The 1,144,764-nt window shown below is 47.4% G+C and overlaps 3 protein-coding genes and 1 long non-coding RNA gene across 10 annotated transcripts; all 4 read right to left on the bottom strand.

Moving 5' to 3' along the window:
• Positions 1 to 297: 297 nt before the first annotated feature.
• Positions 298 to 210,471, bottom strand: CARHSP1 (calcium regulated heat stable protein 1). 2 transcript variants are annotated; one of them, XM_069646082.1, is made up of 5 exons: positions 210,317 to 210,467; positions 173,781 to 173,843; positions 173,121 to 173,325; positions 115,418 to 115,540; positions 298 to 539 (listed from the first exon to the last, which is right to left on the bottom strand). In XM_069646082.1, exons 3-5 carry the CDS (start codon positions 173,309 to 173,311, stop codon positions 377 to 379), a joined length of 477 nt encoding a protein of 158 aa, XP_069502183.1. In that variant the 5' UTR covers positions 173,312 to 173,325; positions 173,781 to 173,843; positions 210,317 to 210,467; the 3' UTR covers positions 298 to 376. The 2 variants fall into 2 exon arrangements, with proteins under 2 accessions (XP_069502183.1, XP_069502184.1); XM_069646083.1 differs by lacking the exon at positions 173,781 to 173,843 and having other exon boundaries at positions 210,317 to 210,471.
• An 86,597-nt stretch (positions 210,472 to 297,068) lies between these two features.
• Positions 297,069 to 377,934, bottom strand: LOC138567639 (uncharacterized). The gene is made up of 4 exons (XR_011302265.1): positions 364,199 to 377,934; positions 298,425 to 298,573; positions 298,147 to 298,310; positions 297,069 to 297,599 (listed from the first exon to the last, which is right to left on the bottom strand). It is a non-coding gene; the product is annotated as an uncharacterized lncRNA (long non-coding RNA).
• A 745-nt stretch (positions 377,935 to 378,679) lies between these two features.
• On the bottom strand, positions 378,680 to 844,558 carry STUB1 (STIP1 homology and U-box containing protein 1). Of its 6 annotated transcripts, XM_069646079.1 has the most exons (10): positions 843,877 to 844,015; positions 830,842 to 830,961; positions 830,385 to 830,501; positions 809,832 to 810,030; positions 549,415 to 549,580; positions 505,406 to 505,496; positions 425,693 to 425,749; positions 425,412 to 425,528; positions 387,855 to 388,029; positions 378,680 to 379,619 (listed from the first exon to the last, which is right to left on the bottom strand). In XM_069646079.1, exons 4-10 carry the CDS (start codon positions 809,971 to 809,973, stop codon positions 379,603 to 379,605), a joined length of 765 nt encoding a protein of 254 aa, XP_069502180.1. In that variant the 5' UTR covers positions 809,974 to 810,030; positions 830,385 to 830,501; positions 830,842 to 830,961; positions 843,877 to 844,015; the 3' UTR covers positions 378,680 to 379,602. The 6 variants fall into 6 exon arrangements, with proteins under 6 accessions (XP_069502180.1, XP_069502178.1, XP_069502181.1 ...); XM_069646077.1 differs by lacking the exon at positions 830,385 to 830,501; XM_069646080.1 differs by lacking the exons at positions 830,385 to 830,501; positions 830,842 to 830,961; positions 843,877 to 844,015 and adding an exon at positions 844,413 to 844,558.
• Positions 844,559 to 949,955: 105,397 nt separating this feature from the next.
• Positions 949,956 to 950,363, bottom strand: LOC138567903 (uncharacterized). Its single transcript, XM_069646403.1, has one exon. The coding sequence runs from the start codon at positions 950,361 to 950,363 to the stop codon at positions 949,956 to 949,958; it is 408 nt and encodes a 135-aa protein (XP_069502504.1).
• Between the last annotated feature and the right edge of the window lie 194,401 nt (positions 950,364 to 1,144,764).

Raw genomic sequence — 1,144,764 nt, forward strand, 5'->3', positions numbered from 1 at the left:
AAACATCTTAAGTGTTCAGTGCACTCACTTTGCGCTACATCTTTTAATGGCAAAAAATCTGCAAAGCATCAACGTGTTTTACCTGTCCCACATCTCAAAGCACTAAACAATCATATTATTTTAAGGTTACACAGCTCTTACCAAACCCACTTTATCTCGTGTTTCCTAAAGCTAGGCAACAATACATTGCTACATTTCATGTCATAGCTAGGGTACGACTAGCACTTTCGAGCAATGTACTTGCTACTCATTGAGCACTTTGGGCATTTCAAGAATACAATCATTGAGGAAAAGACATGGATTTAAACTCTTTAATGTAGCTAACATGGATCAGTTTAAAAATAGAAAATTAAAGGCATTGGTGTAGATTGTGGCTTTATGAGCTAATTACATGCCCGGACCACGTTTCATGCTTTGTTCCAGGGGCAAGATGAGTGATTGCAACTTCAACAGCTTGTATTTTCTCATTCTTGGGAGGGACAGTGCACAGCTTGTAGGTGACCTCATCTCCTTCTGTTGGAACATATTCTCCTTCAATGCTAGAGATGGCACAAGAGGGTGCAAGGGAAGAGACAGCGAGAGCGAAAGGTGGGGGGAAGAGAAGGGAGAGAGAGCGCAAAAGGGAGCCAGAGAAAAAACCAATGGAAGAATTATTACCTTTATCCATTTTCAATGGAAGAATACATATTTAATTTCAAAGTATTTAATCTCCTTCCACTAAATTGAAAACAAGTGACAGCATGTGTGGTAACAAGAGAAGTTCCTGTAGGAAACGTTTTCAGAGGCCTTCAGCATTATCAATATCCCAATATATCATTTTAAGGGTGTGTATTATAAGAGAAATTAAACCAATTCATTTTCATATGCGACATCTTTTGCAGCAAATCCAAAACATTTACAAAGTGCCACAAATTAGAAGGTAGAAGTGTTTTTAGAAGAGTATTTTATAAAGAAATTATCAAAGTAATGTCAAGACGAAAGTGACAGAAAAACATCAATTTAGTTACAGAAATAAAAATACAAACCAAATAGTTGAATAAATAATTGAAATACATAGTACATCTTAGTAAAAACACTAAAAAAAATACCATCTAATTACTGAGTTTCACAATACAGAATTTTATTATACGATTCCCAATGAGTTTATGATATGGCAGGGTCGACCTGACAATACGCTTTAGCGAAGAAAAACTATATTGCCTTCCACAGGATCATACTTTCATTGGACTCTGTATCGGTGAAATAGAGATGTATATTCGGAAAGATTAAAGAGGGAACAACAATTGATTGCCTAGAAAAAAGGCTAATGCTCACTAGTGGTTCCAAAAGGGTACCCAAGCAAAGTGATTTTGGTGGCAGGGTGCAAGTCACTGTTACTGCTCAAAGATTTAAGGGCAGATCTTTCAATGTTGATGAGGTTGTGATGTATACATTTTTTGTATTCTGTAATGCTATTAGTTCTGTAATCACATTTTCCAAAAGTAATGATATATGTGGGTAAATGATGTTTTTGGGGTTTAAAGTTACATTTAGGGCATAGGCAAGTGTTGTCCATCACCTCATTGTCTCTTGGTTCCTTGAAAAATGCTTTCAATTTAACTTTTCAAAGGAAATGTCCGACTTCAACTCAGCTCCAAACCAATCAGTAAGGTTAGAGGGTACACATGCAAGTCCATTATTTAGAAGAGAGATCTGTTCATGGGAGAGTTCTACACCTGAAATGTTGAAAATGGCATCAAAGCTCTCACTTATTGTCGATATGTTCTCATGTGTACTCTGCACATGCCGGCTGCTCCTTGGATTGGGAATTCTTAAGGGAAGATATCTCTATCTGCCTCATGGTTCTCTTCCTAAAAAGGACCTGGTGCCACAGGAAGGTTGGTAATCTCTCCTATCAATTGGGTCTTCCTAAGGTTAGTCGCTACTTGAGATATCTGAGAAAGTTACTGATCTGCATTTTGGAAATGGTTCATTCCAAAACTAGGGTTGTATGCCTTCTCTGTCCCGATTGCGGGTTTCTAGGTAGTTCTTTGCTAATTATGGTTAAATTACCTTAGCTTTGAAAACATGCGTTTATTTTGCTAGCTTGTTTTTTCTTTTGTATTTAAAGTAGATGTCAAACTCATCAATTTGTTTATTTAGGTCAATCAGTTTATCTTTGGCATTTGTAATGGTATAGAAAAGTCTGTTCTTCCTCATCTAGTTTACACTGGAGTTGGATGCGGATATGCTGTGGTGTTATAATAAGCACAATGTGGTCCCTGCTACACTTAGTAGCTATATAGCCGAAATGTATTTTTGTGCTGTGAATCAAGAAATAAAGCAGGGATCCTTTCTAATCACCAGTCCAGAGGGAATAATATTGGTCTTTAGATCTTCCCTTAAGAAATGCCCATGCAATTCAAGACAGTAAATATTTTGATTACTACCTATAGAGAGAAAGCCAATGGAAAAGTTATAACCTTTAACAATTTTTAATGGAAAAATACATATTTAATTCAAAGGTATTTAATCTCTTCCCCCGGGATAAGTGAAAACATGTGTGGCAAAGTCACATGCAGTGGCTAAGGGATGGCACTGGTGTGCCCCAGAGGCCACTCTGTAATGCAGGCCCCGAAGGCTTCACCGGGAAATTCAAAGGTTCAGGAGAATGCAGCAAGCTTGGTTCACGGTCGGGTGTTTCTCCCAGTGGTCGACGTCCCATAACCTTCGCGTTTTAAGAAGGTTTCTTCCATTCATGCACAGCCTAGGCTGTCAATCACACAGTAGGGTGGCTGTCCTAAAAGGACAGCCAGCCAATTCGGACGGATTGCATTCCTAGAGACAAAGGACAGGGGAGTTTCAGGAACCTCCCTCACATCCTGCCTTTCCAGACACACTGGAGCCAGAGGCGGGCTTGAGGGCTGAAGCCCGCCACAGGTAAAACTAACAGAGTACAAACCGGGCTCCATGCACAGAGTAAAACGTAAGAAAGACATCACAAACAGAATTGGCAAAAAAAGACCAGGGCCATTTTGATGAAAGGGTCACCACCCATGGGTGCTGTACTGCAGCGGAGGATTCAGCCTGCGGTAGAAAAGCACAATGGTAGGAAAATTAAACCACTGCCACCAGCCATTTAAAGTAGTGAGAGTAACATAACAAATGTTACATGAGAATGTAGGATAAGGGGCTACTAGGTAACCCCCCCAGCAGTCCACATGATATTGTGTGTGCTCGACCTACAAAGAGAAAAGGTAAGTAAAGTCAATTTCACTTAAATATTCTTGGGAACAGTACTCAAAGAAAAAGGTACTTAAACTTCTGAGAAATCTGAATTATTTCTCAGCGACAATGCATTGAAGGTGCTGTGTGTCACCAAACAGAAATGAGATGCCTATGGAGTTTGTCAGACTCCAAAAAAAGAGGAAACACATAATCCATATCAGGTCAAAACACATAAGAGTGTGAGAAAAAGGCCTCACTCACTCCAAAGTTAAAATTAAAAAAAAAGTAATAAAGTCCAGCAAAAGAGCTGGGGTCTCTAAGGTGGGAGGACTGAAGCGCTAAAATGAAAATTCTCCCCAACAGCGAGTGCCTTGGATGCGGATTTACATTGAGAAAGCCGTCCCTAACCGGAAGTGAAAAACTACGCATACCCGGTCGGCATCTTAGCAGGGGCTCAAGTGCCTTTGCATTACACCAAAACAGCCCCCCATTCGCTCATTCAAATGAATTAGGACACAGTTTTCCTTGAAAGATGTAATGTAATATGGTAACTCGCGTATGCCCTTCAATTTGAAGACGGATTATCAGTTTGGACTCACATTTGCCTATATTAATTAAATGTGCTGTTGCCTAAATCATACTACCCTTGCTCTGCAACCAGAAACCAGAACTCGTGATGAACGAGAGTTACTGCTGCAAAACGACTACTCAAAATGCGAGAGAAAAGCATGAATGAATAGGATTATTCACTAGGAACCCAGTCCACAGCGAGACCCAAGTAACTAAGAACCCCGGGAGCCATTTCGGAAGGGAGCCGGTACATTATGCCCAACGAGTTCCCACATTAACACATGCTAATGTATGTTTGACCATTGAGATATGCATGAGTGTGCCATATATTTTAAATGGAACGATAGTAATTTAACTGTGGATTTGTAACATCAGTTACCTCTACCAGTCTCAAGTGTATTGTATTTATATTCAAATTGACAAGGTGCCAAGACTAGGATAGCAAATTGTTAGTAAATGTTTAATGAGGAGGACTGCTTAGTGTGACTTTTGTAAAAAGTAATTCCCAAGGATTGTAATCGCCAGACATGGCTCAGATGTTTTCTAAGTGTAATGAATATTCACTATTTTCAATATAGCATTAAATACAACTTGTGAGAGGGAAAGGTCGGAAACAGCCCTCAAGCTTGCGCCAGGTAGATGCAGCATTCCAGCCTACATGCCATTGAATGTGGTATTCATCACTAATAGCACTCCGAGCCACCATCTCTGGTGCTGATGAGGGCACCAGGCTTTTACACTATTCATGCTTCCCTTTAAAACAACTTGGACATATGTCTGCGATTTGAAAGAACGATTTCCAGGACGGGGAAGTGCGCAGGTGAATGAGCAGGGGGATGGCCAGGTGACCCTGGTGTGGCAGTGTATAGGGGGTTCGACCCCAGGCACTTCGGTGTTGACTTAGCCTAGGGCACTACCTCCAAGAACAAGGTTAAGGCCGGGCATAGCCACAGCGGGCTGCAGGCGTCTAAATGCAGATCCCACTTGCTTTCCCGGTGTTAGGGAGAATTCTCAGAAATGTGCCAATTCCCTTCTACCTTAGAGACCCCCAGTTCTTTTTCCTGGACTTTAGGACTTTTCATTTCTAACCTGGAGAGAGTGAAACCTTTCTCCCACTCTCTCATGTATTTTTCTATGATTAGGACTCTGTTTCTTTTTGAGTCTGACAAACTCCTTAGGCATCTTTACATTGTGACACACAGCACCTTCAGTGCAGTGGCACATTAAGTCTCTCAGATTTCCAAAAGGTTTAAATACCTTCTCTTGGTGAAACTACTTGTTTCCAAGAGCAGTTAAGTGAAATTGACTTTACTGACATTTTGTAACTTTCTAGACCCATCACACACTATCTTATAATAGGGTGCTGGAGGGGTTAGTATCCCCTATGTCTAGTTCTCATGTAACAATTTTTATGTTACCCTTTCTACAATTGATGGCAGTGGTTTACTTTTTTCTACAATTGTGTGTTTCTACCACGCGCTGCAATTGCAGCTGCAGTAGAGCACCCATGGGTGCCCATTTTGTCAAAATGGCCCGGTGGTCTTTTTTCACCATTTCTTGTTGTAAAGGTCCGTCTTAAGATTTACTCTGCGCACCAAACCAGGTTTGGTCGCTTTGACTTTAGAGGGATTCACTGGTGAAGCCCACCCTCTGGGTCCAGCGTGTCTGGCAGGGCAGGAAGCGAGGGAGGTGCCTGAAACTCTGTGTGCTTAGTCTCCTTGGTTACAGGAATGCACCCAAGGGTGATTGGCTGGAGGGCTGTCCTCGGAGGACAGCCACCCTGCTGTGTGATTGACAGCTAGCCAAAAGGCAACGCCATTTGCTTGGAAGGCAGAGTCAAACACAGGACGAAGGAATCCGAAGAAGAACTTGGAAGGGACGCCTGCTGCAACTCCTGGACGGTTGGTTTGCCTGGTGAAGCCGTGCTGCAGTGCTGAAGCTCCGAATTCGCCTCGAATAGAGAAGACCTGCAAAGGACGACTTCTCCCCTTAGGTTGGTGGGACCAATCGACCCAAAGACTAGCTCATCTGGAAATCCACTCGGAGCTGGCTGTACTTCCACTGCTGCTGCAGGGACCGAGATTGCCAGGGAGAGGAACACCAGAATCGAGTGAGTGTCTTTAAGTCGGACCCGAGCTCCAGGAAGATCCTCCAGACTCCCATGAAGCAGGACTGACCAAGCCTGAGCCACAACAGAGTGCTGGACCCCAGATGCAAGGAAAGTCCATCGTGGTATCCGAGAACCGCAGTGTTACTATTTACGGGAGTTGTGGGAAGCTGAAACCGCTGATCTGAAGTTTGCCCATTGCTGCCGCCAACATTCAATTGGTAGTGCAGGAGTCCCCAGATGTCATCCCTCTTATCCCTACTACTGAGGCCCAGGAACAACAGGATCTGCAGACCTACACGGGAACAGAAGCCATCTGGAACCAATTTCTTCTAACCAAAGGTACTGTAAAACTAAGGGGACTTACCTCTTGTCGTGTAGCCTTGCTAGTTCTCAGTTGAGACTTGTCTTGATTGCTCTTGCAGAGTTGCTTGCAGCTTTGCCACTCAAGCCTCACAGCATGTGGCACTACAGTGAATTCATTTTTATACAAAAACATTGTGCAAGACATTTTTCCTACCTGCAAGAAGCGCTTCAGCTCCTAGACTTTTGCTCAACTAACATCGACTGTCCTGGCTCCTTTGTGCTTTGCCTTTACCCGCAGGAAAGGGTTAAATTACTTTGCATTGGAGGGTTCAAAAAGTACTTACCTGCTTAAGAATATTTGTTAACCATTGTTTTATTGGAAGCAAATATGAGTGGGCACCACGGGAGCATTCATTTGTTTGATATCCTTAAATGTCTCTGATGTAATGAGTCTTCAAAGAAATTAGGTTCTGTGTACAGTAGCCGGCTGAAAAAGGTTTGGAGACACCCAAGCCCAAAAAACAGTGGAAGCAAAAAGATTAGGTGGAATACCCAATCATACAGCCGCTCTCTGGAGTCCCAGTACGGGTTTTACGTAAGTTGCAATTTGCTGTATGCAATTAGTGTGAACATTAGGGATAACTCAAACAATTCAAATAGTAGTAGTTTTTAAATGTTGGTTTTATCTGTCAAACCAAAGTTTTTAGAAAAAAGTAACAAGTAGTCACTAATATTATTCTTAGTGGGGAAGAGTATGCCACAAGTCACTCCATCCTTAGACTTATATTATGCCAATGCATTTCGGAATACAACAATTCCTTCATCAGGGCAAGTCTGATCAATTTAAACATCACATGTGCATGTAATTCAAACCATATCATGATAAGTATCCATATGTATCCAAAAAGACACATGTTTGTAAACATAAGCATCAAAAGTATTAGGAAATATAATGTTGCACATACCCAGTCGTGATGTAGGCAGAATCAATAGGCAGGTCAGAAATGAAAAAGAAATAAGGAAAAACAGATCAGTACTGCGGTGAGCAATAGTACTATGTGGTCAAAATGGAAGGAAAATGGTCCGTTACCTGGAACAGGTAAATCAATAAAGGCGTATTCTAAACTTCAAAAACAGATCGCTGTACCGGAGTCAGCGTCTGTGGATATGAAGGTACGTGTTAGGGGGCCTTACAGAGCCTGACTAAAGGCATCTAGTTTCAACCCGCGTTGAACGTAGCTTACAGTTTCCTAAAAACGAAGCGGAGCTGTTCCCTCAGCGTCTGCTGCAAGCAGACTGTCTTCGTTGCATCGGCGCGTTGCCGGGCAACCCTGTTTTATGGGACACGTGATCGCGGCTCCTCGGTGGAGGGCGCGAGCCGCGATCCGTGTCTGCAGTCGAGCCGTAGGGCTTGAATCTGGTACAGAAATGTCATTTACAAGCATCCTGGGATGATACTAGGAAAAGTAATCATATAAAAGGGAAAAATCTGAAAAACCGAGAATAGTTGACATAGACAAAATACTGGAATCCATATCTAAATAGGAGAAGGTAGGTCATACGGAAAAAACAACAATAGTGGCCGTTTCATAAATCCCAACCAAGTGGCTATGTTATACAACGTACATGTGTACCTAAATGAGATAATACAGAAATATCTATGGGTGCCTTAATGCCGCTAGTGGTGACGTCCAAACAGACGGCACCTTGGGTCCTGGATGAGACTCCAGGATGCGCAGCATGCAGGGCACTACCATATGGATCATAATTTCATATGTGAGTAGTATTCAACAAATTATAGGTAACCATCAACATTCAAGTCATTTGAGTTCTGGTGCCACATGCACCTCGGTACTATTCCAAACAGAAAATGCAACATACAATTAGAGAAAACAGTGAAAGTTGATCTCCTCATTAAGTCCATTAGGTACCAAACTGCCAAGCTTGTCTATCCAATATGTCTCTTTGTGATTCAAACGTTGGCATAAATCCTCATGAGGACTATTCTTGGTTAACACCTCCAAAATCACAAATCTTATCTGTGACACGTTATGTCCATTAGCCACCCAATGACGTGCCACGGCTGAATTAGTGTTTGCATTGCGGATACAGGATCGGTGTTCACCCCACCTCAGTTTGGCGGTTCGTGTCGACTGTCCAACGTAGAACTTCCCACATGGGCATTTTATGCCATAGATGATGTTACTGCTGTCACATGTGCCATAGCCATAAGTCTTAAGCATAATCTTCTGTCCCGTTCTCGGATGGTTAATGATGTTCCCTTTCATGACTAAGTTGCAGTTAACACAGTGAAGACAAGGAAATGTTCCTGTCCGCTGTGTCACAGGTTCCTTTGCTGTGGGTTTTGTTTGTACAAGTTCGTCTCTCAAGTTCCTACTGCGTTGATATGCAAAGACTGGTTTTTCGCTGAACAAATCCTGTACTCGAGGGTCATTCTTAAAGATATCCCAGTGTTTCATGATGGTCTTCTTAATTTTGTTACTTTGTGTAGAAAACTTGGACACATATACCGGTGACTTCAGTTCTCTCTTATTCTTGGGATTCTGTCCTGACAATAGAGTCTCTCGTGACAAGGCATCAACTTTGTTGGATGCTAAGTCAAGTTCATTCTGCTTATATCCACGGGCCAGGAATTTTCCTTTCATCTCCATCTGTTGCACTCTGTAGTCATCAGGATCACTCACTATTTTTTTGACTCTCAACAGTTGTCTGTATGGCAGGTTCTTAAGCAGGCTCGGCTGGTGGAAGCTGAGACGGTACAAAAGATTTTTGCGATCCGTCATTTTCCGAAATAGTGTGGTGCTGTAGCTGGTTAGTTGTTTTTTAACTTGGACATCAAGGAATGTTATAGTGTTACACGAGAGCTCCCTTGTGAAATGTATCCTTTGATCAATGCTGTTTAGATATTCAAAAAATGTCTCAAAGGACTCTCAGGTTCCCTTCCAAACTCCAAAGATATCATTTATGTATCTCGTCCATATGCGGATATCTTTACTCCATTCTTGTCTATTCAGTACGTAGTCTGTTTCGAATTTATGCATGAAGCTGTTGGCATATGAGGGGGCCATGGCGGCCCCCATTGATGTTCCTGCAGTTTGAAGAAAAAAACTGGTTGCCATATTGAAAATAGGAGTTCTCTGCAATAAACTGTAACAGTGCCAGTATGCATTCCTTCTGGGCCCGTATCTCTAGAGCTTTTAGCAAAAGCCACTCTACAGCTTCAGTTCCTAGATCATGAGGTATACAAACTCTTTACGTCTATAGTGAACATTAAATCTTCTGGCAGAGGTTCCAAGGAGTTGAGTTTTTGTAGAAAATGTGTAGTATCCCTAGTGTAGGTACTGGTTTCCTGTATCAGAGGCTGCAGGAAGAAGTCAATATAGATGCCTAGAGGTTGGTTGAAAAAACTCTCTATTCCTGCGACAATTGGCCTACCTGGTGGTTTAGTGGCATCCTTATAGATCTTCGGCAACATATAGAAATTAGGTATTCTTGGATGATCTTTTAAGAGAAATTTTTGTGTGTGCTCATTGATCCACTCCAACTCGAGTGCTTTCGCCAAAAGGCTCTCCAAATTCTGTTTGATTGAAAGAGTCGATCGTGATCCAAAGTGGCATACGTGGTATGATTTTGGAGCTGTCTCTTACATTCCGCATCATAGTCAGCAGTGTTCTGAATGACTAAGGCTCCCCCATTGTCTGCTGGACGGATGGTGATGCTCTTGTAGAGACGAACTTGTACAAACAAAACCCACAGCAAAGGAACCTGTGACACAGCGGACTGGAACATTTCCTTGTCTTCACTGTGTTAACTGCAACTTAGTCATGAAAGGGAACATCATTAACCATCCGAGAACGGGACAGAAGATTATGCTTAAGACTTATGGCTATGGCACATGTGACAGCAGTAACATCATCTATGGCATAAAATGCCCATGTGGGAAGTTCTACGTTGGACAGTCGACACGAACCGCCAAACTGAGGTGGGGTGAACACCGATCCTGTATCCGCAATGCAAACACTAATTCAGCCGTGGCACGTCATTGGGTGGCTAATGGACATAACGTGTCACAGATAAGATTTGTGATTTTGGAGGTGTTAACCAAGAATAGTCCTCATGAGGATTTATGCCAACGTTTGAATCGCAGAGAGACATATTGGATAGACAAGCTTGGCAGTTTGGTACCTAATGGACTTAATGAGGAGATCAATTTTCACTGTTTTCTCTAATTGTATGTTGCATTTTCTGTTTGGAATAGTACCAAGGTGCATGTGGCACCAGAACTCAAAGGACTTGAATGTTGATGGTTACCTATAATTTGTTGAATACTACTCACATATGAAATTATGATCCATATGGTAGTGCCCTGCATGCTGCGCATCCTGGAGCCTCATCCAGGACCCAAGGTGCCGTCTGTTTGGACGTCACCACTAGCGGCATTAAGGCACTCAGGTATTTCTGTATTATCTCATTTAGGTACACATGTACGTTGTATAACATAGCCACTTGGTTGGGATTTATGAAACAGCCACTATTGTTTTTTTTCCGTATGACCTACCTTCTCCTATTTAGATATGGATTCCAGTATTTTGTCTATGTCAACTATTCTCGGTTTTTCAGATTTTTCCCTTTTATATGATTACTTTTCCTAGTATCAGCCCAGGATGCTTGTAAATTACATTTCTGTACCAGATTCAAGCCCTACGGCTCGACTGCAGACACTTATCGCGGCTCGCGCCCTCCACTGAGGAGCTGCGATCACGTGTCCCATAAAACAGGGTTGCCCGGCAACGCGCCGATGCAACGAAGACAGTCTGCTTGCGGCAGACGCTGAGGGAACAGCTCTGCTTCATTTTTAGGAAACGGTAAGCTACTTTCAACGCGGGTTGAAACTAGATGCCTTTAGTCAGGCTCTGTAAGGCCCCCTAACTCTTACCTTCATATCCACAGACGCTGACTCCAGTACAGCGATCCGTTTTTGAAGTTTAGAATACGCCATTATTGATTTACCTGTTCCAGGTAACGGACCATTTTCCTTCCATTTTGACCACATAATACTATTGCTCACCGCAGTACTGATCTGTTTTTCCTCATTTCTTTTTCATTTCTCACCTGCCTATTGATTCTGCCTACATCACGACTGGGTATGTGCAACATTATGTTTCCTAATACTTTTGATGCTTATGTTTACAAACACGTGTCTTTTTGGATACATATGGATACTTATCATGATATGGTTTGAATTACATGTACATGTGATGTTTAAATTGATCAGACTTGCCCTGATGAAGGAATTGTTGTATTCCGAAATGCATTGGCATAATATAAGTCTAAGGATGGAGTGACTAGTGGCATACTCTTCCTCACTAAAAATAATATTAGTGACTACTTGTTACTTTTTTCTAAAAACTTTGATTTGACAGATAAAACCAACATTTAAAAACTACTACTATTTGAATTTTTTATGCGTTATCCCTAATGTTCACACTAATTGCATACAGCAAATTGCAACTTACGTAAAACCTCTACTGGGACTCCAGAGAGCGGCTGTATGATTGGGTATTCCACCTAATCTTTTTGCTTCAACCATTGTTTTATTCCCTAAAAATCTTTTGACACTAACCTCAGTATTGCTCTAGATGTACCAGTGCTATATTAATGTCCACAGTGTCCTCGTTATTTAAGTCACCTCATGGTGTAGGAAGAATCTGTGTGTCATCCCACATGGGTATTTACTGATTTAAAGAAAACAGTGTGTATTTTGAAGTATATTTTTGTGTTACATATATATTGCTCCCCTTCTGAAGAAGGCTTATTCAACTGACTTAAATAAATTATTAATTGTTTAACCTTGTGTGCAAGTGTTTCTTTGGATAACCATACAGCTCACATTGACCCCCTCTTGAGATAAGCCTGGCTGCTCAGTCACTCTACCAACTTGTGTAGTACATGCTTATACCAAAGGTTGGGTTAACTATTGCCAAGAGGTCAAGGCTGGTGCAGTCTCCCACAGGATACTGCATAAAATCTTGCCTAACACCCAGCATGCCGATTGGCCAGCTCTCGCTCCCCAAGGTGCCAATATATAACGTAACCATGTCATATAGCAAAGTGAGCTCAGGAAACTAACTACAGAGTATGGTATTCAAGGTCTGCAGATGTACATACTGGATAGAACTATTGATGGCTAACATCTTTTTAGTTGTGTATTCATTATGCAAGAGAAAAGAAAGTAAGCGACTAAGCAGAGTGGATGGCACAGCAGGTAGAGAATTGGGAAAACTAGCTGGAAAGTTTGTTTGCCGACAGTCACATTGCGTGTAGCTGGTATAAATGCAACAAGTTGAGGCAGAATGCTAAGGAGTTTGGCATCAGCTCATGGGTTGATCACTAGTTGCACAGATATATGCAACCAGCCGGTCACAGCATTGCATCACAAGCCTTTAGCTATGTGCCAATGTACATTTTCAAAGTGTTCACTTATGTAGTCCATTTGAAGCACCTTGCTATACAAAAGAAATCTAGTTCACACGGTCAGATTTGGATACATGAACGTAAACCTTACTGAAAAAAATGTAAGACAATGCTATGTTTTACAACAGAAATACTGCAATTATACATTATGTAATAACTTAATCTTGTAGGAATGGAATAAATACAAGTACTTGTCTTATATAGTTATCTTAATAAGAGTATAATCCAGATTCATTCTGGTCTGCATTTATTTTAAAATACCTTTCCTTGGTGAAGAATCCCAGACGGGCCTAAGTGTGGATGAAGGATTAGTACTGCAGTCTCTCTCCCCATTATCCACTTTGTACATGCAGTGAACAGAGAAGATGGTGGGGGAGGCCTGAGGGCTAGAGAGGAATGCAGGGTGAGCTGTGTTTTCTTTAAACAGGGTAATTTAAATGGCCCGCTGTGCTACACAAGTGTGAAATTAATTCACAAACCTACAGAATTATATAGTAAATTGCGATGAGACACTGCTTATTTTATTATAACCACAAAAGTAATGGTTGGAAGGTTTTGAAGGAATCTGAACCACTGGCATTGCTCTGGGCAACCTTTCACACCAGTTTTTTAGCCTGTCTGCGCCATTGCAAAAGGGGTCCAGCCACATGCAAATCAGTCAGTCACTGCCACCAATGGAAGCAGCCCAGCCCAAACTGCTAGGCTAGGTCCCCTCTGCACGGAAACACAAGCAACCGCAGACATGTTTCGGCCTTGTTGGGCCTCCTCAGTGAGGTGCAGCTTGGTTCCCTATGATATTTCATTTATAGCAAGCCCATACACAAGTGTTTCAAGGCGTGACAAGGAAAGGGAGGGGTACAAGGGAGGACTAGGCACAGTGACAAAAACAGCAACAGGTAGTGCAGCCAGCAAGTGGCAAGGGCAGAATTAAGCACAGACAACAGTTGTCTAATAAGTGCAGTAAGGGGACTGTAGGGTTGCAGATACAGACCCAAGTGCAAGGGTTGCCAGAAGGCAGTGTGGTTATGCAGCTGGGTGGGCAGGGAACTGGGCCGAATTCAGATTGCAGCCAGGTGCCCAGTACACTAACAGACAGATCAGCAGGGCAGAGTAAGACAGAAGGCAGAGGCAAAGACAAGGTCTTGATGTGCTTCCGCAACCGAAGATGGTTCTTCTAAAGTTTCGGAGAGGCAGGGAGGCTGTTCCAGAGGGAGGCCCCAAACAAAGAAAGATCTACCACCAACTCATTGCTTGGAGAAGGGACGGACCCTGAGGGAGTTGGAGGAGCGAAAGAGCTCGAGTAGGAAGGTATTTCAGAAGGGAGAGTTGAAGGTATTGCGGAACCAGGCCCCAGAAGGCCTTGTGGGCAATGCAAAGAGTCTTGAATTTAATCCTTGCAGCCACTAGCCTTTCCCCTTTTGTAATGGCTTGGCAGGTGAAGACCGATGGTCTGGAGGGTTGCCCAGAGCAATACCAGAGGTTAGGATTCATTCCAAACCTTCCAGACATGTCTTAGTTTTGCAACTGCCATAAAATGCAAGGTCGCTGGGTCCACACAATCAGCACACAGCACTTTGCGCTGTTCACAGAAAATAAATCATCATGTGTTTACCAGAACAAAGAGGAGTGCCAGCCAGCCGGGTAAGCCAGTTGTCAGTAGCATTCCTCTCCCCAGAAAACATGAAAAATCATACTGTTAATGTCTCCTTCTCGCTGATAGCCTAATTTGAATTTCAAAAGCACAGAGGTGCGAATGACACCGATGATCTGCCCAGGTATCCTGGTTTGGGGGTCACACTGGGGACAAACAATTACATAATACACACTCCCAAGCTCAGGACCAATTTCAGCTTGGGAAGGGTGGGGGCGGGGTGGTGCCGAGTCAGGGGAGTAGATATATTGGTGGTCTTCTCCAGTGATTCTACAGAGCCTGTCGTAACAATACAGAGCGTGCACCCCAAGTAATCCGCAGTTGAGGTCCAGTTACACGAGTCCTGGCAGCACATGGAGTAACAGGGTGTGTTTGTGGTCAATTTATTTGCATTTTGATTGGCAGACCTTCAAATTGTCCCATAGTACAGGCATAGCTTACCCAGTCCTACTTCCCTTGTGTTCGTTCTGGCACTTCATAAGAGAGCTTTGTGTTGCATAAATATCATAAGGGGCCTAATATCAGCACACGTCATTCTCATCAAAAACTAAACAGGTGTGCATTGTGTGACGGGGATGTGAATTTGTCAAGCATCCGCTTACCCAAAGTTGATTGATGTAGGAAATATGAAAACTCTTGTGACATAGGCCCAAGCGAGGCATCCCAATTCCCTTTCTCCACAAATTGGCAGTGCATCAAAGAAACTACAGCACTAATCAAAGTATTTTAAATAAACATGTTAAAAGCAATGTACAAATCGACTTGTCCTTTGTGCAAGCTGAGTTCCAAGGTGAGCAATTTTGCACTTTGAAAAATTAAATAAGTCTCTACACCCGGCGAATTTGGCATCATTAATAATTGGATGTTTACAAATTCAATGATCTGTAAATACCCCTCCTATACTAATATATCCATGGTTCTAAATTGCTGGGTGGTTTTTAGCTCGTGCTTGTATCGTAGTAGAGTATGGTTAGCCTGAAACAAACAGCTACCAGTAGTGACTTTTTGCTCCCCAGGCCAACTGGTGGCTTACAAACATGCATATGTGACATTAATTTTGAATATTTGAGAATATTAATTAGGACATATCTAGGACACAGTTAAACATTGTGATCATACATAATTGGCAAAAAGTTAAAGTTTGCCTCTCCTGTGGAAGTTATATTTGGTGTGCTGTGTACTTGCTCCTGATTCTCCAGTGGTAACTCCTGCCCATTGGGTGATGCTAGATACCCAGGAGCTGGTTTGAGCTCCTGATTATGAAATCTTAATTTCAAACGCTGTATACAAGATGTAACCAATTTTTCATCCTCAAAAAATAGACTGCTTTATTTTTAACCTTATTTGCATTGGTATTCCTCATAGGCCCCATATCACATGGTCTATATGAGGAGCAATGGTCTGGCAAAAAATAAAATCCCAATAAAAAACAAGGATAAATGATTCTGTTTTTAGGTGGCAGTGCAACTGTCAAGTTGTGCCTATTTAACATGCAACATTTCCACTTCTAAGCCCTTATTTAAAATCATAGAAGTGAATCTGAAAATTAAAAAAGACAAAACACCACTTTCCCAGTCATGTGCGACTAACCTATTCATCCATGGTATTGCTGTTAATTTGCATGGTGTGAAGTACTACAGAACTAAATGCCTGGGCCAGTTAGAAGCCAGAGCGAAGCAGAAGCTTTAACGATAGCCAGGTGCATTACCTGCCCCAGCAATGCCCCCCCCCCCTCGCAAGGGCAATATTGCTATTAGGGGATACGGGGCGAGGAGGAGCATGCACTTACCTGGTATCCAGCTGTGGAGGTGGCAGCCTGCGGCTCGGAGGAGGCTCGAAGCGGGGGCTCTACCGTGTGGCAAAACCCTCGTTCTGAGCCTCCTCATTGGCTGGGAGGTCAAAGCCACAGTCCCGCCGGGTACTAATACTAGAAAGAGGCTAGGCAAGTGACTAATATGATAATCAACAACTTGAGAGGAGCTGTGCTAATTGTTGCAAAATGGTGTACATTAACCCTTCATTGAATTAATTAACTTTACTACTATGTATGTAAGTTAAGCTTTAAGCCATGGAGTCAAAGTAGAACTGTTTATCATTGTTGGCAAATCAATAATAATGCTATATTTCCTATACAAAGTTAGGCACTTACACTGAGCTGGCAATAAGCTACATAGTGAAATGATAAGTGATGTAATGTTTGTGTGATAAAAAGAGTGATGAGCAAAGAATCTTTATTTTAATTTTATTTTTTTCATTAATAACACGCCCAGACCCTGGGGTATCACGGCGTGGTTACAGACAGCTTAGGCATTGGTAATACATTTGTACAGCGTGCAGAGGTCATTTACAAACAGAAATTCGTACAATACACTCATGAACATTATTTACAAATTCAGCCAGTGAGCTTTCACTAACATTGGTGAGCAGACTGATATTCTAATATTGGTTAAATAGCCAGGTTTTTAGTCGTTTTTAAAGCCGGGAGAGAAGTTTTATTTTATATTGAGGGGGAATATCTAATATGAAAAATCTGAAACCGCTCTTTCAAAACAATTGAACGGTCACCAAATATGGCACATATATTTGATTTGTTCGGTTGAAAACATTTTTAAATTGTCCATTTGTACGGTCTCTGCATGTTGGACATGCAAAAAAGGAGTTCTCTTTTCTGTAGTTCTTTATCAACTGTAGGTTTGTTACACAATTACTAGAACTAGGTGACCTTACCACACAGTACAACTTGCTGAGTGTCTGCAAGTGAAACCCTACTATAGAACTATAGAACTGATCATTTATGCACTTTACATCGCGGGAAGCAGCAATGCAACAAACCGATATGGGTTTATATTTGGGTCTGAGGACAGCAAGGGCTGAGGGGCCAGGCACTGGAGGGAGCAGCAATCTGACAACTCTCATAGAACAGCAAAATTCCTAACACTGGCCAGAGTACAACCCCATCAGGCATTTTGCTCGCGTTTCCTCCCTATATGAAGAAGGGGGATGCTGCCAAAATCAAGGGATAGGTCAGGAACTAGATTCAGAAGCATAGAAGGCTCATAAGTGTGGTGGTGTTCAATGTTGCGCCTTGGCGCACTAACTCAACCAAGTCAGGGGGTTCCCAAATTCAGGAGGTTCCTGAATTCAGGTAGTCTCAATTTATGTCTTTATTGGTAACCCAGCACTCTCTTGCTGACTGCCTACAATCAATTTCCCAACTGTGCAAGCAAGTATAATACTGATATGATAGGTAATTTATAACGCGCTTGATACCCAGAGGTTTCTAAGAGCAAACCAGGGGGAATCGAACCTGTGGTGCTCTGTGTCGTCTTGCTTCGAAGGTGAGCACGTTGCACCTGAGCTATCCTCCTGAGACCTCTCCCGGGAGTAAAACATACTCCCTCTGCAGGCCATACACTAGTCTAAACCTGCAGTAGTTCTTGCCAGAGTTCCTGTTCTCCACTATCAAGAAACAGTTGTGTAGCATGCACCTATAAGTTATAGTATTGCAGAATATTTTTCAGGAATGGAATAAATTGGTTAAAGCGACATAAAAACAACTCATTCCTGTTTCTATACAGTGCTAATTTTATGCAAGAACTAAATGGACATCAGATGTTTTTACTCTCTTGCAAAGGAGCAAACTCATTTTTACTCTTGAAATTGCACTCACTCTCCAATTATAAAAATGGGGAGTAACATACTCCCAACAACAAAACCTCATCTAGAACACGGATCATTCTTAAAAAGGTTTCAGTCTGCAGGAATTCCACTTCATGCACAAACCGATTGAAAAAGTTCTCTAAACATTGCAGAAACTTTACAGTGTAAACCAATGTTTGAGATTCCAATTCCTTCTTACACATTCATCACGCAGGCCTATCCTCAGATCTGTTTTGTCTTGGGTCTGATACCTCCAAAGTCCCCAGAAAGTTAACCTTTAACCTAAGATCTACCCCTCTGTTTCCTGCGAGGAAAGCTTGTGATATATGGTTGCACTCTGCCCTGACTAGAGTAAGTATTCAGTAATACATGCATTACTCACCGTAATACCATTTCTGATGATTGTATCTGCTTAAATTCACATGCTGTGCATATGGTCCGACATCCAGTGGTAACCGCGGAGTATTGCATCTTGTCTTTCGGGGACCGAAAGGGGACGTCGGTATAGGCGTGTCTGTAACAGTATCCCTATCGTGACGTTTGTTTGTTTTGTTTTGTTTATTATTTATAGCGCGCGCCAGACCCGAGGATAACCGGGCGCGTTGTTCAAGGATACTTTAAACTTTACAGGTTACGCATGTTTACAAGTAGTGGTTATACGTCGTAGAAGTTACATAATGCAGGACAGTAAGGAGAATATACATTGTGCATAATATATACATATAACATAATATATACAGGAAATATGCAGTAGGAAGATAGAGAGTATATAACTATGTACATAGTACGTTTGTAGAACAGTGGATATATTGGTGTAGGGCAGGACTATCGGTCATTTTCTTTGATCCAATTGATACAGTTAGATCTGAAGAGAGCGTAGGATTGGGTAGATCTCAGGCCAGGCGGGAGGGAGTTCCAAAGCTGGGCAGCTTTGACCGGGAAGCTGTTTCCTCCGGCCGTACTTAGTTTAAATGGGGGTATCACTAACTGGTTAGAGTATGCTTCTCTGGTGGGTCTAGTGGAGATTTTTCTGTTGAATCTAGCAACTAGGTATTTGGGTGCTAGATGGTTGATACTTTTGAAAGTTAGAGAAGCTGTCTTGAGTTTGATTTTGTCCGCTGTGGAGAGCCAGTTGGATTGTCTTCTAGCCTCTGAAATATGCTCCCTTCTTGGAATTCCTAAGGCAGCTCTAAGAGCATTGTTCTGTAGTGTTTGAATCTTATGCAGCGTATGTTTATTGGCCCCTATATATAGTGCGTTGCAATAGTCCAATTTCGACAGCACTAATGCTCGAGCAAGGGTTAGGCAGTTGGCAGTGGATAGGTATGGTTTTGCGGCTCTAATCAACTTGCAGGTATATGCGGTGCTGGATGCCATTGCGCTCACCTGTTTGGTTAGGGAGAGGTGGGAATCAAGGTAAAACCCTAATGTTTTTACCTCTTTTGCCACCTTGATAGTGTTACCGTCTATGACGAAGGAGGAGTATTCTTCTTTTAATCTATTGAAGTTTTGTGTGTTCCCCAGTATGATGAGTTCCGTTTTGTCATCATTCAGGCATAGTCCGTGTGTGGCCATCCATGCCTGAATGATGAGATAAATCTTGTTCACCAAGGCCAAATCTTGTTCATAATCCCCTGAAAGTGGTAAGAGAATCTGAGTGTCATCCGCATAGTTAGTGTGGGTGACACCCAGATTATCCAGATCATCGAACAAGGGCTTCGTGAAGATGTTGTACATAGTGGGGGAGACACAAGAACCTTGTGGGACTCCACATGTGATGGATACAGGGTCAGCAGCAGCAGAAGTAGAGAAGACTCTCATAGTTCTACCGGTTAGGAATGATTTGATCCATGCGATGGCATGTGTGGAGAAATGGGCAGCTGTTTCTAGGTGGGTGCAGAGCACATCATGATCCACCAGGTCGAAGGCTGCAGAGAGGTCCAGTAAGAGGAGTAGGGCCATCTTTCCGGAGTCTCTCAGCTCATCGACCTGAATTTTAAGATCGATGAGCGCGGTTTCAGTTCCGTGCTGAGGTCTGAAACCTGATTGTCTTGTGCCTAAAAGGTGGTGCAGCTCCAGGTGTTTTTGGATCTGCAGGTAGGCTACCCTGTCTAGGATTTTTAACAAGAAGGGTACCGTTGTGATGGGCCTGTAGTTAGTCGGGATGGATGGGTCCAATGTTTGTTTTTTTAGGAGGGGGGAGGACCCAAGATTGCTTGAGGTTATCTGGTACAGTGCCTGATGCAAAGGAGGCATTAATAAGTTTAGAAATGAATGGGGAGAGGTCTCTGGCCGCGTCTTTTATTAGTTGGGCTGGGCATAGGTCGCCTCGGCAATCGGATGGCTTGAGTGAAAGTATTATCTTTTCGGTTTCGAGTGTAGTTACTTTCGAGAAGTTAAATTTATGGTCTAGTTTAGTGCTGATTGGTGGTTTGCCTCTTAGGTTAGTTGAGGGTGGAATATTCTGTTTCTTTATCACAATTTTTGTTTGGAGTGTGGCAATTTTGTCGTTTAGTGCTTTTTGGATGTTCGAGCACCATATTTTGTTTTTGTCACAGTTATCATGGACAGGAATAGGGTTTTCTAGTTCCTTTAGTATAAGGAATAGTTCTTTCGTTCCAGATTTGGCCTGCAGTATTCTGTTGTTGAAATTCTCTCTTTTTGCTTTCTTTATTTCATTTTTGTAAATCTTGGAGGCATTGATGAGTGTAATTTTATTTGTCTCTGTTGGGGTTAGTCGCCAAGCAGATTCGCATTTACGTTTTTCAAGTCTTAGAGATTTGAGGTGAGGAGTGAGCCAGGTATTTAGGTGGGCTCTGGGCTTACTCTTTCTCAGTTTCAGGGGGCAATAGTATCTAAAGCTGTAGCCATGGAAGAGTTGAATTTGTTTACTAGTGAAGAGGTGTCCAATAAGTCAGGTAGAGAGTTTAGTCTGGGGAGGATGAGTGGTAGCAGTTTTTCTGTAGTTATAAGTTTTTTGTTTCTGGTTGGCAAGGGGGGAGCCAGAGCAGTTTCAATGGGTAGGGCCAAGTTAACATTTAGGAGGAAAGTTATCAGTGCATGATCAGTCCAGATTTGTGGAGTGATATCGACAATCGTTGTATTGCAGTTATAGTCAGCAACCCAGTCAAGTATACGGCCTTTTTCGTGTGTTGGTTGTAAGATTTTTTGGGAGAAGCCTAGTTCTGAGATGACATTAGTGACATTAGCTGCTTGCAGGTCTTTAGGGTCATTGTAGCCTAGGTTTAGGTCTCCCAGAAGGATGGCTTGGGATGAAGTTTTTAGGTTGTTTGAGAGGATCGTGGAAATGTCCTCCTCGAACGTGCCAATAGGGCCTGGTGGTCTATAGATAAGGTGAATAGTAATAGTTTGAGAGGGAGATGCGAGGAGTTTAGCCGTTAATGATTCGCAGGAATTAGTCGTTGAACTTGATTCAGTTTTTAGGGTGAGATTATTTTTAGCAATGATAGCTAGGCCACCTCCTCGAGAGTTGACTCTGTCTTCTCTAAGTATGGTGTAATTATGGGGTAAGGCAAGCATTAAGGCAGGTCCTGCAGCTTGGTGCAGCCAAGTTTCTGTTATGGCGAGGATGTCATAGTTTCCTATTTGAATGAGACGTGTAGTGTACCCATAATCCCTCATGCGCCAAGGTCCCTACGATGGTATTTTTTCTGCCATGAGGGAGCCCAAGGCTATAGTGAGCGAGTACATGAAGAAGAGAGAAGTAGTAAGAAGTCCATGTTCCTTCCACCCTGAGCGGGGAGGTAGAGAGGGCGCATGTGAATCCAAGCAGATACAATCATCAAAAATGCTTTTACGGTGAGTAATGCATGTCTGATGCTTGTTAATCTGCTTACAATCACATGCTGTGTATAGACTAGCGAGCAGTACCCAGAGTTGGAGGTGGGTTGTAAGAAGGAACAGTAGAGAAAAGATGTCTTAATACTGCTTGTCCCACCTGAGAATCAGACCTCGAATGAGTGTCTAGGCAATAGTGTTTTGTAAAGGTGTGTACAGAACTCCAGGTTGCCGCTTTGCAAATGGACTCTAGGGGAACATTTGCAATTAATGCTATGGATGCCCCAGTGCTCAAAGTAGAATGTGCTCTAGGCTTAAAGGGCAGTTCTCTCTTAGCAAGAGTGTACATAGTGTGATGCATTGGGCAATCCACCTTGAGATAGCCGATTTAGAGACAGGATCCCCTTCTCTACCAGCTGCCACTGAAAGGAAAATTGGTTTGTTTTCCTCAGTGGTTTAGTTCTTTCCCGGTAGAACATGACTGCCCTGCGCACATCTTGTGTGTGTAGGCTTCTTTTGGCCATGCTAGTAGGATTCTGGAAAGGTAGGTAGTTCAATCGATTGGTTCACATGGAACTTGTAGATGAATTTAGGCGCAAATCTGGGGTGAGTGCGCAGAACTACCTTATCCCTGTGGACTGTAACTAACAAAGGGGTCTAGAACAGAAAGTGCCTGTAGTTCGCTAACTCTTCTAATAGAAGTGATGGCCAGTAGGAAGGCCGTTTTATAAGTCAGGTCTTTTAGACTTGCTTTATGCACTGGCTCAAAGGGAGCTCTGATGAGCCTGGTCAAAACCACATTTAGGTCCCACCCAGGAGCTGGGTGAGAAATGGGAGGATACATCCTCTTAACCCCTGCCATAAAGGCCTTAATCACCGATATCTTCCACCACAACACCTTTTGTTGTGATGTGGTGTAGGCTGAGAGAGCGTTCCAGATGAACCTTTAGGGAATTTGTTAGGGAGAATTCTCATTCTATGGCTAATTTTCCCTTACCTATGGAGTCCCCCAGCAGCTTTGCTGGATTTGAAGGGGTTGTTTCTTTTTACCTGCTAGGAGTGAGACTCTTTTTCCCACTCTTAGGCATTTTTGCTATGTGTGTTCTAGGCTATTTTTGTGTTTAATGTCTATGGGATTTTCTCCACCCCATAGGAACCATCTTTATTCACATGTGTTACACAGCACCCTCATTGCAGTGACACAGGGGTGTCGTAGCGACCCTCAAACATAGACCCCATACCCTGGGAATGACTACTGTCTCCCAGGGCATGTAAAGTCCCCATTGACTTTACTAGTCAATTTTTATGAACTTAACCAGTACAACCCATCCTACTATGGAGGTACTGGGAAGGGTTAATAGTTTCTCCCTTATGTTCGTTTTCGAGAGGGTACCGTACAGTCCCTCTCAAAGGTTTCTGGCTGGTGGCAGTGGTTACCGTAAATATTCGACCGCAAATATTTCCCTATGGGATTTTCCCATTGTTCGAGGCTACCACTTTTTCTGACAGCCTCTAACATACCTCCAGTGTATTTTAATATTAACTTTACTCCTGTAGGTTTTATTTGCCAGAACTTTAGAGAAAGACACGAGAAAGAATTTATATTAAACTCCTAACCCAGGTCGGGGATCCTTTGTTCGTCCTTTTGGTGGGCTTCTACCAAGAAGCCCTCCTTTTGGCGCCACTGAGTCTGGGGTGGGTCCGTTGTGTGGGAGGGGGAGTAGGACCCCTGGACAGGGTTGCCTCCGCAACCCATGTCGCACTCCATCCTGATAGGCTGGAGGGTCTCCCGCCAAAGACGACCACTCCACTGTGAGAGTGACAGCTAGGCTGTATGAATGGGGTTCTTTTTGCATAAAAGCAGGGTCCTGAGGACTGGAAGAACAAGACATCGCCACTGGAACTAAGAAGCCGAAGAGGAGAGAAGCCAAAGACATCTGCAACGACTGAACCACCGGTGAAGCCCTGCTGCAGCGTCTCACCACTTTTCTCCACACGACGAGAGGAGATCTTCATCTGCAAGAGCCTTCTTCCCTTGAGCTGGTGGGGCCAACCAGTTTGCCAATCGCCTTCTCGGACCTGCCTTGGTCGAATCGCCAGTACCCAGTACTCTGAGGCCGGATAGCCAGCACCAGTCCACCAGGACCGCGATTTAAAGGAGCGTACCTTTTTTCAGTGGGCAGCACCGCGGCTGGTTTCATTCCTGGGTAGTGCAGCAACTCGAACCTTCCTCCACAACGAGAGCCTCTCTTCCTCTGCTGGATCCCCTGAACTGCAGGAACTACCAGGAACAACCGCCACGGCACGAGCCACTTCTTCATTTTAAAAGGTACATTGTTCCGCCAGGCCGCCCTTTCTGCGCGGTAGCACTAAAGGTGTTTCAAATCCTTTACCTACCTGATGGGTTGGCCGCCCCCCTCTTTTAACATGGTCTTTCACTTTCTACATCCACCTTTTAAAAATCGTTAACCAAAGAACTGACTGCAGCTGCAAGAACATTGCGCTCCTGGGCCCTTGCCCTGTACCACTGACTCTGGCACAGGCCTATTGACTCTGGTTACATTTGTTAGATCTGCCCTCTTTAGATTGATTTACAACTCAAACTGTGTTGGTGTTTCTGCTTCTGATAACTACCCTTTTCTTCCCATTGCTAAACCTTGTGAAATGCCATTTTGCTCAGTTTTCATCAAAGTATATGCTATACTAATGCACCGTCTGATTTAAACTGGTACACAAAACTTATGGGAAGTGTTGATAGGGTGTGTAAGAAGCTATTTCTATATAACTTGTGCTTTACCTCCCTTGTGAGAAATTGATAGAGGATCCCTTGTGTGTAGTTTTCACTGTGCCGATTTGCTCAGTTTTCACTCTGGTTCACTTGGTCTACAATTTAAATAGGGAGTGTGTATATTTTTCATTGACCTAATTTTAACTTGCTTGATGACTGTGATAAATGTGTTTTATTAGAAGTGTATAAAATAAATATATATCTACTTTTTAATACAAAACTTTGGTCAGCGTTTCCTTGTCCCATAGTACTGTAGGCCTAATGTGTAAACCCTGAATACTGCTCATCTCCCTCTTCAGATAAGTCTGACTGTTCAGCCACAGCTACCAACTAAATCTTTGTGGTACAGACTGATACCAAAGGGGATTTATTGCTCTCAACTGTAGTCTTAACCTTCTGTAGTGCTCCCCAAGGGAACTGCACAGGATTCTGCCTAACAGAATTGAAGACCAACCCAGTGTCTAACAGATGGGTAAGGTACAGCGCAATATGTGTGGGTGAGCAATCTATGGGATTGACGCCCTTGGAATTACACCAGATGACAAAACTTTTCCATTTGCTTGCATAGCAATAACGCGTGTTTGATTTTCTCGCTTCCCCGAGTATGTCCATGCGCCTCGGAGGGAGCTATAGGTGTCCCAACTATGACCTCAGGAGCCAGGCTGCTAAGTTCAGAGTTTGTGGGCATGGGTGTAGGGTCTCCCCCGTGTCCTGAGACATGTTGTATGGGTAGGGTAGTTTTACTGTTGGTGAGAGGGACATTTCCATCAGATGAGCGAACGTGGGTTGGCAGGTGCATGGTGCATCTTGTGCACTATCTTGTTGAGAAGGGGAGTCGGGGGGGGGGGGGGGGGGGGGTTTAGGAGGTGGGGGAAGCATAGAAAAATTTCCCTGAGCAAGTTATCCAGAGACCGTTCCCCTTGGAGCGGTTCTGGGGGTACCTGGAGGCGTAGTCTTGGCATTGGGTGTTCTCCTGAGGAAGCCCCATTCTGCGAAGACGTTGGACACGATGTCTTCGTGCAGACGCCATTCGTATTGTTCGGGTAGAGGAAAATCTCTGCTGAGCACGTTTGCCAGAAGATGGAGTTCCCCTGGAACATGTTGGGACAACAAACATCTTGTGTTTGAGAGCCCATATCCAAATGTTTTGGGACAGCTTGGATAGCCCTGGAGAGTGAGTACCCCCCTGTTTGTTCAGGTAATACATGGCTGTAGTGCTGTCTGTTAGAATAAACACTGCCTTCCCTTGTAGTTGCATCTGAAAGGCCTTTAATGCCTTGAACACCGCTAATAGCTCCAGTAAATTTATATGGTTGGACGCTACCTGAGGGGACCACACTCCATGTGCTGTCTGCTGAAGCAGGTGAGCACCCCCCACCCCATGGGAGATGCGTCTGTTGTCAGAGTGGCTTCCACTGCAGGGGTGGTGAAGGTTTTCCCCTTCAAGAGGTTTTCTCTTGACCACCACTGCAGAGAGAGAACGAGGGCTGGCAAGACAACTACCAGATCGTCCCATTGTCCGCTGGCCTGACACCCCTGGCTGTTGAGACACTTTTGCATGGGACGCATTCGCAGCCGCGCGCAGGGAACCAAGTATATGTACGACGCCATCATTCCTAGCAAACGCATGGCTTTGCGCACCGTCACCTCCCGACTGGCTACATATTGAGGGATCTGGAAAAGCATGTTCTGAAACCTCTCCTAGGAGGGGAAGACGAGGCAGTCTTCCGTCCGAATTAGAGCTCCCAGAAATTGTTTTGTTTGCCTGGGGACTAGACTGGATTTCTTCTCGTTGATCGAGAAACCCAGACTGAAGAGAAGATCTACTGTTTTTTGGGTGTTCGAAAAACATGTGTTGTACGAATAATCCCCTGTGATGAGCCAGTCATCGAGGTAAGGGTAAACTGGGACTAATAGTCTGCGCAGGTGTGCTGCTGCCACAGCCAGGACCTTGGTAAAAACCATTGGCGCCGAAGCGATGCCGAAGGGGAGTACCTTGAATTGGTAATGCCTATCCTCTATCATGAACCTTAGATATTTCCTGTGTGCTGGAAACATTGAATTATGAAAGTATGCATCTTTCATGTCCAATGTTGCCGTGTAGTCCCCTTGTTTCAACAGTGGGATCACCTCCTGTAGCGTTGCCATGCAAACTTCTGAGGTTTTGTGAACTTGTTTGCTGGGCGCAGGTCTGGAACAAGGCGCATGGTGAGGTCCTTTTTGGGTACAAGGAAGTACACTGAATAAATACCCTTGTTTACCTGAAGAATAGGGACAGCTTCTATGGCGCCCTTTCCCAGCAACACTTCCACTTCTCGATTCCAGATGGTTCGGTGAAAGGCGCCGTGAGCGTGGTGGTCTGAATTGTAGAGTTCGGGCGAATTCCACGCAGTAGCCATGGGCGACCGTCTTTATGAATCACTGATCTGAAGTTAGCCCCTCCCATGCCATGAGGAAAGATGTTAATCGCCCCCCAAACGGGGAAACATGGGAGGCGACCTGAATCAGATGGTCATTTCTGACCAGAGGCTGCGGCTCATCTCAGACTGGGGCCTCTACGTCTGCCTTTGTCGCGTCGCTGCCCTCTTGAAGGGTAGTATGCGGTGCTTCCTCAAGTTTGTCCTCTATTGAAACTCCATAGTTACTTTGATTTGCACGGGACTGCCCTCGAAAGGACCGCCGGAAGTTATTACCTCTCTGGTCGTGGGGGGGGAGGTCTTTGAGTGATCTATTGCAGAGACTTAAGAATCTCATTCTCTTTTTTGGCTGTTTCCAATGCCTCATCAACCGCTTTCCCGAAGAGGTTACTTTCTTCAATAGGCTTATTGATGAGTGAGGCCCGAGTTTTGGGTTTAAACCCTGAGTTACGCAGCCAAGCTGTCTTTTGAGTAGGGTCCCTTGGGCCAGAGACCTGCCTGTTGTCTCAGCCGTGTCCAGAGTGTTCTTTATCACCTTCTGGTTCACCTGTCTTCCCTCGGTTACAATAGAGAGACGTTTGGACCTGGCGTGTTCTGGGACCTCCTGGAGGCCCTCTTGGAGTAGGTTCCATTGAGCGTCAGCATAACTTGCCAACAGCGTGGTATTATTTGCTATACACGTAGTGTATGCGGCAGCCGAGGTGACTCGTTTGCCTAAGGCATACAGCCTCATGGATTCCTTGTCCGGGGGTGCTTACGCAGTGGCAAGGGGTACCCCTGCTCTTTTCCAGGTGGTAGAACAATTTTTCCACTCTTGGGTTCACTGCCAGGGTTTGAGCCAGTGATACCAAGGAGGGAGCCAACCTTCTCTTATGGAGTTAAGGAGGGGAATGGCTTGGCTAGATGGAGGCTTCTCCTTAAGAATATCCTCTACAAAGTCCTGCTCAGGCACAGCCTCTTGAGTAGAGATTTGAAAATGTTCAGCTGCCTTCTTCAACATAGAGTTGAAGGCCATCTGGTAATCTGCAGGCGAGGCCTGATGAGCTGGAGTGGACAGAGGGGAATCCAAACACAATACATCAGTGTCCTGATCTTGATGGGGAAGTGTCCATGGGTCCGTTCCCTCGTGCTGGGTTTCTTCCCAATTGTCTGTAGCATCCGTCTGTTCCTCCTCAATCCTGTAAAAAGGAAGTTTCTTCCTCTTCATTGTAAGTGTCCCTATAGTTGTCCATGTGAACAATGTCTTCCTGCTGGATGGAGACAGAAGGCTTATCTTCCTGATAATGAGTAGATTGATGGTTAGGCTCTACACGAGACCTTTTCAGTGGAGGATGGTCAGAAAAACTGATAATTCGCTCCAGACGGTCCATACACACCTCGAATTTCTCCCTTGTCCATTTGGAGGAACCAGGAGGGCCTACGGGTGGGAAAACATTGTCTTTCTCCCTACGGCACCGAAAAGTGTCTCTTAGGGTGTTGGAAAGGGGCTCCTGACCGTCCTCATAAGTATCGTGAGAATCGGGGCCCCATGGTGTATCAAAGGATTTGTCTGCGGCTTGCCCCATGATTTTCGGCGGAACCGGGATAAGTCCCACTGCTGCAGTAATTCTCTTGATGCGGTCCTCGATAGCCGCTGATCGGTGTGAGATCAAGGTTCCGATGGTCTATCGGTAGGTGCATTGCCTTCCGCAGCGTTGGGGGGCGTAGCGGTCGGTTTTTCGAATAGAGGCCTAGTCGTGATTTTTGGGCCTACCGCGGCCTTTGGGACCGTCGTAGTGTCGGATTTCCGCGCTTCGACGTGTGAAGCTTTTGGATTAGTGCCCTTACTTGTTTTTGAATGCCCAGTCGCAAGACGCTGCTGCGGATGCGGGGAAGGTTTTGGATCTGCGTGATCCGAGGAAACCGCCGAAATTTTTGACGCCCCTGCTGGCACTTTCGCCTTTTTCGACGAGGACATCGAAATAGGCGTGGGGGTTGTGTGCTTAGTGAGATGCGTTGTTTCTGAAGTGTGACCAGAGTTAGGCCTTAAAGGGTCGTGGACGGGTGTGGCAGACATAGTAGTGTCCGCTTCAAGGTCTATTACATCAGCAACGGATGTTTGGTCATCTGAAGTGCCCCTGTTACTTTCAGCGGGTGTGACGGTGGGGGAAGGGGGTTCCATCCACGACATACCGTATGCGGCCCACCACTTTACACAACGCTCCTTAAGGGTCTTAGGCCGAAGGAGTTTGCAGGCCGCACACCGCTTTTCGTCGTGATCTAAGGGGAGACGGGCGTTACATGTTCTGTATTCGTCCTTCCAAGGATATCTGACCCTACACTTAGGGCAGAACCTAAAAGGAGTCCTTTCCATAGCAAAAGGGGAAGATGACTAGACGAAAAGAGTAAAGAGGCGGAAAGAGGAAAGACATACCGAAAATATGGCCATACCGAAAATATGGCCATCCCGACCCCACTCTCCCTTTTGTAAAGGTCGGCCAGAAGGCCCGACCACGTGGAAAATCCGGCCGCCGGATCTTAGGCGCTGAAATCCACCACCATAGACGAATCCCCTGCAGTCTTCGTCGTAGATGTTCTTGTGACCGAAGTGACTTAACGGGGAATAACCGACAAGTCGGTATAAGTTAAACAATGTCTCTAAGAGCTATGCTATAGGGCGACCAGTTATCTGGGTGGAAAAAAACAATCTGAGGGACCTCGGCACGTGAGGGATTTTGGGTACACTACACGTCACAATAGGGATAGTGTTACAGACACGCCTATGCCAACGTCCCCTTTCGGGCCCCGAAGGACAAGATGCAAAACTCTGCGGTTACCACTGGATGTCGGACTATATGCACAGCATGTGATTCTAAGCAGATTAAAAAGCATCAGAACTGCCGTTCCCTTAACAGTTTCTTCACGCCTATAAATGACTGTCTTTCCTGTTGAACCGGCAGAGTGTAGTCTGGAATATTCTTATCACGTCCGATCCCAGACGGATTTCCTTCTTGTCCCTGGCTGCTTTGAGTACTAGATCTCCGTCTCTGTAGTTCATCAAGCGAGCGAGGCCAGAGAAAGGCGCCAGGTTTAGGTGCAAGAGATCTGTGTGCTCGCTCGACTGCAAACATCAAGGACCACCCTGGATCACCCAGCGTGGTTTTTAGGAAGTCTTCCACTGCTTGTTCCATGGGTCCTTTCAGAGCATCCTCGGGTATCCCCACCATGCGCATGTTGTTCCTCCTTAACCTCGTCTTCATATCCTAACACTTCAACTTGACGGTGCCCAAGTCTTTCGCCATGGGCGTTACAGTGGTCTGCAGGTTTTCTACTGTGTCTTCAACCGCGTCTCAGCCTCTGATGCGTTGTGGCGCTTTACCATCTGCGTCCGCATTTATATTGATGTTGATACCATCTAATTTGTCATTCATCGCTGCAAAGCCTTGTTGCATGGCAGTAACGACTCCCCGCAGGTCCGTAGGTGAGGTTAGGCTTGCCATTTCCAGGCTGCTAGTGGTTGCCGCTGGAGAGGTCGGTAGCTTAGGGGCGGGTGTCGTGAACCTTTCAATCGTGCCGCTCCTTTTCTTTATCGCCCTCTTAGGCATTATCCTGTGCGATGGGATGAGCGGGTCGGTTCTCGCTGATGAGGGGAGGTTATGTCTGTGTGTTCTGGCAGGTGAGTTGGTGGGCGCTACTAAAGTAAACCACTGCCACCAGCCATTCATCGAGGAAAGGGTAACATAAAAATGTTACATGAGAAGCTAGACAAAGGGGATACTAAGTAACCCCTCCATTACCCTATTGTAAGATAGTGTGTGCTGGGTCTAGAAAGTTAAAGTAAAGTCAATTTCACTTCTGTTCTTGGAACCAGTAGTTTATCCAAGAGAGGGTATTTAAACCTTTGGGAAATCTGTAAGACTTCCCTTTGCCACTGCAATGAAGGTGCAGTGTGACATTGTAAAAGATGATGCCTATGGAGTTTGTCAGACTCCACAACCAAAATAAACAGTGTCCAAAATCATATTAAAAATACATGAGGGAGTGTGAAAAAAAGGGTCTCACTCTTCAGGTTAAAAATGCAAGTCCTCAAAATCCAGCAAAGTTGCTGGGGTGGGGGGGGTCTCTAAATGTAGAGCAGAATTAGCACATGTGTGAGAATTCTCCCTAATACAAGTTTTCAAACAACACTTCTATTCAAGGTTTCTTATTAAAATAATGTATTAATTTAAGTCAGTTTTAAAATGAGCCTTCTTTAGAAAGGGCAATATGCAACAATAAAATACACACTCCTTCAGTTTCAGTCAAGTAAATACATACCCTTTCGGGATGTGTCTGACTGAGACAGACAGACAGACAGACAGACAGACAGACAGACAGACAGACACACACACACACACTACTTCAATGGCTAGGACGCTGTGGACATTGATAAATCACTAACACTTAATGCAATACTGAGGTTGTGGAAAAAGGATAAGGTTAGGGAAGGAAACTAAGGTTAACAAGTTTCTCTGAACAGGCAAGTACTTTTCAATCTCCCAATGAAGTATAGGTTAACCCTTTCCCAGCAATACAAGTAATTTAATGTATGACTTATAAGGGGATTCTGTAGAGAGCCAGGAAAGCCAATGTCAATTGAACTAAGTCTAGGGGAGCGGAGGCATTTCTTGTAGATAGCACAAAGTCCTGCACAATGTTATATTGAGAGTTCTGTAGCAAAGAATCACTGTTGGGCCACAAGCTGGGAGGCTTGTGAAAATCAAAGATGTAAGCAACTCTGCAAAGGGCAGATAATGCAAGTCTCCAGTCATAGCAAGCAAGCTACACACAAGAGGTAAGTACTCCTAGTTAGACATTACCTTAGGTCTGAAGAAAAGAGTCCAGCTGGCTTCTGTTCCTGTTGCAGTCTTAGTCGTGCGGACAAAAGGGAGGACATCTGGGGACTCCTGCACTGCGGTTTGAAGGTCGGCGGCAGCAATGGGCTTACTCCAGATCAGCAGCAGTTCGCAGTTTCAGCTACCAGCAAAAAGCACCACCGTGGTTCTTGGACACCTTGTGGGCTCCCCTTGCTTCAGGGGTCCAGCACTCTGTTGAGGTGGCTCAGGCTTGGGTCAGCCTGCTTCGGGAGGGTCCTCAGGATCGTCCTGGAGCTCGGGTCCGGCTTAAAGACGATGCACTCGTTCCTGGTGTTCCTGGCCCCTGGCACTCGGTAAGAAGTACAGCCAGCAGGGAGGGGGGTTCCAGTCAAGTTAGTCTTGGGGTCAGTTGGCCCCACCAACCCAAGGGAAGAAGTCATCCGTTCCGGGTTTCTCTAGTCGATACGGAAATTGGAACTTCAGCACTTCAGAAGGGCTTCACCGGGCAAACCAACGGTCCAGCAAGTATCTCTTCCAGTTTCCTCTTTGGTTCCTTCGTCCCGTGGTCGACTTTGCCTTTTCTCCAAAAGACCTCGCTTTATATGCAAGTTTCTCCCACTCATTCACAGCCTAGCTGTCACCCACACAGCAGGGTGGCTGTCCTCCAAGGACAGCCAGCCAATCACCTTTGGTTGCATTCCTGTAACCATGGAGACTTACCACAGGGAGTTTCGGGACCCTCCCTCGCTTCCTGCCCTGCCAGACATGCTGGAGCCAGAGGCGGGCTGAACCAGTGAATCCCGGCAAAGACAAAACAAACAAAGGGACCAGACCGGGTTTGGCGCGAAGAGTAAAGCCCAAGAAAGACCTCACAAGTAAAAAATGGTGAAAAAAGAAGACTGGGCCATTTTGACAAAATGGGTACCCATGGGTGAAATACTGCAGCAGAGGATTCAGCCTGCGGTAATAACGCACAATGGTCGGAAAATTAAACTACTGCCACAAGCCATTAACTGTAGTGAGGGTAACATAAAAATGTTACATGAGAAAGTAGAGAAAGGGGATACTAATTACCCCCCCCAGCACTCCACATAAGAGAGCGTGTGTGCTGGGTCTACAAAGAGAAAAAGGTAAGTAAAGTCAATTTCACTTTACTACTCTTGGAAACAGTAGTTTATTCAAGAGAAGGTATTTAAACCTTAAGAGAAATCCAAAGGACTTCTCTGTGACACTGCACTGAAGGTGCGGTTTGTCACAATACACAAGGTGATGCCTATGGAGTTTGTCACGACTCCATAACCAAAAGAGAAACAGAGTCCCAATCAGATAAAAATAAGAGTGAGAAAAAGGTCTCACTCATTCCAGGATACAAATTTAAGGTCCTAAAGTCCAGCAAAAGTACTGGGGTCTCTAAGGTAGAAGGGAAATATTACAGAAATGAGAATTCTCTCCATCGTACTTAACCATCGCCACCAAACCAAACTTCCTGTTTCCAAACTATATAGTAGAGCTTGGTTTTGTATGTCTCAATAAGTGACCGAAGAGGATAACCCATGTACTTCATGTCAAAACCCTCTCTTGGACCTCATTAAGCATGTGCTTTTGTAGTCATCTTTGTCTTAAACTTCCCTTCTGAGATACTTTCATCAACCAACATGGTTATTGACATGCCAGGCCCTGGAGGTGCTGCTTCTCCGTTCATCTCTGCACCATACCAAGATCTTACTTTTGCTATGATTTATAGTCGAGCCATTTTCCCTGGCCCATCGATCTAGGGTTTCTAAGGATATCTGGAGATCCATTCTTGGGCAATCGGAAATTACAAGTGTCTGCATAAACCACTGAAATTGTGTGGCACTGTGTGGTCCACTAAATAGATATTAAACAATAAGAGAGCTGGTACACAGTCCTGGTTTGGCCCACATTTAATTGGCAAGGCCTTAGTAAAGCAGCCCTCTACTCTCAATCTCTCTGGTATTTGTGTGTAGCAAGATGGTAAGTAGCAACAGACCCAGGTCTATGGCCCCATGACTTGGGTAAAAGCCATCATATGCACACAAGAAATCCAGCAAAGCTGCTCATAGCAGTCCTTTGCCCTTTTTCCGCTTCCATGTTTAGCATTCTTGGCTGGTACCACAGCCCTGCCTAAAATCGGTTTGCAAATGGAACATAATTTTCTGGTCTTCCGTCCAGCTCAATAGCTTGCCTAAAAGGGAGGGGGCGCTGTTGCATGGATAATAATATGGCCGCAGCCTGAGAAGCTCCGGCGAAGGCCGCTATATCCTTTCAAATAGCCTACGCTTCGAGGCCCTGCTCCCCCTCTGGAACCTGACAATGGAAGCGTGAACTTGCTTGGCCCCCCCTTGAATAGAACATTTGCTGGCGGCGGCGACCTGCAGAGTGATAAACTGCAGTGCCTCTTCCCGGTTCCCACGGTCCAGTTGGGGGAGGGGCAGCCCTGTGGCGTATGGTGCAAAGAGAGGCATCCTGACGGTCAGTGGCCTCATCGGTACCCAAGGGACGACTCACACATCTTGCCCGTGGTCTGCAGAGCACAGCCGGCCTAAATACTCGCAGTGCTGGCACCTGCTCTGCTTCTAAAATGTTGGGGAGACGCCGGGAACGACGCCGGAGAGACTGAGCCCCGGATTGCACCCCTGAGCAGCAGAGAACACAACGATTGCGGGCAGGCACCCTGTGATGACTGTTAGGTAGAATTCTCAAAATTGTGCTAATTCCCTTCACCTTAGAGACCCCCAGCAACTTTGCTGGATTTTGAGGACTTGATTTTTTTACATGGAGAGAGTGTGACCCTTTTTTCCCCACTTTCTCATGTATTTTGATGTGTGTTTTACTCTTGTGTTCTTTGATTATGGCGTTTTAGACACCTCCATAGGCATCTTTTCATGTGTGTCATACAGCACCTTCAGTGCAGTGACACAGGGACGCCTTTCAGGCTTTCCAAAGTTTTAAATACCTTCTCTGGGATAAACTACTGTTTCCCGGAGAAAGTAAAGTGAAATTGACTTTACTAGTCTTTTCAAATTCCTAGACCCAGCACACCCTATGTTATAATAGAGTGCTGGAAGGGTCACCTAGTATCCCCTGTGCCTAGAAACTCATGTAGTAGTCAAATGCTACCCTTTCCTCTTGAAATGGCTGGTGGTAGTGGTTTTACAACGAACTACCATGATTTTTCCCAACCGCGAAAACCGGTACAGTGAAATCGCAGGAGCCATGTTTTTCAAGATGCGTCTGTGCCCCCTTTGTTTAAATGGGTCCCGGACCTTTTTTCGCCATTTCTTTGTGGAAAGGTCCTTCTAGAGTTTTGCTCTGCGTGCCAATCTAGGTTTGCTTCCTTTGTTTCATTGCCTTTGGTGGGCTTCAGGACTGAAGACCGCCTATGGAGCCAGAGTGTCTGAGGTGGGCAGGAAGTGAGGGAGGTGCCCGAAACTCCCTGTGCTTAGTCTCCTAGGAGACCCAAATGCACTCTGGCGTGATTAGCTGTCTGACTGTCCGGCAAGGACAGCCACCCTGCTGTGCTGGGCGAGTGGCAGCTAGGCTGGAATGAATGGGAGGAAACCAGATAAAAGGCGAGTCTCTTGGCTTGGAAGGCAGAGTCGACCACTGGAACGAAAGGACCGAAGACGAGCTTGAAGAGGACGGCTGCTGCAACTGCTGGACCGTTGGCTTGCCTGGTGAAGCCCTGCTGCAGGTCCGAATCGCTAAGTTCATCTCGACAGAGAAGCCCTGCAAGGACGACTTCTCCCTTTGAGTTCGTGTGACCAATCAACTCGTAAGCCACCTGGATACCATTCTCAGAGCTGGTTGTATTTTCCTCACAGTGCTGCACGAAACCGAATAACCAGGGAGAGGGACACCAGTTTGTGGGCTTGTCTACAGCTACCGGAATTGAAGATGTGCCAAGTGCCAGCTTTGACAAGTCCCAGTGCAGGAGTCCCCCAACGTCCTCCCTCTTGTCCCCACGACTGAGGCTCCGGAACAGTGAGATCTGCAGGAACTGCCAGGAACAGAAGTCTTCAGCTGCATCTTTTTCTACATTGTAAGGTACTGTGAAAACCAGACAGAGAACTTACCTCTCACTACGAAAGTGCTTGGAACTTTGGCAACCTGCAGGCCTAGTCAGCTTGTGACCCAACAAATGAACTTTTCTTTTACAAACTACTTCTTAGAACTTTGGCAAAGACTTTTCCGTTTAACTACCAGAACTGCTTTATCCTATACAAGTCTTTAGCCCATTGACTTTGGCCTAACCTATTGCATTGAATTAATTCCTCTGGTGAACTCAAACTATTTGCACTGTCTAAGAGTAACTGCATCTTCTTTTTATTAACTTATGCCTTTTTGCTCCTACTTCAAAGTACTTGGAATGCCATTTTGCTCCTCCTTCAAAGTAGTTTAAATGCCTCAAACGTACAGTGCAAAGTACTGAAGTATATTTTTGTGTGATATAGATCGCCTCCATTTAGTGAATGTTTTATAACTGACTGTTGAATGAATAAGTGTTTAACCAAGAAACCTTGAGTGTAAGAGTTTATTTGAATATTTGCGATTGAAGACCTCTGTGTTACATCCTTACAGCTCACATTCCCTCTGGTGATCAGCCTGGCTGCTCAGCTCTGCTACCAAAAACTGTGTAGTACAGACTTATACCAAAGGTTGGTTTTGCTTACACGTGTAATCATAGTTGTGTGTAGTGGTCCCAAAGGGTACTGCATACAAACTCTGCCTAACACTGGTGGCAAGCGGTGAGGATACATTGTATAGTTGTTACATTGAGAGTTCTGCTTTACTGTTGTTCAAATAGTAACCTTCACAAAGCACCACTAGAAAACTAATTTGATCATGCCTGATATGGAGAACTTCAGCCAGGAAGCGCTGATCATTCTAACAGTAGATAAACTGAAAGATATGTGTAAGGTCAGGAATCTCCCTGTTAAAGGAAAGAAAAATGAATTGATTGAAAGATTGTTGAATTATCAAAGTCTGAGAAGTGGGTCTGTAACACGCACTCCTTCAGCAAATGTGGAAAATGATGAGGATGATAATGATTCAGAGCCTAGCTCTAATGTTATTGATGAGCAAGAAGAGTTGGAGGAGTCTAGCTTTGATAGCTAGATTTGGGAAAACTTGTTCCCATTATTTTAAGAGGTTTAGGACCCTCAAAACGAATGATGGTACCCCTTGGGCTACTGTTTATGTTGGAATCCATTTTTGATGCCTGCTCTCCTAAGCGGAGACAGCACTTGGCTGACTCTAAAGAGCTTGATCCCAAGAAGCTAGCAAAGGTTGCTGACTTGTGGGTTGCCAACAGGGCTACTCACAAGGATTCTGGGGCAACTCAGAAACAGGGTGAAGGGAAGCAGCAAAAGAAAGATGGCAAAGAGAATTCTAATACCTCAAATCCAAAAGAGGGCCCCAAACAGAAAAAGGGGAACCGAATCAGGCTACTGAAACCTCTGGTGCCAAACCAGAGGGAGGTCAGCAGAAGCCCCCATTTGTCAAAACATTTGGAAATTGTTAACTTGTGGGTCAACTGACCATGTGAAAGGAGATCCCAGATCCCTTTTCGTATTTTTAGTGCCTCTTTTGAACTGGACATGGTTCACCTAACTAGGCACCACCTACCATGCAGAGGGGGGGGGGCACCCCACTGTTTTCTTTTGAACGGTGGTGCCCCCCTCCTGCCCCTCTCACTAGTGCTCCTACACAGACCCCATTAATCTCTCCTACACTCTTTTTCTAATTTTAGTGCCTCGTTTGAACGAGACTAGGTTCTGGTTCATCCAACTAGGCACCACCCACCATGCAGGAGGGGGGGGGGGAAGAGTCTCATTTGGAGCTGTGGTGCCCCCCCTCCTGCCCTTCCAACTATGATATTCTGATTGATATACCCATTCTATCTCAATTGAACACGATTGTATATATTCTTGATATATTTCAGTACCTCCCGCTGTTGTGCACATTGCCATCTTATGTGCTAATAGCGATCACTGAGGTGATGACACAAATACATCTGACTCTCCTCATGACCCTTACTGCTGCCCTACTGCAGCGGCCTAGATCAGCACTAGCTGCATTTCCGTGGTGTCTTTTCTAACACCGCGGATCGCACTACTTTATGTCCACTTCAATATGGCGCACGCGGCGCGATTGCGCATGCGCGGCGTCCCAGACGACCAGTGTTATCATTGTTCAGTCGAGTGCGACCCGTCTTGGTGACGGCAGACTCGACACGTCCTTCGCTTTGCGGATGACAGGTAAAGAATTTGTGAACTACGAGATCCCGCTATACACACCAGGCTCGGAATGGTACTTCACACTGCCATCCGATTTATATACGGTGTCGTAGTTTCAAACAGCGCGTGATTTTATGCACCACACACTAGCATACTGTCATCCAATGGCATTGTGCACTATCAGTTCAAGAGAAAGTGTACACCGTATTATAACAGTAATCCAGGCTTACTCACTACTGTGGGGGGCTTTTAACGAATGTCCCAAATGGATTCCTCACCTGCTCTAACTGCGCGTTTCCCTCCTTTCTTGCAGATGCATGTAAGGGAGACTTAATCCCGCCACCATTCCCCTGCGGTCTGGCCGCTTGACCAGTCCATATTCACGAGTCATACGCTTTGGACAATTTAGGTTAGTGATTTTACTAGCTTTTCCTTCTTCGAACTACCCTCCTAAAACAATCACTGATTAGTGTAATTTGAATACTCTTAGGACTCACCAAGAAAGTCTGTACTTGAATACAGTATAAAAGATGAGCACATCCAGCCCTGAAGATGGATTAGTTTAATCCGAAACGCGTTGGCACCAGACAAGACCTAGGAGTGCTTATTGATGTTCAAACTTTAAAAGTTATTTACAATGGTGTAATTGTGATATAACTCTGCAAATTATGCTTTTTGTGTTTTTCTGAGCAGCTTTTCAGCTCAGAAAATTGTACCACTGTTGTATTGAATCATTGTTTTATTCTATTTTCTACGTGTTATACAACACACTGTGCTGCTAACAGTGTGATCTCAAATAACTGTTATATAAATACTTGTGTTTTTACATGTTCAACCTGTCCAGAGTTAGTCTGGTTGTTTGTTCCTCTCTATACTCCAGCAGGCGGACAGAAATATTAATATATGGTTACATTGTAATGGTTACAGAGTTATAAATTACTCATGAGCCTTTGTTGAGTGCTCGTTACTAAACCACAATATTATTGCCTCAACCTCTAGGGATGGCTGACTGGTCATGGTTCTAGGGTCTACCCCTCTGAGGTGTAAAACTTTACATGGGATTTCTGTTAGGAGTGCAACACTGGGTTTCTGGTCGGCAACGTCCAGAGTGTGTTTTCCTGTTCCTTGTATCTTGGATCCCGAGTGGCTTCGAGATCTGCCCAGCTGCACCTGAAGTTTTCTTTTTACTTCTCTAGACTAACTAGCTACGTATTTGCGTTACTAGCACAAATTTCCATTGAATACATATCGCGAATCTCTAGTAGTGCCCCCCCCCCCCCCCCCCCCCCAACTTCCTCAGGTCAGCAGAAGCCCCCCATTTGTCAAAACATTTGGAAAATGTTGGGTCAACTGACCATGTGAAAGGGGATCCCAGATGCAAGGGTAAAACTTCAGGGGTCCACACTGCATCATTAGCCTTCTCCTCAGAGGAAGAAGTACATATGGCTAGTGGAAACTTTCAATTATTGGCTGAAGACCCCATTGGAGTCTCTGCCAGTTTTTCTTTAGTGTCTGTGGGAACAGCAGTATTTAGAGGTCTACAATTCAATTCAAGATAACACAAAAGAATATTACAAGGACAGTGTACTTGTAAATGGTCAGGAGACCCCTGCCATTAGAGACACTGGGGCCAGCATTACAGTGGTGGATGAAACCTTATTAAAACCGGAGGATGTTGCTAAGGCACCCAAAGGCCTCACTAAACTTGCCGGACGCCCTGTCCAAATGCTTCCTAGACTACCAGCTCTCATCCAGTGCAACAACATGACTGTAAGAATACCTGTTAGTGTACAAAGGGAGGTGCCTGGGAGAGTCCTGTTGGGGAATGAGTTGTATCAAGCACCCCCAGGCCTCCCAGTAATTGGAAACGGGAGCAGACAAGGAAGGCCAGAGAGATCACCCTAAATGATTCAAGAGGTTGTTACAGGAGAACCTATAACACCCAGTCCACAGGAACTACTAACTGCTATTTCCAAGAAGAAAGACAAAGGGGAAACGCAGGTCTCAGGGAAGAAACAGGATAGCACTCCTGTGCATCCCACAAGGAAATCCCCGAGAGGACTGTCCAAAGTCACACCTGTGACTGCTCCATCAGCTGAGGCTGAGTGTGAGTGTTAAGGAGAATTCACAAAATGTGCTAATTTCTCTCTACCTTAGAGACCCCCCCGCTCTTTTCCAGAACTTTGGGATTCTGTATTTTTTATTCTGTTTTTTTTATGTTTTTATTTCTTTTGATTGTGGAGTTTTAAATAACTCCATAGGCATCGTCTTTTCGTGTGTGTTACACAGCACCCTCAGTGCAGTGACACAGGGATGTCTTTTTAGACTTCCCAAAGGTTTAAATGCCTTCTCTGGGATAAACTACTGTTTCCCAGAGAATGTAAAGTGACATTGACTTTACTAGTCTTTCCAGATGTATAGAGCCAGCACACACCATCTTACAATGGAGTGCTGAAGGGGCTACCTAGTATCCCCTGTGTCTAAGTACTCATGCAGCAGTCAAATGCTACCCTTTCCTATTGAAAAGGCTGGTTTGTTTTATTTATTTATATAGCGCTCCAGACCCAGAGGTAAAAAGGTGGCAGTGGTTTTACAATGAACTACCATGATATTTTCAGACCGTGAACACCGGTAGCTAAAAATCACGGGAGCCATGTTTTTCAAGATGGCGCCTTAAGCCCCTTTGTTTAAACAGGTCCCGGTCTTCTTTTTTCACGGTTTCTTCTTGGAAAGGTCTCTGCGCGCCAAACCAGGTTTGGTCCCTTAGTTCGTATGCCTTTGGTGGGCTTCAGGACTGAAGACCGCCTCTGGCGTCTGAGTGTCTGGGGTGGGCAGGAAGTGAGGGAGGTGCCGAAACTCCCTGTGCTTAATCTCCTAGGAGACCCAAATGCACTCTGGCATGATTGGCTGGATGACTGTCCGGCAAGGACAGCCACCATGCTGGGTGATTGACAGCTAAGCTGGAATGAAAGGGAGAGAACTGTTTAAAAGGCGAGTCTCTTGGACTGGAAAGCAGAGTGGACCATTGGAACGAAAGAACCGAAGACGAGCTGGAAAAGGAGGACGGCTGCTGCAACTCCTGGACCATTGGTTTGCCCGGTGAAGCCCTGCTGCAGGTCCGAATTGCCAAGTTCATCTCGACAGAGAAGCCCCTTCAAGGACAATTTCTTTCTTTGAGTTGGTGGGACCAATCAACTCGTAAGCCACCTGGATACCATTCTTGAAGCTGGTTAGGATTAACCAGGGGGGGAAGGACACCAGCTTGTGTGCTTGAAGAACAGCTACTCAAACTGAAGCGACTCCATTTTGTTTGGGTTTTCCGACGATCCCATGCCGTGCAGGAGTCCCCCGACGTCCAACCTCTTGTCCCCATGAGGCTCAGGAACAGTGAGATCTGCAGGACCTGCCAGGAACCAACGACTTCAGCTGCATTTGTTTCTTCATACTGAGGTATTGTGCCAACCAAATTGAGAGAACGCCACTCTTGCGGTGAAAGTTTGTGAAACTTTCCCAACTTGCAGGCCTGCTCTTTCCTATCCTGAACACTAGCCTATTGACTTTGGCCTGGCATATTGACTTCAACTGAACTCTTCTGGTGAACTGAAACTATTTGCACTGTCTAACAAGTATATGTGATCTATTCTACTTACCTTGTGCTGCTCACTTTCAAGTACTGAACTGCCAGTTGGCTCCTATTTCATGGGAGCTCAAATTGTCTTAAAACCTTAGAGTTTTGTATTGAAATGTATTGGTTTATAATATTAAGTTACCTTCTTCTAGTGAAATGTTTTCTAAATGATAGTGTAATAAATTAAATTAATAAGTGTTTTACCAAGAAACCTTGAGTATAAGTGTCTATTTGAACCACTGTTTGATTATTTTGTTTGTTTAGTTGCGTAATTTCACTGTGATTGAAAGTCCTCTGTTTAACTACTTGTACTGTTCACATTCACTCTTGAGAGAAGCCTGGCTGCTCAGCTCACTACCAAAAACTGTGTGGTACAGACTTATACCAAAGGTTGGTTTGGCTAACACCTGTAGTCCTAATTGTGCGTAGTGGTCCCAGAGGGTACTGCATGCAATTCCGCCGGTTGAATCAGCTGCTGAAGAGTCAGAGCTGGAAGAAGACCTTCCCCCTGTTGGAGTACTGGATCCTAAAGACCATCCTGAGCTGCAGTCTTTATGGCAGAAGGTGGACCCTGTAGGGCAGACTTCAGCAGAGGTCAAAGAGCATCCTACTCTTAAAGGTCTTCGCCAACAGGCAGCTTACCAGCTGGACGGGAAAGAGCCAGGGAAGCACAGGTTGTACTGGGAAGATGGCCTTGTCTACAGTGACCCTACTGAGTCTATCCCAGGGGACTACAGGAGACTTGTAGTGCCCCGGGAGATGAGACATCCGTTCCTACAGTTAGCCCATGAGATTCCTTTGGCTGGTTGTTAGGCAGAAACCTGTGCAGTTCCCTTGGGGAACACTGCAAAAGATTTAAGACTACAGGTAGAGCAGTAAACCCCTTTGGTAGCAGTCTGTACCACCCAGATTTACCTGGTAGCTGTGGCTGAGCAGTCAGACTTCTCTCAAGAAGAGTTAGGCAGTATGCAAAGTATACACAATATGTACCAAAACACAATAGCACAAGCAAACACTGACCAGAGCTTGGTTTCAAAAGTATATAGTTATTTATTTAAAATACACATAAGTTAAAAACACTCTAGCAAAATATAGTAAACACTTCAAACACAGTTATAATGAAAGTAGATTCAATCCTTTCTCCTATCTAGACAACTCTAGGTTAACACCACTTAATTAAAACAGAGGTGAGTGCTTAACGTTAGATGACACTCTAGTAGTTTCCAAGAAAGGGAGAGAAAAAGCAGAAATGGGTTAAACACACCACTCTAAGGTCCAGAACACTTGCAATAGGCTTAAAGAAGCACAAAAGTCACAGGTGAGCAAAAGTCACTAGGCAGGGCCCACTCTTAGAGTAGCCGGAGCGAAAATGTGCCCAAGATCACACTGTTAGTTAGAGATTCAAAGTCTTGCAAAGAGTCAAAAAAAGTTTAGAGTTGCTCGGAAAGTTTAGCCAAAGTGTCCCAGGCACTCCCAGGTTCGAAAGCCGGGGACTAAATCTACCCCGTACAGTCGGTAGCAAGGGAAGCCAGGCGGAACACAGTACCTTAAGCGGAAAGGATCCTCCAGCGGGGGCAGTTGTTCCAGGCAGTGGCAGCAGGGCTCGACGTCGGTCAGGGGAGAAGAAGTTCTCGCTGAAGCGCAGAAGAAGAGGGTCGTTGCACTGCCCGGGAAGAAACCAGCCGCGGAGTCCTCCGGTTAAAGGGTTGGTACCGACTTTCGCGGTATGGGGGTAAAGTGTGGTATTCCGGTTGCCGGGGTGCTTGGCACAGGCAAGGCGGCCACGAGATACCTCAAAGAACGGAAAGAAGGCGAAAACTGGTTGTCCCCACCAGTTAAGGGAAGGAGCCACTCCGTTAAGAGTTCTCCTCGGTCGTCGGGAAAAAGTGGTGAGACGGTTCAGCAGGGCTCCACCGGGTGGTGTCGTCGAAGCAGGTCGGCTCAGCTCTTCCCTCGTCGGATTCTTGGTCCTGTGGCGACTTCTGAAGTCCCAGTCCCCAAAGCCCTGCTTTTATGCAGCAAGCCCCCATTCACCCAGCCTAGCTGTCACTCAAACATGCTAAGTGGTGAGCCGGGCGGCTCACCACTTGGGCCAATCAGGACGGAGTGCGACTTGAGTTACCAAGGTAACTCAGTCCAGGGTGCCTAAATCCCCCTCCACCCCTCCTAAGTACCCCAGACAGAGTGGCACCACTTTGGAGGGCTTCTGTGGAGAAGCCCGCCAAAAGTGGAACAAAGGGCTCCACTTTGGGTCAGAGTTACAGAGGCGAACACCAACGCCATTTTAGGATCAAGTTTTGGCAAAAAGTCCCAACCGGAGTTATAAAAATAAATATATAAACCGGCGGTATGTTTAAGGCTACCGTAAATAAATAATTAAATGTGTTAGCCTAAAACAATGGGAAATCCCATAGGGAAATATTCGCGGTCGAATATAAAAAGTAGTTTCCACTGCCACCAGCCAAAACTCGATCAGGGGGGACGGAGACGTGCCCCCTCGACTAACAGACCCTGGGGCAATCGAATTGCCCCAGCCAGTACGTCCACAATATGATGGTTTGTACTGGTTCTGTTCAGGATTCAAGACTAGCAAAGTCTTTGGTGACTTTACATGCCCTGGGAGACAGTAGTCAGTCCCAGGGTATGGAGTCTATGTTGGGGAGTCCCTAGGACACCCCTGGGTCACGGCACAGAGGGTGCTGTGTGACCCACATCACAAAAATACATGAGGCCCTATGGAGTAAAAGACCCCATAGCCCATTCAACACAAGGTTTGTCCAAGATAACACACTTCAACATGTCCAAGAGTGAGGGTAAAAGAGTCTCACTCTTGGCAGGAGAAAAAAATTAAACCCCAGAAATCCAGCAAAGCTGCTGGGGGACTCACTAGGTAGGGAAATTCAGCCTAAACAGAGAATTCTCCCTAACACTCGCCCCCCCCAGACTAAGGGACAGGAGGATTTAATCCACTCCTGGATGAACCTCATACCTCTAGTCGATGATATACATCCTAGAGAGTCCATCAGCATTTTGATGGTGACACCTTGACCTATGCTTAAGGGAGAACTCAAAGGTTTTCTTTTGCAAGCTAAAGGACCTACAAACCCTTTGAGGAACATCAGTCTTTTTGTTATAGGGGATCTGGTTGACCAGTCCCTCAGAAGTTGGTACAACTTCTGAACCTATGTTAGGCTTTTTGAAGGGGTCCTTATAAAGGATTCCCTTAGATCTAGAGGGGCCTCCAAGGTTCCTCACCACCTCTCTTGTGGGAGCAGGTTGGGTCTTAGGCCTCTTGGTTGGAGGGGTTGGGGTTAGGCAATGTACCTGCTTCCCCTTCCTCTTAGATCTACCCTTACCTATTTTAGGAGTTTCCCCCCTAATATTAGGATTTAAGTTGGGGTCTTCAGTAGAAGGTCCAACACTCTGAAGGTTTTTGGCCTTAGACTTTTCTTTTCTGGTTTTCCACCAGCACTGAGAATTACCAGTTCTCTCAGGTCCAGATAGGGGCCTAGTTGGTCTATCCACCTCTTCCTCAGAAGTAGGGGGAGTCAGAGACTCTGAGACTAGGGGAACAAGGATGGAGCTTGGTTGGGGCTCCCATGTTCCTAGCATACTATCCTGAAAGGTGCCTGGGTCAGAGGTCAACTTACTAACACCAGGGCTTGTAGTGGGGTTCTCAGTAGAGGGTCCCACAGGCTTAGAAGGGTCCTTCAAGGTAGCCTTTCTAGCCAATTTGGTTAAGTTCTGCTTCTCCATGCTGGGAGGCCTGGGGGTATGTGACACTACTCCTAGAGTTCTTAGGTCATTCCCCAACAGGACCTTCCCAGGTACCTCAGTCTGAACACTGACAGGGATCCTCACTGTCATGTTGTTACACTGAATGAGGGCTGGTAGAATAGGAACCATTTGGACAGGGCCTCCAGACATCTTAGTGGGACCTTTGGGTGCTTTGGCCACATCCTCAGGTTGAAAGAAGCTTTCATCCACTACTGTTCTGCTGGCCCCAGTGTCTCTCCTGGCAGGAGTATCCTGGCCATTGACAAGAACACTGTCCACATAATACACCTTAGAGTTAACAGGTAGGGAGTTATACACAACCCTATTCTGGGGACTAACCAGACCCATAGGCTCTAAGTTTACAGTTGCTTGAAGACCCAAGGGTTCTTCAGCAAAGAGTTCAAAGTGGGCACTAGCCATCTGTACTTCATCCTCAGGAGTGAAGGCTAAGGAGACTGTGCTGATCCCTGCAGGTTTACCCTTGCACTTGGGATCTCCTTTGATATGGTCAGTACCCTGACAGACATAGCATTGTCCAAATGCTCTCTGGAAGGGTGGCTTGTTCTGACCTCCTTCTGGCTTGTGGCCAGAAGGTACAGTAGCCTGACTAGGTTTCCCATGTGGCTTACCCTGGTTATTTTGTGGTTTGGGGCCCTCTTTGGGATAGGAATTATTAGAATTCTCTCTGGAGTCCTTTTTAGGCTGTTTCTCCCCATCCTTCTTCTGAGTTACCCCAGAATCCTTGTGAGTGGCCCTGTTGGCAACCCACAAGTCAGCAGCCTTAGCTAGCTTCCTAGGATCCAATTCCTTGGAATCAGCCAAGTGCTGTCTGAGCTCAGGAGAGCAGGCATCATAAATAGTCTCCAACATAAACAAATTCTTCATACCTTCATAAGTGTTCACCTTGTAACCCTTAATCCATCCCTCTAAGTTTTTCAAACATTCACTCACCCAGGTGGCCCAAGGGGTACCATCATGCTTTTTGAGGCTCCTAAACCTCTTAAGATACTGGGAAGGGGTCTTCCCAAACCTAGCTATCAAAGCTAGTTTCACACAGTCATAGTCCTTCCTATCCTCCTCCCCCATCTCCATTACCACATCAGTTGCAACAGGGGGAAGCCTAGAGAACAACCAGGTGAGTAAGTCATTTCCTGTGATGTTCTGGAGCCCATGATTATATTCAAACAGAGACAACCAATCCAACACATCCAACTTAGGCTCATACATACCAACCAATTCTTTAGGCATCCGGGGTCTTTTAGGACTGGAACTTCTAGAGGAGCCAGAGAGAGAAACATTCTCAACAGATAATTTCTTCATTTCTAAGTCATACTTGAGCTCCATTTCCCTTAGCCTTAGTTCTTTGTCAGTTTGAGCATTAAGTTTCTTATACTCCAATTCTAGCTTCATTTTCTCCAGTTCAAAGTACTGAGGACTAAATGTGGGACCTGGTAAAGGTCCAGTAGGCACAGCAGGTAGAGCAGGCAGAGGCCTAGGGGGGACAGTTACAACAGCCTCACCCTCCTCTTCTGACTCTTCCTCAGAAACATCAACATTTTGCTCCATGTTAACTTCAACACTGTCATCTACAGTTGCTGGAGTGGTAGGTTCCTCTGAACCATCACCCAGACTTTGGTTAGCTAACAATCTTTCAATCAGCTCCATTTTCTTGCCCTTAGTCAAGAGATCCTTATGTTTACAGAGCACTCTTAAACAATCAGCAGTTTTGGCTGCAAGGGACTCTTGACTATAGCTTTCTATAACTGACATGTTAGAGGTTTTTCTTTTTCAGTGCTAAGCTTTGTGGTTAGTTGCACTAAGGTATCTAAAGCACAATAAAATGTATACTCAATACAAATCCCACCGCTGTACACCAGTGTTAGGCAGAAACCTGTGCAGTTCCCTTGGGGAACACTGCAAAAGATTTAAGACTACAGGTAGAGCAGTAAACCCCTTTGGTAGCAGTCTGTACCACCCAGATTTACCTGGTAGCTGTGGCTGAGCAGTCAGACTTCTCTCAAGAAGAGTTAGGCAGTATGCAAAGTATACACAATATGTACCAAAACACAATAGCACAAGCAAACACTGACCAGAGCTTGGTTTCAAAAGTATATAGTTATTTATTTAAAATACACATAAGTTAAAAACACTCTAGCAAAATATAGTAAACACTTCAAACACAGTTATAATGAAAGTAGATTCAATCCTTTCTCCTATCTAGACAACTCTAGGTTAACACCACTTAATTAAAACAGAGGTGAGTGCTTAACGTTAGATGACACTCTAGTAGTTTCCAAGAAAGGGAGAGAAAAAGCAGAAATGGGTTAAACACACCACTCTAAGGTCCAGAACACTTGCAATAGGCTTAAAGAAGCACAAAAGTCACAGGTGAGCAAAAGTCACTAGGCAGGGCCCACTCTTAGAGTAGCCGGAGCGAAAATGTGCCCAAGATCACACTGTTAGTTAGAGATTCAAAGTCTTGCAAAGAGTCAAAAAAAGTTTAGAGTGGCTCGGAAAGTTTAGCCAAAGTGTCCCAGGCACTCCCAGGTTCGAAAGCCGGGGACTAAATCTACCCCGTACAGTCGGTAGCAAGGGAAGCCAGGCGGAACACAGTACCTTAAGCGGAAAGGATCCTCCAGCGGGGGCAGTTGTTCCAGGCAGTGGCAGCAGGGCTCGACGTCGGTCAGGGGAGAAGAAGTTCTCGCTGAAGCGCAGAAGAAGAGGGTCGTTGCACTGCCCGGGAAGAAACCAGCCGCGGAGTCCTCCGGTTAAAGGGTTGGTACCGACTTTCGCGGTATGGGGGTAAAGTGTGGTATTCCGGTTGCCGGGGTGCTTGGCACAGGCAAGGCGGCCACGAGATACCTCAAAGAACGGAAAGAAGGCGAAAACTGGTTGTCCCCACCAGTTAAGGGAAGGAGCCACTCCGTTAAGAGTTCTCCTCGGTCGTCGGGAAAAAGTGGTGAGACGGTTCAGCAGGGCTCCACCGGGTGGTGTCGTCGAAGCAGGTCGGCTCAGCTCTTCCCTCGTCGGATTCTTGGTCCTGTGGCGACTTCTGAAGTCCCAGTCCCCAAAGCCCTGCTTTTATGCAGCAAGCCCCCATTCACCCAGCCTAGCTGTCACTCAAACATGCTAAGTGGTGAGCCGGGCGGCTCACCACTTGGGCCAATCAGGACGGAGTGCGACTTGAGTTACCAAGGTAACTCAGTCCAGGGTGCCTAAATCCCCCTCCACCCCTCCTAAGTACCCCAGACAGAGTGGCACCACTTTGGAGGGCTTCTGTGGAGAAGCCCGCCAAAAGTGGAACAAAGGGCTCCACTTTGGGTCAGAGTTACAGAGGCGAACACCAACGCCATTTTAGGATCAAGTTTTGGCAAAAAGTCCCAACCGGAGTTATAAAAATAAATATATAAACCGGCGGTATGTTTAAGGCTACCGTAAATAAATAATTAAATGTGTTAGCCTAAAACAATGGGAAATCCCATAGGGAAATATTCGCGGTCGAATATAAAAAGTAGTTTCCACTGCCACCAGCCAAAACTCGATCAGGGGGGACGGAGACGTGCCCCCTCGACTAACAGACCCTGGGGCAATCGAATTGCCCCAGCCAGTACGTCCACAATATGATGGTTTGTACTGGTTCTGTTCAGGATTCAAGACTAGCAAAGTCTTTGGTGACTTTACATGCCCTGGGAGACAGTAGTCAGTCCCAGGGTATGGAGTCTATGTTGGGGAGTCCCTAGGACACCCCTGGGTCACGGCACAGAGGGTGCTGTGTGACCCACATCACAAAAATACATGAGGCCCTATGGAGTAAAAGACCCCATAGCCCATTCAACACAAGGTTTGTCCAAGATAACACACTTCAACATGTCCAAGAGTGAGGGTAAAAGAGTCTCACTCTTGGCAGGAGAAAAAAATTAAACCCCAGAAATCCAGCAAAGCTGCTGGGGGACTCACTAGGTAGGGAAATTCAGCCTAAACAGAGAATTCTCCCTAACACTGGTCACTTAAGCTTTAAGAAGACCAAGGAAAGGCTTGTGCTCTATTTCTACTGGCCTACGTTGGGGTCTGATGTAGATAAATTCTGTAGGAGCTGTGACACATGTCAGACATCTGGCAAGAGTGGTGCCAAGATTGTGGCACCTTTGGTGCCTCTCCCAGTGGTGGGAGTCCCTTTTGAGAGGGTAGGAATCTGACATTGTTGGTCCCTTAGACCCTCCAACCTCCAGGCAATCGATTTATATTGGTTGTAGTAGACCATGCTACTAGGAATGCTGAAGCTACACATACGAGGACTGTTACAGCTCAGGCTGTTGCCAAGGCCCTACTTGGTATTTTTACCAGGGTAGGTTTTCCTAAGGAGGTTATCTCTGACAGGGGATCTAATTTTATGTCCCACTACATGCAGGCCATTTAGAAAAACTTTGGAGTAATTTACAAGTTCTCAACTGCCTACCACCCCCAGACGAGTGGATTGTTAGAGAGGTTTAACCGTACTATGAAGAGCACGATAGGTGCTTTAGAAAACCCCTTAGAAGAAAGTGGGACCTTCTACTGCCATGCCTTCTCTTTGCTTATAGAGAAGTCCCTCAGGAGGGAGTTGGATTTAGTCCCTTTGAGCTTCTCTATGGTCATCCAGTTAGAGGTCCATTGGCCCCAATTAAGGGAGGTGTTGGAGAGTGTTCCTTCCTCCCAAGCCAGTGAGAGTCGCTGACTATATGTTAGATCTTCGAAGGAGAATGACACACATGATGACAGAAGCATCTGATAACTTGAAAGTAGGTCAGGCTCTGGTGAAGCAGTGGCATGACCAGAAGGCCAACATGGTTGAGTTGACTGAAGACGAGCAAGTTCTAGTTATGGTAACCTCAAGGCAGATTGCCTTACAGGACAAATGGATTGGAGCCTTCAAGGTTGTGGGAAAACTTGGAGAGGTCAATTATTTGGTGGACTTAGGCAATCCTAAGGAGGCCCCAGGGTCTTTCACACCAACTGTCTAAAAGCCTTTGCTTCTAGCCTCTGCTCAAGAGGAGAAGGAGAGAACCTCTACCCGACCTCCTGAGGGGACAACCTTTAGATGGGAAGATAGGAGTTAATCTCTCTTCCAATCTGACACTGGAACAATAGGAGGAGTGCAAATCTCTGTTAAATCATTTGCCTCTCTGTTTTCACTATCACCAGGCTTGGCCCCTTGGGGCCAGCATGATATACTCATTGGTGACCATTTACCTGTTAAAAGCAGGTTACAGGATGTCAGGCTGTCATGATGCCTACCCCCGGAGGACCAGGCCAGGCCCAGCACCCCCGGAAGCAGGCATCATGCCCTCGGGTAAAAGCCCAGCGGCCCCTTATAGGGGCTCTTTGGACTCAGTCCTGGCGCCTTTGGCGCCAGGCTCATGTTGGACATCAGTCCTGGCGCCATAGGCGCCAGGCTCATAAAGGGAGGTGTTTTGTGCACTTACCTGATGCAGACCATGCTGCACGCTTCAGGCCTCCCTGAGACCTGAAAGGGACTATTTTTTCATAGGGACTATTTTTTCACTCGAGCGTGGCCAGGGAAGGATACATACCTAGTTGGGGAAGGATACATACCTGGGACTTCTTTGGAGGCTATTTAAGCCACGCCCAGACAGCAGCTCATGCTTCGCGTTGTTCTGCTTCCTGCAGCTTAACGCTCACCGTGTCTGCTCCTGCTCCTGGACTCCAGCCACGCCCGCCTCGAACCTGGAAGACCTGCAAGGAAGGAAGAGAAGGGAAAGGTGAAAACCAAGGACTATTTCAAACTTCTTACCTGCATCCGGAATCTTCTCGCCAGCATCCCTGAAGAAAGACTTCCATTTAAAAGCATTGCGTTGCTCGCTGCAGCGTCACGCTTCACTCACCTGTCCTCGAGACATCTCCCGGCTCCATCGCGGCTGTCAGCATCGGACGCCACATCTCTGCACCTAGGGGAGAGAGGAAGAAACAAAAGGTGAGCAGAAGGAACACAGAAGGAAAGCCTGATTAACAGCCATAATACTTACCGGCTTTTCTTCCACATTTTGGGTCGGCGCCGCCCCGTTGGCAGGTACCGTACCCCGGCCCCTATGGGGAAAGGACAAGAGACATTTCTGGGGAATGATAAGGACATTTAGAGGGATCGCCCTCATCACTACTCACCTCAGCAGTTTAATCCCTCGACGCGTCGCCTTCATTCTGCACCTGAAATAAAGGACAGATCACAGGTTAGAAAGACAACATAAAGGGGGCCTCACTTGAACTTTGAACTTTCATACTTACGGCGCATCGCTCAGGAAAGTCAAGTGGATTTTGCCAGCGCCATTCTGAAAACCAGTGAAGTAACTGGACGAACACGCGCCCCTGCACCAGAAACAGGATGGAGAGTTCATCCTTCCAAACCATAAGGTGAGCTTAAACCGGGGTTTGGAGGAAGTTAGAGAGGAACGAAGGGGGAAGGGGGAAAGGGGGGAGCTAGCACACTATTCTGCAGACTGTTAATCCCCTTTCTCATCTGCAGAAGGATATTCCTACGGGCCAGGCAAGCACGATTTGGAGGTCCTGTCCAATCGGTGTTCCGGGTCCTGCGCATCACGCTAGAAGAGGCCACAGCAATCCAGACTAGACCAGCGCCCCCGTGGGAACCAGGTGAGCGTTACAGAACGCGAAGCCTTCCTACAAATTCCCACCCAGGCGCTATGGAAACTTCCGAAACTGACCAGTTGGCCCAATTACTGGGGGAATTACGGGCCGAAGTACACGCCGCTCATCAAGAGACTAGTGCCCTCAGGAGGGAAGTGATTGTAATAAAGGATAGAGCTGATGACCTGGCTAGACAGCTTTTGCAAGGTCAAGCTGGACAAACTCCTTTACCCGGTTCCAGGGGGAACCCCGCTCCTGTGGTTTCCAGTAACCCGGTGCAGAGTAATCTACCTGGAAACATGCCGCTGGCCCCACCTGAACGCTTTGCTGGGGACCCCAAACGATTCGCCGTATTCATGAATCAGTGTCGTTTGCACTTCCTATGCAGACCTGGGGCCTTCCCTAATGATCAGACCAAGGTAGCCTTTGTGTTGTCATATCTCAGCGGCTGTTCTGCCGATTGGTCAGTCCCACTGGTAACTCAAGATGACCCGATTCTTCGTGATTTTCAAGGATTTCAAACAAGCATGGAAAGGTTATTTGCTCAACACTCCCAGGGACAGGCTCTGGATGACGAACTTCTATCTCTGCGAAAGGGCAATCAAGATCTTCTATCCTACATTGCAACCTTCAATAGACTAATTGTGGAAACTGGTTGGCCAGAGGATAAAAGAATCACGTTATTCTATCGAGGTCTACGCAGAGAACTTAAAGATGTCCTGGCACAAGTTGTAAATCCGCCCCAAGAATGCACTGAATATATAGACTTAGTGGTCCAATTGGATCACAGGCTGCAAAACAGAAAAGCAGATCGGTCCAAGTTTGAAACCCGGGTGTTGGCCAAGACCCACGCTAACCCCAAGGGGGCTGATGCCTCGGAGCCTATGCAAATCGGAGATGTTAAAGGACCCCTAACTCAAAAAGAACGGGAAAGAAGACGACAGATGCAATTATGCCTTTATTGTGGGTCCTCTGGACACTTTCTACGAGATTGCCCGGTTAAGCCGCCCAAGAAGGTGGTAGGAGCCACTGATAAAATCCATGGAAACTATCGGGAAACGACCACGCCCGGCAAGCGTAGGGGTCCGCTTGCCGAGCTTGAAAACTAACTCTCAGACCTCGCATTTCATTGTGCCAATGGTCCTCGTAGATCCGGAGCAGCCTAAACGGTTGCATGCTATAAAGGCATACATCGATAGCGGGGCTATAGGAAACTATGTGGACCGAGAATTGGTCTCTAGGATAAACCTCCCTCTGCGTCCTAAAACCAACAAAGATGTCATCACCACAGTAGATGGAACCGAAATTGCCTCTGGACCGGTAACACATTCCACAGCTGAGGTGACACTTGTAGGTCCGGATGGCCATCGGGAGGCAGTTGTGTTTGATGTAATCAAGGCTCCACAGTTTCATCTTATTCTCGGAATCCCTTGATTAGAGACACATAATCCTCAAATTGATTGGCGAGCGAAGAGAATAAAATTCCCGGATTGTGCACAAACCTGCTACCCAGAAAATCCAAAGATTAATCTAACATCAGTAACCTCTGTCCCCGTGCAACTACCTCCAGAGTACCAAGACTTTCAGGACGTCTTCCAAAAGGAACTGGCCAACACGTTACCTCCCCACAGATCGTACGATTGCCAAATCTATCTGGTGCCCGGTGCACAACCCCCTTGTAGCAGGATTTACGCCCTTACTGAACCAGAGAATCTGCATTTGAGACAACATTTAGATCAATACCTCGCCAATGGTTTCATTCGCCCGTCAAAGTCCCCAGCATCCTCAGCTTTGTTCTTCGTGCCTAAAAAAGAAGGCGACCTTAGAACTTGTATCGATTACCGCGCATTGAACCAGATAACTGTTAAAAATCGTTACCCTCTGCCTCTGATCCCTGAACTCCTTGACCAGGTGAAGGACGCTTGCGTATACACCAAGTTAGATCTCCGGGGGGCTTATCATCTGGTACGAGTAAAAGAAGGCGACGAATGGAAAACGGCCTTCCGTACAAAATATGGACTATTCGAATACCAGGTGATGCCTTTCGGGTTGTGAAACGCGCCTGCAGCCTTCCAATTCTTCATGAACGATGACCTTCGGGAAACTCATCCATGTCTGTGTTGTCGTGTATATCGATGACATTCTTGTGTACTCCTCTTCGGAATCTGATCACAGAAAGCATGTCAGGGCCGTCCTAGAGAAACTGCGCCAGCACAAACTGTTTGCCAAGCTGGAAAAATGTGTTTTCCATACCACCGAGGTTGAGTTTCTCGGATTCATCCTGACACCTAAAGGGGTCCGAATGGATTCACGGAAAGTGGATGCCATCCTCAAATGGCCATCACCTAGTTCGGTGAAAGGTGTCCAAAGCATGCTTGGTTTTGCCAACTTTTATCGCAGGTTTATCCCGGAGTTTTCACGTGTGGTGCAACCCATCACTGCACTCTTGCGAAAAAATAAACGTTTTGAATGGACCGAGGAAGCCGAACAGGCCTTTCAGGAGTTGAAAGCTAAGTTCACGTCCGCACCTATTTTGAAGCACCCGCGTCCCGATCTCCCATATATAGTCGAAACCGACGCGTCCAGCTTAGCCATGGGAGCTGTCCTGTCTCAGAGAGACCCTGAAACCAACCAACTGCACCCGTAGCATTTTGGTCCAGAAAGTTCTCGCCGCCGGAGATAAATTATGCGATCACCGATAAGGAACTATTAGCCATTAAGTCCGCCTTCAAGGCTTGGCGGCATTATCTCCTCGACGCCCGGCATACCATTACCGTGATCACTGAAATTTACAATATTTAAAAACTGCCAAGGCTCAATCGTCTCAACAGCTCCGATGGGCTTTGTTCTTTGCTGAGTTTGATTTTGTAATCACCTACCGCCCCGGCTATAAGAATGGTAAGGCGGACGCTCTATCCCGAATTGGAATGGAATAGACACAAACTCAGAACCTGTGCCGATAATTCCCGAACAAAGAATTTTGGGGATAACCACTTTACAAACGCTTGAAGACATTCAAGCACGAGTGAAACAATTCCTGGACTCTTCAGCCTTGCAGGATTGGATCAAAAGGGGGTCTAACTTTTCAGTCAAGGATGGCTTACCTTACTTCCAAGGACGCTTATTTTTGCCAGAAAAGGAATTGCAAGAACTGGTTATTTCCCGTCATCATGATACCCTGATGGAAGGACATCCTGGCATTGCCAAAACAGAGGAAAAGGTTAAACGACAATTCTGGTGGCCTTCCTGGCGAAAGGATATTAAATCTTTCGTGATGTCTTGTGGAGTTTGTGCCCAAAACAAAGGTCAAAAGACAAGACCCGCCGGTCTTCTTCAGCCCTTAGACATTCCACCAGCACCTTGGCACACCCTGTCACTAGATTTTATCACAGACCTGCCCTCTTGTAATGGTTACAATACTATTCTGGTCGTGGTGGATTTATTTTCCAAAATGGCCCACTTTATTCCGTTGAAAGGATTACCTTCAGCCTTGCCAAAGAATTCCTCGAAAATATCATCCGTTTGCATGGATTCCCGTCCATACTAGTCTCCGATCGGGGAAGCCAGTTTATTTCTCATTTTTGGAAAAAGTGTTGTCAACTGGCACAAATCGACGTAAGACTCTCGACCAGCCACCACCCACAGACCGATGGTCAGACGGAGAGAACGAACCAGACCCTTGAACAATATCTACGATGTATGTTGCACCAATCGTAGGGTAATTGGAAGGACATTTTATGGGTGGCAGAATATGCATACAATAACTCGATACACTCTGGAACTGGTCAGAGCCCCTTTTATACCCTATGTGGACATCACCCTCGTACTTCAGACTTGGACTCACCTCTGAGCCTTGAAATGCCCGCAGTGGACCATTTGCATTCTACGATTACTCAAGCCTTCAAGGATGCAACTGCACATTTGCAACATGCGAAAGGGAAATACAAAAAGAATGCGGATCTGCATCGAAGAGAGGCGCCTCCATACCAAATAGGGGATCAAGTATGGTTGGCTACCAAACACCTATCACTCAAGGGGCCTCGAACTTTTAATCCAAGGTATTTAGGCCCTTACTCGATCAAAGCTATAATCAACCCAGTGGCAGTCAAGCTTGATCTACCAGCTAACATGCGGATTCACCCCGTTTTTCATGTGTCACTTTTGAAACCAGTGCACCCAGGAACCAGATTAACAAAGCCACCAGAACTGATTCAGATAGATGGGGAGCCTGAATTCGAGGTGAAGAACATTTTGGATTCGAAGATCTCAAAATCAAAACTTTTCTATCTAATTGATTGGAAAGGGTACGGGCCTCAGGAAAGGTCTTGGGAACCCAGTGATCACGTACATGCACCTCGGCTGGTAAAAAGGTTCCATCGGAATTTCCCAAACAAACCAAAACCTCCAGAAGGAACGACCTTGGGGGGGGGGGGGGGGGGGGGGGGGGAGTGCTGTCATGATGCCTACCCCTGGAGCACCAGGCCAGGCCCAGCACCCCCGGAAGCAGGCATCATGCCCTCGGGTAAAATCCCAGCGGCCCCTTATAGGGGCTCTTTGGACTCAGTCCTGGCGCCTTTGGCGCCAGGCTCATGTTGGACATCAGTCCTGGCGCCATAGGCGCCAGGCTCATAAAGGGAGGTGTTTTGTGCACTTACCTGATGCAGACCATGCTGCACGCTTCAGGCCTCCCTGAGACCTGAAAGGGACTATTTTTTCATAGGGACTATTTTTTCACTTGGGCGTGGCCAGGGAAGGATACATACCTAGGACTTCTTTGGAGGCTATTTAAGCCACGCCCAGACAGCAGCTCATGCTTCGCGTTGTTCTGCTTCCTGCAGCTTAACGCTCACCGTGTCTGCTCCTGGACTCCAGCCACGCCCGCCTCTAACCTGGAAGACCTGCAAGGAAGGAAGAGAAGAGAAAGGTGAAAACCAAGGACTATTTCAAGCTTCTTACCTGCATCTGGAATCTTCTCACCAGCATCCCTGAAGAAAGACTTCCATTTAAAAGCATTGCGTTGCTCGCTGCAGCGCCACGCTTCACTCGCCTGTCCTCGAGACATCTCCCGGCTCCATCGCGGCTGTCAGCATCGGACGCCACATCTCTGCACCTAGGGGAGAGAGGAAGAAACAAAAGGTGAGCAGAAGGAACACAGAAGGAAAGCCTGATTAACAGCCATAATACTTACCGGCTTTTCTTCCACATTTCGGGTCGGCGCCGCCCCGTTGGCAGGTACCGTACCCCGGCCCCTATGAGGAAAGGACAAGAGACATTTCTGGGGAAGGATAAGGACATTTAGAGGGATCGCCCTCATCACTACTCACCTCAGCAGTTTAACCCCTCGACGCGTCGCCTTCATTCTGCACCTGAAATAAAGGACAGATCACAGGTTAGAAAGACAACATAAAGGGGGCCTCACTTGAACTTTGAACTTTCATACTTACGGCGCATCGCTCAGGAAAGTCAAGTGGATTTTGCCAGCGCCATTCTGAAAACCAGTGAAGTAACTGGACGAACACGCGCCCCTGCACCAGAAGCAGGATGGAGAGTTCATCCTTCCAAACCATAAGGTGATCTTAAACCGGGGTTTGGAGGAAGTTAGAGAGGAACGAAGGGGGAAGGGGGAAAGGGGGGAGCTAGCACACTATTCTGCAGACTGTTAATCCCCTTTCTCATCTGCAGAAGGATATTCCTACGGGCCAGGCAAGCACGATTTGGAGGTCCTGTCCAATCGGTGTTCCGGGTCCTGCGCATCACGCTAGAAGAGGCCACAGCAATCCAGACTAGACCAGCGCCCCCGTGGGAACCAGGTGAGCGTTACACAGACCATGTAAGAGCACACAAAGGAGGTCAACAAGATGCTTGATCTCTGGGTAATAGAGCCATCTACCAGTCTATGGTCTAGTCCAGTTGTACTAGTGCCAAAGGCAGGATCCAAGGAATTGAGATTATGTGTGGACTATAGAGCTCGTAATGCAGTCACAAAAACTGATGCCCATCCTTTACTCAGGACAGATGAACTGGTGGACAAACTTGGTTCAGTCAAGTACCTCAGTATATTTGATCTCACATCAGGCTATTGGCAAATGGCTCTGACAGACCATGCCAAGGAAAAAACGGCATTTACAACCCAAGCAGGCCGCTATCAGTTTAAGGTAATGCCTTTTGGATTAAAGAATGCATCTGTTACATTCCAAAGGATGGTTAATCAAGTTCTGAATGGGATGGAGGACTTCTGCATGGCATACTTGGATGACATTGCAGTGTTCAGTCCTACTTGGAAAGAAAATGTTGACCACATACGTTTTGCAGGCTCTTGAGCAGGCCCATCTGACCATAAAGGCAAGTAAATGTCTAATTGGTCAGAGCAAAGTGGTCTACCTTGGACATGAGGTAGGAGGAGGTGAAACAAGGCCATTGCCTAGCATAGTACAAGCTGTACAGTAATGAGCCACCCCTAATACTCAAACCCAAGTGAGAGCCTTCTTAGGTCTCATTGGTTATTATAGGAACTTCATAGAGAACTATGGGTCCATAGCTTCTCCCTTGAATGTGGTCTCCTCACCCAAATTCCCCAAGAAGGTCAGGTGGAATGAGGAGTGCACTTAAGAAAGCCCTTTGTCAAGCTCCAGTCTTAAGAGCTCCTGACTACAGCCAAACCTTCATTGTGCAAACAGATGCTTCCAATACAGGTGCAGTTCCGAGTCAGCTGGATGAGAAAGGTAGGAGACACCCAATCTGCTTCATCAGCAGGAAGCTGAAGGAACCTGAGACAAGGCATAGGCATCATCTTTTCATGTGTGTCACACAGCACCTTCAGTGCAGTGACACAGGGAAGCCTTTCAGGCTTTCCAAAGGTTTAAATACCTTCTTTGGGATAAACTACTGTTTTCCAGAGAAGGTAAAGTGAAATTGACTTTACTAGTCTTTTCAAATGCCTAGACCCAGCACACCCTATCTTACAATAGAGTGCTGGAGTGTTTACCTAGTATCCCATGTCTAGAAACGCATGTAGCAGCCAAATGCTACCCTTTCCTCTCCAAATGGCTGGTGGCAGTGGTTTTACAACGAACTACCATGATTTTTCCTGACCGCAAACAACGGTAGCGTTAAATCGCGGGAGCCATGTTTTCCAAGATGGCGCATGAGCCCCCTATGTTTAAACCAGTCCTGGTCTTTTTTCGCCATTTCTTTGTGGAAAGGTCATTCTAGAGTTTTGCTCTGCGCGCCAAACCAGGTTTGGTCCCTTTGTTTTATCGCCTTTGGCGGGCTTCAGGACCTAAGACCGCCTCTGGCGCCGAGTGTCTGGGGTGTGCAGGAACAGAGGGGGGGCCCGAAACTCCCTGTGCTTAGTCTCCTAGGAGACCCAAATGCACTCTGGCATGATTGGCTTGGAAGGCAGAGTCGACCACTGGAACAAAAGAACCGAAGACAAGCTCCGAATCGCTAACTTCATCTCGACAGAGAAGCCCTGCAAGGACGACTTCTCCCGTTGCGTTGGTTGGACCCATCAACTCATAAGTCACCTGGATACCATTCTCGGAGCTGGTTGTATTTTCCTCAGAAAGCTGCAGGAAACTGAATAACCAGGGAGCGGAACACCAGTTAGTGTACTTGTCTACAGCTACCGGAATTGAAGATTTGCCAAGTGCAGGAGTCTCCCGACATCCTCCCTTCTGTCCCCACGACTGAGGCTTAGGAACAGCAAGATCTGCAGGAACTGCCAGGAACAGAAGTCTTCAGCTACATCTGTGAAAACCCGACCAAGAGAACTTACCTCTCAGTGCGAAAGTGCTTGGAACTTTGGCAACTTGCAGACCTAGTCAGCTTGTGACCCAACATATTTTTTATTTTTTACATTTGTAGAGCGCACTACAGACCAAAGGCATTGAGGTGCTTTTACATGAAAGTGTACATAGGCAAGATTAAAGTTACATGTGGTTACTTGGTTACAATGGGGAGGTTCTAGGTCACAAAATACAGTTGGGTGTTTTTCAGGGTGTACAGGTTGAGTACTAGGAGTTAACAGATCAGATAAATAGCCTAGTTTTGATGGCTTTGCGGAAGGCATGGTGAGAGTTGATTCCCCTGAGGTGAGTAGGTCAGGTGTTCCCGGTAAGGCGTTCCAGTAGTTTGTAAAAGAAAGATTTCATATGAATCTTTCTTTTAGAAACTACTTCTGAGAACTTTGGCAAAGACTTTTCCGTTTAACTACCAGACCTGCTTTATCCTGTAAAAGACTTTAGCCCATTGACTTTGGCCTAACCTATTGCATTGAATTAATTCCTCTGGTGAACTCAAACTATTTGCACTGTCTAAGAGTAACTGTATCTTTAACTTATGCCTTTTTGCTCCTACTTCAAAGTACTCAGAATGCCATTTTGCTCCTCCTTCAAAAGTAATTTAAATGCCTCAAACGTACAGTGTAAAGTACTGAAGTATATTTTTGTGTGATATAGATTGCCTCCTTCTAGTGAATGTTTTATAACTGACTGTTGAATGAATAAATAAGTGTTTGACCAAGAAAACTTGAGTGTAAGAGTTTATTTGAATACTTGTGATTGTAGACCTCTGTGTAACATCCTTACAGCTCACATTCCCTCTTGAGATAAGCCTGGCAGCTCAGCTCCGCTACCAAAAACTGTAGTACAGACTTATACCTGTAGTCATAGGTGTATGTATGGTCCCAAAGGGTACTACATACAAACTGCCTAACAATGACCAGCAGGGGCTCCGAGGGACAACCGATGTGCCACCCGCCTTGACGGTAAGCGCGGCTGCTGTCCTCCGCTTCCGTCCCCCCACACCTGCCCGCCCCAACACTGACTGAGGCAAAGTCTCCAGGCTGATCCACCCCGGGTACATCAGCTGTGCAAGCACTGAACACACTTGGCCAGCGCAAGCCATCACAGTGAGGGACCGTGCAAGGGATCCCAACACAAGCAGCATTACAGGAGGAGGAGCTTGACCCCTGGTGGCCCATTGCCACCGGGGTAGATGACCGCCAATAAGCCCTGCTAAACCACAGTGACAGCACGTAGGAGCGGGTCGGAGGGGGAAAGCAATGCCAAGCTCCTAAACATACAAACCCCTCTATCTAAGCAACCTGAAAGTAGTAGGTGGGACATAGCGGACCGTGGAGGAACCCTGAATACAATACCCAGTATGTGGGGCTGAGTTGAGGAGATAAGACCCGTCACGTGAGCGCCCCGGCAGGACTGGACCACCCCAGCAGCAAAGTGGTCAGTAATTCAGAAGAGGCAACGCCAAATGGGAGGAGAGAAACCCGCAAATAATGTGCCTGACCCATAAACAACTGGCACAGGAGCGCTGGGCACCCTCAGCCTCAACGTGGGAAGGAGAGACTCCCCCCTGTACCCCCCGATCAGCGGAGTGGGAGCTAGCCAGCGCCACAAACGAACTGAGAGCTGTTGCCCCGGGGGTCTCGTTGGGGCTAGTGGCATAGTCCCCACTGGGAACTCCTCCTAAGCAGCCACCCTTGCCCGGCTAGAGCTACGGGGAGAACTGGAGAAGTAGAAAGTGTGCTTGGAGGGCAGACACCCCTGGCTCTCGAGTGCACACCAGATAGAGTCGGACCCGAACCTCTCCCTCCACACCAGACCACTGAGTAGCTAACCTGCTACGCTAAGAGCGGTGTGGAAGCTGCGAGCCGGATCACAACAACAGCTGGATCATGATGGGTCAGGCCCAACCACGAGAACCCAACAGCAAAGACAGTAGCGCGGAGTGTAAACGCACGGGAATACCCTGCATATCCACCGAACAGTGCAACTGGTATCGGCAAAACTGATCCCCCAGAGAGAGCCACCTAGTGGACAGCTCTACCATGGTAAACCCCAGAAAAAGGCCACGATCGATCAATTTGCTCGCATGGAACAGCCACACCCTCTCAGGAGCAAACCCAAATGTCATCCCAAATAGAGATTGCTACACTTAATCAGACGCTACTGGCCCTGAAGAGCAGCACCGATGACTTGGAGGCCAAGATTGATGCCCTGACGTGTAAGGTGGACATATCAGTTCGACAAATTGACAAGCTGTGCGGACGCATGACTGAGGCAGAACGGCGGATAGGAGATTGAGAGGACAAAGTGTCCACATTACAATGCAAAGTGGCAGAACTACAAGAGTTGCTAAAAAAAAAAAAGTTACTGGCAAGAATAAAGACCTAGAAGGACGCACGAGACGGAACAACATTAGGATACTAGGTGTTCCGGAATCAACATAGATCGCCAACATGGAGACATTTGTGAAAACACCATCGTTAGATATCCTGGACAAACCGCCCCCCCCTAATACCCATGTTTATGGTGGAAAGGGCACACCTATCATTAGCTGCCAAGCCCCCTCCACGGGCCCCCGAATGCCCGATCATAGCTAAAATATTTAGCTACAGCGACAGATATCCAGCTATGAGCGGCTTGAGAGATGGCGGAACTGCGATTGGGATCCTCAGCACTTCAGCTATTCCCAGATTTCAGCGCAAGAAAGGAATACAATAAGTAATGCTTTACCCGGCCAAACTTGGAGTGCAACATAACGGCTCAACCACATTTTTTTACCATACCGGAATTGGCAGAACTATTTGCATCAAATCTTCCTGATCCAGGGGGATCTCCGAGACATTCCCCTGTCGGTCCCAAGACAGAACTACAAGCAAAGACAAGGGTTGCCCGACCCTAACTCAGGCATCGCATAGGTTCCAGAGGCGATGAGCAGAGGATCAAAAAAACGGCCGTAGCCACGGGGAGCGATTTGGCCATCCTCAGCGCTCCACTATCCGCAGCCACTACGGTATTGTTAAATAAAGTTAATGTTTGCAGTTGGCGATAAGGGGAGGGGAGGGGATGAATGCCGGTAGGTCATGGTTTCTGGCGTAGGTGGGTAAGGACAGGACTGGGGGGTACAACACTGGTGGTCCGCACCATTGGCAACAGTTCCAGGAACTGACAAAAGGGACATGGGAGCTCACACACGACACATAGCTCATCTTCACGCAACAGACCATAACGACGCATCAAAAAGACCCAACTACATGCCACAAGTAGACATACTGACTAATGACAAAGTCGACAAACGACATAAAATGGGTGTACCAACTGTAGGAGAGAAAACAGACTGGGCATTATCAATACTGTCCTAGAATATACAAGGTTTCACCAATCCGAAAAAGCCATCTTAATCGCAAATTATAGTCGAAATCACAGGGTAAATGTACTATGAATGCAGGAGACCCACATAGCAAAGGGGACTCCCCTCCTTAAACTGGCAGGATGGGCACCCACAGATATGACTCTTGTGGTGTAGCTATTTACATACACAGCTCTGTACAGTACAAGCTGCATGAACAGATTAAGGATGCATAGGGGTGATACATAATGCTGGCAGGGGAGATACACGGCACAACATTTATACTTCTAAATATTTACGCACCCAACACGGACTACCCAGAATTTTACTATCAGTGCGCCAAACATATCCATACATTTCCAGGCTATGAAATCATATGGGCCGGGGATTACAATATGGCTCTCACACTAGAAATTCATATATCCACAACTACACAACAATCTCTCCCCCACACAGTCAAAGCATGGGGGTCTATCGCAGACTACCATCAACTGCACAACATATGGCACGAAGCGCACCCGCTAAGAAGAGAATACACATTCTTCTCGGGGGACCACGGCAGCTCATCCAGGATAGATTATATAATGGCCACACCCATTATTAATAGGATGGTGTCGGAAGCCACAATTCTCCCCAGGACTCTACCAGACCACTTGCCGGTACAGGTCTGCATTACCAACCTCACGAGAAACCCTGGGTCAATTACAATGGTGGTTCATGGCCACTGCTCTGGAAGACGTGGCCTTCTGCGCAGAGATCAGCCAAGACATACAGGTATACTTCTAGGCCTAATATAGGATCGGTACCCGATCCCAGCACGGAATGGGAAGCGTTTAAAGTCTAATATACGGCGATATTGCATATCAAAAGAAGGGGGAGTGCTGAAGGCACTAAGAGGGTCCATGTGGGCACTAGAAAACACTATTCGGGAACTAGAGAGCGACCAGGGGGCCCTGGACACCCCAGATCTGCGCCACGCTCTGAAAGCACACAGAAAATAACTTCTACAGCTTGTAACCATGGAGGAGAGATTCCTGGGGGATCCAATAGTGGCAGCACGATACGGGGAGGGGGAAATCGCCCAAGCAAAACACTGGCATGGGCCATTAGACGAGAATACCAAACCACATCCACAACAGAGGTTGAAGAACAGTGCGGGAATAGCATTAAGGCCCTAGAAGGGATTGATAACACCTTTCAGGACTACTACAAGCAACTATATGCATCACGGCCCAGTGCAGGTCACGATGCGCTTGTGCAGTACCTGGATGAGATTGCATTAGGCTGGTTAGATCAGAAACAGGGGGGTGAACCAAATGCACTAATAACCGAAGAGGAGATCTGTAAGGCGATAATGTCCCTTCCTAATGGTAAAGCCCCTGGACAGGTCGTGATAACCACAGAATTCTATAAAACATATCTAGATCTACTAATCCCCAATCTACTGAGAATGTATGAAAGCACATCATCATCATCATCATCATCATCATCAGGTGTCCTCCTGGAATCCACTAGATCAGCCTTCGTGACAGTACTCCTGAAGCCGGATAAAGACCCTCCCACCCTCCTCCCCAGACAGCGAACGTCCTGCTCGCTAATTAACACTAATAATAAAATCCTGGCCAAGATACTAGCAGACCGTATACTCCCACACATGCCTGCACTGGTCCTCGCTGACCAAACGGGGTTTATCCTAGGCCGGTCAACCCAGAACAACCTGCAACACTTATTCACTCTAATGCATAAAATGAACCCAGGAGGTACCTATGGCAACTGCAGCCCTCGATGCAGAGCAGGCCTTCGACTCCGTTGAGTGCCCTTCCTCTTCAAGGTCCTTCGGCACTCTGGATTTGAGTGTACATACATTAGATGGGTCAAGCTGCTGTACACGGCCCCCAGAGCAGCAGTATGCACGAACCAGGTGGTCTCTGAGTATAACTATCCCACACGAGGCACACGCCAGGGATGTCCCTTTTCACCAATCCTATTTGCCCTGGTGATGGAACCCCAGGCCTGCCATATCCGCGAACTGCACGCACAGCAGGGTATCCAAATAAACTCACACCTCTTCATAGTGTCGCTATATGCGGACGATATCCTGCTTTACTTTAAGCATCCCAGGACAAACCTCCCCCCTCTAACCCGAGAAATAGCCAGATTTGGGGAACTCTCGGGACTGAAGATTAACTGGTCCAAGTCTGAGATACTCAGATACTCCCTCTAAAACCTGGGGCACAACAGGCAGACGTGGACGATGAATTCCATTGGTGCCCCCCAAGGGATACGCTATTTGGGTTATTATGGTTTACACAAGTGTGAACAGGGACAATTACGTGAAGGTACTTCACACGCTAGTACACAAAATAGAATCCTGGATCCTACTGCCGCCCTTATTGCCCTGGCAAAGATGGTTATGCTACACAAACTATTATACATCTTTAATAACGTGCCTGTATGGCCCATTTCGAACTTTTGGACCCGCATTAAGAGTCTCATCGAAATGGCCAGGGAGACTACCTAGAATAGCTCACGATACCCTTAACAGACCATACGAACGGGGTGGACTGGAATACCCAGACATGTATTTATACTACCTAGCGGCGCAAGTCCAATACATTGCCGGTTGGAAAATGACCATGGATGCCCCTCCGCAGTCCCGCCTGGCCAGGGCAATCACTAATCCGAACGATCCAACGGGGTTGACCTGGGGAAATAGAGCAACAACCAGATGACGTAAAATACAACCCATAACCATGACATGTAAAGCCTGGGAACAAATGGGCTGACTCCTGGGTGCGGAAATCTGTTACCTCCCCGATCTCCTGATATATAAAATAGTGGGGTTTCCACTTACACACAAGAGAACCTTCCAAAGGCACTTTCAGGTCCTGGGAGTCCAGACCCTGGGGGACAAAAAGCCAATTTATTCATTGGAACGACCTAAAAAGAAGAGGGAACACAACGCTGCAACACTGCTTCTTTACTATATGTTAATGTTAAAGGGTATTTGTACCGCGCACTATCACCACCGGAGTGGTCCCCTGGCGCTCTGGTGGCTCTGAAAAGGGAGATGGGGGGTGAGTTAGTGGGAATAAGCTGGAAAAGAGCAAGAGAGCAGTGATGTGCTGATGGCAGCCTCAGCCTGGTGGGTCCCTTGGCTGGGCTTGGGGTGTTTACGGCTGGTAGTCGTCGTGTGCTGTTGTGCAAGTCTATGTGTGGTTTGCTTTGTTGTTGCACTGTAGTGAAGTTTGTGCGGATTGCTGCGTTTGAGGTTTGTGGTTGTGTTTGGTTAGAGTTTGAGAGGTGTATGCAGAGGGATGAAATTGTTAGTGGATTGGTTGGTTGGCATTGCTGTCCTGGCACGTGCTAACATTCACATTTCTGTCTAGATCCGACGCACGCTACGCTAAGAATTCCATCTAAGTGAGGCATATGCTAACATTCACATTTCTATCCAGATCCGACTCAGGGGACTGCTGAAAACCATGTGGCCCGCTTTCCCCATAACCCCTATACCACACCCCGCACAACAATGCGCGATTAAAACCGCTCTCTAATATTAAGTTGGTCTCGACTATCTAGAAGTTGATTAGGGGAGGGAAATTGGTGAGAGAAAGACTCTATAAAGAAACCTGGGAGGATGTACTAGGAACAACGATAAGTGAGTAACAGTGGAAGATTGTGTGTGTGTGTAAACTCGTACCTTAACACTGAATACACGGTTTAAACTAATTCCTACATCAAGCATACCACCCCCTCCCCTCAAACTGAGTACATTCTTTCCCGATAGACTACCCACATGTAAAAGATGTGGCTCAGAGCCTGCAGACTTCTACCACGCAGCATGGTCTTGTCCACGCATCAGACCCTACTGGGAGAGGATACAGGTAACAATGACTGAAATGGTATCCCCAACACGGCCCTTACCTCTGGAACTATGGCTCCTGATTACAGTGGGATCTTGCACTGAAAAAGAGACTACTAGGCATGGATACAGCCTTTGCCAGATACATTATGGCAAGGTTCTGGGGGAAACAAACGCCCCCCACATTTACAAGGTGGGTGGAAACCATGCGAACATGCGAGAAGAGGGAAACCAGATAGGCCTCTACACTCCCAATAAGCAGACGTCCCATTTGACTAGTGGTCTCCATTCCGCCAATACTATACTGAATTTCATCAGAGTACTCTCATCCCTGAAACCTCCCCACAAAGGACAGTTAATCACACAAAATTTTTGCAGAACAATCCGCCAATGTAGATTGAACGGAAAGAGATGTGCATGAACCACACAGACTGTGGGCGGGAACTCTGAACCCTGACGAGGGCCCCGTAGGGGAAGGTAGGTAAATGGCCCCTGAAAGACAAAGTCAAAGCCTGCTATCAAGGCGGACCACAACAAGACTGGTACAAGGAAAGCAAACAAAAAAAAAAGCAAAAATAAAATACTCGGTACTGTAGAACGGGCACAAACCTGCAGATCAGAATATTATGTCTTCAATGAAAGTGAGCTGGGGGGCGAGGGCAAGGGGGGGATAACACGTGGTAATGCACCCAGTTGTGTTTTGATTGTTGCAAAATAAATAAAAGTTAAAAAAAATAGCTTGTCTTAAAGGATTTCAGCAAAACCTTTACTGAGACACAGTATAATAAGCAGTGATGTCTAGGCAATTAGCCTTCCTTACTTTTTTCAAAAAGATGGTCTAAAATGTTTTTCCATTCCAAGTTGTTGGGCCGGGTGCTCGATTTCAGACCATTTATTTATCAAATATGCTTTTAAAAGTGCATCTTGTCTGCCAGATTTTGTCCTGCTCAAACACCACTCCCTTCATCCCCTCAGAACCATTCCCATATTGATGCTGAATTGCCTTATTTATGGGGTCTGTTTGTGCAGTAGCTTTTCCTGCCTCCTTTTCATGTAGTTACCACAGGGCTTTGATGTCTCTACTGTGTATAACATCTTTGCCCAACCTGCACCAATGTTTAGCTTGTATAGTTTTCGTTTTTTTCTGTTTAAAATTACCATATGTGTATCTCAATCACTCGCTCTTGGGGCCTGTCATTTAAGGCTTGCACTTCACAACCAATTTGTTTTTATTTTCACTATATTTAGATAAGGGGGCAGTTGTTGGAGGAGTTTTGCTAAACTGTACTTGGAGGTAAGACTTTAAACTATCCCTTAGTAAACAGGTCCCCAACTCTTAGTACAAGTCTGTACTACACAAAGGATTGGTAGAATGGTGGAGCAGCCAGGCTCATCTTACGGGGAGGGTGTGAACTGTAGGTAAGTACAATGAACCCAGTCAATACATTATCCCAAAGAAACACTTATACACTGGAAGTTATAATAAAATATACATTTTATATACACTATGCAAGGGGGGTAAGTACTATTTTAGACTAACCAATACATACAGAAAACTAGCAACACTTTCAGGTGACTGCTTCAATAGTAGTGGCTCGCGCCCACAATTGTTACAGGGAAATGACAGTAATGACAATTCCACTATTTAACTAGTGGCTTGCACTAGTAACTGTTACAGTTCCATTCATTTGTAAAGTCACCCAGACAAAGGTCTGTTGGAAGGAAAAAGGGGTTGTTCAGCACTGGAAACAGCACTTTTCAATGATCCTAATGCTTTAGCAGTCCAATCCCTAACTAGTCAAAAGCTCATCAAAGTCAGTTGAGGAGGGGTGCAAAGTCGTATGCAACAGCAACTAAAGGCAAAGTTCCACTTCAGCTACTTCAAATAAAATGCTTTAGTGGAATGCAAAAGTTAATAGGGACCTTGGAAAGGACTCCCTATAGGAGCACAAGCTGTTAAGCCTGGGCAGGATGTATGGGTGGACACTCAAACACCTGGTATCGCACTCCAGTCACACTGGAGCGACTATTCAGCTTGGGGTTGTTCACGCAAAGACGTTTCACTGCAATTGGGTTGGAGGTTCCCTGGTATTCACGGTTTGCAACTCTGTAAGGTCACAGCACATTGGGGGATGGCAGTTCGTCTTGTGGCACCAGCCAAAGGGCGGAGGAGTCCTCTTCAGAGCTCCTCGGTTGATAAGAAAATAGGGTCATGACAGCAGTGGTCTCTTTGCAGTGACTGGAAGGGTCTGCCATTTTCAGCTGTGGATCTTCTGTTCCAGTGGTCGACTTGCCTTCTGCCTCCGGAACCTCAACTTTTATTCAGATTTCCCATTCACTCCTCTGCAAACGCTCATTGCAATTTAAAGAAAGGGAAGGGTGGCTGTCCAATCAGGAGAGACAGCCCCCCAGTGGGAACTGGTTCAATTCAGGCACATCAGATGACAAAGGACAGGGGAGTGTCAAACTCCTCAGTTGCTTCCGGTCCTCACAGACATGCTAGCACCGAGGCGGGCTATTCAAAGGGTCCTCGCCAAAAGCAAAACTCACATTCGGACCAGTCATAACAATAGGGTTAGTTCTTAGGGAAAATTGAAAGAATATAAAAGAACCCAAAGGGTTCCATGCAACACTGCACATAGGGTGCTGTGTGCTGCAACGTGTAACACAGATGCCTTTAAGAGATATGGAGCAAAGTAAGAGTCCATAAAATAAGGTACAAAAATAAGTACAGCGTTCCCATGATTGGAGCATATACAAATGAATGAGGGGGGAAAAAGGCTCCCCTCATTAAGAAAGAACAGTAAAAGGTTGCAGAAGTCCAGCAAAAGGTGCTGGGGGGTGGTCTCACTAGGAGAGGGGATGAAGCATAAAACTGATTAATCTCCCTAACAGTCTGCCTTCACTCCCCCGCCCCCATCAATAGCTTACCAAGAATTGCAGCAGACTTAAGTGACCAGTTTGCTAATGCACTTGAAAAGAATGGCAATTTCAATCCAGTCTCAACCCCAAAATACGTTCACCAATAGTGCTTCTACATTGTGCATAAGACATGGCATAAGTAGGTCCCAACAGGACCATTTTGTCACCTCTCCAATCAGCCAAGGATCTTGTCATCTTACTGGGACCGACAAGTAACCAAAAGTGTTGCATGATTTAATTCCTAGCAATCCCCAGCACACAAGCAAATCGGGTAAGCGAAAGTAGACCATTGTAAAGCCGCACAATTGCCTTAAAAAAAACAAAATGTATTTCATCCAGGTACATCTACTGCTATTCATCCATTTGGCATGTGTAGTCCCCATGCATGCATAAGAGCTGCCAACCCTTCCCAAACAGATCATTTGCTCAAGAAAAGGAGCGCCTAGTACACATTTAATTTTCACTTCCAGTTAAGAGTACACAAAACAGTAGAAGTTACTCACCATGGTATTGTACTGTGAGACATTCATAGTAAAAGACTGAGACAAATGTGCCAAAACGTTTCAATATCAGTTGGTAGGTGAACCAATGTAATGGGTGACTCATTACAATACCAAACCCATACTGCCAGATTTCCTACACACATTTCGGCTATTTGCCCACCTAGGGACAGGACTGCAGCAGAGTAGTTTCATTTAGAAAGACGCAGTCAAATGGTGTGTTCACAGCACCATCTGTCCCCTGTCCAGTCGGCTTTTAGCTAGTGTAGTAAATTAACAGGCTCAAGGTAAAGCTAAATAGCAGGGAAGCTCCCTCATTGAGGAAGGAAAAAGTTACTTATCTGTAACTATTATTCTCCAGCACGGGTCTGTCATTGAATCACATGCACAAATATTTCCCGTCAGGCCGGGAATCCTTGGTAAAAGAAAAAACAGTTTCTCCTTTCACTTACAAACTGTATTTCTCCTCTAAACCAATCACTGATCTCTGGACCATACTGCCCCCAGCCATTGACAGTCCACTACTTAAGCCCCATCTCTGGCAGCCAGCTTCAGATTTGGTAAGCATGTAAAGTGGCAGTATGACCAAGAAGAGCAGAAGAAGGGCAGGAGGGAGGGTTTGCATGTGAATCCATGCCAGGCCCTGCCAGGCCCATGCTGGAGAACAATAGTTCCATTTAAGTAACTTGTTCCTTCTCCAGCATGGGTCTGGCATGGATTCACATGCTCGTGAATAAAGAATACATAGCAGTACAACATTACACAACCACTGGAGGTGGCAAGGCTAAAAAGAAGCAAATACTCTGGAACAGGCTCACCGCAAGCAAACCGGTCGCGCAGCACTGCTTTGCCGACTCTGGACTCCTCCCTGGAATCCCAGTCGACGCAGAAGAATCTCGTGAAGGTGTGCATGGACCTCCACATAGCAGCCCTGCAGATGCCCACCAGGGACACAGCAGACAAACGCTGTTGCAGGGCTCGCTCTGGTGGAATGGGCTCTCGGACGGCCGGGCAGCGCTCAGCTTGCCAACCGATGACAGTGTGTGATACAGCCGGAGAGTGACCTTGAGATGAAGCCTTGGATAAAGCCTTCCCATGCTGCACAGGACCAAAGTTCACAAACAATTGAGACGTCTTGCGAAAGCTCTTTGTGCGTGCCACGTAGAACTTCAGAGCAAGAGCCACATTCAGCAAGTGCAAGGCACTTTCAGCCGGAGACAAAGGTTTCGGAATGAACACAGGCAACACCAAAGGCTCATTGAGGTGGAATTCCGACTGAACCTTCGGCATAAAGGAAGGGTGCATTTGCAGCACCACCCTCGATTCATGGAAAGTCAGATATGGCCGATTGCAGGATAGGGCCTGGACCTCCCCACTCTCATGGCAGAGGCGATTGCCACAAGGAAAGCCACTTTCCATGACGGGAACTTGCAAGGCCTGATGCATAGGTTCAGCAATCCTGGGTCGTGGTTTAGGATTGCGCCTCCTCCACTGGCAAGCAGATCAGCTACCACTGGCAGTGTGACTGGCGGTGACGACAGGCTGAGAAGGTCTGGGTACCAAATCTGCCTCAGCCACACTGGGGCGACGAGGTCATCCTGCATCAGCATTGTTTGAGTTGATTGATGACCCGCAGCAGTAGCAGCAACGGGCGAAATACGCACAGGAACAGGCCTTCCAGTGGAAAGAGAACGCGTCCCCCCCATGCTCATCGGTTGGTGGAACCTGCTGTAGGATCTCTGGCATTTGGAGTTCGTCGCCATTGCAAACAGATCGATCTGGGGTCTGCCCCACTTGAGTAAGAGGCTGTCCACTTGATACTGTCGAAGCTCCGACCCGTGGCAAGCGCGCAGCTCCCTGCTGAGTGAGTTGGAGATAGTGTTCTTGATTCCCGCCAGGTGAAATGGAATGAGTAACATCCCCTGGGCAACGGCCCAGTGCCACAAATCCTGTGCCTCTCTGGAGAGCGCTGGGAACCTGGTGCCCCCCTGCTTCCTGATGTAGAATATTGTGGTTGTATTGTCTGAAGACCCTCACCACCTTGCCCTAGAGGGACGATAGGAACGACCGGAGGGCCCAAAACACTGCTCGCAGTTTCAGGACATTGATGTGGAGATCCCTCTCCTCCGGTACCCACCAGCCTCTGGCGTGGAGATGTCTGGTGTGGGCCCTCCAGGGAAGTGTGCGCGGTGACAGTCTCCTAGTATGGGGGGCTCTGGAAATCTGTGCCACCGGACATGTTGTAGCGCATGCCCCACCACCTTATCGCTCGACGGAACTCCTCATCCAGAACAACCCTGTATACGAAGCTTGCGGACATCTTGATCCAAGGAGAGTGCAGGAATTCTTGAAGGGGGGTTGCATCCGCAACCTGCAGCGTCTCATCAGGTAAATACACGACAACATGCCAAGTAGCGACGTGATGGTCCGTACCGTGGCAGTCCTAACAGCCATTGCACTTTGCCCAGAATGGCCACTATTCTCTCCTCCGAAGGGGCTACAAGGCAGGAAACCACGTTGAGCCTGGACCCCGGGAACATTGCGTTCTGTGATGGAATCAAGTGGGACTTTGGATATTTCACTGAGAACCCCAGATCGATCAACAGCCGGACGGTCCTTTCTGTGTGTTCGACCGCGACTTCCCATGACTTGGCACGGATGAGCCAGTCGTCGGGGTACGGGTACACATGTATCCCTTGCAGACGGGCCGCCACTGGTGCGAGGCAATTTGTAAACACCCGGGCGCCGACTTCAGTCCAGAGGGAAGGGCCTTGAATTGGTAGTGCTTTCCCTGTACAACGAAGCGCAGGAACTTCCGATGCATCTCTTGAATGGGGATGTGGTATGCGTCCTCCCGATCCAGTGAAGTTGGGACGTCTCCTTCCTCCAGTTGGCCGAGCACGTGCTGCAATGGGACCATCCTGAATTTTTGGGGCTTGAGGTACTTGTAGAAACGCTGCAGGTCGAGAATGGTCGTCCAGCCACCAGTCTTTTTTACTAAGAAGTATATGGAGTAGAGTCCAGAGCCCAGGAGTCGCTTCATCGCCCCTTTTTAACTTCCTGCAGGAGCCAAGGGATGTGCTGCTCCTGCCGGGCCACCGGTGGTATCTGTGGACACTTCTGCTGGAATTCTAGAGTGTGTCCATGGTTGAGAGCGTCCAGCACCCATCGGTTGGTGGAGATCTTTTCTTACTCAGTGACGAAGCCCGGCAGCCGGCCTCCCACCAGGGTGCATGTGTTGGGGCCCGACATGCTGGTCGGTTCAATCCTGCGTCGGGCCCGAGTGCCACCTTGGGAGCGACGATGGCAGCCACCTTCAAAAGCCTTGGAGCGACCCCTGTAGGCCTCCTGGGTCGTGGAACGGGAGGGCTGGCGGTATGAGGATGATCCCCCCCCCTCTCCCCCCCACCACCAAAACCCTTGGACAACCTGCCCGATTTCTCTCCTGAGGCACGAAAGGAAGGACAATGCTGCTGAAGCGTGCCAAGGGCACGGGCAGTCTCTGAGTCAGTCTTGATGGCTTGCAACGATTTGTCGACAGCCTTCCCAAAGAGATTGTCCCTGTCGAAGGGCATGTCCAGGACACTCGTCTGAACTTCCTGCCCAAAGTTGGTGGCTTTCAACCAGCCGTGACGACGGAGGCAGACACCGTTCCCAATCTGTCGGAACCCTGTGTCCACAATGTCCAATGTCACGGTGATGTCATGGTCCGAAGCCACCTCGCCCTCCTGGAGGATCTCCAGCGCCTCAACCAGTTTGTCGTCGGGGAGTAATTCCAGCAGTGGGACCATCTTATACCACAGCTCCCCGTCGTATCTGACCAAGATTGCAAGCGCATTCGCTGCCGTGACTGTCGTTGCTGCCGAGTAGATCACCTTTCTACCCATGGCGTCCAACTTCTTCCCTTTGCTGTCCGTAGGAACAGAGGATGGGAATGAGGGATTCGAAGATTTCGTCCTTGCAGCCGCCGAGTCCGGCGAGGCCTGTGACCTCAGGCACCTCGGTGCAGACTACGGCATCCGGTACTTCTTCTCCAGTCCGTCTCTCTAGGCTGGGGCCGAGGCCGGGTTCCTCATCAGTGCCAGGCCCTCATCCCAAACGTCATCCAGTAGGAGCACTGCCAAAATAGTCTTCCTTTTGGCCTCCCGGAGTTGATAAAGGAAACCTTCCTTCTTGGTCTCTTCTGGCATCAGCGGGAAGAGCTCAAGACACGCAGGCGACCATGGCGTGGAACGATCCCACTTAGTCTGGGGGAGAAGCCCTCTGCAGCAGGGAAACGCAGCCGTCATCCTTGTCAGTCGGCACTGTGTCCATCCCTGTATCCCTAGGGGGATGGGGGGGGCCCATGTGCAGCTTCCTCTTTTCACCGGCGGAGGCCGCTGGGCCACCGGGGGTGCCATAGGCATCCTTTTCTTGATCTCACACACCAGCGTGTGGAGAGTTGAAAGGATGTCCAGTAATCCGTCCCTGGGAGGTGCCGGGGTAGGCTTGCTGAGCCCAGAGCTCACGTCTTTGTCGGCATTCCCGTCGTCAGTCGTCCCCCCTCAGCGGTTCCACTGTCGTTCCCCACGTCCTCCGGGACTTTGTGAACGGACAACAGGTCCTCTTCGATCAGTGAGGAGGACTTTGCCTGGACCACCTGGGCCTTCAAGGGCTGGTCGGGCACCTTACACTGCGCCTTGGTCTTCAGGCTTTTCCTGCAGCTTCCCCGGGCAGCCGATTTCCTCTTTGAGGAGGAGCTGGAGCGTTGACTTGAGATGGAGGCAAACTGTAGAGATGAATGTGCCCTGCTCGTTGCGGGACCCGCTTGTGCGGCGACCAAGACAGAAACAGACTCGAGGTGCTTGGCCTGGTCTTGGGCCCCCATGGATGGAGCACCCTCAAAGGACTTCAAAGCCTGCTCCTCGGACCAGCTGGTCCTGGGTGAGGCATGCCCCTGCTTGACACAGAGGGGCGAGGCCTTGGCGTTGAGCCATGCCACCAATCTACTGTGCCGTTTCTCAACGGTGCACTTGGTGAAACCAAGGCAGATCTCACAATCCACTTCCTTGTAATCCGGGTGGAGACAGAAGCGCTGGGAGTGTTTGTCCTCCTCAAACACATTTCTCAATCCACAGCTGGAGCAGAGCATGAAGAGGGAACCTATGTCATTTTCCACCGACATGGTCCGACGTGCGGTGTAGGCCCAATGACCTTCTAGAATCTTCGATGAAACTCGCCATGATTCTTGCCCTTGAGGGGCGTTGAAAGGCACGGACAATGGATCCGTTTGCCGGTCAAAGAAACGAATAGCACATGGGCTCTATTTGACAAAAATAGGAACTTTTTCACAAAAAAAAGCATGTTAAAGTAGAAAAGCTCTGAGCAAAACACTAGGACTCCCAACACTTGAACATGCAGTAAAAATCTGAAGATGGCTGCCAGAGGAGGGGCTTAGGCAGAGGGCAGTCATTGGCTGGGGCAGTAGGACCCAGAGCTTAGTGATTGGTTTATGGAAGAAAGACAGTTTGTAAGTGAAAGTGTTACTGTTTTTTCTTTTACTGAGGATTCCTGGGCAGACGAGGAATATTCACGAGCATGTAAATCCATGCTGGAGAAAAGCTAGAACCAAAAACAGGCAGGGGAAGGAGGAGGGTGAGGGGAAGGTAAGTGACGGACAGAGCAGGATACAGAAACAGGAACGAGAGATTAACAGTGGTAGAGCAGAATGGATGAGCAGTGAATTAATCAAACCACGATTTGAGTGCCCAGGGAGCAAACAATATGCAAAAGAAGGAGGGTGCAGTGATGTAATCACACCAGGATTCGAGTGTCCAGGGAGTACACAGTGTGCAAAAAGATGGAGGGTGCAGCGATGTAGAGAAAACAGCATACAAGACAAGGGAAGGCAAGGAGATCAGGGTAGGACAGCCACCATAAGAGCATCGTCACAGCAATGTACCGATGTGAAGTGTGGTGAGATATGGTATTAGGGTCCAGGGGGCTGTAGCCAGGGAGGGGGGGTGGGGGGGGCACAATCACACGTGGCACACGGGGGGGCGCAGAGTGGTAAACTGGTGCACCACGGAACTGCAGATGAGGCCCTCAGGTCCTCCCGAGCCCAGACAGGGAGGTATATGGCCCTTCGATGAGGCCCTTCGAGGGAGCCGGCGATCGCCTGCCAGCTACTTTCTCCATGGGAGGATGATGAAATGGCCAGCCAATCACAGCAAGCCTCCTCCGTCAAGCACAGAAGGTAGATCCGTTTTTCCCCCCAGCACCGAAGGGGGTGGGGGGGCGGCGGGGGGGCTGGACATGATGAAAAGGGGGATCCGCGCTGCAACAAGATGGAAACTACACCGCGTGGTGCAAGATGCTGGGTGGAGGGCTGCCACAGATGAAGAGGAAATGAGCCAGTTGTCCAGGTACGGGTACACGTGTATCCCCTGTAGACGCAGATGGACCGCCACAGGTGCCAGGCACTTCGTGAACACCCTGGGGGCTGACTTCAGGCCGAAGGGGAGGGCCTTGAACTGGTAGTGCCGTCCTTGCACCACAAAGCATAGGAACCTTTGATGCTTTTTGTGGATGTGTAAGAAGGTGTCCTCCAGGTCCAGCAACGTCAAGAAGTCCCCTTCCTCCAGTTGGCCCAGCACGTGCTGCAGATTTTTAAAGGTTCAGGCGTGTTGCTGGAAGCATTGGACAAATGTGTCTGAATGTGGGCTCTTTTTTGTGGCACAGAGTGTCTGGAGTGTCTCAGAGCAGGCCAGTTTGTCAGAGGGTGAGCTTTAAGTGTGCCACTTCCGTTCAGCAGCCCTGCACTTACGCTTTTGGTCTGCAAGATTGGAGTCGTAGCAGGTGTTATGCTTGGAGGCAGGTTTCAGGCAGATCTTAATGACTGTGGCAAGGAGGTCAAGGGTGTTGGACAGATCAGAGGTTGCGGAGGGCGGAATCAGCAGAAATGTCTGTGCTGGGTGGGCAAGGGGGAATGAAGGTGAAGAGAAGGCGGCAGCTGACACTCGTTTCATCCGACGGATGTTCATGAATGAGGTTGGAAGAGCTTTATGAAGAGTTGTCGCAGGGACCCAAGTGGGAGGTGAGGAGAGAGTGGTTAGACCAGGAGAGAAGAGTGAGATTTGAGTGGATGAGGGCATCTAGCGCATGTCCAGCAGAATGGGTGAGGCCAGAGGGAAGAACGGAGAGGGCTAGGGAGGAGCAGAGGTCAGTGAAGAGTGGTTGCTGTGCAAGGGGAGTCTAGGTGGATGTTGAAGTCACCTAGTATTAGCAGGTTGGAGGTGGTAGAGAGCAGGGAGGAACAGAAGTCTGCCCACTCAGATAGGAAGAGAAGAAGTGCCAGGGGGCCCGTAGATGGTAGCAATGGTCAAAGTGGAGGAAGGAGAGATGATCAATTTGCACACTAGGCTCTCAAAGGACGAGTAGTGCTGAGTGGCTAGGATGGTAGAGGGAATCCACTCTGGGAAGATTAAGGCAACTCCACCGCCAGCACAGTGGGGTCAAGATTTAGAGGCGATCTTAAAGACGCCCGGGAGAAGTGAGTCAAAGGAAGTAACTGAGCTGGCGTTGAACCAAGTTTCCCCGAGTGCAAATATGTCCGGGTCAGTGTCTTCAAGGAGAAGGCAGATGTCAGCAGAATTTTTGATGGCGGAGCGTGCGTTAAGGGTTGCCAGATGGAGATGATTGCCACCTTTGAAAGATTTTTGATGCAGAGTGTCAGGACATGGGGCATCCGTCTGTAGAGGTGGAGTAGAGTGGGTGGAAGTGGGAGAGGCAGGAGAATGAAGGAAGTTGATGAGAGAAGGCAGCAGCCGGTCAAAAGGGAGGAGGTTGGCCTGAGGGCCTTGAATCAAGACTGTGCCGTGATGTAAACATTGATACAAAAGCGAGATAAGAGAATCCTGCAGGGAGGACTTCCCACTTGAAGAGTAAGGTCGGAGAGTGGCAGTGAGGCGAGTGGTCTAGAGGTCGGGAGATGGGACGGAAAAGAGGATGTCCGTGAAGATTTCTCTTGAGGATGCACTGACATAAGGGTCTGCAATTGGGAGGTATGGGTTAGCAGCAAGGATGTCTTTTTTTATGGTTTCGCCATCCAAATTTCGTGAGAGCGGGAGGATAGGTAATTGTGTAGCAGTTGGAGTAGATGTGGGAGATGGAGAGCACAATCTCGGAACGAGGGAAGAAGAGAGGCAGCTATTAAGTAAGAGGTGAGGTGGGGTTGAGTATGCTGCAGAGCTCAGTTCTGAACCTGATCAACTTGGCACAGTGGCCAAATGGGTATAGGGTGTAAAAACAACAGCTAAAAACAATGTTCACACAAACGGGCAGTATCAAGGCAGAAAGGAGGCACAGATAAAAACAATTTCACACAAACAAAACAGTTTAGGAGCAATGGCACAGGAAGTGCAGCACAACAATACAGTAGTTGTGTCAGTGAGAATGAGTCACAATGAATGAAGGCAGAGTGCAGAGTCACAGTAGAGCATGGGGCATGACTTGGGAAGCACCAAGTAGCAGTGCTCACGTAATGACCACCAGAGTATGGAAGTCACAGACAAGAGGACCGTTGAATGTATATATTTCATTAAGGAGCAATTTGACTGAAGATTTCGGAAAGTGGGGCCCGCAGCACAGCCAGGCACTGACAGGAGCAGACAGGGCCTAGTGTGGGCCTTGGCTGGGGTCTGGCATTCGCCTGCCAGCTTCCTGTGATTGGCCCTCACGTAGAAAGGCAGGCCAATCACAAGCCAGCTGAAGGCAGGCAGCGGATGCAGCCTTCCCGAGTGAAGATGGAGGCGGCTATGCTGAGAGGGGCAGCCAGGCACCAGAAGGAACAAGTTACTTACCTGTAACTGTTCTCCAGCATGAGTCTGGCATTGATTTACATGCTCATGAATAAAGAATACATAGCACAACCACGGGAGTTGTCAAGGCTCAACATTAAGCATCTCTTACCTCCTCACCAGGCTCACCTTCCAGCGAACAGGTTGCGTAGCACTGCTTTGCCAACTCTGGACTCCTCCCTGGAATCCCTGTCGACGCAGTAGAAGTTCGTCGTGACGGTGTGCGCCGACCTCCACGTAGCAGCCCTGCAGATGTCAAGCAGGGGCACACCAGACAGGAACGCCGTCGTTGCAGCGATCGCTCTGGTCGAATGGGCTCTCGGATGGTCAGGCAACGGTCGGTTTGCCAAACAGTGACAATGGGTGATGCAGCCGGAGAGCTACCTGGAAATGGAAGCCTTGGAGGAGGACTTCCCATGGTTGACAGGGCCAAAGTTCACAAAAAGTTGCGATGTCTTCCGGAAGCTTTTCGTGCGGTCCACATAGAACTTCAGCGCTCTAGCCACATCCAGCAAGTGCAAAGTCCTCTCAGCCGGCGACGAAGGCGTGGGGAAGAATACAGGTAACACCAAGGGCTTGCTTAGATGAAAGTCCAATGGCACCTTGGGCATGAAGGAGGGGTGCGTCCGTAGCACTACACTTGTCTTGTAGAATGTCAAATAAGGTGGTTTACAAGAGAGGGCCTGGATCTCTCCCACTCGTCATGCAGAGGTGATGGCCGCAATAAAACTTTCAGGGGCGCCAAATCCATAGGCTCAAACGGAGCACCACATTGAGCTCCCACGCCGAAGCCTTCACCGGGGGAATGAGTGAAATAGTCCTTTGACGAACTCCTAGACCAATCGATGCGACCAGAAAGATGATCGTCCAGGAGATCTGGTGTAGCGGGAGATAGCCGCCAGATGAACGTTGGTGGAACCATGGGCCAGTCCTGGCTTGGCCAACGACAAGAAATACAGATGCACCTGCGGAGCAGTGACTCGTAGAGGGTCGATCTTCTGAGTACGGCACCAAACGGCAAACCTCTTCCACTTGTGCGCGTAGCATTTGAGAGTAGATGAAGCTCTAGCCTAGGCGAGCACCTCCTTACAATCCGCTGGGAGATCGTAGCCCCCAAAATCTAGTGCTGCAGGAACCTGGCCTTCAGGTTCAGAGATCCTGGGTCGTGGTGCAGAATCGCACCTCCTTCCCTGGCGAGAAGATCTGCGACTGCCGGAAGCTTGACTGGAGGGGACACGGACATGCCCAGAAGGTCCGGGTACCATATCTGTCTCGGCCACGCCGGTGCGACGAGTATCATCCCTCACCGGGACCATCAGAGTTGGTTGACTAATCGAAGAAGCAACGGAGGGAACGCATACAGAAACAGGCCGTCCCAGGAGAAAGAGAATGCGTCCCCCATGCTCCCCGGCTGGGGAAACCTGCTGGCGAACCTCTGGCACTTGCTGTTTGTCGCCGTCGCAAACAGATCGATCTGGGGATTGGCTCATCTGCAGAACAGGTGATCCACTTGGTCCTGCCCAAGTTCCCACTCGTGTCAAGAGCGCAGCTCCCTGCTGAAAGAATCAGCGACTGTTCTTCACTCCTGCCAGATGAAACGGGATGAGGGACATCCCCTGGGCTACGGCCCAGTGCCAAAGGTCCTGCGCCTCTTCGGAGAGCGCTGGGGATCTGGTTTCCCCCCTGCTACCTGATGTAGAACATCGTGGTGGTGTTGTCCGTGGAGACTGGTACCACCTTGCCCTTGAGGGACGGAAGGAAGGACTTGAGGGCCCAAAACACTGCCCGCAGCTCCAAAACAATGTGCAACGTCTTGCATGAAGATTTCCAGTGTGCGCTCCCCATCCTTCCAGGGAGGCGTCCGTCATGACCATCTCCTGATGAGGTGGGGTCTGGAAATCCACGCCTGCCGACAGATGTGCGCGCCCTCCCCACCACTGTATCGCTCGATGGAGTTTGATCTTTTCCTCGAAGCTTCCCGACACTTGTACCCAACGGGCGTTGAACTCCTGCAGTGGACGCACCCGTAGCCTACATAGCGAATGAGGTATATGCACGACGGCATCATGCCAAGCAGGGACTTTATGGGCCTCACCCTTGTGATCTTCAGGGCCAGCAGCCATTGTACAATGCCCAACATGGCTGCTATCCTCTCCTCCAAAGGAGACACCAGGCACGACATTGTGTTGAGTTGGGATCCCAGAAACCGCGCGTCCTGCAATGGAATCAAGCAGAACTTGGCATAGTTCACCGAGAACAACAGATCCGTCAGGAGTTGGACGGTCCTCACCGTGTGTCCGACGGTGATGTCCTTTGAGCTTGCCCAGATGAGCCAGTTGTCCAGGTAAGGGTACACCTGGATCCCTCGTAGGCGCAGCTGCGCCGCCACGGGAGCCAGGCACTTGTTGAAAACTCTTGGCGCCGACTTCAATCCGAAGGGAAGGGCCTTGAACTGGTAATGTTCCCCTTGAACCATGTGTAGAAACTTGCCGTGGCCCTTGTGTATGGGGATGTGAAAATAGGCATCGTCCAAGTCCAGCGACAATATAAAGTCCCCCTCTTCCAGCTGTCCCAGCACGTGCTGAAGAGTCACCATCCAAAACTTTTCAGACTTGATGTACTTGTTCAGACGACGGAGGTCGAGGATGGGCCTCCACCCACCGGTCTTCTTTTTGATGAGGAAGTAATGAGAGTACACTCTGGAGCCTCTTTTGGACAAGCTCTATCGCACCCTTTTTCAGCATGGCCCGCACCTCCAGCAGAAGCTGAGGGATGTGGTTTTGCTGCCAGGCCACTGGTAGGAAAACTGGGGACACTTCTGTTGGAACTCTAGGGTGTTTCCTTGGGCGAGAGCGTTTAGCACCCAACGGTCAGTGGAGATGGTCTTCCACGCGCTGATGAAGTTCACCAGCCGGCCTCCCACCGGGGTGCACAGGCGGGGGCCTGACTCCACGGCCGGCTCAATCCTGTTTTGATGTAGAAGCGCCGCCTTGGGGGCCTTGGCGACGACGTCCACCTCCTGATTTGGCACATCCCCTGTAGGTCTCCTGGGCCGAAGAGCGGGAGGGTTGACGGTAGGACGAAGAACCTCCTCTGAATCCTTTGGAAGAACCTTGGGATTTTCCTCCGAAGTCCAAAAGGACAGCTGTCATTGCGGAAGCGTGCCCAATGAATGAGCCGTCTCAGTGTCCACCTTGATGGCCTGAAGAGACTCGTCCACAGTCTTCCCGAACAAATGGTCCCCGAAGGGCATGTCCAACACCTTCGACTGAACACCCTGGTAGAAATGTGTGGTCCTCAGCCAGGACTCCCGAAGGCAAATGCTGTTGCCCATTTGGCGGAACCTCGTGTCAGCGATGTCCGTGGCCACTGTAATGGCGTGGTCCGATGCCACCTCGCCTTCCTGTAGGCTCTCCAATGCCTCCGCCCTCTTGTCGTCAGGAAGGATGTCCAGGATGGGGGCGATCTTGAACCAAAGCTCCCTGCCGTAATGCGTCACGATCGCGAGGGCATTTGCAGCCTTGATGGTCGTCGCTGCCGCTGTGATAACTTCGCCCCATGGCATAAAACTTCACCTCACTGTCTGGGGGGCCGCAGAGGAGGAGCAAGATTTCTTCTTGGCTGCCGCTGAAACCACAGTGTCCAGAGACGGCTGGTACCGTAAGCACTTGGGCGCAGAGTCCGGCACCCTGCATTTCTTCTCATAACTGTTCCTCTTCGCCGGGGCCGAGGAAAGGTTCATCACGGAGGGACAACCCCTTGTCCCAAATGTCATCCAAGAGCAGGATCGAAAGTACAGTCTTCCTCTTCGTCTCGCGGCGCAGGTAAAGGAAACCCTCTTCTCCTCAGGGACAACCTGGAACAGCTCTGAGGCCCTTGAGATCATGGCGTGGAACGAACATACCTCATCGGGCAGTGAAGATCTGGGCGGCAGAGACGGGAGATCCACCCAATCTGCTGTCGTCGTCCGTGCCATTGCCAGTCATTGCCGTGTCTGGCTCTGTCTCATCCCCTCGGGGGGGAGAGGGAGGCGAATGGTGGAAAGGAGGAAGAGGGTGAACTCTCCTCTTCTTGGATGGAGGTTCCTCAGGGGCCACCGGCACAAGAGACATCCTCATCCGGATCTCTGAGCATAGGGTACGCAGAGCAGTGAGAATGTCCACCGAGATATCCCCAGGAGGTTGCTGAGGTGCCTGTGGCGACAGAGGTAAGGGCGTTTGCGGCTTAGGCTGGTCTGGGTCTTCTCCAAGAGCTTGCCCGGATGGTCCGACTTCCTCTTCTTTGAAGATCCCGAGTGTTGGCTCATGGTCGAAGGCCCTGGAGATGCTGTACACACCCTAGCCGCTGCGGAGCCCGTTGCAACGGCGCTCGTGGTGGTAGTGGACTCGTGGTGCTTGGCCTTGTGTTGGGACCCCGTGTGAGGGACGCCCTCAAAGGTCTTCGAAAATTGCTCAACTTTCTTCTTCTGGGCAGGGGAGGCATGCTGCCGGGACTCAAAAAGAGCAGGGGCCTTGGCCTGCAGCCACTCGTTGAGACGCCGGTGCTGATCGTTCAGCGTGCGGGTGCCATCTCCTGACAAGACGCAAAGTCATCCTCCTCGTGCGTTGGGTCCAAATGCATGCAGTAAAGGCACAGGGAATGTCCGTTGTCCGAAAAGCCATTCCGTAGGTTGCAGCCGGGGCAAAACTTGGAGAGGCGCAGAGTCCTCCTTCTCATCCGCCATATCCACACGGCATAGGCCTTCAAGAAACTTCTGGAATCCTCCAAGAAGAAACTCAACGAAATTCACCCTTGAGGGGCGCAGAAGAATCCGAAAACGGGTCCCCGTTAATCGGAAGGTGGATCGATGGAGCTTGAGGCTCGATTGACCGAATAAATGGAGCTAAATTCTTAGAAAAAAAACGCTCAAAAAGTTCAAGAGCTATAGCACGAGGACTCCCAACACTTGAACTTGCAGTGAAAATCTGAAGATGGTTGCCAGAGGAGGGGCTTAGGTAGAGGGCAGTCATTGGCTGGGGGCAGTATGACCCAGAGACCAGTGATTGGTTTGGTTGTCAGGAGAAAGACAGTTCAGAAGTGAAACTGAAACAGATTTTTTTCTTTACAGAGGATTCCCAGCCTGACGGGGAATATTCAGGAGCATGTGAATCCATGCCAGACCCCATGCTGGAGAACCAGAGAGCTGAGGGCCAGAATATGCACTGAGGGGCCTTCTGTGAGTGGAAGTGGGCTGCAGGCCCACACGCATTCACACGTGCAAAATGAGTTTCTTTTCATGTAGTCTGCTATTCTTTTTCGTTAATTGTTTCTTTCACATGTCTTCTAATGTGGCCTGGGAATATTGGACAACACAGAGCCCTTCAGGGCTTGCCTGGTTGGCATGTGGTGATAGTCTTGAGCGTGCTGCGGGTGATGCAGGGTCGGAGGGAGAGAGCTCATTGAGGGCTGTAACGGCAGATGGAGGTGCTCAAGGGCTCACACAAAAGAAGAAAGCTTGGCTGGGGCGTGGGAATGAAAGACAATGACATGCGCTTAGCCGGTTCGGAAAGTTGAAAGGAGAAGTAACAGGTTTCCGAGGGCCTGGAGGAACACAAGCGTGGCAAGCATAACAGAAACAAGAGGAACCTGGCGGCCGAGGCCGGACAGGGCATAGAGAGGGCCTAGATGCAGGTGCCAGCTACTGCCTACCGGCTCATGATTAGCAGAGATGAATTATGCAATCACGATGCACTTAAGGCGGGCTTAGGCAGGCACACAGTTCAATGCAATAGCCGCCACCATTACACAAGGTGCAAACAACATCTAGTGCCTCAAGCCCAGGGGCTTACCTTGAACATGAGGGTGTAGAGATCCTTCGTTGCTCGTCGTCGTGGTCGGCAGGCAACAGGATGCAGGTAGAGGACCATCCAGCCAGCCCAGGTGCGAAGCGAAGAGTTTTGCATTCTTTATTGGGAGGTGCTTCAGCACTATATAGTGGAACCAGGCGTTGCAGGTCCTCCAATATAAACAGGGTCAAATGGAGATGTTTAAAAACTGTTTCCACTCTAGGGTTAACTGACTAAGTGAGGGCATGGTCAGTGATGTGGGCAATTATTTTCTTTATTGACTGGGAAAGAGGAATGTTAGGGAGATTTATAATGTTTATGCTCCATCCCCTCTCTTAGTGAGAGCCCCAGCACTTTTTGCTGGACTTCTGGAACTTTTTCTTTCAATCCTGAATGGGTGGAGACTTTTTCCAGTCATTAATTCTTGTGTGATCTGTCTTTTGGAACTCTTATTCTTGGTATTCTACCTGCACTATTGCGTCTGTCTACTCCATAGCCTGTGTTTGTACAACTGCAGCACACAGCTCCTTATGGGTAGTGTTGCTGGGGACCCTTGGGGCCCTCCAAGATTTTTTCTAGATCCTCAAGTTAACTACAGTTCTTAAGGATAGAGTATCTCTCCCAAAACCCAAAAATCTATAGTCCGAGAGTTAGGCACACACCACCTTCAGTGGAGTGCCAAAGGGAGACTAAGTTTGACCCCCCCCCCCACCCCTCTGCTCCTGTGACTTTATAGTTGCATAGCCAATCATCTAGTTATGGCTTGTGGCAGTGAACATGTTCTACCAACGATTGTTTATTTTTCATACCGAAGGCTATGTCCATAGTCACAGTAGTGCACCATAGGGGCACCCACGTACCAACTGGGGGCCTCCCTTCTTTTTAACCCCATTACTAGCGTGGCTGTTCTTTGTTAGCCCTTCTACCATTCTAGGAGGCAGAGGTCAGTGTGTGTGTTTAGCCTTTGGCGGGAACCCGTAGGTGACCCCACCTAGGCTCTAGAGTGTCTAGGTAGGCAGAAAGTGGGTGGAGGAGTTCCCCCCCCCCCCGTCCTTTCTTTACCAGAGTGCCTGAATCGGTCCAGCTCCCACAGGGGGTCTGGCTATCCTGATTAAACAGCCAAAAGCCCCAGTCTTTAAAATGCTGAGAGATTGCAGAGGAGTGTGTGTGGGAACTGTATAAAAGGTAAGGCTTCTGGAGTGAAAAGGAAGTCTTCCATTGGAAGCTAAAGTAATCAAAGAAGACTACCAGAGACGCCTGCAGACCGTTTGCAACACTGAAACTACCACTGCTGTCCTGACCCTGTTTTCTATGCGCAGAGGAGCTTCGAAGAGGATGACTCTTTAGCTGGTGGGAACAGCCAGTCCCAAGGCGAACTTTGAATTGAGCCATCTCCCGAGGTACTATGAGTTTCCAGAGCTGCAGAACCCCAATACCAGGAGACTTGCTGCCCATTTTGAGTGCATCATCGTGGAAAGGCTGAATCCGTCCAAATCTTTGCTGAACGCATAAGGACACTCCAGAGACCCGATCCAACTTTCCCAGACCCCCTCACCAGAGTGCGGGACTGCAAGCAGCAAATAAGATTGAACGGACAATCGGTGTCCTTTGTTGGTGCTGCAAAAAAGGCGCCAAAACCACAGAGTGAACCAAGAAGTTGCTGAAAGGTGTGCCACAGATCCTCCCTCGAGACTTCCGGTGAGAGATCCTGTACATTGTCCTGCCTTCAGTCATCAGACCAAGGAATCTAGAGGTCGGGTCCAGAGCTGCAACAAAGCAGAACATCCAGCAGGAACACTTTCTTCTAACCTAAGGCACTGTGGGGAAAAGAAGAAGTCGCTCCAAAGCGTTGGAGTGAACTTAGGTGTCCAAAGTCCCCCCTCTTACTTCCGACCCAAGCCGCTGCTTGTGTCCCTTCAACAAGTCCTTTTAAAAGGTCTCCTTTGTTAGTGGTTAACTTGCTGCTTCAATAACTCTAGAAACTGGATGAAATCCACAGGAACTCTTCATAATTTGCTGCTTGTCAAGACTTCAAGTCCTCTCTGAACTGCCTTTAGCTAGGGTTGAGTTTTTGGACTTAAAAGACTTACTAGGCGAAGAAACCATCTCTAGAACCTTGAACTATGCTCATTCTACACTAACTAACTAACCCTTTTCCTCCCTTTAAGTGACTTTACTATATAGGTGTTTGCAGAGTAAATATATTACTGTATGAACGGTTAGAAACCGCTGGTGCGCGTAACAACCAATAATACGATAACATTGTCTTTTCCTTTTCTAACGTGCACTTATCAATGCCTCATTCTCATCGGGCACCATCCCAAGTAACCTTAAAGAATCGGAAAAACAAAATGCTAGACCCCAACCATACCAACCAGCTAACAGCCTATTACTACAGTACCACATGTTCTTAAAATATTAGATAAGATTGCATATCTCCAAATTCAGAAGTACTTGGAACTGCTAGAAGTTCACCAATTAGGCTTCCGTCCACAACATGGAACGGAACTGCACTAATCGACCTCAAGGATCAAATTGATGAGCTCAGGGACAAGGAGAAATCAGTGTAAAAAATGGAGATGAGGCGCGCACTCTGGTTCTGAGTCAGATTTACCTGCTAAAGCAGCAGTTAGTATTCTCCTCCAAACGTTTTCTTGACTCCATCAATCATCAGGAAGGCTGTTTTCCTTTTCAGGTGTGTCTGGTTAATTCTCATTAAAGTCTCTAAGGATTCTGGTACATGTAGTCACACACTTTTCAATGCAGGTGACTAGGAACCAACTCTCCTCCAAAGAACAAATCTTACCCTTGATGCGCGACTCACTCTCCCTCTTTTTTTCTACCGACTGACTCCCTGAAGATTGTAAGAGACATTGGAGGAGAACAGCAACTGAATTGCAGCAGTTATACTAAGCCGGGAACTATAGTGCGCGCCTCACCCTCCCTCTTTTTTCTACACAAGGGGAAATCAGCCCTCCTTCTCCTCCTCGAGCTCTCGGCTGCATTTGATCTTGTGGACCATAAGGTCCTATGTAGCCATCTAGACTCAGCCGTGCATTTTTCTAAGGAGGCAATAGTCTGGATCGAATCATTCCCAAGTAATAGGACTATGAGAGTTCTCACCCTCAGCAGCTGCAGACCCTATACCCATTACCTGCCCCAGGGATCTTGTGTCTCACCTACCTTGTATAACATATTCACCAAGCCCCTTTTCGATAATCTGGACCTTCTTGGTATCACCTACACCAACTATGCAGATGATGTCCAGATTTTCCTTCCACTTTCTGGAGATTATGAGGATTTGGCCTTGGTGAAGAGAGTGTACCTCATCATCCAGGCATGGATGGCAGTACACGGTCTATACCTGAATGATGACAAAACTACTAGGCTATGAATATACCTCCTTCGTAATCGATGGTAACTCCATCAAGTTGCCAACAAGGTAAAAACCTTCAGCTTTTACCTCGATTCCACTCTCGCCAAACAAGTTAACTCCATGGCATCTGCCACCGCATATACATGCAAACTCAGAGTTGGCAAACCATTTCTATCCAAGAATAGTTGTATTATCTTGGCTAGAGCCCTCTTCCTGTCCAAACTGGACTACTGTAACGCCCTCTACATCGGATTCAATAAGTACATTATTAGAAGAATCCAAACACTCCAAAACAATGCCCTCAGAGCGGCCCTCATCGTAGCAAGGAGAGAACACATTTCCGAGATCTGGCGACAAAACAACTGGCTAGCTAGACACCAACGATAAAATCCGGCTGAAAACTGCCTCGCTCATTCACATATCTCTGAGCAATGCTGCGCCCAGTTACCTTACTGAGAGATTCCACAGAAGAACCTCAACTAGGCCCACTAGAATAGCTAACACTAACTGCCTTACGATTCCAAGATTTAAGCTACCGAAGTTGGGGGTAGTAGCTTTCCCGTCAAGGCTGCTCAGTTGTCGAACTCCCTGCCTCCATCCCTTCAAACTGATCAATCATACATGAATTTCAGACATAATTGCATCAACTGGCTTAAAATCAATGATCATTAAGGCCTGTTATCCTTACTACATTGTAAGTAGTTTGTGTCTTGATATTAAGATACTTGCATAGTGTTTCTGCTTGTACCTTTTTATTCTCTGTATGTGATAATTTGTAACTTACTTTATTGCCTTACTTCATGATCTGTCTACTTGTCATGTGTAACCTAAGCTGCAACCCAAGCTGGGAGCCTTCTTGTAACCACTGCGCCCCGATACCTTCGGGTCTGGCGCGCAATATAAACAAAGTGTCATTTGAAGTGTATTCACAAGTATTCCGAAGTGTTCTCGCGTAAACGTCTAAAGTATTTAAAGCGCTCATCATAACAAACTTTTTTTTTATTTTTTTTTTTAGGTGGAAGGCTTTTTTCCGATTATGAAAAAAACATGCAGGCAGGGCCTACAAAGCGAGGGTCCCCAATTGGGGAAGCGTCTTCGGTTTCCTGTTAAATCTAGAGGCAAGCTAACATCAGCTCTCCGATCTAAGAGCAAAAAAAGATGGCCCTACTGGGGTCCAAAGGAGGATTACTGGGTATTTTGAAGATTCCTCAGGCCTTGTCCCCATTATTTTCTTTATCAAATCCACTCAGTGCGTTCTCCTCCACGGATATGCCAGGAGCTACTGTTGAGGCTACTGCTGCTAATATGGTTTCTGTGAATAACTTAACCCAGAGCCTGCCAACAATTGACAACAATGGATCTCTCCTTCATATGTGCGAGTCTTGGGGAGAATTCTCATCTCTGTGCTAATTCCCTTCAACCTTCGAGACCCCAAGCTCTTTTGCTGGACTTAATGGCTTACTGGAGTGAGTGGAGTGAGTGAGCCCTTTTGCTCACTCACTCATGTGTTTTGACCTGATCTGGATTATGCGTTTCCTTTGTTTTTGGAGTCTGACAAACTCAATAGGCATCTACTTTGTGGAGGGTGACACACAGCACCTTCAGTGCAGTGTCAGAGAAATCCTTTAGATTTCTCTTAAGGTTTAAATACTTTTCCTTGAGAGTACTACTGTTCCCTAGAATAGTAAAGTGAAATTAACTTTACTTACCTTTTCTCTTTGCAGGTCCATCACACCCCATTTATGAGTGCTGGGGGGGGGGGTTTACTTAGTAGCCCCTTTTCCTACTTACTCGTGTAACATTTGTTATGTTACCCTCACTACTTTAAATGGCTGGTGGCAGTGGTTTAATTTTCCTACCATTGTGCTTTTCTACCACAAAAATGCCCTGGTCTTCTTTTTTCGCCATTTTTTGTTTGGGAGGTCTTTCTTGGGTTTTACTCTGCGCGGGAAGACAGGTTTATTTTTTCAAATGTTGGTTTTATTAAATTTTCAACAAAGCAAAGTAGTTGGGTTACACTTACAATCAGGGCATTCGCAATCGTGTTTACATTTTCGATTCTCACCATGGCTCCCTGCAACAATTAACTTTAAACATTTAACTTAATTTTCCAACTGGTTCGTTTCCCCCTTTCCCGTTCCCTCCCTCCACCCTTCCCCTGAGCAGGGTTCCAATACAGAGTTATACATTTCGAATTTCATAGGTGCACTTGGTTGTTGGTCAGAACAGATAATCCGCATTCTCATTAATTTTCATTCAGTTTAGGTAACAATGAGGTCAGTAGATCCAGGGGCTTGGCCCGCCCAAGGGCATATCTCACATCAAGAATAATTAGGAGCATACTTTGAGGAATCTACTAGTGTTCCTGTGATTCAGTGACCGGAGAGGATTCAGTCAAGTCTTCCCTTACAAAATCGCACCACATCATCTCATTCTGGGCTGCTTTTCAATGGAGAGCAGCAGTGATTCGCTCCATTGTGTATTTGGTTGCCACTGTAACCCACTCTCTCAAGCTGGGGAGAATGTCCGCTTTCCACTTGGTGACCAAGCATGCCCTTGCAGCTAGCAGGAGCACCGCTGCTTATACATTTTTAGTTTAGTCATCTCCCCCTCAGATTGCTCTAGGCCGAACAGAACCAGGAGTGGGGTGGTTTCTCTGGAAATCCAGTCCACCTTTTTGATCCAACTAAGGACTTCATCCCAGAATGTCCGGGCACTGGGACACCCCCACCACATATGCCAGTAATCCGCTCGCTCCCCGCACTGGCGCCAACAGAGTGGGCTCCCTGTCTGGTACATTTTCGATAGTCTCTGAGGGTCATTTTGCCAGCTGTGGAGGAGCTGAATGGCTTGGAGCTTGTATTGTGCTGCTATTGATACCCGGGACACTCCCCCAAAGATGGTATTCCAATCGCTTGGATCTAGTTCTATGCCCTGGTCCCTTTCCCATCTGTGTTTGAGATTGTCGGTCGAGCCCCTTCCCACCTCCAATAGTGCTTTGTACATGCCAGATATCGTGCCCTTGGTTCCAGACATTGCATCTAGAAGCTTTTCAAAGGGGGTGAGATCTCTGGAGTTGTTCAGCCCATTCTTTCCTCGTGAGGGTGCCCTTAGTTGTAGGAAGAGGAAGACTGATAGTGGGTAGATCTCTAGCGCTAAGTTCAGTGATCGTGATGTATGTCCGGTTTCTCCACAAGTGCCCGACCCTCTCCAAACCCGCATCATACCACGATTGGAATCTAGGATGATCATGGATTTCTTCTCGTATACCCAGTGACCATATGTAGCTCAATGGGGAGGGCCATGTAGTGACTCCTTTCATGCCTGCGTCCTCTCTCCAAATATCCCATATTGTGCCCAGCATGGGGTGGGTCCGTAATCTGCGTGCAAGTTTGTGTCTAGGAACCCACAGCCATTCCGCCAATGTAACCGGGGCCAGGTTGTGGTTGTCTAAGTATACCATTGTAGTTCTTTTCTTCCCCTCAGGTGGGGGATTAGTATCCTCAGTTGCACTGCGTTATAATACCGCTGGAGGTCGGGGAGACCTACGCCACCTTTTTCTTTCGGCAGGGTGAGAATGCTGTATGATATCCTTGTTTTTTTTCCTAGCCACAAGAATTTAATGATAGCTCTTTTCACTTCCTTGAAAAATGTGTCTGGGAGTTTTATGGGGAGCATTTGGAATGGGTATAAGAACCTTGGAAGGCAGATCATCTTGATCTCATTAAGTATACCCATCCAGGAGATTGTGAGTTGTTGCCATTTCGCTAGGTCGCTATGGAAGCCTAAGAGTTGGGGAAAATTTGCCTCATATATGTTCTTACATTTTTTGCTTAGGTTTATACCCAAGTACCGGAAGACGTTACTCTCCATTACCAGTCCGAGTGCGGAGGGTTGGGACTATCCCGATCTTGGCTAGGACTGCTTCCAGAAAGCTCCACTCTACTCTGTCAAATGCTTTTTCAGCATCAACAGACAAGAGTGCCGGACTGTCCGCCATTTTCTGCGACTCATCAATGAGGTGAAGTGTTTTCCGCATCGTGTCCGCTCCCTGTCGTCCTAATATGAATACTACTTGATCTGAGTGAATCACAGAGGGCATATGGGTTTCCAACCTGGCAGCCAGCACTCTGGTGTATATCTTCGCGTCTATATTAAGAAGGGAGATAGGACGATAGGAACCGCAATGCAAGGGATCCTTTCCTTCTTTTGCAATTACAGAGATCAAAGCCTCGGAAAAGGATTCAGGGGCCAGTCCTGTTTGTAAGATGACGTTAAATAGTTCTACCATGAAGGGGAGGATGGGGGTTATGAAGGTTTTATAGAATCCCGCTGTATAGCCGTCATTTCCCAGTGCCTTCCCCAGTGGATGCCTTTTGATTGCGCTTTCAACCTCCTCTGCCGTAATCGGGGAGTCTATCCCTTCCGCTGTGTCTCGGGGGGAGTCTGGGCATATCTATTCCCTGCAAGTATTGGTCAATCTCCTCCTGGGCTTGTCCTATTTTTGATGTATAGAGGCGTTCGTAGAATTTAGCAAATGCCTGAGATTCCCCCTGGGTCTGATATGTGTCCCATCCTCCTCCTCAATGGCCTTGACCCACCTTTCTGCCCGTTGTCCCCATAGTCTGGCCGCCAATAGGGCGTCGCCCTCATCTCCCTTTTCATAATGTTTCTGTTTGAGGAATTGGAGTTTCCGCACCACTAGGCCCTCCTCTAAACGTTTTAATTCTTCCCTTTTCTGCATTCTCTCTGCGACTTTTGCAGCCCCATCTGTCTCATTATTCCATGCTATTGTATCAAGCTGTGTGATTTCATTCCTCAGCTTTTTCTCTATTATGGCCCTTTCCCTCTTTTTCGCCGCCCGTTCTCTAATTAAGACACCCCTCCACGTTGCCTTGCCTGCCTCCCATATCATTCTCTTTGAGATGTCGCCCGTGTTGTTTATTTTAAAGTATTCTTCAATTCTGTGGGCCATTTCAGTGTGGAAAATTGAGTCTTTCCAAAGCGATTCATTACATCGCCATTTCCCGTTTTTGGATGGTAGGGTGTCCAGTCTAATACAGACCATTACTAAGTCATGGACTGACCATTAGATTGGGATTATATCGGCCGTGTTGGTGGCTTTGAAGGTGTCCTTTGTTAAGTACATGTAATCTATCCTAGTGTATGTTAGGTGTGGGGCCGAGTAAAAAGTGAAACCTTTGTCATTGGGGTGTAAATGCCACCAGGCATCATGCAAACCATAGACTTGCATCATCTCCACCACTTACGCTCGGCCTCCGTCTGGCAGAGGGCTGGCGTCTGGGTTGCCTGCCTGTCCGTCCATGATGGGATCGGCCCATAGATTAAAGTCTCCCCCTAAGATAGTATATCCAGCTGCCTCTAGCATTATCTTTGAAACAGTGCTTTTCAGAAAGCGGGTCTGACACGTATCGTAGGGGCGTATAGTGTTGTTAAGGTAAGAGTAATGTTGTGAATTCTGCCCACTAGTAAGATGGCTCTCCCCTCCTGATTGGTCCATATCTTGGAGACCTCAGGGTTTTGCCCCTTCCTGACCAGTATGCCTACGCCCGCCTTTCTCAAGGGACTGGAGCTCCAATATGCAGGGCCATTCTAGCTTGCAAAACTTTTCGTTCTTCTCCCCGCATGTATTTGGTTTCCTGACGAAAGAGCACATCTAAGTGTGCTCTCCTTAATTCCATGCAGACCACAGTTCTTATTTGGTGAGTTTAAGCCCTTCACATTCAGCGTGCCAATCCTGAGCAGCCTATGTGCGCTAACTGGAGGTGGCGCCGTCATTGTACTCCCATTTGTTTTTATCGCTATGCGGACATCTCGTGCACCTATTGTCCTTTAATTGCTCTGCGCCCTTGATCCCATCTGTCGAGCTCCCTGACTGCTCGCTCCCTTTCCCCGTCCCCACCCCTCCCCCGCTCCCTCCCTCGCCTTTGGCATCCAATCTAGCTGGAATATCTCACCCAGCCAGCCTTAGACCACCAGTGCGGAACGTGCAACCCACGGTCCAAATTTTAAACATCACAAATAACCGTGATCCCCATAACCCCTGCTTCTCCCCCTTATATGTATCCATTTCTTGAGTCTCTCATTACTTTGCTATTTATTCACGCAACGTCCACCCTCTTGGTGAACACCTGGCTGTTAGTGTCGTGACCGGGTTCAAATGGCTTAACTCACCATGACGGTCCCTAACCCAGTGTTTACTTGTGGGTCAATACTGCCATCAAATACCTTATTCATCTGAAGAGTCCTGCAGTTGGAGTCACATTCAGGCCCCCAGCATGAACTTAAATGTTCTCTGGAGTAGTGCTTCTATGGACCCCTCCTGTTCAATGATCTGTATTTGGGGAGGCATTCATCCTCCTGCATTTTCTGGATCCCAGAATTTGATGTCGTCTTGGACCTTGGATACACCACTGTCGATCCTCCTCTGGGTTTTGGTCATCGGTCTGATCTCCCAGTAAGTCTGCTATGCTAGCCTTTATGTCTTTTGCTGTTCGCAGTCGTACAGTATTTCCCTCCCACTAAAACGTGAGAGAGAACGGGTCACTGGTACCGGACACCCTTTTCTTTAAGCCACCTGGTTAGGGGCATGTACATTCTCTGCATGACAAGGGTGAGTGAGGACAAATCCTGATAGATCATAATTTTTGCCGTCCCAAGGAGGAGTTGGGGGGGTGTTTTTAGCTCTGTCGAGGATCCTGGCTCTGTCAGCATAGGTATGGAGCCGAACCAAAACGGTCTTTGGGCCGCCAGGTGCTCCTCTCACTCTGTGTATCCGATCTACTTTGGGTTCATCCACTGTGTCGTCCTCAAATAGTATTTTGAGAAGTGCGTGGAAGGGTTCTTCTCAGGTCCTGCTCCGTCTCCCCTTCTTGGTTCGGTATGCCGAAGATCTGCATATTATTGCGCCTTTCACGATTTTCCAAATTTTCGATCTTCAAGCAAAATTGTATGTATGCCAGCTTCAGGTCCATCTGAGACTCCAGCGTGCCGAGGAAAGTCTGATTGTGTTCTACCCCATCAAGTCATTCAAGTTTGTCGATTCTATTTGTAATCATCGATTTTTCTCCCCCCAATGTCCGCCCTCATACTTTTCATCTCACTCAGGAGAGCTGCTACGCCGGCTTTTGTCATGGCTGCTTCTGTCCCAGACGCCGCCATCTTTATCGCCGAGTGTGCAACTATTTCAGGGGTTACGTGGAGTGTAGGAGTATTGGGCTAGTTTTGGATGCGTACCCATGTGCCGCCTGTATTAAAGGGAGTGGGTCGTAGAGTACCAGTTCTTTTATCTGTGTTTTCTCTGTAGCATGCGATACCCAGTGCACCTCAGCCTTCTCCTATGCCCTGCCGTTTCGATACTCCCGTTGTGTATCCATCTTGGAGGAGGGGAGGGTGGATCTTGAGGGATTCTCTGAGTTCATGGGGGGGTTCTGGGGAGGGCACACACCTCACACTGCAAGGGAAGAGCACTACCAGCCTTGTTCCTTAAGCAGAGTTGTCTGCGATAAGCCAAGCAAAGGGGGGAGGGGAGGTCAGTAATGATGGCTGGAGGCGGCAGGACGCTGTCGTCGGGCTCCAGGTGTATCTGCTTCGTTATATGGGCGGGTACCGCTCGAATTTGGTCTCATCGGGGGATGGTCCAGTGCACAAGGGTCCTCTTGCGCGGTGGGAAAACTGATTCAGATTCCGGAGGAGGGCACACGCCCCAGGTTCTGGGGCCCAACCCTCCGGATAGTTCTCCTAATGAACTCCTTCAAACACCCACTGAGGTTTATGCTGGATTTGTGCCGCCTTGAGTAGTCTGTGGGGTGGTGGTGGCGTTATGTAGTCTTCCATTTGTCAATGGGTTGAATCATCAATGACATACAAAGGTTTTCTTCATTCCATTCCGGGTCCCAGGTCTTCGTACCCTGGGTCGGTTAGCACTTATCTGTTTGCATGCAGTATGTGCTTGGGTGCCTTTGAGATTCTCTGTTATGCTAGGATGATCCGCTGCATACTTCGCACCGTCCTCATTGGCCTGTATGCTGGGGAAACTTCCACCACCTCTCAGTCACCTTCTTAATCTACCAATGTCGCAGAGAAGCAGTGTTCTCGTGATCCTATATTTAATGAGATAAAGGTCAGAAGATTCCTGAATGATTCCCGGACAGGTGTTTTCCCTGTGGCCCCTGCCTTCCGATATTGCAGTTGTCTTGCAGTGTCCAACTCAGCTTGGGTCGTGGGCAATCTTTTCAGTAGTATGTTTCAGTTGCATGCTGTTTTAGGCACTTGATATGTTATGAAGATCCGCCCTCTCAGGAGAGCTTGGAGTCCATCTGGGGTCAGTGATGGCCTTATTTTTCCACTGCCCCCTGTGTAGAGAGCCCGGTGGATCGCGCCCCGGATCCAATTCGTGGTGCAAGGGGTGAGAGGCGCAGTGTTGTACCCATCAACAGCCATGTTTATACTCGGCTCTGTGTTTTTCACTCCGTTACTCTTGGGCCTGTGAGCAACGGAGTTCAATTATTTCAGTCCTGGTGCGCTCCTCGCAACACCGTTATTCAAACGTACCAGAGGGTCGCTGGGATTAAGGGATGTAGGGCATGATGGTGAAAATGGAATCCCCCGAAAGTATGGGGATGCGTATTGTGAGAGCACCCCCGGGGCCGCTTCTCGCTTAGGTCCCGCACCAGAGGGCAGTTCAGGCTCCTTTGGTTCACAGTAGTGACGCCGGCTGTCCTTCTCTCAGAGCCAGTGCCCCTACACACAGGGGGGCCCACGGAGTACAATCACATCGGTACCTGGAGGAGTAGGAGGCTGCCCGCAGCAGCGGGCAGTCAGAGCCGGCAGGAATCACCAGTCCGCCCACGGTGTGTCTCCACGGCAGTGTGTTGGAGCCGGGCTACCTCTCCTCCGATGGATTCTCTGAGGTATCGTGTGCCGTTCAGGGGTCCATGAGTGTTCAGGGATGTGCAGCCCCGTCAGAGATCGCCGCAATCGGCAGTTACACGGCCTCCTCTCTCTCACGTTGCGGGGCTTGGGTTTCTCAAGTCTCTTCCGTGGACAGTCAGCTTCTCGTTTTCGGTTGCGTCATGCGCGGCAGTTCCTGTCTAAGTTCTCCCGTTTCCCTGGTCCGATTTGCTTCAAATTATCGACCAGTTGAGGGGGTGGCCAGTTCCCACGTCGGATTTTGAGTTTATTCCAGGATAGGGGTCCACTAGTGGAGGCTCATGCCACTTTTGGGACCGGGGTGCATGGAGCTCACACGGAAGGTAAACTCATCTGTGCGCCCCCAGGTGGCCAGTAGCGGAAGACAGGTTTGAGCCCTTTGTTCGTTCTGCCTCTGGCAGGCTTCAGTACTGAAACCCCCCCCCACCCTCCCCTCTGGCTCCAGTGTGTCTGCAAGGTCAGTAAGGGAGGGAGGGAGGGAGGGAGGGAGGGAGGGAGGGAGGTGCCGATTGGGAAACCTGAATGCACCCAGCCCCGATTGGCTGGCTGTCCTTGCAGGACAACCACCCTGCTGTGTGAGTGACAGCTAGGCTGTGCATGAATGGGAGAAACCTGCTTAAAAGGCGAGAGTGTTGGGACTGGAGACAGAGTGGACCACTGGGAAGAATAACCTGAAGAAACCGTGAACAAAGCTTGCTGCATCCTCCTGGACCGTTGAACTGCCTGGTGAAGCTCTGCTGCTGTGTTGAAACAAATTTTTCTGAACAACAAGAGAAGCTCCGGAAGAGACGACTTCTTCCCTTGGGTTAGTGGGACCAACTAACCCCGAGACGAAATTTGCTGGAAGACCTTCCCCAACTGGCTGCACTTCTTTGCTGCTGCAGGAACCGAGTGCCAGGGTGGAGAAATCCATAGTCGAGTGCAATGTCTGTGATCCAGCCAGAAGCTCCATGAGTCTCCCCAGGACACTGCAGAAGCAGGACGACCAGAGCTCAAGTCCCCTCACCAGAGTGCAGGACTCAAGGAAGCCCAACCGGTATCCAAGATCGGCGGTGGTGCGGTTTACCGAGCGCTGAAAACACAAAGTGGTGCTGATCCAAAAATAGCCCGTAGCTACCGCCGACCTTCGAATTGCTGTGCAGGAGTCCCCCAGACGTCTTCCCTCTTGTTCCCACTACTGAAGCCCCGGAACACAGGATCTGCATCACTGCAACCAGACAGAAGCCAGCTGGACCAATCTTCTTACCCAAGCTACTGTTCTGACTTGGGGTACTTACCTCATTGTCTGTAGCTATGCTCTTCTCAGTTGAGACTTGCAGTAGCTTCTTTTCTAGAGTTGATTTCAGTTCTAACTTACACAGGTGTAACAGCTTGTGACCCTACAGTGATTTTTCGTCAAACTCACACTTTGTGCAAGACTTTTGCCAAGAAGTGCCTCAGCTCCATAGAATGGGCTCCAATTGACTTTGGCTGTCCTGGCTCCCTGCTGACTCTTCTAGTCCATTTAACTTTGATGCTTACTGTCCCCTCATAGGTGATGCATTGGTTTAAAACTAATATTGCTGGGAAATGTTTTTTAGCTAGACTTCATTGGGAGATTTAAGGTGCTCACATGCTCCGAGAACCTGTTTAACCTTTTTTCTTCCTTTAAATATTTCCTTTCCACAACCTCAGAATTTACAAAGTGTACCAGTGATATATATGGAACAAGTTACTTAACTGTAACTGTTGTTCTCCAGCAAGGGTCTGGCATGGATTCACATGCTCATTAAATATTCCCCATTTCAGTTTCGCCTCTGAACTGTCTTTCTCCTAACAACCACCTAACAACCAATCACTAGTCTCTGGGTCATACTGCCCCAAGCCAATGACTGCCCTGTACCTAAGCCCCTCTGGCAGCCATCTTCAGATTTGGTAGCACGTAAAGTGGCAGTAGGACCAAGAGAAGAGCCGCAGAGAGGTAGGCGGGAGGGTTCGCATGTGAATCCATGCCAGACCCATGCTGGAGAACAGTTACAGGTAAGTAACTTGTTCCTTCTCTAGCATGGGTCTGGCATGGATTCACATGCTCATGAATAAAGAATACATAGCAGTACACACATGCACAACCACAGGAGGTGGCAAGACTCAACATTAAGCATCTCTTACCTCCTCACCAGGCTCACCTTCAGGCGAACAGGTTGCGCAGCACTGCTTGGCCGATTCTGGACTCCTCCCTGGAATCCCAGTTGACGCAGTAGAATCTCATCAAGGTGTGCGTCGACCTCCACGTAGCAGCCCTGCAGATGTCCAGCAGGGCACACCAGACAGGAACGCTGTAGTTGCAGCAATCGCTCTGGTCGCATGGGCTCTCGGACGGCCAGGCAACGGTCGGTTTGCCAACCAGTGACAATGGATGATGGAGCCGGAGAGCCACCTGGAAATGGAAGCCTTGGAGAGGGCCTCCCCTTAGTTCACAGGGCCAAAGTTCACAAACAGCTGTGATGTCTTCCGAAAACTCTTTGTGCGGTCCACGTTAACTTCAGCGCTTTAGCCACATCTAGCGAGTGCAAAGTCCTCTCAGCCGGCGACGAATGTTAGGAAGAATTCTATGTAAAGGCTAATTTCCCAAACCTAGTGAGTCCCCCAGCAGCTTTGCTGGATTTTTGGGGTTTAATTTTTTCTCCTGCTAAGAGTGAGACTCTTTTTCTCCCACTCTTGGGCATGATTTGAGAATGTCCTTTGACTTTGTAATGTGTTTTATGGGCTATGGGGTCTTTTACTCCATAGGGCTTCATGTGTTTTTGGTAAGTGTGCTACACAGCACCCTCAGTGCAGTAACACAGGGGTGGCATAGTGACCCCCAAACAAAGACTCCATACCCTGGGACTGACTATCAGTACAAACCATCATATTGTGGAAGTACTGGTAGGGGTAATTCGATTGCCCCTGGGTCTGTTTTTCAAGGGGCACTGTCCAGTACCCCCTTGTCGAGTTTCTGGCTGGTGGCAGTGGTTACCATGCGAAATATTCCACCAGAATATTTCCTATGGGATTTTCCCATTCATTTTAAACGCACCACTTTTTTGGTGCAATGTTACTGATACCGCCGGGTTATTTATTTAATATTTATTCCCCGGTTGGGTCTTTTTGCCAGGACTCAGTTTTAAAATGGCGTTTGTGTTCGCCTCTGTAACTCCAACCCAAGTCGAGCCCTTTGTTCCACTTTTGGCGGGCTTCTGCACAGAAGCCTCCAAAAGTGGTGCCACTCTGTCTGGGTCTACAGGATGTGTGGGAGGGGGGGGGGGGGGGGGGGGGGGAGAAATAGGCACCCTGGACTGAGTTGCCTTGGCAACTCAAGTCGCACTCTTGTATGAATGGCCCATTGGTGAGCTGCCCGGCTCACCACTTAGCATGTTTGATTGACAGCTAGGCTGATGAATGGGGGTTTTCTGCATAAAAGCAGGGCTTTGTGGACTGGAACTTCAGAAGTCGCCATAGGACCTAAAGAATCTGAAGAGGGGAGAAGCTGAGCCATCTACAACGACACCACCGGTGGAGCCCTGCTGTACGAAACTCACCACTTTCCTGACGACAGAGAAGATATCTTCCAGGAGAGTCTTCTTCCCTTTGAGCTGGTGGGACCAATCAGTTCGCCTTTTTCGCCTTTCTGGATCGTCTCGTGGTCGAATCGCCCGTGCCAAGCACCCCGGCGGCCGGATAGCCACGCTTCACCACTAGAGCGAATAAAAGGGTAGTACCTTTTAACCGGGAAACTCAGCGGCTGGTTTCTTCCCTGGCAGTGCAACGACCTCCAGCTTTCCGCCACATAGAGATCTTCTCTTCCCCTGGACGAAGCACCGACTTGCACCCGCTGCCAGGAACAACTGCCCCCGCTGGAGCTTTCTCACCATTTCAGGTACTGTGTCCCGCCTGGTCTCCCTTGCAACAGACTGTTCAAGGTGTCCCGTAAATCCTTGACTCTCTATCCTGGGGTGACCTCGGACCCGTTAACATTACTTTTCTAACTTGATCCAACCTCTTTTTGACTTTCCTGCAAAGACTTTGAGTGCATTTCCACTGTGTGATCGTGGGCACATACCGCCTTGCTCTCTCCAAGAGTGGGCCTGGCCTATGAACTTTTTGCTCTAAAGTAGACTCTTCCTTTCTTGACTTGCTGTGGCTCTTTAAAAGTGGGGGTATTGTGGGTTTTTTCCTATTTCTGCCTTTTCTCTCCCTTTTTAAATAATTATTGGAGTGCCATCTATGGTTACGCGCTCACCTCTGTTTTGCTAAATAAGTGGTGTATTAACCTAGACTTGTCAAATAATTAGGGAGGTGTATATATTTCTAGTGACTGTGTTTGAACTTGCTTGACATATTAGTGCCAGTGTATTTTTACAAGTGTGATTTTAAATAAATAATTATATACTTTTATACCCAAGCTCTGGTCAGTGTTTGCTTGTGCTACTGTATTTTTAGCCCTATTGTGTATACTCTATATACTGCCTAACTCTTCTTGAGAGAAGTCTGACTGCTCAGCCACAGCTACCAGGTAAATCTGGGTGGTACAGACTGCTACCAATTGGGTTTACTGCTAACACCTGTAGTCTTAGACTTTTTGCAGTGGTCCCTAAGGGAACTGCACAGGTTTCTGCCTAACAACAAAGTTGTCAGGAAGAAAACTGGTAACACCAAGGGCTTGTTTAGATGAAAGTACGATGGCACCTTGGGCATGAAGGAGGGGTACCCTCGTTTTGGGAAATGTTAAGTACGGAGGTTTACAGGAGAGGGCCTGGATCTCTCCCACTCGTCGTGCGGAAGTGATGGCCATAAGAAAGGCGGTCTTCCGCGATAAGAATTTCAGCGGCGCTGAATGCATAGGCACGAACAGAGGACTCGTGAGCCTAGTCAGCACCACATTGAACTCCCACACCGGGGCCGGAGCCTTCACCGGTGGGAACGAGCGCAAAAGTCCTTTCATGAACTCCTTGACCAGGTGGTGCGACCACATCCTAAAATAAGTTATTGCTTCCCTTCGTCTATGAACTGAAAAGCAACTGTAATTGAAAATTACACCCCAAAGTCCAACTCCTCTAGAATAATTTATCCTGAATCAAAGTGAAATGTTTTTACTGTTCCTAGAATAAGTGTGTCACTATTCTGCAAAGTATATTGTCCAGTTGATATTACTATGTGATTTCTTGCTGAGCATCACGGTACAACTGTTAGGGTCTACTATCATGTATTACAGAAAATAATCCAAAAATAACTATTGGTTTTGATTTCCCCAAGAACTACTGTTGGGTGTTCCAAATTAGGTTATATGGTATGGTTTGGTCTGTGTACCTTCAAGCATAGTGTTGTGTTTTTCTATAATGTGTTTATATGATCTATGATCGCACTTATTTTCCCAAAGATTTATCTGGGCCTACTTGTATTTAAATAAAACATTTATTTTTACAATACATAGTGTGTCAGTGTTTCTTTGGACCAGATGTATAATACAATTTCTTTGTACCGATTCTACAGCCCCCTCTCCCTCCTAAAATAAGCCTGGCTGCTCCGTCTACGCTACCTTGAGCTCAGATGGTACTGCCTCTGTTGAATGGTTTTACTAAGCCCTTAGTTGGACTTCAGAAAAACTGTCCCAACACATATACCTTCCCTTTAGTACACTCTGGTGTGCTGCAGTTACTACCCCCACAAGTTCCTCCGTCGGGTGTGCAGGTGTTCCCTGTGCCTTGTAGCCTGTCCGTGCGAGAGCAGAACGCCTCTCTTGCGTTTCCATTTTAGGCCCTACATCAGTGGTCCAATGAAGTTGGACTCCATCTCCCTCCCCAGTTTCATCTGCAGCCCTCTATCGGGATGGGCACATTTTAGGTCTCAAAACCACCCTTTCCATTCAGGTGCCCATCTTCTCCCCTGCCCACGACTCAGGTTCGGCCTAGTCCCCACTCCTCAATTTTATTGTATTGGGTTATTTTTTATAGCGCTCTTTCCCCACTTGTATGGCCTCAATACGCTTTTTCGTGGTTGGAACGCCTGTGGTGACCGTAGAATCCTGCACAGTGGTAGAGAGGCCTAGGTTTCAGATGCATTAGGCTTCATCATATAATAAAGAAAGGAGGCTAGACCTAGATTCGATAATCCTGTATGTTGGGAGAGAGGTCTAGGCATCACAAGGCCATAGGTTTCAGCATATAGTATAGCAGGCTTCTGTAATATAACAGGCTTTGGGAGTACATTCGTAGTGGGAGATTGCTAGTATTGAGAGAATTTCCTGAATGAGCGATGCAGATTAACAATCGCAGTGATTCCTTAGTGATGGGCGTGTGCTACCCTGGGCTACACATCTCATTGTTTGTGGGCTATCAGGAGGGACGTTGTGCGCGGTGAAATGGTTCGGGTGTGCCACAGAGAATGCTGCTGGCCCACCTGGAGTACTTGTCGGGTGGGAGTGCTGCTGAGCAATTGGTGGAGGCGTGTCAGGTGAAACCGCTGCGAAAGCTGCCAGCCCCTGTGTTGTGACTGATGCAGGGGGTTTATTAGTGGTGTATTCTCGGGGTGCAATGGATTAGGAGAGTATTGGGAAAAGCCAGGTTTTAACGGCTTTCTGGAATTTCAGGTGGTTTTCGGTGTTGTGAATGTTTAGCGGTAGGGAATTCTAGATGATTGGCGCTTGCTGTGCGAGATATGAGGTTCCTGGACAGTTGGTGGGGACAATTTTGTCTTAGGAATTCCAGCCAGTAGGTGGAAGAAGCAGGTTTTGGATACGCTGGTGGTGTGGTGGTGTGTTGGGTGACTGATAAATCTGTGTCCAACTCGCATCCATGGTTTTTTAGCACGTTAGAGCGTGCCAATGTTTGTCCTAGTGGTTTGGGCCACAGGATTGGTTTGGGGAGGAGCACTGTTTTCACGCCACCTAGGATTTTGGTTTTCCCAGGGTTGAGGATGAGGTGTTTGGTCGTCATCCAGTGGTCAATGTCAGAGAGGCACGATGACCGGTCCGGACCGTCAGAGCTTTCAGAATTAGGGATTTTGAGGATGATCTGGGTATCATCTGCGTAGTTGGAGCAGGTAAGGTTGTACAAGCGGATGACTGCGGGAATGGGTTGTATGTAGAAGATGAAAATTAAGGGTGATGTGCATGCTCCTTTGGGGGCGGGGGCACCTTTACATACTGGTCGTGGTCGAGGTGCACGATTTGCGACAGATTAGATATAAAAGAGGAGATCCACGAAAAGGGCTGTGCTTTCGATTCCTAGCGTTTGTAGTCTGACTAACAATAGAGTGATCAATGGTAGGCTGCAGAGAGGTCTAGCAAGATGAGAACCGCGCAGCCGTCTGCGCCGGCTGTTCTTTTAACGACGTCCCAGATAGAGACTAGCAAAGATTCAGTTCCCCTGAGTGGTCTGAAGCCTGATTGCGCTGGGTCTAGGAGGTTGTTGGCTTCAGCAAATTGGTCAAGATGTTTGAATGCCGCGCGGTCCATCAGTTTGTCGATGAAAGGCGTATTGAAGATAGGGCGGTAGTTTTGGGGGAGGAGTGGGTAGAGAGAATTTTTTTGAGAATGGGTTTGATGTTTTTAGGGCTTTCAGGAAAGACTGATTAAGGATTTCGCGTGCACAGGTGACGGTTAGTATTTTATTTTTACAGGCGGCTGACTGATACGAGAGGAATTCTTGGTGTGTGATGGGAGAGAACGAGTCATGAGGATGTGACTGGGGAGGTTTGGGCGGAGGTCTGTGGGCGAGTGGGAGGTGGCGGTAAGAGTTTTAGTTTAGCGATGATGGCAGAGTGTCTTTTGTTGGTGGCATTGGGGAAGTGGAGCGAGAGGGTGTCGCATAAGGTTTGGGAGCTTGGAGTGGGCAAGTGCGAGCATGAGGGGGATTTGAATTCTGCTATGATTCTATGTAGTTCATTACTTGAGTTCAAGCACTTTGGATTTGGTTCCGGTAGAACGATTTCTTGCTTTTTTTCGATTTCCGATCTGTAAATTCTGGTTGTCCTTGCTAGGGTGGATCTGTTCTGGGCTGACAGGTCGGCTCTCCAAGCCCGTTCCAGATGGTGCTTGAGAGTTTAGTGGTTGGACATGGGTGGTGAGACGACTAGGCGTTGGTCCAGATCCCAGCGAGGTACGTTTTGACAGGGTGAGGGGCATTTATAAGCCAGCGGTCGAAGGATTCTATTGCTGAGCGTCCTTCTTGGAGGAAATGTTAGTTGAGGGAGTTGCGGAGTAAGAGTTCAAGATCTGGGCTGATTACCACTTTGTTCCATAGTGGGTTCGTGGTGGTGTGGGGCCTTGACCACTGACCTCAGTGCTCAGAGGTATGGAGAAACAGTGCTGAGTGATCGGTCCATGGCAGGGGGCACGTTAGATAGGTTTGTGGTGTTGAATATTGCGCCGAAGGTATGACCACTCGTGTGGGTCGGAGTGGAGGTGTGGTGTTCAGGTTGAGTGGTTCTAGATTCTCTGAGTGACCTGGTCATAGAGTTTGACGGGGAGTCGAACCATATGTTGAAATCTCCTAGGATGGTGAGGGTTGGATGTAGGATGAAGTTGGCAGCCAGTGCTTCACCAAATGTGTCTGCAAAGTTTTTGTTATAGCTGGTAGGGGTCTGTAGATGAGTAGCAAGCTGTGTGAGGTTTGACAGTGCAAGTTGGGAGTTTTACCAGGAGGGATTCCCAGTCTGTGGTGCTGGTGGAGGTGTCCTTAGTTATTAGCTTGAATTAGTCTGTATAATATAGTGAGCCCCTTCCCCTTCACGATCTGTTCTGGATGGTGAGAATGTAGCCAGGTGGGAAGCGATTGTGCGCGACTGCTTCGTAGTAAGAGAACCAGGTCTCAGTAATGAATAGGATGTCTGGGTTTTCATCTGTGATGAGGTTGTAGATGTGGAGTATATTTTTGGAGACTGACCTGGCGTTTATGAGGGTGCAGGATATTTGGTGGGGTGCCCTTGTGGGTAGAGGGTGGGTGGGGTTGGGTTCTGGTGTGTGGACTGCCAGTGCAGAGGGAGCGACACAGTGGAGTGTGGAGATGAAGGAGCAATTGGAGTGGGGGAACATGGGGCAGAGGGGAAACGAGCTAGGACTGGGTTAGGTGTGGGCAGTGAGGTTTCGCTCCTATACTGGGGTGGGAGTGGTTGTGAACTGTCGGAGGATGGGTGATGCAACTGTGTCGGAGGATGGGTGATGCTAGGGGTGGCATTAGGTGCCTGTGGTCTCGCCCTTTCCTTGCATTAGGAGTGGTAATGGGTGTGTGGGTAAGAGTGGGCGGTTCTCTGGTGATTGGGGTGTTGGCTAGAGCTTCCATAACAGCGCGAAGGCCATGAGATTTGGGTGTGTTGTGTAGTTGAATGGAGACAGTGGGAGTGGTCGGAGGGTGGATGGTGCCGCTCTTAGCTGCGCAGAGCGGGATCTATGGGTGGGGGAAGAGAGGGACAAGTTGGGGGGGGGGGGTAAGGTCTGGTGGGTGTTGAGGAGAATTGTCCAAAATGTGCTAATTACTCTACCTTAGAGACCCCCAGCAACTTTGCTGGATTTTGAGGACTGAGAGCGAGACCCTTTTTACCCACCCTCTCATGTATTTAAATGTTGATTTTTGAACTCTGTTTTGGTTATGGAGTCTGACAAACTCTGTAGGCATCACCTTTTACATTGGGTCACCCTCAGTGCAGTGACACTGGAAAGTCTTTCAGATTTCCCAAAGGTTTAGAATATCTTTTCTTGGATAAACTACTGCTTCCAAGAGCGGTAAAGTGAAATTGACTTATACAATTGTAATTTTCTAGACCCAGCATACACTATCTTACCATAGGGCGCTAGAGGGGTTACCTAGTAACCCCTTTGGCTAGCTACTCGTGTAACAATTTTATGTTACCCTTTCCTCGATGAATGGCTGGTGGCAGTGGTTTACTTTTAACTACCATTGTGTGCTTTTACCGCGGGCTGCCGTTGCTGCTGCAGTAAAGCACCAAAGGGTGCAATTTTTGTCAAAATGGCCCCAGTCTTTTTTCGCCATTTCTTCTTGGAAAGATCCTTCTGGAGATTTACTCTGCGCGCAAAACCACGTTTGGTCCCTTGGTTCGCTTTGCCTTTGGCGGGATTCACGAGTGAAGGCTGCCTCTGGCTCCAGGGTGTCTGGTGGGGGCAGGAATTGAGGGAGGTGCCCAAAACCCCCCTGTGCTTAGTCTCCTAGGAGACCCAAATGCACTCTGTGGTGATTGGCCGGCTGACTGTCCGGCAACGACAGCCACCCTACTGGGTGGCTGACAGCTAAACTGGAATGAATGGGAGAAGCCTGCATAAAATGGAAAGGCTTTTTGGCTTGGAAGGCAGAGTCGACCTCTGGACGAAGGAACCAAAGAACTTTAAAAGGACGCCTGCTGCAACTCCTGGACCGTTGGTTTGCCCGGTGAAGCCCTGCTGCTGTGCTGAAACTCCAAATTCGAATCGACAGAGAATCCCCTGCAAGGACGACTTCTCCCTTTGAGTTGGTGGGACCAATGAACTCCAAAGTAAGCCACCTGGACATCCTTTCGGAGCTGGTTGCATTTCCAGTTGCTGCTGGAAACCGAAATGCCACCAGATTGTATGCGTTGCTTTTAAGTTGGCCAAGAGCTCCAGGAAGATCCTCCGGACTCCCAAGAAGCAGGACTGACCAAGCCTGAGCCACCTCAGAGTGCAGGACCCCAGATGCAAGGAAAATCCATCTCGACGGCCAGAAACCGCGTTTGTTGCTGTTTGCGGTAGTCAAGAGGAGCTGAAACACCGAAGTGCCACGTTTGAAGTTTACCGGTTGCGACCGGTAACCGTCCCATTGCAGTGCAGGAGTCCCCAGAAGTCCTCCCTCTTGACCCCACGACTGAGGCCCAGGAACAGTGAGTTCTGCAGAGCTGCCCAGGAACAGAAGTCATCAGCTGCACTTTTTCTTCAACCTAAAGGTACTGTAAAGTCTGAGAGAACTTCCCTCGTGTTGTGTAGCCACTTGTCCTCATTGGAGACTTGCTTGGTTGCATGTGTAGAGTTGCTGGTAGCTTCTTTACTTCACAAGCCTAAGCAGCTTGTGGCCCTGATGGTGAGAATTCTCAAAAATGGAGGCGTCTCGACGGCCTTGTGAGTTTTGGCGCTGGCACCCTTACTTGCAGAATGACCGGACTCATGTTGCTGATGTGGTTGCGGGGAGGGCTGCCAATCACGTGAATCGGCAGGTGTTGTCAAACTCGACGTACCCGTTGATGCCTTGGACCGCTTCGACTGATCCGCTGAGGCTGTACCATGGGTTGTGTGCTTGCCTCTATGGGTATCGTGTGCATCCCCGTTGCCGGGGTGTACATTCCCCATAGCAGGACTATCGTTGTGCCTGGTGGGGCCGGGGACGGACGCCGTGGAGCGCCAACGCTCCGATGTGAGGTCAATCAACCATGTTCGTCGCTTAGATCCTCATCCCTTTCGGCGGTTATGGTAGCGACGGGGCACTACTCTGGGCCTGCAACATGGCGTAGGCCGCCCACCGCTTGCCTCGACGCTCCTTGATCGTTTTAGGACGCAGGAGGTAGCAGTTCCGACAGGACGGCTAGTCATGATTGAGGGGTAAGACACTTATTGCACCGCCAGTGCTGGTCTTTCCAGGGGTATTTTCCCTTACAGGAAGGGCAAAATTTAAATGGTGTCCTGTCCATAGCTCAGGTGTGTGAAAGTGACGGGAAAACCAAAAGGGCAAAGAGAGGGGAGAAGGAAAGACATTCTTGAAAAGAATAGAAACCCCTAGACCCCACTCTCCCTACTGTATAGGCCCGCCAGAAGGCCCAGCCATGCAGTTGGCAGTGGTGGTCAGGAAGTAATCGAAGAGGGGACGAATAATATATAAACGACCGGAGGTCGGGAAGTATAACGATTTTTCAATAAGTAAGAGCTCTGCACAAGGCGACCAGCTAGCTGGGGGGAAAAAAACAAACTGAGGGACCTTGACGCGTGAGGGATTTTGGGTACACTAAACGTCCCGTTAGGGATAGTGTTACAGGCACGCCCATGTCGACGTCCCCTTTCGATCCTCGAAAGACGAGATGCAATGCTCTGCGGTTACCACTAGATTTCGGACTATATGCACAGCATTCGATTCTAAGCAGATTCACAAGCATCAGAATTACAGTGTTACATATCTCGCCCTTTTTAAAGAAAGCTCATTTAAAAACTGATGTTTAATAAATATTTATAACTGAAACGAATTTTGTTGCTACAGCTCTACAGCTCAAATGTACCCCTCTTGAGATAGGCCTGGCTGCTCAGTCACACTACCAACGTTTGTACTACAGACCTATAGCAAAAGGTGGGTTACCTAATACCAAGTAGACAAGTTTTTGTGTAGTCTCACAGTGTGTTACGACACCAATTCTTACCCAACAGCCTATTAGTGTTGTGTTGAGACAGCCTATTAGCATTTTGTTCTCTTGTTTAATGCCGATTTTGTAGATGATTTGGATTATCATCTGTGTAGTTGTAGCAGGTCAAGTTGTGTCTTTTCATGAGATCGATTAGTGGCGTCATATAGATGTTGGAAGAGAAGCAGCGTCATATCAATTTTGAAGAGAAGCCAGGATAACAAGGATCCTTGTGGTACGCCACAGGTGGTGTCCCTCAGTACGGATTTGAATGGTTTTATCCTTACTGTTTGTTCTTTCAGACAAGAAAGATTTAATCCAGCCAACTTGTGCCTGGTCCAATAGTTGGTTATTTTCTATGTGTTCCAATTTAAGTTCATCGGTCTCTAATAGTTTTGCTAGATAAGGAATGTATGAGATTGGTCTGTAGTTTGTCTCGGAAAGGGGGCAGGGGAATAGCTCAGGGGCAACGCGCTCGCCTTGGAAGCAAGACGACACAGGTTTGATCCCTGGTCCGCGCTTAGAAACCTCTGGGTATTAAGCGTATTATAAATAACCAATTATATATTTGAGAGGTCTTTCACATCGCTCTTTGTGTCTTGGTGCATTTGTTTAGACGATGAAGGTCCAGGATGGGTCGCCAACCGCCGGTCTTCTTTCGGACGAGGAAGTACCGCAAGTACACGCTGGAGCCCCAGAACCTCTTCGGGACGAGTTCTGTCGCGCCCTTTTTCAGCATTGCTCGTACCTCCAGAAGTAGCCGTGGGACGTGGTTTTCCTTCGTGGCCACAGGTGGTAAACGGGGACACTTTCTTTGGAATTCCAGAGTGTGTCCGCAGGCCAGCGCGCCCAGCACCCAACAGTCGGTGGAGATTGACTCCCACACGCTGACAAATTTCGCCAGCCGGCCTCCCACCGTGGTGCTTTGGTGGGGGCCTGATGCCACGGCCAGTTCAATCCTGCTTCGCTGAGGCCTTGGAGACGACGTCCTCTAGCCTTGCTGCGATCTCTGCAGGCCTCCTGTGACAATGAACGGGCCGATTGGCGGTACGATGAGGTACTGCCACCAAATCCTTTGGAGGCACCTTGAGACTTGCCTCCGGAGGTCCGAATGATGGCTGCCGTTGTTGGACAGAATCCAAGGCCCGGGCCGTCTCAGTGTCTGCCTTGATGGCCTGCAGTGACTCGTCCACTGCTTTGCCGAACAGGTTGTTCTCGTCAAAGGGCATGTCCAGTACCCTGGTCTGCACGTCCTGATGGAAATTGGTGGTCGTAAGCCAACCGCGCAGGCGAAGGCAAGCGCTGATGCGCATCTGCCAAAAGTGTCAGCGATGTCCGTGGCCACTGCAATGGCGTGGTCCGAAGCCACCTCGCCTTCCTGCTGGATTTCAAGGGCTTCCGCCCTCTTGTCGTCTGGGAGGAAGTCGAGGAGGAGAGCGATCTTGAACCACAGCTCCTTGTCGTAGCGCGCCACAATCGCGAGGGCGTTGGCCGCTTTGATGGTCGTCGCCGCCGACGTGATGACTCGTCTCCCCATGGTGTCCAGCTTCTTCCCCTCGCCGTCCGGTGGGGAAGTGGAGGTTGATCCCCGTCACCCCTGCCGAATTCTTCTTGGCCGCTGCGGAGACCACTGAATCCGGGGACGGCTGAGCTCTGAGGCACATCAGGGCGGAATCTGGGACCCCGGTACTTCTTCTCATACCGATCCCTCTTCGCCAGAGCTGTGGACGGGTTCTTGAGTAGCGACAGTCCTTCGTCCCCGTCGTCTAGTAAAGGTACTGAGAGGACGGTCTTCCTCTTGGCCTCCCGTCGCTGGTAGAGGAAGCCCTTCTTCTGTTCTTCGGGACAAAGTTGGAAGAGCTCCGAAGCTCTGGCGATCATGGCGTGGAAAAAACCAATTTTGTCGGTAGGGGAGGCCTGGGCAAGAGGTGATGGGAGAGCCGTCCCGTCATCATCCATCCCCGTCTCCGTTCCCGAATCATCACTCGGTGGAGGGGAACGAGGTGAAGGCTGGAAAGGAGGGGGGAGGATGTATTCGCCTCCTTGTTCGGTGGGCTTCCCGATGGTCCAGGCGCCGCTGGATCATCCGCTGGGGTTAAGGGCAACCTTGTCCTTATCTCCGTACACAGAGCCTGGATAGCCATCAAGATTGCTCCTGAGATGTCCTGTGCAATAGGCACCGGTTGCGACGGGAGCCACGGCTGGGAGTAGGGTCCTCCGTGTCCTCCACGGTCTGTGGCTCCTCGTCCGCTCCACCGTTGCCTTCTACATCTGCCTCGTCTGCATCCCTCCCGTAGGACCGGACTTCCAACTTCTTGTCCAGGATCTTTGCGACACCAGCCAACTCCTCTTCAGGAGGTGGTATCCTCTATCCGTTATGGCTACCGTGCCCCTCTCCCCCACCCCTTTTTCCACCCGGGGTTTCACAGGGGTCTTCTCGATAGGCTGAAAAGAGGATTCCCTCTGGGGTGGCAGGGAAACTCTAGGCCCGGAAGTTGTCTCCACTGGGGTCGCCTCCGCAGGCTTTGCCAGGGCCGCCATGACTCCTTCGATCGAGGCCTTAGCTGGGTGAATCATGGCCTTTACGACTTTGGGCGCGCCTGAGGCCTTAACCTTGGGGGGAGGGTCGCTGCCTCGCTCCCCCTCGGCTGCCGCTGTCGGGATCGACCAGGGCTTCTCCCGAAGCTTACCCGGGTTCTCCGACTTCCTCTTCACCGAGCCAGAGCGTTGGCTCGTGGTTGATGGCGTTGGTGACATCGCGCCCTGTCTGGCAGCCAAGGAGCCCGAACCATCGGCGCACCCGGTGCCCGCAGACTTGCGGTGCTTTGCCTTGCCTTTTTGTTGGGCCCCCGTTACCGGAGCACCCTCAAAGGTCTTAGAAGACCGCTCAGACTTCTCACCTGCTGCTGGGCTTTTCCCCTCCAGCCAGTTGGTGAATCTGGTACGACAATCCCTCATTGTCCGCTCGGACATGTTCTTACATAATGCAGTCCTTCTCCACGTGCGATTTGTCGTTGTGAAGGCAGAAGAGGCACAGAGAGTGCTCATCTTCCATGAAGATATTCTGTAATCCGCATCCAGGGCAGCTCCTGGACAGCTTGGATCCAGGCGTCCAGTTGCCTTTGTCCTGGGCCATGTCCACGCGGGGTGGGCCTCTAAGATCTTCCGGAATCCTCCGAGAAGCGTAAACTTGACAAAATTTGCCCTTGAGGGGTGTAGAACATTCCGAAACGGGTCCCAGTTGATCGGAAGTAGAATCGGTGGAGCTTGAGGCTCGATTGACCGAAAAAATAAGAGTCAACTCTTCGAAAAATCGCAAAACGCAGTAAAAGCTCGAGAGCTATAGCACGAGGACTCCCAACACTTGAACGTGCGGTATAAATCTGAAGATGGCTGCCAGAGAAGGGGCTTGGTTAGAGGGCAGTCATTGGCTGGGGGCTGTATGACCCAGAGACCAGTGATTGATACTAGTAGAAAGACAGTTCATAAACGAAACTGAAACTGATTTTTTCTTTACCGAGGATTCCCAGCCTGACGACGTGGAATATTCATGAGCATGTGAATCCATGCCAGAGTCTGGTATTGTTCTCCCTGGCATTTCGGTTTCCAGCAGCAACTCTTTCGAAACACAACCAGCTCCGAGAGGATGTCCAGATGGCTTACTTTGGAGTTGATTGGTCCCACCAACTCAAAAGAGAGAAGTCGTCCTTGAAGGGGCTTCTCTGTCGATACGAAATTGGAGTTTCAACACAGCAGCAGGGCTTCACCAGGCAAACCAACGGTCCAGGAGTTGCAGTAGGTGTCCTCTTCAAGTTTGGATCCTTCGTCCAGTGTTGCAGGTTTCTCCCATTCATTCCAGCCTAGCTGTCAGTCACCAAGCAGAGTGGCTGTCGTTGCCGGAGAGTCAGCCGGCCAATCACCAAAAAGTGCATTTAGGTGTCCTAGGAGACGAAGCACAGGGAGTTTTCAGGCACCTCCCTCACTCCCTGCCCCCACCAAACACCCTGGAGCCAGAGGCGGGCTTCACTCGTGAATCCCGCCAAAGGCAAAGCGAACAAAGGGACCAAACTGGTTTCCCGTGCAGAGTAAATCTCAAGAAGGACCTTTCCAAGAAGAAATGGCAAAAAAGAAGAACAGGGCCATTTTGACAAAAATGGCACCCTCGAGTGCTTTGCTGCAGCGGCAGCAGCCCGCGGTAAAAACACACCATGGTTGTTCAAAGTAAACCACTGCCACCAGCCATTCATCGAGGAAAGGGTAACATAAAAATGTTAAATGAGAAGCTAGACAAAGGGGATACTAGGTAACCCCTCCAGCACCCTATGGTAAGATAGTGTGTGCTGGGTCTAGAAAGTTACAATGTTAAGTAAAGTCAATTTCACTTTACTGCTCTTGGAAACAGTAGTTTATCCAAGAGAAGGTATTTAAACCTTTGGGAAATCTGAAAGACTGCACAGAGGTGCTGTGTGACAATGTAAAAGATGTTGCCTATGGAGTTTGTCAGACTCCATAACCAAAAGAAACATTTCAAAATCACATTAAAATAAGTGAGAGAGTGGGGAAAAAGGGACTCACTCTCTCCAGGTAAAAAAAAAAATCAAGTCCTCAAAATCCAGCAAAGTTGCTGGGTATCTCTAAGGTAGAGAGGAATTAGCACATTTCTGAGAATTCTCCCTAACACCACAATATGTACTTAATCTCCAAATATGACTTTCCTTTAATATTGCAAACGTTTGGATTTACGAAACTTCTAAACTTAGGCCAGCAAATGATGGGTCAAGCTTACATTATGCCAGACACTGCCCTGTGCAACACAGACTGCACCCAGCAGCACAGAGCACCTTGCAGTGAAAACCGTTTTAGGAGCCTTTGTCATTTCGATTTGTGTCCATTCATGCAGCTAACCTTTTACATATTACAGGCACTCATCTCACTAATGTCTTACTAACGTCTTACTTCAGCTGTACAGATAAATGCTGGATTGTTGCTCCTTTTAGGTAGGCAGTAAAAATAACTTCTGATGACAAAAAGATCAGTAAAACATAGCTAATCAAAGACGTTAGTTTGCTAGTCGAGATACTTTTCATGAGCAAACTCTGCTAATCAATGTTTGAAAACTAATTTAGGCCTTTTACCACTGGGAGAAAAAAAAAGAATATCAAAATTTTAGAAAAGACAAAACAGGTATAGCACTAGTTGTATTCCAGCTCCTTCGCACCATAGCCGGACAAAAAACAGATGTGACCAGTCGGTGACATCACCTAAAACCCCAACAACTATAGAAAAAGGGCCTGTGAGATATATATCACAACTGAAAGTCACGTTGACTGCAACTGGAATTGTATTTGCTCATTCAAAACGTCTGTCAGCTGTGAACACAAATCAAGTTATGTCCCAAACAGTCCCACTACAGTGCCTTAAATGGAGCTACATGATGTGTAGAAAGAATACAATATTAAAAACCAAATGGGCCCCACCCACTTACTCAGAAATGTGAAGAAAGATATCTGGTCCACCATCGGCTGGGGTGATGAAGCCATGGCCTTTGGAACGGCAAAAACATTTGCAGACTCCTTTGTACACAGGGCCTTCAGAAGCCCGCACCGACCTGAAGGGGGAATACAAAAAAGCAAACATTATCCCGAGCCAAAAGGAAATAATTGCATGAGTATGTTTATTTATTATTTCGTATTTATAGAGCGCATAACAGCCCAGGGGCATTGTGTCGCTGTTACAGACATTTGAGCTTAGTTGCCATATACATACATATTTACATGTTATGGTACAGTTTTACATGGTACTGATAGTGGTCTACTTGGGCAACAAATGTTGACAAAAGTTAATGAATTTGAAATTAATGCATGGACCATTTACTGACTTGTAAAGGAAATGCAGGCACAACATATTGTCGAAATGATTTAACTGTAATCCTCAATACTCTTAATTGAGTAAGGTCTGGAACAAAGAAGCAGGCATCTGCAGCTAACAGAACAAAAATATATCATGCCTTTCCCATCCTATGCAGGGAAAAACTTTTGTCCTTGAGTTCATTGATGCAACTTTTAGTACGCTGTATTTTACATAGCCTTCAAATATTGCATCCAAATTCAAAGAAATCATAGCTCCATTTTATTATAATAATGCTATTAAACAAAAATTTCCTCGATTTCTCAACAGCTTTATTAACAGGAAGGGGAGTTTATTTTTCCCCCTTTTCATAACATTATGAATGCTTTCTGCAAACTCCGTTTGTGCCAACTGGTGCTTCACTAAGTCAAAGCTTATACAAACAGTTCCTTGTATTATAGATAAAAGGTAAGGTTAAAAAAATAAAAAAAAGAAGAATAGGCCTAAAGAAAACCAAGGATGCATATCCTAAGTAATGATACAATACAGTAAATCATGCCCCATTCAAATTGCTCTTTAGAGGTTTTTGGAGATCTGCCCTCCCACTTGATGTGCAGATAGGTCATGATCCCAAAATAAATGCGTCCCAGATGTATGCTTATAGAGCAAGTTATTTCATCAGTCTCCATCAAACTCAAAGTAAAACAATTTACATACAACTTCTACTAATCCAGAGATGCTAGATATTTTTGCAATCCGAAAGTTTAAAAAATTCGAAATATGCAATGATCAGTTTTTCCCCTACCTTACGTCACGTATGTGGATGATAACAATTGTTTATAGTTTGCTCTGCATAGTACAAACCGGGGAAATGCGTGGGTCCATTTTTAGTTTGGGATATTAGGTGTCACAAGCGACACCTTTAAGCCGAAACTATTGCATTCCAGTACAGATCGGGATGAACGGCATGGGGGGGGGGGAGGGGGGTGAGAGACAATCTTCTAGGTGTTTGGTTATGTGCCTTCCCATGGCCATGCAAATCCCTAAGATATTCCCGCCGATTCCTGCCTCTGCCCGCCCAAAACACCTGCTCATGGGAACTCTTTGAGCTCGCTTTAATCAAGTGTTACCATCAGGCATTGCATTCAAAGTACCTGCCAAGGTTTGTTCAAAGCAGTCTTGAGAGTTACTCACTTAATTTGAGTTGTAAACACGCTACTGGTGTAATCAAAAGGCCTTACGGGGTCTACCTTCAGCCAATCGATTTATTTAGCACGCTGTGTGTCCTACACTGAGGTCCTGTTAAAAACCGGCACAGCAGTACTGGTATTAACTACCCATTCATTGTAGCAGGTGCAAAATGGTGCGAGTACCCGAGAATCTAATAGCAGTGCCTGGCAAAAGCTGAATACTTATGCGCAAGCCAAAAAGGTTGGCTTTGCTAATGAGTGAAATTTGGCAAGTGCCTTTCCCAGGCCTACACAAAATTGGGTTCTACGTCCTTTCATCAACACCCGTTTTTACGACGGGTTGCTGCAGGATTTTTTATTCCGGTTCCCCCCACCCCCAAATTTGCCCTTGCCCTTTCCCACACCGCCCAAAAAAATTAAATTAAGTTTTTCGGGTAAAACCTTGCCACAAAACATCAAACGTACAAACGGGCTTAGATGAAAGGACACAATACCACAACATTGTAGCAACCTGTTAGCATTGCCAATGCTGGTTATAATAGGCTTTTTTTGGTTTCTATCCTGGCATGCTAGAAGGGATGCCATAAATTATTATCTCTTCTATTTCCAGCAGAGATAAATTATCTGTCATTTTGACTAATTTAGAAGGCTGTGTTAATACATTTTTAAGATGTAATTTGTGCTGAATGTTTCCAATATCATTTATGACTTGAGTCCTACGTCGATAAATAAAAGACAGAAATTTCAAACTTTCCTCTAATTATTTCTTGCAGAACATCCATGTACACCGAAAGTGGCAATGTAGAATAAGAAAACTCGGATAAAGACCAAGAGGTCATTTTGACCTAGTCATTTGAGAAACTATTTTATCCTTTTCAAATGCGCAATAATTCTAAACAATAGTCACTTAATGCATCCTATGTTTAAGTTGAACAACATATTGAGTGAACATTCCGCTTGAAATGCATGTGCCATTAACTAGTTTTTCATTGGTGTCATGTACAAATGCAAGGCATCAACAATTCTGGTGCACACAAGTATTCTGGAGAAGAGGTTTCGCACGTAACCCAATGTGAAATGTCCTCTTTTGTACACAGTGGGCCTCATTACACGGATGGCGGTAAGGAACTAACGATACCGGTAAGGGATTACCGGTATCGTTAAATTCCCTTGCCGATTATAACCCGGCCAATCGTTATTAGCGGCACCGCTAAGAACGGTGCCACTAATAGCGGCTAGTCCGCGGGCGCGCGACCCCTCATCCCGTAAATAGCGGCATGGCGCTATTAGCACCCAATCACAAGCCATGCGGACATGCTAATAGCGGCATGGATCAGCCCTCAAAATCCCATACCGGCATGGCGTAAATACTGCTATCACGAACCACCCGTTAAGAGAACTGAGCATTGTTCACACCTGCCACAGGTGGACACAATCAGAACAGGTGGAGGCAATGGAGACTGTGGCAGCACAAAAGGAGAACACCACACCCCTTCACCCACCCCTTCCCACACCAAGATGGTTCCAATACTAGCAGCATTACATGGGCTGGAGGACATGATTGCATTGCAGCACCAACAACAGGCAGCACAGAGGAGACGCAGGAGGAGGGTGAGACAGGCGCAGCAAGCACCACCAGGGCACCTAGTAATACCACAGAGGCAGCCACCAATCCCCAGGATCCGAGCCAGTCCATTCAACCTAACCCCTGAGCAGATACACACCCTGTACCGCCTGGACCTGGATACCATCACCAGCATCGTGGACATGATACACAACGACATTGTGAGCCTCAGACATCCGAACTGCCATCCCCCCTCTAATGAAGGTGGTGACTGTGCTCCACTTCCTGGCCACAGGCATACAGTAGGGCAGATGCATGGCATCTCACAAGCAGTATTCTCACGCACGCTGACCCAGGTGCTCGATGCCCTCCTGAAGCACCCAAGTGAACACATATCCCTGCCACGGACTGCCCAGGAGATCACAAACACCAAAGTTGGCTTCTATTCACTGGCAGGTATCCCAAGTTGCATTGGGGCCATCGACTGTACCCATGTGGAATTGGTGGTCCCACATCACAATGAAGTAGTCTACCAAAATAGAAAGCAATTCCACTCCATCAATTTCCACTCCATCAATGTCCAAATGGTATGTGACTCAAACAAGATAATCACACATTGTTGTGCCCGATATCTCGGATCAATCGATGGTCCTGTGGAACTCAACCATGCTCCATGGAGCGACAAGCCGGACAATGTTTGTGGCTACTTGGTGAGTAGCAGGGCAAGCACATGGCAGTGTGATGTGGGGTGTGATTAAGAGATGCATACTCCAACTGGGTGTGATTTGGGGGGGGGGTGTGCATACTCCAACTGGGTGTGATTGGGGGGGGGGGGAGATGCATACTCCAACTGGGTGTGATTGGGGGGGGTGAGATGCATACTCCAACTGGTTGTGGACTGTCGTCCGTAGAACAAATGGACATACAGATGTATGCCAATGTCCATCAAGGAAGGCCACAATTTACTGGAAAAGAACCCACATGCAATTTGAAGCTGCACAACATTGAAAACAATCCAAGATGCCAAACATGACATCCATCCACATGCACATTGCACATCATGCCACACCACATATGACACAAATCAGCAACATGGCGTCAATATAGTAATAGAAAATTAGCGCTGCACAACATCAATACAGCAATGGCCCTTGAGTGCATGCAAAGGGATCACCTCTAGCTATTGCACTGAACCACACCCCTACACCACCACTGAAGTGACGCTTCACAGCATGGCAACATCAATGTCAGAATGGCAGTACACTAGCAGTGACCCAGGACATGTCATTGACTGTCGGAGGCATGCATGGGGCATGTCCACTTGCAGGGACGAGCTCACCTTCGCACATTGCAGTTACACAGATCATCTGCATGCATGCTGGGATTCGTGGATGCCAATCACAATGCAAAGTCGATTAGGGTGATATGTACATGTTGCACATGAGGTGAACAGTAACAAGTCCCCATTCTTGCACCCATGCAGGTGATGCTGGCTATCCCCTGAAGAGGTGGCTCCTTACCCCTGTACGGAACCCACAGAACAGGCACGAAGAGGACTACAATCATGCACATACCCGTACCCGCGTCGTGATTGAGCAGACATTTGGCCTTTGTAAAGACTGGTAGGGGGTGTCTGCACTTCCGCTCTCTATATGGTAGAGGAGAGGCACAGAGGACCCCAGCCAAGATTCTCTATAAGGTAGCAATGGACGAGCAATCAAGGCCTAGCTTCTCAGGAGGTGATGCAGGCTGGTTCTTAAGTACAGTGTAGTCCCCGAACCCCCACAAAGGAATGTCCACACACTGTATTACTGAAAACACAGTCTTTATATAATTAATATTCAAAAGGTATGTACACGATCACAATAACGCACTTTGTACTCGGAAGTCAATAATGATAAATATATACAATTGTAAAGTGGTACCACCAATGTTATCGAATCTCATTAAAGTGCATCAACTATACGGTTAAAATGTCACACAGATCAATAACGAGGAAACCAGCAATAGAGATAGGCAGGAACTTAAGATGGTTGAAACAATAGGCAGGATGCTGGCCTCGTTACCTAGACACAGCTCTGTGTGGAGATCCCCCCCCCCCACCTGGGCAACCTATAAATAAAGATATATAGCACAAGCCCAGGCCATATATTGTTCAATAGTCTTAGTTCCTCCTATTAAGGTTTTACCCGCCCCAATGTACCTGGTGGAGTAGAGTTCTCCGAAGATGCGTCGACCGATCCTTCTTGAGTGACTCCCTTTAAGGCAGGAGCCACGGATCGTCGAGAGGTGTCTGGGAACTCGGCGTTCGGTGTCGGAGAATCGACGGCCCTTCTTGAGGCGGGACTCACGGGTTGTCGAACGTCCGACGGTGAACAGGGTGAACTACGGCAGGGAAGTGGCAGCTTCGTTCCTAGCGGTGCTCGTCGACGACAGAGCGTTGGCGTCCTGCAAGGAAGAGGCGTGCGGGGCACCTCGGTGACGACAGTTCTGGACCGCAGAGAAATGATGAAGAACTGTGGACCAGCAAGGGCGTCGGGTCTTTAGGTGGCGGGAAACCCACTGGTGGATGCTCCTCGGCGCGTCGACGGTCGGGCCTTCTCCAGCGGAAGACAAGCGGATGACGATGCAGGCGAGAGCGTCCGATGATCAATTGAAGTTCTTAGGCAAACGGGAGCACGGCGGCTCCGGTCGGCAACGGCGGTCGTCGACAGTGGCGGACAACAGTCAGAGTGTTTCTCCTTGGAGTTCCGCAGCAGTCCCCGTATCGGGTCGGCAGCCTGTCAAAGGTCTGTCTACCAGGGAGCGTTGGCAAAGATCAGCTGTGCACGATGGTCCCTCGTAGCTCGGGAAGAGGGCGCCTTACCAGGTCCAGGTCCTTGGCAACACAGCAGCTTTCAGATTGCGAGGGAGAGCAACAGCACTCCTTCTCGTCCAGCAGGGCTTCAAGGTCAAGCGTCAGTTACTCCAGTTACTCGTAGTAGTGGACTTCAGCTTTTGAACACCACTCCTAGCAGTGAGAGGTCCCCAGATATACTGTTGATCTGCCATTCATTCCGCTGGGTCACACTCAAGCATCCAATCATGACTACGGGCATTCAGGCAGGCAGGCAGCCAATCAGGCACACGAGGTATTCAGGCCATTCCCTTCTCTCTAGACACTCACACCAAGTTATGTGTATTGGGACAAGTACTGAGCCATTCAACACTCCGTGCTGCATTGATACCGGTTTCGGGCAGGGTTGTCTCAGTCATTGTGTCAACCACCAGATACTAGACACCCACAACACAGAATGCATATTCGTCACACACTCTATTCACCCAGGTCCCACCCAATGGAGGTACCCACAACATACATCACCGGGAAGGCTCCAGCTAGTCTGGCCGGGCCTTCACAACAACACCATATATGGCATTTCCACCCAACAGCCAGTCAGGGGGAAGGGACAGAGTCAGGGCTTCCCAGGACTTTGGGAAAACAAGGTAATGGGTAATAGAAAGCAAGAGGCCACGGGGGCCATCTTGTTTTCCATCAGGAATCAACTGATCCCAATGGCAGGGCCGGGGTATCCCAAAATGGAGGATACTCTGCGCACCTGTCAAATTCAGCATGGAGCTGCCACCAGCCCATACCCTGCTCTGCGGGCCACCCACAGGTGCCCAAAAACATACACTAGGGGCACAGGGTTGTACCCCCACCCATGGGTGCCAGAAGGGTATCCCACCCCGTTCACCAAACCAAAAGAGAGCTGCACCACCAGGAGTCCCACATGAACTCCTGCGCGGAAAACACAACAGAACACATGATAACAAGCAGTAAAGGACAAGGATACGGAGGCCCTATCCCTCCGATGCATTTCCAGCATCACAAAGACAAGGTTCCGGTGCCTAAGCAGGTCGGGTGGGGCTCTCCTGTGCATCCATGAGAAGGTGGCCAAGATCACCATGGCATGTGTCATGCTGCACAATATGTGTAACAGACGGGATGTGCCACTGCCCCCGACGTTGAAATGCAACCACCTGATGACGATGATGATGGGGATGAGGACGGAGGGGACAGGGCTGCAGGTCATGCAAGAGGCGATGCCCAGGAGGGACGCGATGTGCGTAAGCATCTGATCAACCAAATATTCTGAGACACATGGTTCAACTCTGTTGGCTGGATATGGGTATTAGTGCACTGGTGTTTGTGGTGAAGCGCACAATGGGCCCTGTTCCCAATAAAGTACACATACACAATGATGAAGTCCAAGCCTGTGTTTTAACTAGTCACCAGTGTATTGAACATATCATGAGATGAAAAAGTGCATGCACCCAACTATGCCACCACCCTTTCCCCCCTCCCCCCCACAACAACCCCATGTGTGGCTTACACAACGTTGGTGTCCTGCTGCACATGTGCCAGCTAGACCCTGCTATCCCTAATTCCCATTCCCACCACCACCATTAGGAGGTTGGGAGGGTGTGCGCCTCATGGTGCGCAAGGAGCGGCGGTGGGGGCTTGTCTGGCTTGAACTTGCAGATGAGGAGGTGCCCGATTGTCCCTGTGGTGGTGGTGGTGGGTACTGTCGGTCCATCGCGTCCGCTATGCGCGCGAGGACCTGCCTCAGTTGTGCCATCTCCTCGCACAGCCTGTTAGTACAGGCTTCCATGGCCTCCCTCGACTGCCTAGCATTTTCCGTGACCTCCCCCCTCAGACGGGCAGCCTCATCTACATGCTGGCCAACCAGCACTGTAATATCCTCCTGGCGCTGCCTGATGGTGGCCAGGTCATGGCCACTGTGGCCGTCTCGTGGTGTGGCTGCTGCACCTTCCTCTATGTCTCGGCCACCAGGTGAGGCCACCTGTGGGCTCCAGCACCCTGCCGTGGTCTCCTCGCCAGACTGGCCATGGATACTGGATGGTGGTGTTGCCCGTGGGCTTGCTTCTCGGGATCCTGGAGGGCTGGGGTTGTGCATTTACATGGGGAACTCACTGGGGTCCTCCACGTCAGACAGCGGCGCAGTGGCTGCTGCCTCACCAGTCGAACTGGTGGCAGCGGAGAGTGGGCCCTCCGTGGGTGTGTCCTGTGTTGGTGGGGGATCACAGCAGTGGGAGCGGCAATTGTTGCAGCCGTGGATTCAGGTCTTGGTGCAGTGGCACTCTTGCTATGTTTGCCCCTCTGCAGGTGCTCACGCCTCCCTGTGCCCCTTGATGTGGTGGCAGTGTTCCCTGTCTCCCGTGCCCTGACTTGTTTTTTGGCAGGGGGAGCCTGAGTCGCTGTGTCCTGTTCTTCACTGTCGGTCTGTGAGCCTGTGGGGGACAAAGAGGGGGATGGCATTGGTGATGGTTCAACGTGCTTCATGCAGATTCTGTTCATCATGCTGTTCTGTCATTGGGACTTCATTAGTGGCCATTCAGTTCATGGGGAAGTTGAGTGGGTCATCCATGCATGGGTCTGTGTGGCACATGTCTGTGGTGATGCGTGCGTGCATGTGTGTGTGTTGGAGTGTGACACTCACATGGGCAGGGTTGTGTGCATGTATGTTTGTGGCCACATCCACAAGGTGATTCTGGGCTCACATTTGGGGGGTGCATCACCATTCACAGTGCATTGTTTCATGTGTACACTCACCTCCATCTGATGTTGTGGCCGCACCACACTCTGTGTCCCCGACTCCCTCGATGGATTCTACGCCAATCGTGCTGGCGCAGGTCTCCTCCCACTCCCTGAGTTTGATGGGCGAATCAGCGCCACCTCTTGTGGCCATGGCCAGCTTACGGTTAGCAGACAGTATGCTGCGGACCCGGAGGCGGAGATCGTCCCACCGCTTCCTGCACTCTTGACGATGCGGGTGGTGGTGCCCACCGCACTGACTTTCAGGGCCCCCTCTGCCCAGATGGCCTTTTTATTTAAATCAGGGTCTCCCACCGCATGTCAGTAGCAAAGACAACATCAGCGTTTGCTGCAAGGGTCTCCGTCAGCATCATCAGCTCCTCATTCGTGAATTTCTCTTTGCGCTGGTGGTCTGCACCTTTCTTGATTGCCTTTGGCATTGTGAGGGGATCCTTGAGGCTTTGGGATTGCACTGGTGTGGAAACAGGTCCTGGGGGCAGAGGATGGCAATGGATTGTGTTTTTAAAGATGGCCGCCGTACTCTTTCCCGGTCCTGTGCGATGACGCTATTCTGGTTCCGCAATTTTACGGTGACCGCTATTAGCGGTCGCTGCTATTAGCATATTGCAGGAGGTCCGAAGTGCTATCAGAGCTTTCATCGTGCCTCTAAGGGTCTTTTTGGGGTCTTTAGCGGCATGGCGGTAGGATCATTACCGGCATGGCGCTGTGCTCGTGTCCGCGTACTCGTAATGGCACGCAATTAGCGGCCTCTTCCCAAGGTGGACACGTTATTAGCACCATGCTGGTAAAGGCCGGAATTTAGCGCATAACGTGTAATGAGGCCCAGTGAGTGAAAGGGGAGCAGATGGGCAGGCGAGTGGCGAGTTGGGAGGTGAGTGGTGCGTGGAGAGGGCAAAACAAACAGGGTTCTGGGAGTCTCTCTACGAGCACGAACACAGCCCATTAACCTGTTCTTGGGTGGATGGCCCCTGGGAGAGTCAACCACGTCTTTTGCTCACTGTCCCAATCACAGGAGATTGGAGATGGAGATTAAATTAACCAATTATGCAACTCATTGCACCAGACAGAATAGGGGTTATGAAATATATTTATTTCTTCTGTGTGCAACATTACACTACAGACGTTGTGGATCTGTTTACTGTGGAACTGCAGCAAATTGGATTCTGCTCTGCCGGAGTACAAGTGTGAATAGGGGTAAATATGCCCACTCATCCCTCACACTTCTACAAACCAAAAGCCAATGCAAACAAAAAGGTACAACAGGCATATGTCCTTCGTCTTTTGTATTAACATAGGTCGACAAAAGGCTATTAAGAGAGGGTGTGAATGGGATCCACTAGTGACCCAAACAGTAATACAGTCCAAAATCCAGTCAGTGTGGAGGCCCTTGTATTCTTGCCACTCTTCTCTTCATTGGAGTATCATTTCACTTTTTGCACACTTTCTCCCGCTGCACACCTTGCTTCCCTCAGTTTCCTCTTGCCCATCTGTTAAAACAGTTTTTCAGAAGTCCAAAGGGCTTAGTAAAACCATTCAACTGAGGCAGTACAAGACTCTACTTTTAGTACAAGGATGTACCCCCCCCCCCCCACCAAGTTCATGGTAGCGTAGACAGAGCAGCAAGACTGATCTTAGGAGCGAGAGAGGGCTTTAGAATCAGTACAAATGAAATTGTAATACAAATGGTCCAAAGAAACACTATGTATTGTAAAAATAAAGGATTTATTTAAATACAGGTAGGCCCAGATAAATCTAGGGGCAAGTACTATCACACATTATATGTAATCACAATTATCAAAACACAACACTATGCTTGAAATTCCACAGACCAAAGCATAAACCTTATTTGGAATACCCAACAGTAGTTCTAGGGAAGTCAAAACCTTTTCATACACATTCAGTATAGGTCACACATTCTTGGGGAGTAAAACCCAATGGTTACTTTCACAATTACATTCAGTAAGGCAAGGGCAGTAGACCCTACCGGTTGTGCAATGAGACTCGTAACAAATCACATAATCAGTCAACTGGATAGTATACGTTTCATGAATAGTAGAACACTTATTCCAGGTACAGTGATAACACACAGTTATACTAGGTGAGTAAAACCTAAGGATGTAATATTCAATTACAGGTGCTTTTGAGATAAGCAGTAACTCATTTTTGGGATGGCACACAGCTAACTCAAGGCAAGTAAAACCCATATACTTTAACCTCACAATGAAGTCCAGGGTAGATCTTTCCCAGATATACAAGTACCTTATGTGTGACTTATGAGGGACAGTTGGAACCAAAGACTCTCTGGGAGTCTGTCTACAACAGTAAAGGGAAAGCAAAACCCAATGTTACACTTTACTTAATGACTCAAAGCTAGTCTAGGTAGGTAATAACCTAATACAGATGTATTCTGGACAGGCTAGCAGCAAGTCAAGGAAAGCAAGACCCAGATGGGGGGAATGCTCATACATTATCCTAACAGGAATAATCTGGTGAAACCAACATTACGTTTGGCAAGAGGCACAACCTAATCACAGGTGAGTAATATACCTTCACATCTACTTTCTATTAGAATGGCAAAATGTTAACCATACTTTTAAGAATAGTGCATCACACATCCTAGGTAAGTAAGAACCTTTTCTAACTGTGCATTCTTAGAGTTATAGTTACCAACCACCTCTTTTACAATTAAGTAATTTTAAACACTTATTTTCTTTTCTAGTCTATAGGCCCAATCCCTTAAAAGTCTTTCCCTTATTCTTGGAGCATGAGTGTCCTCAGTTGTAGAAGAGCGGTGGGGGAGCTAGGATCTAGTGCCAACAAACCGTGTCGAAACAGGTTCTTAAGTAGCAAAAGTCAGAGGTCCTTAGGAAGACTGGGAAAAAGGGTGAGTACTTTACGTCTAGAGTTAGAAGAGGGTCCAGGGGCTTCGCAGAAGACACGATAGCAGGATTCTAGCAGTGGGACAGGATGCACTGGAGAGGCCTCCCCGTCACAGAACACACCCCACTTAAGGTAAGTACATAACCAAGCCAACACAGTAGCTCAGCATTGAAGATGATTTTGCAGCCGGACTACTTCAGGATCTGCAGCCAAATAACCGGTCAGTGGATTCCTTGTCATGGCGACTGAAAGCAAGACCTCAGAAGGAACTTTGCAGCTGGGATCAATGGAGAAGGCTCTAGGCAAGGTTTTCCTCGTGGCTGAATGCGGTTCTGAGGATTTGGCGCCTTTTCAAGGAGCACAGAAGACAGAAAACTGCAGTTGAATTATCGTTGTTACAAAGGTACAGCTCTCGGTTGAGGGGACTTTTCGGACGATTCGTGTCTCTGGAGATACACCAGGATGCCCACAAAGTTTACGCAAGATTCGGAAGACTGTGCACCGCACAATGGCTCGAGGTCCCAGGGTATTGGGATATTGCAGCCCCGCATGGTCGCAGCACCGCATGGGGTGGTACAAAATGCAGAGTCTAGTGGATCTCACCAGGCTCTGGGTCAGGGTCGTCATTTTCAGAGTCCGCAGGATGATTGGAAGGAAGGGCTACAGCAGGCTCCAGTTACAGAGCAGGCTCTCCGATTGCTGGAAATCGTTTCATTCGCCGTTCCTTCATCATCCTCTTCGGTTTCAGTAGTCGACCGGTCTTCCGCTTCCAGGTTTGCAGCATTTAACAGGAATTTCAGCACAACCTCTGCATTCCCTCCCTGCATTTTACAACAAGGGGCGCTCTGGTTGTCCAATCAGGAGAGCAAGACCCCCACTGGGTTTTGTCCCCATTCAGGCAAGGAGGAAAACAAAGGGTTGCAGAGTTTTGGACTCCTCCCTCGTTTCCTGCCTTCACAGACAGACTCGAGCCTGGGCGGGGAGTCCAGGGGACTCCTACCGAAGATAAAAATCACACAAAGGATTTTCCCACCCTGGATATCAGGGGAAGGAACAAGAAAGGACAAGAAACACTAAATGGCGAAAAAAAGAAGTCAGGGGCCATTTTGGTAAAATGAGCACGCTTCAGTGCCTTTACTGCAGCTGTGAATACAGCCCGTGGGAAAGGTGAACCAAATTAATACAAGGTATCACTGCCATCAGCCACTGAAGGTAAGCTTGTCCCTGTAACAGAATTGTTACAGTTTTAGTGTGAAAGGGGATACATTGCATCTCCCCAGTACTCTACCCAAGGTGGGGTGGGCTGGTTTCACTAAATTAAATGTGAAAGGGATCCAAAGATCCTTTCTATCCTTGGGAACTGTAGTTGTCTCAATGTTAGCCAGAGAAAGTTTAAAAGGGGAGCCCCTAGGGCAACCCAGCAACAACAGGCACTTATTGCCAAAAAGTTGTTAAAGAGGATAACTTTAAAAAGACACTATGGAGAGTCAAAAAAATGACAACCATAAAAAAAAAAGAAAGAAATAAAAATAAAAGAGTAAAAGATTCTGAGTGTGTGGAAAAAGGTTCCTTCTCACAGAGGTATAAAAGCAAAAAGTTCTGGGGTTGACCCAGGTCAGTAAGATTAACCATTTCTATAAAAATCTTACCCAACAACATCATTTTCCCCCACTCACTGAGTCAGACACTGCTGGCTTCCTTACTCGTGCCAACCCTATTGCCCCCCTAGGACAGCCTCCCCATTATCCTGCCAGTACATCCACATCTCATTTCCCATCACAGTCTTCTGAATAATTCTTGCCACCGTTTTCTTTCCCAATTCAAACCAACAATCTGTAGTTTTACTAATTTTAAAATTTATTTAAAACATTTTTTTTTTAAATCACTTGACCCTGCATTACCTGGTAACTTCCCCTTTTTACTCCTTACGTTTACTTCAAAACATCTTGAGCAGGCCATCAACTCACAGGTCTTTATTGACTTTATTTGTAATTACAATTGAAAGAGTTACACACGTTACAATTTGATTCATACATAAACACAGAAAGGTATGTACAAGAATTGTTAATAGGTTACATTTGCTGTTAAATTGCATGTAGGTAGAAATACAAAGGAGGAGTGATGTTCAATTAGATTTCAGCCTGTCGCACTCTACTGCCCTCCTTAAAGCAGTAGTTCGTTCAGAAATGTTAAATCGATAGTGCATGTATTTTAGAGCATACATCGTTCTAAAAAAAAAAAAAAATTTCATTGCAACTTACCAGGTATTTCCTCACGTGGAAACGACGGGTCAGGTACCGACATCTTGTGCTAATCTTATCTGTTGATCCATCGCCCCAAGTTCAAGTGCCCTTGCAGCACTAATTCAGATCACCCACCCCCAACGCTGACATCACTAGATGCTCACGCCCCATTTCCCAACCCCAATACACGTCTCATGTCAACGTCCTCTGTGCACAATCTATTGACGTGTCTGCATGGAAATGCCAAGACGCCTCACAAATGTAAAGAAACCCTTTCTGATCACACACCGGTGGGAGTTTTTTTCCTTTGCGTCAGTGCATTTCATTTCGAGCTTCCCTGATTTATTTCTGCTCTGCTCAGCTATCTGCCAAGCAGGACACACTGCGAAGCGGTACTTATACTGCCTAAAATGAATTAAATCAGTAGTATTTCTTATATTATGGACAAAAGTCTTTACCAAACCATATTTAAACCGGTGTCCTTGCAAACTTTTAAAGTTTGAGCCTATTAATCTTGTCTTTTCACAATGTGTTTTTGTACCATGGCTGTTTCTTTGCTCGTCTTTCTTTAATATTCAATATTAATGGGAAACCTTTTCTTTACTGTATGTAAACAAAAACGTTATTTATCTCACTGTTGATTCTGTGCGTCTTCACTATTCAGGAACTATGGCAACAATTCAGCACTACCTGTAGGAGCCGAACATTCAAAAGAGGAATTCCTTGAAAGAGAAAAAACTAAGATGATGCGAAATCAGATGAGTCATGAGAATCAATCACTGGAGCCTGAACCCCTCCGGGGTGGCAGGGAAACTCAAGGCTCGGAAGTCGTCTCCACTGGGTTAGCCTCCACACGCCAGGGCCACCACGACTCCTTCGATCGAGGCCTTAGCCGGGTGAATCAGGGCCTTCATGACTTTGGGCGCGCCTGAGGCCTTCACCTTGGTAAGGGGGCTCGGGGGGGGGGGGTGGGGGGGGGCGGAGTGGCAGCGGAGGGTCGCTGCCTCGCTCTCCCTCGACTGCCACGGTCGGGATCAACCGGGGCTTCTCCCGAACCTTACCCGACTTCCTCTTCACCGAGCCAGATCGTTGATTCGTGGTTGATGGCGTCAGTGACATCACGTCCTGCCTGGCAGCCAAGGAGCCCGAACCATTAGCGCTCCCGGCGCCCGTGGACTCGCAGTGCTTTGCCTTTTGTTGGGTCCCCGTCGCCGGAGCGCCCTCAAAGGTCTTAGAAGGCCGCTCGGACGTCTTCTTCTCACCTGCTGCTGGGCGTTTCCCCTCCAGCCAGTTGGTGAGTCAGGTACGACAATCCCTCATTGTCCGCTCGGACATGTTCTTACAAAACGCACAGTCCTTCTCCACGTGCGATTTGTCGTCGTGAAGGCAGTAGAGGCACAGAGAGTGCTCATCTTCCTTTAAGACATTCTGTAATCTCTGTCCAGGGCAGCTCCTGAACAGCTTGGATCCAGGCGTCCAGTTTCCTTTGTCCTGGGCCCTTGTGGGGCGTAGAAAATTCCGAAACGGGTCCCCTTTGATCGGAAGTAGATTCAGTGAGCTTGAGGTTCGATTGACCGAAAAAATAAGAGTAAACTCTTCGAAAAATCGCAAAACGCAGTAAAAGCTTGAGAGCTATAGCACGAGGACTCCTAACACTTGAACGTGCAGTAAAAATCTGTAGATGGTTGCCAGAGGAGGGCCGGCTTGGGTAGAGGGCAGTCATTGGCTGGGGGCAGTATGACCCATAGACCAGTGATTGTTTCGTTTCTGAACTGTCTTTCTACTAGTAACCAAACTCCATTTCCTCTCAGCCACCCTACACTTGCGTTTAAGTGTAGCTAGGTCCGAGTCATACCAGGAATTACATCTGGCTTTGGACTTCAAACGGATCCTCATGACAGGGGCAAACAGCATCGAGAGTAGCAGATATAGAGGAGTCTAGCAGGGACAGGGCTGTCAGCCTGAGGTGGGGAGGGGAGAAGGTGGCAGCGAAAGCCTCAATTGACACACACTTCATGGGTGCAGAAGTGTGGTGGCCTTTAACCACATTGGTGAGGCGGTGGCGAAGCGGACCTGGGGCAAGCAGTGTGCTAAGGAGAAGGAGAGCGAACGCTGCAGCCCAGCGTCACAATTTCAGCTACGGCTGGAGGAGGCGGCTGGCGGCAGTTGGTGTGGCAAATCGTGGGAGAGGGGAGGCGCTGCAGAGGTCACGCTGCGCTAGCGGGAGTGACATTTTGGTTCGGCAGGAGTGGCAGAGGGTACCCTGGGACCGCTGAATGTGAAGGCCTGGCTGCGGGGGGAGGTCATCCCTGAGCTGCATTAACAGTGGCAGCAGAGATTGCTCGGTGAGGGCTGGTGCTAGTAGTACCAAGAGTGGCACTAGCAGTATTGCCTTGGATGCCGGGCCCCACATAACTGGATCTCCATCCTGCAGTGTCCGGTCGAGGGAGTGGGGGTCCTATGGGGTGGCCTGGTGGTATGTGAAGCCTGCATTGGAAGGCTTCCATTAAAGTAACTGGTTGGGAGACATTGCAAGAAGATGTCAGAGGAGGGGACTGGATGTAGCCCACACGACTGGAGGCTGACTGAAGAAACAGTGAGGTTGAGCAGATAGAGGTCCTTGCAGCACCAGGGCTGTGAGCCGAGGAGAGAGAGATATGGGTGCATAGCTTCTGGGGACTGGTGCCAGTGTCCAGCAGGCACAACAGTGCTTGTGGAAGATGGAGAGGGAAGGAGGTGCAGGCATTCAGATGCTGCAACGCTTCAGAGGGGTGGGGGGGTCCATTTAGAGTCTGGCAAGAAGGCTGGCCAATGGCGAGATGCTGAAGGGGGAAGGAGACCACCACATTTGACAAGGGATGACCTGAAGGACATTTTCCAAGAAATGAACGCCATCAGGAGGGATATGCAGGCATCTATACTGGAGTTGAAAAGGAGGGTGGACATGGAGAACAAAATGCAGGGGGTGGAAAATAACCAGTTGCAAGTGGACCTCAAATATATTGAACACAATTCTAGACTGACCGATTGGAGATGAGGGAAGAGGAAACACTTCTGAACCTGGATGACTGAGAACAGAGTGCGCCCACACAACCTACTTATCCTAGGTCTGAAAGAAAGGACAGTGGGGGATGTGGTCAGAAAAGTCAAAGAGTTGATGAACAACATCTTCATGTCAGAGGGAGGAAAGTTGGTGGTGCTGGAGAGGGCGTATAGAGGGGAGGGGGTGGGGCGGGCAGGGGAGGAGCCCAGGTCCATTGTGGTCCGATTCCTGAGGTATGGAGACAAAATAGAAGGGCTGGAGAGGGCGAAGTGGCTGGGGGGTGTCCAGTATGATGGAGATTCTGTCCGGGTGTATCAAGATCTGTGGCAACTCACTTTCTCAAGTCAGAGGAACTGCCGTCTGAGAAAGGGACCGCATATCAATGTGCCTTCCCTTTAGACTATAGGATCACCAGTGGCCAGGGAGCGGCTATTAAAAGGCAGGGACCAGGCATGGCAGGAGGAGAGTGAGGGGGCACGTGCTGAACAGAATCACAGAATCAATAGAAGGGGTTCCAGTTATATTATTTGGCATTTATATATCATTGGTATGACCGCAAAGCGCTGGTAGGTTGAACGCCCTCGGGGACCGTAGTCCAGCTTAGTTGAGAGCGTAAGGTGTTATTGGGTGCACCAGTTGTGTGCAGCTGATGCAAATGCTGGATGGTAGCTACAGCCTAGCATTATGTGTGTTGGTAATGATATCACTTGAATATGTGCAGTCTGGAGGATGGCCTCCAAGAGTGGGTTCTGGCTGCTTTAGGCCGGAGTAGGACGCCCGTGTGAGCAGCTAGGCCGGTTGTCCTGGGATGTAGCTGCGTTTTATTAGAGTGATGAGGCATTCATGGAGTAATGTTCATTTGTGAGCAGCTAGGCTGAAATTGATTGAGGGGTGTAGCAGCACTCAAATTGTGTGTTGGTGTAGAGTAGAGAGTAGAGAGTAGAGAGTAAGTATAGTGATATGGGAGGGGAGATTTTGGGTGGAGTTATGATCCAAGGATTTCGCTATTCCAGATTTCCAGCGCGTGTTTGCTTAATAGTGACAAGCGTATTCAGTGGCGTCATTGCTCGGGATCTCCTTGAGCATTTGTCATCGGGTTGCAAGGACTCAGTCACCTCAGATGGTCATAGTCGTCATTATGGAAAGAGCCCCATTTTTAGAGCTTTATGGAAGGTCATATAGTCTTGGGTCTGTCGAATATGTGGGGTAGTGAGTTCCACAAGGTTGAAAAGCAGAATCCTCCGATCCTGCCAGAGTTAGAGGTTGGAATTACTAGAAATGGGGCAGTGCTTGATCTTAGGGTGCAAGATGGGAGGTAGGGTTTTATCTTTTCTTGAAGGAACGTTGGGCCGGTCTTGTGCACTGCTCGGTTGGTGATGCATAGGGTCTTGAAGGTGGCCCTTTGTCCGACTGGGAGCCAGGGGAGGGTTCGGAGAGCGGGAGAGATGTGGTCTCGATGATCCAGGGCGAGGAGCAGTTTTGCAGCAGCCTTTTTTTGGGGGGAGTTGGTATGCTGGTGCTCCGAGGTATAGGGAGTTGGCATAGTCCAGTCTCAACATCACAATAGACATAACTGCAGCAGGTCTGTTAGGGTAGGAGAGGTAGGGAAAAATGTGGCTGAGAAGTTTGAGGTGGTAGTGACAGCATTTTGACACGTTGTTGATCTGACGGGAGAGGGTTAGGCCCGAGTCCAAAGTGCAGCCTAGGTTTCCGACTATATCAGAGGAGGGTAAGGGGGGCTGAGGGACGGGGGTCATGGGAGCGGATGAGGGAGAAGGACGGTATTGCTGCACACCACGATTTCAGTTTTATCCGGGTTCAAAAGGAGGTGGTTATCGGTCAATATCGCGGTGACACGCTTCAAGCACGGGACCAGGGATGGTGCAGGTCTTGGGGATTCTTAGGATAATTTGGATATCGTCAGTGTAGTTGTGACAGGAGAAGTTGTGCTTGCGGATGATTCCTGGTAGAGTGGTCATATAGAGAGAACAGATAAGCATGTTCCTTGGGGTACTCCAGTGTTCACTGAGCGAGCAGTTGAGACGAAAGGGGAGAGGAGTGTTATTTGTTTCCCGTTGCTGAGGAAGGAGGCAAACCATTTGAGAGCAGTGCCATGGATTCCTAGAGAATGAAGGTGGTCAAGGAGGATTGAGTGATTAACCGGGTCAAAGGCTGCAGAGAGATCGAGGAGAATCAGTGCTGCGAGTCTGCAGTGACCTTGAGATCATCCCAGATCGAGATCAGAGTGGTTTCTGTTCCATGTTGTGGTCTGGAGCCTGATTGTGCAGTGTCAGGAGTTGAGCTGGGAGTATGCTGCCCGGTCAATGAGTTTCGCGAGAAATCTGGTGTTGGAAATCGGCCTGTAATTCTGGGGGGTCAAGGGAGGACTTTTTTTTATTTGTCTTTTTTTTATTATTTAAGAAGTGGCTTGACGTGCTATTTTGAAGGCTTCAGGGAAGATGCCAGAGGTGAAGGAGCAGTAGCATGGCTCTCGCATGTTCTCCTGCGCAGGAAGACGAGAATATTTATTTCAGGACAGAGGCGGGGCAGAGGTCCAGGGGCAACCCAGAGGGTTTGCCGGCCAACAGTAGGTCAAGGAACTAGTCTCTGGAGATGGGTTTGAAGGAGTTGAAAGTAGGGAAGGTGGTCGCCGTGGCAATGGGATCGGTGATGGGAAGGGGGAAGAGCAGGGACAGTTTGGTGTTAAGGGTTGCCGTCCTGTCAAGTGCGGCGTTGTAGAAATGTAGCGAGAGGAACTCGCAGAGTGTGTGGGGGTGGATTGGGTAGAGGTGCACGTAGGTTTCAGGAATTCTGAAATGATCATGTGGAGTTCTTTGCTGCGGTTGAGAATTTGTTTATTTTAATAGGCTTTTTTGGCCTTTCGGATTTGTAGTTACGGTGGTGTAGGGCGAACACGGATCTGCTGAGATCGGTTTAGATGCTCACCATTTGCATTCAAGAGAGTTATTTTGTGGGGCGTGAACCATTATGGGATGGTCCTTTGCGTGAGGATGCAGGGCGAGAGGGGGGTGAGAGGAATTAGTGAGTCTTTAAGCCAGGAGTCGAAGGAAGATGGTTGCTTAAGTGTCTATCATGGGGCAGCTTTGCAGGGGGGACGGAGAAGCAGGGCTTCGGCTAGGTCAGGAAGGATCTGGACTCTGTTCCAGCATTTGAAATCAGGGGAGGGAGCCGGGGGACTGTAGGAGGAGGGGCAGATGTGTGGATAGAGAAAGGGATGGCAAAGTGGTCAGTCCAGATGAGTGGTTTGGGACAAGATATATAAAACAGGTCATGGGAGCTGAAAATTGCATCAAGAGTGTGCCCACCCGAGTGGGTTGGACCAGTAGTATGATGGGAGAGGTTGAGCGCATCAAGATTGTCAACCAGCGGATGAGTCATGGGGTTGTTGGGCATATCGAACCAGATATTGAAGTCTCCCAGGGGTGTAAAAGAAGGGTAATTTACCTAAATGGTGGCTATTGAGTCACAGAAGTTGCCAAAATGTCTGTCGTATCCAGGAGGTCTTTAGATGAGTAGGAAGATGTGGGTGAAAGTCGATGGTAGCGAGAGTTTTACTAGAAGGGATTCACAGGAGGCATTGCATGTCTGGGATTCGACGAGTGAGACTGAGAAATGGGGTTTGAAGAGGACTGCCACTCAAGGGTTTATTGTGGGCGATAAGCGAGTAGCCAGGGGGCAGGAGGGGAGATGGTGGTCGGGGGGGCTTTGTGTGCTACTGGGGCAAAGTCATTGGAGAACCAGGTTTTGGTCATAAAAATGAGGTCAGGATTGTCAGAGGATATGAGGTCAAAGATGCTCTGTTTCTTGCTACGGAGCAGGCATAAAAATGTATGCATGTGACACGTGAGGGGAGGTGGTTTTCGTGATGCTCATCACAGTGGGAGCTTGGCGGACATGGGTGCCCGGTGGGGTGGTAGGATTGTTCAGGGTGGTTGAGACCGGTTGAGGTGGGGTACGTAGGGGCTGGGTGCCTGTGGAGTTTGAGTGTTGGGTGAGAGGGTTAAGTCGATGGGGGCGGGAAGAGTAGGCAGGGGGAGGTAGGTATGTGAGGGACGGGGGTGGGTCAAGGAGGGTTGGAAGGGTGGCGAGTATCATTTGAGGTGTGGGGTTTTAGGCGGGTTGATTTTGGATGGAGTCTGGAGGGCGCTGGGGGTTTAGGTGTACAGGGCGAGAAGTCAAGAGAGGGGGTGGAAACTGGGAGAGGGGAGCGTTTGGGCAGAGGGAGAGGCTGGAAGGTTGGACTGAAGCAGAAGTGGTGAGGTGTGGAGGGTCGAGGGAGAGGACCAGTCTCTTTTCTGCAATTAGTAAGTTTTGGTGCCATATGGGTGTGAGGGAGTGGGTGTGGGGGGGAGGGGAGATGCAAGGGCGAGACAAGCTACTTTCAGAGAAGCGAAGGGATATGAAAGGGGGGAAACCTGTTGGCAGGGGTAGAGTAGGGGTTAAGGGGGAGGGCGAGGACGGCATGGAAGGTAGGTTGAGGAATTCCTCAGTGGGCTGAAGGATGGTGTGGTAGTGGAGGTGGATTTGCACTCTTTGGAGCGCCAGAGGGATCCTCTGGCTTGGGAGTTCGATAATGGGCATGGTGTATGGGGGGGGAGGGGTATCAGGATGTTCTCAATAGATGTCGGATGGAGAGTAGTAGTCGATCCGTTTTGGGTGGGATGAGTAGTGGGGGATGAGTGTTTGAGGAGGCAGGTGTTTGGCGCGCCAGAGTGCTCCTCTGCTCTTAGCGTTGGACGAGGGATGATGGTAGGAGAGAGGGCAGCCAGCGTCTGGTGTATTGTTGTACGGGGGAAGAAAGGGGTCATGGTTTGCAATCAGGTAGGGGATAAAGAGGGGGGGTTGTGAAGTTGGGTGCTAGAGTGCAGGTTATTCGTGTGGGTGAGTTGGTGGGGTATGGTGTAGGGATGCCAGGGATCAGGACAGGTTGGAGAGGGGGTATATGTTGAACTGGGATCTCCATCCCAGGGGAAGGTTAAGGGCAGCACCTAGAGATTGATGTACTAGTAACAGTAGATGCAGCGGCCTTAGATTTAGAACCTGCGTCTAGATTCTGGACACTAGGGAAGTGGGAGAGGGCCAAAAGGGCAACAGTAGGATGGAAGTCTAGATGCAGTCGCCTAAAACTCAGGCAAGTAAATCACAGTACTATCACAGCAGGTATTTTTTTAGATGTGAATCAATGTAACAGGAACACATTCTAAGTGAGCGGCACAGGCAAGTAAGTCACAGTACTATCTCAGTGGGCACTTTCTAGATGTGAATCAATGCAACGTTCTAGGTGTGAGCCAATCTAACAAGAACAAATTCTAAGTGAGTGCCACAGGCAATTAAATCACAGTAATTTCAGAGTGTGCACTTTTTGTGATGAGAATCAATGCAGCAAGAACAGTTTCTAAATTTGCGGCGCAGGCAAATAAATTACAGTACTACCACAGTGGGCACCTTCTAGATGTGAATCAAGCGAACATTGATTAAAAAACAAACAGAGATTCATACAGGATCCCCGCCCTCATAACCACGTCATTAAAGCAGAATTTCTGCTCGTTCCAAATCCTGCGACAAGTTTCTGCAGCATCCCAGCAGAAGCACACAACTTCACAGTAGTAGATTTGAAGAATGCCTTCTTCTCCCTTGCCCTACACCCAGATTTCAGATATCTCACCGCGTTTACGTATTGCAGGACCAGAATTCAACACACAAGAAAGAAGAAAGCCTCAGGGGTACTGTGAGGGGATCCAGCATATTTAACAGAGTGATACAAATGGATTTGAGCAATTTGCAAGTAGTGCTACAATAAGTGGATGATCTTTTAGTGTGTAGCACAACAGGAGATGAGTGCAGGGAGGACACGCTGACACTACCAACGTTGCTGACTGACAAGGGGTATTAAGTGGACAAAGAAAAACTGCAGTATTGTCAAACAGAAGTGGTTTACTTGGGGCAGATTGTATCAGCATGGGAGAAAAATGACATAAAACACCCAGACCCAAGAGAGAAAGAAATGTACCATTTCCTGGGTCTATGCAATTACTGCACAGCATGGGTCTTTATTACTCGCCATACACCAGGCCACTCCTCCAGGCACTTAAAGAAGCTCAGAAAAACAAAAGCCACATAAAATGGACAGCACATGCACAAGTATTGGCCACACCCAATTACAAAGAGAAGTTCAATTTGTTTCCTCACTCAATTCAGTAAAGTAATGAAAGCCGTTCTGAGACAAAAGAAAGGACAGGGACATAAGTCACTGGCATATTACAGTGGATTATTAGAACCAGTGATGCAGGTACACTTTCCTTGTGAGCAGGCACTTGCTGATGCTGCATTCACAATTGAAAAGGCATCAATAATAATAATGGTATACCCAGTCATTTTGTATGTGGAACATGAATTGTTTGCAGTACTAGAAAGGTAGGTCCAAATCAACATTGACAACTCAGAGCATCAGGTTATGAAATTATACTGACAAACCCTGCAATAGAAATTGTAAGATGCAGGACGGTAAACCCAGCAGAGATCAATGCAGAACCAATAGGAAGAAGATTATACACATGTGACATGCATGGACAGGAACGAAGGGAACCTCCTAGTAAAAGAAGAAGTAATTGAGGAAGGGGGGAGATTGTTCTTTATAGGTGGGTCTTCGAGTATTGACCCATATTCGGGGCAGCACACTACTCTGCACAAGCAGCAGAATTGATGGCATTAATTGAGGCACTAACATGTCAGAAGGACATGCAGTAAATATCTTTTCAGATTCAGCATACGTCACATCTACAGTACATTCAGGACTAGCAAGATGGGAAAGGAGAGGGTTCAGGAGAAGTGATGGCACACAATTACAACATGCAGCACCTTTGAGTTAATTATTGGAAATGCCATCACTCCCAGTAGAATTGGTAATAATAAAGTGCAAAGCCCATACTGGGGGGGGGGCAGGTTTTTATTTCATTGGGTGACGAGAGAGCAGACCAAGCAGCAAAAGAAGCAGTATATTTGCCAGAAGGGACATATGTGCTGTTCCCTGGCAAGAAGGAGAAAATACCACTTATAGCATTGATGAAAACAACTAAAGAACAAAATGACTGCCAGGGGGCTTTAACGCAACACAGATAGGGAGAAGCACTGAGAAATAAAAAAAGAGCTTTGGAAGAAAAGGGGGGGGGTTCTCTCTGTCGCAAACAGATCTGATGGCAAGACAGCACCGGCAAGGTGGCAATGCCAAAAATGTTGTTGAATGTGGCCTTTGAACAGCTTCACTACCCTGCCCATGTATCGAAAGAGCATGTGGCTGCAGGGATCATTAGGGATTGGTTTGTGCCAAATTTAAAAGGAATGCGTGTCTGAATTTGTGAACAATTGCATAGTTTGTCAAACGTTTTTATCTGGCCACACAGTGATACAAGGAACATTACTGTCTCCGGGAAGGGCCCATCTGGTACTTTCACATAGACTATCTTGATTTGCAAGACAGATATACATCATGCTTACTGTTGTATGTCCATTTTCACGTTGGCTTGACGCTGGTCTCTGTGCCCGTAATGATGCCTGCTCACAAGCAACATTTTTGGTAAGAGAGGCATTACCGAGGTGGGAATGATTTGAATGGGGATACAACTGCCCTTCTGGGAATGCGGCACAAGCTATATACCTTTTACTGCCGACAAGTCAACTGTTTAGCTGAGAGAATGAATGGCTTATTAAAAGAGCACTTGGCTAAGCAAACGCTGACGCTTGGCAAGAAACGGTTGTCCTGCTTGCCTCTTGCCATCTTTGCTTTGCACAATTTGCCAGGAGGAGACATCTCACTTCTCATGAAATAGTTACTGGTCGGAGAATGCATGCACCCATCTCTCCGGCACGTACAATTTCTGATGCCAACTCTTCTTCCACCATCTTGGGGGAGGAGTTTTATATGTACGTCACAGAACTTTCAAAATCACGAGCCTAAAAATGCCTACAGACAAACAAGGCTACGGACAGAGCAAGCAGGTGAAATAAACAGTGGCGAGCAGGCAAGGGAATTTCAGCAAGCAGCACTTCTCTACCCTGGAGATAAAGTTAATCAAAAAAGCGAGGTCAGAAAGTGGAAAGAATGTTTAATTGGTCCACTTACAGGGACATACTCAACACCAACAGTGATCAAGGTTGAGGGTCACCTAGGACTGGTTCACATCACCAACGTGCGCAAGGACAAGAGCACCAGCACCCCCGGATAAGAGGGGCAGAGCGCGGATGGGAAGTATACATCAGCTCTCATTAACTTTGTCTCAGCAATAAGGGTGTATAGAAGACCAACAAGGGAAAAAGGAGAGGGTGTTCTTCGGGACAATGTTATCATAAATAGACGGCAAAAGAGTTCTATTCTATGGAGTGTAATACTATTAACATGCATTAGTATAGGATTGATATAGTTTTCTTTTCTGGAAATGTCTGGTACGATGACGTGTGATAAGAGAAAGGGTGAATGACACGTTACATCTCCTCACTCATCCACACGTAATAGGGGCACCCAAGATTGATGTTGCATCATAGGAGGAAGCAGGATGCCTAATGCCCCATCCCTCTGCAAAACTAGGTGTCCATTTCAGTCCAACGGGTGGATGGAGGGGAAGAGGTATACACAAATAATTAAATGCAACTTGACGGGATGTATAACAGGAGGCGCTAAAAGGGGGAGCAAGTGATTGGCGAACACAAACTACTGTAGTGTGCAGCTGAAGAGGGGCATTGCATTCCCTGGTGTCACACAAGACCATTAATGAGAATAAAAGGAGCAGTGTGGTATGGTGGCCAAAGGGAGCGGGGAATAATGCAATGTTGTACTGAAGGTTTGGTGGGATTTGAACAAATCGTGGAGTCCAAAGTAAACAATAGCTGCAAGCCAGTTGGGGAAAATATGTAGAAGCATTAACTTGGATAGGTGAAACTCAACCAGTTTACATAAAGAGCTTATCCATTTCGGAACTAACATCGGCTGTGCCAAGCTGAGAAGTGCGGCGCAGACCCAGGCGACAGTTGCCATTATGGACCTGTGGTGGGCAAATGGATCGAAGGCATACGCCCAGCTTCTTCCCGATTGGAGTGGGGTTTGTGTGATTGTTAAACTGCTCAGCCCTGCCCTGGTGGTGACCGGAAGCAACACCACGGGGCTTTCGTTAGAGGAGCAGTCAATCATGCTGAAGGTAAAAGTGATGCAGCAAAGCAAGGAGCAAAGAATGTGAGGAGTACAAAACAGAAAAAGGAGAGCCAACAACTATTGGTCGGAGAAGAGTGCAGAAATTCTAGCAGCAATTCCTGTTGCGTTTTGACTGTTTTTCCAAAGCAACCACTTTTTTCATGTCTCTGCTGCTACCAGGAGTACAAACTGCAGCTAATGCCAAGTGGCTGTAGCTAACCAGATACGAGTTACTGCAACTGGCCAATTCAACAGCAAAGGGCCTAAACGCGGTTAAGGAAGAGCTGGGGCACTCCATTTGTTGGCACTCCAGAAAAGGTAGGTGTTGGACCTTCACTGCCATAGAGGGAGGAGTTTGTGCCAATATAGGGAGCAACTGTTGCACAGTTGTGCCCGATGGAGAAGCATCAAAGGGAACATTGAGAGCAGCTATTAAATACACTGAGAAAATGGCAAATTAAGAGAATGAAGTGCAAGCAAACAATTGGTTGGACACTCTTTTTGCCTGGGTACCCGTTTGGCTCTCAGCAGTATTTAAAGTAACTTCGCACATGTTGGGACCGCATGCTTGTGACCTTATACATTGGCAAAACTATTTTTAGACTATACTAACAAAAGGGAGAGTAAAATGTATGTTGCCCCTGACTGTTGATGGAGTAAATGGCAAAAAAGCCCATTAATAAACTAACCAAGGGTGAAAAAGTTGATGAAGTTGACTGGGTTACAGTACCACCAGAAGATGGAGAACTACGATTCCTATTGGTGTTCATGAGAGAAGTATGGGCAGGGGTGTGTGCTGATAGAGGGACCATTGGAAAACTGGGAGGAAGATGGAGGTGACATGAGCAGTCTGAAAGTGTGGATCCCTAAAAAGAGAGCAGCAGAGTAGGAATTGGTAGAAGGAAAAGAGTTATTGATGGACCAATAAAAGGGGTGGAATGTGTAAGCGCAGTAAAATGGCACAAACACTTATCAGCTGCGGAATTAGCCCACTAAAAGGGGAGGAGACTTGGTTGATGGCTACACAGTTCTCTGCATTAGGCTGGAGAATGCCCTAAATAATTGGGTCAAGCAAATAAATAATAGGCGATGAAGTTGGGTAACAGGTAAGTATACATGGCTTAACATTAGACCAAGGCACTATAAACAGGCCTCAGAGCATACTTTTCACTAGAAACAAATTCACATTTTATTAACCTGCTTAATAGCTGCAGAGGCTGGCCGCACATTGCAAATTACACATTCCAAAGATCATACGCTAAGAACTTAACAGAGTTCAGGAAGTGAATGGACAATCATTTTATAATTGGCATATTAGTTTATGAAACTGGTGTACTGACGGTTTCAAAATGTCCCATGGCAGTTTCAAACTGCCTCTCAGCAAATCTCAGCCTGGGAAGAGGTTTGAAGAGTTCCTAAAATGCAACATTAAAACGTTAACTGGTCAATGGCTTAAGGCTCTCGTAGTGTCAGGATCGGTTGTATTCCCATGAGAAACGGATGGAGATGACCAGTAGCAGATGAAAAGGTCCGCTAGTCATCTCAAAGGTCTCAAGGTTTTGTTACGATGATGTGGAATTGTGGGTTGGACTGACGTCACAGAGGTGGTCTAGGGTGGTGTGGCAAGGTTTGCAGGACCCAATCATTTCAGGAGAATATATATCCCACTATAGGGGAATGATGTAGCTCTACCAATTGAATCATTTGGAGGACTAACCTAATGTTGTAATATGGTTTTATGCCAATTAGCTTGTAGGATTATAAAAGCTTTAGGTTTAGGGGCGTGTCTTTGACAGCACCTTTCATGCAGTTCTGTTCCGTAGTCTGTATGTATGAATATTGCTTTCCCCAACTGTGACTGGACCCAGAATAAATTGTGTTACTTCTTGATTGGTGTACACTCCTTTTTGGATTGGTGAGTTCTAAGGCAACCCCCTGTAAATCTTTGGTGAACTATACAGGAATATATGATATATGGCATTTATAATGCGCCTGTACACATGTGCTTTCCTGACCAGATGTGGGAATTCCAGACGCGCGGGACAGCGTTTGCAGACCAGTCCTAACAGCTCAACACGGGGATACTGTGCAGATGAAGAGTTCGCGAAAGTCTGCCTCGTGACGCTCCCTGCGCTCAGAAGGGGGAACTCGAGAATCTCCAAAGGATACGCGAGTGTACCTGTGCATGAACACTAAGGGGTGGTGGGAGGGGTATTTTTATAGGACGCACCCTCAAGATGTGGAAGGTGATTTACCGTAGTAGTCCGATTTTAGGTCCACTTACCAGATAGCGAGTAAGTGGGCGTTAGACCAGAGGGTTGCGTAGTTAAGTGGCAAACCTTGCCAGACGAGAGTTGCATGTAGTGCAGGCAATTGGTATAGTTACGTCATTTTTTATTTACGGGTTAAGGAGTATTGAAGTTGTGAAGAAGTGTAGAAAAGGCATATGCATCAGGTGTTTTGTTTAAACTGTAGTAGTGTGTTGTGATAAAGTGAAGTTATTGTGTTTTAGGTTTATTGTGGCTATGGAAATTGCAGAAGGGCCAGAGCCAAATGGGGAGCGCAACAGGTGCTGCGGCTATTAAAAGGATATGGACCTGGACCAGGCATGGCAGGAGGAGAGTGAGGGAGCGCCCGCGGAACAGAATCACCAAATCAATAGAACCGGTTCCTCCCAATGAAGAGGGTGCCGGGCGGCAAGAAATTCAAGAGACCGAATACCCCACCCATGAAGGGGTCCAGAGATGTAGGCTTGACAATGTGGTTCCCACACCTGGTGTGGAGGTAGTTGTTCAGAGGGGCAGAGAAATGTTGGTGTTACTGGGGTACTGCATGCAGAGTAAGTTACCTTTCGTGGCCCATTGTCAAATGGGCATCTTGAATAGGAACAATGGTGGATAGGTGGGGGCTAGGGGGCATTGGGAGTTGGGCCAGGGAGCTTTTCAAGTTGGGTACGTTGTTTCCACCGGATGTAGAGGAGTTGAGGTTATTTGGTTTATGGCACCGATAGACAGTAATAGAGGGCAGCTGGCTGACTTGCTCCGTCCAAGTGGGGAGCCTCAACTTAAAAGATATATTCCCTACCAAGTGCTCGTTGGTGACTGGGGAATTCCGGAACCTCTGTCTAGATAGCCTTGTGGTGCAAGAAACAAGGTGGATTGCTGGGAAAGAAAGAAGTATCTTAGGGGGACAGGTGTTCTGGGTCTCTGGAGAGAAGGGGGTGTTGGTATCCTCTTGCATAAAAGGCTGCAAATGGGGGACCCGAGGGGGTGGATAAGATCAGACGGTAGGGCGCTGTTGGTTATGGGTGCCAATGGTGGGGTGCAGGTAACTGTGGCTACAATCTACTGCCCTAACCATGGCCAGCTGAGGTTCTTAAGGAAGGCACTGTCGGATATTTCGGGAGAGTAGAGGTCTACTGCTGTTGGGCGGAGACTTCAATATGTGGGAGGATACTGGTATAGACTGGTGTGATGCAGGGGCGTCCGAGGGAGAAGGGCAGGGGCAGCACCGGTATGTGGGTGTCTTTGTGGCTATTTGGACCAACAAGGGCTGGTGGATGTCTGGAGGAACAGCCACCCGGGAGTGAGCGGGTACACCTTTCCCCACCGCATGGTACATGTACTCACAGACTATTGGTGCTTGCAGAGGGAATACCTGGGGAGGGTGTCATGATTTGGTCCCATTCAGTTGGAAGGACCACGATATGGTGCCAATTAAGATCCCTATGTTGGGTTTGCACAGGAGGGAATCCCTTTGGCAATGTAATGACATGATAAAAGACACTTTCTTCGAAGAAATTAAGAAAGCGGCTTACAGTTTAATGACAGAGGGAGTGGATCATTGCACTGTGTGGGAGGTGAAGGTGACAGGAGAGAATTACTGTTAGGAGAGAGAGTGTCAAGAAGGGAAAGGACCCTGATGGTGGAGAAGCTCAGGAGAGAGATCCATGCTTTAGAGGTGGAGGTTGGGGGCGACCAAGGCCCATTCTGAAAGGGAGTGGCTGAAAAAGGCTAGGGAAAAGAGAAGGGCGCTGGAGGTAGGCAAGGTGGTGCGTACGATGCGGTTTCTAAGACCGATACTATGAGAAGGGGGACAAGGCCAATGCCCTTCTGGCGGTGCGACTCCAGAGACAGAGTGCTGGATTGACGGGATTAAGGATGCACAAGGAGCGGTACACTCCTACTGGAGAAATTGTGCAAGAGTTTGCTGCATTCTATAAGGATTTATACACATGGAGAAGGTGGTGGATGAGCGGGAACGCAAGAGGTATCTGCAGGGGGTGTCCCTCGCCCATTAGGTATGGAAGAGGTGACAGAGCTGCAGGACCAGATAACCCAAAGGGAAGTGTTGGTGGCCATTCAGAGAATGAATGGGAGAGCACCGGGGGACGATGGGCTTTTATTAATCTCGGGCTAGTTAACTGGTTGGTTCCTCACATGGTGAAACTTTACAATCACATATTGGCAACAGGAAGGGCTTCCAGCTCTTTTTGGGATTACTGATACCAATGCCCACCCAGAGGAGGGTAGGGATCCATGTAATTGTAGTCCATCAGCCTATATTCCACCTCAATGTGGATGCCAAATATATTTTCTGGAGTATTAGCCTCCAGAGAGGTTATGTCACGCCTAGTTCACTCCGATCAGGTGGGATTTGTCTTGGGGAGACAGGGGGTTGACACATTGCGAAAGACACTACACTTTATGGATGTTGCAAGAGGGCAAGGGAATAACTCCCATACTGCTGGCCCTGGATGCCAAAAAGACTTTTGATAGAGTAGATTGGGCCTTTCTGTTGCAAGTACAGCTTTGTGCTAAAGACTCTGATTGGGCTCAAGGCACTGTACACTAACACTATGGCCCGGGTGGCGGTTAATGGAAAACTTTCCAGGGCATTTTGAGTTGTCTCGCGGTTAACACGTACAAGCACAATATAAATAAAATATCAATTGTGGAGGGGGACGAGGCAGGGATACCCACTCTCGCCCTGGCTGTTTGCACTAGGTTTGGGGCCACTGGCAGAGAGGTTAAGGACTTTCCCCCTTCCCCCAGTGGAAGGAATCCGGGTGGCAGACAGAATTTGAACTGGTGTTATACGCGGATGTTGTCCATTCTCCGGACATTAGCGTTGGAGATGCACTTAGACAGCATCCATTATTTGGGGGTCAACATCTCTAGGTCCTTGGAAGAATTAAGCAGCACAAACTATCCTCCCCTTTTTGAGAAGCTGTACGGGGACATGACTGTGTGGAGTAAGTATACCATTTCATGGATTGGTCGATTGAACGCCCTCAAAAAATGAACTTCCTTATGAGGAGATTATAGATGTTCTAGATGATGCCTGCAAGGGTGCCGAAAGTACTTATGAGACACTAAAGGGCAGATGTTCAGGTTTTTCTGGCAAGAGGCAAAGCCGCAGGTGGTTTACGACACCCTGGTGTTATCCAAGGAGCATGCAGGGATGGGTCTGCCAGAGCTCAACCTGTATTATAAAGCTGCCCAAGCGCGGAGTCAAGGCTGCAGAGTCAAGGCAGTCTCTCTACAGTTGCTGTTCCTAGTGAAGGTGTGTCCATAAAACACCCATCTATCCGTGGAGCGGGCCGCAGAGTCAAGGCAGTCCGTGGCAGTCCGAGCCAGGACCGCCGGGGCTGCCCTCACAACACTGGCTACATGAACCATGCTGCCCGTGCACCCGAAGAAGAAGTGCACTGGCTAAGGAGCCAGAGAACCCGTAGTGAAGACAGTGGGCTGGAGCACCGGAGCCCCCACAAAAACCCTTCAAGAAGCAAGAAACTACAGGCCGCAAGACCACTCATCCCATCTCAACAAACGCACAAACTTCTGCTAAACCCCCAAAGTCAAGGCAGTTTGGAACCATTGGCTTGACCAACAGAGGGTCCCAAGCTGGATGAAACCAACCTCCCTGCGACCCAGTTAGCTGTGCCGCTCCCTACGGGAGGGCCGGGAAGGTCTGTCCAACAATTATTGGTGGCACCGCAGAAGGATGTTACGCTTGAGAGAGCTAAGCCTTCCCTGGCCCCTCCACAATCTCTGGCCGGTCTGGGAGCGTCGGCTCGACCCCCAGGAAAGGTGGAACAGGAGGGAGCCCAAGACGGCGCCATAAATCCCCCCCCCCGGCTCCCCTCCACTCTACGGCGGGTCTGGGAGCGTCGGCTCGATCCCCTAGAACGGAGGAACAAGACAGAGCCCAGGACGGCGCCATCTTTACACCTCCAGCCCCCACTTACCCCCCCGGCGGGTCTGGGAGCGTCGGCTCGACCGCCGGGGGACATCGAGCGGGGTGCGGAGACAGCCCCGTATCAGCAGGCTGATTCAACCATAACGGCTGGTCTGGGAGCGTCGGCTCGACCAGCAGCGGCAGCGACCTGCGAAAGTGAATGCAACATGGACCACCCGTCCCCCAAGTCAAACCCACACTTACCGCTGGGTCTGGGAGCTCTGCCTCGACCTTCTTCGGACGTTGTTGGGGCGGGCGCTCTGGACTCTTCCACGGGACGCTCCGCTGCCTGAGGCGAACGTGGGTGGGTTCCTCGGGGGGATCTGGTGGCGGGATGGGGGTGGGGGGTTGCAGCCGGGGGAGAGGAGCCTCCTCGCGAGGGCATTCTGAGAGTCGCAAGCGGAGTGGGAGTGGGCGGGTGCTCACCGGCACGGCTCTGCTTGGCAGGAGCAGGCCCCGGAGCACTTCTCCCTGGATCGGAAGGAGAGGGCACCGCGCCAGATCCAGCGACCTCTAGAGACTTGTTTGGGAATCTCATATGCTCCACCATACATACCTCCAACGGGGCCAATGACTCCATAAAAGTGAGCAACATTGACGCCCCCAGCCATGGGGGAAACAAAATAAAAATTGACATTGAGATTCATCCGGTGTTGGCCAGGGAGGACTTAGCTAGTCCCCCATCCAGTATGGGAAACTTGAAAACTGTTTGGTCAGGCGGTTGCTCATACTCAACAATTGAGGTTTCAGAAAGTGATAGCTCCATAAACCACGACACAACGCCCCCTTTAACCACCTCAAAGGCAACACTACCGGGGACCTCTGAAAAGGAGCCTTCACTCAACACTAGCAAAACGTCACCTAAAGACTCAACCCCAACCAAGGCCAAACACTTGCCTATGAAGGAAAACAGAACAAAGCCAGGCAAAACAAATAAAACCAAACCTCTTACGTGCAGACCACCAAAAAAACAACTTGCATCCTGCCCCAACAAATCGGAACAAAGAGGCCCAGATTCTATCAGTGGGCACCCTTGATGAATTCTTCAGTAAACAAGGGAAAAAAGTCTTCATAGGGAAATGTGAGATCTCTGATGCAGAACTCCTGGAGGGGACTTTAGAAGAAAATGATCACACCGACTCCCCCGTCATTCCGATGAGACTAAACTTCAACACAAACTCTCCCAACCCTAACGCTTCAAGCCCTCAACTACCTACCAACAAAAGATGGCACTTTGGGAAACCGCCAGCAAGGAATACGGAATTTAACACACCAGGAAATCCTTCACAGCGCTCTGCTCCATCACACAGCCACAATAAGCCAAACATGCCTAAAGAAAATCTGTTACATGGTGGAGCGCCAGAGCCAACAGCCATATCGACTAAATCACAAAACCCCGGCCCAACAACCAAGAAACTGAACGCAACAAACTCAAAATCTGAGAGACTCATAACGCAACCCTTGCCCGCAAAATTAACGCAGGCTATCCCACATCAGGATCATTTGATAATGACTAAAACGCCAATGATCAACCGACCGCAAGAAGCTCAAACTCTGAATCAGCTCACGCCAAGCACACCGCCAAAGAACAGGAGACAAAGTGATATCATGGGAAACTCTGGTAAAGAAACACAAAACAAAAAAACGGATCTACTAACGATAATGTCAGCTATCACTATAGCCCTAGCTCCGTTCACCAAACTGTACGAATCACTCAATAACTCTGTAAAGGATCAAGTAACGCTGGCAGCCTCTGCACAGGCAAAACTAATTTTCTTAGAAAGATTCATCACCTCAAAAATAGAAAACAGGAAGACCACTAAAGAAGTCAGCACACAAACAAGGGACCAACAACACCTGGAAACAAAATCTGTTCAGTCCCAGGTCGACTTCCCACCAGTGAAAACCTTCCATTTCAAAGCAGGAACCGCCGACAAGAACAGCAACCATTGTTCAGCTGTATCAGGCAAGAACCTCCGAATGACCACGGCGCCGGATAATAAGAACGCAAGATTCTCTCTTCTAAGTCTCACATCGGATTTGACAAAGAAAATCCACGAAGGCCAAACTCACGGAAATCAAACCACTCTCAATTTCTCAATACTACCAACGAGCAAGACAAAGGCACTAAACGGCTGCATAATCAACAAGAAAGAACAAGAGCTCAGAGTCTCTGCTGATGGTCCATCCACACACTCAGCACCAGTAACGAAACCAAAGACCGGGACAACTGCCCAACCCAAATTGGCAACGGAACACCCTAAGGCCACGAAAAAATCTTCACTTTTAATCAAGCGAAAGTACATCAAAACTTCAACGAAACTATCGACTCCAAACGCTACTCAAAATAACCACGCTAGACTGAATAGCAATAGATCTCCCTCACCCACTGAAAGCGATTTAATGGGAAACGCACTGGAACTCTCTTCTCAATGGCTGGCCAAAGACCCAAAATCTGATATCAACCGTGAACCAAAAAGAAAAACTGTCTCCTTTGATCGGAACCATGACAATGGTACACCTCCCAAAAAAAAAAAAAAAAGAAACTAGACTTTTAGAGCCAAAAACCACACCGCTACATACGGCTGAAGATGCGAAACCAAAGCCCTCGACTTGGTCAAAACAAAGACATCCTTCTAGCACCAAAAAACGGGATGAATCCAACTATCAGAAAAAAACTCACACTCCCAACAGATGGAAATCCAGAGTGCACATGCAACAAAAAAAGAGAACCCAGAGACTACCACCAAAAAAGAGAACGGAACTGTTAGACGCCACCGAAGCACTTGGATAGAGATTGGAAACGTACTCGTCTAACGAGACTCAATAGAACAACTGATACCCGGCTCTTTCTTCTTGCAACCCAGTTACAAATCAAAGTCCAATCAGGTTCTAAACAGAGCCGTAATAATGGACCTATTCCATCAAGTTCGGTCTTTAAGATCAGTAACATCAGACCACCTTGACGTCATTGAATTTTCGGGTCCCCACTGCAGACACAGTGTATATATCCATATATCTTCATCAAGCACGAGACGTAAACTCAAGGGCGAATCCAGAGCCCTTAGAGACCTAGGCTACCACCTGGACGAAAAAAGCAGTGACAAGGAGAACTCGCGCCAAGCGCCAGCCGGATCAAAAGTAAGAAATCACATACCAAGCAAAGAACATGCTCCCTCTGACAAGAGACACCTCTTCAAGATCTGGAGCTTCATACTACGCACCCCTTAAAACACACTCAGGAGTCAGAGCTCAAGATCTGAACGAAAGGAGACCACTCGAGGACAATCCGGACAGCCCTCTGCGTCACCGAGTTCCACACTATAGACCTTGTAAAACTCATTCCGAAACCAGAACACAGGACTCTGAGGAAAGGAGGCCAGTGGGTAACCATTATGGAAAGGAGCCTAATAGGGATGAGAGAAGAACCTCCAGCCACAAAGACCGACGGGACTCACCATATAAACCAACTTAAACTCAACAAAGGCACAAAAGCCCCACAAGTAACACCACGATTCGACATAAGGAAAAACTGAGTAACATGGAGCCAGAACTTTTCCCGAAGAGCCCCTTGCCGAATCGGAAGTTACCAATTGATCAGGACCCCCCCTAAAAGGAGGACAAGCAAACTACATAACTACTCGCGACACTCCCGTAAAGACAATGAAAAAACTAGATGGACCTGGACCCCGGAAAGACCCTCAACAGAAACAAGAAGATAGCCACGAACAACCGTGACTGGAGAAGACGAAGATCCCAGAAGTCCACTCCAGACCCCTAGTAAATTAATAATGGGTTTGTGGAATACAAGAGGCTTTACCCATCTGACATCCAAATCAGAAGTGAAATTGGGAACATTCAACCTTCTCTGCTTACAGGAGACGTGGCTCCTCAAGAAGCTAACAATTGACGGCTTTGAAATTGATTTCTCACCAGCAATACAACGAACAACAGGCAGGCCTAGCTCAGGGCTCTTGACAGCTGTCAGAATCTGTAGCGGCCTGCAACTAAAACAAACACTGTTAAGTAGCGCTTTCATTTTGGCTTCCTTGGTTTCCGGGCAGAAGACCGCAGCAGGCGAAAACTTGGACAAGCCAATATCATACCTAGTGATAAACATATATTGGAATCCAAAAGCTTTGAAAGAAGCAGTTCTTCTGGCAAACATTGGTCAAACGATAGAGTCTAGTCTAAACACGATGGCCATCGATTACATCATAATATGAGGGGACTTAAATCTGACCCTAGCTAACATTGGCCAGAACACAAAAAAGGGCGACCCAAACCCTGGATCGGTAACCCAAGATCCTTTGACAATCCGAGAATCGGATCAGAGAGGCAAGAGTTGGGAAACACTCATGGACGAACTTGATCTTCATAACCTTCATTACTTGACTTCGCCCACACCTAACCCCATCCCCACCTGGGAACAAGGAACCCTCAAAGCCTTTCTGGACCATATGTACGTATCCAGAAATTTGCTCTCAAAGACAACTGCATTCCAAGTGATAAGAACCAAAAAAAGTGACCACAACCTTCTGATGGCCACATGGTCTGCTCCAGATCCAAAATCGGAGGAAAAAAGAAAGAAAATGACTCCATCAATCGTCATCAATGGTGCAGGGACAAGACTAAGACTCACCAGCGAGGCAATAAGAGCAATCACAAAGAACTACGAAAGAACAATTGGCGAACCAGTGGGGTCACTAACATCCGATTATTACCCCCTACTGATCCCTTACCAACAACAAAGGAAACTACAAGCATTTGCAAAGAATCCAAAACACATGAGCAATAAGCAACTGGTGGAAAAAAGAAGAGAAATGAGAAGAACTTTACGTAAAGCAAAATCTCGCCCCTCAAAACTAACAGCTGAGGCAGCAACGTTCGCAAAAAAGTCTTACAAAAATTGGCTGAAATCCCATCGCACCATACTATACCAAGAGGACTCAGAGAACATGCAAAGGACTCTAAGTGGGAAGCAACCCAAAGCTTTCTGGGCCCTGATCGACCCGAAAGGAAACAATTCCAAGGACGCCTTAGCTAATTCAATTGGAGAGACGCACTGGATCTCTTTCTTCTCGAATAGGTTTGCCCCACCTAAGAGCATTACTCACGAAATTCCACGGGCCCAAAAAGACCGATGGGACATAGAATGTGACGAAACGGAAATCTGTGGGAAAATCCGGAAACTGAACAACTCCCGGGCACCCGGACCGGATGGAATCTCCAATGCTGACCTCAAACACAACACAGATTCATGGGGAGCCCTAATAGCCTGAATATTCCGACAATGCGCCGACACCCGCTCTATCTCGAAATCTTGGAAAACAGCAAACGTGGTCCCAATTTTCAAGAAAGGCAACAAAGGGAACCCATCAAACTATCGACCAATCGCCTTATTGGACACCATTGGGAAACTGTTCAGTGCCTTCCTTTTGGATAAATTCAAGATTTGGGCAGTCACCTCTGAAGCTCACGACGATTTCCAAACAGGCTTTGTAAAAAACATTGGAACAATGGCCAACATAATGCTATTAAGTATACTCAAAGCCAAGGTTCTAGAGGGACGTCCAAAGATCCATCTGGCATTCATAGATCTCTCTCACGCTTTTGACACAGTCAACAGAGACAGACTCTGGAGGAAACTGAGGACCTGGAACTGTCCTCCATCAATCCTGAACCCAATTATCGAGCTGTAGTCAGGAACCTCCATGAGGGTCAGACTCAATGGAATAGGCCAACTCTCAGAGGAGATGAACACCCATAGAGGCGTAAAGCAAGGGTGCCCACTGGCCCCCGCACTGTACAATGCATTTACTGGTGATTACCAGAACTGGGATCCCACAGCCAGAACATTTCCACCGAACATTGGAGACGAGAACGTTGGCAGACTACTCTATGCTGATGACATTCTATTACTGGACCAAACTGTCACAGGTCTACAACGCAAACTCAACTCACTCTCAGAATACCTCCAAGCCAATGACCCGATTCTAAACTCAACAAAAACAAAAATAATGACATTGGAAAAAACGACAACACGAAAAGAAAAATCGAAATGGTCTCTGGCAGGAGAGAGACTGGAAAAAATAAAATCATTCAGATACCTGGGAGTTACGATCAACTCAAACCGTTTTGAAATCCCCATGCAGGAATCCATGATCGCAAAAACAAAAATCATGATGACACAAGCACGACTCATGGACAAAAAATTTGGAAAATTCTCCTTGAAACCAGCTCTCAATTTTTACACAGCAAAAGCAGTGCCTGCTATTTCCTATGGGGCAGAGGCGATGCCTATGATACCCGAGAGAATCTGGATAAAACTGGAAGGCCTATTTTGGAGGAAACTTTTGATGCTCCCACAATCAACACCAATGGCGTCGATTCGTAGAGAAATCAATGTTCTTTCATTAAAGGGAAGAGTCAATTTAAACACTCTGATGCTGCATCGGAAAATCAGATTATCCTCCGAGAAGATCTTTAAGGTATTAAACAAAGAGCTAAACAAAGGCTCAAACACCATCCTTTCCACTTGGGAGCAAAGAAACACGGAAACACTTGCCGAAATAGGTAGCGCATGGGAAGAATAGGAATGTAATCCAAACAAAACTGCCAAAAAATTTAAGGAAATGGACTGGATCAAAACACTAGAAGACGCCACGAAATACAAATCGGCCTTGGACCTACCGGTTAACCATCAAAAACAAAACGAGCATATGAGCTACTTGCTAAAAGGTCCTAGCAAGCAAATTAGAAACACATACCTATGGGCCAGGCTGAACCTTTTACACACCAAAGAAATTCTATTCATCAGAGGTTCTGCCTCCAACAACCTTTGCAGATTCTGTAACAAAACAGATACAGTGGAAACCCTGAGGCATCTTTTGCTGTCATGTCCTGAACTGGCCTCAAAAAGAATGACCCATATGGGACACCTATTCAAAAACAGATGGTGTCTGGAAGAAGATTACTGGTGGAACATTCTGATGTCGGGTGAAAACACCAAAACAGTAATTGCGGTCGGACAGTTCTTTCAGAACATAAACTTGACTAGAGAAGAAGGAACAAGTTATTTACCTGTAACTGTTGTTCTCCAGCATGGGTCTGGCATGGATTCACAAGCTCATGAATATTCCCCGCCGTCAGGCCGGGAATCCTCGGTATAGAAAAAAAATCAGTATCAGTTTCGTTTCTGATCTGTCTTTCTTAGTAGTAACCAATCACTGGTCTCTGGGTCATACTGCCCCCAGCCAATGACTGCCCTCTCCCTAAGCCCCGCCTCCGGCAGCCATCCTCAGATTTGGTAGCACGTCAAGTGGCAGTATGACCAAGTGAAGAGCTGCAGAGGGGTAGGCGGGAGGGTTCGCATGTGACTCCATGCCAGACCCATGCTGGTGAACAACAGTTACAGGTAAGTAACTTGTTCCTTCTCCAGCATGGGGTCTGGCATGGATTCACATGCTCATGAATAAGAGAATACATAGCAGTACACACATGCACAACCACGGAAGGTGGCAACAGGCTCAACATTAAGCAACACAACAACTCAACATTAAGCAACTCTTACCTCCTCACCAGGCTCACCTTAGGCAAACAGGTTGCGCAGCACTGCTTGGCCGACCCTGGACTCCTCCCTGGAGTCCCGATCGACGCAGTAGAATCTTGTGAAGGTGTGCGTCGACCTCCACGTCGCAGCCCTGCAGATGTCCAGCAGGGGCACACCAGACAGGAACGCCGTGGTAGCAGCGATCCCTCTGGTCGAATGGGCTCTCGGACGGCCGGGCAGCTGTCGGTTTGCCAACCGGTGACAGTGCATGATGAGCCGGAGAGCCATCTGGAAATGGAAGTCTTCGAGAGAGCATTCCTTGGATTCACAGTCCCAAAGTTCACAAACAGCTGTGACGTCTTCCGAAAACTCTTTGTGCGGTCCACGTAGAACTTCAGCGCTCTAGCTACATCCAGCGAGTGCAAAGTCCTCTCAGCCGGCGACGAAGGCGACGGGAAGAAAACTGGCAACACCAAGGGCTCGTTGAGGTGGAAGTCCGACGGCACCTTGGGCATAAAGGATGGGTGTGTCCTCAGCACAACCCTCGTGTCATGAAAAGTCAAGTATGGAGGCTTGCAAGATAGGGCCTGGATCTCTCCCACTCGTCGTGTGGAGGTGATGGCCACGAGAAAAGCTGTCTTCCATGACAGGAACTTCAAAGGTGCCGATTGCATAGGCTCGAATGGGGCCCCCATGAGCTTGGTCAGCACCACATTAAGCTCCCACGCCGGGGCAGGAGCCTTCACCTACGGGAATGATCGGAATAGTCCCTTCATGAATTCTTTCACCAGGCGATGAGACCACAAGGACGCCTGTCTCGTCATCCTGGTATATCGGGAGATCGCAGCCAGATGTATTTTGATGGAGGCGTGAGCCAGTCCAGCTTTGGCCAGCGACAGTAGGTACGGCAGTACTTGAGGGGCCGTAATCCACAGAGGGTTAATCTTCTGTGCACAGCACCAGACAGAGAACCTCTTCCATTTATGTCCGTAGCACTTGAGAGTTGAGGACGCCCTGGCCTTTGCAAGAACCTCTCTGCAGTCGGCCGGGATGTCGTACCCTCCAAACTCTAGTGCTGCAGGAGCCAGGCCTGCAAGTTCAGCGACTCCGGGTTGTGGTGAAGAATGGCGCCTCCTTCTCTGGAGAGAAGGTCTGCGTCGGTCGGCAGCCTGACTGGTGGGGACGTTGACAAGTCCAGAAGGTCCGGGAACCAGATCTGTCTCGGCCACGCCGGTGCGACGAGGATCATCCTGCGCCGGGACATCTTGAGGTGGTTGATGAGCCGGAGCAGCAACGGCAGCGGAGGGAACGCATAAAGAAATAGGCCGTCCCAGGGGAACGAGAAAGCATCGCCCATGCTCCTCGGGTGGGGGAACCTGCTGGCGAACCTCTGGCACTTGGAATTCGTCGCCGTCGCGAAGAGATCGATTTGGGGTTTGCCCCATCATCGGAAGAGTCGATCCACTTGATCCTGGCGTAGTTCCCACTCGTGGCACGAGCGCAGCTCCCTGCTGAGTGAGTCGGCGATCGTGTTTTTTATTCCTGCCAGATGAAGAGGCACCAGAAACATCCCTTGGGCGACGGCCCAATGCCACAGATCCTGGGCTTCCTTGGATAGGTCTGGGGACCTGGTTCCGCCCTGCTTCCGGATGTAGAACATCGTGGTGGTGTTGTCGGTGAAGATCCTCACCACCTTGCCCTTGAGGGACGGAAGAAAAGACCCGAGGACCCAGAACACCGCACGGAGCTCCAAGATGTTGATGTGGAGAGACTTCTCCTCCGGGAGCCAAAGGCCTCTCGCGTGAAGATCTCCGGAGTGTGCTCCCCAACCTTCCAGGGAGGCGTCCGTCGTCACCGTCACCTGGTGAGCTGGGGTCTGAAAATCGGTGCCCGCCGACAGATGGGAGCGGGTACCCCACCACCGGATCACCTGATGGAACGTCTCGTTGAGGGATCCTGTCCTCGAAGCTGCCCGTCGACTGGATCCAGCGGGCGTCGAGGAACTCCTGTAAGGGTCTCATCCGAAGCCTGCAAAGGGGTACCAGATAAATGCAGGAGGACATCATCCCGAGGAGGGACTTGATAGATCTTACCCTGGCCATGTCCGTGGCCAGCAGACGCTGCACTTTGCCCAGAATGGTCCTGGTCCTTTCCTCCAACGGCGGGGCCAGCCGCGCCACTGTGTCGAGCTTGGCTCCCAGAAACAGGGCGACTTGCGACGGAACCAGGTGGGATTTTGGAAAGTTGATGGAGAATCCCAGGTCCGTGAGCAGCTGGACGGTCTTCGCAGTGTGCTCCACGGCGAGCTCCCTTGTCCTTGCCCGGGTGAGCCAGTCGTCCAGGTAGGGGTAGACGTGGATCCCCTGTAGGCGCATCCGCGCCACCACCGGTGCGAGGCACTTGGTGAACACCCTGGGTGCCGACCTCAATCCGAACGGGAGGGCCTTGAACTGGTAGTGCCGCCCTTGGACCACGAACCTGAGGAACTTTCGGTGTCTTTTTAGAATGGGGATGTGAAAGTACGCATCCTCCAAGTCCAACGAAATCGCCCTCCTCCAGCTGTCCCAGCACATGCTGGAGGGTGACCATACGGAACTTCTGTGCCTTGATGTACTTGTTCAGTCGTTGTAGGTCCAGGATGGGGCGCTATCCTCCTGTCTTCTTTTTTACGAGGAAGTACCTTGAGTAAACTCCAGAGCCCCGAAGCCTCTTTGGGACGAGCTCGATGGCACCCTTCTTGAGCATCGCCCTTACTTCCAACAGTAGTTGAGGGACGCGATTTTCCTTCCAGGCCACGCGAGGGCACTTCTTCTGAAACTTGAGGGCGTGCCCTTGGGCCAGGGCGTCCAGCACCCAACGGTCAGTGGAGATGGACTCCCACACGCTGACGAACCTCGACAGCCGGCCTCCCACTGGGGTGCTTCGCCAGGGGCCTGACCCCATGGTCGGTTCAATCTTGTTTGGAGGCCGCCTTGCCTCCTTGTCGACGACGACGGGCACCACCCGACTTGCCGCGTCCCCTGTAGGCTTCCTGGGACGAAAATCTTGCCGCTTGCCGGTAAGTGGAGGAGCCACTGACGGATCCCTTGGAGGCACCTTGTCTGACTCCGGCGCTCCGAAAGGACGGCCGTCGTTGTTGGAGCACTCCCAGTGCCCGGGCAGTCTCTGTGTCTGTCTTGATGGCCTGATGGCTCATCAACCACCTTCCCAAACGGGTTGTTCCCATCGAAGGGCATGTCCAAAACCTTGGTTTGTACGTCCTGGTGGAAATCCGTGGCCTTGAACCATCCTCGTCATCTCAAGCAAACGCCGTTGCCCAACTGACGGAAACCGGTGTCGGCTATGTCCGTTGCCACCGTGATGGCGTGGTCTGAAGCAATCTCCCCCTCCTGTAGGATTTCAAGGGCCTCAGCCCATTTGACGTCCGGAAGGAAGTCTAACAGAGGGGCCATTTTGAACCACAACTCCCTGTCGTAGCGGGCTACGATAGCCAGGGCGTTGGCCGCCTTGATAGTCGTTGCTGCGGATGAGATGATCAGTCGTCCCATCGTGTCCAACTTCCTGCCCTCGCCGTCCAGCGGGGAAGTTGGTGTCGAGGCCGATGCCCCCCCCCCCCAGCTTTCTTCTTTGCCGCCGCCGAGACGACCGAATCCGGGGTAGGTTGTGCCCGAAGGCACAAGGGGGCAGCGTCGGGGACCCGGTACTTCTTCTCGTACCGGCCCCCCTTTGCCGGCGCCGTGGCAGGGTTCTTGAGGAGGGCAAGCCCCTCATCCCAGATGTCATCAAGAAGCGGTACGGCGAGGACAGTCTTCCTTTTAGCCTCGCGCCGTTGGTAAAGGAACCCTTCTTTCTTCTTTTCTTCTGGGCAGAGCTGAAAAAGCTCGGATGCCCTGGAAATCAATTCGGACCTGCAGCAGGGCTTCACCAGGCAAAAAACACAATGTGCTTGAAGGTGCACAGACCAAAGCATATAACCTTATTTGGAACACCTAGCAGTAGTTCTAGGGAAGTCAAAACCAATAGTTGGATTACTTACAGTAATATACGGTAGTAGACCCTAACAGTTGTACCGTGACGCTCAGCAAGAAATCGCATAGTAAGTCAACTGGACAACATATTTTTCTGATCTAGTTAAACACAGATCCTAGGACAGTATTAAGTTTTGGATAACACAGTTATACCAGGTGAGGAAGACACTTTTTGTGCGATAGTCTTTGAAGTGAAAAGCAACTGTAATTGAATAAGTGAAGCAATAACTTGTTAACTTCTTTTTGGATGGCACAGCAATGCAAGTAAAACTTATATACTTTTGTAAGGAGCTACCAGCAACATTAAAGCCGAGTAGGACCTAGGCAGAATTATTTTGGACAGGCTAACAGCAAGTCAGGAGAAGCAAGACCCAATTGGAGACACTCGTAGAACTATCCTAAAAGGAATAAAAGTGAAACCAAGAGCATTACTATTAGATGCCGAGACAGTTTCTAAGCAAAGAAAGACTGAGAATTCTTATTTAAGAAGGCACGCAGCTTATTCAAGGTAAGTAAATCCTCTCTATACTTTTCAGAATGGCAGGGTAGGGGGCGTGGCCAGCAGCCATGCAGTGAGGTCACCGGCGCCGGGAGCTCCCGCTAGATCCATTCATTTAACTAGCCCAGCAGCACAATAAAACTCCTGAAAAGCAAGTCCCAGTGTGAGGAACACGGTGGCAGAGGAAAGAGGAACATCAGAGCTGAGGAGCACCGGAGAGGCTGTGTTGTAGCGACGGAGGCGCCGGACGATAATGGCCACGCTGACAATCTGAATGGCGGAAAGGTGGTGGAAGCGGAGGCGGCGAGTGCCCGTAGACGCTGCACACTGGCATAGGAGATCTGAGAAGGCTGGGCGGTGAGCCAGCTGTAACGAGGGCGGTCTACATACGGCAAGAAGACAGAGCCCTGGATAAACCTGCTGAGTGCCGGCAGCGAGACAGAGCAGAGGCGTGAGGAGACAGTGTAGAGATGCAGACTGTCGGGGGAGGGGAGGGCGGCTGCGTGGAGTGCCAGAGAAGGTGGCACGGGCAGAGAGGCCAGGGGAGGATACGCTAGTGAGGCTGGCTTAAGAGGAGAGACACTGTAGGGATTGCCGCTGTGCTCCTGGATTCTTCCCCCTTGAGCCCGGTTGAAGCAGAGGCTGGGTGAAACACGAGCGACAGCAATGGAATAGAGGCGCTCCGGAGTAATCTGGCACCCACAATTAATCTGAGAAATTTGGCAATTTAGCGATTTGGACCACTTCTCTGGGATAACGAAAAGACATTTGCGTTGCAGTGATGTGGAGACAAAAGGGAGGCTGCACTAGACACGGAATTGCCACGAGGCAAACCGCAGTGATTAGGCAAGCAAGGTGGCTTGGAAAGCTGCACCCGTGGAGGTAGAGGACTGACAGTGGAGCTGAGAGACCACCCCCAGACACTGGACTTGGCATAGAGGAGGTGCACCCGGGTCCCCCCCCCCACTGCCCTGGACAAGGCAAATTACCTCAATTTGACTGGCACAGTACAACATGCAGCTGCTGGCAGTGGTGCCAAGTACTGAGGCGGGCCAGCCTGCAGTGTCTGGGATGGAGGAGTTGGGCATAGCTGTGAGTGCCCAGGGGCAGAGAGGCAGCAGCAGGCATAGAACGTATTGGGAGGCTGGAAGCCCCGACTCTCGAGCAGAGCCGAGCGTAACACAGGCCAGTGCACCGCAGCAGGACAAGACGTATCTCACTCATGCTGGACAGGCAGGGCAAGGGAAAGTCCAATCATACCAAGATGGAGGCATTTGCATGCAAGGAGAGGGGCAGTGGCGGAGCCTTAGCGGGAGCCTGTACCTCACAGCAGGAGACCAAAGTGGAGGACAACCTCATCCAGAAAGCCATAGCCACTCTGCAAAACACTCTGGATAGGGGCAGTGACGAGGTCAGGAGTGATGTGCAGCTACTGATGCAGGATGTCCGGGCACTGGCAGAGAGGGTGCAACCTGGAGGCGCAAGCCGGAGAGAAAAGGAGGAATGTACCTGGGGCACTGTCTGAGGTGCAGGAGCTAAGCCAAAAGGTGGTCGGACTGATAACCTGAACTACTGGGAGACTATACTAGCATTATCCAGACAAAGGGGGGGGGGGGTGTCATTGAAGGGGATCTGCCAGGATTACAGTGAAGGTGCAAAGAAAGGGCCTCATTATGAGTTCGACAATAAACCTGCCAGTGCTACCAGTGGGTTGCCGTCAAACTCGTAAAATGTTACCGGCTCCTGACTTCCCGGTGCCAGCGGGAGGTTACAACTCCAGCGGCCCGGGAAGTCAGGCACCGGTAAAATGTAAGTCCCCATTCCCATAGGACTCTATGGGAGTGGGGACTGGGAAGCACTGGCACTGTTGCCAACGGTGCCGGCGCTTCCGTGACTGGTCTGCCTACCAAGGCGCCTGGCAGGGTTAAGACCCATCAGACTCCTAGTTTGCCGGTCTGCAAACAGGGTGCCAGTGAGCTTGTTGTAAACTGTTTGTTCTGTTCTGTTCTAGGCGTGCCTGCAGTGGCACCCTGCTGACGCATGCCAGATCAGTGGAAAGGAGGGGAAGACACTGGTCAAGCGTAAGAAGCAGTGGAGCCTGAACGGGCTAAGCACCGTTCAGCACTTGTTGGGGATGTTGGGGCTTTTGGGGAGTTGTGTTATGTTGAATTGCATGCCCGTTCCTACACCCTGCGCACTGGTGTCGGCGCAAGGCAGGTCTCTGGGTATGGGAGGAATAATGCCTTGGAGAAGAGCGGGAGGGAAGAATGAAGAATCTAGGTGGATCTAGCGGGTCCATGGGAAGAACAGGCACACGGGACAGCAGTGGCTCTGGTGGGGGTGAGTGGGATGGGAACTGGACGAACGACATGAGTAATATTAACTTCATCTCCTGGAACGTGCCGGGACTCAATAGTTACATTAAGCGTAACAGAGTGCATACATACTTGGTCAGTAGAGGAGTCCATGTGGCCATCCTGCAGGAGACGCATCTTATGGTGGCTAAACAGACCACGCTTGCTAAAAAAGAAACAATAAATAAATAAAAAGAAGAGGGGATTGGTTCATGGATCCCCATATTCGGCATACGCTGTGGTACCATGGGCCTGCTGTGGGTGGCCCCCTCGGTGCCTTTCAAGTTACTAGAATGCTAAAAGTGATAAAGAAGGTAGGACAACTATAGTGCATGGGCTCCTGGAACGGAGGATGGTCTGCATCATTAACCTGTACCCCACCAACCCTAATGCTGCTGGCTACTTCAAGTCTCTAGGCCCCCAGCTGGCGCCATATAGAGGAGTCCTGTGGTTGTGGGGAGGGGACTTCAACTGCACTCTTGATCCTGCGCTGGATAGGTCAGATGGTAAAGATGTGAGACAAACACTGCTCGCTAGGGCGCTGGGAGCATTACTGCAATAGCTAAAGATGGGTGACATTTGGAGGCAGTTTCAGGGGGACAGGAAAGGCTATTCATTTTACTCAAGCGGGCATGGAGTGCGCACACATTGATTACATGTTCACAAGGTTGGAGCTCCTCAGGGAATGCATCTTGCCGATTACCGAGCAAGAGTTCTCTCAGATCACGCCATGATGACGGGCACACCCCAGATCCCCACATGGCGGCTAAGCACAGAGGGGTTGCACAACGAGCCGTCCACATGGGAAGCAGAATAGCTGAATTCTTCGAGCATAATGAAGGTAGTGGGGGGGAGGGGAGCGGGCAGGATCCCTGTACGAAGCTTTAAGGTGGGAAGATGGGCGGCATGCGCAAAGACCTGCTGCGGTGTATAGCTAGTACGGAAGAGCAAATGGAAGCGCTGGTGGGAGGGCGGGGGAGGGGGGCGAGCAGTAGAGTGTGAGATGTTGATTGGGCTCATGCAGGACTGAACAGCAGCCTGGGAGTGGCTGGGCAAGCACAATTACGGCAAATATATAGAAAGCCTGCATGAGACCGGGGACAAACTGGGAAGGTTGTTGGCCCGATTATGCCGGGCAGAGGAGGAAAGGATCATGATAACCTCCATTAAAGACAAGTGCGGGGAAGAGTGTAGGGTCCAAAGTGAGTTTAATGCAATCTTAGTCGATACGACCAGCGTCTATATGAAGCTGGAGGGGGATGTGATGCTTGTAAACTGAACGATGTATGGATGGAAATTCAGTGTTGGCTGTGTGCGTTTGGAAGCTGCCATTAGAGTGATTTAATCCCTCTGAGTATACAGATTGATACTTTACGGCTTGACTGTGTGGATTTCTCCTTTGCAAACACGTTGATTGCTGCTTTGCTTGTTACAGTCTTGATCCCTACATCTGTGAAGGTGTGGCGATACTTTAGCGGACTATGACGCTTTTGTGAAGTAGTGGTCTCTCATTTGGCGAGAAACCAGCGAATTTGTCATCCTGTGACGCGCTTTGAAGTTTCACCATTTAAAGGCTCGGAGGTTCTTTCCTTCCTTTGCCTGTATAGAAGTTTGAATCTACCCTTTCAGCACGGTGTTGAAGAGATTAGTGGATGCTTTTTTTAAAAAAATTTCCCCTGAAGAATGTTCGCCCGAACTGGGCAGTGAAGAACAGAAACATGTTGGGATGGTTGTTGTTTTAGAGACACATTGAGATTTTTTTGTGTTATGTTATGTGATATCTTTTGTGTCATGCAAATAAGTGAACTTTGTATTTCATGTTTTAGTAACTGTTTTTTAGTGTTTAGTACACTGTGTTAGGTGAGGGTAGTGTTTTATGTTTAAATTCAGTTCGAATTATTTGAATAAAAATTTGTTATACACATTTTTTAATCAATCATAGCAGACGGTCCATTTTTGTCAGGACTAGTGATGCCGGAAAACCTTATAGAGTTCCTGTGTAAAGGGGGTTGGATGTAAGTAAAACAAGACGTGTTATCTTACTCTTTATTGTATTATACATCAACCTGACCCACCAGGAGCACAGGCCAAGATGCTTCATGCTCACTTTACGGAGGAGGAGCTGCAGGCAACAATACGCTCGCTACCCACAGGCAAAACGCTGGGTGCCAACGGGTTCCCGGCAGATTTCTACAAGGAATTTGCAGGAGACATAACACTCCCCCTCCTGCAGATGCTAGAGGAGGCATACGAGGCAGGCCTAAGGCCTTCGAGCCGCCGCAAATCCATCATAGTGTTGATACTGAAACCGGGCAAGCCACCGTTCAGTGCGGGTGTTCTAGACGCCCTCAAAGATCAATCAAGATTGTAAAATTCTCGCTGCAATGTCGGCAAACAGACTGAGGGGAGTCACAAGCACCTTGATACACCCAGACCAAACAGGTTATGTTCCCGGGAGAAATGCATCCTGGTACCTGCACAGGCTGCACCACATCCTATATAAAACCAGAGAGGAGGCATAATATGCTGCGGCTTCGCTAGATGCTATAATGATGCTATAAAAAGGCATTCGACTCCGTGAGATGGGACTGGCTACACCATACTGCAGCGCTTCAGAGAGTGGGCCACGTTTTGCGCGATGGGTACAATTGTTCCAGTTTTCACTCGTGCTAGCGGAACACACATCTCGGCAAAGTGGGAACTAGGTAAAGGAACCAGACAAGGGTGCCCGCTCTCCCCCAAGCTGTTCATAATAGCTCTGGAGCCGCTGGCTGTCTTCCTCAGAGCAGAAAATAGGAATACCAATCAGGAGGGGAAACGCATGTCTCGCTGTATACAGACATGCTGCTTTACGTGCAAGACTGGGAATCCAATTTACTGTGTATGCTTGAAGTACTGGATGGCTTCTCCAGTCTGTCGGGCATAACCATAAGTATATCAAAATTGAAATGGTTTCCGCTAGCTGGCCTGGCAGCGCTGGAGCGTAAACGCTAGCTGAGTTGGGGATACAGTAGGCGATGGACTCCTTCCGATATCTGGGGGTGAACATTTATCATGACCCCCGAGCAGAATGCAAGGCAAACACCTTGAGGGCGCTCCGGGGTGTTGGGAAGTCTATGTAATTTTTGGGGAAGGCTCCCGTTGTCAATGATGGGCCGCATGGCACTACTCAAAATGATTGTGTTGCCACACCTGGTGTATCACTTTGTGAATGTACCGTACAAGATCCTGAGGTCGTTCTTTCATGGATTAGACTCTTGCGTGGGGGTGAGGTGTTTGGTATCGCTCAGGGCACTTAGAAGGGATCACAAGGAGGGGGGGCAATAGATCACTGCATTTTGAGGCATACCATCTAGCCGGACTAGAGTTTGTGGTGTCCTGGCTGGCTGATGGGGCCTCCCTGGACACTGGATTGCTGCGGGCAATGCGTTACCGTTCTATCTGAGGGAGGCACTCTGGGTACCAAACTGCCAGCCAGGCGGGGAGGTCAGCACTGATCGCATTGGGAAGGAAGCTATGGACAAGCAGGACCCATATTCGGCTACTGTGACCCTGGCGGCAGTCACGGGGGCTGGGGGAAAAAAAAAAATACATTCGGGAGAATGTTCATACCATTAGATTGCATTGGCGACCTGTGTAATTAGGGGACGATGTTGGGCTTTCCTGAGCTGTTAATAGATTTACAGTATCCTGAAGGGACAATTCTTGACATACAACGGGATGCTTAAAATAGTTACGACTAGGGCTTGGAAGGAGATGAGGTGCTGGGCTCCCTCTATGATCTGACGGAAAGGGGTCATGTCAGCTCCAGGCTCTATGATTTGACACTAGGCTCGCTCAGTAAACCAGACCTCACAGCCTGGATCAAGTGGGAGGAGGAGGTGGGTCGGGCCCTCACGGAGGGGGGAAAATGGGCCAGGGTGCTGTTGTACACATGCAGGGTATCTAGGAACGCCAGATTCAAACAGCTACAGCAATACCTCATGCACAGAGCTGATACACGAGTACATCAGCCGGTATGCTGCACATGTTCTGCCCGGATATCGCAAACAGGGCCTCCAGAGGTGGGATAGAAAAGCAGGTGTGGCCCAAGGGGGCATGCTTGCTGGGGCTGTTCCCGAGGCGACGCAGGGAGGGCACATGTGGCGAAGATGAAAAATCTCATCTGCATTTTAGCAAAGCGCAGGATAGCACTAGTATTGGGATGGAAGTTATCCTATCCCACCCCCTGGGCGCGTCCAAATACGTCGACACCATATGAAGTGATACAGCATGCAAGGGGGGAGCAATCTGCATCATTAGGCAACTTATTTTTTTAACTGCAGCGCTTAGAAGTAGATGCATGGCACTAGAAAAACCCAAAGCCCTTGAGAGGCTTGCGTTGTTCATGTTCCTGGCTCACAAGGCCCGATTTCTGTGTAATACATCGACCCCACAAGAGCTCCATTTCCCCACGGAAGTCCACTTCCCCCTCGTCCCTGGAGTGTTGCAAATATTTAGTATCTTTCACCGGAATGCGCCCTGCATGGGCGCGAGACAACACCAGGCTCTCCGACGCGTCCATTCATCGCCACTAAGCTGCCAGTAGGCCTCTCACCGCCACCAAGCCAGGCCGGAGCCAGCCTCACACCACTGATCGACCCCAACACCTTTGCATTCCTTGACATGCAAGCGACCCCCAGGTCCCAACCTTCATCAAGTGTCTGCAGGAGAGCTAAGCATGCGTGGCTGTATTTCATACAAGCAACAACACATACCCCTTGTAACATGAGGTACCAGGGGGGATAAATTAAAGATCAAACCCCAGGGTGGAGACCTTGAGTGCAGGAACTGCAGTATCAATGAAACCCTGAATGTGTGGGTCAGCATGACTATTTTATCCTCCCTTTTCCTTGGCACCACTTCCCGTGCGGCCCAGGTGCCTGCCACAATGAGTTAATATTCAGTTTTAGCATGTTTAGCTTAGATAGAAACAATGTCTTAATATGTGACCCGACCTTCACTGCAAAGATGAGCCCAGCTCACCCACATGGATCCTGACCGACGGCGGAAGAACCAACCACTTGTAGCCTGTCATCCCATATGGAGCAGAATTTTGTATACTGTCCACCCAATGAAATATGCTAGTCTAGACCCCATATCTGAGGTCATCTGTGATGATATGGTTCCTTATAACGCACTGTCATGTCTTTTGGATCCAGAGCGATCTCGAGCAGCAGAGTCCTTTGCTGATATTTGTATTCTGTACAATTAAACCTTGTTATCCTTGCAAAGCCATCGTCTGGCCTATTTCCCTAGTGCCTGGTCTTTATTCTGGACTGTGCATAAAGGGGTACATGCCTTCACTGGCTTGGAAGTCAGTAGAGGGGACCGCCTGTTAGGCAGAAACCTGTGCAGTTCCCTTAGGGACCACTGCAAAAGATTTGAGACTACAGGTGTTGGCAGTAAACCCACTTGGTAGCAGTCTGCACCACCCAGATTTACCTGGTAGCTGTGGCTGAGCAGTCAGACTTCCCTCAAGAAGAGTTAGGCAGTATGCAAAGTATACACAATAGGCACTCAGATACAATAATACAAGCAAACACTGACCAGAGCTTTGGTATCAAAGTATATAATTATTTATTTAAAAACACACAGTTTGAAACACTCCAGCACTCTTATTGTAAAATATTCTAAACAGTTACTATTGTAATATATACACCCCTTTTTCCTTATCAGATAAGTCACAGTAAAACACCACTTATTTTCATACAGAGGTGAGCGCTTAACTAGATTGCACTCCAATAAGTTTGTGAGAAAGGGAGGGAAAAAGACAGAATATGGAAAGGTACACCACTCTAAGATTCAGGAACACCATTAGCAAGGCAGAAGAGCAAAAGTCACTGGTGAGCCAAAGTCCAAAGGCTGGGCCCACTCTTAGAGAGAGCAGAGCACAAATGCACCCAAGATCACACAGTTACACTAGGCTTAGAAAGTCTTGCAGAGGGTTCGAAAAGAGTTTAGAGCGGCTTAGGAAAGTTTAGCCAGGGTGTCCCAGGCTAACCCAGGTTCGAACGCCGGGGGCTAAATCTACCCCGTACAGTCGGTAGCAAGGGAAGCCAGGCGGAACATGGTACCTTAAGTGGGAAGGATCCTCCAGCGGTGGCAGTTCTTCCTGGTAGTGGGTGCAAGTTGCGTCGTCGTCCAGGGGGAAGAGAAGATCACGACTTGGAGGAGAGATGAAGGTCGTTGCACTACCAGGGAAGAAACCAGCCGCAGAGTTTTACGGTTAAAGGTGGTACTTTTGTTTCGCGGTCGTGGTAAAACGTGGTATCCCGGTTGCCGGGGTGCTTGGCACGGGCAAGGCGGCCACGAGGTACGTCGGGAAAGCGAAAAGACGGTGAAACTGGTTATCCCCACCAGTCAAAGGAAGAAGACTCTCCGGCGGGAGATCTCCTCTGTCGTTGGGAAAAGTGGTGAGGCAGTCCAGCAGGGCTCCACCGGTGGTGGTGTCGTGGCAGGTCGGCTCAGCTTCTCCCTCGTGGGATTCTTAGGTCCTGTGGCGACTTCTGAAGTTCCAGTCCCCAAAGCCCTGCTTTTATGCAGCAAACCCCCATTCACTCAGCCTAGCGGTCACTCAAACATGCTAAGTGGTGAGCCGGCCGGCTCACCACTTGGGCCAATCAGGATGGAGTGCGACTTGAGTTGCCTAGGCAACTCAGTCCAGGGTGCCTAAATTTCCCTCCACCCCTCCTAAGTACCCCAGACAGAGTGGCACCACTTTGGAGGTCTTCTGTGGAGAAGCCCGCCAAAAAGTGGAACAAAGGGCTCGACTTGGGTTGGAGTCACAGAAGAGAACACAAACGCCATTTTAGAATCAAGTTTTGGCAAAAAATACCAACCGGAGAATTAATATTAATTAAATAAACCGGCAGTATGTTCGAGGCTACCGTAAATAATTAAATAAAGGTAGTAGCCTAAAACAATGGTAAATCCCATAGGAAAATATTTGTGGTTGAATATAAAAAGTAGTATCCACTGCCACCAGCCAAAACTCGATCAGGGGGGACGGAGACGTGCCCCCTCGACTAACAGACCCTGGGGCAATCGAATTGCCCCAGCCAGTACGTCCACAATATGACGGTTTGTACTGGTTCTGTTCAGAATTTAAGACTAGTAAAGTCAATGGTGACTTTACATGCCCTGGGAGACAGTAGTCAGTCCCAGGGTATGGAGTCTATACTGGGGGGTCACTATGACACCCCTGTGTCACTGCACTGAGGGTGCTGTGTAACACACATCACAAAAACACAAGAAGCCCTATGGAGTAAAAGACCCCATAGCCCATTAAACACTTCTAGATTCAAAGAAACACACTCAAATCATGCCCAAGAGTGAGGGTAAAAGAGTCTCACTCTTGGCAGGACAAAAGAAATAAACCCCAAAAATCCAGCAAAGCTGCTGGGGGACTCACTAGGTTAGGAAATTCAGCCTAAACAGAGAATTCTCCCTAACACCGCCCGAATAGAGGCATGGTGTGAGGACCTTCGGAAGTGGGGCGAGACTGAAACGGTGGTGTTGCACAGCAGTGTACAGGGGTCAGAGGACGTTAGTGTGGATGTCACAGCATGGAATGCATTGGTTCAGTGGATGTTTGCACCTTCAGATGGCATGCCACCGTGAGACGAAAGCAACAAAGGGAGGATGGAAGGCTTGAGAATCTGCAAGATCATAGGGAGGGGCTGGGGGTAACTAGCAGGGAACAGGATAAGGAGGCGAGATAGGGATCAGGCATGCATAGGTTTTGCTGTTTGTATGTTTAGTAGCATGAACTGCTAAGTTCGGTCTGGCTAGCGCCCACAGGGGTGACTCAGGCAGATGGCCTGGTGGAAAAGTTGAACACTGGGAACAGACAGCTGAAGGACGCACTGCGAGCAGAGACATTGATGACCAGTAAGGCACTGTTAGGCCCACAGAGATACAGTGCATGTGACTTGAACATTCATACCCACAGAGATAGCCCGTGGAAGTGCATAACCATCTGCCAGCAGTAGTTGGGGTGTGGAGAGTGTCTTTCTTTCTTCTTTGATCTTGTCTATTTGTTGGAAATGCCAATAAAAAGTAAAATAAATTATACTTAATGGCAGAACATATCCAAGGTCTTTGTAACTATTCACTGAGAATTTAAAGTTACAAAATAACTCAATTCACAAATAAGTAAACTTATCCAGCCATTCCCAATTCTAGTACAGGAGTTCTCTCTCAGAGGCAGAAGAGGGACCCTAGTGGTCTAGGAGCCAGCAGTAGGTAGGGTGAGATAGGGCTCAGTTGCAGGAAAAGTTCAGGATTCCAAAGGAAGAACAAGTAAGTATTCTACTTTAAAGTTAGGTGTGGGTCTAGGGTCTTCAGAGAAGACACCTTAGGAGGATTCCAGCAGAGGACTGGGTGCACTGGAAGAGGTGACACCAATCACAAATAATACCCCAAAACTACACAGCAATCACAAGAGACTTAGGTAAGTAAATACCCAAGCCAGCACAGTACCTCAGCACGGAAGAAGATTTTGCAGCAGGAGGACTTCAGGATCTGCATCCAAATACCCAGTTGTTGAATCAAGAAAACAAAAGACAGGACACTGGAAGGACTTTTGCAGCAAGGATAACAAGGAGGACTCTAGGCAATGTTTTCCTTGCGGCTGGATGGGGCTCTGTGGATGCGCCTTTTTCCAAGAGCACAGAAGACAGAATATCGCTGGTTGGATTCTTGTCTTTGGCAAGGTCCAGATCTGGTGAGGGGACTTTTCGGACTCGATTCACGTCTCTGGAGGTCCAGCAGGATGTCCACAAAGTTTCAGCAAGGTTCGGAATTCGTAAGACTGCACTGCGTAATGGCTCGAGGTTCCCGCATATTAGGGTATTGCAGCCCTGCAAGGTCGCAGCACAATGTGGGATGGCTCAAAATGCACGTTTTCTTGAGTCCAGGTGCTGGGTCGGGGTTGTCATTTTCAGAGTCCCCAGGTCAATTGGAAGGAAGGATAACAGCAGGCTTCGTGTGCATAGCAGTCTCTCCGGTCGCTGGAAATAGTCTCAGCTGCGTCTCTTCATCTTCCTCTTCCTCTTCGGATTTGGTTCCAGTGGTCGACTAAGTCTTCAGCTTCCAGGATCGGACTTATATGCAGGAACACAGCCAATCAAATAGCCTTGCAACATTCAAACTTGGGGGGGGGGGGGGTTGGCAGTCCTTTCAGGACAGTCAGCCGCCCAATTTGTCTTCCAGCCTGCCTGTGAGAATCCAGTTCAAAGGGTTGCAGCGTTTTGGACTCCTCCCTCGCTTCCTGCCTTCACAGACACTCTGGAGCCAGGGCGGTGAGTCCACAGGGCTCCCGCCGAACATAAAAATCACACAAAGGAATTTCCCACCTTGAGGTTAGGGGAAGGAACAAGAAATGCTCAAATGGCAAAGAATTAATACAAGGGGCCATTTTGGTGAAATGGGCACCCATGGGTGCCTTTACCGGGGCTGTGGAAACAGCCTGCGGTAAAATTGCACTGAAGCGGTAAAAAGGTTCAATGCCACCAGCCATTTAAGGTAAGTTTGTCCTGGTAACATAAATGTTACCTTTAGAATGAGAATGAGTTAATGGTATCTCCCCAGCACTTCTCCCAGGGTGGGGGTGCTGGTCTTGCCTAAAGAAATGTAAAAGGGATCCAAAGATCTCTTCTACCCTTGGGAACTGTAGTTCCCACAAGGTTAGCCCGAGAAAGTTAAAATGGGAGCCCCTAGGGCAACCCAGCAACAATAGGCACTGTTGCCAGAGAGGATAATTTTTAAAAGACACTATGGAGAGTCTTAAAAATGACACCCATAAATAGAGTAACAGATTCTGCGAGTGTGGAAAAAGGTTCCCACTCAGAGGTACAAGGAAAAATAATCCACCACTAAAGCAAAAAAGTTCTGGGGTTGACAGATCAGGAAGATTTATTATTGTTTGTTTGTTTATTAATTTCTAATGCGCACCAAACCCATGGGTAACAGGACGCAGCAATAAGATAATGCAAAGCTTACAACGTTACAAATTATACAGGTTACAGTAAAGGTACATGGAATTGCTATGGAAACCTTACCCAACATCGGGCTAGGCGCTGGAAGAGGGAGAAAATGCCAGAGATTGGATAACGGGTCACTAAGGTCTTCTACCCAATAGGAGGGAGGGGAGGCGAGGGATGGAGGAGAATAAAGTGGAGGGAAAAATAAAAAATAAATCATATCTCAGCTTCACTTCATGGATGGGGAATGATCGAGATTTCCTGATAAATTCATGGAAGCCGGAGATGTGAAACACATGGGTGTCTGCAATGGGAAGTCTGCGTGGGAGTAGATTGCACAGCCCTACCGCCCAATGATAATAGTTTTGGTAGTCTAGGGAGCCACAAAAACTGAGCTTGATCTCTACGGTTTGGAGGCAGGGGTGGTGTAGTTGTGCAGCGGATGTTGAATATCCTTGGTTGCGTTATTGGTTTTTGAGGGAGGGGTAGGAGGAGTGGTGAGGATAAAGGGGATCAGATAAAATGCAAATGGTTGTATAGGTGTTTTGGACGATCGTATTGCGATTTGTGTGGAAACCAATAAATATTTAAAAAATGCCCAAGAAAAAGCTGCAATGAAAAAATGTGTGGCAAAAAAAACTGGCTACCACTAGCAATGACGTGTTAAGTGTGCATACTTCAAACCGTCCATGATATGCCAACTGAGATTTAAAAAATTCATTCTCCAACAAATAAACATGTAATAGATGTTCCTTAATCTTGGCTTTAATTGTGCACAGATGAGACTTGAACTAATCGTATACAATAAATCAGGAAGCCACCATCAGGTTAAGATCAGATCCAACTAGACATTGCTCCTGCAATCAGGTTATCATTGAATGTGTTAAATGGCATCTTTACTCACGCAGAAAAAGTCCTGGTCCGCCTAGTGGGCACTGGGCTCGGAATGGCAAGACCCCTCAGGGGAGACTGCGAGCAATCTCTGGTTTTGCGGTTGCCAGGCAGATGAAGACTCCCAGGGGGGGCTGGTGGTGGGAGGGACATCTGGGCGACTTCGGTTTTGGCCGGTACAACTACCGTTGATTCAGCAGACATGCTTGCCGTTACACCTGAGAAGAACAAAAGACCAGCATACCTTTTAATGTGTTTTTTCATTAAAGAATACATTTTCCAAACAATGCCATACCAGCATCTGCATCTGCTCAGTATCAACTTCACAGTGTTACTTCTTGTTTAAAGTATCACGAGAGTCGATTAAACAAATAAGTTGCTTTTTATTGTCCATCAAGAAAAGTCCAGACTACACTTTGCCTTTCTTAAGCCTGAATTCCTGCAATGAGGAAAGGCGAGGATGGGTCTGCAGAATACTTTAGATAAGAACTAAAACGATTCCTTAACATTTGTTTTATTGCAGCACTATTATTGGTGCAGTAGGTTTAGTGACAAACTGAGCCCACACAATATAATTTTGATGAATTAGCAAAGGAAGGGGTTTATTTCACTGCAATGTAACAGACCGGACCATCTGAATGCCGATCCACTTTTGGATATACGAATGAATTACCTTTGCTGACAGGACTCAACACTGAGAAATCATGGAATTGGCTAGCAGAGACACTAGCGTCAACTAAAAGAAAAAGAAAAAAAAAAGAAAATAATTAGATCGAAGGCCAGTAAGCAATATGTGGCTTCCAAATTTCCTCATGGAACACTAGAGGCTTGAATAATTTATTCCAAAATATTAACCAAGAGCTTATTTCGTCGGACGTTATAGGTCTACAGGCATGCTGGCTGGAGATGCAAGTTCTAGATGGTTTTAGTGCTTCTTAACAAAGACTCTTAAAGGACAAAAGGGGAGACCATCAGCCGGTCTCCTGGCAATAATTTTAAAAAAGTACGAAGGCTGAAGTAATTTGAGTTTTAACACCCTCCAATTACACAAATATGTATAATTCAGTAACTCCTCAAGAATCGACAGCTAATATAAAACTAATATTTTTCAACTTGTATTGGAACACCAAAGCGAAGGATGGAGAAAGATTTATGGAGCAAGTAACAAAATGCATTGATGACTTAAGAGCTGAATACATTGCTCCATATATAATCTTATGTGGAGACTTGAATATTGACTGCAGAACACAAAAGCAGAAGATTTACCATCTTACAAAAAAACTTCAAAGTGCTAGAGCAAAGAAGTGGATGAAAGATGAAATCTAGAGATCTCCACATAGTAAACGGTACCGTCTATGGTGACCTTGAAGGAGCCAAAACATGGTTTTCGCACAATTCAAGCGCAACTTTCGACTACTTCTTTGTTGATTCAGCAACCCATAAAGTAATAACGTCACTAAGAATATTACCGTCGACAAAGAGTGATCATAACCTTTTAGCCCTCAATTGCAGAGAACAAATCAGACACCATCAAGTAACCAAAACTAAAAAGAAAAAAAATGGCCTTGTAAAATTACAACAAACAAAATAGACTTAAACTAACTACAAAAATGGTTCTGCTATTAACAAAAGCTATAGCAAATTGGAAAGAGTCATCGACCAATAGTGTCAAATATGAGAACTGTTTGACTGCCTTGAGAGAAACCAGGTTGAATTCTGGGAAGATTACATTGACAAGACTACATCAATACAACGAGGACCTAGCTAAAAAAAAAAGGGAAATCTCAAAAGCCTTGAGAGAATTGAAGATCAAGAAGAATCCTGAGACAATAGCAATGAAGAAGGAATTAAAGAGATATAATCGGAATTGGGCAAAGTCCTATCGAGAGCAACTATACCAACAAGACTCCGAACAAATGCTTACGGTACTCAGTAATAAAAATTGCAACTTCTTCTGGTCAATGATAAACAAAGACCTAAGATTACAAGGCTCGGAACTAATAAACCATGAAGCACAATGGATAGAACATTTTAGTAACATCTATTAACAGACAAACAAGACGGAGACTCAGCCAATATCAAAAATTGTGGAAAAATCATGGAACATATCTTTTGAGAAACAAGAAATATTGGCCTTAATTAATAGAGCCAACACATTCCGTGCTCTAGGCCCAATGGCCTGACAAACCTGATCTTAAAACAAGCTCCGGAAGTGTGGGCCGAGATGTGCTTTTACTTATTTACAAAAATAAATAACAGGCAGATCGCAGAGTCATGGAAGAAAGCAATAACAGTCTACAAAAGGGGCGATAGGAAAGGACCGGAAAATTACCACCCGATATCGTTATTGGAAGTGCTAGGGAAACTATATGCGGGCATTTTACTCAAAAGATTAAAGAGTGGCTGATTGCAAGCGGGAATTTCGACATCAGGCAAACAGGCTGTGTGGACAGGGTGGATTAAATCTGCTACTCCTAAATCTACTTAAATGAAAATTCTGCATGAGAACCAAAAACTTTTCCTAGCTTGTAATAATATGGCGGCTGCTTTGACAGGGTGGACCGCCAAATCTTATGGAAAAAAATTGAAAGATAATGCCGGTCCTATTAGCCTTGTAGCAGCCATCCAGGCACTTCACACCGGAACGAGCATGCAGGTTCGTCTTGACCAAAAGGGCACCCTTAGTGAGCCTATAACCACGACCAGCGGCATAAAGAAAGGGTGCCCCTTAGCAGCGATATTGTATAATTTTTACATTCTTGATATAAAAGACAACCTTGAGCCGCCAAGATCTTGCTCACCGAGATTAGCCGGAAATGCTATTGGTCATCTGCTGCATGCAGATGACCTTATACTGCTAGACAATGGCTGTTGGACTACTGAGAAAACTCTATGCACTTGCAAAATATGTTGAAGTCGACAAACAAAAATAAATATGGAGAAATCGGAAATTCTGATAATCAAAAAAACAAAAATGAAAGTGATAAAACCATTCAAGTGGTGTCTGGGAAACAACCCCTTACCAATAATGGAAAGGGCTAAATACTTGGGAGCTTTAATTAGTGCTGATTGTGGTGACAAGCCTTAGATAGAGCACTTGCAATCGAAAATGGACCAGCTAACGGCACAAGCATTGATATTAAAAGAAGAAATTCTGCAAATTCACGACAAAACCACTAGAGGAGTTTTACAATGCAAAAGTAACGCCAACAATAACATGCGGGAGATACCGGTCTGAGAATCCCTTGGGAAACCTGGGATAAACTCGAGGCAAGGTTCTGGAGGCTCGTGTTAAGATTACCAAATGATGTGCCAATAAACGTGATCGGACACAAACTGGGCCTTCACTCTCCACGTACATGTTGTATGGACAGCTCTTGCTACATATAGGAAAATAGAGCTACCAGATTGTCCATCACAATATAAAATATTGAAGGCAGAAACTGAACAGGTCCCATTCTGGCCTTTAAATGAATGGAGAAAAAAAATGTACTGAGATTTTGTCTATTGGGACAACCACAGACTTGTCCCTGTGATAATCTAAAGAGAGTAAAGAGTCTACTTTTCGCAGCAGGCTGGATGCAATCAGAGGCTGCGCGAGCATCGTCTAAGAGACAGAATCTAACAACACAACTAATTAACTGTTCTGGAACTTTGCCAACATATCTCAAAAAGAGTGCCAAGTGACAGGGACTTGATAATACGCTTCAGACAACATTTTACGAACAAAGGAAATTCTGCTGAAATATGGTTTGGCCAAAGATAACATGTCGCCTATGCAAGCGAGAGGAAGAAACTTTGCGGCTCTTAACATTGTTTTGTCAGGAATTAATGTTAGAAAGAGCAAAGCTGTTACATTATGTGTTAAGCCCGACTTGTGGGCTTGACTCCACTTTATGGTGGTTAGCCTTGTACAATAACCCAAACCAAAGGGTAACTAGACTTTTGGGTAGCTTCCTGGACATTTTGCTAAAAAGACTAGAAGGTACCGAGGAAGATTACATAGGAAAAACTGAATTTTAATAATCGTTAAGGTTTATAGCCACAGCCAAGCCCAAGATAATTTAGCCAAGAACATGCCTGGAAATACCTAGAATGACCATGAGAGCCCTGATGTGTTAATCTAGGAAGTTGGGACTAATAGGAGTGGCGTGGCTTGGCTGTGATCTGTAAAATGGAAATTTGTAAAGCAAAAGTTTGTATGTATTTACACTGTATGCTAAAATAAAATAAAAAAAAAAATAAAAAAAATATCCACTTTTAACCTACCAACAACCTGGACCAACCCACGAGACCCCGCCGTTTATAGAACACAATAAGATGACAAGAAGAACCCAAATCTGATATTGAAAATGAAGAAGTGCCTTGACCGAGAAAGCACCTTGCTCCACTTTGGAATCACTGTCTGGCCGTGGCCCTTTTCTCGCTCTGCATTATTTGGCCGTCAACTCAAATGCATCCGTTATACCAACCACACGACTAAGAAACTTTTGGTAACGTCTAGTTCTAACAGTAACCTATCTACTTTCTCACACAAAGTCACATTACAATCCTCCATCGTAAACACCCCTAACAGATGTAGTCTCAATTTTACTTGTTAGTGCAAATACATTTCTATCATAAAGTGTCCATGCTGAGAGAGAAATGTAGCAATATCAAGATAGGAGAAAGAAATAAATAGGACCATGGAAACAAAAGCAAAAAGGAAATTAGACTATAGAATGAAAAACAGTCCCACGGTTCCTCTATTATGTGCAACAAAACACCACATCCCTTACCCTGTTAATGCCTTGGATTTCATGGGAATAGAGTCCAAACGGGCGGCTGAACATGCTAAATAAGTATTGACATTTATATTCATTAGGGTATTTGATGGTCGTAGCTTGCTCCCATCTTTAGACTCAGAATTAGATAGGCGTTTTTCAAACCCAAGTTATGCTCAATAAACACTCTTGGACTGTAGTCACTTGTGTTCGTCTTAATGCAGGGAAGGCAGGGTATCAAACAGTATCTAACATTAACCAGTGACCAGGAGCTACCACTGGGGAACAAGGAGATAATACTGCACTCACTTTCTGAATGCTCACAAGGCCTAGTAGGACTACCCCTTTTCCCTGATCATCTGTTTATTCGTTTTGCCTTTGTTCCCATGCTCCCTCCCCTTTGCCCTTTGGGTGCTTTGAAAGACAATTTCTTGATGTATAAGCACCTTACAATGCACAATAAATAGAATAGCAAACATAATGTTGTCCATTATTTTATGACCCCCTATGCTTTAAATGTCATATAGATGTGTCCTAATCTTTATTTATAGATTGTCCCAAATGTGCAGAGTTAAATTCACATAGGTGTGTTTGTTCGGCATCGGTTGGCCTGGACAGCCAAAAGTAGCTATAGGCAACTGTTGGTGTGAAGCTACAAGCAGCAGCTAAAAAGCTCCCAGCTTCGATCAATTTCAAACTCTGGATTACTATAAACCATTTCATAAAAAAGTTGCAATATTTTGGGACTCACTTTCTGTGGGCATTCTTAACTCAATGTGGTTTTAGGACATTAACTTCTTTCCATTCAAGACTACTCAGCTGAAGCTTTTTTTGTTAAAAGTTGCCATAACTTTCCCCTTTACTTCTGCACCCAGACTCTTCATTGGTGCGAGGATCAATGGTCTCCTGCGACCCCTCCACCCCCACCAAGCCCTTCAAGTGCTAACATCATGATGACAGAACTGAAAATGCTTCTAGTTATAATTATCTATATTGCTCTTCACTAAGTTTGTGTGCCCTTTGTTTAAAAATAAATTACCTCATCTTGGAAGTAAGCACAGATTTTGTAGGTAATTTTACCCATTTGGGGGGCTTTCAGCTGGAAACGTTCAAATCAATTGCGTAAACATGTACGCATAAGAAAAGTGCTGCTGCTTTCAATTGATTGTGTTACAATAATTTTCAGGCCGTTGTTAACAGCATGGCCCCAGACATGGTGGTTTACAGCACTGATACCAAACATGTAGCTCTGGAACAACAACTCTGACACACAGACATAATATACCATTAGTTGTGGAAGCATCAGCAAAGTGGGCCAAGACCTAGAGAGGGTTAGATAGGTTAAAAGCATGCAAAAGGAGTCTGGCAGAGGCTGCTGAGATTATTCCTAAGGCTGCTGATTAGATGAGCGCCATGATGATGACAACAGTGCTGTTGAAAGCAGAAGTAAGTCTATTAGTCGCCCCATTCTGCTTAGTCCATGTGGGCAAATAATGCAAACACAGATAGAGAGGCAATGATTGAGTAGTACATTAGGCCTAGAAATTAGGCCGGCCTGACCATCCAAGTGAAGACCATGAAACTGCTGCTGTAATCCATAGGAAAAAATACCCATCAATAAATCCACACTTACTGGGTCAGACCCACTCTACAGTTGCTGCACCAAAAACAGCTACAGAACACCAGGAGTTGAGCTACTGGCTAGAAAAAGGTACACCATCTGTAGCAATCAACCACGCGTTTTCCTGTTGCACTAAAGTAGGTCATATGCAGATGATTAGCAAGTGCATCAGAGAAAATAATTAACAGTAATGCCCAATTTTCCACAATTATATGGTATCCATGACCAATGTTTCTTTATTAAATAATTTGCATATACCCATTTTTGAAAATGCAAGGTTTATTCATGGCAGTATCCTGATGGAAAATGTGTAATTGTCTGATAGTTGCCATCTAGCAGGCAGAGAATGGGCACATGTAGATAATGGGTAAAGAAAAAATGAATGCCAAATTGTTAATCATAAATTAATTTGAATAATTTCCGATTTCAATCCAATGAAGTTTTAGGTAATTTGGGATTAACAGGACCACAAGTTCTGCCAAATATAAGCTTAACGCCCACATTTCAGTAAAGTGGTTTTCAAATACTCAAAGTTGTGACCAATGTTATTGAGCCAATGTGTTTAAAGACTGGACCACGATACACTACTTTTCCTGGACGATAGCTCACAGGAAGAGCCCACCTATACTTCAGTAACATTTTCTTTTAATCCCAATCATGTTTTGACCAATGTAACAGGCCCTGTGCGTTTTAAAAAAAACACTATAGGAATTCATATGGTGAATAACTCCCAAAACCACAGTGAAGTGACAAATGCGTTGACCAGTGCTGCTAGTATTAATACACCATTTGCCACAATAGATTCGAAGAGTTCTTAAAGAGAACCATAAAATCCACTTGTTTTCAATGCTTCAACTTTTGAGTAGTTTTACTATAAAAATGCGCTTAATTAAAATACATTTGCCACTAAATGTTATGAAAAAGTCTTAGGGGAGACCTCCAAGCACTTATAATATTTAAGTGCTGCCATGTTTCTGAACAATTTTACAGGCCTCGTGTGCATAGGATATTGCACCTTCATTTCCTGGACATCTTTTAAACCCCAAATTAGAGTCAAATTAAAGTTAAACCTAGATTAAAATTGCACTGCATCTAGATTACTGTTAATTACTGCACATTAACACACCATTTTAAAAACATTAAGTGTCTGTAAATTCTACTTTGTGTTGGAATCTTTTTACCACCAACTGAATGCAGCTATAAGTATGAATGTTGCTCCCTGCTCCATTTAACATACAGATTTTGTAGGGCGCTGCTGCGCGCAAGAGCGGAGATGGTGGCGTGAAGTGGAAGCTCCGCTCCCCTGTCTGCAACACACGGCGCATTTTACCTGCTAGTGCACACGGATATGCTTTAAACCTGGTAGAGAGGGAAACTGGGTGCCCGACAGCTTTCAGCTCCATTTTTACACCCGAGTACTCCCTGCCGCAGCCCGACTCGCCTCCTGTTGGAGGCCTGCCCGCCTTCTCCAGATGGAGACCCGGGAGACCAAGGATGGCTCCACTTGACCCTGCCTCCGTTCAGCACGAAGGCGCTGCTGCTTTCTCAACTGGCTCCATCATCTGTGCCTTTGCCTCTGGTGCCCGTGCTCGAGTCTGGCATTGGGCTAGCGACCACTTGACAGCTCCGCCGAGCCTACGCCATCCGGAACTGGCAGAGTGACTGGACACGCGGCTCCTTGGGCCCAACATTGTTACAGCGCCTGATCCACCGCCGTAGCCTCGACCGCTTCCTGGCTGACCCGCTGGACAGCCAGGACTGCTGCTGCTGGATGCCTGAACCCCCGTCTGCCTGCAGGGACCCACACGGCGACCTGCGCTCCATTGCCCCTACTGGGCATGACGACTCCGGGCTCACTGGATGACAGGTGATCGCCTACTGCAGACAACCTGTATCTGCACTACCAGCTGGGGGGGTGTGTGTGGGGGGGTGTGTGTGGGGGGGTGGGGCGGGGGGGGGGGGGTGCAGGGCTATAAGGCGCGCCCCAGCGGCCTCTGACTACCCACTGCACCTTCCCTGGCTCACCTGCAAAACCCTACCTACAGCCGGATTTATTTTCCCTGCGTCCCGGGTCCTACCGACGTTCTCTGGACCAAACTCTCACGGCCAACTGCAACCACGGTCTTCACCTTAAGGGCGACTTGTATACCTCCGCCTGCAGCGTCCCCGGAGTATTCGAGACGGGGGGGGGGGGCTTTTTCAGTATTTACTTTCTTGCCATATGGACATATCGGCCTCCGTCCAGACCTGATGAGTGTTCTTGTGGCCAGCCGCTGCATCTAAATCTCCGGTCCCCTTGACCAGCTACTCTGTGGGTCTGCACCGCTAGGCGGTCTTTATACCGCCATACGTTGCCTAAACATCTCAGCTGCTCTCCAGGCGTGCCTAAATCCTCGGTCCATTGCACTGTTCTGTGCTATTAGCTGACGCCCTTGCTCCGAACGCTGAAGGTCAATTCGGGTCACAGCTTCTCCCCCCCCTTACCTGCGCTATGCCCTCGCTGAGACGCCCGGTCACAGTCTCATATATAGCCTGGTGTGGCCATGACTAAGGGGGCGGGCAGGAAGCAGAGCTCTATCAATAGGTTTACTGAGACCACACCGAGGCCCAACCACCAGCCGAAGCCCACCCACCCCGCAGCGTCAACCAAACCAACAGAGCTCCAAAAGATGGAGTATATGTGGGAGGGGTTCACAGCACTGCACACAAAGCTGGACGATAGGAGTGGGACAATCGGCTCCATCAAGGCACGGATGGAGAAGAGAGATACCCGGGTCTCGGAGATGGAGGCCAGAGGCGGCTTAACTGAAGACAACATCACAACACTCAGATCTGAGGTGGCCTTGCTGTCCAGACAAGTCCAGGTAGTTAGTAAAAAGAACAAGGACTTAGAATCCAGGTCAATGTGCAATAATCTGCACATAATTGGCATTCCTGAAGAAAAATTGATGGCCCCATGGAGAATTATGTGGAGAGCATCCTTCTCTCTCTGTTGGATGTTCCTAAGCTTTCACCACAGTTCGCGATTGAACAGGCCCACCGCTCCCTGGCTGCGAAACCCAAGCCCGCAGTTCCTCCCCGGCCTATCATAGCCAGAGTTCTAAACTATCGTGACAGAGATGTGTTGTTGCGCACTGCCAGAGCCAAGGGTGAGCTACTTCTTGGCTCCGCCAGCATCCATTTACATCCGGACTTCTCCGTGGCCATCCAGCAGGAGCGGAAGACCTTCCTAGCCGCCAAGAAACATCTCAGAGTTGGGAGTTATATACTCCCATTTATACCCAGCAAAGCTGAGGATCGAGCATGCAGACAGTCTTCTTTTTCACCATCCCGGAGGAGGCCTCCAGGTTCCTTGATGAACATTTACCCAGTTAGCGGCTCTTTCTGCTCCACGCGGACCCTTCCTGATGTTCCTCGCAATATGGCCTTCCTCATCAGCCTGTGCAGGTTCCGCTCTTTGCGAACCCCTCCAGTTCCCAATGAATACATTGTGCGCATACAATGGATGGGAGTCTGCAAAGGTTTCACTTAAGCCCCCTGCAGTTTCTCCTTATCAATTCCATGACTTGTACCATATTATGCTTCTCCATGTTCAGCGTCAGAGTGGACTCCGCTCTTGGCCATTGCACAGCCCCGATGCAGTGCTGCTGTTGTTGGGGTTTGACTCGTCTAATTGGGAGGCAGGAGGGGTTGGGGTGGGGGATGGACTGGTGGGACAAAAGTTTGAAAAGCTGCTTGGCTTGCGATTGTGGAGACTAGTTGAAACTCACCTTAGATTTTATTACATCATGAATCAAATCTTTCTTGTCTGGTCAGGATGTTGGCTGTCAGTTACCGGGTTGTGATCTCATTGTCATGTGGCCTCCAACTAGATGGCGGGTGAAGGCATAACATTCATGAGTTGGAATATCAGAGGACTGGGCAATCCTGTTAAGATGCGCAAATTGATGCAGTTGTATGTTCTTACAGGAGACGCACGCATTGGCAGGAGGATGGGACAAGTTTGCCAGGTCATTGGGCCCCCACACTATTACACCACTTACTCCACGCAAAGCCATGTAGTAATGATCCTGACCACAGGTCCCTTAAATTTGCTCACAAGGTGACACATATAGACACCCCAAGGACGATACGTCTTATTGAACGGCTTTTACTCCCTACTCTCTTCCCTATTGGCTGGGTTCCCTCTTGTACCTATATTGTGGGGTGGTGATTTCAACACCATAGTATATACTGACCTAGATAGGTCTGGCACTGGGGCGCACCAGCTCTCCAGAGCTGCTAAGACCATCATAGAGGCACAACCCTCGCTGGGGGTGGCTGGCACATGGAGACTGATACACCCAGATTCCTGCGTTTTCTCCTTTTACTCGTCGGTACACAATTCGCATTCTTGTAATGACAGATGGTTAGTTTCTGACATACTTGTACCCGCTGTAGCACAGATGTACATCCTACCTAGGACCTTTTCTGATCACTCCCCGGTCACTGTCTCGCTGAAATGGGGTTTCAACGGGGGCGAGGGACAGGGTGGATGCTCATGGAGACTGAAAACAAACGCTTTGTTAGATTCGGTATTTGAATCGGAACTGGGGTCGAGTATAGACAACTTTTTTGAGTTCAATACTGGGTCAGTGGATACTCAGGCCACTCAAGGAAAGTCTACATCCGCAGAGTCGCTGTGGCAAAGGAGGCTGGGATACTTAGAGTGATCCGTAGAGCCATTGGGGAGAGCAAGCTCCTGCTAGCCCAGCTGGAAACGCAATACGCCTCATCCCCAACCACTGTTAGGCTTGCCGAGATAGGGGCTGCGCTTGATTCCTTTTGAACCCTTGCAGATCGGGAACGCAAGTTCCTGGACGACCCCCAGACCGCCAGGCAATATGGTGAGGGAGATCAACTTGGACGATTATTGGCCAGATTGATCGGGTCTGAGGGGGGGTGCTCCTCATATTCCGGCCATTGAAAGAACGGATGGTAAACTCGCACGTTCAAGTCAAGAAATTAATGATGTTTTTCGCTCTTTTTATGAAGTGATCTATGCTCATGTGGACACCTCTCCGGTAGATATTGAATCCTTCCTTGACAGTCTTCCGCTGTGTGTCATCTGCTGAGACTAGGGAGCTATTAGCTCGCACAAGGACGACGGAGGAAATATTGAGTGCAGTGGACTCCCTATTGACCGGAAGGGCTCCCGGGACCGACAGACTTACTACCGAAGATTATAAGCATTACAAGTTGCGCCTGGTATCGCAGCAGTTGGGTGTGGGAGGAGGTGTGCAAGGTCGGTAACTCCCCCCCCCCCTCCACCCTCGCTCTGCGAGGCGATTATTTCTGTATTGCTGAAACCCGACAGCCGGCCACACAGTGCGGCTCCTACTGCATTGCTTTATATCCGCTACACTGAGGAGAACCTAGCACTGATAATTACTTTATCTTGTTCGGTGAATTATCCGGGCTGAATGTCAACTGCACAAAATGCACTGTTCCCGTTGACGGATACCATCTTAGCCCCTCGAGATCTTCGAGGGTTTACTTGGACTCAGTCAGAAATAAAGTCCCTTGGGGTAGTAGTCACGCATCACTGGACCTCATTATATGATCTCAACTATGGAAATTACCTGACTTCCCTTACCCGGAAGTTTGATAGTTGGACTTAACTCCCGATCACACTGGCCGTGAGGGTGGGACTCCTTAAATTGGTGATACTCCCACAACTTCTATATAGATTTCAGAACGTCCCGCTCCGGTCGGGAATTTAATACTTGAAATCACTCACTCGACCGATCAATAGCTTCCTGTGGCACTCTGGTGTGGTCCAACTGAAGTTGGACAAGCTAGCTACCCCTTTTGTGCAGGGAGGGTTTGCTGCCCCAAACTTTGAACATTACTGGATTGCCACCCAAGCCCATTTTGCTGCGTTCTGGTTTGAACTCAGTGGATCCCCTCATGTTAAACTGGAGTACCTGGCAGCCGAGAAAGGCCTCTGCTGTGAGAGAAGCTACCAGGACTTCCTAAGAGCAACCTGCCCTCCATCAAAGAAACAAGCCGATTCCCTGCCGCCATTACGAACCACGCGGCCTCCGCCACAATCAACATTCGCTGAGAGCGGTGTCTGAGCTCCATGGAAACTGACCACAACAATCTGGAAGCGGAGTCAGCTGACTCGCGTGCCGCAGCCTGCAGCCCCTCCTCTCCCGCTTTAAAGGTTCTCAAAGGCCCCATTATACGAACGGGCAAAAAAAAAAAAAAGGCAAGCACTCTCTGCTTAGCAAGCCAACCCCTCGGAGACCACCAGGAATGCCTTTAAAGCCATCTCTAAAAACTACAAAACCAACATTATCCAAGCTAAAGCTGCATCGTTTAACTCTAGGATCAACAATGCCAAATCAGGATCCAAAGAAATATTCACCATCTTCCGTGAGCTTGAGAAACCCTCCAGCTCCCCTCCCACGTGCCTCAAGGACGAGAATTGGTGCAACAACATACAGTCAGCCATGCTAGACTAGTTGAACACCCTCCAAACCAAAATCAAAGGCCATCAAAAAGCCCTCCGCCTTCTCATATCAGACCTGCATGACAACACACCGGCAGCCTCAAACTCTAACCCCCTCCCCCCCATTTGATTTCAAAGAAATGACCGAACTGGAAGTCATTGCCTTGCTCAAAACCCTCAAACCCTCGAATTTTAAGGGCGATGCCTGCCCGGCACAACTCATTAAAGACTCTGCACACCTCCTCGCCCCCGTCATAACTGCATTTATCAACTCCTCTTTTAAAACTGGCCTTGTCCCCAAGGACCTCAAGGAAGCCTGGGTTCGCCCGCTCCTCAAAATAAAACGTCCCTAGACCCATCGGTTCCAGGGAATTATAGGCCCATTACCACCGTCCCGTTCCTCCTAAAAATCCTTGACAAAGTAGCCTACCTGCAAGTCCAGAAATTTCTCGAAGACAACCGTCTCCTAGGCCTGCGGCAATCTGGCTTCCGCCCACGACATGGCACTGAAACGGCCCTTCTAGACCTAATGAATTAAATGGACGATCACAGAGACTCGGGGAAACCTGCGCTCTTACTGCTCCTTGATTTATGAGCAGCTTTTGACCTGGTAGAGCACAACACCCTTTGCCGCCATCTTGCCACTGCAGCCAACTTCTCCCCCAAAACCTGTGCCTGGATTACCTCCTTTCTCCAAGAAAGGGCCATGAAGTCTTCTCAGACTCAGCCTCTGCTACTCCCAGCATCATCAAATGTGGAGTACCACAAGGTTCCTGCATTGCGCCCACCCGCTACAACCTCTTCACTAGGCCCCTATTCAGCATCCTGGACTCTCTGTGCATCTCGTACACCAACTACGCGGATGACACGCAGGTGCTTATTCCACTCACTGGCAACTACAAAGAGGACTTGATCACCCTCACCACCATATATTCCACAATCCAGTCATGGATGGTGGATAATTGGCTTTGCCTTAATAGTGAGAAAACAGAAATCCTCCTAATTGGCTCACCAACTACACTGGGCAATCTGGATCAGCAATACATGTCCTTTACTATTGACGACATCCCCATCAAGGTTTCCAATAATGTTAACACACTTGGTGTCTACCTTGACTCAGACTTGACCATGGAAAGACATGTCAACGCTGTTGCCTCCTCATCCGCCTACTATTCCAAAGTTCTCAATGCAGACAGGCACTTCTTATCCCGTCAGAACTGCCTTACCATAGCTAGGGCAATAATTGCATCAAGGTTGGACTACTGCAATGCCCTCCTCGTAGGGACCTCATGTAAGAACCTTGCTAAACTCCAACTGGTGCAAAACAACGCCCTTAGAGTGGCTACGGGCACATCAAGGAGAGACCACATCTCTACAGTACGGAGACAGGCTCACTGGCTCCCAGTCAAAGAGCAAATCATCTTTAAAACTCTCTCGCTTACACGCAAATGCCTTCATGATCTGGCACCACCCTACCTCTCCCAAAGAATCATTAAGCACACCTCCACAAGGCTCTGAGAAAAAGCTGTGTCAACACGATCATCACTCCCAAGTCACTCAGAATCCGCGCTGGAGGGGGGGGGGGGGGGTCCTTTAGCTTTCCCACTTTGGCCACCACTCACTGGAATGCTCTCCCTCTCCCTCTCCCTCTCACCTAAGGATGATCGAGTCCCACCAAGCTTTCTGTAAAGCCATAAAAACCGAGCTTTTTGTATAACCGACATGTCCCACTGCCTTCTGATCTCTGATGTACTACTGATTGCAGGTGAAACAGTCAGGTGGGCACACCTTTCATGTACCAGTCACTGGCTTTCTATGCACCTGCACCTAAGAGACCTCTTTTGGTAACCTGTACTCATTCAATTACATTTTCATGTAAGATTTCTTGTAACAGCGCCTCGATACCCCTGGGCTGTAAGTGCGCTATACAAATGCAAATAAATAAAATAAATAAAAAATAGATATTCGCTTATTGGTTCTCCCCTCCTAGTGTTTGAAACTTGATCCCACCGGGGTCACGATGTCGGCGTGGCACCCCCCATCCATTTCATGGTGACTTTCCCCTGTGCAATTGCCTACCCGGGACTCACCTAGTGGATGGTTCAACGGTTAGCCGTCAGCGGCAGGCTTAGGTACTATGGCACGACTTACCAGAATCCTTGAGAGGACGCCCTTTGCGTTGGCTTCAATATGCAGGCCTATACCGGGCACTCAAGGGCAAATGGCAGGAATTCCCCTCGACCCGGCCCCCAACCCCACCCCCACACCCCACACCGACGATTCACTATTAACCATGATTATGGACGGTTACTCAGGGAGTGGTGGGATGGCCAGGCTGTACATACAGGACAGGGCAGGCCAGCCACTGGACAGGCTACAAGGTGCATGGAGCAGGGATTTGGGTATAGACTTGACTGATGAGATATGCAAATCCATCGGCGCACAGACTCAGGAAGTCTCCTTTAATTCCAGATTTAGGCCGATTCAATTGAAAGTGTTGCACAGATACCACTACAACCCAGCCAGGTTCCACAAGAGATCGGCCCTCTCTTTGCCCTAGATGCAGCGCTGACAATGCTTGTTATATTCACATGGTCTGGGCCTGTCCAAAAAGCACTGCCTTCTTGGAGGGGGTCTGCGAGGCCGTGTCTCTGATGCTGGACCGCACTATTGCACCAACCCCAATGTCCCGTTTATTTCGCGAGTTCCCCCGTACTGTCCGCAACCTCAGGAAGCTGGCTGGTCTGTATGCTGCTCGCAACTTGCTGTATATTGTTACTTTGGTTGCGCCCTGTGGCCGTCACCTTTGACCAACGGCTTCAGGCTGTCACTTGGTCCTCTGATGTAGAGGAGCGTTGGTCCACTATGCAACCAGCCACAAGTAGGCCCAGGAACATTTGGGTCCCTTTTCGATCCCATCTGCATTCTCGGACTGCAGAGGAAGGGGATGAAAGTGACAATCCGCCATCCCCAGACCACTGTCCTTGCCATCATGCCTGTACGCTTCGATTTAAACATTTCAGCAGGAAGGTAAATATGAGAGTTCTTATGTTTGGGCCCTGCGGGGCCACACTGCCCGATCTTATGCTGTTGATACCATTGGGGTATTCATGTAATGCTCGTTGCTCCAGTTTGTTAAGTCTAGCATGTTAAATAAAGTTTTTTTTTTTCTAAACAGATTTTGCTCATGTCTACAAAAAGGTTGGGGGACCCCTGGTTTATGAGATACTTACGGTATTCCCTTTTAATGTATGCATTAACCTACGCGGCAGTTGTTTTCCTTTTAGGGACAGGAACTCTCCATGTGCCAAGGCCATATTTTAACATCATTCCCACTTATTAGTTTTGTTTGCTTCATTATTTCACCAAAGTTAAGCCTGCAGTCTGAGCAGCAGATGGGCTATGGACAGGTCTTCCTTCTGGTCTTCCAGTCTTGTAGGACGCTGCCTCTTGATCAAATATTTGGATTGGCACATCTGTATTCGGTCAGTGCTGCCCTCATCCATCCTAGGTCTTTGACCGCGAGTTCAACGCAAGGTTAGCGTTTTATTTAATGCACGGTCACTGGTTGCACATTCTGTGGCGTGATATGCTCCAATTAATTATCATACGCTCAACGCTGTCTCCGTCACCAAAATCTGGCTATGGCCCGGTAATCATTCAAGTTCTACCCAACAACTTTAGTATAGTTCATTTAGATCCGACCTCTGCTAATACCGGTTGTGGTATAGCTTCAAGCTATAACTTCTTTGATTCCCTGTGGTCTCATTGACCCATTCTCAAAGTATCAAGATGGAGACCTTCCTGGTTCCTGTGAGCATCTCAGCCTTGTTAATTGTGCACTTAAACGTTTATCGCCCTCCTGGTGCAGACCCCGTTTTTGTGAGTCCTTAGTTGAATTTGCAGTTAATCTCCAAATTCAATTCTCCATAATAGGTCATATTAATCTTCTAGATCCTCTAGGCTTTTACTCCCATGACTTTCTTAGGACTCCCACAACTAGTATTGGAGCCAACTCATCAGTTTGGTAACACTCAATCTAATTTCTTCTGTTATACTTTGAACTACTACAATCCTGGTTATTCCAGTAACCTGGTCTGACCATCTTGTCATTTAGTTTGTGGTAATTACTCAAGGTAGCAGATGTATCTTGATCTCACAGTGAACTGTGAAACGCAATTGGTGTACAGCTACTAAAGCAGATATTTCCACCAGTAAAACTAATTGCAGCAAGCATCTCGCTACTGATTTTTCCTGATTGGCCCAGATATTTACATCTACGGTCATTAGTCTTGCTCCATTTCGACTTGTCAAGTTCCGTGGCCGTCCTGAGCCATGGTTAAATGACGACATAAGACTTCTTCACCTCAAACATAGGCAGGCCAAGCGCAAATGGCGCTCAACCTATAGTCCTCCTGACAAAATTAGGCTGTGTGAAATCACTACGACCTACCACAGAGACACTTCGCTTGAAGGCACACTAAATCAGCCTAAGGAATTATTTACTTTTGTGCGCTCCTCATCCTACTTCTGGGGTAGCTCCCTCTCAGAAACTGTGTGACTCCTTTTTCTTTGTCCAAAAATTCGATGAGATTCGAAATAAGATATCATCTTTTGGCGGGAGCACCAGGAAACAGTTCGGAGGCCAGGCCTAGGAACCCTGCCTATTCCCTCTCTCCCTCCCCTCACCCCTCCAAATTACATCCAGGGATGTTCTGGCTGCTACTGTAAAAATGTCCCCCCTGGATTCCATGCTCTTGTATATCCTTAAAGATATTATGCCAGATATTGCCCCCTGGTCACCCAAACTGTGAACCTATCCTGCACCTCAGGTTCTTCTCCTGACTAATTGAAACATGCACTGGTGATGCCTCTTAGAGCCCTCTGTGCCAGCTAATTTTCATCCTATTTCTCCTTCCATTTTTCATGAAGCTCTTGGAGACTGATCTCCCTTGTTGAGTTCCTGCTTGGAAAACTCAAATTTGACACCTTCTAAATGTCTTCCTCTCCTTCAATGGAAGCCCAGGTTCGCTCAATTTTGTCAAACTGCCCACTTCCAACTTAGGGAACTTCTGAATGTTCTACCATTTCTTCGGTCACAGCTACAGGCCCCGATATTGGCCTCTCTGGTTCTAAGCAGTGTTGATTACAGCAATTTAGCTCAACCCCTATCTTATTCATCGCCTTCAGTTTCTTCAAAATCTAGCAGCCAGAGTGGCCACGGGGTCCCCTTTTGGCTCTCATTTCTCCTGCGATTCGTTCCCTACACTGGCTTACCTGTTGCTAAATTATCAATTTTAAGACTATGTATAGTGCATCAGGCCTTTTATGGCCACAGTGCCGAATACTTACAGCGCAAGTTCCAGCTTTATGTTCCGAAGTGGGTTCTCTGTTCCAAAGAAGCACTTTTGATCTCAGTTCCTCGCTTGAGACTTTTGAGGACTAGCAGTGGTGCATTGTCAGTGGCCGCTGCTAAACTGTGGAACACCTTGCCTTTTCAACTCTGAGCCTCTGAGAACCCCCTGCTGTTCTGGCATCTCTTAAAGACTTTACTCTTTTACTCTGGATGTAGCCTGGATGGTCTTCCCTCTAGATCGCTAGCACAAAGATGCCTCTGGTGAACGTGCGTTAACATAATGTAACTGTTGATCATTTGTGCCCTGGCCTGCTCATAACAGCTCTAAAAGGTGAGCACGATCCAGTCAACAACAGCCCAGAAATCCAGATGCAGCGAGAAGGCGCTACAGCCCCATTAGCCCATTGCTGTTGTGCACCGGGGTGCGGCGGGGCAGGGAGGGGGTGGTACTGATGTACTATAGAGTAGTGAAAATTCTGCAGAGGCAATCCCAAGGACAGGGAGGTGCTGGGCTTCAACACGAACCACCACCTTGTTTTAAAGTGGCAAAAAGCAAGTGGTCCCATACCAGGGGCAAAACTAGCCAGCCATAAAAATTCCATCACCACCTCAATTCTATACAAGTACATCATTTCTTTTTCGCTACTAGTCAAATGCCACCAGCCAATGGCTAGCGGTGAGTGAACGTTTTGCACCCTGGTCCAATACAGCACCCTTCTGCCAATAATGTTGGCATCTGTGCTCTAAATAAACCGAATGGGAGGATTAGCAGGGAAAGCAAATACGGAAAAACACAAGTTGAGAGAAGGTCGGATCCAACCGTTATATGTGTGCCAGTATGCATTTTAATATGTTCAAGGAGGGAGAGGGCGGGGGGGGGGGGGGGGGGGGTTGTGGACGAACACGCTGGGGCAGCTCAACCACAATGCGGTCACAACCGGGAACGTAATTGATGGTGTTAGTAACTGGATAGCGTGGGAGTCTATTTAGTATGTTAGACCTTGTGTCATCGGATGGGAAATGAAAGTGGAGTAAGGTTAAAAAAAGAAAACGCTGTAGAAGGACGGAGGGGGTGTTAGACATCTTCAGAAGTGGTGGTGGAGCAGCCTTTTGTTTCGTAGATGGTGGAATGATAGGAGGCGAAAAGATGGGCAACAGGGTACCCACACTCCAGGAATCTAAGTACCCCATCGTCTGCCAATCAGACAAACCTGCATTGTATTATTTGTGCTGAAACTAAACTAAATACTGGCTTGGAAAAGGATGTGGGAAATGTACTTGCCAGTCTGATGACTGGACAATGCAGGCCTCAGACCAATTTATTAAGAAAGGACAGTGCTCATGCGGCAGTCAAAAAGTTGCCCCATATATTGTAAAGAGCAAGACTAAACAACGCAGATGCCTTGCTATATCCAAAAATGCATAAAATGAGGTGAAACTTCAAGGGCAGGAGCATGCAGGATGCCCATTCATTGACCCTGATGTAGTATTCTCAGAAAAACTCCCAGTTCTGTGACATTTGTAAAGCGAAGCTTCATGTTAAATTACAGATCCTCCCTCAAAAATGTCACCAAGCGCACTCAACAGGCAAGTAACATTTTTGCAGAATGCTCAACTTTCCCCATTGACGAGAAGGTCACCCAGTCCAGTTTTTGCTTTGCATTTTGGAAATTGTAGTTCTTACTAAACTTCACAAGGAAATGGAAGGGTGGGGCGGGAGTGTCTGACCTTCTCAAACATGAGGGGAGATAAGCTATTGGTTTTGGAGCAGCACTTTGCTGCTTGATATGAATGGAAGTTGCTGGTTTGAATGCTTTAGTGTGAGACGCGCACTGTGACCTGTAAATTGACACAGACATAAGTAGGGAGCAGAGAGAAAAAGCACTCATTTCGGTTGTTGTAACTTTTGTTTTCGTAGTCCTCTACATTACCCAGATTTCTCTGGGAAGTATTTCTCCATCTCCTGGCGCTTCTGCGCCAGCGCTTCTTGGGCAAGCCGGTCTTCGCCAGACCGTGTCATTCCGGCAACCGTCTTCTCCCGCATTCATCCAAATCTACAGAACTCTGAGGCAACGGAGTAATACAGTAGTGAGTTCTTTAAATATATTTTCACTATTCTGTTTACGTGTAAACACGCTTTCACTTTTCAGTGTCCCTCTGCATCCCTCCACTTAAAACTGAGATGCTTCCGGTGCTGGTCTCATCGTGGGTTTTCTCTGTGACCTAAACCTCCTATTAGCTGCACAAAATGACAGACGTTTGGAGAAATACAAAAATATGTAAGCATGAAGCTCGACTCCCCTCGGTCCTTTGGGTCAGAAATGGTTAGTCCTTGTCTATCCGTTTCGAATTTGTTGTGCTCCATGACCACACAATGCTGCACCAATGTCCTCCCAGGGGTGAGCTTACATCCACCAGAAACCAGCTTTGAGACTGACCGGCAGTTCTCCACCCAACACTGGTGTTAATTCTTTCCCTCAGGAACCTTTCCCCAAGAAGATATATCCCTCCCTCCTTGCCTTCATCTAGCGGACCACTTCTAGGAAACAAGGAAGAGTACCAGCTAACTGGTGATAACCAATACCCGCAAAATGAGGACGATGTTGAACCTTCTAGTTTTGTGCAATCCCCGACTCTACAATGAACCCAATTAAACACCAGATCCCTTAATAACTATGCTACTAACATTCCTGCCTACATCCGGGAACTAGATTTGGATATGCTCTACTTAACCTAAACCTGGATACAACTGGCCCTTTGATCTCCCTTGCAAACCCCGATGGATACACGATCAAATGTAAAAATCATGCTTTGGGGCATTGAGGGGGTGCGGCTACAATTGCCAAAAATACCATGACATTTTTTTAAACCACCAATCTCTTGGCACAAATGTGAAATACTCCATCTAGAGATTACTACAAGTCCCTATAATTGTGCATCTTAATTTATCGTGGCCCTGGCTAATACGCAAAGCTTCAATGAAGATCTCTTGGCAATTTTAGGAGACTAGAATGGCCCTAATCGTTCCACCTTACTACTCCGCAATTTCAAATGCTGGCTAAACCATAAAAGCTGATAAATGAGCCTCCACACTTGTTGGGACCCTAAACAATATTGACTTTACTGTGGCTGACAGTGAGCCCACCACGGCCAAACTAATACTCTTGACTGGGTTGTAGCCAAAAGATGTGCGTATTGATAGCACCATCCCCTGCACATGGTCGGATCATTATGCCATTGTCTTTCAGATCCAGTTGCATGATCCCCTCCCAAAGGCAAAGAACCCATAAACGAAAATCGTTAGTGGAAATTATTAAAATTTGCCCAATGGATCTGCAGATCTCTATTAATCAAGTTATGCTTTCCTCCAAAGATCTTCATTGCCCCCAGCCAACTTAGTGTCAAACTTTTTTTTATTATGATCCAAATGTTGGACAAAGTGGCCCCTCTTGTACCTAAATTAAGTAGAGAACCCATGTCATCAAAAATAGTTCCCCAAGAGCTGCATACAATGAAAAGATAGAAAAGCAGAGGGTAAATGGTTGAAAGATCCCACAGAGGTGAATAAGATCAATTGGAAGACCCTGGAAAACAATTGTTACTATTCTAGAAATAAAAAAGAATCCCTTTAATAAAACAGAATTATTGGGGGTTGGTGGGGCCGTGGCTAGCAGATACAACTATGCAGACGCAGCTCAGATGACCTCCATGTGAAGCCCAGCAAAACCCAAGCCCGTACCGGCTCAAACATCCCAATAGACCCAGCGGAGTGCAGATGGTGTTGGAGCATGCCCGACACTGGCAGAGAGCCAGGTTATGAGCCGAGGAAGCTCTGTCGTGTCTGCAGCAGTGTTGACAAGATGGTGGCCCGCGGCAACTAAGCTGCGGTGAACGTCCCAGCGGCTACTTTTCCCCCCTCTGCATGCCTGCAGTCCCAGTTGCGGGGAGGCACGAGACCCCATGAAGGGCTTCCTGAGCGAGAACACAAGGGAGGCCAGGATAGACTGATCAGCGCGTGAGGAGAGCTCCACTCTGCCCGCGGGGGAATCAGCGGCAATATGGCAGCAGAGCTCCTCAATGAAAGCTAAACCAGTCAGGTCCAGGGATGGCGAGTGAAGCGAGAGCCGTCTTATTTGAAATTGCTGTGGTCATCTCCGAACATGGAGCCAATTTGTTCGTTCTGTCGGCGCCGCTACTACTGATATGCGGCATAACATTACACTGGCGGTGAGTCAGTGAGCGCATGCAAAGGGGGTGGGGGGAAATGCGTCTGTGAATACTGAAATTAAGCAAGACTTCCGCAATTGTGTGAGGTAGCCAAGTAGCGACAATGGCAGAAATTCAACGGAAAATCCAAGCGCTGGATGACAGAAGCGACACCATGGAGCACAAACAGGAAGACATGGAAACTAGGGCCCGCAGGAACAACCTATGGATCAGAGGTGTGCCCTCGTCAGAATATAATGGGTACCTCTTCCAGATGCTCCTCCCACATCTTGATAAGCACATTTTGTTCCTAGACCGTACCCACAGGCTGCGCTCGAGTAAGGGACCAGCTTCAGACCGTCCACCGCAAGTGATCACAAGGGTCCACTTCTTCACGGTCAAACAAGAAATTTCTTGCAGCAACCCAAACACGTGGAGAGTTGACATTCCAGCGGGTGTCAATCCAAATCTTCCAGGACCTGGCAACGGCCATGGTACAGAGGAGAAGATTGCTCAGACCACTGACCACCCACCTGCAGGGCCAGAAAGTCTGATACCGCTGGCTGTTTCCTGCCACTCTGCAGTTTGTGCTGGAGCGCACGACCCGCACCATTAGCTCATCAGAAGAGGCGGAGGGTATGGTACCGGACGCCCTGCGCACCGCTGCCGTATACAGGCCAGGGTTCCCCTTATAATGCCCTTACTCCATCGAAGAGAGACGCTCCGTTGCCGAGACGTGGCACCCGGGTGAAAGTCACCAAGGGGCGAAAAATCCAAAAGGGTCCTTGCAGCACGCCTGATTGACTCCCGGCTGATTATGCACAGAAAGGCCTTAGCACAGGACGCCCGGCAATCGAGCCAGCACAAGCCATCAATGAAGATCATCTGGGCACACTGCGGCATGCGGCCTACGCCGGGTCATGGGTACGATCGCACACGAAAAGCAACAGGGCGGACAGCCCAATTATGTTTGTTGGTACAGTTCACTGGTAGGTGTTGTTACACGTTAAAAATCCAGTTGCTGTATGGGGTTGAGCTAATGGCAACGATAGATGGCGGATGAGGCCGGCCTGAACTCCCACCCCAGGCCCCTCCCACGATGGAACCAGACTCTTCTTTGATCCACCCCACCAGAAGCTGAACTTCATATCACTCAACGTTAAAGGCTTAAACTCTCCGGCTAAGCATAGATCCACGTTGCAACGCCTACAGGATCTTAATGGTTCTGCGGTCTTCTTGCAAGAGACTCATCTTCATTCAGACTCTGTTCGCCTCCAAAACAGACACTTTCCAACTCAAGATCTAGCCTCCAGTAGGGTGAAAAGGGCAGCACTGCGATTCTGCTGGCGAGAGGGGTCCCATTCAGGGAACTTGAGATGCTATACAGCTTGGCCGTTACACACAAGTAAAGGGTATGTTTGGCCAAGTATACACATGGATCTCTGTCTATGCGCCTCCCCCTCACCCCCCCCCCAACAAGGGGCAAGAAGCCTTTCTCCTGGAACTGGAATCTAAGCTTCTCCCCCGTCCTCGAGGGCCAGGTGGTTATCAGAAGGGGGGGTGGGGAGGGCTTAAATGGGGTTCCAAACTCCCTGATGAACGGAACTCCCGCCCACACTGAAAGACTTCAAAACAGCTATTGGGCTCCTTCACTCACGTCAAGGTATTAGGGGTGGTTGAGAGTGCTGCATCCAGGAGAGAAGTACACCCAACTTACTCCAGGCATCCTCCCCTCAACTTATGTCCTATGTCGATGACGTGACTACGAAACCAAGGATATGGTCGGACCATGCTCCAGTTCTCTTGTCATCCCGATTTCAGGACTCAAACCCCTCCCCACCCCCAACCCATACGCAGGCTGGAGACCCGAACCCGGCTAGAGAGGGGAAGTAGCAGACACGGAGGGGGAAGCACAAAATAGGGCGGTCTCCCAAAGCACATCACTCTTGCAGGTAGTCCGAAACAGGTTGGAGGCTCATTATGACGAAGACAGCATACTCCCTGGTTAAAACCAAACCGGGAGATTATGCTAAAAATAGAGCTAATAAATAAAAAATGTGCTAAACTAAAAATGTTCAAACTATATAAAATAGGCCCGCGAGCCTCGCAGGGTTGAGTCCAATACAGGGAAGAGGCCAAGCTGCAGCTAGCCGCAGCCCATCTGACCAAAACCATGAAAAAATGACACCCCCCCCCCCCCAACCCTTTGCAACCCCACTGAGATAACAATATATTGCTGGTGCTACCCTCCCACACCTCACGGAAGTAGATGCCCTAGACTCCCCAATCAATGGTGAGGAGATGGAGTGATCAAGTCCTTAAAAACAAGAGCCCCTGGCCCAGATGGGTTATCCAAAAAATTCAACAAGCTGTTCGCTCCGAACTCCTCACCCCTCTTCAACTCGTTTCACCAATCTGGCACCACTACCCTATCGATGCAGGTCTCCTCAACTATTCTTTTCCTGAAACCCAGCAAAGATCCCAGGGATTGTGCTTCATACAGGCCCATTTCGATTGGAATACATCTTGGCGTTGATGTTAAGTAAAGTGCTGGCCAATCGCTTGGCTTCAGTCCCACCTAAAATAATTGGCTCAGACCAAACAGGTTTCATACTAGGCAGAACAACAACATTCAGAGGGCACTGAACCTGGTGGAGATAGCGGCCTCTGATCACCGCAAAATGTCGCCATTGGCTTTGGAAGCAACCAAAGCTTTTGATAAAGTTGATGGTCCTTCCTGCAATTAACCCTTGAGGCCTTTCAGTTTGGCCCACTCTTTCGCAAGATCGTCCTAGCCAATAAAAGTGCCCCAAAAACTACTCTACAGGTTAACCAAGGTCAAACAACCCCTATTCCACTGACCTTTGGGACTAGGCAAAGGTGTCCTCTATCCCCCTTCCTCTTCACCCTCGGGATGGAGCCCTTAGCCCAGCGATTCCGGAATAACCCGGCCATTGAGGGGGTTCGGGTAGGCCATAAACACCACAAGCTCTCCAGCTCTCCCTCTATGTGCATTCACCCCAGGTATGCATCCCTTAAACTTCAGGAGTTGGGACGGCGGGAGGGTTACAGACCTTGGCACAACTGTTTGAAAATGGCCAGCCGCGTACTTTTGAGAATTGTAAAGAGACATTCCGGGTGACTGAAACTGATAAGATTCTCCTACTCCTAACTCCGCCGCTGGTACACGCACCCACTGGTGGGCCCGATTGAGGACCACACTTGGGTTGATTTTGACAAGACGCTACACCTCCTCGACCTGTGTGACGAATAAAGCATGTGCACTTAAACTACTGCTCCGCTGATGCAATCCCCCACAGAGGCTTCACCACACTCACAACTCGTTGGACCCGCAGTGTTGGTGGAAATGTGGGTCACTAGGCACTAACTTGCACATGTGGTGGGATTAGCAAACCATAGCAAATTGCTATGCAACACTGCTTATTTTATGCCTTGGCCGCTGCTGCTTTTTTCGGGGGTTTCTCAGAGGGTTTCAGGATACCTAGTATCAACGTGCATAGCGGAGTGGTCCCAAAAAACATGAAGTCGGTTACTAGCAAGCCAGAGATAGTGGAGCTGAAACTTAGCAAGGAGATAAAGTTAGGGAGGATAGAGGGGCCATCCACAGAGGCCTGGTTCAAAGAGTTTGTGGTGTCGCCACCATCGGTGGTCCCAAAGAAAGAAGAGGGGCAGTTCAGGCTGATACGCCATCTCGCCTACCCAAAGGGGGCTTCTGTGAACAGTGGGCTTGATCCAGACCAGTGTTCTTGTATTATACCTCTTTCAAAGAGGCACTAGACCTGGTGAAGTAGGCAGGCAGAGGGGGGCTGCAGGCAAAGGCGGACATTGAGTCAGCATTCCGGCCGGTCAGCTTTAGGTTGCTGGGGCTCCCTTTGCAGGACAAGCTCTACTTAGACAAGTGCATGCCAATGGGCTGCATATCTCGTGCCATTATTTCTAGCTGTTCAGCACATTCCTTGAGTGGGAAGTTAGAAGTAGGTGTGCAGGGGCAAGAGTGGCGCACTAACTGGATGACTTCCTATTTGTGGGTAGGAGCGGCTAGAATGCTGTGGGTTGGCGCTAGGGGCTTTCGAGCATCTGGCTGAGTAATTGGGTGTCCCCCTATCCGGGGAGAAAACCAACCACGTACCCGACTTTCCTGGGTATTGAGAGCGACACCATTGAGGGACTCTGCAGGTTACCAGCAACGAAAGTAGAGTTCAGGAAGGCTGTCCGAGAATTGGGTAGGAAAAAGAAGAGCAGCACAATTGGAATTGCAGAAGCTGATGGGGCAACTCAACTTTGCAGAGTTTTTGCAAGAAGAATGGCCCTTAAGACAATCGGGCTAGGCACAGGATCACCACCGCGTGCAGCTGGGTGTGGGGGTGAAGAGAGACCACAGAGTGTGGGAGAGTTTCCTGGAAGCTTACAACAGGGTGTCACAGTATGCAGGGAGCCATGACGCTCCAGCAAAGAAATTGAGTTGTTCACAGACACCTCAGGTGGCATGGGGTTTGGAGCATACTTCACAGGGAGCTGGTGCGCGAGAGCATGGCCAGAAGCATGGATTGAGGAAGGGCTGACAGGTAACATAACATTCCTAGAGCTGTTCACCCTTGGGAACAGTTTCCACAAATGGCAGGAGAGGTTGGTCAATAAGATCACTTTGTGGTGCAGGTAGTGAATAGCGGCGTAGTTCGCTACCAGTTAGTGCTTGCCATGCTAAGGTGTTTAACACCGACATGGTTGAGACTGACCACAAAAGGTAATTGCGAGGCGTATCCCTGACGTGCATAACAGCATTGCCGACGCTTTCTCTCATTTACAGTGGCTGAGATTCAGGCAGCTCACTGCAGGTGCAGAAAAGGAGATGTCTGTGGCACCGGAGTGGCTCTGGGGGATAGCAATGAGGTTCCAAGGACACTTGTGGACAATTTGGCGGCCCCAGGTACGTTGCAACGGTACTAGGGACATTGGGGGAGCTTTCTGGAAGTAAAGCCCAGTGTGTCTATTGGGGTGCAGGAGGTACTGAAGTTCATAACAGGGGCCCGTATGGCAGCAGAATCAGGGCTTGGGCAGCCACCACACCAGCGGCAGTGGCTTTACCAGGACCAGAGGGGAGGCCGACCCCACTAAGAGCGAGGTCATAATGCAGCCATGAAGGGCTGGAAGTTAGGAAGCTGGACCACAGGCGAGCCCATTACCTTCCTAGATCTGGCAGACATTATAAACGAGGCCCAGTCCATATGCTCCGCAGCCTACGAGACCAGCCTCTCCAGGGCGGCATTCAGCTTGGCCTTCTTTGGGGATTTTTGGGTTAGTGAGCTGGAGGCGGCAAACAAAGCAGGGGACGGCCAAGTGGGCCTCAGGGAGGCTGATGTGGTACTACACGAACAAGAAGTGGCCATGCTGCTGAGGTGATCAAAAACAGACCAGGCTGGGAGAGGGCAATGGGACCGGCTGCGCTGCATAACTGAGGACAGGTGCTGCCCGGTATGTCTGCTGCAATTGTTGGTGGCGGCAAGGCCCAGGGGTACAACAAATCTATTTGTTCACACAGACGGTCTGCCGCTTACAGTTTCAGGTCAGGGCAGTGTTGGGCATGGTATTGAAGAGAGTGGGCAGAGACGAGTGGCGGTATGGCACCCACTAGTTCAGAATAGGAGCGGCCAGCATTCAGGGGATTAAAGAGATTGGGCATTGAAATCAGGGCCCTAAAAAAAAAAAATTAAAAAAAATAAGTACATATGAACTGACAGAATGTAGAGCTAGCCACTGACGGGCTGTATAGATTATTCTTACCCCATGCTAAGGGATGCCACGCAAGACGGAAAGGTAGTATGGGTGATTGGCCACTCGTTCATAGCCAGAGCAGCAGAGTGGTCGGACATCGGGAGGCATGGAAGAACAGGGCCTTGAGCAATACGGACATGCTATTGTTTGGTAAGAAAGGAATGAGATAGGAGCTGGAGGAAACAGTGCCAGCATGACTGGAGGAGAGGGACCCTCCCGATATATTGATTATCGATCTAGGAGGTAATGACCTTGCATAGTTGGGAGAGGGTCCTGGTGCGAGAAAAATGCTGCACTATGTGGGTATTGAGTAAGACCATGGGAGCATGCGAACTGATGTGGTCAGAAATGATTCCTAGGTTTATATGGAGTGAGGCCAAGTCAATTGCAGTCGTTGAAAAGTGCAGGAAAAAGCTGAACATGGCAATGTCAACATTTTGCAGGGGGGCTGGCTTCTTAATCAGGCACAGGCTCATTAATATAGGAGTGCCCGCATATTATCAAGAGGATGGGGTGCAAGTGTCAGATATGGGGTGGTACCTTTTTTTGCTGAACTTGGGAGGCCGCCCTGAGAGGGCAAGGGTGAAAAAGGGAGGCCAGTTTCGGCTGGGATGGGAGCGTCAAAGGGGCGGAAACCCCTTTGTGCTATGGCGGCAACTCGGGTGATCGAGCAGCGGCTAAACTAACCTCCTCCTTGGTAGCCTAACACAGTGGGGGGCCTGTATGGTATAAAGAGGCGGGCACAACCCCCCCCCCCGTGGTCATCCGCTTCCAGCTTAGGCTGGTGGAAAGAGAAAAGCAGAACGGCACTCCCTGCAGCCCATCCGCGGCGGCTACCAATGTGTTTCGCCCAGACAGACAGGCTCGGGAGTGGTGGCCTAAGTATGCTGGAAAGGAATGGACAAGTAAAAGAGAGGTGGCTCGAAATAAGTAGAAGGGATGAAGGTGTAAGGGGGTGAGAGGGAATGTGTAAACAAGAAGGCGCTGCTGATCGTCTGGGATTGTAATCATGTATTGAATACATTGTCAGGTTTGCAGCGACAGTGTGAACGTGTGTTAATAAAACTGCAGCCTTCTTAAGCCACAAATTGAGAAGGTGACCTGGACTCAGTTATTTAGACAAAGTGGGCTGCAACAGGATGGTAGGTAGCTCACTGGTTAGAGGGGTGTGTGGGGGGGGGGGGGCGAGCGGTACCCGACTGCCCATGTTATTGCTTTTTGTTAGGCAGAGACACAAGGGAAAGCCTTTTCTGAAACTAGTAGTGCATATTAGCTCATTGTTTATGTATGCATGTGTGCAAGGAGTGTGTATGTGAGAATGAGTGAGCAAGTATATATGGGGGACTGGGTGTGCAAGTAAATGAGGGAGTGTATGGCAAATAGCGCACTACCCTTTCTTCTGATGGGCTCCTCTGCCATCCCCTGACCTGGAGGCCTTCATATCCCCCTCCTCTGCCACCAACTTTGATGGTAAGCTCTGTGGGTTTTTATGGGGTGATACACAACGTGTGCGGTGCGTCTCCGCAGAAATCATATTTTTTGCTCATCATCCATAGCAAATTAAGATGTATTTTGTTCTGCATTTGCCTGCAACAGCGACCCGCTGCATTGTGTCTGGTGTGCATGACACCATGCTATTGACCTATACACCAGGCCTTTTGCAACATGGGCGACGCCCTTGTCCAGCAGAGCTGGTTCACCTTGCCCTTCAACTGCTGGTCCCTTCCTCATTCATTTTGACCGATCAGGCGAGCCGGTAGGCGAATGGCTGCCCGCCTGCAAGGCCCTCAATCTAAGGCCCCTGTCCATTGCCTGGCCGCAGCTGTGGATCCTCCCCATGTGCACATAGAGGCTGAAGAGAACACCTCACGTTCCGGAAAAACAGAATTTTTGGAGCACCTAACATTTCTCTTTAGGTTGGTTCCCTCAACTAACTTCATCGCACATTGGACAGTCCCTACCTCTCACTCCATCTCATCTGGACTCCCACTAATTTAGCTGTGTCCAGTTGCTCCATGTGTTTCACATTGTCCTACCAAAAATTGAATGTAGCCATGTCAGTTGCATCCTCTACTTCCCTCCACCGTTTTCTCCTCCTCCCATCCCCACCCTACCTGCTAGCACCATCCTCCTCTTCTATCCTCCTTGTGCAGTTTGTGTATTGCTCCCCCCATTTTTCAACCCCCCACTCCATCCTCTTCTCCCCTCCACCCTACCTGCTCATTCCCTTCGTTGTAATGCCCACTAGCCTACTTTTTCTACACTCCTCTTCCCTCCCCATCCCACCTACCCTCCCCCTCCACTGTATTTATGTCACGCCGCTATAAAATTGTCTGCAACTTAGCATTGTGTAGTAGCCTGTCTGTTCTCCCCTCCACCCACTTTTACCCTATTTTGTGTAAGGCATTTTGAAAAACTGTGCTCTTCGCATAATGTGTGCCACAATCATCGGCCTAGCCTGACAAACCTCAAATGTATGTTGTACTCTTGTCAACTATGCATCCTAATGTATCATTGTACAAACGTGTAAATGCATTTCCCAGCTGTACCCACCCTGTAACTAAACTCCCTGCACGCAACAGCGCATCGATGCCCACGGGCTGTTTGTGCGCTATACAAATGTAATAAATAAAACTGTCGTCAGACATGAAATAGTTGTCTTCACATATGTGTTATATGCACATATTCTTGCACTTCCCTGCTCTGTGCAGGTCTGTATCATTCAGAAAGTCAAGAGCTATGAATGACGATTGTTTTCCCCACTGCCCCCCCTCCTTGAGCGCTTTGAGACACTCCTTTGTAAATAGGCGCTATACAAATAAATAAAATGTTTAAGTGAGTGAATGCGTAATTGTCTGTGCGCCTATGTGTAATGCTGAGCTGCTACCATTTGATACGTGGGCCCCATGCCAGACAAACCTTGATTTACAACAGAGGGGTCAGAGTCTCAAAGTCTGCCACGCCCATTTTCTAAAGTGGCCCCTCCCATCACCAGTTAGCCTCCTTCCCCCCGCCCATAGGTTTTGTTGCGGACAGGTCGCCAGTCCCTCTGCCACAAACACCTAGAATATTATTTCTGGGAGGACAAATGGGGTGGCAGACTCCTGGCCGCAAGCAGGAGGAAGGAACTGGGGTGCCAGCTTTGACAAGTGCACACCAAAGCACAAAAGGTAGACCAACAACTGGACAGGTTGTGCAATCACCCGCCCCCTCTAACATAGGTCCCGGGAGATTTTCTGCCCTCAGGCATCTTTTTCTGCTATAGGAATACGGCCACAAACAGCCCAGTCATGCATTTTTTTCTCCCTGTGCACGGAGAGAGAATACACAGGATAGCAAGAAGTCCCCTGGGAAACGAAGTGTGGGGACTTCCCATCCTGAGAAGGCGATCTCAAGAGGTCGGAACGGGAAGCGTGGATCCAGCGCGTGGGAACGTTAGAATCCGGTGGGCAGCGTAGTAAGCGCGCCGCCCCAGCGCGGCTCCCAAATCAGGAGCTCAGATGCTTCCAGACACCGACATCCAAGGGCTGTACACCCAGAGCGTAATGCCATGGCTGAGGGCAGCCACCTGGGTGCTCTGGAGTGTAGTGTGTGCATCCCTGACACACACAAGGTGCAGTGAAGTAGCTGCATGAATGAGACTGCTTAACCCAGTGAGCATGGTTATGCCCCTGCCCCTGGAATCTGCCATCCCCAGTTAAGTAAGTTATTGCAGGTGTCTAAATAAACACTGTTGTTCAGCAAGCCTGTGTCCCGTCTTCTTTCAAGCCACCACATAATTGGCAACGAGGATCCAGAACCCTGCGGGCCCACCATGCAAGGCACCACGCCCGCCCTACTCCCCCAGGACCGCAGCGATTCCATGGCAGCAGTGGGAGCCTCTTGTCTCCACATAACCAGAGGCAACGGGCGGAATGGGGTACGCACCGGCCAGGAAGAAGGCAATGCTGTTGAACGCAATGGGGGTTGAAGTGCAGCGCATCTTCGCAGGTCTAAAGGCCATGCCTGGGGCCGGCCAAGAGGACGATGCATACAAGGAGGCAATTTGCCGCATCGTGAAGAGGTTCACTAATAAGGAGAACGTGGTGCTGCACACACTGAGGTTTTACAATGGCAAGCAGGAAGGCAACGAGTCAGTTGACGACTACATCAACAGGATGAGAGAACTCACATCTCTATGCTGTTTCGGTGACAACGCAGAAGAAGTCCTGTGCGACATGCTGTTAGTCCACACTAACTCCAGGAAGGTGCAGGATAAATTCATTCAGGAAAAGGACGTGGACCTCGACAAGGCGTCCAAATTACCAGAGCCGAAGAGGAAACCACCAGCAGGCGCAAAGAAGTCGGGAATCCATCGCCGGTACCCGAACTATCCGCGCTGCAATGGAGGGGGCGCAAAGAAAGACAGCCCCGCAACAGCCCCACAAACAAAGGTCCCAGGCAAAGAGATGCACAAAAGTGCTACAGATGTGCCAGCACCAAGCACATGGCAAACGATCCCAACTGTCCCGCCAGGAACAAGGAGTGTTCAAAATGTCGACGCTTGGTCACATGGCCCCAGCCTGCACGTGACGGGGAAAAACCATCACCCGCATCGCTGGCGACAGAGCCGAGTGAAGACGAGTTACACGACAAACCCATGGTCATCATGGTCAACGCCCCCCATGCCAGGAGAGAAAAACCTCACTGCACAGTGAAAGTGGACGGCATGGAGACACGAGTCATGGCCGACTCAGGTTCAAATCTCACCATCCTCCCCATAAACACCTATAAAAAGAGATGATGGGGCGAGACCAAGTGGAAATTAGAACTACAGAAGCCGACGGTCTTCGGAGGAGCCACTGTGGATCTGCTCCGCTACATCAAAGCAAGAATAGAATTCAAAGGCAGGTCCACCACTACCAAAGTCTACTTCGCTTCCCAAGGCCTTGCCGTACTTGGATGGGACGATCAACACAGGATCAGTGTAAGGCTAGACCCCAGCACCCCAGAGCAGGTGCTTTTGGTCTCTTCAGGAGGAGCGCAGAGTTGGAAAGGAGCCTTCCCTGGCCTGTTCTCCGAAACTCCAGGGAAGATCAGGAACTATATTTCCACAAGATCCGCCTCAAACCGAATGCAGTGCCCATGAAGCACAAGGTCAGGTCCGTACCTGCCACAGCGAGACCAGCACTGGAAGCCCACCTCCAGAAGATGGTCGAAGAAGGCACCCTCAGATGGTTGAGCCCAGTAGTACTCATTAAAAAGAAATCTTCAAACGACCTCAGAGTCTGCGTTGACCTCAGAAGCCTCAACTTAGAAGTCGTCACCGACAGTTTCCCGCTTCCCAGCATCAGCGAAATAGTGCTCATGATGAAAGAAGCAACCGTATTTTCGAAGCGAGATATGCGTGACACATACCACCAGATAAGCTTGCACAAAGCCTTGTGCCCGCTCGCGGCGTTCATCAACCCGTTCGGCAAGTTCCAGTATACCTGCATGCCGTTTGGTTTGTCCTCAGCGGCATCCGCTTTCCAGAGGAGGATGAGCTCCCTGTTGAAATGAATCACGAACGTCTGCTACTTTCAGGATGACATCCTTGTGTACGCCAAGGACTCAGCGACAAGGAACTTGCTGCAGTACTGAGCAGACTGCAAGAAGCAGGCGTCCACCTGAGCCACAGAAAATGTGTGTTCAACGTAGGTGAAGTTGAGTACCTCGGGTATGGCATCTCAAAGGAGGGGGTGTGCCCCAAGAAGAATCTCCTCGAAGCCATAACCGACGCTTCGGGCCAGATGTCCAAAGATGAACTCGGTCTTTCCTTGGCCTCGCAGAGTACTACACAAAATGTGTCCCGAGATTCTCAGAAACTATGTCCCCCATGATAGAACTCCTGAAGAAGGGTGCGATCTACGAATGGGGGCCGCAGCAGGACGAAGCATTCGCCGAGATCAAAAGGAGGATCCTGCACGCACCCTGTTTAAAGCCTTTCAACCCTGAATGGGAAACATGTTTCGCGATAGATGCCAGGACCTACGGGCTAGGCGCCACTCTAACCCAAAAAAGGGGTGACACGGAGAACATAGTAGCTTTCACCTCAAAGGCTGTCAGCATCAGAGAAGAACTACTCCACATTGGAAAAGGAAATGTTTCTGTGTGCCTGGGCCGTCGAATACTTCAGATCGTATGTCTGGGGTACAAAATTCTGATCCCCTCATACACATGTTAAGCCCAGGCGGCACAAAGACTGCCACACCAAAACTGGCCAGAATCGCCGCCAAACTTCAAGAGTACACCTACAAGATAGCCCACATTGCCAGCTGGAAGAAAGCCCAAGCAGACTGCATGTCCAGGCTCAAACCAAAATACTCCAGGAACCACATTCCTTGAAGACGAATGCGTTGTAGCCTCCATTGGTGATCACAGGAACGGCGAATTTATGGAACTAAGTGAGCGCCACTGGCAAGAAGAAGACTAGCAGGACAAAGCCATATGCCGCGTGGCAGTGTGGGTCTGCAAGGGATGGCCCAACGAAAGAGCAATCCCAGAAGGCATACGCCCCTACTGGAAGGTGCGCAATGAAATTATTGCCATGAACGGTCTCATTCTTAGAGGGGACCGTGTGATTCTCCCCAGAGGCATCCAGAAAGTAATCCTGTGCAGAGCACATACAGGACACCTAGGAAGCAACATGACAAGGCACAGGGTACGCAATGCCTACTGGAGGCCACGTATGGACCAGGACATACGGGCGATGATCGAGAGGTGCCATGAATGCATCAACAGCAACAAACGCCTGTCCGTGAAACAAGCCCCCATGATGCCCACCGAGGTCCCCAAAGGAGTGTGGCGCAAAAGAGGCCTGGACTTCATTGGCCCACTGGACGGCATGTCCTCAGAGCACAAATACGGAATTGTCATGGTGGATTACTTTTCCAAGTGGGTGGAGGTTGAATTCGCCTCAGACATCACCACGAGCATGGTCATCGAGGCGCTCACCGCTGTCTTTCAGCATGAAGGCCTCCCCGAGGAAATCATGACGGACAACGGGGTGCAACTGGTGTCCTGAGAAATGGAAAGATTCATCAAAATGCATAACGTCCAACAACTGAGAGCGAGTCTGTACCACCCGCAAGCAAATGGGCTAGTGGAGAGAGCGAACCGCTTCATCAAGGGAGCGCTGCAGCTGGCGCATGCATCGGGCCTAAACACCAGCAAGACGGTAAAAGTGGCCGTTGTGGCCCACCCGCATCACACCCAACGCCATCACCAGCGTTTCCCCTTTCCAACTGTTGAGAGGGATAAGTACGGCGTCCACACTGGTACTGCCCTGGCTAAGGGTAGACGAAGATGTGGACATGCGAGACATAGTATTCCGCATGCAGCGAAACAAGGAAGCAATGAAGGCTCAAGGGGACAAACGCAGGGCCGATCATCGCAAAGGGATCCAACCACATCTGCACCAGCAACAGTAAGCGATGGAACTTGGAAAGAGTAGCCATGTACCGCAGAAGAGAATCCATCAACCACCCATCCTCAGAAGCAGGAGATGGGCTAGCCCAGCAAGGTCCGTCCAGCAACTCCCATAATCCAGGGGGAAGCTCATCGGAAACACAGCATCATGAACTCGCAGGCATGAGCCCCCGTCCCTGTGCGGGGTATCACGGAGAGAAATGACACAAGGAGAACTCAATCCACCTGAATCTCCCCACAATCCAGCTCCACCTTCTGACCAAGACAGACCAAAGCGGGAGAGAAAAAAAAACCAGCAGATTCTGTCATGCACTGACCACCCATCCTTTTTCCCACCAAAGGAGGTGTGTGGGGACTTCCCGAAGGCGATCTCGCGAGGTCGGAACGGGAAGCGCGGATCCAACACGCGAGAACGTTAGAATCCAGCGGGCAGCGTTGTAAACGCACCGCCCCAGCACTCCTCCTGAATCAAGAGCTCAGATGCTTCCAGACCCTAACATCCAAGGGCTGTACACCCAGAGCGTAATGCCATGGCTGAGGGCAGCCACCTGGGTGCTCTGGAGTGTAGTGTGCATCGCTGATACACAAGGTGCAGTGAAGTAGCTGCATGAAAGAGACTGCTTAACCCAGTGAGTACTGTTATGCCCCTGCCCCTGGACTCTGCCATCCCCAGTTAAGTGAGTTATTGCAGGTGTCGAAATAAACACTTTTGTTCAGCACAGCCTGTATCCTGTCTTCATTCTGGCCGCCACACAAAGCCAAAAGACCCGCCAGATAAAAGGACAAACAGACAGAGCTTAAATAAAATGACATATGCAATTACTAAGACATGAAATTAGACTATGCCCCTACTCACCTGACCCCATGATGCGCAAAATCACATTTTGAAAACGTTTATGCTGTGCGTTTATATATAATAAAGCTTATGGCCTCATATTTTTCCCACTTGCATCACTCACAGCGTGGTTATTACAAGCAGAGGCAGTTGGGTTAATTTCTTTTGTCGCTACTCTGAATGTTATGTTGGTGTGCCTTTTATATGGCCCCCTTATGACACTATCAGGCTTAATGGTTTTCGATCTACCATCGAACTACACGATACCAGCCTACCCCTCCCCCACACAAAAATAAAGTAACTCGCCATTGACTCGAGCGCCCGAAAATACAATGTAACCCACTTCAAAGTTTTACACGTTGAGCTTTTTCTTTACTCTCCCGTCCCAATCATCTCGACTGCACCATTTAGTCCCAGTCCTATCAAGAAGCTTTTGCCACTCTTTCCCCATAGTAAAAGGAAGGACACAAACGTGTGCTCGGTTAACTCCAAATCGGTCCCAACTCAACTATTCACTCTAGCACTGTTCCGTAGGATGCGGTAACGTCCGGAATTACACTCGGGTGTATAATCCGACATGTTTACTACCACGGCCATCCAAAAGCCTCCCAAAGCAATGGCTTTCCAGTGAAAGTACAAAACCAACTCTTAACAATATTACAGTGTTGAGTTGGGTTAAAAAACACTCACCTGAAGCTCCACTGTGCGACTGATATAAACATACAAACTTCACCGACCTCCTTTAACAGAGTCCCCCTTTACCACATGTATCCTACACGCCTGGTATTGGCTGACTCGGAGAAAGAGGGGCGGAGTGACGGACGCTGTGGTTGCATGCCAGAACAAAGGCTAGTCTGACTCCGCCCATTGCTTTCTGCGTTCAACTGCGACCCGGGCAGAGTCAGCTCCCATTGGTCGAGCGAGCCTTTCTATTTCGATTGGCTCTTGCTCGGGAAGCTCCGGTGAAAAAGTGCAAAGGCAAGGAAGGCAGGCTAACAGGAAGCAGAAGCAGCAGCAGCAGCAGCAGCAGCAGCAGCAGCAGAAGTAGAAGTGATAGACGATTCACTGGAGGGAAACGTAAACCCCTGAAAGAAATCAAATTAATGGCCATGGCTTCATTTGATCTGTGGCAGCCAGTGTTAGACCTTGTCCCGGATTATTCTTTATAAAAACATCGCACAAAACGGTCTCCTCTTAACCGCAAAAAGCATTTGCACCATCAATTTTAATAAAGCAGGGCTGCCACGTTTTACTTATGTGTGACGACCTTCACGCCCACAGCCAAACAGATATGGCACAGTGCATCTGGTTGTACAGCAGGGGACACAGCCATAGCTGCTTCGCTCACCAGCAGGCACCCAGGGCAGGAGTACCCCACCCCCATTGAATGATAAGAGAACAGCCAGGGCAAGGGTCGCCCCTCACCATACTAGCAGACGCCAGCTTCAGGGAGGGAATGAGGAGATGGGACGAATAGGTACGAAAGGGGGGAGTACAGGAGGGGGATAGAGGCAGCCCATCCCCTATTCTGTGTGCTTATAAGCACGGTAAGGTAGGTGGCGAATACTCATTCCTCGGATATTGAGAAGGCAGATGATCAAGTGATGGTAGTGTTTCCAATCCAGTGTATCCAAGTCCAGTGAGTGCAGTGCTGTTTTCCCAGCTCGGCGAGTCGTTGGCGGGCTAGGAAGCACGAGGTAAGACAGGGGGCGACCCATTAATGTACATAGATGTGTAATATGGCAAGTGGGTTAGAACAGCGGGCGTGGAACCGAAGAGAGAGCTAAAGGGTGCGATGGGTATGAGAGGAGGGTTGTGAGTGGGCGATCATGGCGGGAGGGAGGCAGAGGAAGGGAGCAGTTCAGGGGGAGAAGATCGCGTAGCACTTGGAGCGCGTGAGCGGCTGTTTTCTCCAGGGGCTTAGAAAGTGATTAAAAAAAAAGACGAAACGTCAGGGATATTTTGTGGCTCACTGAAGAGATCTGAGGCACGGTAGGGTTTTATTCTGGAAACCGTCAGGCAAGCAGCCAGCAGGGCAACAAGCAGGCATCAACTGACTCGCCTGGAATGTTGATCTCCAAGGAAGAACAACATTCCACGCGTGCCAGGCTACGACACATCTTCCCCTCTTAACACATAAAGAAAACAATAGAAATAACAATGCATTAAACATTTGCATGAATGATCACTCAAATGCTGAAAATGGAAAACAAGATATTTTAGCGCACATAGTCTCTGAGCTTGATGGGAGGCCCACAATTCCTGATTGGGCGAACTGACACACCACAAACTGTATCACTAAACATACCATCACCATTATCAGCAAGCATTCCATCACTGAACGACTCCAGGCCCTTGCCCCCTCCTACAATGCCGTGGTAGTAAACCCCCTCTCTCGGGACGCACCACATTCTCTACCAACACATTCCCTCCACCTTCTTAAGACTCTGGATGATAATCTAGAATTGTACCATCCTCGGCAGAACTTGGATCGTTTTCCTTAGATACACCATCCTTACTCCCAACCAACACCACAGTGTGTTTCTTACTCCATCTTGACACATCCTCCAGTTGTACATACCCCACTCCACATTTCACAGCTCTCATAGAAGGTAAAAATACACTCCTTCCTTTCGGCACAAAACTAGGATTTTTAACACAAACCACATCGCCCACATTCACCAGTAACTCCTTTTTTTTAATTTTGACTCAATCTTACAGTGTCATGATGCCCGCTCCCGGGGAGCCGGTTCAAGCCCTGCGTCCCCGAAAGCGGACATCCAGTCCCCAAGGAAGGACCCAGCAACCCCATTTAGGGGCCCTTTGGACAGTGTCCTGGCGCCTATGGCGCCAGGCTCATAAAAGACATCAGTCCTGGCGCCATAGGCGCCAGGCTCATTATGGAAGTGCTTGGGTGCACTTACCTGATGCAGACCATGCTAAAGGATCCCGGCCTCCTTGAGGACTGAAAGGAACTACTTTACCTGTGGGACTAATTTACCATCCAGGCGTGGTCGGGGAAGGATACATACCTGATTGGAGGAAGGATACATACCTGGAACTTCTTCCAAGGCTATTTAAACCCCATCCGAACAGCCACACGTGCTTCGCGTTGTTCTGCATCTAGCAGCTGGACGCTCACCGTGTCTGCTCCTGCATCCTGACTTCTACCACGCCTGCCAGCATCCTGGATCACCTGCAACGGAAGAGAAGAAGAGAACAGAAGAAGGAAAAGTCCTTACCTGCTAAATCCGCATCCCGGAGACATCTCGCCGACAATCCTGAAAAGGAAGACTTTTATTTAAAAGCTCATTGCGTCGATCGCTGCAGCGCCGCATTCCACTCACCTTAACAGGGCGCCTCCATGTTCAGCAGCGGTCATCCGGATTCGCAGTCACGCCCCAGCGCCTAGGGAGAAAAAGACCAGAACAAAAGGTGAGAGAGAGAAGGAAATAAGGAAAGCTAAATCTCCATGTTAAGACTTACCTGTTGATTCATTCCCTCTTCATTTCGGGTCTGCGCCGCATTCTGGCATTTCCGGACCCCGGCCCCTAAGGGGAAAAAAAGACATCAGCATTAATGAGCGAATGAAAAGACATTACCAAAAAAACGCTCATTAAAAACTTACCTGATTTCTACAAGGATTTCACCTCTCATCTCGGATCGGTGCCTGTTCCCCGGCATTCCGTAGCCCAGCCCCTATGGGGAAAAAGACACTAGCATTAGTACATTCATGCATGGACACAAGGGGAACCTCTTATCAAAAAAACTTACCTGGAAGCCAAGCAAGTTTGGTTCTCACCAATCCGAAAATCCAGTGAAGTAACTGGATACCAACGCGCCCCTGCATCAGAAGCAGGATGGAGAGCTCGTCCTTCCAGACCCTAAAAAGGATACTTCTGCGAGCCAGACAAGCCAGATTTGGGGGCCCGGTCCAGTCCGTCTTCCGAACCCTGCGCATCACCTTAGAAGAGGTCACAGCAGCGCGAACCAGGCCAGCGCCTCCGTGGGAGTCAGGTGAGCGTTACAGAACGCAAAGCCTTCCTACAAATTCCCACCCAGGCGCTATAGAAAGTTCTGAGACTGATCAGTTGGCCCAATTACTGGGGGAATTACGGGCCGAAGTACATGCCGCTCGTCAAGAGACTAATGCCCTCAGGAGGGAATTAATAATATCAAAGGAAAGAACTGATGACCTGGCCAGACAGCTTTTGCAAGGTCAAGCTGGGCAAACTCCTCTAGCCGGTTCCGGAGGGAACCCCGCTTCTGTGGTTTCCAGTAACCCTGTGCAGATTAATCTACCTGGAAACATGCCGCTGGCCCCACCCGAACGCTTTGCTGGGGACCCCAAACGATTCGCCGTATTCATGAATCAGTGTCGTTTGCACTTCCTATGCAGACCTGGGGCCTTCCCTAATGATCAGACCAAGGTAGCCTTTGTATTGTCATATCTCAGCGGCTGCGCTGCCGATTGGTCAGTTCCACTGGTTACTCAAGATGACCCGATTCTCTGTGATTTTCAAAGGTTTCAAGCAAGCATGGAAAGGTTATTTGCTCGACACTCTCAGGGGCAGGCTCTGGATGACGAACTTCTATACCTGCGACAGGGCAATCAGGACCTCCTATCCTATATTGCAACCTTTAATAGACTAATTGTGGAAACGGGATGGCCAGAGGATAAAAGAGTCACGTTGTTTTATCGAGGCCTACGCGGAGAACTTAAAGATGTGTTGGCCCAAGTTGTAAATCTGCCCCAAGAATGCACAGAGTATATAGACTTAGTGGTCCAATTGGATCACAGACTTCAAAACAGAAAAGCAGATCGGTCCAGGTTTGAGACCCGGGTGTTGGTCAAGACCCATGCTAATCCAAAGGAATTGGAGGGGTTAAAGGACCCTTAACTCAAAAGGAACGTGAAAGGAGGCGGCAGTTAAAATTATGTCTTTATTGTGGGAATTCCGGACACTTTCTACGAGATTGCCTGGCAAAACCGCCCCAAAAGGCGGTAGGAGCCGCTGATACAAACCATGAAGACTCTGTTTCGGGAAACGACTCCGCCCGACAAGTGTAGGGGTCCGCTTGCCGAGCTTGAAAACTAACTCTCAGACCTCGCATTTCATTGTGCCAATGGTTCTCGTAGATCCAGAACAGCCTAAGCGGTTGCATGCAATAAAGGCATACATCGATAGTGGGGCTATTGGAAACTATGTGGATCGTGAATTGGTCTCTAGGATTAACCTCCCTCTCCGTCCTAAAACCAGCAAAGATGTCATCACCACAGTCGATGGAACTGAAATTGCCTCTGGACCGGTAACACTTTCCACTACTGAGGTGACTCTTATTGGTCCCGACGGCCATCGGGAGGGTGTTGTGTTTGATGTAATCAAGGCTCCACAGTTTCAGGTTATTCTTGGAATACCTTGGTTAGAGACACATAATCCTCAAATTGATTGGCGAGCTAAGAGAATAACCTTCCCGGATTGTACACAAACCTGCTACCCAGAAAACCTGAAGATTAATCTAGCATCTGTAACCTCTGCCTCCATGCAACTACCTCCGGAATACCAAGACTTTCAGGACGTCTTCCAAAAGGAACAGGCCAACACGTTACCTCCTCACAGATCGTACGATTGCCAAATCGATCTGGTGCCCGGTGCACAACCCCCTTGTAGCAGGATTTATGCCCTTACCGAACCTGAGAATCTGCATTTGAGACAATATTTGGATCAATACCTAGCTAATGGTTTTATTCGCCCGTCAAAGTCTCCGGCATCCTCGGCTTTGTTCTTCGTGCCCAAAAAAGAAGGCGACCTTAGAACTTGTATCGATTACCGCGCATTGAACCAGATAATGGTTAAAAACCGTTATCCTCTGCCTCTGATCCCTGAACTCCTTGACCAGGTGAAGGACGCTTGCATATACACCAAGTTAGATCTCCGGGGGGCTTATCATCTGGTACGAGTTAAAGAAGGCGACAAATGGAAAACTGCCTTCCGTACTAAATACGGATTATTCGAGTACCAGGTGATGCCTTTCGGATTGTGTAACGCGCCGGCTGCCTTCCAATACTTCTTGAATGATGTCCTTCGGGAACTCATCGATGTTTGTGTTGTCGTATCTATCGATGACATTTTGGTGTACTCCTCTTCGGAATCTGATCACAGAAAACACGTCAGGGCAGTACTTGAAAAACTGCACCAACACAAACTATTTGCTAAATTGGAGAAATGTGTTTTCCATACCACAGAAGTCGAGTTTCTAGGTTTCATCCTGACACCCAAAGGAGTCCGAATGGACTCAAGAAAAGTGGATGCCATCCTCAAATGGCCATCACCTAGCTCTGTAAAAGGTGTTCAAAGCATGCTCGGCTTTGCCAATTTCTATCGCAGGTTTATCCCGGAATTTTCACGCGTGGTACAACCCATTACTGCACTCTTGAGGAAAAATAAACGTTTTGAATGGTCTGAAGAAGCCGAGCAGGCCTTTCAGGATTTAAAAGCTAAGTTTACCTCTGCACCTATATTGAAACACCCGCGTCCAGATCTCCCTTATGTCATCGAGACTGACGCATCCAGCCTAGCCATGGGGGCTGTCCTGTCCCAAAGAGATCCCGAAACCAACCAACTGCATCCCGTAGCATTTTGGTCCAGGAAATTCTCGGCACCCGAGGTTAATTATGCAATCACGGACAAAGAACTGTTAGCCATTAAGTCCGCTTTTAAAGCCTGGCGGCATTATCTGCTTGGCGCTCGACATACCATCACAGTGATCACTGATCACCGGAATTTACAGTATTTGAAAACCGCCAAGGCTCAGTCATCACGGCAGCTCCGATGGGCTTCGTTTTTCGCTGAATTTGATTTCGTGATTACCTATCGACCTGGCTGCAAGAATGGCAAAGCAGACGCCTTATCCCGAATTGGAATGGGAGAATCTGATACAAACTCAGAACCAGTACCAATAATTCCCGAACAGAGGATTCTAGGCATGACTTCGTTACAGACGCTTGAAGACATTCAAGCCAGAGTGAAACAACTCCTGGACCCTACAACCTTACAGGATTGGATACAAAAGGGATCAGACTTTACCATAGATAATGGTTTACCTTATTTCCAAGGACGCTTATTCCTGCCACATAAGGAATTACACAAACTAGTTATTTCCGATTATCATGATGCATTAATAGAGGGACACCCCGGTATTGCCAAGACAGAGGAAAAGGTGAAACGACAATTTTGGTGGCCCTCTTGGCGAAAAGATGTTAAATCTTTTGTGATGTCCTGTGGTGTTTGCGCCCAAAATAAAAGTCAAAAGAAAAGACCAGCCGGTCTCCTTCAACCTCTAGACATACCGCCAGCACCCTGGCACACCCTATCGATGGATTTTATTACGGACCTGCCTCCTTGTTCGGGGTACAATACTATTCTGGTAATTGTGGATTTGTTTTCCAAAATGGCCCACTTTATTCCTTTGAAAGGTTTACCTTCAGCTTCTGTCCTAGCCAAAGAATTCTTCGAAAATATTGTTCGGCTACATGGATTCCCATCTATACTAATCTCTGACCGGGGAAGCCAATTCATTTCCCACTTCTGGCGCAAATGTTGTTAAATGGCGCAGATCGACGTAAGATTATCGACCAGTCACCACCCTCAGACCGATGGTCAGACCGAGAGGACAAATCAGACCCTTGAGCAATACTTACGGTGTATGTTACAGCAATCTGAAAGCAACTGGAAAGACATTCTTTGGATAGCCAAATACGCATATAATAATTCGGTACACTCTGGAACTGGCCACAGTCCTTTTTATACTTTGTTTGGGCATCACCCTCGAACCTCAAACCTTGACTCACCTCAGAACCTCGGAATGCCTGCAGTAGAACATCTGCATTCTACAATTACCCAAGCCTTCAAAGAGGCAACTACGCATTTACAACAAGCCAAGAGAAAATACAAGGAGAATGCTGATCTACATCGGAGTGAAGCACCTCCGTATCAGATTGGGGATCAAGTGTGGTTAGCTACCAGACATTTACCACTCAAAGGGCCTCGAACTTTTAACCCAAAATATCTGGGACCTTATTCTATTACGGCAATAATTAACCCAGTGGCTGTTAAACTTGATTTACCAGCTAGTATGCGAATTCACCCTGTTTTTCATGTGTCACTTCTGAAACCAGTGGTACTGGGAACCCGACTACTCAAACCTCCAGAACCTATTCTAATAGATGGGGAGCCCGAATTCGAAGTGAAGAACATTTTAGACCCAAAAATGTTTAGGTCAAAACTGTTCTACCTAATTGATTGGAAGGGGTACGGACCTCAGGAGAGGTCGTGGGAACCCAGCGACCATGTGCATGCACCTCGATTAGTCAGGAAATTCCACCGACTCTTCCCAGACAAACCAAAACCCCCGGAGGGAACAACCTTGGGAGGGGCCTTGGGGGGGGAGTGCTGTCATGATGCCCGCTTCCGGGGAGCCGGTTCAAGCCTGCGTCCCCGAAAGCGGACATCCAGTCCCCAAGGAAGGACCCAGCAACCCCATTTAGGGGCCCTTTGGACAGTGTCCTGGCGCCTATGGCGCCAGGCTCATAAAAGACATCTGTCCTGGCGCCATAGGCGCCAGGCTCATTATGGAAGTGCTTGGGTGCACTTACCTGATGCAGACCATGCTGCAGGATCCCGGCCTCCTTGAGGCCTAAAAGGAACTACTTTACCTGTGGGACTAATTTACCATCCGGGCGTGGTCGGGGAAGGATACATACCTGATTGGAGGAAGGATACATACCTGGAACTTCTTCCAAGGCTATTTAAACCCCACCCGAACAGCCACACGTGCTTCGCGTTGTTCTGCATCTAGCAGCTGGACGCTCACTGTGTCTGCTCCTGCATCCTGACTTCTACCACGCCTGCCAGCATCCTGGATCACCTGCAAAGGAAGAGAAGAAGAGAACAGAAGAAGGAAAAGTCCTTACCTGCTAAATCCGCACCCCGGAGACATCTCGCCGACAATCCTGAAAAGGAAGACTTTTATTTAAAAGCTCATCGCATCGATCGCTGCAGCGCCGCATTCCACTCACCTTAACAGGGCGCCTCCATGTTCAGCAGCGATCATCCGGATTCGCAGTCACGCCCCAGCGCCTAGGGAGAAAAAGACCAGAACAAAAGGTGAGAGAGAGAAGGAAATAAGGAAAGCTAAATCTCCATGTTAAGACTTACCTGTTGATTCATTCCCTCTTCATTTCGGGTCCGTGCCGCATCCTGGCATTTCCGGACCCCGGCCCCTAAGGGGAAAAAAAGACATCAGCATTAATGAGCGAATGAAAAGACATTACCAAAAAAACGCTCATTAAAAACTTACCTGATTTCTACAAGGATTTCACCTCTCATCTCGGGTCGGGCCTGTTCCCCGGCATTCCGTACCCCGGCCCCTATGGGAGAAAAAGACACTAGCATTAGTACATTAATGCATGGACACAAGGGGAACCTCTTAAAACTTACCTGGAAAACAAGCAAGTTTGGTTCTCACCAATCCGAAAATCCAGTGAAGTAACTGGATACCAACGCGCCCCTGCATCAGAAGCAGGATGGAGAGCTCGTCCTTCCAGACCCTAAGAAGGATACTTCTGCGAGCCAGACAAGCCAGATTTGGGGGCCCGGTCCAGTCCGTCTTCCGAACCCTGCGCATCACCTTAGAAGAGGTCACAGCAGCGCGAACCAGGCCAGCGCCTCCGTGGGAGTCAGGTGAGCGTTACAGAGCGTTACATACAGCCTCCTGACGCGCCAACACTCTCTGTTGCACACCTCCTTGATCCATATAACATGGGCCACCCAATGCCATGGACCTTAACCTTGACCCCGGCTTCCTTCCCCTCATCAATTCAAAAGGTGTCTTCCCAGTTACTATCGCCAGAGTCCTACGGTACGCAGATAAATACTCTGCGACCACATTCTCCCAGTCAAGACCATTGGCAAGGGCAAGCTGAATGGCACTCTTAATTATGCTGTTTACCCTTTCTACCAGGCCATTGGCACTTGGGTTGTACAGAGCGGTGCAATGATGCTCCACCCAAAACGTCCTCAAGAAGTCCTTCATTAATTCAGACACAAATTGAACGCCATTATCAGTCACTAAACTGGCTGGCACACCTTCTCCGTCAAATATCTTTTTAAGAAAAGCAATGACACACTCTGCCAAACGCTGCCACTTCCACCCATCGGGAAGTATAATCAACCAACACCAACAAAAATCTGCACTCTGGTTGTAAACATTCAAATGGTCCCATAATGTCCAAAGCCAACTTCGATCAAACTTCTTCAGGAATCTCCACAGGATGAATAGGTTGTGGATGAGTTATCTTGCTCTTATCACTGAGCGCACACGCACCACAGTCCTTGACCATAACTTCCACTTCTAGATCCATAGCTGGCCACCAATATTCTTCACGTAACCTTCTCTTGGTTAAGGAACGACCTAAGTTCTCCTTACATTAACAGGCAGAACTAACCTCTCACCCCTTGACCCACCCCAGGGCCCTACAGCCAGCTCATCCAACACCTGGGCATAAACCCTTCCCTCTGGTCTACCTTTAACCGTGTTAAGATGGATTTCTGAACTCTGTCCTGGAGGGGCAGAGGTTCAGAAGGCCAGCCTAGTTTCTTGGAACAGGGTAACCTCTGGACAAGCCAGACCAATCAGGGTAGCGATCGCGGCGGTCAAGACTAGGTCTCAGGAGGGGTGAGGGTCACAAAAGCCCGCAATGAGCACACAAAGCAAGGACACTTACAAATTACTCCAAGCAGGTGTTATATTAAAAATATATACACATTTATTACAAGGTCTTTGTAACATTGACCGTAGCGAGAAATCACAATAAAACTCAAGTAAACCAACACATACCAAACCAATACAATATATATACAAATACAAACGAGTCTAACGAGTTAGACGCACGAAATGTGTAGACCACCTAGATGGGGAGGAAAACAGGCAGTGCGAATAATAATTAGACCCAGTCCGCCTTCAGAGGCACCTAACTAAAAGGAAGTCCAAGCCCTACGAAGGGTGGAGCCTTGTGCTCAAAAGTACCTGCACACGCTGGTGCCAACGGGCAAAAAAGGGGAGTCTCTTTGAGGGAATCAGGCAGTTTAGTTCGGTGAACAAATGAAGATGAACAGAGCTCCGCGACTCAAGCACAGCCTCCACTGTGGGCAGAAGCAGAGCGCGAGTACGGAAAGGCGTGCTGTTAGACACAGCGGGGAAAAGCTATGGGCTCCTGCAGGAGGGTGACCAGTTCCTAGCGATGCTACTCACCGGTCCCTGATGCAAGCAGACCCAGACTTCTCTGCGTCAGTTTCAGTGCTGGCAGGTTAAGATACGAGCAGGGGACGTCTCGGCGTCGTGTAGATTCCGCAGCAGCAGAAGTTGAGTTGAGGATGTCCCAAACGCAGTGAACCCGCACAGTTTGTTACCACAGCAGGGCAACGGAGTGGCCGTGTGTATTTCAGCCAAATGTACACTACTCACTTCAGACCTGGGAATGCCAAGTGTACGTATCGTGTGAGAGTGACAAGGACTCGTAATACAACACAACCTGACGGCGGTTACAGAGCAAGACTCCTGGGTAGGCTGGTCAGTCTGCTGGATGGCCCAGAGACACTTCCGAAGGCTTACGTGCAGGAGATGGTGAAGATGCCGAGAATAGTTGTTCCCACTATTCCAAGGGTCGAAGTACCAGTACAGGCCTTCTCGTTCGATCAGAGGTAGAAAGGGTTTCACCAAGCGACAGCAGTGCAGAGGAGCAGTCCTTCAGCGGGTCACCAGCGATTCCTCGGTTCAGCCTCGTGGTTGCAGGATACTTGGCTCCTGTATTCCTTTGTTCGTGAGAACTCAGGAGATCGACATGGTAGTGGTGTTTCCAACCCCCTCTTATCCACAGTTCCCTTCGCGCCAAAACGGAGGGGACCCAATGGGAGATCTGCTCACAAAACACTCACACCAAACGTGGACCTATCACGGACCACGGAGGTCCCAGGCATTCACACCACCTAAGACTCTCTGGCACCCAGGATGTGTATTGGGACCAGACATCCCAGCCCACATCCTGGAGGCACACACAAGGCCTGTAGAAGCCTGCAAAAGCATCTGCGTTTCGCGGGAAAGTACATGCCCAAATAAGGAAGGCCCTGGGTCGGCTCGACCTGGGGAGGGTGAAGGGGGCAAGACGGTCAGCGGACAGGACAACAAGCCTCGTGGTCTAGCCATTTTGGAAGCCAGGCCACCATTTTGAACGCCAAAAGGAGCTCAAAAACACAAAGAAACGATCGCTGCCACCAGTCCCGTCCGTGATTCACTTGCACCGTTCGTTAACAATCCCAAGAGAGTATCTAGGGCCTGTAGCAGACTAGAGACCCAAGAGAGCAGTAACTTAGATTACAGTGCCCTCTTGTGTCACATTGCGCGAAAGCTGCAACATGATAAAGAAACTATGGAAAACAACGTTTCCCGGTACTGACTGTCTTAAGGGCATGTCAGTTTCCCCGTAAGAATGGAGCGAAAGCCCAGAGGAGTGCGGCAGAAGGCTGTACTTCTCTGGCAAAGTCTAGATACTTGTGAAAACAACAGAAAAAAGTTTAGGGGTTGCCACATGGAAGGAAAATTACCCACAATTAAGAAATCTTTCCTAACACTCGCCCATCCCAGACTATGGACAGGGGGAACTAATCCACCCCTGGATAAGTCTCTTGTTCAGGTCGGTTAAACATTCTGGACAACCCATCAGCATTGCTATGTTGGACACCTGGCCTATGCTCAATAGTGAAGTCGAAGCCTTGTAGACTTATGGACCACCTAAGCAACTTTGGATTCTCTCCCTTCATGTTCATTAGCCACTTTAAGGGCTTATGGTCAGTTTGCACAGTGAAGTGGGTCCCATAGAGGTAGGGCCTCAGCTTCCGCAGGGCCCACACAACAGAGAAAAATTCTTTCTCAACTGTGGACCATCTGAGCTCTCTGTCCTTAAGCTGGTGACTAATAAAACCAATAGGGTGTTCCTTACCCTTCTCATCTACTTGCGATAGTACAGCTCCTATCCCAGTGTCAGAGGCGTCCGACTGCACAATAAAAGGTCTTTGATAACCAGGGGGCCTGAGGACAGGGGCCTGGCACAAGGATTCTTTTAAGCCGTTGAAGGCCTTCTCACACTCGTCGGTCCAAGTTACCTTCTTGGGTTTCTTCGGAGTAGTGAGGGCAGTCAGAGGGGCAGCTATGATACCATAGTCTGCCATGAAGTTACGGTAATACCCCGTTATTCCTAAGAAGGCTCTCACTTGGGTCTGTGTAGTGGGGGTAGGCCAGTCTTGTACTGCTTGTACTTTACTGGGAAGAGGCTGTATCCTCCCTCCACCTACTTAATGTCCAAGGTAAACCACTGAGCCTTGTCCAATCTGGCATTTACTAGCCTTTATGGTCAAGTGTGCTTTCTGAAGAGCCTGGAGCAGAATCCCGAGGTGTTTCACATGGTCTTCCCAGGTGGCACTGAAAACTGCTATATCGTCCAGATATCCAAGACAGAATTCGTCCAACCCATTCAACACATGATTCACAAGCCTCTGGAAAGTGGCAGGTGCATTTTTCAACCCGAACCGCATTACCCTGAATTGGTAAAGGCCGTCTGGGGTAGAAAACGCTGTCTTCTCCTTGGCATGTTCTGCTAAAGCTATTTGCCAATATCCAGCAGTGAGGTCAAACGTGCTGAGGTACTTGGAGGCACCCAAAGTATCCACCAGCTCATCTGTTCGAGGCAAGGGGTGTGCATCTGTCTTGGTGACAGCATTCAGAGCCCTGTAATCCACGCAGAACCTCAATTCAGAAGTGCCTGCCTTTGGAACCAAAACCACAGGGCTGGACCAAGGACTACTAGAGGGTTCAATCACCCCAAGGTCTAACATCTTGTTGACCTCAGTCTTAATGTAAGACCGTACTTTGTCTGACATCCTGTATCCCCTACTTTTGGTAGGTACACTGTCTCCTGTGTCTATGTTATGTTTGCACCAAGGTGTCAAACCAGGCGACTGTGAAAACAGGGGGGAAAATTGCCTAAGAAAACTTTTCACCTCAGCCTGCTGATCAGAAGTCAGGTGAGGGGCCACTCAGACACCCTCAAAGGAGCTATCTGAAGGACTGCTTTGGAACAGGTCGGGGAGAGGTTCAGACTCCTCTTCCTCAACATCTGAAGCCAGTAGCAGTGCTGCGATTTCGACTCTTGGGACAAAATCCTTCAGCCTATTTACGTGGAACACTTTTGGAGCCTGTCCAGGCCTTCCAAGGTCCACTAAATAGTTAACCTCACCCAGGGGCTCCACCACTGTGTAAGGGCCTGACCATTTGTCCTGTAAAGCTCGAGGCCTTATGGGATTCATGATCAGGACTTGCTGACCAGGTGTAAAGTTGATGAGGGAAGCTTTCTGGTCGTACCAATGTTTCACCAGCACTTGTCCTGCCTTCAATTTATCACTAGCCAAGCCCATCAGAAGTACCATCCGTTTTCTGAGCCCCAGCACATAATCTACTACATTGGTAGTAACAGGGGGAGTGGGCATCTCCCATCCCTCTTTGAATATGGCTAAGGGTCCCCGTACAGGATGACCGAACAGAAGTTCGAAGGGGCTGAAGCCAACACCCTCCTGTGGTACCTCTCGGTAGGCAAACAGTAAGCATGGTAAAAGAAGATCCCATTTTCCTCTCTGAGGTTCTTCCAGAGCCCCAATCATGCTCTTTAACGTTCTGTTGAAATGTTCCACCAGACCATTGGTCTGGGGGTGGTATGCAGAAGAGAACTTGTAGGTGACCCCACATTCTTTCGACATAGCCTGCATATACTTTGACATAAAGTTGCTGCCTCTGTCGGACACAACTTCTTTAGGGAAGCCAACCCTAGTAAAGATGCCAAGTAACGCTTTTGCAACTGACTTGGCAGTTACAGTTTTCAATGGGATGGCCTCAGGATATCTGGTGGCATAGTCGACTAGCACCAAGATAAACCTATTGCCTGAGGATGTCTGCGGGTCAAGGGGACCAACGATGTCGATCCCTACCCTTTCGAATGATATTTCCACAACTGGGAGTGGTACCAATGGAGCTTGGATTGTTGAGCCACTCTTACTAGATAACTGGCAGGAGGCACAACTCCTGCAGTGACTTTCTACTTGCACCCCCATCTTGGGCCAGTAGAAGTGCATGGATAACCTTTGCTTGGTCCTCTTAATACCAAGGTGACCAGCAAGGGGTACTTCATGCGCCAACTGCAGGAGGAAGGGTCTTACAGCAAGGGGAACCACCAACCTCCTATGGTCTCCTTCTGTAGACTCTGTGGGCTCACTGTACAGGAGTCTACCTTCCCAATAAATCCGATGCGTCCCAGGAGGTTCACCCTCAAGCTGGGAGCAGGCCTGTCTCCTTAGGCCTTCCAGAGATGGGCACTCACGTTGGCCTTTACTGAATTCTTCCCTGTCAGGACCACCTTCTACTAACAAGTCTTTTAGTTCAGGATGGTCGTTGAGGTCAAATACTTCAGGCATCGCCACCTCCTCGTCAGGCCCGGGCGATTGACCAACTTCCTCCACCAAAGTGGTAGGCAAGCTCGGGGGAATGTTCTCTTTCCCTCGTCTTGACTTGCTTACTCCTTTCGCCTTGGGTTTCCCCTTCGGCTGGGGCAGCGTATTGGTCTTGGCCAATGCTGCCCGTGTTTGAGACCGTGTGCAGGGTCTGTCGGCAGTGTCTCCTACAAGCCCTAAAGCTCTGAGATCATTGCCTAACAAGACCTTTCCTGGGACGTTTCTCTGAATGCTCACTGGAATCCTGACTGCTGTACCATTTAAAGTAAGTTTTACAGGTATTACTGGAAACATGCGAGGCGGGCCGTCAGCCAACTTAGTGGGCATCAGAGTAGCTCTGGCAACTTCCTCTGAGTCTACCAAGGTAGAATCCACTACAGTTCGACTGCACCCACTATCCCTAAGAGCTGGAGTATCCACTCCATTGATCAGCACACTGTCTTTAAAGTAGTGCTTGGTATTATCTGGAATTCTAGCATAAGCCTCTGCGACTTTAGGCTCCCAGGAACCCAGGGAAACTAAAACTACCTCAGCTTCTATCCCGCTGGGGAAGGAGTCTGAGGAGAAGGATGCTCCTGTAATCTCTTCTTCCTCATAGCAGGAGAAGGCCAGATTAGCGGAGTGGACCCCCAAAGGTTTGACCTTACACCGGGGATTGCCCTTCACGTGGTCAGTTTCTCCACAAGCAAAACAAGATCCATTGGGTCTGTTTACATAGGGAGGCTTAGTGTAACCAGAGTTCTGTTTCGGAGGCTGACCTCCACTACCCTGTGAGTTCTCTTGTGTCTTACCCTTATTTTTCTTTTTGTGGCCCTTTTGAGAAGAAGATTTATCGGATTCTCCACCCTCCTTATCTTTGGACTTTTTCCCTTCCTCCTGCTTACCAGGATGAGTTTTGTCCTTATGGGACACTCAATGTGACACCCATAAATCTGCAGCAATGGCCAGATTCTTGTGATCTATCTCCTTTGAATCGGCCAAATGCTGCTTAAGCTCCGGGGAAGAAGATGCAAAAATATGTTCCAGCATGACAAGACTTATCATGCCTTCAAAGGTAGAACCCTTATAACCTTCGACCCAGCCAGTCAAGTTTTTTAAGGATTCGGTTACATAAGATACCCAAGTACCACCTTCTTTCTTCTTATACTCTCGGAATCGTTTTAAATATTGGGCAGGAGTCTTTCCAAACTTTAAAATGAGAGTTTGCTTTAACATTGCGAAATCCGCTCGCTCAGCCTTCGACATTTCCATAATGGCACTACAGCCAGAATGGGGCAGTCTGCTGATTAAACAGGCAATCTTATCAGCATTGTCAACTTGTTGAGCTTCGCATGCATACTGAAATGTATTCAGCCAGTCCATAATGTCATTCTTTTCCTCATACACACTGAGCAGATCTTTTGGAAACCGTGGATGAGAGGAGGCCCCAGACCCATGTCCAGGACCCTTGGATCCATTTGCAACCTGAAGCTTGGCCAGTTCCAACTGGTGATCCCTGTCTTTCTGTTTTTCGGCCTGTTCGATTTTTAGTTTGGTCATGTTGAAATCAAGCTCCTTCTGCCTAAACAGCAGTTCTTACTTCTTGAATTCAAGCATGGCCTCCCCATCAACACTGGCAGAGGAAACATTAGACATCTCATCCACCCTTTCCTCGTGGTCGCGGTGGACCAGTGCAGCGGCAGAACCGTCGGTTCTACCAGTGAGAGCAGCCCCACCTCCTTCCGCACTGTCTTCAGAAGTTATAGCGTCAAGCTGCGCTTCTTGCCACGCCACGATTCTTTGGATCATATCCAATTTGGTGCCTTGAGAGGAGACACCTCTCTCCGCACACATCTTTTTCAATGTTTCGGATTTAGAAGCATTTAAAGTTAACAAGGTATTTGTTTCCATACTGTTAGATAGGACTATGGCCTTTTAAAAGTTATACTACGACAATTCACTATGTGTCCTGGTAAGAATAACTTGAAATGCCTTCGCTCGTGCGCAACACTGGATACCTTCAGTCGTATCCTACCGCTGTACACCAATTTGTTAAGATGGATTTCTGAACTCTGTCCTGGAGGGGCAGAGGTTCAGAAGGCCAGCCTAGTTTCTTGGAAAAGGGTAACCTCTGGACAAGCCAGACCAATCAGGGTAGCAATCACGGCGGTCAAGACTAGGTCTCAGGAGGGGTGAGGGTGACTGAAAGCCCGCAATGAGCACACAAAGCAAGGACACTTACAAATTACTCCAAGCAGGTGTTATATTAAAAATATATACACATTTATCACAAGGCCTTTGTAACATTGACCGCAGCGAGAAATCACAATAAAACTCAAGTAAACCAACACATACCAAACCAATACAATATATATACAAATACAAACGAGTCTAACGAGTTAGACGCACAAAATGTGTAGAGCACCTAGATGGGGAGGAAAACAGGCAGTGCGAATAATAATTAGACCCAGTCCGCCTTCAGAGGCACCTAATTAAAAGGAAGTCCAAGCCCTACGAAGAGTGGAGCCTTGTGCCCAAAAGTACCTGCACACGCTGGTGCCAACAGGCAAAAAAGGGGAGTCTCTTTGAGGGAATCAGGCAGTTTAGTTCGGTGAACAAATGAAGCTGAACAGAGCTCTGCGACTCAAGCGCAGCCACCATTGTGGGCAGAAGCAGAGCGTGAGTACGGAAAGGCGTGCTGTTGGACACAGCAGGGAAAAGCTATGGGCTCCTGCAGGAGGGTGACCAGTTCCTAGCGATGCTACTCACCGGTCCCCGATGCAAGCAGACCCAGTCTTCTCCGCGTCAGTTTCAGTGCTGGCAGGTTTAGATACGAGCAGGGGACGTCTCGGCGTCATGTAGATTCCGCAGCAGCAGAAGTTGAGTTGAGGATGTCCCAAACGCAGTGAACCCGCACAGTTTGTTACCACAGCAGGGCAACGGAGCGGCCGTGTGTATTTCAGCCAAATGTACACTACTCACTTCAGACCTGGGAATGCCAAGTGTACAAATCGTTTGAGAGTGACAAGGACTCGTAATACAACACAACCTGACGGCGGTTACAGAGCAAGACTCCTGGGTAGGCTGGTCAGTCTGCTGGATGGTCCAGAGACACTTCCGAAGGCTTACGTGCAGGAGATGGTGAAGATGCCGAGAATAGTTGTTCCCACTATTCCAAGGGTCGAAGTACCAGTACAGGCCTTCTCGTTAGACCAGAGGTAGAAAGGGTTTCACCAAGCGACAGCAGTGCAGAGGAGCAGTCCTTCAGTGGGTCACCAGTGATTCCTCGGTTCAGCCTTGTGGTTGCAGGATACTTGGCTCCTGTATTCCTTTGTTGGTGAGAACTCAGGAGATCGACATGGTAGTGGTGTTTCCAGCCCCCTCTTATCCACGGTTCCCTTTGCGCCACAATGGAGGGGAACCAATGGGAGATCTGCTCACAAACACTCACACCATACGTGGACCTATCACGGACCATGGAGGTCCCAGGCATTCACACCACCCTAGACTCTCTGGCACCCAGGATGTGTATTGGGACCAGACATCCCAGCCCACATCCTGGAGGCACACACAAGGCCTGTAGAAGCCCGCGAAAGCATCTGTGTTTTGCGGGAAAGTACATGCCCAAATAAGGAAGGCCCCGGGTCGGCTCGACCTGGGGAGGGTGAAGGGGGCAAGACGGTCAGCAGACAGGACCACACGCCTCGTGGTCTGGCCATTTTGGGATCCAGGACACTATTTTGGGCTAAGCGCAAGAAACGCACTTAAACGCCAAAAGGAGCTCAAAAACACAAAGAAACGATCGCTGCCACCAGTCCGGTCTGTGATTCACTTGCACCGTTCGTTAACAGTCCCAAGAGAGTATCTAGGGCCTGTAGCAGACTAGAGACCCAAGAGAGCAGTAACTTAGCTTACAGTGCCCTCTTGTGTCACGTTGCGCGAAAGCTGCAACATGATAAAGAAACTACGGAAAACAACGTTTCCAGGTACTGACTGTCTTAAGGGCATGTCAGTTTCCCCATAAGAATGGAGCGAAAGCCCAAAGGAGTGCGGCAGAAGGCTGTACTTCTCCGGCAAAGTCTAGATCCTGGTGACAACAACAGCAAAAAGTTTAGGGGTTGCCACATGCAAGGAAAATTACCCACAATTAAGAAATCTTTCCTAACAAACAGCATTCCAACCTTTGAGCAGACTCTCCTTAATCCAACATAACTCAACATCCTTCTGACTTTCCACCTCCCATTCACCTTTGTCTACTGTAGGAAGGATACTGGCAACCTGCATGTCCATCTCGCCAGCTACCTCTTCCTGTGCTCCATTTTTCTCAACCACAGGTAAGCAAGATAAGCAATCCGCCACCACATTTTTATTTCCAGGCAAATATTCCATGGTAAAATTGTACTCTTGTAATTCCACCACCCACCTGGATATTCTAGGAGAAACCGATGCAGTGCCCGGGTGGAAAATACGCGCACAAGCGGTTTATGGTCAATTCTTACCACGTAAGGAATGCTCCACAAAAATGTTCTAAAGTGTTTGGATACCCACATCACTGCTAGAGCTTCCCGCTCAATCACCGAATGCCTCGCCTCAGCATCCCTTAGCGCCCTCAAAGCAAATGCCACAGGCCCGTATCCTCCATTGCACAACTGCTCCAACACCGCTCCAAGCCCCACATCGCTGGCATCCACCGTAAGAATAGTCTTACACTTGGGATCAAACAATCTCAAACACAAAGCATGATCCACTTCATCTTTTACCAACTCAAACTCCTCCTGACATTTGTCAGACCATTTGAATTTGGCACACCTCTTAAGTAAAGCTCTCATGGATGCTGTTTTTCTGCGTAATTGGGAATGAACGTCACATGGTTCTCTGTTAAACCTAAGAATTACCTCAACTGATCTTTGTTTATGGGTGCAGGCGTTTCCTTCATAACTTGGACCAATTCAGCTTTAGGACTAACACCACCCGCACTGATGGTATACCCTAAATATGACACCTTGGGTACACCCACTTGGCACTTTGACAGTTTCACCGTAAGTCCCTTCTCACTTAGCACCTTCATAACCTCATGTACCCTGCCATCATGTTCAGCACGACTTCTGCCCCAGACCAATATGTCATCCTGGAAATAACTCACACCATCAATGCCATTAAACAATTCTTGCATAAGTCGTTGGAACACTGCGGATGCCAACCCAAATGGCATGCCGCAAAATCAGTGAGCACCAAAAGGAGTTACAAACGAGGTAAGTGGTCTGGAATCTACATGTAAATTGATCTGATAAGCAGATGATAAGTCGAAGGTTGAAAAAAAAGTTGCTCTGCCCAGAGTCAACAATAACTCACTGATATTGGGTAATGGGTGGCGATCCACCCAAATACTGGCATTTAATTCTCGGAGGTCCACACACATTCTCAACCCCCCATCACTCTTCTTCACCAGTACCACTGGAAACAACCACTTGGAACACTCAATTCCTTCAATGACTCCTTCAGCCTTCAACTTCTCCAACTCACACCTCAGTCCCTCTCTCGCCAGAACCGGAACAATCCTCACCTTATGTACTTTGGGTGTTGTTCCCCTCTTAGGAACAATGCGTTGAGAAAAACCTTTCAGCTTCCCCAACCTATCAGAAAAAAACACTTCTGGATACTTATCTCTTAACATCTCAGACGTTAATCCACTCCTCTCTTCATCAGAACCATCCATGATACTTAACATTGGCACCTCCTTTCCTGGGCGAATCCCAATATTCAAAGCAGCTTGCTCATCCCAACCTAACACACTGGTCCCCTTAAGTGCCACATAAAGTTTACCCATGGTATTCCGCCCACTAAATTCAATGCGGGCTTGCTCATAGCCTATCACTCTGATGGGGTTCTGACCATAGGCCCTTGGAGTTATGTCGGGAGAACATAAATTTGATACTTCCCTCCCCAACTTCTCCTTGTACATTTCAGGTGACCCTATAGTGTACGGTGATCCTGAATCTACTAGCATCAACAAAGGATGGCCATTGACCAAGACAGTTACCCACGGGCCATTCCCTACAACACCCTCCACGTATAGTATCACCCCTTGATTGGCCCTCTCATGTGCACCCACATCCTGGCCTCCAACACCACCATCATACACAACCATACTAACAACACCTTTAGCCTGCATTTCACCACTGAACTTGCACATGCGTGCATAGAGTCCCTTGCATTTGCACCGCCTACATTCAATGCTGATGGCTGGACACTCCTTTGAGCCGGTCTGATGACTAGACCAGCCATATTTTCTGCACAGTTCCCTGCCCTTGGACACTCTCCAACCCCTTTGATTGTCCCCTTTCTCCAATCTCTTCTTATTATCCAAACTGCTCCTCCTGTACTGAGGAAATATGGCCTGCACCATGTCTTTGGAACCATCCTTCTCAATGACAATCTGTACATTGGCCTTGGATGCCTCGATAGCCCTTGCAATTTCCACAACTTTGTCCAAGGGTGGGTCACACTCGATCCAAAGTCTCTCTCTAATTTTCGGACTACTTGTTTTCATCATTATTTGGTCTCTTATGTATTCATCCAAAATCGCAGAAAAGTTACACGTAGCCATTAATGTTTGCAAAGCTGTGACATAAGAATCAATGGACTCTCCTACTGCTTGTGCTCTTGAAAATAACTGATAACGCTCCAAGACCACATTGATCCTTCTTCCAAATTGTCCCTCCAACTTTTTTAAGGCAGTCTCATAAGCACTTACTACTCTTTCTCCTTCCCCACGACCAGGTATGTATACTTCCTCCCCTAGCAAGTGGCGAAATATCCTCAATCCCTTCGTACCAATACAGTTTAAGAGAGCAGCCTCTCTCTCATCGTCACTGAAATTTGTACCTCCAGCTTCCCTTAGGTATACCTTGAAAGCATCTATCCACTGCTCCCATGGGGATGCTGGTTCGCCTGGCGATGGCAATAACGCAGGAGGGGGTCTGGCAGCAGTGTGAAGCATGGTGGCACGTAACACTCTGTGCAATATGCTGCAGGGGTACTATTCCTTGTCAGTGGCACAAATACACATACGCTGTTGGAATCCCTTCACCAGCATTGTGGAAGTATGCCCTTATAAACTGCGCTAAACTTGCCCCACGATCTGCCTATGATTGGGAGTTGAAGTGCTGGCAGTGACAAAAGGCAGTCTCAAGCTGTATCTGTCTAACGATCCTAGCAGTCACTTCGTCGTTGTCACAAAAGTGTATTAATCTTAATCCTCACCTATACATGTCTCCTTACCGCAATTTGTCAGCGATAATCACCTCCTTCCAGATCAAATGTGGTGCGCCTGAATTGACGCCGCTTATATTGACACAAACATATATGCAGATAACGACAGCTGACGTCCTGGGCAGCCGGGCAGCCAATGGAGCGCAGGATGCACTCCTTTCCTCTCCGACGTGGGCATGTCTAACGTGACCTAAACAGCTGATTCTTTTGGGCAGCCAATCTGGAGCATCGGGCACGCCCACTCTGTTTTCAGTGTGAGCGGGCCCCACTGCTTGCAACGGCGCCTTTGCCGGGGGCCGTACGCACCTCCTGGGTAGCCACAATACTTGGAGCAATGCCCCCGCACCAACGGCGGCAATAGCGAGGCGCAGCAAAAAAAAATAGCGATGCGCAGCACCACCTCACCTGCGAGGCGCGACACCTCTTCTTCACCCTCCTGCACCTGGAAGGAAACCGTAGTGCCGATCGCTCCAGTGCAACCCTTCATCCTCTGCCAGCACCAAAGCCACGCACACAGCCGCAACTCCAACCGCTGCCACTTCCGATGCAGCGAGAGCGCTTCCCGCAGCAGGCGCAGGGCGGCTACGGTCCGACAGCAGAGGCTGCGACTTGGACTTGCCAGAGGCGCCTAACCCCTCATGCGTGGGGCGGAGTCCAGAATACCTCATCACCAGTGAAGAGATCTGAGGCACAGTAGGGTATAATGGTTTTATTCTGGACCCCGTCAGGCAAGCAGCCAGAAGGGCAACAACCAGGCATCAACTGACTCGCCTGGAATGTTGATCTCCAAGCAAGAACAACATTCCACGCGTGCCAGGCTACGACACTCACCAGCCCTATTTGTTCTGATTTGGAACTCAGAACTCATTAAGGAATAAGTCGCACCCAGAGGAACAGAGCACATGGTTAGCTTATGCCCGTTCTGGCCATCCTTACAATTCATTGTCTCTGCACCTCTCCGGAGAAGTCAACCTGCGCATACCCTTTACATCAGACATACTGATTCCTTCCAAAAAGTTCCAACTTCTCTCCAGTCTTTGCCACGTTGACGGAGAGAGGAAGGGCCACAGTGAAGGGATGGCCTCGTGGGTAACAACAGCAATACCCCATTTGGCTCACTGAGGATTACAAGGTGTGTGTCAGATTGTTCATATCCCGTTAGATGCAATGATGATGGCCTAAGAGGCACTTGTATTGGGCTGTACCACCGCATTGGGTGCTGTAGGAACGCTGCATTGTCTTAAGAATCACAGCATGCTGAAGCGCCATGACAATCATCTTAACACGACCAAGAATATAGAGAAGGGGTAGGAGCCGAATGTGACATGTGGCACGTGCCACAGCGTGCCATAGCATGCCACCAATCTCTGGATTGGCTGGTGTAAAATGTACAGTTTAAATGATTTCAAACACATTCAACAAGTGAAAAATACCCCCTCAATCATTGTGGGATTGTTTTATATTAAAACACTTTCAGCAATTGCATGGTTTAAAGCACTTATCATGCGGCAGCATGTCACCAATCTCGGGACTAGCTGATGTCAAATGTACTGTTTAAATGACTATGCCCAGACGTGGGTCTCGTGCCTGCTGGGCCTAGAGACCCAAACTACTCCTCACTGATGAATCCCAATAAGGCTGAAACATGTTTGGGGATGCTTATGGTCTCGTGCAGAAGGGATGTGACCTAGCAGTTCGGGCTGGACTGCCCCTTTTGGGGTGGGACCAAGCCTTATTTGCATATGGTATTTCCCATTCTGTAATGGCTTGGCAGGCGAAGAACGATGGTATGGAGGGTTGCCCAAAGCAATGCCAGTGGTTAAGATTCATTCTAAACCTTCCAGCCATCACCTTTTTGTTTTTGCTTTGTCACCCCGAGTGGAACAGGCATGCCCAGACGTGGGTCCCATGCCTGCTGGGCCTATAGACCCAAGCTACTCCTCACTGATGAGGCCCAACAAGCCCGAAACATGTTTGGGGATGCTTATGGTCTTGTGCAGAAGGGATGTGAGCTAGCAGTTCGGGCTGGACTGCCCCTTTTGGGGGTGGGACCAAGCCTGATTTGCATATGGTCTTTCCCCTTCTGTAATGGCTTGGCAGGCAAAGAACGATGGTCTGGAGGGTTGCCCAGAGCAATGCTAGTGGTTAAGATTCATTCTAAACCTTCCAGCCATCACCTCTTTGTTTTTGCTTTGTCACCCCGAGTGGGACGGGTATGCCCAGACATGGGTCCCGTGCCTGCTGGGCCTAGAGACCCAAGCGACTCCTCACTGATGAGGCCCAACAAGGCCGAAACATGTTTGGGGATGCTTATGGTCTTGTGCAGAAGGGATGTGACCTAGCAGTTCAGGCTGGACTGCTCCTTTTGGGGTGGGACCAAGCCTGATTTGCATATGGTCTTTCCCCTTCTGTAATGGCTTGGCAGGCGAAGACCGATGGTCTGGAGGGTTGCCCAGAGCAATGCCAGTAGTTAAGATTCATTCTAAACCTTCCAGCCATCACCTCTTTGTCTTTGCTTTGTCACCCCGAGTGGGACGGGTATGCCCAGACGTGGGTCCCTTGCCTGCTGGGCCTAGAGACCCAAGCTACTCCTCACTGACGAGACCCAACCCCAACAAGGCCGAAACATGTTTGGGGATGCTTATGGTCTCGTGCAGACGGGATGTGACCTAGCAGTTCGGGCTGGACTGCCACTTTTGGGGTGGGACCAAGCCTGATTTGCATATGGTCTTTCCCCTTCTGTAACGGCTTAGCAGGCGAAGAACGATGGTCTGGAGGGTTGCCCAGAGCAATGCCAGTGGTTAAGATTCATTCTAAACCATCCAGCTATCACCTCTTTGTTTTTTCTTTGTCACCCCGAGTGGGACAGGTATGCCCAGACGTAGGTCCCATGCCTACTGGGCCTAGAGACCCAAGCTACCCCTCACTGATGAGGCCCAACAAGGCCGAAACATGTTTGGGGATGCTTATGGTCTTGTGCAGAAGGGATGTGACCTAGCAGTTCGGGCTGGACTGCCCCTTTTGGGGTGGGACCAAGTCTGATTTGCATATGGTCTTTCCCCTTCTGTAATGGCTTGGCAGGCGAAGAACGATGGTCTGGAGGGTTGCCCAGAGCAATGCCAGTGGTTAAGATTCATTCTAAACCTTCCAGCCATCACCTCTTTGTTTTTGCTTTGTCACCCCGAGTGGGACGGTTATGCCCAGACGTGGGTCCCGTGCCTGCTGGGCCTAGAGACCCAAGCTAATCCTAACTGATGAGGCTCAACAAGGCCGAAACATGTTTGGGGATGCTTATGGTCTCGTGCAGAAGGGATGTGACCTAGCAGTTCAGGCTGGACTGCCCCTTTTGGGGTGGGACCAAGCCTGATTTGCATATGGTCTTTCCCCTTCTGTAATGGCTTGGCAGGTGAAGAACGATGGTCTGGAGGGTTGCCCAGAGCAATGCGAGTGGTTAAGATTCATTCTAAACCTTCCAGCTATCACCTCTTTGTTTTTGCTTTGTCACCCGAGTGGGACAGGTATGCCCAGACGTGGGTCCCATGCCTGCTGGGCCTAGAGACCCAAGCTAATCCTCACTGATGAGGCCCAACAAGGCCGAAACATGTTTGGGGATGCTTATGGTCTTGTGCAGAAGGGATGTGACCTAGCAGTTCGGGCTGGACTGCCCCTTTTGGGGTGCGACCAAGCCTGATTTGCATATGGTCTTTCCCCTTCTGTAATGGCTTGGCAGGTGAAGAACGATGGTCTGGAGGGTTGCCCAGAGCAATGCCAGTGGTTAAGATTCATTCTAAACCTTCCAGCCATCACCTCTTTGTTTTTGCTTTGTCACCCCGAGTGGGCGGGTATGCCCAGACGTGGGTCCCGTTCCTGCTGGGCCTAGAGACCCAAGCTACTCCTCACTGATGAGGCCCAACAAGGCCGAAACATGTTTGGGCATGCTTATGGTCTCGTGCAGAAGGGAGGTGACCTAGCAGTTCGGGCTGGACTGCCCCGTTTGGACCAAGCCTGATTTGCATATGGTCTTTCCCCTTCTGTAATGGCTTGGCAGGCGAAGAACGATGGTCTGGAGGGTTGCCCAGAGCAATGCCAGTGGTTAAGATTCATTCTAAACCTTCCAGCTATCATCTCTTTGTTTTTGCTTTGTCACCCCGAGTGGGACGGTATTACCCAAATTGTTCGTTTACAATTGTTCGAATGAACAATTGACCGAATTTAAAGGGTCACAATTGACCTTTTCACAATTGACTGTATATATATATATAAATATATATATATATATCTCTGTTTGGTAATATATATTTATTTATATATATAGGGGTTTTGGGGGGTTTGGCGTTAGGTGTGGGGTTGTGGGGGGTTTCCCCCCACATATATGTTACAATTGACCTTCACAATTCGGTCAATTGTGAAAAGGTCAATTGTAATTCGAACAGTTGTAAAACGAACGATTCGTATACAACCAGTGGGACGGGTATGCCCAGACGTGGATCCCGTGCCTGCTGGGCCTAGAGACCCAAGCTACTCCTCACTGATGAGGCCTAACAAGGCCGAAACATGTTTGGGGATGCTTATGGTCTCGTGCAGAAGGGATGTGACCTAGCAGTTCGGGCTGGACTGCCCCTCTTGGGGTGGGACCAAGCCTGATTTGCATATGGTCTTTCCCCTTCTGTAATGGCTTGGCAGGCGAAGAACGATGGTCTGGAGGGTTGCCCACAGCAATGCCAGTGGTTAAGATTCATTCTAAACCTTCCAGCCATCACCTCTTTGTTTTTGCTTTGTCACCCCGAGTGGGACGGGTATGCCCAGACATGGGTCCCGTGCCTGCTGGGCCTAGAGACCCAAGCGACTCCTCACTGATGAGGCCCAACAAGGCCGAAACATGTTTGGGGATGCTTATGGTCTTGTGCAGAAGGGATGTGACCTAGCAGTTCAGGCTGGACTGCTCCTTTTGGGGTGGGACCAAGCCTGATTTGCATATGGTCTTTCCCCTTCTGTAATGGCTTGGCAGGCGAAGAACGATGGTCTGGAGGGTTGCCCAGAGCAATGCCAGTAGTTAAGATTCATTCTAAACCTTCCAGCCATCACCTCTTTGTCTTTGCTTTGTCACCCCGAGTGGGACGGGTATGCCCAGACGTGGGTCCCTTGCCTGCTGGGCCTAGAGACCCAAGCTACTCCTCACTGATGAGGCCCAACCCCAACAAGGCCGAAACATGTTTGGGGATGCTTATGGTCTCGTGCAGACAGGATGTGACCTAGCAGTTCGGGCTGGACTGCCCCTTTTGGGGTGGGACCAAGCCTGATTTGCATATGGTCTTTCCCCTTCTGTAACGGCTTAGCAGGCGAAGAACGATGGTCTGGAGGGTTGCCCAGAGCAATGCCAGTGGTTAAGATTCATTCTAAACCATCCAGCTATCACCTCTTTGTTTTTTCTTTGTCACCCCGAGTGGGACAGGTATGCCCAGACGTGGGTCCCATGCCTACTGGGCCTAGAGACCCAAGCTACCCCTCACTGATGAGGCCCAACAAGGCCGAAACATGTTTGGGGATGCTTATGGTCTTGTGCAGAAGGGATGTGACCTAGCAGTTCGGGCTGGACTGCCCCTTTTGGGGTGGGACCAAGCCTGATTTGCATATGGTCTTTCCCCTTCTGTAATGGCTTGGCAGGCGAAGAACGATGGTCTGGAGGGTTGCCCAGAGCAATGCCAGTGGTTAAGATTCATTCTAAACCTTCCAGCCATCACCTCTTTGTTTTTGCTTTGTCACCCCGAGTGGGACGGTTATGCCCAGACGTGGGTCCCGTGCCTGCTGGGCCTAGAGACCCAAGCTAATCCTAACTGATGAGGCTCAACAAGGCCGAAACATGTTTGGGGATGCTTATGGTCTCGTGCAGAAGGGATGTGACCTAGCAGTTCAGGCTGGGCTGCCCCTTTTGGGGTGGGACCAAGCCTGATTTGCATATGGTCTTTCCCCTTCTGTAATGGCTTGGCAGGTGAAGAACGATGGTCTGGAGGGTTGCCCAGAGCAATGCGAGTGGTTAAGATTCATTCTAAACCTTCCAGCTATCACCTCTTTGTTTTTGCTTTGTCACCCGAGTGGGACAGGTATGCCCAGACGTGGGTCCCATGCCTGCTGGGCCTAGAGACCCAAGCTAATCCTCACTGATGAGGCCCAACAAGGCCGAAACATGTTTGGGGATGCTTATGGTCTTGTGCAGAAGGGATGTGACCTAGCAGTTCGGCCTGGACTGCCCCTTTTGGGGTGCGACCAAGCCTGATTTGCATATGGTCTTTCCCCTTCTGTAATGGCTTGGCAGGTGAAGAACGATGGTCTGGAGGGTTGCCCAGAGCAATGCCAGTGGTTAAGATTCATTCTAAACCTTCCAGCCATCACTTCTTTGTTTTTGCTTTGTCACCCCGAGTGGGCGGGTATGCCCAGACGTGGGTCCCGTTCCTGCTGGGCCTAGAGACCCAAGCTACTCCTCACTGATGAGGCCCAACAAGGCCGAAACATGTTTGGGGATGCTTATGGTCTCGTGCAGAAGGGAGGTGACCTAGCAGTTCGGGCTGGACTGCCCCGTTTGGACCAAGCCTGATTTGCATATGGTCTTTCCCCTTCTGTAATGGCTTGGCAGGCGAAGAACGATGGTCTGGAGGGTTGTCCAGAGCAATGCCAGTGGTTAAGATTCATTCTAAACCTTCCAGCTATCATCTCTTTGTTTTTGCTTTGTCACCCCGAGTGGGACGGTATTACCCAAATTGTTCGTTTACAATTGTTCGAATGAACAATTGACCGAATTTAAAGGGTCACAATTGACCTTTTCACAATTGACTGTATATATTTATATATATATATATATATATATATATATATATATATATATATATATATATCTCTCTGGTAATATATATTTATTTATATATATATAGGGGTTTTGGGGGGTTTGGCGTTAGGTGGGGGGTTGTGGGGGGTTTCCCCCCACATATATGTTACAATTGACCTTCACAATTCGGTCAATTGTGAAAAGGTCAATTGTAATTCGAACAGTTGTAAAACGAACAATTCGTATACAACCAGTGGGACGGGTATGCCCAGACGTGGATCCCGTGCCTGCTGGGCCTAGAGACCCAAGCTACTCCTCACTGATGAGGCCTAACAAGGCCGAAACATGTTTGGGGATGCTTATGGTCTCGTGCAGAAGGGATGTGACCTAGCAGTTCGGGCTGGACTGCCCCTTTTGGGGTGCGACCAAGCCTGATTTGCATATGGTCTTTCCCCTTCTGTAATGGCTTGGCAGGCGAAGAACGATGGTCTGGAGGGTTGCCCACAGCAATGCCAGTGGTTAAGATTCATTCTAAACCTTCCAGCCATCACCTCTTTGTTTTTGCTTTGTCACCCTGAGTGGGACGGGTATGCCCAGACATGGGTCCCGTGCCTGCTGGGTCTAGAGACCCAAGCTACTCCTCACTGATGAGGCCCAACAAGGCCGAAACATGTTTGGGGATGCTTATGGTCTCGTGCAGACGGGATGTGACCTAGCAGTTCAGGCTGGACTGCCCGTTTTGGGGTGGGACCAAGCCTGATTTGCATATGGACTTTCCCCTTCTGTAATGGCTTGGCAGGCGAAGAACGATGGTCTGGAGGGTTGCCCAGAGCAATGCCAGTAGTTAAGATTCATTCTAAACCTTCCAGCCATCACCTCTTTGTTTTTGCTTTGTCACCCCGAGTGGGACGGGTATGCCTAGACGTGGGTCCCTTGCCTGCTGCGCCTAGAGACCCAAGCTACTCCTCACTGATGAGGCCCAACCCCAACAAGGCCGAAACATGTTTGGGGATGCTTATGGTCTCGTGCAGACGGGATGTGACCTAGCAGTTCGGGCTGGACTGCCCCTTTTGGGGTGGGACCAAGCCTGATTTGCATATGGTCTTTCCCCTTCTGTAACGGTTTAGCAGGCGAAGAACGATGGTCTGGAGGGTTGCCCAGAGCAATGCCAGTGGTTAAGATTCATTCTAAACCTTCCAGCTATCACCTCTTTGTTTTTTCTTTGTCACCCCGAGTCGGACATGGGTCCCATGCCTGCTGGGCCTAGAGACCCAAGCTACTCCTCACTGATGAGGCCCAACAAGGCCGAAACATGTTTGGGGATGCTTATGGTCTCGTGCAGAAGGGATGTGACCTAGCAGTTCGGGCTGGACTGCCCCTTTTGGGGTGGGACCAAGCCTGATTTGCATATGGTCTTTCCCCTTCTGTAACGGTTTAGCAGGCGAAGAACGATGGTCTGGAGGGTTGCCCAGAGCAATGCCAGTGGTTAAGATTCATTCTAAACCTTCCAGCTATCACCTCTTTGTTTTTTCTTTGTCACCCCGAGTCGGACAGGTATGCCCAGACATGGGTCCCATGCCTGCTGGGCCTAGAGACCCAAGCTACTCCTCACTGATGAGGCCCAACAAGGCCGAAACATGTTTGGGGATGCTTATGGTCTCGTGCAGAAGGGATGTGACCTAGCAGTTCGGGCTGGACTGCCCCTTTTGGGGTGGGACCAAGCCTGATTTGCATATGGTCTTTCCCCTTCTGTAATGGCTTTGCAGGCGAAGAACGATGGTCTGGAGGGTTGCCCAGAGCAATGCCAGTGGTTAAGATTCATTCTAAACCTTCCAGCCATCACCTCTTTGTTTTTGCTTTGTCACCCCGAGTGGGACGGGTATGCCCAGACGTGTGTCCCGTGCCTGCTGCGCCTAGAGACCCAAGCTAATCCTCACTGATGAGGCCCAACAAGGCCGAAACATGTTTGGGGATGCTTATGGTCTTGTGCAGAAGGGATGTGACCTAGCAGTTCAGGCTGGACTGCCCCTTTTGGGGTGGGACCAAGCCTGATTTGCATACGGTCTTTCCCCTTCTGTAATGGCTTGGCAGGTGAAGAACGATGGTCTGGAGGGTTACCCAGAGCAATGCCAGTGGTTAAGATTCATTCTAAACCTTCCAGCTATCACCTCTTTGTTTTTGCTTTGTCACCCCGAGTGGGACAGGTATGCCCAGACGTGGGTCCCATGCCTGCTGGGCCTAGAGACCCAAGCTAATCCTCACTGATGAGGCCCAACAAGGCCGAAACATGTTTGGGGATGCTTATGGTCTTGTGCAGAAGGGATGTGACCTAGCAGTTCGGGCTAGACTGCCCCTTTTGGGGTGGGACCAAGCCTGATTTGCATATGGTCTTTCCCCTTCTGTAATGGCTTGGCAGGCGAAGAACGATGGTCTGGAGGGTTGCCCAGAGCAATGCCAGTGGTTAAGATTCATTCTAAACCTTCCAGCTATCACCTCTTTGTTTTTGCTTTGTCACCCCGAGTCGGACGGGTATGCCCAGACGTGGGTCCCGTGTCTGCTGGGCCTAGAGACCCAAGCTACTCCTCACTAATGAGGCCCAACAAGGCCGAAACATGTTTGGGGATGCTTATGGTCTCGTGCAGAAGGGATGTGACCTAGCAGTTCGGGCTGGACTGCCCCTTTTGGGGTGGGACCAAGCCTGATTTGCATATGGTCTTTCCCCTTCTGTAATGGCTTGGCAGGCGAAGAAGGATGGTCTGGAGGGTTGCCCAGAGCAATGCCAGTGGTTAAGATTCATTCTAAACCTTCCAGCTATCATCTCTTTGTTTTTGCTTTGTCACCCCGAGTGGGACGGGTATGCCCAGACGTGGATCCCGTGCCTGCTGGGCCTAGAGACCCAAGCTACTCCTCACTGATGAGGCCCAACAAGGGCGAAACATGTTTGGGGATGCTTATGGTCTCGTGCAGAAGGGATGTGACCTAGCAGTTCGGGCTGGACTGCCCCTTTTGGGGTGGGACCAGGCCTGATTTGCATATGGTCTTTCCCCTTCTGTAATGGCTTGGCAGGTGAAGAACGATGGTCTGGAGGGTTGCCCACAGCAATGCCAGTGGTTAAGATTCATTCTAAACCTTCCAGCTATCACCTCTTTGTTTTTGCTTTGTCACCCCGAGTGGGACGGGTATGCCCAGACGTGGGTCCTGTCCCTGCTGGGCCTAGAGACCCAAGGTACTCCTCACTGATGAGGCCCAACAAGGCCGAAACATGTTTGAGGATGCTTATGGTCTCGTGCAGAAGGGATGTGACCTAGCAGTTCAGGCTGGACTGCCCCTTTTGGGGTGGGACCAAGCCTTATTTGCATATGCTCTTTCCCCTTCTGTAATGGCTTGGCAGGCGAAGAACGATGGTCTGGAGGGTTGCCCAGAGCAATGCCAGTGGTTAAGATTCATTCTAAACCTTCCAGCCATCACCTCTTTGTTTTTGTAAATGACTTCAAAGACATTAAACAAGTGAATAAAAGGCCTCACAACTATTGTGAGATGTTTTAAATCAAATTTAAAAAAAGAAAATAAAGTGCAGACTGCTATCTTGAGCTCACAACCTCATGCACTGTAGTCAGACGTTCTACCATTGGGCCAATGCTTTATACAGGAAATAGCACTTTTCACCATTAAAGAGTACACCCACCGCGTTGTCACTGCAGAAGTGTTTCTACGTGATGTGGTTCTTTTACATGGACTCCCACATACCCCATTGTATCTGACAAGGGATCTCAGTTCACCTCCAAATTCTGGACCATTCTCTGCAAACACCTAGATATCAAACAGGCACTCTCCTCAGGCTTTCATCCTGAAACAAATGGTCAAACCGAGCATTTGAACGCAGCATTGGAGCAATACATCAGCTGTTTCTGTAATCTCAAACAAAGCGATTGGTATGGTCTTTTAGCCATGGCAGAATTCGCGTACAATAACGCCAAGCACTCTGCCATAGGAATGTGTCCTTTTTGTTGTACCTCTGGTTTCCACCCACGACATATCCCACTGTCAGGTACACTTTCCACCAAGATGCCCAGGTTGGACTAACTGTTAGCCACGCTGAGACAGCTACACAAGGAAGCCCAACACAATCTACAAGCCAGTCGACAGACCTATAAGAATTGGGCACACAAGAAGAGAAGACCAAACCCCTCTTGGGACAATGGAATTAAAGTATGGTTATCCACCAAATTCTTACCCAAGTGTGTTCACCCTGGGAAATTCACACCACGATACATTGGTCCTTTCAAGATACAGGAAAAGATCAATCCGGTTGCCTTTCATCTACTATTACCTTATCACCTGAGAAGAATCCATCCTGTCTTTCACACTTCCCTTCTCAAAGCCTATCAACCAGATCCACATTCCAGGCAGATCAAGCGCACCCGGAGTACACCTGACAACACCTCAGAAGAATATGAGGTATCCCGCCTGCGGGATTCCAGATACAAGAAAGGCAGACTGGAGTATTTGGTGTTTTGGAAGGGTTATCCGATCTCAGAAAGGTCCTGGGAACCTCTTAGGAATATTCAGGCTCCCCGATTGGTCCGTCAATTCCGCTGAATGCACCCAGGAAAGCCGGGTCGGCCGCCTCTGAAAAGGGGTCATACTGTCACAAACCGTCCATCGAGGGTCTGGGATCGATGGAAGGTACTCAGAACATGCCACCACATAATCCCATAAGCGCTGGCGAGCGTCTAGTTGTTTCCAACATGGCCACCGCCAAACGCTATTTCGTCCTGCTGGGATTACGGGACTTTGCGTTGCAACTCTTCGTTTGGTGTAGGTTAACGCTAGTGTGTGTGTGTGTGCAGCCCCTGTGCACTCCTGTCCTTCGGTGCTTTCTTCTAGCACTTTTCTCTTCACTCTCTGCCCTGTGGCCCCTTGCGGCTCTGCTACCCTTCTCCCTTGCTCTCTGTGTGGAGACGGGTCTCGTCCCGGTCTCCGTCCCCTGTTCCAGTCCTCCTGCCTTACGTTCTATACATCATTTCTTGTGGCGCTTGTCTCCCCTTTCGGCACCTCTGGCCTCTGCTCATTCCCATTTCGGATCGCTCGCTGGTGCATGCTGGGAGAAGTGGTTCACAAGGAATATACAAAGACACCTTTGTGATTGGAACACATCAGAGTCATCTGGACCTCTACCCGACTGCTGCAGACTCCCCAGGATTTTTTGCCTCTGCTTTTCCCTGGACTGGGGGCGGGCTTCCCGGAGTCCCCGCTGCCAGGCAAGCAGCACACTGAGGATACATTTTGTTTCCGCACTGCTTTCCATTTTGCCAAATGTGAGCCATCTATTGCAGTTGTCTGTACCTCCTGTGTATGTGTTTGGAGTGGTTGTTATTTTTTCTAATTACAAAATTGCACGCATGGATTAGTTTTGTTGTAGACAACAATGGAGTTGAGTGTGAAGATGATGAAATCAAACTTGATTTAGAGAGAGCTCGGAATCAAGTTGAAAAGAGGGAGGATCAGCAATCTCTTTGGTGTCTTTTTACAGACTAATCTGACCTTAAAGTTGCAGCAAGCACCCCTAACATCAGCTAACTGCAGTGACTGCCTTACACCTATAATTTGCTTTCTTCTACTGCTTTTCTTTTTGCCAAATGTGTGCTCTTTCTGATCTGATGTAGCTGGAACTAGAGCATGTGTGTTTGGTGTGCTTTATCCTTTTTGTTTCAATAGAAAAGGAACTGTAAACTGCATTCATGTATTGGTTTTGTGCTGGCCATAAGTAGGAAGCAGAATCCCTTTGTGAAATGGAAACCATTGTAAATAAGTAACAACAAATGGTTGGAATGGCCTGGTCAAGCGCCATCGTATGAAGACAAATTGGAGAATGCATTTCAAGTACAGATAGCACAAAATCAAATAAACGCCTAGTGCTACAGGTTTGCTGAAAGCAGGCAAGTGAATTGTATATGTTGATTGAGAACTTCCACTCTACAGAAATGGGTATGTCAGCTGAGTTAAGAATGATCAAAGGAACAAGCTATACCTGCTTTGAAAAAAACAAACAAAAACCAGAACGCTAGATCAAGAGATGTGTTGGCGGCCTTTACGAGGTATGCACAAAAAGAGGCAGTTCTCAGAGCAGCAAGACAAAGGGGGCTGATAACATACAAAGGTCAGAGAAACAAGCTCTAACAAGACCTCGCCAGCAGCACCTTACTCAAAAGGCGACAGATGGGCCCAATACTGGTGAAACTTCTGGAGCAAGGGATCAAGTATAAATGGACATTCCCTTTCGGCTTCTATTCGAATGGGCAGGTTTATAGAGACGGATTACCACGCTGCAGGAAGGGGCAGACATCCTACACATCGATCTGGATCGGGAACAAGGGATGGCCAGTCCAAAGAAATCACTATATCCAGGGAACGGATTAAGGCCCAGACCATGGGAATGGTCAGTCGCGGGGGAAGGGAAAGGGGAAAGGCCAGCCCCACAGGGCCCCGCCAGTAGAGGAAGAGAGAGGGACCCAGCCGTGGCAGAAGGGATCGAGACTGACAGGGATTAACCCGGAGTGAGTACATACAATAACGGGTGGTGGACAGAAAGGTTGACAATGAGGGGAGGAGGAGTGAGGAGCAAACATCATGGGATCGATAAAGGCGTGGAAGCCTGAGAGGGGTGGGTGGGCGTTTAGACCTGGGGAAGAGGACTTCAGAGGGAGGTGGGGAGGGGATAGGGGATGAGGGGGGAGGCGGGTTGGGGAATTGCCACTCAGTGAATGTTTCGAGAAAGGAAAGGAAAAACCAGGGCGAGAACTCGAGAGAATGGAAGGAGGGAAGGAATCAGGGGGAACCACGAAGTGGGAAACCACCAGTACTCGTCATTCAAATGGGTTACGCATAATGTTAGGGGACTCAATTCCCTGTTAAAGAGGAAGAAGCTTGAGCTCTTCACGAATAGATTTAGACCAGACTTTTTGGGCCTACAAGAGATGCACCTACTCCACAGAGATCAGCAACGACTCAAGTTGAGGGGATTTGACCAAATACTCCATGCATCAGGGGCAACGAAATCATGAGGGGTGGCCCTGGCTATTGCGAATACGGCTAACGTCAGGGTCGAAGAGACGATAATGGACAAAGGGGGCAGATATCTAATAGTGAGAGGCACAGTTGGAGATGGAACATATACAACAGTAGTTATATATGCACCCAACTCAGGGCAGGATGCATTCCTATGGTATCTCCTGGGGAAAATTGAAAAACATTCAAAGGGCCAAATAATTTTAATGGGCGACCTTAATATTGCATGGGATAGAGCAAGGCACAGGTCAGGGAACAAAAACAGGGTGAGGGGAGCAGTGGCCTCAATAGACCTGCGGGAAAAAATGTCTGCTATGGACCTAAGGGGCGTATGGAGGGAAGCAAAAGGGAGCGATGAGGGATATACCTTCTTCTCGGAATTTCATGGGACGCAGTCAAGAATAGATTATTTCTGGGTCTCAGGGAACCTGGTGGGGAGGATTAAAGAAATAGAGGTGGGCCCCATGGGAATAGCAGACCACAAGATAATCACAATGCAGCTTCAACTGGGAAATAAGAAGAGGGGGGTCTGGGGCTGGAAATACCCAGAGTACTTGATGAGGGATCCCGTCATTATGGAAGAGATAGAGAGTAGGATAAGAGAATACTTTAAAAGTAATAAAAGGGGGGAACGGGGGAAGACATAAGATGGGACGCATTCAAAGCTACAATAAGGGGTGAAATTATAGCAGCCAAAGCACAAAGACATAAACAGATGCTGGCTCTGGAGACCCAGCTGGTGGCAGAGGTTGAGGGGGCAAGGAAAAGGGTAGTAGAAGCACCCAACAGACGCAACCAGAGGGACTATAGAAGAGTGGTGGGCCAACTGGGGTTACTACGGACCAAAAAAGCATAAGGGGCCTTACTATCCATAAGACAAAAATATTACGCCAGGGCCAAAAAGACTGACACCCTGCTGGCACGCCTCCTTCGGGTAGCAGAGTCGAGGAACACAATTACGGCCCTGAAAACGGAGGCGGGAGACAGGGTCACCCGACTAGAAGATATTCAAGAAACCATGACGAAATACTACAAATCACTGTATAGGTCAGAAAACCCCCCAAGCTCGAATCCAGGAGAAGCTCCTGGAAAGGATAAAACTACCCGTTATAAGTAGGGACGCTCATGATATCATAAAGCAAGAGATAACGGAGGATGAGGTGAGGGGTGTCATTGGAAAGCTGCCCTCGGGCAAAGCCCAAGGCCCCGACGGCTATTCAGACGCATTTTACAAAGGGTTGGCTGGGTTACTGGTGCTGCAAATAACCCACCTCTTTAACACCTTTAAAGATAGTGGCCAAATAGCCCCTTGCATGAAAGAAGCTAAAATATCCCTGATTTTGAAACCAGGTAAAACCCCCCTGGAAAGATCGGCCTATAGACCGATAGCGCTTATCAACATTGGCGCTAAAATGTACACAAAAATCTTAGCTAACAGACTGGAGGGGCTTCTCCCGGACCTGATACATCAGGATCAGTTGGGTTTTATCAAAGGCAGGCAAACGGCAGATAACATTAGGAGGGTAGGGCATCTGCTGGAAAAGGTGAAGAAAACTAACACTCCCGCGGCCCTTCTCTCGCTAGATGCTGAAAAAGGGTTTGACCGGGTGGAGTGGTCATTCCTTTTTATGATCATGGAGGGGATGAGGCTGGGGGGGGGCCTATTTGCAAATGGTCAAGGCTAATTATGACGGACCACAAGCAAGGGTGGTAGTCAATGGAGTGGCATCCCGACTGTTTCAGTTACAAAGGGGTACAAAGCAGGGCTGCCCCTTGTCACCCTTATTGTATGCAATATACTTGGAACCATTACTCCAAGCTATCCGGGAGACAGAGGAAATTCAGGGAATTCCGTTTGGAGGGAGACAGCACAAGGTGGCAGCCTTCGCCGACGACATGCTGCTTACCCTCACTAAGCCATCTCAATCAAGTAAGGCTAGTAGAATACTGCTCGAGAACTTTGGGGAGGCATTGGGGCTATGCATTAACATGGGCAAATCTGAGATACTGGGCTTAACCTTGCAGAAAGAGGAGAGGGAAGAGTTCAAAAGGACATCACCATTTGCATGCCGCTCGGAGGGGGGGGTTGTTTACTTGGGAGTGAAGATAACACCAGCCCTCCCAGGGTGGTACGTGGCTAACTACCGTCCCCTAGTGAGAGATATTAAGAAGGACCTCCTTAGGTGGCGAAATCTCTGCATCTCCTGGTTCGGGAGAATGGCAGCTACAAAAATGGTCATATTGCCACGTCTACTTTACTTGTTCCAAGCTAACCCCCAGGCGGTCCCGGAGAGCTTCTTCAATGAGCTTCGAACTATAACAAACAAATTTATATGGGATTGAAAGAAAGCGAGGGTGAGTAGGCAACAACTTACAGCCACGAGGAGAGAGGGTGGGCTAGCCCTCCCCAACTTCAGACAATACTATGAGGCAACCCAATTGAGAGTTATCAGAGTGGCTCCAACAAGGGGAAGAGAAGCACTAGGTGAAAATGGACAGGGCAGTAACTAAGCATGACTTAGGAGAGGTCCTATGGCTCCCTAAACAACATTGACCGAAACATATGTACGAGAGCGCCATTACTAGACTGGTGGCGGATAATTGGGATAGGTTGGTCCAGTTAAGAGGCATCACCACTTTTCCATCCCCATTCACACCAATATTTAATAATGGGGACTTTACACCAGGGTTGGAGAGGGGAGCTTTTAAAAAGTGGCAGGACGGGGGGTGCAGGAGGATACGGGACATGTTTATTGGGGACGAAATTAGTTCCTTCACGGTTTGTAAAAGGGGCTTTGCCCTGGGGGAGGGGAAGAGGATGCGGTACTGCCAAGTGGGTCACTGGCTCCTGCACCCAGAAAACAAATAAGCGGCCACCAGAGGACCAACCACGTTCGAAAAATTTCTAATGACCAACGATGGCTCAAAAGGGTTGATCTCACAGTTATATAAGGTTTTAGATGAGGCCACCTCGAGGCAAAGTTGGGCCTTCATGGGTAAATGGGAACAAATTCTGGGAAGAGGAATGGAGAAGAGGGAATGGGAGAAGTTATGGAGGAAAATTCCGAAATTAGCAAGAGCATCTCAAACGCAGGAGGCATGGTACAAAATAATATATGGGTGGCACTACACCCCAGCCTGCCTACATAGAATATACCCAGGGACATCGGGTCACTGCTGGCGAGGATGTGGGGTGGAGGGCACAGCGGAACATATCTGGTGGAGATGCCCAAAAATAGAGCCCTTTTGGGAGGAAATCCGGCAGGCCAGAGAGCAGGCATTTGGACCAGGGAAAAGTAGACCCCTGGAAGGGACTCTGTTGGGAATTGCACACGACGATACTGCGAGGGAACCGAGAGCTAGAGAAAGAGCGCAGGTGATGCTCACCATAGCAGGAATGACACTGATTGCCCAGAATTGGAAAAGCTCGACTATACCGACATTTCAGGAATGGCTGTGCAAAATATGGGAAATAGTCGCTATGCAATGGGCGACATATGCCATGAACAACGCATTGCAGAACTTTGCAAGTGAGTGGAGGGAAATGCTGGCCTATCTCAGGGATGACTTTAGGATTGGATGGTGACCTGAGCGCCTTAGCCTCTTGGACCTACATTGACTCTTCAGGGTCAGATCGAACTACAATGTAACGAGGAACACTGGGGAGTGGCTTTTTTGGGGGGTGGGAAGGGAGACAGGGGGAGGGGGCAAATGTTGGAGTTGTTTATGTTTTGGAAAACAATTAATAAAAAGAATTTAAACAAAAAAGAATGATCAAAGGAACAAGCTATACCTGCTTTGAAAAAAATGTGTGCCTTGTGCATGTAGCGGAGCAGGCTTCACCAGAGGATTGTGTGGATACATAAATGGAAGAAAAAGTGGATGAGAGCGAACACTGTGAATAGATCACAAAAGAGGTTCTTGTAGTGCTCTTTGTGTCAGACGGACCTAGTTTCTGTCCACAAGGCATCGCCATAGCTCTTGGATGTGAGGCCAGCAGTCATAATACAGGTAATGTAAGATAGTTGTCCCTACTGAAAATGCAAGAAACTGTCACACTGTTGTGCAATATTGGGATGTCTTTGCATGTAACAAGCATGTTTGTTTTTCTGAACTGGATTATTCAATAATCCAATGTGCTTTTATTATTTTATTTAAATCTGTGCTTGCTCTTGCAGCAACTACTCTGGCTTTATACAAATACAATAGTCTTTTGAAAAGATGCAATGTTCTCTTTTGACTGGCTGCGTTGGAATGCTTGTTTTCTGGTCTTTATTGTGAAAATGTTTCCAGTGCCTTAATGTAGAGCTACTAATCGTAAATGAATTGGAGACATGTCCCACCTTTTACCTTGCCTTTGTGGAACTGTGCATGCTTTCTATATCAACCAACAGGAGGAGCCTTTAAGGGAATATATTTTCAGTTCTGAGCAAATGGCCCTATACCTCAATTCTGAAAATAGCTATGCTCAACAGTAAGACTTGCACCCATGTTGCGTTACTCTCGTAGTTTGAGAACCACATTTTTCTTTGGACAACTTGCCGTATGGATGTCCCTACTGAAAATGCACGAAACTGTCACACTGTTGTGCAATATTGGGATGTCTTTGCAAGTAATGAGCCCATTTGTTTTTCTGAACTCTATTAGTCAATAATCCAATGGTCGTTTATTATTTCATTTAAGTGTTTGCATGCGCTTGTAGCAACTGCTCTGGTTATATACAAATGCAATAGTCTTTTGAAAAGATGCAATGTTCTCTTTTGACTGGCTGCATTGCAATGCTTGTTTTCAAGTCTTTGGAGTTGTGTTGATGATTTTGGTGAAAATGTTTCCAAATTGTCTTAAAGTGCCTTATTGTAGAGCAACTAATCGTAAATGAATTGGTGACATATCTCACTTTTTACATTGTTTTTGTGGAACTGTGCATGCGTTCTATATCTATACATTTTCCATTCTCAGCAATAGGCCCTATACCTCAATTCTGAAAATTGCTATGCTCAACAGGAAGACTTGCACCCATGTTACGTTACTTTTGTAGTTTGATAACCGCATTTTTCTTTGGACAATTTACCGTGTGGATGTCCCTACTGAAAATGCACAAAACTGTCACACTGTTGTGCAATATTGGGATGTCTTTGCAAGTAATGAGCCCATTTGTTTTTCTGAACTGTAGTAGTCAATAATCCAATAGGCGTTTATTATTTTATTTAAATGTTTGCATGCGCTTGTAGCAACTGCTCTGGCTATATACAAATGCAATAGTCTTTTGAAAAGATGCAATGTTCTCTTTTTACTGGCTTCATTTGAATGCTTGTTTTCAAGTCTTTGGAGTTGTGTTGATGATTTTGGTGAAAATGTTTCCAAATTGTCTTAAAGTGCGTTAGACTAGAGATACTAATCGTAAATGAATTGGTGACATGTCTCACTTTGTATATCGTTTTTGTGGAACTGTGCATGCTTTCTATGTCTACCAACAGGAGGAGCCTTTAAAGGAATACTTTTTATGTTTTCAGCAATGGGCCTATACCTCAATTCTGAAAATTGCTTTGCTCAACAGGAAGACTTGCACGCATGCTGCGTTACCCTTGTTGTTTGAGACCCACATTTTTGTTTGGATAACTTGCTGTATGGATGTACCAAATGGTTTGTAAAAAAAAAATGTCTGCGAAGGGAAAGGGAAGATGCAATGCTATGTGGTCAGATAAGTACTAGCTGGCTGGTTATCCTAGTTTACAAAAAATACAATTCTTAATGTTATTTAAAAAAGTGAAGGACAGTTATTTGGTTGTTGATTCCTTGCGACAGTACTTGAGTTGGGGGGCAAGTTCGGGCACACCTTCTTGGTCTTTGTGTTTTCAGCCTTGTGAGAATCTGGTCCCTGCAATGGGCCTGCAGACGGGTTCCTGACATTTTGTTTGATAACATTAAGAATTGTACCACTGCTGCAATATGATAATCTTTGCTTGAAATACTTCTCATGCACCTGGGCCCATGGGTTGAATGCTTTCGGTCTGAAATATTTCTGTGGGATGGCAATCCTTCTTGTTTGGATTGGATAAGTACACACACCAAACCACGTTTCTCTTCATGTAAAAATAAATTGAGGCATTCCTTGGTTGTCGATTGATTGCTTGGGGATAGTATTTTGGGATGGGGTGGTCAGGGCACAACTTGTTGGTCTTTTTGTTCACAGCCTCGTGAGAATCTTGTCCCGGCGATGGGTCTAAAAATGCTATGCTGAGGTTTTGTTTGCTAACAGTAAGATTTACACCCATGCTGCAATATGATCTCCATGTTTGAGAGCACTTGTCCTACACCTGGACCAAGTGTTATAGGCTCTTGGCCAAAAATATTGCTGAGGATGGGAAGCGACACTGCATGCTTAGATAAGTACAAAAACAATATGATTTCTCTTTTGTTTGGTTGTCAATTACTTGGGAAAGCGTTTGAGTTGGGGGAGACGTAGGGGTGCAACTTGTTGGTCATCCTCACAGCCTTGTCAAATCTTGTGTGTTTCTGAAAAAGTTGCTTTCCATAAAATACCTACATTTTGTTTCCGCACTGCTTTCCATTTTGCCAAATGTGAGCCATCTATTGCAGTTGTCTGTACCTCCTGTGTATGTGTTTGGAGTGCCTGTTATTTTTTCTAATTAAAAAATTGCACGCATGGATTAGTTTTGTTGTAGACAACAATGGAGTTGAGTGTGAAGATGATGAAATCAAACTTGATTTAGAGAGAGGTCGAAATGAAGTTGAAAAGAGGGAGGATCAGCAATCTCTTTGGTGTCTTTTTACAGACTAATCTGACCTTAAAGTTGCAGCAAGCACCCCTAACATCAGCTAACTGCAGTGACTGCCTTACACCTATAATTTGCTTTCTTCTACTGCTTTTCTTTTTGCCAAATGTGTGCTTTTTCTGATCCGATGTAGGTGGAACTAGAGCATGTGTGTTTGGTGTGCTTTATCCTTTTTATTTCAATAGAAAAGGAACTGTAAACTGCATTCATGTATTGGTTTTGTGCTGACCATAAGTAAGAAGCAGAATCCCTTTGTGAAATGGAAACCATTGTAAATAAGTAACAACAAATGGTTGGAATGGCCTGGTCAAGCGCCATCGTATGAAGACAAATTGGAGAATGCATTTCAAGTACAGATAGCACAAAATCAAATAAACGCCTAGTGCTACAGGTTTGCTGAAAGCAAGCAAGTGAATTGTATATGTTGAATGAGAACTTCCACTCTACAGAAATGGGTATGTCAGCTGAGTTAAGAATGATCAAAGGAACAAGCTATACCTGCTTTGAAAAAAAGTTTGTGCCTTGCGCATGTAGCAGAGAAGGCTTCTCCAGAGGATTGTGTGGATACATAAATGGAAGAAAAAGTGGATGAGAGTGAACACTGTGAATAGATCACAAAAGAGGTTCTTGTGGTGCTCTTTGTGTCAGACGGACCAAGTTTCTGTCCACAAGGCATCGTCATAGCTCTTGGACGTGAGGCCAGAAGTCATAATACAGGTAACGTTAGCTAGTTGTCCCTACTGAAAATGCAAGAAACTGTCACACTGTTGTGCAATATTGGGATTAAAGCTTCTGCCGGAGCTTCTGCCGGAGACAGTTCAGGATAGAGACTTACAGGAGACAATCCAGACTTGCTGGGGGAGGTCACAACGGATATGATTGAGCTGGACAGATTTCACAGAGTGGGCCGGCTCAACAAAAACCAGAACGCTAGATCAAGAAACGTGTTGGCGGCCTTTACGAGGTATGCACAAAAAGAGGCAGTTCTCAGAGTAGCAAGACAAAGGGGGCTGATAACATACAAAGGTCAGAGAATCAAGCTCCAACAAGACCTCGCCAGCAGCACCTTACTCAAAAGGCGACAGATGGGCCCAATACTGGTGAAACTTCTGGAGCAAGGGATCAAGTATAAATGGACATTCCCTTTCGGCTTCTATTCGAATGGGCAGGTTTATAGAGACAGATTACCACGCTGCAGGAAGGGGCAGACATCCTACACATCGATCTCGATTGGGAACAAGGGATGGCCAGTCCAAAGAAATCACTATATCAAGGGAACGGATTAAGGCCCAGACCATGGGAATGGTCAGTCGCGGGGGAAGGGAAAAGGGAAAGGCCAGCCCCACAGGGCCCCGCCAGTAGAGGAAGAGAGAGGGACCCAGCCGTGGCAGAAGGGATCGAGACTGACAGGGATTAACCCGGAGTAAGTACATACAACAACGGGTGGTGGACAGAAAGGTTGACAATGAGAGGAGGGTGAGTGAGGAGTGAGGAGCAAACATCATGGGATCAATAAAGGCGTGGAAGCCTGAGAGGGGTGGGTGGGCGTTTAGACCTGGGGAAGAGGACTTCAGAGGGAGGTGGGGAGGGGATAGGGGATGAGGGGAGAGGCGCGTTGGGGAATTGCCACTCAGTGAATGTTTCGAGAAAGGAAAGGAAAACCCAGGGCGAGGTAGGAAGGAATCAGGGGGAACCACGAAGTGGGAGACCACCAGTACTCGTCATTCAAATGGGTTACGCATAATGTTAGGGTACTCAATTCCCTGTTAAAGATGAAGAAGCTTGAGCTCTTCACGAAAAGATTTAGACCAGACTTTTTGGGCCTACAAGAGATGCACCTACTCCACAGAGATCAGCAACGACTCAAGTTGAGGGGATTTGACCAAATACTCCATGCATCAGGGGCAACGAAATCATGAGGGGTGGCCCTGGCTATTGCGAATACGGCTAACTTCAGGGTCGAAGAGACGATAAAGGGGGCAGATATCTAATAGTGAGAGGCACAGTTGGAGATGGAACATATACGACAGAAGTTATATATGCACCCAACTCAGGGCAGGAGGCATTCCTATGGTATCTCCTGGGGGAAATTAAAAAACATTCAAAGGGCCAAATAATTTTAATGGGCGACCTTAACATTGCATGGGATAGAGCAAGGCACAGGTCAGGGAACAAAAACAGGGTGAGGGGAGCAGTGGCCTCAATAGACCTGCGGGAAAAAATGTCTGCTATGGACCCAAGGGGCGTATGGAGGGAAGCAAAAGGGAGCGATGAGGGATATACCTTCTTCTCGGAAGTTCATGGGACGCAGTCAAGAATAGATTATTTCTGGGTCTCAGGGAACCTGGTGGGGAGGATTAAAGAAATAGAGGTGGGCCCCATGGGAATAGCAGACCACAAGATAATCACAATGCAGCTTGAACTGGGAAATAAGAACAGGGGGGTCTGGGGCTGGAAATACCCAGAGTACTTGATGAGGGATCCCGTCATTATGGAAGAGATAGAGAGTAGGATAAGAGAATACTTTAAAAGTAATAAAAGGGGGGAACGGGGGAAGACATAAGATGGGACGCATTCAAAGCTACAATAAGGGGTGAAATTATAGCAGCCAAAGCACAAAGACATAAACAGATGCTGGCCCTGGAGACCCAGCTGGCGGCAGAGGTTGAGGGGGCAAGGAAAAGGGTAGTAGAAGCACCCAACAGACGCAACCAGAGGGACTATAGAAGAGTGGTGGGCCAACTGGGGTTACTACGGACCAAAAAAGCAGAAGGGGCCTTACTATCCATAAGACAAAAATATTACGCCAAGGCCAAAAAGACTGACACCCTGCTGGCACGCCTCCTTCGGGTAGCAGAGTCGAGGAACACAATTACGGCCCTGAAAACGGAGGCGGGAGACAGGGTCACCCGACTAGAAGATATTCAAGAAAGCAGGACTAAATATTACAAATCACTGTATAGGTCAGAAAAACCCCCAAGCTCGAATCCAGGAGAAGCTCCTGGAAAGGATAAAACTACCCGTTATAAGTAGGGACGCTCATGATATCATAAACCAAGAGATAACAGAGGATGAGGTGAAGGGTGTCATTAGAAAGCTGCCCTCGGGCAAAGCCCAAGGCCCCGACGGCTATTCGGACGCATTTTACAAAGGGTTTGCTGGGTTATTGGCGCCGCAATTAACCCACCTCTTGAACACCTTTAAAGATAGTGGCCAAATAGCCCCCTGCATGAAAGAAGCTAAAATATCCCTGATTTTGAAACCAGGTAAAACTCCCCTGGAAAGATCGGCCCATAGACCGATAGCGCTTATCAACATTGGCGCTAAAATCTACACAAAAATCTTAGCTTACAGACTGGAGGGGCTTCTCCCGGACCTGATACATCAGGATCAGTTGGGTTTTATCAAAGGCAGGCAAACGGCAGATAACATTAGGAGGGTAGCGCATCTGCTGGAAAAGGTGAAGAAAACTAACACTCCCGCGGCCCTTCTCTCGCTAGATGCTGAAAAAGGGTTCGACCAGGTGGAGTGGTCATTCCTCTTTATGGTCATGGAGGGGATGGGGCTCGGGGGGGGCTATTTGCAAATGGTCAAGGCTAATTATGACGGACCACAAGCAAGGGTGGTAGTCAATGGAGTGGCATCCCGACTGTTTCAGTTACAAAGGGGTACAAAGCAGGGCTGCCCCTTGTCACCCTTTTTGTATGCAATATACTTGGAACCATTACTCCAAGCTATCCGGGAGACAGAGGAAATTCAGGGAATTCCGTTTGGAGGGAGAAAGCACAAGGTGGCAGCCTTCTCCGACGACATGCTGCTTACCCTCACTAAGCCATCTCAATCAAGTAAGGCTAGTAGAATACTGCTCAAGAACTTTGGGGAGGCATTGGGGCTATGCATTAACATGAGCAAATCTGAGCTACTGGACTTAACCATGGGGAAAGAGGAGAGGGAAGAGTTCAAAAGGACATCACCATTTGCATGCCACTCGGGGGGGGGAGGGTTTACTTGGGAGTGAAGATAACACCAGCCCTCCCAGGGTGGTACGCGGCTAACTACCGTCCCCTAGTGAGAGATATTAAGAAGGACCTCCTTAGGTGGCGAAATCTCTGCATCTCCTGGTTCGGGAGAATGGCAGCTACAAAAATGGTCATATTGCCACGTCTACTTTACTTGTTCCAAGCTAACCCCCAGGCGGTCCCGGAGAACTTCTTCAATGAGCTTCAAACTATAACAAACAAATTTATATGGGATTGAAAGAAAGCGAGGGTGAGTAGGCAACAATTTACAGCCACGAGGAGAGAGGTTGGGCTAGCCCTCCCCAACTTCAGACAATACTATGAGGCAACCCAATTGAGAGTTATCAGAGAGGCTCCAACAAGGGGAAGATAAGCACTAGGTGAAAATGGACAGGGCAGTAACTAAGCATGACTTAGGAGAGGTCCTATGGCTCCCTAAACAACATCGACCAAAACGTATGTACGAGAGCGCCATTACTAGACTGGTGGCGGATAATTGGGATAGGTTGGTCCAGTTAAGAGGCATCACCACTTTTCCATCCCCATTCACACCAATATTTAATAATGGGGACTTTACACCAGGGTTGGAGAGGGGAGCTTTTAAAAAGTGGCAGGACGGGGGGTGCAGGAGGATGCAGGACATGTTTATTGGGAAAGAAATTAGTTCCTTCACGGTTTGTAAAAGGGGCTTTGCCCTGGGGGAGGGGGAGAGGATGCGGTACTGCCAACTGGGTCACTGGCTCCTGCACCCAGAAAACAAATAAGCGGCCACCAGAGGACCAACCACGTTCGAAAAATTTCTAATGACCAACGATGGCTCAAAAGGGTTGATCTCACAATTATATAAGGTTTTAGATGAGGCCACCCCGAGGCAAAGTTGGGCCTTCATGGGTAAATGGGAACAAATTCTGGGAAGAGGAATGGAGAAGAGGGAATGGGAGAAGTTATGGAGGAAAATTCCGAAATTAGCAAGAGCATCTCAAACGCAGGAGGCATGGTACAAAATAATATATGGGTGGCACTACACCCCAGCCTGCCTACATAGAATATACCCAGGGACATCGGATCACTGCTGGCGAGGATGTGGGGTGGAGGGCACAGCGGAACATATCTGGTGGAGATGCCCAAAAATAGAGCCCTTTTGGGAGGAAATCCGGCAGGCCCAAGAGCAGGCATTTGGAACAGGGAAATGTAGACCCCTGGAAGGGACTCTGTTGGGAATTGCACACGACGATACTGCGAGGGAACCGAGAGCTAGAGAAAGAGCGCAGGTGATGCTCACCATAGCAGGAATGACACTGATTGCCCAGAATTGGAAAAGCTCGACTATACCGACATTTCAGGAATGGCTGTGCAAAATATGGGAAATAGTCGCTATGCAATGGGCGACATATGCCATGAACAACGCATTGCAGAACTTTGCAAGTGAGTGGAGGGAAATGCTGGCCCTTCTCAGGGATGACTTTAGGATTGGATGGTGACCCGAGCGCCTTAGCCTCTTGGACCTACATTGACTCTTCAGGGTCAGATCGAACTACAATGTAACGAGGAACACTGGGGAGTGGCTTTTTGGGGGGTGGGAAGGGGGACAGGGGGAGGGGGCAAATGTTGGAGTTGTTTATGTTTTGGAAAACAATTAATAAAAAGAATTTAAACAAAAAAAGATTGATCAAAGGAACAAGCTATACCTGATTTGAAAAAAATGTGTGCCTTGTGCATGTAGCGGAACAGGCTTCACCAGAGGATTGTGTGGATACATAAATGGAAGAAAAAGTGGATTAGAGCGAACACTGTGAATAGATCACAAAAGAGGTTCTTGTAGTGCTCTTTGTGTCAGACGGACCTAGTTTCTGTCCACAAGGCATCGCCATAGCTCTTGGATGTGAGGCCAGCAGTCATAATAGAGGTAATGTAAGATAGTTGTCCCTACTGAAAATGCAAGAAACTGTCACACTGTTGTGCAATATTGGGATGTCTTTGCAGGTAACAAGCATGTTTGTTTTTCTGAACTGTTTTATTCAATAATGTGCTTTTATTATTTTATTTAAATCTGTGCTTGCACTTGCAGCAACTACTCTGGCTTTATACAAATGCAATAGTCTTTTGAAAAGATGCAATGTTCTCTTTTGACTGGCTGCTTTGGAATGCTTGTTTTCTAGTCTTTGTCGTGAACATTTTTCCAGTGCCTTAATGTAGAGCTACTAATCGTAAATGAATTGGTGACATATCCCACATTTTACATTGCCTTTGTAGAACTGTGCATGCTTTCTATATCAACCAAAAGGAGGAGCCTTTAAAGGAATACATTTTCAGTTCTGAGCAATGGGCCCTATACCTCAATTCTGAAAATTGCTTTGCTCAACAGGAAGACTTGCAACCATTTTGCGTTACTCTCGTTGTTTGAGACCCACATTTTTGTTTGGACAACTTGCCGACTCGATGTATCAAAGGGTTTGTTAAAAAAATGTCTGCGAAGGGGAAGGGAAGATGCATTGCTATGTGGTCCGATAAGTACTAGCTGGCTGGTTATACTAATTTACAAAAAATGCAATTCTTAATGTTATTTAAAAAAGTGAAGGACAGTTCTTTCATTGTTGATTCCTTGTGACAGTACTTGAGTTGGGGGGCAAGTTAGGGCACAGCTTGTTGGTCTTTGTGTTTGCAGTCTCATGAGAATGTGGTCCCTGGGATGGGCCTGCAGACGGATTCCCGAAATTATTTTTGGTAACATTAAGAATTGTACCACTGCTGCAATATGATCATCTTTGCTTGAAATACTTCTCGTGCACCTGGGCCCATGGGCTGCATGCTGTCGGCCTGAAATATATCTGTGGGAAGGCAATGCTTCTTGTTTGGATTGGATAAGTACACACACCAAACCACTTTTCTCTTTATGTAAAAAGAAAAAAAATGCCGGAATTCTTTGATTGTCGATTGATTGCTTGAGGATTGTATTTTGAGTTTAGGTGGTCAGGGCACAACTTGTTGGTCTTTGTGTTCACCGCCTCGTGAGAATCTTGTCCCGGCGATGGATCTAAAAATGCTCCGCTGAAGTTTTGTTTGCTAACAGTAAGAATTACACCCATGCTGCAATATGATCTCCATGTTTGAGACCACTTGTCCTACACCTTGACCAAGGGTTACAGACTCTTGGCCTAAAATATTGCCGAGAATGGAAAGTGACGCTGCCTGGTTAGATAAGTACAAAAACTATATGATTTCTCTTTTGTTTGGTTGTCAATTACCTGGGAAAGCATTTGAGTTGGGGGAGACGTAGAGGTACAACTTGTTGGTCGTTCTCACAGCCTTGTCAAATCTTGTGTGTTTCTGAAGAAGTTGCTTTCCATAAAATACCTACATTTTGTTTCTTTGTTGCTTTCCATTTTGCAAAATGTGAGCCACCTGTTGCAGTTGTCTGTACCTCCTTTGTATGTGTTTGGTGTGCCTTTTAGTTTTTCTAATTAGAAAATTGCACATACCAATTAGTTTTGTTGTGGACAACAATGGAGTTGAGTGTGAAGATGATGAAATCAAACTTGGTTTAGAGAGAGATCGGAATGAAGTTGAAAGGAGGGAAGATCGGCAATATCTTTGATGTCTTTTTACAGACCAATCTGATGTTAAAGCGTCGGCAAGCACCCCTTACATCAGCTAAGTGTGGTGACTGCCTTACACCTATAATTTACTTTCTTCTACTGCTTTCCTTTTTGCCAAATGTGTGCTTCTTCTGATCCTATGCAGCTAGAAGTAGAGCATGTGTGTTTGGTGTGCTTTATCCTTTTTGTTTCAATAGAAAAGAAGTTGGAAACTGCAATCATCTATTGGTTTTGTGTTGGCCATAAGTAAGAAGCACAATCCCTTTGAGAAATGGAAACCATTGTAAATAAGTAACAACACATGTTGGAATAGCCTGATCAAGCACCACTGTAAGAAAACAAACTGGAGAATGCATTTCAAGTACAGATATCACAAAATCAAATAAACGACTAGTGCTACAGGTTTGCTGAAAGCAGGCAAGAGAATTGTATATGTTGAATGAGAACTTCGACTCTACAGAAATGGGTATGTTGGCTGAGTTAAGAATGATCAAAGGAACAAACTACACCTGCTTTGAAAAAAAGTTTTTGCTTTACGCCTGTAGCAGAGCAGCCTTCACCAGATGATTGTGTGTATGCATAAACGGAAGAAAAAGTGGATGAGAGCGAACACTGTGAATAGTTCACAAAAGAGGTGCTTGTAGTGCTCTTTGTGTCAGACAGACCGAGTTTCTGTCCACAAGGCATCATCGTAGCTCCTGGATGTGAGGCCAACAGTCATAATACAGGTAATGTGAACTAGAGTTCCCTACTGAAAATGCAAGAAACTATCACTCTGTTGTGCAATATTGGGAAGTCTTTGCATATAATGAGCCTGTTTGTTTTTCTGAACTGTATGAGTCAATAATCCAATGGCTTTTATTATTTTATTTAAATGTTTGCATGCGCTTGCAGCCACTGCTCTGCCTATATACAAATGCAATAGTCTTTTGAAAAGATACAATCTTCTCTTTTGACTGGCTGCATTGGAATGCTTGTATTCTAGTCTTTGTGGTGAAAATGTTTCCAGTGCCGTAGTGTAGAGCTACTAATCGTAAATGAACTGGTGACATGTATCAACTTTTGCATTGTTTTTGTGCAACTGTGCATGTTTTCTATATCTACCAACAGGAGGAGCCTTAAAGGAATACATTTTCAGTTCTCAGCAATGGGCCCTATACCTCAATTCTGAAAATTGCTTTGCTCAACAGGAAGACTTGCTGCACCCATGTTGCATTACCCTTGTTGGTTGAGACCCACATTTTTGTTTGGACAACTTACCGTATGGATGTCCCTGCTGAAAATGCACAAAATTGTCACACTGTTGTGCAATATTGGAATGTCTTTGCATGTAATGAGCCTGCTTGTTTTTCTGAACTGTATTAGTCAATAATCCAATGGGCTTTTATTATTTTATTGACATCTTTGCATGTACTTGAGGAAACTGCTCTGGCTATATACAAATGCAATAGTCTTTTGAAAAGATGTAATGTTCTCTTTTTGTTTTTTAAGAACATTTTTTTATTGCATTTATAAACAAACCAAAAAGAGAAAAGAAACTTATATTCACTTATCTACAAACATACATCCTAATCACGATCGTATTGATATCGGTCGTGTACATCATCATATTATAGTTCGCACGAATGTCCTGTGTCACCACACATCCTTTCCTCCCTAGTGTACAAGGGATCTTCAGTACCCTCCCTCCTCCCATCTTCCCCATATGCACATACAACCATATCGACGGTCCATTGAGCCAGGGTCGGGCATTCCGAGGCGCCCCATTTTTGCGCAATGTTCCGTTTTATCAAGCCCACCGCTGTGGCTAAGAACAGTACTTCCCATTTGTGGGCAGTGTTCTCTTCGGGAATACCCAATAACAGTGTTTTTGGATCAAGTGGTATGGTGCGGGTGAGAACTGCTGACAGTCTGTTGCAGCATTTACCCCAGAAGGTTTTAATTTGAGGGCATTCCCACAGAATATGTGTGAAGGTGCCTTCCCCTTCTCGACATCTTAAGCAGCTTGGGTTTAGGGCTTGTTTCCAACCATAAAGTACAGTTCTGGGATAGTAGATTCGATGAAGCACTTTAAGTTGGATAAGACGGATTCTGGAGGAGATTGCAATCTTGCGCTGGTGCATTAGCACCAGTATCCAGTCTTCCGGTTCTATAATTCCTACGCCTGCTTCCCATTTGGTTTTAAGATTAGCCAGTTCCGGGATGGCAAAAGATGTCATGGCATTGTATAGGATGGAAGTAAGTTTGGTGGGGATGTATTTAGTAGGTATGTTATGCTCTAAGGGTGTGCATTCGGACACTGCAGTATCTGCTGGGATGTGTTTCTTCAGAGCGCGAGTCAGTTGTGTGTGGTGATAGCGTTCAGTACACAGGATTTGGAATCTTTCCTGCAAGGCTTCAAATGAGGCTATGCCACCTTCAGCAAAGACGTCACCCACTCTAGTAATCCCGGCATCTATCCACTTGGACCATGGTCCGAGTTTCCCCATTTCGGCTAGATTACTATTGTGCAACAGGGGTTGCATTATGGTCACCTTGTTTCCCCACCCAATGAAAGCATGTGTCTGTTTACAGACTGCGGCAACATGTACCGCCATTGTCTGCGGAAGAGGTCTAGTGAGGGGTTGATAGATCAAGTGAAGTGGTTGCATGTCGTGGGTTCTAGCGAGTTCTGCTCTAATGTGTGGCAACTCTCGGTCACCATGAAGTAAGTCATTGATCACTGCCATTTGGCTCACCCAGTAATAGGTTTGGAGATGTGGTACCCCTATACCCACCTCCCAAACCGATCTCTGCAATGTGGTTAGTGCGATGCATGGCTGTCCGCCCCCCATATGAGTTCCCTAAGGAGGCTCTCGATTCGGTCAAACTCGGGGTCGGGAATCCTGAGTGGGGCGTTCTGTAAGACATACAGGAACCGCGGTAATGCCATAATTTTGAAAAGTGCAGCCCTGCCCATCAGCGTTAGGGGGAGAAGCCTCCAGTGCCGCACGTTATTAGCAAGGCGATTAGTGATCGTGTGTAGGTTTTGAACTGCATAGTTTGCGAGGTGCCCAGAGATCCGAATCCCCAAGTAACGTAAGCCTTCCCGCTCTACTTTGTAAGGACAATCTTGGGGAATTGCGTGTGTTCCTCCTTTCACCGGGAAGAGAATTGATTTCCCCCAATTAACTCTAAGCCCACTAAATCCGTTAAAGCGTGCTAGCATTTGTGTAATTACCGGACAGGTTCGGGTTGGATCACTCAAGTATATTAGAAGATCGTCCGCGTTTAGGAACACTCTGTCTTCATTGCCTTCCGGCCATTTGAATCCTGTCCAAGCATTGCTTTATCTGAGCCAGAGGGTGAGAGACTTGATCGCTAGTGCAAAGAGGAGGGGGGATAGGGGACATCACTGGCGTGTTCCCTTGCCGAGTGGGAAGGATTCAGAGGGCCATCCATTCACTCTCACCTCAGCTTGCGGTCCCACGTACAGCAATTGTACCCAGCTCAGGAAGGACTTGCCAAATCCCATTCGCCTCATTGTTTCCCAGAGACTGTCCCATATAACTGAATAGAACGCCTTCTCGAAGTCGATCGCCTACAGCCCAAGAGGCGCATCTATGATAGGAGTACATTCAATTAACAAGTGGAGGCGTCGTATATTCATTTGCGTTGATTTATGTGGCATAAAGCCGCATTGGTCAGGGTGGACCAGGGAAGAGATCACCTGTTTCATTCTGTTGGCGAGGAGCTTAGCGAGAATCTTGGCTTCCCCATTGATCAATGATATAGGCCTATATGAGGCACATAGTTCAAGGGGCTTACCTGATTTGGGGATGACTACAATGGTGGATTTACGTAGATCTGGTGGGAGGGTACCATGTTCTTTAGCGCAGAGGAACATCTTGTGAAGGGGAGCTGCCACTTTCTCGCAGCCTAGTTTTTTCCAGGTTTCAACCGGGTATCCATTAGGACCCAGCACCTTCCCAGACTGTAGCTGCCCCATGGCCTCGGCAATCTAGCCTCGGTGAGGTTGCCTTCTAGTTGTGCCCTTTGTTGCTCGGGTAGGCATGGCAGCGTGACGTTGTCTAAGAAGGAGAGGTCTGTCGGGGAGGCCGGGCAACGATAAAGGGCGGCGTAGAAATTAGCAAAGGTTTCCGCCATTTCCCGAACGGATCAGTTCATTTTGTTTCTTTACTATCTCTCTAATGTGTCGTTGCCCCTCATCTCTTCTCTCCAGCCAAGCCAGCATCTTACTCGCTTTATCCCCGTATTCGTAAATCTGTGCCCTTGATTCTCTCTGTGCGTGTTTGGCATGGCATTGTCCAACATAGTTTTGCAGAGACATTCCTTAGCCTTTAAAAGGGATTGGTGATTCTCAGGGGCATTATCAAGAATATATTTAGTCTCCCATTCTTCCACTTCCTTTTCAGCCTTTGTCACTTTACGTAGGCGTTCCTTTTTTTTATTGGAGGTCCAGAAAATTATCTCCTCCCCAAGTACCGTTTTGTACGCTTCCCATACCACTATCAGGTTATCCACCGCCGTAGAGTTTATTTCAAAGTATTCATTGTTTTTTTCAGTGAGACGGTCGATTAGGTCGGGGAAGCCCAGAGAGTAGTTGTTCAATCGCCATGTCCTAGGGGGAGCTAATCTACTCACACGCATCTCCATCACTAGTGGCGAGTGATCCGAAAAGCCCTGGGGAAGCAGTTCTGCAGTGAGTACCCTGTGCATATCTATGCCTGGGAGGAAGAGGTAGTCTAATCTAGAGAGGGAGCCGTGGGCCCCTGAATGGAATGAACAGCATTTATCCCTAGGGTGAAGTTCTCTCCATAGATTACGGGTGCCAAAGGCTGACGTGAATGTTGCTAGTTTTGTGGGTGTAGCTGGATTGCGACTTTGGATGTGAGTGCGATCCAGGGCATTGCTCATTACGTCGTTAAAATCTCCCCCTAGGATCCACATGTCTTGGTGGTGCTTTGTTATCAGAGCGGTTAATTCATCTAGAACTTCGTCTCCGAGTCCCGGCGGGGAATATATTGTAGCGATGGCCAGTGTCTCTCCCCAGAGTGTGCCAAGTAGTATCACATAGCAACCTCTAGGGTCTTGCTATACCATTAGCAGAGCGAAAGGGATGCGGTTGTGCAGTAAAATCAGCGCGCCCCTAGACCCCATAGTGTATCCCGCATGGAGTGCAGTGAGATAGTTTGTTCTCCGGAAAAGAGTACAGACCAATCCCGCCAGGTGTGTCTCGGTGATAAGGGTCATGTCGGGGGAGTGTCTGTTTAAGAATTTGGTGATAAGGTATCTCTTAATCCCGGAGCCCATTCCATTCACATTCCAGATGAGTATTTTGAGAGATCTAGGGCGTTCATTAGGTATTAATTGAGTCTGATTAAGTGCCATTTGTGATAGGTGGTACCAGGGTTGGAAAATCTGTGTGGTATGGGAATCTGGGATGCGCCCGGTGGGTGACCGAGGCCTAAATGGTTCTGAAAGATGTGTGGTGAGTGATCGTACATGTTTTGTTGTGTGGTCATATGATAATACCTAAACAACATTAAACCCTTTACAACTTTTCCCTCCCCTTCCCTATACTCCTCCCCAACCTGAAGTATCTGTCGCCCGAACATTGCTGACACTTTAAAACTACTGCATCAGCGTTAACTTAATAACCCAAATAGTCCCAACTTAGCTCAATAAAAACTTACTGCCTCTGCTGGAGGCTTCTGGGGGTGGTCTTGGTGACCGTCAACATTTTACTTTTGGCAAGGACATTGTGTTGTGGGCCCCATTAAGCCCACCATATAGTATATCAGCTCTCTGACATCCTCACCATCTCTTTAGTCCGGTATTTAACGCATTCGAGTTGCCACTGTCAGGAGTTCAGTTCTTTTTCCAGGACATTTTGTTCTGGCGGGAAAGGTCACTGTGCGGGCGCGTTATGTTTCCGTCGTGCTCAGGGTCTTCCCCCAGGGTCTGGGGCATCTGCCTCCCAGTTCCCTGCAATGTGGTTTTCTCCCCACTTCCAAGCTTCTTCTGGATCCGTGAAGTCACCAACGCGCCTTTGTGGTAGATTTTGAGCTGAGCCGGGAAGAGCAGGCCGTATTTCACATCCATAGATTGGAGTTTCCTCTTCAGATGTTCGAAGGATTGCCTAGCCTTTTGCACCTCACGGGTATAACCAGCAAAGAAGGCAATTCTGGAGCCATTATGCATGATTGTTCCCTGTGTGCGGGCCATTTGCAGAATTGCATCCCTGTCCCAGTAGTTTAAAATGAATGTTCTCGGGGAGGCGCCCGGGACGGGCTTCCCCGCTGGCATCAGGTGGGCACTTTCGATCGAGAAAAATTTAGAGAGGGATTTCAGCACGTAGAGGTCCACCAGCCACTGCTCCAAAAAGAGTTCCATGCTGGGCCCCTCTGTGTTTTCTGGGAGGCCCATAATTTGAATATTATTGCGGTGCGATCTACCCTCGCCCTCCTCCACCCGTACCTCCAGAGCCTTCAGGCGTGTCATTGTCTGTGACAGCTGTTGATGTACCCCGCCGAGGTCATCTTCCATGCCGGGGATGCATTGCTCCGCCTCTGTTGTTCTAGAGGATCATTTTTGAAGATCATGACCGAGGAAGGACACTTCTGCTGTTAGGCCGTCCATCTTTTTCTCCATGGAAGTGCGGGAGCTGGCAGTGGCAGCCATTACATCACTTAACGATAGTGGTTCTGCTACCGAAAGAGACGTCGCCTGTGACTTGGGTTCCGACGTAGCAGTAGGTGTGCTGGTTGTGTATCGATCCATGGTGCTCTGTGTGGTTGCTTTCTTTGTCTTGTCCTTGCCCATGTTTGGTACGATAGTTAGCGTAGAGTGAGAGATCAGCGGTGTTAGTGGGCTCCGTATCCTGACGTCCTAATAGTGTCCCTCCGGGTGGATTCAGTGCGTCTAGGCAACTGGTGGTGATGCGCTCTTCAGGCTCAACCGCTGTCGGGTTTACTTTCACAATACAATGCAAACTACGTCCCTGATGGTATGTTCGGGGCGCAGGTCTATCCCGTGTGGCTGTTGATCACAGATGATCCTTGTCTCCGCCTTTATGGTTCTCCTTTCATCTAAGAGCTCTAGAACACTGTGCAATGTTCTCTTTTGACTGGTTGCATTGGAATGCTTGTTTTCAAGTCTTTGGAGTTGTGTTGATGATGATTTTGGTGAAAATGTTTCCAAATTGTCTTAAAGTGCCTTAGTGTGTAGAGCTCCTAATCGTAAATGAATTGATGACATATCTCACTTTTTATATTGTTGGAATCTGCATGATTTCTATGGGCCTCATTACACGGTAGGCGGTAAGGGTTTACCGGTAACGATAAACCCTTACCGCCTTACTACGAGGTCCCTTTGCGGGTTGGGGAATTTAACGCCTGCTTTTTGCAGGCGTTAAAAACCAACCCGCAAAGGGACGAGGGAGCTAATTACGGTACCGCAATTTGCGGTGCCGTAATTAGCACCTTCCCCATTCCCCATTATGCCCTATGGGGCAAAAATGGGGAAGGGCAATGGGGTAAGGGGGAATTACCGCCACACCAACATTGGAATAGGGCGGTAATTCCCCTTTCCAAGGCGGTGCCGGTATTTTACCGGCATGGACCAAGGTGCTAAGAGCACCTTGGTCCACCGCCATCCGTGTAATGAGGCCCTATATCTACTAGGGCTGTACCGAATAGCATATTTAGTATTCGGCCGGATACCGAATAGTTTGTCAACTATTCGGCCGGAGCCGAATAGTGAGCCGAATAGTTTGGTTTTTTTTAGGCCCCCCCTATGCAATACAATCTCGGGCCACCGGCTTTGGCCCGGTGGCCCGACAAACAACATTATTGCGGTGAGGCCGCGGGGGTTCCCTGAGGCCCCGCGGCCTCACCGTGGTGAGGGGGATGGGGGCCGGAGGCCGCCGGGGTCGGCAAAGTGCCCCGGCGGCCTCATGAGTCTGGGGGGCCGCTCCTGTAGGAGCGGCCCCCCAATGCAAAATAAACATCGGGCCACCGGCTTTGCACCGGTGGCCCGACAAACAAAACATTATTGCGGTGAGGCCGCGGGGGTTCCCTGAGGCCCCGCGGCCTCACCGTGGTGAGGGGGATGGGGGGCACCGAGGCCGCCGGGGTCGGCAAAGTGCCCCGGCGGCCTCATGAGTCTGGGGGGGCCGCTCCTGTAGGAGCGGCCCCCCAATGCAAAATAAACGTCGGGCCACCGGCTTTGCACCGGTGGCCCGACAAACAGAACATTATTGCGGTGAGGCCGCGGGGGTTCCCTGAGGCCCCGCGGCCTCACCGTGGTGAGGGGGATGGGGGGCACCGAGGCCGCCGGGGTCGGCAAAGTGCCCCGGCGGCCTCATGAGTCTGGGGGGGCCGCTCCTGTAGGAGCGGCCCCCCAATGCAAAATAAACGTCGGGCCACCGGCTTTGCACCGGTGGCCCGACAAACAGAACATTATTGCGGTGAGGCCGCGGGGGTTCCCTGAGGCCCCGCGGCCTCACCGTGGTGAGGGGGGTGGGGGGCACCGAGGCCGCCGGGGTCGGCAAAGTGCCCCGGCGGCCTCATGAGTCTGGGGGGGCCGCTCCTGTAGGAGCGGCCCCCCAATGCAAAATAAACGTCGGGCCACCGGCTTTGCACCGGTGGCCCGACAAACAAAACATTATTGCGGTGAGGCCGCGGGGGTTCCCTGAGGCCCCGCGGCCTCACCGTGGTGAGGGGGATGGGGGGCACCGAGGCCGCCGGGGTCGGCAAAGTGCCCCGGCGGCCTCATGAGTCTGGGGGGGCCGCTCCTGTAGGAGCGGCCCCCCAATGCAAAATAAACGTCGGGCCACCGGCTTTGCACCGGTGGCCCGACAAACAGAACATTATTGCGGTGAGGCCGCGGGGGTTCCCTGAGGCCCCGCGGCCTCACCGTGGTGAAGGGGATGGGGGGCACCGAGGCCGCCGGGGTCGGCAAAGTGCCCCGGCGGCCTCATGAGTCTGGGGGGGCCGCTCCTGTAGGAGCGGCCCCCCAATGCAAAATAAACGTCGGGCCACCGGCTTTGCACCGGTGGCCCGACAAACAAAACATTATTGCGGTGAGGCCGCGGGGGTTCCCTGAGGCCCCGCGGCCTCACCGTGGTGAGGGGGATGGGGGGCACCGAGGCCGCCGGGGTCGGCAAAGTGCCCCGGCGGCCTCATGAGTCTGGGGGGGCCGCTCCTGTAGGAGCGGCCCCTCAATGCAAAATAAACGTCGGGCCACCGGCTTTGCACCGGTGGCCCGACAAACAAAACATTATTGCGGTGAGGCCGCGGGGGTTCCCTGAGGCCCCGCGGCCTCACCGTGATGAGGGGGTATGGGGGGGGGGGGCGTCACTTACCTGGTGATTGGGTCCGGGTGCTGGCATAGGAAGTGAGGGACGGGAAGAACTGTTCCCTTCCCTCGCTTCCTATTTCAACACGTTAGGCTGTGGTCAGACTGCAGAAGCCAATAGGCAAACAGCTTGTTTGGCTTCTGCAGCCTGAACACTGTCAAACATTCTATGATTGGCTGTCATCTCCCAAACAGGGAGAGGGCAGCTAATCATAGAAAGTGGACTTCGGCTTCGAGTCCCTAAACAGAAACTATTCTGCCGAAGCCGGATAGCTGTATTTCAGCCGAACTTCGGCAGAATAGGGACTCGAAGCCGAAGTTCGGTACAGCCCTAATATCTACCAACAGGAGAAGCCTTTAAAGGAATACATTTTCAGTTCTCAGCGATGGGACGCATACCTCAATTCTGAAAATTGCTTTGCTCAACAGGAAGACTTGCACCCATGTTGCGTCATTCTTGCTGTTTGAGTCCCACATTTTTGTTTTGATAACTTGTCGTGTGGATGTACCAAAGGGTTTGAAAAAAAAATTCTGCAAAGGGAAAATGCAATGCTATGTGGTCAGATAAGTACTAGCTGGCTGGTTCTCCTAGTTTATTCCTTGTGAGAGTACTTGAGTTGGGGGGCAAGTTGGGGCACAGTTTGTTGGTCTTTGTGTTCGCAGCCTCGTGAGAATCTGGTCCCTTGGTTGGGCCCGCAGACGGATTCCTGAAATTTTGTTTGGTAACATCAAGAATTGTACCACTGCTGCAATATAATAATCTTTGCTTGAAATACTTCTAGTGCACCTGGACCCATGGGTTGTATGATTGTTAGGGAGATTGATCATTTTTGTGCTTCATCCCCTCTCCTTGTCACGATCCGACCATGGAGGGTCTGGGATCGGTGGAAGGTACTCAGAACACGCCACCACGTAATCCCAAAGGCGCTGGCGAGCGGTCTAGTTGTTTCTAACATGGCCGCTATTTAGTCCAGCTGGGATTACGGGACTTCGCGTTGCAACCCTTCGTTTCGGGTAGGTTAACCCTAGTGTGTGTGCAGCCCCTGTGCACTCATGTCCTTCGGTGCCTTCTTCTAGCACTTTTCTCTTCGCTCTGAGCCCTGCAGCTATCCACACCCCTCGCGACTCCACTACCCTTCTCCCTTGCTCTCTGTGTGGAGACAGGTCTCGTCCTCCTACCTTACCTTTTGTACATCCTTTCTTGTGGCGCTTGTCTCCCGTTGCGGCACCTCTGGCCTCTGCTCATTCCCATTTTGGATCGCTCACTGGTGCATGCTGGGAGAAGTGGTTCGCAAGGAATATACGAAGACCCCTTTGTGATTGGAACCCATCAGAGGCATCTGGACCTCCATCCAACCGCTGCAGACTCCCCATGGTTTTTTGCCTCAGCTTTTCCCTGGACTGGGGGCGGGCTCTCTGGAGTCCCCGCTGCCGGGCAAGCAGCCCACTGAGGCAAAATGGCCTTGGGGGAGAGCCTGTACCTATCTCTACCAAAAAGGACGAAAAGGGAAAAAAGAAGCAGGCAGTCATAGAAGGCGGAAGAAGAAAGAAACTTCAACAGAAGAGTATACTGAAGAACCATCTGAATCCTCAGGTGAGGAGGGGCTATACGATACATGTGTTGCAATTTCTGACAGTTCAGCCAGGCTTGAGAGTTTGCACGCCCGAATACTACAATGGCAAGCTTGGAGCAATATCTGGAACTAGTGAATGCAATCCAAGGTCGTACTCTGGAGGTACAAACATTAAGAGCAGACAATGCAGCTCTAAGACAACAGGCACAATTTGTCCGGTTCTGATTTTTCTTGTCTGCGGGAGCTGCTGAACCCCACAGAACCCTCAAGACTGTCTGATCAATAACCGTGTAAATGACCAGCTGAAGAACTAACACTTCCAAGGGGAAGGGGAAGTGGAAAAATAAAAAACAACAGACTCCAACTTCTGAATGGCTGTGAATCTGCAGAAGGGAAGGAAAAAGGTTAATCAGAAAACAGCATACCCTTCAAAGCCTATTATCCAAAACTACTTCATAGGATCGGTACCTGTTAACCCTCCATTCATAACTTGGTGGATATTATTGGCTCTTGTAAGTAACTTTGATTATTCTGATGAATTCTTAGGGTATCCTGCAATTAGACTTTGATTCTTTTGAAGGGAAGTTAAGTTCCAAATTGCAGAAAAAAACACCTTATCCTCTCAAAGGGTGACTACATGACATTCCAACTCCATCATGTTCCTGTCTTGCGTGTAAGTGAAAGCACAGCCAGAAAAACCCAGATCTCAACTCATGAATAAACAGATCAACACTTGGAATCAACCCTGGACATAGCGTCTTTCACTTCCCTTTGAAAGTATTGCAGCAGAGTTCTTAAAGTATCAATTAACTCTGTTGCTCTTGCAATGACTTTCTTTCTTTTAAAAACATGCAGGTAAGAATGTCTTCTTTCATTCACAGTTTTTTAACCACACATTTCCACACTATTGTGAGCCAGCATGACTTCTACTTCAAGGATTCTTTGCATGCAGCTCAAATGTCAGCCTCAGTATTCATTCAACGTGTATTTTACACAATGTCTTTCTTAGTAAATAGAGTTGATTTCCAGCAAACTAACACTTGACAATGTTTTTAAAAAGTACACTCTCTGCAGCAACCTAAATACCTAACTCACTAGATACCTAAGGAAGATAAGCAACTTGATGGAAAGGTAATCCTCTTTCCACCTGAAACAAATGCTGCGCTCCCACCAGATTAACAGCATTGCCTTTCCCACGTAGGCCTAGACCAACTGGAAAGCAGATTTCAAGGATCTCTCTGCCAAATCTTCGCATAAAAACTTCAAATTGGGTCTAAAAACAGGAACTTAACAAAAGCAGGACCTTCATGCTAGGGAATGAACAATGAAAGGCAGTTTAGAATGTTAGTGATGCCCTGAAGCCCTTCACTCCACCAATCAGTGAGCAGCTTCACTTCCTCCATGATGACTTGAGGAACTCTCACTCTGTAAAAGGGGGATTAAATACAACAACCAATTATGAATTCGGTTCCCAAAATTAACCAATACATTTACCTAACCCAGACATAACACCTATCTTACGTCTCACATACATACATACATACCTGACAGTACCCCCTCTTCAAGCTCTGACCTCTGGGCCTGGTTTATTAGGAAATGTTCTGTGAAGTTTTGCCAACAACCTTTTAGCATGTATGTCAGATTCAAACTCCCAGGTTCTCTCCTGTGGTCCATAGCCCTCCCAATTAATCACATACTGCAATTTCCCCCTGACATTTCTCGAATCCAAAATCCTGCTTACTTCAAATTCTTCTGAATTGTTCTCCAAAATTATAGACTGGGGAATGGACCCAACCTCGTTCCCTTGACCACTGGTTTCAGAAGGCTAACGTAAAAAACAGGATGCACCTTCAAACCTAGAGGCAATTTCAGTCTGACTGAAACTGGTCCAATCACCCTCTCGATCTCGAAAGGCCCAACAAATGTAGGACAAAATGTATTTCTTCCTTTCACTCTGAGATTCCTACTAGAAGGCCACACCAAATCTCCCTCCACATAACTAGGACTCACTCTCCTTTTTCTGTCAGCAAATTTCTTGTAAGCTACCTTACTCTTCTGTAGCATTTCCGTAGCCTTGGCCCACCCCCTTTAAAAAGATTCTGGTCTTTCACTCACAGCAGGGCTCGCACCTTCATCATCCTTCATCTCCCCAATGAACCGCGGATGAGACCCCTAACACAATGAAACGGAGACATAGAGGTTGAATCTTTTTTGGAGTTATTGTATGCAAATTCCACTGTCCACAATAATCTAATCCAATCTTATTCCTCATTCACAAAACATTGCAAATATTTTTCCAATTCCTGGTTTATTCTTTCCACCTGCCCATTAGCTTCCGGATGAAGCTGTAGTCAATTTACCTTCCATACCTAAACTCTTACAAAATTCCCTACAGAACTTAGAAATACATTGTGACCCTCTGTCAGATATAATTTGACTGGGTAACCCATGTAATTGTACAATCTCTTGAATAAACCTTTGAGCCAAATTAGAAGCTGTCACCTTCCCCTTCATGGGTATAAAATGACTCTCTTCAGAAAAACAATCTAGCACAACTAAAAATGTTGAACAACCTTGATCCCTTGGCAGATCAACAATAAAATCTAATGAAATTGTATGCCATGGCCGAGGAGGAATTGGTAGAGGTTCAAGAAGACCAACAAGCTTCCCAGCAGTACTCTTGGTTTTGGCACAGATCCCACATGTCTTTTTGACGACACAGACGCGCCTGTACTAACACCTCAACCAGAGATCAACCTTGAAGGAAAGACGACCACAACAATAAAGCCCAAACCAAACCACACCTCTAAACTTCACTGCAATCTATTAAACGCAAGATCCATGTCAAAACATTCAACAGAGATCTTCGACCTTCTCGACGACAACGGTATTGACATCCTATTCAACACAGAAACATGGCTGGACGAAAACTACAAAATCACACTCCAAAGCTGCCTCCCACGCAACTTCAAATGCCTCAAAATAAACAAGAAAAATAAAAAAAGAGGCGGTCTCACAATAGCATTCAAAGAACACCTAAAAATAAAAATCGACGACCCTCTCAACATCATCAATTGCAAAACCATGGTCATACACCTATCAGCAAACCCAAAACCCAACATCACAATCATCCTGGTGTACAAACCACTGTCATATGATGCAACCTTCGTTGATAACTTCATAGAAGCAATCACCAACATAGCCATCAATCACAAACATCTAATTATCTTTGGGGATTTCAACATCTGGCTTGAAACAAGTCACAAAAAAACTCCCAAAACTCACTGACCGGACAACTCACAGCCATGAAACTATGACAGCTAGTCAAAGGAGCAACACACTCGGCAGGACACACCCTCGATGCCATCTTCGCCCAGGAAAAACGTATCACTGGGGCACCACCGATACAAATACTATGGAGCGACCATCTCATCATCCCTTTCATCATCAGACTACCTACTCCACTCTGCATCTAGACACCCAAACTAACAACCACCACAAAAAGAAACTGGAAAACCGTCAAAACAAGCAACCTGTTTGAACAACTGGAGACAACCAAACCCTCAATTACAGAACTAGAGCTGGCTGACCTGGACAGGAAAGCAGAGCTGCTACACAAATGGATCGCTGACATAATCAAAAAGATTGCCACAGAAAAACCATTCACCCCATCAAAAAAAAAGATCAATGGCAAAATGGTTCACCCCACTACTAAGCACCATGAAAAAGGACAACAAGAAAACGGAGATGGAATGGAGAAAAGAATACAACCCAGAAACAAAACTGTTCCAGAAACAAATCAGAGCATACAAGAAGGAAATACAAAAGGCAAAGAGAAGGCATTATGATGACTGAATCACCAACGCGACAAACTCACAAAAAGAAATGTTCAACATCATTAAAGAAATGAGAACCCCACCAGGCTGCGACGACACCCCAAACCCCTCAGGGAAACTTTGCAATGACCTGGCAGACCACTTCAAGAACAAAATCAACTAAATCGGACAAATCATACAAAACAGACCAACCAACCATAACATCCAACTAACCGAATCTAACACAGAAACTCCAAAACTATCCCAAAATATCAGCAGAGGCTTTCGTCTTGCTGGTGAAACACAGCAAGAAATCAAGTTCACACACGGATCCATGCCCGCCTTACATCTACAAATCAATCCTCGCACAAGGAACACCATCAGAATATTACAGATACCTCCTAAACCTCTCACTAGCAACAGGAACCGTACCAAGATCCTTCAAATCAGCATATATCAAACCACTCTTAAAAAACACAAGTGGAGACGTGGCAGACCTCTCCAACTACAGGCTGATCTCAAACATTCCCTACCCAGCAAGTCGGCTTCAGACCCGCAAGAGAAACAGAAACAGCTCTACAATCCATCTGGGACGACCTAAAAACAAACGCGGACTCCGACACAACCTCAGCCCTGATTCTGCTCGACCTCTCAGCAGCCTTTGACACAGTTAGCCATGACACCCTAAACAAAAGACTAGAAGACATAGGCATAACAGACACGGCACTACTCTGGACAAAATCTTTCCTAGCAGACAGAACAGAAACCGTTTGGTTAAAGCCCTTCAAATCCACACCACGAGTCAACGACTGTGGAGTACCACAAGGGTCCTCATTATCACCACTGTACTTCAACAGCTACCAAACTGCACTAATCAGAATCTTCAAAAAATACAAAATTACATGCTACAACTACGCAGATGACACTCAAATCATCTACAAAATTGAAGACACTCAAGCCGATCACTCAACCCTAATCGAATGTCTAAAAGAAGTCTTTAACTGGATGAATGCCAACAACTCGAAAATCAACCCAGGAAAGACAGAAATCATGATTATATCCAAAAATCAAGAGAACACCACCTATATTCCATGGCCAACGGAAATAGGAACCTCACCAATTCCATCTAAGGTAGTACAAAACCTGGGAGTCCTGATGGACAGCACCCTAAACATAGAACCACAATTTAAAGCAATAATCAAGAAATGCTTCTTGCTCCTTCACACAGCAAGAAAAATCTTACCCTTCCTCTCCTTCACCCACAAAACACTCACAATCGTTGCCCTCATCATGTCAAGAATAGACTATGCAAACAGCCTCTATCTCGAAGAAAGGGTCCCAAAAGTGGTACAGCTCTGGTGGGGGTCCGTTACTATGAAAAACAAGAGGAAATCCAAAGACTGTATAAAGTGAATTCTAACCCAAAATCCTCAGTTTAATACTTATTCATATATTGGCATCAAAAGATATCCTAATTCGATTCCCCTTTGGAAATCAGAATATAAGCTAAAGAAGTCAGAAAGAAAGAGAGTAGGGGGATGAGTTCGTATTTCAAATACATTCTGTATTTTATTGAATAGAAAGCTTAACTCTCTTCAAAATCTAAATCAAAATGGTTTATAAAAACACTTTAAGCACAGTAATTTGGAAAAACTGAACAAATCATTCCGAAATGTAATTAGGTCTATGCGAAATGGGGCAGACCTGTGAATTAATATCATTGTGAATGTGTACTTATTTATTATTATTTTTTCTCATTGCTTGTCAAAACTTATTTTGATTTGTTCAATTAGTTTATGTGTTTCACTATTTTGAATTGCTTGTTAAAATTGGTGTGATTTGTGTGATGTGTTCCACTAATCTATGTGCCTTAATATGAAGTCCTTTTCAACTTCAACTTCAAATCACTATGAATGATTTTTTCAGGTTTTCCAAATTACTGTGCTGAAAGTGTTTTTATCTCGGGATACCAGAATACCTCCTGAAGAAACTACAACGGATCCAAAATGCAGCAGCCAGACTCCTCCTCAAACTATCCACAATAGACCACATCACTCCAGCCCTAAAAACACTGCACTGGCTCCCAGTCAAACATTGCATCACCTTCAAAACAATGTGCATAACACACAAGGCAATCAGTGGACAAGGAGCCACATCCCTGCAAAAGAAATTAACAATCTACAAGCCGACAAGACTCCTCAGATCAAGCAACGAAATCCGTCTGGAAGAAAAACCATACCTCAAGAAAAAACTTTGAGGCTCCTCCTTCTCCCACTTAGCCGCAAAAACCTGGAACATCATCCCGAAAGAAATAAGAAACACCAAAGACCACCTACAATTCAGAAAACTACTAAAAACCTGGCTCTTCAACATCACAGACTCAAACTGAAAAACCAAACTGGAAAAAGAATGAAAAGGTAGATAATCTAGGATGACAATGACAACATCCAAAACCGAATAAAGAAACTCTTATTACAACAAGAGAGACAACACTAAATAGGACACAAAAAACACCCAAGAGGACAGAGCCCAACATCCCTAGCCACCTCCCAGCGAACAAACATCACCCACCCGATAAATGCTACTATAGTTCATACCTGTATAAAGTTGGGTGAACGTTAGCGCCTGCCACACCAACTAAGCTGTGGATATTGGCAGGACCATGGACGAAGAGAGTTTTGATTGAAGGCAGACGCCGCCCACAGAGATAACTGCAAGCGCTAGCATTGCCACATTCCAAAGGATGTAGTAGCTGTAACATGAAGGAGCAACCGAATAAGAGGGTGAAGCCGAGGAGGAAGCAAACCCGGGCTTACCGATGCCACCCTCACACTAGACTAGATTGGGAATGCTCTCTGGGCCAGACTGCAAGGGACGCACAAACGTCTGCCCGACCCCGCCCACAAACAGGGGCCACGTAGACGGCCGGTACACAACTTGGACAAGGTTATGCATATCAACGGATGCCATACTCGACCCGTGCCATTACAGCAGCCATCTGAGGCCAGGTAAGGGTGTGCTGCCCCAGCCCCGCAGACTACTTCCCAAAATCCCACATTTTGAACTTTAAAAAGTACTATTGTGTGCAGCGAGTCTTCCTCTCCATGGCCGCGTCCACCTGCAAATAATATCTGCCCTCCTAGCCCTCCCTTGTAACCCGATTGGTGACCTCGCCTTCCCACAACACGGCCTGAAACCATGCTGCAGGCACTCGACCCGCGCCATTACAGCATCCATCTGAGGCCAGGTAAGAGTGTGCTGCCCCAGCCCCGCAGACTACTTCCCAAAATCCCACATTTTGTACTTTAAAAAGTACGATTGTGTGCAGCGAGTCTTCCTCTCCATGGCTGCTTCCACCTGCAAATAATATCCGCCCTCCTAGACCTCCTTCGCAACCCGATTGGTTCCCTCACCTTCCCACAACATGGCCTGAAACCATGCTGCAGGCACTCGACCCTCGCCATTACAGCAGCCATCTGAGGCCAGGTAAGGGTGTGCTGCCCCAACCCTCAGCTTGCGCTGCCCTCGCTCCTCCCGTCTTCCAACCCTCTCATCTCCGCCTGATAGGTCGGCCCACCTGGTCATAAGTGACCCTCCCTGGGCAGCCCTCTGTCTGGCAGCCCTTGTGGCTAAGGGCCCCAAGGCAAAGGGCGGCTCCTACAGAGGCGGCTCAAGATTGTGTCTGCAGGTGTCCGCAGGGGAAGCCAATGAAGCCAGCAGTCAACAGACACCAACAGAAACTGTAAGTGTGGCTTGGGTGGGGTGTAGAGCAATTACTCTACTCCAGAAAGCCCCCGCCACTCTACCTTACCTCTCCATAAAGTACACCGCCATAGACTTACACCATGCACATTTAGAGAGATTTATGACCACCAACCTAAATCTACGCATGACTGGACTGTAAATGTTGTTTTGCATTACTTACGAACATAATTCCCAATGTTAGCATGCGCCATACATAGATGGATTTCTTAACTTTAGCTTTCGTCACATAGAGATATGAATTGAATGTTAGCATGTGCCACACTTAGATGGATCTCTTAACCTTAGCTTGCGTCACATATAGATAGAAATTTTAATGTTAGCATGTGCCACACTTAGATGGATTCTTAACCTCAACCCACGTCGCATCTAGATAGACATTTGAATGTTAGCATGTGCCACACTTAGATGGATTTCTTAACCTTAGCCTGCGTCACATCTAGGTAGAAATTTGAATGTTAGCATGTGCCACACTTAGATGGATTTCTTAACCTTAGCGTGTGTCACATCTAAATAGAAATTTGAATGTTAGCATGTGCCACACTTATATGGATTTCTTAAACTCAACCCGCGTCGCATCTAGATAGAAATTTGAATGTTAGCATGCACCACACTTATATGGATTTCTTAACCTTAGCCTGCGTCACATCTAGATAGAAAATAGAATGTTAGCATGTGCCACACTTAGATAGATTTCTTAACCTCAGCCTGCGCCGCATCTAGATAGAAATGTGAATGTTAGCATGTGCCACACCTAGATGGAATTCTTAACCTCAGCCTGCGTCACATAGAGATAGAAAATTGAATGTTAGCACAGGCCACAGTTAGATGGATTTCTTAACCTTAGCCTGCGTCACACTTAGTCAGAATTCCCAGCTTTGGCCTCCCTCGCATCTAGATAGGATTGTGAATGTTAGCACATGCCACACCTAGATGGAACTTGAATGTTAGCATGTGCCACACTTAGAATTGAGAACTTTATCCGGCACCACATCTAGATAATTATTGGGAAGGTTAGCGAGTGCCACACTTGGACAGAATATGTAGATTAGCAAGTACTACACTTAGACAGAACTGTGAATTTACATTCATGGCATGTTAAATGTCATATAACCCACTAACCAATATAAGCTAAACCTCTCTGCATACTTATCTCTCTAAAAAAACTCACACAACCATCTCTCTCACAACAAGCCGCACACACTTCACCACATTGCAACAACACATAAGCCGCACCTACAGCACACGTGGACTGACTCCGATACTCGCACCAAAGCTCAGCACCCGGAATCTACCGAGTTGAAGCTGCCAACAGTACACTACTCCTCTCACTATCCTACTCCCTCTTCACCTTACTAACCCACCCACCTTCTCATTTTCAGATCCATCAGAGCCCCCGGGGAGCAATTCTGTTGGTGACGGTGCGCTATATAAGTACCTTTAACATAACATAACATACGGAAAAGGGACCATGAGCGTCGCACAACCCTGTTCTGGACGCAGACACAGTAACATTCACACACCCCACCAAAGTAGAAATGGGGAAATGTAGCGCCTCACTTCTAGATAGCAATGCCAATTAACCAATCCACTAACAACTTCACCCTCTGCATACACCTTTCAAACTCTAACCAAACACAACCACAAACCTACAACACAACAATCCACACAAACTTCACTACACTGCAACAACAAAACAAAGCACACATGAACCACCACAACAGAACACAACGTCTCCCAACAGTATAAAACCCCAAGCCCCGCCAACGGACTTCCGGGCCGAGGCCGCCAACAGCACATCACTGCTCTCTTGCACTTCTCCAGCTCATCCCACTAACTCCCCCCATACACCCCTTTTTTCTTTCAGAGCGCCAGGGGACCACTCAGGTGGTGATAGTGCGCAGTACAAGTATCCTTTAACATGTCTTTGGGACAAAATGGCTCCCATCGCCAAGTTGAAGGCATCGGCTTCAACAAAAAACGGTTCAGCAGGATTAGGATGCCACAGGATCGGACCAGAGATAAATCTTTCTTTCAGAGTATTAAAGGCTTCTTCAGCTTCCTCGTTCCAGATAAACTTCACTCCTTTCTTTAAAAGCTTAATGATTGGTGGAATTATCAAGGAAACGTCTTTAAAAAATCTCCTATAGAAATTGGCAAAACCCCAAAAACTCTGAATATCTTTAACTCTAGTGGGACTTGGTGTAACGCTCACCTTAGCTCTGCGGGGGCACCAGGAAACCTCTTCCGTATGGTGTCTGTGTCAGGACCCTCCGGTAGAACTGAACCCCTGGGTGTGATCCTAAAAGGGATACACAATACTGGGTTAATGAGAGTGGTGGATAGGGCTCCTCCCTCCACCCTGTACCCCCCGCACCCACTGGGTTCGCAACTTTCGTGGTCACTGCTCACCTGATGTATTGGGAAGAGAAGCTCTCCATCCTGCTATTTCTTGAGCAGGGGCGCAATAGGTATAGAGTCAGTGACGTCACTGACTGTGGTGGTCTATATCCAGCCCAGGTACTGTGCTGTATGCACTTGTGTCCTTTTGCCGTGTAAGAGTTCTGAGCAGTTTTGTTTCGGGGCACACAGCGTCCTGGCTGTGCCCTGTTCCTTCTATACTTGGCCCTCTGTAGAGTGTCTTGATGCAGAGCACTGCCCCTTTGGTGCATGGTGCTCTGTTGTGGATCGTCTAGCAGCTGCCGGCGTTGAAGGCGCTATGCTGGTGCTTTCTGAAGCGCCGCTTTTCCCCAAGCACAATGCTGCTTTCACCTTCTTCAATTGCTGCCTTAATGGAATGCGCGATGTTAATACTATTCATAACGCTGCTACCTTGCGCGGTAATTCCATTTACTAACTGTTGTCTTGTTTCATTGCTCTTTCCAGCAGGAGCGGCGACGGAGTCATCGAAAAAAGCCGAGATGCCAAGAAGCGTTGCTGCCAAGAATTCACACAAGGATGACCAGGTGAGTGCTGCCGAGGATCAGAGATTGGGTCCTTAGAGCGGAGCTCTGTCTAACAGCTGTTTCTTTGTCTTTCAGGTCTAGAGAGCAAGAGCAAGGCCATTAAGTGTCATGCTGCAGTGGCAGAATGACGTGAAGCAGGGAACCCTTGCCTGGGTATGGCTTAAATAGCCAACCACACCCAGCCACACCCAATGACTAAGCATGCCCAGCCCCACCCAAAAGGTAGAGCCAGACACACCCAAAGGCAGTCCTGAAGAATTTTAAGTGCTGCTTGGTTTATTCTGCCTCCATGTTGGAAGAATAAGAAGTGGCAGGGCATAGTCACCTCATGAATAAGAAACGTGGCGGCAGGCACGCCAAGCTTGGGCCCAACTCTTTTTGTTCTTTCTCAACCTGGTCCAAGAACCCCAGTGGTGCCTTGGACACCCTGGGCTGTGTGCATATGTGCCTGCTACTACACTAGGGTAGGGGCAAGGGGCAAGGCCAGTATTGGTAGGGCCAGTGATCATGACAGCACTCCCCCCTAAGGCCCCTCTCAAGGCCCCTCTCAAGGTAGTTCCCAGCACTTCAGGCCTGGGTTTACTCGGGTGTTCGCGATGGAATCTTTTAATTAGCCGAGGAGCATGCAAATGCTCACTGGGTTCCCAGGACCTGTCTTGTGGCCCATAGCCCTTCCACTCAATGAGGTAATACAGCTTGGACCTTGTTACTTTTGAATCTAGTACCTCTTTAACTTTGTATTCAGCTTTGTCATTTATGATTACAGGAACCGGGCGTGCCTTCACTCTGGGATACTTGGAACACCCAGTGGATACGCATGTTATAAGGCAAGGATCACTTCATAGCGACTGGGTTAATTATTGCTTCGATGGTATATGGGCCTAAGTACCTGGGGCAGAAGGCCTTGGGACCTTTAGTGGGCACATTATTGGAAGCTAACCATACTGCGTCACCAATTTTATAGGCGGGGGCCTCTTTCCAATGTTGATCTGCAAATCTTTTATGCCTTTCCTTGATTGTGTCAATTGTTCAGTGGCTTCCTTGAGACTTTGGGTGATTTTGGTGTGTAAAGTTCTTACAGAGGGCATCTCCAATTCTTCTGGCAAGTCAAAAACGGAGGTCTGTGGGTGTCGGCCATCCAAGGTGTAAAACGGGGGTTGTCCGATCGTGGCATGATGTGAGCTGTTATAGGCGTATTCCGCAACCCATAACATATCTTTCCATGTACCTTCTGATTGGTGGAGCAAACATCTTAAGTATTGTTCAAGTGTCTGGTTGGTTTGCTCAGTCCGGCCATCTGTTTGAGGATGATGGCTGGTGGATAGACGTATGTCGACTTGTGCTAACTCACAACTTTTTTTCCAAAACTTGGAAACAAACTGGCTGCTGCGATCTGACACCAGGACCGATGGGAAACCATGCAACCAGCCAATTTGCTCTAAGAATACTTTTGCCAAGGTGGATGCGGTGGGTAGTCCTTTCAGGGGTATGAAGTGAGCCATTTTGGAGAATGCGTCCACTACAACCAGGATTGTGTTATAACCATTACAGGGGAGAAGGTCGGTGATGAAGTCCAGGGTAGCGTATGACATGGTACGGGAGGAATTGCTAGTGGATGCAGGAGTCCTATGGGTTTCTGTTTGTCAGCCTTGTTCTGCGCGCAAATCCCACATGTTAATACATATTGGGCGATATCTTTTCTCCAGGTTGGCCACCAGTAGCCACGCTTGATCCAGGCCATTGTCTTTGTCAATCCAGGGTGTGCTTCCAACAACGTGTCATGGTAATTGGTGATGATCTGTTCTTGTTGCGCTGCAGTCAGAAGATAGAGGCGGCCCATGTAGAATGGTAATCTATCCTTGAGTGTATGTTTTGTACTTTTCGAGTTCCAAGCCTGTAGGTTTTCTGTACTCATCTGGCACCTTACGTCGGCCTTTAGTTCATCCAAAGGGGATATTGTTGTAACGCCCAGGAGTTTGTTTTCAGGTATGATGAAGATTTGTTCTGGGACTGTCTATGCATATTCGCCTGCCCCCAGACAAGATAGGCGTCTGCTTTGCCGTTGCACGTTCCCGGGCGATAGGTCATAACGTAGTCGTACTCTGTGAAAAACAGAGCCCATCTCATCTGGCGGGATGATTGTGCCTCGTCAGACCTCAGATATTGCAAGTTACGATGATCGGTGATAACCGTGACCGTGTGTCTGGGCCCTAGGAGGTAATGCCTCCATTCTTTGAATGACGCCTTGATTGCAAGAAGTTCTTTGTCTGTGATGGCATAGTTCCTTCCTGCGAGAGTATGTTTTTTTTACCAGAACGCCACTGGATGCAAGCGGCCGGTTTCAGGGTTTTTCTGTGAAAGGACTGCTCCCATGGCGATATTGGAGGCGTCTGTTTCAACCACATATGGGAGATCAGGCTTTGGGTGTAGTAATATTGGGGCCGAGGTTAACAGATGTTACAGTTCTTGAAAGGCAGTCTCGGCTTCTGTGGGCCAGACAAAGCGTTGATTTTTCCGCAGTAAGGTTGTGATTGGATGCACTATTCGACAAAAACCAGGGATAAAACAACGGTAATAATTTGCAAAGCCTAGGAAGCTTTGTACTCCCTTGACCGATGTGGGTGAGGGCCTGTTGAGAATCGCGTCAACCTTGCGATTGTCCATCCGGATGCCATGAGGGGTAAGGGTAAATTCCCAAAACTCAACTTCGGTGATGTGAAAGGTGCACTTTTCTAGCTTTGCATACAGCCGATGTTTTTGTGGCCTCTCTGGAACAGCCCTTACATGCTTGATATGATCTTGCTCCGTGGTGGAATATACCAGGATATCATCGATGTATACTATAACACAGATATCCAACAGGTCTCGTAATACATCGTTCATGAAACTTTGAAATGTAGCTGGGCCATTACAAAGCCCAAAAGGCATCGCCTGATAATCGTAGAGGCCATACTTTGTCCTAAATGCTGTCTTCCATTTGTCCCCTTGTTTTATTCGTACCAGATGATAGGCCCCCCTGAGGTCCAGTTTGGTGTAGATCTGTGCGTCTTTCACTTGGTCTAGGAGTTCCGGAATGAGCGGCAACGGGTATCTGTTTTTCACCGTTATCTGGTTCAGTGATCGATATTCAATACAGGCCCTGAGGTCCCCCTCCTTCTTTGGTACGAAGAAGAGGGGTGAGGCCGCTGGAGACTTGGATAGCCGGATAAAGCCGTTCACCAGATACTGGTCTAGGTAGGTCTTCATATGGCGGTTTTCCTGTTCCGTTAAGGCGTAGATGCGACTACAAGGGACCTGGGAACCCGGGACGAGATCGATTTGGCAGTCATACGCCCGATGCGGAGGCAGTGTTTCTGCTTTTTCTTTTTGAAAGATGTCCTGGAAGTCAAGGTAAACGGGGGGTAGTACACCCATCAGACCCAGCAGTGGTCCTTTTCTGTTGTCGACAGCTCGGACGTGTTCCACCGAAGGCTGCGATTCCGTTGCATAACAGAAATGGGTGCACTCCCTGGAGAAGGTCAGCACTCTAGCACGCCAATCAATGTGCAGGTTGTGGGCCTCCAACCAGGGGATCCCCAGGATCAGCTGAAACTGTGGGGCGCTTATCAAGTCAAAGGTAATGTTTTCTTTATGGCCGTTCAGGCATAGGAGGGTTACGACGTCGGTATTGTGGGTGACCGGTCCGGAGGACAACTGGGTACCATTAACTGTTGAAACGTTCTCCGTTGCAGCCTTCGGACAAGTGGGAAGACCAATCCGGACTGCCAGATCCCGACCAATGTAGTTTCCTACGCCAGCTGTCTATATATGCTTCCAATGCATGCATCTTAGATGGCTGTTGATGGCATATCAGGATCACTGGCATGGCGAAATGCGAGGTCTGTGGTTCCTTCTACTCGCTTGACAAACAGATCCCTACGCTTGCCGGGCGCTGGAGTTTTCTGGGTCGAGGTCAGGGTTCTCCTTTTCCAGGGCACCTAAGGTTTTCCAAGGGGGTTTTACGGGACACTCGTGCAGTAAATGCTCTGACTTACCACAATATAAGCACAGCTGCTGCTATCTTCTTTTTTCCCTTTCGGCTTTGGTAAGCAGGCTTTGTACTCCACCCCCGACCTGCATAGGTTCTAGTTGATTTTCAGATTGTCGGGGTTGAGTCTCCCTAAGACATATATACACTGACTTCCCTTCTGCCCGTGTTCGATCAGTTCTTCTATCCTGGAATCTATGATCTAGTGATACTGTAAGATCAATAAACTTGGCACAGCTGCCAGGCGGGTTCATGACTTGGGCTAGTACATCTTTTAATTCACTCCTGGAATAGGGTTGTTTTCTTTTCCTCTGGCCAGTTGGCCTCGGAGACCAGTCGGATGAAGGTGGCTATGTAAGTTAGCAAGTCCTGACTGCCCTGCCGGAGTGACAATAGTTCATTGTCCAAGGCCTGTTCTCTGGTATGACGGGCAAATAACTTTTCCAGTTCTCTCTGAAACCCTCCAAGGTCCCTCAACAAAGGATCGTCCCGATTTACTAGGGCAATGGACCAATCAGCGGCACACTCCCCCAGGTATGATAGCACAAAGGCAACTTTGGACTAGTCATTGGGGAACATCCCGGGCCTACACAAGAAGTGTAAACTGCACTGATTCATAAAGATAGCAAATTTCTCGGGGTCACCTAAAAATCTTTCAGGTGGAGCCAAAGAGATGGCACCAGGCAGTACCACCTGTATGGGGGCTGTTGTACTTGATGACCGGGCCTGAGGGTGACTTCACGGTAATGGGGCTTAACTAGCCTGACCCTGAAGGACCTGTCGAGCCAACACATCAGTTCGATCCCTGTTCATAACTAATTCCCTTCGTAGGGCGTTTGTTTCCTGTCAGGCAGCGTGGACCTCAGCTCGGAGTTCCCCCAACAACTGGGCTAACTGGTCTGTGTCTGAAGTTTACATGATGCTCGGGCAGAGGTTCAGAAATGGCTTCACGTCCTGTAATACTCACCTTAGCTTTGCAGCGACACCAGGAAACCTCTTCCATGTGGTGTCTGTGTTAGGACCCTCCGGTGGAACTGAATCCCTGGGCGTGATCCTGTCATAAACTGCCGTCTGCGTCCCTTCTGGACTTCATGGTCCCTGACATATAGGGGATTGAACTCAGTAATCCTTCCAACATGGCCGCTTGATGCGGAACGCTGCTTGCCAGTCTCTGAGCTACACGCTCTACGTTCTACAAAACAGAGACGCCCCCGCGGCTCTGCGCGTCTCAACGCTACTGCTCACCGTAGCTGGACGTGTGCTGCCGGAGTTTGCGCGGGGCTATTTTCCTGATCTCTCTATTCCCCGTTCCTTGATTCCTCCTTTCCTTTCATCCCTCAAACTTACCGAACTTTCCTGGATTTTTGCCCGCACTTGAGCCACGGTTTCCGTGCCTCCGTGCGCGGACACTGTTCCTTCCTGGTTCCGTCCTGGACAATCTGAACGAAGCACGCTGGAATCCGAAGACCCACGCGCGGGCTTATACAAATCCCGGACCGTGCGGAGGAAGTCACAAAAGAAGGTCGCAAGCAAACAGGAAAGACAGATGAGAAGGGGAGAGACATGTGACAGATTGCGACATCTGAAAATCGATACAGATACAGGGATGGAAGCCGCGGGTTAAAGACCTCATGCGAGGCATGCAGGGACTCATGTCATGATTCCTGCCCCTCTTGTCCCCAGCCCTCCAAGATGTCAGGCTGGAGCCAGGCCACAATCACCTACATGGCCCTTAAGGGCCTCTCCATTCCTCCAAAGACCCACTTGGAGTCAGACTTAGCGCTTGTGGCACCAGACACACTCACTCCCATAGGATAACATTGGGGATTGGACTTGTAGTGCATTGATGGGGACAAGATGGATGTCCCCACATATTTCGGTTCCCAGAACTGCATGTGTAGTCTAGTCTTTTAGGTGTGGTTCAGCCCAGAGAAAACTGGGATACCCAGAGACTATTTAAGCCACGCCCAGGCTGAGAAACATGCTTTGTGTTTTCTGCACCTGCAGCGTGACACTCACCGTGTTCGGATCGGTCTCCAGTAGGCCTGCATCTTTCCTCTGCGCTCAGCTCCTGCAAGAACAAGAACACCGTTAGGAACAGCCTTACCTTGCGGCGCTTCTGCCCATCATTCATCGCTCCTTCTGTTCTGCGGGCATCTTCGGCAGTGTCATTCCCATCCCGGCACGCCGCTTCCTAAGGAAAAGGGAAAAAAACAGAAAAAAGGCATTAGTAAGCATTCAGCAAATCTTTGCTTATTTATTAAAGACTGTACGAGCTTCAAACGCTTACCTGAATCCCAGCCGCTCTGGGGGAACTCCAGGTTAGCGTGGAAACATCTAGAGGCGCCGCATACCGGGCTTACTCACCGCATTTCTTCTTTATAACCGGCATCCACGCTGAAAACGTCGCGGCACCTAAAAGACACAGAAAAAAAAACTCAGTTCAATACAAATACGAAAGGGTCGTATCGTGCATCGCGCTCTCACTCACCTTCAGCGCTACTCATCTCAGCAGCACGTCGCCATCCCTGGACGCCGGCCATCATCTAAGGAAGGAAAGGAACAAAGTTAGAGAACTGTTCAAAAGACTCATTATACTTACCTGTCGGACTCTTGCCAGTGAAGTATCTAGGCAGCAACGAGCCCGCATTAATCAACACGCCCTTGCACTGAAAGCAGGACAGAGAGCACACTTTCCAAGAAAACAAGGTGAGCTGTAGATCAAAGGGAGGGGTTGGGCCCCGGGGAAGAAGGGGTTCAAGCACACAGAGACAATAGGGAGTTAAACTCTGCTAATCCTGTGTTTCAGGCCCAGTGTCCAGTCAAGTAGACTCCAGGGAAGGGTTCAAGGTCGTAAGAGGTCAGAACAGGCTGAGTGACGTCCCCGTGGATACCAGGTGAGCGTTACAGAACACAAAGCCTCACATCAAAATCCACCTGGGCGTCATGGAAACATCAGAAACCGACCAGTTAGCCCACATGTTGGGGCAGCTACGTTCCGAAGTACATGCAGCCAGGCAGGAGACCAACACCCTGACGAGAGAGCTGATAGTAGCCAAAGAACGCACTGATGATTTAAACCGGCAACCTCTCCAGTCACAAGCAGGGCATGCACCATTGCCGGGAAGCGTGCCCTCGATGCCAGCAACATCAGCCAATCCCGTTCAGATAACCCTTCCTGGGGCAGTACCCTTGGCCCCGCCCGAACGATTTATGGGGAAACCCTATGACGTTTGCAACATTCATGAACCAGTGCCGCCTGCACTTGCTTTGTATACCGGGGCCTTTCCGAATGACCAATCACGGGTCGCTTTTGTGCTATCCTACCTGAGTGGTAGCGCCGCGGACTGGTCTGTACCCTTTGTGTCCCAAGACGATCCTTTGCTGCATGACTTCAGGGGCTTTCAGCAGGAGATGGAAAAGCTGTTCGCCCGTCGTACTCATGGTCAGGCATTAGACAACGAACTTTTGTCCCTACGCCAAGGGAATCAAGACCTATTAACATACATAGCCACTTTCAATAGACTCGTAGTTGAAGCAGAATGGCCAGTGGAGAAGAGAACCACGTTATTTCATCGGGGGTTGCGGGGGGGAGCTCAAGGATGTTCTCGCACAAGTAGTGAACCCCCCGAAAGACTGCTCAGAATTCATTGACCTTGTTGTTCAACTGGAGCATAGGTTGCAGGACCGAAGAGCAGATCGAACCAGACCGGACCCTCGCCCTATGTATGTGCGTTCAAAGGACAATATTGCCTGCACAATGGAAGATTCAGGAGAACCAATGCAAATCGGTGGGGGTCAGATCCCCCTTGACTTAAGCGGAAAGGGATAAAGGAGACAGCAGCAGTTATGTCTGTACTGTGGAAGGTCAGGTCATTTTCTTAAAGAGTGCCCTGTGAAGCCACTGAGGAGGACGGTAGGGGCCACGGACAAGGAAGATACCATCAAGGAATCGGAAAACTCCCCAGCCTGGCAAGTGTAGGGGTCCACTTGTCGAGCGAATAAATTGAACTACAGACCTCCCATTTTGCACTATCTGTGGTCTTGATCAATCACCAACAACCATCGGTTTATAGTCAATAAGCTGAATGCAATAATTTCGAATGCCTTAATGTCGGATGCAAAATTCCCCCCAGTCCCCTTTTTTTGTTTATTAACCCTTTTTTTTAACTAACTAGACCCAAAAAAACTATAAAATAAAAAACATAAATTCAAAAAACAAATTTGACATTTTTATTTTCGACATTAATGCATTCGAAATTATGCATTCGAAATTATGACTGCACACAACAACCATCTCGGATGCATGCAGTAAGAGGTACATTGACAGTAGAGCCGTTGGGAATTACATCGACCAGGATCTTGCGGCAAAGATGGGGCTTCCATTACGCCCTAAATCAACCACCGACACTGTTACCACTGTCTACGGCACGGAAATAGCTTCTGGTCCAATATCCCAATGCACTGCAGCTTTAACCCTTCTGTGCCAGGATGGACACCAAGAATCTATCGTTTTCGACCTCATTAAGGCACCACAGTTCCGGTTGATTTTGGGAATGCCATGTTTGGTAGCTCACAATCCTCAAATCGATTGGCGAGCAAAAGAATTGGCCTTTCCCGAGACTTGCACCCACACATGTTATCGCCAAGAGAAACAACCAATAGACACCAGAACCTCCACGCTTGCGACTGTGGCAATCGGCACCCTACCAAGTGAATACCAGGACTTTCAAGATGTCTTTCAGAAAGAACAGGCTAATACCCTGCCTGCCACTGCATAGACCATACGATTGTCAAATCAACCTGATACCCGGAGCACAAATCCCTTGTGGGTGAATTTACGCACTCACAGAACCAGAAAACCAGCACATGAAGGCCTATCTTGACCAATACCTGGCCAACGGGTTCATCTGTCCCTCGAAGTCTCCAGCAGCCAGTCCTCTATTCTTCGTACCGAAAAAGGAGTGGGACTTGAGAATGTGCATTGACTATCGCGCACTGAACCAAATTACCGTAAAAAAACGCTACCCCCTGCCACTGATCCCTGAATTGCTTGTTCAAGTCAAGATGCCCAAATCTACACAAAACTAGACCTGAGGAGGGCATATCACCTTGTTCGCGTAAAACAGGGGAACGAATGGAAAACCGCTTTTCGCACCAAATACGGCTTGTAAGAATATCAAATAATGCCCTTTGGCCTTTGCAACGCGGCTGCAGCATTTCAATACTTCATGAACGATGTCCTACGGGAATTGATTGATGTCTGTGCTCTAGTGTACATCGACGATATTCTAGTATATTCCGCATCAAAGCAGGACCACGTTAAACACGTCCGATCCATATTGGAGAAACTCTGTCAACACCAGCTCTACACTAAGCTCGAAAAGTGCTCATTCCACGTCGCCGAGGTGGAATTCCTCGGCTTTATTCTCAGCCCGAATGGAATCCGAATGGATGTACACAAGGTAGATGCTATCCTGAAATGGCCATCCCCAAATTCATTCAAGGGGGTTCAAAGTATGCTGGGTTTTGCAAACTTCTACCGCCGGTTCATCCCAGGATTTTCGCAAATCGTGCATCCCATCACGTCATTGCTAAGGAAAAGCAACAAAAAGTTCCAGTGGACAACAGAAGCTGAGGAAGCTTTCCAGGAACTCAAAGCAAGATTCACATCTGCCCCAATCTTTACGCCACCCTCACCCTGATCTCCCATAGCTGGTGGAAACGGACGCCTCAAGCATGGCTATGGGAGCCGTCCTCTCACAAAAGGACCCCGAAATGGGCCAGTTACACCCTGTTGCCTTCTGGTCACGTAAATTCACACCCCTGAACTCAATTACGCTATCACAGACAAAGAACTCCTGGCCATTAAGTCAGCCTTTAAGGCATGGCAGCACTACCTCTTGGGCGCCAGACACACAATCACCGTAATAACTGACCACTGGAACCTCCAGTACCTAAAAACGGCAAAGGCCCAATACTCACGACAACTACGTTGGGCTCTTTTTTTTGCTGAATATGACTATGTGATTACATTTCGACCAGGGGTGAAAAACGGGAAGGCCGATGCCCTTTCTCGTATGGGGGTGGAAGAGCAAGGGTATCAGACCCCTGACCCAATAGCAATCATCCCGAGTGACAAGCTCCTAGGAATCACAGCAACCATAACTCAGAAAGAATTACATGAAGAAATCCAAAACCTGATGAGTCTGGAGCAATTACAAGCATGGAGTGCACAAGGAGAACATTACATGATAAAAGATCAGTTGCCCTACTTCAGGAATCGTTTTTTCTTACCAAACCAAGAACAAGTCATGTCCGGTTATCATGATTCCTTGATCGAGGGCCACACCGGAATCGCTAAAACCCTAGCCAAGGTAAAACAAAATTATTGGTGGCCCACATGGCGTAAAGACATTGTCATGGTGCATGCCCCCAAAACCCTGAAACCCACGAGCCCAGCCCAGATTCTGGCTTCCTTTGGGACTTCCCAGGCCCCAGCTAGGCTCAACTGGGCTCAGTCCTGGCACCGATGGCGCCAGGCTCATGGTATGTGTTAAATACATGGTCCATTTATTTGGCTCTGAGATGCTGAGCCATTCAGTACAGGGTGTGGCTTGGGACTACTTTACGAGAGACAGGATACGATGAAGGGGACTATTTTCCTGGAACTACGTGCATGGCTATTTAAAGCGCACCTTGCAAACTGAACACGCTTCGCGTTAATCTGCACTCCTGCAGCGTAACGCTCACCGTGTCAGTTCTTGCTTCCTTTCTGCCACGCCCGTCCAGAGTCTTCTATCCACCGGCACCTGTGAAAATAGAAGGACAAGATTTATTCACACATTGAAGGCCTTACCAGCAGAACATCCGGACCTCGCCTTTACGCTTATCCAAGGGCCGCCGCATCTGTAGAAGATCAGAACAGAAGGTTCCCTCTCGGGTAGCGACGCACTTGACTCGGCCTTCTCCAGGAACTCCAGCGAGCAGTTCTCTATCATTCTGCATCGCGCAGCCTCTCAACACCGTCAGTCGGACCTTCCATCTTCTTCCTGGAAAAGCGCTGCACCTGCCGAACAGAAAAGACAAAGCAGGTTAGTCGCACACAACAAGAAGGCTAAAATAAAGCGAACTATTAGCGCATCTCGCACAGCGCTCTACTTACCGGCAAGAATCCTGCACATCATTGTCAGGAGAGTCATCCATCATCCGAAAACCGCTTTGTACCGCACCTGAAAGACAAAGAAAAGGAACATTAGATATCTTGCCTGCAAGGACTCAAGGCAGCTATTTCAAGGAGTTATTGGAATAGAGACTTACCTGCTTACTCCGGTCCATCCACTTCAGCAACCTCCATCGGATCTGTGAAGTAACTCGATCCAGGAACTATAGAGTAACCGCGCCCCTGCCACAGAGTGTGCAGGACGAAGAGCTCACCCATATAATAGACAAGGTGAGCCAGGGAAAGAGAACGATAACACGGAAGGAGGTGAAAACCAAAACCAGCTCCACACAGTTGGCTAATATCTTGTTTCAACTTGCAGACGAACATCTCCTGAGGCAAGACAGAAGGAAAGACGCAAGCAGGCCCTCATTAAGCAGAACAACCCCTGTGCAGACATCATCCTTCGCACACGAGCACGCCCCGTGGAGACCAGGTGAGCGTGACAGAACGCGAAGCCTTACACAAATTCTCTACCTGGGCGGCATCGAAACCTCAGAAACGGATCAGCTAGCTCAGCTTTTGGGGGAACTCAGGGTTGAGGTACATTTGGCTAGGCAGGAAACCAATGCCTTACGAAGGGAATTGATTGTAGCAAAGGACCGCACCAATGATCTCGCCAGACAGTTGCTCCAGTCACAGGCGGGGCAAGCACGGCTACCTGGAGTGGGGTCAACGGTACCCACTGCATCAAGCAACCCAGTTCAGGTGGTCCTCCCAGGAGCTGTACCTTTGGCACCCCCAGAATGATTTGCTGGAGATCCAAAAAGGTATGCGGTTTTTATGAATCAGTGCCGTCTACACTTCTTATGCAGGCCAGGAGCCTTTCCAAACGACCAGTCCAAAGTGGCCTTTGTACTTTCATATCTTAGTGGCAGTGCTGCTGACTGGTCGGTACCGCTGGTCAGTCAGGATGATCCCATCTTGAGAGACTTCCAAAGATTCCAATTGGATATGGAGAAGCTGTTTGCCTGGCGCTGCCAAGGTCAGGCATTGGACAATGAGCTTTTGTCTTTGCGTCAAGGCAACCAGGATCTGCTAACTTACTTTGCTACCTTCAACAGACTGGTTGTGGAAACTGATTGGCTGGACGACAAACGAACAACGCTGTTTTACCGTGGCTTGAGAGGGGAGTTAAAGGACGTTTTAGCTGAAGTGGTTAACCCACCCAGAGACTGTGCCGAGTACATAGACTTGGTGGTCCAGCTTGATCGTGCTAGTATTGATTCAAGGGTATTTGTACGCCCCAAGGAAAACGCCTCCAAGACCACCGACGTGTCAGAACCCATGCAAATCAGAGGAGTGGGTGGGCTATTATCCAAGGCTGAAAGAGATAGGAGAAGACAACAACAACTGTGTTTGTATTGCGGGTCAGCCAGCCATTTCCTTCGAGAGTGGCCAGTAAAGCCACCTAAAAACACAGTGGGAGACGCTGGTAAGGTTGAAACAGAGTCAGCCAGAAAACCTCTCCGCCCGGCAGGGCTAGAGGTCCGCTTGCCGAGCGAAAAGAAGGACTCCCAGACCTCACACCTAGTTTTGCCTATGGTCCTTATAAACCACCAACAGCCATCTCGAATGCATGCAGGCAGAGCATACATTGACAGTGGAGCCATTGGAAATTATATGGATCAAGAGTTGGCTTCGAGGATGAACCTTTCCCTTTGCGAAAAGGCAACAACAGACTTAGTCACCACAGTCGACGGAACTGAAATCGCTTCGGGTCCAGTAACGCATTCTACGACAGAGAGGACTCTTTTGTGCCAAGACGGTCATCGGGAAACCATAGTGTTTGATATAATCAAGGCTCCACAATTTCAAATAATTCTGGGAATGCCATGGTTAGTATCACATAATCCTTGCATAGACTGGCGTGCCAAGAGGTTGACCTTCTCAGGCGACTGTGCTCAAACTTGTTATCCAACTAAAGGACCTTTGGTCACTGGAGCAACGATGATCAGGACACCAACCAATTCCCTCCCTCTGGTATATCAAGACTACCAGGACATATTCCAAAAGGATCAAGCCAACACACTGCCCCCCTCATAGGTCGTATAACTGCCAGATCGACCTTGTACCAGGAGCACAGATTCCGTGCGGTCGAATCTATGCTCTCACAGAACCTGAAAACCTGCATTTGAGAAAATATTTAGACCAGTACCTGGCTAACGGTTTCATTCGCCCATCCAAGTCCCCGGCGGCATCACCCTTGTTCTTCGTGCCTAAAAAGGAAGGTGACCTTAGGACTTGCTAGACTACCGCGCATTGAATCACGTCACTGTTAAAAACCGTTACCCTTTGCCTTTGATTCCTGACCTATTGGATCAAGTTAAAGATGCCCGAATTTACACCAAGTTAGACCTTCGCAGAGCATACCACCTGGTACGGATCAGGAAAGGGGACGGATGGAAGACCGCTTTCTGCACCAAATAAAGGCTATTTGAATACCAGGTGATGCCTTTTGGCCTTTGCAACGCCCCAGGGCGTTCCAGTATTTCATGAAGGATGTTTTGCGAGAGATGATTGATGTGTGTGTCGTAGTATACATCGACGACATTCTGGTATACTCTCGTTTCGAGCAAGAAACATGTCCGGGCTGTTTTGGACAAACTTCAACAACACAAACTGTTTGCAAAGCTGGAAAAATGTTTTTACATGTCACTGAGGTCTAGTTCCTTGGATTTGTATTAACCCTGCATGGTGTGTGCATGGATTCACGGAAGGTTGAAGCCATTCTCAACTGGCCATCTCCAACTTCGATTAAAGGAGTTCAGAGCATGCTCGGGTTTGCAAACTTCTATCGTCGTTTCATTCCAGGATTTTCGCAACTAGTGCACCCCATCACCACTCTGCTGCGCAAAAACAAGCAATGTCAATGGTCCGAAGAGGCTGAGAAAGCCTTCCAGGAGCTAAAACAAAGATTCATCTCAGCGCCGATCCTGAAACACCCTCGTCCAGATCTTCCATACGTGGTTGAAACAGATGCTTCCAGTCTGGCAATGGGAGCGGTCCTTTCCCAAAGGGACCCCGAAACTGGTCAACTACACCCAGTAGCCTTTTGGTCACGGAAGTTTACGGCTCCTGAGTTGAATTATGCTATTACGGATAAGGAACTGTAAGCCATCAAGGCGGCCTTCAAAGCCTGGCGGCATTACCTCTTAGGAGCTAGGCATACCATCACAGTAATTACAGACCATCACAATTTACAGTACCTGAAGGTGGCAAAAGATCAATCATCGCGTCAACTCCGATGGGCATTACTTTTCGCGGAGTTTGACTTTGTAATTACTTACCGACCTGGCTGTCGAAATGGCAAGGCAGATGCACTGTCCCGCATAGGATTAGACGAGGAATACACAACAAAACACTAGGAGGTTGAGGGAGAAATTGGAATCACAAGAAAACTCTCACATTAAGGGTAGAACTTTTGGCAACAACAAAAAAGCTTGTGACTCAAAAACTACCGCTTTCTTGGAGAGTCAGAGAAAGTTAGTGCCTGTCCTCAGTAAGCACCATGCTCATCAGTAATAGAAGACAAACGAGGTCAAAAGATATAAAAAATTACATACTTTAATTATTTTTCAATACAAATATTGGTGTAGATAACCTTTCATAAACTACACTAGCATGTTATGAGTTAGCAATGAGAAATAGAACACAGAGCATTAAAGTACACTACCATTGCAACGCAACTCCACATTTAACTCCCAAAGATGGGGACCTGGATGGTTAAATAGCTTATACACAGTGATAATCCATGATAAAATTAATTTACTTCCTAATCCCACTCATCCTCATTCGTACCATACATGCTCATACATGAATCATTATTCATTCATACACAATCAGTAAATTCCAAAAATCATAAAAATAAGCCCAACATGTTTCTTTCCTTTTAGCGGGTAATTCCATAGAAATTCATCAGGGGCGAAAAAGGTGGAATCATTGCATCATAGCAGTGACCAGAGTCTTGTGTTACCACAGTTTAGGTTATTCACTTCAAAGTTTAAATGCTTTGTGTGATGGATTTTCAATTCTTTGTTTTCTGGAAAAGCGAGATAGAGGACTTCAAGCAAACTCTTCTCCTACAAGAAAGCGGTACAGGAGAACAGTATATCAATTTCTGTTCATAATGTATCATACATTTGAATCAAGGGCAAATCACAATTATTGTGCCCAATATAACAAATCTTATAATTAGCTCTGTTTACAACAGTTTCAAAAAGTGACACGTATAGCTCAGGTTCCCATCCATCCCACTAGATCTCACAGTGCCAGAGAATTGGCTGGGTCTAGCACCCTTAGAGTTGATTGGAAAACAGACAGATCAAAGAATCAATCACTGGACCCCAAACAGCAGTAATGTAGGAGGGGCCCAAACGGAGACAGTGAATCAACAACAAGTGAGAATCATAGTCAAAAGAGAGAGAGGGAAAAAAAACAAGGGGAAGAAATCGGAAAGGAAACCGAAAAGTTTAGAGAATTAATAGTCTCTAATCCGGTCCAGCCTATATTGCACTGGATTCTAATTGTGATGACTCGAGATCAGAATATTTAGGGAAAAGCCATTATTTCACAAAGGGGGTGAGATCTTAAAATTTCAATTTTTCATATCACTTCTTATGGGCTCACCAGAGAATCAGGTGGAAAATTCACATTCCAATGTGGTCAAGGGTACACCTTTTAAATAGTTTACTCTCCGACTCTCTGCATGTGGCTCCAAAAAGAAGTTCAGGTCAAAGTACGGGAGCGCCTTTCACTCAAATAGAGCATCTGCTCGGCCGCGCATTTCAATTCTAAAAACAATGAATCAAACATTCTACGGTCAGGAGCTCTAATTAGTCAAATACAATCAGAAATGACAACTCTGCCTCGCGGTTTGGAGAAAATGGTAAAGCGTTAAATCTTACCCACAACCATGTAAGAAAGAAATCCCTTAAGTCGACCGCAATCTTCTGTCGCGTGTTTTGGCCGGCGAAATTTCGTGCGCCAATATGGAGTGGAGCTCACGCTGTCACGAGCTTACTCGCACCTCATCCGGGTGCCTTCATATGCAAAGCTATAAGGGGAGAATGAACAGTATTACACGAACGTACCGTTCCTAGATGTAATTCAAATGAGACCTAAAAAGTATATTCTGTCCATTCATATCTGTGTATTTTAAGGTATACACGGAGATGGGCAACTACAACAAAATCGTTCCACGTTATCAGTAGCTTCCCAAAAACCAGCATCTTCTACATGTCCTTGATTCACACTGGACTACCCCATGAGCTCATGCACAGAGTGAACTACTCCGTGCAGCTCTTGAACCCGATGGCGAGAGCTTCACTTACCTTCAATTAAATCTGTAACAGAATCTGGATCCCGGACTGCTGTGCTGCAGGTAGCGTTACATCAGACTTCGGTCTCCACCGAATTCGGAGACAGCCTCTATGTAGGCCGTGTGCCGGAGCGCATTTAAATGCTTCCGGGTACCGTTGTGAAGGCCAATCAAAAATGGCCCTTTGGCGTTCCCGTTAATGACACGTGACTCAAAAGGAAGTAAATTAATTTGCGTTCTTTTTGTGACAATGCAATTCTGTCCCGGTTGACATCATTACTGGGTTTTAATTTGTAGATCACTGACCATAACAAATCCTGTGTCTGGTGAATACTCTCTACCCAGTGATCCACCAATGGAGCATTTTTGTTCTGTTTTTTTAAGCAACTTCGATGTTCGCCTATGCGTAACTTAACTTTTCTCTCAGTCTTCCCTACATATATTTTGTTGCACGGGCACCATATCACGTAAATTACCCAACTGGTATTACAGTTTGTTAAAGTCTTATGTAACCAGGGGGTTTTAAGACCAATATCTATAGATGTACTTTTTTTCGTGAAAGCGCAACACGTGCAAGATCCGCATGGATGATGGCCCTTTGGTGCCTGAAGACCCCAAAGCTGTGTTAATGTGGGGGGAGTTGTTGATCTCAGTGTGATGTCGTTTCGGGTTATTGCTTCTTTGATATTACGACTCCACTTGAAGGCAATGATCGGTCTAGCGATCGGATTGGAAACCTTTTCCAACAGCTCCCAATGTTTGCAAATGAGACGTCTGATGGTGTTAGACATGTGGCTATACGTATTAACAAACACTAGACGGTCATCTTTGATCTTATCGCTCCTCTGCTCTTTATATTGGAGAAGGGATTCTCTATTATTATTTTCGGCTCTCTTCCGAGCAGCATTCACAATGTTATTTGGATAGCCTCGCTTCAGGAGGCGTTTGTGCATGTTGTTGGCTTCTGTTTTATAATCACCTCTTCTTGAACTATTCCTCTTTAATCTCAGGAATTGTCCCAGAGGAAGGATGTCCCGTACGTGCTTGGGATGAAAACTATCATAATGGAGAACAGAGTTCTTGTCAGTTGGTTTGTTAAATGGTTTTACAAAAAGATTTTGTAAGGTGTTATCAGACATGATGGTAATGTCCAAAAAATCAACCCCCTGATTACTATAGGAAGATGTACATTTTAAGAACACATTCTGTAGATTCAGCCATTTCAGAAACTCATCCAATTGTGCTGTCGTACCTCTCCAAACAACAAAGATGTCGTCAATGTAACGACGCCAAAGCCTAATATTATCCTGATAGGGATTGGTGTTTGTCATGATCGTTCCAGTCTCAATGAACTCCATATACAGATTAGCTACACTCGGTGCTAGTGTGGCCCCCATTGCTGTCCCCTGTATTTGTTTAAAGAAGTTTCCGTTGAAATGGAAATAATTCTCTTTCAGGGCCATTTCGGCACACCATAAAATGAAAGATATGGGTGTCTTAACGGTAAAGTGGTCCTTCAACAATTTGTCCTCCAACATTTCAAGTGAGGCCTGTTGTGGTATACTCGTATAGAGTGCTGTCACATCTAAACTCAATAAGAGTTCTGTTTGTGATACCCTCTACTTCCACAATAATCTCTGTAGTATCCTGAACATAAGAGGTCATGTTCTTCACTAGAGGTTGTAAAAATGTATCTGCAAAGCGAGACAGGGGTTCTAAGACTGAATTCACACCAGACACAATGGGTCTTCCTGGAGGTCGAATTAAGGATTTATGGATCTTAGGAAGCACATAAAATTGGGGGATTATTGGTTTATCTTTCACCAGGAAATCTACTTCTTTCCTGGTTATCCACCCTCTTTCTTCAGCTTTTATGATTTGGGCCGTGATGGTTTTAGCCAATTCTGATGTTGGATCTTCTTTAAGGGGTTGATAACATGTGAGATCCAATAATTGTCGATTGTATTCCAGTATATAGTCCTCCCGATTTAGGAGGACTATTGCACCGCCCTTGTCTGCTTTGCGGATAACCATTCCTCGATTGTTCAGGAGGTCATTCGTTGCTCGAGTCTCAGCGGTTCTTATGTTATGGAACATAGTTTTGTTATAGGTTTGTTCCAATTGCTCAAGGTCTTTAAGGACCCTATGTTCAAAGACTCTAGCCTCCGGACTATGTGTGGAACTGGGGGCACAACAATTAGATCTATTCTGGAGGCCTGACTCAGAGGGTTCTGTTTCACAGGTATTATTCTGAAAGAATTGATGTAAATGGATCTTTCTCATCAATTGATGAAATTCTTGTCGGAATTTAAGTGGATTGTGTACATTTGTATGTACAAAACCCATCCCCCTTTCAGGTAATCTCATTTCGATCTGTGTGGGTATGTAGGAGGACAGATTTACCACAATGCCTGCATACTCCTCATGGTCACCTTGGGTTCTAAGTCCCAGGCCTCCGGACTCCGTTCTAAAAAAGGTTGTGCATTACCCTTATTAGCGGGATTGCCTCTTAGCGGGAATATGCCAATCCCGACCCTGTGCCCATCATTCCTGGTGAAAAGATTCTTGGAATTACTACGTCTCTAACGCTAGAAGACATTCAAGAAGAAATCCCTCATCTCATGGATTCCAACGCCCTAAAGAATTGGCCCGCCAAAAGTCCTCACCATTCAGTCACTAACCAATTACCTTATTTTCGAGGACGTGTCTACCTACCCAGCAAAGAACTTCAGGAAAAGGTCGTCTCACATTACCATGACTCATTAGTAGAAGGTCATCCCGAAATTGCAAAAACTGAGGCCAAGGTCAAGCAGCATTTTTGGTGGCTGACATGGCGTAAAGACATCAAGCAGTTTGTACTATCCTGTGGAGTTTGCGCTCAAAACAAGGCCCAGAAAAAGAAATCACCGGGCCTGCTTCAGCCATTAGACATCCCACCTACACCTTGGCACACCCTATCTCTTGATTTTATAACACACCTTCCTCCTTGTGACAGGTTCCACACAATTCTAGTAGTGGTGGATTTATTTTCGAAAATGGCCCATTTCATCCCACTAAAAGGATTGCCCTCAGCTTCAATTCTGGCTAAAGAATTTCTGGAGCAGATTGTTCGAATTCACGGATTTCCTTCCATCCTAATCTCAGACCGTGGCAGCCAGTTTATCTCACTCTTCTGGAAGAAATGTTGCGAGTTAGCTCAAATCGACGTAAGGCTTTCCACCAGTCACCATCCCCAAACTGATGGTCAGACAGAGAGAAAAAATCAGACCTTAGAGCAATATCTCAGGTGCATGTTACATCAAACTGAAGGCAGCTGGAAGGATGTTTTATGGATCACCGAGCATTCCTATAACAACTCCCTGCACTCCAGTACAGGTCAAAGTCCCTTCTATACAATCTACGGGTTACATCCGCGAACTTCCGATCTGGACCCACCACAACTTCTGGAAATGCCAGCTGTGAAAAGTTTGCACTCTACCATCTCCCAAGCCTTCAAACAAGCGACAGATCATCTAAAACAAGCTAAGGAAAGGTACAAGAAATCAGCCGATGTGCATAGAAGTGAAGCTCCAAAATATCAGGTTCGAGATGAAGTCTGGTTGGCGTCTAAGCACATACCAGTGAAGGGACCTCGTACCTTCAACCCCAGATATTTAGGTCCATATACCATTAAAGACATTATCAATCCAGTGGCTATGAAGTTGGACTTACCTCCACACATGAAGATTCATCCTGTGTTCCACGTCTCACTATTGATACCAGTGCAACCTGGAACACGAGTTGTGAAACCACCGAAACCAGTCACTGTAAACAAGAAGGCTAAAATAAAGCGAACTATTAGCGCATCTCGCACAGCGCTCTACTTACCGGCAAGAATCCTGCACATCATTGTCAGGAGAGTCATCCATCATCCAAAAACTGCTTTGTGCCGCACCTGAAAGACAAAGAAATCGAACATTAGATATCTTGCATGCAAGGACTCAAGGCAGCTATTTCAAGGAGTTATTGGAATAGAGACTTACCTGCTTATTCCGGTCTATCCACTTCAGCAACCGCCATCGGATCAGTGAAGTAACTTCATCCTGGAACTACAGAGTACCGTGCCCCTGCCAGAGAGTGTGCAGGACGGAGAGCTCACCCATATAATAGACAAGGTGAGCCAGGGAAAGAGAAGGATAACACGGAAGGAGGTGAAAACCAAAACCAGCTCCACACAATTGGCTAATATCTTGTTTCAACTTGCAGATGAACATCTACTGAGGCAAGACAGAAGGGAAGACGCAAGCAGGCCCTCATTAAGCAGAACAACACCTGTGCAGACATCATCCTTCGCACACAAGCACGCCCCCGTGGAGACCAGGTGAGCGTGACAGACATTATCCAATTCATCCTACCTTGTGAAGTGTGTGCTCAAAACAAGCAGAAACCGGTTGGGTGATTACAACCATTGGAAATCCCACCAGCACCCTGGCACACGTTGTCCCTCGATTTTATTACTGATTTACCACCCAGTCAAGGGTTTAACACTATTCTTGTGGTCGTGGACCTATTTTCAAAAATGGCACATTTCATTCCTCTTAAGGGGCTCCCAAATGCTTCCACTCTGGCGAAGGTATTTCTTAAAGGCATCATACAGCTCCATGGGATTCCTTCAGTTCTGGTCTCAGACCGAGGCACTCAATTCGTATCTAACTTCTGGAGAAAATGCTGCTCTATGGCCCAGATCGACATCTGGCTATCCACCAGTCACCATCGCAAACGGATGGTCAAACTGAGACGACAAATCAGATGCTCGAGCAGTATCTGCGTTGCATGTTACACCAACCTGAAGGAAGCTGGTTCGACCTATTATGGATAGCTGAATATGCTTATAATAATTCCCTACACACCAGCACTGGGCAGACACCCTTTTAAACCATGTATGGCAGGCACCCACGTAATTCTGAGTTGTACAACCCTGGAAATGCCAATAGTCAAAACCTTTCACACGACCATTTCTCAAACTTTTAAAAGGCCAGCTGAACACCTACTTCAAGCTAAGAATCGCCAAAAGAAGTTTGCTGATCAACACCGAGCAAAGGCCCCCAACTACCAAGTGGGAGATAAAGTCTGGCTGGCATCTAAACACGTGTCCATTAAAGGAACCCAAACTTTCCGTCCAAGATACCTGGGTCCATTCACTGTCACCTGCGTGATAAATCCTGTGGCGGTCAGACTAGCTTTGCCGTCAAACATGCAGATTCATCCTGTGTTCCACGTGTCTCTCCTTAAACCTGTTCAACCTGGGACCCGGGTAGCAATGCCACCGCAGCCAGTAGTAGTCGCCGGGGAGCCAGAATTCAAAGTCAAGGACATCCTGGATTCAAAGTACCTCAATTCCAAATTATACTACCTAGTAGACTGGAAGGGGTATGGTCCACAAGACAGGTCATGGGAGCCTTGTGAGTACATCCATGCACCTCGCTTGCTTAGACGATTTCATCAAAACCATCCAAACACACCAGGACCAGACAGAAGAGCCACCTTGAGAGGGGCCTTGGGAGGGAGTGCTGTCATGATTCCTGTCCCTCATGTCCCCCGCCCTCCAAGATGTCAGGCTGGAGCCAGGCCACGATCACCCCTCAAGGGCCTCTCCATCCCTCCAAAGACCCACTTGGAGTCAGACTTGGCGCTTGTGGCACCAGACTCACTCACTTCCATACGATAACATTGGGGATTGGACTTGTAGTGCATTGATGGGGACAAGATGAATGCCCCCACATATTTCGGTTCCCAGAACTGCATGTGCAATCTAGTCTTTTGGGTGTGGTTCAGCCCAGAGACACCTGGGATACCCAGAGACTATTTAAGCCACGCCCAGGCTGAGAAACATGCTTTGTGTTTTCTGCACCTGCAGCGTGACACTCACCGTGTTCGGAATGGTCTCCACTAGGCCTGCATCTTTCTTCTGCGCTCAGCTCCTGCAAGAACAAGAACACCGTTAGGAACAGCCTTACCTTGCGGCGCTTCTGCCCATCATTCATCGCTCCTTCTGTTCTGCAGGCATCTTCGGCGGTGTCATTCCCATCCCGGCACGCCGCTTCCTAAGGAACAGAAAAAAGGCATTCGTAAGCATTCAGCAAATCTTCGCTTATTTTTTAAAGACTGTACGAGCTTCAAACGCTTACCTGAATCCCAGCCGCTCTGGGGGAACTCTGTCTCCGGAACTTCTCATCCATCTGCAAGAGGGAAAAGACACTCCAAGTTAGCGTGGAAACATCTAGAGGTGCCGCATACCGCGCTTACTCACCGCATTTCTTCTTCATAACCGGCATCCACGCTGAAAATGTTGCGGCACCTAAAAGACACAGAAAAAGAACTCCGTTCAATGCAAATACGAAAGGGTCGCATCGCGCTCTCACTCACCTTCAGCGCTACTCATCTCAGCAGCAGGTCGCCATCCCCGGACGCCGGCCATCATCCAAGGAAGGAAAGGAACGAAGTTAGAGAACTGTTCAAAAGACTCATTATACTTACCTGTCGGACTCTTGCCAGTGAAGTAACTAGGCAGCAACGAGCCTGCATCAATCAACGCGCCTCTGCGCTGAAAGCAGGACGGAGAGCACACTTTCCAAGAAAACAAGGTGAGCTGTGGATCAAAGGGAGAGGTTGGAACCCGGGGAAGAAGGGGTTCAAGCACACAGAGACTCTGGCAATCCTGTGTTTCAGGCCCAGTCTCCAGTCGAGTAGACTCCAGGGAAGGGTTCAAGGTCGTAAGAGGTCAGAACAGGCTGAGTGACGTCCCCGTGGATACCAGGTGAGCGTTACAACTCACCACAGAAGTTCAAAAGCTTAAAGCTGAGAACCCTGCCTTAAAGCAGCTGGTATTGTCTCGTGATTCTGCTACCAAGGAAAGTGTGTTATTGGGAGGAGTGGTGGACAAATATGATGGCTCTCCAAAGACCCTTTGTGCCTTCCTTGATTCATGCTTGGTGCATTTCACCTTCAAGCCCTACTACTTTTCCACCCCTAGAGCAAAGGTGGGGTTTATGATATCACACCTCACTGGCAACGTATTAACCTGGGCAACTCCCCTAGTCAATTCGGGCGACGCCCTCCTGGATGATTACAATGGATTCATGGAAGCACTAAAGGCCATGTTTGATCGTCCTGAGCAGGTTTACAGCCCTCAAGAACGTCTACTTGATTTTTGACAAGGATCCCAGGATATGCTTACCTATGTCACCCGTTTCAAACAACTTATGAAGGAAGCTGATTGGTCCCAAAAGGCTAGCTTCACTCTCTTTCGCAGAGGCTTGAATGAAGAAATAAAGGACGAGCTGGCCAGGGTAGCTCGCCCTAATTCCTTCCAGGCCCTCTTGGACCTTTCCTTGCAAATTGATTTTCGTATCCAGGAAAGAAAGGCGGAGAAAAATAAGTTGAAATCATCCTTCCAAAAGGCTGTCATAGACCACCCTTCTAGCCCAGAACCCGCAGTTTCTCCGACCTCAAATCATGGTTACCAACAATCATGGTTACCATAGATTTGTTCACTCATATGGCTCATTTTACACCTTTATACAAACTGCCATCCTCATCTAAACTCGCCGGAATCTTCCTGGAACACATATTCCGGCTTCATGGGCTACCCTCCAAGATCATTTCTGACCGAGGACCCCAATACATATCCCAGTTCTGGAAACAATTATGTCGTATACTGGGAATCCAACGTGGCTTTTCCTCAGGTTATCACCCACAGACCAATGGAGCCACTGAACGTGTAAACCAAACTCTGGAACAGTATCTTCGTTGCTTCGCCACCAAGGTCCAGGATGATTGGTCACTCTTAATACCTGTGGCCGAATTCGCTTACAACAATTCGGATCATTCAGCTATCAACACCAGTCCTTTCTTCTGTAGTCAAGGATTTCATCCTTCAGTTTTACCTTCCACTCTCCCACACCCTACCCCAGTTCCTATGGTTGATTCTTGGATTGAAACTCTTATTAATGTACACAAAGAAGCAAAGGAACACTTAGAAAAGGCCCAAAAAGACGTTAAACATCATGCCGACTCTAGAAGAAGACCTGGGCCTTCTTACTCATTAGGCGATAAAGTCTGGTTATCCTCAAAACTCCTTCCTCGACATCTGCGACCAAATAAACTGGCTCCCAGGTATTACGGGGCCCTTTTCTATAAAAGAAATCGTCAATCCAGTGGCCTTTCGACTTCGGCTACCAGAGTCATGGAAAAGGATCCATCCAGTCTTCCACACTTCTCTGTTGAAACCATACGTTCAGCCCTCTCAAACTGCTCCAAGATCTACCCCTTGTTTTTTTTCTCTTTCCAGCAGGAGCGGCGACTGAGGAGTCGAATAGACGAGATGCCAAGAAGCGTTGCTGCCAAGAATTCACACAAGGAAAACCAGGTGAGTGCTGCCGAGGATCGGAGATCGGGTCCTTAGAGAGGAGCTCTGTCTAACAGCTGTTTCTTTCTCTTTCAGGTCCAGAGAGCAGGAGCAAGGCCGGTAAGCGTCACGCTGCAGTGGCAGAATGATGTGAAGCAGGGAACCCTTGCCTGGGTGTGGCTTAAATAGCCAGCCACGCCCAATGACTAATCATGCCCAGCCCCACCCAAAAGGCAGAGCCAGCCCCACCCAAAGGCAGTCCTGCAGCATTTTAAGTGCTGCTTGGTTTATTATTCCTCCATGTTGGAGGAATAAGAAGTGGCAGGGCATAGTCACCTCATGAAAAAGAAACGTGGCGCCAGGCACGCCAAGCTTGAGCCCAACTCTTTTTGTTCTTTCTCAACCTGGTCCAAGAACCCCAGTGGTGCGTTGGAAATCCAGGGCTGTGTGCATATGTGCCTGCTACTACACCAGGGTAGGTGCAAGGGGCAAGGCCAGAATTGGTAGGGCCAGTGATCGTGACACTTGGCCAATCCTTTACTGCCTGAACTTTCTTGTTGTCCATCTCTAATCCCTGAGGGGAAATCACAAACCCCAAGAATTCCACCACTTCAGTATGGAACTGACTTTTCTCCAAACTTGCAAAAAGATTGTTGTCTAACAGATTCTTTAAACCTTGACTAACATGATGCCGATGTTGCTCCGGGTCACTATAGAAGATGAAAATGTTGTCTATATATACGATGACAAAACTGTCCAAGGATTCCCCGAGCACATCATTGATAAAAAATTGGAAAGCCGCCCGGGGCATTTCATAAACCAAATGGCATTAGCTGATATTCAAATTATACAAAGTGGGTTTTAAAAGCTGTTTTCCATTCGTCCCCCTCCCTAAACCTGACCAAATGGTAACCCCCACTTAAATCTAATTTGCTGAAAATGGAAGACCCTTGGATGCTGTCCAACATTTCTGGAATCAGAGGCAGGGCATAACAATTCTTAACTGTAATCTTGTTCAAAGAACGATAGTCTATGCAAGCCCTCAATTTTCCTTCCTTCTTCAGAATGAAAAAAAATGGCGAGGCTGCTGGAGACTGAGAATGCCTGATAAATCCTTTCTTCATATTTCCGTCAATATACTCCTTCAAGTACTCATTTTCCTTCTCAGTGAAGGCATACACTCTGCTACTGGGTAAAATTTCTCATCCTCCAATTCGATTTTACAGTCAAAAGACCTATGAGGAGGCAACTCTCCTGCTTCAACTTCATCAAAGACCTTGACATACTCCTCATAACACTTATGTAATATACCCATAATTGCTCCTACGGAAGGTCTTTCCAAACACCCTTCAGCCAAGGCTACCACTCGTTCCCCATCATCACTTTCAATCAAGTTTTCTTGAACAAAACCAAAACAATGTTCTTTACAGAAGTCAGATTGAAAATCCAAAATTCTTCTACTCCAATCAATTGCAGGATTATGATAAATTAACCAAGGCATTCCTAAAATGATTCTTAATTGAGGAGCATCAATGAGTTGAAAACAATAACCTCCCCATGGTTCCTTATCAAAGACATAAATAGAGAGACTGTCTCATGAGTGATAGGACCGGAAGTCAACTGAGAACCATCAACTGCCCTCATCTGTTCCACAACTTGTTTCTCAACCAAAGGAATTCCCAACAATGTCGCTAACCCCCAATCAATAAAATTCCCAGTAGCTCCTTAATCAATCATAGCAGGTCCTGATACTTTTAATTCTCCATTCAAGTGTAAGGATACATTAATGGTAATATGCGGAACTGCAGCCTGAAGAGTGTTAACCACTTGCTGAAAAGGATAGTTTCCTTTCTTTACCCTATCCTCTTTTAAATAGGCGGACCACCACACGCTCCCTAGGGAAAGTTTCATCCTGCAGGGTCAGGGTGTTCTTCCAGCCAGGGTCATAGTAGGTAATACAATCACATTGGTTCTTGCTTTTCAAGTTGTTTGGAGCAATTGTTGTTTAACATGATGGCCTATACTCTGTTTTGTGTGATATGATGCTAGAAAATGACAGACAGCCTGTTTATATCCCTTGAGGATTGATTATAGATTTAATTCTGTTTCCCCACACCTATATGTGTTTTCCTTCCCTTCGCGCAGTTGGTTTTTCTACTGCTGGGTGTATTATTAGATAAACCTAGATTGGTGTAAGCACCCCTCATACCAGGTAATTGACAAGAATAACATATTCAGGTCCTTGCCCCTGTTGGGGGGGTGTTGTATCGTTGCCCGTTGACGCAAAAGAAACCCTTCTTTTAAATTTTAACTTCACGGAGAATCAGATCATCAGTCAGACTAGATTACCCTCAGTGCCAATGGCAGACAAGAACTATTTGGTGTATGCGGAAGAGTTGATGGAGGGAATCCTCTCCAACCCTTCAATCCTGGGTTTAAATATCCCAGGCCCTGGTGAATGCAGTACTGATGATTGGAATTAAATTGAAGCTATAAAAAAGAAACTGGTTTGAGCAGAACTTCATGGTGCTCTGATGGTTGAATACCTGAGGGCCCATGCAGCTCCCAGTGGTCTTATAATACATATAGAACACAGAATTTTTCTTGAACATCTACAGTTTCGCAAAGATTGGTCATGTACAGCGAACAAGTGTACTCACAATTGGCTTGTGCTAATAATCAATGCAGCCAAGACGATCTCAGAAAAACTCTTGCAAGAACTGGAAGAGAAATTGACGAAGATAAAAGATCAGGTAGATATTGAGCTATACAAAACAAAATTAGCACTGCTTGATGTAACTATAAAAGAATTCAAAGAACTGAATTTGACTAAAAAGATCCATAAACTCAAAAAAGATGTAGCTGCCCTTGAACATAGCAAAATATACCCCTACACTGTAAAGGATTATTTTACCCCAGAGGCAAGTCAAGCGAGACGAGATGCCTACCATCTCAATATCCAAATGGGACAGAGACCTTCCGGTAGAGCTCAATCAGGGTCCTTGCAAAATTCGAGTGGAGGATCGGACGATGGGACAAAATCCAGTGGACCTTTCTGCCCGAGACAACAAGCACGGTTTAACACTCAGGTGCAATGCATGGGGAACTCAGGCCAAAATCACCAACAACAACATTTTTTAGGCTGAGACGGACAAAGCCGAGGGCGTCCGAGATGGCAAACCTTCTCTCCCAGAGTCACATGGAGCAGGGGCCAATTACCGCAACCGAACTTTCATTGATTATGAACTTTTCGAAACATCAATTGAGTAAAGATGAGATGCAGGTCCTAGAGAAGGGCCTATCATATGTACCCACTGCTAGGTATGATCCCTTCCAAACACGTATATAGAGCTAACATAGCTCATGAGAAAAATCAGGTTGAAACAGTTCTTTGCTGATAAACCGAATGAAACACATGACAATGTAAATGATACACAGGATATGGGGACTGGATTATGACCCCAATCTCGGTTTGTACCACCTTCACATAGTCACACTGTAGAATCTGCCACCTTTGAACAAGCAATACTTAAAAAACTGGAAGAAATAGAGACAAGGGTACATTGTATTCATGAAAATTGCACCAAGAAACAACTCGAGGCCCTTACTACATTATCTAAGAATGACAAAATTGTCATAAAACCGGCCGACAAAGGCGGAGCAATCATGATCCTAGACACAACTATGATAAAATGCTGAATGCCCCCCTTACGGATGCTAATGCGTACAGATCATTAGTAGCGGATCCAACAGCTTCTATTCGGGCACTTATTGCCCCAGTGGTTGACAAGCCCGAATCTGAGGGTTTTATCTCTGCACACGAAGCCAGTTTTTTTATGCCCGACCATCCAAGATTGCCTGCGTTTTACGCCCTACCTAAAGTCCACAAGGGACTCCCATTCCGGGGAGACCAATAGTATCGGGTATACAATCCATTCTAGAACCGTTATCTGAATTTGTTGATTTCTACCTGAGGGATGATATCCCCAAAATGGCATCCTATGTCAAGGACTCAACTGCCATGCTGGTCTTGGTTGATAGCCTTACCTTTAATGATATGACACAGTGGCTGGTGACACTTGACATGGAGGCACTCTACACGGGCATACCCGAACAGGAAACTATTGAAATGGTACACAGACATCTAATAAGAAAAGACTTACCATGGGGAAAAGCAAATTTCATCACTGAATTAGCAGAGATTGCCCCAACTAAACACTTTTGTATGTAACGACATGCTTTACCAACAGATTTCGGGAACCGCAATGGGTGCCACCTTCGCACCAAGCCTTGCAAACCTCTATGTAGAATATTTCGAAAAGGAACATATATATTCCAACACTAATCCATTCCTAGAGAACATTAAAATTTGGAAGCGCTACATAGACGATATCTTCATGATTTTTGAAGGTACTCAAGGTGATCTAGATAGATTCCACCTTTGGATAAATTCATGCAATCAACATTTGAAGTTTACTATGCAATCAGACAAGAAAGAAACACATTTTCTAGATCTCCATCTTATTTTCCAAGATGGACAGCTAACCTCCAGGGTGTACAAAAAGGCCACCGACCGCAATGCCCTTCTGGCATACACCAGTTACCATCCACGGGCATTGCGGGACAACTTACCCTTTGGGCAGTTTTTGAGATACCGCTGCACCTGTACCAACATAGGAGACTTCCAAACACAATCAGCAGCTCTGAAAAAACAACTCCAGGCTAGAGGTTACCCGAGAAAAGTGGTCAACGAAAGCAAGCAAGAAATATCAGGCGAGAAACCATGCTTGAACAGCATGGGAAGAAGGAAAACACAGACAGAATCACAGCGGTTCTCAGCTATTGTCCCATGTTTAACTCTTTAAAGAAAGAAATCACAAAACTGTGGCCAATCGTCAACACAGGAAATCAAACCATCATGCTCCCTCTTTTTGCTATTAAAAGGAAAAGAAACATCAGGGACATGTTGGTCCATACCTTGAAAGAATCAAACATAGAGGATACAAACACCCTATGGGACCTCCCATAGGTAATCGAACACTCACCATGCGGAACATGTAGTGTATGCAGTCAAACCACAAGGAGCAAGAGTGTAGACATTGGGTGGAAGACCCCCTGGGAACAACGACAGTTCACCAACTGTAACAGCAAGGGAGTGATATACATGATCACATGCCCATGTGAACTAAGATATATTGGTATGACGGTAAGACCAGTCAAGAAACGCCTCATCGAACACAAATCTTGCATTCGAACTAAGAAGGTCATAGCTCCTATGGTTGCACATTTTGTAGAAAGAAACCACACAGCTGAACAATTCAGGTGGACTATTCTTGAAAAAGTGAAATTACCAACTAGAGGCGGAGATTTTAACAACTTACTCCATAAACGGGAGCAACATTGGATTTTTCGTCTCGACACGGTCAGAAACGGTCTAAACGAAGAAATCCAATGGAATGAATTGGCCCTGATTAAATAAAGAAATACATAAAGAGTACTCATCCTTTATAAACATGGACCCATTGGCATAATTGAGTTTTGATGCCAATGGCGCCAACATTCACATAAATAGGGACTATCTGATCAGTCCTTTGGTGTTGTAAACACCTGACAACCTTTTTGTGGTCTTTGCACTCGAAGAGAGTACAGCTCCTGATCTGCTGTTAGACTCATAGTTGTGCATCCGGACCATTCATTCCCTACGGGTCACAAGGGTTTCTTTATCATTAATAAGTATTGTGGCATGCACATTTGTCAACCAAAGTTTTTAATATCACCAGTTCCAATTACACTCCGGAGGGAATTTACCTATGCATTAGTGTTCAACAACACAATAATGCTTACTGACAGCTATTATGGATATAGGGGGTCCGAGTATTTTTTAACCTTTTAATATGGCCACCAAGCTACAGCGCACCATTTGGCTTGCAAAAATGGTCATCAAGAAATTAGTCCCTCTTCTATGTTGATTCACGGAACATAAACGAGGAACTTACCGTACATGGCCCTTCCGGGTGCACTCTTGTGCGAGATTCCCCACGGAGCCTCGCTGCCTTGAGCGCCTCACAGATGCCACATTAGGTAAGAAATCCTATATTTTTTTATGTCATGAGAATGCGGGTTGATGCCAACGAAATGCGATCGCGCGCACATAGTTAGAAGTCATGCCGCCGTAGTTATACACTTCCGTATAACTAGAACTGCATTCCATGACGGACAGTGCCACTTCATTGACGCGCTCCGAAAAGCGGAGCACATACATACGGACCTTGCACTCATGGCAATTCCTTGTATGCCGAGTCGAAGTCTTTATGGATTTGCCCTGCAGGAACGTAATTATTTATTTCGTCCTTGCTGTTTGGGATTGTGAGGACTCACTATGAGCGTATGTCCATGTGGCTTGACACACATCTGTGCCCTGTCGTTTGGAAGACCAGCGGGACACATAGATGTGTATAAACAACATGTTTGAGCCCTGAGTTGACACCAGTGGCCCTGGAGAGACACCCGTGTGGCTCCGTTATAAATCAAGCCCCACAGTGTGTACACTATGTAGCCTAGAAGTGCACACACGTATAGAATCCAACATGTACGCAGCAGAATTTAAAAAGTGCTACACATACAGAATCCAACATGGTTGGTCTTTCTTACTGTGTTACAACTATTTGTGGCCAAGACTGAGTCGAAATAACAATAACAAAACCAAGGAAGTTTACCCATTTCCACCACGCATTCTGAAGAAGAAAACAGAACATCACAGCTGGAATGAATACATCCAGAGGTAATCCTCACCTAATACTGCACGGTGCTTTGGAACTCACTAAAAAACTATGAGCATGCACTCTGCACTGATGCCCCCGATTTACCCCTTCGCACAACTCTGATAAGGTGCACAGGGGCTTTGCATGTATGGACCTTACATATAAGGAAACAGGAATGAGAGATATAGGGTTTCTGCGCCACCACTCGAGGCGCAATGTATGCACCATGCACCAGGGGTGCTGGGACTTGGATTTTTAAATGCCTACAGAGCTAGAAACGTTTGTAGCAGCAAAAAGAGCATACATGCTCGAATGATCAGACATTACTTGTCCCCCAAACCCGGCTGCTAAATGGGTCCTTTCTCCCCCTAGGTGGTCGGTGGGCTTTGCTATTTGCGGTTAGAAGATGAAATCTGAACAGAAAAGCAATTGGTCCTGAAGAAGATGATAACATCAAGATATCATCAAAACCGGTCGACTTGACAATTGACAGATGTCGCCAATAGAAAAGACACTGTTTGACAATAACTGACTTTTCACAATGCTTGGATCTAGACGAGATTGAATAAGGCACCTTGGATTAATTCCTACAGAATATTTGCACCTAGTTTGCTAATTGGTGCTAGATACATTGTTTTTTAAGGTTTCCATAGGCATAATTAATCCTTGAGGTACAACCATGGATGGATGGGTGAAGCACACACCACGGAGGGTGAATAAAGTTGGAAAATCCCCCGTTGGGTGATACTACACCCCATTTGTTCTATCTTTTTAAAAGAAGCTTTTTACTCTTAGTTTTTATAACACTTTTTGGCGATTGATGTGTTCAAACATAGCCCAGCTTCCTCTGGGCCTTTTTTGAACCAATCATTTATTGTAGAGCAAGGGTCAGTTTCCTTTCTTTACCCTATCCTCTTTTAGATAGGCGGACTACGACACGCTCCCTGGGGAAAGTTTCATCCTGCAGGGTCAGGGTGTTCTTCCAGCCAGGGTCATAGTAAGTAATACAATCACATTGGTTCTTGCTTTTCAAGTTGTTTGGAGCAATTGTTGTTTAACAGGATGGCTTATACTCTGTTTTGTGTGATATGATGCTAGAAAATGACAGAAAGCCTGTTGATATCCCTTGAGGATTGATTATAGATGTAATTCTGTTTCCCCACACCTATATGTGTTTTCCTCCCAGATCCCTTACCACTTCTCTAACTTAAACTGAGCAGGGGGTAATCTCTGTTTCTTCACTTGGCAGTCGATACCCACCATAAGCGCAGGATACAAACAGGTTGATATATCAAGACCCCTCTACTTTGCGAATAGCCACAGAACCAGGTTGGCCAGACTCTGCGCAACAGACACTATTTAGACACGGTTTGCAAGAAGAGATAAAAGACGAACCCGCCAGAATAGCGAGACCCAAAAACTTCCAGGAGCTTGTTGCTTTGTCACGACAGATCAAATTCCGACTGTCGGAGCGAAAGGCCAAAAGACTGAGACCCAGGTTCAGTCCATCCTTTATGCCTAACCTACCTTCAGCACCGGAGAAGTCGACAACAGAAGAACTGATGCAAATCGGTGCGGCTAGAGGGCTGCTTTCTGCTACAGAACGTAAAAGGCGCAAAGACCTTAGTCTTTGTATGTATTGTAGGTCAGATAAACACCTACTCCGGGACTGTCCTGTGGTACCCCCGAGGAGACAGGGAAACGAAAAACCCCGACCCTGAACAGGGACAAGGAACAGGTTAATATCACCAGTCCCTGTGATGTGACGCAGCCAAACATTCCAGATTTATCCTGCCAACTCATGGTGTTCAAGGTGTTTCTCGACTCGGAAGGAGGTACACCCATAGACTGCTTGGCAATGCTGGATTGTGGAGCAGCAGGACATTTTTTTTAAACTTTGGTTTTATTGGAGTTTTCTTAATTTTACAAACCGGGCTGAATAAACAATAATGCACATGATGCGATTGTCTGTCCCGTTCAACCCTTTATCCCCCCCTTCCCTCTGCCCCCCTCCCCAACAATGCCCCCCCCCCGCAATCCTATTATAACTTCGGAGATGTGAGACAGTAAGCGGCCTTATCATATCTTGTACTCAGGAGATGATGTGGTAGGTGACCATTTTTGCCGGCTGAGGTTGATGTTGCCTTCCCCCGGTCGTGGGCACTCAAAGCGGACCCAGCTGGACTCCGGGCCCCCCTCCCCCCCGGTGCGGGCCAGTGTCTCAAGTCAGTGGACGTCCCATCCCCAAGATTGTTGCACCCCATACCAATTAGCCAGGAAAGACCCTGAGTCATTGTTCACCATTGCTGTGAGTTTGTCCATCAAGAACATATTCTTTACCTTTTTCAGCCATTCCTCCTTGGAGGGGGGTTCCAGGCTCTTCCACTTCTGTGCCAGGGCCACCCTCCCCGCCCGCAGCATTGTTTCCATCATCCTTGGATAGCTATATATTTCCATGTCCTCCGGGGATAAGCCCAACATTATCGACAAAGGGTCCTGGGGGAGGGGCTCATCTGACACCTCCGCAATCTAGGCCCTTACTCTTCCCCAGAAGTCCTGAACTTTCGGACAAAGCCACCACATGTGCTTCCTGGATCCCCTCTGGCCACATCCCCTCGGGCACATCGGAGATTCACCTGGGAACATTTTAGACAGTTTCACTGGGTCCCTATGCCACCCCTGCAATATCTTGAAGTTATGCTCCATATCCGCGGTGAACAAGTTCCCATGGAAAGCGATTTTGAAATTCCTTGACCAGGCGTCTTCTGAAATGACCTCCCCCGCCAAATCCTTCCAGAATGAGCGGAAACCCCTTCTCCCAGGGAGGTTGATGGTGTTCAAAATTTTATACATGTTCGATACCGCGCCCTTTCTCGAGGTCGCTGTATCTAGGAACTTTTCAAAGGGAGTCAGCTGCCTCCTCAAATTTTGGCCCCATGATTGGTCACACAATATGCCCTTGAGACGGAGGTACTCGAAAATGGTTAGGGACCCTTGGCCCAGTGCCTCCCTCAGGTCCTTGTATGAGAGGAATTCTCCCTCCCTAAACATCTGCCCTGCCCATTCCATCCCCAAGTCAGACCAGATCTGGGAATTTCGAAACCCCCTCCTGCCCAGGTTAAGGGGGAGTCCCCAAAGGGAGGACATCGGGGACGGCCATGAAGTGAGGTAAGCTGTCTGTGGGCCCTCCTTCCAAATTTCCCAGAGGACTCCCAGGGTCGGGTGACCTCTTCACTTTCCTGGGATAGATTTGTGTGGGGCCCATAGGAGGTCCCTGACCTTCAGGGGGTGGGCATCCATGTCCTCTAAGTAAGACCAGTATGTCCCCATCCCTTCTTTCATGTGTTCCAAGAGACCCTCAACTGTGCAGCTCGAAAGTACAAGTGGAAATCAGGAAGCCCAAACCCCCCCTCCTCCCTCAGCAATGTCAGGGTCGCTCTCCCGGTCCTCGGGGTTTTCCCCTGCCATATGAATTCTTGGACTGCGTTTTGTAGGACCCTAAAGGTCTGCTCTGGGATGATGGTGGGGAGCGCTGTGAACAGGTACAGAAGCCTTGGTAAGACATTCATCTTGACCGCTGTCATCCGGCCGTACCAGGACAGGATCATCTTGCCCCATCTCCTCAAATCTGACCTGATCCCTGCCATTATAGGGTCATAGTTGGTGGAGGCTAGTTTAGACAGATCCCTAGTTAGCAGGACTCCCAGGTATCGAATGAAGGTCTTTCCCACCGCGATCCACTCAAACCTGTCCAGTGGGTCCAGCTCGGGGTCTCGTACTTTCATTGGGAGCAGGACTGATTTTGTTGTGTTGATTCTCAGTCCGGAGAAGCGGCCAAATGTGGTCATCAGGCACAAAAGGGGGGGGGGGGGGGAGCGAGGCGGCCGGGTCCACCACATAGGCAAGGATGTCGTCCGCAAACAGGGATAGCTTAAATTCCACATCGCCTATGCTAATCCCCCTGATGCCCGTATGTGCTCTGATCGCTATAGCTAACGGTTCTATCGTGAGGACGTATATCAAAGGGGAGAGGGGGCAACCCTGCCTGGTCCCTCATGAGAGTGCGAAGGACTCAGACAACCTCCCGTTCACCTGGACCCTCGCTGTGGGGGCTCTATAAAGTGCCGATACCCAGCTCCTAATGTGTGACCCGAAGCCCATTTTCTGGAGAAGGAGTTCCATGTATCTCCTCTCCACCCTGTCGAAAGCTTTTTCGGAATCTAGGGAGAGGACACATGCGTCCAGATACGATTCCTGCGTGAAGTGGAACAGATCTATTGTTTAACGGATATTGTCCAACCCGTCTCGCCCTTATGAAGCCCACCTGATCCCCATGGACCAACCTCGGCATTATCCCCTCCATCCGCCTCCCCACCACCTTGGCCAAGATCTTGACATCTGTGTCGGTAAGAGGAGTACTCTGCGGGATCTTTACCCTCCTTGGGCAGTACTGCTATAATGGCACCCATCATGGAGTCAGGGAGAATACCTCCTTCGAGGACAGAATTGAAAACCTTTGCCAGATGCGGGGCCAGGGTGGAGCGGAACCTCTTGTAAAAGTACACCGTAAAACCATCCTCCCCCGGGGAGGTTCCCACCTTCATCCCGCTAATCACCTTGTCTATCTCATCCTCGGTGACCGGACCCTCTAGCCCCCCCGACATCTCTTTTGTTAAGGCCGGGACTTGAATGGATTCCAGGAAGCCCTCTATCTGGGCATCACCCTCGTCATATTCTGAAATATATAGTTTTTCGTAGTAGTGGCAGAAAGCCTCCCCTATGTGGGGAGAATCATAACCTATCGTCCCCTGAGCGTCCTTCACCGCCTTCACCATTCTGCTACGTTGGACTTCCCTCAGCTTCCAGGCTAGGATACTATCTGCCTTATCCCCTTTGTTGTAATATTTTTGTTTCACCATCTGGAGGCTTCTCTCTGTTTTGTGTAGGAGGAGGTCTTTCAGTTGGAGTCTATAGTCCTCCAGGGCAGTGACCTGGTCACGCTCGAGCGGCCGTTCCGGAGGGCCACCAGGTTGGAACTGGGCTATCTTTTCCCTTAGGGTCTTTTCCCGGGCCTCCCTTTCCCTTTTCTTCTGGGATCCTATTTTGATGAGAACGCCTCGTAGGGTCGCCTTGAAGGCGTCCCACAGTGTGTGTATGCCGACTTCCCCATTATCATTCAAATCAAAGAACTCCGTTATGGCATCTAGCACTTCCTGTGCGATTACCTCGTCTTTGAGAAGGGAGTCATTGCATTTCCAGCGGCCTCTGCGCTCCGCGTGCCAGCCCTCAGCTATAGTGATGCAGGCCATGTCAAGGGATCGAGTCAACACTGTAGCCCGAGACGTGTGGGCGAAGAGTCTCGTCCACCAGAATATAATCGATTCTAGAGAATGAGGTGTGAATGGCCGAGTAGTACGTGAATGAGGGAACGTCAGACCTAGGGGACGGGATTGTGTCCACCAGACCCAGCTCGGCGTTGACCCTCTGGAAACTGCGTGCCGTGGCCTTGTCCGCAGGTCTAACATTTGGAGGACCAAATCACTTTCTATCTGAGGACGGATCCAGGACCATGTTGAAGTCTCCCCCTACCACTATCTTACCATGCACAAAGAGTTTAAGCCTGTCCCTTACTTCCTCCCAGAACTGGGCTTGGCCTTCATTTGGACCATATACAACTGCGAGAGTTAAGGGGGCACCTTGTAGTGAGCCCCTTACCAGTACGTAGCGGCCTTCGGGGTCCCTCAGGGTTGCTTCCTGCTCAAAGCCTATGCCCCTTGCTAGCAAGATAGCCACTCCCCTCTTCTTAGACCTATGTGACGCGCAAAAAATCTCGCCGATTCCTCCTACCCTCATCTTGGGTTCCTTCCCCGGGCCCAGTGTGTCTCCTGTAAGAAAAGCAGGTCTAGTTTAGCTCTTCTAAACTCCCTGCAAACCAGGGATCTCTTTGTGGGGGTATTCAGACCTCGCACATTCAAGGTGCCCACCCCCAGGGCCGGCAAGCCATCAGCCATTATCTATGCAACTCTCCCGGCTGGCCACCACATCATGTCAAAACTCCCATCTCGCTTCATTTGTCTCGCTTCTGGATTGCTTGGATTCTCCCATCCTCCCTCCCCAGGGGCCCTAAAACTGACCCTAAACATCTCCTCCTCCCCCCTCCCTGAAAGAACTACCCCTGCCAACTTGAAAGAACCCCTCACCCCCCTACCCGACATCCAGCCAGTAAGTTCCGCCATTGCTGGCATATGGCCGGACCACCAGCCTGACCTCCCCTGGCCAGGCCTACAGTACAATGCTCATCTCCTTGAGCCCCCCTTTTCCCCCCGGCCTCGTCCCGTCAGTTGCCCACTGTATACTTGCTGTTCCGGGGGACAGAGTCATCGCTAGGACCTCACAAACTTCCAAACCTGTCCCGCAGCTTGTCGAGGCTCTCCCGCCGTCAGCCCTCCGAATCCATTTGCTCTCCTTCCTGGGCAGGAGGCGGAGTATTCAATTTTTTGTATTTTCGTGAGGCGGTCCCCTCCTTCTCCTGGGTCCCGACTGACCTGGACCACCCCTGGCCAGTGCTTCCGGGCCGATCGGCTTCTTCGGGGGGTTGGGTCCACCACGTAGTCGCGTATGGCTCCTCTAATATCCTCTTCTGTGACCAACATAGTGCATTGGCCCATGTATTCGAAGGACAGGGAGAAAGGATACCCCACCTGTAACGCACCCCCTTCTCCTTGAGTAGCTGCGTCAGGGGACGGCACATTCTGCGCTTTGCCAAGGTGTAGGCGGAGAGGTCCTGAAAAATGGTGATCTGGGCATTGTTGTAAGTGATCACCCCTGCCTTCCTCGCTTCTTCCAAGACCTTGGTCTTTTCCGTATAGTAGTGGAATCGGGTTAGGACAGATCGGGGGTTCCCCGCCTTGCCTCCTGCTCTATGCACCTTGTCGAACGTGAGTTCCGTGGTCATCTCCTCCGCGAATAGAAGGGTAATAATGTCTTTCACAACTCGAGTTAGGTCTCTCTCTCTCTCCCCCTCCATTTCCGGAATCCCAAAAAATCTTAGGTTATTCCTCATTTCCCAATTTTCAAAGTCGTCTGTCTGGCCTTCTCCTCGTCCCTTTTCTCCAGGGCCGTGAGCCTCTTGTCAAATTGGACTTCCTGTGCTGTTGACGAGCACTGGTTGGTTTCTACCCGTAGGAGCCTCTCCTCCACTTTGTCCACCCTCTGGTCCATTTTTTCGAACTTCTGGGCGATGTCTGATCGCATTTCCCTAATTTCCTGAAGGATGGAGGCAAAGTCCCTCTCCATCGCTGTTGTGGATTCCGTCATGTTTCCCGGGAGGGTCGGGTCACTGGAGCCCGTGTAGCTGTTGCTGCGATCCCCCGTCTCCCTGTACCTAAACGCTTGTAGAGACTCTAGCCAGTTCATGCGATCCTCCGCTGTGCCCCCCTCGGGGTCCGCCGTAGGCCAAGAGCTTTTTTCTTTCTTTTTTTGGGGGGGGGGGGTTCCCCCTGGGCAACCCCCAGGCAGGCACACGCCCCACCCGTTCGGGGTGGGGGCCTCTTCCTCGTCTTGGTGCGGTCTCGTGGGGCGGGAGGGCTGCCGGCGTCGTGTTACAACCTCTGTTTGCTGTCAGAGTTCTCCACCCGGGGGGGAGTCAGGCGGGTACATGGCCCGGGGATGTTACCAGGGGCCACCACCTGATTGAACAGGAGCGGACAAAAGCTGACCTTTTTTCTGTGCCTCCGGGCTCACTGGGTTCCACGTTGGATGGGTGGGTACAATCCTGTCTCGCCAGTGTGTTTGCGCTGTGCTCGGCGGCAAAGCCGGGGCCCTGGTGGGCCTGTGTTGCTGGGGGTGGGGTGAGCCGCGACAGGGCGGCGAGTGCTGCGTGGTTAGCCACGGCGGCTGCTGCTTCCAGGTGCGCTCCCCTTTCCTGTGGCTGAATCCTGGGGATATTAGGGAGCGACGTCGCCGTTTCCAGGCCCCGGGTGCTGGGCTCGGGGCCGCTAGTATGTTCCTCCCGGGCCGGTGGGGTCGGGGGGAGGCCCAGTCCCCGGGGACTGGGAGGAGGAGCTGACGGCTTGGCTCCCCTTTCGGGGGATATTGCTCGGGGTGAGGCCGGCGGGGAGAACTGATGGCGGCGGGAGGGGCTGTACCCGCCCGTCTGGTGCTTCACCTTTGCGGGCCGCTTCTTTGTTACGTCCGCCGGGGTCTGTCAGGGGAGGGCCCGACCAGTGAGCCGCCTCGCTACCGCGGCCCCCCTATCTCATCCGTAGAGCGTTGGCGGCCAACTCCGCACGCCGGCCCCGTCTGTGTCGGCGGGGCGCTGCAATCCGACAGGCAGCCGGGCTCACCAGCTGGGCTCTGCCCGTCCGCAGGCCTCTCCCCGTCCTCGGCCGCGGCTCCGATGCGGCCCGAACTCTGGTTCCCCGGGGGCTGCGAGATCCGCTCTTTCGTGCCGGCGTCTCTCAGGGGGGGTCACCGGTCGTTTACCGCACAGCTATTCCGCCTGGGGAATCTGGGGGGGGCTCAATCCCCTTAAAAGGCCCAGTCTTGGCGGGAGCTTGGCACTAGGCAGCCATTGCCTCTGCGCCCCCTGGTGGTCGTCCAGGACATTTTTTTGATGATGTTTGGGCCAAGGAACATTGCATCCCAAGACAGAACAAACTCAGACCCATTCCGGTCGAATGAGTAGATGGTACACCCTTGAAGTAAGGACCCGTCATACAAGTGACTCAGGAATTAACTGTATGCATGTCATCCCACCACGAGCTTCTTTCATTTGATTTGATAGACGCAGCTAATTTTCCAGTTATCCTTGGAATTCCTTGGCTCAGAAGGCACAACCGGGGCATCAACTGGGAGCTCAATATTGTACAATTCCAGTTCCAATATTGTTTTCAGCATTGTCTACCTTCAGAAGCACCCACAGAAGAAAGATCCAAGGTTGGGATTAAGGTGCCTTTATCCAACCTCGTGGTCCACTCTATACTGACACAATATCAGGCCTTCTCGGACGTCTTTGCGGGTGTACAACCTAGGCAGCTTTCCCCACATTGCAAAGAGGATTGTAAAATCGATCTAGTTCCAGGATCTTCTGTTCCCTTTGGGAGGATGTTTCCCTTGTCGCTACACGAAAAAGAAGTCTTGAGGGGATATCTGGAGACTAACATCCAAAACGGTCTAATACAGGAATCCACGTCTTCAGCAGGAGCTTCGCTCTTCTTTATCTTCAAGAAAGGAACCACAGAACTGAGACTGTGTATAGACTACAGGGGACTAAACAGTCAGACAATACGGGATAGGTATCCCATGGCTCTCATGAAAGACATCATAGAAGCCGTACAAGGGGCCCGCTTGTTCACCAAACTGGACCTTAGAGGTGCCTACCATCTTCTTCGCATACGTAAAGGGGACAAATGGAAGACGGACTTTAGAACACCTCTGGGCCATTACGAATACAGGGTCATGCCCTTTGGCTTAGTAAATGCACCTGCACAGTTCCAACGATTTATGGACAGGATTTTCGCTGACTTACTGTTTACGTCCGTTGTTATCTAGATGACATTTTGGTCTTTTCATGCACCCTTAAGGAACACTGAGAACATGTCACAGAAGTACTCTGTAGACTTCCCCAACATAATCTTCTGGCCAAACCAGAGAAATGTGTATTTGAAGCTACCACTGTTCCCTACCTAGGCTTCATACTCATCACCCAATGGCCAGTACCTAGCTTTGTAAAGGACGTACAGCCGTTCCTCGGACTTTCAAACTTTTACAGAAAATGAATCTCAAATTTCTCAGACATAGTTCTTCCGATAACCTCCCTACTTAAGAAAGGGTTGAAGTTTATTTGGGACCAACAAGCAGAAGATGCATTCCTACGCCTAAACAAAGCCTACCTGTTAGCACCCATACTCAGGCAACCAGACCAGTCGCTTCCCTTTGTGATGGAAATGGACTTCTCTGGAGGTGCGATAGTAGCCGCTCTGCTTCAGAAGAAAGAAGACGACCTGGAACACCCGATAGCGTACTATTCCTGCACACTCAACCCCAGCTAAAGGAATGATTCGGCACTGGAGAAGGAGCTCCTAGCCATCAGGAAAGCATGCGAGGAGTGGAGACATCTACTCCAGGGAGCCTCATACCTGTTTCTTTTTTTTTTTTAAACTTTATTTATTCGACTTGACAACACACAGAAAAAACAGGTCAGAGCACAACATGACATCAATTTGCAAATTATGCCTCATACCTGTTTTTTTTTTTTAAACTTTATTTATTCGACTTGACAACACACAGAAAAAACAGGTCAGAGCACAACATGACATCAATTTGCAAATTATAATAATGAGACTTTACAGTACAGTGCATAATTAACACGTAGATCACAAGGGACGGATGATAAAGGAAGTATTACGGCCAAGGCTAAAGAGGAAACAAATCCCTTGGGGGATCACTGAGGGTATTGGGAAGGAGGGGAAGTCTCAGAGTCTGAGTTGGAGATCAAGGCAGACATGTATTCACGAAATCGATGCCAAATGTCCCTTGGTCTCGAGTGGGGATGTTGCATTGCCCCCCAGGCCTCCTCGGTATCGTGCACCCAGGTGAATGACCTGAGCCATTGAGCATACTTGGGTGCACTGGGACGAAGCCAGCACAATAGTATGGAGTGTACTGCCAGCAGCATGCAGAGACCTGCAAATTTCTTAGAATCACGTTTCAATCTGGGGAAGTCGTGGAAGAGGCAGCGCATAGGAGAAGGGTCTATGGTACAGTCTAGTATGTCTGACATTGTGGAGCATATTTCGTGCCAGTATTGTGTCAGGTGTGAGCAGTGCCAGATCATATGAATGTAAGTGGCTTGGTCAGCACACATCTGGGGCAATTAGGTGAGAGTTCGTGGAACATATGATGCAGTTTAGTTGGCGTGTGGTGATATTTGTGCAGCACCTTAAACTGCAGTAATTTGAACCTGGAATTGTAGGACACTTCCTGGGTACGTGCACACATTCGGGACCAGCGCTCATCAGTAATCTCGACTCCGAGATCCTCTTCCCATTTAAGCCTTAGTTTAACAAAAGAGGGAGCGGCTCTGGTCTGTAGTAGATTATAGAGTCTAGATACCTTCCCTCTGAAGGAATCGGAGGAACAGAGTTCAGCTATTATGGGGTCGTCTGGTGGCACTGTGGGAAACTCAGGGTATCTGGCTTTAAGATTCTTCCGAAGTGAGGAGTATTGTAGCCCTACTGATGGTTTACGCCTAAGGGAAAGAGGGAGGTCTGACCACTCAAGAAAGTTGCCCCGTTCAAAGACATCGCAAAGAGTCAAGAAGCCTGCCTCAGACCAGCGGGACACAATGGATTGAGGAATGTATGGGACATCAGGGAGAAAATTCCAGAGCGGGAGGTCCCCATGAAATGGATTAGGCGTAGCTACCATTGCCCATATTTTGGTGAGCGCAAGCGATGTACTAACCACGGGGTCTGGTGAATCAGAATCAGGTTGGACGGGCTTGAGAATGAGGGAACCAATCTTTCGCTCGCTAACCTTCAGTTTTTCAAGTCGGACATGAGGAGGGGGATCTGCGGGGTTGAACCAGCCTCATACCTGTTTCAAGTACGCACTGGCCACCGGAATCTCAAGGTATTACAACAAATGGAATGCAGGAATTCCAGACACGCCCATTGGGCCTACTTCTTTTGACAATTTGACTTTGAGATTAAATATTTACCAGGAAGAGATAACCAACTTGTGGACGCCCTATCCCGCAGTCTAGGAGAGCATACCAGACACTCTGTGGGGACCGAGAAGCTATTGGCAAGAAACAAATTCATCGGAGAGATGAATACCTTCCTCCACCTGGTACAAGCTGCAAGTTAGCCACTGCTGTTGCTTCTTACGCCACATCTGGTTAACAAAGGTGGACTACTCTTTAAAGAAAACAAGTTATTCCTACCCACCAAAGAACTACAAGCACAAGCCATGGCATGGTGTCACAAACTTTCCACTGCAGGGCATAAGGGACAGTCTGCCACCCTGGAATTGTCGTCACGCTACCTTTGGTGGCCCACCATGTCAAAGGACGTCAAGGAATATGTCTCCACCTGCCCTACATTCACCCAAAGCAAGTACTTTACCGCCAGACCATTAGGACTGCTCCAACAAGAACCACCCCCAGAGGGGCCTTGGCAACACATGTAGATGGACTTTATAGTGGACCTTCCCCCCATCACAGGGTCATACTACTGTAATGGTTTGCTTGGACTTCTTCAGTAAATTAGCACACTTTTCAACATTGTAGGGTGTGATAGTGCGCGGTACAAATATCCTTTAACATTAATACCTACCACGTCGTCACTGCAGAAGTATTTCTAAGTGATGTGGTTCATTTACATGGACTCCTACATACCATTGTATCTGACAGGGGACCATTCTCTGCAAACAACTAGATATCCAACAGGCGCTCTCTTCAGGCTTTCATCCCGAAATCAATGGTCAAATCAAGCGTTTGAACGCAACATTGGACTAATACATCAGATGTTTCTGTAATCTCGAACAAAGCGATTGGTATGGTCTTCTACTCATGGCAGAATTTGTGTTTAATAACGCCAAGCACTCTGCCATAGGAATGTGTCCTTTTTATTGTACCTTTGGTTTCCACCCATGACATATCCTGCCGTCAGGTCCACTTTCCACCAAGATGCCCAGGTTGGACCAACTGATAGACACGCTCAAACAGCTACATAAGGAAGCCCAACACAATCTACAAGCCAGTCGACAGACTTACAAGAATTGGGCAGACAAGAAGAGAAGACCAAACCCTGATTGGGACACTGGAATTAAAGTATGGTTATCCACCAAATTCTTACCCAGGTGGGTTCACCCTGGGAGATTCGCACCACGATACATTGATCCTTTCAAGATACAGGAAAAGATCAATCCAGTTGCCCTTTGTCTACAATTACCTTACCACCTGAGAAGAATCCATCCTGTCGTTCACACTTCCCTTCTCAAAGCCTATCAACCAGATCCACAAATCAGGACGGATCAAGCGCACCCGGAGTACACCTGAAGACCTAGCAGAAGAATATGAGGTATGTGGTATTCCAGATACAAGAAAGGCAGACTGGAGTATTTGGTGTTTTGGAACGGTTATCCGATCTCCAAAAGGTCCTGGAAACCTCTTAGGAACATGCAGGCTCCCCGATTGGTCCGTCAATTCAACCGAATGCATCCAGGAAAGCCAGGTGGGCCGCCTCTGAAAAGAGGTCACACTGTCACAAACCAACCATGGAGGGTCTGGGATCAATGGAAGGTACTCAGAACACGCCACCACATAATCCCATAAGCGCTAGAGAGCGGTCTAGTTGTTTCCAACATGGCCACCACCAAACACTATTTCATCCAGCTGGGATTACTGAACTTCGCGTTGCAACCCTTCGTTTCGGGTAGGTTAATGCTAGTGTGTGTATGCAGCCCCCTGTGCACTCCTGTCCTTCGGTGCTTTCTTCTAGCACTTTCCTCTTTGCTCTCAGCCCTGCGGCCGTCTGCGCCCCTCACGGCTTTGCTACCCTTCTCCCTTGCTCTCTGTGTGGAGACAGGTCTCGTCCCGGTCTCCGTCCCCTGTTCCAGTCCTCCTGCCTTACCTTCTGTACATCCTTTCTTGTGGCACTTGTCTCCCCTTTTGGCACCTCTGGCCTTTGCTCATTCCAATTTCGGATCGCTCACTGGTGCATGCTGGGAGAAGTGCTTTGCAAGGAATATATACGAAGACACCTTTGTGATTGGAACACATCAGAGTCATCTGGACCTCCATCTGACCGCTGCAGACTCCCCAGGGCTTTTTGCCTCTGCTTTTCCCTGGACTGGGGGCAGGCTCCCCAGAGTCCCCGCTGCCGGGCAAGCAGCCCACTGAGGCAAAGTGGCCTCCGTGGGCGCCCGTCCCTATCTCTACCAAAAAGGACAAAAAGGGAAAACGGAAGCAGGCAGTCATGGAAGGAGGAAGAAGAAAGAAACTTCAACAGAAGAATCTACCGAAGAACCATCTGAATCCTCAGGTGAGGAGGGGGGCATACAACACCTGTGTTGCAATTTCTGACAGTACAGCCGTTCATGAGACTCCTAGTGATATACCTAGCACTTTTCCATGACTTCTGGATCTTTTTCTTTCAACCCTGAATGAGTGGAGGCTTTTTCCACTCTTTCCTTCTTGTGGGCTCTGTCTTTTGGAACTCTATTCTTTATAACCTGCCTGTACTATGGAGTTTGTCTGCGCCATAGCTCTTATAGGCGTCTGTGTTTTACTAATGCAGCACACAGCTCCTTATGGGCAGTGTTGCTGTGGACCCTTAGGGTCCTCCTTTAAGATTGTATTTCTATATCCTCAAGTAACTACAGTTCTTAAGGATATACTTAGTATCCCTCCCAAAACTCTATAGTCTGAGAGATTGGCACACGCCACCTTCAATGGAGTGCCAAAGAGATACTTAGTATCCCCTTCTCTCTGCTCCTGTGACTTTTTAGTCACATAGACAATCACCTAGTTATGGCTGGTAGCAGTGGACGTGTTCTACCAACTATTGTGTATTTTGTATACCGAAGGCTATGTCCATAGCCACGGTAGTGCACAATAAGGTCACCCAAGTACCAACTTGGGGCCTCCCTTCTTTTTTCACCATTACTAGCATGGTTGTACTTTGATAGCCCTTCTTCTACCATTCTGGGAGGGGAATGTCTGTGCGTGTGTTTTGCCTTTGGCAGGAACCAGTGGGTATCCCCGCCTAGGCTCGAGACTGTCTGGGCAGGTAGGAAGTGGGGGAGGAGTCTTCCACCCCCTTGTCCTTGGTCTGCCAGAGTGCCAGAATAGGTCGAGCTCCCACAGGGGGTCTGGCTTTCCTGATTGGATAGCCAAATGCCCCTTTCTGTAAAATGCTTAGAGATTGCAGTGGAGTGTGTGCTGGAACTGTATAAAAGGTGAGGCTTCTGGAGTGTGTAAAGCAGGTCGACCACAGGAAACAGAATTACCCAAAGAAGAAGACAACCAGAGACGCCTGCAGACCCTTTGCAAGACCGTGAAGCGTCCACTGCTGTCCTGACCCTGTTTTCTATGCAACAGAGGAGCTCCGAACAGGATGACTCCTTCCTTTGGCTGATGGGAACAACCAGTGCCAAGACGAACTTTGAAAGAAGCCATCTCCCAAGTTCATAGTAGCTTCTAGAGATGCAAAACCCCAATACCAGGAGACCTGCTGCCCATTTCGAGTGCATCATCATGGAAAGGCTGAAGCCGTACAAATCTTTGCTGAACCTGTAAGAACACTCCAGAGATCCGATCCAACTTGCGCAGACCCCCTCCTCAGAGTGTGAGACTGCAGGAAGCAAAGAAGATGGACCAGACGATCTGTGTCCTTAGTTGGTGCTTCTGAAAAGGTGCCACAACTGCAGAGTGAACCAAGAAGTTGCCGAACGTTGTGTTACAGTTCCTCCCTTGAGGCTGCTGCTGAGAAACACCGTCCATTTTCCTGCCTTTCGTTACCAGACCAAGGAATCCGGAGGTGGGGTCCAGAGCTGCCACATCGTGGAAAAGCCAACACGACCAGTTTCTTCAAACCAATGGTACTGTGGGGAAAAGGTATTGCTTACCTGATACCAAGAAGTCGCTCCAGAGCGTTGCAGTGCATGTAGAGGTGTCCAGGGCAACCCCCTCTTACCTCTGACCCAAGCCGCTGCTTGTGTCCCCTTCTTAAGTCCATTTTAAGGTCTCCTTTGTTAGTTGCTAACTTGCTGCTTCAATAACTTTATACACGAAGTAATTCACAGGAATTCTTCATAATTTACTGTTTGGCAAGGCTTCAAGCCCGCTCCAAACTGCCTATAGCTAGGGTTGTGTATTTGGACTTAAAAGACTTGCCAGGTGAAGAAACCATCTCTAGAACCTTGATCCAAGCTCATGTTACACTAACCACTTATTTTCCTCCCTTTAAGTGACTTTCCTATATGTGTTTGCAGAGTAAATGTATTACTGTATAACCCGTTGAAAACTGCATGAGTGCACAATTACCCATACTACGATAACCATGTCTTTTCCCTCTCTAACGTTGCTACAAATGTAACCACGAACCAACACAAAAGTGAAACTGCTCTTTGAAGTGTATTATCTAGTATTCCTAAGTGTTCTCTGGTGTAAATATTAAAAAATATATTTTATATAAATATATGTGTAAGTGCTTTGTTGTGCCTGTCTAGCTAAGATTCAGTGTTATTACCTACAGCTTACATCTTCCTCTTAAAATAAGCCTGACTGCTCTGCCAAACTACAAGGTCCTGAGCTGGTACAGACTGATACTAAGAGTTGGGATCTACAAACCACTGGGATAGCTTACTAAAGTCTTACTGCCAGTAGGACATTAGGAAAACTGCCCCAACACTGATCCTGGCCTGAATTATTTCTGAGAAGGGATGGGTGATGCTTCTTTTTTGGATTGGATAAGTACAAAAACCAAACCACTTTTCTTTTTATTTGAAGAAGAAAAATGGCGGCATTCTCTGCTTGTCGATTGATTGCTTGGGGATAGTATTTTGAGTTGGGATGGTCAGGGCACAATTTGTTGGTCTTTGTGTTCACAGCCTCTTGAGAATCTTGTCCCGGCGATGGGTCTAAAAATGCTACGCTGAAGTTGTGTTTGCTAATAGTAAGAATTGCACCCATGCGGCGGTCAAGTAGCACAGCAAGTAGAGCGCTCGCTTTGACATCCGTGCAGAGCTTGCTAACGCAGGTTTGAATCCTGGCAGGGCCAAACTCAGCCTTTCATCCTTCCGAGGTCAATACATGAGCACCACACACTGTGGGTAATAATAAGCAGCTGTAGGTGGGTATGTCGGCTAAGTTAAGAATGATCAAAAGAACAAGCAATACCTGCTTTGAAAAAAAGTTTGTGCCTTACGCATGTAGCAGAGAAGGCTTCACCAGAGGATTGTGTGAATACATAAATGGAAGAAAAAGTGGATGAGAGCGAACACTGAATAGTTCACAAAAGAGGTGCTTGTAGTGCTCTTTGTGTCAGACAGACCTAGTTTCTGTACATAAGGCATTTTCATAGCTCTTGGATGTGAGGCAAGCAGTCATAATACAGGTAATGTAAGCTAGTTGTCCCTACTGAAAATGCAAGAAACTGTCACACTGTTGTGCAATATTGGGATGTCTTTGCATGTAACGAGCCTGTTTGTTTTTCAGAACTGTATTAGTCAATAATCCAATGGGCTTTTATTATTTTATTTAAATCTGTGCTTGCAGCAACTAATCTGGCTTTATAAAAATGCAATAGTCTTTTGAAAAGATGCAATGTTCTCTTTTGACTGGCTGCATTGGAATGCTTGTTTTCGAGTCTTTGGTGTTGTGTTGATGATTTTGGTGAAAATGTTTCCAAATTGTCTTAAAGTGCGTTAGAGTAGAGATACTAATTGTAAATGAATTGGTGACATGTCTCACTTTTTACATTGTTTTTGTGGAACTCTGCATGCTTTCTATGTCTACCAACAGGAGGAGCCTTTAAAGGAATACATTTTCAGTTCTCAGCGATGGGCCCTATACCTCAATTCTGAAAATTGCTTTGCTCAACAGGAAGACTTGCACCCATGTTGTGTTACTCTCGTTGTTTGAGACCCACATTTTGTTTGGACAACATTCCGTATGGATGTACCAAACAGTTTGTTAAAAAATGTCTGCGAAGGGAAAGGGAAGATGCAATGCTATGTGGTCAGATAAGTACTAGCTGGCTGGTTATTTTAGTTTACAAAAAATACAATTCTTAATGTTATTTAAAAAAGTGAAGGACAGTTCCTCCAGCATTGGATCTTTCATGGATTCACATGGTGTGAATATTTCCCTGTTGTCAGGCTGCAAAACCTCGGTAACTTTAACTTAGCGTTTCCTATGGAAAACCTCAACACTTTAGTGTCATATCAACGTTCTTTTTGGGTGCTTTAGGACACACTAATAGGAGGTCTTGTATAAATAGCCCCGCCCCGCAGCTTCCCTTCAGATTTCAACCATCTCCAAACTGTTGGGATCACCTTGTGTTTCTTTGTGTTTTGCACGTGCGTTTTGGTTTGTGGGCTAGGATGTCATCGGTAGCCCAGAAGAAGTCTCTATTTCGGCCTTGTGCTACCTGCGGCTTGAAGAAGGTGTACGAAGGGCATGGCCATATGGACTGTCTTTACTGTCTCTACCTCCATCACTCAGCGGATGCCTGCGAGATATGGCATCGGTTTTCACAGAAGACCTTGAAAGACCATAATCGATGGCTCTTATGCTGGCTTAACGAGGGCACTTGCTCGGCTTTGGATGTGGGTTCGGCCCGGGGGAGTCAGTCTTCAGGGAGAGCGGAAAAGGCCACAGAGCATTGCTGAGTGGCGTCGGCGGAACCCCCCGCTAAAAAGCAACAGACAACGTTGCCTGCGTCAGAGGTGGGGAAAGGCAGCAAGTCTTCGTCTAGGTCACATCATTCGAAGGGGGCAAGTGGCTTTTCGGTATCCAAGCATGATCAGCCTGACAAGGCCAGAGGGTCTTATGGTAGGCCAAGAAGTCTACGGTGTCGGAGGAAGGACTGGCAAAGCCAAAGGAGTCTTCATCGAAGCACTAGTCCAGGGATCATCACAAGTCTTCGTCCAGCCGGGAGTCTTCGAATCACCGTTCCGGTACGTCTTCCAAAAGGTCGGATCTCCAGTGAAATCTAAGACCTGGGAGGCCGTGGTTCCGATGACAAACACGTCGACGAATATTCCTTCATCGACGGTGGTGATGTAATCTACGGTTCCATTGTCGACAGGGGTGTCATCGGTGGCATCCACGACTTTGACGGACAGTAGCAGATTGCGGTTGTCGTCGCAGATGGAGTCAGAAAGATTGTTGACGATGGGTGGGGCATGGCAGTCCGCAGACTTTGAGTCCATACTTCCTGAGAACATTTTGCAGCAGGATCTAGCTACGTTTTCTGTTTCCTTAGGGATGGAGAAGGAAAAGGAGCCGGTCTTTGACCCGTCGGCTCTGGGTCTGCGGAGTGCGAGGACGTCGAGTGGGGTGGGGGCTGGGCCGTCCCTTTACCCGCTGATTGATCAGCAATCCTGCTGTCGTTGCAGGTGTTATTGTTATAATATGGCTTTCAAGCCAATGTTAATGAGCCTTTTATAGGTCTGTGTATAATACAGCTGATGTTACTAGGTCATCAGCAGTTGTTTCTGTTCTAAATGTGATGCAGTGTTTGTAATGTACAGGTTTACTTTCTATTGAGGTTCCATTGGAGACAGTTGTTGTTTGCTTTCCTTGGTAGTGCTGGCTGGCATCGCTGGGGGTCTTATGTACAGTTATTATGTTAATTAAAGCATGTAATGCTTCCATGAATGTGTGGATTACTCCCGCTTAACTGTCATGATTCCTGCCTCTCACGTCCCCAGCCCTCCAAGATGTCAGGCTGGAGCCAGGCCACGATCACCTACATGGCCCTCAAGGGCCTCTCCATCCCTCCAAAGACCCACTTGGAGTCAGACTTGGCGCTTGTGGCACCAGACTCACTCACTTGCATAGGATAACATTGGGGATTGGACTTGTAGTGCATTGATGGGGACAAGATGGATGCCCCCACATAGTTTGGTTCCCAGAACTGCATGTCTAGTCTAGTCTTTTAGGTGTGGTTCAGCCCAGAGACACCTGGGATACCCAGAGACTATTTAAGCCATGCCTAGGCTGAGAAACATGCTTTGCGTTTTCTGCACCTGCAGCGTGACACTCGCCATGTTCGGATCGGTCTCCAGTAGGCCTGCATCTTTCTTCTGCGCTCAGTTCCTGCAAGAACAAGAACACCGTTAGGAACAGCCTTACCTTGCGGCGCTTCTGCCCATCATTCATCGCTCCATCTGTTCTACGGGCATCTTCGGCGGTGTCATTCCCATCCTGGCACGCCGCTTCCTAAGGAAAAGGGAAAAGAACAGAAAGAAGGCATTCGTAAGCATTCAGCAAATCTTCGCTTATTTTTAAAGACTGTACGAGCTTCAAACGCTTGCCTGAATCCCAGCCGCTCTGGGGGAACTCTGTCTCCGGAACTTCTCATCCATCTGCAAGAGGGAAAAAGACACTCCAGGTTAGCGTGCAAACATCTAGAGGCGCTGCATACTGCGCTTATTCACTGCATTTCTTCTTCATAACCGGCATCCACGCTGAAAGAGTTGCGGCACCTAAAAGACACAGGAAAAGAACTCAGTTCAATACAAATACGAAAGGGCCGCATCGCGCATCGTGCTCTCACTCATCTTCAGCGCTACTCATCTCAGCAGCACGTCGCCATCCCCGGACGCCGGCCATCATCTAAGGAAGGAAAGGAACGAAGTTAGAGAACTGTTCAAAAGACTCATTATACTTACCTGTCAGACTCTTGCCAGTGAAATAACTAGGCAGCAACGAGCCCGCATCAATCAATGCGCCCCTGCGCTGAAAGCAGGACGGAGAGAACACTTTCCAAGAAAACAAGGTGAGCTGTGGATCAAAGGGAAGGGTTGGACCCCGGGAAGAAGGGGTTCAAGCACACAGAGACAATAGGGAGTTAAACTCTACCAATCCTGTGTTTCAGGCCCAGTCTCCAGTCGAGTAGACTCCAGGGAAGGGTTTGAGGTCGTAAGAGGTCAGAACAGGCTGAGTGACGTCCCTCTGGATACCAGGTGAGTGTTACAGAATGCAAAGCCTCACATCAAAATCCACCTGCGCGTCATGGAAATGTCAGAAACCGACCAGTTATCCCACATGTTGGGGCAGCTACGTTCCGAAGTACATGCAGCCAGGCAGAAGACCAACACCCTGAGGAGAGAGCCGATAGTAGCAAAAGAACGCACTGATGATTTAAGCCGGCAACTTCTCCAGTCACAAGCAGGGCATGCACCATTGCCGGGAAGCGTGCCCTCGATGCCAGCACCATCAGACAATCCCGTTCAGATAACCCTTTCTGGAGGAGTTCCCTTGGCCCCCCCCGAACGATTTACGTGGGATCCCAAGAGGTTTGCAACGTTCATGAACCAGTGCCGCCTGCACTTCCTTTGTAGACCAGGGGCCTTTCCAAATGACCAATCACCGGTCGCTTTTGTGCTATCCTACCTGAGTGGTAGCACTGCAGACTGGTCTGTACCCTTTGTGGCCCAAGACGATCCTTTGCTGCATGACTTCAGGGGCTTTCAGCAGGAGATGGAAAAGCTGTTCGCCCGTCGTACTCATGGGCAGGCATTGGACAACGAACTTCTGTCCCTACGCCAAGGGAATCAAGACCTATTAACATACATAGCCACGTTCAATAGACTCGTAGTTGAAGCAGAATGGCCAGTGGAGAAGAGAACCACATTATTTCATCAGGGGTTGCTGGGGGAGCTCAAGGATGTTCTCGCACAAGTAGTGAACCCCCCGAAAGACTGCTCAGAATTCATTGACCTTGTTGTTCAACTGGATCATAGGTTGCAGGACCGAAGAGCAGATCGAACCAGACCGGACCCTCGCCCCATGTATGTGCATTCAAAGGACAATATTGCCCGCACAACGGAAGGTTCAGGAGAACCAATGCAAATCGGGGGGGGGTCAGATCCCCCTTGACTAAAGCGGAAAGGGATAAAAGGAGACAGCAGCAGTTATGTCTGTACTGTGGAAGGTCAGGTTATTTCCTTAAAGAGTGCCCTGTGAAGCCACCAAGGAGGACGGTAGGGGCCACGGACAAGGAAGATACCATCAAGGAATCGGAAAACTCCCCAGCCCGGCAAGTGTAGGGGTCCACTTGTCGAGCGAAGAAAGTGAACTACAGACCTCCCATTTTGCACTGTGGTCTTGATCAATCACCAACAACCATCTCTTAGAGTGTACATTGACAGTGGAGCAGTTGAGAATTACATCGACCTGGATCTTGCAGCAAAGATGGGGCTTCCGTTACGCCCTAAATCAACCACCGACACTGTTACCACTGTGGACGGCATGGAAATAGCTTCTGGTCCAATATCCCAATGCACTGCAGCTTTAACCCTTCTGTGCCAGGATGGACACCAAGAATCTATCGTTTTCGACCTCATTAAGTCAACACAGTTCCGGTTGATTTTGGGAATGCCTTGGTTGATAGCTCACAATCCTTGAATCAATTGGCGAGCAAAAGAATTGGCCTTTCCCGAGACTTGCGCCCACACATGTTATCGCCAGGAGAAACAACCAATAGACACCAGAACCTCCACGCTTGCGACTGTGGCAATCGGAACCCTACCAAGTGAATACCAGGACTTTCAAGATGTCTTTCAGAAAGAACAGGCTAATACCCTGCCACTGCATAGACCATACGATTGCCAAATCGACCTGATACCCGGGGCACAAATCCCTTGTGGGTGAATTTACGCACTCACAGAACCAGAAACCAGCACCTGAAGGCCTATCTTGACCAATACCTGGCCAACGGGTTCATCCGTCCCTCGAAGTCTCCAGCAGGCAGTCCTCTACTCTTCGTACTGAAAAAGGAGGGGGACTTGAGAACGTGCATCAACTATCGCGCACTGAACCAGATTACCGTAAAAATCTGCTACCCCCTGCCACTGATCCCTGAATTGCTTGATCAAGTCAAAGATGCCCAAATCTACACAAAACTAGACCTGAGGGGGGTATATCACCTTGTTCGCGTAAAACAGGGAGAAAAATTGAAAACTGCTTTTCGCACCAAATACAGCTTGTACGAATATCAAGTAATGCCCTTTGGCCTATGCAATGCGCCTGCAGCATTTCAATACTTCATGAACGATGTCCTACGGGAATTGATTGATGTCTGTGCTCTAGTGTACATCGACGATATTCTAGTATATTCCGCATCAAAGCAGGACCACGTTAAACACGTCTGATCCGTATTGGAGAAACTTTGTCAACACCAGCTCTACGCCAAGCTCGAAAAGTGCTCATTCCACGTCTCCGAGGTGGAATTCCTGGGCTTTATTCTCAGCCCGAATGGAATCCGAATGGATGTACACAAGGTAGATGCTATCCTAAACTGGCCATCCCCAAATTCATTCAAGGGGGTTCAAAGTATGCTGGGTTTTGCAAACTTCTACCGCCGGTTCATCCAGGGATTTTCGCAAATAGTGCATCCCATCATGTCATTGCTAAGGAAAAGCAACAAAACGTTCCAGTGGACAACAGAAGCCGAGGAAGCTTTCCAGGAACTCAAAGCAAGATTCACATCTGCCCCAAACTTACGCCACCCTCGCCCTGATCTCCCATACCTGGTGGAAACGGACAACTCAAGCATGGCTATGGGAGCCGTCCTCTCACAAAAGGACCCCGAAACGGGCCAGTTACACCCTGTTGCTTTCTGGTCACGTAAATTCACACCCCCTGAACTCAATTACGCTATTACAGACAAAGAACTCCTGGACATTAAGTCAGCCTTTAAGGCATGGCCGCACTACCTCTTGGGCGCCAGACACACAATCACTGTAATAACTGACCACCGGAACCTCCAGTACCTAGAAACGGCAAAAGCCCAATCCTCACGACAACTACGTTGGGCTCTTTTTTTGCTGAATATGACTACTTGATTACATTTCGACCATGGGTGAAAAACGGGAAGGCTGATGCCCTTTCCCGTATGGGGGTGGAAGAGCAAGGGTATCAAACCCCTGACCCAACAGCACAATCATCCCGAGTGACAAGCTCCTAGGAATCACAGCAACCATGAAGAAATCTAAAACCTGATGAGTCCGGAGCAATTACAAGCGTGGAGTGCACAAGGAGAACATTACATGATAAAAGATCAGTTGCCCTACTTCAGGAATCGTTTATTCTTACCAAACCAAGAACTACGAGAAGTCATGTCCGGTTATCATGATTCCTTGATCGAGGGCCACCCCGGAATCGCTAAAAAACCCTAGCCAAGGTAAAACGAAATTATTGGTGGCCCACGTGGCGTAAAGACATTATCCAATTCATCCTATCTTGTGGAGTGTGTGCTCAAAACAAGTCATCCACATAGAAACCGGCTGGGCTATTACAACCATTGGAAAATCCCACCAGCACCCTGGCACATGTTGTCCCTCAATTTTATTACTGACTTACCACCCAGTCAAGGGTTTAACAATATTCTTGTGTCGTGGACCTATTTTCAAAAATGGCACATTTCGTTCCTCTTAAGGGGCTCCCAAATGCTTCCACTCTGGCAAAGATATTTCTTGAAGGCATCGTGCGGCTTCATGGGTTTCCTTCAGTTTTGGTCTCAGACCGAGGTACTCAATTCGTATCTAACTTCTGGAGAAAATGCTGCTCTGTGGCCCAGATCGACATCCGGCACGCATTCACAAACGCTGCTATGCCCGTAGCATCGGTGTACCCAGAGGGTCCACAAGCATATCTAAATAATGATTTAAGGGCATTGCGGGCAAAGTTAGTCAGGTTACAAGAACCTGAAGAAGTAGCACCAGAAGAACAAGTTACTTCTTACCTTTTTACATTCTTTTGATGGGATGTTCCTCCGACGTATTCCTCATCTTGATAACAGATCACTTCCAGCTTGCTGGCCTCGGAAATTTTTTCAGAAGAGGGCGCTGCGCGTCGACGTCCCTCGAGTTGGTGTCCCTCGACAGCCTCCGTATTGGCGCTGACGTCATCACGCGTATAAATAGACTCGCACAGCGTCTGTTGCTCAGTTCCGTTTTGCAGCTTAAGAGTAGCTGTGCATGAATTGGTTATTGACCTTGAAGGAGCGTAAGCTGCAACCACAAGGGAAGTTTTACTGAGGGGATGGATGGGAGGGGCGATTAGGAATACGTCGGAGGAACATCCCATCGAAAGAACGTTACAAGGTAATAAGTAACTTGTTCTTCGAAGGGATTGTGTTCTCCGACGTATTCCTTATCTTGATAGACTCCCATAGCAGTGGTGTGTAAATGGAGGTGTGAGTAAAATTGCCATATTCCCCCTTAAGAATGAACAGAGTGTAACACAGCTTTGCCAAATCTAGTCTCTTGGCTAGAGGAGGAATCCAGATTATAGAATTTTGTAAAGGTATGTGCGGACGACCATGTGGCAGCCACACATATGTCTCGAATCGGTACCCCTCTTTGGAGGGCCGAAGAGGCTGCGATACCCCTGGTTGAATGAGCCCTTAGATTTTGAGGGGGCTCTTTCCCTGCCAATTTGTAAATTCTAGAATGGCTAAAATAATCCATCTGGAAATGGTCTGTTTTGTGATTGGCAATCCTAATTTGTGCCCTGTGTAACCTATGAACAGTTGGTCTGCTTGCCTAATCCTAGCAAGTCTGCTGATATAAAAACTCAATGCTCGCCCTGGATCCAGCCCATGTAGCCTCTCTTCCTCTTTCCCAGGATGGGGAGGAGGATAGAATGAAGGTAAGGTTATCTTCTGAGTGATGTGGAATTCAGAAACTACCTTTGAGAGGAAATTAGGCTTCACTTGTAGGACAACTTTGTCTTTGTGAAAAATTGTATGAGGGGGTTTACAAGATAGGGCTTGTAATTCGCTCACCCTCCTGGCAGATGTCAAAGCCACTAATAAGACAGTTTTAAGGGCGAGAAATCTTAACGAACAAGAGTGGAGTGGTTCAGGAGGAGTACCCATTAGGAAATTTAAGACTAAGTTTAAGTTCCATAAGGGAACTTGGAACAGTCTCGGGGGATAGACATTAGTTAACCCCTTCAGAAATTGTATTACTAGGGGTAATTTGAAATATGATGGCTCCTCCGCAGTGCGCTTGAAGATCGATAGCGCTGCGAGGTAGCCCGTGATAGTACCAACTTGAAGACCTGAATTCGCCAAATAGAGTAGAAAAGATAACACCATTGGTGTCCCACATGAAATGGGTTCAATATTCTTTTCTCTACACCAGCTGCAAAATTTGTTCCAACGGCAGCGGTATAAAGTCTTTGTTGCTGGCCTTCTGGTTGAAAGCAACACCTCCAGACGTCATCTGGGAGGTCCCAATCCTTGTATCTCAACCTTTCAGAAACCAAGCATGAAGGTTGAGGGTTCTGATGTCTGGATGGAGAACCTGGCCTCCCTTCTGCAAGAGAAGATCCTCCCTGTGTGGAAGACGAATCGGAGGGCAGATGGACATGTCCAGAAGGTCCGGGTACCACGTTCTCCTGGCCCTGTCTGGGGCAATTAGGATCAGAGTCTTCCGGAATCTTCTCAACCTCCTGATCATCTGAGGAATGACAGGGACTGGAGGAAATGCGTACAAAAGTGGAAACTCCCAGTCTACCACGAACACGTCCCCTAGAGCTCCTCTCAGGGGAAATTCCCTTCAACAAAACGGATCACACTTCCTGTTGATACTGGTGGTGAACAGATCCACTTGAGGGGTTCCCCAAAGGGCGAAGGTCTCTTGAAGGACTTCATGAGCTATCTCCCACTCGTGAGAGACTGTGCTCTGCCTGCTCAGAGCATCCGCTGTCAAGTTCTTCTCTCCGGCTAAGTGAACTGCCGATAGAGAGATTCCTTCTTGAATTGCCCAAAACCAGAGCTGCATCGCCTCTCTGCACAGTGGCAGTGATCCTACGCCTCCTCTTTTGTTGAGGTAGTGCATGGCCACTGTATTGTCCATCATTATTAGGACATTTTTCCCTTGTACAGATGGCAGAAAAGCCTTCAGCGCTAGTCTGATAGCTCTCAGCTCCAACAGGTTGATATGTAGTCTGGACTCCGATGGAGACCAACGACCGCTGATGGTCAAGTCGTTGGCATGGGCTCCCCACCCCGTGAGTGACGCATCCGTGACTACTGTTATCTCCGGCCATGGTTGCCAAAACAGTTCTCCTTTCAAAATGTTCTCCCGACAGGCCCACCACTGAAGGTCTCGAGCCACTTTGTCTGGAACCTGGAGGAAATCTGTCATTCTTCCTGAGAATTGCGACCACCGAGTTCTTAGTGCCCACTGGAGAGATCTCATTCTCAGGCTAGCCTCTGGCACAAGGAAGATGCAGGATGCCATGAGGCCTAGCAACCTCAAAAAGTCGAAGGCTGGGAAACGTTGGGCATTTTGAAACTTGGTGACCATCTGCAGAATATCTTGACCCCTCACCTCTGGTGGCGAGGCTTTCCCCAGGGAAGTGTCCAGGACCGCTCCGATGAACTGGAGTCTCTGTGATGGCATCATCTGTGACTTCTTTAAATTGAGGGAGAAGCCCAGTTTGTGAAGGAAGTGGCAGATATAATCTAGTTGAATCTGAGCTTGTTCCGAAGATACAGCTCTGATCAACCAATCATCTAGGAAGGGGTAGATGTGAATCCCTTCCCTCCTTAGACTTGCAGCCACTACCGACATTAGCTTGGTGAAGACCCTCGGTGCGGAGGTCAGCCCAAATGGCAGAACTCGAAATTGATAATTGATAATGAGAGTTGGCAATTACGAACCTCAGGTATTTCCTGTGTTTGAGATGGATTGGCACATGGAAATAAGCATCCTGAAGGTCCAGAGATGCCAGCCAGTCCTGAAGCTGGAGGGCCTGAAAGATCTGAGAGAGAGTTACCATCTTGAACTTGTCCTTCCTGAGGAACTTGTTCAATTCTCGTAAGTCCAAGATAGGTCTCAGTCCTCCGTCCTTCTTCGGTATCAGGAAGTAGGGGGGAGTACCAACCCTTGTTCCTCTCTGCTACAGGTACCGGTTCTATGGCACCTTTCTCCAGCAGGTCTAGAATCTCCTGCAAAAGGAGCAGATCTGGAAACTTCAAAGAGTTGTTCCCCGGTGGGTGACTCTGAGGGGTGCGTAGAAAAGGCAGGCAGTAACCTTGGGCAGCTGTCTCCAATGCCCAAGCATCTGACGTAATAGCCTGCCATTCCGTCAGATGTTGAGTTAACCTGCCCCCTACTGGTGTCTTGTGAGGCGAGTCCTCAGAGTGGTTTAGAGGTGGCTGGTGCAGATGCGGAGGGTAAAGAGGCACCTGCTGCTGCTGCGGCTTTTGTACTTTTATCCCATCCACCTCGGGTGAATCTTTTTTGGCCTCTTTGAGCCGGCTGTCCTCTGCCTTTTCCGAATGCGGAATAAAAACGAAAGGACCTACCTCTCCAAGAGGTTCCTGAGGGGCGATAGGGAGTTTGACGGATTGCAGCTCCAAGGGATTTTGCTGCTGCCTTGGATGTATGTAACTTCTCTAGGCTGTCATCAGCCTTCTTACCAGAAAGAAGAGCAGTCAAAGGGCATATTCAAAAGTCTGGCCTGTACATCTGGAGAAAAACCAGACTTTCGCAACCACGCAAATCTGCGGATTGGAGTACTTGCCGCCATGGCCCTGCTGATACTGTCAGCAGAATCAATGCCAGTTTGAAGGGATTCGCACATTGCGTCTTTACCATCTTTAATGATGTTCAGAAAAGCTTCCCTTTGTTCTCCTTCTGAGAGGCAGTCAGCCGCTGATGAAGCACACTCCCAAAGTGTATGGCTGAATCTTCCGAGCGTACAAGTAGCATTAATGGATTTATGTGCCATGCTACACGCAGAAAACACCTTTTTTGACATAGCGTCAAATCTCTTATCATCCCTGTCTTGTGGAACAGTAGGGTATGCAGATATACTGTTCGATGAAGTTGCTGTTTGAACAACCAGACTCTCTGGAGTTGGATGTTTGGACAAATATTCAGGGTCAGAAGAGGATACCCTATATTTGGCAGATAGTTTTTTGTTAACTGCCAGGAGTTTCCCAGTTGGCCGATATTTTCCTCTGCAATGCAGTATGAAATGGAACCACAGGATCTTCCTGTGGGCCTTTAATAAAAATGTCTGTAAGATCATCTTGTTAAAAAGAAGGTGAAGGTGTAGACCAACCCATGAATTCTATTATTCTGGCCATTAAAGTTCTGTAAGGGGTCTCAGCATGTTCCCCTGAGTCTGGTTTGGCAAATTCTACTTCTGGGGAAGTATCTTACCCACTTGCATCATGCAAGGATTCTTGAAGGTCCTTCAAAATATTTTCTTCAGAGATAAATTCCTCTGGTACAGGTGTTTTAGTCCTCTGCAACCCAAAAGGTCTTTCATGATCAGAATCCTCCCCTTCCTCTATATATGAGGACAAGGCTCTGAAATAATCTGACCTTGGGAATGGCTTAAAACCCATTTCTAAAGCAAAAGGGGCCAAGCTTGTAGTAACCGGTTGAGAAAACGTCGAAGTTGTCGACGCAGAAGTCATAGGCTTCGAAGAAGCCAAAAAAGGCATCAAAAAGGTATGAAGAGACCTCGAAGAACTCGAGAGGATCAGAATCCTACTCGGAGTCGTCGAGGTTATCAACAACATTCTCGAGGTCATGGTCGAAGCCCTCGGTATGACTACTGACTGCAAAGTAGTGACAGCAGTAGGTTTGTCCTTTATCAGCGTCGACATCGGTGTCGAAGACGGCGTCGATTCAACCGATCTCTGTGTCGATGGGCCCTTCGATAATGGCGTAGATGACGCAGATTTATGAGTCGAAGGGACCTTCGACGATGGTGTCGATGACACAGTCTTACTGCCTTTGCTCGAGGGTTCATGACGCTCTCGGCAGTTTCTTTCGCCGGGTGCAACGACTCACAGCGTTTCGATTTTTCAGGTCTTTCACCCAGGGTATCACCTTTAGCCATCTCCGACGGGGTCGAGGCTGCTTTCTCGAAGACGCTAAGCATCTTTTTACGGAGTTCCTCCCACTTAGCTGGAGAGCTGTGTTTCGTGGGGCAGGTGACCCTTTCCGGGGAAACAGAAGACGACGAAGAAAAGGGTGATCTACGAAGCCTCTTTTTCAAGTGTTTGGATCTCGAAGACTGATGGGAACCGCTTCGAGACCTCGAACGGGAATGTTTCCTGTGACGGCGAGGAGACAAATGTCTTGACTCTGCCGAGGAAACTTTCGAAGGAGTAGAAGTTTTAAGACTCTTACCTCTTTCGAGCTTCCCCTTACGCTCCTTCAAGGCTTTCGCCGTCATGGACATGCAGTCCTCGCATTCTGAACAATGGTGCTCCGATCCCAGGCACCACAAACAGATCCTGTGAGGATCCGTCGATGACATTTTCTTTCCACAATCACGACACTTTTTGAAGCCGGACCGTGGGGTCGACAGTTCAGATGAGGCAGCCATTGAATAGAGTAAGATATCTTCAAGGAATAAGTAGAATCTACTTGAAGAACGAACTGAGCAACACGATTCCGAGGCCCACGAAGCGCGGAAAAACGCAACTGAGCAACGGACGCTGCGCGAGTCTATTTATACGCATGATGACATCAGTGCCAATACGGAGGCTGTCGAGGGACACCAACTCGAGGGACGTCGACGCGCAGCGCCCTCTACTGAAAACATTTTCCGAGGCCAGCAAACTGGAAGTGATCTATTATCAAGATAAGGAATACGGCGGAGGACAAAATCCCTTCGAAATAAGGGTACCGGTGCAGAAAATAGGGGATTGGAAGTCAGGAGATTTTTGTTTAGATTCAACCCTGGGGCAATAAGAAATGGTTGTGTTGAAAAAGATGATGGGCAGAGGGTATGGACGGTCCTGGGACAAGAAGTAGAACAAGCAAGGGAAAATGGAGGGGAAGATCAAAGTGGTAGGAATAATGAAGAGGCAGGGCAAGAAGGAGATCAAGGAGAGGAGGTGGCAAGCAACCCGTCCCTGCCACAAGAGGCAGTGAGGAGGGACAGACCAAGAAATAGACCAGATGTAATGGTGATAGTACACAATCAGAACCAAATAGATATGCAGATGCCTCTATACATAAAGGAGTAGGGTTAACACAGTATGTGCCATGGCCTCAAATGGACAAAAATGATTTGATTAAAGCTCTCCCCCAGCATATAGCCAGAGCTACTAAATGGATCTATGAATTTGAAAAACAAACAGCAGGAGTAGCCTTAGCACTAGGAGATTGTTTGGGTTTACTGGTCACCATAGTTGGGGACCAGGCTGGAGAAACATGGACAAGGGCGGGGTACTCTGGGGTAAGTCTTGCAGATAATGAACATAATGGAGGAGTCTTTCGTGAGGTAAGGGCAAGTGTATGGGATGCCCTACGAAGGATGTACCCAGATACCCCTGACTTACATTCTTAAATGGACTGCACAATGGGTGATGATGAGGACCCAGTTAGGTTTATTCTTAAGTTACAGGAAATTTGGAGAGTTTAGACAGTACCATTTTTCTATTTTATTGTAAAGAGGGGACTAACAAAAGGGGTCCAGAAGGCACTACATACAATTGTGGGAATTGAAGCCAAAGGGTGGGCTGAGATACAAAGTATAATAGTCCACAATTGTAAGGGAATCAAGGAGTGGGACAGGGAGACAGCCCAGAAGCGGCAAATGGAGGAGGCAAAACTAGTGGAAAAGAAACTAAATAAGGTTGTCGTCCAAGCACCAGTGACGGCACCGGCTAAGGGGGAAAGGACAGGAGACACTCAACAAATTGGGAATGCCACAATTGCGGCACTATGGGGTGAAGGAGGACAGGGACAATGGGGTGGGGGGACAGTACCCCAACCCACAGTGGCAGTATGAAGGAGCACCAAGGGGAAGAGGAGGATTTCGAGGAGCAAGAGCAGGAGGCTTTGGGGGGATAGGGCCCCAGGGAGGAGGATTGGGAACATCACAGTGCTGGTATTGCAGGAAATGGGGGCATTTCGCAAGGGAGTGCAGGATCAGGCCTGGGATGGGATTTAATTATGGGCCATCACCTCCAGGGCAGGGATTCTAAGGGCCTCAAGGAATGGGACAAAAGCAATTTAGGCGAGGGGGTAAAAATCAGTTCCCTTATGGGGCTGACAGGCAAGGGCACGAAACAGGCAATTTATATTTATGGTAGATTCAGGTGCAACTAAATCATGCATTATGGAGGGGAACTTTCCATTATCAGGTAAAACTCTTTACACACAGGGACTCTCTGGGGCTATTTCTACAGTTCCATACACTAAGGAGCTGAATACAAAAGTGGGATGGAAGGTAGTACGAGCCCCCTTGTTATATTCAGAGAGTTCCCCAGTGAACTTGTTGGGTAAGGATCTGCTCAGTAAACTAAATATAACTATATAATTTGCAGATCAAGGGGTAGTGTGTTCCACTCCAGGGATGTGTGTAGCTCGAGCAATGGTAATAATCAATCCAATAACAAGGGAGTCAGTAGTCCGTGAGGTTCCTGTGATCCCAGACATACTTTTCTATGGTATTAAGGGTATAAGTAAAAGCAGTGCCTCCAATTGCGATAAAGTGTTGGCGAGTGCGCCCACAGATTCTATTTTCCGACCCATGGTGCCACTCGAGATGGTGGCAGGAACAATATTGTCATTAGATTTACAAGGACCAATAGTGTCAGAGAAAAGAGTAGTCCTGATTGGAACAGACCAGGACGGGTGCGAGTGGCGCACAGTATTATGTATAGATCTGATAGTACAATTAAAGGAAATGACTGATAGGGAGTTATTTGAGGACAGTGAGCAAAATGGGGAAGATTATTTTGGTAATCTGCATCCATTGTGTTATCATGGTGCAGAGGAAGGAACAAAAGCAAAACATGGACCAATAGGTTAAGAGAATACAGGAAACTTTTGTGTTTTTTTCCAAAACTTAATATGATATGGTATTTATTTCACACAACATAAAAAATAAGTATTTCATTATACATCGTTAGCACACTAAAAATAAGCTCAACCTTTAACAAAACTTTTCCCATCATTCACCATTCATACTTCACTCGTACAGATCATCTTCATACTAACACAACTTCAAACAATGGGTGATGATTGTTCCCAAACAAACATTGGTTTGTAATATCAAGTCCAACACTCTCGTGTCTTTTAGATGTGGCCCTCTGTGTTATTGCAGAGGGTTTCTTTCTTGTCGTCTACACGTGTTTCAGTTGTAGTATAATGTGGGCTGGCAGTGCTTAGCCCCAGAAGTTATAGCTAACCGTCCTCTGGATGGGATACAACACTCCAATCCGTGTTGTTTCTTGATAGGATTTGTGAGCCTTTCAATCTAAAAAGATTACAAATATATAACATACTAGTTACCATCTCTCCTATGAAACCTGCTATCTTCATAATTTTTTGACAATTAATGTCTATGCCTAAACAACATTCTCTATCTGTTTGTTCAAAACTCACCTCCACTGTATGTTCAGCGGGTGGTGGTCTTGGAACCTTGGATGAATCCCTGCTTCTGGTAAATCTTCACTCAATGTGTACCCAATAGGTGTGTGTATATCTCTAAAGTAGTAGAATCATAGAAAATGCCCCATTACATAGTAATGACAATAGATAAAACACAGAATTTCTTCATGACTTGTTTACAAGATCTAACTCTCTGATATGTAGTAATGACTTTTTTGTGTCCATTCTGGGTACTTACTTCCTTCGCACTTTTCTGTAAACTAACTCCAGATCCGTTTCTTGGTGTGGTCCAGAGTGACAGTTTTTTTAGTTGTCTTTGTGTGGATGGTGGGATTAATCTCCCCGATGGATACCCAGGGTCTTAAATGCCCTGTGAGGGAAGAGACCAAGATTTAAGAGGGGCTAAAGAGCGTGCTACCAATTGTGAGGTCCCTATGGTATGGACATAGAGGCCGTAATACTTACATGAGCAGTGTTTTACTAGTAGACATCAGCGCATGCAGTGTCCTATTGACTCAGGAACTCTCAGACTAAGGAGAAACACAAAGGGCATGTACATCCGTTAGTCATTAGTATGCTGAGCCCAGCGTTAGCACCCTATTATATTTGGAATGTCACGCAAAGTTGGGGGGCTGCCTCATCTGTGGACACTCAGCTTCCAGTGCGAGTCGGTATCGCGCATGTCTCCCCTCCGCATCGGAATTGTGACTCGCCGTCTGTTTACAGAGCCAATTATCCTCATACATTAATGGATAAAGAAAGAGGACTAGATCTACATGCACTTAGCACGGGTGTCAAAGTGAAACACAATTGCGCTCACACGGAATGTATGTGCATTGTATGTGACTGTTAGCCATCACAGTCCCTCCTACTTGGTGGTAGGTGTCTGAAAGCCCCTGAATGGTAACGCACACCGTGTGCCACTCATTGCAGTGATATTATCATAATCTAGATATGCCGGGCCCCAGTCATGGTATGAGACACCCAATGCATTGTGGGATCCGTAGTCCGTCAGAGGAAATCCATGCATACAATTGTGTTAGACACATTAAACCTGATTGAACCGTCCCTCCATCTTTGTGACAGGCATATGAGTCCCCCTGAAACAATTGTATTTACATGCGTCATCATTTCTGCTAGGGATCGTGGGAGCTCACATAGGGTCAGCGTCATCCACTGCGTTGTGGAATCCATATTCTTTTGCCTACGGGCAATTTTTACGTATACAGCGGAATTGTACAACAAGGATAGATTACAACGAACATGCTGCACATTTGAAAGAACGACTACAGACAGGGGGCTACCCCAAGAAATTGATAAAAGACAATCTGAAGAGGGCAGCCAACACAGACAGGAAAATATGCCCGACGAGTAAGGAAAAACAACAGAGTGATAGGTTAGTGTGCGTGACCACATATAATCCGGTCAGTAATGACATACTGGGTACTGTCAGACTGTTCCCCTTCACCACCCTGCTCCTCACCTGTTGCTTCCTCTTGTCCGTCCTTAGTGAATAGTGATTGCTTCCGCTGAGCCTTGGGTTTCTCTCTGGACTTCCTGTCATGTAAATAGGGCCTGGCTCCCTCGGAGGCCACCTCGACAGGAAGTGGAACCTGTCTTGGGGGGCCCCGAGGAGCCAAGCCCTCGCGACAGGGAAAAAGCCGGTGGACGGCAAAAAACCCTGTGAAAATGTTCCAGGAGGTGGGTCCTTGGATAGAGCTTCTTCAGTAGCCGGATCCAGATGATCGTACAGGTAAGTAAAGGTTCAGGTAATTTTGATCCGTGCTGTAGACAATGATGAGGGTATGATGTGGAGGTTCAGGTAAACCAGTTCCCAATCCGAACTGTAGTTTCCGTGGACTAGTGAGTGGAGTAATTGTAGAGGAAGACAGGAGGTAAGCAAAGTAGAAGGCGGGAAGCGTAAAAAAGGATAAAAGGGGAGTTTATAGACAAAGTCCCTACTTACCAGAGAAAGGCAGATCCACTAAATGATCAGGGAGGAACGCGAAGAATCGCGAGGGTGGCAGACCGGGGGCCGCAAGTCTGAACGACAAAAAGCCTAAAGTGAAAGGAAACGGCGGAGGATACGAGGCGACAGAGTGTCGAGAGAACAAGAGAAGGGGAGTAGTAGCACGGGCTGGCGGGCTGACGAGGAACAGTAGAAGGCAGAGAAAAAGCCAAACAGAGGTTTAACCGGAGCGAACATATCGAGGCGGATAACACAGATACAACGCACTGGATGGTGGGCGGGGCTTGCTTAAATAACGGTGTCCGCCATCTTGGTTGAGGGCTAGCCCGTTACTTAAAGGATCTTCGTGACAATACCTTCCACGTATGCCAAAGCTTCCAGGGACGGATCCTGACAGGTACAGATTGAGTGAAGATTTACCCGAAGCAGGGATTCATCCAAGATTCCAAGACCACCACCCGCTGAACATACAGTGGAGGTGAGTTTTGAACAAACAACAGATAGAGGAACAAGTTACTTACCATATCTGGTAACGTTCTTTCTATGGGATGTTCCTCTGACGTATTCCACATCTATGCCAGGTAATGTCATAGATGTGGAATACGTCGGAGGACACAATCGCCTCGAAAATGTTGTTTAGGCATAGACATTAATTGTCAAAAAATTATGAAGATAAAAATTATGAAGATAACAGGTTTCATAGGAAAGATGGTAACTAGTGTACTCATTTGTAATCTTTTTAGATTGAAAGGCTCACAAATCCTATCAAGATACAACACGGATTGGAGTGTGTATCCCGTCCTGAGGAAGGTTGGCTATAACTTTTGGGGCTAAGCACTGCCAGCCCACATTATACTACAACCGAAACGCGTGTAGACGGCAAGAAAGAAACCCTCTGCTGCAATAATACAGAGGGCCACATCTACAAGACACAAGAGTGTTGGACTTGATATTACAAACCAATGTTTGTTTGGGAACAATCATCACCCATTGTTTGAAGTTGTGTTAGTATGAAGATGATCTGTATGAGTGAAGTATGACTGATGAATGATGGAAAAAGTTCTGTAAAGGTTGAGCTTATTCTTAGTGTGCTAACGATGTATAATTAAATACTTATTTTTTATGTTATGTGGAATAAATACCATATCATATTAAGTTTTGGAAAAAAAAACAAGTTTCCTGTTATCTCTTAACCTATTGGTCCATGTTTTGCTTTTGTTCATTTATACTCACCTGCAGGTCCATAGGGAATGACCAGGTTCCCTTATATTTTTGAAATTAGGCAGTACAGGAAGGAACAGTGCCCCCTGATGGCAGTGGTGACCCAGACGTTTTTATTTTTTGAGGACATTTGATGTGTGCCAGTACAAGTATGGACTGTTAATCCACATGTTGTTGGGTTACTGAGTGATGTGACCCCAGTACAGATTACATTGAAGTCAGGTGCTTAGCACAGTCATCCAGTATGTGGATGATCGGTTGGTATGTAGTGAAAATGAACATCAGTGCAGGAGGTTTCTGTTGCATTATTGTAATTGCTGGCTCACAAAGGGTACAAGACAGATAAAAAGAAGCTACACTACTGCCAACAGGAGGTACTATACTTGGGGTAGTTCATTTTTGCAAACAGGGAAAAATATTATCAGATAGGGCACCGGCAATATGTGCCACACCTAGGCCCAGTACTGTGAAGGAAATGTGGCAGTTTTTTGGGCTTATGTAATTATTGTAGGGCATGAATCCTAGATTACGCAGTCTACACAAGGCCACTGTTACAAAGTCTCAGGGGAGGACAGAGGACGTAAAAGTAAATTGGAATGGACTGATGAAATGACTAGACAATTTGAATCTTAAAATAAGCTGTTTGCACAGCCCGTTTTAGCAACTCCGGATAATATACACAAGTTTTATTTTTTTCCCACTCTTATGAACTGCTCATACATTGATGGAAGGAGATATATTATATGTTGATCGGTCATAAATAATTGACCAGGGGACGGGACAGAGGCACACAGGGGCAGTAGTGGTGTGCAGTAAAAGGGTGGGGGAGAAAAAGTGACCACCCCTGTAGAAAACAAGACCATATTTCCATACACAGCATTACCCATATTAGAACTGGACCATTATTACCTGGGGAACTGATCAGCCCCAGGTTTCAAGGTCTATATGAGGTGGTGTTCTGTACTCCTCTTGCCGTCTGTATGAAGGAGTTACATATTGGGTGCATCTCTCGGATGTCCGAAGAGCACCTGAGACAAGGCAAAGCTCAAACAACACAGTTCGATAAAGGATCCATGCCTGGGGTGTACAGTGGCACATGCCTTATTTTGTGTCTTTTCATTTTTTATAGTAATTTTTTTTTAAATCTTTTATCAAGGTTTTGATTTTTAAATTTTTTTGAAGGTCCAGAACCCAGTCGGCCCTGGTGGAAAAAGGGTCTCTCTATCCCTCTCCTTTCCCTCTTTTCACTCTCTCCCTTTCTCCCTCACTCCGTCTCTCTCTTTCTCGCTCGCTCTCTCTCTCTCCTTCCTTCGTTCTCTCCATCTCTTTCTTTCTCTCTTTCTTGATAACTTTTTTTTCTCCTCTCCAGGAATAAGCAAGGATGGCTGACACTCACATGTTCAAACCTCTCTGTTATGTAGGGATAATAATAAAGATGTTATTTATTCTAGGAATTTAGTGGCATAATAGTCTTGTGTGACACTGGTTGTGGTTGTTGGAGTAGATCAAGGCATGTGTCGGTTATATGGGGTGGCCATATAATGGGGGGGAGGGGGAGTTAGAAAATAATGCTAATATGTCTATAAAAAAGTAAATACAAAATGGCTCACTTTTTGCCGGCCACCCCTACAAGTTTTCTAGACTGTTAGGGAGAATTCTCCAGAATGGCTAATTTCCCTTACCTACTGAGTCCCTCAGCAGCTTTGCTGGATTTCTAGGATTTATTTTTTCACCTGGTCAGAGTGTGAGCCTTTTTTTCCACTCTTACATGTGTTTTGCTGTGTGTGTTTAACATTCTTGTGTTCATAGACTGTGGAGCCTCACCTACTCCACAGGCATCTATTTACTGTGTGTTACACAGCATCTTCAGTGCAGTGACAGAGGGTTGTCTTTTAGACTTCCCAACTCAGACTCCATTTTTTGGGAGGGAATACTGTCTCCCAGAACATGTAAAGTTGCCATTGACTTTATTAGTCTTTTTAAATCCACAGACCCAGTACAAACCATCTTACATGGAATACTGGAAAAGGTTAATACTTACCTTTTGTCTGTTTCTCTTGGAGCACTGTTTCACTCCCTTTTCATCAAGACTTGCCTGGTGGCAGTGGTAATTACCCTATTTTTCCTACTGCGGTTATCTTAAATAACCTTGGTATTGTTTTAGGCTATCTTGGTAGCCTCGAACTTAAACCTGCTAGACCATATATGTTTTATTTCGGTTCCGGCTGGGTTTATTCACCATTTCTTTTTGAAAATGTCTCTCGTATTTTACTCTGCGCGCCAAATCAGGTTTGGTTCCTTTGTTCACTGTCTTTTTGCGGGCTTCTACGCAGAAGCCCTCCTTAGGCACCTGTATGTCTGGGGGGGACAGGATGTGAGGGAGGGGTTTAGGACTCCCTGCACAGGGTCTCCTTGGAGACCCATGTCACACTCTGAACTGATTGGCTGTGGTGACTGTCCCGGCAGGACAGCCACCCTGCTGTGTGATTGACAGCCAGGCTGTGTGAATGGGGGAAAACTGCATAAAAAGCAGGTCTCTGGGTCTGGAAAGGCAGAGTCGCCACTGGAACGAAAGCACTGATGGGGAGCTGACGGAAGAGGACCCCTACCACGATTGAACCGCCCGGTGAAGCCCTGCTGCAAGTTCGAATCCTCGAACTCCAACGACCGAGAAGATCCTCCAGGAATCCTCTTCCCCTGAGCTGGTGGGACCAACCAGTTTGCCCAAACTGCAAGCCAGGACTCCTTCCTCTGGTCGAATTTGCTGTACAGAGCTACAGTGGGCCGGATAGCCAGGAAGGTCAGACCCTGCTTGGGGTTTAAGGAGCGCACCTTTTATTTGTTGCTTTGCTCTGCTGCTGGTTTCTTCCCTGGGCAGTGCAGGACCCTCCAGTCTTCCTACTTCATGTCAGTCTGACAGTCGCTTCAGGAACCGTGAGCCTGCAGGAACTGCCAGGAACGTCCGCCGCAGCTATAGCTTCTTCTCCATTTGAAGCTACTATGCAAATCCGGTTGTTCGTTTCATTCAGCCGTGGTGAAAGTGTTTGAAATCTTTCTCCAATCCGAGGGCTTGTCCTTCTCTACTCTTTAAACTAACTTTTCTGCCGACCAACTTCGTCCGGAACTCTTGGCAAAGACTTAACCGCGAACTACCCTGAGCTGTGTGATCTTGAGCAAAAGACTTTTGCCATATTGACTTTGGCTCTAAGCCTTTTTGATTTGATTCCATCACTGTAGTTCCTCTTTCTAGATTGCCCGGCTTACTTACCTTTTGGTGCTCGCGCTCTGAAACACTTGTGTACGAGCGTGATAGAAATAAAATATCAATCAATTTCTGCCTAACTTTGTCTTTCCCTCCCTTTTAAATTTCTGGAGTGCCATTTTGCTCCCACTTCATTTGTGAGCTTAACTTGTCATGAACCTATTGGGAGTGGTGTGGTGTATTAAGAGTGTGATTTTTAAACTGCTTTACTTTAGTGAAATGTTATACAACTGATGTGTAAATATATGTATATTCTTTTACTCAGAAACCTTGAGTCAGTGTTTGTTTAAATCATACTAATTGCTGTCCTTTGTGTAACTAATGATACTGCTCACTTGCTCTTGAGATAAGGCTTGTACCAAAGGTGAATTTGTACTGTCTTAATTGTGTGTGGTGTTCCCAAAGGGTACTGCATATGATTCTGCCTAACATAGATGAATGAAACAGGAAGCACGAATGACGTATGATTTATATAAGGGGATAGGCTTTGACATTTCTGATATCGAATACCCAGAATCCTCCAACAGCTGGTACCCTGATATGCGCATTCCAGGAAGGAATATAATCAATGACTGCTGTTACACGTGTGCACTTATCCCGCACACATCAGGGGCCCCTAAGTTTTTGCCGTTAGTTCTCTCGAGCATTTCTCGCGAACCGCCCTATTAGATAACCAATGTCTTATTTGGGTGTAATGAAATCTTTCCCTCTCTTCCACCCCAAATTTCTCTTTGCATCTTTCAAATGTGATGGGCATGCCCTCCTCCAGAAAGTCACCCGTTTTAAGTAATCCGCCCTCCCTCCAAGACTGGAAATTATTGGGGCAACAGCCTGGCGAAAACTCTGGGTTGTTCGAAATCGGGGATAGAGGGCCCAGCGTGCCCCTACCACCCCACTTCCGAGCCGCTGCTTTCCAACATCGGGCTGTTGTGATTGTAACAGCCAGAGGGCCTGTGTTAGCCTGTATTTTCCTTTCTGGTAGGTGCGGGAGGTCCGCCGGGCTGCCCAGGCACCAGGACTCCTCTATCTGCGTCCATTTTGGGGGATCCTCTTCTTGCACCCATGAGAAGGCATGTGATAGTTGAGCTGCTAGAGTCTATATGGCTATGTCTGGGACCCCCAGCCAGTCCCCCCTGGTTTTTGTCCCGCATCATTATTCATTTCTGATGCACAGATTTTTCCCACCCCAGACAAATCCCTGCAGTTTCTTTTGCATGTCCACCAGTACCGGGCCCGGGATGCGGGTCGGTATTGCGGTGCAGGAGTATATCCATCTGGGGATAATGTTCATTTTTATGGCCGAGATACGGCCGAACCAGGAAATTTCCTTGGAGGACCAGGACTTTAGGTCATTCTTAAGATTTGTAATCAGTTGCGGAACATTTGCGGTGTATAGTTGTGCCAGGTCCTTAATAATTCTCACCCCTAGGTAATCTATCGCCTCTCTTTCCCATGGAATAGGCATTAACGGGCGGAGGGCTGCTCTTTCCAGTTTAGTGACGATCGCTAGGGCTGATGATTTATCTAGGTTAATTTTGAACCCTGACAATACTCCAAATTCGTCAATTTCCTTCCATAGGGAATCAAGGGATGTTGCCTGGTTCGATGCGGTTATTAAAACATCATCCGCATATAGCGCAATTTTATATTCCTGGCCCCCTATTTGGACCCCCTTATCCTGGTATTCTGCCTAATCTTGGCGGCAAAGGGCTCCATAGATAGAGCAAAAATCAGTTGGGACAGTGGACACCCCTGTCTGGTGCCCCTTGATATCTGTATTGCCTCGGATCTCCTGCCATTAACCCTTAATTGTGTTGAGGGAATTTGGTAATTGGCCATGACCCATTTGATGAAGTTTCATGATTTCTTCTTTGATTTGGTAGAAATGGACCCTTACCAGTACATCTGGGGGAAAGTTGGAAGTCGACCTCCGAGCCGCCCTGTGCACCCGGTCCAACGCCAGGGATGACTCGTCCTGCAGGGTTATGATGAATCGAAGCAGTTGGGAGACGTAGTTTCTTAGCTCTGTGTCCGGTATGGATGCTGGTATCCCCCGGATGCAAATGTTTCTCCGTGATCGATTTTCGGCGTCTTCTTGTTTCGCTTCTAAGATTTCACACCTTTCTTCCAGAGCTCTGATTCTATCCCTGCCGATCTCACCTTCAAACCGCTGGTCGCAGACTTCTGACTCGAGCTCCGCTGTCCTTCTCTCCACCTCAATCACTCTCTTGTCCAGGGAGTTTATTTTTTGGGTAATTTCTTCTGTGCTTTTATGAATTTCCTTCGTCAGTGCTGCGAGCAGTTCCTGCAGGTCATTCTTAGTTACCATTTGTGCTGCATTATTCGCCGATGCCTCGTTGGCGGGGTTCTTTTCGCCGGGGAGAGTCTCGGGCGTTTCCCCTTTCTTGGAGCGTTTGGTCGGGGCATTGGCCATCAATGCTGCAATGTCTGTTTGCTTTGACATCTTCCCGCTTCTAGACATCCTTGCCCCTGATTAGACTCCGAGTCCCCCCCCCTTGGCGCTCTTTACGCTTGTTTATGCTGCTGCCGGGTGAGGGGCGACAGTGAGCCAGAGGGGTCCAGGGGTCAGAGCGATTCTTTGGTGATTGGTGATTTTGGGCCGGTGATCACTGTACGATATAGCTTTGAGAGTGGTCCCTCCGGGTGATGTACGGGGTAATGATTCCCCGCCTCTGCCTTCTTCCACCCTGCGATTGATGGGATCACTGCGTTCAATGCCCCACTCCTCACCCTGTCTCCGCAGTACTGCCGTGTTCGCTTTATCCCTCCAATCTCCAAGGCTGCGGGGGGCCCTGCGAGCCTGATTTTTACCTGCGCACTAATGCGCAGTGCATTGGCTTCGCAATCACGCCGTTCGCCACAGCCTCCGATCCCTGGCTCGGAGCGTGCAGTACCCCCTCTATGGCCTTTTTTCCTCCCTTCCAGCAATCCGGACCAGGGATGTGGGTTAATGCTCGGGCAGGATCCTCCGAAGTGCGAGGGAAGAGCCCAGGGATTCTCAAGTCCTCCCCCCGCCTGTTAGAGATCCTCACTGCTCCGCTGTTGAGTGTCTTCCAGGAGCCTTCCGTCGGCGAGATATTAAGTGCCCCCAGCCTCCCGGGACTGGCTGGAGGGTTGTTGGCACACGGCACTCCTCGCTACGGCACTACCATACCGCATGGGTCCACAGTTCCTCGGCAGCCCTTGTGTTCATACGGCTGCCCCTCCCCTATTCCGCCGCCTCTCGTGGTTCAGTGAAGCGGCCACCATCTTGCCGCCGAGGGATCCCCAGGCTCTAAATGCGTCCGATCATGGCAGGCTGGGCACCGATCCGGGTGCCACTCTCCGTACCGCAGCTCCAGAGATTCCCCCACGCTGCGGTCCTTTTTTGGCGAAAAACAGGGTCTGGAGACGGCGATATTATGTTCCGCGCATCGGGCCAACCAGGAGCTTCTACGAAGTCATGCCGATCGTGGCAGCTCCAAGCCACGCCCCCCAGCTGCTGCACTTTTATACACCCGGAGGATGCTGAGAATGGGTCACTATTCCACGTCATCGAGACTGCACAATCTAGGTGTTCAAATGAAGAAAGAAGGTGGAGTTCAGAACACAGATTGGCTATCGCTTGCCTTTGATTGGGTCCAGTAATGGCTGGTGGCAGCAGTAAAAATACTGCTTCTTGTTATCGTATTCTTCTTGGTCCTCATCTGGACATGCCAATTGTCGTGTGTTGTGTGTTGTGTGTTCGTATAGTCCCTAATAGTGCAAAGATGATGGTATCAATTAGGGGATCTAAAACAGCTTGCCATACAATAAACTGCGAAACTCAAACTAATATATCTGGGGTTATAGATATGTTGGGTGGGGATAAGTTTGTTACTGTAGAAATAATGAAAGGGGGGAATGCTGGGGAGGAGCTAGCGCCTTCCTGCAACCCCCAAGCGCTTTACAATTAGGCAAGCCTTCTGTTGACTGTTTCTAAAGCACTATAGCACTGAGAAAGCCTTTTTCATTCAAATATAATCACACACAGGCATGGGTGGCCACTAAATGAAGACAGTATTTAAATATATGGTGCAAATAACCAGTAGCTGAATGAATTTGTAAATGTTAAAACGTATGCAGTTCTTAGCACGGTATGAGTAAAAAATACTCACCTTCCCTTTCCTGGAAAGAATGCAGCCTGTGCTCAAAATAGACTACAGGCATTGCTGTGGTGCCCGGCTAGCACTGGCAGAGCAAACAAAGTGGCTAAGCAGCTGTTTCCTGTCCATCAAGAGCCCATGTATATTAAGAATAGGGGAGTGTATATGCTTAATGCATGACATGCAACATTATGGAAAAAATAAGATTTTAAGGGGAATTACTGGACCAGATAAAATATGAGTATATTGAGTGAAGTATGGAGAGTACGACGGGAAAATGTGTTTATATATACATGTTTATACAAAATGATGATAAACAGGAGCTACAGTGTTTTCTTGCATAGGCGAGCAGTATGCTAAGTAATTGTTCCTAAACGGAAACCCGGCCATGCAAGAAGGAAGACTGCAGCATCCCTTGTAAGGGAAGGACAGTTTTGGAAGAGCCATGCCAGTATCCAGTAACCAAGTTACACAGTATATATGGCCCCTGCTTGGCATCAGTCTGCAGGAGCTTGGAATGGAAGGACAAGAGGCCGTTCAGGGAGCAGAGTTCTTTGCCCGATCCTCATTTTCTGTAAAAGATTACATTTGTTATCCTTGCAAGATAAAGGAGGTCATTATGACCCAGGCGGTAAGTACACCAACTTTACCACCATGGTGAAAACTACGTTTACACCATGGTGGATGGCGGATTTACCGCCCCATTCCAAGGTGAGTGGGGCGGTAAATCCCAATTTCCCATTTACCCTTCCCCATTCCCATTTTTGCCCCATAGGGCATAATGGGAGTGGGGAAGGCGCTAATTACGACACCGTAAATTACGGTGCCGTAATTAGCACCAAGGCGGTTTAGCGCCATGGATTTTAACGCTTGCTAAAAGCAGCCGTTAAAATTGGAATCAGGCGTTAAGGGTTAACGACGGCATTAACCCTTACCGCCTGGGTCGTAATGACCTCCAAAGACTCTTGGCCTTAATTCCCTAAAGGGGAAAACTTTAATATGGTGTGAGCGTGATTGGGGGTACAATATAATGAAGGGGGTACACCTGTAACTTGGGCTACCTTTCAGTCCAATTCCCTTTAGAAAAAAGGGGATTAGCTCCGCCACTTGTAATCTGGTGCTAATTCTGCAGGACCAAGTGGCGGTAATGGTAATTCTGTTGAGAGGTATTCTGGCAGATTTACCGCTGGTATACCGTCAAATCGTAAAGAGGACCATTATCTTTAAAATGTCCCCTCATACACAGAGAGAAGCAATCTGAAACCAGATTGTATCTTAGTAACCTAGTTAAACGGAACAATATGTGGAAGCTAAATTCATGTTTGAAGTTATGATATATGAAAGTTAAACTAATCGATAGGTTCAAAGTCCTTAATCTGTCACCATCTAATTTTAAGGCACAGACGCACTTTATGTAGCACCAAGTAGGCACCAGTCACTTTGGTAGACAGGAACTAGACGACACCTGAAATGGATGTAATTTATGGTAACTCTTATTCACTACACTTCAACAATGTAACTCCCCGATATACCCTATTTTTTCAGTAAATTCTGATTTGGCACTCTGAATTTTATAAATTATTTTATATCTCTTAGGAACAATGCATTGTGGAGACTTTTAATTAAATATTGCAATTGTTCTTGGATTTTTTTCCCATATGATTATTATGGCTGTTGATGTTATTGCTGTGATGGATACATTTTTTTATCAGAAATAAAGCTCTTTTGACTCATTCAATAATATTGCTCAATATCAATTACTAAGACAATATCCATCAGAACTCGTTTTTTTTCTGCATTCGGGTTAGTTGATATACGCAATCTACTGACACGTGAAGGATCCTGGGTACTGTGTAGTAGGGATAGTATTGCCGGAATCCCCTTTTTTCAACTTTGAAAACAAATAATGTAATACTCCATACCAACCATTAATGCCAGCTTTTGCAAAGCATATGATCCTAAGCAGATGCACAAGCCTCAGAAATTATATATAGGTATACACACAAACACACACACACACCATGCCCCAGACAATCTGGCCACTAGCCATGGCCACCAGGGACCGGCTATGGGGTTAAACTGGGTATTGCCACCAGGAACCAGCTATGTGGTTAAAGTGGGCAGTGGGCCTGGCCCCTGGCAAGGACTGGTATCAAAGAACAAGTTACTTACCCCTGGTAACGTTCTTTCAATTGGATGTTCCTCCCACGTATTCCTCATTTTAGGGAGTAAGAATTTTCAGTTCCAAGAAGTGTCATGGATCGAGTCGAAGACTGCTTTCCAAAATCCTCCTTCCTGGCTAGAGGATGAATCCAAACAGTAATGCTTTGTAAAAGTGTGAATGATAGACCAAGTGGCTGCCGCACAAATGTCTTATCGGCACCCATCTTTGAATCGCTAAAGATGTTGCCCTGCCCAATGGGCTCTTAGGCCTTCCAGGGTATCTTTCCCAGCCACTCTGTAGCACTCTGAAATAGCCAGAATGATCATCTGGACAAATTTTGCTTTGTGACTGGAAGAATCAGTTTGTGTCCAGTATACCCAATGAAAAGCTGGTCGTGTTGACGTAACTTTGTCATCCGAGAAATGTAAAAGCTCAACACCCTTCTGGGATCAAGCCTTTGTGGCCTTTCCCCTTCCTTGCCAGAATGAGGGGGTGGATTGGAAGTTGGAAGCACAATTTTCTGCGCTAAATGGAAATATGGCACAAGTTTTGGAAAAAAAGGTTCAACCCCAAGGACAACCTTATCCTTGTAAAAAAAAAGGTAAATGGAGGCTTACTAGATAGTGCCTGCAACCCTCTCACCCTGCGGGCTGACGCTAACACAACAGAATGGTTTTCAATGTTAGCAGTCTTAATGGACATGAGTGGAGTGGCTCAAAGGGTATCTGCAGAAATGAACGGCAATAAAAAAAAGAAACCAAATGAAGTAATGGCCATCTTTTTTCTGACTATTTAGGGAATTTATATTAAAATATAGGGTGGGGTGGGGGCAAGGGTAATAGATGAGGTGGGGGAGAGGAGGGGAGCAGGGGGACTCTCCCTGCATTATTTAATTTTAAAAAAGATGCAGTCATTTCTTCATTCAATATTTTCATGGACATCCCAAAGGAAGTACACATCAGAAATTTTAATACCAGATTAAGATCCTAAATTGGGACTTGAAAATGGGTAGGAGGGAACACATTAGTGTGCCATTTAAGAAAATGTATAATCAATGGTACTTTGAAATATGATACCTCTTCCAAGGTGTGCTTAAAGAAAGCACCGAGTATCCTTTAATGGTCCCAATCTGGAACCCCAGATTAGCTAGATCCAACAAAAAAAGACAGTCCGTAGGTGTGTACTGCACTGAAAAGTGTCCACATCCTTTTCTCTCCTGCAGCATGTTCCAACGGCAGCTGTAGAAGGATTTCATTGCTGGTGGCTTTCTGGCCAAAAGCAAAATCTCCATTACCTTATCTGGGAGGTCCCACTCCTTATAGCTCAACCTCTCAGAAACCATGCGTGAAGGTTGAGTGTCTTGACTGGATGTAGACTCCCAAACCTCCTCGCGCAAGCGCCATCCTCTTTGTGGCAGACTTATTGGAGGGTGGAGGGCCATGCCCAGAAGGTCTGGGTACCACGTCCTCCTGACCCGATTCGGAGCAATTAGGATCATGTATTTCCCAAACTTTCCCAACCTCCTGATCCCTTGAGCAATGACGGGTACTGAATGAAACGCGCACAGGAGTGAAAACTCCCAGTTCACTAAAAACGCGTCTCCTAGAGCTCCTCTTGGGGGAAATTCCCTGGAGCGGAGCAGCTCGCACTTCCGGTTAACACTGGTCGCGAACAGGTTTACCTGAGGGGTTTACCCAAAGGGGGAAACATCTCTTGAAGGACTTCCTGAGCTAGTTCTCACTCGTGGGAGACTGTGCTCTGCCTGCTCAGTGTCTGCTGCAGTGTTCTCCTCTCCGGCTAGTTGAACTGCCAATAGGGAATCTCCTTCTTGAATTGCCCAGAACCAGAGCTGCATTACCTCTCTGCACAATGGTAGTGACCATACGCCTCTCTTGTTGAGGTAGTACCTGGCCACTGTGTTGTCTGTCATTATCAGGACATTCTTTCCCCGTACAGAGGGCAGAAAGGCCTTGAGTGCTAGTCTTATTGCCCTCAGCTCCAAAAGGTTGATGTGTAGTTTGGATTCCGATGGAGACCAACGACAGCTGACTGTCAGATTGTTCGTGTGGCCTCCCCATCCCGTGAGTGAGACATCCATAACTACCGTTATCTCCGGCCATGGCTGCCAAAAGGGTTCTCCCTTCAGAATGTTGTCCTTGCATGCCCCTCCACAGAATATCCTGTGAAACCCTGTTTGGAGCCTGAAGGAGTTCTGTCATTCTGGCCGAAAATGAAGACCACTGCGTCCTAAGGACACACTGAAGGGATCTCATTCTCAGACGAGCCTTTGGCACCAGGAAAATGCAGGATGCCATGAGGCCGAGCAACCTCGAGAAGATATACATTCCTCAGGATTATTTCCGGGCTTCAGCAACAGGGTTGTTGCAGATTTATCCATAGAATCTGATACTTTCCCTTAGTTTCAGAAGGAATTAAACAACTGAGTTGAGGAACTAGAGGGCTAGCAAAAGGATTGTAAAATGTGTTAGTGAAACCATCTGGGCTAGGGGATGCTTGGGATACTTCCTGAGTGGTTACCTCAACTTCAAGTGCCTCCCTCACCTCTTCAGGGACCTCAGGGAGATATGCTTGGTGAATAAAACCTTGAATGTTGGCTCGATTCCCTTGGTGTGGTGCCAAAACCCACGAAAGAACTCCTCCATAACCTGCAACTTTCCCGTCTTCGGATAAATTGTTTCTCATCTGCATCCCTCAAGGCCCCAATGTAATTGAGAGTGGCAACTTTCTTTAAGTTAGCCGCCAACAGCTTATTGGCCTTGTTACCTCTGGAATAAAAGCATTGTTTTACCCTTCCCCATCAGATGAGCTTCTAGAGGGGCCTGCTTAGCTATAGGGAGGTCTCGAAGGGAACACAGATTTCCTTTCGCTATATGTTCTTTCTCCTTCTTATGGACTATTCCTTCCATTGTGGCCTGTTGATGTTTTTGGGCCCTCCCTCAAGCTGACGATTGTTCTATAATGACCCCAGAATCACCACCTTCCCAGCATCCTATATAGTCCGAAAGTCTTGTTCCGCGGTATCATTATCTTGGAAATAATCAGGGATAGCTTCTGCTATGTGAGCTTTCAGAGCTACATTGGTCGGTTCCATGTAATTTAATCACAGGATGTTTTTTTGCACGGGTTTTTACCGCAAATATTTTATAGCAAAAACCCATCAAATTTTTTAAAACTTTTTTTGGGGGGGTTCCCCCCAACCCTGCATTCCCTTTCAGTTTATATCTATTACCAAAAACCCACATCCCGTATATATAATTTTTTAAACCCCCCAAAAATTAGATGTTTTTTTTTTATAATACATTTCCAGTAAAAAACCCTGCGAAAAAACATCCCGCGATGAAAGGACATTGTACCCATCGTTCAATATTGAGTCAATGAGCTTCCAGGGTGGCTTATGGATAAGGATGGTCTGGACTAGGTCTAATTCAAGCTTAAGGGGGAAGTGATCTGACAGAGCTTTTGGTAGAATGTCTTTCACCCCCCCAACTCCCGGGATGAGGGTAATGGAGACGAGAAACATATCCAGCATAGAGAAGCCCTTGTGGACAGCTAAGAAGAAGGTATAATCCTTCTCCCTTGGCTATGATATCTGAAAAAGTTTGCAAGAAATGGCCTGTTTTTCTTTAGGGCCATATATGACAGCTACGATAACCTTGCAATCTCCCATGAGAGTTATGAATAATGGGTACCTCCCGCCCTTGCCTCGTAACACCTTCAACACTTTCAATGGCTATCCCTTGCGGACCATGATGGCGACCCCCGTTTTTAAGGCCACTAGTAGCGGAATACGCTCTTGGGTACAACTTATTGCAGAGACACCCTTCTTCCACCGCCATCAGATGAGTCTCAAAAGACTAGAAAGAATAGGGCTGCATCCAGAGAGGAAAGTCTATGTAACAACGCCTTGCCTTTAACCGGTGAGGTAAGACCCCGCACATTTAGGGTCAGGCAGAGGTGGTCAGGGGACACCATCATGTTCTACTTCAGGCCAGAAACCCACTAGGCAAGCCAGAGTTATAACTAGAAGAGTCCCATTCAGGGAGTCTCTCTTAACATGAGCCTCAAAGATCCTCCATGTGACCAAAAAAAAAATAACCCCAAACGAACAGTAGAATCACAACAGAACATTAAGAGCAATTCCCAACACATTTGTAGTTACTTGTAGACCGGTGCAATTCCTTTGTGGCACTCAAGTTAACCCCTCTCCTTTCCCCCGAATCATAGGACAATAAACAAATGTGCACCATCCCATGTAAATTGAGAGTGTAAAATAGAGATGTCAACTGGCAAAAGAGTAGAAATAACTTACGAAGAATGGACCAACTGCCAGGCATATAACAGTCCGAATCAATAGGTTGGAGCAATCCGGGACGGCCCCATTTCAGAATCTGGAGACATTTTCGCAGATTTTCTCCTTCTTCTAGGCTTCCTGGAGCCACCTCAGGGCCTCAAACATACACAGGCCTCTGCCCCAGTGTTATCTAATCTAGGGTCCGGGGTAGCGTCCATTAATTCAGCCGTTGCCTCCTCCGATCCAATAGCAAACCATTGATTCTGATATTCAAATAGCAACTTACAGGGGAAACCCCAGCAATATTTGATGTTTCAGTATTGTAGCCAGGCCGTGACTCTATGTAGCCTCATCCCATTCCCAAGTGTCCGATGTGAGGGATTTTGATACAAGGAGAGCTCCCCCCTCCTGACCCCTGGGAATTGTACGGCCTCTTTCTTTCGAGCTGCCATTATGATCCCCTCTTTTAGTTGAAAGTAGTGGACTCTTGAGAGCACATCTGGCAACAGGTTACGTTGTTGTGTCGAAGAGTAAACGTGATGTGTTCGGTCCAGCTACAAATCTGCGGTGTCCGGGTGGTCTAATAAGGATCGGAATAGGTCACATACATACTCTTGTCAGGTCCTGATTTGTATGAGTTGAGGCGCATGCAGATGTTCTGTTCTCCAGATCCTCCCGTTTGGCCCAAATCAATTCTAGCTGCTCCTCAGATACCCAGCACCCTGTTTGTTAGCGCAGCATGGTCGTGCGCCTGCTCGCACCGCGTATTTTCAAATAATTTACCCACGTTTCCAGCCCCAGCAGGTGCAAGTTGAGATCTGCAATGGATTTGACCAGCGTCTCTTTCGTATATTTGATCGCCAATGTGAGATGCTGTTTCAGGGTGAAATCATCTCCATAAGGTCCTCCTTGGTGAATGCAGGGCTTGAGTGGGCAGCCATGGGAGGCAGAGAATGGACCTCAGCACGAACCTCTCAAGTGTGTCTCTCCTTGTCCTGATTGCATAGTAGTGATTTAATATCGCCTGCTTTGGATTTTGCCCCAGATTTAGCCATCACTTTAAGGCTAGTTGGTATTCCTGGCCTACAGTGCTGCACAGGCCTGCACTGGGTCACGCTTCTGCTAGCTCCTAATCACAGTTGCCTTCCTATGGAGTCAGGTTCCGAGATGTTGTTCAGGACACCAGTATCTAATATGAGTGCACTAATTTTACCAGCTGGCCCAGGTTCACAGCAAAAACAATGGCACCAATCAGCAACAGCTACAACGGAGGCCTGTGTCCTGGGTGTGGGGGTCCTCTCACCTCTTTTCAGCTCGATATCCGCTCCAGCCATTTCTTGCTCCCCACCTCTCCGTGCAGCACTGGCTGTTTGGGTTGTCGGTCACAGCCTCTTATCTGATCTATTCAGCAGGTCCCCTCATCCCCCACTGGTCTGCACTCTCTTTCCTCAGCTCCTCCATGCTTAATGAGCATCCCGCTCAGGTTAACAAGGCAGGCACACACCACTCTGCTCCACACAGGCCATCTCATGCGCGGGACTAGCCTGCTGGTGTGTTCCACCTGAAGTGGGGGCCCGGAGGGTAAGCGCGCTGCCCCGCTGACTCTCCTCTCTGCTGTGGCGCACTTGGAAGAGCACCCCCAGCCACTCACTGGTCGCCGGCTTCCATCAGAGCAGGCGCAGCAGAAATAGCGGTCTTGTGCTCACAGAGCCCCAGCCACAAACAGCACCTTCCGCGCCTGGTGATTCAGGCGGCTAAACCAGCCATTGCCCACAGGGTCCTGAACAGGCTGTTGCGAGCGCCGCCTACAACCATGCAGCAGCCGCCATGCTTTCCTTTCACCGGTGACAGCTGGACCAGGTCCCGTGCTCAATCTACCAATTTCGGCCTCCAAATCTTCCCACGGCAAGGTCGCCGGGAGTTGCGCACAACGGCAAGGGGGTTTATTTCTCAAAATAAAGCAGCATTATAGGGGCTTTCGGTGCGGAGCGACGGAGCCTACAGCAGGCACGTCTGCATTGGGTGCCGCATGGCCACACCCCATTTCATGCCCTTTAATGTGTTTGAAATATCAGCTCTAGCAAGCAGAGGTATATTTTCCCACCATAAACATTTTTAAAATGTTAGTTCCATTCTTTATTTGTAGTGAGACTATGCAATGTTTCTAGAAAGGGACATATTGTAAAAAAAAAATATCTTAATTCCTGTACTTGAACACGACAGTAATACAAACATGTTAATGTGTGCTACTTTTGGGACCTCTCCCCCAATAGATGCAAACCATATGCATTTGAGGTATCAGATATACAACATCTAACCACAGGGTGACTGATGGAGGAACAAGTAGCCGAAATACTGATTATGTAAATGAAAGGTCAGTTGAATGCAGTTGTCTGAAATCTACTAATTTCTCTACAAGAGTAGCCAAAAATGACAAACTCCAGGACAATTGTTAATCTGTTAGTGTAACAAAGGCATGCGCTGAGGTGCATACGATTCTAGTACAGCCATAAATGCCTTTTCAACCTGTTATCCAAAGCCTACGTATCTTTATATTGCAGGAAACAAACGAAATAAACATGAACATTAAAGATCATGTACGTTAAGATTTTTGGTGTTGGTGAATTGTTGTGGCGCTTGCGACACAAAATCACCAAAACTAATGCTACAGAAGGGAGAGACGGGCAAGCGATAGTGATCGGGAGGGGCACATTCCTATTAGCGACATGCCGGTGCGTGCCGCAAGCAGCTTGTGCTAGGGTGGAGTGGGTCAGATCAGGAGGAACAGCGACAAGTTTAGCTACCTGCACGTGCAGCAGGAAAAGGAAGCAGAAGCGCAATGAAACCTACATTTTGGGTAGGAGGGGGGCCAACTCTTCTATTGTTGGCAGAGGTGCTAACTTTAAAGACTGAAGGGGGAGAGGCAAACATATTTGGGTGGGAGGCATCTAACGTCTTTACGCATTCTGAGACTATTCTAGTGCAGCTTCAATGTTACAAGCAGTTAACTCTCCTTTAATTCTGAAAGTGCCCACATAAGCCCTGCCGTGCGAATGAGCAGTCTCACGTCCCCTCTCTACCCTTTCAATCACTCCCCTGGCATGCAAGTACTAAACCCACATCACAATTTCAATTGCCTAAAATAGGATGCATATGAATGCAGCGGCTAACAATGAAATACTTTACGTTAATAATTGCTGGGCCTTTGTTAAGAGCAAAGCCCATGTGCCGTTTAACATGTTTCCTGTTCTGTCCATTTGTAGGTCAACAAGGTCGAGTCAACATAGTTGGGAGGTGCTGAAGCCCAGTCAGCTCAATGGTGTTGCACCACTGAGCAGGAGCCTCCTGAAAGACGACAAGCTAAATTTGAAATATTCAAGACAAATGTTTTATGGTACATATTGCTTTTCTTCGGTTCATGTACCTCACCTAATGTACCGATTTCCGTAAATCAGCAACATCGATAACTTTGACTTCACAATATTTTAGCTACAGTGGGGTCAGTGTACACACATGGCATTTCTGATTCTGCGACTCCCAAGGAGTGACATGAGTTGGGGACTGCGTGTTCATGCTAAGTCACTAATCCTTTGCACTTTACCCGCAGGCTAATATTGATATTTTTATTACACAGGCTTTCACGTCAGAAGGGGATATATCTCACTTCAAAGTTGACAAGGCAATCGAGAGGAGCGCATGAGTGGGGGGTGGGAATTGGAGAACAGAACAAAGTGAAGCATTAGGAGAACAAGGATAGAGTACGGACATCTAATTAAGGGGATAGAGTGAGAGAAGACAGAGACTGCAGAGAAAGACAAACATTTGTTGAGGGCAGGAGGGGATTTCTTTTAGAGCCTATATTGGGAGCCAGTTTGTGTGAAACGGCTCTCCTTGAAGAGAGGGAATAAAGAACACTAAGTGCAAAAGTACAAATAATGTTTAATTTAACAAAGCGTACTACAGAGTGAAAACACCAGAGCTAAGCATGGGTGTTATGTTTTGCTCTGAGAATGATTTAACCAGACCATAAGGGAATAACTCAGTTTTATTGTAGAGAGCCCCGAGGTGGGTGCACTCTCTGTCAGCAATACACTCCCGATGCTGTTCTCAAACTCCCAGGAGCTCGAGAACAGCCTCAGGATCATTACAGGAATACAGATTACATCACAACATCTCCCCCACATAATTAAACAAGAACAACAAGGTGGGTGCCAGCAGGCATCTTACACCATATGAGAAAGGGGCAGGGAAAACGAGAAAAGGAGGGATGGAGGGTGGAGAGAAAGGGGGGCAAGGGAAAACATTTAAATGTATATTGGAAGCAAAGGATACTCTCTTGAAGACGGTGCTAATTTCAATGATCTGCTTCTGGTCCATTTTATGTCCCATGGTGGCTGGGGATGATGTGGTGTTTAATAATACACATAATCCTTCTTGAAGTTCTGCAAAATTCTTCTATTCCTGGATGACATTTCTCTTCCACAGTCAACATCCCTAGTCTTTTCCGTATCCATGTGTGTGCTCAGTCTAATAACACCATATGACCATCTCTTGCAATTTCTAATACCACCGATTTCTCTAACCCTCTCACCACTCTCTGCGGTTCTCTAAATCTAGATAATCCTTTCAACAATCCCTTGGGTTCTCTCACGCGAATCCAGTCCCCTTCCTTAATATTACTTTTCTTTACGTGTTTGTTGATATAGTATTCTTTATGCTTCCTCTGTCTTGCTTTCATCTTCCTCACAAAATCCTCCATTTCTATTTTCTTGTGGCTCTTTGATGTTAACCACGCTGGTCTCAGCCTATTTGATGCTTCTCTCCCTCTCATCATGGTGAAAGGCTCTTCCCCTGTTGCCGAATGTGGAGTCATTCTGTATGCATTTAACACCGTCTTTAATGTGCCCTTCAAAGGTAACGAATTGCATTTAACGCCTCCTTTAATGTGTCCTTCCAAGGTAATGAATTTGCTATGGCCAATTGTATAATAATTTTTATAAAGCCAATAATTCTCTCCAGCAATCCGTTTGCCATTGGATGGTACAGTGAGGTGACCTTATGTTCAATAGCTGTCTTTCAGAAAAGCTTGCATCTCTTCTGCAATGAACTAAACCCCATTGTCATATATAATCTCTTGCAGATCTCCTCTATTAAACACATCCTCCAAAAATCTTACAATCTTCTTTGTGGTAACCGTGCCTTCCATAATACCCCATTCAACCCACTCCGAGGTATAATCCAATAATACTACTATGCATATCTTCAGAGCCCCTAGTGATTCAAAAGGCCCTGTAACATCAATGGCCAATTTTCTCCATACCATGTGTGGAATCTCAACCGGCTGCAGTGTTGCGACATTCATTCTCTTACCCTCGTCACTTAGCACACACTCCGTACAGTTCACCAACTCCTCCATTTCGCTCCACATCCCCGGCCACCAGTAATTTTCCCCTCACTCACCTCTTCGTGAGATTTCTACCTAAATGGCCTTCGTGTGCTAAATCAGTTATTTTTTCCTTATTGACACAGTTGGAATAATGCGGTCACCTCTAAACACGCATGTGAAATCCTCTAAAATCTCGTTCTTAATCTGTACATAATCTTTCAATCTATGGTCGATCTTCTTCCATCCTTCCTGCATCGCTTGGCGTAATAGACCTTGCTCCACATCTTCTGCAGACGCCCTGCTCCATTCCTCTTTTTGTATACGAGACTCAATATGCGCACTAATGCATTGTTTTGTCTGTGAAATACGGTATGAACTTTGAATAATATTCAGTTAGAGCCAGAAAGCTGCGTAACATCCTTATTTGACGGGGCAGGCATATTCGATATGGTATCCACCAAACATCTCTTTGGGTTGATCCCCTCCGAATTTATGATGTGGCCTAAATATGTTACTTCTCTCATCTTGATTTTGCACTTGTCGATTTTTTAGGACTCTTTCCTGTATAACTTGTAACACCCCTAAAAGTGTGGCGTTGTGTTCTTCCTCGGTCAGAGCTGCAATTAGAATGTCGTCCTGAAAATAATACACCCCCTATAGACCTCTGAACAGCTGTTGCATCAATCTTTGGAATACTGCTGCGGCTAATGCCAAACCAAAAGGCATTCTCCTATAACTAAAAGCTCCTAACAGTGTAACAAATGAAATGTTTTGATTCTTCATCCAGGACTACTTGATGCTAAGCCGACTATAAATCCAGAGTTGTAAACTATCTAGCAGGCTTCATAGTTGTCAACATTTCCCTAACGTTAGGTAACGGATGCCTGTCAATCCATATACTTGCATTTAAATCCTGTAGATCACGTACATCCTTATAGAATTGTCAGGTTTTCTCACCATCACCGTCGGAGATAGCCATTCTGAACATTCAATCGGCTCAATAATATTTTGCTCACACAGTTTCATCAGTTCTCTTTGTAATGAGTCCCTTGTACCTATTGGGATGTTCTCCTTATGCGCAACTGGTTTGGCTCTGTTCTTTAACACTATCCTGTGCTTGTAACCCTTTATCATTCCTATGCTGTCATTAAATATTTGGGGAAAACTCTTAACCAAACTTTCATTTGTGTCATAACTCTCAGTTGATACAAACATATCCTGGGGCGAGTGTTTCCATATTAAGTGTATCTGTAGCGCTGCTTGGTCCCACCAGCACACTACTGAAGAACCATTTTCTGTCATGTATAACTTGCAGCGCGTCTCTCTTCCTTCGAAACTCAAATGGACCTATTTGTATCCAATAATATTGATGGGACTTTTGCCGTATCCAGTGGCCCTAACCTCTATGATTTCTAATTCTTCACACTTGCCATTTAGTTCCTTAATAAAAGTCGCCACATCTATGATAGTATACAGTGAACCTGTGTCTACCATTACTACAATTACTTGCATCAGAACTTTGTTTATGCACATGTATGCCCATGGCCCTTTTCCTTTGCCAGGAGTGATGGTTAAGATTTGAATGTCGTCTTCATCATTTGCAATAGACAACAATCTACTTCGGCCACTAATTTCTTGAAGGGCTTTGATGCTTGTGCCTGTACAATTATTGGCTTCCTCATGCATTCTATTTGAATATGAACCAAATCTACCTCTTCCTCTACTCTTCCTACAAACTTTTCCGAAATTACCAATCTTACTGCATCTAAATCATTCTGCAGAGTATGCTGGACACTCTCTATCCACATTAATATGTTTGCCTCAACCACATTTATAACAACGTCCTTGCATCTTATTGAATGTTCCTCTCTCCCGGGTTTCATTCTCAAATTATACATTGACATCTTTCTTATCAGAGCCACTAATGCTGCTTCATTATTCTCATCTTTTTCCTCTTGTATGCTTTTGATCTCTGTGGTATCTTGTTTACTTTGTACAACTCTCATACATCTTTCTCCTAGCTCCATAGTTCTTGCTATTTCTATCACTTGTTCTAATGTTGGATCTTTTGCCTGCCATAGTCTCTGTTGTATATGGGGATGTGCTGTGTGTAACACTATTGGTCCCTCAAATATTCCTCTGCTACATCTGTAAATCTACACGTAGACATGAATCCCCTTAATACTGCCATGTGAGTGTCAACCGATTCTCTCTTGTTTTGTTTCCTTGAGAAAAAATTATATCACATTTGTCTTATTCCCAAAATGTCGGGATAATTTGTTAAGGGCACTCTCATAACATTTTTTGCTGCTGGTGCCGTCATCAGCATTGGTCTGGTCAGGTAGAGTGCGAAAGAACCTAAGCACTTCAGCCCCAATACAATTTAACAATGTGGCTTCCTTCACATCATCATTGAACTTTGTGCCACCAATTGCTCTCAGGTGCACTTGAAAAGTGTCCACCCATGGTTCCCAGGGGTTGGTGGGATTCCCCAGATTTGCCAGCAGTGGACATGGTGCTGGGGTATTCTGCATGGCTGTGTTATTGTTTAACCACAGTGAATATACCTGGGAGGATAGCTCAGCAGCAACGTGCTCGCCTTGGAAGCAAGGCGACCCAAAGCAACACAGGTTCGATCCCTGGGTCCGTGCTTAGAAACCTCTGGGTATAAATACGAAACTAAGACAAAAGAAAAAACTATGATGCAACTGAAAAACAAACAATTCCGGTAACAGCGCCTCGATACCCATGGGCTGTGTGAGCGCTTTAAAAATGCAAATAATAATAAATAATATTGCCCTTGTGTCTGGTGCAGTCTTTATCCTCTATTGCTGATCGTTTCATATCTTGTAAATCGTTCAACAAGCATTTGTTATTTATCTTCTTTGTTGACTAGTGTTGTTACGCTCCAATTGACAAGTGCTGTGTGCACAGCTTGCCTCCTCCCTTATTTATTTATCCGTTAGTTTAGTTCACCCATACAATAGGCGGCGTTTGTATTGTTTATTTACGCATGTGTTTCCACTACTCAGCGTTGGGGCGTCGCTGATTTGATTTTTTTTCTCGTAACGTCCTAGTATTGAAGATACGATTGCATTGTTACAAAGGCAACGCGCTGTGGGCAAACAAAATGGTGTTACGCCGGCAACGTTTTTATTGATCCTTTACCCTAAAGCTTGAGTAAGGCGTTGTGTGCACGCATCGCACTGCATCTGAAAGATGCTGCGCTTTGCTGGCTTTGACTTTGGTAATTACTTTATAATTATTATTTTTTAAATTATCCCCCTTAGTTTTCACCCCCGTCACCGGTACCTTATGATTGAGGCATTCCTGTGGCCGGTCGGGGTCGTGATTCTCGTCGTCTCAGTGTGACCTTTTTCTGCACACATGCAGGATGGGCTTCCTTCTGCTCTCTTCTGGGGGCTGTCTTCATTGACAATTGTTATGTTTTGCTCTGAGAATGATTTAACCAGACCATAAGGGAAAAACCTCTGTTTTATTGTAGAGAGCCCCCAGGTGGGTGCACTCTCCAGAACGGTCAGCAATACACTCCTGACGCTGTTCTCGAACTCCCAGGAGCGCGAGAACAGCCTTAGGATCATTACAGGAATACAGATTACATCACAACAATGGGGAGGGGGGGGGGTCACTGCATTATTATTGGTGGTACAGAAATGCAGAAACAGTTTAGGAGTCACCCAATGTTCACTTTGTGATTTTAGGCACATTCTCTGCATCTCAAACTACAAAGAGTGCAAAGGTGTACTTTGGTGCCTTAACATGACCAGCCAGAGGCTGTTTTTAAGGGCTCCTTATAAGCTGGAGTGCATGTTGTACTATGCAACAGGGGAGGCTGTGTTTTGTAATGGCACAGCCGGGCTGAAAAAAACAGTGGTGTGGAAGGTTGCCCAGAGCCGTGCCAGTGGTTTAAAACCTTCCACCCATCACTTTTCATTTGTTAGAGGTTGCCCTCGGAAGCATAGAATCCCACGCCCTTTTTTCTTAGTCATCCTCTGGGATGTGGTTTCAGGCTCTGTGTACAGCAGTTAGGCTACATGCAGGACAGTTTACAATAGTCAAGCAGCCCACAATTGTAACATTGCAGTGATAATATGTTTAATTAAGTACACTATATCATGAGACAATGTAGACAGAAAATAAAGTGCAGTATTGTTTCTAGAACGACGCCTACGGGCATGGGATGCCCTCCCTTATGCGGAATATATTGTATTTCCCCTCTTTTTGCATTTCCATTTTGACAGAGCGGAGCGGCCATCTGAGTGAGCAGTGCACACCAATCTGCGGCAGAGGTTTGTCCGTCCCTAAGTTTCACATGCATCTCCAAACAGCAGCCCAGTGATGGCTTTAGTCAGTTTGTGTAAGAAAGTCTTTTGTGCATTGTCTCGCTGCAAAGCTGACTGATGTAGTCACAAACTATAGCAGTAGCGAATACTTTCATACTTGTTTTACTATCAATAATCTAATGGAAAACGGGGCTGCTTGGATTTATTAGTACATGTGTGTGTGAATGTATGTGCTTGAGAGAGTTTATTTGAAAAGTTCGCCAGAGTGGGTGGATGGGAGAACAGCTGTGTTTTCCCATGGTGCAAGGCAGCCCGGCCTGCCTTGTGTGTTCCAGAGGAGGGTATCCTGCCCTGCACCATGGGAATGTGTTTTACACAGTAATACTTTATTATTGGGTAAAGGCAAGAAAGGTATGTCCTTAAAGTGGTTAGCACTGGAAGGCTGGCAGTACTGGCCTTGGCCTCAATACTTGGCCCACATTTAAAGTTCTAGAATGACTGGGAAAAGTTAATACAAGTGTGTTCTTACAGTGGCGGATACTTGCCAGACTGGTAATACTGGCCATGGCCTCATAGGGCAAAGCCATCATGGATGTATTCTCACAATTAAAGTACTGACATTGTTTAGCAAGTATGTCCTTACATGCACTAGCACTGAAAGGATGGCACACTTGTGCCTATTGGGCAAAATCATCTTGGGTGTGTTCTTCTTAGTGTAAACACTGGCATATTTTGTGTGCATACCAGCATCCTGAAAGTATGTTGGAAAAAGATCATGTGCACTGTTGGTGATCTGGCATGTGTTGGATTATTTTTCATGCGTTACCCCATGCAAGGGTTTGCAATTGTGTGTCATCTAAATTTTCACTTCAATTGACCTGAAAATGCACCATTCTAACCATTTACTTATAATAATAAAAATCACCTTGTGGGGACAACTCCAAGAGCTCTCATTGGAGGATTGTGCTCCCTCATTTAGCTTGGGAAATAATTAGGCCCCCCAATTAAAACAAAACGCACCAGCTGCCACTGCTCTCTACTAAAACCCACCCCACCCCGACCCCATACTCTCTCCACCCCCACCCACCTTAATGCCATTCTCTACCTTCACCCATCCATCCATCCATCCATCTTCATCTCTGCTTCTCTAATTTGTTGGTGGTTAGGATCTTAAACCTAATGACCCCCTTGATACTCAGTCCCATCTTTTTTTTTTGCTATGCAGGACTTGGGTCTATTCCAACTGGTCATTGTCCCGTCCCTCCATTTGGGCAATACGTTAGACTTGATCTTCTCATCAGCTTGCCTAACTAACCCCTGCTCCATGATTTCTGCTCAGATTGAAGAGCATTGCGCTCACTCCCAGGATTTGGACTTAAATTCTCTTGCTCAGGCATTCACCTCCACTGTGGATTGCCTTGCCCCCTTCAAAGCTTTTAAACCAAGGTTTCGTCCCTCCGAACCCTCGTTAAGTGATAACCTTTGGGTGCTTTGGCTTTAGCAGAGACAGGCTAGTGAAAATGACGTGCCGCCTACTGTCCTGATGCTAAAGCCTTATTATGTCAGGCAACCTTTATACCACAAAGCCATAGCGAAAGTTAGAGGCACTTTTTACAGCTATCGGGTGGAATCTGCGATTAAATCGACCTAAGGAACTTTTCAGGTTTGTGTTCTCTCTTTCATCTGATGGAGTGGTCCTCTCGCAGACTCTCTTTGATACTTTATCTACCTTCGTCGAAAAAGGTATTTCCATCCGGGAGAAAATAAGTATCCTCTGGTCTGCAGAACTGACTGCTGCGTCATCATTGGCAATTGTTCTCAATCTTGGTCCTGTTTCCAGTATTCTCTGAGCAGACATCATTGCTGTGACTAATAGGCTTAAATCAGCTTCTCCCCTTGACCACATGACTACAGTGGCCCTTAAAGAGACCATGCCTTTGATCACTCCTCTGGTAACTCAGGCAGTCAACCATTCTTTTTCATCGGGTTCTATACCCAGTGTTTAAAACAAGCCCTGGTGATACCCCTCTTGAAAAATCCCTCCCTGGACCGTACTGTTTCCACTACTTTCTGCCCTATATCGTTGCTTCCTTTTCTTATGAGACCTTTTGACTCTTTAGTAAGCCCTCTATTAAGCACATTTCTTGGAGAATCTTCCTTTTTCGACCCCTCTCAATCCGGATTCCATACTGAAGGTGGCACTGAAAGTGTGCTGGTCTCTGTGGTAGACAATCCCACCAGGCTTTATGATCAGGGTGGCTTAGGGGCATTAATTTGGCTAGCAACCATAACCAGGGATCCTGTTCAGCATACGATTGACATCTTTGTCATCAAAATCACATATACAACAAGAAATTGCACCAGTAACCTTTACCGCTTAGATTCAATATGTGACCATTTGCTAAACTATTCAACCCAAGATTACCCTAGGGAGTGGTGTTGCGCCACCTATCTAACAGGGATAGAAGGAGAGATGTATCCCTATGCTAAACTCAATCCAGTTGTCCAACCAGCAAACAGCCTGGTACAGATTTACAATTTGAAAACATAAAAAGGGCAAATTGTCACAGGACCAACCCATCTAGCATTTAAGAGGGGATTTTACTTTTATTCAACCCACCCTTAAGTGCGTGTCAATGTGATTTGTCCACAAAATAACTCGCTAGAGTCATCTTGGGATCCCAGGGAGAGTTTAATCATCCCCTTCGGGAGACAGTGATAGCTTAGCAAACGGTCACAGATTGAATCTAAGCCATACAAGTTACTAGTGCAATTTCTGTAGTCACCCTTGTGCGTTATAAAAAAACATTTTTACGCCTTTGATACTATTGATCACTCTGTTCTGCTCAAACACCTAGCAGGAGCTGGCCCATCAGGTGCTGTGCTTGTGCAACTCTTTTTTTTCTCAGACCGGACTCGATCTTCCCCTTTCTACATTTCATTCTACATCTACTCCACCAACTTGTGATGTCCCTGAAGGCTAAGCCATTTCCCCCATTCAGTTTAATATTTACATTCAGCCTTTGAACAAACTCATCCTCTCCTATGGCTTCCTTTACTATTCGTATGCAGATCATCGTGCATCCAGATCTTGCTGGGCTGAGACGCTGCTTAAAGCTATGGGAGTTTGGATAAACCTGCTTAGAGGCCATGGGAGTTTGGATAAACCTGAATGGGCACAAGATGGAGATACTTGTAGTAGGACTTCCGCCATCAGCTGTCCTTTGGACTCTGCTATTTTGTCCCTCTTCTCTTGGCCCTTTTCCGTCCCCTGTTCCTTTGGTCAAAGATCTAGGATTTCAAATCTCAGCCTCTCTCTCTTGGCTGGGTGACAGGCGAGTGCAGTATGCGAAGACAGCTTTTTTAACCTAAAAAAGGAAGGACTTCTTTTACCATCCCACTCGTAGGCTCCCATTGTTGCCCCACTAGTACATGGCTCTCCGGACTATTGCAACTCTCCTTTTCTGGCGCACCCTGCTTATGTAATCAAACAGTTGCAAGTTCTGCAGAATGCAGCTGCTAGACTAACAACTCGCTCTCCATATGAAGCTCATATTACTCCTGTCCTTCAGTGGCTAAGCAAATCCAGTTTAAATCACTTTTCTTGGTTCATCACGCCATTTATAAGATTGGTGCCAAATATCTTCAATTGAAATGCTGTTCCTCTGTCCCTTCTTGCGCACTTGGTATGTGAAGCAAGGGATCTGAATAAAACTGGCATCAGATTAACACTTACTGAAGATCATCTTTTATTTAGGGGCTCTCTGAAAACTTTTTTTGTTGTTGGAAACTCTTCAGGTAGATGTCCTGCTTGAATTCACACAGCTCCAAGATGCCTTTCTGGTGAATGATGCACTGTGATCATAACATAACCCACTCAAGCCCCACTCTCTCTACCCCCACCTGTCTACCGACCTTACCACCACTCTCTACCGTCACCCACACTAACGCCACTCACCCATCCTACCCCCTCACACTACACTTACCCACACATTCTGTATCCCCACTCTAACCCCAATCACCACACCCTCTCCCTACCCCACCCATCCCTACTCACTGTACCCAGCTCTAAAAACTTAACTCTCTAACCCTACCAAACCCTTTTTGCCCCACCCCCTACCACCACCCCACTCCCCCTAGCCAGACCCACCCTACCTGCTCTATTCATTCACGCACCCACTTCACCCCCTCTCTTCCTTCCTCTCACTTTATTTCTTACCCCCTAGCCCTTTCTCACTCATATTTCCTCACGCTCATCATCGATGGGGCTCTCCATCAATGGCTTTCTTGCTGCATTTCCCTTCTCATTCTCTTGCACCCCTAAAATCCTACTTTAAAATGTTGCACTCTCTCCTTGCACCCTGATGCCTGTAAATGCAAAGAACAACAGTAAACACTTAAAACTATTGGCTTCGTCAATGCTAGTTTTTTTTTGTACAGTGAAGACCTTAAAAATATCTCCCAATCTCCCACCTGCCCGTCAATCAATATATTTTAAGGCAACAAAAACAAGTTCTCTTACTCACACACTCTGAACGCCGTTAGTACACAAGTTAACCTCTGCAAGCACAGTTAGAAAGCTCAAAAAGAGTAGCATCTTCCAAGAAGTAACTTATTTCTGCAGTACAAACATACGACATCAGAGTATACAGCATCCTGGTGGACATGGCCCAACCACACACAACTAGACAGGAGGGACTTTCCTCATCCAAACAAAAGCAGTGCTGTAAAAAGGATATATGCAAGGACAAGGAAGTACTCGCACAAAAATAAAATGTACAATTGTTCTTTCAGAATGAGGAGCAGCAGTCTGAGTAGCTATATATTTCAGCTGGTACCACATTCAAGTGCATACATTGGGGAATGAAGGAGTTAGAGATTTAGCTGCATCATTGTGCATAGAGAAAATTGAGGGACTGTAAGGACAACAAATTCATTTCTGTTGCTTGGGGTGTGCGTCTCCTACTGTTTTTGCAGCTACACCAACAATAATAATATAGAATCCCGGTCCAGCGTTGATGCAGAGTTGCTCAAACAAGTGGCAGTTGAAACATACCGGCATCAGACACCCGATTTGACAAAAGTCATTTTAGAGCACTACCGTCCCTAATGGGCTTGTAGAGCAAGAGGATTAGCCATTCAGTGGTTGGCACCAAATAATATACTTTCAATCAGACGGAATCAATAGGCATCGCTCAGGTGTTTAGTGACATTGGATCAATCACTTGCATGCCATGACAATTTCAAATAAGAGAAATGTGTACGAGAGAGCAGTGGTCAGCTGATTTCTTTAAAAAAAAACAAATTGTAAGTAACCTTATTTAGGCAATTCCACAAGCTTCTCCTTTGAATGCAAATGTCACAGTCTTCGAGACTCCATTTTTCACAACTTCATGTGGCTCAGTATTCTCCGAATCAAACTAAGGTAGGACTCTTCAGAAGAGAGTTGTTAAACTAGAATTGAAAATGCATAAACTGCGGGCCAGCAAAGTTCCATGCCAGAGATTAACACAAAAGGCATGGTACAAGCCTGAAGCTCACAGAGTGTCCGTGGTACATAGATCCCAGACTTGCCGGTGTAGCTACGCTAAAGTGCCATTTGATATAGAGGATTTGAACCCCTTCAGTAATCTTCTACCCAGCCGTTCTCAGATATAAAGGCATCAATCACTTCTTTCATGGCCAGGTTAGGGATGAGCTGGTCTTGAGTCAAAGGACTTCGGGTCACAGGATCAAAGTGTCCAACTCGCTGCAAAATAAAAAGGTATATTGAATTCAGAAAAAGAATGACAGCCAAAAGTATTTATGTCTAGATACCACTATAAATAGGGTGTCTAACTTTGTAAACTCACTCTATCCACACTTCAAGATCAGTTTCAACATTCTAACATGAGACATTGCAGCAACAAAAGTGGGTGGGGGGGGGGGGGAACGGTCGAGGAGTTTATAACTGGTTGATCAACTGGCCCTGTTAAGAATCACCATAAGCAGACCACCACTGTGGTGGCTTGACTAAGTATAAAAGCACTACACAAATACAGCAACAAGAATAGAATGTGCCGGGCACCTGTGGGCCATGTAACCAGAATTGCACAAAGCATCACGAAACCCCATGCTAACACCACCAACCTTTCCACCCACCCTAGCAACAAGCCTTGTCAGTGGGCTTCCATGTCCAGACAATTAATGTACATTGGCCCTCAGTTTCTTTCATCCAGTAAAGTCCTTGTGTAGAACACTGCCCTCAGTACAAAGAGCCAGAAACACTACTGTAATTCAAGCAGTGTGATGAAACTCAGGCCTGAGAGTACCAAATGCATCTTGCGCGCCACAGGATTTCATGCACTCATTAAGCCCCAACTGGTAAACAAAATTCTATTCAGGTGTAGATCCAACATTTGAGCAGTGGCGGTTGGTGAATTCTTCAAGTGGAGAGGCGTAAATATTTCTCCCAAATGTGACCAGCATTTTAGAGCACACTTTTTTACAAATTGTTTGGCTTTTTACCCACATTTTATATCAGCATTGTAGGGTAGCATATCTAAAAGAGAAATGCTGTTGTGCACTGTTGGTGACTTGCATCAAACACATTCTCATGATGCCTTTGCCCACTATATGGGCCAGTATAAAACATTTTCACACTGACTGTGCACATACATTTCCATGCTGGCTGCACCAATATAAGCTAGTATTTCCATAGAAGAACATACTCCTCTTTGCTTTGCGCATAATGCTAGTAATCCTTTTATAAGAAAACATGTCCATGCTTGTTCTGCCAATATATGGCAGTGTACCCAAGTAAGACCATTCTCCTGTTGGCTTTACCATTGGAAATGCATGCCACAGTATCAAAACATGTCCACACTGGATGCACCAAAATGCCAGTCTATCTACATAACACTTCACCAGCAAGAGGTCTGACTTGGATTCACATGCTCATGAATATTCCCCATCGTCAGGCTGGGAATCCTTGGTAGAAGAAAACACAATTTCACTTTATTTCTCCTCTAAACCAATCAGTGCTCTCTGGGTCATACTGCTCCCATCCAATGACAGTCCTCTCCTTAAGCCCCGCCTCTGTTAGCCATCTTCAGATTTGTATTGCACGCTTCAGTGTTGCCAGTCCTCAAGTTGCTCTCTGAGCTATTTCTAAGTTTTTTGACAAGAAAAGTTCGATTTTTGTTCCAAAGAGCCTTCGGGCTATTTTCCTCATCTGCCAGCAACAGGGATCCGTTGTCTGTGAAGTTATGCGACCCTCAAGGACGAATATTCATCGAAGTTTCTAGAAGGCCATCTTAGGCCTACTTCATGCCCTCAAACCATGATGGAGGGAAGAACCCTCGTCAGGCCCTGTACCAAATGCGGGCTACGGAATTTGTTTGTGGAAGACAAGCACCTGCAATGCCTTTACTGCCTACATCCAGACCACAAGGAGGTAGATAGAGTGCAAGATATGGCTAGGTTGCTCTAAGAAAACGGCAAAAGACAGACATAGTAGGCTGGCGGCAAGGCTGGACTCGTACAAGGCCTCTGCCATGTGCTCCGAGAAGAGTCATGCCTCATCCAGGACCGGCCGGTCCGAAGAGCAGCCTTCTAATTCCTTTGAGGTCGCCCCATCTGTGGAGGTCCAAGAAAAGGCCAAGAGCAGCGAGTCCAAGTCCACCAGGTTCGCCACTGCCACAGGTTGGATAGGCCTCACTCAGCATCGCCTTCCACCTCCATAGCCAGCCTACCACCAAGTTTCTCTTCAAAGAGGAAATCGACCACCCCGGGCTAAGCTACGGGAGAAATCAGATAAGCCAAGGACGGTAGAGGAGAAAGGCTGCGCAGCCCAAGCAGGCTCAACCGGCACAGACAAAGTCCTCGTCGGCTACTTTCTACTTCGTCAGCATCTACTACGACTGCAGCAGCTGCGGGCACTGATCCTACAAGGGTTACTCGCGCAGTGCAGAAAGTGTCCCTACCCCCATGGCGCGACACCACTGCAGAGGCATTGACGAAGGCTGCAAGCACTCCGGAAAGGGTAAAGGTACCAGCCCAGGTCCTGGTTCAGAAAGGGGGTTTGGGGGGTGAGGGGGTAGGGGGCGAGGAGGCCCTGAAACATTACTCCCAGGTTTCCGTTCCACCTATGGATATATCATCCACGGACAACGTTGAAGAGTCCATGCATATGATCTACAAGGATGACAGCGGCGCAGGTCCTAGTTTTCCTTCTTTACCTTCTCAGCCGAGGGACCTTTCCTTGGACATTCTGTTGACTCTCCACAGCTTGGTGTCAGAGATCCAGGAGAGATTGCCTCAGGCTCCTGATCAGCCTCTGTCTAAAAAGAGGAAGAGAGTCATATGAGGCCCCCATATAAACCTCCTCCACCACGTCTGGGACCGGTCCTGGAGTTCCTCCCCAACGACAAGAAGATAGAAGCCCTCGCCCTCTTTCAGAAAGGGGAAGTGGCATCGGACCATGCCATCACAGTGTCAGTGGACGTCGCCAACACAGGTTTCCGGCATATGGGAAACGGTGTCTGCCTTTGTCGGCAGGGATGGATGAAGGCCACTAACTTCCGTCAGGAAGTCCAAGCGAAGGTGCTGGACATGCACTTCAACAGCGAAAATCTATTTGTGAAGGCAGTCGAAGAGTCCTTCCAGGCCATCAAAACAGATACAGAGACGGCATGTTCCCTTGTCACTCTCCAGCAATACCGCTCGTCGTCTTTTTGCTCCTCCAGGTGAAAATCAAGCAGGTCATCAAAGGGTTTCTCCACATCTTCCAGACAGCCTTCTATAATGAATTCATGCTGGCAACAGTAAAGACAGACACAAGTGATCACACTTCAAGGGTGTTTATTGAACTGTATAAATGGGTGAGAAAAACACCCAATCTAAACCTAAATCTAAGATGGGAGCAAGCTAAGACCATCAAAAAATAATAACACCATCCAAGTGGAGTCTAGCAAATCAAAAGGGCCTACACTAAAAAACCTATTGCCAATCCTTACCGCTAGGCTACAAAAATAGTGTGGATAACGTTCAGAAGAAAAGAAAGAAGTGTTCCCGAAATGACAAGTCAGGATGGTATTGCTGGGGTCTCCCTTCCCCACATTTTTAGCACGGGACAAGGCGGGACGCCTGAGCACAGCACACTCCTGGGCCTCTCCAGCACAAGGCTACAGTTTCTTTGAACAATACCATGACCTTCTGGGGCCAAGTCGCATTTCTGCAAAGTCTCTGGCCTGCTGGACCATAAACCACAAACAAAAAGTTCCTTCGGTAATCTTTCACGTTGGGCGACTGCTCTTCGGCCCTTGGATTCAAGTCCGGCTTACTATCAGCTTTCTGCGACTCACTGGCTGTGCTGAACTCACCATTGTTTCTTCTCTCTTGAGTCAAGGACAGTACCACAGTAGCAAGCGCATCTCCCCGCCTTGGCTATCAGTGCGGGAGGATCCCGTGCGCCATTGACATCTGTTGTACCACATGTCAGCTGTATCTCCCGGTCTTAGGATTTCTTTCACGGAGGCTTTGCAGGTCTGGGTTGGAAAGGGCAATTCCCTCATTGTCGACCATTCACGTCTCTGTGCCTTTCTTCTCCGTTTGAACTGCCGTCCTGGAATAGCTGCCTCGTTGTGCGTTTGGCCTTGCTCAAGGGTGCTCTTGTGCTCCGCCTTTTATCCCTGTGGGGAAAGGAAAGGACAGCCATGTGTGTAGAGTCATCCGCAATTGCCTGACTATTCCTGACCTTTGTGTTGGGAACATGTCAGGTAAACAGCTCTGGTGTTAGTCCATTGTCTTTCACGATGTGAGAAAGTGTTTGTGTCGGAAAAGAAGCGGGGGGATAGAGTTTCTAAGGGTGAGTTTAGTAGGGTTTGTGTAATGAGTAGGAGGGATTGTGGGAACTAGTGTTTTGTCACAGTTGACTGGTAGGCGGAAAATGTTAAGAGGGACGGGGAGAAGAATGACTGAGTACTCGGGTAGGTAACCAGTAAATAGGGACTCTGGGAGCTGTAGTTACCCAAGGTAACGTTGTTTGGGTTCACGGACAAGGAGTGGTTGTTGTATTTTGATAAGGGAGAATGACTATGGCGAAGTGAGGTTAATTTAGAACAGTTTATTAACGACTCGAGGACTTCGTCCTCTTCCCTGGTGTAACACCGTGTCTCACCTGGGGCATTCACCCCCCCCCCCACTCCCCGAGCATAACCCTGGGTTCCCTTACCCAGGTGATCCTCCCTCGCTCGTCCACCACCAAGGTTGGGATCTGAGGGCACCAGCTCTTCCCTGGCCACATGAATAAGGGATTCTCAGGGTTTAATTAGGAGAATACCCTCAGGTTTCTTACACCACCACCGTTCCCCTCCCTTGCCTTGTCACACTCTGAAACACTTGTGTACGAGCACGATAAATAAATTATCATATCATATAGCAGGTTTAAGGTTATTAAAGACACCTTTCAATTTACATGATTGACATTTGTCCAGTGGGTTTACAAGGCTCGAGTGGGTGGGTAACCCTGAGTGATTCTGGGGTGCTAACCCTTCAGATCTTACATAAGGGGTATACGCACTCGGTTGTGGGGTTTCCCCATTCCCCCAAGAACCCGGTGACCCCCAACCCACTGCACAAGTCACACTTGGTTTCTGCCCCTGTTTGCTGCTGCGACTCTGGATCTCTGGCCATCCCATCTACACCCTGGGGAGTCACCTTGGTATTAGCACAAGGGCAGCTACAATTAAATATCGCCTGTGCTTGCATCCCTGGTTCCCCGACTGCGATGCTGTGTTTTACTCTTGGAGGAGATACTACTCCTTGTGCAATATCGTCCTGCTCAGTGATGGGCATCCCCATTGTCTTAACCCCCCTTGATGCAATGTTGGGGGCAGCCAGTTGCTCGCTCCTCCCAACTGGGATCTTTTTTCGTCATGGGGGTAGGTGGACTTGTACCCGGCAACATTTCTGAACATGACCTTGTGTCCATTTGTACCACCTTCCCACCAGAACATGCCCCATTGTGTTGCACAAATATTTGGGTACTTTCGTCTCGGCTAGGCCCCTGCCCTATTCCAGCTGCAGGTGCCATTTTTTGCAGCTTGTGTTCCCGTGTGCATTTGGCCATTCCACACTACTCCACTTACTACCTTCACAGGCCCTCCAAGGTCCTGGTCTGGATACCATCACTTTTAGTCAGTCTACAGTACTCCTAAGAGTTTGAAGCCACTTTTGTGCTGCCTGCCGATTTTTGCTTATGTTTCAGGGACGTTTTAGTTACAGACAAGGGTGCAATCAGTTTGGCCTCCTGTGACACTTTTTCCTTAGTGTGCACAGAGTTCAGGAATTTCCGGGAACCAGATTGAATGTTCTTAGATTTTCTTTATCGGATCCTAGCCTTTTCTCAACTCTTATTTTTGCCAGATTCAACTTAACTTTTCCCCAAAGTCCCTGCGAGTTGTTGGCATCCAGCATGGAGGCTTGGATGTTTGGCCTGTTATGTGCCTTAGCCTCTGTGGACTGAACTTCAATGGCTCCTTCCTTGGGCCCAAGTGTCCTTGGGAGACTATGTTTTGAGACAGGGTTACTCTCAGTCATATTTGGCTGCATAATGTGGTCTTTGTGTGCACAGACAATTAGGCGGTCTAAAAAGGAGATAGCCTGTAACCTAACTGTTCCAGTTTCAACTTTACTTCACTTAAGCAAATGGTGTGAGCTCTGACCTCATGCCAAACGTTGTCGTATAGTACCACAAATTAGCTCCGCACTACGTTTAGTGCTGATACTGTGGGTGAGGTCAGGCGAATCCTTTTTTGGTTTTTCCAGATGTTCTTTGTGAAGGCTTAACCAGATTCTTCATTATTTCCATGGCCATTTGCTCCTCAGAAAGTAAACCCCTTTCAGGCATTTCTGCTATTTCAGGCTTGCTAGTGGTGTTCTACTCTCCAGGATTAACCCAGGTTGTGTCCATATTTGCCATGTTTACCAATGGTCTTTGGCTCCTCAGTCCTGGGCAGGTCCCGGCGGAAGTCATGGACCCTTTGTAATCCTTTGTGATCCTTGTAAGGTCCGCAAAGGAGTGAGGAGTAAGGGTATGTGTAAGCGTGAAAAGTTACACGTGGAAAAGGTACTCGCACTGGCCCACTGATGGTACATTTGTCACTCATCATTTTCTAAGTATTGTGTATTTGTTTTTCTACACGCCCCTCTCTGGCCTGCCAATTATCAACAATCGGTTAGGTGTTGTTCCAGAAGTTCCTTGAGAGACCAGACGATGCCAGAGCGATCAACACAGTAACTCCTTTATACCTCCTCCCCGCCTCCAGCCACTTACTGCTTTTCGCTTTGCATCCCCACCTCCCGCTCAGCTCAATCCCAAAAGTCAAAAAATCAAAAATACAATAGGGGGAGCTCCAATGGGGGAGCGGAGGTGTGGCTTTGATTCTGTTCAATGTTATTTTCTGAGAGACACTACCGGTCCCAAAGCCAAAGCTATTCAACATCCTTGGTGCGAGTTGAGGGGTTCAAAGGCGCTAGGCCCTCTCACAGGTAATGCTATCAATGTCAATGTATCAGTGAAGTTGTGAATTATAGTGTTGCAGTTAATGGAGTAAAAAAAATACAGATTGTGTATGCAGTGAACTGGTTCTTTTGCAATCAGTAGAGCTAACAGTGCAGGAGCTCACCCGTATTACAAGAGTGAGGCAGGGCTTTCTGTGATCCTTTTCCTCAGCAGTCCCTCCTGTCTGCCGGATGCCTGCTGGAGACTGCTCAGACTGCAACTCTGCTTGCAACTCCGCGAAAGCTCCACGTTTAGCTTGTGATTTTAAGCAGAAGCGCCTCCTGTGATGAAAGTAGAAAAAACACTGCCAAAGATTGGCGCACACTGCACCTCTGCTTGCAACTTTGTGTCTATAACAATGAAGTATGGTACTAATAGAAACCTATGACTAGCCTTCTGAGACTCATTTATAAAACCGCGATTTTGAGCTTTCGTAAGATTTAAAACCTTGTTCCCTACATTCAACACTGACTGTCAAGGATTCCCATCACACCATCTAAGTTTCTTTTACATGTCTTTGCAACTTATCCTTTGGCGCCACTGTCAAGGATTTCAAGAATTTAGATTTAAAACTCCAATTTCTTTTGCAACTTTTTCAAATAAACTTTAAGCCTGCAAATGTCAGCTTTGGCACACGATTCTCTCGGAAACAATTACATGTCGGATTACTCAACCTTCCTTTCTCATACTGTGCCGTTGAGATGTTACTCTGTATTCTTTAATCCTTTGTAAAAGGCTTAATACGGGAGACCAGTCTCTAAGCAGGGGACCAGGATTCGAACTAGTGCTGCGCTCCGATGCCTTGCTTCCAAGATAAACATGTTTTGAGGGAGATGTTAATCCGTTACCTCCATTGTATCCACCGTTTTTGATGGGACAGGCCAAAGTGTGTCATTTTCTTAACTGCCTTAATACAAGAGGTGCTTGGTCCAACTTCTGCTGTGGCTGATGGGCTATTTTTGTTTGCCCCCATTAGTGAATAAAGAACCGCTCTACTCCATCCAGGAGGCCATTAATTTGTGCTATGGAGGACTGTTTTAGTAGGCTCTTGCTTAACAAGGTCACTATGGCTTTCTCTTTTGCCATAATTAAACACAATAAACAACCAAGCCCACTAACATGTGTCCCAAGAGGACGCCTAAATCGTCCTGAAAAATGCACTAGAAACGTTGGATTCCTAGGATAAAACCATTTGCACCTATACTTTTATATACAAGAAGGCCAAATTAAAATACTAAAATAAAGAAAATATAAAACGTACCTAATTTACCTCAAATGTATACACAAAGCATTAATTTAGTATCAGAAATGAGTATTACAATCACAAATGGACATTAACATTTATATTTGCTAGTTATCAATGACATTTCACATAAACTGTCTGCATACTCAATAACGTAGGATTTGAGACCGACTCCTTGAGAAGAACCAGTTACTTACCCCCGGTAACTTTCTTCCAAATGGATGTTCCTCCCTCGTATTCCTCGTCTTTTGATATCTTCCCTTCCAGCTTCAGCTGCTTCGGAATGTTTTTTTTTTTTCGGCAGAGGGTGCTGTGCGTCAATGCGGTCGACTTGATGTCCCTCAAGAGCTTCCATCTTGAAGTCGACGTCGTCTGTACATATAGCAAAGGCAGCGCCCGTTAGCTTCAGTTCTGTTTTTACAGCTTCCTCTTGCAGAAATACCAGAATCAGTGAGTCAACACAGTACCAGACTCTGAAAGAGCGTAAAGTGTAATGCCTGGAAATTCTACAGCCGGGTAGGGTGGGAGCGGCGACAAGGAATACATATTCCTCATCTTTTGATCGACTCCAAAAGCAGTGTTAGGTTTTGGAGGGAGGAGTAAGAATGTTCAAACTTAAGATTTGTCATGGATTGAATGTAGGACAGCTTTCCCAAATCCTCCTTCCTAGCTAGAGAATGAATCCAGACAGTCATGCTTTGTTAGAGTGTGGATGGTAAACCAAGTGGCTGCTGCACAAATGTCTTTTTTAGGGACCCCTCTTTGCAGAGCAGAGGATGTTGCCATGCCCCTTATGGAATGAGCTCTCAGGCCTTCTGTGGGATCTTTCCTGGCCAATCGGTAGCATTTTGTACTAGCAAGAATTATCCACCTGGAAAAAGTTGGTTATGTAACTGAAGTCCCAGTTTTGTGTCCAGTGTACAAAATGAAAAGCCTATGTAGCCTTTCCTCTTTCTTGCTAGGATGAGGAGGCAGATAGAAAGTTGGAAACATAATTCTCTGGGAAAGAATCTGCTACAATTTTTGCAAAAAAGAAGGTTTAACCCCAAGGACAACCTAAATGGAGGCTTACTAGATGAGGCCTGCAACTCACTCACCTTGGGGGCTGATGTCAACGCAACTAACAGAATGCTTTTAAAAGTTAGTAGTCTTGGAGACCCCCAGGGGGCGCAGGCAGCATGGATCTCTGACTTACTGTTTGCTACGTCCCGAGCGCTAAAGAGACCGAATGAATGCTTGAGAGCTCAACATCCAGCCCTGAAATTAGAGGTGCGGATTCCTAAAGACCCTCAGAGTCTCCTGCCCAATTGTGGTCCTGGGGAGTACCAGACCGATCGAGGTAATCGTTGCTGAAGCTACAGCCCAGCGTTGCTTGATTGTGCCAAAGGCACCATCTTGGGCAGCAATGCAGCGGCAGAGTCAGACCGCTGACTAGGTGCCGTTACCCGGGGATGGTGACCCAGCCACAACAAGGAAGGTGGTCATAGAGAAGCTTGGCGAGGATCGTGGTTGCATCTCCTTTGGGCAGGGGAGCAGGCAAGGCATGGCAGAGAAGGGAGAGCATGCTTGCTTCAGCAGGATCCCTGGGGTTAGAGCTGAACCTTTACAAGGTGCACACTGCATGAGAGGGAGCCCCGAGCTGGCCCGGAGTACAGCGCCTGACTGTGGTAGGTGCTACATTTCAACAGACAGGGGAGCAGTGCCTGGGAGGTCCCCCGAGCATACAGTGCCTGTGTTATATATGCAGTGTGGGCACCTGAGGGGTGCACACCCACAAAAAGGACTAGGCAGAGGCACTAGTAGTTGTATGCTCGACCCGGGCACCGCAGAGCTCTTGTATAGCTTTCGGAGGAGTTTGGGGACAGTGGGAGTGAGCACCAAGGAGGAGCCCCCCTGTTTCGGAGGCGGGGTCCAAGTCCGATATCTGAATATTGCTGGAAGAGATGAGATCAATAAAGAGTCGTCTCCCCAGGGCAGAGTTGACAAGGTGCAGGAGAAACTGGAATCCCTAGAGAATAATCAGCTTTCGGCGGACTTCATTTAAATGGACGGATGGATGCAGGACTTTGAACTGAAAATGAGAGACCTTAAACTAAAAGTGGATGATTTTGAGAACAGGGAGAGGTGCACGAACATTCGCATCCTGGGTATGAAGGAGACGCAGGGGGGGGAGTCTGCCCTCACGCTGGAGTACCGTGTGCGATTGCTGATAAACTGCCTCTTCGAAGAGGTGCCCTCCCCAGAAATTGTATTCGATAGGAACCACCAGGCGGGAGGACCCTCAAAGGGTCCCAGGTCGGCACCGGCGAAGTGCCACTACTTCAATCACACAGCGGCTATCCTGTGTATGGCCAGGGAGGAGGACCAGATTAATGGACTCGGAAGTGCAGATTTTTCAGGACCTTTCGGCTAGAATGGTGAATAAGCGCGGTGACTGCCGCCCATTGACTCAGTGACTGCGAGAAAAGAATATACGCTACAGATGGGGATTCCCCTTTGCCCTCTCTTTCGAATATCGCGCATAGGACTATAGGGTTACCTCGCTGGAGGAGGCAGAGGGGGTCCTGCGACACCTGAAAACAGACGATCGTGGGCCAGTGGGCAACAATGTGGTGAGAAATGGCCCACGTAAAGAGGACCTACCAGCTCGTACCAGGAGAGACAGGGCGGCGGGAACGAGAACATTCCAGTGATTTAATACACCAGGACATCTGCGGCTGTCGATTTGATGATTTTTACCTTTACACTGGTTCTTTGTGAGGTACCAGGTGGCTCCCCTCAGTCCGATGGTCTAATGCAGCAGATAAGGGAATTGAGACGAGAGTTGGGCGATATATGGCCGGGGAAGGCAATAGTGCACCTTTGCTTCATAAAGCAACAATTATTTGAGAAGGGGGACAAAGCCCACACGCTATTAGCATCTCATCTGAGACGCCAAAGGTCAGAAAGAGCAGTCTTCCAAATTAGAGGCCCTAAGGGTGAGGGTCCTAACTGATCCTGCAGCGACAGCGGCCAGATTCTGAGATTTCTATTCCCAGTTATATACCACAGAGGACTGTAGCGGCGAAGGAGAAGCTCGGGCGTACCTGAACTCCCTTCCCCTGCGGAAACTGGACGCAGGAGAGCAGGAGATCCTGGATGCTCCTATCCAAGGTGAGGTTGTTTGTATGTCAATCTCCAGATTAAGGGTGGGGTTGGCCCTGGGTCAGGACCGCTATACTCCAGCATTTTAACAAAGACATAGCCCCCCTCTTGATTCTATTTCTGACAAAACTATTTAATAGCATAATAGAGGGAGGGACAGCCCCACTGTCATTTACATAAGCCTGGATTGTGGTCATTCTAAGGAGGGTAAGACCCATATCACTCAACACAGACACAAAGATTTATGCCAGTGTCCTGGCGGGTAGGCTAATCAGGTTCTCCCTACGTTGATACACAACAACCAGGTTGGCTTTGTCAGAGATAGACAGGGGATGGATAATATTTGCAAAACTCTCAATCTCATTGCAGGTACAGATGCTGGGCAGGACGCTGCCGTCCTATCTGTATATGCTGCGAAAGCATTCGACAGGGTTCAAGGGAAATTCATGAGAGTCGCCTTGGTGAAGATGGGGGATTGGGGCCTAGATGGGTCATGGGGGCAATGGGTCTTTATGAGCATGCAAGAGCCAGGGTGGTGGTAAACAGGGTGGCATCTAATGAATTGCCCTTGAGACGTGGAACACCACAGGGCTGGCCCCGGTCACTGCTTATTTTTGCGCCAGCCTTAGAATCGCTGGCAGTAGTCATACGCTCCAGCGCTTCTATTTGAGGCCTGACAAGGGGAGCCATAGAGTATAAATTGGTGCTGTACGCCAATATCTTGGCATATCTGAGCTCACAAAGCACCTTGGTGGCCGTATTCCTGAAATCTTTGACTACGGCCAGCTATCGGGCTTCAAGATTAACATCACAAAAATGGTTGCCCTCCTGCTCCTCAATACCTCACCTCATTTGCTCCACAATATGAAGGAGCTAGGCATACAGATTCAACAAGGGAAGATTTGAGTATTTGGGGATTCATATCACTACAAATTTGAATTACCTGTATAAACAACTCCCTCGCCCGTGGGAGGTGATAGTTAAAGACTTCAAAAGGTGGACGGGGCTAAAGCTGTCCTGGGCAGCCCAGCTGAACCCGGCTCACCACCTCTTCCTTCTTTCCCTTCCTTCGAATTTCTCTACAAATCTTTCTCCTCTCCTCACCCCATCTCCGTTCTAATCATCTATCAACCCCCTGGCCCTCTTTCTATGAAGACCTCGACCACCTCCTTTCACTTATCTCTCCTTCCCCCTCTCCTCTAACTGTACTTGGTGACTTTAATCTTCGCTTATCTTCTCCCCCTCATTCCTCATCCCTCTTCTCCATCATTGACTCTCACCTCCTTTCCCCTCTTCCTTCTTCTCCTACTCACTCCTCTGGTTCCACTCTAGACCTCATCTTCAATTCTTCCTACCTTTCTTCCCCTGTCTCTACACTTCCTATCTCTCCGATCATGCCTTACTCTCCTTCTCCCTTACTCCCCTTCCACTCGCCACTAGGCCCTCTCCTCCCATCTTCTCTCAGCGTAACCTTCGCAACTTTGATCCCTCCATTTTTTTTTTACACCTGCTCTTCTCTTCCCTCTCTCCAAGATTTCTCATTATTGTCAGCCAATGATGCTCTATCCACTCTCTCCTCCTCCATTTCTTCTTCCCTTGATCAACTTTACCCCCTTTCTTTCTTCCGTCCAACCCGGAAACCCTCTCAACCATGGCTCACTCCTCAACTTCTCTCTATGCGGCGTCTCCTCAGACGTCTTGAGACACTCTGGCTCAAATCTCCTTCGCTTTCCAACCAAACCTCTCTTTTTGACTCTCGTCTTGCCTCGGCTAAACGGGCCTACTACTCTAACCTTAATTCCGAAGCCCCCCATCCTCGCTGCATCTTCCAAACTCTCTCTCGACTGCTCTTCCCTCCTAACCCTGATCCCTCTACCTCCTCTCCCCTTTCTCCTTCTGACTTTGCTAACTTCTTCTCCTCTAAGATTCTTGCCCTTTGGCAAAAAATCAGCTGCTCCTCGTTTCCCCCCTCTTCTCCTCCCCCCACCCCAACTACGTGCATGTCCGTCTTTTCACCCGTCTCCCCCTATGACGTCTCCACCCTCCTTTCCAAAGCCCACCCCACATCCGCCCCTACTGACCCTCTCCCATCCCTTCTTATCCCCAAGATCTACCTTCTTCTCATTCCCTACCTTACTTCCTTCTTCAACATCTGTCTTTCATCTGCCACCTTCCCCTCTGCTTTCAAACACGCCACTATCATCCCTATTTTGAAGACACCTTCTGCCGATCCCCTTCTCACCTCTAACATCCGCCCTATCTCTCTTCTTCCATTCCTCTCTAAGCTGCTTGGGCGCCTCACCTACTCCCAGCTCTCAACCTTTGTCACCAATCTCTCCCTCCTACCCCCCTCCCAATCTGGCTTCCGTCCTAAACACTCTCCTGAAACTGCTTTTAACTACATTCTTAACTCCCTCCTCTCTGCTCGACACTCTAAGCAATCCTCAGTCCTCATTCTTCTGGACCTCTCTGCTGCTTTCGACACTATCGATCACCCCCTTCTTAACACTCTTTCTTCCTTTGGATTCAAAGGCTCTGTTCTTAACTGACTATCCTTGTAACTCTCCTCCCGCTCTTTCACTGTTTCCTGGCGTGGCCGGTCCTCTCCATCCCAACGGCGTACCTCAAGGTTCAGTGCTTGGACCTTTCCTTTTCTCACTCTATATCTCCCTCCTTGTCCCTGTTCTCTCCTCGTTTGGCATTTCCCACCATTTCTATGCCGACGACACTCAACTCTTCCTTTCTTTCTCTTCCTTCTCATCAGACCTCCACCTGAAACTCTCTTCCTGCCTTACTGCCATAAAGAACTGGAGGTCTTCCCGCTTTCTCTCCCTTAACAATGACAAGACTGAAGTTGTCTTTTTCATAAACTACTAAACTTCTAATCTCCTCTCTTATCTTCTCTCGCCTCTTCTAATGTTCCTCCTTACTGTTTGGTCTACCTACTTCTCATCTCGCCCCCCTCAAGTCTATCTACCACTCTGCTGTCAGTACCCTCTGTCTCCTTACCTCCCGCGACTCCATCTCGGCTTCCCTCTCCTCCCTTGGCTGGCTTCCATTCCACTCTCAACTTAAATTTGACTTTCTCTGCCTTGTCTTCAAATCTCTCCATGGTCTTGCTCCCCCTTAACTCTCCTCCCGCCTCTCTTTCTACACTCCCTCCCGCTCCCTTCGTTCAGATAACCACTTCCTTCTCACTGTACATCCGTACCCTTGTGCCCCCTCCCGTTTCTGCTCCTTCCAGCTCCTAGCTCCCCTGCACTGGAACTCCCTACCTCTCTCAATCCGCTCTATTCCTACTTTCTTCTCATTTCGCATCTCCCTTAAATCTCTCCTTCTCCACCCCCCGCCTTGAAACTCCCTCCCCTTCTTGCTCCCCCTCCTCTTTCTGCTTCCCTTGTTTACCTCCCTCCACTCCCTATCCACCCCAGTCTCACCCTTTCCCCTCTCTCCTCCTCCTCCTCAACTCTCCTTCTCCCTCACATTCCCACTGCTCTACTCTCCCAATTCCCTTCAGTTTAATTGCTCTTCTTAATGGTTTGTTGATTGATTTATTACTGTAATTTGCTTCTACCGTTATATTGTTTTATGTTTTATGTACCAAGTTCAATTGTGCAGCGCTTTGGTGTAAAGCGCTATATAAACATACAAATAAAAATGAATGTCCACCCGCAACTCTTGTTTTTGTTTCAGGCTCTTCCCGTTAGAATTCCAGTGTCATTCCATAGTGAGGTCAGAAGGGCTTACTCTGTTTTTGGTGGGCAGAACAGAGGCCTCGGATAGCATACTCTACCCTTACGTAAGGCTGAGCGGGTTTCCAGGACACCTATGAATGAACAAGTTACTTACCAAACTGGTAACGTTCTTTCGACTGGATGTTCCTCCAACTTATTCCTCATCTAGGACATGTAATGTCCACAGCTGTACTGCTTCAGAATTATTTTCGGCAGAGGGCGCCCTTGCGTCGATGGCGTTGGTTCGATGTCCCTCGAAGGCCTCCGTCGGGTGAAGTCATCGGATGTTATAAGTAGCACGCATATCGCACGTAGCCTCAGTTCATGTTTTTTCCCTCTCACACATGTCCAGAACTCGCCATCGACTGCACTTAGCCTTGCGGGACTGTAAGCTGTAATGGCATGGGAAATTCTTGAGAGGGGTATGCTGGGAGGGCCATGAGGAATACATTGGAGGAATATCCAGTCGTATTAATGTTACCAGTTTGGTAAGTAACTTGTTCTTCAAATGGATTGTGTCCTACAATGTATTCCTCATCTATGACAGACTCCCAAAGCAGTAAACATGATTCGAGGAGGGAAAAGAATTTAGACATACCCAATTAAATGGCAGATTAAAGCACTGCCTTACTAAAGGCCAACATCCGGAGCATGGAAAGTATCCAGGGAGTAATGCTTAACAAGCATGTGTATAGAGGACCACGTTGCAGCATCACAGATATTTTTCACCGGCACGCCCCTCTGGAGGGCTGTCGAAGTAGCAACGCCCCTGGTGGAATGAGCCCGCAAACCCTCAGGAGGGTCCTTACCAGCCAACCGGTAGCATTCCAAAATCGTGAGGATAATCCACCTAGACAAGGACTGCTTAGAAACAGCCAGTCCTAAACGGAATCCAGAATGCCCCAGAAAGAGCGGATTGTCCACTCTGAATTTGGCCATCCTGGAGAGATAAAAGTTCAAGGCTCTTCTAGGATCCAACCTATGGAGCGGTTCCTCTTCTTTACTAGGATGAGGAGGAGGATAGAAAGCGGGGAGTACCACCTTCTGATTCAAATTAAATTCTGACAGACGTACTCTCAATACAACCCTGTCCTTGTGGAACAAAGTAAAGGGTGGCTTAGAAGAAAGTGCCTGCAACTCGCTCAATCTTCTAGTAGATGAAACTGCAACTAGGAAAACAGTTTTAAAAGTCAACAATCGTAACGAGAAAGAGTGCAAAGGTTCAAACGAAGCACCCATCAGAAATTTCAGAACCAAATTAAGGTCCCAGACCGGCACCTGAAATGGCGACGGCAGGAACACATTCGTGAGCCCTTTCAAAAATGGAGTGATCAGTGGAATTTTAAAATAAGAGCATTCCTCTGAAGAGTGAAGGAGAGAACCTCCGGAATAGAGCACTGAAAAGGATCAATATTCCTTCCCCTGCACCAGTCGCAAAACTTGCAGCAACGGCACAGGGACTTTGTTGCCGGCCGCCTAGCCGAAAGTAACACCTCCATCACGTCATCCGGGAGGTCCCAATCCCCATATCTCAACCTTTCAGAAACCATGCGTGAAGGTTGAGAGACTTGACCTCTGGGTGGAGAACCCGACCTTCCTCTCGCGAGAGTAGATCCTCCCTTAGGGGCAGACGCATTGGAGGACAGATGGACATGGCTAGAAGGTCCGGGTACCATGCTCTCCTGTCCCAATCCAGAGCAATGAGGATCATGCGGGTCCCGAACCGTCGCAACCTCCTAAGAACTTGAGGGATGACAGGGATAGGAGGAAACGCGTACATTTAGGGGAAGAGCCACTCCACAATGAACGCGTCTCCTAGAGCTCCTCTCGGAGGAAATTCCCTCGAGCAATACCTTTCGCACTTCCGGTTGGCACCGGTTGCGAACAGGTCCACTTGCAGGGTTCCCCAAAGGGCAAAGATCTCCTCAAGGACTTCCTGAGCTAGCTCCCACTCGTGGGAGACCGCGCTCTGCCTGCTGAGAGCATCCGCCACATTCCCCTTTCTGGCTAAATGAGCCGCCGACAGGGAGATTCCCTCATGAATTGCCCAGAACCAAAGCTGCATTGCCTCACTGCACAGAGGTAGTGACCCTAGACCTCTCTTGTTGAGGTAATGCATCGCCACTGTGTTGTCTGTCATGATCAGGACATTCTTCCCCCTTACAGACAGCAGGAAAGCCTTCAGCGGCAGTCTGATGCTCTCAGCTCAATAAAATTGATGCGAAGTCTGGACTCCGATGGAGTCCAACGACCGCTGATGGACAGATCGTTGGCACAAACTCCCCAGCCTGTCAGGGAGGCATCCGTCACTACCGTGACATCCGACCATGGCTGCCAAAAAGGTTCTCCTTTCATGAGATTTTTCTCGTCGCCCCACCATAGAAGCTCCTGCGAGACCGAGATCGACACATGAAGATCCGACATCCTGCCCAAGAACTGGGGCCACTGAGTTTATAGAGCCCATTGAAGAGATCTCAATCTCAAGCGGGCCTCTGGCACCAGAAAAATGCAGGATGCCATGCGGCCTAGCAACCTTAAAAATTCGAAAGCTGAAAGACTCTAGGCTTGTTGAAATTTTGTGACCATCTGATGAATTTGATGAGCCCTCACATTGGGTGGCGTGCACATTCCCAAGGACGTGTCCAAAACTGCCCCTATGTACTGCAGCTGTTGGGATGGTGTCATATGCAACTTCTTGAAGTTGAGGGAGAAGCCCAGCTTGCGAAGGTAGTGGCAGGTGACGTTGAGATGATCCAAAGCTTGTTCGGGAGAACGCGCCCTCATCAGTCAATTGTCCAGGTAGGGGTAGACGTGAATCCCCCCCTCTCCTGAGATGCACGGCCACCACCACCAACATGATCTTGCAGAAGACCCTCGGGTGGAGGTGAGCCCGAATGGCAGGACCCGAAACTGATAGTGGGAGTCACCAACTGCAAACCTTAGGTATTTTCTGTTCTTGAGATGGATCGGCACATGAAAATAAGCATCCTGCAAGTCCAATAACACCAACCAATCCTGAAATTGGAGGACCTGAAGGTTCTGAGAAAGAGTGACCATCTTGAACTTGCCCACCCATCTGAAGTAAAAGCTTGCCACTCTTCGAGATGCTGTGACAGCCTGCCCCCCACCCCCACCAGAGAACAATGACTCAAGGCCTCAGGGTTATTTAGTAGCAGCAATGCCCGAGGGCAAAGAGGCAGCTGCCTGAGCGGGTTTGGCACCCCTACCTCATCCACCACAAAGGAACTTACGTTGGCCCCTTTGACTGGCCATCCCTCTCGCCTTTCCAAATGAGGAGTAATAGCGAAAGGAACCACCCCTCCATTGCTGTCCCCTATGATGAAAAAGCAGAGGTTGTCGAACAGCTGCGCCCAAAGATTTTGCAGCTGCCTTGGAGGTCTGGAACTTCTCAAGGCTCTCGTCAGCCTTGGTGCCAAAAAGATGCGACCCGTCAAATGGCATGTTGAAAAGTCAGGCTTGCACATCGGGTGCAAAACCGGACTTGCGCATATTCGCGTGATTGCGGATCACGATGCTCGCAGCCATGGACCTTGCGACACTATCCGCAGTGTCCAACCCAGACTGAAGGGATTCACACACGGCATCCTTGCCATCCTACACAATAGCTAGAAAGCAAAAACAAAGAGGTGATGGCTGGAAGCTTTAGAATGAATCTTAACCACTGGCATTGCTCTGGGCAACCCTCCAGACCACCGTTCTTCGCCTGCCAAGCCATTACAGAAGGGGAAAGACCATACGCAAATCAGGCTTTGCCCCACCCCAAAAAGGGGCAGTCCAGCCCGAACATCTAGGCCACATCCCTTCTGCACGAGACCACAAGCATCCCCAAACATGTTTTGCCCTTGTTGGGGCTCATCAGTGAGGATTAGCTTGGGTCTCTAGGCCTAGCAGGCACGGGACTCACGTCTGGGCATACCCGTCCCACTCGGGGTGACAAAGCAAAAACAGAGGTGATGGCTGGAAGGTTTAGAATGAATCTTAACCACTGGCATTGCTCTGGGCAACCCTCCAGACCACTGTTCTTCACTTGCCAAGCCATTACAGAAGGGGAAAGACCATATGCTGGGCCTAGAGACCCAAGCTACTCCTCACGGATGAGGCCCAACAAGGCCGAAATATGTTTGGGGATGCTTGTGGTCTCGTGCAGAAGGGATGTGACCTAGCAGTTCGGGCTGGACTACCCCTTTTGGGGTGGGGCCAAGCCTGATTTGCATAAGGTCTTTCCCCTTCTGTAATGGCTTGGCAGGCGAAGAACGATGGTCTCGAGGGTTGCCCAGAGCAATGTCAGAGGTTAAGATTCATTCTAAACCTTCCAGCCATCACCTCTTTGTTTTTGCAACAGCTAGTAAGCCATCCCTTTCTTCTCCTTTGGGAATATGCTCAGCTGCTAGCGAAATGCAATTCCACAGAGTGTGCAAAAATTTGCTAAGGCACAGGTGGAGTTGGCCGATTCTAGTGCCATACTCCCAGCAGAAAATACCTTGCGCGCCCATCCATCCATGCATTTGTCGTCCCCATCAGGAGGGATGGTAGGGTACGCTGCCTGCTTCGAGGTGGCCATAGCCACCTGGACCACCAAACTCTCTGGAGTGGGGTGTGTGGACAGGTAGCCGAGGTCGCTACTGGAGGGGCAGTATTATTTTTGACAACGACTTGTTAACCACCGGAATATACTCCGGGGCATTCCAAGTAGCAGCCACCCTCCTTTGCAATGCCACATGAAATGGCAACACCGGGTCAGTGGACGGACCCTGATCCAAGAGGTCAGTAATGTCATCCCGATCATATTCCCCTGGAGGCCTGGACCAACCCAGGTACTCTATAACCCTCAACATCAGTCTCCGATAAGAAGATTCTGCATGATCTCCAGGCTCTGGCCTACTAAACTCCATTTCAGGAGAAGTGTCCAGCCCATTGGCATCATGCAAAGACGGACGTAGATCCTCAATCTGACTTTCCTCGGAAATGAGAGATTCCGGAACATCAGTCCCATATGGGAGACCAAAAGGATCAACCTCCTCGGACCCTTCATCATCCTCATAGATGTTTTGGAGGGACTGAAAACTCCTTCCTGGGGAGAGGAGTACACCTCTTATTAGGAACAGGCTTAACAGACTTAGAAGAAGCCTTCCTTAGAGCATCCATAGCCACAGGGGCTTTCACGGCAAAATCTGCCCAGAAGGCACCAATGGCATCGACAACTTCGACGGCGTCTATGTCGACAAAGGATCCAACGTCTTTGAGGGCCTGACCGGGGCTAAAGACAGGACAGACGCACTCGTCCGAAACGGCGCCAATGGCATCGAGACTTTCTTCAATGACTTCACAGGCTTCGCTGGAGATGAAGACCACAACCTGTATGTCTCTGGCGTTCACCCGATGCCTTGTCAGAACGGGACCTCGACAGCTCCCGAAGTTTATCGCGCTGGTTACCCAGGCCTGAGGGCGCACGAGTATCCGGTCGAGACAGTTCCTTGCCGGCTTCTACCAAAGGCGTGGACGGAGCTATGCCACGAGTTTGGAAAATCAGAAACATTTTCTCCCGAAAAGACTCCCATTCATTCGGGTGTTGAGGATTTAGTGGGGCAGGCCAACTTTCAGGTAGTCGTCATCCGACAAGGCCCGGGAAGGCGAACAGTGACGCTGCTTCCTGGACCGTCTCAACGAAGAAGAGTGGCGGGAACCACTCCGGGACCTGGAACTCTTGGACTATTTCGAGGAGGAGAGATCCCTCTCGACTTGTCGGTCGACAGACCAGGAGACTTAGATTTACAGCGCTTGGAAACACAGCCTATCTTCAATTTCCCCTTACACTCCCGCAGGGCCTTGGCAGTCAACGACTGGCACTTCGAGCAGTCATCCGTAGCGTGGTTCCCGCCCAGGCACCACAAGCAAATACGATGCGGGTCTGTGATGGACATCTTGTACCCGCAGTCCTGACACTTCTTGAAGCCACACCTCGGGGTCATCGGGTGGAAGAAGACGACATAAAACCGAATGAAATGGGAAACACGAGGCGCGCCAAGTTCTCGAAGCAAACACTTTTGCTGAAAAACCGGAACTGAGGCTACGGGCGCCGTACGTGCTACTAATAACATCCGATGACGTCATCCTCGACGGAGGCCTTCGAGGGACATGGACCTGACGCCATCGACGCAAGGGCGTCCTCTGTCGAAAAAATTTCCAAAGCAGCACAGTTGTGGACATTACCTTTGAAAGATGAGGAATACGTTGGAGGACACAATCCATTCAATATCGTGCTGCACAGCTCAGGGTCCTGGTGGACCATGCCTGTGAAACACGGAAAGGCAATGGGTCACCTCCGAGAACCTTCAATTTACCCCAGGTACGCTGGGTGAATGGTTGTGGGTTCCTTCAGCAACGCTCCCCCAAAGGATCCGTGAACACCCAATCCGGGCGGTGGTGTGGCACCTGTGGAAAGAATTGATTGGGGTCACTTAGTGGCCCTCCCCGCTTAGCTGCATCTGATTGCCTCGGGCCATGATAAGATAGTGGACCCCATTAGATTTCAGACCTATTATGAGGCAGGACTGGTCCTGGCTGGACAGTTGTGTAAAGAAGGAAGTTTCCGGTCTAAACCGGACCGTGAGACTGCGCTGGGTGCGTCTCCCATTGCTCCCTTTTGCTATTTACAGATAAAGGGGGTTATGACAGATGCCTGTGGGGGAAGCATTGAAACACCCTCTGACCCAGTTTGAACACCTCCTCCACACACACACAAACTGTCTAGAAGGCTCATTTCACAGGTTTATCTAGCTCTATTGATGCAAGGGCATTTGGGCTTACCCAGAACAGAGGCACAGTGGTCGGCAGACCTGCAACTCCCTGCGGACACAGATGTATGGAGATACATGTACAAGGCGTGTGGTCTTCCTCAATAGCGATCAATTACAAGATGCATAATGCCAGGGTATTGTTTAGATGGCACTTGACCCGAGTGCGACTCTCGAGGATGTACCCTAATGTCAGCCCCCTGTGTTGGAGAAACTGCGGGCAGGACAACACATATTGGCACATGTGATGGGGATGCCCCTTGGTGAAAACACATTGGAAAGAGGGTAACGGGCATAATGGGCATGGATGGTGTGGATAGGACACTGGATCCACTGCTGGCACTGTTTGGGGTGGAGATGAGTGGTGAACATTGGTTGGTTCTGCCTCATATGCAAAGGAACCTGTTTTTCGCAGCACAGGTCTGTGTGACCCTCTACTGGAAGAGGAGCAGACTGCCCACTCAAAAAGAAAAGCTCGGGAAGACATATGAAATATATGACATGGAAAGCCTGACAGCAGTTCAGTTGGACGCAATGTGGTTGCTTTTTCTAGAAGACGTGCCGCCCACTCTGCACCGGCAAAGGCATGAGATGTCCTTTCCCCTCACTTGAGTGGTTAAGGCTTTTGGAATTGGGAGTAGTAGTGTATGGCAGTTCCCACTACGCGCCATCCTTCCTTGCTTGCATTGTTTTTATCTTTCTTTCGTCCCGTCATTCGGAGGTTGTCCTTTGAATTTGACGTTTGGACCCTACTCCTACACAGTCTCATGGCGTGAGGGGGACAGGGGGGTGTTCCGGAGGGAAATTTGGATATCGCTTGGGAACAGTACGTTGTGAAAATGCTGGGGGCAATGTAGTAGTGTCGCCAATTAGGTGATGGATGTTTTATTTAAATGCCCGGTTTTGTGCCTTTGGCTCAGTTGGATGTTTGTTCCAAGGTCAGATTATCTGCCTACGGCTGCGCGAAATTGCTTCACTTTCAGTTCAACTGTGTATAATGTAATGATGACATGCTGTATCCTCTTATTGAAGCTTTCAATAAAAATAGAAATGAAAAAAAAAGTTAGTAGTCTTAGTGGACATAAGTGGCTCAAAGGGAGCACACCTCAGAAATGTCAACACAAGATTAAGATCCGAAATCGGTACTTGAAAAGGTGTAGGAGGGAACATGTTAGTGAGCCCTTTAAGAAATTGTATGATTAACAGCATCTTGAAATAAGATTCCTCTTCCGATGTGCTCATGAAGATTGAAAGCGCTGCCAAATACCCTTTTATTGTTCCCATCTGGAGCCCCAGATTTGCCAAATGTAACAAAAAGTACACTGCCATATGTGTATTGCACTGAAAAGGGTCCACATAAACCAGCTACAGAATTTATTCCAATGGCAGCGGTACAGGGATTTTGTTCCTGGCCTTCTGGCCGAAAGCAAAATCTCAATTACATCACCCGGGAGGTCCCAATCCTTATATCTCAACCTCTCAGAAACCATGTGTGAAGGCTGAGTGTCTTGACCTCTGGATGGAGAACCAGACACTCTCACGAGAGAAGGTCCTCTTTGTGGAAGATGCATTGGAGGGCAGATGGACATGTCCAGAAGGTCCGGTTACCACTTTCGCCTGGGCCAAACCGGAGCAATTAGGATCATGGATTTCCCAAACTTTCTCAACTTCCTGATAACGTGAGGGAGGACAGGGACTGGAGGAAACTCGCACAGCAGTGGAAACTCCCAGTCCACCACGAAAACGTCTCCTAGAGCTCTGCTTGGTGTAAATTCCCTGGAGCAAAACAGTTCGCACTCACGGTTGACAGTGGTCGCAAACAGATCCATTTGAGGGTTTCCCCAAAGGGTGGAGATATATTGATGGACTTCCTGAGCTAGTTCCCACTCTTGGTAGACTGTACTGTGTCTGCTCAGAGCATCCACTGTCGTGTTCTCCTCTCCAGCTAGGCGAACTGCCAACAGGGAGATTCCTTCTTGAATTGTGCAAAACTGCATTGACTCTATGCACAGTGGTAGTGACCCTACACCGCCTCTCTTCTTGAGGTAGTACACAGTCACTGTGCTGTCGGTTATTATCAGGACATGGTTCCCCGTACAGAGGGCAGAAAGCCCTTCAAGGCTAGTCTGATTGCCCCAAAAGATTGATGTGTAGTTTGGACTCTGATGCAGACCAACGACTGCCGACTGAGGGGTGCATAGCTACTGTTATCTATGTCCATGGTTGCTAAAAATGTTCTCCCTTCAGAATATTGTACTTGCAGGCCCAACACAGGAGATCCTGTGCGACCCTGAAGGAGGTCGTCATCTTGCCTGAGAATTGAGACCACTGTGTCTCTGTGTCTCATAGCCCATTGGAGGGATCTTATTCTCAGGCGAGACTGTGGCACCAGGAAAATGTAGGATGACATGAGGGCAAGCAACCTCAAAAAGTCAAAGGCCGCAAGACACTGGGCACTCTGGAATTTGGTGACCCATCTGCAGAATGTGCTGAGCCCTCCTCTAGGATGGCGAGGCTTTTCTCAAGGATGCATCCAAGACCACTCCGATGAACTGGAGGCTATGAGATGGTGTCATGTGGGACTTCTTGTAATTGAGGGAGAAGCCCAATCTGTGGAGAGAATGGCAGGTTATGCTGAGATGTTCCAGGGCCTGTTTGGGAGAACGTGCCCTTATCAGTCAATGATCTAGGTAGGGGTAGATGTGAATCCCCACCGCCATCAGCTTGGTGAAAACCTTTGGGCGGAGGTCAGCCCGAATGGCAGAACTCGAAACCAATAATGAGAACCGCCAACGGTGAACCTCAGGTACTTCCTGTGCTTGTGATGGATAGCCACACGCAAATAAGCACCCTGAAGGTCCAATGACACCATCCAATCCTGGAGCTGGAAGGTGTGAAGGATCTGAGAAAGTGTGGCCATCTTGAACTTGTTTTTCCTGAGGAACATGTTCAAGCATCTCAAGTCCAAGATGGGTCTCAATCCTCCGCCCTTCCTGGGGATAAGGAAATGGGGAGAGTACCACCCTTTGTTCCTCTACGTTACAGGTACTGGTTCTATAGCACCTTTCTCTAGCAGGCTTAACACACATACAGAATTATGAGTGAGCGGCTGCATGGTGGATGGTCCAGAGGCCTTTTTAGAAAGGGGAGGTAGTAATCCAGGGCTACTGTTTCCAATGCCCACATATCTGAATTAATACCCAGCCATTCATGCAGATGCAATGAGAGTCAACTCACAAGACCCTGTTGGGAGGCAAAGGCCTCAGAGAGGTTTTGAGGCGGCTGAAGCAGCGGCTGAGGGTAAAGTAGCCGTTACCCAGGCAGACTTTGCACCTCTCCCTCGTTCACCACTAGGGAATCCTCTTTGGCCCCTTTGACTAGCCAGTCATCTCGCTCTTCCAACTAAGGAGTAGAAGTGAAAGAACTTACTCCTCCAAGATGATCCACTGGGGTGAGATGGTTGTGGCTGTCTGATTGCGGCAACAAGGGATATAGCTGTCGCCTTTGAAGTCTGCAGCTTCTATAGGCTTTCATCAGCCTTGCTGACAAAAAGCTGAGTGCCATCAAAGGGCATATTGAGGAGCCTGGATTGCACGTTTGGTGGAAAACCAGACTTCCTCAACCACGCAAACCTGCGTATTATCATGCTTGCCACCATGGCTCTGCTGATGCTATCAGCCGAGTCCAGTCCTGATGGTAGAGACTCACACATAGCCTCCTTACCGTCTCTTACAATATTCAGGAAGCCATCTCTCTTACCCTTCGGTAATATGATCAGCTGCCATAGCAACATTTACATTCACCCTGTGCGACTATGTAGCGAAGGCGCAAGTGGCGTTTGCAGACTTAAGCGCCATGTTCCGAGCAGAAAATCCGGCAGAAAATATCTTACTAGCTCAAGCGTCGAAATGCTGATCCCCGTCTGGTGGGATGGTTGGGTAAGCAGCCTGTTTGGAAGTAGAGGTCTCTGCCTGAACTACCAGGATTTCTGGTGTTGGGTGCTTTGACAACTAGTGGAGGATAAAGACTGAAAACAATACCTCTTTGGCAAAGACTTGTAGGATTTTTCAACTTCTTTAGAAATTGTTGAAGGTTTAGTGGGCAAAGGAGTTAGTGGCTTCGACGCCAATGGCATAGATGTTTTAGATTATATCTTTGCAGATTTTGGCATCGACAGAGCCTTCGGAGGGATTGACCCTTGACTCGATGGGAGTCTTCAACATGTTTTCATCATGACAAGACCTCAGGGGTTTTCGAGGGGGCTCTGACCTACATCCTGGGCTCGAGGACATGCAGCATTTAGCCTTAGCCCTTTCCTTGTCAACTTCTCGAACACTTAGCATTTCCTGCCTGAATTCTTCCCACTGTGCTGGAGTGGAGGATTTGGTTGGGCAGGATATCATTCGCTACGGAGAGGAATCGGATGAAGGCGAAGGTGTTCTATAGTGCCTTTTCTTTGCCTTCTTCAAAGAGGATGAGGAATGGTGCAACCTGCTCCTGGAGCGAGAACGCTTTTCCGATCTCTTCCTTCGAGGAGAGTAGACCCTTCGGACGATCTTTTCTTCAATGGAGTCGTCGATGGGGATTTAGTAGGGGGCATACCCGCCGCAAATTTCCCTTTACGCTCTTTCAGAGCCTTACCAGTCATGGACTGACAGGACTCACGGTCCGCTATCCTATGCTGCACGCCCAGGCACCACAGACACGGAGTATCCGTGAGGGACATCTTTTTAGCCCGATCTTGGGGGTTGATGGTGTCAAAGATAAGGCCATTGTACTCTAGTATCGAAGTTTTCTCACAAAAAACAAAGCATGCAGTATTTATTGAAGCGTTAGTTATCACAGAAAAACACGCTCCCTTGTTGCAGCGTACACCTTCAAGTTCGGCAGGAGTCCAACAAGGTGCCAGATGAAGAGCCTGCCACTGAATCTGTGGCAGAAGGAAGCAGGGTTCTTGAGGGGAGATTGAATTTGCAGGTTTCAGCAGCAGTCACTCAGCATAGCTATAAAATTGTCAATTTTAAAGGAGTAGAATGTCTCAGCCTAGCCACTGCATCGCTCACCCCTTTTGGCTAAAATGTTAATGAAGAATGGTGATGATGACCGGGACATTGACTACACCCACTCTTCTCATAAGAGCACACGCGGAGAGGTTTTATGACCATGAGCACGGATATGTAGTCCGAATAGGATCAGAGTGAGGGCCGATGGAACAGAAACTGAAAGGGCACCTACCGGCACAACCCGCACATTGGATCAGAATGTAGAAATACCACCACAAATCACTCATCCTGTGTACATATTTGTAACACCCCAGGGATCCTAAAGTGGCACTGGTGTTCAATGTCCATCAACGACAGCACCTACCAGACTATCATAGCTACCAGTACCACTGTTGAGCCTGTTCGCATTGCAGAGCACATAGTTCCCTCTTCTTCAGTCTTGCTCAACAGCCAATTATACCTATTGTGAGTACACAGCGCATATTTACGGCATGCACATATTTTGTACCAGGACAAGACCAGCACTTTGATACCTGCATTGTGTGCTTAAAAGTTGTGCCCCAAGAACAAATCTGGGCATGTCATAATTGCTGCAGCATATGAAGAAACGACATGCACAAGAGTGGGACCAATGTATTACACAACATACCCCAAGGTGCCAGCGAACACTATGCAGCATGCTGGCAAAACCCAGAACTGAGAGGTGCGTCAGGCTTGCAGCAAAGTAGTGCATCTGCCAGTGCCATCAGCAGCGCCCAAATAATACATTGGGAGTAAGGTAAAAAGGCCAATACACCAGCCCAGCCTCAACAAATCATTTTGAGGGCAGCCTGAAATATTCTAACCATCCACAAGTACAGCTGTTTAATGGTTAATTGGCGATTCTGCTATATGCCTTTGTTGAAAAAAGGTTTTTTTTATTTTTTAGAGCCAATGGCAAATGCTGATGCCATCTGGCAAATTCCCAGCTGGACTTACTTTTCAGGCCCGGTTGCACCTGCTTTGTGTGATGCAGAAATTATTGTGGTTAGGCCTGGTAGAGGTCAAAGGGTGGGAAGAACAGGTTACTCTCTTACCTGGTAACGTTCTTTCGATGGGATGGTCCGACGACCTATTCCATATCTATGACAGTAATCACTACAGCTGTGCTGCTTCGGAAAATCTTCGGTGTCTGCGTCGACGACGTCGATACGCCGCCCTCGAGGACCTCCTTCGACGGCCGACGTCACTGGATGTTATAAGTAGGACGCACAACGCCCTTACCATCAGTTGTAGTTTTTTCGCCCAGAACGTGTGGCACCAGTCTTCTGCCAGTCTGACACACAAAGCCTTGCGGAAACGTAAGCTGCATTCGTATAAGAAATTATGTAGCGGGGAAGGGCAGGGAGGGAGCGATATGGAATACGTTGTCAGACCATCCCTTCGAAAGAAGGTTACTAGGTAAGAGAGTAACTTGTTCTTCGAGGGGATTGGGTCCTCCGACATATTCCATATCTATGACGGACTCCCAAAGCAGTACCAATGCAAGGAGGTGGGAAAAGAATTTAGAAAACAGAAATTTAGAATGCCCAATCAAATTGCGGAATAAAGGACCGCCTTGCCAAAGGCCAGATCCTGCCCCCGGTTGGAATCGAGGGAGTAGTGACATACAAAAGTATGTACCGAAGCCCAGGCGGCTGCATCACAGATGTTACGAATAGGAACACCCCTCTGTAGGGCAGTAGAGGCAGCCATACCCCTGGTAGAATGGGCGCGTAAGCCGACTGGTGGGTCCTTACCCGCCAAGCGGTAACACTCAGAGATAGCCAGAATAATCCAGTTGATCGATCGTCCACTCTGACCCTGGACATGCGTGAAATATAAAAGCTCAACGCTCTCCTAGGATCAAGCCTATGGAGCCTCTCCTCTTCCTTGTCAGGATATGGAGGAGGATAAAACACCAGAAGAACAACCTTCTGGCCTAAATGAAATTCCGACACCACCTTCGGAAGAAAGGAAGGACAAACTCTAAGGACAACCCTGTCCTTATGAAACGCAGTGAAGGGTGGCTTAACTGAAAGTGCCTCTAACTCACTCACTCTGCGAGCGGAAGTATCCGCAACCAAAAATACAGTTTTAAGAGTTAACTGTCTCAAAGGGCATGAATGCAAAGGCTCAAACGGAGCACCCATCAGAAACTTGAGAACAAGGTTCAAATCCCAACCGGGCACCTGGAAAGGTGACGGAGGGAACACATTAGAAACTGAGAAATTAAAGGAATTTTAAAATAGGAACACTCTTCAGACGAGCGCTTAAATATGGACAGCGCCGCCAGGTAACCTTTAAAGGTACCCACTTGCAAGCCCCTGTGGGCCAAAGAAAGCAAAAAAAGACAGAACCATTGGAATGTAACATGCAAAAGGATCCACATTCTTAACCCTGCACCAGTCGCAGAACTTACGCCAACGGCAACGGTACAGGGACTTTGTTGCTGGCCGTCTGGCCGAGAGCAACACCTCCATCACGTCTTCAGGGAGGTCCCAATCCTTATACCTCAACCTTTCAGAAACCAAGCGTGAAGGTTGAGGGATCTGACCTCTTGATGGAGAACCTGACTCCCCCTCCCGTGAAAGCAGATCGTCTCGGTAGGGAAGACGACGTGGAGGGCAGATGGACAAGTCGAGAAGGTCCGGGTACCACGTCCTCCGGGCCCACGCCAGAGCAATGAGGATCATACGGGAACCGAACCTCCGTAACCTCTGCAGTACATGCGGGATGATGGGGACTGGAGGAAACGCGTACAGCAGTGGGAATGACCACTCCACCACAAACGCGTCTCCTAAGGCTCCTTTTGGAGGAAATTTCCGCGAGCAGAACCTCTCGCACTTCCGGTTGACACTGGAGGAGAAGAGAGCCACTTGAGGGGTCCCCCAAATGGCAAAGATCTCCAGGAGAATCTCCTGAGCCAACTCCCACTCATGAGAGATGTGCTCTGCCTGCTCAGAGCGTCTGCCATCTCGTTTTTGTCTCCGGCCAGATGACCTGCCGAGATCGAAACTTCCTGCTGTATTGCCTAGAACCAGAGCTGCATTGCCTCCCTGCACAGAGGAAGTGACCCTGGCCCCCCTTTTTGTTGAGGTAGTACATGGCCACCGTGTTGTCCGTCAGGATCAGGACATTCTTCCCTCGCACAGTCGGCAGAAAAGCCTTCAGGTCTAGCCTGACGGCCCTCAGCTCCAACAGATTGATATGGAGTCTGGACTCTGATGGAGACCAACGACCGCTGACTGTCAACTTGTTGGCATGAGCTCCCCATCCCGTGAGGGATGCGTCCGTCACGATCGTCGCCTCTGGCCAGGGTAGCCAAGGTAGCCAAAATGGAGCCCCCTTCATCAGATTGTCTTCGACGGCCCACCACAGAAGGTCCTGGGCGACCGAGGATGGCACCTGAACAGGGTCCGACATCCTGCCGGAGGACTGAGACCACTGGAGCTTGAGTGCCCATTGCAAAGATCTCATGCGCAACCTGGCCTCTGGCACCAGAAGAATGCAGGATGCCATGAGGCCGAGCAATCTCAAGAACTCGAACGCTGGGAGACTCTGGGCAAGCTGAAACTTGTGCACCATCTGCTGAATGTGATGAGCCCTCACCTGGGGGGGGAAACACTGCCCCAGGAACGTATCGAGCACTGCTCCGATGTACTGGAGCCTCTGAGTTGGTGTCAAATGGGACTTCAAGTTGAGGGAGAAGCCCAGCTTGTGGAGGGAGTGGCAGGTACCGACAGATGATCCAGGACTTGCTCGGGAGAGCGCGCCCTGATCAACCAATCGTCCAGGTTGGGGTAGACGTGAATCCTCCCTTTCCTGAGGTGCGCTGCCACCACTACCATGAGCTTGGTGAAGACCCTCGGGGCGGAGGTCAATCCGAACGGCAGGACCCGAAACTGAAAGTGCGAGTCGCCAACCACGAACCTCAGGTACTTCTTGTGCTTTGGATGTATCGGCACATGAAAATAAGCATGCTTGAGGTCGAGAGACACCAACCAGTCCTGAAGCTGAAGGGCCTGGAGGACTTGAGAGAGAGTAACCATCTTGAACTTGTCCTTCCTGAGGAGTTTGTTCAAACTGAGCAAGTCCATGATGGGTCTCAATCCCCCGTCTTTCTTGGAAATCAAAAAATAAGGGGAATACCATCCCTTGTTCCTCTCCGCTCCTGGCCGGTTCAATCTTGCTTGGAGGTTGACGTGCCGCCCTGCGGTTCTGGACGATGACGGCAACGGCCCCTGACGGCCTCAGAGCGGCCCCTGTTGGCTTCCTGGGTGGAGGAGCGTGAGGGTTGGCAGTAGGAGGCAAAGCCCCTGTGGAAACCCCTCGGAGACCGGCTAGACTTTCCTCCTGAGGAACTAAAGGACGGCCGTCGTCGTAGCGTGCCTAGGGCACGTGCCGTCTCCGTATCCGTCTTGATGGCCTGGAGGGATTCATCCACAGCTTTTCCAAACAGGTTGTCCCCGTCAAAGGGCATGTCCAAAACGCTTGTCTGGAACTCCTGTCTAAAGTTGGTGGCCTTGAGCCAGCCACGACAGCGAAGGTAGACGCGGTTTCCCATCTGGCGGAATCCCGCGTCTGCAATGTCCATGGCCACCGTGATAGCGTGATCCGATGCCACCTCACCTTCTTGAAGGATTTCCAAAACCTCAACCCGCTTGCCGACGGGGAGGAAGTCTAGGAGCGGAGCTAGCTTAAACCACAGCTCCCGGTCGTATCTGGCCACAATCGTGAGGGCATTGGCAGCATTGACCGCCACAGAGTAGATAACTTTCCTACCCATAGAGTCCAATTTTTTCCCCTCATTGGATGACGCTGAAGACGTTGAGCTCAATGATTTCTTCCTGGCAGCCGCCGAGACAACCGAGTTTGGTGACAGTGACAGTCGGGACCGCAAGCATTTGGGTCTCCCTTCGCTAGAGCTGTAGAGGGGTTTTACATCAGACCCAGCCCTTTGTCCCAAACATCGTCCAGTAGCAGGACCGAAAAGATGGTCTTCCTCTTCGCCTCCCGGCGCCGATACAAGAAGGCCTCATTTTCCTCCAGCATGAGCTGGAAAAGCTCAGATGCTCGGGCGATCATTGCATGGAACGATCCTATCTCGTCCGGAGGAGAGGCTCTGGGCAGAGGCGATGGGAAGTCCCCATCCCGCCGTCGTCATCCGTGCCTGTCGTTCAGTCTCCCTTGTGGGGAGAGGGGCGGTGGAAAGGGTGACAAAAGGGGGCAAGGAGGCATCAGGTGTCTCCTCTTCTGACCGGCGGTTCCCCTGGTGTCAACGGGGTGACCGGCACCGACGTAGCGGGTGGGGCAGATGGAGAGGTTGCCTCCTCTGTATCTCGGACACCGGTGAAAAAAAAAGTTATGTAATACTTCGCACCAACCACTAGATGTAGATCTATGAAAAACATGTGATTCTAAGCAGATCCACAAGCCGCAGAAACTAGGTTATTCTACCTGGCAGGATTTTAAAGAATTTGCAAGACCTGTAAAACAAAAAATATTTACACAGTGCCATACCACCACAGCAAAACTCAGAATTTTCACCATAGCAAAACTCAGAATTTTCAAACGCAATCACAGTGGTGCTTCACAAAATGATGATCTGCAATAGCGATTATCACCTCATACACAAATTCCCCCCTGCTGAACATGTGCCCACATACTAGGCACAATCTCATGATCTACCAGGCAATGTTGTCCATGGCAATACTCTCTTGGGATATTGTCCCGGTGTCCAACACACCCCAGAATGGCACACCTGGGATTAGCCTTTCAATTTTGTATTTAGGCACCATCTGGTCACTGCATAAGTAGGACTACCACTGCATGGAAGAGCTTGGGCTTACGCAGTCACAGTTCGCCTGTGTCGTGAGAAGTCCCAGCTGCTGTCTCATCATTGGTATGGGGACGTGGGGTGGGTGCAAACTGTATACATCCCAGTAGCAGTGCTGCAGGTGGTTCAGGAGGGCAGTTGTACCCAGTGAATGGGTAGCAGAGCTCTACCCCCTACCAACGGTTTTAAACTACGGAACAAGGTGCAATCCAAGGCTTCAGCTTCTGCTGTTGAAAACCCATAATGCACCTTAAAATAATCTCAGGCCCAAGATTAAGACAAAGGGGAGCGGGGGCTGTCTTCCTGTACTTTTGAAGGGACAACTGAGCCTTCCTTGAAATCTCTCTGAGCCTTGTGCCGCCTCCTGACCCCTGCATTAGTGGCTCCCGTGCTACTGCCTGCATTATCAGCTCAGGGTCCTACACCAACGTTTCCACCATCACCCCTAGCACAGTCATACCCACCAATACCACCAACATTTAGCATCATCTTCAGCTGGCCAGCAGATGGTGTGCCCCAGCCTGAGAATGTTCAGGATATCTCCATCTCCACTTTATTGTCCAAAGATCAGGATAAGTGATCCACATCTCCCTTTTGATCCAGAATGCTATACTCCTCCTACACCGACAGCACCACATCAGATTCCCAACTCTGCCACCCCTCAACCCCCCAAAAAGTTAAACAAAACCTTTTTTCCCCCAGAATTAAGAAAACAGTACATGTTTATCAAAATTAACAAAATGTTTAAAATTCAAATAATAACTCAAAGAAAATGATTCCCTAACAAAAAGAAAAAATGTGTTCCAAGAAAACCTGTCTCAAAAGATTTTTTGACAACATTAAAAAACCCAGCAGAAAACAGTTTTCAAATGCCATTACACACAAATCCCTGAAAAGAGAAAGAAATCCTCCATACCCATCAACAATGTCTGGAGCGTTTATTCCTTTTGGAATACTCATGCCAGAGCCCAAAACCCCAGAGATTAGGTTTTCCGTTTATGACTGGGACCCCTCAGGAAGCATTACTGGCATTTAAGCACACAGATGAAGGGGTGTCTCACAGAGTTGCGTTAAGTACCTACTGGGTCTTGATTTGAGAAGCTTTCTGTAGTTGAATTAGTGGGAGACACTTCACAGAAATTACAGACTTCCAAATTGTGGAGGGGCCCTACAATTCCAGAATACTTACCTGGATATTTTACTGGCCTCCTCAATTTTCCATATTAAAGTCCTGGATCATCTTGTGGTATAGCAGGTAAAAGCTTAGCATGGAGAGACCAAAAAGAACAACGAGTGGGCAAGGGTTTACTGGATATTGATACTGGAGGCAGACCGTGTGTTACCAAGTCCCAAAGCTGTGACAGGAAGCACCAACATATCATGCCACCTGTTTTTCAACAGCATTGACTGTTGTGAGAAGGCATGAAGTCAGCTAGTTCACATCAGAGGGGGCACAGAATAACAATTGGGAAAGCAAGTGGAGAAACCTAAAAGCTGGTTGCAAAGCCAGAATTTGTATTTTGGCGATTCCAGGGGCACCTTTTGGGGCCCGTCAACTTTTTGCCTTTTCTGCACCTCATATTTGATCCCTTTGTCTCTTTTTGGCAGCCAGAGAGGCTTATCCTTAAGTCTTCCTGCCATTACATCACTTTACATAAAAAGGTATATATTGTTGGGTCGTCCAATGCGTCCAGCCCCAGGGTTTCACCTCAGGGTCCCCATTTCTGCCCAAAGGTGATTAACACTCTACACAGGTTTCATTGACTAGGGTAGTGGCAGCAATACTTTAAATTTAAGCTGTACCAGGGAAGCAAACTAGTTTACTGCATTGATAACCCCAATGTACCATTTCTGTAGCCAATGGAATACCAATGAATTTTTCTTTTTAAAGCCTGCTCTCTACCATTTTGTGTTTCAAGGCTTCTCTTTATCTAGGCGACAACAAAGTGGCTTCAAAATGGCCGTTCTGAACATGTGGGCTCTTTGTGAGTCCTACATGGCAGCCTCCATATTGGTCATAACTGGTTTGTGCCAGAATAGGTACCTGGACTATCCCTCTCACTTATTGTGGAGTGACGAAGGCTATGTGGTAGTTCCACTGACCACCTAACGTGGTTGGGCATCTGACCCCAAGCCCCTTTGCGGAATGTTATTTAGGTTTTTTCCTGAACCTGTTGTACTTGTGCATTCTGGTTACTTGGAGGTGGTAGGTCTGACTACATTCTGAAGAAGTTTTCCAGCCGTTTTAAAGCCTTCACTCGGAAAAACCGGCTAACTGCAGAGGCATGGGCATACCCCGTTTTTTTTGTTGCCACTGGATGTCCAGTCCATATTTCTTTCAGATTCCTGTGAACTCCCCACATCTGTTGGGTCAAGCTCCTCAATCTGGAACGGTTTTCTGGCATGTTCACCGCAACATACCACCAGAATCCCCACATCTGCTGTGAGTCACTGGCAATGTCCAGAAGGTGGCCAATGCCTCAACTGCCCACCAGATCTCCTGTGCAGGGCGTCCAAGGGTACCACCAGCCATTGTCCACTGTCCTGGGAACTTTTGATGCTGTGCTATTGCCTTCTGTGGTTGACAATTGCAGAATCTGCACATGTGGGCTAATGAAGTCTTACCTTAATGTATGCTTCTGGGCCTTCAACTTTTGTCATTCATTCCCCTGGAACTGTGAACTTACGCCTGATTCTAAAATTGACTTTGTGGTACTTACCTGCCCCTAGACATTTTATTCTGAATTCCCTAGTGGTTCAGTGAGCTGTGGACCACGTTCCAAAATTTGTGAACTCATGTTTGCTTTTATATTCTTATTTTAAGTCATACCCTGCATTTCTATTATGGCGAATTCCGTTTCAGACCAACTTATTCTGGCAAATGTGTATGTGTTGCGCTGAAATGTTTAAGGAAGTTAACCATTACTAAAATGTTTTATCAACTCTTTGAAGCTTTTAGCTATGTTTACAACGGTTTCATTTTCCCTACGGCTATAATGTACTTTTATAATGCCCTGGGAGTCTGAACGATTGCAGATTAAAGGGGTAGTTCACTCAAAAATATTTAAAAAGATGGGCCATAATCAAAAATATATATAAAGACATTTTTAAAGAAGTTCCTAGGTAAAATGTTGTGAAATGAGCCTCAAAGTTTTCATATGGGGACATCCATTTTGTGAAATGAAGCAGCCTCCTCTGTTCATGTTGAGCTCTGCTCTCACTGCACTAATCAAGCAAAAGCCCCCTACTGGGAGCTTTTATTACTGCTGTGGCTTGGTGCACAGAATTGCTGGCACTTTCGCTTTAGTCTCCCGAGCTCAACAAACAAAAAATAAAAAATAAAGGGAAGTGGCAGCACTCACAGGGAGCCAGACAGCATTCTCTGTTCTCCGACAGTAATAAGCAAAAGCTCCCAGTAGGGGGCTTTTGCCTGATTAGTGCCGTGTGAGCAGAACTTAACATGAACAGAGGAGGCTGCTTCATGTCACAAAATGGAAGCCTCCTAGTGTTAAAAAAAAATAAAATAACATTTATATATATTTTTGATTAAGGCCCATCTTTTTAAACAATAACATTTTTGAGTGAACTACCCCTTTAATCTGCAATCGTTCAGACTCCCAGGGCATTATAGAAGTATTAATGCACAGTCAAGTATTAATACATTATAGCCGTAGGGAAAATGAATGAAATAACCAAGCTGAGAATATTCTTTGCCTTTTTGCGCCCCGATATCCCCGGGTCTGGTGCGCACTACAAATGTTAAACACAACTAAACTAAACTATAGGCTTTAGGGATTATCATATTGGTCCTTCTCTTTAAAATGCCTCCGTTTTTATCCCATACCCTATATGTTAGGTGCAGACCAGGACTAGGGCCTTGCACATATACTATGGTCTGGTTGTGTCTTTAGGATACTATAAAAAAAACATGTGCAGGACCACAGTGTGCTTATTCGTTTGATGGTTCCCTGGTTTTCCCCACCCGTTATTTAATATGGGGTGCTCACCTCTAGTAGAAATGCCACTGATGGACAATGGGATTAGGAGTGTCCTTGTATAAGCCTTGATATCTTTAATACTGTGCATTATTCATGGAGAACGTATTTGAATTAAAAGTTGTGCGTGTGACTTATTTTCAGTATATCTGTGAAAAGTATTTTCTATGAAGTGTGTGTAGACTAATTGCCCCTTTGTGTCAGCCTACTACCTCAGAGTTAAGTCCTGTCCACCTAAGCTACCATAAGAGGTTTAGCTTCCATTTCTTATCAGGTGTTAGCCTTTCCCCCCCAAGGTTAGTAGTTGGAGTGTCCTCGGAGGGTAGTTCAAAAACTGGCCAGACACTGGTCAAAAACGTCTGGAAGGAGCCAGAGAAAAGGACGAGGTGTAGGATGCGGAAATATGTGGTGCGCAATATTGCATTTAAGCATGACCGCCAATGTTTTTCTGAAGCTCTTGCTGGGCAATGCGTGATCTGGGTTGTGCCACAACCATATAGGGCATCCCTTGAAACAAAGAGAGGAGCGACAGGATTTATCAGCACAGTTGATCATTTCCTCATCACTAGCAGAACATCATTAACCATAGTCTTTTGGGAAATGAAGCAGTTTTTTTTTTTTCAAAGATCCTCCAATCTTGTGGAAACATATGAATAGGAGATGTGTAGTGAATGCTTATAGACCTGGATGCCATTGAGGTATTTGATATTTTCTTAGATCATAATGGCAGTGCAGTAAAATATATCCATATCTTGCATAGTCCAAACCTGTGATACCGAGAACCGCACTACCACTTGGGCAAAAGGCCAATATATTTGACAGTTTCCTAACCCGTTTACCAACTTCATTTACTCTTGGGTCTTCATTGGAGGCCTCAGTAACAAGACCAATGTATGTGCTCCCATAGGGACAGTAAGCACCTTCAGTGAACCCTTTGCCTCTGTGCTAGTCTCCTCACATTGCTCGGTGTGTACACTACACTTGTTCATGGCAGCCTTTTTGGGATTCTAAAGCGGTCCAGCTTGCCCTTTCCCAGAAGTGTCCTACATAGTGCTGACAAATCAAGTACAGTGTCCAATAACATTTTATTACCACCATCTGGACAGTGAGACCGGTGCAGCTTCTCCACCTGACAAGCTCCCTGCCAGGTTCTGAAGCACCTCTTCCACTGCAACTCTTCTACCTTAGTGTGTCACTGTTGTCCAGCTTAAATGGAGACCCACCACCAGCTTCTGCCTCACTGCCACTACAGAACCAGAACACTGGGACCATCTGTAAACACCCAAATTCTTCCTGACAAGAGTTGACTGGTCTAAGTCAAAATCTCAGAGGTATTACACAGAGCTGTTCGGTCAACATAGCTCGCCTTTTGGAAATTCTTCAAATGAACGTGAAATGAATGTCTTATTCTTAGCAATGTGTGGATAGTGCAACATCTGGACCAATATTCCACTCAGTCTATGATGAACAGCCAATCTTAACTCTGTCTATGATTAACTATGGTAGACAAAGACACAGTTGAGTGCACACGTCTTATAGCATATACAACTTCTTTTCAAAAGCCTCAGTTTACCTTGAACCTTGCAGTGGGCCCTTACTGGGTAATTACTGAGAAATGTCAGCTTATTTCTTTATTGGGCATTTGTAAGGTGCTTATACCTCAAGAAAATTGTGTTTCAAAGCGCCCACAGGCCAAAGGGAAGGGAATAAGGGAAACAAAAGACAATGGTAAGGGACTAGTTTCTTACCTGTAACTCCATTTCTCCAGCGTTGGTATCTTTCATGAATTCACATGCTGTGAATATTTCCCGCCATCAGGCTGTGAAAACTCAGTAACTTTAATTTAGCGTTTTCCTATGGAAGACTTCGACACTTTAGTGTCCTATCAACGTCCTTTTTGGGTGCTTTACACTACACCAATAGATTGTCTGATATAAATAGCCCCGCGGCTTCCCTTCAGATTTTAACCTCCAAAGTAGAGGAAACCTGAACTAAGGTTTGCCCGCAGGGGCGGCCGGTGGGCGCATGTGAATCCATGAAAGATACCAACGCTGGAAAAAATGGAGTTACAGGTAAGAAACTACTCCCTTCTCCAGCATTGGATCTTTCATGGATTCACATGCTGTGAATAGATTCCAAAGCAGTATAATAAATATGGCGGTGCATGACAGGCAAACCATACTCCATGTCTTAGGACAGAGATTTACACCCAAAGAAAAACATCCATCAGTATGCATGATAACAAAACCCAGCAAGTGAAAGAATAACAGAAAACCCCCGAAGCTGCAGGGCCTACGTTACTGAAACAGGCGGAGGACTGCCCGTCCCACCCACATATCTTCCACGTGTTGCTGCCCCAGACAGTAACGCCTGGTGAAGGTATGCAGCACCGCCTAGAATGCCGCCTGGCAAATTTCACTGAGCGGTATTCCAGCCCATAGCGCCGCCAATGACGCCGTAGACCTTGTGGAATGGGCTTTAGGATTGTCCCTCAACGGCTTGCCAGCTTTCCCATGACAAAATTAAATTGTAGAGGAGACCCAACGGGAAAGTCCTCGCTTGGAAATACAAAGTCCCTTGTTGGAGGGACCAAATGCCACAAACGGCTGTTTCGACATCCGGAAACCTTGAGTACGGTCCAGATAAAACTTCAGCGCCCTCTTGACGTCCAGGGAATGCAGGGCTTTTTCTGCCGGCGTGGACGCATTAGCAAAGAACGAGGGCAAGGCAATTAAAGCATGTTTGTGAAATGCCAAAGGCACTTTTGGGATAAAGTACGGATTAGTATTTGTATTTTGGTTTTTTGTAATGCGCACCTTGCCCTGGGGCATCTGGGCGCATGATTTGAAGGCAGTGGTTACAGACATTCAAAGCATTACATCAAGTAAGAATAGACAGTAGCCAGGAGAACTTTGTCCCTCATGAATCGCAGCTATGGCGAGTGATTGACAAGTGCCTGCAACTCTGACACCCTTCTGGCAGAAATGATCGCAACCAGAAAAGCGACTTTCCACAATAGGAACTTTAAAGACGCCGTCGACAGGGGCTCTAACAGCGGTTTCATGAGAGCAGAAAGAACCACATTGAGACTCTATACCGGAGCAAACCTCCGAAAAAGTCCTTTAATCAACCTGTCACTAAACAGAGGAGTAGCAAGGTATCATCTTGTGAACCTGGAAATGGCCGCCAAATGTACCTTGATCGAGGACAATGCCAGGCCTCCCCTGCTCCAGGTGCAGCAGGTAAAGGAGAATCTGGGCCAGAGAAACTTCCAACGGCTCCACCTGCTGTTGCCCCACACACCAGGCACAGAACCTTGCCCATTTATTACCATACAAGACATTGGTAGAAGGCGCCCTTGCCGCCTCCAGGATCTGGCGTGGTCAGGAGCCACATTGCCAGGCTGAGAGATGCTGGATCGTGATGCCACACTCTGCCCTCGTCCTGCGAAAGCAAATCCTGCTCTGTTACCAGACGAAGCGGCTCTTCCACTGCGAGATGAAGGAGATCTGAGAACCAGGTCTGCCTGGGCAAGAATGGGGCAACCAAGGTCACTTTGCATGGGTATTTTTGAGCACCAACTGGATCGTTCTCCGAATCAGTGGAAACACATACACAGAGACCCGTCCACGGGAACGAGAATGCATCCCCTCTCAACTCCGGATGAGCCACTCTGCTGGAAAACTCCAGGCACTGCTTGTTGTTCTGCGTGGCAAATAAGTCTAGAGGGGGGAAACCCCCATTTCTGGAAGGTTCTTGTCACCTGTTCCTTCTTCAGCGTCCACTTGTGCAACCGACTTGTGTTCCTGCTGAGCGCATCTGCCTGAACATTCTGGACCCCGGCAGATGGTAAGCCGCAATGTAAATTCCCTGAGCAAAGGCCCAATGCCAGACCTCCTGAGCCTCCCTGGACAGGATCCAGGAATGCGCGCCGCCTTGCTTCCTCAAATAGAGCATTGTGGCGGTATTGTCGGTCAACACTCTCACCCCAGTGCCTTGAATGCGAGGCAGAAAAGATTTCAGAGCCCAGCGCACTGCTCTTAACTCCAGAACGTTGATGTGCAACACTGCCTCCTCCTTGGACCATAGGCCCTGGACCTGTGACTGGGCGAGGTGCGCCCCCCAACCCACCTGGGAAGCGTCTGATACAATCGTGAACTGAAATTCTGGTTCCAACAAGGGCATACCCTGTACAAGATTTTCTGTGCAAGTCCACCACCGAAGGGCCTCCACCAGCACCCGTGAGAGGACCACCTTGTCCGACCAGGACCCTCAGCACTGCAGCCACCAGTCTGCCAGGAATTCCTTCACCGGTCTCATTAACAGGTGGCAATTGGTGACGAGCGGGATGCAGGACGCCATGGAGCCCAGCAACGACATGCAACTCTGGACTGAGCCCACCGTACCCTGGCCCCACTCGCAAGCTTTTGACACTGCTTTCTCCACTCTTTCGCCGGAAGCCCTCGCCAGATTTTCTTGGGTGAGAAACTGAGCATCAAGAAACACCAAGTGCCTGGACGGCGTCAGATAGGATTTCCAAAGTTGACAGCGAACCCCAGCTGTTGTAACATGACCATGGACGCCTGGAGAGACTTCAAAGTCAGTTCCGGCAACAGGCCCCTTACCAACCAATCGTCCAGGTATGGGTACACATGATGGCCTTCCCTGCGGAGGAAGGCAGCCACCGGAGCCAGGCACTTTGTGAATGTCCTGGGAGCAGACTTCAGGCCAAACGGGAGCACACAGAACTGGTAATGATTGTCCCCGACCACAAAACGTAGTAACCTGTGGTGGATTGTCCGCATCGGCATGTGAAAGTAGGCGTCTTCCAGATCTAACAATGCCAGGAACCCTCCCGGCTGCACCGAGCGGATGACATCATGCAGTGTGAGCATTTTGAACTTCAGGCACTGCAGATTCTTGTTCAGCGGCCGGATCTAGAATAGGCTTCCACTTGCCATTGGGCTTTTTTATGACAAAATATCAGGAGTACACCCCCTGTCCCTGTTCAGACACCGGAACTGGTTCTATCACTGCTTTCGCTAACACGAGTTCCACCTCCTGCCGCAAGACTAGAAGATGCGGTTGCGCCACATGCATGGGCGGAATGGGGAGTGGAGGGTGCCAAAACTCCAACAAGTGACTGAGACGTACTGTATCCAGCACCCAGCGGTCCGTAGTGATAAGATGCCACTCGTCAAAGTGGTTCGCCACCCTCCCCCCAAGCAGACTGCCCAGCAGCTGAGGCGGAAGGACCTTTTTTACGTTGTGCTTTAAAGTCTCTGCTCTTCTGCGCCGACTGGAACGAGCGCCGGAAGCCTTGGGACGAATAGCTGGAGCGCCCGTAACCTCTGTCGCAGGAGGCGGCAAACTGAGCATTACCAGAGACTCCACGAAAGGCCCGGAAAGAGCGAAACGGCCACTCTGCAGGGAACCCCTGCAGACTTCGCTGTCTCCGTGTCTTCTTTCATCCCCTTCAGTGCCTCAATGATCTTTTCTCCAAAGAGCTGTTCATCCTCACAGGGCATATCCACTACTTTATGCTGGACTTCCGGACGAAAGTCTGTGCGCCTGCCTCCGGAGCACAACATCATTATTTATTTGCTTCTTCTTTATTCTTTATTCTTCTTTATGTTTACATTCTGCCATACATTATTTATTTGCTTGAAGCCTGACTCTGCCAGGTGCACAGCAATGTTTATGCTGTGGTTGGAGGCCCCCTCCCCCTCACGAACCAGCAGCATTGCATCCTTACAGTGTTGCTCCGGTTGATGATCTAATATCGGGGCCAACCGGTGCCATAGCTAACTGTCATACCTGGCCACAATGGCTAATGAATTTGCTGCTTTCACCGTAGTAGCCCCCATGGTCAGGACATTCTTCCCGAATGAGTCCTGTTTCCTGGCCTCACTGTCTGGGGGCGTAACACACTGTTGGCTTCTGGCCTTATGCCTGGCAGCTGCCACCACAGACTCCGGCGTAGGTTGCGACATTTGGGTGTCACTTCGGTTTCCTTAAACTTCTTTTCCAGACGCCCCTTTACCGCAGGTTCCGGAAAAAGATGGCGCATCGTGTGCAGACCCTCCTGCCACACGTGGTCCAAAATGGGGACCGAGAAGACCGACTTCTGTCGCTTCCCCATATGGTCGGACAGAAAACGTTTTTTTCGACGTTCTTCAGGAGCCAGGCCAAACTCCTTGCAAGCTTTTGCCATCCGGTGGAGACTGTTGCGTCGGGCTACTAGGCTGTTCCACCTCACGGTCCGTATCCCATGTATCGTCCCTCGTTGGCAACGAGGATGCCGTTGACAGGGTATCTCGAGGAGAACTCTCCTGACCAGAATCTGGCAATTACCCTTCCTCAGGATGACTTCTGGGACGGTCCAACCCAACCGGCAATGGCAACCGCACTGGAGGAGACCTCCTTGGGGCCTCACCAGGCACCCCCTCAACCACCGGAGCCAACGGGCTTGGAGGCGGCGGAAGCCTAGCATCCAACTGCCCCAACAACGACTGGAGTGTATTCAACACCTGCAAAGATAGCAGGGAATATTGATTCACCAACGGGTAAAGGGGTGGCCCCAACCCCCACCCCACTCGACATAGACTGGCGTTTACCTTGCAGACCCAGCACTGACGGTTCGAAAATCAGCTCTTGTTCCAACTACAGTCCCGAGGAAACAGAATACGCAGCCGGCTCTTGTTGCAGAATGTCCACCGGAAACATGGGCCCAAAGCCGGCAGATTGCCATGGCACCCCCATCGGCAACAAGTCATCCTCCGTTGGCAACAAGCCACCCTCCGTCTCCATCTGCGCCGTCGACAGCAACAACTGTCTACTGTCAGTCACGGCCGTGGATGGAGCCGACGACAGCACCGTCGACAACGGCAGTGCAGATTGTACCACCACAGTTGACAAGGTAACATCCGTCGACGACACCTTTGTCGTCGGGATTGAGACCTCCACGGGCTTAGCTTTCTCCGGTGAAGCAGACTTCTTGGAAGAAGAGCCGGAACGAATCTTCAACGAGTATCGGCTGGACGATGATCTATGATGGTCTTTAGACGACAAGCAGTTCAAAGATTAAGACTCCCTCGGCTTCAACTGTCCTCTGTCCGACAGCCCCTGATTTCTCGGGCCTACCACTGGACCCCTTTGACTTGTCCGGCTGATCCGACTTTGACAGCGAGGAGGCACTCGCCCCTTTCGAGTGATGTGACCTGGATGAAGAGGACTTGCTACCTCTCCCCACCTCAGACGTAGGCAACTCTGATCGTTGCTTCTTAGCAGGGGGTTCCGCCAACACCGCCCGTCAGTGCGCCGAGGTCTTGCCCCCCGTGACCGAAGACGTGCTCCGCCAGGCCGAACCTACCTCCGAAGCCGGTCAACAGAAGAGCCAGCGGTTGCAGTCTTTCAAATTCTTCTGAGAAAACCCTTGGCAGATCTCACAGGCATCCGCAGAATGATGGGGGTACAGACAGACAATCCGTATGGCTGTCCCCTTTGAAGACCCTAGGCTGCAGGTAGCACAAGGACTAAACAGCAATTTGTTCTGGGCCACAGATGACATGCTGGCTGTGTAAAACACGGAGAAACGCAAGGTGATCCCAACAGTTTGGAGATGGTTGAAATCTGAAGGGTAGTCGCGGGGCAAGGCTATTTATATCAAATGTCCTATTGGTGTAGCGTAAAGCACACAAAAAGGACGTCAAAGTTTTCCATAGAAAAACGCTAAATTAAAGTTACTGAGGTCTCCCAGCCTGACGACGGGAAATATTCACAGCATGTGAATCCATGAAAGATCCACTGCTGGATAAGTGCAAAATACAAAGCAGTCCTACTAGGCCTGGTGAACATTTGGATCGTGCAAGTGCAGAGAGAGACCGGACAGGTGAAAAGGGTAAGTGCTAGGGGATCCACAGAGGGGTGAAGTGCCGGGGAGACAGTTGCAAGGCAACAGGTAAGTGCAAGCGTTGGTTGCAAAAGACACAGGTAAGTGTCAGGCAGAGACCACTAGATGGAAGAGGGTTCACCAGCCCATACAATAAGTGCAGGCCTGTGAAACAGCTCAGGCCAAATGGTGCCTGACTGCAAGACCAGGGGGTGGGCAGATGTTGCGGACGATCGGACAGAAGGCCAGGGCCCAGAAGTACAAATAAGGGCCCAGGCCACCAATCACAGCTACTGTGGGGTTTAGCACAGGAGGGAGAGAGAGAAGGAGAAGAGGAGATTCTTGAGGTGTTTGAAGAACATGTGGAGATCTGGCTCAGGGTGGAGAGAAAGGGGGTGGCTGTTCCAGGGGAGGGAGCCAGCTGAGGAAAGGGAACAGCCGCCCACTCTCCGATAGAGAAGTGCCTGACAAGCAGAGAGTTGGGGTCGGAGGAGCGTAGGGATCTGGAAGGAGTGTATTTGGTGAGAGCAAGTTGTAGATAGTGTCCCCGGCCACAGACAACCTTATTGTCGACTACCCTTTTGAAGCTTTCTAAAATGAAATGTATACTGTATATGCACTCTTGAAATATAAAGTATATTTAATATATGCCCATGTGTGAACATGCATATGCATGTGTGAACATGCATATGTTAACTGATGAAATGCTTGTCTTGCCTGCATTACTGTCTACCATATTCCCCTTCTGTGAGCTAGCCTTGTTGGCTCGACCCCGACAGCACTAGGTGAGCCAGAGAAACCAAAGGGCAGCCCGTTTGCCTATACGTTTAATACTAGTTTGAGAATTCGTTATTTATGTAGCACTTTCGCCAAGTCGCTGTACATAGAAATTTTTTATATGTAACTTATCCAACCAAAGTTGTCTCATTTAATGACCGCTAATAGATGAAAGGTTGAGATGGCTTTATCAGGATACAACCTGCAGATCACGCACATCTCAGCAGCAAGCACAAAACCTGCTGAGCTACATTACTGGCATTTTGCAATATAAAATGGTTTCTAGCACTATAATTCCACTTCGCGCTGCTGTCAACTGGTGGTAATAGCACATACATGCATAGCGACTTATAAGTCCAACGCTGCAGAATCTCAGAACAAATGAAACTGGATTCCCCCACCCTTCACATCCATATCTGCTGCAACAAGCACCAAATCAAATATTCCTGCAGAGCATCAACGCTGTACCATTCTTTCCAGATCCTAGGTTAGTCAGGAATGAGACAGCCCCTCACTACAGATTTACAATTGTATTCACCTGTAGATGTTCCTCAATGTCCTTACGGTCATAGGTGATCCCACTGGGGGTGATACAAGGCTCCCTCATCAACTCGAAGCTGATCTTGCCACATAGGTAATCTGGGATATCACGCCTCTAAAAAGAAGGCAAGAGTGAAAACGAAAATTACAAATATCATGTAGCAGGACAACCGCTACCCAAATACAGTCTATTCCATTTCTGTTAGTGGCCTCCCTTGTCCTAAATTGCACAAAGTGGGGCCCATAACCTCCATGCCCTTTTCTATGTCATTGGCTCACCTTTCTCTTCTCATCAACCTGGGAGAACAACTCCTCCATATCTGCAAGATGTCTGTCCTGAAGAGCAAAATAAGAAACAGATCAGTGCATTTGACTATGCCTACTCGACAAAATTAGAGTTAACAAAATAATGGGGGGGTAGAGGGGAATAGCTTAGGGGCAACGGATTTGTCTTAGAAGCAAGACAACGCAGCGCAACAGGTTAAAAGTCTGATCCCGTGCTTCGAAACCATTCGCTGGTATTAAGTGCGTTCTAAAAGAACAAGTATACTTATAATGGCTTTTTTATTCAAGTTATGACGAAACTGAGTAACTGGCAGATTCCTACCCCTGGATAGGCAGTGTTGCTCTGGGGTTAACACAGCAAGGTCGCTGTTAGGCCATACCTTTGGTGAGACAGTGTTACTAGTAAACAATGTGGCCGGCACACTGATGGCAATACAGAACAACCACCAAAGGCTACCGCAGACTGAAGGTTGGAGTCATTATAGTAAATGATTACTCTGCACTAGACTTTACCACAGATTGACTGACAATTTGCATCAGAGCTCATGTGATTTAAGACCAGAAAATGATGATCGCTCTGAAAGTAGAGAAACAGAAAGGATCAGATCCTAGTATTTGGGTGCGAAATTTATGTAAAAGGTCATGACTAACTTGCATGCACTGCGTATTGAACCATTTGCAGAATCAGCACTGGTGTGTGATTCTGAGAGACCAAACTTGTGAATTGCACAATCTTAACAAGGCATAACCAGCATTCATGTAGATTACAGCATTAATATATTAGTAAGTCAACAGTATTCCAACCAGTGAACAAACAGATTGTCTACATTCCGATTACACAAAGGCTTTATACCTCGATGTATCTCAGCTATGACATCATCCTACGTGGCAAACAGTAAAAAACTATTGAAAGGAGGGAATGGTTAAGGGAACATATATACATATACTATTATATGTGTTAGGAACATAACTGGCTGCCCCTTACCTGGTAGGAATACCTTGGACTACCTCTAAATACGTATAATACAGATTAATAGCAGAATAACAGCTGCAGAGTGGCTTATGCATATATGTATAGTACACTGCTACATAGGACCTCATGATTGGTTGGCATTCTCTCCCCAAATTTGGACATTCGGCTCGTTAGCAGCATGTAAGCAAAGCAAAACGAAACTCAGGTGCAGGGAGCAACGTCAGACCACTGCCCACTTGGTCAATTAGCCTACCATCTTTCATCAGTTAGGCCCCAAGCCAAGGCTTCTTCTCTGTAGTTGACCTTGCTGACGGTTCTCGCCCTTGGGAATTTTCAGGGAGTGGAGGTACATCGCCATCTTCAGTTGAAGCTTAATGAATAGGCCTTGTTTGAGTCTTGCACCACGTGTGAGGAGACCACAATTTTGTCCATATCGACCTTTTATGAAGTGCTATTTATTTCAATATTTCAATTATGCTGGGTGCTATTACTCCTCTTGGCCTCTGGAGACTTGGTTGCTCCGTCTTGAATAGGCTTTCTGTATCTTTAATTGTTCAATACTTGGCATCTGCAAATGCTTTCTCCTTTACTTAATCTAAGATAAATATGTTGTGGTATGTAGCTTATCCTCTTTGACTCGCCTTGGTTACCCCCTTGATGTGGCATCCTTGATACAAGCCAAACAGATATGCTTTGCTATTCGCACAAAGCGGTTTTCCAGCGCCTGTCAGCTGTGCGGTTCTCTTCAAGGCTTAGTTGCTTATTTACACAGCATCGAGGTCCATCTTTTCATCAAGGTCGCTTTACTCCCGTTATATTATCTCCTGCAGCAAGCTTCTAGATGTCTGATCAACCTTGCGTTTCTGTGCATATACATTTGCTGATTTTCTTATTACTCATCTTTTTAGTATATATGATTTCTTCGTAATTCCATACGTTTCTCATGTTTGTTCAGTTACATCTTCATTCTTTAAAGTATTTGCATATTGTTTCAAAGTGTCCTTGTGTCTTCTCTTCATGATGACATTTTACTATGTTCGGATTTCACTTATAGCTATTCGATATCCATTGGTGTATGCAGACATCCTTCCACCATGAAACATGTGTACAGGTAAGCTATAAATGACATCACGTTAGTGTGAGGGAACATTCCATACGGTTGTTTGAGTGCATAATGTCTCTCATATCTTCGATGGGGTATTGGGATGATACCTGGTGTCATGCACAGTCTATTCCTGTTATTCTTGCAGTATGACGGAGGTGAGGGGGCGGGCACTAGAGAGGACGCGCACATCTGCCTCTCTACATTCCCCCCTCTGGTTGAGTCCTCGACCACCTCAATGTTCTTCCCCTTCTCTATGCACTTTGGTTTCTTCGGAATCCATATCTTCGTCACCCCCCTCAGGTCACCTGCATTCGTTATGTGCTCATCCACACTCCAGGTCATATAGAAACACTCCCCAGTCGGTTGACAGAATACCAAATGTCCTACATAGTTCTTATGATCCTTGGGGAAATACAACTTAATTCCTGGAAGTGCCAAGGAACTTCCTGCAGAGGAGCAGGTAGACGCATATACCCTAACTATGGCCCTCTCACCACCATCCTACTGTAACAGCAGGAGAAGAACAAGTTACGTACCCCTGGTAACGCTCTTTCGAATGGGTGTTCCTCCAACATATTCCTCATCTTTGAAATGTAGGCTCCACAGCTCGGCTGCTTTGGACATTTTTCATCAGAGGGCACCCTGCGTCAATGGCGTCGGGTCGATGTTCTTCGGAGGCCTCCGTCGAGGGTGACATCATCGGATGTTATAAGTAGCACGCACAGCGCCCATAGCCTCAGTTCTTGTTTTTTCTCCCTCTCCTCATGTAGCAGAAATGGCCACACAACGAGCCCGACCATACTCAGCCTTGTTGGAATGAAAGCTGTAATAGCATGGGAAATTCTACAGAGGGGTATGATGGGAGGGCGATGAGGGATACGTTGGAAGAACATCCAGTCAAAAGACCGTTACCTGGGGTAATTAACTTGTTCTTCGAATGGATTGTGTCCTCCAACATATTCCTCATCTCAGACTCCCAAAGCAGTATCCGTGATTGGAGGAGGGTGAAGAATTGAGCAAGACTGGAAATTAAAGGGCATTCCTCTGGTGGGATGAGTACGCAAGCCCTCAGAAGGGACCTTGCCCGGCAAAGTATAGCATTCAGAAATAGCGAGTATGATCCATCTAGACAAGGTCTGTTTTGACAAAGCCTGGCCCAGTTTGTGCCCTGTGTACCCCACAAAGAGCTGGTCAACCACTCTCACCTTGGACATTCTGGAACTATAAAAGCTCAAAGCACTCCTAGGGTCCAACCTATGAAGCCTTTCCTCTTCCTTACTACGATGCGGAGGAGGATAGAAGGCAGGCAGTACAATTTTCGGACTCAAATGAAAGTCCGAAACTACCTTAGGTAGAAAGAAGAGTCTGACTCTTAACACAGCCCTGTCCTTGTGGAATACAGTAAAGGGTGGCTTGGAAGAAAGTGCCTGCAACTCGCTCACTCTGCATGAAGATGTAAGAGCAACCAACAGAACAGTCCTAAAGGTTAACAACCTCAAGGGACACAAGTGCAATGGTTCAAATGACGCACCCATCAGATATTTTAAGACCAAGTTAAGGTCCCAAACCGGAACCTGAAACGGTGAAGGTGGGAACACATTTGTGGGCCCTTTCGGAAATTGAGTAACCAAAGGAATCTTAAAATAAGAGCATTCCTCGGATGAGCGCTTAAAGATGGAGAGCGCTACTAGGTAACCTTTAACGGTCTCCACCTGAAGACCCTTGTGGGCTAAAGAAAGAAAAAGGATAGAACATCCACGGTTGAACACTGAAAAAAATTAACACGCACCAGTCGCAGAACTTATTCCAATGGCAACGGTATAGAGACTTCGTTGCCGGCCGCCTGGCTGAATGCAACACCTCCATTACGTCATCAGGGAGGTCCCAATCCTTGTATCTCAACCTTTCAGAAACCCAGCGTGAAGGTTGAGAGACTTGACCTCTGGATGGAGAATCCAACCTTCCTCTCTTGGGGAAGACGTATCGGAGGACAGATTGACATTTCCAGAAGATCTGGGTACCACGATCTCCTGGCCCAATCCTGACCAACTAGGATCATGCAGGACCCAACCGCCTTAACCTCCTGAGAACCTGAGGAATGACAGGGACTGGAGGAAACACGTACAGTAACGGGAATTCCCAATCCACCACAAACGCAAACACAAAGGAAATTCTCCCGAGCATTACTGCTTGCACTTCCGGTTGGTCCCGGTTGCAAACAGATCCACTTGCAGGGTTCCCCAAAGGGCGGAAATCTCTTGAAGGACTTCCTGAGCTATTTCCCATTCGTGGGAGACTGTGCTCTGCCTGCTCAGAGGGTCCGCCGCTGTGTTCTCCTCTCCAGCTAGATGAACTGCTGCTAGGGAGATTCCTTCTCGAATTGTCAGAAGCAGAGCTGCATTGCCTTTCTGCACAGAGACAGTGACCCTACGCCTCCTCTCTTGTTGAGGTAATGCATGGCCACTATGTTGTCCGTCATTATCAGGACATTCTTCCTCCGCACAGACGGCAGGAAAGCCTTCAGTGCTAATCTGATTGCTCTCAGCTCCCAAAAGATTGATGTGCAGTGCAGTTTGGACTCTGATGGAGACCAACGACCGCTGATTGTCAGATGGTTGGCGTGAGCTCCCCATCCTGTGAGGGAAGCATCCGTCACTACCGTGACCTCTGGCCATGGCTGCCAAAAGCTGCTTCTTTCATGAGGTTTTCCTCGCAGGCCCACCACAGAAGACCCTGACTGGAACCTGAGGGCGATCCGACATCCTGCCTGAGAATTGGGACCATTGAGTCCTGAGCGCCCATTGAAGGGATCTCATCCTCAGACAGGCCTCCGGCACCAGAAAAATGCAGGATGCAAGGAGGCCGAGCAACCTTAAGAATTCGAAGGCCGGAAGACTCTGGGCATTCTGAAATTTTGTCACCATCTGGAGAATGTTCTGAGCCCTCACCTGGGGTGGCAAGCACTTCCCCAAGGACGTATCTAAGCCAGCACCGATGGACTGGAGCTGTTGGGAAGGTGTCATATGGGACTTCTTGAAATTGAGGGAGAAGCCCAGTCTGTGAAGGGAGTGACAGGTAACGCTGAGATGATTCAAGGCTTGTTCGGGAGAAAGCGCCCTGATCAGCCAATCGCCCAGGTAGGGGTAGACGTGAATCCCCCCCCTCTCCTGTGATGCGCTGCCACTACCACCATCAGTCTGGTGAACACTCTCAGGCAGAGGCCAATCCGAACGGCAGGACTCGAAACTGAAAGTGCGAGCCACCAACGGCGAACCACAGGTATTTCCTGTGCTTGATATGTATCAGCACATGAAAATAACCATCCTGAAGGTCCAATGACGCCAACCAATCCTGAAGTTGGAGGGCCTGAAGGATCTGAGAAAGAGTGACCATCTTGAACTTGTCCTTCCTGAGGAACGTATTCAAGCATCTCAAGTCCAAGATGGGTCTCAGTCCCCCATCCTTCTTGGGAATCAAAAAATAAGGGGAGTACCAGCCCTTGTTCCTCTCCGCTACAGGCGCAGGTTCTATAGCGCCTTTCTCTAGCAGAGTTAATATTTCCTGCACAAGGAGCGGATCTGTAACCCTCAGAGTGTACTCCAGGTGGATTGTCATGAGGCTTCCATAGAAAAGGAAGGCAGTACCCGTGGGCTATAGTTTCCACAGCCCACGCATCCGAAGTAATGGCTCGTCAATCTTCCAGATGCTGAGACAGCCTGCCCTGCCACCAGTGAGCTGACTGAAGGCCTCAGAGCGGTTTTGAAGCGGCAGTAGCAGAGCCTGATGGCAAAGAGGCTGCTGCTTGAGCGGCTTTGGCACCTCTACCTTGGTCACCACGAGGAAACTTACGTTGGCCTCTTTGACTGGCCATTCCACTCGCCCTTTCAAATGAGGAGTAGTAACAAAAAGGAACTACCCCTCCATTGCTGTCCCCTAGGACAAAAAGGCTGAGGCTGCCTGACAGCGGCGCCAAAAGACTTGCCACCTGCCTTAGAGGTCTGCAGCTTCTCAAGGTTCTCGTCAGCCTTGCTGCCAAAAAGGTGAGACCCGTCAAATGGCATGTTCAGAAGACGAGCCTGCACATCCGGTGCAAAACCCGACTTCCGCAACCACGCAAATCTGCATATGACGGTGCTCGTAGCCATGGATCTGCTAACACTGTCAGCAACATTCAACCCAGATTGAAGGGATTCACACATGGCTTCCTTGCCGTCCTTAATAGCCAGGAAGCCCTCCTTTTCTTCCGCTTTGGGAATGTGCTCAGCCGCCATGGAGATACAATCGCAGAGTGTGCGAAAAACTTGCCAAGGCACAAGAGGAGCTGGCCGCCTTTAGTGCCATACTCCCAGCCGAAAATACCTTGCATGCCCATTCATCCACGCGCTTATCGTCCCTATCCGGAGGGATGGTAGGGTACGCCGCCTGCTTAGAGGTAGCTGTGGCTGCCTGAACCATCAGACTCTCAGGAGTCGGGTGATAAGACAGTAGCCGGGGTCGCTACTGGAGGGGCGGTATTTTCGTGTCAAAGACTTGTTCACTGCCGGATTTGTCTCTGGGGTTTCCCCACTTCTTAGCCACCCGGTTCTGCAGAGCCACATGAAATATGGGATCGGTAGGAGGACCCTGATCCAAAATGTCCGTAAAATCATCCTGATCATAGTGGGTTGGAGGCCTGCCCCAGCCCACATACTCCACCACTTGCGACATAAGCTGTCGGTAAGAAGAGTCAGCATGCTCACCAGGGTCTGGCCTGCCGAACTCCAGCTCAGGCGAAGTGTCTATACCACTAGCATTATGCAAGGTATCACAGAGATCCTGCATACGACTCTCCTCCGAGATGAGGCATTCTGGCACATTAGGGATCCCAAACTGGAGACAAAAACGAGCCTCACCCACATCGGAATACTCCTCCTCCTCCTCCTCCTCAAAAATGGAGGTGAGGGACTTGAAAGTCTTTCCTTGGCAGAGGAGTACACCTCTTCTCGGGAACCACAGCATGAGGCTTCTGAATCGACATGGCCTTAGCCACCACCTTCTTAGGCGGCTCCACCGCTGCCAGGGTCTGAGCCGGTAAAACTGGCTAGATCGGGGTGGAGGACCAGACAGGCACTATAGGTAGACATGGTGCCGACGGCTTCGATGGAATTGAGGACTATGACGGTTTCGATGGAGACGAAGACCGCAACCTTTCATCACGTCTTGAGCAATCTTTATGAACCTTGTCCGAAAGATGCCTCGACGGCTCCCGATGAGGATTGCACCATTTACACGGGCTCTAGGGCGCGCAAGTATCCGGTCGAGAACGTTCCCTGCCGGCTTCACCAGAAGGCGCGGACGGGACTTTGCCCAGTTTGTCGAAAATGTCAAGCATTTTGACCCGGAAAGCTTCCCACTCTGCAGTCATTGAATGTTTAGACTGGCAACTCACCCTCTTAGGGGTGCCACCTGTAACACTTACCTTGCTTCCGCAGGAGCATAAATGGTCCAACCCCCCTGTTGATCTGCATTACTCGCTAATTAGGATTTTTCCCTTGTCATAAGAGAAAAACAGGAAATGGGGACTAGAATAATATAAGGGATGGTTTTACTGGGGCTCTCCCCTATTATCCCACCCTGACTCCTCACCTTTAAGAGTAAAGAAGGAGAGTGAGAGTGTGGGCCTTGTTTTGTTGTTAGGGAGCGCTCCGTCCTGCTTTCAAGCAGGGGTGCGTAGTTGTTGAGGCTCAGAAGACACTGATGCTGTTAGACGGGATGAGCCTCTTAGGTAAGTGTTCTTTAATGTTAAAAGAAGTCTTTGGGTAGAAAAGGGCTTTGAAGTCACAGAGAGAATTTTTTTTTTGGGGTTGGAGAGATCTCTTGCTGTCTTTAATCTAGCTTTTGGAAGTAATGCTGAAGGAGTTTGTGCATTGTCAAAGAAAAAATATGAAGTCTTCTCTGAGGTATGTATGCCCGTTTACTTGTAGTGAAAACACGCGGAATGGAGTGCCTTTAGTACCTAGCTATTGGTTTTCTTTTGAGTTAAGTATGCACGCGTAATTAGGGTAAGGCGTGCGGCACAGCGTGCCTTCGTTATGTAGCTATGGTTTTCTTCTGTGAGGCACAACGTGGGAACGTGTGGAAAAAGCTCATCGGAGCTTCAGGTACGTATACGCGTATAGATATCTTCTTTCATCTTTAGTCTGTAATGTTCGTTAATTTACTATGCTACCTTTGTCTTTGCAGGTTTTTCGGAGGTCGGAAGGTCTCCGAATGCAGCTGCGCCCGTGGACGAAGACTGACTGGACTGCAGAACTACAGAGGAAGAGGTCACCCTTCGGAGGACCTCTGCTATGGAAACCTGGTCAGGCAAGTTAAAATCTATGATCTGTGAGTTTTCCATGAAGCAATTCAAGTTCATAACATTACTCTTTTCTGTTATTCTGCAGGTCTGTGAGCGGAGCGCCAGTAGCGTTACACCGCTGTCAGATCTAACGCGAAGCGCCTGTAACTGCGTAGGCGGGGCTTTTATAGTTCTCTATGCCCAATGTCTAGTTCTCTATGACAACTTAAGCAGTGACCCACAGGGCAGCCATCTTAGGGGAATTAGCACACTATTGAATCTTTACGGGAGCCCATTGTCATCTTGGTACTGGGGAATGTGAGAATGCCATGTTTGCCATGCTAAAACCCATCTAGACCCTGCAGAGCTGTACCAAGACTCCTCCCTGGCCTGAACACCTGAACCTAAAAAACCTGAAACCCTGGAGGTGATCATGACACCACCCGAAGAAAACAACGATGAGGAAGGCGACCGGCGGTGCCTTCTCCTCTAGCGCTTCAGCGAGGACGAGTGCCGGGAACCACTCCTGGACCTTAATCGGTTGGCCTTCTTCCTCTGAGGAGAGTCGCCTCTCGACTCATCGGTCGAAGGCCCAGCAGGTCGGGCCTTAGGGGTCTTGGACAACTTGCCTACCTTGAGTTTCCCCTTTCGTTCCCGCAAGGCCTTTCCAGTCATCGACTGGCACTCTGAGCACGTATCCAAGTCATGGCCCCCGCCGAGGCACCATAAGCAGACACGATGCGGTTCGGTGATGGAAATCTTGTATTCGCAGTCCCGGCATTTCTTGAACCCGGACCGAGGTATCGTCGGAGTGGAAGACGAAGACATAGCAAAGAAAATCTTCACAGTAGAAATTACGAGGCGCGCCGAGTTTCACGAAGCAAACACGTTTCTGGAAAAAACGGAACTGAGGATACGGGCTACATCCAATGACGTCACCCTTGACGGAGACCTCTGAGGAACATCGACCCAACGTCATTGACACAAGGCGCCCTCTACCGAAAAACTTCCGAAGCAGCCGAGCTGTGGACACCACATGTCAAAGATGAGGAATACGTTGGAGGACACAATCCATTCAAAGCTGTGTGTGGGACCCCTTGTGTTGTCCCTATACCTCATTAAGTGCATGTGAGACGATATGCACTCAGGCAACCGTATCGAATGTACCCTCATACTGAAAAACTCGAAGGATGTCTGCATGCACCATTAGACATCATGTAGTGCTGAGTGACAACCGAAGAGGGCAGTGATGCCATGAAGATATATATGAGGACCTACTGAAACAATATGAAATACTTAAGAGTGAGAAGTAACTGAAGTGACGAGAAACATGTACGAAATGATAAGGTAATCATGGAGGCAAAAGAGGATAAAGTAACTTGCTGACCAGTAAGTGTAAATACGCAGTGACGCAAGGTAGATGAGAAATTTACAAGCTTGCTATAGAGGAAAATATAATGTGGTTAGGACTGCCATGATAGGTAAATGGACTTCAGCTTGGGCAAAGATTTATTCCAGCTACCTCAGAAACAGACCAGGACTGCAGAGTCAGGAGACGCTGGAAAACAGTTCAGTGTGCAGAATAAAGAGGAGTCTAGGTTGTCCTTGGATCAAGGATGTCATTTCAAGGAATAGCTGCAAAGCACAAAGGGAGGCAGAGGGATAAGCCATGAACGCGAGATATATTTCTCTTAAAGAAGAAAACATTTGCAAGAGCCAAGTATTGGACAATTAAAAATGCATAAGGCTCCTACAAGATGGAGTGAGCAAGTATCTAGAGGCCAGGAGCAGCAATAACACCCACTATAATTGAATCAAATGGCAGTAAATAGGAAGTCAAAATGCACATATTTGCGGTTTCCTCACATGTGATTCAGAAGTCGAAAACAAGGGCTATTCTTTAAGCTGAGGATAAGGAACACGTTACTTGCTGTAACTGTTGTTCTCCAGCATGGGTCTGGCATGGATTCACATGCTCATGAATATGCCCCGTCATCAGGCTGGGAATCCTCGGTAAAGAAAAAAACAGTTTGTTTCGTTTCTGAACTGTCTTTCTACTAATAACCAATCACTGGTCTCTGGGTAAAATTGCCCCAGCCAATGGCTGCCCTCTACTTAAGACCCTCCTCTGGCAGCCATCTTGAGATTTGGTAGCACGTAAAGTGGCAGTAGGACCAAAAGAAGAGCCGCAGAGGGGTTGGAGGGAGGGTCCGCATGTGAATCCATGCCAGACCCATGCTGGAGAACAACAGTTACAGGTAAGTAACTTGTTCCTTCTCCAGCATGGGGTCTGGCATGGATTCACATGCTCATGAATACAAGAATACATAGCAGTACACACATGCACAATCACGGGAGGTGGCAAAGCGCAACATTGAGCATTACAACAACTCAACATTAAGCATCTCTTACCTCCTCACCAGGCTCACCTTCAAGCGAACATGTTGCGCAGCACTGCCTGGCCGACTCTGGACTCCTCCCTGGAATCCCGGTCGACGCAGTAGAATCTCGTGAAGGTGTGTGTCGACCTCCACGTAACAGCCCTTCAGATGTCCAGCAGGGTCACACCAGACAGGAATGCTGTGGTAGCAGCGATCGCTCTGGTTAAATGGGCTCTCGGACGGCCGGGCAACGGTCGTTTACCAACCAGTGGCAGTCATTAATGCAGCCGGAGAGCCATCTGGAAATGGAAGCCTTCGAGAGGGCCTTCTCCTGGTTCACAGGTCCAAAGTTAACAAACAGCTGTGATGTCCTCCGAAAACTCTTCATGCGGTCCACATAGAACTTCAGCGCTCTAGCCACATCCAGCTAGTGCAAAGTCCTCTCAGCCGGCGACGAAGGCAACGGGAAGAAAACAGGTAACACCAAGGTTCGACGGCACCTTGGTTATGAAGGAGGGGTGCGTCCTCAGCACTACCCTCGTCTCGTGGAATGTCAGGTATGGAGGTTTACAGGAGAGGGCCTGGATCTCTCCCACTCGTTATGCGGAGGTGATGGCCACAAGAAACACTGTCTTCCAGGATAGAAACTTCAGCGGTGCCGAATGCAGGGGCTCGAATGGGGGACCCACGAGCCTGGTCAGCACTACGTTGAGCTCCCATGGCGGGGGCAGGAGCCTTCACCGGAGTGAACGAGCGGAACAGTCCTTTCATGAACTCCTTCACCAGGCGATGAGACCACAGAGACGACCACCCCAGAGTTTTGGTGTAGCGGGAGATAGCCACCAGATGGATTTTGATGGAGGCATGAGCCAGCCCCGCCTTGGCCAGCGACAGCAAGTACAGCAGCACTTGAGGGGCCGTAATCCGCAGAGGGTTGATCTGTGCATGGCACCAGACAGATAAATTCTTCCATTTGTGTCCATAGCACTTAAGAGTCGAGGACGCCCTGGCCTTTGCAAGCACCTCCTTGCAGTTCGCCAGGATATCGTGCAGGTGCGAGGCCTGCAGGTTCAGCGATCTCTGGTCGTGATGTAGGATGGCGCCTCCTTCGCTGGCGAAAAGATCCGCGTCCATTGGCAGTTTGACTGGGGGGGGACGCTGACATGTCCAGAAGGTCCGGGAACCAGATCTGCCTCGGCCACGCCAGTGCGACGAGGATCATCCTGCACCAGGACCGTCTGAGTTGACTGCTAAGTCGCAGCAGCAGCGGCAATGGTGGGAACGCATACAGGAACAGGCCGTCCCAGGGGAATGAGAATGTGTCGCCCATGCTCCCCGGCTGGGGAAACCTGCTGGCGAACCTCATGCACTTGGTGTTTGTTGCCGTCGCAAAAAGATTGATCTGGGGATTGCCCCATCGTCGGAATAGGAGATCCACTTGATGCTGCCAAAGCTCCCACTCGTGGCAAGAGCGCAGCTCCCTGTTGAGTGAGTCAGCAATGGTGTTCTTTATTCCTGCCAGGTGGAAGGGTACCAGGAACATCCCCTCGGCCACGGCCCAGTGCCACAGATCCTGCGCTTCCTTGGATAGGGCTGGGTATCTGGTGCCCCCTGCTTCCGGATGAAGAACATCGTGGTGGTGTTGTCGGTGAAGACCCTCACCACTTTGCCCTTGAGGGACGGGAGGAAAGACCCGAAAGCCCAGAACACGGCTCGGAGCTCCAGGACGTTGATGTGTAGTGACCTCTCCTCCGGGAGCCAAAGGCCTCTTGCGTGGAGATCTCTGGTGTGCGCTCCCCATCCCTCTAGGGAGGCGTCCCGTCGTCACAGTTTCCTGATGTTCCGGGGTCTGGAAATCCATGCCCGCCGCTAGATGCGTGCGGTTGCCCCACCACCGGATCGCTTGGCGGAAAGTCTCTTTGAGGGAGATCTTGTCTTCGAAGCTGCCCGCCGTTTGCATCCAACAGGCGTCGAGGAACTCCTGTAGTGGCCGCATCCACAACCTGCACAGACGCACAAGGTAGATGCACGATGACATCATGCCGAGCAGGGACTTGATGGACCTCACCCTGGCCACTCCCATGGTCAACAGCCGTTGTACCTTGCCCAAGATGGCCTTCGTCCTCTCCTTCGACGGGGAAGCCAACTGTGCCACTGTGTCGAGTCTGGCTCCCAGGAACAGGGCGTCCTGCGACAATACCAAGTGGGACTTTGCGAAGTTGATCGAGAACCCCAGTTCCGTGAGCAGGCGGACGGTCTTCGATGTGTGATCGACAGCGAGTTCTCTTGACTTTGATCGGATGAACCAATCGTCCAGATAGGGATATACGTGGATCCCTTGCAGGTGTAGCCGCGCCGCCACCGGTGCCAGGCACTTGGTGAAGACCCTTAGCGCCAACTTCAACCCAAAGGGCAGGGCCTTCAACTGGTAGTGCCGCCCTTGGACTATGAACCGTAGGAACATTCGATGTCCTTTGCGTATGGGGATGTGGAAGTAAGCATCCTCTAAGTCCAGCGACGACAAGAAATCGCCTTCCTCCAATTGTCCCAGCACGTGCTGAAGGGTGACCATCCTGAACTTTTGGGACTTGATGTATCTGTTGAGGCGGCGAAGGTCTAGGATGGGCTGCCAGTCGTCGGTCTTCTTTCGGACGAGGAAGTACCGTGAGTATACTCCTGAGACCCGCAGCCTCTTTGGGACAAGTTCTATCACGCCCTTTTTCAGCATTGCTCATACCTCCAGAAGCACCTCTGTCACATGGTTTTCCTTCCTGGTCACGGGTGGCAGATGGGGACACTTTCTTTGGAATTCCAGAGTGTGCCCGTGGTCCAGGGCATCTAGCACCCAACGGTCGGTGGAGATGTACTCCCAGACGCTGACGAAATTCGCCAGGCGGCCTCCCATCGGGGTGCTCGGGTGGGGGCCCGACGTCACGGCCGGTTCAGTCTTGCTTCGCCGAGGCCTTGCCACCTTGGCGACAACGATGTCCTCTGGCCTTGCTGCGGCCTCTGTAGGCTCCCTGTGACGAGGAGCGGGCCGCCTGGCGGTACGACGCTGAACCGCCATCAAATCCTTTGGAGGCACCTTGAGACTTGCCTCCGGAGGTCCAAAAGTATGGCCATCTTTGATGGAGAGAACCCAAGGCCCGGGCCGTCTCGGTGTCTGCCTTGATGGCCTGCAGTGACTCGTCCACTGCCTTGCCGAACAGGTTGTTCCCGTCAAAAGGCATGTCCAGTACCTTGGTCTGTACGTCCTGACGGAAGTCGGTGGCCTTGAGCCAACCGCGCCAGCGAAGGCAAACACTGGTGTCCCTGCTGTGAACTTCTGGCATATAATGCAGTTCACAATAAACTGTGCCACATGTTCTAATACATTTGGTGATAACCATTCTTCTGCGAACATGGCAGGAAGATTATCTCTAGTTGTGTGGGGGGGGGGGGGTAGAGAAGTTGCTCCAGTGCCACCGTCAATAATCCTCGAGGCATAACTGGTTTTCCAGTGCTATCTTGTCTTCATAGAGTCTCAGTGGGATATAAAGAACACCCCTACCATTTCCATAAATCCTGCTGTTCTTGTGGGGCTAGACATTATAGCTCAATTAACTGTACAATAGATAACATTAAAAGCTTCCTTTATCATCATACATCGTCCTGTCATTTGCTTAACACTTTCTATTTCAAAATCAGTAATGTTTGGGTAATATGCTGCCCTTGTGGCTTCAACATCGGCAGGTTGATTACCGCAAGAAATCATGTCTACCCTCTTAATATGGGCTGTGCATTTCACCACGGCGCTAGCCAATGGTAGCTTTAGTGCCTTAATGAGTTTATCCAATAGAGACTCATGTTGCACTGGTGTGCTGTTTGCTTTTCCAGCATGACAATCCTGTGTTTACGGGTGACGTCACGTAGACGGAGTCAGAGTACAGTGTGTCACTTCCTCATATCTATGGAGTGCAGCAATAAGCGCCACTAATTCTGCAGCCTGTGTTGAATAGTGTGAAGGCAGTCTGGTACTTGTCACTACTTCAAATTCAGCACTCCAGTTTAGCTTTACTACTTCCGTTCCCGTATGCCTTTCCCTCTGTTGTTTGGTCAATTTTCAAAGCACCGTCAATTAATAGAATTTCCACCCCTCCAAGAGCATTTTATCTAACATGAGGAATATTGTCATAATTCAGCATATGTTGTGCACTCATGTACATACTCCTCCTTTCCCACTGGTTCTGCTATGAATGTTGCTGGATTCACTACTCTATACATTAACAATTTTGATCGCTGGGCTCAAAATAATTACCTATAGCCTGATGCTCTTTGTGTGGTCAATGTACTTTTGGGTTTCTCTTAAATAGGAAATAAGGAATGCTCGACAAATAACGTCATTGAGCACCCCATAGTAACACTTGCAGTTTTTCAATCACGAAAGCAGCAGCAGCTAACGCTTGCTCGCAAGGATAATGTCCTTTCATTACTGGGTCTAAAATCCCACTATAGTAAGCTAGTGGTTTATGCATATGTCCTAATGTAGTTTTCTGTGTGAGGACTGCTTTCATCACTTTGCCATTTGAGTGTGAGAATAAGTAAAACTCTTCATTATAGCCCGGAATTCCTAACACAGAGGCTGTACAGATCGCTTTTTTAAATTCTTCAAATCCTTCAGTCATCTCATCTGTCCATGTGATCTTATTTTTCCCTACCTGTGTTTCCTTAAGTCCTTTTAAAAGTGATCGAATATATGTACTGTTATCAAACACCCAGGTCCTGCAAGAGTTACATAGGCCTAAACATTGTTGCAGTTCCCTCAATGTCTCTGGTTTGGGAGTCTTCATGATTGCTTCTGCTCTCTAAGGTGTAATGTTTCTCCCTTCTTGAGAGATTAACTGTCCTATGTATAGGACAAAATCCTGGCAATATTGTAATTTCTCTTTGTCTATTTTACATCCTTTCTCTGCTAGTGTGGTCATTAGTTGAACAGAGTCTTTTCTGCACTTTTCTTCTACATCACTGCACACCAATATATCGTCTACGTACTGAATTATTGTGCTCTCCAGTTGTACATTAACCAGGTCCATCTGGAAGACCCTATTAAAGATAGAGGGGACTCACTGTACCCCTGAGGCAGTCTCGTGCGTTTCCCCCAGCTGGTTTCTATATGAAAATGAAGTCAAATCTTGCAACTCCTCATGAAGGGGTATTGAGAAAAAGGCGTTCTTTAATCTATTACTGTAAAAGAGCTGTGGCTGGAATATTGCATAATATCAACTATATTGTTTAGGGGACTGAGATCCTGAATAAATATCCACAACCCCCCTATTGATTTCTTCACTGGGTACACAGCCGTGTTACATGGGTATTCTGATTGCACCAATATTCCCTGCGGTACTAAAGCGGAAATGGTTTCAATTATATCTTCATCTGCTTATCTGGACATGGGGCACTGCTTTGCTCCTGGTAAAAGTGCTCCTGGCTTCAGCTTATTTAACTACTCCTGCTCAATAGACCCACGTCATATGGACTGCTGCTCCATAAGAGGCTTGGCACCCATTATAAATCATTCTGGAAAATGTGTTTCTTTTTTTTACCAATGCCATTCTCTGTGGTATTGCTCTATTCTCTAATCCAATAGGTGAGACTTATAAAAAATAATGAATTGCAGGAGTTGGGGAAAATGGTAAGTCTGTGCGCCTGTCTTCGTTGTCTATGGTGGCTGTTCAGTATAGGTGAGCCGGTTGCAGTGATCCAACTATGGCCGATATTCCTCTAATCAGTGAGGTTAAAGATGTACTTTGTTAGTTAGGTGAGGTACTGCGCCACAGCCAAGAAATATTCAGTAACAAGAAAATATAAAGTATTTATTAAAGGTTATATTTAAAGGGTCAGTATCCGCATTCTAATACAGTCAATATCAGCATTTGAATGCAGCCTTAAGTTTTGTGTACTTCTATTTAAGCCTTTCTGTTGGAGCCAACATTAAACCGATGGTGGTATGTGTTAATGTTTCACCCTGCTGCAGGCTTTGTCAAGGCTATTTGGCATGGGTTTTCAACATTAAAAACACAAAGTACGTGACAACCTGTTCAGATTCACAGGTGATTGTGCATTTGTAGTATTGTGCATAAAATAGTATCCATTGATACTCAACGTTCTATTAGCTGTTGATTAAACCATGCACAGCTATACAGAACATCAATTGAATACAGAAGTATCCCAACATTCTTATCTACTTGAATATACAGCTTGCATCAATCATGTCAAAAGACTGTACTCTATATACACATTGGGCCAATGCCCATTTGGTTATGAATCCTGGATATCATTAATCAAGATCCTTAAAATGGTTTCAGTGGTGGGACCCTTGTTCAAATCTTCAGATTGAATTGCAGAGGCACTCCTGGTTAGTGCTTAGTAAGGTCCTGCTGGTAGTAAAGATCAGGGGGCAGTAGCCCAGTAACTTCTATGTGGATACTGATGGTTCTCCTGGTTACGAATAGTAGACTTGGTGTGCTGGATCCTGGTGGGCGGTGCTCCTCTGTGTTGAGTGAGATACTAATTCATCGTCTGAATAATCATCTTTGAACGGTTTTTCGTCTGTCAAGTTTGTTAGTCTAAATCCTTCATCAAGAGCTATTACTGTTCTCCATCCTTTTCCCTCATCTGTCCCATGTACATCCACCCCTTTCTACTGCCTCGAGTTCTAGAGGGATAACCTGTCCTTATAGGGATAGGCATTTCTGACCTAAATAAAAATGCATCTGGTATTCTCAATATTTTACCTGCCAATCTAGGAAGGCATGTTAACAAGACAGTTACTCCATACTGGGTCCATAGGAACTCATCGTAATGCCTTTTGGCCTGGATATGCTAATATAACCTCTTTTACATTCATATAATGTATCCCTGGAGTGGATCACACTATCCCCCTTTGTCAGTAAAAGATATCATCATGGTAAGTTTTGTTATCAAATTACGTCCTTACAGGTGTCTGCTGAGAATACAATAGTGCCATAGACACGTCATGTTCTATCGAAATTGGTAACTCGTCAGTAAAAGGAACTAAACTCATAGCCCCAAAGAATCCCTGCGCATTCATGGCAATGCCAGACATTGGGTACTTTTCCTCTCAAACACAGGAGCAAGTCACTCCAGTGTCTAAAAGAAACAAAAATGTCTTGCCTCCTATCGTTAACCTGATCCTTGGTTCTGCCTGGGGAGGTCTGGTATCAATGATAGTACTGAACACATTAGGTTGCCCTGTGGGCTTTCCTTTTGTGGATATAAATTCATCCCTGTACCTGTGAAAGGATTTCCTCATACTATGGTTACCTTCCCCGTCCTAGGTGTGGTGTTTGTGGGACTCCCGCATTCGCATTCCATTGTGGCACCATTGCTTGTTGCGTCTATGCTTGCTGGGTCTGTACTTGTCCTGGTTGCATAGGCTCTTTCTGTGGTTGCTTGTTACATTCACCTGGGCTCTGCAGAGGCGTTGGGGCGCGGTTGCAGCCCTCCCGGGGGTGACATCGCTCCGGAAAACTTTGCCCTCTGCGCTTATGTGGTGACTGGTGGTAATAGGTGATACTGCTCAGGACTGTTCCTGCGTGGAGAATAGGAGGCGTGAGTATGCCAGCTTGTGTGCCTGATCCCCTTCCAGACCCCTTGTCCCAAACCGTGGTACCCGTGGGATGTGCTGTCCCTCGAAAGCTGACCTGTGGATTTGTTTTGGCAAGCACTCCGTCCTGCTGCTTCTGGCAGGGGCGCTTGTATGATCTGGACCGAGTTCCTTCACTGGTCCCTTGCACGTGGTAGTCCAGTCCTGCTGCGACTAAGCCACTATACTTCAGGTAAGTGTTCCCATTTGCCTTTGTCTTGCCTAGTCTGTTTTTGTTGTATTGTAAAAGTTTTTTGTCTTGTATTGCTGTCCGTTCCACTTTTGATGTTTGCTCTTTTGCTTTCTTCCCTTGCAGTTGATTTTGCCGGCACGGCAGAAGCTGCAGAGCTCGAGACGGCAGCCGCAGGGAATGAAGAACAAAGCTGCAGCGGAGTAGCTGGTAAGTTGTTAACTAGGGGGCGGGCGGGGTTCAAATGCGGCGTGGCCCTAGGACGGACGTTCTAACCTCGTCTTTCTTCTTCTTCACAGGGTCCGCGTTTGTGGATGCAGAGTGCAGTGCTGCGGCATAGGGATCAAGATCACTGGATGTCAGGAGATGAGTCTGCAGATTAAGCGATGAAGCACCGGTTTCCTGGAGATGAGTATGCAGGAGAACGCCTGGTTTCAAAGGTAAGTAAACTGGTCCAAGCGGCGGTGAGCGTCACGTTGCACGCGAGTGCACAGTAACGCGAGGCACCGGCCTTAAGGATGGAGCAGCTTATATAGCTGAGCTTCTGAAACCACGCCAACCAGGTTCAGCCTGCCTAACACACCCTGCCACACCCGATGATGAGTCAGCACATGAAGACCAGGCCTAGGGAGCCACACCCGATGAGTCAGCACATGAGGATGTTCTCTGGAATAAAGGCTTTCAGCTCCTGGAAAGTTCTTGTAAAATAAAAGCACTCTTGCACTGAAATAAAGTAAAAGCACTCCTGCAATGAAATAAAGTGTTCCTGCTCACATCTCTATATGAGCCTGGCATCATAAGCACCAGGACTGAGTCCAGCCAGGGCCCCTGTGTTTATGGGTCCCAAAGGGACAGAAGTGAGTCAAGTGACCCATTGCCCCAATCACTAGATGAAGTGGTTTTTGTGTTCTGGGGCCTGTGGCCATGACATTGCCCTTGTGGCGACTGTCCTTGCAATGGAACTTGCGGTGCTTGCTGTATTTGTGAAACGCGTCTGATTCTGCATGTGATCTTAGGCATAATATTTTTGTGGTTCTGCATTATACTGTGGAGAATAGAACACCCTCCCACCCCCTTGGATCTTGCCAGATCTGCTGCATGCCACCGCTACACGTTCGGGCAATATGTCCTATCCTCCCACAACTCTAGCATTCCTGCGGCTGTCCTCCATTAAATGTTCCTCCTCCTTATCCTCCTCCTTGGGGGTTTTGAAATCCACCTAGTCGTCCTCTAGGTCCACTCCCTATACCTTGTGGCCAAACATCGTACCCACCTTGAGCTATAGGATACCCTGCATTGCTTGGCTGCGCTGGCTGTAACTCTTGTGTGGTGTCCAGTCATAATTTCGAAAACAAAATTTCGAAAATCAAAAAAGTCGAATCAAAAATGTCGAAAAAAAAAATGTCGAATTGTTTTTTTTTTTTTCGATATTTTTTTTTGGGCTCTAGTTTCTGTGAAAAAAAAGGTAAAAATAAAAAAAAGGGGGGTTGGGCGGGAACCCCCCCATTTCGAAAAAAAAAAACGTCATTAAAAAAAAATTCGAAATTTTTTTTTCCGACGTTTTTTTTTCGACTTTTTGACTTTCGAATATTTTGTATTCGAAATTATGTCTATGAACCCTCTTGTGTTGCCACACCTCAACGCTTGTCAGTACTGCTCCTTCTATGGCAAAATTTGACAATTTCTTCTGAACTGCTTCCTCCTGCTTCATCTGCTGCTGCACTGGCTCGGGCAGTCCCTGACTATGCTAAAATAATGATACTGTTGCCAACGGTTCCCTCGTCTCAAGACACAAACGCTCTTGAATCTCTTAAATAAAGGCGACAGGATCTTCATCCTCACACATTTGCCTTGTCATAATCGCACCCATGTCTGACTTGTCAGGATATTGTACTCTGAGCCCCCTTCATACGTCTGCTATGCAATTATTAAATGGTGCTCCATCATGTGTCGTGTTTTGTGCTGTTACACTTGCATATCCTGCTCGTCTCCAAATGTCATCAGCTCCCTCCCTTAGAATGGCTGCTAGCAGGCCTTTTAGGTCACCCATTGCTAATGTCATTTCCACTGTCATTCTTTCTAAGTCATAAATTCATTTTCCCACACCTGCAGTCAAACTAGGTAATTTACATTTCAGATTATCTTTATCCATTTGTGGCCAAGGTATATATTGTAGTTTTGCATCCCCTATCTCTAATAATGGGAATTCAGTCAATCCTGGTCCACAATCATACCCACTGTGAGATAGGCACGGTATCCAGAGAGACACAGGGCCTTATTACGACTTTGGAGGTAGTGGCTGCCTCCAAAATCGGGTCCGGGTTCCCTGAATGGGGAAATACCGGGCCATTCCGAGTATGGAGGGCCTGGTATTTCCTCCTTCAGGGAACCCGGGCCCGGTCCTTCCCCATTGCCATTCAAGCCCTCATAGGGCTCAATGGGAACGGGGAGGGAGCTAACAACGGGCCCATTACGAACGGCCCGTTGTTAGCTCCCTGGTCCCCTCGCGGGACCCGCTATGGACGTCTGGAAAACCAGACGTCCAGAGCGTGTCCCGAGAGGGGACCTCATAGTAGTGCGGAGGGGGTTTAACAGCGCCGGCACCGTTACCGGCACCGTTAAACCCATTCTGCACTTCTCGTAATTAGGCCCACAGACTCAAAAACAACAGTTCGAAAACCTTTATTGAAAACTTTTGTTCGTGTGGTGTAATACCTAACTGGCCCCAACTCTAGGGAGATTGTTCGCTCAACTGATGTTTCTAAGGGTCGTCGATGTCCGTAAATCCAAAACAAAAATCAGTCTGTCGCAACCTATGCTTGCCGTCACTCTTAGACAACATGCTTTCTGCAACCAAGACTGGCTTCAGGTAGCCTTACCATCAGGTGAAGTTTTGCCAGTTACAAAAATAGTTCAACTCAAAAGGGTTGCCCTCGGAAGCTTCCACGTAGGGCTCTTGCAGCAGTCAAAGACCACAATGTCTCTGGGTCTCTTCGGGTTCCTTTCCCCAAGCTTCGATCCTTCCAATTCCAAACTAAAAAACACAGTTTCTGTTTAGGCTCCTCAAGGTTCCCTTCCCCAAATCTAGGCCTCTTTTGAAAAGTTCAAAAGGTCTATGTGGGCTTCTCAGAGTTCCATTCCCGAAGCTTAGGCCCCTCTGGTTTCAAACAAAAGTTCACCTTGTCTGGATGTACCTTTCAACACATAATCCTTTCATGGTGCAGTGTCAGAGACTTTGTATAAAAATTGCCAGGCTTTTTGCTCCTCCCCTGGAGGACTACTCTGACTTCTGACCCATCTCCTTATACCATGTTTATTTCATCTGGCACCTTTTTCCTCTGGTGTCTTTTCCACTCAGCTCTGGTTTCTCTTTCACCTCTTTCCACTTTGCTGTGCACACTTACACCTCCTTTTCTCTTTATTGTGCCTCTTGCACATTTCCCCTTGCTTTTCTGTAGCTCTGGCACACTCTTCTCACTTGACCATGCACTCTAGCAGCTTCCTTCTCGGGTCGCTCGCACCCTCTTTCTGGCTTTTGAGTCGCTTGCACCCTCTTCCGGCTTGCTTGCACCCTCTTCCGGCTTTCGGGTTGCTTGCACCCTCTTCCAGCTTTCGGGTAGCTTCCACCCTCTTCCAGCTTTTGGGTCGCTTGCACCCTCTTCCAGCTTTTGGGTTGCTTACACCCTCTTCCGGCTTTCGGGTCGCTTGCACCCTCTTCCGGCTTTTGGGTCGCTTTCACCCTCTTCCAGCTTTCAGGTCGCTTGCCCCCTTTAAATTCCCTCTTTGCATCTTTCTCTGCCTTTATGCCACTAGCACACTGTTTCGCTGGTTTTCCACGCTTCTTTCTGCTTTCCAATTAACGCGCTGCTTGCATCTCATCACATTTGCTCCCGCTCCTGCCACCCGCACACTACTGAGTTTCTCTCTCTCTTTCGGTGCGAAACTCACCCGACTTCGCAGTGCTGGCGAGCAAGTCCTCGGGATCTGTAGGTTGAGGTCATCATCTTACGACCTGCCCCTCAGATACCCCTGGGACCGGCAGACGTCCCAGGGGAACAAGCACTGGCCTGGAAACTGCCAGCATGCCTCACTCTGGCTTCCTGGAAACACAGCTCACTCGCCACGCTACAACCCTTCTGACACACGGAGTCAGCATTTTGCCGTTCTGCTCGCCTCCGGATCTTCCAAGCTTCTCTTGTTGCTGCCTCCTGCTCCATGGCTTCCACATTCCAAAAATCAATACTAGCTCGCTCATCTTCTTTGGCAGAACCACATCTTTAATACCCTAACCTGGAGTCAGGTGTGCATGCCTGACCTTACCTGGCTCCATTAGTGGGAGAGCCTAGTGGTGAAATGGAGTAGGCCTCTTCCTACCTCCCAATGTTATTCTTTTTTTTGTCAAACTCCGTTTGTGCTCATGTTTTGTTTTTGATTGTTATGTTTGAACAAAAATCTGAATAATCAGCATGATCAAATGAGAGAATTCCGCCCATCAATCGCGGTTTTAGACATTTAGACAATTCTGTATCAAGTAGATCATATGTACGCCTCTAGCATTTCCCAATACTTGTTTCCTCTGGTTGGGTTAAGCCTAGATTGTCTTTTGAAGGCCGCCCTCTCAAGTCTACAAGTTTTGGATAGCATTTCTGACCATTCAGTGGCCCTGGGTGGTATTGCTGACTTCCAGTGGACAATCAGCAGTTTTCGTGCTGTGAAGATCATGAGGGAGATCAGTTTGCGTGTTAGTGCGTTGTCGTGCCAGTCTTTTTCCTCTGACCCTAGAATCATCACGTTTGGGGTGAAAGCGAAATCCACCCCTGCAACGCTTGTTAGTTTTCGGTGTATGACGCCAGTATGTGCTGATGGTGGGGGCAGGTCCACACTATGCGACTCATCATTCCTGTGTCGTTACACCCTCTCCAGCATAGGGCGTGAAGGTTTGAGTCCCATTCTGTGTAGCTTGGCCGGTGTGTAATACAGTTGTTGTAGTATTGTATATTGGATCTCACCGTTTCTGAGATTGAGGGAGACTGTGGGAATTGCCAAGAAGCTACTTTGCAGGTCTGGAACGCTAATTGGGGTTCCCAGATCTTTTGACCAAATTGTTGCCAGAGTTTGTAGCCAGTGTTTATTGTCTGGTATTGTCATTTGTTGCGGATACGTGGGAATACAGCAGTATTTCATTCCATTTCTGTCTCGCATTGTGTGGGGAGTTGAAGGTGGGAGTCGGGCGAGGTGTGTTTGAGGATCGTAGACTGGATGGTATAATATTGTAGCCAGTCTGCCATCCCTAGGCCTAGAATCCGACATGCTTCGCGGAAGCCCATCATTGCCCCCTCTTCCATTATGTCCATTATACACACTTTGGCCCATGCATTCGTTTGGTTATGGTGTATTGTTTGCGTCAGCCCATAGGCCAGGACCAACCGTATACTGGCCCAAGCCAGCACCTTTTTGGTTGGAGCCCTGTGTGGCACGTAGTTTGTGCCATTGCTGTATGGTTGGCCCTATGATTGGGTGTGTAGTGATGGTCGGTGGAAGGTTGTGCGGTGGCGGCATCATCATCTCTATGGGTGCTAGTGGGGTCATTAGGGCCAACTCCATGGTGTGCCAGCTGGTATCATCGTTGGTATTCAGCCACTGCTTTAGCCAGTTCAGTTGGGCTGCCTGGTAGTACGCCTTGAGTGAGGGGTTCGCTGTACACCAGTTGGTTTTATTCGCCTGTAGTATGGGGAGACTAACCCACGCTTTTTTCCCCCACGCCAGATGAATCTATTGGCTTTGTTTAGCTCTTTCAGCATGTGGGGGGGTGGGGAGGGTCAATCCGATTGGGAGTATCATCGTTAGGTAGATCAATTTTGGGAAGGAGTTCATTATTAGTATGTTAATCCGCCCCGACATGGATAGGGTCAGCGTGTCCCATCTCTCCATGATGTTTTGGATGTTTGAGAATTTGGGGGTAATTGAGGTCTCTGGGTTCTGTTATTGAGGTGCTAATGCATGTTCTCAGGCATTTTATAAATTGTAGTTCAAGGGTGAACGGGGCCACTCCTCCCGTATGGTTTGTGGGGAGCCTGTGTCAGTGGCAGAATATAGTTCACGATAGAATTCAGCAAATCTCTCGTTGATTTGCTCATCCCCCACCACCCGATTGTTGGTGTTGTCCCTGGTGGTTGCGATTATCTGTGAGGCTTGGTGTTGTTTGAGGGCCAGGGCCATCCTGTTCAGGGGTTGATTGCTTTCTAGATAGTAGGTTTGGGACCAGCTAGTGTATGATTTCTGCGCCCTGCTGGTGGTGAGTTCTTTGATTTTGAGAGAACCTTTTTGAATTTGGGGCCATATCCGTCTGTCCTGTGTTGTCTTATGCCTCTGTTCCAATTATTTCAGTTCCCCTAGTAGTTGGGCTTCCCTTTCCCCCCCATTATTTGTGTTTGTGTGCCCAGCACGATATACATTGTCCCCTCCGGTAGGATTTAAAGACATCCCAACACCTATATGGAGAGTAGTGCGGCTTCTGGTTATCCTCCCAGAAGCCCTCCATGTCGTCTATCAGGTGTTCTACTGTGTCAAGGTACTGTAATGCACAAAGGTTTAGGCGCCATGTCAGGGGTTTACGGGTCAAATCTGGGATTGTGAGGTGGGGGACAACTGGTGCGTGATCCAATAGGGTGATCGGTTTGATTTTACAGTCGGTGACCATGTGGATTGCGTTTGCTGGGAGCAGGCTATAGTGGGAGTGAGAGTAGTAGGTGAAATCCTGCTGGTTTTGATGGGAGTGCCGCCAAGCGTCTACAAGGTGTAGGGTTTTGAGGTCTAGTCTTTTCTTTGCGTTGGGTATGTTGCAGAGTTTAGGTCCTTTCCGATCTAGGTCTGGGTTTAGGGTAATGTTCAGGTCTCCCCCCATTATGGTGAGATTGCTCATGTGTTCAGCGCATTCTGTGAATGTGTTTGTAAAGTATGCTGGTGTGTCCATCGCAGGGGCATAAATGTTTAAAAAGTTGATTGAGCATTGTAGAAGCCGTCCTTGTATCAGGACGAATCGGCCATCTTTGTCACTGTGCGTGCATAGTATTGGAAGTGGGACCAGTTTGTGTATTAAAATGGAGAAAAAAACCCTGTTTCCCTTGATGGTGAGTGTGCGGCAGCCCCCACCCAGCCACGCGTCAACTTGTCAGCTTCTGCTTTGTTGAGGTGGGTCTCTTGTAGAAATATAATTTCCCCCTGTAAGTCCCTCATGTAATTTAACATTCGTCTGCGCTGAATAGGGTGGACTAATCCTTGAATGTTTAGAGTCACCAAAGTCAGCTTAGCCATTGGGGGGGAGGGGGTATTTTGCAGTCTGATGTGGGGGTCTGTGTGGTATTAGCCCATAATGGCTTGCAGTGTGTCTGTGTGGGCCAAATGAGCATTAGTCTCGCGATTGTGCATTTCAACCTGTGAGGGCTCTCCCCTGCAAAACATTGTGGCCATAACAGAGGCCCAAACATAACTGCAAGCAAAAACATTGGGTGGGCCAACCTTCGGGCCCTGGCCCAATACATGGCTTAGAAGCCCATAGGTGAGTTTGGTGGGTGCAAGCCGTGGGATTGTTACCCCTTACCATCTATAGTCTCGTGAAACTCGTGAGGCGGTAGGTGTGCGTGGTGGGTGATGCTCCCTTGGGTGTCTTCCCTTGCCTCCTACCCCTCGTTTGTTCTGAGATCTGACTCTAGTGGCCCGGGTCCCCTCCTGAGCTATATGAGTCAGTACTTCTTGATGCTGTCTTTTCCTTTCCCGTGGGCGTCAGATGGTATCTTGTTGTCGTTTGCCGGTGTGCTTCGCCGGGGGCATCCTCATGGTATGCCGGTGTGTTTCCTGTGATCAGGGTTCCTGTCAATAGTGGGGCTCACCTGTGATTCGGTGTCTGATTCGCAGGAATATATTTCAGCCTCGGCAGATGGCGTAGTCCGGTCCGGAGTCTTTTTTTTAGAGAAGAGATACGGTCTGTTCCGGGAACTCGCCACAGTGGTTGTGTAAGAAGGCAGACAGCAACCAAGGCGGAGGATTCCCTGCACAGCCTGTTGAGGGGAAAAAGCCAGTGGCAGAAAAAAAACCTGAATTATTTGAATGTGCACAGGACTGGATGGACGTCCAAAGATCTTTCAGTTCCGGGAAGAATACAGTCACTGAGGCGCGCTAGAGTAAGCGCCACGAGGAAATAAGGACAAGAGGGTCCGCAGCAGGGGATCCGGTAAGTCCCAGGTAACAGATCCAGCTTCAGTATCCGACAGAAGAAGGCCGGGAAACCAAGTTCTTTCATCCATCCAATAAAGGATCGGCTGCAGGTAGGGTGTAAGGGAAAACTAGAGAAAGACCAAAGAAACTAAAAAACAGAAGCCGTGAAACTAGACGTGATGCAGCAAAGACAAGAATGAATAGAAACAGAGAAGCGGACCATAAATATAGAAAAAAGGGAAAGGCAGAATCCAGATGAACTCACCCAAATGTTTACGAGGAGAGAAAGAAAGTAGAATCAAAAAGAAACTCGGAGAGGAATGCAAAGTGAAAAAGCCAGAGGCTAGAAGGAGCTGTGAAAATGGCAGGGTGAAAGTAACGAAGCCCCGGAGGAAAAGCAGTCCGAAAATGCAGAGAAAAGGAGGCTGAGTTACCTGAAAGTGAAAAGCCGAGCGGAGGCAGAGAAACGGAGGAAATAAACAGAAATAAAAAAGATGCCGAGAGTAGTACCGCTAAAGGCGGAAAAATAAGGCTCAGGAACAAGGACGCTATGGAAGAGAGAATTCCAGTCGGGAGGTAAATACACAGAGGGCACGGGAACCAAAGGCACCAGTGTAGCGAAGAACAGGAAACAGGTGCAACGCAAGGAGGGGGCGTGGCTAACCTCAATATGAAGAGCACAGAACGTAACAGCTGGAACGCGGCACAGGGCGCCGTGAAGGGTGTATTAATGGCGCTTCCACCATGTCCAACACCTCCATCGTCCTGTCCTCATGACAGTTCCATCCCCGGGGCCCTCTTTCTGCCTTTTGCCATCTCCGCTGCAGCTGCATGTGATCTTGCTGGGGTGGAGCGGCGTGAGGAGGTCCCGCTCTGTCCGAAGTAGATTTGTCCATTTCCGCAGTTACTATATTTTGCTGTTGCAGGAACCTCCATGCTGTTTCAGGATCTTCAAAAGGAGTCCCACTGTTTGTCTATTTGGATGCACTATGTTGCTGGAAATTTTAAGTAGTGTCTACATTCCGTTGTTTTTAGCGTGTTGAATATGGGGTTGAAGCCATTCCTTTGTCTCGACCACTCCATTGAATAATCGTTGAAAATGTTGATTTCTGTGCCGCCTATGCGCGTTGATGCCACCGCTCTCTAGGCTTTCAATATGGTCACTTTCTGCTGAAGTTTAATAGTCTCATGGTAATGACCCTGGGGCGGTCATTTGGTGCTGGTTGGGGTATGGGTGCCCGGTGCACTCTTTTTATGATAAGGTCTCTTGCGTTCGGTATCTGAAAATTGTTGTGTAAGAGGTCAGATTCATTTTTCAAGATCAGATTCTTCAGTGTTTTCTGGAACACCGACCAGCCTGAGATTGTTTCTGCGGGATCTATTTTCTTGGTCCTCGATCTTTTCCCCCAGTCTTTGCACCTCTCGAATGACCCCATCAAGTTCTGTCTCCATGGTTGACCGATTGTCCTCCACAGCGCTTATGCGCTGTCCATTGTCTGTAGTCCTCTCTGCCTGTGTTGATAGGTGGTTTTGCACGTCTTGGGGTCTTTTTTAATATCTTGGACCATTGTGTGCTTTTCCTTGGTGCATTGGCCTATCAGCTTCATTTCGGCGAGGATGGCTTGCAGCTGCGATTGGATCTCCATCTCTGCCTTATTTTGCATCGATCGCCACGGTATGCTCCTCAATTGCGCCCAGTCTATATTGTCCTTCGGGTAGGATCCGTGAGCAGCCTGTTGCATGCCCTCCGCAGAGTATTTTCTGATTGTGTGTTGTTTCGGGGGGCAGCACTGGCCATGATTCGGTTTTAGTCTGTCATCTATGTTGTGTGGGATGAGTAGTCCCTTCAGGCTGGTTCTTATGCCTCGCGCTTCCCGGTTTGTGCTGTGAGCCAAGGATTGTTGACCTGCGTTAAGGCACCTGCATTCGTTGCTTTTTGATCTGGTGCGCAGTTGCCTCCCCAGCGTTCAGAGCTCTGGCTGCAGGAGCAGAAGGCCCCTGGCACCCCCTTTGGCGTAGTGTCTATGCCGCTACAATACTAGTGATGCTGCCTCTACGGGCCCCTTCCTATTTGCCCCCACTCTTTCCTGCTCCTTTGGGGGAGTTGTCTGAGCTTTTGGTCTCCCTCTTGTGTTGTATGGGGGTTGGTATTCCCCTTCTATTCTGGGGTTGCCTCCTGTTGTGCCCGGTGGGTATATTTAACCGGCCCTTTTGCTAAAGTTACAATCAGCCCTTCACCGTTATGAGAAATGGGCCGGACGTTGCGTCTCTGCCTCTAAGCTTGCGGGCTGCCCATTGGAGGCTACGCATGAATGGGCCAGCACACTGTGTTTCGCGATTCGGTCTGCAGATAGCGTGGTTCGTCCGGGTCTCCCTCCCCGCCCCCCACCTCACCCCCAATTGGTGCCAGATCCAGAGGCCTGTGTGCAGGCGTAGTGTTTTGTGGTTACGGTCCACGGAGGCCGGGGGTCCCCGTGCTAGTTGTATAGGCCATTTGTGTGCAGAAGCTTAGTGTTTATACTGGGGGCTGAGGCGCGCATCAGGTCCATGCTGGTACCGCTCTGCGCTGGCAAGGGAGAAGCGGGCTGCTTCATGGGCCTGTGACTATGACATGCGGTAGCTGGTTGGGGCAGGCAGCCATGCAGGGCGTTGTACGTTTCCCGGGCTGTATTGATCCTTGGTGGGGTGCAGTCTGCTTCTGGAGCTGCCCCTCGCGCTGTATCGAGTGCTGCCGGTGCGTATCCGGCTCTCTGTCTAAGTGCGGCAGAGGTGTAATTCCCAGGTCTCCCGCCTTTAAGTGCGGCCGCCTGCCGTTGTTCCCTCCGGGGGTGAGGGGTGGATGCGGGCCAGGGTCTCTGTTACCCTGTAGTTGGTGCTGGTTGTGTGTCCGCCATGCGCATGACTTACTTGGCAGTTCGGAACCGCCGTATCTTCTCCAGCGTCTTGGACTTGATCGGATGGTGCTGCAGGTACCCTCCGGCCTGCCTGTCTTCACTGCGGGTTGTGCCCGTACTGCCGCAGGTATTATGGATGCTGTGGGTGCATTGGGGTGTTAGGGCAGGCTTTGTCTTCTTCGTTGCTCATCCCACCGGGTGCAGGGGTGAAGGGAGTCCACACCCCTGCCCCGTGTCGGCTGGCACAGGGCGCCGTGCTGCTCCTCCCACTGTGAGGGAACTCGGCGGGCGCCCTGGTTCCCCAATGTCCAATCGGCTACTGTAGTTCCATCCTGCGGCGGCGTCGGGTCTCCATGCCCAGTGTTGGTATTGTTGCTGCGGCGGCGGATGGGTGTCTAGTGTATGCGTTTCCTTTCGCTTTCACACGCTGCTGTCTGCCGTGCAATGGTACGGCCGCGCCTCCGATGGCAATCATTTCATGAGCCGCTGTGCGGATTTTTCTCAGAGTTCGCCCAGTTCATTTGTCCTGTTTCTGATTACTGTGATCTCATTTTTTGTCTCGTCTGTAGGGGAACTTCTCATCCATCTGCAAGAGGCAAAAAAACACTCCAGGTTAGCGTGGAAACATCTAGAGGCGCCGCATACCGCGCTTACTCACGCATCGCGCTCTCACTCACCTTCAGCACTACTCATCTCAGCAGCACGTCGCCATCCCCGGACGCCGGCTATCATCTAAGGAAGGAAAGGAACGAAAGTTAGAGAACTGTTCAAAAGACTCATACTTACCTGTCGGACTCTTGCCTGTAAAGTAACTAGGCAGCAATGAGCCCGCATCAATCAACGAGCCCTTGCGCTTAAAGCAGGATGGAGAGCACACTTTCAAAGAAAACAAGGTGAGCTGTGGATCAAAGGGAAGGGTTGGAGCCCGGGGAAGAAGGGGTTCAAGCACACAGAGACAATAGGGAGTTAAACTCTGCCAATCCTCCGTTTCAGGCCCAGTCTCCAGTCGAGTAGACTACAGGGAAGGGTTCGAGGTCGTAAGAGATCAGAACAGGCTGAGTGACGTCCCCGTGGATACCAGGTGAGCGTTACAGTGGGCTTCAACGGGAACCTCATGACAACGACAAGGACCTCAAGAGTGTAAGAGATGAACAAGTTACTTCTTACCTTGTAAAGTTCTTTCGACAGGATGTTCCTCCGACGTATTCCTCATCTTAGATATCTCCTTCCAGCTCTGCTGGCCTCGGAAAAATTTTTCTCTAGAGGGCGCTGCGCGTCGACGTCCTCCGAGTCGATGTCCCTCGACAGCCGCCGTATCAATGTCGACGTCATCCTGCCTATAAAGGCCGCGCGCAGCGTCCGTTGCTCAGTTCCGTTTTGTAGCCCACAATAATACTTTCTGGACTAACTAATGACCCTGAAGGAGCGTAAGCTGCAACAACAAGGGAAGTAGAACTGCGGGGATGGATGGGAGGGTCGATGAGGAATACGTCGGAACATCCCGTCGAAAGAACGTTACAAGGTAAGAAGTAACTTGTTCTTCGAAGGGATTGTGTCCTCCGACGTATTCCTCATCTTAGATAGGCTCCCATAGCAGTATTCTATATTCGGAGGAGGGAGTACTGACTTCACGCTGTCTTCTATTGATGAATAGAATGCAGTACAGCCCTTCCAAACCTAGTCTCTTGACTGGAGGAGGAATCCAGATTGTAAAAACGTGTAAAGGTATGGACAGACGACCATGTAGCGGCCGCACATATGTCTTTAACCGGCACGCCTCTTTTGAGGGCCGATGAAGCTGCAATACCTCTGGTCGAATGAGCCCTAAGGTTTTGAGGGGGCTCTTTCCCTGCCAGTTTATAACATTCCAGAATGGCTAGAATGATCCATCTGGAAATGGTCTGCTTAGTTATTGGTAACCCCAGCTTGTGACCTGTGTAACCTACAAACAGCTGGTCTGCCTGTCTTATCCTGGCTAATCTACTAATGTAAAAACTTAAAGCCCTCCTAGGGTCTAGCCTGTGTAACCTCTCTTCCTCTTTCCCCGGGTGAGGAGGAGGATAGAAAGATGGTAGGGTAATCTTCTGAGTGATATGGAATTCAGAAACCACCTTTGGGAGGAAATTAGGCTTCACTTGCAGGACAACTTTGTCTTTGTGAAAGATTGTATGAGGGGGTTTACAAGAAAGAGCTTGTAATTCGCTCACCCTTCTAGCAGATGTAAGTGCTATTAATAAAACAGTTTTAAGGGTAAGGAATCTTAACGAACAAGAATGGAGAGGTTCGAAAGGTGTACCCATCAGGAAAGTTAGTACTAAGTTTAAATCCCATAGGGGAACTTGGAATGGTCTTGGGGGATAAACATTGGTTAACCCCTTTAGAAACTGTATTACCAAGGGTAATTTGAAATAGGATGGTTCTTCCGCAGTACGCTTAAAGATGGATAGCGCTGCGAGATAGCCCTTAATGGTGCCAATTTGAAGGCCTGAATTTTCCAAATATAGTAGGAAGGACAAAACCATTGGTGTACCACATGAAAATGGGTCGATATTCTGTTCTCTACACCAGCTGCAAAATCTGTTCCAACGGCAGCGGTATAAAGACTTTGTTGCTGGCCTCCTTGCCGAAAGCAACACCTCCATAACATCATCAGGGAGGTCCCAATCCTTGTACCTCAGCCTTTCAGAAGCCAAGCGTGAAGGTTGAGGGTTTTGATGTCTGGATGGAAAACCTGACCTCCCTTCTGTGAGAGTAGGTTCTCTCTGAGTGGAAGTCGAATTGGAGGGCAGATGGACAAGTCTAGAAGGTCCGGGTACCACGTTCTCCTGGCCCAATCCGGGGCAATTAGGATCATGGTTCGCCGGAATCTTCTCAACCTCCTGATCATTTGAGGAATGACAGGGACCGGTGGGAACGCGTACAGAAGCGGAAACTCCCAGTCCACTATGAACGCGTCTCCCAGAGCTCCTCTCGGGGGAAATTCCCTTGAGCAGAACAGGTCGCATTTCCTGTTTAGGCTGGTGGCGAACAGATCTACCTGAGGGGTTCCCCAAAGGGCGAAGATCTCTTGAAGGACTTCCTGAGCTAGCTCCCACTCGTGGGAGACTGTGTTCTGCCTGCTCAGAGCGTCCGCTGTCAAGTTCTTCTCTCCGGCTAGGTGAACTGCCGATAGAGAGATTCCTTCTTGGATTGCCCAAAACCAAAGCTGCATCGCCTCTCTGCACAGGGGTAGTGATCCTACGCCTCCTCTTTTGTTGAGGAAATGCATGGCCACCGTGTTGTCCGTCATTATCAGGACGTTCTTCCCTTGTACAGCTGGCAGGAACGCCTTCAGCGCAAGTCTGGTGGCTCTCAGCTCTAACAGGTTGATGTGTAGTCTGGACTCCGATGGAGACCAACGACCACTGATGGTCAAGTCGTTGGCGTGGGCTCCCCACCCCGTGAGTGAGGCATCCGTGACTACTGTTATCTCCGGCCAGGGTTGCCAAAACTGTTCTCCTTTCAGAATGTTCTCCCGACAGGCCCACCACTGAAGGTCTCGAGCCACCCTGCCGGGAACCTGAAGAAGATCTGTCATTCTCCCTGAGAATTGTGACCACTGAGTCCTCAGTGCCCACTGGAGGGATCTCATTCTCAGGCGAGCCTCTGGCACAAGGAAAATGCAGGATGCCATGAGGCCTAGCAACCTCAAAAAGTCGAAGGCTGGGAGACGTTGGGCATGCTGGAACTTGGTAACCATCTGTAGAATATCTTGAGCCCTCACCTCTGGTGGCGAGGCTTTTACCAGGGAAGTATCCAGGATCGCTCCTATGAACTGGAGTCTCTGCGATGGTATCATTTGTGACTTCTTTAAATTGAGGGAGAAGCCCAGTCTGTGAAGGAAGTGGCACACGTGATTTAGCTGGTTCTGAGCTTGTTCCGGATGAACAGCCCTGATCAGCCAATCGTCCAGGTAGGGGTAGACGTGAATCCCTTCCCTCCTTAGACTTGCAGTCACTACCGACATTAACTTGGTGAAGACCCTCGGGGCGGAGGTCAGCCCAAATGGCAGCACTCGAAATTGATAGTGAGAGTTGCCAATTGCGAACCTCAGGTATTTCCTGTGTTTGAGATGGATAGGCACATGGAAATAAGCGTCCTGAAGGTCCAGAGATACCAACCAGTCCTTGAACTGAAGGGCCTGGAGGATCTGAGAAAGAGTGACCATCTTGAATTTGTCTTTTCTGAGGAATTTGTTCAATTCTCGCAAGTCCAAGATGGGTCTCAGTCCTCCGTCTTTCTTCGGAATGAGAAAGTAAGGGGAGTACCAGCCCTTGTTCCTCTCCGCTACAGGTACCGGTTCTATGGCACCTTTCTCTAGCAGGTCCAAAATTTCCTGCGAGAGGAGCGGATCTGGAGCTTTCTGAGAGCTGATCCCCGGTGGATGACTCTGAGGTATACGTAGGAAAGGCAGGCAGTAACCTTGGGCAACTGTTTCCAATGCCCAAGCATCTGACGTGATAGCCTGCCATACCGCCAGATGTTGAGTCAACCTGCCTCCTACAGGTGTCCTGTGAGGGGAGTCCTCAGAGTGGTTTTGGGGCGGCTGATGCAGATGCCGATGGTAAAGAGGCACCTGCTGTTGCTGCGGCTTTTGAATATCTACCCCGTCCACCTCGGGTAGTTCTTCTTTGACCCCTTTGAGCCGGTCGTCCTCTACCTCTTCCGAATGCGGAGTAGAAGCGAAAGGACTTGCCCCTCGCAGAGGTTCCTGTGGGACGAAAAGGAGTCTGACGGATTGCAGCTCCTAGGGATTTTGCTGCTGCTTTTGAAGTTTGCAGTTTCTCTAAACTGTCATCCGCCTTTTTCCCGAACAAAGAAGAGCCATCGAATGGCATGTTCAAGAGCCTGGCTTGCACATCTGGGGCAAAACCCGACCTTCTCAACCAAGCATATCTCCTGGTTGATGTACTTGCCGCCATTGCTCTGCTGATACTGTCAGCCGAATCAATGCCCGTCTGGAGGGATTCGCACATAGCGTCTTCACCGTCCTGTATAATATTCAGGAACGCATCCCTTTCTTCTCCCTCCGGGATGCAGTCAGCCGCTGTAGAAGCACACTCCCAAAGTGTATGGCTGAACCTAGCAAGGGTGCAAGTAGCATTAACAGACTTTAACGCCATGCTACATGCTGAAAAGACTTTCTTTGCCATAGCATCATATTTTTTATCGTCCCTGTCCTGTGGGACTGTAGGATAAGCCGTCTTGACATCGGTAGAGGATGCTGCTTGTACCACCAGACTTTCTGGGGATGGGTGTTTAGACAAAAACTCTGGGTCCGTGGAAGATACCCTGTACTTTGTAGACAGTTTTTTATTTACTGCTGGTATTACATCTGGGGTTTCCCAGTTTGTCATGATCTTTCTCTGAAGAGCTTTATGAAAGGGCACCACAGGATCCTCTTGTGGGCCTTTGTCAAGAATATCCGTGAGGTCATCTTGTTGGAAAGATTGTGAAGGTGCAGACCACCCCATGAACTCTGTAATCCTGGCCATTAAGGCTCTGTAGGGGGTTTCAGCATGCTCCCCCGGGTCTGGCTTAGCAAACTCCACCTCAGGGGAAGTGTCTAACCCACTTGCCTCATGTAAAGAATCATGAAGATCCTTTAATCTGCGCTCTTCAGAGGAAAATTCCTCTCTAACTGGGGTTACAGGTCCCTGTAACTCAAATGTGTCTTGTTCAGACAAATCACCCTCTTCTAAAATAATTGAGGATATAGTTCTCAATTGTTCTGAACTCAAAGGGAGTAAATCCCATTTCCAAGGCAGAGGGTGCCGAACTTGTCATTATTGGCCTCGAAAACGTCGATGTCGTCGACGCCGACGTCGAAGGCTTCGAGCGTGGCGTCGAAAACAGAGGTGGAGGCCTCAAGGACCTCGACAGAATTGGAATTCTACTCGACAATATCGAAGCCATCGACGTCGAGGGCCTGGGGATAGTCACTGGATGTGTGGTAACCGTGACTTTTCTTGGCGTCGAGGCTGGCGTCGAGTCGACAGACCCGTGTGTCGAAGGTCCCCTCGACAACGGCGTCGAAGACATCGACCTCGACGGGACCTTCGTCGACGGCGTCGACAGAACCTTCGAGGAAGGTTTGGAGGTCATAGTGCTGCTCGAGGGTTCGAGACGCGCTCGAGAGGTTTCTTTCGCCGGGTACTGCGACTCGCGGAGTTTTTGACCTTCGGGTCTTTCGACCAGAGCATCGCTCTCGGCAGTCTTCGAGGGGGTCGAGGCCGCTTTCTCGAAGACGCTCATCATATTCTTTCGGAATTTCTCCCATTCAGCCCGGGAACTAAGTTTCGTGGGGCAAGGGATTCTTTTTGGCGAAACAGAGGAAGAGGAAGACGGAGAAGGGGATCTTCGACGTCTCCTCTTCGAGTGCTTCGATCTCGAGGAGTGATGAGACCCACTCCGAGACCTGGAGCGCGAATGGTGATGAGGAGACGAATGTCTCGACTTCGTCGACGAAGAAGAAGCTTTAAAAGACTTACCTTTCTCCAGCTTCCCCCTACGCTCCTTCAGGGCCTTAGCTGTCATGGACATACAGTCCTCGCATTCCGAACAATGGTGTTCAGCTCCCAAACACCACAGACAAATTCTGTGAGGATCGGTCAACGACATCTTTTTCCCACAATCTCGACATTTTTTGAAGCCGGATCGAGGAGTTGTCGGTTCCGACGAGGAAGCCATCGAGTACGGATCGAATAACTCGAGGTAAATAGGATTAATCTGACTAAGAACTGAGCAACGGTATTCCGAGGCACTGAGTAAGCGCGGAAAAACGGAACTGAGCAACGGACGCTGCGCGCGGCCTTTATAGGCAGGATGACGTCGACGTCGATACGGCGGCTGTCGAGGGACATCGACTCGGAGGACGTCGACGCGCAGCGCCCTCTAGAGAAAATTTTTTCCGAGGCCAGCAGATGAGGAATACGTCGGAGGACACAATCCCTTCGAAAGAGAGATACAGGTTAGAGAGGGATGTGTCAGAATGTAAGTTAGCCGCAGGCATAGGAGGAGTGGAGAAAGCCTCCACTCACACACGCTTCATGGGCCAGATGGCTGAGAAGGTGGGTGGCACTGTTGGGGTCGGCTTCACCTGGGGGACAGAGTGTCAAGTGGGAAGAGGGAAGAAAGTGGTCGGTCCGAAAGAGGAGTGGTGAGAGGGTTTGAGATGGGAATGTCCGTGGAGATGAGAACATCCAGGCTGTGTCCGGCGGAGTGAGTCAGGCCTGTGGGTAGAATAGAATGAGTCAGATTGCAAAAGAGCCCCCAGGAGGGGTTTGAAGCATCCAGACAGATGTTGAGGTCTCAAAGTAGGAGAAGTTGAAAGGTAGAGGCAAGGAGAGAGGAGGAGAGCTCGGCCCATTCCAATAGGAAGAGGGCAGCCTGGCCAGGTGGCCTGTAGATGGTGGCCACAGTAAGAGGCCAGGAGAGATGGAGAGCATGCAGACCATGCATTCAAAGGAGGAGTAGGCCAGCGCAGGAATGATAGAAGCAGATATCCACTCCGGAAAGATCAGAGCTACTCCATGTCGTGGACGGCTGGTTCTGGGTTTGGAGAGGCTCTTGTAATCATCAGGGAGGAGAGTGTCAAGACTTGTGACAGAGCTGGCCGTGAATCATGTCTCAGTGAGACTGAGGACATCCAGATCAAGTTCTTCGAGGCGTTGACAGATGTCAGAGGCATGTCTGACAGCAGAGCAAGAGTTGAGAGTAGCGACGTGAAACAGATTGCCACATTTGAAATACTTGCGTGGAGGGATACAGGCAAGAGGTATGCCCTGCAGAGGTGGTAGAGGGGCCTAAGAGTGGGTAGAGGAGGAAGAAGGAGATGGCAGAGTAGACAGAGAGGGTGAGGATGGTGTCAGAGAGGTGGCAGAAGAGGCAGGCAGCGGAGGAGCCAAAGGGTTGGAGGTAGGAGATGCAGGAGAAGGAAGGAGGGTTGATAAGACACTGGAAACGCCTATCAAAAAGGAGGAGATTGGGCTGACGGTCCTAGACCAAGACAGTGGCAGTGGAAGGGGGCCAGGAGGACCTTTCACCAAGTGCCACCATTAATGGGAGGAGTAAAAAGGGGACACAACAGAGACCATATTGGGGAGGGGTTTAATAACAAAGAGGATGTCGTTAAGTGTCTGTCTGGAGGAAGCGATGGTGTAGGTATCAGCGATAGGGAGGACTGGGTTGGAGACCAGGCTGTCCCTTTTAAGCTTCTTCCTACCGGATTTAGTGCAGGGGATAGGATATAGAGTAGCAGTTAGAGAGGATGAGAGACCGAGAGCAGCAGAGGGTTCGAAGGAGGTAGGAGACAGGCATGAGGGAAGGCAGAGAGATGCACAGCCCTGTGGCACACAACTCAGGATGCTCAGTGGGGGGTGAGGGGAGGCTAGGGCGACAACAAAGGAAGACACATGGGGAAACGCGTAACATGCAACAGTGAACGGCACACCTTGCCGAGGGATCTAGGGTTGGAGGGAGCCTAAAGAGACCCAGTAACAGTGCCACAGTTACCAGAATGCAAAACACCCAGATTCAACTTACCTGGGGAGTTGCAGGAGGTTCGTCTTGGTCCTGACAACAACCTTAATGTGCTTACATACGGCGAGGATAGATCGTACTTGTGGTTGTTCCGTATATGGTGTCTGTTGTGGTGTTTTTTCTTTGGCGTCTTCTAAATCTGACCATTTTACCCCTCTTTCTATGCTTGGGGTCTATCGAAAAACTGCATGCACACTCTCTTCGTGCTCTTTAATTTTTCTCCCTTTCTTCTTCTGACACGATTATACTCCAGCTTGTATGGCTGTCCCTTTCCTCATCATCAAGACTGAGCTTCTTAAGGACAGCGTTCGTCCATCATTACGTCATCCAATCCAACTCTTGTTTCTTTTGGTGGAAACCCTTCGATATTCCCTTTTGTTTTGTAACCCTCATTTGCCTATATAAATCCCCAATCCTTTTTCAATTGCCGTCTGTCTCATGCTCATCAGCCCATGTCTGTATGCTTGGTATCCCAGACAGCTCCCTGCGGGACTGTTGTGATCCTCTCTCTTCTTCCCATCGTTCTACCGCTTCGATTGGCACTATGCATCTATTAACCTAGTGTTCTATTTTGTCATCCCTTTGTCCTCTACTCATTTCCTCTTCCCTTCTTCTTACCTCCCTGTTCTCCTCTACCTCTTGCCTTCTTTGCAACCTACGTTCTTTCAATTGGTTTCCATTTTATCACATTTCTTCTCCTCTAGTCCTTTTGTTCATCATACCTTCTTTGTTCTTCCTTTCGCTTCCTCTTCGTATGCTCTTGCTTGTTCCTTTTCCCGTTCATCTCTTTCGTCTCTTTCTCCAACCTCATCAATGCACTTTCCATATAACTTAAGTAATATCTGTCCTCCCATCCATTCGTTCTGCACCATTGCCACTTCCTTGGCTTTGTCCTTCCTTTCTTTTTGTCTCTTAGCTTTTTCCTCTATCTCCATCTGTCTGTCCCTTCTTTCATCACGCTCTTTATTCATCGCATGCTGACATATTTGCGTTCTATCTTATTTTCTTCCATTTTGTCATCACTATTGTAAGAGGGGGTGGGGAGGTCATATGTCAGATTAACATACCCCGCTGCTGCTTTCACCTCATTTAAAGGATAGAATCCCTGTTTCTCAATGACTGTACTGTAGTTTTTAGAAGGTGAAAAAGGAGCCGAGGGTGTTGCATCCTCCCCTTTATGCCGAGGAAGTATCGATTCCTTTTCAGGTGGGTCATCTATATTGTTCTTATACATTTTACATGGCTCTAAAATGGCTAACCTTTTCTGTAACTTCTTCCCTGTATATGCAGAACGTAAATATATTGTCATTTGTTGTTATACAGTTCTCGATAATGAACCTTCATGAGGCCAAGGCATATACATTGTCAGCTGCACCTTCAACCCATTCAGAATGGTACTTCCTAATCTTGGGTGTGTATCTCGGTATTGTCTTACGTAAGTGTAGCAGGGGTGCGTCCCCCATGATAAGGCATTTTTGACTGTCAATACTTACCAGATTCTTTTATTCCTTTAACCAAATATACCAGTATAATCAATTTGACAAGCACCATCAATCTCTGCCCGCTACCAAAACACAATTCTTTAACCAATTTTAAAGCCTATACAATGTTCTTTTTATTTCTTTGTTTATTATTCTATCGATTTTTGCTGTCCTGCTGTTTTATTAACACTCTAAGAATCTCCTTTTAACTATTATTTTTTCTCAACTTTAATCCTTCTCTGATTGACATCAATCGCTTGATTTTAGAATCAGATAACCAGCTAGATTACCATTGTTTTATGCCTCCTAGTTTAAACACTATAAAATGTTTTACGCTGACATTTATAACCCCCAAATAAATGTGCACTTTACATTTTCTGTGATTGCGTTCCTTTACTTTCTGTAGTAAATCTATCTCATCTCAAGTTTACCCCATTTTGGAGTTTGGCACGTATTCTTCATCTTGCCTTGGGAATCCCTAAAAATACCCGACTTGGAGTTTAATGCATGTCCTTTCGTCCCCTTGGAACCAGGAATCGAGGCCTCTTTTTTAACCCAAATCCATTACTTTATATATTTACACTTACAATACAATCCTTCCCCTTTATTTGCCACTTTCAATGCTCTACTTATATCCGGTACTCAGCTAGAGTCCCTCGGTATCGACTCTTCCCCAATCGACCACTTCGCCGTCCATCGGCGGGGTGCCTGCAGGGACCGGACAGAGATTTTGTCAAAGGGGCACCTGCCGACCATCTCGTTGTCACACGTGCATCTTTTCTCTGTTCTCCACAGCAAACTAATCTTCTGGGTAATGGCTGGAAGACGTCAAAAATCTGAGAGTCTATATTGGGCCCCAGAAAACTGGACCAGAACCATTCTCCTCTACCAAAATGTGCATTAGAACCTGGAGTGTTCCAAGTGTCAGATGGAATTACCAATAAACTATCTCAGACCCAATAACCGGACAGACAAAAGAATATCGCAAAATACTACTTCATTAGCAGCTCAAATAAAGTAGGGAAACCTGGTGAACAAACAGATCGCAGCTCACTCACTCTCGCCTACATTTCGATTACACAAAAGCTTTATACCCCAATGTACCTCAGCTCTGATATCATCCTACGTGGCAAACAGCAAACACCTATCGAAAGGAGGGATTGGTTAAGGCCTTATTTATGAGTCAGTGACATAATTGGCTTCCCCTTATATGGTAGGCATGCCTTGAACTACCTCGAACTACGTATAATACAGATTAATAGCAGAATAACAGCAGCAGATTGGCTTCTGCAACATTGTATGGTACACTGCTACATTGGCCCTCATGATTGGTTGGTATTCCTCCCAACCTTGGACATTCGGCTTGTTAGCAGCACATAAGCAAAACTAAACCCAGGTGCGGGAATGTCAGACCACTGCAACATGGTCAATTAGTCTACCATCTCATATCTGTTAGGCCCTAAACCAAGGCTTTCTCTCTGTAGTTCACCTTGCTGACTGTTCTCTTCCTTGGGACATTTAAGGGAGTGTAGGTACATTGCCATCTTCAGTTAAGGCTTAATGACTAGGCCTTGTTTTCAAGTCTTGAACCACGTGTGAGGAGACCTTTTATTTAATGCTATTTAAAATATGCGGGGTGCCATTACTCCTCTTGGCCTTGCAGACTTGGTTGCTCTGCCTTGCATAGGCTTTCTGCATTTTTAACTGTTCAATACTTGGCATCTGCACATGTTTTCTCCTTTCCTTAATCTAAGAGACATATGTTGTGCATATGTAACTTATCCTCTTTGACTCCCCATGTGCCTTGTAGTTACCCCTTGTTGTGGTATTCTTGATCCCCAGACGGATATTCTTAGCCTTAATTAGTGCACTAGAGGAAACTCACAGAACTACTTTGCCACGTAAACTGAACATGATACAAATGTAAAGTGGAGCGTACATGGGAGAACATCCTAATTTCAAGATAAGTCATTTATGCGGTTTGAACATTACGTCTTTCATACATTCAGGAGTCCAAGAAATATGCATCCCCTTACACAGCGCAGTAAACACGAGATTACTGGTCTAAGACACAAGTGATCCTCAAGCGTCATAGGTGATTGGAAAAGGGTTGAGAGATTAGTAACCGGTCACGGATTAAAACGTTCAAGCTACATTCAATCTCAAGCATTATGCTTGCTTCCTCTAGGCTGTTTACACGCAGTCCAAGAACTAGGCCCCACCTTGAGAAAGACAGAGGACGGTTGAAACACGGGTTGGCACAAATTGGGCCCTTACTATGATTTAATAAACAGCATAGGGTCTATGGAAACAAAGTGTTAAATTGTACTTGAATTTATTCATTTATGTTTCTGACTTTTTGGAGTACGTTTAGTTGAAATTAACAATTTGGACAGCACACATCCAGAGATTCATATGGTGTTTTTTTTTTTTCAATCAATCTTTTTATTTGATTTTAACAGTAAACAAACATCTCGGGCGCCTCAATTCACTTCTTGTGTAATTCATTTAGAGATTAACATACCAAACCAAACATAATCAGGTAGGGATGGGGGGGAGCACTGAGGGAGGGATAATCGGGGGTGCTGTAAGTCTTGGGGGTGTTTTGGGCAATTGTCTTTCGCTGGGAGGTCTAACTAGTCAATGTCTGCGGTGGGGCGCTTCTGGGGGTTCGCCTTTCCCTCCGCTGCTCTTGGTTCCTAGTTAACAGCACTCGGAAAGTGTGGGCTTCGGGGCTGGTTTTGGATTGCGTTAGTCGTAATTGTCTAGACAGCGGAGGGGCGGTGGTTTCCTTTCCATTCCAGGGAACTGTTCTGCGTAGTCTAGGAAGGGGGATCAGGTGTCAAAGAACTTGTTTCTATTTCCCAGGCGGATGGCGGTTATTTTTTCCACGAGTGCGATATCCCAGCATTTGGCCCACCACAAGCTCGCTGCAGAGCCCTCTGGATGTTTCCATAGTCTTGCCATAGCTATCTTTGCCGCTGTGAGAAGTTGTGTGCATAGGCTTGCCAAGTTGCCGGTCAGCGGAAATTGGCCATCCCCTGTGCTGCCCAGTAGGACAATTCCTGGGTCCCATAGAATAGTCAGGCCTGTGATCTGCTTGATAAGGTCCAGAATTTCCTTCCAGCATTTTGTGGACATTAGGCATGTCCAGAGCAAGTGATGCAGCGTCCCTGTGTCTGCATCCTCTCCAGCATCGCGGTGAGATCGCCGATTTGCTCTTGTTCAGGTTCTCTGGGGTTAGGTACCATCTGTAGCAGGTTTTGATCGCCCCTTCCTTGTTGGTGACGCATTTCGAGCTCTTCTGTGTTCTGGTCCAGATGTGCCCCCATTCTTCCATTTCAATTGTTCTGCCGATGTCCCTTTCCCATTTTTCCATGTAAGCCTCCTTTTTGTTGGGATCTCCTCTGTCCAGTAGTCGTTATAAGGCTGATGTTTTCCCTCTGGGGGGGAAGTGTTGTGAGCGTTTGTTCCAGCGCCGTTAGTTCTCTGCAGCCCTGGGATTTCATGGGCTCGTGCGAGAGCCAGTGTCGGATCTGCGCGTAGCGGAATCTTTCTGTTTCCAGCACTCCAAATTTCCCCTTACATTCTTCGAATGTTAGCGTGGATCCCTCCGCGTAGAAGTCTCCCACATCTTTCAAGCCTCCTGTTTGCCAGTGATCGAAATTATTGGGCGTCATTCCGGGGGTGAAGTCCGGGTTGTTCCAGATCGGGGATCGGGGGCCTATTGTGCTCCCATGGTTCCATCTCCTGGCTGCCTTCCTCCAACTCTCCACTGTGTGCTTGGTTGCGGTTAGGGGCCCCTCTTTGGGGGGGGGGGGGGGTGTCAGTGGGTCTGATGATGTGCGGGAGCACTTCTGTGGGGCTTCGGCACCAGTCGTCCTCTAGTTTCGCCCAGCGGGGCCTGTTCGTTGTTAGTTTCCAGGTGAATGCCGGGGAGAGTTGGGCGGCAAGGCATTATCTCTCTATTTCTGGGGCCCCCAGGCCTCCCGCTCCCTTGCTCCTCGTCACCACCCTTCTGGCTATTCGCGGCTTCTTCCCCTCCCAGATGAATTTCATGTTTGTTTGTTTGAAGCTTCAGTAGGTATTTCCTGGGGATGGAGATTGGGAGGGCCTGGCAGTGGTAGAGCAATCTTGGCACCATGTTCATTTTTACTGCTGTTATTTTTCCCAGCTAGGACACCTCTTGCTTTTCCCATCTTATTGGGTCTGACTGGAGCTCCTTGAACAGAGGGGAAACTTTAGCTTGTACACCTCCTCCATTTTCCGTGGTATCTTTACCCCCAGGTAGGTGAAGTGTGAGCTGGCCCACTGGATGGGGTGGCTGGCGGCTAATGTTTCTAACATGCCTTCTGGGGTGTTAATCCCCAGGGCCGTGGATTTTTCTGGATTGATGGAGAACCCCAAGGCCGCTCTGAAGCTGGCCAGTTCGCTCCACAGCGCCTCCAGGGATGACTTAGGCTTGGTCAGGGTTAATAGGACGTCGTCTGCATACAGAGCTATTTTGTATGCTTCCCCCCCCCTCACTGTTAGTCCGCTTATTAAGGGGTTCTGGTGAACTCTACAGGCGAACGGCTCCATAGACAGTGCGAAGATGAGCGGGGATAGTGGGCAGCCCTGCCGTGTGCCTCTGGTGATATGGATTCTGGATGATTTGGTGCCGTTTATCCTCAGTGCCGTGGTTGGGTGCTGGTAGTTGGCCAGGGTCCATTTCTGGAACTTTGGGCCGATGCCTAGGTGCTTTAGGGCTTCCTCTATGTATCCCCAGTCCAACATGTCGAATGGTTTATTTGTGTCTAGTGACAGGACTGCCATTTGTTCCCCTGTTCTGCTTGCGGATTCGAAAATGTTTAGGGTAGGGTGCATCTGGTGTTGTCGAAGGTGCTTCGGCCTGGGATGAAACATGTCTGGTTTGGGTGGATCAGTTCTGGGAGGTATTTTGCCAGTCTGCTTGCCAGAATTTTGGAGAAGATTTTTGCGTCGTTGTTCAGTAGCGTGATTGGTCTGTACGAGGAGCAGAGCTCCGGGTTTCTCCCCGGCTTCAATATCAGTACCGTCAGGGACTCCTCCATTGAGGGGGTGACGGAGCCGGAGTCCAGAATGGTGTTATACGACGAGGCAAGGTGGGGGGTCAGAATGTGGGAGAACTTTTTGTAAAATTGGGCGGTCAGACTGTCAGGGCCCCGAGCTGTGTTTTTCAGAGACCGGATTGTGCCTGCTACTTCTTCCGCAGTGATGGGGAGTTCTAAGTCGTCGAGCTGTGGGAGTAAGGGGTCTCGTCGGACTGGTCGCAGGTATTGGGCTTGTGCTTCCTTGCTCGTGGCCGGCCCGGACATAATCCCCTTGTGGTAATTGGTGATAATTTCTATCTTCTCTGCTTCTGTGCAGCAGGGCCTGCCCCCTCAGTCCTGGAGCATTAGTATCTTGTTCCGGGAATGTAGCTTCTTCAGCTTCTGGACCAGCAGGCGGTTTGCCTTGTTGCTGTTTATATAGTAGTATTGTTTTGTGTAGGCTAAGGCTCGGGCCGTCTGGTCTGCCAGGTGCATTTCGAGTTTTACCTTTGCTTTTTTAAGTTCGCTACCACCCTTCACGGATTGGCGTGCTTTGTATCGTGCTTCTGCTTCACCCACTTCTGCCTCCAGCTTGGAGAGTTCGAGTTGGTGCCTCCTCTTGTGTGCTGCTGTGCAGTTGATCGCCACACCTCTGATGACTGGCTTCATTGCATCCCAGACCATGGCTTCCGAGGTGCCTTTCGCTAAGTTCTCTGTGAAATAGTTCGCAAGGGATTCCTGGAGCTCGGTGCTGGATGCTATATCTGCTAGGACGTAGTCTTGGAGTTTCCAGGCTCTCTGCGGAGGTGCTGGGAGGCCTTTGACTTGTAGGCTGGCTATGACTGGGGCGTGGTCAGATATGACTCTGCGGCCAATTTTAATGTCTTCAATGCAGGGGTAGAGTGCGCTTGACATCAGCAGGAGATCAATCCTTGAGTAGCCTCTGTGTACATGGGAGTAGAAGGTGTAGTCTCGTTCTCCCTGGTGAGCCAGTCTCCAGGTGTCAACAGTACCTGTGTCCCTCAGAGATTCTGCCATTCCCAGCGCCCGGGAGAAGTCCTCCCTGGACTGCGAGCGCGTCTTGTCCATGTTAGGGTCTGGGGTGAGATTGAAGTCTCCTCCAATTAACAGGCGCCCTTCTGTGAAGGAGGTGAGCGTGGGGAGGATGTTGCTGAGAAAGCGTTCTTGTGCGGTGTTCGGGGCATATATCACTGCTATGGTGATAGGGAGGTCTATCAGACGCCCCTTGAGCAGCAGGTTTCTCCCTGCCGGGTCTCCTTTGACCGAGATTCGAGTTAGTGGTACCGCATGGCTGAGGAAAATAGCAACCCCCCTTTTTTTCGGTCCCGACGAGGCAAAGAGTTTCGTAGGGTATTGTCGGAAGTTTACTCTCTTCTCATCCGATTGCAGGAGGTGTTTCCTGAAGGCACACAATGTCCGCTTCCAGGTGAGCCAGTCTATGCTCCACGGATTTCCGTTTTCTGGGTGAATTCAGCCCCTGCCCTTTCCGAGTTACCATGGTGAGCTCTTTAGTAGTCTCCATACTCCGGGGTGGTGTTGCTTATGTATTCTTAGATTGCCTCCGCTGATACTCCTCCCGTAAACCGGCCCCCCTGTCGATTACTATGTTCCTGTCCATCATCCCCCCCCTGCTTGATCCCCCCCCCCCCAAAACAGTTAGAGTCTTTAGGGTCAGCCTTCGGCCAACGGGGTGTCCGGCCGGGCCAACGCAGCCGACTAACTTGGAGGCAACGGTGCCTCAACTGTTTGGTGATATAGTGGCGTTCTGACGTTCCAGTACCCCGGCTTGCAGTTCCCAGGGTTGTATGATCTGCGCTATCATGGGGTGTGGTCCGTGTCGTGGTTTTCTACTCGATGCTCATAACTTGAGCCCATCAGTGGGGGGTGCGCTCAGTTCTAGCCGTTTGTCTTGCTCTCGGGGGGTGGTCCGCGAAGCCTGCAGCGTCTTTCCACTCGGGTCCAGGAGGGGTCAGGATTCCTTGGTCGAGCTGGCCGGACGGATGTGTCCTTACCGGGGTCGTCATCTTCTGTATCCGGGTTTAAGAGCATCTCACCCTCCTGTAGTGTACAGATGAGGCAGGGCTTTTCCTTCCAGGTAAAAGCAAGAGCTGTTGGGAATGCCCAGTGGTAGGTGGTTTTCTTTTCCCTGAGCCAGTCCGTAATGGGTCGTAGGGCCTTCCTCTTCACGAGTGGGATGGTGGCCTGGTCCTGGTACAGGGAGATGGAGGCATCCCTGAAGAGATTGCAAGGTGAATCCCTGGCTTCCTGTATGATTTCCTCCTTAACTTTATAAAAGTGGACTCTGGCTAAGACGTCAGGTGGGGTGGCTGCGTTTGCTCTAGATCTTGTTCCGTGCACTCTGTCCAGTTCCAGTGGGGCCTCGTCTGGGAGGGTCAGAATGAAGCGAAACAGGTCGTTGACATAGGGTCCAAGGTCCGCATCCGAGACTGCCCTAGGAATCCCTCTCAGGCAGATGTTGTTCCGACTAGAGTGATTTTCGGCATCTTCTTGTCTCAACTCCATGGCTTCACATCTGGCCTCGAGTGCTGTGATTCTGTCCGAGCCTTCCCCGATCTCATGGCTGTGTTCGCACAGGGTTGCCTCGACCTCCTCAATTCTTGTCTCCACTTCTCCCATCCGTTTGTCCAGGACTGTGATCTTTTTCATTACCTCTTCTGTGCCCTTCTGATATTCTTTTGTGAGGGCCTGCAGCAGGTCTTGTAGATCCGATTTGGCGACTGTTTGTGCCATGCGGCCATTGCTTCAGGTCGGTCTCCTCTTAGGCTTGTCTGCGCTTGGTGTCCCCAGCAGGGTAGAGATGTCTGTCTGTTTTGTGGCTTTAAGTGTCTTTGTCATGTTGGGGCTAGTGCATGCTCTTGTGGTGCCTCTGGGGAGGGCCTGTTTTCGCTTTTGTGGGTCCTGTCTGATCTCGGTCCGGCTCGGATGGGGGGAGGATTAAGGTCCGAGGTAGCCGAGCTGTCTGGCCGGGGCTTATAGGAGTGCCTATGTGGATGTGGATCGCTCTGCGGCCTTGAGGCTGGAGTTTCAGGTGGTTAGTCCTGTGCCCTCTGGGGTTTGGCTGTGGCTGGCCGTAGGGTGTCTCTTTTCAGTGGTGTGGAAAGCCCGAGGGAGGCGGCTTCTTTGCTGGTGTGTTACCGGGGGGTTTTGGGCATCCCCCTTAGGAATTGTCCCACGCTACCTTTAGTGCATTCAGTGGGGGTGAGCCGCGGTGGCAGGGATCCGGGAGGTGGGAATACAATATTGGTTCTATATGGCGGTCCTGTGGTGCTGCCAGTGATGCAGGGCTTCAGTCTCCGGCGGGGGATATTGTATTTCTGTTTGCATGACGGGCGAGGGGGCTGTCTGCTCTGGCCTCCAACTGTTTACCATACAGGCTATCAGAGGCTGCCTCGCGTCCCCTTCAGATGTTTCCCTTCTCCTCAGTCCCGCGTTCCGGGTGGGCCGTGGATTAGCTGTGTCACTTGAATGTCTACTCGGGGGGCCGCGGTACAACTGCTCCTGCAGTGGCACCCAGCCCGTGTCCCCCTGTGTTTAATTTTCTATTAAGTGTATTACAGAAGCTCAGTGTTTCGTTGCGCTAGTCGCTTGCTGGGTAGTGGGTTTGCTGTGGTAGCTCCGGGTGGAGATTCCGGCGAGCAGCGTGGAGGGCAAGGTCCGAGGTGTCCCCCAGATTGTTCAGAGGGCTGGCGGGAGAGTGGGGGGGCTCCAGAGGCAGTACAGTGTTATCCGGCTCAGTGTTCCCAGTTGCTAGTGCGGCAGGTGCCGCTTTACCTTAGCCGGAGGAGCCTAGGTCAGCATTTTATGTCCAGAATGGACTGCCCCACAGCCAGATCCCCGCTCAGAGATCCGGTCGGCTGGCCAGAGGCCTCCCAGGCAGTGGGTGGGGGATAGTGGGACGGGGCTCAGCCTTCCAGGATCTGCGTTGTGCTGCTGTCACATATCCCACTCGCCATCTCTCCGGAGCCGGTGCAGGCCTCCTCTTTCTTCTGTCCCCGTGGTCTTGATGGAGCTCCTCTCCACCGGTTCCGCCTGAGAGGCAGAGGCAATGGTTTTGTTGGCTGGCCGGCAGGGGCCACTCCTTTCCTGCAGCTCTGCCCGCTGTTAACTGCTCCGATCCCCGCTGGATCCAAGTAGGTGCCAGCCCCCGCTGATGGTGTGGGAACCACGCGGCACCTCCCGACAGCCGATATACTGTCCAGGTCGGGCTATGCGGTGGGCTGCTGCTGTTCGCGTCCCCCGTCCGTATCGTAGGGACTCCTCCGGTATTCGGGTTGGTCTTTCGCGGCCATGCTGTGCTCTGGTTAGCCCAGTCTTGTCTCCCCTCGGGTCGATTCCCCGGCCCCCCTTGGGGAGCGGGGCCGCCTCCTCTGCTAGTCTCCCCCCCTCCAGCAGTGATGGTGTGGCGTGATGGTGCTGCTACTGTCCAGGCCGGGCTATGCGGTGGGCTGCTGCTGTTCGTGCCGCCTCAGGGAGCGGGGACGCCTCCTCCGCTAGTCGCCCTTCCTCCAGCAGTGGCACAGCCAGGCGGGGTGGGAGCCCAGACAGAGGCGCCGCTCCGGGACTGCTATCCAGAGGAGCCTGACTGGGCCTTGGGAGTGTGGAGGGGGTCCGGAGCTGGCACCCCTCTGCACCTCTTACTGTCTCTATGTTGCTTCGGTGACGGGAGTGGGGCAGAGCTTCTCCGCTCCACTCCTCAGATCTTGGGTTCCCCGCATCTTGGGGTGGCGAGCGATTGGCACCTCACTACTTTAGGGCTAGAAATCACCGTACATTTCTTGTAGAAAGTCGCTATCACCGGTGCATTTTATTCGGCTGCGTGGCGTCGGCCAGGAGTTCTCACAGAGCCAGTACGACCTCCATGGCTCCTAGCCACACCCCTCCTGAACCTTTTATAAAACCTAGCCCTAAATCCATTGGCCCAGGGCTTTTGTGGAGTTACAGCCAGCTTATTGCTGCCCTCACCACCTCCTCCATCATCAGTGTCTCCAGAGTTTCGGTCTGCTCTAGGGTCAGTATCGGTCCCCACCAGCCTCCTAGATATTCGTTTTGTTCCGCCTGGTCACCTGGTTCCTCTTTGTACAGTGCAGCAAATAACTATCACCCTCTTATTCCCCCCTGCTGCAACCAATTGCTTTTGCACGTCTTCCAAGGTCTTCATAAAAGATTTTTGCTCTTTGGCCCCGAGTTGTCTCACCAATATTGGCTCTGTTCTATTCCCTTGCTCATTGAAGTTTTGTCTGCTTCTTAGAAGCTTGCTCTCCGCTAGCCTGTCTGTTAGCTGCCTTAATTGGCCCCTGATATGCATCAACTCCCTGGTTTGTTGACGTGAGCACGTTTGCTTGTCTGCTTGTTCCAATTACGCTAGTTCCTTGTCTAATTTCCCCTTTGCCTCTACTCGATGCTCCTTTGCTAATCCTATTAGGATGGTCTGGAGGTTCATCTTGAACCTATCCCGTCTTGGTCCTTCCTGACTCCCCTGGGAATGTTCTAAGCCTAGCTGCCTATTAATCTCCAATTTCTAGTGCCCACATCTGAGAAGGTATTCCTCCAGGCCCCACCCCTTTCTTCCCTCAACTTAGCCTCCCCCTCATCCCAGTCCAGACACACCAGAGCATGGTCTGAGATTGTGCCTATGGTTGCTTTCGGTCCCGCTTAACACTGTGGGATGTGAATATCTGCTCTATCCTCAAGTCGGACCTGTGCAAATGCGAACAGAATGTAAAGTCTGTCTCTTGGGGGTGCAGAGACCTCCAAACATGAGCCGTAGTTCATCAAGCCTGCCGGCCAAGCTGCTAGACATCACTCCTGCATTCTGCCCAATGATCCTTTCTTGATCTATCCTTCTGTGCGTCAGGTACCAGGTTGAAGTCGCCAGATATTACCCATGCTCCCTAGGCAGATTTTTCCATCTCTCACAGAACTTCTCCATTAATTTATCTGGCCCCAATTGGGTACATAAATGGCTGCTATTGTGTACATCTGTTCTCCAATTTCCCCTTCGCAATCACATACCTCCATCCTGTGTCCCTTTGGATTTTGCTTCCCTCTATTTTCATAGACTTATGTACTAGAAAAACTACCCCTGCTTGCTTAGTTATCGCATGCACTTGGTACTGGATCAGAAATTCCCTGCTCACCAGCCTCCTTGCATCTTCCTGCCTAAAATGCGTTTCTTGAAGGCATATTCTCTGTGCCCATTGCTTGCACAATGCCATTGGCATACTCACCCTCTTGTTTGCATTCAACCCTCCAACATTCCATCATTGTAGCCTAACCATTGCCCTGTAACATTTCAAGTCTTACACCGATGCCTTCTCTTTGAACTTTCCCTTTCTTTTCCTTTGTTGCCCAAAGTGCAAGTTCCCATTGTAGAATCCCCCCACATTAGACATGCAACCCCATGTCTAATGCCTATTGTCCCTGGTATCACCATCCAAGTGTTTAGTACATCCTCCTTTGAACTGAGTCATGTTGACAAAGGCTCCCTTACCTTCTTGTCATACATCCCCCCTTCATATTACCTTTGTACGTCTCTGCCCCCTCCCCATCTAGACCTATGCATATAATCACTTTGTGCCTCGCTATCACCCCACCCCAACCACTACTGGCTCAAACTCCTTCCAAGCACCACCCCTCCATGTCCTCCTCAGACCCTTAACAAGAACTGCAGTCCTTACGGCCTTTCATAGACCACCAGTCCTTGGCCGGCATACTCTTTGGTGTCGTCATTGCTTCTCCCTCTTCCACCGTGGAAACTATTTTCTCTTTGTTGCCCATCCACACTTGTAGCCTAGTCGGGTAAAGCCATCTATATTTCAGCTTTCGCCCTGGCCAGCTCCTCAGTGATGGCTTTGAGTGTCCTCTTCCTAGCCAGCGTCACCTGAGCAAAGTCCTCAAATAGTAGAACTTTGTATCCCCTAAGGCTTAACAACTTTTTCCCTCTGGCCGCCCCATCACTTTCACTTTGTCCCGTTACTCATGCTTTTTTTACCAAGACATCTCTTGGGTGGAACCCCGGGTCAAACCTTTTCCTCCCTACTCTGTCCATGCATATACAATGATCTGGAACTCCTTTATAGTCCTGCAAATAACTCCTGAACATAGGCCTCCAGGCTATCTCATTCTGGTTCCCCTTTGAGGCCCTTAATCCTGATGTTCTCTCTGCTAGACCGGTTTTCCAGGTCCCCACATTTTTCTTCTAGCGCTTGTATCTTATCAGCCACCATTTGCGTCTGCTGGGATAGATCAGGAATCTTCTCCACTTCTCCAATTTTTTCCTTCCAGCTCATTAACTCTGTCCCCCAGATCATCTATAACCTTCCTAATGGCTGCAATAGCAAGAGACAGCTCCTCCTTGATATTTGCTGCCTCTGCCTTGACCGTCTTGGTAATGTCATTCTGGAATTTGAAAAATGCTGAATCCAGATCTTCCCTTCTGAGAGGCATTGTTTCACTGGTTTTCTCGCCTTGTTTCAGGATTCGTAAGGAGGTCTGCCTCTGCCCACCTCTGCTCTCACTGCTGCTCTTGAGGTCTTGTTTCCTCTTGGGTCCCATTTATATCTTTTTCAGTCTTCAAATCTCAAGTGGCTCCTGGGCCTTGACTACCTTTATCACACTTTGTCCACCGCTCTGCCCCAGTCACCCTAACGGGGAAGAGAATTCCTCAGCGCTCTTTCCTGGAGAGTCAGTGTTTCGTCTTGCTCCCGCATGGGTTCTTTGCTGGGGTGTCAGTGCTAGCCTTGTTCCAGCAGTATACCTTGGTGATGTAGGTCACAGATCTCTCCCTTCTTCGTCTCTCAACACCTAGAACCCAGCTGTCACCATTTTGTTTCCAGCCGGGTTCCTTCGCTTGCTCGGCTCTCCTACCACCAAGTCTGCCTCTGCTCAAATCCTGCAACCTCCAGCCCTACACTCCAATCCACTTCTTTCTCCGCTTCAGTGATCCAGACGCCGCAGCCTCACTGCTCCCTTCCTTTCTTCTGCCGCCTTACACCATGCTCCTCTGCTTCCTTTCAAGTCTGCTCAGCTCGCCATATTGGACACGCGCCCGATTACCAAGGGTTTTAAACACTGTGCTCCAACAAACCTCTCTGCGGGTGGCAGAAGCTAAGCAGTAAGGCTTAGACTTGGGAGACCATGGTTTATTACTATGCGTATTAATAGGGGTTTATTATAGAGGTAGAGTTAAAATGGATTGTTAGTATTAGAGGTTCACAGAGATTAAATGTACCATTTAGTAATGGAATATTCAATTAAAAAAGTTACTATATACTACACAATCAATCATATGCACACACAATAGGTAACCCCCACTAAAAAAAGGGTGTCTGTGGTAAAACCCCCAAAAAGCTTATAATTAGAAAAGGGTATGAACTCTAAAGCTTAGGAAGTCATGTATATCAAGTATCACTGCTATAATGAGGTAGTTTCAGAGGTAAATGCCCAGATTAGGATCAATGCAGTCCATAGGGCCAACTGCAAAAAAATAAAATTGTCCAAGGTAAACAGCTAGGTTTTTAAAGAGCCAAGACATGCTTTAGTCAAACAGGTTTTCCACATGAAGGGGATAATTGTCAACTCCAGCTCCTGTAGCGTTCCCCCAGGAAGGAATTACCAACAAGAGCTTCACCATTCACGGTCAGATAAGGGATACATTACTCACCGTAATCGTATTTCTGATGCTTGTATCTGCTTAGATTCACATATGCATAGGCCGGCATCTAGTGGTAGTTGCAGAGTATTACATTATTTCTTTTCAAAACTCAAAAAGGACATGGACAAGGCAGGTCAGTAATACTATCCTTAGTGTGACGTCCACTGTACCCATGGTCCTTCACACATCAAGGTCCCTCAGATTGTTCTGTTTCTGACATGAGGTAGCAAGAAGTGTAGTGCAAGTAGAGATGTAATAAAGCAGATAAGAAGTGATGAAGGCAGAAAAACTATGCACCTTATTCTCCAAGAGAGGAAGGGTGGGAGCATGTGAATCTAAGCAGAAACAAGCATCAGAAATAGGATTACGGTGAGTAATGTATCCCTTCTGAGGCTTGTGGATCTGCTTAGATCACATGCTATGCATAGACTAGCATGCAATAGCAGGAGAAGGAGGTGAGAAGGTACGGCAGCAAATGCATGTTTTAGCACCGCTTGTCCCACCTGTTAATTTGCTTTAGAATGTGCGTCAATGCAGCAATACTGAGTAAAGGTTTGTATGAAACTCCTAGCTGCTTTGCAAATGGGAGTCTAATGGGAGTAATAAATTCCAAAGTAGCTCCCGTACCTCTTGTAGAGTAGGCTCCTGGTGTGAAAGGCAGAGTTTTCTTTGATTGGGAATAGCAGAACTGTATGCATTTCACTATCCATCTGGAGATGGCGCTCTTTGAAACATGATCGCCTTCCCTTCCAGGTGCTATGGAGACAAACAGTTGATCTGTTTTTCTTAACAGTTTTGTTGGCAAAGTACAAAACTACCCTCTTTGCAACCAGTGTATGGATTTTTTTCTCAGCTGAGTTGGATGGATTTTGAAAGAAAGCATGTAGTTCAATGGTTGGTTAACATGGAACTTGTGTATGAATTAAGGTGAAAACCAACTGTCCTTGTGGATAACAAAGAAAGGGTCTTGCACTGAAAAAGCTTGTAGCTCACTAGCCCTTCTTATTGAGGGTATGCCTACCAGAAAAGCTGTTTTGTATGTTAGGTGTTTGAGGCTGGATTTGTGCATAGGCTTGAAGGGAGGACCCATGAGCTTTGAGAGCACAACATTAAGGTCCCAACCTGGCGGCGGGTTGGAAATGGGGGTGGGTCAGGGGGGGTGGTAAAGTCTCTTTACTCCTTCCATGAAAGCCTTAACAGGAACTTTCCACCAGGGCACCTTGATTTTTTTAAGTGGTGTATGCGGACAGAGCCTCTAGGTGAACCTTGATGGATAGGCCAGAGGCTAGTAAGTGGAGCATCTAGTGAAGAATGTGTGAAGGAGTACAATCAATAGGGTTTATATCCTTTGATCGGCACCATATTACAAATACTTTCCATTTGTTGAAGTAGCAGTGCCTGGTGTTAGTTGTGGGTGCCTCCTTGAGGATTTCCATATACCTTTGAGGTCATTTTAAAATGTCCAAACACTACGATTTCAGGAGCCAAGCTGCCAAGTTCATAGACTGAGGATGTGGGTGGAATGTTGTCCCCCCGTGCTGACAGCATGTTGTGAAGGCACAGGAGCTCGATTGGTTTGCACATCGCCAGTTTGAGCAGATGTGGAAACCAAGGTTGTCTCGCCCACATAGGAGCAACCAGGATTAGAGTCGCTTGATCCTGGTGCGTCTTGTGCACTATCCTGCTCAGGAGCAGTGTTGGTGGAAAAGCGTAAGCATATTTTCCTGACCAGCTACTCCAAAGGCGTTCCCTTTGGATCTGGTTTGGGGAAACCTGGATGCAAAGTCTGGGCATTATGCGTTCAGACTTGTGGCGAACAACTCTAAAGGAGGATGACCCCAGAGGGAGAAGACATTGTCTAGAATTCCTCTGTGGAGTTGCCACCCGTGTTCCTTGGGTAGAGGATCTCTGCTTAGAGAGTCGGCTAGAGAATTGAGTTCCTGTGGAACATGTTGAGACACTAGGAACATGTTCCGCTTAAGTGCCCAATTGCACATTTTCTGGAACAGCCTGGACAGGCTTGGAGAGTGTGCCTCCCTGCTTGTTTATGTAGAACATGGCAGTGGTGCTGTCTGTGAGGACTTGCACCGTTTGGCCTGTAAGATGCAGTTGGAAAGCTTGCAGGGCTTTGAGTACTGCTAGTAGTTCTAGAAGGTTGAGGTGGTTTTGGGCTGTGATCTGTGTCCACAGGCCATGCGCTGTGTGGTCAAGGTAATGGGCTCCCCATCCGGAGAGTGAGGCGTCTGTTGCAATTATCGCTTTTATTGGAGGATTGTGAAAGGGATTGCCTTTTAACAGATTTTCCTTTGACCACCAACAAAGTGCTTTTACTAGGGTTATATGATATGATATGATATGGCATTTGTAACGCGCCTATACACAAATGTTTCAAGGGTTAGCGAAACAACCACTAGATCGTCGCACTGACCGCTTGCCTGAGGCCACTGTTTTGCTAACCACTACTGCATTGGACGCATGCACAACCGTGCATGTGGAACTGGATAAATGCATGAAGCCATCATCCCGAGCAGGTTCATTGCCCTGCGTACGAATATTTGGCGACCGGCAAGACAATGAGGTATTTGCAGCAGTATGTTTTGAACTCTTCCATTTGATGGGAAGACTGGCCACTCCTTTATTTTTATGATAGCTCAGAGGAACGGCTTGGTTTGGCTTGATTATTGTAACTGTTGTTCTCCAGCATGGGTCTGGCATGGATTCACATGCTCATGAATATTCCCCGTCGTCAGGCTGGGAATCCTCGGTAAAGAAAAAAATCAGTGTCAGTTTTGTTTCTGAACTGGCTTTCTACTAATAACCAATCACTGGACTCTGGGTTATAGTGCCCCCAGCCAATAACTGCCCTCTACCTAAGCCCCTCTTCTGGCAGCCATCTTCAGATTTGGTAGCACAAAGTGGCAGTAGGACCAAGAGAAGAGCCGCAGAGGGGTTGGAGGGAGGGTTCGCATGTGAATCCATGCCAGACCGATGCTGGAGAGCAACAGTTACAGTTAAGTAACTTGTTCCTTCTCCAGCATGGGGTCTGGCATGGATTCACATGCTCATGAATACAAGAATACATAGCAGTACACACATGCACAACCACGGGCAGGTGGCAAGGCTGAACATTAAGCTTTTCAACAACTCAACATTAAGCATCTCTCACCTCCTCACCAGGCACACCTTCAAGCGAACAGGTTGCGAAGCACTGACTGGCCGACTCTGGACTCCTCCCTGGAATCCCAGTCGACATCACAAGAACGCACCCCATGTCTATATGCTCTCCCCAAAATCCATAAAGATGCCCGGGACCCACCAGGGAGACCCAGAGTCTCGGGGTGTGGGTCTATTCTGGAACCTAATGGTCGTTTTATTGATTTTTTCCTGAAACCATTAAGCACGAAGACCAAATCATATCTTAGAGATGCGATGCATACGATCCAGATCTTTAAGAATCTTGCATTTGACCCTGGACACCAGTTCCTAGTAACTATGGACATTAAGTCACTATATACGTCTATTCCACAAGCAGCAGCAATAGACTGTATATATGAATATTTGACCCTTGAGAATGTCCAGCCTTGGGTCCCTCCGGAATTTATTATTGAACTTGCGACTCTAGCTCTTTGTAAAAATGTCTTCACATTTAATAACCAGTTTTACTTCCAAATAAAAGGGACAGCAACGGGCGCCGCATTCGCCCCAAGCCGGCGACAAAGGCGACGGGAAGAAAACAGTTAACACCAAGGGCTCGTTGAGATGGAAGTCCGACGGCACCTTGGGCATGAAGGAGGGGTGCGTTCTCAGCCTACCCTTGTCTCGTGGAATGTCAGGTATGGGGGTTTACAGGAGAGGGCCTGGATCTCTCCCACTCGTCGTGGGGCAGTGATGGCCACAAGAAACACTGTCTTCCACGATAGGAATTTCGGTGCCGAATGCAGAGACTCGAATGGCGGCCCCATGAATCTGGTCAGCACCACGTTGAGCTCCCACGCCAGGGCCGGGGCCTTCACGGGTGGGAACGAGCCGAACAGTCCTTTCATGAACTCCATCACTAGGTGGTGAGACTACAGCGACAACCGCCCCGGAGTTCTGGTGTAGCGGGAGATAGCCGCCAGATGGATCTTGATGGAGGCATGTGCCAGCCCCGCCTTGGCCAGCGATAGCAAATACGGCAGCACTTGAGGGGCCGTAATACGTAGAGGGTTGAGCTTCTGTGCACAGCACAAGACAGAGAACCTCTTTCATTTATGGCCGTAGCACTTAAGAGTCGAGGACGCCCTGGTCTTTGCAAGGACCTCCTTGCAGTCCGCCGGGATATCGTAGCCTCCGAACTCTAGTGCTGCAGGAGCCAGGTGGAAGGGTACAAGGAACATCCCGTGGGCAACGGCCCAGTGCCACAGATCCTGCGCTTCCTTGGATAGGGCTGGGGATCTGGTGCCCCCTTGCTTCCGGATGTAGAACATCGTGGTGGTGTTGTCGGTGAAGATCCTCACCACCTCTCCCTTGAGGGACGGGAGGAATGACCTGAGGGCCCAGAACACGGCTGAGAGCTCCAGGACGTTGATGTATAGTGACCTCTCCTTCGGGAGCCGAAGGCCTCTTGCGTGGAGATCTCCGGTGTGCACTCCCCATCTTTCCAGGGAGCCGTCCGTAGTCACAGTCTCCTGATGTGTCAGGGTCTGGAAGTCCATACCCGCCGCTAGAGGCATGCGGTTGCCCCTCCACCGGATTGCTTGGCAGAACGTCTTGTTGAGGGAGATCTTGTCTTCGAAACTGCCCGCTGCTTGCATCCAACGGGCGTCGAGGAACTCCTGCAGTGGTCACATCCGCAACCTGCATAGACGCACGAGGTAGATGCACAAAGACATGCCGAGTAGAGACTTGATGGACCTCACCCTGGCCATGCCCATGGTCAACAGCTGTTGTACCTTGCCCAGGATGGCCTTCGTTCTTTGCTCCGACGGCAAAGCCAATCGCGCCACTGTGTCGAGTCTGGCTCCCAGGAACAGGGCGTCTTGCGAGAGTACCAAGTGGGATTTTGCAAAGTTGATCGAGAAACCCAAATCCGTGAGCAGTTGGACGGTCTACGCTGTTTGATCGACGGCGATTTCCCTTGACTTTGCTCGGATGAGCCAATCGTCCAGGTAGGGGTAAACGTGGATCACCTGCAGGCGCAGCCGTGCCGCCACCGGTGCCAGGCAGTTGGTGAAGACCCTGGGTGCCGACTTCAATCCGAAGGGCAGGGCCTTGAACTGGTAGTGTCGCCCTTGGACCACGAATCGTAGGAACTTTCAATGTCCTTTGAGTATGGGGATGTGGAAGTAGGCCTCCTCCAAGTCCAGCGACGATAGGAAGTCGCCCTCCTCCAGCTGTCCCAGCACGTGCTGAAGGGTGACCATCCAGAATTTCTGGGACTTGATGTATTTGTTTAGACGACGAAGGTCCAGGATGGGTCGCCAACCGCTGGTCTTCTTTCGGATGAGGAAGTACCGCGAGTATACTCCGGAGCCCCGAAGCCTGTTCGGGGACGAGCTCTAAAGCGCCCTTTTTCAACATTGTTCGTACCTCCAGAAGTAGCTGTGGCACGTGGTTTTCCTTCCTGGCCACGGGTGGTATACAGGGACACTTTCTTTGGAATTCCAGAGTGTGCCCGTGGGCCAGCGCATCCAGCACCCAACGGTCGGTGGAGATGGACTCCCACGCGCTGACCAATTTCACCAGCCGGCCTCCCATCAGGGTGCTTGGATGGGGGCCCAACGTCACGGCCGGTTCAAACTTGCTTTGCCGAGGCCTTGCCGCCTTGGCCTCCTTGGCGACGACATCCTCCGGCCTTGCTGCGGCCTCTGTAGGCCTCCTGCTACGATGAGCGGGCCGCTTGGCAGTACGAGGAACCGCCACTAAATTCTTTGGAGGCACCTTGAGACTTGCCTCCGGGGGTCCAAAAGGGCAGCCGTCGATGGAGAGAACCCAAGGACCGGGCTGTCTCGGTGTCCGCCTTGATGGCCTGCAGTGACTCGTCCACTGCCTTGCCGAACAGGTTGTTCCCGTCGAAGGGCATGTCTAGTACCCTGGTCTGAATGTCCTGAGGGAAGTCGGTGGCCTTCAGCTAACCGCGTCGGCAAAGGCAAACGCTGTTGCCCATCTGTCGAAACCCGGTGTCGGCAATGTCCGTGGCCACCGTGATGGCGTGGTCTGACGCCACCTCGCCTTCCTGTTGGATTTCAAGTGCTTCCGCCCTCTCGTCGTCTGGCAGGAAATCCAGGAGGGGAGCGATCTTGAACCACAGCTCCCTATCGTAGAGCGCCACGATCACGAGGCCGTTGGCCGCTTTGATGGTCGTCGCCACCGACGAGATGACTCGTCATCCCATGGCACCCAGCTTCTTCCCCTCGCTGTCCGGTGGGGGAAGTGGAAGTTGATCCCCGTCGCCCCCGCTGATTTCTTCTTGGCCACTGCGGAGACCACTGAATCCGGGGACAGCTGAGCTCTAAGGCACATCGGGGCGGAGGTAGAGGAAACCCTCATTCTGCTCTTCGGGGCAAAGCTGGAAAGGCTTTGATGCCCTACCGATCATGGCGTGAAAGGAGCCAATTTCGTCGGGAGGGGAGGCCCAGGCAGGGGGTGATGGGAGATATGTCCCGTTGTCACCACAGTCGTCATCCGTCCCCGTCATCGCCGTCTCTGTTCCCGTCTCATCCCTCAGTGGAGGGGAAGGAGGTAAAGGCTGGAAAGGAGGGGGAGGATGGATTTGCCTGCGCTTGTTCGGTGGGTTTCCCCGACGGTCCAGGCGCCGCTGGATCGTCCGCTGGGGGTAAGGGCAACCTAGTCCGTATCTCCGTACACAGGGTCTGGATAGCCATAAAGATTGCTCCCAAGTTGTCCTGTGGCATAGGCATCAGTTGCAACGGGAGCGAGGGCTGGGGATTGGGGTCCTCTGTCTCCTCCACAGCCCGCGGCTCCACCATTGCCCTCTACGTCCGTCTCGTCGGGATCCCTCCCATAGGACCGGACTTCCTCAAACCTCTTGTCCAGGGATCTTTGCAACACCAGCCAGCTCATCCTCGGAGGTGGTATGTGTGTCCGTTATGGCTACCGTGCCCCCCTCCTCCTCCTCCTCCTGCTGGGGTTTCACAGGGGTCTTCCCGATAGGCTGAAAAGATGATTCCCTCCGGGGTGGCAGGGAAACTCTAGGACCGGCAGTCGTCTCCACTGGGGTAGCCTCCACAGGCTTTGCCAGGGCCGCCACGACTCCTCCTTTCGAGGCCTTTGCCGGGTAAATCAGGGTCTTCGCGGCCTTGGCCGTGCCTGAGGCCTTCACCTTAGGGGGAGTGTCGCTGCTTCGCTCCCCCTCGGCTGTCGCCATCGGGATCGACCGGGGCTTCTCCCGAAGCCTACGGATTCTCGGACTTCCTTTTCACGGAGCCAGAGCGTTGGCTCGTGGATGATGGCGTCAGTGACATCCCGCCCTGCCTGGCAGCCGAGGAGCCTGAACCATCAGTGCTCCCGGTGCCCGCGGACTCACAGTGCTTTTCCTTTTTTTGGGCCCCCATCGCCGGAGCACCTTCAAAGGTCTTAGAAGACGGTTCAGACTTCTTCTCACCTGCTGCTGGGCTCTTCCCCTCAAGCCAGTTGGGGAGTCGAACGCGACGATCCTTCATTGTCCGTTCGGACATGTTCTTACAAAACGCACAGTCCTTCTCCACGTGCGATTCGTCATCGTGAAGGCAGTAGAGGCACTGGGACTGCTCATCTTCCTTAAAGACATTCTGTAATCTGCATCCAGGGCAGCTCCTGAACAGCTTGGATCCAACAGGTGTTGTGTTTGATTTGTCCTGGGCCATGATCACGGAGGGTAGGCCTCAAAGATCTTCTGGAATCCTCCAAGAAGTGAAAACTCGATGAAAATTCACCCTTGAGGGGCGCAGAAAAAATCTGAAACAGGTCCCCGTTGATCGGAAGTAGAATCGGTGGAGCTTGAGGCTCGATTGGCCGAAAATATAAGAGCAAACGCTTCGAAAAAACGCAAAACGCAGTAAAAGCTCGAGAGCTATAGCACGAGGACTCCCAACACTTGAACGTGCAGTAAAAATCTGAAGATGGCTGTCAGAGGAGGGGCTTAGGTAGAGGACAGTCATTGGTTGGTGGCAGTATGACCCAGAGACCAGTGATTGGTTATTAGTAGAAAGACAGTTCAGAAACAAAACAAACTGATTTTGTTCTTTACCGAGGATTCCCAGCCCGACGACGGGGAATATTCATGAGCATGTGAATCCATGCCAGACCCTATGCTGGAGAAGGTAGATAGTTGTTTGGCTATTTTGCTTGCCAATTCGTGGGGATTCCCCTGTTATCAGACAGTCGTCCAGACAAGGGTACACTGGGATTGATTGTCTGCGTAAATGCGCCGCCACTACTGCCAATACCTTGGAACACGATTGTGATGGCCCAGAGGACAGGGATTTTTCAGACCTTCCCTTCGACACTGTGTGTGGCCTATCGGTCGACGAAGAGGACAGTCGGCAATGCAGGGGTGGGGGATTCTTTTTGTGCCATGCAGTGTGTGTGCTTGAGCCGCCAGGTGCCATCTCCATAGCAGAACCGGAGGCCTGATTGAGTCAGGGGCTCACACGTGGAAACCGCCTGGCCCCGATCACCCTCGGCGTCACTTAGGATGCCGACGCTGCCATCGTTGGAGGCTCCCTCCACACCCATAGCGGCCTCGACCTGCATGACGTGATGGGTCCAGCGCTTAGTCTTACGCTGCTTTAGTGTCTTGGGCTGAAAAAGTTGGCAGAACTTGCAATGTTTTTCGGGGTGGTCCCTGGGGAGGCAGAGGTTATACACCCTGTTTGAGTCCTTCCAGGGAAACGTCCTGTAACAGGAAGGGCAACATTTAAATGGTGTGTTTTCCATAGTATGGAAAGATGGCAGCCCAGCGATGGAAAAGGAAGAATAGGGAAAAAGAAGTTATGACTCCCCCCCCCCCCCCCTACTGTGAATGGCCGAGGCCCGTTGAGGCTTAAGTAGGCTGCAGTCAAAGTTCGTTGAGATGGGCGAAGTAGTCGTCGACCAAGAATCCTTCCCTGCAAACCATTGCCGAAGATCCTACGGTGGAACAGCTGTTGAAAAGATGGGAAGAAATCTAAATTTAAAAACGTGTATAATCAATGGCGTTAGTCAGAAAGAAGGAACTCTGCAACTTGCGTCTGACTATGATGGTGGAAAAAAATAATCTGAGTGACCTCGACATGTGAAGGACCATGGGTACATTGGGCATCACACTAGGGAAAGTATTACTGACACGCCATGTCGACGTGCCTTTTCGGGTTTTGAAAACAAATAATGTAACACTCTACGACTACCACTAGATGTCGGCCTATGCATAGCATGTAATCTAAGCAGATCCACAAGCCTCAGAAGAACAAGCTACTTACCCATGGTAACGTTCTTTCGACTGGATGTTCCTCCCACGTATTCCTTATCTGCTATTTCCTAGTATCCAGCTTGCTGCCTCAAGAAAATGTTTTCCCAGTAGGGGGCCCTGTGCGGCGATTGCTGTTGAGTCGATGTTCCTCAGAGGCCTCCGTCCTGATGATGTCATCACAGGTATAAGTAGCGCGCGCAGCATCCGTTGCTCTGTTCTGTTTTGAAGAACGAAGCATTGTCCTGAGTTAGACGGTTACTACCCTTGAGGAAGCGCAGACTAAACACAAGGGAAGTTTTACTGCGGGACGGATGGGAGGGGCGCGTTAAGGAATACTTGGGTGGGTCATCGTCGAAAGAACATTACCATGGGTAAGTAACTTGTTCTTCGAATGGATTGTGTCCTCCCATGTATTCCACATCTTTGATACACTCCCAAAGCAGTAATATATACATTAGGAGGAAGTACATTTAAGCCATTAAGTAGGCACAGAGTGCAGTACTGCCTTTCCAAATTTAGATTCTTGGCTAGTGGAGGAATCCAGACTATAGTATCAAGGTGTGTGCAGACAACCATGTGGCAGCTGAACAAATATCCTTTATTGGAACTCCTCTTTGAAGCGCTGACGAAGTTGCAACACCCCTGGTTGAATAAGCCCTTATATGTTCTGGAGTGTCTTTACCGGCCGATTTGTTACATTTTGCAATTGTTAAAATAATCCACCTAGAGATGGTTTGTTTGGTGATGGCTAGGCCCCAATTTATGACCTGTGTAACCCACAAACAATTGGTCAGTTTGTCTTAGTTTAGCACATCTGCTAATGTAAAAACTCAAAGCACGCTTTGGATAGAGTCTGTGCAGCCTTTCTTCCTCTTTCCCCGGGTGTGGAGGAGGGTAAAAAGATGGCAAGGTTATTTTCTGAGTGCTGTGAAATTCAGAAACTACCTTGGGGAGGAAGTTGTGCTTCACCTTTAATAACACTCTGTCCTTGTGAAAGACAGTATGAGAAGGCTTGCAGGATAAAGCATGTAGCTCACTCATCCTTCCAGCAGATGTTATTGCCACTATAAAGACTGTTTTGAGGGTAGGAAGTGTTAATAGGCACGAATGAAGGGGTTCAAAGGGAGTACCCATTAAAAAGTTTCTTACTAAATTTAGATCCCACAGGGGGACTTGAAAAGGAGTTGGGGTGAACATTAGTTAACCCCTTCAAGAATTGTATTACCAGAGGTATTTTAAAGTAGGAAACTTCCTCAGCAGTGCACTTGAAGATGGAAAGCGCTGCTATGTAACATTTGATCGTACCAATCAGGAATCCCAAAATTGCTAAATGCACCAGAAAAGGTAACACCATTGGTGTATTGCATGAGAAATGGTCAACATTCTTCTCTACACCAGCTGCAGAACTTATTCCAATGACAGCGGTATAAAGATTTGGTTAATGGCCTTCTGGCCGAAAGCAAAACCTCTATTACGTCGTCTGGGTGGTCCCAATCTTTGTATCTTAGCCTCTCAGAAACCATGTGTGAAGGCTGAGAGTCCTAATATCCGGATGGAGAACCCAACCCTCCTCTCGCAAGAGAAGATCCTCTCTTTTTGGAAGACTAATCGGAGGGTAGATGGACATGTCCAGAGGGTCCGGGTACCACGTTCTCCTGGCCCAATCCAGGGCAATTAAGAGCATGGTTTTCCTGAACCTTCTCAACCTCCTTATTACGTGAGGAATGACAGGGACTGGAGGAAACGCGTAGAGAAGTGGGAATTTCCAGTCCACCACGAACGCATCTCCTAGAGCTCCTCTCGGGGGAAATTCCCTTGAGCAGTATAGTTCGCACTTCCAGTTGGCATTGGTCGCAAACAGATCCACTTGAGGGGTTCCCCAAAGGGTGAAGATCTCTTGAAGGACTTCCTGAGCTACTTCCCACTCGTGACAGACTGTGTTCGACCTGCTCAGAGCATCCGCTGTTGTGTTCTTCTCTCCTGCTAAATGAACTGCCGACAGAAAGATTCCTTCTTGTATTGCCCAGAACCAGAGCTGCATTGCCTCTCTGCACAGTGGCAGTGACCCTACACCACCTCTCTTGATGAGGTAGTACATGGCCACTGTGTTGTCTCTTTATCAGAACATTCTTTCCCCATACAGATGGCAGAAAAGCCTTCAGCGCTAGTCTGATTTCCCTCAGCTCTAAAAGGTTGATATGTAGTTTGGATTCCGATGCACACCAGCAACCGCTGATGGTCAAATCACTGGTATGGGCTCCCCAACCTGTGAGGGAGACATCCGTCACTATTGTTATCTCCGGCCATGGTTGCCAAAAAGGTTCCCCTTTCAAGAGGTTTTCCCGACAGGCCCACCACTGAAGGTCCAGTGAGACTTTGTTTGGGATTTGTAGGAGAGCTGACATCCTTCCTGAGAACTGTGACCACTGGGGCCTGAGAGCCCATTGGAGAGATCTCCTTCTCAGGCGAGCCTCTGGCACCAGAAAAATGCAGGATGCCATCAGGCTGAGCAACCTCAGACAATCTAAGGCCGGAAGATGTTGGGCATTTAAGAATTTTTTCACCATCTGCAGAATGTCTTGAGCCCTCACCTCTGGTGGCAATGCTTTTCCCAGGGATGTATCCAGGACTGCTCCGACAAATTGGAGTCTTTGTGATGGTATCATGTGGGACTTCTTGAAGTTGAGGGAGAAGCGCAGCCTGTGGAGGGAGTGGCATGCATAATTTAGATGATCTAGGGCTTTTTTCCAGGGAATTGGCCCCGATCAACAAATCGTCAAGGTTGGGGTAGACGTGAATCCCCCCTCTCCTGAGACTCGCTGCCACAACCGCCATTAACTTGGTGAAAACCCTCGGGCAGAGGTTAGCCCAAATGGCAGAACCCGAAACTGATAGTGAGAGCTGCCAACGGCAAACCTCAGGTACTTTCTGTGCTTGTGATGGATTGGCACATGAAAGTAAGCATCCTGAAGGTCCAATGATAACAACCAGTCCTGAGGTTGGAGGGCCCAAAGGATCTGAGAAAGGGTTACCATCTTGAACTTGTCCTTCCTGAGGAACTTGTTCAAGTCTCTTAAGTCAAGATGGGTCTCAATCCTGTCCTTTTTCGGAATTAGAAAATATGGGTAATACCAACCCTTGTTCCTATCCGCTACAGGTACTGGTTCTACAGCACCTCTCTAGCAGGGTTAAAATCTCCTGCATAAGGAGCGGATCTGGAACCTTCAAAGAGTTGTTCCCCTTGGATGACTGAGGTGTTTGTAGGAAAGGCAGGCAGTAACCTTGGGCAACTGTCTCTAATGCCCAAGCATCTGAAGTAATAGGCTGCCATTCTGTCAGATGCTATGTTAACCTGCCTCCTACTGCTGTTTTGTGATGTAAGACCTCCGAGAGGTTTTGGGGTGGCTGACGTAGAGGCAGAGGGTAAAGCAGCCCCTGCCGTTGCGGTCTTAGTACCTCTACCCCATCCACCATGGGGGAATCGTCTTTGACCTCTTTGAGCTGGCTGTCCTCTGCCTTTTCCAAATGAGGAATAACCAAAGGACCTACCCCTCCGGGGCATACCTGTGGGGTGGTTTGGAGTTTGCCTTATCGCAGCTCCAAGGGATTTGGCTGCTGCCTTGGAAGTTTGCAGCTTCTCCAAACTCTCATCAGCTTTACTCCCAAATAGATGTGTGCCGTCAAAGGCCATGTTGAGAAGTGTGGACTGTACCTTCTGGGGCAGATCCTGACTTCCGCAACCACGCAAACCTGCGGATTACCGCACTAGCTGTCATGGCTCTGCTGATGCGGTCAGAGTAGAGACCGGTCTGGAGGGATTTGCATACAGCGCCCTTTCTATCCTTGATAAGGTTAAAGAAACCATCCCGTTCCTCCCCTTCGGGCATGTGGTCAGCCAACTTCGAAATGCAGTCCCAAATAGTGTGGCCAACTTTTCAAAATGGCTTCGCAGGACACTTTTTATGCGCTGAGGCTCAAAAATGGTTTGAAGCGCGCCATTTGTTCACACCAACATGTGGATACTTTTGTTTACATATGACTGTTGTGATGTTTAAATGTCCTGTCCTGGTGGCCATCTATGTATTCTGAGAGAATGTGGGTGTTTGGAATGACTGACAGCTCAGGAGAATGTTCATGAGTTGGTGTGTGTTTGAGGATGGTTGGTGGGTGGTCTGTCTCCTTGTATATAACTAAGAGAAACTGGAACCCATATCTGTACTTATGTAAATAAAACGTACCTACATCACAACAATGACACTTAAACACATAGTGGGGAGCTTGCTTTGTTGTTGCTCAGCTCACCAGTATAGCATTTTGCTATCTTGATATTGTTGTTCAGTTGAAAAAAGACAGAAGTCAAACGTATCTCAAGTTATCTTTAATATGTAGTCAGTTTATAACCAAAACAGATTCTCCATTAAAGTAATAATTGCATATTTTGAACTTGTACTTTTTTTGACTTTTTGCTGAAAGCAATAACTTCTTGTCTTTGGAGCACTTTGCACCAAAATCAGTACAGCTCATCTGAAAATTATGTTTAATTTAAAGCTCAGCCTTAATTGTGTTAACTTTACAACGGTTCCTGGCGTCACTCCAGGTAAAGGAAACAAAAGAAAATACTCTCTCTACATGTGCATTTGATGCAGGCATTGAAAGCACAAAGCTTGCAATCTTGGTGAACTGTTTTCCTTCATGGCCCAAGGCATTCAGGAGCTTTATCCATTTTTGGATGGTTCCTTCGTCATTTGAAGAAGTTAAAATATGTATGATGCTTTCTACAATGCAAAATTCTTCATATAACAGATCAATATCTATTAACAGAGCTGGGAAAGATTGAAGCGATCTTGTTATTTCATTAAAAGACATAGGTCTATTAAGTGAAAACAATGATAAGCACTGAAATCGTCCCTTTTCAGAAAGATCAATCCATTTGTCAAAGTAGATCAGAGCCGAATCATAGAAAGCAGTCACATCCTTCAGAACAGCCCGTCTAACCTCATCACCTACACTTTTCAAATCGTTGTCTGCTTTAAACCCAAGAAAACAGTCTGACGCCTGGACATTTTCTTTCGGAATAGACTAAAAACATCAAAAAGTTCAGTTATTGTCATGTCCCTCCGCTCCATTATGAGAATTGTGTCTTGGAAAACCTTCAGCACATTGTGCAGAAAAGAAAGTATGATCTCAGCTTTTGTTACCTTCCTCGCATCATGCTCACCACCACTCATGCTGTCACCTTCAAATATTTGCCACAAAAAATAAGGGCATGCTTCTTCTCTAAGAGAAAGAAAATATGAGTGCACTGCAGGCCAGTTAGACAGCAGGCGCTCAATGGCTGGAAAAAGGCTGAGCCATCTCGTTGGTACATGCCGTTGAAGTTCTCGCCACTCAATCTGAGCAAACTCACACATGCCAATAGGTTCTTGCCTACGCTTGGCTGAACAGGAGAAATGACTATAAACTTTGGTCACTAGATTCTCAACATAAAACCTCATTCTCCCAATGCTGTGTTTGGCTGTGTTGTGCAGGATATGGGCTGAACAGTTGCCCTGAATTATCTGTCCAGCCTTTTGCTTTTGCAGTATGGTGAACACACTATTATGTCTTCCAAAATTAACAATTGCATTATCTGCACTATATGAAGAAACCTGATTTAAATTGAGGCCAAAATATTGGAGCTTCTTCTGTATTTGAGTGGAAATTGCAACTGCGGTTTCATCACTGTCTTCATAGAAATCAAGCAAACAATCTTTCACCCCATTGTCAATATCAAAATATCTTATTACCAATGGGAATAGTTTTATGTTACCCTTGTTGGAGGCATTGCTTCCAATTGAAAAAAACGTCCAAGAGTTTTGCCCAGTCAGAGCATGGACACTATCCTTGATCGAATAACGACCAAGCACATTAACTGCTATTGCATTGGCTTTTGTTTTAGCACAGCTTATTTTGCAAGAGATGTTTGAGTCAGGAAATATCTTAGCAGCGAGTTTCATTCCGCAGTCCATTGAACGGTAAGAATGATTATGGATTATGCCATGGTACACACTGGAAACTTTTGCCAGTACTACCTGTCATGCTCTGTGGTCTCCACAGGGTTAACAAAGAAACGCTGAATTGCTTGCCTAGCAGAGAGGGACTGCACAGATCTTTTATGGAAATCTGTATTCGCATGTCGCTGTACATCATGAAAACCTCCATGGCCAATGAAAAATGACTTTCCACATGGGATACACCTGGCTTCATTGTCACATTCCTTACAGCCAGTCAACCAGTGGGTCTCTACTTCCCACTCTTTCCAGTATACACACATACGCTTTCTTTTCTTCTGGGGTACATATTTTTTTAACAATGCCATTTTGGGATGGGTTCACATTATCCTTGCCACCAACTTCAATATAATTGCCATTATCAATGCCATCACTGCTGCATTCACTTAGTATAGCAGACATGGTAAGTCTTTGAGGGTGGCTAATATACCACTAAAGGCTTGCCTCCAGCAAGTTACTTGGTAAAGTTTCTTCCTGGTTTTGGCCACTCTTCTCTACTCTTCCACAGCTGCCTTTGTGGTGTTTCCTCCTGGGTTTTAGCTACCCACTTTTCTGTTTGGCTCTCAGTTCACACAAGCAACTTTTTCGCTGTACAGAAACAAAATAGGGGGAATATTAGGGAAGTAAGACATTAAAATGTATTCCAAATCTGGTACCCATTGGGATGGATATCTGGCAGAGCAAAATGTTTTCCCTAAAATCATTAAATCTTGACATGCAAAAAAATAAAGTTGCTTTAAGTCACTAATCAAATGTTTTTAACCTTATGAATAACAACGAGCTGTACATTTGTGACAAATAATCTGTATATCTATCTTTGTTTATTATACAACTTCCTTTAATACCTGTCTTAAATCACTGAAGTACAGTGGAGCGCTAACTATACTTTTCAGTTGGCCATTACCTTGCATCCTGGCACATAATAGTTTACCACTCAGGATGTGAAAATTAAAGCCACAATTATATTATTTTGCCTTAACATATTGCTGTAAGGATGTACATGTTGTCAGGTGACTTAATTATGCTATTTTTTTTATTTTTGTAATTGAACTTGGCTACCCTTTCCCATTTATTTGCACGTTCTTTGCTTCACCTCTCCCTCCTTGCCAATATGATACCCCATGTGCCTATTATGACACCTTACTGAGATGCATCCTCCTCCACCCACCATCCCCTTATGCCTCCATCCCCTGTGAGCAACTGCTCCCCAGGCCTGCCCATCCTATTCCCAACAATGTCTTTGCTCCTTCCTCTCTGTGCTACTCCCAAAGCCCTCTCTTCACCCCCGTTTACGTGCCCCATGTCTCTTTTCCCTTATAATTCATATATATTTCCCCAACTGTCCCTACTCCTCTTGCTTCCCACTTCAACGTTTTGTCACCCCTTCACTAACTCCCTCTTGCAAATCTGAACGTCCATCTGCCTTCTATCCCATGTTTATTTTGACTCCCTTGTGTCTCTTCCAGTGGAGTAACTTTGCTGAAAATGTTGGGGGGGACCTGACATCTGTAGAAAAGGTGCCCCAGTCAAATGAATGGGGACAAAATGGTGTGCCATGAAAGTTGGGGGGGACAAACACCCCTGTGCCCCCCTACAATTACGCCAATGGCTTCCATCAAGTACACTTACAAACACAATACCTTCACACTGGCTCAATGTGCACACTGGCTCAGCATCCACACACACACTCCCCCTTGCACTCACAATCTCTCACACCCTTGCATGCATGCTTACCTTCTCAAAAACTTGCATGCTCTCCCTTGTTCCCGGTGCCTTGCAAGCATGTTCACCAACTGACATCTTTGCGCATACTTTTCCCCTGTCACCATCACACAAACCCTCATTTTAGTATGTCACCATGACCCCAATGCCAGAATAAGCCCCATAAACACCACCACCCAGGGCTGCAGAGGCAGCACCGGCACCACCACCGCCCAGGACCTCAGCCAGCAGAAACACCAGCACCACTGGCAAGAAAACTACCACCATGTAGGGCCCAGTGTACCTCCACCACCCAGGGCCTTACACGCAGCCCCACACCCACCAAGCATTCCCTCCATTGCAGTGCCGCCGCCACAAACCATGCCCTCAGCAGTAGAAAAAACCTAACCAACATACATCCCTTTCAGAGGCAGCACCACACTCGCCAATTGTTATCTCTGCAGAAACATCACTCGCATCAACACTGCCCACTGGGCCTGGTTCAGTTCACATAAACACTACACACTTGCACTCATAACATTACAGCACCTTATCAAATCTACCAGGCTTCCCCATTCACACACTCTTATTAATGTGCCTCTTTTCCCTGCCTATGTAGCTCCTCACCTCTGCCCCTCTAGAGCAGATTCCTCTCACCTTGTCATCAGCAAAGGTCAGCAAAGGTCCTAGCACTGGCAGGCAGGCGGCGACAGCTGGTTCCTCTTCTCCCCTCAGGCTCAGGCAAACTTCTTGCCACTGACCAGGTAGGCTGGCAATAAATGGCATCCGAAACTCCACCCGCCCCCACTCCATCAAATCAATGCATTGATCCTCCCTGCCCCCCCCCCCACCCCGCAGCTGCCTACCTGACAGGCCTGCTGCGCATATGCACTATAAGTGAGTAGCCTGCAGTCCCACTTTAATGGGAGGTGGATCACCTCCCATTAAAGCAGGACTCCAGGCAATGCACTTCTAGCGCTTCTGCACAGCAGGCCTGTCACATAGGCAGCTGCGGCTGCCATAAAATCATTAATTAAGAGTGTTGCACTCCCATTCATGGTAAAATGTATTTATATGACCCCCTCCCCGCTCCTATTAGGAGCGGGGAGAGTGTCATATACATACATTTCCAGTGAATGGGAAAAGCAGTGGCTGCCAAGTGTATGTATATGACCCTTGCCCGCTCCTAATAGGAGTGGGGGGGGGTCATATACATACACTTGGCAGCCACTGTTTTTCCCATTCGTGGGAAATGCATGCATGTATATGACCCCCCCCTCCCCGCTCCTATTAGAAGCAGGGAGGGTGTCATATACATCCATTTCCCGTGAATGGGAAAAACAGTGGCTGCCGGCAGCAAATCCTTAGACATGCATTACATGCCCTGCAGTGCTGCGGTCGCTCACAGCATGTCTGATTGTGCTCATAAAGAGGAAATCATGACATCCCGTGGCCGCGGGGCAACCCGCGTTCCGCCGAGCCATTAGGCAGATGGCGGGACGCCATCAGCAATTACGGGACAAACCCGCGAATTCCGGGACAGTTGGCCACCCTAGTCCCAAAGGGTGTGGGGTAAACCGTGCCAGCGTGCATTTGGCATTAGCAGACTAACGCCATAATACCAGCCGGAAAAGCTTTCTTGTCATGGCAACATATGGTTTGTCATCCATAGCCTGCGGGATTGTGGGATAGGCATTATTTGCCAGAAGAGGTTGCAGCCTGTACTACCAGGCTTTCTGGTGTTTGATGCTTCGAAAAAGATAGAGGGTCTGAAGCTGATGCTCTATATTTAGCCGTTAGCCTTTTGTTAACTGCTGGGACAACCTCCAGTGTTTCCCATTTGGAAGGTAACCTCTTGTGTAGAGCTTTGTGAAATGGTACAACAGGGTCTTCCTGTGGTCCTTTGTCGAATATGTCAGTTAAATCATCCTGCTTGAAAACAGGCGTGGGTCTAGACCATCCCATGTACTCCATCACTCTAGTCATAAGCTGTCTTTAGCATGATCTCCTGGATCAGCTCTATCAAATTCAACTTCAGGGAAAGTGTCAATGCCACTTGCCTCATGTAGAGGGTCCTGCAGATTTTCCATTCAGGATTCTTCTGACACAAGTTCTTCTGGAACAGAAGGTGTCCCATATTCAAGTCCAAAAGGTCTTTCCTCGTCAGATTAATGTTCCGCATCCTCAGATTAAGGAGAGGGTTTTGAAGTAATCTGAACGAGGTTGAGGTGTGTAAATCCTCTCAAAAGGTGCAGGAAGGCGATATTGGTGTCATAATTGAAGCAGAAAATTTTGAAATCGTCAATGAGGACGTCAACGGTTTCGACAAAATTGTCAACGGCTTCGACTTCTCCAATGTGGACGTCTTCGACCAAAGCGTTGAGGAGGTCGACACGCGAGGTGTCGATGGCTTCTCCTTCGATGAGGACGCCAAGGGTGTTGACGACGCACTCTTTGGCTTTGCCATATGGGTCGATATGGACGACTTCTTGTGCATCACGGGGGCTTTCTCTAGACTCGCTTTCGAGGAGTTTAAACAGCCAAGATCGAGGACTCACGGCTCCTGTGCTTCCCAGGTGTTTCGTCTGTGGTATCGCCTCTAGGTGTCTTTGAGGGGGGCAAGGCCGTGTTCTCGAAAACCTTTAACATACTCTTTCTGAATTCCTCCCACTGTGCCAGGGTACTGTGCTTCGAGGGGCAAACAACCCTCTCGGGTGAACTAGACAAAGAAGTGGACGGTGACCTATGTTGCCTTTTCTTGCCATGTCTCGAAGACTAGGAATGATGCGATCCACTTCGAGAACGTGATCGGGAGTGTTTTTTATGACGAGGAGACGAAAGCCTTGACTCGTCGGATGATTTGCATTTGGACGGGGTAATGGATTTCTGAGGCTTACCTCTAACTTCCCTCTGCGCTCCATCAAGGCTTTGGCCGTCATCAACATGCATTTGTCGCATTCGGAACACAGATGCACTGCCCCTAGGCACCACAGACAGACCCTGTGTGGATCCGTCATGGACATCTTAGCCTTGTAGTCGCTGCCTTTTTTTAAAAACCGGACCGAGGAGTAGATGGAGCCGATGAGGCCATCTCCTTCGAGACTAGAAGACATTTCACAGGAAATTCGATGAATACACAGAACCGAGCGTTACGTTACCGAAGCTGTGAAGCACGGAAAAGGGGAACTGAACAACGGATGCTGTGCGCGCTACATATACCTGTGAGGACATAGACATCGGGACGGAGGCCTCCGAGGGACATCAACTCGACAGGCATCGACGCACAGCGTCCTCTACTGGGAAAACATTTTTCCAAGGCAGAAAGCTGGATATTAGGAAACATCATAGATAAGGAATACATGGGAGGACACAATCCATTCGGAAGATAGTTACAGGGATTGGACTACACCCATTGAATCTCTGTGGAAAAAGGGGCACCAGTAGTACCAAGTGCACTCTACCCACAAACAATGCCACTGACAGGTAGTAGGAATTGCTGGGGCCGAGGGTAGCAGGTGAAGATGATATCGTCAGTATCAGTTTTAGGTCTGGCTGGAAGCGATTTCCATGAAGAAGGCACAGCTACAGGGCTCCACCAACTGGATGGGATAGACAACCTCTAAAATTCCCACAATGAAGGATAAGTCCCAGAACTCTAGAGGCTGGTCGAGTTGGCGGGTGACCCTGAAGACAAAGGCGCAAATCGTGCATGTGGTAGAACTCAAGCTCCAGGCAGACCCCTCTTCTCAGAGAGCAGCTACTGCAGCGGGCTAGGATCCAGTCAGACTAGGAAGAGATCTACCAAGCATCAGGCATCTAGGTGAGGCTGTCTGGAGCATCGATGACACCCCTTCAGAGAATGGTCAGGCCCCAGGGTGCTCCTGGTCCACATCTTAAGTCCAGTGATGACCAGATAGGCACTGGTTAGATCCACCAGTCCAAGGGAAGAATGCACCAGATGAAGGTTAACCCTGATAGCTGAAGGTGGTCTAGGGTCCCAGGGAAGGCTTTGGCAATGCGTGTTCATCAGCAGCAGTTTTTCTATTTCCCTCTCTGCTGTCTTTGTTCATCAGACTCTTGGTTTCAGTTCTCCAGAATGGTGCCTGACTGTTCCAAAATCCAGGCTATGGGCTAACCCGGTCAACTAATAGAAAGGATCCACATCATTCAAGCAGGCAGTTGCTTTCCAATCATGGGCAGCCAGTAGCCCAACATAGGTCCCACACCAGATATCCTGGCTGGCTGGACTGTGGATTGGGACCCAACACAAGCCTGAAACTATAACCTAAGACCCTATGGTGAAGCAACAACTCTACCTGCGGTGCCAGATTTCTCTCAACCAGAGGGCTCTAATCCCTAGGTCCAATAAGACCAGCCATGTCTCAAGCACTGCAAGATATGGCTTATCTCAGGAAGCTTTGCTGCAAATCCCATTATAGACCAAACATTTAGAGCTGTAAACACAGACAACAAGCCCAAGTGAAACACCTGCATTTGCTAAAAAAATTAATAAAGAACTATGTGGGAGTCAGATGGCAGACTCCCTATGAAAACACGTAGAGGATATCTGCAGAGATGTATTGCCATCAATCATGAAGAAATAAGACAGGCATTATAGTGGTCAGATTACAAATAATCTGGGCGCTAGATCCCAGTCACTAAATTGGGTTAAGAACCAGCTGGGTGCTATAGCCACAAGACTCAGGTAGATAAGAGCTATAGGTAGATGAAATGGGAATCCCCAGATGCAATTTATTTTAGCACTTACTGACACCTTTTACGTAGCTGTTCCAAAGAATGGAACACTTTTTAGTTCTAAAGAAATCCCAAACAACTAGGCGTTCCTACAGTTCAGGCACGAAAGCTGAAGAATCCTGTCACAGTTCCAGGTACACAGATCATTAACTGGGAATCCCCAAAAGGAGAATGACATTTTTTAGTTTTTAGCCTCAGAGGGAAAGCTGGCCAAAAAGCAAGATAACACATGAGAAGCAGCCATTTCAAAACGAATTAACAGTATAAAGAATGAAGCTTACTGCTTTCAGCCCGTGTTGTGCACATCAGATGTACCACAAATGTTACTAGGTAAAAAGAAAAAGGGGCACACAATGAACCTCTAACGCTCCATTGGAGGTGGTGCATTACGATAAAAAAAAATACAAGAAAAAGTAAATGGGAGAAAAACTCCCTGCACTGGCAGCTTTCAGGACCGACTAGTCCCTCCAAAATCATTTAGAGAAGCAGTTGAGGGAGGCTATAAAGACCTCAGTCCACCGAAAAAGGAGCCAGAATACCCATCAACTCTGGGGTTTCTAGATATTTCATTAAAATCAATGGAGTGAAATTTTCAAAAAGGAAATATTTTGCTAACACTACAATCGATTTTCTGCAAGGCACTCTAGCTGAAGTCCGACATTTGTGACCAAATAGATCAATGAGGATGACGAGATAGGGAAACTCCAATTAATGTATTCTGTACTAGTCTCACTAGAATTATAACGTGTGCATTTGTGGGTGGAAAATGGGTCTCATTCACAGATTGTGACTAAAATTCAAAGGGAATTACTGGATGACCAGACGTGTTATCCCTTTTCGAATAGTATTAACAGCAGACTCATTTGATTGCACTTTCAATCACCCAAAAATGTGATTTGGCTAGGACAATACTTGTTTATGTTTTCCTATTTTACATACATGTGCTTTTGTGAGACAAAGAAAAAGTACAAACCTGAATGCAGAAGGACTAAACGTGAGGGAATACAAAGATGTGTTCTAAGAAGCAGGGTTGGTAAACCCCGGCGGCAGGAGCATGCAGGAATTTCTGATGTGACCGGTCACATTGTTGACTGTAGGGGTGTAATGAATTCCAGCTTCAAGCAACCATTTGGTCGAATTCTGACTGAAAAACTGCTATTCAGTACTGGCAATTCATTTTTTTGCCATTAGTCGCTAGCCGAATAGCCTGTCCTCATTTTAATGCAAGGTAACCACTCGGAAAAGCAAACATGAATTGATGAAGGGAATGGATTCAACCATAGTCTAAAAAACATTCCGGACTATTTATAAGACTATGGTGCACATGTTTGTCTATTGGAAAAGAGTGGTGAGGCTGAACGAAGAAAGTATGGTTTGCACCCATGGGAAACGCCTATGGAGAAACTGGAAGAATTCACAAGAGATAGTGGATCCAGATAAGGTCGAAGTATATGCCAGTAAGAGTGACATGTCTCCCCGCTTAGGAGACTTCTGAACTTCATGTTGGGACATCTCTGTAGATGCCCTATTGGCAAGTCTGCCAGAGGGTGTACAGAGATATTGGTGTGAGGACTGTGTGGAACATAGTCAAATCCTTCTGTGAATACGCCTCTGATTTTTTGTTGACCTGTTTTTTTTCTGGATTGTGTGCATTAATAAGGCTGATATAGATTAATAAGAGAAATAAAATACTAATGGGAACACATTTAAAATAGTGCCTTAATTTGAAACATGATTTATTAAATACTTGGCAAACTATACGGTATTCAGCCAAATATCCTATTGGGTACATGCCTAGTTGATTAACTGCTATAGGAAGGATTAGAGGCAATTGTTGAGGCGGAAGGCCTGGTTCCCACATTGTATGACTATGTCTAAGACTTCCAGAAAGTTCCTGGTAAGTTTAGTAATGGTCACCCAATATTCATCTATAAGAATAGGTCAGGTCAGGCTATGGTGGTCCGTTCCAGTGATGTGAAGAGATCCATCTGTTCTTTGTTCTTGCAACACAAAATAGTGGTGTCTTTCTAAAAACCCAAACTGAAATGTGAGCATGATCCAACAATTCATTTGGCCAGTAACTACAGAAGAATGCGCGCCTGCAGTCTTGCTTTTTGGCATCTGTTCCTAATTGCATTGCCCATGGATGACCAGACTAGTTTTTAATATAGGCTCCAAGATTAGGTTTTGTACCAAGGTACCCTTGAATCCGCATTAGTTTTTAGCAGACGTGATGGTTCAATAAAGGCAGGGGCCATGTCCTGTATCAAAGAAAAGCTTCGACTATATTAACCCAGCATGCTACTGAAAACATATGAATCTGCATATTGAACTGAGGCGAGACACGCTTCCTTCTGGTTTTCCCCTTTTCTTTTCTAGCAGGTGGGTTGGCTCTCAGTTTTACATCCTTTTCTCCTATTTGCCACTTTGTCTCTTTACGGGCTTCTACCTTATTCCCAACTCTCTTGGTCCAAGGGGCATGTCATTTTGCGCCTGGATGCGTCAAAACAGTTGGAACAGCTGGTGTCGTAACTGCAGCCATCAGGCCTCGTCCTTTATGAGGTTTCCTTCCCTTCCTGTTTAGGTGGCAGGCTGGTGCAGCGATATAGATGTTTGGAGCAGGCTTGCGTACCAAACGGTCGCTTTCCTCTCTTTTTAGGGACCTGATGTGTCCTCAAGAATTCTTTGTCTGATCTTGGGGCCGCTGGCTCAACAGTGGAACTGCCTTTGGTGTTCACTCCCCTTGATAAATCCTTGCTCAGCCAGGAAACCTAGGCATCCCAGGGTTCATTCTGACATCTTGTTCTGCTGCTATTTGAGGCGACTTGGGTGTGGCTGGGGTTGCTTTATCACAAACACCAATAAAGAGTATAGCAAGCCCTTCTGAATGTACAAACTACAACACACATCTCCAGAGGCAGGGAAGGTTTTTAGAATCTTCAGAAGAGACATTGAACAGGGGCAGGGTATCGCTTAGGGGAAAAAAAGAATTCTGATTTTTGGTTTGTTTGTGAAGAGCCCATTAAAAGTCTCTTAAACTGCCACATTTGTCACATTCCCTAATAAAAATGAGTATGGTCTTGGCGTTGTCCTTGGTCCAAGGAAAAACCCTGTGACATTGGTTACTAAAGCAGACCGACTGCAAGACCGTTCATAGGGACACCTTGACCAAAGGAACGAACAGAAGAAGCTGAGCTGATGCACTATGAAATATGGATAAAGAAGGAGCCTGGAATAAACTAATAATCGATAATGGACAATTAGCTGTTTTGTAATTTTGTGCCTGAAGACCTATATTGAATTAAGTCTAAATAAACTGAATTGAATAAACTAGGGCAGAGTGAGTAACATACGGAGTGGAGATCATAGGGGGGAGGAGCTCTAGAAAGAGTAGATGGCCACCCTCAAGCTTCCATACAGGACTGTGGTAGGTGCCATGCTTGCTACCCAGGTTTCCTATTCCTTTGCTAGGAGAAATCTATGATTCTACCGAGGAAGAACAGAATCGGGATCACAGAGAAAGACAAGCGGCAAAAAACCAATAAGACGAGGTCACAGAAGAAAAGGACAAAGAAATAGATGTCCCAATGAAACCAGAACACGCTGCCAAACAACCTGGAAAACTGAAAGTTCGGAACACAAACGTTTTAATGAGCGATTCCTTATTACAAAAACATTGTTAGGAGGGGACAGCGGGAATCACCAGATGTCTGAGATAAGCAATTTTTGAACTTTTACCGAACTGACATGGACTTGTTAGCTGCGTTTTATTCCTACTCCCTTTACTATTTTGCCTCCACACTAACTCCATATACGTTCTCTAATAAAACAGCATAAACATTACTTTTCAGTGTTTTCCAGGTCATTTGAGCCAAGTCGGGCGACACAGGCTAATGAGCCTGGATAGCTAGGGTCTGCCATAAACTGTGTGCACAAGCAGTACAATTTCCGTTTTCTGGCATGTGCTGCATGCTAGTTAGTCTTTTACGTTACTGGGGCAGATTAACAAAAAGTTATTTTTACACAAACATATGTCACAGTGGCACTCCAAGGGTTAATAGTTGCAATGGTGGCAAACGTGACTCGTGCAGGAGAAGGATGGTATGTTGCCAAAGCAATATACTCCTAATATCCCGTCTCGCGCAGATGCAAAATTGAATCATACATCAGTGGCACTCAGCTTGAGTGCATTGGTTTTAATAACCTGCTCCCAACCCACATGCTGCTAGGAATCAGGGTGCCTCACATGTTTGCCTTCAATGGTAGCCTGTTCAAGTCGGCTCTTGGGGTCCTCCATCTTCTCCTCATGCTGTTTCATCTTGCACTGCTCCAGATCTCTAAGACAAAAAAGGAAAGGTTACTTAATGTAGTAGCTCCTGTACTCCATAGTCCATGAGCTGTAGCTTCAATAAAAGCCTACATTTAAAGGTTGGCCAATTGCTAAAGGCAATAAGTTGAACAGTTTTCATTTCAAAGATGAAAAGGTTGCAAGGACATTTCTTTCAGCAGCTATTGAGAACATATGTCTTGACTCTGCAAGGCTTGAATCTAAGATTGGATAAGCAGGAGCTAAAAGCAGCACCTGGATACCCAGCATTAGCCAGTTCTAACTGGGGAATGAGGCGATACTACATAGTGTTCTGTTCTGCAAGTCTAACTTATTCATATAGCTGTGTTTATTTGGCACCAGTAGGCCTTGGGAGCCAAATGTAGCTTCTGGTAGTGGAGGCTGTCAAGCTTAACCAGGAGCTAAATAGCCATCAGCTCCCCTCAATTTCGAACCCGGACCGTGTAACACTGCACTACACAGCTCTCAGCATTAAGAAAAAAACTAGAGCTGCACCATCACCTTACTTTATTTCTGTGTTTGCTCACACCTTTTTCTAAAACGAGTTTTATTATTCTCACTTGGGACACAGCATTAAGTTAAGTATGGTTGCCTTTTCCTTCATACACCCTACTGTTCTACAACCACTTTTACCTGGTTAACTGTCAGAACCTATAACACCGTTCTGAACCAATTTGTCTAAACGTTCAGGTATATCCATTTATACCATCTTTAACTAAGCATAGGGCACTATGCATGTAGGAACATAATGACCATCTTGTGCTAATTGTGTGATTCGTCAATAGTCTGGAGAGCTGGGAAGAGTTGGGCACCACTGTCTATAATTCAAATTATCTCCATAAAAGATTGCTTATGGTCCTTAATACATTATATTCTGGTTTTAGCCTGGAGCCGTCAGAAAAAATGATAGTCCTGTGACACAAGGACCAAAAAAATTGAACAAGCAAAAAATTCGGTGTAACCAACTCATCAGATCTGACGCTTCTCAGTTGGCTCCAAAAGGAGCAGAAAATGTTCGTTGCCTATTTGTTTATATAATTATTTTCAATTTCCTTTTTCTTAAACAAATATATGCTTCTTTCTTTGTTGTCGAAAAAAATAGAGTGAAGTTTGTAAAAAGTACAGGAAATGTTTAATGCACATTCCTGTAATTATATTGCTTGAATTGGCGAGTGTTGAGACCGAAACATAGTACAATGGTCCATTCTGTGTGCATAAGCTAATGCATCTCGGTGTGTTTATACCATCTTCAGGACCATGCAGTCTCTTGTTTGTAATGTATTCGTTATCAATCGCCACCTGTAAATCATGTATACTTGTACTCGTCCTGCATTCAGGTTGAAAGCGGTACCTTCCTGGTCGCGAACGACTTTCTTTGTACATATTTTCTCCTCTTATCATTTTTACTAACTGTGCTTGGTAGTGCTAGTAAAGCTCACTGTCCTTCTGGAAGGTACTTGAAGTAATCTAGTACTTCAAAAACCAGGACATTTTTATATTCCGTAGGCTACCAGTATGTGAAACGCAAACAAAAAATAGATGCATTATCTGTGTCCTGAGAACAGAAGTACTATAGTGTTATTTTTTGTATTACACTGTTTCTAAGACATTTTCTAAGTCTCTCCCATCATTTGAGCTACAATGTAAAAAAAAAAATAAAAAAAAAAAGTGCCAGATTCCTCACTTAAAACACTAATATCGGCTACGAATACCCAATTTAAGGATACCCAAATTATCGGCATCAGAATGATGAAGGACTAAGCAGGCACATCTGGGATTCGATCTTGCAAAGTGCAGGCTGTCCATGTCAGAGGTGAGCGCTTCCTTCACAGGGCTACCTGCCCAAGTACAGACATTTTTCGTTTGTAGAGCTAAATGTGTCAGAAAATAACATTTCTGACTCAACACAGCATTTGGAGAGATGTCGATAGAGCATATATGATTTGTCTTGAGTTCCGTGATTTCTTTAATGAAACTGTTTTAGCTAGAGATCATACAAGCCTTTTGTATTTAATACATTGATGCCAGTTCTTGAAATGACTAACACAGCATGCTTTTTACAAAGTTTAACTAGGCTTATTTATTTGTAGGTGTATATTGGATCTACTATGGGTCTCCAACCCCCTGACTTCTTGTGCACCCATTTTTTTTCCTTACAAGGAAGTAGCGGGAGTATGCCCCCCCCCCCACTGCCCCACCACCTCCCAGCCCAGGCGCCCTTCTGCAGAAGTCCTCACACTTCCTGAATCAAGGGGTGTCTTAACTTCTCCAGTTTCTGCACAGGAGGATTGCCCAGTGGATAGTCCATGAACTCCAGCGAGTGGCCCTGCTGGGGGAGGGATAACACCCATTTGTCGGTGGTTATGTGTCACAATTCATCGACTAATGTTGACAGTCGTCCTACCACTGGGGTGTTGAAGTGGGAGGACCTGGACCCGGGCTGGTCATGGTTTCTTGCCGGAATGGCCCTTAACTTTGGAAGCCCTGTAGGACTAGGATATTTTCCTGTACTGGTCCCCTGATGAATACAGGGTCTTGTAGGAGGAGGAAGACTGGTATGCATTGTGGTTATCTCGCAAAGTTCTGCCATAGCGCCCTTTCCCTGAATGAAAGGACTGGCACTCTCTGCTGTATTGTGCCCAGAGAGCGAGCAGTTTCCGTGTCCGTCTTTATGGACTGTAAGGCCTCATCCACCTACTTCCCAAACAGGGAGGAGCTTTCGAGAGGCATGTCTACGACACTAGACAGGACATCGGGTCGAAAATCTGGCCTCGAGTCAACCTAGCCCTCGTAAGACCGCTCCATTGCCAAGCTGGCGAAACCCAGTGTCAGTGATTTCTACAGAGACAGTAGCGGCATGGTCTGATGTCAACTCTCCTTCATGGAAGATGTCCAAGGCTTCCTGCGTTTTGTCATCTGGCAAGAACTCCTGCAAGGGGCCGAACCTGTACCACAACTCGCAGCCGTAACATGCGAGTATGGCCATCATATTGGCTGCTATGATAAACGTGGCAGCGGTGGTAATGATCCTCTAACCAAAGGCATCAAGACATTTACCTCTTTGTCTGGAGGAACAGAACAGGACGAAGATGGGCTAGACAACCTTTTCTTGGCAGCCGCCGAAACAATGGAATCGGGTGTGGGGTGAGTGCAGAGGCAGGCGGCAGTGCTTTCCGAAGCACTCTACTTTTTGTCAAACCAGTCTTTTTTAGGCAGAGCAGTTGCGGGATGCGCCAGGGTGACTAGGCCATCTTCCCTGATGTCTTCTAGCAGTGGTATAGGACATGACCGATTTCCTGCGCTGTTCCTTGCGTTGGTACAGGACACTCCTTTAGCTGCTCCTCTGGTGCAAGGCCTAACGTTGTGGCTGCCCTGGACATGAGAGTGTGGAAGGCACCTACTTCATCAGGGGGCGAGTCCCTGAGTAGAAAGTCACCCGATTACCCATCAGTGGTGATGAAGTCGTCAAACTAATCAGTGTGGGTATTATGTATGGAGGTCCCGTTGTCAGGATCTGTGTCTGTTCCATTATCTGCTAGTCTCTCTGGTACTGAATGGTGTTTTTCCTTCCTGGTCGGGCAAGGGATTTCATCCTTCACCCTGGAAGGGCCCAGGATATTTGTGCGAGGTGTCCTGATAGGTTCAGTAAACGGTGCTGGCAAAGGTAGCCGTTGTTGTAGGGTTGCAGTCAGAGTAGATAACATGTCCAGTGACATGTCTCTTTGTGGAGGCAGAGATGGCTCTGGGTGGATGGCCTGTGTTGGGTGCAAACGGGTTAAGGGTGGTAGCCTGATCAGACTTCCTTCACCCCATGGTTAACTCCTGGGAGGCAATGTCCTAGTCGAACACGACGGTGGTGACATAATGGCCTCCTCCTCCTCCTCTGCTTCATCCAAGTTCGGTTGAGATAAGACTCTGCTCTGGCACCCAAATAGCACCTGGTGGCAAGGCCCCCGGAAGGTTAGGGAACAACTAGGGCCATTGGTGCAGATGCTGCGCTGGTCTGGGAGTCAAACGCCAGTGACAATGAATGTGGTCACAATAGTATTGCAGGAATCACTGTTTTCTGTGGATGAGGATATGACATTCGTGGCTGAAGATGCTGGTGATGAGATCCTCGTGGACGTAGTTATTGACGTTCTTGCTGATGACGAGGTAGTCGTTGCTGATGACGGTCTTGCTGATGACTGCTTCGCCGATGAGACCGCCGTCAATGGTGCCCCATCAGATGGTGATGGTCTCGGAGTAGACGACCAGGAATGAGATTTGGTCGTCGACGGCTTCATAGCAGATTTTGACAACAAGCTTGTTTTTGACCTTGACAGCGAAGAGTCACCACCGGACTTGGAGATGGACTTAGAGGACATTGCCTCCCCGGGGCAATGGAAAAGGCCTTGGTCACCGTCCTCCCCTGCTGTCACTGACCTTCAGAGAAGACCGGTCTTTGTGCGATGATCTGGGCTCGTCGCCGGAGGTTTCTTTATGCCTCCTCTTGCTGGTGGCCAGGACTGTGTGCAACCTAGACCTCTTGCTAGATGTGGTTCGCTGGGCCGTCTTGCTCAGAACTCCCAACATTAACATGCCGTAAAAAAATCTGCTAGATGACAGACAGGAACACCTCCCTTAGCTCCTCCCCTATTAGATATGGGCAGCATGACCCACAAATGTCTAAGAGCACAAAAGGGACTGAGAATTTCAGTTTAAATTTAAATTGTTCTATGTGGCTGAGGATTCCCAGCTTGACGAGGGGGAATATTTACAGTACGTGAATCTATGAAAGATCCAATGCTGGAGAATCTACACATTTCAAAATAGAACATCCAAAATCTCCTCATATAGGGCAAACGACGCACTAGTGAAAGGAATACCCTTACTTTATGCCTTTAAAGATAAGGAACTCTCCAGAGCATTGCTTTCCGAGAGCGGATTACCATCCTAATCTCAGTTTCCAAACCATGCTGTTTACACTCTTTGTCTCGCTCCCCTTTTTACTGTCCCACCACTCACATAAGTAAAACCCCCTCTACTTCCTGTCCCAGACTACGTAATACCAAGACAACTGTTTAGAAAACACTTTACAAAAAACTATCTTGCTCTACTGTATGATTATGCCATGTGTAAAGTCCAGTCCCTAGTTTCTGCACCATCACCTTCACCATCCTTTCCCTTCACTCTCTGGCCGGCCTCTCTTGGCCCTCCTCTTACCCCCACTCGCGAGGCTAAGAACCTCGGGTCATCTTTGACTCCACACTTTCCTTCTCCGCCCACATCTGAGGTCACTAACAAGTCAAACTTCCTACTGCACCTCCCTTAGAGGTACTCTGTCTTTCCTCTCCTTCCCCCAGATGCCCACTGTCTCCCAAGCTCTGGTTCTCTCTAGGTTGGTCTCTACCCTTCGCCCTCTGCAACTAATCCAGAACAGGACTGCAAGGCTTGTCCTTGGCCTCAAGCCCTGGGATCGTATCTCTCCAGCTCTGAAATCTCCCGATTCAAAACCCTCTGCATTGTCCACAAGGCTTTCTGGGGCCTGGGTCCAAAATACCTTCAGCTATCCCTCCGCAAATACCTCCCCTCTCGAGCTCTTCAATCCTCTTCCTCTAACTTCCTCAAGGTCAGTCGTTTTTCAAAGAAACAAGCTGGTGGTAGAGCTCTGTCTTCGCCTGGGGCCTCCCCCTGGAACAGCCTCCCTGCCATTCTAAAACCTGAGGAGAACCACCTCCGGTTCCGGAAGCACCTCAAGACCTTCCTCTTTGCTTCTGCCTTTGCTCCCCCTCTCCCCTGTGGATCTACTCTCTCTTGGCACTGTGCATCTGGCCACCCTCTGTTCCCCTGGGCCCAGGTACCTGCTCATCCTGCCACCCTCCTGCACTGCCTTCTGGCCACCCCTTGCACATGGTGACTGTATCTGTACCCATACAGTCCCCCCCCCACCCCCCTATTTTCTATTTTTTCTGCACTTAGACTTCCCAGTTTTGCTGCCGGTAACAACACTTGCCACTTGCTGGCTGCACTACCACTGTTTACTGCCTCCATGATCTGTTTATTTGTATTTATTAATCTGTTCTCCTCTGCTCCACACTTTCCACTCTCCCCCTTCCATGCACTTTTCCCCTTTCCCTTTACCATGCACTTGCGAGTTCTCAATGTCACTGGGCCTAGTATGATCGTTTTTGTGTTCTCCCTTGTTCCCCTCCCATGCCTTTTGCGCTCTGAAACACTTGTGTACGAGTGCGATACAAATATAATATACCATATATCATCACTTATTCCTCATCAAGCCCTAGTCAAACGCACTCTACCTGTCCTTATGTACAGCACCTGTTAAAGACTGCCCAGGTGACTGTTGCCTATTTTTAGACGTTTCTGCTCTAAACACATTGTCACCACAATAAATACAACATAGTACAAATACTATATGCCTCGAATGTACTGAAGCAAAAATACGCTCCGATTAGGCATGCACACATAAAAACATGTTTAAAGTAAGTGGAAATGTTTCTTAAAAAAGATAATTAAGGTTACTAGAAATAAAAAGGAAATCTACAAAGATTGGGAATGGCATTTTAAGCTAGACAGCAAAAAAAAAGTTTCCCCAATACAAAGTCCAATACACTACAAACGTACCCCTTAACTTTCTACATTACAATACTGGCTTTAAGAATTAGTTCTCGCACATCCATGCTGTAGTTTAAGTGAGGCGTGTGATTGTGTTAACATTACATTTGTAGAGTAATGGACGGGAAATAGTTGAAGTTGACTGAGCAATTGGATCTTTACATTTGCAACGTCTATAGACCATGTTCTTAAAGAAACATCAAATGGCCAATGCATGTAACGTAATTTCCAAAGTTGAGAGGCTGCACATTTGAACACAGTAATTAAAAAATGGGTTGCATTGGAATAGAAATGAGAGTCCGTTTTAAATTTTTCAAGTTAGGAAGTTTGAGGGCCTGGGAAAGCGTAGGCATCATGACTGATCCGGCACACCAGGAAAGGACTCATGACATGTTAACCAGACAGAATGAAGGCCAGAAAAAGCAAGTAAAGTAAGTTTTAGAAATCCCCAACTGTTAAATTCCCTTGGTCAACCGGCTACCATTCCCCAAAGTTCGCTCCTTAACTAGACCCTGTACTTTAAACTCTCAAATGAGGTGGGATAGCCTACCTTTAAACTATTCTTAAGGCCAATCAACCGTTACAAAATTAAACTGCAGTACTCTGCCATGTATGCCATGGGACACAGCAAGCTTAGCATGTATTCGTCATCCACAGGTTTGCCAGGCTGCTGGTAGTTTTCCTTTGTTAAGTAAAGCAGCTCTGGTTATTAAATGTCCGCGAAAGCTACACTACGTTTACCCCTAGTGCCTCCCCCTGGTGAGAATTAAATATGCTATTGAGGTCGCATTTTTAAATATATTTTTAGTGTTGTAAAGCTAACAGCGTAAAATTCCTTTCGCTCGGATCATTAGAGTTTAAAGTAATGGAGTCCGACGGTGCATGCAAGCATGTAAAAATATCAGGTTGCTGCAAAAGACTAAATCCAGGTGTCTTGGATCAAGTATTTGAGAAACAAAATAAATCAGGTAAGATTGCCACTGCCCTTCACATTACGAGGGCAAACAAAAAGTAGTGTTTGCTAGACAACTCTTGTGGGAAAGCAAAGTCTTTCAGTTTTGGAGACTAGGCAGACAGTGGCTGAAGAACAGGTGCAGCAAAAGGAGCCGAACCAATCCAAGGACAGAGTAGCAAAACAATGGCTTTACCAGACAACAGCTTTTGGGTAGCGTCACTAACAGGACTTTGGATGGTTCCATGTCTTCACTTCACTGGTATGCACGGCTTGGGTCTTTCGCACGTAGTAAATATATCAGGGCTCCTTCCCTTGCACTGTGCCATCCCCACCCGCCTCTAACGGTCTGCTTAATTCCCCTTTGCAACACAGCATCCCCCCCAAACCCTAGTCTGAAAACAATCAAAACAACATGGCGTTTGTAGTTTATTGCATTTTACATTTAGCATGGAGGGAAGGAATGAGGAATGACACTTCAGGGAAGAGAAAATGACAGCATGGGAGGGAATGAATATCAGTTTCTAAGGGATGAGGGAAGCTCTGGGGGGGAGGGGTGAAGAATAAGAAATCAATTGCAACACAAGGGAGGATAAATAATTGCATTCGATTAAAGTTAGGCCAGCAACAGTACACAGCCGTATTAGTAAAGCATTTGGGGGAAGGAGGGACAGCGCAAAGGGGTGGGGGGACAGCAGCAATGACAAAGAAGAACAAGTTACTTCTTACCTTGTAACGTTCTTTCGACGGGATGTTCCTCCGACGTATTCCTCATCTTAGATATCTCCTTCCAGCTCTGCTGGCCTCGGAAAATTTTTTCTCTAGAGGGCGCTGCGCGTCGACGTCCTTCGAGTCGATGTCCCTCGACAGCCGCCGTATCGACGTTCGACGTCATCCTGCCTATAAAGTCTGCGCGCAGCGTCCGTTGCTCAGTTCCGTTTTGTAGCCCACAGTATTACTGTCTGGACTAGACTAATCACCCTGAAGGAGCGTAAGCTGCAACAACAAGGGAAGTAGAACTGCGGGGATGGATGGGAGGGTCGATGAGGAATACGTCGGAGGAACATCCCGTCGAAAGAACGTTACAAGGTAAGAAGTAACTTGTTCTTCGAAGGGATTGTGTCCTCCGACGTATTCCTCATCTTAGATAGGCTCCCATAGCAGTATTCTATATTCGGAGGAGGGAACACTGACTTCACGCTGTCTTCTATTGATGAATAGAATGCAGTACAGCCCTTCCAAACCTAGTCTCTTGACTGGAGGAGGAATCCAGATTGTAAAAACGTGTAAAGGTATGGACAGACGACCATGTAGCGGCCGCACATATGTCTTTAACCGGCACGCCTCTTTTGAGGGCCGATGAAGCTGCAATACCTCTGGTCGAATGAGCCCTAAGGTTTTGAGGGGGCTCTTTCCCTGCCAGTTTATAACATTCCAGAATGGCTAGAATGATCCATCTGGAAATGGTCTGCTTAGTTATTGGTAACCCCAGCTTGTGACCTGTGTAACCTACAAACAGCTGGTCTGCCTGTCTTATCCTGGCTAGTCTACTAATGTAAAAACTTAAAGCTCTCCTAGGGTCTAGTCTGTGTAACCTCTCTTCCTCTTTCCCCGGGTGAGGAGGAGGATAGAAAGATGGTAGGGTAATCTTCTGAGTGATATGGAATTCAGAAACCACCTTTGGGAGGAAATTAGGCTTCACTTGCAGGACAACTTTGTCTTTGTGAAAGATTGTATGAGGGGGTTTACAAGAAAGAGCTTGTAATTCGCTCACCCTTCTAGCAGATGTAAGTGCTATTAATAAAACAGTTTTAAGGGTAAGGAATCTTAACGAACAAGAATGGAGAGGTTCGAAAGGTGTACCCATCAGGAAAGTTAGTACTAAGTTTAAATCCCATAGGGGAACTTGGAATGGTCTTGGGGGATAAACATTGGTTAACCCCTTTAGAAACTGTATTACCAAGGGTAATTTGAAATAGGATGGTTCTTCCGCAGTACGCTTAAAGATGGATAGCGCTGCGAGATAGCCCTTAATGGTGCCAACTTGAAGGCCTGAATTTGCCAAATATAGTAGGAAGGACAGAACCATTGGTGTACCACATGAAAATGGGTCGATATTCTGTTCTCTACACCAGCTGCAAAATCTGTTCCAACGGCAGCGGTATAAAGACTTTGTTGCTGGCCTCCTTGCCGAAAGCAACACCTCCATAACATCATCAGGGAGGTCCCAATCCTTGTACCTCAGCCGTTCAGAAGCCAAGCGTGAAGGTTGAGGGTTTTGATGTCTGGATGGAGAACCTGACCTCCCTTCTGTGAGAGTAGGTTCTCTCTGAGTGGAAGTCGAATTGGAGGGCAGATGGACAAGTCTAGAAGGTCCGGGTACCACGTTCTCCTGGCCCAATCCGGGGCAATTAGGATCATGGTTCGCAGGAATCTTCTCAACCTCCTGATCATTTGAGGAATGACAGGGACCGGTGGGAACGCGTACAGAAGCGGAAACTCCCAGTCCACTATGAACGCGTCTCCCTCTCGGAGGAAATTCCCTTGAGCAGAACAGGTCGCATTTCCTGTTTAGGCTGGTGGCGAACAGATCTACCTGAGGGGTTCCCCAAAGGGCGAAGATCTCTTGAAGGACTTCCTGAGCTAGCTCCCACTCGTGGGAGACTGTGTTCTGCCTGCTCAGAACGTCCGCTGTCAAGTTCTTCTCTCCGGCTAGGTGAACTGCCGATAGAGAGATTCCTTCTTGGATTGCCCAAAACCAGAGCTGCATCGCCTCTCTGCACAGGGGTAGTGATCCTACGCCTCCTCTTTTGTTGAGGTAATGCATGGCCACCGTGTTGTCCGTCATTATCAGGACGTTCTTCCCTTGTACAGCTGGCAGGAAAGCCTTCAGCGCAAGTCTGATGGCTCTCAGCTCTAACAGGTTGATGTGTAGTCTGGACTCCGATGGAGACCAACGACCGCTGATGGTCAAGTCGTTGGCGTGGGCTCCCCACCCCGTGAGTGAGGCATCCGTGACTACTGTTATCTCCGGCCAGGGTTGCCAAAACTGTTCTCCTTTCAGAATGTTCTCCTGACAGGCCCACCACTGAAGGTCTCGAGCCACCCTGCCGGGAACCTGAAGAAGATCTGTCATTCTCCCTGAGAATTGTGACCACTGAGTCCTCAGTGCCCACTGGAGGGATCTCATTCTCAGGCGAGCCTCTGGCACAAGGAAAATGCAGGATGCCATGAGGCCTAGCAACCTCAAAAAGTCGAAGGCTGGGAGACGTTGGGCATGCTGGAACTTGGTAACCATCTGTAGAATATCTTGAGCCCTCACCTCTGGTGGCGAGGCTTTTCCCAGGGAAGTATCCAGGATCGCTCCTATGAACTGGAGTCTCTGCGATGGTATCATTTGTGACTTCTTTAAATTGAGGGAGAAGCCCAGTCTGTGAAGGAAGTGGCACACGTGATTTAGCTGGATCTGAGCTTGCTCCGGAGAAACAGCCCTGATCAGCCAATCGTCCAGGTAGGGGTAGACGTGAATCCCTTCCCTCCTTAGACTTGCAGCCACTACCGACATTAACTTGGTGAAGACCCTCGGGGCGGAGGTCAGCCCAAATGGCAGCACTCGAAATTGATAGTGAGAGTTGCCAATTGCGAACCTCAGGTATTTCCTGTGTTTGAGATGGATAGGCACATGGAAATAAGCGTCCTGAAGGTCCAGAGATACCAACCAGTCCTGGAACTGAAGGGCCTGGAGGATCTGAGAAAGAGTGACCATCTTGAATTTGTCTTTTCTGAGGAATTTGTTCAATTCTCGCAAGTCCAAGATGGGTCTCATTCCTCCGTCTTTCTTCGGAATGAGAAAGTAAGGGGAGTACCAGCCCTTGTTCCTCTCCGCTACAGGTACCGGTTCTATGGCACCTTTCTCTAGCAGGTCCAAAATTTCCTGCAAGAGGAGCGGATCTGGAGCTTTCTGAGAGCTGATCCCCGGTGGATGACTCTGAGGTATACGTAGGAAAGGCAGGCAGTAACCTTGGGCGACTGTTTCCAATGCCCAAGCATCTGACGTGATAGCCTGCCATACCGTCAGATGTTGAGTCAACCTGCCTCCTACAGGTGTCCTGTGAGGGGAGTCCTCAGAGTGGTTTTGGGGCGGCTGATGCAGATGCCGATGGTAAAGAGGCACCTGCTGTTGCTGCGGCTTTAGAATATCTACCCCGTCCACCTCGGGTAGTTCTTCTTTGACCCCTTTGAGCCGGTCGTCCTCTACCTCTTCCGAATGCGGAGTAGAAGCGAAAGGACTTGCCCCTCGCAGAGGTTCCTGTGGGACGAAAAGGAGTCTGACGGATTGCAGCTCCTAGGGATTTTGGTGCAGCTTTTGAAGTTTGCAGTTTCTCTAAACTGTCATCCGCCTTTTTCCCGAACAAAGAAGAGCCATCGAATGGCATGTTCAAGAGCCTGGCTTGCACATCTGGGGCAAAACCCGACTTTCTCAACCAAGCGAATCTCCTGGTTGATGTACTTGCCGCCATTGCTCTGCTGATACTGTCAGCCGAATCAATGCCCGTCTGGAGGGATTCGCACATAGCGTCTTTACCGTCCTGTATAATATTCAGGAACGCATCCCTTTCTTCTCCCTCCGGGATGCAGTCAGCCGCTGTAGAAGCACACTCCCAAAGTGTATGGCTGAACCTAGCAAGGGTGCAAGTAGCATTAACAGACTTTAACGCCATGCTACATGCTGAAAAGACTTTCTTTGCCATAGCATCATATTTTTTATCGTCCCTGTCCTGTGGGACTGTAGGATAAGCCGTCTTGACATCGGTAGAGGATGCTGCTTGTACCACCAGACTTTCTGGGGATGGGTGTTTAGACAAAAACTCTGGGTCTGTGGAAGATACCCTGTACTTTGTAGACAGTTTGTTATTTACTGCTGGTATTACATCTGGGGTTTCCCAGTTTGTCATGATCTTTCTCTGAAGAGCTTTATGAAAGGGCACCACAGGATCCTCTTGTGGGCCTTTGTCAAGAATATCCGTGAGGTCATCTTGTTGGAAAGATTGTGAAGGTGCAGACCACCCCATGAACTCTGTAATCCTGGCCATTAAGGCTCTGTAGGGGTTTCAGCATGCTCCCCCGGGTCTGGCTTAGCAAACTCCACCTCAGGGGAAGTGTCTAACCCACTTGCCTCATGTAAAGAATCATGAAGATCCTTTAATCTGCGCTCTTCAGAGGAAAATTCCTCTCTAACTGGGGTTACAGGTCCCTGTAACTCAAATGTGTCTTGTTCAGACAAATCACCCTCTTCTAAAATTGAGGATATAGTTCTCAATTGTTCTGAACTCATAAAGGGAGTAAATCCCATTTCCAAGGCAGAGGGTGCCGAACTTGTCATTATTGGCCTCGAAAGCGTCGATGTCGTCGACGCCGACGTCGAAGGCTTCGAGCGTGGCGTCGAAAACAGAGGTGGAGGCCTCGAGGACCTCGACAGAATTGGAATTTTACTCGACAATATCGAAGCCATCGACGTCGAGGGCCTGGGGATAGTCACTGGATGTGTGGTAACCATGACTTTTCTTGGCGTCGACGCCGGTGTCGAGGCCGGCGTCGAGTCGACAGACCCGTGTGTCGAAGGTCCCCTCGACAGCGGCGTCGAAGACATCGACCTCGACGTCGACGGGACCTTCGTCGACGGCGTCGACGGAACCTTCGAGGAAGGTTTGGAGGTCATAGTCCTGCTCGAGGGTTCGAAACGCGCTCGAGAGGTTTCTTTCGCCGGGTACTGCGACTCGCGGCGTTTTTGACCTTCGGGTCTTTCGACCAGAGCATCGCTCTCGGCAGTCTTCGAGGGGGTCGAGGCCGCTTTCTCGAAGACGCTCATCATATTCTTTCAGAATTCCTCCCATTCAGCCCGGGAACTATGTTTCGTGGGGCAAGGGATTCTTTTTGGTGAAACAGAGGAAGAGGAAGACGGAGAAGGGGATCTTCGACGTCTCCTCTTCGAGTGCTTCGATCTCGAGGAGTGATGAGACCCACTCCGAGACCTGGAGCGCGAATGGTGACGAGGAGACGAATGTCTCGACTTCGTCGACGAAGAAGAAGCTTTAAAAGTCTTACCTTTCTCCAGCTTCCCCCTACGCTCCTTCAGGGCCTTAGCTGTCATGGACATACAGTCCTCGCATTCCGAACAATGGTGTTCAGCTCCCAAGCACCACAGACAAATTCTGTGAGGATCGGTCAACGACATCTTTTTCCCACAATCTCGACATTTTTTGAAGCCGGATCGAGGAGTTGTCGGTTCCGACGAGGAAGCCATCGAGTACTGATCGAATAACTCGAGGTAAATAGGATTAATCTGACTAAGAACTGAGCAACGGTATTCCGAGGCACCGAGTAAGCGCGGAAAAACGGAACTGAGCAACGGACGCTGCGCGCGGCCTTTATAGGCAGGATGACGTCGATACGGCGGCTGTCGAGGGACATCGACTCGAAGGACGTCGACGCGCAGCGCCCTCTAGAGAAAAAAATTTCCGAGGCCAGCAGAGCTGGAAGGAGATATCTAAGATGAGGAATACGTCGGAGGACACAATCCCTTCGAAATCTGACATTTCTTCATAGTCATGGATGAACACATTCTGATTCCCTTTTCCCCCACATTTTATGCAATTGTACAAAACAGTAGAGAAAATGACAGCATGGGAGGTAATGAATGGCAGTGCCTAAGGGGTGACGGTACCACTGTGGGGGATGGGGGCGGGGATAAGAAATCAACAGCAATACAAGAGAGGATAAAAAAATCCAATCGATGAAAGTTAGGCAAGCAACAGTACACAGGAGTATTAGTAAAGCATTTGAGGGTGGGAGGAGGGACATTGCAAAGGCGGGGGAGGAGGGACAGCGCAAAGGGGCAAAGGGGCAGAGGGACAGCAACGATGATTTCAAAAGAAATACGACATTTCTTCATAGTCCGTCCTAGATTAACACATTCTGATACCCTTTTTCCCACGTTTTATGCAATTGCACAATGCAGTAAAACCCAGGGCATTCTACCCATTTCAAAGTGCATCCCAAATTTAGAATTGGTATGTGCTTTAAAATGCACATAAATTGTGTTTCGTTCAGGAACAGGGGAATGCACAAAGCACATCCAGGTCATTCATGACCCTGTGATGCTATTTTTAATTTCTATACCTCCACCAGAGATAGAAATGCTTGGACGGTGTACACAACACAGAGCACAAAGGAAAACATGAGGCAGATGGGACATCCCTGGGAACTGAACATTACAAACATTCTTTGGAGAGGTGCAGTACCACTGACAACACAGAGGTCCTCGTAAGAAATCGATTACTTACGAGGACCACTGTATGGCATTATGTTTTATAGAGGTGCAGTACCACTGACAACAGAGGTTCTTTCCTATTTCTCATGAGGACCACAGCATGTTATCATTAGTACTGCACCTCTACACATATGTTTCTATTGTAACAGTATCCAGAAAGGGAAACCTACTTGTAGCTCAATGAGCCAGGAAAGTAGCCCAACTCTCTCTGAAAAGAAAGATCACTATGCAGCCATAGCTTTGAAATTGGCACATACGTGGCATGTTACAGTACTCCCATTTGGGAGAAAATAAATTAAACAAGCCATTATTGGATTTGGCATAAGGAAACAAGAAATAACATTTAATGAAGGTTATGCCACAGCATTTCCAGTTGTCATGCTAACAATAGAGTTGGTTTTCAGGTACCCTTTTACTCTATTTCTCTTCTCTGTAGCAATGGTGTTGGCGATATTTAGGTGGCTGTGCCACCAAAATACACCAAAACTAATTACTTGTGTGCTTCTGGTGGTGGTTTGTATGTATACCCATGTATCCAGCCCCAATCATTTGGCTCGTGTGACTGCTCTTTCTTTTTGCCAACCCTTCCACACATTCCGACCCCGAATTCCTCAATGGAAGCTCTACTCTCTGAATGCACAAAAAAAAGCTATGCCCAATTTTGGAATCAGAGAGTCATTTGATAGCTTAGCACGCTAGAATGCATCCGCATTTCAATAAAAACAAATGTGAAATAAAGACATGATTTTTGCATTTACTTACGCCTACTGACATTTAAAAAAAAACTGTATTTTGAATAGACTCCATAGGTTTCAAAATGGGTTTCATAAGGGTGTAGGAACTACAACCAATGTTTGGATTATGCCCCCATTACAGGCTTAAGCAAAACGGGACAAGAATGTTAATCTGTATTTGGCTAGTTTAGACTTATCGTCTGCTCTTGATAAGGTGGATAGGAGGTCGATCTTTGGTACAACTTGAAGAGCTGGGGCATTCCTCCAGGTTTCTTGTCCTTTTATACTCTTCCACACGAATAACAGCTTGAATGTGCGACTGAACTCCGATGGCTTACTTTCTATGAGAGCACCAGTCGAATCTGGCCTCCGACAGGGCTATGTGTTTGCTCAAGTTTTATTTAATTTATATATTTAAGATTGATCTCTTAGTTTTGGTCAGGCATCTCTTTTCCCACCCAGAATCGGCACTTTATAGGTAGGCTGGTTAGCCTATCGGATAACCTTCTCCTTATGGATACGATACTGATTGGTCTTCAGCGCAGACTTAATAGAACTGCTCAGTATTTGGGAGTAAACGGGATGGCCATTAACCCAGTTTCCAGCATTCTAGGCTATAGCTCCCTGTCTAAAGTTAAGAGCTTTGCCCAATTTATTGATGGGGACAGAGTTCCTCGACCTCTTGCTATAATCTATCTTGGTTATCTGTATGCTCCTTAGAAGCATCCGAGCCTAATGAAAGAGAATAGATACGACAGTGGAAACTTTTCTTGTGCAGATGAGTTATTGAAAGGAGATTGTTTTTACTCATTGCTGCCAGTTATCCAGTTCTTTAAAGCAAAGGTCACTCAAGCCACGCTATACGGTTGTACAAGGTTACCTCCTACACTTAGAAAATGGTTACTGGTGAAAGAGGGCAATTTGTAGCTCAAGCTTTTGAACCTTCTCCCCCCCATATTCTAATAGAAGCTGACAGGCTTGAATTGGGTTTGAAATCTTGGTGGTTCCATCAGAAGTGGTTCCAATTGTGTCTATTAGAAGTTTTTGAAAAGTGACTCATGTGAATCGTTTACTCAATTGAGAAAGACCATGAGTCTGAAATTGAATGTACCATGGTCTTTTTGAAAGAATGTTTGCTCAACTTAGATGAAATCGTTTGGGAGGGGGAGATTGTTTTACCCAGCATCAAGGTTCGTTTAATTGTACTAGATCTAACAGAAGCCCTAGATCATTTAAGAGTTTACCTTATTTAAAGATTCCGCTGTTATGTCTTTAACATTGTTATCCGTCTACTCTTCCCCTCAACCATATATTGTAAAACCACCATCTCGCGCAGTCAGGCAAGATATTTTGAGATTTAGGCTGAATTGCTATCTAAACACTAGACGTGGTGGGTCCACGTATTGGGTTTTGCATTTGTACAGCGCTTATACGTAAAGTACATTTTGTTTCAAAACGCCCACAGGGCAACAGGGAGGGGACAACAGTATGAAGAACAAACAACAATAAAAGTTAAAGGCGGACCTACTAGGCCTAGTGAGCATTCAGAAAGTACAAGTGCAGAGAGAGAAGGGATGAGGGAAGTGTGTGCGGTGTGGGGGTAAGTGCTAGGTGTATCAAGAGCTAGGGAGTGAGCAGCTGTAAATGCCTAGGTGGAGTGTCAGCCGCCAATAAATGAGTAAGTGCAGGCTTGTGGAGACCTAGGCTAGTGGGTGCCAAGGAAAGTGCTGGGGGGGTGGAGGCTCTAGGCGATTGGGTGTGGGAGGCCAGGACCCAGGAGGACAAGGGGTCACCAATCTCAGCAACTGTGGGATTTAACAGAGGAGGGAGGGGGAGGGAAGGAGGAGGTGAAAAGGAAAGTCTTCAGGAGCTTCCGGAATTTGAGGAGATCCGGCTCAAGATGAAGAGGAAGGTGTAGGCCTTGCCATAAGAGGGAGCCTGCTGAGGAGAGAGATCGACCACTAGCTCGTTGTTTATCGAAGCGCTAAACACACAGGGTTGGTGCCGGAGGAACGTAAAGATCTGTACGGAGAGTATTTAGTGACAGCAAGTTGTAGGCAGCGTGGTCCCTGGCCCCAGACAGCCTTGTGGATGATAGAGGGATTTGAATTTTGAATTTAGGGCTGGAGCGATGCAGTCTCTGGGCTTGAGGCCAAAGATAAGTCTTGCAGCCCTATTCTGGATTAGCTGTAGAGGTTGCAGAGAAGAGGTGGGTATATTAAGGAAAAGGCTATTGCAGTAGTCTAGCCTAGAGAGAACCAGAGCTCTAGAGACATTGACCTTCTGGGGAAAGTGAGGAAAGGAAGAATTACTTTGAGGAGGTGGAGTTGAAAATGGGACTTCTTGGCAAGGTCCTGAAATGTGAGGGATGAAGGAAAGAGGAGTCGAATATGACTCCAAGGTTTCTGGCTTCAGGTGAAGGGGGAATAGCCCATAGAAGATGGCGAGAGTGAGGGACAGAAAGAGGGAGCAGGAGTCCCAATATTTCAGTCTTGCTCGCGTTGAGGCAGAGATCATTGGAAGTACACCAGGACTGGATGGCAGATAGGCAGTCAGGAATGATGGAGGAGGTAAGAAAAGCATCAGAGGGAAGTTTGAAGAAGAGTTGTGTGCCATCTGCATAACACTGGAAGTTTGGTGAGACGGTGGAAATGAGGGGTGCAAGCAGAGCAAGGTAGTTGTTAAAGAGCCTGGGAGAGAGGTTGGAGCCCTGGGGGATGCCGCAGTTGGAGAAAGCCCAGAATAGCCTGGGACGGAAGGTCACGGAGGAAGGAGGTCAGCCAGTCCAGTGTCGGTTCCGAGATTCCTAGGGTATCATGGAGTCGTATTATGAGGATGGAGTGGTTGACCGTATCAAATGCAGAAGAGAGATCAAGTAAAATGAGAAGAGCTGGAGAGTTTGAATCAAGAGATGCAAGCAGTTCCTCACGGGTGTTCACGAGAGCAGTTTCCATGCCTCTGGATGCTTGGAATCCAGATTGATGGGCGTGGAGGAAACCAACAAGTTCAGTGTGCTGGGTCAGTTGGGGGAAGACCAGCTTCTCCAGGAGTTTCCCCAATGAAGGGGAAGTGATAGAAGGTGGGTCTGCAGAAGGTTTTTTCAGGAGGCACGCACATGAGAGTGCTTGAGGGAGGAGAGGAAAGATCCAGTAGCAAAACAGTGGTTGCAGAAATCAGCGAGTTCAAAGGCAAAGGAGCCAATATTGTCCTTAATGGTTCTGGAGGAGCAGAGGGAAACCTGTTTGGAGGAGACCTTCATGGAGCTGACAACTTTGGTGACCTCATAAATTGTGACAGGAGGGAAGGAGGAGAAAAAAAAATCAGAGGGAGGAAGGGAAGCCATAGGAGGCAAGGGGGTGGGTGAAGGGTAGAGGGACGCAAGGGTGCTCAGGATGTAGTGGGTTTTAGCAGTGAAGTGTGGCCAGTGCCTTGCAAAGGGCCTGGGAGGTTAAGAGGTGAGGAGGAGACTGCAGAGGGGTTGGCTAGTTCCCTGCAGATTTTAATGAGTTCAGCTGTGCTGTTGGATGCAGAAAAGACGAGAGCCTGGATGTGGACCCTTTTCTTGGTGCAGATGGAGTCTCTGTATTGCCTTTGGAGCAGGCGAGAGGCCAGTTTGTCAGAGGATGAGTCTGAGGTCTGCCGCTTCCGTTCCGCAGCTCTGCACTTGCGTTTCAGGGCTGCAAGTTTAGAGTTGTACCAAGTGTTACGCTTGGAGGCATGTTTCAGGCAGATCCTCATGACTGACGCAAGAATGTGAAGGGTATTGGTAATGGCAAGAAAGAGGTTGCTGAGAGCGGAGTCAGAGGTAGAGTCTGTAGTGAGGGGGGGTGAAAGTAGATGCAAAGGCAGCAACTGACACTCATTTCATTAGACGGATGTTTGTAAACGAGGTTGGCATTGCTGAAGGAGGTCTGGTCAGAGGGCCGGGAGAAGAGTGGTCTGACCAGGAGAGTGGGGTGGTCAATGGGGAGGAAAGTGAAAGATCGGTGTGGATCAAGGAATCCAGAGTGTGTCCAGCCGAGCGAGTGGGTAGGACCAGAAGGGAAAATGGAGAGTGAGGTGCAGAGGTCCTGGAAGAGAGTGGAAGCCATGATTGAGGAGTCAAGGTGGATGGTAAAATCGGCCAGGAGAAGGAATTTAGTGGTGGTATTGAGGAGAGAGGAGGAAAAATCAGCCCATTCAAAGGTGGAAGTGCCAGGTGGCCAGTAGATTGTGGCAATGGCCAGTGAGGAGGTATTGTATTTTGTTATTTATATAGCGCTCTTTCCCCACTTGCGTGGCCTCAATGCGCTTTTTCCTTGGTTGAACGCCCTTGGTGACCGTAGTTTATGTCGTTGGAGAGTTCTAGGGGGGTTAGTTTAGGAGATGCGTGTGTGCATGTTGCCGTTCTAGTGCTTGGGTGGCTGGCAAGGCTCGACTAAGCAGCACGAGAGGTCAGACACATGGGTGGGTGCTGTTGAGGGTTAGAGATAGATTGCTGTTGTTGAGAGAGTTTGTGGGTCAGCTATACCAAATTCCTTTCGGATGGTGGTCGCTGTGTGGTAGAGGTGTTGAGGTACGTCAGGTGTTTGTCTGAACGGCTATGTGTGCACTAGGCCGGATGTGCTTAGCCATAGGCATATTCTAACATGCATGGGTACTTGGCTGTGCCTGCGGCCTGTGTCCACGCTAGTGGTGGGAGGTATACGTACCGTAGATTCGAGAGTCCTGTATACTGGGAGAGAGGCCTACACCTAATGGTGCAATTCTATGAACAAGCCTAAGCACAGCCAGATTCAAGAGTCCCATATAGTGGGAGAGAGGCCTGCACCTGACAATGCAATTGAGTACAAGGCTAAACAAGCTAGATCCTACACTAACCGTGCACATTGAGTAGAGGACTAGGTAGTATCGCCCTGCAGTATGTTTCGTCATATAGTAAGCCAAGAGAGGCTTGTTGGACCTAGCTTGGGGAATAGGGTTGTGGAGGGGGGTTGCTAATTTTGGGAGGTTCCCAGGGTGAGTGTTGCAGGTTAATAGTGGCAGCGAATAGTAAATGATGTACATGTGCTAGCCAGGGCCGTTATCTAATTGTTAATTGTCTCTCATGTGGACTGGTGGGCAGGGTATCGCGGTGAGTGTGATGTGAGTGTAGCCACATTGAAGGCTGCTGGCTTAGATCGGGTGCTTGTAGGGTTAGAATGTTGTAGTGGGTGAGATGTTGGTGGATCAGGAAAGCCACAATGAAAGCTGCTGGCTTACCTGGAGTTCTAGACGGCGGGTAGTGTTATTGTGGGGAGAGTGGTGGTGTCAGGTGGAACCGCTGCGAGAGCTGCTAGCCCCTGAGTTATGCTCAAAAGCGGAGGAGATTATTGGTGGAGTATTCACAGGGTGCAGTGGCTTAGGAGAGTATTGGGAAGAGGCAGGTTTTAAGGGGCTTCCCAAATTTCAGGTGATTTTCGATGTTGCGAATGTGTAGGGGGATGTAATTCTAGATGATTGGTGCTTGGACGGAGAACGAGGAGCCGCCAAATCTTATGGAGCTATGCAGTGGGATCACTAGGCGAAATGCATTGCAAGATCTGGAGGTCCCTGGATGGTTGGTAAGGGACAATGTAAGAAAAGAATGTAAGAATCTGCAGGGCCATGACCCTCAGAGGTTTAATCTTCTGTGTCCGGCAGCAAGTAGCGAAACACATCCACTTTTGTCCGTAGCACTGAAGAGTCGATGACTCCCTGGCCTTGGCAAGGACCTCCCTGCAGTCCGCTGGCAACTCATTCTCCAAACTCTAGGGCTGCAGGGGCCAAGCCCTCTGGTTCAGCGATCCTGGGTCGTGATGCAGGATTGCGCCTCCTTCTCTGGCGAGTAGATCTGTGACGACCAGCAGCTTGACTGGGGGTGACGCAGACAGGCTGAGAAGGTCTGGGTACCATCTCGCGGGGCGACGAGGATCAGCCTGCATCAGCACTGTTTGAGTTTGTTGATGACTCGCAGCAGGAGAGGCAATGGAGGGAACGCGTCCCCCAAGCTCCTCGGCTGGTGGAACCCGCTGGCGAATTTCGGGCATTTGGAATTTGTCGCCGTCGCAAACAGATCGATCTGGGGTCTGCCCCACTTTAGGAAGATGCAGTCCACCTGATCCGGTCGAAGTTCCTATTCGTGGCAGGAGTGCAGCTCCCTGCTGAGGGAGTCGGCAATGGTGTTATTGACTCCCGCCAGGTGAAAGGGGATGAGGAACATCTATTGGGCAACGGCCAAGTGCCACAAGTTCTGCACCTCTTTGGAGAGCGCTGGGGTAGAGTGCCCACTGCTTCCTGATGTAGAACATTGTGGTAGTGACCAACTTGCAAACCAGGCTCACAAAGGAAGAGTAAGGCTGGGTGGGTATGAGGGAAGAAGGGATCCACTCAGGTAAGATGAGAGCAACCCCACCATCTGCACAATTAGAGCAAGGCTTGGAGATTATCTTATGCCATCAGGGAGAAGGGAGTCAAAAGCAGTGACTGATCTGGCCTTGAAACACGTCTCGGTAAGAGCAAGGATATCAAGGTCAAAGTCTTCAAGAAGGAGGGAGATGTCGGCAGAGTGTTTGATGGCAGAATGAGCATTAAGCATGGCTAGATGCAAGAGATCTCCACCTTTGAAGGTTTTCCGAGGAGGAGTACAGGGACATAGTACACCAGTCAGGGGGAGGGGACACAGAAAGAGGAAGGAGTAGCAGATGTGGGGAGGAAGTTAATGAGGGACGGCATTCGCCATCCAAAGAGGTTGGGTTGAGGACCCTGAACCAATATAGTGCCAGTGTGATAGACATTAATGATACACCTGAATGATGCCAAGCCCGCCAAGAGGACTTCCCATTTAGTGCCACCAATAATAGTTGAGGATGTAAAAGGAGAAAGTAGAGATGAGGAGTCCATAGATCTGGAAAGGGGCCAGAGAAGAGGATATCAACAAAGACCTGTCTGGAAGTTGTACTGACATAGGTGTCTGCGATAGATAGGCTAAGGTTAGCGGTCAGGATATCTTTGAGCTTTTCTCATCCAGACTTTGCGTGAGAGGGAGGATGGGTGATAGTATAGCAGTTAGAAAAGATAGGGGAGATGTTGAGTGCCATACTAGTGGAGGGAGGAAGAAAGAGGAGGGGCTGCACAGCACGAGAACAAACTCACCTGGCGGCCTAGTAGCCAAGGGAAGCAGGAGGCAGATGCACTGGAATAGCAATCAAAGCACACAAAACATATATAGGGCACCCAAGGTCGGTTTTTGGAGCAAGGCATTCTAAGCACAAAGAATGAAATTAGCACCAGAGGTGGAGGGTGCACTTGAGAACGTTTTGGCTAGGCATACATTCATATGCATCTAGTACAAGGTGATGATGACTCATGCTATGCAGGAATAGGAGAGAGAAAGTTCATGAAGGAACACGCCAAAGTGTCAGAGATGTAGCAAAGATGTTATGACACACCAGGCTTCGAGTTTAAAGAAAACATTTCATACAGGAAGGGATGAGTGAGATTAAGTAAGGCAAGGAAGTCAGATTGGTGTAGGCACACCTTGGTTCAGCAGATGTTAGTTATTAGTGGAGAGGCAGTTCCAGTGTTCAGTCATCACTCACTGGTATTTTACAGGGTACTTTAATTTGCTGGGGCCCAAGTTTGTGTGGTTATGGGCTGTCCACCTGGGGGCTGCTCCATGCTTTGTGGGGGGGAAAAGGATGAGGCCCTCCAAGCCCTCCCCAGCCTGGACAGGCACAGACAGGGGCCTTGATTTAAGGCCCTTGGTTTCTGCTGCCAGCGATCATGATTGGCTCTATGATGATAGAGGCAGCCAATCAGAGAGGAGCAGCTTGCCAATGGTGGGTTGCTTCTCGAGACGAGGAAGCGTCAGCCATTTTGGAAGTTGCTTTTTGTATTGAATTTACACAACGGCCAGTGCATGGTATCAACCAGTAAGAGACAAGTGATCACAGTTCAAGGGCGTTTATTGAGCTTCAACTGGGTTTGAAAAACGCCCATCTAATCCTAAATCTAAAGATGGGAGCAAGATACGACCATCAAATAACGCAGTCCTAGTCGAATCTGTCAAAATAAAAGGGCCTATACTAATAAACCTATTGCCAATCCTTACTTCTAAATACAAATAGTGTGGGAAACAATGTTAAACAAAAGAAAAGTGTTCAAGAAATGATATGTCAGGATATTCAAGCTGTTAGCTTCCCTTCCCCATGTTTTCTGCGCGGGACAAGGCGGCACATTCGAGCTCTGCACACTCTCTGGCTTCTCTAGCACGAGGATGCAGCTCAAAACCTCAACATCAGGGCCTTATGTGCCAAAGTCTCAAAGTCTTTTATTTCAGATGGCCTGATGCAACACAACAAACATTAAAGTTCCGTTCTTCTTAGGATTTCACATGTACAACTTCTTGGGTGATTTTCTGTTCATCCCGGGTCCCCCTCCGCCAGGCTCAGACCCACTTTAACACAAAACCTTCAATTGGTCACCCTCCGCCGGGATCGGACCAAATCTATCTACTTTTCCAAACCTTCAGTACTTCAACAAAATCGAAGACTTTCAACTGTGCGCAGGGAGTTTGCTAGACCCATTGCAGGACCCCTTTGATTCACAATTACTTGTTCTCTTCTTGAGATAATCTTTTTTCACTTATACTTTTGCCACTTCTCAGCTGGGTAGTTTACAGAGAACTTTGATTGTGCACCCACGCGGTGCCGTACTACTGTGTCAAAAACTATTATATCTTGTTTTGAAAGTTCAATCACTCATCAGCAGATCAACTTTACTTGTGTCTCTTATCACACGTTATTAACAATGTTCATTCCAGCGCTCGCCATACAATGTTGCTGCTTGCAACCTTGACTTCAACACAGACCGATCTTGCATCTTTCTCTCCAACTCACTGGCTGTGTTTTCATTGACGCTGCTTTGATCATGAAGCCAAGGACGGTACCACGGTGGCTGACTGTTAAGACAGATTTCTGAACTCTGTCCTAGAGGCGCAGAGGTTCAGAAGGCCAGCCTAGTTTCTTGGAACAGGGTAACCTCTGGACAAGCCAAACCAATCAAAGTAGCGATCGCGGCGGTCAAGACTAGGTCTCAAGAGGGGTGAGGGTGACTGAAAGCCCGCAACAAGCACACAAAGCAAGGACACTTACAAATTACTCCAAGCAGGTGTTATATTAAAAATATATACACATTTATTACAAGGCCTTTGTAACATTGACCGTAGCGAGAAATCACAATAAAACTCAAGTAAACCAATACAATATATAGACAAATAAAAACGAGTCTAACGAGTTAGACGCACAAAATGTGTAGACCACCTAGATGGGGAGGAAAACAGGCAGTGCGAATAATAATTAGACTCAGTCCGCCTTCAGAGGCACCTAACTAAAAGGAAGTCCAAGCACTACGAAGAGTGGAGCCTTGTGCTCAAAAGTACCTGCCCACGCTGGTGCCAACGGGCAAAAAGGGGCGTCTCTTCGAGGGAATCCGGCAGTTTAGTTCGGTGAACAAATGAAGATGAACAGAGCTCCGCAACTCAAGCGCAGCCTCCACTGTGGGCAGAAGCAGAGCGCGAGTACGGAAAGGCGTGCTGTTAGACACATTGGGGAAAAGCTTATTGTCTCCTGCAGGAGGGCGACCAGTTCCTAGCTATGCTACTCACCGGTCTCCGATGCAAGCAGACCCAGGCTTCTCCGCGTCAGTTTCAGATAGGAGCAGGGGACGTCTCGTCGTCGTGTAGATTCTGCAGCAGCAGAAGTTGAGTTGAGGACGTCCCAAACGCAGTGAACCCACACAGTTTGTTACCACAGCAGGGCAACGGAGCGGCCGTGTGTATTTCGGCCAAATGTACACTCCTCACTTCAGACCTGGGAATGCCAAGTGTACGAATCGTGTGAGAGTGACAAGGACTCGTAATACAACACAACCTGACGGCGGTTACAGAGCAAGACTCCTGGGTAGGCTGATCAGTCTGCTGGATGGCCCAGAGACACTTCCGAAGGCTTACGTGCAGGAGATGGTGAAGACACCGAGAATAGTTGTTCCCACTATTCCAAGGGTCGAAGTACCAGTACAGGCCTTCTCGTTCGATCCGAGGTAGAAAGGGTTTCACAAAGCGACAGCAGTGCAGAGGAGCAGTCCTTCAGCGGGTCACCAGCGATTCCTCGGTTCAGCCTCGTGGTTGCAGGATACTTGGCTCCTGTATTCCTTTGTTCGTGAGAACTCAGATCGACATGGTAGTGGCGTTTCCAGCCCCCTCTTATCCACGGTTCCCTTCGCGCCAAAACGGAGGGGAGCCAATGGGAGATCCACTCATAAAACACTCACACCATCTGTGGACCTTAACACGGACCATGGGGGTCCCAAGCATTCACACCACCCTAGACTCTCTGGCGCCCAGGATGTGTATTGGCACCAGACATCCCAGCCCCCATCCTGGAGGCACACACAGGCCTGTAGAAGCCCACGAAAGCATCTGTGTTTCGCGGGAAAGTACATGCCGAAATAAGGAAGGCCCCGGGTCGGCTCGACCTGGGGGAGGTGAAGGGGGCAAGACGGTCAGCGGACAGGACAAAGAATCTCGTGGTCTGGCCATTTTGGGAGCCAGACCACCATTTTGGGCTAAGCGCGAGAAACGCGCTTAAAACGCCAAAAGGAGCTCAAAAACACAAACGATCACTGCCACCAATCCCGTCCGTGATTCACTTGCAACATTCATTTACAATCCAAAGAGAATATTTCTTGTGCCATGTTGCGCGAAAGCTGCAACATGATAAAGAAACTACGGAAAACAACGTTTCCCGGTACTGACTGTCTTAAGGGCATGTCAGTTTCCCCGTAAGAATGGAGCGAAAGCCCAGCGGAGCGCGGCAGAAGGCTGCACTCCCCTGGCAAAGTCTAGATCATGGTGAAAACAACAGCAAAAAGTTTAGGGGTTGCCACATGGAAGGAAAATTACCCACAATTAAGAAATCTTTCCTAACACTGACCCTTCTAAACATCTTGATTATTGATGCGGGAGGGCCCCGGGTATCTGACACACAATGCAGGATTCCTCAGCCTGGTATCCTGGTCTTACGCTTTCTATTCTTGAGGTTTCTGGAACCCTTCTATTTTGCTGTCTTTCCTCTCTCGTTAAACTGCAGTTTTGAAAGTGCTGTTTCCTCGTGTGCTTTGCCTCGCTCAGAGTGTGCTCTTGTGCTCTGCCTTTTACCCCCTTGGGGAAGCTTAATGGAAGTCAGTTGTGTGTGATGCTCAGTAATTGCCTGACCTCGCCTGACCATGGTATTGGGGCACGTCGGGTATGCTGCTCGGGTGTTAGTCAGGTTTCTCTCATTGCAGGCTGTCCGTGTGAAAGTGTTTGTGTTGTAAATGGGGAGGGGGTAGAGTTCCTAAATAAAGGTGTTATAGGAAAGGGGGTAGCACGTCTCACCATCCTGGCCATCCCCGGGGACTAGTGGGTGAGACACCTTCTGGTTTCTCACACCAGGTTGCTTCTGGGGGTTGCACACCTTGAGGAACACTAGCCCCGCAATGTGCGCAATGCAGAGATGCAAGTTATGGCTCCTCAGTAAAATGCGGTGTGTGAGAGCGCCCCACTTGTCTTTTTGGAAATAATTATATTTTGATTTGGATCAGACCCCAAAGAAGGCCCACAGGGCTTACGTTCCCGTAAAGATGGGACCACGCTGTTCCTGCAGTGAGCTGTGATGGTGAGGAGTACCTGCCCTCATGAGTATTCTGCAATGATGTTCCGTTCTAATCCTCCATTGCCCTCTATTGTCCTGCTTTAGCCTCTGAGGATTAAGTATTTTGGTTGATTTGTTAATTCCCTTTCTTCAGTTATTCCACAGAGAGTATGCACATCTCTAAAGAGTACTGTTCATATATAAAAACTGTCATTAGAAAGCTTAAATGCTAACAAAGCAGGGCTCACACTATTCACAATCCCATCACTTAAAATGGCTAACACTGTATTGGCCTCAGAACACAATCTCAACATATAGGTTTCCCTCTATTCATTTCATTAGCGCCATTAGTGATAAAAAGCCAAACCCGATATGCCGCCAGATAGTACCCTCCTAGCAATTGGCCCATATGTCACAGTCTGAAGATGAGCTTTCTAGGGTATGGGCTATGATCACAACCGACTTTTGCTATACCACTGAGGCTGTAGCCCTCATCACTCGTAACAAAGTTCTTAATTAACTGCATAATAGCCACCGTTTTTATGTGTTGCTTCTTCAGTAGCTCTACTCCCCCCCCACCTTATGGGCAAGGGATTTCATAGCCCAAATAGCAATAATGCACCACACTATTTGCCCGTTTTCCAGCAGAATTCTCTGCTTATCCCTCAGGACCTTACCAAATCTCAAAATTTGATTTGGACATGTTCATATTCATACCACTTGCCTTTGCGTACTCCATAACTGCCTTAGCACTTTGGGATTCTAATATAGGAGTCATTAAAGATCTCTAGATCATCTGCATTGGTGATGTAAGAGATTTTAACATTACCTATATGGGGAGGTACCCTTACAGACTGAACAAAACAGGGACAAGCACATTATTTTCCTGCAGCAATTGGCAAGCATGCAACAAATGACTTGGCATTCTGAGGAGTTATAATTTGGTCCACAGTATAGTTCGATCAATACCGTCAAATGCTGAAGCGAAGTCTGTAAACAAAACAGCGGTGCAGACACTTTTTCTCTTGCTTGCTGTATAAGTACGTTCACTAGACCAATAATGCGTTGTGGGCATCCGCCCTTCTGGAAGCCTGCCTGAAAACAACTCAAAATGGTTTTCCTCAATCCACTTATTTTTTTTGGAGCAACAGGGTAGCAAATTTTACTTGCAACATCCAGAAGCAAAAAAAACTGAAATTGCCTGCATCTCCTCTGTTTTCCTTCTTAAACACAGGGATAATATGAGATTGCTTCTAGGAACAAGGGATGCAATTAGTCTCGATCACCAGTCCAAACACACTACAAAATGTTAGCCCATCTTTCAGCATTAGCCCGCATAACCATATTGGAGAATCCATCGGGCCCAGATGCCCGAGAAGTTTTAAGACCTACAGATAATCTCCATGATGTCATTTCTTTCTTAATTATATGGTTAAAGCACCATTTAACATGCAATAATATAACAAAGAAAAATTCAAGATACATACGATACAATTGCATAAAGTTAAAATGAACACATTGATTGAAACAGTTCAACCCATTTACCAAACAGTAAAAAAAATAAACCATAATCAATTGAAATTTAAAATAATAAAAACTAATTGTGATCATACAGTTCATCTTCCAATGTTTTTCAGAAAATAAGTTTCCAAATTCAGTGGTTTTATAAAACCAACTACGGTAATTAGCCTACAAGTTGTCTGTCCCAACAGACATGTAAACCAAAATTGTTTAATAATAAAATAATAATTTCGCATTTATATAGTGCTACGAACCCTCAGGTATCTGAGTGCTGCTTATTATTACCCACAGTTTGTGGTTATAACAAACTTCTCAAAATATAGCAGTCGCAAACCCCCTAGGGCCATACACTCAGTCACCCAATGCTTAAGCGATTCACATGACCCAGATAAATTGCAAAAGTTACAAGAAACCGGATTAAGAGAAATTAAGCCATATCTTGCGAGGATCTGTTTGGTGAGTAGCAAGTTCCATCAAAATCGAAGAAAGATGGCCCTAGTTAGCTTATCCGGATAAATGCCAAGAAAGGGTGCTATAATTCCCATCTTCTTATGATCAGTACAGAGATGAATCAGCGAAGGTTATGAATGCATAGAATCCATGGCGTTGATCCAATCATGAAAGTACAAAGATAATTTAACCTTAGCTAGCTCGGCTATGCACCAAATCTGCCAAGGAGCAATTAATAGCATCAAGAATAGGGATGCTCCTTTCAGAGATCAAGTCAATCCAGGCACATCCTTGTACCTGCAAGATTTCTTTAAAATCTACAAACAGAGATCCCTCAATCTGACAAAGTATCTTCTGGAAGAGCGAAACAATTCTCCAATCTGCTCTTGTCTTTAAAGATACAAAGCCACGTTCATATTGTATGGCAGCAATTGGAAGTCTTAATGTTCTTCTTCAAAAAATGGCCTCAAGGACCAATGTATGATTTGTCACACTCGGGGGGGATACGTTTCAATGCCATAGAGCAACTTAGGCACAAGTTTGCCTTCATAATACTGTATCGCAGGTTTCAAGGAAAACTTACAATATTTCTGAACAATCCTTACTAATTGGGAAGAGAGGGCATTAACATAATCTTTAAACCACAGTTGCAAGCACACTATATTAGGCTTTGAACTAATCAAGAATCCTAAATAAGTGAATGAGTTCACAGTCCTAATGATTACATCGCAAATCTTCTGATGATAGGAGCTATTGGTCCGGAGATTAGAAAATTGGATCACCTTTGTCTTTTCCAGATTTACCTTCAAATAATGGGCTTCTGTATACCACACGAAAGAGTTTGTTAGGTGCTGCAAACCTACCGCAGTGCAATCGAATATGAGAAAATCGTCGGCATACGCCAGCGATCGATGTCATCTTTTCATGAATTCCAATTTTTAAAACAGATCTGGAAGTTGGTTTTGTTGCCGTTGGAGCCTTAAACTTGTTTTCTAGGAGTGCAACCCATACCGTAATATTTATACCACAGGCCAATGAATTCGCAGATAGGTCACGCTTTTTGTTAAAGATGCTCCATAACATTTTGGGGTCCCCTTTTTAATTACCACATAGAGTTCTTGTCCTGCCTTATTTCTAGCTGATCGTTGGTAGCATTTAATCCAATTCCTCTTAACAATTTTTCAAACGCCTTCGCTCCTTATCACAATGGTCTAATCTTCAGCAGATAACCCGTCTAATAGGCTGGTGCAGTACTTTCAGTCTCGAATTACACTATCATAAGAGTGGGCATGGACACCATCTACCTACACTATACTAACATTTCTCACAAATAAGAATTTAGAAGTCCGTGATTTTATCCAATTCACTGTATCATCTATGGTCCTTAAACTCTCATCAATCGCAATGTGGTCCTCATACATAAGTTCCTGTCTGTGCATCCCACACGATTTAACCCATTATTCACCTGGACGACTACCACCTAATCTTTTTCACATTATCATTTAAAGCCTTTAAAGAGAAAGAATTACATGATCACTGAATTCCGTAGTGTCAGACACTTAATTCCGCACCCACATGCACAAATTCACTTAATAAAATAAATCAGTGAAATAAAATGTCAGTCATCAAACCATGTCTTAGAAGAGACCCCTGCAACGCCATTTCCTTCCTTCATTGTGCTGAACCCCATGTCATGTAACAATTCAGACCAAACAAGCTAGTAGAATAGAGTCCTACCGTTTATCCCCGTATTAGGTAAATATATGTCACCCTTCGCCAGTCTACAATCAATACAACTTGTGTTTAAGTCACCCGCTAATAAAACATCTATAGATGGATTCTTAGCAATTATAGGTAGGAGTGTTTCATATATTACCAATTAAATGAGTTGCGTATTACTGCCTCCTGGCGGATCATATACGTTAACAATTAGAAGTTCATACTCCTCCATGTTTTCAATAATAACAATGATCACAGTCACTGACATTGTCACCTATGATTTCACATGCCTTGCACGCGTTTGAGCAGAAAGTCAACAGTCCGCCGCACGAACGACCCCTTACTCCTTGAATGGTGGAACATCTAAAACCTGTAAACCCATTGAAGATCAGCTCACTTGTTAGCCATGTTTCTTGAAGCAGTAACACCTGCAGAGTAGTACAAGGCTTTAGATACCTCTTCTGCCAACAAGTAATCAAAACCTTGCGTGTTGCAAGATTTCACTACGAACTTATTTTCAGGATCACTGTACCGGGGGAGGGAGGCAGGAAGGAAAGACAATAACCACTCCCAGTGTGTTTAAACACTTGTGAAGGCATCATGAAGCAAGACAAAGACAACAGTTCAAAGTAAACTATTTTATTAAATCAAATGTCAGTACCCTGAATATGGACAACCCACTAAACCCTAAGAACAAACCACTTCTAGCCACATTATTACTATGTGCCATCCAATCTATCACCTCCCACTGGAAAAATCAAAGATCCCCCATCCCATACACTATGGTGGAACTCCATAGCCAGTCCCACAGGCTAGATAAACTCTGTCCGGACACATGCTCACTTGCGAACGTTATATTTGTAGCCCATTAGAAAAGTACCCAAATCACTAAACCTAGTGTCCCAAGCATATGCCAAAATACAGAAGTACAGCAGCACCCGTAAAACATCCTCACACCCATTCCCTTAAACGTTCCATGGATGGAAAAAATTAAACCGAATCCGGCTCTCCCTCCCCCCACCACTGTCAAAATAGACCTAAGAAAGGACACCTCATTACGGAAGATACAGAGACTTAACCCTCTAAATGCTTGTGGCTACCTATTGGCCCAACATAACCACAACTAAAAATACAGAAGTTGTGGTATTCAGTATACGTATGCAAACCCTCAAAACAGAAGGCGAGGTCAGCCAAGGACTGAACCAACACCCCAGAGCTAGTTGAACCACAAATACCACCGCTATACTCTCCGAAGCGACATGGTCCTTGAAACCTCCGTTGCTCTCCACCACTCTCATAGTCTTCCGCACATCTCCTCTCCTTTTCTCTGCTCTCCTAAACCTAACAAACAGGTCCCAAACCAGACCTAAATAAGGCCTACAAAAGGACAACCACCAGGTCCTCACTTCAAATCCAACGTACATAACAGAGTCTTGGTCGACAGAGGTTAGTAACATTTAGAATCAGTATTTCAAAACGTCAGCTAAGCAAAATGTAATAGAGATCCATTTTTTATTTATTTAAAAAAAAGGATTTAATGCTTTTTTGTTTGGTTTATTTCAAACCTTTATCATACATTCATGCTTTCCTTTGTTCCAAATCACAGAAATGCCAGTAAAAAGATACTAAGCTCTGACTCCTGAGAGCGAAGATACATTCCAAATTCATTTCAAACACCTCCTTTAGGAATGTTGTCAGGGAGAATGTGGCTGTAAAACTTTACCCTGTAAGAAGAGTCAAAATTTCATCTGCATTCAGTGATTGTCGATCCGCAATCAATTTGAAGTAAGGACCAAATATATGAGCAGTCAACCCCCAGCAAAACAATGTGAGATGCTGGAGTCTCTCCTTCACCTTCCTTTTCACACAGAATCAACATCCTGCAGTAAATGCCTGCCTGTAGATCTGTAGAAGCGGATTAGTGGGATATAAGCTCAGTCTGAAGCGCATTAACTGATCCCTATACCAAGCGTTAGGAAACTTGATGTTTTTCTTCTTGAGTCATCTTGTCACAACTTACACTTAACCTTTGCAAGGTTAATCAACACATCCAAGTCAGTTTGCAGATAATCTAAATTCAACCGACAGCTACTACTCCACTGGTCTATTAAAGTGTTCCCGCCGCTCGTTCGTTCTTTCCACAAAATTTGGTACGGCACCTCTGGAAGGGGCATCATACATTTGGGAAACAGGGCCAGTGTTTTTCAAGTCACCCTGGCTTGTAAGGAGGTCAGACCCAACTCCTATCTGATCAATGAGGTTGATATTAAATTCAGAAGCTTCAATATTTTCCTCCAAAAAGCGCCCACTAACAAAGGCCAGGTTTCCCAGGGTGTCACAGGAAATCCTTCAGCTCCATATATTAAAGAAGGGACCACCTTTAATTTGTAGAGGGACAACACCAATATAACAGAAAACTTGCCGTACTTCATTTGGACCAGCCGACCTTGACCAGTCAACATTTTCAGCTTAAATTTCGATCCTGCGGTTATTAATAAGGCCCCCCCACGTCCACCCTCCAAGTATGTCACCTGACTGATCTGAACTCACGATTCCTGGTCCAACATTCCTAACATTTAAAGGCAGGAAGGCTTTGTCCGGCCACCTTGCGTGCCCAATACCAAAATGTTCATTTTTGCTGAACTCATCGACAGCCCATTAGTCAAATATCCATTAAGGCTCTCCAGACTCCTCTGCAGCCCAATAGGAGTTACGTCGAACAACATAAGGTCATCTGCAAAGAGTATCCTTGAAAGTTGTTAATCGCTGATCTTTGAAGGAAATGCTCTAACAGTGTCTAACGTCTTACCTACATCGAAGAGAAATTAGTTAGACAAGGTTGGGGCCAAAGGGCACCCCTGTTTCAGACTTCTGTAGGTGTTGATAGGTCTGGTCAAGCGACCTTGAGAGTTTAATCGTACTTGGACTCAAAGGGTCCTGATGGCAGCCAAAAATCAGCCAGATAGTTTCAGGCCTCCATTTTAGCACACTCCAGGTGTCCATCCACACGGTCAAAGGCTTTTCTCAAATCGACATAGGCCAGATATATTTTTGAATTACTATTAAAAGCCTTCCCTTTCAAAATGTTCAATAGGAAAAGGTTCAAATCTGTGCCCACTCCTTTAACCAAAACCGGTTTGTCTCGGTCAACAAGTCCAAACTTCAAAATCCAACTTACATAAGTGTCTTTGTCGACAGATTGGTCACATTTAGAATCACTAATCCAAAACCTCTACTAAGCAAAATTTAATAGAGATCTATTTTATAACTATATGGCTCATGTTGCTGGCTGAGACATGCATTGTATGTATTTCACCATGTAATGGTAGCACCCAATATATACCTGTCGCCCAACTCAATCACAGACCATATAAAAATACACCAAACCAAAGTATGTTGGGTTTGAATAAGGATATGTTGAAATGTCCGTCCCTTGCAAAACCTCAATAAAAATATTTTCAAATCAGAGGTTTTTGCAGAAGATCAGAGAGTGAGAACAGTAGGCTCTCTCAAACAGTCTGCCGGTCACTGTTGCTTACCAGTAAATAACACGCTGCTTGCCCTGCATGTCGATTTGCAGAGTGAGACTATGGTCTGGACAGAGCCAAGTTATTCCTTCCCTCCAATCCCCTACTCGTTCTAAGCACACAGCGCTTGGCTGAAGTGAACAGGACAGATTCTGGACTCACCGGGAATGTATCCACAGTGGATTTGGGTTCAGGGAGGTTGTTGGTGCCATTGTCAATATATGACCTTTCCCAAGACAATATGTCCAAACCTCATGTGGTTTGATGAGCCTGAGGGCCCTCATGTTTCTCCTATATCAGTAGGGTCCTAATGTGCTTTAATAACAAGCGAGGGGAGGTTTAGACCATATTTGTGCTCATCATAGTAAAAGTATTTCACTCATTCTGAAATGTATTTTTTTTTGTACCACTCTTTCAGAGGCTAAATATGTATTGAAAGATAAGAGAAAGAAATTAGCAGTGTCTTTCCACTAACCTTACAGTTAGAGAGGCTATCCATTTAGCAAATCGTTGCAGTGATGAGCGAGTTATAAAACCTACGTCTCACAAATGCAGTTTGCCAATTGGAAATATTGAGTCAGCACATCAGACCTTCAGACTTTTAGGGGGTTTATAACACCAGGCAAATAAAGCAGATGTGCCGATTTGATTAATATTGGTCAGCACATGACACAGAAAAAGCATTACTCGACTTGAAGGCTAATATTTTACAAGCAATTGAGAATGGCAATGCTGTGCTACTCATGCTCCTTGACTTACCCGTGGCCTTTGATCTTGTGGACCATAACATTTGGGGTAGCCTCATTCTCAGCGTCTGCATCCACCTGGGCTAACTTTTTTATCTAATGGTACAATCGGAGTGTTTAGTAATGAGGCCTCTGCTGAGGAGTTCAAACTGCCATGTGGGGTCGCACAGGGATCATGTTTGCCCCCACTCTATACATTATTTTCACGAAACCTTTCTTCAATCTGTTGGATGCCATTGGAGTAATATATACTAACTACACTGATGATAATCCGTGTTTAATTCCACCCTCATGCAACCACAATTTGGACACAGAAAATATTAATGAGGTTTATTCTCTTATTCAACAAATGGATGGTGGACAATGGTCTAGCCTTAAACGATTCTAAAACCGAATTGATGTTAGCAGGCACTGCGGCTCGATTAAGAAAGCTTGGCATGAGCTTTAAGGAATTTAAGATAGCTGGATGCAATAAAATAAAAACGCTTGGGGTTTTCTTTGACTAGGAGATGAACATGAAGGCCCTTGTTAACAGCCCGGTAGCTAACTTCTTGTTACATGAAGTTGTTGAGCCAGTTAAGACCTTTCTTGATTTAGTGTCACCACAGCTAGAGCCTTCATCGGCTCTAAATAGGACTACTGTGGAGGTTTGCTTCAGAGAATACGGAAAGGGCAACTAGCAAATTTACAAGTCATTCTTTGGTCAGAGCCCAGTCTATCTCTCAGAAAGGCTTTCGTGGTTGCCTCGCCAAAGGACTTTGAGATCAAACATTCCCCATCTCTTGTTTGTGCCAAGAGCCAAACAGACCAGAGTCAGTAAGAGTGTTCCACTATGTAGCACCCAAACTTTGGAACGCACTACATCTTACGGCTGTACCACTTAGGACTTCTTTAAGCGTACCCTGAAGACCCACCTATCTGCCTGAGCTTTCTCTCAGATCCTTTCTGTCTTGCTGGCCTTGCCATGAATGCGCATATTGTTAGGTGTTTTTTATCCGTTTTGTTTCTTATCTTTCTGATGCCTCCAGGCATGCTCGTCTTCAGTGCTATATAATATTTAAAAAAATAAATAAATAAATGCGACTCCGATAGTTGGATGGTTTAACCTTTTGACAAAAAAAACTGACACTGGCACGCAGTACACGGAGACCTTTCCCCCCATAAAGCAAACGTTTCTGAATCACTGAGAGGGGCCGGAAACCTCTGCTCCGGGTGCCAAAACATTTTAGCTAATAAATTACATGTTCTGGGCGTGTTTTCAAAAGGTGGCAACATGTGGCTGAGCAGTTTACACAAAATGTTGTGTATGATCAAACTTTCACCACCAACTTTTCGACTGGAGATAAGTGAGAGATTGCTTGGAAAGGTCGATTTTGCAGCTTTCTTACAGATTCCTGCAATGCTCGCTGAATATGTGCCAGGCCAATTTAAAAAGAAACCCTTATGTATAGCTGGAAAAACCTGCAGCACAATAGTATTTTAATAAAAAGGCATTGATAAGTACTTCCAAGTTGGAGCAGCTTTATATATCCATTCATCGAACCACACCTACCGGATGTACTAGCAATAGGAAAAATTCATTCCGTGGAAAAAATGTAAAGCAGGAACAAATGTAAATAACATAGAATTGGGGAGGCAGATACAGAGTGTATTGATTATAATGGAATGAGTAATTTCCCGGGTTTTATCATTGAATTTATGTACATTTGGCCACACTGCGAACGTCAGCGAGTCAGAGGGAACTCGCTGCCCTTGCAACCAGAGGATGAACATTTTTGATTAATGAACATCTGTTGGCGAGATCTGTCTTTGGCTGAAAATAATATAATAATTGTATTGATTTGTTATTTGTAACAAACATTAACCAAACATCAATATATCATCACAGGTCAGTATAGTTACACTCGAATTAATAGCGCAATCATATCATTGTTAGAAAACAGTATTGGAACCCGATGTCGGTTCATCTTACTCTCCACTGCATAGATATTCAAACATATTACAGTTGTTCAGGTCCCTTCATCCCATTTGTGCCAGATCTTGTCGGCCTTTTCAGGACATCCCCGTGCAGTATAGATTTCTTTTTCCATGAAAATACAAATATCCACATTGGTGACCCATTGCACGAAGCTAGGGCATACTGGAGCACTCCCACTTCTTTGCAATGTTACGCTTGATCAGGCCAGTTGTTGTGGATAGAAGTAGTTTCCCACAACGGGCAGAGTTCATCTCCCCAGATACCCAGAAGCAGTCATTTGTGGTCTAGTGACACCTCCACTCCTAGTTCTCCTGACAGTTTATCAGAGCATGTCCGCCAGAAGCTTCGGATCTAGGGTCATTCCCACAGGCTAGGACTACGTTGCAGGAGGGAGGAAAGTACCTTTAGACAATTTGGACTAGTGGCCTGCTTCCAGCTAAACAACGCAACCCTGGGATAGTATACTATATGAAAGATCTTAAGCTGTACCAGGCAAAGTCTGGAAGAAATTGCAATTTCACATGGATACATCATTGCCAGCATTCAGTTCTCTGGGTTAATCTTTGACCTGAAAATAAACTAAAGGCTGTGCCACTTTGTTTATGTGACAGAGGAGTTCTTAGGAAATATGTGCACATTTCCATCAGCCTACATGATTCTGTGTTGTGCATATCATCAAGGCAGTGACTTATTTGTCTTATGCTCGGGAGGCGTCAAAAAGCATGATTTCGGTTTATTAACTTTATTTCGGTTAATAACCATAAAAGTACAAGACCATAAAAAGTGACATTAAAGTCTAACACTAGTAAACATCTTCCCTAAATGAATACAACTTTTCAAAATGATAACCATAAAAACAGTTGATAAATACATTAATACCAGCTATTCCCAGCAGAACATACGCCGTTCTAGCATATCTAAAAGGGCAAAATCAGTAGGTATTTCATGGGGTTACTTCTGTCCCCCTTCTTAAATATCGGAATTACCACTGATCACTTCCAGGAAGGGGGCGTAGGTCCCTGTGACTCATTAATGGACACTGAAAAGGCTAAACGTATAGGAAACGGTCTTTTGAATTTGAAAGGAATATTTGTATCAGATGGAATGAGAGGCATGCACGGTATAAGAACAGTATCAAAGTTTAATCCATCGATTATAGAAGCCTCTATGATGTGTCTTTGTAGACGTGCAACTGTCAACCTTGTTCTATTGCAAAGTCCCTGTGATGGCTTAAGATTGAATAGTAGCATAATTACAGCACCTACTTTCAGTTTTAGCTCGTGAGGAGGCATTCGTCCTACGGCGTTTCACTCTTTAGAGACTGAAACGTTGAGCCGGTAATTAACTGTTCATTGACACTGGAACCGCTGTGCCCTATGTGAAGAGAAGTGGGGATGGAAAGAAGTAACTTGAAATTATTCTGAAAGTTTGAGATAGTGGAAGGTAAAGGTGACAGTGGAAAACTGTGCTCATTCTGTTTGTTAAAATGATAGCTGTTGAAGTGGAAGGACACACAGAGGTGCACCTTTCCATTTGGACACTAGAGGGCAACCCAACTCTGATAAATGGCATCAGCTGAGTACGGAAACATACCCAAGTGTTTTACATAGATAATATTCCTAAACTGGCCTTCAAGACAATGAAACCTCCAACTACATTTACTAGAATTACATGTAAATGGGACATTCAGTGTCTCTTGGGGAGCAACAGCAAACATTTTAGGAAATTAGTCTCCATAGCCTTTTGTAATGACCCCAAATCTCAGGTCCATGTGTGGCATTTTCTAATGTCTGTGCTCTGTAGATTTCCAATGTGGGAATTGAAGTATTATCACCATGTGCTTTTTGAAAATTGTAAAATGCTCTTACACTTTCTCCAGAAAGGAAAGGCTGGCTTTATCTATATGTCTTGCCCATTTGGAGTCTCCCTGAAATTCTGATCCCAAGTAATCAAAAAATAAAAACGGCCTCAATTTATTTTCCACCTATTCCAATGTTGACACGTGGTTATGTTCCTTTTTGCTTACCACATCAAGGTTTTAGTTTTTTCTTTGTTACATTTTTTGATCAGTGTGGCCTCAAAATTAATAAACGGCTCAGAGAGCTTCAAAAGACCAGACTGTCTTCTCGAAATAAGAGCCACATCATCAGCGAACAATAAAATACCAATCATGTACCGGGGTGTCAGAAGTCAGTCTGTATTTCGGTTACCACCCCATCAATAAGCAGGTTAAAAAGGGTGAGAGGTAATATACAGCCCTGCCTAACCCCTTTGTCAACAGGAAAAGGTTTGGTACATTCCCCACCCAACCTGGGCTGTTGAGTTACAATAAAGATCATTGATTGCCTTGGGGAGGGGGGGAGGGAGTGGGGGACACTCCTTTTCAGTTAGGGCACACCAGATGTTAAACCTATGGATGCTATCAAAAGCAGCCTTAAGGTCTATGAAGGTCATGTATGTTTGGCCTCTTAAGTGTAACATATTTGTATGAAATCAATTATCTGAACACTTGATCAAATCGTACTCGCCTCTTTGCAGAAGCCAGATTGGAGATTGCTTAAAGCACTCAAGTCCACACCCCAATGTTCTAATTTGGTTTCCAGGTTTTTGCCACTTGTATCTAGCAGCGAGATCGGATGATAATTCCAGGGGGTGAAGGGGGTGCAAGGGTCGCCCCTTTCTTTTGAAAGTTGGAACAATCTCTGCATTATACCATGCCATTGGCTTCATACCGGTTTTAGGAATAGCATCATAGAAGCAGTAGATAGGGTGCACATGCTCATATCACAGGTTTGTTCAAATATAGGTCCACCAGAACATGGTCGGGGCCCGGAGCCTTTCCCCTGACTTGTTTATTGAGGGCTATAAGGACTTCTGGCAGCGTACTTTGTAAAGCAGTTGGATCAATGCTAAGGACAAGAGGACCAAAGCTTCCCTCAACGGGTGTAATAATACCCAGTCTACTCTCCCCAAAAGAGATTTAAAATGGGTGAACCATATGTTTTCAAAGATTTGCCCTAGAGGACAGTGCCATTTGTAACAATTTTCCAAAAGCCCTTGAAATGTTTATCTCATTACTACGCTGCACTAGAGCTGACCAGTTTTTAATTGATCTTTGTCTTTGTTTTATTATTAATCAATACGATATAGTCTCCTACAATTCACTTCACTGTATCTACCCCTTTGTGGTTATTGGGCTTACATGCCTTCACCGGAATTGCTTTCATTTTTCTACACTCCCTATCAAACAATCCTTTTGCTACCCCTATGGTGGCTGATTCTTTCACCAACTTAGTGAAAAAAGGTACCATAGCAGCCACCATAACAGTGTAAATGTATTAGCGCATAAGGATATGGTTTAGTTTGTGGTACGAGTCTGTAAAAATGTGTGACATTTCATAAGAAAATAACACTACATAAGCAGAGTTAAAGGTGTATGCTATACTGCAGTAAACATTGTATACAGTAATTTGCAAGACGTATCATTGTAAAAAAAATCAATACCGTAGCACCCCTACAAGGTAGTAGGGGAGTTGAATACGGAAGGAGGCAGTGGAAGATTCTAGGGTTGAAAGGAGGAAGTTTATTTTGGAGGAAAGTGTTAGGGAGAATTCTCTGTTTAGGCTGAAAGTCGCCACAGGACCTGAAAATCCGGCGAGGGAGAAGCGGAGTCGACCTGCTACGACGACACCACCGGTGGAGCCCTGCTAAACCGACTCACCACTTCCCAACGACAGAGGAGATCTCCCTGCTGGAGAGTCTTCTTCCCCCGACTGGTGGGCACAACCAGTTTACCTTCTTTGCTCACATCCCAGGACGTCTTGTGGTCGAATTGCCCGTGCCAAGCACCCCGGCAACTGGATAGCCACTGACCCCTGGACCGCGAATAAAAGGGCCGCTCCTTTTAATTGAGAACTCTGCGGCTGGTTTCTTCCCTGGCAGTGCAACAGACTCCTGCTTTCCTCCCCGACGAGATCCTCTCTTCCCCCGACGAAGCACCGACTTGCACCCGCTGCCAGGAACAACTGCCCCCGCTGGAGCGTTCTCACCATTTTAAGGTACCGTGTCCGCCAGGCCTCACTTTCTAAAGATTGCTACAAGGTAACAATAATCCCTTAACCTTATGGACTGGGCTGGCCGCCTTGACCATCTAACTGGTCTCTTTCTGTTGATTCAACTCCTTCTGAAACTATTGCAAGACTTTTGGGCACTTTTAACCGTGTGACCTTGGACACATTTCGACTGGAGCCTCTTAAAGTGGGTTCGGCCTTGTTAACTTTGACTTTACGGTTTTAACCTGCCTTCTCCTACTGCGTTCTTCCAAAAGGGTTGGGATCTGTTTCTATCTTTGCTCTGCCTTTCTCTCCCTTTTTAACCGATTGATTAGAGTGCCATCTTCGTTAAGCGCTCACCGCTGTCTGAAAATAAGTGTTGCCTTACTTAAGACTTGTCTAATAATCGTTGAAGGGAGTGTATATCTTTTAGTGACCGTGTTTCTGAACTGCTTAACATTAGTGCCAGTGTGTTTAACTAGATGTGTTTTTAAATAAATAATTATATCTCTTTTACACCAAGCTCTGGTCAGTGTTTGCTTGTTCTACTGTGTTCTTTTGACCTATTGTGAATACTCTGTATACTGCCTAACTCTTCTTGAGAGAAGTCTGACTCCTCAGCCACAGCTACCAGGTAAACCTGGGTGGTAAAGACTGCTACCAATTTGGTTTACTGCCAACCACCTGTAGTCTTAAATCTTTTGCAGTGGTCCCAGAGGGAACTGCACAGGTTTCTGCCTAACAGAAAGTAAGAGGTTGGTGGAAAGACATGCAGCGGTGGAGGTAATAAAAGGAGGAAATGACAATGCCTTCCAACAATGGGATGTGTGCACAGCTGGATTTGAAACATATGGTGAGTGGTGAGGAGGTGGAAAGGAAAGAGTAGGTGGCGAAAAGACAGGAAGAGGAAGTACAGGTCTATTTAGGCATGATAATGTTGTAAATAACCCATACCCAAGTGTCCCCTCTCAAAGGCTCTCCTGGGGGATCTCCTATAAGACCTCCCCACTAATACCCCTTCCCATCTCCCAGTGATACAAAAAGAAAAAATACCCACTTTTTCCAGGACTGGAGTTGGGAAAGTAAATCTCTGATTATTTAGAGGGAAAAGATCAACATCTCCAATGTTATTTCTTCACACTTTAGTTTTCCCCTATGGTACAAGTTTCTATAGGGAACTAATGAGAGAACATGTAGGTACTGTGCTGCTGCAAATTGTCGAGGAGCCAGATAAGGACTAGTTGCGAGGATCCTGGGACACAATGGCAGAGAAAATGACAGCCCAGGATATGAAAGCTCCCTGAAATAGTCTTTTATCATCTTGGAATTGGCTCGGGACCCATTCACCCCAACCCTTTGTCACTGCCCTGGCCTAGAGACCAAGGATCCTTAGACCAAGTCATTCAGAAGATAACCTGGAGGAAACGTCCTGAAAAAGCCAAGAAGGAAAAATGTGCAGTGATCCTTAAATGTGGAAAGAATGATCTGTGGAACGAAATAAATGGGGCAGAGTGATATATATGGGATTCCAATGCAGCAGTCTGTTGTAGAAATGTTGTATGGCTTGACCCTTTTTCTGTCAAATTAGCTCTTAAAGAGCCCGTTCGGATAACCAACGTTCTGGGTCTGTTTTACATTGATCCTGCTCAACCTCATTACAGGCATCCAATGGTTTTAACAATGTTCGTGAGCTTATATGCACATATGTTCAGTGTGCAGTACATTGTTAGTTTCAAGAGTTTGACAATTTCTTCAGGCCTGATGTATTTGGTAGAAAACTTCACTACCCTTGGAGGGTGGGCGGAGGGGGTGGTCTTCACAGAAAATGGGAAGAGGGCCAATGTAGCAATACCACAGGAAAGGGCATGGTGGGGGTGGGGGAAAAGCAAAGACCACTGCAGCATCCTTTCACGAATGTGGGCTCATGCAGCTCGGTCTTTATACAGCTTTTGCATTCAGGCCAAATTGCAAAGCATCACATCTCCGGCCAGTCATCCCAATTTCCCGGCCTATGGACTGCCCACTGGCTTACCTGGCAAGGTACCACAGTATGGGCAACAAAACACACTGCGGAGAATTTTATTGCTAATGAATGGCGGATTTGTCGCCTGTGTCAGTGTGCAGGTTTTGGGAGCCAAAGCAGATCCAAAAACCTGAAGCCAGAACAGCAGCTTTAACAGCACGTTGGGCCACTACTCAGACCAGATGTATGGAGCAGCCTTCTGGGAACTAGAGGCACAAGTCACACTGCAGATCAGCAGTTTCTTCATAGCTTCCATCCCGGTTACATGGAAATCAGGTCACAGTTTCTCACCTGAAACACTTGTGTACAGGCGAGTTATAAATGCCACATCATATCACAGAACAACAAGAGCTTTTACCTGTCATATGTCAAGCTCAGAAGTGTGACTCCCCTTTTTGCCCCCTGTTTAATATGTGAAGTGCTACAGAAGACAAATGGTGTGAGCTTACATCTGTTGATTGAAAACCTCGAAGTCTCAGTGGACAGTAAGTGCAATAACATACACGAAGTGTGATCTGCCTTACAGTTCTCCAGCAACAAATAGTCAGGTAATATCCCACTTCGCCATACCTCTCCTTCTCTGCCAAGATGAGTCTTGTGAGATAGGCATGTAGTTCATTCTCCTGGTTGATGCGCTTCTCCTCAATGTTGCTCCACCGTTTCTTCTTGGCAATACGTAGCGCACTAGGGATATCGTCACCAAAGTTCAGACGCTGCTCCCTTGCAAGATTGTAGGCTGAGGAATGAAAATAGTTTTCAAGTATGAAAAATGTGGAGGATGCGTGTTCACATGTAGGTAGCAAAAACACAACATTCATATATATTACAGGGCCAACGGTAGCTGCCCTGTAGTTATGGTTAAGTTGCTCAACCCATAGGAAGAGTACTTTTTGGGTGGCTTATCACTTTGGCTTTCCTAGACGAATCCTCACCAAGCTTTGCAAATAAAGTATATGGTCCCCTCAGATTGATTCTGGTGAGGTTTCATCGAGGGAAGGCAAAGTTATAAGGGGGAGTTGGAGGGGGTTGGGGGTGTCACAAAAAGTGTGGTTTTTCTCAGATGCAATGGAATAAAATGTTGCCCACGCCTTCAGCCCAAACCGCTGGACGGATTTTCACCATGTGTGGCAGGAGCGGTGGCTTGGTCCCGAAAGGGTGCTTTTGTAAATTTGGTGTAAATCCGTCCAGTAGTTTTTTAAAAAACAGGCAAAAAGTAGGTCAGAACAAATTACTGATATCTGGGTTTGGTCTGCGGACTCACTTCCCTATTCGCTCCGCGGACGCCCCCGTGGACCAATCAGGAGCCAGTGTAGTGTATGCAGATATGGGACACTCCCACTGATTGGATGGTGAAAAGCGTGATGTGCGTCATACTTTGGAAACAACCGCCATGTTGGATCCGCAGACAGCGGCCGTTGTACACAGACATCTCAGTAAAAACATTGAAAAACACAACATTACACTTGTCAAACTAATGAAACAATCTATGAGGAGGTGAAGTGTGATAAGGATAGGATGGGATATGGCCATAAAAAGCCAAAAAACAGGTGGGTTTTCATCTTTGACATCTTAAAACAGTACATGGATAGCCCTGTAACGTTCACGAACAGCTCAGATGTTCGGGGGAACCCATACAGATTTTTACATTACAGGGTTGGTGAAAAGCAGTTTTTGATAGTTTATAACTTTGGCGTCACTCAATGAAACTGCATGAAATTGTGATATTCTAGATCTGAACTTGATGTTCTACAAAAATGTGCTGTTTTGTCAAGAGTGAACAAAATTAGAGAGGGGGTCAAAACATTTTTGAAAAGCTTATAAAATCTGCACAAGAGTTTGCAAAAATAATTAATACCCAGATTTAAATGTTTTTGCAAGGTAGGTGGGATTTTGTGAAGAGGGGGACACAATTAGAGGTGGGGGTTGACATTTGTTAGATGGCTTATAACTTAGTTACCATTTGACCAATGTGCACACAAGATTTTGGAAAGATTATAGAACCAACCTTGAATGTTTGTGCAAAGTCTGAATGGATTTTGTCAAGTGGGAGCTAAGTTATATGACTATTTTATATACGTACATTTTGACACTTTTGAAAAAATAAAACATGGACGGATTTGCATCCAAGTCGTGCAAGGAGTACTGGCAAGGACCTGGAAGTATGGTTTTGCAAATGTGTCTGTCTTTTATTTTTTGAAAAGTGTTCTAATGTAGGTACAAAAAATAGTACTATACCTTTGGTGAATGAGGCCATGACTGACAATCTGGCTACTGCCCAAGACCACGAGGGACTGGCAATGGGGTTAAAGTGGGCATGGCTACCAGAGACTGGCTATTTGGTAATGTTTTTGAAAAATGGGATAGGTTTGTATGGGGAAAAAAGAAATCTGCCTGTGGCTAAAATTCTGCCCGTGGCTACAGCCCAAAGTGCTGCACAGGATTGGATCAACAGATCGCTGTGACTACTGCTGCATACACCCCGAGACAATGCTAATCAGCAGATAATTACTGAGCATGCTAAACCAGGTGCCCACGTGGTCAACAGGCCACCACTTCAAATCCTTAACCACCATTATTTTCGACGATGCCAGGATAAAATATTAGGATTCCATTACGGACTCATTTTCACAACCTTGCAGCAATAACTGGTCCACAATCCATACGCCTTGAGAAAGACCCTAGAGAGTCCAAACTGTGTCGACTGACTTCCAACAATGGTTTAAGACTGCTTTATTACGAAACTTAACACTTGAAGGAAGGGCATCTTCACAAAAGAAGCCCATCACCAGCAGCAGGGTAATCCGTTTAAAGTACTAGATGAAGCGCACTGATCTACCCATGCTATCCCCCTGCAATTACTTGATAATCGTGTACTCTGATTTACTTATTGGAGCATGCAGCATTGCCAAAGCACTAGGTATAAATGGGAAATTCATTCTGCTTGTGGCTGCAGCCCTGGGCTGGACAGGATTGCCCGTGCGCTGGACGGGATTGCAGCAAATTTGCGCAAGGAGTATCAGCAAGGACCTGAAGAGATGCTTTTGCAAATCTGTCCTGTGTTTTACTTTTTGTAAAGTGTCGAAGCGTAAGTACGTAACAGTGATTTAACTTATCTGACGTGGGCAGTGGGCTTGGCACTCGGCAAGGACTTGTCTACTCTGATTTGACTATTGGGGTATGCAACATGGCTGAAGCCCATGCCCCATAGATTAAGGATAATGGCCTTGCAAGCCATGACCACTGGCCATTGGTTTTATTATGAGGGTACAGTTGACACTGAACTAGGATGCTGGGTAGGTGCAGTGGATAACAGGGGTAGTTTGGTGGGGCTGGGCTCATGGTCGAGCCTCATGCCCTAGACAACTGAACAAGGACACGTATCCCCAAGCATGCGCTGCTGATAATGACACACATAAGCATGTGTTGCAAAAAATATGTTTGTTAAAGGAGGTTTATAGTCCTTTAATATATGTTAAGAGGAATTAATAACTTATATAGAGTTATGTAACATTATGAAACTTCTTCACTTTTAAAACCTATTCAATTGACAGAAAAAAATCATTGTTAAAAAGGGACGTTACGGTTAAGATGTACCCCACCCTTAGGACTCCTCTGCCCCAGCAGTTAGCTAGTGGCCTCCCGCCTTGGCATCCCTTGGCACTTACCTCCCGGGCTCCCATGAGCATTTGTCAATCCGTACTGCCCCTTTTATTTATGCACTTCTCTCACTGCACAATGCATATGTGCATTTATAGGAGCACTATGTACAATTCTTTGGTATAAGTATGGGAAATGCAGATGCATTTGTAGAACATTGTTGTAGAACATTGTTACGTGGCAGCTGGTGGGAAGTTTAATATGTTGATCGAATATATGTAGAGTTTTTTTAAGAGATTGGTTGCCTTGGCCGTGATAGGCCAATCATATGGGAGGTGGGAGCCGGCCCCGACTACCTAGGCCCATGATAAAGGCCCCTGTCTACTCCCTGTCTGCTGCCGGTACACTGCTTGGAACGTTTCTGAAACCCCTATGCATGAGCACTCATGATGCTGCTACCTCACACCTCGAAGAAATCAGGACTACCATGACATTCTCACCGCCTTAACTATGGGTTAGTTCCCTTCTACTGTACACACTCCTATCCTTTCCTGACTTCCCTCTCGGCTTGTCTCCCACACTTTCAGTCTTGATTGCACTGCGTTTTTCACTGATTGCTAACAAACCTGAATCTAGATGCATTTCAAATCTAGCTGTGTTTTTGCATTTGGCTTAAATTCACATCTAGCTATGTTTTTGCATTTGGCTTAAATTCACATCTAGCTGTGTTTTTGCATTTAGCTTGGATTCAAATCTAGCTGTGTTTTTCCATTTAGCTTAAATTCAAATCTAGCTGTGTTTTTGCATTTAGCTTGGATTCAAATCTAGCTGTGTTTTTCCATTTAGCTTAAATTCAAATCTAGCTGTGTTTTTGCATTTGGCTTAAGTTCAAATCCATGGCGCTTTCTGTTTCTCCTATCTTCTCCAACTGTTTCTCCATTGACTATCCTTCCCTTCTCACTAAGTCTGGTAGGAAGAAGTTCAAAAAGGATATCTTGGCCTCTAATCCTGGTCACCTTATCGCCGATACTTACACCAGCACTTTCTCCAGACAGACCCTCACCAATATCCTGTCCTTCCTTCACCAGATCTATGGACTCTTCATATGATCTCTGCACTCTGTCCCTTCTCCTCCTCTCTCATGAATGATGCCACCCACTGGGAAGCACTCATGGCCCCCTTGGACTCCTCTAAGGTCATCATTAAGGTCTATCTAAATGGCACCGTCACGGTCCAAGGCCCTCAGGCCAATCTCCTCCTCTTTGATAGACGCTTCCCTCGCCTTATCAATTTACTTTCATCTTCTAGCTGTCCCCCTTCCCTGCCTCTCCAGCTTCCATGCCTCCCCTTCGCTACCTTGCCCTCTCTTCCTTCCTCCTCCCTCCCCCCCGTGCTCCTTCTAGACCTCTACAGGGCATACCTCAGATTTGTACCCCTCTCCGGAAGTGTTTTAAGGCTGGCAACCTTCTTCATTTTTCCACTCTCAACTCTTGCTCTGCGTCAAACACTCCTCTGACATCTGCTGCCTACTGGATGAACTCTACCTCAATGTCCTCGGTCTCATTGAGACATGGTTCACGGTCAGTTCTGTCACAAGTTTTGACACTCCTCCTTGATGGCTAGAAGATCCTCTCCGCACCCAGATCCACCCGGTCCGGAGGAGGTGTAGCCCTGATCTTCCCCGAGTGGATTCCTGCCTCAGTCATTCACACGCAGACCTACTCCTCTTTCAAATGCCTTGTCTACAGGCTTTCTCTCTCTCCTGGCCACTATCTTACTGTGGCTACTATCTATCGACCTCCTGGTCAGATCACCTCATTCCTCTCAGTGGGCAGACATCTCCTCCTCCCTCCTGTCCTCAACCACTCAACTCCTTCTTGGTGACCTCAATATCCATCTTTTTTTTTTTAAGTTTTTTTTTTTGACGGCAGAGGTTCACAATAGGCACGTACATTAAGGCAACAAATGTATATAACAGATATATTCTGGAGCAACACATTAATCATAATACATTAATCACAACAATATCAGCAGAGCGTCCCATGAGAGGAGAGGATAGAAGAGTTCATGGTGTAGGAGTAGTTCCTGATGGGGCATGGAACAAGCCAGACCCGGGTGTGCCTTCACTTTGGGTGTTAAGATAAGTGCTGAATTCAACCCAGATGCTCTTGGGGCGAGAGTGGGCAGGGAGCATGGTCAGGTATTCCTCCTGACAGTTTCGTGACCAAGTGAGCAAGCGCAGCCATTTCTGAAAGATCGGGGGGAGGAGCTTTTCCAACTCTGGAGTATACATTTTTTAGCTATCATACAACTTATGGTCCGAAATTTAGCCAAACGTCTAGTGTCATCTGTACTCCAAGCTCCAAACAAGACTGCTAAGGGATCAGGATCAACCACAGTTTCAGTAATTACAGTGAGTGTTTCTAAAACGCTTTCCCAAAATTCAAACAGTTTATTACAGGTCCAGAACATATGTAAGTGATCGGCTTCTTCCGCCCTGCAACGGGGGCAGGGGTGCACCCTGGTGTGGGTGAACCTCGAAGTCCTATGTGGGGTATAATAAAGCCTGTTTAGAAGTTTGTACTGCATGGCGCGGTAGCAGAAATTAAGGGAGACCTTTTTGGTGTGTAGGCACATTTCTCCCCCAGACCTTGTCGGATATTTCTAGGCCCAGTTCAGCTGCCCATTAAGAGCTTGTATCGGGGTAGTGTCCTGTAGGATCTTATATAGTGAGGAGACGACACCACGGGCGCTGCCAGAGTTAGCAATGTATGCGATCGCCGGATTATCTGGGGGCTCATCTGGAAAGGAGGGCCATTTAGTGCGAAATGCGGCCCGAAGTCTATAATACTGGAGGGTCTCTAAGGCGGATCCGGTGTGCCCTTGTTTCCATGTTTGGGGTCAATGAACCTGCCTTCGGGGTAGAAATCAGACAGTGCCTGGTATCCCAGCGCCCCCCAGTGTCGGGCCAGAGTGGTGTCATGTGTGGGTTCCAGGCCGGGGAAGGCCCACACCGGGAGCCATTTATAGTATGGGGAGGACTCAGCTGTCGGGTGTAGCAGGCGTGACCAGGCTTGAAGGGTCGTGTTGATTGGATCAATAGGAGAGTCGTTTTATAATGCTGATGCAGTATAAGGGACATTTTGTTGGTGCCAGCGGCTGCCAGTCGCTCCAATTTGACATGCGGACGCGCTGGAGAGCTGGGGTACCAATGAGTGGCGTGTTGGGCCTGGGCCGCAGTCCAATAAAGTGTCAGATCTGGAGCCGTGAGTCCCCCTTGTTTGTATGGAAGCACCATGTCAATCCACTTCTTGCGCACCGCGCCAGAGTGTCAGAGGAACTGTGCACATAGTGTGTGTAGTTTGGCAAAGTATTCCCTCCCAGGCCATACGGGTATGTTACTGAAAGTGTAAAGGAGCTTGGGAAGTAGAATCATTTTAATGAGGGAAAGCCGACCAGCCATGGATAATGGAAAAGTACGCCACCGTGAGATTTTAGTCTCAACTATTTGTGATACTGCCGAATAGTTATCAGCAAGCAAGGTGGATTTGGTTAGGGATATCTGAGCACCCAAAAATCTGATGCCGTCCGGGGACCAGCGGAGAGGGTATTCGGTGGCGGGTTGTTGGGTAGATTTAGTAAGCAGGAAAATCTCAGATTTTGAATAGTTAATCGTGAATCCGGAGTGGGTGCCGATGCGAGTGATATCTCTCAGTATAGGGCCAAGATGGGTTGCAGGATCTCTGATGTATAGTAGTACATCGTCCGCATACAGGGATATGATTTTGGGGTTATCTTTCGGTCTTATTCCCTTGCGGGCGAGGCATGCACGGACAGTCTGCCATCGGCTCTATTGCTAGGGCAAAAAGAATCAGGGAGAAGGGGCATCCTTGTCGGGTACCCCTGAAGAGTGTGAAGAGGTCAGATGTCAATGAATTAGCGCTTACTCGCGCCACAGGTGAAGTGTATAGCAATTTAATGAACCTAATCATGCTTGGGCCGACGCCCATTGTCTCCAGCACCAGCCACATATATCTCCAAGAGACCATATCGAAGGCCTTCTGAGCATCAAGCGTGACCGCCACAGCTTGCGTGTCCTGGTCTATACGGGACATTACATTAAACAATCTAATATTGAGGGAGGTTGACCTCCCAGGGACGAAGCCTGCCTGTTCCTCATGGACTAAATATGTCATGATGGGCAGGAAACGACTCGCTATGATTTTAGCAAAGATTTTTGTATCAAGGTTCATGAGGGAAAGAGGTCTATAGGACCCACATTAGTCGTCGGGCTTACCAGGCTTGAGCAATGTTGTGATGACAGCTTCACGCATGGAAGGGGGAAGGATAGAGACTCAGAGTGATTCGTCCCATACCTCAAGCAACCTGGGGGCTAATATGGCGAGGTGTTCCTGGTAGAATTCGGTGGTGAGCCTGACAGGGCCCGGCACATTACCTTTGGGCAGGTCCGAGATGGCCGTTACAATCTCGTCTAATGTGGTTGGGGAGTCTAGCTGGTCCTGTGTAGGGGGGGAAATTTCTGTGGTGGGGATCTGGTTAAGAAGTTCACGCATGTGTTGTTCGGTGTGTTCAGCAGGCTGGGAGTAGAGGAACCTGTAAAACTCAGTGAATATATTTAAGATTTGTTGGTCCGCCCACTGTGCATCGCCGTGCTCATCTTTGATGGAGGTAATCTGGGTCCGGCCAGATTCCCTTCTCACAAGTGTCGCTAATGTTTTTCCCGGTCTGTCCCCTTCACCGTATTTCTTGGCGGCCTGTGGGCGGCTGAAATATTGGACTTCGTTGGTAGCAAATGCATTGTACGTCTGGAGTTCATCGCTGATTTGGGCGAGAATGGCGGGGTCAGCACCAGTGGAGCATTGCAGCTCCAGTTGCTTAATATTGGCTTTGGAGCGACCGAGGGCGGCTCGGATTGCTTTCAATACCCCAGCCTCTCGGAAGATAGACATTCCCCTAATATACACTTTGAAGGCGTCCCACCTAACCGCAGCTGACGTGTCCTGGAGAGAATTGTGCTCAAAGAAAGATTCGATGTCAGCCAGTATTTCAGCCTTGAACACAATATCTTTGAGGGCCTCAGATTTAAAGCACCAGGTGCTGAATGTCGGGATAGGTATTCCCAGCCCCACAGATAATGTAATTGTGGCATGGTCTAACAACGTGCGAGGTAAGATCCAGGACCCCTCCACCCTGCCCATGATTTCACTTGACACAAAGAACAGGTCTATCCTGGATGAGCTGTCGGGCACAGGCAAATAATAAGTGTACTCTCGCCGCTGGGGGTGTAGTGCTCTCCAGACATCACAGATATTAAGTGTCTTTATGTGGCCATGTAGCCTGCGTGCAGCAGTACCAGTTCTGTCCAGAACACTATCTAGAATAAGATTCAAGTCTCCCCCCATATAACCTGAATTCATACGTAGCATAGCAGTTAGTGTCAAAGAACTCAGGAGAGTCTATGTTGCGGCAGTAGTTATTAACAAGTAGATATTCTTTGTTAGCCAGCGTACAATGTAATATAACATAGCCTCCTTCAGGGTCTATATAGCTTTTATGTAATATAAATTTAATTGATTTATGGATCATCGTGAGGACGCCTCTGGATTGAGTGGAATAGGAAGTGAAGTATCTAGCGGGGCACAATGCTGGGGCCATGGCCCTTGGCATGTATCCATTGGAGTGCGTTTCCTGTAGAAATAGTACCTTGCAGCTATGCCTATTAGCGTGGGCCATGATCTTACGGGCCTTGGTATGATTGCTTAATCCCCGGACGTTCCAGGACATTATGATGGTAGACATTTCAGTGACAGATATCTAATCCCATAATACATGTTTAGTGAACGTCCCAGATCCAGCAATAGTGTGGGCTCCCAAAATTGGAATTGAAGGTGCGCTCATGGCCATTCAATGCGCATGCCGTGCAACCTCGTGTGCCTTTTTTAAGTAACACCCCATTCCCTCCCACCTCCCTCACCACTAACCCGAGATTAGCAATGTGAACATCACCCACCCTTAACTGTACACAGCTGAGCCGTCCCCAACTTGTCCCAACCTGTACGAAAGCCCAACTGGGGCTAACCCACAACAAAGGTGTATCGAAGAACAGTGCAATCGCAGGGGGGTGCGCCATTGCCGTGCACTAGCACGCCTGGAACCAAATGGTTCTGTTACAAAACGAGCAGTGTCAGCGGTCATATAGTACATGCATTTCTAAGTGGGGAACAGGGATCTAAATATGAACATTGGAACGTTGCCGTTTGAACACAAATATACAAAAATATAATCAAGATAAACAGTTCAACATTGCACTGGTTCAATGGTGTGTATCCCAAAAATGCAAAGTGGCATGTGTATAGCCAGAGCCGTGTAATAGGGCAATTAAGGCAAAAAAGTCAAATAAGGGTGAGGCCAATGTCCGGACAGACTCACTACGCATGTGAGTAGGCCACATGGAGGACATGGAACACAAGGTAGTGCAGTTTAGTCGTTGGTGAACTACAGGGATAATCAGGGTATATAGGCCAGTGTAACGTTGGCAGAGCAGCGTGCACCCCCAGGGGATTATGTGTGATGTGAACAGCAGGATCAGAAAAACGGGGTGCATTGCATAGCTGAGCCTAGCCGCAGGCTAGATGCCAGTGAAGAAAATGATGCCCGATCACCATGTGAGCAGGAGACTCAGAAGGTACGAGGGGGGAGTAGAGCTCAATCATTGTCCATGCGGTCGCCAGCAGGAGCATGCAAGGGGATATGTGCTTATATGAATTTTACCGCCTCCACAGGTACCGTGAAAAAGTATAGTTTGTTAAACTTCAGACGTGCAGGGAACAGTATGGCATAAGGAATATTCCTTTCTCTGAACAATTGTTTAACCCCAAGGAATTGGCGGCGCCCTTGCTGCACTCCAGTTGAAAAGTCTGGAAATATTCTGATCACTTGCGACTCTAGTCTGAGCTCTCCTCTCTCCTGCGCCAGCCAGAGGATCTGGTCACGGTCCTTAAAGCTTAAGATTTTCGCAATAATGGGCCTCGGGAAATCCCCTGGTTTAGGGCGCGGAGTAAGTGCTCTGTGAGCTCTCTCAACAGTAAAAAAAGGGGATAGGTCGCAATTGCCCAAGAGTTCCTTTAGAAGATTTTCGGTTGCCAGTTCGAGCCAGCCCTTAAGCGCATTTTCCGGGACCCCAATAATGCATATATTATTTCTGCGAGATCTAGATTCGAGATCATCACATTTGGCTTTGACGGACTTCATATCCCGGGCCAGCGTGGTCACCATGTCCTGTAACGTGGCTATGTTGTCTTCGTTGGTGCCTATCCTGGTTTCAGCTTCAGTGATTCTCAAGCCGTGATGGTCCAGTTTGGCTTTGAGTGATGCGACATTGGCGTTAATGTCATCTAATTTTTCATGGAAGGACGCAAAATTTCTGGCCGTGGACTCCATCATTACAGTTAAATCCGTGGTCGGCACCTCAGCAGGAGCCGCTTCGTCCATCTGTTCACCCGATGATTGGGCTGCATCCAGCCTCGGGGTTGCCTTGGCGAATTTGTCCATAGCGCCGGTCTTATTCAAATTCCTGGATCTGTTTGACTTCGTTCAAGATAGAGGCTGGGTCTCGTTGCAAGAATGGGGTGTCAAGCGGCGGAGTGGATGCATGGCGCAGGGAAATGAGAGCAAGACAGGACCCACTGATCATTCAACTGGGCGAGGGCCCTCTCCAGTGTCATGGGCAAGTTGCAGATGATAAGGCAGGCAGCCAATCCTCAAGGGGGCACCTCAGCGTGTAGATAAGTGCTTTCGTCGGGATTGTCAATGGGGCCGCTCAGCTACGCCAGGTGCGGGCTACCAATGGTTCTAATGAGTATTTCAGAGGAACAGTGCAGGTAGGCCAGGGAAGAGAGCAGTCTAGCTGACCTTCATCAAGGGCTGCACCAAGCACAGCACAATACTGGCACAAGTGGTAAGGGCCACGAAGACACAGGGACCAGGTGCCGCAGGGAAGCGGAGAGGCAGTGCCGGAGGGCGGCGAAGGGGGCCTCTGTGTGTTTTCCCCCCACCAGCTCCTCACCTGATGTGCTGTGGCCTGTCCGGGTGTCTGAACGTGGATGGCCCACAGGGGGCCCGCGGAGACCTTGCGTACGCTGCAGGGAGGGAGCGCAGCTACGCACGCCAGCAGAGCTCCAGAGGGACAGGGCACCGCTTCCTGAGAGGGCCCGAAGGTGCGCTCCCCAGCAACAGCACCACGGTTGGCCAGGAGGCCGCAGGAAGCAAGGAGTCACCCTGGTTAGGCGAGGAGGTAAGGTGAGGTGCCGCGTGTTATTGCAGGCCCGCGGCCGCACAGCCAGCCGATGCAGCCCCCAGCACGGGTCGCCGGCCACTCACAGGAGTAATCCGGGGCAGCCGTGATCCGAGGCCCGCTCCAGACGCCACCCCGCAGGGCGCTGGGTCCAGGCCCTAGGCAGGCAGGAAAAGGATAATAGCCGGCGGACAGCCACGGCAGGCGCACGGCTCCAGCCCCATCACGAGTCAGCATGGCAGGAGTACTTGGCAGTGTAGGGGGGGCGGCGCTCAGCAGCCCGCCGCACACCTCCTCGGCGGCAAATGTCAAGGTCAGGGCCCGGCCCAACACCGGGGAAAGCAGGACGGGCCGGGAAACGGCCACAGGGCACCGATTTCTGCCCAAATTGCACGCACAGGATGCCCTCGATGTCGGCAGTGCATGGGAACAAGTGTAGAGGCAGGATGATGCAGATTGCCGCACATGTCAGCGGATAAGGTGCGGCAGTGCACTGAGCTATTAAGCTAGGTAGCCATTTTGTCAGCTGCTCAACAGCACACCCCCTCAATATCCATCTTGATGCTCCCAGTTCCTCCTCTGTACTCTTTCGTGACCTCTGATTCTCTCTCCCTTTCTATTCTCCCTTCTGGCCGACTCACACTGCAGGGAACGGTGGTCAGTCAAAAGGCCGAAAACATAATACCGAATGACAAAAATCTCGAAACAAAAATCTCGAAACAAAAATCTCGAAAAAAAAAATATCGAATTATTTATTTACTTATGTGTGTTTTTGGGGTCAGGTAAGTAAAAAAAAGGGTTAAAATGAAATAAAAAAGGGGGGTTGGGGGGGAACCCCCCCATTTCGAAAAAAACCGTCAAAAAAAACCAAAAAAAAAACTTTTTTTTTTCGGCCTTTTTTTCGAGATTTTTTTTTTCGAGATTTTGGAATTCGGTATTATCACTATAAACCGCAGGGAACACGCTTGATGCCTTGATCTCCTCTGACCTCACCCTCTCCATCCCTCTGACCACTCCTCTCTGCTGGAGCGATCACTCCCTTTTTCTTCCCATCTCTCCCCCTCTACACCCCAGGCCAAGCCAACCCCAACACTGCCACCTAGCTTCTCGGACATCCGGCAGAGAACGAACTGATGACTTGGCAAGACAGATGCTTCAGACACACACGCAGGTCAGGTTCCATTACCTCGAATTGCACAGCCTCCTATGCCGCAGCCATTGCCACCAGTTCAAGTGGTGCTTCCAGGTGCAGTGCCAGTGGCCCCTCCCAAACGTTTTACCAGCGATCCTAATAAGTATGCCATATTCATGAACCAATGTCGCCTTCACTTTCTGTGCTGACCTGGGGCTTTTCCTAATGATAGCGCAAGAGTCGCCTTTGTTCTTTCATACTTAGGAGGCAGCGCAGCCGACTGGTCAATACCATTAGTAAACCAGGATGATCCTCTACTCTGAAACTTTGGGGAATTCCAACGGGAAATGGAAAAATTGTTTGCTAGACACACCCAAGGACAAGCCCTGGATAATGAGATATTGTCCCTCAGGCAGGGAAACCAAGATCTGCCGACTTATATCGCTACCTTTAATCGTCTCGTAGCACAGACAAATTGGCCAGAAGAGAAGAGGACCACACTCTTATTGGGATTTGCATGGGGAACTAAAGGATGTTCTAGCCCAAGTGGTCAACCCTCCTGAAGGTTGTGTGGAGTACATTAATCTGACCGTACAGCTTGACCACAGGTTGCAGAATCAAAAAATGGATCGCACAAGAACTGAAGTGAGGTTGGTCTATATGCGATCCCGGGACAATCAAATCAAAACCCACAAACCAACCGAGCCTATGCAGATCGGGGGATTACGGGCTCCTATTTCTAAGGTGGAGAGAGAAAAGAGGAGACAACAACTTTGTTTATACTGCGGAAGAGCAGGACATTTCCTCTGGGAATGCCTGGTAAAACCCACCCCCCAAGAGGATCGTAGGTCCAACGGACAATGGCAAAGAAGAAAAGGAACAAAACCCGGAAAATGCCGACACCCGACAAGCATAGGGATCCACTTGTCGAGCGAAAAGAAGGAATCCGCACAGACCTCACATCTGGTCATCCCGGTACTTTTGGTCAACCACCAACAACCATCAAAGGTACATGCCTTAGAGGCATATATTGATAGCGGAGCGGTAGGAAATTATATTGATCAAGATCTGGCTGCACAAATTGGCCTTGCTCTCCAGCAAAAGATAAAAATCAGAAAACGTCACAGCAGTGGATGGTTCTCAGTTGTCATCCGGCCCAGTGACGTAACATACCAACAAAGTCATGCTGATGTGTCAGGATGGTCATCAGGAAGACTTCTCTTTCGATTTTATTGGGGCTCCAAAGTTCCAGATGATCTTAGGAATGCCATGGCTGGAAACCCACAACCCTAGGATCGACTGGCGAACACGAGTGCTGACCTAACCTCAAGAATGCGCTAACATCTGCTACCACAAAAGTGTGAAGAGCCAAGAACTCAAGACAAAATCTATCCTGGGGCTCTCTGGTTCCCTACCCCCTGAATATCTGAATTACCAGGATGTGTTCCAGAAGGAGCAAGCAAACAGCCTGCCTTCACACAGACCTTACAACTGACAGATCGATCTGGTGTCCGGAGCACAAATCCCCTGCAGTAGAATTTCACTCTAAAAGCAAGAAAACCAGCATCTGAAGTCTTACCTGGATCAGTACCTAGCTAACGGATTCATCCGCCCGTCTATGTCCCCTGCCTCCTCAGCTCTCTTTTTCGTACCAAAGAAAGAGGGTGACTGAAGAACTTGTATAGATTATAGAGCACTGAACCAAATCACAGTAAAGAACAGATACCCCCTGCCACTCATCCCGGAGCTGCTAGATCAAGTGAAGAAGGCATTTTGAACCAAATATGGACTTTGAGTATCAAGTCATTCCCTTTGGATTATGTAATGCCCCGGCGGCATTCCAATTCTTCATGAACGATGTGTTTCACGAATTGTTGGACGTTTGCGTACTCCTTTACAATGATGACATTCTTATTTACTCTACGTCCAAGGAGGATCATGTTGGCCATGTAAGAGCAGTTCTGGAAAAGCTTTGTCAGCACCGGCTGTTTGCCAAATTGGAAAAATGTTTCTTCCATGTCACGTAAGTTGAATTTTTGTGCTTCATGCTTACCCCACGAGGAGTTCACATGGACACACGCAAGGTGGATGCTATCCTTCAGTGGCTGTCACCAACATCCACAAAAGGAGTAGAAAGTGTGCTCAAATTTGCCAATTTTTATCGATGGTTTATTCCAAGGTTTTCACAAATAGTTCATCCAATCACCTCCCTACAGAGAAAAAATAAGACATTTTTCTGGTCCCCCGAAGCAGAAAACACCTTCCAGGAGCTGAAACTTTACTTCACCTCAGCACCAGTTCTTCGGCACCCACAACCCGACCTGCTATATGTGGTCGAAACAGACGCCTCCAGCATAGCCATGGGAGCAGTATTATCACAAAAGGACCCGGACACGGGACAATTATATCCCATAGCATTTTGGTCCCGTATGTTTTGTGCCAGAATTAAACTATGCAATCACTGACAAGGAACTGCTAGCAATCAAAGGAACCTTCAAAACATGGAGACACTATCTTTTCGGAGCAGGACACACGGTCACGGTTATCACAGATCACCGTAATCTGCAATAATTGAAGACTGCCAGAGCCCAATCTTCACGCCAGCTTCGCTGGGCTCTTTTCTTTGCAGAATACGATTTTGTCATTACTTACAGTCCTGGAGTACGTAATGGGAAAGCAGACGCCTTATCACGCATGGGTGAGGACAAAGAAGCTTTCACAACATCTGAGCCTGTGGCCATTATTCCCGAAGAACGGATCCAGAACCAAATCGCTGCAACCGCCTGTTGGGAGGACTTAAAAACCGATCTCTGATGAACCAAACGGCTCAACAGGAGTGGTTAGCTAGGGGAGACCAATAATCCATCAAAGATGATCTTCCCTATTTTCAAGGAAGTCTATATATATTCAGGACAAGAAAATGCAAGACCAGATAATAGCAAACTACCATGAATCATTAGTGGAAGGACATCCTGGGATTGGCAAAACTCGGGCCAAAATTAAAAAGGGATATTGGTGGCCAACCTGGAGAAAAGACATTGCCCAATTCATTGCAACCTTTGGTGTCTGTGCGCAAAACAAATCTCAGAAGTTAAGTCCTGCAGGGTTACTATATCCCTTGACTGTACCACCAGCATCATGGCATACGCTGTCTATGGACTTTATCACCGATCTTCCTCCTTGCAACGGGTTTAACACGATCCTGGTTATTGTAGACTTATTCTCCAAGATGGCCCATTTTATTCCATTGAAGGGGCTTCCCACTGCTTCCGCCCTTGCCACTGTGTTTTTGAGGGAGGAGTGCTGTCATTGCCACAGAGCAAGGACCACAAGCTCCATCACATAAAGGATCCAGATGGACCCAGTCCTGACGCCTTTGGTGCCAGGCTCATGAGAAAGTGCGCTCTGCACACTTTTAATCTGGTGCACGTGTTATTTCATCCCCTGCAGGGCCTCCACGTCATCCAGGTCTGGCATAGCCATAGGAATAAATTGGGTGGCACGTGCAGCATCTTCTGGGAGTGGCAGGGTGGGGCCACAAGGCAGAGCAAAGGGGCGATGCGTGGTTGGGACCAGGCTATTTAAGCCTGCCCCGCCCGCATGCAAGCACTTCACGTTAGCCTGCTTATAGCAGCGCAACACTCACCGCCGCCTGAAGCGCTTCTTACCTGATTCCAGTGATACCATTGCCTGGAGTGCATCTTACCTGATTCCAGCAATAATCATCGCCTGCAGCGCATCTTACCTGATACCAGCAGGCACTGCAGAAGGAGCGCATCCTTAGCTGTTCCAAGCTTCCAACACTTACTTGGGAGCTCATCTTGGCCAGCATCCTTGCGGATCCAGCCATCCATCACCCGCCAGCAGATCTTCGGATAGCTGCTCCCCGTCTGACTTCGCCAGGCCATCCCTGCAGGAGAAAAGGACAAATAAGGTTAGACACAACAAAGACATTACGCTAAGGTCGCGCGAATCACAATCATCGCGCCTGACCTTAGAACCAAACTTACCATCTATATGGGACATCATAAACTCCTCAGGCCTCCATTGGGGCTCGCTTCCAGCACCACAACTCCGCTGGGCCTCTCATCACCTACTGGGGAGAAGGAAAGACCTTACAAGGGATACAGACAATCACGCAAAAAAAGACATTGCAAAGAATACGGACAATAATCATTGTTGAAGAACACTTACCTTTGAAGTGGTTCAGCCACAGCTGGTCTGGGCTGCCATGCACATGGACCAGTGAAGTAACTAGGTTTATCTAAGGCCCCCCTGCACTTGAGAAGCAGGACAGAGAGCTCACCCTCATAAATAAACAGGTGAGACTATATGGGTAGGCGCATGCTCACCACATTCTGGGAAGAAGGGTTTGAGGGAAACCACAGCCATATCACAGCATTCTCACTGCCTCTCGTATTCTTGCAGGGGCAGTATCAACAACCAGCGCAGTCCACAACGCAGGAGGAGGGGGAAGAAGCCTGACCCAGGGGAGCCAGTTCCAAGGAGGGCTGCAACCGTGCCCCAACGTCCCTGCACAGACCAGGTGAGCGCAACACATGTCTCTTGAATCTCTTTACAATTTGCAATGAAAGAAGGACTTGAAAAAACTCCTGGACATGTTTCCTAAATCCCGAGTAATTTTTTCTCGTATTGCGCCGAGACAAATGTGGCTGCGTTCTTCTTCATTTGGTCCACAATGGAGAAAGCAAGGCGCAATGTCAACAACGCTGTTTGTGCCTTTTTGAGAGATGTTGGCATGTCCTCTTTTCACAGTGAAAATATTATGTTTCGTAGTACACACATTTTTCGCAGGGATGGAGTACATCTTACTTATATGGGCAACAGATTTTTCGCGAAATATACAAAATGCATTGAGACCCTTTTTGGAATTATAGCAATCCATTTCCCAGAGAAAAGTGCAATGCTTGTTACAGGGCAGCACTGCACAGATTTTAGATTTCCGTGGACAGTCCGCAGACTTCTAAAAATGCTCAGGGCCCTGCGTATTTCATTGACACTTCTCTTTTTGAACTATGAAAGGCGGCTCTGAAAAGAGCCTTTTTTTATTTGTTTTTTGTTGTTTTATATTGTTTTGGGTTTTTCAAAACACGACACACGGAAAAGAAGGAAAAGGAGGGTAAGGAAGGGGCACCAACCACGAGATAAGAAAGGCCAGGTGGAGAGAGGAAGATGTAAGGTGGGCCTTATTCAGGTAGGTAGCAGTTCTTCTGATGCTCCTTGACCACAGTCTCGAAAGCACTTCGAAGGTTCTCCCCCCTGCAGAGTACTGCATCGCAGTACATGCACAATACTGTGACCCTTGAAAGGTAAGAATCAACAGCATCATGTATGGCCGGTGAGGCAGCTGGAGGGATGCGCTGCCCCACAGCAGTGTCTCTTATGGTGGCAGGAGTGGAAACGGAGGATGCTGCAGAGGAACTCAACCTACTAACGTAAGGTACTACCTTACGAATAGCCCCACCGTGGAATGATTTTAGGTGTTGCTTCATTGAGGTAGTACGATAGCTGTACAAACCCAGTTTCCCACGACTCAGCACCATCTTGCACTGATTGCAGGTCACCTTGTGTGCACGTGCTTTTGGTACTCCAACAGTGGTAAATAACCTCCACACCCAAGATTCACTGTGAGAACTAGTACTAGGGACTTCCACTACCTCATCCTCTTCATCACTCTCCTCAGTATCCCGATGCCTGTACCCCTCTGCAGGCCCTCGGGGGGGGGTTTGGGGGTGTTTCTGAGACAGCAGTGGCACCAGCAACAGCCATGGATGCTATCAGGACAGTTGTTTCAAAGAGCAAGAGCAATCCAATGCAACAAGGTGCAGTCTCTGTCCTGGAAGCCCAAAAACAGAATAAAGGAGCAGCTCTGGGGTGTGGCCTTTTATAGGGGTGCTGGGATGCGCTTCGCGGACACCCGCGCTGTCCCAGGACACTTCGAACACTAAGAAAGGGCTAAAAAAATTTTAAAAAGTATGCAGATCGCCAGGGACATAGTGTGGGACATGTGCAAGGGTGAACTTTCCCAGTAAAATACCTTGGATTGCGCACAGGAACGATGTACGTAGGGGCAAGGATGTGCTACGCATGCATGTGGGTGTTCTACGGAAAATGTCCAGATCCCCGAACAAAATAAATGTGTGTCACAACTTTGTGGACAGGCGGACGGGCTATATGTTCTACGGACATATTCATTCTGGTTACGGACAATGCGAACAGGGGGAATGTTCTTAGGACACTTTATTTTGCATAACTACGAACATAAGGACGTCTTTAGTGTTCTGCGGACACCCCCATATTGACTACGGCCAATTCGAACAGGTATAGTGTCCTTAGGACACCCCCATTTTGGTTAATTGAGGACATCACAGACAGCTGCGCTGTCCGCGGACACCCTAACCGCCTAAAAAGACAGAGGGATATACTAACAACACACTTAATATTTTATAATTGTATAAAAGTATACAAATTATGAAATAGGGGGAACCAGAAACTGAAACAAATACAGGGGAATTAGGGGTTTGGACATGATGGATGGTAAGGGAGGAAGGGATTGAAGTCTCAATGTTTTTCTTGCTGGGGAGGTTTTGGGGATAGTTGGCTGGGACATGGAGAGGGGGAACAGGTACATGTGGGACAGTGATATTTAATGTTTTCTTTTATATGCTCCTCCACAAAGTGTTTTAAAAGAACTACATTTTTCATTAACAGATCCAGTTTTAGCTCCATTCGCTGCAGAGGATTTTCCAACGTCTCTCTTGGTATATTATTTTTAATGTCTGTATGGTCTGTTAAAAAAAGAATTGTTAAGTACTGAAAGTAATGGTTATTAATTGAGAAGTGTAGTGTCTACCATTAGTATCACTGTCTTCACTGATTTCATCCCGAGGAAAATTTTCTTCCAGCCATTCCAAAGTAGTGGACATTTCTGTGTTAAAAAAAAATATATTAGTTTTAGTGTACCTAATACATAAAATATATAAATATATGAAATAAATGTAGTCTACTCACTGGTTTCTTGCTAAGTTTTGCTGTTACTTCTGCATATGTGTCCTGTTGATTTTTGCTGTGCAGTTTCTGTGAGGTAATTCTGTTGGAGGTATATTTATTGTGATTTGGTATATTCCACTATGTTGCATATGCTATGTAATTGGACTGTTAGTGTCTTACATACACAGTTTCACTTATTTCACTTCTCAGTTGTTTAGCTTACCATAACTGGTGAATTTCAGGGGGGTTTCGGTTTTACTTGGAACCATAACGACCCTTTAACAAAGTGTTTTAACTGAAATTATATATATATATATATATATATATATATATATATATATATATATATATATATATACACATACATACACACATTAACTTTCACTTTCTTATATCTTCTTAAAGTACTTTCCATAGAGTTTGAATTGATCTCATAGTGCACATACATGGGGCACTAAGCAGGCCTCAAACAATTCATGTGTGCACATGACTCTAATGTTAGTCATTTTTTGGTGCCACTGTTTTTCTTCCTTACTTTTAGCTTCCCCGGTTGTGGCTCCAATTTGTATGCATTCAGGGTTTTTATATGCATTTTTTTGTACTAACACAAATGTGTCTCAAGTTTCAAATTGTTAGCTATTTATTCCATGTTTAACATTATGCAGAACTTTGATATGGTAGCAATTATTAATTTACTTTCGGAAATGACCGGATTAAAAATAGTATACTTCTTTGGTAAATGCTGCAGCCATTGCCTATGTGTATGTATGATTAGGTTCCTATATTAACACTCGAATATAATGTTTTCTATAGATTAGAACATTCTTTAATACATTAAGTAGTTTATGATAGATCTCCCGATCAGCCCCGACATTGTGTTACCAAAATTATAAACACTACGCCTTGTAGGGACTGTTCATCAACATTTTAATATGTGATGTCATCAGTGATGTCAATGACATTTGTGATTCCATCTTTCATGTACTGGGTGTTTGTCTTCGCAGTGCATGGTGGTAGTCTGAGTTATGATTGCTTAGCTTACCAGAACAGATGTATTTCTGGGTTTTTACTTGTAACCATAGCCTCCCTTTAATAAAGTTTCTTCATCGAATTTCATAGGTTTTTATTAGTGCAACTTAACCATAACGTCCCTTTAACAATGCTTTTTCAGAGGATTATAAAAAAGTTAATTATGCCGCTTGTGGTACCGAACAAGCAATCTGTTTCTCCTACGTGACCTACTTTAAGGGCTTGGCAGGGGTACTGACTAGAGTGGAGTGGAGTGGTCTACTGTGGCTGCCTGGATCTCGGCTTCAGAGTTTGAATATTTTCTTTGTGTCTATTGGAGGAGGTACTTTGAGCTGGAGAAGGAAACCAGCCCTTAAAAATATCAGTGCCGCACAGAGCATGGCGAGAGTGGTCTACTGAGCTCCTCTGTGCTAGCAGTGCAAGCTGGTAAGCTGTAGAGTAACAGTGTGTTATCAATCAATTAATTGGCTGCAGCGGTGCTGTGCACCGAGCGGTGAGCAGACCGGCCACGATCATGCCAACGGGTGAGTGTACCTAGCAGTGTGTATGCCCAGGATCCGATGGACTTTATGACGGCACAAAAAAAATAATCTGTCACTACGGTCACAATACATTTTGAATAATCTGCCGACCTCGCTTGCTCCACTCTCCACTGACACCTACACTCCTGTTACATTGAAACAACGTGCACTCATTGTGTATATTACACCACAAGGGGCCTAAATGCGGTATAAACTTGTATCCCGCAGAGTGGGTTTGCGCTCTTCCCTGCAATGGCTGGGTGTGTAGGGCTTCGAAGCCAAATAGCCTTGCAGCACCTGGTCATGCAAAACCAGAGTGAAAACAAAATCACGCCTATGGGAAAGCGACAAGAAGCGGGGAGGGGCTGTCCTTGCAAATTCTCTGAGGAAATGCTTGTAGCGGAGCCTAGGCACAACTTGGCCCTAGCCGCAGCTACCCCAAACACTGCAGGGAAGGAAAACACAATTTGATTATATTTCAACAAATAAATCTTGCCACCCAGCGGTTACTTGACGTCGTTCATAGCAGGTAACAAAATCATTGACTTCTTTCGAAAGTCTGGCTACAGTACGGAAATTTGTGCAATTTTTGCAATGGCTTACATTGACCGGTCACACGTAAACAATCTGAGTATGATCAAATTTGCTGAATCCGTTATCTCGGACCCTGCAGAAGCATGCCCATTGGCTAAACTTGGAAAAGCAAACTTCTCATGCTTGTGATGTTGCAAACCCTACAGAATTGACCAACGTGATTGAAAATCACATGTTTGGGGCCTCGGAAGAAGGTGACGTCCGGGTCGGATTCTCCATCCATCATACTCTGCGGGAGGTGGGCGATCGAATATGCCTTAAGTGTTCGCATTGAACATGGTCCTCGGTTCCTTTGTGGAGCTTTATGACAATATTCGAGGTGAGGTTAAGGTCCATACCCTTCTACTTTCCAAGATTAATGTGAAATTGCAGGGGAGTCTTGGGGGGGGGGGGGACTTTCATCCTTGCTCCCACCACTGGAGAAACAATGCATTACAGATACCACAGCTATTAGTTAATAACAGCCCAAATGTAATAGCCGATGACCCAGAAGAGGGGCAGGGGGATGCAAATGTATTCATTACAGCGAACACCTCTGGGGCTACCCCAGCTTTCCAAAGGCACATAAAACTATGGGGTTGAGGAAGTTGGCCCCAACAGGGTCGATCCATTAGAAGGGACTGCTGGTGTGACCTCAAAGGAAGGGTTTAAAGGTGGGGGCAGGAAGTGTAATAAATCAAAAACTACATCGCTCATCAGCTCGTGCTAGTGAAAAACGGCCCTCACCGGATTTAAGCTAAGTGACCACTGAAACAGGGACAGTTAAAAATTACCCAAGAACACCACGTTACTTATTTATTACATTCATTTGATTGGATGTTCCTCCCTGTATTCCTTATCTTCAGATAGCTATCCGCTCAAGCTTGGCTGCTTCAGAATTTCTTTTGGCAGAGGGCGCTGTGCGTCGAAGTTGACTCGATATCCATTGACAGACTCCTTCTCGAGGTCGACGTCATCACTGGTTTATCTAGCACGCATTTCCCTTGGATTCAAATCTAGCTGTGTTTTTGCATTTGGCTTAGATTCAAATCTAGCCGTGTTTTTGCATTTAGCTTAAATTCAAATCTATCTGTGTTTTTACATTTGGCTTCGGTTCAAATCTAGCTGTGTTTTTTGTGTGCAAATTTGCTGTGCCCTTGTAACGCTCACCTGGTCTCCTCAGGGGCGCCAAACGATGCTGGGCGTGGCCGTCTGCGGGTACTACTTATGAGGTCACCCTGGTTAATGGTCAACCTTGGAGGAGACTGCTCCTATGACAGGTGAGGGGAAGCAATTAGGAAGTGTTCTTAATTGGTGTGACACCCCACCTCCCCCTGGCCACAACCCCTTCCCTCAGGGTCATCTCTCACCTTGGGCTTGTAGGTGATGAACTCTCCATCTTGCTTCTCTATGCAGGGGTGCTGTTGTGGATGCAGGCGTCCTATTGGACCTAGTTGCTTCACTGGTCCACGGCCTGTGTGTCGAGCCCAGACCGGCTGTGGCTTTGACTTTTACTTTACTGCTTCAAGGTGAGTGGAACTGTCCTTTTCTCTGTACTTTATGAGAGTCCTCTTTGTATTCTTTCTCATTTGCCCTTCGGGCTTCTCTTCTGTCTCTGTCCTCTTTACGCGTTTGCTCTTCTTTTCCATGTTGTTTCCAACTGTTTGATATATGCCCGATTAATGTTTTGTCTCTTTTTGTCTCCGCAGGTGTTGCCTCTGCCAGCGTTCGTGGCGCGGAGCCGCGGACTGACTTCACTCGCAGCAGGATGGAATGCAGAGATCACGGTATGGGGACTAATGAAGACGACAGGTAAGTTCTAGTGCGCAAAGTGCTAGCGTTGGGCTGAGGCAAGCGTGAATGATGCTAACCTGCTGTTTCTTTGTTTTTCCTTTTCCGACGTTGCAGGCTGCGGTAGGCTCCCGGAGCAATGAGCGAGCAGACCGTCTGGATGAAGTTCAAGGTCCCACAGCTTCCAGGTAAGTGCAGAGAATAACATTCTGCTCTTTGTTCTGTTCTTTCTCACTGTAGATCGGCGGTTGGTTTCAGGACTAGAGTTCAGGTGAGCGAGAGCTGGACACAGTGAGTGTTACGATGCAGGGATGCAGAATAACAGGAAGCACGATTTCTAGCCGGGGTGTGGCTTATATAGCCAGCCACACCAGAGGGCCCAACCAAACCCAAAACACTAGTGTGCAAGGTCTTGTTGGGGAACAAGACTGTGGTGCAGGCCTCCATGTTGGATTCAGATTAGTACTTGTGACACTTGCCCTTATTCACTGTAATGAGCATGGCGCCAGAGGTGCCAGGACTGGGACCAGGTGGTCCTCAAGTTCTTAGAGGCCCGTAGGGCCATTCTTGGATGCTGCAGCCCCACTGTAGCCTGGGGGCAATGTGAAAGGTTCTCCAGGATTCTTCCTCGTAGCAATCTGAATGCTGATTGCTGAGGGTACTTTCCTGGAATACGTGTGGATATACTAACCTGATGAGTTGGCATGCTTCCTTATTAAGTGATGAGCTGCCTACTATTATCATACTACAGGAGACAATGAAATCGAATGTATTCCTCATACCAGGCTTTACAACTTATTGCAAGCTAGCAAGGAAGCCGTCACTGGGTCGTCCTAGTTGTGGCCTAGCAATCGCCATAAATAATGCATTCGATCTCCAGTCTGAAGTGGTATGGGAATCTGCAAATCTCTTAGGTGCATCTCTAAAAAATTGTTTAACTAAACAAATCTCGGCAGTTATTGTTTGTCTATACTGGAACCCGGCTAATTTGGGGATAGAAGCGATGTTAGATGAACTCGATGACTGCTTAGGGAGCATAGCCAAGCTCTATCAATCCACAGAAATTATTATTGGAGGAGATTTCAACTGTGATTGCAGAGTTATAGGTGAATATGGTTTAGTAAAACCAGTAGGCCTCTCACGTAGCAGGGGGGCGCAATTTAGAGAATTAATGGAAAATTGGGATTTGGATATGGTAACTTACAAAGATCCTAAATCACAAGTGACATGGTCTTGTGGATCCAATTCATCTGTAATTGACTTTATTTTTGTCACTAGATCTCTGCTTCCGCTTATTGTTTCCTCGCAATGTAGTTTCAGTTGGATAAGCGATCATGCGCAGATCTCCTGTAATTTTAAATGGGATTGCAGAAAATTAGATATCGAATCAGCTTTGGCCTTAGTTGAAATAGATCGCCCACAAATTTCCAATAGATGGAGTCAAGGCTTATGCCTGCAATTTGTAAACTACGTATTGCAGAAGTTAAATCTGAGTCAACCTTTTAATGCTGACGTATCGGCAACGAAGAGCGAGCAGTATGCGGATGCGATTGACAACGCGCTCTATTTCTTCAGTAAGAAACACATTGGGATTACTCATCCCCATCCATTCAATTCCACTTGTAAAGCACTCAAACGAGCAAAACATAAAGCGTTCAGGCAACTTCAAACTTCTGACCTTCGAGGGGAGCAATGTCGTTTTATGAAGTCGCAAATTCTGAAAGAATATAAGAGAAATTTAAAATCTGCATGTATATGTAAATATAATAGAGAGAACTGCGACCTCATACGTGCATTAGCCCTTGTAGGGGAGGAGTGGTCCAAAAGACCCCCCCCTTGCCTACATCCCCACCCCAGGTGAGGGCCATGGCTCATCGGGCGTCCCTTCCATACCACCAGGGCCCAGGTGGTGGATGGCTCACCTGCTGAAGACATTGCCCACACGTATTGAATTTAGCTAGGCCTCAGAAACCATTTTGTCTAATAAAGATGGTGTGAGCTCAGCGCACTGTAGCGCGGCCCCCACCCTCGGAGAGTTTCAGTTATCCCTGTTGCCGCAGCACCCTAGCAGATCCGCTGTGAGCCCGTTCCCACGAACAAGACGGACATGAGCTAGCGTAAGACATTAACATTGTAACATTTCACCTTCCGCAGTGCATCATTGCCCCCAGCATGACCCGGTCAGCAAGGCCTGGGTGATGGAGAGAACTGTAACATGGTCATCGGATGAAAGCAGAAAATTCCCAAATATTAATGCCAGGACTAGTTGTAAAGGGTGCATTTCTCCACAAAGCTTCTTCCATTAAGGGTGCCTGTAAAATATATAAACATGGTAGAATGCATGCTCACCTGATGATAGCAATAAAGAACCCCCACCACTGCAGTTGGGTGCTAACAATTAAGAAGCCTTCCAGGGGACTGTTCATTATGTGCATTTATGAGAAGTTTACACCCCGTGGACCCGCACAATCAACCGAACTAATGCTGCTAGAGTACAAGGGAAGGCGAATGTAATCATACAGAGGGCTCATGTGAAGGACGCGCGCAAATACACTTGTCATGCGTATATGTCTAAGCCCCTTATGTGCTACTACCGCCACGTACAGTGGCGAGCCATTTTCTATGTGCTCCACCAACCTCGCTACTACCTCACTTACTGCAAAATGTATATGCATATAACTAAATGCTGTGATTGGTAAAACATAGTGTACGAATAAGGTGCTCAGACTGGCTATATTTGAGACACATTTAGTAAAATTGAAATGTACGTTTCCGAGTGATTCAAATAAGTATTATAGAGTGTTCAAATGTTTGTGATGTTTTTACCTAAAGTCGGCAACACACGAGGAAGATACCTTTTGTGAATATGTGCAAGGCCATTCCCCCTCCCACCCTGCAAAGACTGCCAAACAAGAGAACAGAGGCCCGCGCCGCGCTGCTCCACCTCCCCCAACCAGACTGGAGCGCTTCAAAGATTTGTAGTCCCCTCTGCAGCACCCAAAGCCATGGCCCGCCACCTGCATTATTTACAGCACAGCAGTAAACCTCTGCCTGAATACACAAATCCAAAGGCGCCCCCTCGTAAACCCCACAACCCACCGGATCATCTTAGACTTATGGCCCTGTGCAATCAGGACACCCAATACTGTGGCAACACACAGCGGCACATTCATAACAACAGCTAACAAGACAGGAAGGAATGTACCGCCCGTCCCATGCCCTGAAGCTTAGCCCCTCAACCTATGGCACCGGTCAACAGGACACTGGTAACCATGCCCTGACGAATGATCATCAGACCCCTCACAAGGTGCATTCCTCCTGTGTTGCATTAACCTGTAGAATAACCTATTGGAATATTTACTAAAGAAGATAATATTGTAATGACTGAATGACTGCGGTGTGCATGGCCTAGGGCAAATAAGTCAGGAAAAGACATTCATCTCTGACACTGGCCACAATGGCACAACAACACCGCCCGGATGAACTCAGCCGACCCGCCAGGCCCAGCCCAACCCACGAGGCTGACCAGTGACGTCCTCCAGCCAAGGCCAACCACATCGCAGCAGCGCCTATAGCTAGTCATCACCACCCAATCCCATTGAACTTGTGCCCCTTATAGTATGTAGGTTCTGATGACGTGTTTTGTAAATATATACGCCTGTCTTTGCTATTGTCAGACAGAGCGCTCTCGGAGTTTGCAGAGTTCTTTGCATGCCCTATTCTGATTGATAAACTCCCATTTAAGCTCACCCGCACTCTGTCTTGGCTTTATTCCCAACTTGGGAGAGTCCTTCATTGTCTCTCATTGCGGGGAGGATCGTGCTGGTTGGGGACGCTTGCCTTCAGTGGTGACCCCGAAAGCGTGTTTATTATTATTTTTTCCCGACCTATCATTACCGTCCCCTTTTGGCACGAGAATCTCCGGTCGAAAAGGGATACGCACGGTGCGCCGGCTCCGGGAGGCTGCCCGCCAACGGCGACCGGTACACTAAGAAGTGCGCACTCAATAGAGAGAGGGTACGGGATCCCGGTTGAAAAATCCCCTTTGAGTACCGCTCGCCGGGGCTGACTGTTGAGCGGACGGCAGCACTGCCTGGACGGACCCAGTTTCGGAGACTATCGGTTCAAGACGGGCACGTGAGTATTGAGTGCGAGCGATCGTAAAGGGAATGGAGGAAGAAATCTAGGACAGAGAACGAAGAGGGGTAGAGAAGGGGGTACGCAGATCTACTAAGGATCATCTTAAACTTTCCTTGCTTTTTCTTTGCATATGGCCATTAGGATTAAGAGGTGAATAAGAGATAAAAGTGACGGGAACCTAGCTCCGAGAGGGGGTGGAAGGCGGCGCCGCATAGTGCTATCTTGACTAGTACTGGGAATATATGAAGAAGTGGATAATAAGATAAAAGTGTCTGGCAAAGGGGGACACGGAGAATATATTAGTGACTGCTATTTTTTCTATTCTTTTCTTTAGGGTTGGGGAGAAAAAAAAATAATAATAATAAAAGTGAGATCAGCACAAAACGTTAGAGAAAAAGTAAGAGGGAGAGAGTCCTACTAGAAGAGGGAAGATCAGAACAATAAGTATATATATATATATCGGAATAAGACGGACAGGGACAGCCGGCTAGGGAGGAAAGGGAGGGCAGATTGAATTGTGAATAGAGTGTTACAGAGAGGTGTGTGCACCTCGTATGCGTCAGAAGATAATTTGGTGCCGTGGGTGTGTAAAAATGGCTATAAATGTGTAGTAATTGAATGGTCATGGTAAGTGTGGCCAGATAAAGCTTCTGAAAGACAAAAAATGACAAGGTGAAGTGAGTGTGTACCTTTTTGATTCCCGGGTTAATGTTGTCGAAATCACTGATGGTTTGCTCTTGTATGTGCCCCCCAAAGAGAATAGAATAGAGACTGTGTACAGCCAGTTTTGTATTGTGCAGGCAAGGAAGAGCATAAAGGAGCCCATTATTGAATGTGAAATAGAAGACGAAAACTCATATTGGTAATACGTCTACATTATAATTGCGGACACACAGAGACACACAAGTACTAGGAGGGCACAAAGATGGGGGCAGAAACACCCTTATCACATATTTGTAAGAACCTACCAGGGTACGCGGAGCGAATTAAGAAATATCATGACCAATGGATAACAGAGCTGAAGGGAGAGGGATTACCCCAGATATGGCCCGAGGGGGGGTCATTTGACAAAAGTGTTCTGGATATGGTGGCCACATGCATTTGTTTGAAATACAAGGGAAAACAGTTGCACAATAGGAGGGAAATATTAGATCTCTGGAGGTTATTTGAAGAGATACCACCGCCTAAAGCACCAGCATTAAATGCTGACCTAACATCCACCACTGACAATCCACTGATGATACAGAAAGATGTTAAGGAATCACCAAATGTAGAGCCACCTATAGAGGTAATAAGCTTGTACCCGATATTAAACAAGCCTGTGCCCGCAGAAGGGTACAGTGACCCCACTTATGTGCCTCCCCCGACAACTACTACACCCCACCGGCCAACGGCACCCCCGCCGTATGAAATAGCGAAAGATGAGCTCTCAAGGATAAAAGACATATGTGAACGAACAGCACTTAATGCAGCAAGATCAGGGCGCACGTCTAGAGCACCAAGTGAGAATAGAACACTTGAAGACGGGTGGAAAAAAGGTGAAATACTGTTCAGAATTGAGGAAGAACCGATACGAATAATCGAAGTAGGGGCACGAGAGGGATGTATTGATAATGAAGTAAGGCCTATAGGGGACAGAGAGGAACTACTATGTGATATAAGGGGCGATCTGGAGGAAAGCGACAGGTTTAGTATTGCAATAGGAGGGGAAAGCGAGTGGTTAGATGGTGCATGTTCAATGGAAACACTGGACGATGAGTGGACGGGACGATTGAGAAATAGGGTGGGGAAAATGGCGTCACTGGGAACATCAGCAGCCAAAACGGGTACAGATGCCACGACAAAAGGAAGGCTACAGCTCCCATTGATACATAGGGGAGGAGGGAGGCCGAATTATATCCCATGGGCTCAGATGGATAAGGCCAATTTATTAAAGTTATTGCCCCCGTTATCGGGAGGGGCAAGTAAGTGGATATACGCCTTTGAGAAACACACCGCTGGGGTACCCCTAGCAATAGGTGATGTGAAAAGTTTGCTTGTATCAGCAGTGGGCGATCAGGCCGACAGGGTATGGGTCAAGGCTGGTTTCCCAGGAGTAACATTAGGCTGCGACCGCCACGATGGGGCTTCCTTCAACACAGTACGCGCAAGGGTGTGGGATGCTTTACGGGAAACATTTCCAGATACACCAGATTTGCAGTCAGTAATGCAGTGTACAATGAATGACGGGGAAGATGCTATGGATTACATTTTTCGAGTCCAAGAGATGTGGAGAGCAGAAACGGGTACGCCCTCGTATCAATCGACATCTTTATTTTACTTTATTATAAAAAGAGGTCTCCCAAAAGAGGTGCAAAAGGCGCTCGACAAGATAGCAGGTATTGAAGCGAAGGGATGGCCTGAGATTCAGAGCATAATAGTGCACCACTGTAAGCGAATAAAAGAAAGGGAGAAGGAGGTGGCGCAGAAGAGATTGGCAGACGAAGCAAAACTAGTGCAGACAAAGTTGGTGAAGGTAGCAGCGGCTGTAGCCACGCTCCCACACAGCAGGGAGGGAGATGAGGAGGGGCTGATAGCAATACAAGGAAGGATGGCAACTAGTTGGGCTGGAGCAGGACAGCGGCAGTGGAACGAGCAGGAGTCAGGCGGAGGGTCGCAGTGGCAGGAGTGGGCCCCTCGAGGAGGACGAGGTGGGTACAGGGGCCGAAGAGGTGGACCGGGGTACGGGGGAATGGGAGGAAATGTTGGCAGGGTCCTAGAGGTACACAAGGGAGTTGCTGGAACTGCGGAAGATGGGGGCATTACTCTAGGGAGTGCAGAGCCAGACCCAACAACGGGTTCCAAGAGGTAGAACATTATGGCCATCCCCACCCGGGGAGCCCATATGGTCTTCCAATGGGACAACAACAACCGAGAAACCCAGGTCAAGGAAATAATGAGCAACAACAGGGACATCAGTATAGAACACAGAACCACCCACAAAACAATGACAATATGCAGTACACGCCAGGCAACCCTTTTGCGACAACAGCAAATGGGGCCCCCGCACCAGCACCCTATAGCGGCGTGTCAGTGGTTTCAGGGAGTGTCTTCAATCAAGGGGGGGCGATGAGACACCCCGCATAGGACAGCCCACAGAGAACACTTGCGTGTCCAGTTCTATCTACCACCTACGATGCAGCAGAGGAACCATTGGTAGGGGCGCAGATAGGAGACAAGCAGTTCATATTCATGGTGGATTCAGGAGCGGAGAAATCATGCATTAGAGAGGGCCGGTTCCCGTTATCTAACCGGAAGTTAGAGACGCAGGGGTTCTCTGGGGCTGTAATTGAAGTTCCTTACACAGAAGCATTGGACGTAACGGTGGGGGGTAAGACTGTAAAGACACCTTTACTGTATTATGAACACTCACCAATAAATTTATTAGGGAGGGATCTCCTGAGTAAACTCAACATGACCATATCATTCACTGAGAGAGGTATAGTGTGTTCAACACCCGGAATATGCCCATTGCGTGCAATGTTGGTAGTACAAGCCCGCACGACCACACAAGAAGTACGAGGGTTGCCGGAAAACGAGGAGATGTTTGTTGAAGGGCTAAAGACATTGGCCCTCATAATTCCAGAGCTGAGGAGAATGGACTGGAGGATTCCAGCAGAGTTCCTCTTTCGCCCCATAGTGTGCCCCGACACAGCACCAGGATCAGTGGTATCATTAGACTTGCACGCTGTACAGGTATCAGCGAAAAGGATTGCTGTGATTGGAATAGATATGGAAGGATATGAGTGGCGTACAGTACTGTGCACGAATGCCAACATCGCCCTAAGAGACTTAACAGATGAGGATCTCTTTTCAGATGCAGAGGGGGATGGTAAATTGTAATGGAAATAGCGATGCCCTGTGATATTTTGATTCAAGCAAGGGAAATCCCAGTTCAGCTGATGGCAGTGGTAGGCGCGCCGCCACCATTCTTCGATGACGACATGAGGCTCGTACCAAATAGTTTGTGGACGACAGGCCCCCATGATGTAGGGCTGTTGCATGGAGTACAACCTGTGATAATAAAACTAAAGTAAGGAGCAATTCTAGCAATTCTACCCCGAGTGAAACAGTATCCATTGTCCCGTGAAGCTGAAGAAGGGATAAAAGAGACAATAAATGTACTACTAGCACAAGGGATAGTAGTGCCTTCAAACTCCCCATTTAACACATGTATTTATCCAATCAAAAAAGCAAAGGGAGGGTCTTGGAGGATGATACAGGATTTACGCCCCCTAAATGATGTAATTCAGAAAGAGTTCCCTTTGGTCCCGAACCCTGCATCAATATTATGCAGCATCCCAAAAACGGCATCACATTTCACAGTAGTGGACTTGAAAAACGCGTTTTTCTCAATCCCCCTGGCTGAAGAGAGTAGATACCTGACAGCATTCACACTAGGGGGAAAGAGATATGAACACTGCAGATTACCGCAGGGATACTGTGAGAGCCCAAGCATATTCAACCGCATACTGCATGAAGACTTGGGGAAACCTATCAGTTGAGAGTACGATCATTCAGTACGTAGACTATTTACTAGTGTGTGCACAAAACGAAGAAACATGCAGAAAGGATTCAACAACACTCCTGACTCTATTGGCCAATAAGGGGTACAAGGTAGACAAGGAAAAGCTACAGTACTGCCTGACAGAGGTCTTATACTTGGGACAGCTAATATCAAAAGATGGAAAAAGAATAATCCCCGGCAGGGTAGAAGCAATAAGATCAGTAGGAGAACCCACAACAGTGAAAGACATGCAGAAATTCTTGGGAATGTGCAACTATTGCCGAGCATGGATATTAGATTATGCAGCATACACGAGACCCCTACTACAAGCACTCAAGGAAGCACAACAGGAAAATAAAAAAATAGAATGGTCAGAAGAAATGAGTGCGTCATTTAAATCATTAAAAGAGTTAATTTCAAGCGCTCCAGTACTAGCAAATCCTGATTATGGACGCGAGTTTTACCTGTTCTCACACTGCAAGGGAACACTCATGACAGCTGTACTGACACAAAAGACGTCCCTAGGACACAAGCCTTTGGCTTACTATAGTGGTACTTTAGATGCCGTGATGCAAGGCCATTTCGCGTGCGAGCAATCACTCGCTGCAGCCGCGTTCGCGATTGAGAAAAGTGCCACAATAGTAATGGGATGCCCTGTGACATTGTTTGTGGAACATTCATTATTTGCAATACTTGAGAGGTCAAAAAGCACACTGACAACACAGCGGGCAACAGCCTATGAGATCATATTGTCTAGCGCCAATATCCATGTGGTGAGATGCAAGACAGTGAACCCCGCAACATTCCTTACAGAAGCGTGCACACTAGAGGACATGCAGGACCACGATTGTGCAACTTACACAGGAGAAAGAGGGGAGGACACAGTGGTGTGTGAGAACGCTCTGAGCGAGGGGGAAGTGTACTTCGTGGATGGGTCTGCATCGATTGACGTGGACACGGGAGAGAAACATGTTGGTATGGCAGTGGTGAGGCTAGAAGACGGTGAGTATGAAACACTAGTACAGTACCGCCTCCCATCACATTACTCCGCACAAGCAGCAGAACTGATTGCGCTCATAGAAGCACTACATGCAGCAAAGGGTTGCGCAGTGACAATATATACAGACTCAGCTTACATGACGACGACAGTACATGGAGGTCTAGCAAGATGGGGGCGGAGGGGATTTCGACGGGCAGACGGAACACCAGTACAGCATGCAGAATTGCTGAAAGAGTTAATTGAGGCCCTACAAGACCCCACAGCGGTAGCAATAGTGAAGTGCCAAGCACATACTTCCAACACAGATGTTGTGTCTTTGGGAAACGCGGCAGCGGACGCTGCCGCCAAGGAAGCTTCCTATTTTCAGAAATATGAAGCAGGTGAGTACATGCTGCAGCACAGGACAAACTAAAAGCTCCCAGAAGGCTACAACATGATGCCTATATCGCAAATACTAGAATTACAGGAAGGAGCTAGTGCAGACGAAAAATTGATGTGGACAAAACGAGGGTGCAGCAAGTCGGCGACAGACTTACTGTGGCGACAAAGCAACTCAGGGAAAGTGGTAATGCCAATTAAGTTATTGGAAATTGCGTTTCAACAACTACACTTCCCTGCACACAATACCAAACAGCACATCGCAGCAGAAATACAGGAAGAATGGTGTGTGCCCTGTCTCCAGGAGCACGTATCTCGATTGACGCTGGAATGCACAACATGTCAGATATACAATTCAGGAATGACATTACGCACGCTCCGGGGAACAATTCCAAAACCCATTGGCCCATTCAGAGAGCTACATATTGACTACGCGGACATGGGAGAAAGGTGTAATGGGGCACGTTACATGATCGTGGTTGTATGCCCGTTCTCAAGGTGGGTAGAAGCAGGCCCATGTGCACGACCTGATGCCAAAAGCGCTGCAAAGTTCCTAGTGAGGGAAGTGTTCCCGCGCTGGGGAATTTGTGACGTGATTCGCTCGGATAACGGCACTCACTTTGTAAATGAGCTTTTCAAGGAAGTTACTACATTATTGGGAATAAAACATAAATTGTGTTCGATTTATCATCCTCAAAGTAATGGCGTAGTGGAAAAGATGAACGGACTGTTAAAAGGAAGGTTATCAAAACTATGCTTTTCATTGAAAAAGAACTGGATTTACTGTCTGCCCCTTGCGCTATTTGAGCTGAGAAATCAGCCAAGCAAAGACCACCATTTGTCCCTGCACGAGATCGTGACTGGGAGACGAATGTACACAGCACACTCCCCACTGCGCGAACACTCAGATGCACACAGGAGCGCCGCGATATTGGGAGAAGAGTTCACAGACTATTTGAAGAAATTAACAAGGGCAGCGCGCGCAATATCAAAGCAGCTCTCTCCACCCTTCACTAGAGAGGAGGGAAACATAACAGGGTCTGTCACGGAGCCTGAACAACAGCTACAGCTGTTGCCGGGCGAATTAATTTATGTCAGGAGTTTTGTGCGTCGATGGAATGCACCACGGTTCCATGGCCCATACGAGGTAGTGTTCTGCACGCCCACGGCAGTAAAAGTAAAGGGCCTGAAATATTGGGTACACTTGACAGATGTACGAAAAGCATATAGTAATGTGCAGGAGGAGGTAGATGAGGAGGCACAGACAACAGCAAACAATGCAACTGAGCAGAATGTCTGAATATGAACTTGTGTGTGTGTGAGACAGTAATGCACCTGAATGGGCAAATGGCTGATAAGTATACTTGCATTTTTAAGATATTACTGAAAAAAAGAAAAAAAAAAACGTTTTTTTTCTTTTTGTCTTGTGGACTTATATGTAATTAATGAAGTGATCAAATTATGAAGTGTTTACACCCTTGTCTGTGCATCCCGGTCCCTACAAACCCTACCCGTTTCCGTTCCCTGTCAATATATATTGGCACTGATAGTGCCAACAAAATGTTTACATGCATGTACTTAATGCACTTTTATATCTCAAAATAGGAGCTACCATGGCATCTAACGGGCAGCCTGCAACGGATAGATTTAGTAGAGTGAGAGAATTATTAAATGAGAGATGCAGATATTCGTATGAATGTGGATTATCTGTGTGCATTACGTTGTTTTTTATAATAATGTTTGGCCTGGTTACATATTGGTTTATAGCGTTCATCTCTATTGAGATGAACGAGGGGGGAGGGATTAACAGCACTGGGATTAACAGCACTACTGGGACCAATACAACTGCAAGTGTCAATACTAGGGAAGGTGATTTTTTGGTATGGGACGGAACTAAACTTGTATGGGGTTATCATACCACACCATCCAATGCTGTCATATCAGGAAAAAAAGGGCTACAGGGTGGAATGCAAAATAGCACAGTGTCTCCGCCAAAGATGTCGAAGTAAAATGCTCGCAGTTTAAATGACCGAAACCCGTCTGCCATATCGTGGTTGTATAACGCCCCCACCAGCCAACCTGCCCCCATATTAAACGACCTGCAAGATAACGTCAAGGACGAAAAGGAAAAGATGCTAGCAACACACGAAATATTATATGATACATGGGCCAAGGGGGGCGGGAATGACAGACGAAAAAGGGAAGCAGGGAGGAGGAAGTATGATGAGTACTATTGGTTAGGACTGGATAAAATGGAAGACCCACGACACCCCCACCAGACAAATAAATGGTATGCGGATATGAGTGCCACAGCGAAACAAACAACAAATGAGGGCTGTTATGTCTGCTCCCTCATTCCTCATGCTTCAGGTACACCCAAAGTATTGCTACCCAAAGAGTTGCCAATTATAGACGCCCAATGTCTCCTTCATCTCACGTTATGCAGGATTAAGAACAGCTTCCAGGCACACAAAGTTACTTTTAGAATGCTGCAGAACGAGAAAACTTGCTATCCAAGGACGGCAGTGGTGGTATGTCTGGAGGAACCCTTTTTTGTAATACAAGGGACACTTTTTTCGGACAACAAGTGGAAGGATGAAGAAGTAATGTGTAAAGCTGAAGCACTGAGAGGTGTGGCACCAGAGAAATTGCAATGGATAGATGAAACGTGCACACCAGTATGGAAGGAACACATTTCAAAGCTAACTTGGGTAACCGCCATTGAAAAACCCTTCAAACTACAGAACGAAATAGACTATGAACTATGTTTTAAAGGAGAGGGGAAAACCTCCATGGGGACAAACAAGAACTGTAGCAAGACCCTCACCATCCCAGATCTGAAAAAAGGGACAGTGGCCCTGATGGACACGTACTGGGTATGCGGTAACCAGGCATACCTGCACCTCCCCCCGTCATGGAGTGGCAGCTGCTCAATGGCCACTCTGCACTCAGCCCTAATGGTAATACCAGAAAGCCACATCGATGGGAGCAAAAGGACACAGGAACGCATACAACAGAGTGCGGCCCAACCGACTGCGGAGTCACAAATGTATGTCCTGTCTTCCGGGAGCAAGGAAGAGGTGCTGACCCGTAACAGACGAGCATCAAACTACATATCAAAGGCATCATCAGAACTGTTGGCTCAGATCCCAGACAGATATCGATTATTTAGCTCCACAGAAACATTCTTTGCCTCACTCATTTCAAGTGTCCAAGCAAGAGCAAACGCAAAATGGCTCCAGATAACACGCTGGGAATTGATTCAGCTGGCAAATGACACTGAAGAAGGGTTCAACGTAATCAAAGTGGAACTAAGAGATTTGCGGCTGATGACCATGCAAAACAGGTATGTCTTGGACCTGTTGAGGGCAATGGATGGAGGTGTTTGCCGAAAAATCGGAAGTGCCTGCTGCACTTTCGTACCTTCTGAAGACGCAGAAAACAGCTCCCTGTCCCATGTGATCGAAGCAGTCCACAACCTAGGAGAAAAAATTAAAATGGAAGGTGGAGCAGAAGACAGCACGTGGTTCGATAACATCTTCTCCTGGGTCCCCTCATGGCTTGGAACAACTGTGAAATTTTTGATGCCAGCTGTGGTATTCCTCCTTCTAATTTTTTGCCTGTGCCAGGTGGGTCTTCGATGTTGTGCTAACGCAGTACCGAATGGTGCAATGATGATGGTGACAATGGGCAACACCCGTGGTACCATGCAAAACATGCAGGAAGTGCATGTACAAACAGGAACAGATGACACACCAAGATATCAGCTAGTGCCTATCTATCACGACAAGGATATCATAGATAAGGCGTGGCACACCACCATTAAAGAGCCCCGTGTACTAGAATGGTACCAGGAGGTGTGGGTAGATTTGGCGGGAGATGGCGGATGTATATACCTGACTTGTACCCCAGATGAGTATGCCAGAAGAGGGGAGAGCTTAAGGGGGGTGTGCAGAGCATGGATGCCCATAAAAGGCACACCTGCATGGGATGAGGCAGTGATGGACGAAGCAGAATGTAGGAGACTGGAAGACTTAAAGTATTCATTACGTAACGAAAGGGGGGAAATGTAGGGGAGGAGTGGTCCAAAAGACCCCCCCCCTTGCCTACATCCCCACCCCAGGTGAGGGCCATGGCTCATCGGGCGTGCCCTCCATACCACCAGGGCCCAGGTGGTGGATGGCTCACCTGCTGAAGACATTGCCAACACGTATTGAATTTAGCTAGGCCTCAGAAACCATTTTGTCTAATAAAGATGGTGTGAGCTCAGCGCACTGTAGCGCGGCCACCACCCTCGGAGAGTTTCAGTTATCCCTGTTGCCGCAGCACCCTGGCAGATCCGCTGTGAGCCCGTTCCCACGAACAAGACAGACATCAGCTAGCGTAAGACATTAACATTGTAACATTTCACCTTCCGCAGTGCATCATTGCCCCCAGCATGACCCGGTCAGCAAGGCCTGGGTGATGGAGAGAACTGTAACATGGTCATCGGATGAAAGCAGAAAATTCCTAAATATTAATGCCAGGACTAGTTGTAAAGTGTGCATTTCTCCACAAAGCTTCTTCCATTAAGGGTGCCTGTAAAATATATAAACATGGTAGAATGCATGCTCACCTGATGATAGCAATAAAGAACCCCCACCACTGCAGTTGGGTGCTAACAATTAAGAAGCCTTCCAGGGGACTGTTCATTATGTGCATTTATGAGAAGTTTACACCCCGTGGACCCGCACAATCAACCGAACTAATGCTGCTAGAGTACAAGGGAAGGCGAATGTAATCATACAGAGGGCTCATGTGAAGGACGCGCGCAAATACACTTGTCATGCGTATATGTCTAAGCCCCTTATGTGCTACTACCGCCACGTACAGTGGCGAGCCATTTTCTATGTGCTCCACCAACCTCGCTACTACCTCACTTACTGCAAAATGTATATGCATATAACTAAATGCTGTGATTGGTAAAACATAGTGTACGAATAAGGTGCTCAGACTGGCTATATTTGAGACACATTTAGTAAAATTGAAATGTACGTTTCCGAGTGATTCAAATAAGTATTATAGAGTGTTCAAATGTTTGTGATGTTTTTACCTAAAGTCGGCAACACACGAGGAAGATACCTTTTGTGAATATGTGCAAGGCCATTCCCCCCTCCCACCCTGCAAAGACTGCCAAACAAGAGAACAGAGGCCCGCGCCGCGCTGCTCCACCTCCCCCAACCAGACTGGAGCCGCTTCAAAGATTTGTAGTCCCCTCTGCAGCACCCAAGGCCACGGCCCGCCACCTGCATTATTTACAGCACAGCAGTAAACCTCTGCCTGAATTCACAAATCCAAAGGCGCCCCCTCGTAAACCCCACAACCCACCGGATCATCTTAGACTTATGGCCCTGTGCAATCAGGACACCCAATAATGTGGCAACACACAGCGGCACATTCATAACAACATCTAACAAGACAGGAAGGCATGTACCGCCCGTCCCATGCCCTGAAGCTTAGCCCCTCAACCTATGGCACCGGTCAACAGGACACTGGTAACCATGCCCTGACGAATGATCATCAGACCCCTCACAAGGTGCATTCCTCCTGTGTTGCATTAACCTGTAGAATAACCTATTGGAAGATTTACTAAAGAAGATAATATTGTAATGACTGAATGACTGCGGTGTGCATGGCCTAGGGCAAATAAGTCAGGAAAAGACATTCATCTCTGACACTGGCCACAATGGCACAACAACACTGCCCGGATGAACTCAGCCGACCCGCCAGGCCCAGCCCAACCCACGAGGCTGACCAGTGACGTCCTCCAGCCAAGGCCAACCACATCGCAGCAGCGCCTATAGCTAGTCATCACCACCCAATCCCATTGAACTTGTGCCCCTTATAGTATGTAGGTTCTGATGACGTGTTTTGTAAATATATACGCCTGTCTTTACTATTGTCAGACAGAGCGCTCTCGGAGTTTGCAGAGTTCTTTGCATGCCCTATTCTGATTGATAAACTCCCATTTAAGCTCACCCGCACTCTGTCTTGGCTTTATTCCCAACTTGGGAGAGTCCTTCATTGTCTCTCATTGCGGGGCGAATCGTGCTGGTTGGGGACACTTGCCTTCACCCTCCATGATACGAGAACTATCTGGCGGACAATAAAAAAAAAGAACGAGAGAGGAATTTCTGCATCCTCACTTTGCTGTATATCTGAGGAAATATGGCGCGACTATATCACTTTGAAATATTGTATTCCAGAGCGATTTGAGTCCATCCCCAGCATCCAGTTATGTTACAGCAAGATCGCCACTTTTAAATGGACAAGGGAGGATCTTAAATGGGCCATATCAAAAATTTCGTACTCCAAATCAGCTGGCCCAGATGGTCTACCTCCCTGTTTATACAAAACGGACCCGGAGTTCTGGGCGGGAATTTTGAAAACCAAATTTGACGCAATAATTTACTCAGGTAAAATTCCCTGCTCTTGGACGCGGGCCAACATTGTCCCCTTATTTAAAAAGGCCGATCCTTTGCTTCCTCAGAACTACAGACCAATTTCATTGATCGATACCGATGCAAAATTGTTTGCCATACTTTTGTTGCATGACTTAGAAAAGTTTATTGAAGAAAATAACCTTCTTTCAAAATTTCAAACTGGTTTTAGAAAGGGAATGCACTCCTCATGCAATGCTACTGTAGTGTCCCATCTTATTGCAAACACAAGAGGAAAAAATGCACAACCGTTGTATATGGCTATGGTAGACATGACAGCAGCATTTGATAATGTGGTGCGAAACCTTTTGTGGAATAAATTGAGGGCCATGGGAATACCTTTAACTCTACTTTACTGGTTCATTCAGCTACATACCAATACTTCATATAAAATAAGAATTTATACCGATGGTAGAACGACTGACCAGATTAACACGTTTATAGGGCTTAAGCAGGGATGTAATTTAGCAGCAACTTTTTTCAATCTGTATATTGCTGATCTGGACAAACATTTTGATCTTAATAATCTGTTCTCTGTGAAAATAGGCCAAATGCGGCTGAAGTGGGTTGCATTTGCAGATGACATTATTATTTTTGATCCTACTCCGGCTGGGCTGCAAAACAAGTTACAGCTTTTCCAGCAATTTGCCGTTGCACATAACCTAACGCCTAACCCTGCAAAAACAGTTATTTTAAAGTTTCGGGTGAAGAATAAGAGTAAAAGATATCACTAGGAAATTATGCAGACTAAAATTTACTGTTCCTCTAGCGCGATATATTTGGGCTATGAATTATCTGCTTACAACTCAATTAAATGTTGGAAGGATTTAGTCAAAAATAAATCACGCCCATTATTATCACAATTGAAACTGATAAATTCAAAATACTGCAAATTCTCATTGGTACCGATGATAGACTTCCTAACTTTAAAAATTGAAACTGTCATATTGTATTCCATCGATATGTGCCTCAGTGATATTACAGGAATCTTAGACTCGATTCAGGGAACCGTGATAAAATCTGCCATGCACTTGCCAATGTGCTTACCTAATGCAGTGTTACGACACAAACTAGGGCTGATTGCACTATCCTCACGTTGGAAATGGCGTCAACTTTCTGGCTATGCAAAGATATGTTTTCCCCCTAAAAACTCTTTATAGGCCGACTTGAATGGGCTATTGGACACTCCTACTCCTATGTCGTTCAAAAGATATCAGTCCAATATGCAAAATCTGATACAATTTATAGGTATTACGACAGAGGATGTATATTATTGCCCTGCGTTCGCAAAAAAGAAGTTATTTGAACAAGACTGGAAAGGCACTATTGAAAGTATATTAGCATATAAAATGTATAAAGAGTATGGTGCCTTTCTTAAACAACGTATGCCCAGGTTTTCACATGTAACTATGTTTCCATGCAATCATGCGCGACAGGTATATAAGAGATATAGGTTTAATTTATTTCACACCAGAGAGAGAACCGCTAATTGGGCTAACTTTGGTGAGACGAAGGCATTAAATTGTCACTTTCCTCTATGTAATGAGCCGGTGGAGTCCATGAAACATTTTATTTTGGAATGTCCACATTTTAGGAATATGAGGACCAACCGACTCGTGAAATTTGTGAATGTGGAATATGAGGATTGCATGCATTCTTTATGGGCACGCATGATGCAAGGGATGCATAGACCTTTAATATTTGAACTTGTCAGCCTGTGCAAATACATTGAAAAGGAGTTGCTCAAATTTTAAATATAAATGAATTTATGATTCTGATTGAATGTATTGAATATGTGTTTTTTCTATTGTACGTAGCTTTTAACTTTTGTAAAGGTTCTACGAAATTGTATTTTTGTAAATGAACCAAATACAAATAAAAATTAAAAAAAAACAAAAAAAGGTTCTCAGGAGTAACAACCGTGACATCACGCCCCTCTCACAGTGGTTTTTCCGTCTGGTCCTGGCTTGGTTGGGTGGTTACGATGGAAGCGTTTTACCAATCGTGGTGCGTGGATTTGATCGCTCAGCTCCCACATTCTGTCCTGAGGGCCGTATCCCTTCCAATCCACTAAATAGTACAACTTGGATCTGGTTATTTTCGAATCCAGGATTTCTTCGACTTCAAATTCTGTTTCACCGTTGATCAATACAGGGTTTGGAGGTGTCTTAATCCGAGTACCAGGTTGAACAGGCTTTAGGAGCGACACGTGAAACACTGGATGGATCTGCTTGTTGGATGGCAAAGCCAGTTTCACTGCCACACAGTTGACTATGGCTTTAATGGTATATGGTCCTAGGTATCTGGGCCGAAAAGTCTGGGATCTTTTTATGGGTATGTGACGGGAGGCCAACCAGACTTCATCCCGACTTGATACACTGGGGCCCTCCTAAGATGTTGGTCCGAGAACCTTATGGCTTTCTTTAGCTCGAGCCAGGTGCTCTGATGCCTTTTTGAAGGCATGCGTGATGGTTGTATGTAAGGTTTTTACCGCTGGCATTTCTAAGGCAATGGGGGATCCAAACTGGAGGTGCGTGGGTATCGTCCATAATGTTATAAAATAGACTTTGTCCGGTACTGGTGTGTAGCGAATTATTGTATGCATACTCTGATGTCCTTCCAATTACCTTCAGCCTGATGTAGCATGCATCTGAGGTACTGTTCTAATGTTTGTTTCGTCCGTTCTGTCTGGCCATCTGTTTGGGATGATGACTAGTGGATAGTCGGACATCAATTTGCGCAATCTCACAACTTTTCCTCCAGAAATTGGAGATGAATTGGCTACCTCGATCTGAAATCAGGATGGAGGGGAAAACGCGTAGTCGAACAATTTGCTCCAAAACACCTTTGCCAAGATGGAAGCTGTTGGTAGACCCTTTAATGGGATGAAGTGGGCCATTTTGGAGAACAGGTCCACCACAACAAGGATGGTATTCTAGCCATTGCAGGGAGGCAGCTCTGTGATGAAGTCGAGTGAAAGCGTATGCCAAGGCGTGGGAGGAATTTCCAGAGGCTGTAGAAGGCACACAGGTTTTTGTTTCTGAGATTTATTTTATCCACAGATTCCGCAGGATAGCACAAACTGAGTTATGTCCTTCCGCCACGTTGGCCACCAGTAGTTTCTTTTTACCTTAGCCAAGGTTTTGGAAATACCTGGGTGTCCTACTAGGGAATCGTGATAGATGGAGATAACTTGTTCCTGTAGCTTTTGACTAGGTAGGTATAGGCGTCCCTGGAAGTAGGGGAGTCAGTCAACTGTGGTGTGATGTTCACTCCTTGCGGCCCATTCCTGTAAAGCTTTCTCGTTCATTTGAAGCTGGATTTCCTTCCAGGGACAGAGTTGTCATACGGCCTAACAGTCTTTCGCCCGGGATGATGGCTACTGGGTCTGGAGTAGAGTATAGGTTTTCACCGATGCCGAGGCGGGACAGAGCGTCAGCTTTTCCATTCCGAACCCTGGGCCGGTACATGATCACATAATCATATTCTGCAAAAAACAGGGCCCACCGGAGTTGACGGGATGATTGAGCTTTCGCTGTTTTGAAGTATTGTAAATTACAGTGATCTGTGATAACCGTGATGGTATGTCTTGCACCTAGAAGGTAATGCCGCCATGCCTTAAATGCTGCTTTGATTGCTAGGAGCTCCCTATCCGTTACTGCTGAGAACTTACGTGACCAAAATGCCACCAGGTGTAGTTGCCCGGTCTTGGGATCCTTTTGTGAGAGAACAGCCCCCATTGCCATGCTGGAGGCGTCGGTCTCGACTACGTTCGGGAGATCCGGACGAGGGTGTCTTAGTACTGAGGCCGAGGTACATTTTTTTCTTGAGTTCCTGGAAAGCCTTTTCAGCCTCGTCGGTCCATTGGAAACTTGTTTTTTCGCAGTAAGGATGTAATCGGGTGGACGATCTGGGAGAATCCGGGAATAAACCGGCGGTAGAAGTTTGCAAAGCCGAGCATGCTCTGAACCCCTTTGACTGATGACGGTGTTGGCCAGTTGAGCATGGCGTCCACCTTGTGCCTATCCATTCGGACACCTCGGGAGTGAGGACAAAACCCAAGAACTCTACTTCGGTAAGGTGGAAGGAACATTTCTCGAGTTTGGCATACAATGTATGCTGCCAGAGTTTCTCAAGGATGGCGCGGACGTGCTTAACATGGTCCTGCTTGGAGGCCGAGTACACCAGGATGTCATCAATGTAAACTAATGCACAAACGTCAATCAGCTCACGCAGTACGACGTTCCTAAAGAACTGAACTCCGCAGGTGCATTGCAGAGCCCAAAGGGCATAACCTGGTACTTGTACAGTCCATAATGGTATGAAAAGCGGTTTTCCATTCATCTCCCCTTTTCACACGTACAAGATGGTATGCCCCCGAGGTCCAGTTTGGTTTAGATTTGGGCATCTTTGACTTGGTCTAATAGTTCTGGGATGAGGGGCAGATGGTATCGTTTTTTTTTACTGTCACCTTCTTGGGCACGAAGAGGGGCAAGGCTGTGGGGGACTTAGATGGACAGATAAAACTGTTTGCCAGGTATTGGTCCAGGTATGCTTTCAGATGGATGTTCTCAGGTTCAGCGAGTGCAAAAATCTGGCTAAATGGAATTTGCGCCCCGGGTATGAGGTCGATTTGGCAAGGCCTCTGAGGGGGTAATGTATTGGCTTGTTGCTTCTGGAAGATGTCTTGATAGTCTTGATATTCACTTGGTAGTTTATTTGTTAGACCCAGTACCACCGGCCCTTTATCGAGGATAGTTCCTCTTTGTTCAGACAGAGATGTTTCCACTTTGACCTTCTCCAACGATTGTGCTCACACGTGCTACAAAGTGGATGTGGACTGGGTGTTTGTTTTAGCAGTGCACGGTAGTGTGAGTTATGGTTGCTTAGCTTACCATAACTGACGTATTTCTGGGGTTTTCCGTTTTTACTTGTAACCATAACCTCTCTTTAACAAAGTTTCTTCATCGAATTTGATAGGTTTTTATTATTGCAATTTAACCATAACGCCCCTTTAACAATGCTTTTTCAGAGGATTATAAAAAGTGCATTAGGCCGCTTGTAGTACCGAAAAAGCAATCTGTTAGCAAGCATCGTTGCTAGGATGTGGCGGCGGATAAAAGGATGGCAACACCATTTTCTGGGATAAATGAAAGTCCGATACACTTTTCTGAAGAAAGGTTGGCTTGACTTTGATAATAATAACAACTTTTAGCATTTATATAGCGCTACGAACCCTCTGGCATCTGAGTGCTGCTTATTATTTCCCAAGGTGTGTGGTGCTCATTTATCGACCACGGAAGGATGAAATGCTGAGATTGGCCCTGCCAGGATTCGAACCTGCGTCAGCAGGCTCTGCACAGATGTCAAAGGGAGCGCTCTACTCGCTGTGCTATCGGACCGGCTACCTTTAAGAACTACCTTGTCCTTACAGAAAATACATGGAGGCTTACAAGATCAGACCTGTAGTTCGCTCACCCTGTGGGCTGATTTTAATGCAACTAATAGGAATTTTTAAAGGTCAAAAGCCCTAAAGGACACAAATGAAGTGGCTTGAAAGGAGCGCACAGGGAATTTTAGACCCATATTGAGGTCCCAAATCGGAACTTGAGATGGAGGGAACACGTTAGTGAGTCCCTTTAGGAATTGTATGATTAATGGCATCTTGAAGTTGGATACCACCAAGTATCCTTTAATGGTCCCAATCTGGAGCCCCAGATTTGCCAAATGTAAAAAAAAATAACAGCGTAGATGTACTACATTGAAAAGGGTCCACATCCACTTCCCTGCACCAATGGCAGCGGTAGAAGAATGTAGTTGCTGGCCGTCTGGCTGAAAGCAAAATCTCTATTACGTCATCCGGGTGATCCCAATCCTTATACGTCAACCTCTCAGAAACCATGAGCGAAGGTTGAGTGTCTTGACTTCTGGATGAGAACCCGACCCTTCTCTCGCGAGAGAAGGTCCTCTCTGTGGAAAACGTATTGGAGGGCAGATGGACGTGTTCAAAAGGTCCAGGTACCACGTCCTCCTGGCCCAATCCAGAGCAATTAGGATCATGTATTTCCCAACCTTTCTCAACCTCCTGATCATGTGATGAATAACTGGGACTGGGGGAAAGGCGTACAGGAGTGGAAACTCCCAGTCCACTACGAACGTGCCACTTAAAGCTACTCTTGGGGGAAATTCCCTGGAGCAGAACAGTCTGCACGCCAAGTTGACACTGGTCCCCAATAGAGCTACTTGAGGGGATTCCCAAAGAGTGAAGATCTCTTGAAGGACTTCCTGAGCTAGTTCCCACTCGTGGGAGACTGCTCTGCCTGCTCAGGGCATCCACCGTGTTCTCCTCTCCGGCTAAGTGAACTGCCGGCACCGAGATTCCTTCTTGAATTACCCAGTACCAAAGCTGCATTGCTTCTCTGCACAGTGTTAGTGAGCCCTACACCTCCTCTTCTGTTCAGGTAGTACATTGCCCCTGCGTTGTCTGTCATTAGGACATTCTTCCCCCATACAGAGGGCAGAAAGGCCTTCAGCGCAAGTCTGACTGTCCTCCGGTCCAAAAGGTTGATGTGTAGTTTGTACTCAGATCGAGATAAACGGCCGCTTACAGTCAGAACGTTTGCATGGACTCCACACCCCTTGAGTGAGGTATCCATAACTACCATTATACCTGGCCATGGCTGCCAAAAGGGTTCCTGTTTTAGGATGATATTTTTGCAGGCCCACCACAGGAGATACTGTGAGACACTGCCCGGACCTTGGATTAGATCTGACACTTGCCCGAGAACTGAGATCACTGTGTCCTGAGGACCCATTGGAGGGATTTCATTCTCAGGCGAGCCTTTGGCACCAGGAAAATGCAGGATGCCATGAGGATGAGCAACCGCAAAAAAGTCAAAAGGCAGGAAGACGCTGGGCACAATGGAATTTTGAGAGCATCTGCAGGATGTGCTAAGCCCCCACCTCGGGTATCGAGGCTTTCCCCAAGGATGCATCTAGAACTGCTCCGCTGAGTTTGAGTCTTTGAGAAGGTATCATGTGGGACGTCTTATAATTGAGGGAGAAGCCAGTCTGTGGAGAGGGTGGCAAGTTATGCTGAGATGTTCCAAGAACTGTTCGGCAGAACGAGCTCTGATCCGCCAATCATTCAGGTAGGGGTAGACGCGAATAACCCCTCTTCAGAGACTCGCTGCCACCACCGCAATTAACTTGGTGAAAACCCCTGGGGCGGAGGTCAGTCGGAATGGCAAAAGCTCGAAACGGATAGTGAGAGCCGCCAATGCCAGACCTCAGATACTTTGTGTTTTTGATGAATAGGCACATGAAAGTAAGCATCCTGAAGGTCCAATGACACCATCCAATCCTGAAACTGGAGGATCTGAAGGATCTGAGAAAGGGTAACCATCTTGAACCTGTCTTTCCTGAGGAACTTGTTCAAGCATCTCAAGTCCAAGAATGGTCTCAAACCTCCGTCATCCTTGAAGATTAGGAAATAGGTACAGTACCACCCTTTGTTCCTATCCGTCACAGGTACTGGATCTATAGCACCTTTCTCTAGCAGGCTCAAGATTTCCTGCAAAGGAACGTATCTGGAACTTTGAATGAGTAACTCCCCGGTGGATGATCCCAAGACCTTTTTAGAAAGGGGGAGGCAGTAACCCATGGCTACTGTTTCCAATGCCCACGCATCTGAAATAATACCCTGACATTTTTGCAGATGATGCAAGAGCCTGCCTCCTACCGGGATCTCGTGGGTTAAGGCCTCAGAGGTAGCAGCAGCTGATGGTAAGGTAGCTGTTGCTTGGGCAGACTTGGCACCTCTCCCTCGTCCATCACAAGGGAATCTTCTTTGGCCCCTTTGTCTAGCCAGTCCTCTGGCTCTTCCAACTGAGGAGTAGAAGCGAAAGAACCTAACCCTTCAAGATGATCCACTGGGGCGAGATGGCTGTGGCTGTCTGATAGTGGCACCAAGGGATTTGGCTGCCGCTTTGAGGTCTGCAGCTTCTCTAGGCTTTCGTCAGTCTTGCTGCCCAACAGCACAGTGTCGTCAAAGGGCATGTTGAGGAGCCTAGATTGCACGTCCAGTGCAAATCCAGACATCCTCAACCACGCGAAACTGCGCATCATAGTGCTCGTCACCATAGCTCTACTGATGCTGTCAGCAGAGTCCAGTCCTGAAAGCCTCCTTTCCATTTCTTGCATTATTCAGGAAGTCGTCTCTTTCTTCCCCTTTCGGAATATGCTCAGCCAACATGACTATACAGTCCCACATAGTGAATTTGACACAGTCAACCACTCCATCCTCATTAAAAGATTCCATGATGCCCTTGGTATATTGGAGCGGGCACTGGACTGGCTGACCTCCTTCCTCACCATTCGTCCCTCTCAGGTGATCTTGGGCTCTTTCTCCTCTCCCACCTCTATCTCTACCTGTGGCGTGCCCCAAGGCTCCAACCTCTCACCCTGGCTCTTTAACGTTTATCTCCCCCTCTTGCTCACCTTATTTCGACTTTTTCCCCCACTTCCAGTGTTATGCAGATGACGCACAACTTTCAACTTCCTTCTGACTGTCTTCCTACATCCTCTATCATATCTGACTGCCCTCTGCTATCCAGTCCTGGTGTGCTTCCAACGACCTCTGCTTCAATGGCAGCAAGACTGAGATCCTGCCCATCGGGATTCCTGCTCCCACCTTCCTATCTGCTCTATGGCCACCCTGTATGGGTTCACCCCCACCACCTTCTACTGAAGCCAGAAACCTCAGAGTCACCTTCGACTACTCTCTCCTTCCTCCCTCCCTCCCTCATGTCATGGCCCTTGCCAAGAAAGCTCATTTCAAACTCCATCTCCTCAGAGGCATCCTTCCTTTACTCACCTTTCCCTAGAAGCTCAATGTCTCTAGAGCCCTGGTACTCTCTGGGCTGGACTACTGCAACAGCTTCTTCCTCTCTACGCCCCCTCTAGCTTATCCAGAATAGAGCTGCAAGACGTATCCTTGGCATCAAGCCCAGGGACTGTATCTGTGCAGCCCTAAAATCTCTCCATTGGCTCCTGGTTGCTGCAAGGAACAAATTCACATCCCTCTGCATCATCTGTAAAGGAGCTCATGGTGGCAATAGTAAAGTCAGACAAGTGATCACAGTTCAAGGGTGTGTGTTAAACTGTAAATGCAGGGTGTAAAAATGCCCAATCTAAACCTAAATCTAACATGGGAGCAAGCTTCGACCATCAAATCAAAATAAGGCAGTCCTTGTGGCTGTGTGTCAAAATAAAACGGCCTACACTAAAGAAAACCCTATTGCCAATTCCTTACAACTAATTACAGAAAGAGTGTGGGATAGGGTTTCAATAAAAACATTTTTTAAAAAAAGGAAGTGTTCCAAATAATTAAGTCAGGGTGTGATTGCCAGGGGGTCTTCCTTCCCCATGTTTTCAGCACGGGAGAAGGTGGGTCCTTGGAGCACAGCACACGCTCAAGATTTCTCAGCACAAGCCAACAGTTCCATTCCAGCTATCAGGTTCTTCGATGGTTAAGTCTCTTTTCAATAAAAAGTCTCTTGCCTTCGAGGGCCTGACTTATTCAACGACAAACAAAGTTCCTTTGGGAATAGACTTTGGGGGAGGACTTTTACACCCCTAGATATCCCTCGACCGGGCTCGGACCCACTTGACCAGGGGGACCATTCGCTTTCCCTGATCTTCCAATACTTCAAGAATGTCTTTTTAAACAGTACTTCAGGTGTTGCCCCCGATTGTCGGCTTCCCTCGGCCAGGTTCACACTCGCCAACTTTTACAGACAGTTCACTGTGGACACCTCTTGGTCGGGTTTACTTCGATACATACACTATTCTGGTTTTCGGCTTCCCTCTGCCGAATTAACTCTCAAACACTTCTACAGACAGTTCACTATGGAACTTTAGAGTTTGCCCCGTCTCGTTAGCATCCCTCTGCCGGGTTCACTCTTGCCAACTTCTGCAACACTCTGTTCAAGTGCTCTGCTCAATTCACCATGCAAGATTAATTTCCCTTTCCTTCACAATCATCTGTTGGTCAAAGACTTTCAACGGTATAGAGGATTTTACAAGACCCTTGTATGACCACTTTGACCTCTTCGTCTCTTCCCTAAGCATTCTGATTAAGATTGTCTCTTATCGGGTAATCGCCCAGAGTTTCCTGCATGAGCACCCAAGTGGTGCCGGGCGCCTCTGTTGCGGGTTTTCCCCTTCTTTCTCAATATTTCTTTATCTTTCGAAGTTCAAATTTAGTTGCTTGCTACTTTTCGTTCAACACAGTTCGGTTTCTTATCGACTCTCCCCCTAGACTCACCGGCTGATGAACTTCTTGGCTTTCTTCTCCTTCGAGTCAAGGTTGGTGCAAGAGAGACCAGCATCTCTTCCCGGTTTGGGTATCAGTGGAGGAGGGTCTTGTGTACGTAGACCTGTTGCAATACACACTGGCTATTGTTCTCAGTCTTAGGTTTTCATCTGCAGAGGTTTTACGGGCCTTTGTCGGAAAGGGTATGGTTGCTTCTCTCCTCGTCACCCCCTCCATATGCGCAGTCTTTCGCCTCCTCTTGAACTGCTGTGCTGAGTTAACTCTTGTTGTGCAGTCTGCCTTGCTTGTATTGTGCGCTCTTGCTCCACCTTTTATCCCAGTGAGGAAAGGAAAGGGCCGTTGTGGGCGCTTTGAAACACAATGTCTTTGCTGTATAAGCCCCTTACAAATGCACAATAAATAAATATAGTCTAAAGGGAGGAGTATCTTGGTCTGAAGGCTCGGTTCTCATAAATAGAAGACAAAGATTTCAAAAAATACTTTCTAGGTAAAGTTGTGCATGCTTTTTCAACCTCATTAGAGGTTAATGAAGACTTCATGGGAAAAGGCATCTATGGCTTTGACGCCGATGACGTCAAAGGTTTTGGCACCAGTGGCAATGAAGGTGTTGATGGTTTCAACGCAAATGGCATTGATGTCCCCAACCACTTTGGCGTCGACTGAGCCCTCGAGGGGCTTGAAACCCGACTCGATAGCTTCAATGACTTTTCATGGAGTTGAGACCTCAATGGTTCTTGTGGGTTTCTGGCATACATCCCGGCTCGAGGACGCACAGGATTTTGTCTTGGCTCTTTCCTTGTCAGCTTTTACAGGCACGACAGGAGCATGGCTTTTATCCTTCTCTTTCAAGGGGGTTGGGGCCTCCTTAAAGATTTTTAACAACTGTCTGAATGACTCCCACTCAGAAGGAGTTGACGATTTGGTTGAGCATGTAATACTGCTCTTGGGAGATGAATCGGATGGTGATGAGAAAGGTGGAAGGTGATCTATGTAGCCCTTTCTTCATCATCTTTGATGAAGAGGAAGAGTGGTGAGAACCACTCCTGGATCGATGGAGCTTTTTGGATCTTTTCCTTCGATGAGTCGCATCTCGACTCGTAGGACGAGCGCTTTTTCAGAGTTGCCGAGAGGGATTTAGTATGGGACCTACCAACAGCTAATATCCCTGTTCACTCTTTCAAAGCCTTACCAGTCAGACTGACGGGACCCACAGTCTGCTGTCTAATGTTGCACACCCAGGCGTCACAGACCCACTCAATGAGGATCTGGCTCTCATTGCCCAGGATTAATTCTCTTCCTCATTCTCGGGTGTATCGTCATCACTGGGGTTACCCTGGGTGGGCCCATGCAACGAGGCTATCATTTGTCTCCATTCTATCAGTGGTCCCCACTTCTTAACCTTATCATTTTTGACGGTATTACACCCCTCCCTTCATTCATTCATTCCTTTCGGAATCCTCCGTTTATTCCAAGGTTGAAAAACAATAGAACCTTATACCGTGTATGATGCATGGGTTTGCTCAGCTCACAATCAAAATTCAAAGGCGCTGACCTTCACTCCGAATGGGAGCGAATACCCCTTGAGACCATCGTGGCATTTGAAATATTTTTGAAAAATAAATGAATGGTTTGCGGCCATCCATCAATGCTGCACGAAAACATTTAGTTTACTTCCAAATGCCTTATTTATAATGTCCCTCTGGAGAACTTTGCACTCTCTCAGCGACTTCCACAGCCAGTCCACACCACCTGTCAGCTCAGCCCGTCTCCTGTTGACATGGTAAATCACGTAAACATTTTTCGCAAGGAGCGAGTCTCGAGCCCTGACAAAATGTGCTTGTACGAGAATGTCAGAGCAAGCCCTGCTGCAACCCCCCCCTGCCAGGCCACGGTCCCCTGAACCCATGACCCAAGTTCCCTTTGAACGCATCTGGTTGCCAGATCCTAACCCTGCACCACCATGCCCCCATAAAAATATAGGCCAGAATGCACCTATTTCTCACCAACAACCCCCTTTGATGCAGCGTTTTGCTTACAGTCAGTAGATCTTGTGTGCCAAGTATTTTATCTAGCCTAGGTCTCATTTCTTTTGTGGGACTCTTATTTATTCAGCTATTTGGACAAGTGTTTGGTAAGGCAACTGCAGAACCCTAAAGTTGCTTTCATGCTGTTATCCATCTGACCCTCCACCGGTCAATGAAGGACCGACAGGAGCTCGATGAAACCGGGAAGTGCGAAAGCACAGCGTTACACTCTATGGCATCCTCCAGAAGGCACTAATTGCTAAAAAAATTGACAAAGAGGATACATTTCAAAAGACAATTTGGACGCTTTATTTGGACACTTTATATAAATATTGTTGAACAAATAAATAGCTGCTAATCATTTGTACCGGGAAGTGAACTGTTCCACAAGGTCTGCTTTGGTGGACAGGGCACGTTTGCAATGTTTTGTGGCAATGTATGTGTCCTTGGAACCAAATCATGCGCAATACCAGGAGTATGCATGTCTAACAGTCAAAATGAGATCTTTCACAAAATCGAATTCCATTTTCAGGTATATTGGCTTGACCATCCATTTTCTGCTTCTTTTCGTAAAGACCATTGTGTAACGAAGCATCCCAAAGTTTCCCGCAGTCCTCGATTGTTCACGCCCTACATTCTCGTTATGCGCTAAAACCGCTAGTAATGTCCTCTATTGCATCCTGTCTATGCCGAAATGCAATCTCTTGGGTCTGTACTTTAGGCAGATATTGTGGAACACCTCCAAATCTCCTGTGTGACAGAATTCTGAGAGTCCCTTCAGATCTCTTTATAGAGTTTAATCAAACAGTAGGAGATTCAATCTGTCTTATAACTGGGTTAACAATAGAACCAATCTTAAGGTTAGAGAGCATTAGAGGTTCCACAAAATGAAAGATTAACTGCATGCGTAATCAATTCTTAGTCCAAAAAGCATATACATGTTTACACTTGAAAATTAAATGAAGAAAATCAGCATTAGGTTCATGACATGACCAACAGTTATTGGATGAGTTTTCTACGCTTTTAGCAATACGTTGAGTGAGATAAGCACGGTAAAAAATAAAAAAACACTTTTGAGTAAGGTTGCCAGCAACCGACGTAGAATGACATTTCCCAAATTTTGGGTCCAAGAATCCGGGTTAGGTTGAAATTCCCAGTCAATTTCCCGTTGCCGGATAATACTAAGATTGAATGGGTTGGGAGAAAGAGGATCATTTAGCAATGCATAAAGCTTGGCGGCACTAATAGAGGGATTGTTTATTAAAAAGTTTAGAAAAGGTGAAGGGGAATTTTGGGTCAATGTAGGCAAGGATTTAGTTATAGACTTTATAAGGGATGTCTGAAAAGAGGAGGTCAGATTCAGGGATATTGTATTGTAGACACATCTGTGTAAAGGGAATTTCTTTGGAATTGTGGAAGAGTTTGACAAATGTAATGCCTGATGAGTACCATCTGTGAATGCTGCAAAGACTGGATTTGGTGGAATTTTTTTATTGAACCAGAGAAAGATGTCCTCTGAACTAGTATTAGAGAAAGAATTGATGGGGAGGTTATTCCATATAGTTTTAAAGAGGTGTAGCGATGGAAATGAAGTTATATTGGGCAATGAAGAAGTCAATAAGAAGTGGGAAATGGAGAGCGGGGAAATAAAACCTGCTTCAATATTAATCCAAAGGGCAGCATTATCAAGGTGTGATTCATAATGTTTAAAAGTAATTAATTGTTGGGTGCGCTGTTGAGCAGCCTGGAAGATGGCTGCCTAGCTGACCAGCTCCGTGTGCTACCAACGTCAATCCGTCTACAGTAGCGTTTTTTCTACACTACTGCATTTATGAACACTAACACGCATTGTTGATAGTGGGGGGCACATCTGTCCCAAACGCTGGAAGGATCCGAAGGGCTAGGATTGAGATATGGCTCCCTGACTCCTGGAACCGAGAGCGCCTGAATTGGTGGGCGGGCTGGGCCCAGAGGGCTGCGTCAGCCTGCGGAGGGGGCCCCGCCTCTGGGACTGGGCTGGAACCTTCGCCCACACTCTCTCACTACCGCTGTGTGCTTCTGCCGCAGGAGGTGCCAGCGGCTGCACCCCCCTTGTTCGGAGAGGCGATTCCGGGAGGCGCCCACCTGGTTGGTGTCCGGATCGCTGCACGACTTGGTCATTGCAGCCTGCGCGACCACCTTTCCGCTCCATCTAACATCTCAGCTCTGGGTCTCCTGCGGAGGGGAGGGAGCCGGACCGGCGCTGTGTAGCCTGCCCCCATGGGCGCCGGCCGACGCATTGGAGGGTTGAGCGCGCCTCTACTGACTGGCGGCGCCAATGCCCCCCTCCCGTCTCTGGATTACACCTGGACCTCAGTTATGCTGCAGTGGGGCACGTGGCGAGCCGGTGAATAGGGCGAGGCGGGCGCCCTCAGCTACAAGTGATTTGGCGGGGGTGCTCCATCGCCACTTTCAGGCTCTGCATTGTGCTGGGCACGCTCCCGGTACTGTGCCTGTGGGTTTCCAGACTCCCTGCTGCAACACCATCTGCACATACCACTGGGCTGGGCCACCCCACGGGGGCACTACCCCTTTGGCCATCTGTGTGCGGCCACGGCTGCTCCCATAACACTGCTGGAAGTCACATACTGGTGCGACAAGCGGATGCACAGGACTCCATCTCCGCCCCTCATACAGCCTGTGGGATTCCCAAATACCATTGCTCCTGGCCTGCTGCTCACTGACTGATCCCTGGGCCCCTCCCCATTGGGCTGATCTGCCTCCAACTGTTGTGAAAGATCTGCACTGGGCTGGGAATCCCGAACATCGCCGGGATCAACCTGTGCGCAGCCACAGACCAGAGTTACATACAGAACCTCTCCCTGTCTGGGGGCCTGTTACAACGGCACATACTGCACTACGAGACAATAAATGTCGGGCATCCTGCGGTCATAAATATCTGAGGCCTCGAAGCTCGGCTGTGCACTTCCCTAGCAGACCCACTGAGGCCCCACTTTGTGCATCCGTCTGGAAGCCTGTTTGAACTATTTTCTTGCCACTAGACGCCGGATTCAGACCTCCTAGAAACTGGCTCTGTTATATGACCAGTACCTACATCCGCATTGTCTAGATCCTCCTGCTGCGGGGGAATATTGTGGGGCCTATCGACCTTCTTGCTGGCCACACTGTCACTGACCTGGAGGGCCTGGTCAGAGGAACGAACTATTGCTGTGCTGATGATGCCTACCCTTGTGCTGCTCTGTTAGCTCTCTACCGCTGATCAACCACCGTACCAACTAGCACTCAGCACTATTCCCTTGGATGCAGCTACGAGTAGTGCTCCCTGCCCCGGCCTACATCTGGGGGACGCCTTGGACGTGAGCGCACGCTGGCATACTCTGAGCCGCACCGTGGCACCTGACCCCACCCTAACACCTGCTGGGCTCCTCTGCCCCTTAGATGGTGCGCGGTAACCCGAGTGTGGGAGTGGACCAAGTCCGGATGTTGTACACCCGGCCCTAAACAGTCAGCTGACCGCACAGAAATGTCAAACAGATCCCGGGGCGCCAACAAGGTCAGCACCATGGACAAGTTTGCCAAAGCGGCACCTAGGTTGGAGCTGGGTCAATCCTCGACCAGCCAAGAGGACACTGCTACACCAGCAGAAATACCCGTCTCCGACCTCACCACGATGATGGAATCCATGGCTAAAAACTTTGCATCCTTCCACGAAAAGCTGGACGGTATAAATGCCAAAGTGGCGTCACTCAAATCACAAATAGACCAGGCAGGTACCAGAATCACAGAGGCTGAATCTAGAATCAGAGCAAATGAGGATGGAATACACACCCTTGAAGATACAGTGGCCTCCCTCACTCATGACATGAAGTTTGTGAAAGCAAAATGCGATGACTTATAGATCACGTAGAAATAACATCCGAATTATAGGGGTTACTGAGAATGCTCTCAAAGGTCGAATGAAGCTAGCAATTGAAAAACTACTCAAAGAACTTTTGGACAATCCTGAACTCTCTCCCTTTTTCACTGTCGAGCTGGCCCACCGCGCTTTAGCTCCACGACCTAGACCTGGGACTTTCCCAGACCCATCCTTGCTAAAATTTTAAACTACAGAGACAGGGATCAAGTCCTCCGTCTTGCCCGGGAGAAAGGAGAGCTTCGGCTCGACTCCCAAACCATTAGAATCTTCCCTGACTTCTCCGTGGGTGTGCAGCAGGAATGACGCCAATTCATTGGAGTAAAAGAAAATGCTCAGGGAACGGAACATCCCCTATGCAACACTGTTTCCACCGCGTCTCAAGTTCACCTTCAGGGAGAAGCTCTACTTCTTCACGGTCCCTGATGAAGTGGTAAAATTCATAGAGGCACATATACCGCTGAATAACCCTGCAGACTACCTCATGGAAAACGACTGATCGGGGGTGGATGATTCTGCGGCCCATGTGTAGATATCAGCATAATAAATCATCATCTTCCCATTGAATGAGATAATGAAGGATTAAATGCAAGTGAACGCCTCTGATATACTGTTTTGTCAGGGGGTCCCTTGACCCCACTAGGGACTGGTGAATGTGGGCATAAGATGACACTGATTGTCTATTAATATATTGTGATGAATTTGAAATAGCTGGAAAAAGGAGAGTATACTGCTAGACGTTACTACTATTTTTCTCTACTATTCTCCTTCTTGAGAGAAGACACTGATGTGGTAGTGTAAACCGTCTGTCATGGGTACTGGTGAAGGGTTACATCATAGTTCCTACTAAGTTGGTTGCATGGCAACAGCGCACCCCACTGCGGGTGTAATGGTTATCTTGGAGGTTTTGTTACGTGCATGCCCCTGTTGGGCCTGCGCTACAGGTGGGCCAAGTTGGGGACAGCCCACAGGTACTTGGACTACAGGAGGGGTGATGTCACACTGCCGATCGGGTGAGGGCAGTGAGGGAGGGGGGAGGTTATGTTGGGGAATTGTTCTACAAAAAAAGGCAGAAATGGTTGGGCACTACACACATCGGATGAGTGTCAGAATGGCAGCATTGACGCAGTAATACTCGCACGGAGTTGCGCCTGTTGGGATGTCTCCTGATGCAAAGGTATGACTATACGTCTGGAATGTCTGTTTGTTGGGTAACTTCACAAAGGTATGCAAAATTACGACTTATGCCCAGAGACATGGAGTGAAGATACTCATGTTACAAAAAACACATGCGAGAGTCGCCTTGCACTGGGTCTGGCGCCATCCTGGGGGCCGAACAGCTTTTATACAACCTATTCCACACAGGCCAGGGGGTCTAGACATGAATCCATAAGTCGGTCAAATTTTTACTGAAAAAGAGCAATATTGACCCTGAGGGCAGGTATGTTATTTTACATTGTACAATAGCAAGCGGGGAATACCTAATTGTGAACACGTATGGGCCCAATGTAGGCACACCAGATTTCTTTGACACTGTGGCTTCCATACTCATGGGTACATTGGGGTTCAGATAATTTTCGGGGGTGGGGGATATGAACTTGATATTGGACAATAGCTTGGACATAACGGGGTCTGCTCCTAGGGCGTTGTCGCGAGCAGCTCGGAGGCTAAGCATACATATTACATCACTTGGCGTACAGGATGTTTGGAGGGCCCTCAACCCCCCAGCAGCGAGAATACACATACTACTCGTCGGTGCATGATAGTTCCTCCAGGATCGACCTCTTTCTGTTGTCAGGCGTACTGATAGGTAAGGTCGAAAATGCCCACATACTCGCCCGTACATTGTCCGACCACGCCCCAGTCACACTATCCATACAGTTGGGATCATCCCTGCCTGCCCGTAACATCTGGTGCTTCAAATGGGCAGCCCTCTGGGATATAGTGTTTAAAGCTGACATTCTTTCAGATATAGAGGCCTTCTTTGAATGCAACACACAACATGATAGCGCAGTAGGGGTCCGCTGGGAGGCCTTTAAAGTTTACATTCGGGGCATGTCTATTTCAAGGGAAGCAGGTATATTAAAAACAATAAGAAATGACCTGCGCCACTCCGAGTCCAGACTACATGATCTGGAACGAGAATGTGCAACAGCAGCCACTGCTGCCAAACCCGCGCAGATAAGGGAAGAACTGGAGGCTTTCGAATCGCATACCCTGCGAGAGATAAGTTATTTCACTTGTCCTCAGGCCGCCAGGAAGTATGGAGAAGGCGAGAGACCAGGGAGAACGCTAGCAAGGCTGGTCAGGGGGGGGAATGGGGCCAACCCCAGATTGAGTGCATCAGGGATACTCAGGGTGTCCAACAGTGGACAGACCAGCGGATACTTGAGGTTTTCTCTCGGTTCTATGCTGACCTCTACACATCGCCCCAGGAACATGACACACAACACATAAAAGTGATGATCTTGACCAGATCCCCATTACATGCACCTCACAATCAACCAGGGACCAACTTGACCACCCGGTCACATTGGATGAGATAGTTAAGGCCATCAGGGATCTGAATCACTTCAAAACTCCCCCCTTCCCCGTCCCTTTGCGAGGCTATTATCACTGTTCTACTCAAACCCAGTAAGCCTAGCGACGAATGTGGCTCATATAGGCCCCTCTCGCTCATGAACATCTATACCAAGATATTTGCCAAAATAATAGCGAGCAGATTCTTTCCGATTATGACACACATGCTACATTAAGACCAGGGTGGCTTTGTCCCTGGGAGATCGACGGCTCTTAATATCGGACGGCTCTTCAGTGTCAGGTCTAGGATTGACCAGGACTTTCATGCTGGGGCAGTCACAGTGGATGCCCAAAAGGCTTTCAATATGGTCTTGTGGCAGTACGTGGGAGGTCCTAGAAGCGATGCGGGTGGGCCCAAATATGATTGGATTCATCAAATTGTCATACACAGCTCCCAATGCTAGGGTCCGGGTCAACTCCCTAACATCTACATCTGTTGCGCTACTTAGGGGGATCCAACAGGGCGGCCCGTTCTCCCCGATTCTTTTTGCATTGGTTATTGAACCAATGGCAGACTTTATCAGAGCACGGCATGCCCACAGAGGAATACGTCTGAAAGATGCTCCAGAAATAATATCCTTATACGCAGAGGACGTGATATTATATATTAGAAATCCCGCTATTCACCTGGATCCTATTTTACGAGACGCAACGCGCATAGGTAGTTTCTCCGGCTTTACGATCAATTATTCCAAATCGGAGAGATACCCGCTCACGAGCGCAACCCAACAGCCTGAGTGCAAGTACCCTCTCCACTGCTCCCCAAGGGGAATCAAGTATTTGGGAGTCCAGGTATCCCAATCCAAATCGACACTGCTAGCTGAAAACTACACTGCTGTTGCACAACAGACCGAATCTAAAATAATAAGATGGCGTTCCGCCACGATCTCGCTAGCTGGGAAGCTCTCCCTGGTCAAGATAATTCTAGTCCCTAAGTTGCTCAACATTTTTGGGAACGTACCGGTCTGGCCAGGGAAACAATACTTCGATAATTTGCATAAATTGTGCACACAATTCTTGTGGCACGCTGGTGCGGTTCGTAAAAAATGGCTACATATGACTTTGCCCTAAGAGAGAGGGGGATTTACTGCCCCTAACTTGATACTATATTGGATAGCTGCACAAGCCCAATACGCCACATACTGGTACCCGAGTCCAACTGTTCCACAGCATGTTAAGTTAGAAAAGCTTGCTCAGGTGAACATCATGATGTTAATACTCTATCACGACTATGTAGCCGATTCCCCGTCCGATCCCATTGCGACCACACTGTTAGCATGGAACCGACTGCTACGCACAACACCCAAACTTCGCCCCTACTACAAATGGCTCCCTATTTGGGGATTCCCTGGGCTTGAACCTACACATGATAAACTTCTAGCTCAGCACTGGGCTTTCAGGCACTGACTGATCTATTCCCCAAAGGGAAGTTCATCACTCCCCAAACGTGGCGACGGGGTCACTCCGGTTAGGCACTGGAGGTGCTGCAATATTACAGACTCTGAGCTGCTGTCTGTGCTATGTGGCCATCCTACCCGGTTGAACACCCTGACACACTGGAAATCTGTTACATAGCCAAATCGAGTAGTGCCTGTGGGGTAGTCTCCGATTTATATAAAATGCTGCTAGGAAAGTCCCCTGATTAACCCCCTCCAAAGCATGAAGCGAATGGGGCGAGGAACTTGGCACTGAGATATCCGACAACAAGTGGAAGAGAATGTGCTCCCACACAACCAGGGTACCCCTCAACTTTAGGTTTCGATGCATGCAATACAAATTATTGAACAGATTGTACTACACCCCCTTTAAAATCACTAAGTTCACCCGAAATGGGGTACATGTCTGCGCAAGGTGTCAAACCGAAGGGGCCGACCATATGCATATACTCTGGTCGTGCCAGGAACTGGCAGACTTTTTTTGGAGGAGATCGTGGGGGCTTTCTCTGACATTGTAGGAGCCACAGTGAACCATGACCCGCTGGGGCTGCTCTTTGGAATGTGGAGTACTGATGACACAAGAAAGATGGCTAAATTCTTGAATATAAGTTGTATGGTTGCCAAGAAATGTGTTATTACAGAGTTGAAAGAGTCCTTCTCCCCCTACCTTCAAAAAGTGGCTGAACGTTCTTACCTGGTCCCAGACCTGTGAGGAGGAATATACTGACTCCCTTCCACTGCATTCCCGCCCCAAGAATGTGTGGACTGCCTTCAGTAGTTACCTCATCAGACAAGCTGAAAGTTTTTCTGGAACTTCCTCTCCTGAGGCCCCACAAGTCCAACCTGTAATGTCAAGGCATGATGCGGACCTGTGCTATGTACAATGTATCATCTCTCACTGTGTGAACTTGGAACTGTGTCACAGAGAATTGTAGGTTATGCTCTACTGATGGTGTGTGCTGTAAATGTCTGCCTATAAAAAATAAAAGTTTGAAAAAAACAAAAAATGAATTGTTGTAGGACAAAAGCTTTAGGGAACAATTGGAAATTAGTGAATTTATTGATGGCAATGAGCGGCACTTTATGATTCCATAGGAATTTAAGAATTGAATCCATTTTTTTGTACAAAGAAGAGTGAATTACAGTGGGGATAATAGATAATGAATCGAGGATAATGGGGCTGATCATCATTTTTAATAGTATCAAGGCGTCCCCACCAAGAAAGAAAAAAAGAGGTGACCACCTTGAAGTCAGTTCTGTAACTTTCTCAATTAGAAGATTGGTATTGAGGTTAACAGTAGTATGAATATCTTTAGCGATTTGAAGACCCAAATATTTAATATGTGAGGGTTGCCATGACAAAAAGAGGGGTATTGGTAGGATTACATGCATTAGTGAGCGGCATGACCTCAGATTTATCAAACTTTTATTTGTATCCAGAGACAATAGAAAAGTTGAAAATGGTAGTTATTAAATGTTGGATGGATGAGGCTGGATTAGAAAGGTAAATTAGGATATCGTCTGCATAAGCAGATCATTTTATTTCTATATTATTTATAAAGATACCTTTGATATTTGTGTTCGTTCTGATGCTATGAAGAAGGGGTTCTAACGCAAGATTCGATAATAAGGGAGAAAGGGAGCAACCCTGATGGGTAACTCTTTGTATTTGAAAAGAGGAGGAGAGATACAGTCATTAATTTGAATACAAGTGGTAGGGGAGGAGTAAAGAATTTTGACCAGATTGATAAAGTGTGGAGAGAAACCATGCCAAGTTAAAGAATGGAACATGAAAGACCATGAGACGCGATCAAATGCTTTCTCAGTGTCAAGAGCTAGGAGAGCTAAAGGGTCTTGAAAATGTTGAGAGTGAGGAAGCGTGTTAAATAAGAGTCTAGTGTTTCCAAGATGGCTGCTGACACAAGATAGACACATGTGGATCCACCACCCCCCCAAAGGCTGAAGAGCACAGCGAGTCGTAGGTAAATCACCCTGAAGAGGGAGTATGTGGGTAATTCTAAAACCCCAGGAAGCAAGATGCCCATGAAGTTTGCTGAGATGAGCGTGGCATGAGGCAAAGGGAGCAGCCGGGCCGTACCCAGAGGGAGCCCGATGTGAAGGTGAAACGGGCTTAAGGGAGGAAGGCGGCCACCCACAGGGGAACGCGGCAGGAGGATGCGCTGAGGGAGAAACACGCAGCGAAAGCCGGGGAGGGTCAGGAGGAGAGCCGATGGCCTCGAACGAGAGACACGGGTGTGGGAGCACTCACGACCCACAAACCCTCGGCCGGCATACGTGGCTGCTACGAGAGTGATCTAATAGAAGAGAAGGTGGCCCGTGGACACGGGGGAGCTCTGTGCCTCCCAGCGCGGAGGAAAGAGTCGGGTGAGCGTGGTGGAAAGGGTGAGCTGAGGAATTAGGCGCGGCTCCCGGACCACACGGACACCACCACCGCCAATGGAAGAAGGGACCTCATCGGGCGAGCCTCTGGCGGAGGACACAGCATTGGGAGAGCGGAGGCCAGAGCAGGAGCCGCATCCTGAGCACCCGGCGAGGAGTAAAGGAGGCAGGGGTCCCCGACGGAGCAGGTGCAGAGGAATCGGAAAAGGAAGGAAGGACACGGGTGAAATCCCAAGGGGGAAAGCCGAGTCACACTGGCAAGGTACGCTGAGAGGGTCTAGTAAGCAAGGAGAGGAGGGGCACCCCGAATAATCAAAGGGGCCCTGGCCGGGGGGCCCACACAGGGACCTTGGTACAACACCAGATACCAGGAAGGCAGGCCCACAGCCCCAGCAGCGAAACGCAGAAGCAAAGGAGGGGGACAGCCCCACCTCTGAGAGGCTGCACGGTCCAGGTGGGCCCCACATAGGAAGACTGCACAGGGATAAGGAACCGAGGAGGGAGAGCACCGGGGCAACCCAGAGGACATCCACAGAGGAGATCCAGGCAAGACAAAGTCCCAACAAAGACCGGGTCCCAGCACCACAGAGAGGAGCCCCAGAACCCAGTGGGGAGAAGCTCGGGAAAGACAGGGAGGCCAGAAAAAGCAGCGGGGGACCCCCAGGAGACAGGAAAGTACCCACCAAGGAGTGGCGACACAAGGCAAATAAAGGGAGGTGGATCCCAGTGAGGACAGGGCAAATAAGCCACAGCTCATGATCACCTGAGGGCCAGCCCCAAAGAGCAGAATCAAAGCAGCTGAGCACGGCCACAAGACGAACAAAGCGAGAACAGGGCAAATAAGCCATAACTCAAGACCACAAGATCCAAAGTGCAGTACCAAAGCATCCAAGCACTCGGGAGAACCCTCCGGAGAGACATAAGTCCTGATAGCTATAGATGGCTTCCAAGGCAAGGGGCAGAACAGCAAAAGCTGGCCAAAATCCAGTTGACTCTCTGGGAACCCTCCCCACATTGTGGCCCACCATGGAGGGCAGAGAACAGAGCAAGGGAGGCAACTACCGCCTGAAAGAAAAGAAGGACCACGAAGGAGAAGACCACATGATACAGCTGATGAGACAGTACTTCCGAGGCAGGATCCAAACCATGCAGGAGACCCTAGCAACACTTTCCAAGACCAGTTCCAGTTGATGAGGTCTGACCTCTGCACGGCCATGGGTAAAATAAGACAAGAGATGGGGCAATTAGGCGAAATAACTGACTTGCTCGATAGAGGCCTCCAGGAGGTGGACAAAAACTTCAGCAAACAGTGAAGCCATAGAACGACTAAACGTAGCGACGCATAATTTAGAAATACACCTGGAGGATCTTGAGAAAAGATCTTGCAGAATCAACGTCAGGATTACAATGCTGCCCGAAATAGTGACAGAGAATTTAAGGGGGAAACTCAGAGGGTCTTTGCGGAACTCCTAGGAGGAATAGCCCCGGAGGCAATCAAGCTGGATCGGATCCACAGAGTAGGCCAAATAAATAAGGGCCCCTTGGCAGCATTCGCAAGATACCGACAGAAGGAAGCAGTCCTAAGGTCGGCTAGACAACATGAACCAGTGTTATATAAGGGCCAACAGATATCCCTATTCCAGGACCTGGCGAGCAGTACGCTACTCAAAAGGAGGCACATGGGACAGATGGTGAAAGAACTGACCAAGAAAGGCATCAGATACAAATGGACCTTCCCCGTTGGCCTGCTGTTTGAATGGGGAGGAGTTAAAAAACAGGTGGCCACCCCTCAGGAAGCTGTGGACATAATTAACCTCGACGACAAACAGGAGAGTGAGGGCCCAAACACATCGGAAGCAAGACCAAGGCCCAGACCATGGGAGTGGTCAACAGCTGGAGAGAGGCGCAAGAGGAGGATGGCCCCCGAATTGCCCCAAATTCCCCTCTCCGCCGCCCCTCCACTTGGGGGGAGCAGGGAGCCCTAAAAGATGAACCAGGTCAAGCAAATCCTGTATAGCGCAATCACAGTGGCGGTGGACGACAAAAAAAGAGGAAATCAGGGCCTAGGGGCAGGGGAGTATAAAATATGTTGGAACAAGTAAGGTTAGGTTCACCCGGGGGACAGGAAGGGAGGGAGGGGTATGGAGGGAACGGGGGAGGTTCATCACATCCCAAAAGTGGGGCAAGGGATGGGCGTTGGGGGGCGGGGGTTAACGGAGGTCATGAACCAGAGCAGGTGGCAAAGGGAAGCAGGGGGAACAGTATGAGAGCAAGGGTCTGAATCAAAGACAGGGCACAAGGAGGACAAGGAGGCGAGGAACCGGGAATAAAGTCAAAGGCAGTCATACCCGATAGAAGGTCAGGAGGAAGGAACAAGGGCACGAGCACAAAGGGCACCAGTGTAAAGACCCAAATTCAAGTGGATGACGCACACACCGCTCAAGAAGAAAAAGTTAAAGATTTACTAAGGTCCAGGGACCAGATGTCCTTGCCTTACAGGAAACCCACCTTCTGAAAATAAAGAACAGGGGCACCTTAGACTCAAGGGCTTCTCCCAGATATACTTTGCATCAGGCCCCACTGGCCATCAGGAACAGCCTGGACTTTAGAGTGACGGATATCCTCAGGGATAAAGGTGGGAGATGCGTAGTGGTAAAGGGAGAACACATGCGAACACCATACACCATCGCATCAGTATACTCGCCGAATGCAGGGCACACGTCATCCCAATGGGGCACCTTAACCTGACAGGACAACACAAGTGGGCTCGGGGGGCGGGGGGGTGTTTCCAGTTGCCTCCCACCAACTGAGGGAGCGCTTCGAAGGAGCAGGTATGAGGGATGTGTGTAGGACACTCCAACGGCAGCAAGAGGGTCACACGTTCGTATCGGGGGTCCACGGGACACAGTCAAGGATAGACTATATTTTAGGTCTTGGCGAGCCTGGTGAGCACGGCGGAACAGGTGGAGGTGGGCCCTCTGGGGATAGCAGACCACAAAGTGGTCCAAATGAAGATGGGTCTATGCAGGCATAGACAGGGGGTCTGGAAGTGGAAGTTCCCAGAGGAGCTACTGAGGGACCAGGTGATCCGGGAAGAAATAAGGGATAAGATCAAAGCTTTCTTTGAGTTTAATAACTGCACTGACGCGAGCAAAAGCATGAGGTGGGATGCTTTCAAGGCCACGCTGAGGGGAGGGGGAGAACACCTAGCACAAAAAGCAAGAAGGGATAGGCAAATGAGGGCCCTGCAGACCCAACTAGAGGAAGAAGTCGAGGCAGCGTGTCTAAGGGTGCGGGACGCCCCCACAAGGAAAGCGCTGAAGGAGTACAGGGGGGGCAGTGGGTCAGCTGGGGGTCCCAAGGGGGTCCCAAGAAACAAAAAAGCGGAGGGGGCAATGCTGTTCGTGAGGCAGAAATTTCGCGCCAAAGCCAGTAAGGCAGATGTACTCCTGGCACGCCTTCCGAGGGGAGCTAGAGAGCATAACACAATCACGGTCATTAAAGACGCAGGGGGTTATCGTCTCACCAAAACGGCAGAAATTCAAGAATGCCTGGCTAGGTTCAACAAGACACTATACACTGCCCAAAACCCATAGATCTAAATACAAACCGACTTCCTCGGCACAGTCGAACTCCCCGAGCTATCCTGGGAGGCCCAGGAGCAGTTGGGGCAGGCAATAATAGAGGCGGAGGTGAGGGGCACCATTGCGAAGTTGCCCGGAACAAGGCCCCAGGCCCGGACGGCTACTCAGCCACGTTTTACAAGGCCTACTACAACGTACCGACCCCACACGTGACAATTATTTAACCCATTTAAAGAAAAAGGCTGCATCACACATCAATTGAGGAGGCCAAAATCACGCCGATCCACAAAACAGGGGTTGCACGTCTTACAGGCCATTCACCCTCATCAACACTGAGGCAAAAATCTACACCAAGACACTAGGGAAGCACCTGGAGGGACATCTCCCGTCACTGACCCACCAGGACCAGGCAGGGTTTGTCCTGGGCAGAAAGACGGCTGACAATATAAGATGGGTGGCACACCTGGTGGAAAAGCCGAAGAAGACGGCCACTCTGATGGTCCTGCTGGCTCTGGACACGGAGAAGGCGCTTGACCGGGTGGAGTGGCCGTTTCCATTGAGGGTCATGGAGAAAATGGGACTAGGGGAGGAATCGCTTAAAATGGTCCAGGCCAATTACGAAAAACCCTCCATGCGCCTGATGATGAACGGCTCGATGTCACGCTCAATAAGCCTAGGACGAGGGACTAAGGAGGGATGCCCACTCTCCCCCCTGCTATATGCAATCTACCTGGAACCCCTACTCCAGGCGATCAGCGATGCCAAGGAAATTCGGGGTATCCCGTTTGGGGGTAGACAACGCAAGGTGGCGGCAGTCACCCATGACATGCTCATGGTATTGACTGGACCAGGGGAGTCATTAGAGGACTGTATGGAACTCGTGAGGAAATTCAGGGAGGCCTCAGGTTTACGTATTAATCTAAAGAAGTCAGAACTACTAAACGCTGAGCAAAGGAGATGCCGAGGGCTTAAAAGCTGGGTCGCCCTTCAAGTGGAGCCCTGGGGGATGGGGGGGGTGGATCAAGTACCAAGGAGTCAAAATAACCTCAACCCTAGCAGGCTGGTATGCAGCAAACTATCCCCCCCATGATAAAGGCAATAAAAAAGGACCTCCAGAATCTAAAAGTCTCATTGCTGGGGAGGGTGGCAGAGGTCAGAATGGTCATACTGCCTTGACTACTCCACCTGTTTCAGGCCATTCCGTTAGCGATCCCCTTGAGCTTCTTCAGGGAACTGGTAGCAACAAGAGAGTTAGTCTGGGAAGGGAAAAGGTCACACCTGGCCCGCCGCCTACTAACGGCGCCAAAAAGGGATGGGGGACTTGCCCTACCTGACTTCCACTTATATTATGAAGCGGCACAGCTAAGGGTTATTTGAGAATGGTTCTCAGACACGGAAGGGATACAATGGGCACAAATGGATAGGGCAGTGACCCAACATGAATTAGGGAAGGTACTCTGGCTCCCACACCACCACAGACCGCAACACCTATATCTAAGCAGCATAACAAAGGGGCTTGTGGACATCTGGGACAGGGTAACAAAGAAGATGGGGATCACAACTTTCCCCTCCCTGTTTACCCCCCCTATTTAATAATAAGGACTTTACCCCCGGCGTGGAGAAAGGGGCGTCTGAATCATGGAAGGGAGGGGGCTGTAGGAAAATCATGGACATGTTTATAGACCAAAGAGTAAGGTCCTTTCAGGAGTGTAAGCAAGACTTCAGAATAGGGGAAGGGGAAAGACACAGATACTTCCAGGTTAGGCACTGGGTGATGAATGCAGACATGTCAGCTGCGGCTCTGTCACCCTGTGTGAAAGGTTCTTACTGAGGACAAAGGGGCTGATCTCTGACCTCTACAAGCTTCTGGAGAATGCCATCCCGAGACAAAGATGGGCGTACACGCCAAGATGGGACCAAATGTTGGGGAGAAGCATAGAGAGGGAGGATTGGGAGAGGCTTTGGAGAAGGATACCAAAGACGGCAAGGGCAGTACAACTCCAAAAAGCTTGGTAAAAGTACCTTTACGGGTGGCACTATACTCCCACACATCTACATGCAAAATGGAGAGGGTCCAGGGAAGAGGGGACAGCAGCACATATCTGGTGGGAATGCGAAAGGATTAAGCCCTTCTGGAGGGAGGTTCTGCAGGCACATGAGCAGGCATTTGGAGAGGAAGCAAGTAAGGATCCCAGGCTGGTCCTGACGGGGCTGCAAGACACAGACTCGGAAAGGGAGAAGGGCTGCGAAAAGGTAAAGGTAGTCTTAACGCTAGCAGCAATGGCCCTCAGCACAGCGATGGAAGGGACCGACTATCCCAACAGATTAAGAATGGTTGAGGAAGGTATGGGAGTTTGTGGCACTGGAATGGGCCACATATGCTACGAATGTTATCTTGGGGAAATTTGCTACAGAATGGGGCGAGACACTCACCTTCCTAAATGGGGACTTTAGAGCTAAATGGTGCCCACTGCGTTGATGAGCCGCCAAAGGAGGGTACAAGCAGGACAAGGAAGCGACCGAGCTCTTGGGCAAAGACAGGGGTTGGGGAGAGGGAGAGCGGAGGGAGGGGGATGTTTACTATGTTGTAAAACAATAAAAAGAGTTTTTTAAAACTTTTTAAAATAGAGTCTAGTATTAGATGAAGCGTGCCGATTTTTGATATAACCCGATTGGTCAGAGTGTATACGTTTGGGAGTTATAGTTCTAGGCGTTTTGCGAGGATCTTTGCAAAAACGTTTGATTATAAATTAATAAGAGGAATGGGTCTATAATTTTTGATGAGAGAGGGGTCTTTGTCCGGTTTGAGAAGAAGTACAAGAAGGGCCCCACCAAAAGAATCAGGGCTAGAACAATTTTAGAAGTTCTGGAGCAATAGAATCTATGAAGGTTTTATAAAAATTTGTGTAGAACCCGTCAGGGCCAGGGGCTTTATTGGGTTTTAGGTCAAGTATGGCTTGAGTTCAGCTAGAGAGATAGGCATCTCAAGTGGTGAGAGGTCGACTGGGTTGAAGTATTATTCTTATTGTTTTATTCAAAGAAAGAATGGATTTCAGAAGTGTTCATGGAGGGCTCTGTAGAATATAAGTTGGACTAAAAATCGAGAAAGGCATCTTTGTGTCTTTTGGGTTGGTTAGCCTGCTACCGTCAGAAGAATATGGGTAATAAGGGATTTTTCTTTTTTCTTCTTTAGATAAGAGGCTAACATTTTGCCTCTTTATTGGATCCACTGTGAAGTTTAGTTCTAGACCAAAGTATGGAGTTAACAGCTCAATCCCTGCAAATTTTGTTAAATTCAATTTGTTGAAGCATAAGAGCTTTCTAAGTATTAGGGTCTGGGTTTGCATAGTAGGATTGTTCAAGGTGTTTGATTGAAGTTAAAAGGGTGTTATGAGTGAGTTCAGATTGCCGTTTTTTGATGGCTACAAATTGGATATGAATCAGCGAAGGGTGGCTTTGAAAGCGTCCCAATTGTTATTCATGGAAGCATGTTCAGGACAGTTACTGAGGAAGAAGTCTTAAATGAAAGATTTAGTTTTGTCAATGAAGGACTTATCTTTAAGAAGAAACTAATTAAATATCCATCTTGAAGGAAGTTTAGAAATAGGAATCCATTTGAGAGTGGTGGAAACAGGTGCATGATCAGAAACGGTTATGGGACCAAATTCAGAGTTCAAAATGGTAGAAGTTAGTGAGGAATTAACAAAGATATAGTCTAGTCTGGAAAAGGATTGATGGGGAGGGAAACAGAATGTAAAATCATTTGTATCTGGATGACAGAAGCGCCACAAGTCAATTAGGTTGAGGTTTTGTAATAAATTTAGAAAGCTATTTCGGGATTTGGAGTTAATAAAATTTTAGGAAGATTTACGGTCAAGGGCGAAGTCAAGGATCTGGTTCATATCACCACAAAAAATGAGTTTGTCAGGACTTTTTCTGTAATAGTTTTGAAATGAAATTAGACCAAAAAAAAAAGGGGGTTGGGCCCATAGACAATTATAGTCACTGGCAAGTTGTTAATGATAGCTTCTACAATAATCCATTGGCCTTCTGGGTCTTTTTCTTCATTAACTAATAAAAAGTTCAAATGCTTATTAATTAATATAAAAACTCCACCTTTCTTATCTAATGCATTGGAATAGAGCGTATGACTTATCTATGAGGCTCTAATCTTAAGGTTTTCGCTATCCGAACTCAAATTAGTCTCTTGGAGACACAATATCTGGTTTTTACTAAGCAAGTAAGGAGAGAATCCTGCTACATTTGACAGGATGGCCCAGCCCTTTCACATTCCATGTAACAAACTTAGACATTTGTTATAAAAGAAAAAATAATGGCCAAAGCAGTGAAAAACACAATGAGAAATAAAACAGCTATATAATGGCCCGAGTACAATTTTAAGAAATGCCATACATCAAAAAGCATAAACATTACTAAATATTGTGTAAGCATATGAGAACAAGGGGTAAACATAAGGAAGGGGAGACAACAGTAGAGGGAAAAACAAATATGAATGACCAAGTTGAGTAAAAAGGACAATATAAGAATAAGTAATGGCAAAAGGGTAAAGGTAAGATTGGTTAAAGTAAACAAACACGAATATCATGGGGGATACCAGCGTACAGAGACGGTATAAGCACAGGCAAAGAGAAGCAGAGAACAAGAGGTGGAAAAAACATCAAAAGTTGTATGAACATGAACAAGCGAACAACCAATGGAACTACTAAATAGTGAACCAAATGGTTAATAAAGCTAAATACTCTAAATCAGATAAGGTAATGGTGAAGTGATGCCCACACGTAGATTCAGTCAAATTTGCAAAGTTGAGAGAGAAGAATCAATGGATTTGTTGGGAGATCTTGATTTGTCTCTCAGATGGGTTGAAGTGGACGGAACATCAAGTGGGATTGAGGAGGTTGAAGTGCTGCATTTAGGTGTATATTTGATGTGTTGATTCTTGGGTTTCCTGAAGGTAGGCAAATGAGTTAGAGGGTCAGATTTGGAAGTGTTGGTCGAAGGAAGGGTTTGGGGAAGTTGTATCCATCAGTGAAGTTTGAAGAGCTTGAAGTAGATTGTGAAGATCATTTGGGTCAGTGAATTCTTTGCTAGGTCCATCTGGAATGGTTATCATCCTAGCGGGATCAAGAGGGCCATATCTGATGCCAAGGGATTTCAAAAGAGGTCTCGTATCTAAGAATATTTTCCTCTTGGCTTGGCTAATCCTGGAAAAGTCTGCGGAGATGAAGATTCTGTTACCCTGAAAGTGGATGGGGGAATTCTTCCTGGCAGTTAGTAGGATTTGGCGCGCTTGTTGGTGTCGCAAAAAGCAAGCCATGAAGGGTCTTGGTGAGGCGTTTTTGCCAGAGAAGCTGGGTCGGATCCTGTGAGCACGTTGTAGTTCCAATGGAGGTGAAAAAGTGATCCCTAGGGCTGAGGGGATCCAATTGGTAAGGAAACTGATAAGGTTGTCTCCTTCAATTTGTTCAGGGATCCCGTAGAAGTGAAGGTTGTCCCTACGATTTCTGTCTTCTAGTTCCGTATCTTCACCTTCCAGCTGTGCAAGTTTCATTTGCATGTTCTCGAGGTCCTCTGCTCTAGCCTCCACTATACCAACTCTCTTCCGTTTCATCCGGTCTGCCAGAGAAGATCTTAATCATTTTTTAAGCCTTTAAGCTCTTGTATGGAGGAGGAGCAGGATTCTAGTGTAGTAATAGAGGAACAAATATTACCAAGTTCCTCAAGAATTTTTTCCATGCAGGCATTGAAAGGTACATGTCAGGTGAAGTCACAGACTTGGGGATATCAGCCGTTTTTATAGGTAACGGATGTCAGTTGAGAATCAGTAATTGAAAGGGAGTCAAAAGGAAATCACGTACAATGAAAAATGAAAATTGTAATTCCGCTACATGAGGTCAATAGCAAGTAGGTTGTGTAGAATTGAGTTGAGTTAAATTGATAAAGCCCAGAAGTAGTGTGAACGATGGGTTGAGCAAGGTACAAGAAGATTCAAAGTCAGAGGAGGAGGCAAGAAGAGGGTTCTGCCATAAGTCGATTCAATGCATCAAAGGTTACACAGATGGTGTACCGGACTAAAACTTATGGTACAAATAACACTTGCCGATATTCGTTAAAGAATGGGCCAGTTGCTTCAGGGGTGTAATGTTAATTGACATTCAGGCATACACATTCAAATGCCTAAATAAATCTTGCCATGACGTAGTTCTAATTTATTATGGAAAGTGGGTAATTATGCACCCAAAAAAATATTTTATTTCTCTTTTGTATAGTCAAGCAGTCTTTAACAGGTAAAGCTTCGAGTGATTAAGGGTTACAAAATATTAGATTACTCCATGTCACAATATCCAAACATTAATGGCAAGGAAGACAACAGGGCAGAGCAGAAAGTTATTGAAAAGTGCCAAGCAACTATTTGTGTAAGGCAATTTCCCAAATAAACACAGCAGTGAAAGCAGAAAGTCCAACAGGCACTTTCTAGTCAGGGAACATAGGAAAAGGTCTGAATAAAAAGTTCCAGAATTGTTGAACATGTAAATTAAATTACTGTAATGGCTGCATGTGTGTTTAATAAAAGCTGCCTTATGGAAGTGCTTGGTATTGGATACAGCCTTTGTGGTGAAGGAAATACGATTCTTTAAAACGAGCGGGTGAACTCCCTCACGTAGACCATGTCAGCAGACAGAACACGTTGGCGGTTTTCTGGCCGAAGACGGCTGCTGTAGGCTGCGCCCACCATCCCAGCCGAGCAGACTGCTGAGAGCCCACAGAAGGAGGACAAAAAGGATATTTCTCTGTCGGAGATCAACAAACACACATCCGCTGAAGGAAAGCGTCCGGCAGCAGGAGAACGTCGACGCGAAGCCTCAGCTGCAACTATGTAGGAATGTTATTTGAAGCCGCAGTTACGTAATGCTTCAGAAAATACAAACCGCTGCCGGCCCCATTCAGAAGCAGCACTTAAAAATGAAATGAAGGTCGAAAGATAAAAGATAGAACCTCTGTTCTGGGAGCTCTGCAACTATGCAGCCATCTCAGTTGCCGCTTGGCCACGCCCTCCTAATTTGAGGGTTTGAAATGTTCTTTGTGCTTTTTTTCTTTTCTATTGAATGTCATGTTATTTGTATGATGTTATACTGTTTCATATTTGCATTAGATTTGTAAAGGCTTTTTTATAAACCAAATACAATAAAATAAAAAAAAATGTTTTAAAAACAAACGGAGGATATGGGGGTGTGGTAGAACACGCATGCCAGGGTCAGACAAGCCTATTTGTCACATTTCTCGCACGTTTATTTCAAAACGACATGTCCAGTCTCTGTATTGCAATGCATTGTATTCCCATTAAAAGGTTACATACAAGAACCCTAGATCAAAAATATGGACTTCAGCCAGAGATTCAGAATGCTAGAAAGATAGGTGTTGTTTCAGGTGTAAGGGAAATCACTGAACACGAGCCCCCATTTAAACATCATAGTTGTAATATCACGATCAGCCAGCAAATATATTTCTATAAATCAATTTTCCCACATACATTTATTTTAATCTATTAATATCACTATTAACAGGTTACATTATGCCTACTATGCACATCATTGGTGGTTCCCAGTAAACCAGCTTGGCACACCATTACCTGTTCTCATTACACAGCTATCAAACAATATCATGCCAACTGAGCCCATCATTGCTCATTTACATTATACCCACGCACTGTGTGTGCGCACAAAATGTCTACTTGCCGCTGGGCACGACACTGCACAGTTTCCAATATGTTCACTTAACCCATCATTGTACAGCTTAAACTGCTGTCTCCCAGCAGGACATGAAAAAGGAGGCCAATACCTACCATGATGGCTAAGGACAGGGGCAGGCTGGCAAGTGGGGCAAACGGGCAATTGCCCCGCATGCTGGTTGTGCTGCTGCCCAATAATAATTGAAAGACGAAATCCTTCAGAATCTAGCCTGCCACAAAGGAACAGAGTGCTGCAAAGCCTGCTCATATTCTTAGTAAATGAAGCGAGGCATTCGTCTTGATGTCAGCAATGTTGTAGATCTGCCTGGATGGCCCCCACACACAGGCCTCCAGAGTGAGTAAGAGGGAGAGGCGTCTAGGCTGCAGAGGCATGTTCATACCGACCAATGCCAATGTATACATTTAAATAACAGATCCAATGTATGGATGGTAATGTTGGCACAACTGCTTCCCATACACCATTGGGCAGTTACAAGCCAGAGAAGCTTATCACTCCTATTTGCCGAAGAAGTAAGGGTCCATATCTTATTATAGTTGGTCCTTGGTTTGACTTTGTACGAATGCTTCCCCTATCTTCTGGTGAATTTCTTGATCACCAGTGTGTTCATACAAAAAGTTTAATAGCACCCTGAATAGCACCCATGGATGTTACTTATATATATATATATTACATTTATGTAACGCCCAGACCTGTGGGTATCACTGCGTTGGAACTGAATTGGTAGATGTGAGAGATCGTAAAAGGTCAGTCGTTTTTGTTAACAGCCAGGTTTTTACCATTTTTTTAAGGTTGTGTACATCTGTTCATTTCTACTGAACAATGGTAAAGAATTTCAAAGGGTGGGTGCTGTGACACAGAAGCTGATGCCACTTGCTCTATACTTTCTGTAGCGAGAAATGCGTAGTGCGGTACTGGAAGCTGCTCTTAGTGAGCTCACATGATGTTGCGTGGTGATAATGTTGAGGTATTTTGGAGCTTCTTCGTAGATGCAGCGGTGTGCGATAGCTTTTTAAAGTCCAATACAGGCTTTAATGGGTAGCCAGTGGACACCTCGTCTGGTTGTGGAAATGTGTTCTGCTCCGTTACGCCCAGAGCAGCGTGCATGGCTTGGCTCTGGAGTTTAGACAAGTTAGTTGCAGTGGTACCCATGAGTAGAAAGTTGCACTAGTCCAGTTTGCTGAGCAGGAGTGCTCTGGTGAGTATAAGGCAATTGCTGGAAGAGAGAAATTGTCTACTCAGGGATAGGAGTTCAGAGGTAAGGGCTGTGGTTGATGCTAGTGCATTAATATGACTCGTCATGGACAGCTCTGCTTCAAGATGTACACCTAGGGCTTTAACACGCTTTAGGACCGTTATGTCACAGCCATCCATGCAGAAGGCGGAGAATGCTGTGAACCTGCATTGAGCAAGTCTGTTTTGTCATTGTTCAGACAAAGATTGTAGGAAGCCATCCTGTGCTGTATGATACTGTAAAATCGGTTTATAGAGACAGATACTGTCAAATCGGTTTATAGAGACAGAGTCGCAGGTGTGATTGCCTGAGATAGGAATGAGGATTTGCGTGTCATCTGCAAAGTTAGTGTAAATGATTCCGAGGGAGTCAAGCAAATCAATGAGTGGCTTTGTGCAGGTATTGTAGAACGAGGGGGAGAGACAGGAGCCTTACGGGACGCAAAAGGGAACCAAGATGAGATGGGCGGCAGCCTCATCAATGAATACCCTTTAGGTGCGATCACTGAGGAAGGAATTAATCCCGGTTGTGGCCGCAGGCAAAAAGTGGAAGTGAGAACTGAGGTGCTGGCAGAGGGTGTCACAGCAAGGTCAAATGCTGCACAGAGATCCAAAAGTAGAATAATGGCTAGATTCCCCAAGACGCGCATTTGATTTTTAGGTCAAGTAGTGCTGTTTCAGTGTATGTTTCGGTCTGAAGTCAGATTGTCTAGCAAATGTTGCCGGTCTAGAATTTTGAGTTTGAAGGGGACCATGGTTATAATCATGGTTATAGAAATGGCTGCTGTAAATGTTTGTGGTACTTACCTTTGGACACAGTTGAAAACACACACAGAAAGATGTAATGTTCAGGAATTAATAATTAGAAGACTACAAACTAAGGGGACACATTCAGAGTTGGGCAGATTTTTGTTTTAATACTGCTGAAGAAAGTTACCAGCTCCAACTGTGGTAATCTGCCCTACTCAAAATTGACCACGAGCAGACGTGGTATTTCTGGAGTACCTCCAATGCTATTTGAGAAATACCACCTCAGATGGTGGTAATGTAAATTAGTTTTTTTTAAACATTTTACATTTCTTTTCAGCCATTTTCAGCATCAATGTAAAGGGAGAAATGAGGACTGGCTCATATCCCTAGTGTTGATTTTCATTAAGCACATAAGGGATAAGTCTAGCCCTTTTATGCATTATATGGGTATGGTGTGAGAGGAGGCAATTAGAGAAGCCCACCTTTTAACCACCTCAACATGGCCATTTGTAAAATCCTTTTTCACGCCATTGAAGGGAAGCACCTTCCATTATGTACAGTAAAACATTTTTTAAAATGTAGGGCCAGTTTCGATTTTATACCTACACCATCAAGTTAAAGGTAAAGGTAGGTGGATTATCTGTAAAACGTCTGCCTAAAATACCACTGCTGGTCTTCCCATGGAATACCACCAATAGTATTTGAACCCTGAATTGGGTGGTCGGTAACATCCAGGGTATTTGCAAATACTGACGATTTTACTTTTGCCATCCAACTCTGAATGCCCCCCTAACTCTGAGTGTCATTGCCTTGTCCAGACCCACCCACACTCACAAATAAAATGGTTTCCCCAGCCTACCACATAGGTTACTCAACTCTACCCCCCCATCCTTTTTCCGACACAAACAGTTTCTTACACCACGAAAGACAACGGAATAACACTAGAGCCATTTACCCGTCATGTCACACCACAAGGGTCAGACAGGGTCAGGCAATTAACCAGAATCACACACGCTTGACAGCCCTTTCCCTTCCCCACAGGGGTAAAAGGTGGAACACGAGAGCACACTACAAGCAAGGCAGACCGCACGACGAGAGAGCTATCCAAGCACGGCAGTTCAAGAGGAGGATAAAGGCGGAGAGAATCAAAAGGGAGACGAGGAGTGAAGCGACCTTGGCCTTTCCGACCCAGACCCGTGAAGCCTCCAGAGAAGGAAACGTAAGACTGCGAACAATAGCATGTTTTGCAGCAGATGCCAACGGTACAAGGAGCATGCCTACGCTGATAAGCAGGACGGAGAGAGACGCCTGCTAACGTGGTAACGGCCTTGACTCCAGATACAAGAAAAGCCAAGCGGTTGATCACAGCCGGTGAGTCGAGAGGAAAGCCGATAAGAAACCGAACTGTCTTGAACAAAAGTTTAAAAAAGTGGCAATTTAAGGAAAGTGTAAAGAACCATTAACATTAAGGCTGCAGAGAGGTCCGGCACCACATGGGTGCTCACTCGAGACACTCTGGTTAATCCCATGTATGTTGAAACTACCCAAACCAGAAGGCCCTGGGAGAGCTGCAAGGAAAAGGTCAAATTGGTCATACAGAGGTCTAGCAAAACCCCCTGTACAGTCGAAAGTCTTTGACCCGCACGTAATTGGAAAGCTAAGGGAGATGAATCCTGCATAGTGAGAAAAGAGAACGAACTAGATGATTGGCAAAGAATTGTCAAGAGTGAACCCAACGGAGAGATGCTGATGGAGGTATAATGTTTAATTGACAGTCATTTTTACGCCTGCCTTTTAAACAAGGATAAAATTACAAAAAAGGTCATCGGAAAATGTTTGGGGGTGGGAAAGGACAGATAAGGGGTTGGGGGGGTCGGGAATAGCTCAAAATAAGCAGTGGCGGAGGCCCGGGGGGGGGGTCCCAAAAAATAAATACATTCAATGACCGTTTTCGCAAATTTTGTACTCATTTAAAAGGCAGTCATAAAAAGGACTTGCAATGAAAGAACATATACCCCCGATGGAAAGGGGTGAAGTCTCAAGTCCCTATGAACAGTATGTTGAAAGGAATTAACCCGACAGAGGGATGCGCACAGTGAACTGTTTTAAAAAGACATGAAGGCTTTTGAATGCTACAGGTGGAATTGTTTGGAGTAAACCCTTAGTGAACCTGACGTAGGGAGGCTGATATTTGAAAGGGGTCTGAGCCCAGAAGAGGGGGAACCAGGGGTGAAAAGTTATCACCCAACGTACATTGGGAAAGGAACTTTTTGTTTATTATTTTGAACACATCAGATCCTCAGAGGCAAGAGACTTTTTGTAGAAAAAAGAGACAGCCGACGATAGCTGAGAGCAGAACTGTTGTCTCGTGCCGGGAAAGCACGCGTATGTGCAGTGCTCAGGAGTCCAGTCTTATCCCGTGCTCAAAAAGTGGGAAAGAGAGAACCCCGGCTACCGCATCCTGACTTATCATTTGTGAACAATTCTTTCTTGTGAACACTACCCCACACTTTTTCATGGTATTAGCTGTAAGGATTGGCAATAGGTTTTTCTTAGTATAGGCCCTTTTTATTTGACAAGATGCCACTAGGACTGCCTTATTATTTGAAGGTCGTAGCTTGCTCCCTTCTAAGATTTATTGTCCTGACAATGGATTGTCTATTGTCTCTGGATACAGTTCTCTTTTCTGTATATTAAAAAATGTCAATTAAGGCAATAGGTTAAGCAAGTCCTTTTTTACTGTACGTGTTCAAAATACACAAGCTCCCAATTGATTCCTCTCATCTGTTTCACTCCAGAAGACATGTCGTGTCCTTGACAGTATAACAAGAGTGAAGTGTCTGCAACACTTTCTCGATCTGTACCTCAGCGGAAAGTCTTACAGTCCCCTCCGGAAATTCTGATGATTAGAAAATTTTACTTGCATCACAGTACCATGCAGGAGCATGCTCATCTATGTAGAATTAGCTGGGTCTCTGATGAAAGTGGGGACATCAACACCGGCAGGCCTCCCCACAATTACTGGAAAATCCTCAATTAGGCGAAAGATGACATTGCTCGCCAATCTGCTATCTTCTGGTGACAGGGACATTTGTCTTGCCTGTGCTTTGAAAAGAACTTTTCGGCACTTACTGTGAGCAACTTCTGTGATCTCGTGTGTGAAGAGCAACCTGAATTATGAGTCTGTTCAGGATTACGCTCAAACTTTCTGTGTTTACTGGATCTCAAAGAAATGTGAAGATGTCAGTGTGTCTCCCGACAAGATCTGGGCAGTCTTCAATTAAATGAAAGAATAGCACGCTGACTATTCACTGCTTCTTGTTAGGCAGAATCCTGTGCAGTTCCCTTGGGGAGCACTAAAGAACCTTAGGACTACAGGTGAGAGCAATAAATTCCCTTTGGTATTAGTCTGTATCACAAAGATTTAGTTGGTAGCTGTGGCTGAGCAGTCAGACTTATCTCAAGAGGGAGATGAGCAGTATTCAGGGTTTACACAATAGGCCTACAGTACTATGGCACAAGGAAACACTGACCAAAGCTTTGTATTAAAAAGTAAATATATAGTTATTTTATACATTTCTAGTAAAACACATTTATCACAGTCATCAAGCAAGTTAAAATAAGTCAACGAAAAATATACGCACTCCCTAGTTAAATTGTAGAGTAAGTGAACCAGAATGAAAAGTGAGCAAAACGGCACAGTAGAAACCACACACAAGGGATACTCTAACAATTTCTCACAAGGGAGGGAAAGCACAAGTTATACAGAAATATCTTCTTACACACCCTAGCAACAATTCCCATAAGTTTGTGAACCAGTTTAAGCAAGACAGTGCATCAGTATAGAATATACTTAAATGAAAACTGAGCAAAATGGCACTTCACAAGGTTTAGAAAGGGGAAGAAAAGGGGGTTATAAGAAGTAGGTGCATCAACACAGTTCTAGCTGAGAAGCAATCTAACGAAGGCAGTTCTAACAAATGTAGCCAGAGTCAAAAGGCCTGTGCCAGTGGTACAGGGCAAGGGCCCAGGAGCAAACTGTTCTTGTAGCTGCAGTCAAATCTTTAGTTAACTATTTTGAAAAGGTGGATGCAGAAGGTGAAAGACAATGTTAAGAGAGGGGCGGCCAACCCAACAGGTAGGTAAAGGATTTAAAACACCTTTAGCTCTACCGCGAAGAAAGGGCGGCCTGGCGGAACAATGTACCTTTAAAATGAAGAAGTGGCTCCTGTGGTGGCGGTTGTTCCTGGTAGTTCCTGCAGTTCAGGGGATCCAGCAGAGGAAGAAAGGCTCTCGTCGTGGAGGAAGGTTCGAGTTACTGCACTACCCAGGGATGAAACCAGCCGCAGTGCTGCCCGACGAATAAAAGGTAAGCTCCTTTAAATCGCGGTCTGGGTGGATTTGTGGCTGGCTATCCGGCCTCCGAGTACCGGGTACTGGCGATTCGACCAAGGCAGGTCCAGGAAGGTGATTGGCAAACTGGTTGGCCCCACCAGCTCAAGGGAAGAAGGCTCTTGCAGATGAAGAGCTTCTCTCGTCGTGTGGAGAAAAGTGGTGAGACGCTGCAGCAGGGCTTCACCGGTGGTTCAGTCGTTGCAGATGTCTTTGGCTTCTCTCTTCTTCGGCTTCTTAGTTCCAGTAGCGACGTCTTGCTCTTCCAGTCTTCAGGCTGCTTTTATGCAAAAAGAGCCCCATTCATACAGCCTAGTTGTCACTCACACAGTGGAGTGGTCATCCTTGGCGGGAGACCCTCCAGCCTATCAGGATAGAGTGCGACATGGGTTGCTGAGGCAACCCTGTCCAGAGGTCCTACTCCCCCTCCCACACAATGGACCCACCCCAGACTCTGTGGCGCCGAAAGGAGGGCTTCTTGGCAGAAGCCCGCCAAAAGGACGAACAAAGGATCCTCGACCTGGGTTAGGAGTTTAGAGAAAGAAGTTATATTAATGTTCTGGCAAATAAAACCTACCAGAGTAAAGTTAATATAAAAATAAACCGGCGGTATGTTGGAGGCTGTCAGAAAAAGTGGTAGCCTCGAACAATGGGAAAATCCCATAGGGAAATATTTGCGGTTGAATATTTACAGTAGTAACCACTGCCACCAGCCAGAAACTTTAGAGAGAGGGACTGTACGGTACCCCCTCGAAAATGAACATAGGGGAAAAACTATTAACCCTTTCCAGTACATCCATAGTAAGATGGGTTGTACTGGTTTAGTTCATAAACATTGACTAGTAAAGTCAATTGGGACTTTACATGCCCTGGGAGACAGTAGTCAGTCCCAGGGTATGAAGTCTGTTTGGGGGTTGCTACGACACCCCTGTGTCACTGCACGGAGGGTGCTGAGTAACACATGTGAATAAAGATGGTTCCTATGGGGTTGAGAAAATCTCTAGCTATAAAAAAGGCACTGTTTACAGCTAAATCGCTCTTTTTATCGACTAAAATTTCATCTGCAATAAACCACCCTAAAAAATTGTTTAAAACCATTGCTAATTTTGTTAATCCAAGCACCCATGCACCAGTGAAGACCTCATCTGTAAATCATGGCAATGGTCTAAATTTTTTCAGAGATAACATTTTCAATATCCAAGAAAATATCCGGTCCCATAGAAAGCAAGATACAATCTTGGAATCTGTGGTGTCTAGCTCTACTATAGATTATGTGGGACAAAAAATCCAGTTTGATTTTAAGCAAGTTTCAGCTGAGGATATTACACGACTTCTATCCGAGCTTAAACCCACAAATGATTCCTTTTTTCCATTGCCAGCTTTGGTTGCCAAACAACTTTGTCTGGAACTAACACCTTTTATGACTAAGTTCATTAACCTCTCTCTTGCTCAGGGACTTGTCCCAGATGCTTTGAAAATGTCGATTGTTCCTCCCTTGTTAAAAAAAACTGGACTGGATCCAGAAGACTATGGCAATTATCGCCCTATTGCGGGTCTTCCCTGGCCTGGCAACATTTTTGAGAAAGTAGTGACTAAACAGTTACAGGACTTTGTTGAAGATCACTGCCTACTCCATCCTTTACAGTCGGGCTTCCGTCCACTGCACGGGACAGACTGCACTCACGGCGGTCTGGGAAACTTTCCATGCTTGTAATGCTCGATCTCTCAGCTGCATTCGATACGGTGGATCATAGTATTTTGCTAGATCGCCTAAAAACCTAATCAATGTGGGACCCGGGGCACTCCAATGGTTTACATCTTTTCTTACCGACCGTCAGCAAAGTGTTTGAGTAGGGGGATTTCTCTCAGAAATACTTTCTCAGTGTCTTGGGGTGCTACAGGGATCAGCTCTTTCCCCACTCTTGTTTAATATTTACCTCTGTGCTTTGATGAACATCTTGGAAAAATATAACCTAAGGTTTCACTCTTATGCTGATGATACTCAGCTGTACATCAGACTTGATGTAGAGGATGCTCTTACTGTGGTCACTAGTTGTCTAGACGAGATAGCACCTGGATGGAGGAAAATTGGCTGCAATTGAACTCAAATAAAATGGGTAAATGTCCCCCTCTTCCTCAGTTTTTGGGGGCTAGCCTTAAATATTACACCAAGGTTAAGAATTTGGGCTGTATTTGGCAGAGTGACCTGGGATGTAACACCCAGGTCTCAGCCAAGGTACAGTCCGTATTCTATAACATTCGCCTCTTGCGTTAAGATCTACCCTACGTGCCTAAAGTAGATCATGCTGTATTGGTGGGAGCACTGGTTAATTCAAATCTTGATTACTGCAATGGTCTTCTGGCCGGAGCACCAAGTAATCAAATCCATCGTCTCCAGAAAGCCAAAATGCTGGAGTCGGACTGGTCTTTGGTGTACCAAAAAATACTCCCACATCCGTTTTCTGTTGATCACTACACTGGTTGACAGTCGAAGATCGGATTAAATTGAAGACCAGTTGTCTGGTTTATCGATGCCCGCATGACATGGCACCAGCATATCTAATAGACAAACTGAGACGATACCAACCTACTCACACTCTTAGGTTGGAGGATCACTTCCTTCTTGTAATTCCTAGGATGAAGTATAGGTCTAGGGGAGATCAGTGTTTTTCAGTGACTGGGCCCAGATTGTGGAACAGTCTTCCGCTATATCTGAGACAAGCCAACTCCCTGATGACCTTTAGAGCAGGTCTCAAAACTCAATCTCTTTAAATAAATCTGTGATCCTGATTATTTTTGTTTGCTGTATAGTATTGTCTACCTAGTTGGTCTCTCTGGCCTTCTGAGTGTCATCTTTTTGTTCCATCTGCACCAGGATACGATTCGGTTTGTTGTGTGCGTGTTTATAAATGCTTCAATATTCAAAATTTTAACCCATTCTGCACTGTACTTTTTCAGCTTAGGTGCATGTTTTGGCAACTGCTTGCACAAGTGTATTAATGGTGTAACGTCTTCCATGCTTAAATCTGTTCGCCTTCTCTTTATATAAACACTTTGTTAAGCTTTTACACTTCTTAACCAACCCCAACAATACGAGTGAGCACCAATCGTTAAAAGCTCCAATACTGTTTTTTTCACAAAAAATATTTTTCTTTTACAAACAACAACCACCATCAATTCATATTATACAATATCTTAGCTAAACAATCGCGTAATTTTCATGTTCATTCCTCCCAAAAAAAATTCTTATTCTAGGACGTCAAAGAAAAGAAAGAAAAAAAACACAAGACAGACGTGACAGAATCCAGCCGGCTACACAAATCTCCTGCCCCTATTATTCCGACATTGGAATGTAAGCCCATCCCTTTCAGATCGCTTCTGGTTTTCTACTGCACCCTATTTTTTCAGGACTTTAATATAGCGGTTAGAAGAAGCCTGCATTCAAAGTGTAGGTATTTGGCCGTATCCTCCCTCTATTGCTTGGGTATCCTCCCGCGGTACCTTTATCTATTGCTCGTCACCCTCAAGTCACACACACATATACATATATATATATATATTGTACTCTAACTTTATATTTTTGTCCCTCCTCCCTCCATTACCTTCCCTTACTTGTTCTAAGGCATGCAACATTTTGCCAAAGCTTTTAGTCTTTTTCATTCACCGTTAGCATTTTTTCCCTCTCTGGATCCTCGGGATCACTGCTGCCTTCGTCACCACCTCTCCTGCTTTTCGCTCGATCGGCTGCTCGTAGAACTGGGAAGGGGTTTGTGGGCGAAAACACAGGTTCCTTCAGACTTCAACCTGCAGGATTTACAATTTAGTCTAGCCACTATCTACAGGGAGCTTCTCGGCCTACTTAGCCGGATGGCAAAGGACATGTGATATTGCAGAGGACCTAGCGTTACTTTATGTCGGTCAATGGGTGCCTTAACTAATCGATAGTCGATAAATTATCCTCTCCCTGCTACCAAGTGTGCACTAGGACCCCAACCGGCCCATAAAGCTGGGGGTTGCCCAATAGCACTTTAAGATGAGTAGCAGCACCCGTGAGATGGATGGGGATGCAGATTAATAATCTAGCATCAAATCAATGACAACTCAATGGTTTGGCAAAGGGAGTCCGTTTAATGACAAGTACAAAAAACAGGGAGTTCATGAATATCAGCAATCGCTCGATCTTCCTTCTCGCTTCAACAACTCCAACAAACTTCATAAAAAGCACATCTTTTATACTAAAAACTTGTCATCACTGACGTGTAATGCTTAAAGTGTTGCATGCAATTCTACTGGTTCTAGGAAGGCAACTTTAATATTAGGTACTATATCTGTATATGGTAACGGAGTGAGAGGATTGGACAAACTGTCAGATGGGGCATCTAAGCCCCACCTTCAAAATGGCTACTGTAGACGTCACTAAAAGTAAGACGTCTCATTGGTTCTGCTAACTACAGGACCCTAGATTACTTGTTACCCTATGATTGGGTTGGCAACAACCCCACTCATACTTTTCCATTAGCTTAGCAGCGTACAGAATAGCCGGCTAGGTGCAGGGAGCTCGACTGCACCCCCAGCCTTCCTCCAATTATTGCTACAATCAATCATCACCTCAGTGGTCATGTGTCCATTATTTCTTTGTGGTTGGCCTCGAGACTGCTTCTCAGTCTGGAAAAGTTAAGATATCTGTGCATGGCACGAGGCCACGCGTAGGTGTGCAAGTTTCATCCCTTCTCGCTTGGCTGGTTACGTGATTTGGACACCGTGAAATCTTCTAATTCTTCATGCAATTCATGTATTTGATTTAGTTTTGCCAACCATCTGCCTTCTATGGCTTATCTTGACCTTTCAGAATAGGATACTTTGTTCTTTGCTTCATTATTTGTATCCACTGTTGGTCTATTTCAGCCGATACGACCTTGGCTTCTTGGCACGATTTGCATGTGTCATTTTCTTTCTGTCTTTAGTTTTCCGATTTGCCTGCTGAGGGGCTCTTCTCCTGAGACCTTTAGTAACCTTTGGTTGATTCTGCTCTTGTGCATAGTGGAAGTATATTTATATGAAGTGCTCCTTTTGGAGGTAGATACGTATAGGTGGCGCTTGCCGCAATATATCTTACTACTAAGCATAAGCAAGCCTCACGATTCTTTGCTTCTTGCAGTTCCAAGCATATGTACACATGTAAACTAACTAAATATCTTCATTGTGCTCATGGCATAAGCTTCTAACATTTTGACATTGTTATTTCACCTTTAGGTTGATGTCCCTTATCCATGGTGTTTCGTCTTTTTTCATAATTCGCAGGTCATCATATCTTATATGTGAGAGTCAGTCCGGGTTCTTGTGACATCACCATTCGTCTTCCTTCAGTATCTTTTTAGCTTCTTCAGGGACTGTGCTCTGACACTTCATTTTGTTTCATTTGTCAATACGGCTTTCTCAATGGGTACCTTACTGTCCAGGTTTTCTTAGGTGTCAGTACTTCAACAGGTGCTGTTCTTTTGATAGGTACTGGACAGAGCCCCACTGCGGCTCTCTGCTGGTTTATTTGCTCATCATACGTCACATATTTCGGCGTGAATGTTCCTGGTACTTCAAAATGGACGGTTGGAGTGTGGGTCGTGCTTGAGACCTCCTCTACAACATTGAACATCTGTAATGTAATTCTTCCTCCCGTTTGTTAGTGACAACCGCAAGGGATAAAATGTTTACTTGCGCATGAAAAAAAGAGGCGTCTCATCTGCAGATTAGTGAGTGTCGATAGGTATGGTTGGTGTCCTTCACCTACTACAAATAGGTCACTCCAGAGGACATGCACCACGCCAGTCAGCTCCTCCTCATGACATGGCGATCCCAGTAAACTCCCGGTTGGAAAAAAATTACTACTCTTTTCGAATTAACAACCAGTTTGCTAGTACACAATTTAATTCTACTCTAATATATTATGGAACATTTCTAGTAGACTACTTATATACCTAAATTTTTTAATTGTATGCAGGAAAACTAGAATAATCAAATCACATCTAAAAATTCCATGGGTCAACAAAGTTGGAAGCTACTAGCTAGGCATAAAAAGTTACTTGTCCACTTAATACTCTACATAACCAGCACACTGTTTCTTACTCGCCATGGATCCATTATCACTAGCCAATGGCGAGTGCAGATTTTGTGGCCTGTATATATCACAGGCTTTAGTAAAACTGGTAACCATAAAACATGGACATAAAATCCCATAATTAAACAAGGTATCAATATTGCATTGAAATATTTTTCAAATTTCTTGAATACAGTTTTCATACATTTCCTTAAAAACAATAATATACTAAAGTAAAGTCCCATTGCTCAAGCTAATAAAGTCGTCAATAATATACCATAACAGCAGGCTTGCAGGGTGAAGTCAGTCACATTGGGGCTCATTATGAGTTTGGTGGTATCTGCGTGGTAAATCCACCCAGATGGCAAACTATATGACCATTACTGCCACTTGGTCTAGGGTATTACTGCCAGATTACAAGTGGCAGTGGTGGTGTAAATCCCCATTTTTGTTAAGTCCATAGAACTCAATGGCATGTGTGCCAGTAATTCTGCCAAGATTTAGCAGAAAACTGACGGATTTACCTCCAGCTCATAGCTGGAGGTGAATCCTCCACTTTCCACCAAAGTTATAGTTGGGCGGAAAGGAAATGAGGCAGTATACATTAATACTGCCACATTGTATCTGCACCGCCCATCTTGTGTTGAGACCCATTGTGTACTAAATGCATCTATAAAAGTACGAATTATAAAGGAACTTTTTGGACTGTCACACCAAACAATCTGCTCACCCGGAGAGCCATCTGCCACCTAGTCATCGTTCCACTGCAGTCACATGCACACTGCCAGGAACATAGAAAATTACTCATCTTTGGGCTCAATTTCCTATTTTTCTTGCAGACATTTTTCTTGCAGTGTTTTGTGGAGAAAAGCCTTGTGCTGTCCATGTTGTGGCTACATCCCCACAAAATAAACCCAATGCCAGTTTATGGGTTGTACTGGCCGACAATGGCCCTTTATACTTTGATGGCCTACCTGTACTGTCTCCAGTCTATTCGACTTTTTTTTACTTGTTTCGAATGAAGGCCCTCAGATGAAATCACTGCCAATTAATGCAAGAGCCACTAAACTAGAATGCCTTGCAGTCTCGGTCATTCAACAAAATCTCCCTCCGACTCAGGTTTTTCAAGGAGCCAATATTGTTGTCATTACTAGCAGCATTAAGAACACATCTAGCTGATCTATTCTCTTAAGGTTAACACCTGGCTCAACCACGGCACGGACACGTTTCTAAGCACTGAAAGCTTATTATATTAATTACAAAAGTATAATACAAAATAGGGGCTTACTTTACCTCGCAGTTTAATCAAGGGCAACTGTTTAACCCCAACGGCATTATGTAACCACAAGGCTACGCCAGCCAAACCTTCCACTCCAGTAATTACTGTGCTAACTCTCTCCAACGTATGAGCACCGTCCAGTGCCGTGGTCGCTGGTATCACGGTAAACAAAATTATTAAAGACACCAGCCCTGAAACGTTTTAGATCTAGAGATCATGATACACTTCAGTTACTTTTGTAGCCAGTTCGTCTTGCACTCTTATTTCACCTTGTAGGAGCCACATTATGTATCTACTCATCCAACCTTTCCTTTTCAAGCCTGCACAGATTCACCATGCACGCAGGTATGTCTATTGCTCCTTTGCCACGAGACGGAAATAGATTTTCAAAATAGTTTTCGCAAGGCAAGGATCTAACATAGTCAGTGTACTGAAAGATGGAAACGGGGCCATCAACAGCATTCACAAAGCTCGCGCCAAATAAGTATGCAGCCACGTGCTTGCCAAAACACTGCCATGGGAAAAAAGATTACCCTTCTACACACTAAATGGTGAGTTTTTTGCACCATTTTATAATGTCCTTCTTATCCCCCTTTCAGTCAATCTTTGTGGCACACTTTACCTCTTATCACTGTCACTTACCTAGTAGAACATGTTTCTGTTGTACCTCTATGCAGGGTACATGACATTTGATCACAAAATATCAATTTTCAATTCAGTCGGTTCGCAACATACTCTTATATGGTAGAGACAGAATGCCATTGCGCACAACGGAACTTGATGGCCAATGGCTTCCCTTTAGAGGAAATTTTGTCCCAATGGCACGTACAGTTATGGCGCAAACCAAAGCTAGCAGAACAGAGAACCAATCAGCTCCAGAAACTTCAAAATGAAACACAGCCTCTCTAGAAGACCTTTGTTTATCGGGAACAATTCATGGACTAGAAGTAACCAGAGATCTTCATTTACCAAAAGTATTAAGCGAGCCATAACGAGATGATTAAATGGACACATACCATTTCAGATATTAGACTTAAGCATTCCACTTAATTTCAGTTATTTTGGAGTCACTCCATATTCCATATGAACCAAAACAGTAATTTACAGGCAAGTCTATTAATTTAATAGCAAACGTAATTGGACTCCTTTCTACAACTTTGTATTTAGGACACAGATCTTCAATCAAATTAATATTTTGAACAAGAAAATGACATACATTAATCACTAATTGTATTTCTGATGATTGTATCTGCTTAAATTCAAATACTGTGCATATAATCTGACATCTAGTGGTAATCACAGATTAGTGATTCTTTTTTTCGAAGATCGAAAGGGATGTCGACATGGGCGTGTGTGACTAACACTGTCCCCAACGTGACGTGTAGTGTACCCAAAGTTCCTCATGCGTCGAAGTCCCACCGGTTGTTTTTTTCTGCCATGAGGGAGTCTTATAGTCTGTGTGAGAAGAGAGAAGGTGTAAGAAGTCTATGTTCCTTTTACTTCAAGAGGGGAAGGAAGGGTAGGCACATGTGAATCTAAGCAGCTACAATCATCAGAAATACGATTACGGTGAGTAATGCATATTTTCTGATGCTTGTGGATCTGCTTAGAGTCGCATGCTGTGCATAGACTAGCAAGCATTACCCAGATATGTTGGTGGGTTGTGTGAAGGAACAGTAGCCAAGAGATGTCTTGGCACTGCTTGTCCCACCTGAGAATCAGACCTAAAGTGTACATCTAGGTAGTAGTGTTGTGTAAACGTGTGAACAGAACTCCGGGTTGCTGCTTTGCAAATGGAATCTAGAGGAGCATTTGCAATGAATGCTATGGTAGTCCAGAGTCAAGTGCGCTTTACGCATCGAGGGCAGATCTCTCTTGGCAAGAGTGAAAGTGCAGTTTACAATCCACTTGGAAATTGCTGATTTAGAGACCGGGCCCCCTTCTCTAGCAGCTGCCACAGTTAGTGGCTTTGTTTTTTCCAGATAGTAAATCACTGCTCTCCTCGCACACAGTGTGTGGAGGCTCCTTTCTGCCACATTAGTGGGATTTTGGAAGAAGGTTGGTAGTTTGATGGACTTGTTCACTTGGAACTTTTGAGATACATTTGGGCGCAAAGCATGGGTGCGTGTGCTAAACCACCTTGTCCTTGTGAATCGTAACAAATGGGTCCTAAACTGAAGGGAGCTGCAGTTCACCAACTCTTCTTATAGAAGTTATGGCCACTAGGAAGGCAGTCTTCTAGGTGAGCGCCTTAAGGCTAGCCCTAGTTCAAAGGGAGGTCCCATTAGTCTGGTAAGGACAACATTCGGGTCCCATCCAGGAGCTGGGTTGGAGATAGAGGGATGAAGTCTCATTACCCTCTCCATAAAGGCTTTAATCACTGGAATTTTCCACCACAAGAATTTGCTTTGGGGCGTGGTCTATGCTGTGAGAGCTGCTAACTGGACCTTTAGAGCATTAAAAACCAGTCATGAATCTAACAGGTGAGTTAGGTAAAGGACAATGTCTTTAGGAGAGCAATCAATAGGATTGACGCCCTTGGCATTACACCAGGTAAAAAAAACACATTTACTGCAGTAACAATGTCTGGTGGTAGGTTTTCGTGATGAGTATGTCCATGCATCTCTGAGGGAGTTGAAGGTCCCTTAACTCGATGACTTCAGGATCCAGACTGCTAATTTGAGGGTTTGAAGGCATGGATGTAATGTCACTCCATGATCTTGGGACTGCATGTTGTAAGGGCATGGCAGTTTCCTGGCAGGTGAGACCGACATTGCCATGAGAGGGGAGAACTAAGGCTAGTGGGCCCACATCGGGGCAACCAGGATCATTGTGACCGATTCCTGGTGCATTTTGTGCACTATCCTGTTGAGGCGGGGAAACAGGGGGAAAAGTGTAGGCAAATCTCTCTGACCTGTTATCCAGACACCGCTCCCCTTGGAGCGGTTCTGTGGGTATCTGGAGGTGTAGCCTGGGCATTGGGCGTTTTCCAGAGTGGTGAGCGAACAAATCGATCTCTGTGAAGCCCCATTCTGCAAAGACGTTGAGTAAAATGTCCTCTTGTAGCCGCCACTCTGGCTCTACGTATGGGGGGGGGATCTCTGCTGAGTACGTCTACCAGAAGATTGAGTTTCCCTGGAACATGTTGAGAGGAGGAACATATTGTGTTTGAGTGCCCACTTTCAGATGTTATGGGACAGTCTGCATATCCCTAGAGAGTGAGTGCCCCCTTGTTTGTTCAAGTAGTACATGGTCATGGTACTGTCAGTGAGGACTAGAACTGTCTTCCCCTGGAGGTGTGTCTGGAAAGCCTTCAGCGCCTTGAACACTGCTAGCAGTTCCAACAGGTTGATGTGATTGGACGCTGCTGCTGGAGACCACACACCGTGCACTGTTTGTTGAAGGTTGTGAGCACCCCAGTAGGAGGTTCTCCCTTGGCTACCACTGCAGAGACTAAATTAGGGCTGTCGAGACAACCAATAGATCGTCCCACCGGCCGCCGGCCTGACAGCATTGGCTCAAGAGCCACTCTTGCATGGAGTGCATGCCCAGATGAGCATGAGGAATTAGGAAAACGCAGGAAGCCATCATCCCCAGCAGCTGCATGGCCTTGCGTACGGTGGGTTACCTGGAGACTGGCTACATAGTGAGGGATCTGGAACAGCATGTTGTGGATCCTCTTGTTGGAGGGGAAGACGAGCCAATCTTCTGTTCAAATCAGAGCCCCCAGAAACTTTGACTTGTCTGGGGAGTCAAGCTGGAGTTCTTTACATTGATGGAGAATCCTAGGTTGAAGAGGAGATCTACCGCCTTCTGGGTATTTGTCTGGCATGTAACGTACGAATCCCATTATGAGCCAGTCGTCGAGGCAGGGATAGACTGGGATGGACTGCCTGCGCAGGTGAGCCACCACTACCGCCAGTAGCTTTGTGAACACCCTTGGTGCTGAGGCAATGCCAAAAGGGGGAACCTTGAACTGATAATGGGTGTCCTCAATCATGAACCTGAGGTACTTTCTGTTTGAGGTTTGACATACTTGTTTGCAGGTCTAAAACAGGGCGCACGGTGAGAAAGGAAGTACACTGAATAAATACCCTTGTTTACCTGTAAAATTTGGAATACTTCGATGGAGCCCTTTTCCAGCAGAACCTGAACTTATTCCAGCAAGATGTGCAGGTGCTCTGGCGACAGGAGTCTGCTTCTTGGTGGGTGATAGCAAGGTGGTCGGAGGAACTCTATACAGTACTCGTGGGCGACAGACTTTAGTACCCACTGATCTGATGTGATCCCCTCCCAAACGTGGATAAATGACAGGCGACCCCTGACCGGGTGAAGCGTGGGAGGGGACCCGTACTGGCGAGTCACTTAGCAGCGGAGGCTGGGTAGCCTCTGGAAGCAGAGTTTCTACCTCTGGTCTCGCCCCTACAAGAGCCTCTTTGCTGATACTGCAAATTGCCAGAAGAGGCCTGTCCGGAGGACCAGGGGGCACCCCCCGAGCCATACTGACTTTGGGGCGAGCGGGAGAAGGATTGGCCATGAAAGGGTCGGAGGGCGTTAGTGCCACTGTGCTGGTGAAAAGGTTTACCAGAAATCTGGCTAAGTGCTTTTAATGTCTTGTGCTCCTTTTTTGCCGTTTTTAGGGCGTCGTTGACCGCCTTTCTGAATCGGTTGAATTCCTCCACAAATGTATTAATTAAGGAAGCTTGTGTTTCGGGTTTGAACCCAGAGTTCTTCAACCAGGCATGCCGCTTGAGTAGGGCTCCGTGGGCAAGAGTGCGCCCTGCAGTTTCGGCTAAGTCCAGAGTGTTCTTCAGGATATTTTGGGTAACTTGTCTGCCTTCAGTCATGACCGCCAGCAGGCATGATCGGGTAGGCTCTAAACTTACTGAAGGCCATCCTGTACTAGGTCCCACTGAACATCACCATGGCTCGCAAGGAGCGTGGTGTTAGCAATCCTCGTGGAGTAAGCTGCAGAAGCAGTGACACGTTTACCAAAAGGCATAATGTTTTTTACAATCCTTGTCTGTAGCATGACCCCTAATGTAGAGAGGATCAGAGGGGTCCAGGCGAAATAATGTTTCCACACAGGGCTTAACTGCCCGTATAAGGGAAGGGTACAGTAAGAAAGAAGTCAGGTGTCTTTTAATGGAATTTAATAAGGGAATGGCTTGGCTAACCAGAGCTTTCTCTTGGAGGATGTCCTCCACGAAGTCCGAGTCAGGGGCGGCTTTTTGCATAGCAATTTTAAAATGGTTGACTGACCTTTTTAAGAGGTAGTTAAAACAGCATTTGGTCAACTAGCGACAAATCTCTTTGCAGACTAGTGGGATGATCCCAGACAGATGACGTCTGGGTCATTGTTATATGGCAGAGTATGCCACAAACCCTGGTCATCTGCCTAATCCCAGTCTGGGTCTTGATAGAGTTTTTGACCTTTATGACTAAGACCAGTCTAAGAAACATCCTGACCCGGGTCCTCGGGGTCGTCCCCAAAGATATTAACGTGGTGTTCCTGTGGTTCCTCCAAAGAAGTAAACTGGGCACCGGGGAGGGACGTTTCCGAGATTCAGGGGGGATGGGGCATGAGGCCACTTCCTATGTCTCTTCAGGGCATTGTCATACTTGTCTGAAAAGTTGATTAACTCAGCCACCTTAGCCATACACTATTCAAACCTCTCCCTGGTTCATTGTGAGGAAGCTGAAGGGTCAGGGTGTGGAAAGGGCTGCTCAGAAGGGGGTGAACCCTTATGTAAGGCCTTACAAAGAGGATGGGGGGACTCAGAAAAGTCCCCCGGGAAAGAGGGGCTCTCCTGGTGTCCCCGGCCGCCAAAACAGTAACAGAGCTTCTTGCGGAGCTTTGGAAGCGCTATCAGTGGCATAGAGGATTTTGGCGTGCCTGTAGGTGCTGCCGCGGTCGGCGACACCACCGGGTCCTTCAGCGTTCAGGCTTTATGCCCATTCGCATGCTGTGGGTGCGGTTGCGTGGACGGCTTCAAAACGCGAAGTTCAGGAGGCACAGCTGAAGTTTTTGGCTGGCCTACGGGCGTTAGGTCTTCGACAAACCCGCCGAAGAGGCCTTATGGGTTGTGTGCTTAGGTACACGTGGTGTGTGGGTGCCCTTGTCGCCGGGGTGCGACTTCCCCATAGCAGTGCCGACGGCCTGCCTATCTGGGTCGGGCCAGGCAAATGAGAGCGTGTAGACTCCACAGAGGTTGATTCCTTCCGAATCGGAGCCATGGCTGCCAATGGATTACTCGTCCGAAGCGACAGTGCCAGCTGGGGAAAGGTTTTCGGCATGCGTAGCGTGCCCACCACTTAGCCCGCCTGTCTTTCAGCATCTTAGGCCGAAAGAGTTTACAGGCCTTACACAAGCGCTCATCGTGGTCACGAGGAAGACACATATTGCATTGGTGAAGGGTGTCTTTCCAGGGTAATTTGCCGTTACAAGACGGACAGAACTTAAAAGGAGTCCTCTCCATAGCAGAGGTCAGCAGCAGCCAGACAGAGGAAAAGGAGAAGGGTGAAAGAAATGCATTATCAGCGAAGAAGGGCCCCACTCACCCTACTGTAAGGCCCAGGCCTGAGAGCCAAGGCCACACTGTCGAAAGGTCGCCGAGCCATTGTAGATGTAGGCGTCGGCGAACGGGAAACCCACGATACAGCAGTTAAGATGATGATCGAGTATGAATGAACCACCGCAGGCCGTGGGATTAAACAAAGCAATATGAATCTTTTTTACGAGTTCCACATAAGCAACCAACTAGGTTGGCGGAAAAAAACATCTGTGACACCACGACACGTGAGGGATTTTGGGTACACTACATGTCACGGATAGTGTTTCAGTCACGCCTACATCAACGTCCCTTTCGATCTTCGAAAAAAAGAGATGCAATACTCTGCGATTACCACTAGATGTCGGACTATATGCACAGCAGGTGACTAAGCAGATCCACAACCATCAGAAATTATGGTCTTCCAGCATTTGCGCAGACGTGTAGAGATCATTTAACTAGATTGTACATGTCCTTGAAGACTTAACATTATAACAATGTTTAAATTAAAAGGATTGTCAGCAGAGTGTTTCTGCTTGCTACGTTGTGTCACAAGAGTCTCTTCATTGTTTCCATTGCCTGTAGCAGGTCCTTTGTTGAGAAATACCTTGGACTGTGTCAGTGTGTCAGTGTTTGTGTTCCTGTCGGGGTGTAACCGTTGAGACCTCTGTCAGCCCCCCGTCCACCTTATCAGCTGCTACCTCAATGAGCTCAGGAAATTGCAGGCCCCTCTTTCTGGCTAACTGTTACTGCACGAAACCCAACGAGTTAGTGTGTCAGTACACCAGATTGCTGCCGACAGTGCTGTAAATAAATGCTTTTTCTTGGGTTATGCTATTGAACAGTTTATAACATGCTTCTCACAGTTTGCCCCTTGAATTCATGGCTGCTTTCTTACGCAGTTAACAAAGTATGGAGAGAGCACAGTAGATTATATTCCTTCGGCACCTGCATAGCCCATTACAACCGACAACGTGTACAACGAAATGCTGACGGCAGCGCTGACCTCAGCGAGATGCTCTAACTTATCTAAACCATCCAAGCAAGCAAAAATTACCTTTTTGCCAAACCGTTGAGGTTTTTTATATTAACAAAAAAGATGCATCGGAGGCACAACCTGGGCAAAAAGCTACCATGTTGTTTAGCGGGCCATTCGACAGTAACAACTTGGACCAGGCCACAACCACAGGGGTATATAATACGGTCACTGAAAACACGTACCATACCAACACAGATACTGGTGATGTGGTACATGCCCCCACAAATGGTTCTTCCACAGAGCAGGACGACTTATTTTGGACAAGTTTTTAATATTATGCCGAACATAGGTGTTCTTCGGACGGTGGAACATAATTTGCAGCAGAAGTGGGCTTCGTTCCAAATCCAGAAGCTCACTGTCTCTAGAGCTCTGGTTCTTTCTAGGCTGGACTACTGCAACAGCCTCTTTCTAAATCTGCCTGCTTCTACTCTCCGCCATCTGCAACTCGTCCAGAACAGGACTGCGAGACTTGTCCTTGACCTCAAGCCCAGGGGTTGTATCTCTACAGCACTGAAATCTCTGCATTGGCTCCCAGTGGTTGCGAGGATTAAGTTCAAGACCCTCTGCATGGTCAACAAGGCCTTCTGGGGCGTGGGTCCTCAATACCGCCAAAGGTTTCTTCGTAAATACCTTTCTACTCTAGCTCTTCTCTCCTCCACCTCCCTCAGGGTCAGTCGCTTCTCCAAGCAACGAGTTGGTGGTAGATCTCTTTCTTCGGCCGGGGCCTCCGTCTGGAACAGCCTCCCTGCCTCTCTGAAACTTGAGAACCATCTCCGGTTCCGGAAGCACCTCAAGATCTTCCTCTTCGAGTCTACCTTCTCTCTTCCTCTCCCCTGCTTATTTCCTGTCTGATACTGCACTGGTCACCTGGCTACCCTCTGATTTCGGGCCCAGGTCCCTGCCTGTCCAGTTACACACCTGCACCGTCTCCCGGCAACCCTTGCACTTGGGTCTGTATCTGTAACCCTACAGTCCCCTACCTGTACTTTTAGGCACCTGCTGTCTGCACTTACCCTTGCACCTGCCACCCGCTGGCTGTACTTCTGGTTATTGTTTTGATCCCATGTACAGCACTGCCTCCCTCCCCCCTACCCAGCACTTGCGCGATCTCAATGTCACTTGGCCTAGTAAGATCGTTGTCTCTGTCCTCCCTATGATCTCCCCTTGCTTGCGTCATCGCGCCTTAAACACTTGTGTGCAGGCGTGTTATAAATGCCATATCATATCACACAACCTACCCTGAGACACAGACAGCCACAGATTTCTATACACCAAAGAACATTCAATCAAGAAGAACATCAAACCGAATGCCCAATGTGGATTCTTTGGGGGCGACATCCATGTCAGCGCTCCCCTTAGTGATGGAGTCGATGTTGCGCTTGCATGACAACATAAAAGATACCATCCAGGAGAATGCTGTGAAACGCTCTCTGGTGGACCTCAAAGTGCAAAAAGGGCTGGACTCCGGTTTATCCCAATTTGGAACCACCTACTGATTTAACTTCTCCCACAGTTCTTGGAACAACATTGCCACCCTCGCCTACTATCAGTCAGACTCCAAACAGTCCTACTCCACTGCTAAATTACCAACCAAGACGGAGTGTCTCCAGTCCTTTTTGAGTCTCCCACAGAAATCAAGAGCCCGGTAGTGAAAAATGACCCTTCACCACCAGAGGCTATTAAGAATCATAACCACAAGACAAAGACCAGGAAAAACGCCAGCGAGCGAATACAAAGTGAAAAGACCTACCTGCTCTGAATCTGAACAAATGGAAATCATCTTTGAAATTCTTGCGGTCCTTACCTTTAGAAGGCGAGTTTATGGAGCTCAACACTCAGCCCACTGAACCCACTGCAATACTGTCTTTCGTCGAGCCTATTACGGAGGTTTGTAAACCAGTTCATAATGGCCTATTGTCCAACCACCAAACGAAAATGACCACTTATCTACACTTCACTAAAGATACTGCTTGTGAGCCTGTTATTTATGGAAACAACTCTGGTCTCCTGAGGGACAAGGAGGGGGAATGGCTCTTAAAAGCATCTTGCCACCCACAGAAGTTGTGTCCATGGTCATCAGCATGCTGTGCCGTCAAGTGTGGAGACAGATGCCTATTCAGCATCTCTTCCAACAGTCACCCTTGCGTCTCCAGAATGGGCAAAAATCAAGTTCCAATCGAGTATCGGTTATCACCGCCTGGAAAAATCTCAAAAGTAAATGGGACCTTGCCCCTTAACTGGGGTAAATTCCTGAACGTTTTTCAGTCCATTCCCTCTTTGGGCCTTCTCCACACTGGCGACATCGACTATGTAGCCCTTTCAGAAAAAAGAAGGGATCGTTTGGATTGTTATTTTTATTCGACCTTAATTGCACAACTTGTTTTGGATGGATTAGCAACTCTGAGATCCTTGGGCTTTGACCTTTACGTACTGAACATCCAAGAAGAAGCCCTGACTTTTCTATCTGTTCCATCTATAGTCTCAAAAGAAGCCAGCTCAGTCGCAGCCTTGACCGGGGGATCGGGTACAAATGTTTTACCCTCTAGTAATTCTCAAGGGTGTGTAACCACAAATGCGCCCCAAGACTGAGCGTGGCTGGAAGGGCTATCAATATGTTCACCAACATGAGGGAGGTTCATTCTCATACTCAACTCTTCATCTTTTGCAATTTCTTCTTGGAACGCATGTGGTCAGAATAAGCCAGACAAACTTTCCAGAGTTCTGATTTTCTTAAGGACAAGCGCATCATCATGATTCAAGAAACTTGCAACATTTGGACCTAGAGGGGTTTACAACATTCACCAAACCGGCAAATAAAGGTAATATGGGGCGTCCTAGTGGGGGGCTTGGCCATTGCATTAGACATACATTGGAAAATCAAACCACATAGTACTGATTCTTCTCATGAGGGCCTTCTAGCTGTTGGCTCATTTATTGAAACGAGCATTCCGGAATTCCTCATAGTTAATCTATATTGGAACCCCCTCAAGGTCATCTCTAGTCTCCAGCCAAGCTGCTTTGGCCTCAGTAATTCTGAAATGGTTGGGCCAAGGCCTCACACAAGCAATAATAGTTGGTGGGGGCGGGGGATTCAATTAGAACTGTGCAGAGAGTGCTATGTTTAACAACGGCTCTGCAGTACCACTCAATGTTTCAAACAACTGCGAGGAATTGACAGACTCATTTATGCTTGGATGGGGGATGTCCCTTGTTCCATTGCATGAGGATATGGAGACTTCTACACTTGGCATTGTGGGTACAGGAAGTCCTGGATTCATTACATTTATGTGTCTGAAAAGTTGAGAAATGTGTGTGGTCTACTGCCATACAAACCTGCAATAGGCGCCTTATTAATTTCCACTTTTGAATGCACATTATTGTTCTGCACGATTTAAACCCTGTTATGGCCATGATCTCATGATCGGGGTGGTTTAACGGTGAAATGGAACCATCTTTGTTGAAAGTTCACATCTTTAATATCTACGGCTATTAACAATCTTGCCCTGCACAATGGTGGGCTTTCTGCTTTCCATCTTTCAGCAGACACATTTAGCCTGCTGATTCGACAATGTTTGATCAAACTATGTAAGAAAGGCAGTGTGTTAACAGATGCATCTCACACTCATACCATGAATTGCTGAGTCAAAAAGGTTGAAAAGATCCAGTTTAAGAGACCTAGTTAAACAGTGCTTTCCTTTTTCTGAATTTATGTTTAACAAGAGGGCTATTTTACAGGTCCATAAAAATTACATTGAGTGCCTAAATTGGAAATGCATTCAAACAATAACCAGATTGTCCTAAAACGAACAGGTTGCAATACGGCTGAATTTTAGTCCAATATTAACAAATTGGGCAAGGTCCACAAACACATGTCCTGTCCCATTCCAGAACCGGTTTGGGTAGATTGTTTTTAACAAATATTCCTTGCCTGATGGGTTCCTACCAAAAGAACTAAACACCACAGGCCACATTGCTCTGGGTGTTCAACCTTGGAGTGAAGGACATTTCTTGGGCTATTGCCAGAGCTAAGGTTGCAAAGGCCCCAGGCCCGGATGGCTTGTGTCTGGTGGTTATTGAAAGTGCACCCGGCATTTGGCTTCCTTTTTGGAAAGCTCTCCGACACAACTATGAGTCGCACGTTATTTCCCCAACATGGGAGTCTATAATTATCCCAATCCACAAAAAAGGGGACCTTATTAAACCCGAGAACTATAGGCCGATAGCAGTACTTGTTAAGAAACCTTAATAGCACCCTTCTAGAACTGGGTATAATCACACGCTATTAAGTGAGATTCAGGCCTCATTTGGGGACCACCCAAAACTCTGACTATTCTGGCTCACTTGCAAGTCACAGCTAAAATGACTATTTGGTATTCAATTTCGAGATTCTTTCCTCCTGATGAGTCACAAATAAGTGGCACAACAGATGTAGAGGATACCATTTACAGGGAATTAATTTATCAAAGATATTTAAGAAATAATACTGACCAAGATAGCACTTTGAGGGGCATAATCACAAGGATATCATATAGATGAATCTACCGAAGACATTAAATAATCTATAGTAAGGACATCGAGGATACCATTGAAAGAAGAAGTCATAGTACAATTATTAAAGAGAACACCTATGAAGATATTCAATAATCCAATGCAAGGACATCAATAAGGACATCTGTTCAACTGATAAGTAAAAGTATACCAATTTGTGATCCTCAATGAGGATTTGATTATACAAGACAATTGGACTAATCTAACAATAAACAATCTAAAACTATTTTTATTAAGGACAACCAAAGGAACTGTTGACTAAAAAGGACATGTATCTATGAACTAAAAGGAGTACACACTTATACTATGAGGTGTATATACACTTCATTTATCTGTCTTCGGATAGAATGCTATACTTTCTCCTATTTATTTGGCGCAAAGGTTAGCTCCAATTTAAAAAATAACTAGTAGCTTTTGCAGTGAAAGGGTGCTTATGATAAATAAGAAAAATAAATGATTTTTCCACTCTTAAGGAGGAAAAAAGCCAAACCTTTGGCAATTGAAGAGACCTCCAATTTAACAAGTTATTGCATTATGTCAATGTGGACACCATGTATTCGGCCAATGGCAGCGGGAATGAACAATTGGATAGATAATTTGCTACTTAAGCAATATAACCCGAGCAGGAGGGCATTACCGGTCAAGTAATGTCCTGGGGCATAAGTTACAAGCCTGATGCAAACACCCCACCCCCCAGTCGAGAAATGCCTCAGCAACAAATCGTTTTGCTAGATATCCTCGCTATGCATTAAAAATGTACGAGCTACAAGCCCGAACTGCAGCAATGTACTCGTCAAACTCTGGGGACATCATTCTTATTCAATCTTGTCGGTGACCTAGAATAGTTATCTGAATTTTTTTTATTTTTGAGAACCCAAAAGCACCCCAATATTGCAGTTCCACCTTGAAACTAATTTACAAGATTTTCTTGCACAGGATGGTGGAATGTCGATGCCTTGGTGCAAAAGTATCAAAACATTACCCTTTAGACTGGGTACAGAGCTGTGGACCAACCTGAATGGCATTAATATTGCAAAAACTTTGGTGAACACTGCATTATTTCAGAAAGAACAAGCTTATCAGGGAGATTGTGAATTCGATCAGACTTACTGTATTGGGATACAAAGCTTTAGTTTAAATAGGAACATTGTGCATACATTGGTGTTACATAATTGAGGCAGTCATTGTACATCAAACTCAGATTTTGCATTTTACCACTGGTAAGTCATTTCAATTCTTGGGATGTTTTTAACTCTGATCAATGGCATTATTGCCAAAATGTTAGAGAGACCAAATCTAATGTTTAATGTATCCTCTTTATAATAGTTCTAGGGTGCTTTACTTAAAGCCTAAGTTCATCGAGTACAACAGGCGATGTATTGGGGACACACTGAACCTATGCAGAAAAGTAGAAAATGAAGCACTCATCTATGCTGTAGCCAAGTATATACATAGAGCTTGGTTATCTAGAAAGAACTTTTTGCATACTGCCATTCGATTGTTTACAGATCAGACTTTACATGGAGATAATGGTCTGTGTATTGACAATTCAATTTAGGAACAAAGCTTATCCCTATGCTGCTTACAGTATTATATGGTAGCATTTTGTCTACTATAATTTGGGTGCATCAGGTTGAGTTCTATCTAAGGTGGATATTTCTCAATGTACTTTTTATGCTGTATTTATTTTTTATTTTTTTATTTTATTACATTTGTTAAACACCCAGACCTTCGGGTATCACGGCGTTGTTGCAGACAGTTTATAATACAATGAACATGATTGCAGATAGATAAAAGGGCAATGGTACAAATAATTACAAGGGTTAATACATTTTACATTATTTACAGTTTATCAGTCTACCGTAAAGGCATGTAAATAGGCCTAGGGAGGGTATCCATTTCAGATTGTGTGTGGTCGACTAGTATTGGTTGAAAATCCAGGTTTTTAACAATTTTTTAAAGTCAAGGAAGGAGTCTTAATTTTTGATGTTAAGTGGGAGCTCATTCCAGTGTTTTGGTGCCATGCCTTCTGCTCTGGGAGCTTTTGAATCGGGGACATCCAGGAGCGACTTATGGTTGGATCAGAGTGTCCTCTTAGACACTTTTCTGCTTATTGAATTGTTTAAGTATATGGGTGCTTTGTTGGTAAGGCATTTGTAGGTAATGCACAGTGACTTAAATAGGATTCTCGCCTTAATAGGTAGCCAGTGGACCTCCCTCCTGATGTAAGAGATATGGTCGGACTTTTGATTCCTAGTGCTGCTCGTAGTGCTTTATTTTGCATTATTTGTAATTTCCCTATGTTGGAATTAGAGGTCCCTAGTAAGAGTATGTTAAAGTAGTCCAACTTGGATAGTATTAAGGCTCTGGCTAGGGAGACACAGTTGGTGGGCGTGAGGTACTGTCGACTAAGGGCAATCAGTTTGGAGGTGTATGAAGTAGATGATGACAGAGCGTTTACATGTGTGGGCATTGTTATATTAGAATCTAGATAAACTCCTAGGGTTTTGACCTGTTTTGATACTGGGATCAGTGTACCATCCATGTTGATGGTGGAGTAATCTGAGTGGAGAGCACTCATTTTACTTTTGTAGCCCACAATGAGAATTTCTGTTTTCTCATCGTTGAGGCAAAGACTGTAGAGCCGTCCAATTTTGGATTAGAGCATACATTTTGTTGGTAGTCATCGTATCCTGCGCATAATCCCCTGAGATCGGTATGAGGATCTGGGTGTCATCTGCAAAGTTAGTGTAGATGACACCAATAGGTCCAGGGCCGAGAAGAGAAGCTTGGCGTATGTGTTATATAAAGTGGGCGAGAGACAGAACCCTTGGGTTACCCCAATGGGGACTGGTATGGGATTGGCGGCTTCTTTACCAATGCTTACTCTGGAGGTGCGCTCGGCTAGAAGGATTTCACCCAGAGGGTGACATCTTTAGAGAAGCAGAAGTCATTTACTAGAGTGGCACATAATTCAAGTCAAGTCAAATGCTGTGGATAGATCTAACAGCAGTTGTATGGAACAAGTTACTTACCTGTAACTGTTGTTCTCCAGCATGGGTCTGGCATGGATTCACATGCTCATGAATATTCCCCGTCGTCAGGCTGGGAATCCTCGGTAAAGAAAAAACCAGTATCAGTTTCGTTTCTGATCTGTCTTTCGTAGTAATAACCAATCACTGGTCTCTGCGTCATACTGACCACAGCCAATGACTGCCCTCTACCTAAGCACCGCCTCTGGCAGCCATCTTCAGATTTGGAAGCACGTGAAGTGGCAGTATGACCAAGTGAAGAGCCGCAGAGGGGTAGGCGGGAGGGTTCGCATGTGAATCCATGCCAGACCCATGCTGGAGAACAACAGTTACAGGTAAGTAACTTGTTCCTTCTCCAGCATGGGGTCTGGCATGGATTCACATGCTCATGAATAAAGAATACATAGCAGTACACACATGCACAACCACGGGAGGTGGCAAAGGCTCAACATTAAGCATTACATCAAACTCAACATTAAGCATCTTACTTCCTCACCAGGCTCACCTCAGGCGAACAGGTTGCGCAGCACTGCTTGGCCGACCCTGGACTCCTCCCTGGAATCCCGATCGACGCAGTAGAATTTCGTGAAGGTGTGCGTCGACCTCCACGTAGCAGCCCTGCATATGTCCAGCAGGGGCACACCAGAAAGGAACGCCGTGGTAGCTGCGATCGCTCTGGTGGAATGGGCTCTCGGACGGCCAGGCAGCGGTCGGTTTGCCAACCGATGACAGTACATGATACAGCCGGAGAGCCATCTGGAAATGGAAGCCTTCGAGAGAGCCTTCCCCTGATTGACAGGTCCAAAGTTCACAAAGAGTTGTGACGTCTTCCGAAAACACTTCGTGCGGTCCACGTAGAACTTCAGCGCTCTAGCCACATCCAGCGAGTGCAAAGTCCTCTCAGCCGGCGACGAAGGCGACGGGAAGAACACAGGCAACACCAAGGGTTCGTTGAGATGGAAGTCCGACGGTACCTTGGGCATGAAGGAGGGGTGCGTCCTGAGCACTACCCTCGTGTCGTGAAAAGTCAAGTACGGGGCCTTGAAGGAAAGGGCCTGGATCTCTCCCACCCGTCGTGCGGAGGTGATGGCCACAAGAAATGCTGTTTTCCACGACAGAAACTTCAACGGGGCCGAGTGCAGAGGCTCGAACGGAGGTCCCATGAGCTTGGTCAGCACCACGTTGAGCTCCCACGCCGGGGCCGGAGCCTTCACCGGCGGGAACGATTTGAACAGCCCCTTCATGAACTCTTTCACCAGACGATGAGACCACAAGGACGTCCGGCCCGTGGTTCTGGTGTATCGGGAGATCGCAGCAAGATGAATCTTGATGGACGCGTGTGCCAGTCCAGCTTTGGCCAGCGTCAGCAGGTACGGCAGTACCTGGGGAGCCGTAATCCGTAGAGGGTTAATCTTCTGTGCGTGGCACCAGACAGAGAACCTCTTCCATTTGTGTCCGTAGCATTTAAGAGTCGAGGACGCCCTGGCCTTTGCAAGAACCTCTCTGCAGTCGGCCGGTATGTCGTATCCTCCAAACTCTAGCGCTGCAGGAGCCAGGCCTGCAAGTTCAGCGATTTCGGGTCGTGGTGGAGGATGGCGCCTCCTTCCCTGGAGAGTAGATCCGCGTCCACCGGCAGCTTGATTGGCGGGGACGCTGACAAGTCCAGAAGGTCCGGGAACCATATCTGCCTCGGCCACGCAGGTGCGACGAGGATCATCCTGCACCGTGACCTCTTGAGCTGGTTGACGAGCCGGATTAGCAGTGGCAAAGGAGGGAACGCGTAGAGGAACAGGCCCTCCCAGGGGAACGAGAAAGCATCGCCCATGCTCCTCGCCTGGGGAAACCTGCTGGCGAACCTCCGGCACTTGGAGTTCGTCGCCGTCGCGAACAGGTCGATCTGGGGTGTGCCCCACCGTCGGAAGAGGCGATCCACTAGATCCTGCCGTAGTTCCCACTCGTGGCACGAGCGCAGCTCCCTGCTGAGTGAGTCGGCGATGGTGTTTTTTATCCCTGCCAGATGAAACGGCACCAGAAACATCCTTTGGGCGACGGCCCAATGCCACAGGTCCTGCGCCTCCTTGGACAGTGCTGGGGACCTGGTTCCGCCCTGTTTCCTGATGTAAAACATGGTGGTGGTGTTGTCGGTGAAGATCCTCACCACCTTGCCCTTGAGGGACGGAAGGAAGGACCTGAGGGCCCAGAACACTGCACGGAGCTCCAGGACGTTGATATGGAGGGACTTCTCCGTCGGGAGCCAAAGGCCTCTCGCGTGCAGATTTTCGGTGTGCGCTCCCCACCCTTCCAGGGAGGCATCCGTGGTCACTGTCTCCTGGTGGTCTGGGGTCTGGAAGTCCATGCCCGCCGTCAGATGCGCGCGGATGCCCCACCACCGGACCACTCGGCGGAAACTCTCGTCGAGTGTGATCCTCTCCTCGAAGCCGCCCGTCGTTTGGATCCAGCGCGCGTCCAGGAACTCCTGCAACGGGCGCATCCGGAGCCTGCACATGGGAATGAGGTAGATGCAAGAAGACATCATTCCGAGGAGGGACTTGATGGACCTCACCTTGGCCGCGTCGGAAACCAACATACGCTGTACCTTGCCCAGGATGGACCTGGTCCTTTCCTCCGAAGGGGAGGCCAGAAGGGACACTATGTCGAGCTTTGCTCCCAGAAACAGTGCGTTTTGCGCGGGTACCAGGTGGGACTTGGCGTAGTTCACGGAGAATCCCAGGTCCGTGAGAAGTTGGACGGTCCTTGCCGTGTGATCCACGGCGAGCTCCCTCGTCTTGGCTCGGATGAGCCAGTCGTCCAGGTAGGGGTAGACGTGGATCCCCTCGCGGCGCAGCTGCGCCGCCACCGGTGCAAGGCACTTGGTGAAAACCCTGGGTGCCGACCGTAGTCCGAAGGGGAGGGCTTTGAACTGGTAGTGACGCCCTTGGACCACAAACCTGAGGAATTTTCGGTGCCCCTTTAGGATGGGAATATGGAAGTAGGCATCCTCCAAATCCAACGACGACAGGAAGTCTCCTTCCTCCAGCTGACCCAGGACGTGCTGGAGGGTGACCATCCGGAACTTTTGCGCCTTGATGAACTTGTTCAGACGTCGCAGGTCCAGGATGGGGCGCCATCCCCCCCGTCTTCTTCTTCACGAGGAAGTATCTCGAGTAAACTCCGGAGCCCCGAAGCCTCTTTGGGACGAGTTCGATGGCGCCCTTCCTGAGCATCGCCTTTACCTCCAGGAGAAGTTGAGGGACGTGAAGTTCTTTCCTAGCCACGGGGGGGACGCGCGGACACCTTCTTTGAAACTCGAGCGCGTGGCCCCGGGCCAAGGCGTCCAGCACCCAACGGTCGGTGGAGATGGAGATGGACTCCCACACGCTGACGAAGCTCGCCAGCCGGCCTCCCACCGGGGTGCTTCGGTGGGGGCCCGACCCCACGGCCGGTTCAATCCTGCTTCGACGAGGCTTTGCCGCCTTGACCTCCTTGGCGACGACGGCGGGGTCCGCCAGACTTGCCTCGTCCTCTGTAGGCCTCCTGAGCCGACGAGCGGGCCGCTTGACGGTAGGTGGAGAAACCGCCGCCGGAACTTTTGGAGGCGCCCTTGCCTCCGCTGCTCCGAAAGGGCGTCCGTCGTTGTTGCAGAACTCCAAGGGTCCGGGCCGTCTCGGTGTCCGCTTTAATGGCCTGAAGGGAATCGTCCACTGTTTTCCCAAACAGGTTGTTCCCATCGAAGGGCATGTCCAGGACTCTGGTCTGAACGTCTTGACGGAAGTCCGTAGCCTTGAGCCATCCACGCCGCCTAAGGCAAACGCCGTTGCCCAACTGGCGGAACCCAGTGTCGGCGATGTCCGTCGCAACGGTAATGGCGTGGTCCGAAGCCACCTCACCTTCCTGCAGGATCTCCAGGGCCTCTGCCCTCTTGTCGTCCGGCAAGAAGTCCAGCAGGGGAGCCAGTTTGTACCAGAGCTCCCTGTCGTAGCGGGCCACGATAGCCAAGGCGTTGGCCGCTTTAATCGTCGTCGCCGCAGACGAGATGACTCTGCGTCCCATAGCGTCCAATTTCTTTCCCTCGCCGTCCGGTGGGGAAGTCGATGTGGAGGCCGTACCCCCCCCCCCCGCTTTTTTCCTGGCCGCCGCGGAGACGACGGAGTCCGGGGTAGGCTGCGCCCGGAGGCACAGGGGGGCCGTGTCCGGGACCCGGTACTTCTTCTTGTACCGGTCTCTTCTAGCTGGCGTCGTGGAAGGGTTCTTGAGGAGGGTGAGGCCCTCATCCCAAATGTCGTCCAATAGAGGCACTGAGAGGACCGTCTTCCTCTTGGCCTCGCGCCGCTGATGAAGTAAACCTTCCTTCTTCTCCTCAGGGCAGAGTTGGAAAAGCTCGGATGCCCTGGTGATCATGGAGTGGAACGATCCAATCTCGTCGGGCGGAGAAGCCCTGGTGGGAGGCGACGACGGAACATCCTCGTCGTATACCTCGTCGTCCGTACCCGTCGCTGCCGTGTCAGTCCCCGTATCATCCCCTCGGGTGGACGGGAAGGAGGGCTGGAAGGGGCGCGACGGCTGAAAAGGAGGCGGAGGGTGGATCCTTCTTTTCTTGGTAGGGGGAACACCAGAAGGTCCCGGTTCTGGGTCCCCCGACGGGAGAGGTTCCGTCGGCAACGGTAGTCTCGTCCTTATCTCTGAGCATAAGGACTGTATAGCCAACAAAATGGCCGCTGAGTTGTCTCGCGGCGCTGGCAGAGGGGAATCCGACGGGCGATCAGGGGCCGGTCTTCTTCCACGCCGAGGCCGTGGCTTAAGACTTCGACCAGCTCCTCCTCCGAGGTTGAGGCCGAATCTACGACGAGGCCCTGCCCCCCTTTTTTCTTCCTCAAGGGGGATTTCACGGGGGTCCTATCGATGGGCACAAAAGAGGACTCCCTCTGAGGTGGCAGGGAGACTCTGAGCCCCGAGGTCGCCACCACTGGTGTAGCCTCCCCAGGCTGAGCCAGGGCCGCCACGACAGTTTCGATAGAGGGCTTGGCCGGATGGATTAAGGCCTTCACCACCTTAGGTGCGCTCACCGCCTTATCCTTGAGGGGGGGGGTGACTGCCTCGCTCCCCCTCCGCCTTCGAGCTCGACCGGGGCCTCTCCAGGAGCTTCGCCGGGTGCTCGGCCTTCCTCTTACCCGACCCAGAGCGTTGGCTCGTGGTTGATGGTGCCGGGGAGGGTGCGCCCTGCCTGGCGCCCGTAGAGCCCGACCGTTCGGCGCTCCCGGTGCCAGCGGACTCGCGGTGCTTGGCCTTATGTTGGACCCCCGTCGCCGGGGCGTCCTCAAAGGTCTTAGAAGACCGCTCGGCTTTCTTCCTCTTCTTCTCGCCAGACGGGCTCTTCCCTTCCAGCCAGTTGGCGAGACGTTGATGGCGGTCCTTCATGGTCCGCTCCGACATGTTGCCGCAAAACGCACAGTCCTTCTCCACGTGCGTCTTGTCCTCATGTAGGCAGTAAAGACAAAAAGAGTGTTCGTCCTCCTTGAAGACGTTCTGCAGCTGGCATCCAGGGCAGACCCTGAACAGCTTTCCGGGCGTCGAGCTTCCCTTCTCCTGGGCCATGACCGGGCCTGAGAAACTTCTGGAGTCCTCCAAAAGCGTAGCTCGACGAAATCTTCACCCTTGAGGGGCGCAGACGAATCCGACACGGGTCCCCGTTGATCGGATGGAGAATCGGTGGAGCTTGAGGCTCTTTTGACCGAAGAAACAAAGTTTTTGAGAAAAAACGTGAAAAAAATAGCACTAACGCTCGAGAGCAATAGCACGAGGATCCCAACACATGAACGTGCGGTAAAAATCTGAAGATGGCTGCCAGAGGCGGTGCTTAGGTAGAGGGCAGTCATTGGCTGTGGTCAGTATGACGCAGAGACCAGTGATTGGTTATTACTACGAAAGACAGATCAGAAACGAAACTGATACTGGTTTTTTCTTTACCGAGGATTCCCAGCCTGACGACGGGGAATATTCATGAGCATGTGAATCCATGCCAGACCCCATGCTGGAGAAACAGAGTTTACCCGAGTCCCTGCTGGTGTCCATCTGGATTTTCAGGTCCAAGAGCCGTTTCTGTGCTATGTTTGGGCCTGAACCCAGATTGTCTATCTCCAAGAAGCTGATTTTGTTCAAGATAGGCTTGAATTTGATGATAGGCTATTTTATCAATGATTTTGAGCAGAAACGGTACCGTCGTTATAGTTCGTTACTTGGTGGGAACCTTTGCATCAAGGGATTGTTTTTTAGCAGGGGGGGGGGGGGTCAGCCACGCTTCTTTTATACTTGCCGGGACTATATTTATATTAAATGAGACATTCACAAAATTAGTAATAGTAGGGGTGAGGCGCAAAGTTTAACTAAGTGGGCGGGGAAGTTATCCCCTTTGCAATTTGAGGCTTTTAGTTTAGCAATAGTGTCTGCCACTATATCCTAGGTGACTGGGGTAAATTGGAATTGCAGGTTTACATTTCCTTTGGTTTTGTTTAGATTAGTATTTGTTACATTTTTATCAGATAGGATTTTTCTTTTATTGAGAATTTTCTTTTGAAGTAGTTCAATTTTGGAGGCTAGCGCATTTTGGATGGTAGTGCACCATTCCTTGCTGGTGTTGGCAGGAGTAGTGTCTAGAATAGGGTTTTCCAATTCCTTGAGAATGGAGAATAGCTCTTTAGTGTTAGAGGTGGCATTGCTAATGTGTTGTATGCCTTAGCTTTGTGGGTGAAGTGGTTTTGTTGTTTTTTTAATTTAGATTTTATGGAGTTTTGTCAAACAGGATAAGTAAGTTGCAGGTACGATTGGAGCATATTAGAATATGGTTAATGGTTACATCACATATCTTTTTATCAGCCAACAAGATGTAACTCTATACATTCACTTACATTTCCAACTCTTTCTCCCCCTTCCCCTCCCGACCTCCTCCCTCCATGACAGAGTTTTCATCACCGAGTACACTGCCTGTTTTCAATACATTTGAGCGTTGTGTACGGCATTACTTTAGTCCACTGTCAGAATCGGATAATAGTGGGACGATTAATTCCAGAACCCGGGCTGCCCAGGCACCTACAATATCTTAAACATATGCATCAAAACCTTCATCCTTATGATCACCATCATTTCTATTGTACTACATTCTGTGCGGGGACAGGCAGGTATTAATTTAAAAAGTCAATCCACAATTGTTCATTCTGGGCTGCTCTCCCATGGAGGGCAGCAGTAATTCGCTCCATTGTACAAATATTAGTCGCAACCCCAATCCAGTCTTTCTAGCTCTGAACCTGGTCTGCCTTCCACTTAATCACCAAGCAGGCCTTTGCGGCCAGGAGCAGAGGGACCACAATTCCATTCGCCCCGTTCATTTCACCCTCACATTCCTCTAGATTAAACAGTATTAAGAGGGGCATAGCCTCCCGAGAGATCCCATCTAGGTGTTTGATCCAACCAAGAACCTCATTCCAATACATCAGGATCCAGGGACAGCTCCACCACATATGCCAATAGTCGGCCCTCTGCCCACACTGACGCCAGCACAATGGGCTCCTCATCTGGAACCTTTTTGACAATCTATAGGGATTGTACTGCCCTCTATGGAGCAGTTTGATGGCATGCAGCTTGTATTGCATGGCAATAGATAGCTGTGACATTCCCTTACAAATCCTTGCCCATACCTCCGCGTCTAGACCTTCACCGAGGTCCCGCTCCCATCTTTGTTTTAAGCTGTCGGTTGATCCCTTGCCCGCATCCAAGAGCACCTTATACATATTTGAAATCATACCTTTGGACGCAAAGGTTGTGTCCAATAGTTTTTCGGAGGGGGTTAGGTCCCTCTGAAGTTTTTCCCACCATTCTTTTTGTGTAAGAGTGCCCTTCAGCTGCAAGAAAGGGAAGACTGGCAGTGGGTGAATTCCCAACGCTTCCTCTAGTTCCGCAATTGTGAGAAAGACACCAAGTCTCCACAACTGTCCGACCCTCTCTAGACCTGCATCATACCATGATTGAAATCTCGCATGGTCTGGGATTTCTTCACGTATGCCTGGTGCCCATATGTGGCTCAATGGAGAGAGCCATGTAGTGACTTCCTTCATGTCCGCTTCCTCTTTCCAGATTTCCCATATTGTACCAAGTATGGGGTGGTTCCGAAGTCTACGCAACAGTTTATTGTGAGGGACCCACAACCACTCCGATACTGTGGCAGGGGTTAGATTGTGATTGTCCAATTGCACCCATTGTAGATCTCTTCTCCCTCTCAAGTGAGGAATCAGTACCCTCAATTGTACGGCACGGTAGTACAGCTTGAGATCAGGAAGGCCTACACCTCCTTTTTCTTTAGGTAGAGTGAGAGTGTCATACACTATTCTTGGCCTTTTCCCCTGCCTTTACAATGGCCCTCTTCACTTCTCTGAAGAAGGTTTCTGGGAGCTTCAGAGGGAGCATCTGGAACGGGTATAAGAACCTTGGTAGGCAGACCATTTTGATTGCATTAAGTCTCCCCATCCACAAAATCGTAAGCTTTTGCCATTTCTCCAGGTCTCTATGGAAACAAGTGAGCAGGTGGGGGAAATTTGCTTCGTACATATTGTCCAACTTTTTGGTCAGGTTTATTCCTAAATATGGAAGACTGCTATTTTCTAACATTAGGCCAAGCGAGGAGGGAGCGGAGGTATATTCAGGGGTAAGTTCTTGTAGTGGAAACAGTATTGATTTGGACCTATTCATTTTGAAGCCCAAGAGTGAACCATATTTCTCAATTAAGTGTATGGCTCTAGGTATGGATGTCATGGGATTCTGGACGTGAAGTAGGATATCGTCGGCATAGAGAGCTACTTTATATTCCGTTCCATGTACCCATAGGCCCTCGACCTGGGGTCCGCTCTCAGCGTTTGGGCTAGAGGCTCCACTGAAAGGGCAAACAATATTGCAGACAGAGGGCAGCACTGCCTTGTGCCCCTACCCAAGTTAAACCATCTAGAATATTCCGAGTTCACCATAACAGCTGCCTTAGGGGACGTGTAAACTGCCTTAACCCACCTGCGAAAAACAGGGCTCAGTCCCACCTTAGCCAGTACCGCCTCCAGAAAGGACCATTCCACCCTATCGAACGCATTCTCAGCATCAATAGACAGGTTGGCTGTCATCTTTGACTCGTGAATCAGGTGGAGGGTTTTGCGCATTGCATCTGCGCCCTGTCTTCCTAGAATAAAGCCGACCTGGTCGGGATGGATCAGTATCTGCAGGTGTGTCTCCAGTCTGGCTGCCAGCACCCGGGTATAGATCTTTGCGTCTATATTAAGAAGGGAGATGGGACAGTAAGACCCGCAATGTTTGGGGTCTTTGCTTTCTTTGGGGATCACCGATAATTAGCGCCTGCAAAAAGGAGTCGAGGGCCACTCCCGTTTGTAAAATGCTGTTAAATAGGTCGACCATGAAGGGGAGGAGGGAGGAGGGAGGACATAAAGGTCTTATAAAATCCTGCTGTGTAACCATCATTCCCAGGTATTTTCCCTAATGGAAGCCTTTTGATTGCTCTTTCATCCTCGTCCACCGTAATGGGTGATTCCATTCCCTCCGGTGCGTCTCGGGGGAGTTTCAGCATGTCTATTTCCTGCATATATTGGTTTAGCTCAGTCTCCTCCCATCAGCTTTCCGATGTATATAGGTGTTCATAAAATTTTGCAAATGCCTCTGGGATACCCCTCGCATCTGCCGGTTGGGCTTCCCCATTCTCTCCAATGGCAGCAACCCATCTCTCTGTCCATTGACCCCGCAGGTTTTGTAGTTTTTGTTTGCAATTCTAAAGGCATTGGTAGAGTCTAAAGTGGGTGATTTTTTGTTAATATGTTCAAGCGCTCTTTTAGTTCGTCTTAGCGTGACTAGTTCTTCATTAAACCAGAAACGTGTGCGTTTGTTAGTGCATCGAGTTTTGGTTGTTAGTGGTGCTGCAGTGTCAATAGTGGTGGTAAGGCACTTGTGGTAGGTCTCAGCTAGGAGAGCAGGGTTACTAGTGACCGAATTGGAGGACAACGCATTTGTTATAATGGGGGCTATATTCTCAGCTGTTAGTTTCAGAATATTTCTTGCTTCGTAGGTGTCTGTAGCTTTGGTTTTTAGGGGGTTATTATCCTTTCTGGTAAGGGAGAAATGTATACTATAGTGGTCTGTCCAGTGAAGGGGTATAATTGACTCGATGGATATTTCGCAATTAAGCGTTAGTATCCAATCCAATGTTAACTATGTTTCTTAATGCCACTTGAAGAACTCATTTGTTTTATATTGCCAAAATTTGAAATGTGTGTAAATGTTTCATAATGATGAAATGTGACTATGCCTAATGATCTGTAACACTAAATTCAGTCAGTTAGCCCTATCCATTATGCTTGGGTACAATTCTCCATAAGTCTGGATCCATGTCAATTTCTCTTGATCATTATTTAGCACATCATTGGGATATCAGGAGGATCGGCCCCTTCCAATGTTAGTTTTCTTAACCACCTTTTCTCAGTGATCCATCACTTAGTTTCCTCCTTTTTCAAGGGTTGGCCATTCAAACTGTAATTCCAAGCACATGACCATACAGTCTATTCAAAGGAACAGTCCGTTTCCATTTGTCACTGTGAGACTACAACAACTCGACAAGTTTCTTTTGCCCCCTGGAAATAAAATCAAATGTCTGAATTTACAATCTTAGCAATATTAATTGGTCATTTGTTAATGTTTCCAAAAAGACAATAAGCCTGAGCCGACAGGCCATTATCATGCCAGAAAATGCCCCTGGGGCCGATAGTTTCAGGCCCGGCGTAATAGAACATTGTAATCCATCTTGAATGACAAATTTGAGAAAGGGTTAACTTTAAAAAAAATGATAAAGATTAATCTGAAAACTCATATCGCAATCAATTACCCAGAGATCATACAAGTCAGAGATACTGTAGACATTAACTGAAACCCACAGGGTGACTACTTTAACTTCCAAACAGAGGTTTGCCAACATCTTGGTTCATCTGCCCCTTCAAACTACAGATCAGCCCCAGGAAGCCTGGAGTTCAGATGCTCCAAGGATATTTGGGAGGATGCAGTTAGGGGGATGTGTCTAGGGCGAAGGGCAGAGTGCTTAATTGGCTGAGCTCCATTTCAAACTCAAACCTTCTTGGACTGATCAACAAAAGGTTTCATGCTCTAAAGTCACCAAGTAGTTCATTTCAGTAGTCCAGTCAGCCACATTGAGGGGTCATGTAGAAAAACATTACATGGCAATCACCCCCTTGGTAAACAGATGTACAAAAGTTATTCATTAAAAACTTAATCTTGTTATTCTTTTTGAATCCTGGGCTAATGTCTAGCAAACAAATTTCAGGAATCAACAGGTTACACCTTTCGACTTCCTGAAACAACATGTTCATGCATAATGCTATTACGAAGCATGCCCAAAACATGCAAGTATGTAGCATAGGAAAGGTGACATCCGACACAAATCTTGTTTAGAAGCATTTGGAAGTGTCTGTGGTGGGGTCATACAAGTCCTGCGTATGATATTCTACTTCAATTGTATAATGTTTGTTACAGGTTTGCCCTGAAGTAGATGAACAAGTTACTTACCCCTGGTAACGTTCTTTCGACTGGATGTTCCTCCCATGTATTGCTCATTTTTAGGTAGCTTCCCTTCCAGCTTTAGCTGCTTCAGAAATAAAATGTCAGCTGAGGGCGTTGTGCGTCGATGCCGTCGACTATGTCCCTCGAGGGCTTCCATCTCGGGGTCGACGTCATCTCAGGTATATACAGCACATGCAGCACCAGTTAGCTTCAGCTGTGTTTTTATGCCTTCCTCTTGCAGAATTACCGGCATCGGTGTGTCCCAGACAGCATCAGACCTTGAAAGAGCGCAAGGTGTAAAGCACGGAAATTCTACTGCGGGGTAGTGTGGGAGGGGCGAGGAGGACTACATGGGAGAAACATTCAGTGCAAGAACGCTACCAAGGGTAAGTAACTTGTTCTTCGAATGGATTGTGTCCTCCCACGTATTCCTCATCTTTAGATAGACTCCCAAGGGAGTGTTTGTTTGCAAATTCTTAAAAATCCCTATAGACCTGCAGGGTTCCTTGGTTTACATACTCATCCTAAGAGAAATGCTATCACCCTATTGGGTGAAGTAACATAAAATGTACCAGTGATTTCTATAAAATGGTGCAAGTCACCATAAGCACACTTCATATTTGGTGCATGCTGCCACCCATTGTCTAGCCATACACATTGAAACTTATTTGCCATTTATTGCAAGCTAAGTTCGTTGTCATCAAATATAAAAATAAAAGTTTCAAATCTCCCCATACTTAACAGCAAGGTCGAGTACTATGCGAATGGTACTCGCCCTTCATAAAATCTCCTCACCAATGCGAGTGGGCTGGTAGATTTTGCGAGCCCCAAGATTGGTCATGGACTGAATGTAGGACTGCTGTCCCAAATCCTCCTTCCTGGCCAGAGAATGAAACCAGGCAGTAATACTTTGTGAATGTGTGAATGGTAGACAAGTGGCTGCCGCGCAAAATGTCCTTTATCAGGACCCCGCAAGAGCCCTTCTAGGATCAAGTCTATGTAACCTTTCATTATCCGTGACAGGATGAAGCGGCGGATAAAATGTTTGTAACAATTTTTTGGGATAAATGAAAATCTGATCATATTTTTGCCAGGAAAGAAGGTTTATCCTTGTAGAAGGTTGTAAATGGAAGTTTTCTAGATAGGGTATTCAACTCACTCGCCTTGCAGGCTGATGTTACTGCTAACAAAATGGTCTTAAACATTAGCAGTCTCAATGGACATGAATGAAGCTGCTCATAAGGAGTGCACATTAGAAATTTCAACACGAGATTCAGGTCCCAAATAGGTACTTGAAAAGGTGTAGGAGGGAACACATTAGGGAGCCCTTTAAGAAATTGTATGATCAACGGCATCTTGAAATAGGATACCTCTTGCAATTTGCACTTGAAGATTGAAAGCGCCGCCAAATACCCTTTGAAGTTCCAATCTGGAGCCCCAAATTTGCCAACTGTAACAAAAAGGACAACACTTTAGGTGTATTGCACTGAAAAGGGTCCACATCTTTTCCCTGCACCAGTTGCAAAAATCTTCTCCAACGGCAACGGTTCAAGGACTTAGTTGCTGGATTCCTGGCCAAAAGCAAAATAATTACGTCATCAGGGAGGTCCCAATCCTTAAATCTTAACCATTCTCAGAAACAAATGCGTGAAGGTTGAGTGTCTTTACTTCTGGATGGAGAACCAGAACCTCCTCTCGGGAGAGAAGGTCCTCTCTTTGTGTAAGACATATTGGAGGGCAGATGGACATGTCCAGAAGGTCTGGGTACCATGTCCTCCTGACCCAATCCGGAGAAAATAGGATCATGGATTTCTCGAAACTTCTCAACCTTCTGATGACTTGAGGAATGACAGGGACTGGAGGAAACTCATACAGAAGTGGAAACTCCTAGTCCACTACGAACGCATCCCCTAGAGCTCCTCTTGGGGGTAATTCCCTGGAGCAGAAACATTTCGCACTTCCGGTTGAAACTGGTCGCAAATGGATCTACTTGAGGGGTTCCCCAAAGTATGAAGATCTCTTGACAGACTTCCTGAGCTAGTTCCCAATCATGAGAGGCTGTGCTCTGCCTGCTCAGAGCGTCCACTGCCGTGTTTTCCTCTCTGGCTAGGTGAAGTGCTGCTAGGGAGATTCCTTCTTGGATTGCCCAGAACCAGATCTGCGCTGCCTCTCTGCACACTGGTAGTGACTCTACACCACCTCTCTTGTTGAGGTAGTACATGGCCACTGTGTTGTCCGTCATTATCAGGACATAATTTCCCCGTACAGAGGGCAGAAAGGCCTTCAGTAGAAGTCTGATTGCACTCAACTCCAAAAGATGGATGTGTAGTTTGGACCAAGGTGCAGCTGACTGTCAGATTGTTGGCGTGGGCTCCCCATCCCGTGAGTGGGGCATCCTATCTCCGGCCATGGTTGCCGAAAAAGTTCTCCCTTCAAGATGTTGTCTTTGTAGGCCCAGCACAGGAGATTGTGTGTGACCATGCTCGGAACCTGAAGCAGATCTGACATCTTGCCAGAGAATGGAGACTACTGTGTCCTGAGAGTCCAATGGAGGGATTGCATTCTCAGGCGAACCTCTGGCACCAGGAAAATGCAGGATGCGATGAGGTCGACCAACCTCAACAAAACGAAAGGCTGGAAGAACCATGGTATTCTGGAATTTGATGACATCGATAGAATGTGTTGAGCCCTCACCTCGGATGGCGGGGCTTTTCCAAAGGATGCACCCAGGACTGATCTGATGAATTGGGAGTCTGAGATGGTATCATGTGGGCCCTATTGAAATTGAGGGAGAAGTGGCAAGTTATGTTGAGATGTTCCAGGGCCCAATCAGGAGAACGAGCTCTGATCAGCCAATCATCCAGGTAGGGGTAGGCGTGAATCCCCCCTCACCTGAGACTCACTGCCACCACCGCCATTAACTTGGTGAAATCCCTCGGGCGGTGGTCAGCCTGAAAGGGAGAACTTGAAGCCGATAATGAGAACTGCCAACTGCGAACCTCAGGTACATTCTGTGCTTGTGATGGATAGGCACATGAAAGTAAGCATCCTGAGGGTTCAATGACACCATCCAATCCTGGAGCTGGAGGGCCTGAATGATCTGAGAAATGGTAACCATCTTGAACTTGTCCTTCCTGAAGAGCTTGTTCAAGCATCTCAAGTTCAAGATGGGTCTCAATACTCTGTCCTTTTTGGGAATTAGGAAATGAGATCACTCTTTGTTCCTCTCTGTTACAGGTACTGTTATATAGCACCTTCTCAAGATGTCTCAAAATGTCCTGCACAAGGAACGGATCCAGAACTTTGAACGAGGGACGGTGGATGATCGAGGCTTTTTTTTTTTTAGAAAGGGGTGGCAGTAACTCCGGGCTACTGTTTCCAACGCCCACGTTCCGACCTGCATCCCAGGGTTGAGGGCATGCAGGAATTAGTCTCAGCCCTTTCCTTTTTGTCTTGATGGGGCGACAGGAGCATGGCTTTTTGCATTTTCTTTGGAGGGGGTTGGGGCCTCCTTCTCAAAAATTCTCATTTCCTACCTGAACTACTCCCATTCAGTAGGAGAAGAGGACTTGGTTGGGCAGGTTATTTTTCTTTCTGGAGAGGAAGCAGAGAAAGTAGAAAGCAATCTAGAGCGCCTTTTCTTCATCTTCTTGGGTGAAGACAAGGAGTGGTGTGACCCACTCCTGGAGCATGAACACTTTTTAGATCTCTTCCTTCAAGGGGAGTCACTGCTCGACTAGTCGGATGAGCGTTTCTTGGACAGAGTCGTCGATGGGTATTTTGTAATGGGCTACCCACCGCTAATTTCCCCTTATGCTCTTTCAGAGCCTTTCCAGTCATGGACTGACAGGACTCAGTCTGCCGTCCTATGCTCCATGCCAATGCACCCCAGACACACACTAGGATCCGTGAGAGACATCTTGGCACTGCAGTCATGACATTTTTGTAACCTGGTCTTCGGGGTCGAGTAGGTCACTGTTTTTCCCAAAAAAATCAAAGCGTGTCGCAATTCTCAAAGCGTTAGCCATCATGGAAAAACTGAACTAAAGCCAACGTGCCCTGCGCGTGCTATATATACAACTGCAATGACATCTACCGCGATATGGAAACCCTTGAGGGACATAACGTTGACCGCATCGACGCACAGCGCCATCTGCCAAACATTTGTTTCCAAAGCAGCTAAAGCTGGAAGGGAAGATATCTAAAGAAGAGGAATACGTGGGAGGACACAATCCATTTGAAAAATATTTATGATTAGAGACTCTGATTACAATGTACATTATTTAGAGCCCTCTTGTAATGGATAAGAGACAGGTTAGTTTGACACCAACAGCTACTTTTCTATGGGAATGTATTTAAAGACACATTAAGACATCTACCAGACATTTAAAGCACCCTCGCTCTGGCCCTTGCTGATTTTTGCAACCACTCCTTTGCCTCAGGTTCCTTCCCCTCCCTTCTGAAGCACTCCCTTGTACATCCTCTTCCCAAGAAACCCACAGCTGATCCTTCCTGTCCAGCTAACTATTGCCCAATTTCCATTACTCCCTTTCTGGACAAACTCCTGGAAATGCTGGCCATCTCTCAGTCAACAGAATCGGGATGAAGGTTAAGCTGTCTACATGACCACCAGTCTGGCTGTAGAGTGGCCAGAAGCACAGAAACTGCTCTCCTGAACATCTGTGAAGATCTGCTCTCCAACCTTGACTCTAACATTCCCTCTGTCTTCATCCTACTCAATCTCTCTTCTGCCTTTGACCCCGGTCAACCATACCATCCTGATCAACCGTCTGCGCGATAACCTGGGTATCACTGATCAGGCTCTGGCCTGGCTGACCTCTTTCCTCCCTGATCGACCCTCCCAGGTCCAACTTGGGTCCTTCCTATCATCTACCTCCCTCTCTACCTGTGGTGTTCCCAAGGAGTCTAAACTCTCACCCCCTGGCTCTTCAACCAATACTTGGCAACTCTTGCCAACTGCATTGCCATTTTCTGCTCAAACTTCCAGTGCTACGCTGACAACACTGAACTCATTTTTAGGCTTCCCCCGGCCACCCCCTCTCTCATCTCTGATTGCCTAACTGCCATTCAAGATTGGTGTGTCGCCAATGATCTTTGTCTGAATGCCAGCAAGACAGAGAGAGCCTCCTCATCGGCACACCTTCACCATCCTTTCCCCTCACTCTCTGACCGGCCTCCCTTGGCCCTAACTCCTACCCCCACCCGTGAGGCTAAGAACCTCAGGGACATCTTTGACTCCAAACTTTTCTTCTCCGCCCACATCGCTGAGGCCTCTAAAAAGTCACATTTCCTAGTACACCTCCTCAGAGGTACTCTGCCTTTCTTCTCCTTCCCCCAGTAGCTCATTGTCTCCCAAGCTCTGGTTCTCTCTAGGTTGGACTATTGTAACAGCCTGTTTCTAAATCTTCCTGCCTCGACTCTCCGCCCTCTGCAACTAATCCAGAACAGGACTGCTAGACTTGTCCTCTCCAGCTCTGAAATCTCTCCATTGGTTCCCAGTGGATGCAATGATTAAATTTAAAAGCCTCTGCCTTGTTTACAAGGCTTTCTGGGGCCTGGGTCCAAAATACCTTCAGCTATCCCTCCGCAAATACCTCCACTCTCGAGCTCTTCACTCCTCCACCTGTAACTCCCTCAGGGTCCGTTGCTTTTCAAAGAAACGAGCTGGGGGTAGGTCTCCGTCTTCGGCTGGGGCCTCCCTCTGGAACAGCATCCCTGCCACCCTAAAACTTGAGGAGAACCATCTCCAGTTCCGGAAGCACCTCAAGACATTCCTCTTTGCTTCTGCCTTCGCTCCCCCTCTCCCCTTGCTGACCTGCTCTCTTGGCACTGTGCTAAGACTCCCGTAAGCAAATAACATGATTTGGCAACATATTTGCTACCTCAGGACTATTGTCTGGCAATATTGCAGGCAATCTAGGCATGTCATACAGCCTTGCATTTCACCATTTTCTACTTCCTTGCCAAGTATTTTCTTTTTTACCAGTTTCAATTTACCTGCAGAAAATATGAATTCCTGTTGATAGAAGCTATTCCCATACATCATGATAATCTAAAATGCTAGTTGCGAGTTCAGAGAAAAACTCCCACTATGTACTAAGATCCCAATGGTCCCTATACCGAATTCAACTTGGTCAAGATCCTGAGAGTTCACACATAAATTAGGGCCCAAGTGCAGTATTACCAACATTCCATTAATATTAAAAAAAGGAATAGAGTTCAGTTTCCCATAGTGATCAACACAAGCTTGATTTTTTTTCAAGATCTACTTTTGTACCGTATCATACCTTGTAATTTCAACACCTCACATTGAACCATTGCTTATGCTGCTTTTGCCCACCTCCGTGGTTTGATTTATAATTTTCTCAAGGATCTTAATTATTTTCTTTTTATGGGAGTTATCTTTAATTGCTACCCAGATTCTTACTCCTCCTTCTACTGTTTATTTCAATTAACTGTTTTTTCCTCACAAAGATTTCCCCAGAGCTACCAATGGTGGACAATTTGGAAGAATTGATTTGGTATTTTGACACCTAGCAAACATGTTATGATGTCTGATGTTCCCTTTTCTGATGTTTTGCATCCCTTTTTGGGGATTTATCCCCCACACCAGAGAAGAGTAGGTTTGCAAGTTCCTCAAAGCCACCATGGGTGAAAATGCCTGGTTTCCGTTTAGGTGATTTTAATGATGGGAGGAGCTTTAATTTCTTGGATCAGTCTGCACTGGGACAGAGACGGTATAATTAAAAGAGTTATGCACATTCTGATCTTGCTTTTTATAGTGATATTTAGTGATATTTATAAAACAAAGGTTCCATACTATTTGTTAGTTACTGCCACACAGTTACTTAAAATTACATTTCTCCACTCTTGGTCAATTTCATCTTCTCTGGCCATATGGTTATCTTCCAAGATTGGTCTCTCAACAAGTTTGCAATATTCAATTTATCTTCTTTCAAGCCTATTTGTCAATATTCTATTTTTCCTAGTTTTCGGAGGGAAAAGTGGTATACATCCAGGTATGCAAATCATATTTGCCTTCAACACCTCTATTCAACCTGAATGGATTGTGCTTGCCCTTAGCCTTCAAGGTGTTTCATTCCCTCTTAATATGGTGACTGATGAGCACTGTTCAGTTATGCATTCCAGGTTGGGAATCATTAACTCTTAAACATGTCAGAAATTCAGAGTATGCGATTTACATTTTTTTATCATCTTTCTTTATTCAATATACCATTGTCAGTCAGAATACACAATAACTGTAGTGTGATATTATAACTCCAATAAAAAAAAAGAAAAACACTAAAATCATTTTACAGCATATATCATGGCAAGATCGATCTGTGAATCCGGAAACAGGAATCATGTATTCAGTGCAGGGATACATGCATTTGAACGCATTTACACAAAAATACGGATGCACAGGCAACCTTAGTACAACCTCAATCAGCACTATTCACAGTGAGTATAAATCATCAGCCCCTCAGTGGGGTGTAATAAGTTTGATGTACGAAATGTTATTGTAGAGCCCGTTGTTTGTAATTTAATGATACACATCTTGATTGCCAGCATACCTTATCCCATTTTTCAACTTCAATTAGAATATCCAGTGAGGTCTCTGATCACGATATAATCGAGGTGCTTTCAGCTGGGGAATTGGACACTGCCAGTGTATAGAGCGAGGAGACAGCTGAAGATGTAATAGCAGCCAATGCAATATATTGAAAGAAGGGACTGCTTTTGGGCTCATTCGGGATGGACTGGTAATGCGGTTTTATTTCCCCTTTTATACGAGTATAAAGTAAAGCAGTGGACAGAGTTTGTCATTCGATCACAGAAATAGTCTATTGCTATGAGGCATCTTCAAATAGATCCTCAAATCTAGTGAATCCACCCGATGCAATGTACGTATAATACCCTTATCTAGAGTGAATGGGAGTGCTGGTTTGTCATCTCTAAAGGGTATTGGAGAGTAAGGTGGGAAAGAAGCCCAACTTGTGATTTCAATCGGATTCGTAGAGGCTCCCACGGCTTAACAGTAAGAGGAACTGCCTCCATGTTCAATGGGAGAGCAAGCATGTTTTCCAGTTTAAGTCACTGAGGTGTCGGCAAGGGTCAGTACCAGTGTACTGCATGAAAAAAGCATGAAAACCAATGCTCCCACCTTGTTATTGGGAACATTGAGTCTCACCCACCTATCATACAGTAATGTCAGCTTTTTATGTGTTTCGTTTCAACTAAATGGAATCGAACCAGGTTACCAATGCCAACAAATACCAACGAAGCACACAATAAGTGCAACAGAAAATAGAACAAACTTGAAAACAAGACAAAAATCATTATACACAACACCATACCTCACGACGGACAACCCACCAGAGCAATTTACGACCACCAGAAATGCTAGACACACCAGCAGGACACCCAGACCGTACAAGATAAGGGCAGAAACATGCAGAAGAACAAGAGAAAACACCCCCCTAATTCCATATATCACCAAAACTCTAGGGGACCTACAGCAACGTCAATGAGCTACAGAAGAGGACCCAGAAAAAAGTCAGGGACCCAAAACGAAACCTATCTGATCTACTCAATGACGAAACAAACCCTACAGAACACACCTTAAATCCTGAAATGAAAGAAGAAATCCACCACCAAGACCACACATGGACAAAAGCAACTACAAAACAGGTCACTATAAAGAAAAAAAAATACACTGCAATCTGATCAACGCAAGATCGATGTCCAAACATGCAACAGAGATCTACAATCTATTCCACAAAGGCAGAATGGACATCCTATTCGTCAAAGAAGGGAATTCGACACCCAAATACTCATTCCCATCACTTGTGACTACGCCTTAGACAGCCAAACTATCAACAACATCTATATGATTATACAAGCCTGGATGACCAATGATGAGAAGACAGAGCTCCTCCTTCTTGGTTCACCTGCCAAATTGAATAAATTAAATGACCAATTCACGTCCTTCAGTATTGATGGAAACAGAATCAAAATCTCCAAAGACATAAAAACTAGGTATTTACCTAGACTCTGCCCATTGACTAAAAAGACAAACCAACTGCATTGCATCCTTAACTGCTTACACTTGTAAAAACTTACTTCCGCTTGCAGACCCTTCCTGACAACTGAAAACTGCATAACCTTAGCCAGAGCACTAGTCTTATCTAAGCTCGGCTACTGCAACGCGTTATACCTAGGAACCATTCAACCAAATCTGAACAAAATGCAAGTGATTCAAAACAATGCTATTCGCTCAGCCTTAAACATCCCCAAGTCACAACATATCTCTGAAATCAGAAGGAAAATGTACTGGCTATCCATTAAGCAAAGAATCACACTCAAAACCCTCCCACTTACCCACAAATGTCTCTGCCACCATGCTGCACGATACTTGCCCAATAGTTTCCAATGCAATTTACCATCTAGAGAACTGCCCAGTCATACTGCATTAAGATACCTCGGTTCACCCTCCAAACTGCAGGAGGCTCGAGTTTCCCTGTCTTGGCAGCGAAAAGCTGGAATGCGCTTCCCACCACTCTAAGAGCAGAACCCTCATATCTATTCAGAAAAAACATCAAGCTCTGGCTACTAGAGCAAAACGCTACTAATCGCATCACACCTAACATTACTGTATAGCCTTCTAGGCCATTGTAAATATGATCCTCTGCTGTTCTTCCTGCATCTGTCTATGCATATATACCCAGTCTTCCTCCTCTTCGTCTACTTCCTCTTCTTCTCAATCTGTAAATATATATATAACCATGTAAATTGTATCTCTCAATCTGCTAATGTAACATGTAATCTGTAACTATGTAACTTCTGGCCAAGCGCCCAGATACAGAGGGCTCGGAGCGCTCTGCAAATAAATACACTAAACTAGAAACCTGGTTGAGGCGACAACTACAAAGTCACACTTCACAGCCGTCTACCCGACAACTTCAAAAATACACACAGGTAAACAGAAAAGTAAGACGAGGACTACTTGCACTAGCCTACAAAGAACACCTGAAAATAAAAACAGCTGAAATGCTGAACATCCAAAACTGTGAATCCCTCATCCTTCACCCGACATCGGACCCACAAAAAAACCTCACATTTGTACTCTATTGACCACCAACCTTCAACGCTTAGCTCAACATATGGTTTGAAGAAGAGAACACAAACTCGCAGAAATAACTAATTAAGCAGATTGAGATAATGAAACTACGTCAGATGGTAAAAGGAGTGACACACCTAGCAGGACACGCTCTTGATGCAACCTTCACCAACAAAAAACTGATCTCAACGGTGCCACCGATACAAATACTATGGAGCATTCACCTCATTATCCAGTTTGTGATCCAACTATCATCTAAAGCATCCAAACATCCCCAAAAGTTACCCCCGATCTGGAAAAGAAACTGGAATACTGTCAGAATCAGTAACTTAGAACAACTGGAATTCTCAAAATCTTTGAGCACAACCAGAGACAACTAAGACGAAAAAGCAAACCTAAACCAAAAATTGACCACCAAAACAATTGACAGCATCTCTCCAGAAAAACCGGTCATCCCATCTCGAAAGAAAGCAGTGGCAAAATGGTTTACAGCCCACCTCAATACGAGAAAAACAAAAAACAGAAACTGGAACAAGGGAGGAAAAACTACAACAAAGCCAAAAGAATAATTTATCAAAAACAAATCGAGCATACAAAAAGGAAACTCTCAAAGTCAAAAAGAAATACTACAATAACCGGTTCAGAAAAGCCACCAACACTCGAAGAACTAGTCAACATCGTAAACCCCCCTGAATGCAATAACACACTGGTACCTTCACAAAAATTGCGCAATGTTCTTGCAGATCACTTTAAGAATAAAATCCCTGACATACACCGGATCATACAAAGTAGAACAAACAACCAGACCATGCACCATCCCCCTACCTACCAGGGGACTACAGAACAAGGTGGAAAGCTTAGCCCCAAACATGGAGAAAAATTCTTCAACCTGGTAAAACAAAGCAATAGAGCAGATTTCCCCAATGGATCCATGCCCACCGGACATCTATAAATCAATTCTTGTAAAGGGCAACCCATCGGAATGCTTCCTAAAGCTCTTCAACGCATCACCCTCAATGGGGAGAGTACCACAAGCATTCAAATCTGCGTACACCAAACAACTCCTCAAAGAAGACCTTTCAAACTACATACCAATCTCAAACATTCCCTATCCAGCAAAACAATTAGAAACGTATGTCTATACAAACGCTGGAACATGTAGAAAATTACCATCTACTGTATCAGGCACAAGTCCGCTTCAGACCCATGAGAGGGAAGGAGAAACTATATGAGACGACCTAAAGATCAATGTAGACTCCAAAACAAACTCGGCTCTGATACTACTTGACCTCTCTGCAGCATTTGATACAGTCAGCCAAAACATCCTCATCAATAGACTAGAAGAAATGGAGATCACCTACACAGCGCTGCACTGGATTAAATCTTTGTCTGAAAGAACAGAAAATGGTATGGATAAAACCATTCAAATCCACCCCCGAATCGCTGGGAGGCCCCTCTCTGTGACTGGAGGAGTCTGCTGAAATTGGGATCGGTCTCGCTCTGGAGCTGAGAGACCCCCGAATGTAAAGGAATAGAGTGGGAAACAAACTGCTGGGACTATCAAATAGTACTCCTTAGTTGATCAGAGCCTGTATACCCTGCCAAAGCACTGGGCAGCAATAGCTGGCGCATGACTACAATTCATGAAATCTGGACAACACCTACAATTAGTGCAGAAACAAAACAAGGCAACCTAACCCAACAGAGGGAAACCCAGGCATAACACAGAGGATTGAGCTTGCATCCAAATTTAGTTCTGTAATATTAATTGGTGATCATCAAAGGTGCTTTTCACCCCAAAGCATCGACTCGTAGGCTAGGCGGAGAAGTGGCAGTGTGAGACAGTGGACAGGCCCAGCGATGGCAGGCTGCATTGGGCCAATACCCACGAAAGCAGAACTCAGAATAGCAGGAGTAGGCTGGGATTCCCTATACCTGCGTGAACATGGGCAACCAAAAGAAAACAGGCAGGAATGGAGCAATTTACACGCGCTGAACAGGCCCAAGGCTCGATCCCCAACCCACAGTCCCAAGCAACAGAGCAAGTGGACATAGCAGCCCTGAGCCAGTCACTCCTGGCGTTAAAGGGCAGCCCTGATAACCTTGGTGCTAAGATAGACGCCCTCACCAGTAAAGTGGACATTTCTGTGGTGCAGAGAGAGAGAAGCTCTGCGGGTACATGGGAGAAGTGGAACAGAGAATTGGGACAACAGAGGACAATGTCGCGTTGCTGCAGCGCGAGGTGTCCAGCCTGCAACAGACGGTAAAAAAAAATAGCGGTGAAGAACAAGGACTTGGAAGGTCGCTCAAGGAGGAATAATATTCGAGTTAGGAGTGACTCTACAAATATAGACAATATGGAAAAATTCATACAGCAACTCCTTGTCAACATACTAGACAATCCTCCACTGTCGGGCATGTACATGGTGGAACAAACACATCGCTCGCTGGCGGCGAGACCGCCCCCAGGTGCCCCAGAATGCCCCATAATTTCCAGAATCTTCTGTTATCGAGACAGGGACACCATACTGCGAGCAGCACAGGAGAAGAGGGAACTAAAGTGGGGAGGCTCCACTATACACCGGTACCAAGACTTTAGTCCAGCAGTCCAAGACCAGAGGAAAACTTTTCAAGCTGCGAAAAATATTCTGCGGAATAAAGGGATAACCTACTCTATGATGTACCCAACTAAACTGTGCGTGCAACACAAAGGTCAACAGTGTTCTTCACCACAACGGAGGCAGCGGAACAACTTGCCAAAGATCTATCAGAGCCGGGTACCCGCCCTGAGCCATCAATGATATCCTTCGAGTAGTGAACCACGAACTGGGAGAGTGGGGGCCCGGTATATCTGGACCCCCAAGAGAAGGGAGGCAGACAAGTTCTATATGGGCCTTATGGAGCACTGGGACTGCCCTTAGAGCCCCAACAGCCGTAGATACTGCGGCATAGTTTGGTTATGGTTAAGGGAAGGGAGCCGGTAGGTTAGTTTCTGGCGTGGGTGGGTAGAGGATGGGGGAGTTATGAGCCACAGTTTTTACGGCCTAAGTTCTGCAGGGGTTTAGAGTTGTGTTAGTAGCATCACAACTCGTTCATAGCATACACTCTACGCTGACCCTCTCGACACTGGGGGCATGACATCAGGATACGCCTTGGGCCACAGACCATTGACAGCCAACACTCCCAGTATAGCACGGCCACACTAGGTCCCGACGGGATGGGCCTCTCATGGTGATGACATGGAACGTTAGGGGATTCACCAATCAGAAAATGACGCATGCCATAGCGAATTTTAGTAAAACCCATAAGATCAACGTTCTATGTTTGCAAGAAACACACCGGGTCCGTAGCGCCCTCCTCCCCAGTACTCCCGGGCTGGGGAGTGCATAAATATTGTTCATCCTACTCCACACATTCCAGAGGGGTCGCCACGTACATACACGGCTCCCTACAGTTCAGACTACATGAGCAAATTGTCATGACCCATAGAACTTGCCCTTTCTGGACTTCCTGGTCCTTATCGCGACGGGGCTTGTATTCCTTGTTACTCCCAACATGGCCGTGCCAAGTGACTTGCCTCGCACCAGCCTTTACGTCGGACACGGCACGTTCTATAAATTGACAATGCCCCCCGCGCCCCAGAGCATCTCAACGCTATCATTAGGTAGTGACTAGACGTGTGTGTGCTGTTCGGCGAATCCACTATTCCTAGTTTCCTGGCCCCTTCTTCCTTCCTTCCTTCCACCTTCCCCCTCTAGTTCTGCTCCCGGAGTCCTCAACCCTAGCAACCGCTACCTTCTTCCTGGAACTGCGACCTTCCTGGAACTCTGAACGCGCGCTGGAGACGGACGGGACTCGAGCGAGCCTATACAAGACCCGATCCATCCACAAGAGGAATCCTCCCGCGGAACAGAAAAAGAAGCGATCCCAGGTGAGATTTACGACACAAATAGGGTATGAACAAAGGTGTGAATAGAAGCCCATATGGCTGCATCACAAATGTTCCTAATAGAAACAGCTTGTTGGAGTGCTGTGGAAGTAGCCACGCCCCTAGTGGAATGAGCATGCAACCCTTCAGAAGGGTCCTTACCCGCCAATCGGTAACACTCCGTAATAGTGAGGATAATCCACCTGGACAAGGCCTGTTTAGTAACAGCCTGGCCCAATCAGTGTCCATCATATCCCACAAAGAGTTTATCGTCCACTCTGACCCTGGACATCCTAGAAATATAGAAGCTCAGAGCTCTCCTAGGATCCAACCTATGGAGTCGCTTCTCTTCCTCACCAGGATGAGGAGGATAGAAAGAAGGAAGAGCCACTTTCTGACTCAAATGAAATTCAGATACTACCTTAGTTAGAAAGGAAGGACTTACCCTCAGTACAACCCTGTTAATGTGGAACACAGTAAAGGGCGACTTAGAGGAATGTTCCTGCAATTCACTCGGTGAGCGGAAGTAACCGCAACCAAGAACACTGTCTTGAAGGACAATCTCAAGGGACAAGAGTGCAAAGGTTCATATGGGGCACCATGAGAAATTTCAAAACAAAATTCAGATCCTAAACCCGCACCTGGAAAGGAGACGGCGATAACACATTAGTCAGTCCTTTAAGAAATTGAGAAATCAAAGCAATCTTAAAGAAGAGCATTCTTCAGAAGAGCGCTTAAAGATAGACAGCGCCGTCAGGTAACCTTTAATGGTACCTACTTGAAGGCCCCTGTGGGCCAAAGAAAGTAAGAAAGACAAAACCATAGGAATGGAGCACTGAAAAGGATCCACATTTTGTCCTCTGCACCAGTCGCAAAACTTGCACCACCAGCAACGATACAGGGACTTTGTTGCTGGCCTCCTGGCCGAAAGCAACACCTCCATCACATTATCCGGGAGGTCCCAATCCTTATATCTCAACCTTTCTGATACCAAGCGTGAAGGTTGAGAGTCCTGACCTCTGGATGGAGAACCTGACCCCCTCTCGCGAGAGCAGATCCTCTCGGTAGGGAAGACAGCGTGGAGGGCAGATGGACATTTCTAGAAGTACTGGGTACCACGCTCTCCTGGCCCAATCTGGAGCAATGAGGATCATGAGGGATCCGAACCTCCGTAAACCTCCCTAACACCCGAGGAATGGGAATGACCAATCCACTATGAAAGCGTCTAAGGATCCTCTAAGAGGAAATTCCCTTGAGCAGAATCTCTTGCACTTCCGGTTGGCACTGGTGGCGAAGAGATCCACTTGTGGGGTTACCCAAAGGGCGAAGATCTCCGCCAACTCCCACTCGTGAGAGATCGTGCTCTGCCTGCTCAGAGCGTCCGCTGCTGCATTTTCGTCTCCAGCCAGATGAACTGCCGAGATCGAAAAGTCCCTGGTCGATGGCCCAGAACCAGAGCTGCATTGCCTCTCTGCCCAACGGGAGTGACCCTACCCCCCCCTTTTTTTGTTGAGGTAATGCATGGCCACTGTGGTGTCCGTCATGATCAGGGCACTCTTCCCCCGCACAGACGGCAGAAAAGCCTTCAGGGCTAGCCTGATGGCCCTCAGCTTTAACAGATTGATGTGGAGTTTGGACTCCAACAGACCAACGACTGCTGAAGGTCAAGTCGTTGACATGAGCGTCCCATCCTGTGAGGGAAGCATCCGTCACTACAGTCACCTCCGGCCACAGTTGCCGAAAATGGCTCCCCTTTCATCAGGCTCCCTTCATTGGCCCACCACAGAAGATCCTTGGAGACCAAGATTGCGATCTGAACGGGATCCAACATCTTGCCTGAGCACTGCGACCACTGCATCTTGCAGGGACCTCATCCGCAGCCTGTCATCTGACACCAGAAAAATGCAGGATGCCATGAGGCCGAGCAACCTAAAGAATTTGAAAGCACAGACTCTGGGCATGTTGAATGAAACGTGTCCACCATCTGCACAATGTGAAGAGCCCTCACCTTGGGAGGCAAGCACTTCCCCCAAGGACATGTCCAACACAGCCACGATGTACTGGAGTTGTTGGGAAGGTGTCGGATGCGACTTCTTGAAACTGAGGGAGAAGCCCAGCCTGTGGAGGGAGCGGCAAGTGAGACCGAGTTGATGCAATTCCTGCTCTCGAGAACACGCACAGGTCAGCCAGTCATCCAGGTAGGGGTAGACGGGAATCCCTCCCCCCACCCTCGCCTGAGATACGCTGCCACCACCACCATTAGCTTGGTGAAGACCCTCTGGGCATAGGTCAATCCGAAGGGTAGGACCCGAAACAAAGTGTGAGTCGCCAGCCGCAAACCTCAGGTACTTTCTGTGCTTGGGATGGATCGGCACATGAAAGTAAGCATCCTGTAGGTCCAGAGACACCAACGAGGACTTGAAAAAGAGTGACCATCTTGAACTTGTCTTTCCTGAGAAGTTTGTTCAACCAACGCAAGCCCAGGATGGGTCTCAATCCCCCATCTTTCTTTGGAATAAAAAAATAAGGGGTATACCATCCCTTGTTCCTTTCCGCTACAGGCACCAGTTCTATAGCGCCTTTCTCTAGTAGGGTCAAGATTTCCTGCACAAAGAGCAAATCAGGACGCTTCAAAGAGATTCCCCGGTGGATTGTCGTGAGGCCGCTTTAGGAAGGGAAGACAGCAGCCGTGGGCGATAGTCTCTAGAACCCACGCATCCGAAGTAATGGCTCGCCACTCTTCGAGATGTTGCGACAGTCTGCCCCCAACCGGGGAACCATGGGACAAGGCCTCACAACTGTTTTTGAGCGGCTGCGGCAGCGCCTGAAGGCAAGGAGACAGCTGCATGAGCGGCTTTGGCACCTCTATTTCCCCAACCACCGCGGGTACATTTTCGCTGGCCCCTTTGACTGGTGGCTCCTCTCGTTCTACCAAAGGAGGAGTGGTAACGAAAAGAACCTCCCCTCACTACTGTCCCCTAGGACGAAAAGGCAGAGGTTGATGCATGGCTGCGCTTAAAGATTTTGCTGCAGCTTTGGAGGTCTGCAACCTCTCAAGGCTCTCGTCAGCCTTGCTGCCAGACAAATGTGTGCCATCAAAGTGCATGTTCAAAAGACAGGCTTGCACATCCGGGGCAAAACCCGACTTCCGCAGCCACGCAAATCTGCGTATAACATGCTCGCAGGCATGGACCGGCTAACACTGTCGGCCGTGTCCAAACCCGACTGAATGGATTCACACATGGCCTCCTTGCCATCTTGCACGAGAGCAAGAAACCCATCCCTTTCTTCCCCCTCAGGAATAGGCTCAGCCGCTAGAGAAACAGTTCCACAGAGTGTGTGAAAACCTTGCTAAGGCACAAGTGGAGTTGGCTAATTTCAATGCCATACTCCCTGCAAAAAATACCTTGCAAGCCCAACCGTTGAAGCGTTTGTCGTCCCTATTAGGAGGGATGGTAGGGTACGCTGCCTGCTTCCAGGTGGTCGTAGCCGCCTGAACCATCAAACTCTCTGGATTGGGGTGAGTGGATAAGTAGCTGGGGTCGCTAACGGAAGGGCGGTACTTCTTTGTCAATGATTTGTTAACAGCCGGAAGAGATTCTAGTCACTGCATAGCAACCACCACCCTTTTCTGTAAAGTGAGATGAAAAGGTAACATTGGGTCAAAGGACGGACCTTGATCTAAAATGTCCGTTAGATCATGTTGTACAAAATCTTCAGGAGGACTGGACCAGCCCAGATACTCTGTGACCCTAGCCATGAGCCGCCTGTAAGACGACTCAGCATGAGCCCCAGGCACAGGCCTGCCAAATTCCACTTCCGGAGAAGTGTCCAACAAACTGGCATCATGAAGGGTTTGCCTCAACTCCTCCAATTGACTGTCTCCAGAAAAGACAGGAGCCACATCAGGTTCCATAGATCCTCAAAGACAGACCTTTCCTCCTCCTCATAAATGTTGTCCAGAGGGAGGTAAAAACCCTGCCTCGGGACAGAAGAGGGCCTGGAGTCCACCAATGGCCTCACAGACTTAGCAGTAGCCTTCCTTCGAGGATCCACCATATCTGGGAACTCCAATGGTAAATTTCGGGCAAAAATCCCGAGGGCGCCGAAGGCTTCGACGCCGAGAGCATCGACTGCTTCGGTGTCGAGAGCACCGAAGGCTTTGGCGCCAACAATGGTGCCGACGGCACCGAGGGCTGATAAGAAGGCAAAGCCTCGATGTCAGAGTTCGACGGGCTTCTGCGGTCTCGCTGGGGACGAGGACCGAGACCTGGAAGCATGTCTCTTGCGACTATCCTGAGCATTGTCCGAACAGGACCTCGAAGGTTCCCGATGCAAGTCGCGTCGAGGACCCGAGCCCAAAGATGTGCGAGCCACAGTACGAGACTGTTTCTTGCCAGCTTCATGAGAAGGTGCGACAGTAACTGTGCCCTGCGATTGGAAATCACCAACATCTGCTCCTTAAAGGCAGCCCATTCCTCCGGAGTCGAGGGCTTAGTCGGGCATGCCACTTTCCTTGCTGCACCATCCTCCGAGGAGGACGGGGAAGGCGACCAGTGACGCCGCTTCCTAGAATGCCGGACAAGGAAGAAGAATGGCCTTCTTCCCCTTACGCTTCCGCAAGGCCTTGGCAGTCAGTGACTGGCATTTTCAACAGTCGTCTGTGTCCTGACTCTCACCCAAGCACCACAAACAAATGCGATGCGGGTCGGCGATCGACATTTTAGACTTGCAGTTCTGGCAATTCTTGAAGCCAGACCGCGCAGTCGGAGGGGTCGAAAAAGAAGACATCACTACGATGAAACACACAATGCACGCCGAGTTCTCGAAGCAAACATGTTTGCGGAAAAAACGAAACTGATGCTACGGGCGCCGTGCGTCCCATTTATAACATCCGGTGACGTCGCACTCGACGCAGGCCTTCGAGGGACATCGACCCGACATAATCGACGCAGGACGCCCTCTGCCAAAAAAGTTTCCGAAGTGCACAGCTTTGGACATTTCATGTCAAAGATGTGGAATACCTTGGAGGACACAATCCATTCAAAACATTTATCTCCTTCACGCACAAAACACTGGCCATCATCTCCCTCATGTGCAGGATAGACTGTCAACAGACTAGAACTCGGAATGCCAGACCATTTACTAAGGGACCTAACCAATCCTGCGCTAAAGATGCTACATTGGCTGCCAGTTAAAAAGCAGATCGCATTCAAAACAATGTGCATAACACACAGCTATCCACGTGCTGGGAGCTGAATTCATACAAAAGAAAATCACCATCTACCAGCTGTCCAGAACACTCAGATCCAGCGACTACTTCCGCCTAAAACCTAAACCATACAAAACTAAAAAACGTGGTGGATCAGCCTTCTCCTGCCTAGCCGTTAAACCTTTGGAACTCCCTCTGCAGAAAAATATGAACCATGAGGGACCATCTAAAATTCAGAAAGTGTCTAAAAACCTGGTTCCTCAACTCCGAACAGGACGAAAACGAATGAACACCCACACCCCACAAAACGGACACCCAACTGAAATGACGGGGGAGGAGGCCGAACCAGAGCGAAGTGCAGGGAAATAGAGGCATCCAAATGGGAGGGAGACCCAGGTGCACCCACTCCCATAGAAGGTCATACCGAAAACAGGGGAGAGATATGGGACTGCCTTTATAGGACCACAGATAGAAGGCATTAGATTAAAAGGTGAGAGGCATACCATACTTGCAAAAGATGGACCACCGGGCACAGGGAGTAGGTACCCTGTGGGAGTGGTGGCTACTGCACGCCGGGATGTGCTAGGGGGTAAAGGGATGTTGGCTACTATTAATCAGAACACTGGGGGTGGAGAGGGTGCCACCATTGAATAGCCCTGTTGAGGGCCCACACCTCTGCACACAACGTAGGAGTGGCAATTGTAGCACACCACAATGTACGACAGGGATAGAGGGATATGTGCCCCAGGCAGTCAAAACAGAGGGGGTAGGATAGGGTGCCGCCACTATTCATTCCTACTAAAAAAAACTCATGCTTCTGCACACCTCTCAATATCTGAACTAAACACAACCATACCAAAAAAGCACAACAAACCGCACGCACTTCACTACACCACAACAATGAAACAAACCACACATTGCATCACGCAACAGCCCGCAACGGCTACCAATCGAAAACCACACCCATGCTCAGCGAACGGCATAAACCGAACTGAAGCTGCCAACAGCACATCACAACTCTCTTGCTTTTTTCTCCTGCTCAGTGCCACTAACTTATGCACCCCCCCCTCCCTTAACCTCCTGCTTTACAGATCTGCCGGAGCTCCCAGAAACCACGCAGGTGGCGACAGTGCACGGTATAAGAACCTTTCACAAAACATACTTGACTCAAGGTATTTGTTTTCACAGCCACTACAAGGTCTACCAGAGCTGAACACACTTTCTCAAACAACAAGGCATTTAGACGAATAGGGATATTTGCAAACAGACATTTTAGAAGCAATACCATTTTATTAGAGAAATTCTAGCCATTAATGAAATGGGCAACCTGGCCCATTTCTCGGTTTTAAGTTGTAGTTCATTCAGCAGTGGGCCATAGTTTAGGGAATATCATTTGGCTGCAGTATGCGCTACATTAATACCCAAATATCTGAGAGCAGATACCACTTGATGCACTCGCAGAATCTCCCTGGTAAGCACAGCAGTAGTTAGTGGAAACAGTTCAGACTTCACCCAATTAAACCAATAAACCTTCACCCAATTAAACCAATAAACCGGAATATTGCCCATATTCTGCTATATCATCCACAAAAAATAATACATTTTGCTCTGGATGTTTAATAAAGATTGCCAAGTCATCTGTATACAGTGATAGCATCACATTCTGATGGAAAAATCTAAGGTCCCTATTAGCATGACATTCTCAGAGTAAAGCAGTAAGCTGTTCGATGGCTAGGGCACACAAATTAGGGATACAGAACAGCCCTGTCGGGTGCCTTTGGAGAGCAAGAAACATTCCGAGATCATCCCGTTGGTATATACCTGTGCAATGGGATTAGTGTATAAAAGAGAAACCAGTGACAAAAAAAAACATGCCAGCCCCATTCCAGTCAGGAACTCCATAAATAGCAATTTTTGTATTTTGTTTATTTACTTGATTCAATGATTTACAATGTTTACAAGACAATTTGCAAGGCAACATCCCTTGCTCCGTTTTGGAAACTTGATGAAAGAAAAAAAAAGGTGAAGGCAGAAGGAGCAATTGATCACAATCCTTTGTATCTCATTCGATTTTGTTTACTCTTCTTCTCCGTCATGTGTACACATTTCTTCAAATTCGTTTGCTTTACTGCTAGTTTATCCTTGTTAAAACATAATATTTAGAAAAAATGATTCCACCGCGAACACCAGCTATCCGCTCATTGTTCAGGTCCACCAGTCTTCTCATCCGTAGGTTCATAAATCCACAAAGATGACCCAAGTACATGTTCCTTGCTTTATTAAGACCAGTGCAAGACAAATGTAGTACTGTTTCGACCTGATAAATAGCCATTTTTAAGAATCAAACACCTTTTCTGAATCTAGGAAGGCTGCCAGAGCAGGGATGGCTGGGTAAATTAATGCTATAACACTCATTTCCTCAAGCTATGTGATGTAGATCTACTTGGCGCAAAGCCAGATGGATCACACCCAGAAGAACGGCTACGTGCCGGCACCTTAGCAAATATTTTATTTGGTAGCTTTAACATCGATAGCGATGATAAGGCTTATGGTCTTGTGGGTCCTTGTTAGGTTTCGGCAGGGCCACTATTCTAGCTTCATTTTTAGGGGGACGGGGGGCTGGCGTCCACCCTGTTTTCACGCAACTCCAAATAGCAGTAAATATTCTGTTATTAATAGTTCTGCAAATTCCTTATACAATTCAGCTATTAGCCCATCAGCGCCAGGGGCTTTTCCAGACTGAAGGGCTTTAATGGCCTTTCTAATCTCCTCTGTGCTCAGGGAGATATTTAATAGAGCCCTTTGTTCATCTGTGAGCCATACCAGAGTAACTGCATCCAAATATGCCTGCATTTGTGATCTGGCTTTGTCCAATCGAGATGAATACAATAAGGTATAATATTGAAAAAAAGCTAAATGGATGCTTTTGCTCGTGTTACCCGAGTACCATCAGGATATTTAATGGACGTTATATCACTATGTCGTCCTTCCCTTTTAGCAACCCAGCTAGTAGTTTATTGAGCTTATCCTTTTCTGCATATTGTTGTGCCCGAGGCCTATTTGCGCACAAATTGAATTCTCTGTCAACTAAATGACGAAACTCGGCATGATATCCATGGATATCTGAAAGAGCAGGTTGATTAGTGGTGGCATGTTCATCATATAACGACTTCAGATGTGTTTCACAGCCATTTAGTTCCCCATGTACCACCTTTGAAGTTTCAAACTCTTTAGAAGCACAAATAAGTTTAATGTATACCTTAAACAATTTCCACACCATAATGTAGTCAACCGATGGTGTGCTAATCTGGAAAATTGAACCATCCCTTTTCGCACCTAAGATCTAAACAATAGAGCCATTACCAAACCGGACTCAACATTTCCAGGTACTCGCCCAGGGTGTTCTAGAGGAGTACGGACCGCCAACATAACTGGGGCATGATCTGACAAAGTTCTAGCCAGTATCTCACACTTGTTTGATCTGTTCAGGATACCAACTGATCTGAACCACATATCTAATCTGGTATATGAATTATGAAGCAGAGTAGAAATTATAACTCCCTCATTTCAGTGTACAATATTGGCAACATTTCTACTAAGGGTGTAACAGTTAACCTGTGTACTGATAGAAAAACCATGAATAATGTAATTCACCTGTAATAACCGTTCATTGGTTCACACCGGTTTACGGAACCTCGGCAGGCAATGAAGCCTCAACCTGCTTTTCTAATTTGGTGCATGTGGGCTACAGTAAAGACTGCAATGCGTGCAGTGTGGCTTTTCTGTCACTCCGGCTAGGCAGTGATATGTACAAAGCATAGCTATCGGGCCACCAGCCGGTGTCATGGGTGGCAAACAAAGCAAAGAGAGAGCCTACTACGTTAGCATCCTGGTGGGAGAAGCCAGCCAATCAGGTGGCTAGGTATGCAGGCTTGAAGCGCCAGTGAAAGCCTGCGATCCTTCCCACCTGACGGCCGGCTGCCCCCACCCCTTTTATTTTTACCCCTTCAAACCCCCCCCCACTTACCTGTCACAGCTGCTTCCCCGATCGCCATGAAAAGGAAGAAGAGGGGTTCCGAAGAGCCCCGCCATCCCTTTCCATGGTGGCCATTTTGTAAAAGAATTTCATTCATTGAACGTGACGCCTCATGTATTAATGAAATCCTCCTTTTAGCACCCCAGGTTACCACTTTGGTAACCCGAGGAGTGTTAGGAAAGATTTCTTAATTGTGGGTAATTTTCCTTCCATGTGGCAACCCCTACACTTTTTGCTGTTGTTTTCACCAGGATCTAGACTTTGCCAGAGAGGTGCAGCCTTCTGCCGCACTCCTCTGGGCTTTCGCTCCATTCTTACGGGGAAACTGACATGCCCTTAAAACAGTCAGTACCGGGAAATGTTTTCCGTAGTTTCTTTATCATGTTGCAGCTTTCACTCAACATGACACAAGAGGGCACTGTAAGCTAAGTTACTGCTCTCTTGGGTCTCTAGTCTACTACAGGCCCTAGATACTCTCTTGGGATTGTTAACGAACGGTACAAGTGAATCACGGACGGGACTGGTGGCAGCGATCGTTTCTTGTGTTTTTGAGCTCCTTTTGGCGTTTTAAGCGCGTTTCTCGCACTTAGCCCAAAATGGTGGCCTGGCTCCCAAAATGGCCAGACCACGAGGCTCTTTGTCCTGTCCGCTGACCGCCTTGCCCCCTTCACCTCCCCCAGGTCGAGCCGACCCGTGGCCTTCCTTATTTGGGCATGTACTTTCCCGCGAAACACAGATGCTTTCGCGGGCTTCTACAGGCCTTGTGTGTGCCTCCAGGATGTGGACTGGGATGTCTGGTCCCAATACACATCCTGGGTGCCAGAGAGTCTAGGGTGGTGTGAATGCCTGGGACCTCCGTGGTCCGTGATAGGTCCACGTATGGTGTGAGTGTTTTGTGAGCAGATCTCCCATTGGGTCCCCTCCGTTTTGGCACAAAGGGAACCGTGGATTAGAAGGGGCTGGAAACACCACTACCATGTCGATCTCCTGAGTTCTCACGAACAAAGGAATACAGGAGCCAAGTATCCTGCAACCACGAGGCTGAACCGAGGAATCGCTGGTGACCCACTGAAGGACTGCTCCTCTGCACTGCTGTCGCTTTGTGAAACCCTTTCTACCTCTGATCAAACGAGAAGGCCTGTACTGGTACTTCGACCCCTTGGAATAGTGGGAATAACTATTCTCGGCATCTTCATCTCCTGCACGTAAGCCTTCGGAAGTGTCTCTGGGCCATCCAGCAGACTGACCAGCCTACCCAGGAGTCTTGCTCTGTAACTGCCGTCAGGTTGTGTTGTATTACGAGTCCTTGTCACTCTCACACGATTCGTACACTTGGCATTCCCAGGTATGAAGTGAGTAGTGTACATTTGGCTGAAATACACACGGCCACTCCGTTGCCCTGCTGTGGTAACAAACTGTGCGGGTTCACTGCATTTGGGACGTCCCCAACTCAACTTCTGCTGCTACGGAATCTACACGACGCTGAGACGTCCCCTGCTCGTATCTGAACCTGCCAGCACTGAAACTGATGCAGAGAAGCCTGGGTCTGCTTGCACCGGGGACCAGTGAGTAGCATCGCTAGGAACTGGTCGCCCTCCTGCAGGAGCCCATAGCTTTTCCCCGCTGTGTCTAACAGCACGCCTTTCCGTACTCGCACTCTGCTTCTGCCCACAGTGGAGGCTGTGCTTGAGTCGCGGAGCTCTGTTCATCTTCATTTGTTCACTGAACTAAACTGCCTGATTCCCTCGAAGAGACTCCCCTTTTTGCCCGTTGGCACCAGCGTGTGCAGGTACTTTTTAGCACAAGGCTCCACTCTTCGTAAGGCTTGGACTTCCTTTTAGTTAGGTGCCTCTGAAGGCGGACTGGGTCCAATTATTATTCGCACTGCCTGTTTTCCTCCCCATCTAGGTGGTCTACACATTTTGTGCGTCTAACTCGTTTGTATTTGTATATATATTGTATTGGTTTGGTATGTGTTGGTTTACTGGAGTTTTATTGTGATTTCTCGCTACGGTCAATGTTACAAAGGCCTTGTAATAAATGTGTATATATTTTTAATATAACACCTGCTTGGAGTAATTTGTAAGTGTCCTTGCTTTGTGTGCTCATTGCGGGCTTTCAGTCACCCTCACCCCCCTTGAGACCTAGTCTTGACCGCCGCGATCGCTAACCTGATTGGTCTGGCTTGTCCAGAGGTTACCCTGTTCCAAGAAACTAGGCTGGCCTTCTGAACCTCTGCCCCTCCAGGACAGAGTTCAGAAATCCGTCTTAACAAGGTGCTAATGGCCTTAACACCCTTTCCGGCGTGCCAGATTTTGTGTTATCGGCCCAGGGACCCTCTTTAAACGCCCTCTCTCCGCCTGGACCCCGGATGAACACGCAAAACTGGTGACCGGCATGGGTTGTGGCTGTGAGGCTCCAGTGAAGATCATCTTTAGTGCTGTGTGCCACACCCGCATTGCCTGGGGCCCTTTACAACACACCAAGTTATCTTGTTTAACCTAATTTTGAAAGTATAATAAACAGACAGCACTCATTTTACTTAAACCTTCCCTTGGGCAGCTTTCAAAGCCTCCCAACGACGTGCTATGAAGAAAAAAACATGCTCACCTTTTAATGTGAAATAAAACGCACTGCTTGCAGCCATCTTCTCCAGACTTGCGTTTTGTTTCAGAGAAAGGATACTTAAAATTGAATTTGAGCATTTTTTTTTTCATTTAACCCAACTGCATTCTCTTTAGGTGACAGGTGGCAATGAGTGAAACAGACTGTGCTTAGCAACCCTCTTCACCGACTAGTAAATGTAACTTGTGCCCAGCTAGAACTTGGTTATTTATTAAGTATCGGGTGCGTCAGGAAAGGCCAGTCCATGGTCTCACTGTCCTCAAGTGTAGGAGTATCTGGGACATGGCTGCCAGCGCCCACCGATTATAGTTTGCACCATCTTTAGAGTGACATTTTTGCAGAAAATCATTTGAAAATTGAGTGCAGTGCTACAAATACAAACCTACTTTTCAGAAGACAGAGCCATCAAACGGCAGGAGATGGTGGCACATGGTTCTCCTTCACTGGTCATTTTAGTTTACAAATTACTTGTCCTGTCCAGATTTCGGAAAGTTTTGAATAAAGTAATCTATGTCTGAGCAGGCACACAAGATTGAAAATGTGCACATAGACTTCAAATACATGGGGGAGAGGGTGATATTCACCACATAGCACATTATCAAGGGGCGCAGGAACTTCATTCAGACTTGGTAGAGATGTTTAACAAGTTTCATATTCTAGCCTTATGATCTTTGTGCACTGTATGTGCTTTGTCCATACTGCTAGAGCCAAAATACTATTTGATTTAAAGGCATATACATTAACTGCCTGACATACAGTGATTTTGAGCAGAATTTGGGCTCCACATAGTTCTTTGAATTTTGAGGGACAAGTGCAAACAAGAAATCTGCAAAGGTAGCATAGCAGGTAAAGAAACTTGCTGATATAGTATATGTTCAATTCAGCCTGTAGATTCTTTGCCATTTTTCTGTAAATTCCTTCTGAAAAATCTGCTATACAATGTACGGTTTTGATCTGGGTATGGATCAGGCTCCCTCAATTTGTTTGGTTCCTTGCTTATATTCAGGGCAGGCGATTGGGCACGTTATCTTCACTGGCCTCCTTCAAGATGATCAGAAGGTGATTGCCAAGAAGAAAGATCCAATTCTGAGCCGTTTTACTCATGCCTGAATGACTTGCTTGATTACCAAACAACACTAACCTCGCACAGAGAGATTGCTGTTTTCGTTGCATCGTGGGAGCAGGTGTCTCTTTAGCTTGATTATGAGAAGAGTATGATTCAGCGGGAGCTGCAGAGTTTATTTTGCACAATTAAATAAAGCTATGTGTGTGCCTTTAACAGCCTTTGTAAAAGATATTGAGATAGTCGGTCTGATATTTTTGTATTTGTGAGCAAAACACACACAGTTGTGAGGCAGTGTTTCATGTCAGAGGTGTTTGAGCTCATTGTTTGAGCTAATCCATACTTTCCACACTTTGTGTGTGTCTATAGAGCCTGGGATCATCAGTTACACGGCTAGCTGACCCCTCCCCCTGTGACTGGTTACTCGTCAGCAGAAGATTAAATCTGTTTGTGCAAGCAAAGCTGTCCTGTAGTAAGTGCTGTGTTTCGCATTTTTCATCGGAGAATATGTTCTCGCTAAGAAGTCTATCCAAGACATCTGATAGAACAACAGCAGACGAGATGTTTGAAATGGCGAGGACTCTTCCATTGCCCCCATCGCCTTGTGGAAATCACTGACCCTGCAGCCCATAAAAAGGCTGTGGCTGTTCAGTCGGGGGTTCCTGTGGAGCAGCCATGCGGACGTCATGTTAATAAAGGGGTCACGGTTCTGAATAACTCACTTAGGATTGACAGTAACACTGAACTGCTAGCTGGATAAGAACGTGGCGGCTGATTGGGTTGATAGCAGATGAAAGTCAACACTCTTGGTCTCGTGGAACTTTCCGAGTCAGACTTTTCAGTCTCTTCATTTGTCTCTACCCCCGCATCCTAAAAAGTGAAATATTGGACTTGGGGACCATGCAAGGTCAAATATGGGTTCACCATTTGCTGGGGAGGGATCCCCAGAATCATGAAAATGCTGAGAAAGTTTTGATTGCCCTGAATTCATCATTTGGGTCTTTATTTGAAGGTATTAAGAGAGGTTAAATCACAATCATTTTGGGACAAATCCAGAAACGTTTAGAACGGCCCCAAATGACAAAATGCAAAGATCTTTATTACCTTTTTTCCGAGAGTTGGAAGGAAAAAATGTGGATATTTGTGGGTCCACAGACACAGTGGGTCCAAGCGATAGATAATACTAGGGTTCCCACAAGGGGTGGAATATATTTGGCTAATATATGTTGGAAAAATGTGTAATAGCTACTCCCCCTGTGGCCAGACACAGCATGGTTTAATAACGTCTAAGCTAGTGAAGGCCAGACGGGAAAATGCCACCTCCCCTATGTGGCCATGTTTAAGTAAGGGTTTCATAAATAATGTGGAGGAAAATAATTCATTTGTACTCATAATATTCCAAAGAGAAGAGAGGTGGCTACCACCCCAATGAAGAGGGTTTTTAGAGAAGGATTTGAGAGGTTTTAAGTTTCCATCTATGATCACGGATATATGCATATGGGTCAAAAACAATATCGCTCAGAAGGGCTGTAACCCAGTTATGGCTATAGATGTCTGCAAGTCAACACATGTGGTGGAAAGTAGTCCTTCCCCGGGGAAATTCAAGTGTGATAAAGCCACCTATCCTCTTGGAAATGTCCCAGAATCTTGTCCAGACTCAACTGGCTCTCCGGGTGTAAATGTGAGGTAATTTATGGGTTGGAAGAACGGTGGTTGCGATGTTACATCTGTAATAACTACGAATTTTGTGGACTCTGAGGAAAACAACATTAAGAGGTCCCTTAACACATAGAAATGTTGGTAATACTGAGCCTGCCCTTCTCTTGTAATACCACTAGATGCATATAGGGGGGAAATACAGAGGCCCGAAGTAATTCAGAACTGCTCAACTAACAGCCCCATGGTTGGTCTTGGAGGAGAGGTCTACCAAGAGAAGAACAAGTTACTTCTTAACTTGTCACGTTCTTTCGATGGCATGTTCCTCCGACGTATTCCTTATCTTTGATAGATCATCTCCAGCTTGCTGGCCTCGGAAAACATTTTCAGTAGAGGGCGCTGCGCGTCGACGTCCCTCGAGCCGATGTCCCTCGACGGCCTCCATATCGGCGCCAACGTCACCACACGTATAAATAGATCACACAGCGTCCGTTGCTCAGTTCCGTTTTGACGTTAATAGATGATGTACATGAATTTGTTATTGACCTTGAAGGAGCGTAAGCTGCAACCACAAGGGAAGTATTACTGCGGGGATGGATGGGAGGGGCGATATACGTCGGAGGAACATCCCATCGAAAGAACATTACAAGGTAAGAAGTAACTTGTTCTTCGAAGGGATTGTGTCCTCCGACGCATTCCTTATCTTTGATAGACTCCCATAGCAGTGGTGTGCAATTGGAGGTGGGAGTAAAACTCCATGTTTCCTTTTAGGAATGAACCGAATGTAATACGGCTTTGCCAAACCTAGGCTCTTGACCAGAGGAGGAATCCAGGTTGTAAAATCTTGTGAAGGTATGTGCGGACGACTATGTGGCAGTTGCACATATGTCTCGAACCGGAACCCCTCTTTGGAGGGTCGAGGAGGCTGCGATACCCCTGGTTGAATGAGCCCTAAGATTTTGAGGAGGCTCTTTTCCTGCCAGTTTGTAACATTCCAGGATAGCCAAAATAATCCATCTGGAAATGGTTTGTTTTGTTATCGGTAGTCCCAACTTGTGGCCTGAGTAACCCACGAACAGTTGGTCTGCTTGTCTAATCCTAGCAAGTCTGCTGATGTAAAAGCTTAAAACCCGCCTTGGGTCCAGCCTATGTAGCCTTTCTTCCTCTTTCCCCGGATCGGGAGGCGGATAGAATGAAGGTAAGGTAATTTTCTGAGTGATGTGAAATTCAGAAACCACCTTTGGGAGGAAATTAGGCTTCACCTGTAGGACAACCTTGTCTTTATGGAAAATTGTAGGAGGGGGTTTACAAGATAGAGCTTGTAATTCGCTCACCCTTCTAGCAGATGTTAAAGCCACTAATAAGACAGTTTTAAGGGTGAGAGATCTTAGCGAACAAGAGTGGAGTGGTTCGAAAGGAGTACCCATCAGGAAATTTAAGACTAAATTTAAGTCCCATAAAGGAACCTGGAAAGGTCTTGGAGGGTAGACATTAGTTAATCCCTTTAGAAATTGTATTACTAAGGGTAATTTGAAATACGAAGGTTTCTCCGCAGTGCGCTTGAAGATCGATAGCGCTGCGAGATAGCCCTTGATAGATCCAACTTGAAGGCCTGAATTTGCCAAGTAGAGTAGAAAGGATAACACCGTTGGTGTACCACATGAAAAGGGGTTGATATTCTCTTCTCTACACCAGCTGCAAAACTTGTTCCAACGGCAGCGGTATAAAGACTTTGTTGCTGGCCTTCTAGCTGAAAGCAACACTTCCATGACGTCATCAGGGAGGTCCCAATCCTTGTATCTCAATCTTTCAGAAGCCAGGCGTGAAGATTGAGGGTTCTGATGTCTGGATGGAGAACCTGACCTCCCTTCTGTGAGAGAAGATTCTCCTTGAGTGGAAGACGAATTGGAGGGCAGATGGACATGTCCAGAAGGTCCGGGTACCACGTTCTCCTGGCCCAGTCTGGGGCAATTAGGATCATGGTTCTCCGGAATCTTCTCAACCTCCTGATCATTTGAGGAATGACAGGGACTGGTGGAAACGCCTACAGGAGTGGAAACTCCCAGTCCACTAAGAACACGTCCCCTAGAGCTCCTCTCGGGGGAAATTTCCTTGAACAAAACAGATCGCATTTTCTGTTGGTACTGGTGGCAAACAGATCCACTTGAGGGGTTCCCCAAAGGGCAAAGATCTCCTGAAGGACTTCCTGAGCTAGTTCCCACTCGTGGGAGACTGTGCCCTGCCTGCTCAGAGCGTCCCCCGTCAAGTTCTTCTCTCCGGCTAGGTGGACTGCCGATAGAGAGATTCCTTCTTGAATTGCCCAAAACCAGAGCTGCATTGCCTCTCTGCACAGTGGTAGTGATCCTACGCCTCCTCTTTTGTTGAGGCAGTGCTTGGCCACTGTGCTGTCCGTCATTATCAGGACATTTCTGCCCTGTACAGATGGCAGAAAAGCCTTCAGCGCTAGTCTGATTGCTCTCAGCTCTAACAGGTTGAAATGTAGTCTGGACTCCGATGGAGACCATTGACCGCTGATGGTCAAGACGTTGGTATGGGCTCCCCACCCCATGAGTGAGGCATCTGTGACTACTGTTATCTCCGGCCATGGTTGCCAAAACAGTTCCCCTTTCAAGATGTTTTCCTGGCAGGCCCACCACTGAAGGTCTCGAGCCACCTTCTCCGGAATCTGAAGGAGGTCTGTCATTCTCCCTGAGAATTGTGACCACTGACTTCTCAGTGCCCACTGAAGAGATCTCATTTTCAGGCGAGCCTCTGGCACAAGGAAGATGCAGGATGCCATGAGGCCTAGCAACCTCAAAAAGTCGAAGGCTGGGAGACATTGGGCATTTTGAAATTTGGTGACCATCTGCAGAATATCTTGAGCCCTCACCTCTGGTGGTGAGGCTTTTCCCAGGGAAGTGTCCAGGACCGCTCCAATGAACTGGAGTCTCTGTGACGGTATCATCTGTGACTTCTTTAAATTGAGGGAGAAGCCCAGTTTGTGAAGGAAGTGGCAGACATAATCTAGCTGGATCTGAGCTTGTTCCGAAGATACAGCCCTGATCAGCCAATCGTCCAGGTAGGGGTAGACGTGGATCCCTTCCCTCCTTAGACTTGCGGCCACTACCGACATTAGCTTGGTGAAGACCCTCGGGGCGGAGGTCAGCCCAAATGGCAGAACTCGAAATTGATAATGAGAGCCGCCAATTGCGAACCTCAGGTATTTCCTGTGTTTGAGATGGATTGGCACATGGAAATAAGCATCCTGGAGGTCCAAAGATACCAGCCAGTCCTGGAGCTGGAGGGCCTGAAGGATCTAAGAGAGAGTTACCATCTTGAACTTGTCCTTCCTGAGGAACTTGTTCAATTCTCGTAAGTCCAAGATAGGTCTCAGTCCACAGTCTTTCTTCGGTATGAGAAGGTAGGGGGGGGGGGGTAACAGCCCTTGTTCCTCTCCGCTACAGGTACCGGTTCTATGGCACCTTTCTCCAGCAGGTCTACAATTTCCTGCAAGAGGAGCGGATCTGGAACTCTGAGAGAGCTGTTCCCCGGTGGATGACTGAGGGATGCGTAGAAAAGGCAGGCAGTAACCTTGGACAACTGTCTCCAATACCCAAGCATCTGACGTAATAGCCTGCCATTCCGTCAGATGTTGAGTTAACCTGCCCCCTACTGGTGTTTTGTGAAGAGAGTCCTCAGAGCGGTTTGGAGGCGGCTTATGCAGATGCCGAGGGTAAAGAGGCACCTGCTGCTGCGGCTTTTGTGTTTTTACCCCGTCCACCTTGGGTGAATTTCATCTGAACCGGCTGTCCTCTGCCCTTTCCGAATGCGGAATAGAAGTGAAAGGACTTACCTCTCCAAGAGGTTCCTGAGGGGCGATATGGTGTCTGACGGATTGCAGCTCCTAAGGATTTTGCTGCTGCCTTTGATGTTTGTAGTTTTTCTAAACGGTCATCCACCTTCTTACCAAACAAAGAAGAGCCGTCCAAGGGCATAATCAAGAGTCTGCCTTGCACATCTGGAGCAAAGCCAGACTTTCGCAACCAAGCAAATCTCCTGGTTGTTGTACTTGCCGCCATGGCCCTGCTGATACTGTCAGCAGAATCGATGCCAGTCTGAAGGGATTCGCACATTGCGTCCTTACCATCCTTAATGATGTTGAGAAACGCTTCCCTTTCTTCTCCCTCCGGGAGGCAGTCAGCAGCTGATGAAGCACACTCCTAAAGTGTGTGGCTGAACCTTGCAAGCGTACAAGTAGCATTGATAGATTTCAACGCCATGCTACATGCGGAAAATACTTTTTTGGCCATAGAGTCATATCTCTTATCATCCCTGTCCTGTGAAACAGTAGGGTAAGCCGATTTACTACCTGCTGAAGTAGCTGCCTGAACAACCAGACTCTCCGGAGTTGGGTGTTTGGATAAATATTCAGGGTCAGCAGAAGACACCCGATATTTAGCCGATAGTTTCTTGTTAACTGCTGGGATAACCTCAGGTGTTTCCCAGTTTGCCAATATTCTCCTTTGTAATGGCGCATGAAATGGCACTACAGGATCCTCCTGTGGACCTTTGACCAAGAGGTCTGTGAGGTCATCTTGCTGAAAAGCAGGTGAGGGTGTGGACCATCCCATAAATTCTATTATCCTTGCCATCAAGGTTCTATAAGGGGTTTCAGCATGTTCCCCTGGGTCTGGTGTGGCAAATTCCACTTCTGGGGAAGTGCCCAACCCACTTGCTTCCTGTAGGGTTTCATGGAGGTCTTTCAACCTACCTTCCTCAAGAGGTAAATTCCTCTAGTGCAGGAGTTGCAGATCCCTGCAACTCAAAAGGACTTTCCCGATCTGAATCCTCCCCTTCTTCATAAATAGAAGATAAGACCCTGGAGTGGTCAGGTCTTGAAAATTGTATAAATCCCATTTCCAGAGCAGAAGGAGCCAAATTTGTCATGATTGGCTGAGAAAACGTCGACGCAGACGTTAAAAGCTTCGAAGCCATCGGAAAAGGTGTCGAGAAAGGTGGTAGAGGCCTCGATGAACTCGAGAGTATCGGGATTCTACTCGAGGTTGTCGATGACATTCTCGTGCTCGAGGCTCTGGGTATGGCCACTGGCTGTGAGGTGGCCGTGGGTTTGTCCTTTCTCGGCGAAGACGACTGACCTGTGCGTCGAAGACCCCTTCGATAACGGCGTCAATGATGCCGATCTATGTGTCGAAGGGATCCTCGACGACGAAGACGCAACTTTGCCTTTACTCAATGGTTTGTGACGCTCTCGAGTGGCTTCTTTCGCCGGGTACTGCTACTCCTGGCTTTTTGATTTTTAGGGTCTTTCACCCAGGGTATCACCCTCAGCAGTCTTCGAGGGGGTCGAGGCCGCTTTCTCGAAGACGCTTAGCATCTTTTTCCTGAATTCCTCCCACTTAGCCTGAGAGCTATGTTTTGTGGGACAGGAGACCCTTTTGGGCGAAATGGAAGACGAGGAAGGGGATCTTCGACGTCTCTTTCTTGAATGCTTAGATCTCGAAGAGTGATGGGAACTGCTTCGAGATCTAGAACGAGAATGTCTTTTATGATGGCGAGGAGACGAATGTCTTGACTCTGCCGAGGAAACTTTCGAAGAAGTTTTAACTGCCTTACCTCTCTCGAGCTTCCCCTTACGCTCCTTCAAGGCTTTCGCCGTCATGGACATGCAGTCCTCGCACTCCGAACAATGGTGCTCGATTCCCATGCACCACAAACAGATCCTGCGAGGATCCGTCAACGACATTTTCTTTCCACAGTCTCAACATTTTTTGAAGCCGGACCGTGGAGTCGTCGGTTCGGGTGAGGAAGCCATCGAGTACGAGTCCGTATTCACGACGAATATATCGATATATTTGACTGAAAAACTAAGCAACGATATTCCGAGGCCCCACTAAGCGTGGAAAAACGGAACTGAGCAACGGACGCTGCGCGAGTATTTATACGTGTGGTGATGTCGGCGCCGATACGGAAGCCGTCGAGGGACATCGGCTCGAGGGACGTCGACGCACAGCGCCCTCTACTGAAAAAATGTTCCGAGGCCAGCAAGCTGGAGATGATCTATCAAAGATAAGGAATACGCCGGAGGACAAAATCCCTTCGAAGGGAGTTGCTTTGAATGGGCAGATTTTGGAGGTTGGGTCCAGCACAGAAAAGGGATGGTGAATGCTTTTCAGTCACCTTGGGAGCTGGATAATAAAGCATACTTAGATATATGAGAATCTGTGTCAACAAGGTCATGGTACCCAAGTGACAAATGTAAAGCCAGTAGGGCATAGCGTTTTGAGGGGTGCGCAAAGTAAAGAGTTTGGGGAAAACAAAACAAGGTGAATGAAGAGCTAAAAAGGGGGATATGAATTTTAGGAAGCAATGCAGAGGTCGAATTTAAATCAAGAACCTAGTACATATACATTTGAGATCAAAAGTATATTTAATGCCAAGGGGCAGTTTGCTCTGAATAGAACCACCTTAATGTCCATCTTTGCAGGAATCCCTAATTTATATGGGATACATTCTAAAGACATTGAGAGGGACGAGTTTCACGATTTACCCTGTACTGATACAGTGTTGATTGATGTTGGTTCTAATTTGTTGGCAGGGGTGATCAGCGGTGAATTTTATAAACAACGTAGCCTGGGGTTGCTGGTTCAAGAAATTGTATCTAGTACATTAGAGGAAGTGAGAAATGGAACACGTGATGGGATTATGAAAATATGTTTCCAAAATGAGAAAGAAGGGATGGAGTAGAGTCCCTGGAAGGAACTCTAGGGTTGGAGGAAGATTGGTCCTGGTTGGCTGGGGTTATGGCAACACGGAAGGTGGAAACTCGGGGTCTAGGCAGCTCTAGCGAAGAAGGGTTTGAAAATGCTGTCTTAGAACTCGGGAGGCCACAGCTCCTTTCCGAATAATGATAAGCTAATTCAATTTGTGAGGGCTCATGATATACTATGTATACAGGAACATTGGCTAACAAACCAACCAAGCCTTGATGGCTATAGAACATGTTTTTTGCTACCTCACAAGGGTGTACGGGGGAGAGCAATGGGTGGTGTGTTACGCCCGTTTAGATTAGGGTGTGGCTTTAACAATATACAAACTATTTGTTTTCTAGCTACTGATTCATTGTAGGTACAGTGAGGGGTAAATTTAATATTCTATTGATAAATATCTATTGTCATCTAGGAGTGTTGTTCCCTAGATGATATCCTACAGAAACTTGAAAGCTCTGTTGAAAATTGGCTGAGTGAGAAGAAACCGGGTAATGCAATAGTCTTGGGTGGGCTGAACTCAAACTGCACAAATGGGATAGGGGGACATGATTTTGTTAAGGGTAACAGCGTTAGGTGGATGAGAAGTCTGGGTGACCCGGGTCCGTTTAAATTGAATGGAACCTTGGAAGGATATATTCCAGGTAAGCCTACCTGGAGGAGAGGTTCTAGCTGCTCCACGTTGGACTATATTTTTGTTGGCATGGAACTATATGAGAAATGTAATGATCCTTAGGTCTAGGTCGTACAGCTTGTTAGGGAGAATTCTCATTCTATGGCTAATTTCCCTTACATATAGAGTCCCCCAGCAGGTTTGCTGGATTTGAAGGGTTCGTTTTTTTCTCCTGCTAAGAGTGTGACCCTTTTTCCCACTCTTCGGCATATTTGCTATGTGTGTTCTAGGCTTTTTTTTGTGTTTAATGTCTATGGGGTTTATCTCACCCTCATAGGAACCATCTTTATCCACATGTGTTACACAGCACCCTCCGTGCAGTGACACAGGGGTGTAGTAGCGACCCCCAAACAGACTCCATACCCTGGGACTGACTACTGTCTCCCAGGGCATGTAAAGTCCCCATTGACATTACTAGTCAATCTTTATGAACAAAACCAGTACAACCCATCTTACTATGGAGGTACTGGCAAGGGTTAATAGTTTTCCCCCTTATGTTCATTTTCGTGAGGGTATCGTACACTACCTCTCTCAAAAGCTTCTGGCTGGTGGCAGTGGTTACTACCAAAGATATTCGACCGCGAATATTTCCCTATGGGATTTTCCCATTGTTCAAGGCTACCACATTTACTGACAGCCTCTAACATACCGCCGGTTTATTTTTATATTAACTTTACTCCGGTAGGTTTTAATTGCTAAAACTTTTATACAAATTCTTTCTCGTGTCTTTCTCTAAACGCCTAACCCAGGTCGGGGATCCTTTGTTCGTCCTTTTGGTGGGCTTCTGCCAAGAAGCCCTCCTCTCGGTGCCACTGAGTCTGGGGTGGAACCATTGTGTGGGAGGGGGGAGTAGGACCCCTGGACAGGGTTGCCTCAGCAACCCATGTCGCACTCTGCCCTGATAGGCTGGAGGGTCTCCCGCCAGGATGACCACACCACTGTGTGACAGCTAGGCTGTATGAATGGGGATCTTTTTGCATAAAAGCAGGGTCCTGAGGAATGGAAGAGCAAGACGTCGCCACTGGAACCAAGAAGCTGAAAAGGAGAGAAGCCAAAGACATATGCATCAACTGACCCACCGGTGAAGCCCTGCTGTAGCGTCTCACCACTTTTCTCCACACGACGAGAGAAGATCTTCATCTGCAAGAGCCTTCTTCCCTTGAGCTGGTGGGGCCAACCAGTTTGCCAATCGCCTTCTCGGACCTGCCTTGGTCGAATCGCCAGTGCCCTGCACTCGTAGACCGGATAGCCAGGCACCTGTCCACCCGGACCGCGATTTAAAGGAGCGTACCTTTTATTCGTTTAGCAGCACCGCGGATGGTTTCATCCCTGGGCTGTGCAGTAGCTCGAACCTTCCTCCACGACGAGAGTCTCTCTTCCTCTGCTGGATCTCCCGACCTGCAGGAACTGCCAGGAAATGCCAGGAACAACCGCCACCGCAGGAGCCTCTTCTACATTTCAAGGTGTTCCGCCAGGCCTCCCTTTTCGTTTGGTAGCGCTAAAGGTGTTTTAAATCCTTTACCTACCTGTTGGGTTGGCCGCCCCTATCGTCTAACATTGTCTTCACCTTCTGCAACCACCTTTTCAAATCGTTTAACAAAGACTTCACTGCAGCTACAAGAACATCTTGCTCCTGGGCTCTTGGCCCTGTACCACCGACTCTGGCACAGGCCTATTGACTCTGGTTAAATTTGTTAGAACTGCCGCCTTCTCTAGATTGCTTCTCAGCTAGAACTGTGTTTGTGCACCCAACTCTTATAACCACCTTTTCCTTCCCACTTTTAAAACTTGTGAAGTGCCATTTTGCTTGGTTTTCATTTAAGTATTCTACATGATAAAGTACTGCCTTGCCTAAACTTATTGGGAAGTGTTGCTAGGGTGTCTAAGAGTATATTCCTGTATAACTTGTTCCTTCCCTCCCTTGTGAGAAATTGCTAGAGTGCCATTTGTGTTTGGTTTTCACTGCTGTTTTGCTCAGTTTTCCCTCTTGCTCAAACTTGTCTACAATTTAACCAGGGAGTTGTGTATACTTTTCTTGACTGATTTTAACTTGCTTTAATAATTGTGATCAATGTGTTGAACTAGAAGTGTGTAAAATAAATATATATATTCTTTTTAATACAAAGCTTTGGTCAGTGTTTCCTTGTACCATAGTACTGTAGCCCTATTGTGTAAACCCTGAATACTACTCATCTCCCTCTTGAGATAACTGTGACTGCTTAGCCACAGCAACCAACTAAATCTTTGTGGTACAGACTGATACCAAAGGGGATTTATTACTCATACCTGTAGTCTTAATCTTCTGTAGTGCTCCCTACGGGAACTGCACAGGATTCTGCCTAACACAGCTAATCTTGTGCTCACGGAACAAGAGAACCAAGCATATTTTTTAGCAAAGATTTCTTCCGGACATGATCGAATAAATCCAGTAATTGTAAATAGGATTTTAAATATATGTGTTCTGCAATTACTTGTTTTTGATTACTGGATTCATTTGATCATGTCAGGAAGAAATCTTGTCTAGAAAATATGCTTGGTTCTCTTGTTCCGTGAGCACAAGATTAGCTGTAAGACCTAGATCATTATCATATTATCCAAGTTCAATCATTAATGCTTCAGCGATTAGTCCATAAGTATCCCATTCATTCAAGATACACACACTATCTTCGTTCTAAACTTCTACTTATCGTATCTCACGTCTGCACTTATTTAACTCCTTTTCCTCGTGTTATTTTACGCCATACTGTGAGACCGAACTTGTATGTTCACATATAGATACTTATTTGAAAATCTCAGCAGGTAACTGCATTACAAACGCGCATTGTTTTTGAACAAAGAAACTACTACCCTCTGTAGTATTTCATGTTAACTTATACCACCAAGATGGCACCCACGATACGACCTCTGTAGAACTAGAATGGTAATACAAATAAACAGCAATATTGGGGCCGCTTAGCAACGACCTGACGCCACGCTGCAGTGAGGACTGACTCCCGCTCCAGCCAGACAGAGTTTTAGGCTAAACGATCTGACAGGTACATGCGATTCTACGCCCTATTCATCACGTTACAACTAAAAAGCACCATCAGTCGCTCACACATTGAACATAATTTGTATCTATAGGAACATCTCGCAAAGCGACGCGAGGCACGACGATCCTTCGAATCCACTAACGTAGGAGACGCTAACTTAATCTCCCTGACAACACAGCCTGACTACCTAGGAACGCTGCCCATGTCTCGTGGTTGAAGGTAGGCGATTATCTTTACAAATGATCCCTATTGCCTAGCATGTGTGCGCAACACAACTTATCGAGCAGGCAGCAAGTTATTAATGGGGATTATTCATCATCATTTCTTTAGATATAAAGCTTTAAGATACAGACCTGATTCACCTTTGAATAGGAAGCACACCACCCACACAAGGAAAAACTGATAGGTGAGTGTATTTGCATTATATATTATATCTTAAAGCACATTATACATACTGAATCCTTGGGATCCCGCAGAGGGACCCAGCGCCTTAACCAGCACATAGTCCCTCTGGGGACCCCCCACTTTGAACCATGACATTGGGTTAAAGTATCATTTTTTACAGCTTATGAACTCGTCTGAAACCAGTTGACAGGTTAGTACTTTAGAGTACCTTAGAACTATGAATTGCAGCAGTTAGAGTTAATCAACACGAATACTTTTCAAATAATATAGAAAATCTTTATTTTTTATAGAAATAAAAGCACAGAAATACACGATATTTAAACCTGAAGAAGGGCGAGGAATGCCCAAAACCCATAGTTTAGGATAGGAGACACTACTCTGGGCTGCCCTAGTGTAACTAGGCATCAACTCCTATCAAGATATATTTGGATAGAGCTACAGAACAAACAAGGATATGTCACATGGCAGCACATATGAATTTAACATGTATGATATAGTGACAATGTGATAAGAATTTGTTTTAAAACCCTTGCGAATATTCACAAAAGTATATGTTGATTTGTTAAAGTAATTTTGTTTTACGCTGATAAAGAATTATCAGTTCTAAGTAAGAAACTTGTATTGAGTGATTCAAATATATTGATTTTGCACAACTATTTTGCCAACTGAGTGCCCCAGTTTATCCCCCGTTGACTTTCGAGGATCTCCTAATACAGCATCTTTCCGGTATTGGTAGCACCGGGAGCACCTACAAGTCATTTAATCAATGATGAATTATCTAGTTTAAATCTATATTACACATTTAAAATGTGAGTGCCCCTACACACCTACTACCATAGTATTAGCGAAGGCCAGGCACCTAAAGGAGGTCCAAATTAAGAGGGGCTTCGGGGACAGATTTATGGCAGTTAAAGGCAAATTGGAGGGGGAAATGGTTACCCTAGCCTCGATCTATGCGCCGAACGAGAATCAAGTGACATTCTTAAGAAAGGTGTGTGCAGTACTGGAGGATTGGGGGAAAGGGAATGTGATGGGGTGGGTGAGGGAAGACTTTAACATGATCCGTGATCCAAGTCTAGATTGGTGGTCCACCCATGGGGATAGGGGAAGAATGGGGGATAGGTCCCACAAAGATTTTAAGCAGTTGCTGCAGGACTATTTCTGGGCTGATATATGGAGAATGCACCACCCGCAGCCAGGAGGGCACACTTTCTTCTCCCCACCGCACCAAACATATACCAGAATAGACCTCTTGCTAGCACCACAGCAACAGAGAGACCAAGCCACTCACCCTAAGGTTGAAACAGTAACATGGTCAGACCATGAGGTGGTGGTATGGTATGGTTTATTTATATCGTGCCTACACACAGGCAAGTGTTTCAAAGTGCTCAAGGAGGGAGGGAGCATGGGGGAAAAACAGCAGTCCTCCGAGCCCTTGAAATTCGGAGACGATAATAGTCTGCATAGGCAGAGTAAGTGCATAAAAATACATTTAACAGTTTGGGATACAGCAAATCGGCCCAACGGTGACTCTGCAGTTTTAACAGTGCAATTAAGGGGTGAAGACAATGGAGAACAGAGACGATCTTCAGGCACAGTGCGTATGGATCGAGCGAGTGCATAGTGAGTCACAGGGAGGGGGAGGTGACTTAGTTATCTGGAATCTTCAAAGAATGCTTTCCCGGTGTATTGTCGTGAGGCCCTCGTAGAAAAGGGAGGCAGTAGCCGTGGGCTATTGTTTCCATAGCCCACGCATCTGAAGTAATGGCTCGCCACTCTTCTAGATGCGGAGACAGCCTGCCCTCTACCAGTGAATAGTGACTCAAGGCCTCAGAGCGGTTTTGAAGCGGCTGCTGCAGTGCCGGATGGCAAAGAGGCTGCTGCTTGAGCGGCTTTGGCACCTCTACCTTGTCCACATCTGGTGAAAAGCCCGACTTACGCAACCACGCAAACCTGCGCTTTAAGGTGCTTGTAGCCATGGACCTGCTGACACTATCCGCAGTACCAAACCCAGACTGAAGGGATTCACACATGGCATCCTTGCCATCCTTCACAATAGCCAGATAACCATCCCTTAACTCCTCTTAGGAAATATGCTCAGCTCCTAAAGAGATGCAATTCCACAGTGTGCAAAAGCTTTGCTAAGGCACAGGTGGTGTTGGCCAATTTTAACGCCATACTCCCAGCAGAAAACACCTTGCGTGCCCATCCATCCATCCATCCATCCATGCGCTTATCGTCCCCATTAGGAGGGATTGTAGGGTACGCCGCTTTGTTCAAGGTAGCCGTGGCTGCCAGGACCACCAAACTCTCTGGAGTGGGGTGTGTGGATAGGTAGCCGGGGTCACTACTGAATGGGCGGTATTTCTTCATTAACAACTTGTTCACCACTGGAATAGTCTCCAGGGCGTTCCAAGTATCAGCCCCCCTCTTTTGCCATGCCACATGAAATGGCAACACCGAAGGTCGACGGACCCTGAACCAAAATATCTGTAAGATCATCTTGATCAAACTGCACTGGAGGCCTGGACCAGCCCAGGTATTCCACAACTTTCAACATAAGTCTCTGATAAGATGAGTCGGCACGGTCCCCTGGGTTCCGCTTGCAGAACTCCATCTCAGGGGAAATGTCAAGGCCACTGGCATTGTGCAAAGACTGACACAGGTCCTCCATCCAACGCTCTTCAGAAATGAGACAGTCCAGAACATTAGGGGTCCCATACGGAAGACCAACAGAGCCAACATCCTTATCAGACCTTTCTTCATCCTCATAATTGTCTTGGAGAGATTTAAATAAGTCCTTCCTAGGGAGAGGAGTAAACCTCTTTTCAGTGACAGGCTTCACAGACATAGAAATAGCCTTCCTCAGAGGGTCCACAGACACGGGGACCTGCACCTGTAAATTTGGCCCAGATGGCATCAAAGATGTCAACTTCTCCGACGGCATCAGCAATGGCTCCGACGGCCTCTAGGGCTTGACTGTCGGCGAAGATCCGACAGGCGCAGCCGACGGGCACGGCACCGATGGCGTCAACGCCTCCACAGGCTTAGAGGGTTTTACAGGCTTCGACGGAGACCGGGACCTGGCACGTCTCTGTTGATCACCCGATGCCTTGTCAGAACGAGGCCGCGAAGGCTCCCGATGCTCATCACGCCCGTCCACCCGGGCCCAAAGGCACAAAAGTATCCAGCCGAGACCGTTCCTTGCTAGCTTCGACAGAAGGCGTGGACGGAACTGCACCCTGGGACAGACAAATCGGCAACATTTGCATCCAGAAAGCATCCCACTCCTCTGGGGTCGAGGATTTAGTGGGGCAGGCCATCCTTTCCAGGGAGGCATCATCCGAAAGAGGACAAGGAAGGGGACCGATGACACCGCTTCCTAGACCCACTCGACGAAGACTGACGAGTGGCGCGAACCACTGCGGGACCTGGACCACTTGGACTTCTTCCAACGAGGAGAGTCCCATCTTGATTAGTCGGTCGAAAGACCAGCAGCCTTGGATTTACAGGGCTTGGACATTTCCCTGCCTACCTTCACCTTCCCCTTTCATTCACGCAAGGCCTTCGCAGTCAACGACTGGCACTTCGAACAGCCATCCGTAGCGTGGTCCTCACCGAGGCACCACAGACAATTTCTACGCGGGTCAGCGATCAACATCTTGTAGCCGCTGTGCCGACACTTCTTGAAGCCAGACCGCGTGGTCGTTGGGGTAGAAGACGACATTTCGGTAACTTCACACAAGGCGTGCCGAGTTTTTCAAAGCAAATACGTTTGTGGAAAAAACGGAACTGAGGCTACGGGCGCCGTGCGTGCTACTTATATCATCCGATGACCCTCGACAGAGGTCTTCGAGGGACATCGACCCGACGCCATCGACGCAGGGCGCCATCTGCTGAAAAAATCTCCGAAGCAGCACAGCTGCAGACATTACATGACATAGATGAGGAATACGTTGGACGACACAATCCATTTGAATGAACCTTTCCTGGATGGCGCGCCTCAATTGTGTAAAATGACGATACTCCCTACGTTTTATGTTCCTTTTCCAAATGTTGCCAACCATAGTTCCGACCTCATACTTTAAGACGGTGTGTAACTTCTGTGGGCAGGGGCAAGGCCAAGGGTGGCTTATAGCACCCTATTCCTAACACAGGAGGACAGGGTGCTGGGCTTCCCGGATATCAAAGCGTACTATAAAGGTAGGGCAGTTGCAAATAATGGTAGATCACCTAGACCCCAGAACGCTAAAGCAGTGGGTCCAAATGGGCAACTCGATATTGGCCCCAGTGACATTGGGAGAATGGTTGTGGGTCCCACAAAAAGAGATACCTGACCAAGTGCTGGCACACCCTGTACTGGAGGGGTTTTGGGCCACGTGGAAGAAAGATAATGCCACGCGCTGGCTATCATCTTGGCCCTCCCCGCTTAGTTGCATTTGGGCTCCTCCCCTTAGAGACCGAATAGACGATCCGGGGCGGTTTCAATCTTGATATGAGGCAGGCCTGACTTGGGCATGACAGATATGGGCAGACAGGGAGTATTTATCCTTGGATAGTTTGGAGAAAGGTCTACAGGTGGGCAAGCTCTCCGTATTCGGCTACCTGCAACTTAATGGGGTGCTGATGGAGCAAAGGTGGGGAAACAAGCTAAGGCGGGAGCCCACAACCTTTGAGAAAACGTTGCTGCAAAGCACAGATCCCAAGGCACGCGTTGCTAAGCTATACGAACTTAGGGATAGTGATGTGAGAGAGATACTGCCTGTGCGAGCTAGGTGGACGGCGGACATGGGCAGGGATATCTCGGATCGATTATGGGACAGGATATGTAGAGCAGTGAAGAGATCCAGTGTCATCACAATACCGGATGCAGGCGATAAAACTCATTCAATGCTGGCATTATGCCCAGAATACACTAGCGAAGATGAATCCGGGGCGAATTCCAGATTTTTGAAGCGTAGGCAACCACAAAGTACATACAATCATATGTGGTGGGAATGCCGCTGCATCCAGCAATACTGGCAATCCGTTTTGGCATGGCTGGAGGGGATTGATGGGAGACGAAGGGAAATATCCTCTCTAAAGTTACTCTTTGGAGTAGAGGACAAAGAAAATGAAGGGGAGGGGGAGGGACACATTATACGTACCCTGATGATGGCGATGAGAAGCTGCATAGTGTAAGGCTGGAAGAAAAGTGTAGCCCCCACGGCAAAAGAAAGTGTTACAAAAGCCCACGCCATATACGACATGGAGTATTTGACACGTATGTTGGACGAGACAAAGACGAATATTGAGGGGGCCTGGCTTTTGGAGAAGTATGGACACTAAATCACTTCAAGAGAGTTGCAATGGTGAACTAATTGTTTGATAACAAGGATAAATCAATAATGGACTGAAACAGGAATCGTTTGAGGGTGGGGGGCAAGAAGGGATTTACAAATAAAATGTATTTTATGTAGCACTGAAGGTTTGGTAGCTATGTGGCTACAAGTTAAACTGTGCTACGTAAATGTTAATAAAATGTAATTTTGAAAAAAAAAAAAGTTTTGACTTTGAGGGTATTGAAACTGGTGGACCAAATGAGTCTGCTATCGCAACTAAATGCAGTGTCGGAGGAGGCCTGGATCTCCCATTTTACATCTCTATAAACTCAGGATCCGACTCCTTTACCAGATTTAGGGCGTTTACAGGAATTGGGAGAATAATTTAAAAAAAAACAGTTTAGTAATGGACTTTTCACCACAAATAGTTTTTGATTGTATTGTTAGAGCTAGTAACTCAAGGGCACATTACCACAATTTGTTCTCTAATAAATTATTCAAAGGAGATCCTATCTGGTGGGCAGTAATTTTGTCTCTTATGTTTGAAGACATAGTAAGGACAGGAACTCTGCAAGTCTCTTCGAAATTAGCGAATATTATTCCGGTTTACAAACGTGGGCCTCGGAATGAACCAAATAACTACAGGCCCATTTCTATTATAGACGCAAACAGTAAAATATTTGCAGCCATATTGTTGAATCATCTGGAGTCATGGGGACTATTGTAAATGGTTTTTTGCTAAGAGGTATTCAGGGTTTGGTTCTGGAAGGGACTTTTAAGGTGATACATGTGGCATCAATCGACCTCAGCTCGGCATTCGACTTATTGAGCCGTAATAGATTGTGGCGGAAGTTGAATAATTTGGGGATTCCCCCGGGTCTATTAAAATGGATTATTCAAGTATATCAGAACACACTCTGAGTTTGCTTAAATAACTTAGGTGCTTTGACTTCTGATATGCCTGTTAACAATGGTATGAGGCAGGGGTGTATTTTAGCCCCCACATTGTTCAATCTGTATGTTTCGGTGTGGGGGAGGATATTGAGCCGGTTACGATGGCCGCGCCGAAGTTAGGCCATCTGAGACCTTCTTGGATGGCTTATGCAGATTTTATTTTAATGGACACTACAGTTGTGGGCTTACAACGTTAACTTAATGCCTTTGAAGGATATTCAGACAAGAACCATTTGAAAGTAAATGCCCAAAAAATGAATATCCTGTCGTTCAGGAAAAGAGATGGCACTACAAAGGGAATTTGGTATATGAGGGGAAGTAAGCTAGAGAAAGTAAAGGAAATTATTTATCTTGGTTTCTACATCATAAGTACACTTAAGAAGGAGACTATGGTCAATTTTGATCAAGACAAGGCCAGAAAACATATTAGCCAAATAGGGCTCATAAAAAAATATATTTTGTACATTTTCATTGATCCCTTTGATTACCTACTAAATCACCTTAGCTATCCCCAAATTAACCAATGGTGAAGAAATATACCTGAAGTGGATTTTGTTGAAATTGCAACAAATTGAAGGTATGATCTGGTGCCGGGTCTTGGGAATCCCAGATGCTGTACCCATGTCGGCTATTCTTTTTGATTTGGGTTTATGTGTGGTTAACACTGATTAGATGGAAGTGGTTGTCCCTATTTTATTAAATGTGTCCCTGCGAAGACGTCTTATACATGGATTGGAATAAAATGCTTTCTATAAAAGGGGCGCTTTCAGTGAGGGAACCGAGTGTGATTTGTGGAAAGATATTGAATGAATTAGGGAAAACTGCAGAGGATAGAAAATGAATTCCAGGAACGGTTAAGAGAGTGTTATACAAGTATGACTGGATTATTTTAATAAATTAATTTCATGGGCAGAAAAGCAGGAGTCATATGAAGCATGAGCATAAAACCATAAGCACACTTGCAGCGAATTGGAGATTATTCCCATGCCCTGTACTGAGAAATGATTTCCCTAGAGTTAGGTGGAACTTGTATAGGACGAGGGAGATTTTGGTGTGTTCCAAGTTAATTGCAGATGAAATCATTAAATGCCGTTTCTGTGAAGCAATTGACTAAACCGAGACATCTGAACATCTGGTTGCATACTGCCCCAAATTGTGTACTAAACAACTTGGTAAGAACAAATTGTATGAACTTGGAATATATGTGGAAGTGGTGTTTGAATGGTGAGAATAGTGCTTTATCAATTGCGACTTTTTAAAAATTATTTCAAGATAAATGCGATAGAAAAATTTATTTTGTAATTTGTATTGATTATGATAGGTTTATTATTTGTATGTTTGTATTTATTGTTAAGGTTAACTTTGTTTAGCCAATAAACAGTTAAGAAAGATTTATGTAGCTTTACAAAGTGTGCTGGACCCTGCCAAATATGGTATCAGAGACCGCTGGGGGAATCTAGTACAAAAAGGAGCTACAAATACTTTAAGGACATATTTCAGCATACAATAATCATGATTTTTCCTAGCAAAATATAATTTAAGACAATGGTTAAACGTGTGTGTTCTACTGGGTTAACCATGGTATAACATCATTTTATGAGAAGGTTATCATACCGTCAACAAATCATTACCTCAACACCCCTAATGTCTACTTGTTGCAGCGAGGAGCATGCTTCCTGAATGGTTTGCATTGCGCTAATGTGTCTGCGACCAACCAGTGAAGATCTATCCAGTTGGTCATGTATGGTAGTTTTAAAGTCACCACTCACCAGCAATTCGTAGTCAGTAAACAGACATTTATCAAAAATCTTCTGAAAGAAAAAAGAATAAAGAAAAGATTTTTTTTAAATAAAAAAATAAATAAAAAGAAAAACAATCGGGATCGCCCACGTTCGAGGCACATATATTTAAAAGCAGCAAATCTCTCCCATATGGTCTGCCCACCACCAAAACGTCTCTACACTGTCAATGATTGCCTCTTTAAATTGAAAATTAACAAGGGGGTCCTGGGAGTCCCTCTGCCAGACATTAGTCCTGGTTACGAGAGACTTACCCAGAGTCTTTAGCTCACTCTCTTTCACAGAGAAGCAATATCCCAAACATATTAATCTTTGTCCTGCTCTGGGGCAGTCCAACACCGAAATGCTAGGCAATTCTCCTCTGAACAAGAGTACCAACAGCATCCCCAGACACGTGTTTCGGTCTGGTTGGACCTCATCAGTAGGGAGGAGCTGTGCCTCTCTAAGAGTAGTGAGCAAGGGGTCCACGTCTGGATTCCCCTAGTAACTTAGGGTGAGACCCAAAGTTACTTAAAAATGCAAATTAACAAGGGGGTCCTGGGAGTCCCTCTGCCAGACATTAGTCCTGGCTACGAGAGACTTCCCAGAGTCTTTAGCTCACTCTCTTTCACACCTTCTTGTTTATTAGGGTTAAAACAGCCCTGGAATAAGTACAGTAACTGGCGTACCAACTCCAATTTCGCCGTATACGTGCAACTGCTGCAAGTGTATGACTGGTAAAATGGGTTTAATTTAAGAATATCACTTCTCTCATCTCCGCAGGCATAATGTAGAAGACCTTACCGGTCTTAATGAGATTACTTAACTGCTGCGCATTCCAGGTTATATAGCGAACAGTTGATAGCATAGGCATAAGTAACACATAGTGCCAGCGCATCCAGAAGGTAATCCACCCAAAATCCGGATGCCTAGAGCCGGGCTCACATTGTTAGGTTATGTTGATTTATACTGCGCACCGCCACCAACCAGGGGCAGTCTCTAGGCGCTCACATGGCTCTGCAAGAAAAGAAGGTGGGTTGCGTTAGTGAGGATAGGATAGGTTCAGAACCAGGAGAAACAGGTGACTGTGTGCGCTCTCTTCCGTGCGGGTTGGTTGAGTGGCCCGACTTCTTGTAATTGTAAGGGTAACACTCAGTGCCTCGGGTATGTACTGGTGTTTATGTTGGGTGTGTGGGCTGCATGCAGCTAGGGTGGACGTTTAATTGTGCGCACTGATTTGTGTATCCGTATGGGGTCGTGGTTGCTTGTTACGTGTCTGAGTGAGTTGTGTTGGTGTGCGATTGTGTGGTAAGGCTGGGTTGTTTATGGATTGTATCCACCAGTATGTTCCGTCTGAGGTTAGGTCCAGTGCATCTGAAGTTAAATGAGTGTGAAAGTTCATGAATGCTTGGTGTGTGTATGTGTAGTTAGGCTAGCCCATATTCATGTATAGTAGTTGCAGATTGTGCTGGAGAAGCTGGAGTAGGGTGGATTGGTAATTTGCGACACTACCTCCAAACAACTCATTTGGTGGCCGCTCAGTGGTCCCCTTCAACACTCCCGGCTGTGGTCCACTGGTCGTTCCTGCCACCTCTCCTAGCTCAGGTTAATTATGATATGGAAACTGAGTTATAGCATTGGAGCATTCATGCCAAGTCATGAGGGCAATTTTAACGTTGAACCCACCAAACCCACCCGCCACCCACGCCATTATCCCGAACTGACAAGCGGAAATCCAATTCCAAAACAAACAAAATTGGCAACAGGCTGCAGGGGGGGGGCTACCAGCCGCACCTTCTGCAATCCAGACTGAGTGCCGCAATTAGATCGCTGCAGATTGTCCACAAATCCTCAATAGTGTGGGCGCTTTGTGCCCATCTTCGTAGAGCATAAGTCCATTGCAACCGCTGAGAAGGTGAAAAAATTAGACAGGTTATGTATAATTTTGAGCTTCGCAGGGAACATCATAGCGTATGCAATTGGTCTGTCTCTTAGGAATGTGTGCACTTCACTGAACGTTTTACAGGATGCCTGCACCGTGGGACTGAAGTCCAGAAAAAATTGAGGATGAAGTGATTGAAATGGCAAGGATGTTAATGTTAATGTCAATGTTAAAGGACATTTGTACCGCGCACTATCACCACCGGAATGGTCCCCTGGCGCTCTGGCGGCTCTGAAAGAGGGAGGGAAGGTGAGTTAGTGGGAGGAGGCTGGAAAAGTGTAAGAGTGCAGTGATGTGCTGTTGGCTTCCTCAGCCCGGTGGGTCCGTCAGCTGGGCCTGGGGTGTTTGCAGCCGGTAGTCGTTGTGTACTGATGTGCAAGTCTATGTGTGTTTATTGTTTTGTTGTTGCAGTGTAGTGAAGTTTGTGCGGTTTGTTGTGCTGGAGGTTTGTGGTTGTGTTTGGTTTAGCATTTGAGAGGTGTATGCAGAGGAGGAAATTGTTAGTGGAATTGGTTAGTTGGCATCTCTATCCTGAGTTGAGCTTGCGTAATCTCACCAGATGGGGTGCTTGGACACACTGTGCCTCTGGATGGTCCGTGCCCGTTTTGCATTCGAGGCCCCTTGAACATCTCGCTGCCTCCTCCACCAGCTCCGTCAACAACCCTGCATGTTCCTCACTCTCACCTACATGGCTAGTGCACCTGCCAGGATCTTAATTCCCGGTCCACCTTCAGAATCAGGTCTGTTGCAAAAGTTAAAATATTTTGGCTACGATCTGACAGAGGAAGCCCTGCAGCTGGTCTCGGGCCAAGTGATCTGTGGGCTCTTTCAATCTGTAAGTGAGACAAAAAGACTGGGTTGCCTAAAACCGAGGGGAGGTGTTTCTGCAGAAACAGCTCAAGTTGCCCAACAGTAGCAGATTAAGGCAAGCCAAAGATACAAACGATGTTCCGTCTGGAATTATTTTCATGATCATCGCTCTTGGCTTGCGTAGCTTTAAGATGTGCCTGCAGGATTTTGACAGTAGATTGCAACACCAGGATTGAGGTCTTCAGATTCAGAAATCCTATTGTAAGCTTCAGTCATCCTAGTGCATCATTTTTCTATTTTGGCATTGGAAGCCTCAGCTTGAGCTGCCAGTAAATCAATCGCATCACTGACAGAACTTGTGCCACCCTGAAAACTGTTCAGGGCCACAGCAATCAGTTCCGAGAGCGATCGCACCAACACATTCCCTTTGATCCGAGGGCTGAAGGCGTATGGCGTTTTTTCAGTGAAGCCATCCAATTTGGCTTGTTTTTGGGACGTGATTGCTTTGCCCGTCATGGTAACTGGTCTCCAAAAAAACAGTACCGCAGAGTCCACAGGCCAAGTATAAACAGAGGCTCTCCAGCAAACAGGCTAGTAGTTCAATTAACACCAATGATAAAAAGCAATAGGAGCGGTTGCAACATGTATTTTTATCAAACTCTCACCCCACATTAAACATACAGGATTGGGGAGGGGACGCGAGCGTGCCCAAACAAAATGGCAGCAACAAGCCGAAGCTCCGTACCATGAAGCAAGGCCCGGCGGGAAGGGGGTCATTGTCCCGCGGCGAGGGGCTTTGAAGTTTTCTCTGGGAGCAGTTAAAGACTGCAGTGTAACGGCGGTCGAAAGATTGGAAAGATTGCATGCCCCAGACTCTGGATCATGGTGGTAGTGTGCATTGCTGGGCTCTTCCGATGTGTGTTCCAGCGGGAGCTGTTGGAGTGCATTCAGGGTGCTTGCCGAGTGGGCCGACAGGGGTGGCTCGCTCTCTCGAGGTCCCTCAGGGAAAGCCGGAAGCCAGCCACACAGCACAGTCGTCGCAGCTCCTGCTCCATAGCTACTACCCGGATTGAGATTCCAGGCGTCGAGGCCCGCAGTGGTGCAACCATCGCCGGGAAAGCCCCGACACCCATGTAGTCATAGTGGGATTCTGCACTCAGTGGGAGACGTAACAACGCCCCGTATGGCGGAATATAGACTGGCACGTTAAAGAGCAGGCATTTCTCAGATTGGAAGGCACTTACAGTGAGCAGCCCGTCAGTGAGTTTCACACCATGCCCAGCCATGTCAGGGAAGAGGTGGGCTTATGTGCTGTATAACACAGCAGACTGGGGGAGATCCTGATTTTCTGTCACCCTCGCCCACTACCAGTAGATGGGTGGCTAGAGAAAGCGTGTGAGAGGGAACACCCAGTGAAGCTGCCTCAGGGACCCGCCGCGTTAAAGAGGCAGAGGGAAATGGCTTCTGGTAAAGGGAAGAAAAACGCGGTGGAGGAGGCAGACTGTTTTGCGCCTCACAATGGTCGACGCAACTTGGACAAGTCTGCACCCCAGGATCCTGTCCAGGCGGCACTGGGGCGTATAGAGCAGTCAATGCCTCCGCTGGAGGGTAAAATGGACAAGTTAACAGAAAAGATGGCCCAGTTGGAAATGAGAACAGTGGCGCAAATGCTCACTCAGGTGCAGAAAATTAACAGTCAAATGGAAGCAGTGGTGAAATGTAGCAGGGTGATGGATAATAGACTTGAAACTCTTAAGAATGCAATATGTGCCTCGCAACTGCGCATTTTAGGTCTCACCAAGTATGCTGAAGGCGAGGATTTGATGGGTTTCATAATGGCTTGGCTCCCTGCACTGCTGGAACTTGACATAGCGGATGATCCCATATATGTTGACAAGTGTAACAGGCTTAGGTCGGTGGGATCCAAAGTGAAGTCACTGTCAGAGGCGGGCCCCTACACTGCTGGTGCGTCTGAGCGACACTCGTGACAGAGAATCCTGAAGGCAGCAGCGGCCAAGAAGACAGTGGAATAAAAAAAAACAATAGGATTCTCTTTTTTTCCCGGATCTCTCCTCAGCTACAGACAAGAAAAGGAGAGCTCTGAACGTCGTGAAGAAAACCTTTCTGGAATGCGGGCTTAAAGCAGGCCTGCTCCATCCCGCCAAAATCTCAGGGTGGCTTGGGATGGAAAGGAGTACCTCTTTTGGGATGTGGAAGGGACAGAAAAGTTATTGATAACCATTCCTGCGGAGAAGCCACTTGATGACGCCGCAGGATGAAGGGTTGCACAAGTGTTTTCCTCAATCTGTTTGCATTGTGGCTTGAGCCTTTATTGACACGACAAGGTCAAAGATGTATGACTTTGCATTCATTAAGTTTAGAATGTACCTATTCTGTGCTTGGTGGCATTTAGAATCCCCTTGCCATACACGGCCCCCTAGAAGCGTATAGGCTATTTTGTTGCAATTTTGCTGACTTGCCGCTGGCCCACTTGTTTATGGGTATGATTGCAAGAGAGAAGTCGTTTTCTTCCCCCCTCCCCACTAGTGAACATGGACTTTCCAGTTTGCTACCTCACAAGACTCAGTGTTTGAACATTATGTGGACTGTAAGCTGGTGGAGTGTCTTACTCTTCTACCATTGTAATTTTGTTTGCAAGGTTACAATAAATACAAATAAATTAAACATGCAGGATATTAATATTACATGTGAATGACAGACCATTTGGAGAATTCCCTTCAGGTCCCTCAGTAAACCGGCATTCAGAGTGGCTCTCAGCGATCCTCAGCAGCAGGGAGACGCGTATTCCCCAGCGGGAATACTTTCCACCACAGCGCTCCTACACTACCACCCCATCAGCCCCAAAGAGCGGGTGCAGTAAAGATACAAGCACCTCAGCATATGCCATGGGCACCCGCTGGCACCAGCACAGTCAAAGCATAGAAATTGTACCGTTGATTGCTCTGACACGTCTCAGCTCACAGGAAGCTCCACAGCGGTACCAGGTGTCACAGCGGGATGATATCCTGGGTGCCAGACAACAGGACACAGATGCTGCTACGCTTCTGCACGACGTTGGGTGCAGGTCCCTCTGTCAGATATAGCCACAAACAGGGTACGACAACACAATGGTTTAGATGTATGGATGGGTGTACAGAGCAGGAGTCTGTCCAACAGGTCACAATTACAGCACCCCAGACGGAGGTTGTTGCAAGGATTTTTCATGGGGTAGCAGAGCTCTACTTTCTGGTTGCTATCTTTGCTGTGCAACAGCACCCCCAGCAGAGTATGTGATTTTCATTTAGACGTTTTTCCACGCATCACAAGTTTTAGTTTTGTAACAGATTCACCACTCTAATATATGTAAATCTAACTTTGTCAGTTCCCAGAGTCGTATGCCCTGCACTATAATTCTTTGAGGGAGTCCGGTGAGCACATTAAACACAAAAGCCACCCAGCGTGCCACCATACGCAGCTGAGACTTCCCTGAATTTATTCAAGTAATACTCTGAAAACAGGACTAAGGAAATCAATGCCCCACACCGTCCCAAACCCCCATCCTCCCACCCTCTTCGTCTCATCGCAAGCAACACCTTCACATTTACCACGAGCTGTGCAACCACTGGGCTACTGCCAATCATTGCTTATTAAGCGCCAAGTTGTCAATCTCCTTCACCAACTCAAATATACTCATTAGCAATGTTCCCTCTAAGCTGTGCACATGTGCGCTTGCCCAGCTTCCTTCTGGGTGCCGCTCAGAAGAATTTTAGCAGCGCACAAAGACAATTCCCACCTATTCAAATAATCAAATAAGATTTAATAATGCACAAGCCACAGCAGGTACCTAATATTTGCTTTCTCTCAAAATGAAGCTAAATTATACTAACTATTCTTGATATTCTGGCCTAACTGATTTACGTAGCCCTATTATGCAAGCTTGACCTTAAAAACGTAAAATCTCTAAAAATAGAATACACCCGCACAAGGTTAAAAATGAATATGAAAAAGTGGCTCCATGAACAGAAGATATAACTTAGATATGCCTGCACATATTAACTAAATTATCATTCCTCCCCAACGAGGATCCTATTCTTGACTCTGCCACACTTATACCGTATGACTTGGACTCCGCCCCATTCCGCATGCAGATATTACCAGACAACCATGACTCTGCCTACTATAGCTCAGTAAAAGGTTACCAGACTTAGATACAAGTGTTGGTTTATGTTATGATATGAATGACGTTCAAGCACAAGCATTTCTGTTACTCATTGTGCCTTAGCAAAAGCATTACCCACATTATATAACCCGAGTATCAGCTCAAATATCTAGTACTGGCTGTAAGTAAGCAGGCTACTAGGATATTTAACCTCATCCCATGCTTCCTATTCTTTGTACATATGTCACACAAGCACTTTGAAGAGCCCCATTGCATGTGAGCACATTATAAAACTCAAATATTAATTTGCCCTCTAAGTATTTTGAGTAGGCAAATGTCATGCCCAGCGTCTCCTAGTTTAGCATTGCTAACATTACTATATGAGTGGAGAGCAACATTGAAATATCATTTACTTGGCCTGAAAGGGATAATTGGTATGGACTCTGCTTGGCCTTAATCATATATAAAATTAGGGAAACAATATTCAAGAATGCTTTTCACACAATCTTCAACCTTTCAAAGTGTTCAGAGTTCCATGGGGGATAGACCTTAACAAGTTATGTTAACTCGTTGATATACAAAAATGGTTTCACTGAGCACTTGTCGAAACCTACTCAACAATTGAAAGGTGAGGTATGTTGCAAACAATCTTTTATGCACTTCATAGTAATTGTGCACGTGCAGATTTATGACATTTTACTAAACCGCACATATCATCATCATGAGGCTTTAAATTGGATTTGCTTGCAAAGTATTGTGGGTATGCAAATATCTGAGTTAGAGTTTTACTTCTACAATCCCTCACTTTTTACAGAACCCTGTCAACTCATATTGGAGACTAGCACAGAAGCCCGGGAGGGGAACGGGTGGAAGAGAACAGGAGAATACCCCTTTGTGGTGAACAACGAATTGGAAACTTTCAAACAACAAATCAGAAGTTTTGGCAGTACAGTGAAGGAAATTTGTGTTTGCTAAAGTATAGGAAACAATAGTAATAGCCTAGGAAACTGCACCTTCTATTTCTTTCTATGCTCAGCTGCTGACGACTTTTCAATATATTAATGGGTTTGCATTTATTGCTCCTAGCATCCCCATGCATCTTGTTCAACTGATAACAGTGAATTTCAAAAGAGGGGTGCGTAGTTAAAGAAGAAGGTGCTCTATATGTTGTAACAGTGAGCATTGCTGCTATTGACTGAAAGGGCAAATATATGTGATTTTCTACAACAGGGTGCCAGAAGAAACCTCAGTAACTGTAACGCTCACCTGATTCCCGTAGAGGCGCCGGTCTTGACTGGGCGTATACCGTATCTGCAAAGGTGATGTGTAACACACGGCTGGCTCTTTGGGCTGGACCTCTGTGCACTGTATGTCTGACTTGAAGGGTAAGATGTCTGCAGATAGAAAATATGGATTAAGGAACTGGGTTATTGAATGTCTCTCTTCTTCCCTTTCTCTTCTCCTGTAGAACCCCAAAGGTTAACGCTCTCACCTTAGGTAAGGGAACGCCGTGCTCTCCATCTGCCTCGGGGCAGGGTGTTGTAACCAGTTTCTTCACTGGATAAGGGGAGCAGGCCTCTTGACTTCAGAGGACTGCTGTCCGTCGTTTACTGCACGAACGGTAAGTTTCGAGTAAATCTAATGTCTTTAAAGTCTTTAGTAATGATGTTTCTTGTTTTGCAGGGTTCCGGCGATGGCGGATGACGGGCTGAAGTGAGTTGAAGATGGAGCCCGTGTGATGAATAGAAGCGCCTGGAAGCACGTAAGTAAGCGCTTGTCTGCTTCACGATGCGCTCTAACTGTCTTTTTATTTTGCAGGTACAAGTTCGGAGCGGCTGCAGGGTGCCGGAATACCCACTGGGTTAGATGTGGAAAGGAGTAATGGCACGTGAGTATTAAAGTTCCCCAATGTCTTTAAACGCACCTTGTTTTGTCTTTCAGATGCGGGATGCAGCGCCGAAGGCCTCCGGAGCGTGCGAAGAGTTGGTAAGCTTTTGTCTTTCAGATGCCGGAATGCAGTGTGAAGACCTCCGGAGCGCACGAAGAGTAGGTAAGCCTTTGTCTTTCAGATGCCGGAATGCAGCGCGAGGCGTTGGTGACAGCCGATGGACCAGGTAAGTGAAGAGCTGTCACTGAAGACCGTAATGCTAACCTGTTCTTTCTTGTCTTTATAGGTGTTGCTGAAGACTGGATTCAGGATGGTAAGCCTTTTTCCTTAGGCCCAGGATCAGATGCAGAAGACACAATGAGCGTTCTGCTGCAGAGGATGCAGAATAACGCAAAGCAAGATTCATCCATCGGGTGTGGTTTAAATAGCCTCCTGTAGTGCTTAGGTGTCTCCTTCCACAGCCACGCCTAGGTAAGAAAAGAGTTCCTGCTTTCCAGAAGAGTTGCAGTGTTCTGAATCTAGGGAGTGGCTCCTGCCCCACCCAACAGGAAAAGTAGTTCCAAACAGAAGAGGATCAGAGGCTCAACTGGCAGGCAAGTAAGCAGCATGGTCTGCTGCAGGTAAGTCCACCCAAGCATTATGAGCCCGGCGCTTCCAGAGCTGGGACTGGGCATATTTATGAGCCTGGTGCCACTGGCGCCAGGACTGGGTCCAAAAGGTCCCAATTGGGACTGGTTGGCACTCGGAACCTAGGTTATGGATCTGCTTCCAAGGGAGTTGGGAAAACCCTGACCTTTTGGAAGCAGAGATCATGACAGTACCCCCCCTCAAGGCCTCTCCCAAACCGGGCTTCTCCGGGGGTTTTGGCTTGTCAGGAAATGTTCGGTGAAATCTTTTGATTAGGCGAGGAGCGTGGACATATTCAGCAGGTTCCCAGGATCTCTCTTGGGGGCCGTAGCCTTTCCAGTCAATTAGGTAAAATAGTTTAGATTTGGAGATCTTGGAGTCCAGAATGCTTTTGACTTCAAACTCGAGTTCTCCATCAACTAGGATAGGTTTTGGAGATTTAGTTAGTCGGGTTTGAGGTTGCACGGGTTTTAATAGAGAGACGTGGAAGACCGGATGTATCTTCATGTGCGGGGGCAAGTCCAACTTGACCGCTACTGGGTTTACTATGGTAGTGATGGAATAGGGACCAAGGTATCTTGGGTTGAATGTGCGTGGCCCTTTTAGAGGTAGATATTTGGTGGATAACCAGACTTGATCCCCTACTTGATATTGAGGGGCTTCCTTCCGATGTTGATCTGCTCCTTTCTTGAATTGTTCTTTAGCCCTTTGAAGGTGAGAAACAGCTTCCTTAAAGGCTTGGGTGATTGTAGAATGCAGGTAGTCTACTGCTGGTGTTTCAAGATCTTGGAGGGGATCCAACTCCGAGGTTCGAGGGTGACTGCCGTACAAAAGAAAAAACGGGGTTTTCCCAGTTCCCGAATGGACAGAGTTATTGTAGGCATATTCGGCTATCCAAAGGATGTCTTTCCAAGTTTTTTCAGTTTGTTGCAGCATGCAGCGTAAATACTGTTCAAGAGTTTGATTGGTCCTCTCGGTTTGTCCGTCGGTCTGAGGGTGGTGACTGGTCGATAGTCTCACATCAATTTGAGCCGACCGACAGCAACTTCGCCAAAAATGAGAAATAAATTGACTACCTCGATCCGAAATTAGAACCGAAGGAAAACCGTGCAGTCGGACGATGTTTTCGAGAAATTCTCGGGCCAGAGTTGCTGCTGTTGGCAAGCCTTTGAGCGGAATGAAATGCGCCATCTTGGAGAATAAGTCCACGATTACTAGAATCGTATTGTATCCGGAGCATGGAGGTAGATCGGTGATTAAGTCCATAGAAAGCGTATGCCAAGGGCGAGGTGGAATGTCAATAGGGCGTAAGAGGCCTGCTGGTCTTTCCTTTTGACTCTTGTTTTGGGCGCATACTCCACAGGACATTATAAAGTCTCTGATATCTTTTTTCCAAGATGGCCACCAGAAGTAGCGCTTGATCTTTTCTGAGGTCTTGGCCATACCGGGATGTCCTTCCATTAAAGAATCGTGATAACAAGAGATTACTTTTTTCTGTAAATCTGTGCTGGGTAGGTATAATCGTTCTTGGAAATACAATAAGTTGTCCTTTACTGCAAAGTCCTTTCCCTGCAGATGCCAATTCTGTATGTCTGCTGGAGTTACAAGTTGCCTGGCCTTATCCTTAACTTCCTCTATGGATTCTGTGGCGATTACACCCAGAATTCTTTGTTCGGGAATGATTGGTACAGGTTTAGGGTCGATCAAGTGTTCTTCCACTCCCATCCGAGAAAGGGCATCAGCTTTACCGTTCTTTGTACCAGGTCGATAGGTAATTATGAAGTCAAACTCGGCAAAGAATAATGCCCAACGGAGTTGTCTAGAGGATTGGGCTTTTGCGGTTTTCAAATATTGCAGGTTTCGGTGATCCGTAATCACAGTAACGGTGTGTCGGGCCCCCAGCAGATAATGCCGCCAAGCCTTAAAGGCAGACTTGATAGCCAGAAGTTCCTTGTCAGTAATCGTGTAATTGATTTCAGGAGGCGAGAATTTGCGGGACCAAAATGCCACGGGATGCAACTGATTGGTTACCGGGTCCTTTTGTGATAGAACTGCCCCCATGGCAAGGCTTGAAGCATCAGTTTCCACGATGTAGGGGAGTTCGGGGCGAGGGTGTTTTAAGATTGGTGCAGAGATAAATTTAGTCTTCAAATCCTGGAAAGCTTGTTCCGCCTCGGTAGACCATTCAAAACGTTTGTTTTTCTTTAACAAGGCAGTGATGGGCTGGACTATTCGAGAGAATTCGGGGATAAACCTGCGGTAAAAGTTAGCGAAGCCTAACATGCTTTGCACACCTTTTACGGAGGATGGTGATGGCCATTTGAGAAGTGCATCGACCTTCTTTGAATCCATACGCACTCCGCCAGGTGATAATATGAATCCCAAGAATTCAACTTCAGTCACATTGAAAATTTTTCCAACTTAGCGAAAAGTTTGTGTTGACGCAATCTTTCGAGGACCCTTTTCACGTGTTTCCGATGTTCAGATTCCGATGAAGAATAAACGAGGATGTCGTCAATGTAAACAACAACACACACATCTATGAGCTCTCTGAGGACATCGTTCATAAAATATTGAAAGGCGGCCGGGGCATTGCAAAGTCCGAAGGGCATGACCTGATATTCAAATAGTCCATACTTGGTGCGGAAGGCCGTCTTCCATTCATCGCCCTCTTTTACTCGTACCAAGTGGTAAGCTCCTCTAAGATCCAGCTTTGTATATATGCATGCTTTTCTGACTTGGTCCAGGAGTTCAGGGATCAAAGGTAACGGATATCTATTCTTAACGGTGATCTGGTTCAGGGAGCGATAATCTATACAAGTTCTAAGGTCTCCTTCCTTTTTTGGAACGAAGAACAAAGCTGAAGAAGCAGGGGACTTGGAAGGACGAATTTGCCAGGTATTGATCCAGGTATTGTCGAAGGTGAAGGTTCTCAGGCTCGGTGAGGGCATAAATTCTACTACAAGGAGGAGTAGATCCAGGTATCAGGTCTATCTGGCAGTCATAAGACCTATGAGGAGGTAGAGAGTTAGCCTGATCCTTCCGGAAAACATCTTGGTATTCTAGGTATTCGGGAGGTAACTGGGGAGTCTCTGAAGAAATTGCTGCCAGTGCAACACCAGGTGGAGGGTGACAAGTAGAGATACATTCTGGAAACTGGACCGTTCTTGCTCGCCAATCGATCAGAGGATTGTGTTTCTCTAACCAAGGTATTCCTAGAATAATCTGAAACTGAGGGGCCTTGATCACATCGAACACGATCTTCTCTTGGTGTCCATCTTGACTTACTAGCGTCACCTCTTGAGTGGTATGCGTTACTGGCCCGGAGGCTATCTCCGTACCATCCACCGTAGTAATGACGTCCTTTACAGCCTTGGGACAAAGAGTTAGATTCATCCTCAAAACCATTTCATGATTCACATAATTGCCGATGGCACCGCTGTCGACGTAAGCTTCAATTGCATGTAATCGATCCGGATTATCAGGGCTAATGAGGACCATAGGTATCACGAAATGCGAGGTCACGGAACTGGTTTTCATGCTCGGCAAGAGGACCTCTATTCTTGTCGGGCGAGGTCGTTTCCCTGCTCAGAGTTTGTAACTTTGGTAACTGCAGCTCCTACTGCCTTCTTGGCAGGTTTCACCGGACAGTCTCGAAGAAAGTGCCCTGAGTTTCCGCAATAGAGGCATAATTGCAACTGTTTTCTCCTTTCCCGCTCCTTTTGTGTTAGAGGACCTTTCAGACCCCCTATTTGCATGGGTTCCCCGGGGTCTACTCCTTTGGAAGGAGTTGGCGGTTTGGAAAATACTCGAGCATCAAACTTGGAACGATCGGCCTTCCTGTTCTGCAGTCTGTGATCTATTTGAACGACTAAGTCTATATAGTCCGAACAATCTTGTGGGGGATTCACTACTTGGGCTAACACATCTTTGAGCTCTCCACGTAGACCTCTATAAAACAGCGTAATCCTTTTGTCCTCAGGCCATTGAGTTTCCACTATCAGTCTGTTGAAAGACGCAATATAAGCCAAAAGGTCTTGATTACCTTGTTGCAAAGAAAGAAGCTCATTGTCCAAGGCCTGCCCCTGTGAATGTCTTGCGAACAGTTTTTCCATACTGAGCTGAAAAGCTTGAAAATCATGGAGGACCGGATCATCTTGATTTTCATAGAGGGATCGACCAGTCTGCCGCATTGCCACTAAGGTACGAAAGCACGAAAGCTACTTTAGCTTGATCAGTTGGAAAGGCTGCTGGCCGGCATAAGAAATGCAACCGGCACTGATTGATAAATACTGCAAACCTCTTTGGGTCACCAGAAAATCGTTCGGGCGGAGCCAGAGGTACATTCCCAGGTAGGTTGATCTGCACTGGATTCATAGAGGATGTAGAAGGAAGATTTCCCCCAGATGCGGGTAACGGGGTCTGTCCGGCTTGTGACTGTAGCAATTGTCTAGCGAGATCATCTGTTCGCTCCTTGGAAACAATCAGTTCCCTTCTTAGAGCGTTCGTTTCCTGACGGGCTGCATGCACTTCTGCCCTTAGTTCCCCAAGTAACTGGGCTAGCTGGTCTGTATCCGAGGTTTCCATAGCGCCTGGACGGGAGTTTTGTGGTAGGCTTTGCGTTCTGTAACGCTCACCTGATTCCCGTAGAGGCGCCGGTCTTGACTGGGCGTATACCATATCTGCAAAGGTGATGTGTAACACACGGCTAGCTCTTTGGGCTGGACCTCTGTGCACTGTATGTCTGACTTGAAGGGTAAGATGTCTGCAGATAGAAAATATGGGATTAAGGAACTGGGTTATTGAATGTCTCTCTCTTCTTCCCTTTCTCTTCTCCTGTAGAACCCCAAAGGTTAACGCTCTTACCTTAGGTAAGGGAACGCCGTGCTCTCCATCTGCCTCGGGGCAGGGTGCTGTAACCAGTTTCTTCACTGGATAAGGGGAGCAGGCCTCTTGACTTCAGAGGACTGCTGTCCGTCGTTTACTGCACGAACGGTAAGTTTCGAGTAATTCTAATGTCTTTAAAGTCTTTAGTAATGATGTTTCTTGTTTTGCAGGGTTCCGGCGATGGCGGATGACGGGCTGAAGTGAGTTGAAGATGGAGCCCGTGTGATGAATAGAAGCGCCTGGAAGCACGTAAGTAAGCGCTTGTTGTCTGCTTCACGATGCGCTCTAACTGTCTTTTTATTTTGCAGGTACAAGTTCGGAGCGGCTGCAGGGTGCCGGAATACCCACTGGGTTAGATGTGGCAAGGAGTAATGGCACGTGAGTATTAAAGTTCCCCAATGTCTTTAAACGCACCTTGTTTTGTCTTTCAGATGCGGGATGCAGCGCCGAAGGCCTCCGGAGCGTGCGAAGAGTTGGTAAGCTTTTGTCTTTCAGATGCCGGAATGCAGTGTGAAGACCTCCGGAGCGCACGAAGAGTAGGTAAGCCTTTGTCTTTCAGATGCCGGAATGCAGCGCGAGGCGTTGGTGACAGCCGATGGACCAGGTAAGTGAAGAGCTGTCACTGAAGACCGTAATGCTAACCTGTTCTTTCTTGTCTTTATAGGTGTTGCTGAAGACTGGATTCAGGATAGTAAGCCTTTTTCCTTAGGCCCAGGATCAGATGCAGAAGACACGATGAGCGTTCTGCTGCAGAGGATGCAGAATAACGCAAAGCAAGATTCATCCATCGGGTGTGGTTTAAATAGCCTCCTGTAGTGCTTAGGTGTCTCCTTCCACAGCCACGCCTAGGTAAGAAAAGAGTTCCTGCTTTCCAGAAGAGTTCCAGTGTTCTGAATCTAGGGAGTGGCTCCTGCCCCACCCAACAGGAAAAGTAGTTCCAAACAGAAGAGGATCAGAGGCTCAACTGGCAGGCAAGTAAGCAGTATGGTCTGCTGCAGGTAAGTCCACCCAAGCATTATGAGCCCGGCGCTTCCAGCGCTGGGACTGGGCATATTTATGAGCCTGGTGCCACTGGCGCCAGGACTGGGTCCAAAAGGTCCCAATTGCGACTGGTTGGCACTCGGAACCTAGGTTATGGATCTGCTTCCAAGGGAGTTGGGAAAACCCTGACCTTTTGGAAGCAGAGATCATGACAGTAACTCTCTTGTTTATTTTTTGTCTAGGCTGTGGTGATCAAAGGTGTGCAAAACTATAGGCTGTATTATGTGCCCTGTAATTACACTTTGATGTCAGTGTTACAATCAGGGCTCTGATACGATTTTACTCCATACTTGAAATCAAAAGATTTTTCATGGAGTAAGAAAGTAATTGGCTTTGCCAGTAGGGATATTTCATGCTTATTCAAATGTCATTTGCCCCTGAAATTCCTCTTGAGATCGGGCAGTGATATTCGAGTTTCTACCAATGACACTGCTCTGCTGGTCACTGATTCGAAAATAGATCAGGGGAACTTTGTGGTTAGAAGCAGGGGGTAGATTCCTATATGTTTGTGGTTTCCCGTTTTTGTTGAGCACATTGCCCTGTTTTTAGGGAGTAAAATAGTATATGCCTCCTAGCCATAAAACTGGCTTTGAGTAAATGTTGTTACAACTCACAGAACAACATGTGTGGCTAGTAAGCAGAGGCCCATGAATTCTGATCATCATATTCTGTGGGGCAGTTATTCTGATGCAATTATCATCCTTACATAAATTATGAGAGGCATTTTCTCCTGGCCCTTGAATTACGCCATTAAAGGGTCACATGAACACCTATTGGCATGTTTTCTGACGCATTTCTTTCAGTTGCAATTATTATTTTTGCAAAAATGTCATAATGTCTGATTTTTTTTACAACCACATCAGTGATTAGCGATACTTGTTTTTTGTAATAAAGTTTTTTCCCAATGGCTTTAAACACTTTCTGAATTGTCTCTGAGCAGTGTTGACAAATGAATAGCCATAACTAAACCTATTGTTTATCCGGACCATGCAAAACTTTTTTGTGCATACACGTTTTTCTCTAGGCACAGGAGTACATTTGGTATGTTTTAAGCTATATGTCTGGAAAAGGAGTTGCAAGATGCTTCTTTTACACTGATTTGTAAAGAATTGCGGTAGTTGGGAAGGGGACATATCCTTCCAAACCCTTCGGAGATGGTATCTCACCAACTATGCATTCTCACAAAGTGGCCTACATCGATATTCAGTTGCGCACATGGAAAATAATGTGCGCACGAAGGCTAATCTTTTCCGCACTTAGGGAAAAATAATTAGAGGGAACACTGCTCATTAGTAAATCTAATTTTAATGAGACTTAGTGCAGCCATCCACAAAATATGGGTTGTTAGCATGTGAATCCAAAACCAAGAGAAGCTGCTAAAATACTGTTGCAAGTAACATTTGCCTTTTAAAGCGTGACTTTCTTGGATTTACTTCAACGCATACATAACCGAGAACACCTAAAACCTCCATGGGAAGTGTATTTAAATGTAGCAGTAAATAAGTTAATTGAAACTGCATGTCACAAAGTATCTACTTGTGTGTCATTGCAGCAGATTTTTATTTAAAAAAAGGTCATAGTGCCAATTCGCTGATGAATGCAATAAGCAGTTTACCCGAGTAGCCAATGTAAGAATTTGGTCAAGGACTTTTAAAGTACACCAGAAATGCTTTTGTTGATGTGAAATTTAGGAGAAAAGTTAAGATAGTTGATAAAACTGCGTTATTCGTAAAGAATAATTCACATAAACAACAAATGTAAGCTACAGCAAGAACGAGTCATTCATGTTTGTGCAATGGTTAAAATGGGCGTTGGTGGGAGTGCATGTTCCAGTTAGTACTGTATTAAAGATTGGGAGTGGTATTTAATTAGGTATAGGAATGATGTGCATGGGTCCCCACCAATTGACTTATGGAAGTGTTTTATGGCTGGAGACGATTGTAACTTAATTATGGAGTTAATTTATGTTATGTTTAGAGGTTTTAAATGAATTTACTACTGGAAATGTCTCACCAGTGGCTATTGATAATTATTTATGTAATCCACCATTTGGACGTATTTTAGGATTGTTTAATATATTAAGGAACACTTGATTTTATTATTGGTTAATTATAGGATGTTTTTTGATTCATTTATTGTGTACAAAATCATAATCCGAGAACATGTACGCTAATAAAGATTAACAGATTGGGAGAGGGTGAGGCAACTGGAGGGTAATTTCCTTAAACTCCTTTCAAAGAAGCTCTAACTACATGCACTGTCCATCAAGACAATGGGGCTCATTACTAGTTTGGTGGTATCTGGGCGGTAGATCTGCCCAGATACCAAACTATTACTGTTACCGCCACTTGGTCCGGCAGTATTACCACATGGTGGTGGTGGCAGTGCAAATCCCAATTTTCAGAGTCCATAAGACTCAATGCAGCCTTTTTGCCGTAATTACTGCTCCGTTAATTCTGTTGCAGTAATTCCAGCAAAATTTGGCAGAAAGCTGTGCGATTTGCATCAAGCACATAGGTGGAGGTGAATCCTCCAACTTTCCAAAGTTATAGTTGGGCCGTGCGGTATGCAGCAGTATACCATAATACAGACGCATTTTACCAGCACCACTAAACTTGTAATGAACCCCAATGTGTTGTACGCCACCAATGCAGTTGAACTGATATTTAGGGAGCCATCAGAAAGTCCCTTAGCTGAATCTACCCTATGATATAAAACCACAAGTGATGATTTTGTGTAACGTTTTTATGTAACTTATTTGGTAACGCTTTAAATTGGGGCCAACGTATATCCTACAGACATGGGTCTAGGGGTGTCACGGTATTAGTTTTATGACGGTACGATAACCTTCTTGCCAAATGAAGGTATATCATGGTTATCGCGGTATAGCAGGTGGAGTAAACCAATCTTAAATATTTTCTAAAAGGTCACAAATTGTCAGATTTATCAACACAAACCAAAACCAGGCACCCAGGGCCAGAATTGGGCTTTTCAAGATACTTTCTACTGAAATGCCACCCCTTGCTTCCACCAAACAAACACACGTGTGGAGAGTAGGGGGACAGGGGGAGGAAGCCCTGCTGCGACTGGCAAAGCAAACTGAATAGCTTTTCTTAAGTGGTAATTTTGGCTTTTAGCTCCTCCACTGGCTACTGGTGAAGATGAACATGTTTGGATAACGGAAAGACATCCAAAGGAAACGATTCAAGAAGTATGGTATCAAGGATTTTATTAAACCTGATATTAATTTAATATATCAACCAAATCGTGATTAAATCTGCACTTGTGAAAACAATTTACATAGCAGGAAACAACTTTTATTAAAAAGAACACATCTATATAATAAAATACATCGTATTCACTCATCCAAGCATACAACCTCATCCATCCATTAGACAAACCACTCATACTAAACACCAATCAATATACAATGTAAAATCTATAGGAAATTCATCACAATTAATTCATCTGAAATATTTATAGAAAAGAGTATGAAATCAGAGCCACAACAGGTAACATCAGTGGCATAAGTAATTGAGATGGGTCCCAGAATTTTTTGACCACGACCTCATTTTAGTCCAAACTCAACCGGTTTCGACGTGTATACTTTAGTGTAGTGACGTCTTCATCAGGAGTAACAAAAGTATATTCTAACATAAAGAAAAGAAAGAAACACAGATGGGACACATCAATATATGAAACCCCTAAACTTGGAAAGAGAACATATAACATCAATAATAAAATTGATATATATAATGGAAAAATTTAAAAAATTTTAAATAAAACAATGGGTAATCATGTGCAAGAGCCTGCTCCCACCCCGTGGTAACTCTGGGATGGGCCTGAGGTGTCTGGTAGAAAGTAGTGCTACCCTCTTATATTGGTGTCTCTGGAAAGCAGATACGATGTGAAACCAGGTCATGAGCAGAGTCACAGATATACACACAAATGACAAGGCCAATGTGTAAAACCTTTCCTATTGCGGCCCGTGAATAGAACACAAAACTCACATACTTAAGATTGTACCAGTGGTATAAGGGCATGACCGCAAAGAATATAAATATAAACTAACCTTCATTCATATAGTAAAAGGCTGTACGTCTCTGCCTTTAATTAAACATTGGGTCCACTTGTATACACTAGATAACAACGTCCCAGTCGAAGTTCCTGCAGTTATTTTTAGTGCGTGAACACCAAAGTGCTTCTCTGCAAAGTATAAACAAACATTTACGCAATTGGCTCCCACTGTACAGATCATAAATTAAAATTTAAAATGTACAAGAGTGAGCTAACAGGTCTTACCAGGAATGTCCAAACACTCGTTGAGCCCGCCGCCATAGGTGTGAAGATGAATCCCCGGATCCAGGGAGGGCTGCGCCTGATATTATCACACCAATATAAGAGGGTAGCACTACTTTCTACCAGACACCTCAGGCCCATCCCAGAGTTACCACGGGGTGGGAGCAGGCTCTTGCACATGATTACCCATTGTTTTATTTAAAATTGTTTAAATTTTTCCATTATATATATCAATTTTATTATTGATGTTATATGTTCTCTTTCCAAGTTTAGGGGTTTCATATATTGATGTGTCCCATCTGTGTTTCTTTCTTTTCTTTATGTTAGAATATACTTTTGTTACTCCTGATGAAGACGTCACTACACTAAAGTATACACGTCGAAACCGGTTGAGTTTGGACTAAGATGAGGTCGTGGTCAAAAAATTCTGGGACCCATCTCAATTACTTATGCCACTGATGTTACCTGTTGTGGCTCTGATTTCATACTCTTTTCTATAAATATTTCAGATGAATTAATTGTGATGAATTTCCTATAGATTTTACATTGTATATTGATTGGTGTTTAGTATGAGTGGTTTGTCTAATGGATGGATGAGGTTGTATGCTTGGATGAGTGAATACGATGTATTTTATTATATAGATGTGTTCTTTTTAATAAAAGTTGTTTCCTGCTATGTAAATTGTTTTCACAAGTGCAGATTTAATCACGATTTGGTTGATATATTAAATTAATATCAGGTTTAATAAAATCCTTGATACCATACTTCTTGAATCGTTTCCTTTGGATGTCTTTCCGTTATCCAAATTTAAAGTAATACTCCCATCCAAATTGTGGGGTCCCCTGTGTCTTTCAGAGAAGATGAACATGTTGCCATCTTTATAACCTGCATGCCACAGATCAATGGAGACTGATGGTAGTATAAGCTTGTGCGTATACACACACGCGCACACGCACGCTCTCTTTACGTTACAGCCTTTAGTTTACTTGCGGGCCAAAAGGTGTTCATGTAATCACGGACATGTTACCCTTTGGTATGGCAGCAGTGAATACCCACAGAGATTAGTGAATTTCGCAGTGTGACTGATTATATGTAAAATCAATTATAGAACCAGGGAAATCCCCCATTGTCATGTGTTTAGCAAACATTATCCATTATAAATATAATAAACCCCCAAAGCCGCCAACCCAAAGTAAACCCTTTCCCTTCTTGGCACTGTATTTATTCTTCTTATTGCTAACATATTGATTTTGTGTCAGGCACGTGTGGTTTATGGAATGGCATTAAAAACTGCTCAAACTGAAACTACTTGGCAGATGGCACATCCAACAGTGCAAGACCAAGACTGTGCAGCACTTGCTTACTGCAGCCTTTCCAAATCAGATTGAAAAGCACACTTAATGGTATAAACGGTATACTGTTACATCCCTACATGGCCATCCCTACATGGGTCTGATGTCATTCCGTCCCACATGCACCCAACTTTGATGGTATCTGGTCCAAATCTACAATTCCAAAGGTGTTTGAAGTGTTTTAACTGATACAGCTGTGTGATGAACGTAAGTGATGGTACCGCAACGCTTTGACTTTGGGTCATTGTATGCCCTAAAGATATGGTCTGCTGTCATTCCATCCCACATTCCTCCATCTTTGCTGATACTGTCCAACTTTTGAACTCCCCAATGGGGTAGGGGGGTGCGAACGAAGCAAGCCCTTGGTGTGGTATCCCTACAAGCACCCAAGCTGCTGAGTTCAACACGCAGCAGTCGAAAGGTGGGTGGGGGAAGGGCAAGTGACGCAAGCCCCTCAGGGTTGGGGGCCTGGAGCACCCCTAGTAATATAATAAATACATGACCACTCCCTTTTCCAGGCAGTCTTAATGGACTGACCAGATTGGTCTTCTACCATGATCACGGGTTTACATTTGTGGAAGTAACATAACGTTGTGTTGGTTTTGCTCAATTCTCAGAGGTAATTGTCTCCAGGTTGAGATTAAGTTATAATTCCATGCTTGTGTATTAGAAAAGGTGGATGGGGATGTAACTTAATGAGAACCATCAATTCTAGGCAATGTGGATAACATTTGCCTTACGCATGCTGGACAAAGGCGGATAACCGTTAGTTTTGTGTACTCACTCAGTTTCAGGAAAAGCAAAAAACGTGTATGGACTTTGCAAGAAATTATGGACTAGAGAAAACTCCTCTGGGTTCCTTCAGGCATACGTTAATTATTTCAGGTTTCATTTTGTAGCTAACAAATGCATATCTGAGGTACTCCAAAGTTGGACAATGCATTTCAAGTTGTCGTCTCTCTAACACATAAGCGGGTGCAGTAGCGTACATTGTCTGCAACATGATCTTCTGCCCTAGTCTGTTTATTGTAGGCCCCTTTTCGCTACGTTTTGGCTTAGTTTGGACAACTGTGGTGCATGTACAGTGCTCTGCGTTTTTGTGCTTGACTGCTGAGTTGCTGTTGTGTTATGAACCAATTTTTGTATTGTATGCAAGAATGAAAACATCAACGGCATGACAACTGCCATCATTTTTAGCACAATAAATACATAATTTTGGTATTTTCACCAAACTGGCATGCAAGTAAAGTGGTGGTCTGTAGCACCCTTCAGCCAATGCCTCGCTGCACGTGGCACTGCAAGAAATAAAAAGGAGGGGGGGGGAGGGGAGCAGGAGAGGCAGATGCAAAATCTGTGGTGCTGGTGGGTGCAGAGGCAGGAAGAATTCTGTTGTGCGAGCCAGTATTCTTCTATGGATTTGGTGGAGGCTTATGTTATCCAGAAGGTAGTGGCCAGTATCGGAGGCACTAAAATGTGCTTTTTGGTAAGGTTATCCACGAATTGGGATGCAACGGAATAAGACTAAAATAAAGAAAAACTTAGTCATGGTCCAATATGTTTCACATTATCTCCTATACCTAGGAACCTCAATCATGCAGAGATGCAGCCGCTATTATGGCCACATGTCGAAGTGGCAGAAAATCGTTGTCATGAGTTCTGTAAAATCCATAATGTGACAGAATAGCCATCTGGCGAGTGTGGCATAGCCTGAGCAGGTTAGATTTGTAGTAATATAAAAAGCATGAAAGTAGTTCTGTTGCTGAATGGGAGGTCTGCTAATCAGACCCTGCGGCCATAAATTCTTCATGCAATAATTATAGTGCACATATGTGCCTTTGCTGAGATGGCCTAGAGGCACCCTCAGCCTCCGCTTTAAGTGGCACAGGTCAGGTTCAAAGGAAGAGGCATTGCTAGGAGGGGGGGTGAGGGGGCTATAGCCCCAGATCTTTTGGTTGTAGCCCTGCATAGAAGTTCTGGGGCTACAACCAAAAGGCTAGCTAGCCCAGAGTCCTGACAATCCAGACATTAGCATAGCCCGGGATCTTTTCCAGACCTGGCAACACCCCTGTTCAAAGGTCACATGGGATAAGACGATACAACACGCCCATTGGGTAAGTAGCACTCTGCTGGCGTCCCAGAGATCAACAAAAGAACTGTTTTCATCTAAGTACTTATATGCCATCCAAGATGCCTTGTTGTACTCATTAGCACACGACACATACTTTCACTCAACTTTGTGGTTATTTATTATGATCTCTAGTATATTTGGCTCGTTCTTTGATGCCTGTTTTTATTGTTTCCTGCATATGTCTGGTGATGCATTGCAGAGCTTCACCGCTTCTACATTCCTTTAATTTCTTGCATCCTTTATTATATTATATGCATACACTACCAACGTTCCCTTGCTTACTTAGGTTTAGAAATGCTAGCACTTTTACTTACCTCGTAATAATTGTGTTCCCGCTACGCTTCATTTTTTGTTTGTATTTTTCCTGGCACGCGAGCAACCATCACTTTTTATTTTTTTTTTTTTATTTTTTTAGGTTGAACAGATGAGTTTAAACATTTTATTTTTCATATCAACAAATAAGAAGATTGAACAGCATTAATAAATGAAATGTACAGTTAATCATTTAAAGTCTAAACAAACATACTAAACAATCGGTCTCAAACTATTTCAGAATAATAAAAACAAAGAGGATAAGAAAAGTGTGGCAGAAAGAAAAGTAGAGAAAAGGAAACGAAAGACAACATCAGATTAAAGAACTAGAACCTAGCATTTGAAATGATTAACATTCATGAAAATATCACACAACAATCGCATAAAATAATAAGTGAGCATACACCAATAGCATTTTTCAAAGCCAGAGAAATACTTGTTCAAATAAAATTTCTGCTTTATCCATAAATGTCAAGGAAGCTGCTCCATATGTCCCAGAACTTGTCAACCTCATCTGTGTTTTTGTAAATGGATTTCTCATATGTTCAAATAGTGAGAAGTTCCTCCACCCAATCATCAATATTGAAAGAATTACTTGACTTCCATGACCTAAATATCATCTTTTTAATGATCATGCATGCTCGTAGCAACCATATTTTCTTGCCAAAGGTGAGTTCATCCAGCTGAGAAATGTTGCCTAGAACCAACAAAGAAGCAGTCATAAGGATCATAATGTTCAAGGCCAAACCTAGCCTCTCACACACACTCTTCCAGAAGACACCCTCACACACTACAGTGGGGTCTGCTCTGCAGTGCTTCTGCGGGGGTATTGTGTACATGAGGGGGTGGACTGCGGTTTTAGGTTGGGAGTAGCATCAGGAGAGAGTGGATAGATTGTCTGGGGATATTTTGTACAGGTGGGGGGGGGGCGACTGCTGGCGTTGCAGTGTCAATGGCCGTCTATGGCTCTGGGTGGTGGATTGCTAGGACGAAAGGACTTCCGGGCTTTTTCCATTGTGTTATCCCATGTCTGAAGGAGCAGCGGGTCCTTTGCAAGCGCTTGGGGAGGAGGGGATCGAGGCTGCTGCCGAGCACGAACAAGGCCCCGTCAGTCTTTATCAAATTTGTGTCCACAGTTAAGTAAATGGCAGACCTATTGAACGATTTTAAAGTAGTGGTGTCAGGGAAGGGGAATTTCTGGGCTGCAAAGTGTTATTCATGTGAGAGCTGCGCATGAGCACGTCTTCTTGCTACTTTGGAGATCAGTCTGCGAACGGTGGTGCTAACCGTTGTAAAACCAGGGTTGGGCCCAGGGTGTGGGGTCTCGAGGGATGAGGGTTGGATCCCTTTCACTTTTTTCTGGTGTGGATCTGCAATGTGCTCCCTCCTAAAATTATTGCAATCTACTGGTGGAAGGTTAGCTGGTGATGGTAGGCCTGGCAGAGCAAGGGGGCACCCTATAGAGCCCTGCATCATAGCGAATTATACAGTACTGCTACTTCACCTCTAAGGACCACAATCTGCTAGAGAGAGCACATCCTGAATTTGGGTGCCAACCCCATTATTTAATGTCACAGATTCCCCTGCTACCATGGGTACCCCATTGTTCGGAGCATCTTTGGGACAGAGGTGGGGTATGCCACCGTTTTTGTGCATAAGCATCGCGTCGGATAGATGGGTGGGGAAATGAAGCACAGACAGGCCTGATCTTGGAACACATGGGGAAATAAATGCCCCATTTGGGTGACTATAGTCTGAGGTGTCTCAAAGGAATGAGCACATCCGGGTGGTTTTCTTGGTGCTGGGGGCCCATTACAGCAGTCTAATTACGCAAGGTTGGAGAAAATGTGTCGGTCTCAGCCTGTGTTGTCCTTCCAGACTCAGGAAAGGCTTTGCCAAGGTTTGGAGACATTCAGCGTGGAGCCGCAGGAAGGCCGCCTTGTAATTCAGGGATGTGATAACTATCCTGGACCTCAGGATTGGCGGATTAATCACATGCTGAATGTGCGAGGGAGGTCCAGAGACGGTGCCGGCACCACTGTGTGTTCACTTAGTACTCCATTAGGAATTTTCTACCTGTGTACCATGAATTCTCTGCCTGTTGGCCCTCAGGTTCTTCCTGTTGGCTATTGTGGTCTCACTTCATTGTTTGCAACTGCCATCGATTTCTAGAATGTTAAAAGGTATTTATACTGTGCACGTCACCAACGGAATTGGTCCACAGGCGCTCAGACGGATCTGGAGACAAGAAGGCAGGGTGGCGTTAGTAGGGTGAAGAGGGAGTAGGAAAGTGAGAAAGGTGATGTCCTGTTGGCAGCTTCAGTTCGGTTTTCGCTGAGCTTGGATGTAAATATTGGATCGATGCGAGTCCTTGTGTGCTGTTGGTGTGACCTATGTTTTTGTTGTTGCTGTGTGGTGAAGTGCGTGCGGTTTGCTGTTCGAGAAGGTGGTTGTGTGGATTTTTGTGAAGGTATGCAGAAATGTGAGCTTTTGGGTTAGAGGGTGATATGTCTCCAAGTCCTTATAGTTCTTGTTCTATGTATCTGGTTGTCCTATGGAGTAGGCACGTTCCCCCTCTTTCCTTTCCTGTCCTGTCTAATTGTTAGGAGCGATGGTGTGGAAAGTTCCCAGCTGTGTTATTTCGATCTTAGTGTACCAGGTTGAGGCGTGCATTGTCCCCCACTCCGGTATTGGTGCTGTATTTTTACATTCACACGCCCCCTTCCCATCTATGATACACTGCTGCCTGTGTTTACTTAGTAGACCAATGTATTATTGACATATCATCCTTACCCTTCCCTCCCAATCTCTTTGTGATCTTTCTTTGGTATGATTCTAGCATATCTATCTTTCAAATGGTGGGTTGAAAATACTGTTTTTTCACCCAAAAAAACAGAGGTTGGGGGTGGGGGGGGAGGACACCCCCCCCAAAAAAAACAAATATAAGAAAGCGCATTTGAATTTTCATTTTCCGATCCTTGCATTTTGAAACAATGTATCCAACCCTTTCACTATAAACCATGGGCGATAGCTTGGGAAGACGAAGGATCGGTTTCCTCTCACAGCATTGTTTCAGCTCTGTGTGTGCCCCCCATAGGCATCATTTCAAGTTACCGAGTGAAGAGCCAAGATTTGAGGAGTTTTCTGAATAGGAGTTGATCTCTTGTGTTACGTATGTTCTTTAGTAGTTCGTTCCAGGTTTTTGGGGTGAGGTGAGAGAAAGAGGATCTTCCGAATTATCTTCGGTTGTATGGTTTTTGTTCCAAAGGATGTTGCTGTTGGATCTGAGTGGCTTGTTGGGCGGTGTAGGTTTATTTTTTCTCTTAGGAACTCCGCGCCTTGGCCGTGGATTGCTTTGTGCATTATGCACATTGATTTGCTGTTTTATGGGTAGGCAATGTAGCGTTTTCAGCCCTGGTGTGATGTGTTCTCTTCAAGGTAGTTTGAGGAGCAGTCTGGCAGCCGCGTTTTGTATGCGTTAGAGTTTTTTTTAGAAGTCGTCCTGGCATGCCCAGATATAGGCTATTGGCGTAGTCTACTCTGGACAGGACGAGAGTGATGACGGTTGAGTGTTTTGTTAGCGAATGCCAGGAATGGTTGGATCCTAAGAAGTATTTCTTGATCTGAGCATTTACTTGTGGCTCTAGAGTAAGTTCGTTGTCCATTAGGACTCCACGTTTTTATTTACAATCGACGATGGGGCTGGGGTTGTGCCAAGTTCTGTTGGCCAGGGGATGTAGTGGTTGTCGCCTCAGTTTTTAGTGATGATCATTATTTCTGTTTGGCCTAGATTGAGTTTGAGGCAGTTCGAATTCATCCAGTTGTAGATTTCACAAAGGCTGCTCTCTAATGTGTTTTCTTCTTGTGTGTCTTGTAACCTATTTTTGTGTCGTCGGCGTAGTTGTAACAGGTGAGGCTGTGTCTTTTAATGATCTTGATTAGCTGAGACAGGTAGATGTTGAATAATAGCGGGAAGAAGGATGATCCTTGTGATACTCCACATGAGGATTCTCTTGGGTTGTATTTGAAAGGTTTGATCCATATGGTTTCTGTTCCGTTTGTTAGGAAGGATATGATCCCTAATAAGGCGCGATCAGTGATTCCAATTTCTTCCAATCTCATGATGAGGATGTCGTGGTTAACTGTGTCGAACACAGCAGAAAGGTCTAGAAGTATCAAAGCGGTACTATTGTCTGAGGTTGCGTTGGCCTTTAGATCATCCCAGAGTGAGAGAAGTGCTGTTGCTATTCCTCTCATTGGTCTAAAGCCTATTGTGCCTGGTCCAATAGGTGGTGCTCTTCTATGAATCCTTGATTTGTTCTATATATGTATGTTTCCAGCAGTTTAGCTTGGTACTGGATGTTGGAGATAGGTCTGTAATTAGAGAGGTCCTCCACTTTTCCTGCTATGTCCTTGAGGAGTGGCTTGATGTATGCTGATTTGAAGGATTGCAGCACTTTCCCTGTTGAGATTGATTGGTTGAACATATTTCTGTAGTAGTCCATGGGTGTTCCTTGTGAGAGGATTGATTTATATATGTCTGGGGGGTTGGGGGGGCAGGTATAAGTGGGGGAACCTGTTTTGTTTGCTATTGTTTACCAGTTTGCCGAATGTATCCACTGATATTTTGGGGAAGCTTCAGAGTTTGTTCGCGCGTTCCTCATAGGGGCTGGTGGGTTGCACATTGTGGTCGCATGGTCTGCACCGTATGGTCATGATTTTGTTTTGGAAATGGTCTGCAAAGTCATTGCATAGTTTCTTCAATTGTATTGGAGTATTGTTGCATCCAGGTGGGTTTTTTATTTCGTTTATGATTTTAAAGAGTTCTTTTTGGGTGTTTGGTGCTTTGAAGATTCTGTTGTCGTAATATTTATTTTTTGCTTTTTGTATTTCCTTTTTGCATGAGCGGGCATGTTGTTGGAATTTGAATTTCTTTTTGCAGTCGTATTTGATCCTCCATTCTAGTTCAAGTTTGAGATTTTTCCTTTTCTTGGTGCCGAGTAGTGGGGTAAACCATTTTGCTGTTGCTCTTTTGCGCGATGGGGTAAAAGGTTTTTCTTTGGCGATCTCGTCTATTGTTGTTGTGATCCAGTTGTGAAGTAGTTTCTTTTTTGGTCCAGGTCAGCTTCGTCCATGGTTGTTGCTTGTGGTTTGCTGATTTCCAGTAGTTCATTTAAGTTGCAGTTTTTGATGGTTCTCCAGTTTCTTCCCATGATGATCGGTGGCTTGTCCTGTTGCTTGATTATTGGTGTGGCCAGTGTGATAACGAAGGGAATGATGAGGTGGTCGCTCCAGAGGATCTGAATTGGTGGTGCCATGGTAATGAGTTTTTTGTTAGCAAAGATTGCGTCTAGTGGGTTGCTCCTTTGACTAGTTGATGTAATATCATTGTTGCTAATTGGCTGGCTAGAAATTTGTGTGTGGTTATGGTTTCTTCATCGAACCAGATGTTGAAGGCACAGAGGATAATCAGGTGATTGTGCTTGATGCCTAGGTTGGCGATTGCTTCTGCAATTGCCTTGTGTGCTGTACCAATGCTTGTATCGGTGCATTTCAAGTTCTATGTGTTGTAAGGATCAGCAGTATGTATCTGGGTTTTGGAGATGTATAATGGACATACGTTGAGATCTTGATCTGAGGAACAAACAAAGAGGTTACCTAGTCACACTACCCTGGTTGAGGATACCCCATTCAAGAGTCTCTTGCTCAAATACGCCACCTCTGGACCCACTTCTCTTAAAGGGAGGAGTAAGGTTCAGAAGGGGTTTTGAAGCTGTGTTTGCTGGCAGTTATGTACTGCCTCTGTGCTTACCGATATGCACGAGAAGAACAAGCTACTTACCAACTGGTAACGTTCTTTCGACTGGATGTTCCTCCAATGTATTCCTCATCTTTGACATGTAATAGTCCGGCTGCTTCGGAAATGTTTCGGCAGAGGGCACCCTCCGCCGCTGGGTCGATGTCCCCCGAAAGCCTCTGTCGAGGGTGACATCATCGGATGTTAAAAGTAGCACGCACGCGCCTGTAGCCTCCGTTCATTTTTTCCCCCTCATCGTGTAGCCGATGTGCCCGTAATACAGCTCTTACTGTCCTCAGCCTTGTTGGAACTAAAGCTGTAATAGAATGGGAAATTCTTGAGAGAAGTAGGCTGGGAGGGCGATGAGGAATACGTTAAAGGAACATCCAGTCGAAAGAACGTTACCAGTTGGTAAGTAACTTGTTCTTCGAGTGGATTGTGTCCTCCAACGTATTCCTCATCTTTGACAGACCCTCAAAGCAATATCCATGAATGGAGGAGGGAGAAGAATTTAGACTTTCCCAATTAAATGGCAGAGTAAAGTACAGCCTTACCAAAGGGCACATCCTTAACATGGAAAGTACCCAGGGAATTTAACAAACTTGTGTATGGAAGACCATGTTGCAGCATCACAGATGTTCTTTACAGAGACACCCCTCTGCAGGGCCGTCTATGTAGCCATGCCCCTGGTGGAATGAGCCTGCAGGCCCTCCGGAGGATCTTTCCCAGCCAATCTATAGCATTCAGAAATAGTGAGGATGATCCACCTAGACAAGGTCTGTTTAGAAACAGCCTGGCCCAATCTGTGCCCAGTAAACCCCACAAAGCGCTGGCTGTCCACTCTGACTTTGGACATTCTGGAAAGATAAAAGCTTAACGCTCTCCTAGGGTCCAGCCTTTGTAGCCTTTCCTCTCTCTTACTAGGATGCGGAGGAGGATAGAAGGCGTGTAGCACAACTTTGAATCAAGTGAAAGTCAGAAACTACCTTTGGCAGGAAGGACGTACTCTCAATAGAACCCTGTTCTTGTGGAACATAGTAAAGTGCGGCTTATCAGAAAGTGCCTGCAACTCGCTCACTCTTCGAGCAGATGTTATCGCAACCAGAAAAATAGTCTTAAAAAGGTCAACAATCTCAATGGACAGGAGTGCAAAATTTCAAACGGAGCACTCATTAGAAACTTTAAGACCAGGTTAAGATCCCAGACCGGTACCTGAAAAGGCGACGGCAGGAACACATTTGTGAGCCCTTTTAGAAACTGAGCGATCAGTGGAATCTTAAAATAAGAGCATTCCTAAGATATGCGCCTAAATATGGATAGCGCTGCTAGGTAACCTTTAATGGTTCCCACCTGAAGACCCCTGTGTGCTAAAGAAAGCAAGAAGGAGAGAACCTCCGGAATTGAACACTGAAAAGGATCAACATTCGTTCCTCTGCACCAGTTGCAAAACTTACGGCAATGGTACAGAGACTTTGTTGCTGGGTGCCTGGCAGAAAGCAACACCTCCATTACGTCATCCGGGACGTCCCAATCATATCTCAACCTTTCAGAAACCATGCGTGAAGGTTGAGAGAGTCTTGACCTCTGGATGGAGAACCCGACCTTCCTCTCGTGAGAGAAGATCATGTCAAGACGCATTGCAGGACAGATGGACATGTCTATAAGGTCTGGATACAACGCTCTCCTGGCCCAATCCGGAGCAAGGAGGATCATGTGGGTCCCGAACCTCTGCAAACTCCTGAGAAATTGAGGAATATCAGGGATCGGAGGAAACACAAACAGAAGCGGGAATAACCAATCCACGACAAACGCGTCTCCTAGAGCTCCTCTCGGAGGAAATTCCCTTGAGCAGTACCTCTCGCACTTCCGGTTGGCACCATTCGCGAACAGGTCCACCTGCGGGGTTCCCCAAAGGACTTCCTGAGCTAACTCCCACTCGTGGGAGACCGCGCCCCGCCTGCTTAAAGCGTCCGCCGCTGTGTCCTCCTCTCCGGCCAGATGTACTGCCGCTAGGGAGATTCCTTCTCGAATTGCCCAGAACCAGAACTGCATTGCCGCCCTGCACAGCGGAAGTGACCCTACACCTCCTCTCTTGTTGAGGTAATGCATGGCCACTGTGTTCTCTGTCAAGATATTCTACCCCCATACAGACGTCAGGAAGCCTTCAGTGTTAGCCTGATTGCTCACAGCTTCAAAAAATGGATGTTTGGACTCCGATGGAGACCAACGACCGCTGATGGTCAGATTGCTGGCGTGAGCTCCCCACCCTGTAAGGAAAGCGTCCGTCACTACAGTTATCTCCGGCCACGGCTGCCAAAAAGGTTCTCCCTTCATGAGATTGTCCTTGCAAGCCCAGCACAGAAGATCCTGTAAGACCCTGACCGGAACCTGAAGGAGATCCGACATCTTGCCCGAGAATTGGGTCCATTGCGTCCCGAGAGCCCATTGAAAGGATCTCATTCTCAGGCGGGCCTCTGGCACCAGAAAAATGCAGGATGCCATGAGGCCGAGCAACCTTAAGAATTCGAAAGCCAGAAGACTCTGGGCATGCTGAAATTTGGTTACCATCTGGAGAATGTGTTGAGCCCTCACCTTGGGTGACAAGCACTTCCAAGGATGTGTCCAACACAGCCCCCATGTACTGGAGCTGTTGGGAAGGTGTCATGTGTGACTTCTTGAAATTGAGGGAGAAGCCCAGTTTGTGGCAGGGAGTGGCAGGTGACGTTGAGATGATGCAAGGCTTGTTCGGGAGAACGCGCCCCGATCAGCCAATCGTCCAGGTAGGGGTAGACGTGAATCCCCCCTCTCCTGAGATGCACTGCCACCACCACCATGTGCTTGGAAGACCCTCGGGTGGAGGTCAACCCGAATGGCAGGACCTGAAACTGATAGGGCGAGCCGCCAACGGTAAAACGCAGGTATTAACTGTGCTTGAGATGGATCGGGACATGAAAATAAGGATCCTGCAGGTCCAATGACACCATCCAATCCTGAAGTTGGAGGGCCTGAAGGATCTGAGAAAGAGTGACCATATTGAATTTGTCCTTCCTGAGAAACTTGAACAATTATCGTAAGTCCAAGATGGTTCTCGGCCCTACGTTCTTCTTGGGAATCAAAAAATATGGGGAATACCAACCCTTGTTCCTCGCCACTAAAGGCACTGGTTCAACAGTGCCTTTCTCCAGCACGGTCAATATCTCCTGCACATGAAGTGGATCTGGAATCCAGTGCTTCCCTGGTGGATGGTTGTGAGGCCGTCACAGAAAAGGTAGACAGTAGCCGTGGGCTATTGTTTCCAGAGCCCACGCATCTGAAGTAATGGCTCGCCACTCTTCTAGATGCTGAGACAGTCTGCCCCCTACCTGCGAGCAGTGACTCAAGGCCTCAGAGCGGTTTTGAAGCGGCAGCTGCAGCACCGGATGGCAAAGAGGCTGCTGCTTGAGCGGACTTGGCATCCTCTCACCCTTCCAAATGAGGAGTAAAAGTGAAAAGATTTACCCCTCCGCTGTTGTCCGCTAGGACAAAAAGGCTGAGGTTGCCTAACAGCTGCGCCCAAAGACTTGGCAGCTGCCTTAGAGGTCTGCAACTGCTCAAGGCTCTCGTCAGCCTTGCTGCAAAAAAAGATGAGACCAATCAAAGGGCATGTTCAGAAGTCGAGCCTGCACATCCGGGGCAACAACCGACTTCCACAACTACGCAAACCTGCGCATCACAGTGCTTGTAGCCATGGACCTGCCAACACTATCCGCAGTATCCAACCCAGACTAAAGGGATTCACACATGGATGCCTTGCCATCTTGAACAGCCAGAAAGCCATCCGTTTCTTCCCCTTCAGGAACGTGCTCCGCCACCAACTAAATGCAATTCCACAGAGTGTGCAAAAATGTTGCCAAGGCACAAGCGGTGTTGGCTGACTTCAACGCCGTACTCCCAGCTGAAAATAACTTGCACGCCCAACCATCCACAGGCTCATCGTCCCCATCAGGAGGGATGGTATAGGACGCTGCCTGTTTCGAGGTAGCCACGGCTGCCTGGACCACCAAACTCTTCGGAGTGGGGTGAGTGGACAGGTAGCCGGGGTCGCTACAAGATGGGCAGTATTTATTCATCAGAGACTTGTTCACCGCCGGTTTAGTTTCCGGGTGGTCCCAATTTAAAGCTTCCCTCTTATGCAGAGCCATATGAAATGGCAACACAGGGTCGGTAGGCGGACCCTGATCCAAAATGTCTGCAAGATCATCCTGATCAAACTGCACAGGGGGTCTAGACCAGCCCAAATACTCCACTACTCTCAACATAAGTCGTCTATGGGAGGAGTCTGCATGCTCACCTGGGTCCGGTTTGCCCAACTCCAGCTCAGGAGAAGTGCCAATATGACTTGCATTGGGCAAAGTGTCACAAAGATCCTCCATCCGACTCACCTCAGAAATTAGGCAGTCAGGAACATTAGGGATCCCAAACTGGAGACCAAAAAGAGGAATCATCCTCATCTAAACTTTCCTCTTCCTCCTCCTCCTCCTCATAAATGGAAGTGAGGGCCTTAAAGAAATCCTTCTTTAGGCAGAGGAGTACACCTTTTCTCAGCCACATTCTTCAAAGACTTAGAAATTGCCTTCCTCAGAGGGTCCACCGTCACAGAGACCTGCACCAGCAAAATTGGCACCGACGGCTCCGACAGCGTCGGCAACGGCATTGAAGGCCTGACCAGGGTTGAAGACCTGACAGGCACACGACGGGCATGGTGCCGATGGCGTCAATGCCTTCAATGGCCTCGAAGACTTCGCCGGTGACGAAGACCTTGACCTGGCACGTCTCGAGTGATCTTTCGCTGCCTTGCCCGGATGGGGAAAGACGAGGACAAGTGGAGCAAACCACTCCTAGACCGTGACCGCTTGGACTTTGAGAGTCCCCTCTCGACTCATTGGTCGAAAGTCCAGCAGACCGGGACTTACGGGGCTCGGACACCTTACCTACCCTGAGTTTCCCCTTTCGTTCCCGCAAGGCCTTTCCAGTCATCGACTGGCACTTGGAACACATATCCGTGTCGTGGCCCTCGCCGAAGCACCACAGACAAACCCGATGCGGATCCGTGATTGACATCTTGGAGCCGCAGTCTTAACATTTATTGAAGCTGGACGGCGGGGTCGTCAGGGTAGAAGACAAAGAGATAGTCGGTAACTTCAACAGTAACCACGAGGCGTGCCACGTTTTTACAAAGCAAACACGTTTGGAGAAAAAGAAAAAAAAAATGGGGCTACAGGTGCCGTGCGTGCTAATTATAACATCCGATGACATCACCCTCGACGGAGGCCTTGGAGGGACATCGACCTGACGCCATCGACACAGGGCGCCCTCTGCCGAAAAGGTTCTGAAGCAGCCGAGCTGTGGACATTACATGTCAAAGATGAGGAATACGTTGGAGGACAATCCATTCGAAATTCTTTCATCCCATCAGTGCTTCTAGTTACTCCATAGCCTCAGACACTACGTGACATTACTACACGAATACCAGCCCTCCAACTCACACTAATCCCTCCTCCTCATCCAAGCATACCAATCACCTTGCACCTCATGGTTCCAGCACGTTGGTTGTGCGTGTGACCTTAACCCTCATTTAACATCCATCTCTTACATCTCCACATTCCAAAAGACTTGAAAATCCCCTCACACAATCGGACAGAGATGAGGCATAATGGTGAGCCCTCATCACCCACCAATTCCCACTCTCAAATTGCGTTCCTCTACAGCAATCCCCTATGCACAACCTCGACTTGACTAGCCACTGCAACTCCCCCTTTGCAAGGATTCCAGTAATCTCCATGAGACCACCTTTGACCTTGCTCCGTCTGCAACTTGTGCATCATCTCAACTCCAAATCCTATTTTGTCTCCTGACAGTGAGGGAAGAACACAACCACCTGGAACTTTAGGTAAGAAGAGTCAACTCACTGATTCCACCGTCTCGCACAAGTCAATGACTTATTGTATTACGTCACTTCTTTGTAATTCAGCGACAACATGACCGGCGCAAGGCACACAACTACATTCAGACAGATGCTCCTTTGGCACGACTTGATCTCTCTCGCCATTTCTCTTATGTGCTGCATCCCAAAGTATACAGCAGGGGCACACGATAAATGCAGTCCAGCTGTACACAGTTTTACAGTCCTTCTGGTCTTTCTGTCTTTTCAACCTATCAGCCATTTGTCCTCACTGCTCCGGACCTCTTTAGCCTCTTAATACTCCACCTCAACCCTAATTGTACATGTCGGGGTCTACCCTCCTACGATTGCATGTTCCTCCCTACTCCTCTGCTGGCATCTTGGACATGATAGCGCTTCAACACCATGAATGACATGAAGTGCTATTCAAAGGTAAAAATAACATGGGCATTTGTTCCTACAGGCAGAGGTGGCTTTTTAATCTTTTCCAAGTCTGAACTAAATTGAAATGAAATGTATGCTTTAATCAAAAGGCATTAAAATCTTTAAATGTAAGCCATGACTATTTGTGGCATGGGGACCGGTAAGAGCACACAATTATGCAGGCAAAGCAATTTGATATCCGAGTTTTAGCACTGTGCGCAGGGCTTGCTCCGACAGGACTGATGTGAATTGGTATCTGATCCGACTGTCGCCACTACAGACATGTGGAAAAATAGCCAGTATGCTGCCCCTTTCATTCTCTTGCAGGAAGGGCAACACTCAGGCTCAGGAGATTGTCCCAGCAGGTCGACTAGTTCTCAGTGCTTCAAAAGGCACCACCGACATAACTAAAGAAAAATACACGTGGGTGCTAACCGCTGGAGCTCCTTTGAAGGCAGCAGGCAAGGAAAGGTGAGCGAGTAGCCAGGGAGCAGAGGAGGAGGGCCGAGCGAATGGTTGCAGGATCTGGGTTTCTGTAAGGGCTCTCTTATGTCCCATCCATTTCTGGTAGGTAAGGTACTATGGGTATAATGTCAAAGCAAAGAAGGCAATTGTTACAACAGCCTGAATTGGACCCCTTACAGCAGGCTTGCTTTTAAATCAACCCACCGACGTTTTGCATTTAAAAAGGAGAGGGGTAACCCTGCACTGATTCACCTTTGGACTCTAACAAGAGGGATTCACTGGACATCTGTTGGGAGAACAGGCTGCTCCAAAGTACTCTCACACACAAATTTTGAAAATAGGCATGCAAGACAGTAGAATTCTCTCCCCAAACCATTCCCTGGGAACAGGGACAGTGAATTGCTGTGGCCCATGGCCTCTACTGCCAAGCACCCATCACTGGAGACAAAGTAGCCCTCGTAGGTGCCCGTCAGATTCCCTGTAATGGGAGTACAGAAAAGGAGGACTCGCCTTGTGCTGGAGCCACTGAATTGGGGCTACCAACAACCACAGAACCATGGTAACAACCCCCGACTCTCCCTGCACAGCTGAACCGCCTCAAAGTTGGTTTGGGTTCCTTCAACACTCTCCAAGCTGCTGCACAAGAACCACTGAAGTCCTCGCCGACCTAGAAGACCCACAGTCTCAGTCTGTCGACACTGAAGCTTCGCCATATCCACATCGGTGACACACCAAATCTTCAAGTGTCCCTAACTCGAAACTGCCGGTTTACCAGCTTCTTCGAGCGCCACGCAGATGCCGCTGCAGTACCTAGAAAGTGTTGAGTCAGCTGAGCTTTCTCGCTGCCGAAGGCCAATCTCGAATTCTTTGCGCCCGAGGCCGCCAAGACTTTCAGCACTGATGGCCATGCATTGTCTGCTGTCATTAGCATCTTTGTCTGCTGCTGAACCACAATGCATAGTTGGATCTGGTGCCGCTGCTCCCCGACACTACACCAGCAACTAGACTCCCTGTTCAACACCAAAAGGCCTGACTCAACTGTGTTGAACCCAAAGGAAAAGAACAAAAATACTGTGGTGAGACCCTTTTCCGATCCACATTTAGGGCCATAATGACTTCAGCACCCTTGGCTACCTTGTTCTTAAAAGACATAGCCTTTCAAAAGTGACACTGTACCAATCGTGCCAGCTCATCTACCCAGAGTGTCCTTTGTTAAAGACCACAGAGTTTGTGGGGGTGGAGGGGGGGCTTTCTAGTGGTTTCTGATTAGTAGTTTGCATAGATCATGGATTGGACAATTATTTTGGACTATTGTACATGGGTCGTTTGGTTTATGACTCATCAGCTTTCACCTCTCCTGAAGATGTAGCCTGCCCTACTACACAAGGCTGCCCGTTTCATCCTTATGATTGGGATCACTGTCCTTTTAGAAGTAGTATGGGGCCGAGAAGGCAGTTTAACTACTACTCATCCCTATACTCCTGCAGAGCAGTACATTTTCTCACAATTTCATTGAATGGACTATAGTTGAGTTTTTCTGCAACTAGATCCCTTGGTCCCAAACTCTGAACACTGAAACAATGCTAAATTGGGTCTTGTATGAAGGTGGGTACTGAATACTAGATGACTAAAAGAGGGCATCAGGTCCATCACATTCATTACCTTTCTCACTGTTGGGTGCTAAGACTTGAAGAAAGAGTACAATCTTGAATCCTTTCCAGTGATCGATTTATGAGAACTAGCTGAATCTATCCTGGCACAGATACAAGGGGAATTGTGTTCAGGAAAGACAATCATTTTCAGTTGTGTCAAACTTTGATAGATGTAAGGGTTCCATGTCTGTTTGCCACGCACAAAAAATTGCTCCACGGATTCCAGCACAAAAGACTGCATTCTACTGGTGCAGCCTTTTGTGCATTGCTCTCTCCCCTTTCCTTGTTGGGTCCCCCCGCCCGAATTCCTGGCTGTTATGTGGCACCCTCTGTCCTCCTACACCCGCTCCTGCACCCAGTTACCTGATCTGCCTACCGACACCGGGCTCCCTGCTTCATCTGCAGTCTTTAGAGAGCAGCGCCGGAAGCCGAGGGCACAGCAGTCTGCGAGCGAGTGCTGCGATTGTTGGAGCAGATAATCTAAGCTTTAATTTAGGATAGGATTGCTCATCGAGTGATGGTTGGTTTTCAGACCACCACCAAGAGTGCATATGATTCATTCCAGCTCGGTAGAACAGCTCCAACAAAAAATGTCCCTCAGCTTGTTCTTGCATCCCAAGAGAAGGGATAAGTCACTGTTCACTATCAAACCAAAGTTCATTCTTTGTCCCTCCTGGGATGTTCACAGTTTCAGCCTTAGGTAGACTCCAAGCCCGTTAATCATTTGCACTATTCCTTCTCTCAACACCTTCATGGAGTAGCCAGTTTCTCAGCTACTCGGTAGGCTATGGGCGGCTCAACCCTACTGTGATATCACTTTTCTCTCAGTCTCCTGGAGTATTTGTATTCTTAAACCAGCATGGATAGTGGGATGATTCAGCCTTGCCCGTTTGTCGCTTCTCTCACCCACCCATGCTGGGTTATTCAGATAGTAAGCCCTGCGTGGGCTTCTGGCCTGCTCAGTACTGTATCATCAGTGGCTTGGCTCATGCCCTTTCAGGGGTATTCGGATCGTTACACCTGGGTGGGCTCTGGGGATTCTCAGGCCTGTATCGTAGGTTCCTTCTCACCCCTTTCTGGGGTACTCTGTTTTCAGCGGTTCCTGAGGCTGCAGAATGAAATCCTTGAGAAGGCCTCCGAAATAATTCATGGGGTCAGAATGCATCAGCGCCTGAAAACTTGCAAAGAATGCTTACTCTGACGAATGTCTGGGTTGTGGCTGTGGTACATGTATAGGCCTTGTGAAAGGATTTCGTCTCCAAGAATGAACGGAGACAGGTTGCCCAAAGGTCTTGCTAGCCACAGGTCCAAGTACTGCAGGAGAGATGACATGAAGGAAGAGAGATGGATGGTAACGGCATCCTCATGTGCGTCTTGAGCACTCCACTCTGAGGCAAAATTTGCTCTGCCCAGAGAGTCACTTGGCACGATCTAGACCTGGAGTTGACCACAATGACTGCTGAAGACATTAAGGAAATGGCTGTCACTGATGAATGCTGAGGGGCGCCATTTTGGAAGCTATAGTTCAGAACTGCATCACAGCTTTTCCTGAAGTGACAGATGTAGCCGTTGACTTTGCAACCTTTGTTTGACCTATGAGCATTCCAAAATTGTGTGAAATCCTTTGAGGAAGAAGGTTTAGCAGAAAGAATGGAATCCTCAGCAATCCTACTCTTTGGGAAAAACTCCAACCTTTTAGCCCTTGGAGGATCCTCAGTAGGGCCGGTACATTTCTTTTAAGCCACTTTGAGGGGATCCTCGGGGAGCACTCTGGTGAGTTTATGCCATGTGACTGGGAACCTTGGCCCGTCGCTATTTTGGCTCGCAGAGGGGGAACCTTGGGTTTGACCCCAGGAACTTTAGCCCCTGTACAGGGAACCCTGGAATGGACTCCAGTATCCAGATTAGCCCCTTTGCAGGGCACATGGGGGATGAATACCGGTGAGCTTATGGCCTACTCAACCCTTCCCTATATCAGAAGGACCCGGAAAGGAGTCTCCTGGCTGTGTAGTCCTGAAAAGGAAAAATAAAACACTTACCGGTCGACGGCAGTTCTCTGCAGTAAAATCCTTCAGATGAACCGGAGGAACAGTACGGAAGTCTTCGTCCCACCTTTGTGGCCTTCTTTTGAGTGTGCGCATTGGAAAGAGCGTTGCAGTATATGCACACGCTCCACTGCTGGTCTGGACTGAGGCACAAAGGTTGTGGGGATCCAATGCTGCATAGTGAAGCACACAGGATACACAGCATGGACCCTTTTTTCTCTCCACCATAGGCAGAAGGATAAGGCCAACAGCAGCAACCAGGCAAGAAGAATAATTCTGACAGGAATAGAAAAAAGTGCAGGAAAAAACCTGCCATGTGTATTTGCATTTGTATTTTATTGAATTTATATAGCCCTTTAATCCAAAGTGCTTTACATGAGAACAAGCAAAAATACAACAAGCATAAGATGGCAATTGAATCACAATTCGAAAACAGTATAAGGAACAATTTACAATATTGCTGAGGTGAGGAGGGATTGGAGAGGGACAGAGGTGTGCGAGGGAATGGGAGGTATTAGTGGAGGAAGAAGCGGAAGTAAGAGGGAAAGCGAGAAGGTGTGAGGAAGAAGAGGAAAGAATAAGACTAGATAAAAGCCGGAAGTGGGGTACAAGGAAGTAGAGAGTATGGAGAGGGTAAGGAAGTGCACGAGTAAGAGGCGAGGTATGAGGCAGTGGAAGAAGTAGGAGAAGAAGCGAAGGGTGTTAGGGAGGGGAATGGAAAAGATAAGATTTCAGAGAAGAGCGAAAGGGGTAGGAGGGAGAAGAGCAGATGTGGAGGGGGAGGCAGTTCCAGTGGAAGGGAGCGAGGAGTTGGAAAGAGCGGAAGCGAAACGGGGCGATCCCAACCGGGCGAAGAAAAGGAATGAAGGCGGGCATCAGGCAGGCATGTGCCAGCCCTCGTGTAAACACAAAAAAAGGTCAATATTTTTAGGAGCTACCAAAAAAGATCTGGTCTGGTCCTGAAGGACGGAATGTTCCACAAGTATGGAAGAGAAGGGAAGGGGAAAGGGCATAAGGGACGATTAAAAGGGCAAGATTAGAATCGCGGAAGCTTTTGCGCCATATTATGGCCAGCTTTATTCCTGCAAAAGGGACAGAAACAGACCAACGTTTGAAACAGTCTTGCCTGATGCATCAGCAGAGGCTAACCTTTGAGGCTGAACAGTCCATATCAGAGTTTCTGCATAGCATCCTTCAGCTACAGAAAGGGAAAACACCTCTGCAAAACAAGGTACCGCCTGAAGTTAGGAAAACATTGGAGAAGACATTAGTGAACACTTAATGTGTTACAAGAGGAAAAGTAAAGGGACGCTGCCATTAGATCCAAGATCAGTCACAATAGTAGTAATCCAGAAAAAAGGCAAATCACTGCACTACTGCGGCTCACATTACCCCATATCCCATTTTAAATGCTGAAACCAAACTGCTCCACTGGGATTTTGCCAACCGTTTGAGAGAGATTACTAATCCAATTCATACAGATCAATGCAACCTTAAGACCAATGGATCAAACCAGATGAATACGCGGGGACTGCGAGTGTCCCCGATATGCTGCCATCTGAATTGCTAGCTATGCGCGTACTATGTTTGCATTAGGGCTTACATTCTATTGAATTGTCCCCTTTCTACAAGTTTTTTGTCACGATACGCCCATGGCGGCTATGGACGCGCTGGAGCCTTTATTGAAGTGCCATCACGCTTCGCCTACGTTAGGCTTCAGCGGTCTAGACTTCATCCAAGATGGCCGCTGCCACTATGTACACACCCCCAGAGCTCCTCTCGAGGCGTTTGTTACGCCGACCTGACTCCCACGGAGGCGCAGGTCTGGTTTGGAGTGTTGTTGCTTCTTCTATGGTGAAGCGCAGGACCCGGAAGATGGACTGGACCGGACCTTCGAATCTGGCTTGTCTGGCTCGCAGGAATATCTTTCTGTATGTGAAAAGGGAGTATTAACAATCTGCGGGAGAAAGTATAAGCCTCCCGCTCCCTTCTCACCCCTCTACGAAACCCTCCTGCGACCCCCACGTGAATTCTCACCTTAGGGTTTGAAAGGTTGAGCTCTCCATCCTGCTTCTCATGGAGGGGCGCGTTGTATCCAGTTACTTCACTGGGATTTTGATTGTAGAGGGTTCAAGTTTTGTTTTCCCGGTATAGTACCGTAAGGATTCTGTTAATGAGTATGATTCCGCAATAAAAATTGTTCGTTGTCTCTTTTTCAGGTGCGGAAACTATTCCGAGAAGAGCTGTGGAACCGAAGAATGAGACTCTGGTGAGCTTGATGAGAGTTCTCTCAGTGTCCTTGTATCAATGCGCTCACTAACGCTGATGTCTTTTTTCCCCATAGGGGCCGGGGTCCGGAAATGCCTGGATGCGGCACCGACCCGAAATGAAGTTGGAATAACCCAACAGGTAAGCTTTGTAATGGAAATTAAGGTTTCCTTGTTTTCTTTCCCCTCTCACCTTTATTCTTGTCTTTTTCTCCCTAGGCGCGGTGATGTGTCTGCGAGTCCAGATGTCGCCGTAGAACGTGGTGGCACCTTGTACAGGTGAGTGAGATGCGGCGCTGCAGCGATCGATGCGATGTGCTTTTAAATGGATGTCTTCCTTTTCAGGACCGTCGGCGAGATGTCTCCGGAATGCGGATTTAGCAGGTAAGGACTCTTCTTTACCCTTTTCTCTTCTCTTCTCTCTTTGCAGGTGTTCCAGGATGCTGGCAGGAGTGGCAGAAGACAGAATGCAGGAGCAAACACAGTGAGCGTCAAGCTGCTAGATGCAGAACAACGCGAAGCGTGAGTTGCTGCTTGGGCGTGGCTTAAATAGCCTTCAAAGTAGTTCCAGTATGTATCCTTCCTCTCAGGTATGTATTCCTCCCCTGACCACACCCGTGTGGTTAAGTAGTTCCAAAGATAAAGTAGTCCCATTCAGGCCTGGATGTTGCAGCATGGTCTGCATCAGGTAAGTTAACACTAAGCACCTTTAACACAAAGTCCCCTTTTATGAGCCTGAGTCCAAAGAGCCCCTACTTGAGGCTGTTGTGACTTCCCTTGAAGACATGTCAGCCTCTTGGGTAGCTGGGTCTTGTCTGGCACCTTGGAGGTAGGCATCATGACAGCGTTGCAACCTTCCTCTTTGTCAGTACGCACGCTCAGAGTTTGCTCTTCCTCTCTTGCTTCCTCTGTGAGTTTGCCCTTGATTCCTGCCTTCCCGCCTTGTTCCTGTCTTTCAGGCGGCTTCTGATCTGGTTCCTCCCCATTTAATTTCCTCCTGAGCTGGCGGCCGCCTCTTCCGGTTATCCGCGGTGCCGGTAGGCTCTCTGCAGTTTTCTCCTCGCTCTGTCTGGTCTTCGCTCCGTTCCTTCGGGGATTGAGCTTCTAGTGTCCCGTTTGCTTCCGTTTCATGCTATTGGAATTACTCGCCCCTCTAGGGTATTTACAGTATTCAAGTCACACTGTTTCATCACCTACCTGGACCGGATTACCAGACCAAAGACCAGATCTATCACTGGTTATCTTCAGTCTTCCAATCCACTCCTGGACAACTACTGTCAATCACCACAGGGTTTTTTAGCCCAAGGGCTTTTTCCCTTTTTTGGGGGTCTGCTCCTCAGAGTCCCCTGTGCCGAAGGCGTTTCTCACCTTGACAAGGTGGCCCCTTGGGGAGCACACCCTTATCTCCACGATAGTATAGCAAAGAAAATGAAGAAGGCTTTGATTGGCAAGACAAGAAAAAAGGAGTCTTCAAAGCAGCTCTTCTCCAGAAACAGGCGAGAAGGATAGCAGGGAAGGAACACCAGCTCATAACATTTTTACACGATTTTGGCCCCATTTATTTGGGATGGCTACATCTCTTATGCAGACCCAGAGACCAGAGTAATGGTCAATGGGTATATTTGAGGAGAATTTTGCTGGTTTACGGGAACCAGGCAGGGGTGTTTCCACGCCCCTATGCTCTTCTCACAGGTTATTGAACCTCTAGATTAGTGGATTTCTTAGGCTACTATAGTATAGCTTTAAATGGATGATATTTTTATATCTATTATTCTACATTCTCTATCTCCATGGAAGTGGCTATCATGAAAGAATTGGAAACCATAGTGGTCCAGGTATTAAATGGGAAAAATAAATGGTTTACTTTGTGGAAGTTGTGGCGGGTCAGAAGACAGTGCGGTGGGACAGAGGCAACAGATCCATTTCAAAACAAGTTTATTAAAGCCCGAAGATTAAACTATCCCAAAGCTAAAAGGGTTTTTCCCTACCTAACAAAAACCGAGCCTCGTCAGGTCTTCAAAGAAAACAGTCCTCTGTCCAACACCAACCTATTCTATCCCTGCCACTATACGTATAACAAACTACGGAACAGGAGAATTTCTCCTTTCGTATGTATTCTGCTTTTCCAGCAATGTCAATTTTAATAAGAAATTCTTAGATAGTTGTTGGCAATTCCTTGAATAAGTTCATGCAGTTCAAAATTAGAGTTTTGCACGGTCTTCTTGACACTGTGTTCACCCATCTATCATACTTCTCTCTCTGTTTAGTGTCCTTATTAGTCCCTCTCGATACAAAGTCAACTTACTTTTCTGGCTGGCTTAGCTACTCACTCTTCCATAAGGTTTCTCACGTTCTTTGTACACTCTATCACTGGACCAAGTATTAATATCCAAAAAATAGTCTATGCTTGACTTCCATTCTTTTATATTACTGGAACAAGCAGTATTGTACCAGTAATGATTCACACTGGACTCAATATGTTCAGGGTCACTGAGAAGAGTATGAATATGATAACGATTCTTGCTTGACTCACTGAGACGAGTATGGTTTGTATACTCGTTATGTTAGTGTTCCCTTTCAGGTCTCGTGCTGTACGAGTTCCCTTTCTCTCTTGGGATTAGCGTAAACAGGCCAGACAGCAGGATCTTGAGGATGGCTTCTGTGAGGGGGTCAGAATTGAAAGCCAGGCACAAAAGTAGCCATGTTTTTGGTTTTATTTATTTATTGGACTTTGTTTCATGCCTATAGACCGGTGTTGCCTGGTGCCAGAAGACAGGATGGGGGAGGGGAGGTAGGTGGGAGCACGTAAATCATAAGAATACGACAAAGAACAAATAAACGGTTATATTGGCCTTGTGACAATCCTCCCATGCGAGTGCATGCCAAGGTGATAAGTGCAAGGGGGGTGGGGAGGAAGAGGGAGAAGTGCAAGAGTGGGGTACCCCCACAGGTGCGATGCAGGCAAGTACTGGTCAAACCATGGCGGCAAGTGCCAGGGGGAAGAGGAGGGAGTGGGGGAGAGAAGAGTGCAGTGGACAGGAGGACCGAGTTGGGTTAGTACAGGATAGGGAGCCTGAAGGCAAGTGCTGGCAAAGGATGCTGGGAGGGACTGGTGGGGGTGGTCAGGTCCCTGTATGACTCTGAGGGGACCAGACCCCAGTCGCAGTGGCAAGTATAGAGTTTAGCACGGGAGGGGGGAGAGAGAGAGAAGGAAGAGGAGAAAAGGAAGGTCTTGAGAAGTTTACGGAACTTAAGAAGATCCGCCTCAAGTCTGAGGGGGGACCGGGTGCGGGGTGGGGGATCTGTTCCAGAGGGAGGCAGCAACCGAGGAGAGGGATCTACCTCCCACTCTCTGCTTGGAGAAGCGTTTGACCTGCAGAGAGTTGAAGTCAGAAGGATTCTGGCTGGGAGGTATTTTGGGAGAGAAAGCTGGATGTAGAGAGGTCCCAGGCTCCAGACAGGCTTGGGAAGGATGCACAGGGTTTTGAATTTGATCCTTGCACTCACCGGGAGCCAGTAGAGAGATTTTAGGGCTGGAGAGATGCGTTGCCTGGGTTTGAGGCCAAGGATAAATCTTGCAGTCCTATTCTGGATTAATTGTAGGGGGCGAAGGGAGGAAAGAGGAAGAGGCTATTGCAGTAGTTAAGCCTAAATAGAATAGAACCAGGGTTCTGGAGACATTGAGCTTCTGGGGGAAGGTGAGGAAAGGTAGAACGCCCCTGAGGAGATGACGCTGGAAATGTGACTTCTTGGCAAGGTTGGTGATGTGTGGGGAGAGAGCAGTCAAGATGATACCAAGTTTTTTTGCCTCACAAGTGGGTGAGGAATCTGGCCTGGGAGTGAGGGGGAAACTATGAGCAGGCGTCCCAATGAAAAGGATCTCTGTCTTGCTGGCGTTGAGGCAGAGATCATTGGCAGAGCACCATGCCTGAATAGCAGTCCGGTATAAGCCAGAAAGAGGAGGCTGCGAAGGCAGTTGGAAAGAGAGCTGTGTCGTCTGCATTACACTGGAAATTAGGAGAACAGGTGAAGATCAGGTGGGCCAGGAAGATGAGGAAGAGCCATGGCAATAGGATAGATCCCTGAGGGACGCCACAGGTAGAGAGTGAGGTGGAGGAGAGAAAAGGACACATATGAACTTAAGAGGGTCTGTTCGAGAGGAAAGAAGTAAGCCATGCCAGTGCCCTGTCCATGATGCCTAGGGTATCAGAGAGGGTTTATGAGGATGGAGTTGTTGACAGTGTCAAAAGCAGAGGAAAGATCGAGCAGAACCAGAACAGAAGTCCAAATTAGAGAGCAGGTCTTTTCAGGTATTCGGGAGAGCAGTTTCAGTGCCTCTGGCTGCCCTGAAACCGGACTGGTGGTATGGAGGCAGCCAGCCAATTCAGTGTGGAGAGTCAGTTGCATGACAAGGTTCTCCATGAGTTTGACCAAGAAAGGGGTGATAAAAATGGTCTGCAAGAGGGGTCAGCAGACGGCTTGTTTAGGAGAGGGTGCACAAGAGAGTGCTTGAGGGTTTGAGAGATAGAGCCAGTGGCAAAAGAGTGGTTGCTGGGTGAGCCAAGGCAGGGGCGAGAGTTTCGATGTTGTCCTTGATGGGTCTGGAGGAGCAGGGTAGCTCCTGTTTCGAGCGGACAACTCTAGAGATCTCATTTGGTGCAATGGGAGAGAGGGAGGAGAGTATTGAGGGGTGTGGGTTCCGAAGAGGTGAGAGAAGGAGGGAGGTGGGGGGAGAAGATTAGAGGACAGGATGTCAAGAGTTTGAGGAAAAGTGGGATGCCAATGCAGAGCATAAGGCCTGGGAAGTAGGAGAAGAGGAGACTGCAGTAGGATTGGTGAGTTACTTGCAGATTTTAAAGACTTCCGCCGTTTTATTTGTGGCTTCAGAGATGAGCACTTGGACATGAGCTCTTTTCTTGGAGCAGATGGAAATATAGTATTGCCTTTAGAGTAGACGGCAAACCAGTTTGTCAGGGAATGAGCTAGATGTCTGCCACTTCCGCTCTGCTGGTTTTGCACTTTTGTTTGAAAGCGGCCAAGTCAGAATCATACCAAGGGTTGCATTTTGAGGCAGGTGTTAGGGGAGTTTTCCTAAAGTCCTACCGGCAGTAAGACTTTAGTAACCTATCCCAGCGGTTTGCAGATCCTCAACTCTTAGTATCAGTCTGTACTAGCTCATGAACCTTGGTAGTGTGGCAGATCGGTCAGGCTCATCTTAAAAGGAAGAAGTGAGCTGTATGTAAGTACACTGAATCTTAGCTAGACAGGCACAACAAAGAAGCACTTGCACATATATATTTTTTATATTTACACCAGAATCACTAATACTTCAGACGTTCACGGTAGAACACTTAGGAATACTAGGCAATACACTTCACTTTTGTGTTTGTTCATGGTTACATTTGTAGCAACGTTAGAAAGGGAAAAGGCAAGGTTATCATATTATCGTAATTTTGCACTCATGCGGTTTTCAACAGGTTATATAGTAATGCATTTACTCTGCAAACACAAAGAAAAGTAAATTAAAGGGAGGAAAATAAGTGGTTAGTGCAACATGAGCTTAGTTCAAGGTTCTAGGACGGTTTCTTTGCCTGGCAAGTCTTTTCCGTCCAAAAACACAACCCGAGCTAGAGGCAGTTCAGAGAGGGCTTGAAGTCTTGACAATCAGCGAATAGAGTTCCTGCGGATTTCTTCCAAGTGTCTAAAGTTATTGAAGCAGCAAGTTAGCAACTAACAAAGGAGACCTAAAAAGGACTTGAGAAGGGGACAAAAGCAGCGGCTTGGGTCAGAGTTAAGAGGGGGTTGCCTTGGGCACCTCTAGGTGCACTTCATTCTGCAGCGACTTCTTGGAATCAGGTAAGCAATAACTTTTTCCCCACAGTACCTATGGTTTGAAAAATGTTTTTCTGTTGGCTTCTCAAAGTGTGGCAGCTCTGGACCCGACCTCCGGATTCCTTGGTCTTGTGACAAAAGGCAGGACTATGGACTGTCTCTCTCTGCAGCAGTCTCGAGAGAGGACCTGTAGCACGACTTCCAGCAACTTTCTGGTTCATTCTGCGATTTTGGCACCTTTTAAGCAGCACCAACAAAGGACTCAGATCACCCGGTCAATCTTCTTCGCTTCCTGCAGTCCCACACTCTGGTGAGGGGGTCTGGGTGAGTTGCATCGGATCTCTGGAGTGTCTTTACAGGTTCAGCAAAGATTTGGATGGATTCAGCCTTTCCATGACAATGCACTCGAAATGGGCAGCAGGTGTCCGAATTTTGGGGTTCCGCAGCTCTGGAAGCTCCTAGGACCTCAGGAGATGGCTCATTTCAAAGTTCATCTTGGGACTGGTTGTTCCCACCAGCCAAAGGGAAGAAGTCATCCTCTGCGGAGCTCCTCTGTCGCATAGAAAATGGGATCAGGACAGCAGTGGTTGATTCACAGTCTTTGCAAAGGGCCTGCAGGCCTCTCTGGTCGTCGTCTTCTTCAGTTAGTTCTTTTTTTAAAACGTATTTATTTTTCAGCTGACGAGTACAGTACAACACAGCATATAGCAGAGTTTCTCACACATACAATTGAATATATATAACAAATGGTGACATTTTAAACAGTTCTGGATACACTGGTCTGATCAGGTTGAATCTTCGTCGGACTCCTCCCGTATAGCATTAAGATAACTCCTTAGGGGGCCCCATATGTCTTTCGGTCTGCAAGTAGCAGACACCCCTCTGACAGTGCTCTTTGCTCTCCTGTACAAATATTAGATCCTTAATCCATGCTTGTAAGGTAGGAGCAACGTTTGCTTTCCAATTTTTAAGTATGTTCCTTTTGGCTACTGCCCCAGCCACTGCAAAGAGTTTACGGGTTCTGATTGGAACCTTGCCTATGTCCCCCAGTAAATACTTCAGTCGGGTAGCCGGTATAGGTATGTCCTGTATGTCACTCAGGATTCTGCCTACTTCCTCACAGAAGTGTTTGATCGGCAGGCATTCCCAATACATCTGTATCGAATTTGCTGCTAGAGCCTTGCATTTCGTCCAGGACATTTGTTTTGAGGTGTCAAATTTAGCTACTTTGCTGGGAGTGATATGGAAAGGATTCAATATTTTAAACTGGATTAGTCTAAAGTTGGCACTAATAGAAATATATTTAGTATAACAGCAGTATTTTGCCCACTGTTGATCTTCTATTGTTGTATCCAAGTCGTGTTCCCACTTCGTTTTCATCCTTGCACGGCTTTGTATAGCCTGGATATGTTGCCTGTTAAGCCCTCTTGTGTCAGCACTTTTGACAAAAACTGGCATGGGTTTGGTGCAACTGGGAACGACAGCCATTTTTTCCTGCATGCTGCTTTAAGTCGATGGTACTGTAGCGCTGTGGGGAGGCTAGCCCCCACCTTCTTCTGAACTTCTTCCAATGACACGAACCTCCCGTTCGGGTAAAGATCTCCCAGTCGCATTTCTTTCCCCGGGTCCCACTTCCTCTGTAGTGTCGCGTCTAGTATGGGTTCGATGTCCAGGTAATGCAAGAGGGGGCTGAGAGGCCAATAGAGGTCCGTGCATTGCATTCTACTAAAAATGTTGGACCAGGCACGTACTGTGGAGTTCAACAGGTCTACCTCCCCAGGTCCTTTTTAGCAGCGGCAAATATCATGGACTGCAGATTTATGGGGGCCGCCGCAAACTTCTCCGCTAGTATGTGGGCATAGTGCTCTGTGGAATTGACCCAATATTTTGCAAAGTGCGCCTTTGCGGTGTAACAGTAAAGCAGGAAATATGGGGCCGATATTCCTCCTGTATCATACCTCTCGCACATCTTGGGCCATTGGAGTCTTACCGTGCCATGCCCCCCCCCCCCTACCAAATTCGAGACCAGTTTCTGTAGTTTGTAAAAGAATTGCCAGCCAGGCCATATTGGGATGTTGCTAAATAGGTATATCCGCTTTGGAACCACCACCATTTTAAGTAGAGCTACCCGACCATAAAGGGATATCGGGTGTTTGTCCCAGACTTTCAAATTGTGTTCGAGGAGCGCAAGATATGGTTCGTAATTAGCGGCGTATAGGGTGAGCCTGTCCGTCGCCATAATAATACCCAGGTACCAAGCTTCTTCGGTTACTTCCGTTTTCTGCGGTCGACTTGCTTTACACTCAAGAAGCCTGACCTTTTGTACAGTTCCAGCACATTCCTCTGCATCTCTCGAAATTTTACACAAAGGTGCGTTTGGCTGTCAAATCAGGACAGCCAGACCCCCTGTGGGAGCAGGACCTATTCAGACACTCTGGCAGACAAAGGACAGGTGGGTGGAAGACTCCTCCCCCACTTCCTGCCTTCGTAGACACTCTGGAACACAGGCTGGGATACCTACTGGTTCCCACCAAAGGCAAAACACACACACACAGACCTCCCCCTCCCAGAATGGTACAAGGGCTAACAAAGAACAACCACGCTAGTAATGGCGAAAAAAGAGGCCCCAAGTAGGTACTTGGGTGCCCCTATTGTGCACTACTGAAGCTAAGGACAGAACCTGCAGTATAAAAAATACACAAAAGTTGGTAGAATACTGCCACCAGCCATAACTACTTTATTGTCTATGTGACTAAAAAGTCACAGGAGCAGAGAGAAGGGGGATACCAAGTATCCCTTTGGCACTCCACTGAAGGTGGTGTGTGCCAATCTCTCAGACTATAGAGTAGTATCTCTCTATCCTTAAGAACTCTAGTTACCTGAGGATATAGAAAAATAATCTTAAAGGAGGACTTTAAGGGTCCTCAGCAACACTGCCCATAAGGAGCTGTGTGCTGCAGTAGTAAAACACTGATGCCTTTAAGAGCCATGGAGCAGACAGACTCCACAGTACAGGTAGATTATAAAGAATAGAGTTCCAAAAGACAGAGCCCACAAGAATGAATGGAAAAAGGCTCCACTCATTCAGGATTGAATGAAAAAGGTCCAGACGTCCAGCAAAATGTGATGGGGGTCTCACTAGGAGAGGGGATGAAGCATACAAATGATAAATCTCCCTAACGGCAGGTTTCATGCAGATCCTCATGACAGGGGCAAGGATGTCCAAGGTGTTGGTGATAGAGAGATGGAATTTGGTTAGGGCAGTGTTGGAGGGAGAGTCCAAAGAAGGAGGAAGCAAAGGCAGCGACTGAGACACGCTTCATCAGTCGGATGACCAAGGAGCAGACTAGCAGTGCGGGGAAAGGGACTGGGGGCAGGCGAGGTCAATGAAGGAGAGTAGAGTGGTTGGACCAGGAGAGAGGGGTTGGAGAGAGGGATGTCTGTCGAGATGAGGGCATCCAGAGTGTGACACCTAAAGGTCATGACTTTTATTAACTTAAACGAGTTGGGAAAATGCCTCTCTGACACTGCTCGAAAGAGGAGTTTCCCTACCGAAAACCAAAAACTAAGGAACGGTCTATGTCAAGAAGTCAGAAATCAAAAGCTGTCCTTGTATCCAAACAATCTATCCAGGCCCTCACACTACAAACAAAACAAAGTTATAAGGGGAGTCGCTTCAACCTGGTATTGGCAAATGTGTTCATAAATACATTTATTAAAAAAAGAAAAAGAATAACTCCAACGAAAACATTCTCCAAGATGGAAAAGACATTGCTTCCAGAGGGTGCCTGTAATTCTTCAAAGGTATGACAATGTCTAAGTCTAACAGTTCTTTGTGTCTTTCTTGGCCCACAACAATCCTGCTGGGTAAAAAAACTCTACTTTGTATGTCCGTCTTAAACACAAACTCCTTCTTTATTAAACAATGTTCGTTCTTGACACTCCTCGTAGGTTTACAATTCGCATGGTATACTCTCCTACCAGGACTTTTCATCTTGTACTTTCAATGTTCCTGGTATACTCTTGCTAGGTCTCCTCTTCTTCTACTTTCAATTGCCAAGTATACTCTTACCAGGACTTATGGTACTACTCAGTTCACTGGTATACTCTTTCATACAGTTCCTCTTTACATAAACAATCTTCCCATTGTTTCTCTTTCTGCAGTTTTAACTTTCCCTTTGTCATTGATGCGGTTGCCAAATGTCCAGGGGTCTCCACCTTGCTTGGGCTTACTCACCAGCTTTGTGTGGTATTTTAGGTCTGGTGTGCGCTTAGGCAGAGTTACTCTGCGGCTTGCTTCCAGCTCCCGACTGTTTGGATGTTCTCACGCGGCACTGGTACTACACATCTGCTTTCCGGTTCCAGGTAAGCACAATGCTGCTTATTCTAGCTGCCGAGCGCCCAGAAGTCCTCTCCCGGCACCTGGCGCCTCCATGGCAAATCAGTCTTTTGCAGCATTACCTTCCCTTCTCTGATGCCAAGCATCTCTGCTTTGCCACACCTCACATCCTTCCCTGAACTCCTCGAGCTGCTTAGAACTCTCAACCCCCTTTCTCATTGTGTGGTTGCCATTTTAAAATTTCCTGCACACAGGTGTTTTCATAAAACGACTAGCACGATCATTGAGCTTGAGGCTCCTGTTATCTTCATCAACTCTTTCATCCTCCATACCTAGGTGGTTGTGGAAATTGGAGTACATTGATGTCACTTGATGCGTGGTATTTGGAGAGTCTTTCTCAATGATTCCATAGGAAGAATCTGTTATATATGAATGGGAATCAAAACTGAAAAAGGTTTTCTTGGAGTATTTATTCCTCAGGTCTAGATGGGAGTTTGGCCTAAAGGGGATTAGGGAAAAAGTCTCTTCATCTTCCCTAAAGAGGGGAGGGGGAGAGATGCATGAAAAGAGGCGATCATGGTATTCAGCATAAAGGGGTCTTCCTCATGGATAAATGGGGATATCGCACCTCTTCCAATAAAGTCATGACATCTCCCCAGTAGTTGTCTCCTCCCATGTGATCCTCCCTCATATAGTCACCCCCCATGGTCAGGATCAGGTAGCTGCCCCCATCCCTTAGCCACATGGGAGGTCATCGCCAAGGAATCTGTGATGACTCCATTGATTCATCACACTTCACTCTCCCCTTCAGTATCCTCGCTTGCTCCACACCTTTCTCTGGATATCAGAGGCTCTGTGGTGGCGTTGTAGTGGTCGGACTGCACAGTCCACCCTTTCTGGGTCACGCCACCACGTACAAACAGCTTGCTTTGTTGGGGTTTCTCTGCCCCCATTCCTCCTAATTCCAGCTCCCTATGCGGTAGTCTCCAAGGCTAGTTGGTATCTTTGTCGATGTGCACGGTTCATCGCGGTATCTCCTTTTCTTCCAGAACATCATCTCTCCACACAAAGCAGGTTTGAAACTCACGGGTCGTCTCTTCCCGCTTCAGCTCCTCCTCCTCAATTACATGCAGCCTGTCCTTCCCCAGCATAGGATCACAGTCCTTCTCTTTCTCTGGAGTACTCTGTATTACTTGCGCTCTTCTTCATAGTACTTGATACTGGAGTAATCTGCATTACTCTTGCCTCCTTCAAAATATACTTTATAAGCAATGTATTTCAGAGTTAATCAATTTTAATTTTTGGGCAAAGTGCCTGAATGACTTTACCAATAGTATTCCCAAAATATCCAGACAAACAAATTCTCAAGGTAAAAAAAGAATATTTCATTTATGATTCTTGAGACTTGATATTAAGAAACATTCTTATTCAAAAATAAATGCTGAAAAAAACAAATGATGTTTTTTGGATTCCTTTGCAGAAACCACGTTTCAGTTTCAACAGCTTCACATAATAAATACTCTTGGTCAAATTCACAATTTAAAAATGGATTCTTGGCTGCATGGTCTTGGTAATTTCAGACAATTCTTCATTCCACCATTGGAGCCTCATTTGTAGCCCTCTGTCTTTGTATATAGCCACTTTACTATACCACAGGTATTTTGTTGGTGACTATCAGGTTATTTTTTTTTGGTGCTTATTCTTGAGTTATTTTTTCTTCTACACGTGTTTCACCACCTTCTGGTGGATCATCAGGGGGAGTAATCTTAGTTGCATCTGCCAACAATTTCAAATGAAATTAATAGTGACTGGGATATTTGGGACATTACATTTACATTTAAATGTTTGAGTCTCGTATTATTGCTTGCCAAAGCTTGTTCTAGCTATGCAGTTGTGTCTATAAACACAAAATATAGTTAACAATAGGCATGATTACCTTTCTCTGTAGTGGATGGATATGACACTCCTCCTCAAAAAGATTGCGGTGAAAACGGGGAGTCAAAAATGGCCCCCGTTATTTATATGGGAGTGATGACATCACGTGAGCACTCGTTTTTCGATCACAGGCTTTCAGTGTCCTCGTAAATAAAGATTGCTTTTTGATCAAGGCTTTCTGCAAACTCGTTTTTGCACAAATATTGTGAATGTCAGCCAATATTTAGAGTGCTTATGAAAACCAAGAATAATTTTTATTAAATATGGAACTTACATTAACTGCTCGAACTTATGTTTCCCAACGATAAATAAATGTTGCTTATGTGTCCGATTCAGCAATCTCAGCATATCATCTAGTATTGTGAGTGAGGATTTCCCAAAAAGGTTTATTTGGGAAATGCATTTAAAATGTAATCATTGTTGGTCTCCTTTTTCACTTAGCCGAGATGCTTGCTACTTGCCATAAACGCATTTCTTTTCTCCTGTCATAATGCCAGTGGTTGCCTGCAGTCTAAATCACAGGCTAATAAGCACTTTTACAGAAATATACATAACTGAATACGGATTAGTCCTCAGACGTAAAGTTTGCCATATGGGCTGCCTTTGCTTCTACTGGTGAAGGGTAAGGTACCAATTTTCTTCAATTACATTGTGACATTACAGCTTTTGAGTCAAAACATCAATTTTCTCACTTTGATTACCTTACAAAAAAGACCAATACTCCATTGTCCGGATTTAATCCATTATGGCAGGTGTCCATTAACGTGATCCCATTTGGATTCAGCCTGCCTCGCTTTAGTTCTCTGTTTCCCACTCGCATTGGTGATTCTGTAACAGTTAATCCCAAGAATTTTAAATCGTCAATATTTTCTCCTGAATATTCCATGATGTGATGAATGGTCCATGGATATTTGGGGTCCCCATTTTTTTTTTTATTGCCCTCATATGTTCCATTATTCTCAAGTTTCCTTATTGTGTTTCCAATGTACCATTTGCCGCTATGGCATTTTGTTGCATACACGACAAACTTAGTATTGCAGTTAATGAAATGGTTGATTCTGCGTTTCTCTCCATTGGGTAGTTCAATGGAGTCCACATTCGTCAGAGGACAGATTTAGCAAGTTTCACATTTATGGTTGTCTGTTAAGGCTGGAATTGTCCAAAGAGAATGTAGAGTTCCTGTTGCACTTGCTTTACCTGGTTCCATGAAGCTCGGACTTCTTAAGCGTTTTGATTGATGCCGCCGTTCTGTAGGTGATTTTGGGACTATTGTGCAAAAACGTGGCTATTGTTGTATCGAGCTGTAAAATGGGGCAGTGTTTGTTCAAGATTTATCTGATCCGATAATGATCCGTGCTGTAAGTTGTTACCAGAATCGTTTTTCTCTGTGCACTTGACACCTCTGCTGTTGTCACTTTGTCCACTAGTAATTCTGCTCTATCCTTTGATGCAGCTCTATTTTGGCTTCTACTGTTTGTACCTGGTAACAGCTGACTTTAAATTTCGCTAAACTTGTTTGTAAATGCCTCTTGTATTCAGTGTTATCATTGCAGGTTCTTTTTATTCTTAGAAAATCTGCATAGGGAATATTTTGGTTTGTCTGCGATTGAGGATTACTGTTGGCGGGTAGTGTGCTTTTGCCGGCTGTTGGTTTACTGAAGAGGTTTGTGCAGATTGAATTGTTTTGTACATAGATTTCCAAGTCTAGGATATGTATCCTTTCTGTGCTTTGTTGCATAGTCAGTTGTATGTTGTATGTTGTTGTACTTTGATTCAGATAGTTCGTGAGCTGCATTTGTGAATTCAGATCTCCACTCGAGATGATTCAAATGTTGTCAATAAAACAGCCAATAAATGAGGTGATCAGTTTCAGCAAATGCTTTGTGTGTCGAACTGTATTTTAATTCAAAGTAACCGATTACCAGACTGGCATAGGGCTGTCGGTACTTCGCACCCATCGTTGTGACCTCTTCTTGTCGAAAAGTGAAGTTATCAAAACAAAAAATGTTGTAGCATTTCTATTATTTTGTTCTGTTCTAAATACGAAACTTATCTTGATTTCAACAAGCAGTCTATGGCCTGGATTCCCGTTTCATGTATATAATGCAGTCACATCCATAGTTACCAGTATTTGGGCAAAAATAGAGATTGCAGAAAGCTTTAATCAAAAAGCAATCTTGGTTATCGAAGACACAAAGTCCGGGTGCTCACGTGAGGATGTCATCATGACAATATAAATGACAGGATCCATTTTTTAACGCCCTTTTTCGCCGCAATCTCTTTGAGGAGGACCATCATATCCGCCCAATACAGAGTACAGAGAAAGGTAATCATGCCTATTCACTATATTTTGTGTTTATCGACAACTACATAGCTAGAACAAGCTAGACTTAGAAATGCTGAGTGGCTCAAGTCTGATGATAGGAGTGAATGCAATGGGATTTGTAGGAAACCCTGAAAATGTCAAATGACCAGTCAATAAATACAGGCGCGTGTAGTAATATTCTGCAATTGAATCTTGCTAAATCCTGCAAACCACGGTCGCCCATTAAGACACCAGGAAGTAAAAGCATGCAGTTTTTCCCTGCAATGGCTCTAGTACAGGAATAAAACCGATTACAGCTCCCAGTCGAGAGGGGGAATGACTGAGTGTAGAACTAATTTCAGTATGCAGGTCATAGAAGACATTGTCGATCCTCAAAACATACAGGCCAGGAGTCACTTAAATGGCTCTGCTCCATCTGCCAAGTATTGTATTTATACAAAAGGAGATCCTGTCTCAAATAAGACCTGCTCAGGAACTCCTTCAGCCTTGACTGACTTGATGGCCCAGGACTCTGAAAGATGACCTTTCGAGCACTGCATCGAATACCCCGCAGTTACACCACACCTTAAGAAATGCTGATGAACAAATTAAAATTGACAGCGCCAACCATTTCAGCCCTTAATGTTGTACTTCGCTCCCTCTTTTTTTTTTTTTTATTTATTTGCATTTGGTTCAAAATACATAACAATTCATGTAGAACCTTTACAAAATTTAAAATATTACAATCATTTTGCAATTACAAAAATAGCTCTAATTCATTCTCAATGTGCTTACAAAAACTTGCCAATTCATATATTAGGGGTTTATAAAATCCCTGCATCATTCTGGACCACAGAACTTCAAGGCAGTCCTCAAATTCAATTTCCACGAATTTCATCAATTTAAGTGTCCTTATGTTCTTAAAATGCGGACAATACAATATAAGGTGTTTCAACGTTTCATAAGATTCATTACATTCAACAAATCGACATCCCACACAATTATTTGATGTATTCATTTCCCAGTTCTTGGTTCTTTCTCTTGTATGGTATAGGTTTAGTCTGAAGCGAATATATACCTTTCGGATATTTTCACAGGGGAATAACAAGACATGATCATAACGTGGAACGCGCTGTTTAACATGTATACTGTATTCCTTATTTAGCCCATAGGTCTTAATTAAATCAATTGTAATACACCAATCCATTTCAAAGAGTTTTTTCTTAGCAAAACCAGGACGATATTGTATATCCTCAACAGTTACATTTACTTTGTCTAAGATTTGTTGCATTTTCGATTGATAATTAGAAAAGGATTTAAAGTTCGAGAACCCAACATTTTATTTAAGTCGATATACAATGAATTTATTGGAGGATAATGAATCTTAACGTAATTGGACAACTGTCTCCATTTCCAACGAGATGATAATGAAACCAGTCCCAATTCCTGTCGAATAATGGCATTAGGAATTGACATAGGGAGAAACATTGCAGATTTCAGAAGAAAGCCCTGTAAGCTATCAAGCGCGCTTGTCATGTCACATAGACAAATATCTAATGTATATAGTATGACACTTTCAATTTTTAATGTCATAAAATCTATTAGCGGGATTAACGAGAATTTGCAAAAATGGCTATAGATCCTTTTCATTTGAGATAATAGTGGTCGAGTTTTATTTCTAATGACAGTTGACCAAGCGTTAATGGAGTTGAGGGCTGATATATAATACCCTAGATAGATAGCATTATTCACACGACAAATTTGTGTATTCAATATTTGCCATCTAAAATTCGCTCTTTTTGATTTAACTCCAAAGGTCATAATGGCAGTTTTCGCTGGGTTAGGTGTCAAGTTATGAGCTTTTGCAAAAGTCTCAAATAATGAGAGTTTAGTTTGAAGTCCTACCGGGGTAGGGTCAAACAAGACGATATCGTCAGCGAATGCAATCCATTTCAAATGAATACTCCCCACTTTGACAGAAAACAAATTCCCTTTTTCCCAGTTTTCACCGAGATCAGATAAGTATAGGTTAAATAAGGTAGCCGCCAGGTTACAACCCTGTTTCACACCTATTGTTGTGCATATGGGGGCAGTGGTACCACCTTCTGGCGAGATTCTTATTCTATACGAAGTATTCGTGTGCAACTTAATGATCCAATACATCAACACAGTTGGAATCCCTAACTTCATCATTTTCTTCCACAATAAATTGCGGACCACTGTGTCGAAAGCTGAACTCATATCGATCATTGCTATATAAACAGGATTAGAATTCTTTTCTTTTGCTCCAGCAATAACATGCGACATGATAAAAGCATTTAAGGTTGTACTCATGCACTTCCTAAATCCAGTTTGGTATTTCGAGTACATGTCATTCGCCCTAATTACTTTCTCCAATTCGTTTAAGAGAAGGATAGAAAAAATCTTAGCCTCAGTATCAATTAAAGATATTGGACGATAATTTTCTGGGAGAGATGGATCACCCTTTTTAAATATGGGTACTATATTAGCGGTTAGCCATGAGGGTGGAACCTCCCCGGACCTAATGATAGAGTCGAACTTAAAATTTATAATGCCAGCCCACAACACGGGATCCGCCTTATAAAGACATGGGGGAAGGCCATCAGGTCCTGCAGCTTTTGAATATGTCAACCTGGAAATTGCCCACATAATGTCAATGCAATCCCACTTCAGCCTTGGGATATTAGAATATTCAAGAGAAACATCTGGGACAAAACGAAATTTGCAAGGCAGTTGGTATTTAACCTTTATAAATGTTTGCCATGTCTGCTCAGGAATACAATTTAACGAGAACAATGCCACACATCTATTGTCAGCTTTCAAGGTGCGCCAAATTACTCGTGTGTCATGAGCCAAGATGGCACGAATTAATGTGCAATTTGCGTCGTTATAACTTGAAATACGAGCAGATCTCAAGTTGTGTTTATAGGCTGATAATATTCTATTCCTCCTTGCCTTGCTATCTTCGCTGCCCAAGTTGCTTTTCTTTAAATATCTCAACGCCCTATTTTTCTCCCTTTTGTAATAGTTTACATGTATGATCATATGAATGTGTATGTTGCACGTTACTTTGTATATTGCCAAACCGCTCAAGAGCTGTTGCAACTATATCAGGATAATGCATACACAATGTATATTCATAATTTCCCCCTGCTCGTCTAATCCTCTCAATCTCTGAGGAAATTTGTTTAACAACAAAGTTGCAGGTCCCTCGGTTCCATCTGATGGAATGCAGAGGACGATCAATTTCAACCACTGCCAAGGTTATATTTGGCATAAGCGAATGACATTTTAGTTGAAAAAAAGTAGAAAGTTGTGCATGATCTCCTATCTCAATCTGTCCTATTACTAGGGGTGCCATATGCATGATAAGATTATGAGATACAAATATATAATCTATCGTTGAATGCATCGTTCCTCTTGCCCATGTATTTCCAAGATTCATGTCATTTCTGACCATAAATCCATATCCCACTCTGTGAGGAGTTCTCTAAATTGAACTCCTCTACTATAAGAAAGAGAGGACGATTTAAATTTATGGGTTACAGTCAAATCTCTACAGTCACAATTAAAGTCACCGCCTATAATGATTTCACAAGTCTGGTATCTACCAGATATATATAATAAGCATGCATCTAGTTCGTCCAACATCTCGTCGACTGACAAGGCAGCTGGATTCCAATATAGGGAAATTATCATGAGTGAGGAATACCTAAATGAGGGTATTGCAAGATGGATCCCCAGTATACTAGCAGATTCCCAAGCTAATTCCGCTTGAGCCTGCAAGGATATCTTAACTCCAACCAACAGACCCCCAGATGGACGTCCTAGCAGAGATCTCCTTGCAGGTGAAGTAAAAGTTAAATACCCAGGAATCACAAATGGCTCAGTTTTCATCGTTTCTTGTACCATTATTATTGTTGGTTGTTCTATATAGGTTAAAGCAGAGTGCCACTTCATCAAGTTTACATACCCGCAAGAATTCCAAGATATAATTTGCATACTCATATCATTGCGTGGCTATTTAGCAGGCATAGATAATTTTGGACATAGGATTGCCAAAAGCATAGGTTCCAACCATGGTAGTCCTCTTGTGTTGGCTACAAATTTCAATATTTCCAACATTCCTCCATCCAGCCCTGCTTCAGATTGCGTACAAGGTCCGCCCGCTACTTCAATCTTTTCAGTACCCTTGCCTGGTGTTTCTAGAAATATTAAAGCCTCCGACTCACAGTCAAACGTAAACAGCGTCAGACCCACCTTTTTTATTTCCTCGCGATTAAACCAGATAAATTTCATTATAGCCTCAGAGGTAAGATAACAAACAGCCCTGTGATTATTTACAGTTGCCAAAGAAACCCTTGTAATATCCTCAGATTTGATTATTCTCAATTGAGGTATTTTTGAGAATACGGAGAATGTGTAGGATCGATTAATGCGATTATCCACCAATATCCTTTCATCCCCCTCAAATCCAATAATGTACTGTGTTGACAATTCACTTCGTTGTGGCCTAGTAGGAGGTGTGCTTTTTCCTGTATTTATTAATGTCACAGCCAATGGGGATGCCCTAGTAACCACACAGGGATTTGACTCAAGTGAAAATGTGCAGTTGCTATCGGATATATCGTATTCCTTATTTGAGTTATTCATGTTAATTTGTTTCTCAGATAAGGACCTTCTTAGTGGAGGACCATGGATAGATATATGGCTCGGGGCAAAAAAGGTACCCACATTATTTACTTCATTTATTGATCAATTCCCAGGCTGGGTCCTCAAAGGTACCTCAGCCATTTCCGCTTTTTTGCCTTGGACATTTACCATCACTACATTTTCCTTTTTGTCCAATAAACAATTTTCCAACCTTATTGAATCATCACATAGCAATAAAATGAATGAAATATTTCTATTTCCTACTTCTGATTGTATTTCATTACTCAGTCTACATACATTATTTACATGTGTTCGATTATTCGAGACATTAGTACATATCTCACTATAGGAATTCCTCGTAGGTATTTTTAGGGGGACGCTGATTCCTCCGTCCTGATGCTTTATTTGACTTTTCGACGTACAGCATCTGCCTACTATAGGGAAATATTCACTTAAGGTGGCTTTTGCTGAGTTTTGAATAATGCAATCCGTGTTAGACTTTTCATTTTCCTTTTCCTGGGTTAAGTGATCTTTTGGAATAATCGTGACTATTTTTTGATGTAACAGTTTTAGAAGTTAAGGTTTTCTGAGAGTTTAATTTTGCCAATTGTGTAGTACTAGTTTTTATCCTTCCCGTATTGGTATGCACGTCTTCCTTCAATAGCGAAGAGGTGCCGCGGCCTCCACCTCCTTTTTCCACTCTTACTTCAGTTGCAGGTGTGAGGGCATCCTGACTCTCTTTGGACAACTGGTCCAAGTCAATGTGCTCCTCATCTGCAATTTCTAAGATAGAAGTTGATTTTATGACCTTCTCCTCCCTCCTTCTTTTCGCAAGTCTTTTCACAGCACGCATATGCATCCTTTTAGCCCGGCGAGACATAAAGGTTGGGGTTACTTCGGTGTAAATATTTTCAATCTGTGCCTTTTTTTGGTTTTCAATTTCATCCAACAAGACAGAAGGGCTATCAGGCAGATCTAAAATCGGAACTTTGGCAATAGGACTACGCAGCGTATCACAAGGCTGTGTTTTATTAAGTAATTGTGAAACTATTGTATCGTTTAATGCGATTATCGAAGCTTTAATCTCACTCAAATCATTCTCACAAGAGCACTTCAGCGGCTCGGATGATATCCCATGTGATTGCCTAGAATTGTTACATTCTAGGTGAACAGGTAGCGAACATTGTGTACTTCTCTCATGACACTCGTTTGTAGGCTCTCTTGATCTTTGGCCACCTATTTCATATTGCAAAGATCTCAGGGTATCAATTGCGGTTATAAAGCCCTCAATTTTATCCATCTTGGAACAAAGATAATGCATAATTGCCTTTAATTCCTTTAATTCCAAGTGGGTAAATTCGTGGCCCTTATCGAGAAGATCTAATATTTTTGTGATCACTGGAAGGGGGCTAGGAGATTGAGGTTCAGCACTGCCCCTATCAGATATGTTACCCTCAGAATCATCATTTATGGACCTTCTTTGGGCTTTGATTTTCTCAGGAGAGTACAACAAAGCATGCAAAATCACTTCAGAGCCTCCTTCGCCTATTATTTCATTGTGAGTTTTCATGATGTCCTTTCTACAAGTTGGTTTAAAATTCCCCTTGTTAGATGATCTATGAACAAGTGGGGTCATCATATCAATGGATTGATTAACCTGTTCATTTAATTCAGCCATTTTCCTCATAGTTATCCTAAACGGGTCTTCATTAAAAGTGCAAGGTAGTAATGGGGTTGTGCAATTCCCCAAACTCACCCTGGCATCATTATTTACTTCCTCTTTTATGAAATTGTACAAAGAGGCAGTTGGGTCGGCATGAATCTGAGCCAAATAAGTAGTTTGTATTGGAGTATCAGTGCGATTCAAATTATCGTCTTTAGCTACCTCAGCTAAAGTGTTATTATCCAATAGCTCATTATCAGGAATACTTTTGTGACCTAAGGAGTCATTATTAGTTTCAGTACAAGCTTTCAATATTGCCTCAGTGCACCGCCCACTTACATCAGGGATGAAGGGAGAGCTCATACTTTGATGCTAAGTGAGCTAATGCTGTGGCGAAAAATCATGAGTAACGTCAGTTGGCAGTCCATGAGATGGTGGAGGAATCAGGGCCAATGCCGCTTCAGTAGTGGAAACAATTAACATTACTGATACAGTAACTGACAGTGGAGAGGAGGTATGTTTGAGGTTAGGCAAAATGCCGCTCACCCTGAAAATAAGAAAGCCTCTAAAAGTCCTCAAATCATATCTCACAGAAGAAGCTGTTGAGTAATCAAATGGGATGAAGGTTAAAGAAGGTCCGTTAGCCAGGTGGGGAGAAAAAATGTCAAATGCCTGAGGCAAAAAGTTGACTGATCCCCCGAAAGATAGTCAGAAGGTCTGTGTGTGATTTATACCCATGCATTGAAAGCACACAAAAAAAAGGAAATCTCATGTGGGCTGCAATTGCGAAGAGGTGCTTGACCAGGAAAGTGTTGACTGAACCAGAATGTAACAATCGGCCAACATCTACTTGCGCAGTATGAACCCAAACAGTCACATTACCACGATACCTAAATGAGTTACTATGTGTGTCTCAGGTCTCTTGCAATAGAATCCAGTCGAATATGGGACATACCTCAAGATATTATGCATGAGAACGGGCAAGACGAACAAGTTACTTACCAACTGGTAACTTTCTTTCAACTGGATGTTCCACCAACGTTTTCCTCATCTTGGACATGTAATGTCCAGCTTCGGCTGCTTCGGAAAACTTTTCCGGCAGAGGGCACCCTGCGTTGATGGCGTCGAGTCAATGTCATGACCCATCGGACACGCCACTTCTGGGCCTACTGGTCCCTGTCACGTCGGGGCTTGCACTCTGTTGTACTACCAACATGGCCGCAATCACTGAACGCTGCCTGCCAGCCTTCACGTTCATTGCAGCACGCTTGATAAAATAGCCACACCCCTGCGCTTCCGCGCATCTCAACGCTACTGTTAGCTGTGGCTAGACGTGTGCTCCATAGTTCGCTTTCTCTGAACTTTGTTGCTTTCCTGGTTCCCGGACCCTTGCTTCATTCTATCCCTTTTCCTTCCTACCCAACCTTCTCCCGGAATCCGTGCACCCGCCTCCGAGTGCTTTCCTTATTTTTCTTCCTGGATTTCCTGGAGTTTACTATCGATACCAGACAAGAAGTTGAAAGAACACTGGAAGCCGAAGACGGCTGAGCGGGCTTATACAAGACCGGAACCATAAGGAAGAAAACTTCTACAATGGAATCCATCAAGCAGCGAAAACAGGTGAGAAAGGGGGAAACCTGTGACAGTCAATGTCCCTCGAAGGCCTCCGTCGAGGGTGACGTCATCAGAGGTTATATATATAGCACGCACAACGCCCATTGGCCTCTGTTCTGTTTTTCCCCTACTCGTGCAGCACCAGTGCCCATAACTACAGGCACAACAGTACTCAGCCTTGTTGGAACGAAAGCTGTAAGGGCATGGGAAATTCTACAGAGGGGTAGGTTGGCAGGGGGATGAATACGTTGGAGGGACATCAGTCGAAAGAACGTTCCCAGTTGGTAAGTAACTTGTTCTTCAAATGGATTGTGTCCTCCAATGTATTCATCTTTGACAGACTCCCAAAGCAGTAACCATGATTGGAGGAGGGAGTAGAATTTGTATATATATTTTAAAGGGCGGAAGAAAGTACTCCCTTACCAAAAGCGACATCCTGAGCATGGGAAGCATCCAGAGACTAATGCTTTGTAAACGTGTGTACCGAGGACCACGTAGCAGCATCACATATGTTCTTAATAGGGATAGCCCTTTGACGGGCTGTCGATGTAGCCATGCCCCTGGTGGAATGAGCAGGTAAACCCTCAGGAGGGTCTTTGCCTGCCAGTCTGTAGCATTCAGAGATGACTAGAATGCTCCATCTAGACAAGGTCTGTTTGGTAACAGCCCGTCACAGTTTGCGTCCTGTATACCTTACAAAGAGTTGGTCATCCACTCTCAATTTTGACATTCTGGAGATGTAAAAGCTTAACGCTCTCCTAGGGTTCAGCCTTTGGAGCCTTTCCTCTTCCTTACCAGGATGAGGTGGAGGATAGAAAGCCGGTAGCATGATTTTTGGACTTAAATCGAATTCTGAGACTACCTCAGGTAAGGAGGGTTTAACCCTTAACACAACCCTGTCCTTGTGGAATATGGTAAAGGGTGGCTTGGAAGAAAGTGCCTGCAATTCGCTCACTCTAGTGCTGATGTTATAGCAACCAATAGTATTGTCTTAAAGGGTTAAACACCTTAACGGACATGTGTGCAAAGGTTCAAATGGGGCAGACATCAGAAATTTTAAAACCAGGTTCAGGTCCCAAACCAGAACCTGAAAAGGAGATGGAGGGAACACATTAGTGAGCCCCTTTAGAAATTGAGTCACCAGTGGGATCTTTAAATAGGAGCATTACTCTGATGAGCACTTAAAGATTGATAGCGCTGCTAAGTAGCCCTTAATGACGTCAACCTGAAGGCCTTTATGTGCTAATGAAAGTAAAAAAGATAAAACATCTGGAGTTTAATACTAAAAAAGGATCTCCACTAATTTCTCGGCACCATTCGCAAAACTTATTCCAACGGCAACAGTACAGAGATTTAGTTGCTGACCTGGCTGAAAGCAACACCTCCATTACATCATCTGGGAAGTCCCAATCCTTATATCTCAGCTTTCAGAAACCAAGCGTGAAGGTTTAGATTCCCGACCTCTGGATGGAGAACCCGACCCTCCTCTTGCGAGAGAAGGTCCTATCATGGCGGAAGACGCATCGGAGGACAGATGGACATGTCCAGAATGTCCGGATACCACCTTCTCCTGGCCCAATCCGGGGCAATTCAGATCATGTGTTTCCCGAACCTTCGCAACCTCCTTATTACATGAGGAATGATGGGGACTGGAGCATTACTGCTCGCACTTCCGGTTGGCACTGGTCACGAACAGATACACTTGAGGTGTTCCCCAAAGGGTGAAAATCTCTTGAAGGACTTCCTGCGCTAATTCCCACTCATGGAAGACTGTGCTCTGCCTGCTCAGAGCATCCGCTGCAGTGTTCTCCTCTCCGGCCAGGTGAACCGCCGATAGGGAGATTCCTTCTTGAATAGCCAAGTACCAGAGCCGCATTGCCTCTCTGCCTGGACAGAGGCAGTGACCCTACACATCATCTGTTGTTGAGATAGTGCATGGCCACAGTGTTGTCCGTCATTATCAGGACATTCTTTTCCCGTACCGTGGGCAGGAAAGCCATCAGAGCTAGTCTGATTGCTCTCAGCTCCAAAAGGTTGATGTGTAGTTTGGACTCCGATGGAGACCAACGAGCGCTGATCGTCAGATTGTTGGCATGATCTCCCCACCCCGTGAGGCGTCCGTCACTACTGTTATCTCCGGCCATGGTTGCCAAAAGGGTTCTCCCTTCAGAATATTCTCCTCGCAGGCCCACAACAGAAGATCCTGTGAGACTCGGGCCGACTTCAGATTCCAACCAAACACGCTCCCTGAGAATTGGGACCATTGTGTTCTTAGAGCCCATTGAAGGGATCTCATTCTCAGGCTGCCTCCAGCACCAGAAAAAGGCAGGATGCCATGAGGCTGAGCAACATTTAAAATAAAAAAAAAAGAATCTAAGGTCGGAAGACTCTGGGCGCTCTAAAACTTTGTTACCATCTGAAGAATGTCTCGAGCCCTCACCTCGGGTGGCGAGCTCATTCCAAAGGATGTATCTAACACACCTCCGATGTATTGTAGCTTTTGGGAAGGTATCAAATGGGACATCTTGTAATTGAGGGATGTCAAGACTGGAGGCGGTAGCTGTACTCCTGCTCTCTATATGGCAGAGTAGAGGCACAGAGCACCCCAGCCAAGATTCTCCATTTTGGTATCGTGGAGAGCAATCAAGGCTTAAGCTCTCAAGAGGTGATGCAGGCTGGTTCTTAAATACTTCAAAAAAAGGTAGCAGGCGCTCCTCTCCAGAAAGAACATGGCATGATAACCTGTTCTGAGATGAGAGTTTGCAGCACACGCTTTTTGCTCACTGTACCTTTCAGAGATGGGAAATAGCCATTTGCATATAAGTCTTTGTCCCGCCCACATGGGCGGTCCAGCACCGAAATGCTATGGAAATTCCTCTCTGAAAAAGAGTGCCAACAGCAACCCCATACATGTGTTTCAGCCCCGTTGGGCCTCATCAGTGAGGTGAAGCTGCACCTCTCTGAGCACAGTGAGCAGGGAGTCCACGTCTGGTTGCCCCCAGGTAACTCAGGGTGACCAACCCAACAAATATTTTAAAAAAAAAAGGTAGCAGGCGCTCCTCTCGAGAAAGAACATGGCATGATAACCTGTTCTGAGATGAGAGTTTAAAGCACACGCTTTTTGTTCACTGTACCTTTGAATGGTTCTTAAATACAGTTTAGTCCCCAAACACCCACAAAGGAATGTCCACACACTGTTAGTGAGAGCACAGTCTTTATATAAATAAGGTTCAAGGTTATATACACACAATCACAATAACACACTTTGTGCTCAGGTTAATCTACAATGGCAAATATATATAAAGTTTCTATGTGGTACCACAATTATGTTTGGATTCCTTTAAAATGCATTAACTGTACTCCGTTCAAATGTCATAAAATCAGTTAATAAAGTGAACCAAAAATAGATATAGGAGGAAAGAAGGTTGGTTAAAACAATAAGCAGAATACTAGGCCCCTACCACCAGGCACAGTTCTGTATCAGGACCCCCCCAACCCCATCTGGGCAACCTGTAAATAAAGATATAATACAAGCCCAGTCCATTTATTATTTCTATGAGTCTTATTTCCTTCTATAATAGTTCTACCACCCCAATGTACCTTGAATTGCAGATTTTGATGTCAGGTCGTCAACAGATCCTTCTTGACCTGCTCCCTTTAAGGCAGGAGCCACGTATCGTCGCGATCCCTCGAAGAAGTGGTGAACAAAGGCGTCGAGGCAGCAGCTTCGGTCCTGGCGGTGCTCGTCGATGGTCGGTCGTGGACGTCCTGCAAAGACGAGGCGTGCGGTGCACCTCAACAAGAGTTTGTTGCCGCAAAGAGTCTAGTAAGAACTTTGACCCAGCAAGGGGGGTCAAGTTTTCTGCCGTTTCTGCTGTCTTCGAGTGGCGGGAAACCCACCGGTGGATGCTCCTCGGCGCGTCAGCAGCCTGGACTTTCTCCAGCGGGACAAAGCGGTCGGCGGTGCTGGCGTGAGCGTCCTTGAATTCAAAGCATCTTAATCAATGGAGCGTTGCAGATGGATTCCTGAACTCTGACCTGGAGGGGCAGAGGTTCAGAAGGCCAGCCAAGTTTCTTGGAACAGGGTAACCTCTGGACAAGCCAGACCAATCAGGGTAGCGATGACGGCGGTCAAGACTAAGTCTCAAGAGGGGTGAGGGTGACGGAAAGACCACAATGAGCACACAAAGCAAGGACACTTACAAATTACTCCAGACAGGTGTTATATTAAAAATCTAGACATTTATTACAAGGCCTTTGTAACATCGACCATAGCAAAGAATCACAATAATACTAAAGTAAGCCAACACATCACAATCAATACAATATATATACAAGACCGAGGGGTCTAAGGAGTTAGGAGCACGAAAAATGTAGACCACCTAGATGGGGAGGAAAACAGGCAGTGCAAGTAATCATTAGACCCAGTTCGACATCAGAAATACACCTAACTAGGAGGCAGTCCAAGCCCTACGAAGAGAGGAGCCTTAGGCTCAATAGTACATGCACGCGCTTGTGCCAATGGACAAAATAGGGTCTGACAGTTCTGGAAGGTGAATGAAGCGATGAACAAGTCCCCACTACTCAAGCAAGACCTCCACTTGTGGGCAGAGGCAGGGTGAGAGTGTGGGATGGATCCGCTATTTCGCAACAGCGGTAGAAAAGAAATGGGTTCCTGAGCTAGGGGCCACCGGTTGGGGTATGGACTACCCACCGGTCCCCGACGCAGGCAGACCCAGACTTTGCCAGTTCAGTTCACGTTGCTGGCAGGTTCGGATGCGACAATCAGGATGTCGCAACACCGGGTAGATTCCGCGGTAGCAAGATTCAGGGTCGAGGGGGTCACAAATGCAGCAAACATGCACAGGTCGTTACCACAGCAGGGCAACACGGCAACCGTGTTTACTCTGGTCCGGGCGCACTAGTATCCTTCAGACCTGGGAATGCAAAGTGTACGAAATTCAGTGTGAGGGTGCCGTTGACACAGAGCTAGCAGTACGTCATGTTTCGAGGGCTTCCCCGAAACGGCGGCAGTGACAGAGCAAACGTCCCGTGTCAGCTGTTCAGCCCAATGGTTGGGCCAGGGACACTTCCGTAGAGGCTTACTTGCAGGGTTTGATGAAGGTGCCGAGAATAGTTGGTCCCACTATTTCAATGGGTCGAAGTGCCTTCGCAGACCTTCTAGGATGATCAGATGCAGAGGGGTCTCGCAGGACGAAAGCGGGCTCAGGGTGCCAAACCTTCCAGCAGGTCACCAGCGGTTCCTCGACTCGGCTTCTTGTTGCAGGATACTTGGCTCCTTATCCCTTGTTCGGCGTGAACTCAGGAGATCAACATGGTAGTGGTGTTTTCGGCCTCTTCATATCCAAAGTTCCCTTTGCGCCAAAACAGAGAGGACCCAATGGGAGATCTGCTCACAAATACTCACTCCATACGTGGACCAATCACGGACCACAGTGGTCCCAGGCATTCAGGATACTCCAGACTCTCTGGCACCCAGGATGTGTATTGGAACAGACATCCCAGCCCACATCCTGGAGGCACACACACACAGCATGCAGAAGCCCGCAAAAGCTTTGGGTTTCGCGGGAAAGTGCATGGCCAAATAAGGACTGACCCGGGGTGGCTCGACCTGGGGAAGGTGAAGGGGCAAGATGACCAAAGGACATGCCGCGTGGCATGGCCATTTTGGAGCCAGGCCACCTATTTGTGGCAAACGCGGATAATATGGCAAAAAAAGGGTTCAAAACATAAGATAAACGATAGCTGCCGCCAGTCCTGTCCGTGACACACCTGCACAGTTCATAATAAGTCCAGTGAGAGTTTCTAGGGCCTTTGGAATGACTAGGGACCCAAGAGTGCGGTAAAGTAAGTTACATTGCACTCTTGTTACCTGTTGTACAAAAGCTGCAACATGAGGAAAGGACTAAGGGAAACAAAGTCTCCCAGTACTGACTATCTTATGGGTATGTCAGTTTCCCCATAAGAATTGAGCGAAAACCCAGAGAAGTGCGGCGGAGGGCTGTGCTTCTCTGGCAAAGGTTAGATCAGGGTGTAAAACAGCAGCAAAAAGTTTGGGGGTTGACACATGGAGGGAAAATTACATTCAAATATGCAATCTTTCCTAACACACAGCGTCAAGCTGTCCCCGCTTCTGGGCAACACAGCTTCCACGGGCCTCCAGCGATTATAGCAAACCTGCGAAACCTTGTCGACGACAGTAGATGGAAAATCCAGTGCTTCTCTTTGTTCTCCTCGGCGGTCCCTGTCTCCGGTTGACAGTCTTTCGAAGGCTGGCTCCCAGGGAGCTTCGGCGAAGGTTAGCAGTGCACAAGGGACCCTCATAGCTTGGGAAGAGGTCTCCTAGCCAGGTCCTTTCCCGGATCAGTGTTGCGGTTAAGGTAACAGCGGTTAAACTCCCTCTTCGGGCTCGGCTTCGAGATCAAGCATCAAATATCGACTTCAGCTTCTGAACGATTTCTAGCAGTGAGAGGCCCACAGATATACTGTTCTGTCTCTCACTCATTCTGCTGGGTGACACTCAAGCAACCAATCACTCAGAAGGGCATCCAATCACTCAGAAGGGCATCCAGGCAGGCAGCCAATCAGGCTCACAGTGCATTCAGGTCATTCTCCTCCCTCCAGACACTCACAACAAGTCATGTGTATTGGGACAAGTACCCAGCCATTCAGCACTTCACACTGCATTCATACCAGTTTTGGGCAGGGCTGTTTCATTCATTGTGTTAATTACCAGAAACCAGAAGCCCATAACATGAAATGCTTATTGGTCACACACTACATTCACTGGGAAGGCTCCAGCCAGTCTAGCCTAGACTTTCCCACAATACCATATATGGAACTTCCACACAACAGCCAGTCATGGGGAAGGGACAAAGTCAGGGCTTCCCAGGACTTTGGGAAAAACAAGGTAACAGGCAAAAGAAAGCAAGAGGCCACAGGGGCCATCTTGTCTCCTATCAGGAATCAACTGATTCCAATGGCATGGCCTGGGTATCCCAAAATGGAGGATAGTCAGAGAACCTGTCAAAGTCAGCATGGAGCTGCCACCAGCCCATACCCTGCTCTGTGGGCCACACACACACACACACACACACACACACACACACACACACGTGTCCAAAAACATACACTAGGGGCACAGGGTTGTACCCCCACCCGTGGGTGCCATCAGGGTATCCCAAGGATCTGTACACCAAACCAAAAAGAGAAAGAGCTGCACACAGTCCCACATGGCCTCCTGGGCAGAAGACAATACAGAACACAAATGAAAAAGGACTACAGAACAAGGACAGGGCCCTCCAATGCATTTCCAGCATCACAAGGGAGATGCCCAGTCTGTGAGATGATCCAGGGCTTGTTCAGGAGAACGCACCCTGATCAGCCAATCGTCTAGGTAGGGGTAGACGTGAACCCCCTCCCCCCCGCCTGAGACTCGCTGCCACCAACTGAAAGTGCAAGCCGCCAACTGCAAACCTCAGGTATTGTCTGTGCTTAAGATGCATCGGCACATGAAAATAAGCATCCAGAAGGTCCAATGACACCAACCAATCCTGGAGTGACCATCTTGAATTTGTCTTTCCTGAGGAACTTTTTCAAGTATCTCAAGTCCAAGATGGGTCTCAGTCCTCTGTCCTTAGGGGCAATACCAACCCTTGTTCCTCTCTGCCACAGGCACCGGTTCTATAGCGCCTTTCTCTAGCAGGGTTAAGATTTCCTGCACAAGGAGCGGATCCAGAATCTTCAGAGAGTGTTTCCCCGGTGGATTGTTCTGGGGCTTCTTTAGAAAAGGAAGGCAGTAACCATGGGCTACTGTTTCCAGCGCCTAAGCATCGGAAGTAATGTCTCGCCATTCTTCCAGTGCTGAGACAGCCTGCCCCCGACTGGCAAGTTGTGACTCAAGCTCGGAGTGGTTTTGAAGCAGCTGTTGCAGTGGCCGATGGTACAGAGGCTACTGTGTGAGCTGGCTTAGCACCTCTACCTCGTCCACTACAAGGACATTTTCTTTGGCCACTTTGACTGGCCATTCCTCTTGCCCTTCCAAATGATAGTAGCAAAAAGATCTACCCCGCCAAGGGTGACCGCTAGCACGAAATGCTGAACAGCAGCAGCTCCTAAAGACTTGGCTGCCGCATTTGAGGTCTGCAACTTATCAAGGCTCTCGTCAGCCTTGGTGCCAAAAAGATGAGACCCGCCAAAAGGCATGTTGAGAAGTCTAGCCTGCACATCAGGTGCAAAACCCGACTTCTGCAACCACGCAAATTTGCGCATCACGGTACTGTTGCCATGGACCTGCTGATGCGATTTGCAGAATCCAATCCAGATTGAAGAGACTCACACATGGCTCCCTTGCCGTCCTTAACTATAGCTACGTAGCCGTCCCTTTCCTCCCCTTAGGGAATATGCTCTGCAGCCATAGAAATGCACTCCCACAGAGTGTACGAAAATTCATTGGACTGCACTTCAAACAGATTAACAAGTTACTTACCAAACTGGTAACGTTCTTTCAACTGGATGTTCCTTTAACTTATTCCACATCTTTGACATGTAATGTCCACAGCTCCGGAAACTTTTTCGGAAGAGGGCGTCTTGCGTCGATGGCGTCGGGTCGATGTCCCTCGAAGGCCTCTGTCGAAGGCGATGTCACCGGATGTTATAAATAGGACGCACGGCGCCCGTAGCCTCAGTTTATGTTTTTTCCTCCATAACGTGTGACCTGCACATATCCAATGCCTGCTTGACTGCACATAGCCTTGACGGAAGGTTAGTGCAATAGCATAGGAAATTCTCCAGAGGGGCAGGTTGGGAGGGCGATGTGGAATCCGTTGGAGGAACATCCAGGCGAAAGAAAGTTACCAGTTGGTAAGTAACTTGTTCTTCGAATGGTTTGTGTCCTCCAACGTATTTCACATCTTCGACAGACTCCCAAAGCAGTACCAGAAAATGGAGGAGGGAAAAGAATTTAGAATACCCAATCAGAAGGAAGAATAAAGAACCGCCTTACAAAAGGCCATATCTTGACCATGGAGGGTATTCAGGGAGTAATGTTTAACAAAGGTGTGGATAGAAGTCCATGTGGCTGCGTCACAAATATTCCTAATAGGAACTCCTCGCTGTAGGGCTGTGGAAGTAGCTACACACCTAGTGGAATGAGCTTGCAACTCTTCAGGAGGGTCCTTGCCTGCCAATTGGTAACATTCAGTAATGGTGAGGATAATCCACCTGGACAAGGTCTGTTTAGTAACAGCCTGGCCCAATCGGTGTCCAGCATATCCCACAAAGAGTTGATCGTCCACTCCGACCCTGAACATTCTAGAAATATAAAAGCTCAGAGCTCTCCTAGGGTCCAACGTATGGAGTCGCTCCTCTTCCTTACCAGTATGAGGAGGAGGATAGAAAGACGGAAGAACCACCTTCTGGCTTAGATGAAGTTCAGATACTACCTTAGGTAGAAAGGAAGGACGTACCCTCAGTACAACCCTATCCTTGTGGAACACAGTAAAGGGCGGCTTAGATGAAAGTGCGTGCAATTCACTCACTCTGCGAGCAGATGCAACCGCAACCAATAACATAGTCTTGAAAGATAACAGTCTCAAAAGGACAAGAGTGCAAAGGTTCAAATGGAGCACCCATCAAGAATTTCAAGACCAAATTCAGGTCCCAAACCGGCACCTGGAATGGTGATGGCGGGAACACATTAGTGAGACCTTTAAGAAATTGGGAAATTAAATCTTAAAATCAGAACATTCTTCAGACGAGCGATTGAAGATAAATCAGCGCTGCCAGGTAACCTTTAATGGTACCTACTTGAAGGCCCCTGTGGGCCAAGGAAAGCAAGAAAGATAGAACCATGGGAATGGAACACTGAAAAGAATCAACATTTTCTCCTCTGCACCAGTCGCAAAACCTACGCCACCGGTACAGGGATTTTGTTGCTGGCCGCAAGCAACACCTCCATCACGTCATCCGGGAGATCCCAATCCTTATACTTCAGAGTCTTAACCTCTGGATAGAGAGATAGAGAGTCCTCTCGGTAGGGAAGACAGCGTGGAGGGCAGATGGACATGTCTAGAAGGTCTGAGTACCACACTCTCCTGCCCAATCCGGAGCAATGAGGATCATGTGGGATCCAAACCTCTGCAAACTCCTTAACACTTGAGGAATGACGGGGACCGGAGGAAACGCATACAGAAGTGGGAATGACCAATCCACTACTAAGGCGTCTCCTAATGCTCCTCTGAGGAAATTCCCTTGAGCAGAACCTCTCACACTTCCGGTTGGCACTGGTCACGAAGAGATCCACTTGTGGGGTTCCCCAAAGGGCGAAGATCTCCAGAAGGACTTCCTGCGCCAACTCCCACTCGTGAGAGACTGTGCTCTGCCTGATCAGAGCATCCGCCGCTGCATTCTCCTCTCTGGCCAGATGAACTGCTGAGAGTGATATTCCCTGCTGTATTGCCCAGAACCAGAGCTGCATCGCCTCTCTGCACAACAGGAGTGACCCCACCCCCCCCCCTTTTTTTGTTGAGCTAATGCATGGCCACTGTATTGTCCGTCATGATCAGGACACACTCCCCCCACACAGACCGGGGAAAAGCTTTCAGGGCCAGCCTGATGGGCCTCAGCTCTAACAATTTGATGTGGAGTTTGGACTCTGACGGAGACCAACGACCGCTGGCAGTCAAATCTTCGGCATGAGCTCCCCATCCTCTGAGGGAAGCGTCCGTCACTACTGTCACCTCCAGCCACGGTTGCCAAAACTGCTCCCCCTTCATCAGGTTCCCTTTGTTGGCCCACCACAGAAGATCCTGTGAGACCGAGGGAGGAATCTGAACGGGATCCGACATCTTGCCTGAGAATTGTGACCACTGCATCTTGAGGACCCATTGCAGGGATTTCAGCCTCAGTCTGGCCTCTAGCACCAGAAAAATGCAGGATGCCATGAGGCCGAGCAACCTTAAGAATTCGAAAGCCGGGAGACTCTGGGCATGTTGAAACTTGTCCGCCATCTGCACAATGTGATGAGCCTTCACCTTGGGAGGCGAGCAGTTCCCCAAGGACGTGTCCAACACAGCACCAATGTACTGGAGCTGTTGGGAAGACGTCAGATGCAACTTCTTGAAATTGAGGGAGAAGGCCAGCTTGTGGAGGGAGCTGCAAGTGAGACCGAGATGATCCATCGCTTGCTCGGGAGAACGCGCACGGATCAGCCAGTCGTCTAGGTAGGGGTAGACGTGAATTACCCACTCACTTGAGAAACCCTGCCACCACCATTAGCTTGGTGAAGACCCTCGGGCGGAGGTCAATCCGAATGGCAGGAGCCAAAACTAAAAGTGTGAGTTGCCAGCCGCAAACCAAGGTACTTTGTCCTTTGGAAGAATCGGCACATGAAAGTAAGCATCCTGTAGGTCCAGAGACACCAACCAATGCTAAAGTCAAAGGGCCTAGAGGACCTGAGAAAGAGTGACCATCTTAAACTTGTCCTGGCCGTAGCCGCCTGAGCCACCATACTCTCGGAAGTGGGGCGAGATAAAAAGGTAGCTGGGGCCACTGCCGGAAGGGCAGTATTTTTTAGTTAACGATTTGTTAACTGCTGGAAGAGATTCCGGTGTCTGCCAAGAAACCGCCACCCTTTTCTGCAAGGTCAAATGAAAAGGTAACACCAGGTCAGAGGACGGACCTTGATCCAAAATATTCATTAAATCATCCTGAACAAAAGCTTCTGGAGGACTAGACCAACCAAGATGCTCAGTGACCCTAGCCATCAGTCTCCTGTAGGAGGACTCAGCATGAGCCCCAGGCTCAGGTCGGCCAAACTCCACCTCAGGAGAAGGGTCCAAGCCACTGGCATCATGAAGAGATTGCCGTAACTCTTCTAACTGACTGTCCCCGGAAAGCCACATCAGGCTCAACAGGGTCAAATTCTAAATCTGACTTCTTCCTCATAGATGTCATCCAGAGGGAGGAAAAACTCCTGCCTCGGGACAGAAGAGGGTCTTGAGTCCTTAACAGGCCTCACAGACTTGGAAGTAGCCTTCCTTGGAGGATTCACTGTACCAGGTACCGCCATTGACAAATTCCAGCCAAAAGTCGCCGAAAGTGTTGAAGGCGCCGACAACAGCGCCGAAGGATGGTGTGAAGGTAAAGCTTCGACATCCGTATGCGATGGACATGGCGTTGATGCCGACCTCGAGCCCTTACCCGACTTCTGCGGTCTCGCTGTGGTCGAGGAAGAAGATCTGGAAGCACGTCTCTGGCAATCGCCCTGAACCTTGTCAGAACGGGACCTCGAAGGTTCCCGATGAGAATTGCACCGAGGAACCGATTCCGAAGAAGCACAAGCCACGGATCGAGACCGTTCCTTGCCGGCTTCTTGCGAAGGCGCAGAAGGAACTGTGCCCTGGGATTGGAAAAATCGCCAGCATCTGCTCCTTGAAGGCTGCCCACTCCTCCGGAGTCAAGGACTTCGTAGGACAAGTCACTTTGCCCGCGGCACCATCCTCCGAGGAGGACGGGGAAGGCAACTGTGACGGTACTTCCTGGAATGCCGAGATGAGGACAACGAATGGCGGGAACCACTCCGACACAGAGATCCCCGGGACTCCCTCCGACACGGAGAGTCGCCCTCGAATTGTCTGTGGACATCCCCTTAGAAGGTTTATGAGACTTACTGGGTTTAGAACCCCTACCTACCTGTAGCTTCCCCTTACGCTCCCGCACGGCCGTAGCAGTCAGCGACTGGCATTTGGAACAGTCGTCAGTGTCATGACTCTCGCCCAAGCACCACAAACAAATGCGATGCGGGTCAGTGATCGACAGACTTGCAGTCCCGGCAAGTCTTAAAGCCAGACCGCGGAGTCAGAGGGGTCAAAGAAGAAGACATATTCACGAGTAATACAGGAGGCGCACCGAGTCTCCGAAGCAAACACGTTTGCGGAAAAAACAGAACGGAGGCTATGGGCGCGTGCGTCCTATTTATAACATCCGGTGACGTTGCCTTCAACGGAGGTCTTTGGGGGACATCGACCCGATGCCATCGACGCAGGACGCCCTCTGCCGAAAAAGTTTCCGAAGTACACAGCTGTGGACATTACATGTCAAAGATGTGGAATACGTTGAAGGACACAATCCATTCGAAACAGAATCTGGTCACCCATGGGGCTTGCACCCGGGAACGACGACAACCCAGACAAACCAAAAGAAGAATTGGCCTTCCCAGGAGGGGGGACAACCCAGCCAGCAATGAAAACAACCGAGATGGTACACAGAAGGTGTAGGAACCAGATCAAACAGAGCGGACAGCTCAGAAGAAAAACTGAGCAGACAGCCGACAGAACATCGACCCATTTCAGGTACAACAGTGTACATGACTAAAATAAAGAGCAGCAAGCACGGAAGTGGTGTGCTACCAGCTTTTTGGACTACGGAGGCATCCTAACTCAAGGCGCCACAACCAGGGCATAAGAGCAGTGGAACAAATGGCAGAGAAACAGCCCCAGAACAGGATATTAAGTAAATTCAGCAAGCAGGGCCAGAGGAGGTTGGAGGAAAACCCAAGGACAACCAGCAGCCAACAAAAGAAACAGAGCCATGGAATGAGATAGAGGGCCCAGCTAGCATAGGCAAACTTAGTTCTAAAAATTGAGCCGCCTGGCTGTGGTAAAAGGCAGGCAGCCAACCAAGCTGCCTCTAAAACCACTACTGTGGACACAGTTTTGTATTGACCTGCCTACAGTCAGTGACCAATGTAAACCAATCCAAGCCACTACAGAGGGTACTCGGCTTGGGTAAGAGTGAGCCCATTTTTACGCAACAGTTCTTTTTGACCTGCCTTGTGGTTTCCTTAAAGACATTGCCCAAAACAAAATTTCAGATCAGGAATTAAAACTAATGCAGTAAAAGCAGCTGCACCTCTGGTGAAGCCAACATTAAACTGCAGCTGCCAGCAATCTACTCCACAAAACCAATGAAAGTGAAAAGATCACCTTTGTGTCAAAATGGGGTGCTAGGAGCCAAAATGGCTACCACAAAAATGCACTGCAGTTTAGGTGAGTGGGGAGAGGTCGTCGAGACTTCACCATAATACCCACTCCAGCACATTTCTTCACATTTTCTGAAAGCTTAGACAACAGATTGTAGGGATTCATGATGGAACCAGTTGTGAAAGCGCAGATCATCCAAGAGTTAAAATGACATTGCAGTGGCAAGAGAACATTCTAATAAGCAAAGCAATGACCAGTAGTACAAATGTGGCATAATTGCATTCAGAAGAGTTTAGGTCACTAAGGAGAGAGGTGTTTGGCTTTAGAAGCTAATGGACTATATATTGATAACCAATTACATGAGACTGGGCTTGAAACTTGCAGCAGTAAATAAATGGGGTTTGTTTAGGGAAGTGTGGTAGGAGGTTCCCTGGTTGACGTGTACAAAAACAATCTGTAAATTATCTTTTCGGCTATTATATGGCTCAAGAATTATCCTGGCTGCTCCAAAAGGTTAGTGAATAATGGTTGTAGTACAATAGATGGCATGCATGTAGATTTTAACTAAGGTCCCAATCTAGATTCCTAAAGTCGTGTCCCCAGAGGTATGCCTGTGGGAGAGCTGGGTTTTAAACTAAGCGAACCTTGTGTGAAAACAGGAATGTGCAAAACTGCATAATAACAAAGGATGACGGAAAGCCTATGCAAATAAAGAACGATTAGGAGGGAAAAGTTGGAAGACTATGGATGTGACCGGGATCATAAAGAACGTAGATGAAGGGCCTTGTAAACAGAGCCAATGCCATGCAGTCCAAAGAGGAGAACAAATGAGCAGAAAATGGGAACATGACAAATTTGTGAAGGGATGGCAGATGTGAGATCAAGAGTTGTATATCAGATGTAAGGCCACAGAGTCTGGTGGGATTCAAATATTTCAAGTTACAGACAAGAGTCATGGAATCCCGCAGTCTGGTCTTTCAATTTCAGATGACAGGGATTTTGCACTGTGCTACTTCAAATCGTCTGTGTATGGGGCGTAGGCCCATTGTGTTATCCCACAAGCAGAAAACAAAACCAAACACCCCCCACCATCCAACAGACTGAGGCCACATGCCTGTGTTCCTTACAGCTTCAACCCCCTCCCCCACATCCCCCAGTCCACCAACCCCGCTGAGCTTAGTGCTCCAAGGCTTCCCCCTCCAAGAGGCCTATCCAATCAATCTACCAATAAAAAGAAATCAGCTCATGGAAACCCACAAACATTGCCTTCTTCCCACCAGGTTGCAAAAGAATCTGCATCTAGCAATTGTGTACTTTCTGACAAGAATCCATAGAACATATGCAGGACTACAATGCTTTGGAACTATCAGGATTGTCGATCTATCTTGAAATGAATTCCATGGCCCACCCAATTATTTAAAGCAGTATTTAAAGCAAGTATACTCGTCAGGAGACAATATGCACATTTTAAATACATTTGATAAGATTGAATGGAAGGTGGGATTATGTGCAAGTAACAAGATGTTAACTCTCTCTACACAATCAAACATGACATGGATATTAAAGCATGAAACTACTTTCTGGACAATGGCAGCTTCACAAATTTAGAGAAAAGATGAATAGAACTTTAGAGAATTTTATATAAAGGCAGAGAGAGGCCATGTTCATACTTTCAGTTCAAATAAAGAAACATTGAAAAGGACACATAGCTGTACTGTTTCATGAAAAATGTTAAGAATGAGTGAATGAAGTTATAGACAAGAAAAGGGCTACAGTACATATTCCATCTTAGGTCTCAAAAAGCGAACTGCAAAACAAAATCGTGGTGCTCATATCAAGTGTCAGATATTAATGCGTGCACCACTAAAAGCGGAATGAGGAATATTGTCTGGCACAACAAATCTAAAATCACATTGAAATATAACTAATTTTGAGAAGGACTATCGCTATGTGTGATATTCTGAAGATACCAAAATTAGTAGGAATAGGCTCAGTTTTCTATGGAAAGCAAGAATAGCGCACAAGTTGATACAGATGTGAAGGAAGACATTCTAAGATTGTGACCATCGCATACGTGAGAAATCCATAGCTACATAGTATAAGGTAAAAGAATCATAAAACAACAAAGACTGGCATGACATTGACAATCTCCAAAATAAACCAGATAGATTATATAATTAGAGTGGTTCTATACTTGTACACTGCACTCCTTTCTACTCATTCACAACAGGACGGCAAGGTTTGTACTCGCTGCTCATGGTTTTTGATGGTATAGAAAGTCTTGAAATACAAGATCACACACTAACAAGTTACACTGGACCTACACGCCACAAGAAGGCAGCAAATTAGGTTAAGTGGGAGGATTATAGACAAGACAAACACAAGTAATCATGTTCACACAATCGTATGCTTAGAGAGATTGTAAAATGTTTATTTTGGCTGCTAAATAGCCCACACCTGGTAAACTAACTTATCAAGGGGAAAAAGATTTTATTTATTTTTTATAAATCCGTTTATTGGTTTACAGCATGAACCAAAGCAGGCAAGCCAATCAATTAAACATAACCAAAACAAGGTTGCACTGTAACAAGGTTACAGTGTATCACATTTGTAGAACAGTGAAGAGAAATTAAGAAAAAGGTGAAAATTATTGGTAAAGGGGGATGGTGGGAGTCCCGGGTCACCGCGCACCTGGTGCCCAGTGGGTCCAGTAGCATGGGGCGTTTCCGTGCCATGTATTCACACCATTCCAGTACATTTCCCCCAGACCTTCTCTAGGGATACGCATCGGCCCATTTCATTGGCCCTGAGGCCGAGGCTCAATCTGTCTGAAGATCCCCACATAGAGGCCGTGAGTCTCTTTCCTAATCCCATCGCCACCGAGAGGAATAGCTTTTCATGCTTGGTGTACTCCACCTCCCTCCAAATTCCCAGTATTACTAACTTCAGGTACTGCGGAACTGGGGATCCCAAAACACCATATGTCTTGTGAATGCAACCACGCCAGAAGTCCTGTAGATCATCACAGTCCCACACCATGTGAAATAATGTTCTTTCTGACCTTCGGCAACGTAGGCAGTCCCTAATGTCCACTACCCTGCAGCTCGCCATATCTGCCCGGGAGTGGTAGGCCTGGTGCAATATTTTATACTGCATTAAGCGTAGTCTGGCATCCATGCCTATCTCGCAGGGGAACATTAGTGCTTCTACCCATTCTTCGATTCCAACAGGCCCACCACCATCTCCCATTTCTCCCAGAGCCGAGATAGTTCCTGGGCCCTGAAAGCGGCAAGTACTTGATAGAGTGTCGATGGGACCTTTGTCGGGATTCTAGCATGGAGAATGTTTGCCTCCAGGGGGGAACACTTTGGAATCTCTGACAACACAGGGAACTGGGCATGGATGGCATGTGTTAATTGTAGGTGTCTGTAATGCTCCCCAGTGGGTAGTGCAACCTTATCATGCATGTCCAGAGGTGCCCATCCTGTATTGCATCTGCTAGGGTTCATATCCCCCCAACTCTTCCCATTTTATAAAGTGCTCAATTTTTTGGCTTTCTTGCATGTGCATGTTATTCCATAGCGGTTGGTCCAATGTTGGTCTCGCGCCCCAGCCAATGTAATGATGGGTTTCTATCCAGAATTGGCGGACATGTCTTATCATCCAGAGCATACCAGACATCTCCTTTTCCGCCCCATACAACACTCGGAGGGGTGGTTTTGTGCCCATTTTTCTAATCTCACCCCCTATGTGTGGGAGCCCCGGATCCCCGTGAAGCTAATCATTCACCACTGCTAGCTGTGTTGCCCAGTAGTAGGTTCGGAGGCAGGGTAGACAAATTCCCCCTTCCAAGACGAAACGCTAGAGGGTTTTGAGGGCTATGCTGGGCTGTTTCCCTCCCCATAGGAGTCTCCGAAGGATGACATCTACAGATGTAAAGATTGTGTGGGGGATATCAAGCGGGGCATTCTGGAGGACATATAAGAATCTCAGGATTGAGAGCATTTTGAAGAGGGCCGCTTTGCCTATTAGTGTTAGTGGGAGGGATTGCCAGTGGGTCACATCAGTCTCAAATCTCTCCACAACCGGTTGTAGGTTAAGACAGAGGAAGTCGTCAGAGTTGGGGCTTAAGTGGATGCCCAAATACTCGAAGCTCCGGAAGGAGATCGAATAGGGGCAGCGCCGTGGGATCGCCTCAACCCCACCCTGAATGGGAAACAGTACAGTTTTCTGTTTATTCACCTTGAGGCCACAGAATTCCTGGTATTCCGGAAGGATATTTGATACTGCCAGGCAGGAGGTCCTCGGATTGCTCATGTAGAGGAGCAGGTCATCTGCATAAAGTGAAACCCGGTCTTCCCCTCCCCATGGCCACACGAATCCTGACCACTCCCAACGCCCTGCGTCTAATTGCAAGCGGCTCTATGGCCAGTGTGAATAGCAGGGGAGAGCGGGGGCAACCCTGCCTAGTTCCCCGCCCCAGCACAAAAGCCCTGGAAGAAGTCCAATTAACCTGTACCACTGCTTCTGGGGAGTCGTATAGTATCCTGACCGAGGACATGTAGTTGGCCGCAAATCCCATTTGGTCCATAATATCCCATAAGGCCGCCCATCCCACCGAGTCAAAAATCCACAGCCAGGAGTGCAAGTGTGTCTTCAATCGCGGTAGATTGGTCAATAGCAAAATGTACCCTTCGCAAATTCATTCGAGTGGATCTAGAAGGCATAAATCCACATTGAGCCTTGATAGTGTGTTGGCTAGAATGCGGGCAAGAACCGTGGCTTCTCCACTGAGTGAAATTGGCCTATAGGAGGTGCAAAGTTCCAGTGGTTGTGGTGGTCCTCCTACTCCTCCTCCTCCAGTCTAGGAAGTGTGCACCCTCTGTTCCCTGAGATGCCACCAGAGAGTGGGTGGGGGAGGGGCGGGGGGGATGGAGGGGGAGGAGAGATGCTCATAGAAAGTGGCTAATGCCTCTGCAATCTCAGTCGCTAGTCAATAAGGTCCCCCCCCCCAGTCTCTCTTATGGGCTGCACACACCCCCCGTTCCTATCTCGCCTTTCCAGACACGCAAGGGTTTTCCCAGCTTCCCCCCCCCACCCATATATCTGACTGCGTACTGCCCAGTGAACAGTCCTCGCGTTGTCCATCACCAAGTTTCTCAAGGCCCCCTGAGCTGTAATGAGAGCATCACGTGAAGCCTCTGTCCCAGATGCTAGGAGCCCCTCTACGGGCCCTGGCTGCGCAGTCCTCTGCCTCCGCAATTTCACAGGTTTGTTGCCAGCGATGGGGCAACACCAGGGAAAGAGCTACCCCACAGAGCACCGCCTTGTAGCCTTCCCACAGCCTACTCGGGCTGTCGACAGAGCCTTCATTCAGGGAGAAATATTCCATGTTTTTTGAGAGACAGTCTGCCACCCCAGGAAAACTGAGGTAGTATGCATTAAGATGCCAGGTGGGTTTGGGTTTGGTTCGGCTGTGCTTCAGCGCTATGATCAAGGGAGAGTGGTCCGAGATACCCCTGGCAAGACACATGGCCATCACCAGTATGTGTGCCACGTCTTGCGGGACAAAGAAGTAGTCAATACGAGACAGGGACTTCTGTGCATTAGAAAAGAAGGAGTACCCAGAGTCTGTGGGGTGCAGCATTCGCCATGCATCCACCAATCCAAGTGCTGTCGCGAAGCAGTTTAATTTAGTCAGGGTTTCTGGTGCCCTTATATGCATCCACTTCCATCACCTCATTAAAGTCTCCCCCCAGCACCCAGTAATCTGCTTGTTTGTCCAGCAGCACCGCTTGAAGGTCGTTCAGGAGTTCGAGTGTGAGTGAAGGAACGCATATACTGCTACAATACACCAGATGTTGCCCATTATGTCACCAGTTACCACCACAAAGCGCCCTCTCGGATCGGCCTAGATCTACCCCAGCTGAAATGGGACCCTTTTATGCATAAGGATCATCGTTCTCCTTGCCCTACTGGAGAATCCTGCATGAAAGGCCGTTGCATAGTTGGACCTTCGAAAAAACCTGCATTCTGTGCCCATGAGATGTGTCTCGGTGAGAAGGGCGCAGTCAGATGAATGTCCGTTGAACTGGAGCACCAGCCTGCCTTTAATACTGGAGCCCAGTCTGTTCACATTTCATGTGGGCAGGGTCAGTTGTCTCTCACGTGCCATTGGGTGTCAGGAGATATTGTTGGGGCGTGGGACGGCCCCCCCCCCTTAGTTGCTTTCTCATTGAGGGACCCCCCAGTGTCATACATCCCAGTGCTCGACCCATGGCTCCCAGGGTTATCAGGTCAGGACCTTCATATGCCCAGGGCCAGCAGGACGCATGTCTCCACCCTGCATTCAACCCCTCCACCATGCGACCAACCAAAACAACACAACCTTTAAATGCAAACACCTAAAACTTCCCCCATTGTGGCCTTGTACCAATCAAGAACAGTAGTGTCGACCAACAGTCCCCGCAACCCAACCCGTACTGCCCCCCCCCCAACCTGAAGCCTGAACTGTGCGACGGCAAGGCGTGAAACTAAACATAACATTTGTGGGATATCTTCCCTGACTGCAGATACAAATCACACAGCAGTGGTCAGCGGCCGCTAATGTTTGTACCCCCAGCCCCCATATGGTGTCTATCCGCTTCGGAATCCTGGATAGCGGTGATGGTGCTCAACCATTTTCATCCCGGTCCTCCGCAGTCTGTGCAGGTCTCTATAGTTCGACGACCAGGGAATTGGAGTGTGACTGAGATCGGTCACCTCTTGGCTTCTGCCCTGATGGCCCCTTTGGCAGCAGCAGTGGCGCAGATCCATTTAGGATTTGGGTTTCCAGCCATTCAGATGCTTCTTTAGGTGAGTAGAACAGGTGGGTAACCCCCTCATGGTGCACCTTAAGCTGTGCTGGAAAGAACAAAGTGTACTTTATAGACAAGGACTGTAGCTTCTTCTTCACCGAGTCAAAGGACTGACGGGACTTTTGAAACTCCCTAGTATAATCAGGATACGATCTGATGCCGTAGACGTAGGTGATGGGGCCGGTATCCTGGGCCATCTTAAGTATGGCATCCCCATCTCGGAAGTTCAGGAGACTGGCAATTGTACGTGGTGGCGAGCCGCGGACTGGGCGGCCAGTTGGGATTCTGTGTGCCCGCTCAATCGAAAAGAACTTGGAGAGTTTCTTCAGACTGAATGGTTCGTTGAGCCATTGCTCAAGAAAGGGTTCCACGCTGGGCCCCTCTTTCTCGGGGACCCCAAGGATGCGTATGTTACTACGACGTGCTCTCCCCTCATTGTCCTCCGCTCTGTTTTCAAGTTGGGTCACCTTCTGGGTAATTGCAGTCAGCTGCTTTTCCATTTGTTTGATGGTATCCTCCGAGCCAGAGATCCTTTGTTCGGTCTCTCCCACTCTCGAGGCCAGGTTACGGAGATCCTGTCTGAGAAAGGACACCTCTGTGGACAGGCCGCCTATCTTTCCTTCCAAAGATTATCTCGATTCACCAATGGCCTTCATGACATCAGTGAGGGAGATGGGTGGATCCTGCAGCTCCTCACTCACATCAGTCCACTGTAAATTGGTCAATTTGGCTCTGCAGGGCCTGTTTGAATTTGTCTTTGACCATTATGTGGGCCTAATTGCCCTGGGGGGGGGCAGGGGGGTTGGAGAACAACCAGTCGATCAATCACAGGGTAAGGCCTCACAGCAGCAATGGCCCTTGTTGGGTCCTGTGGATATATGTGGTAATCCCACTTAGTCACTCTCTGGGTGGTAGCAGTGGTGCGGCTCGCCCAATTATACTCCAGCAGGCCCGCCAGATTAAGTGTCCGGGCATTTGAGAGTGACGGTGGGGGATGCAGGGGAGCGGGAGAGGGTCCCCCCCCTGCTGTGAGTCCTGGGCGTTATTGTGTCTCTTCCCCAGGATCCGGGAGTGCTTTCAAACAGGAGGTGCAAATGCAGGGTAGGGCCCCAGCCTCTCTGGTCCGCCAGAACTCAGGATCTCACGTTGCAAGCCTCTAGTTGTCCCATGAGGCGTTCGCAGTTATGGGTAGATCTAGAGGGAGAGAGGTTCAGGTAGCTCTTTGAAATCCCATTGGACCAGGCCCTACGGTTCCGCAGGGTTCAGGTCTCCAGTGTGGCCGAAACAGACAGAGGTCCACTTTGCAGTGTTCAAGGGGGGCCATCCATCATCATCCGTCCACAGGGGGATCAGGGGGTACGATAGAGCCATCAGTCTCTGTGAGCCCTCCGGGGGCCAGTAGGTCTCTTCCTCTCTCTGCAACCCACGGTCAGCGAGCCGATCGGTGCCCGCCGCCCTCCCAAGCACTGCCTGTCCTGCGCTGGTCCTCCATGGCCCTGATCACCAAGATTGTCCCCGGGGCAGGCAGTCAGACCGGCAGAGCCCGTACTGTCCAAGAGGGAAGGTTTTCCTTGTGGGCCCAATAGTTGTGCGGGCAAGATGGCGCCGCCGTCCCTCCTGCGGAGTTGAACGTACCCCCGCATGCTTCAGGGCACTGATTCATGACAGGCTGCAGCCACGCAGTTCTGCCGTTGGTGGGTGGTTCTTTTTCGCAGAAAGACACTACTGGGGACCAGGATATTGGAGCAGGATGCCAGCAGCCGCAGGGAGCGAGCTAGCTCACGTCCGCATGAGCAATCCAATGGGAACTTTCTTAACATAATCTACTTCAAAAATGGAGTCAAGAAAATATTTCTGTATACAAAGCTAAGGTGGACATTTGGGGAATATAATAGCAGTTTTTACTCGAGTTGCGTAAAAGTGTTCATACAAGGAATGTATTTTATCGGCCTATATTTTTAATTTCAGGCTCTGGAAAGATCTATCATTAGATTATATTTTACAATAAACCAATTGCCTTGAAACAGGCCGGAAAGAGCAAAACATGCTTGGAATCGAAGCAGTACTAACAGAATCAAAGAATAAAATAATAAAAAGAGTGACACAGGTTATTCATTGTAACTGATAATTCTAGGCATAGCGAGACTAGCACACTGCAACTTGCTGTAGGGTAACCCATAAGTGAAAATATTAGCTTTGTTTTCATGTGTAAAGATAGTTGGTTTAATACAAATCTTCTGGCGAGTCAAAAGAGGACTAATACAATGGTATTGAAGTGTGGCTACCACAGGCACAAAATCTGGAGTTGGTGAACAAATGTGTTTATCTGTGTTCTGTATAAGCAACATTTGCTGCCCTGAAGCTATACCACAAAACCTGGTGAACCTATGCTCCTTTCAAAGCTAAGGACTGTCCACAAATGCACCATTTTCATACAATCATGTTAGACAAGTAACAAAAGCTGTAAAGCAACCAACGTGAATGTTTTGGATCCCTCCCAACTCCCAAAAAGAAAACATTAGTAGAGCACCCGCCATGACTGATGAATGGCAACGGTCCTTCAGACCATGTGACTGATGAGGTTTAAATGCTGTCATGTTTCATATTTAAGGAATACAGAAGGAGTACAGGATCTGCCGGGAACCTGCCTCCAAGCGTAACACCTGGTACGACTCAGAACTTGCAGACCAAAAACGTAAGTGATTTAAAAAAAAAGTTAGCAGGCGCCCCTCTCCAGAAAGAAAAAAGGCATGATAACCTGTTCTGTGTTTTTTTCCACACTTTGAGAGTTCGCAGCCATCGCATTTTGCTCACTGTACATTTCACAGATGGGAAACAACCATTTGCATATCAGTCTTTGTCCCGCCACATGGGCGGTCCAGCACCGAAAAGCTATGGCAATTCCCTTCTGAACAAGAGTACCAACAGCAACCCCATAGACATGTTTCAGCCTTGTTGGGCCTCATGAGTGAGGTGGAGCTGTGTCTCTCTGAGCACAGTGAGAAGGGAACCACGTCTGGGTTCCCCAAGGTAACTCAGGGTGACCAACCCCAAGTTCCTTGCAAAGAAATGTCAAAAAAAGGTAGTAGGCGCCCCTCTCCAGAAAGAACAATGCATGATAACCTGTTCTGTGTTTTTTTCCCACTTTGAGAGTTCGCAGCCATCGCTATTTGCTCATTGTACGTTCACCAATGGGAAATATCCTAAGAGATCGCTAGAGAGGGGCGCCTGCTACCCTTTTTTTTCAAAAACGTAAGTGCAGGGCTGCAGAGCAGAAGTGGCAAACTTCAGGATCAACCTCTGTCTGCTGCCTGCTCCAAAGGCCCTACAGACTCCCCATCCTTGCAAAGAAAAGATCCCACATTCAGGCATGGATATCTGGCGCTTCCAACAACATGGCTAAACTCTTCAAAATCTGCAGGGAACTTGCCAATCCGTCAGAAGTTTGCTATGCCCCTACTCCATCCCAGGCCCTTCACTTCCAAAACCCAGAACATACTGATCAGCCTTGTCAAGCACTCTCCAACCCATCCCTCCCACCCTGCTTCCACTGACCACTCACTCTCCTCTTTCCTCCTTCTCCTCCTTTGCTCCCGTCTCTCTGGAAGAAGTCACTGGAGTAGTCTCCATGAAGGTCTCTTCCAAACAGGTTGATCATCCAGAACCATCAAGGAAAACATTTCCTCTCTCGCCAATCTCTAATCACTCCTTTGCCACTGGTTCTTTTCTGTCCTCCCTCAAGCACTCTTTTGTGCACCCCCTCCTTAAAAAACTATCAGCAGATCCTTCCTGCCCGACCAACTTATGCCCCATCTCCATCAACCCCTTCCTGGCGATACTGCTTGAGACGTTGGCCCTCCCCCAACTTAACTCCCATACTGAACTTGTTGACGGTCTTCACGACCATCAATCTGGATTCCGAGCATCCAGAGGCATGGAAACTGCTCTCCTGAACACATGTGAAGAACTGCTTGCATCCCTTGACTCCAACTCCCCTTCTGTCCTCATCCTCCTTGATCTCTCTTCTGCATTTGACACAGTGAACCACTTCATCCTCATAAAAAGGATCCATGACACCCTTGGTGTATCGGAGCAGGCTGGACTGGCTTACCTCCTTCCTAACTGATCGCTCTTCCAAAGTCATACTGGGTTACTTCTCCCCTACTTCCCCCTCCACCTGTGGCGTCCCTCCAGGGCTCCATTCTTTCACCTTGGCTCGAACATCTACCTTACTCTGCTTGGACGCCTCATTTCCTCCTTCTCCCCCAACTTCCAGTGCTATGCGGATTTCAAACTTCCTACAGACGACTTTGCACCCTTCATCATCCAGACTGCCTCTCTGCCATCCAGGCCTGGTGCACTTCTAATGATCTCTGTCTGAATGCCAGAAAAACTGAGATCCTCCCTACTGGGACCCCTGCACCTTACTTCTTCCCTTCTCTCTGGCCTTCCTCCATGGGTCCTCCCCTGCTCCCTCCTTGGAAGCCAGGAATCTCTGAGTCATCTTCGACTCCTCTCTCTCCTTCCTCCCTCATACCCACTTTCAGCTCTTCCTTCTGAAAGGAATTCTACCTTTCCTCACCTCTCTCAGAGACTCAATGTTGCCCAAGCTCTGGTTCTCTCCAGGTGGGACTATTGCAACAGCCTCCTCCTAATCTACCTATGTCCACTCTGCAACCCCTCCAGCTAATCCAGAATAGAGCAGCAAGACGTATCCTTGGCCTCAAGCCCAGGGACTGCATCTCCCCAGCCCTATAAAGTCTCCACTGGCTTCCTTTGCAGCGCAGATTAAATTCAAATCCATCTGCATCATCCGCAAGGCTGTCTGGGGACAGGGACCACTCTATCTGCAACTCTTTCTGACTAAATACTCCCCCCTTCCGCCGCCCCCCCCCAGACACCTGTGTTCCTCTGGCACCAACTCCTTGTGTGTGAAGCGGCTTGCTAAACAGAGCAGGTGATTGTTTGCTTTCCTCAGCAGGCTCCCTTTTTTGGAATAGCCTCTGCCTCCCTGTTTGTCTTGAGCAGGACCTTGCTCTTCTCTTCCTTGACTTCCTCTCTTCCCTGCTAATCACACAGTAGCTTGACTGAAGTGCAGGGCCCTTATGCATCCTCGGGCCCTGACCTCCCACTTATCTCTGCTGATGTCCACCCTCTGCACTTTCTTCTGCTCACCCTCCCCTTGAAGGTTGCACTACCCTTTCTTCCTAGCACTTCACCTGCTGCTCACATGAGCACCACAGCACCTATCCCATAGCACTCTCCGCTCTGCATTTGCATGTTCGGAACACTCGAGGCATAGTAGGTTCATCTTCCCCTCCCCACTATCTTCTTTGGCATATTTAATTAATTATTAGTGTTGTAATTACATTTCCACATCCCCTGTCCCCTTCGCGTTGCCCTGTGGGTGTTTTGAAACAGTATGTGCTTCCTGTGTAAGCGCCTAACAAGTGAACAATAAATAAATACCAGAGCTCTACAACCAAGGTTCCAGGACTCAAAGCCTGGAAGCGTTCATGCCTGTGCATGAACGTTGCCAAATGCATGGCAGCTTTAGTTAAGTACAATGGCAGGGGTGCCTGGCTGCTTTGTGGTTGAAGGTGGCACTCACGCCAATCAGGTCTCCACGAACGTGCAGCACTCCCAGCAGCCTCTGTAGAATTGTTGCCACACTGCCTTTAATTGGGACACCTGCTTGGCTAGAGTCATGAATTTGCATGTGCTCAGCTTATTGCTTTTACAGTATTACATGGATAAGAGTAGTTTCTTACCTGTAACTCCATTTCTCCAGCGTTTGTATCTTTCATGGATTCATATGCTGTGAATATTCCCAGTAGTCAGGCTGGGAAACCCTGGTTACTTTGACTTGGTAATTTTCCAATGGAAAAAAAAAAAAAAAAAAAAAGACACCTTGAGTGTCCCATCAACGTCGCTGTGGATGCTTTTGGTACCCACCAATGGGACGTCGAGTGCATAGCTCTGCCTCAGCAGCTTCCCCTCAGATTTTAACCACTCCAGCTCGAGGATATTCCTGATAAGAGGATGTTAGCCTTTAGGGGGTAGGCTGGAGGGGGCATGTGAATCCATGAAAGAGACCAACGCTGGAGAAATGGAGTTACACGTGAGAAGCGACTTCCTTCTCCAGCATTGGATCTTACATGGATTCACATGCCGTGAATAGATTTTGTAGCAGTATAAAAGTTAGGAGGTGGTAAACCAGGCAAACACAGATTAAGTACTTTAAAATTGTCTGCGTTAATGCGAGAAGAAAACATACGCAAGTATAGAAAGGAAACAACCCCGGAAGCTGCGGGGCTTACCTTACTGGAACAGCCGTTGGAAGGACCGCCTGTCCCATCTGTACATCCTCAGCGTGTTGCGGATGGAAGCAGTAGTGCCTAGTAAATGTGTGGGGCACTTCCCATGTTGTACCCATCAAATGTCTCTGATGGGTACACCAGACCAGAGAGCCGCTGAGGCAGCCATGCCTCTAGTGGAGTGCGCTCTGGGCGCCGTTTGCAACGGCCTATTGGCCTTAGAGTGGCAGAAGGAGATTGTAGAAGAAACACATCTTGAAATGCCCCGTTTTGTTATGGATTTTCCCTCGTTGGATCGACCAAAGGTGACAAACACCTGGTTACACGATCTGAAAGATTCTGTGTGATCCAAATAATATTTCAATGCCCTTTTGACATCGAGAGTGTGTGGGACTTCTCCGCTGGTGAAGTGGCATTTTGAAAGAATGTGGGAAGAGTTATGGTAACATTTTTATGAAACTCTGAAGGTACTTCAGGGATGAAATGAGGATTAGTGGAAAGAACCACTATGTCTTTCATGCACCGTAGATACGGAGGGCCTGCAACTAAAGCTTGCAACTCTGAAACACGTCTAGAGGACGTAATGGGCACTAAAAAAGCCACTTTCCACGTTAGAGGTTTGACGTGGGTTGTCGACAAAGGTTCGAATGGACGCTTCATAAGACCTGCGAGGACCAGGTTCAGATTCCATACAGCTGGACTCCTTTTCTTTGGCAGAAAGGTATGAAAAAGTCCTTATAAGAAGTTTTTGATTAGCCTGTCACTGAAGAGAAGATATTTTCCATGTAAACCTAGAGATTGCTGATAAGTTCACTTTGATGGAAGATATCGCTAGACCTTCTGTAGCTAACTTTAGCAGGTAACGAAGCATCTGATGAGGTGTTATAGCTAGCGGCTGCAGGTTAGTCTGCTGTGCACACCATTCACAGAATCTTTTCCATTTTCAGCTATAGGAAATGTGGGTAGAAGGAGCTCTAGCTGCTGCTAGAATGCGCCGGCAGTCTTGAGGGATATTCAAATGACCGAATTCGGAGTGGTCAGGAGCCACGCCGTTAACTTGAGAGCCTGGGTCGTGATGAAAGATCATCCCGTTCTGGGATAGTTGACTGGCTTGAGATCCTGGATGGATTGGATTGTCCGCTGCCAGTGAAGTCCCAGAACCAGGTCTGCCTGGGCCAGTACGGGGCTACCAAGATTATTCTGCAACAACCTTTGCGTATAATCTGTATTATTTTAATTATGAGAGGAAACTGAAGGAACGCATAGGCAAACATGCCGTTCCAAGGGAACGAAAATGTGCCCCCCTGAGAATCGGGATGCAGAATCCTGCTGGCAAATTTCTGGCACTGCTTGTTGTCGGGGCTGGCAAATAGGTCTAGAGGGAGAGGACCCCACCTCGATAACATTTTTGGCTATCTGGATGCTGTGCAGTTGCCACTCGTGTGTCTGCGAGGAGTCCCTGCGGAGGATGTCTGCTTGCTTGTTCTGCATCCCTGGCAAGTGGAAGATCTCAAGTAGGATGTTGCGCCAGATGGTCCAATGCCAGAGGGTCTGTGCTTCCTGGCATAAGGTGTTTGATCGCATTCCGCCTTGCTTCCGTAGATAAAACATTGTGGTTGTGTTGTCGGTGAGGACGTAAACCGCCACATTCGCGATTAGAGGAAGAAAGGATTTTAGAGCCCAGTGCATCGACGTAATTCCAGCACATTGATGTGGAGGACAGCTTCCTCAGGGGTCCAGAGACCTTTGACTTGGTGCTTGTCCAAATGAGCACCCCATCCCGCCTGGGTGGCATCGGTTACAATGGTAAGATGGTAATCTGGTTCCATCAGTGGCATTCCTTTCGTGATGTTGCAGGGGTATGTCCATCATTTCAGTGTGTTTGACAGAGCCCAGGAGATGGTTACTTTGTCTGACCAGAAACCTGGGCTTGGGACTATCTGGAAGCCAGAAAGGTTTGCACTGGAAGCATGTGCAGCTGGCAGTGGGGAATAAGCGGTATGCAAGAGGACATGGTCCCAAGGAGAGCCATGTATGCACGGACCATGACTAGCTTGTTTGGCATCAACGAGTTCGCTAGTGTTATCAATCTTTTGATTCTTTCCGCCGAAGGTCTTCCAAGACTCTGGCCTGTAAGGAATTGAGCGACCAGGAAAACCAAAAACCTTGAGGGAACTGTGCAGGATTTGGTATAACTTATTGTAAAGTCCAATTGGTGGCGCAGCGTTTATTTGTTGAGAGAAGAGGAGGCTTGTTGATACACTGAACCTCCAACTAGCCAATAGTCCAAGTACGGGTAGACATGGTGGTCCTGTTTTCAGAGGAAGGCTGCTACCGGTGCCAGGCACTTTGTGAATGTTCTGGGTGCCAATTTCAGGCCAAAAGGCAGTACGTGAAATTAATGATGGCTTTCGCCGACTACGAATCTGAGGTACCTTCGGTGCCTTGGATGTATTGGCACATGGAAGTATGCATCCTTGAGATTTAAGGCTGCAAGGTATTCCTGGGGCTGAACGGCTTTTATGACCTCCTGGAGCATTACCATTTTGAATTTTTGATGTTAGTCTTCGTACATCCAGAATAGGGCGCCACTTCCAGTCTGTTTTTTTTTTTTTAAACACGAAGTACCTCCCTTTCCTCTTGCTGAGGGAGGAACTCTTTCGATGGCTCGCTTTTAGTATTTGACATATCTCGTGCTGTAAAACTTGATGGTGCAGGCAATATACCTTTGTGGGAGGCATCAGGATTTGGGCGCGCCTGAACTCCAACAAGTGGCTGTACTGGACTGCATCTAGCACCCACCTGTCGTTCGTTAGTTTGCCACTCGTCGAGGTAGAACGTCACATTTCCCCCCACCTGACTGCACCTGAGGCAGTCATTGCTGTGCCTTATTTTGCCTACCTCTCTGGGAGGTGGCAGATCCACTCTTTCGTTGCCCTTGATGGTATTCTCTGTTGCGCTGGAAGGATTGAGAATTCGACTTGTAGCCCTGAGAATAATATCTGGGCCTACCATAGTTCTTGTGGTCTCTGGAGGCTGAGAATCGTGCATTACCCGAGGCTCCTCGAAAGGAGCAAAAGGACCCATCTGTCCTGAAGGGCTGTAAGAGACCTCGCCGTGCCCGAGTCCGCTTTCATGGCTTTAGGGGCCTAATCAATTTTGTCCCCAAACAGATTTTCCCCTTCACGTGGCATATCAATGACTATGCTGTACCTCTTGACGAAAATCAATGCAACATAGCCATGCTTGGCGTCCAAGGACTACGCCATTGCCATTCTGCTTAAATCCTGTTTCAGCAAGGTCTACAGCAATGTTGATGCTGTGATTCGAGACTTCTTCCCCTTCGGGCACCAGCAGCATGGCCTCTTTTCTCTGTTCCAGCAAGTGTTCCATTCGCTACTTTATCTGTTGTTGCCCCGATGGAGAGAACCTTTTTCCCCTAAGGCATCCATTCTCCAGTTTTTGTTGTCTGGCTGAGTGTTACACTTATGCTGTGTTCGAGCCTTGTGGCTTGCTACCGCTGAAACCACTAATTCTGGAGCAGGTTGCAAGGTGAGGCATTTCGGTGTAGTATCTGGAGCCATACACTTCTTCTCCAGCCCACTATTAACCACTGGCTCTGTAAAAGGATGCTTCATAGTACAGAGGCCCTCCTGCCACACATGATCCAGAATGGGTATAGAAAAGACTGAATTCCTGCGTTTACCCATATGGTCGAAGAGGAAACAATCTTTCTTCTCCTCATCTGGAATTAGACCAAACTCCTGGCATGCCTTAGACATCATGGAGTGAAACACCCCGATGTCGTCCGGAGGCAAAGGTTGAGCCGGGCTACCCGGCGCATCTTGGTGAGGATCTGTGTCCCACGTGTCGGCTCTCTGCGAAGACTAGGAGGAGGAATTTGTATCCCTCTGACCAGTGTCCTGGTCTGTGTAAATCAATTCCCCCTCTTCTTGCTCTCTCCTACGTGGACTGAATGTACATGGAGGTGGAGGTCTAGGAGGTGTTGGAATACTAGGGAGTATGCGCTGGTCTCTACAGGGATAGGTTGGATCCCTTTGTTGAGGGTTAACGTGAGATTATCCAAAAGGCTGAATTGTCTGAGCTCGAGGAAGCGGAAGCCTGGCATCAAGCTGTCCTAACAGACTGCAGTGTTGTAAAGACCTGCAAGGAAAGCAGGGATTGTGGGTTTATAGGGGGGTATTGTGAATGCATACCACCTGTTGCAGCAGGTGTTGATGGCAGAGTAGGTGTCTGAAATCTTAGAGGTGTGTCTTCCTCTCTAGGGGGTACTTGGACAGGAGGATCTGAACTTCCTTCTTCGGGATCGGATTCCAAGACAAATGGATATTCGTCTGGTGGAGGCTCAAAGTCTGATGTAATCTCATGCTGCAAAATGTTTTCTGGCATGATATCTGGGTACTCCATAGGAGACATTCCCAGGGGAGAATGGTCGTGCATCGTGGCCCCAGTTGGGGTTTTTAAAACACCCTTAGGGGACAATATTGCTTTGTCGCCAATTCTGAAATCGTAGTGTCGACGGGCACGTCGGCTTTTCTGCAGACTTATATTTGGTTGTCGTCTAAGTGGTCGTTGACGAGAGGCGAGCCGTAGACCCCGACGAAGATGCCGTCGTGGTCGATGCTGTGCCGATGGTGCGGTCATCGGAGTAGACTTCGATGGCGATTTGGTCGTCAACAGGTGAAGACTCATGGCCAGAGGAGGATCTTTGAGATTCCGACAACGAGTAGTGCTTTTTGCCACTCGTCGAGGTAGGTTTTATCAACGATGACGCTGAGGAGATTTTAGCTGTGCTTGTCCGTCGATGGAGATCTCCTGGACAGGTCAGGGGATTTGGACGATGGGTGCGAGCCCTTCTCCCTCGGTTAAGTCCAACAGTGATCTAGTCAATGGGCCCTTGGAAGAGTGTTTGGACCCGGTATGGGACCTTTCACCACTAGCTGGTTGTTTATTTACAGGGACAGAGTGTTTGGCTTTATCGTGCCCAGAGGACAATTTTGCCTCAACTATCTTTTGTGTCTTTGCCACCGGCTCCACAGATCTGGACCTCTGTCTTGACTGTGACCTCTTGTCAGAGGAGTGGTTGCTCTCCCTCGCCATGATGAGCCAAACTCAGATGCCGGATAGGCTCCTTCATTGAGCCAGCAGATAAGGCGTTGGTTCCTATCCATAAGGGTCTTTTGTGAGAAACCCTGGCAGATATCACAGCTGTCAGCGGAATGGTTCGGGTAGAGGCAGTAAAGGCATTGTGTGTGCCTGTTCCCCTCAAACATGGTTTAGGCCGCAAGTGTCGCACAACCTAAATAAGGACTTTTTAGGTTCTGAAGCTTCCATGGTTGGAACTGGAACCAAATGTATTTCTAAGTTGGTTGCAACGGTGGTGACATTTTAAGACAAAAGTAATCAAAGAAATTTAATTTTCTCTCAGGAGAGAAGCACAAGGAATCCCAACAGCTCGGAAGACAGTTGAAATCTGAGGGGAAGCTGCTGGGGCAAAGTTATACACTCAACGTCCCATTGGTGCATACCAAAAGCACCCACAATGATGTCGATGGGACACCAAGGTGTCAAGTTTTTCCATAGAAAAATGAATAAGTCAAAGTAACCGAGGTTTCCCAGCCTGACAGGGAATTTCACAGCATGTGAATCCATGAAAGATCCAATGCTGGAGAAATTGTATTGCTCACCTTTAGTCCACACGAGTGACTAAAAGTCTCTAACTGCTAACATGTGATTTCCCATTTTCCCCCATCATGGTGTGCTTTAACCTATACATCGATAAATGTATAAAACAAATATGTAACCTTTTATCAGTTCCTCCACATACAGAGTTATACTTACAAATCAGTCTTCATATTTAAAAACGCTCAACTCAAGTTCATTCATCCAGAGGGATAACAGCTGGGTCCAAAAGGTGTAACTAAAAGATTTTAGATGATTTTAAACCCTGTTCTGTATATTCCTTGTTTCACCTGTTCAAACTCTCAGAAGAGAAATTGCACTACTATGTCCATCGATAGTAAATTGCACCACCAACTAATTCAATAAGGTTTCAAAAGTGATTTTTCCCACTGGCTGAACTGAATAAAGATTTCTCTGAGTGCAGTAAACGGGATAGCTGTTCTGTGAGCACATCAACTACTGCTTGAAGCAACATCCCACCACAATAGGTCAGCACACACCAGGTCAGCACACACCTTAAAACTCAAACTCCCTAACCAGCATGGTTGCACACTATTGACATGGATTATTGTGGCAACCATCCGCTGTGATCAACTAATTACATGGATGAAGGTCTTGCTTCATCTGAATGAAAGTGGCACAAGACTTATACTATGAACATTAATAGTGACACCAGATTAGAAAGCTCCTTGAAATTGTTGCAGTTGGCACACCACTGACATGAAAACCTTTCTATTGACAATAGTGTACACCTGGCTGCATCCTTTATCTGGGAGCTTTGTATGCAGGTGCAGAGTAAGCACCCCTATCCCCCGAACGAGAAAGTTATGGGAGGAATCTGATAGTTTCACTTAGTAGTGGATCCCCACTTGCAACATATTCCCTTTATAAGTGCTGTAAATGCTCGGGTATCCACCTCAGCTCCCACCCACATATTGGACTACATTGGTACAATTGCCTCCACACATCCCTGTAGAGGATGTCAGAACATGCCTTCATCATTGCCCACTTTAGGTCATTTAGCTTACCCCTCTGAAGGTTGGCAATGGCCTCATCATAGTTCTCTTGCTCCAACTGGCACTGCCCTAAGAAAAAGTGGGCCTTGACGGACTGGCTGTCCAGCTCGAGGGCGTGCTTACAGTCTGCCAATGCCTTGTCATGCTGCTGCATCTTGAGGTGGCAGAGTGCCCGGTTTGTGTAGTATACAGCAACAGATGGGTTCCTGTTCTGAAAGACAGAGCATAAACGTTATCAATCATGCACCTAGTTTGAAAAGGCAGCTCTGATGAATGCAAATGAGATACTTTACAGTCCAGTTTGCCCCTCCCAAATAACATGACTCAGACCAAATGGTTGAGAAATGAACATTGTACAGCTATTGTAAAAATGTAGCAGAAATTATTAACCATCAGCAAAATGAAACTGTTGCCAGCTAGTACTGTCCAAAATACAAATTTAGCAGTAAAGTTAATAGAGCCCTCACAAAATCACGACCCATGTTTTAATGCAGGCGACTTTAATTTTTCAATAGACCTAATAAAATGTAGGAAATCTAGAAGCTTAAGCTTGCACATTAATACAAGTGTGTCACGATCAGGAAGGTCATTAAATTGGTACAGTGACATGAAACAATAAATCAGTTATCAATTTCTTGAAAAACACCCATTTTGACTGGCCCTACAAAAGACTACAGCAGGGTACCTTCAGGTGAGGGCCAGGTAAGTTAAAGATCAAATAAATTAAAAGGGAGGGTCAAAGGATTGATTGGTTATTTAGTATTCGCCTATACACAAATGTTTCGAGGCGCAACAAGGCAAGGGAGGGGGAAACAGAGGGAGGTCAAGATAACGATCTTACTAGGCCTTGTGTCATTGAACTCGTGCAAGTGCGCAAACAAGAAGTGCAGGGGAGAGGCGACAGGGAGAAGTGCATCCAGAGCAGCAGGGCCCTGAATTAAGTGCAGGGAGGCTGGGACCCGAAGGGGCAATCCCAGCCTGGCAGTGCAAGGTTAGGCAAGAAGCAGTGCAAGTAGAGCCAGGTGGCAAGTGCAGGGGTACTGGTCTGGGGGACGGTCATCCTGTAGGATTCAGAGGACAACCAGGCAGCCAGTCAGCAGACCTAGCAGGAGCAAGAGAGGGTTAGCAAGTGTAGAGGGAGAGGGAGAGGGAGAAAAAAAAAAACAGAACAAAAATAAGAAACAAGGAGAAAAAGGTAGGTCTTGAGGAGTTTCTGGAACTTAAGGAGGTCCGGCGCAAGGCGGAGAGAGGCAGGAAGGCCATTCCAGAGGGTGGCACCTGCAGAGGAGAGTGTGTCACCCCCACAATCTCTGCTTAGAGAAGCGACTCATCCGCAGAGAGAGTTAGAGGTAGACGAGCGAAGGGCCCATGTGTCACGTTGCCTGCCCCCAGACATCAGGAGCAGGCCAGTCTACCCGGAGTACAGGCACCCATGGAAACTCATGGGGGCCCAAAGGATTGCCTAGGGGCTTCATGGACTCAGTCCTGGCGCCATGGTGCCAGGCTCATAGTGCCTTTTTCAGACAGATCAGGTCATCAAGTGGAAAAATCATGTACAGGCCACCGTGAGGCCTTTGAAGGGATTACTTTCTGCCAGGGACTATTTGCTTGGGTGTGGTACTGGGACTATTTTACCTGGGGACTACTTCGTGGTGGCTATTTAAACCAAGCCAGGAAAGCAAAACACGCTTTGCGTTATTCTGCACTTCTGCAGCGTAACGCTCACCGTGCCTGCAGCTCCAGCATCCTGTCCGCAGCTACGCCCGTCTTGTTCTCCATGAACCGAACCTGCAAAAGAGAAAAGGAAAAGCAGATTAGAACAGGAGCCTTACCATTTGTCATCGCATTCATCTGGGAGTCGCGGCACCTGCAAGAAAAGGAACACCTGTTACCGCGCTGTACTGTCAGCAGCAGCGCCGCGGGATACTCACCGATGCTCCTTTCATCCACACGATCCCGCGAGGCACTCGGATGAGATCGCCGCTCGGAGCATCCGCATCTGCAAAGGAAAGAAAGACAACAGGTGAGCTCCGCTCCGTTAAAAGGCATTTAAATTCGCACTTCAAGATACTTACTTGGGAACAATACCCGCTCGGGACCTCGCTAGTCACCATCATGCGTCCCTCATTCTAGAGAAGCGCCGCACCTGCAAAATAAAGAGAGGACCAATGATTAATCACATGAATGAACAATATCGCTTGCTAAGACTAGTGCTTGGTGCAAAAACTGACTCTTACCTTGGCGCTACCTCGTTTCTTTCGGAGAAGAGACATCCATCTTGGGCCATTCTGCAAGACGAAGAAATATAAGAAAAAGTGTAAGAGTGAACTATAAGACACCCTGAACTCTAAACCATTGCATCATACTTTGGAGTCATTGTTGTCTGGAACTCTGCCATAAGATTACGGGATCAGTGAAGTTAACTGGTTTCTACGCACCCCTGCATTCCGACGCAGGATGGAGAGCCCATCCTTCTTAACAATAAGGTGAGACATAATGAGGGGAACACAAGGTGGTTACGGAAAAAACAGAAGTTAAACCTCTTTACCGTGGTCGGCTAACTACCATTTTTACCACTTTAGGAAAGCCCTACTACGTGCCAGACAGACGAAACTAAGTGGGCAAGTGCAGTCGCTCATCACTACACTACGAGTCACATTCGTGGAGACCGTTGCAGTCCAGCTACGTTCGGCGTCCCTGTGGAACCCAGGTGAGCGCAACACCATGAGGAAGGTACTTGGGATGAGACAGTTGAAGGTAGAGAGGGCCACTGCCTCAAAAAAGCCTTGTGGGTGATGCAGAAGGTTTTAAGCTTGATCCGCAGACACCAGGAGCCAGTGGAGGGATTTCAGGGCCGGAGAAATGCAGTCCCTGGGCTTGAGGCCAAGGATAAGTCTTGCGCTCCTGTTATGGATGAGTTGAAGAGAGCGAAGAGTAGAGTTGGGCATATTGAGAAAGAGGCTGTTGCAGTAGTACAGCCTAGAGAGAACCAGAGCTAAGTGAGAAAAGGGAGAATACCTTTGAGGAGGTACAGATGGAAATGGGCCTTCTTGGCAAGGCCCGTGATGTGTGGAGACAAAGAGTGTGGAGTCAGGCAGTCAGAGAGGGAAATCAGGAGAGGGGTCCCAATGAGAAGGATCTCAGTCTTGCTGCCATTGAGGCAGAGATCGTTAGAGGTGCCCCATGACTGAATAGCAGACAGTCAGGGATGAGCAAGGAGGAGGAGCAGAAGGTAGCCTGAAAGAGTGCTGCGCGTCATCCGCATAACACTGAACGTTAGAGGTGAAGGTAGAGCTCAGGAGGGCCAAAGGGGCCAGATAGATGTTGAGTCTGGGGGAGAGGATAGAGCCCTGTGGAACACCACATGTAAAGAGAGGTGGTGGAGAAAAGGAAACAAGCTGGACATGGGAGGGTCGGTCCAGGAGGAAGGATGTCAGCCAAGCCAGCGCCTGATCCGTGATGCCAAGGGTCTCACTGAGACGAGTAATCAGGACGTTGTGGTTAACTGTCAAAAGCAGAGGAAAAGTCGAGGAGAATGGGTGCAGGGGGAGAGCTAGTCGAGATTTGAGAGCAGATCTTCACAGGTGCTCAGGAGTACAGTTTCCGTTCCTTTGGCTGCTCTGAAGCCAGACTGATGGTCATGGAGACAACCAACAGATTCAGTGTATAGGGTTAGCTGGGAGATAGCCACCTTCTCCAGGAGTTTGCCCAAGAAAGGAGTGATCGAGATTGGGCAATAGTTTTCCAGAATGGAGGGGTCGGCAGAAGGCTTTTTTAGAAGGGGGTGCACAAGGGAGTGCTTGAAAAGAGAGAGGAAAGTGCCAGTGACGAATGAGTAATTACAGTAATCGGCCAAGGCTGGAGCGAGAGAACCAATGTTGTCCTTGATGGTTCTGTAGGGGCAAGAGGTCACCTGTTTAGCGGAGTCTCATCGACCGGACTTGTCTGGAAACATCTTCAGGTGTTAGAGGAGGGAAGGGGGGGTGGGAGAAGAGGGGGGTGGCCAAAGCAGGCCTGAGAGGGGTCGGAACGGGAGAGAGGAGAAGTGGTGGAGACTGCAGAAAGGATCATCTGGGTTTTAGTGGTGAAATGAGAAGCCAGAGCCGTGCAGAGGGCCTCGGTGGGTCTAGAGGAGGAGAAGGATACTCTAGCTCCTTGCAGATTTTTAAAAGTTTGGCAGTGTTCTTAGAGGACACAGATGCAGCTTGAATGTGCATCCTCTTCTTAGAGAAGATGGAGTCGGTATTGCCTTTGGAGCCAGCAACAGGCCCGTTTGTAAGAGCGTACCCCCAAAGCTCATTACTTCCACTTGCGTTTCAGTGCAGACAAATTTGGTCTACCAAGAGTTGCTCTTGGCAGGCTTCAGGCGGATAAGAATATCCAGAGTGTTTGAGATGTAGAGGTGAAGGTTAGAAAGGGTTGTGTCAGGATGGGAGTCAGCCGCACAGGTAGGTGGAAGGGAGAAGGTGGGGGCAAAGGCGGCCGCTGACACTCTCTTCCTAGGTCGAATGACTGCGAAGGAAGGTGGCAGTGCTGGGAGGGCCTTTGACAAAGGGACAGGAAGTTTCAAGTGAGAAGACAGAAGATCCAAGGTGTGGCCGGCAGAGTGAGTCGGACCGGAGGGTTGAATGGAGAGGGAAAGAGTTGCATAGGTTGCGAAAGAGCCCAAAAGGAGTCTGGGGAGTCCAGGTGGATATTCAGATCTCTATGGAGGAGAACCTGAGAGGAGGATAGGAGAGAGAAGGAGAGATCAGCCCATTCAGAGAGGAAGTGTGTGACTGGGCCAGGTGGCCTGTAGATGGTGGTCAAGGTAAGAGGGAGGCCAGGAGAGATGGGGAGCCTGCACACCAGGCATTCAAAGGAGGAGTATGGATGATGGAAGCAGGGATCCACTCAGGAAAGACCAGGGCCACTCTGCTTCTGGGCCTGTTGGGCCGGGCTCAGAGAGGATCTTGTAGCCATCAGGGAGGAGTGTGTCAAAACACGTGACGGAGCAGGCCTTGAACCATGTCACAGTAAGAGCAAGAACATCCAGGTCTAAAGTTCAAGGAGGTGGCAGATGTCAGGAGTGTTTGACAGCAGAGCGAGAGTTGAGAGTAGCCACATGGAGCAGGTTGCCACTCTTGAAAGACTTCTGGTGGGGGGAGGGGGATCCATGGGAGAGGAGTCCCCATCGGAGGGCGCAGGGGAGTCAGAGGTGGAAGGAGAAGGTGGCAAAGGAGTCAGAGAGGTAAAGGTTGGCAAGGGAGCCTGAGAGGTGAGGACAGGGGTTGCAGAGGTGGAAGAAGGAGGCTGCAAGGTAGATAGATGCTTGATTTGAGTGATCTTGCCGGATGTTAGACTTATTTCTTTCTTTAGGAACTCTGCTCCTTGGCCGTGGACTGTTCTGTGCGTTATGTACATCGTTTTGAACTTTATTCTCTTTTTATTGGTAGCCAATGTAGCATTTTCAGCACTGGGATGATGTGTCCTCTTCATGGTAGTCTGACCACGAGTCTTGCCGCAGCGGTTTGGATGCGCCGAATTATTTTTTTAGTTTTTATTTTTTTTTAAGAGTCGCTTTGGCTTTCCTAGGTATATGGACATGCGGAGTGCGATGGTGGTGTTTTGTGGGTGAAAGAGGAACAGTGGGATCCTTTTTGCTGCGTGTAGCAGGAACAAACATTTCTTGATTATGATGTTTACTTGTGGCTTAAGTGTTAGTTCATTGTCCATCAAGACTTGCAGGTTTGTTTACTATCGTTGATGGAGTCGATGCTGTACCCAGTTCAGTCGGCCATGGGATGTTGTGGTCGTTTTCCTCACTTTAAGCTATGATCATTATTTCAGTTTTGCCTGGGTTGAGTTTGAGGCTGTTTGTATTCATCCAGCTGTAGAGCTCTTGTAGGCAGTCATTCAGCGTTTTGTTTTCTTCCTGTGCATCTTGTTTTTTAAAGACGATCTGTGTGTCATCTGCATTGTTGTACCATGTGAGGCCGTGTTTCTTGATTAGGGAGAAGGATGATCCTTGTGGTACTCCGCAAGTGGACTCCCTTGTAGATTTGAAAGTTTTGATCCAAACGGTCTCTGTTCCGTTTGCTAGGAAGGATTTAATCCATAGTAGGTCTGTCAGTGATTCCCATTTCTTCCAGTCTCCAGATACGGATTTCATGGTTGGCTGTGTCAAATGCTGCGGAGAGGTCCAGTAGTATTAGGGCTGTGCTTTTGTCCGAGTTTGCATTAGACTTTAGATCGCCCCGGATTGACAGCAGTGCCGTTTCTGTTCCCCTCATGGGTCTGAAGCCTAATTGTGCTTTGTCCAACAGTCGGTGCTCTTCTATGAATTGTTGTGTTACTCTGTAGAAATATTTCTCGAGTAGTTTCGCTTCGGTAGGGGATGTTGGATTATGGGTCTGTAGTTGGAGGTCTTCCACGTTTCCTGCTGTGGATCGGCTTGATGTATGCCGATTTGAATGATTGCTGTACTTTCCCTGCTGAAAGTGATTGGTTGAAAAGGTTTCTGTAGTATTCCATGGGCGTTCCTTGTGTGAGGATTGATTTGTGTAGGTCTGGGCGGCATGGATCCATGGGGGAGCCTGCTTTGTTGCTGTCGCTTACCAGCTTGACGAATGTCTCCACTGATATTTGAGTGAAGCTTCAGAGTTTGTTCTGGTGATCCTCGGATGGCTGGATGGGCTGCATGCTGTAGTCGATTAGTCTGCTTTGTATGATCTGTTGGACGGTGGTGATTTTGTCTTTGAAGTGGTCTGCAAAGTCATTGCATAGCTTCATTGAAGGCATCATTGTGTTGTTGCAGCCAGGAGGGTTTCTCATTTTGTTTATGAACAATTCCTTGATGGGGTTAAAGGATTTTCTTTTGAGATCCCGACGATTGTTCCAGAAATCCATTTATGAAGTAGTTCTGTTTTTCTTTCGAGGTCAGCTTCGTCCAGATTTGTTGTTGGTGGTGGTGGTGGTTTGTTGGTTTCTAGTTCTGCTAGGTTGCTAGCTCTGATGGCCCTCCAGTTTCTTTTCATGATAGTTTGCAGTTTGTTGGGTTGCTTGGCTGTTGTCGTGGGGAGTGTGATCACGAAGGGAATGACGAGGTGGTCGCTCCAGAGGATCTGTAATGGTGGCATCGTGGTGATGAGGTTTTTGTTGGAGAAGATTCCATCTAGCTTATGTCCGGCAGCGTGGGTTGCTCCTTTGACTAGCTGATGTAGTTTCATCATCTTCAGTTGTTTGGCTTGTGATTTTTGTGAGTTAGCGCATTCTTCGTTAAACTAGATGTGAAGTCTGAGGATTATCGGGAGTTCCTGTTCGATGGCTACGTTGGTGATGGCTTCAGCAAATGCGTTGGTGAAGGTTGTATCATATTTTTGTGGTCTGTATACTAGAACGAATTTGAGGTTTGTTTTGGAATTTGCCGTTAGGTGAAGGATTCGCTGTTTTTGATGCTTAGTGGTTCATCAGTTTTAATTTTGAGGTGTTCCTTGTATGCCATTGCCAGTCCTCCTCAACTTCGTTTTTCCTGTTTACTTGTGACCACTTGAAGTTGTCAGGGATGCAGTTATGCAATGTGGTTTTGTAGTTGTCTAGCCATGTTTCAGTTATGAATAGGATGTCGATACCATCGGCCCATAGGTGGTCGAAAATCTCTGGCATGTTTGGACATTGATTTGGCGTTGATTAGGTTGCAGTGGATCTTTTTGCCGCAGTTAAAATTGTTTTTTAATCCTCGCTTTGTCTTGTGGTTGTTTCGTTGGCCTTCTCTGTTTTGGTCACAAATTGGTTGGTGCTCTGTGTATTCTGCTTCCTTGCTGAAATGATCTGTTAGGTTGATTGTTGGGTTGATGATAAATTCTTCTGCTTCATCTTCTATGTTCTGATGTGGTTGCTTGCAGTGCCCTTGTGTTTTTGTGACATAAGGGTGAAGGGTGTTGGTTTTGTTCCTTCCTCTTCTTGAATCTTCTCTTCCTGTGGGGTTGCGGTCGGCATATTAATGCTGTTGAGGTGGGGGGGCGTGGCCAGCAACCGATGGAGTAAGGCTGCTCCTCGCACTGCTCTTGCCAGATCTGCCAAGATCCTACCTGAAACAAGAAGGGAGGTCCGTTTCAGCCTTCAAAAGCAGAGGAGTATCTGCAGGAACCCTTAAGTGCGGAAGGAGGGCTCTGGGACAGTGTGACAGAGCGTAGATTGGAACGCGAAGAAGAGGACCCCTCAGAGGTGTCATAAACCCAAGATGGCGCTGACATAACAAAAGAAAAGGCTATAAGAAGAGACGAGCGCAGATTTCAGAGCCGTCTACAGATCTGCGGTCGGTGCGTGGCAAGGAGGAGGGACGAGATTGTAGCAACTGCAACAGGAGCAAGAAGGGTGGAAGTCCTGCAGTAGCTTGCAATGCCAGCTGCGGGAAGGAAGTGCGGCTTGGACGGGAGCGAACGGGGCCTGTGAGGTGGCGGCAGGAGACCGGGAAGAGACCCCCCCCTCCGGGGCTACGGAGCAGTGACCAGAGGCAAGCCTGCCCGCCGGGTATTGTGGAAGGGCCTGGGACGCAGACAACCGCATCCGCAGGTACGGGGAGAGGGAGCTGGAGCAGACACAATTCGGAGCTGTGGGATATCGGAGAGCCCGGGCGGCGGCAGTGACATGAATAGGTACGCCGGGGCAGAGGAGTGCTCCGGGAGCCCCTGCCACCTTGGTTAGAGGGGAGGGTGCTGGAGCAAACATAACTGCACTGGAAGACATCTGAGCGCCTGGCCCGCAGCAGCGAGAGCAAGTAGGCGGCCTCTACTAATGGAGCTGCCTGCTTCATCAGCTGTGAAATAAATACTCACATGACAATTAAACATCTGGCAAGACATTGGGGAACCCGGGCTGAGGGGTGAAAGTATAAGAGTGGCCCCCAACTTAAGGAAGCACAGCCTGTAACATACGCCTATGCAGGCATTTACATAGGGGCTGAAGCCCTGAAACACATTATATAATTGATGCCACTTCACAGATTATGGAGGGGGGACAAGGCTTAATAAGAGGCCAATTGTAAAAAAAAGGTGCGAATGAGCAATTGGCCAAAGGAGGCATTTGGCAGTACCCCGGGCAGGGCAAAGACATATGGAGAGGGGACCCTGCCCTACATGAACTGTCGTGTATATGTGAGACACTCCACAGTGAGGCGACAGCTCTTGTGGCAAGTAGACACTCACAGAATCCAGGCGAGGGGACGGACAGCAGAATAAGACCCCAATAGCACCGGGCTACTGAAAGGCGGGATGGAAGCCTGCAGATTGCCTGTTGATGGTCGGCATGAGAGGGTCACACAAGTAGTAGACTGCGTGAGATAGTGGGCAACTGGGGATACGCCACGTCGCCCCCAGCAAGGAAGCGTCGCTGAGCCCATGCGTGGTGGGAAACAGGGGTGAGCACCCACCCCCTTGAGGATACTACAAGTCGCCCCCGCTAAGGAACAGTGGGCCCGACACTTTTGGCGTCAGTATAGGATTGGCAGGACAGGGTGCCACACGCAGCCGCATACAGTGGATAGTGTGTGTCTGGCGCACCAGCGTGGCCGACAGTGGTCGGTGGAGAAAAGGAAAGCGTGCCGGATGCCTCCCAAGATGCCTAAAGCGAAGGCGAATCAGCCAACCTTGGAGAGCTTTACCAAACCCAAGCAGCAGGATCCAGGAGGGAAGATGGATTTGGCGCAGGAGACAGAAGGAAGTGCTAAAGACTTGCATAATCAGGTGATGCTCACTATAGCGGATTTGAAAGCTACATTAGGGACGCAGATTGAAGCAGTACAACTGGATATTGGTCTGTTGATACAAGATGTATGGAACCTAGTAGAGCACACTTCTACACTGGAAACACAAGTGCAAGAGAACACAGGGGGCGGCTCCGAGACGCGCATAAAGATGTCTATGTGCTGCAGCAGAAGGTCAGTCTATTGGAAAACAGAGCGGAAGAAGCAGAGGGATGGGCCCGAAGGAATAACATTCGAATAGTAGGCCTGCCAGAAGGAGAGGAAGGTGCAGACCCGATAGAAAACATGCTGCTCCAGGGGATGGACCTGGGAACTTAACACAGGGCTTCACGATCGAGAGAGCGCACAGAGCACTGGCGAGGCGACCCCCCCCCCCTCCGGAGTGCCCCCAAGGCTGAATTTTGCAAAAAGTACTGAACTATAAGGACAGAGAAAAGATATTGGCTTACTCCAGACAAGGAGGTGCACTGAGGAGAGCATCTGCGGATCTCACAATTACCCCGACTATACGTTTCAAGTACAGAAGAGTAGGGCGCAGTTCAGAACAGCCAAAGCACGACTCCGGGAAGGTGGACTGAAATATATGTTAATATACCCAGCGAGACTTAAGATAATACACAAGGGCAAGTCGTGGTTCTTTGACCTCCCCGAGGAGGCACAGGCTTGGTTGGACAGAGTTTTGGACCTGGTGGAAAGGACCGGGAAGATAACGGAAGAAGCAAAGAGTGCACCACCTTACTTGAAACGACAGAGAACTAAGGTGCTTTGGTCTGAATGATTTCCCCGGAAGACTGTGCCGACAGAACGCTGTGAAGATGGCATTCTGGCCCAACGGGCTCCAATTATGGGTCATGAACTTGGCACATAAATCCTAGTCGCTTGTATGAGGGGGTTTTTGTTTTTCCTTTTATTACGGCAGGATTTATTAGCAGTTAACATATTGAACAGGAAAAGAGCCTGTACCCATGGCTGCGCCCACCATGCCCTTTCTTTCAAGGGCACTTGTTTGTGGGCCTGACTGCTGTTTGCCAGGCCAAGGCCGGAGAGTATGGGGGAGTTGCGGGGAGTGGATAAGCCTGAGTACGGGCAACCAAGCTGGGCTGTTGTATTTAGTTAGGCAAATTGGGGAAAGTTGGGGGGTTAACTGTGTTGCCTGCAAGTATGTTGAAATGGATGAATAGCGTTGCATTTGTCGCGGAGGCACAAAGAAGTTGGCAGGAAATGTTTAAGGGACTATTAAGAAGGGGTGTTTGGAGGGTAGGAGATGGAACTATAAATGTACTTACCTGGAATATGAGAGGCTTGAATGCTTTTGTAAAAAAGAAATGGGGTGTTTACATACCTAGTAAGGAACAAGGTCGATATTGCCTTTTTTGCAAGAAACACACCTTACGTCTGGAAAGCAGGCCTTGCTAACGAGTAAATGGAAAGGGCAAACATTTGGTTCCACGTATTCTTCTTATGCTCGCAGAGTAATAATATGGATAGCGCCTTTTGTGCCGTTTAAGGTTACACATGTTAAAAAGGATGACGAGGGATGGATGGTACTAGTACAGAGCCTCTTAGAACAGGTGGATACATGTCTAGTCAATACCTATGCACCTAATCATGGCGCGGCTGAGTTTTTTTGGACCTTATACCCAAGACTAGGCCCCTATCGAGAGGGGAACATGTTATGGGCTGGGGGGGGGGGGGTTTAACTGCACGCTGAACCCAATACTAGTCAGATCGGACAGCAAATATACTAGACCTGCGTCGCCTGCCAGGACCTTGAAGACGCTCCTGGATTCCTTTGCTTTAGTGGATGCTTGGAAAGCCCTCCATCCAGAGACTAAGCATTATTCACACTTTTCTGCACCACACGCAGTGCACACAAGAATAGATTATTTTTTTGTGGGAAGAGTCTCGGCACATCAAATCAGCCCAGTATGAAGGCAGGGTACTATCGGATCATGCTCCACTTAGATTACAATTGCAATACAGGCCCCCTAGCACCCCGATACCCACGTAGAGGCTTAGAAGTGAAGCACTGAGAGATCCCCCTTTCGCGACAGCATACAACATTGTCTTAAAGACTATGGGGGTCATTGCGAGGTTGGCGGTAACGGAAAAATGATGCTGGTAAGGGATTACCGGCACTGCATACCGCTCCAGGCTATTACGACTCAACAACCCGGTATTAGCGCCACCGCTGATACTGTGCTCCCCCGTACCAAGTCATGCAGACATGCAAATACCAGCATCAGGAAGGCGGTAATAAGGGAAACCGGGAACCAGGCATCACGAACCACCCGCAAACAGCAATGTGCAGTGTTCCCAACTGCCACAGGTGCACACAATCAGCACAGGTGGAGGCAATGGCGTCTGGCCCAGCACAAAAGGAGCACACCCACACACCACACCCCCTCCCAGACCAAAATTATTCCACTTGTAGTAGCAATATTGGGGCTGGAGGACATGCTTGCATTGCTACACCAGCAACAATAACAGGCACCACAGAGGAGACGCAGGAGGAGAAGGAGGGCGAGACAGGCCCAGCAAGCCCCACCAGTACAGCCAGTGGTACCACGCAGGCAGCCCCCAATCCCTCGCATCAGAGCCAGTCCATTCAACCTAACCCCTGAGCAGATCCACACCCTGTACCGTCTGGACCGGGACACCATCACCACCATTGTGGACATGATACTGACGACATTGTCAGCCTGATTGAAGTGCGCACCGCCATCCCCCCTCTACTGAAGGTAGTGTCTGTGCTCCACTTCCTGGCCAAAGGCACCTACCAGCACACAGTGGGGAACATGCATGGCATATCACAACCCTTACTTTCTCGCATGCTGAACCAAGTGCTGGATGCCCTCCTGAAGCACTCAAGGAACTACATAACCCTACCACGGACTGCCCAAGAGATATTTGACACAAAAGTTGGCTTCCATGCACTGGCAGGCATGCCAAATTGTATTGGTGCACTTGACAGCACCCATGTAGAATTGGTGGTCCCACATGCCACGGAGGTGGTGTACTGCAATCGTAAGCTATATCACTCCATCAAGATCATCACACATTGTTGTGCCCGATTTCCCAGATCAACTCATGACTCAATGGTCCTGTGGAACTCCACGCTACATGGAGCGACGACGTGCCTGGCTGCTTGGTAAGTTGCATGACAGGCACATGGCAGTCAACGGCATGGCAAATGACCACCAAGGCGTCATTGGTGTGGTGACAGCACAAAGTCCACATCGCAAAATACTGTGCCCCAAAGCATCCCTAACTGAACATGAATCCCCATTGCAATGATGGAAGCTGCACACCAATTACAGCATGCCTAACTTACAACCAACCCACATCCCACAACATGTCCACCACCCATCATCAGACCTCACCCTCCTTAACACAATCCTGCAACATGCTGCGAGTATGCACAATGTAAATGTCCGCAGCAATTCACAACACAGGACAAGCACCCATGAGAGTGCACAAATCAATTCCACCATGGGTATACGCTGCTTGTCACAGGGCCACCAGCACAGTAGCGCTGCATGTCACCATGGAAAGAATAAGCGCTGAATGACAAATAATGCTGAGACTCCTGGCAACGCTGCCAGTAATAAAACTATACCAATCACTACACATCACATAATGATAACACACACACAGCGGAATACATCCACAGTGCATGCAGAACATCAAGGGAGTGTACCCCCTGCATCAACTGGAAGACGCAACCCACACCATAAGACCATGGCACAGCACACATTGTGGCAAGGTAAAATGTATGCATACAACCAGGGACATGTGCATGTGAACAACAAAAATCTGCAGGCATGTGTGATACGTACAGGTGTCCCTCAGGAATTGACTTACACATACCTTATTTAGCACCCATACAGGTGACAGTGGCTATCCCTTGAAGACGTGGCTCCTCACCCCTGTCCGGGACCCGCAGAACAGGCACAAAGAGGACTACAATCGTTCCCATACCCGTACCCGTGTGGTCATCGAGCAGACGTTTGGCCTGTTGAAGGCACGTTTTCGCTGTCTTAGCCAGTCTACAGGCATGAGAAGGTGGCCAAGATCATCATAGCATGTGTCATGCTGCACAACATGTGCATCCGACGGAACAAGCCTCTGCCCCCTGACATTGAACAGCAACCACCAGGTGATGATGATGAAGATGTGGTTGCACATCATCACGGTGGCAATGCACAGGAGGGACGTGCTGTGCGCCAGTCAGTGATTGGCCAATACTTCTAAGAGACATGGGCGCCATGAATGTGGGACTGAGGGCACTGGGTGTGGGAGTACATGGACACTATGCACTATAATCCAATAAATGACACAAACAATAAGGAATGTCCAGGCTAGTATTTTTTCCGGTACACAACGGGTGTATTTAACAGTAAGAAGTAAAAAGTGCTCATACCCTACACCGCACACCCCAGTCTTCCACCCCCTCCTCCACCCACAACTCCCCCACACACCCCTTCAACTCCCCCACGCACCCCTTCCCCCATCCCCCTCCCCCCACAACTCCCACACACATGGCGTGCAATGTTATGGCACTCGAGTCTCCATAGCTGTGCACATGCAGGCTGAGCCTCCAACTAATGGCCTGTGTCTGACTCCAGGGGTGGCATGTTGGGGCGGCGCATGGTGCGCACAGACCTGCGCAGGGGGCTTATCTACGTGGAGCTCGAGGAAGACCCCGTGGGTGCATGCTCAACTGTCAGGGCAGGACGCAGAGCCTGCATGGCATCTGCAATCCTGCCAAGGACCTGCCGCACAGCCGACAGCTCCTCACATATCTTCTGTGTGCTCGCCTCTATGGCCCCTTTCATTACCGCAGTGTTGTCTCAGGCCTCCCTCCTCATCACATCACCATCAGTGACATTGTTTGACTAGGCCAGTCAGCTCCTGCTGGCACATCTCCATCTGTGTCATCCTGAACTCCCCGTCCCGGACCCCTGTGGAGGTGGATGGCAGGTGTGACAATGGGCCCAATTCAGGTGTGTCCTGTGTGGGGCTCCAGGCCTCTGCTACAGTCTCTCCTCTCAACTGGACATGAGAGGTGCCATCGGTTGAGCAGATGGGTGCGTACTGGTGTTCTTGTGAGGGGCTTGGTGTGCCAAGGAATTCCATGGAGTGGGAGTCCTCCGCAGGGACACAGACATCGCCTTGTGAAAGGACCTCATCCCCACTCTGTGGCGCAGTGGCAGCTGCCTCCCCAACCGAACTGGTAGCAGCAGAGAGGGTCCCATCTGCCACTGGCTCCACAGGTGTTGTGACGTGGAGTTGTGACGTGGAGTTGTGGAAGACCCACGACGGCCCTGTACCCTGGCATCCAATGGTGTCTTTTTCCTCGGATGCAGATCTGCCTTCCCAGTGCCCTTGGAGGTGGAAGGCCTGTTGGTTTCTTCCCTGGTCTTGGCCCTCTTGGTAGGTGTGGTGGCATGTGCTGCAGAGTCCTCTACATCGCTGTCGGTATCTTGGGCTGTGGGGGACCATAAGAGGGACAGCATCAGTGATGCTTGTACATGCATCATGCATACAATGGTATTAGTGCAATTGTACACATTTGATGACTCTTCTGGCATACAGGCCTTTATGTTGTGGGCTGCGTGCAGTGTGACGCATGCCATTTCCCTGTCTGTGGTGTGTCAAGTATGGCATATGCATGCTGCATGTATGTGGATGTATGTGGATGTATAAATTCTGGGGACGGCATCTGGGCAGGGATGGGTCCATGTGTGTGTAATGGGCCAAGCATTGCCTCATGGCACGGTCACATTGGTCACATTGGTGGACTATCAGACTTTGCAATACTGTGTTTCCTTAGGACACTCACCTCCATCTGCCATTGACGTGACTCCATGTTCCATGTCTCCCACACCTTCTATTGACTCCATCCCAATTGTGCTGACGCAGGTTTCCTCCCAGCGGCTGAGTTTTATTGGGTAGTTAGAGCCACCGCCAGTAGGCCCTGCCTCAAGGTTGGCCAACAAGATATTGCGCACTCTGAGGCGCAGGTCGTCCCAATGTTTTTGGACGTCCTTTACTGTGCGTGGGGTGGTGCCTACCGCACTGACTTTCTGGAACACTTGCTCCCAGATTTCCAAGTTGTGCTGCTCTTTTCAGGTCATTGGCAAAGACCACCTCTGCATTCTCAGCCAGAGTGTCCGCAAACATGTTCAGTTCATCCGCGGTGAACCGCTTCTTGCGCTGCTGGGATGCCCCTTTCTCAATTGCCTTTGACATGGTGCTGGTGGTGTGGTAGATGTTCTGGTGTTGTGTTTAGGCTCCAGGTCCTGTGTATCGAGGATGTCAATGTATTGTGTCTTTCAAGGTGGCTGCCGCACCATTTCCCATTCCGGCGCGATGACGTTACTTGCGGTTCTGCCATTAGCGGGCTCGCTAATGCCGGGCCTGTTATTTAGAGGGGGGCGGAGGCAGAAGGGCTGTCAGCGCTTTCGATGATGCTGCTAAGGGATGTTTTAGGGACTTTTGCGGCAAGCCGGTACTGTCGATACCGGCAGGCTGCTACGCACGTGCACACATTCTTGTAATCGGCCGCCGTTAGCGGCGCCATTGCAACTCAGACCTGGTATTTGATTTTTACCACAATTCTCGTAATGACCCCCTATGTAGCGCATAATCTGGGTAGTGTTCCGCGGGCAGGCATCTTCTGGAAAGCAATGAAAGTGGTAGTCAGAGGGGCCGTTATTGCGGGGTCTTGAGAGGTCCAAGCAAGTATACATAATGCTGCGGAGGAACTAAGGAAACTAGAGCATACTCGGGAACCACATCAAGACTGTGATGCGAACATTAGAGCATTGAAGGCAAAATGCATGGAGTGTTGGGAGAGGTTGGGTAAGCACAACTTTGCCAAATACATTAAGAGACAACAGAGGGGGACAAACCGGGCAGACTACTAGCATGGTTATACAAGAATGAAGAGCGTAGGGGCCCGTACATTCGATGAACCTGGGACATATATTGCTCCCTTCTGAAGAATGCTATTCTAACTGACTGATAAATTAATAATTGTTTATGCAAGAAACCTCGAGTGTAAGAGTTTATTTGAATACTTGTAACCGTGGATCTCTGTGTAACTCCAATACAGCTCACATTGACCCCTTTTGAGATGAGCCTGGCTGCTCAACACGCTACCAAAACTGTGTAGTACAAGGTTATACCAAAGGTTTGATTTCCTATACCTGTAGTCAGAGTTGTATGTAGTGGTCCCAGAGGGTACTGCATACAAACGTTGCCTAACTGTGGGTACGCAGCGCTCAGATGCCTAAGGGTTTGTAGTGCTATATAAATGCAAAAAAACTAAAAGAGAAAAAAAGAAAGAAAAACGACTGTTACTCACAGGAAGCCTGAAGGCACATTGGTTTCTAAGGCATTACAGGCAGCTATTTATGCAGCAGCTGTCTCGTGCAGGACCCCCCTCAGGCCACTACACTCAAGCCCCCGATTATGGTGAGCATACCCCAGCCGCCGACACAGCCTCGGCTGATGTAGCAATTGATACCGCTGTACTCCTCTCGAGCGATTCACCAGAGAGCAGCGGAAAGGACCCCGTAAAAAAAGATGTCAAGCTGCACTGCTGTCTAGAGCAACAACCGCCTCCAAGGTGTTCCCCTGAACTCTTGGATGCCTCCCGTCCTTCCCTTGGACTCTTTCGCATCCTCCAAGATTCTCTTTCTCTCTCTCTATTCTTCCCTCTGGCCCGACTCACTATCTCCTCAGACCTCCCCCTTTCCAACCCTCTCACCACTCCTCATCTCCCTCTTTCTACCCCTCAGGTCGAGCCAGCTCCAGCACTGCCACCCACCATCTTGGTCATCCCACCCATGATTCGCTGTCAGTTGAGGCTTTCACAGCCACTTTCTCTCCCCCCTCCTGCACCTCTGGCTGACTCGCATCCTGACACAGCCCTTTCTAACCTCCATTGTTCCACCTCTGACACTCGATGTACTTGCCCCTGTCATGAGGATACGCCTGAAGCCCAAAGCCAAGAGCAACTATTGGTATGACTCAGACCTTAACAATCTTAAAACACAAGCGTAGGGTGGCTGAGAGGAAACGGAGGGCATCATGTGCACCCCCTGACAAACTGGTCTGTCGCCTACTTCAAAGGCAGCACGACTCTGTCCACACTAGGAGAGCACACATCCAAGCCTGTGTCTCTGCAGCATCTAACAACTCGGCCAAACTCTTTAAAAACTGCAAGGAGCAGCCCAATCCTGCTGCAGTCTCTACCTCTCCTGTTCCATCCAAGGCCCTCTGAAACGGCCTTGGCTTCACATTTCAACTCCAAAACCCACAACATCCTGTCCATGCTCTCTTCCTCTCCTCCTACTTCTGGCCTTCTTGTGGCCGCCTCTACTCCTCCCTTCCCGTTGTTCACCCCGGACGACATTTCTAGACAAGTCCGATCTATGAAAGTCTCGTCAAAACCGGTTCTTCCCCGTTCATCCGAAACCATCAAGGACCACATTGACACCCTCGCTCCAGCCTTGGCCGACTTCGGCAACCACTCTTTCACCACTGGAACCTTCCCCCTGAAGCACTCCCTTGTGCACCCTCTTCTTAAGAAATCCTACGCTGATCCCTCCTGCCCGGGTTAACTATCGCACGATCTCCATTACTCCTTTTCTGGGCAAACTCCTGGAAAAGCTGGCCATCTCTCAGTTTAACCTTCACATTGATTCTGTTGGTTGTCTCCATGACCATGAGTCTGGCTTCAAAGCAACCAGAAGCACAGAAACTGCTCTCCTGAACATCCGTGAAGACCTGCTCTCAAAACCTTGACACTAACCACCCTTCTGTCCTATACTCCTCAATCTTTCTTCGGCTTTTGATACTGTCAACCATGCCATCCTGCTCAAGCAGCACTGTGATAGCCTGGGTATCACTGATCAGGCCCTGGCCTGGTTGACCTCCTTTCTCGCTGACCGACCCTCCCAGGTCCAACTTGGATCCTTCCTCTGCATCCCTCTCTCTACCTGTGGTGTTCCCCAGCGGTCTAATCTGCTTGGCTGTTCAACCAATAGCTGGCACCTCTCGCCCACTGCATAGCTGCTCTCTGCTCCAACTTCCAGTGCAATGCGGATGATACTCCTCTCTTTCAGGCTCCCCTCAGCCGTCTCTTCTCCCCCCTCTCATCCCGGATTGTCTGTCCTCAATCCAGGAGTGGTGTGCAGCAAATGATCTCTGCCTTAATGCCACTAAGACGGAGATCCTCCTCATCAGATCCCCAGCTCCCACCTTTCCTCTCACTCTCTGGCCGCCCACCCTGGGCTCTCTTCCTGCTCCTACCTGTGAGGCTAAAAACCTTGGTGTCATCTTCGACTCCACACTCCTTAGAGACGTCAGAGACGTGAGGAGAGGAGAAGTCAAACTACCAGCTGCCCCTCCTCAGAGGTATTCTTCCTTTTCTCACTTTCCCCCAGAAGCTCACTGTCTCCAGAGCTCTGGTCTTCTCTAGGCAGGACTACTGCAACAGCCTCTTTCTAAATCTACCCGCTTCTACTTTCTGCCCTCTACAACTCACCTAGAACAGGACTGCGAGACTTGTTCTTGGCCTCAAGCCCAGGGATCGTATCTCTCAGGCACTTAAATCTCTTCATTGGCTCCCAGTGGTGGCAAGGATCAAGTTCAAGACCACCTGCATCATCCACAAAGCTTTCTGGGGCCAGGGACAGCAATACCACCAACTCCATCTACCGAGATATCTTCCTCCACGCCTCCAACTCCCCGAGAGTGAGTCGCTTCTCCAAGCAACGAGTTGGGGGCAGATCTCTTTCTTCGGCTCGTGCCTCCCTCTGGAACAGCCTGCCTGCCTCTAAAACTCGAGCAGATTTCTCTGGTTCTGGAGACACCTCACAACCTTCCTGTTTGCTTCTGCCTTCTCTCTTCCTCTCCCCTGCTGATCTCCTGTCCGATCCACGCACTGGGCAGCTGGCCACCCTCTGAACTCAGGCCCAGGTCCCTGCCTGTCCAGCTGCAAACCTGCGCTGCCTCCTGACACCCCCTGCATTTGTGGTCTGTATCTGTAACTCACTAATACGTAAGAGAGACCAGAGGGAAAGTGTTTTAACCTCAAGGAATAATCCCCTAAATTAAATATAAGCAACACACACAAGTATTCCTTAGGTTACGTGTTGTAGACCCGCCAGGTAGATAGCTAAGTATTTGAATACAGGCTTTTACTGCCTCTAGGTCAGTGTATCCGTTGGTCATTAAACCTTCATACACTACTTTTTAAACAATACAAGCTTTTATTACATCATTAATTAAAAACAATCATTGTAGTACATATGTTGTGGAAAGGCAACAATAGTGTTCAGCCAATGGTAGCTATTACTATCTACTACCACCTTTTCTTTTCATTAAAACTCTCAACTCACATTCTACTTCAAATGTCAACAGTCACTCACTTTCTACATTCACTACCCAACATGTTTCATTCCTTAACTCACAATTAAGAAAAATTAACCTGGAAATTCTTCAGGTGTACACTATTTTACAATTCCACTTTTTTATGACAGGCTAAAAGTACATTAAGTCATGGGTTTACTCTCCAATGCCTTCTCCTGTATCCTGTCTTTATAAATCAGTATGTCTTAATCCAGGTGGCTCTTTAAGTGGCTCCCATGTCTCACTCCATTTTCTACCTTAGAATCTACAACACAAAAGAAGGGATATTAGTTTCCCATTCGTACAGCCTTCATTTATCCAGGCTATGACATAGCAATCAAAGAATAATTTTCATATTTTAGAAGGCATCATCACTCTTTGCAACCTCACTCACTTACCCAGTGACAAACTTTTGTCTGCAAGGTTTCCTCCCATGCACTTATTTCTGTTTTTCTTTGTTTCTCTTTGTTCACTTTTTCTATGGCTGTTTTTCGTCCGTTCGTTTAACTCTCACACTATTCATTAGGGAGATGGAGACAAAAAAGGCTTAAATAATATAGCCAAATGTGACGTTTTACTCATTGTTCCTAGGGGGCTTCAAGTCATTTCATTAGTTTCCTATACTTACAGTCTCTACTGAAAAGTTTCTTCTTCGAAGCCTGCATCTGGACTTATACACTTAATCCTTTATACAGAGCTTTCAATTTCTATTCCTTATTGTTTAGACTAGCTCCGAATGCACTGCCATTGTGGCATTTTATTTCTCAGTTGTAGTGCTTTTGAGAATATTACCGTGCCAATTACATTTCCAAATCCCAATGCAAAACAGGAGAGGGAAATTGACCACACTCTTACCTCTTAATTGGTATCCATTTCTTAAATTTCTTGTGTTACATCCGTCTTAACTGTGCTTTTACGGCTTGATGTCCTTTTCATTTAGTCAGGGAGCCCAAGTGCTTTCACCACACCGCCACTCTATAATATAGAAAGATGCAGCATGCCTTTAACTTATGGCTCGCATGTTTCCAATAGCACTGTCTGTGCCCCTTTACCCATGTTTTATAACGGCGTCGCTTTAACTTAATGCTTGCACGTTTAAAATAACATTAGATGTAACATTCTACCTATGTTTTTACAGACCAATGCTGCTCTATAGTATGGAAAAATATGGCATGCGTTTAAACGACCTCAGCGTGGCAAGTAGAACTATATACTAATACACCTGTGTCATTCATAATGTGATGTGCTGAAATGGCTCTAAAAGAAAATTACTTCCATTTCAATGCTTCAAGTTTTTCAAGCAGATTCAGGGTACGGCTACGGGGGCTAATCTAGCCCGTAGCATAGCAAACTTATACATGGAGTATTTTGGAGAAAAATACATATACAGTAACACCAAACCGTTTAAGAGACATCTACGCCGATGGCGCAGATACATAGACATACTCATTCTATGGACCGGTAATGAGGAAGAAGAAGAGCTATTTCAGATCTGGATTAACAAACAGGATATACATCTAAAGCTTACACACACCATGAATCATAAAGAAATCAGATACCTGGATCCAACTATTAAATCAGATGACACAAAGTTCTATATGTCAGACCCTTGCAGAAATCGACCGATAAGAATGCACTCTTGCATTATACAAGCTTTCACCGGAAACACAAGAGATAATGGACAATTTTTAAGCCTGAAAACAAACAGAACTAGGCCTGAGGACTACAAACAAGAAGCAATAATACTCCGAGAGAAACTTCATCAAAGAGGATACCCGGAACAATTGACAGCCAACGCCATGAAAAGGGCGAAGAATAACAATCGCGAAGCACTACTAAATAGTGAGAGAATAAAAGAAGAAAAAAAAGTGACAAACTCGTATTTGTTAATACATAGTCACCTTTCTAATCACATCCATAAGATCATACACAAAAACTGGAAAACACTAGAAAAGGGCAAACACCCGCTTGATAGACTACTTATAGCTTACAAAAGAAGCAAAAATGTCTGGGACCAGATCATGCACAATAACATAGTTCAAAAACCAGCAAAACAACAAACTAACTGAAAGCTGGGGGATGCCAAGAGAAGAGAACATGTCCCATGTGGGCACTGCTCAAGCTGTACACAAACTAAAAAGAAGTACAGAGGTAGATCTAGGTTTAAAGAAGCCATGGGTCCAACATTCATTGACAAACTGCAACTCCTCAATGGTAGTTTACGCAATATGGTACCCATGTGGCAAACAATATGTTGGAAAGACAGAGAGAAAAATGTAAACAAGAATAACGTAACATAAAAGCTGCATAAAGAATCAGGTACAAGGAGCGCCTCTAGTCAACCATTTAATTGAATTCATCCATAAAGCAGAAGATCAGCGATGGACAGTACTATGATGGACAGTACTATATCAAGTACAACCAGTAGGAGAACCGAATGTGAACAAAAGGAAACCCATGGTAAAAGAACACGAAATGATTTTCCGGACAAAAAGTGCTATCAAAGGCTTGAATTAACGTACAGAAGAACAGTTATAATCAAGATGTAATGAAAAAAATGAGGCTGTATCTTGCACTATGAAATAAGAGGCTAGTAAGTTCAAGCTAACTACCAATATGAGTGCATTGGATAAATCTACTATGTCCAACAGTAATCAGGATCAAGTGACCAAGCATATAGATCTAAACCAAAATGTAAGGACAGACAGATCTGAGACACCCATGCTCCTTAGGTCTAAAAGAAGCAAATAAATGCAATACGGGAATAATGTTGGCGCCATAAGGATCCAAAGCGCACCAATAGGAATAGATTTGTATGCACCCAATTCATAGTTGAACTCAATGCCACTGGACACTTTGCAATGCAACATGAAACGCCTGTGATTGCATGCTATAACACGGGCTTAGTCCTCAACACCGGAACTTAATTGTGTAGCTAGTTACCCATTAGGACCAGGAGATATCAAAAAGCTGGATGGAGTTAGAAAAGTACACTAGACACTAATATTGGAAAATAATAGTGGATCGACTATGGAAAAAAAAATAACATGACAATGCAGAATGCAGCACGTGTAACTAATAACTAACACTACAACTCCAATAAAGCCAGGGTGCATAAGACCATCAAGAGGAAAGGACCCACGCCAAAAGGAGTGTGGTATATGCTGGTTACCTAGGTAACCAAGCAAAGACAATGAATCCAGATTAAAGAAAGAAACGAAAGGATAATCAGAAGGACGCAATTAACAACAGGTAAAACGACACAGGTAGAATGTTATATCTAGTGTCATTATAAATGTGCAGCATATAGTTGAAGCCACGCAGTTATAAATTACGGGTAGAGGGGCACAGATAGTGCTATTGTAAACATGCAAGCCATAAGCTAAAGGCACGCTGCATTTTTCTATACTATAGAGAAGCATTGGTCTGTAAAAACACAGGTAGAATGTTAAACATGCAAGCATAAAGTTAAAGCAACGTAGTTATCAACCATGGTTAAAGAGGCACAGGAAACTAATTAAACGACTTGAAGCCCCCTAGGAACAATGATTGAAACGTCACATTCGGCTATATTATTTAAGCCTTTTTTGTCTCCATCTCCCTATGAATAGTTTGAAAGTTAAACGAACAGACGAACAGCCGTAGAAAAAGTGAAAAAAAGAGAAACAAAGAAAAACTGAAATAAGTGCGTGGGAGTTAACCTTGCACACAGACGTTTGTCACTGGTAAGTGAGTGAGGTTGCAGAGAGTGATGATGCTTTCTAAAATATTGAGAAATATACTCTTTCACGCAAAATAAATTGCTATGTCATAGCCTGGATAAATGAAGGCTATACGAATGGGAAACTAATATCCCTTCTTTTGTGTTGTAGATTCTAAGTTAGAAAATAGAGTAAGACATGGGAGCCACTAAAAGAGCCACATGGAATAAGACATACTGATTTAAAAAGTCAGGGCACAGGAGAGGGCATTGGAGAGTAAACTCATGACTTAATGCACTTTTAGCCTGTTATAAAAAAGTGGAATTGTAAAATAGTCAGGCGCAGCTCCACCTCACTGATGAGGCCCAACAAGGCTGAAACACGTGTCTGGGGTTGCTGTTGGTACCCTTGTTCAAAGGAGGTTTGCCTGGCATTTCGGTGGTGGACTGCCCTTCTGGGTGGGACAAAGACTGATATGCAAATGGCTATTCCTCCTTTGTGAAAAGTACAGTGAGCAAAAAGCGATGGCTGCAGACTCTCAATGTGGGGGGGGGGGAAACACAAACAGGTTATCATGCCATGTTCTTTCTAGAGAGGAGCGCCTGCTACCCGTTTTGTATTTTTGCAAGGAACTTGGGGTTGGCAAGGCATAAATTAGTTTTCAAAAATTGATTTAGTAGAGTTTGCTAATTACATTTTTCTTGATTAGCAAACAAACCCATTTGATTAGCAATGTTGTATTCATGTTTTTAATGCCACCAGAAGATACTTGTACCCAAGATATACAATGAGCAACAAAACAGCAGTTTTGTATGCCGCGGAAGACATTTGTGAGATAAGTCAGGCCTTGCAAATTCTTTCTGTAAAATGGTGCATGTCACCACAAACCCACTTTAGTTTGGCACACTGCTGCCACCCAGAGGCCAGCCACGCACAGTGAAACTTGTATTTGACATTTACTGCAAACAAAGTAAAGTTTAAATAAGAGTTTCCAACATCCCCTGAAAATGGTACTGGCCCTTCTTAAAATCTACTTGACTATGCGAGTGGGTGAAAATACTTTGTGAGCCCTGGATGAGTGTCTATAAAAAGGTTAGCTGCATGAATGTACACAAATAGATATGATAAAAAGGCTCTCAAAACAGTTTGGCCAGCTCTCTCTACTGCAGCTGCAAATATATAATACAATCATAATCATAGAGCAAAGTGGGCTCTGGAGGCCAACTACAGTGTACAGTTTTGCAGTAGGTCTGTAGATGTATAGACTGGATGACACTATTGATCTCTACTTTAAGTAAATATCAAGCTAGCTTTGTGTATTCATTACGTAAAAGATTAAACACAGTGGATGGCATAGCAGGCAGAGAACTGGGCAAATTAGGCAGAATATTGTAGTGCAGCCATCTCACTCTCAGGATAGCGGGTATAAATCAACATGGTAAGCTAGAATGTCAAGGAGTATGGGATCAGCTCATGGGTTGAGCACCAGTTGCAAGCTTATGTAACCAGCAGGCCACAGGACTAGGTTTACCATCAAAGGATTTGGCAGCGTGGTCATGTACATTTTCAAAGGTGTTCACTGGTCAATATGATGCATCTACCCCAACCAAATGAATCTAGTTGACACTGAGATTTAGATACACTTCACTGTAAAGCAGGGAGTCAATGCAGTGTTTTACAGTATCAATACTGTAATTATGCATTATGTAACCTATTGCATTTATAGAAACAGAATTGAAAGCCTTTTAAAACAAAAAAAATAACACATACTGGTCTTTGGCAGACAGGATAAAAGACCATTGCATCTGGGAGCACACCTCAATTATTCTAGTGATTATTGAATTTTTAAGAATAGTAGGGGGGTGCAAGGGAGATAAACGAACCCTGACACTAGGTGGTATACAATAGTAAAGTACAGAAGATGTCCACGGTCTTGTGGAACACTCCCGTCCCTCACACACCCTATATATGTTGAATAAACAACCAAATATTTATAAAGTTCAACAAAGATTCTTGACTCACATCTCATTACCTATGCGGTATTGCTTTTTTTATATATATTTTCAAACAGAAGTTCATCAAAAAACATTATGTAAACTATATAGTATGCAATTCTTCAAAATATCCTTCTCAAAGTAAAAAAGTTGTTTGAAAACATAATATATCTGTCATGTGTTCGTCTGAGTTTAGTAATCACCTGGATGATGCACCGATGCAGGTCTCAATCAAGATTTAAGTGCTGTTTTATGATGCATGGTCTAGGCATGTATTCCAATACGATTTGTGTCAGCCTGTAGGTGTGACAATATACAGAGTGCTCTTATAAATTAAGGTAGGCTATATCTTAAAAAGCTATTTACAATTAAAATGAGCTCCTTATAGGTATAAACGAAATACAATACTCTCTCCTTGAAATTTTAGCTTATTTTAATTGTAAATAGCTTTTTAAGATATAGCCTACCTTCATTTATAAGAGCACTCTGCATATTGTGGCACCTACAGACTGGCACAAATCGAATTGGAACACATGTTATACTGATGATTCTTGAATATATACGAGTACAGTGACTGAAATATTATTTTGATCTAATAATTATAGAAATGAAAGAAGCACAACATGAAAAGGATCTAACAGCTCCTGGAGAAGGGAAAGAATTCCCGAAACGTGTTGAACAGAATTAACACATGCCACCTAACACTGAATACAAGTTAAACAATGAAGAGAATTGTTTCTAGCTTATGAAATGTTTTCAGACAACATTTTTACTTTGAGAAGGATATTTTGAAGAAGTGCATACTGTATTGTTTACACATTGCTTTTTGATTAACTTCTGTTTGAACATATATTTAAAAAAAAGCCATACTGCACAGGTAATGAGATGTGAGTCAAGAATCTTTGTTGATCTTTATGAATATTTGGTTGTTTATTCAACATATATAGGGTGTGCGAGGGATGGGAGTGTTCCACAAGACTGTGGACATCTGCTGTTCTTTACTTGGGCAGACAGGATACAGTTAGCTTAATAACAGTATTATGCCGATTACTTCTGATTTGCAATTATTTGAAAAATAAAAATAAAATGTGTGTAGCATTCCCACACAGGCCTTTTGGCACATAAGGGAAAGGGGTGATAACTGCTGCACTCTCTCTCCATTAGCCCCTTTGAACTTGCAGTAAACGGAGAAAAGATGGTGGAGAGAGCTCTGAAGGCAAGGCTGTGCTTTCATTGAACAGGGTAACTTAAATAGCTAACTTTGCTACACAAGGGCCAATTTAATTAGCAAACCTACAGAATTGCATAGCAAATTGCTCCGTGACACTGCTTATTTTATGCCTTGGGTTGGTCACCCTAAGTTACCTGGAGGAACCCAGAAGTGGACCCCTTGCTCACTGTGCTCATAGAAGCACAGTTCCAACTCACTGATGAAGCCCAACAAGGCTTAAACATGTGTCTGGGGTTGCTGTTGGTACCCTTGTTCAAAGGAGGTTTGCCTGGCATTTCAGTGCTGGACTGCCCTTGTGGGTGGGACAAAGACTGACATGCAAATGGATATTCCTCCTTTGTGAAAAGTACAGTGAGCAAAAAGGAATGGCTGTGGACTCTCAATGTGGGTGAAAAAAAATACAGAACAGGTTACCATGTCATGTTCTTTCTAGAGAGGGGCACCTGCTACCTGTTTTATGTAGCTGAAGTGCTTCACGGTTAAAGGGCTGGCCGTAGGTGTCAGCACTCCAAAATTGAAAAAAGAAATGGCATCCCTCTTAAGTACTGAAACCTCCAGTCAACCTTTAACTGGGGTCGCCGTCAGTTAAACAGGCTGCCTGATGTCTCTGTACTCAGAAACGGGAGGAGGGCTGGAGTAGAGTCATCACACAGCATGAAGCTCTTTATTAAAGTGCCACCTGTCCTAGATGAACGCCTTGTACTATAATGCATAGAGCAAAATAGTTGTACCTACCGACACTGGTTGACGTGTGTTTAAGTGTGTTGGGCTCCAATCACAACACGTGCAAGCTAAGTTTGTAATCGAGTGTTTTAGTAGCCTACCCGCACAGTCCCCCTGGCGCCGCACCTCCCATCTACTTCTTCCTTTCGGAAAGAAGCCAGTGCCAGGACTAGTTAATTGCACGCCCATAACGTCATGTTAAAAAGTGACTCGGGGCAATATAGGTGATTCAGACTTGTTTAATTAAGTCCAGTTCAAGCGACAGCAGGCACCACCCATGAAGGCAGAACCCAACTGAAGATTACAGAACTCCATAAAGAACTCCACAAATAATAACACTCTAAGAATACATATACCTCCAGTGGAACACTGTAATAAACACATGAACAGAACATTGTGATTGGTCTGGATCCACATTCAGAACTATGTTACATTATTAATCATTGCTCAATGTATGCCTACCTAAGTAACACATAAATAAGTAGACTCAACACATCTTCCCCTTTCAATAACACCGAGTAACTCTAGTACATAATCTCGCAACCAAAGAGGTTTACCTCTCCTCCTTTCTGCACCGATATTAACGTCTGTGTCTTGTTGAACACTCTTATCAACTCCTCCGGATTCATACACCAACTCATTGTCATTGTCATTTCCATTACCATTTTCACCATCCTCTACCGCTTGACCATTGTTATTACATTTCACCAATTTGGACATGGACCAGCATTCCCCACCTTCCATTATGACCACATTCCCTCTTACTACCACTATTTTCTTGGGCCCAATGAATTTGCTCTCGATGCATTTAGAGGACAACCTGGGGTTTTTTACATACACAAGTTCACCTTCTCTCCATACCAAACTCTTGGATTTCTTTTCCATGTCAAACCTTTCCTTGTATGCATTTTGGGCCTCTTTAATGAGTGTCACAATCTTATTCCTATCAACATTCACACTCTTGGCCAAGTCAAGCCAGCCTGGACAGAGTTTAGTGCCCGGCTGCCTGCCCTTGAGAGACATAAAAGGTGACACTTTGGTAACAGTGTGGGGCGTTGTACAGTAGTTCCAAACCATCTCTCAACACTTTCTGCCACTCCAAACCTGCCGCCATTGCTAACTGCAAGCCTCCCTTTACAAATCTGTTTGCCCTCTCTACCAGCCCATTAGCCCTGGGTTGATAGAGTGCTGTTCTGTAATGCCTTATACCAAATTTTTTGAAAAACTCCACCATCTTGTCAGAACAAAATTGAACACCATTATCTGAAATTAATTCCGTAGGGAAACCTTCCCTGTAAAATGTTTCTTCAAAAAATTATATCATTTGGGCCGTGGTAGCCTCACCAATTGCCTTCCACTCTATCCACTTTGTGTGGTAATCTACTAACACAATTAAGTACCTGAGATTCTCCCCCAAATTCTGTAGTGGGCCCATCAGATCCACAGCCACCTTTTTCCAGGGTTCACCCGGAACACTCACAGGTCTCATGGGTACTTCCCTGACCACCTTACTTTTATCACTCCTCTCGCACTCTCTGTAGTTCTTCACACACCTCTCTACTTCACTGTCAACTGCCGGCCACCAATAGAACTCCCTGATGTATCTCTTGGTTCCTCCCATCCCTAGGTGGCCTTGATGAGCTATACTCACCAGCTTGGATCTAACATTACTGGGTGGGATCACCTTGGTACCCTTCTTGAGTTTTAGACCGTCTTCTGATAAACTCAGCTCATCCTTTATGCAATAGAAGCAGTCAAATTGTTTTTCTACAATATCTTTATGAGGCCACCCTGTCCTGGTCCACACCTTGACTTGTTTCAATATAAGATCCTCACCATCAGCAATCTCCCACTCATCTCTGCTTATGGCATTGTATTCAACCTCAGAAATACTCAAACCTTGCTCTAAGGATGCTTCCTCTGAATCTTTACCCTCCACCGGTAGCCTAGACAGACAGTCTGCTACTACGTTGTCCCTACCAGCTATGTACACTATCTTGAAATCATAGGCTAGGAGTTCAATCATCCATCTAGATATTCTGAGTGATCCTTTGGCCCACTCTACACTACCTAGTAGTTGGACTAAAGGTTTGTGGTCAGTTTTTACCGTAAAAGTTTGACCCCATAGATAGAACTTGAAATGTGCCACAGCCCAAGAAACTGCCAGTGCCTCCCTCTCAATCACAGAGTAGTTTTCTTCCGCTCCCTTCAATGGCCTAGAGGCAAAAGCAAGTATATGTTCGGCCTTACCAGAGTCCACCTGAGACAAAGCTGCACCTAGACCCATATTGCTGGCATCAACCGATAAAACAGTTTTCCTTCCTGACACAAACCCTCCCAAAGAGGGTGCTTGCACTATGCACTCTTTTATTTTCTTAAAAGCTTCATGGCAGTCACCCGACCACACAAACTTCACATTCTTTTTCAACAACTCTCTTAACGGAGTGGAGATGGTGGCAAAACCATTTACAAATGTATGGTAGTACTCCGCCAGCCCCATGAAAGAACATAACTGATCTTTGTCTTGTGGCTGGGGAGCACTGCTGATGCTATCAATAAGAGACTTTTTCAGAGCAATACCATCACCAGAAATTCTATGACCTAAATAGTCTACTTCTCTAACAGCAATCTTGCATTTTTTTCTTTGTACAGTCAAACCAGCTTCTTTAAGTCCGACTAAGACAGCCCTCAAAATCTCATTATGTTCTGCTTCATTTTCAGCGAACACTAGTATGTCATCCTGGAACACTGTTACTTTCCTTAACCCTCTAAGCACTTCCTCCATCACGCTTTGGAAAACAGAAGCAGCGGAAGCTAATCCAAATGGCATGCGATTGTATTTGAACACTCCCTCAGGAGTGATGAAAGCCGTAAGATGCTGACAACCCTTGGACAACGGAACTTGATGATATGCTGCTGACAAGTCAATGATGGAAAATATCTTCGGTTCCCCAGGGTGGAAAGGGTCTCAGATATGGGATGTCTCTCTACAACAATGTTCCGATTGAGGCTGCGCAAGTCTACACATAGTCTCAGATTTCCATTTGCTTTGGCTACTAGTACAACAGGCGATAACCATTCAGTTGCTGTTACTGGCTCAATTACTCCTTTGTCCACCAAGTCATTTAATTCCACACGAAGCTTACTTCTCATCTTCAATGGCACTTGCCTTACCTTGTGTATCACCGGTTGCGCACCATTTTTTAGTTTAATATGGTGTTCGAAATTTCTGAGTTTCCCTAATTTCTCGGAAAACACTTCAGGAAACTCTTTAGTCCAGACGTCATCTTCCACTTCAGCAATAGATACTGGTTGAGGGGCATTTGCCTGCATTCTTACACCCAAGTTCTTTTGTTCTTCCCAACCTAATAAAGAGGCTCCCTTGTTTGCTACCAGAATGTTGGCCTGGCATTCCTTTCCAACAGACAGATGCGGTGAATTCCCCCAAAACTTCTATCGTGGATTCTCCATATCCACAGGCTCTAACATCAGTGGGTTTGATTACGGCTTCACTCTTCTTCAATATGTTCACTAAGGTATCCCGTGAGATTATGGTCCAAGGAGAGCAAGTGTCAACTTTCATGACTAAACTGCGCCCATCAATCAGAAAGGTGTCTGCCGGACCCTTGGCCTCACTTGAAGTAGCTGAAATTTCAAAAACAAACTTGGCACTTGGTTCCTGGGTGGCCGATACTTCTTGAATGTTGTAATTTCTCCTGACCGATTCTTCAATGCTGGGCCTGTTATCTACTCTGGGTTCGAGAAAATTGATGGAAGTAGCTTTACATACATTTGCAAAGTGCCCTCTATTCTTGCACTTAAAGCATTCGGCAAATCTGGCAGAGCACGACAGAAAGTTGGCACCATGTCTGGGGTTACCACATCTGGTACATGCATTCTTCGCAGTCCAATTTCCTTTCTTTCTACTGGGAGTGTTTGTCCTCTTCTTCTGGTCTATTGCACAGACCGACATGGTGGTCGGACTTTGTTTGTCACCCTTGAGCTCCTTGACATATAAAGACGTCTGTTCGATGCTCCTGGCTAATTCGAGTGCCTCATCCAGCTTCATATCTTTGGCCAGTAGCTTTTTTTGGATCCTGGCGTTATTGGTGCACCTGAGTAACTGATCCCTGATTAGAGAATCAGTCAGATGCTCAAATTCACAGGAGTAACTTAGTGACCTCAAGCATGCGACATATGATTCAACTGACTGATTGTTCTTGTACTCACTGGAAAAATGTATGCCTTTCAAAGCTGACATTTTTTCTGGGCTCAAAATGGTCCTGTAGTTTTTTGAGGGCCAATGCATACTCATCAGCATCACCAGCCTCCAAAATCTGGTCTCCAGCCAGCCCATCGAAGATCCTGCGTCCTTCCACGCCCAGATTGTGGACCAAAAGAGCCTTTTTGCGAGCTGAGGAAAATCTGTCTCCGCCCATTGCCACCAGGTAATTTTCAAATGTGTCCTTCCACTTGTCCCACCTGAGGGGGGGGCGGCCAGGTTCATTGAGGAACGAAATGGGTGGAGGAATTGATGCTGCCATGATGAAGAAAGAATAGCACAAACTATGTGTGTGCAGATGGCTGTGGTGGCTGTAAAGCGGCAGGACTTCAAATACTAATGCTGTGATGCGTAAAGACAATTGTCTGATTTGTTCACTGTGGGAACAATTGCCTTTGATGTACAGGCCCCTAAGTTCCAAAGGATGGAGCTCTATTTGTTTTCCTTTTATGTAAATATATATATTTTTTTTTTATGTGCCTTGCTGGCACAAAGTGTCTTCTTTGTTGCCAATTACGGCGTTCTTGTGTTTCTCCCAGCCGTGGGAGTCCTGCTGGCAGTCAGCTGACGTCACAATGGAGACCGGGGCTCATAAAGATAAAGCCGACTCGTTGCTAGGCAACTGGTATCACAATGGAGACCGGGGCTCGAGCTGACACGCCCTCCACAGCGTGTGCCGCAGCACGTGTGTCTGCGCGCGCCAGAGCCAGCTGAGAGCCGCGTGCGCTAGCACCCAGGCGGTGAGGGGCGAGGCCTGCGCTCTGACAGCTATGCGCGGCTCGCGGGGGCCTGCTCTGCTACAGCAGTGCTCGCGCGGCTCTCCTTCCTCCCAAACAACGCCGACTTGCCTGGGTGGACCGCCTCCTCCTTCGCTATTTCTTCTCCGCCTTCCGTCAATCTGCCTCGCCTGCTGTCGCTGGTGCGGGCGGAAAGGGCACAACGCCGGCAACTCGGCACAAATCAAAAGAAAGCCAGCAGCTCGGGGCCGGCGTCAGGGGGTCCGTGAAGCGAATCCTCGTCGCCAATGTTAAAAAGTGACTTGGGGCAATATAGGTGATTCAGACTTGTTTAATTAAGTCCAGTTCAAGCGACAGCAGGCACCACCCATGAAGGCAGAACCCAACTGAAGATTACAGAACTCCATAAAGAACTCCACAAATAATAACACTCTAAGAATACATATACCTCCAGTGGAACACTGTAATAAACACATGAACAGAACATTGTGATTGGTCTGGATCCACATTCAAAACTATGTTACATTATTAATCATTGCTCAATGTATGCCTACCTAAGTAACACATAAATAAATAGACTCAACACGTCTCCTGCTGACTCGCCCTCCCCTTTGACTCGCCCTCTCCTTCTATAATCCATTTGTGGATTGGCAATGTGTAGCCTTACGGAAGCCTGCTACAAGCCACAATCTACAACATAGGGCCTCATTACGACCCAGGCGGTAAGTTACCGCCTGGGCCGTCACTTTACCACCATGGCGTAAACTACGTTTACGCCATGGTGGTTGGCGGACTTACCGCCCCATTCCGACCTTGGCGGGGCAGTAAGTCCCCAATCCCCATTTACCCTTCCCCATTCCCATTTTTGCCCCATAGGGCATAATGGGAGTGGGGAAGGCGTTAATTACGCCACCGTAAATTACGGTGGCGTAATTAACTCCATGGTCCCTTAGCGCCATGGATTTTAACACCCGCTAAAAGCGGGTGTTAAAAGCTCCATGGCGCACACCCGCTAAAAGCGGGTGTTAAAAGCTCCATGGCGCTAAGGGACCTCGTAATTGGCGGTAAGGGGTCGGCGCAGCTAACGCTGGCGTAAACCCCTTACCGCCAGGGTCGTAATGAGGCCCATAGACATTAATTTCCTGCAGCTCGTAGTTCTCACGGATCCTAGTGTCCCAACCTCCTTTCTTTTTCTGGTCCCTTAACCCCAAGACTGACTCACAATGGCCCGACCGTAGCAGGATGCTGCCTCTTGGTATTTCCGCGTTGTGAAGAGCCGGTTGCCCTGCTCCTTCAGCTCTTGAGCGCTCGGGCTCTTTTCAGAGCCGCCTCCAATCTCCTTCTCCTCCTTCCCCTTCATCCCGCGGCCGCTGCACCTGAAGCAGGTACCGCAAAGTTCCTATTAGAGGAAAAGCCCTTGAAACGCGTCCATAGAAAGTGACTTACGCGACGCGTTCGAAGCAACGTATGATGTCAACATCACGTTACACTACATATGCTCCTATCACGTGTCTTGCAGCACGTTACGCTTCTACAGCTATGTAAAGTGCTGAAAATTCGGATGAAGAATATGGTTATGTTATGTGTCTGCATGTGATCTTTGCGCCATGGGACGTTGCTTTACGAACTAATGCAATGGCAGTGGCTGGTAGCAACTACCGAAGTTTGCATAATAATTACACAACAGTTGATCTGCAAAGCTTTTCGGATGCGGAGCAGCGCATGGGACATTTGCAACTGAAAGGCCCACTAGCATACCTGCCTTTCCTGGAGACTCAGGGTTTCCACGCTCTTCTGTGTGGAAGAGCATGGAGTCTCCAGGTTGCGAGCGGTTTGGTGACGCCCCCTGAATCTGTAACATCGGAGGGAACGCGCAGCTACTTTTCACAAGACAGTCAACGTTAAAGGTTAACTGAGGCGAGCTGCAGTGAAGACGCTGTGTGTTTTCTCTTTTAAAGTGAATGTGCAGGCGCTGAGTCATTGCACACTCTAAAAGTGGGCGTGGTGATGGGCGGGGCGTCGTGTAACACAAATGTGCAGGTTTTCTTTTTTGAAATGTAGGCAGCTATGCCCACCACAGAGCCAGTTACCTAGCAACACTTAGCGTTAAAATGGCATATGTTACGGTGATTTATAGCCATGGTTCCTATTAGCTTGACATGCAAACCAAAACGGTTTGCTTTTCACTTGAATACTCTAATATCATGCGGCAAGAACAAGCTGGAAGTTGTATACAAAGACTCCACACCAGAGTTTTTCTTACACAGCCTCCCTGCCAAGTTTCCCAGTTCTATGCCTTACACCTGGACGCAGTCCTGCTTTTTGTTTCCAATTGCATGCTGGAACTTGTGATTGCGTTTTTCCCATTGCAAGGGTGGGCCTACAAGTCCCAGTATGCAGTGCGATAAAAGCAGGACTGGCTCAAAGATTTTGCATAGAACTGGGAAACTTGGCAGCTATGACAGCTAATTGTATGTTACATGCATCGCCTCCGCAAAAACTCTTCTTCCCCCTGAAGCGACATGCAAGGGCCTTCGTCTGGCATGAACGGAAGTTGCCATGGAGACGATCCACAATGACAATCGCCGGTGTCACGTGATTCGTCAGCTGTATTCGCCGGTCACGCGTATGCGTAAACCCCGCCTTAATACTGTTTAAATCTGGCGCTGGCGTTCCCACAGTGCTTCTAATTGTGGCGTTACTTCAACTCTTGTATTTGCAATCTATTCCTGACTTAGCTAATTGTTCCCAGATTCCTCTCTGCTCAACCCTTTTTGTCACGACGCTCGGAACCCATGTGCTGACTTTGGATCAGTTACGGTCTGCAGCACTTCCAGAATCTGTTTTCTAACCAAACTTCCTGATTGCCGAACTCGGACTTCATCCCGACCTGCTTCACATTTCGACTCTACTTCTACTCGAATACACGCTGCCGAACAATGACTACATTCTGGACTGCCTTTCCGCTCGACTCTGATTCATGTAAGAATACCAGTCATTTAACTCTCCTTTCCGCTTGTGTATTGTTTGTTTTCCGTTACCCATACACAGCGTGCTGCCTCAGTAACATCTTCCATTTGAATGAATGTACACTAGTGGAACTTTATAAGAGCGTTCTGTTTTGGATCAATCACCCTGCCTAAACATCAGAACCTTTAACTTTCTTCACATCATACTGTGTATTGGACTTCCAATTAACTGTCTGCAGAACAACAACAACAACACGTGCGCTTATGAACGCTTTGCTGCCTAGTACACCAACCTGTCACTAGTGCGTCCCTTGTACCGCCCGGGTTATTACACCTATACTAACCACCCTATTTGTTATTTGATCCCTTCGTTGTTTCTGTATGGATTAGCTTTCTTCCCAACTCATTTATTCTTTAGGTAAGATCCTGTACCATATCAGACTATGCATATTGATATTAGGTTACCTATACCCAGGGATCATTATATTGGATTCTTCTTTATAGGTTCTGTTTCTACACGTCCTATCAAGCCATATACAACAGGTATTACTGTATTTTGGTCTAGTGTGTTTTTGAACCTTTACCTTTGTACTGGTATTCATTTTTTGTGTGGTTTCTTGCAGCATTGGTTTGGCGGTGCGCGTGTTCCCTGCTCTTTTATACGAAGAACACCTGTGTCTGTCTTTGCTAGAACAGTAGAGGGGTATATCGTAAAGAAGAGTTCCCTCAGGTTGAGGAGGTCTGTGTTCTTGGGTCCTTATTGAATTCAGGCTGATTGGTGATCTGTAAAGCATCTACTCGCTGTTCTACTCTTTCATCCACTCGTTTGATTCGAGGATGTCTAATCCACGCCCCAAGCTGATTCGTTGTGGTGAGTAACATTGTAGGTCTCGAAATCCCAAACCTAAATATGTTGTGCTAGTGTGCAGTCTCCATACCAGACAAATAAAGAAGTAAACAATGGGGTAGCTGGGCATGGTCCTTTTTTTGTTTTTTTGTTTTTGTTTTTTTTTTCCATTTCAGAAATATATTCCTATAGACCTATTTGCCCTATGATATCAGTTCCCACCCCTGTACCTAGTGTTTCATCATTTTCATTTTGTTTTAGCAGACTTTGGTGCAGTGAAAACCCTTTTCCTTGTTTGCTATGGACAAGTAGAGTCCTACATGAACGAGATGTCTCATGTGGGCCAGAACGGCTGACTAGAACCTTTCCACCATCCAAGTCACTGAGACAAGGCCGTTGGACTGAGGCCAGTGGATCGCACCTTCACAAGCCAGATCGACTGTAAGCGGTCATGGGGGAAGATGCCCTATGACCCACACCTGAGGATGCAAGAGCAGCAGTCCACTGAAGCATCCATGTTGAACCAGAAGTATCATTACCGTACGTAATTTTTGCCACTAGCAATGAAGTAGGACTAACCTTTTTTTTAAATAAATGCTGGCTGTGTAAGGTATGCGTTGGGCATAGCATGCCGAAAGGCCTAGTTCAAACTTCTCGAACATTTGATAGTCAGGTGGCCAATCGCCTATATAAGCTATGGGTTGGGAGGGCAGATGGGGCTAGTCAGAAGGGAATTGGTGAACAGATGGGATGCTGTCTTTTTTTTTTTTTTTTATCTTGCAAGCAAACTAATTAACTGCCTTTATTTTTACCATCACCGAAAATGAGATGAAAGTCTGATTACACTGACAGTTGGTACCGCGGCTTTGACCTGTCGCGCAATGCAGCTTCATCGCCATATCTGCGAATGACCCCCCCCCCCCCCTCGGAAACTCTATGTGCACAATCGAAAGAGGTATGAGTCCTAGTTAAAAACTGTGAGGGGTTGTAAGGAGAAGGAAGCCTATAACTTGTGCGCCCAAACGAGCCGCTCAGGGGAGTCAATGGTTTTGCTAAAATGGTGAAACAACAGGAAGATTAGTTCCTGGAGGTATCATACCAGAATAGCGAGAGAATAAAATAACTAAGATACATTTATTGCGCATTTGCAGTAAACAAAAATGACGAATCCCTCTAACAACACACAAGGGGAACAGGGGTACCGGAGGTGTCCCCCCGCAATCACAAGGCCAGGGTTGTGCCATTAGGGCATAGATGAGACATCTATGTGATCACTGTGCGCATGCATTTTTGCATTCAGAATTTCCGTAAGCTGTATTTTCGGCCACGCAATGATCACATAGATCTGTTTCTGGATATGCTGATATAGGGTGGCAGTTTTATTGATATTTCATTTCTATTGCGCTTGTGTTTGGGTTGGGTAAATTGATGTGGGACTCCTTTTTGCTTTTTTCTATTGCTGCGGTATCGACAATTGTATTTTAGTTGTACATAGAGAAAGATCTGTCAAAATTCTGGCAGTGTTAATTTAAGTAGGTTGGTCTGTTAAGAACGGTATGCTCTCTGGTATATTCTGGTTGTGGTTTTAATGTATTCTGGTGTGGGTTTAATATGTTTTGGTTCTGGCCTGGTCGAGAGCCTTTGAGTCTCTTTCTGTTTTTTGATATTCTGTTGTAGGTAGGGGAAAAAAAAGGGGATGAACCGGGTAAAAAGGGAGAAGGAAGGATGAATTGCCCACAATTTAAATAGGGAAAGGAATGTGTGCACAGAGCAGGTGTCCTATAGCCCTTCTCAGGACCACTTGTCTGAGTATCTGTAAAACCCCTCCATTCTTGGGACCGCAAAGGAGTGAGATAAAAGAGTGTGTGTGGTACAGTAGTGGCTGGTACGGGGTGATTGCTCACAGAGCATTTGGTAATAAAACAAGGGACAGAGATGGGCAAAGAAAAATTGAAGAAAGTGGAGACCCCTCTGAGAGGCACCTATGCTCTCTTTATGTGCACTAATTTCAACAATGCAATGTGCAAGTCTCTGTTGACACAGGATAATAGGTATACTTTGTTTCCAGTAGAAGAAACCTTCAATTTGAATAAATTGGGTCTTTGAGACAGGTATCACTTGAGAAGCAAAAGGGATGGTAAGCCCTACACGGTGGGGGCGTATGTGAAGAAGTGACTTTTTGGCAGAATGAGTCTGATAAGGGGACTAAAAGACACATTGCGTAGATACAGTAAGATCCCGAAGACCATTGGAGCAGCAGACTGCTTGTGCTGCTTTGCCCCCAACTAGTAGATGAAAAATCTGTCGTGGGATATGATGTATGATGACCAAGCCAATGAGACTGCAGAGAAAATTATAGATATCTTTTCTAGCGTACACACTGTCGGGCCAGCAGGACGACAGACAAGTCAAAGTGCGCAGGCACAGGTTGCAGCGCAGCCTCACAACGTAGTACAGCCTCAAGCAAAAGTGCAACCTGCACTGTTGTAGCCTTGGCTTAGAGTTACGGGCTTCTCTGGGGTCCTACACATACCTGATGTGCCTCCTGCTTACGATGTCAGTTATATGGGGAGGTGCGCAATATGGGGGAGATTCAATGATCCTTCAGGCTTCCCTCAGGCAGATGCCTGGAGATCCTCCAGAGGAGGGTGAAGAGCAGTTCAGCCTGCTCACTGTTAATGCCTTGATGACACCAGGTGATTTGCGAAGTCTGACTAAGGAGTTTCCTAGTATTGGAGGCAAACTGCAACAGTTTATCGAGCAGATGCTCACTGTCATTCAGTGCTATTATCTGGCCTGGGCTGGTATGAATCAGCTCAAGAGGGTCATTATGCCGCCAGAGGTGAGGCAGCGGCTCACGCAGCATGCTAACTGTTCAACAGCACTTCCAAGTACAAGAAAAACTCTCGGACACGCCAGATATATGCTGATTGCGGTGTTACCAGCGATTTTCCCTAGAAAGGGCAAAGAGGGGGGACTGTAGGCAGAATAAAGGGGAATCGCCAGCAGACTTTCTAGACTGACTCAAAATAGTGTTTGATTAGCATTTTAGGATCACTAAATGTGGTGTTGACGTGATGGAACGTAGAAGGGACAAATTGGATCAGAGATTGCAGAGAAGGAGACGGCAAAGGAAGAAAGGAGAGCTAGCAAAGCTCTTAATACAGGCATGATATGCGTATTTACTTAATATAACTAAATACATAGTATACAGTGCTGTATGTCGCCCTGATACCCATAGGGGGAGACCCTTTGTGTGGGGCCAGGGCAGTGCAGCCACAGTTCGATAATCCCTCTGGGGTGGTGCCTCGTGGGAAGATCACATGGGGAGGAGAACCCCTAATGCGACACGGACGACACCTCAGGGAGAATGCAGTACACACCCACCCCGGTCCAACATCCCTTACCCTCTGACCGTATACAGGGTGACCTAGTCTCACAGGCTCCCATGCATGTGTGCAGGGTAGATTGTTCACCTTTAAAACCGTACACCAAGACAGGCAGAAAGCAAGTCTATCCATGTGAACCACGCCTAATAACTGGGACGAGGAAGAACATTAAGAACCCAGTGGAGGATAAATGTGTTATAACTTAGACGAAAAAGAACGTGAGTGCCTCAGTGAATTTTAACTATGGGAGTACTGCGATGACAAGGATGCAATGAGTAATTAAGAACACTCCACAGAACCAACACAAACAGTCTAGTCAATATGGACAATTAATGACAATGTGTGCTTTAAAAAGAAAGGACAGACTAGTCTTTCGACAAGCCCTCGGAGGAACCGCAAAGTTCAAGGAAGCTGGAGAAGGAGAACGAACCGGGACGTCGCGAGAAGGGAAAGCGAGTCCAGAGGCGGTCCAGTGTTAAACGGACACGAAGGAGAGAAGTGAAAAGAAACTCCCGGAGAACTGGGAAAGCAGCAGAACAGCCGTTCGGAGAGACTTTGCCCCTACGGAGCCTCCACAGAGAGAAGGCAGGTGAACAATGGCAGAAGGCCCATGCAGCTGACAGCCTGCACCCAAAGAGCCCATACAATACCGAGACCAGAGAGAAAGGTACACAGGGGAGGCGCAGAGAGCCCGAGCCAGCAGGACAGAAGTGGGAAGACACTGAAAAGCTCCAGATACAGTCTCTGTGACCCCACGGCAAGAATATCAGATTGTAAATGCATCGAGGGTGCTTATCATAGTCCAAGTACCTGGCAGAAGAGTATACCAGGTAGACTACATGTAGCAGCAGGATATGCAAGACTGGGATCTGCACCCATAAAACAATACAAAAACATTGAGGGAGTCACAGTACCTGGCGGCAGTAGAGAATACCAGGTGGACTACCCAAAGTAGCAGAATATGTGAGTCTGGGACTCTCACCCATAAAACAATACCAAGGCATCAACAGTGCTCATCATAGCAGCAGTACCGGGCAGAAGAGTACACCTTGTGGACCCAGTAGAGAAGTAGTGGTTTATCATTGCAATACCTGGTAGTAAAACCACCCAGGTATTCAATCAATAACATAATCAAAGAAGCAAGAGAAGAACAAATACCTATTCTTCAGTACAGTTTAGAAGGAGGAAAATAAACAAAGGGGAGGGAGTCATCCCCACTGGTATTGGTGTTGTTGGGAAGGCGAGAGGATCTTCCCACTGCCATAGATTATTCCGAATGAGAAGAAAACTGTAAATCGTGCATCGAGGGAGTAGGGGTATGCGCACAGGAGGGCACATGATTGCGTAGTGCATGCATTAGGAGCTATATAGTATAAACAAGTGTAAACGCCATCTTAGTTATTGGCAGCCATTTTCGAAGGTAGGCAAGTGCTGCGAAAGCACCAACGTATTAGTATTAGGCCTGTATTATTAGCACAGACATAACCCCCACCACGAGTGAGCTTCAATGAGTTACAAGCCTACCATTGTCTCAAAGGTTGTGGGCCATCGCGCCCTGGAAAGAATGTACTCTGCAAGGCCATGAGAAAGGTGCAGAGCGCCTCTTGCAAGTTACCATCCCACAATATAGATAGCATGACCCCTCACTTCCAAGACCCCCAGCGCCAGAGTTACAGCCCTCTTATGCTTTGATCCCAAAACCCCCACATACCACGGTGCCAGCCAGGCCCAGACCACTGACCATAAAGCTGTTAGACCCTCGATCTACCACCAAGATCAGAAAGCAAGGCTATTTTGCCTTCATGTTTGGGTCACGTGAGTTGTGCTAGGGAGGGATGAAATTATAGCTTAAAGCGTGGGTGAAGGACCTTGGGAGGCTGCTTGCACATTTAGGAGTGAGTGAAGTATGCAAGTTAGTATGTCCTTGGCTCTCCCCCTTGGCCCATCTCTGTGTCTGCTAGGTGCACCATTACAGTGATAAAAGTAGCATTGCTTTCAAAGTAACTAATTGCCTTTTAGGCCCTGATTTTCTGCGGATGACGAGCCCAGCAGCACCCACGTGGATGACGATGGACGAGAAGGCTGGGACCAATGGCCTAGCATCCGCTATGGAGTGGGCCGCCCATGTATAGGGTCACCCCAACCAGCCTCCTGGGTTTTCACTATGTAATGACAACACTGATGAAGCCAGGCATCCTTTTAACTTGCTGCACATCCACAATTTGTCAGAATGTTTGGCCGCAGCAGATTTCTTTGCTGATGCACTTCTATGTAGTAAAAATAAATACTTATTATCCTTGCAAGTGGTGTCTTGGACCTTTTTTCTGGTGTGAGCGTGCAGGGGTGTGCCTTCATTTGGTGACCTCCAACGTGATCCCAGCAACCCATGCGCTGACGGAGGCTTGTAGGCCGCTTCGCCGAAGGGGCCGCACCCACCTGCAGCGACCAGTCCCAGATGTGTCATTCCCAGAGGTGTGCAGGAGGCATTTTTACAGAAGTCCTGTCTGCTCTTTGAAACGGGGGGCGCGGCTCCGGGGAGAGTGCAGGCCGTTGTTGGAACCCTGTGATGGAGGAGTTTGGGTGATCGCGCATATGTGAGTATGCCCTTGCAAGTCATAACAAGTAGGGGAACGATGTGTGTGTGTGTGTGTGTGTGTGTGTGGAAAACGGGGATTGTGCGAATGACGGAAGGGTGTGTTTGTGCGGTTAAGGAGATTTTTTTTGGTTTTTAATTACGGATTTTTTGAGACAACTAATAACTAAGGAAAATAAAGGAGTGCAGGGGGGGCCTTCCCGAGTGAGGGGAGATGATGGTACCATTTTTGTTTTTGTGACACAGAGGTAAACAAGTAGGAGCTCTGCATAATTAGTGGGCTCGGATACAGTAGTATTTGTTGTTTTGATGTTATTTTAGCTTGTTGTTCTAGTGTATTGCGATCTTTTATCTGTAAGGAGTGTAGGCCCTAAGTGGGTCGTTTTTGATACAGTATTGTAAGTATATTCAGTGAGTGTGGCGTGGTATTGGGTGCGCGTGGAGGGAACTTTGACTTAGGGCGGCGGTGAGGAAGGGACCGAAGACTGGTTTTGACTTTGACAACTGCAACTTGTGCAGTGCGCTAACATAAATATAGGAGATCTGAGCATGTTATTTGCTAAAATGGTAAGAGGAACACTGTTAGAATACATGTATAGTGCGCTACCATTGTACAGGGACAAGATAGAGAAGTACCACAAGCAATGGGTGATGCCCTGCACCCATAATAAGTGAGTAGTAGAACGCATGAGTACATTTTTAGCAGCTACGTATAAAGACAAACAGCTGAAAAGAGGAAGGAGATTTTACATCTTTGGAAAATGATTGAGAACGTGGAGGACCCCCACGAGGGAGAGGCGCAAGATCTCCCTGGAGGAGCGACCGTGACAGAGGAGCGCAGGGTCTCAACAGAACATACAGGATTATATCCATTAGGTGCTCGTCCAGCAAAGGGATACACTAACCTGACCTATGTGCCCACCCCAGCCACCGCCCCAACCACCACCCCACCTCAAGACTGTATGGGGCAGACGGAATTAGAGAAGGCGCTGGGAGCAGCGCAAGTAGAGCTTGCACAATTTATCACAGCTCTCAGTGGCAGCCCTTACCTCTTTAGACTTGGAATCCTTGGACGTGAAGAGGTAAGGCCTGTCCTTCCAGGTAGCCACTGTGTAACCCAAATATTAGAAATCAGGTGGGCACTGGGCCACCCAGAGAGCCAGCTCCCAGGGGAAAAAACCTCATGTGGGGAAAAAAAATCCCAAGGGGAAAGAAGAAGCCTGGGGGCGTGGCTTGGCAGCCATGGAATAGGCTGGAAACCCTGTGAGCACCGTGATCCGACAACTTGATCCGACCAAGAAACGCATATTTGTTTGATTAGCAGATGTGCAGGCATGGGAAGGCACAGAGCATGAGCAGGCTGACTGGAAATTTACAGCGGAGGAACGGTTGTATTGTTACTTTGGACTGAGAGGCTGATCGCGGAAGAGACATCAAAATGGCCGTGGACGAGAATAAAGAGATCCCGAGGGGCTTACCCCTGAGACGGAGGAGCTGACTCCGTTCGACAACAGCCGAGGAGGATCACTAGGGATACGAAATAATAATCACATTGCCCAGTCCGGGTGGCCGCAGTGAAAGGAAAGTAAGGGGAGAGATGCTGGTGGAGTGCCAGCAGATACTATCGGCCCTTTGAGGATAGTGAGAATCCACTCTTGCTGGGACTGAAGACCACGGGTAAAGGGGCTGACCCACGACTCTTAGACAAAGCCCCAAGACTGAAGAGTAAGCAACCCACATTAGAGGAATACACTAAGACGCCGCCCGGCCCGGAAGGAGCCAGGAACAAAGACAAAGCCAAAGTTGGGTGCAGTACCACCATGGGCGCGAATCAGGAGGTCCTTGAGGCGATCGCTGATCTGAAGGTGGCTTGGGAGACCAAGCTCGAACTGCCGGTGACAGAACTAAAAACAGCGCTGGAGCTACAGGTTGGGGCAGTGCAAGAGAATGTGAATCTGCTATGGCAAGACGTTAGGTCTCTGGCGGAGCGCATGGGGAACCTCGAGAAGGAGATGGGCCCTAACACGGCGGACTGTGCTTCCCACCGGTCGGAGCTTCACGCTCTGGTACGAGTGGGTAATCTGGAGAGCAGAGCGGAGGAGCCGGAAGGACGAGCCCGGAGAAATAATATCCGTATTGTTGGACTAGCAGAAGGCCATAACCCCACGGAATTTGTTGAAACAATGTTGCTACAAGGAATCACTGGAGGAGTGCTGTCTCAGGGGTTCGCGGTGGAAAGGGCGCATAGGGCCCTAACGAGGAAACCACCGCCAGGAGGCCCACCAAGGCCGGTAATCGCCAAGATACTTAACTACAGGGATCGAGAAAGGATCCTGGAACACTTCCGCAAAGGTGGGACACTACAAAGGGGGTCGGCAAACATAACGGCTTACCCGGACTATACCCTGATGGTGCAGCGGAGCAGAATGAACTTTGGGGCAGTCAAGAGGAGATTGCGAGAAGCGGGTCATAAGTACATACTGCTTTACCCGGCTAAACTGAAGGTTTTTCTCAAGCACAGAACTTTGTTTTTTGAAACTCCGGAAGAAGCAATGGGATGGCTCGACACACAGGGATGCCCCAGGAGTCGGACGTTCGGACAGGAGAAGGAGGTGATGCGGGTAGGTAATGAACGAGTGGGGCACCGGGGAGTGTCAGAACTTAAGACTATGGGACTGGAATATAGTCATTGAAGTAGCCTGTTGAAGGGTGTGATCAGGCTGGAAGAAACACATGATCCGCTACTATTGCGATCAAGATTTGGACTAGGAGCCTTGCAGGACCACCCTTTACATCCCCCATTTAGAGTTTAGTTAGGTCGCTGATAGTGCAGTGACGCCCTGCTGGGGTCTTGCCCGGGGTATCAGGGTAGGCCCAAAAGCGGGGGAGCCTGAGATCCAGGGATGGAGCTGGGCAGCTGTTGGGTTTGGGGTAGGGTGGGTAGGAGGGAGGGAAGGCGTTGTGTGCTGTGGTTTGTTATAGTTGGGGAAGAGTTATGGGGTGAGCCTACACCTCACAGAAAACGAAATGAACCATGGGAGACCTTAAGATAGTCACTTGGAACGTTAGGGGGCTCAATAGTTATCTGAAGCGGAACAAGGTAATGATGTACCTACGCAGACAGAAAGTGGATATAGCCCTGTTACAAGAAACTCATTTAACGAAAGACAAACTAGAAGTGGTACGGAAGAAATGGAGAGGGACAGTGGTGGGGGCAACATACTCTGCCTATGCAAGAGGGGTAATCACGTGTGTGGCCCCACATGTTCCGTTTCAGTTGCTGAGCTCATAGGTAGAGGCGGATGGCAGGATGGTGATCATGAGAGGGATGGTGGAAAATAGAGAGATCTGCATCGTAAATACTTATGTCCCGAACCAAGATACAGCTGCGTATTTCAGGACCCTGTATAGTACACTCAGTGGCAGCGTGGGGGGAGCTATATTGTGGGGGGGGGGACTTCAATTGTGTGTTGAACCCCACCATAGATAGATCAGATAATAAAATAGTTGGACCCACCACGGCTGCAAAGGCACTACATGCACTATTGGCGGATTTTGGGCTGACAGATGCATGGAAAACACGTCACCCGCAGGATAGACAATATTCACGTTATGCAGCCCCACAGGGCCTATACACAAGACTGGACTATGTATTTGTCACGCAGGAGTTACTGACCGAAATACCGCAGGCGGAGTACAAAGCTAGAGTCCTCTCGATTGCGTGCAGAAGCGCTTAAAGATAGCGTATTCAGGGAGGATATGCGAGAGGAAATAATTTATTTTGAGATAAATACTGGCAGTGTCAAGACAGCGGGCACACTCTGGGAAGCCTTTAAAGTGGTAGTGAGAGGAATTGCCATAGCCAAGCCTAAAGGACTGCAGGATTGGATTCTGACCGAATTACAGGACTCTGAAAAGGAATTGGAGAGGGTATTGGAACAGGGCAGCAACACTAAGGCAGATACAGAATTGGCACTGGGCCTGCAGCAGAAATGTGCAGGATACTGGGAGAGATTATGTAATCTTAATTATAAAAAGTACATAGAAAGGCAACATGCTGGAGGTGACAAACCAGGAAGACTCCTTGCGTGGCTCTACAAAAACGAGACTCCCAGGCCTCCAATCGGAACAATAGTGAAAGACAATGGCGACGTAGTAGATACGCAAGAGGGGGTTAATCAAGAATTTGCAGACCATTATAGACGCTTGTACGGAGACGAGACGGAAGCAGAAGAGGGGAGATAGGAGACATACTGGAAGACATTGGGCTACCCCATATTAGTGTGGAAGAAAGGGAGGAGCTAGACGCCCCGATCACTCTAGACGAGCTAGAAGTGGTGAGGCAGCTGCCCACGTGTAAAACCCCAGGAACTGACGGACTCCCAAGCTAATTTTATAAGGCATATAACGCAGAGATTCTCCCCCCACTGCTGGAAATGCTTAACGAAGCATATGAAGTTGGGAGATTACCGGAATCACTGCGCGAAGCGGTTATTATACCACTCCCCAAGCCCAACAGGCCTGGTAGTGACTGCGGTTCCTATAGGCCCCTATCGATGTTAAACCAAGATAGTAAGATTTTAACAGCGGTTCTAGCAAACAGATTAAAGAAGGTCATAAACTAATTCATCCTGATCAAACAGGATATGTCCCAAATAGGAATATCTCGAATAATTTGAGGCGACTCCATCGAGTGATCGAACATACTGAAGGGGACAATAGCGAAATGGCGATAGTGTTGCTGGATGCGGTCAAGGCATTTGACTCGGTCAGATGGCCCTGGCTGAAGGCGGCCCTAGCCAACTATGGTATGGGACCAGGATATCTTCACTGGGTAGAACTCCTATATAGTGAGCCATTAGCGAGGGTGAAGAAAGGAACTGTGATCTCTGAAAGATGGCAACTTGGGAGAGGGACCAGACAGGGATGTCCCTGGTCCCCCATGTTGTACATTCTGGCCTTGGAACCTCTGGCGATTTATTTAAGGCAGCAATATGACGCAATAGGCATTGTCGTTGGGGAAACATCACATTTAATTTCACTATACGCAGACGATATGCTATTGTATCTCCGTTACCCAGAGGAGAATCTGCAGTATGTGTTGGAAGTGGTGGGGAGGTTTGCTGAACTCTCAGGTATAGCCGTGAACCCAAGTAAATCCTGTGTGTTCCCACTGGGCAGATATAGAGGACTCTTGGCGGAGAATTTGCCGGTACTCCAGATACCGTGGGAGGCCACAACCTTTAGGTATCTTGGGATAGACATATATCATACAGCAGAAGCAGAACATAGGCATAATACAGAAAGAATGGTTCAGAAACTGGAGAACAGCATGCAGTTCTGGGCGACTCCCCTTAGCAATGATGGGACGTGGGGTGATGCTCAAGATGGTGGCATTGCCCAGACTGTTGCATTGCTTCTTGAACATCCCATACTCTATACCCCAGCAATTCTTTATTAAGTTGGACAGCATATGCAAGGAATTCCTATGGTACGTGATGAGGAACAGGGTAGCCCTATGGAAACTCCAAAACCCGCATGAGAAAGGGGGCATTAAATTACCTAACTGGGAAGTATATTATGGAGCGAGCCAGTTGCAACATGTAGCCAATGGCTCTCTGTGGAGCCTACCTTAGAGCATAGGCTGCATCAAGGTGATTGCGCCCCATACTTTTTGAGAGAAATGATATGGTTACCCAAGCGGGAGCTAAGAGGTCGTCCGGGATGCTGGGCCTTGGGTGGGGGATGTGGCAGAGGGCGTGCCGGTTGATGGACAAGCCAGCCCTGTGCTCTGCGCAAATCCCACTGGTCACAATGATGGGGACAGAAAAGCAACTAAGGTTAATGATTAGTAAGTATTGGGAACCAGTAGGAATAGCAACATTGGGAGATGTGTGGCAAGAGGGGAAAATATTGGAATTTGAGGAGCTGGTGGAACAAATGGGGTTGAGTGCTGGGCAATATATTACGTATCATGGGATGGTGCAACGAATTAAAGATACCTGGTCCGAGGTGGAACTTGCAGAGGAACCGGACACCACACTAGATGTGATATATAATATAGCAGAAGGAGGGCATGAAACGTCTAGAGTGTACGAGATAATGATGACTCAAGTGGGCAAGGAAGTGGTGCAACTTAGACTGGACTGGGAGGAGGAAGTAGGGGATATGATGAGTGATGGGATGTGGGAAAGGGCTCAGGGGTATCATAAAGTATTGAGAAATGCTAGGCTGCAACAAATAGTTGTATATAACTCACAGAGCATATCTGACGCCACTTAAGATAGCCAACTTTAAGAATGCCGGATTGCCCAAATGCAATGAGGAAAACGCAGGAATGGTGCATATGTTCTGGGCATGTCCACTGATAGCGAAATATTGGAGAGATATAGCACAGAAAATGGAGGACAAGGGAATCCACATGAAGGTGGATACGGTGTGGGCTTGCCTGTTGGGAGGGTTCCCCAGACCGCGGAAGCTTAAACATGTGAGTAAATTGAAAGATCTGGCATATGTACTGGCGAAGAGAAGGATTGCAATAGGATGGAAAGCGTGCCACAAGCCCAATGTGGAGACGTGGTGGAGGGACTTGCAGAAGTGGGCGGAGGCAGAAACAGCGGCATGGCAGGAAGCGTGTAAAGGGGACATAGAGGGTGAAGTCAGAGCCCTAGCGGGTTGGAGACAATTAATAGCAGAGCTATTTGGGCCCTCGTATAATGAACCAAGTGATGATGATTCAATAAGCGTGGCTGAAGAGGTCACCCCACCACAAGAGGTGGACACTGACAATGGGAGAAAGTAGGCTTGGGAGGGGGGTGGTACGGGAAATACAGTGGGAGAAAAAGTAACAATGTATGTGCATTTATGAGCAAGATATGTAACCACTGTAAGTTGAGTTGGGTTTATTTGTTGTTTGAAAAAAATTAATATATATTTTTTTTTTTTTAAAAGGTGAAAGAAGAAGCCTCACAGGATGGAAGATGTTTGAAGAGATGACTTCAACTGAAGCGAGGTTCCAGGAAAATAACACGGAGGTACAGCTGCAGAGGATGCCAAGAATTCTGAGGCAGGCCCCGTGTAAATGGATGATAGTTATTAGAACGTGAGAACCAGTGGGAGACTCTGGTAAGCAGAAGCGGGCGGACCCGCAAGGATTCCAGGAAGGAGCAGCTGAGACGGAGGTCAATGGAGAGGAGCAGGACGCTGACACGGGCAAGCAGGTAAGGAGCGGGAAGGCAAACAGCTGACAGCCAGCGGGAGAAAGGTAGGCGGGCAGGTCGGCGAGGGAACCAAGAAAAAGGGAGGGGACCGGGAAAAGGACAGTACGGTGAGGAACACCGAAGCAGTAATTAAGCAAAGTAACAGCGCACAGCAAAACGAAACGAATTGCAACGCACCGAGTCCCAGGCTGGTGACTGTAAAGACTGGAGGGGGGTGTCTGTACTCCTGCTCTCTATATGGCAGAGGAGAGGCACAGAGGACCCCAGCCAAGATTCTCTATAGGGTAGCGCTGGTCGAGCAATCTAGGCCTAGCTTCTCAGGAGGTGATGCGGGCTGGTTCTTAAGTACAGTGTAGTCCCCAAGCACCCACAAAGGAATGTCTGCACACTGTATTAACTACTAATTAATATTCAAGGTTATGTACAATATCACAATAACTCACTTTGTACTCGGTTATCTATAATGGCAAATATACAGTTCTACGTGGTAACACAATTACTATTAGATCTCTTTAAAGTGCATCAACTGTACGGTTAAATTGCACACAATTCAGTTCGTAAAGGAAACCAACAATAGAGGTAAGAGGAAAGCAGTTGGTTGGAACAATTGGCAGAATACTGGCCCCAATACCTAGACACAGTTCTGTGTGGAGACCCCCCCCCCCCACCTTGGCAACCTGTAGAATAAAGATATATCACAAGCCCAGTCCATATATTGTTCACAAGCGACTTCCCAATAGTTCTGCAACCCCAAAGTACCTGGCGTTGTAGCGTTCCTCGTCGGGGAATCGACGGCCCTTCTTGAGTGCCCTCCCTTTAACGCGGGAGTCACGGGTCATCGATCATCCGACGGAGAACCGGGTGAGCTACGACGTTGAAATGGCAGCTTCTTTCCTAGCGGTGCTCGTCGATGGGGAAACGTAAAAGTCCTGCAAGGAAGAGGCATGCGGTGCACCTCAATGTCGATAGTTCTGGATCGCAAAGAATTGAAAGACCTATGGCCCAGCAAGGGCGCCAAGTCGTCGGCGTCTCTGTGGTCTTTGGGTGACGGGAAACCCACTTGCGGATGCTCCTCGGCGTGTCGACGGTCAGGCCTTCTCCAGCGGGATAAAGCGGGAGACGATGCGGACGTGAGCATCCTTGAATCAAGAGTTCTTAGGCAAACGGGAGCACGGCGGCACTGGTTGGCGACGGCGGTCATCGACGGTGGTGGACAACAATCCTTGGTATTCCGCGGCATTCCCTGTTCGGGTCAGCAGCCTGTCGAAGGTCTGTCTACCAGGGAGCTTTGGCAAAGATCGGCTGGTGCACGGTGGTCCCTCGTAGCTCGGAAAGAGGGCGCATTACCAGGTCCTCCCTGGGTCAGTCCTTGGAGACAGAGCAGCTTTCAGATTGATGGAGAGCAACAGCAATTCTTCTCTTCCAGCAGGGCTTCAAGATCAAGCGTCAGTTTCACTCCAGTTACTCTTCGTAGTTTGGACTTCAGCTCTGAACACGATTCCTAGCAGTTAGAGGTCCCCAGATATACTGTTGATCCCCCATTCATTCCGCTGGGTCACACTTGAGCATCCAATCACTACGAAGGGCATTCAGCAGTCTGTCAGCCAATCAGGCGCACAGTGCATCCAGCCCATTCTTCTCCATCCAGACACTCATAACACAGAATGTGGATTCGGACAAGTACCATGCCATTCAACGCTACGCACTGCATTCATACCAGTTTCGGGTTGTGCCAAACACTAGATACCAGACATCCACAACAAGAAGTGCATACTCGTCACACACTCCATTCACCCACAACATACAGTCGTTGGGAAGGCTCCAGCCAGTCTGGTCGGCACTTCCCCACACAACCATATATGGAACTTCCACACAACAGCCAGTCAGGGGGAAGGTACAGAGTCAGGGTTTCCCGGGACTTCAGGAAGATCAAGGTACCAGGCGATGGAAGGCAAGAGGCCACGGGGGCCATCTTGTCCCCATCAGGAATCTGATTCCAATGACAGGGCCTGGGCATCCCAAAATGGAGGACGCTTTGGGCTCCAGTCATTTCAGCACGGAGCTGCCACCAGCCAGTAGGACCCACTAGGGGCACAGGGTTGTACCCCCACTCATGGGGTGCCATAAGGGCATCCTATGGGTCCGTTCACCAAAACCAAAAGAGAGAGCTGCACCGCCAGGAGTCCCACATGAACTCCTGAGCGGAAAACACAACAGAACACACAATAAAAGAAGTACAGGACAAGGATACGGAGGCCCTGTCCCTCCGATGCATCTCCAGCATCACAGTGACATTTATTTCCAGATGTCTGAATGAGAGGACGCCTGTACGCGTGTTATGTCATCACGCAATGGAAACGTGCGGATGCCATCTTGGATAGGGAAGCAACCCAAGTTCGCTTCCAAAGGGAGATACGATCAGAGAGCCGCCACACATGGGGGCGTATGACATCATGCCCCCTTCTGTACCTGAACCCACCCGGTGTCCACGGATTGCGCAGATGGAAGTTGTGCACAAGGCGGTTGCCATGATCAAAGTTAGAGGGTTCCCTGGATCGCTCAGAAGCCGAATACCCCTTCCAGTCGATCAAATACTGTAGAACACCTCGCTAATACCTGGAATCACATATCTAGTTTATTTCAAATTTCTCAGTGTCATCATCCTGAGGAGGAATAATGTTGCTTCGGGTTCCAACAAAAAAGGGCTTTAACAGAGAAATATGAAACACTGGATGTATCTGGTTCCAGGTGGAAGGAAATTTAAGTCTGTAAACTACTGGGTTAGCTACTTTCAGCACAGTAACTGGGCTGACATACTTTGGTGAAAACTTTGCGGGCTTGAGTCTTCTAGGAAGATACTTGGAGGAGAGCCAAACCAAATCCCCTTTTTGGAAACCCTCTGTTCTTCTCTTGTGATAAGCATACTTCTTGTTGGTGACATGGAATCCTTTAGAGGTTGAAGGGTCTGTTGTTGAACATCACAAAGGTGTTCCAGGTGTTGTTCCACCGATGGCACTGGGGTGATTATGTGATTATGGTGGTGATGTTGGGAAACCAAGTGGGATGGAACCCATAGGAACAAAAAAAAGGTGTCCTGTTTATGGCAGAGTGAATGGCGATATTGTAAGAAAACTTGACCAACAGTAAAAGAGAGACATCCAGATGTCTTGGGAGGGATTGGGTACTGCATGAGGGTCTGGTTCAGGCACTCAGTCTGACCGTTAGCTTCAGGATGGTATCCGGAAGACATGTTTCAGGAGATAACTTTTTGCACAAAGCTCCCCAAAACCTGAGGTATATTGCACCCCCGATCAGATATAATGGAATCAGGAAGCCCATGTAACCTGAAAACAGCCTTCAGGAAGACAGCACTCATTTTCTGTGCAGTGGGTACCTTAGGCAAACCAGAAAAGTAAGCAAACTTGGTGTAGGTGTCGAAAGTCACCATGACCACTGTACAACTCTGGGATTCTGGAAGATCAACAATGAAGTCAGTGGATTTGTTCTGCCAGGATTTGTTCTGCCAGGGTCGAGTAGGCAGAGTATGAGAACAAAGTTCTCCCACAGGGAGCCTTGGCCCAAGAGTGTCTTGTTCTGAGCACTAATGGAGCAGGTTTTGACATATTCTTTGATGTCTTTGGACAGTTTAGGCCTCCAGAAATAGCGTTTCACTAGATACAGGGTAGCCTTGTGGCTCTGATGTCCTTCCACCAATGAATCATGACCAAGTTGCAAAATCCTTTGACGGAAAGTAGTACTAGGAAACATCTTTCCATGTGTGGGTCTTTCTGCATTAACATGTCCATTCCGGGACAAAAGATCTGCGATGACATTCTTGGAACCAGGGATGAAGGTCATTACCAGAGGGTAATGGGCGAAGAAATGTGCCCAATGGGCCTGCCTGCTGTTTTGACAGTCATAGTTCTGTAAGGACATCACGTTCCTGTGGTCTGTCCATATCTCTGTTGGTTGTTGGGCTCCAAGGAGTAGATGTCTCCATTCGGACCAGGCCAACTTGATGGCGAGCAGCTCCTTTTCCAGGGCCAAATAGTTATGTTCAGCCGCAAACAGTTTTGGAAAAGAAGGCCAGTGGGTGTTCGTCATGATCTTCAAAATGTTGTTTCAATACAGCTCCTACTGCTGATTCAGAGGCATCTGACTCCAAGATAAAGATGATCCAGTTGCCTGAGTAAGGGTGCTGTTGTAAACAGTCACTTCAAATTCTCAAAGGCTTTGTTCGCAGCTTCAGACCAAACAAATTTGGTGTGTTTTTTGAGGACTCTGGTCAAGGGTAGACGGTATCGGAAAAGTGTTGGATGAATTTCCGATAATAATTGGCCATACCAAGAAACCTCTTGAGTTCCTTTACTGAGCGAGGAGCAGGCATCTGGATTACCGTTGTTACTTTCGCTGGGTCCATAGAAATACCATCCCTGGAGAGGATGTACCCCAGATAAGGCACAGATGAAACATCGAACATGCATTTCTCCAATTTAACTTTTAAGTGTTGAGCCTGTATCCTTTGCAGATCCTGACAAACATGCTTATCATGGTTTTCCTGGGTGTTTGAGAATACAAGGATATTGTCAAGATATACCGCGACTGAATGCATGAGCAGATCAGCAAAGACGTGGTCAATGTACCTCTGAAACACTGCTGGAGCATTGGCTAGCCCAAAAGGCATCACCCGATATTGGTAGTGACCAAAGGGAGTCCGAAAAGCTGCTTTCCATTCATCGCCTCTTTTTTAATCGAATCAGGTGATAGGCACCCCAAAGGTCCAATTTGGTGAAAACATTTGCGTTATGGACAGCTTCCAGGATATATGGGATCAGCGGCAAAGGGAATTTATCGTTCTTGGTTATCTTATTTAACCCTCTGTAGTCAAGATGGTCTCATTTCAGCGGAATCATTCTTGCGAACAAAAAACAAGGATGCACCTCCAGCAAATTTCAACTCCATAATGAGTCCATTATGTAAATGTTCGTCGAGGTATTGGCGTAGGGCTTTCTTTTCCATGGGAAAGAGCAAAAACATTTGACTGAAGGGAATCGTTGACCCGGGCAAAAGACTATGGCACAGTCGTCTGTGTCAAAACTTGATAGTCGTGAAGATTATGAAAGCCTCTGTCCCCAAGTACCACACAGAGAGAGATACTAAATAACTCCCTGTGCGATCCTTGAAGCCACAGATATTAGGACTGGAACGCCAGGAATTAGGAGCGCCAAAAACCCCCAACCACTGAAAGGCAAGCAGGTAATTACCACAAAACCAAATGAGCAGTAACAACTAGGGAAAAAAAGCTATGAACCACTAGATGGCTTACCTAGATGTGAAATGGATGTGGCATCAACCAAGCAGTGGGCTCGGGGTGAATGTGGTGAGCGTTCTGGGAGCACCCTCAGTGTGTGGGAAGCGGCGGCAGCAGTAGGGTGGATAAGGCTGGTCACTGCCTTTGCTGGAAGTTAAGTCCCACACCTGCAATACCTGCGAGAGCACTGCGGGTGCAGCAGGAATTAGGGAAAGGACTTGAAGCGGGGTAACAGTACAGGATAATCCAAAACAGTCCGTGTGAAATCCATGGTCGAGAGTTTCCAGGAAAACAAAAGTTAACAAATCCGAAAGGAGTATCCGAAGGAGTCCAGGTATGGAAGTCCGTAGGTCGGTATACCGGAAGTGCAGGGCTGCAGGCAAACAATCCAAGGAGGAAGCAAAGGGAAACCGTTAAGCAAAATCCATAATCAAAAAGCCAAGAGTCTAGGTTCGAGAGTGCGCCAAACAGTGCAGCACTGAAAAGCACGTACTCAAAGCATTTATCCTGTTCCTAAGTCGTCATGTGATCGTGTCTTCCGTTTCGCGGTTTCATCACGTAATCGGGTCTTCCATGTCATGTGATGCTGAACCGATCAGGGTTGGCACCTGATACGGCCTGTGACGAGTTGCCAGTGGAGAAACGTTCGCAGGCATACTGGGTTACGGGAACTGATGCCTTTCCACGTGTGATGCCAACGGGCACCGAACCGCTGCCGCCCTGATCGAGTAGAAGTGGGTATGTGTGCAGAAGGGGCATCAGAAGAAAGGGAATCAGGACGCATGACAGAGTTCCCCCCCCCCCCAAAGGCCCACGACCCCGTGGGCTGGACGGACAATCGCGATGGAAACGGGCAACAAAACGAGGGGCATGGACATCAGTAGCAGGAACCCATGACCGGTCTTCAGGTGTCAAGACTGCAAGGTAAGGTCCCTTCCTTCCCAACCTCCTCCTCACCTGAGCCTTCTGATGAACTGTCCTTGGGTTCCGTGGTAGGCCTTCTTCTGGATTTCTTGGGTTCTGTAGACAACCTTTTTTGGAAAGGCTTCTTCTTTTCGTGTAAATAAGGCCTGGCTTCCTCAGAGGCCACCTTGACAGGAGGGGGAACCTGTCTAAGGGGAACCCCGAGGAGCCAGACCCCAGATCACAGGGAAAAAGCCTGATAGGCAGAAAAAATCCTGGTAATGCAGACAATGATGATTTCTGGAGTGGGAACTGCCGGAAGATGTTGAAGGCTTTGATGGAAGGTCTGCCCCCTTGTGTAGGTACAGTCTATGGGCAATGCGAGGATCGGACGCCTGACATATAGTCCAAATCCGTTGAGTAGTTTGTTTACAGGATGAAAGGATAATGTAGGAAGTAGAAGGGGTACAGAAATAGAGAACGTAAGAGTTGGGAAGAAGAAAGTATAGGAGCAAGTATGACCGGAGATAATAGCAGAGTTCCACTTACCAGAAAACAGCAGAAACCAGGGAGTGAGGGCAACCAAGCCGTGGTCGCGGTAAGTAGAAAGCAGCTTCGCGACCGCCAGCAGAATCTCAGAGCCACGGCGCGGTGAAAGCAAGGTAGAAATGCGACCGCGAACTAAGGAAAAAGATGAGAACAGCTAAACAAGCTGTAGACACCACACAAGTGAATTTCAGAATGACAGCGTAGGGAAAAAGGAAGGAGACTAGTAAGAAGGCAAGATTGCAATAGAGCACAGGCGGAACGTAGAAGGAGGCTAAAGTAGTTAGACAGAGACGGAAGGAAAGAAACAACGAACAATGAGAGCGAAGCTGTAAAGCAGCGAACTTTGGGAAGGTAAGCAGGCGGCAAGGTAGGATCCGTGGAAGGGAAGAAACTCAGCTGAAAGCGCAGCAGTGTTGCAAGCGACTGAAAAGAAACATACAACGCACCGAAAAAGGGGTGTGGTTCCGATTTAAAGGAAAGGGCCGCCATGTTGAGTGAGGACTAGCCCTGAAAGTGTACTGGGTAAGGTCAGAGTCGCCAAGCACTCCACAACTTCCAGGGGCGAATCCTGACAGTATACCCCTTCCTCCTCGCGGGCCCTCCGGGTTTCCCTGGATACAGTTGATGAAAACGTTTGAGTCTAGGGGCATGGAGATAACCTTTGGGTTCCCATGTTCTTTCTTCCTGAGAATAGCCCTTCCAGTGAACCAGATATTGAATCCTACCCTTGGAGAATCTACCAGATATGCCACTTCATATTCCTCCTGGTCAGGTGGGTGCGTAGGACATTTGGTTGAAATCTTCCGTACATAAGGGTATGGTTGGTATACTTTGAGCAAAGAGGTATGGAAGACTGGATGTATCCTCTGAAGTTTGTCAGGTAGTGTAAGCCTGTAGGCTACCGGATTGATCTGAGAGACAATGGGAAAAGGTCCTATGAAACGTGGTGCAAACTTGCCGGCATGTACCCATCTTGGCAGAAATTTTGTGGACAACCAGACTAACTGGTTGGGCTTCCAATCTGGCTTGGTAGCTCTCTTCTGGTCAGCCCACCTCTTGTGTGTCTGTTTGCTGGTCTCCAACGCCTTCTTGGCCGTCTTCTGAACCTCTAGTAGCTCAGCCAAAAGGCTACCAATGGCGGGTGCACTAGTGGAAGGTGTACCTATCCATGGCAAGGGATTAGGATGGTATCCATAGGTACAGAAGAATGGACTCACCTGGATGTAAGTATGTAGAGTATTGTTGTAGGCAAATTCAGCCTGAGGGAGGAAGGAGACCCATTCATCTTGCTTGTTGCCACAGAAACACCTGAGGTATTGTTCGAGGCTGGAGTTAAGCCTCTCAGTCTGACCATTGCTTTGCGGATGGTAGCCCGATGATGATGATGCTCTGTCAATCCCCAATTGCTGGCATAAGGTGGACCAGAACTTAGAGGTGTACTGAGTCCCTCTGTACGAGACTGTGGTGTCATGATGCCTACCCCCGGGTATCCGGATTGTGTCCATCAGTCCCAGGAGCAGGCATCCAGATACTCATTAAAACCCCAACAGCCCTGGCTGGGGGCTGTTTGGATTCAGTCCTGGCGCCATAGGTGCCAGGCTCATAAACTTTACTTGCCTTATGCAGACCATGCTGCAAATGAGTCCAAGCCAACGTGAGGCCTGGATGGGACTATTTTATTACAGGGACTATTTTTCACTTGGGTGTGGTTCTGGAGAACTTCTTACCTGGGACTACTTCGCAGGCTATTTAAACCACTCCCGAACAGCAGCCCATGCTTCGCGTTATTCTGCATCCAGCAGCGTGACGCTCACCGTGTCTGCAAGTCAGCATCCAGTCTTCTGCCACGCCCGCCTCGAATCCGGAGCTCCTAGACAAAAGGAAAAGAAAGGAGAAGAGGTTAGATCACGGACATTATTTGATTCCGGACCCAGCACATCTCCAAGCCTGGAAAGGACATTATTTCAGCACGCGTCACTTCGCCAGCAGCAGCGCCGCGTTATACTCACCATTCAACCGCATCTTTCGACTCGGCACTGCCTCCATCATTTTCTTCGTCGAAATCCAGCACCTGGGGGGAAAACAAAAAGAATAGTGAGAAGGTGAGCCGAGAAAACCAACAAAGACAATCTCTTTGCCACCATAGGCTTACCTGCTTTACCACCGGAGGTATTATTCTTTAATTCGCCGCATCTTCCTATGCCGCACCTAAAAAGGGAGAGAAAACAGCAAGTTAAACTCATGCAACTTTTACCGGACAGTGTTTGGGATGATATGATATGATTGTTTATTTATATAGCGCCTATACACAATGTGTTTCAAAGCGCTTCAAGGCAAGGGAGGGAACAAGGGAAAATACAACCACATTCTTACAGGCCATGAACAGTAAGGATGTGAAATTAACTATCGTACTCGGCCTGACGACATTTCAGATAGTGCAAGAGCTAAGACATAGATATGGAAGGGTGGGGGGAGAGTGGGAAGGAAATGGAAAGAGACAGGCAACTACCGTACTAGGCCTGACGACATTTCTGGTAGAGCCGGAGAAAAACAAAAGGTGAGGCAGAGGGGTGCAGAAAGGGAGGGGAGGAACAAAACAAGCGACTATCATACTAGGCTGACGACATTTCAGATAGTGTTGGTGGGGAGGAAAAAAACAGTAATGGGAGGGTGGAGGAAACAGACGAGGTTATTATCATATTAGGGTCAGGGACAATTCTGATAGAGTAAGTGCATAGAAGAAAGTAAGGGGAGGAGATAGGAAAAGGGAGAGGGGAAATGAGGAGAGAACAGAGAGTAAGCAGTCAAAAAGAGTGGAGAAGCAAGAGTGGAGAGCGAATACAATTGCAGAAGTCAGTAGTAACACATAATGTTGCAAGCCAGGATACAAGAGGAAGATGGGAATAGAATGATTCAGGGCCACCATGAGTACAAGATGCAAAGGAAGTCCAGCATGAGAATTGAGAAAGAGTGACGCACCGTGAATGAATGAAGTCCATAAAAGTCAAATCCAGCATTGGCCAAAAGACGGTGATGGTGAAGGAAGGCACCAGGTGGGCGTGGCTTGCTAAGTGGTGAAAAAGAGCAGGAAACAGGAAGGCACCAGGTGGGCGGTGCTTGCTAAGTGGTGAAAAAGAGCGGCAGGCAGGAAGGCACCAGGTGGGCCAGGTTTAGGCCAGGTGACCTAGATCCACTTGCACCTGCTCCCCATCTACAAAGGAAAAGAGGCTGGAGGGCTCCTTAAGTAGGGAAACAGAGCGGCAAGCAGGAAGGCACCAGGTGGGCGTGGCTTGCTAAGTGGCGAAAAAGCAGGAAGCAGGAAGGCACCAGTTGGGCGGGGCTTAGGCCAGGTGACCTAGATCCACTTGCACCTGTTCCCCATCTGCAAAGGAAAAGAGGCTGGAGGGCTCCTTAAGTAGGGAAACAGAGCGGCAAGCAGGCAGGCAGCAGGTGGGTGGGGCTTGCTAAGTGGTGGAAAAGAGCGGCAAGCAGGAAGGCACCAGGTGGGCGGGGGTGCTAAGTGGTGAAAAAGAGTGGCAGGCAGGAAGGCACCAACTGGGCGGGGGTGCTAAGTGGTGGAAAAGAAAGGCAAGCAGGAAGGCACCAAGTGGGCGTGGCTTACTAAGTGGTGAAAAAGAGCGGCCGGCAGGAAGAAAGGCACCAGGTGGGTGGGGCTTAGGCCAGGTGACCTAGATCCACTTGCACCTGCTCCCCATCTGCAAAGGAAAATAACCTAGAGGGCTCCTTAAGTAGGGAAACAGATTGGCAAGCAGGAAGGCACCAGGTGGGCGTGGCTTGCTAAGTGCTGAAAAAGAGCGGGAAGCAGGAAGGCACCAAGTGGGCGTGGCTTGCTAAGTGGTGAAAAAGAGCGGCAAGCAGGAAGGCACCAGTTGGGCAGGGCTTGCTAAGTGGTGAAAAAGAGCGGCAGGCAGGAAGGCACCAGGTGGGCGGGGCTTAGGCCAGGTGACCTAGATCCACTTGCACCTGCTCCCCATCTGCAAAGGAAAAGAACCTAGAGGGCTCCTTAAGTAGGGAAACAGATTGGCAAGCAGGAAGGCACCAGGTGGGCGTGGCTTGCTAAGTGCTGAAAAAGAGCAGGAAGCAGGAAGGCACCAAGTGGGCGTGGCTTGCTAAGTGGTGAAAAAGAGCAGCAGGCAGGAAGGAAGGCACCAGGTGGGCGGGGCTTAGGCCAGGTGACCTAGATCCACTTGCACCTGCTCTCCATCTGCAAAAGAAAAGAAGCTGGAGGGCTCCTTCACTAGGGAAACAGATTGGCAAGCAGGAAGGCACCAGGTGGGCATGGCTTGCTAAGTGGTGAAAAAGAGCAGGAAGCAGAAAGGCACCAAGTGGGCCGGGCTTGCTAAGTGGTGAAAAAGAGTGCCAGACAGGAAGGCACCAGGTGGGCGGGGCTTAGGCCAGGTGACCTAGATCCACTTGCACCTGCTCCCCATCTGCAAAGGAAAAGAGGCTGGAGGGCTCCTTAGGTAGGGAAACAGAGCGGCAAGCAGGAAGGCACCAGGTGGGCGGGGCTGGCTAAGTGGTGAAAAAGAGCAGCAAGCAGGAAGGCACCAGTGGGGCGGGGCTTAGGCCAGGTGACCTAGATCCACTTCCACCTGCTCCCCATCTGCCTGGTAATACAGACTCTTACCCGAACGCCATCAGCTGCCTCCAGGCAATATTCTTTTGGACCCAGCTGCAACCTAACGAGGGAATGGAACAAGAGTGAACATCGGACATATTGAACTCTTTGAACTTTATAGACACTGGAGTTAATATTCCTCCGGAACTCCTCCAGTACCTTCAACCCAGTGAAGTAACTGGTATCTACGCGCCCCTGCATGCCATGCAGGATGGAGACCTCATCATTTAAAAACATAAGGTGAGATTACCAAAAGGGGATATCGGAGGTGATTAGTGGGGAGAACGAGAACTGTTGGGGGGGGCCATCACTAAAGTCCACGGGTGGCTAAATCCCTTTCTCCACTTGCAGGAGAATACTTCTACGAGTCCAGCAGACAAGATTAGGCGGGCCAGTCCAGACTATCATCTCTTCACTACGCATCACGTTGGTGGAGACCGCAGCTGTCCGGGTCCGATCGACGCCACTGTGGGAACCAGGTGAGCGTAACAGAACGCGAAGCCTATCTACAAATCCCCACCCGGGCGTAATGGAGACCTCAGAAACCGACCAACTAGCCCAATTGTTAGGAGAACGTAGGGCAGAAGTGCACTCCGCGCGCCAAGAAACTAATGCCCTCAGGAGAGAACTGATTGTGTCAAAGGAGCGCACTGATGATCTTGCCAGACAACTGCTGCAAAACCAAGCCGGGCAAACACCACTACCTGGACTTGGGGGGAATTCAACCCCTGTTTCATCTAGTAGCCCTGTGCAAGTGGTTCTACCAGGGAGCATTCCTTTAGCTCCGCCCGAACGCTTTGCTGGGGACCCGAAAAGGTTTGCTGTGTTCATGAACCAATGCCGCTTGCACTTTTTATGCAGACCAGGAGCTTTTCCAAACGACCAAGCCAAAGTAGCCTTTGTACTGTCATACCTTAGTGGCAGCGCAGCGGATTGGTCAATTCCATTAGTCAACCAGGATGACCCTCTTCTTCGGGATTTTCAGGGTTTTCAATTGAGCATGGAAAGATTATTCGCCAGACATTCACAGGGACAGGCCCTCGATAACGAACTTCTATCCCTACGACAAGGAAACCAGGACCTGCTAACTTATATCGCAACCTTCAACAGGTTGGTGGTGGAAACCGGATGGCCAGAGGTAAAGCGAATTACATTATTTCATTGTGGACTTCGGGGTGAACTCAAAGATGTTTTGGCCCAAGTTGTGAACCCACCTCAGGTTTGCGCAGAATATATAGACTTAGTGGTCCAGCAAGACCACCAACTTCAGAATAGAAAAGCTGATCGAGCTAAGTTCGAGAATTGGGTATTGGTTAAACCCAATGTTACTCCCAATGGAACAGATGCATCAGAACCAATGGAGATCGGGGGGGGGGGTTAAGGGACCCTTAACTCAAAGAGAAAGGAGACGACAGATGCAGTTGTGTCTGTACTGTGGGGCCCCAGGACATTTTCTACAGGATTGCCCTATAAAACCATCCAAGAAAGTAGTTGGAGTTGCTGATAGAAATCAAACCAGGTGAGCGTAACATATGGTTCTTGGTAAGCCTTGTAACCGGACTATGTCCCGTAGGAAAATCGCAGCCATCTCTGGAGCAGAAGGTAGGTGGGGAAATGGCAGAAAAATGTCCTAATTTACTGAATGAATCGATCGTTACCATGATGGTATTCATACCCTGTGAGATAGGTAATTCCACTATGAAATCTGTAGAGATGTGTTCCCAAGCTCTACCTGGAACCTTAGGCTGTTGTAGCAGACCGATCGGCCTGCCTGTGGAATTCTTGCTGCGAGCGCAGATCGGACATGACGAGACATATCTGTCCACATCTTGAAGGAGGGTGGGCCACCAAAATTGACGGCCTATGAGATCCTGGGTCTTGCGTATGCCTGGATGACCAGGCAATGGAGCATCATGGTACCATTTGAGAATAAGAATCTGAAGGGTCTTTGAAGGAATATAGAGGGTCTTGTCTTGGTAGTATAGGCCATTCTGGCCTTAAGTGACCGAGCGGGGATGCTCTTTCTCCTGTTGATATTGTGCCAAGAGGTCTTGTAAAAAAGGAATCACAGTAGCCACTCTCTGTACCCCAGGGAGCACTAGTTCGTGGCCCTGGACCTTGGTTGACTCTTCTCCTTGACTTCGGGATGGAGCATCCGCAACGTGGTTCTCAGTTCCTGGGATGTAGGGAAGACAAAAATCGAACTGTAAGAAAAAATAGGCCCAACGGGCATGGCGAGCATTGGTGCATTCCATTTGTTGAAGAACCTTTAGATTTCTGTGGTCCGTACAAATGAGGAATTTATGAGCAGCCCCTTGTAACAGATAGCGCCATTCTTGGCATGCTAGTTTCATGGCCAACAGTTCCTTCTCAAGGACGGAGTAGTTTTGTTCCCTACAGGTCAGAGTCTTGGAATAATAAACGACTGGATGTTCACATCCGTCTTCGGTCTTCTGCAACAGTACGGCTCCCACAGCACCAGCTAAGGCAATCGTCTCGAGGATGAATGGTTTGTTTTGATCTGGCTGTACCAGGATGGGAGCTGTAGAAAAATGTACCTTTAAGCAACAAAATGCTTCTCTTTGGTCCTGATCAAACAAAAACTTGGTGCCCTTCTTGAGGAGATGGGTGATGGGTTGTACTAGCCGGGAGAAATGTGGGATGAATTGTCTATAAATGTTTGCTAATCCTAGGAACCTCTGAATCTCCTTGATGTTTTGCAGTTCCTTCCAATCTTGGATGGGCCGGACCTTACTGGGGTCCATCTGTACACCTTCACTTAAGAGGATAAATCCCAAATACGTCACCGAACTGGCTTCAAAGGTGCACTTCTCAGGTTTGACTAATAGGTGATGAGTCTGCAAGCAGAACAACACTTCCTTGACCTGGTCTCCATGTTCCAGAAGGCTATGGGAGTACACCAGGATGTCGTCCAAATAGAGAACTATAGAAACAAATAATAAATCTGAATAAATTCTGTCCATAAACCGCTGAAAAATGGCGGGGGCATTAACTAGCTGGAACGGCATCACCTTATATTCAAAGAGACCCAAATGCGTTCGAAAGGCCGTCTTCCACTCGTCGCCTTTACGGATCCTCAGGAGATGCTAAGCTCCCATGAGGTCCAATTTGGTAAAATACCATGCTCCTTAAAATGCTTCCAGAACGTCCCTTATCAGGGGCATGGGGTAGCAGTCGGGGACTGTAACCTGGTTAAGCCCCCAATAATCAATGCAGGGCCTAAGTTCTGCTGAATCGTTCTTAGGTATAAAGAACAGTGATGCTCCACAAGATAACCTGGATTCTTGGTTTAATCCGTTCTGGAGATGGGCATCTAAGTATTCTTTCAAGGCTTCCTTTTCTGGCAACGACAAAGGGTACATGCGACCAAAAGGAACTTGTGCCGAAGGGATTAGGTTTATGGCGCAATCTTCAGGCCTGTGAGGAGAGAGACTTCTGGGCAACGTGTCCTTGAATACTTCAGCGAAATCCTGGTACTGAAGTGGGATGGAAGACACCGGCCTCTTCACTGGAATATCCATCTCTTCCATCTTGATTTTGATGCTGGGAACTTAAATACAATGTGTTTGACAATATGCTGAATCAAAGCTCACTCTATTTGAGGCCCACTTAATAGAAGGGTTATGCTTTCGAAGCCAAGGGATACCGATGACCATCGGAAAGTGGGCAGCCTTAATCATATCGATTCGTAAGGGAATGAACTCCTTTACTATGGGGCCTGCAGATAGTGGAGTACCATCCACTCCTTCCACAGGAATGGGTCTTTGTTTGAGATGCTCAGGAACATGATTTTCCCGGGCCCAGTCTATGTCCAGAAAATTGCCTGCAGCTCCGCAGTCCAACATGGCCAACACGTCGATGGGTTCAGGACCAGAAATCCATATCTGTACCTTGAAAACCATTAGCCTGTTGTCCTCGCCTTCTTCTACTTGTCTTGTGTTATAGCAAGGGCTGTAGCTTGTTCCCCCGATACTTCCCTTGCATAGGTTCAGGGGCTGGCGTTTTCCTTTCTCCTGGGAGGTACCTCTGGACAGTTACGAAGAAGGGGCTTAGATGAGCCACAGTACATACATAGACCTGCCTCACGGCGTCTTCTCCGTTCTCCCGGAGTTAGGGAACCCCGGGTTGTTCCAATTTGCATGGGTTAGTCACCTCGGGTGTTCTCTCAGGGAGGTTGGGAAGGGGATGTTGTCGTGAGTGAAGGACGAGGTCTTCTTCTTTCTTGCCGACGTTCATTTAAGCGAAATTCAATCTGTAATGCAATAGATGTGAGTTCCAAAAATGATGAAGGTCGAGCGATCCGAGCTAGCTCGTCCTTGATATCGTCATGAAGCCCTCTCCTGAAAATGGTCTGCTTGGCCGAGTCTGGCCAATCTGCCTTAGTGGCAAGTCTTAAGAATCGGGAGAGGTAGGTTTGTACGTCGGTGGTGCCTTGTTTCACATCCAATATGGCTTCAAATGAGGTATAAAGGACCTCCGGTCGATCAAATCTCTCCTTAAACAAGTGTATGAAGCGGTCAAAATCATGCAACGCTGGGTCATTGCTCGTCACCAACGGGGTGGCCCGAGCTAATGCATTACTAATCAGGTTGGGTATGATGAATCCCACTCTGGACCGGGCCGTCTCGTAGGTGTGGGGACGAAATGTAAAGTATACCTGACATGCGTCTAGAAGCTCCTTTAGACCCCCAGGATGACCATCGTACTTCCCGAACGATAAGGCCATAAGGGGTAGATCACCCCGGTCATCCCTATGCAGGACCACCTGCTGTCTTAGGGCTACATTCTCGGTTTTCAATGCTTGTACTTCAACCGTGAGGTTCTGCATAGCTGCCACAAGCTCCTGTTACTGCTCCAAGGACACCATGGGGATTTCTGGGCGTTGTATACTGTCAAGACTGCAAGGTAAGGTCCCTTCCTTCCCAACCTCCTCCTCACCTGAGCCTTCTGATGAACTGTCCTTGGTTTCTGTGGTAGTCCTTCTGGATTTCTTGCGTTCTGTAGACAACCTTTTTTTGGAAAGGCTTCTTCTTTTTGTGTAAATAAATAAGGCCTGGCTTCCTCAGAGGCCACCTTGACAGGAGGGGGAACCTGTCTAAGGGGAACCCCGAAGAGCCAGACCCCAGATCACAGGGAAAAAGCCTGATCGGCAGAAAAAACCTTGCTAATGCAGACAATGATGATTTCTGGAGCGGGAACTGCCGGAAGATGTTGAAGGCTTTGATGGAAGGTCTGCCCCCTTGTGTAGGTACAGTCTATGGGCAATGCGAGGATCGGATGCCTGACGTATAGTCCAAATCCAGTGAGTAGTTTGTTTACAGGATGAAAGGATAACGTAGGAAGTAGAAGGGGTACAGAAATAGAGAACGTAAGAGTTGGGAAGAAGAAAGTATAGGAGCAAGTAGGACCGGAGATAATAGCAGAGTTCCACTTACCAGAAAACAGCGGAAACCATGGAGTGAGGGCAACCAAGCTGCGGTCGAGGTAAGTATAAAGCAGCTTCGCGAGCAGAATCTCAGAGCTGCGGCGCGGTGAAAGCAATGTACAAATGCGACTGCGTACTAAGGAAAAAGATGAGAACAGCTAAACAAGCTGTAGACATCACACAAGTGAATTTCAGAATGACAGCGCAGGGAAAAAGGAAGGAGACTAGTAAGAAAGCAAGATTACAAATAGAACACAGGCAGAACGTAGAAGGAGGCTAAAGTAGTTAGACAGAGACGGAAGGAAAGAAACAACGAACAATGAGAGCGAAGCTGTAAGGCAGCGAACTTTGGGAAGGTAAGCAGGCGGCAGGGAAGGATCCGTGGAAGGGAAGAAACTCTGCTGAACGCGCAGCACTGTTGCAAGCAACTGAAAAGAAACAGATACAACGTGCCGAAAAAGGGGCGTGGTTCAGATTTAAAGGAAAGGGCTGCCATGTTGAGTGAGGACTAGACCTGAAAGTGTACTGGGTAAGGTCAGAGTCACCAAGCACTCCACAGCTTCCAGGATCGTAATCCAACCAGTCCACCAGATACTGTAACTGCCCCCTACAGGTGCGGGAACCCAGGATGGCGCTAACCTCGTACTCATTGGGGGCAACCACAGACACAGGAGCAGGGGGAGTTACAATACGGGTCGGCCCAGGGCAGGGCTTGAGCAGAGACGTATGAAACACCGGGTGCACTCGCCAACTGGCAGGGACCGAGAGGCGATAGGCCACCGGGTTCAGGACTTTGGAAACTCTATAGGAACCAACAAATCGAGGAAGGAGCTTGCGACAAACAGGTAGGTTCAGATGACGAGTAGACAACCATACTCTGTCCCCAACAGAGTACACAGGTGCCACAGCTTGTTTCCTGTCTGCAGCAGCTTTCATGGTCGACTGTGCCTCCCGGAGGTGAGCGAGGGGACAGGCATATACAGTGGGAAGGTCCCTGATGCAAGCCGAGGCAAAGGGAGTACTAGACAACGAAAGGTCAGGGAAAGGAAGGGTCCGGGGGTGTTGACCATAGAGGGAATAAAACGGAAAGAAGCCAGTGGAGGCAAGCAAAGGCGTTGTTGTAGGCAAACTCAGCGAGATGCAACAAGCAGAGCCATGATTTTTGATGCTGCAATGACAAACAACGCAAATTCTGCTCCATGACCTGGTTCACCCTCTCCGTTTGCCCGTCCATTTCCCGGTGATATGCAGAGGAAAAACCGGCGTCTATACCAAGCAGTTTTGTGAGAGCCCGCCAGAATCGGAACGTAAATTGCGAACCCCTGTCACAAATCAGGACCGAGGGCAACCCAAATAAGCAGAATATGGACTTGGAAAACAAGTCGGCCAGAACGGGAGCGGAAGGTATTCCTGAGCAAGGAATAAAGTGAGCCATTTTTGTGAATGAATCAACCACCACCCAAACCGTGTCGCAGCGCTGCACTCGGGGTAGATCCGTGAAAAAATCCATTGTGAGGGTGTGCCAGGGTTTCAGAGGTATGGGTAGTGGTTGAAGCAGACCCAAAGGGCGACCCTTGCGGTTCTTGCATTGGGTGCATACTGAACATGTGTTTACTTAATTGTCTACATCACGTCTCATCAAAGGCCACCAACACCAACGTCTAAGTAAGGCTAGGGTACGCCTTTGACCAGGGTGTCCATTGATGATGGCGTTGTGGGACCATTCCAACGCTAGATTACGGGTATCACTGGTGGGCAACACTAATCTATCCTGTATGAAGGGCAGGCCATCGTGATATACAGGATCCCATTCCGATAGCTGGTGTGGATGCTGGAAAACCTATAGCCGTATGGAGGATAACAAAGGCAGCGGGGGCGTGCAAAGGCAAACAACGTGACTGATCAAGTACGGTTCTGGAAATATCGGAAGGGAAACCCCCCAGGGGAGCGGGACAGTGCATCTGCCTTACCATGCGTCAGACCCGGCCTGTGTTTTATCTGGAAGTCATATGCAGCGAAGAACAGGTGCCAACGAACTTGACGATTATTGTTGCACTTGAGCAAAGCCAGGTCCTGCAGGTTACGGTGGTCCATAAACACAGTAGTCTGGCGTTTGGCCCTTAAGAGGTGGTGCCTCCATACTTGGAAGGTATCTTTGATTGCTGGGAGTTCTTTCTCCGTGACGGTATAGTGGGATTCAGTGGTAGTGAATTTGCGTGAATGAAATGCCACAGGGTGTAGATGTCCAGAAAACGGGCATGTCTGAGAAAGTACAGCCCCCAATGCAAATGACGAAGCATCCGCCTCCACCACAAAGGGTAGTTCAGGATTGGGATGTTGGAGAACTGGGGAAGTGGTAAAGGCGGATTTGAGTGACTCAAAGGCTGCTTGATGCTCTGGTGACCATGTAAAAGGGACGTGAGGGCTAGTCAAGGCCGTAAGAGGTGCCACGATGGAAGAAAACCCCGAGATGAATCGTCTATAGAAGTTAGCGAACCCAAGGAATGACCGTAGGGTCTTGAGGTTCACTGGAACAGGCCAATCCAGGATAGCATGGATTTTGGACCGATTCATGGCCAGTCCTCCTGGTGAAATATGGAAGCCTAAGAACTCGACTTCCTTGGTGTGAAACTGGCATTTTTCTGGGTTGGCAAAAAGAGCGTTTTTGCGTAACCGAGACAAAACTTCCTTTACGTGTGACACATGTTCCTCTAAAGAGGAAGAAAACACGAGAATGTCATCCAGATAGACAATGACATATGTGTCCAAGATATCACTGAACACCTCGTTCATAAACCGCTGGAACATAGCTGGTGCATTACACAGCCCAAAGTGCATGACTGTATATTCGTACAGACCGTGTCGGGTACAGAACGCCGTCTTCCACTTGTCTCCCTCACAAATACGGACAAAATTATATGCCCCTCTGAGGTCGAGTTTAATGTAGACGGAAGCGTGAGTCAATCGGTCCAGCAACGGGGTAATGAGTGGGATAGGGTAACGGTTTTTAATCGTGATTGCGTTTAATCACCTGTAATCGACACAAGGGCGGAGATCACCCTCTTTTTTTCGGGACAAAGAATATTGGACTGGGTGCGGGTGAAGTAGAGCGTCAGATGTGGCCCAGATGCAGGGCTTTTTGGATGTAGTTTTTTTTAGAGCTTGGTCTTCAGAGGGGGAGAGGGAGTATACCCGCCCATTGGGTATTGTGGAGTCGGGGAACTAGGTCTATGGGGCAATCATATGACCGATGCGGGGGCAGGCCCTCTGCGGTCCCTTCATCAAATACTGCCTGGTACTCAAGATAAGCTGCGGGGATGCCAACCGTGATGGCACCTACCGTGTGTGGGACTGATGTGGGCGGCTCGTCGACTTCACTTACAGTGAGGAGCGCGACAGCCCCTAGTGCTCGTGATGGCGTAAGCAACGCCTCGGGTTCTATGAGACAAAAGTTTTGACAGATGTCAGATTCGAAATGGACTTGACCTGTTCCCCAGTTGATAAGCGGGTTGTGCCGTCTTAACCAAGGTATACCGAGGATAATCCCAAACTGAGGTGTGGATATGAGATCAAACGTAAGTGTCTCCCTGTGTGTGTCCTGGATGACCACTATGAGGGGCGCGGTTTGTTGTCTGATGGGGCCGGCAGCAAGGGATGTACCATCCACGGCTTGCACCAGTTCTGGATATTTCTTGTTTACCAGGGGTAAGTTGAGGGTATCAGCCAATGTTATGTCAATATAGTTGCCTGTAGCCCCCGAATCAATGAGTATCTGAACTGAGTGTGAGGGATCAGAGTCGGGATTCAGAAAAGCTTGGACTATTACTGGACTAATACATCCGAACGCAGGGACTGAATCAGAGGGGGACTGGTGAGTGCTCGCCCTAGCCCCCAAGTTTAGGGACAAGCTTTCTGAAAAACCTGATTCTTGTCCTTTGGACTGCACGGGCAGTCCTTGACATAGTGTCCGTTAAGACCACAGTAAAAACAGGCGTTGTCCACTCTGACGTTCTCTTTCCATGGTGGTTATGGGGCTACGAATTCCCCCGACCTGCATAGGTTCGCCGGGAGACTCGAGAGGCCGAGTATGGGATTGTGTGCTGAAAAATCCAGCTTCAGCCTTCCGTTCGGCTCTCCGGGCGTCTACCTGTAAAGCCAGATCCACCAGGTCAGGGTACATCATAGGCAACGAGGGTACAACAGAAAGGGCATCTTTCATGAGGTTATTCAGTCCCCTGTAGAACACCACAGCCTTTTTTATTCTCAGGCCATGAGGTTTTTACCGATAGCTGGTTGAAACGAGTTATGTACTCTGTAAGGGTGTTTTTTCCCTGGGTTAGGTCAAGCAACTCTAAGTCCCGTGACTGGGCCTTGTGTCGGCTATCGAACACCCTGGACATCTCTGTCACTAATAGATCGAAATCATATAGGACCGGGTGGTCGTTTTCTAGCAAAGAGTTCGCCCAAGTAGATGCGATGCCGGCCAGATGGGACAACGTGAAGGCGGCCTTGGGGTGGAATCGGGGAATGCCAGTGGTCTGCAGAGAAAGTGGAGTTTGCACTGGTTCAGAAACGTGCAGAACTTTCTGGGGTCACCATGGTATCTCTCAGGGGCTGCCAAGGGAAAAGGTGTAGGAACCACCAACGGGACGGGCGGTGTACTGACAGGAGCTGTGGCCTGTGGGGTTGACTCCCCGAACTCCGGGTAAGGGGTGGCGTGCACTCTGTAGGGAGTCAAGCCGGTGGATGGCAGTGGTGGATGCTGCCATATCTGCTCTTAGGACGTTAACAGCTTGGACCAAAGTGGCCACGGGTTCTCCAGGCGAGTCCTCCATAATCTGGCTTCACAGTCTTGTCAAAACGTGATACTTGATAGTCGTGAAGATTATGAAAGCCTCTGTCACCAAGTACCACACAGAGAGACACTAAATAACTCCCTGTGCGATCCTTGAAGCCACAGGTATTAGGTGCTGGAACGCCAGGAACCAGGAACGCTGGAAATCCCCAACCGCTGAAAGGCAAGCAGGTAATTACCACAAAACCAAATTAGCAGTAACAACTAGGGAAGAAAGCTATGAACCACTAGATTGCTTACCTAGATGTGAAATGGATGTGGCATCAACCAAGCAGTGGGCTCGGGGTGAATGTGGTGAGCGTTCTGGGAGCACCCTCAGTGTGTGGGAAACGGCGGCAGCAGTAGGGTGGGGAAGGCTGGTCACTGCCTTTGCTGGAAGTTAAGTCACACACTGGCAATACCTGCGAGAGCACTGCGGGTGCAGCAGGAATTGGGGAAAGGAATTGAAGCAGGGTAACTGTAACGCTCATCTGGCTCCCACGGAAGCGCGGGCGTGGCTGGGACTGCTGGGACCTCTTCTGCAGAGATGCGTAAGACCCGGAAGATGGACTGGACTGGATTCCCCAACCTGGCTTTTCTGGCTCGGAGGAATATCCCACTGTGTGTGAAAAGGAAGGGTTAATAGTCTGCGGGTGATGTTCCAACCTCCCACTTCCCTTCTCTCCCTCCGTGAAACCCTTTTGGGATTCCCTGCGAAGACTCACCTTAGGGACCAAAATGACGAGCTCTCCATCCTGCTTCTGATGCAGGGGCGCGTTGTGATTCCAGTTACTTCACTGGATTGATGAGTTTAAACTAGTTTGTCCATTCCCGTCGTACCGCAAATGTTTATGGCAAGTGTAGGGGAGGAATGGCCACGAGGCCCTCCTCACCTACAGCTCCCTCCCCAGGTGAGGACCATGGCTCGGTGGGCGCACCCTCATGCCACCCGGGCCCAGGTGGAGGAGGGTTCACCCGCCGACGACATTGCCCACACGCACCCTGTCTTTGCATTTACCAAAAATTAAGTTAGGCCTAGACGCCATCTTGCCTAGCAAACATGGTGTGAGTTCAGCACACTGTAACGAGGCCCCCACCTTTGGAGGGCCTTTCATGCATCTCTGTCGCCTCAGCAGCCCTGACAGATCCGCTGCGAGTGCGTTCCCATGAGAAAGTCGGAGATGAGCTAAACCCGAGATGCCAACACGGCAACATTATATTAGTAACAATGTGATATTGCACCCCGTATGACCCGGACCGCAAGGCCGGGGTAGCGAGGGAAAAAGCTGAAGCATCACTATCTGAAGAAGGTAGAAAACAATTCAAGTATTGGTATTAATGAACTACCTCTGTTTAAAATGTGAATAAGCCATAAAAATGTAACGTTATATGATATCCCTCCAGGTCTGGACTAATGCTGCTATAACCACGGAGAAAGATGTTGACCAAACGTGTAACCTCTATCGGTAAAAGTGTTTTTCAATAGTATGTAGAAACTTGAACTCATATATGTTTTTTAATTCACCCAAAGCGGCGAGCATCAATCTCTGTAGGCCATAACCTAGATATCCCTAATGTACATACAATACGCACACAATGTAGTGAATATAATGTTAGGTAATGAAAAGGTACTGGAACCGACTGTATTAAAGAAATGTGTAACGAAATTGAAGTATATATATATATGTGTCTAAATAACGTCAAAATAAGGCAGAACAGTATAGAACTTCTGCATTCACTGATCAGCAACGCACGAGGAAAATACCTTTGTGGATATATGCAAGGCCATTCCCTCTCCCACCCCACCAAGCCTGCCAGATAAAAAAAGCTAAGACTTGTGCCGCGCTCCCTCACCTCCCCCAACCAAGCTGGCGTTACTTCAGAGAGTCAGAGGCCCCGGCGCCGCAACCAAGGCCACAGCCCGCCACCTGTGTTATTTACAGCACGGTAATAAACCCACGGATGAACCCACTGATCTACCAGCACCCTCTCATAAATCCCACGAACCCCCCAAGAATCCTGACCCCGTGTAAGGACGACCCCCATCATTGGGACAAGACACAGAGACCCATCTATATAATAACTTCTAACGCAGCAGACAGACATGTATCACTCGGCCCAGGCCCCAGAGCCCCGTCCCGCGACCTAAAATACCGGTCAATAGGACACAGGTAAATCTCACCCCAACCGACAACCACCAGACCTCTCACGAGGTGCATTCCTCATGTGTTGTGTTTATTTTATAAGATAAGCTGTTGAAGCGATTTATTAATGAACTTAAATGTCATTTTCTGAATAACTGCAGTGTGCATGGCCTAGGGCAAATGAGACAGGAAAGGTATTCGTCATTGTCACAGGCTGCCCCAGCACATCAACACCGTACAGATGACCTCAAGCCGGCCTGCCAGGCCCAACCCAACCCACGAGGCTGACCAGTGACGTCGTCCCGCCAAGACCAACCCCGCGGCAGCAACACCTATAGTTAGTCGACGCCACCCAATCCCAATTGACTTGTGCCCCCTATAGTGTTTAGGTGTTGATGACGTTTTTTGTATTAGAAATACGCCTGTCTTTGCTATTGTCAGGCAGAGCGCTCTCGTAGGTTGCAGAGTTCTTTGCATGCCTTATTCTTGGATAAACTCCCACTTACGCTCACCCGCACTCTGTCTTGGTCTTATTCCCACTACGGGAGAGTCCCTTATTGTCTCTCATTGCGGGGAGGATCGTGCTGAATTGGGGGCGCTTCCTTTCAGTGGTGACCCCGATAGCGTGATATCTCCAAACTATTTTTCCTAACTCCTTCTTAAACGACCCCCTTGTGGCACGAGAATCTCCGGTCGAGAAGGGATACGCACGGTGAGCCGTCTCCGGGAGGCCGCCCGCCAACGGCGACCGGCACAATAAGAAGTGCGCACTCAATGAGAAAGGGTACGGGATCCCGATTGGAAAAAAATCCCCTTTGAGTGCCGCTCGCCGGAGCCAGGGGCTGACCGTTGAGTTACCGGTGACGCCGCCTGGACGGACCCAGTTTCGGAGAGTATCGGTTCAAGACGGGCACGTGAGTACCGAGTGCGAGTGATCGTCAAGGGGAAAAGAAAGGGAATTGGGAATAACAGAACGGGGACAGGTAGAGGAGAAGAATATCGGGGGTCTACTACAGACGGGTCTTGAAACTTTCTTTATTCTTTCTTTTGCATATGGCCATTAGGAGTAAGAAATAAGTGACGTGGTAGAAGTGACGGAAACCTAGCTCCGAGAGGGGGTGGAAGGCGGCGCCGCATAGTGCTATCTAGACTAGTACTGGGAATATATGAAGAAGTGAGAAATAAGTTATTGGTGTCTAGCAAAAGGAGACACCGGGAATATTTTTTAGTGATTGTGCTCTCTCTCTCTCTATTTCTTCTTTTTCCATTTCCACGGGGTAGGGGGCGAAAATGAGAAGGGTATAAAGAAGTTAGAACATCTTAAAAAGTGGGGACTCAGTAGTGGCACGTACAGACGTGAACACAGTAACCTTAGCAGGAAAACAGGGACAGCTGGCTAGGGAGGAAAGGGAGGAGAAAGACAAAGAGTGTGAGTGGAAAGCATTGTGAAGGGTGCGCGCACCGTACGAGTGTTAGAGACGAACGGGTGGCCGCGAGGTGGTGTCAGAGAGTGTGGCCATAACCAGTACTTGATCAATTACAAGTGAGATCACATAAGAGTGCCTGCGAATGGGAAGGAGATGAGATATGGTGAGTGAGAAGAGATTTGTGCAGTGAATAACGGTGGGTGATAATTTTAAGAGGTCCGCTCTTGTCTGTGCCATAAAGGAATACATACGCATATTTACACCTAATAAAAAGTAACGAAAGCGAACGTGGTAGCGCTAGCGATTTAAAGGATGGGGGCTGAAACTCCCTTGTCACACATTTGCAAGAGCTTGCCGGGATATGCTGAACGCATAAATAAATATCATGATCAATGGTTAACAGAATTGAAAGGGGAGGGGTTGCCCCAGATTTGGCCAGAAGGAGGGTCTTTTGACAAAAGCGTTCTTGATATGGTATGTACATGTATTCGCCTCAAGTATAAGGGAAAACAATGGCAGAATAGGAAGGAGATATTGGATCTTTGGAGATTGTTTGAGGAAGTACCCCCACCCAAAGCTCCAGCTCCAAATATTGATTTACCTTCCACCACAGACAATCCACTAATGATCCCGCGAGAGGAAAAGGAACAGTTAAGTACAGAACAACCTACTGAAGTGGTTATGTTGTACCCAATATTACCTAAACCAGCCCCTGCAGCAGGATACAGCGACCCGATTTATGTACCTCCCCCTTCGACCAGCACGCCACAAAGACCAACTGCACCCCCACCATACGAAAACACCAGAGAGCGTGCCCAGGGAGGCACACAGAGAGTGGACATAGAGAAGTTAACGAGTGACTTAGAGTCGAGGCTTACAGTGGCACGAGATGAACTCTCAAGAATAAAAGACATATGTGAACGCACAGCATGCGCCCCCACACAATCTGGACGCACGTCTAGAGCGTCGAGCGAAAGTAGACAAATTGAGGAAGGATGGAAAAAGGGGGAAATACTGTTCAGAATTGAGGAAGAACCGACCAGGATAATAGAAGTAGGGACAGCAGAAGGAAGCATTGGTGATGTCTCGCGAGAGAGAGGGATCAGAGAGGATTTGTTATGTGATGTCAGAGGAGGGGGGGATGAGAGTGATAGATTGAGCATGGCAGTAGGAGGAGACGGCGAGGAGCTAGATGGTGCATGTTCACTGGGGACTATAGAAGATGAATGGATGGGACGACTAAGAAATAGGGTGGGGAAGATGGCGTCATTAGAGTCAGCAGTGACTAAGGAAAAGGAAGCTGCAACGGCAAAAGGGAAATTACAACTCCCATTACTCCATAGGGGGGGCGGGAGGCCAAACTATATACCGTGGGCTCAGATGGACAAGGCTAATTTAATGAAATTACTACCACAGCTGTCAGGAGGGGCAAGCAAGTGGATATATGCATTTGAGAAACATACCGCGGGTATACCGCTGGCAGTAGGCGATGTGAAAAGCCTACTAGTGTCCGCAGTAGGGGATCAGGCAGACAGAGTGTGGGCTAAAGCGGGTTTTCCAGCTGTAACCTTAGAGTGTGATCGCCATGATGGGGCTTCTTTTAACACCGTGCGAGCAAGGGTGTGGGACGCACTGCGGGAAACCTTCCCAGATACCCCTGATTTGCAGTCAGTAATGCAATGTACCATGAATGATGGGGAGGACGCTATGGATTACATTCTCCGGGTGCAGGAGATGTGGAGAGCGGAAACGGGTACGCCCTGGCACCAATCCACGTCTCTATTTTACTTCATCATTAAGAGAGGGCTCCCAAAGGAAGTGCAAAAGGCACTAGATAAAATAGCAGGTGTTGAGGCAAAAGGCTGGCCGGAGATCCAAAGCATAATAGTACACCATTGTAAACGGATCAAAGAAAGAGAGAGGGAAGTAGCACAGAAAAGGTTGGCGGACGAGGCGAAGTTGGTGCAATCAAAATTGGTGAAGGTCGCAGCAGCGGTAGCGGGACTCCCACTCATACGGGAGGGAGAGGAAGGAGAGGAGGGGCAAATAGCAATACAAGGAAGAATAGCAGCGAATTGGGCAGGACAAGGGCAACGACAGTGGACAGAGCAGGAGCAGAACGGAGGTCCAACGTGGCAAGAGTGGGCCCCAAGAGGAGGAAGAGGTGGGTACAGGGGGCGAAGAGGAGGACAAGGGTATGGAGGAATGGGAGGAAATGGGTGGCAGGGTCCCAGAGGTCCACAGGGGAGCTGTTGGAATTGTGGGAGATGGGGGCATTACTCAAGGGAATGTAGGAGCAGACAAAACAACGGTTTCCAAGAGATAGAACAGTACGGACACCCCCATCCAGGAAGCCCCTACGGCCTCCCCATGAGACAATACCAGCAACCAGACAATGTAGTACAAAGGAGTAACGCACAACTACACGGACATCAATACCGAACACAAACCAGCCCACAGAATAATGACAATGTGCACTACACGCCTGGTAATACTTTCGCCACAGGAGCTAATGGGGCACCAGCCCCCGCACCTTACAGTGGAGTGTCAGTAGTTTCGGGGAACATTTTCGATCAAGGGGGGGCAATGAGACACCCCGCATAGGACAGCCCACAGAGAGCACTTGCGTGTCCAGTACTGTCTACGACCCACAATGCATCAGAGGAACCATTGATAGGAGCGCAGATAGGAGACAAGCAATTCATATTCATGGTGGATTCGGGAGCGGAGAAATCATGCATTAGAGAGGGCCGGTTCCCGTTATCTAATAGAACGTTAGAGACGCAGGGGTTCTCTGGGGCTGTAATTGAAGTTCCTTACACAGAGGTATTGGATGTGACAGTGGGGGGTAAAACAGTGAAAGCACCCTTACTGTACTATGAAAACTCTCCCATCAACTTACTGGGGAGAGATCTCTTGAGCAAACTAAACATGACCATATCATTCACAGGGAGCGGCATCGTATGTTCAACGCCAGGCATATGCCCCCTCCGTATATTAGCAGTAATACACGGCCACACAATAATAAAAGAGATCAGAGGGGTACCAAGAAATGAGGAGATGTTTGTTGAAGGCATGAGAACATTGGCTCTCATAGTACCAGAACTAAAAAGGGTGGATTGGAGGATCCCAGCAGAATTCCTTTTTCGTCCCATAGCAAGCCCTGACACTGCTCTTGGGGCAGTACTATCGTTGGATTTGCATGCAATACATGTATCAGCAAACAGGATATGTGTGATTGGTATTGACATGGAAGGGTGTGAGTGGCGGACAGTATTGTGTACAAATGCAAATATCCCGCTGAGAGAGCTCTCGGACGAGGAGCTATTTTCTGACACCGAGGGAGATGGTGAAGTAGTGATGGAACTGGCAATGCCCTGCGACATTGTAGTTACAGCCAGACAAACTAAGGTTGAACTAATGGCGGTAGTAGGAGCACCGCACACATTTTTTGATGAAGACATGAGGTCAGTACCCACTAACTTATGGACTAATGGCCCCCACGATGTAGGGTTGCTACATGAAGTTCAGCCTGTGGTGATAAAAATAAAACAGGGAGCAATACTACCCCGGGTGAAACAATATCCACTGTCGCGAGAAGCAGAAGAAGGGATCAGAGAGACAATCGAAGCACTGCTAGCACAGGGTATAATAGTGCCCTCAAACTCCCCATGCAACACATGCATTTACCCAATCAAAAAAGCGAAGGGGGGTTCATGGAGGATGATACAAGATTTACGCCCATTGAACGATGTGGTAATGAAGGAGTTCCCTTTAGTCCCGAACCCGGCGACAATACTGTGCAACATTCCAAAAATAGCATCACACTTCACAGTAATTGACTTAAAAAATGCATTCTTTTCGATTCCCTTGGCAGAAGAGAGCAGGTACTTGACAGCATTTACATTGGGAGGAAGGAGGTTCGAACACTGCAGACTACCACAAGGATATTGCGAGAGCCCAAGCATATTTAACAGGGTACTACATGAAGATCTGGGGAATTTGTCTGTAGAAAGCACAGTGATTCAGTACGTTGATGATTTATTGGTTTGTGCACAGGCTGAGGAAGAATGCAGACAGGACTCGATAACACTCTTGACATTATTGGCAAATAAGGGGTACAAGGTGGACAAGGGGAAGTTACAATACTGTCTGACGGAGGTCCTATACTTGGGTCAGTTGATATCAAAGGATGGCAAGCGAATTATACCAGACAGGGCACAGGCGATTAGAACAATTGGGGAGCCCAAAACAGTAAAAGAGATGCAGAAATTTCTGGGTATGTGTAACTATTGCCGAGCATGGATATTGGACTATGCGGCGTACACAAGGCCCCTGCTACAGGCACTGAAAGAAGCACAACAAGAACACAAACACATAGAATGGACAGAGGTGATGAACACAGCATTTAACTCACTAAAAGAGCTGATATCAAGCGCTCCAGTACTAGCAAACCCAGATTATGGGCGCGAATTCTTCTTATTTTCACACTGCAAAGGAACATTGATGACAGCAGTACTGACACAGAAAACATCCTTAGGGCACAAACCACTCGCTTACTATAGCGGCACCCTAGACGCAGTAATGCAAGGTCATTTCGCCTGCGAGCAATCCCTAGCTGCAGCCGCGTTCGCAATTGAAAAAAGTGCCACGATAGTAATGGGCTGCCCGGTGACACTGTTTGTGGAACACTCACTTTTTGCAATATTAGAGCGAACAAAGAGCACATTGACAACACAACGCGCCACAGCATATGAGATAATACTGTCCAGCGCTAACATCCATATAGTGAGATGTAAAACAGTGAACCCAGCCACATTCATCACAGAGGCATGCACCATAGAGGACATGGAAAACCACAACTGCGCCACGTACACAGGTGACGAAAGTAAGGATCCAGTGATTTTTGAAAACGCCCTGACCGAGGGTGAGGTGTATTTTGTGGACGGGTCAGCATCAATCGACCTGGAGACAGGAGAAAAGCATGTGGGTATGGCAGTGGTACGATTAGAGGAAGATGAATATGAGATACTAGTACAACACCGCCTCCCATCACACTATTCAGCGCAAGCAGCAGAACTAATAGCGCTAATAGAAGCATTGCATGCCGCCAAGGGGTGCGCAGTGACCATATATACAGACTCAGCATACATGACAACAACAGTTCACGGTGGGTTGGCCCGGTGGGGGCGGAGAGGGTTCCGACGAGCAGACGGAACGCCAGTCCAGCATGCAGAATTATTGAAAGAACTGATTGAGGCCCTGCAAGACCCCACGGCAGTGGCCATCGTAAAATGTCAAGCTCATACCACCAATACAGATTTTGTATCTTTGGGGAACGCGGCAGCAGACGCCGCTGCCAAAGCAGCTTCATATCTACAAAAAGGTGAAGTAGGAGAGTACATGTTGCACCACACAGCAAGCCAAGAGGTCCCCCCAGGATACAACATGATGTCCACACAAGAGATAATAGAGCTGCAAGAGGGAGCTAGTGCAGAGGAAAAATTGCTGTGGACTAAGAGAGGATGCAGCAAATCACCGACAGATTTATTGTGGCGACAAGAAAGTTCAGGAAAAGTGGTAATGCCAATTACGCTGTTAGAAATAGCATTTCAACAACTACACTTTCCTGCACACAACACAAAGAAACACATAATGGCAGAGATACAAGAAGATTGGTTTGCACCTTGCCTCCAGGAACACGTCACAAGGTTAGCTCTAGAATGCACGACATGTCAAATTTACAACTCAGGTATGACATTGCGTACACTAAGGGGTACGATACCAAAACCAAGTGGCCCATTCAGAGAGCTCCACATTGATTATGTAGACATGGGAGAAAGGTGTAACGGGGCTCGATACATGATTGTGGTTGTATGTCCATTTTCGAGGTGGGTGGAGGCAGGCCCATGTGCCCGCCCTGACGCGAAGGGCGCCGCGAAGTTCCTAGTGCGGGAAGTGTTTCCGCGCTGGGGAATTTGCGACGTTATTCGCTCAGATAACGGGACGCATTTTGTTAATGAATTATTTAAAGAAGTGACTACATTATTGGGTATAAAGCACAAATTATGTTCGATTTATCATCCTCAAAGTAATGGCGTCGTGGAAAAGATAAATGGCCTGTTAAAAAGCAGATTATCAAAACTTTGTTTTTCCCTTAAAAAGACTTGGATGTACTGCCTGCCTTTGGCCTTGTTTGAACTACGAAACCAGCCAAGTAAGGATCACCATTTGTCCCCGCACGAGATCGTCACGGGAAGAAGAATGCACACAGCGCATTCGCCTCTCCGTGAACGTTCTGATGCACACAGAAGCGCAGCTATATTGGGGGAGGAGTTCACAGAATACCTGCGAAAATTGACACGGGCAGCGCGCGTAATTGCAAAGCAACTAGCCCCCTCCTCGACAAGAGAGGAGGGGAACGCGACTGAACCAAACGGTTTGCCTGAAAAACCACTACAGCTAATGCCTGGTGACCTTATATATGTTAGAAGTTTTGTGCGGAGGTGAAACGCACCACGCTTCCATGGCCCCTATGAGGTAGTGTTTTGCACGCCTACAGCAGTAAAGGTTAAGGGCCTGCGATATTGGGTGCATTTGACAGACGTACGTAAAGCTTACAGCGCTGCGGAGAGTGAGGTGCAGGATGAGGCACAGGCAACAGCGGACGATGAAGTTGTGCGGAATGAATGATTGGAATTTTGTGTGCTTCATGAGATGAACAGTGAACACAATTAGCGCGCAACAAATGTCCTGGACTAAAACATGTACACATGTATATGTAAATTTTCTTTTTTACAATTTTTGAAAGTTTTGCGTGGGGTTCTTTTTTCCCCTCCTGTGCTCTTTAAGATGTTTTTTATTATTGTTGTTTTTAAAATGTCATGTTTTTTATTATTTATATATATATAGTAAGGTACGAATAATGATGATTGAAAGCTACCTTGTCTGTCAACAAACCCTCTCCCTCACCCAACCCTATATTTTATCACCGAAACGTTACAACGTGGAAATGCTTACATGTTTGTATTTAATGAACTTTTGTGTCTCAAACAGGATTTATCATGGCATCGAATGGGCAGCCTGCAACTAATAGATATGTTAGATTTAGAGAAATGTTAGTGGCTAGATTAACATATTCATTTGAATGTGGTTTATCAATATGTGCTATCGTGTTCTTCATCTCAATGTTTTGTCTGGTGTTACACTGGATTATAGCGTTCATCTCTACCGAGATGAACGAGGGGGGAGGGGGGAACAACACCACCCTTGCCCCTGGAACGAAAACAATTCCGACTGTAGGTATCAAAGAAGGTGATTTCTTGATCTGGGATGGATCACACTTTGTGTGGGGATACTATACTACACCACCCACTGCTGTCCTCTCACAATGGAGAACCAAAAATGTAAATAATGACACAATGTCCCAACCTGGAACATACAACAACCACACGATCCCTCCCGCCCCAATTTCAAACAACGATCTCTTGTTTATTAAGGAGGATGGAAAAGTGATTATGATGACAGAACACAAGTCCCTATATGAAGAATTAGAAAAGGGGGGTGGGAGGGAGGAAGGGGGGCCTGGTTCTTCACCTCCTATAACGAGAAGGTACAGAAGAAGGGAGAAAAGTAGGCGGAGAAGAGAGACTGGTGGAAAAGGGTATGATGAGTATTATGGGCTAGGGTTAGACAAAATGGAAGACCCACGACACCCTCACCAAGCAAATAAATGGTATGCAGATATGAGCACAACAGCCAAACAAACAACCAATGAGAGCTGTTATGTCTGCTCACTTATCCCCCATGCATCAGGCACACCTAAAGTATTGTTGCCACGAGAATTGCCCATTGTGGATGCCCAATGTCTCCTTCATCTCACGCTGTGTAGAATAAAGAACACTTTCCAAGCACACGATGTCTCTTTCAGAATGTTACAGAACAACAAAACGTGCTATTCGCAAGCGTCTGGAGTGATCTGCCTTAAAGAACCCTTCTTTGCAATACAAGGGACACTGTTTTCCGAAAACAAATGGAAAGACGAAGAAGTGCTGTGCAAGGCAGAAGCACTGAAGGGTGTCCAACCGGAAAAGTTGCGGTGGATGGAAAGAACGTGCTTGCCAATATGGAAAGAACACATCCCTAAATTAACATGGGTAACAGCGATGGAGAAACCCTTCAAGCTACAAAGTGAAATACAAAACGAACTATGTTTCAAGGGAGAAGGAAAAATGGCAATAGGAACGAACAAGAACTGTAACAAAACTCTCACCATCCCAGATATGAAAAAAGGAACAGCAGCACTAATGGACACCTACTGGGTATGCGGAAACAAGGCGTACCTGCACCTTCCCCAATCATGGAGTGGTAGCTGCTCAATGGCCACTTTGCATTCAACACTAATGGTGATTCCCGAAAGCCATATTGACAGAAGTAACATGATGAACGGAGGCTTGAACCAGAATGCAGCGTCTCCAACTACACAAGCGCACCTTTATGTCCTGTCCTCCGGAGGGAAAGGAGAAGAGCTCTCAAGGAACAAGCGAGCCTCGAACTACATATCACAAGCATCATCTGATTTATTGGCACAGATCCCAGACAAGTATCGCCTGTTCAGCTCCGTGGAAACATTCTTTGCTTCGCTAGTATCAAGTGTCCAAGCAAGAGCAAATGCAAAATGGCTCCAGATCACACGGTGGGAACTGATCCAGTTGGCCAATGACACTGAAGAAGGGTTTAACATAATAAAGGTGGAACTACGAGCTCTGCGATTAATGACCATGCAGAACAGGTATGTTCTAGACCTGTTAACAGCAATCGATGGAGGTGTTTGCCGAAAAATAGGAAGTGCGTGCTGCACGTTCGTACCTTCCGAAGACGCAGAAAATGGGTCCCTGTCCCACGTTATTGAAGCAGTACATAACCTGGGCGAGAAGATGAAAATGGAAGGTGGAGCTGAGGATAGCTCGTGGTTCGACAATATCTTCTCTTGGGTTCCCTCATGGCTTGGAGTGACAATGAAGTTCCTGATACCAATAGTGGTGATCATCCTTGTGATGTTCTGCCTGTGCCAGGTGGGCCTCCGATGTTGTGCTAATGCAGTTCCTAACGGTGCAATGATGATGGTGACAATGGGCAACTCCGGTGGTACAATTAAAGCAACACAAGAAGTACATGTGCAGACAGGAACAGACAACACCCCCAGGTACCAGTTAGTGCCTATGTGCCGTGACAAGTACATAGTAGATAAGCTATGGCACACCACGATTAAAGAACCACGAGACGTAGAACTGGAATGGTATGAGGAGGTCTGGGTAGATCTGGAAGAAACTGGCGACTGTATATATTTGACATGTACACCAGACGAGTATGCTAGGAGAGGTGAGAGCTTAAGGGGGGTGTGCAGAGCATGGATGCCTATAAAAGGAACCCCTGCATGGGATGGTGCAGTGTTAGAGGAACAAGAATGTAGAAGATTAGAAGAGCTAAAGAAATTCGTTACTTTAAGTAACGAAAGGGGGGAAATGTAGGGGAGGAATGGCCACGAGGCCCTCCTCACCTACAGCTCCCTCCCCAGGTGAGGACCATGGCTCGGTGGGCGCACCCTCATGCCACCCGGGCCCAGGTGGAGGAGGGTTCACCCGCCGACGACATTGCCCACACGCACCCTGTCTTTGCATTTACCAAAAATTAAGTTAGGCCTAGACGCCATCTTGCCTAGCAAACATGGTGTGAGTTCAGCACACTGTAACGAGGCCCCCACCTTTGGAGGGCCTTTCATGCATCTCTGTCGCCTCAGCAGCCCTGACAGATCCGCTGCGAGTGCGTTCCCATGAGAAAGTCGGAGATGAGCTAAACCCGAGATGCCAACACGGCAACATTATATTAGTAACAATGTGATATTGCACCCCGTATGACCCGGACAGCAAGGCCGGGGTAGCGAGGGAAAAAGCTGAAGCATCACTATCTGAAGAAGGTAGAAAACAATTCAAGTATTGGTATTAATGAACTACCTCTGTTTAAAATGTGAATAAGCCATAAAAATGTAACGTTATATGATATCCCTCCAGGTCTGGACTAATGCTGCTATAACCACGGAGAAAGATGTTGACCAAACGTGTAACCTCTATCGGTAAAAGTGTTTTTCAATAGTATGTAGAAACTTGAACTCATATATGTTTTTTAATTCACCCAAAGCGGCGAGCATCAATCTCTGTAGGCCATAACCTAGATATCCCTAATGTACATACAATACGCACACAATGTAGTGAATATAATGTTAGGTAATGAAAAGGTACTGGAACCGACTGTATTAAAGAAATGTGTAACGAAATTGAAGTATATATATATATGTGTCTAAATAACGTCAAAATAAGGCAGAACAGTATAGAACTTCTGCATTCACTGATCAGCAACGCACGAGGAAAATACCTTTGTGGATATATGCAAGGCCATTCCCTCTCCCACCCCACCAAGCCTGCCAGATAAAAAAAGCTAAGACTTGTGCCGCGCTCCCTCACCTCCCCCAACCAAGCTGGCGTTACTTCAGAGAGTCAGAGGCCCCGGCGCCGCAACCAAGGCCACAGCCCGCCACCTGTGTTATTTACAGCACGGTAATAAACCCACGGATGAACCCACTGATCTACCAGCACCCTCTCATAAATCCCACGAACCCCCCAAGAATCCTGACCCCGTGTAAGGACGACCCCCATCATTGGGACAAGACACAGAGACCCATCTATATAATAACTTCTAACGCAGCAGACAGACATGTATCACTCGGCCCAGGCCCCAGAGCCCCGTCCCGCGACCTAAAATACCGGTCAATAGGACACAGGTAAATCTCACCCCAACCGACAACCACCAGACCTCTCACGAGGTGCATTCCTCATGTGTTGTGTTTATTTTATAAGATAAGCTGTTGAAGCGATTTATTAATGAACTTAAATGTCATTTTCTGAATAACTGCAGTGTGCATGGCCTAGGGCAAATGAGACAGGAAAGGTATTCGTCATTGTCACAGGCTGCCCCAGCACATCAACACCGTACAGATGACCTCAAGCCGGCCTGCCAGGCCCAACCCAACCCACGAGGCTGACCAGTGACGTCGTCCCGCCAAGACCAACCCCGCGGCAGCAACACCTATAGTTAGTCGACGCCACCCAATCCCAATTGACTTGTGCCCCCTATAGTGTTTAGGTGTTGATGACGATTTTTGTATTAGAAATACGCCTGTCTTTGCTATTGTCAGGCAGAGCGCTCTCGTAGGTTGCAGAGTTCTTTGCATGCCTTATTCTTGGATAAACTCCCACTTACGCTCACCCGCACTCTGTCTTGGTCTTATTCCCACTACGGGAGAGTCCCTTATTGTCTCTCATTGCGGGGAGGATCGTGCTGAATTGGGGGCGCTTCCTTTCACAAGTTTGGGTTTATATTCACTCATCTATTCTTTTCTTTCGCAGGTGCTGGAGAAGATTCCGGGCTGCAGGCGATTTGGATGAAGCCAAATTCTGGTAAGAATTCCGATGAGATTCCTTTGCAGTTTTAAGTATCTCCTTTAATGTCGAATGTCTTTTTCCCCATAGGGGCCGGGGTACGGCAATGCCAGAGGTAAGGCGCCGACCCGAAAAGAGCTGCTGTGTCTCTTTTGCAAATGGGTAAGTCTTGAGTAAGCGTATTGCTAATGTTCTCACATGCTCTCACTAATACAATGTCTGTTTCTTTTCCCCTTAGGGGCCGGGGTGCTGAGATGCCGAAGGTATGGCACAAACCCGAAGGCGGAGAGGGAATTGAACCACAGGTAAATTCTACTTAGATTCATGTTTCCCTTCTCACCTCTCTTTCTCCTTCCTTCCAATAGGTGCTGGATGGCGGTGGAAGCTCCGGATGGACGTCGCAGGACTCGAAAACGCCACGGGCAGGTGAGTGAAATGTAGCGTGCTGCGCGGGACGCGATGCGCGTTTAAAATGTTTGCCTTCTTTGCAGGATCGTTGGCGTGCAGAATCCGGAGTGCAGATGTATCAGGTAAGGTTCTTGTTTTCACCTGTTCTCTTCCCTTTTCTTCTTTAGGTGTTTCCAGGATGCTGGCAGGCGTGATGGAGGACCAAGGCAGGAGCAGGCACGGTGAGCGTCCAGCTGCTAAGTGCAGAACAACGCAAAGCGTGGTCTGCTGCTTGGGTGTGGCTTAAATAGCCTTTCAAGTAGTTCCAGGTATGTATTCTTCCCCCAGAAATATGTATTCCTCCACCGGTCACACCCTAGAGATCAAGTAGTCCCTAGAAAAATAGTTCCTTCCAGTCTTGGAAGTTGCAGCATGGTCTGCACAGGTAAGTTTACACCAAGCACTACTCCCAGCCTACTTCTGTATGAGCCTGGCGCCGATGGCGCCAGGACTGATGTCCCCTATGAGCCTGATGCCAACGGCGCCAGGACTGAGTCCAAAGGGCCCCCATCTGGGGCTGCTGGGACTTCCCTTGAATGCATGGTGTCTGTCTCTGAGGGTGCTGGGCCTGGTTTGGCTCCTTGGAGGCAGGCATCATGACAGTAACAGTACAGGATAATCCAAAACAGTCCGTGGGAAATCCGTGGTCGAGAGTTTCCAGGAAGACAACAGTTAACAACAAATCCGAAAGGAGTATCCGAAGGAGTCCAGGTATGGAAGTCCGTAGATCGGTATACCGGAAGTGCAGGGCTGCAGGCAAACAATCCAAGGAGGAAGCGAAGGGAAACCGTTAAGCAAAATCCGTAATCAAAAAGCCGAGAGTCGTGGTTCAAGAGTGCGCCAAACAGTACTGGATAGAACAGCTGCGAAGCACTGAAAAGGTGCGTACTCAAAGCATGTATCCTGTTCCTATGTCATCATGTGATCAGGTCTTCTGTGTCACGTGATTCGTGGTTTCATCACGTGATCGGGTCTTCCAAGTCATGTGATGCGGAACCTGATCGGGGTTGGTGCCTGATACGGCCTATGGCGAGTCGCCAAGGGAGTTGCCAGTGGAGAAACGGATGCAGGTGTTCTGGGTGACAGTAACTGATGCCTTTCCATGAGTGATGCCAACAGGCACCGAACCGCTGCCACCCTGATCGAGTAGGAGTGGGTATGTGTGCAGAAGGGGCATCAGAAGAAAGGGAATCAGGACTCATGACAGTCTGCTCTGTGTGGTGGCAGCATCTTCTGATCATCAGCGCCGAAGATATCCTGGAATGCAGCATATTTGACAGGTAGAATAGTAGCCACAGAAGACACTAACGTGGGTATCGGAGAGGGGGTATCGTTGGGTTTGCCAGGCGACTCAGTCATACATAAGTGCATACATTGTTTCGAATCCAAAAACAAAGTCCTTGCTGACCAGTTTCTGTAAGTGTTATGCTTGGTTAACCAGGGTATACCCAGGATCACTGGATAATGTGCTGTCCGTATTAAGTCAAAGTGAAGTTCTTCCATGTGCTGTACCTTCATGGTGATCCAAGCAATATGGTTCTGTATAGGACCGCTGGTCAATGGTGAGCCATCGATGCCCTCCACTGGAACCGCCTGATCCTTCTTTTCTATGGTTATCTTCATTTGGTTGGCCCAGTCTTGGTCCATAAACAGGCCAGCAGCCCCAGAATTTACCATAGCAAGTGTGGATATCTCCCCTTGTCCGGTAAGGGACAGACACATCCGAAGTATTAGGAGTTCTGTCTCAGAAGACACACTGGAATCCTTAGGTTTGGGACAAGTCGAGGAGTCCAGAACATAGGTCCCTACTACGACCGGGAGCTGTCGTTTCCCGACCTGCAGGGTGGGGCCAATGGACATTTCCTGACCACATTTTCAGCCAAAGCGCAATACATACACAGGTTATTGTTCCGACATTTTGTCCTTTCTTCGTTGGTCAAGGGATCCCGGGCGGCCCCTTTCTGCATGGGCTCTTCCTTGTTGTTTGGTGCCGGAACCAAGGGAGGTTGAAGAACCTGACAAGGTAGGTTCCTAGCCCGTCTCCACTCTTGTTTCCTCTCTTGGAGTCGATAGTCAAACTGGAGAACCAACTTCACCAATTCCTCAAAGGAAGAAGGTCTGGGTATGTGGGCGAGCTCATCTTTTAGTTAATCCGATAAGCCTCTCCGGAACAAGGTGACGCAAACCTCTTCTGGCCAGGCGGTCTGATGGGCTAATTGCTTGAAACCTGTTTTGTATAAGTGAGCTCAGGACGATCAAAAATTACAGAAAACGCCTCTATAAAGTTCTTGTAGTCGTCAAGTATGGGATTTCCAGCCACTACCAATGGAGTGGCTCAGGACAGGGCGCTGCCAGTCAAGTGGGAGATCACAAAGCCGACTCGAGATCGCTGAGTGGGAAAGGCAGATTGTGTGAAGGTAAATGCCACTGTACAAGCAACCCCTTATACCTTGTTGGTTTCCCCTCCCTACTTTTCAATGGGTGGACCCCTGTATAGGGCCAGATCTGTAGAGGGATCTCATTGTAGTAAGGCCTGACGCTAGAGTTCCTATGTATCCTACCTGATAGGTTGGGGTAAAGGTGTCACAGGGAAGGGGATACCGCGTCTCGCTATCTGGCGTCCAACTCCCCGAAGATCCCTCACCCAGGTGATCATGCCACACTGGTCCACCCCCAGGAACTGAATCCAAAAGTAATGGCCGTGTCCTGGTCACCTGAATGACAGATCCCTGGGGACTAGTGGGTGAGACACCTTCTGGTTTCTCACAGACCCCAGGTATAACGACCCATATGAGGTCGTCTTCTCCACTCCCGTTGCTGTAACAGTTAAGGAGCTCTGCTACTCTCTTTGTTTCTTTTTTCTCTTCGTTTAGATCTTTTTTTGAATAATATCATTGCCTTTCAGAAGCAGCAGAAGGTGTTACCAGGGCTCACAAACGCCTCCTTGTACATTAAGAAAAATGTTAATCATAATACTGTGTCTAGATTTTTGTACTCATACTTATGTGCCCTGCATTATATTGGTGGGTTATTTGCAATTTTTATGTTTGCATTAGGCATTTATTTAGGAGCTGTTTTTATATGGGGGGTTGCATATAAAAAGGGGGTGGGGGTTGGGGATGTTTATCAAAACAGCACTGTTAATAATGTATATAATAATACTGGTACAAATTGTACACATCAAGGCCCCAAACTTACATTCCATCAGAAACAGTTCTGTCCCTGTTGCAGATGCACCCACTGAATTGGGATTGTTCAAATTTATTGTCAGGTCCTTATTTTTCCCCAATTTTATTCACGTTTCCAGTTGCACTATTGACATTAGTACTTGTCAAATTATTAATGGATATATAAAAAAACTTTAAAAGAATGAGAAGACAAACAAAAAGGGCAAAATATGACACCTACCATGGGCTTGGATGCTATAAAAGATTTGCATCATCCAGAATTGTCCAATATTTGGTACACTGACATGAGCACTGTGGGGAGAGAAAATGTGAATGGGAGTTGTGGTTTGTTTGTTGATACTGCATGCATCAGGCGCACGCAAGGTTTTAGTGCTGCAGGAAGAACCCATTCTAGAGGCTCAATGCCTAATACATCTGGCGCTATGCAGGATAAGAGGCACGCTCCAGGCACACAGTGTTAGGCTGAAAGCATCGGATCCAGATCAACTGCAATGTAACAGCAACCCTAAAAGCACCCAGACTTAAATATATCATGAACAAGTGGCAAGAAACGACGCTGAGTTGTATGGCAGGAGGCTTGAAAGGGTTTGAAGATAAGGTCCTGACCCGAGTGAATACAGCACGTGCACTATTCTGGACTGATTATATGGCAAAGTTGATGTGGATAGAGGCAATGGAGAAACCTGTGAAAGTGCAGAGTGAAGAAGAAATATATGACTTTACTTTTACAATGAAGGGACTGTCTCTGTAGGGGCCAGATAATGTTGCAATAAGACTTTGCTCATCCCAGCCCTTAAGAAAGGCACTGCTGCAGTTATGGACTATTATTGGGTGTGGGGTCAGCAGGCGTACTTGCACCTCCCACCATCTTGGAGGGGCTACATTTCGATAGCTACCTTGCACTTGGCACTGCTTGTAATATCCGAAGAACATCTCCAAGGGGGGCCAGCACCAATGGCAGTTCCCACTTCAGAAGGTCCAACAAGAAACTGTTGCAGGCCCCAGAGTTCCACATCCTCCCTGAGAAGGAAATAAAAGACAAGCAGCCGAGGAAGAAAAGAGCAAACTACCTCTCATGACTCATCCGAACTTCTCAATAAAATACCTGATGAATACAGGTTATTCAGCAGTGTGGAAACATTCTTTGTATCACTCTTACTGACTCGGGTCCAAGCAGCCGCTAAAGCCAAGTAGCTCCAGATCCTCTGCAAGGAACTGATACAGCTGGTGAGTGACACAAAGCAAGGGTTTAATGCCATTAAAGTAGAGTTGCGTGTCCTGCGGTTGATGACGGTGCAGAACCACTACGTTCTTGACCTCACAGCGATGGAAGGAGGCGCATGCAGGAAAATTGGAGATTCCTGTTGCACATTTGTGCCTCCCAACGATGCAGAGAACGGCTCCCTCTCACAAACAATAGGAGCTTTACAGACCCTGGGAGTGTGCATGAAGAAAGGAGCTGGAATAAAAAGTGCTTTGACGGTATTGTCTCCTAGGCCCGTGCTGGATAGAATCAATAGTGAAGATGTTGGTACCTGTGATCGTGTTCATGCTGGTCATCTTCTGCAACTGTCAGTTGGGCCTCAGATGCAGTGCCAAAGCAGTGCCTAATAGCACTAACATGATGGTCTCAATTGGGGTATTCAATGCACCTCGCTGTACCACAGAACACGGTACCCAGACAGATGACCCAAATAAGCCCTGCATGATTCGCATTGAACACAGTTTGCACCCTGTGGCACTATCACTACACCCCCACCAGACCCTGAGAACTACGCAGAACATTGGGTTGATTTAGCTGGGGATAGGGGATGTATGTATATATGTGTACTCCTGAAGAGTATGCCCAAACTGGAGCAAGTTTGCGCCATGTGTGTAGAGTATGGGTTCCTAAGGAGGGATCACCACCATATGTAGAGGCTCAAGGGTTACAAGGGGAACAGAGATTGGAAGAAGAACATGGTTGGGGGACAAGCATGGGCGACAATGTGGGAGAGTTCATTACAGCCCTCTTATGCTTTGATCCCAAGATGCCCACATACCACGGTGCCAGCCAGGCCCAGACCACTGACAATAAAGCTGTTAGATCCTCGATCGATCACCAAGATTAGAAAGCAAGGCTATCTTGCCTTCACATTTGGGTCACATGAATTGTGCTGCGAGGTGCCCAGGAGGGATGAAATTATAGCTGAAAGCGAGGGTGGAGGATCTTGGGAGGCTTCTGGCACAATTTGGAGTGAGCAAAGTATGCACGTTGGTATGACCTTGGCACTCCCCCTGGGCCCATCTCTGTGTCTGCCAGGTGCACCATTACAGTGATAAAAGTAGCATTGTTTTTGAAGTGACTAATTGCTTACTAGGCCCTGTTTTTCTGTGGATGACGAACCCAGCAGCACTGACGTGGACCACGATGGACGAGAAGGCTGGGATCAATGGCCTAGAATCCCCTATGGAGTGGGCCGCCCATGTATAGTGACGCCCCAACCAGCCTTGCAGGTTTTCACGGTATGTAATGACGACACTGATGACACCAGGCATCTTTTTAACTTTCTGCACATACCCAATTTGTCAGAACGTTCAGCGGCAGCAGAGTTCTTTGCTGATGCACTTCTATTTTGTAGAAATAAATACTTGTTATCCTTGCAAGTGGTGTCCTGGGCCTTTTTACCAAGCGGGTTGTATTCTTTCTGTTGTGTGCGTGCATGGGTGTGTCCTCTTTGTGTTCGAAGAAGGAAAAAGAAACCAGGAGGATCCCCTCTGTTAGTTGTGAACATTGGGAAAAAAAGAAGAAACCCGAGGGGTGGGCGGGGGGTGGAGGGGAGTCTTCCCCTCTGGTAGTTGTGAACATTGGAAAGGAAGAAGAAACCAACCAGGGGGAGGGAGTCATCCCCTCTGGTAGTTCTGAACATTGAAAGGAAGAAGAAACCGGGTGGAGGGAGTCATGAACATTCATAGAAGGTCCAGAAAAGAGTAGCCCTTTTTCCTGACAACCTTAGCACAACCAAGAAAAAGCCTTGTCCAGAAGGAGAGAGGTTTCTGGAGCTCATAAAGACATTATCCTTCATTTAATATCAGTGTTAGGGATAGAAGCAGGCTTGACACGACGGTGGACTTTTATGATGTCCTGGACAGTCCTGGCTTTCCTGTTGTTTATCATTTGAGGTAGGGAAATTACTCTTAGCAGTAGGGGCAGCTAGGTTTTCCCTTTTCCGTTGATATAGTCTTTAACAATCTGCATACCACGTTTGTGTCAGAGTCCTTCTGCACTCTTACAATATGTATCTTCTCTGTGTTGTCCCATCACTAGAGATTGACAATGAGGGGCTTGGAACTCCAGGAGCTCTGCTCTCCACGACGGCCCTCGTAGGCACTCTTCTCTCTACGACGGCCTTGACAGAGATCTAAATAGCTGCTATCAGATGTGTCCCCAGCAGCAGGCCCAGCAATCCCATCTGCTTCCTCACCTATGCCTACACCCATAAGGCGCCGGTGAGCGCAGAGGAGACGTTGCCATGCACACCAAAGGGAATCACAAAAGCAACTAAGGAGAAAACCTGAAGACACATTGCAGGGAGGTAAGGCCCTGCGTACTATTTGCCGGGCCCACCCATAATCATTGACTTTTTTTTTTTTTAAAGTAATCATCGCTGTCCACCCACTATGCTCTCCCTGCAATGCTGTTGCCAGACAACTGTGTTAACAAGAACAACATTGAAGGGATTTTTGGTCTGCTTCAACATCCTGTTGCCTGTATATACCTACTGCACTGACATATTATTTGCCAAAGCACAGAAGCACACACTACATAGGTGGAACTATTGACAAGTACAGGGAGGACCCGCTATCATTAACCATTAACCACAAGTCACCCTAGTACAGCAGATGACCAGGTAACCATGGAAAGGGTGCCTCCTCCCAAGATGTTCCTCCCAGAAGTGGGAGAACACACCATTGCATGGAAGAGGTGGCTCAAATCCTTCGGACATTATACCAATGTGGTGTGTGGCACCAGTTACAGTGTGGATAGGAAGAAAAACTTACTTCATTCTCTTGGTTTGGCGGGGCAAGAGAAATTTGAAGACCTTCCTGAACTATCAGAAGCAGAATGCCTAATTTAAATAAATATGACAAATGTGTAAAAATAAAATGAACAAGCACTATGCAAAGAAGATTAGCACTATTTTAGAACACTACAAATTCGGGAAGAGGGTTCGGGAAGAAGGAGAGAATGTAGAACAATATGTGACGGTGCTGCAGAAGCTAGCAAGGACTTGCAACATTGACTAGCAGCTGCATGAGAGGTTGAGAGATCTGGTTATGATAGAATGCAGGAGTAGCAAGGTGAGAGAGAGACTGGGCAGAAGAGGATCCACTGCTTGAAATGGTGGTGCGGATTGCAGAAGAAGTTGAACACACAAAGAAATGTGTGAAGGTATTAGAATGCAGGATGAAGGAAACAACATTTAAGGTGACTACAGAGACACCTTGGGGGACTGCAGAGGCGATATCTGATGTAGGTATTCGCACAACTAGTAATAAAACACCAGGATGGGTTCCGGAAGGAAGGAGCCATAAAAGGAACATATCCAGATTTGACAATGGGAAATAAAAGGGAAGATAAAACTGCATATCAGGAGATGCTACAGGTATGATGGTACGTCACACTGGGTGAATAGCCCAAACAGCCGGCAAAACAGATAATTTGCAGGATATGCAATGGTAAGGGTCATCTAACCAGGTGTTGCAGGAACAGTAACAACTCGACCAACTGGATCAAAGAGATATTTGATGAAGATGATGAGGACGGGTACGAGTGCATATCGACTGTAAGAGACAATGAAGAAGATCTAGACAGTCCCAAAGCAACTGTCACTATGAATGACGTATCGGTTGTAATGAAGACTGAACTCAGGAGCTAAATACGCTTTGTTACTGGAAGTGGTGTGGAAGGATACATTTGACCACAAATACAACACAGCTATCTACCCTATGAAAAAGGCAAAGGGGGGCAGTTGGAGGATGGTCCAGGATTTGGCCCCTAAATGGCATTGTACAGGCCAAATTTTCTGTGGTTCCTAACTCTGCGACAATACTTTGTAACATCCCCAAGGAAGCAACCCACTTTACTGTGGTGGATCTCAAAAACGCTTTCTTCTCCATTCCAATGCACGCGACTCACAATACCTCACTGCGTTTACATATGGGGGGATGAGCTTTGAACAAACAAGACTGCCTCAAGGGTACTGTGAGTCCCTGAGCATTTTCAACAGAGTTCTCCATGCAGACTTAGGAAATATACAGTTGCCCAGCATGATCATCCAGTACATGGACGATCTGCTGGTGTGGAGTGACAGCGAACACCAGTGCAGGAAAGATTCGGTAACACTTTTACAGCTCTTGGCCCGCAAGGGGTACAAGGTTGACAAGGCCAAATTACAGAATTGCCCCCAGGAAGTATTGTACTTGTACTTGGGGCAATTGATATATATGAATGGGAAAATAATAATACCTGATCATGGCCCACCACAGTGAAGGAAATGCAAAGGTTCCTAGGTTTGTGTATTTATTGTAGAGCATGGATACTTGACTATGCACCTTACACCAGACTCCTTCTGCAGGGCCTCAAGGAGGCCCAAAAGACTGACAACAAGATATTGTATAAACAGAAGATATGCTCACTGAATTTGATGCCCTCAAGGTGGTAATATCTACTGCCCCATTCAAGCAACCCCAGATTACACACAGGAATGTTATCTATTTGCTCACTCAAACGGCCATCTTATGACTGCACTACTAACACAAAAGAGCACGATGGGCCACAAGCCACTGGCCTACTTCAGGGACACGTTTGACTCAGTAATGCAGGAACAATTTGCATGCAAACAGGCACTTGCTGCTGCGGCATTTGCATTTGAAAAGAGCTCCATTATAGTAATTTATTTATTTATTTTATTTATTGTGCCTTTATAAGGCGCTTATACAGCAAGTAAATTGTGTTTCAAAGTGTCCACAGGGCAGCGGGGAGGGAACAAGGGAGTGAAAGGCAATACAATAGCAATGAAGAGGGAGAAAGAGGCATTACTACTAGGCTTTGTGAGCATTCCGAATGTGCAAGTGCCGAGCGAGAGAAGGCGCAGGGGAGGGGGTAAGTGCTAGGAGTTCCATTGAGGGAACTGCTAGGGAGTAAGCTGCAAGCAGCTGTTAAGTGCCTAGCACATATCACTTGTGAAAAGGAAAGTCTTGAGGAGCTGCCAGAATTCGAGAAGATTTGTCGCCAAGACTGAGAGGAACGGGGAGGCTGTTCCAGAGGAGGGAGCCAGCTGAGGAAAGAATGGGGTGCTCCATCACCCTATACGTGGAGCACGCAGTGTTCGCTATCCTGGAAAGAGCGAAGTTCACTCAACACAAAGAGCGTCTGCCTATGAGATAATTCTGTCCAGCCCAAATATCCACATTGTAAGATGCCAAACAGTATATCCTGCTACCTTTCTGACTCAAATGTGCACATACAAAGATGTATCTTATGAGGGGGAGGAGGACAACATTCCCAAAGCAAAAGACAGCCCACTTGGGGGTGGGGGGATGTCCTCTTCCTTGACAGGTCAGCAATGATTGACCAGTGCACTGGCCTGAGACACACTGGGGTGGCTGTGGTGCGCCTAGTGGACGGTGAGTATGAAACATTAGTACAGAAAAGATTGCCAATGCACTTTTCAGCTCAGGCGGCCAAGCGCATATCGCTCATGCAAGCGCTACAAGCATTACATGGTGTTAGGCAAGATTGTATGTAGTAACCCTGTGGAAGACTACACCAGCCCTTTCCTCTTAGCAATAGGGAACCCAACCTTTGGTATAGGCCTGTCCTACACAAGTTGGTAGAGTGACTGAGCAGCACGCTTATCTCAAGAGGGGTCAATGTGAGCTGTAGAGATGCAACATAGGTATTCAGAGTGACAAGTAATCAAATAACACTTATACTCAAGGTTTCTTATGAAAATGATTTATTAATTTAACAGTCAGTTTTTAAGTAAGCTTTCTTTAGAAAGGGTCAAGTTGCAGCAATTAAATACACTTCAAAAATACACTCCTTCAGTTTCAATTAAGTAAGTAGATACCCTTTTGGGATGACACACAGACACTTCCTACACCTGCAGGTGACTTCAATAGTTAGGACACTACTGGACATTGAACACTTAAATGCAATACTGGAGTTATGGCAAAAAGGAAAAAAAGGTTAGGGGAGGAAACAAAGGTGAACAAGTTCTCCTGAACAGTAAAGCACTTTCACAATCCCCCAATGAACGATAGGTTAACACTTTCCCAGCAATACAATAACTAGGGTTTCCGATTTTCGGTTTCATCTGAAAAAGCCTGGCAAACTCCCCCCAATCCTATTGTCTTTCTCCCCGGGAGAATCCAGAAAATTCTGGTTTCTGTTGAGCATTGAGCTCTGTGTGCCGCTTCCAGCCGTTCCATTGTTGCTATAAAGGAACCATTAGAAGGCCTGCAGGGGGCACTTTAAATGTATTAAATATGGAATTCAGCTTGGTTATATCTGTGTCGAATGTATTTGTTTTTCTTTTCTATTTAAGAGCGTCAGGTTGGCCTGATAGTTACACGCGCCTCTACTGCATGTGCAGCTCCTTGATGACTCGTAAACTCTAAAGCAGATCTGAGTTGTTCTACATCACAGCCATTTTTAGTTGTGTTTTTAACAGCTGGGCGCTACATACTCCCTCCACCCCTCATCACAGACGGATAATACAAATGCAGGCTATCAGGTCCCAGGCCAGTCAAGCACTGTCTGTGAGAGACGTGTTTGTCACGGCGCCCTGTCTCTGGGCCCGTGGGGAAGCCACGTGACCCGTGACCAGGGGGGAGGAGAACTGGAGAGAAAGTTCAGTTACGTCTTGTTATTTAATAGAGAAAGACGTGTTCCATTGAGCTAGTGTGTGGTCCGTTATTTTCAAGGCCGCTGTGGCCTAACATCTGGCGATGAGGTTGTTGTCCTCACGCACCAGCGTCCTCCTCCACAGCACTGGCGATCCCGCTCTGCTGGGCCCCCGCACCCATTCCAAGGACACCCGATCCCGGGCCCTGATCTCCTACTAGCGGACCTAATCCTAGGTCGCGCTCTTCCAGCAATTTCACTACGCAGGCACCCGATCCCGGGCTCTGCTACTTCCGCCACCAATGCACCCAAATGGTTGATGAAACCATGGATGAGTTCATCACTAGGCTACGGATCAAAGGGGCACACTGCCAGTTCCACGCATACTCGCTCGAGGAAGCCATCCGTTTATGTTGATTGAAGGATGTATCTCTCCAATACTTAACAACTGCTTAAAAAACTCTTGCCCATTGAGGAGGTCAGTGAAATGGCCAGAATCCTCGAAAGAGTTGACAGACAGGCAACACACATGTCTTGCTCCGCGCCCACAAAACCGGAGGTCATAGTGGCGATCCACAACAACGCCCAACGTGGGGGTGACAGAAACAACAGCCCCGGCCAACAGTCGACACCGCGGATGCAACGTCATTGCTATCACTGTGGGATGGATTTCCCACACGCAGGTACATGCCCAGCCCTCGCTCAAAAATGTGGCAACTGTTGAAGGGAAGGACATCTCCAATCAGTCTGCCGGGAAGGCAGGCCGTTCCCCACACCACGAGCACCCATGATGCCCAAGTATAGGTCATACCAGAGGCCACCGTAAACACAGCCCTACCAGATGCAACCATATCAGCAAGGACCTCGAAGATACGTGAGAGTAGTTGAAGAACTGTACCCAGAGGAAGAACCACAAGAACACGAGGAGCAAGACCCCACCACACACATCCGCGACGAATACGATGGGCCACCCCCGCACCACAGTGCCATAAGGCTATGACTACATGAATGCTCAATATGACCCATTCGCTTTGGAAGACTTTGTCAACTTCATTATGGATGACACGAAAGCTGGTGAAGCACCACGGATAACAGTGGACATTTGCGGGAAGCTGCTTCGTTTCCTCATTGACTCAGGAGCCACCGTAAACATAATGGGGGAAAGAGAGTTCCTACGGATCCAAGACAAACCAAAGCTAACACAGGCGACATCCAAGATCTTCCAATGGGGTGCCGACACCCCACTACACTCGATAGGGTCCTTCAGACATTGCCTCATCCATCAGAGCCGTGCCACAACATCAACTATCCATGTGATTAGAAGCCCGACAAAAGGGAGGTGCCTCCTAAGCTACAAAACAGCCTCAGATCTGGGACTGATAGAGATTCATGTACAGGAAAATTATCACTATTCTCTCCATGGCTCCCCTACCTGAACCAAGGGATCGCATCTGCTCCATGCAAGTCAACGAATCAACTCCCTCCACCATCACAAAAGAAACAATCCTGGCTGAATTCCCACTCCTATGCACAGGGCTAGGCAAAATGAAAGGCCCACCAGTCAAACTGCACATTGACTTGTCTGTGCGCCCTGTCCCTCAACACCCACGCAGAGTTGGCTTCCATCTCCAGTCAGCTGTATCGAATGAACTCAATCAACTACTAAAGAATGACATAATCGAGCCGGCCACGGGCCCAACCCCATGGGTCTCACCTCTTGTCATCGTCCCAAAGGAGGGTGGTCGCCTATGACTCTGCGTCGATATGAGAATGGCCAACACTGCGATTCAGAGAGAGAGACATCCTGGCCCAAGAATAGAGGACATGATCGTGCAGCTCAACAAAGCTGTCCTCTTTTCTAAGCTTGACCTAAACCAGGGCTACCATCAAATGGAGCTTCACCCTGAATCCAGGGTCATCACCACCTTTGCCACGCACAATGGATTTTTCGCTACAAACGCCTAAACTTCGGCATATCGTCGGCAGTAGAGATCTTTTATGAGGCGATACGACAAATCATCCGACCAATAAAAGGAACACTTAACTACAGCGTTGACATCCTTGTATTTGGAAGATCTAAGGACGAACATGACATCGCTCTAAGAACAATATGCAATGCCACCCAAGAGGCCGGTCTTACGCTTAACATAGAGAAATGCAGGTTTAACAAATATAAACTAAAATTTTCAGACACATATTCTCAGCGGACGGCATGACCCCAGGCCCCGACAAAGTCTCTACCATCTTCAATCTGCAAGAACCCTGCCAAGCGGCCGACGTTAGATCATTCCTGGGTATGGCAGGCTACTGCGCCAGATACATTCCCCATTTTGCTACCATCACTGACCCACTGCGATGACTACTGCAGAAGGATGTCCCGTTTACATGGTCTAATGAATGCCAAGCAGCCTTTGACTCCATAAAGCAAGCCCTAGCGGAAGCCAGGGGGCTTGCTTACTTTGACCCTGAATGGCACACAGAGATTGTGGTAGATGCCAGCCCAGTGGGACTGGGAGCCATCTTGGCCCAAACCAGCGGCTCAGATGCCCATCCGAGACACATCGTAGCCTACTCCAGCAGTGCATTGGCCCCTCCGGAATCCACATACTCACAAGCTGAAAAAGAAAGCCTTGCAGCAGTATGGGCGTGTGAACACTTCCACAATGTCGTCATTGGAAAAAGGTTCACCCTCATCACGGACCACCAGGCCTTGCTGTCTCTCTTTGGAAACCTCAGGATGAAAAAGCCCCCAAGGATAGAGCGATGGGGCATCAGGCTTCAAGAATACGACTGCCAAATCATTCATCGGCCAGGGGGCGAAAACAATCCAGCAGATTACCTGTCAAGGCACCCAGTCTGCAAGCCCGTTTCGAGACAAGGAGACACTGAATACATTAACTATGTTACATCCAACGCCCTACCACCGGCAATCTCCCCAGAGACAGTAGCGCTAGCCTTGGCAGCAGACCCTTCGATGGCTCTGGCCATCAGCCTAACCGAAAACAACAAGTGGAAGGATTTCCCTTGTGCAATACTCCGTCATCCAGGGGTATGCAGGGATGAACATGAAAGGTTAACCAAGATACATACAGAATTGGCTGTACAAGACAAATCCATCCTCCTGCGAGGCTGCCGACTAGTCATCCCAGCGACGCTGTGCTCCGAAGTCATCAAGACAGCCCATGAAGGGCATCGAGGAGCAGACAGCCCCAAGAGACGATTGATGTGTCATGTAGTTCCCTTTCCTGGATGCTATGGTGGACCGGTGGGTGAAAAACTGTATACTTTGTCAATGCACAGCCAGAGCTGAACCCCCCCAGTCCCGCTTCAGCCAACCCAAATTCCAGACCATCCTTGGGAAAGAGTTGCTGTCGACTTCAGTGGACGGCTTGAATCAGGTGACTACCTACTCCTCTTCATAGATGAACACTCCAGATTCCCCATTGCCAAGAAAGCGAAATCCATGGCATTCACCCAGGTGGCCGCCATATTTGATAAAGTCATCAGTGAATGGGGGATTCCTGAAGTCATCAAATCAGACAATGGTCCACCCTTCAGTGGCCATGAATTTGGAATATTTGCAAAACACATGGGATTCAAACATCAAAAAATAACACCCCAATGGCATGACAGTAAGATTTATGGCGTCCATCAAAAAGGTCCTACAAAGAGCACTTGTGAAAAGCATCGATCCACACCAGGCACTATGCCGAATGCTAAGAGACTATCGCAATACACCCCACGAGGCCACAAACGAACACCAGCAGAGCTGATGATGAGGTACCAAGTCCGCACAAGGATAGTCAGCAACTCAGGAAACCAGCCCGCAGTGGACCCAGAAGTTCTAAAGAGAGATGCCGAGAGAAAGGAGAAGACAAGACTCGCGACGGATGAGCACAGAGGAGCTTGCCCGAAGGAGTTCCAGATAGGGGATGAGGTATGGGTCCAACAGCCCATGCAGAGGAAAATCTGATCCCCAGTTCGCACCAGCACCCTTTCAGGTCACGGCAGTAAAAGGGACAATGATCACTGCCTCCAATGCTGGGAAAGAAGTAACTAGAAATAGCTTGCAGTTTAAACATGCCAGCATAAGAGAAGAGGTAGGATCACCGACTCTTGAGCCAGAGCCCGAGGACCCTGAGTCAAGAGACGCCCCATGGATTCCGCCAGAGCCGCCACATCGGCAGCCAGAGGAATCGTGTGACACACCTGATGGACACAAAATGCCAGAGCCTGCCCCGCGACCGCAGAGGAACGTGAGGAGGCCTCCCCGACTACTTGAAGAATGTTAAGAGTGTGTAAGGAGATTTGTCCGGGGGTGTTGTCACGGCGCCCTGTCTCTTTAAGACGGAGACTGGGCCTGTGGGGAAGCCACATGACCCGTGACGAGAGGGGGAGGAGAACTGGAGAGAAAGTTCAGTTATGTCTTATTAATTAATAAAGAAAGACGTGTTCCATTGAGCTGGTGTGCAGTCCGTTATTTTCAAGGCCGCTCCGGCCTAACAGTGTTTATGGGCCTCTGTCAATCTAATTGACTTATTTTAATAATTTGGGCCGCCTTAGGCAGTGTTCTGCACTGCAATTGTGCCTTGATTGTGTTTGCGCCACACCCGGAGTGTCACGACCACTGTGCTTAGGTACACGAGGTGAAGACAGACACTGCAGGAGACAATAGCTGCCATTTTAGCACTTAGCATGCAGGTCTGCGCAATCCCATCCGAAATCCCATGAACCCATGTTTCAGGAGCCATTGGCTGCATTTTAGTGGTTCCCTTCTCCAGTGTAGCCTCACATTAAGACTTCAGCTCCGACTTAAGAGAAGGTCACCCAAAGCACTGGACCAAACCCTGTCCTGTATTCCCACAATCAATGTGCACACTTGTAGCAGAAAACTGCATAGTGTATCCAGCCACCATGTACGGGACAGGGCTACACTTATCCTGCTCACCTGCAGGAGGTGCAGGGAGGTGACATGTAAAGTCACCACACACACCTGTAGGAGGTTCCCAACACAAATTGATTTATTCAGTCACCAGGCACCCCAGCCGGTCACCGGGCTTTCCAGCCTGCAAGTACGGGACATGCAGGCCATCTTGTACACTTGGAGGTTCACAGGGGGGTGAAATATTCAGCAGTAACCAGGCACACCAGCTCACAGGTATGGGATAGGCATGCCCTCATGCACACTTGGCGGAGGTTCACAGGGGGGGGTGACATTCAGCAGTCACTGGGTACCCCAGGCAGCAGGTACAGGGCAAGGATATGCTTGCCCAGCCTCCCCATGAACTTGCAAAAGGTACGCACAGGGTGTTGTACATCTAGTTACCATGCCTGCACACTTGCAAGAAAGGGGAAAGCTGGGCAAAGAGTCCCTGAAAAAGTATTGCATGATATACTACAATAATGTTGACTTGTACAAATGCTAGATATTACTGGATTAACATGAAAGTGTTCATAACATCTTGTGCTGAGAGATATTACCATATTTACACACACAATGGGCCTCATTACACGGACGGCGGTAAGGGTTAACGGTCACCGTTAATGGCAACGGTGACCGTTAACCCTTACCGCCGTACTACGAGGTCCCTTTGCGGGTTGGAGGAATTAACGCCTGCTTCTTGCAGGCGTTAAGTACCAACCCGCTAAGGGACCTCGGAGCTAATTACGGCACCGCAAAATTGCGGTGCCGTAATTAGCGCCTTCCCCATTCCCATAGAGCCCTATGGGGCAGAAATGGGAATGGGGAAGGGCAATGGCGGAAGGGGGATTTACCGCCCCTCCAACCTTGGAATGGGGCGGTAAATCCCCTTTCCGCCAAGGCGGTGCCGGTAATTTACCGGCATGGTCCAGGGTGCTAATAGCACCCTGGATTACCGCCTTCCGTGTAATGAGGCCCAATGAAACGATAAAAGAATATGTCTGTGTTAACACTGGAAAAAACTCTGTCATCCATGATTTTTTTAAAGGAGCAAACTGGAAAACATTGATAAACACAGATTCTGAAATGTTTTGAAAACACTGGAAAAACACCCACGGAAGTAAAAAAAACAAAAAAAACAGGAAACCTTAATGTATAACCTTTATAGGGACAGATGAGCACAAAGTGTCAGAATTGTCTGCTGGGAGCCAGGACAGCCAATGTCAATTGAGCAAAGTCTAGGGGAGCTGAGGCACTTCTTGAAGATAGCACAAAAGTCTTGCACAATGTTAGAAGAGAGTTTATAGAAAAGTAATCACTGTTGGGCCACAAGCTGTGACACTTGTGAAAAGCAAAGCTGCAAGCAACTCTGCAAAATGCAGCCAATGCAAGTCTCAACTAAGAGCAAGCAAGCTACACACAACAAGTGTACCCCAAGTTACACAGTACCTTGAGTCTGAAGAAAAAGGTCCAGCTGGCTTCTGTTCCTGTTGTAGTCCTGCAGATCCTGTTGTTCCAGGGCCTCAGTCGTGGGGACAATAGGGAGGACATCTGGGGACTCCTGCACTATGGTTTGAAGGTCGGCGGTAGCAAGGGGCACACTTCAGATCAGCGGTACTTTGTGGTTTCAGCTACTCGCAAATAGCACCACTGTGGTTCCTGGAGACCTTATGGGCTCCCCTTGCTTCTGGGGTCCAGCACTCTGTTGAGGCTCAGGCTTGGGAAGTCCTGCTTCGAGGGAGTCCGAAGGATCTTCCTGGAGCTTGGGTCCGGCTTAAAGGTGATACACTCGCTCTGGTGTTCTTGTCCCTGGCACTCAGTTCCTGCCGCAGCGAAGAAGTACAGCCGGCAGAGTGAGGGGTTCCAGGCAAGTTCGTCTTGGGGTCGATTGGTCCTACCAACCCAAGGGGAGAAGTCGTTGTGAACCGGTGTTCTCGGCCCAGCCCTTTAAGACGAGGTAGCAATACTTTGAGATGGATGTGGATGCAGAAGATACTCAAACATCAATAATCAAACTAACTAAGGAAGTTGGCAAATCAAAGCTGTTTTATTTGCAATTGTCTAAAACAGGGAGTTCCAACAAACATCGACAATTCGTTATAGCTTTTCACTCTTTATCTCAACAAATATTTATAAAAAAGCATCTTAAATAGTAAAAAAACTTGTCATTGCTGACGTCATCTTACGTGGCAAACTATAAAAACCTATTGGAGAAAGCGATTGGGTCTAAGATAACATCTAGGTATAAGTAACATACTTGTCTAAGAGAGTGAAAGGGTCTCTAACATCAGTTGGGGCAACTAAGCCCTCCCCTCAAACAGGTCACTATGAACGTCATCAAATACACAACGTCCCATTGGTTATACAAACTGTTGGCCTCTTTACTACATGGCCCTCTATAATTGGTTGGCACCCTTACATCCGTCAGTACTTTTCCACATACACCAGCAGCACGCAGGCTGGTCTCCAGGTACTGGTGGGTTGGTCTTGACCATAGCTTCCCACCAATTAGCATGTCATCTATCCTCACCTCTTGTGGTCTAACCGTCAATGAAGGCTTTGAACTTGGCCTTGGAAATTTATCTTGCACTATAAAATTGGAGGGAACATAGCATGCTCTGTCTCCTTGCGTAGGTGTAGCTCATCATGATTTACCATTTTCAGCCATCCACATGACTGGAGACCATGGTTTTGAGCTCTGGTGTATTTAAAATATTATTATTTAATGAACCTCTGACGTCTTCATTGTTTTCATGCCTATCTTCTGAACAGGAGTTTGTTCCTTCATACGTTTGTAGCTACTGTCTGATAATTCAGGCCAAGAGCGGCCTTGGCTTCTTGGGGCTGATCCAGCCTCGCCCTTCTTTGGTTCACTTCTGTAATTCGATTGCTTTTCAGCTGCGACATCTTGGAAAAGCCTTTCTTTTTCTGGTCCAGCTCTGCTAAAATGCATAGTGGAATCATCTATAGTTCACTCGTTCATATATATATATATATATATATATAGGCGCATGCCGCAATCTATTCTCTACATAGCTAGCTTTAAGAATACTTTGTCTGCTTGCATTTCATTGCATGTGTACACGTGTGAAATGCTTGATATCTTCATCATTTTTGTAATATAAACATCTTCACCTCGATCCTGAAACGTTACTTTATCTTTGATACTTTCTTGATGCCTATAGAATATCTATGTTCTCTTGTTTCTGCATCTCGTTTGGGTGCATCAGTTTTGCGCGTGTGATGTCACCAATCTGCTCTTTTGCGCACTTTTCACACTTCTTCTTGTATTTCATTCAAATGGCCATCATATTGAAGGGTATGCAGGTATGGCTTTCTCAATGGGAACCTTTCTTCCAGGATTTTCGTTGGTATTGGTATCTTCACTAGTACTGCACGTATTTCACATTCTGGTTCCTAGCATATAGGCAACATGGGTGCGATGCTTGAGGTGGGGGTACTTGGCTCCTTCTCTACACTCCCCCCTCTGGGCAATTCATCGACCACTCTCCCATCATTCTTCACATCTAGACATCCTTTTCTGAAGAAATGCTTTTTCGGTACCCGTATCTTTATTACTCCTTTTAGGCATCCAGCTGATTTCACATGCTCATCTTTGTTCCATGTCATAAGCATGCACTGTCCACTTGGACTGCAGTAAATCCATTTCCCCACATACTTCTTATGGTTCTTTGGGTGTAGGAATTTTGTTCCCTCAGGTGCATGGATGCTGCCTTTCACATAATCTCTGATTTCTTCATCTGTTAACTCTTTAGTCTTCCATCCTGATTCAACATGAATCGTTATACTCATCCCTATTGCTTTCTTGGCAGTCTATTTGCTTCGTGAGATAGCCAATCTCATTACACAGATTCCAAGCATCAGAATCACTATCAGGGCTCCAAGGAACTTGAACATATCTGCCATCCATTGTGGAACCATGAAAAGAGTGATCCAAACCAACTGTCATTACCAATATCTTCCACTTCGTCTACCATCTGGACATGTAGCTTCATCGGCATCTCTATGGCCTCTGTCAAGGTGCCATTCTCGTCATCACAAGAAGGTATAAATGTGCAACATGATTCTCCAATTTTGGCACAAACACCTCCATCCATGGCTGTAATTATGTCCAGAATGTATCTGTTCTGAAGAGTGATCAGTCGTATGGCTCTCAGCTCTTCCTTGATAGCATTGAATCCCTTTATGGTAGTGTTGATTGTCTGCAACAACTCCCATCTGGTTATTTGTAACCACTTAGTATTTGCATCTGTCTGGATCCTGGGCATGAAGATTATCGTGAATAACGATGAAGTCTTACTAAACAATCTGTGTTCATATGGGATGGAATCAAAGGCTTCAATTAACTTGGCTGAGAAATAGTTCTCTCTCTTCATTCAATTCAGGATTTCAACAGATCTCTTCTTCCTCAGGTGAGCATCTGCTTTTGGAAAGTCACCAATGTTCAAGACACTTTTAGGAATCACCAATGCTGGAACATTATCATAAATCACCAATGTATCAATTGAAAAGGATACGGTAACCAAAAAAGGATACTATTGGTAGGGCTCTTCCGGATCCTTTTTCACACGACTTGATTGTAGGTAGGTCAAATTAGACCTTCCAAATGATACAACTCTCTGACTGATAAAAACAGGCAGAGAGATGGATCACTGGAAAGGGCGTGGGTATTGTATCGTAAAATATGCCTAGGATAGATAAAGTATCATAAGAAACTGTCCCAAACTCAAATCACTATGATAGCACAGTATTAGCATTAATTCGAAACACTAACCTTAATGCCAAACTGAAGAATTCAACGAAAGTCTCATGAAGAAAACTAGGAGTAGAAACAACGATAAAGGAGGGGAAGATTAGTAAGGGAGACTTATCCCGAACGGCACGAGGCTCACGCTACATACCGGGTTGGTGCACCACAGGATAGCGACCAAAGTACTGTGCACAATCACCTTCCAATAGTTCATGAAATACTTTCTTTCCCACAAAGAACAAAATTAGATTTTCACCTGTTAACTGTCACAGGCACCAAAGGTTCAAAGAAGTTCAGAAAACCACATGCAGGATTGCACGCGACAGCGTACATGCAGCCAGGCCAGCCACGCTTGGAGACAGCGTTTCCGCGTGAAGATTTAGCAAGCAAACAGGATACACGCAGCCCAGGGCAGCCGCGCTTGAAAACAACGTCCGCATGTGGAGATTTGGCACGCGAACAAATACACGCAGCTCAGGACAGTGGCGCTTGCAGACAGCGTCCGCGTGGAGATTTGGCACGCGAACAGGATACACGCAGCTCAGGACAGCCGCGCTTGCAGACAGCGTCCGCGTGGAGATTTGGCACGCGAACAGGATACACGCAGCTCAGGACAGCCGCGCTTGCAGACAACGTCTGCGTGGAGATTTGGCACGCGAACAGGATACACGCAGCTCAGGACAGCCGCGCTTGCAGACAGCGTCCGCGTGAAGATTTGGCACGCAAACAGGATACACGCAGCTCAGGACAGCCGCGCTTGCAGACCGCGTCCGCGTGGAGATTTGGCACACGAACAGGATACACGCAGCTCAGGAATTAGCGTGTGAAGGAAAACACGCTCAAAAAAGGCCAAAGAGGATGCTGAAGGGAATGCGAGAACGCAGGTCAGGAGTTCAGCTACAAAACGACAAAATTGACTTAATCAGAAGCAGCGATCAGCGTTTCCACGCTGCTTATGTACGCACTGCCGTGATACACGTGACGGAACTAAGTCACATGAATTTTAACGACGTGAAAAATGCAGACGTCGTTTTACGGGCAATGCATCGAACAACCTCCATTTCGAGTAGAATGGTCTAGTGGTTCTATGGGCGTAACTCATTTTGTATGGAGAGTCGTTCCTGTTCCATAGATATGTCCAGCAGGGATGACAAACATGAACGTTTACTATAGAACATCATCCTCACCAATCTTTGGGCAGCTTCATGTAAGCTCTGGATCCACAAGCACAGTAGTGATCCATTATCACTGCTGTCTCAATGTTCATTCCTGGTACATCAAAGATTCAACCACAATTCTGGTTCTCTCCAACTTTTCTTGTGCCATTCTTTCTGAAACACAGCTTAGCACTTTCCAGAGGCACTATCTGCAAAGGGCCTCGTTTCTCTTCGACCCATGTCAGTAGCAAGTCTCTCCATAAAGGTTTGCATCCATTCTGCATTATGTCAATGGTTGTTTGGTAGAAACCAATGACTGGCCATGCTCTGCAGATGACCACACCACTCCTTCTTCCCATCCATCTGGTGAAAGTACTGATCCCCAAATCTGCATCTGGCCTCTGTTCCTCCATATTCAAATTTCTTCTGCAGACTTTCCTGGACTCTCAAGTTTTCTGTTTACTTCCATTCTGATTTAGCTCCTTTTACTCCAGTTTGTTCGTATCTGATCACATGATTTTTAGTATGCGCTCTTAGCCTTGTCTTTGTCTCTTGAACATAGTCGTCTTCCTCTGGATCCGTCTATTCAGTTGCCCATTTTAGATAGGCTGTTCGGCCCATGAACTGACCTCTTGTTCTGCAGAGTGCAATGTGTGATAGACAATGTGCTGTCTGGACATCTATTTCAATAGCTATGAAGATCTTAGATTTCACCATACTATAAGGCAGGAGTGCATATACATAGCATTCCTCCTTTGAGGTACTTCTTCCCACTTCTTTCATGTGCTGATACCATATGTTGTTTCCCAAATGCGCTTTACTATCCAGGTAATCATTCAGCTCATTATCATCCTCTCTTGTACTTCTCTTAGGTCTCTTTCTTGCCTCATGAGCTTCTATGATCATCTCATGAAGTATGTCAGCATAATTCCTTCTCACTTTGGGAATCCTAGTTACATTTGTCAGTGAACATGGTGTCTTTACATGTGCTACTGGTGTAGGAACAATTACATAAGATCTTGGTTGTCTTGTAGTTGCCACATCTGTACTCTCCTGCTGCATACGAAGATACACAGGGACCCTTCCTTTATTTGGGGCCACATAATAGACAGTACGTACTGTAAGTGAGAGAAGAATCACAATAAATGATATACCTATAGGCTCACTTGTAACAGCTCCTTGCTCATCGTGGTGGCCTCTCATTGTTAGCCACATTATTATTACTGTCGATGTTTCGCATTCTCTGTCATGACCTATAGAATGCGCCCCTTTTGGACTTCCTGGTCCTTGTCACAGCGGGGCTTACACTCCCTGGTACTCTCAACATGGCCGTCCAGCGTGACCTTCCTCGCTCCACACGTTGGACGTAGCGTGTTCTATTAATAGACCACGCCCCCCGCGGCTCGGCGCGGCTCAATGCTATTGCGAAGTAGCAACCAGACGTGTGCTCCGTAGCTCGCGGTATTGTTTTCCTGATTCTGTCCCTTCAAATCTCCATTCCTAGTCCCTCTCCTTTCCTTCTTACTTCCTGGACTCGTGTGCTGTGTAGTGCATCCTCTTACTTTCCCGGATTCCTGGATCGTTGCATCCTGGAACTTTGATCACACGCTGGAGTCGGAAGAGACTCATGCAGCCTTATTCAAGACCCGATCCATCCGCAAGAAGGCATCGACCAAGAAATCCAGCAAAGAACGGACTCAGGTGAGAAGGGGAGGAACTCCTTGACAGTTTGAGACGCCACCCGACCGAACTCGATATGGACATGGAAGCGGCCGTTCAGGACCTGATGCGTGGCATACAAGAACTATCAACAGAGGAACAGAATCTCAAAGCGGAAAACGCTGCTCTTAAACAATTGGTTCTATCCCATGATTCTGCCACAAAAGAAAGTGTGTTGCTGGGCGGCATAGTTGACAAATACGATGGGTCGGCAAAAACCCTTCGTGGATTCCTGGATTCATGTTTGGTCCACTTTACCTTTAAGACCTACTACTTTTCGACTCCCAGAGCTAAAGTGGGTTTCATAATTTCTCACCTTTCAGGAAATGCATTAACCTGGGCTACACCCCTCGTTAATTCCGGCGATACCCTCCTAGATGACTATGATGGGTTCATACAGGCCCTTAAAACCATGTTTGATCGCCCAGAGCAGGTCTATAGTGCCCAGGAACGCCTGTTAGGCTCCCAGCACGGATCCCAGGATATGCTCACCTTTGTAACCCGATTCAAGCAATTAGCCAAGAAAGCTGATTGGTCCCCTGAGGCGAGTTTTACCCTTTTCAGGAGAGGACTGAATGAGGAGATTAAGGATGAGTTGGCCCGAATGGCTTGCCCAAACTCATTCCAGGCACTAATGGACCTTGCCATGCAAATAGACTTTTGAATCCAGGAAAGGAAGGCAGAGAAGAAGAAATCCAGAGGAAATCCTCCAAAAGTGTCCTTTGAGAGTACCACCAAGACGGACACAAACCCAGGATCAGTCACTGAACCAGAACCCATGCAGATAGGAGCCTTCCGTGGACCTATATCCCCGCAAGAAAGGATGAGAAGGATCCATATGGGGTTGTGCATGTATTGTGCCTCAGATAAACACTTGGTTAGGGAGTGTCCTCTAGCCCCTCCTCAGCGTTCGGGAAACGCCAGCTCCCGATCCTAGATGGAGCAGAGCTTCGGGAGAGATGTTTGTTCCACATCAATTCCATCCTTGAACTCTCCTGGACAAAACAATTTGGTGGTACTGCAGGCCTTCCTATCACCCTCCAAGAATAAGACCTATTCCATCTTGGCCTTGGTAGACTGCGGTGCTATGGGAATTTTCATTGATCCAGATTGGGTTGTTAGTCATCATATTCCATATGAGACGCGAAGCACCATGCAGCCGGTGGAAGCAATCGATGGAAGACCCCTCACTTCAGGGCCTATAAGCCTGCAGACTAAAGAGATCCAGCTTTCTATAAACCATCATCAAGAGCGGATCAGATTCAACATCATTAAGTCAGCTCATTACCCCATGCCCTGGTTACAGAAGCACAATCCGTATATCAACTGGACAGCAAGATCGCTATTCCTAGGCTCAGAGTTTTGTATGTCTCAATGTCTATTCCTGGATCCCTCCTTCACACCCCCTAAAGAACCACCAAGAGACCAGCAAACACCACTCATGGTTTCCAATATCATACAAGTCCCTGAGGCCTTCTGTAACGCTCACCTGATTCCCACGGAGGCGCCGACCCGTTCTGGACTGCTACAACTTCTTCCACGGTAAAGCGTAGTGCTTGGAAGATGGACTGGACTGGACCCCCAAACCTCGTCTGTCTGGCCCGTAGAATAATCCTTCTGTAGATGGGAAAAGGGAGTTAACTGTCTGCTAGAATGGGTGTGAGATTCCCCCCTTTTTTCCCCTTTTCACCCTCCTCCAACCCTAGCTGTGCCTTCCGCAGACTCTCAACCTTAATTTCTGTATGGACGAGCTCACCATCATGCTTCTGACGCAGGGGCGCGTAGATTTCCAGTTACTTCACTGGATCTCGGATTTGGCGAGGGTTCGATGTCTGCTTGCCTTTACCAAAATGCTGCCGTAAGTATATAGTTCAAAAGATCAAGTCTTATTTGTCCCTTGGCCTTTGTTTAATTTTCAAGGACTAGGTGAGGAATCCGTGTGGAGGAATGGATTCGCCGAGGTAAGCTCAGGTGAGTACTTTTAATGGAGGTGTGCCGTAGTGGTTTGCTCCGACACCTTAATGAGTGTGCCTTATTTCCCCATAGGGGCCGGGGTACGGAAAAGCCAGAAAAGCCGCTCCGACCAGAAAAGGGAACTGAGGTCCCAACAAAATTCAGGTAAGACTTCAGGTGAGTAATCTGTCCTTTTGCAATTAGTTCGTTGCTCACCTTGTTTTGTCCTTTTTCTCCGTAGGTCTTGAATGCGACCGATGTCGCCTATGGGCGCTGAAAAGGTTGCCGGCGCCACGTGAAGGTAAGAGGAAGCGGCGCGGCAGCGTGAGAAGCGGAGCGCTTCTAACTATTGTCTTTCTTTTCCGTAGGTGCTGGGATGCGGCCAATGTCGCCTTTGACCGTTGAAGAGCTAGACAGCGCCACGTGAAGGTAAGTGGAATCGGCGCTGCAGAGAGCGATGAGATGCGTTTCTAACCCTTGACTTTCTTTTGCAGGATCGACGGAGTGAAGAATCCGGATGCTGGATGAAGGTAGGTAATGTCCTAATGCTTGCCTTTCTCTCCTTGCAGGTGTTCCAGGTGCTGGCGGGCGTGGCAGAAGCCAGGATGCAGGAGCCGACTCGGTGAGCGTCCTGCTGCAGATGCAGAATAACGCGAAGCACGTGTGGCCATCCGGGCGTGGTTTAAATAGCCTTGGAAGAGCTTCAGGTGAGTGTTCTTCCACTGGCCCCACCCGAGTAAGAAAAGAGTTCCTGAAAGAAAATAGTTCCTCCCCAGCCTTAGTTGGCTTGGAGCTTCAGACAGCATGGTCTGCCTCGGGTGAGTATGCAGCATGGTCTGCCTCAGGTGAGTTCACCCAAGCATTGCCATATATTCTGCCATGATGAGCCTGGCGCCAGGACAGATGCCTTTTATGAGCCTGGCGCCAAAGGCGCCAGGACAAGGTCCAAAGAGCCCCTATAGGGGTTTGCTGGGTCCTGCTTGGTGAGTATGAAGTCTGCTTCCGGGGACGCTGGGCCTGACCTGGCTACTCGGGAGCAGGCATCATGACAGCACTCCCCCCCAAGGCCCCTCCCAAGGTTGTTTTCCCCGGGGGTTTTGGTTTGTCTGGGAAGGTCCGGTGAAATTTTTTAATTAACCGAGGAGCATGTACATGGTCATGGGGTTCCCATGACCTCTCTTGAGGCCCGTAACCCTTCCAATCGATTAGATAGAAAAGCCTTGATCTTATCATTTTAGAATCTAAAATGTTCTTCACCTTGAACTCAGGTTCTCCCTCCACTTGAATGGGTTCTGGAGGCTTGATTAGTCTGGTTCCAGGTTGCACAGGTTTCAAAAGTGACACATGAAAAACAGGATGTATTCGCATATGAGCTGGTAAATCCAGTTTAACGGCCACAGGATTGATTATGGCCGTAATGGAATATGGTCCCAGGTATTTGGGATTAAAAGTTTGAGGTCCTTTGAGTGATAAGTGTCTGGTAGCCAGCCAGACTTGGTCCCCAATCTGGTACTGAGGTGCCTCACTTCGATGCCGATCAGCACTTTTCTTGTATCTTTTCTTGGCTTGTTGTAAATTTTCAGTTGCATCTTTGAAGGCTTTGGTAATTGCGGTATGCAGCTGGTCCACTGCGGGTGTTCCGAGATCATGAGGTGGATCCAGGTCAGAGGTTCGAGGGTGAAGCCCATATAAAGTGTAAAAAGGACTTTGCCCAGTTCCAGAGTGCACAGAATTATTATATGCATATTCAGCTATCCAAAGTATGTCTTTCCAGTTACTTTCAGATTGTTGCAGCATACAACGTAAATATTGTTCGAGAGTCTGGTTCGTTCTTTCTGTTTGACCATCGGTCTGGGGGTGATGACTGGTTCATAGTCTACATCGATTTGTGCCAATTGACAACATCTACGCCAAAAGTGGGAAATAAATTGGCTTCCTCGATCTGAAATCAGCACAGACGGAAATCCGTGTAACCGGACAACATTTTCAAGGAATTCTTTAGCTAGAAGCGAAGCTGAAGGTAAACCTTTTAATGGAATGAAGTGTGCCATCTTGGAGAATAAATCCACAATAACAAGAATAGTGTTATATCCTGAACAGGGGGGTAAGTCCGTTATAAAATCCAATGACAGGGTGTGCCAGGGCGATGGTGGAATGTCTAACGGTTGAAGAAGACCAGCTGGTCTTTTCTTTTGGCCTTTATTTTGGGCGCACACACCACAGGACATCACAAATGATTTTACATCTTTTCGCCAAGAAGGCCACCAGAATTGTCTTTTCACATTTTCCTCAGTTTTGCCAATGCCGGGGTGTCCCTCTATTAGTGTATCGTGATAACAAGAAACAACTAGCTTTTGTAAATCTGTGTGTGGAAGAAATAATCGTCCTCGGAAATAAGGTAAATCGTTATCTATATTAAAATCAGATCCCTTTTGAATCCAGTCCTGCGAGTCTGTTGGGTCCAGGAGTTGTTTAACTCTAGTTTGGATATTTTCTAGCGATTGTGAAGAAGTCATACCTAAGATCCTCTGTTCGGGAATTATCGGCACAGGCTCTGAGTTAGTGACTGTGTCCCCCATTCCAATTCGGGATAGAGCATCCGCTTTGCCATTCTTACAGCCAGGACGGTAGGTGATTATGAAATCAAATTCAGCAAAAAACAGAGCCCAACGGAGCTGTCGAGATGACTGAGCCTTGGCGGTTTTCAAGTACTGTAAATTCCGATGGTCGGTTATCACCGTGATGGTATGTCTTGCGCCAATGAGATAATGTCGCCAGGCCTTAAAAGCAGATTTAATCGCTAACAGTTCTTTGTCCGTGATGGCGTAGTTAATCTCGGGAGCCGAGAATTTTCTGGACCAGAACGCAACGGGATGCAGTATGTTAGTCTCTGGGTCCCTTTAAGAAAGGACAGCTCCCATAGCTAGACTGGATGCGTCGGTTTCGACGACATAAGGGAGATCCGGGCGCGGGTGTTTCAATACCGGTGCAGAAGTAAATTTAGCTTGTAGTTCTTGAAAGGCTTGCTCAGCTTCTTTAGACCAACGTTTATTTTTTCTTAAGAGTACAGTGATAGGCTGAACCACCCGTGAAAACTCCGGAATGAACCTGCGATAAAAATTGGCAAAGCCAAGCATGCTTTGAACACCTTTTACAGAGCTGGGTGATGGCCATTTGAGGATAGCATCCACTTTTCGTGAGTCCATGTGGACTCCTTTAGGTGTCAGGATAAAACCTAGAAATTCGACTTCCGTGACATGGAAAACACATTTTTCAAGTTTAGCAAAAAGTTTGTGTTGGCGCAATTTCTCGAGGACTGCCCTGACATGGTTTTGATGATCAGATTCTGAAGAGGAGTATACAAGAATGTCATCGATGTATACAATAACACAAACATCGATGAGTTCCCTGAGGACATCGTTCATGAAATATTGGAAGGCAGCCGGTGCATTGCACAGTCCAAAAGGCATAACTTGGTACTCGAACAACCCATATTTAGTGCGGAAGGCAGTTTTCCATTCATCGCCTTCTTTGATTCGCACTAGATGGTAAGCCCCCCGGAGATCTAGCTTGGTGTATATGCAGGCATCTTTCACTTGGTCAAGGAGTTCAGGGATCAAAGGCAAAGGGTATCTGTTTTTGATAGTTATCTGGTTCAGCGCGCGGTAGTCTATACAAGTTCTGAGATCGCCTTCTTTTTTTGGTACGAAGAATAAAGCCGAGGATGCAGGAGACTTAGACGGGCGAATAAAACCATTGGCTAAGTACTGGTCCAGATATTGTCGTAAATGAAGATTCTCGGGCTCGGTAAGAGCATAGATCCTGCTGCAAGGGGGTGTTGCACCGGGTAGTAGATCTATCTGGCAATCGTATGACCTGTGGGGTGGTAGAGTATTGGCCTGTTCCTTTTGGAAGACGTCTTGAAACTCTTGGTACTCTGGCGGTATTTGCAAACTGACAGGGCCACGTGAAGGTAAGTGGAAGTGGCGCTGCAGCGAGCGATGAGATGAGTTTCTAACCCTTGACTTTCTTTTGCAGGATCGATGGAGTGAAGAATCCGGATGCTGGATGAAGGTAGGTAATGTCCTAATGCTTGCCTTTCTCTCCTTGCAGGTGTTCCAGGTGCTGGCGGGAGTGGCAGGAGCCAGGATGCAGGAGCCGACTCGGTGAGCGTCCTGCTGCAGATGCAGAATAACGCGAAGCACGTGTGGCCATCCGGGCATGGTTTAAATAGCCCTGGAAGAGCTTCAGGTGAGTGTTCTTCCACTGGCCCCACCCGAGTAAGAAAAGAGTTCCTGAAAGAAAATAGTTCCTCCCCAGCCTTAGTTGGCTTGGAGCTTCAGACAGCATGGTCTGCCTCGGGTGAGTATGCAGCATGGTCTGCCTCAGGTGAGTTCACCCAAGCATTACCATATGTTCTGCCATGATGAGCCTGGCGCCTATGGCGCCAGGACAGATGCCTTTTATGAGCCTGGCGCCAAAGGCGCCAGGACAAGGTCCAAAGAGCCCCTATAGGGGTTTGCTGGGTCCTGCTTGGTGAGTATGAAGTCTGCTTCCGGGGACGCTGGGCCTGACCTGGCTCCTCGGGAGCAGGCATCATGACACCTATCAAGGATATGCTGATGTATTTTCAACTGCCATAGTCCAGGCCTTACCCCCTCACAGACCTGAAGACTGCGCCATAGATACAGATCCCTCAGCAGTGATTCCCTTCGGCAGAATGTTCATCCTTTCCGAACCTGAAAAGAAGGCCCTCTGAGAATACCTGGATACCAACCTCGAAAATGGCACCATAAGACCTTCAAAATCTCCAGCGGGTGCTTCGTTGTTCTTTGTTCCCAAGAAGGACAACAAGGAACTCAGACCTTGCCTCGACTATCGTGGCTTAAATCAATGCACCCTCAAAGACCGGTACCCATTGCCCTTGATCTCGGATATCCTGGAAGCTGTGAGAGGCGCCGTAATATTCACAAAGTTGGATCCCTGGGGTGCCTATCATTTGATCCGTGTCCGGGAAGGAGACGAATGGAAAACAGCTTTTAGAATACCCTTTGGTCACTATGAATATCTAGTCATGCCCTTTGGACTAGCTAATGCCCCCGCAGTTTTTCAACGTTTCATGGATAGGGTGTTCTCAGACATGTTATTCCTCTTCGTCATTGTCTATCTGGACGACATATTGATCTTTTCCAAGGACCTTATAAAGCATGAAGAACATGTAAAGGCAGTATTGCAACGACTCCGTGAACACAAACGTTTAGCCAAACCCGAAAAATGCTTGTTTCAGTTACTTCTGTTCACTACCTAGGATTCATCCTTAGCCCAGAAGGAATTGGTATGGACCCTTCAAAGGTAAAGGCCATACTGGCCTGGCCTGCTCCTGCGTCTGTGAAAGATGTTCAATCCTTCCGGGGGCTTGCCAATTTCTACCGGAAGTTCATATCCACCTTTTCCGAGATCGTTCAGCCGATCGTTGCTCTCTTGAAGAAAGACACCCCCTTTACCTGGTCTACACCGCAAGATAAGGCATTCCAAAGTTTAAAGGCAGAGTTCACGCAAGCCCCCATCTTAGCCCAACCCGACATAAATCGACCATTCTTAGTGGAAACGGATGTCTCTAACTATGCCATCGGAGCGGTGTTGAAGCAGGAATTTGAGGATAAACTGGAACACCCCATTGCTTACCTTTCACGAACCCTGACTCCCAGTGAAACACACTACTCCGTCCTGGAAAAGGAACTGTTAGCCATCCGCCAAGCCTTCACTGAATAGCGACATCTACTTCTGGGTGCTAGGCATCCAGTCCAGGTCCGCATGGATCATCGGAATCTTCAAATTCTACAGTCATTGGAGTGTAGGAACAGTCGTCAGGCGCGTTGGGCCTATTTCTTTGCCCAGTACCAGTTCCACATCACTCATGTTCCCGGATCACAAAACCTGATTGCTGACGCCTTATCTCGACGTCCTGACTATGTAACTACTGAAGATAGGGCCTACCCTAAGATGTTTCCCCACACGATCTTTGTAGCTCAAGCAGTCAATCTCCTGGAAGAAATTCGAGTGCAAACCCAATCCTCTGATCTGTGGAAGGATATTTCAAGGAAGAATCAATGGAATCTAAGAGTCAAGGAAGGATATTTATTTAAGGACAATGCACTAGTCATTCCCACACAGAAATTACAACAAAGAATAATAAACCTCTGTCATGATACTCTTCACTCTGGACATCGTGGCATAACCAACACCCTCCGCCTCATACAAAGACAGTTTTGGTGGCCTGGAATGAAGACCGACATACAGCAGTACATCCAAGTTTGTGCTATCTGTAGTCAAAATAAACATGATAACAACAGACCGGCAGATTTTCCACTGCAACCAACACTGCCAACAAGGCCATGGGAATTCATTACTACAGACTTCATTGTGGAATTACCACCTTCCCGAGGATACACGACCATCATGGTTACCATTGACTTGTTCACTCATATAGCTCATTTTACACCCCTGTGTAAGTTACCATCCTCGTCCGAACTTGCTGGAATCTTTCTATAACACATATACCGTCTGCATGGACTTCCTTCCAAGATCATTTCTGATCGAGGACCTCAATACGTCTCACAATTCTGGAAACATCTTTGTTGCATTTTGGGAATCCAACGCGCCCTCTCATCAGGTTATCATGCCCAAACCAATCGGGCCACAGAACGTGCTAATCAGACCCTGGAACAGTATCTTCGATGTTTCGCCACCAAGGTTCAGGATGACTGGTCGCTCCTGATACCCGTGGCTGAATTCACCTACAACAATTCCGATCATTCAGCACTTAAGACCAGTCCCTTTTTATTGTAGCCAAGGTTTCCATCCATCAGTTCTACCCTCTGTCCTCCCTCATCCCACGCTGGTACCTACTGTCGACTCCTGGATCGAAACCCTCATCAACGTACACCAGGAGGTCAAAGAAAACTTAGAGAAGGCCAGAACACAGACTAAGAGGTATGCGGATTCCAAAAGAAGACCAGGGCCGCCTTATGCAATTGGTGATCAAGTCTGGTTGTCCTCGAAATTACTACCCCGACACCTACGGCCAAACAAATTGGCCCCTCTGTACTATGGTCCATTTCCCATCAAAGAAATTATAAATCCAGTCCCATACCGGATCAAAGTACAAGACTCCTAGAAGAAAATTCACCCAGTTTTTCACACATCCTTATTAAAAACCCTACATCCAATCCTCCTGGAAATCCTGCAGACCCCCTCCTCTACTGGTCGACAACCAACTGGAAAATGAAGTGTCCAGAATATGCGACTCCAGGTATAAACGGGGTCAGCTTCAATACCTGGTTGAATGGAAAGGATATCCTCCTAGTGAAAGAACCTGGGAACCACTTTCTAATCTCAAGACCCCTTGACTGCTCAGAAAATGTCACCTCATACACCCGGGCAAACCTGGAGGAACGGGTCTTCGGAGGAGGCATGCTGTCATGACCTACAGAACCCACCCCTTTTGGACTTCCTGGTCCTTGTCTCAGTGGGGCTTACACTCACTGGTACTCCCAACATGGCCGTCCAGCGTGAAACACCTTCCTCGCTCCATACGTTGGACGTAGCGTGTTCTATTAATAGACCACGCCCCACGCGGCTCCGCGCGTCTCAATGCTATTGCGAAGTAGCGACCAGACGTGTGCTCCGTAGCTCACGGTATTGTTTTCCCTGATTCTGTCCCTTCAAATCTCCATTCCTAGTCCATCTCCTTTCCTTCTTACTTCCTGGACTCATGTGCTGTGTAGTGCACCCTCTTACTTTCCCGGATTCCTGGATCGTTGCATCCTGGAACTTTGAACGCACGCTGGAGTCGGAAGAGACTCGTGCAGCCTTATTCAAGACCCGATCCGTCCGCAAGAAGGCATCGACCAAGAAATCCAGCAAAGAATGGACTCAGGTGAGAAGGGGGGAACTCCTTGACATTCTCACTCTTTTAGTCGGGCAATATCATAAAATACTCTGGCAGCATCTGGATCTACTCCACAAGCTCTTCAAGCAGTTGGCTGATTGCAGGACGATCAACAGGATTCCTGATGTACACAAAGAAGTCATCCTTTCGCCAAACGAAATGAGGATGTGTTTCCAGTAAGTAATAAAAGACTAAGGATAGTAAGTTCTGAATGTCTTCCCTCGAAAGCGTCATTCAGGATTGTTCTTTATATTCGCTCAGAAAATAGGTGTACGTGCTCAATGATATCATGTAGCAATTGATTGAGTGCCACTAGTTTTCTTGGATCTTTCAGGAAAGTACGAACGTCAGTTTGTCTTCCAACAAGATGAGGACTTTCTTCAATCAAGAAGTAAAAGACCATTCCAACTAATCTATTAGCATTGTCTTCTGCTAGGGGCATTTGTGTTTTCCAAACTGTACTCAGGAAGCTGGAGAACTTGCTCTATTATGGCTGCAAGCAATTTTCTCACTATTGGACTATTTTTAGGATCCTGCAGGAACAGATGAACGCTAACAGTTCTCCCCATGAGTGCAGGGTATGCACAAAGAATGAAGAAAAAAAACACTAAGAGTGATCCGGTGAACGTGGCCATCAGGCATTACCATGGGTGCTTCCAAAAAGAAACTCAGTGAGAAAGGAATCGGGGAACTGTTCCCTCTTCCAGTCGTCGAAAAGGAATTCCATATCTGGCATCTTTTCCTTCTCAATCAAGACTTAAATATGTCTCAGTCCAATGTTAGCAAGCTCCTGTGGCTCAAGAACAAATAACTTTTCTTTCACTCCTTGTTTAGCAATTTCAAAGAGTGTCCCGAAAAAACCACAGTCCAATGTACTCTTTATCTGTCTTATTGGCACAGTTTCTGCGTCCTTCTTCCTCGTCATCGATCTAGTCTGCATGTGCTAAACTGCTTCTCTAATGCTTGCTTCCGACTGTGGTGGGGGTGAGTGGGACTCTCCGGTGTAGACTTTCACATTGCCGAGGAATATCCAAGTTCGCCTTCCCAAAAAGTTTTACTGCCGAAGGTGTGACATCTTCCAAAACAAAGGGGCCATGAAAGCGCGGTTCATGCCACCTACGTACAAAGTTCCTGATTAACACCTGATCACCGGGAAAAAGTCTAGGCAGTAGTAATTTTTCTTGTCTGGTTGCTGTATGGTCTTCATCTGTGTTCTGAGCCCGACACCCCATCTACTTGAGTTGTTCTGATATGACAGAGATACTTGCAGTCATACACATTAAGTAGGCATATAGCTAATTTCCTAACAATTCTGCTGTCGTCTGGGCATGACTTCTAGTCCTTGATGCAGGAGTGAGGGGTGTCCTCATTCGTCTCCCTGTCACTATTTCATGGGGTGTAAGATGATGGTCAGAGCCTGGCTGATTCGTCAATGCATATAATGCAAAGGGCAGGCAATGTAACCATCCTTTATTCAATGTAAGCTTCAATTTAGCTATACTTTCCTTAAGCAGGCCGTTGAGTCTCTCACAGATTCCATTCGCTTGCGGGTGATAAGCCAAAGAGAACTTGTGCTTCATACTAAGCAACAAGCTTATTTGCTCAAAGACTTTGTTTACAAAATGGGGGCCATTATCTGATCTTAATACTTCACATATTCCCCAGCTAGGAAACACTTCTCATACTAGATATTTCGCTGTGCAGGTTGAATCTGGATGTGTACAAGGACCAGCTTCAATCCACCTTGAAAAGGGACATACTACCACTATCATATATCTGTCTCCATTACAGATCTGCAGCATATCAACGTAGTCGATGTGCAAATGCTGAAAAGGACCATTTGGTAGCAGGGTAACTCCTCTGACTGTACGCAGCGTGTGCCCAGCAGTAAACCTTTGACATATGATGCAGTTTTCTACATAAAATGCAACATGTTCTAGCAGGTTAGGTACGAACCAGTCCTCTGCAATAGCTGCTGCAAGGCTTTCTCTAGTGACATGCACAGGGTAGTGCAGCTGTTCCAACGCCACCCTTAATAAGGCTACAGGCATCACCCGTTTACCAGTGCTTTCCTGTCACCACAATGCTTGTGACAAGGTTAAAGAACACCCCTTCAGTGTCCACAGATCTTTCTCATCCTGTGGTGCTTCCCCTTGAACTTCCATCAGTTGAGTGTGGACAAACTGTTAAAACTGTAATTAACATTCATCTTCACCACCATTCTTTCATTCACATCAGGCGTATCAAAGCTCATTATGTCTTCTGAACATGCAACTAATTTTGCTTCTTCGTCTGTGGCTTGATTTTCGCGTGAGATAAAGTCTGCTTTTTTAGTATGAGCTGCGCACTTGACGACCGCAATGGCTACTGGGAGCTGTAGTGCTCTAATAAATCTGTCCAATAAGGCGGCATGTTGTACTGGAGTGCCGTCCGCTTGGAGGTAGCCCCTCCTTTTCTAACGTGCCAATCCTGAGGTAGTCCCCCCTTTTCCAACGTGTTAATCCTGCGTGTACTGTCACCGCCACATAGGCAGTGTCACTGTACACCGTCACTTCCTGGTCGGCATTTATTTTCTTGAGTGTGACAAACCGCGCCACTAATTCTCCAGCCTGTGCTGAAAAGTGAGACGGTAGTCGTGACTTATCAATACTTCAAACTCCCCATTGGCCATGTGCTTTACCAGAGCGGTACCTGTATATCTTTGCCCATCATTTTGATCGATTTTCACTATTCTACATCTGACTATTTTAATCGCTGGATTCGATATGACCACCTCATAGGCTGAAGCCCTTTGAGACGTCAAAGTACCCATAGGTTTTTCCAAAATAGCAAACAAAGCATGTTCAACAAATAATGTTATGGAACACCCCATCAATATGCTGACAGCTTTCTCAATGGTGACGCGGCAGCTGCCAAAGATTGTTCGCAAGGGAAGTGACCCCTCATTACTGGGTTCAAAATCCCACTGTAGTACGCTAGAGGCTTGTACCCCAACATAGTTCTCTGCATGAGTACTGCTGTCATGACTGTACCATTTGTGTGCATAAATAAGAATTTCTCAGCATAATTGGGAACCCCTAAGACTGCAGCTGTGCAAATTGCTTTTTTCAACTCATTAAACCCTTCCTCCATTTCCTCAGTCCAGACAATTATTTTCCTGAATTGCTAGTGCCTTTAGCAGAGCCTGTAACAAGGGTCTTACATATGAACTATAATCTATTACCCAAGCTCTAACATAATTGCATAGTCCCAAATATCTTTGCATGTGCTTTATCGTGTGTGGCTTTGCTGTTTTTAAAATAGCTTTAGCCCTTCCAGGTGTAACTCTTTTTCGTTCATGCGAGATTAACTGCCCTATATATAACACCTCTTCTTGGCAATGCTGCAATTTCTCCTTGTCCACTTTATATCCTTTCTCTGCTAGAATAATCATGAGCTGAACCGAATCACATCTGCACTCTGAAATGTCATCTATTGAAAATCGATGGGGACTCACAGTACTTGTGGGTTAATCTTGTGCGTGTTAGCTTAGTCTGTCTGAACGTAAATGACATCAGATCTTGAGAATCCTTATGCAATGGGATTGCGAAAAATGCATTTTTCAAGTCAATCACAGTGAAATATCGTGCCTCAAGAGGGATACTACATAAGATCGTCGCAGGATTAGAAACCAGAGGAAACTTGGCCTCTACAATCTGATTAATTGGGCGCATGCCCTGAATTAAACGCCACAACCCCCCTTTAGATTTTTTGATAGGGTACACTGCGGTATTGCATGGTGACCCTGACATCACTAAGAGGCTTGATCCATCATAGTGTATATCATCTTAGAAACACCCTTGTCTGCTTCTCGAAACATGGGATATTGCAGTGCTTGAGGCAAAATTGCTCCTTGTTTCAGTTTAATCTTAACTTCCCCAACCCCTTTCAATAGGCCTACATCATAAAGGCCTGTGGTCCATAATGAAACTGGCACTTTCGCCATGACTTCATCAGAAAATGCGGGACATTGCCGTACTATCATCATCTTCTCATTTCAAATACTACTTCGTCATCTGACGGGTGGTCCCCAAACATATCCTCGTCAGTGACGTCAGTCAACCTGTAACCCTCTCCATTGGCAATCATTGTGCTCCATCGTCTGCCTTCATTATCATCTCCATCAAGCATAGCTAGTTCTCCTCGTACTATGGCTGCTTGTAACTCTAAGGGAAAGACTTGTCCCCCCTCTTCATCCATAGGTATCCTTGGCCTGAATAAAAACTCATCAGGTATTCTCAGTCTTATCCACTAAAGCAGGTAACCATGTTAACAAAATGCGTACCCCATAGTGAAAGACCTCTGGTTCTAACGATACCCCTCGTATGGCCATTGCCATGACAAATTCACTCCAGTTTAAATGCATTCCTGGCATTTGACACACTATGCCTTCATCAGTAAACGAAATCATCATGTTTAACTTTGTCATTAAATCGCGACCTAGTATATTAACTGGTGTCTGCCTTGAATACAATAATGGCACAGACATATCACATTCTCCTATAGAGACTGGCAATCTCTCAGTGAAAGAACTCTTGTAGCTCCTGTGAAACCTTGAGCATTCATGGCATTTCCAGATAATGTACATTTCCCCTCTCATATACATGAGCGTGTTGCACCCGTGTCTACCAAAAAACAAAAAGATTTGCCTCCTATAGTGACGTCAACCCTCGGTTCCTCTTGAGGATTGAAAGTCACAGATAGCACTGAACACATCAAGTCACCCAGTGCGCTGTCCTATTGTGGGTACATGCATATTCCTGTGTCCATGAAAGGATTCCCTCCCTCATGGGTGACACCCCCTATCCTAGGAGTCATTAACTGTCCCATGTTTGAGCCTGCTGTATTTGTATGAGTACGTGCTGTGACTGCCCTTGTGGTGGTTTCGATGGTGCTTGCAAAACTTGTTGCATTCTCGGCGCTTGTGCTTGTTGCACTGTCTGATTTTGGGCATACCCCTCCCTACTTTGTTAGCTATATGCAGGCGGATAAGTTGTCCCCCAGCTTGAGAACTGCCCATTTTGCACAAACCCTTGGCTCCCACACATGTGCGCTATAAGCCCTGCCATTCCACATGTCCAACATACAGGAGGAAGTCTCCTAATTTGCCCTCCCTGCATGCCTTGGCTATCGTTCTGCGTATACTGGACACCACCTTGATTATTCTGGAAATGTCCCTGATTATTCTGAAAGCCTCCTTGATTATTTTGCAATGCTCTTCCACAGAAACCTTACCTACTCTGTGGTACGAACCCATTATTACCTTGATCAAACTGCCTTTGGTTATTTATCTGTGGCATGCTTGCTGCTTTCTGCAAACCTGGCCCTTCTCCGCTAGTCAGCATCGCCCCTTCTATGGTGTATTTTGACCATTTCTTCTGCACTAATTTTGCTTCTTCACCTTTCCTACCTTCATATTTCCTTCGATTTGTCTCCTGCAGCAATCTGCAAGAATGCGCAATTGTCAGCTGTATTTCTGACCATGGTTTTGCCTCCATACCCACCAATGTCTTGAGCTGTCTCTGCACTTGATCTGGCAACCCTTGACATAATATATGGTAGAATACAGGTATGGATTTCCCCCACGGTTCCCGCGTTTCCAAACTCCATTCCTCTTGAAAATTCTGAATGTAAACAAGAGGATCCTCCCCTTCCTGCATTTTTCATGCCATTATAGCTCCCATATCTGACATATCTGGATATTGCACTCTAAGCGCTTACCAGACTGCCACTCTGTAGTTATTAAACGGCACTCCGTCATGAGCCGTGTTCTGTGCGGTAACACTCGCGTATCCAGCTCTCGACCAAATGTCGTCAGCTCTCTCCCCAGGGATAGCGGCTAGAAGACCTTTAATATCTACTATAGCTAACGTATTTCCTCCTGTCATTTTCTCTAACTCATGTATCCATTTCCCAGCCCCAAAAGTTAAACTTAGAAGTTTACACCTTAAATTATCCTTTTCTATTTGTGGCTAGGTATATACTGCGGTCTGGCCCCTCCTTTCTCTAGCAAAGGAAACAATGAGATCCCAAACTCACATTTATCCCCCATTGTCTGTCTGTCCATAGCAGGGACAATGGTTCTGCATCGCCTTCTTCCCGGTAGCGACCTTAACCTGCTCACATAAGGAGGCAAGTCCCCCCTCTCACTATGGGATCGCCCTCTGGGTTGATCCAGCCGCGTCACAGGTTCTGACGTCCGAGATTTAGGTAGGTCTAGATCTGACCATCTTACTTCTCTTTCCATTGGAGAACATCTTTAAGGACCACATGTGTTATCTCCCTCCTCCCCACGGAAGGTTTCTCTGTCCTCATCTGACATATCCTGTCCCCAAATCGTGTAACTTCCCTCTTTCTCGTCACTATTCAGAGATAGCCTGTCTAAAGACAAAGCTCTATGCTCGAGATTGTACAAACTTCGCTCCTTGCCATGCAACTGCGTACTTTCAAGTCTATCGGCTTTTCTCTTTCCTTTTGGTTCTTTCTTGGCCCTCATCTCATGATAGACCTTATCGATTTTGTCCCCAATGCTTCTAATATCAAACTCATCCTCTAGATTTGCTCTAGACGGACCTTGTATTGGCTCATGTGTTGGGAAGAATTCCTCTATGTCTTCCCATGCTACTACTGGATTAGGCTCCATTAATTCTTTCTCTATGCGATCAATGTCGTGTGCCCTTTGCCTTCTCTTGCATTCTATTTCTTCGTCAAGTTCTCTTTGCTTCCTTGCTTCTTCTCTTACCCTTTTCTCTTCCTGTCTTTTCACCTCTCTTCTCTCGTTTGCCCTATGTATCTCTTCGTCTCTATATCTTTGCATTCTTTTATCTCTTAATTTCTGCTCTTCCTCTTCCTGTCTCTTACTTTCTAGCTTGTCTTGTTCTTCATTTGCCTTCTGTGTATTATCATACTTTCTTTGTTCCTCTGCCCTTTCCTGCTTTTTTAGCTGCTCATCTTGATACAGCTGGTCCCGTCTTTGTCTATCCTTTCTTTTAGCCTCATCTAGTTTCAATCGTTCCTCTTGTTCTGTCTTTTTTATCTTGTTCTTCTTGATCTTCCCTTTGCCTGACTTCCTCAATGCTCTTTCCATCAAGTTTGAGCAAAATCTGACCGCCCATCTATTCGTTCTGTATAAGCACTACCTCATCAGCCTTATCTTTCTCTCCTTTCCATCTCTTTATTTCCCGTCCTAATTCAAAGGATGTATTTGGTCGATCACTTCTCTCCTTATCCTGTGGGATTTTAGGAATCACATCTCTTTCTGGAGTCTTTTCTGGACTCTTGTCGCTGCTATGCGTAGGCGACTCATATGCCGGATTGCTGTACCCCATTACTGCCTTAAGCTTTCTCAATGGGTATACTCCGTCATCCTTCGTACTATCGCCATTTTCTTCAGGCGCGGTGGGGGAGCAGAAGGCTCCTCACCTCCCTCTTTACACTGGTTAAGCATCCAGTCTTCAGGAGGTGGCTCTTCTCTATCCTTCTGATACATTTTCCAGAGCTCTAAGCTTGCTAGCCTCTTTTCCAACCCTTTTCCTGTGTATGCTACGTGCAAATATATCGTCATGTGTTGTAAAACTGCTTTTGATAGTGATCCCCCTTGTGGCCATGGCATGAACATCTTATCTGCTGTGCCTTTAACCCATTCCACACTGTATTGTTTATGTTTGGGTGCGTGTTTTGGAGGCTGCTTGCATAGATGTATAAGTGGAGTAATATTCTCCATTTTGACTCATCACACTTGACTTTCAATACTCACTGTTGTGTTTACACTTATAAATACATTTCAGAAAAAGAACACAATATGAGCGTGCACCAACCATCGCAGCTCCAAGCCTTTTATATCACGTTCTATTTCAATCTACTTATTCACTAAACATAATCAATTCAACTAAATAAATAAATAATTTTCAATCTCTGTGCTTTCTTTTTACGTCTCTTAAATTTTCACTATTTCTTCCCCACATATACATTATACAACACATAAAACAAACAGACAAACTGACAGACTTGGCCGGCCTACATATATCTCAGTCTGCGTTCCTTGTGACTATTCTCTGCCCCTAATAAAATACTCTGACGAAGTGTGAGTCGTTCCCTTTAGACAATCTTTAAATCGTCCATAGTCTACGTCGTCCACTTTCGGGACTCTAGATACGACTCCTTCTAACGTCCCTATGATGCAGGATTCTGGGCTTAACATAACTCTGACGCTCCTTGTCTCACAGTCCTTAATTGCTTGACGATCCTCGTCTCAAGTAAATTACTTAATAACTCCATGCTCATCATCTAAAGTCATTCACCTATTAACTTGACGTTCATTGTCTCAAGTTGTTTACCCCAACCATCCTCTGTTACTTATTTTCCCTTATCACTCCACTCACTGCCCATTCGCATTTTGCCACCTCACTCAGTCTACTCACCAATCGCATTTTCGACTTCCGACTCTCGGGATCGTCGCCTCCTCAACCAGCCGCTTCAGCCTTCTGCCCGCTCAGCTTCCTGTAGAAATCAGGAGAGGATTCTGTTTGAAATCGAGGGACCCATCCCACCTGCACTTGCAAGATTCTTTAAACTAATTGCCGCTATCTACAGGAAGCTTCACGTCCTTTCAGCTAAATGGTGGAGGACGTCTGATATTCCCTGGACCCCAAAGCTTAATAGGTCGACAGTTCTTTAACCATCCTCTGCCACCACGTCAATCGGGGTTCTCGACCCAGCCCTTTAAGACGAGGTAGCAATACTTTGAGACGGATGGGGATGCAGAAGATACTCAAACGTCAATAATCAAACTAACTCGGGAAGTTGGCAAATCAAAGCTGTTTTATTTGTAATTGTCTTAAACAGGGAGTTACAACGAACATTGACAGTTCGTTCAATCTTTTCGCCCTTTCTCTCAACAAATCCATATAAAAAAGCATCTTATATAGTAAAAAACTTGTTATTGCTGACGTCATCCTATGCGGCAAACTATAAAAACCTATTGGAGAAAGTGATTGGGTCTAAGGGAACATCTTGGTATAAGTTCCATACTTGTCTAAGAGAGTGACAGGGTCTCTAACATCAGGTGGAGCAACTAATCCCTCCCCTCAAACAGGTCACTATATCATCAAATACACAACGTCCCATTGGTTATACAAACTATAGGGCTCTTTACTACGTGGCCCTCTATAATTGGTTGGCACCCTTACATCCGTCAGTACTTTTCCACATATGCCAGCAGCATGCAGGCTGGTCTCCAGGTGCTTGTGGGTTGGTCTTTACCATAGCTTCCCACCAATTAGCATGTCATCTATCATCACCTCTTGCGGTCTGCACGTCAATAAAGACTTTGAACTTGGCTTTGGAAATGTTCCTTGCTCTGGAGAATACGAGGGGGTATAGAATGCTCTGTCTCCTTGCGTAGGTGTAGCTTGTCACGATTGTCAATTCTCAGCCATCCACATGACTGAAGACCATGGTTTTGAGCTCTGATATATTTAAAATACTATTATTTAATGCACCTACTGTCTGATCATTCCGGCCCAGAGCAGCCTTGGCTTCTTGGGGCTGATCCAGCCTCGCCCTTCTTTGGTTCACTTCTGTAATTCGATTGCTTTTCAGCTGCGACATCCTGGAAAAGCCTTCCCTTTTCTGGTCCAGCTCTGCTAAAATGCATAGTGGAATCATCTATACTTCACTCACTCTTATCCATATATGTTGGTGCATGCCGCAATCTATTCACTACATAGCTAGCCTTAAGAATACTTTGTCTGCTTGCGTTTCTTTGTATCTGTACACGTGTGAAATGACTTGATATCTTCATCATTTTTGTAATATAAACATCTTCATCTTGATCCTGAAACGTTACTTTATCTTTGATACTTTCTTGATGCCTATAGAATATCTCTGTTCTCTTGTTTCTGCATCTCTTCTGGGTGCATCAGTCTTGCTTCGTGTAAAGTCACCAATCAGATCTTTTGCTCACTTTTCACACTTCTTCTGGTATTTCATTCAAATGGCCATCGTATTGTTGTGTATGCAGGTATGGCTTTCTGAATGGGAACCTTGCTTCCAGGATTATCCTTGGTATTGGTATCTTCACTGGCACTGCATGTATTTCACATTTTGGTTCCCAGCATATAGGCAACATGGGTAAAATGCATGAGGTGGGGGTACTTTGCTCCTTCTCTACACTCCTTTTCGGGGCTTCTCTAGTCGATTAGAAATTTGGAGCTTCTGCACTGCAGTAGGGCCTCACCGGGCAAACCAACGGTCCAGGAGGGTGCAGCAAGCTTCTCTTCCAGTTTCTTCTTCGGTTCCTTCATCCAGTGGTCGACTCTACCTTCCTTGCAAAAGACCTTGCCTTTTATGCAAGGTTCTCCCATTCATTCACAGCCTAACTGTCACTCACACAGCAGGGTGGCTGTCCTCCAAGGACAGCCAGCCAGCCAATTACCTTTGGGTGCATTCCTGTAACCAAAGGAGACTAAGCACAGGGAGTTTCAGGAACCTCCCTCACTTCCTACCCAGCCAGACACACTGGAGCCAGAGACAGGCTTCAGCAGTGAACCCCGCCAAAGACAAAATGAACAAAGTGACCAAACCTGGTTTGGCACGCAGGGTAAATCTCAATAAGGAACTTTCCAACAAGAAATGGCAAAAAAAGAAGACTGGGCCATTTTGACAAAATGGGCACCCATGGGTGCAATACTGCAGCTGGGGATTCAGCCTGCGGTAAAAACACACAATGGTTGGAAAAATAAACCACTGCCAACAGCCATTAATTGTAGAAAGGGTAACATATAAATGTTACATGAGAAAGTAGACAAAGGGGATACGAAGTAACCCCTCCAGCACTCCACATAAGATGGTGTGAGCTGGGCCTACAAAGTAACAAAGTAACAAAGGTAAGTAAAGTCAATTTCACTTTACTGCTCTTGGAAACAGTAGTTTATCCAAGAGAAGGTATTTAAACCTTAAGAGAAACCCAAAAGACTTATCTGTGACACTGCACTGAAGGTGCTGTGTGTCACAATGCAAAAGGTGATACCTATGGAGTTTGTCAGACTCCAAAGTCATAGAAACACAGAGTCAAAATCAAACAAAAATACATGAGAGAGTGAGAAAAAGGGCTCACTCTCTCCAGGATTAAGATTTAAAAGTCCTATAGTCCAGCAAAAGAGCTGGGGGTCTCTAAGGTAGAAGGGAATTAACACAGAAATGAGAATTCTCCCTAACACTTGTCCCCCCCAGACTAAGGGACAGGAGGATTTAATCCATTCCTGGATGAATCTCCTTACTCCAGTCGGTCATACTATCTGGAGAGACCATCAGCATTTTGGTGAATACACCCTGACTGTGTTCTATGGTGAAATCAAAACCCCTGAAGACTGATTGACCATCTTAATAATTTAGGATTCTCCCCCTTCATCTGCATTAACCATCTCAAGGGTGAGTGGTCTGTTTGAATTACAAAAGTAGATCCATACAAGTATGGTATAAACCTCTTCAAAGACCACACAATGGCAAAACACTCACGTTCAATAGTTGCCCACCTTGTTTCACGGTCCGTCATTTCATACTGATGAAGCAGATAGAGTGTTTCCTGCCTTTCTCATCCAGCTGACTCAGAACTGCACCTATCCCTGTATTTGAAGCATCAGTTTGTACAATAAAGGATTGGTTGTAGTCAGGAGCTCTCAAGACTGGAGCGTGACAAAGGGCTTTCTTAAGTCCTTCAAAAGCCTTGGTGCACTCCTAATTCCACCTGACCTTCTTGGGGAATTTGGGTGAGATCACATTCAAGGAAGAAGCTATGGTCCCATAGTTATCAATGAAGTTCCTATAGTATCCAGTGAGACCTAGGAAGGCTCTCACTTGGGTTTGAGTAGTAGGGGTGGCCCAGTCTTGAACAGCTTGTACTTTGCTAGGAAATGGCCTTGTTTCACCTCCTCCTACCTAATGTCTAAGGTAGACCTCTTTGCTCTGACCAATTTGACATTTACTAGCCTTTGTTGTGAGTTGGAACTGTTCAAAAGCCTGCAAAAATCCAAGGTGGTCAAGATGTTCTTCCCAGGTAGGGCTGAACACTGCAATGTCATCCAAGTATGCCATGCAGAGGTCCTCCATCCCATTCAGAACATGATTCACCATTCTTTAGAATGTAGCAGGTGCATCTTTGAGTCCAAAAGGCATAACCTTAAACTGGTAGAGGCCTCTTCGGGTAGAAAATGCAGGTCCGGTTTACAATTGGAGCTGGATCTCTCGTCATAAATGCAGGACAAAGAAAGCACTGATGCAGCGGATCTCAGGACACTTAAAGACTGGAAAGTTTCCAGCAGCGACTGTCACTGTTTCACAGTGATGCAGTGGCACCCAAGTTTCGCAGACTGACGCACACTTCTCTCTCGATGCCCAAAGCAGTAGGGACAACAAGATTTTGCCTGAATAGACTCTACAGTGTGAACTAGGGTCCCCCCCAAAGCTCGAGCCGAAACTTGATAAGATAGCACTCCAGCACGGGTGCCAATGTACAAGGTGATCAGTCCACTGGAGGTCCTAGGAACGCTTCCAAGATTTCTTGTTTGCACTGCACCAAGGAGGCATCGAGAGTGATTGGTTCCACCACTCCAAGGGGTTCAAGCACCTTTACAGGTCTTCGGAGATCAAGCCCAAAGCAGGGTACTACTGGGACAACAGTGGGCTCAGGTAGCCAAACCTTCTTTGTGCGGTTCCTTGAAAGTCTTTGGATCTGCTTTGCATCTCTGGATATTTGGCTCCGTGTATAGGTCGATTCAGATCTACGGGTACTCTGCAATATGAGGAGGGGGCCTGAGTGCCTGAGTGTAGACCTGCAAAGTCCAGTGCGTTCTCGTACCCAGCTGGCCAATGAGGAAATCCGCCCCACTCATGCACGCCAGCAGACTCTCATGCTCTTGTGCACACCAGACATCCTGGCACAAGTAATGTGTATTGGGACCAGACAATCCCAGCCCACTTCATGGGTTTCCACACACATAACATGCATTGGCCCATGAAAAGTGCCGGCTTTTGCGGGTGAACTCATGCCCAAATAAGAACTTTCTGTGTCACAAAGACCACAAGGACTAGGAGGAAGACCAACTGACGAAATGGCCAAAGGAGAAGACAAAAGACCTTGTGGCACAGCCATGACGGACGCTAGCCACAGTCATGAGCTTAACGCGGTAAGCCCGGTATGGCTCAGTAAAGAAATGTAAAAATACATGAAAAAGCTTCTGCTGCCATCAGTCTACTCCTAGGCACCTTGTCCAGTTACCAAAAAAGGGATGTCTAAGGCCCGAAAACACACAGACCCCAGTGCAGGGTACAGTAATGTACTTTGTGCACCGAAATACAGTTGCCAAAAGTGGCAACAAAGTCATAAGACTATGAGAAACAAAGTTTCCCCATAACGATGAGCAACAGCTCAGTGGAATGCTGCTGGAGGCTGTGCGTCACTGGCAGAAAGTCAGGACAGGAGGCTGATACAAAAGCAAAAGTTTGGGCGGTGTGAAGTATTTCCTTGATCAATAACAATGATCAGACATATGATGATTCATTAAGTAATTTATTATAAGGAAGTCCCCGGTAGGCAACCTCCATCAAAAGGCCTCATATCATAACGTTCTGCTTCGCTAGCACCGGAGCACTTCCAGAACTTGGGAAGCAGAACGTTCTCAATGGAATTATCTAGCACTCTACATTATAACATCTCCCTTCTCAAACATTTAGGAAAATGTAATCTCCACAACTATGTACAAAGAAAATAGGCATGAACTAAGTGACAATACATCAGGAAGAAAACTATGTACAGGTTCATACATTTCCAACAGTATTTTTTAAACTCCCATTTACTTCCCTATATATATCTATAAAAAGGATACACACAGAGGATTCACAATATGCCCAGTATAATGCAGTTCCAGTATGAATTGGTGCAAGAGTTACAGTCTTGGTAATAAATAAAATCCTTCTTGAAATTATGTATAACTCTTCTAGTACTCGACGAGTATTTATTGTTTCCACATGGATTTTTATAATTCTTCCCTTCAACCATCATCTCTAGCTTGTCTGGACATATCAAAGATGGTATTATCATCAATGTCTCTTGTTTGATTGAATCTCTCTCTCTTCATCCCAACAGGCTGATCAACACCATTCCTCATCTAATTTTTCCCCACAAATATGATGTCATTACAGGACCACCTGTTACCATCTTCCAAAATTACTGATTTCTTGGAACATTTGGCCACCCTCTGGGGAGATCGGAATCTGGATTCCCCTTTCAAAATTCTCCTGGGTTCCCTTACTCTAACCCAGTCTCCACTTTCTCATGCTTTTGTTCATCATAATATTTCTTGTATTGCTCTTGTCTCATCTTGACTCTCTTTATAATTTCATCCATGTCAATATTCTTGCTCTTCTTCATAGTCATCCAGGCAGGTCTAAGCCTGTTGTTGGCAATTCTCCCTCTCATCAAAGTGAAAGGTTCCACCTCTGTCACAGAATGTGGAGTGACTTTGTAAGTATTTAGTGCTTCCTTGAGTGTATCTTTCCATGGCAAATGATTTGCTACGGCCAACTGGATTGCTCCTTTTATGAAACAATTCATCCTCTCCACTAACCCATTACTTATGGGATGGTACAACACTGTGGTGTTGTGTTTGATGGCTCGTTCTTTTAAAAAGCACTGTACCTCTTGTGACATGAACTGAGCTCCATTGTCAGATATTAACTCCTGTGGATCTCCCTCTCTAATAAAAATCTCTTCCAAAAACTTTGTAACTTTGAGGGCAGAAACAGATTCCTGGATGATTCCACACTCCACCCATTTTGACGTATAATCAACCAACACAATTAGATATATATTTAGTGGCTCTCGTACTTCATAGGGACCATCTATATCGATGGCCAGCTTTGTCCAAACCGAATCTGGTACAGTTATTGGTTGTAGCGGTGTAACTCTAGTTAACTTGCCCTTGTCACTCACCGCACAAGCTGAGCACTCCTTTACTAATGATTCTAATTCGCCCCACATGTTGGGCCACCAATATGTCTCTCTGACCCTTCTCTTTGTCAAACTCCTGCCTACATGTCCTTCATGGGCAATATCCATGATCCTCTTTCTTAGTGCTGCAGGAGGAACAATACAATCTCCTCGATAGACGCATGCCTCATATGACATTTCATCTTTAATCTTCTCCCAGCACTTAATTTCAGTATGAACATCTTTCCAGCCACTTTCAACTGCTTTCCTCAATTGCTTCTGTTCTGGATCCAGATCTGTGGCAGCAATCCATTCATTTCTTCCAAAACCAGGATGTATCTGCGCAATAATGGAATCTAAGTCTTGATCTTCTACCAGATTTTCACCACTTAATTGATCATCACCTTCGCCGACACACGGCAACTATGTTTGTTCTGCCAGGAGTGTACTTTATGACCACATTATATTGCATAATAATTAATATCCATCTCCTGATACGTGGGGACGTTAAATGAGGATTCTTTGGATTCAGTACATGAATAAGTGGTTTGTGATCCGTCTTAAGTTCAGTCGGAATTCCCCAAATCAGCCCCTTGAAGTGCTCTAAAATCCATTTGACGGCTAACGCCTCCTTCTCAATAGTTGAGTAGTTCTTTTCCGCCCCCTTAGAGTCCTAGAGGCAAAGGCGATTGGGACTACGAAACCGTTCTGAAGTTGTTCAAGGACACCTCCCAATCCCTCATTACTTGCATCCACCGATATCATAGTCTTGGCCCCACAATTGAACATTGTAAGGGCAGGTGCTTTGTTGACCAGTTCTTTGTGACCAATTCCTTTTCGCATTCTTCAGACCATTCAAACTTTGTGCCTTTGGTCATCAATCTTCTCATTTGACAAGTTCTATCCGCATAATGGTCCACAAACTTGGAGTAATATTCAGTGAGACCCAATAATCTCCGGAGTTGATCCTTGTTAACAGGATCAGGAAGTTTAAGAATGTTATTTACAAGAGCTTCCTTAGGTCTTATACCTTCTTCATTGATGCAGTGACCCAAATATGTTACCTCTTTTTTTTTTATCCTGCATTTCTCAATCTTTAGAGTTAATCCTTTCTGTTGTATAATTTGTAACACTCCCAACAGTTTGGCGTCATGGTCTTCTTCCGTCATGGCAGACACTAGTATGTCGTCCTGAAAATAATGTAAGCCCTTTAAGCCACTGAAGAGATGTTGCATCAGTCTCTGAAAGACGGCGGCTGCCGATGGTAAGCCGAATGGCATCCTCTTGTATCGAAAAGCCCCCAAAGGAGTTATGAAAGATGTAAGATGTCCGGACTCATCTTCTAATACAACCTGATGATATACAGATGATAAATCTAACGTGGAGAAAAACTTTGCTGGTTCCATGGTGGTAAGCTTTTCTCCAATATTGGGTAATGGGTGGCGATCAACCCAAATGTTGTTGTTAAGATCTCTTAGGTCCACACACATTCTAATCGCTCCTTCTGGTTTCCTCACTATAACAATTGGAGACAGCCACTCAGAGCTCTCTATCGGTTCAATGATGTCTTGTAAGCATAGCTTCTCTAGTTCTCTCTGTAGAGCTTCTCGAGTACCAATCGGAATGTTTCTTACTCTGTGCACTACTGGCTTTGCAACTCTCTTAAGTATTATACGATGCTTGAATCCCTTCAGAACACCAATATTGTCGTTGAAAACTTTGGGAAAGCTCCTCGCTAAATTCTCAGCAGAATCACAGCTTTTATTCATTATGCTCATAATTGGTACATTCTCACCAGGGTGTATTCTGATCTTTAATGATGCTTGTTCCCACCATCCAACTATTGAAAACCCATCCTTTGCTACATATAATTTACAGTATGTTTTCCTCCCTTCAAAGTCCAAATGCACCTACGATATCAATGGGTGTTTTGACATATCCTGTAGCCTTGACTTTAGTCATCTGTAGGTCGTTCATGTCCTTCTTTAATACATTCAGATATGTATTCATGTCCACCATAGTATATGGTGAGCCTGTATCAACCATCACCTGTAGTGTTATATCATTGATGGCCAGGGGCACCCACGGACCAACGGTGCCTCCAGCTGGAGTGAGGGCTAATATATGCACTTCATCTTCAAAGCCACTAGTGATTGCCACCAAGTCGTTCGACCCAACCATCTGTTCCAATGCCCTCACACTTGTCGTGGCTCCTCTTCCAAAGTGATTTTTATTTCTTGTGGCATTGTAGCGTGGATTGAATCTGCCTCTTCCCCTAACATTTCGACAAACTTTTCCAAAATGGCCCACTTGTCCACATCTGTAACATTCAGCGGAGTGAGCCGGGCAATCTTTTTCTGTATTTGCATGTCTGGACCAACCACATTTAAAACACTTGCATTGTGGTCTCTGGAGCCCCTCCTTGTTTTGAGAGAAGTTCGTGCCAAAATCAGACTTCGCCATCCTTTTCACCATGGCAATCAATGTCTCCTCGTCTCTACTGGGGTTTCCTTCGCTTGTGTCTTGCACAGATTTTATGTCAACACATTCAGGTTTATTATGGAGCTCCTTCATGCACTTCTCTACCAATTCAAATGTCCTCGCTATTTCAATGGCTTGTTCTAAACTTGGATTCTTCGCCTGCCATAGTCGTTGTTGAATTCGACTATCCGCTACGTGCAAAACCAGTGGGTCTCTCAAATACTCATCCGCCACACCCGTGAATTCACATGTCGATATGAGACCTCTGAAAGCTGCGATGCAATCATCTACTGATTCATTCTTGTACTGCTTTCTAGAAAGGAATCTGTACCGTTCGAGTACAATATTCGTCTTTATTGCCAAAGTGCTTGTTCAATTTCAACAGTGCAGTCTCATATTTCCTTGCACTAGTGGCTGAATCCCCAGATCCTTCCTCCGTGTCACCAGGTTCTGGTAAAGTCCTAAATATTCTCAGAGCTTCTGCCCCTATACAATTTAGCAACGTGGCCTCCTTCATGTCATCCTTAGCTCCACCAATTGCCCTCAAGTAAACTTGAAAGTTATCCAGCCACTGTTCCCAGGGACACACAGGATTGCCAGGTAGTGCCAAAAATTTCACTGGAGCCACAATATTCTGCATGGTGGATACATCTCTTTTGCAAGGCTCCTCTTTACTTTTGTCAATTCCCTTTTTTTCCTATAGACTCAGGTGTGACATGTAATCCTGTGGACTACGTGCTTGCAATTACTAAGTGGAATCTCCTTATCACTGTTGGTGGGCACCCACTGTGTTCAGAGCTTGTGTATGTGAAAGCATTCACAAAAGGAATTTATTCAGATTAATTCAACATATGGAATTACTCTCACTTTCACTTGCGTTCTTTCCATTGTTTCGTGTCAACTTCTCTCTACATCCAGTTTCTTTTTTTTTTTTAATTGCTACCTTGAAACAGCAGCTTGTGTGGCTTATTCCTGCGCTCTTACGTTTATCATGAAATGTTCTGGTTTCATCGAAACATGTCACAACAACAGCATATCACGTGCCGTGCCATTTTGTTTTTTTTTCTCCTTTTTTCCTTTAAGCGTAGTTACGCTTAAACGCATCGTCCGCAGCGTTTGCCGTTACTATGGCATTAAAGTCTTTCGCAAAAAAAAAAAATGGAGGCACGTAATGCACGTACCTGGGTCCTTTACTTTAAACTAACTTGTCTTGGCTCCCACGTAGCAATGATGCGCTGCCATACAGCACGCTCTATCCACACACTTCAGTTGCTGGCTCGCGCACACTTTCAAATGACGCGCGTTTGCTTTAGATGACCATTCCAGGTAAATATCTCAATTTAATTGCCAAAATGCATCATTATTTCTGACCTTGCTTGTCTCATTGATCATGCCGCTCGTTTGGGTTCAGCTCTCTTCGTTCCATAGTCAGCCCAAACTTACTACTGGCCCTTGCACATCAGGGGACTTCCTTCTGCTAAATGACAGATCCTCGTCGCCATTTGAAGTATTTCCTTGATCAATAACAATGATCAGACATATGATGATTCATTAAGTAATTTATTATAAGGAAGTCCCCGGCAGGCAGACTTAATCCACCCCCGGATGAGTCTCAAATTCAGGTCGGTTAAACTTTCTGGACAACCCATCAGCATTGCTATGTTGGACACCTGGTCTATGCTCAATGGTGAAGTCAAAGCCTTGGAGGCTAATGGACCACCTGAGCAAACTTAGGATTCTCTCTCTTCATGTTCATCAGCCACTTTAAGGGCTTATGGTGAGTCTGCACAGTGAAGTGGGTCCCATAGAGGTAAGGCCTCAGCTTCCTTAGGGCCTGATAGAAAAACATAATTTTTCTACTGTAGACCACCTGATCTCTCTGTCCTTAAGCTGGCGGCTGATGAATCCAATAGGGTGTTCCCTGACTTCCTCATCTAGCTCTGATAGAACTGCACCTATCCCAGTGTCAGAGGCATCTGACCGCACAATAAAATATTTCTGATAGTCAGGGGCCCTGAAAACAAGTGCCTGTCACAAGGAGTCCTTTAAGCCTTGAAAGGCCTTCTCACACTCCTCAGACCAAGAGACCTTCTTGGGTTTCTTTGTAGTAGTGAGGGCAGTCAGGGTGGCAGCTATTGTACCATAGTCTGCTATGAAATTCCTGTAGTACCCAGTGAGGCCCAAAAAAGCTCTCACTTGGGTTTGTTTTTTGGGGGTAGACCAGTCCTGTACTGCTTGTACTTTACGGGGAAGTTGCTGAATTCTACCTCCAACAACCTCGTGCCCAAGGTAGATCACTGAACCCTGACCAATTTGACACTTGCTGGCTTTTATGGTCAGGTGGGCCTTCTGTAGAGCCTGCAACACAATCCCAAGGTGTTTGACACAGTCCATCCAAGTGGTACTGAAGACTGCTATATCATCCCATATGCAATGCATAATTCATCCAACCCATTCAGATTATGGTTCACCAACCTCATAAAAGTGGAAGGTGCATTCTTCAATCCAAATGGCATTACCAATAACTGGTAAAGCCCTTCTGGAGTTGAAAATGCTGTCTTCTCCTTAGCATTCTGTCAGGGTTATTTGCCAATACCCTGCAGTGAGATCAAATGTGCTGAGACACTTGGCATCACCCAGCGTGTCTACCAATTTTTCTGTCCTTGGTAGGAGGTGAGCATCTGTCTTGATGACAGCATTGAGAACTCTGTACTCCACACAGCTGAGAGGTGCCTGCCTTTGTCACCAGAACCGGAGGACTGGACCATGGACTACTGGAGGGTTCAATCACCTCTAGCCTCAACATTGTGTGGACCTCAGACTTGATGTGGGTCATTACTTTGTCTGACATCCTGTAGCTCCTACCTTTGGTACGCACACCATTTGCAGTGTTAATGTCATGTTTGCACTAAGGTGTCAAAACTGGAGTGGGTGAAATCAAGGGGTAGAATTGCTTCATGGAAGTTCTTGCCTCACCTTGCTGCTGAGGAGACAGCTGAGGGGCCAATTTGACACCTTATATGGAGCCATCTGAAGGACTACCTTGAAACAGGTCAGGGAGGGGTTCAGATTCCTTTTCCTCTTTGACTGATGCCAAGAGCAGAGCAGCCATTTCAACCCTAGGGATGAATGCCTTCAGTCTATTTACATGGAACACCTTTGGGGATTGACCAGGCCTTCCAAAGTCCACTAAATAGTTTACTTCACCAGGTTGTTTGACAACTCTATAAGGGCCTGTCCGGTTATCCTGTAGGGTGGCTCTAGGCCTTATGGGATTCATGATTAGGACTTATTGGCCTGGGGGAAAGTGTACAAGTGAAGTTTTCTGGTCATACCAATGTGTGATCAATGCCTGATCAGCCCTCTGCTTGTCACTGGCCGGAGCCATCAGTAAGGCCATCCTCTTTCTCAACCCTAACACATAGTCCACTACATTTGCAGTGACTGGAGGTGTGGGGAGCTCCTTTCCTTCTGTGACTATGGCTACTGGTCCCCTGACAGCATCACCACAGACACGCTCAAAGGGACTATATCTAACCCCTTGTTGAGGGACCTCTCTGCAAGCAAAGAGTAAGCATGGTAGAAGGAGATCCCACTTTCTCCTCTGGGGCCCCTCAAGAGCTCCAATCATGCTTTTGAGAGTTCTTTTAAAACTCTCAACTAAGCCATTTATCTGAAAATTATAATCTAATGAAAACGTATGGGAGACCCCACACTCCTTCCACATGGCTTGCATATTGTTAGGCAAAAACCTGTGCAGTTCCCTCTGAGACCACTGCAAAAGATTTAGGACTACAGGTGTTTGGCAGTAAACCCACTTGGTAGCAGTCTGTACCACACAGATTCACTTGGTAGCTGTGGCTGAGCAGTCAGACTTCCCTCAAGAAGAGTTAGGCTGTATACAGAGTATTCACAATAGGTCAAGAGAACACAGTAGAACAAGTAAACACTGACCAGGGCTTGGTGTAAAAGAGATATAATTATTTATTTAAAACCACATCTAGAAAAACACACAGGCACTAAACGTAAGCAATTCAAAAACACGGTCACTAAAAGATAAAAGATATACACTCCTTTAAAAGAATATTAGACAAGTCTTAAGTAAAGCCCCACTTATTTTCAGACAGCGGTGAGCGCTTAACATAGATGGCACTCTAATAGTTCGTTTTAAAAAGGGAGAGAAAAGCAGAGAACAAATTGAAACAGATCCCAACACTTTTTCAAGAACACAACAAGGAAGGAAGGCAAAGTAAAAACCATGAAGTTAGAGTTCAAGAGGCCGGATCCACTTTCAGAGGATCCAAACGAAATGTGTCCAAGGTCACACGGTTGCAGTGCACAAAGGTCTTGTAAAGGTTCAAAAAGGAGTTGGTCCAAAGAAAGGGACCAGCTAGAGGGTCAAGGCGGCCAGCCCAGTCCAGAAGGTTAAGGGGTTATTATTATCTTGTAGCAATATTTAGAAAGGGAGGCCTGGCGGACACAGTACCTTAAAGTGGTGAGAACGCTCCAGCGGGGGCATTTGTTCCTGGCAGCGGGTGCAAGTTGGTGCTTCGTCCAGGGGAAGAGAGGATCTTGTCGTGGAGGAAGACAGGAGTCCGTTGCACTGCCAGGGAAGAAACCAGCCGCGGAGGTTCTCGGGTACAAGGAGCGGTCCAGTGATTCGCGGTTCAGTGGTGAGTGGCTATCCGGCTGCTGGGGTGCTCGGCACAGGCAGTTCAACCACAAACCGGGCTGGGGTGCGAAGAAAGAAAGGTAAACTGGTTGTGCCCACCAGTCAGGGGAAGAAGCCTCTCCAGCCGGGAGATCTTCTCTGTCGTCGGGAAGTGGTGAGTCGGTTCTGCAGGGCTCCACCGGCTCACCACTTGGGCCAATCACACAAGAGTGCGACTTGAGTTACCAAGGTAACTCAGTCCAGGGTGCCTAAATCCCCTCCCACACCCCCTGTTGTACCCAGAGGGCTCGACTTGGGTTGGAGTCACAGAAGAGAACACAAACGCCATTTTAGAATCGAGTCTTGGCAAAAAATACCAACCGGAGAATTAATATTAATTAAATAAACCAGCAATAAACCAGCAGTATGTTCGAGGCTATGAGAATTAAATAATTAAAGTTGGTAGCCTCGAACAATGGGAAAATCCCATAGGAAAATATTCGCGGTCGAATATAAAAAGTAGTTTCCACTGCCACCAGCCAAAACTCGATCAGGGGGGACGGCGACGTGCCCCCTTGACTAACAGACCCCGGGGCAATCGAATTGCCCCGGCCAGTACGTCCACAATATGATGGTTTGTACTGGTTTCTGTTAATATTTTGGGACTAGTAAAGCCAATGGTGACTTTACATGCCCTGGGAGACAGTAGTCAGTCCCAGGGTATGGAGTCTATGGTGGGGCGTCACTATGACACCCGTGTGTTACTGCACGAAGGGTGCTGTGTAACACACATAGGAAAAACACATGAGACCCTATGGAGTAAAGGACCCCATAGCCCATAAAACACATTGCCAGTCAAAGGAATACCATAAATCATGTCCAAGAGGGGGAGAAAAAGAGTCTCACTCTTGGCAGGAGGAAAAAAACAAACTCCAGAAATCCAGCAAAGCTGCTGGGGGACTCACTAGGTTAGGAAATTCAGCCTAAAGAGAGAATTCTCCCTAACACATATACTTGAACATGAAGTTGCTGCCTCTGTCAGACACAACTTATTTAGGGAAGCCAACACTAGTAAACATTGCAAGCAAAGCTTTAGCAACTGACCTGGCAGTTACTGTCTTCAGTGGGATGGCTTCAGGATATCTGGTGGCATGGTCAACTAACACCAGAGTAGGGGGCGCTGTTGAGCAGCCTGGAAAATGGCTGCCTAGCTCCAGAGCTCTGCGCAAGTTCAACATATATCTGTCTGCATCAGTGGTTTTCCTTATTGCCAGTCCACGGATCCTGTCGCTGTGTGTGGTGGATGCCTGCAGGGGTAACTGCTTCCAACCTGGAAAGAAATCGGACATCCATTGCCCTGCCACGGCTGTTGGAATCTTTGTCATGCCCATCCCGACAGGCCGCTCTGTCTAACTGGAGTGGGGTCTCTGCTTCGGCGCTGCTGCGGGCCGAGTTCGGCGCCCACGGTTCCCTGAACCTGTCAGAGCTCCTTTATCCGACTCAACACCTCACTGGCGATCACAGTTGTGGTCGTCGGCAATGCTTGGAGCTGTGCCCCTCTGCACTACACCCCGCAGCTGATGCCATCCTGCTGCTGCCGGTCGCCTGGAGCTGCGGACCCGGCCTCTGCCGCTCCCACTTCATGGTTGGCGGCCCGCGCCTGGGGCGGAATGGTTCCTGAAGCGGCAGACCGCCCACTCTGAGTCCTTGTGTCCCGGCCCTAATCAGACCTACATTCAGCTCACGTCAGCCGCGGGGGCGAACCTCCATGCCAACAGCTGCTCCATATCCTGCACCCAAGCCCCTTCCAGCGGACACTCACGTAGCTGCACCTCAGGTCCCCGGCTGGAGCTGTTTTTCCATCATGGACACAGGTGAGCAGCTGGGGGAATGACCCCTCTACGCGCCGCTGGTGCCTGGGTGTCGGCCCTGCGCTGGGTCTCCATATTTCCTGGGGTCCCCTCCGGCGCTCCTTGTGCCTTGCTGAACAGTGCCCACATCCCCCTAGTGGGCTGTTACACGGCCCCTGGCTCTCTGCCACAAAGCACCTGGCCTCTCCGAGGGACCTGGCCCTACCCTGCGATTCCTGCCAGACACTGCCTCACACAATACTCTTCAGGGCTCACCCACACACTGGGGCATCTACTGGTTGCTACATCAGACCTTGATGTGGTCTGCGGAATCCAACTTTGTGCCTCACTTTTTTGACTGGAACATGTCCTCTCACAGCTCTCGTGGTGCACTGCTAAATGAGCTGGAAAACAACTGGACTTTGGGGTTCATTCCGAGGTTGGTGCTAAGGGAACAACAATGCCGGTAAAGGAATACCGGCATCAATTGCCGCTACGGGCTATTCTGACCAGCCCGACCGCTATTAACGGCATCGTAAAGTACGGTGCAGTTAATAGCAGTCTGGGTGTGGGCACGCGACCCACTGTGCCGGCAATAGCGGCATGCCGTAAACTGGAGGAGATCACAATAAGTGGGCATGCAAATAACGGCCTCATGAAGGCGTTAAAAGTGGTTACTGGCATGCCGTAAATACCGGCATCGCAGACCTACCGTAAAATGCCATGTGCAGTGATCCCAAATGCCACAGGTGCACACAATCAGCACAGGAGGAGGCAATGGTCTGGCCCACTACACAATTAGCACACCCACACACCACACCCCTTACCACACCAAGATCAATCCAATAGCAGCATCAACACTCCAGCTGGAGGACATGCATGATTGCAACACCAGCAACAACACCAACAACAGCAGGCACCACACAGGAGACGCAGCAGGAGAAGGAGGGTGAGACAGGCCCTGTATGCCCCACCGGTGCAGCTAGCGTAACCACGCGTGCCGCCCCCAATCCCAAACATCAGAGCCAGTCCCTCCAACCCAACCCCGCAGCACAACCACACCCTGTACCGTCTGGACCAGAACACCATCAACACCATTGTGGACATGATACACGACTGTCAGCCTCATTGAAATACGCACCGCCATCCCCCCTCTACTGAAGGTAGTATCGGTGCTCCACTTCCTTTCCACAGCCACCTACCAGCACACAGTGTGGCACATGCATGGCATATCCCCACCCTCACTCACTTGCAAGCTGAAGCAAGTGGCGGATGCCCACCTCAACCACACAACGGAATACATAACTCTACCCCGGACTCCCCAGGAGATACTATAAACAAAAGGTGGTCTCCATGCCATGGAGGTGGTTTACCGCAATACCACTACAAACAGGTCCAGATGGAAGGTGATGCAAGCAAGATCTTCACACATTGTTGTGCCCAATATCCCGGATCAACCACAGGAATGCTGCATGTCACCATGGGAAAAATTGGCGCAGAATGCCAAAAATTGCAGAGCCTACTGCCAACGCTCACCATCAGAAAATCCTACACAACACAACAAGTCACCAAATTCACACAAACACAGCACTATGCGTACACAATGAATGAGCTACAATACGGCAGAGCGCACCGTGTATCATCTTGAAGATGCAACCCACACCATTATTCCATGGCACAGGACACATAGAGGGCCTAAAAATGGCTTGCATACAACCAGGGACATGTGCATGTGACCAACGATAATCTGCCGGCAGGTGTGACTAGTACAGCTGTCCATTACTCGCATTACATTTACCTTCAATTGCCTCTCATGCAGGTGATAGTGGCTATCCCTTAAAGCCGTGGCTCCTCACCCCTGTCCGAAACCCACAGAACAGGCACGAAGAGGACTACAATCGTTCCCATGCCCATACCCGTGTGGACATCGAGCAGACCTTTGGCCTGTTGAAGGCACGATTTTGCTGCCTCAGCCGCTCGGGTGGGGCACTCCTCTACAGGCATGAGAAGGTGGCCAAGATCATCATGGCATGTGTCAAGCTGGCCAATATGTGCATCCGCCGGAACGTGCCCCTGCCCTCTGACATTGTACTGCTACCACCTGGTGATGATGAAGGGGAAGAAGATGTAGCTGGATATCATCGCAGTGGCGATGCACAGGTGGGCCGTACTGTGCGCAAGTCAGTGATTGCACAATATTAGTGACACACATGGCAGCAGAGGGTGACATGATGGTTGGACAGAGGGTACTGGGTGTGGGGGTACATCTACACTATGCACTGTAACTGAATAAATGACACATGCGCAATGATGAATGTCCACTCAGGTCTTGTTTTTCACACAACCGGTGTATTAAATGTAACAACGTAAACGTAAGTGAAAAAACACTCCACCACCCTCCCCCTCCCCCACACACCCTCATCCCCCTACCCCGCAACTTCCGCACACACCCTCACCCCCACAACTCCCCCACACAAGTCCCATAGAGTCTCTAGAGCCTACATGAGGCTGCCCTGACAATTAATCGGCACTCCCTGGTCCAGGGGGCGGCATGTCTTGCCGGCACTGGGTATGGGCCGACCTGCGGAGCGGGCCTGTTTGCGTTGAACTAGAGGAAGACGGTGTGGCCGCCTGCTGTGGTTGTGTAGCGGGATGCCCTGACTCCATGACATCTGCTATGCGGCCTAACACCTGCCGGAGGGCTGAGACCTCCTCGCAGAGGCGGCTGGTGTTCTCAGAGAATGATTTTGCCATGGAGGCAGTGTTGTCCGTGATGGACCTACCTAGTGTGGCTAAGTCTTGACACCACTCCTCCCTGGCCAGTCTGTTGTCCTGGATGAACTCCCGCACAAGGGCAGTAAGCAGGTCAGACTGCTGCGGCCCTGCGGGTGCACCTGTGGAGGTAGTCGGCCCCTGGCTGTCCTGCCCAGCCTGCTCAGCCTCCCTAGCCCTGAAAATTGGACTGAAGTGTGCCTCCGTCTGGTCATGACCAGACTGCTCCGGGGTGGTGGCGTGCTCTGTATCGAGCGACGATACTTGGGGGGATGCCGGTGGTGTTGGGGTATGGACCACATCCGAAAGATCGTCCTCAATGGGGACCCAGATGTTCTCTTGTGTGTCCTCCACAGTCAGGGGTGCCGTGGCTGCCACCTCCCCAGCCAAACTCGACTCCTCCAAATGTGGTGCCTCGCATGTGTCATCAGGCTGACCAATGGGTAGAGGTGGTGGTGCTTCCCCCTCCACGGACCTTGGTGGCACTGATGCAATGGGTAGCTGGGGTGGCTTGCATGTTGGTACACGGTGCCCCCTGTGTTGGCCCCTCGAGGTTGAAGGACGGTTGCTGTCATCCCGGAACCTCTTCCGGAGTGTGGCGTGTGCAGGGGTTGCGTCCTGGCCATCGCTGTCATGGTCAGTGCCTGTGGGGGTCGAAGAGAGGGACATCATGTGTGATGTTTTGATAGGCATCATACATACATTAGGACAATTGCTCATCCACACAATTTGGGGTAATGGGTATTTGTATTTGGATGAGCACGTTCTTTGATACATGGGTGGTTAATGCAGGCATATGTCGGCATCACTCATGTTGCCCAGGAGCAGTGCTATCTGACATGCATGGTATTTTGGCCATGCACACTGTGTGACTCGTGGCATTTCCAACTTTGTGTGGTATGTGTCATGTACGTTATTGCCTTGCACCAGGCATCTGCATGTGTCTGTGATGCATCAGCCTACTTTGGGAGTGTGTGTATTTGGGCGACCATGGCTTGACTCTTTGAACTGACATATTGGTTGACTTTCATCAGAATTGGCATAGCAATATTTACTTTGGACACTCACCTCCATCGCCCGATGTCGTGGCGCCACACTCCATCTCGCCAACACCTTCAATGCCTTCCATCCCTATCATGCTGCCGCCGATGTCCTCCCATGGGGTGAGCTTTATCGGGGAACTGGGACTTACTCCTGTTCCCATGGCCTGGCTGTGGTTCACAGAGAGGATGATACGTACCCTTAGTCGCAGGTCGTCCCAGCGCTTGCGACAGTCTTTTACTGTGCGTGGTGTGTTCCCCACAGCACTGACCTTCTGGGCAACAAGTTTCCAGATCCCTTTCTTCTTTAGCACTGCCTCTCTTTTCATGTTGCTAGAGAACACTATGGCAGCATGCTCCTGCAGTGTGTCCACCAGCATCTGCAGCTCATCCTCATTGAACCATTCTTTTCACAGGCGGGCAGCTCCCCTCTTCAGGGCCTTGGGCAATAATCAGCAGAGTCCCAGGGGTCCTGTGTGGTGAGGATGGCAATGGATTGTGTTTTTAAAGATGGCCGCCGTACTCCTTCCCGTTCCTGTGCGATGACGCTACTTCCGGTTCCGCTTATTAGCAGTGACCGTAAATAGCAGTGACCTCTAATAACACTCACCGCTATTTACAGTCACCACTAATGCCGCATTGAACAATTTCGGTAGTGTTATCTGCGCTATGCTTGATGCCGCTAAGGGCATTTTGGGTGCCTTTAACGGCATGGTGCAAAATACCTTACCAGCATGGCGTAAAGCTCGTGCCTGCGAAGTCGTAATAGTCCTCTATTAGCGGACTGGTGACAGCATGGACACACTATTTAGGCCATGCCGGTAAGGAACGTTACTTACCTCCAAACTCGTAATGACCCCCTTTGTTTGCCTTGTCCTCCTGTCCAATTCTATAGTGCCCCGAAGCCCTCGTGTGAGAATCCCAGGACATTGCCAACCTCAACCTTTTACAATTGCGCTCTGGGCGTGGTGAGCAGGTCACACACATATCTCCTCTCGACCACCACTGCTCATCGCCCCCACCTTTACCCTCTCTACGTTGGATGCTGCCCGGCCATTTGAGACAGTAAGGCTCCGAACTTCATTCCTGTTGCTGATTCCCACGGCCACGCTACTGCTGCCCCCCAGAACCCCCACTGTGATCCCTCATTATCGTCTGGTGTGCCCGGTGTGTGCCATCAGTCCCGGATTGAGGTACTGTTTTCATACCGCTCCCAGGCACCTTGTCTGCACTCCACCACGCTCCCCACTGCACAGACCATGTCTAATCGATCCCATGGAGCTAACAAAGTAGGGGCTATGGACAAGTTTCCTAAGGCAGCACCCAGACCGGAGCCGGGACATGCGTCAGCCCACCTGGAGGAGCCTGACTTGCACCCTGGCACACCGGCCCCTGACCTCACCGCAATGATGGAATTCATGGCCAAAACGTTGCCTCCTTCCACGAAAAGCTGGACGACATCAATGCTAATGTCGCTTCACTTAAATCGAGAGTTGACCAGGCCGGGACCAGGATCACAGAGGCTGAAACCAGAATTAGCGCCAATGAAGACGGATTGCATATCCTTCAGGACACAGTGGCCTCCCTGACCCGTGACATGAAGGCCGTGAAGGCAAAATGTGATGACTTAGAATCCCGATCCCGCAGGAATAACGTTCGAATCATTGGGGTCCCGGAGAACACTCTTAAGGGCCGCATGGAGCTGGCAGTTGAAACCTTGCTCCAGGAGCTGCTTGACAATCCCGACCTGTCCCCTTTTTTCACTGTCGAGAGAGTCCACCGGGCCCTGTCCCCACGGCCTAAGCCCGGAGACTTCCCCAGGCCTATCATTGCTAGGATTCTCAATTATAGAGACAGGGATCTGATTCTCCGCCTGTCGCGGGAAAAGCGTGAACTACGCCTCGGCTCCCACACAATCAGGATCTTCCCCGACTTCTCTGTGGGAGTGCAGCAGGAGAGGCGCCAATTCCTCTGCTGTTAAAAAAATTGTTGAGAGAGCGCAACATTCCCTACGCAATATTATTCCTGGCGCGACTCAAGTTCACCTATAAAGAAAAGTTGTACTTCTTTACTGTCCCAAGGGAGGCAGTGAAGTTCATAGAGGCTCAGATACCGCTCCACGCTCCGGCTGAGGACCTCATGGATAATGACTGAGTAATGGCTTGCTTAATCGCCATATTACCCACATAGGCTCATTGATACTCGCTCACTAATGTGATGATGGTACTGCCTACCACACTGGCTCTTTTATGACAAAATGCTTGGTTCTTGCGAGTTGGGGTGCATTTGCTGTCAGCCTCTTCTCTGCCATTCCCTAATCGTCACTCCATTAAGTTCCTTGTGATGCAGATCTAGGGAGATCTAGGGCTATGCCTGCAATTCGATCGCTTGCTTTTATACTGGTTGGGACTGACAGTCCAAATTAATTTATGCTTTACTCACTTCTTTTCGTGCTACACACACTGGCAAATGAAAAGGTTTGTCTGTTATGTACACCGCTGGTTCATGTACCGCTCTGGTACTTCATTGCTCCTACTTCGTTGACCGTGCGGCAACAGCACGCCCCACTGCGGTTGCAACGGCTAATTTAGAAGGGTTATTGATTGTTGGCTCCAGTTGGGCCCATAGAGTTGCTGGACCAAGTTCGGGTGGGTCTGCTGACATTCGGTTGGGGGGGGATGTCGGCTATCATGGGCGTGGGGTGGGTAAGGGCACTGCCAGCCGTTGCTGGGTGGTGATGAAGGGGGGAGATATTGCTCGGGGAAGTTGTATTGGAAATGGCAGAGGCGGACCAGTTTATTGCGCTATGTTAGAGCATCTCAAGAGTAAATACACAAACTGCAAACACGACGAACGAGCTGGGATGTGCCCTAGACAGGTGAAATGCCCACCACCGTAATGTCCTGGAATGTCCGGGGCTTAAGCAATCACATCAAGGCCTGCAAAATCATGGGTTATGCCCATAGACACGGTAGTAAGATACTACTGCTGCAAGAAACACACTCTAAGGGTCGACTGACGAGGAGCATGGCACCATCATGGGGACCTAACTGATACTACACTTCCTATTCCACACAGGCCAGAGGCGTGCTGACACTGATCCACAAATCCATTAAATTCAAACTACACAAGAGCTACATTGACCCTGAAGGCAGATATGTCGTATTACACTGTACAATAGTAAACAGAGAGTACCTTCTTGTAAACACGTACGGTCCCAATGTAGATACCCCCGATTTTGTGGACACTGTGGCCTCTATACTGCTGGGATATGTGGGTGTCCAGGTCATCTGGGGAGGCGACATAAACCTGATACTGGACGCTAGCCTGGACAGGACGGGTAACACGCCCAGGTCCTTATCAGGGGCGGCACGCAGATTGCATAAACACAGCGCAACACTTAACATACGAGACGCCTGGAGAACACTGCATCCGCAATTGCGTGAATATACCCATTACTCCTCAGTCCACGATAGCTTCTCCAGAATCGATCTGTTACTAGTGTCAAGTGAAGTGATGGGCAGGGTAGAGGGAGCGCAGATACTGACCTGTACGCTATCTGATCATGCCCCAATTACCCTATCGGTAGAACTGGGAACACTTGCTCCGACATTTAGCACATGGCGTTTCAAGTCCGCGGCCCTCAGGGACATTGTGCTCAAGGCTGACATATTGGCGGATATTGAGTCCTTCTTCGAGTCCAATACTCCTCAGGCTACTTCTATTGGTGTCCAGTGGGATGCCTTCAAAGCATATATTAGAGGGATGTCCATATCTAGGGAAGCGGGAGTGCTGAAAGCGATAAGGGCAGACCTCAGTCGCTCAGAATCCAGACTGCATGAATTAGAAAAGGATTGCTCGACAGCGGCTGACCCTGCCAAACTTGCCCTAATTAGCGAGGAACTTCAGACATTTAACGCACACGCCACTAGAGAAGTCCAGTACTTTAGCCGCCCACAGGCTGCCCAAAGGTATGGGGAGGGCGATAGACCCGGGAAAACACTAGCAATTCTAACAAGAGGGGAATGGGGTCAGGCCCAGATTGCTTCTGTCAAGGACGGACAAGGCATCCCACGATGGGCGGACCAACAGATATTCGATATTTTCACCGAATTCTAAACAAACCTGTACTCCCTACCCCTCGAACACAGTGAACAACATATGAGGGATCTCCTCGATCAGATACCCACAACATGTATCTCCTCATCGACCAGGGACCAGCTGGACTCTCCAATCCTACTGGATGAGGTGGTTAGGGCCATCTCAGACCTCCCTAAAGGTAAAGCACCGGGTCCTGATGGGCTCACAGCCGAATTCTATCAATAACACATAGCCATACTAGCCCCCAAATTGCTGGAGGTCTCGTACGAGTCGCTTCGTATGTCCGTCCTTCACTCTCCTTTGCGGGAAGCCATTATAACAGTACTGCTCAAGCCGGCAAACCTGTCGACGAATGCGGCTCATACAGGCACCTTTGCCTTATGAACCTAGACACCAAGATCTTCGCTAAAGTGATAGCGAACCGCTTCCTCCCGATTATGACGTACCTGGTCCATGAAGACCAAGCAGGCTTTGTACCGGGAAGGTCCACTTCCCACAACATTAGGCGGCTGTTCAACGTGATGGCCCGAATTGACCAGGACTCGAACGCTATTGCGGTCACACTTGACGCTCAAAAAGCGTTCAATATGGTATCATGGAAGTATATGTTGCTGGTGCTGGAGACAATGGGACTCGGCCCCAACATGATTGGATACATTAAACTACTATACACTTCCCCAGTGGCCAGGGTCCGAGTCAACTCCCTGACTTCCACTCTGTTCACACTCTTTAGGGGCACCCGACAGGGTTGCCCATTCTCCCCGATCTTCTTCACATTGGCGATCGAGCCAATGGCAGACGATATCAGAGCACGCCATTCCCACAGGAGAATACGATTGAAAAACACCCCCGAGATCATTTCCCTTTATGCAGATGATGTATTATTATACATTAGGCACCCCGCCACCCATCTTGATCCCATATTACGAGACATCACACACATAGGTACCTTCTCGGGATTCACAATCAATTACTCAAAATGCAAGGTCTTTCCGCTTACTAGCTCTACCCAACAACCAGCCACCGAATACCCGCTTCGCTGGTCCCCTGGCGGGATCAGGTATTTGGGAGTCCAGGTGTCCCTAACCAAGACCACCCTGCTGGCAGACAACTACCTGGCCGCAGCGCAGCTAGCCGAGTTAAATAAATAGCACGGTGGCGCTCTCTCTCCCACTATCACTCGCCGGGAGGCTTTCCCTCATCAAGATGATCTTGCGTCCCAAGATGCTACACACCTTTAGTAACATACCCATCTGGCCTGGGGGGAAATACTTCACCAGCCTACACAAATTATGTGCACAGTTCCTATGGCACTCCGGAGCAGTGTGCAAGAAACGGTCAGATATGGCGCTCCCATATGCAAGGGAGGGATTTACGGCCCTCGCCCTAACATTATATTGGATAGCGGCATAGGCCCAACATGCAACTCACTGGTACCCTGGCTCCCCAACCCGTCCACATGTCCAGCTTGAAATCCTGGCGGCAACCCTCATATTACACCAGCATTATATACCCGACTCTCCCGTTGACCCAGTCGGAACTACTTTGCGTGCCTGGGATCGACTGCTGAACGCTGCAGCGGAACCCCACCCATACTATAAATAGCTCCCCGTATGGGGGTTTCCTGGGCTGGAGCCTACACACAACACAACCCTGGCTCGACATTGGGGGACTTTAGGCTACCAGGCACTGACAGACTTCTATCCCGATGGTAGGTTTATAGACCCACAGATATGGAAACCGGGCCACTCTGGGACTGCACTAGAAACCCTACAATATTACTGGCTACGTGCTGCATTCCGCGCTGCATGGCCCGCCTTCCCCAACGAGCCCCCTGACACTCCATGGATCGCATACATCGCCAACTCGGGCGGTGCCCGTGGCGTTGTCTCCGCGCTATATAAGATGCTGTTGGTGGGTGCCCCGGCCCAGCCTTCTAGGGCACGTAATGAGTGGTCGAGGTCTCTGACCAGTTGTGGGAAAAGATGTGCTCACACACCAATACAGTTTCCCTCAATTTCCACCATCGAGCTATGCAGTATAAATTATTGAACAGATTGTACTATACCCCTCTCAGGATCTCTAAGTTTGCCCACACCACCACACAGTCGTGCCCCAGCAGTAAGGCGGAGGATGCTGACCATCTACATATGTTCTGGACATGCCATAAACTAGGGGAATTCTGGGAAAGAATCCTGGGGAAACTAGCTGAGATCATTGGAACGGTAATCGATCTGGACCCTCTGGGAGTCCTGTCTGGGGTATGGAAAACCAACGAAATTAAACGCATGGCTAAATTTCTAAATATTAGCTGCATAGTGGCCAAAAAGTGTGTACTTCAAAGCTGGAAGAGTCCCTCTCCCCCGACATTTCAGAAATGGCTAAACATGCTTACATGGTCCCAAAACTGTGAGGAGGAGTACCTTACTACGCTCCCTACTCACTCCCATCCCAAGAACATATGGTCAGCATTCAATAGCTACCTTAACAGCCAGGAGGAGAGCGTATCTGAGAGTGGCTCGTCCCCGACTCCACAGTAAAGTGCTTGAACGTTGTGGCGCATCATGGGTTACTACTCACCCACCTGCTAACATATTGCTATTGCAGTTGTTTGGTTTTTACCTCCAATGTGTACAGTAATATGGATTACCTGCTTCGACATGTGTGTTTGTTGTAAACCTCTGCCAACAAAAATAAAAGTTAAAAAATAAAAAATAAAACACACCAGAATAAACCTGCTGCCAGAGAATGTTGGTGGATTAAGGGGACCAACAATGTCAATCCCTACCCTCTCAAATGGTACACAGGCTACAGGGAACTGTACCGATGGAGCCTGAATTCTTTCACCACTTTTACCAGAGATTTGGCAAGTGGCACACCTCATGCAGTGGCTCTCTAACTGGACCCCCATCTTGTGCCAACAGAACTGCATGGATAACCTCTCCTTAATCTTCTTGCTACCAAGATGACAAGCAAAGGGGACCTCCTATGGTCTCCTTTAGTGGACCCTGTGGGCTCCCTATACAAGAGCCCATCTTCCAAATACATTTTGTGTTTCCCAGGAGGTCCACCCTCAAGCCTGTCTCCTGAGGCCTTCCAAAGATGGGCACTCCTGTTGGCCCTTACTGAATGTTAAGATGGATTTCTAAACTCTGACCTCGTGGGCAGAGGTTTAGGAGGCCATCCTAGTTTAGGGAAACAGGGGAACCTTCTGGACAAGCCAGACCAATCTAGGTAGCTTGGCAGGCGGTGAAGACTGAGGGCCTCATCACGAGTCTGGCGGTAACCCTTAGATGCGGCGGTAGCGCTATTACTGCCGCATTTAAGGGTCCGCCAGATCCTGGCTTTGACGGATTTCCCCCCAGCTCTGAACTGGGGGGAAATCCACAGCAAATTTGACGATTTTCGGCGCGATTACCGGCGGCGGGAAATCCGCCGGCGGTAATAGCGCAAATTTTCCCCATTGGGCCCAATGGGGAATGGGCAATAACCCTTCCACCAAACCCTGTGATTCGGCGCTAATAGCGCTGGGGGGTTTGGCGGTAGGGCTATTAGCGCCGGCGCTAATAGCGCCGACGTTACCGCCCAACTCGTGATGAGGCCCTAAGTTTCAGGAGGGTTGAGAGTGATCGGAAGCCCACAATGAGCACACATAATAACAAACCACAAATTACTCTTAGACAAGTTTATATGAAAAATATCTATACATTTATTGTCGGCTGGACCAATTGATACAAGTAAATTTCAGTTATATAAAAACAGTTACCACACAATTCCTATACTAGATAATATATATACAGTACATTTTCTAATGCGACAAATGAGTAAAATACAGCCACAAACTGTAAGGAGAAGGGTGATTTAACACACTAGGAGCATTAGACAATTCTTTGGATTCATATCCTAAATGTCGCAGTCCAGCCCTAAGAAGTGGGGAGCCTTGTGCTCAAAAGTACAGTTGTGCGTAAAAACGCACGTTTGCGAAGTAGAATAAAAAGCAGGTCTTCTTGCGAGAGCTGTAGCGAGTCAGGAATTGACTTGAGGCGATGAAGAATTGGTTCCCACTATTCGAGTAGAGTCTGCCCTTGGTGGCAGAGCAATTTCCAAGAGGTGGGAATAGCTAGGGAGCGCAGGCTAACCCAGCCAAAAGCAAGTATCTGTTCAGGGATATTTGTGCGTAAAAGAGATCGGTTTTGCCCGGGGGCCACCGGTAAGTGATGAAAGTATTCACCGACCCTCGGCACAGTCCGGACCAAACTTGCCAGTTTAGTCGAGGTTGCTAGTAGGCTCGAGTCCTGCAGTTGGACGGTGCTCCAGCTCTCAGCGGCTGCGAGACAGGTGGATCATCTGTGATGAAATAGTTGTCTTTTCTCAGCTTCCAAAGAAGATACAAAGAAAGTTCCAGTGCAGCGGGCTTCAGGGCACAGGAGGGCAAGTCAGCAAGGCACCTACAGCGACTGTTACCAACAGGTAGTGACATGGGAATCACAGATGTGTGCAGCGTTATGCACTCTCCTAATTCGCGGCCCTGAGGAGCTAGGCCTACGAAATTTTGCAGGAGAGGGCACGGGATTAGAAGCAAGTGGTGTCCCAAGTCTCGGTTTTCAACTCGAAACAGCAGCGATTCTGCGGGATACCCCAAGGTAGAGCTGGACAGTTCACTGTATTGTCCAGGAACATGTCCGAAAGGGCTCCTCCGGTCGGTAAGCAGGGGCACAGAGAGTAGCTGTTCCCACTACTCCAAAGGGGCGAAGCACCCTTGCAGGCCTTCTTTATCAATGAAGAAAACAGGGGTCCAATGGGACAGCAGAGGACTCAGGGTGCCAAACCTTCCAATTTGTCTCTGGCGATTTCACAAGTCTGTTTCTTTGTTGCAGGATACTTGGCTCCTTCTTTAGTTCGGAGAGAACTCAGGTGATCGACCTGGAATGGATGCAGAGCCCCTTCTCTTATCCAAGATTAGCTTTGTGCCAAAATCAAGGACGTCCAATCGAAGATCTGCTCTCATGCAGGCATCCCAGTCATGGACCAATCACAGCCCATGGTGGTCCCAGTCATTCAGGCACTCCAGAAATCATGGCACCGGTAGTGTGGATTGGGACCAGACAATTCCAACCTGCTTAATGGGCACACACACGTGACGTGCAGAAGCCTGCAAAAAAGATCAGTTTTCGTGGGAGGCTGCATGCCCAAATAAGGAAAACCTGGATCACCCGACCTGGGGGAAGGCAATGGACAAAAATGGCTGTAGGACACAATAAAAGACTTTGTGGCTCGGCCATTTTTGGACCTAGCTACAGTCTTGAACCAAATGTGGTAAACGCTATGTGATCCTGTAAAAAGAAGTAAAACACTTGTAAAAAGTAACTGCGGCCACCAGTTTGTCCTAGGCACACTTGTACAATCACCAAAAAATCCTTCAAGGTTGTCCAGGATCATAAAACAAAAAGGACCCAAAAGCACAGTACTGGAAGGTACATTGTGCACTGTTAAAAAGTTACCAAGAAATGGCAACATAGTCGAAGACTAAGGGAAACATAGTTTCCCAGTACTGACAGTCTGAAGGACGTGTCAGTTTCCCCCATAACAAGTGAGCAAACGCCCAGGGGAGCGCAGCTGAAGGCTGTGCTCCACTGGCAAAAGTCAGGATAGGATAGCCAAACAAAAGCAAAAAGTTTGGGGGGTCCACAAATGGAGGGAAAATTACACATTAATGAAATCTTTCCTAACACTGAACTCTTCCCTATCAGGACCACCTTCCGCAAGTAAACTTTGCAATTTAGGATAGTCATGGGAGTTAAGTATTTCAGGCAGCCCCTCTTCCTCGTTAGGTTCAGGGACTTGGTCTTCTGCCCCCAGCTCAGTGGTAGGTGAGTTGAGGGGAATATTCTCTTTCCCTCACTTCTGCTTTATGACTCCTTTTAGCCTTGGGCTTCCCCTTGGGCTTTGGCTCAGCCTTGGGCTTGTCCAATTCAGCCTTGGTCTGTGACCTAGTGCCGGTCTTTCTGCTTTATCTACCACAAGACGTAAGTCTATGAGATCATTTCCCAGCAGAACTCTCTGAGGGACTTGCCTCTGAATACTTACAGGTATCCTTACTATTGCACCATTCACAGCTAGAGTTACAGGTATAATTGGAAACTTGAGAGGAGGTCCATCAGCCAACGTAGTGGGCACCAGAGGGGCTCTGGCTAGCTCCTCTGCATTTACCAAATGTAACGCTCACCTGGTTCCCACGGAGGCGCGGCGTCGAAGGCGCAGAACTCTGAAGATGGACAGGAAGGGCCCCTCTATTCTGGCTTCCCTGGCTCGTTGGATACCCTCCTGTGCGTGAAAAGGGAGTATTACCAACTGTGGAACAATGCTCAAGCCTCCCACTCCCTTCCAACCCTCCACGATACCTCCTCCACAATTCCCTGTGAAGCCTCACCTTAGGGTTTGGAAGGATGAGCTCTCCATCCTGCTTCTGATGCAGGGGCGCGTTGAAACCCAGTTACTTCACTGGATTGAGGATTGATGGGAGTTCAGGTAAGCTTGACTGTTCAGGTAAGGCGCTGTAAAAGTTCTGTTCAAAAGTTCAAGCTTAATAATAATGTTCGTTGTCTAATTGCAGCAAGCGCTAATGCTTATGTCTTTTTCCCCTTAGGGGCCGGGGTTCGGAGTGCCGGAGATATGGCGCCGACCCGAAGTGAAACAGTTCTGGATGAGCGCTCAGGTAATGTCTTTGCATTCGCTCATTCAATGTCTTTGTCTTTTTTCCCCATAGGGGCCGGGGTCCGGAGATGCCAGGAAGCGGCAGGACCTGAAATGCAGTGGGAATAATCCAACAGGTAAGACTTAAAAGGAAACTGAGCTTTCCTTATTCCTTTTCTCCCTCTCACCTTTGTTCTTGTCTTTTTTCCTCTAGGCGCCGGGGCGTAGCTGAATCCGGAAGATCGCTGCTGAAGATGGAAGCGCCTTGCAAAGGTGAGTAAAATGCAGCGCTGCAGCGATCGAAACGAAATGCCTTTAAAATGATGTCTTCCTTTTCAGGGCCGTTGGAGAAATGACTCCGGGATGCAGATTTAGCAGGTAAGGGATTTTCTTCTCCTATTCTCTTCCTTTCTCCCCTTGCAGGTGTTCCAGGGTGCTGGCAGGCGTGGCTGAAGTCAGGATGCAGGAGCTGACACGGTGAGCGTCCAGCTGCTAGGTGCAGAACAACGCGAAGCATGTGTGGCTGTTCGGGTGGGGTTTAAATAGCCTTGGAAGAAGTTCCTGGTATGTATCCTTCCACCAATCAGGTATGTATCCTTCCCCGACCACACCCGGGTGGTGAAGTAGTCCTACAGGTTAAGTAGTCCCATTCAGGCCTCAAGAGGGCCTGGATGAAGCAGCAAGGTCTGCATCAGGTAAGTGTGCACCCAAGCACTGAAACACATATCCTCTTCTATGAGCCTGGCGCCTAAGGCGCCAGGACTGGGGTCCGCTATGAGCCTGGCGCCTAAGGCGCCAGGACTGAGTCCAAAGGGCCCCGACTTGGGCCCGCTGAGACTTCCCTGGGGAAAATGATGTCTGCCTCTGGGGTTGCTGGGCCCGGCCTGGCTCCTTAGAGGTAGGCATCATGACACCAAAGTGGAATCCACTACAGTTCTGCTGGCCCCAGTGTCCCTGATGATAGAGGTGTCTACACCATCTACCAGGAAACTATCCTTGAAGTAATGCTTTGTTTTATCAGGGATGGGGGCATATACCACAGCCACTCTAGGTTCCCAGGCTCCCGAAGGAAACTAAGACTACTTCTGTTCCTATTCCACAGGGTAGGGAATCAGAAGAGAAGGATGCCCCTGTGTGTGTTTCTTCATCATCATGAGAGAAGGCCAGATTCACAGAGTGGACCTCCCAAGGTGTTGACCTTACATCTGGGGTTCCCCTTCACATGGTCATTTGCCCACCATGCCATGCAGGATCCACTGGGTCTTGGGACATAGGGAGGCTTAGAATAGCCAGAGTTGTGCTTGGGATGATTAGTCCCACTACCCTGTACAAGGTCATGTGACTTGGAAGATTTTTCAGTTGACCCACCCTCTTTCTGCTTCTTTCCCTCTTCCTGCTTCCCAGAATTAGGCTCAATCTTATGGGACACCATGTGGGATACCCACCACTGTACACCAATTTGTTAGAATGGATTTCTAAACTCTGCTCCGGTGAACAAAATATTAGGAGGCCACACTGGTTACTGAAACAGGGAACACTTCTGGGAAGTTAGCCAAGTCAATTCAAGGTAGCTTGGAGAGCAGCCAAGGCTAAGTCTCAGGAGTAGTGGGGGTGATCTGAGGTCTTAGATGAGCACAAACAGTAGGATGACAAGAATTACCCTTAGACAATAGTATATCAAAAATATGCAATTTATTAGGCCCAAGAATTAACGCAAGTGAGTAAAGAAAAACACAGTAATAGAACTACTTAAACACACACTATGTAAAATATATGTAAAGTCACTTTTAGTCAATGCAGTAAAGTGCAGTTTCCCGCCAAAACCTGTAAGGAGAAAAGGGAGGCAAACTTTACCACAATGGCAAACATCAGTGATGGATATCCCTAACTTTGGAAGTCCAGCCCTAGGAAGATTGGAGCCTTGTGCTCAATGTTAGATGTCTGTGTAAAAACGCTCAGTCGCGCGTAAAGACACAAAGTACAAAAATCAAGAGGGTGGCAAAGTTAAGGAGAGACTCTGAAGTGCAGAAAACAGGTCCCCAGAGTGAGAGGAGGATCTGCTGTGGAGAACAAAGCAATTCCCAACTTTCGGTCAGTCTTCGGAAGCGGAGACTACCCAAGCCAAGGAAATGGATGGTAAGTGGATTGATTGAGTGCAGTGGCTAACTTCTTAGGATCTTTCTCCTTAGAGTCAGGCAGATGATGCTTAAGCTCAGGGGAACATGAGGCAAAATATGCTATTATAATTGTAATTGCTGTTTTGTACACGCTTAATAGCAGCAAGTGGTTTCTAAGCACGGCATCGGGATTTGATCTTGTTTGCGCTGCGTTGTCTTGCTTCCAAAACAGTCATTGCCCCTGTTCTATCCTTCCTCCCCAAGGTTATGCATAATGTTCCAGCATAACCAAATGTATCATGCCTTCAAAAGTGGTAACTTTAACCTTCTACACAACCAGTCAAGTGCTGTAAAGATTCAGTAACATATGTGACCCAAGTACTACTATCTTTCTTTTTGTACTCCCCAAATCTTTCCAAGTATTGGGCAGGAGTCTTCCCAAACTTCAAAATCAGGGTTTGCTTAAATTTTGCTAAGTCTTTTCTGTCAGCCTTTGACATTTTCACAATGGCACTGCAGCCAGAGTGGGGCAGTCTACTGAGCAACCATTCAATCGTATCAGCATCTACTACTTTTTGAACTTCACATGCATATTCAAATGCAGTCAGCCAGTCCATGATGTCATTTTTCTCATCATACACACTGAGCAGATCTTTAGGATGTGAGGAGGGGCCAGACTCATTCCAAGACCCTCTTGAGGAGCTGTTGGCAGCTGAAGGCTTGGCAAGCTCCAACTGGTGTTCCCTATCTTTTTGTTTCTCCATCTTTTCCATCTCTAGTTTAGCCATGTTAAACACAAGTTATGTTTCTCTCAGCCTGGGCGCTTGTCTCTTGAGGTCTAACATAGCCTCAGCTTTAGAGGAAACAGAGGTCACATTGGATTGACATCTTCCTCTTCCTCCTCTCTCTCTATTATGGCAGCAACAGACACATCATCATCACCGCCAAAACCTGTAAGGAGAAAAGGGAGGCAAACTTTCTCACAATGTCAATTTTTATTAATGGATATCCCTAACTTTGGATGTCCAGCCCTAGGAACATTGGAGCCTTGTGCTCAATGTTAGATGTCTGTGTAAATACGCTCAGTCGCACGTAAAGACACAAAGTACAAAAATCAAGAGGGTGGCAAAGTTAAGGAGAGACTCTGAAGTGCAGAAAACAGGTTTTCATGGTCAGAGGAGGATCTGCTGCAGAGAACAAAGCAATTCCCAACTTTCGGTCAGGTTTAGGAAGCAGAGACTACCCAAGCCAAGGCAATGGATGAACTAGGGGCCACCGGTAAGTGGATTGATTACTCACCGACCTTAGCTCACTGTGGGTCCAAACTTGGTAAGTCTGGAGAGGGTCGCCTGGAGTACAGGATGACACCCTTGGTTAAACTTCAATGTGCACAAGTGCTGGGGGTGCAGATGCGTGTCCGGTTTACAACAGGAGCTGTATCTCTTTTTTTGATTGCAGGACAAAGAAAGCACTGATGCCGCTTCTCTCAAGACACTTAAAGAAAGCGGGAAAGTCACCAGCAGTGACAGTCACTGTTGCAAAGTGACGCAGGGGCACCCAACTCTTGCAGCATGACACACGCTTCTCTTCCACGGGCCAAAGCATCTAGGACAACAACATTTGCCAAATAGGTGCTTTGCAGTGCGAGTTAGGATTCTCCTAAAGCTTGAGGCAAAACTCAAAAGGATAACGCTCCTGTACGGGTGCCAAGTTTCAAGGTGGACAGTCCACTGGATGGCCCAGAGACAATTCCGAGAAGGCTCATTTGCAGGGCAACCAGTACTTATCGAGAGTTATTGGTCCCACCACTCCAAGGGGTTGAAGCACCTTCGCAGGGCTCCGGAGATCGAGCGCAGAACAGGGCTTTACCTGGACTTTAGCAGGCTCAGGGTGCTAACCGTCTACTGCGATGTTCCGGATAGTGCTTGGGTCTGCTCAGCTCTGCTGGATACTTGGCACCATGTACAGGTCAATTCAGACCTGTTGCTGATCTGCAGGTATGCATTCAGGACCCAATCCGAAAATCCAGTGAGTGCTCGCACCCAGCTGGTCAATGAGGAGATCTGCTCCACTCATGCACGCCAGCAGTGGTCCAATCAGGGACCACTGCAGCTATCATGCATGGCAGACATCCTGGCCTCAGTAGTGTGGATTGAGACAGACAGTCCCAGTCCACTTCCTGGGCACCCACACACGTAACCTGAAGTAGCCTGCAAAAGACACAGCTTTTGCAGGCAACTGCATGCCCAAATAAGGAGTAACCAGTGAACTGGAGGCACATCCGTCCCCGTACCAGGGAACTAGAGGTGGGGCTGTCCCCTGTAACAAGGGAACTGGAGGCAGGGCCGTCCCCCGCAACCAGGGTCAATTTAGGCTTTCCACAGCTAATTGAACAAGTAAAGTTGGTCAATAATATTATCCACCTGGGCGTCATGGAGACTTCAGAGATTGACCAGTTAGCTCAGCTGTTGGGACAATTATGCGCTGAAGTACATTCAGCCAGGCAAGAAACCAACGCTCTTAGGAGGCATTTGATTGTTACTAAGGATCGTACCGACGAAATAAGTAGACAACTGCTCCAATCACAGGCAGGACAGACCCCATTGCCTGGTAACATTCCGCCAGCACCTGTACCAACATCTTCCACCAATCCAGTACAAATAACCCTTCCTGGGGCAGTTCCTTTAGCTCCACCTGAACGATTTGCAGGGGACCCCAAGAAGTACGCAACGTTCATGAACCAGTGTCGTCTTCATTTCCTTTACAGACCTGGGGCTTTTCCTAACGACCAAGCGCGGGTTGCTTTTGTCTTGTCATATCTGAGTGGCAGTGCTGCGGATTGGTTGGTACCATTGGTAAATCGGGATAACCCGTTGTTACATGACTTTGGGGGTTTCCAGATGGAAATGGAAAAACTCTTTCCTCGTCATACCCAAGGCCAAGCATTAGACAACAAACTTTTGTCACTCTGTCAAGGAAGTCAGGACTTGCTTACATGTATAGCAACATTTAACAGACTAGTCGTTGGGTGGCCTGAGGAAAAAGGGACCACACTATTTCATCGGGGTCTACGAGGGGAACTAAAGGATGTCCTTGCTCAAGTGGTTAACCTACCTAAAGACTGTTCAGAATTCATCAACCTTGTGGTGCAATTAGATCACAGATTACAAGACTGAAAAGCGGACCGGATAAGGTTAGACACTCAACCTGTGTATGTCCGGTCAAAGGATAATGTTCCACGTACATTGGAAAACATGGTAGAACCCATGGAAATCGGAGTTGTACGGCCCCCTTTAACTAAAACTGAAAGAGACAAGAGAAGGCAACAGCAATTATGCTTGTATTGCAGAAAATCAGGCCACTTCCTCAAAGAATGTCCAGTGAAACCACCAAGGAGAACTGTTGGAGCCACAGAGAAGGAAGATAATAACAAGGAGTCGGAAAACTACCAAGCCCGGCAAGCGTAGAGGTCCACTTGTCGAGCGAGAAGGATGAGCCATAGACCTCACACTTTGCATTACCAGTAATTTTGATCAATCACCAACAACCGTCTCGAATGCATGCTGTCGAAGCATACATAGACAGCGGAGAAGTTGGGAATTATGTAGACCAAGATCTGGCAGCCGAGATGGGGCTTCCCTTATGCTCTAAGTCGACTACTGAAAAAGTTACTACTGTTGATGGGACAGAAATAGCTTCCGGACCAGTAACACAATGTACAGCAGCACTAACCCTACTGTGCCAGGATGGACACTGAGAATCTATTGCATTCGATCTCATCAAAGCTCCTCAGTTTCGACTAATCTTAGGGATGCCATGGTTGGTAGCTCACAGCCCTCTAATAGATTGGCGTGCCAAGAAGTTGGCCTTTTCCGATGATTGTGCTCGCACCTGTTATTACCAGGAAAAGGGGAAAACAGACTTATGTACATCTGCTACTCCCAGTACGGCGGCGATTGTACCAGATGTGACTAGTACTCTACCAAATGAATACCAAGATTTTCAAGGCGTGTTCCAGAAAGAACAAGCCAATACTCTACCACCGCACAGGCCCTACGATTGTCAGATCGACCTCATACCTGGTGCACAAATTCCTTGTGGCCGAATCTATGCACTTGCTGAACCAGAAAACCTCCACCTGAAATCTTACCTTGATCAGTACCTGGCAAATGGATTTATCCGCCTGTCTAAATCACCGGTAGCCAGTCCATTATTCTTTGTACCAAAGAAGGAATGAGATTTGAGGACTTGCATCGACTATCGCGCATTAAACCAGATCACGGTAAAAAAACGTTATCCACTGCCCCTTATTCCCGAATTATTGGATCAAGTCAAAGACGCCCAAATCTATACCAAACTGGACCTTAGGTGGGGCATACCATCTTGTTCGAGTGAAGAAAGGGGACGAATGGAAAACCACCTTTCGTACCAAAAACAGCTTGTATGAATACGAGGTAATGCCTTTTGGGCTTTGCAATGGTCCCACTGCATTCCAGTACTTTATGAATGATGTTTTGCGGGAGTTAATCGACGTTTGCACCCTGGTTTACATTGATGACATCTTAGTATATTCTTCTACAAAAGAAGACCATGTCAGGCATGTCCGCTCCGTCCTTACTAAACTCCGCCAACATAAACTGTATGCTAAACTCGAAAAATGCTCTTTTCATGTCACCGAAGTGGAGTTCCTCGGTTTTATCCTCATACCAAAAGGTATCAGAATGGATAGACACAAGGTAGATGCCATTCTTAACTGGCCGTCACCAACTTCATTTAAAGGAATCCAGAGTATGTTGGGCTTTGCAAAATTTTACCACTGATTCATGCCAGATTTTTCCCAAATAGTGCATCCAATTACATCACTATTGCGAAAAAAACAATAAAAAGTTCCATTGGACCGAAGAAGCAGAGAAGTCCTTTCAAGAAATTAAGAAAAAATTAACTTCTGCTCCAGTTCTACGGCATCCTCGCCCAGACCTCCCTTTATATAGTTGAAACAAATGCCTCTAGCATGGCTATGGGAGCTGTTCTCTCACAAAGGGACCCAGGAACTGGCCAGTTACACCCTGTGGCCTTCTGGTCATGAAAATTCTCACCTCCCGAACTCAACTATGCTATCACAGTCAAAGAACTCTTGGCTATAAAATCAGCTTTCAAGGCATGGCAACGTATCTCCTTGGTGCTAGACATACTGTCACGGTTATAACTGATCATCTGTCAAGGCACTCTGGTCCAAGGCGCAGGAGCGACGCAATACCAACCACCCCCACTATGGTTGTGGAGCCTGCAAGTCGAAGCTTACACAGGCTACCCGGACCAGAGCAGGGAAGGAGGGTTAGGGTCTCGCTGGTTGGATAGGTTGGGGGCTTTTAGGGAAACCGGATTGAGGGTTGGGTAGAGGTTGTGGATAGGACGGGGAATTTTTAGGGAAAGGGCTGATTGTTGCACACTTTAGATGTACTTGGTACCAAGTAGCTATTCGCACCCCAATTCCACATAGCCAGACTTAGGCCCCCTCACTGGTTAACCTTACAAAGTCTAACCCAAGCACCTAGATCAGTCCACAACTAAATAGCATTATATTCCAGCATGCAAACTTAGCTCTGGTTTTCAGTGTCCTGTCCGAGGTGGAGCCGTCAAGTCTTGTTGCAGGTCCGTAGTGTTCTGTGCTGGTCCAAGCTAAAAGAAATAACACGAGTTAAGTTTTTGTCTCTGAATTCTGGTAACTTTCACATTCATTCCTCATACGCATTCAAACCATACAACGTTCATTGCTGCCACCCGGGCTCTGTTCACAGGCTTTTGAGTGTGCCAAAGTTACGCCACTTTTCTGGGGCTTTTCCACTAGTTCCTGATGTGGAAAATTGCCAGCGTTAACCTCCACAGAGGTCTTCCTTCAGACCGCCGCGGAAAGTTGCCACATGTGTTTTTGCCTCCCGTGCGCCTTGTTCTCCCCGGTCCCAGGAGGCGGGAACACACGCACACTTTGGGTACGGATATTTCCGTGCACTTTACTTCCCCACAACAATACAAGCGCGGATTGGCGACGCGCCAAGAATACACGCTCACTTATCTTTCGGTAGGCGCAGGGGCTTGGAATGGGTGAGCTAAGGCCCCCTGCGCTTCTCCCCCGATCCCTCTGATTCCCAAGATGGGTAAATGGACTTATCTTGCGGGAGCGAGGGGCCGGACTGCTTCTCCGGTGGGGCTGGGCCCCTCGCGAATGATTCTGGTGGAGCTGTGCTCTGCACGTCCTCTCCTTCCGAAGTCTCAAGCGCAAGCCCCGTGCCTCGGGGCTTGCGCATGCGCGTTGACAAGCCACACCCTGCTGGGCTCCTGATTGGCCCGCAGCAGCCCCAGGCATGCTGGGAGTTGTAGGCAGGAGACTGCTTCTGCTGGGAAATGTAGTCTTTTAGGGCTGCTTTTCTGCAGAAGGGGCACAGCAACCTTTTAAATGGATACAACTTTCTAGACACAGCTCATACTCCCTGTCTAAGCATCACAGCCCCCACCATGCCCCTCTGTACCCCTTGTGTTGGTCTGGTTTTGGCTTTAGCCCTGACATCATCGAAACCTGCAATACCTAAAAAACAGCAAAGGCTCAATCATCCCGCCAACTGCGGTTGGCTCTTTTCTTCACTGAATATGACTATGTGATCACCTACCAGCCAGGAGTCTGAAACGGAAAGGCAGACGCCTTGTCCCGCATGGGTGTTCATGAAAAGGTATACATAATTCCAGATCCAGTAGCCATCATTCCAGAAGACAAACTCCTGGGTCTTACGACAACATTGACACAGGGTGAACTCCAAAACAAGATCTAACTCTTAATGGATCCCACTCTCTCACAAGAGTGGTGTACTCAAGGAGAACATTACACCATTAAAGACCAGTTACCATATTTTAGGAACCGTCTATACCTGCCAAGTAAAGATTTACAAGAGCAGGTTATTTCGGGTTATCACGACTCCCTGATTGAAGGTCATCCTGGAATTGCCAAAGTAAAACGAAACTATTGGTGGCCCACATGGTGTAAAGACATCATCCAATTCATCCAATCTTGCAGTGTGTGTGTGCACAAAACAAGTCCCAAAAGCAGAAACCAGCTGGTCTTCTCCAATCAATGGAAATTCCTCCCGCACCATGGCACACACTGTCCCTTGATTTCATTACAGATCTACCACCCAGTCAAGGATTCAGCACCATCTTAGTAATTGTAGACTTGTTCTCTAAAATGGCACACTTTATTCCTTTTAAGGGTCTTCCAAATGAATCCAGTTTAGCAAAAGTATTCTTGGAGGAAATCGTACGGCTACATGGCTTTCCATCGGTCTTGATCTCAGATCGAGGTAGTCAGTTTGTATCCAACTTCTGGAGGAAATGCTGTTCAATGGCCCAAATTGACATTTGACTATCCACAAGTCACCATCCTCAAACAGATGGCCAAACAGAAAGAACAAACCAAACCCTCGAGCAATACTTACGTTGTATGTTACATCAAGTAGAAAGAAATTGGAAGGATTTGTTATGGATAGCTGAATATGCCTATAATAATTAATTACACACTAGCACTGGACAAACCCCTTTCTACGCTATATATGGTAGACATCCACGTACTTCAGAATTGGATCTCCCAACCCCTTTGGAAATGCCAGCGGTTAAAACCCTACATACAACTATTTCCCAGGCCTTCAAAGAAGCAGCTGTAACGCTCACCTGGTTCCCACGGAGGCGCGGGCGTGGTCTGGACAGCAGTGGCCTCTTCAAAGGAGATGTTCAGCACCCTGAAGATGGAGTGGGCTGGGTTCCCAAATCCGGCTTGTCTGGCTCGGATGAATACCCTTCTGTGAGCGAAAAGGAAGGGTTAATACTCTGCGGGTTTTGTGTTGATCTCCCGTTCCCCTTCTCACCCTCCTTGCAACCCTTTTGTAATTCCATGTGGAGACTCACCTTAGGGATTGAAAAGGCGAGCTCTCCATCCTGCGTCTGATGCAGGGGCGCGTTGGGATCCAGTTACGTCACTGGATAGTAAGTTCGAGTTCGCTTGTCTGTTCCGGTAAGTACCGTAAATGTTTATGGCAAGCATGAGTCTAAAACGTTCCTCTTCTCTTTTGCAGGTAATGGAAGACTCCGGGCTGAGGGCGGTTTCCGTAGAAAACCTGATTTCAGGTGAGTTTTGGTGTAGGCCCACTACTGTCTTTTCCTGTGTCTTTTTCCTTAGGGGCCGGAGTTCGAGAATGCCGAAGAAATGGAGCCGGTACGAAGCAGAAGCTGAGTCCGACCTGTAAGCAGGTAAGTTTAAAATAGTTTGTTTGCTACGGTTCTTGCATTCACTAATGTGATGTTTGCTTTTTCCCCATAGGGGCCGGGGTGCTGAAATGCCCAAGGAATGGCATCGACCCGAAGGTAAGAAGAATTAGCTTGGCGGGTAAGTACTTCTTGGTTATTTTCCCCTTCTCACCTTGCTTTCTTCTCTTCGTCTCCCCGTAGGTGCTGGAATGCTGCAGGAGATCCGGATGGGCGTCGCAGAGCCGAAGGCGCCACATGCAGGTAAGAGAAGTGCGCCGAGATGTATGCGACGCGGTGAGTATTTAAAATGATGTATTTTTGCAGGAACGTTGGCGCGCTGAATCCGGAATGCAGCTTTAACAGGTAAGATTTGTTTTCACCTGTTTCTTCTTCCCTTTTCTATCCTTAGGTGTTTCCAGGATGCTGGCAGGCGTGGTCGAGGACTGGAGCAGGAGCAGGCACGGTGAGCGTCCAGCTGCTATGAGCAGAACAACGCGAAGCGTGGTTTGCTGTCTGGGCGTGGCTTAAATAGCCTTTCAAGTAGTCCCAGGTATGTATCCTTCCACTGAAGGTATGTATCCTGCCACCAGCCACACCCGTGTGGTTAAGTAGTTCCTTTTTCATCTGGAAGTTGTAGAATGATCTGCCAGGTAAGGAAATTGCAGCATGGTCTGCCAGGTAAGTTTGCACCAAACACTATTCCTTCCATATCTTGTATGAGCCTGGCGCCGATGGTGCCAGGACTGTTATCCCTTATGAGCCTGACGCCAACGGCGCCAGGACTGAGTCCAAAGAGCCCCTATCTGGGGTGGCTGGGACTTCCCGAGTATACATGTTGCCTGCCTCTGAGGGTGCCGGGCCCTGTCTGGCTCCTTGGAGTTAGGCATCATGACAATACCTCCCCCCAAGGCCCCTCCCAAGGATGTACTGTCCGGAGGCTTTGGTTTGTGTGGAAACTTACGATGAAATTTTTGTATTAGACGAGGTGCATGTATATGATCGCTTGGTTCCCAAGATCTCTCCTGAGGTCCATATCCTTTCCAATCAATTAGGTAAAAAACCTTTGACTTGGACATCTTAGAATCTAATATGTCTTTAACTTCGAATTCCAGTTCCCCATCTACTGGGTTTGGTTCTGGTGGCTTGAGTAGCCTGGTTCCGGGTTGTACAGGTTTCAACAGTGATACGTGGAAAACTGGATGGATTCGCATGTTGGGGGGCAGATCGAGTTTGAAGGCTACCGGGTTGATTACAGCCTTGATTGGATAAGGCCCTATATATATCAAGTTAAAAGTTTGCGGGCCTTTAAGTGGTAGATGTCTAGTCGCCAGCCACACTTGATCTCCAACTTGGTAAGGAGGTACTTTGCTCCAATGTAAGTCAGCATTTTCCTTATATTTGTACTTGGCCTGCTGTAAATGAGTCTTGGCTTCTTTGAAGGCTCGGGTTATGGTGGCATGTAAGTTATCCACTGCGGGCATTTCAAGGTCTTGAGGTGGTTCAAGATCCGAAGTTCTGGGATGGTGGCCAAATAAGGTATAAAAAGGAGTCTGGCCAATTCCTGAATGCACAGAATTGTTGCACGCGTATTCAGCAATCCATAAAATGTCTTTCCAATTATATTCTGATTGATGCAACATGCACCGTAAGTACTGTTCCAATGTCTGGTTTGTTCTCTCGGTTTGGCCGTCGGTCTGAGGATAGTGGCTGGTAGATAAACGCACATCAACTTGTGCCATTTGGCAACATCTCTTCCAGAACCGAGAAATAAACTGGCTTCCCCGATCGGAGATTAATATGGATGTAAAACCATGTAGACGAACGACGTTCTCAATAAATTCCTTGGCTAGGGTGGAGGCTGAAGGCAGCCCTTTCAAGGGAATAAAATGGGCCATCTTGGAGAAGAGGTCTACAATTACCAGTATAGTATTAAATCCATGACACGGAGGTAGGTCAGTTATAAAATCCAGCGATAAAGTGTGCCAAGGTGCCGGTGGGATGTCCAGAGGTCGTAACGGACCGGCTGGTTTTTGCTTTTGACTTTTATTTTGGGCGCACACTGCGCATGTCATCACGAAAGATTTTATATCCTTTCGCCAGGAGGGCCACCAGAAATGCCTTTTAATTTTTTCTTCAGTCTTAGCGATGCCCGGGTGTCCTTCCATTAGTGTCTCATGATGATGGGCAATAACGAGATCTTGCAAATCCTTTTGAGGCAAGAACAGTCGCCCCTGGAAATAAGGTAAAATGTTATTAATTGAAAATCTGGGATCTTTCAGGCTCCATTCTTGCAAGGCTGCAGCGTCGAAAAGCAATTTAACTCTAGTTTGAATATCCTCTAGGGTTTGTGAGGAGATCACCCCCAAAATTCTCTGTTCGGGAATAATCGGAACTGGATCTAGAGTTGGGCTAGAATCGCCCATTCCTATTCGAGATAGTGCGTCCGCCTTGCCATTCTTGCAGCCGGGGCGATAGGTGATCACAAAGTCAAATTCTGCAAAGAGCAGGGCCCAACGGAGTTGGCGTGAGGATTGAGCTTTGGCCATTTTTAAGTATTGCAAATTCCTGTGGTCTGTAATTACGGTAACAGTATGTCTTGCGCCGAGAAGGTAATGACGCCAAGCCTTGAAAGCTGACTTGATAGCTAATAGTTCTTTATCTGTGATTGCGTAGTTAACTTCTGGAGCTGAGAATTTTCTGGACCAAAAGGCCACAGGATGCAGTTGGTTCAAGACTGGGTCCCTCTGTGATAGAACCGCTCCCATGGCTAAACTAGATGCGTCAGTTTCCACAACGTAAGGGAGATCTGGACGGGGATGTTTTAACACAGGTGCGGAGGTGAATTTAGTTTTTAGTTCCTGAAATGCGTGTTCTGCTTCCGTAGTCCATTCGAAGCGTTTGTTTTTCCGTAAGAGGGCTGTGATGGGTTGAACCACTCGAGAAAACTCCGGGATAAACCTTCGATAGAAATTGGCAAAACCAAGCATGCTCTGAACCCCTTTCACAGAACTAGGGGATGGCCATTTGAGGATCGCGTCCACTTTCCGTGAGTCCATTCGAACTCCCTTTGGCGTTAGGACGAAACCAAGAAACTCAACCTCTGTGACGTGAAAAATGCACTTTTCGAGCTTTGCAAATAGTTTGTGCTGGCGTAGTTTCTCCAGGACGGCCTTAACATGTTTCGGTGATCAGATTCCGAGGAAGAGTATACTAGGATGTCGTCAATATATATGATGACACAAACATCTATGAGTTCTCGAAAGATGTCATTCATAAAATACTGGAAGGCAGCAGGTGCGTTGCACAACCCGAAGGGCATCACTTGGTATTCAAAGAGTCCTTATTTGGTGCGGAAGGCCGTTTTCCATTCATCGCCTTCTCTGACGCGCACCAGATGGTAAGCCCCTCTTAAATCCAGCTTGGTAAAGATGCAGGCATCTTTCACCTGGTCGAGGAGTTCAGGGATCAGAGGCAGGGGGTAACGATTCTTAACCGTTATCTGATTTAAGGCACGATAGTCAATACATGTTCTAAGGTCGCCTTCCTTTTTCGGCACGAAGAACAAAGCTGAAGAAGCCGGTGACTTTGACGGGCGAATAAACCCATTGGCAAGATACTGATCCAAATACTAGCGTAAATGAAGATTCTCTGGTTCGGTAAGGGCATAAATCCTACTACAAGGCGGTTGAGCATTGGGTACCAGATCAATTTGACAATCGTATGGCCGGTGAGGTGGTAAGGTGTTGGCCTGTTCTTTTTGAAAAACGTCCTGAAAGTCCTGATACTCAAGTGGTAGTTGTGCTGACACAGAGGTTACTGAGGCTAGACCCACTTGTGGATTTCCGGAATAACAAGTTTGTCTGCAGTTAGGAAAGGTGATACTCTTTGCTCGCCAGTCAATTCGAGGATTATGTGCTTCTCACCAAGGGATCCCCAAGATTACCTGAAATTGTGGAGCCTTGATTACGTCGAACACTATGGTTTCCCTATGACCATCTTGGCCAACCAGTGTCATTTCTGTGGTAGAATGTGTTACCGGCCCAGAGGCAATTTCGGTCCCATCAACCGTGGTAATGACATCTTTGGTGATTTTTGGTCGGAGAGGGAGACCAATCCTGGAAGCCAATTCAAGATCAACATAGTTCCCAATAGCCCCACTGTCGAGATAGGCCTTTATGCCATGTAATCGTTGAGGCTGCTTTGGATCCACGAGGGTCATTGGCATGATGAAATGCGAGGTCAAAGAGTTTGTCTTCACGCTCGGCAAGCGGACCTCTACGCTTGTCGGGCTTGATCATTTCCCGAATCAGATTTTGGAAGGTTTTGGTCTGTGGCTCCAACCACCTTCTTGGGTGGTTTACCGGGCAATTTCGTAGAAAGTGTCCAGACTCTCCGCAATAGAGACATAACTGGTTTTGCCGTTTTCTTTCTCGTTCTTTCTGCGTTAGGGGTCCTTTTACTCCCCCAATTTGCATTGGCTCCGAAGTGTCGGTACTCTTGGGGTTTGCGTGGGTTTTTACCAAATCCCGAGTTTCAAATCTAGTCCGATCAGTCTTTCTATTCTGGAGTCTATGATCAAGTTGGATCACTAAATCAATGTATTCCTCACAGAGTTGGGGTGGATTCACAATTTGAGCCAGAACGTCTTTTAGCGCTCCACGAAGTCCTCGATGAAACAAGGTGATTCATTTATTCTCAGGCCACCCAGTTTCCACGATCAGTCTGTTAAATGTGGCGATATAAGATAGGAGGTCTGGTTCCCTTGACGCAAAGACAGAAGTTCGTTATCCAAGGCCTCACCCTGGGCGTGCCGGGCAAATAATCTCTCCATACTAGCCTGGAAGCGTTGAAAGTCACGAAGGATAGGATTTTCTTGATTTACCAACGGAATAGACCAATCGGCTGCACAGCCGCTGAGATACGATAAAACAAAAGCCACCCTAGTTTGGTCATTAGGGAAGGCCCCAGGTCTACATAAAAAGTGTAAACGACATTGGTTCATGAAAACAGCGTATTTCTTGGGGTCCCCCGCAAAACGTTCAGGTGGGGCCAAAGGCATGTTTCACGGCAGGTTAATTTGCACTGGGTTAGTGGAAGCCATAGGAGTGGACTTTCTCCCGGAAGCAGGTAATGGCGTTTGTCCAGCCTGATTCTGCAAAAGCTGTTTAGCAAGGTCATCGGTTCGTTCTTTGGACAAGATCAGTTCTCTTCGAAGAACGTTGGTTTCTTGGCGGGCGGCGTGACTTCCGCCCATAATTCCCCCAATAGTTGGGCCAGTTGGTCTGTTTCGGAAGTCTCCATGGCGCCTGGGTGGGTAATTGTGGGTAGTCTTCGCGTTCTGTAACGCTCACCTGGTTCCCACGGAGGCGCGGGCGTGGTCTGGACGGCAGTGGCCTCTTCGAAGGAGATGTTCAGCACCCTGAAGATGGAGTGGGCTGGGTTCCCAAATCCGGCTTGTCTGGCTCGGATGAATACCCTTCTGTGAGCGAAAAGGAAGGGTTAATACTCTGCGGGTTTTGTGTTGATCTCCCATTCCCCTTCTCACCCTCCTTGCAACCCTTCTGTAATTCCCTGTGGAGACTCACCTTAGGGATTGAAAAGGCGAGCTCTCCATCCTGCTTCTGATGCAGGGGCGCGCTGGGATCCAGTTACGTCACTGGATAGTAAGTTCGAGTTCGCTTGTCTGTTCCGGTAAGTACCGTAAATGTTTATGGCAAGCTTGAGTCTAAAACGTTCCTCTTCTCTTTTGCAGGTAATGGAAGACTCCGGGCAGAGGGCGGTTTCCGTAGAAAACCTGATTTCAGGTGAGTTTTGGTGTAGGCCCACTACTGTCTTTTCCTGCCTCTTTTTCCTTAGGGGCCGGAGTTCGAGAATGCCGAAGAAATGGAGCCGGTACGAAGCAGAAGCTGAGTCCGACCTGTAAGCAGGTAAGTTTAAAATAGTTTGTTTGCTACGGTTCTTGCATTCACTAATGTGATGTTTGCTTTTTCCCCATAGGGGCCGGGGTGCTGAAATGCCCAAGGAATGGCATCGACCCGAAGGTAAGAAGAATTAGCTTGGCGGGCAAGTGCTTCTTGGTTATTTTCCCCTTCTCACCTTGCTTTCTTCTCTTCGTCTCCCCGTAGGTGCTGGAATGCTGCAGGAGATCCGGATGGGCGTCGCAGAGCCGAAGGCGCCACGTGCAGGTAAGAGAAGTGCGCCGAGATGTATGCGACGCGGTGAGTATTTAAAATGATGTATTTTTGCAGGAACGTTGGCGCGCTGAATCCGGAATGCAACTTTAACAGGTAAGGTTTGTTTTCACCTGTTTCTTCTTCCCTTTTCTATCCTTAGGTGTTTCCAGGATGCTGGCAGGCGTGGTCGAGGACTGGAGCAGGAGCAGGCACGGTGAGCGCCCAGCTGCTATGAGCAGAACAATGCGAAGCGTGGTTTGCTGTCTGGGCGTGGCTTAAATAGCCTTTCAAGTAGTCCCAGGTATGTATCCTTCCACTGAAGGTATGTATCCTACCACCAGCCACACCCGTGTGGTTAAGTAGTTCCTTTTTCATCTGGAAGTTGTAGAATGATCTGCCAGGTAAGGAAATTGCAGCATGGTCTGCCAGGTAAGTTTGCACTAAACACTATTCCTTCCATATCTTGTATGAGCCTGGCGCCGATGGTGCCAGTACTGTTATCCCTTATGAGCCTGACGCCAACGGCGCCAGGAATGAGTCCAAAGAGCCCCTATCTGGGGTGGCTGGGACTTCCCTAGTATACATGTTGCCTGCCTCTGAGGGTGCCGGGCCCTGTCTGGCTCCTTGGAGGTAGGCATCATGACAGCAGCAGAACGTTTACTCCAAGCCAAGAACAGACAAAAGAGATTCGCTGACCAACATCGTAGTAAAGCCCCCGACTATCAAATTGGAGACAAGGTCTGGTTAGCATCAAAATATGTGCCCATAAAAGGGACTCTGTCCTTTCGTCCCCGATTTCTGGGTCTTTATTCTATTGAATTCATTATAAATCCGGTGGCAGTTAAATTAGCCCTAGCACCCACTATGCAGATTCATCCTGTGTTTCACATATCACTCCTGAAACCGGTACAACCTGGTACTTGGGTTACAACACCACCAAAACCAGTATTAGTTGATGGAGAACCAGAGTTTGAAGTAAAGGATATCCTAGACTCAAAATACACCAGATCCAAACTATACTACTTAGTTGATTGGAAGGGATACGGCCCTCAAGACAGATCATGGGAACCTAGTGAATACATCCATGCACCTCGCTTAATTAAAAGGTTCCATCAGAATTAACCAGCCAAACCAGGACCAGGTAGAAGTGCCACCGTGAGAGGGGCCTTGTGGGGGGGAGTGCTCTCATGACCCTTAACCCTGGCCCTCACTGGCAAGTCAGCCTTCCAGTTAGGGCCAGGTCAAAGGCCTTAAAACCTTATCCAAGACTCTCTTGGAGTCAGTCCTGGCGCCTTTTTGCGCCAGGCTCATAACCATCAATAAGACCAACATTAGAATGGGACTATTTACTTGGGACTATTTAACTTGGGGGGTTCAGCCAACATGGAGGCACACACATAGCTCAGTTACAAGGAACTGAGCTTTGTGGTCTAGTCTTTTGGGTGTGGCAGGCCTGGGACTACTTTCCCTGGACTACTTTGAATGTGGCAGGCCTGGGACTATTTTACCTGGACTACTTTACCTGACACTATTTAAACCACACCCAAACAGCAGAACATGCTTTGTGTTATTCTGCTGTGGACAGCGTAACACTCACTGTGTCCAGTATTTGATGCCAGCTTATCTGAAACCAAGGACCTGCAGAGAGAGAAACAACACTACGAAACTTACCTGGAATAGTATCCTGTCTTCAATCCATCGCCGACTTCAGTTCCACTCACCTGAAGGTACGAACTCCATCATCCGGCACCGCATGCATCCTGGAATACCATAACATGGAAAGAGGAGGAAGAAAGACAGCATTAATAAGCGTTTACTCACGTTTCCTCCCGAACGAAGAAAGCCACACAATTCTTACCTGGGTAGTCATCTCCTGGTCAATATTATTGCTGGAACATCACAGCGCTCGGCGAGGAACATCGCGACCTGCAAGGAGAGAAAAGACGCAGGTTAGCAATATAAAAGGCGAAACAGCGCCACGCATCCCGCATTAGTCACCGAACAGCATTGCGCACACCGTGCTTTCGCCTACCGGTCCATGCTCATCTTCAAACTGCATGACAACACCAAAATACCTTTCCATACATAAAAGGAAAGAAGCAAGACATTATTATTCGAACTAAGAGGAACATAAGAACTGCATATAAAGACTGTAAAGCAGCAAACCTACGGAGTCTCAGCAGGCCTGGATTCCCACAGGGGGCTTGCACCAGTGAAGTAACTTGGTCGCTGCTCGCCCCCCACATCTACGCGCCCCTGCCACGAGGAGCAGGACGGAGAATCCACCTTTTACAATATTAAGTTGAGGAGAAGGCCCAAGGGGGAGGAAAGAGTTGAGGCCAAGGGAGGTGGGAAAACATGAAGACAATCTGGTATTGAATCCAGCTCTCCTATATTGCAGACCCACCTTTAACCAGAGGCCTTACCAAGGGACTGGGAGTGCAAATCATCCAACTAGGGCTGGGTGGCATCCCCGTGGATACCAGGTGAGCGTAACAGCTCTGTCTGTTGCAGTAGTCAGTCACTGCATTTTACTGATCTCATAGATGCTTTGCATATGAAAGGGTGAAGTCCACTGAGTCAGCATTGCAGTTTGCAGCTTGTTATGAAGGAGATGCTGGTGTGACTGCAGCTTTACTGATATATTTTGGGCACTGTAGAAGCACCAAAATTGGGTACAGCTCTTGTAAAGCGGTTGATTTCCTAAACTAATTGCGTGCTGAATAAATGCCCTAATAATAATAGTAATAGTAAAAGGTGGTCTTGTGGTGAATGACAGTTGATGGCTACTAGGCAGGGCTTTCCTGACAAATGTTATGGGGGAAGGTGACTCGATTTCCGGTAACAGCCATGACATTTTTGCCTTGAGCACTGATCCACATCTCCAATGTTGGGTGGACTTTCTTATCCAAAAACTGGTTGAGTGCCATTCTTATTCCACATCATGGTCATAGAGGCATGGCACTGAAGTTTGCAGGAAGTAGAATTTCCCGAAGGGGATCAACGAGGACAAGGACATTCTACATAGTGGTCTTCTGTAAATTAATGTATGTATGTATTTATTTATTACATTTATGTAATGCCCAGACCCAGGGGTATCACAGCATTGGTACTGTGAATTGGCAGAGAGGAAAGCAAAAAAGTCACAATGTTTTAGTCACATTTGTTGAACAGCCAGGTGTTTACCAGTTTGTTGAAGGTTGTGTAGGACTGTTCATTTCTAATAGATGGCGGCAAGGAGTTCCAAAGGGTAGGCGCTGTGTCACAAAAGCTGACACTGTAACGCTCACCTGATTCCCGCAGAGGCGCCGGTCTTGACTGGGTGAATGCCGTATCTTCAAAGGTGATGTGTAACACACGGTTGGCTCTTTGGGCTGGACCTCTGTGCACTGTATGTCTGACTCGAAGAGTAAGATGTCTGCAGATAGAAAATATGGGATTAATGAACTGGGGTTATTGGGTGCCTCTCTCCTCTTCCCTTTCTCTTCTCCTGTAGAACCCCAAAGGTTAACGCCCTCACCTTAGGTAAGTGAACGCCGAGCTCTCCATCTGCCTCGGGGCAGGGTGCCGTAACCAGTTTCTTCACTGGATAAGGGTGCAGGCCTCTTGACCTCAGAGGACAGCTGTCCGTCGTTAACTGCATGAACGGTAAGTTCTGGGCACTTCAAATGTCTTAAAAGTCTTTTGTAATGATATATCTTGTTTTGCAGGGTTCCGGCGATGGCGGATGGCGGGCTGATGAGAGTTGAGGATCGAACCCGCGTGAGGAATAGAAGCGCCTGGAAGCACGTAAGTAAGCGCTTGTAGCCTGCTTCACGATGCGCACTAACTGTCCCTTTTATCTTGCAGGTACAAGTTCGGAGCTTTAGAGAAGCTGAAGGGTGCTGGAATACCCACTGGATTCGGCATGGGAAGGAGTAATGGCACGTGAGTAATAAAGTTGGCCAATGTCTTTAGACGCACCTTCTTTTGTCTTTCAGATGCGGGATGCAGCGCCGAAGGCCTCCGGAGCGTGCGAAGAGCTGGTAAGCTTTTGTCCTTCAGATGCCGGAATGCAGTGCGAAGACCTCCGGAGCATGCGAAGAGTAGGTAAGCCTTTGTCTTTCAGATGCCGGAATGCAGCCCGAGGCGTTGGTGACAGCCGATGGACCAGGTAAGAGATGCGCTGCCACTGAAGACCGTAGTGCAAACCTGTTCTTTCTTTGTCTTTACAGGTGCTGCTGAAGACTGGATTCCAGGATGGTAAGCCTTTGTTCCCTTAGGCCCAGGATCAGAAGCAGAAGACACGATGAGCGTTCTGCTGCAGAGAATGCAGAATAACACAAAGCAAGATTCATCCATCGGGTGTGGTTTAAATAGCCTCCTGTAGTGCTTAGGTGTCTCCTTCCACAGCCACGCCTAGGTAAGAAAAGAGTTCCTGCTTTCCAGAAGAGTTCCAGTGTTCTGAACCTAGGGAGTGGCTCCTGCCCCACCCAACAGGAAAAGTAGTCCCAAACAGAAGAGGATGAGGGGTTCAACTGGCAGGTAAGTAAGCAGCATGGTCTGCTGCAGGTAAGTCCACCCAAGCATTATGAGCCCGGCGCTTCCAGCGCTGGGACTGGGCATCTTTATGAGCCTGGTGCCACTGGCGCCAGGACAGGGTCCAAAAGGTCCCAATTGGGACTGGCTGGCACTCGGAACCGGGGTTATGGGTCTGCTTCCAAGGGAGTCGGGCAAGTCCTGATCTTTTGGAAGCAGAGATCATGACAGCACCCCCCCTCAAGGCCCCTCCCAAACCGGGCTTCTCCGGGGGTTTGGGCTTGTTAGGAAATGTTCGATGAAATGTTTTGATTAGACGAGGCGCGTGGACATATTCTGCAGGTTCCCAGGATCTTTCTTGGGGACCGTAGCCTTTCCAGTCAATCAGGTAAAATAGTTTAGATTTGGAGATCTTGGAATCCAGGATGCTTTTGACTTCAAACTCGAGTTCTCCATCAACTAGAATAGGTTTTGGAGATGTAGTTAGTCGGGTTTGAGGTTGCACAGGTTTTAATAGAGAGACGTGGAAGACCGGATGTATCTTCATGTGAGGGGGCAAGTCCAACTTGACCGCTACTGGATTTACTATGGTAGTGATGGAATAGGGACCAAGGTATCTTGGGTTGAATGTGCGTGGTCCTTTTAGAGGTAGATATTTGGTGGATAACCAGACTTGATCTCCTACTTGATATTGGGGGGCTTCCTTCCGATGTTGGTCTGCTCCTTTCTTGTATTGTTCTTTAGCCCTTTGAAGGTGAGAAACGGCTTCCTTAAAGGCTTGGGTGATTGTAGAATGCAGGTGGTCTACTGCTGGTGTTCCAAGATCTTGGAGTGGATCCAACTCCGAGGTTCGAGGGTGACTACCGTATAAAAGAAAAAACGGGGTCTTCCCAGTTCCCGAGTGGACAGAGTTATTGTAGGCATATTCGGCTATCCAAAGGATATCTTTCCAAGTTTTTTCAGTTTGTTGTAGCATGCAGCGCAAATACTGTTCCAGAGTTTGATTGGTCCTCTCGGTTTGTCCGTCGGTTTGAGGGTGGTGGCTGGTCGAAAGTCTCACATCAATTTGAGCCGACCGACAGCAACTTCGCCAAAAATGAGAAATAAATTGACTACCTCGATCCGAAATTAGAACTGAAGGAAAACCGTGCAGTCGGACGATGTTTTCGAGAAATTCTCGGGCCAGAGTTGCTGCTGTTGGTAAGCCTTTGAGTGGAATGAAATGCGCCATCTTGGAGAATAGGTCCACGATTACTAGGATCGTATTGTATCCGGAGCATGGAGGTAGATCGGTGATGAAGTCCATAGAAAGCGTATGCCAAGGGCGAGGCGGGATGTCAATAGGGCGTAAGAGGCCGGCTGGTTTTTCCTTTTGACTCTTGTTTTGGGCGCATACTCCACAGGACATTATAAATTCTCTGATATCTTTTTTCCAAGACGGCCACCAGAAGTAGCGCTTGATCTTTTCCGAGGTCTTGGTCATACCGGGATGTCCTTCCATTAAAGAATCGTGATAACAAGAGATTACCTTTTTCTGTAAATCTGTGCTGGGCAGGTATAACCGTTCTTGGAAATATAATAGGTTGTCCTTCACCGTAAAGTCCTTTCCCTGCAGATGCCAATTCTGTATGTCTGCTGGAGTTACAAGTAGCCTGGCTTTATCCTTAACTTCCTCTATGGATTGTGTGGCGATTACACCTAGAATTCTTTGTTCGGGAATGATAGGTACAGGTTTAGGATTGATCAAATGTTCTTCCACTCCCATCCGAGAAAGGGCATCAGCTTTACCGTTTTTTGTACCAGGTCGATAGGTAATTATGAAGTCAAACTCGGCAAAGAATAGTGCCCAACGGAGTTGCCTAGAGGATTGAGCTTTTGCGGTTTTCAAATATTGCAGGTTTCGGTGATCTGTAATCACAGTAACGGTGTGTCGGGCCCCCAGAAGATAATGCCGCCAAGCCTTAAAGGCGGACTTGATAGCTAGAAGTTCCTTATCAGTAATAGTGTAATTGATTTCAGGAGGCGAGAATTTGCGGGACCAAAATGCCACGGGATGCAACTGATTGGTTACTGGTTCCTTTTGTGATAGAACTGCCCCCATGGCAAGGCTCAAAGCATCAGTTTCAACGATGTAGGGGAGTTCTGGGCGAGGATGTTTTAAGATCGGTGCAGAGATAAATCTAGTCTTCAAATTCTGGAAAGCTTGTTCCGCCTCGGTAGACCATTCAAAACGTTTGTTTTTCTTTAACAAGGCGGGGATGGGCTTGACTATTCGAGAGAATTCGGGGATAAACCTGCGGTAAAAGTTAGCGAAGCCTAACATGCTTTGAACACCTTTTACGGAGGATGGCGATGGCCATTTGAGAATTGCATCGACCTTCTTTGAATCCATACGCACTCCGCTAGGTGATAATATGAATCCCAAGAATTCAACTTCAGTCACGTTGAAAACACATTTTTCCAACTTAGCGAAAAGTTTGTGTTGACGCAATCTCTCGAGGACCATTTTCACGTGTTTCCGATGTTCAGTTTCCGATGAAGAATAAACGAGGATGTTGTCAATGTAAACAACAACACACACATCTATGAGCTCTTTGAGGACATCGTTCATAAAATATTGAAAGGCGGCCGGGGCATTGCAAAGTCCGAAGGGCATGACCTGATATTCAAATAGCCCATACTTGGTGCGGAAGGCCGTCTTCCATTCATCGCCCTCTTTTACTCGTACCAAGTGGTAGGCTCCTCTAAGATCCAGCTTTGTATATATGCATGCTTTTCTGACTTGGTCCAGGAGTTCAGGGATCAAAGGTAACGGATATCTATTCTTAACGGTGATCTGGTTCAGGGCGCGATAATCTATACAAGTTCTAAGGTCCCCTTCTTTTTTTGGAACGAAGAACAAAGCTGAGGAAGCAGGGGACTTGGAAGGACGAATAAACCCATTCGCTAGGTATTGATCCAGGTATTGTCGGAGGTGAAGATTCTCAGGCTTGGTGAGGGCATAAATTCTACTACAAGGAGGAGTAGATCCAGGTATCAGGTCTATCTGGCAGTCATAAGACCTATGAGGAGGTAAAGAGTTAGCCTGATCCTTCCGGAAAACATCTTGGAATTCTAAGTATTCAGGAGGTAACTGGGGAGCCTCCGAGGAAATTGCTGCCAGTGCAACACCAGGTCGAGGGTGACAAGTAGAGACACATTCTGGAAACTGAACCGTTCTTGCTCGCCAATCGATCTGAGGATTGTGCTTCTCTAACCAAGGAATTCCTAGAATAATCTGGAACTGAGGGGCCTTGATCACATCGAACACGATCTCCTCATGGTGTTCATCTTGACTTATTAGCGTCACTTCTTGGGAGGTATGCGTTACTGGTCCGGAGGCTATCTCCGTACCATCCACCGTAGTAATGACGTCCTTTACAGCCTTTGGACAAAGAGTCAGATTCATCCTCAAAACCATTTCATGATCCACATGATTGCCGATGGCACCGCTGTCGACGTAAGCTTCAATCGCATGTAATCGATCCGGATGTTCAGGGCTAATGAGGACCATAGGTATCACGAAATGCGAGGTCACTGAACTGGTTTTAACGCTCGGCAAGAGGACCTCTATTCTTGTCGGGCGAGGTCGTTTCCCTGCTCAGAGTTTGTGACCCTGGTAACTGCAGCTCCTACTGCCTTCTTGGCTGGTTTCACCGGACAGTCTCGAAGAAAGTGCCCCGAGTTTCCGCAATAGAGGCATAATTGCAGCTGTTTTCTCCTTTCCCGCTCCTTTTGTGTTAGTGGTCCTTTCAGGCCCCCTATTTGCATGGGTTCCCCGGAGTCTACTCCTTTGGTAGGAGTTGGTGGTTTGGAAAATACTCGAGCATCAAACTTGGAACGATCGGCCTTCCTGTTCTGCAGTCTGTGGTCAATTTGAACGACTAAGTCAATATAGTCCGAACAGTCTTGCGGGGGATTCACTACTTGGGCTAACACATCTTTGAGCTCTCCACGTAGACCTCTATAAAACAGCGTAATCCTTTTGTCCTCAGGCCATCGAGTTTCCACTATCAGTCTGTTGAAAGACGCAATATAAGCCAAAAGGTCTTGATTACCCTGTCGCAATGAAAGGAGCTCATTGTCCAAGGCCTGCCCCTGTGAATGTCTTGCAAACAGTTTTTCCATACTGAGCTGAAAAGCTTGAAAATCATGGAGAACCGGATCATCTTGATTAACTAGAGGGATCGACCAGTCTGCCGCATTGCCACTAAGGTACGAAAGCACGAAAGCTACCTTAGCTTGATCAGTTGGAAAGGCTGCTGGCCGGCATAAGAAGTGCAACCGGCACTGATTAAGAAATACTGCAAACCTCTTTGGGTCACCAGAAAATCGTTCGGGCGGAGCCAGAGGTACATTCCCAGGTAGGTTGATCTGCACTGGGTTCGTAGAGGATGTTGAAGGAAGATTTGCCCCTGATGCGGGTAACAGAGTTTGTCCGGCTTGTGACTGTAGCAATTGTCTAGCGAGATCGTCTGTTCGCTCCTTGGAAATAATCAGTTCCCTTCTTAGAGCATTCGTTTCCTGACGGGCTGCATGCACTTCTGCTCTTAGTTCCCCAAGTAACTGGACTAGCTGGTCGGTATCCGAGGTTTCCATAGCGCCTGGGTGGGAGTTTTGCGGTAGGCTTTGTGTTCTGTAACGCTCACCTGATTCCCGCAGAGGCGCCGGTCTTGACTGGGTGAATGCCGTATCTTCAAAGGTGATGTGTAACACACGGTTGGCTCTTTGGGCTGGACCTCTGTGCACTGTATGTCTGACTCGAAGAGTAAGATGTCTGCAGATAGAAAATATGGGATTAATGAACTGGGGTTATTGGGTGCCTCTCTCCTCTTCCCTTTCTCTTCTCCTGTAGAACCCCAAAGGTTAACGCCCTCACCTTAGGTAAGTGAACGCCGAGCTCTCCATCTGCCTCGGGGCAGGGTGCCGTAACCAGTTTCTTCACTGGATAAGGGTGCAGGCCTCTTGACCTCAGAGGACAGCTGTCCGTCGTTAACTGCACGAACGGTAAGTTCTGGGCACTTCAAATGTCTTAAAAGTCTTTTGTAATGATATCTCTTGTTTTGCAGGGTTCCGGCGATGGCGGATGGCAGGCTGATGAGAGTTGAGGATCGAACCCGCGTGAGGAATAGAAGCGCCTGGAAGCACGTAAGTAAGCGCTTGTAGCCTGCTTCACGATGCGCACTAACTGTCCCTTTTATCTTGCAGGTACAAGTTCGGAGCTTTAGAGAAGCTGAAGGGTGCTGGAATACCCACTGGATTTGGCGTGGGAAGGAGTAATGGCACGTGAGTAATAAAGTTGCCCAATGTCTTTAGACGCACCTTCTTTTGTCTTTCAGATGCGGGATGCAGCGCCGAAGGCCTCCGGAGCGTGCGAAGAGCTGGTAAGCTTTTGTCTTTCAGATGCCGGAATGCAGTGCGAAGACCTCCGGAGCATGCGAAGAGTAGGTAAGCCTTTGTCTTTCAGATGCCGGAATGCAGCGCGAGGCGTTGGTGACAGCCGATGGACCAGGTAAGAGATGCGCTGCCACTGAAGACCGTAGTGCTAACCTGTTCTTTCTTTGTCTTTACAGGTGCTGCTGAAGACTGGATTCCAGGATGGTAAGCCTTTGTTCCCTTAGGCCCAGGATCAGAAGCAGAAGACACGATGAGCGTTCTGCTGCAGAGAATGCAGAATAACACAAAGCAAGATTCATCCATCGGGTGTGGTTTAAATAGCCTCCTGTAGTGCTTAGGTGTCTCCTTCCACAGCCACGCCTAGGTAAGAAAAGAGTTCCTGCTTTCCAGAAGAGTTCCAGTGTTCTGAACCTAGGGAGTGGCTCCTGCCCCACCCAACAGGAAAAGTAGTCCCAAACAGAAGAGGATGAGGGGTTCAACTGGCAGGTAAGTAAGCAGCATGGTCTGCTGCAGGTAAGTCCACCCAAGCATTATGAGCCCGGCGCTTCCAGCGCTGGGACTGGGCATCTTTATGAGCCTGGTGCCACTGGCGCCAGGACAGGGTCCAAAAGGTCCCAATTGGGACTGGCTGGCACTCGGAACCAGGGTTATGGGTCTGCTTCCAAGGGAGTCGGGCAAGTCCTGATCTTTTGGAAGCAGAGATCATGACAGACACTACCTGCTCTCTTTTTTCTGTAGCGAGGAATGATTAGTGCGGCACTGGAAGCAGATCTTAATGAGCGCACACGTTGTTTCGTGTTGACAATGTTGTGAGTTAGTTTGGGGCTTGTTTGTGGATGCAGCAATGTTCAATAGTCAGTGTTTTGAAATCAATTAGTGGACCTTTCATCAGGTTGCAGAGATGTGGTCTGATCTCCGTAAGCCCAGTGCAGCGTGTAGGGCTTTGTTCTGTAGTAGTTGGAATTTAGCCAGGTTAATTGCAGTAGTACCCATAAGAATCACATTGCAATAGTCCAATTTACTAATGATGACAGCTCTGACGAGCATAAGGAAATTGCTAGTGGACAGAAATTGTCGGCTCAGGGATATGAGTTTGGAAGTGTGGGCCGTGCCTGACATTAGCACATTGATATGTTTGGTCATGGACAGCTCTGCCTCAAGATGTACCCGTAGGGTTTTAACATGTTTTAGGATCATTATGTCGGGGTCATCAATGCAGAAAGTGGAGAAGGTTGGGTCAAGGTTTTTAAGTCGGAAAGGAGAACCTACAATGAGCAATTCAGTTTTGTCATTATTGAGGCAAAGATTGTGGGAGGCCACCCAATTGTGTACACTACTGTATGTTCTGTTTATGGTAACAGAGTCCCGGGAGTGATAGGCTTAAATGGAATGAGGATTTGTGTGTCATCTGCCAAGTTCATGTGGATGATCCCAACGGAGTCCAGCAGATCGAAGAATGGTTTGGTGTAGGTGTTGTAAAGAGTGGGTGAGAGGCAGGAGCCTTGGGGGACGCTGAGGGATACCAGAATGGGGTCGGCTGACGCTTCACCAATGAATACTCTTGAGGTGTGGTCAATGAGGAAGGACTTGAAACAAGTTGTGGCCTAAAGCAAGAAGTATAAATGAGAGTTGAGGTGCTGATATAGTGTGCATTATTCGCAAGGTCAAATGCTGCAGGGAGATCCAAGAGGAGAAGAATGGCTAGATTCCCTGAGTCACAGATGTTATCCATTTGGATTTTTAGGTCAAGCTATACTATTTTAATGCTGTGTGTTGGGTGGAAGCCTGGTTGTCTGGCGCCTAGCAAATGGTACTGTTCTAGATACTGTTGTAGTTGGGAGTAGACTAGCCGGTCTAGAATTTTGAGTAGAAAGGGGACGGTCGTGATTGGGCATTAGTTGTTGGGGATGGTCGGATTGAGTGACAGTTTTTTGAGGAGTGGGGTAACCCAAGCTGATTTTATGCTAGTGAGGACCTCACTGCTTGTGAAGAGGCGTTCACAAAATCGGTGATAATGGGGGTCAAAGTGGGTGCACAGAGCTTGACTATGTGTGCTGGGCAGGTGTCTCCCATGTAATTAGAGGATTTCAATAGCAGTAAGGTTTCTAGAAGCTTCTCTTGTGTAACTTTATCCAAAGCAATTTTTTTTCACGATTTCCGCACGTGGTAGGTTGATTTTGTTAGAGGGCGGCTTGAATGTTGGAGCACCATGCCTTATCAGCCAAGGTCGGGGCTGTGGTAGCGGTTGGGTTTTGCAATTCTCTCAGGATGGCAAAGAGCTCTTTGGATTTAGATCAAGCTTTGGAGATTCTGGCATCATATGAATTCGCTTTGGGTATGATAACTGCTTTCTTATAGGAATTAGCTGCCTTGGAGAGTGTTTTATGGTTCTGTGGGGTGGGATATCTTCTGCAGAGATGCTAAAGGGCTCTTTTGTTCCTCCGTAAGACGACCAGTTCCTCAGAGAAACAGATATTAGTAGGTTTGTGTAATTTAGGTATTTTTGCTTTAATCGGAGCGTGATGATCCATAGTAAGGTGGATGCTCTGATGGTAGCAGTTAGCTAGATGTTGGGGGCTCATGGTATTACGAGAGGTGTATGTTATAAGCAAGGTGCTGAAGGTAGGCTTGAGGATTTTGTGTGTCAATTTACAGGTGTTGTGGACTAGTATAGGCCTTAAGGGAGGTATGGCTGTAGTAACGGGTTTGGCAAGAGGGAGACCAAACTCAATGAAAGAGTGGTTGGACCAAGGTTAGCTAGTGTTTGAAGAGATATTGATGGTGATATTAGCAGAAAGGATCCAGTCCAATCACTGGCGTAACAGGGGCCCCTGTGGTGCTGGGGGCCCCGCCAGCACATGTCCTTGGAGGGGGCCCCACTTGAGTAAAAAATGATTTTTTTTTAAAAAGTGTATTTTTTTAATTTACTCTGCATTCATAAAGAAATTATTTCTGTAACAGAAATTATTTCTTTATGAAGGCAAAGCGACTACAAAAAGAAACGTTCTTTTTGAAGTCCGAGGGTTCCCCCCACCCCATGATATGGAAGACCCTAGACTGGAGGCCTCCATGTTATGGAGTGGGGGGGAGCCCTATGACTTCAAAAAGAAATTGTTTATTTTTGAAGTCACTCTGCCTTCATAAAGAAATATTTTCCGTTATGGTTCGGTCCTTAACTGAAATAATTTCTTAATGAAGTTAGAGTGACCGCAAAAAGAAACAATGGGGCTCATTCTGACCATGCCGGTCCGGAAACAACAGTGCTGGTAAGCTTACCGGCTGGGGCGGCCATGCTCGACAGGTCTGACCATGCCGGGCACAGCGGCCATGGTAGGCAGACCCGTCACGGTAGCACCAGCGCCGTTAACAATTTCCATGTCCCCATTCCCGTGGAGTCCCATGGGACTCCACGGGAATGGGGATTAACGAAATTACCGGTGCCTGACTTCCTGGCCGCCAGACTTAGAATAGCCCAGGGGCACTGGGAAGTCAGGCGCAGGTAAACCTGTAATGAGCCCCAATTCCTTTTTGAAGCAATAAGGCCCCCCTCAACCCCATGACATGTGTGTGCGTGAGTGTATGGTGGAAGGGTGCACACAAATGTATGGGTGGCTGAGTGTGCGTGTACGGTGAAAGGGTGCAAACTTAAATGTATGGGTGACTGCATGGGTGGGCTTGTATGGTGAAAGGATGCATACTAAAAGTATAGGTGGCTGCCTGTGGGGTGTATGGTGAAAGGGTGCACACAAATGTATGGGTGGCTGAGTGTGCGTGTACGGTGAAAGGGTGCAAACTTAAATGTATGGGTGACTGCATGGGTGGGCTTGTATGGTGAAAGGGTGCATACTAAATGTATAGGTGGCTGCCCGTGTGAGTGTATGGGGAAAGGGTGCACACTTAAATGTATGAGTGGGTGTGCCTGTCTGGTGAAAGGGTGCACACTTAAATGTACGGGTGGCTGCCCGAGTGTGCCTGTACGGTGAAAGGGTGCACACTTAAATGTATGGATGGCTGCGTGGATGTGCCTGTATGGTGAAAGAGTGCACACTTAAATGTATGGATGGCTGGGTGTGTATATGGCAAATGGTGTGTGTGCTTGTGTACAGGGGCAAGACAAAAACTACATTTCGGGGGGGGCTAACCCTTCAAATGTTGGGAGAGGTGCTAATTTCACAGGCGGTGGGGAGGGGCAATCTTATTTGTGTGGGGGCATCTAACTTCTTTACGCATTTTAATGAGACTATTCTAGTGCAGCGTCAATGTTACAAGCAGTTAACTCTCTCATTTTAAGTCTCCTGTTCCCTCTATACCCTTCCAATCACTCCCCTGGCATGCAAGTAGTAAACCCACATCACGATATCAATTGCCTAAAAAATGTGGCATTTGAATGCAGGTACTAACAGTGAAATGCTTTATGTTGGTAATTTCTGGGCCCTTGTTAACAGCAAAACCCAGGTGCCGTTTACCATCTGTGTCCTGTTTTGTCCGGCAACTGCTCTAAAGGTCCCATTTTCAGGGGCGGAGTGCTGAAGCCCAGTCAACTCAATGGTGTTGTGCCACTACTTGTGTGTAATGCCTGGATTACTCCTAGCCCTATTCTTCCTCGTCCTAGTACTTCTGTATGAGGCAGTACTTGCGTATGAGGCACCCTGCCTCATATGCAAGTACTGGGATGAGTTAGAGGTACATGGAGGTAATGCAAGACTTAGCTACCTGTAATCTTCATTACTCCTAGCCCCACTCTTCTTCATCCCATCCCAGTTCTTACATATGGGGCAGGGAGCCTCATATGTAAGCTCTGGGACAAGGAAGAGGGACGTGGAGGTCATTCTGGACCAAGGTGCTGATTTTGGAGGTTGGGGTAGGAGGTGGGAGGGAGAGGGCAATGTGTGGGGGGGGCGGGATTGTGCGATAAATCATAATGGTTGTCCATGTCCAGGCTAAGCAGGCATGATATGTGGTATTAGTGGCTAGAGAGGCATTTTGGTGCAGCCAGTCTAGTCATTCCTCAGTTTGGAATGCCTTTCTTTGAACTGGGAATTTCTGATAAAGCAGTCCAGCTAAATGTAATTACCGGGCTAGATTGGCATTTGGGTGCTGCCAGTCTAGCCATTTCTTACTGCGGCATTGTATATTTTTCTGGGCATCTGTGATAAAATGATATGATATAAGTAATTCATAACGCGCCTGTACACAAGTGTTTCTACGTGTGACAAGACAAGGGAGGGAAGATGGAGGGAGGACAAGACAAATGATTTCACTAGGCCTTGTGTCATTCCGAGAACGAGAAGTGCAAGGGAGAGGGGAGGGGAAAACAGGGCAGCAATGCTCTGAGTAGGTGCAGCCAGAGCGGCGCGGCTATGGGTAGTGCAAGGAGAACAAGGGACTGCAGGGTTACAGTTACAGCCCCTAAGTGCATGGTAGGCCCGGAGGCGGTGCAAGGGTGACCAATCAAGAAAGAGCCTGGACTCAGAGAGACTCTGAGGGTAGCCAAGCAACCAGTCAGTACAACAGACAGGTAGGTCAGCAGGTGAGGGAGAGAGAGAAAGCAGAGGAAAAGAGGAACGTTTTGAGCTGTTTCTGAAACTTCAGGTGGTCCGGCTCAAGTTTGAGAGGGGCAGGGAGGCCATTCCAGAGGGAGGCACCAGCAAAGGAGAGAGATCTACCCCCCACTTTCTGCCTGGAGAAACATCTAACCCTTAGAGAGTTGGAGGTAGCTGAGCGAAGGGCTCGAGAGGAAGGCATTTTGGAAGAGACCGTTGGATTTAGTGCAGGCCCCGGCCCCAGAAAGCCTTGTGGACAATGCAAAGGGTCTTGAACTTGATCCTTGCAGCCACTGGGAGCCAGTGGAGAGATTTCAGAGCTGGAGAGATATGATCCCTGGGCTTGAGGCCAAGGATAAGTCTTGCAGTCCTATTCTGGATTAGTTGCTGATGACGAAGACTAAAGGAAGGCAGATTGAGAAAGAGGCTGTTGCAGTAGTCCAGCCTAGAGAGAATCAGGGCTCTGTAGACAGTGAGCCTCTCATGGAAAGTGAGAAAGGGAAGAGTCCCTTTGAGGAGGAGCAGCTGGTAGTGGGACTTCTTGGCGACGTCCGAGATGTGAGGAGAGAAAGAGAGAGTGGTGTCGAAGATGACACCAAGGTTTGTTGCCTTGCAGGAAGGCAAAGGAAAAGGGCCCAAGGCGGGTGGCCAGAGTGAGAGAGGGAAAGCAGGGGCAGGGGTCCCAATGAGTAGGATCTCTGTCTTACTGGCATTAAGGCAGAGATCGTTGGAGGCACACCAATCCTGAATCACGGATAGACAGTCAGGAATGAGCGAGAGGAGGCTGAGGGGAGCCTGAAGGAAAGCTGAGTCATCCACATAACACTGAAAGTTAGAGGAGAAGGTAGTGATCAGGTGGGCCAAAGGGGCAAAGTAGAGGTTGAAAAACCAGGGTGAAAGGATAGAGCCATAGGGCACGCCACAGGTAAAGAGAGGTAGCGGAGAGAATGGGACCAAGTTGGACCTGGGAGGGGAGGGGCAGTCCAAGTGGAAGGAGGTCAGTCACTCCAGGGCCTGATCCTTGATGCCCAGGTTCTCACAGAGTCGATTGATCAGGATGGCGTGGTTGACTGTGTCGAAAGCAGAGGAAAGAAGGAGGATGAGGACAGAAGGAACGCTGGAATCCAGGTTGGAAAGCAGATCTTCATGGGTGTTCAGGAGAGCAGTTTCCCTGCCTCTGGCAGCTCCAAAACCAGACTGATGGTCATGGAGACAACAAACAGATTCAATGTGAAGAGTAAGCTGGGAGATGGCAAGCTTTTCCAAGAGTTTTCCCAGGAAAGGGGTGATGGAGATTGGGCAATAGTTTGCCGGGCAGGTAGGATCAGCAGACGGCTTCTTGAGGAGTAGGTGCACTAGGTAGTGCTTAAGGGGAGAGGGAAACATTCCAGTGGCGAAAGAGTGATTACAGAAATCGGCCAGTGCTGGAGCGAGGTTGTCAATATGGTCCTTGATGGTTCTGGAGAAGATGGGGAGCACCTGTTTGGACAACACTTTCATAGATGGGACTTGTCTAGAAACCTTGTTGGGTGTTGTCAGAGAGAAAGAGGAAAAAGGAGGAGAGGTAGAGATGGCCAAAGGGGGCCGAGAGAGGAAGAGGGAGAGGAAGAAGAGATAGAGGACAGGATTTCCTGAGATTTAGCAGAGAAGTGAGAGGCTAGTGCCATACAGAGGGCCTGGCAGGGAACAGGAGAGGTAGAGACTGCAACAGGATTGACCAGTTCCTTGCAGATTTAAGAGTTTGGCTGTGTTGTTAGAGGCCAGGCTTTAATGCGTGCTCTCCTCTTGATGAGTGTTATTGCTTCCACAGGCATTTTGGTGCAACCAGTCTAGGTATGTCTACATGTGCCCTGGCATGCTTTACTGTAATGCTATACACTGGTCTACATTGTGCAGCCAGTTGGACATGTTTTCATTGTATCCATGCATTTTTAATAGCAAAGCATGAGTGTTCCTGGGCATGAATTGGATTGGTGTTACCCTACAAACCAATTTCAAACACTGTGGCTTTATAGCCAATTTTTCTCAGAAAGTGTGCTGTATATTGCATTAAAACACATATTTATATCTTTCTCCTAGTGCAGTGTATGGCATACCCCTTCAGCAGCACGTTTGTGCGTATTCCGCAAGCGTGACAATTTAGGCCACACCAGAATCTGGCGTGACACGTGATTTGTTGCCGTGTTGGGGGCAGGGGACATCAACATGGCTCGCAGGGGGCCCTCCACATTTTGTGTTACGTCACTGAGTCCAATGTGTGCCCTTTAGCGTGGGTGGGGGAGGAGAGGAGTTATGAGAAGTTCATGTCTTCTAGTGCTTGCATGAGAGAAGCAGCTTTAATGTCAGCTGGGTCATTTAATTTGAGGTTGAAATACCCCAGGGCGAATTTGGTCATAGGTTTGATAAGTGGATGATCAGGAGAGGAATATTTAGGTCTGGTTGGCTAGCGGAGTTAGGCTGGCGGTACAGGAGGAGCAAGTTGAAGGTGGACTGAGGGTCAGTAGTGAGTTTGAGTAATAATCTTTAATAGCCCCGGATGTATGGAATGGAGGGGCTGATTTAGAGGGATGATTTTGAAATGATAGCGTCGCCACCTTCTCTGGTGTTAGGGCAATCATCTCTAAAGATGGTGTAGTTGGAGGGGGTGGCTAGGGAGAGCATCGGGCCGAGGCTCTATGGAGCTAGGATTCCGTAAAAGCCAAGAGCAGGGGCGTGGATGTCATCACTGCTGTTATACAGTAAGGTGTGAGGTATGGGAGGGGGCGGTGCAGGAGCTGAGTTTAGTGTGTCTGGTCTCGCTTAGTATAGGGAGAGAGAGATTGCACAGAGATGTAGGTAGGTGAGCCATTCTGGCTCAGAGCTTGTGAGGTCTGGGGTACCCTTGCATGGGAAGGAGAGGCCAGACGTATTCTGTGACTGTATATGTGGAGCAATGTGCTTCAAGGTGTTTGCCTGTGGACTGGTGGTCCTGAGAGAAGATAGGCAAGGTGGGTGTTACACTAGAGGCTAGAGTAGTCAGGGGGTGATTGGCTGAGGCATCAACTGAGCGGGCAGCGGATGCTGGTCGAAGTCGCTTAGTCGAGGGTGATTTGGCTGGGTGAATGATGTCTAGCGTAGCAACTTGGTTAGGTAGGGCTGTATGAGGTGGAACCAGTACTGCTGGTGTTAAAGGCTGGGTGCATAGCTGGGTGCTAGTTGTTTGCTTCGCAATGCAGCCAGGGAGCACAGCCATGCCTTTTCTGGTGGGAAAGGCCTTACATAGGGGCTTGTCTATGGGGGCCGGAAGAAATTGTTTGCTCTCAGGTCCTTTCTCTTCTTGAGTGCAAACTATGGGGAGATGGGGTAAAGCATTCATCAGGGTGACATAGTAGCTGCCGCACCGAGTGGGTGAACTAGTTACTCCCTTGAATGCAACTGTTCCAGATTTGCACAATATGGTTGTGCAGTTGAGTTTTGGAAGAAAGGGGGTAGGATTTGGTAGATCATGGAAGCGTTTAGGGAGGCCGGTCGGGAGCGATACCATAGGCCGAGGGTTATGCAATATCTCAGGACGTGTGCTGCTTGCGTGTGTTGCTGGGAGTTATCTGGGGTTTGAGAGGGGCCTGCTGGAGGCAGGAAAGGGTTGGGGGTAATGTAGGAATGAGAGGTGCGCGAGAAGCATGTGGAGACGGGATAGTTTGGAGTCTTGCGCGCAGTGGAGCTATGTGGGTCAGGGCTATGCTTGGATTGGGTGGGTGTTGTGGTAACCTGGAGGATAAGGAGATGTTGGCGTGGACAGGGTGATTACTTGCTGTGCTTGGGCCAGCCCATGAGATAAGCGCATTTTGAAGAGGTGGCACAGGCTGGAACTCGGGCTTAAGACCAGATAACACATTGTCTGATGAACGATAAAAACGATCATGAGAGACAGTACATTGCTTACATATAGGGGCAGCAGTGACATGAACTAACTGGTCCAGTTGTGGCATGAGGTTATGGGTTTCATCCAAGTGCTTGGGGTAGTCTGTCTTCCGTGGCTCACTGGTCATTGCCGTACAGAGCCATACAGGATACAATAGCCTTGTTAGGGGGGCCTACGGTGGGGGCAGGCTTCGCCAGTCGGCTCTCAAGGATTGGGTCGGATGTACTGCATGTTAGCCAATCCACAGCGAGCATGGTCCAGCCAAAGAGGAGTCATCCCTTGACTTGAAATCTGCTGCTGCAAAAAGGAAAGGGCCAGAAAACAATCCTTCTCTGCCTACGCCTCAAGACTATGGCACCTCCTCCCCATCACCATCAGACTCGCCCCTACGCTCCTACAATTCAGAAATTAACTCAAGACCCACCCCTTCAAGGAATATCTGTTTTGTTGTTACCTCTGAAAAAGCGCTCCATTATGCATCTGTACTGTTGTATACCTCTGTAAAGCACTCTGTTGCTTCTCAAAGCTAGGTCTGTGCTCAATAAATACAATAATGATAATAATCCCATATGCTGCGAGTCTGAAGATATGGCAGCGGCCATATTTAAATGGAGCTGGCACTCCGAACAAGGGGAATGGAGCCCAACAGGGCTTACCTCATGTGCGCATGGTTGTTTCTTCGGTAAACTGCCTTGCACTGGTGGGCAGTGGGCACTGAGGTGGAGATGGGGTGCCTTGGGTGTCCTGATATTGAGGCCACACTGCTTCCAGGTATAACAAGACAGGATACAGCGGCTTGTTAGGGGGCCTTTGGCCATCCAGAGCCTTAATGCAATTGGACAACATTACACTAAGTTTGTGATTGAATAAACAGAACTTTTAGTGTCTTTTGTGATATTTTGCAACACGATAAAGAGCCTCTTCAAGGCGCATAGGGTTGGAAATAAGGTGACTGCACGCTCTTAGAGCGCGAGCAAAGAGGGTTTCCGACAGGGTTTTTGAAAATCTGTGAAACAGCAAGCTTTTCCAATGAAGTGGTGCGGGACGGTTGCGCAAGTATGCCCCTTGCCTGCATTTGATGGGTGCTGGGAAGCTGCCTTGTCCCCTTTACGTGTGTCAACCATGCAGGTGCTGCCCCCTCTAGTCTGCCCACATGGGAGAGGTGAGTTTGTTGCTTTTCTGACTTTTGGCATGTGTTTTTTTGGAAAAGACTGTACACTGGCACACTGGCCGTAGTTGAAGATTCCTTTGTGTATAGTGAATGCAGTTTGCAATTGCTTGTGTTAATAACCCTGCAGCTGTTCTGTCTCTTGGTCTACGTTGCCATCTGTGGTATTGTCAAAGTAGAGTTGTCAAAGTACAGATCTTTTTTTAAATATATTTTTATTGGTTTCAAATACAAAATTCAACTTAACTCGACCCCAACTACCCCCTTCCTTCCACCGAAAGATCTATACCCTCTGTTCAACACAAGCAATAATTATGCATTGAACATGTCCAGGATTCTTATTTTATGTGGACACTACTGCTCCATATAGTCCGATTGGAGATATTCCAACACCTCGGCCCATTTTTTTGTGAAAGATCCCTTTGTGACTTGAATATTATGCGTTAGTCTTTCCATTGCTAATAATGTCCACACCTTCTGGAGCCAGCTGAACAGTAGGGGTGGTTCCTTTTGTTTCCAGTTTTGGGCAATCACCGCCCATGCCGCTACCAACAGACCCATAAAGCTTCTCCATTGCGAGTTTGAAAATGTCTTTGCTATCGGGTCCCTCATCCCACACAACCATACCTTCTCACCCAATTGGTCCATCTGAGGAAACATCCCCTTCATTTGGGTCTTTACTTCAGTCCAGAATCCCTGAATCCCTCTACAGTCCCACCAAATATGTCTCCACTGCCCTCCCCCTCGCAGCCTCTCCAGCACCCTTTTGGTGAATGCAGGTACATTGTGTTTAGTCTCTCTGGGGTATAGTGCCACTGGATCACCACCTTCAGCCACATTTCCCGCATTTGGACTGATCTAGTCAGCTTAGGGATGCCCTTCCAGAGATCCTCCCACTAAGTTGTACTGATAGGTTCCCCCAAGGTACGCTCCCACTTAAGCATATAACTCCACTTGAGTACCTCTTGTTGAACGTTTATAAATGTACACAACCACGACACCAGTTTCTTGCACCCGGGGTTGGTCAATGTAAATCTCTCAAACGGGGTGAAATCCCTTGTGGCAGCCTGTTTGACCCTATGAGTCATTAGCCAGTGTCTTAACTGGTCATATTTATATATGTCCACCTCTTTAAGATTCAGCAATCCCTTAAAGGCCTCGAATGAACTGATTTCTTGGTCCTGAAACATTTCCCCTATTTTAGTGTATCCTGCTTCTTCCCATCTACCAAATGCCCCTTTTTCCATCCCCAGGGGGAAGTCTGGATTCCCAAACATGGGTGTAAAAGGTCCCTGCTCTTCTGTTAGGATGCCCTTCCGCTGGAGCTCATCCCAGACTTTCAAAGGTGCCTTCATCACTTCGCTAATCCGAAGGTTTGGATGCCTGTGTTGTTTCCCCTTCCACAATGTCTCCACCAGGGGGGATCTCACCACCACCCTATCTTGCTGTGCCCAAGTTTTTTGGGCCTCCCCCCAATCCATTCCTTAAGTACCCACAGCTGTGCCACTTGATAGTATTTATATAAATGCGGGAGACATTCCTCCCTCCTGGTTTGGGGCTGTTAGAACTGAGCAATATATCCTGGGGGGGGCTTCTTTTTCCAGATGAACGCAGATATTTTAGTGAGTGCTCTAAAGAAAGATTTAGGGATTTGTATCGGTATGGCCTGAAAGTAGTAAACCAACTTCGGGTGAATGGTCATCTTTACCGAGGTGATGCGTCCCCACCATGAGATCATTAGTGGGTTCCACCGTTCCATATCCCTCTTCACCTTCCCCAGGAGGTCTGGATAGTTGGCGTTGTATAGCTGGTCTATTCTGTGTGTAAGAGTTATGCCTAAATATTTAATCCCCCTATCTGATATCTTTAAATTTAGAGCTGCTGCTTTACATGTAATGTCCCCTCTATCCCCTGCCAAGATTAATATTTCCGATTTGGCTCTATTGATTTTAAGCCCCGAAATTGCCCTAAAATTGTCTAGTTCCTGAATAGCTTCGGGAAGGGTGTGTGCCGGTTCTGTAAGGGCCACCAGCATATTGTCCGTGTATGCGACTACTTTATGCTGCTGGCCTGCAATTTCTATTCCTGTGAGGGTGGGTGACTCCCTGATTCGGATTAAGAGTGGTTCCAGAAAAATGGCGTATAACAGGGGGGAAAGTGGGCATCCTTGTTTCGTGCCCCTCTTAATTTCCACTCTGCCCGTCAAGTACAGATCTTGAATTAGGAGATGACACATAATCTTTGCCATGGTCTCCATTGTTAGCTGTTTCCAAGCAATTCGGAGGTGGGGAATTTTCTTGAATCACATCGTCCGCATTAGTGGATTGCTCTTTGTTGCTGAGCACATGTCCTGCATTCTTCCTCTTTTAGCCCGATTGGTGACAGCTCAACTTCCTCCTCATCTAGTACCCTGTCATTTGGCACTTGATGCATGTCCAAAGGAGCTGCATGAATAATTACAATTCTTCCAGATGCACAGGATTCTTTTGAGACACTCCTTTGCAGTGGAAGAGATCTGCATTTACCGACTGACTGCTGTGGCTGGGAAGATACCCATGTACTGTCTGGGTCTCTCCGGGGCAAACAGTTGCTGGTGTAGAAGGTGAAAATTGCCCAAAAGATATAGTCCTCCTCCACCTTTACTCTGTACTTTACTGAAACACGTGTGTATAGGCGCGTTATAAATGCCATATCATATCATACTCTACTATATTTGTGTCCGGCAGTAGATCAAGACATTTTAATATAATTCACACTTCCCCTTAAATAAATCAACGTGGGGTTCGTAGCACATTGGTGTTCCCACATGCCTAGTAGATGCATGTATCAACTACACATGACATCTTCTGCCCATCGACTTCACATTGGACATGTGATCCATCCTGATCTACGACTATAAGGGGTTCATGGCGAAATTCTCTCTCAGGTTGTCTCAGTAGTGGTGTTCTTCTGTCTACATGGGTGCAGTTTTGTTTGGTGTGAATGTTTGTGCATTTTCATTGTGGAATCAACCTTGTCCTGACATTATTGTGTTGGGGTTGTTTTTAAGTAAGAGAAGAAGGCATCCATTCTGATTGCTTCCCCGATATTACCTTGTTTCCTGAAATAATGAATGCCATGGGCATTTCAAACACCCCAGTTCCACCCCTGGTTATAGAACACATTTCTATGACTTTAGGGGCAATTACAGACAAGCATGCATTCCTGTAAAGTCCCTCATCACTGGACAACCTGCTAGGCAGAGACCTACTATGCAAATTGAATTGTACTTGGGCCGGGAGGATAGGTCAGGGGCAGTATGCTTTTCGTGGAAACAAGACAACAGTTAGCAGCATGGGTTTGATACCCGAACCCATGCATAGTGGCTCCAATGCCCACGTTATCCAAACTAACTGGGAGTAGTGTAGAGACAGAAAGCTTGTTTTTCAAAGTTGCAATCTAAGATCTCTACGTAAACTGGCCTCGAGTGGCCAGAGGTTTTGCCGCAGATAGTGTACTGCCAGCTGAGGATGGGACTGTACCCCATGAAATACTCTTTGAGGGCCCAATAGGCCTGCTTGCATCACCATCTTTGAACAGTGTACATAACAGCAATAATTTGGCGATTTTTATTTTGAAATAATGCATGGACTTCATTTATTCCATTAAGCGTATTCATGGGCAGGTGCTTGAGACATTACAAAGGGATCCGGAACAAGCCTGCCACTCTTTCCAACCTGGTGAATATGTATTTGTCCACAAGTTCCAATGGAAAACAGCTCTGACACACAGATGGCAGGGACTCTTGCAGGTAATATTGGTGAAGGGGACCGCCATCAAGGTCAGGGAAATCATTGCCTGGGTGCATGCCTCCCACTGCAAGCAGTGTCACACCAGATAACATATTGCTACTGATAAGGGTATTGTTTGGGATCTGTCATCCCTTGGGAAAAGTGACTGAACTTTGCCAACTTCAGGACCAAAATCAGCTGCAGGGACTAACATGATTAACAAAGAGGATCAATTTATTTAATATTGTTACTACATCAGATGTCATGGCCATGATATGATATTATATGATATGGCACTTATAACGTGCCTATAAACAAGTGTTTCAAGGCGCGACGAGGCAATGGTGGGGGAACAGAGGGAAGACAGACAATGATCCTACTAGGCCAGGTGTCATTCAGATCGCGCACGTGCATAGGAAGGGACAGTGCAGTAAAAGGATAATAGAATAAATAACAATAAGTAAAGTATGGCCAGCAGCTGGCAAGTGCAAGGGTAAAGGGTAAGTGCAGGCATCTCGCGTCAAGTGCTGGTAAGGGACTGTAGGGATACAGAAAAAACAGTCCCCAAGTGCAGGGTTGCAAGGAAGGCAGTGCAGGTCTGCAACTGGCGGGGGAGGGGACCTGGGCCCGAGATCAGAGGGTGGCCAGGTAGCCAGTGCAAGGTCGGTTTCAGCCAGGAAATCAGCAGGGGAGAGTAGGAGAGAAAGCAGAAGCAAAGAGAAAGGTTTTGAGGTGCTTCCGGAACCGGGATGGTTCTCCTCACGTTTCAGGGGGGCAGGACGGCTGTTCCAGAGGGAGGCCCCCGCCGAAGAAAGTGATCTACCACCAACTCGTTACTTGGAGAAGCGACTGACTCGGAGGGAGTTGGAGGCGGAAGAGCGAAGAGCTTGAGAAGGAAGATATTTAGGAAGAGAGAGTTGAAGGTATTGAGGCCCCAGAAGGCCTTGTGGACAATGCAGAGGGTTTTGAACTTGATCCTTGCAGCCACTGGGAGCCAGTGCAAAGATTTCAGTCCTGGAGAGATACAATCCCTGGGCTTGAGGCCAAGGACAAGTCTCGCAGTCCTGTTCTGGATGAGTTGCAGAGGGTGGAGGGTGGAAGCAGGCAGATTTAGAAAAAGGCTGTTGCAATAGTCCAGCCTAGAGAGAACCACAGCTCTGGAGACAGCGAGCCTCTGGGGGAAGGAGAGGAAAGGAAGAATACCCCTCAGGAGGTACAGCTGGTAGTGTGATTTCTTAGAGACGTCAGAGATGTGAGGAGAGAAGGAGAGTGTGGAGTCGAAGATAACACCACAGTGTTTTGCCTCGTAGGTGGGAGGAGGAAGAGGGCCAAGAGAGGCCGGCCAGAGAGTGACAGGAAAGGAGGGTGTGGGTGTGCCGATGAGGAGAATCTCGGTCTTACTGGCATTAAGGCAGAGATCGTTGGCGGCACACTACTCCTGGATGGCGGAAAGAAAGTCAGATACGGGAGAGGGAGACGAGGTGGCTGAGGGTAGCCTGAAAATGAGCTCAGTGTTATCCGCATAGCCCTGGAAGTTGGAGTAGAACACAGCAATGCGGTAGGCAAGAAGTGCCAGGTATTGGTTAAACGGCCAGGGAGAGAGGTTAGACCCCTGGGGGACACCACAGGTAGAGATAGAGATATAGGAGAGGAAGGACCCAAGTTGAACCTGGGAGGGTCGATCAGAGAGAAAAGAAGTCAGCCACGCCAGGGCCTGACTGGTGATCCCCAGGTTATCACGAAGGCGGTTAAGCAGGATGGCATGGTTGACCGTGTCGAATGCAGAGGAGAGATCAAGTAAGATGAGGAAACAAGGGGTGTTGGAATCAAGGTTGGAGAGCAGGTTTTCACGGATGTTCAGGACAGCAGGTTCCGTGCTCCTGGCAGCTCTGAAGCCAGTCTGATGATCATGAAGACAACCAACAGATTCAGTGTGAAGACTGAGCTGGGAGATGGCCAGGTTTTCCATGAGATTGCCCAGTAAAGGAGTAATGGTTATTGGGTGATAGTTAGCCGGACAGGATGGGTCGGCAGAGGGTTTCTTAAGAAGGGGGTGCACAAAGGAGTGCTTCAGAGGGGAAGGGAAGACTCCAGTGGTGAAAGAATGGTTGCAAGTCAGCCAAGGCTGGAGCCAGGGAGTCAATGTGGTCCTTGATAGTATTGGAGGAACAGGGGTGCACCTGTTTTGACAAGACTTTCATAGATCGGACTTGTCTAGAAACCTCGCCTGAGGAGAACAGGGGAAAGGCTGAGAAGGGGGGAGGAGAGGAGGCAGAAGAAGGGCCAGAGGAAGAGCATGGCGTAGAAGAAGGAAGGGGAGAGGAGGTGCGAGAGGACAGGATGTCCTGGGTTTTAGAGATTAAATGAGAAGCCAGTGCCATGCAGAGGGCCTGGGAAGGGACAGGAGAGGTAGAGACTGCGGCAGGATTGGCCAGTTCCTTGCAGATTTTAAAAAGTTCAGCCGAGTTGTTGGTTCCCACAGAGATGTGGGCTTGGATGTGGGCTCTCTTCTTAGTGCGGACAGAGAGCCGGTATTGCCTTTGGAGCAGGCGGCAGGCCAGTTTGTCAGAGGATGAAAATGAAGCACGCCATTTCCTCTCAGCCACCCTGCACTTGCGCTTAAGGGTGAAGAGGTCTGAGTCATACCAGGAGTTGCACTTGGCTTTGGGCTTCAGGCGGATCCTCATGACAGGGGCAAGAACATCGAGAGTGTCAGATATAGCAGATTGGAGCAAGGAAAGGGCTGTGTCAAGGTGTGAGTCAGCCAAAAGGGAGAGGGGGGGGGGAGAAAGTGGTAGCGAAAGCCTCAACAGACACAGGCTTCATGGGTCAAATGACCGAAAAGGTGGGTGGCAATGATGGAGTCGGCTTGGCCTGAGGGGTAGAGAGGGTGAGCTGAGAGGAAAGTAGAAAGTGATCACTCCAGGAGAGAGGAGTGGTGAGATGGATAGAGAGTAGAATGTCTGAGGAGATCAGAACATCCAGAGTATGCCCTGCAGAGTGAGTCGGGCCAGAGGGGAAAATAGAGAATGAGAGAGAGTTGCAGAGTTCACAAAAGAGTCCTGAGGAAGGACAGGAAGCATCCAGGTGGATGTTGAAGTCTCCCAGAAGGAGGAGTTGAGTGGTCAACACCAGGAGGGAAGAGGAGAGGTCTGCCAACTCAAAGAGGAAGGTGGAGATCTGAATAGCTGGCCGATAGATAGTAGCCACAATAAGGGAGTGGCTAGGAGAGAGAGAGCCTGCAGACGAGGCATTCAAAGGAGGAGTAGGCCTGCAAAGGAATAACAGAGGCAGGAATCCACTCGGGGAAGATCAGGGCTACACCCCCTCCGGAGCGGTTGTACCTGGGCACGGAGAGGATCTTGTAGCCGTCAGGGAGGAGAGTGTCAAAGATCGTGACAGAGCTGGTCGTGAACCATTATCTCGGTGAGACCGAGGAAATCAAGGTCGAGTTCCTCAAGAAGGCGGCAGATGTCAGAGGAGTGTTTGACAGCTGAGCGAGAGTTAAGAGTGGCAATATGGAGAAGGTTGGTTTAGAAAGCGGTATGTTATGACTTGGCAAGGTGCCACCTATGATCTGGGGAGCTCGTAGAGCTCCGGAAATGGCTTGCTATTGGAATTTCTGTCTTCACCATCCAAGAGACAAGAGGAACAGGTTATTTACCTGTGCTATGCACTTCCTATTTGGGTATCTGGCCAGGGCTATACGAAAGCCTTAGCATCCACTAAACTGTCACATACTGCTACTCCCATACAGAAAACACACAGCCTTACTGGCCCAAACCATCACACATGTCTAACATGTTTCTTATTGTGTTTCCTACCTCTATCAGGTAACAGTATGGGACATAACTCTTTACATTGATGGCAGAACTAAATCTAGAAGGAAACTTAATTTCCCCGAAAGAATCGATGTGATGGCAGTTTCCAGTATGTGCAATGTAGAAAGAGAAGAATTAGAAGCTGGTGGCAAAGTAAATTGCTACAATGATAGTTTTGGTCATTTGGTGACTCATTTGACTCACTTGAAAACTGAGAACTAGACCATGATCGAGAGGGGGTGTATAAACCTTTCCCCTATTGCTATCATTAGACAGACCCAGGAGATTACTCCTGCTCCATAATTCAGGCATCTGTGTCTGATGTTATGAGTGCCACAGAATTCAAAGGTGCAACCACAGTCTACTTGGTACAAAGCCGTTAGGGAGAGATATAGGTCTGAGGATAGGCACATTATTATCATTACATCTTAAGGTACCATGACATTTTTCTTTTCCTTTATCTGCCTCTCAGGTAACTTCTCAGTTACCCAATTGCTGAAGGGGAACAGCTATCCACCTGGCAGAGTACTAGTGAGTACTCTTGTCCACAAGAAGAGGGATATGGGGGACAACATGTGGGATGGAGCAAACATATTAATTGCTGCATGGATTGTATATAGGGGCCATTCCCTCAGTGACTGCTGCGATGAATCCAATGGAGTCATCACGGATTCCCCAGGCAGTGACCTCCTCCCATATGGCCAGGGGATAGCAGCCGCTACCTGACCCTGACGGCGGCTATATGAGGGAGCATCACATGGGAGAAGACAACCACCGGGGAGATGGCATGGCTTCATTGAATGAGACACAGTATCCCCCATTTGCCCATGAGAAAGACCCCCTTTTGTCGTCCAATACCCTAATGGCCAATTGCAATGTGTCTGTTCCCCAAATAGAGAAACCTTTTCCTAACATCTTTAGACCAAACTCTCATCCATGGTCTGAAAACTAAAAGCTCCAAGAAAGCCCTTTTCAGTTCTAATTGCTCTTCAGATAGAACTTATCCCTACTATGGGATCATTGAGAGAGGTTCTCCTAATACTGTGCGTTAGTTGTTATCAGTGGACTCCAAATCCCACAACCGCCGAAGTACTGAGACGCGTAGGATGAAGGAAACTATGCAGAGTAACAGGAGCCTCAAACTAAATGAGCGTGCTAATTGTTTTGAGAAATCACCTATGCGCGGGACATTTAAAAATGGAAACCAAACTATGAGATGAGGCTCAGGAGAAGACGTTGCATCTCCCTTGTAGGCATGTGGAAGCTGGAAGCATGCGTCGGTGTGGCGGAGCAAAGGGGCTCACCAGCAAAAAGGGAAATAATTGTTGCGAGAGGAAGCAGGGCTGCAGAAACGCCATGAACCACAAGACGATTGCTTATATGAGGAAAATGGAAAGTGAACAGTAAAAGCATTAGAAATACTGAATCAAGGAAAAGATTTACATTTGTGAATGTAAGGAGAGACTATTACACCTACAAGGAAAATAGGAAGTCCTTGCAGGCGAGTAAACCAGTCAAAGTGCAAGCAAGTGAGAAGTCCTGGCAAGGAAGTACACGAGGCAATTGGAAGTGCTTAAGAAGGCCTGGCAAGGAAGTACACCAGGCAATTGGAAGTGCTTGAGAAGTCCTGGCAAGGAAGTAGCAAGGAAGTATATCAAGCAGTTGGAAGCGCATGAGAAGTCCTGGTAGGGGAGTATACAAGGCAAATTGTAAACGTACAAAGAAGTCCCAAGATAGGATAGTGTTTGATTAAACAGAGAATTGACTTTTTAAAGCAAGACAACCACAAGGTTGAACAACTTTGTACCTAATAGGATTGTTGTGGGCCAAGGAGAGACACAAATAACTGTTAGAACAAGAGACATTGCCATTCAATTGAAGAATCCAGGGGAAGGGAACCACCTCTGGAGCTAAGGTGCTACTTTGGAGAACTTATTTTTGGAGCTGTTGTATATTTTATTTTATGAACGCTTTTTGCAAATACCAGGTTAAAGACACTTCCCTTCTCACCTTGTCATTTTGTTTGTAGTGTGAGGGTCAGGATAGAAGATTTGGACAGAAGGACGGCTTTTGATTTATGACATCCTGACACAGACAATTCCTTAGTTTTTGGTTTTAGGTAGGCAAACTTCTCTTTAGAGCAGGGTCAGAGAGGCATGTTCACAACCCATGTAAGTTAATAAAAGGCTTTAACCAAAAACATGACAACATTGTGTCCAGCTTTCATTTCTGACCCGTCACACTGCCTAGTGCGATGAACCAGGAATGAGACGAGGACACAGAGGAGTCATGTAGGTTGTTATGGACTGTTATTAAAAAAAATAAGAGGGTTGGAAAATACCTTGTTGTCCCTGCTCTAGGAGGTATTTCCCTACCTCAACCAAAACTGAGGGTCTGTCGATGTCAAGATGTCCAAAGCAAAATGTCCTGTGTTCGAAATCCTATTCTGACCCCCATATTCTAAAAGTAACTCTAAGGTGCTAAGTATAATATCTTTGGCTTGAAAAGTGCACAAATGTTCAAGTTCAACAAAACGTACAACTCCAACAAAAAAGGCTTCCACTTAGATAGTGTTCACAGTTCCTGCGAATGTCTCCCTTCCCCAGGTTTCTTTCCAGCAAAAAAAGTTCCAAAAATATAACCAAGCTCTTTGTAGCTCAAGAATATAGTTCTCTCTTCCTGATATTTGCAACTTTACTTCACAGGCTGGGCTCTGCCTGGTATTCTCTACTGCCAGGACTTTCTTACTCAGTTCACTCAATTCACAATCCCAAGGGTATGGGTCTTCCTTAATATTCTTTTCACACAATTGGATTTGTCAGGTATACTCGCCTGCCTGGACTTTATTATACGATTCACAATTCTAGGGCTTGCCATGCTCTTCCATGGTGTGCAGCACTTGCCGTGAAGTTCCCCAGTGTCCCACCTCCCTCAGCTGGGCTCACTGGTTATGTGCGCCAGCTTTCGACGTCCTACAAGAGCTTCCGTGGTTACTGCAACACTCCGGTTGGTCAGGAAAGCGTCCTGTCCTTTTTCGCTCTTCGCCTGGCTTCTGCAGTCTGGAGGCAGAGTTCTACTGTCACTGCCCGTGCAAGACGAGGGCTCTGGTTCTCCCGCTTCTCCTTCTGGGCGAGACCGGCAGACCTTCCACATCGCGCAACACTCGGTCTGCTCTTCTCTCTTCTGTGGGCCTCACATGCAGCTGGGCTCTTGCCGAGCTGTTCCTCCTTCCAATGGGAGTCACCTGCTCTGTCAGCTTCTGAGGCTACATCCGCTGTTGGGGATTTAAAGATCCCGCCACGGTGTCACTCGTTCCAACAAATAGAGCGCTTGTAGGCTACTGTGTTTTAGTGATCTTCATAACTCCATTCCTCCTCCTCGTCCCAATATCTTCAAAAGACTTATATATATATGAGATTGATGTTCTTTCTTTGTCATTACAAGATATTGGGGATGCCTTAAGCAAGTCTTATGGGGAGTTGAAGGGGGTTATCACAGTATGCACCTAAGGCATGAGGCATGGAGGTGACATCCCTAAAAGGGGCAAGGGATACCATGTCTCATCTGATGACACCAATCTCACCCCATGAGGGTTCCCTCCTCTCATGTGATCCTCCCTCGCAAAGCCACCCTCAGGGTCAGGATCAGGTAGCAGCTGCCGTCCCCTCGACACATGAGGAGAGGCTACCTCTGGGAAAGTAGTATTGACATCAGATTCATCACATACCCTTCTCCTAATGCTGCTGGTTCTTTCAGCATCTATTGGGAAACGGGAAAGGAAGTCTACATTTCCCTGATCTCTTCCCTTTTGTTGTTCTACTGTGAAAACATAGGGCTGCATATCTACGAACCAGCACATGACCCACGCATTGATGTCTTTACGGAGGCTCATCCATGTTAATGGAGAATGATCAGTGACCAGCCTAAACCTTCTGCCAGTAAGGTAGTATTTTACATATGAGACTGCCCACTTTATGGTTAGGGCCTCAAGCTAAATTGTGGTACAGTTATATTCCCCAGGATAAAACTTTCGACTGATATAAAGAATTGGATGTTCGATGCCATCATGATCTGGGAAAGAACAGCCCCCAACCCAATATGTGAAGCATCCATTTGTAAAAGAAACTCTTTGTTAAAATCAGCCACTTTTAACACTGGTTTGCTGCATAAAATTTGCCTGAGTTTGTCAAAACAGTTTCGGTCTTCCAGGCTACATTTTATCTTTTGAGGTTCTGAATTTTTCAGCTCATCAGCGAGGCACAAGGTGATAGGCGAATAACTGGGGATGAACCGTCTACGATACCCCACCAATCCTAAAAAAAGCTCTCAGACCTTTCTTTGTTTTGGGTACTGGGGTTTCTTGAACAGCTTTTACATTTTCACTTTGAGGTTAGACAAGCCCATTTTCCACGAAAAATCAGAGATACTTGACTGCTGATTGTGCCAAGTGACGTTTTTTAGATTTGCGGTAAGGCCAGCCTTCCTCAAGGCTCTGATGACTAAATCATGTGCATGTGTTCTTCCCATGTACTACTATGAATGATTATATCATTGATATAAGCCCCACTGAAAGAATAGTAAGGCCGAGGACTTGGTCCATTAACCATTGAAATGTGGCTGGTACCCGTAAAGTCCAAAAGGTATCACCTTGAACTAAAATAGTCCCATAGGGTCGGAGCGCACCAGTGAGTGCTGTTTGGCAGGAAGACTCTGCATTTGGACAATCACGACACTCGTGATAATCTACAACAGAGCGAACTGACTGCAAAGCATTGAAATTATTGCTTTATACTTGGCCACTCCTCCCGACAGGAAACAGTTAGAAACAGCAGTGCACCCGCACCAGCACGCGCACCGAACAAGTGCACCAGTGAGTGCTGTTTGGCTGGAGGATTCTGCATTTGGACGTTCGCGACGCTCGTGATAATCTACAACAGAGGTATGAACTCCCTCAGGACCCCCTGGAAGCAAGCAGAACTAAATTAACACTTTTACCTTTAACTGGAACTAAATATATTTTCCTTACTTTTAGCAAACTGACTGCAAAGCATTGAAATTACCGCTTTATACTTGGCCACGTACCCGCCTCACAGAAAACAGTTAAAAACAGCAGTGCACGCGTACCAGTGCGCACGCACCAAACGAGTGCACTAGTGAGTTCTGTTTGGCTGTTTGCGGGGTACATGGGTTGTGGGCAAAATCATTATAAGCTAATTACTGTGTCAGGGGAGAACTGTGCTTCCTGTATTCTTGAAACCTGCCTCTCCACGCTTGATTTGTAAGTGTCTATTGCAACTGAAACATGCCTGCTACTAGGAGCTACTAGGATGAGATATCAACTTAGGAGTAATGTGAAACTAGCATGTAAAGAAAAATGTAATGGTGTTTTGATGGAAAGAAATCTGCTAAAAAAAAGGGGTAAACCTGTTTGTTTATCCCCTTCACGAAGCATGGTGGTAGGGGTTGTGCAAACAGTGTGGGATAAGCGAGGGGAGCCTACTAAGGCTCTCTATAAATTCACAACATACCTAAAACAGGTGTGCGAATTAAATATCTCCACTATAACCACTAAAGCAATTGTGCATGCTGATAACCAACCACAAAATGAGGCTGATCACTCAGAGTTGGATCCAATTGATAACAACTCCCTTCTTAATATGTGTTTACGCCCTGCTTCACAACTCCCACCCATCTCCGATACTTTAGGAAAAACTCAATATTAGTCAACACAGCTTTGACAAATTTGAAAAGGACACCGGACCTGATGGCAATTGCAAAAGCGGTGGCTTCACATCCCCCAAATAACGATAGTTTGTTTAGCTCATCAAGCTCCTCGTTTTTGGAGCTGATTCAAGAACCAGAACAAATGAAAATTCGGAAGGCCCTCTTTACCATATGTCATATCATCTCAAAAGAGCAACAGATAATTAAAGAGGGGCTTACTAAATTAGTGGGTGTGGTCCTGAATTTTGCCAACCACTCAGCACTGCCCCAGAATGAGGAAATGGGAAAGGAAGTTTCCGATTTATCCATTCTAACACAGTTACTTGACCCTAATTCCTCTCTGTTAATGGTTCACGGTGATGATATATCCTCAAAACGTGTGGCGGCCCCATCTCGAATTCCTCTTAAGGAGTCACCACTTGTAAAGGGGATAAATACAGCTACAAGGAAACAGAAACATAAGAGGAACAACACTAAAAAGGCTAGCTAAATTTATTTTAGCACAGCGCCCTTATCGCGCGCTACTGAAACTGATTGTAGAGAAATGGATGATCACTTTATGATCATTGAAGAGGAAACACCTAAGCAGAGGGAGAGTAATACTAATATAAGAAAGTCTGTGAAAAGGAGGAAAAATAAGGTTACCTCAAATAATGGTGTGGAATATAACCAGGGCTCCATTAAGGTATGGTTAAATACTAATGAGGATCACAAAACCAGGGATAATAAAGTCACTTTTGTACAGAGTGAGGAAACGCAAAATGAACATGTACCTAATTGAGAAACACATGGTGAAGTCTTGATTGGAATGAGCCAATTTGAGTCCACCCCACCTAGTCTAAAATCGGTATTGACCACTATGGATGGAAATACCACAAAAATAAAGATTATGAACATAAATGCATCGTCTAGCAGCCCTTATTTGGGCCACAACAATGTTTTGGATTGAGGATTTGAGAGGTATTATCTCCAAGGATATATCTAGAGTGTAGGTTCCAAAATTGTTGTGGGAGGAAAATTGGGCTGTGATCCATCTGGTATCACCCATTGTTGCGGAATGTATTCTTTGTTACTCTGCCCAATTTGCCGAGATGGGTTATAATATGAACAGAATTGCGAAGGTGACACCTGTGTCTGGGAAAGGAGGGAGAGCCTTGGAGGAGCTGAATATTTTGACCCCTGATAATATCAAAACCATTGTAAAAAAGGTCATTGAATAAGTCAATGAAAACAATAGATATAACTCACTTGGCACTACTGAATTGATGAGAAAGACCAATGATAACAAAGGAATAAATGGTAGGAACCCAAAGGGTGCCAGGGGAAAAAGGGATCATTATGTCAAAATGAATTGACACAGGGAGGTTATTATTGAGTGCCTGAAGTTAATTTCATGGAACTTCAGAGGGTTTTATTCCTTTTTTTCAAATCCTATTGGCCAAACACATATAATGGGAGCCGATGTTTTTGCTATTAAAGTAACATGTTTGATAAAGGACTTCTATCTGGATGGTTATACTATCCTGCAGATTAAGGCCAACTGGGATGGAATGGGACGACCCTCTCACCCCATAGCCAATTATTGGGTGGCAGAAACTTTATATTACTGGAAGAGCTGAAACACAAAATACTATCACCTTTTGTCTTACCTGGTGTCCTAACATGTATGATGGATGGTTGTGTAAAGAGGGTGATGCTGAGTGATGTTTATACCCCCTCAGGGGAATATTTACTAGGTTTATTATAGAGGAAATAGAGCAAATACTGCATGGATGGTTATTTCTGGATCTTCATGCATTATATGTAGTTATGGGTGACTTGAACTTTACTAGATTCTTTTGTAAGAGTGAAAAGGGATTTTACACCCCAAACACTACCCAAAATTAACAGGGTGCTGTAATAATTGCTCATGATGGCATGGTGATTAATGTTGAGAATTTATGGTCTTCATTTATTGAGAACAATGGTTTGTTACAATTATATGTAAATGCTGACAATCAATCAGACCCTCCATATACCTGGTCTGCCAGGAATTATTCATCCTGGATAGATTACATTTTATTTTCTAGCTCACTACTTGACATCATGGGCCAGTTAATATTAAAATCGACCTCATGTAGCGATAATGTAGTGAACCAATATGTAATCCATGCTCAGTATAAGAAAAAGGAAGCCCTCGTGGGTGTGTCTGTTAATAAGAACAATAACATAAGAATATAAAGTGTTGCATTGAATTCTTGATAATCTATTAATTGATCAGCAGTGTGTGGTCAGTTGGAAGAATATTTTTATAATTTAAATCTAAAGAGGCAAAACAATACATAGCCAATTTAGAGTCCACCCCATGTAAAAAAAAATCTACATAAAGACATTGCCCTTTGATGCTTATGTGGCTCACGAGAAACGTTGTGGCAGGAGCAACATTTGGAAATTGAAAAGGAGTGCTATAGATAAATGTGCACTGAGAGAAAATATATGTAAGATCAAAACTAAATATGGGGGCGTGGCTTGGCAGCCATGGAATAGGCTGCTTCACCCGAGTGCTCCAGGAACCTACAAATGATCCGTACGGGCGCATGCCTCTTGCCCACTTAACTCGACAAGAAATATGGCCTGAACGAAACATGAATGTGAGCTGAATCGAACGCAGCGGTCCGCGTGAAGACTGAAGGTCGGGAAACGAGGTTTTGCAACATTGTAGCTTCTGATGCCCGAGGGGATGCTGGCAACAAGATGGCGGCTTGAAACGAACAAAGGAGCTTCTGAGGGCTGGCAACGAACCCTTCATTAGAAGTGCCGCGGCCTGAGACGAGCGATCGCCCCTGACGCGTGACTCGGTCAATATACCTCACAATTGTGTGCAGTGCGAGGGCGCCCAGCTTGCAGCGGCGTGAGCGAAGAACTGCAGGCGTTCGCGAAGGGGGACTGACTCCTCACGAAAGTGTGAGCACAAGCTGCGCAACGAAACCTGGGACCCTGGAACGTGGATGCGTGGTGCCCAGGACCTGTGCTCGAGTGGCGGACACGGGCGCTGCAACAGAGAGGCTGCCTGGAGGCGGAGGAGCAGCCGCGTATGCTGGTATAATAAACGCACAGAGAACAAAAGAATTGCGGCCATCGGGCAAACTCTGCAGAGCTACCCTGGGATTAACATCAAGGCACATAACAAACACACACTGCTGGCAATAATATTGTATTTGGCGGATGGAAGATATAGAAAGTAGCCCCGTAACAGGATCCTAACAACACTAGTGCAACAACCCCTCAGGGGAGTAGCAGCACTGCATTCAGTGCACCCAGCGGGGGAGGTCTGGAAGCTGCCCCTGCCAACAATAAGTGACAACACAGAGGGACAACGGAACACGGGAGCGCCAGAGTGCTGCAAAGCACGGAAGACAGCACCTTGGGAACACAGACCAAGAGAGGGCATTGGCTGGCTGCTCACTGATGGCTCCACGAGGACTGATGAACAAACCAAACCAAAGCCCGCCTCCCTTCCCATCCTCCGACGGCTGATTGGTGTTTGTCCATGGGCCCGAAACACTGCAAGCTGCAGCAAAGCTTAGGCCTCTGCAGCCGAGCTCCTGGGGACTTCCCCTGAGCAGCAAACAGGATACGCTGGTAAAGAAAGACAAGTTTGTTCTGATAATATGCCCCACCCGGGGCCTGGACAATAAGCGGACAACGGAGCTGAGGCGCTACGGGCCACTGTGAGTACCGGGCAGACTGTGTGCACCAAAGTGTACGACAAACATCAAAGCGGCCCAACATTCCTTGCACACACAGGGACACTTGGCACGTAACATACAGACGAATGGAGTGGATGGTGGGGCACGCAACATATTTATAAGACCACGCTCGGAACCCTTCTTTGCCGTGACAGTTGTATTAACGAGAACCATGAGAGGGAAGTCATACGTGGGAGGCTACAGTCCATTTGAATAATAGCCGCATGGGCTATAGCGAATGGAAGAAAGAAGATAGAGACCCCAACGATTGAGAGTATTGGACGTGCCCTAACGATTGCACTATGTCTGCGAAAGGACTAAGAGCCAAGACCAAACAACCCACAATGGAGGTTTTCGCGAAAACGCAGAAAACCCCTACCACATCGGCGCAGTGCGCGGACGTGACCCCTGTGGGGGAAGCCCCAGAGGGAGACAAGCAGCAGATCCTAGATGCCATGGCGGAGTTGAGTACTAAATGGGGCTCAGCAATGGCGGAGCTGCGAGCAGTCCTTGAGAACAAGATTGATGTGGTGGGGTCTGAACTTACCTTGTTACGACAGGATGTTAGGGCACTGTCAGAAAGAACGAGCGGCCTGGAGAGTGCAGTCAAGACTAACACAGATGTCAGCACGAGCAACGCAAAGGAGGTTCATGTCCTGAAACAGTAAGTTGCCAATCTTGAGAATCGGGTTGAAGAGGCGGAAGGAAGGGCGAGAAGGAATAACATACGGGTGGTCGGCCTGCCGGAGGGAGAAGAGTGCCAGGTTCCCACGAACTATGTAGAGAGCATGATTCTCCAGGAGATTGGAGCAGGCAAGCTTTCGCAAGGGTTCACAGTGGAGCGAGCGCACTGCGCTTTAATGAGGAAACCACTACATGGGGCTCCACCGAGACCGATCATTGCGAGGATCTTGAACTACAGGGAGAAGATCCTGGAATATTTTCGTAAAGGCGGCATGATAGAGAGAGCATCCACCAATGTCACGGCGTACCCGGATTACACGATGTTTGTGCAGAGGCAGAGTTACAGCTACGTGGCCGTCAAAAGGAGGCTGCATGCAGCAGGCATCAAATACATGCTTCTGTACCCGGCGAAGTTGAAGGTCTTACACAAGAGCAAAGTGTTCTTTTTTGACACTCCGGAGGATGCGGTGACGTGGTTGGACCTGCAGGGCTGCCCGGAACAAGAAGCGGATCGCGACCGGCAGGAGCATGACAACTGAAGATCTGGTGCCACGGATTTTGGGGGGTAAGTGGGAGGGTGATATGGGCCATTTTGGGGAATTGAAATCGGCTGAACACTGGATAGCAGTCAGGCCTGGTGCTGGACATGGACTGGAATATAGTGGGTAAATTGCAACTGGTAACTGTATAGTATTGACATAAAGCGCAGTAAATTAGCGAATAGGAGCGATAGAAGGAGACAGCCTACCCTGGAAATTAGGAGTTAAGCGGCCATTAGGGCGGCTTCACCCTACTGAGTCCTGGGCATAGACTTGTACTAGGCAGGGCTAGATGTGGGGGTGCCTGAGATCCAGGAATGGAGCTGGGCAACAGTTGGGGAGGGTGTTGTTGGGGAAGGGACAGGTGGGAGAGGGGAGGGAGGTGGGGAGTTTGGAGTGAATTTAGTGTTGGAAGGTGGGGGTGGTTGGTGTGTGTGTAGTTTATTATTTACATGCCTTTCTTCCTTCTGATTTCCTACTTTAAATACTGTTTATCTGCCATCTAGAACTACTGACATAACAGCAACCTTCGGTTTGCTGTTCAGCAGTATCTTCTAAAGACACAGCCCAACTGAACCCGCAGAGAAGGCTTCGAACTGCACATAATCTGCCAGGAGAGACACGCTGATACATTGCTCCCAATTCCTGACATCAGGGTTTTTTGCCCCAGAGGGTTTCCCTGAGTCCTCTGTTCTCCTCAGTTTCCTGTTACAAAGGCTGAGAGAGACAGAGTTCCCAGCTGCCTCATTTGATCCAGGTCAGTGGTTTTTACCATGAACAAGTAATTCTCAGATCTATTGTTTTACCCCCATGACACGCATAGTGCCTGGGACTCAAGTGACTCCCGCCAGACCTGAAGGAGGTATGAGGCAAGAGTTTCTTTGTAACGCTTATAGAACTCAGTGGTTAGGCCATCTGTGCATGGGGCCTTCCGAGTTGGCAGGTGGTCAATTGCCATAGTAATGTCAACTATCGATATTTGGAGGTCCAGAAGGGCCCTGATATCTATTGATATTTGGCTGAGTGGGAGTGTGTCGAGAAACCTGTCGATCTCTTCCAGCGTACATGTGTCTTTGTTAGTGTAGAGGTCCTGATAGAACCCAGCGAAAACCTGTGGGCAGGGTCAGGGAGATGATAACCGGGGAATGATGAGATTTGGTATGAGGAAGCATGGCAACATTCCCAACCCCACCAAACAGTGTGTTAGAGATGATCCACATGTCAATACGAGAGAGAGAGTCATGGACGGAGGAGTAAAAAGTGGATGCGCGATCGGGAAGTGTGCAGTGCTCGCCAAACATCCACAAGTTCTAGGGAATCCATACCCTCCTTGATAGTGCAAGCGGCTCAGGTGGGTTCTCTGTCTGCGCACATGGATCTATCCAGTCCAGGATGGTGCTAAAATCTCCCCCTCACAGGGACAAGTGGATAGCAAGGCAACTTGTGCAAAATGTCCTCATAGAATTGAGGATCGGCAACATTGGGACCATATATATTCATCAACAGGATCTCCCTGCCTGCAAGGGACCCATACACCAACACATATCTGCCGAGCGGGTCTGCTCTCGCATGGTTTCACTGAAATGGGATAGATCGGTGTATCAGTATCATGACCACTCTAACTTGCGTAGAGTAGGATGTGCAAAATGTATTTTTCCCCCAATGTCTGGCAAATCCTTCACAAACTGGTGAAAGGGCATGTGTCTCTTGTAGGTACAGGATCTGGACCTTATGTCTCTCGACATATAAGTGCAATTTCTGCCGCTTAACCGGGTTACCCAGAACTCAGACATTCCAGCAAGTTATCTCTCCCATCTGAGTGCGAGGCAGCCAGCATTATGCACCATTGTGTCATCGAGGTCCAACCCTCCCACACTGTGAGTCTGTCCCTCCCAATCGCTGAACGTTGTGCATTTCAAGTGCAATTTTATCAACTTTAATACCCCCAACCATTACTCACCGCCCCCCAACCCCCTAGAAACTTGGGAGATGCATCCCCTCAAATACCACCCCAACTTATTAATGCAACATTGCATGGGGGAAGCTGCTACATGGACCCACTGGGCCAATCAGACCTAGGTACAAATAGAAGGGTAAATGTTCACATGCTTCTTATGAAATGAATCCCAACTGGGGTGACCAGTATATTACAGGTGAAGCGAAAACAAGTAAAGGCAAACAGCCACATAAATGAGAAAAAAAAAGGAAAAGAAAATTGGGGATGTGTCTTAGCTGGTCGCCTAAAGTATCTGCAGGGTGTGCCATATGAGCGGGAGCCGGATGTTCCTACACAACCCAACCTGGGTTGAGTTTACAGTGGTCAGTGTGCTGGCAAGGCCACATCTAAGAACTTCATGGCCTCGTCAGGTAATGTGAAAAAGAAAGTCTTGTTGTTCCATTCGACTCGCAATTTCGCGGGGTATAGCATTGCATATTTCAAATTGCCATTGCAGAGCTGTTTCTTGACCGCCAAGAAGGATTTTCTTTCCTGTTGGATGGTCACCGAAAGGTCAGGGTAGATGTGTATACTGTTTGAGCCCAGCATCAAGTCTCCCTGCTCACGAGCCGCATGGCGAAGTGCGTCCCGGTCATGGTAGTTGAGAATGCGGCAATGATGGGTCAAGGAGGCGCACCGAGTCTGGGTCTAGGAGCCAGGGACCTGTGAGCCCGTTCTATTGCAAATTGAGTTGACGATGTTGGACTCCCCAGGAGTGGGAGCAGGGTAGACTCCATCCACTGCTCCAGAGATGTTTCGGGGATACTTTCGGGAACGCCTATGATGCAAATGTTATTGCGGTGGGATGGCGACTCTAGGTCATCGTTCTTTTCCTCCACCTGCAGCATCCACTTGGATGGAGTGACAAGCTTGCTGCTCATGGTGGACATGTCGTCCTGCACAGTGCCCATGCGTGTTTCAGCCTATGCTAGCCGATGGTCAGTTTTGTCAATGCAGGTTTTTATAGAGTCAATAGTGGAAGTTATATCGTCAAGCTTGCGGTGCACTTTGGCGAACCCCTCCTGCATGCACGCCAGCATACATTGAGATTCAGTGGGTTATGTTGGGAATGCGGCCGTATTCATGTCTGTGGATGATCTGCCAGTTCCAGATGAGTTGGGGGCGAATTTGGTATGGTGGTTTATGGAACGCTGGTTTTTGGCACCTCTCTTGGTCATATTGCAAGCACTCTGGGGCAGTGGACCATGAGTTGGGAGTGCCCCCCCGAGCAGTATGTATCACTGGCCAGGTATAGTTCAGCTATGTCGTGGGCACTGTCTATGGGGTCACGCACCATCCTGCAGCAGTGGTGTAAGAGGAATGTACATAGTTTTGCAGCAAGGCTAGGGTCGTCCCCCAAGGTTGGGGAGAACGGGAGCAGAGTCACGTCTCAGGCCCAGGCTCAACCAGTGAAGTAGACTGCCGTGCCGCCGTTAGTTGAATAGCCGTTGGCTTCACATCTCGGTAGTTATGTCGTGTGACTGAGGCAAGTCACTGTAGCCGGGTAACAATAGTGATCCAAAAGGCCCTGATATTCAGTGAGGAGCACAAGAGGCACTCCCAAGGATTAAGGCAGCATAGTTTCAAGTGAGCTGTCCATCCGTGTAAGCAGGCCAGTGTTTTTTTATTTATTTATTTTTATTTTTAGAGAGGGGTGAGCACTGCACAGTATAGTAGGCTGAGGTTGTAGGGTATCACAACATCATCCCAGGCTAGAAAAGAGTAAAACTTGGCAAGCATGGGTATCTGTGGCATAGTAGTATGCCCCCCAGTGCCTGCTCTTATGGCGTAGGTTGGATTATTCCACCAGGACAGAAAAGCAGCGCTCCATCTAGGATGTTGGTCCCAAGAGGGGAAGCACTTGCTGTGGTTACATCAGGAGCACTCGCAAAGTGCAGCAAGGGCCAGCCGGGGGCTCCGCCTGGTTGGTGTTGTAAAGGCTCCAGCCAGTGCGCTCCAGGAGGCTGGCTGAGGAGGTCAGTTTACCGGGTAATTGGGGTGCACAGGTAAGTAGGACTTCAGACAGCACGGCCAGGGTTGTGACGAATGCAGAGTGAAGGTGTCAGGCAGTTAAGTGGGCCAGCCCGTGATACCCCATGTGGGCACACTCATACCTCTGCTGGGGGGTCGCCACCGGCCTCCTACGTCCAAGCACAGCACAGCAGGTGTAATCCGCCAGCAGAGAGGAGCTCCGGGGCCCCAGCGCTCGTCCGTCACTACGGCGGCAGAGGGGGGACCTGCAATGGTCTCAGGCAGCAAGATCCATAGATGCGCCACAGAGCGCTGAGGCGCCGGCTCAGCAGGCAGTAAAGTCCTGGTCCCGTATCACGGAGTCCGGGGCCGCGTAAGAGATGCTGGAGAGCGCCGCAGGCATAGTTGCTCGATCCGGCAGACTGCGGTCCCGAGGCTCAGTCAGATGCAGTCGAGTCGCACCCTGCCTGCGGAACACGTAGGTCAGACAGCATGGCCCACCGGGGCACAACAGCAGCGTGGTGTGTGCTGTCCCTCACTCAGCGCTGAAATGTCGGGTCTCTGTTTTCAGTGACCCGGTCTCCAACCACAACCAGGATTGAACCGGAGTGTAGCTAAATAAGTCAATACCTTGTTTGTTTTGCCACAAAGGTTGACAAAGACTGGGTCACTCTCCTTCCGGTTGCCGGATTTTCATACAATAACTCTATTCATACTTCTACTAAAATGAGCCCATTCTTTTGTACGTATGGATATCATCTAACAGTTTTTCCTGCACTCACCACTGAATCCACTACACTCCCAATAGTGGAACAATGGGTCACCGACATTCAGAGTGTTCATAAACTCACCTTGGAACAATTGGAGTCTGCTCATCTACCACCAAGTTCTATGCTGATCGCAAAAGGAAATAAGCCCCCTCGTTTAAGATTGGTGTGCAGGTGTGGCTTTCAAGTATCTACTGCGACATCTATTTCCGTCTAAACTTTCTCCAAAATACTTTGTACCTTTTCGGATTATCAAAATCCTCAATCCAGTGGCATATACGCTACAGTTGTCTCACTTCTGGTCTCGGATACATCCTACCTTTCATGTCTCTTTGCTGAAACCCGACCATCAATCCTCCCCACCACAGGGACCTCCTCCATTACCGGTGCTGGCAGACCAGCAGCCGGAGTATATGGTTAGCTGCATCTGTGATTCTCGATACTGACGTGGGAGATTTCAGTATCTTGCTGACTGGAAAAGGTATCCCTCCAGCGAGAGATCTTGGGAACCCAGTACTAACCTGCATGCCCCTGTTCTGGTATGTCGATACCTTTGATTACACCCAGGAAAACCAGGTGGAGTGGCTCGTTCGAGGGAGCATACTGTCATGAATAGACCATACAGGAGTTGCTCCCTTTGGTCTAAGTGGAGATTTATGTGTACTTCCACGACCGTTAGAGTCCGTTCCAAGATGGCGCCCCTTTTGCCTGCATCTTTCGAGGCCTCCACTCATCCAATATGGCGATCTGCTATTTGTGTGTGACGTGAACACTTTGCCGCTTTTGGATAAGAGGATGCTCCGACCCGTCTAGGTGCATCTCAACGCTAAGGCTTCCTTAGCTCAGCGCTTCGGTAATTCAAATTACCAGTTTTGCTGTTTTCTCCTGACTCTCTCTTCTCTTGGTTCCTGGCATTCCCCTGCCTTGTCTTGCCTTCGTCTCCTCCCGCTTCCGCTGCTCTGCGTCTTCTGCATCCCAGGATTCTCCTTGCATCTTGCCTATGTGGATGTTTTCCTTCTGCTTTCCCTGCTTGCTGTCTGGTAGCCTCCATGCTCCCTGTACCTTCCTGGGGAAATTTCCATCGCCTGATTTGGAAACACGCTTCCATCACCATCCGCTTCAGCGCTCATCAGGTTTTTTGCCCTTTGGGGCTTCTTTTCTCCTGAACTGGTGGTTGGCTCTGGCGTCCCCCTGATCTGTGGTTTTCTCATTGGTCAGGGTGGCGTCTGGAGACGCTCATCCATTTCTGCATGAGTCCCGGATAACTCAAAGAAAACGCCAAACTAAGAAAACCGCGTTGGACTCTGGCTCCAAGTCACAGGTGAGAGTTAAGACCTGCTTTCCTGAAAGCTCTACATGTCCTTCTGACTGTGAACCTGACAATTTCACAGAGATTAATTAAGACTGTTTAATTTATTATTTGATGGTTGAGACCATTCCCATCTTAACTATACGGCAAAGTACGAGTTTTTCCTTCCCTGTCGAAAACTTCAATAATTGTTTTACAAATGTTATCCTTTTATGTCAGTGTCATACTTGTGATACCATGGCTCCCATACATATGGTGTAATATGATCAATCAGTGCACACCAATATTGTTTCACAATTCTTAAATATCAGTAAACAAATTCTTGAAAAAATATATGGGTGCAGGGGAGGAATACCAGCCCTGACACAAAGCCGTACACAATAACAATATATAGTGCCCAAACTATGGACACTCCCGTCCCCTGCACACCTTAGTGCTGCCAAATCTGCCAAATACTTTTGTTTCTTCTTACATGAATTTCAAGAGTTTAATATCACAACAATTCAAAATCAAAAACATGTTTTAAATTCCATAATAATCTTCCAATATTCTTTTATACAATGTTCTTTCACATGTTCAAATATAAGCCCTTCATGCTCTACGTGTTTTGGGGTGATCCCCTTCTTCAGGAGCGGACTTCTGCAGACAAAAAACATATACGAGGTCCTGTTTCTAGATTGTCCAATAATTCACTTATTTACAATATAATGAATCAACCACCATATTGCCTATTCACCATGCCATTGGGTTTACAGACTACATTCTGGTGAGAGTTCCTGACTTTTGATTTTAAGCCTTGTATGATGTAATCGTTCATTAGTATCCCTGGTGCATATGTAAAACTGTGGCACCCTAAGTATTAGTGACAGCATTGTAACAGTTGCAAGTAATTGATCCCACCAGTGGTCACCCCAAATGGTGTTATTTCAGTAAGTTCCTCAATGCCTACCTGGCTGCTTCAAAACGGTTATTACACTGGTGTTCTTTATCGGGGAAACCCAACTACAAAAGAAACACGTTGTTGGAATATTGACTACTGTACTCAAGTCCCAATCCCATGTGTGAAACTGCGATTATTCACAAAAGTAACTTACCTATTCTCTCTAAATGCGTGGTACGTGTTCGTTTCTTCCCTCACACTTTTAGCCTGGTCTGGAAACCCAAATCTATATTCTATAATCAAAAGGAGAGAACTCTATTAACCCTTATATTTATTCTGCCCGCCAGTATTACGTCGTTTAAAGTGCATCGCACATTGGCATAGTTAACAACACTATACATTGAGTATATTTTCGGCTGTTTTAGCTGGCTACTCAAGCCTGTACACGTGTGCGCCGTCAGTATCACCACCAGGGTGGCTTACAAATATAATTTGTATTCCTTTTAAACAAATGGTTCGGGCAGAAAATATTATTGTCCCTATGGATCGGTCATGTGGTTTTAACCATAATTCGATCGATCGTACAAACATTTCCTGTGCACCTTGCCCGAGTTTTCGTCTCTTGAACACAAGCAAAATCAGGCAGCAGGGCGTGGCCATTTTGTGATAATCTTATCACTTTCCTCATCGCCCTGGGTGACCTGCGTTTGCGGCACTAAATCATATCCCCTGGCCCTGATCCTGACATGACTAGACGCGTACCGCCCATTTCACAACACCAAAGCACGTCTCGTGTCAACATTCTCTGCGCCTCAGCTACTGACATGTCACCATGGAAACGGCAGGAAGCCTCTTTCCTGGACAAGTATAATCAGAGCGTTTCACAACACACAACAGCAGATTTTCTTTTCCATTCCTCCCGCTGTATTTCTTTGAGTATTCTGTGACTCGTTTCTGTGCTCTGGTCAGCTACCTTCGTTGTTTGTAGCCCGTGTGAACAGATACCACTACCATCGCTATAATTTATTTTCGTTTCTTTACCACACAATGGCAACAATAATGCCCTACCTGTACGAGCCCGAGTATTCCGAGGAGGAATTACTGGAAAGAGCAAGCTCTGTAGACGATGGGGATTTGGCCAACAGTTGGGCGGACGTTTCAACAGATGAAGAGCCTGGACCTAGTCGCATGGACGGTGTTTACACCTGGTGCACCTGCAATCGGTGTGCGCTAATGCCAACCGAGGTGGAGAACTGCTGCTGCCGAGAAAACTCTGGATGCTTATCCTACATATCGCAAGGCGATCCTCAGCCGCAATGCGTTACCGAGCTGCCAGACTTCACGGCAGTCTGTCTCACACGGTCCGTGTTGAGGATTTTGATGGACCATATGCGCGAACTTCACGCAACAGTTCGCCCTCGTAATCCAAGCAACGAGTAAGTGTAGTCTGGTTGTGATGTCAGTTAGGCCACTACTATTTCACGGTTGTCCCCTATATTGTCGTAACTTCAAGATATTATTATCATATCCCTTAAGTCTTGCAATTCTCTATTAATAGTCGCATAAAAGTCATTCAATATTGTGCAGTGTCTAGTTAGTATTTGTCCTGGCAAAAATGCCATTGTATACAAGAGTTGTCATTGACAACTAAGGTTTAATACACTTATCTTGGTCATTTAAAAACAGATTGTATCTTTTTCTTTCATAGGTGGTACTGGCTGGTGGCCTATCGTTCATACACATGGTGGCTTCATGGGAGGCTTGGACACTGCGTTCGATCAATCTATGGTTGTTTCATTTTTTTAGTGAATCAAGTGTGTCTCAATTCAGCAGTGTTCCAGTGCCTTGTCTGCATGCCTGCCGGCCCATCCATCCCACCCCCCACTATCAAAGGCAGTTTGCACCAGTGGATGTGCGCTGCCATGGGACGCTGTCGGGGGCGCGAAGGGCCAAGGTGCCAAACAACATGTACACTTCAAAAGGTATCCCACGCCCAGGGGCCATTGCTCACATGGCCTCCGCAGACCCGTGTCTCCAGGCAGGCCTCCCCTGAAGCAGGCCGCGCCCCTGCAATGTACATAATACCATGACATATACACGTCATTCATTCACAAACACACCCCTTTTTGTTATTCTTTATAGACCACTGGATGTTTACCATGAGAACATCTTTGAGCACTGCAAGTCAACTCGTGAACGTGCTACTCTGTGACCGCTTCAAGTGAACTCGTCAGTGTGCTACCTGTGAACATCTGCCTGTTCTCCTTCCACTGATTACTCTGTTTGCTGAATCCAACTGTTTGTTGGTCAAGGTCAGGACATGTATCGTAATCGTATTGCATCCTTCGCGGGCCGTGCCTATAGTATAAGCATGTTTCATTTTCGTGCATGATAGAACATTCAAGGGACGAGTAACATGCTCTGATTTTCAACACATCAATGAATCGTTTGTGAAATGTATCCTATTATACAGCTGCACACGCTGCACTGGTTTTGCTGTGGTGCCCAAAAGAAAGCGTGCATCGAAAAATGTATGGTCCAATTAATTCTTTCTCACATGCTCATGCAAAATAATTTTCTAATAATGTTGACCTTTATTTTGCAGAATTTACAACAATGCCTGCATGTGCTATTTTCAGTTGCCCTTCGTAGACCCATGACAAATCCGAAGGCATTACAATGTATTCCCTAAGACTGTTGATCGAATACGAAAATGAGTCAGACGTTGCGGATATCCACTGGAAGACCTTGAAAGTAGAGTCAACCAAGTCTTGGAGGACAAGAGGGGTCATCGATACCGCATCTGCAGCCTGCACTTCTCACCGGATATGTACGACACATCCTTGTACACAAAGAGGAATCAACCGAGAGCAACTCAGAAATTGTGTTAAGCTCACCTGGTTCCCACAGGGGCTTCGATCGGACCCAGACAGCTGCGGTCTCCACCAACGTGATGCGTAGCGCCGAGATGACTGTCTGGACTGGCCCGCCTAATCTCATCTGCTTGATCCATAGAAGTATTCTCCTGCAAGTGGAGAAAGGGATTTAGCCACCCGTGGATATGAGTGGTAGCCCCCTCCCAGTGTTCTCGTTCTCCCTTCTTGTCACCTCCGATATTCCCTTTTAGGAACCTCACCTTATGTTTTTAAATGATGAGGTCTCCATCCTGCGTGGATTGCAGGGGCACGTTGATTCCAGTTACTTCTCTGGTTTGAAGGCGTGGGAGAGTTCCGGAGAGTATTGACTCTGAGGTTCCTGGCAAGGTCCGGTAAGTATCAAGTTCATAGAGTTCAATATGTCCGATGATTCACTCTTGTCCCCCCTTCCTTCCTTGTCTTGCAACTAAGATCGTGAGAAGATACCCCTCGTGGCAGTTGGTAGCGCTCAGGTAAGAGTCTGTATTACCCGACGCCGTCCGGTAAATGTTGCCGGTGTTTAACGTGTTCTTTTCTCTCCCTTTGCAGGTGCGGCACATGAAGATGTGGAGAGTTATAGAATAATGCCTCCGGTGGTAATCAGGTAAGTCTATGATGATAAGTGTTTTATTTATTGGTTTTCTCGGCTCACCTTGTTGTTTTCTTTTGTCCCTCAGGTGCCGGAGTTCGGCGAAGAAATGATGGACTTTCCAGGTCCGGAGGCGAGATGCTGCGAGGACTGGTGAGTATGGCGCGGCGCTGTAGCTGGAGATGCGACGCATACAGAAATTATGTTCTTTCCAGGTCCGGAGGCGAGATGGATCCGAAATCAGGTGAGGAATTCGAAATAGTTTGTTTTTTCTAATCTTGTCCTCTTCTTTCCTCTTGGTTTTAGGAGCTCCAGATTCGAGGCTGGCGTGGCAAAAGACTGGATGCAGACTGCAGGCACGGTGAGCGTTACGCTGCTGGATGCAGAATAACGCGAAGCGTGTACTGTTGTTGGGGCGTGGTTTAAATAGCCTCCAAAGTAGTTCCAGGTAAGAAGTTCCCTAGAACCACGCCCGAGTAAAAAATAGTCCCTGTAGAAAAATAGTCCCATCCAGGCCTCATGTAGGCTTGGACTCACTAGCAGCATGGTCTGCATCAGGTAAGTAAAGTCTATGAGCCAGGCGCCAATGGCGCCAGGACTGATTTCCATGATGAGCCTGGCGCCTAAGGCGCCAGGACTGAACCCAAACAGCCCCCAGCCGGGGCTGTTGGGGTTTTAAAAAGTATCTGGATGGCTGCTCCCGGAGCTGATGGACTTGGTCCTGATGCCCGGGGTAGGCATCATGACAAATTGCTCCCAAACTCTATTCCGACTTTACTTGTGAAAATGCCGCCACAGGTGAGTCACGCTGCAGGATTTAGCTTTACGTCTGTATTTTCGGTGTAAATGCCACTTATAGTACTTTCCATATTTATGTGATTGAATAGCTGCTGAAATAATGAGTTTTTTGCTAAACATCAGTCCATGTTTTGTAGAACCCACATAGAAAAATGATTTATGGGGATGGATAACTATGCTATATTATGCGTTTTAATAAGTGTAATTTTCTAGTATTCAGTCTCCTTACATGCCATTTTGTAATGTTTGAATTTCTAAATCGAATAATACTTTCCCTTTACCACTCCATTACTATCCACCGAATATGAAGGAATAAGATTCAAAATCCACGTGTTGCCTGGAGTTATCAACTACTTTGAGCGTGTATCTGTTCCAGACTGGTTTTACATACGGAATTCTAGATAATGTGATCATATTTTTGCAACGTATCATTGCATTACACAATGTTTCTTTACCACTTTACTGTTGATAAGTACCTTTGTTGTCTTTCCAAATTGTGTGTACCGTTTCCAATCTTTTCGACCTCACTAATGAAAGTACTGTGTTTCAGGGAGATGCTGAAGCGTCCACTACAATGCAAACACCCCTCGCAGTAGATCCGGTGTCAGAGGTATGGGTCATCATAGCTCAATAGGACGAGATAATCGGATCATATTTTCGCAACCTATCATTGCATTGCACAATGTTTCTTTGCCACTTTACTGTTCATATGTACCTTTGTAGTATTTGTCCCGTTTCCAATCTTTTCGAACTTACTAATGCAAGTACTGTGTTTCAGGGAGATGCTGCAACGTCCGATACAATTACATTATCCATTGCGGTTGTTCCGGAAACAGACCATACAGTTGCTCCAGAGCCAGAGGTATGCGCATTGACAGTACCATGGAATAAAAGAAAGTCGGTCTAATTAGATGTGCAATGCCAATGACTTATTTTAAATGGATACTATTTTTTGTAGGGGTGTATACAAGATCTGTTTATTGAACCGGAGGAACGTGTATCAGAGTCGGTCTGCCAGTTTGCTGATGTTAGAGTAAAGAAGGTTTCAAAGAAAAGAAATAAAAATGGGGTTAGTTATAAACACTTTCTATTGTTGGCAAAAGTTTTGTGCTAATGCCTTCATTATATGCTTTTTTTATGTCAATTGTACAACACTGTATGTTGGATTTAGACTGAACATCCCTTTTCCTATCTGTCCTGTAGTTGCCCAATCGAGTACGGGCTAGGCAGACACAGACAGCGATACAAATGACAGATGCTGCTTGCCAAACTGTTTTCACCATGGAGGAACTATTCATTGAGGCGCGTCGTGTTCATACTCGAGATACCTATGTCCAATGGCCAGGGAATGAATTTACTAAGACCGGCGATTCCAGCGAAGTGTTCTTGGACCATTGCTACAATGCACTTGCTCCGCCAGAGGAAGACGCAATTGAATTTATAGAAGATAGTTTTACATTACTCGATGACCACTTGGCACAATCGACACCCGCCAAAAAAATGCCCCCCCCAAAAACAGTCCACATTGATGTTTTCTCCTATCCATCGTCAAGTAACAGATGTTGAAATGACAGAAACTGAAGCATCAACACTATTGACCGACGAAACAGACAAAGATATCGACTATAGTGTGTCCGGTTTGGTTGATATGTCCACAACGGTTCAGTCCGAAACAACAGTGTTGCCAGATGACAGTATAATAAAAGAGGCCAAATACATAGTATTCAACAGCAGCTTGATGGAGATTATAAAGATGCTGAACTGTGTGCATTCAGTGGGAGGGGAAGTATGTGGAAAGCCATTGGTGAGCGTGACTCGTCTAACACAAGGCAGTAACCTGAAAATACATGCCACCTATGAAAAGTCACATAAAGCATTTTCATGGTCCGCTCAACCGATGCTGGGGAAACTGCCAGCTGGCAATCTACTAAGTGCAGCAGCTTTACTTTTCAGTGGCTCTAGTTTCACAAAGTTATCAAGTTTCTTTCAGTTTGTTGGACTACATTTCATTTCTAAAACGCAATACTACAAATACCAACGTGATTATCTATTCCCTGCCATTAGTGAAGCTTGGAAAATTGAACAATTGTCTATTGAAAGTACATTCCCCGACAAATGGTTCAGGCTAGCCGGCAATGGACAGTGTGACAGCCCCGGATTTTCTGCTAAGTACTGCACCTACCATCTTCAGGACATGGAAAGTAAGAAAATTGTGAGTTTGGTGGTCGTACAGGTGTCCCAATGTAAATCCTCGGTGGCCATGGAGAAACTTGGTTTTATAAAATCACTGGAAGAGCTACAATCGAGGGGAATGCAAACCGACCTCATAGCCACCGACAGACACGTTTCAATAGCCAAGAAAATGAGAGAGCAGTATCCAAATATTAAACATCTTGATGTATGGCATGTTGCCAAATCAATTAATAAAACAATCTCGGCTGCAGGGAAAAAAAAGGTTTTGAAAGTATTTCTCAATGGTCCCAGTCTATCAGCAGCCATCTTTGGTGGAGCTCCAAAACATGTGATGGGTCTGTGGAAATTCTATGGGAAAAATGGCGCTCACTGATGCACCACTGTTCCAACGTTCACCACTGGACAGAAAACCAACATTTCCACCAATGTGAACATGGCCCTTTGTCCCCAGAGCAGGCACGGAAGAAGAAGTGGTTGATACCATCTTCACCTACACACAAAACCCTTGAGAAGATTGTGTTTGATAGACTCTATGAAGAGATCTGAAGGGACTCACAGAATTCTGTCACACAGGAGATTTGGAGGTGTGCCACAATATGTGCCTAAAGTACAGGCCAAAGAGATTGCATTTTGGGGATGCTTCGCTACAATATGGCCTTTACAAAAAGAAGCAAAAAATGGGTGGTCAACCCAGTATATGATCAAATGGAATTCGATTTTGTGAAAGTTCTCATTGTTAATGTCGTCGAGATGCATACTCAAGGAATCGCGCACAAATCTATTCCGAGCACACATACATTGCCACAAAACATTGCCAGTGTACCGTGTCCACTCAAAGCAGAGCTTGTTAAATCGTTCAAATCCCGGTTGAAATGATTACCATCTGTTTTTATTTTTGCAAACAAATGTTTCTATAATCTGTATAAATAAAGTATGCATTTTGTCTTTTGAAATCTATCCTCTCAGTCCTTTATCTTGAAAATATATTACAATTATTACGATTGCTTTCACATTTCACAGTTTAGTTGAGATACTGTGGGACCTTCATTTTTAGTGTTAATGAACAATGGGTAACAGTGTGTAAGAATATTTGGGTTTTGGCAGTTGACTTGCAATAAAGTTCAATAAAGTTCAGCAAAAAGCTGAATAACTGCTGGACCTACAAAAGGGATTAGACATAGGCCACAAAACATTCTAGGCATGCAGGAAGTACCGACTGTGAAAACATGCCATGTGGTAGGAGGCCATGAAATAAGCAGTGGCGGCCCTATTGGCAAATTTCACCTACAGCTGAGCAGCGCCACGAACAACGAGCGCCCGCCTATTTCCTGAGCCCGTGTTTCAAAATTAATTTTTATCATGGATGCGTTGACACAGGATGTTGCAAAGTAATAATGTACGTTCATTTTGAGTGAAGGTCACCAGCTTTGATTTTCGGCTTGGGAGCTGTGAGGCCCCACGCGTCCCTCGCACAGTATAAGGTTCTATTGTTTTTTGACCTTGAGAGGCAGGGACCATTGCGAAAGGGATTGAATTGACGGGGGGTGTAATAACGTATGATATGATTAGGTTGCCCATTCCGAAACTGCACCTAGTTACATGTAAGTTCAGTTTATGAGAAAACGTTGACACGAACTGAGGATTCTGCATCACGGTCTGCATTACGCCTAGAGAATGGAAATTGCAAATGTAATGTAAGTTTCTCTTTAGGCGATTTCATACCAGATCTAATCGAAATAAGAATAGCTGACCATTACTGATGGGTGACATTGTACTTGTGCATTCTGTTTGGCATATTGCAATGAAGTGCTAGTACTTCTATCTACCGGGCAACAGGGGCAGGCCAGCATCGAGGCGCATTTAGACCACCACTCGTTTCTCCCTGGCTCAACGCTAATAAATCATTACATTGTTTTTGCACCTCGAATTATTGCCCCAGTTTACACATTACGTTTAGAGCTCAACATTCTCATTTGCACTATCCGCAGAAGCAAATAGCAGAGTACTTTGATATTCCACGTTGTATTCTTTCGGTTCACATTGTGTCACCTCTGCGCTAATAAAGAAATGAATAATTGTAATAAAGATCGGCTACTAAGACACTTTTCGATTTTTATCTTTTGCAAACAGTTACATCGTGCCGTTCTGCGATTGTCATCTATTCCAGACCCCGACCGATGGCTTCTTCAACCACCAGCTGCAGCTACATGTCTATCGCTGGATCTACTTGACCGTATTTTGGGACGACAGACAAGGTCCAATCTGTGCGTATGCGGTCCCGGCAATTAGGAGCAACATAACCTTTACAGTGGTCTAGTGCCAAGTTGAAGCACCAGCCTTGCAACTCACCGTGCGACCGAAGTGCTTCGATTACCCAAAACGAAAGGAACAGCGCGTGGCTCATGGTAAACATTTGCCGATTTATTACCCAAAACGAACACCCTGTGTATCCAAAAGGAACAGGGCGTGACTCACAATAAACCTTTGCGGATTTATTACCTAAAACGAACACCCTGTGTACCCATAAAGGAACAGCGCGTGACTCGCGATAAACATTTGCGGATTTATTAAACGACAGACAAGGTCCAATCTGTCCGTATGCGGTACCGGCAAAGAAAAAAAGTTCTATTTTAATTGATTCGGTCACACGCTGATTGTTATCGAAACATTTAATGTGAAATAAATGTACTTTACCAATTGTACAGTCTTGTTGTTTCCTTTTAAAGTACAGTTTCATATTCCTAATTGTGACGCGCCGCACTGTGAGGCGATCTGTGTTGTTTTCCAGGTTCCGCGTCTAGTCGCGTAGGTGACAACTGGGCGCGTTTGGCCACGCTGCCCAGCAACATCACGGAGAGAGGCGGAGAATATAAATGATTTGGTGATGTCAGGCTCAGGGGCGGGGGTATGATTTAGTGCCGCAAACGCAGGCCACCCAGGGCGATGCAGCAAGTGATAAGATTATCACAAGATGGCCGCGCCCTGCTGCCTGATTTTGCTTGTGAAAAAAGGTGTCTCAATAGTTGTAATCAGGGTTTGGAAGGTAGAATCTGCATAGTGTAAAACATGTTGTATCCCCTACATCCAATTTAAAGCCACCATCCCTCCTCTATTTTCTTAGGTGGCCAACATTACATAAATTAGGATATTCGTTTCTCCTAGGCTGTGTCGCAACACTTACATTCTTAGTACAACCAAATATGTATTATCAATCTGTCTCATTGATATTACTTTGGACAGATATATTCATGTTATTTTTTTGTACGTATATTCTAATGCTCCAATAAGTATGTCTGGTGTCCAAGGGGATTCCTATACAGTGTTCCCACATCATTAACCTGCACTGAACATAAGGGAATTTTTCACTTGCTCACCAGCAATTACATAACTTTCAACCAACAAGCTAATTGTGTCTTCACGGTTGTTGACATATATCTATGTGCCCAAAATTCAATCTAAGAATATATATATTCACATGTTTAGGGTTACCCTATACCCAATGGCATGTGGATCTCACAGGTTATCTATACACTTTGGCACATATCGTCATGCAAGTTGGTTTGAATATCAGTCAGATAGAACAATTCAAACAAAATTCGTCATTCATCCCTTTGGGATGTGTTGTATTAAGTAGGTGGATCCAGAACATTTCTCTCTGTGTCAGAAGGGTATTGAAGTCACTCCCTCTATTGGGACATTTGACCACCTCCAATATGGTGAATTGCATCTGTGCAATTGAAGGTCTATATTCATTATAATGTTTTGCCACTGATGGTTTCATGTTCTTACAACGCACATTCGACTTGTGCTCTGTCCATCTTTCTCAAGCCGTCCTTGCTGTTTGCCCTACACATAAAAGCCCACATGGGCATTTTATGTTATAGATAACACCTGATGTCCTGCAGGTGGCATAGTCATGAAGAGTTATTTTTTTCCGGTCTTTGGGTGTGAAATGTTCTTCCCTTTTAGCACATTATTACAATGGCTACATGTGAGACAGGGGAATGTCCCCTTCTTTTCTGTCCATAACACTGATTGTCCATCTCTTTGTGGTCTCTCATCCCATACCAATATATCACGTAAACTGGTTCCATGCTTGTAGGCCATGATTGGCGGTGTTGTAAATAATTTTAATAGTGTTGGTTCATGTTGTAGGATAGACCAATTCCTTTTGAATAGGTTTCCAATCTTAAAGCTGTGTTTAGAGTATTTTAAAATATACAGTACTTGACGTCTGGGTTGTAATAATTGCTCCTTTGAAATTTCTGCCGTTCAAGCTCTTGCCTCATTCAATACCACCTCAGGATATCCTCTTTTGCCAAATCTGTCACTGAGATCCGAACTTTCCTTATTGAAGATGTCTGGGTCTAAGATGATTCTCTTAAGTCTTAACATCTGACCATAAGGTAAACCTTTGGTCATAACCTTCAGGTGAAAACTCGCAAAGTGTAATACATTATATCAGTTGGTTTATGATATATTGTAGTGATTATTTCACTCTCTAAAATGGACGGTTGGACATCCAAGAAGTGTAAAGTTGGAGTCCCGACTTCCAGCATAAAGTTAATATGTGGGTGTACTTGATTCAAATATTTAAAGAAAGAAGTCAGTTGTCATGATGCCTACCCCCGGGCATCAGGACCAAGGCCCTCAGCTCCGGGAGCAGGCATCCAGACATTTGTTTAAACCTCAGCAGCCCCGGCTAGGGGCTGTCTGGGTTCAGTCCTGTCGCCTTAGGCGCCAGGCTCATCATAGAAATCAGTCCTGGCGCCATAGGCGCCAGGCTCATAGACTTTACTTACCTGATGCAGACCATGCTGCAAAAGTGTCCAAGCCTACATGAGGCCTGGATAGGACTATTTTGTTACAGGGACTATTTTTTACTCGGGTGTGGCTCTAGGGAACTTCTTACCTGGAACTACTTTGGAGGCTATTTAAACCACACCCGAACAGCAGCACATGCTTCGCGTTATTCTGCATCCAGCGGCGTGACGCTCACCGTGCCTGCAGCCAGCATCTAGTCTTCTGCCACGCCCGCGTGCCTGCAGCCAGCATCCAGTCTTCTGCCACGCCCGCCTAGAATCTGGAGCTCCTAGAATAAAGAAGAAGAAAAGGACAAGGTTAGAAAACAAACTTATTTCAAATTCCTCACCTAATTCCGGAACCATTTCATCTCCGGACCTGGAAAGTACATCAGTCCGGCACGCGTCGCTTCGCCAGCTACAGCACGGAGCCATACTCACCAGTTCTCACAGCATCTTTCGATCCGGCACTGTCTCCATCATTTCTTCGCCGTAATCCGGCACCTAGGGGACACAAGAAATAACAAAGTGAGCCGAGGGAATCAACAAATACAACCTCTTACCACCATAGACTTACCACTGCGGTATTATTCCATAACTCTCCACATTTTCTTATGCCGCATCTGTAAAGAGGGAGAAAAACAACACGTTAATACATGCAATAGTTACCGGACAGCGTTGGGTAACACAGACTCTTACCTGAACACCAGCAGCAGCTACCAGACCTTCTTCTCACGAACTCAGTTGCAACTTAAGGAAGGAAGGGGACAAGAGTGAACATCGGGCACATTGAACTCTTTGAACTTGATACTTACCAATCCTGCCAGGGACTTCAGAGTCAATACTTACCGGAACTCTCCCAACGCCTTCAAACCAGTGAAGTAACTGTTATCTACGCGCCCCTGCAAGACACGCAGGATGGAGAGCTCATCTTTTACGAACATAAGGAAAATACTTCTTCGGGTCCAGCAGACAAGACTAGGTGGGCCAGTCCAGACAGTCATCTCTGCACTACACATCACGTTGAAGGAGACTGCAGCTGTCCGGGTCCGATCGACACCCCTGTGGGGTCCAGGTGAGCGTAACATCAGTTCTTGTCTGGATCCCCACCAAATGCCAAAAATATCGTCAATGTACCTTTTCCAGATCAAGATCTTAGTTGACCATTCCGGATTCTCCAGTACATATGTTTTTTCAGAGAAGTACATCAATATTTTGGCATACGCTGGGGCCATAGCGAACTCCATAGATGTTCTGGATGCTTGTGCATAGAATTTCCCTGGCTATCGGAAATAATTATTGAATAAGATGATATTGATCAATTCTACAATAAATAGTTTTTCATCTCTGACTCTCCCTGAATCTAGTAATATCCATTTGATGCCTTCAATTCTCTCATTGTGGGGAATGGATGTGTATAAACTACTCACATCGAGGGAGAAAAGTAGACACTCTGGTGTCAACATTTCAATTCCTTGCATACATTTCAAAAAGTCAGTTGTATCCCTCAAATATGTAGGAATCTTTTGGACCAGTGGTTGTAGGATTAGATAGCGAGCGTGTCAAAAATACTTTCATTCCTTGCCACTATTGGTCTCAATGGTGGTCTTGTTTGGTGTTTATGAATCTTAGGCAATCCATAAAAAATGGGTGTAATGGGAAATCGATAAATCAAAAAGCTTTTAGTCTTATCAGTGATCCAATCATTATCAAATGCCTTATCAATTGTTGTGTGTGTCAGTGTTTTTATTTCATCAACTCGATCGCGATCCAGCAATATATATGTGGATTCATCCTTCAATAATGATAAACAACTTTCATGGTAAAATGTTGAATCCATAACAATGATTGCACCCCCTTTGTCCGCTGGTTTGAGAGTAAGCTGCTCATCCTTGCTAATTGTTCTATTTCTTTCAATTGGCAGTTTTTCAGATGACAAGGTAATCTCTTGTGGTAATCTACTTTCTTGAAGTCCATTCCTACTTTATTCTCAAACATGTTCACAACAGGGTTCTGAATGTGTGGACCGAAATGTCTTTTAGGCCTAATTTCCGATTTGTCTTCTAAATCTCCAGATTCCGTTGAATTGAATTTCAAAAATATTTTTAGTGTGATTTCACGTAATGACCCATGTAGGTTAATTTCCAACTTTACTCTTCTTGTATGTCTAGTTGTCCATTGTAGAGAGTGAAATAATCACTGCAATATATCATAAACCAACTGATGTAAATAATGTAGTACACTTTGCGAGTTTTCGCTCGAAGGCTATGACCAAAGGTTTACCTTATAGTCAGATGTTAAGACTTAAGAGAATCATCTTAGACCCAGACATCTTCAATAAGGAAAGTTCGGATCTCAGTGAGATATTTGGCAAAAGAGGACATTCTGAGGTGGTATTGAAGGAGGCAACAGCTCGAACTGCAGAAATTATTACAACTGTGAGAAAACTGAGGGTATTCTCCCAGGTAGACCTCAAGAATCCCTTATTCAGGTGGCCAAGGAAGGGCTGGCGCTCTCAGATCCCAACCCTGGGGGGGGGACGAGCGAAGGAGGATCCCCTGGGTAGGGGAGCCTGGGGTTGTGTTTGGGGAAATGCCCCAGGTGAGATGCAGTATTAGACCGGGGAAGAAGGAGAGGAGGACGAAGTCCCTGCGGCTTTTATAGGCTGCTCTACATCTACCTCCCTTCCGCCCAATTAATCAACCTTAACAGATTCCAACAACCCCTCTGCCTCTGGTAAACTGTCATGATCATGAAGTTAGGGGCACAGGCATGCAGGGGTCGCATGCACAGGAGACCTGGGTGGACACTGTCCTGGCGTCTTTGGCGTCAGGCTCATGAACAAAAGTAAACAAGAACATCCATTTCACACCAAAAAGCTTTTATTATGGACATAGCACTTCAGGTGCATTAACCTTGAACATTCCATCCATTAAGCAGGATGCATTAACCTTGAACATTCCATCCATTAAGCAGCCCCAAGTGCATTCTTGGGTGTGGCTGCTAATGGATTGCCTTTGCACATGCTCACTCTCTAGGAGTGGCAGGGTGTGGCTGGTAAGCAGGCCCTAATGGGCGTGCCCACAATCTCAGCTATATAAGCTGCCCCGATCCTCAAGACAGACGCTCACGTTATTCTGTACTTGCAAGCAGTGTAACACTCACTATCGCCTGAGGTCAGACTTACCTTTGAAGATCCTGCTTCCTGGACATCCTGCTTCCGGCCAGCATACTTACCAACTGGGGCAAGCTGTTCTTTCCTGCACATCTCTTCAGCGAACCAAGTATTCATCTTTACACTTTCCAGAACGCTGATATCTTCATCTTGGCACCGCAGCACGACACGCTCCATCGTCGACAGCAGCGCCTGCAAGGAAAAACAGAAGACAAGGTTAGACATCGAAAAAACAGTCAGTTTAAGGTTGCGCTTCACCAAACTTTGCGCTTTTCCTTAAACCATCACTTACCTGCTGTCGAACAATGCGGTAGCATCCATCTTTCATCCGCCCGCGTCTCGCGTCTCTCAGCTGCATTGAGGCCGCATTTCCATTTAAGGGAAGAAAACAGAAGAGAGACATTATTGCGGACATAAATAGGAGCAACATATAAAGACATTAAACAGAACGAACAGCATCACAAGAGCTCAAGAAAGACTTACCAATCAAAAGGAGAAGCATAGTCGCAGCTGGTCTGGACTAATCCTTATCAGGGATCAGTGAAGGAACTAGATCCCATTCGATGCGCCCCTGCTAGAATTAGCTGGATGGAGAGCTTATCTTCCATAATTCACAGGTGAGCTTTTTGGGCCGGCGTATGCTCACAGAAGCCGTACTTTGGGGTGAAGGGTTCGAGAGGTACAACAATCACAGATTGGCACACTCACACACTCTTATCTCCACGAGGGGCAGTATCACCAGGTACCACCGCGCACAGCTTTTCTACTGAGGGAGTGGCCTGAAGGGGGTGATTCAAGTTCAGGGAGGGCTGCAGCTGTGCCCCAATTCCTCCGCAGAGACCAGGTGAGCGTAACATAAACCTATTAAGAACCCAAACCCCATTATAGTAGGAAACAACATCTCCCAGAATCCATGTTTTCCTGTTACCTACCTGAGTACTCCCAATCATTCTCCTCCACGTCCCACTCATTGTTTCCTGAACACCTAGTCTATTTTTACAAAACACTACCATTCCCACAATTCCGCCTGTTCGATCACGATCCCGGCCACTCGGTTTGCTTCACAAACCCTACCAATTTCATCCTCTGATTATTTTTTTCCAAACTCCCAGTCAAATGTGACCAACAACTACAGTTCCCATAAACCTTCCTACTCATTTCACAAAACCCACCCTTCCAAGATCACCACAAACCCAGCTAGTACGAGGGTTATATTTCATACAACACCTCTTCCCCACCCTACCCTGTAGGATACTTGGAAACACTGGCACCCTCCTTTTCCAACGCAAACACCTTCCCATACAGTGAAAGGCAACAAAATCACACAGACCTGACGGCCCTTTCCTTTCCCCACAGGGATAAAAAGTGGAGCATAAGAGCATAATACGAGAAAGACAGACCGCACAACGAGACAGCTATACAGGCACGGCCGTTCAAGAAGAGGAGAAAGGCGGCGAGTAGCAAGAGGCTGACAAGGAGAGACGCGACCTTGCCCTTTTTGACCAGACCCGCAAATCCTCTGCAGAAGGAATCATAAAACCACGGACAATAGCTCAAGTTTGTTTGTTTGTTTGTTTGTTTATTTGTTTATTATTTGTAATGCGCATCATACCCAGGGGTAACAGGGCGCAACAGATATACGTATATGCGAAGTGTACTGCAGCAGCTCTCAATGGTACACAGAGCGTCCCTACGCTGATAAGCGGCACCGAGGGAGACGCCTGCTACCATGGTACCGCCCTTGACTCCAGAACACAAGGAAGAGCCAAGCAGTTCATCACAGCCGGTGAGTCGAGTGGAGAACCGACAAGAACCGAACTGTGTTGAACAAAAGCTCCATATTTGCAAAATAAGGATAGTTCAAAGAACTGTTAAAAGAAAGGGAAGACCAGCTGCAGCGGCACCACGTGGGTGTTTACTTGAGAGACTCTGGTCAGTCCCGCGTTTATTAAAACTACAAATACCAGAAGGCCGTAGGAGGGCCGCAAGGGAACAGTTAAAGTGGTCATACAGGGTTCAACAAAAGCCTCTGTACAGTCGAAAGTCTTTGACCAGAAAATCATTGAAAGCTACAGGAGGCAAATCCCGTTTGATGAAAGGAGAAAGAACTGTGCGTGTGACAAGAGTGAACCTGTTAGGACAGTTTTTCTGAAGTCCAACTAAGGGCTTAGTAAAACCATTCAACTGAGGCAGTACAAGTCTCCACTCTTAGTATAAGGCTATATCACCTGAGTATATGGTAGCATAGACAGAGCAGGCAGGTTTATCTTAGGAGGGAGAGAGGGCAGTAGACACAGTACAAGTGAAATTGTAATACAAATGATCCAAAGAGACAATGAAACACTATGCATTGTAAAAATAAAGGATTTATTTAAATACAGGTAGGCCCAGATAAATCTAGGGGTAAGTAAGTACTAAAACATTATAAGAAATCACGGTATAAAAACACAACACTATGCTTGAAAGCACACAGACCCAAGTATAAACCTTATTTGGAGCACCTAACAGTAGTTCTAGGGAAGTCAAAACCTTGTTATACACATTTAGTATAGGTCAAGCCTATTCTTTGGGAGTAAAAGACCAATGGTTACTTTCAGATTACATTCAGTAATACAAGGGCAGTAGGCCCTTCCAGTTGTACAGTGACTCTTGGAACAAATCACATAAACAGTCAACTGGACAATATATGTTTGGTAAATAGTGAAACCGTTATCCTAGGTGCAGTAAAAACCTATAACTACTTTTGTCATAACACACAGTTATACCAGGTGAGTAAAACCTACAGAAGTAACATACAATTACATATGCTTTTGATATCAGGGAACCCTAGATTGAGGTAAGCAATAACTCTGGTAACTTATTTTGGGTGGCACCCAGCTAACACAAGGTAAGTAAAACCCGCATACTTTAACTTCACAATGAAGGGGAAAGGAAAACCCAATGTCACACTTTACTGAATAGTTATTCTAGGTAGGCAACAACCTAATGTAGACTTATTAAGGACAGGCTAGCAGCAAGTCAGGGGAAGCAAGACCCAGTTGGGGGACACTCATACAGTTATCCTAACAGGACTAACCTGGTGATACCAACAGTTGGAGGACACTCATACAATTACGCTACAGGAATCATCTGGTGAAACCAACACATTACTTTTGTAAAGAGGCACAACCTAATCACAGGAGAGTAAAATACCTTCACATCTACTTTCTATTAGACTGGCAACACAGTGGCTAAGGAAGAAAAGATGCTAACCATACTTTTGAGAATAGTGCTGTTACGCTCACCTGGCTCCCACAGGGGCGTCGGTCATACCCGGACAGCTGTGGTCTCCACCCATGTGATGCGTAGTGCAGCGATGACTGACTGGATCTGCCCTCCTAATCTTGTCTGCTTAACCCGTAGAAATATTCTCCTGCAAGTGGAGAGATGGATTTAGCCACTTGTGGATTCAAGTGATGGCACCCCCACAGTCCTCCCCAACTAATCACCTCCGAAATGCCCTCACAGCAATCTCACCTGCATGGATTTGCATGGGCGCGTCGATTCCAGTTACTTCACTGGTTTGAAGGCTCGGGAGAGTTCCGGAGAGTATTGACTCTGAGGTTCCTGGTGAGGACCAGTAAGTATTAAGTTCATAGAGTTCAATATGTCCGAAGTTCACTCTTGTTCCCCCCTTCCTTTCTTGTCTTGCAGCTGGCTCGTGAAAAGATGCTCTTGTGACAGCTGGTGGCGCTCAGGTAAGAGTCTGTATTACCCAGCGCTGTCCGGTAAATGTTGCACGAGGAAAACGTGTTGTTTTGTCTCTCTTTACAGATGCGGCACGTGAAAATATGGAGAGTCACAAAAGGATGCCTCCGGTGGTAAATCAGGTAAGTCTATGGTGGTAAGAATTATATTTGTTGGTTCCCTCGGCTCACCTTGTGGTTTTCTTTTGTCTCCTAGGTGCCGAAGTTCGGTGAAGAAATGATGGAGGCAGCGCCGACCCGAAGGATGCTGTGAAGACTGGTGAGAATGGCGCGACGCTGCAGCTGGAGGTGCGGCGCATGCAGAAATGATGTTCTTTACAGGTCCGGAGACAAGATGGATCCAGAATCAGGTGTGGAATAGAAATAAGTTTGTTTTCTAACCTTGTCCCTTTCTTTCCTCTTTGTTTTAGGAGCTCCGGATTCGAGGCGGGCGTGGCAGGAGACTGGATGCAGGCTGCAGGCACGGTGAGTGTTACGCTGCTGGATGCAGATTAACGCGAAGCATGTGTTGCTGGTCGGGCGTGGTTTAAATGGCCTCAAAAGTAGTCCCAGGTAAGAAGCCCCTAGAACCACACCTGAGTAAAAAATAGTCCCTGTAGAAAAATAGTCCCTTTCAGGCTTCATGTTGGATTGGAGTCATTTGCAGCATGGTCTGCCTGAGGTAAGTAATGACTATGAGCCTGGCGCCTTAGGCGCCAGGACTGAACCCAGATAGCCCATCGCCGGGGCTGCTGAGGTTTTACTTAATGTCTAGATGCCTACTCCCGAGGCTGATGGGCTTGGTCCGGATGCCTGGGGGTAGGCATCATGACAAGTGCATTACACATTCAAGATCAGTAAGAACCTTTGTAACTGTTCACTCTTAGAATTACAGTTACCAACCAACTCTACAAGTAAGTAAAACACTTGATTTCTTTTCTAGGCAGAAGTCCCAATCCCTTCAAAGTCTTTCCCTTATTCTTGGAGCACGAGTGTTCTCAGTGGCAGAAGGGGGGTCACTAGGACTAGTGACCAACAGGCAGTGTTAGAATAAGTTCTTTAGTAGCAAAAGTCAGAGTTCCTTAGGAAAACTGGGCAAACAGGTGAGTACTATACTTTTAGAGTTAGAAGAGGGTCCAGGGGCTTCACAGAAGACACCCCAGCAGGATTCTAGCAGTGGGACTCGGTGCACTGGATGAGGGACCTCCCAATCACAGAAAACACCCCAGGACTACACAGAAATCCCAAAAGGCTTAAGGTAAGTATCTACCCAAGCCAACACAGTACCTCAGCAATGAAGAAGAGATTGCAGCAGGAGAACTTCAGGGACTGCAGCCAAATACCCGGTCAGTGGATTCCTTGTCCTGGAGACTGAACACAAGACCTCAGTAGGGACTTTGCAGCAGGGATCGATGAAGAAGGCTCTAGGCAAGATTTCCCTTGCAGCTGAATGTGTTTCTGCGGATTTAGCACCTTTTCAAGGAGCACAGAAGAAGACAGAAAATCGCGGTTGAATTCTCATCATTTTAAAGGTCCAGCACTCTTGTGAGGGGACTTTTTGGACTCGATTCGTGTCTCTGGAGATGCACCAAGATGCCCACGAAGTTTCAGCAAGATTCGGAATTCAGAAGACTGTGCACCGCACAGTGACTGGAGGTCCCAAGGTATTGGGATATTGCAAGAACGCAAGGTTGCAGCAACCAGTGGGATGGCTCAAAATGCAGGTCTTCTTGAGTCTAGTAGGTCTCACTAAGCTCTGGGTTCGGTTCATCTTTTTGGAGACCCCAGGTCGGTTGGAAGGAAGGGCTGCAGCAGGCTCCGGTTACACAGCAGGCTCTCTGGTCGCTGGAAATGATCTCTGCCGCTTTTCCTTCGTCATCTTCTTCAGTTTTCTGTTCCAGTGGTCGACATGACTTCAGCTTCCAGGTTTCCAGTATTTATCAGGAGGTACTGCACAACCTCTGCATTCTCTCCCTGCATTTTACAAGAAAGGGGCGCCTGGTTGTCCAATCAGGACAGTCAGCCCCCCACTGGGATTTGTCCCAGTTGAAGCAAGGTGTAAGACAAAGGATGGGGAAGTTTTGGACTCCTCCCCCACTTCCTGTGCTTACAGACTGACTGGAGCCTGGGCGGGGCGTCCAGAGGACTCCTGCTTAAGACAAACATCACACAAAGGAATTTCCTACCCTGGATGTCAGGGGAAGGAAAAAGAAACGACAAGAAACACTAAAATGGCAGAAAAAGAACACAGGGGCCATTATGGTAAGATGAGCACCCTTAGGTGTCTTTACTGCAGCTGTGATCACAGCCTGCGGTAAAGGTGCACCAAATTAGTAAAAGGTATCACTGCCACCAGCCATTAAAGTTAAGCTTGTCACTGTAACAGAATTGTTACAGCTTTAATGTGAAAGGGGATACATGGCGGAAAGCGGGAGGAAAGTGATCTGCGGTGCCTGCGTGTTGCACTGCAGTATCTCTTCACTTTCATTCACAGGACCGAAGGAGGGGCCTCTGAGCCCTGAGCCCGCTGCGGAATGCGGAATGCGGAGCGGAAAGCGGGGAGGAAAGTGATCTGCAGTGATCTCCAGACTCGAGGGAGCCGAGAGCCGCATTTCGCTACCTCCTTGCCATCTATCAACCAACAATATTCGAAGCATCGGAAAGACTTTGGCACGCCCCACATTTTCCTGCAATACAATTGTGGACATGGAGCCCCATGCTTCTCGCAAAACCACCAAATCCTGCGACGAAGGAGAAGGGTGGCATTTGAGAAGCCACCGCACCCTCATAGAGCCTCCCTCAGAGGATCTCAATAACCACACACTCAACTCTCCTTACGAAGCAGAGCTTGCAAGCCCTTGCGGCGGAGCAACGGAGTCGCCGTCTCCTACTTACATCGGGTGCGACATCGACGTGCCGGGTCCTCCCTGCCGGGGGGTCCCTCCAGAATGGGAGGAGGCGCAGGAGGAAACCGTAGACCCTGCAATCCTGAGGAGCTCGGGCGAGTCTCTGCGACCCAGTCCGGCGCCCTCCCCGGGTGACTTGCCTGGCCAATCCAGCAGGGGGGGCCCCTGGGACCCTCTTTGTTCCTTAGGGCCCACTGGTGCCTGTCTTAGCCTGAACCGGGGGGCCAGCCGCGGTTGACTCCAGCGGGGCCCCGCCCGTGTAGACTCCCTCTCGAGCACCGAATGACCCCTTCTACCAATGTGCCAACGTCGCTGCTTCCCACATAACTCAGCCGCCTCCTGCAGCCAGCGAAAGCGAAAGTGAAACGTTGAGATCTTCGTTACCGCCCGCCACTCTGTCTAACTGCAGCACAATCAACTCTCTCACTGGAGTGGGGATGTTAAACATACTCAAGGTCACGGCAATCATCCATACTGCACCTGAATCAGTATTAGCCCATGTCCAGACCGAAGATCTCCAAGAGAAAGATCGGAGCCCTTCAGGCAGAGTAGAAGCCCAACGTCATTCTAATAACGATCTGCAAAGGGCCGAGGTCTACTACACTCAGGCCAACGGTCTCGCCAGCCAAGAAAAAGCAGAGCTTAACCTAAATCCGGGCACGGCAGTCGCCATCAGTCACCTGACAATTCTGCCTTCAAAAACGTCGCTGGAAACACAGCAAAACAAAGGCAAGGGCATCCAGACATCTTAACACATCGGACCACACCATGGGAATTCAGCAAGTTTTTGATGGCGGGAAAATCCCTACAAAAGGGCCTAACCTGCAGAGAAGGAAAACGGGAGGCCCCAAAGCAAAATTTCTTCCGACCCCGCTACTGTCAAAGGCCCTGAAAAACTTTTTCCAAAAACAATGTAAGAGAAAACTTGACTCTTCCTCCGAACTTTCAGATAGCGAAATACTCGATGCCATCCAAGATTTACCATCTTATAAAGAGCGAAGAGTCGAGTCCTCCCCTTCGAGAATGGCTAGTTCACAACCACTTTCTGATTATCTCCCCCCCAAAGGCCACACGCCCCAGCTACCTTGGAAGTTAGCTCCCAAGCCTTGGGTCAGACAACCAAAGAACCTACCTTGGAATTACGGCTGAGTTCGGCTCTGGTGCGCCTCTCTCCGCTCCTGAGACATATTTTGGCCTTCAGGGCCCTCAAACTCCGGCATCACCCATACATGAGTCCTCTGACCCCGCGATGAGGACCCCCGTGGCCAATCACGTGGGCGGTTCACCTCGGCCTCGACCACATGCGCCCACACACACTTAGCCCGCTATTGCAGAGGCCCCCAGATTCAATTCATCCTCCAGCAAGGGAAGAAGCACAGACATCACAAGATGAATTGGCTCCTGACCAACGAGATCTCGATCCCCCTCAGACCTTGAGCCCAGAAGCGATTCCCAAGAGAACGTCCATCCAGGGGCGATTAATCAGAAATGTACCCTCAGGCCTTGCTTTCTGCTCACCCCCTGGTCGGTCTTCCTGTGGTTCCAGCCCAAAATCCAGCAGACGGGCAAATGATTTCCATACTGCAACTTCCAGCGCTACCCAAAACAAGAAACCTGACCTTTTGTCCATAATGGCAACAGTAACCGTCGCCTTAGCACCGTTCAGTAAGCTCTATGAAGCTTTGAACGTTTTGCTTAAAGACCAGCCAACTATCCTCGCGTGACTCATTCAAAGATTATCTACTTGGAGGGATACATCACATCACCGCCATGGAGTCAAGGTCTAAAGAACACCAGGCTGCATTTGATCTCCAAATAGCGGATTTAAGGAAGTCTCGCTATAGTTCAACTGACCTTAGTCAGTCTACCTAAGGCATGCAATGTAACCTGAGCCCAGCGGAGAAAGAGGGTTCCGGACCTATTCTACCTAAGTCTTCCGATACCCAGCACCAGTCCACCAAGACAATCGACCTAACTAGTTTATCAACCAACACCTCACTGCCGACTGCAACTCCTAATGATGGATCCTCTAGGCCGCCGCCCTCAGGCTTGGTGCCATCGATGGAGCTTTCCGTAGGATACCCTATTTTCGAAAACTCGAAATCCAAATTGAAAAAGCCCACTGCCAAGACGAGGCAAGTGGTTTTTCAACTTGCAACAAAGTGTCGGGTAGTCCCAGAAAGGGTCTTTTCCTGTCAAGGGTAGATAACACTGTGCCATGAATTTACTACTAACATATGACAAAACCACCCAAAGCCTACAGTCTCTGGCCCCAGTACGGGCTCACTGCCACCTTCACCCATCACTGTTAAACGACTTCTTACAGGATAAAGACTCAATGGATTTAACCATCCATCTAGATACTGATGAAAGTCTGCAAACAGGAACAAAGTTGTCAGTTTCGGCACCCCCAACAAAAAAATCCCAGGGGCAAGAACCGGAGTAGCAAACAATAGTGCCAACAACCCCAGCAACAAACCTCAAAGGCACTGCCTCGGTTCGCTCAGAAAAGGATAGTGGCTGAACTTCCCTCAGAGCTCACGATCGCATTTCCGCCTCACAGCATGGGCCCTGTCCCTATACTTCTGAGAGCTCTCCCAAGGCGGAAAGACGGAGATTTCCTGCGAGAGACCGAAATGGAGAAGAAAAGGCAACATTCCTGGAACCCTCAAAAGATGGTAGACTAAGCCACAATCACTCATCTTCAAAAGCTCCCGGGAAAACCATCTCACACAAAGATTCTAATTCAAGTCTAACAATGAAATCAGAGACTCAGCTCTTTAAGCTCGAACAAACCCCAGAGATAAGAGGATCTGATCCTTAATAGGCGGACTATCCTACATCTTTTCCCTAAAACAACCAAGATGCAGACTCTGAAAACGGAGGATTTCCTCCTTATTGAACCATACCATCGAGAAAGGTTGGCCAAGGCTTATTTGCACATTAAAGCCCCATCTCTTGAGAACATACAATCTGACGCCTATCGTGACCTCGAAAGCCGAGGCTTCCGACTGACTGAACTACAAACCCACAGATCCAATAAGACGATCCTTAGGGACTCTAGTACTAGGAGAGGTACCCACAAACAATAGGTCTCGAAGACTGAAGAACTGTACAAAAACTCAAGATGGGGAAGATCTCCAAGAGGGCCTTCCAGAACCACCAAGGAATCCGTGAGCTTTAGTAACCAACGACCCATCAAAAACTCTGCAGAGTGTTTCCTTGGCGATAGAGATCACAGAGGATCGCGCGGCTCACCTTCTTCACATAGAAAACCTGAGGAACTAGACCAAGTTTTAAGGCACAGACCACAACGTCGGTACAGGAGCCAGCTTTTCCACAGAAGATCATACTGGACACCGGACCGGAAAACTACTGAATCTAAATTACCAGAAAATCGGCGAGATGCAAGTCCCAGGAAAGGAATATGGGCATGGCTGCCGAAATTCTTTGATCCAACGAGCAAGATATAGCAGCCACTGCAGCTCAAACAAATACCTTCGACAAACTCTGATAATTCAAACGACCAACCCAAATCGTCAAGGTTAAAGTTGGGATCATGGAACACGAGAGGGCATCAGCATCTTACAAAACCTGGAGGAATTGACCTCGGCGCTTTTGACATACTTTAACTCCAAGAAACTTGGTTGGAGGAGATGCCACTCCTCGACGGCTTCACGGTAATTGTATCTCCCGCCAGCAGAGGCCCCTTAGGCAGAACCTCATCTGGTCTACTTTTGGCCGTTCGCAACGGTTCGGGAGTAAACCTCATAAAGAAAACTTCTGAATCTTACGGCCACCTAGCCGCCCTTCTAAACTGGGACGTTTGTGATAACTTGAAATTGATGCCTAGAAAAATAAAATTGGGGATAATCACTCTATACTGGAACCCGCAGAGAACAACAACCGATGCATTCTGTGCAACCATGGGTGAATTGATCGATGAATTCCTGGCAGACCACCTACTGTCCAATAGTCTCATCTGCGGTGACCTGAACGCCACCTGCCCTAGCTCTAACAACAGACCAACATTGAAACTACCAAGGTCCGCTACTGACGAAAGAGGATCAGAATGGCAGGCGCACATGAACTCAAGATCTGTCATGATCTCTGCTTCCAAAAGGTCAGGGTTTTCCCAACTCCCTTGGAAGCAGATCCATAACCCAGGTTCCGAATGCCAACCAGTCCCAATTGGGACCTTTTGGACCCAGTCCTGGCGCCAGTGGCACCAGGCTCATAAATATGCCCAGTCCCAGCGCTGGAAGCGCCGGGCTCATAATGCTTGGGTGGACTTACCTGCAGCAGACCATGCTGCTTACTTGCCTGCCAGTTGAGCCTCTGATCCTCTTCTGTTTGGAACTACTTTTCCTGTTGGGTGGGGCAGGAGCCACTCCCTAGATTCAGAACACTGGAACTCTTCTGGAAAGCAGGAACTCTTTTCTTACCTAGGCGTGGCTGTGGAAGGAGACACCTAAGCACTACAGGAGGCTATTTAAACCACACCCGATGGATGAATCTTGCTTTGCGTTATTCTGCATCCTCTGCAGCAGAACGCTCATCGTGTCTTCTGCATCTGATCCTGGGCCTAAGGAAAAAGGCTTACCATCCTGAATCCAGTCTTCAGCAACACCTATAAAGACAAGAAAGAACAGGTTAGCATTACGGTCTTCAGTGACAGCTCTTCACTTACCTGGTCCATGGGCTGTCACCAACGCCTCGCGCTGCATTCCGGCATCTGAAAGACAAAGGCTTACCTACTCTTCGTGCGCTCCGGAGGTCTTCACACTGCATTCCGGCATCTGAAAGACAAAAGCTTACCAACTCTTCGCACGCTCCGGAGGCCTTCGGCGCTGCATCCCGCATCTGAAAGACAAAACAAGGTGCGTTTAAAGACATTGGGGAACTTTAATACTCACGTGCCATTACTCCTTTCCACATCTAACCCAGTGGGTATTCCGGCACCCTGCAGCCGCTCCGAACTTGTACCTGCAAAATAAAAAGACAGTTAGAGCGCATCGTGAAGCAGGCAACAAGCGCTTACTTACGTGCTTCCAGGCGCTTCTATTCATCACACGGGCTCCATCTTCAACTCACTTCAGCCCGTCATCCGCCATCGCCGGAACCCTGCAAAACAAGAGACATCATTACTAAAGACTTTAAAGACATTAGAATTACTCGAAACTTACCGTTCGTGCAGTAAACGACGGACAGCAGTCCTCTGAAGTCAAGAGGCCTGCTCCCCTTATCCAGTGAAGAAACTGGTTACAGCACCCTGCCCCGAGGCAGATGGAGAGCACAGCGTTCACTTACCTAAGACATCTTACCCTTCGAGTCAGACATACAGTGCACAGAGGTCCAGCCCAAAGAGCCAGCCGTGTGTTACACATCACCTTTGAAGATATGGTATACGCCCAGTCAAGACCGGCGCCTCTACGGGAATCAGGTGAGCGTTACAAAACGCAAAGCCTACCACAAAACTCCCGTCCAGGCGCTATGGAAACCTCGGATACCGACCAGCTAGCCCAGTTACTTGGGGAACTAAGGGCAGAAGTGCATGCAGCCCGTCAGGAAACGAACGCTCTAAGAAGGGAACTGATTATTTCCAAGGAGCGAACAGATGATCTCGCTAGACAATTGCTACAGTCACAAGCCGGACAGACCCCGTTACCCGCATCTGGGGGAAATCTTCCTTCTACATCCTCTATGAATCCAGTGCAGATCAACCTACCTGGGAATGTACCTCTGGCTCCGCCCGAACGATTTTCTGGTGACCCAAAGAGGTTTGCAGTATTTATCAATCAGTGCCGGTTGCATTTCTTATGCCGGCCAGCAGCCTTTCCAACTGATCAAGCTAAAGTAGCTTTCGTGCTTTCGTACCTTAGTGGCAATGCGGCAGACTGGTCGATCCCTCTAGTAAATCAAGATGATCCGGTCCTCCATGATTTTCAAGCTTTTCAGCTCAGTATGGAAAAACTGTTCGCAAGACATTCACAGGGGCAGGCCTTGGACAATGAGCTTCTTTCGTTGCGACAAGGTAATCAAGACCTTTTGGCTTATATTGCGTCTTTCAACAGACTGATAGTGGAAACTCAATGGCCTGAGGACAAAAGGATTACGCTGTTTTATAGAGGTCTACGTGGAGAGCTCAAAGATGTGTTAGCCCAAGTAGTGAATCCCCCACAAGATTGTTCGGACTATATAGACTTAGTCGTTCAAATAGATCACAGACTGCAGAACAGGAAGGCCGATCGTTCCAAGTTTGATGCTCGAGTATTTTCCAAACCGCCAACTCCTTCCAAAGGAGTAGACTCCGGGGAACCCATGCAAATAGGGGGTCTAAAAGGTCCTCTAACACAAAAGGAGCGGGAAAGGAGAAAACAGTTGCAATTATGCCTCTATTGCGGAAACTCAGGGCACTTTCTTCAAGACTGTCCGGTGAAACCTGCCAAGAAGGCAGTAGGAGCTGTAGTTACCAAAGTTACAAACTCTGAGCAGGGAAACGACCTCGCCCGACAAGAATAGAGGTCCTCTTGCCGAGCGTGAAAACCAGTTCCGTGACCTCGCATTTCGTGATACCTATGGTCCTCATTAGCCCTGATAATCCGGATCGATTACATGCAATTGAAGCTTACGTCACCAGCGGTGCCATCGGCAATTATGTGGATCATGAAATGGTTTTGAGGATGAATCTAACTCTTTGTCCCAAGGTTGTAAAGGACGTCATTACTACGGTGGATGGTACGGAGATAGCCTCCGGGCCAGTAACGCATACCACTCAAGAGGTGACGCTAGTAAGTCAAGATGGACACCATGAGAAGATCGTGTTCGATGTGATCAAGGCCCCTCAGTTTCAGATTATTCTAGGAATACCTTGGTTAGAGAAACACAATCCTCTGATCGATTGGCGAGCAAGAACGGTCCAGTTTCCAGAATGTGTCTCTACTTGTCACCCTCCACCTGGTGTTGCACTGGCAGCAATTTGTTCAGAGACTCCCCAGTTACCTCCCGAATACCTAGAATACCAAGATGTTTTCCGGAAGGATCAGGCTAACTCTCTACCTCCTCATAGGTCTTATGACTGGCAGATAGACCTGATACCTGGATCTACTCCTCCTTGTAGTAGAATTTATGCCCTCACCGAGCCTGAGAACCTTCACCTTCGACAATACCTGGATCAATACCTGGCAAATGGGTTTATTCGTCCTTCCAAGTCCCCTGCTTCTTCAGCTTTGTTCTTCGTTCCAAAAAAGGAAGGAGACCTTACAACTTGTATAGATTATCGCTCCCTGAACCAGATCACCGTTAAGAATAGATATCCGTTACCTTTGATCCCTGAACTCCTGGACCAAGTTAGAAAAGCATGCATATATACAAAGCTGGATCTTAGAGGAGCTTACCACTTGGTACGAGTAAAAGAGGGCGATGAATGGAAGACGGCCTTCCGCACCAAGTATGGGCTATTTGAATATCAGGTCATGCCCTTCGGACTTTGCAATGCCCCGGCCGCCTTTCAATATTTTATGAACGATGTCCTCAGAGAGCTCATAGATGTGTGTGTTGTTGTTTACATTGACGACATCCTCGTTTATTCTTCATAAGAATCTGAACATCGGAAACACGTGAAAATGGTCCTCGAAAGATTGCGTCAACAGAAACTTTTCGCTAAGTTGGAAAAATGTGTTTTCAACGTGACTGAAGTTGAATTCTTGGGATTCATATTATCACCTGGCGGAGGAGTGCGTATGGATTCAAAGAAGGTCGATGCAGTTCTCAAATGGCCATCACCATCCTCCGTAAAAGGTGTGCAAAGCATGTTAGGCTTCGCTAACTTTTACCGCAGGTTTATCCCCGAATTCTCTCGAATAGTCCAGCCCATCACTGCCTTGTTAAAGAAAAACAAACGTTTTGAATGGTCTACCGAGGCGGAACAAGCTTTCCAGGATTTGAAGACTAAATTTATCTCTGCACCAATCTTAAAACACCCTCGCCCCGAACTCCCCTACATCGTGGAAACTGATGCTTCAAGCCTTGCCATGGGGGCAGTTCTATCACAAAAGGACCCGGTAACCAATCAGTTGCATCCCGTAGCATTTTGGTCCCGCAAATTCTCGCTTCCTGAAATCAATTACACGATTACTGACAAGGAACTTCTGGCTATCAAGTCTGCCTTTAAGGCTTGGCGGCATTATCTGCTGGGGGCCCGACACACCGTTACTGTGATTACGGATCACCGAAACCTGCAATATTTGAAAACCGCAAAAGCCCAATCCTCTAGACAACTCTGTTGGGCATTATTCTTTGCCGAGTTTGACTTCATAATTACCTATCGACCTGGTACAAAGAACGGTAAAGCTGATGCCCTTTCTCGGATGGGAGTGGAAGAACACTTGATCAACCCTAAACCTGTACCAATCATTCCCAAACAAAGAATTCTGGGTGTAATCGCCACAGAATCCATAGAGGAAGTTAAGGATAAAACCAGGCAACTTGTAACTCCAGCAGACATACAGAATTGGCATCTGCAGGGAAAGGACTTTGCAGTAAAGGACAACTTATTGTATTTCCAAGAACGATTATACCTACCCAGCACAGATTTACAGAAAAAAGTAATCTCTTGTTATCACGATTCTTTAATGGAAGGACATCCCGGTATGGCCAAGACCTCAGAAAAGATCAAGCGCTACTTCTGGTGGCCGTCTTGGAAAAAAGATATCAGAGACTTTATAATGTCCTGTGGAGTATGCGCCCAAAACAAGAGTCAAAAGGAAAGACCAGCAGGCCTCTTACGCCCTATTGACATCCCACCTCGCCCTTGGCATACGCTTTCTATGGACTTCATCACCGATCTACCTCCATGCTCCGGATACAATACGATTTTAGTAATCGTGGACTTATTCTCCAAGATGGCGCATTTCATTCCGCTCAAAGGCTTGCCAACAGCAGCAACTCTGGCCCGAGAATTTCTCGAAAACATCGTCCGACTGCACGGTTTTCCTTCGGTTCTAATTTCGGATCGAGGTAGTCAATTTATTTCTCATTTTTGGCGAAGTTACTGTCGGTCGGCTCAAATTGATGTGAGACTATCGACCAGTCACCACCCTCAGACCGACGGACAAACCGAGAGGACCAATCAAACTCTGGAACAGTATTTACGCTGCATGCTGCAACAAACTGAAAAAACTTGGAAAGACATCCTTTGGATAGCCGAATATGCCTACAATAACTCTGTCCATTCGGGAACTGGGAAAACCCCGTTTTTTCTTTTGTACGGCAGTCACCCTCGAACCTCGGAGTTGGATTCCCTCCAAGATCTTGAAACACCAGCAGTAGACTACCTGCATTCTACAATCACCCAAGCCTTTAAGGAAGCTGTTTCTCACCTTCAAAGGGCTAAAGAACAATACAAGAAAGGAGCAGATCAACATCGGAAGGAAGCCCCTCAATATCAAGTAGGGGATCAAGTCTGGTTATCCACCAAATATCTACCTCTAAAAGGGCCACGCACATTCAACCCAGGATACCTTGGTCCCTATTCCATCACTACCATAGTAAACCCAGTAGCGGTCAAGTTGGACTTGCCCCCGCACATGAAGATACATCCGGTCTTCCACGTCTCTCTATTAAAACCCGTGCAACCTCAAACCCGACTAACTAAATCTCCAAAACCTATCCTAGTTGATGGAGAACTCGAGTTTGAAGTCAAAAGCATTCTGGACTCCAAGATCTCCAAATCTAAACTATTTTACCTAATTGACTGGAAAGGCTACGGCCCCCAAGAGAGATCCTGGGAACCTGCTGAATATGTCCACGCTCCTCGCCTAATCAAAAGATTTCACCGAACATTTCCTGACAAGCCAAAACCCCCGGAGAAGCCTGGTTTGGGAGGGGCCTTGAGGGGGGGTACTGTCATGATCTCTGCTTCCAAAAGGTCAGGGTTTTCCCAACTCCCTTGGAAGCAGATCCATAACCCAGGTTCCGAATGCCAACCAGTCCCAATTGGGACCTTTCGGACCCAGTCCTGGCACCAGTGGCACCAGGCTCATAAATATGCCCAGTCCCAGCGCTGGAAGCGCCGGGCTCATAATGCTTGGGTGGACTTACCTGCAGCAGACCATGCTGCTTACTTGCCTGCCAGTTGAGCCTCTGATCCTCTTCTGTTTGGAACTACTTTTCCTGTTGGGTGGGGCAGGAGCCACTCCCTAGATTCAGAACACTGGAACACTTCTGGAAAGCAGGAACTCTTTTCTTACCTAGGCGTGGCTGTGGAAGGAGACACCTAAGCACTACAGGAGGCTATTTAAACCACACCCGATGGATGAATCTTGCTTTGCGTTATTCTGCATCCTCTGCAGCAGAACGCTCATCGTGACTTCTGCATCTGATCCTGGGCCTAAGGAAAAAGGCTTACCATCCTGAATCCAGTCTTCAGCAACACCTATAAAGACAAGAAAGAACAGGTTAGCATTACGGTCTTCAGTGACAGCTCTTCACTTACCTGGTCCATCGGCTGTCACCAACGCCTCGCGCTGCATTCCGGCATCTGAAAGACAAAGGCTTACCTACTCTTTGTGCGCTCCGGAGGTCTTCACACTGCATTCCGGCATCTGAAAGACAAAAGCTTACCAACTCTTCGCACGCTCCGGAGGCCTTCGGCGCTGCATCCCGCATCTGAAAGACAAAACAAGGTGCGTTTAAAGACATTGGGGAACTTTAATACTCACGTGCCATTACTCCTTTCCACATCTAACCCAGTGGGTATTCCGGCACCCTGCAGCCGCTCCGAACTTGTACCTGCAAAATAAAAAGACAGTTAGAGCGCATCGTGAAGCAGGCAACAAGCGCTTACTTACGTGCTTCCAGGCGCTTCTATTCATCACACGGGCTCCATCTTCAACTCACTTCAGCCCGTCATCCGCCATCGCCGGAACCCTGCAAAACAAGAGACATCATTACTAAAGACTTTAAAGACATTAGAATTACTCGAAACTTACCGTTCGTGCAGTAAACGACGGACAGCAGTCCTCTGAAGTCAAGAGGCCTGCTCCCCTTATCCAGTGAAGAAACTGGTTACAGCACCCTGCCCCGAGGCAGATGGAGAGCACAGCGTTCACTTACCTAAGACATCTTACCCTTCGAGTCAGACATACAGTGCACAGAGGTCCAGCCCAAAGAGCCAGCCGTGTGTTACACATCACCTTGAAGATACGGTATACGCCCAGTCAAGACCGGCGCCTCTACGGGAATCAGGTGAGCGTTACAAGATCTTTAGATAACGCCTCATCCATTGGCTTAGCCGACCAACTGATTCCTACATGGGAAAGAGCCTCCTCTTTTGCGACCTTGGATTACATTTTTGTCTCTTCCACCTTATTGGCACAACTCGACTCTTTTCAAGTTTTGAGGACTGACGAAAGCAACCACAGCCTTGTGACCACAAGTTGGTCCACCAGCTGCATCCAAAACCCTTCATGGAATGCTACCATTGAACTAAGCCAGCAGCAAATGAGGCTTAAGTTAGCATCGTCAAATATTGCTGAACTCGCAAAAAAATACACACGGCAGTGTGAAGTCAACGTCGGCAAAGGGAAAGAACCCACAGTGGATTATCAACCTCTACTCTCGAAATATTGCTTGCCAACAAAATCCATCCGAGCGAAAGGACCTCACGTGTACAGCACAGCCCTCGTTGAACGCCGCAGCAAGCTAAGACAGTCCAAAAAACTTACTCTTAAACAAAACACTCCACAAGCATGGTCCCAGTTTCAGATGAAAAATAAGAGCTATAGATCATGGCTCAGATCTTACAAGATGGACTTATACCAACAGGACGCTGAGCAAATGCTCCAGATAGTGGCCTTAAAAAAAACAAAGGAATTCTGGTGGTTAATTAGACCCTCGGGTTTGCAACCTAATTCGATTCTAACGAATACTGTAAGCAAAGAGAAAATGGTAGACCATTTTAAGAACCTCTTTGCCTCAATTGAAGACGTCACGACACGAAGCAAAGAGACCTCGTTGGTTCTGTGTGAAGACATCACAGACAAGGAGGATATCCTCAGAAAGATCAAGAAGTTAAAAGCCTCCAGAGCACCGGGCCCGGATGACCTTACCAACTTTGACTTAAAGCATCTCCCGGAAGAATGGGCGCCCTTGATCAGAATAATCTTCGCACGTTGCAAGGAGTACAAAACCATCCCCTCATCCTGGACCTCGGCGGTGGTGGTCCCTATCTTTAAAAAAGGCTCAAGAGAATACCCGTCCAACTATCGCCCGATAGCGCTATTGGATTCCATCGGCAAGGTCTTTGCCTCGCTATTGCTTGAAAAATTCCAACACTGGGCCAAATCATCGGCCTGTGTGAACCGTTCCAAACTGGCTTCTTGAAAAATGCCAACACATCTGCAAACATCATGGTTCTCAACATCTTAAAAAGTAAAGTTTGAGCCGGTGCTCGCGAAGTGTACCTAGCCTTTGTGGATCTAACCCAAGCATTCGACCGCGTGGACCGGAACAAGCCTTGGGTGAAACTAGCAGCCTGGAACTGCCCTCCTACCATCTTGGCGCCTATCAGAGCCCTCCACACAGGAACACGTATGCGAGTACGTCTAAGTCAGAATGGCTTCATTTCCGCAGAGATACCCTCTTTTAGAGGGGTCAAACAGGGTTGCCCCTTGGCTCCCACACTTTTCATCGCCTTTCTTGGGGACTATAAAGACTCTGCACCAAAAGTTTGGGCTTTTCCACCAAAAATTGGTTCCTCTGAGGTCCCGTATCTACTGTATGCTGACGACATGATCTTGATCGATCAAACCCTGATCGGGCTCCAACGTAAGCTTGACCACCTGGCGTCCTATCTAGCCCTCAACAACTTAGAGATCAATAAGAGGAAAACTAAAATCTTGACCATGGAAAAAGCGCCATCGAAAAAAGTAACACCAACATGGTTTCTGGAAGGAACAAAGTTAGAGTCAGTCGACCACTTTAAATACTTGGGTGTTGCCTTTGATTGCTCCAAAACCGAGGTGCACATGCAGCGAGTGCTTTGGTCTAAAATTCACAACCTCACTGCCCAGACAAGAATGCTTGACAAAAAGTACGGAAGGTTTTCCCTGCTGCCGGCCATCCAATTTTATAAAACCAAAGTCATCCCATCAATGGTATACGGCATGGACGCTTGCCTGGCAATGCCGGAGACGATTTGGCCTAAATTGGAGGGCTTCTTTTGACGCTCAGTCTTGCAAATTCCCAAGTCGACATCTATTGCAGCGATCCGACATGAACTAGGCTTGCTTTCCTTATCAGCAGCGCTAAACAACTGTTGAATCCAACTATTCAGAAAACGTCTGCTCTTAGACAGTCCGAGCCTCTACGTTCTGATCAAACAGGAAGCCGTCAGAGGGACCTGTGCTCAATTATCTGGCTGGTGCGAAAGGAACAAATCTCTGCTAAAAACAATAGCCTGTACAGAAGAGGATAAGAAGGTCAACCCTCTGAGGATAAAAACTAAGATGAAAGACCTAGACTGGATGAAGACTTTAGATCAGACATCATCTAACAGACTATTGACCCATCTTCCTGCAATAGTGCGTAAAAGAAAAGAGGTAGTGCTATACATAAAAAGAATTCCCAACAAATCCATGAGAGGAACATTTCTCAGAGCACGATTCAACCTCTTACTCACTGGGGAAATCCTGACAATCAGATCCCAATCGGCCATGAGTGATTGTAGACTCTGTCAGGAAACCAGCCTGCCGGAAACCCTACGCCATCTTATGATGAAATGTCCCGCAACGCAAAACCTCAGAAAGATGTACCTTTCACCACTATTTCTGGACAGTGATCTCCGTGAACAGGACCTTTGGTGGACCTGTCTTCTTTCTGGTGACAACAACAGATGCACTATCGCAGCTGCAAAAATCCTAAAGCTGGCAATAGACAACATCGCAAATCTTTAAAGCAATGTTGTCACAAGACTTCTCAGATTGTTCACAACTCTGTTTTTCGTTACACTGACCTGGACACCAAATTGCAAAGTTTTCTTTTAACACATCCTTGTAAAAGCCAATATTTGGCTACAAACGTAATTTAAAAAAGAATTATTAAAAAAGAAAGGGGATGCATTGTATCTCCCTAGCACTTCACATAAGGTGGGGTGTGCTGGTTTCACAGAATAAAATGTAAAAGGGATCCAAAGATCCTTTCTACCCTTGGGAACTGTAGTTCACTCAAGGTTAGCACAAGAAAGTTAAATGGGGAGCCCCTAGGGCAACCCAGCAACAACAGGCACTTATTGCCAATAAGTTGTTAAACATGATAATTTTAAAAAGACACTATGGAGAGTCTTAAAAATGACACCCATATAAAGAGTTAAAGATTAGGTGAGTGTGGAAAAAGGTTCCCACACACTGAGGTAAAGGTTCTGGGGTTGAACCAGGAAAGGAAGATTTACCAGCTCTGTGGAAATCTTACCTAACAGAACCCGATGGAGGGATGTCAACAGTTTGTTGTTTAAAGAGACATTAAGACTTGTGAGTGCAACAGGTACTAGGGTACCGAATATAAGTTAACAGTCGAGTGGGGTCTGAGCCCGGCAGAGGGTGATCCAGGGGTGAAGAATCGAATACCCCAATTACTGCTTTAAGCAAAATTGAGTGAAAAGGCTGTAGTGAACCCGGCGGAGGGAGGAAACCACTTGAGAGGGGTCTGAGCTCAGCAGAGGGGGATCCAGGGGTGAGAAGCCATCACCCCAACTACAGGTGAATGCAAGCGAGGAAAAGGTCTCTGAATACAAGCCAAAAGTGAACCCGACGGGAGGGAGGCTGCTACTAGAGAGGGGTCTGAGCCCAGAAGAGGGGGACCCAGGGGTGAAGAATTATCACCTTTAGTGTAATAAGAAAGGAATTTTTGTTTGTTATATTTGAACCTGTCAGGACCTCGTAAGTTAGAAAGTCAACCACCGAATGTCCTGATAGTGATAGGAATGATTTGTGGATTTAAGCCTGGAAGAAGGGGATCCAAGGGTGAGAAGCCAGCACCCAATGTGTTTTGAAAAATAACTTTGAATTGTTTGTTTGTTAGTTTGCCTCAGACCCTCGAAGGCAAGAGACTTTCTTTTTTTTAAACCTTTATTTAACATGCTTCACATTCCAACAAGGAACGACGAGCATACTTATACACCCCATTTACCACCATCAACAGCATAGGATCTGACAGTGTGACCACGCAGGGTCCTGAAAATAAAACTTGCAGATTTTACAACATGAGGCTAGAGCCAGGAGACAGTTAAATGTTTACTGACAATGTTAATAATCAGGGGTTTGGCGGAATATTGCTACCTCCGACCTCAGCAGCAGTCAAGGAATGCAGATAAGTTTGAAAGGGGGTTTGAATGTTCCTAGGCCTACTTGTGCCGGCTACATGGTGGACCACCGCTCCTCAACATCTGAAGCCCAAGTTACAGCATGAAGCCAATGTTTCAAGGTGGGAGCCAGAGGGCGCAACCATAATAGCAATATACAACGAGTTGCTAGCAACATACAGAGACCAGCCAACTTTCTGTAGCTCCGGCAAGTATGGGGAAACTCATGAAACAAGCATGACATTGGGGTGGGTGCAATAGTACTATCCAGCATCCATGATATGGCTTCACAAACCCCCTCCCAGAAGATAGCAATTCTTGGACAAGACCAAAGCATGTGAATATACCCTGCATTGTCGGTGTTGCATCTAGGGCGCTCAGAGGGCCGCTCCCCAGACATACGGTGCAGCCTAGCCAGGGTGTAGTGGTATCTGTGCAACACTTTAAATTGGATCAACCGGAATCATGAAAAAAGGATATCTCACGGGTGCGGGCGCACATGGATTCCCAGATCTCGTCAGACATGTCAATACCCAACTGTCTACTCCTTCTCCGCTGAGCCTATCTAGTGGTTGGCAAGCCCGTTACTGAAGAAGTCCGTACAACCTGACCACCCCTCTACGTGTCAAGGAGCCGCCCAGAACCATAGTTAATAAGGAGTCGTCTGGGGGAAGCGAGGGGAATTCCTGCCAGTTGTCTTTGATCGCCCGGCTCAGGCCAGCATACTGCAACCATCTGGAGGGGCAAGCTCTCAAGGATTCAGGCAGGTCAAGCCACTCAGTCAAAGACCCCATAGCGTACACATCTCGTAGGACAACAAAGTCAGCTGCCGACCAGTTGCGCACAGTCGATCCGTCCATGGGGGGAACCCCGGCAGACAGTTCCAAAGGGGGAAGTCACTGTTGAATGGGCGGGGGGTGCCCACCTGTCTCCAAAGTTTGTTCCATGTAGTCATTGTGACCCCAGTAGGGTCAGGGGGTTCCAAGTTCAGGGCAGAGGAGGGGAGGACCAAGGAACGGATGTCTAGGTTCCCTGTCTCTAGGCGCTCCAGTTTGACATGAGGATGAGATCCGCCAGGATCAAAACAAAATGCAGCATAGTGAGCTTGGGCAGCTATCCAGTATCGCTCGAAATTATGGGCAGCGAACCCTCCCTGTACATACGGGGTGACTAAAGTGTCCAATTTCAAGCGGACCGCACCAGAGTGCCATAGAAAGCTATTGATCGCTAGAGTGAGTTTGTTGAAAAATTCAGTCCCCGGCCAGAGCGGGATATTCAGAAAGCTATATAGAAGCTGTGGGAGTATTATCATCTTGAGGAGTGCCACCCGTCCGGCCACTGTGATCCGCAGTGTCACCCAGCCACCAAGCTTATGCTCAAGAGAAGAGAGGTAACTCCTGTAATTGTGGTCGTATATTGAGGTCCGGTGATGTGTGACTACAACCCCTGGGTACTTTATCTCTGATTGAGACCAAGAGAACCCAAAAGGTTTTGGGGAGCTATGGTGATGTCTGTCAGTGGGAACAGTGTGGACTTTGTACAGTTCACTTTTAACCCGGAAAGTTCACCAAAAAGGACGACATAATTTATGATTGGTGCCAGGTTCTCCTCAGGGGAATGGATATAGAGCAGTGCATCATCTGCATAAAGCGAAATGATCTCCGGGTCCCCTGTGAGTCTTATACCCCTATGGGCTTGTTTCTGGCGGATCTGTCTGCCAGGGGTTCGATAGCTATCACAAATATCAGGGGGCAGAAGGGGCAGCCCTGTCTGGTAGCCCTGGCAATCTCAAATTGGGTGGAGTACCGGTCCCCAGTGCAGACCCTTGCAACAGGGGATGCGTAAAGCAGTTTCACCCAGGAAAGGAAGCAGGGGCTGGAATTACCCTTCTCCAGTACTGCCCACAAGAACCATCAGGAGACCGAGTCGAATGTCTTCTGCATGTCTAAGTTTGAAGCCACAGTTTACGTCTCTGGATCAATGCGGCCCAGGATATCAAAGAGGCGCTGTAGGTTAAGCGCCGTGGATCGCCCCAGGATAGATCCCGCCTGATCGGGGTGGATGAAAAACGACATATCTGGGACTAGCCGGAGGGCCAGCACCTTAGCAAAGATCTTGACATCACAATTTATAAGGGAGAATGGCCAATACGAGCCACACTGTGTAGCTGGTTTGATAGGCTTTATCAGCACAGAGATAATCGCCTTGCGAAGCGTGGGGGGAAGTCTACCGACCATGCATGCCTCCTCCCACAAGGCAGATAGTCGGGCAATAAGACACTCCTTATAGCACTTATAAAAATCAGTGCTGAGGCTGTCGGAACTGGGGGTCTTCCCCATCAAGAGCGAATTGATGGCTCCCAGTATTTCCTCCCTTGTTATTAGGCGGTCAAGTGCCTCTCTAGCCTCGGCAGATAACACCAAAAGCGGGTGACTATCAAGAAATGATTTAATATTTGCTGAAGGGGCAGTGTCAGCATTTGCATATAACACCTCAAAAAAAGAACGAAACTCCTCATTGACATCCTGAGCAGAGTGGGCCAGTGTATCGTCCCGTCTCTCAATTGTAGGAACATGGAGAGTACAATTTTCTTGCCGGACCAATCTCGCCAGTAGTCTGCCGGGACGTTCTCCCTCACCATACTGTCTAGCGGCCTGTTGATCATCTAGGAACTTGAGTTCCAGGTCTGCATGGGCCCTAAAGGTTTCCAGAGCAGACCCTATCTCACCAAGTGTGACAGTAGATAGAGAGGAAGCATATTGCGTTTCAAGCTGGGCGAGTAGGAGCTCGCTTTCCTTGATTGATCTACGGATTGATTTGAGGTTCGCAGCCTCTTTCGCCAGGGCTACGCCACGTATGTAGACTTTGAAAGCCTCCCACAGGGTAGCTTGAGTAGCCACTGTCCCGGCATTGAACTCAAAATAATTGTCAATGCCTGAACCAAGCTCCGACTCAAAAACCGGATCAAGCATAGCATTGGGTTTCAGTCCCATGAACGCGCTGTCCTACATCCCTCAACCCATTTCAACGAGATTGTGACTGGAGAGTTATCCGAGAAGGTTCTAGGCAGAATCGACACCTGCTCTATGCATCCAACAAGTAAATCTGACAATAGCCATCTGTCAATACGAGAATGCAAATCATGCACCTGATGGATCAAAGACCGGAATTAAGGCATCCAATCATATACTAATGTCACGAGGATCCAAAGTCAAATATATTTATTAAATAATAGCATTTGATCAAATGGATCTCAGCGCCCCACTGTGTGTAAAAAGGCGGACACCGTTTGGCGAGAGAGAGTGAGCACAAGTACAACAGGCACATATATAGCAAACTTCACAGCATTAGAAGGCATTGCCCGGCCCCCTTTGTTCAGACATCATAAGGCTAGGGTTCAAGGGGTTACTGCGTAATTCATTATACTAAAACATTCTACACTCTTGCTGCCAGTGCCAAGACAATATCCTATCTGAGAACCAGGTGCATCTGGATGGAGGAAAACATACCATGTTCCCTATAACGAGGTGGCACTTCTTGCCTTACCAGCCAATGTTATCTCTCTGTGCTAAGGTCAGACAGTTCTGGAGCAGAAATGAATAACAACTCAGCACATACAGCCATGTATAATTCTTTCTAGCTGGCTGCTATAATGGCCTAACCAGACAGAATGGCACCTGAGTTTGTGGATTACTCGTGCTTATGTACAGCTTCAAGGTTCTCTCATTATAAGACAAAACAAATCATGTGGCAGCCTGGCATTCCTAACTATGTAAGCAACTCAAAGTTCAAGCAGCGGTCGGTTAATGTGCTCAAGCTGAAAACCAATATATATATATATGCAATGAGCAGAGAGCAGAACAAGAACTCAAAATGGCCTCCTTACACAAAATGGCTTCTCAAGCAATGGTTTCAGGTTCACATGTTGCGATATTGTTTCATGATGCGAAAGTGATACGATATATATTCAGACAGCATAGTTGCATTTACATTTCTACAAAGCATCCTTTTGGCCTAAGTCAAGAGAATCAACCAAAAATTGCATCTTCCTCAGACCAAGTGTGCGAGCTGTTGTCATCGGAACAACCTGAATCATTCTCATCGAAAATGTCAATGGACATGAATTCTTTTATCGTGGCATCTTGTGCTACCATTGCATTGTTGGTGATTTTGGACAGTTTGGGTTTCAGCTTGATCTTTGTGACAGCCTGTGCACAGCTAGCCCCTATCATGGTGCAAATGGCGGGTAGACACTGCACGCAGCAACAACAGAATAGCACAATACTGAGTATTATGGCCAGGAATTAGAATATCTTCCACCCTCAGGATCTTAACATGTCCCAGAACCAGTCACCAATGTTCCAATCTCCCTTGGGGACATGAATTTTTGTACTTAGTAGATGCAATCTTTTTATCGCTTTGAATTTTGTGGGGGAGGAGTCAAGTACAAAAACACAGCACGCAGATCCCACTGATTTGCATACACCACCACGCTCTGCCAGGATGACGTCGAGCACCATCCTATTTGGAAGGACCACCAGCCTGATTGCCTTTTGCTCTAATGTCATATTATACATTATGTCTGTTGTCTCATTGATTGTCTTCTCCAGGACTCTGGCCAATCTCCTCATGTTGTACGAGTTGATTGCCTGTCCCCAGAAGGGTACAAACGATGTTGTTACATCCCCAATATTTCCCAGGTTGTATCACCATCTATCTGCCGCCTGGGGACTGGTTTGGAAATTTCGGAAGTTGTTGCAAGATATACTCCTGGCAAGAGTATTCCCAAGTAGCAGTTATCTCCCTAAACCCTGGGTAACCATGGGTATGCCTCCTCCCCGCATACAAAATAAACAGGACCCCCTATGTACAATGGTCTATCTTCATGCCCTAAGATAGCAGTATTTGCGCACCAGTCAAAGTTGCCCATTTGTCGAGTGCCTTTTTTTTCGCATACAAAACGGAACAAAGTGTGGGCTATGGTTTATTGTGTAGGAGGGTGGTATGGCATCCCTGTTGCCCATGGGAGACATCTTGAAAGTGATCATAGATTGATAGGGTCTGGAAAGCCTATCGACAGGTCTGGTGGATGCAATGTTTGGTTTGCTTTTGTCTGAAAATATTGAACAACCCAATGGTGTCAATACAAGTCTCTCAAAGTCATTAATTTTAGTACCATCGAAGTTCCCTGTAGCACTATCATTGCATCTTCCAAACAATAGCACCCTAAGAGAGGCATAATAGGCAGTAGTCAGAGGGCGAGGATGTATGTACCAACCCAGCCCTCTTTCCCCATGCTGTGGTAGATGTGAGCACACCCAGCAGTTTGTTTTGTTCAGGATGGCATGTGTGGCGTTCATTATCAGCAGGAGGGTGTTGTTGTCATAACCCCCTCTATGTTTAAGGTCCCGAGGTCGGAGAGTATGAGAAAGGACGTGTGGGGTAACCATTGTGGTAGTGCAAATAGTTGTTAACATTGTATCAAGCAGATGTAAGCGCTCCAAATACCATAACAGGATTATCAGAGCTATTGCAACACATGCGAATACTGTAATCAATATACATTTGGCTTTCAAGGACCATCGTTTCATTTGCACATATCTAACTTCATCAAACTGGTCATCAGCATTGTCTGTACGGGTGGCCCCAAACAGAGGCATAGTTCTCTAAATGTTTCTCATTGTCCGTTTTAGAGCTTCGCTGTCGAGCTCTTACAGTTTCTTCATAGGCAGCACCTGATCACACTGTTAGTCTTGTCTGTAGGCAGCTTGTCTGTCCTTGCCAACCCATTGCCCTCTTTCGAACTTCCAGCAGAGGGTTAATGAGGGGGCTGGCGTGATTCAGGTATCCTTAGCTAGTGCGCCAAGGAGTAGGACGTGTCTTCCGAGCTGCTCCCGACGATCCAATATGATCCTGCGTGAAAATAAGCTAAAAAAGGCATGATTGTGCTCATAATTAAACTATTGGGTGTGTAAAGGCGAAGGGCAAGTTTGATGGAGAGCTGAGTCTTCGATGACTACAGGAAGATTGGCAAGATCAACTGAAAGTTTGTGGTTGCAGTGCGACACCCCAGACAAAATGGCCGGCGCACTAGAACAAAGGAGGCCGAGGTAGGCCCAGCAGCCCCACGGCGGACGGAGGTTGGCAAGGAAAGCGCAGTGGGTTGAATGTGAAGCGGGAAGCAACTACGGCTGAGAGAACTGCACTGGTGATATAGAAAGGGTTTGCTAGAAGCGGTCCACAACACAGTGCAAACTGCTCACGACGCGTGTGAGCTGCAACGGACTGCCTGCGAGAGCGAGAGGTGTAGCCCTCAAAAAGTGGACTGGGTTAAGGCACAAGAGACACACAGGCCTGGCGGTGCCACAGCACGCTATAACCACGGAGAAGGAGGAACGGGGAAGTAGGGCCCGCACGCTACAGAAAAGCTGGGTCCCGGCAGAAAGGCAGGACTGCACAATGTCGGTGAGAGGAGGCAAGACCAAGAGTAAGTAACCCACTATGGACATTTTTGCCAAGCCGCAACAGACTCCAACCACCCCGGTACAGGGTACGGCAGCCGCGCTTGCAGAAATATCCCAGACAAAAGAGGATCACTTGATCCTAACAGCCATTACGGAGTTGAAAGCCTTGTGGGGTACAGCGATAGCGGACCTAAGAACCGCTTTGGAAACAAAAACAGATGCGGTTGGGCTAGAGGTCAACCTGCTGCGACAAGATGTAAGAGCGCTGGCTGAAAGAACAAGCGGCCTAGAGAGTGTGGTGAAAACCAATACGGAAACCGGCACAAGTAACACAAAGGAAGTCCACATTCTGAAGCAACAGGTCGCCAACTTGGAGAACCACGTGGAGGAGGCTGAAGGGAGAGTGAGACGAAACAACATACGGGTGGTCGGCCTACCGGAGGGAGAGGAAGGTCAGGACCCCATGGACTACGTGGAGAATTTGATCCCGCAAGAAATAGGGGCTGACAAATGGGCGCACAGGGCCCTGATGAGGAAACCACGACCTGGAGCCCCCCCTCGGGCGGTAATAGCAAAGATCTTGAACTATAAAGATAGAGAGAAGATCCTGGAGTACTTTCGCAAAGGTGGAACGATCGAAAGGGCATCTGCGACCATTACGGCATACCCTGACTACACCATGTTGGTACAGAGACAGCGTTATAACTATGTGGCGATCAAGAGGAGAATGCGTATGGCTGGAATCAATTACATCCTTTTGTATCCCGCAAAGCTCAAGGTCCTGCACAAAAGTAAGGCATACTTTTTTGATACCCCGGAAGGCGCGGCGGCATGGTTGGATATGCACGGTTGTCCTGAACAAGGCGAGAAGCAAGACCACGAGGATCACGATAAGTGAGGGGGTCACATTATGTAGAATGCAAGGATGGGGAAGGGGGGGCCCTGGTGAAAAATTAAAGGATTGTCGCATGAGTAACAAGGGCGGGGCGAGGACAGCTAACATTGAAAATTGCACTAAGAGACATTTGGACTTGTTGGACTAGAATATAAAATGTGAATGTAAATTGGGTAGCATTAAGCGCGCTCACATGGAAGCAAACGGGAGTGGCAAGATGGAAACAACCTACCCCCAGGAGTTAGAGTAGTAGGGCCGCCATTAGGGCGACTTCACCCTGCTGAGCCGTGAGTAAAGGCAATTGCCAGAAATGGCTAGATTTGGGGGTGCCTGAGATCCAGGGATGGAGCTGGGCAACAGTTGGGTCGGGTGTTGGGGCGGGAGGAAAGGGAGGGGAGTGAGTTGGGGCAGGGAAGGGAGACGGGAGGGAGGGAGGTTGGGAAATTTAAGGTGTTTGTTGTTTGGGGAAGTTCATGTTGGGAGACGAGCCCACATAGAATGGGAATCTATTTGGTCATGGACTGCACTTGTGGGGGGAGAAGAGGGACCCTGATATGCATGGGGGATCTTAAAATAATTACTTGGAATGTCAGAGGGCTCAATAGTTATCTAAAGAGGAATAAGGTCATGCTATACCTACGCAGACAGAAAGTAGACATAGCCCTGCTGCAGTAGACCCCTCTTACACAAGACAAGATGGAGATAATCCAGAAGAAATGGAGGGGGACTGTGGTGGGAGCATCATATTCGGCCTATGCCAGGGGAGTGATAATTTGGGTGGCGCCACATGTCCCGTTCCAACTGTTACAGTCCACAGTGGAGGCAGACGGGAGGATGGTCATGGTGAGAGGGCTGGTGGAAAACAGGGAGATAAACATTATAAACATGTATGCCCCAAACCAAAACACTGCAGCATATTTTAGAACCTTATGTAACAAACTTAGTACGTACTTGGGAGGGGCGGTGATCTGGGGAGGAGATTTCAACTGTCTGTAAAACACTATGGTAGATAGGTCAGATGGAAAAATGGACAGACCCACCCCAGCTGCTAGAACACTGCATACGCTGTTGGATGATTTCGGGTTTGTGGATGTATGGAGGTCACACCACCCCCAGGAGAGGCAGTATTCACACTACTCAGCCCCACAAAATGTGCACACTAGATTGGATTATATGTTTGCCATGCAAGAGTCGATGACTGAGATAACGGAAACGGAATATAAAGCGAGGGTCCTCTCAGACCACTCGCCACTAATCCTGAGATGGCAATACCGACCCCCGAGAGCAAAGATCCCGACATGGCGCCTCAGAGCAGAGGTGCTGAAAGACACCATCTTCCGGGAGGACATGAGGGAGGAAATAATAAACTACTTTGAGATAAACACTGGCAGTGTAGAGACAGCAGGTATGCTTTGGGAGGCATTTAAAGTGGTAATGAGGGGGGTAGCTATAGCTAAGTCCAAAGGGCTACAAGGAGGGATCCAGGCTGAACTGCAAGATGTGGAGAGGGAACTAGAAAGGGCACTAAGGGAGGGAGGTAACACCAAGGAAGATAATGGGCCTCATTCCGAGTTTGGAGGTAAGTCAGTGTCCTTACCGGCATGGAGCAAATAACGTGTCCGTGTTGCAAAGAGCCCGCAGTTAGAGGGCCATTACGACCTCGCGGGCACAAGCTTTGTGCCATGCCGGTAAGGACCCTACCGCCATGCCGTAACCAAAAATCACCCTTAGCGGCATCGAGAGAAGCACAGATAGAAACACTGCCATCCATGCCACCGGCATTAGCGGTAACCGCTAACAACGGACACTGTAAATAAGCAGAACCGGAAGTAGCGTCAACGCACAGGAACGGGAAAAAGCACGGTGGCCATCTTTAAAAACACAATCCATTGCCATCCTCTGCACCCAGGATCCACAGCAAAACCACACCTGTCCCAATATAATACAGCAGCATATAAGAATGCCGAAGGCACTTAAAAAAGGAGCTGCGCACCTGCACAAGGAGCGCTTCTCGGAAGAAGAGCTCAACATACTATCGGACACCTTGGCTGAAAACGGGGAAGTAGTGTTTTCTACTGATATGCGTCGACCAGCACTGTTGCGCAAAAAAGAGATCTGGGTGGACGTAGCGCGTAAAGTCAGTGCTGTAGGAACCACCCCACGCACGGTGAAAGATGTCCGGAAGCGCTGGGACGACCTGCGCCAACGTGTAAGGAATATCCTCGCAGCAAACCGTAACGAGGGAATGGCTACAGGTGGCGGAGGCGGCTCACCCATAAAGATCCATTGCTGGGAGGAGATTTGTGCAACCACCATCGGAATGGAGTCAATCGAGGGAGTGGGGGATATACGCTAATCTAGGGCTGCCCTGACCTGTGCATTCCAGCCAGTGGGTTATCCCTATCTAGGTGCCCAGGCTTCCAGCCATACCATAGCATCCTCACTCCCTTCCATTATCTCACCAGTCCCACTCAAGGAGACCCTATCTTGTCCCTGTCAACAAGCTCATAGGGAACCTATTCTGGCAGCCAGCACCACCATCATGCACATCAGCGTGCGCCTTCTACTGCACTACCTCCTAGCCACACACCTTGCCCTATTCACTCAACTGCTCAAGTCAACCACTCCTACCTTTGAGGTTAATAACCTGGCCTGCCCTCACCTACGTGACCCAGCGTCACCCACCATGACTTTGACACCCTCAACGAGTCCTTCAGCAACTACTGTTGACGCTCACCACCCCTGCAACCAGATTAACCAATACCTTAATGACCCAGCTCTCTGGCTCAAACACTTTGCCACGAAACCAACTCCTAACCAACCTTGCCCCCTCACTCTCAGGAACAAGAGACTAGGCACCAGATTCCGCATTCGTCCTTCCCGCACCAACACCACTAAGCAAGCCCCACGCACACCACCCAGCCCGCCTTCGCCCACCGCCACTTGCAAAACTAAGACCACAGGAGTTAAATTGCCCGTGTTCAAGGGTCCCCTCATCAATGCTAGATCTCTCACAGCACACGCTCTTGACATAGCCGACCTTATCACCACTGCCGACCTTGACTTCATTGCCATATCCGAAACCTGGCTACATGCCGCCTCTGGCCCTTCTCTATCCTTGGCCTTACCGCCTGACAATGGCATCACACACTGTGACCGCTCCTCTGCCCATACTAGAGGTGGCGGCGTGGCATTCATCCATAAAAACTCCCTTGACCTAAGAGTGGTATCCGACTCCAAACTTGAATCAGCTGAACTGCTGACAATCAAATTACTACTAACACCTAACCAAACGGCCACCCTTCACCTTATCTACAGGCCCTCAGGGCCGGCACCCACCTTTGTCAGTGAAATTTCCACTCTTCTTCTTGACAAAACAAAAAACAACTCCCAAACAATAATCTTAGGTGATTTCAATCTAGGTCGCGGCGACCCTAAGGATCCTGTAGCAACTGATCTGGAGTATGCTCTTACTGACCTTGGCCTCACCTTGTACATACAAGAACCGACCCATATCAAAGGCAGGAACATCGATTGGTTAGCCGGTTCTAATTGCAACATCCAGGTCCTCAATAACTCCCCATGCTTATGGTCTGACCATCACATCATAACATTTAACATTGAAGCTACCCCGCAAGCCCCAACACCCATAGCCCCAGCCCGCCCCACCCGCAATAAAAAAAATATAACAAGAGAACAACTCCTCCCACTGTTACTCCCCTCTCTTAATGCGGCGACCAACGCCTGCTCTGATCCCACCTCCCTAGCAGACATCTACAACCAAACGATGCTCACGGCTATTGACACTATAGCACCAATCAAACCTAGGAAGGCTAAACCACGAGCACATCTCAACTCATGGTTCACTCCACAGCTAAGAATCCTCCGCAAAGCCAAACACTGCGCGGAAAACCGTTGGAAAAGCCACCCATCTGATGAGCATAAAGACGGCTTCCTCCTCACCTCCCTCACTTATAAAGACGCCATCATCATTGCTAAAAAAGAATCGCTTAATAATCGTATCATGCAAGCCGACTCTAATTCCAAGGAACTCTTTAGAGTCCTAAAAGAGCTCGAAACCCCAGTCTCCCCGCCAGACACTTGCACGAAAGACAGCAAATGGTGTGCTAACATTCAAGCAGCCCTCCTAAACAAAATCTCTATGCTCCAATCTAAAATAAAAGAAAAGCAGGACTGCCTGAGGCGTGACAACCGCTCACTCTCTCCTACTAGGCCCACCCTCTCCAACTCTGCCAACATCAAACCTTTCACCTTCGCACCGCTCACTGTCACCGCAGTAGAAAACATCATCCTCAGGATGAAACCATCCAACTGCCAAGGTGACCCGTGCCCAGCTCCCATCATTAAGGACTCCGCCCATGACTTAGCCCCATTCATTACAGCCTTCATTAAATCATCCTTTGAAACAGGTATTGTCCCGGACAACCTTAAAGACGCCTGGGTGATCCCGCTACTAAAAAAACCTTCCCTTGACCCAAGCATACCCACGAACTTCCGACCTATTACTACAGTACCATTTCTGCTGAAGATACTGGACCGTGCAGCTTACCTGCAGATCCAAAACTACCTTGAATCAAACAATCTGTTAGGTCTTCGACAATCCGGATTTCAGCCCAGACATGGGACCGAAACGGCTCTATTAGACCTAAAAACCCAGATCGAAGTCCTGAAGGACAAGGGCAAATTAGCAATGCTATTACTCCTCAACCTTTCCGCCGCATTTGATTTGGTTAACCACCAGATCCTTTGCAGGCACCTCCACTCTGCTGCCAATTTCTCTCCCTCCGCAGCGGCCTGGATCAAATCCTTCCTGAGCAACAGATCTATGAGGGTCTTTGCACCTTCCGCTGCCGCAGATCCCTCCCCTATTCATTGCGGTGTTCCTCAGGTTCTTGCGTGTCACCTACTCTTTACAATATCTTTACGAAACCACTCTTTGATGTGCTTGATTATCTGGGTGTCTCCTACACCAACAATGCGGACGACACCCAGATACTCATTCCCATCTCTGGTGATTATCTTGCTGACACCAAGGCCCTCAATGACGTCTACTTGGTCATCCAAGCCTGGATGGCCCAGCACCAGCTATGTCTGAATGACGATAAGACGGAGCTACTTATCCTGGGTACATCACACCGCCTGAGCAAACTTGAGCCATCCTATCAGTCATTCATCATAGACGGCAACTCCATACAAGTCTCGAAAGACACTAAAACACTAGGCTTTTACCTGGATTCCACCTTACCCTTGTCAAGACAAACTAATGCAGTCAGGTCCACCTCTGCCTACACGTGCAAACTCATTTCAGCCTGCAGACCATTCCTAACCACCCACAATAGCGTCACACTAGCGAGAACACTTATCATGGCAAAAATAGATTACTGCAGTGCTCTATACTTAGGCACCAGCCAAGAAAACCTGTCCAAACTCCAAACCACCCAGAACAATGCAATTCGAGCGGCCCTGAACATCCCTTGTAACCACCACATCTCAGAAGCCAGAACTAGCCTAAAGTGGTTACCCGTGAAGCAGAGAATTTCCCTAAAAATGCTTGCCCTCACGCACAAATGCCTAGCCAACAAGGCTCCGATCTATCTCTGCAGTCGGCTTTCGCGCCACTCCACTGCCCGTCCACTAAGAATTCCTCAGACTCACTGCCTTACTATCCCTAGGTTTAAGCTCCAAAAAGCGGGAGGCACTAGCTTCCCTGTCCTAGCCTCCAAACTTTGGAACACCCTCCCCGCTGCCATCAGAGCTGAAGACTCCTTCAACACCTTCAAGAATAAAACCAAATCTTGGCTCTTTGACCAGCAATAGTTGTGTTAGACATCTGTCCTACTTACTCAGCCCGCCTGTTCCCCTGCACGATTTCCGGTCTGCTACCTTCCCAACTACCTCAGGGATACTTCCTCTGTGGAGCCTAAGGACACTGTACCATGTGTAATATATGTAATTATTAAGATTGTTATTATGCTGTATTGGTAAACTTTTATTGTAATCTATCTGCCTGTATGTTCTTTTCTTGCAACCCTGTACAAATTGCGCCCTGATGCCCCCGGGCCTGATGGTCTGCGCGTTATTAATAAACAAATACAAATACAAATATGGAGCGAGGAGCCCCGTCATCGGCTGATGCAGGTAGGAGTCACAAATAAACCACTGTATTGCAAACCATGAAGATGTCCCCCCAGACTCACAGTGAAATGATGCAAAGCAGGGTCCACCAGACACATGTGCGCAACCCTGCCTACAGGCACTGCACAGCACCATCTTATCCACATGCATGATGTACCCCATACATGTGGTATCCCAGACGCATGCCTGCATGACCCACACAAAAGGCAAGCAACCCGTATGTCAGTACTCCAACGGCAAATACCTGCCATTCCATAGAAATGCAGCTACCCCAATGCATGCCTGATGCACGTACACCCATCACTAATGCTCTCCCTCTCTTGTTCCCCCACAGGCACACAATCAGACAGCAATGATGAGGACCGAAGGGAGAATCCTGCGACACCAGTCAAGAAGCCCAGGGACATGGTCCTGGTGTCACTCTTCCCACCTCAACATCAAGGGGAAGAGTGACACCAGGACCACATCACGAGGCCAAAAAACCCAAAGAACCTACAGCACCATTGTGCAATAGGTCCACAACCACAGCACCCACACCAAGCACCACCACACAGGAGCCAGTGGCTGAAGGCACTGTATCCACTGCCAGCAGTATTGTTGGAGAGTCAGCTGCCACGGCAGCCGTGTCTGATGATGAAGAACATACTCCGACACCCGAAACACCTACCATTACAGGCACCCTGCAGTCACCCCACCTCTCCCCACCCAGCATACACAATACCAGCAGCCATGAGCTGCCTGCTGTGGAGTCACGGACAGGGTGCTTCAGCCCCACAGGGAGCATGCATTAAGCGCCAACCATGTTGCATGCCCCTTGGACATCTGCCAGTGTCCGGGACAGGCAAGAGGGGAACACGGTACTACAACAGCGCCAGGAGGAGCTGACTGGGCTGGTGACCCAGCACATCATTGAAACTGGCCAGGCAAGGGAGGAATTCGGGGAATGTGCAGTGTCCCTTAAAGCTGCCATTGAGTCCACATCTAGAGACATATGCAGCGAATTGGCGGCAGTGAGGCAGGTCCTCACCCGCATGGTGGAAGCCTTGGAGGCCCTGCGTCCCCCACAGGTGGTTGAACAACCAGGCACCTCCTCAAATGCCAGCTCCAGACAGACCAGCCCCCTGCGTAGGCCTGGGCGGAATGTGCGCAGGTCAGACAGGGGTCCACCCGATGCTGGCAGTGGAAAAGGGGTGTAGGTGCAGCCTGCCATTCCGAACTCCTGAAGACTAATGGTGCATGCAAGTGCACACCATGTGTGGGGTAGTTGAGGGGGAGGGGGAGCGGGGAGAGGGTGTGTGGGGTAGTTGAGGGGGGAGGGGGTGGGGGGATAGGGTGTGTGGAGTAGTTGAGGGGGGAGAGGGTGTGTGGGGTAGTTGAGGGGGGATGGGGAGGAGGGAGGGGGAGGAGGAAGGGGGAAGAGGGTGTGTGGGGTGGAGGGCTTGTGCACAATCTATTTTCTATATGTTCAATACACCTGTTGTGATATGAGAATTCACATGTCCGGACATTGCTTATTGTGTACGTGTGCTTTATTGGTGAACAGTGTACAATGTCCATGTCCCTGACACACCCAGTGCCCTGAGTTCCACCTCCATGGCACACTCCGCATCCATGTGTGTTAGAAACATTGGTTAATCAAAGTCTGGTGCACGGCACGTCCCTCCTGCGCTTCGCTACCTCCCTGATATGCAGCCCCATCTCCTAACTCCTCATCCCCCTCGTCAGGTGGTTGTAGTTCAACGTCAGGGGGCAGAGGCACATTCCGTTTGATGCACATATTGTGTAGCATGACAAATGCCATGATGATCTTGCCCACCTTCTCATGCCCGTACATGAGTGCCCCACCGGACCTGCAGAGGCAGCAAAACCGTGCCTTAAAAAGGCCAAATGACTGCTCTATCACTACAAGGGTACGTGTATGCGCACAATTGTAGTCCTCTTCGTGCCTGTTCTGCGGGTTATGGACAGGGGTAAGGAGCCACCTCTTCAAGGGATAGCCAGCATCACCTGCATGTGTGCAACAATGGTAATGTGTAAGTGGTTACATCAAATGGGACCTGTATCAATGACACAATAGCATGCGTTTATTTCCTGTTTGCATCCTCATATCCATGCATGAATAGTGCTACTCAATGGAACTACAATGTGTGTATCCATATGATCGACTGGTGTGTGTGCCATCGTCTAGTGGGTGCAGGGGTGTCCTATTCCCAATGAGTACATGCACTGTGTTTGGCCACGCCGGTTGTTCCCATGTTCTAGGTGATGTGTAGTTTATTGTATGCTGTTATCCTGTCACTGTTGATGCCAGACTCTACATGATTTCACTTTCCACGCCCGATGTTGCCATGCTGCTATCCTCTGTGTTGATGTAGGAGTGGGATCATTTATTTTGGCCTCATGTGACTCATTTGTACGCACTTATGGACACCTATCTTTCTTGCTGATGTAAATAGCTCATGTGCATTGGCCATACTCACAGCATGTTGCTGCATTGTTTTGCAGGGGCTACGGTCTGATTATATGCAGTGTACATGTTGATGGCTGTGGAATGTTTGCAGCAGTGCCCCATTTTCATAGTAGTGCAGCTTACATCTTGCATTTAGGTGGCAGGTGTCAGGTCCAGTCTGGCCTGCTTTGGGGCATGAGCATGGTCCATCCTCACAGCTACTCTCAGCCAGATGAAGTATGCATCTCCCCCCTTCTCAGCCAGGTGAAGTATGCATCTCCCCCCCCCCCTTCTCAGCCAGGTGAAGTATGCATCTCCCACACCCCTCTCAGCCAGGTGGAGTATGCATCTCTCCTCCCAATCATCTCCCCACATCACAATGCCATGAGCATGACAAGCAACTCACCGAGTAGCCAAGATCGTTGCCCTGCGTGTCGCTCCATGTAGCGTGGTATCGTGGAGTTCCGCATGACCATTGAATCATGGGTTGATCCGGGAAATTGGGCACAACAATGTGTGATGGTCTTGTTTGAGTCACATACCATTTGCAGGTTGATGGAGTGATACAACTTACGGTTGCGGTACACTACCTCCATGGCATGTGGGACCACCAATTCCACACAGGTGCAGTTGATGGCACCGATGTAACCTGGAAAGCCTGCCAGTGAATGGAAGCCAACTCTGGTGTTGGATATTTCCTGGGCAGTCCGTGGTAGGAATATGTGGTCGCCTGTGTGCTTCAGGAGGGCATCGAGCACTTGGTTCAGCGTACGTGAGAATAATGGTTGTGATATGCCATGCATCTGCCCTACTGTGTGCTGGTAGGTGCCTGTGGCCAGAAAGTGGAGCACAGACACCACCTTCAGTAGAGGGGGGATGGCGGTACGGATGTCTATGAGGCTGGCAATGTCGTTATGTATCATGTCCACAATGGTGGTGATGGTGTCCCGGACCAGACGGTACAGGGTATGGATCTGCTCAGGGGTTAGGCTGAATGGACTGGCTCTGATTCGAGGGATTGGGGGCTGCCTGTGTGGTACAACTGCCTGCACTGGTGGTGCATGCTGTATCTGCCTATCCTCCTCCTCCTGCGTGTCCTCTGTGCTGCCTGTTGTTGTTGTTGTAGTTGTTGCTGGAGTTCCTCTGCAATCATGTCCTGCAACCCCAATATAGCTACTAGTATTGGTATCATTTTGGTGTGTGACTGGGTGTGGGAAGGGGTGTGGTGTGCTCCTTTTGTGCTGGCCCAGTCTACATTGCCTCCACCTGTGCTGATTGTGTGCACCTGTGGCAATTTGGAACACTGCACATGGCCGTTTATGGGTGGTTCGCGATGGCAGTATTTATCCCATGCCGGTAAGGTACTTTTCGGCCTTCAGTAGGCCGTTATTTGCATGTCCGCCTGACTTGTGTTTAGCTCCTGTTTACGCCATGCCGCTATTGCCGGCATGTAGGGTCGAGTACCCGTGCCAATGCCGCTATTAGAGGTCCCGTTATTTACGGTGCCGCTAGTAGCTGGTTGGCGGGTCGTAATGGTGCGGAGCGGTAAGCGATGCCGGTAATCATTTACTGGCATCGCTTTTCCCTTTACTCCTACCTCGTAATGAGGCCCAATGAAATAATACTTAAGCTGCAGCAGAAATGTGCTGGGCACTGGGAGAGATTGTGCAATCTTAACTATAAGTATATGGAGAGACAGCATGCGGGGGGGATAAACCAGGGACGGTCCTGGCATGGCTATACAAGAGTGAGACCCCGAGGCCCACAATCGGGACAATAACGAGGGAGGATGGGAGGTTGGTGGACACCCAAGAGGGAGTTAACCAAGAATTTGTGGAGTATTATCGACTCCTATATGGAGATGATGAGGACAGTGACTGCACAGAAATAGAAGAAACACTGGAAGATATAGGACTGCCGCAGATCAGAGCGGGAGGAGCTGGATGCCCCGATTACCTTAGAGGAGTTGGAAGAAGTAGTGAGACAGTTGCCTACTAGCAAAACCCCAGGGACAGACGGACTCCCAAGTGAATTTTATAAAACATATAAGGATGAAGTGCTTCCTCCGCTTTCAGAAATGTTGAATGAAGCGTATGAAGTGGGTAGGCTGCCAGAGTCCCTCAGAGAAGCGACAATTATACCGTTGCCCAAACCTAATAAGCCCGGTCATAACTGCAGATCATACAGACCCCTGTCAATGCTCAATCAAGACAGTAAAATATTGACGGCTGTTTTAGCAAATAGAATGAGGAGGGTTATTGCTAAACTAATACATCCCGACCTGACTGGCTATGTTCCGAACAGGAACATATCCAACAATCTCAGGCGACTCCACCGAGTCGTTGAGCACGCAAATGAGGACGAAGGCGAACTGGCAATTGTATCGCTAGATGCAATAAAGGCCTTTGATTCGGTCAAATGGCTGTGGCTGATGGGGGCCCTGGCTGGCTATGGAATAGGGCCTGGGTACTTACAGTGGACCAAAATGCTATATAGCGTGCCGTTGGCTAGAGTAAAACAGGGTCAGTGATATCAGATAGGTGGCAACTTCGTGGAGGTACTAGGCAAGGATGCCCGTGGTCTCCTATGTTGTATATTCTTGCCCTGGAATCCCTGGCCATATACCTGAGGCAACAGTATGACCCGATAGGCATTGCTGTAGGAGGAGAACCACATCTAATCTCTTTGTATGCGGATGATATGTTGTTGTACTTAAGGCACCCAGAAGAAAACCTCCAGTACATTCTGGAAGTGATGGAGAGATATGCAAAGCTTTCTGGCATAGCTGTGAACCCCCAAAAATCTAGTATATTTCCACTAGGCAGTTATAAAGGGACCCCGTTAGAACAGCTACCGGTTCTACAGATACCATGGGAGGTGCGCACATTCCGATATCTTGGAATAGATATATATCATATGGTAGAAGAGGAACACCAGTATAACACAGAGGAGGTGATCAGGAAAATTGGAAATAGTATGAAGTTTTGGGTGAAACTACCTCTAGCGATGATGGGGCGAGGGGCAATGTTGAAAATGGTGGTCCTACCAAGACTCTTGCATTATTTTGGCAATATTCCATATCTTATAACGAGGCGGATCTTTGCTAAGTTAGAAAGCATGTGCAGGGACTTCCTCTGGCATGGGATGAGGAATAGAGTAGCCCTTTGGAAGCTACAAAACTCATACGAAAAAGGGGGCATAAAACTGCCGAACTATGAAATTTACTACATACCAAGCCAGCTGCAATATGTAGCTAAATGGCTCTCTGAAGAGTCAACCTCGGAGTCCAGGCTGTTCCAACAGGACTGTGCCCCATACTTCCTAAAGGAAATGATGTGGCTGCCTACGGTAGACATTGAAGGGCGCCCAAGGATGATGATACTAGGGTGGAAGATACGGCTCAGGGCCTGCCAGCTGATGGTGAATTCATTCCTGTGCTCCCCGCAGGTACCACTAGTGGCGTTGACCGGCAAATACAAGCAATCAAGGATGATGATTAGGAAACACTGGGAACCGGTGGGGATAACAACCATGGGCGATATATGGCAGGAGGGGGACATAAGGGACTTTGCGCTACTGGAGGAAGAAACTGGGTTACATAAGGCCCAGTATATTACATACCACAGGGTGGCGCAGAAAATCAAGGAGACATGGTCCGAAGTAGCAGTAGCAGAAGAAACGGACACTACCATAGACACAATATACGACGTTGCAGAGGGGGGACATAAGATATCTAGAATATATGAGCTGATGATGTCCAAGGTGGGGAAGGAAGTGGCACAACTGAGACGGGACTGGGAAGAGCAAGTAGGAGCCCCAATGAGTGTTGGGATATGGGAACGAGCCCAAGGGTACCACAAAAAAGTGTCGAGAAATGCAAGACTGCAACAAATACAACTGTACGTCACCCATAGGGCGTATATGACACCCCAGAGAATAGTCAAATTCAAAAATGTAGGACGACAAGCATGCCCCAAATGTGATGAGGAAAATGCCGGAATGGTGCACATGTTTTGTCATGCCCAGTCATTGAGCGTTTTTGGGGTGAGGTGGCGCACAAGTTGGCTGAAAAAGGAATCAAAATTGTGGTGGATACGGTGTGGGCCTGATTGAGGGGAGGGTTTCCGAGACCACGTACACTCAAGCATGTGAGTAAATTAAAGGATTTAGCGTATGCACTTGCAAAGAGGAGAATTGCTATGGGGTGGAAAGCATGCCAGAGACCATGAATAGAAGTATGGTGGAAAGATCTACAGAAATGGGCCGAAGCGGAAACTGCGTTATGGCAGGATGCAAGTAATGTCGGGGGTGGGGGGGAAGAGGCTGAGACCCTGATAGCCTGGAAACAATTAATAGCAGAGTTATTTGGGTTATCACGAGACCCAACGGAAAATATGAAGATGCAGAAACAGAACATGGAAGGGAATAGGCTCGTAAGGGGGGGGGAGGGAAGAAGCAGTGGACATGTTGAAGTGATGTATGTTTATAATGTTATTGTATGCACTGCAAGTTTGGTTTGTATTGTTTGTTGAAATAAAATTAATAAAATGATTTAAAAATTTGTAGCGTTCTTCTTGTCACGTGGCCGCAGATTGTACCTGGTTGCACCAGGCAGGGAGTGATCAGAAAACAAAACGCTGTTGTCTCTGGGAACAGGTGCAGATGCAGAGACAGCGTTGGTGAAAGATGATGCAGACAATAAGGAAGGCAGCAAAGATGGCGCTGCAAGCTCCCCAGGCCCTTCAGGCTCAGGAAGTAGATTCAACTCAGGGTTGGTATTCTGCATGTCGATCAGTGCTGATGCATTCTGGGAGATTGAGTCATTGACGTCTGTCCCACTTGTTGTAGGGCAGAGGAAGCGGGATCCGCTTAACGTGTGTGGCATGGATCCAGTGCTTTCGGCCTTCGACACATACTGCAGTCTGCGTGGCCAGGAGGACCTGGAAGGGGCCCTTCCACCAAGGTTCAAGGCAGTTTCTTCGCTCAAAGTTTGTCATGAGGACCCAGTCGCCTGGCCGTAGACAATGACCTGGCCCTCTCGCACCTGCTGATGAATCAAACGCAAGTTTGAGTCAACTGATAACAGTAATCGGCCAACAGAGGGTATTCTATATCACTCAACTTCTTGGGCGTGGGTACATTCCATACGTTCGCTGGCCTCGCCATGATAATTTCATACGGGGAGGGACCTGTTCTTGACTTTGCGGTTGTCCGCATTGAGAGTAAGGCTAAGGGCAAGGAATCTGGCCATTTCAATTTGCTGTGGGCACATATCTTCGCAAGTTTATTTTTCAGAATACCATTGTGAAGTTCCACAAGTCTGGCACTTTGAGCGTGCCTTGCTGAGTGAAAACGTTTGTCAATTTGCAGGCCTGCGCATATTTGCAGTATTACTGCTGCAACAAAATGTGGGCCATTGTCAGACCGAATTACTCTTGGCATCCCAAACCTGGGGAAGTACTCCTTCAACATGGATTTGGCTGTAGACATAGCTGTACAATCTTTCAGTGGGTAGGCCTCAACCCATTAACTAAAGGCACAAATTACCACCAGGACATATTTGTAGTTCTGGCAACGCTCCATCTCAATGAAGTCAAAGTGTATCACTTCAAATAGCATTGAGGGAGGACCAAAACTACCCTTGGTGTCACTGTTCCCTTTCCAGTGTTATGTTGCAAACAGACCATACAGTTTTGGACAAGACGCTCAGCAACCTTTGGGTTGTTCTCATTATACCAGACAGGGTCTAGAAGCTGACAGATCTTTTTCACACATATATGTGTCAGACCATGTGCCATGGTGACTATGGCGGTAACATATGCATTGGGTAACATCCATCTTTGTTTGGCATTGTCTAATCCCGCGTGACCCTCTGACCATTGTTTGATTTCTTCGGGAGTAGCCTCTGTCTGAATTTCCTTTACGCTACCAATCCCTTCCTCCATAACGCAAGTATCAGTGACACATTTTGCTGAATCTAAAATGTACATTTTGGAGTGTACGTCATTTGCAGTTTGCTTAGCAATTCTGTCGGCAAAAGCATTTCCCTTTCCACGTCATCCATCACTTTTTGATGTGCGGCGCATTTCATTATTGCTAGTTTGGTTGGGAGTGCGAGTGCCGACAACAACTGCACTATCAAAGTGCCATGCTGGATCTTCGTACCATGTGATGTCAAGAAACCCCTCTCAGCCCACAGACGTCCAAAGTTATGAACTACCCCGAATGCGTATTGGCTATCGGTAAATATGTTTACACTAAGACCTTCAGATATTTCACAGGCTCTAGTCAAGGCGATTATTTCTGCGGCTTGGGCCGAGTTATGTGGGATTTGTTTACTTTCTACAACAGTAGTCAAAGTGATGATAGCATAGGCAGCAGTGGATGTGCCGTCTGGTAATTTGAAACATGAGCCATCACAAAATAGCTCTCCATCTGGTTCTCTCAAGGGTGTCTCAGTGAGGTCAACCCTTCCCTTAGTATCTTGTTAAGTTACAAAAAGGCAATCATGTGATACAATGTCACAGGTTTCTGTCTCCTGTGGAGAAGGTAGTAATTCAGCCGGATTCAAAGCACAACATCTCTTAATTTGGATATGCAGAGCAAAGAGAATCAGCTTGTACCTTGTTAGCCGAGCCGACGTGAGATGCATTCTATTGTACAGAACGTCTACTGAGTGAGGTATCATGGCAGTTAAAGAGTGACCCAGAACCATACCCTCACTTTGCTTTACTGACACAGCAGCAGCTCTCAGACAACGCAGCAAAGCGCATGCAACAGGATCCAGTGTGGAGGAAAAATAACCGCATGGTCTATTCTTCCCCCCATGGTCCTGTGTCAATACAGCCAAAGTGCAACCATCTCTTTCATGCACGCACAGGACAAAACTTTTTCATAACTCGGTGTGCCTAAAACTGGAGCTGAACACAATGCAGCTTTGAGCGAATCGAATGCTGCCTGGTAGTCCATGTTCCATGGCAATGGCGAAGGAATATCCTTCTTCATCAATGCCAAAATAGGCTTAATCGTTATAGAAAAGTTCGCGATCCACTGTCTACAATATGAGGCCATGCCAATTAAAGCTCTGACCTCCTTCTGCGTATTTGGCACAGACATATCAGATATGCTCCGAATTTGTCCTGGCATCAAGCATCTGCCCTCTTTCAACAGGAGGTAATCCAGATAGGCCACCTCCTGGCGACAATACTGGAATTTCTTAAGTGATGCTTTATGGCCGTGTTCTGCTAAGTGTGTCAATAACAATACAGTGCCCTCCTTGCAAGCGTCCTCTGAATCTGCGGCTATCAGCAAGTCATCAATGTACTGTAATAATGTGGATGTGGAGGGTAGTTCTAACGTGTCCAACTGTTCTTTCAGGGCCCTGCTGTAGATGCTCAGACTTTCTGTACAGCCTTGTGGTACTTGTGTAAAGGTGAAGGAGCACCCACCTAATTTGAAAGCGAACAAATATCTGCTCAGCATGCACTGGAATGCTAAAGAAGTATTCTTCAAATCAATCACGCTAAAATGAGTGGCAGTAGCTGGGATCATAGTTAGAATTGTAGTAACATCTGGGACAATCGGGAACTGTGGAGCAACAATCTTGTTAATCGCACGCAAATTAATAATAAAACCTAACGGGATAGCATTATCCCCTTTCTTGTACACCGGAAGAATGGGACTATTACACACACTCCCCTCAATTTCTTCAATTACTCCTCTATGCACCAAGGCCTGCTCACCTTCAAACGAGATTTTATACTGCGGAATACGTGGCAAGGCAACACCTGGTTTCAAAGTAATGTGGACTGGCTCTACTTGCAAGACACCAACATCATTATCATTCACGGCCCATATACATGCTGGGACTGTACTTAATTCAGTTGGCAATGGCATGGATACAAACTGCAAAACAGGATTTTGTTGCTGTGAGATCGTCAAATACACTCCATCCGGAGAACAGTAAATCACAGCATTCAATTTCTTCAACAAATTTAACCCCAACAAATTTAACCCCAACAAATTCTCGCCACAATTCTTGGTCAGTAGGAATGGACACTGTTCAGTGAAAGGACCCAATGTAATGGGCACCGGCTTTGAAACCGGGCAGATTACTGGTGTACCTGAGAACCCTACGGCAACATTGACATGCCCTGACAGTGGTATATCTGTAACCCGCTGATGGTCCATTGAGCATTTCTACGCACCAGTGTCTACTAAGAATACATGCTCCCTATTCCCAATTCTCATCTCTACGTAGGGCCCTTTTTGGTCAATGAGAATAGGTACTGGTTCCAGACCCTGGGGGTCATTCCGAGATTGGAGGTAGCCATGGTGCTATTAGCACCATGGCTGCCTCCAATACCGGGTCCGGTCTGGCTGAATGGGGACTTACCGGGTCATTACGACCCTGGAGGACCCTGTAAGTCCCCATTCAGTAAACCATTGCCCATTCCCTTTTGACCCCCCATAGGGCTCAATGGGAATGGGGAAGGCGCTAATAACGGTAACGCAAATTGCGGTGCCGTTATTAGCTCCAAGATCCCTTAGTGGGATCCGCTAAGGACGTGTGGTCTGACCACACGTCCTTTGTGGTTCCCGCTAAGGGACTTCGGAATTGGGCGGTAATGGTTTACCGGCACCGGCATCCTTACCAGTGCCCGTTAACCCTTACTGCCCAACTCGGAATGACCCCCCCTGTTTCGGGATGTCTTATGGGAAAAGATCATCATCAGATGTAAAGTCTTCAGTGTAATATGCATTGGAGGGATTATTGAATATGTTTGTGCCACCTGTATTCTGTTGTTGGTTCCCTTAGCCTTCTTGGGGTTGTGTCTGTGGCTATGATTATGAATTTATGAATCATTTGCATGATTATTCCTTCCAGGGCTCCCTAGGCCTGGACGTCCCCTTGATCGCCTGGATAGGGTACCATTCGCTCTCTGCTGGAGAATTGGGCATTGTGCGCGCCAATGGCCTTCTTGTCTACAGTATGCACATTGGTTAATGGATGGGGGACCTAATTGGACCTGGCCATGTGGTGCATACTCTCCTCTAAACTGTGTATTACCACCTCAAGCTCCCCTTGCCACTTGCTGAAGCAAAACTCTTGTTTTCAATTCACCTTTCTTTTTCTCCACCTTATCCTTCTCTGCATTCACTGGCCCTCATTACAACCCGGCTCTAAACCATGGCGCTATTAGCACCATGGTTGGTGCCAGTGTTGTAACGAGTCCGCTATGGTGAAATGGGGAAATACCGCCCCATTCCAAGGTTGGCGGGCGGTATTTCCCCATTTCACCATGGCCCTTTCCCATTCCCATTTTCGCCCCATAGGGCTCAATGGGACTGGGGAAGGCGCTAAGTACGTTACCTCAAATTGCGGTACCGTAATTAGCACCGAGGTCCCTTTGCAGCACCCTACTTTAACGGCTGGTAAAACCAGCCGTTAAGGTCGGGTCCCGCAAAGGGACCTCGTAATCAGGCGTTAAGGGTTTAACGGCGCCGACACCCTTTACGGCACCGTTAAACCCTTAACGCCAGGGTCGTAATGACCCCCACTCTATTTTCATAATACTGAGCAATGTGTAGAACCTCAGATAGCGACTTTGGTTGCCATGCGCTTTCAGATGTCATAATCAGTGTCTGTATTTCGGGCAACAAACCTCGCACAAACTTGTCAACAAACAATCTTTTACCTGGTTCCGTACTCAGATCTTGTCCACTAAAATCCGAAAACACTCCCTCAAACCTATTAACATATTCTGTAGCACCTTCCGACTTGTTTTGCATCAAGCAGTGAGTTTGTCCCAAACAATCCTTTTTTCTACAACAATCGTTTACAATTTAGTGACAATGTTCATAGGCAATGTTAAGATAATCTGCGGCAGTCGCTCACCAGCCTTCCTATCCCTGTCTGCTTGTGTCATGTTAGCCCATATGTCGCCTAATCCTGGCCCGTCATCCACGGACCTAATCTATTTCCATATGTCAGCAGGCAGAATCACAGGAAATAACAAATCAATATCACCCAATGTAAACACAGATGAATGTAAAACAGATTCAATTTCCTTATAAAATCCAGAAGGATTCTTTCTAATATCTGGAATCGATTGTTTAAGCATATTTACTTCTTGCCGGGAAAATGGGACATGGACAAACTGGGAAATGTAATGCGCTTCAATTGTGCATGCAGCACCTCCATCAACGGCTGGGACCTCTACCTTCGGGACAAATGTTGGCGGAACCTCTCTCATCGGTAACTGCATAGTGGGCGGGTCAATCAGGGGAAGATCTAAATGTCTATTCAACGATAGGGCCAAATCAAGAGAGAATGCGGTTAATGCAGTTTCTGGTGAAAAAGCTCTTTTGTAAATCAACATTAAATCAGCTGGACAACATGCGTTTCGTTTCATACAATCATCCTGTAAATACTCGACCATCATCTGCAACACTTTTCTTTGCATTGCAGCTGTGTATTGACAAAATGTATCATGAATTTCAATCTGGGGAATAGTGACATCTCAAATCCACCTTCACTAACTGGTTTCGAAGGAGGGAAATACCACTTCTGGACATACGATGCTTGCATTTTATGCTTATCTACAAGTAATTTGTGCAAACGGTCAAGTTCTCTCTTGAACACAAATATTCTACTCAGATAATCTTGCATCTTCGCACTATTACTACAAGTCTGGGTAAGGGCCACCTGGTCACGCAAATCTTGCAGCGCAACTTCATCTGTTAAATCACCCCATATCTCAACCAAATATGAAGCCATTCTTTCAATCAGTACCTTTTGGTCGGTGAAATCCCCATGATCGGATAAAGAGGACAAAGTGGCACATCCATCGCCCCCTTCACATATGTTTCAGCCCACCGGTGCAATTCTATCTTCCTTTCTTTGCTAACTGTACTATGGATTTCCCTATAATCATTATAAACCTCCGACAACAAAGCAGAACCACTCGGGCGAGCCTCAACATGAAAATCTGCCTCACTAGGCGGCTGAAGTAATGACGCCGGTGGTGCAGATGGGAGAGGGAGTAGCAATCGCAGCAATGGGCACAGGTGCCAACACTGGAGGGGGTGCAAGTGGAGGAGCAGGCGGACGCGGTACATAGGGAGGCGGTGCAGTGGAATCATCAAATGGGTCAGACCTTCGCTCATTCAATATTTTATCAACTCATCTGATGCATGCATATCCTGAGAGGGATATATCTTCTGTAACTCTAGCTGGAATGCCCTGTCCAAACCCCTAATTTTATCTTTCTGTGTCTGTTGGTCATGTTCTAGTGCTTTCTCAGCATTAGTCTTGTGTTTGCGTGCATGTTTCTCTCTACTACGCAAGCGCTGTGTCGCTTCCTTCCTCCAGTACCTGATAGTGTCAAATGCAGTGGGCCCAGCCTTTTTGCATAACAGTACAGTTTCTAAGTGCGCTATGCGGGCTAGCTCAAAACTGCCGTAATCCGGCCATTGAAGTTCGGGCTCATGCCTAGTTTGTCTGTGCCAAATCGTATTAAAAACTATTGCTCCCAGTCCGTACTTTACATACATTTCATATGCCGGCGACCCCTCGGGTGGCGCCGGTTGGCCATAACCCATAATCCAAAGATCGACTTCCGCAATGCAAAAATCTGGCAAAGCAAGATGTCAATTTCCCAGGCATAGCTACAACCCGTGCTCTCTTTACCTGGGCGTTTGCTTCTTGCAAGGCAACTCTCAACAACAAATATCAGGGATATCGGGTATCGGGGCACGACTCAACTGATTTCAACAATCGTCCTGAAAGACGCAGTCGTCGTGTCTGGCGTGTCCTGGCTCAAACAGCCTTGATTCTGGGACCCTCGCCGCTGTGCTTGCATGATGCGGTCTGCCGGCCAGAGAAGGGCTGTGCGCAGATCTGCGGAGGAATCACTTCTCACTTTGCATAGGGGCGCCCCTAAGGCACACGCCGATCTCGGTCCGGTCACCTCGTCCTCGCTCGTCTTCGCGATGGGGCATCAGTGGGAGGGTCCCTATTCGGGTGCCATTTAGACGGATCAAAGACCGGAATTAAGGCATCCAACCATATACTAATGACACGCCAGTCACGAGGATCCAAAGTCAAATATATTTATTCAATAATAGCATTTGATCAAATGGATCTCAGCGCCCCACGGTGTGTAAGAAGGCGGACACCGTGAGGAGAGAGAGAGCGAGCACAAGTACAACAGGCACATATATAGCAAACTTCACAGCATTAAAAGGCATTGCCCGGCCCCCTTTGTTCAGACATCCTCAGGCTAGGGTTCAAGGGGTTACTGCGTGATTGATATGATATGATATGGTATTTGTAACGCGCCTATACACAAGTGTTTCAAGGCGCGACGAGGCAGGGAGGGGGGGAAACAAGGGGAAGACAGACAAACGATCCTACTAGGCCAGGTGTCATTCAGATCGCGCAAGTGCAGAGGTAAGGGGAAAAGGAGGAAGTGCAGGGGGAGGAGGTGGGGGGGAAAGTGCAGTACAAGGTAAGTAGCGTAAGAAATAATAATTAATAAATAATAAATAAAAAGGGCCAGCTGGTGGCAAGTGCGAGGTAAGTGCAGAGCAAGTGCTGGGAAGGGGGCTGTAGGGTACAGTGACAGTCCCACAGTGCACGGGGAGCCAGGGAGGCAGTGCAAGTGGAGAGTGGCTGGGCCCTGGACCGAGGTTGCTGAGAGTGGCCCAGATGCAGGTTTAGTGCTGAATTCAGTGGGGGGTTAAGCAGGTTTAGCAGGGGAGAGGGAGAGAGAAGGCAGAAGCGAAGAGGAAGGTTTTGAGGTGCTTCCGGAACCGGAGATGGTTCTCCTCAAGTTTCAGGGAGGCAGGAAGGCTGTTCCAGAGGGAGGCCCCTGCTGCGGAGAGAGATCTACCCCCAGCTCGTTGCTTCGAGAAGCGGCTGACCATGAGGGAGTTGGAGACGGATGAGCGAAGGGCTCGTGAAGGAAGATATTTAGGAAGAGAGAGTTGAAGGTATTTAGGTCCCTGGCCCCAGAAGGCCTTGTGGACAATGCAGAGGGTTTTGAACTTAATCCTCGCAGCCACTGGGAGCCAGTGAAGGGATTTCAGTCCTGGAGAGATACGGTCCCTGGGCTTGAGGCCAAGGACAAGTCTCGCAGTTCTGTTCTGGATAAGTTGCAGAGGGCGGAGAGTGGAGGCAGGCAGATTAAGATAGAGGCTGTTACAGTAGTCCAGCCTTGAGAGAACCAGGGCTCGGGAGACAGTGAGCTTCTGGGGGAAGGAGAGGAAGGGAAGAATACCTCTGAGGAGGTGCAGCTGGTAGTGTGACTTCTTAGAGACGTCAGATATATGAGGAGAGAAGAAGAGTGTGGAGTCGAAGATGACCCCGAGGTTTTTAGCCATGCAGGTAGGGGCAGGAAGGGGGCCAAGGGAGGCCGGCCAGAGAGCTGCAGGGAAGGAGGGAGTGGGTGTGCCGATGAGTAGAATCTCAGTCTTACTGGCGTTGAGGCAGAGGTCATTGGCGGCACACCATTCCTGGATAGCAGACAGACAGTCGGAGATGAGGGAAGGAGAGGAGGAGGCCGAGGGTAGCCTGAAAATGAGCTGGGTATCGTCGGCATAGCACTGGAAGTAGGGGCAGAGAGCGGCGATGCGGTGGGCAAGGAGTGCCAGATACTGGTTGAAAAGCCAGGGAGAGAGGTTGGAACCCTGGGGGACACCACAGGTGGAGAAAAAGATGTCAGAGAGGAAGGAGCCCATTTGGACCTGGGAGGGTCGACCGGAAAGGAAAGAAGTCAGCCATGCCAGAGCCTGACCAGTGATACCCAGGTTATCACGGAGACAGTTGAGCAGGATGGCATGGTTGACAGTGTCAAAGGCAGAGGAGAGATCGAGCAGAATGAGAACACAGGGAATGTTGGAATCGAGGTTCAGGAGCAGGTCCTCACGGATGTTCAGGAGAGCAGTTTCCGTGCTTCTGGCCGCTCTGAAGCCGGATTGATGGTCATGAAGATTACCAACAGATTCAGCATGGAGGTTAAGCTGGGAAATGGCCAGTTTCTCCAGGAGCTTACCCAGGAAGGGAGTAATGGAGATTGGGCGATAATTGGCCGGGCAGGAGGGGTCGGAAGAGGGTTTCTTGAGGAGGGGGTGCACAAGGGAGTGCTTGAGGGGGGATGGGAAGACTCCAGAGGCGAATGAGTGGTTGCAAAAGTCAGCCAGGGCAGGAGCCAGGGAGTCGATGTGGTCCTTGATGGTTTTGGAGGAACAGGGGTGAACCTGTTTAGACGAGGCTTTCATAGATCGGACTTGTCTGGAAACCTCATCAGCAGAAAAAGGTGGAAAAGCAGAGAAGGAGGGCGGAGGGGCGGCTGCAAGAGAGCAAGAGGAAGAGCCGGGAAGAGAGGGAGGGGGGAGAGAGGAGGAGAGCGAGGACAGGATGTCCTGAGTTTTTGAGATGAAGTGCGAGGCCAGTGCAGTGCAGAGGGCCTGGGAGGGGCCAGGAGAGGTAGAGACTGCAGCAGGGTTGGCCAGCTCCTTGCAGATTTGAAAGAGTTCGGCCGAGTTGTTAGATGCCTCAGAGATGCGGGCTTGGATAAGGGCTCTCTTCTTGGTGAGAACGGAGAGCCGGTATTGCCTTTGGAGCAGGCGACAGGCCAGTTTGTCAGAGGATGAACATGAAGCACGCCATTTCCTCTCTGCCACCCTGCACTTGCGTTTTAGGGTGACGAGATCCGAGTCATACCAGGAGTTACATTTGGCTTTGGGCTTCAGGCGGATTCTCATGACGGGGGGAAGGATATCAAGAGTATCAGATATAGAGGAATAGAGCATGGAGAGGGCTGTGTCAGGGTGGGAGTCAGCCGAGGGGGGAGGAGGGGGCGAGAAGGTAGCAGCGAAAGCCTCAACTGACACGCGCTTCATGGGTCGGATGACCGAGAAGGTGGGTGGCAGTGAAGAGGGTGGCTTTGCCTGTGGGGAAGGGAGGGAGAGGTGGGAGGATAGGAGAAAGTGATCGCTCCAGGAGAGAGGAGTGGAGAGAGGGAGGAGAGGGGAAGGTCAGAAGAGATCAGAGCATCAAGAGTGTGCCCTGCAGAGTGGGTAGGCCCAGACGGGAGAATAGAGAGTGAGAGAGAGTTGCAGAGTTCGCGAAAGAGACCAGTGGGGGGACAGGAGGCATCGAGGTGGATGTTGAAGTCACCGAGAAAGAGGAGTTGGGTGGTTGAGGACAGGAGTGAGGAGGAGAGGTCAGCCCATTCAGAGAGGAAGGAGGAAATTTGACCAGGTGGCCGATAGATAGTAGCCACGGTAAGGGAATGGCTAGGAGAGAGAGAGAGTCGGCAGACAAGGCATTCAAAAGAGGAGTAGGTCTGCGTAGGAGTGACAGAGGCAGGAATCCACTCGGGGAAGATAAGGGCAACACCACCCCCTGAACGGTTAGGCCTGGGCACGGAGAGGATCTTGTAGCCGTCAGGTAGGAGTGTGTCGAAGCTGGTGGCAGAGCTGGCTGTGAACCATGTCTCAGTGAGACCGAGGACGTCGAGGTCCAGTTCCTCAAGAAGGTGACAGATATCAGAGGAGTGCTTGATGGCAGAGCGAGCATTTAGAGTGGCAATGTGGAGAAGGTTGCCACCTTTGAAATACTTCCCGGGAGGGGTACAGATCAGAGGTATGCCCTGCGGAGGTGTTAGAGAAGGAGTTGAGGAGGGAGCAAGAGAAGGGGCAGGGAGGGAGGGGAGAGGCAAGGTAGCCGAGGACAGAGGAAGGGGGACAGCGGGAGCGGGGAGGAAGTTGATGAGGCGTGGGAGGCGCCTATCAAAGAGGTGAAGGTTGGCCTGAGGGCCTTGGACCAAGACGGTCCCGTTAGCATAGACATTAATGATGGCCTTAGAGGAGTGGAAAGGGGCCAAGAGGACATCCCAACGGGTGCCACCATTAATGGGAGAGGAGGAGAAAGGAGAGAGCACAGCGACCATGTGAAGGGTCCATAGGTCAGGAGAAGGCACGAAAAAGAGAATGTCAGTAAGAGTTTCCTTGGAGCAGGCGCTCGTGTAGGTGTCAGCGATAGGGAGGCCTGGGTTGGAGACCAGGATGTCCTTTTTAAACTTTTTCCTACCGGATTTAGTGAGGAGAGCAGGATAGTCAATAGAGAAGCAGTTAGAGTAGATAGGTGAGATAGAGAGCACCATGGAGTAGGAGGGGAGGCGGACGACACAAGTATGCAGACAGGAATTGAGTGGAGGGCACTAGTTTAACACAATACAGAGCAAACAGTAATGCGTAGTAGGTCAGGGCCACCTAAGTTTGAGAATCCTGCGGGGGGAGAAAAGCACCCTAGTTTAACACAGTGCAGAGTAGGTCAGGGCCACCTAAGTTTGAGAATCCTGCGAGGGGAGAAAAACACCCTAGTGTAACACAATGCAGAGTAGGTCAGGGCCACCTAAGTTTGAGAATCCTGCGGGGGAGAAAAGCACCCTAGTATACCAATAAATTGGAAAAGGGGGGGCGAGGCATCATGCGGATGAGGTGGGCAAGGTGAGGGGTGGGCCGGAGAGCAGAGGAGCTGGCGCCTGGCGTCCCCTGCGGACACCTGCAGACACACAGGGAGCCGCAGTCTGTAGGAGCCGCCCTTTGCCTAAGGGGCCCTTGGCCTAGGGGGGCTGCCGGGCAGGGGGGCTGCCCAGAGGGAGTGGGATATAAAGCAGGGGGAGAGGAAGGGGAGGGGGGTGTGGGTGGGAAGGGAGAGGGGAAGGAGGAACCAGGAAGTGAGGGGGAGGGAGGGGGCAGGGGGCACCACACAGACGCGCACGGAGCGCTAACACCAAAAAAAAAATAAAAACAGGAGGCTTAACTGGAGCCCAACGGGGCTAGGGAGGCAGCCTCAGCAACAAGCCACACGGGGCTACGGCGACCGCTCGAACCCGCTCTGGCTCAACAAAGAAGCGAGCGTGGTGAGCGGTCGAGCCGTAGTCCCAGAGCGGCTGCAAGGACAGCCAATCAGAGGGGGGGTGGGCGGGAAGGGAGAGGGGAAGGAGGAACCAGGAAGTGAGGGGGAGGGAGGGGGCAGGGGGCACCACACAGACGCGCACGGAGCGCTAACACCAAAAAAAATAAAAAATAAAAAAATAAATAAAAACAGGAGGCTTAACTGGAGCCCAACGGGGCTAGGGAGGCAGCCTCAGCAACAAGCCACACGGGGCTACGGCGACCGCTCGAACCCGCTCTGGCTCAACAAAAGAGATTCATTATACTAAAACATTCTACGCTCTTGCTGCCAGTGCCAAGTCAATTTACTATCTGAGAACCGGGTGCATCTGGATGGAGGAAAACATACCATGTTCCCTATAAAGAGGTGGCATTCCTTGCCTTACCAGCCAATGTTATCTCTCTGTGCTAAGGTCGGACAGTTCTGGAGCAGAAATGAATAACAACTCCCACGGGAGAGCACATACAGCCATGTATAATTCTTTCTAGTTGCCTGCTAAAAAGGCCTAACCAGACAGAACGGCACCTGGGTTTGTAGATTACTTGTGCTTATGTACAGCTTCAAGGTTCTCTCATTATAAGACAAAACAAATCATGTGGCAGCCTGGCATTCCATTCCTAACTATGTAAGCAACTCAAAGTTCAAGCAGCGGTCGATTACTTTGCTCAAGCTGAAAACCAATATATATATATATATATATATATATATATATATATGCAATGAGCAGAGAGCATAACAAGAACTCAAAATGGCCTCGTTACACAAAATGGCTTATGAAGCAATGGTTTCAGGTTCACATGTTGCGATATTGTTTCATGATGCGAAAGTGATACGAGTGTGTTTAGGCCAATATATAATCAGACGGCATAGTTGCATTTACATTTCTACACACCGTCGAGTAGAAGGAAAACTCGAGGGAAAGAGGGTGTAGCAATCTCCATCCGTCAACCACTTTCAGCATGGCATGTGTCACTATGTTGGTCTTAGCCGCTCTAGACAGCTGACATGCTCTGGCAATAGACCTATCCAGATCAGTGTCTACTATGGTGTTAAAATCACTGACCCACAGTATAGGAATAAGAGGGATCCCGATCAATAATGAGGCGAGTTGGGAGTCAAATTCACGGTCATTGATGTTTGGACCGTATACATTAAGTAGGATCACCTCCTGCCCCAATAACGAACCGTACAGCAAGACATAACGTCCATGGGGGTGTATATGTGTCACGTTGTGAGTGAATTTGAGAGACTTATGAAGCAGGATCATCACCCTGCGGCTCTGTGTGGAGTAGGTGGTGTTATAGCACTGGAGACCATAGGACCTGCCAAACCTATCCCATCCACTAGCAAATCCATGTGTCTCCTGCAAAAAGAGGACCCAGACTTTATATCATTCCACATAGAGCTGCAATTTGCACATCTTTACAGGATTACCCAGCTCCCTGATATTCCAGCTCATGCATATTAGGCTCTCATTCACCATCTAATCAGTGTCGCAGGTCAACAGGAGCCTGACCGAGGTCAGGAGGGTATAGCTCACGAAACGGGTTGACCCAGAGAAAGGTTCATATTGTTTCACCAAGCGCAAGTCAAGCAACTTTTGACTTTTTGCCCCACCTACCCCAATCCCAACCTGCCCATCAACCAATGATAGCAACAGTTGCAACCTTGCAGGGGGGGCTGTGCACCAGTTGCAGCCCAGCCTACATCTCAGCAGGACGTTACAAAGTATTACAAGTATGTAGTGCATTTACAGCATGGTAACAATGAATTATACCAGAGCGATTCCCGATTACATTTTGCAAGTAAGAACAAGAGATCCAGAACTAGTTCCTGGCCAGGTGAAAACCTTGAGTAATGAGGCAATTTTAACATGTTCGGGTCAACCAGCGAAATTTTCCTCCAGAAATTTCACGGCCTCCTCAGTATAGTGAAGAAGAATACTTTCTCGTTATGCTCGACCCTGAGCTTGGCGGGGTATATCATGGCATTCTTCACCCCCAGATCTCGGAGCCTCTTCTTCACCCTCAAGAAGGACTTGCACTCGTTTTGCACTGCTATTGAAAAGTCAGGATATAGATGGATCCTGCTGGTGCCCAGCATTAGCTCCCCCTTGGCCCTGGCCGCCTTGAGCAATGCATCCCTCTCCCAATAGTTGAGAACACGGGCGATTGTAGGGTGCAGAGGAGCCCCGGGTTTGGGCTTGGTAGCCAGAGAGCGGTGAGCCCACTAGATAGAGAATTGTGGTGAACGTTTGGGCCATCCAGCAGTGTTAACAAAGTTTGTTCAACAAAATCCTCCATGGGAATGTCTTGGTTGTTTTCAGGGACGCCAATGATGCGTATATTATTACCCCTCTAGTGAGAATCTAGATCCTAATTTTTCCTACTGATGGATTACACCTGCCTTGTGAGTGAAGACACATCCGCCCTCAGAGCTGTGATGTCGACTTCCGTTGTCCCAACCCTGGTCTCAACCTCTCTGACTCATGCATCAGTCTTTTCCATTCGAGATTTTATTGCGCAGATGGTACCACTCATAATGTCTCACTTGGAATGCAGAGCGTTAAACCCCTTCTGCATATAATCCATCATGCGCTGCAACTCAGTAGGCCCCTCCTGTACTTGCAGATCGCCAGCATCCCCCTCAGAGCCCCCCTGAATCTTGGGTGCTGCTTTAGTGTAAATGTTAATAGAACTTTGATTCTTACCGCCCCCTTGGCCATGATAGCAGATCAATGCTCCCGAAAGAACCAGGGATGTATAGGAATGGGGGAAAACAAGAGTCAATAACCTGGGGCCAGGAAGGGGCTGGTTTATCAGTTAGGGTGCAGCCGAGACCAGTGTGAAGAAAGGTGGAACAAGCAGCCTCCAGGGGCCCTCTGTCGGTGCCCCCCAGGGGCCACTGCCGGGTTAGCGCTGTCACACCCACCAATGACCACCATATGTCCTCTCTTATGCACAGCAACGGGAAGGAAAGGGGGAGCTCTTGGTGGGTACCCCTGATATGGCAGCAGCCGGTGGGGTAATTGTTCTTGATTTTCCTAAGTAGGAGGAGTCCCCCCTCAGCGATGAGCTCCGGGAGTGAAAGGATGTAACAAGGTGGAATGCACTCACCTCAGCAGCCAGAACCCATGGAAGCACCCAGGTGCCCTCAGGCCCAGAGGGGCTGAGCACCCAGGCCAGTCGCTGGCAAGTTATGAGAGTCAACATGGAAATAAGCCTGCACACAGGACAGCGGAGGAGAGCGGGCCACAGAAGGTTAATGTGCAATCCGGAGGCTGGGTCCACAAACAGGTCTAGGGTCTATCCAGCAGCTGGGGAGCCACCTCCGACAGGGCACCCTCCAACTCCACACCAGGGTACCAGGGACTCCCGACCCACTCCGGCTTAAGCAGCACTTCTCAGCACCAGTGCAGCGTCAGCCCGGGGGGTCGGGAACAAGCAAAAACAGTGCAGCAAAGGGTGAGACCCGGATGAGGGTCTCAGTCAATAGGAGCACCACATGCTCATGAATAGAGGGAGGTAGCACCACCCAGCCTCAGCCCCCCCGCAGTCCGGGGCTCCCAGAAGACCAGTAAGCTCACGCCCAGAGCCGAAGTCAAGTACACACCAGGAGTTGTCCCGAAACGGGACTCCAAGGTCCGCCCACAATGCTGCTTGGCGAAAGGCACCTGAGCCCAGCTCAACCGAGCGGACAGCAGGGGCAGAGAGTCAATAAGCTAAGAGTTCAAGTCGCTGCAGCCCCGAGTTCAATCCCAGCAGAATCGCTGCCTCCAGGGACACCTCACTGGCCCTCACAGTTGCCAGTGGATGCCTCCAAGCAGTGATGAGCTCCACCCTTAAAGTACGAGATGGCGGGCCCTCCAGGCCACTGCTGGACAGAAGAAGGACATCCTCGTTGCGAATCTGGCACACCAGTGTTATGCTCACCATGTCTCCGCAGGGACGTCGGGCGCTGGTGCGTGGAGTGTCTGCTTCCCTGGTTTGTGGTGCTGCGCGTCCTTTGTTCCCTGGACTGGCATTGGGTCAGCTCTTTGTGTATTTGGTTGGTGGGCTCTCCTACCTGCTTAGTCTCAGCAGGGGCGCAATGTCCTGTAGGATCCAGTTACTTTACTGACCCTTGATCGTGTTGCTTGTGTTGCTCTGCTTGTTGTTGTCTGTGTAATCCGTTGTATTGAAGGTTGTCCATGTCCAGTTATCTGTGTTGTCCTTTGCTGCATGCCGCAGTCCGTGCTCTTCTCACTGTTGTGGCTCGTGTCGCTGTTGTGGCACTAAGCCCAACTTGGTGTGTGTTGGTTTGGTGCAACGCGTGTGAGCGGCTGAGCCAGTGGGTCATGGTGGGCTGCCTTGTGTCCAGGGCCAGCGCAAGCTCAGGTGCGGTTTGCGTGATCTAACCTGTTCCTTCTTTCTCTTTTCCAGGTACCTGTGAGCCGGCGTGATGAATGAATCCGATCGGTGGCGACGGAAGCGGTGAGTAATGCGCAGCGGTGACAGAGCGCAATGAATGAGCTCAGCGATTCACCTTGTTTTCCTTCTCTTGCTTCTGCAGGTGCCGGCGACTGATGAAAGCTGGAGTCCTTGTCGAACAACCAGGACGTTGCTGGAGGCACAGGTAATTCCGAGCAGGTGATTATGCGATGCCCGATGGTCTCCGGCTTTTCTTTGCAGGTTTGTGGAAGAGTGTTGGCAGGAGTTCCTCGGAGAGCGTTACGCTGCTAACAGCAGAATTACGTGAAGCGTACCTTAGGGCTTGGGTGAGGCTTATATAGCCAACTACGCCCTGCCACTCCCAAGGTGCAATGAGTTCCAGAAGTTCTCTGCCACGCTCTGCCACTCCCAATATGCAATGAGTTCCAGAAGTTCTCTGCCACGCACATGATTGCAAACTAATGCAAAAGCTAATGGCTCAGAGCCACGCCCTTAACTGCAATTAGCACAGAGGTCAATCGTCCAGTGGCAGACCGACTACACCTGTGTTTTCCTGGGGGTTAGCTCCATGAGCCTGGTGCCAAAGGCGCCAGGACTGGGCCAAGGTGGCCCTCCTTTGAGGCTTGATCCAGTCAGGGCCCTTAATGTACCCCAATGTTCCCACAGCTTTTGAGCTGGGGAGATCTGGTCTGCTCATTGTGACAGTACTCCTCCCCAAGGCCCCTCTCAAGGGTGTTTTTTTCCCTGGTCCTGGTTTGGTTGTTGCGATGAAAGAGCTTCACCAACCGTGGAGCATGAACTTGGTTGATGGGTACTCATGTTCTATCTTGCGGTCTATATCCTTTCCAGTCCACGAGGTAGTACAATCTGGACTTTGTTACCTCGGAATCCAGGATGTTCTTGACCTCGTATTCCGGTTCGCCATTGTTAGGGCCCAAGGATTAACTCCAGAAGTGGTGGCTTGACACCTCGTGGTGCAATTGAGTCTTTCTGACAATATACTCCTCAAGAGTACAAAAGGACAGATTGAGGTGAGCATTGCCCGAAAATATTTGGTACACCCTGGTACCCACACAGCTGTCTACAAGAGAAAGTAACCAAGTATTAGTATATAGCTCAAGACAACGAAATAACTAGGCAAGATTATGAGCTGTTACTCACAAGCAAGAATGGTGGCTGGGACTGATAGGTTCCAAGCTAGATTGTTCAGTATCCTGAAACAAGAGAGGTAGCTATTACTATTAGTACAAGGTAGTGAAAAGGAAGAAACAGACAGTAGTGTGCTTACCAATAGAAATGTGTGGAGTGTTCTGGAGGAATTCTGAAGAGGAGATTGCTGTAATTGTGTGGCAGTCCTGGGAACACAAAGTCTTGTTTCCTATTCCCACCGGCACGAGGACGCCTAAACAAGTCTTTGATCCTTGCGCCGTTGCGCTAATGTCTCTTTAGTTCTTTAGAGTCTTCAGACCGGAGAAGAAGGGAAGACGTGACAGAAGATTTGGAGATTTCCGGATACTGGATAATCTAGCAGAGGTAAGCAGTCCAAACAGCGTTCCGATTTCACCAAAGACAAACGAGGGGCAGCTAGTTGAAGAGAGGCAGTTCCGTAGACATTCCGGTTTGGCAACAGGTAGGCAAGACGAGAGGGGCTTAAGCGGGTGCAGTCCAGTAAACGTTCCGGTTTGGCAGCAGGCAGGCAAGACGTAAAGGGTTTAAGCGGGTGCAGTCCAGTAAACATTCCGGTTTGGCAGCCTGCAGGAAAGACGTGAAGGGGTTAAGCAGGTGCAGTCCGTAAGCGTTCCGAGTCGACAACAGATAACCAATTAAGCAATGACAGGAGACAAGGCAAGGGAAGTCAAAGAACAGACCAGGGGATCGAAGACCAGGACAACAAGGTAACAATATATGAAGCTTAGAAAATACAAATTCAGAAGCAGCGCTGTGCAGCGTGGGTGGGGTTTAAATACAAATCAGCTTGCTGCATGCACAACGCGCCACCGTAAACTTGAAGGCATACGTGTAAGCAATGGGAGCCAGCATTTACAGGGCAACCCATTGCGTTCTCTGAAGGAACGCGTACTCCTGGACAAACAAGGGTTCCAAGGGTTTAGCTTGAATCCCGAATTCATATGTATACTGGTGAATCTACTGGGGAAGCAGGAAGGATTCCTCATGTGTGTACCTGGTTTACGACATGATAAAGAGGAATCAAACGGAACCCTGACAGTTTCTTCCCCCAAAGAAAGATCCCCGGAGTGGGAGGCCAAGAACCTGGATATGAGAAGAAGAGCATGTACATTCGACTCGGGTTCCCATGTACGCTCCTCAGGACCGTAACCTTTCCAGTCAATGGGAAAATGACGAACCCCACGTACCTTCTTAGTATCCAGAATAGCCTTAACCTCATACTCCTCCATGCCCTGGACCATCACAGGTGCTGGATGAGAAGGGAGGCGGGTGTCGTAGGTAATGGTTTCAGAAGGGAAACATGAAAGACGGGATGTATCTTCCACTGGGAAGGCAACTCTAAACGAACTACCAAAGGGTTGAGCACTTCCTTAATAGGAAAAGGCCCCACAAAATGAGGCAACAAGCATCTACGGCTAGGCATATGGATATTCTTAGAAGCCAACCAGACCAGCATTCCGGGTTGATAATCGGGGGCAGGAGTCTGGTGCTTGTCAGCATAGAGTTTAGCTTGCCTTTGCGTGGCCTCCAAATGATGAGAGACTGACTCCCTCAGGGAAATGAATTCACGGATGCAGTCCTGAACTGCCGGGTTGTCAGTTGTAGGAATAACATCCACAGGAAGCGACCTAGGGTGTAGACCATAAAGGGCAAAGAAGGGAGTGGTACCAGTAGAAGAATGGACTGAATTATTGTACGCATATTCTGCTGCTACCAAAACATTTAACCATGATTCCTGATGTTGAGCAATTAGACAGCGTAAGAATTGTTCCATAGTGGCATTCGCCCTCTCTCTCTGCCCATCAGTTTCAGGGTGATAGGCCGTGGAGTAACGTGCATCAATACCCAAGGCAGTGACGAGATGACGCCAGAAACGGGAGGTAAATTGTGACCCTCGATCAGTGATGATGATTTCTGGTAGACCAAAATGACGAAACACGTGCTGCAAGAACAAATCCGCTAGGACAGGAGCAGAAGGCAAGGTATGAACGAGGCCATTTTAGAAAAGTAGTCTATGACCACTCATATGGTATCACAGCCTCTGACAAGAGGTAATTCTACCACAAAGTCCATAGAAATCATAACCCAAGGTTTCTTTGGGACAGGCATGGGATGAATCAACCCCATTGGTTTGGATGCCGTACCTTTGCACTGAGCACAAATCGCGCAATTCCTGATGTATTCCGACACATCCTTAGTCATAGTAAGCCAGAATGCCCATCGTTTTAGTTGCTCAAGAGTCTTGCGTCTACCTGGATGTGCGGCCATTAAGGCATCATGACACCACTGGAGAGCTAACAAACGGGTTTCAGGTGTAGGAAGATAAAGCCGCCCTTGTACATATGGCAGTGAGTGGGTGATTTCATCTCATAGTCATGGAGTTCCGGAGGATTAGTAGCCATCAAAGATTGAATCAAACCCTTCAAAGAAGAATCAACAGTACAAGAACAAATGACAAAAGACGGCTGTAATACCTTCCCTTCCCAGACAGGCGTCTGTCCACCTTCATTCAATCTGGACAAGGCAGCGTACTGATTTAAGAGCAAGAAGATTACGGTGGCCGGTGAAAACCTGTACCAGAGCAATAGTACCTAATAGATGGTGTCTCCACGCCAAGAATGCATCAAGTATTGCGAGTAGTTCACGTTTAGTGATCATATAATTCATCTCATACTTGGTAAATTTTCTAGAATGATAGGCCACTGGATGTAGAAGACCTGTGTCTTCACATAACTGGGAAAGAATAGCCCCAATGGCTTGATCAGAGGCATCGGCCTCTACAACAAATGGACGCTTTTGGTCTGGATGCTGGAGCACCGGGGCTGAAGTAAACGTGGATTTAAGAGTGTCAAATGCTTCTTGGGCTTGATCAGTCCATACAAAGCGATTCTTGGAGCTGGTTAGTGTTGTCAAAGGAGCTGCGATAGCAGAAAAGGAGTGGATGAACCGCCTGTAAATTTTTGCAAACCCTAAAAAGGATTGAAGGGATTTTACATTAGTTAGGACAGGCTAGTCCAAGATTTCTTTCACCTTAGTATTGCTCATCTTTACATCCTCACTGGTGATGTCGTAGCCCAAGAATTCCACCTGATCAGCGTGAAATACACACTTCTCCAATTTAGCATAGAGATTGTTTTCACGCAATCTCTGTAAAACAGTGGAGACGTGCTGAATATGTTCTTTGTAGGTAGAAGAATAAATGAGAATATCGTCAAGATAGACAACCATGAAATGGTCCAGTAAATCCTTGAAAACATCATTGATGAAATACTGGAACGTAGCTGGGGCGTTACATAAGCCGAATGGCATGACCAAATATTCAAAAAGACCTTACTTTGTCTTAAAGAATGTCTTCCATTCGTCGCCTTCTCTGATTCTCACCAGATTATAGGCTCCCCTTAAGCCCAGTTTGGTAAAAAACTTGGAGGAACCCAGTTGATCCAACAGGACTGAAATCAAGGGAATTGATACTGATTCCGGATTGTGATTGCATTTAGTTCTCTGTAATCGATACAGGGGCGTAGGTCTCCCTCTTTTTTGGGAACAAAAAAAAAGAGGTGATGCTGCTGGAGACCTGGAGGGACGAATGAATCCTGTACTTAGTGCTTGGTCCAAATACTCTGAGCACTACGTCCTCCTTTTGCGTGAGTGAATAAATCCTACCATAAGGAATACGGGCCTCTGCCAGTAGTTCAATCGGGCAATCGTAGGGACAATGCAGAGGTAGTTTTTCTGCTGCCTTTTTTTTTAATCAAAAACATCCCTGAAAGAATCATATTCTTTAGGAAGGAGCACTGTAGTGATAGACCCAATAGTAAGGGCTGCATCCAGGATCATGGAAATAGGGTTTCCTGGTTCAGCCTTAGATACATGACAAGACTCATGACATTGGGCCGAGGTAAATTCAACAGAACGTGACACCCAGTCAATGACAGGATTGTGTTTTCACACAATGTGTGTAAACCAGGGTAGTGTTACGCTCACCTGACTCCCACAGGGGTGTCGATCGGACCCGGACAGCTGCGGTCTCCTCCAACGTGAAGCATAGTGCAGAGATGACAGACTGGACTGGCCTGCCTAATCTCGTCTGCTTGACCCGGAGAAGTATTCTCCTGCAAGTGGAGAAAGGGATTTAGCCACCCATGGATTCTAGTAATGGCACCCCACTGTTCTCCCTACTAATCACCTCCGATATTCCATTTCAGTAATCTCACCTTATGTTTTTGAATGATGAGCTCTCCATCCAGAGTGGAATGCAGGGGCACGTAGATACCAGTTACTTCACTGGTTCGAAGGCGTTGGAAGAGTTAGAAATATTGAATCCGAGGTTCCTGGCGAGAACCCGTAAGTATAAAGTCCAAAGAGTTCAATATGTCCGATGTTCACTCTTGTCCCATTCCCTTCTTGTGTTGCAGCTGGGTCCAAGAGAAGATTGTCTTGTGGCAGCTGATGGCGTTCAGGTAAGAGTCTGTATTACTCAACACTGTCCGGTAAAAGATGCGTGTATTTAATTTGTTGTTTTCTCTCTCCTTACAGGTGCGGCGTAAGAAGTTGCGGGATGTTAAAGAATGATGCCTCCGTTGTTAAATCAGGTAAGTCTATGGTGGTAAAAAAGAGATTGTATTTGTTGGCTCTCTCGGCTCACCTTATATTTCTTTTGTCCCCTAGATGCTGGAGTTCAGCGAAGAAAATGTTCGAGGCAGCGCCAAATCGAAAAATGCTGTGAGGACTGGTGAGTATGGCGCGGCGCTGCAGCTGGCGATGCGACGCGTGCAGAAATAATGTCCTTTCCAAGTTCGAAGACGTGATGGATCCGGAATCAGGTAAGGAATTAAAATAATGTCCGTGTTCTAACCTTTCCTTCTTCTTTCCTCTTTTTCTAGGAACTCTGGATTCGAGGCGGGCATGGCAGAAGACTGGATGCTGACTGCAGGCACGGTGAGCGTTACGCTGCTGGATGCAGAATAACGCGAAGCATGTGCTGCCGTTCGGGCGTGGTTTAAATAGCCTTCAAAGTAGTCCCAGGTAAGAAGTTCCCCCAGAACCACACCCGAGTAAAAAAATAGTCCCTGAAGTAAAGTAGTCCCATTCGGGCCTCACGTTGGCTTGACTTCATTGCAGCATGGTCTGCATGAGGTAAGTAATGTACATGAGCCTGGCGCCTATGGTGCCAGGACAAATTTCCTCTATGAGCCTGGCGCCAATGGCGCCAGGACTGTACCCAGACAGCCCCTAGCCGGGGCTGCTGGGCTTTTAGTAAGCGTTATTTCATTCAGGGGTTTGCCCCACACTATGGTGATAGTCCCTCCTACCAAGTGAGGATTAATATATTATGTTACCCAAAAGAAGGGATACTTACATCATCACTAAAACAACATGTTACCCTCAAACATTTAGAACCTTACTGACAGCAACTAAACCAATTTGGGCTGTGTGTACAAATAATTAATACCAATTACAAACTATTCACTAAAAAACATATTTTAATTCATTTACTTATTCATAGCAAAATTATCAACAACATTAAAAAACATATACACCACATAAAAGTATACAATGTTAAAAAAGTAGTTTTTCCACCACACAGAATCAAGTACACATATGCTTGGTATAATCCGCAATAGCAACTTCATTTTTCTTGTTTTCTACTGCGTACACAATAGCCCAACTTATATAAGTTTCTGTCCTTGGTGTTGTTAATAACTGGACATTCTTCAGGAGCAGAAATATGACTTATGCTTTCTGTAGGCTTTTCTATTCTCTATAATCCTGGTTCCTATAAATGAGGGTACATGCAAACAACAACACATTACTACATGGGCATTTTTGGTTATTTTACTAAACCTAGCCAACCCTAATCACCTATAGGGTGCAACAACGTATACTTTTCTTAATATACATGTGCAGAAAGAAACTTGTAACACTGAATGTATTCAAGTTCATTAACAGTTATAATTCTTGTTAGTCACCTTTAAAGCGGTATAGAGAATTACCCTATATCTACAATCAATCCTTAAATCATTTATTCACTGTGTTTTGTCATGTCCAAAGATACCTAATCAAAAACACCTAATAAAAACATTTATTTTGTTATTTTGTCATGTCCAAAGATACCTAATAAAAATCACATGTCCCTCTTCACCCAAAGGGAAATAGACATAGGGCTGTAGTTATCATCTCTGTCTACAGGATGGATTTTCTCACTTTCAGAGGAGCTTATCAAGTTCTTCTTAAAATTCTTTTTTACAAAACGGCTAACACTGTACCCCAATCAAAAGGTGTGGATTGCTAGATCTTTTCCTCACCTAACGTAAAGTACATAAAGCTTCATCAGTTTCTTTACAATTCTGCAAACACCTACATATTAGCAGATATACCTAGGTACCCTTACCTCAATATAGGTCAAGCTGCATGAATTAAGCAGGACCTAGGACACCCACTCTTCCAGTCACGTGTACTGTAAAAGGGTCATCAACCATTTAGTAGGTCAATTGGATTACAATGTCAGGTCTGTAAGAAAAAAAATAAATGTCAGGCCTATAATACTAAACAGACCCATCATTGTTTATCTAAGGAGTCACTAATACTAGCTCTAAGAGTACAAGAAATGTCAACTATACTCGATCCAGCTCCAATCCTTCACTTACCTCTATTAACGGGACAGCGTTCCCATATAATTACCCCAGTCTGTGAATGTGTGCTCCTGCCACACCCCAAGTGAGTAGCCCTTAAATACCGGCGGGATGTTCATTTCGTCATCAGTTAGTGACGTAATCACGTCCAACATAATGTGATGACGTTTCCTTATGTCCCCAATATCCAATCCGTCATCGTCTAGGTTCCTATGAGTACGGTCATGAAAAACAGACCTAAAACGACCCAAACCTTGGATCATACTATTTAACATAGGATCGGCACAGCACTTAAATAAATGTTGCCCTTGCAGAGTACATCGTAACGTCCACAATGGCAATGACCATAGGAAGTGCAAGACTCTGCACCATATCAGTATTAACCCGGTGATTGTGTAGATTAATTGTCATTCAACATTATGCCACTCAATATTCTCATTCAGCCCTGTCACATGGCTGTTGGTCAAAAAAATAAGTTTCTGTTCCAAATTAATTAATTTCCTATTGATTTCTTCCTGATTCTTCCCTCTGATCTTCTTCAAGATGCACCACTGAAATTCAATAAAGGAATGGCCCTTCTCGTCAAAATGTTTGACTAATGGGGCTTTGTCAGTGTGATTTTTTAGGCAGCTCTTATGTTCAATCATGCGTGTCTTGCATTTCCTATTGGTCTTCCCTATGTATAATAATGCACTGGGACATCTAATCATGTAAATTACATTATCTGTTTGACAATTAGTATGTTCTTTCATTGTCCACTCTGATTTTAAGCCCAAATCGACGGAAGTCATTATACATGTTTGGGGCATTTGAAAGAATTTTTGAAGATCTACCCTCGAGTACCCATATTAATTTTAGTGGCCTGAGAAATCCTTCCACTTTTTGACCCCACCGCAGACTCATTCTCCGGAATCATTGGTTTTTGAAAAAAAGGTTTTACGAGATATAGAGAAACTCGAAAGACAAGGTATGTCTAAAAACTCTAACTTGAGTCAAGCAGAAGTTACTCTGTTACGTAACCTAGGAAAAAATGACAAGATTGTCATTCGACAGGGCGATAGGGGTGGCGCTATCGTCATTTTAAAGAAAAAAGATTATATAGACGAGTGACACAGATTATTAGCAGACAACAACAGCTATCAGAAAATTGATCAGGATCCTAGTCCTGGCCTCATCCAGAAGAGAGAAAGTAGACAAAGCAGTAGAGCTGATATTAATCAGTAAACAGGAAGGGGATTGTATGACTAGGGATACAGCGAGAATTCCCATTTTTTACATCCTACTGAAACTACATAAAAATAAAGAGAAACCACCAAGCAGACCCATTGTCTCGGGTGTCAATTCGATTTTGGAACCTTTGTCTAAATTTGTAGACTTCTATTTACGTCCATTTGTCAAGAAAATGAAAAGTTATGTACAGGACACCACGGACGCCATTGTGAAAATAGAGGGAATGTCTTTTGATCCAACTAGAGATATTTTGATGTGTTTGGATATTCAATCCCTTTACACCAATATTTTCCAAAGAGCCACCCTGGAAGTGGTGGAAGAAACGCTGTTACACCGAGAAGATAACCATCCAGTGAGCAATGCGTTTATTGTATGGTGTGCGGAAATAGCCCTGACCAATAACCTTTTTCAATTTTTAGGGCAATTTTATGTACAGGTGGAAGGAACGGCCATGGGTGCAGCCATGGCCTCCAATCTAGCAAACCTATACGTTGATATGGTGGAACAAACAGTGATCTATTCCGAGTTTAATCCTTTTAAACCATCTATAACACAATGGCTAAGATACATCGACAATGTTTTTGTGGTGTGGCATGGGTCAATGGAAGAAGCAAACAATTTTCTAGTGTGGCTGAACAACCAAAATAGGTACCTGAAATGTACAGCATCTATGAGTGTTAGTTAAGTGAACTACTTAGATTTGACTATTTACCATAAAGACAACCAACTGCTGGTTAAACCATTTGTGAAAACTACTGACAGAAATGCTTTACTTCACTATGGGAGTCATCATGCCAAGCATGTACACGATAATTTACCGTTTGGGCAATTTTTGCGTTTGAAACGCAATAGCAGTACAAAGTCAGACTATGAAGAAGGTGCCAATATATTGATTGAAAAACTAACAAATAGAGGGTATCCAGCCAAAATCGTGAAACAATCTGCGAGCATTCAATAACCATCGCGAGGCTCTGTTTGAAAAAAGAAACAAAGAGAAACAGGATAGCCCTTTGGTGTTTGTGAACAGTTTTAGCAATGTTTCCTACAAAGTTAAGAACATTGTTCGTAGGAATTGGAAGAAAATCATGACCATCCCACAACCGTTAGTGGCTTTCAAAAAAAGCACAAACATTCGGAATCTAGTCATGAAAAATGACATTCAGAAAACAGGCAGCTTTGGGACAAGACAACGCACTCTCTGGGGTTTACCCAGGGTAATAGGACACCATCCTTATGGCAATTGTGTCATGTGCCCCCAAACATATATAATGACTTCCGTCGATTTGGGCTTAAAATTAGAGTGGACAATGAAAGAACATACTAATTGTCAAACAGATAATGTAATTTACATGATTAGATGTCCCTGTGCATTATTATACATAGGGAAGACCAATTGGAAATGCAAGACACGCATGATTGAACATAAGAGCTGCCTAAAAAATCACACTGACAAAGCCCCATTAGTCAAACATTTTGACGAGAAGGGCCATTCCTTTATTGATTTTGAGTGGTGCATCTTGAAGAAGATCAGAGGGAAGAATCAGGAAGAAATCAATAGGAAATTGATTAATTTGGAACAGAAACTTATTTTTTTCACCAACAGCCATGTGACAGGGCTGAATGAGAATATTGAGTGGCATAATGTTAAATGACAATTAATCTACACAATCACCGGGTTAAATACTGATATGATGCAGAGTCTTGCACTTCCTATGGTCATTGCCATTGTGGACGTTACGATGTACTTTGCAAGGGCAACATTTATTTAAGTGCTGTGCCGATCCTATGTTAAATAGTATGATCCAAGGTGTGGGTCGTTTTAGGTCTGTTTTTCATGACCGTACTCATAGGAACCTAGACGATGACGAATTGGAGATTGGGGACATAAGGAAACGTCATCATGTTACGTTGGATGTGATTATGTCACTAACTCGCGATGAGACGAATATCCCACAGGTATTTAAGGTCTTCTCACTCAGGGTGTGCCAGGAGCACAGATTCACGGACTGGAGTAATTATATGGGAACGCTGTCCCGTTAATAGAGGTAAGCGAAGTATTGGAGCTGGATTGAGTATAGTTGACATTTCTTGTACTCTTAAAGTTAGTATTAGTGACTCCTTAGATAAACAATGATGGGTCTGTTTAGTATTATAGGCCTGACATTTAGTTTTTTTCTTACAGACCTGACATTGTAATCCAATTGACCTACTAAATGGTTGATGACCCTTTTACAGTACACGTGACTGGAAGAGTGGGTGTCCTAGGTCCTGCTTAATTCATGCAGCTTGACCTATATTGAGGTAAGGGTACCTAGGTATATCTGCTAATATGTAGGTGTTTGCAGAATTGTAAAGAAACTGATGAAGCTTTATGTACTTTACATTAGGTGAGGAAAAGATCTAGCAATCCACACCTTTTGATTGGGGTACAGTGTTGGCCGTTTTGTAAAAAGAATTTTAAGAAGAACTTGATAAGCTCCTCTGAAAGTGAGAACATCCATCCTGTAGACAGAGGTGAGAACTACAGCTCTATACCTATTTCCCTTTGGGTGAAGAGGGACATGTGTTTTTTATTAGGTATCTTTGGACATGCCAAAATAACAAAAAAACTGTTTTTTATTAGGTGTTTTTGATTAGGTATCTTTGGACATGACAAAAAAACTGTGAATAAATGATTTAAGGATTGATTATAGATATAGGGGAACTCTCTATACCGCTTTAAAGGTGACTAACAAGAATTATAACTGTTAATGAACTTGAATACATTCAGTGTTACAAGTTTCTTTCTGCACATGTATATTAAGAAAAGTATATGTTGTTGCACCCTATAGGTGATTAGGGTTGGCTAGGTTGAGTAAAATAACCAAAAATGCCCATGTAGTAATGTGTTGTTGTTTGTATGTACCCTCATTCATAGGAACCAGGATTATAGAGAATAGAAAAGCCTACAGAAAGCACAAGTCATACTTCTGCCCCTGAAGAATGTTCAGTTATTAACAACACCAAGGACAGAAACCTATATAAATTGGGCTATTGTGTACGCAGTAGAAAACAAGAGAAATTAAGTTGCTATTGCGGATTATATCAAGCATATGTGTACTTGATTCTGTGTGGTGGAAAAACTACTTTTTTAACATTGTATACTTTTATGTGGTGTATATGTTTTTTTAATGTTGTTGATAATTGTGCTAGGAATAAGTAAATTAATTAAAATATGTTTTTAGTGAATAGTTTGTAATTGGTACTAATTATTTGTATAAACAGCCCACATTGGTTTAGTTGCTGTCAGTAAGGTTCTAAATGTTTGAGGGTAACATGTTGTTTTAGGGCTTTTAGTAAGCACCTGGATGCCTGCTCCCGGGGCTGATGGGCTTGGTCCGGATGCCCGGGGGTAGGCATCATGACAGCACTCCCCCCCCCCAAGGCCCCTCCTAAAGGTGTTCTTCCCCTTGGTCCTGGTTTGTCTGGGAAGTTCCGATGGAATCTTTTCACCAACCGAGGTGCATGAACGTGGTCACTAGGCTCCCATGACCTTTCTTGTGGTCCGTAACCCTTCCAGTCGATTAAAATAAAAAAGTCTTGATTTAACCATTTTAGAGTCCAGGATATTTTTAACTTCGAATTTGGGTTCCCCATCTATTAGGATGGGGTTGGGTGGTTTGGCTAGTCTTGTCCCGGGTTGAACTGGTTTCAGGAGTGAAACATGAAAGACAGGATGAATCCACATATTAGAGGGTAATTCCAATTTGACGGCCACTGGGTTGATAATGGCCTTAATAGTGTAAGGTCCCAAATATCTAGGATTAAAGGTCCGAGTCCCTTTTAGAGGTATGTGTTTTGTAGCCAGCCAAACTTGATCCCCAATCTGGTTTTGTGGAGCATCACTTCTATGTTGATCAGCATTTTTCTTGTATTTCTCTTTCGCTTGTTTCAAATGTTCTGTTGCTTCCTTAAAGGCGTGTGTAATAGTAGAGTGCAGATGATTCACTGCGGGCATTTCTAAGTGTTGAGGCGAATGGAGTTCTGAGGTTCGAGGATGATGTCCATATATGGTATAAAAGGGGCTTTGTCCGGTTCCTGAATGTACAGAGTTATTGTATGCATATTCGGAAATCCATAAAATATCCTTCCAATTGCTTTCGGTTTGGTGTAGCATGCAACGTAGGTACTGTTCAAGAGTCTGGTTGGTCCTCTCCATCTGACCATCGGTCTGGGGATGGTGACTGGTTGATAACCTCATGTCGATTTGCGCTAATTGACAACATCTCTTCCAAAATTGCGAAATGAATTGACTACCTCGGTCAGAGACCAATACAGAAGGAAATCCATATATTCGAACAATGTTTTCGAGAAATTCCTTGGCCAAAATTGAAGCGGAAGGTAATCCCTTTAAAGGAATAAGGTGGGCCATCTTGGAAAAAAGATCCACAATAACTAAAATGGTGTTAAATCCATTACATGGAAGTAGATCAGTAATAAAGTCTAAAGACAAAGTATGCCATGGTGTAGGTGGAATATCCAAAGGTTGGAAAAGACCAGGGCCCTCATTACAACCTTGGCGGAGAACCATGGTGCTATTAGCACCATGGTCCATGCCGCTAAGGTTGCAATTCCGCCATGGTGGATGGCGGAATTACCGCCCCATTCCGACCTTGGCGGGGCGGTAATTCCCCAATCCCCATTTACCCTTCCCCATTCCCATTTTTGCCCCATAGGGCATAATGGGAGTGGGGAAGGCGTTAATTAGGCCACCGTAAATTACGGTGGCGTAATTAACTCCATGGTCCCTTAGCGCCATGGATTTTAACACCTGCTAAAAGCAGGTGTTAAAACCTCCATGGCGCTAAGGGACCTCGTAATCAGGCGGTAAGGGTCGGCGCTGTTTACGCTGCCGTAAACCCCTTACCGCCTGGGTCGTAATGAGGCCCCAGCTTTTTTTTTCTTCTGACTTTTGCTTTGGGCGCAGATACCACAAGATAGCACAAATGAGTTTACGTCTTTTCGCCAGGTGGGCCACCAGAATTGTCTTTTAATTTTAGCTTCAGTTTTTGCGATACCTGGGTGTCCTTCCATCAGAGCATCATGATAATTGGAGATAACTAGTTCTTGTAGTTCCTTGTGTGGTAGAAATAGATGCCCTTGATAGTAAGATAGGTCATTGCTGACTGAATAATCTTTGCCTTTCTTTACCCAGTCATGCAGGGCTGCAGGATCGAAAAGTTGTTGGATTTTTAAATGAATATCTTCTAAAGTCTGTAGAGTAGTTATGCCAAGAATTCTTTGTTCTGAAATTATAGGCACCGGTTCCGGATTCGAATATGCTTCTCCCCTCCCTATTCGGGATAAGGCATCTGCCTTGCCGTTTTTACAACCTGGTCGATAAGTGATCACGAAATCGAATTCGGCAAAGAATAATGCCCATCAAAGTTGATGCGATGATTGGGCCCTGGCTGTTTTCAAATACTGCAAATTCCTGTGATCGGTGATTACAGTGATGGTATGCCTGGCACCGAGAAGATAATGCCGCCAAGCTTTGAAGGCAGATTTGATGGCTAATAACTCTTTATCAGTAACCGCATAGTTTAACTCGAATGCCGAGAACTTTCTTGACCAGAATGCTACTGGATGAAGTTGACCGGTTTCAGGATCCTTCTGGGACAGGACAGCTCCCATGGCTAAACTGGATGCATCGGTTTCAACTATGTATGGAAGCTCAGGGCGTGGATGCTTTAAGACAGGTGCAGATGTGAATTTCAATTTTAGCTCTTGGAAGGCTCTTTCAGCCTCTTCAGTCCACAAGAAGTGTTTGTTTTTTTGCAAAAAGAGCTGTGATGGGGTGTACAATATGTGAGAATTCAGGAATAAATCTGCCATAGAAGTTAGCAAATCCAAGCATGCTTTGTACCCCTTTAACTGAACTGGGTGATGGCCACTTGAGGATTGCGTCCACCTTTCGAGAGTCCATTCGAACTCCTTTTGGAGTCAGGATAAATCCAAGGAATTCAACTTCTGTAGAATGCAAAACACATTTCTCCAATTTTGCGTATAACTTGTGCTGGCGTAGTTTCTCAAGGACTGCACGAACGTGCTTAACATGGTCTGATTCTGAGGAGGAGTACACTAGAATATCGTCTATGTATACGACAACACAGACGTCAATGAATTCACGAAGGACATCTTTCATAAAATACTGGAAGGCTGCTGGTGCATTGCACAACCCGAAGGGCATCACCTGGTATTCGAATAACCCGTACTTGGTGCGAAAGGCAGTCTTCCATTCATCGCCTTTCTTTACACGTACCAGATTATTTGCCCCTCGGAGATCTAACTTAGTGTAGATACAAGCATCCTTTACTTGGTCTAGTAATTCGGGGATCAGAGGCAATGGGTATCGTTTTTTTACCGTAATCTGATTAAATGCGCGGTAGTCTATGCACTTTCTAAGGTCACCTTGCTTTTTAGGCACGAAGAATAAAGCTGAGGATGCAGGAGACTTGGATAGACGAATGAAGCCATTTGCAAGGTATTGGTCCAAGTATTGTCGTAGGTGAAGATTTTCGGGTTCCGCAAGGGCGTAGATCCTACTGCATGGAGGTTGTGCACCGGGTACGAGGTCGATTTGACAATCGTATGATCTGTGAGGTGGTAAGGTGTTTGCCTGTTCTTTTTGAAAAACATCCTGAAATTCTTGATATTCCTGAGGTAACTGCACGACTGGATTAGTGACTGTGGCCAGGCCTTTGTTCAAGGTTTTTTCCGGGTGACAGGTGTGTGCACAATCCGGGAAGGTCACTCTCTTCTCTCGCCATTCAATACAAGGATTATGTGTTTTCAACCATGGCATTCCCAGAATTATTTGGAATTGCGGGGCCTTGATTAAATCAAAAACAATAGTTTCTCGATGCCCATCTTGACGCAACAGTGTCATCTCAGTAGTGGAATGAGTTACGGGCCCAGAGGCAATTTCAGTTGCATCGACTCTGGTGATGACATCCGACGCAGTCTTTTTGCAAAGGGGTAGATTCATCCTTGAGGCCAATTCGTGGTCCATGTAGTTTCCTACCGCCCCACTATCAATGTATGCCCTTACTGCGTGCATACGTGATGGCTGCCTTGGATCAATAAGGACCATTGGTATGATTAGGTGCGAGGTCTGAGTGTCCTTATTTAAGCTCAGCAAGCTGACCTCTAAGCTTGTCGGGCGTGGTCGTTTCCCGAATCAGGCTCTATTCGGCTTTTGTCAGCAACTCCTACTAATTTCTTGGGTGGTTTTATAGGGCAATCCCATAGAAAATGTCCTGCGGTTCCACAGTACAGACACAATTGCATCTGCCGTCTCTTTTGACTTTCCTTTTGAGTTAAGGGTCCTTTAACCCCCCCGATCTGCATAGGTTCTGATGCATCTGTTCCTTTGGGGGTAACGTTGGGTTTAACCCATACCCGATTCTCGAACTTAGCTCGATCAGCCTTTCTATTCTGAAGTCGGTGGTCTAACTGGACCACTAAGTCTATATATTCTGCGCAATTCTGAGGTGGGTTCACAACTTAAGCCAAAACATCTTTGAGTTCTCCCCGAAGTCCACGATGAAATAATGTAATTCATTTCTCCTCAGGCCATCCGGTTTCCACCACCAACCTATTGAAGGTTGCGATATAGGTTAGCAGATCCTGGTTACCCTTTCTTAGGGATAAAAGTTCGTTATCCAGGGCCTGTCCCTGTGAATGTCTGGCGAATAGTCTTTCCATGCTCCTTTGAAAACCCTGAAAATCCCGAAGAAGAGGGTCATCCTGGTTGACTGGTGGAATTGACCAATCAGCTGCGCTGCCACTAAGATATGATAGTACAAAGGCTACTTTGGCTTGGTCATTTGGAAAAGCTCCAGGTCTGCATAAAAAGTGCAAGCGGCATTGGTTCATAAATACTGCAAACCTTTTTGGGTCCCCAGCAAAGCGTTCGGGTGGAGCAAAAGGAATAGTCCCTGGTAGAATTACTTGCACAGGATTGCTCGATGAAACAGGTGTTGGGTTCCCCCCGAGTCCAGGTAGGGGTGTTTGCCCAGCTTGGTTTTGCAGCAGTTGTCTAGCAAGATCATCAGTGCGTTCCTTTGACACAATCAGTTCTCTCCTGAGGGCATTAGTTTCTTGGCGCGCGGAGTGCACTTCCGCCCTAAGTTCCCCTAATAATTGGGCTAGTTGGTCGGTTTCTGAGGTTTCCATAACGCCCGGGTGGGGATTTGTAGATCGGCTTTGCATTCTGTTACGCTCACCTGGCTCCCACAGGGGCGTCGATCGGACCCGGACAGCTGCGGTCTCCTCCAACGTGAAGCGTAGTGCAGAGATGACAGACTGGACTGGCCTGCCTAATCTCATCTGCTTGACCCGTAGAAGTATTCTCCTGCAAGTGGAGAAAGGGATTTAGCCACCCGTCGATTCTAGTAATGGCATCCCACTGTTCTACCCACTAATCACCTCCGATATTCCCTTTCAGTAATCTCACCTTATGTTTTTGAATGATGAGCTCTCCATCCTGCGTGGAATGCAGGGGTGCGTAGATACCAGTTACTTCACTGGTTCGAAGGCGTTGGAAGAGTTCTGGATGAATATTGACTCAGAGGTTCCTGGCGAGAACCCGTAAGTATGAAGTCCAAAGAGTTCAATATGTCCGATGTTCACTCTTGTCCCATTCCCTTCTTGTGTTGCAGCTGGGTCCAAGAGAAGATTGTCTTGTGGCAGCTGATGGCGTTCAGGTAAGAGTCTGTATTACCCAACACTGTCCGGTAAAAGATGCGTGTATTTAACTTGTTGTTTTCTCTCTCCTTACAGGTGCGGCGTAGGAAGTTGCGGGATGTAATAAAGAATGATGCCTCCGGTGGTAAATCAGGTAAGTCTATGGTGGTAAAAAGGAGATTGTATTTGTTGGCTCTCTCGGCTCACCTTATGTTTCTTTTGTCCCCTAGATGATGGAGTTTGGCGAAGAAAATGATGGAGGCAGCGCCGAATCGAAAAATGCTGTGAGGACTGGTGAGTATGGCGCAGCGCTGCAGCTGGCGATGCGACGTGTGCAGAAATAATGTCCTTTCCAAGTTCGAAGACGTGATGGATCCGGAATCAGGTAAGGAATTAAAATAATGTCCGTGTTCTAACCTTTCCTTCTTCCTTCCTCTTTTTCTAGGAGCTCTGGATTCGAGGCGGGCGTGGCAGAAGACTGAATGCTGACTGCAGGCACGGTGAGCGTTACGCTGCTGGATGCAGAATAACGCGAAGCGTGTACTGCCGTTCGGGCGTGGTTTAAATAGCCTTCAAAGTAGTCCCAGGTAAGAAGTTCCCCCAGAACCACACCCGAGTAAAAAAATAGTCCCTGAAGTAAAGTAGTCCCATTCAGGCCACACGTTGGCTTGACTTCATTGCAGCATGGTCTGCATGAGGTAAGTAATGTACATGAGCCTGGCGCCTATGACGCCAGGACTGATTTCCTCTATGAGCCTGGTGCCAATGGCTGATTTCCTCTATGAGCCTGCTCCCGGGGCTGATGGGCTTTGTCCGGATGCCTACGGGTAGGCATCATGACAGGTAGTCCCAGTATAAGCTTGAGTTGTTGAGCTGAAATTACATCAAAATGGATGACCTCTGAATGCGTGGTACCGATTGTTAACACAAGGTCAATGGTTTGTTCTGTCACCAGACCGGAGATCAGAGATGTACCGTCCACTGAATTAATTAATTCTGGTGTTTTCTTTGCAAGCAATGGAATGGAATGATCAAGAACATATTGAGCGTCCACATAGTTTCCTGTTGCACCTGAATCAAGAATGGGTTCAACAGACCAGGGTTTCTCAGATGGACAAGACAAGGTAGCCAAAATCGAGAAGGGAACTGAGGATCTGGGGCCCATGACAACCTGACTCAACAAAGGGACCCCGTCTATTGTTGAGCTTTGGCGTTTCCCGCCTTCTTAGGTTTCTTGGGACAAAGTTTCAAAATATGTTCTGACAAACCACAATAGAAGCATAAATGATTGGCCCTTCGAAGCTCTCTTTCTGTGGGTGTAAGTGGGCCTCGAATGGCACCAATCTTCATTGGCTCGGATGTCGAAACAGGTGTTAACACAGGTGGAAAGCTAGGGTTGATCTTTGTTCGCCCTGTCGTTCTGCCTTGCGAGCGTCAATTTGCAACGCAAGGTCAACCAGTTCTGGGAAGCCACTAGGCACAACCGGTACCGTTGCTAAAACATCCTTCAAGCCTTCCGAACGACCTTTATAGAACAAGGCCGCTTTCTTTTCATCTGGCTAATCCGTTTCTGCAACTAGCTGATTGAATTTAGCCAAATAATCCAGAGGGACATATTTTTTTGTTGCAAAGAAAGCAATTCCAGGTCCGTAGCCTGTGACTTATATCTTGTGTCAAAGACACGTGTCATGGCCGTAATCAGTGCTTCACTATCATAAAGTAGCGGGCTGCTTTGTTCCAGTAGGGGATTGGCCCATACTGCAGCAGTGCCCCCAAGGTTAGACAAAACAAAGGCTGCCTTTGTAGTAGCATCCGGAAAGGAGGCAGGTGTACACAAGAAATGTAAGCGGCACTGATTAATGAACGTTCGAAAGGTCTTAGGATCCCCTAAGAACCTTTCTGGAGGGGCCAACTGAAATTATGCTGCCATGTAGACAGGGCCTGACTCCGTTCTAGACTGAGCCCTTCCTGCAGCAGTATCCACACCAGAATCAGATGCTCCAGCCCCTGACTGCAAGTCAGCATGTAACTCATTGATACAACGTTGAGTAGCATCATGTGCTGCTGTGATGTCGGCCCTGAGGTCAGCCACCACCTTGGACAAAGCCGCCAAATGATCAGCAGCTTCTTCCGTTTTATAACACTTCTGAATATGTTAGGGCCCAAGGACTAACTCCAGAAGTGGTGGCTTGGCACGTCGTGATGCAATTGAGTCTTTCTGACAATATACCCCTCAAGAGTACAAAAGGACAGATTGAGGTGAGTATTGCCCGAAAATATTTGGTACACCCTGGCACCCACACAGCTGGCTGCAAGAGAAAGTAACCAAGTATTAATATATAGCTCAAGACAACAAAATAACTGGGCAAGAATATGAGCTGTTACTCACAAGCAAGAATGGTGGCTGGGACTGATAGGTTCCAAGCTAGATTGGTGAGTATCCTGAAACAAGAGAGGTAGCTATTACTATTAGTACAAGGTAGTGAAATGGAAGAAACAGGCAGTAGTGTGCTTACCAATAGAAAGGTGTTGAGTGTTCTGGAGGAATTCTGAAGAGGAGATTGCCGTAATTGTTTGGCAGTCATGAGAACACAAAGTCTTGTTTCGTATTCCCGCCGGCACAAAGACGCCTAAACAAGTCTTTGATCCTTGTGCCGTTGCGCTAATGTCTCTTTAGTTCTTTAGAGTTTTCAGACCAGAGAAGAAGGGAAGACGTGACGGAAGATTTGGAGATTTCCAGATACTGGATAATCTAGCAGAGGTAAGCAGTCCAAACAGCGTTCCGAGTTCACCAAAGACAAACGAGGGGCAGCTAGTTGAAGAGAGGCAGTTCCGTAGACATTCCAGTTTGGCAACAGGTAGTCAAGACGAGAGGGGCTTAAGCGGGTGCAGTCCAGTAACATTCCGGTTTGGCAGCAGGCAGGCAAGACGTGAAGGGCTTAAGCGGGTGCAGTCCAGTAAACGTTCCTGTTTGGCAGCAGGCAGGCAAGACTTGAAGGACTTAAGCAGGTGCAGTCCGTAAGCGTTCCGAGTCGACAACAGATAACCAATTAAGCAATGACAGGAGACGAGGCAAGGGAAGTCCAAGAACAGACCAGGGGATCGAAGACCAGGACGACAAGGTAACAATATACGAAGCTTAGAAAATACAAATTCAGAAGCAGCGCCGAGCAGCGTGGGCAGGGTTTGAATACAAATCAGCTAACTGCACGCACAACGCGCCGCCGTAAACTTGAATGCATACGTGTATGCAATGGGAGCCAGCGTTTCCAGGGCAACCCAGAGCGTTCTCCGAAGGAACGCATACTCCTGGACGAACAAGGGTTCTGAGGGTTTAGCTTGAATCCCGAAATCATATGTATACTGGTGAATCTACTGGGGAAACGGGAAGGTTTCCTCATGTGTGTACCTGGTTTACGACATGATAAAGAGGAATCAAACGGAAACCTGACAGCCATCCACAACCACCGGAGCTGGTGATGGTGTAATTCTTGTCCCTGGTGGCACTGGCTTTAGAAGTGAAACGTGGAACACCGGGTGGATGTGCATGTTAGATGGTAGGGATAGTTTCATAGCAACAGGATTGATGATGGCCTCAATGGTATGGGCCTATGTACCGTGGATGAAATTTCTTTGGCCCCTTCAGGGGGACGTGCTTGGATGCCAACCATACCGCATCCCCGAACTGGTAAGCTGGAGCTTCCTTTCAGTGTTGGTCAGAAAACTTCTTTTGTCTTTCCTTGGCCTTGACGAGGTGTTCAGTTGCTTCCTTGAAAACACGAGTGATAGTGGAGTGCAAGGTTGTTACTGCTGGAATCTCCAGTGTATCAGGTGGATCGAAAACAGATGTCCGTGGGTGTCACCCGTACACAATGTAGAAGGGGGTCTGTTCGGTGCTGGTATGGATCGAATTGTTGTATGCATATTCTGCTATCCACAGCATGTTTTTCCAGGTGTTTTGCGTTTGGTGCAGCATGCACCTCAGGTATTGCTCCAGCGTCTGGTTTGTCCGTTCGGTTTGGCCATCGGTTTGTGGGTGATGGCTTGTAGATAGATGAACGTCGATTTGTGCGAGTTCGCAGATTTTTCTCTAGAACTTGGAAACAAAATGGCTGCCTTGGTCTGATATCAGAATCGATGGGAATCGGTGTAAGCGAACAACTTGCTCCAGAAACACCCTTGCCATGGTGGACGCAGTCGGCAGGCCTTTTAGTGGGATGAAGTGGGCCATCTTTGAGAACAGGTCTACCACTACTAGAATGGTGCTGTAGCCCTTGTGGGGAGGCAGGTCCATGATAAAGTCGAGCGACAGCATGTGCCATGGTGTAGGAGGTATAGCCAGGGGACGAAGCAGACCCCCAGGTCTTTGTTTTTGGGATTTGTTCTGTGCACAGATCCCGCAAGTTAACACGTATTGGGCCACATACCTTCACCAGGTTGGCCACCAGTAGTTCCTCTTGATTTTGGCCATTGTCTTGGCGATTCCATTAATGAGTCGTGATAGCTACCGATGACTTGATGTTGCAGTCTTTTGCTTGGGATGTAGAGACGTCCCTGGTAATAAAGGTAGCCCTTCCGTGATCATATTATTTTGTCCTTTCATCACCCAGGCTTGTTGGGCTTCCTGGTTCATAAGGTGTTAAACTTCAGCTTGCAGGTCATCCAGAGTCAAAGCAGTGACAAGAGCGCCCAGAATCCTTTCTTCCGGGATGTTAGCTACGGGGGCTGGTATTGCATATGCATCTTCACCCTCACCCATGCGGGGCAGTGCGTCTGCTTTTCCATTGCGCACCCCTGGCCGGAATGTGATCACGTAGACATATTCCGCTAAAAAGAGGGCCCAGCGAAGCTGACAATAAGACTGCGCTTTGGCTGATTTCAAGTATTGCAGATTGTGATGGTCTGTAATCGCTGTCATCGTGTACCTGGCTCCCAGGCGGTAGTATCTCCATGCCTTGAACGCCGCTTTGATGGCCAGGAGTTCCTTGTCAGTGACTGAATAGTTTAGTTCTGGTGCTGAGAACTTGCGTGACCAGAATGCTACCGGGTGTAACTGGCCGGGATCTGGGTTTCTCTGGGAGAGGATTGCCGCCATGGCGACGCTGGAGGCGTCAGTTTTTACCACATACAGGAGATCGGGCCGAGGGTGTTGCAGAATAGGGGCTGTGGTAAACTTCCGCTTCAGCTCCTGGAAGGCCTTTTCTGCCTCTGTGGACCAACTAAAGCATTTGTTCTTCCGAAGTAGCGAAGTAATCGGATGGACGATCTCGGAGAAACCTGGAATAAACCAGCGGTAGAAGTTCGCAAAACCGAGGACGCTCTGAACTCCTTTCACAGATGTTGGGGACGGCCAGTTTAGAATGGCGTCCACTTTGCGGGTATCCATTTGAATGTCACGCAGGGTAAGGATGAAACCCAAAACTCGACTTCGGGTACGTGGAAGGACCATTTTTCTAGCTTGGCGTACAGATGGTGCTACCGGAGTTTTTGGAGGACCGCTCGGACGTGGGCGATATGACCTTGCCTTGAAGTTGAGTAGATCAGGATATCGTCAATGTATACTAAAGCGCAGACATCGAGCAACTCCCAGAGCACATCGTTCATAAAGAACTGAAATGCTGCCGGGGCGTTGCATAGCCCAAACAGCTTGAACTGGTACTCGTACAGACCATACTTTGTACGGAAGGCAGTCTTCCATTCTTCTCCCTTTTTAACCCTTACCAGGTGGTAGGCCCTTCTAAGGTCTAGCTTGGTGTAGATCTGGGAATCCTTGACCTGGTCTAAGAGTTCTGGGATGAGTGGCAAGGGGTAACGGTTCTTTACCGTGATCTGGTTCAGGGATCTGTAATCTAGCCAGGTCCTCAGGTCTCTTTCCTTTTTGGGCACAAAAAAAGGGGCGAGGCTGCGGGCGACTTGGACAGGCGGATGAAGCCGTTTGCCAGGAACTGGTCTAGGTAGGTCTTTAGGTGGTTGTTTTCTTTTTCCGTTAGTCCATAAATCTGGCTACAAGGAATTTGGGCCCCAGATATAAGTTCGATTTGGCAGTCGTAGGGCTGGTGTGGAGGAAGCGTGTTTGCTTGTTCCTTCTGGAAGACATCTTGATAGTCTTGATATTCTGGTGGCAATGTTCCTATCATACCAATCGTTGCTTTTCCCTTTAGGAGAGGCTTCACTTGTCCACCCGAGGGGGCCTTTTTTTCATAGCAAGTTTCCGCGCAGTTACCAGAGAAGGATAACACTCTTAAGCGCGAGACGATTCGAGGATCTAGGGCCTCCAGCCGGGTATTCCCAGGATCATCTGGAATTGCGGAGTGCTGATGATATCAAAGATGATGTTCTCCCGGTGACCATCCTGGCAAAGACGGGTCACTTCTTCCGTGCAGCGTGTTTACGGACCCAAGGACAATTGGTGCCGTCGACTGCCATGATGTTTTCTTTTGCCAATTTCTTCCGGAGGGGTAGACCCATCCTTTCTGCCAAGTCTTGATCCAGGTAATTGCCAATTGCGCCGCTGTCCACGTACGCTTCCAAGGCGTGCATTTTGGATGGCTGGTCGTGGCTTATCAGGGTGACTGGTACGACTAGGTGCGAGGTCTGAGGTAATTCCTTCTCCTTGCTCGACAAGCAGACCCCTACGCTTGCCGGGCATTGGAGTTTCCCAAATTGGGTTCTGTGTCTTTGTCTGTGGCCCCCACTGTCTTTCTAGGTGGTTTCACTGGGCAGACTAGAAGAACGAAACCATGTGTTGCCACACGGTAGCCCCATATGCACTCTAAGTGGGAAAATATCCCAGGTACCACTTAGGAGCCTATCTACCAGGTAGTCCCAATGATGGGCTATACAGGGGAGTATAGACTGTATCTTGGTTATTTTTTAAAAGCAAACATTTGACAAATAGTCAACAAGCATTACTCTCGAATGGAGAGTGGGTATGTTTTAATGATACAAAAGAAAAGCTGGCACTTGCCCAGTGGTTTAGCTGAGCGTGGTCCTTTTTTCTTCTGGCCAATTAGTTTCAGCCACTAGTCTGTTAAAGTTGGCGATGTACGTTAATAGATCCTGGTTACCTTATCGGAGGGACAGCAGTTTGTTATCGAAGGCTTGACCTCTGGTGTGCCAGGCAAATAGCTTCTCAAGCTCGTGTTGGTAACCCTTGAAATCACGAAGCAATGGGTCATCACGGTTGACCAAGGGAATCAACCAATCTGCAGCACTGCCTCCCAGATAAAAGAGCATGAACGCGACTCTTGACTGGTCGTTTGGGAAGGACCCTAGTCTGCACAGGAAGTGCAAGCGGCACTGGTTCATAAATATTGCATATTTGTTGGTATCACCTGTCAAGCGTTCAGGCGGGGCCAGGGGCACAGCTCCAGGGAGGACAACCTGCATGGGTATGGGCTGCAAAGGTGCGGTAGACAGAGCAGATCCAGGCAGCGGGGCTTGCCCTGCCTGCGTTTGTAATAATTGCCGGGCTAGTTATTCCGTGCGATCATGGTTTACAATGAGTTCTGTTCTCAGGGCATTGGTTTCCTATCGGGCGGCGTGCACCTCGGCACGCAACTCCCTCAGTAACTGGGCTAATTGGTCGGTGAAGTCTGAGGCTTCCATGACGCCCAGGCAGAGGTTCGGGGAGTGGCTTTGTGTTCTGTTATGCTTACCTTGTCTCCACAGGGACGTTGGGCGCTGGTGCGTGCAGTGTCTGCTTCCCTGGTTTGAGGCGCTGCACGTCCTTTGTTCCTTGGACTGGCCTTGGGTCAGCTCCTTGTGTATTTGGTTGGTGGGCTCTCCTTTCTGCTTAGTCTCAGCAAGGGTGCAATGTCCTGTAGGATCCAGTTACTTCACTGACCTTTGATCGTGTTGCTCTGCTTGTTATTGTCGGTGTAATCCGTTGTATTGTATGTTGTCAGTGTCCAGTTATCTGTGTTGTCCTTTGCTGCGTGCCGCAGTCCATGCTCATGTCGCTGTTGTGGCACTAAGCCCAACTTGGTGTGCGTTGGTTTGGTGCAATGCGTGTGAGTGGCTGAGCCAGTGGGTCAGGGTGGCTTGCCTTGTGTCCAGGGCCAGCGCAAGCTCTGGTGCGGTTTGCGTGAACTAACCTATTCTTTCTTTTTCTTTTCCAGGTACCTGTGAGCCGGCGTGATGAATGAATCCGATCGGTGGCGACGGAAGCGGTGAGTAATGCGCAGCGGTGACAGAGCGCAATGAATGAGCTCAGCGATTCACCTTGTTTTCCTTCTCTTGCTCCTGCAGGTGCCGGCGACTGATGAAAGCTGGAGTCCTTGTCGAACAACCAGGACGTTGCTGGAGGCACAGGTAATTCCGAGCAGGTGATTATGCGATGCCCGATGGTCTCCGGCTTTTCTTTGCAGGTTTGTGGAAGAGTGCTGGCAGGAGTTCCTCGGAGAGCGTTACGCTGCTAACTGCAGAATAACGCGAAGCATGTCTTAAGGCTTGGGTGGGGCTTATATAGCCAACCACGCCCTGCCACTCCAAAAGTGCAATGAGTTCCAGAGGTTCTGTGCCACACCAATGGTGCAATGAGTTCCAGAAGTTCTCTGCCACGCCCATGATTGCAGACTAATGCAAAGGCTAATGGCTCAGAGCCACACCCTTAACTGCAATTAGCACAGAAGTCAATCATCCAGTGGCAGACTGACTACACCTGTGTTTTCCTTGGGTTTATCTCCATGAGCCTGGTGCCAAAGGCACCAGGACTGGGCCCAGGTGGCTTGATCCAGTCAGGGCCCTTAATGTGCCCCAATGTTACCACTGCTGTTGGGCTGGGGCGATCTGGTCAGCTCATCGTGACAACCAGCCCCTTCAACCTTGAACAAGCCGAAGCAGAGTTGGTCCGAGGGCATAATCACTCCCCAGTGATTGAATTAAACACACCAGCAGAGCTTAATTAGTTGAGATGAGGTCCCGGACTGCAGAGCCGGTAACTCAGGCTGCCATCTTCGTCGCATACGCAACAGTGGAAAAGTGACTTTGCCATCGAGGCTCCTGAGAAGTTAAGAACGGAACTATCGTCTCGTGCTGGGGAAGCTCGAGAAGGGTACTGTGGTCAAAGGTCCCACCTTATCCCATGCTCAAAACTTGAGGAAGGGAGACCCCCAACTACTGCACCCTGACATTATTTGTGAACACTCTTTTGTAAGGTTTGGCAATAGTTTTTTTTTAGCATAGGTCCCTTTTGATTTGACAAGACACCACAAGGACTGCTTTATTTTTCACTTGATGGGTGAAGCTTGCTGCCATCTTAGATTTAGATTAGGCGTTTTTCCACCTTGGATACAGTTTAATAAACCCACTTGAACTGTGATCACTTGTGTCTGTCTTTACTGTTGCCACCATGAGTACCTTACACAACCCAGATGTAAAGACACTGAACCACCTTTGCAGTATATTTAAAAAATACTCTAGACAGAGCTTTCAGATTGGAAACATACTCAAAAAGAATGGGGGTATCCTACATGACTCGATACTACTAAAATAATTTCCAACACTGCCAATGATGGTCTACAAGCGTGGTACGAGTTTACGTGTTACATTGGTACGGGATTCCCCTGTCTCACATGTGCTAAAAGGGAAGAGTATTTCACATCGACAGACCGGAAAAAAAAAAGTTCTTCATGACTATGCCACCCGCAGGACATCAGGTGTTATCTATAGCAGAAAATGCCCATTTGGGCTTTTATATGTAGGGCAAACAGCCAGGGCGGCACAAGAAAGATGGAAAGAACACAAGTCAAATGTGCGTTGTAAGAACATGAAATCACCAGTGGCAAAACATTATAATGAATATAGACATTCAATTGCACAGATGCAATTCACCATATTGGAGGTGGTAAAACGACCCAATAGAGGGGGTGACTTCAATACCCTTCTGACACACAGAGAAAAGTTCTGGATCCACCTATTTCATACAGCACATCCCAAGGGGATGAATGAAGAATGTTGTTTGAATTGTTTTATTTGACTGACATTCCAACCAACGTAGCATGATGATATGTGCAGAACTGTATAGATAAGCTGTGAGATCAACATGGTATAGGGTAACCCTAAACATGTGAATATGTCAACAACCGTGAAGACACAATTAGCTTTGTTGGTTGAAAGTTATATAATTGATGGTAAGCAAGTGAAACATTCCCTTATGTTCAGTGCAGGTTACTGATGTATAGGAATCCCCTTGGAAACCAGACATACTCATTGGAGCATTAGAATATTCGTATGAAAAAATAACATGAATATATCCGTCTAAAGTAATATCATTGAGATAGATTGGTAATACATATTTGGTTGTACTAAGAATGTTATGCTATGTTAATTTATTTTATAAAGCACACGGTCACAGATGCATCTTGGCGCTGTCAGAGACCGGAGAAAAGAACTATCAACAAGGAGAAGAGGGAATGAACTTAGAATAGATCCGTTTTCAGCAGTCGATGAAAAGCCAAATGATTATCAGTAGATCTCAGTGGAGCAACACAGCCTAGGAGCCATGAATATCCTAACTTAAGTAATGTTGGCCACCTAAGAGAATAGAGGAGGGATGGTGGCTTTAAATTGGATGTAGGGGATACGACATGCTTTACACTATGTGTGGATTCTACCTTCCAAACCCTGATTACAAATATTGAGACACCTTTTTAAATTTTGAATTTTCATTGTAAAAATTTAAATTTGCATTGTAATTATTGAGACACTGACATTGCGGAGAGTCTGTCTCTCTTTCTAATTAACATCAAGAATATGAATATGGAGTGGCTAATTAGTGATGTTTTCACCCAAACCAATATGGGGGACCGTAGTCTGCAGAAGCGTTAGGCTTAATATATTAGGTTACAGGGAACGTCTAGAGGTACACGTGACCACTGCGTGAAGGGTCACGTGACCGGAGGATCCCATGTGATCACTCCGGGAGGTATACTTAAAAGGAATATGAATATTTGTACGTGACCATGGTGGTGATACTGACGACGCCGACGTGTAGCAGCTTGAGTAGCTTAGGTAAGACTCACGAAAATATACTCAATGTATAGTGTTGTAAACTATGTCAATGTGCGATGTACTTGAAACGACGCAATACTAGCAGGCAGAATAAATATAAGGTTTAATAAGAGTGCTCTCCTTTTGATTATAGAATATACATTTGGGTTTCCAGACCAGGCGTAAAAAGGTTGGACACACATAAAAGTGTGAGGGAAGAACACATACCAAGGATTTTAACTTATGGGGAATTCTCTTCTGAGCGAGTAGGTAAGTTACTTTTGTGACTAATCAGTTTCACACATGGGTTTGGGACTCGAGTACAGTAGTCAATATTCTAACAACGTGTTTTGTTTGTAGTTGGGTTTCCCCGATAAAGAATACAGGTGTAATAACCGTTTTGAAGCAGCCAGGTAGGCATTGAGGAACTTATTGAAATACCATCATTTGGGGTGATCACTGGTTGGATCAATTACTTGCAACTGTTACACTGGTGTCACTAATACTTAGGGGTGCCACAGTTTTACATATGCACCAGCGATACTAATGAATGATTACGCCATACAAGGCTTAACATCAAAAGTTAGGAACTCTGACTGAATGTTAGCCTATAAATCGAAAAAACAGGTGAATTGAGTACACGTATATGTACTAGGATGTAGTCTGTAAACCCAATGGCATGGTGATTAGGCAATATGGTGGTGGATTCATTAAATTGTACATAAGTGAATTATTGGACAATCTAGAAACTGGACCTCATATATGTTTTTTGTGTGCAGAGGTCCGCTCCTGAATAAGGGGTTCATACCCCAAAATGCATAGAGCATGAAGGGCTTATATTTGAACATGTGAAAGAACATTGTAATAAAGAATATTGGAAGATTCTTTAAAACATGTTTTTTTATTTTGATATTAAACTCTTGAAATTCATGTACAAAGAAACAAAGTATGTGGCTGATTTGTCAGCACTAATGTGTGCAGGGGACAGGCTTGTCCACAGTTTGAAAACTATATATTGTCCCTTACACATGATATGATATGGCATTTATGATATGATATGGCATTTATAACACGCCTATACAAAAGTGTTTCAAGGCGCGACGAGGCAAGGGAAGGGAAACAGAGCGAAGACAGAGACAGCGATCCTACTAGGCCAGGTGACATTGAGATTGCACAAGTGCGGTGGAGGGGGGAAGGGGAAAAGTGCAAGGGGGGGCAGTGCAGAACATGGGATGAACAGTGAATTAATGAGGATAATAAATAGAATAAATAGGATAAGAAGTGCAGCTAGCTGTTGGCAAGTGCAATAGTAAGTGCAGACATCAGGTGTCAAGTGCTAGTAGGGGCTGTAGGGATGCAGAAACAGTCCCTGAGTGCAAGAGTCGCCATGGGGGCAGTGCAGGTGTGCAACTGGCGGGGGGGGGGGGACCTGGGTCCGAGATCAGAGGGTTGCCAGGTAAAGCAGTGCAGTTTCAGATTCGGCCAGGAGATCAGCAAGGGAGAGGGGGAGAGAAAGCAGAAGCAAAGAGGAAGGTCTTGAGGTGCTTCTGGAACCGGAGATGGTTCTCCTCAAGTTTCAAAGAGGCAGGGAGGCTGTTCCAGAGGGAGGCCCCAGCAGAGGAAAGAGATCTACAACCAGCGCGCTGCTTGGAGCAGCGACTAACCCTGAGGGAATTGGAGGCGGATGAGCGAAGTGCTCGAGAAGGAAGATATTTAGGGAGAGAGAGTTGAAGGTATTGCGGTCCCAGGCCTCAGAAGGCCTTGTGGACAATGCAGAGGGTTTTGAACTTAATCCTCGCTGCCACTGGGAGCCAGTGCAGAGATTTCAGTCCTGGAGAGATGCGGTCCCTGGGCTTGAGGCCAAGGACAAGTCTCACAGTCCTGATTTGGATAAGTTGTAGAGGGCAGAGAGTAGAGGCAGGCAGATTTAGAAAGAGGCTGTTGCAGTAGTCCAGCCTAGAGAGAACCAGAGCTCTGGAGCCAGTGAACGTCTGGGGGAAGGAGAGGAAAGGAAGAATACCTCTGAGGAGGTGCAGCGGTAGTGTGACTTCTTAGAGACATCAGAGATGTGAGGATAGAAAGTGTGGATTCGAAGATGACCCTGAGGTTTTTGGCCTCACAGGTGGGAGCAGGAAGAGGGCCAAGAGCGGCTGGCCAGAGAGAGACAGGGAAGGAGGGAGCAGGAGTGCCGATGAGGAGAATCTCGGTCTTGCTGGCGTTGAGGCAGAGATCATTGGCGGCACACCACTCCTGGATGGCGGACAGACAGTCAGAGATGAGAGAAGGTGAAGAGGTGGCTTAGGGGAGCCTGAAAATGAGCTGAGTGTCATCCGCATAGCACTGAAAGGGGGGGGCAGAGAGTGGCTATGCGGCAGGCAAGAAGTGCCAGGTATTGGTTGAACAGCAGGGGAGAGAGGTTAAACCCCTGGGGAACACCACAGGTAGAGAGAGAGATGGAGGAGAGGAAGGACCCCAGTTGGACCTGGGAGGGTCGATCGCAGAGGAAGGAGGTCAGCCAGGCCAGGGCCTGATCGGTGATACCAAGGTTATCACGGAGACGCTTGAGCAGGATGGCATGATTGACCGTGTCGAAGGCAGAAGAGAGATCAAGTAAGATGAAGACACAGGGCGTGTTGGAATCAAGGTTGGAGAGCAGGTCTTCACGGATGTTCAGGAGAGCAGTTTCCGTGGTTCTGGTAGCTCTAAAGCCAGACTGATGGTCATGGAGACAGGCAACAGATTCCGAGTGAAGATTAAGCTGGGAGATGGCCAGCTTTTCCAGGAGTTTGCCCAGGAAAGGAGTGATGGAGATTGGACGATAGTTACCTGGGCAGGAGGGGTCGGCAGAGGGTTTCTTAAAAAGTGGGTGCACAAGGGAGTGCTTCATGGGGGGAGGGGAAGACTCCAGTGGCAAAGGAATGGTTGCAGAAATCAGTCAGAGCAGGAACCAGGGTATCAATGTGGTCCTTGATGGTTTTGGAGGAACAGGGCGTCAAGAGTGGGATACAACTAAATTAAGATAAATTGGGGGACCCTAAAATTCCCGAAACTTAGTCACATAGCCTTAGAACCCTCTACCACCACAAAAGAATCCATAGACTTTGATATTTGTAGCAGCAGAGAAGCCACTATCCCTCCTGGGAAAAGAGGGATGATTCCTACAGACTTAGTTTTAATTCCCCCTGCAGGTTGTTATATAAGACTGGCCCCAAAATATGGCCTAGATGTCCTAGCAGGCATTATAGATCCAGACTTTCTGGGTGGCATAAAGGTTCTCCCACATAACCATGGCGAAACTGTGGACATAATTGCACAGGGAATTCTTAAGAAGGCTCTATTTCCCCGTTTTGAGTAAGAACGTGAACTAGAGGAAACAGAGAGGTAGCTTAGGCTTTGGAGAGGCCGCTGAGACACGTATCACTAAGGGAAAAAGGAAAGAGGAACCTACCATCCTTCCTGATCTAGCCTTCGCCCAGCGAAATGTTCCAGTACTTGCAGAGGCTTTCTTACAAGTGATTCCTGAGGGAGAAGGACAAGAGAAGGGGAGCACCTTTTTCTTCCTGAAAAAGGGATTACTATATAGAAGGGAAACCTCCAGGAAAGGCCTAAGTAAAACTTAGTTAGTAATACCCAAAATGCATCGCAAGATCGTGCTAGAGATCGCACACTGTCATTTGACAGGGGGACACTTGGGAGAACCTAAAATGCAAGCTCACATCAGTGGGAAATTCTATTGGCCGGGTATCCATGCTGACATAAAGAACTTCATTCAGACATGTGAGATATGCCAAAAAAAAGCTCACATATTCCCTTACCTGCCCCTCTAAACCCATTACCGATAATAGAAATCCCTTTCTCCCGAATTGGGATCGATATCATTGGACCGTTGGAACCTTCTAGACTGGCTAATAAATATGTTCGTTGATTACGCTACCCGGTATCCAGAAGCCTTCCCCATGCGGAACAACACAACTCATCACATTTTAAAACACCTGCTACCATTCTTTTCCAGGGTTGGTTTCCCCAAGGACATTCTAATGGATCAGGGATCCAATTTCATGAGTAAACGTATAAGTCAACCTTACCACCTTATGAACCTCAGTTTACCACCCCCAAATGGACAGATTTGTAGAGAGATTTAATAAAACCCTCAAAATGATTTTGAGAAAATTGGTAGATGAGGATGGGAAGGACTAGGATTGTATGATCCTGTGGGCCCTATTCGCAGTGAGAAAGACCCATCAGGCATCCACCGCATTATGCCCTTTTGAGTTACTCTATGGTAGAAAACCAAGAGATGTCTTAGACATGCTCCGGTAGACCCGGGAAGAAAGAGAAGAGGCACCTATTCCCCACTCACAGGCAGCTACCCGATTGCGAGAGCACATGAAACTCGTCTGGAGTCTAGTCCACACTCACATGGAGAAATCTCAAGCCCAACAAATATTCACCTATGACAAAAGATAATTTTCAGTAGGACAGAACGTACTAGTCCTCTGACCTACCGCTGAAAATAAACATGTCTCAAAGTGGCATGGGCCCTATGAAGTGCTAGATCAGACAGGAACCTGTACATATAGAATAGCCCAACCTGAGAGAAGGCAAAAGACCCATCTGTCAACAACTCATGAGGGAGTAGATGGTATCGACCCCCTCTCCCGAACCACAGAAGCCTAATAGATCGGCCCTCCCACTGTGGTTGGCACGGGCGTCTGAATATGTATATCACAGATAACCACGTGGCAGCCAATGGGAGGAAGACAGAGTTAGGGAAAGGGGGTGGACTGATAAAGGAAATATGGGGAGAAAACATACATATCTATACTCCTACGAACATACCTCTAATTGCAAAGACCTACTCCTAATCCTACCCTCCTTCCTATTACTGTCTCTTCATAACCAAAACATACCTGACACCTCTCACTTATATCTTAAACAGGGTCATACATAAACTTATGCTCCTACTACCATAGGACTTATAGCGTGATCAACAGAAAATAAATATACACACTCTGAACAAACATTTAGCAGCAAGCGTGATGAGACAGACTTGGAAGCTGCTTCCAAAATGAATTGAACATAACACATGGCCCAATGGGCGAGCAAAGCAACATAACATATGCACTCTTTCTTTGCCCACACTCTGAGTCCTTGCCCAGACCTGAGGCGTGACATGAATAGCCCAGCTGTACCCAATACTCTGTGTGCAGACTTTAAATGGAGTACTCTAGAACACAGATTGTTCCACAAGCGTAACGTTCTGCAGATTGCCGGTTAAACGAGCAATGAGCTTGAATACTCTCAAATGAAATGGATGCACATTCAATAACACAAGAATTCCTTATCCTGAAAATCAAAAGCGCAACACGCTTATATCAAAAAGCAGGTACTGCATAAAGTAAACATCACTTATCTTTGTGTCTGGGTGATTTGGTCTGTCACCCGGACCGAAGAAGAATGAGCCGTACCCCGCCGTGACCGCACTGCTCACCGCCGCGGTCAATAATAGAACAACATTCCGCAGGCACACCTCTCCAGACCGCTGATAGCAGGGTGAACTGCTAAAATGGAATCCTGGAAAAGCCAAGATCAGCGGACCCGGCCCTGTTCACCGCCACAGACCGGGAAGTGTTCCGTCATGCCTGCTCCTCCTAGTTTGCGCCAAGAATGCCAGAAAACAGGCTGTGGTAAAATAGACCTCCTCATTACTTGCAGCTGGCTCGTGGTGCAAGTCCCAAACTACACATTTCCCACAGCCTGATGGGAAGTGTAGTTCATTTCCCCATATATGGCTGTCTTAACCGCCTCACACACTTATTCCTGACACCATCTCTACCTCATAAATCTCCTAAAAGAGTGGAAAGAAAATCCTTCCGCTACCGCCTCCTCTATGTTGTCCTGTTTGGTACCCGAGGAGACGGGCAACTCTGAACTTATTCCCCAAGAACTATCTAAACAGAAACAAGAAGATTTGAACGACCTTATTATGGCATTCACCAATGTATTCTGTGAGAACCCAGGGAGAATACATGGTACTTATCATATCAGAACTCCAAAGGGGAAGGTGGTCCATTTGAAACCATATAGACTCCCAGAAGCATAAAAACAGATAGTAAACGAAGAAGTTAAAAAAATGCTGAAGGCAAACATCATCGCGCCCTCTCCAAATCCATGGTCCTCCGTATTGTGTTTGTGACTAAATCCGATCAGTCATGGAGGTTTTGCATACTGCAGGCAGGTCAACGCCATATCCACCTTCGATGCCTAGCCTATGCCACACATCGATGAGTTAATAGATAAACTTAGAAATGCCACCTTCCTATCAACCCTAGATTTAACCAAGGGATATTGGCAGGTCCCTGTACACAGACCTAAGGAAAAGACATCTTCTTCAACACCAATGGGACTATTCCAATTCAAAGTCCTCCCTTTTGAACTGCATGGGGCCCCAACCACTTTCCAATGACTTATGGACAACATATTACAGCCTTACTCCGATTTCTGCGGGGCCTATATTGATGACATAGTAATTTATAGTAAAACTTGGAAAGACCATCTTTTTCATCTTTTCACAATTATGAGAACCCTCAGGGAAGCCAGCTTAACTGCCAATCCATCAAAATGCAAGCTGGCTCAATCGCCCGTGAAATATCTAGGCTTCTTTGTAGGGAATGACAGTGCCCAGCCTGTAACGCTCACCTGGTATCCACAGGGACGTCACTCAGCCTGTTCTGATCTCTTACGACCTCAAACCCTTCCCTGGAGTCTACTCGACTGGAGACTGGGCCTTGTTTTCTTGGAAAGTGTGCTCTCTGTCCTGCTTTCATCGCAGGGGCGCGTTGATTGATGCAGGCTTGTTGCTGCCTAGTTACTTCACTGGCAAGAGTCCGACAGGTAAGTATAGTGAGTCTTTTGAACAGTTCTCTAACTTCGTTCCTTTCCTTCCTTAGATGATGGCTGGCGTCCGGGCATGGCGACGTGCTCCTGAGATGAGTAGCGCTGAAGGTGAGTGAGAGCACGATGCGCGATGCGACCCTTTCATATTTGTATTGAACTGAGTTATTTTTCTGTGTCTTTTAGGTGCCGCGATGTTTTCAGCGTGGATGCCGGTTATGAAGAAGAAATGCGGTAAGCGCGGTATGCGGCGCCTCTAGATGTTTCCACGCTAACCTGGAGTGTCTTTTCCCTCTTGCAGATGGATGAGAAGTTCCGGGGACAGAGTTCCCCCAGAGCGACTGGGGTTCAGGTAAGCGTTTGAAGCTCATAAAGTCTTTAAAAATAAGCAAAGATTTGCTGAATGCTTACTAATGCCTTTTTTCTGTTCTTTTCGCTTTTCCTTAGGAAGCGGCGTGCCGGGATGGGAATGACACCGGCGAAGATGCCCGCAGAACAGAAGGAGCGATGAATGATGGGCAGAAGCGCCGCAAGGTAAGGCTTTCCTAACGGTGTTCTTGCAGGAACTGAGCGCAGAAGAAAGATGCAGGCCTACTGGAGACCGATCCGAACACGGCGAGTGTCACGCTGCAGGTGCAGAAAACACAAAGCACGTTTCTCAGCATGGGCGTGGCTTATATAGTCTCTGGGTATCCCAGGTGTCTCTGGGCTGAACCACACCCAAAAGACTAGACTGCACATGCAGTTCTGGGAACCGAAATATGTGGGGGCATCCATCTTGTCCCCATCAATGCACTTCAAGTCCAATCACCAATGTTATCCTATGGGTGTGAGTGAGTCTGGTGCCACAAGCGCCAAGTCTGACTCCAAGTGGGTCTTTGGAGGGATGGAGAGGCCCTTGAGGGCCTTGTAGGTGATCGTGGCCTGGCTCCAGCCTGACATCTTGAAGGGCTGGGGACATGAGGGACAGGAATCATGACACAGCCCCAGCAAGAAAAAGTGAAAGCCGTCCTAGATACCCCTACACCCAAGACCAAGAGAGACATCAGGGCATAACTAGAATTAATTGGTTACTACCGTAGGTTTATCCCAAATTGTTCAGATAAAACAGCTAGTCTGACAGACAAACTAAGAAATGCGAAGCCCCAGAAAATGTGTTGGACTGATGAGGACGATGCGTGTTATAATAACCTGAAACAAACCTTATGCCAAAACCCAATGCTAAAAGTGGTGGATTTCTCAAAGGAATTCGTATTACAGATTGATGCCTCCCTTAGGTTAGGAGCAGAATTGTCACAAATATGCGATGGATTAGAACACCCCATCCGATTCACTAGTCGTAAACTCTTCCCACATGAGAAAAACGACTCTGTATTGGAATTAGAGGCCCTTGCAATCAAATGGGCAATTATTCATCTGAGGTATTGCCTTCTGGGGAGAAAGTTCACACTTGTTATCGACCACTCAACTTTGGTATGGATAAGTCAACGCAAGGACTCTAACCCTCGAGTCATGCAATGGTTCTTAGACCAGCAACCCTGTTTCACTGTGGAACACCAAAAAGGAAAGGAACTGGGGAACGTCGATTTCCTTGTGAAACAGATGCGGTACATTGCACAGGGGAAGAGTATGTGAGAAACAAAGGGTGTCTCACCTGCTAGTCCTTGGGGCTCTCTCTCTCAGGTGGCCAGGGCACGGCTATCGCCTTTGGATCCAGACCCTGGGGGTGGACCAGTTCGGGAGGATCACCTGGCTGAGGGGTCTTCGCGGAGTGGGGGTGACACAACCGATGGCGAGATGCACTATTCCTCCACAGAGCTGAGGAAGAGGGCGACTGAGAGTAAAATGCTAACTTGTATACATTGCATTGGACATGTCCCACTAATTGGGTCAAGCAAAGTCAGGCACTTGACTGTAAGAACATACATCCGATACCAATTAGCTCTCCCCCATGGAAAAAAAGGCGAAACCTAGAGACACACTCTCAGCAAGGTGGAACGCGAGTAAAAGCAGAACTTCCGGGGCAAAGGTGAACTTACTGGAGCAGAGCAATGGACCGAGGGATGGGAGCCATAGGTGGAGAAACCCAGGAATTCCCTGCAGGAAGTTGTTGCCTCCAAAAGGCTGCAAAAGACATGTGGAGAAGGCTGAATCCCAAACAAGAAGGCTGCATTGTGTTTCAAGGATGCCAGCAACCCTCCCGGGTGTACGACTGAGTTGGGGTGGCGAGGCCAAGCCTGTGGTACTAACTTTGACTCGTTAACTGAATGGAGAAAGAAATGCACACAGCCAGTGAGTTGGCAAGCAACGTGAGACCAGTGTGTGCTAAAGAAAGATTGAAGTGGCCACATTATATCGCACAATTGAAGGCTGCACGCATGTGGATGAGATGCAAAGAAAGGCAGACTTGCAAATGAACTTTGATAACGATAGCTGGAAGGTCAGTGATACTGAGTATCTGAGTGATCCAGCGAAAGGAAGTAGCCCACTCGAATGTCTCTGTGAAATGTGAAAAGGATGTAGCGATAAAGTGAATGAACTGTAAAAGCAAGGTGATTCAAATTGCCCCGGAGACAAGTGGAGAGAGGAAAAGGTGAACGTTGAACTTTGGTACATAATACAGTGAACTACCCAGACCAGGAAGCAATGGGGCAAATAACATAGGAGTGTAAACTGAAAAGTCGAAGTGGTCCTGCAGAGGTCTGTAGAAAAAAGACACGCACATTCGAAAGTCTTTCACATCAGAAAACGGTCTGAGCCCGACAGAGGGAGACCTAAGGTGTAAAAGGTTAGGGGAAAGAAACCCTTAAAGAAGGGGAATTAAGCTTGGGGAAGGGAACCCCTGCAAGTGTTTTGTTGTAAGAGGTCTGAGCCTGACAGGGGGGGGGCAACGTGAACTGTACTTTTGCTTTAAGAGGTCTGAGCCTGACAGAGGGGGACCAATGTGAACTGTTTTTGTGAACTGTGTTTTGGAACTTGGAAAGCAAGACTTTAACGTAGAAGGCCAGGCAGGCCTCGATCCACGTCTTGAACTGCTTTGTGTTAAGAGCCTGAGCCAGAGTGTGTCATCTTGCCTACAGGGACAGCCTTACTCTGTGCTGTATAACGTGGGAAGGAGAGCTGACTCATGTATTCTTTATATTTGAACACTGACTTTCCTTTGCATACATATTCCCCATTTCACATTTATTGTACAAGATATAGGGCAGGCATTAGGCTTTGTTAGTATAGCCCATTTTGATTTGACAGAGACTGACTAGGACTGCTTTCTTTATTATTTGATGGTCGAGACTACTCCCATTTTAGCTATAGGGCAAAGTAGGAGTTTTTCCATCCCCATTGAAACTTCTATATAGGTTTTACAAATTGTATCCTTTGTATCAGTGCCATTCTTGTGATACCATGCCACCCTTACAGCATCCTTTGGAGGTATTGCCACAGTTCTAAAGGATTGAAGATGTAAAGAGGGAATTGAATGTTTTAGAAGTAGTATTTAGCGAGGAGGAAAAACTAGCTTTTAAAATTGTACAACGGTATGGTACCTTAGGCACGCCTTCTGATTTATTAGGTGTAGTAACTAGTAACTGAAACTACTGAAGACTGACCGTTCCTCGCTACTGCTTAAGAAAAATGATATCCTCTTTGCTGGTGGTTTTGTGTCTGGTAATTGATAGCATTAGCTCTCTTGAAGTTCTAGCAGACAAAAGGTAAATGGGAATGGGGTTGTCATTGTGAATGTCCCCTGCCTTCGGGAAGAGAATCAGTTTTAGAAATCGGGTCTAAATCTTGGGATCCCCCAAATGCCTCCTCGGGGCTCAGCATCATCTAGCATTGGGTAGCACCAGGCCCATTTGACCACCCTCCTCACTCAGAAGCCTCAGAGTTAGACAGGCGAGTTTATTGTGTGCCCCA

The sequence above is a fragment of the Ambystoma mexicanum genome, chromosome 2p (genome assembly GCF_040938575.1).
Source record: "Ambystoma mexicanum isolate Mex_15411 chromosome 2p, UKY_AmexF1_1, whole genome shotgun sequence".
NCBI lineage: Eukaryota > Metazoa > Chordata > Amphibia > Caudata > Ambystomatidae > Ambystoma > Ambystoma mexicanum.

Bases quoted from the DNA above. Each gene is read 5' to 3' on its own strand.
- LOC138567903 (XM_069646403.1), bottom strand. From the start codon at position 950,363: ATGCATTGCATATGGGATGATATAGCAGTCTTCAGTACCACTTGGATG.
- STUB1 (XM_069646075.1), bottom strand. From the start codon at position 844,014: ATGAAGGGGAAGGAGGAGAAGGAGATTGGAGGCGGCTCTGAAAAGAGC. The intron at 810,031-843,876 runs GTGAGTCAGTCT...TCTGTCTTTCAG, and splicing joins CCTGCTACGGTCGGGCCATT to AACAGGAACCCATCTGTTGC. The intron at 505,497-549,414 runs GTATGGCGAAGT...TTTTTGTCTTAG, and splicing joins ATCTTGGCAGAGAAGGAGAG to AGATCTGGAGCAGTGCAAGA.
- CARHSP1 (XM_069646083.1), bottom strand. From the start codon at position 173,311: ATGTCTGCTGAATCAACGGTAGTTGTACCGGCCAAAACCGAAGTCGCC. The intron at 115,541-173,120 runs GTGAGTAAAGAT...TTCCCCCTTCAG, and splicing joins CGGACCAGGACTTTTTCTGC to GTCGGTGCGGGCTTCTGAAG. The intron at 540-115,417 runs GTAAGTGGGTGG...TGCCATCTCTAG, and splicing joins ATCTTTCTTCACATTTCTGA to CATTGAAGGAGAATATGTTC.